The 882,319-nt window shown below is 44.1% G+C and overlaps 11 protein-coding genes, 6 long non-coding RNA genes and 1 other non-coding gene across 48 annotated transcripts in view; 10 read left to right on the top strand and 8 right to left on the bottom strand.

Moving 5' to 3' along the window:
- The first annotated feature begins 21,066 nt into the window (after positions 1-21,066).
- On the top strand, positions 21,067-49,141 carry PWP1 (PWP1 homolog, endonuclein). Its single transcript, XM_003126076.5, has 15 exons — positions 21,067-21,262; positions 25,274-25,332; positions 25,462-25,646; positions 27,489-27,574; positions 27,673-27,769; positions 31,577-31,687; positions 33,021-33,151; positions 33,777-33,838; positions 41,923-42,019; positions 42,867-42,928; positions 44,100-44,211; positions 45,994-46,084; positions 46,175-46,296; positions 47,656-47,761; positions 48,795-49,141. Exons 1-15 carry the CDS (start codon positions 21,191-21,193, stop codon positions 48,902-48,904), a joined length of 1,503 nt encoding a protein of 500 aa, XP_003126124.5. The 5' UTR covers positions 21,067-21,190; the 3' UTR covers positions 48,905-49,141.
- On the bottom strand, positions 45,993-52,564 carry LOC146403157 (uncharacterized). The gene is made up of 3 exons (XR_014803136.1): positions 49,070-52,564; positions 48,452-48,566; positions 45,993-48,175 (listed from the first exon to the last, which is right to left on the bottom strand). It is a non-coding gene; the product is annotated as an uncharacterized LOC146403157 (long non-coding RNA).
- Positions 52,565-83,524: 30,960 nt separating this feature from the next.
- LOC146403156 (uncharacterized) lies at positions 83,525-88,961 on the top strand. Its single transcript, XR_014803144.1, has 2 exons — positions 83,525-87,429; positions 87,700-88,961. It is a non-coding gene; the product is annotated as an uncharacterized LOC146403156 (long non-coding RNA).
- Positions 83,525-114,174, bottom strand: PRDM4 (PR/SET domain 4). 5 transcript variants are annotated; one of them, XR_014803096.1, is made up of 12 exons: positions 114,122-114,174; positions 113,501-113,767; positions 110,310-110,443; positions 107,553-107,738; positions 104,011-104,805; positions 98,045-98,194; positions 96,525-96,643; positions 94,677-95,471; positions 94,124-94,373; positions 92,728-93,042; positions 89,540-89,708; positions 83,525-85,181 (listed from the first exon to the last, which is right to left on the bottom strand). XR_014803096.1 is itself a non-coding variant. In XM_084955466.1 (12 exons), exons 3-12 carry the CDS (start codon positions 110,379-110,381, stop codon positions 84,869-84,871), a joined length of 2,340 nt encoding a protein of 779 aa, XP_084811592.1. In that variant the 5' UTR covers positions 110,382-110,443; positions 113,501-113,767; positions 114,122-114,174; the 3' UTR covers positions 83,525-84,868. The 5 variants fall into 5 exon arrangements, 4 of the variants coding, with proteins under 4 accessions (XP_084811592.1, XP_005655580.1, XP_084811591.1 ...); XM_084955466.1 differs by having other exon boundaries at positions 94,124-94,251; positions 95,386-95,471; positions 110,303-110,443; XM_005655523.4 differs by having other exon boundaries at positions 94,124-94,251; positions 95,386-95,471.
- Positions 114,175-126,123: 11,949 nt separating this feature from the next.
- Positions 126,124-132,080, top strand: ASCL4 (achaete-scute family bHLH transcription factor 4). The gene is made up of 2 exons (XM_084955500.1): positions 126,124-130,490; positions 130,771-132,080. Exon 1 carries the CDS (start codon positions 128,217-128,219, stop codon positions 128,736-128,738), a length of 522 nt encoding a protein of 173 aa, XP_084811626.1. The 5' UTR covers positions 126,124-128,216; the 3' UTR covers positions 128,739-130,490; positions 130,771-132,080.
- A 14,095-nt stretch (positions 132,081-146,175) lies between these two features.
- Positions 146,176-171,909, bottom strand: RTCB (RNA 2',3'-cyclic phosphate and 5'-OH ligase). Of its 2 annotated transcripts, NM_001122986.2 has the most exon segments (12): positions 146,451-146,684; positions 151,092-151,211; positions 153,159-153,269; positions 154,115-154,303; positions 155,080-155,255; positions 156,409-156,568; positions 157,611-157,767; positions 159,844-160,000; positions 163,927-164,026; positions 165,686-165,753; positions 166,877-166,955; positions 171,740-171,909. In NM_001122986.2, coding segments are annotated over 12 exon segments (1,518 nt in total). In that variant the 5' UTR covers positions 171,833-171,909; the 3' UTR covers positions 146,451-146,576.
- A 1,335-nt stretch (positions 171,910-173,244) lies between these two features.
- BPIFC (BPI fold containing family C) lies at positions 173,245-226,809 on the bottom strand. Of its 2 annotated transcripts, none has more exons than XM_005655521.4 (17): positions 225,500-226,809; positions 216,778-216,869; positions 210,160-210,283; positions 208,313-208,433; positions 202,495-202,623; positions 200,829-200,984; positions 200,641-200,704; positions 198,198-198,258; positions 194,833-194,924; positions 193,655-193,831; positions 192,453-192,506; positions 190,381-190,551; positions 189,696-189,763; positions 178,262-178,304; positions 176,228-176,291; positions 175,247-175,323; positions 173,245-173,847 (listed from the first exon to the last, which is right to left on the bottom strand). In XM_005655521.4, the coding sequence occupies exons 3-17, from the start codon at positions 210,281-210,283 to the stop codon at positions 173,725-173,727; spliced, it is 1,524 nt and encodes a 507-aa protein (XP_005655578.3). In that variant the 5' UTR covers positions 216,778-216,869; positions 225,500-226,809; the 3' UTR covers positions 173,245-173,724. The 2 variants fall into 2 exon arrangements, with proteins under 2 accessions (XP_005655578.3, XP_084811619.1); XM_084955493.1 differs by having other exon boundaries at positions 225,696-226,809.
- FBXO7 (F-box protein 7) lies at positions 226,344-246,921 on the top strand. Of its 8 annotated transcripts, none has more exons than XM_085024485.1 (9): positions 226,344-226,752; positions 230,407-230,549; positions 236,690-236,917; positions 238,467-238,608; positions 240,880-240,963; positions 242,828-242,923; positions 244,713-244,889; positions 245,214-245,251; positions 246,237-246,921. In XM_085024485.1, the coding sequence occupies exons 2-9, from the start codon at positions 230,547-230,549 to the stop codon at positions 246,624-246,626; spliced, it is 1,158 nt and encodes a 385-aa protein (XP_084880611.1). In that variant the 5' UTR covers positions 226,344-226,752; positions 230,407-230,546; the 3' UTR covers positions 246,627-246,921.
- SYN3 (synapsin III) lies at positions 242,911-725,936 on the bottom strand. 11 transcript variants are annotated; one of them, XM_084955487.1, is made up of 17 exons: positions 696,191-698,773; positions 695,092-695,515; positions 694,689-695,038; positions 692,748-692,824; positions 685,844-686,303; positions 667,922-667,979; positions 631,532-631,623; positions 563,687-563,843; positions 560,351-560,440; positions 325,159-325,221; positions 277,618-277,760; positions 272,604-272,678; positions 269,351-269,453; positions 264,055-264,189; positions 263,120-263,207; positions 257,056-257,347; positions 250,561-253,613 (listed from the first exon to the last, which is right to left on the bottom strand). In XM_084955487.1, exons 5-17 carry the CDS (start codon positions 686,152-686,154, stop codon positions 253,481-253,483), a joined length of 1,740 nt encoding a protein of 579 aa, XP_084811613.1. In that variant the 5' UTR covers positions 686,155-686,303; positions 692,748-692,824; positions 694,689-695,038; positions 695,092-695,515; positions 696,191-698,773; the 3' UTR covers positions 250,561-253,480. The 11 variants fall into 11 exon arrangements, 9 of the variants coding, with proteins under 9 accessions (XP_084811613.1, XP_084811611.1, XP_020947209.1 ...); XR_014803099.1 differs by lacking the exons at positions 692,748-692,824; positions 694,689-695,038; positions 695,092-695,515; positions 696,191-698,773 and adding exons at positions 242,911-242,956; positions 245,049-245,093; positions 725,844-725,936 and having other exon boundaries at positions 252,504-253,613; XR_014803100.1 differs by lacking the exons at positions 692,748-692,824; positions 694,689-695,038; positions 695,092-695,515; positions 696,191-698,773 and adding exons at positions 242,911-242,956; positions 245,049-245,093; positions 719,908-720,225 and having other exon boundaries at positions 252,504-253,613.
- LOC146403155 (uncharacterized) lies at positions 315,575-320,077 on the bottom strand. The gene is made up of 2 exons (XR_014803151.1): positions 319,886-320,077; positions 315,575-319,339 (listed from the first exon to the last, which is right to left on the bottom strand). It is a non-coding gene; the product is annotated as an uncharacterized LOC146403155 (long non-coding RNA).
- Positions 343,927-347,695, top strand: LOC102167235 (uncharacterized). The gene is made up of 3 exons (XR_298408.4): positions 343,927-344,112; positions 344,997-345,160; positions 347,522-347,695. It is a non-coding gene; the product is annotated as an uncharacterized LOC102167235 (long non-coding RNA).
- LOC146403154 (uncharacterized) lies at positions 488,029-493,285 on the top strand. The gene is made up of 2 exons (XR_014803139.1): positions 488,029-488,193; positions 492,565-493,285. It is a non-coding gene; the product is annotated as an uncharacterized LOC146403154 (long non-coding RNA).
- TIMP3 (TIMP metallopeptidase inhibitor 3) lies at positions 501,633-558,563 on the top strand. Of its 3 annotated transcripts, none has more exons than XM_003126073.7 (5): positions 501,633-502,055; positions 545,621-545,703; positions 552,661-552,772; positions 553,458-553,579; positions 554,696-558,563. In XM_003126073.7, exons 1-5 carry the CDS (start codon positions 501,935-501,937, stop codon positions 554,891-554,893), a joined length of 636 nt encoding a protein of 211 aa, XP_003126121.3. In that variant the 5' UTR covers positions 501,633-501,934; the 3' UTR covers positions 554,894-558,563. The 3 variants fall into 3 exon arrangements, with proteins under 3 accessions (XP_003126121.3, XP_084811625.1, XP_084811624.1); XM_084955499.1 differs by lacking the exon at positions 501,633-502,055 and adding an exon at positions 543,337-543,559 and having other exon boundaries at positions 543,646-545,703; XM_084955498.1 differs by lacking the exon at positions 501,633-502,055 and adding an exon at positions 543,431-543,563 and having other exon boundaries at positions 543,646-545,703.
- On the bottom strand, positions 715,074-715,167 carry MIR9790 (microRNA mir-9790). Its single transcript, NR_128471.1, has one exon. It is a non-coding gene; the product is annotated as a microRNA mir-9790 (primary transcript).
- An 82,577-nt stretch (positions 725,937-808,513) lies between the features above and the next one.
- LOC110258312 (protein HP-25 homolog 1-like) lies at positions 808,514-814,769 on the top strand. The gene is made up of 3 exons (XM_021081475.2): positions 808,514-808,666; positions 812,797-812,934; positions 814,110-814,769. The coding sequence occupies exons 1-3, from the start codon at positions 808,624-808,626 to the stop codon at positions 814,565-814,567; spliced, it is 639 nt and encodes a 212-aa protein (XP_020937134.1). The 5' UTR covers positions 808,514-808,623; the 3' UTR covers positions 814,568-814,769.
- A 19,896-nt stretch (positions 814,770-834,665) lies between these two features.
- LOC110258309 (protein HP-20 homolog) lies at positions 834,666-839,926 on the bottom strand. Its single transcript, XM_021081473.2, has 3 exons — positions 839,791-839,926; positions 837,154-837,276; positions 834,666-835,185 (listed from the first exon to the last, which is right to left on the bottom strand). The coding sequence occupies exons 1-3, from the start codon at positions 839,795-839,797 to the stop codon at positions 834,746-834,748; spliced, it is 570 nt and encodes a 189-aa protein (XP_020937132.1). The 5' UTR covers positions 839,798-839,926; the 3' UTR covers positions 834,666-834,745.
- A 6,004-nt stretch (positions 839,927-845,930) lies between these two features.
- LOC110258310 (hibernation-associated plasma protein HP-27) lies at positions 845,931-854,369 on the top strand. Its single transcript, XM_021081474.2, has 3 exons — positions 845,931-846,088; positions 849,367-849,504; positions 853,755-854,369. The coding sequence occupies exons 1-3, from the start codon at positions 846,010-846,012 to the stop codon at positions 854,270-854,272; spliced, it is 735 nt and encodes a 244-aa protein (XP_020937133.2). The 5' UTR covers positions 845,931-846,009; the 3' UTR covers positions 854,273-854,369.
- A 12,534-nt stretch (positions 854,370-866,903) lies between these two features.
- LOC106509271 (uncharacterized) overlaps positions 866,904-882,319 on the top strand; it is a 107,162-nt gene continuing 91,746 nt past the window's right edge. For all 6 annotated transcript variants that reach the window (XR_014803126.1, XR_014803127.1, XR_014803130.1 and 3 more), the window contains exon 1: positions 866,904-867,079. This is a non-coding gene — a long non-coding RNA (uncharacterized LOC106509271). The remainder of the gene's footprint in view (positions 867,080-882,319) is intronic.

Genomic DNA, 882,319 nt, shown 5'->3' with positions numbered 1-882,319 from the left:
TGAGGACCAAGACTCTTTGGGGAGGACGAGGGAGTCATCAATTCCCAAATGAAACAACCTGCTAGATGTCGACGCCAGAAAAACCCAGGATCGCTGTCCTCCTCGAGTCAGCAGCTAAGCCCATGTCCTTTGCTGCCACTTAAGTGTGTAGACACTGACTCCCCATCCCTCTACCAGGAAATCTCCCTGGTGAGGACTTCAGGTCGCCCCCGTTCCTCTCAGCTGGCCAATGCCTTGAATAAAGCAACACGTGCCTTTAGATGGAACTGTGACAGAAGCTGGTAGGATGCCTATTTTTGCATCCTCTTTAAAAATAACCCAGCACATTTTAAACTTCCTGCTTCATAGGAAAAAAAAAAAAAATAGAATTCGAACTCAGCAATCACATTGCACATTAGTTCCCATTCCTGATGAGGCAGTCAGATAACGAGCGCCCCGCAAAAGGACACATCTCCCAGTTTAGCTCTGAATATGAAAAGACAATCTGTCTGCGTGAATGGACAATTAAAAGAGATGCCCTGATGTCGCCGATGTGTTCTGGGGATGTTGCTCTTCCGAGTTAACCTTTGGATGAGTTCTGAATTTTAACACCATCTCAAAATGCTGAGACTAAGCTGAGAGGAGGGGAGGCAGGTGGTATAACAGAGGGACTCTGGGCACCAAATCTCGCCTCTGGGCCCATGGCCACCATCAGCTACTTGGGTGACCTTGGCTGGGCTATTGTGACCCTGTTTCCTCAACTCCAAAGGAGAGCAGTTCTGAGCTGATGTTCTATCACGTAGTCCGGGACATGTCACACACACTCCTCTTAACTGCATTTATACATCACAAATTTCTACGTATTAGAATGGTGGTGACACCATTTAGTGTAATAGCACATTCTGGATTGCCCCCAGGAGGGCTTGGGAAAAGGGACTTCTGTGTATGACGAGGTCGTGGGTAAAACAGGAAACCAAATTAAAGCCTTGCAGTGAGGCTCCAAGGGTATTTTATCATGAGGGTGCATCTCACCAGATCGTGGCTTCATGACTGCCATCTCCTTTCGTTTTGTTTTTTATACTTTTTGTTCTTAAATCATCATAGATTCACAGGAAGTAGTGAAGATAGTACAGAGAGGGAGTTCTCGTCGTGGCTCAGGAGAAATGAATCTGACTGGTATCCATGAAGATGCAGGTTCGATCCCTGGCCTCCCTTAGTGGGTCAAGGATCCAGCATTGCCGTGAGTTGTGATATAGGTCACCGATGTGGCTCCAATCCCATGTTGCTGTGGCTATGGTATAGGCTGAAGGCTACAGCTCTGATTCAACCCCTAGCCTGGGAACTTCCATATGCCATGGGTGTGGCCCTAAAAAAAAAAAAAAGTGGTACAGAGAGGTCCTATGTACTCTTCACCCAGTTTCTCCCAATGGTACCCAAATCTCAAGTACCTCTAGTATAAAACCAAACCAGGAAGTGGACATTGGCGAAACGTGAGTGTATAGCTCTCTGCCATTTTTTGACATGTATAGATTTGCGTAACCACCAGCATGATCTCTGTCCCATCACCACAAAGATGACCCTGATGCTACCCCTTTGTAGTCCCTCCTACTCCCTTCCTGCACACACATCATCCCTAACCCCTGGCAACCACTGATCTGTTCTCCATCTCAATAGCTTTGTCGTTTTGAGAATGGTGTATAAATAGAGCCATCAGTAGGTGGCTTTCTTCACTCAGCGCAATGCCCTTGAGGTCCATCCAAGGATGTGGCAGGTACCAAGAATCTGTTCTTTTCACTGCTGAAGAGTGTCCCCCAGTGTCCCATCTCCTCTTTCCCAAAGGCACAAGCAGAGTAGGAAGATGGCAGTAAGACAGCTTGGTTCTGGCAGCTGCCTCTCTGGTCAGAGCTCCCGAAAGCAATTACATCTCCAGAGAGCTGGACACGACCCCTCATCCCTCAGCATTCCTGCCCCATGACATTCGTCCAAAAAGTCAGTGCTGGCGATGGATCGCTGAGGTCCACTGCTCTCACTGGGGCTAACTGGTCTTTCCACTGTGAAGTGAGTTCCTTCTATGAGGGACTGACTTTTCCAAACATCTCACAGTGTTTGGAAGTGCTTCTCATACTCGCTCTGTACACACATTTCTGGGGATCTCACTGAAATGCAGGTGCTGACTCCGGGGGACTGGGTTGAGCTTATATGTGAACAAGCGCCCAGGGGATGCCAGTGCTTCTGGTCCAGGCACCACACCGCGAGGAGCAAAAATGTAAAGTCTGGAGGTCGGAGATTCATCTCTAACCCTTTCTGCTGCCCGGTCAACCTGTGCCATTTGTCCTGCCCCCTGGGCTTTCGGGAATTGCAACCTTATGGATTACGATGAACCTTTCTTTCTGACCCCGACCGTGAAGACATTTCAGCAGTACACCTGGGGAAATGATTTCAAATTTTCTGGGTGGTTCTGAATTATGCCTAAGGCATTATCCACACAGAACTCTATACTACCCTCACTTTTTCCTGCTCTGCTTTTGGTCTAAATGAAATATATCTATTTCGCAGTGTGTTTACCGATGGCTTAAGAGGCAGAAGGGACCCACCTATCTGCCGGGGCGTTAAGTACCCAGCCTTTCCCACTTGTCTTTTCTCCTTTTCCTTCAGGGTTGGCAGTCGAAGGAAAAGAGACGATTCTTGTTTATTTGAAGACTTTTATGAGGCTTCTTTCTGAACTCACAGAGAACTCCCGGGAGCCGTAGGCACCCACGAGGATCAAGAGGGAACAATCAAAGGCAGCCGTCCTTCTGCGTTCACTTGAAGACGCTTTGATAGTGGAGAGGAGTGAATGAAGCATCCAGTTCAAATGGCTGCTGGGTGACCTTGAGACTTGTCAGCGTATGTGCTGTGGGGGAGGGAGAGGGCCAGGATTTCATCCGTAATTACGCCTTCTTTCCCTGTCAAGGGAATGACTACACTTCCAACCCTTCAAAGGAATCACTCTCATCCATTAATATGGTGGTGGGGGCGGGGAAAGAGCGCAGACACCGTTTTCTGTTGAACAAGCAATAGGAAAATACATCAAGTCTGTTTTCCTAGAAATTCCTTGGACCAGGGAATGAATCCCGGCCCCAGAAGTGTGAGGGTTTCAGTTGACCATTAAGTATAACGGAGGTCAGGCGTGTGACGTGGTCACTTAGGAGAGTTAATTTAGCTACAGTCTATGCCAGTAGAAGCAGGATGGCTGGAATGAGGCTGTAACAGTTCTCTCTGCTCTGGAAAGGTCCCCGCTGGAGATATGCTTTCAACTCAGGGCCTGGACGAACCAGGGTTCCCAACAGCACCAACTCTGGCTAATTTGAGAAGAAAGGGGATTTAATAAAAGCTATTTGATGACTCAGAGAAGGCTAGAGAAATCATTTTAATGGTAGAGTTTTACGAATATCTTAACCTTGGGAGTTCCCGTCGTGGCTCAGTGGTAGCAAACCCGACTAGTATCCATGAGGACGCAGGTTCAATCCCTGGCCACGATTAATGGGTTAAGGATCCGGTGCTGCTGTGAACTGTGGTGTAGGTCGCAGATGCTGCTTAGATGCTGTGTTGCTGTGGCTGTGGCATAGGCTGGCTTGCCCCTAGCCTAGGAACTTCCATATGCCATGGGGATGGCCCTAAAAAGACAAAAATAATAATAATAACGATAATAACTTACCACGGAGTTCCTATCGTGGCTCAGTGGTAACAAACCGGACTAGCATCCATGAGGATGCGGGTTTGATCCCTGGCCTCGCTCAGTGGGTTAAGGATCCAGCGTTGCCGTGAGCTATGGTGTAGGTTGCAGATGTGGCTCAGATTTGGTGTTGCTGTGGCTGAGGTGTAGGCTGGCAGCTGTAGCTCCCATTCGACCCCTAGCCTGGGAACCTCCATATGCCAGAGGTGTGGCCCTAAAAAGACAAAAAAAAAAAAAAAAAAAAAAAAAAAAAAAAAAAAAGGAATAACTTACTATGACACAGAAAAGACCTGATGAGGTCATTGCTGTCACTGCCACCACCAGATGTTACTGTGATGGCAGGAATGAATGATGGCAGTTCTGCAGTTTCCAGGAGCTTGATTTCCGTGGCTGCTGCAGCAGCAAACACCAGTACGATTCCTGCACCAGGGGCTCGGCCTGCCTGGAAAAGCTCAACACTTCTGCCTCCAGCTGCAAGAACCGAGTTTCACTCCAGTGCATCCCGTTGGCAGAACCAAGGTCACATGACTATGTCTTAGCCAAGGGAGCCTAGGAATTCCCGCCCTTCCTGCTAATGAGGGATTCAGGACCTACACCTCGGGATTTCTACAAACATAGAAAGATGACAGGGTAGCCATTGAACGTGACCAATGCCCCCTCCTCTTAGTGACGGTGACAGAGAAACTACAGCCTCCTCAGAAGGCAAGAACCAGAAAGTGAAAGCACAGCTGAAGAAACAGATGTTTGGCTCAGAGAAGAGAAGACCTTGGGTGACCATGATGGTTGTCTTCCAACAGAGGGAGAGATGTCACAGATAAGAAGAATTAGCCTCGTTTGGTGTGGCCGCAGGGATTAGGGCTATTCCAATGAAGGTCTCTTCAAAGATTCAGATTTCACCTAAGTATAAATGAGAACTTTTTTTTTTTCCTTTTTTGGCCACCCCACGGCACATGGAGTTCCTGGGCCGGGGATCAGATCCAAGCTATAGTTGTGACCTACACCAGTCCTTTAGCCCATCGCGCCAAGCTGGGGATCAAACTTGCGTCCTGGCACGGCAGCGATACCACCTGGCACAGCAGCGATACCACCGATCCTGTTGTGCCACAGTGGGAACTCCTAAATAAGAACGTTTAAAATCCAGAACAAAATCTTCCGAAGATGGAATGAGTTCTCTTCAAGGGTAGTGAGTTCCCCATCACGGGAAGTATTCAAGAGAATGCTGGTCAACTGCTGGATAGAAGTGTTTATTCAAGCAATAAAGAGGAGTCAAATTTAAAGGTCTCTCTTACAACTCAAGGATTTTGTCTTGTCACTTCTCCCCTTCTGATACTAATCATCCATTTGGCCTCTGAAAAGAAATCAATCCTGATAGATCTTCCATAGTATTTATAAAGACCTCCTGGCCTTCACTTTTTGCCAGTGCTGCATTTTATTAAAGCCTGCCACCCTATTTATCCTCATTCAGTTCGTGAGGCAGCAGACCTAGTCATTATTCTCACTTATCTAATACAGAAGGAAGAGAAATGCTGTACAAAACCTCACCAGCCGGGAAGAGAAGAAGTAGCTAGAAGCAATTCAGGCACTGAAAAATGGGACTTCTTTTTATAAAGGGAAAAAAAATGGATCTCAGTAAAGCAATCAAGATAGGGAGGGCCATTTTTAAGAGGAGAAAGAAATCCAGGTATGTGAAATTACATGTGTCAGTGCCACATCTGTTATGCATTTTTTGTCTTTTTTTTTTTTAAGGCCACACTCATGGCTGATGGAGGTTCCCAGGCTAGGGCTCAAATTGGAGCTGTAGCTGCTGGCCTACACCACAGCCACAGCAACTCAGGATTTGAGCCACATCTGTGATCTACACTGCAGCTTGAAGCAACACTGGATCCCTAACCCAATGATGGTGTCTTCAAAGATTCAGATTTCACCCAAGTATAGGTGGAATTCAGATTTCACCTAAGCGAGGCCAGGGATTGAACCGAACCTGCATCCTCATGAATACTAGTCAGGTTCTTAACCCACTGAGCCACAACAGGGCTCCTGTTAAGCATTTTTTACTTTTCTTTTCTTTCTTTTCTTTGTTTTTGCTTTTTAGGGCCACACCCGAGGCATATGGAGCTTCCCAGGCTAGGGGTCTAATCAGAGCTACAGCTGCCTGCCACAGCCACAGCCACAGCAACACAAGATCCGAGTCGTGTCTGCAGTCTACACCACAGCTCACAGCAATGCCAGATCCTTAGCCCACTGAGCAAGGCCAGGGATCAAACCTGCAACCTCATGGTTCCTAGTCGGAATGGTTTCTGCTGAGCCCACGGGAGCTCCAAGCATTTTTTAAACCAAACAGAAAAACCATAAGCGGTGCATTCGTTTGGCCACAAGTGCCTGTTGAGTGGGTTTCCCAGCAGCTTCAGGCTTCCCACCTACAGAGTAGGAATGTCACTGCCCTGACAATGCCGGAGGTAGGGAGGCCCTCTTGCAGCAGTGAGGAGAGGGGGGTTCTGTCAAAGTTCAGAACACTGTGTGCACCCAGGGCTGGGCAAGCAGGGAGAAGCAAGAGCTGAACCAGGGTTTATCCGTTCCCTGGAGCCAGCCGCCGCCAGTCTTAGCATTGGTTGGTTAAATCCATCTCCTCCACAGCCTCAAGTCCCCAAAGGCCAGCAATGGCTCTGTCAGCCATCCAGCCGGAGGCAGCCTGACAGCCCCCCTCTTACTACACTGTTGAGTTTGAGGAGCCACCCTTTAGGTTCCAGTTCAATTCATGACACTCTTGACAGCCTCACTCCCTGGCGCCCCCGGGGATGCCTGCTCCGAGCTCTGAGATAGGAAATCTTACTCTGTGACTGTCAGCCGTTGTCACATTTCATCCCAGAGATGATGGAAGCAAGCAGTACCCCAGAACGGTACCTCTGCGTGCGGCATCAGAGATGCTTCTCTGTGACTGAAATATCATTTGCAATGCAGGCAAGAGTGGTGTGTATCCCATTCCTTAATATGTCACGTTCCTCTTTCGTGTCTTTGCAGAAATCGGCATGACAGAACAGCGTTGGTTTTAGAGAATGATTTCTTGGCAGATAAAGGACCACCACAGCACAATCGTATGCATTCCTACCACGGAAAGACACTGCAATGTATATAAAGATGAAAACAGGTAAAACCGAGCTTTGCTCTGACCCGGACAGTATAGCAAGTTCTGGCGTTTGCTGAGCTTTTATCAAGAAGCAGCTACTGCAGCAAATACGTGATACACTCTCTCCCAGTCCTCACTGTGCAGCCTGCTGATAAGGACCTGTATTTCCATTTTACTGATGAGAAAACTGAGGTGGAGGCAGCAAGGCTGAAAAGTAAGTGCAGAGCTGATCTGAGGACCTGGGTTGGTCTGATTTCTAAGCCAGCCCTTGCTCTCTGCCACGCTTCTGTGTTTACTGCCTCCTGTAAAGAGAGGTGGGAAAATCTAATGCTTCTCTCCTCTCTGCTGCTTTAAAAAATGACCATTCAGGGAGTTCCCATCATGGCACAGCAGAAACAAATCTGACTAGGAACCACGAGGTTGCGAGTTCGATCCCTGGCCTTGCTCAGTGGGTGAAGGATCCGGCGTTGCCGTGAGCTGTGGTGCAGTTCGCAGACTCGGCTCGGATCTGGCATTGCTGTGGCTCTGGCATAGGTTGGCAGCAACAGCTTCCAATTAGAGCCCTAGCCTGGGAACCTCCATATGCCACAGGTGCAGCTCTAAAAAGACAAAAGACAAAAAAAAAAAAAAGAAGAAGACTATTCAGATCACCATTCAGAAGAGTAGGAAGAAGCCTTATGGGCTAAAACAAAGGTTAACTGTGTGTATCTATGGTGAGGTATTGGCCAAGGTCAGCTTCCTCTGGAAGTAGTTGTCGTTGAGAGTTTTGTTGGGGGAGGAAGGAGTGTTGAGTGCTGTACGGGTCGCATTCAGATCAGCCAATATTTAATGGGTACTGATTTCACTGGGAACAGAGATGAGAACAACGGGGGTCCCTCAAGGTTCTCCCTGACACACAGACACAACCTGGGCACCCAGTTGCTGTTAAGCTGACTCTTGGTGCAAAACGAAGTGGTGGGAGGTGAGCAGAGGCCCCCGAGGACTCACCCCCTGGGGTCACCCCCACACCTCTTCGGCAGATGGGCCTGAGGTCACTCAGCAGGGCGACGGGCCCAACAGGAGACATGATTGGCCCATTATGCCTTTGAGCCCACCCCTTTCCCAACTCAGAGTTTTGGCTTTTCTTTCCTTTTTTTTTTTTTTTTTTTTAACAGCCGCACCTGCAGCATATGGAGGTTCCCAGGCTAGGGGTCGTAGAATGGGAGCTACAGCTGCCGGCCTACACCACAGCCACAGCAACACCAGATCTGAGCCACATCTGCTGTCTACACTGCAGCTTGCAGCAACACTGGATCCTTAACCCAATGAGTGAGACCAGGGATTGAACCCGCATCTTTGTGGATACTGGTTGGATTCTTAACCCACTGAGCCACAACAGGAACTCCAGATTTTTGGCTTTTATTGGACCAAGGTCCCATTGGCCCGGGTCCTCAGCCTTGTTGATAAGTAGAGAAAACATGGGGAGAAATTTTCCTAAAGGCTGGTTTCACCCCCAAACCGTGGCTCTGTGACATCCCTTCCCCAGGGCGCACCCCTGAGAGGCATCGCCTGGCCTCCAAGACTCCTCTGTTACCTCAGAGTGTGGGGAGCAGAGTGTGGCTGTTAACAGGTAGCTGGATTTATTCCTCTTTCCAGGGTAACTGTCTGAATCTGGGAGGCTTGGTTTTTAATCTCTTGTTAAAGCTGAGAAAGACTTCAAAGGCAACTACCCCTTCGAGCTTTTTAAACAAGAGAAGGCCCACAGAGGGCGAAGACAAAGGCCCCCCTCTATTCCCTCTGAGACTGCAGAAGGGGCGTTCAGGGCCCAGTTCCTACAGCGCAGTAACCAGGCTTCTTCTTTTGACTTCCATGTGTGGGGACAAGAGATTGGTGTGTTTGCTGCTGCCAAGACTGCCCTAAACACAAATGTTGCCCTTAGCTGCAACTTTTCAGAAACCTCCCAAGAATAAACTCCTCACCACCAGAAACTCCTCAAGCATATGTTTATTTTTTGCTTTTGCTGGGGAGCGAGAGTTGTTTGTTTTCTGTTGTTCTTTTTTTTCATGGGCCAACTTGAGCTGAAACTCAGCTCTGTTTCTCCCATTTCGTGCTGTACACACAGCATCTTCATCTTCAAAACATCTGTATTCAGGGGAACGAGAGCATACTAAGAAAGCCCAGCATATGCTATTTTTTTTTAAGAAAAATTAGGAAGTAAGTAAATAGCTGTGATGTCCAGGCCGTGGGAAGAGAGAACGCTGAACGACTTTGGCCATACCTGTGGACTCAGGGCTGAGCTGTGTGCCAGGAGCAGTGTGTGTGCCAGCCTTGCATCACACGGACTAACCTTTGTTTCTGACCTTGCGGGGGGCGGGGGGGGGGGCACCGCACTGCTTGTTTAAAGTTAAAGGAAGGGAAGTGGGGTGTCCCAGTCATGGCTCAGTGGTAACGAACCCAACTAGGATCCATGAGGACCCAGATCCCTGGCCTTGCTCAGTGGGTCGAGGACCTGGCATTGCAGTGAGCCATGGTGTAGGTCACAGATGCCAGCTTGGATCCTGTGTTGCTGTGGCTGTGGCTGTGGCCAGCAGCTGCGGCTCCCATTCGACCCCTAGCCTGGGAACTTCCATATGCCTCTGGTGCGGCCCTAAAAAAAAAAAAAAGGAAGAGGAGTGGATGGCAGACAGGGAGCAGCAGGAACTGAGGCTCTGTACCATTGGGTAAAATCCTTTACTTGTCCAATGAGGAAGGTACCGTCCTGCTGCTGCTCCTGCTGCTGCTGCTACTTGGAATGAGTAACACAGCCCAGAAGAACTGGCCCCACACTTCCTTCCCTCTGGCTGTTGCTGGCAGCTTTGGGCAAGTCAGAGGCCTCTGCTGTACCCCTACTTCTCCAGCAGTACAAGCGTGTGTCCTGTCTCTAAAAGAAGGGCTCTGTCCCCTCGCCTCTCCAAGGGGGCTCCACAGACAGCTGTGGCCTCACAGGGAATTTCTGGGGAACGCAGACTCTCACCTCCAACCCCAGACCTATGTCCCTGGGATCTGAATTTTATTTATTTATTTATTTATTTTAGGGCTGCACCTGAAGAATATGGAAGCTCCCTGGCTAGGGGTCGAATCAGAGCTACAGCAGCTGACCTACACCACAGCCACAGCAACAAAGGATCCGAGCCACATCTGCAACCTACACCACAGCTCACGGCAACGCCAGATCCCTGACCCACGGAGCCGAGGCCAGGGATCCAACCCAGGTCCCCATAGATACTAGATGGATTCGTTTCCACTGTGCCACAGTGGGAACTCTCTTATTTATTTTTCATTAAAGCATGGTTGATTTACAATGCTTCTTCAATTTCTGTTGTACAGCAAGGGATCCAGTCACACACAGTTCCCTGTGCTGTACAGTAGGAGCCCACTGCCCATCCGTTCCAAATGTTACCATTTGCATCCACCAACCCCCAACCCCCCGTCCATCCCACTCCCTCCCCTGGCCCCCCTGGCAACCACAGGTCTGCTCTCTTTGGTCGTGATCTGTTTCTGTTTTGGAGATAGGATCATCTGTGCCATGTTTTAGGTCCCGCAAATAAGTGATGTCACATGGTATCTGTCTTTTTCTTTCTGACTTACTTCACTTACTGTGAGAATCTCTAGTTCCATCCATGTTGCTGCAAAAGGCATCATGTTGTCCTTTTTTATGGCTGAATAGTGTTCCATTGTATATGTTTACCATATCTTCTTAATCCATTCATCTCTCTGTGGACATTTAGTTTATTTCCATGTCTTGGCCATTGTGAATAGTGCTGTGATGAACATAGGGGTGCATGTATCTTTTTGAATGGATATTTTGTCTGGATATATGCCCCAGAGTGGGATTGCTGGATCATATGGTAGTTCTATATTTAGTTTTCTGAGGAACCTCCATACTGTACTGGAGGCTCAGGTGACGGCCAAGCCTGCTGGGTTCTGAGATGCGCCTCTCCCAGGCCACTGTGACTGCATTGGGCATCTCACAGAGGATACCCCAAAACACACCTGAAGAGACCATCTATAGATGGTCAGGACTGTCCGTAGATAGGGAGTGGACCAGGATGGCATGTGGGAGAAGGAAGACCCTTAAAATGTTTTATTTGTTCAGCCGTAATAAGGCATATTAAGTCCTCCATGTTCTCAGAGACATTTTCTGATAAGTGTTTGTGTGTCTTTTTCCTGCCAGTCACTTCTCTCCTGATTAGAGGTGTGAGATGTTTTTCAAGCCGGCTGGGAATGTCGGGTAAATTACCTTCCCTCCGCTGGGCGGCTTCTTTCCCGCTGCCTCTCACCAGGGGTGCAGTGTGAAGAAAGCTTTGGAACCCTGGATAAGCAATCGCCCTTGCCAGCCACCTGTTTTTGCAGATGACTTTAGAAAATAGCTTCTTTATCAAGCATTAGGTATAAATCTCTCCATTCTTGGGAGAGATGACACAGAAAGCTAAGGGCTTCTTATAAAACCACATAAGCACGTGTGAGGTTTGCCAAAAGCAGCTTGTGCTCTAAGTGGGATGGACCAGTCACTCAAGGGGCAGAAGCAGAGAAACAGATTAAAGGGAAAGAACTATGAATGGCTTGAAAGATACTTGGGGCTGGGAGGGTGGAGGTGGGGGGGGCACGAAAGGGAGGGCGTTTCACCATCTAAAACATTTTCCATAGAAAGGTCCTTTGAGAGCATAAAAGTTGTAACAGGAAGCTGTGATGTTTATAGAATGCCCCACACTCCTAGGAGTTCAGCCTTTAGATTATGTCACTATATACCTATTAATGAAACACGGTCTTTTTGCTTTTTGCAAAATTGCTCTTTGCAAAAAAGAGCAGTTCTTTTCATCCAAAGGTGATCAGGGCCCTGCCTGCAATGCAGCATGGAGAAGGAACATTAATCAATTATCCAGATAATCCAAGGTCAGCCTCCCACCCCAGCCACCTCTATGCACAAACCATCATCATGGACTTTTCCAAAAATATCTGACCAGGGGCACTAAGCACGTGATTGGGACTTGGTTTAGCAAACCGCCCACCTTGTGGCTCCCTCCATTTACTCTGTGGTGGTCGTTCAGTGTGTGGGGAGGAGGCTGTGATGTTGCCCCCAGGGGCATTTGGCAAAGTCTGGAGACATTTTCAGTTGTCCCAGCTGGGGTGGGGATGCTGCTGCCCTCTAGTGGCAGAGCTGGGATGCTGCTAAACATCCTGCAATGCACAGGACAGACTCCAGGGTAGAAGGACCCAACCAGGAATGTCAGTAGGGCCGAGGTAGAGAAAGAAGCTCTGTTCTGGGGAGACGGGTCTGCGGCTCCATGTGCTCCTCAGTACTGAAGGAATCTGAGTCAGTACTTCCTCCCTATTGTTTCTTGGCTCACAGGGAAGGTCATCATGAACAGAATAGCGATGAGCTCAGATCCCTCCCACACCCCACGGCCAGGCTGACCCCCTCAGCTATGTCATTACAGGGCCTCCCTGGAGAATAGGGCCTCCTCATTGATATTTTAGTCTCCATAGGGATTTCTGGGGTCTAACTTCTCCCAGTCTTGGTACCTTGGCATAGATCGGGGCCTCTGGGTGATCAAGAGAAATCCAAGACATGTCCATTTCAAAAATTCCAGGTATAAAAATGAAGAAAGGCAACAACGATTACAATAATACCAATTTAGGAGTTCCCATTGGGGCTCAGCAGGTTAAGAACCCAACGTAGTGTCCATGAGGATGTGAGTTTGATCCCTGGCCTCACTCTGTGGGTTAAGTGCAGACAACAGAAGAACAAGTAGGAAGAAAATGTTCAAGCTCCAGGTACAGTCCTGGAGTGTCCACTAGGTGGGGCCACACTTCTACATGGATGAGGTTCTCAAACAGTTTCCAGGAGTTCAATGCCTGGCCTCATCCAATGAGCTAAGGATCCATTGTTGCCACAAGTTGCAGTGTAGGTCTTGGATCCAATATTGCTGTGGAGGCACCTTAGAAAATTAAATATAGAACTACCATATGACCCAGCAATCCCACTCTTGGGCATATATCCCGACAAAACTTTCCTTGAGAAAGACACATGCACCCACATGTTCATTGCAGCACTCTTCACCCACGCAAGACATGAAAACAACCTAAATGTCCATCAAGAGATGAATAGATTAAGAAGATGTAGTGTATATACACAATGGAATACTACTCAGCCATAAAAAAGAACAAAATAATGCCATTTGCAGCAACAGGGATGGAATTAGAGACTCTCATACTAAGTGAAGTAAGTCAGAAAGAGAAAGACAAACACCATATGATATCACATATCTGGAATCCAATATACGGCACAAATGAACCTTTCCACAGAAAAGAAAATCATGGACTTGGAGAACTGACTTGTGGTTGCCAAGCAGGAGGGGGAGGGAGTGGGATAGACTGGGATTTGGGGTTAATACATGGAAACTATTGCCTTTGGAATGGATAAGCAGTGAAATCCTGCTGTATAGCGCTGGGAACTGTATCTAGTCACTTATGATGGAGGATAATGTGAGAAAAAGAATGTAAATATGTATGTGTGACTGGGTCACCTTGCTGTACAGTAGGAAATTGACAGAACACTGTAAACCAGCTATGATGGAAAAAATAAAAATCATTTTTAAAAAATTAAAAAAATATATTTCTGTGGCTGTGGCATAGGCCAGCAGCTGCAGCTCCAATTCAACCCCTAGCCTGGGAACTTCCATATGCCGTAGGTGCAGCAGTAAAGAGAAAAAAAATGAAAACTATTTCCAGAGGAGAGCATGAGTTTGAGTCCTTAGGGAGGACTGAGGAAGCTCAGTCATTCACTCACTTACCCACCCACTCATTTACTCAGCAAATATTTAATGAGCACCTACTCTGTGCTAGGCATGAAGCTATAGCAGTGAACACTCGACTTGCGACCCTTGTAATTAGAATCTGACATCTCTGCTTCTGGAATGTCTCATAGCCAGACAATGACTACATCATTCTACCCATCCGTCCTTCACAAGGATGTCTGTGCATTTGGCATGTATTCTCCATCAAGCTCTGAGGAGCCTAAGATGGTTCAAGCACAGTCTGCTGAATGAGGCAAACACGTGTGTTCCACCTGACCTGGGTGACCACCGATGTTTATCAAAGGCTGGCCAGAGAAGCCCCGAACTTGTCTTCAGGATCCTTGAAAGTCACGTCATTTCTTCGTGGGCATCCTGAAGCAAGGAGAGCAAAACCTTTGCCCCGGTCATCCTTTCTCTTCTTGTGAACAACTGGATCTGTTTCCCAGTCCCCATTCTCATGAAAATGGAAATAAAGTTCTGTCCCCTTAGAAATATCTGTGAATGCCACCTCAGTGGAGCTTGAGATGGCAGGGATGTGATTGACTTCTTCCATCTGGGCCTTTGGTGACAGCTTCGTTCCTCCCTGCACACACATCTCTGCCTTCCCCTCCAGAAGGCACTGTGTGGGTGTGGAGGGAGCCACGCAAGACTGAAGTTGGGTGATGACTCTCTCTGACCCCCAACTTGACCCATATATGGTGTGTGGTCTTGGATCAGCCTTCTCCTTTGTGGAAATTAAATAAAGCCACCTGGGAGTTCTTGCTGTGGCTCAGCAGAGAACTGGCTTAACTCAGTTCTCAGTTAAGAACCCAACTATTATCCACGAGGATGCAGGTTCAATCCCTGGCCTTGCTCAGTGGGTTAAGGATCCAGTGTTGCTGCAAGCTGTGGCTTATGTCACAGATGCCACTCGGATCTGGCATTGCTGTGGCTGTGGTGTATACCTCAGCTGCAGCTCCATTTCAACCCCTAGCCCAGGAAACTTCCGTATGCCACATGTGTGGCCATAAAAAAAAAAAGAAAGAAAGAAAGAAAAGAAAAATACAGCCACCTGTTCTTTACAGGCCCTCCCATCAGGAGGTGACTCTCTCCCCACTTCCCTCCATCCCGCAGTCAGCAGCTCTCCAGTCCATGCGGCATCATCTCTGCATAGATTAGCCATACACCAGCCCCTAATGGTTCTCCCCACCTTCACTCTGGCCCCCATCACACATTCTACACACAGGAGATGGGGTGATGTGAAAACATACGTTGGAGATGTCATTCGTCTCTCAGATGCCCCCTAGTCACAGCCTCCAGCCTCCCTCGCCACGAGCTGCAAGACTGTCACCATCTGGCTGCCCCCCACCTCTCCACCTGTCTCGTCCCTGTTCACTCTTCTCCAGCCCCATATCTAGGATTGAGATCCCAGCTGGTCATCTGGAGAGAACTCAGCAGAAAACCAAGGTAGCACTGGAATTAGAAAGCCTATGGGGAGTTCCTGTTGTGGCGCAGTGGTTAACGAATCCGACTAGGAACCATGACGTTGCGGGTTCGGTCCCTGCCCTTGCTCAGTGGGTTAACGATCCAGCGTTGCCGTGAGCTGTGGTGTAGATTGCAGACGTGGCTCGGATCCCGAGTTGCTGTGGCTCTGGCGTAGGCCAGTGGCTGCACCTCCGATTCGACCCCTAGCCTGGGAACCTCCATATGCCGCGGGAGCGGCCCAAAGAAATGGCAAAAAGACAAAAAAAAAAAAAAAAAAAAAAAAAAAAAAGAAAGCCTATGGGATTGAAGTTTGTTTGTTCATTTGCTTGCTTGCTTTTTAGGGCCGCACCCGCGGCATATGAAGGTTCCCAGGCTAGGGGTCCGATCAGAGCTGCAGCTGCCGGCCCACGCCATAGCCACAGCAACGTGGGATCTGAGCCTCGTCTGCAACCTACACCACAAATCACTGCAACACTGTGAGCGAAGCCAGGGATCGAACCCGAAACCTCATGATTCCTAGTCAGATCCATTTCCACTGCGCCATGATGGGAACTCCATTTTTTTTCTTTTTTTTCTTTTTCGGTTTTTTGTTTGTTTGCTTGCTTGCTTGCTTTTTAGGGCTGGGATTGAAGTTAGAACAAACACTGAAGTGCAACCCAGAAATATGCCTGAAACTTAGGGAAAGGAGTTTTTCTAAGAGGGGGTGATCGTGGTGGCATCAAGGAGGAAGGGTTTGGGGAAACGCAGAGAGGTTCTGGGGGATGCTAAGGGGTCAGAAACCTCAGCTGTCATTCAGCAGCTGGACGGGGAGTGAGGTGCGTCAGCCATCAGGCTGCTGCGGCCACATTTGCTTGCACATCTTAGTTTTCTCTTGACTTTACCCCTCCAGGCCTCTGTTAGAGTATAAACTCCTCTTGGGGGAAGGACTATGTCATATTCCTCTTTGCAGCTCCTTTAGATGGAGCTCTGCACAAAGATGGTGGGGAAAACTTGATGAATGTCCTGAGCAGCAGTTCTTCTTGCCACCCCACTGCTGGGACCAGCACCCCAATTCTCGTCTACAGAACTCTCCTTTCCCCGCCTCTCTCACGTGCTCCACAAAAGAGCTGACTCCCTCCCTGGCTCCAGAGCCAGACGCATGGCTCAGGCCCCGCCAAGCAAGACAGCATCTTCTCCTGACTACAATGACTGGTTCAGGAATGGGCAAGGGACTCGTCCAGAACCGAGGAGACAAGAGACAGAAGGGGGGATAAAAGCATGTGCTTTTCTGCCAGGCCTGCAAGTAGTAAGGAAGCTGGAAGCTGCCGAAGGCTGAAATTAGCCCACGCACTGGCACATGAAGACAGAAGATGGAAAAGAGGTCAAATCCTGATGACATGGCTTAAGCCCCTGGATCCAGCAGAGTCTGAAGCCATTTATGTGATTGTGTTCTTCATCCTTGGAGCATGTAAATTCCATTTCTTGCCCAAGGCAATTAGAGTTGGGTAATGTGTCCCTCGCATCCAGAAGAGTCCTGACAGAGGAATGAATGGATGAAGAATGAATGAATCCACCAGAAAATTTGAGGCATAGAGGAAAGGATTTTGTGCCAAGTCAGGACAGTGTGTTGTCATTTACTAATTATGCGACACAAATCAAGTTGCCTGACATCTCTAGACTTCAGTTTAGGACTTTGATATCATTCATTCATTCAACAAATATTTACAGCATTTATTGTGCCAGGTGCCATGATAGACGTCTGTTCTACTGTCGTGACGAAACCCTCGTGGCTCTTGTTCTCATGAAAATGGAAAGAAAGTTCAGTTCTAGAAAAACAAAGTTGACTTTGTCACTGTGAAATCTGTTTGTAGGAGAAGTCTCTAGGTCTTAGTAACCGGTAGCTAGTATTATTCTTTCCACTCCATATCAGCTAATATTGTAGGGTTAGCAAGAAACTGAGCCTAGAGTAATGGGGGGGCCTACACACTTCATTTCCTTCGCAGCACTCAAGGCCATGCAGAAATGATGTTTATGAGGCTAATTATACCTGGCACTGAGCTAGAGGGTGTAATGAGAGCCTTGCATTGGGCCCAGGTCCAACCCTCTGGGGCCTTTACCTCTAAGAATAGCCAACGTGCTACCAAGTACATTTTTCTGGCCTCTGGCAAAGAGATTTTTCTGCACAAGATATGCTTTCAGTGTTCCCAAGAATCAGGCTTAGAAATGGAACTACTTAAACTCCATCTCTTTCCTTCCTTGTTATAAGGAACTAATAGGGCCAACTGCAGTTGGATTTCAATTCTAAAGGGAATTCACAGCTTGGGTGGAAGTGGCAGAATACCAGATTTAAGCCCAGTGAAAAAGTGTAAGTTTAGCAAGCCCACAGTTACCAGAGCCCTGCTCTACCTACTATTATTTAATTTATTCATTGATTTAATAAATATTTACCAAGTCCCCACTCTGCACCAGGCATCGTTATGGATGGCAGCTGGCTCCTAAGAGGGCAACTCCCAGCGAGAAGAGATCAGGAGGCAAGTACTCAAATACAAGCCTAGTCCCTTGGACCAGATGTGCCCACCTAAGCCCAGCTAGGTGTTAATAAATCAGCCTTTACGAATAATTTAACTCACGTGCTCTGTTTTAATATAGCCCAGGTTCTTGCCTGTTCCAGTTATTACTGCTGCATGTTTTTAATTTTATTTTTTTAAGTTTTTGGCCTCCCCGCAGCACATGGAGTTTCCAGGCCAGGGATCAGATCCGAACTGCAGTTGCCACCTACATCAAAGCTGCGGCGACACTGGCTCCTTTAACCCACCATGCCAGGCTGCAGATCCTTTTGCACCATACAGGAACTCCTTATTGCTGCATTTTAAAATGAACTCGGAGTTCCTGTCATGGCTCAGCAGTCAACAAACCGACTAGCATCCATGAGGACGTGGGTTCGATCTCTGATGTTGCTCACTGGGTTAAGGATCCAGCATTACCATGTGCTGTGGTGGAGGTCGCAGACGAGGCTTAGATCCAGCATTGGCGTGGCTGTGGCATAGGCCGGCGGCTGCAGCTCCAATTCAACCCCTAGCCTGGGACCTCCATATATGTTGGGTATGGCCCTAAAAAGACAAAAGATAAAAACAGGAGTTCCCATCGTGGCGCAGTGGTTAACGAATCCGACTAGGAACCATGAGGTTGCGGGTTCGATCCCTGCCCTTGCTCAGTAGGTTAACGATCTGGAGTTGCCTTGAGCTGTGGTGTAGGTTGCAGACGCGGCTCGGATCCCACATTGCTGTGGCTCTGGTGTAGGCCAACGGCTATGGCTCCGATTCGACCCCTAGCCTGGGAACCTCCATATGCCGCGGGAGTGGCCCAAGAAATAGCAAAAAGACAAAAATAAATAAATAAATAAAAATCATTAAAATCATGTTCTATTTTATGTATATTTTATCACAATAACAAATTACGGGGAGTTCCTGTCATAGTTCAGCTGTAATAAACACAACTAGGATCCATGAGGATGTGGGTTTGATTCCTGGCCTCGTTCAGTGGGTTAAGGATCCAGCATTGCTGTGAGCTGTGGTGCAGGTTGCAGACACAGCTCAGATCTTGTGTTGCTGTGGCTGTGACATGGGCTGGCAGTTGTAGCTCGGATTTGACTCCTAGCCTGGGAACTTCCATATGCCACAGATGCGGCCCTAAAGAAAAGAAAGAAAGAGAGAATTATGGAAGGATTAAAGAAACCTTAATGGCTTGAAACAACGATTTAACTAGGATCACAGATTGAGGGGTCAGACTGAATTTGCAGCAGGGCGCAGTGGGAAGGGTTCATCTCTGCTCCAGGGTGTCTGGGCCTCAGGTGGAAACACTCAAAGGCCGAGGAGGGGGTGGTTAGTGTTGAGGCGCTGGAATCATCTGAAGCTCTTTCATTTATACGTCTGGGTGGACTCAAAAACTGGGACTGTCTACTGGAGCATCCACTTGTGGCCTCTCCTTGTGGTTTGGCTTCCTCACCACATAGTGGCCTCAAGGTAGTCAAACTTTTTATATGGTAGCTCAGAGCATCAAGCATGAGTGTGGAGGGTGGCAGAAGGGAGGCAAAACCTGCATCTCACTTATGACCTAACCTTGGAACTTCTGTCATATGCCATGTTGGTCAAAGCAGTCATAAACCTATGCAAATTCAAGGTTGGGGGTGGGGAGAATTAGACTCCATGTTTTGACAGGGGAGCATCAAGATTACGTTGTGGAAAAACATGTCTGAAGGAAGATTATGGTACAGCCATTTCTGAAAAATACAACCTGTCATATCACCTTTCACCATGGACCAAAAGCAAAGAAACCGCAAAGGAATCAGTTTAGATTAACAGAGATCTAAGAAAGACATAGTCCAACTATTCTAAGGATTAGCAGTTTACTCCTTTTTTATTTTTATTTTTTTCTTCTAGCAGTTCACTCCTGAGAGGATCCTTCCTCAGGCTGGGCAAATGCCAAGGGCATCAGGCTGAGTGTAGAGAGTTGCTGGTGTCTAGTTGTAGTCCTGTCAGTCCCCAACTGTGTGTGATTTCAAAGAAGAAAGGCTTTTCATCACTAAACTTCCTTACCTCTAATAAAACAGAGGTGATTCTTGACCCTGTTTCATCAGTAAGGTTCTTGTATTGTTTTAAGAACCAAGCAAGTAGTTCCCTTCATGGTGCAGTGGTTAACGAATCCGACTAGGAACCATGAGGTTGCGGGTTCAGTCCCTGCCCTTGCTCAGTGGGTTAAGGATCTGGCGTTGCCCTGAGCTGTGGTGTAGGTTGCAGACGCAGCTCAGATCCCATGTTGCTGTGGCTGTGGCGTAGGCTGGCGGCTACAGCTCCAATTAGACCCCTAGCCTGGGAATCTCCTTAGGCTGTGGGAGCAGCCCTAGAAAAGGCAAAAAAAAAAAAGAAGAAGAAGAACCAAGCAAAATATCCTATGTGAGGAAAACGTGTTGCAAGTGTCCACAAATTGAGCCCACAGGTGGACGGCCCACTTTGACAATGCAGCTGGTGCAAACCACATGCTGCTCAAGTACCACTTCCTCCATAGCAGACTCCGTCTTGTTTTTGTTGCCTGCCTTAGAAGTAGGAGAGACGGATGGAAGCTCAGAGAGGGCAAATGGCCTGGACAGAGTCACACACTCAAGAGATCAAAACCCAGACCTTTACATGATGCTAAAACTTTCTAAAGTGTCGTCACTGACATTTTCATGGGTGACTCTGACCTTAGCTGAGAAGCCTAAATACAGATTATAGTTACCATCTGGAGTCACACTGACTGGGCTCATATCCTAACTACTTACCAGCTATGTGACCCCAGAAAGATAACTGATGTTTCCCCATATATAAAATGGGAATAAGACTTCCCACACAGGGTTAAGAAATAACCAAATTAACATAAGGTACTTAAAAAGTTCTCTTGTGGCTGCAGCGGGTTAAGGATCCAGTATTGTCACTGCAGGGGCCTGGGCCACTGCTGTAGCACAGGTTCGACCCCTGACCCTGGTGCGGCCAAAAGAACTCAAAGAACAAAAAACATAAGGTACTTAAACCAGTGCTTCACACATTAATAAGCACTTTGTGTTCGCTGCTGCCACAACCACTACTGTATACTTAGTATAAAATAGGTGTTAAATGTTTTAAGGTAAGACATCCAAAAATGTTAACGAAATGTAAGGGCAGAAGTATTTCCTTGAAGTGATAAATTCATTTTGGAGAAAGCTATTAAAAATAAACCCAACCCCTACTATTTGTCAGCCTTAAGTTTATAGAAGCAAAATAAAGCTCAGTGGAAATTTGCCTCTGATGCCTACAGTTCCCAATGCATTGATCTTATACGTTGTCTCTGCGCAGCCAGCACTGTTCAGCCCACGTGGATTCTTCTCGCCCTGCTTCCACTTCCAACTCTCTCCCCGCCCCGCCCCGTTTCACATTCGGCGCCTGAGAGTGACGTCAGACGCGGGCGCCGACGGCCCTGGAGCCAGTGCCCCGCGCCTGTGCTCTGCCCAGGTGTGGTGCGGCGCTTGTCTGAGGGGCGACTGCGGGACTGTACACCCGCTGGGTCCAAGTCTAGCAAAAAGGTGTCGCTGCGCAGAAGACCATGAACCGCAGCCGCCAGGTGACGTGCGTGGCCTGGGTCCGCTGCGGCGTGGCCAAAGAGACGCCAGACAAGGTGAGGCCTGGTAGCCCTGGGAGGTAAGGGGAGCGGCTCTTTGCAGCATCGTGGGTCCGCGCCGCCTGGGAAGCCTGGACCCGGAGCGCACGGCCCTGGCGCGGCTCGTAGAACTGACTTGGGGTGAGGCCGACTGTGGCCTGATTGTCATCACTAGGGCTGCGGCCCTGAGGATCTGGGACTCCTGGGCCTGGGATCAGCCCACTGCCCCCCGACCGTCCCTTCTCCCAAGCCCAGCCCCTCCCTCTAATTCGTACACACGTGGATCCCACGGGCTGGAAGGAAGGGGGCGGGGTGCTGCTCCCAATGGGAACTGCCCCAAAGCCTTCTTGACTGTACCATGTCATCGCCCACCATCCCAGTGCGTTTTTCAGGCATAACGAGAGGAGGGGGCACGTATGTTAAACTCCATTTCCACTCTTTTGCTAGGCATTTAGAGGAATACACTGGGTGAAAGCTATGGGGTAGAAAACCTGGTGTGGAGACTATGGTTTCATGAGGCTGGGAGTTGAATTGAGAATTTTTTGCAATGGCCCAAGTGAGATTGTTACAGAAAGAGGGGTCCAGCTTCTCCCTGTTCTAAAGCCGATAAAGAGACAAGTTTGGGGAAAGAAAAGTTTGCTTTATTTAGGAGGCTAACAAAGGAGGGTGGATTCAAGTCAATGGCCAAGTTCCCCGTCTGATAGTGGGCAAGAGCTTTAAGAGGGGAGTTTCAGGGGTGTAGAGGCCGAGGGAGGGGGCTGTATGCAGTACAGTTGACTCTGAGGGTCCTCTGGAAGTTGGTCATGCAGTGGTCTGATCAGCATCATTTAGACTGGTTTAAGTGCAGTTAGTCTTCAGTTCTCGGGTTCAGTTCTCAGTTCTTCAGTTCTCCGGTTGATTTGTTCCCATTTCTTTGAGGCTAGTTCTCAGAATTATGGCAGCTTCTGTCATGACTACAGTCTGGTCATCAGTGTAGTTAACTTCTTCCACCTGGTGGGGTTTCAGTATCTACAAAACTGCCCTCAGGATATGGTTCAGAAAATTATCCATTGCCTTGAGGAGGAACTTAAAGGTCCTTAACTTTGTTTAATGACTTACTATTTTGTCCTGTTTGACTGCTTTCCTTTGCTTCCGTTATCTTCTCACCTCTCTGATTAAGCTTACTCTTTGAAGTTTTTCAGCAGACAGAAAGCAGGCAGCGAATGGAGGGGTGGAGGGGTGGGGAATGGGCCTGCTCTGTTTCAGGATGTTGCTGTGGCAGTGGGGGTGAAAGGTAAATGTGGCCTTTTTTTTTTTCCCCTTCTGTTTTCGCCTTTTAGGACCGCGTGTGCAGCATATGGAAATTCCTAGGCTAGGGGTCAAATCCGAGCTGTAGCCGCTGGCCTACCTCAGCCACAGCAACGTGGGATCCCAGCCGCATCTGTGACCTACACCACAGCTCATGGCAACACGGACACTTAACCCACTGAGCGAGGCCAGAGATCAAACCTGCATCCTCAAGGATGCCAGTCTGATTCGTTACAGCTGAGCCACAACGGGAACTCCCTGAATGTGGCACTTTAAAGTGCTTTCCCTGTTCTAGGCATTGTTCAGGGTCCTGAAATAGGCATGAACCTTGCCTTTAGGGAGTTGACATGTGCATGTATCAATCCTATGTCAGTGGGAATAAATGCTATGAAAGAAGCAAGGGTGGGGACATGTTTGTTTTAATGTTATTGGGCCAGTTCCACCAGGGTACAAACTGTTTTATTCACCAGTTTTTTCAGTGTTTGGCTCACTGTAGGCATTCAGTGCATATGTATAAAATAGGGACAGGAGGAGATTTCATATTAAAAATTATCGAAGGAGGTAAGAGTTGTTAAAAGGAACACATAGCCTTTCAAATACTTGAAGACAGTGATTTCCAAATATGTCTACATATTGGAACTACTTGGGGAGCTTCAAAAAATACTTAGCTTTGAAAATATAGGCTCCCAAGTATTGTGATCTAATTAATGTGGGCTATAGCCTGAAATTATTAAAAGATTACCCCACGTGATTCTGATATGCAGACAAATTTGGGAACGATTGCTTGAAGAGTTTATAGGAAGAAGAGATTGAATTTATTCTGTAAAATCCCAGGAAGGAAAACTTAAACCAATAAAAGAAATTAGAAAAAAAGTATCTTCTGATTGAACTTAAGAACTTTTAGGGAGCTCTCATTGTGGTGCTATGGGTTAGGGATCTAGTGTTGCCTCTGTGATGATGAGCGTTTGATCCCTGGCCCGGTGCAGTGGGTTAAGGATCGGCATTAACACAGCTGTGGCTCAGATTCAGTCCCTGGCCCGGGAGCTTCCATATGCCACGGATGTGGCCAAAAAACAGTAAAAAGAAGGAGAGGAACTTTTAGTTCCTGGAGCTATCCAGCAATAGAAGATTTCTGTATTATTAGAGACATTTTTATGCAAATTGGGCGATCAATTGGTTCATCATCTATCACCAAGTATCCCCTACCTGGGCAGAACACACAGTGGCAAGGAGCTTATGATTTAGTAGTGATAGGGCTGTTTTCAAAGGTACTGAAGCATGGATTGGGTGAAAGAGTGCCTTTTTTTTTTTTTTTTTTGGTCTTTTTTTTTTGTCTTTTTACCTTTTCTAGGGCCGCTCCTGCGGCATATGGAGGTCTAATCAGAGCTGCAGCCACCAGCCTACGCCAGAGCCACAGCAATGCGGGATCCGAGCCGTGTCTGTGACCTACACCACAGCTCACGGCAACGCCGGATCCTTAACCGACTGAGCAAGGCCAGGGATGGAACCCACAACCTCATGGTTACTAGTCAGATTTGTTAACCACTTCGCCATGGCGGGAACTCCAAGAGTGCCAATTTTTAAGTGAAGAGAGTGACTTCAGTTTTGAGCGGGATGTCCAAGTGGATAGTCATATAGGCAATTGGGAAAATGGAACTGGGAAGATATAGGGCTGGAGAAGGGAAAGTTTGGAATAATAGATTCAAAGATGGTTTTAGTCTCGAGAATGAATGAACTTTGCAAGGAAGTGACATCATGATGAGTGAATACTTGGCAGTGATAATAGCAAAAACAGCAGAGGACGTAGGCAAGGGTGTTGTGTTTAGGAAATATCCAAGGGGGTTGGGGGCGGGATTGGGAGAAGGTGCCAGGGAGTCCAGGTAATTGGAAGAAAATTAGATGGGCTCTCATAGAAGTGAGTTTATACAAGTCTATCTTCTTTGAAAAAGACTGGAGTGGGGTAGACAGAACATGATTTTTTTTTTTTTTTCTTATTGCCATTTCTTGGTCTGCTCTGCAGCATATGGAGGTTCCCAGACTAGGAGTCGAATTGGAGCTGTAGCCGCCGGCCTACACCACAGCCACAGCAACGCGGGATCCTTAACCCACTGAGCAAGGCCAGGGATCGAACCCGCAACCTCATGGTTCCTGCTCAGATTTATCAACCATTGTGCCATGACGAGAACTCCCAGAACATGATTTTTGAACAGTTTTAGATGAGAACAGATCTTAATCGTAAGGACCTATGAAAACTCCATTTGCATTATATTTATTTATTTATTTTTTATTAACTTATAGGGGCTTTTGTTTGTTTTTTGTCTTTTTAGGGCTGCACTCGCAGCATATGGAAGTTCCCAGGATAGCGGTCTAATCAGAGTTGTAGCTGCCGGCCTACACCACAGCCACAGCAACGCCAGATCCTAGTGGTATCTTTGAACTACACCACAGCTCATGGCAACACCAGATCCTTAGCCCACTGAGCAAGGCCAGGGATCAAACTAGAGTCCTCTTGGATACTAGTCAGGTTCATTACCACTGAGCCACCGTGAGAACTCCTAAAGTATAGTTGATTTACAATGTTGTGCAAGTTTCCGTTGTACTATTTACATTGAACATAGAGACTCTGGATTGACATTTGACTTTTGATGTCTCTTGACTGTTTTACATTAGTTTGCAAACTTCTTTTTAATTCAAAGACATAATGATTTCCTTACATATATCATAATGTTTGCTCTCTTGTAGGTAGAGCTTAGTAAAGAAGAAGTGAAACGTCTCATTGCTGAAGCAAAGGAAAAATTACAGTGAGTTTCGGAATGTCGACACCTATAGTAAAGTCCAGATGAAATATAAATCTTAAGTATTGATGACAAGGTGGTCTTGTTACTGAACGGTGCCTTTTGGGCAAACTTTCACTTTTTCTTTTTTCATAGAGAGGAAGGCGGCAGTGATGAGGAGGAGACAGGCGATCCTTTAGAGGATGGCATGCAGAGCGCTCGTACCCAGGCCCGACCACGGGAGCCCCTGGAGGATGGTGACCCAGAGGATGACAGGACGCTGGATGATGATGAGCTGGCCGAGTACGACCTAGATAAATATGATGAGGAAGGCGACCCAGGTTCGAATTCACTCACTTCTGCTGGTTTTTCCTCACAAACTCAGTGCATCAGATCGTGCCTCTAGTGTTCAAGGCTTGATTCTGGAATTCTCTTGTCCTTTATGTCAGTCGAATAACCTGGCTCAAGCCTCAAGGCAGACAGCATGTTTACCTCAACTAGTTTAGACCCGTTAATCTAAAATCTAAAAAGCAGGAGTTCCCGTCGTGGCGCAGGGGTTAACGAATCCGACTAGGAACCATGAGGTTGCGGGTTCGGTCCCTGCCCTTGCTCAGTGGGTTAACGATCCGGCGTTGCCGTGAGCTGTGGTGTAGGTTGCAGACGCAGCTCGGATCCCGCGTTGCTGTGGCTCTGGCGTAGGCCGGTGGCTACAGCTCCGATTCAACCCCTAGCCTGGGAACCTCCATATGCCATGGGAGCGGCCCAAGAAATAGCAACAATAACAACAACAACAACAACAAAAAGACAAAAAAAAAATAAAATAAAAAAATAAAATAAAATCTAAAAAGCAAACGCGAAAATTAGTATTGTGTATTTTATTGTAAGTCTTGGTTATGATAATCTGTAATTCATTTTTCTTGCAATTATGAAAAAGGAGTTATTACCTCCCTTTTAAAAAAGAGAAAACAGGCTTACACAGATGACATAACTTCACCAGCGTCACACAGCTGGTGAATAACAGGGCTGAGGTTTGAACGTTCTCGGCTCTGAAGCATTCATGCTTTTCAGTGTACTTCATTAGGTGCCCAGGATAATTCGTCCATTGGACCCTGGGTTTCTTCCATCCTGCTAGGACAGAGTGCCAGGGAATACAGAGAAAGAAGAGCTTATCAGCCCGGAGAGAAGGCATTCAGAAACTTCCTTAATATTCTCCATACCCTGCATAATATTGGCACTGCCTTTTTTCATTCAGTAGAAATTCCCATCTCGGTATTAGTTCTGCCTCCTTAAAATAGCTTCCCCTGAAAAGTAAGAGTGACTTCCTTCTGCTGAGTTTTATGGTTCTTGAGGTCTACTCTGTGTCACCTTTGCAGGTAGTGCCATAAGAGAAGTACAGTTTGAGGTAAATTTGGTGGAAAAGACATATTCTAGCCCCTCTTTGCAGATTCAGTAGGCAAGTTAACATATCAGCAGTTCTGAGACATGAATAAAGAAACCCATGTACTTTATGAAACCTATCGTTTTCAAATTTTATTTGACCAGGCAACCCTTATTTATTATGTTGATACCAGTGTTTTAGAGACCTGTTTATTTCCAGGTTTGCATGACCACCTCTCTACAGCCCCCTTCTTCTTTTTTTTTTTTTTTTTTTTTTTGTTTGGCTTTTAAGGCTGCACCCACGGCATATGGAGGTTCCCAGGCTAGGGGTTGAGTTGGCTACAGCTGCCGTCTACACCACAGCTCACGGCAGCGCCAGATCTTTAACACACTGAGTGAAGCCAGGGATCGAACCCGTGTCCTCGTGGTTACTAGTCAGATTCGTTTCCTCTGCGCCACGGCAGGAACTCCTCTACAGCACTTTTGAATAACGATTACAAGGAGCAATCTAAAGGATGTGAGTAGAGTTCTCATCTTTTCCAAAAGGAGGTTTCTTGGTTTGATTTGATTCTTTTAGTGAAAGATCGCATATTCCAAGACTATCAGATGTGCGTTCCAGGGTCAAATATAAATGGCTTTTAAATTCTATTTATTATTATCCACTATTTCCTTTCCCAGTTATGGATGATCCAGAGTTAGTCATGAAATAGATGGTTGGATCTAAGTCTAAAAGATGGGATACCTCAGGAAAAAATGCTTTTATCAGAATGACTATTTTATTCGTTTTGTTTTATGAATTCTTACAGACACTGAAACTCTCGGTGAATCTCTCTTGGGTCTTACAGTCTACGGGAGTAATGACCAAGATCCTTACGTTACTCTGAAAGATACGGTAATGTTGACATGGCTCGTCTAATTATGCTGCTTACGTGCTTGGAAAACCTTATGAAATATCTGATTCTAGTCCGTGGCATTTTCTCCCTCCACTAGGAACAGTACGAACGTGAAGATTTCTTGATTAAGCCAAGTGACAATCTCATAGTTTGTGGCAGAGCTGAACAGGACCAGTGCAATTTAGAGGTGCATGGTAAGTGGAAGGATTCTCTACTGAAGTGATATTAACATAATGTAATGGTAACTGTTGTGGACTTCTAGGCACCAGATCCTGCTGTATCTCATTTAAGGTGGTTACCTAGTTAAATTCTACATGGTGTTCAGACTTCCTGGCTCTTGTGCCTGGGTGTGTGTAGTCTCATGTGTCATTTTGGTACCTGACGTTAGTTACAGAAATAGATCAGGTTCTAATAGGGGTTTTTCAATCTTTTATTTAAACATATTTGCCAGTTTTTCACTTTTTTCCCTCAGTGGAGAAAACCTAGAAGTAAAACTATTTTAAAATGCAGGAAAAAATTACAAATCATGTTAACCTGAGGTAACTTGTTACCCTTGCGTTTTTGGGGGGTTTTTTTGTTTGTTTGTTTGTTTGTTTTGTCTTTTTTGCCATTTCTTGGGCTGCTCCCACAGCATATGGAGGTTCCCAGGCTAGGGGTCTAATTGGAGCTGTAGCCACTGGCCTACACCACAGCTCACAGCAACGCTGGATCCTTAACCCACTGAGCAAGGCTAGGGATCGAACCTGCAACCTCATGGTTCCTAGTCGGATTCGTTAACCACTGAGCCACAACGGGAACTCCCCCTTGCATTTTTCCTGTTTGCTTTCTGGCTGCTTTTTCTTTATGTGGCAGAGATTATATTTAATAAAATGTGTCCTGCTTTTTTCACAGAGTCATTTCAAATAGTTCCCCATTTGCAAAACATTGTATTTTCTTCCTAAATATTCAAGGTAGAGGCCCACATTTCTCTTCTGGAACCAAAACATTTTGGTCCCTTTCCCCGTTCAGACAATGTTTGCTCATAAGCCAGAGGCGAACACAGCTGAACCTTCAACAACACAGGGTTGAACTGCACGGATCCACTTCCACGCAGATTTTTTTAATAGTAAATACTACAGAACAACACGACACGAGCTTGGTTGGGCTGTGAAGGGCAGACTAAGTTACATGGAAAGTTTCTACTGAGCAAAGAGTCAGCGCCCTAACCCCTGCGTTGTTCAAGGGTCAGTCAGCTGTGCTTTGAATCTAGAGTGGGCAGTGATTTGAATTTTTCTTTTTATATTGGAATTCTTAAGTCAGATATATCTCGATGTTGATATGAATTCATCAACCATTAGTAACTGTTGTCTTAAAATAGAACTTCAAGATGTCCGCGTGTTCTGCCTCCAGAATGGCCCTTTGTTTTTCTTGGCCCTTCCTCTGCGCATGTCCTCAGGGCCATTCTTGCCCGGATGCTTTCCTTCTCCAGGGTCTTCTGTTCGTCTGTCCTAAAATTCTGAAGCTTTAAAGAGGTTATTAGGCTGATGCCTTTTATTACAGGAAGCACAGTTACACAGTTTGAAAATTAAAACCTTTAGGTTTAATGTTTATTGGCGTCTTCTAGGTTACTCTGTCACTTATTCCATATATTAGCTAGGACTTCTATACCTCTGAGGTCTTTAAGGCTGCCTGCAGGAAATCCATCAGTTAGGTCATTTTTATCCCATGACCTGTTGTACTCTCTTTATAAAATCAGGCTTTTTTTTTTTTTCTTTTTTCTTTAAGGGCCGCACCCACAGCACATGGAACCTCCCAGACTAGGGGCCACATTGGAGCTGCGGCTGCTAACCTACACCGCAGCCAGAGCCACACCAGATCCAAGCCACATCTGTGAACTACAGACCCACATCACAGCTCACAGCAATGCCAGATCCTTACCCCACTGGATCCTCATCCCACCAAGTGGGGCCAGGTATCAAAGCCTCGTCCTCACAGATACTAGTCAGATTCCTTACTGCTGAGCCACAACGGGAACTCCCCAGAAAGGCTTTAAATAGTAAATACTTCAATGTGAAGTTATTGTCGTAATTATCTTTGAATTTTTTACATATTTCAAATGTAAACCCTGTTGGAGTTTTTAAAAGACCAATGCTAATTTCAGAAAATTAAAACTATTACAGTTTGTCGTTATTAATTTTTATACGTTCTCATGTGAGAATTTACTGTGGTCATTTCTTTGAATCTGGTGAGTATCAGATAGGAGCTGATAAGTCGAAGTGAAGCAATTGTATTCCTACTTTGTTCCAAGTTAGGTCATTAACGATGTATTTTATTTGGATTTGGTGTGAAACTCCAGGTTACCCAGTGTATCTCTGTTCAGTAGTCATTTCAGAATGGCACTTTAAATCAAATCTGACATGGCTAAAAGATTATTTTTTGTTTGTTTGTTTTTTTGTTTTTTTGTCTTTTTGCCATTTCTTGGGCCGCTCCCACGGCATATGGAAGTTTCCTGGCTAGGGGTCTAATCGGAGCTGTAGCCACCAGCCTACGCCAGAACCACAGCAATTCGGGATCCGAGCCGAGTCTGCAACCTACACCACAGCTCACGGCAACGCCAGATCGTTAACCCACTGAGCAAGGGCAGGGACTGAATCCGCAACCTCATGGTTCCTAGTCGGATTCGTTAACCACTGCGCCACGACGGGAACTCCCTAAAAGATTATTTTAAAGCACCATCATTTTTATTTAAAATGTGTAAGCTGGGAACATTGACCATAGTTGAGGTTCTTGCAGGACCATGAACTAATCGTTAAACGCACATTCTCACTGTAAATTGATGTAGAACGTTACATGGAAGCTGCCCACCCCAAGATCTCTCCCAGGTGCAGTGGTCTGAAGAATGTTTTAAACATCTTTAGCTTGGAGTTCCAGTTGTGGCTCAGCAGTAACAAACCCTATTGTTATCCATGAGGACGTGGTTCAATCCTTGGCCCCACTCAGTGGGTTTAGGCTCTTATGTTACCATGAGCTGGGGTGTAGGTCAGTCACAGACGCATCTTTGATCCAGCGTTGCTGTGGCATAAGCTGGCAGTTGCAGCTCCGATTCACCCCCTAGCCTGGGAATTTCCATATGCCTCACATGTGGCCCTAATAAATAAAATGTAGCTTATCTTAATAATGCTTCTTTCGGAGTTGCCGTCATGGCTCAGTGGTTAACGAATCTGACTAGGAACCATGAGGTTGTGGGTTCAATCCCTGGCCTTGCTCAGTGGGTTAAGGATCTGGCGTTGTCGTGAGCTGTGGTGTAGGTTGCAGACGCGGCTCGGATCCCACGTTGCTGTGGCTCTGGCGTAGGCCGGGGGCTACAGCTCCGATTCAACCCCTAGCCTGGGAACCTCCATATGCCGTGAGAGCGGCCCAAGAAAATGGCAAAAAGACAAAAATAAATAAGTAATAATGCTTCTTTCTAATAAAATGCATATTGGAATTTCTGATTACTTGGGCTCTATTTTTGTCAGTGTTCACTATATGATATTTGAAAGACTTCTTATTTTAATAATAAATAATAAAGAAGTTATTTTTGACAAGCATTTAGATTTCTCAATGAGTTATTTTTCTCCAGTGCTGATTTGTTCTTGACTTATAACCAGATGGACCTTAAAAAGATGAAAATAATAATGAAGTACTACTTACGGAGGCCTTGTGAGCATTTGTTTTCTGTAACAGCTAAACCAGAAGGTGGAGCCGTGGTAGCCAGGAAGCCTGCAGCTGGTGTATTCAGGCTCATGTTAGTTCCCTGTCAGTGTTCCTGTTCCCCTTCAGGGCACACTGGGCGATGGGAATATATTAGACATGAAAAACTTTTGCCTGGCAGCACATACTTTGGAATCTCTTTAATGTCATCACATATGTCTCACGTTAAGCATGTGCCTCCCTTAGGCTTAAAAGGGAGTATCTTTTTTTGAGTGTGATATGATTTTTTTATTCTGATGTAATAAAGTCTCTTCCCCCTATCTTTGCAGTTTATAATCAGGAGGAAGATTCTTTTTACGTACACCATGATATCCTGTTGTCGGCGTACCCTTTGAGTGTGGAATGGCTGAATTTCGATCCCAGCCCAGATGATTCAACTGGTAATAGGAAAACTTAAGATCGTTCAGTGGTCTGTTCCTTTGTGTTTTTCCTAAACACATGAGTTACCTATTTTTTCTGAGTATTTTCAGAACTGTTGATGTTTTATGAAATTAATGTTATTTTATGTAGTTGTATAGTTCTCAAAACACAGTCGCTTAATTGTTTTAGGTCTCCATGTCTCCAGACATTCCACAGGCTAAAAAGGTAGCTGCTCCACTGTAGGCAGAAGGACGGGGCCTGAAAGCATTTGGGGCAGCAGATCTCTGTGAAGGTCTCATAAAAGCCCAGTCAGGGAGTTCCCGTCATGGCGCAGTGGTTAACGAATCCGACTAGGAGCCATGAGGCTGCGGGTTCGGTCCCTGCCCTTGCTCAGTGGGTTGACGATCCGGCGTTGCCATGAGCTGTGGTGTAGGTCGCAAATGCGACCCGGATCCTGCGTTGCTGTGGCTCTGGCATAGGCTGGCAGCTACAGCTCCAGTTGGACCCCTAGCCTGGGAACCTCCATATGCCGCGGAAGCGGCCCAAGAAATGGCAAAAAAGACAAAAAAAAAAAAAAAAAAAAAAGCCCAGTCAGTGTAAACCGGCATGATGTGTCTGATGTTACCAGCTAGAATTTAGTGCATGACGCTCTTCTCTTTAGAAAGCAACAAGTAAAACCAAAACAGAGAGAGAATTGGGCTCTCATGTTCGTCCCTCTCGCTATAGCTGCACCCTACTAGTTGCCCGTGTCATCCTTCTTAAGAAGAGTGAAAACTGTTTATGCTCATACCTTATATCTTGTTTGCAAAGCTTGTTCATATTCACGACGTGATCAGATCCTCATCCTCACAACAGCCTGTGAGGGTGGGAGGGGCATTCTCATTATACAAGTGAGGACCTTGGATCAGGACACTGAGCCCTTGTTACACAAATTGTGGTCTGCGGACCAGCAGCACAGCACTGTCATCACCTGGGACCAGTTAGAAATGCAGGCCAGGACCCCACCAAGACCTCTTCACACAGAACCTACATTTTAACAACATCCAGGTGATGTGCCTGCATATGGAAGTTTGAAACTGCTCTGAGCCATGACTCAGTTACTCTGCAGTGTAATGTATTTCATTAGAAGTTATTTTTTGGAGTTCCCATTGTGGCACAGTGGGATCAGTGGCATCTCTGAAGCACCAGGAAACAGGTTCGATCCCCCACCCAGCACAGTCGGTTAAGGATCTGGCATTGCCTCAGCTGTGGCTCACATCTGATCCCTGGCCAGGGAACTCCATATGCTGCGGGGCGGCCAAAAAAGAAAAAAAATTATTTTTTAAATCATAAATCCATTCTGTCCTCTGGTAGGAAATTACATTGCTGTGGGAAACATGACCCCTGTCATTGAAGTGTGGGACCTTGATATAGTGGACTCTTTAGAGCCAGTCTTCACCCTCGGAAGTAAGCTGTCGAAAAAGAAGAAAAAGAAAGGAAAGAAGGTAAACAAGCTAACAGAGATTTAAACTCTAATTACAAATGGAGATAGGCTTGTGGGGTGGCGACAGAGGAGGAGAACATAACGCTTTTTTCAGTAGGACACTTTTAGTGGAGTAGGATAGGCAGTTATGAAATTGCTGTAGTTTATAGTTTCAAAAAGTCCATCCAAGGAAAAATTGATTTCTGATTACATAAAACCATCATTGGCACAGTCTTCATCCTACACAAAACCAGTTACTCTTAGATTATGATCCTCCTTTATATATGGTAGCTGTTCACATTAATATGCTATTTTTGAACTCAAAATATTTCTATTTAGCCTTGAGTATGTGGAATTCTAAATATCCATAAATTCCTGTAGCTTTTAAAACTGTTCTGTTGGGGGGGGAGGGGGTGGAAATTGATTTGTAAAATTATAGCACGTAGATTAAGAACTGGCATAGTTTCTTCCCTTTAAAGAATATCACGTGTCTCTAAAGTAACAGGCAAGGTATTTCTTGCCCTAGGTTTTCAAGCAAGTTTACTTAAAATTATCTTAAGGTTTAAAGAATCTTTCTGTTAACATACCAGTTTTATTTGGGGGTGTACTTTAATACCCAAAGTAACCAAACTAAACAATTATTACAGGATGCCTCAGCGGACGGTCACACCGATGCTATCCTTGACCTCTCTTGGAATAAGCTGGTCAGGTAAAAAGAAAGGCCACTGGAAGGGCTCTTCAAGGCTGTGGCCACTGTGACTCTACCTCGTGTCCACACTTGTCTCCCTATGTTGTTTTGCCTCATGTCCATGCCTTCTTTTCCTTTCCTGCGGTGTACTCTGCTTGAAGGCAGGAACTCTGCTGTCTGTATCCTTGCAAACCGCACCCCCCCCCCCCCCCGCCCCGCAGCCAGCTCTTTGCTCGGTAGATGCTCAGTACGTGCTTGGGGACCAAGTGCCCCCGCCCCCCGCCCCCCCGCTCCCCGCAACACCACTGGGAAAAAACAGTGTGTGTGTACTGCAGTGCCGGTCGTGCAGTAGAATTGTTTCTTCATGGAAGACATTTTTCTCACTTCATTTAGTTTTTACAACATCTCATCCACATATTCTTTTGGAAAAAAAAAAAAAAAAAAAAAAAACGGTGAAATATATGTAACATAAAATTAATCATTTTAACCACATTTAAGTCATTGGACATTTTTGCACATTGTTGTACAACGTTTACTACCATTCAACTCCAGAACGTTTTCATCTTCCAAAACTGAAACTGTGTACCCATTAAACAAAAACTCCCTTATTTCCTGCTCCCCCCAGACCCTTGCAACCACTGTTCTATTTTCTGTCCTTGAGCCAACTCCTCCAGGTACCTCATATAAGTGGAATCATAGGGTGTTTGTCCTTTAGTGACTGGCTTATTGGACTCAGCACAAGGCTCATCCATAATGTAGCATGTAGCAGGATTTTTCTCTCTTTTTTTTCCTCTTTTTTGGCTTTTTAGGACCACTCTTGCAGCATATGGGAGTTCCCAGGGCTGCGGGTTGAATCAGAGCTGCAGCAACCAGCCTACACCACAGCAGCTCAGGATCCGAGCCATGTCTGTAGTCTACACTGCAGCTCAAGGCAACACAGATCCTAGGCCGCTGATCCACTTAACCCAGGGATCAAACCGACATCCTCACGGATACTAGTCGGGTTCATAACCCTCTGAGCCACAACGGAAACTCCTGATTTCCTCCCTTTTTAAGGCTGAATGATACTCCACTGTATATATATTCCATTTACGTTTATCCAGCTGTCTGTGGAAGCTGGGTTGCTTCCACCTCTTGGCTCTTGTAAACAACGCTGCTGTTATTTACATAGGTACAGATGACATGGGTTTACATATATCTGAGTCGCTACTTTCAATTATTTTGAAATTGCTGGAAATTTTGGATCATATGCCTTTTTGAGGAGCCTGCATACTGTTTTCTGCAGCAGTTGCACCATCTACTTTCCCACCAGCACTGCACAAGGGCTCCGGTGTCTCCACCTCTTCTCCAGCACTTGCTACTTTCTGCTTTTTTACTGTTATTTTAATAATAGCTATCGTAACTGCTCTGAAGTGGTATCTCATTGTAGTTTTTTTAGTTTGTTTTGTTTTTATAATTTTCATTTTTTACTGAAGTACATTTGATTTGCAATGTTGTGTTAGTTTCAGGTGTACAGCAGCAAAGTGCTTCAGTTACATATACACACACACACACACACACACATACGTACATACATGTATCCATTCTTTTTCAGATTCTTTTTCCATATGGTTTATTAGAGAGTGTTGAGTAGATTTTCCTGTGCTATACAGTAGGTCCTTGTTGATTTTTTTGTTTGTTTTTTGTGTTTTTGCCTTTTCTAGGGCTGCTCCTGCGGCACATGGAGATTTCCAGGCTAGGGGCCCAATCGGAGCTGCAGCCACCGGCCTACGCCAGAGCCACAGCAACGTGGGATCCGAGCCGCGTCTGCAACCTCCACCACAGCTCACGGCAACGCCAGATCGTTAACCCACTGAGCAAGGCCAGGGATCGAACCCGCAACCTCATGGTTTCTAGTTGGATTCGCCAACCACTGCGCCACAACGGGAACTCCTGAATTTTTTTATATAGTAGTGTGTATATGTTAATCTCAAACTCCTAATTTACCCCTCCCCCTGCTTTCCCTTTGGGTAACCGTAAGTTTGCTTTCTAAGTCTGTGAGTCTGTTTCTGTTTTGTAAATAGGTTCATTTGTGTCATTTTTTTAGATTCCACCTATGAGTGGTATCATACTTGCCTTGTCTGGCTCACTTCACTTAGTATCATCATCTCTAGTTCTGTCCATGTAGCTGCAAATGGCATTATTTCATTCTTTTTTATGGCTGAGCAATACGCCATAAATTGTATATATGTACCACATCTTTTTTATCCATTCCTCTTTTGATGGACATTTAGGTTGCTTCCATGCCCTGGCTATTATTGTAAATAGTGCTGCCTTGAACACTAGGGTTCATGTATCTCTCCAAATTATGGTTTTCATATATGCCCAGGAGTGGGGTTGCTGGATCATATGGTATTTCTGCGTTTAGTCTTTTAAGGAACCTCCATACTGTTCTCCATAGTAGTTGTACCAATTTACATTCTCACCAGCAGTGCAGGAGGCTTCCCTTTTCTCCACACTCTCTAGCATTTATTGTTTGTAGACTTTTTGATGATGGCCATTCTGAACCATGTGAGTTGATACCTCATTGCAGTATTGATTTGCATTTCCCTAAAGATTAGTGATACTTATCATCTTTTCAAGTACTAAGTGGCTGTTTGTAGGTCTTCTTTGGAGAAATATCTATTCAAGTCCTTTTGTCCATTTTTTTAATCAGAACGTTGGTATTTTGTTGTTGAGTTGCAAGAGTTCTTTATGTAATATTCTGAATATTAATCTCATGAGATTTATGATTTGGAAATATTCCCCCCATTCAGTGGGTTACCTTTAGCTCTATTAAATGTCCTTTGATGCACAAAAATTTTCATTTTAATGTAGTACTGTTCATTTTTACTTTTGTTGCCTGTGCTTTTAGTGTTATATCCAAGAAGTTTTATAGTTTTAAGTCTTAAGTTTTTGATCCATAAAGTTTCGTATACTGTGTAAGGTAAGGGTTTAACTTAATTCTTTTGCATGTCATCCACGTATTTTTTATACTTAAAACACCAATTACCCCAGAAGGCCTTTTTCTTTGGAGTTGGTTTGAGGGGCTCTTAAGGCAAGGAAGGTACGTATTGGATTGAGGACAACTTATTTAGGGGGTAAGAACAGAGTGGATTAGCCATGACCCTTGTTTAAGCGTTTCTATTACACTGGACACTTTGTGAGCATTCTAAGGAAGATCCTGGGTGGTGAGCTTACCAGAGGGTATGCTGTCTTCTTGTTTGTGTTCAGAACTCTTCAGCATTAGAACCATTGGGGAAGTGGACCTGATAAAGTCATTTAGGTTTAGCTTCTGTTTAGCAAATGAGAAACTTCTGGTAACCCTTTAAAGTACAGGTTCCTGGGCCCTAGTCCCCCAAGATTGAGTCAGTAGTTCCAGAGCAGAGGCCCAGTAATCTTTTAGTGCCTTATTTTTTTGTTTTGTTTTTAAAGCTTTCCTAGATCAGTCTGCCCAGGCTACAGGCAGTTGTTTGGGTTTTGCCTGCATCGGGCGTGATATTGTCTGATGGGCAGATAAGTGAGAAACCCTACAATGGAGTGTACCATGCTTTTAGAAACCCACTCTCATTTATAAATTCTTATCACATAGCAGCTGTTATTTTGAGTAACCACAAGTTCTTCCTAACGGAACAGCCTCTCAGCAGTATTCCAGCTGATTCATCCGTTCCTTTCCCCAGCAGTTCCCTAGTTCCCTTTAGACCCTTGTGGGCACCTGTACGCCTGCCTTCCCCGTCTGCACTCACGTCGCTCTGACTCCGTGCTACCCTGTTTCTTTGCTCCTTATTAACTCCTTCTGCATCTTATTTTAGATCTTGGTTTTCCTTCTTTTCTTTGCTGAAAAAGTGCAGTGTTCTTTAAACTAGGTCCTGGACTCTGATGCACAGAGCTTGGGATTATGGTGTGGAGTGACCTGATGACCTCGGTTTCTAGTAAAATGTTCCCAGTTAAAAAAAAAAAAAAAAATGTATGTTCTCTGCTAATTTATGCTCTTGTTGGAGTGCTCTTCTTCCAAGTATAGTTTTGAGAAGCTTTTGATTTTGGAGTTTTTAAAGCCTCAGACACTGAGAACTTTAATGTGAGAGCAATCTCAGATGTTTTCGGAATGAGTAGGATGAAGAATGTACTGTGAAATTTAAACTTCTGTTGAGAGGCATTGTATGTAAATAAATTAGTTACTAGGGATTTAAATTATACTTAATTTAGGGAATTCCCTAAATTTGAGGCTCAGTGGAAACGAATCTAATTAGCATCCACGAGGACGCAAGTTTGATCCCTGACCTCGCTCAGTGGGTTAAGGATCCAGCCTTGCCATGAGCTGTGGCGTAGGTTGTTGCTGCAGCTCGGATCTGGCATTACTGTGGCTGTGGCATAGGCCGGCAGCTACAGCTCTGATTCAGCCCCTAGCTTGGGAACCTCCATATGCTATGGGTACAACCCTAAAAAGACAAAAAAATAAAAATAAAAATAAATGCTATTTAATTTATAAAATAGCAAGGACTTAAAACATTATGACCTGGAGTTCCTGCCATAACGCAGTGGAAATGAATCCAACTAGGAACTGTGAGGTTACGGGTTCGATCCCTGGCCCCTCTCAGTGGGTTAAGGATCCAGTGTTGCCGTGAGCTGTGGTGTAGGTCACAGACATGGCTCAGGTCCCGAGTTGCTGTGTCTGTGCCGTAGGCCGGGCAGCAATAGCTCTGATTTGACCCCTAGCCTGGGAACCTCATATGCCTCAAGTGCAGCCCTAAAAAGACGAAAAAAAAAAAAAAAATGACCTGTATGTGAGACTTAATGATAGAGAAAAGCTAGCATGACCTGAATATATATGATCCTCCTGAGAGACCTTGCATATGTCAATGAAGTGTAAGTTAAAAAACTCAAAAGTCATTTGTATAATGGAAGTAACTTACTGAAGAAACATCTAAAAACAAACCCATCAACATTGGATTTCAGCAGTATTCAGCAGTATACTGCTTTTCTGAACAAAAGCAGTACTGTCACTAATAACCTAATTTTGTGTTAAGCCGTTTTAAAGCTGGATGTTGAAGAATGAGCTTATTTTAGGAGCATCTATATTTTTAGAAGGCAGCTAACATTTATCAAGGGCCTACTACATGCCAGTCACTCAGCCAGGTGCTGGCAGAGCAACCCTTTGAGGTTGTTTGTTTCATTCTCATTGGCAGGCAGGTGGCAGCAGCAAGAACCTATTTTGGATTTTCTGGGATCTAAAGCCTTGTTCTGTTGTAGATCTAAAGCCTTGAGTTGTTGCTTTATCAGCGCTTGATCCCTAAGAGGTAGACATGCTGGGTTTTGCTGTTAATAGCATTCAGTGCTCTTTTTTAAGGAAGAAAAAATTGAGATGCATTCGTACTTTATGACCCAACAAGTACACATATCATAAAATACACTTTTTTTTTTCCTGTCTTTAAGGCTGTACCCACAATACATGGAAGTTCCCAGGCTTGGGGTCAAATCGGAGCTACAGCTGCCAGCCTACACCAGACTGACTTGCGACTTGGGATCTGAGCCACATCTGTGACTTACACCACAGCTCATGACAACGCCAGATCCATTAACCCACTGAGCAAGGCCACGGATCAAACCCGAGTCCTCATGGATACTAGTCGGGTTCCTTACCACTGAGCCACGATGGGAACTCCAAAATTTACTCTTTTTTTTTTTTTTTTGTCTTTTTTGTTGTTGTTGTTATTGTTGCTATTTCTTGGGCCGCTCCCGCGGCATATGGAGGTTCCCAGGCTAGGGGTTGAATCGGAGCTGTAGCCACCGGCCTACGCCAGAGCCACAGCAACGCGGGATCCGAGCCGCGTCTGCAACCTACACCACAGCTCACGGCAACGCCGGATCATTAACCCACTGAGCGAGGGCAGGGACCGAACCCGCAACCTCATGGTTCCTAGTTGGATTCGTTAACCACTGTGCCACGACGGGAACTCCCAAAATTTACTCTTTTAAAGTGTATAATTCGGTAGTTTTTAGTGCATTCACATATGGTTTCCAACCATTACTGCTATCTAATGCCATAACATTTTCATTGATCCAGAGAGCGTGTCTTATCCTTTAGCAGCTACTCTTAACTCTCCTGTCCTCCAGCCCTTGGCAGCTACTAATCTGTTTTCTGTCTCTATGGATTTGCCTATTCTGGACATTTTCTAGAAACAGAATCATGTGGTTTATGGCTTTCTGTATCTGGCTTCTGTCACTTAGCATAATGTTTTCAGCTCCATCCATTTGTTGCATATATAAGTATGTCATCCTTTTTTATGCTGAATAATATTCTCGTGTAGATGCACCACATTTGGCCTATCCATTCACCAGTTAATGGACATTTCATTTGTTCTTGCTTTTCACCTGTTAGGAATGATGCTGCTGTAAACATTTGTGAACAGGTTTTGCCTAGACATGTGTTTTCACTTTCTTGGGAACATACCTAAAAGTGTAATTGCTAGGTTACATGGTAATGTCTCTACCATTTACGTTCCTACCGGCGAGGTAGGAGGGTTCCAGTTTCCCTACATCTTGGTAACACTTGTCTGTCTTTTTCATTATAGCCATCCTATGAGTGTGAAATAGGATCCCATTTTTTTGATTTTCATTTCCCTAGTGACTAATGGTGTTGAACATCTTTTCACATCTTCATTGACCATTTGTATATCTTCTTTGGATAAATGTCCATTCAGATCCCTTGTCCATCTTCTAGTTGGGTCGTTTGTCTTTTTATTATTTAGTTGAGAATTCTTTATATATTTTTATTGCATGTATGATTTACAAATATTTTTTCCTGTCCTATGGGTTGTCTTTCACTTTCTTGGTAGTATCATTCACAGCACAGAAGTTTTTCATGTTGAAGATATCCAATTTATTTATTTATTGTTTATGCTTTTGATGTCATATCTAAGAAACCATTGCCTGACCCACAGTGAAGATTTATTTATACCCATTCTGAGAGTTTTATAATTTTAGCTATTGTATGTAGTAGATCTGTGGTCTATTTTGAATTGCCTTTTTTTTGCTATTTTAGTGCCGCACCCACAGCATGTGGAGGTTCCCAGGCTGGGGTCACATTGGAGCCAAAGCTTCTGGCCTATACCACAACCACAGCAATGTGGGATCCAAGCCACATCTGTGACCAACACCACAGCTCATGGCAATGCTGGTTCCTTAACCCACTGAACAAGGCTAGGGATCAGACCCACGTCCTCATGGATCCTAGTCGAGTTCGTTAACCACTGAATGATGGGAACTTGATGAATTGCTCTTTGTGTACGGTGTGAGGTAGGGGGTCTAATTTCATTCTTTCACTTGAGAATATCCAGTTGTTCCTGAATCATTTGTTGAAAACATTGTTCTTTTTCTCAGTGATGAGTAATTTTGGCACCCTTGTCAAAAACCTGTGGCCGTAAATTGAGGGTTTATTTCTGGATTCTTCTATTCTGTATGTCTGTCCTTATGTCAGTAGCACATCATTATGAATATACTATAGCTTTTCAGTCAGTTTTGAAATCAGGAACTGTGAGCTTTCCAACTTTGCTCTCCCTTTATCAAGATTATTTTGGTTAGTCTGGTCCCTTGCGTTTCCATATCTATTTGATTTTTGTTTTTTGGCCATACCCACCATCTGGAAGTTCCCGGGTCAGGGATCAAATCCGAGCCACAGCTGCAACCTACACCACAGCTGTGACAACACTGGATCCTTAACCTGATGCACCACAACAGGAAATCCCTTCCTATCTATTTTGAAACTAGCTTTCAGTTTTCTGCAAAAGAGTCAGCTTGGATTTTGAAAGGAATTGGTTGAATCTATAGATCCGTCTGTAGTTGGCAATATTTCTATCTTAACATTGTCTTCTAATCCATGAACATGAGATTCCTTTCCAGTTATTTATATACTCTTTAATTTTTTTCAGCAGTCTTTTATAGTTTGCAGTATATTGAAAGTCTTGCGTTTCTTTTGTTAAGGTTATTCCTCGGTGTTTTATTCTTTTGATGGTACTGTAGATGGAATTCGTATATGTAATGCTCCTGATTTTTAAAAGATGGCCTGATTTGTTTCCTCCCTTTCTCAGAAATGTGCTGGCAAGTGCATCAGCTGATAACACCGTAATCCTGTGGGATATGTCTCTGGGGAAGCCAGCGGCAAGCCTTGCCGTACACACGGACAAGGTAAGATGATTAAGTGGGTCAAAGGGATGCTAAAAAATCTGAGACGTGGATTGGCTACAAATAATCCTGAACGTTTAGATTGGGCTTGTGAATCACAGAGTGCTTTGACATGCTGTCTCCCGGGCCCTCACGGAGCCCTTTTTGATAGTTACAGTGACCCATCTCAGAGATGCGGAAAGGTGAAGCGACTGGGGACATCAGTGCTTTGCAGCATGTTTAAGAGGCTCCTAGAAAGGGGTGAAGGGGCGTATCTGTCACCAGATGGGGTTAAAGAATTTAACATGTTACTCCAGAACTCAAGGATCTTAGGTATGATGCACATTGTGAAACTTCTGAAACCCATAGGGTTGCTTAGGGAGTTTGTCCACTCTGCTTTTTTTTTTTTTTTGCTTTTTGGCCACATCTGCAGCATATGGAAGTTCCCAGGCTAGGAGTCAAATAGGAGCTGCAGCTGCTGGTCTACACCACAGCCACAGCAACACTGGTTCCTTTAACGCACTGACCAAGGCCAGGGATTGAACCCACATCCTCATGCATACTAGTCAGATTCTTAACCCCCCAAGCTACAATGGGAATTCCTTTTCTTCTAATTAACATTTGAAGGGCATATGTGTTCTGCTAAGCACACTTTGGAGAATGCTGCATTGTCTCTTTAAGAGTCAGCCTTTATTCCCAAGTATGTTTTGCCTTTTTGATTAGGCAGTGCATTCATATTTCTTTAAATAGTATTGAATTTCAAGGGGAAAAACTTGTAGAAATACTGTCAAATTGGTTATTACCAGCTATTGGGCACGTTTACCAAAACTGAACAAACGTTAACCTGTTCATTTATGTTCCTTTCTTTTAGGTCCAGACTCTCCAGTTTCACCCATTTGAAGCACAGACTCTGATTTCTGGATCATATGACAAGTAAGAAAGCATTTCAGGAATTATTACTGCTGTTTTTATCCTCTTGAACTAATCCAGAAAGGTATCACTTGATGCGTAGATGGAATTTATTACTTGAGGGTCCTGTTTAAATTTTTAGTAGTACTCATTGTCCTGTCAGCTTGATCCTTTCGGTCTGTAAGAGAGTATGGTTCCGTTATGATAAGGTAGTTTCTAACTGGCAGCTGCTTTGCTTTTCAGAGGGTGTGTGTGAGTTAGCCATGGTGGTGGCAGAAGCCATTCCACAATTCAGTGACTTAAAGCAGTGAACATCTCTTTCTCATCCTCTGTGAGGGTGAGCTCATCTAGGCCAGATTCAACTGGTAGCTCTGCTAATCTTGGCTTGTTTAGCTGGACCTGGAGACCTGGCTGCCTCCTCATGTTTCACATCCACGGGGGACCAACAGGCTGGACCATATGTGTTGTCACAGTGGGATCGGAAGTACAAGGAGAGACGCCAAGGCCTCTTAAGACCTGGGCTCACACCACACACACACACACACACACACACACACGTCTGTCCTACTCACTTGGCCACACACACACACACACACACACGTCTGTCCTACTCACTTGGCCAAAACCAACCTCACATGGAGTGGGATTTGAACCCTGCCTTTAGGGTAGGAACTTGCAGTCCGGCACAGGGGCCTGGCTGGTCGCGTGTGCTCCTTTTTAAACCTGGGGCTCCAGGGGGAGAGGTAGGTGGTAGGAACAGAAAACAACTTAGTCGTCATTTGATTCCTTATCCTTTTGAAAGTACTGGCAGTTTTGAGTTGGGATGCATGCAGAATTACAAAGGTCTATCCATCACTTCCCCCAAGGTAGTAACCTGCTGAGACAGGAGTTATCTGGCTCTGAGCCCTACTGGGAAAGGGAAACTGCGCTGTTCTTTCAGGACTAGAGAGGATTCAGTCTGGAGAAGGTCACAGCCACTGTGACAGCCAGAGCTACCACTGCCTTCAAGTGACAGGACCAGAGTCCCCCAATTAGTAGAAATCCACTCATCTCTTCTTTTAGAACCTTAAAATAGGCTTTAAGTCATTGAATCTTGATTTCACAGTGTTGTTTTATTACCATTTCATTATAATAAACTTAAAACATAGAGGGGAATTGATTTCTTAAAACTCCAACTTTGCTTGAATGTGTCCAGGTCAGTGGCTTTGTATGACTGCCGAAGTCCAGATGAAAGCCATCGAATGTGGCGATTCAGTGGGCAGATTGAGAGAGTGACTTGGAATCACTTTTCCCCTTGTCATTTTTTGGTAAGAATGTGCATGTTACTGTTGGTTTATCCAGGTTATTAACAGTTAGTTCCATTATAGAGAGAATCTCTGAAGAGCTTTTCCTATATTAACAGTGTTCAATATTTGGATTTGGGGATAAAATATATATTTTTTAAACAAGAGAACAGTGGATTTGCTGCAGAAAAAACAGTAAAGTGTATGTATGTGATTTTGATTATTTGCAACCATTCCAAAGTGTGCCACATTAGTCGTAATAATTAGTTGGTAATTGTAAAATTATTTGAAATATTAAGCATGGCTAACATTCTTACTGTGTTTTTTCAGTAGTTCAGTCAGTCCAAGAAAATATTTTTATTTAAATATTACTACTTAGGAGTTCCCTGGTGGCCTAGTGGTTAAAGATTTGGTATTGTCACTGCTATGGCTCAGGTTTGATCCCCATGCCATGGGTATGGCCCCCCAAAATTTAAAAACAAGTAGATATTAGTACTTAAATGGAGCTCCGATGATGAGAATGCTAGCCCATTTAATTAATATAGCTCTTAATGTACCACTAGCTCCTAGATAGGAAGAAAGTGTATGCTCACTCTAAATACCCTAAATATCGGGAGGATAATGGTTTTCCATGTGGCATCCAAAGATGTCACTGACATTTCAGTCCATGGAAAAATAAACCCCAGCTTTTATCCAGAAGGGAAGATTAAAGAAATTTTTATACATCCATATATTTCCTGATTTTCCTAGAGCAAATGCATAGTGCTTTGTAAAAGAGGGAAAGAATTCTTTAAAAAAAAAAAAAAAAAGCTTTCTTAAAATAATGTGACCAGTTTTAATAAGGTTCTTGCAATTGTGATTCTGGGAACATTTAATCTCAGCTCCGCCCAAAGGTGCCTGCAGTTCCCAGCTGAGCCGCCTCAGCCAGATTCCATTTTAAAATGATCAGGAGTGAAGTCCCAGTTACATTTGAATGTTGTGTTGAACTTTGGTTCTCAGCAGGTACACGTATTTCCTAGGTTGTTTGCTAACAAGTGGTCACCATCAGCGCCAAAGTCACAGGTACTTAGGGAAATGGAAAGTGATCCAAAAAATGGCTGACCTCCTTCGCTCCAGTCTCAGAGGATAGACCTTCCTCCTCCTGGTCCCCATCCATAGCCCCACCTTCAAGATTACGTCAGTTTCCTTTTTTTCCCTCCCTTTTTCCTGTCCTGACTGTTGCCCTTGGCCCGTCTCTAGGCTCACGTCTCTCTCGCCCATCCCTAACTAGGTCTGTCCCTTCATTTCTTCAGCGTGTTCTCTGCCTTTGTTCTCATCTGATTAAATCTCTTTGTCAGAATATCGACAGCATTGTCACTCCTTTCTTCAGAACCCCTGTTTCTTTGGCTTTCTTGACATTCTTTGTTGTTCCCTCCCCCCTTCGATTCTTTCTTCTGTGAGCTTCTCCTCAGCCTCTGCCGTAAGTGGCTGTGCTCTCTGGGCCTCTGTCCTCAACACGCTGCTCTTTTAACTCTGTGATCCTGGACCATGTCCCCTCTGTTCTCACGGACGTAGCATCCACATCTCTCACCCTAGTCCATGTCACTGCTCATACATATCCGGCTGCCTCATAGATCAGCTGAACTAGTCCATGGAAGAGCCAGCTCGGCTTATCCAGAAGTAAATTCTTTATGTCCATGTTAATTTTTAATAAGCTCCTCAGGTAAGTCAGGTCCATAGCTGATTTTCACAATGATTTGTGCTGTTTACCCATGGCTAAATTTTGTCGTGTAACATTGTCTTGCCCATCCTTTTGACTTTTTCCAGGCCAGTACAGATGACGGCTTTGTGTATAACTTGGATGCACGTTCAGACAAGCCAATTTTTACACTCAATGCACACAACGATGAGATCTCTGGTGAGCAGCAGTACTGTTCCTTTCTGTTACCTTAGGATGAAGTAAATCTGTTTCAGAGTGAGAGTCCGCACTGATCCTATGTTCCTTTAGGTCTTGATCTAAGCAGTCAAATCAAGGGCTGTCTTGTGACCGCATCCGCAGACAAGTACGTGAAGATCTGGGACATATTAGGAGACAGGCCAAGTCTGGTTCACTCTAGGGACATGAAAATGGTAAGAATATCCCTGGGTATTTCTGTTTCTGACCTATTGTTAGCCTTTCTCTAGGAAACATTACATGTAAGACTATGGATTAGTTGGGAAGTTAGTTTGCGGGTTAATCACATCCATGGGAGTTTTATAACTTTGGATGGTTTTGGGAGAATTCATTGGCTATCTGGTTCCTTTTCCAAATCATATGATTAACAGTTCGCTTGTTGAAAACAAAGATGATAAGGAAAGGAGGTGGTTTTCTAGGACACAGGTGGAAGAGCCGCAACTTTTAACCCTAAAATCAGGACCAGCCCAGGAAATCTTGAACCTTTAGGGCACCATAGCTGTTGAGGTCAGTTTATCACCTACCTCTTTGAATACAAACTAGTTCTTAATACATTGAAATTATTATATAGTAGCAAAAGTTCTAGAAATAACTGGAATGCATTTGTTTATCAAATATTTATTGAGTCCATATTCTATACCAGGGACGGAATTATAAAAATTGCAGACCTAGAATACAACACAGCTGTTTAAAGTTATAGGTATATATGTATGTATATAAATATTTGTGGAAAAGCAGGTTAAAGAGCAGTTTTCATAGTATTATCACATGCATATATTTTTACTTATGTGCTTGTATGCTTAGATAAATATCTAAAAGACCCTGTCCCAAAACATGAACAGCTGATTATCTAAGTGATTTTCATACTTTTTCTTGTTACTATTTTCTAGGATGCATGTGTGTTACCTAGTAATAAAGTTAAAAAAAATTTTTTAGGAGTTCCCCTTGTGGCTCAGTGGAAACGAATCCAACTAATATCCATGAGGATGCAGGTTCAATCCCTGGCCTCTCAGTGGGTTAACAATTGGCTTTTCTGTGAGCTGTGGTATAAATCATGGAGGCAGCTCAGATCTGGCGTTGCTGTGGTGTAAGCTGGCAGCTATAGTTCCCATGCAACCCCTAGTCCTGGAACTTCCATATGCCGCAGGCACAGCTCTTTAAAAAAGAAAAAAAAAAGATGATTTAATAATGCTATCTGGTATTAGCACCACTACTTGGAAGATGGAAGTTTCTGGGAGTATCTAAGAGCTTAACTAGGAAATCCCTATCACAGTGATAAATGGCGATGAGAGACCTGAGTGGTCAGAGTATACTCGGTCCTCCCAGACCGTCCATCATGCTGAACTTGTCCAGCTTTGCATTGTAGTGATAATCCTTCCCAATTGAATTACCTTTGCAGGAAGCTCGAAAGAGATACTGGCGAGTCGGCTTTGAGTAACCATTCAGATCATAGGTTCTTGCAGACAGGAGTAGGGATAGAGGTTGGGGCTCCCTGGCAAGACTGAAATCACTGGCTCTATGTTTCTTCTTCTCAGGGAGTTCTCTTCTGTTCTTCCTGTTGCCCTGATTTGCCATTTATTTATGCCTTTGGAGGTCAGAAGGAAGGGCTTCGGGTCTGGGATATAAGCACAGTCGCTTCAGGTAAGAATGTTAATTTTGTGCTTTTTCTGGATGAGTTCTGTAAGAGCTAACAGAATGTGCAGCTTGCGTACCTTTAGGAGATTGCAGAGGTAGAGCCAGTGTGCGTCCTGTAGTACAGACTGCTCAGGGAATAAACAGGGTCAAACTGGAATACAAATAAGTTTATCTTCACAGTTTTAGATGTAGTTCATTTAAAAAACATCTCTGACGTTTCAGTTGTGGCTCAGCAATCAACTAGTAGCCTTGAGGATGTGGGTTTCAATTCCAGGCCTCGCTCAGTGGGTTAAGGGTGCAGTGTTGCTGCAAAGTGCAGGGAAGGTCAGATGCAGCTTGGATCCAGCATGGCTGTGGTACAGGCTGGCAGCTCCAATTTGACTCCTAGCCTAGGAACTTCCGTATGTTGTGGATTCAGCCCTAAAAAGGAAAAAAAAAAAAATCTTTATGACAAAATTTGACTTTAAAAATTGAAAGATTTTATAGGAAAGTTGGAAGGATATATATATAGTATGGTCTCAAAGAATGGCCCTCCTCTTCCCAGTGTGAATAAATCTGCCTTTTCGGCTACTTCCTACAAAATCCAGCTTTCCCAAAGAGGCCAGTCTGTTCCCTTCAGAGGAGCCTTGCTGCTTGTATTTTACATTGATGTAATCAGGAAGGCCGTAGTCCCACTATCTGATTCCTGAATCTTACCTCCCACGAAGAAAAAAAAGGTTCTGTTCTGGTCATGGTACAGAGAGAGGGTGAAAGCAGGCAACGATCAGACGTAGAATAAGGGAAGGAGTCGCTGCTCTGAGGGACTAGACACCTGTTATCAAAGAAAATGCAAAAAAAGCCAATTTAAAACATAATTCAGAACATTATCTTGTCCTGCTGAGTGGGTTACTTTCCCAACTTAGAAGGTAGTATATTTTCAAAACAAAACCACCACAGGGTGGAGAACCTCATTGCTCATCTCTGCATTTTAGTCTTTTTATATTGCAATCCCTTAGTTTTCTGATACAGTTGTTTTCTTAACTATTTATTTCTGTTTTAGTAAATGAAGCATTTGGAAGACGAGAGAGGCTTGTTCTTGGCAATACAAGAAATTCATCTATTAGTGGCCCTTTTGGGAACAGGAGCTCAGAAACACCAATGGAGTCTTAATGAAGATCATACAATTTCCTGTTTTATTTATCATAACTCGGTTTTTAAAAGCTGGCCTAAAGGTGTTCCTGCGTTGCCGCAGCCAAGAAAATGACTGACAGAACTGCCTGACATTCCTCTCTGCAGCTACAGTGGCAGCAAAACAAGGCTGGTCTTTGTGCTTACCTTTCAAGCATGTGGTGTGGTGGGCTCCACTTGCGTTTCTGGAAAGGGATAATAAAGAATTTTTAAAAGTAATTCCTTAAGCATGCCGTCTGTCACAGGTAATCTAGGCTTATAAAATACGTAGTATTTCATAGAATTTTAAAATAAGGAAATCTTTTAATCTTAAAAGATGGGTAAACCCAGGCCTGGAAAGGTGGTGATTAGGCCAAGGTTGCACAGTAGACCATGAACATAGGCAGGTTCCCCAGGGACTGCCCTTTCCTGACTGACCTGCAAGTTAATGCTCATGATTTAGAAGTGGCATAAGTGCTGCTTTTTTACAAGGGGCATGACTTTTTTGTCCTTAGCATGACATTCAGTGTTAACAAAAGAGACGTTATGTAGTGATAAAGAGGTCAATCCAACAAGAGCCAGTTTTTTGGAAAGATAAAATCGAGAAGTCTTTGGCTTGACTTAACGGAAATCTTTCTTTTTAGGGCTGCACCTGCGGCATATGGAAGTTCCGAGGCCAGAGGTCAACTCAGAGCTGCAGCTGCCAGACTGTGCCACAGCCACAGCAATGCCAGACCTGAGCCGCACCTGAGAGCTTCGCCACAGCTCGAAGCAACACTGGGTCTTTAACCCATTGAGTGAGGCCAGGGATCCAACCCACCTCCTCATGGATACTAATCAGGTTCTTAACCCTCTGAGCCACAATGGTAACTCCACAAAAGTTCTTGAGACAACACACTGGATAACCTAGCAAGACTGAGTCAATAAGAAATAGAAGATCTGAACACACCTAGTAAGGATATTGAATCAGTAATCAAAAACCTCCCAGCACACCAGTGTCCGGGACCAGATGGCCTCACTGGTATAGTGTACCAAACAAAGAAAAATTAATACCAACAGCTCTCAAACATTTCCAAAAAATACAAGAGGAGGGAATACTTCCAAACTAGTTCTAGAAGGCCAGCATTACCTTGATATCAAAACCAGACAAGGACGTCATGAGAAAAGAAAATTACAGGCCCCTATCCCTGATAAATACAGATGCAAACCGAATTCAACAATACATCAAAAGGATCATATGCCATGATCAAGTGAGGTTTACCCAGGGATGCAAGGACAGTTCAACACCTGCAGATCAGTTGCTGTGACACACCACATTAACAGGAAGGATAAAAGTCACAGGATCATCTGAATAGATGCAAAAAATTTTTTAACAAATCCAATACCCATTTGTGATAAAAATTCATACAAAGTGGATACTCAGGGAATGTACTTGAACATTATTAATAAAGGCCACATACGACAAGTCCACAACTAACATCTCAGTGATAAAAAGCTGAAAGCTTATTTCTCTAGATCAGGAACGAGGAGGCCCACATTCACCACTGCATTCAACAGAATAGAGGAGACCCTACCTACCCAGAGCAATTAGGAAAAATAAAAAGCATCCAAATCAGGAAGCAGTGAAATTGTCACTGTTTGCAGGCAACATAATATGTATAGAAAATCCCAGAGACTCTACTAAAAAACTTTCAGCTAATAAATTCAGAAAGTTGCAGGATACAGAACCAGTATACAGAAATCTGTTTTGTCTATACGCCAATAACAGACTATCAGAAAAGAGATGAAGAAAGCAATCCCACTTACAGTTGCATCAAAAAGAATAAACTAGGAGGTCACCTGTGGCACAGCCGGTTAAGGATCCAGTGTTGTCATTGCAGTAGCTTGGGTCACTGCTGTGGTGTGGGTTCGATCCCTGGCCTGGAAACTTCCACATACCACGGGCACACCTGGAAAAAATAGCCACCTAGGAGTACATTTAACCAAGGAGGTTTTAAAAACCTCTGTTGAAAACTGTAAGACACTGATGAAAGAAACTGAAGACACAAATACATGGAAGGATATTCAGTGCCCATGAATTAGATGAATACTGTTAAAATGCCCAAACTAACAAAAGCAATCTGCATGTTCAATGCAGCCCCTATTAAAATTCCAATGGCATTTTTCCACTGAAATAGAACAATCCTAAAATTTGTAGGGAACCACAAAAGATCCCAAATAGCCAAAGGAATCTTGAGAGAACAAAGTGAAATGCATCCTGCTTCCTGATTTCAAAGCTATAGTAATCCAAAGAGTATGATATTGGCATAAAAGCAGGCACAGATCAGTAGAATGGAATAACCCAGAAATAAACCCATACATAAAAACAGTTTACAACAAAGGACCAAGAACACATAGTAGGGAAAGGGCAGTCTCCAATAAATGGTGTTGAGAAAATGGACCTCTGTCTAGACCATACACATAAATTAACTCAGGATGGACTCGACCACTAGACCTGAGATCATAAAACCTAGAAGAAAACTAATTTTCTTGACAATGGCCTTGGCATTTTTTGGCTCTGACACAAAAAGCAAAGGAAACCAAAGTAAAAATAGACAAGTGGGAGTACATCAAACTAAAAAGCACCTGCACAGAAAAGGAAACCACCAACAAAATGAAAACGCAACCTAGTGAATGGGAGAAAATATTTGCAAATCATATATTTTGACCAAGAACTAGAAATTATAATTTAAAATCTGGCATAGAAAGACAATAAAAGGCGTTCCCATCGTGGCACAGCGAATCCGACTAGGAACCATGAGGTTGTGGGTTCGAGACCTGGCCTCGCTCAGTGGGTTAAGGATCCGGCATTGCCATGAGCTGTGATGTTAGGTCACAGACGCAATTTGGATCTGACGTTGCTGTACTGTGGCTGTGGCGTAGGCTGGCAGCTGTATCTCTGATTCAACCCCTAGCCTGGGAACCTCCATATGCCGCGAGTGCAGCCCTAAAGAGACAAAAATAAATAAAAATGACAAACTCCATAAATGGCTTTAACAGATTAGATATGACTGAAAAGAGAATGAAGAAAAAGATATGTAATTCCCTAGAAGAGGAGAAAAAGTGAATAGGACAGAAGCAATACATGCAAAATAACTGGCTAAAAACTTTCCAAGACTAATGATAGAAAAGCCTTTTTTTTTTTTTTGGCCGCACCTGCAGCACATGGAAGTACTCAGGCCAGGGTTTGACTCTGAGCCACAGCTGTGACCTGCACCACAGCTTTGGCAACACTGGCTCCTTTAACCCACTGTACCAGGCTGAGGATTGAACCCACACTGCCACCAGAGACAGCATCGTGGTGCAGTGGATTAATGATCTGGCATTGCCTCTGCAGCAGCTCAGGTCACTCCTGAGGCACAGGTTTGATACCTGGCCTGGCTCAGTGGGTTAAAGAATGTAGTGTTGTCACAGCTGTGGCTTGAGTTTGATCCCTGGCCTGGGAACTTCCATGTGCTGCAGGTGCAGCCAAAAAAATAATACACAAAAAATAATTCTCTGGCAAAAACTTAATCTAAGGAGTTGAAGTGCCTAGAAAATATTGATCAACAAATATTTGCAAACTATATGTCTCATAAGGGATTAAGATCCAAAATATGTAAAGAACTCATGTAACTCAGTAGCAAAAAACCAAAACAGTTAGAAATGGACAGGGTTCTGAATAAGACATTTTTCCAAGGAAGACACAGCTGCAGGTACATGAAATGGTATTCACCACCACTAATCAGGTAAACAGAAATCCAAGCCTCAACGAGGTGTCACCTCGCACTGGCTGGAATGGCTGTTACCAAAAAGACAAAAATAACTGTTAACAGGGTTGGCAGGGATCTGGAAAAAGGGAACGTTTGTGTACTGTTGGTACAGCCAGTATAAAAAATGGCATGGAGGGTCCTCAGAAAATTAAAAACAGCGCTAACATGATCCAGCAATTCTGCTTCTAGGTATTCATTTGGAGGAGATGAAAACACTAACTTGAAAAGATGTGCATGTATTTACTGAAGTGCTTGAATGCTTGTATTTATATCTGAAAGACCCTCTCCCAAAACATGAACAGCTGATTTCCTCACAGTGATAGTAATAATGAAATACACAAAAGATAAATAATTCTCTGATGAAAAAAAAATTAAGGAATAAAAGTGCCTAGAAAATGTTGATCAACATTTTTTTTCTTTTACGGCCACCCTGTGGCACATGGAGTTCCTGGGCCAGGGATCAGATCTGAGCCACAGCTGCGACCTACACCACGACTGCAGCAATGCCAAGTCATCAACCTACTGCGCCAGGGATTGAACTGGCATCCTAGTGCTTCAAAGACACACGGCCAATCCTATTGAGCCACTGCAGGAACTCCAACACTTTTTTTATGGCCACACCTGAGGCATATGGAGGTTCCTAGACCAGGGATCAATTCCAAGCCACAGCTGGAGCATGTGGCAGCTGCTGCAATGCTGGATCCTTTAACCCACTGTGCCAGTCCCAGGTGCAGACCCTTGCTGATCCAAGCCACTGCAGCTGGGTTCTTAACCCACAGTGCCACAGTGGGAACTCCTGTTATAATTTTTATAATTTTTGATATGTAGTAATCAGGGCATACAAATAGTTAAAACATAATTGAAAACTGAAAAAAAAATAGACTATAGAAAGTGCTGAAAGAAAACAGTAACCAAATTTGAATTCTATACCTAGGAAAATGATCCTTCAAGAAGAAAAGTGAAAGCTATTTTCAAATAAAAAAAACACTGAGAGAACCTCCTGTCAGGAGACCTACCATAGAATAAAGGGAAGAGGTAAATATTAAAATGCACACAAGAGGAGTTCCCACTGCGGCTCAACAGGATCAGCAGCACCTCTGCAGCACCAGGATGCAGGTTTGATCCCCAACCTGGCACAGTGGGTTAAAGGATCCATCTAAGTCCATATGCTGTGGGGCAAACAAAACAAAACTACACAAAAGATCATCCCCACCGTGGTGTGGCTGGTTAAGTATCCAGGGTTGTCTCTGTGGTGGCTCTGGTTGCTGTTGAGGCGCAGGGTCAATCCCCAGCCCAGCACAGTGGGTTAAGGATCCAGCATTGTCACAGCTCTGCTGTAAGTCAGAGCTGTGCCTCTAATTCAGTCCCTAGCCTGGGAACTTCCATAAGCCATGCACGTGGCTAATAATAGTAATATTAAATACACAAAAGATAAATAATTGTGTAACAAACCTTATCTAAAAAGTTCCTGGAAAGTATTGATGAACATATTTTTATTATAATTTTTGATATGCAATAATTAGAGCATAAAAGTAGGTAAAGAAATAATAAAAACATAACTGAGGCGAGATCAAGACAGTGGAAGAGTGGGACATGGAGATCACCTCCCACCAACACGCTAAAAAAAAAGGTAATCTAGGGAGTTCCCATTGCGGCTCAGCAGTAATGAACCAGACTAGTATCCAAGAGGACGCAGGTTCGATACCTGGCCTTGCTCCGTGTGTTGAAGAATCTGGCATTGCCATGAGCTGTGGCATAGGTCTCAGATGTGGCTCGGATCTGACATTGCTGTGGTGTAGGCCAGCAGCTGCAGCTCTGATTCAACCCTAGCCTGGGAATATGCCACAAGTGCGGCCATTAAAAAAAAAAATCTGGGAGTTCCTGTTGTGGCGCAGTGGTTAACGAATCCGACTAGGAACCATGAGGTTGCAGGTTCGGTCCCTGGCCTTGCTCAGTGGGTTAACGATCCGGCGTTGCCGTGAGCTGTGGTGTAGGTTGCAGACACGGCTCAGATCCTGCGTTGCTGTGGCTCTGGCGTAGGCCGGTGGCTGCAGCTCCGATTCGACCCCTAGCCTGGGAACCTCCATATGCCGCGGGAGCGGCCCAGGAAATAGCAACAACAACAACAACAAAGACAAAAAGACCAAAAAAAAAAAATCTACCTGTAGAACAATTTACACAGAATATCTACTGAACACTGACAGAAGACCCCAGACTTAGAAAAAGAACAAGCCTAACTGGGTAGAAGAAAAAGGAAAAAAAGAGAATAGAACAAAAGTAATCAGGATGGGAGCAGCACTCTCGAGAGGGGGCTGTGGAAGAGGAAAGGAATCCACGCGCTGGGAGGTCAACTGATCAGCTGAGATGAAGGGGGGACCTCAAAGCCTCCGAGAAATTTCAGCAGCCGGATTGAGGAGGGCAAAGCAGAGAGCTGCACAGATGACAGATGCCACTGCCAAAGAGACCACAGCATCAAACACTCAGGTGGGGGCTGGGCACTGAAACAGGCCATGGAGATGAGTTCTGGGGAGCAGACTCGGACCGGCTTTGTGGAAGCAGCCTGAGGGGGCTAGGGGGTGGTGCGGCCAGGGCTAGGGAGTGCAAGAGAAGGGGGGATGGGACCGCCATGGGAACTTCTTTCCCTCCACAAGCACAGGCTCTCAGGCGGCAGAGGGCCTCTGCAAACTGACGAAGCCATCCCAGGCTCCAGAGGTGAACACAGCCCACCACCACTGAGGTCCCGGGACCAGACACAATACGTGGCCCCAGTTACCTCAGGGGTCGCCACCATTCAGGCACCTTCAACTGAGCACTGCCCGTTGCCACCACCTCCCTGGGAATGGACACGCCCCGCCACTGCTGCTGCCAAGGGCTCTGGGCTTGGCCCTCCTCGCTGATAGTCACTGACGCTGCCAAGGGCCCTCTGACCAGGAGTAGCCTGCTGCCACTGCCAAGAGCTATGGGTCAATGCCACTGCCAAGGGCTCAGGGACCAGACACCACCTGCATGCATTGCCAATTGCCCCCACCTCCCTGGAAGCACAGGGAGGTCTTCCACCTTCACACCCCCACCAAAGGAATAATGGCCTGCACTCATTGAGGAAAGAGGCACCAAGCATCCAAGTGAGTAACAGCACTCACACCAAGGGGAGAAAAGAGTTAGCCCTCACAAGTCACCCAGAGATGATCCCACCCACACATAACCCTCCAAGGAGCTCAACAGAGTAAGAAAAATATACGCAAATTGAAGATGCCTAGGAACCATTCCCAGTTAAAAGAACAAGACAGAATTCCCCTGAAGGAGAAAATAATGGAACAGACCTAGGCAGAGTAACAGACACAAAATTCAGAAAGGAGGTAATGAAAATATCGAAGGAATTAGGAGTGGATATGAATAGTAATGCAGATTAGAAAGGAACTAAAAATAGGAGGAGCCAAGAAAAAATAGAAAATTCATTTGCAGAGACAAAAGTTGAGCTAAAGGCATTAACAGCAGAATGAATAATGCAGGGGAACAAAAAAATGACTTGAAAGAAGAATGGAAATCACTCAATCAGGCAGCAGACAGAAAACTAAATTTAAAAAAATGAAAGCAATACAAGATCTATGGCATAACATAAAGCAGGCCAATCTACGCATAATAGAGATTCCAAAAGAAAAAAAAATGGGTGGGGTAAAAATGTATTTGAAGAAACTATGGCTGAAAAATTTCCAAATCTTGGAGTTCCCATCGTGGCTCAGTGGTTAACGAAGCTGACTAGCATCCATGACGATGTAGGTTTGATCTCTGGCCTAGCTCAGTGGGGTGTTAGTCAGACAAGGCTCAGATCCTGCGTTGCTGTGTCTGTGGTGTAGACTGGCAGCTACAACTCCAATTCAACCTCTAGCCTGAGAATCTCCATATGCCACAGGTGTGGCCCTAAAAAGCAAAAAAAAAAAAAAAAAAAAAAAAAATCCAAATCTAATGAAGGTAACAGATATCCAAATACAAAAAGCACAGAGGGCTCAACAAGTTGAACCCAAACAGATTTACACCAAGACATAATGGCAAAAGTTAAAGAAGAGGATTCTAAAGGCAGCAAGAGTAAAAAATAGTTAATTATAAGGTAAACCCCATAAGAGTATGAGCTGATTTCTCTACAGAAAAGTTACAGGCCAGGAGAGAGTGGCCGGATGTATTTGAAGTTTTAAAAAGGGGAAAATTTGGGAGTTCCCGTCGTGGCGCAGTGGTTAACGAATCCGACTAGGAACCATGAGGTTGCAGGTTCGGTCCCTGCCCTTGCTCAGTGGGTTAACGATCCAGCATTGCCGTGAGCTGTGGTGTAGGTTGCAGACGCGGCTCGGATCCCGCGTTGCTGTGGCTCTGGCGTAGGCCGGTGGCTACAGCTCCGATTCGACCCCTAGCCTGGGAACCTCCATATGCCGCGGGAGCGGCCCAAGAAATAGCAACAACAACAAAAAGACAAAAGACAAAAAAAAAAAAAAAAAAGGAAAATTTGCAACCTGGAACACTCTACCCAGCAAAATTATCATTTAAAATAGAAGGAGAAATGAGAAATTCTCAAAGAAAAAATAAAAGACTACAACAATTCTAAACTTACCCTAAAAGAAATATTGAAATGTCTCCTCTAAATAGGAAAGAAGTAAGAAAATATAGGAAGGAGGAAGTCACAGTTGGAAAGTAATCACTTAAATAAGCCAGTATGCAGATCAAAATGGGGGGAGGAAAGCTATTTGTGAAATCAGTTGTGATAAACAAAAGTAACAGCAAAAAGATAAACATGAAGATGTAAAAAAGAACACCAAAATCATAAAATACAGGGGAGAGTATGAAAATCTAGACTCTTATTTTTAGAATGTGTTTGAGCCTGTATGACTATAGTCTAAAGCAAGCAGATATAGGAAGGGGCTAACACACTTGAAAAACAAGGCTACCACAAATCAAAAACAATATATCCAAAACAGCCAAAAATAAGAGGACACAAACATAAAATAAAAGGAAATCATCCAACCAAAAAACAAAAAAGAACAAAGACGAAACACTGAGTCAACTAGAAAACGAGGTTTAAAATGGCAGTAAATACACACGTTCCCATCTTGGAGCAGTGGAAATGCACCCGACTTGTATCCATGAGGACTAGTTGATCCCCAGCCTCATCACTGGGTGAAGGTTCTGATGTGGCCGTGAGCTGTGCTGTAGTACAGACGAGGCTTGGATCTTGCATTGCTGTGGCTGTGGCATACGCTGGCAGCTGTAGCTGTGATTTGACCCCTAGCCTCGGAACATCCGTATGCCGCAGGTGAGGCCCTTGAAAAGAAAAAAAAAAAAAAAGGCGATAAATACGTATCTATCAATACTTACCTTAAATGTCCATTGACGGAATGCTCCAGACAAAAGACATAGAATGGGAATTCTCATTGTAGCTTGGCAGATTAAGAATCTGACATAGTGTCCGTGAGAATGTGGGTTCACATTCTCTCACTCAATGGTTTAAGGATCCAGTGTTGCCCCAAGCTGTGGAGCAGGTAGCAAATGCAGCTGGAATCCAGTGTTGCTGTGACTGTGGCACAGGCCTGCAGCTGCAGCTCTGATTCAACCCCTAGCCCTGGAATTTCCATATGCTGCAGGTGCTGCCCTAAAAAAGAAAAAAAAAAAAAGACATAGAGTAGCAGACTGGATAAAAGAACAAGAGCCTACAATATGCTGCCTACAAGAGACCCACCTTAGGGCAAAAGACACATAAATTGAAAGTTAGGGGATGAAAAAAGATAATGCATGCGAATGGAAATGACAAGAAAGTGGGAATCACACAGACAAAACAGACCTAACAACAAAGGCCATAAAGAAAGACAGAGGATAATATTTAATGATAAAAGAATTCAAGAAGAGGAAATTATACACATTAACATATATGCCCCCAACAGAGGAGCATCCAAATATATAAAACAAATACTAACAGACTTGAGAAATTGATAAGAATACAGTAATAGCAGGAGACTTTAACACCCCACTCACATCAACGGAGAGATCTTCTAGACAGAAAATCAACAAGGCAATGCAGCTCCCAAATGACACAATAGAACAGTTAGGCATAATTGACATTTTCAGGACATTACATCCAAAAAACCCAGAATACCACATTCTTTTCAAGAGCACATGGACCTTTCTCTAGGATTGACCACATATAGAGGCACAAAACTAACCTTAACAAATTTGAGTATAGAAATTATTTCAAGTATCTTCTCTAACCACAATGGCATGAAGCCACAGAAAAAGAAAGGCGCAAAAACTGACTACATGCTACTAAACAACATGCAGCTAAAAACCCAATGGGTTGGAGTTCCCATTGTGGCTCAGCAGGTTAAGAACCTAATATCCATTAGAATGCAGGTTCAACCACTGGGCTTGTTCAGTGGGTTAAGGGTCTGGCATTCCCACAAGATTCAGTGTAAGTCAAAGATGCAGCTCTGATTCGATTCCTAGCCCAGAAACTTCCATATGCCACGGGTGTGACTCTAAAAAAGGAAAGAAAAACAAAAAACAAAAGACAATGGGTCAGTTAGGAAGTCAAAAATAAAATTAAAAAATACCTTGAGACAGGAGTTCCCATTGCGGCACAGTGGAAATGGATCTGACTAGTATCCCTGAGGATGAGGGTTCAAGATCCCTGGCTCACTCAGTGGGTCAAGGATCCAGCATCACGAGTGAGCTGTGGTGTAGGTCACAGACGCGGCTCAGATCCTTCATTGCTGTAGCTGTGGCATAGGCCAGTAGCTGCAGCTTCAATCCCTAGCCTGGAAATTTCCATATGTCACAGGCGTGGCCCTAAAAAGCAAAAAACACCTTGAGACAAACAAAAATGAAAACAAAACCATGCAAAACTTATGGGATGCCACAAAACCTGTTCTTAGAGTGAAGTTCATACGGAACTTCAAAAAATCTCAAATAAGCAACTTAACCTATCACATAAAAGAAATAGAAGACCAAACAAAACCTAAAGTCAGTAGAATGAAGGAAATCAAAGTTCAGAGAGGAAATCAATAAAATTGAGATTTAACAAACAACAGAAAATGAGTTCCCACTGTGATGCGTCAGGATCAGAATCATCTCTAGACTCCTAGGATGCAGGTTTGAGCTCCAGCCCAGCACAGTGGGAAAAGGATCTGGTGTAGCTATGGGTTTCAACTGCAGCTCAGACCTGATCCCTGGCCTGGGAACTACGTATGTCACAGGGTGGCCAAGAGATAGACGGATGGATGGATGGATGGATGGATGGATGGATGGATGGATGGATAGATAGGTGAATGAATGAATAAACAATAAATAAATAAACAAAATCAATAAAACCAGGAGTTTTAGTCTGATTTATGAGACTCAATCCTACCTTGGTAGAATAAAAGAGCAATTGGTTCATGAACCGTTAATAGTTCCTGTGTAATTCTTGAATATGACTTCGGTTATTTTAGTGTGAATTCTAAAGACTGTCATTCCAAGGCAGACACTGGTATAAACATGTAGCAACTTGGGTTCACCAAAATCTCTCTAGAATGGTTAGCAGATTGAAGGATGGAGTAAATATTCTGGTTTTGTTTTGATTTGACATTTAATTAGATACCAAAAAAAAAAAATCCTCAAGATTAGTCACACAGCTAGAGGGAGACACCACAGGTGCAGCCAAAAACAAAACAAAAATTTTGTATTCTCCTGTAAAGAATATTTTTTTTAAAAATGCATTTTCCTTGATTTCTCAGGAAAAGTTAGGTATAAAAAGCAATTTCACTCTCTTATATAGATGTGGATCTGCCTAAACATATAATAAAAATGTCATATTTAATACATATAAAAATTTTAATGGTAAAATAAGGTTGAGATTTCTACTTCCCACTTGAAAGTACTAGGTCTGATAACAGAGAATAGACTCATGCTTGCCAAGGGGGAGAGGGAGGGAGTGGGAGGGACTGGGAGTTTAGGGTGAGTAGATGCAAACTATTCTATTTAGAATGGATAAGCAATGAGGTCCCACTGTACAGCACAGGGAACTCCATCCAATGTCTTGGGATAGAACATGATGGAAGATAATATAAGAAATGTGTATGTATGAATGACCAAGCCAATTTGCTGTACAGCACAAGTTTCCATGACATTGTAAATCAACTATAATTTTTCTTCTAATTTTTATTTTTATTTTTCCTTTTTAGGGCTGCACCTGCAGCATATGGAAGTTCTCAGGCTAGGGGTTGAATCTTTTAAAAAAAGATTTAAGACATTTAATTAGATACCAAATTAAAAAATACCTTGAGACAGGAGTTCCCATTGCGGCACAGTGGAAATGGATCTGACTAGTATCCCTGAGGATGAGGGTTCAAGATCCCTGGCTCACTCAGTGGGTCAAGGATCCAGCATCACGAGTGAGCTGTGGTGTGGCTCAACAGATTAAGAACCCAGCATAGTGTCCATGAGGATACAGGTTTGATCCCTGGCTTCACTCAGTGGGTTAAGGATTCAGTGTTGCCGTAAGCTGTGGTGTAGGTTGCAGATGTGGTTCAGATCTGGTGTTGCTCTGGCTGTGGCAATTCAGCCAATCCAATTCAACCCTAGCCCAGGAACTTCCATATGCCACACCCACAACCCTTAAAAAAAAAAAAATGGAGATTTTTTAAAAAAGAAAGTCCTAGGTCTGATGAATGCTAAGCAGGGAGGTGCATTCAGAGCCAAGAGAATGTGCCTCCGCAGCTATTTGTTAGACCTGGGCACATGGGGTCAAGGAACTGGCCTAGGCCTGCGGTTGCTGCCAAAAGCCAGCACAGACAGTGGGTGAGACATCTGAGCAGACAAGAAACAGAGGTAGTCAAACCCAGGGGCCTGGGCAGCATGGGGATTCAGATACTAGGCAAGGTTGTGGATTTAAAAGGAAGCTCAATCATGCCATCTGGACTGAGAAAAGTGATCCAGTTGCTTGCTACCATAGGAATATACCACACTGAAGTGTGGTTAACTCTGAGCCCAAATATTTGTGGCCTAGCAGGAGTGCCTCTGTGGCATGGAACGTGGGAGAACAAGATGCAGCATTATCTTCATCGTTGGTAGGTTGTTCGTGATTGGTGTTTTCATTAGGAGTACGTGGAAATGCCACGGGGTCGATCATGTCTGTGGAAGCGAAAAAAGGACACTAACTGAAAAATAACTTCAACCTAGATAGAGGTAGCCTCCAGCTAATTATATAGTGGAATTCAAATTCACTGAGACCAATTATTTTTTTTCTTTCTAGGGCCACACCTATGGCATATGAAGGTTCCCAGGCTAGGGGTCAAATCTACAGCTGCCAGTCTACATCACAGCCACAGCAATGCAGGATTAGAGGTGTGTCTGAAACCTACACCACAGATCACGGCAACACTGGATCCCTGACCCACTGAGCGAAGCTAGAGATTGAACCCGCATCCTCATGGATACTAGTCAGATTAGTTTCCGTTGTGCCACAACAGGAACTCTGAGACCAATTATTATAAAGCAGAATCAACCTATTTGGCCGGGGGAAAGCATTACACAGGAGTAACCATAAGGCCTTAATTATTCAAGACAACCCCAACTACATGTTATAAAGCTCAAATAACATGACATCTTAATGGTAGTACATACTTTTTTCTGGTCTTTTCATGGCAAGTAAAATAATAAAACAGAAAAAAATACATTGTCAGAGCAAACATCCAGAATTTGGGTTCAAAAATAACTTGTTCTTGGAGTTCCCTGGTGGCTCAGTGGGTTAAGGACCTGGTGTTGTCACTGCTGTGGTATTGGGTTTGATCCCTGGCCCAGGAACTTCTGCATGCTGCAGCACAGCCAAAAAAGAAAAAAATAAAAACAAACAAAACAAAAAAAAAAAAACCCCAGAGAGCTCCTGTTGCTATGCAGCAGAAATGAATCCGTCTGGTATCTATGAGGATGTGGGTTCAATCCCTGGCCTCTCTCAGTGGGTCAGAGATCCAGCATTGCTGTAAGCTGGGGTGTAGATCACAGACATGGCTTGGATCCCGAGTTGCTGTGGCTTCGGCATAAGCAGGCAGCTACAGCTTCGATTGACTCCTAGCCTGGAAACTTCCATATGCCCAATAAATATGGGTGCAGCCCTAAAAATCAAAAGAAAAAGAAAGCTCATTCTACATTTCCATTTCTAGCTGTAACAGATGAGCTTGTTATCCTGTTCTGCTGAAAACGAGAAAGGCTGAACAGAATGCATGCAAAATCTATCTGAAGTCACAGGAGAATTTCTCAGGCACCCAAGGCTCGAGGGGAACAGATCCTGGGAGAAGAGACCTGTAGAACAGTGACTTAAGCGGGTTTTCTTCTCAAGCATTTACTGACTTTTACGTTGTATGCGGTGAGAAACTAAAAGGGGGAAAATGCAGGTGAAAAGTACAGCAGAGCATCCAGCAGTCTCACAGTGCCAGAAAGACAAAAACCGAACTTAAGAACTAAAGGAGGAGTTCCCGTCGAGGCTCAGTGGTTAACGAATCCAACTAGGAACCATGAGGTTGCAGGTTTGATTCCTGGCCTTGCTCAGTGGGTTAAGGATCCAGCGTTGCCGTGAGCTGTGGTGTAGGTCACAGATGTGGCTCAGATCCCACGTTGCTGTGGCTCTGGCGTAGGCCGGTGGCTACAGCTCCAATTCAACCCCTAGCCTGGGAACCTCCATACACCATGCGAGTGTGGCCCTAGAAAAGACAAAAAGATTAAAAAAAAACTAAAGGAGGGACATTTTCCAAGAACACTTCTGGGTCTCACTATGACCCCAGACTATGCCTGAGAAGCTGAGGTGAGCCAGGTGCAGAGCCAGCTTCATGAAATCAGAAGCCCAGTCATGTATAACTGAATCACTTTGCTGTACAGAGGAAATCATCAAATTATCACAACACTGTAAATCCAATTATAATCCAATAAACTTTAAAAAATGAAAAAAAAAGCAGCCCAGTCTGGAATAAGACCAGTTCTTGACTAGATTGAGATGTTCCTGCTGTAGTTGTTTGCCAGGGAGTATGTGAATCATCTCTGGAAAAGGACAATTTCATCTACAGTTTTTCATAAACAATCTCCAGCATCCCATCAAAAATGGCAAAACACACTAGGACACAGCAGCATCAAAAGAGAAATAGACCGAAGAGGAATTCACACAATTGACTTCCACTGAACGCAGACTTTGAAATAGCCAAGAAGATTTTTTTTTAACAGCTGTACCCACAGAATATGGAAGTTCCTGGGCTAGGAGTTGGATCAGAGCAGGAGCTGCTGGCCTACACCATAGCCACAGCAACACGGGATCCAAGCCACATCTGTCTTTGACCTACACCGAATCTTGCTGCAATGACAGACCTCTAACCCACTGAGCAAGCCCAGGGATTGAACCCACATCTTCACAGATACTACATCAGATTCTTAACTCACTGAGCCATAAGGGGAACTCCTGAAATAGCCAAGATTATCATCTCTAAGAAAAGAGAAAACACAGTTGCCTATGTCATCAGAAAATTGAAATCTATACAGAATCAAATGAGAATTTTAGAACTGATATATTAGAGAATTTTATGTATGGGATTAATGAAAAATTAGAAGGTAAGAAGGATTATTGAACTTGAGGGTAGGTCAATAGGAAATTCACAGGCTAAAATACAAAGAGAAGTCTTTTAAAAGCCTAAGACACATACTGGACACAGTGCAAACGACGAAAACACATGTAATTGGAATCTGGGAAGGATGTCCAAGAATGATATTCAGGAGTTCCTGTTATGGCTCAGCAAAAATGAACCTGACTAGTATCCATCAGGATGCAGCTTTGATCCCTGACCTCACTCAGTGGATTAAAGATTCAACCCCTAGCCTGGGAATTTTCATATGCCAAACCTGTGACCCTAAAAAAAAAAAAAAAAAAAAAAATACTCAAAGAGATTATAGCTAAGAATTTTTCCCAAACCAGGAAGTTCCCGTCATGGCTCAGTGGTTAACGAATCCGACTAGGAACCATGAGGTTGTGGGTTTGATTCCTGGCCTTGTTCAGTGGGTTAAGGACCCGGTGTAGATTGCAGACGAGGCTTGGATTCCAAGCTGCTATGGCTCTGGTGCAGGCCGGTGGCTACAGCTCTGATTTGACCCCTAGCCTGGGAACCTCCATATGCCACAGGTGCGGCCCTAGAAAAGGCAAAACAAGACAAAAAAAACATTTTTTTCCCCAAACTGATGAAAGGCATCAAGCCAATAAGCATTGGGGAAAAAATGTTCAATATCACTGATCTTGAGGGAAATATAAAATAAAGATACCTCTTCACGTCCACTAGAAAGGTTATATAATCAAAAATACAAGTGTTGATGATGATTTGGAGAAATTAAAACTTTCACATATAACTAGTAGAAATGTAAAGTAATGCAGCCACTTTGTAGAACAGGTTGGCAGTTTCTTAAAAAGTTAAAAATTCCTAAAACTCCTACCATGTAGGAGCTTCCTTATGGCACAGCATTATCACTGCAGTGGGTCAGGTTGCTGCTGTGGTGCAGGTTTGATCCCTGGCCTGGGAACTTTCATATGCTATGGGCACAGCCAAAAAATAAGTAAATAAATAGGAGTTCCTGGAGCAGGTTAAGGATGATTACCTCAGAAGCGGCTCAGATCGCTCCTGAGGTGCAGGTTTGACCCCTGGCCCAGTGCCATAGGTTAAGGATCTGGCATTATCGCAGCTGTAGCATAGGTCAAAGCTGAGGCTCACATTCCCCTGGCCCAGGTACTTCCATATGCTGTGAGTGGGGCAAAAAAAATTTAAATATAAATTAATTTACCATGCAAACCAGCAGTTCCACTCCCAGGTATATACACAAGAGAAATACAAACATGCCTAGGAGTTCCCGTCGTGGCTCAGTGGTTGGAACCATGAGGTTGTGGGTTTGATCCCCGGCCTTGCTCGGTGGGTTAAGGATCCGGCGTTGCCGTGAGCTGTGGTGTAGGCCAGGGGCTACAGCTCCTATTGGACCCCTAGCCTGGGAATCTCCATATGCCAAGGGAGAGGCCCTAGAAAAGACAAAAAGACAAAAAATAAGTAAATAAAATAAAAGCATGCCTACACAAAGACTTGTACGCAAGCATTCAGCAACATTATTTGTAATAGCCAAAAAGTAGAAATAATCCAGATGTCTCTTAGCTGGTGAATGAATAGACAAGCACTGGTCCAGCATACATGGAATTCTCTTCCGTGATAAACAAAAATGAACCACTGACACACTGCAACAAGAGTGGGCCTTTGTGAAGGAGGCCAGACACAAGAGACCACATATTGTATGATTTCATTTATATTATCAGGAAAGGCAAGTTTTTTTTTTTCCTTTTTTTAGCTGTGACATACCGTAGCTTGATGTGGGATCTCAGTTCCCAGACCAGGGATTGAATCCAGGCTTCATCAGTGAAACCATCAAGTCTTAACCACTAGACTACCAGGGAATTCCCCAAAAAGACAACTCTGTAGAGATAGTGGATTGATTTCCTGGGACTTGGGATGAGAAGGGGAGTGACTGCAATGGGTGGGCACAATGGCAAAACAGATCTTTCTTGGGATGATGGAAATATTTTAGAACAGGATTAAAAGAAGCAGGAATGGTTGCACACCTCAACGTATTAGAAACCATTAAATTGTACATTTTAAAAGGATGGATTTTATAGTAAGTAAATTACCCTCAAAAAAAGCTGTTTTTTAAAAAAGATGAAGAGTTCCCATCGTGGCACAGTGGTTAATGAATCTGACTAGGAACCATGAGGTTGTGGGTTTGATCCCTGGCCTCGCTCAGTGGGTTAAGGATCCAGCGTTGCCGTGAGCTGTGGTGTAGGTTGCAGACGCGGCTCGGATCCCATGTTGCTGTGGCTCTGGTGTAGGCCGGCAGCTGCAGCTCTGATTAGACCCCTAGCCTGGGAACCTCCATATACCGCAAGTGTGGCCCTAGAAAAAGATGAAAAGACAAAATAAAATTTAAAAAATAAATAAAAAACATGAAATAAAGGTATTTTAAGACAGAATGTCTGAGTTCCCACTGTGGTGTATTGGGTTAAGGATCTGGCATTGCCACAGCTGTGGTGTAGGTCACAGCTGCAGTTTGGAGTCCTCCCCAGAAACTTCCACAGACTCAGCCAAAAAAGAAGAAAAAATTATGAAAAAACATACAGAAACCAAAAGATGGGAGGAGGAATGAATAATAAATATTTGATTAATTCAAAAGAAGAGAGAAAAAGGAATAAAGAATGGACTAGAAAACAAATTGTTAAATGGAAGATTTAAATCCAAATACATGCATAGTATAATATATATAAGTTGTTTAAGTAATTAAAAGGCAGTTTATCCCAATGTATAAAAAAACAAGGAGTTCCCTGGTAGCCTCACAATTAAGGATCCTGCATTGTCACTGCTGCAGTTTGGACTTGATCTCTGGCCCGGGAACTTCCACATGCCACAGGTGTAGCCAAAAACAAACAAACCGTAACTACTTAACTGCATAACAAACCATATGCTACTTACAAGAGCCACATTTAAACATAAGGATACAGAAGGGTTGAAAGTAGGAGGATGGAAGAGTTTTCTTGTGGCGCAGTGGGTCAAGGATCCCATGTTGTCACTGCAGCGGCTCGGGTCATTGCTGTGGTGTGGGTTTGATTTCTGGCCCAGGAATTTCCACATGCTATGGGAATGGCAAAAAAAAAAAAAAAAAAAAGAAAGTAAAAGAGTGAGAAAATAGGAGTTCCTTGCGTGGTGCAGAGGAAACGAATCCGACTAGGAACGATGAAGTTGCGGGTTTAATCCCTGGCCTCGCTCAGTGGGTTAAGGATCCTGCGTTGCCGTGAGCTGTGGTGTAGGTCACAGATGCAGCTCGGATCTGGCATTGCTGTGGCTGTGGTGTAGGGCAGCAGCAACAGCTCCGATTAGACCCCTAGCCTGGGAACCTCCATATGCCGTAGATGCGGCCCTAAAAAGACAGACAGAAAAAAAAGTGGGAAATATACATTATGCAAATATCAAATTAATGTGATACAGCTATTTTAATACCAAAATAGACTTTAAGACACATTATAAAGATAGTATTCTTTTTATAATGATAAAAGGATCCACCCAACACAAAAGATACATCTCTACATTTTTTAAGATCCAGAAACACAGCTTCAAAATAAATGAAAAAAAAATGACGACTAAAAGAAGAAACAGAGAAATCTACAATCAGTGGGAATGTTTAATATACCTTTTTTTTTTTTTTTGTCTTTTTAGGGCCACACCCATGGCATATGGAGGTTCACCAGCTAGGGGTGGAATAGGAGCTGCAGCTGCTGGCATACAGCACAGCTCACGGCAACGCTGGATCCTTAACTCACTGAGTGAGGCCAGGGATTGAACCTGCATCCTCATGGATCCTAGTCGGATTCGTGTCCACTGAGCCATGACAGGAACTCCTGATACACCTTTCTTAGTAGACAGAACAAGCAGACGAAAGAGTCAGCACACTAACATGATTACAGAGTTGACTGAATAGTTATTCGTAGAACACTGTACCCAGGAACAACAGAATATACATTCTTTCCATATGGAACATTTTCCAAAACTGACTATATAGAGAGTTGTAAAGCAAGTATCAAACAACTCTTAAAGAATTGAAATTATTCAGGGTTCTCTGATCATGGTAATAAGCTAGAAATCCGTTAGAAAAGATCAACTAGAAAAATTCCTAAAAATTTGAAAATTAAGCAATTCATTTATAAATAATCCATGGGTCAAAGAAGAAAGCACAACAGAAATTAGAAAATACTTTGATGGAATTCCCGTCGAGGTGCAGTGGTTAATGAATCCGACTAGAAACCATGAGGTTTCGGGTTTGATCCCTGCCCTTGCTCAGTGGGTTAAGGATCCGGCGTTGCCGTGAGCTGTGGTGTAGGTCGCAGACGTGGCTCGGATCCCGCGTTGCTGTGGCTGTGGTGTAGGCCAGTGGCTACAGCTCCGATTAGACCCCTAGCCTGGGAACCTCCATATGCCGCGGGAGCGGCCCAAGAAATGGCAAAAAGACAAAAAGACAGAAAAAAAAAAAGGAAAAGAAAATACTTTGAACTGGATGGCAATGAAAGTATAACCAAAATTTTATAGATTGCAACTAAAGCTATGTTGAGAAGATGGTTTATAGACTTAGTTGCATATTAGAAAAAAAATAAAATGAAATCAGTTATTCAAGCAGCCATCTTAAGAAGAAAAAAGATCAGCAATTTAAATCTGAAAATGTGGACAGAAGGAAATAAGGAGTAGAAAGTAGTGTCATAGAAACAGATATAAAAGAAAAAAAAATCAGAGTTCCCGGTGGGCTAAGGAGCTGGCTCAGCTGCAACTCATATTCCATCCCTGGCCCAGGAACTTCCATGTGCTATGGGGGGAGGGGGGGTGGCAAAAAAAAACCATCAAAGCAAAAAACTGAATCTTTGGACTACTAAGAAAGTTGATAAACCTATGAGCGATACTGATCATAAAACACACACAAGTTATCGACACCAGGAATAAAACAGAGGACATTGTTACAGATCCTGCAGACATTAAATAGTTAATAAGATATGTGCTATGTGACTATGTTTAAAAGCGTGTAAAATGGAAAAGTACCTAGAATAATGTAATTACCAGAAATAATATGAGCAAAATCTACTTTCATAGTGCTCTATGAGAACTAAACAAATGTTAAATTAAAAGATACTTGCCTGATGGGAGGGGGAGGGAGTGGGAGGGATCGGGAGCTTGGGCTTATCAGACACAACTTAGAATAGATTTACAAGGAGATCCTGCTGAATAGCATTGAGAACTATGTCTAGATACTCATGTTGCAACAGAAGAAAGGGTGGGGGAAAACTGTAATTGTAATGCATACATGTAAGGATAACCTGACCCCCTTGCTGTACAGTGGGAAAATAAAATTAAAAAAAAATAAAATAAAAAAAATAAAAGATACTACTGCTGTTACAAATGATATCCACAAATAAATGTGTCCAAAAAAGTCCTAGATCATGTTAGCTAAGAGGGGCTGGAGTTGTCTACCGATAGATTGGTCAAGAAGTAAACTTCCCAACGTTAGTACCTTTCTCCTTAAGTGACTTTCTCTCCTCATTCCATCAGTGCATCTTTGTCCCATCCCAGCAGCCCAACCCTAGCCTGTGCCTCAGCAAGTAGGTAGCAGCACAAAAAGAGGAGGTGGCTGTGTGTGGGGGGGTGTGTGTCTGCAGAACAGAAAACAAAAACCAAAACACGCTTAACATGAGCTCTCTAATTCATGTACATAAATATTCCTTGTCTAAATGGACTAATTTAAATGTTCTATGCGATCATCTTTAAAGACTTGCAGCTTACATATATGCCATGGTGAGATCCTAATTCTAGCCAGGCCATCATTCTTGGGTTTTTGGGTTTTTTTGTTTTTGTCTTTTTAGGGCCACACCCATGGCATATGGAGGTTCCCAGGCTAGGGGTCCAATTGGAGCTACAGCTGCTGGCCTGCGCCACAGCCACAGCAATGCCAGACCTGAGTTGTGTCTTTGCCCTACACCACAGCTCACAGCAACACCAGATCCTTAACCCACTGAGTGAGGCCAGGGATGGAACCTGCGTCCTCATGGTCAGCTTTGTTTCTGCTGAGACATGATGGGAACTCCTAGCCAGGCCATTAGTGAAGAATCAATAAAGCTTGGTGGGCCAAGGGGCAGACCGCCGCTTACGAGCTGGGTAACTGCCGGTGACTCAACCTTTCTTGCACCTCAGTCTCTAATTTGTACGAGTCTGCAGATTAAATGTGCTATTTATGAAACATTTAGAACAATGTCTGCCACAAGTAAACATAATCATCATAATTAAAATATCAAAAAGCAATTGTCGATGTGGTAAACTAGTCATTCTAAAATTTTTAGTCCTGTATCTCAAATGCACTGCCCCAACCTTACTCTAAAAATTTTTTTTTGGCTGCACCTGCAGCATATGGAAGTTCCCAGGCCAGAAACATGGATCCAAGCCCCAGCTGCAATCTACACCACAGCTGTGACAACACCAGATCCTTAAACCCACTGTGCCGTGGTGGGAACTCCTCCTCAGCCTTATTTTACCACACCCTGCATCCGGGCTTGTCTTTCCCAGTTTTCTTTACTATTCTTAGCTTTCACTCCTGCTCCTATATCTTTACACCACTTGTGCCTGCAATCTGTGCTGTGGCCTGTCTTGCCTTAGGCTTTGATGTCTGCACCTGTATCTTGCGTGGCTGACTGCTTCAGGATCAACCGGGGAGCCCACGTCATCAGCAGGCCTGGGACGGAGCTAGACAACGACTCTTCTCACTTCCTCAAGTGACCCAACTGTGCATCTAGATCTCTGCAAGATCTTGAGTTTCCAGAGGACAAGGGCATAAGCCCCAGCCATTTTTCTGTTCCCCTACGATGCCTTAAAAGCTGCAATATTGTGAGGAGGAAGATGGCAGAGTAGTACAATGTGAGGCTCACTTACTCCCACAAATAAAGTGAAAAGACATCTACAGGAGTTCCCGTCGTGGCGCAGCAGAAATGAATCCAACAAGGAACCATGAGGTTGCGGGTTCGATCCCTGGCCTCGCTCAGTGGGTTAAAGATCTGGCATTGCCGTGAGCTGTGGGGTAGGTCGCAGATGCGGTTTGGATCTGGCATTGCTGTGGCTCTGGTGTAGGCATAGATTGGACCCCTGGCCTGGGAACCTCCATATGCTGTGGGTGTGGCCCTAAAAAAAAAAAAAAAAGACAAGACATCTACATGTGGGAACTCTTCACACAAAAAATTTGCTAAAAACTGACAAAAGACTTCAGGATTATGATGGAACAAGAAAAACCTCAAGTAACCAGATAGGGAGTTCCCATCGTGGCTCAGTAGCTAACAAACCTGACTAGTATCCATGAGCACTCGGGTTCAATCCCTGGCTTCACTCAGTGGGTAAAGATCTGGCGTTGCTGTGAGCTGTGGTATAGGTCACAGATGCGGCTCAGATTGGATCCCAAGTTGCTGTGGCTGTGGTGTAGGCCGGCTGCTGTACCTCCGATTCCACCCCCAGCCTGGGAACCTCCATATGCCATGGGTGCGGCCCTAAAAAGACAAAAAAAAAAAAAAAAAAAAAGAGAGAGAGAGAGAGAGAGAGCAGATAGGACAGAAGAAAGAAGCAAAAGGAAGCAAGATGGGGCCTGCACCCCTAGGAGGGAGCTGGAAAGAGAGAAGCTCCGGCAGCCTGGACGTTCCCCACCAGCGAGGAGATTGGCCCAGATGGAGGAGGAGTCTAGACAAAACCTGTGTGAGGCAGTTACAACGGCAACAACCCTCCACAAATGGGCGGTGCTGTGGGCCACCATAGGCAGGTGCCAGCAGATATCGGGAACTAAACCTCTGGCCTGAGAGATCAGACTCAAAGAGAAAGCAGGGGCTGGCTCTGTGGAAGGAAAGAGAAACAGCCTGGAGGGACTGAAATCCAGGGTGACGACAAGTGAGTGTCTAAGTAGAGGCTCGCAGGCTGCTTAGAGGCCAGACGCCACCGTTTGGGGGTGCTGGAAGGAAGGCGGGGGATCCGCCACTACAGCCATGTTCCCCGCACACCCTCCCAGGCTGCAGTCACTGTCTGCTTCAGCTCTGGGAGCCGCTCGGCAGCAGCGGCTGCCTAGCAATGGCTGGGAAACAGTCCTGCCCTTAGGGCCACAGAGAAACAGCAGACAGAATAACCACTTGGGGGAATAACATAAGCTCCCAGCTCGTGCTGGTGGCCCCCCCACTAGCGGTGCCTGACCTGCGCCAGAAAAGCCACAAACTGCACACAGGGGCCGCCACTCCACCCAGCGGCTCTGCAGGGGCTCACGTTAGCAGCAGCCGTGACTGTTTCCCCAAGGGAGCCACCAACTATCCATCCAGGAAAAGCGCAAGCTCGGTGGCTCTGCCCAGTGGATCTGCTGGGGCTTGCACTAGTGCTACCAGTTCCAAAAGAGTCAAGAGAAGGCCGCCAGCAGCCCTTCCCCACGGGAGCTGCAAACTGTCCGTTTGGGAAAAGCACAAACTCCACAGCACTGCCCAGCTGCCCCGCAGGGGCTCACATTAGCAGCACCAAAAAGAGCCAAGAGTGCTGCCAGTGTATGTTCCCTGCTGGGGCTGCGGGCTCCCTGGATGGAGAAAAACACAAGCTACGGGGCCCCTCCCAGTGGCCCTGCGAGGGCCATGTCAGCTGCACGCGTTCAGCCCCGAGTGAGCCACGCGAGGACAACCGGTCCACATTCCGATCCACAGTGGCGACAGAGAGCACGCCTACCAACGGCCAGGAAGGCAAGGGACCGCCAGAAGTGCACGTCCTGAAGCTACAGAGACAGCCTTTTAGTAACAGTCAGGGAGAAGCCCCCCACCCATGTGGCTTTAGAGAAAGATCCATGGAGTCGCCAAGCAAGGGTGGTGATGGCAGAATGGCGGCGCCTGCCCCGACAGCTAGAGAGCCATCCCTAGAGCCATCCTGGCAAAGGGAGGGGCTGCAGGAGCAACTGCCAACATTTCAAGCTATAGGAAATAGTGCTGAAAGCTCCCCGGTAGCAGGAGGGGCTGCAGGAGCAACTGCTGCCCCCACATGCTAAGGAAGCAATTCTCCGAACTGGGAAACACCACCACCTGCCTCACCAACACCCATCGCTGGCAGTCGCCCAGCTCCAGGAGACGTAGTGCAGTACTGCTGCTCCCAACACATGCTCTGGGCACGCCTGAACTGCTACCACCCCTGACACCTCCATGACTGGGCACCTGCTGCTCCATCTACATACCTACTCTCAAGGGGACGATGAACAGAAAGGTAGACATGATGAGATGACAAAGAAGTAGCTTTCAGACAAAGGAACAAGACAAAAACCACTAAATAATGAGGAGATAGGCAATCTACTTAAAAAAGAATTCAGAGTGATGACAGTAAAGCTAATCCAAGATCTTGGAAAAAGAAAGGAGACACAGATGGAGAACTTAAAAGAGATGTTTAATAGAGAGCCGGAGGATTTAAAGAGCAAGATGAATAGCACAATATCTGAAATAAAAAAAAAAAAAAACTCTAGAAGCAACCAATAGCAGGTTAATGGAGGCAGAAAAACAAGTAAGTGAGGTGGAAGACAGCATGGTAGCAATCACTGCCACAGAAAAGACTAAAGGAAAAGGAATGAAAAGAACTGAGGAGAGTCTGAGAGGCCTCTGGGACAACATTAAATGTACCAACATTTGCATCATAGGAGTTCCAGGAGAAGTGACAAAGGGCCAGAGAAAATATTTGAAGAGATGATAGCTGAAAATTTCCTTAATATAGGAAACACTCACTCAAGTTGAGGAAGCACAGAGAATGCCATACAAAATAAACACAGTGAGACACGTTCTTATCAAACGGACAAAAATTATATACAAAGAAAAAATATTAAAAGCCACAAGGGAAAAGCAACAAATCACATTCAAGGGAAAGCCCGTAAGGATAGCAGCTGATTGTTCAGCAGAAACTCTACAACAAGCCTGAAGGGAGTAGTAAGATCTGTTGAACGTGATGAAGAGGAGGAACCTAGAACCAAGATTACTCTACCCAGCAAAGCTTTCATTCAGATTTGATGGAGAGATTGAAAGTTTTTCAGACAAGCAAAGCTAAGAGAATTTAGCACCTCCAAACCATCTTTACCTCAATTACTAAAGAAACTTCTCTAAGCAGAAAAGGAAAAGCCGCAATTAGAAACAAGAATATTACAAAAGAAAAAGCTCACTGGTAAAGGCAAGGATAATATAAAAGCAGGAAATCACCCATTGACGAATATATCAAAACTAGCAAGCATGAGAAGAGGACAAATGCCAAACATTGAAAGTGCACTTGAAATTAAGAGACCAGCTACCAGGAACAATTCTGCACACATATAGATGGTTACATCAAAACATAATGGGAACAACAAATCAAATAACTATAATGGTCACACACATGAAAAAGAAAAAGCAAGCCAAACATTACACTAAAGAGGGTAGGCAAATCACAAGAGAGGACAATAAAGAGAGGAAGGGGGAGTTCCCGTCGTGGCACAGTGGTTAATGAATCCGACTAGGAACCATGAGGTTGCGGGTTCGATCCCTGCCCTTGCTCAGTGGGTTAATGATCCAGTGTTGCCGTGAGCTGTGGTGTAGGCTGCAGATGCAGCTAAGATCCTGCGTCCTGCGTTGCTGTGGCTCTGGCGTAGGCCGGCGGCTACAGCTCCGATTAGACCCCTAGCCTGGGAACCTCCATATGCTGAGGGAGCGGCCCAAGAAATGGCAAAAAGACAAAAAAAAAAAAAAATTAAGAAAATGACAGTAAGTACATACTCATCTGCAGTTACATTGAATGTAAACAGATTAAATTCTCCCACTAGAAGACACAGACTGGCTGAATGGATAGAAAAACAAGACCCAGATTTCCTTTCATGGCACAGTGGAAACATACCTGACTAGGAACCATGAGGTTGAGGGTTCAATCCATCCTTGCTCATTGGGTAAGGATTTGGTGTTGCCGTGAGCTGTGGTGTAGGTCGAAGATGCAGCTTGGATCTGGCGTTGCTGTGACTACAGTGTAGGATGGCGGCTGTAGCTCCAATTGGACCCCTAGCCTGGGAATCTCCATATGCCTTAGGTGCAGCCCTAAAAAAGCAAAAATAAAAGGAGGAAGGAAGGAAGGAAGGAAGGAAGGAAGGAAAGGAGAAAGGGAGGAAGGGAGGAAGAGAGGGAGGGAGGAAGGAAGGAAGGAAGGAGGGAAGGAAGGAAAGAAAGAAAGAAGGAAAGAAAGAAAGAAAAAGGAAAAAAGAAAAGAAAAATAAGACCCATACATATGCTGCTTACAAGAGACCAACTTCAGATCTAAGGACACATACAGACTTAAAGTGAGGGATGGAAGAAAACATTACATGCAAATGGAAATTATAGAAAAGCAGGAGTAGCACTATTCATATCAGACAAAACAGATTTTAAAATAAAAAAGGTCACAAGGGACAAAGAAGGACATTACATAATGATTAAAGGATCAATCCAAGAAGAAGATATAACAATGTAAATATATATGCACCCAACATAGGAGCACCACAATGTATAAGGCAACTACTCACAGCCATAAAAGGAGAAATCAACAGTAACGCAGGAATAGTGGGGACTTTAACATTCCACTTACAGCAATGGACAGATCATCCAAACAGAAAATCAACAAGGAAACACAGCCCTTAAATGATACACTAGACCAAATAGACTTAGCTGATATCCATGGAACTTTTCACCCCAAAGCAGCAGAATATACCTTCTTCTCAAGTGCACATGGAACACTCCCCAAGATAGATCACATCTTGGGCCACAGATCAAGCCTTGGTAAATTTTAAAATATTGAAATTTTAAAAAAATTTTAAATATTGAAATTATTTCAGGCATTTTTACTGACCACAATGCTATGAGACCAGAAATCAACTACAAGGGGGAAAAAAAGCAGGAGTTCCCTCCATGGCTCAGTGGTTAATGAACCCAACTAGGGTCCATGAGGATATAGGTTTGATCCCTGGTCTCGCTCAGTGGTTAAGTATCCAGTGTTGCCGTGAGCTGTGGTTTAGGTCACAGACACAGCTCGGCTCTGGCATTGCTGTGGCTATGGTGTGGGCCAGCCACTGTAGCTCCAATTAGACCCCTGGCCTGGGAACTTCCATACACCTCCAGGTGCAGCCCTAAAGAAAGAAAAAAGAAAAAAAGAAAAACCCACAAACTCCTGGAAGCTAAACAATATGCTACTAAAGAACCAATGGATCATTGAAGAAGTCAAAGAGGAAATTAAAAGATACTCAGAGACAAAGGACAATGAAGGTACAACAATCTACGAGTTCCAGTTGTGGCTCAGTGGTAACAAACACGACTAGTAACCATGAGGATGCAGGTTTGATCCTTGGCCTCGCTCAGTGGGTTAAGGATCCTGCATTGCTGTGAGCTGTGGCGTAGGCTGGCAGCTATAGCTCCGATTGGACCCCTAGCCTGGGAACTTCCATATGCCACAGGCACAGGAGCAGCCCTAAAAAGAAAAAAAAAAAAAAAAAAAAGGATAAAACAATCCAAAACCTATGGGACACAGCAAAAGCAGTTCTGAGAGGGAAGTTTATAGCAATACAATCTCAGGGAAGAAGAAAAAACTCAAACAACCTAACCTGACACCTTAAACGTCTAGAGAAGGAAAAACAAAGCCCAAAATTGGTAGAATGAAAGAAATCATAAAGAGTAGAGCAGAAATTAATAACATAAGGACAAAGAAAACAAAAGAGACGATCAAGGAAACCAAAAGTTGGTTCTTTGAAAAGATCAACAAAATTGATAAGCCAGACTCATCCAGCCAGACTCATCAGGAGAAAAAGGGAGAGGGCTCAAATCATAAAATTATAAATGAAAAAGGAGAAGTTACAAATGACACCATAGAAATTCAAAGGATCATGGGAGACTACCATGAACAAATATATGCTAATAAAATGGACAACTTAGAAGAAGTGGACAGATACTCACAAACATACAACCTACCAAGACTGAACCCGGAAGAAATAGAAAACACGAATAGACCAATCGTGAGCACTGAAATTGAAAATGTGATTAAAAAGCAAAAGCGGGGGACCTGATGGCTTCTCTGCTGAATTCTACCAAACATTCGGAGAAGAGTAACACCTCTTCTGAAAATCTCCCAAAAAGTTGCAGAGGTACACTCCTAAGCTCATTCTATGAAGCCACCATCAGCCTGACACCCAAACCAGATAAGGATACCACCAAAAACGAAAATTACAGGCCAATATCACAGATGAACATAGATACAAAAATCCTCAACAAAATGTTAGCAAACTGAATACAAATATACATTTAAAAGATCATACACCACAATCAAGTAGGATTTATCCCAGGGATGCAAGGATTCTTCCATATCCGCAAATCTAACAATATGATACACATCAACAAACCGAATAGAAACCATATGATCATCGCAATAGATGCAGAAAGATTTTGACAAAACTCGACATCGATTCGTGATTTAAAAAAAAAAAAAAAACAAAACTCTCCAGAGAGTGGGCATAGAGAGGAACTACCTCCATATAATGAAAGACGTTTATGACAGACCCACACCTAACATCATTCTTTTGTTTTTAAATTTGTTTTTTATTGCTAACATCATTCTTAACAGTGAAAAACTGAAAGCATTTCCACTAAGATCAGGAACAAGACAAGGCTGTTCTCTTCATCAATGTTATTCAACATAGTTTCACAAGTCCTAGCCATGACAATCAGAAAAGGAAAAGAATACAAAGAATCCAAATTGGAAAAGAAGTAAAACTATCCCTGTTTGCAGATGACATGATATTATACCTAGAAAATCCTAAAGACACTACAGGAAACTGTTAAGAGCTCATCAATGAATTTGGTAAAGTTGCAAGATACAAAATCAATACACAGAAATCGATTGCATTTCTATGCACTAACAATGAAAGATCAGAAAGAGAAACCAGGGAAACCATGCCATTTACCAACGCATCAAAAAGAATAAAATACCTAGGAATAAACCTATCTAAAGAGACAAGAAACCTGTACTCTGAAAACTGAAAGATGCTGATGAAAGAAATCAAAGATGACACAAACAGAAAGATATACCATGCTCTTGGATTAGAATAATCAATACAGTAAAATGAAAATACTATCTAAGGTAATGTACAGATTCAATGCAATCCCTATCAATGATATATTTTTTTTTTTTTTGCTTTTTGCTTTTTAGGGCTGCACCTGTGGCATATGGAGGTTCCTAGGCTAGGGGTCTAATCCAAGCTACAACTGCCAGCCTTTGCCACAGCCACGCCAGATCCAAGCTGCGTCTGTGACCTACACCATGGCTCATGGTAATGCCAGATCCTTAACCCACAGAGCAAGGCCAGGGATTGAACCCGCAACCTCATGGTTCCTAGTCATATTCATTTCTGCTGCGCCATGATGGGAACCCCACCAATGACATTCTTTACAGAACTAGAACAAAATATTTTAAAATTTGCATGGGAACACAAAAGACCTCGAACAGCCAAAACAATATACTGAAACGAAAAAATGGAACTGTAGGAATCAGGCTCCCTGAATTCAAACTATACTAAAAAGCTACAACCAAAAAAACAATGTGGTACCGACACAAAAACAGAAATATAGATCAAGGGAACAGGAGAGAAAGTCCAGAAATAAACCCAAGCACCTATGGTCAACTAATCTATGACAAAGGAGGCAAGAACATACAGTGGAGGAAAGATAGTCTCTTCAATAAATGCTTCTGGGAAAACTGGACAGCCACATGTAAAAGAATGAAATTAGAACATTTTCTAACACCATACACGAAAATAAACTCAGTATGGCTTAAAGACCTAACTGTTAAGTCTAGATACCTAATGTAGACGAAAACATAGGCAGAAAGCTCTTTTGACATAAATCACAGCAACATCTTGTTTGACCCACCTCCTAGAATAATGACAATAAAGACAAAAATAAACCAGTAGGGCTAATCAAACTCAAAAGCTTCTGCAGAGAACATAAAACCATTAAAAAAAAACAAAAAGACAACTCACAGAATGGGAGAAAAATCTTTGCATTCAACCAACAAAGATTTAATCTCCAAAATATACAAACAACTCACACAACTCAACAGAAAAGCAAACAACCCAATTGAAAAATGGGTAGAAGACCTAGATAGACATTTCTCCAAAGAAGACATTCAGATGGCCAGCAGGCACATGAAAAAATGCTCAACATCTCTAATTATTAGAGAAATACAAATCAAAACTATGAGGTACCACCTCACACCAGTTAGAGCAGCCATCATTAACAAGTCAGCAGACAACAGATGCTGGAGAGGAGGTGGAGAAAAGGGAACCCTCCTACACTGTTGGTGAGAATGTAAATTGCTGCAGCCACTATGGAAAAGAGTATGGGAGTTCCGGAGAAAACTAAATATAGAACTACCATATGATCCATCAATCCCACTCCTGGGCACATATCCAGACAAAACATTCACTGAAAAAAATACATGCACCCCTGGAGTTCCCATCACGGCAAAGCAGAAATGAATCTGATTAGGAACCATGAGGTTGTGGGTTCGATCCCTGGCCTCACTCAGTGTGTGGGTCACAGATGAGGCTCGGATCTGGCGTTGCTGTGGCTGTGGCATAAGCCCACACTGTAGCTCCAATTAGACCCCTAGCCTGGTAACCTCCATATGCCACAGGAATGGCCCTGAAAAGCAAAAAAGCAAAGAAAAAGATACATGCACCCCCATGTTCACTGCAGCACTTTGACAATAGCCAAGACATGGAAACAACCTAAATGTCCATCAACAGATGAATGGATTAAGATCTCACACACACACACACACACACACACACACACACAGAGGAATACTACTCAGCCATAAAAAAAGGACAAAGCAATGCCATCTGCAGCAACATGGATGGAACTAGAGACTCACACTAAGTGAGGTCAGAAAGACAAATAACATATACCACTTATATGCGGAGTCTAAAATATGGCACAAATAATCTATTACAAAACAGAAAGAGATCATGGACATGGAGGGCAGACTTGTGTTTGAGGGAGACGGGGGAGAGGGGGGACTGACAGGGAGTTTGGGGTTGGTAGATGCAGACTGTCATGTTTAGAATGGATGGGTAATGGGGTCCTGCTCTACAGCACAGGGAACTGTATCCAGTCTCTTGCGTAAGAACCTGACAGAAAATGGAAAAAAAGGGGGGGGGGTGCGTGTGTGTGTATATGTGACTGGGTCACTTTGCTGTACAGTAGAAATTAAAGGAACATTGAAAATCAACTATAACAAAAATTTTTTTAAATTATATTGCAAAAATAAATAAATAAAAATAAAAAACCTACAGTGCCATCCCTTTTAGTAGTCCAGAAATCTGCCAGTGGCAAAACACACCACTACAGGAGTTGCCGTTGTGGCGCAGTGGTTAGCGAAACTGACTAGGAACCATGATTGTGGGTTCAACCCCTGGCCTTGCTCAGTGGGTTAAGGATCCGGCGTTGCCGTGAGCTGTGGTGCAGGTTGCAGACACCACTCGGATCCTGTGTTGCTGTGTCTCTGGTGTAGGCTGGTGGCTACGGCTCCGACTGGACCCCTAGCCTGGGAACCTCCATATGCCGTGGGAAGTGGCCCTGGAAAAGGCAAAAAGACAAAAAAAAACAAAAAACAAAAAAACCACACCACTACAGATTGTTACTGCCATTAAGTTGCCCACGATTTGCATAACTGAGGTTAAAGTGTCACCACTGCTCTCCAGGTTGCTCCTCAAGAAGCAACCACCATAAAGATGGTACATTCGGCTGGACAGGGTTTAGTTTGCCAAAGTTGCCACAAGAAAGTACCACAGACTGGGTGACTTAAACAAGATAAATTTTCTCACGATTCTGGAAGCCCCAAGTCCCAGGTCAAGGTGTGGGCAGAGCTGCTTCCTCCCAGCCCTCCTCTGGGCTTACAGACAGCGATCTCCTCCTGGGTCTTCTCCTGGTCCTCCCTCGGTGCGGTCTGTTCAAATCTCGTCCATATGGGGACCAGTCATACCCGATGACGTTACCCCAAGGACCTCATTTTAACTTAATCACTCCTGTGAAGAGTTTATCTCCAAAAACACTCACATTGCCAGGTGCTGGGGGTCTGAACTTCAATGCATGCATATCGAGAGAACACAATTCTGCCCGTAACTGATGGTATCATTTATATACCTGAAGGTATGTTTCTGAGTGTTTGACTCTTAAGACGCAGCGTGGTGATCAGTGATATAAGTTTACATAGCTGATAAGTGGTGACAGCTTCTGGCCATGTGTATGTTCCCTAAAACACACACAAAGGAAGGTCTACACAGGTCGAGCAGCTGAAAGCGCTGAAGGAGACTAGTTCTTGCCACCTCTATGTCCTCTGACGTACTGTGGACCTCAGCTCAACACATGTGCGAGATTACGAGCAACTCACCTTGTAAAAAGAAGGAAACACCAAACATACACATACTGATCGACAAAGAAGACTCCAAACTAGTTTCCAGGGCTTTGGCCTTCAAAACTGAAATCATGCCAGTTTTACTTGTATCACTAAAATCGAGGACTTTCTGAGTCATGAACAAGCCTTTCTGCTAAGGAAAGAAATCTCTGCTAGGCTGATCTAAAACTGAAGAGTATCAGCCAGTGTCTACCGATCGTGGAGCACCGTGCCAGCCATTTACATGAATTAATGCCAAACAATATTATGAAATGGCAACTTTTTTTCCTGGCCACCCTGCAGCATGTGGAAGTATGCCACAGCAGGGACCCAAGCCACAGCACTGAGGCCGGATCCTTAAGCAGGGAACTAGTAAAGCATAGTAAACAGAGGCCTAGAGGTTACATAACTCGACTAAGCTTACAAACCAGCACACAGCAGAGCCCAGGTTGGAGAACACTCAGCAGGGCTCCGGAGCCCATGCACATAGGATCTCATCTCTGAACATAACTTTCCTCCATAACAGACTGATCCCAACAGCAGCAACAGACGAGGCTACCTGCAATGGGCAGAGAAGGCTCAGAGTAAAATCTCATCAAGGGGGCAGTTATTAAATCTACACATCTCGGAGCTCCCTTCCTGGTAGGCTAGCAGTTAAGGACTTGGCACTGTCACTGTTGTGGTGCAGGTTCAGTCCCTGGCCCAGGAACTTTCACATGCTGCAGGCATGTCCCCCACCCCAAAATGTACTCATATCGTGAGAATGACAGTATATGCCATTGAAGTCTAAGAGGTAAAAAATGGAAGACACAGTTTTAAGTAAGCAGTAACAGCTACATTCTCACTTAAACCATTTCCCAGAATTACTACTTTTTTTTTAAACATAAAGTTTAATATTTGGGGCATTTCACCCAGCACTGGGAAATAAAGAAATTTAACCCAACACGAGCCACTGAACTCAAGGGAGAAAGAGAGCTTGTAGTTCTAGCACTGATGGTTTCCTAAGGGAGTGGCTGCCACCAGGTTGCCTTTACCAGGTCAGAAGTCTGAGCGGCCTCAGACCCACTCAGAGAGCTGCTCTGATGAAGGCTTCACGACCCAGCGTTGGCGACCACCAACACCCACTCCCTCAACAACAGACCTGCAATTCTCCAAGGAGGCATCAAAGTCAAGGCACCACCTCAGGAAGGAAGGGGGCAGGAGACGGGAGCTGGAGACGCAGGAAGGATAGTCTGTCTAAGCACTGCCATGCAGAAGCACATTAAAATATAACTTCAAAGCTACGGTACTCAGGAAATACTTTCTCCACTTCCAACCTTAGAAAACACTCAAGAATAGCAACAACAACAACAACAACAAAAAAGACAAAAGACAAAAAAAAAAAAAAAAAAGGAGTTCCCGTCGTGGCGCAGTGGTTAACGAATCCGACTAGGAACCATGAGGTTGCGGGTTCGGTCCCTGCCCTTGCTCAGTGGGTTAACGATCCAGCGTTGCCGTGAGCTGTGGTGTAGGTTGCAGACGCGGCTCGGATCCAGCGTTGCTGTGGCTCTGGCGTAGGCTGGTGGCTACAGCTCCAATTCAACCCTTGGCCTGGGAACCTCCATATGCCGCAGGAGCGGCCCAAGAAATAGCAACAACAACAACAATAACAAAAAAGACAAAAGACAAAAAAAAAGAAAACACTCAAGTTGTACCTGAGTTTTCCCTAAGAGACGCACTCCTCTCCTTCCACAAAATGGGATTACAAGAGAAATCTTGTATTTTTAAAAAAGTTTTTATTTTAATCCTTCCTAGAGGAATACAGATTTGAATGAAATACATTCATTCCATAAATACGTTAGCAGCAAAACCTTCCCACCAGAGTCCTCTCTACTCCAGCCCAGAGGTTGTGCCTTAGAGCAAGACAGTATGTTCCCTCAACCGTCAACTTAGGCGTGTTTGCTTCTTGCTGAAAGCAGGATAAGCGTGAGAGATCAGGCGAAAGATCAGAGGGGTCGATGAATTAGGCTGGGACCCTGAAAACATGCCGGCTTCCAAGTTCTTTGGCATCCGCCACGCGAAACCAATGAGGTCCTTCACACAGACAACTGGGAAGGCCCGGCCTTGCAAATGCACCAATACGTCATCTGTCATTGAGTTGGCAACATTTTAACGGTGTCTCAATCCTGGTCATAGGGCGAGGCAAGCCAGATAGAAAGGGTCACTCTCCCCTGCTTTCCATGGGCCAAGGTACCACTTTGCCAGCTGAGTCCACACGTGCCTGTTCTCAGGAGACAATGCAGCAGGGGTTACTTGGCTCACTACGCCTCCAGATCCCGTGTCTGGGTGCCGGAGGCTTCACTGGAGACAGAGACACATCTACACCATCCAAGATCTCTAAGGAGCAGGTCTCACCACGGCTTCCAGCAGAGCTGGTTTCTTGAACAGTGGCCCAGGGGTCTCTCCTTTTCTTCTCTCCATCAGGGCCCTCCTGCCTGACTGCTCCTTTTTTATCTGCCCTCTAGGCACCTGCTGAAAATCTCGGAAGCAAGATCTACCCTAAACTCCCAAGCAGCCAGGAGAGATTAAGGCAGGTGGTGCTTTACACTTGCTAGCTTCAAAGTAACAAGCTTAAACTGCTCTGTTTCAATCCATTCTGGGATGAGCTTAAGTCACAACAATCTGCATAACACAAACACCAGAACCACAATCGGTCATCAGGATGACTGTGCTATGAAATCAGCAGGTTGGGAGGAAGACAGAATAATGTGGAAGAGAGAATTTAAAATAAATCTGATTTGTCTGGGCAGAGGGCAGCTCCGACTCAAGTACAAATGCATCTCCCAGATCATCATCTAAATACAGAACAGATCCCAAAAGCCTACCCTTTCCTCCCCACATACCACCTAAAATGAGGACACATGCTCTTTTCCCAATCTTTTTAAAAGTGTCTTCATTAGGAAACTCCCCTCTAAGTGCTTTATCCATTCCCCGGTGGTCTGTTTTGACTGCGGGCGGGAAGGAAATCAGAAATCATTTCATACAAAAACCACTGTAGTCGACAACCGGTTATGTGTGTTTTTCCCTTTGTATTTTCCATCCAAAATAGGTGGCTTCTTTTTCTTTCATTTATGTGTGGAGAGCGATTCCTCTGCTGAATACACAGCACTGTTAATCCGACAGTCCTCTGTCCCCACAGAGTCTGCTAGTTCTTCCTCTTCGGAGTCGTCGTCTTCCTCCTCCTCCTGCGCCGATGAACTGGAGGTGGGCCCTTTGCAGGTTTTCAGGTGTCGAGTGAGATGGTATTTGGTTAGATAAGCCTTTGTACATTTTTCACAGACATAATCCCGCTTTCCTTCATGTGAATTGAGATGTTTCTTTAAGTGATTTGTTCTCAAGAACAGCTTATCACACTTGGGACACTTGATCTGGCGTTCTCTAAGAGGAACACAAGAAAAACATTTGATTTGGGATTACAAATGACAAACACACTTCCTCTGCACAACCCTGGGCCTTTGCCAGAGGCCTACACATCTAGGATCAAACTTTTTTAAAGGAGATATATCATACAGAAGAGTCATAAAACATTTGCATCGTTTAAAGAGCACAGCCTGATTTTGCCTGTTTGGGAAGTCTATGTAAATGGGATCATACTGTATGTATCTCTTGCTTCTTCCACCCAGTATGATATTTCTGAGATTCAATCAAGTTTTGCTGTGAGTCTCAGCTGTCTGCTCCCTTCCATGGCCATAAGCTACTTATAAATATACAACAACTTCTCCGTGCCACTGGCTCTATTGTTAATGGGTGTTTTGATGGCTTCCAGTTTCCTAGCGCCACAGGCGAGGCTGCTCCACACAGTCGATGCTGCTGTGTGGGTTGCATATGCATCAGCTCCTCGAGGGCTTGTACTCAGGACAGGCAAGTTGGATCAAGGGTATGCACACATCTTCGATTTTACGAGATAATGCTGAACTGTTTCCCAGCGTGGGTGTACACATGTGTTCATCAACAGCCACCTGGGAGGTCCTGCTGCCCACATTCTCACCAAGAATTGGAAGAGTCAGACTGGAAAACGTTTGCCAACGGGCCAAGTATCATGCTATGGGTGTTAATGGCAGGCCCTACAACAAAAAATTATCTGGTTCAAAATGTCAGTAGTGTCAAGTAACCCTGGCCTATACATTGTGGAGCTGAAAAGGAACCTAGGGACCATACAGAGCAGGAGTTTTTTAACTTTTTGAGCAGCTGAACCCTATGTCTTCATGAAAGCCCGATATGTGAAACAGATAAAAGGGGATTAAAATCCTTGATGGAGTGTGAGGTGCAGTGGCAAGTTCTGAAGCCTGGTCTTCTTAGCATTTCTGTCACCTTCTCTCAGCAGGAGATGGTGCTGAAGGATTCTGAGGAGCTACAGGACGGGGAATACTCAGACCCTGCCTCACGGGGCTTACACGTTAGTGGGAGAGTTAAACCATAAACAAATTAAAAATATATACCATGATACCAGATAGTAATAAGTACTATAAAAGTGAAGCCAGCAAGTTGCCGTTATGGCGCAGCAGTTAATACACTGACTAGTAGCCATGAGGACATGGTTCTATCCCTGGCCTTGCTCAGTGGGTTAAGGGTCCGGCATTGCCATGAGCTGCGGCATAGATGGCAGACGCGGCTCGGACTCCACATTGTTGTGGCCATGGTGTAGGCCAACAACTATAGCTCAGATCTGACCCCTCGCCTGGGAACTTGCATATGCTGCAGGTGCGGCCCTAAAAAAAAAAAAAAGGAAGCCAGGTTAAGCATGATAGAGTCCTATTTCGCATGAGTTACTCGAGAAGACCCTTCTGAAGAGATGATGAATTTAAGCAAAAACCTGAAAGAAGTGAAGAAGGAAGACAGGGAGATATCTAGAGGGAAAGATTCTAGGCAGTCCAGTGCAAAGGCCCTGAGACGGGAGTATCTTCAGTAGGCTGAAGCAGCAGCAAGGGGAGGCCCAATGCGGGCAGAGGAGCCTATGAGAAAAGGAATAAAAGATAAAGAGGAACATGCACCCAAGTACCAAGATTTTTTAACCAGTATGATGGGAACCCAACAGAGGAGACAGGCACCATATCTCCCTTATGTTTTAAATGGATCACAGTGAACAGAATTTTGTGTGTGCATCTGACTTATGTTTTAAATGGATCCTCTGGCCACTGTGTGTGTGTGTGTGTGTGTGTGTGTGTGTGTGTGTGTGTGTTGGGGAATGAATGAGGAGAGAGAAGACCAGAAGCAGGGAAGTCAGCTGTGTCACCACTGAAGTTGGAGCCAACATATGATCCAGACCAAACTCTGTTTTGAAAAGATTCAGGCACCTCAATGCCATTTGCAATAAGATGGGTTGACCTAGAGATTATCATACTAAGTGAAGTAAATCAGACAAAGACAAGTATCATATGACATTACTTGTATGTGGAATCTAAAAAAAAAAAAAAAAAAAAAGGATACAAATGACCTTATTAACAAAATAGAAAGTCACAGGATTTGAAAACGGATTTATGGTTACCAAAGGGGACAGGTATGGGGAGGCGAGAGAAATTGGGAGGTTAGGACTGACATATACACACCACTATACATAAAATAGTTAATCAACGAGGGCTGAATACATGGCACAGGAAACTCTACTCAATATTATATAACAAGCGGAGTTCCCGTCGTGGCGCAGTGGTTAACGAATCCGACTAGGAACCATGAGGCTGCGGGTTCGGTCCCTGCCCTTGCTCAGTGGGTTAACGATCTGGCGTTGCCGTGAGCTGTGGTGTAGGTTGCAGATGCGGCTCGGACCTCACGTTGCTGTGGCTCTGGCGTAGGCCAGTGGCTACAGCTCCGATTAGACCCCTAGCCTGGGAGCCTCTATATGCTGCGGGAGCGGCCCAAGAAATAGCACAAAGACAAAAAAAAAATATTATATAACAAGCTATATGGGAAAAGAATCTGAGAAGGAGTGGATACATGCTTATGTGTAAGTGAATCATCTTGCTGTACACATGAAATTAACACAACATTGTAAATCAACTATATGCTAATATAAAAACTAAATTAAATTTTTTTTAAAGAAAAGGGTTGAGCTTTGGACTTCTCAGGTTTGAGGTGCCCAGCAGACACCCAGAACTCAGAGATGCTGGGTGGATGGTTAGCTAAACAAGGCTGGAGCTATAAATCCCTACGTGATATCTAAAGCCATGGGACTGAGATTGCTAGGGAATCAGTGCCCCGCTCCTGCTCTCACATTCCTTTCTCAGAGAACAAAGCCCCACGCCTTACGCTCCTGGGGGACTCCTCCTTCATTTGGCTATAGTGGTTTTCTTTTCTAAGCAGGTGAAGAAAATGAATTCCAACACTAATATACGCATTTTGAAATGCCTAAAATTAAAGATAAAAATGTCAGAAAACTTTACCAATGATCTCTATAGGAAGCCTAAAGTTTCATTCAAAAATATTTTGTAGTGAACCATGCTCTTTTCTGAATTACTTAACACTGGTGTAAAGTCTTGACAGTCCAAAAACAACTTTTACAGCATGAACGTTTGTCAGAGGCTCATATTTTATCATCGTCAGAAAATGTCAAGATCCACATTTAAGAGAATTGTTTTCATTGGTCAATATCTGATAAAGCCAATTTCCAACCCAAAAGAAGAGAAACAGTTACACAACTAACCTCAAAATGATTTCTATTTCATCATGCTGTTAAATGGCTACAAAAAAGGCAAGTGCAAATTTAAACATCACTTGAAAGAACAGAAAGCCAAGGTCAAGGAAGAGAATAACTCTGCTTTATGTTTAGGAAGAAGCAATACAGCCACTTGCCAGAGATACTGTGAGAACAAGTCTTTCATTTGGATCAGCTCAGGAGCGCTGGACCCTAACAGCAGAATTAGAGTCACCTGGGGGAGCTTTTTAAAAATACCAAGACCAGGAGTTCCCGTCATGGTGCAGCGGAAATGAATCCAACTAGGAACCAGGAGGTTGCAGGTTCTATCCCTGGCCTCGCTCAGCAGTTAAGGATCCAGCTGTTGCCATGAGCTGTGGTGTAGGTCGCAGACGCGGCTCGGATCCCGCGCTGCTGTGGCTCTGGTGTAGGCCAGCGACTACAGCTCCAACTAGACCCCTAGCCTGGGAACCTCCATATGCCTCGGGTGTGGCCCTAGAAAAGGCAAAAAGACAAAATAAATAAATAAATAATGGAAACGCCTAATGAAGCCTTTGTTTTAAAAGGTCATTTTGAGGAGTTCCTGTCGTGGCTCAGTGGTTAACAAACCCAACTAGTATCCTTAAGGACTCGGGTTCAATCCCTGGCCCTCCTCAAGGGGTTAAGGATCTGGCGTGGCCGTGAGCTGTGCTGTAGCTTACAGACGAGGCTCAGATCCCATTTTGCTGTGGCTGTGGTGTAGGCTGGCAGCTGTAGCTCCGATTAGACCCCTAGCTTAGGAACCTCCATATGCCTCGGGTGAAGCCCTAAAAAGACAAAAGACAAAAATAAATAAATATTTTAAAATGTGTTAATGAAACTATGTTTTGAAAATTCTAAGAAAATAAAAAAGAGTACTCTCTACAGAGAGTAGAAATGAAAAACAAGAAAAAGCAAACAAGTGAGATCTCCCAGGGTAAACCAAAATCTTAGTTTTCTGAACTTTGCTTGGCTATGCAGAGCACAGGAGGCACTGCCCAGTGCCAAGGCAGGAGACAGACGATGAGGCCCCCCTTGTAAGCCCTCATCCGCCACGAGGAGCGGGAGCGTCTGGCTGCGGGGGACTTACTGTGTGTGGATGAGCACGTGCTGCTTGAGGTCCTGCCTCCGCATGAAGAGCTTGTCACAGTAATCACACTTGAGATTCTTCTCCCCCGTGTGGATAACCATGTGGGACTCCAGGTGAGCCTTCTGGGTGAAAGACTTGTCACACAAAGTGCACCTGTAGTTCTTCTGACCTGTGAATAAAACAGCCACTAGCATCTCAAGATGAAGAGGCACACTTCACAGCGATGTGACAGAGGCAGGAAGAAAAAAGAAGGGGGAGTTCCTGTAGTGGCGCAGTGGTTAACAAATCCGACTAGGAACCTTGAGGCTGCAGGTTCGGTCCCTGCCCTTGCTCAGTTGGGTTAAGGATCCTGCGTTGCTGTGAGCTGTGGTGTAGGTTGCAGACATGGCCTGCGTTGCCGTGGTTCTGGCGTGGGCTGGTGGCTACAGCTCCGATTTGACCCCTAGCCTGGGAACCTCCATATGCCGCGGGAGTGGCCCAAGAAATAGCAAAAAAAAGACAAGAAAAAAAAAAAGAAAAAGAAAAAAGAAGGGACTGGTAACTGGAACTGCACGTTCTAGGACTGTATCCCTCGAACTCCTCAGAGTCACCGACTTTATATTCTGCAACCAAAGGTGGTGAAACTAACACATCTGACCACCTATGACTGCTTCCCTACCCCCCCAGCACACACAGTTTTTTTTTTTTCCATCTTTTTACGGCTGAACCCATGGCATACAGAAGTTCCCAGGCTACGGGTTGAACCAGAGCTGTAGCCATCTGCCTACACCATAGCCAGAGCAACATGGGATCTGAGCCACATCTGCAACCTACACTACAGCTCCCATCAATGCTAGATCCTTTTTAACCCACTGGGTGAGGCCAGGGATCAAACCCAAGTCCTCATGGGTCCTAGTTGGGTTTGTTACCCCTGAGCCACAACAGAAACTCCAATAAATCCTTTTTTTTTTTTTTTTTTTTTGGGCTTTTGTCTTTTCAGGGCCACACCCGCAGCATACGGAGGTTCCCAGGCCAGGGGTCGAATTGGAGCTGAAGCCACCGGCCTACGCCACAGCAACAGCAATATGGGATCTGAGCCACGTCTGCAACCTATACCAACAGTTCCCAGCAACGCCAGATCTTTAACCCACTGAGCAAGGTCAGGGATTGAACCCATGTCCTCGTCCAACCAGCCATGATGGGAACTCACGATGGTAAATCACACTCTCTTAATGCTTATAACTGACACATAATATAGACCCTGGCGGGAAAAAAAATCACTTATAACCCTAGCACCAAACTTATTAAAAAAAAAAAAAAAAAAAAAAAAAAAAAACTGAGGTGGGGGAGGAGTTCCTGCTGTGGCACACTGGGTCAGTGATCCAGCTCATCTATGTGGTGGTGCTGGTTCTATCCCCAGCCAGTGCACTGGGTTAAGCATCTGGCATAGCCACAGCTGTGTGCACCTTGGATTCGATCCCTGACCTGGGAACTTCCATGTGCTGTGGGTACAGCTGAAAAAAGAAAAAAAATAAAAAACAAAAACCTCATTATTTCTAGCACTTGTCTAGAAGCAAACCTATATTTTAGTTTCCTTTTTAAAAACATATAATCTCATAAATCAAGGATGAAATAAAATCCTTTTAAGAATGCAGAAATGGGGAGTTCCCGTCGAGGCTCAGTGGTTAACAAATCCGACTAGGAACCATGAAGTTGTGGGTTCAATCCCTGGCCTTGCTCAGTGGGTTAACAATCCCCGCGGCATTGCCATGAGCTGTGTGTAGGCTGCAGACGTGGCTCAGATCCCGAGTTGCTGTGGCTCTGGTGTAGGCTGGCGGCTACAGGTCCAATTCGACCCCTAGCCTGGGAACCTCCATATGCCACGGGAGCAGCCCAAGAAATGGTTTAAAAAAAAAAAAAAGACAAAAAAATTAAAAATTAAAAACTAAAAAAAGAATGCAGAAATAAGTTACTCTAAGTTAAGGGTTAGCAAACCTTTTCTCAAAGGTCAGAATTTTAGGCTTTAGGAGCCACAGTCTCTGTTGTGAGTATTTGATCTGATTGCAAAAGGATGAGGAAGAAGTGGAAAACAAATACCCAGCTAAGAAAACTAAACTAAAGCAGTTATTTTATGGCGCATATAAAAAAAGTAAGTGCTAAGAGAAAGCAGTTGGTTTGCATGGAGTTTAGAAAATAGAAACCCGGAGTTCCCACAGTGGCTCAGTGGTTAATGAACCTGACTAGTATCCAGGAGGACACGGGTTTGACCTCTGGCCTCAGACAGTGGGTTAAGGATCCAGCACTGCTGTGAGCTGTGGTGTAGATCACAGACGAGGCTCGGATCCAGCACTGTTGCGGCGTAGACCGGCAGCTACGACTCTGATTTGATCCCCAGCCTGGGAACCTCTATAGGCTACCCCACCCCCTCCCCAAAAAAGAAAAAAAAAAAACAGAAAATAGAAACTCAAAAAACAAATTTTGGCAGTATTTACTGAGCAAAAGTCAAAAGAGAGAAATTGGCTTGGCTGGTGACCACAGTGAGCTATGAGGGGGGAGTTCAGGCCGTTTCCATAAAATTCCCCTTAAGTCCAAACACACGCATTTATTTCTTGATTACTGGAGTTCCTGTAATAGTTCAGCAGTAATGAACCCAGCTAGTATCCATGAGGACATGGGTTCGATCCCTGGCCTCGCCCACTGGGTTAAGGGTCCAGCGTTGCCATGAGCTGCAGTGTAGGTGGCAGATGTAGCTTGGATCTGGTATTGCTGTGGCGGTGGCGCAGGAGAGTGGCTGCAGCTCCAATGCGACCCCTAGCCTGGGAACTCCCATATGCTGCAGGTGCGGCCCTACAATCAAAATAAAGAGTCTTCAATAAAGCTGCAGAGAAAATGAACCCGCCATACACACTGAGAAGTCATTAAAAAACAAAACACAACAACACTTCCCGATTATTAACTTCATTTTCTCAGTCAGCTTCAAACAACAGTGGGGACACCTGGAAAGTGGAGCATCTTAATAACCGGAAGGCATACTCTGAGGAGGGACAGTCCCACCAAGATTCGCGGCGCAGTGAAGTCCCGCTGACAGCCGCTGGATTCATTCTCTAACATCCCAGCTCGACTCTACCTGCAAAAGACCATCCTGCTGCCAAGCCCTTACTAATTTCTAATTTCACAAAATTCCACTCTGAGGGTCCAACAAAACTTACCTGTGTGTATCTTGAGGTGGGTTCGCAGATTGCTGGGGTCACTAAAAGCCTTGCTACAGAAATCACACTTGTGGGGCTTCATACCCATGTGACCCATAAAGTGGACATGAAGTTTGGAAGGAGAGATAAAAGCTTGGGGGCACATCGAGCACTTCCACTTCCTTTCTTTGCTGTGGCTTGGCCCGTGGCTGCTGCTGTGGCCCTGGCTCGGAAGATGGTTATGGATGTGGCTGGTCAGGTGGGCTTTGAACTCTGTATACGAACTGCACTCCTTGCCACAGTTACAGAGGTGCACATCCGGGTGTTCCGGAACACCTTCAAAAAAAAATTCACTCAATGTCCCCTGATACTTAAAATTTCCTGCTTGCCCACTGCCTGTAAAAGTAAACACTGTGGTCAATGCTCTAGACCCAGCATCTCAAACAGCGTGTCAGGCACATAGGAAACACTGGATAAATAGTGGAATATAAGGCATCTCTCTGAGGCAAAAAAACTTAAGACTCCATAGTACATACAAACTCTTGGGAATTCCTGCTGTGATGCAGTGGGTTAAGAATCTGACTGCAGCTGCTCAGGTGGCTGCAGATGCAGAGGTTTGATCCCTGGCCTGGCACAGGGGGTTAAAGGATCTGGCATCGGGAGCTCCCGCTGTGGCACAGTGGAAACTAATCTGACTAATATCCATGAGGACGCAGGTTCAATCCCTAGCCTTGCTCAGTGGGTTAAGGATCCGGCATTGCCGTGAGCTATAGTGTAGGTCGAAGATGCAGCTTGGAGCCCATGTTATGTGGCTGTGGCACAGGTCAGCAGCTGTAGCTCCGATTCGATCCCTAGTCTGGGAATTTCCATATGCTACAGGGGTGGCCCTAAAAACCAGGGTGGGGAGGATCTGGCTCTGCTTCGGCTGCGGCAAAGGTCACAGCTGTGGCTCAGATTCAATCCCTAGCCTGTGAACTTCCACATGCTATGGGTATCGCCATTAAAAAAAAAAAAAAAAAAAAAAAAAAAAAAACGAAAAAAATTCCTAAACATCACTTGTCATCAGGACAATGCAAAGAAAAAGCCTATGAGGGTTAAATCAACTAGAGGCGTTTTGCTGTCCTTTATGAACTTAAACTGCAATGGTTCAAAACAACTCAGGAACCTCAGAATGCCCAAATCAAAGTCCTAACGCAAAGGTTCACTTTATATGACTACTTCTAGGTTATAACATTCAACCTGTGAAGAATCTCACAGATTTTAATACTTTCAACATAGTGGTAATACTTCTACAGATAAAAAGGCATGTGTTTTATTTACTTCAGCTTACGTATAAATCATTACCACAACTTTACTACTGGGCCTTGGGGTTTTCACTATAACAGATTCATGACAAACACATCTTACATAAACTTACCAATCTGCTGAGCATAATCCCGGCTGTAATAAAAAAGCAGTTCATTTTCAGGAGGGATATCTTGTGAGGTGCAGAAATAGATTTTTCCATCATGGGGATAAGCCACCAAATTCTGCTCTTCCCGGTTCCTAAGTTATCACATTTAATAGATCACGCATATGAATGCTGAAATACATACTAAACGTATTATATCCCTACAGTAAAACACTACACGAACATTTAGATATCATTTCTCTGGGCCATTTCTACACTTCTTTTTTTTTTTTTTTTTGTCTTTTTGTCTTTTTTGTTGTTGTTGTTGTTGCTATTTCTTGGGCCGCTCCCGAGGCATATGGAGGTTCCCAGGCTAGGGGTTGAATCGGAGCTGTAGCCACCGGCCTACGCCAGAGCCACAGCAACGCAGGATCCAAGCTGTGTCTGCGACCTACACCACAGCTCACGGCAACGCCGGATCCTTAACCCACTGAGCAAGGGCAGGGACCGAACCCGCAACCTCATGGTTCCTAGTCGGATTCGTTAACCACTGCGCCACAACGGGAACTCCCATTTCTACACTTCTTATGAGGAGTGACTTGTATAGATACAGAATTCTTACTTCGCTGTATCAGTCGGTTGCACTTTACAGTGAAAAACCCTAGAGTCTGTTACTGGAATCAAGAAGAGTAAATAAAATGAGGTCTTAAAACAGTATGACAAAGATGCAGAAATAGATAGCTGAACAAGAATTAATCAAAACAGCAGCCTAGGAGATTGACTAATATAAAGAAAAGTTCCCCCGGAGTTTCAGCTGTGGCACAGTGACCTGACTGTGGTGACCTGACTCACTGCTGAGGCTCAGGTTTGATCCCTGGGCGGGGCCCAGTGGGTTAAGGATCTGGCATTGTCACAGGTGTGGCATAGGTCACAGTTGAGGTTGAGCTTAAATCCCTGGCCCAGGAACTTCCATATGCTCCAGGTGTGGCCATTTAAAAAAAGAAGAAAGAAAGAAAAGGTACCCACTTGCAAATTCAGTGGTGACGGTATCATTCCTTACTGCATTGGTAAATTGAATCAACCTTTCATACAAAAGGATAGTTTCCTGTGTTTTGACTTATAATCATCATTAGTCAACAGCTACTGAAGAAGGGCAAAAACCTTAAGCCTTAAAGCATGTTCCGACACCACTCTATTTGGATTCTTTGGTTCTCCCCTATTTTATGCAAGGCTTCCTACTGAAAATCATCTGAATTATAGCTATTTCTTTCATCCAACTCAACTCTTACCTGGCTTTGCGCACAAACATCATCCAATTACATTCATTTTCGTCTGTTGTAATGATGCAGAATTCTAAGACGCCATTGTGGTATATCTGCCAACATAAGAAAAATACACACATCAAATGAACCGGCGACACTACTCAATTTAGACTAGCAGTATCTCATCTACTTTGCAGTAGGTACCAAGTTTCCTCATCAGTGTGAAAATACAGTTGTCTTCTCACATCTTTGTTATTTCACCAATCTTCCTGTTTCCAGCAACAAAACAAAGACCATGAGAGACCTACAATTAGTGCTCAGTATGTCAAATCATGTTGCTTTCGATTATTCACTTTGGCTTGATTGGAAAAAGACATAAAAAAACAGCCCAACTGTCTTCATTACCTACCACATGGACAGACATAAAGGTCAGAGAACAACCTCTGACCGTCTGTCCAGTGCACCTAGCATTCTTCTCCATTTTCTTCCGGAAAACACAATTCGAGTCCCCAGTGCCAGTGGCACTTTACCTTTCCAAAAATCACAAGATCCATTTCCCCTAGACTTCAATTTTGCAAGAATCATTCCTCATCTACTGACTAGGATTCTTTTTTTTTTTTTTTTTTTTGGCTGCTCTCGTTGCACGAAGAAGTTCCCAGGGCCAGGGATAGAACCTGTGCCATAGCAGTGACAACACCAGATCCTTAACCTGCTGAGCCACCAGGAAACTCCCTGACTAGGATTCTACATAAATATATCATAGGGAGAGCTGTTCATATCAAAACCTTATGTTTCTAGCCCGTTTCATTAGAAAACGAATTCTAGAACTGTTTCCCAAGATAAACTTTTGAGGAATGTTTTAGCTGATTATAAAATAAGACTTTTTTAACATACAAACAGAGTCCATGGCCTCGGCTGCCACAAGTAACAAACCTGAAGAATCACTGGGTTATTTAACAAAATGGAGACCAAACAGTTTACCTTCTACATTCACTACCTGGTTTGCTATGTATGATAATCTGACCAGCGGGAACAGAAAGTATTAAATAAATGACAGGTGAGCAGCATCATTAGGAATCTTGGCTGATTTTGACTTTTATACCACTTGCAACTACCTCATTACAATAAAGACGTCCACAAGTCACAGGGACGTCATCAACACAGACCTTCCAGATATGGTTGACTGCCTTGTCCGTCCATTCTGCTACTTCCATGGAGTGGCTCTGCTGGCCAATGAGGGGCCCGAAGCAAGTCCGCACGGGAATGGTCTCTCCAGTCCATACACCTGTCAGTGGAAGGATACCAACCATACAATCAACGACTTAAACATCTAACAGAATAGAAAAGAGAGCAGCTTAACTCATGCAAAGAATCTTATTTTCTCTTTTCTTTTTCTTCTTTTTTTTGGTCTTTTTAGGGCCGTACATGCGGCATATGGAAGTTTCTAGGCTAGGGGTCAAATCAGTTATAGCTGCTGGCTTATACCACAGCCATAGCAATGCCAGGTCCAAGCCAAGTCTTCGACCCTCTCCACAGCCCATGCCCACAGCAATGCCAGATCTTTATCACACTGAGGGAGGCCAGGGATCAAACCCACAACCTCATGGTTCCTAGTTGGATTCGCTTCTGCTGCACCACTACAGGAATGCCACAAAGAATCTTATTTTCAATGAACCTCAGAACTACTGATATTCCAGCACTTTTAGAGGCAGCTAGGTCTTACACGTTCTATCCATTTATCTATCCAATAAATAAGGAAAAAGCAATGAACAGATTAGTTGGGAGCTCAGAAGAAACAGGCAGAGTAAGCAGTATCAGAAATTCCTAGACGCGCTTTCATACACAAGGTACCAATGCCCATCTCATCTAATGCTTTCATCTGTCCTTGTGCCCAAGCTACACCTGGAAAAACAATCAACCTAGTTTCAATTTTCAAAGAAATGGCAGTAATTCAGAAACATGTTAAGCCAAATAGGAATAAACATACTGTGGCAGTCTACACGTCTCACTCCTTTTTCCTAAGAAGTATTAGACAAATTATAAATATCCACTCTTAATATCTTAGCAAGGTGATCGATGGTGAATTTTCCATGTTTTATAGAGAAACTGTTTCCTTTTTTTTCTTTTCTAAATTTTAGAAACTAAGTTTGAGTTCCCATTGTGGCTCAGTGGGTTATGAACCCGACTAGTATCCAAACCCGACTAGTATCCATGAGGAAGGGGTTTGTTCCCTGACCCTGCTCAGTGGGTTAGGGATCCAGTGCTGCTGTGAGCTGTGGTGTAAGTCACAAGACATGGCCCAGATCCTGCACTGCTGTGTGATGTAGGCTGGCAGCTTCAACCCCTAGCCTGAGAACTTCCAGATGCCACAGTGCAGTCCAAAAAAAAAAGTGTTTTGTCATGAAAATTACTAGCGAATGATACAGCTGAGACTAAAGGGCAGGTCTTTAGATTCAGGCCAGCATTCAATTCTGATTCTAAGAAAGGGAAACCTTCTCAACAAAATTTTCAACTTTACTTACTAACACCACTGGAGAAGACAAATATTCTCTAAAAGGATAAATCTTCAGCTAGAAATTGACTTTTGGGTCAACCGAGTGATCACCAAATTATACACACCCACTTTAACAACTCTACCCTACAAAAGAGGAGACTTGACGGGGTTTCGTGCATCCAAGGTTCTTACCAACTTCTGCTCCCACAATTGACTGGCGGAGAACAAGCTGCTTTGGGAGAGAAAGCCTTGCTCTGCTCTCTATTGGAGTGTCAGGAACGAAAGTCACCGGTCCGTGATCGGGACAGTCTGAGGGATAGGCCCGGTCACAGAGGGTGCACCCTGTGGATGGGAAATGTGAGACACAAATGGAGTCAATTCAAGCAGGCAAATGACCACCTACTTTTTCTATTTACGTGTGAATTACTAAAATGTAACCAGCAAGGTTCTAGTAGAGCTACTATGATCAAAATACCACTTTCCTACACTAAAATATATACCCACTCTTACATCTTTCTTCAGCAAGGTCTGATTTTTTTTCCTTTTGATCCAATGGAACAAGTTTCCTATTCAGTGCGTAAGAGAAAGACTGATCAAAAATTACATTACATGGAGTCCTGTTGTGGTGCAGCAGAAACGAATCTGACTAGTATCCATGAGGATGAGGGTTCAATCCCTGGCCTCACTCAGTAGATCAGGGATGTAGGTTGCAGACATGGCTCAGATCCTGCATTGCTGTGGCTCAGATCTGATTTGACCCCCTAGCCTGGGAACTTCCATATGGCGCAGGTACAGCCCTAAAAAGCAAAAAACAAAAAAACAAAAAACAAAAAAAAACCAGACACTACATTGAGTTTCAGTTGGGCCGCAGTGGTAACAAACCCAACTAGTATCCCTGAGGACTTGGGTTTGATCCCTGCCCTTGCTCAGTGAGTTAAGGATCCAGCATTGCCATGAGCTGTGGTGGAGGTTTCAGACACAGTTCACATCCCACGTTGCTGTGGCTGCGGTGCAGGCCAGCAGCTGTAGCTCCAATTCAACCCCTAGCCTGGGAACTTCCATATGCAGTAGATGTGGCCCTAAATACAAACAAACAAAAAAACCACACTACATTATTTTAGGCAATAACTCTATTCCTTAGCTTAAGTGGTAATACCTTCAGACGTGATGTCCTCAACTCCAAAAAGATTCCAATTCTACCAAACTATAATAGGAAACTGAGCTGAAATGCTCTAGTCATGCAAAGCCCAAACAGAGGTGACAATACAAGGGAGTCAGAGCCAGCTGCAGCGCTGATCTCTCTTACTTCACTATAAACAAACTACTTGACCAGGTTTTGATGACAGATTCCTAACATACACACACACCAAAAAAACTGTAACCTGCTCTTTGGGACAGCAGGTAGAATCATAGTCTTACATTCTTTTGCTCAACATTCTTAATTTCTTATTGTTCATATAGTCTTTTTGTATTGTTAGAAAACATGCAGACTTCTCATGCTGTGCCTTTTTTTTTTTTTTTTTCTTTAGGGCTGTACCCGCGGCATATGGAGGCTCCCAGGCTAGGGGGTCTAATCGGAGCTATAGCTGCTGGCCTACACCAGAGCTTCAGCAATGCCAGACCCGAGCCACGTCTGTAACCTACACCACAGCTCACGGCAACGCTGGATCCTTAACCCACTGAGCGAAGCCAGGGATCGAACCGGCAACCTCATGGTTCCTTGTCGGATTCGTTTCTGTTGCATCATGACAGGAACTCCCACATGCTGTGTTCTAAGCTTACAATAACTTTACTTCTACAAGCTCAGGAGTGCCCTCTTTGTCCATAAACAGTCTGCTCTACTCTTCCCTTTTTTAGGAGTATTCGGGACCCTATCCAATCAATGATTGTGTTCAAACTTTGCAAATTCATTCACAAAATAGTTGTGATACATAACACTTTGAGCAGCACAGCTTTCTAGGTGTTTTACCTAAGCAATCCATTAGAAATTACTACTTAAATGGCATAAAATATCAATAAGCTTTCATATTTGGGCAAAGCACTAATAATATACTTCCTCAGGGAGTTCCCATTGCGGCTCAGTGGTAACAAACCCGACTAGGATCCATGAGGACGTGGGTTCGATCCCTGGCCTCACTCAGTGGGTTAAGGATCTGGCATTGCTATGAGCTGTGCTGTAGGTCGAAGACGCAGCTCAGATCCCGAGTTGTTGTGGCTGTGCTGAAGGCTAGCAGCTGTAGCTCCAATTCAACCCCCAGCCTGGGAACTTCTATATGCCTCAGGTACGGCCCTTAAAAAAAAAATAATAATTTTTTTTTTGATTAAAAATTCTTTGACTGGAGTTCCCGCTGTGGCTCAGTGAAAACAAATCCAACTAGGAACCATGAGGTTGCAGGTTCGATCCCTGGCCTCACTCAGTGAGTTAAAGATCCATTGTTACTCTGAGCTGTGGTGCAAATTGAAGATGAGGCTCGGATCTGGTGTTGCTGTGGCTGTGGTGTAGACCTGCAACTACAGCTCCGATTAGATCCCTAGCCTGGGAATCTCCATATGCTGCAGGTTCGGCCCTAAAAATAAAGAAAAAAATTATTTGACTATCGGGAGTTCCCGTTGTGGTGCACTAGAAACGAATCCAACAAGAGCCACGAGGTTACAAGTTCGATCCCTGGCCTCGCTCAGTACATTAAGGATCCCGCGTTGCTGTGAAAAATATTTAAAGGTTTTCTCCAAGAATAGACAAATGGCCAATACATACACATAAAAATGTCAACATCGTTAGTCATTAAGGGAATGTAAATTTGAACCACAGTAAGATGCTGCTTCACACCCACTACAACAGCTATAATAAAAGTGGTGGCAAAGATGTAGGGAAATTGGAACTCTCATACACCGATGTTGGGAACGAAAAATGGTGCAACCACTTTGGATGCGTCTGTCTAGAAATTCCTCAAAAAGCTAAACGCACCAATTCCACTCCTAGACGTATATCCAAGAATACTTAAAAACACGCTCATACAAAAACTTACACATGAATGCTCACAGCAGCACTGAGTAGCCAAAAAGAGAAACAAATTATTCATAAATGACAAATGAATAAACAAAATGTGGTATGTCCATATAATGGAATATTATTCACCCCAAAAAGAGGAATGAAGTACTGACACATGCTCCAACATGGATAAGCCGTCACATTATTATGTCAAGGGAAAGTGGTCAAAGAAAGCCAGATGTTTTCGGGTTCCATCGATCTGAAACGTCGCGTAGGGGAGCCCACAGAGAAAGTAGGCTAGGGGTTGCCTGAGAATGGGAGCGTGGGGATGATGGGAGGGAGAGGCAGGCAAAGTGACTGCTGATAAGAGTTTCCTTCTTTTTTTTTTTAGGGCCACACGCGTGGCATAAGGAAATTCCCAGACTAGGGGTCCAATCAGAGCTACAGCCACCGACCTACACCACAGCTCATGACAATGCCAGATCCTTAGCCCACTGATCAAACCCGAAACCTCATGGATCCTGGTCAGATTTGTTTCTGCTGCACCACAACGGGAACTCCTAAGAGTTTTTTTACAGGGGTGACAAAAATGTTTTGGAATTGGGAGTCCCTGGTGGCTCAGCCGGTTCAGGATTTGGCACTGTCACTCATGTGGCAAGGGTTCAACCCCTGGCCTGGGAACTTATGAATGCTGCAAGCACAGCCAAAAAAAAAAGTTTTGGACTTAATGGTGATGGCTACACAACCTTGTCGATATACTAAAAACCAAGAAATTGTACACTTTAAAATGTGTATGTGAGTTATATCTCATTTAAAAAAAATACTTAGATGTTCTACCTGCCCACTTAAAAAAGGAACAACTGGTTTATTTTAAGCCACCTCTTACCTTCTGCTAAATTAATGATCCTACATTAATTACATTTCTAAATTAAAATGTTTTAAAATTATAAATTTAAGGCACTGAAGGGTTAACACAAAAACATGTTCCCACATCTTGGCTTCTGCAGCACCAGAAGCTTCTTCCTACTTGACTGACCATCCTGCTCAACCTGCTTTAGAAGCTCTTCCCCCGCCACTATACACCAACATCCCCCGCCTTCCTATCAACCCAGACTCTTACTAGATGATTTTCCCCCACTTCCACGGCTACGATTAACATCTTAATGCTGAGGGTCTCTAAATACTTCCGGACAGACAGAGCTCTGAGGTCCATTTCCAACCCCACTAGACATCTCTAGAGATCATGAGACACCAAAATCAGCACGTCTGAAACTAGACGCACCATCACTCATCAAAAATAACAATAGGAGTTCTCACTGCGGCTCAGCAGGTTAAGAATCCAACACGGTGTCTGTGAGGATGTGGGTTTGATCCCTGGCCTCACTCAGTGGGTTAAGGATTGGTTGCTGCTACAAACTGTGACTCTTAGGTCACAGATGTGGCCCAGATCCATTGTGGCTGTGGCGGAGGCCCCAGCTGCAGCTCTGATTTGACTCCCAGCCTGGGAACTTCCAGATGCCACAGGAGCAGCAAGAAAAAGAAAACAAATAATCATCTGCTCCTCCTCCACCACTCGTTATCTAAGGAGTGGGCACTAATCCACCTCGTTTCCCACGCCAGGAACCAGGGGTTTCTAACCCCTCCCTCCCCCACCTTCACCCAATCAACAAATCCTACTGAGTCCTTTGTAAATATCCTCCACTTTTCTTCATGCTTATTACCTCTCCTCTAGGTGGTTGGAAACCATCACCCTTCACTTAAATCATGGCATCATCCGTACCTCTTAGCCCCTAACAAGCAAGTTAAGCTCACATGGCAGCAGAACCCGCCACCCCAACCCCCTCGATCCTTAAAACCCCCGACTGGTATTAAAAGACTTCTATGCTCTGGTTCCTACCTTGCTCATCACACATCCCTCTCTCCACCCTCCCCTTATGCGCCAGCAATTCTGAACCATTCCCAAGTCTTTTAGTTCCAGGAAATTATGGGTGCCAGCTCCCGTCTTGGACACTGTTCTTCGTGATTCTCCACTGACATCTCTGTCCTCCAGGTCTGTGATACACGCGTGTGGCCTCCACCGGCAAGTCTTCCCTGCCCCTTCCATGGCTGTCAGGTGCTTCCCCGCAGGCCCCTTTAGCCCCTTGCACTTAATCCCATCTCTCCCGACTGCAGCAGCCTGTCCACTCGCCTGTGCTTCCCTTCAGACCATAAGCTCCGTAAAGGCGTCTGCTGTCTGCTACAGATTGTTTTTTATGCCACATCTAGCACAGAGGTTTGTCCTTACCAGCACTCAACACATTTCCTGCATGAATGAAGCATGCAGTGACGCCAACAAATTGATTTTTTTTTCTTTATACGGCCATACCTGCAGCATATGGAAATTCCTGGGCTAGGAGTCGAATGAGAGCTGAAGCTGGAGCCTATGCCAAAGCCACGGCAGTTCTGATCCAAGCCACATCTGCGACTTACACTGCAGCTTGCAGCAACGCCAAATCCTTAACCCACCTAGGCCAGAGATCAAACCCACATTCTTACAGAGACTACATCAGGTCCTTAACCTGCTGAGTCACAATAGGAACTCTCAAAATTGACTATTTTTACACTTTTTGTATTGTGGCCCCATAAAAAGAAGCTTCATGTGCCAAACTGTGGTAATTTATATGCATTCTGAGCAAAAAAAAAAAAAAAAAAAAAATTCATTGGTATTCACCAACATTTTTCCATGGGGATAAAAAAACAAATACACATGATCTAACGAATCTGTCTTATGTGGAAAAAGCACACGGCATGTCACACAGAATACCTTACTGAAATTTCTCTAACTTCAGTAAAGTTTCTATAATTAACTATATTTGGGAAACCTTGGGAAACATCCCTAAGTATTCTGAGGCTAAACTTATCTGTAAAATACAGAAATGACGATGCTTCCTTACTTCAGGAAGATGTTTTAAGAACCAACAAAACATCTTTCTACTGATGGATCACTTGGTTTCCTTGAGAAAAGGCACCATGTTAACACAAAGGACAACACACAGGCAAATCAAAGTTCCAAAGGTTCTCGTTACTTTCTATACCCCCTTAATCAACACCTAACTTTGCGACTACACCTGTTAGGGATGATGGCCCTTTCCACCAATATTTCCAAAAGAAAAAGGCTAAGCACACTCACAAATTGTAAACAAGGTTGCCATATTTTCCTTGTTTGAATTGGAGTCTTCTATTTGCAGTGAAGGTGGTACAAAAGACAGACTGTCTGAAGACACATCTACATGACCTGTCCCCATAGCAACCTCCTGGGTGATGGAGGAGACGGCCACAGGTTCTAGGCTGAGGCCAACTTCATGGAGGGAAACAGATTCTAGGGAGGCGAGGTTGTGTGAGGTAGAGAGTGCCACGCTTACAGAGTTGGTGCTCATGGCCACGGTGTGGATGGAGTCACTGAGGGCACTGTCAGACATCCCGTTGACCCGACTTGCAATGTGGTCTGTCTCCATGACCACAGGGAGCTCCAGGCCATTCCCATGGATGGGTATCACACCACCATGTCCTACAGTTTCTGCTGCGAGGTTGCTGCTCACAGAATCCACAGAGAGAGGTTCATGACTTCTGGAGCCATTTGGGATTTGGGTATGCTCGCCTGCAACACCATCCATGGTAAGCTCTTCCGCCATTCCATCCGTCGAGATTGGGCTGGTGACTCTGGAGACATTCTCCATGGTGATTGTGGTGTCCAAGGCCACCTCATGGCCATCGGTGGGGTGAAGACTTTGGGCACCATGTGTGTTCACAGAGCGGGCGTCAATTGAAACAATGCCTGGTTCTAAGCCAACATTTCCATTGGACTGATAGGGATCTAGTGCTGAAGGGTTATTGGCAATCGATAACGCTGCATTGCCATCGACATTTATCGAGTTGGGGTGGATATACTGAGGAGGTGGTCTATCAGCTAAATAAGATAAAATGCCTGAGAAAAGGAAAAGATGAGATATCAGGAATTTTTCAGAAAATTGTTAAATATAAAGAATTCCAAATGTTAAAATCTATTTTCCTTACAAATATAACTAAAATAATCTATTTCTCTGTTTTGATACAGATATAACAACGTACCACGTATCATAATTCAGTTTTTCCTGTGAAAACTCAAATCATAAAAACTATGTTCCTTTGAAGTCACTAGAAAGTAATCATTTAAATGCTACCTTTAGTATATACAAGTTGGGAATCCCAGAATGCTAAGATACTAAAATTTGCTCTGTAAGAATTAAAAAAAAAAAAGTAAAATCATTTATAAACAAATTTTCCATGTGAAAAATAAAATTTAATCAACTATAACTCAGTTTTAACTTATCAGACTATCATAAAACATTAGGCCCTACTCAAAACAAGTTATAACTGGAATTTCCTGGTGGCCTAGCAGGATTCAGCACTGCCACTGCTGTGGCTCTGATTCGATCCCTGGCCCAGGAACTTTCACATGCCTTGGGCATAGCCAAAAAAAAGCCATGAGTAGAGTTCCTGACATGGCGCAGCGTAAACAAATCGGACTAGGAACCTTGAGGTTGCAGGTTCAATCCCTGGCCTTGCTGAGGGGGTTAAGGATCTGGTGTTGCCATGAGCTGTGGTGTAGGTCACAGATGCGGCTCAGATCTGGTGTGGCTGTGGCCTAGGGCGGCAGTAACAGCTCCAATTAGATCCCTAGCCTGGGAACCTCCATATACCGAGGGTGCGGCCCTAAAAAGACAAAAAAACAAACCAAAAAAGCCACAATTATACTTGCTTTATTAAAATAAAAAATTTTTTTGAGTTTCCGTCGTGGCTTACTGGTTAATGAATCTGACTAGCATCCATGAGGATGCAGGTCCAATCCCTGCCTTTGCTCAGTGGGTTAAGGATCCACCGTTACCATGAGCTGTGGTGTAGGTCGCAGACGTGGCTCGGATTCTGCGTTGTTGTGGCTGTGATGCAGGCCGGCGACTACAGCTCTGATTAGACCCTTAGCCTGGGAACTCCCATATGCCGCAGATTCAGCCCTAAAAGGTGAAAAAAAAAAAAAATTTTTTTTTTTTTTTTTTTTTGACTACTCATGCTTGTGAGGATGTGGTGAAATGGTACCTGCTGCACTGCCGGTAGGAGTGTAAATTTCTAGAACTTCTTTTGAAAGTACCTATGATAATAGAGAGTTCCCTGGTAGTCTAGTTGTCAGGCTTTGGCACCTGCACCACTGTGGCCCGACTTCGATCCCTGGCCTGAGAACCGAGTTCCCACATTAAGCCACTGCATGTCATGGCCAAAAAAATAAAGTATATATAATAATAACAACCTCAAAAATGTTTACAACCTCTTGCACAAGCAATTCCACTTATGGTAATGGTCTCTAAGTGCATTTTGTAAATAGTATATATACATATATTTGCACAGTATAATGTTAATAAGAAAAAAAACTGGAAAAAACTGTCCAACGATAGATTGATATAATAAACCATATAATATCCATTCAGAAGAATATAATGTGTCATTAAAAAAGATAATTATGAAAACCATGTAGCAGGTGGTGAAAACAGCTATGTAAAAATAAGAGAAAAGTATTACATGAAGAAAGGGTACACAATTATAGAAATTGTAGATAGTACTACAGTCTTAAATATGAAAAACAGTAAAAACCTATACATGAAAATAAAAGAGGAATCAAGTCCACCAAAAAGATGGATGATGGGATTATGAGTGATTCCCCTCTCTCTCTCTTTTTTTTTTGACTGTGACTCCAGAAGGCAAAAGTTCCCAAGCCAGGGGTCAAACTTGCAAAAGAGCAGAGACCCAAGACATAGCAGGGACAACTAGGCCACCAGGGAATTCCAATAAATTTTAATTTTTTTTTTTTTTTTTTGTCTTTTTGTTGTTGTTGTTGTTGCTATTTCTTGGGCCGCTCCCGCGGCATATGGAGGTTCCCAGGCTAGGGGTTGAATTGGAGCTGTAGCCACCGGCCTACGCCAGAGCCACAGCAACGCGGGATCCGAGCTGCGTCTGCAACCTACACCACAGCTCACGGCCACGCCGGATCATTAACCCACTGAGCAAGGGCAGGGACCGAACCCGCAACCTCATGGTTCCTAGTCGGATTCGTTAACCACTGCGCCACGACGGGAACTCCATAAATTTTAATTTATAATAAACAATGATAGTGTAGGAAGCTATGTGGTTGGCAGGAATTACAATTGCAGAATTATGAAAACTGAACCAAGGAGGTGCTAAGAGGAGGAAACAGAAAAATTGTTTATGTGTCATTAAGAAATTCGGCTTAGTCAGGAGTCCCCACTGTGGCCAAATGGGATCACTGGTATCTCTGTAGCGTCAGGATGCAGGTTCAATCCCTGGCCAGGCACGGTGGGTTAAAGGATCTGGCCTCACTGCAGCTGCAGCACAGGCGGTAGCTACAGCTCAGATCTGATCCCTGGCCCAGGAACTCCATATGTCACCCAGGGCAGCCAAGAACGAAAAAAAGAAAAAAAAAATTAGGCTTAGTCAAACCACTATATTAATAATATTCTATCTGCATGTTCTAAGAGGAAAGGAACACACATACAACTTTTTTCCTGAGATTAATATATAAGAGTGATAAATAGGAAAAAGTGTCATTCAAGTCTTCAAGGACTGAGGTTAAGGGTTGGCTGAACTTTTTTTCTTCTCAATTCCCCAACAACCGTTAACACTTACCAGGTAGGATGGTTCTGAAGTAACTGCTCTCCAGGTGGGGGTAAGGTGGTGGAGGCAGAGTGTAGTTCCTTTCAGGTAACCCACACATCACCCCTCGATCCCCAATACCCATTGGAAGCATTAGAGACAAAGCAGAAGGCAGGGAGCTCAGGGAGGGACCAAGGTTTGGAATCGCCACTGGCAAGCCTATTAAAAAAAAAAAAAAAAAAGTTTCTTCTCAATTAGAAGTACTTTAAAATTCTCTCTATAATCACTGGCTAAACTCTTAGGAAGGTTTTTGCAATGGGCAAAAATCTCACCTAGTAGCCCTTTATATTCCCACATGGGCAGTGGTGAGCAGACGTCCACAAACAAGCCCTAAATTTAGTCCTCAAGTTAGTTTTAAAGTGACAATTTGATCATCCAGGTGTGTGTATTGCTCATTAAGTACTACAACATTACAATTAAAAACCTAGTTTAAATACGATTTAAGAAAACAAATTATTGGAGTTCCTGCTGTGGCACAGTAGGTTAAAAATCTGACTGCAGCAGCTCGGGTCACTGCAGAGGCACTGGTTCAATTCCCAGCCCGGTGCAGAGGGTTAGAGTCTTCGATGTTGCCAAAGCTTCAGCTCAGATTTAATCCCTGGCCCAAGAACTTCGATATGCCTTGGAGGCGGCCAGTAAAAAATTATTTAGAGATCAACAGAATGGGAAGAAATACATCAAAGTTCAAAGAAATGTCCAAGTTCAGAGTGGCCTTTGAGTAGTGATATTACAGGTGTTTGATTTTTTTTTTTTTTTTTTTTTTTTTTTTGCCTTTTAGGGCTTCACCTGAAACATATGTATGTTTCCAGGCTAGGGGTTGAATCGGAGCTGCAGCTGCCAGCCTATGCCACAGCCACACTGACACCAGATCCCAACTGCGTCTGTGACCTACACCACAGCTCACGGCAATGCCAGATCTTTAACCCACTGAGTGAGGCCAAGGATCTAATCCCCATCCTCATGGATACTAGTCAGGTTCATAATCCACTGAGCCACGATGGGAACTACCAAAAAAATTTCTTTATGTTATTATATTTTCCATTTTATATGGTAAGAATGTTTCACTAGAAAAAAATACCACAGATGTTTTTTACCCGGAAATCTTCTAAAGTTAGATGTAAAACTATACATATATGTTTTCATACAGTCTTCTCTATATGTGCTACACGTCACGATTTTAAACAATTTAAACTTTATATCTACCTCGGATTATACCTACCCAAAGTGCTCAAGCGACTCTGCGCCTAAGTATCATAACGAACACTCACCAGCTTGGGCGATGCTGATTTGCATTATTTTGCCATTGGCAGTATTTTTAAATAGGTTTTTCCTCCTTAATAAGAATGTCCACTAAATGGAATGCCTAAGAGATAACCAAGTAAATTAGGAACTTTAAAAAAAAATTTCGTTTGTGAACACTGAAAGGAATGTGAAGAGACCCTAATTTAACAGTTTATTTAACCACTACCTTTTACTAATGAAGCAGGTAATTTCTCTGTAGAGAACGATTTAAACCACTTGCAGATTTAAAATACTCTTAAGGGAGTTCCCACTGTGGGTTAAGAATCCGACGTCAGTGGCCTAGGTCGCAGAGGCCCAGACTGGATCTCCAGCCAGCACAGTGCGTTAAAGGATCCGATGCTGCCACAGCTGCAGCTCAGATGCAATTCCTGGCCCAGGAACTTCCATATACTATGGGTGTGGCCATAAATTTTTTTTTCTTCTTTTTTCTTTTTTTTTCTTTTTTTTTTTTTTGTCTGTTTGCCTTTTCTAGGGCCACTCCTGTGGCATATGGAGGTTCCCAGGCTAGGAGTCTAATCAGAGCTGTAGTCGCAGGCCTACACCAGAGTCACAGGAACGCGGGATCTGAGCCGCGTCTGCGACCTACACCACAGCTCACGGCAATGCCGGATCCTTAACCCACTGAGCAAGGCCAGGGATCAAACCCGCAACCTCATGGTTCCTAGTCAGATTCATTAACCACTGAGCCACGACGGGAGCTCCTTTTTCTTTTTTTAAATTTTTTTAAATAATAAAAAAATAAACAAAATACGCTTAAAACATGAACTCTTATATTGTTGAAGAAAGCCCAATACACAATCACTAGCTTACCAGTGTGAGACTCAACAGCTTACTTGTTTCCTTTTCCATTTCAACAGAAAGAAAAAACGGAACTAGGCTGATAAAAAGCTTCTACGAGTACAGTCATTGAGAAAAATGAGGTTTTCTCCTCCTACTGCTGCGCCCATTGAGGCTCATGGTGAGTTCCAGGCAGGAACGTCATCTCAGAAACCTCCTTTTCGACCACAGTTTAGGCCTGGCGAATCTGTGGTTGTTCCCAGTTTCAGATGTGACAGAAAACGAAGCAAAATTTCTCATGTTTTCCAGGAATAGTTATTACAGTAACTGTGATTCTCTCCTAATACACCAGGGACAGAATGCTAAGAGAGAGAACCAGAGGAGTGGGTAATCTAGAAAAAACACTAAGTCAACTACAGTTCTAGATAGAGGGCTACTAACCCAAGAAGAGAAGGACCAGAAAAACCTGCTACTCCTATCCAACTAGAACTCCAGGACACACAAAAACTGCTACTGCACGTGGAACCACCCCTCAGACCTGCTGGGCTTCTTCCTCCCGCTCTTAAAGGGGCTCTGACTCCCTCCAGGCTCCAGTTAGAAGTGATAAGGCACTTGAGTGTTGGAATTCGGTGGCTCTCCCTTACCACGCACCTGGAGCAGGGATGGCATTGTGTGTGGGTGAGGCAGCCAAGCCCAGGTGACTCCCTGAGACTGGCAAGGCATTGCTCACAGAGGATGAGGTCAGCTGCTCCATCCCCACTGGGCTCAGGTTCATTTCATTCATCCTAAGAAAGAGCAGATACAACCAGTTATGTAAATAATTACCTCAGCTGACTTTAAGTTACTGAAGAACCTGAAACAGCGGAGGAGGGGAAATGGAACATGACCAACTGCAGACTGCATTTTAATGCTCAAAGCTCTCTGAAAGCTAGTGTCATGTTCTTTCCACTGATAAGGAAACCAAGATTCAGAGTCACTAACTCAGCCATCATACAGCAGAAATCGGAATTCAGGTGTGCTTTGCTCCAAACCCCAAGCACACTAAAACAAACTCTGCAATCCTTAGAGTACTTGTTTTTTTAAATTCACTTGAGTTTTTCCTTTCGCAACATTTTCTCCAACTGGCTTATTACTTCAACCAGGACTTTTTTAGACAGCTTGTTTTAACTTAGTCAAAGAATTTTTACTACTTCTTTTTACTAGGAGTTAAAGTGACACTGGGTTTGAATTAGATTATCAATGTGTGAAGAAGTACATCACATTTTCTCCACAGATCAGCATTTTATTAAAATTCTGTATAGAGACCTTAATAATTAATCAATGATCTTAGTAACATCCTCCCCATATCAAGGTTCACTAGATAAGCTTTGCTAAATATTTTATTAAAAATTACTTCATATCCTCTCATCAATTCTTCAAAATAATGGAGGAAAGAGACTCAAAAGAGGGCTCTTCATATGCCCCAAATCACACAGCAGTGCAGTGGAAGAACATCGATCATGCCACAAGATACCAGCAAAAAAGTTTTTCATTACACCAAACTTGTTTTATTTACAGATCATTTTTGGCAGGCTGAAGAACCTAAGAATTGCCTTTTCTATGCAATCCATCTTGTAGTGCCATTAGCATTGTCATTAGAATAAGAGTAATACTGATTTGAACAAGACATTGTTGGAGGGTGTTATCAATGAGTATTAGTTTCTATGTCAGAATTTAGAGACTGCCATATTATAAACATAATTTCAAGAGGCTACCCAAGAGGTTATCCAAAGGTCACCAGTGACCTCCAATCCCTATCTTGGGTCTCACGGTCATGCAAGTTCTTCTGTGTGTGCCTAAACATGTAATTATTGAATCTAATCTTTATAACTACTGTGAGGTGGGCATTATTCTTAATCCCATTTTAGAGATGAGTAAACTGAGACCCAGGCTGAGAAAATTAAGCCAAAATTACTTAACTGGTTAAGCGGCAGAGTCTGGACTTAAATCCAGGTCTGCCTAATTTGCAAAACTAGTCAATCACAGAATTGGGATTTAAATCCACGTCTGCCTAATTTAAAAAACTTGAGCTCTTAACTATGACAGAAAAAGACAATTATGATAAAAGAACCTTTTTGCCTTTTATAGTTCCAACACTTTAGGATCCGTGTATTTACATTGTGGGGTATGTTTAAAGTCCCACACAGACCTGTTCCTGCACTATTCTATATCCACAGGCTTCAACCTTACCCCAGGCCAGGTATCTCATAAAACTAAGCTCCCAGACATTAATAAAGTGTACAAAGCCAACTGAAGGTAGTACCTGGCATAGAGCAGGCACTCTGAAATATGCATCTGGTTTAGATACAGAAATGCAAACTCACCCTTACTAAAAAGACAATAAGAATCACATGGCAAATGAGATACATCTTATGAAGGACAGCACATTAATAACATATTTAATTATGCTGTATAAGAATGCAAAAATCCTTACAGCCTAAAGAAACCATAGCTACCTTAATTGTCAAAGTTTCTGGGCTTGGGATGGTTTAAAACAGACTTTTCCTGTAACTCTTTATAGCTGCAAACATTAACTAAAACTTTATAATCACAAGAGCAGTAATGATCTACAAAAAAAGTTACAGTAAGTTTTTTAAGTACAGCAGAAAATATAACACTGTAAATCAATTATGTTTCAATAAATACTTAAAAGATAAATCCATCAGCATCTCATTTGAAAAAAGATTTTTTAAAGTACAATTAAACGTCTGTAGCTTCAGATCGCATGCTGAAAATCTGACTTTTAATCTGTATACTTAATCTCAAGATAAAAATCAAAATGGTGTTTCTAAATTGACTCCTAGGCCTTCTCAAACCAGTTCAAACCAGAGTTTAATGTGAGAGGCTCAGCAGATTTCTGCTTTGTCGTGAGTCACTAAAATGTGATGACCTCAGCAGTCATAAACCAAAGGTAACTAGTATCCCACAGAGAGAAAGCAGATGAAGGAATTTACAGTATGAGCCTCACAAGGCTCGCTCATTCCAAAGGGCAATTCTATTCTAGCTACTTCTCTCATGTGGGATTCTAGGAAGCAATCTTGGGAGAAGAGCCAGAAATCAAGATCCTAAGCTCACTCTTTTCCCCTATGCTTTCGCTGCAGAATCAATCCCTTCATCATTTCTAGTTTATGTGACCTATGCATGAACCATCTGTTGATCTTATAACTTCTTATAATGACATATAAAAAGCTAACTGAAATGCAGCCATTTTGCAAATGCAATGGACAGTTTCAGTAACTGGAAAGAATTTTTTTCTTAATCTTCCTTGTCCTCAACATACAACCTAGGAAAGGGGCCCTAAAAAGAACAGCCAAATGTAGCTATATGTCTTTGGTACACTTCTGCACTGTACTGGCCTGGTACCACAAACTACTTTCAACATTAACACGAAGCCTGCAGAATTAAAAACTTTATTTCTCTACATTACCAGCCAAGCCAGATGGGGACCAACAAAATTCAAGGTGAAGCATGGTGATGAGCTAAGAATACACTTCGAAATCTAGATCAAAATTTTATTAAATGCGCATATAACTCAAAGGCAAAGATAAAATGTTAAACAGCCAACAATCGACGTATAGCTATTTGGAACGACTACTCACACTTGGAGAAAATCAAGTTTAATGAGAGTAAACTCAACTCAGCACTACTTTCTGGATTTTTTTTGTTCCCTTTGGGACACAAATCCATTTGCAAATCGCACCTGTAACCTGCCCAATGGCACCAAAAACAAAGACACTCTCAAGTCTCATCTTCTAGATGTTTTCCAAAGATGTCACCAGCGCTGAGCCCACCAAGCTACTCACCTGTGATGCATCTGCTGGGGGCCAAATGTCAAAGAAAGGCGCACACAGGTGGCGGGGAACCGGCATCAGGGTTTGCGTTCCAGGGTCACGTGCTACCGCATCTTGCTTACAACCGCTGCACAAACGCGGCCCCTCGCCCCCGAGGCCGCCCGGGGCCGCCCAACTTCTCCCGAGGGCCCGCGGCCGCGCACCCCGCCGCGAGATGGGGCATGCCGGGGGACACCCGGGGCCTTTCCTCCAGAAGCTTCGGGAGGGGGACTGCGCAACCTAAGAGGGAGGACAAGGGCGGTCACCAAAGCACGGGAAGGATGCAGCCCACGTCCCCTTGCCGCCGGAGAGCCCGGGCCTGCGGACACCGCTTCCCAAGGGCGGCCAAGTCGCTCGCCCGGCCGCCGGCAAGGGGCCCGCAGGCCGCCCTCGCCCCGCCCCGCCCCGGCCAGGCCCGCGCGCAGCCCACCTGCCGGCCGCGCGGGGGGCGCACGCGCCTGCCCCACCGCTTTGTTCCTCATCCAGGCAGAGCTCGCCGCGGGGCCCTCCCCTCCCGCACGACCCCCGCGCCCCGAGGGCCGCTCGCCTAACGTTTCCCGCCCGGCCCAACCCGCGGTCTCCTCGGGGCCGCACCCTCCAAGGCGCGTTTCCGACTCCTCAGCCACTCTCCGCGCCCGCCGCTCCTCCCCTCGTGCGTGCGCCCCTCCCCGCCGGGAACCGCAAGCAGCGCCCGCCGCCGGCTCGCCCCTCCCCCAGCCCACCCCACCGTCTCCTGCCGCGCGTGCGCACCGCGGGGACCTGGGCCGGAGGGGGCCGGGCCGCCTGAGGATCGGCCGGGAGCGCCGCGTCTCAGTCGGCCCGGGTCGAGTCGAGCGCCGAGCTATCGACCCTGTTGCTAAGCAACCAGGGCTGACGTGTAAGGAGGGAGTGGGTTCTGAGTCCCATAAATCCCCCAGACTTCAGGTTTCAGTCCTCGTGTCATTCTCCTGTTAGGAAAGCGTAAGTCCACACATGCCCGCAAGGTTTGAAACAAGGGCCTTAACCCAGAGATGTTGGCTGTTGTTGCCCAGGAGGAATTGGGATTTTATCCCGAGTATTTGTCAACACAGGTTACACCTATAGGTTACTCAGCTTCCCTGCTTGAAGTCATAGAGTGCAGGGTTTGGGATTTTGTGTACATTTCCTTCTTCCTTTTTTTGCTCTTCGTCCCCTACTGCATGCCAGGCACTGTGTCAAGCCCTTGGGATACTGAGATGACTTTAAAGGAAAATGTTCCCAAGTTCACGGCAATTGAACATGGAAACACCACCACACTACGCTGCCATTCACCAGCAGAACTGTAGAGACCCAGGAATTCTCTCATTCCGAAGACATTTAGTGAATTACATCTCAAACAAAGGGATGCAAAATAACAGGTCTTGACTTTCGACAGCTTGCCGAGTAGTGGAGACTGGTGAGTTTTGAGAATTAGATCTTGTGAAAGACAGATGCACATACAGTGTTTTGGATGAGAGCCTGAAGTGGTGTCAACTCGTATAATCTTTCCCTTCCTTTACCTCTCATACGGAGAAAGAATATTCCAAATTGAGGGAGCTAATCACTGAACATTGGCACGTCACAATAGTTTTCCTCCCTTATTTGGCAACAATACCTAAATCAAGAAAGTCATCATACCACAAGGAAGTGAGAGACAATATCCCCTAAAATGCCACATCCATCCAGGGGCCTAGGGAATGATGATGTGTCTTATAAAGGCTAAATTAGTTCTCCCTGGTTTTCCATGCCTATTCTTTTTAAACAATTTTATTTAATTTTGGAAGTGTAAAATCAGGTCAGATAAATTTAAGAGCTAAAACTATAATGCTTACAGAAGAAAACATATGAGAAAATCTTTGTAACCTTGATAGGACACAAAAATCAGGGACCTCCAGGAGTTCCCCTTGTGGCTCAGCAGTAACAAACCCGACTAGTATCCATGAGGATTTGGGTTTGACCCCTGGCATCACTGGTAAGTATCTGGCATTGCCATGAGCTGTGGTATAGGTCCCAGACGTAGTCTGGAAGTGGCATGGCTGTGGCTGTGGTTTAGGCCAGAAGCTGCAGTTCCAATTCGACCCCTAGCCTGGGAACTTCCATATGACACATGTGCGGCCCTAAAACGCAAAAAGTAAATAAAAAGTATCCAAAAATCAGGAACCTCTAAAATTTTGATAAATTGAACTTCATCAAAATTTAAACTTTTGGGGAGTTCCTGTCGTGGCACAGTGGAAACAAATCTGACTAGGAACAATGAGGTTTCGGGTTTGATCCCTGGTCTCCCTCAGTCGGTTAGGGATCCAGCATTGCCATGAGCTGTGGTGTAGGTCACAGACATGGCTCAGACCCCGCGTTGCTGGTGGCTGTGGTGTAGGCCGGCGGTGCAGCTCCAATTTGACCCCTGTCCTGGGAACTCCCACAAGCCACAGGTGCGAGCCTAAAAAGCAAAATAAATAAATAAACAAAATTTAAACTTTTGGTCTTAAAAAGTTTAAAAGTCAAAATAAAATGTCAAGCCAGAGATAGGTAGAAAATATTTGCAAAACAAGTATCTGACAAGGGACTTGTATCTGGAGTGTATAAAATACCCTTAAAACTCAATAATAAGATAAACAGCCCTGTTTGGGTTTTTTTTTTGTTTTTGTTTGTCTTTTTGCTATTTCTTTGGGCCCCTCCCTCACATATGGAGGTTCCCAGGCTAGGGGTCGAATCCGAGCTGTAGCCGCCGGCCTACGCCACAGCCACAGCAACGCAGGATCCGAGCCTCGTCTGCAACCTACACCACAGCTCACGGCAACGGCAACGCCGGATCCTTCACCCACTGAGCAAGGGCAGGGATCGAACCTGCAATCTCGTGGTTCCTAGTTGGATTCGTTAACCACTGCACCATGACGGGAACTCCCCTGTTTGTTTTTTTAATGGGCAAAATACTTGAACAGCCATGTCACCAAGGAATATACATGGATGGGAGTTCCCATCGTGGTGCAGTGGTTAATGAATCCGACTAGGAACCATGAGATTGAGGGTTCGATCCCTGACCTTGCTCAGTGGGTTAAGGATCCGGTGTTGCCGTGAGCTGTGGTGTAGGTTGCAGACACAGCTCTGATCCCGCGTTGCTGTGGCTCTGGTGTAGGCCGGTGGCTACAGCTCTGATTCAACCCCTAGCCTGGGAACCTCCATATGCCGCGGGAGCGGCCCAAGAAATAGCAAAAACAACAACAATGAAAGAATATATATGGATGGCAGTTAGGCACACAGAAAGATGAGTAATTATTACTCATTAGAGAAAATGCCAATCAAAACACAGTGAGGTAATATTACACACCTCCTACACTGGCCAGAATTTAAAAGACTGACTATAACAAGTTTTGGTACAATTATGAAACAACTGGAACCCTGACAATTTCCTGTGGGAATGCAAAATGCTATATCCATTTTAGAAAACAACTTAGCAATTTTATATACCATATGATTCAGTAGTTAGACTTCTAGGTGTTTACCTCAGAGAAAATAAAAACATACGTACAAAGACTTGTACACAAATGTTCATAGAAGCTTTGTTTATAATAGCCTCAAGCTGGAAACAATGCAGATGTCCACCAACTGGTGAATGAATAAAGAAATTAGAGCATATATCTAGGGAGTGGAATGCTACTCAGCAATAAAAAGGAACAAGCTGGAGTTCTCTTGTGGTGTAGCAGGTGAAAGATCTGGGGTTGTCCCTGCAGTGGCTCAGGTCACTGCTGTGGCTTGGGTTCAGTCCCTGGACTGGGAATTTCTGCATGCTGTGGGTGGTACCAAAAAAAGAAAAAAAAAAAGAACAAGCTATGAATCCATGGATGAATCTCAACAGTATTAAGCTAAGTAAAAGAAACCAGATACAAAAGAACAAAATATGTGCATCCATTTATATGAAATTCTAGAAAAGGCAAAACTACAGTAATAAAAGACAGATAATCGATTCTCAGGGGTCGAGGATGTGTGGGAGGAATGAGACTGATGCAGAGGGGCATGAGGGGACTTTTGGGGTGATGTCATGGTGATTGTGGGAATGGTTGCAGGACTGCATACATTTGTCAAAATTCATCAAATAGTACACTTAAAATTACTGAGTTTTATTGTATGTAAAAATTCCTCAAAAAATTGATTTAAGGGTTCCTGTCATGGCTCAGTGGAAACGAATCTGACTAGAGTCCATGGGAACACAAGTTCAATCCCTAGCCTTGCTCAATGGGTTCAGAAACCAGCATTTCCATGAGCTGTGGTGTAGGCTGCAGATGCGGTTCAGATCTGGAGTGCTGTGGCCGTGGCTTAGGCTGGCAGCTACAGCTCTGATTCGACCCCTAGCCTGGGAACCTCCACATGCCATGAATGTGATCCTAGAAAAGACAAAAAAAAAAAAAAGGAAAGGAAAAAAAAGTTGATTTAAAAAGAAAATAAGTCAGAGTCATCGAAAACTGAAGCATCCTAATTCTATGCCCAGACTAGTTTAGGTCCAGTGTGCTCTCTCATCGCCCTAATCTTTATTGTCATTCATTGTTGAAGCTTCTCTCTTGCCAAATAGATTTTAAGTTTGGGGGATAAGATCCATGTCTGTCTTACTTAATGCTCTATGACATAGCACAACACCAAGCACATATTAGGTTCTCAATAAATATTTGTCGAATGAATGAAAATCAAACTGGCCTAATTCAAAGCTACGCCTGTTGATTCATATAACTATTCACTTGGAGACCTACAGCAAAATGACTGCCCACAGCTGGTCCAAGGAGCTGATTTAGGGTGACTTACCACTTTAGGGAGACACCAAGGTGCCATGGAGACGACAAAAACAATGGGAGAATTGCTGACAATTAGACAAGTAGAAATGAAGCGTGTAGCTGCTCTTTTAGAACCCTAGTGCTAGAGGAGTTCACATCATGGCACAGTGGACACGAATGCGAGTAGGAACCATGAGGTTGCAAGTTCAATCCCTGGCCTTGCTCAGTGGGTTAAGGATCTGGCATTGCCGTGAGCTGGGGTGGAGGTCACAGACGTGACTCGGATCTGGCGTTGCGGTGGCTGTGGTGTAGGCTGGCAGCTCTAGCTCCAATTAGACCCCTAGCCTGGGAAGCTCCATGTGCTGCTGGTGTGACTCTAAAAAAAGAGAGACCAAAAAAAAAAAAAAAAAAAAAAAGAAGAAGAAAGAAAGATCAAAGAACCCAAGTACTAGAAAGACTGTGGGACACAGACGTAGGGTGGTGATCAATATCACACTTAAAGATAATTGTATGTAAGACAAACCAGATAACAACTGTGAATATTTTTGCTGGATGGCAAAGAGAAGCAAAGAGCAAATTACCTTTACACATTTTTGTCTGGCTCTAAAGACAGGTGTTTTTAATGGGTGAATTATGGCCTGAATTGGGTTTCTCAGGATATCTTTCTTTCAGTTGACTCCAATTAAGGTTTCAAATCCTGCTTCTGATATCTCATGTTAAGGAGGGTCTGGAAGGATGAGGTTTTAGATTTTTATGTGAGTAAATCTCTTCTTCCCTGATTAAATCGGACTCATGATTGAGAATCTGATACAGTTAATTATAATTACAAAACATAATTCTGACATTTATGTAATATTTGCAGAAAGGATTGGAAAGTCTAGACTGTGTTCAATAAATATGTGCTCTGGGCAAGGGGGAGACAGCAGTGAACCAAAGAGGCAAAAAAAGTAGTCGTTAGGGAGCGTACATTATAGTGAAGAAAGAAAATAAACAAATAAATAATTAAAACAGGAGTTCCCACCATGGCTCAGTGCTAACAAATCCAACTGGGATCCATGAGGATGCAGGTTCGATCCCTGGCCTCGCTCAGTGGGTTAAGGATCTGGTGTTGCTGTGGCTGTGGTGTAGACCAGCAGCTGCAGCTCCCATTAGCTCCCTAGCCTGGGAACTTCCATATGCCATGGGCGCTGCCCTAAAAAAATAAATAAATACATAAAATACACCAAATGGCAATAAATTCCACAAAAATATGGCAAGGAATATGGACAGAAAGTGCTCAGGAATAGGAGCCGCAATTTTAAAGAGGGTAGACAGAGAGGTCATCATGGGAAAGGTGACATTTGAACCAAAGCAGGTGAGGCAGTGACCCGTGTGTTTACTTGGAAGAGTGTTTCAGTCAGAGGGATGGGCAAGTATGAAGGCCCTAAGTCAAGAGACTCCCTGATGGGCTTGAAGAATTGCAAGGCCAGTGACATTTGCACTGAAAGGTCCAACATGGGGAGGCACTAGCCCCGTGTGGTTCTTGAGCCCCTGAAAGGTCCCTGGTTCCAACTGTGCAATTATTTGAGTGCGTGATTGTGTTATCAGCCCCAGTCCTTCACTCCTCTCGTAACCATGCCCTTGGCAAGCAGACTTTATAGCTCATCCTAGGAAGAGGTGGAGCCTTTTTTCTGCCCCTTGATTCTGAGTTTGCCCTGCTAGAATATGCTATAACTCAGCCTAAATCATTGTCCCTCAGGCTCAAGAACTAAATAATGCTTCTTGTCTTAAGCTACTGAGTCCCTGGGTGATTTTTTTGATGGCCATTCTGAGAGGCTGTCTTCCTTTTCTTGGATACCACTGATTTTCTGCTTTGATCTTTGGAAACCGTTATATGGGCATAAAAGATTAAATGCTAGTATATTTGTAACATAATTTCTTTGGGTTAAGTTCCAAGTATTTGTTTTAACTTCTCTAAGGGCAGCAGAATGGCTTGTTTTCCTAATTGTTGCGGATATAGGGGGAGTTCCCATTGTGGCTCAGTGGAGACAAATCTGACCCGTATACATGAGAATGCAGGTTCAATCCCTGGCCTCGCTCAGTGGGTTAAAGATCTGGTGTTGCCTGGGAACCTCCATATGAGTGCAGCCCTAAAAATACAGAAAAAGAAAAGCTTAAAAAAATGTAGTGGATATGGGACTAGAAATGGGATGTAATCTCACATGTTCTGTGGACTTAAAAAATACAACACACATGATGTTGAACTAATCCATTTCTCAGATTTGAAGAAACTACACGACTTTTAGTAGAGAATCACCCAGGCTGTGACCCCTGACTCCGCACAGGCTTGGTGGTATGACCCCTCTTTTGAGATTGAGCAGAAAAAGAAATTGGTAGGGAATGATCTGTGGAGTTAAACCCACAGTGTCAGGCTGTTTAAACTTCGGGTTTAAATTTATCCTTAGCAATTTGATGACGGGAGCAATTTTTTTCTTTCATTTTGATGAGGGTGTTTTTTAGAATCTGAAGCATCTATGATTTGCTATTTGATTGCATAACCTCTGGCTAGCCATATTGAAATGGTTTTCATTGAAGAAAGGAAAAGAGTCAAGAATGAGTTTTTGGCCTCGGGACCACCAGGCTTCAAGGTTAATTTAACTAACATATTGTTCTGATCTGTTTTGGAGTTTTTGGTTTTTTTCTTTTTAAGGCCACACCTTCGGCATATGAATGTTCCTGGTATAGGGGAACGAATCGGAGCTGCAGCTGCCAGCTCACACCACAGCCACAGCAACACCAGATCCAAGCTGCATCTGTGACCTACACCACAGTTTGTGGCAAGGCGGAATCCTTAACCCACTGAGCGAGGCCAGGGATCAAACCGCATCCTCACAAACACTACGTTAGGTTCTTAACCCACTAAGCCACAACAGGAACTCCCTGTTTTGGAGATTTTAACGGGGCAAATAATAAATTGGTGCAACATTAGAAGATGTTCCATAAAAAAAAAAATACAACGATGCTAGCTCTGGACTAGAGAACTTAAGCAACGAAATTCAATAAGAATAAATAATTACATTAGAAAAAAAGAAACAAAACTATCTATTTGTAGACAATATGATTATAGTTTAAGAAATCCTAGAAAATCGTCTTTAAAAAGTAACCTTCAACACAATTTTGACTGGGGTGTTGTTTCACATGTGTACACATATATCAAAACTCATTGAATTACATATTTAATACACGAGCATTAACTGTATGTAGATTTTCTCAGTTAAAACCCATTAGAGGCGTTCCCGTTGTGGTTCAAAGGTTAAGAACCCTACATGGTGTCCGTGAGGATGCATTTGATCCCTGGCTTCGGTCAGTGGGTGCCACAAGCTGTGGCGTAGCTCACAGATGCATCTTGGATCCAGCGATGCTGTGGCTGTGGCTGTGGCTGTGGCATAGGCTGGCAACCGTGGCTCTGATTCAACCCCTAGCCTGGGAGCTTCCATATGCCACAGGTGAAGCCATAAAAAGGAAAAAAAAATAAAATAAAACTAATGAGAAATCCGTGAAATGACTGGATTAAAAATTAATATGAAATAGATCAATAGCTTTGAAAAAAATTCTATTCACAACAACAACCAAAACTGTGAAAGATCTTGAGAAAATGTAACAAGAAGTATGTAATAGCTACATGAAGAAACTTTATTAAAGGACAAAAAAGAAGGCCTGAATAAGAATAAGTGAGTTCTGCTATGGATTCATATAGGGGAGATTCAATGTGGAAAACAAAAAGTAAATTATCTCCAAATTAGTCTGTGTATTTAACCCAACCCCAAATTAGAATACCAAGGCTTTCCTCTCTCTCAGATATTAAAAGTACATGTTACTTTCCTCCTCTTTTCCAAATTTGGGCATCCTGGCTTAATAGTTCTTTCATATAAATTGCAGAGTCAGCTCTCCACTCTCCAAGCCTTGAATTTGATGCATTTTTCTAATTCACACCAAGAGGCCACATAGACAAGGAGAGGACGTCTACAATGGGTGGTAGGAGAAGGCAGCCTTAAACAAGAGAGAAAAGACAAAAGGCATAAGGAAAGGATTATGGATTTGATCACATCAAATTTTTACATTTCTATTTGACAAAAGACCAAATAGACAAGGCTAAAATGCAAATAGTATTTGAGAAGACCAGGGGGGGAAAAAAACAGCAATAAATTGTACCTCAATATTCGTGGTTCTTTAAATCTTGTTGCAAAATTACATTATCTTTAAAATAGAATGTTGGCGTTCCGGCTGTGGCTCAGCGGGTTAAGAACCCCGACTATCATCCATGAGGACTCAGGTTCAATTGCTGGTGTTGCTCCTCAGATTAAGGATCTGGCATTGCCGCAAGCTGCAGCGTGGGATCCAGCATTGCTGTGGCTGCAGCGTAGGCTGGCAGCTGTAGCTCTGATTCAACTCCTAGCCTGGGAACTTCCATATGCCAAAGACGTGGCCCTAAAAAGATTTAAAAAGAAAGAAAAGAATGTAAAGTTGTGGGTAAAAGATTAATAAACTTTTTCCTCTTCTACATGACAATTTGACCTTCAGTTAACTTTGTTATCTGTTGCTCTGAAATCCAGTAAAGATAGAATGTCAACTCTGTCGTTAGGCAGCCTTATATTAAAGCAATTACCTGATTGGTAGATTGCATCTCAGCTGACATAACTGTACCTGATTGGGGAGCATAGCTTTGGGCTCTCCGGAGTGTGAAGATTCTTTAATTTGGCGGCGGTGAGGTCCTTGGCAGCTATGCCTGTAGGGTAGTTTTGAGAAATGCTGGCTCCTGAAGGGTACCGGACTTCTAAGGCAGGGCAGCTGCCACACAGGTCTGATGGCCATAGTCTTTCCTTGCACCTGAGCTGTCACTTGGCTGCAGGTGTGTTTGGGGGGAGCGGCTGTGTAGATTTCCGCAGAGATTACTGCAAAGGCCCCTAGGGAGGTGAAACATCCGATTCTGCCCTGCTTGGAGCTGTCCTTCCTGACCTAAATCCTGATAGATGAATCTGCTGCTAAATGTGGCACATGGTACATGGGCTTCATGAGTCTTCAAATTTAGTCATATCCAAGAACATGCCTGGTGGATCTTGCACTTGATAACACAGATAGTTTATACCTGGGCTCCATAGAAAAGGACCAACTGAACAGAATCCTGTTTGATCATCAATTTGAGATTCGGTTAACTACATCTGTGAGGAATTTCATTTATATCACGAGATAATAATCTGTTTCCTGGGAGTGCCCACGTGGCACAGTGGGTTAAGAACCTGACTGCAGCAGCTCGGTTTGCTGCGGAGGTGCAGGTTCCACCCCAGCCTGGCAGAATGACTTCGAGGATCTGGCCTTGCTGCAGCTGCAGGATTCAGTCTCTGGCTCAGGAACTCCCATATGCCACAAGTGCAGCCTTAAAAAAAAAAAAAAAAAAAAAAAAAACACAAAAAACACAACAGTAATAATGTTTTCCAGCAGGTCCCGCTGTGGTGCAAAAGGATTGTTGGCTTCTCTGTAGTGCCAGGACACAGGTCTGAGATCCCCAGCTCTGCACAGTGGGTTAAAGGACCCAGTGTTGCCACAGTGTGGCATAGGTCACAACAGTGATCTGATCCCTGGCTGGGGAACTCCATATGCTGAGGGATGGGCAAAAAAGGAAAAAAAACGCTGCCCTGCTCCCCCTGTGACAGCTGACGCTAATTGCAGGTGTGGGGCCAGACGGTTATACACCCCTCTCTGCTGTGGGTTTAGGAAACCAAAATCTACAATACTTACCAAATATTTCATAAGAAGAGCTAAGTTTATCTCACATTTTTCAAGCCGATGATGAGGGACCTGTCTGAGTTTCAGGGATGGATGTTTTCTTCGGCCTTAGAGAGATTCCTAAATCTACTGCCCCTGACCTGTGGTGAATCCCATTCCCCTCCTTACAAGCAGATCTAAATAGGACCACACAAACCTAGTCCCAAGAGTTCTTGGCAGTTTTGCATATCTGTGACTTGATGGAGCCAGTCTGAAGAAAGACATCTTTTAAGTTGGAGAGAACATTTGTCTGGATCAAAACTGACTGGAGGTGATGGGAAATCAGAATCTTTTCTTTTGATCTGGTATGTAAGAAGACAGTCCCTCCCCATTTACTCGAGCGCGCGTGCACACACACACACACACAAAAACACACATCATGTGAGTGCTTCTCTCACTGGAAAAGCCACTTATTTCAAATGCACGCTCACCCTCAGAAAGTGTAGAAAGACTATCAGCATTCTTTTTTTTTTTTTTTTTTTGTCTTTTGTCTTTTGCTGTTGTTGTTGTTGTTGCTATTTCTTGGGCTGCTCCCTCGGCATATGGAGGTTCCCAGGCTAGGGGTTGAATCGGAGCTGTAGCCACCGGCCTACACCAGAGCCACAGCAACGCGGGATCCGAGCCGCGTCTGCAACCTACACCACAGCTCACGGCAACGCCAGATCCTTAACCCACTGAGCAAGGGCAGGGACCGAACCCGCAACCTCATGGTTCCTAGCCGGATTCGTTAACCATTGCGCCACGACGGGAACTCCTATCAGCATTCTTTATGGCCATGTGGGTACAGTATCGCATTACTTGAACCCTGTAAAAAGACCAGTAGAGGATCAGGATCGGATTTTTTTTTTTTTTTTGTCTTTTTTCTTGTTAGGGCCACACCCATCTCATATGGAGGCTCCCAAGTTAGGGGTGAAATCAGAGCTGCAGCTGCCAGCCTAGACCACAGCCACAGCAACCCAGGATCCGAGCCTTGTCTGTGACCTACACCACAGCTCATGGCAACGCCAGATCCTTAACCCACTGAGCGAGGTCAGGGATCAAATCTGCATCCTCATGGATACTAGTCAGGTTCGTTAACCATTGAGCCATGATGGGAACTCCAGCATCGGATCATTTTTGATTGTGGTATTACTAGGGGAAGAAAATCCCTTAGATATTTCTTCCTCAGAGACAGAATTTAAGAAGCCAGAACACCTAGTCCAAGAACTTCATAATGATTAAATCTGTTGATTTGGGTCAGACCAGGATATCATTTGCGTTTTCTGTACATTTTATCTTAGTATTTTAAACTTCACTAGATGAGATGGAGTTCCCGTCGTGGCTCAGTGGTTAACGAATCTGACTAGGAACCATAAGGCTGTGGATTCAATCCTTGGCCTCGCTCAGTGGGTTAAGGATCCGGCGTTGCCGTGAGCTGTGGTGTAGGTCGCAGACACAGCTCGGATCCCGTGTTGCTGTGGCTCTGGTGTAGGCCGGTGGCTACAGCTCCAATTCAACCCCTAGTCTGGGAACCTCCATATGCCGCGGGAGCGGCCCAAGAAATACCAACAACAACAACAACAACAACAACAAAGACAAAAGACAAAAAAAAAAAAAAGACAAAAAAAAAAAAAGAAAAATGAACAACTCCCACCTCCATCCCCAATGCCACTCTTTTTAGGCAACTAATGACAAAAGTTTAGTGTGTGTCTCTCTACCTCCTTCTCTGTGTTCACACAACCACAGGTAAAGACACATACCTCACACAGAGTAGTTTAAGTTCATGCTGCATATGTTACTCTGCCATTTGCTTTTTCTCACTTAACATAATATGGACATCTCTATAAGTTCTTACATATAAATCTTACTCTTTTTTTTTTTCTTTTGCTTTTTAGGGCCAAACCTGTACCACAACATGAACTCCCTTACTCATTATTTTTGATAGCATAATATCCTAAAAGTATTAGCCCACTCCCTATTGATGGACATTCAGGCTATTTTCATGTGTTCTCTTGTTTTAATCACTACAAACAATGGTGCAGTGAGTGTTAATGTACATATAAATCTATACTGGTGTATTTATTTTTGCAGGATAACATTGTAGGGAATCTCCGGGTCAAAGGATTTGCCACGTGCACCATCAATTTTAATAGTTACTTTCTCAAAAGCTTGTAACAATTTATGCCCCCACCCCATCCCCAAATCCCTGCCTGCCCTGAATGTTAGTGATCTTTTAAATTTTTGGCAATCTGAGGATGAAAGATGGTATCTTTAACTATTCTCGCTTTTGCTCCCCTCCAGTCTACTCTCCATTCTGCAGACAGTGATCTTTTAGAAAAACAAAATCTTAGCATGTCACCTCTACTCAAAACATCCCATTTATTTCCCATTACTCTTAGAATAATGGCCAACATCTTTGACATGTCCAAAAAGCTCCCTAAAGTCTAAGAGTCTCTCTGCCTCTCTGATGGGCTTTTCATGCAATGAGGCTTTCTCCTGATAGGTCTCAACTCTACTGAGAAATCAAGATGACATATTTGTTTGTTTGCTGGTACAAGCCTCAAACGGAGCTGCGCTTTTTAAAAGGTGACTAACTTATGCCTGAAAGCAATAATTATTTCTATTTTATTTGCCTTGATGGAAGTGGTTTTCCAATTGCTTCGGGCAGATCATTTAGAGTAAACAGGGAAGCATAGGACTTGTCAAAAAAACATGTCAGGGCGACACCTTGGCTCCTGAGGAACAGGCAGAAAGTCTGGTCATAAACGTAGGGGGTTTTTGCTTCTCTTGTTTTTAACTTGGACTTTTAAAGTAGAAGCTGCCTTTAATGTGCTGGTTTGCAGAACAGGAAATGTGATTTTTCAGTGTGATAACACATTCTTTGACATTAACCAGTACAGTTGGATTTTAATGACACTTTCATCTTCAAAGCCCTTCACCAACACGGTGGATTAATTATTCATTTTTTGCTTGTGTGTTAAAAAGACAAGTCTTCAAAGCCATCATCCTTTCTCCTTGGAACTGGGTCTCTCTACCTTTCAAATGTTGCTTTTTTACCCCCAAGGGAGAAAATAAATTATACACCTTTTTAAGACCAAAAAAAAAATACAATAGAAATATACTCTTTACACTATGGAAAGAGATGTCCTTATATCCTGGTTGGGATTAGAGAGGTCGGAAAGCAGTGTTTAAACTGTGTTTACAGTAAGCACCATGAGAAATAACAGGCTAAAAGTGTTTGTTTCTGCTTGGTCTTTTGATGTGCTCTTTAAAAGCAACAAATACATCACCCCCTCACCGTTCTGCACAATAACATGCAGATCCTTATACGCGTTGCTAAAGCATATGTCTTGCCTGTTCTCTTAAAAAAAAAAAATTCCAGTTGAGTTTTTAAAAGTTTTGGTTTTGGAGAAGAAAACCCTCAAGCTTTCCCTGGAGTCCTCCTTGACTTGACACATTCTATAACCACAAGGGAGCAGTCTTCCCTTTGATGAGGCCTTCTCTCCACCTCTCCAGAAATGAAAGAGCAAGTGTAAGTTTGCAAACAGTCTAAAAGCTCTTTCCATTAGCCCTGGACTCCGGAAACCACAAAGGGCAGTCAAGTTTTGATTTTCAAGGAGAAAGCCTCTGGTAAACTTTCGCTCAGCCGCCAGGAGATCTGTTGGTTCCTGGGAGGAGCGGTTGAAACCTTGAGGATTCCCATGCTCTTGAAGACCCAGAGCGGTGGACTTAACAGTAATTGAAAAGCTTTGGTGGCTTTGGGAGATTACTCAGTGTTTGGTGTGCGCTCACATTTCCAGGCTAGGGGACGGAGCAGAGGAACCCCTTTTGTTATCTTTTGAAAGAAGACGATCCGAAGGGAAGACGGGGGTTTGAAGTGTGGATTAGAGGAGGGGGTGGTTCTGAGTCTTTGCCTATCACCTCCGCCTGGATCTTTATAAAAATATCAAGGAGTGCAATGAACTTAGGGACTCATGCAACGTTTCCTTGAAGCCTGTTCTGGAACCTACCTTCCGGCCCCAGAAACTTCTCCAGAAGCAGCCCAGCTATGCCCGCTGCTTTGAATGGACCAACAACCCCGCTTTGAAGATTTTCAGTCTCATCTTCTGCTGAGAGATTCATCTCTGGGGTGATCTGTTTGTTTTCGGCGAATGATGGAGAAACGCAAACCGGCTGGCCTGTTGACCTTGCCCTACCACCTGCGCCCGGTGCCCGTGGGCGTGCCAGGGTCCCTGCTCCGCCTCCCTCTGCGGGACCCCTTCAGGGTCTCCTGGAGTCTGGACGCTGTGCGCTGGGAGCGGACGCACGGCGGCTGCGCCCCGAGACGGCCCTACCTGCCCCTGCCGCTGGACGGCGCCTTCGAACCCGCCTTTCTCCGCAAGCGCAACGAGCGCGAGCGGCAGCGGGTGCGCTGCGTGAACGAGGGGTACGCGCGCCTCCGAGATCACCTGCCCCGCGAGCTGGCGGACAAGCGCCTCAGCAAAGTGGAGACGCTCCGCGCCGCCATCTGCTACATCAAGCACCTCCAGGAGCTGCTGGAGCGCCACGCGCGGGGGCAGGAGGGCGCGGCCGACGCCGCCCCCCCGCGCAGGGCCGAATGCAACAGCGACGGCGAGTCCAAGGCCTCGTCGGCCCCCTCGCCCAGCAGCGAGCCCGAGGAGGGGGCCAGCTAGCGAGCGCCGGGCCGGCCCGGACCCACGCCCGCGGCTCCGCGTGCGTTTGGAGTCCGGTCTAAGGTTACTTCTGGCGGAGGTTTGCATTTGCAATCTGCTTTTTTTTTTTTTTTTTCCTCTCCAGAACTAAATCTTAGGAAAAAGAAACGAGTACTTCAAAGGGAGAAAAAGATGTTGACATTCTGGTTGTTCCATCCCCAGTCCCACCCCTCTTTATTGGTTATGTGCCTGTAACTTAAAGGTGCTTCACAAACACAAACTGTACCAGCCTCAACGCCTCAAAGGGGAGAAAACGATGGGAATTTGCCCAGTCAGCGAGGTGGGTAAATTCGGGATGTAAATACTGAAACAAATCCAACCAAAACCAAAGGAGGACCTTCCAAAACTCACTAAATCAATGACAGCCTTTAAGATGAAAGGGTCGTTTTCCTACATTCGTTTCTTCGGGAATTGATGAGAAATGTCATTGACACCGTGTTTTGGATGAAGGTGACTCTAAGCTGACACTTGAGAGCACATTCGCCAGAGCACGCCGCGTGCCCAGCCTGTGCAGTTGCCTGAGTGTGTGAATGGCGTTGCTGGAAAAGACATTACATGTTTCAAACATCCTGTTTTATCAAGAAGGGATCTTTTGGACACTTCATAGCATTTAACACATAACAACGTATGTTAGTGTCAGTAATCTTTTTGGCAGAGAACTCGGATTTCTATGAAAACTCATTTTTTCCTATCAGTTTTGCCTATTTTCCATTTTTTTTTTCTTTGCATCCCCCCTTGTAGTTCTCACTCTGTTTGACCTTTGGTTAAAGCAACAGTTTGATTTGAGGAAAAAAACAAAACAACGAAGTGCTCAGCTGGTTGAGTAGGAAGGACTGAGTTGGGACATTCTCAGACTTTCATCACCTTGAGGGCTTCCAGGTCTAGTGAAATTGTCTATTGACTTGGGTGAGCTTTTAAAAATACTTAATTTTTTTTTTTGAGGAACAATTATAAATTCAGTAGCTAAGTCAAATACTTTTGGACCTATGAAGATAAGCTTCCTCTCTAAAGTTGTCTTTTGGTACAGCTGAATTTCCCTTTCCACGGAGACAGCGTTGCGGTGGGGGTGGGGCAGGACAAGGACAAAGAACAGTTAACAACGGTGAGCCCTTTCCAGGTATTATTCCGCTTACGTCCTGCACTGAGGTAGCTTTTACTACCCCCTTTCTACAGATGTGTGAATGGAGGGAAGCTAATAAGCAGTGAACACCTTTTACGTGCCAGAAATTTTATCGATCGCTTTTCACATTTTGTCCTATATTCTCGTAAATCTGAGAGGTGGGTATTATACATATTTTACGGCTAAAAAAAATTATACATATTTTATGGCCTGGAAGCTGGGTTCCAGAACAGACTTCAAGGAAATGTTGCATGCTTTCCTAAGTCCGCTGCACTCCTTGGTATTTCTATAAAGATCCAGGCGAAGGTGATAGACAATGTAACCTCAGAGAGGTGACATGTTTTGCCCAGGTTGTGGGCTGAGGGCCCGTCCTAAGTTGGCCTGACCCCAAAGCCCAGGCTTGCTTTCCCCCTGACCATGCTCTCCTTGCCCTGTCATTGGCTAGCTAGGTGACTGAGCAAATGCTACTTACCCCCTCCAGCTCAGGTTCCTCGTCTTTGTCCGACCATTCCACAGGAGTGTAGTTGAAAGACCTTCACCATCTGCAAGCTACAATCCAATGATTAAGTTAGTAGCGTTAGTGCTTGGAGACAGTACTATATCTTTTTTTTTTTGTCTTTTTTTTTTTTTGCTATTTCTTGGGCTGCTCCCGCGGCATATGGAGGTTCCCAGGCTAGGGGTTGAATCGGAGCTGCAGCCACCGGCCTAAGCCAGAGCCACAGCAACGCTGGATCCGAGCCGCATCTGCAACCTACACCACAGCTCACGGCAACGCCGGATCGTTAACCCACTGAGCAAGGGCAGGGACCGAACCCGCAACTTCATGGTTCCTAGTCAGATTCGTTAACCACTGTGCCACGACGGGAACTCCAGTGCTATATCTTTTAGTTCTAGGGAGAGTAAACCTGGTTAGAAGTGATCTCTAGATGGAGTTAGTGTGATTTCTTCAGGGTTTCAGCAGGAGGATGGAGTAAACCACATTCTAATAGGATTCTGCCTTCTACTGTAAGGTTCTAGGGGACATGACTTCACCGGTAGAATAATACCGAATCCATGTTGAAATGTATAACTACTAATATTTATAATGATGAGTTTTTAATTTTTTGTCTTTTTTAGGGCTGCACCCATGGCATATGGAGGTTCCCAGACTAGGGGTCAAATCAGAGCTGTAGCCGCCAACCTACGCCACAACTCACAGCAACACCGGATCCTTGACCCACTGAGCAAGGCCAGGGATTGAACCCACAACCTAATGGCTCCTAGTTGGATTCACTTCTGTGGCGCCACGATGGGAACTCCCTGTAATGATGAATTATAATGGGATTCTATTGTTTCTGGCTGCTCAGATAAATGCTGTGCAATGATTCTCCACCAAACTTTTTCCTTTTTTCTCTTTTTTTTTCTTTTTCTTTTCTTTGCCCATGCCCGCGGCATGTGGAAGTTCCTGGGCCAGGGGTCAAACTTGCCCCACAGCAGCAAATGGAGCTGCTTAACCCACTTAACCTGCAGTGGCACAGAGGAACTCCAGCAGCTATTTTCTCTTACCCATTATTTGGTTACTTTCTTACCAACCCTTGTAATGTAGCCATTTTGTTCTCCAGGCAGGTTCTTATTTCAAATGGGGGTTTCAGTGAAGGGAGTATAAGTGAGATGTATTTCCTAATTAGAAAAAAAAGGGGGGGGGTGGAAATACCCTTGTTACTTTCCTGGAGGAGAGGCTAATTAACCAAGTTGTTAACTGGAGAACCTTGAGAGACTTTTTTTTAGGGGACTTTGATGGGTGGTAGTAACAACTCTTCATTCCTTTATTTTGCTCCAGCCAGTGGGTGGCCATCTTGACCTTCTCTTTTCTAAAGCAGGAATAATAATAAAGGAGCATATTTTGTTTAATCTGTACAAGTTATATGGTTGCTTTTAATGCAGGAAAAAAGAAATAAAGACTCTTTCTTCATTTACTTCTTCAAAATATGTGTATATAATGTGTGAATAAATATACCTTGCTGACATGAGTGGTTTATAAAGAAAAGGACAAAGGCAGTTTTAAAGGAGATTTTTTTTTTTCCTGGATAAAATGCCTTGAGTGATTTTTAATGTGGTTTGTTTAAAGTCCTACTGAGACTAAAGCAATGATTTTGAGAAACCTTTTGGAAAAACAATAATAAAATGTCATCTCAAATATGTAACTTTTAAATCAGGTAGTTTTTCTGGAACTCTCTTGATGGTTTACAGATGGAGCATTTCAATCCAGGAATGAGAACTTTTAAAATGTTCGATCTTCCCCTTTCCTGTAATTGAACACTTAATTAACCATGGAACAGTCTGACTCTCAAAAAAGACAAAATGAACTACCAACAGGTTATACAGAAGCAACAGAGTAGCAGGGGGGTTTATGGGAATGATGCCTGGAAAGGAGAAACATTTACAAGTCCTTCAAGCTCTTCCCTGTTTCTTTGGACACTCAACCTAGGCATATCCATTGATTATGCTGTATCACTTTTAGAATATTCCCTGTGGGTTCCCGCTGCGGCACAACGGGATCAGTGGCATCTTGGGAGCACCTGGCACAGTGCGGCTTATGTAGCAACTGCAGCTTGGATCTGATCCCTGGCCCAGGTACTCCACATGCCTCCGGTGGCCAAAAAAGAAAAAGCAAGAATATTCCCTGTGGTTCATAACACTGAGGGGGCAAAGAAGGAGGAGCTGCAGTGGGGGCGTAGGAGAGGGTGCCCTAGGGCTTGGTCTCTCACAGACCTGGTGACCTTGGACGAGTCCCTAACTTCAGGGACCTCAGTTCCCTATGCTCATGGAGATTAGACTGCATGATTTTTTTAGGACTTCCAGCTAGGAAATGCCATTCTTCTGTCATATGCAAAGTCTTAGGCTGGGCAAGACAAATGTTGGTAAAACATGACCACTTCCTGCCTCATAGTTACAGTGGCTCTGTGTTTCTGCATCATCTTTTCCCACTAGACAGATCCAGTCCCAGAGCTGCAGCTTACTGTTTTTTGAGTCCCAGTTGCTATTATGATGCTTCATTTGTTTAAAAGGGGAAGCTGCACAATCTTTTGCTGAGTGGACTTTGAAGAATTTTGCAATCTGGAGGAAAAATGGACCCATTTCACCTCAATATGTGGGGGGAAAAGGGTATCAGTGTTATAACTGGGGTGCAAAAATGAAAAACGCTGTGAGGATACAGAGAAAAGAGGAATTTGTTCTAGTTTCAGGTGAGTAGGGGACCAGGAGGAAAGGCTCTGGGGGATGGGGCACTGGACAGGTGGAAATGGAATGAGAATTTCAGACACAGAATCCAAGGGGAACAACTCCAGGCAGAGGATTGAGGGGAGGGGAGATCTACTGGATTCCTGCCCAGAAGGCAGAGACCGGAGTTTGGAGAAGAGAAGCTGAAATGATGGCTGAGACAAAGTTCTAGGAGGCCAGGCTCAAAAAACTTGAACTTTATTTTTAGGTAATAAGGAAGTCTTGATTTTTTTTTTTTTTTTTTTCTTAGAGGGTTAACTGTTCAGCGCTGTGGCTGGGGATCACTCTAGTGGCAGGAAGCAGCAGATCAATAGGGTATTGCAGTAATTAAGAAAGAGGACATGAAGGCTTAAACAAAGGCAGTGGCGGTGGGCAGGGGAAGGAGGGGACGGGTTGGGGGACAATGTGGGAGTAGCATTGGTAGGTCTTGGCCCCTCAGAGGATGGGGCTGGGGATGAAGAGGAGGAGGGAGAAGTTGGAGACGACTCTAGGGAGTTCCCATCAGCTGAAGTTGGGAACCCAGAGAGGACCAGGTGGTAAAGGTACAAGTCTCATCTGGGAGATGCTGGGTTTGAAATAGCAAAAGGCTACTCTGGTTCACAAGCAGCTGCAAACGCTGACAACGTGGCCGGAGAGAAGTCAAGGGCAGCTGTAGATGGTTAGACACACACATACAGGTAGTAGCAGGAGTGGATGGGATCTCCCAGGGAGAGAAGAAGGCCGGGGCAGGCCTACCCTGAAGGAGTGGCAGGAGAGGAAATGTCTCTGAAGAGGACGGAGGGGTTGGAAGAGAATCAGGCTGGTGTGAGATCACGGCACTTAAATGTAGATAGCATTTTATAAGGAGGGAGTGGGTGGCAGCATCATGCAAATCAGAAGTGTCAGGAGGGAGTTTGAGTGTGAGAGGATTTGGATGTGGCCATTAAAAGATCACTAGAGACCTTTACAAGAGCATAAAAGAGATGGGATGGGAAAGCAGAGGTAAACCAGCCCTTTCAAGCTGCTTCACGGTGAACAGAAGAGAGCTGGGGTGATATAAAGGGAAACCAGACAGGGGAAAAGATGGTATATCAAAGACAGTTCTGAGCCTCAGGTGTCAGAGGTGAGACAGTTCTAGTTGACGCAGAGGCTGACAGGTGACAAGGCTACAAGGAGCCTGAAGTCAGGTGGAGGTGAAAGTCCTAGGTATTGGAAACATTAAGGTACCAGGAAGGCAGTGGGTTGGAAGATAACCAGTTAAGATGAAAAGGAGTGTTTAAATCACTTTAACAGTGAAGATGGAGCAGAGTCTGCCATGTGCAGCCGTGAAAATGAGAAGACGGTTATGCCAAAAGTAGGACCTATGGGTTTAATATTGTTCCTTAGGTACTGTCTGGTTTAAAAAAACATTGGGCTAAGTTTTTAATGACTTAAAAAGTCCTTAAAAAAATTTTTTTTTGAGGACATAAAAATTTTAATGAGGAAGTTCCCGTGTAGCACAGTGGATGAAGAATCTGGTGTTGATGCAAATGTGTGGCGCAGGCTGCAACTGCAGCATGGGTTTGATCCCTGGCCGGGGGACTTCCATGTGCTGCAAGTGCAGCCAAACATCTTTTTAAAATGATATTCTTATTTCTTTCATATTTTATAGTTTTGTGACTAGAAGTAACTCTGGAAGTTTGCCAGGGTTTGTTATATTCAATAATGATAATCTATACAACACACCATGCCTGAGTCTGGCAGCAAATAAGAGATGCTCAATAATTTATTAACTTCCTTTTTCTCTGTAGCTTCTAGGGCTAAAAAATATTCTCATGCAGAATAGCTTTAACAAAGCAACTGGTATGTAAATGCACTAGATCAAGAGCTGGTGAGAAGGAAGAAAAGAGTATTTTCTCCCCTTTGTGAAACTATCTGGAGATGAGAAGAAGAATAAAATAACCTAGGAAAAAAGAAACAGGGTTTGGAGGTGAGTAGAATTAAGATGCCCTTCAGTTATCTAGATCTGGAGAGATGGGGTCTGCTCCTTTGGCCCAGCCGTTTTTGATCTGTGGGTAATGTGACCTCAGCTCAGGGCACTTGAACTTGGGGCGCATCCTCCTGACTCCAGGTGCTATAATAAGCCTTACCTGAATTTGAGAGCAAAATTCCACCAGGCTGGGGAAAGCATTTCATAGGATGAGTCAGCATTACTCAACTATAACCAAGTCAGCCATGGTTTCAGATGATGTTTTTCAAAAGCTTTCTGAGTGGTTTCTGTCCAGACAAAGGTTTTCTTCAAAGCCCCCGAAGTTATCATTGTCTTCTCCCCAAATGGATAACAAGCCCACTTGTCACCCTGGGAATGGGACTTTGGATGGAAATGTGGATTCCGTCTCTCGGAAGAATGATCACTAAAAAGGCAGATTCTACCCCTTCTTGACCCTTTGCTTTCAGCCATCGCCAGCCCTTTCATCTCCACATCAGGGGGACAGGCTGCTGGGGAGGCCAGCAGAGGGCCTGACGTTGCTTTATATTTTCTTTATTGGTCCATGAAACCCTAGAACCATTCCCAGTTCTGATTATCATCGCTGAGTTGTGTATGTGTTTCCTGTGCAGGCTCTCTGGGTGTTGAGATTGGTTTTTAATCCTTTTGTAGCTGTTTAGCTGTAGCCTTTGCTGAAAACCTGTCAGCAGCCTTTTCATGTTGGGTTACTCACTGTCATTAACCATGGCCAAAATGAAACCACAGATGCAGCAGAAGGAAGTGCCTCCTGAGGCTGAAACTCTCCAAACCAGTTTTTGCCTGCAGAGCAGGCTTTGAGGGGGCCACTCCTGAAGATATGTCTCATTTTCCTGACTGTAGAAACATCTCTCAAGAAGGAATCCTATCTCAGAGTCTTAGGACTAGAAAGGGCCTTGGGAAATGACCTGATTCAACCCTGGGGGTTTTGGGGAGATGAAGGATTAGACCATGCAGGGTAGAAGCATATCTGTTTTCTCTTAAAAGACCTCTAATGACAGAAATTCGTCACCAGCTGCCATTTCTCCAAGGCCTACTAGACGACAGGGTAGCCCTTCTGTGTATTAGTCTCATCTGTTCTTCACAACCATCCTCTGAGTTATGTGTTACATATCGTTCCCATTTTAAAGATGAGGACTTGAAGCTTAGAGACGTTAAGTGACATATCATCCAGAGAAGTGGGAGCAAACCATATCGGGTTGGCCTTCATGCATCCATCTGTCCACCCATCCATTCATCCATTAGCAAACATTTCCTGACCGCCTACATGGAGCTTAACTTTAGGAAGAGAAGAGGGTCAAACAAGTATAAATATGTTTCAGTTGGCACTAAGGCTAAGAAAAACAAAGCCAGGATTTTTGTAACTCAGTTACATTTCCCTCTTATTTTCAACCAGCATGTCTTCGGTTACTGTTCTAAAGCGGCCATGAAGATTCAAATGACTGAACAAACTTCAATCAGAACAGCCTATCTGAAAACTGACAGAAGTCTCCCTGTAAGCCCTTCTTGTTTGAGACCCATGGTTACTCAACTCACAGCCCACATTTAAGAAAACGAGGGACAAGTGGAAAAAACTGGGATCCTGGCTGGAGAGGGGGACCCCCATCCACCTCCATTCCCAGTCACAGGAACCAAGTTTGATTCAGAACGTAGAACACTTCCTGATGTAACTCTGGTTTGACATCTGAAGGGAAGGCAAAGTGTTCCCCACAGAGGCTGCACCTGGACAAAGTGGGAAGGATCTGGATTCCTGTCCTGACTTCAGTACTTACTGGTTGTGCTTCCTTGGGTGGCAAGTGACACGACCTCTCTGAACCTATCTTCTCATTTGGAAAATTAAGGATAGTAACTCCTAATCCATCTCGCGAAGTTGTGGTCAAGGTGGAATGAGGCTAAGTAAAAGATCTCTACAAACTAAAAAGTGCTAGTATCACTATTAACCCATGTGCAAATCAATTTTCTAATGGAAGTGAGGGATGGCTTTGCAGAGAAACACAGCTACCCTATCCAATTTGAGGAAAATTCTATTCAGCATAAAGTCACTTGATATTGATTAAATTCTTAAGTATGATGATGGAAACAGTTACAAACTAGGCTTCTAATGTGTAACCAGTCTTTCTGAAATTCACAACAGCAATGTATTCTTTCTTACAGTTGAGACTGTAAGACTGACTGGGTTTGGGCGGTTCATCTGTTGGTCTCCTTTGGGGAGAATAGAGATGAGTCTTTTCACAGAAGAGAAGGGGAAGTTTGGAGGGGCCGTCACAAAGAATCCAAAGGAGAAAACTGGGAGCTCCTAGTATAGCAGCTTTCCATTGGCTGAGCTGTGACAGTCCCTCTTGGATCAGCTGTCACTGGGCCAGGAGCAATTCTTCCTTCCTCCTCCTGGCTAGGAAGGTAGTAACCTTCTTACTGTTGGGTCTGCAAAGCATGGCAAGTGGTAGGGCATGAGAGCTCCCCCTTCTGGCCTCCCAACTCCAGTTTATTTATTTTAAAATTTATTTAAAACATCTATTTTATTTTTTTCTTTATGGCTGCACCCACAGCACATGGAAGTTCCCTGGCCAGAGACTGAATCTGAGCCATAGCTGTGGCAACACCAGATCCTTTAACCCACTGAGCTGGGCTGGGGATCAAACCTGAACCTCTGTACTGACCTGAGCTGCTGCAGTTGATTCTTAGCCCACTGTGCCATGGCAGGAACTCGTTTTTATTTTTTAAATTTTTGGCTGCACATGCAGCATGCAGGAGTTCCCAGGCTAGAGAACAAACCTGCATCGCAGCAGTGACAATGCCAGATCTTTAACCTGCTGAGCCACCGGGGAACTCCTCTTTCTTTCCCCCCCCCCTCCTGTTAATTTTCATTCACACTCTCAAATAAGGTCTATGCTTTCCAATACCATCAAGCATTCTCTGCTTCTCAGTGGACACTGACTGGGTATCCTACAAATGTAAATCAATTCTGACACTGTCTCCCTGGAGATAACATCAGAGCCCACAGGTGAAGGGCTCTGTCCAAAGGACTTCCCCAGCTTCAGATACCACTGAAGCTAGGTGGTCTCCTGTGCTTCTGACCAACTGGCTGTAAATCAGAGGTTCCCATCACTCCCTCCTTGGGTTCGATGAATTTACTAGTGGTTCACAGAACTCAGGAAGCCAGTTTACTTACTAGGTTACTGGTTTATTACAAAGGATATTAAAGTGTACAAATGACCAGCTTGATGAGGACACGGATAACTGGGAGAGGTCCCAAAGGGTCCTGAACACAGAAGCTTCTGTCCTTGTGGCATTTGGGGTGTGCCACCCTATTGGTACATGGATGAGTTCTGGCTCACCAACCAGAAGCTTTCTGAGTCCCTTTTGGGTCTTCATGAGGCTTCATTACATAGGTATGATTACTTCATTGGTCACTGGTGATTGAAGTCAGTCTCCAGCCCCTCTCCTTTTCCTGAAGGGCCAGGGTTGAGGCTGGAAGTTCTAACCCTCTAGCCTCATGTTTGGCTCCCGTGGCAACCAGCCCCCTCCCTAGGGGCTTTCCAAAAGTCACCTCATTAATATGAACTCTGATGTGGTTGAAAGGGGCTTGGTATGAATAACAGGCACTTTTATCACTCACATCATCTAGGAAATTCCAACAGTTTAGAAGCTCTGTGCCAGAACCTAGAGGTGAGGAGCAAATTTGTATTTGTCATTATAAATCACAGCATCACACAGGACACGACCTTGCATAACCACTGAATCAAGAAATCCATGTTGGTAGATCACTACTAGCCAATTTACACATTCTACTCAAATTTCACCAACTGTCCGAACAATGTCAGTTTTTCCAAGGAGCCTATCTAGGAATATCCACTGCCTTTAGTCCTCATGTCTTTTCAGGCTCCTTACTGTGAAACAGCTTGTTAGCCTCTCCATCCTTCACTTCCTTGATAGTTTTCTGAGTGTATAGGCCATCTTTCTGCAGGAGGACCTTCCAACTGGGTCCTTTGGATGTTTGCCCAGGACCAGACTCAGGGCACGCGTGCTCGACAGGGCATCTCAGAGATGGTGCTGTGTTCCTCTCTGCCTCACTCTGGGAGACGTGAGCCTTCCCACCACTGGCCACGTTAACTTTGATCAACCAGTCATGTTGGTGTCTGCTTCTCTACCTTCAATTCACCATTTTCCCCTCTGTAACTGAGCAGTAGTTGAGGGAGGAGGGACTTTTTTTTTGTCTTTTTGTCTTTTTAGGGCCGCACCTGAGGCACATGGAGGTTCCCAAGCCAGGGGTCGAACTGGACCCGCAGCCACTGGCGTACACCATAGCCGCAGCAATGCCAGACCCGAGCCGCGTCTGCGACCTACACCACAGCTCATGGCAACGCCAGATCCTTAACCCACTGAGCAAGGCCAGGGATCGAACCCTCAACCTCATGGTTCCTAGTCGGATTCCTTAGCCACTGAGCCACGACGGGAACGCCCAGGGGGTACGTATTCTGATAATATGCCAATATCCTGTTCATCAAACTTGCACCAACTTGCTTAGTTTTTACTGACCACTCCTACTTGCATCAGTCACCTCCATAGTGGTTGCCAAATGTTTACTCTCTTTCCATTCAGTCCTTCCATATTTACTGAGAAGAGCTTTCCTTACTTTTTCATTTATTCATTTATTTATTACTATGAACTCATTCGGTAGCTTATCATCTATTAATAACATTATTTTGGATATACACTGTTCCTAAGTGTTGATTGTTTTTAACTTGACCGGGGGTGGGGGGGAAGCCCCCTCAAGCTGATTCCACATCCTCATCATTGAGCATTTAATTCCTGCCACAATAAGATGTTCCGGTCTCTTTCTCTCTCTCCTGCACACACATCTTTGTGATTTAACAAGGACGACCTCCGTAAACCCTGTAAGTTATGTGCAAACTTTCATGGGACTGTACATTTTACAGGGAGAGTCTAGTCTAGCTTTTATCAAATTCTCAAAGAAGGTCCCTAATGTTCAAAAGTTTAGGGACCACGACTAACAATTCAAGAAATGTCTATTGATTCTTTCAGATCTGCAGTTTTTCAGGTTCCTTATTATTGGGAAAAATAATAACTGCTAGTAGTTGCTATCTCAATTACTTCCATCCTAAAACAACCTCTAGCTCATAGGAAATGCTCAATAAATGTTAGGCATTAAGATTAATAGGGAGGGTTCTCATGCTCTGCTGCTAGATCTTCAGAACCTGAGTCCCGAAAATCTCATTTCTCTGAAATCTAACAACCATTTAGAGTCTTCTCTTTTTGTCTCTTTAGGCCTGCACCCGTGGCAAATGGAGGTTCCCAGACTGGGAGTAATCAAATCGGAGCTGTAGCCGCTGGCCTACGCCACAGCAAGGTCAGATCCACGCAGTGTCTGTGACCTATACCACAGCCCCTGGCAACACCAGATCCTTAACCCATTGCGCAGGGGCAGGGATTGAAACTTTGACCTCATGGATGCTAGTCAGATTCGTTTCCGCTGAGCCACGAGGGGAACTCCTGTAATACAGTTTCAGTTGCCTCCTCAGTGGTGGAATTTTCAAGTCACGATTCTCTTGAAGCCAGTCTTCCTTAGCACTTCTCTGATCTTCCAGAGGGGAGCCATCCTTCTTTCAGCACCCCAGGTGCAAAGTCATGGATTCCGTTGACTCCTTCCTTTCTGTATACATCCATCATCTTATCACTGTAGCCAGAGAGTGTATGGTTGTGAGAAACTCAACTCAAACGGACCTAAGCACAAAGATCTATTTTTTTCCTTTCACATAACCTGGGAGTTCCAAGGGCATCCTGCTTTTGGGCACAGATAAGTTCAAATCTTATGTCACAGGGGCTTCTGCCTTTTCTACCCTTCAGCTCTGCTTTCCCTTTTGTGGGTTCTGTTCCTCAGGCAAGTTTGCTCATACGGCGAAATGGTTGTCAACAGGCCTGGGCCTACATCACATCCTCTTAGTAATGCCAGGGGAAAGAGGGCGTTGTGCTCTTGGGTAACAGAAAAACTCCCAGGAGTAGCTTTTATTCTAACTGGATCACATGCCAATTCCTCAACCAGTTACTGGGGCTGGAGGCTTGGGATGGAGGACATCAAGCTGAGTATGCAGGTCTGAGTCAGGGAAGAGAGTCAGTCCACTCGAACCATGTGAATTGAAAATGGAGGTGGGGTAGTTCTCTATGAAACACATGGGTTCTATTAAAAGGATTTAAGTGGACCAGGCTACCAACTAATGCAGTCTGAGAGATGACATAAGGATCTGAACAGCTAAGTGGTGCAGGCACGGAAAATGAAGAGAGGAAAGTATTTTTGAGATATCTAAGGATTAGAAGTGGCAAGACCTGGACGAAGGTAAGAGAGGCAGGAATCAAAAATGACACTAGGGGAGTTCCCGTTGTGTCGCAGTGGTTAATGAATCTGACTAGGAACCATGAGGTTGCGGGTTCGATCCCTGCCCTTGCTCAGTGGGTTAAGGACCTGGCATTGCTGTGAGCTATGGTGAAGGTTGCAGACACGGCTTGGATCCTGCGTTGCTGTGGCTCTGGTGTAGGCCAGAGGCTACAGCTCCGATCTGACCACTAAGCCCGGGAACCTCCATATGCCGTGGAAGCGGCCCTAGAAAAGGCAAAAAGACCAAAAAAAAAAAAAAAAAAAAGACACTAATTTCTGGCTTAGGTGATTGGCTGGGGGTAATGTCTTCCCTGAGACTGCCAGGAACAGATTTTTTTAAAGGAAAAATGATGAGTTGAATTTACTTCTTGATTTTGAGATGTCTATGGGATCTTTAGGTAAAGCTGCCCAGCAGATGTGCGCTGGAGAGGTAAACGTGAGGTCACCAGCCATGGGTGATAGCTGAAGCCATGAAGAATGTGCAGAGTGGGAAGAGGGCCAGAATGTAGCCCAGCCAACGTTTTGAGGGAGTGTTCTGAGAGTGATTCAAATAAATAGTATCAAATCCTCCAGAGGTCAAGTAAAAACTAAAATTGGTTCATCACACAGTAACCCACAAGGAGTAGTGTCCTTGGAGTGGTAAGTGCACAGCCAGGATCAGGAATCAAGGACGGGCTGGGCTGGGGAAGCAGAGGCTTAGTGTGCAAACGCTCCTCTACAGCAGTGTAGCCGTGTACAGAGACGGGCTGGGAATCAGTGTCTTTCTCCTTCAGCATGTATTCTTCATGCCTATCACTCTACACTTAAACTGCTTTGAGCTGCCTTTTTTTTTTTTTTTTTGGTCTTTTTGCTATTTCTTGGGCCGCTCCTGCGGCATATGGAGGTTCCCAGGCTAGGGGTCAGATTGGAGCTGTAGCCTCTGGCCTACACCAGAGCCACAGCAACATGGGATCTGAGCCGCATCTGCAATCTACACCACATCTCACGGCAACGCCGGATCCTTAACCCACTGAGCAAGGGCAGGGACCGAACCCGCAACCTCATGGTTCCTAGTCCAATTCGTTAACCACTGCGCCACGACGGGAACTCCTGAGCTGCCTTTTTTGAAAGGTATGCACATCTGTTCCACATTCTCAACTAGACTGTTAAGTTCTTGAAGGAAAAGTGTGACAATCTTTGTGAAGTTTCTTAGGACCTAGCACCGTGCTCTGCTCACCGTAAAAATAAAACTACCATTGCCGGTAACACACCGATTTGAAATTGCGAGGGAAGGGGTAACTTGGGCAGGTGTCTTGGTGCCTGAATACACATGGGAAAAAAACATGAAGCAGGAGAGATGAGGCAAACTCCAGAAGTCCTTCTCAAGCTAATGCTCTAAAGCGGGGTACATGGTTATAGGGTCCTGGGGTCCCTGGAGATGCTCAGCGTTTGAGGCTACTTGGCGTTTCCTTATTTGCGGACCGGGACACAAGGCAAAAGGAGAGACCTGTTTAATATACATTTGTGAAGCAGAATAAAACCTTTAGGCTTTGCCACAGACTCCTTAATGGTGGGCAAGATCTCTGACCTGCCTGACAAGGCTGAGTAAGCAGACTAATCCCATTTAAAAGAAATATCTGTGAGTGCTCCCTGTTAAAAGTTCCAGACTGGCCTGGCTGGTTCTTGCACTGATAACAAGCAGCAGCACAAGATGGTTAAATGAAGCAGTGTGACATCAAGAAAGCAGCATTAAACTTGGAAGCCAGAACACCTGGTTCTCTATGCCTGACTTGGTCCTCAGCTGGTGCCCTTGGGCAAGCTACCAGCCCTTTGCCGCGACATTTTAATTTGTGATGAGAGGATAGACAGGACCTTATCTTGCCAACCCCACTGACTTCCCAGTGAATGGCTCACACAATCCTCCCTCCCCGCCTCATTTATTAAGGACTAAAACCGTACGTAAAAATGCTGGGTAAACTGCATTTTAATGCTCCCACTATATGCCCGGCACACTGGCCATTTACCGCATCATCTATCTGCAAGGTACAACTTCAATCACTACTCAGGTCTTTGTGCCACGTCCCCCTCATAACATTACCTTCTCCTTGGGATAATGTTTTACATATTAGTTTTTTTTTCTTTTCTTTTTTTCCCCTTTTTATGGCCACATCCTAAGCATCGAAGTTCCTAAGCTAGGAGTGGAATTGGAGTTGCAGCTGCCAGCCTTACGCCATAGGCACAGCAACTGGGGATCTGAGCTGAATCTGTGACCTATACACCACAGCTTGTGGCAATGCCGGATCCTTAACTGAGCAAGGCCAGAGATCACACCTGCATCCTCAAGGACATAATGTTAGGTTCTTAATCTGCTGAGACACAATGGGAACTACTAGATATTAGTTTTAAAGCAAGAGCTTTTTAAAGATCAGAATCTATCATTACAACTTAGCATAGTCCAAGGTGCTTGGTTAATAATTAACAGTATCTTCATATTCAACCAATACAGATGGATATGAATCATGCTCTCTTGGACAACATGAAAATCTCAGAGTCAAGCAATGGAGCAGATGAAAAAAGGAGGACATAGGTAAGAAGTAGGACAGCATGGGCCATGTGAGCTGTGTACTGGAATATCAAGCACGGAGAGTTGTAAATGCTTCAGCTGTGCAATGATGCTTATGAGCAATTTTCAGAAATAGGTGAAAGAAACTTTATAATGAACAGGAGGGGGAAAAAAGCAGGCGTAAGCAGAAAAGAATAGGAAAAGCTAAAAAAAAAAAACCATGTTATCTTGTACTTAAGTTTTCAAAGGTTAGATGAAGATCAAAATGGGAGCATCTGTAGATCCGTAAGATCTATTCAGTATTTGAACCTTCAGTTCCTTGTTGCTCCAGGAAATATTCACAAAATTAAAAAATTATTGCGTTTTCATATTTTGCTCATCTAATGAATTGGTTTTCGAAACCATTCACTGAGGACAGGAAGGACATGGCCCGTGATCAATGTGTGAATGTCAGTGCTTTTGAAAATATCAATCCCTTTAGAGGCCTGAAAAAGGGACCAAGACATGCACAGCAGTAAGACTCACCTTCATGCCTGGGAAAAGCAGACAGTGCCTCATCGAGGGACGGTCCCGGCTGTGTCCATGCGCCCAGACATGTTCTTACTACTCAGGGCAATAAAAACTGCTGGTTACCTCAGCTTCGTTTGAACATTCATTTTTAAGTGGCTTTTTGCCTCAGATGGGAAAATAACATCTTTAGAACAAGGAAAACAATGTTCACATTTTTCTTTTTGAACTCAAAATATTAACCATTATTTCTATGGTCATTACAAGGGCCAAGTTTGGTAGATATGCCTCCTTTAAGAAAAGCTTCTAAAATAGAAACACCATCACACAAACTGTTCCTCTTTCTCTCACCTGCTCCCCTCTCCCCTCCTTGAAGAGTGACTTTCAAAGCATCCAATAAAACCTAACGAATGTATTTACAACGATCTGCAGCATTTCTTGCACTGATATTGGTTAGTTTGGGGAAGGGACTTAGCTATGAATTAGTTTCAAATGACACGGCCCTGGGGAAACCCAGTGAGAGCGAGCCCACACAGACACTGAGTGTGGCCTCACCTTGAGAGAATCGAGCACCTACTAGAAGCTTGTTTCTCATCTTTAAATGCCCTCCGGCATTCACAGGCAACCTGCATCCTTAAGTCCTCTGTGCACAAAGGTCCAATCTGAAGGCCTAAGTGATGTGTAATTACTGTGTTAAGATTACTAACTTACTGAAAACTTCCAAACTCCATCATCAAAACCATTAACGTTACCGAGCACTCAGAATAAAGATGAGCTAGTTCATATCGTATGTTTTTTGGAGGAAGTATGATTTTTAAACTTTTCTCCAGCCTTCCAAATAGCATTCAGAAATACTCCAATGGAGGTTTTATTATAAGTGAAGGGCAGGTGTTAGAAAAGAATATTTTCTTAGGCTATGTCTCTGAAAGCAACCAGGGAGAAAATCAGAAAACAGCAACACTGCCCAAAGTGAATCAAGTAAAAATACTAATTGTCCTAAGCTATAAAATATTAAGCACAAAATATAACAATGTACTACAACTTTATTAGATTCTTCTATTTTACTGGCTGCTTGGACTCAACCATGGCCTTAATAACCTATAACTATAACGTCTCTGGGTGTCACAGTACAGGACACCTAATCTGATTAGTCAACCTGTCAACACAGAGTGACCATTAACATTGCAGCTGTGGACACTTGATGCTTTTATAATAATTCAATCACAAATGTAAAGACATTCAGTATTATGAGGGTTCTCTGCTGTTGCTGTGCAAGTTATTATTCAAGCAAAGTCTGCCAGACCAGGCCTAATTAATGACAGACACCAGCTGATGCTATTCTTACAGGTAAGTCAAAACCCTGCCTTATGTTGAGAAGAACAAAGGCAGCAACCATCTATGAAGAGTTCTTTTCTCTTTTGGGTCCCCACCCTTCACCTCCGCATACCTCCCTCCACACTGTGTCCCATCATCCATTGGCCTAAGACCCATGCATGTGTTCCAAGTAAGAGTGGTATGTATTTAGGGTTTTGTTCAGGGCAGGGGAAGGGGGTAGACGAGTGGATGAATGGACAAAGTGACAAAAGGAGGGCAAAAGGAAACATTCCAAAGCCATTCTATTTAATAGAACATTCTTCATGACACCTCTCAGGCTGGAAACAGAGCTTGGTGTAAAGAGCCTCATTCTGATTAGACTTCTCTGAGTAAGGCAGCTTCCTAACCTATCCCCACCCCCAAGAGATGTTCCTAAAAACTGTGGGACAATCAAGGAGGAAGTATATACATTCTTTTCCAAATGAGGGCCACCTGACTCCTCCCAGAAGGTAAGTTTACAACACTGGCTCCTGAAGCAGGAGCCTCCCTGCCCAGCCGTTTTAGAACAGGCGGCTACAGCCGCATACCCTGGAACCTGGTAGGTCTCCAGTCTGATGTCTGAAGAGAGTTTCAGTCCACTTCCGCTTCAGCGAGGGGCAGCGGTGTCTGGTGCCGAGGTCAGGGCTCTATCCTTTGATAACAGCAATCGGTCTCAGTTTAATGGCCTTCTTGCTGATTCCGGCATCATGGCAGGTGTTTACCACATCGGTCACGTTCTTATAGGACTCAGGTGCCTGCAGAGGAAGAGATAAACATTGTGAAAATCTACCGAAAATGGAACCTTTAAAAGCATGAACCTTCACTTGTAATGAAAGAAATGCACATTCAAACAGTACTGAGGGTTTTTTAAAATTTTGTCTATCAAATAAGCAAAGATTTAAATGATGATTAAACTCAGTGTTGGTAAGAGGGTAGTATGGTAAACACTCTCATCTTATTTAAAAAATTTTTTTGTGTGTTTCTCTAGATTTCCCTGAAGAACATGTATCACTGGTAGGAGTAGGAAAAGCAGTAAATGTAACTGAACAAAGCATACACACTAATACCCAACTGGAGGGAAATGTACCCAATCATCCTGTTAGTGGTAACTGTCTTTGGATGGCGGAGTTGTCGGCAATTTTGATTTCCTCTTACAATATCTTTCTACACTTGTCGGAATTCTAGGAATGAACATTTATTACCTTCAGAATAAAGAAAGGTTGTTAAAATCATATATATAACTAACACTACATATGCACATGTATACACATATATGTAATACACAAACACACCCAACTTGTTTCTGTGAGTTTCTAGTAAGACCTCCCCCTTCCTTCAGTCTTGCCACTATTAGAACAACTCTCACCACACACAGCCTGTATCTCCACTCATGCCAACACAGCAAGCTTTGGCCTCGTCGACTGGTTCCCACGGGCTCTGTACACGCTCCTTTCTAGCCCAACTTCCATTCTCTTCCAATTTCCGAAACATGTCCACTGTGGTCTCTGGAACTCCTTCTACTGAGTCAAAGGCAAAAACCTTCTTCCTTTCTTCTTTAGACATTCCCTTCACCAACTCGTTCCTGCTGAAATGAGGATCTCCCCTGAGGGTATTACTTCTGCTTTCAACTTGCTGAAGTGGTAGCTGTTTTCTCTCCCAAACCGGGTCATGCCAGTAGGTTGGGAAGTGGGATGGGGTCCTTGCTCTTTATGGTTCTTTCCTGACCATTCTCCCTCCTTCCCCCCAGTTTTCAATCTTATATTCATCATTTATACCACCTACTACTCTTTTTGCTCCAATTCTGCTAGAGTCTGACCCCCATGGTGACCTGAAGATTTCTAGCACCGAGGTCACTGTCCCTCTTTCCTGCTATAATTCCGACTGAGTTCAACGTCCAGGAAGAGGAATCTTTTCTGTACTTTGGCTTCCTGGTTCCTTTTTTTTTTTGCTATTTCTTGGGCTGCTACCACGGCATATGGAGGTTCCCAGGCTAGGGGTCGAATCGGAGCTGTAGCTGCCAGCCTACACCAGAGCCACAGCAACGCGGGATCCGAGCCGCATCTGCAACCTACACCACAGCTCACGGCAACGCCGGATCGTTAACCCACTGAGCAAGGGCAGGGATCGAACCCACAACCTCATGGTTCCTAGTCGGATTCGTTAACCACTGCACCACGATGGGAACTCTGGCTTTCTAGTTCCTTAATTCCTGCTCCTTTAATGCTTACCGCAGCCGTTCACTCCCAAAGTCATACCCCAGAACTTCTCATTACCAATGATTACAACTCCTCCACAGTCTCAGCTTCCAGCACCCAGGCTGGTGATCACAGTCTAGGTTCTCAGCTCACTCACCCTTGTGCTCCACCTCCAACAATCCTTTCACCCCAGGAGACCTACAAGCCCTTTGCAACACCCTCAACAACCTTGTTTCTCTTTCACTACACCTTACTTGCAACTCTGGCTAAAGGAAACTCAACAGCTAATTCATGCCTACACCTATACAGCTGAATGTGACTGAAAAACATCTAACCATTGAATTTAGCTCAAGTGGGCTCTTGATGCTGTCCTGCAGTCACCCAAAATTTCATTAGGCCAATTACTCTCTCCTAGACAACAATTTTATACCTTCTCTTGCATCCTCACTCTGTTGCTGCCTCTACTTTCCATTATATTGAAAACAAACAAAACAAACCAGAAACAACCAAAGCAGAATCTCCAAAAACTCTCTCCTTGTATCTTCCTTGACTACCTGCATCTGTACCTTCTCTCCTTTTATTAAGGATGAATTACTTAGACTTCTAGCAAAGACCAGCCCCACCCAATCCCATCTCTTTTCATCTACTCAAGGACACTGCTCCAGTAATTCCCCCCTCTTTCCTGCATTATTAATTTCTAGATTTTTCTCAAAGGCATACAAACACATCAGTTAGGTCATGCTATTCTTCTGCTCAAAATTCTCCAAAGTCCTCCCCTCATCTCCTCAGAGTAAGAGCAAAACCCCTTCTGTAAAGGACCCTCACGATCTGACGCCTCTCCCCTCTATCTTCCTCTTTCTTGCCTGCTCCAGCCACGCTGGCCTCCGGGCTGCTTCCTGAACATCCAAGCATGACCTGGCCTCGAGGTTCTGCACTTGCTGTTCTCCCCACCATCACCCAAGGCCCTGTGGGCCTGTTCCCTCACTCCCCTCAGTACACCCTCTCTAATCTAAAACTGCACCCCCTCCCAGTCTCTCCCTATCCCCCTTCCCACCTTCACTTTGCAGCACTTACCATCTTCTAACACACTGTGCATCTTACTAAGTTTCACAGGACAGGATTTCATGTTTGTTTTTAATCATTGCTGTACCCCTAGACCTAGAATAGTTCCTAACTATAGCAGACGCTTAACAGTATTAGCTGGATGAGTGAAAAAATCATATGTAAAACATTTAAATATGTCATGAGACATGTTTTTACAATCTTTTCTCAGCTTCTTTGCTTCTATTTTCTATGCTGAAAACTCCACCTTGTCCTGCTTTACTTTCCCCATCTTCCTGCTTGAAAAACAGTCACAGTGCTGGTAAATGACTTAGGCTTAAGAACAAAGACCTAAAGGCATAAGTTATTCATAGGGTCAGCTGAATGAGGACAGAATGCATGGGTCTAGGAACGCTGGACCTGGGCAGATAGGCACACCGTTTGCACAAGCATGACAAGTCCTCTAAAGAATAAGGGGAAGATGAGCCTCATGGCCCCAAGGGGTTTATGAGGGGTCTTTAACAGGATATGCATTAGCAAGGAGAACCAAGGTGCAAACCTAGGCAGAACCTCTGCAGAAGCACAATGGTGATTCTCTAAAATGCTACATGCACAGATAGCTGACGCCAAGCTTCCTCAATGCTAACAACAGTTAAATGCCTAAAGGTCAGAATAAAAGCTTAATCAGCAAGCGGCTATGTGACTTTTAAAATAACCTAAAAAAACCCATATCCTGCATCTACACCCCCCCCCCCCTCACTGGACGTAATCCTCCAGAGCACAGTAAAAGCAGAGTGGATTCCTGAGGCAGCGCTGTTGGTCCCTGAGACCTTGAGTCCTCGGTTCCCACTTTTACTTAAGATAAATGTCTCTGTGTCTTGTTTTAGGTTAACTTTTTTCCCTCAAATTTCACAGCACCCGTTCTTCAGCCCCAACCTGCTGAGCTGGTCTCAAGTAAAAAACACACCGGATGTTAATAGTGATTATCACTAGTTGGTAGTGTTCTAGATGTTCTGTTTTCTTCTTTGTATTTTCTAAACCTCTTTAATTAAAATCAGGTGAAAAATTAAGTTATAAAATTAAAGTTATAAAAAAATAAGGCTTTATCATTAACCTTTAACCCAGTGATTCTGCTTTTGGGATTTCGCTCTAATTAATAAAATATCTGGAGAAAACTTTCATGCATGAAGACACAAATTTTAATTTAATTTAGAGTAGCAAAGATTTGGAAACTACTTGAATGTTCACTATGGGCAGAAACTTACGGTACTTAGCTTGCAATATCTGGCAATCATTAAAAGTGACATAAACAATATTATAATAATGTGCTAAATTTAAAAAGAACTATAAAATGTTCATAAACTATGATTACAGCCAGTTTTTTAAAAAAGCATTCAGGGGAAAAACGGCAATGTGCATTTTAAAAAAGGAAGTAATAGCTGTTTTAAGGCACTGACTTTCTGGATGACTGTTTTTCTTTTAAACTTTTAAAAGGAGTTATGTTGCTTCCAGTTTAAATATGCTCATACATGTACATATATGTACATGTCATTTAAACAAAATCTTTGCTTCTTCGTGAATCAAAAAAAAATCCCATTTTCTCAAAATATTTCCCCCTGCCTTTTCATATTTGCTTTCAAATTTAAACATTAAGTATACAGCTATGCAAAAGAAAGGTTAAAATGAATTGGCTCAAACTATTTTAAAGCTTAAAATGTAGACAAAGACTATATACAAAAAGTAAAAATCATCTTTATGGACCCAGCTCATAATTAATCTCTCAACAAAAGAGAAGACACTGATAGCTTGTAATTGAGGTTGTTTTTTTTTTAAATTTCTACTAGCAATACTAAAAACTGCTGTCTCCATGTGCTGGCATAAATTATAAACAGTTTTATGCTAAACACTTATCAAAATTTCAGTTACCTCTTCCATAACCAGCTTGGGTGAGGCAACACGGATTGCAATTCCCATATCTGCCAATTTGTCTAGGACGTCCTGGAAATCCAAATTACGTCTTGACTTTGCTCGGGACAGTGCACGACCCTAAATTGGGAAAGAAATGAACTTCATTTATAAATTCTATATTCCAATTTATGTTAAATCCCAGCAATTATTTAAACCCTTAGGATTATATACCTTTTCCCTGATTTCTTTTTAACTGAAAAAAGAATTAAAAAACAATCTTTTCCTACCCTATCAACCTTATAATGTACCTTCTGTCATAAGCCTTATCATATCCTTTCAGAAAATAAATTTGTACCTGCGAAGCATTTAGCATTTAAAGATTTAGTTTTGTATTTTTGATTACTGTTAATTATCAATTCAATATAAATATATTAATTTTAAACTATAAACAGTGTATCTCTTATCACAAAAACTTTGTGCTGTGATTATTTTTTCTTTCTTTTTTATTTTTAGGGCCGTACCTGCGGCATATGGAAAGTCCCAGGCTAGGGGTTAAATCAGAGCTGCAGCTGCCAGCCTACACCACAGCCGAAGCAACACTGGAATCTGAGCTGAATCTGTGACCGACACCGCAGCGTGCAGCAATGCCAGATCCTTAACTCACTGAGCAAGGCGGGGACTGAATCCCTATCCTCACAGACACCATGTTGGGTTCTTAACCTGCTGAGCCACAATGGGAACTCCCCTCTTTGTGGTTTCAGTTTCTCAATCATAGCACTTCCTGACATCTTGGATGAGATAATGGTTTGTTGTGGGGACTGTCCTATATTTTGTAAGGTAGCCAGCAGAACCCTTGGCCTCTATCCACGAGATTCCAGTAGCTAAACTCCCCTTCCCAACTGTGACAGTACAAAATGCCCCCAGACATTGCCAATGAGTGTGTGGGATGGTCTCGATTCCTGGGTTAAAGTTAGGAGTTGGGAGGCAGCTGGGAATGAGAAAAGATCAGAGGGAAAAAGTAGGGTTAATGAGTATGTGAGGGTCTGTCCTATCAAGAGGGTACCCTAGGCAGTTTCTCTTTTCCACTCTATCACTAGTTAAGAACTCTGATGGCTTAGAACAGTGTGTGGCAAACTGGTCTGTAGGCCAACCAGATCTGGCCTACTACCTGCTTTTGTAAGTAAAGCTGTGTTAGAACTCCGCAGTACCCATCTATTTAAGCATTGTCTATGGCTGCTTTTCCGCCACAACAGCACAAGGAAGTAATAGCTGCTATAGAGATCTTATTGCCCCAAAGCCTAAAGTATTTACTGTCTGGTGCTCTACAGAAAAAAATTTACCAATCCCAGGCTTAGAAGAGGCAATGTATTGAAACAGATGTGTAGTCTACACGTGTCCTGATTTGCAAAACAGGGCATAGCCTCCCAATCTTTTTTTTTTTTTTTTTTTTGTCTTTTTTGCTATTTCTTGGGCCGCTGCCGTGGCATATGGAGGTTCCCAGGCTAGGGGTCTAATCAGAGCTGTGGCTGCCAGCCTACGCCAGAGCCACAGCAACACAGGATCCGAGCCGCGTCTGCAACCTACATCACAGCTCAGGCCAACGCCGGATCGTTAACCCACTGAGCAAGGGCAGGGACCGAACAGGCAACCTCATGGTTCCTAGTCAGATTCGTTAACCATTGCGCCACGACGGGAACTGCAGCCTCCCAGTCTTGAGTGTACTCACCAGTAAGGAGCAAAGTACGCTAATGGCCAGGTCTGTGAACCACTGAGATACACTCTGAAGTAAATCTGTACCAGGTAAAGTTACATCAGTTATGCCAGTGGGACAATTTCTTGGTCTGGATTTTGTGGACTCTCAGAGTTGAACAGTCCCTGGCCCTACAATGACCGCCCTCAGGTCAAAACACTTGGTGACCTCAGTGAGTCCACTAGACAGTACATATCATGGAGATAAATTCAGGTAGAAGACAATACAGATCCTAACCTCAACTCAGTTAATGTTAAGTGCATTTACCTGTCAGAATGCAAAACAATGACGAAACTGAGGAAGGCATCCCTAGGTCGGTTGGTTTTCATACTCACCGCACCATGGCAGGTTGTTCCGAAGGTCTCAGTCATGCCCTGCTCAGTGCCAGTGAGAACATAGCTACAGGTTCCCATGGTGCCACCAATGAGCACTGGTTGTCCAGTGAGCTGAGGAATCACACAAATCAAACACGTTAAAATTTAGCAAAGTTTCCCATGCCTAAGAATCTTTGCTGACTGAGAGGGAAGGGAAGAGAGTGGGAGGAAGAGTGTGAGGACCGGGAAGGCAGCAGAAGACAGACTGAAGGTAAGAGCAACGTGTTTTTAGGAAGAACCCTTCCGGGCAAGGCGCCTGCCCTCTCAGGCTTGCTTCCTCATCTGTGAAATGGCTGTAGGTTAAGGGTCTAACTCTAACAGGGCCAGACACCAAAAGGTAAGAGGAATGAAACAAGACTGAGTTTAATCTTAATCCTGTTTTCTAATCATTCAAAGGCCTTAAAAATAATTTTTTATTTTTTTATTTTTTTTGTCTTTTTGCTATTTCTTGGGCCGCTCTTGCAGCATATGGAGGTTCCTGGGCTAGGGGTCTAACTGGAGCTGTAGCCACCAGCCTACGCCAGAGCCACAGCAACGCAGGATCCGAGCCGCATCTGCAACCTACACCACAGCTCACAGCAACGCCAGATCCTTAACCCACTGAGCAAGGGCAGGGACCGAACCCGCAACCTCATGGTTCCTAGTCGGATTCGTTAACCACTGCGCCATGATGGGAACTCCTTAAAAATAATCTTAATGCATCTTAAGGGAGTAGAATATTCTCCGTGCAGCACTTCTGAGGCGGCTATACAGCAAGCACAGATGACGGGGAGTCACCGCTTCAGAGACGACTGGACATCACTGTTCTCATGGATGACTGATTGTTTTGTCACAACTGCTGCTTTCCTGCTTAAACTCCTCCGTATTTAGAACTGTCTACATCATGCCCTTAAAACCACAGATGGCTTAGTACGTACTTGGTAATCAACGGCAATGAGGGGATGGTGAGGAGGGAAAGCCCGGGTGGAGCCCTTCCTGTGTACTAGCAGAGTCCGCTCCTTTCCGTCCACCACATGCTGTTCGACTTTGGCAATATTGTGAGAGACATCGTAGATCACGTGTAGGTCCAAGTCATCAGGGGTTGTGTTGAAGACCTTGGCAAATGCCTAAAAGAAAAAGCGTGTTAAAAGCGGCCAGAACCAGCTCCTCAGAACTTACTGATTTCAGAAGGTCTGTTCCTGAAGGCAGGGAGGGATTAGAGGTCAAGAACAGAATTATTCATCTTCACGGAAAGGACAAAAACCACTCAGCAAATTCTACTCCATCAATTCCAACTTGAAAAGCTGCTTGGCTACTTTTTTTTTTTTTCCCTTTTGTCTTTTTAGAGCTGCACCTACAGCATATGGAAGTTCCCAGGCTAGGGGTCGAATTGGAGCTACAGCTGCAGCCACAGCCACAGCAACGCCAGATCAGAGCCACGTCTTTACCCTGCATCATGGCTCACAGCAACGCAGGTTCCTTAACCCACTGACCAAGGCCAGGGATCAAACCCTCGTCCTCAAGGATGCCAGTCAGGTTCATTAACCACTGGGCCACAATGGGAACTCCTGCTGGGCTACTCTTGATCCTGCCCTTGAGGGTGCTTCTTCAGCCTTCTGATTCTCAGTGAACAGCACATCTACCCTCTCCAGTGCTGAAGGCAAATTCTAGGAATAATTTTGGCTTTTCTTCTCCCCTCATTCCCCCCTCCTCATACCCTGCTGAGTTAGCTTAAACTAACTAACTTGTGGACACAGCAAAGTGTGGACACTCTGCCGATATTCTGAATAATTATTACAAACATTTCCAAAGCCAAATTCTACAGGCTTTCGAGTAAACTGTGTTTTAAATCACTTAGCTTCATCACATACAACTGGGATCAATAGAGCAACTTCGACTGTACCTGACGGGTTAAGAAGGTCATGGAAGAGCGGTTGACCCAGGCATAGTTCCCAGCCGCTGCCATTCCCTTCAGGTAGTCCTGCCCCTCAGGGGAAGCGATTCGAGCACAAGCCAACTGACGGTCATTGACTATAATCTTGTCTCTCTTCATGGCTTTTTCCATAGCTACCAGGGCATCTGAAATGAGAGGGTGACAAGTCCAAACCAGCCCACCTTCCCTTTATAATCACGACTTCCTATAGAAAGGTAGGCTACATTCAAACTCATTCTAGAAAAACAAGTAAAACACAACTTTCCCTATAAAGTGTTTCTGAGTTCATCTATTTATTGGTTAAGATATATATTTATTGAGAATCTTCTGTCAGAGCTGTGTGACATAATTTATGCAGGCTCCAGACAGAAAAATCTGCCCTCCAGGAGGTTGTAAGGGGAATGGGAGGTGTAGAGAAATAGTAACATGGTCGCAGGCACTCCTTTCCTGGCACGTGAGTAAATGAGAATAGAAGTAGTAAAATATGTCTTAATACCATCACAGTTTTTAAAAGTAATCTTTAGTGACTTAACCTAAAAGAACTGAAGACATGTTGCTAGATCTGCACAAAAATCTCTACACCTCATGAGGCACTCATGTACATTCAAAGATGAACCATGATTGCAATTTAGACGTTTATAACAATTTCTATGTGTCCATATAACTTTTCCTATATTCATAACTCCTTTCATACATCCTACAAACTGTCCAAAGTGACCTTTCTCCTGCTTTTGTTCACACTGTCTTTGGACCATGAATGCCCTTCACGTGTGATTATTCAAAAAGCAAATGCTTGGTGCCCCTGAAGTCATCTCCAAAATCTTCTCCTTAAACACTTTTGTCTCTTCTGAGTATTTGATCAAGTACTACCTTCTGCCTTTTTCTTTTAATGAACCTGACATCTCTCTCATGAGACAATCTGAGGGCAGGGTCCTTGCTATTTCATCACTGAATCCACTATATCATCTACTCATGAAGCATAGCTATCTAAGACAATTTGCATATATCATAATTTAAGGTCTTGATTGCTCTTTGTTGGCCAGATGGTAACAGTAACCTGCACAAGTAAACATAGTAACTGGAGCCTTTGACAACATCGTATGAAATAATTATTCTTCCCACTTTTTTCTGACAATGAAGTTAAGGCCCAGTGAAGTTAACCTCTTCAAGGTCACACCGCTAGAACAAGGGTAAAAACCTACCCAATACAGTTCCAACACTTTCTCCCCTAAATCTCTATGGGGTTCCCCATAAAATGCACACTTTAGCACCAAGACAAATATTAGGTCCAGAATATACCTGTGGCTACTTGGTGGCCCAAGCCTCTGCTTCCACTGTGGATCATCACACACACCTGTCCCTTATGGTCGATGCCCATTTTCTTAGCAGCATACTCATTGAAAATCTCATCCACAACTTGGATTTCTGCATAGTGGTTGCCGGCTCCCAGAGTCCCCAGCTGCAAATGTGAGAATGTTAAATAGCTTTTATTCTGGTTTGGAGAAAAATCCCTGTATTTTTACACAGATTTTACCTATTTTACAAATAGGTAAAAACAACCAATTAAAAAAAAAAAAAAACCCCACAAAAACACTGTTTTATGTAACAAGAAAACTTCTAAGCTTAGAAATGCTTCATTCATTTAAAGTAATACTATATACAACTAAAATAATGCAGAGCAGTTCCTGAATTTTACTGTATCATTATTTGCTTGATAAAGTGCTCACAACACATTAAAAGCTTCATAAACTAAAATGCAGATCATCAAATGGCTCACAGGACAGTTTAAACATCATGGAGAGAAGGGTCAAATTTTGGGATGAACTCTGGTGAATGCTGACTCTTACACAAGGTCCAAGTTCAAATGATTTTTGAAATATCTATGAGTTCACTTAAACCTACCACTATCCATCCCTGAAAGGATATATCCCATAACCGGAGCTAAGAGATGATTTAAGGACTCGGAGGAGGGAAGTGCTGGAAGAGTTCTTCAGAGATTCCCTACTTTTAACTATCTCAATTTTCTGATTAAAAAAACGAGACCCCAACAAGCAAGAGAGACTTGCCTGCAGTCACAGTGAATCAGAGGCAAAGCCATCGCAATTAGCTGTAAATTTCAAACATCTGGAATATTTTTATCTCATGGACACCATGGATGACAAAGTACCTGTTTTCATCTCAGATGCCAGAAAACATTCAGCCAAATCTGTAGATTGTCAAGGTTTGTACATGTGGAATTTAGGTAGACATTTTAAGCCTTATAATCACATCCCATTTTCCTCCCATCCACTTCAAATTCACACCTTGATTTATTTTAAGAACAACTACAAACTCCTGATAGCTTTTTAAAAGAATAAGAAAGAAGCATACACAAATTTGTGTTCCTTCTGTTAGGCTGTGAGAAACCTCGGGATATTTTTGCTATAAGAGAAGACAGATTTTCTTCCCCCAGTAAAAACATGAAAAAAATGAACATGTTTCCCCTCCAAAGCGAGTGTTACCTGGGGAAGGCCTCTCTTTTTGGCCCTGGCAGAGACCTTATTGGGGTCAGCTTGCAGCATCCTTCCATACTCCTCACAGTGCTCCTTGTCTTCGGCCCAGGCGTAGCCTTCTCTTAGCGACCAGTCCACACCCATCTCCAAGGCCTCCTCCAAGTCTCTGCATGAGACACAAGGGGCAGGTCATGCCACAGCCAAGGCAGACTGGAACCTAAGGACGACCACGTCTCCACGGGCAGAGGGGAGCACTCCATTTAATGACCCCGCCTGTGATCAGGCACCCCCTTCGAGACCGAGTTCATGCTCTCCGCAACTCTGGTCTTGAGGAAAGAATATAAAATAATAAATGCCGTATTACAGATAATTATCGTTCCTGATATTTAATCAACTCCCTGTACTTTTCAAATCTTACTCACATTAGATTTGCCTCTCTGATCCTGAATTCTATGAGGGAGTGAATAAGCAGCCAAAGAAAATTCATGAACATCATTATCTACCACTAACTTTACTGCAGCAACACCACCTTTCCACAATAACTTATGAAAAACTACAAATAATAAATAAAGCTACCTCAGGTTAAATTTCAAGGTCTATTCCTACCTTCACGGAAGTACTATGTAGCCTGCGTTTTGAAGCTGAGGTGCATGTATGTTAAACTCCTAGAAGGAAAAAGCTCCGATCTTCACCAAAGGCCCAGCCCTCTTCCAAAATACTATCAGGAGAGATTACAATGATCAACCTGCCCTCCCCACAACAACCCATTTCAAACATTACTTATTAGGACAAAATTCCTATCTAAAATATTTGTACAGATGCTTGGAACTTATTTAGACGTTCTAGGTACACTTTTCAAAGTGGGACTGCAAGTCAGGGATCACATAAAATCACAGAATAAGGATTTTCCAAACATGTCGATTTTACTCCAAGTCATTGTTTTGGTGAAGGGGAGCTGTACAGCAGGCGATAACTAAAACACACTGTAGTATTAATATCTGTACAAATAATTGAACAGGATGCAAAATTCACATGAATTTTAAAGATAAAGCAGAAAATACTAAAGATACTTATTAAGCACATCCTTCAGCATAGTGGAAGGTTCACAGCTTTATACGAGCCATGACACAGGACATCACCAGCCATCTAAAGGGCAGTCACGCTGCAGCCTTACATTTAACTCTCCACTTTGGAAATACCTTATTTTTTTATCTTTTAGGGCCACACCTGCAGCATATGGAGGTTCCCAGGCTTGGGGTCCAATCAGAACTGTAGCCTCTGACCTATGCCACAGCCACAGCAATGTGGGATCCGAGCAGTGTCTGTAAGCTACACCACAACTCACTGCAACTCAGATCCTCAGTCCACTGAGTGAGGCCAAGGAACAAACCTGCATCCTCATGGATGCTAGTCGGGTTCACTAACCGCTGAGCCACAACGGGAACTCCTCCACTTTGGAAAGAGACATCTTAGGGCCATCATTCAAAAGAGAAGGTTGTCGATAAATACAAGTTCACTGACCAAGGGCAGTGGGGGTCACAACACTGCCTCTGAAGCCAAAGGATCATTGTTTGAATCCTGACTTCACTTGCTAGCTTTTTTACTTTTTTGGACTTGCCTGTAGTATGTGGAGTTTCCAAGCCACTACATTGACAATGCTGGATCCTTAACCTGCTGTACCACAAGGGAATTCCTAGCTTTTTTTCACTATTATCTCCTTAAACTTCACTTTCCTTTCTTATAAATTAGGGATAAGATCAGGGTTATTATCTACACAAAATGCTGTACACATACCCTAGAGCACAGTGCCTTGCATATAGGAAGTGCTCAGTAAACATCAGTGGATATGATTCTATTATAAATTCTTTTTTTTTTTTTGGTCTTTTTGCCTTTTCTAGGGCCGCTTCCCACAGCATATGGAAGTTCCCAGGATAGGGGTTTCATCAGAGCTGTAGCCAACAGCCTACGCCAGAGCCACAGCAATGCAGGATACAAGCCGTGTCTGCGACCTACACCACAGCTCACAGCAATGCCTGATCCTTAACCCGCTGAGCAAGGCCAGGGATCGAACCAGCAACCTCATGGTTCCTAGTCGGATTTGTTAACCACTGCGCCACGATGGGAACTCCCATTGCCACTTCTGAAAGGTGACTCAACACTCCCCATCTCCTAAGCACTGTACACTGGAAACGGATGTGAGGGTCACGTGGTTATTACGTCTCTCACTCTGTTTTGCTCTTACTTGGCATTCATTGGGATGACGCCTTTGGACCCCACCCCAACAGGAATGTGGTCAAACATAGCCTGGGCAAGCTGCTCCTTCACAGGCTGGACATCACTTTCGTCTAAATTGGTTCTCAGCAAGCGAACACCACAGTTGATGTCAAATCCGACGCCACCTACAAAACACAGAAAAGCTAGTCAAGTATTAGCAAAACCAGGTTGCTGGCATTGTAACCTGTGGTTTTCCACCACTGATACAGCATTTAAAAGATAGTCATTATTTTAAAAAAAAAAAATGTTTTAAAGTAGCCAACAGGAGAGGGTGTGGAGAAAAGGGAACCCTCTTACACTGTTGGTGGGAATGTAAATGGTACAACCACTATGGAAATACCTCAGAAAACGAAATATAGAACGACCATGTGATCCAGTAATCCCACTCCTGGGCATACATCTGGACAAAACTGTCATTAAAAAAAGATCCATGCACCCCTATGTTGACTGCAGCACTATTCACAATAGCCAAGACGTGGAAACAACCTAAATGTTCAACAACAGATGAACACATTAAGAAGATGTGGTACATATACAAAATGGAATACTACTCAACCATAAAAAAGAATTAAAAAATAATGCTGTTTGCAGCAACCTGGATGGAACTAGAGACTCTCATACTAAGTGAAAGTGAGTCAGAAAGAGAAGGACAAATACCCTATGATATCACATATCTGGAATCTAATATATGGCACAGATGAACCTATCTACAGAAAAGAAACAAACTCATGGACTTGGAGAACAGACTTGTGGTTGCCAAGGAGAAAGGGGAGGGAGTGGGATGGACTGGGAGTTAGGGGTTAGTAGATGCAAACTACTGCATATGGAGTAGATAAGCAATGAGATCCTGCTGTATAGCACAGGGAACTACATCTAATCACTTGTGATGGAACACGATGGAGGATAGTGTGAAAAAAAGAAATGTAGGAGTTCCCATTGTGGCACAGTGGTTAATGAATCTGACTAGGAACCATGAGGTTGCAGGTTTGACCCCTGGCCTTGCTCAGTGGGCTAAAGATCCGGCGTTGCCGTGAGCTGCGGTGTAGGTCGCAAATGAGGCTCAGATCCTGTGTTGCTGTGGCTCTGGCGTAGGCTGGCAGCTACAGCTCTGATTCGACCCCTAGCCTGGGAATGTCCATATGCTGCGGGAGCGGCCCAAGAGATAGCAAAAAGACAGTAAAAAAAAAAAAAAAAGAAAAAAGAAATGTATATATATGTATAACTGGGTCACTTTGGTGTACAGCAGAAACTGAGAGAACATTATAAACCAACTACAATAAAAAAAATTAGGAGGTCCCATCATAGCTCAGCGGAAATGAATCTGACTAGGATCCATAAGGACACAGGTTCAAAGCCTGGCCAGTAAGTGCAGCCCTAAAAAGACACACACACATACACAAAGCCAAGCTACTAACAACAACAACAACAAAGTGGCCAACAAAATGGTTCTCTGTGGCTATTCTGAATTTAAAGTAACACATATACTAGAGTTCCCGTTGTGGCACACTGGTTAATGACTAGGAACCATGAGGTTTCGGGTTCCATCCCTGGCCCTGCTCAGTGGGTTAAGGATCCAGCATTGCCATGAGCTGTGGTGTAGGTTGCAGACGCGGCTTAGATCCCGTGTTGCTGTGGCTCTGGCAGAGGCCAGCGGCTACAGCTCTGATTCGACCCCTAGCCTGGGAATCTCCATATGCCGTAGGAGCGGCCCTAGAAAAGGCAAAAAGACAAAAAAAAAAAAAAAAGTAACACACATGCTAAAGGAACTTCATAGGCCAGGGAGCCAGTAATGGACAATGAGTGACATCTGACTAGAGATTAAAACGTGAATGATGGACTTCTCTTTTCTTACTGATGACTCTTGTCATGGGTTTATAAATTCTATTAGTCTTTTCAAAGAACCAACTTTTGGCTCTGCTGATCCTTCCCATTGTATACTGCTTCATTAATTTTGCTTTTAATTATTTCTATCTTCCTACCTTTTCTGGGCTTAATTTTGTGTGTTGTTCTTTTTCTAACTTTCTGAGATTTACATCATTGATACTATAGCCTTTCTCCTTTTCTTTTTGTGCATTTGTGGCTATTTATTCCTATCCAAGTATGGTTTTAACAGTAATACACGATTTTGTGGCAGATATTTTTTTGTTAACATCAGTTAAAATTATTTTATAGTTTCCATTATGATTTTTTTGACCCTTGGGTTATTTAAATGCATATTTACTAATTTATAATTTTTTCTAGTTTTTTAAAAAACTGTTTATGGTTTCTAATTTAATTCCATTGTGGTAGGATAATATTCTCTACATCAGTGGTTCTTAGGTGTGGTCCAGAGATCTTTCCAGGATTGTAAGATTAATTGTATAATAACGCTAAGACATGATTAGCCTTTTATTCTCTCTAGCATACAGTGAAGTTTTCCAAAGGCTACCTGACATGTGATAACGCATTTGCCCTGATGGCCAATGAAACATGTATTTGTGTATTACTGCTTTAAAAATGTCTCAGTTTTAATTCCTAGTAAGGTAAGCATTGACAAAAGCCTTTGTGATCAACCCTTAATAATTTTTAAGAACAAAAAGGGGTCTTAAGTCCTAAAAGTTTGAGAACTGTGCTCTATGATTTCAATGCTTTGAAATTTGAGACGTGCTTTATGGCTCAGTACATGGTCAGTTTTGGTAAACATCCTATGTGCACTTCAAAAAAAAAAAAAAAAGAAAAAATCGTGTTCTATCATTCTTGGATGCACGGTAATGTGGGTACACACACAAGCACACACAAATACTAGAGGTCAAGCTGTCAGATTTGCTGACAGGCTGGACTGCCCAAATCATTTATCTGTAGCCTTAGTGACCGATGTCTGCCATTACTACAAGAGAAAAACTGCTAAATGCTGGGCTGCCTTTGCACCTTTCCTCTGGATCTTAGCCTCACAAATTCTTATTGCCTCAACACATGTGTTTTTGGTTTTGTCTTAAAAATTTTATGCAGCCTCTCTTGTTATTCTTAGCAGAAGATGGCTCTGAAATGACTGTGTCCACCACTGCTGGTGGTAAAACTCTCAGAAAATAATTTAGGAGTTCCCGTCGTGGCGCAGTGGTTAACAAATCCGACTAGGAACCATGAGGTTGCGGGTTCGGTCCCTGCCCTTGCTCAGTGGGTTAACGATCTGTCGTTGCTGTGAGCTGTGGTGTAGGTTGCAGAGGCAGCTCGGATCCCGCGTTGCTGTGGCTCTGGCGTAGGCTGGCGGCTACAGCTCCGATTCAACCCCTAGCCTGGGAACCTCCATATGCCGCGGGAGCAGCCCAAGAAATGGCAAAAAAAAAAAAAAAAAAAAAAAAGCGAAAATAATTTAAACTTTGTTTTTTCAGATTCTAAAAGCAAAGATTTTTACTTCTGGTATGAAATATTTCCAGTGAAAGTACCCCCTACAGTAGAAAAAAAAAAGGGATAGAACTAAAAGTGAATAACAATGATGATACTGGAGCCTGGTGGCTCAGTAAGTTACAGATCCAGCATTATAACTGCTGTGGCTCTGGTTACTGCCATGGCGCAGGTTTGATCCCTGGCCGAGAACTTCCACATGCTGTGGGTGGCGCAGTGGAGGGCAGCACAACAATGATGATATGGAGAGCAGACATCACCGAGTACTTCCTAAGTGCCGAGCACTGTTCTAAGTATTTTAACACAGCTTAACTCACTGAATCCTCACGATAAAGCTATGTGCTAACACTATTAGTTCCAATATGGCCAAGACGTAACTGGGACATAAAGAAGAAACCTAACTTGCCAAGAGTGTTTCAGTTTGTTTTGTAGCCAATGTCTGAATAGTGCCTGGCACTCAGTAGGAGCGCAAATAATTTTCAATAAATATACGCTTTACTTGATATTTTAATAGCCTCTGGGTGTCCACAATCAATTCTCTCAGTAGAGGAAAAGATGTGACAGAATATGAGGTTAACATGCACACAGAAAAAGCAGCCACGTGCTATGTAAGAAAGGCCAGATTCAGAGAGAAGCCACACACCTGCCAGCAGACGTGCAGTGACCTTACCTGGGGACACCACTGCTTCGGGGTCATTCATATCAAAGGCTGCCATATTACCAATAGCAAACCCGTAACCAGAATGGACATCAGGAAGCCCGATGGAACGCTGAAAGAATAAGAAAATGAAACACAGCTTCCTCAATCTGGCACTCAGGTTGGCTGGTGGGCCTGACACTAATTCTCAAATAGGCTGGGGGTTAAAGCCTTCCCCAAATTAAGATTCTGTCTTCATGGACTCTTCTCCATTGGTGGAACTCAGGTGTAAAAACTTCTAATCACAAAGCTAAATATAGTGGGGAAACCTCAATAAATAAAGGTTGACTATTAACTAAGAAAACTGAAAACAGAAAAGCCTCAGTAGAAAGTGATATAGGAGGACCACATACTAGCTTTAACATATTATTACATTTTATTTTTATTTATTTATTTATTTTTAGCTATTTCTTGGGCCGCTCCCACGGCATGTGGAGGTTCCCAGGCTAGGGGTCTAATCGGAGCTGTAGCCACCGGCCTACGCCAGAGCCACAGCAATGCAGGATCCAAGCTGCGTCTGCGACCTACACCACAGCTCACGGCAACATCGGATCGTTAACCCACTGAGCAAGGGCAGGGACCGAACCCGCAACCTCAGAGTTCCTAGTCGGATTCGTTAACCACTGTGCCACGACGGGAACTCCCGTATTATTACATTTTAAAGATGATCTTTAGGGGAGTTCCTGCCATGGCTCAGTGGTTAACGAATCTGACTAGGAACCCTGAGGTTGCGGGTTCAATCCCTGGCCTTGCTCAGTGGGTTAAGGATCCAGCGTTGCCGTGAGGCGTGGTGTAGGTCATAGACGCGGCTCGGATCCTGCGTTGCTGTGGCTCTGGCGTAGGCCAGCGGCCAGCGGCTACAGCTCCGATTCGATCCCTAGCCTGGGAACCTCCATATGCCGCAGGAACGGCCCAAGAAAATGGCAAAAAGACAAAACAAAAACAAAAAAAAAAATAAAGATGATCTTTAGACACCAACAAACGGTGGCTATGGCCAGTTGACAGGAGGGAAATACCGATCTATACAGGTCCTCAGTATTTAAACAATCACAGACAAGTGTAATCCACCTGACGGTAAGAAAACCGTATACTTTCTACATCTGGGGCCTAGAAAAGGATCCTGACCCAGGAAGAATGGAGGTCAATCAGGGTAAGCACACATGCAGACACGCAGACAACGAAACGTACAAACCAAATCTTTTCATTTCTTCCCCCAAGTGCCCTGCGTGGTAACTGGCATAAAGACCTCAAAACATGTCTGTGGAATGGATTCAAGGTCTATCTCTAGTGGTGGAATCTGAGTGTTAGGCTGTGGTGTCAGCCAGTTTTCTCCCTGTTGTCGCCTCCACCCTCCTTTCCCAAGCAGGTCCTCCGTCCCTCCCCTCGGTCCCAACCCTTAAACTTCTTTCCATTCTTTCTCCAATCATCCTCTTGAATAGGGCTCAGAGACACTTCAATGATGGTACACTGACCCAGGAATAATGTGTACTACAAGAAACATGAAAATAAAATCTATTCCAAAGGCTCTCAGACACTTAGAGATTCTAGCCAAAGGCAACCGGAAACTAAGATGTTACCTGGACTCAATTATTTCTTTAAACCCCATGGTTGTTTCTAGGTATTTGAAGGTCACTGTCTAAATGATACCACTATTAGTGAGGCATGGCCATTCATCCATTCCACAAACTTTCTGACTGTAAGAGAATGTGATTAAAGCTCTATTAAGACTCACATGAACGATCCCAGGCAGGGCTGCCACATTGCCAATTTGTTTCATGGCTGGCAGGAAGCCACCAACGCCTGAAGACAAAATTTCAGTATTAGAAAAGAGGACACATTCGCTGTTTAGTAGAAGTACACTCATACTTTCCTAGACTGCGTTAAATGAAGGGGTAGTGGGTAGGACTGCTACAACAACAAAGCATAAAAGGGTGTTTGCAATGAAGTGGGAAAGAAGGCAGCCCATGCACGGGAAGGTGAGGGCAAGCAGACTAATCACCAACATGCTGTCAGTGTTGTGTGCATACCACGAGGGGGCAGCTTGCAAATACTGCACTGGGAAATGCAAAAATTACTCCTTGTGTTGTCAACATAAAAAAAGCATTTTTTCACTTGTCCATATTATTTATTAAAAAAAATAAGTACTGGTTTATTCTAAATGACAAAGAAGAGCAATTGGACTGGGAAAGCTCTGGATTGAGAGTCAGGGGATTTGGGGTTCTAATCTCAGCTCTGTCACTGGCTGTAGTCATTTCAGACAAGTCAGCACACCCTGGTGGGGAGGGGGGTGAGATTTAGTTTGTTGACCTAAAAAATAAAAGGGTTAAAACTAGATTTCTATTCTACCATCACCATTAGAGTATTATATTAGAGTTCTATACATTTATCTCTAAACTTCCCCACAGTCCTGCAAGACAGGTGCAATAAATTCTTACAGATGAGATAAGCGAAGTTCAATGAGTCAGTATACTGACTTTGTAATCACCACTCCTGGATCTGAATTCTGGTTCTGTCATTGGGAAATTGTAATCTTGGATGAATTAAGATGACTTAACCTTACTGAGCCTTGACTTTCCTATCTGTAAAACGGAGCTATCTTCCTCTTAGAGTTCCTCTAAGAATTACATAAGATAATCTACGTAAAGAGCCTGGCACATGGTAGGTACACAATAAATGGTAGCTCTTGTTATTAATGTCCAAGGTCAGGCGTGAAACCACTTAGCTCCAAGGGTTTTCTACAAGGCCAGGTGGCTAACAATGTGATCATCAATAAGTAACAAATTTCTGGTCTCATTTCAAGTCTTAATCACTCCTTGATAATACTTTTGTATTTCTAAATTAAAATTGTTTGAGTTACCATTTTTCGGCCCAAAAGGTAGTCACTACTTATACTGCCACATGCAAAACTCTATAATTTACTTACCACCACCTCGGCAGGCATTCCTTAGTTCCTCAAACATTAATTTTTCCAGAGCATCATTCACATAGAAAACTCCTTCAACCTGGTACCAAAGAAAAGGAAAAATTATGTCTAAGCATATATACCTGATATATAAGTACTGGATAGAATACAAACACTGTAGGAAATATTTATTTTGCTTTACTCTTTATAAAACACTTTCACATTACCTTAAGCAGAAAATTTCCCAACAAAGACTGGGAGATGTTCTTATCTTTAAATATATCTTCACAGGAAACTATATATCTAGTCACTTGTGATGTAACATGATGGAGAATAATGTGAGCAAAAGAATGTGTATGTGTATATACATATATATATATAAAATATATATGCATGACTGAGTCACTGCTGTATAACAGAAATTGATAGAACACTGTAAATCAATCATAATAAAAAATTTAGAGAGAAATACAGCAACTTCATAAGTAATGCAAAATAAATAAATTTGAATAAATATTTGTGCAATGTTCACAAATCATTTTGTTTATCCCCCTACTCTCAAAGCCATATTTAGAAGTTCGACAGGTAAAATATTTTGTGTGTGTAATAAAGAAAAGTCTTCCAACAATGCTCTCGCTAAGGCTGGACTCAGTATTCTTGTGCTTTTCAACTATCAGTAGGTTTTGGAGTTCCCTCGTGGCTCGGTGGGCTAAGGACCTGGCATTGTCACTGCTGTGGCTCAGGTTCAACCCCTGGCCCGGGAACTTCCACATACCCCTGTTGTAGCCAAAAAAAAAAAAAAAAAAAAAAACAGTAGGTTTTGAAAAATTAAATGAATCAAAACCTCGGCTCTAAACATAAAAACGCAGTCATCTAATCTATGAGCACCGTCTAAGACAACAGCACACTACACTTTACTGTGTCCTATGCTGATTTATAAATCAGTACTTAGGGAGTTCCCGTCGTGGCGCAGTGGTTAACGAATCCGACTGGGAACCATGAGGTTGCGGGTTCGATCCCTGCCCTTGCTCAGTGGGTTGACGATCTGGCGTTGCCGTGAGCTGTGGTGTGGGTTGCAGACGCGGCTCGGATCCCATGTTGCTGTGGCTCTGGCGTAGGCCGGTGGCTACAGCTCCGATTCCACCCCTAGCCTGGGAACCTCCATATGCCGCGGGAGCGGCCCAAGAAATAGCAACAACAAAAAGACAAAAGACCAAAAAAAAAAAAAAAAAAAAAAAATCAGTACTTAGGTAAATAGTGAGTAAAAAAATTTTAGCAGGTAGCCATATAGCTGTGTGCTTGGTTTTACAATCTACATAATTTTAAGAGGCTAAGAAAGCTTGAGGCATAGAAAAGGCAATGGAAGATTTAATTATGTAACATCACATTCCAGAGGATTTTTATTTTTTATGTCTTTTCTAGGGTCGCTCCCGTTGCATATGGAGGTTCCCAGCCTAGGGGTCAAATCGGAGCTGTAGCCACCGGCCTAGGCCAGAGCCACAGCAACGCAGGATCCGAGCCGCGTCTGCAACCCACACCACAGCTCACGGCAACGCCGGATCGTTAACTCACTGAGCAAGGGCAGGGACCGAACCCGCAACCTCATGGTTCCTAGTCGGATTCGTTAACCACTGCGCCACGACGGGAACTCCGGATTTTTAATTTTTAACTGCCCCCCGCCCTGGCATATGAAAGTTCTTGGGCCAGGTATTGAATCCAAGCTGCATCTACCTGCAACCTATGTCACCGCTGTGGCAATGCTGGATACGCAACCCACTGTGTCACAGTGGGAACTCCAGGCCAGAGCATTTTAATCAGATATCAAATATTATGAAGGATTTGCCTAGTAATGAGGAACCAAAAAGTTAACAATCATCTGGATAAGAAAAGGAAATTTATCAGAAAGATGACTTCTGCATCTTAACCACTGTGTGAATAACAATACCAGGTGGTGGAAAATGTCTCCAGCAAAATTTTCTAAAGGGTATTTTTTTTTTTTTTTTTTTTTTTTGCTTTTTAGTGCTGTACCTGTGGCATAAGGAAGTTCCCAGGCTAGGGGTCAAATCAGAGCTGTAGCTGTTGGGCTACACCACAGCCACAGCAAAGCAGGATCCGACCTGGGTCTGTGACCTACACGACAGCTCACAGCAATGCCGGATCCTTAACCCACTGAGTGAGGCCAAGGATTGAACCGCAACCTCATGGTTCCTAGTCGGATTCATTTCCACCGTGCCACAACGGGAAGTGCCCACATTTATTAATTAAGCAAACATTTACTGGGGATTTATTATGTGCCAGGCACTGTACTGGGTGGTAAGGGAGATAGAATATGCAGGACAGTGCTTTCAAGGAGCTTCCAGTCTAGGATGCATCCCAGACTAGAAACGTCGAGTGCGATGAGGCAAGGGCTATATTAAAAGTACAGCGTACTACAGAAGAATCTGATGAAGAAGGGGCTCAAGAGTCTAGGGCAGTGGGGGTTTACAATTTGCTTACTTTCTGCAAACATCATTCGAGCTGGCTTTTTAAAGACGAGACAATATTGGGGAAGCAACACATTTAGGAGATGAACGGAAAGATGACATAAAGATGGGAAAGAAGTGTTCTTAAGGAACGAAGAGGAATTTTTAGTGCAGCACATGGGTCTTCCAGGAGGATGGAGATTAAGTAAGAGATGAGAATTTTAATTGTGAAATTCACTATTCTTAAGAGAATGGGAATACAACTCAGGCCTAGTATAAAGGTCAGTAACTTTTTTCTTTTTTGGTCTTCTTAGGGCCGCACCCATGGCGCATGGAGGTTCCCAGGCTAAGGGTTGAATCGGAGCTGTAGCTGCTGACCTACACCACAGTCACAGCAACTTGGGATCTAAGCTGTGTCTGTGGCCTACACCACAGCTCACGGCAACACCAGATCCTTAATGCACTGAGCGGGGCCAGGGATCGAACCTGTGTCCTCATGTATACCAGATTCATTTCCGCTGAGCCACGAGGGGAAATCCAAGGTCAGTAACTTTTTAAGAGCAAAATATCAAGATTTCAACTCTCCATTCCCAAAGGAGAAGTGGTAATAGGGTTCAGTTAAACCAGAGCTACCTAGCACAATCAAACCTGCTTCTATGGAGAGTTAGCAGTATATGTGCACCAGAAGTTAAGCCAGAATTGCTGCCAGACCATGACAGTGTGTGTTATAATCCTCTTGATGATCATAGGCCTTTTTTTTTTTTCCTTCTTTTTTTTATGGCCACACTTGCAGCTATGGAAATTCCTGGGCTAGGGGTTGAATTGGAGCTACACTTGAGGCCTATGCCACAGTCACAGCAACACTAGATTTGAGCCACATCTGTGACTACAGGTTGTGGCAATGCTGGATCCTTAACCTACTGAGCAAAGCCAGGGACTGAAACTGCATCCTCACGGAGAGAGCACTGGGTTCTTAACACGCTGAGCCACAATGGGAACCTCAATCATATGCTTTTGATTTCCTACTTTTTATTCAGAAAACCAAATTCCATAAACAGAAAGTGGCCAAATGAAAAACAGAGCGAAAGGGAGCTTTACGAGTATGGACCTTTTCCTTCCCTTAGCTAAGTGCTTTGCACATAGGGTGACATGCAGTAAGTTTTAATACTGAGTAAAAGGGTGGAGTGGCTATTAGGAACTTTTACCAAGATGCAGGATCACAAATCTTTAATAGCCTTGCAGGATACCTTAAGGGATTTCAAAGCTATCTAACAACATATGCACCAAAACCTCACAAATGTCTTCTTTCCTCACTTTAACGGAAAATAATCAGCACAAACTGGCAAGGAAGTCCAAGAGAAAGAGAGCCTAGGCTTTCAAATTCTCTGGTATTGGGCTCCCAAGTCTGCACTGGGGAATGTATCATCCTGTCAGAGGAAAAAGAAGTGAAGTGGACATCAAGTCTTAGCAGATCTTGGAGTTCCCGTTGTGGCTCAGCGGGTTATGAACCTGATTAGTGCCCATGAGGATTTGGGTTCGATCCCTGGCCTCGCTCAGTGAGTTAAGGATCCAGCGTTGACAATGAGCTTTGTGCTGTAGGTTGCAGATGTGGCTCGGTTCTTCGGATCCCCGTGTTGCTGTGGTTATGGCTAGGCCAGCTGCTGCAGCTGCGATTTGACCCCTAGCCTGGGAACCTCCATATGCCGCAGATGCGGCCCTCAAAAGACAAAAAATAAAAAATAAAAAGTCTTAGCAGAGCTTCGCTACATGAATAAAGCAGGCTGTGTAACCAACTGATCGAGGCCCTTCTGTGAAGTGCATATTACAAACAAACAACCCTGCCCAGTGAACTCTCTAGGCTGTTGTGAGAAGCAAAATCGTTATATTAAAAACCAATATGTCAATTACAAAAAACAAAAACACCAACACAGAGCAGTGAATGCTAAAAATATGGTTCAGCGAACAAAGGTCTGTAAACGCTAAATAAAAGATCTGCATGACTCAGGGGAGCTAGAGATCAGTTCCAGCAACTCCACCCTGGAGACTGGCCTCCTAGTAAAAGACCACTAAAGTCTCTAAGGCTCAGGAGTGGAATGCATCTTAGGGAGCGTTTATGAGGCTTCTATGCGAAAACGCTCTGCAAAGCCCAATTTCCTATTTACTCGGATTCCCTAGACGTACTCCGCTTAGCTGGTCCTCTCGACTGGGGACCTCTCCAGCCGGGCGGTGGTGACCGGAGGCTGCAGGGTGAGGTGGGGTGAAAGTCGGGGGATGGGAGGAACTCTGCTGGGGGCGGGGCGGGGGCGACCCCGGCGTGAGAGGTTCGAAGGGGGTCGCAGGAGGCCTGGTCAGGCCGGCAGGGAGGCGCCGCGGGTGCCGAGTCAGGGAGGCCCCGGCACTGAGTCCTGTTCCCCCGCCTCACCTGCATGTTGGGCACGAAGCCCTTCTTGATTCTCCAGCAGTTTTTATTGATCTTTTCCAAGAACTGCAGCTCATCGTTATAACTGCGACTCATGGTGGCGACAACCGCAACAAAAACTCCCGGCTTCGCTTTGAAGAGCGGCTGCCGCGTTGTCCGGCGGAACGAAACACCGCCTTCCGGTACTCAACGCGCAGGCGCGGCGGCTCCGCCGCAGGATGGGCGACGGCAGCTGCCGAGGCTCAAATCTCGTCGCCTAATCGCTTTTCTTTCTTTTTTTATTTTGGGTCGTTTCGTTAGACTGTCCTCTAGCGTTTACCTTTTTGGATGTTGACTTGTCATTCTCTTCTAATCGAAAGCTAAGCAAAATCCAGTCGTTTTTAGTATGATCTAGTTATCCTTCGTTTTGGAAGTGCTTTGCAGCCCTGGAAAACACGCTGAATCTGGATCAGGTCCAACTGTTTAATGAATCCATCTGCTTGGCATTTATATCCCTAGCCGTGAGGGGAAAAGAGATGCTGAGCTGAGATAGAGAAACATGTTTAAGTAAACGTCACGATGGAATATTTGTAACGTTTCAGAATGAATTTGCGAGCACATCGAATAACGTTTCTGTCAGAAAAGCGCACTCCGAAGAATGAAACGTGACAGTTATAATTTATTCCAACCACACGGACGGGGGCATCTATTAGGGCCAGATGTGCCAACAAAGAGGGGTAAATGGCAGTCCCTGTAGACTTCCCAGTTTAGCCTTCCTTGATGACTAATTGCTCTGGGATCGTGCTTTTATACGCAGTGTCTCGTCTTCCCAGTAATCACTGAGATTTAAGTGCTTTCAATTTCTAATCCTACCTCATATTAAAGAACAGCGACTTTGGAATCAGAAAGGCTTGGATTGAATTTTTTACCTCTGCTGTTTACTGGCTTTGTGTGATTCCTCTCTTTTAACTTTTGTTTTCTTATCTGTTAAATGAGATCATAGGTCTTCACAGAGTGGATGTGAGGATTAAATGAAATGACACCCTGGAAGTAATGGGCATAGGGCTTGGTAAACCCTCCAGGAAACAGCTCTCTTCCATTAACCCACGGGATTGTCAGCATCACAAAAGCAAAATTTGTGGTTTCTATTCATTTCTTAGGTTACCCATACTGGTTCCCCTTTCTACCTCTTCTGCCCCAATTTCGCCCCATTGATTGGGTGCTCTAATAACATTAATCAAACCTGACTTATCTAGATTTAGTCCTCTGCACTGCCATTTCACTTAGTTTGGGATGGAAAACAACCTAAAACTTAAAGAAGTGACAGAACTTCCAGAGTTTCCTGTGATCACTCTGATTCTCACGGGAAGCATTTAAGAGACACCGTACTATGCTTTTAAATTAAGCCCTGAAATCTATACAAACTCAGCTTATGTCAACGTTTGGGACACTAAATTATCTTCCTCCTTCCCTATCTTATTTTATAAAAAAAATCCCAGGCAGAAAGTTTTGCAAATAAAAAGACGAAGTTGACATTGTTAGAAAACGATTTTAATTAAATACAGGGGACAGTAACAGTAAATATAAAACATAAAATCCAACATGTAGGGAAGGGGGAGCCTTAGAGAGCTGAAGGGGTTGGAGGGACCTCCTCTGATAACAAAAGATGCAAATCTGTATTTGAGAGTTTCTCACGAGCCTCCTTACAAGTACATGCTTCACTCTTGGCTTCAGAATCTTATAGAAAGAGGAACACACAACATGCACGCAAACATGAACACACATTCACCCCCCACACACACACCACACTCACATGGGAACACACACACATCCTGATTTAACTCTTTTACCCAGTTTGCCTCCCTCTATGTCCCTGGCTTGAAAAAGAAAACTTCCAGCAATTCGCAAGAACTTTACAATTCCAGTGTGTACTGTCTTCCTGCTCTGGGGTTACAGGAGCTGTGGTATTAAGGGCCATTTACTTCCCAGAATGGACTCCAAACAGGCAGTCAAGGGGCTGGCTTTCCCCTCCACTGTCCACTTATTAGGTTCAGACTTTCCCAACCATGGAAACTTGGCTGCTGCTTTAAGGACGTTTCATACTTCAGGTCGGTGGAAATCAGAAGGAAACCCTGAAAGGGAGGCAACAATGAAGATAATGTCAAACTTGGGGCCCCTGCAGGACGTCTGGGTTTGCCTGAGGGGTGAGGGCAGCGTGGTTTCTTTACCAGGTTCTCCTGTGCCACAGCCTCCCCGACCCCATCCCCCTTGTGAGTGCTTTAGACATAGAACAGACCATTTTGCATTCTTGTCATGTTATATGACTTAAACAATTACGGAAGGGGACATGGGGAGGGAGAGGGAGTGCAGGGTAGTATATAGGTTTGGAGAACTCTGTCAGCATTTTATGTCCACCTCCCCAAGCCAAAAAGCACCCGAGGGAAGACTAAGAATATTCTGAAGTTGGGAGTTCCCATTGTGAGGCAGCGGAAATGAATCTGACTAGTATCCACGAGGATTTGGGTTTGATCCCTGGCTTCACTAAGTTAAGTATCCCGTGTTGCTGGGAGCTGTGGTGTAGGTCACAGAAGCGGCTCAGGTCCTGTCTTGCTGTGGCTGTGGTGTAGGCCAGTAGCTGCAGCTCCAATTCAACCCCTAGCCTGGGAACTTCCATATGCTGTGGGTGGGGTCTTATAAAGCAAAAAAAAAAAAAAAAAAAAGAGAGAGAGAGAGAAAGAAAAAAAAAAGGGAATATTCTGAATTTTGTTAATAATGACCAACCAGGAAACAGCTCACAACAGATCCCTGCATCCAGAGTAGGGTCTTTGGTTCAGGTAAAATTTTCCTGACTGAGAATCAACTGGGCCAGTCTGGTCCTAGCCTTGCCCTTTTCCAGCTACATAAGCCACTTCACCTCTGTGAGTCTTACTTTCCTCATCTATAAAATGGGACAATAATCCCAACCTCACAGGTTATCTTGAGGAATAAATGAAATAAAGTGCGCTGGTGAATCTTCTCGTGCAGGGTGTGAATACATTTGGCTGTGAAGGGAAATCGGACTTGGTCTAAATTTTTCTTTTATCGATTTTTTTTTCTTTTTTTCTTTTTTTTTGTCTTTTTGTCTCTTTAGGGCTGCACCCTCGGCATATGGAGGTTCCCAGGCTAGGGGTCTAATTGGAGCTGTTGCTGCCGTCCTACGCCAGAGCCATAGCAACATGGGATCTGAGCCGCGTCTGCAACCTACATCACAGCTCACGGCAACGCAGGATCCTTAACCCACTAAGTGAGGCCAGGGATCGAACCTGCAACCTCATGGTTCCTACTCGGATTCGTCTGTGCTGCACCATGATGGGAACTCCTGATCTGATTTTAAAACTCAAGTTCAAGTGCTTTTCAGTATTAACTGCAAGCTTTAAGAGCTAAGCATCCTGTTTATAAAATTCCTTGGGCTGGAAAAAGCAAATAGTAAGCAAGATAGGAAGAAGAATATTCTACTATGAAAAGGAAGGGAGCAATTAAGACCATTCTTACCTCAAGAACTTCAATATCTGAATTGACGAGTGAAATTTTGTGCGGGTTGGGCAGAGGAAGTCCTTGCTGCAATTTTGCTAAAATATACAACAATATGTAGAACAATTGGACCTGCCTGGGCATGGAAGGTTTTGTAAACTTTTTATTAAGAGATTAACAAGCAGCTTTTGATAATGTATCTTCCCATTCTTCCTGGTTCTGTGTTTTCATTCTCTCTGATATGTCCCTAGAATTTACCTGAAAGGTTAATGAATCTGTGCTTAATAAAAGTGCACCTGCACCTAAGTGCATTTGGATGCCAGAATCATACTGGCAATTTGTCCAATCTGTAACTTGAAAATAACGAGTGGGTCCTGAGAATATTTTGGTCTCTAATACAAAACATATTTCAACCAAGCCAAACTCAAGATGCTACAGTTTGTGAATGATTGCAGTGTAGGGAAAAGGCCTGGGATCGTCATTCATTAAAACTGTGTCTGGGAGTTCCCCGGTGTCTCACTGGGTTAAGGATCTAGCATTGTCACTGCTGTGGCTTGGTTACAGCTGTGGCTGGGGTTCTCTCCATGGCCCTGCAACTTCTGCATGCCATGAGCCCCAAACCCCCAAAACCAAACAAAAAGAACTGTGTCTGTCTAGACGGTGGGTGGTCTTTGCCTAAGAACTGTAGACACACCCTCATGGGAGCACAATCTCCTTTCTGGTTGACCTAAACAAGATGCTTGATGGCCTGAGGAGAGTGGTTTCAGTCTCCTTAACCAGAGTTAGCTGTTCTTCCTAAGTCTGCAGGTAGAGTTGCTAACAAGGCTTGGACCTGAAATATCTAATTTCAAAACTGCATTGTTGATGGCACAGACTTTGCAAATTCCGGCACCGGCTTGGATTCCTAGCAACACGTTAGAAGTACAAGCTTCAGGATGGAAAGTCCCAGACAGTCCCCAACCATTAGCGTCAAGGTCACATTGTTTCCCAAGAATCCCTTACCATTGGCCAGTGGGAGGATTCCAAAGTGGAGAATGGAGGACAGAATATTCTCAAACCTCAGGACCTAAAATGAAAGGGGAAATTGAATAGTTGCCCAAATCGGGGCATTTTGAAAGCACCATGCCTGGTTTGGACATGTGGTCTCCCAGACCTTATCAGCAAAGAGCAGTAATTAGCATCTCCCCATAGAGACATTCTTGCTTTCCAGCCATTTTACAGAGTTTCCTAATCTTTCTTCCTCTCTGAGGATGGACCTTGCTGCTCCTCTCTACACTGGATCAGGGTGACAACAAATGCAGAGGGACCACATGGTGGCAGCAAACATGGATATCTTAGCTTAGATATCTCTCAAGTAAGACAATCGAGAATAACTAATAGATATCCTAATTAGTAGTCTTCCATTAATTTATTGGGAACTGGCTACAGGAGTTGTCTTGTATTATGATATGCTCTATAGTTAATGGCATTACCAGGACGTCCAATTTATCTTTAATAAACTACGGGTAGTTGATGATCTTAGCAAGCTGCTGGTTCCTGGGAAGATTCAAGTATTAAAAGCAAATGGAAAACACACACACACACCCCCCGACAAAAAACCAAATGGGAGTTCTCCTTGTGGCTCAGCGAATTGAGAATCTGACTAGTATCCATGAGGATACAGGTTTGATCCCTGACCTTGCTCAGTGGATTAAGGATCCAGTGTTGCTGCAATTTGCAGCATAGGTGGCAGATACTGTTCAGATCTGGGGTTGCTGTGGCTGTGGTGTAGGCTGGCAGCTGCAGCTCCAATTTGACTCCTAGCCTGCGAACTTCCATAATCAGCCCTAAAAAGAAAAAACAAACAAACAAAAGCAAGTGGACTGTGATGAACATAAATTCATTCAATGAATATTTTTTGAGCATCCTATATACCTGGCAATAATAAGAACCTCTTCGCAACTTAGGAAGGGTGGCTCTGAAGCAGTCTTCCTAGGTTTATCTCTTGTTTTTAACACTTTACTGTGTGATGTTTGGGCAGTTCCTTAACCTATCTGTGCCTCAATTTCTTCAATTGTAAAATAAAGATAATAGTACTAATATTAAAAGGTTGTTATCAGGATTAAACAAGTTAATATTATGTAAAATGCCCAGTATATACCACTGCTATTTTTTGCCAAATATTACCAAATGCCTCCTGGGGGCAAAACTGATCCTAGCTGAGAACCAGTGCTCTAGAATGTAAATGACATGAGGGTAGGGATGCCGATTAGTGATTTGGCTGATCTTTCTGAAGCTTAGGCAAGGGGTGTTTCCAAGTCATATGCTGGGATGACCTCTTGCAATCAGGAGGTCACCATCCTAGGCCCTGCCCTATAGGCATCTATACAACTAGTCTTGATCTATTTTTAGGAGATGGGTAGAAAGCCTTAGAAGAGCAAACTTAATCATGGCCTAATAATGCATATCTAGCATCACCTTTTGGTAGTCTGAATCTTAATTTTAACTCTAGAGGATTGCTTTATATAAAAAATGAAATGTCCCTGAAAATGCCTGTTTTTTCCCCCAATAGTACACAATGGCTTATCAGTCTTTTGAGTTTTTTTTGAGTAGGTAAAAGTGAATTGGACAGTTCTTCTCTTGTTTAATAGTTAATGGACTTGGTGGGTGGGTAGCTACATAAGAATTTTTTTTTTTTTTGTCTTTTTGCCTTTTCTAGGGCCACTCCTGCTGCATATGGAAGTTCCCAGGTTAGGGGTTGAATCGGAGCTGCAGCTGCTGACCTACACCAGAGCCACAGCAACACAGGATCTGAGCCGCGTCTGCGACCTACACCATAGTTCATGGCAACGCTGGATCCTTAACCCACTGAGCAAGGCCAGGGACCGAACCTGCAACCTCATGGTTCCTAGTCAGATTCGTTAACCTTTGCGCCACGACGGGAACTCCAGAAATTTTAAGTTAAAGCCTGCACTCAAAGGCATAAAAAACAATCATCCAATATGTAGGAGAGTTCTTATTTTTCCCTGGGTGGAGACTGAGGGCTCTGTTTCCTACCTCAATATTGCTGCGGTTGGACTCTGGCAAAGAGAGGCGGAATCTGAAAACAAAACAACAAAAACCAATAGGAAAAGGTTAAAGGAGAGAAGACATGGTGGTCACGAGTCACTTTAACTCAACCTGGCTTATAGTTAAATATAAATTATATGTACTGTGGACTGCATTTGAATAAGTGCAAGATGTTTTGGGATGGGGCCTCCAAAAGTCAGAGTGCATAAGGCCATAAAGATCTTAAGACAACTTTGAGGTATTTCCTTGTATATTCCATGATACATCTGGCCTCCTTACTTTTTCTTTTTTCTTTTTTTTGTCTTTTTGTCTTTTCTAGGGCCGCACCCGTGGCATATGGAGGTTCCCAGGCTAGGGGTCGAAGCAGAGCTGTAGCCATCGGGCACAGCCACAGCCACAGCCACAGCAACTCGGGATCCAAGCTGCGTCTTCGACCTACACCTCAGCTCACAGCAACACCGGATCCTTAACCCACTGAGCAAGGCCAGGGATTGAACTTGCAACCTCATGGTTCCTAGTCAGATTTGTTAACCACTGCGTCATGACGGGAACTCCCTTCCTTACTTTTTACTCATGTGGTTCCCTCTTTCTGGAATTGCCCTTCTCCTTTCTCACTGACAGGTAAATCTTAATTGCATAAGATCTCTCCATGCCCATCCCAAAGCTCCCCTCTGTTACAGGGCATTGCCTCATCCTGTTTCCTCCTTAGCTTCCCAGGGTGCTCTTTGCCCCGGTCTAGGGCCGTACTTCTGCATCATCCCTCCAACGCATCTCCCTGTCTCCAGTCTTGATTCTCTTCACTCCAACTTCTACACCACCCCACAGTGAGCTACAATACACGCCTGTCTTATGAGGACATTCTCCTGTTCAAAATTCTTTAACGGCTTGAAAAAGTCCAAGCGACTTATATAACACATGAGGCCTTCTTTATCCTGGCTCGCAGGTGCCTCTGTGCTCTCATCTTTCATTCTCTAGCTTGAATTTTATACACAGTAACTCTGAACTGAGTAGTGCTATGCTGTTTTATTTATCAGGTACTAGCTACCTGAGGTTGAAGTGTATTGGCTTCAAATGCATACCCCCAAATCCTGAAAAATTAGAATGAATAAATGTCTACAACAAATAACATGGTGGTCACGAGTCACTTTAACTCAGCCTGGCTTAAAGTTATTAAATTATATTTACTGTGGACTGCATTTGAACACGTGGCATATGTTTTGGGATGGGGCCTCCAAAAGTTAGAGTGGATAAGGCCATAAAGACCATAAAGTTGTCTAAGACTTAAGACAACTTTGAGGTATTCTCTTGCGTATTCCATGATACTTCTGGCCTCCTTACTTTTTGCTCATGTGGTTTGCTCTTTCCGGAATTGTCCTTCTCCTTTCTCGTTGACAGTTAAATAGTTTAATTGCATAAGATTTAATTCAGGCTTTATCTCTTTCAGTCATCTTTCTGTTGTGACATTTAAGGACCGGATATTCATGAAAGAGGCAAAGCTGCTTATTATCAGCCACTATCATGCTAGTATGAATTAGGTTTTGAGATTTCTTCAAAGTGACAGCTAAGAGTAAAAACCAGAAAGACTGTTGATTCTGATAAGGATCAGAAATGGCATCAGAGGCTCTGTGGCTCAGATAGGTCTTAATGGGAAGTGAGGACCAGAATCCTTAGGGCATCCTTAAAGGAAGTAAGCTGAGCAGTTGAACAGACACTTGAAGATACTGCTGGTGAAACGTGAGGGGGATGTCTTCCCGTGGTTACCCTGTCTTTTCTGATGGGCAATCTAGAAGCAATTTAGAAAGCTGGCTTATGTAAAAGTGGAACAACTTGTGAGCTTCCTCTTTTCTTTCATCAAAAGCCTCAGCCATGACTGGTTACCTCAGGACCACTGGAGCTTCCTACGAACCAACTATCCTTTCCTACTAAGGCCGTATTACTTCTACCTACTTCCTAGTCTCTAGGTGTATTTACCAGGTTAGTTTACTAACGGCCAATATTCACTAATTGCAGAGAAAGGGGTGGAGCAAAGAGCCAATTCCTCCCGTCCTGGTTCTGAAAAACGCACTAGCTCAATTCAGACCACTAGGTGGCGACCAACTTCACTCCTTTGACCGTTTGTGCTCCACCTGGCCCCTAACCTGGCCCTGCTACTAGAAGCTAATTTTTATTACAGAACCACAGAATGGCTGGGAAGAAAGGGAGCTCAAATAGCCCAACCTTGCAGACATATAAAGTATAGCCTATTTTTAAAGTTTTGGAGAAGGTTTATTGCCCTGATTGAAAACTAGAGCTAAAGTGTGATCTTTTTTTTTTTTTTGGCCAAGTGCATGGTATTCGGAAGTTCCCAGGCAGGGGATCTAATTAGCAAACCAGTGCCATAGCAGCGAGCCAAGCAGCTGCAGTGACAAAGCCAGATCCTTAACCCCCTGCACCACAAGGGAACTCCCTAAAGTGCAAACTTTTTTTTTTTTTTTTTTTTTTTTGTGCTATTTCTTGGCCCGCTCCTATGGCATATGGAGATTCCCAGGCTAGGGGTCTAATCGGAGCTGTAGCCACCGGCCTACACTAGAGCCACAGCAATGCGGGATCTGAGCCGCGTCTGCAACCTACACCACAGCTCACAGCAACGCCGGATTCTTAACCCACTGAGCAAGGGCAGGGACCGAACCCGCAACCTCATGGTTCCTAGTCGGATTCATTAACCACTGCGCCACGAGGGGAACTCTGTGCAAACTTTTAAGCATGGCAAAAGGCCCTTTATAATCTGAGTCAATATGGGAGTTTCCATTGTGGCTCAGTGGGTTAAGAACCTGACATAGTGTCCATGAGGATGCGGGTTTGATCCCTGGCCTCACTCAGTGGGTTAAGGATCCAGTGTTGCCACAAGCTGTGTTGTAGATCGCAGGTGTGACTTGAATCTAGTGTTCCTGTGGCTGTCATGTAGGCCTATAGCTGAAGCTCTGATTCGACCCCTAGCCTGGGAACTTCCACATGCTGCAGCTGTGGCCCTAGAAAAAAATAAAAAGAAAAAAGAAAAGAAATAATCTAAGCCAATATAGCAAATATGACATAATGAAGGCCAAGGGGACCAAAGCACAGGAACTCACAACGCCATTCCTCCAACTCTGTGGCCGTGACAGACGTTGAAAAGCAATCCCTGCACTCAGTCTCCTGTAAAAATTGCTTATCTCTTTGCCCTCTGACTATAAAACTCCCTATGGGTCGAGATCCAGTCTTCTTTCACTTTGTCGTCCTAGGACTGAGTACAGAGCATGGCACTTTCAGCACTTAGTGGTCACTCATTCACTCACTGATTCTCCCAGGAGAAACCTATCAAACACCCAGTGTGTGCTGGCCCTGGGACAGGGACCAGAGACACGCTTGTGAGAAAAACCAAACACAGTCACTGCTCCATGAAATTTACAGCCTAGCAGGGAGGCAGACATTAACAAAATAATTGCACTGATGAAGGTTTAATTACAGGCTAGATAAATACTCTGAAGGAAAGAAGTGAGTTCATTGAGGCAAATGACAAAGGAACCTGATCTAACTTGGTGGATGCAGGAAAGTTTCCAAGGAAAGGGCTATGTCCTTGAGCTAACATATGAGGGATGGGCAGGATCAAAAAAGGCAAAATGGGGAAGGAAGAGGGAAGGGGGTTGGGCAGAGGTTGCAAAGGCCCCATGGCGGGAGTAGAGAGCTAGGGAGAGAGCACAGCAAAGTGATGCTAGACGGACAGACAGCAGGTGACCGGGCTGGGCTTCCCAGGCCATGTTAGAATTTTGATGTTTATCCAAAAAGAAAGGAATCTATGGAAGGTGTCTAAGAAGGTGGCGGATGGCAGGGTTTTGTACCGATCACTCTGGCGGCAGCACAGAGAAAGGACTGGCAGGTCGAGAGGTTTCCAGGTGCTTCCCCTATGCTTGGTTATGTGCTGAGCAACGTGAAGAATTTTGTTTCTGTCTATATTTATGAGGGGTAGGGAGAAGCTATACGTACAAGAAGGAATTAGAGAACAATACAAAGCAGCCTGCATGCAGGTGCTCCTTGGTGTGTCGACACAGCGCACTAGTTGTAGCAGGAATTCTGAGAAGGTGTGAAAAGGTGAGGAGACCAGCATGGGTTGGAGGCGAGTGTGCGTGTAATATGGGCGAGATAAACTGCTCTCTGAGAGAAGCGCTCTGTGTACCACCACGTGTAAGCATCCATCCCTCAGCATTCAGTGTTATAATTAGCTGTTAATCTGAGTTTTCCCTTCACCAGGCTGCGGACCTGGAAGGTAGACACCATTGTCCTTCTCGCAACGCTCTGTGTCAAGATCAGTGCAGAGCACATGAGGGATGTTCCGTAAATTCTCACTGAAGGGATGTAAGGATAAATGGCGGGTGGGAAAGTGTCCTTTGGAATTGAAGTCACCTTGAGGCTGAGTCAGCTAAAGCAGAATGTTCATTTTAGGGAGCTATAGGAGGTAAGATAGAGCCAGAAGGTGAAGAGCTTGAAAACCCTAGGCTGTGGATTTAATCCAAATACAAAAAATATATATATATTTTTGGGGGAGGGCTGCTCCTATGGCATACAGAAGTTCCCAGGCCAAGGATCGAACCCAAGTCACAGCAGTGACCTGAGCTGCTGCAGCAACAATGGTGGATCCATAACCTGCTGCTCCACAAGGGAACTCCTTAATGATGAAAAATTTTGAGGGGAGGAATGCGTTGAGCCCACTCCAGAGATGCTGCCAGTCCCAATGTGCACCAGCAGGAACTCCAAGCCCACTCCAGAATTAAAGGATCTTCTTGATTATGAAGAGGTTCCTGGTGTTTTTTGTTTGTTTTTTAGGGCCACACCTGCAGCATATGGAAGTTCCCAGGACAGGGGTCAAATCAGAGCTGCAGCTGCCAGCCTACACCACAGCCACAGCAATGCCAGATCCGAGCTTCGTCTGCAACCTACCCCACAGCTCACCACAACACCAGATCCTTAACCCACTGATCGAGGTCAGGAATCAAACACGTATCCTCATGGGCACTAGTCGGGTTCTTAACCCTCTGAGCCACAACGGGAACTCCCCCCACTGTTTTAACTCCATTGTCTACTCTTTTTTTTGTCTTTTTAGGGCCGCATATGAGGCATATGAAGTTTCCCAGGCTAGGGGTTAAATGGGAGCTACAGCTGCCAACCTATCCACAGCCACAGCAATGCAGGATCTGAGCTGCACCTTCGACCTACACCACAGCTCACAGCAACACTGGATCTTTAACCCACTGAGCGAGGCCAGGGATCGAACCTGAGACCTCATGAATACTATTTGTGTTTGTTACCACTGAGCTACAACGGGAATTCCTCCATTGCCTTCTGCAGTCTAGAAATTTCCTGAGTCTGGGAGAAGGGGAAGAAGTCATTCAGGCTCCTCCTCCAGCAGGGCCCCCCCACTGTGGTAGCACCCCTCTGCCTGGCCTCAGCAGTAGCTCAGAGGGAGGGTGGGGATGGAGTCCGCCCAGCTGCTCAGCCTGAGCTCTGATGACCTGTCTCAGCGCTGTTCCAACAGAAACCGAATCTATTCTTCCCAGACCTGTTTTCCTTCCTGGGTTTCTCTCCAGATGGCTCATGTTGGGAAATGTTTATCTCCCCGAGCTGTGAGAGGTGGAGTTAGGTGGTGATACTATCTGCTTGTAGTCAACTATATTTGCGTTTTCCGAGGATGCTGTGTGGGAGGGGTTGTGAGGCGTGTGTGTGTGTGTGTGTGTGTGTGTGTGTGTGTGTGTGTATGGAAGTTGGGTGGGGTGCAGTTTAGGAGCATCCAAATTCTCAATCATGGAAATGTCCAAAAAATGTTTCCAGCTCTAAATGGTTGAAAAATAACGTACATTTAATTGCCTTGAGCTTTGCATGTGATGAAGACAAAGGGTTAGAATTAAGTCATCTGTATGAAGACCATAAAAGGGAAAGTGTTGTTTAATTTGGTCTCTGAATTAGTCTCGAAAATGTTTACTACGTGGACCAAACTGGCTTGGAGTTCCCTCCAAATAGAACTGTGTTTGGGACAAAAGCCTCAAGTGTAGAAAGAGATAGAAGAATCAGGTTTACGACTCTGAGGGCCACCTCCACAGCTTTTAGGACCCTCCTGACTTGTCATGTCTCTTGGGACTATTTCCTCCCTCTTCTTTGGCCAAACTTTGATCCGAGAATGGGCAAAGAGAATGAAATAACAAATGTTTCCTGAGCACTGCTTCTGTGGTGGGTGCTGTGTTTTTCATTCATTCTCACCTCTACCCATGCGACACTCTACACAAGGGCTCTGAGGAGGAAACGGAAACTTAGAGAGGTTAATTAACTTGCTCAAGGTCACACAGCTAGCAAATGACTGGGTAGAACTCGAAATGAGACACACAACTCCAGAGCCTCTGCTCTGAACGGGTCACATGCACCTAAAGAAGACAAGTTTATTTTAGTACTCCTGGCTTTTCCTTTGTTTATTCTTCCCTTCACTCATTCCTTAACCCCATGAGAAAAGGGCTGTATGCTTTTTCTCTCTCAGGACACCTAGTGCCAGTGTCCTCTCTTTTTCTATCGATACTTAACACTGAGAAAGCACATGGTGCCTCTTTCAATTTAGCCTGACGCCGTGCTCGTGGTTTCCTCCTCTAGGCAAGGGTGCTTATTTCATAAGCGGTAGGTCTAAGTCTCACTTTCTGAGTCTTAGCACTCACATTAAAGGCAGAATAACGTGCTCGTGGCTTTGAAGACTCACTTAGGTTCGAGCTCTAGCTCTGCCATTCAACAGCTCTGTGAGTAGTGTAAAAAAATTGCTAATAAATAAGCTCAGTTAGACAGAGTCAGGAGACCAGAATGGGGTGCTCTCTCACCCTGGGACAAGAACAGAGCCCAACGAGAAGAAGGGAGAACTCCTTTCCTGGCAAGGACTCAGCTCAAGAAAAGCCACGGACTCTGTTTACTAGAACCCTCCCAACTTCCTTCTCCCTCCATGCAAGGGTTCTCCTTCCCCTGCCCCCTGCCACGTGGGCCCTTGCTCATGGCTCACCGTGGTTGCGGACCCAGAATTGCCATTCTCTCCTGATCCCAAATAAACTCATCTTTGCTGAGAAATATCTGGCAGTCTATTTATTTTGGCCAACATGAGTGATCTGACCTCTGTACACTGTAAAATGGGGATAGTCAGCTACCTCCAGGACTATTCATTCTGTCTGCAGACACTAACTGAGTAGTGTGCCAGACCCTGGAGATACAGAGCTGTGAGGTTTATTTTTTTTTTTTTTTTTTTTTTTTTTTTTTTTTTTTGGTCTTTTTTTGTTGTTGTTGTTGCTATTTCTTGGGCCGCTCCCGCGGCATATGGAGGTTCCCAGGCTAGGGGTCGAATCGGAGCTGTAGCCACCGGCCTACGCCAGAGCCACAGCAACGCGGGATCCGAGCCGCGTCTGCAACCTACACCACAGCTCACGGCAACGCCGGATCGTTAACCCACTGAGCAAGGCCAGGGTTCGAACCCGCAACCTCATGGTTCCTAGTCGGATTCGTTAACCACTGCGCCACGACGGGAACTCCATGAGCTGTGAGGTTTAAATGAATTCACATATGCAAGGTGCTTGGCACAGGACCGGCAGAGAGTAAAGGCTCAATGATAAAGATGATATAAAGAGTATAATACATAGTAAATAACAAATAATGAATAGAATAAAAGCCTATTTCTCTAATAGCCATCACTGGACAGGAGATAGGGAGGTGAGGTGATTCTGAATAGAACTGAAATTATCTTGTGTAATTGAGCGCTTCCTTCCCTGCCTGAGGCCAGCCCCTAAATAATAATAATAATAGGCAGAGCCAATATTTCTTGAACACTTACCATGCACTTTGCATGTACTAACGCATGTATTCCTCACAACATCCCGGAAGTAGGTTTTATTACATCATTTTGTAGAAAAGGAAAGTGCGCCCAGAGAGGTGAAGTAACTTTGCTGAGCTCCCACAGCTAATGAATCTGGGCTGGAACCTGAACCAGCTAGTCTGACTCCAAGCCTGTGATCTCACCACCTGTGTAAACGCACCACCTTGGACTTCCCTCTGATTTCTGCATCTCATGTCTGTGGAGCCAGCCCCGAGCAGCTCCAGAGAGAGACACACTCAGCAGGGGTGGGTGGGAAGGCTGGGGTGTTCTGGGGAGGGGGTATTCAGAGATCCTATGGTCCCTGGTTCTTCTCAGGAGTGTTTCACTGGTCCCCACCCACTTTACATCTCTTCCTGCTGTGTCTCCATGACGTCACCTAGGACCAAACCTGCTCCTCCCGAAAAGCAGCTTTCAGGGCCCAGGAGAGGAGGCATTGGCTGTGGTGGTCTGTGTGGGAGGTGAGGCCACTGCTTTTGCTGCCAAAGGCTGAGGCTATGCTTACAGTACAGCCTCTGCTCCTTTCTAGTTTTGTTTTGTTTTGGCTACACCTGCAGAAGTTCCCTGGCCAGGGATCTAACCTGTGCCACAGCAGTGACCTGAGCCACTGCAGGGACAACGCCAGATACTTAACTCTCTGAGCCACAGGGAGATTCCCTGCTCCTCTGCAGTCTGGTTTCTGGGTTTGGCTGCCCGAGGCCTGAGTGATACCCTGCCCATCTGCCTTCCCCAGTCCCTGCCTGAGGTTTGCTGTAGCACCCGCTGCAGGAGCCGCCCTCAGACACAATGCATGCAACCTTAAGCAGTGCTCAGAAGGGCCCCCGTGCATGGTGTTAACCCCCTGCTGTCTCCATCTTGAAATTCTTCATGGTTTTGGAACTAGGAGTAGGCACTTTCATTTTGCACTGGGCTTCACAAAATAGTCGGTGGTCCTATTCAGACCCCACGAAGGCCTAAGGGTGCAGGAGATCTTCCTGGGATATGAGTCTAAAGGAGGTCACAGGAGGAGACTTCGGGAAGGCAGGAGTCCTAATTTCAGGTTTGCATTCCCAAGGTCAAGGCAGGCTTGTGGACCACAGGAAGAGGAGAATGGATGCCAACATTTCTTTGGATGATGTGAATTTAGCAGGTTACCATCAGTTTCTCCAATTACTCCCAAAGATAAATGCTACGCCCACTGAACGTGCAGCTTTTTAGTGGGGGGAACACTGGAGATGACGGTCAGCCCGACTTAAGCAGAGAGGCAAACCTGGTCTCTGCAACTTTCCCACCGCCTGCCACAGCCGGAAGCCCTGTCCTTAAACCCTTCCTTCCCATCCTGCAGTAAACCAGCCCCCTGCTCAAGTGCAAAAGTTTCTGCCTTCTCTGAGCTTGCTGCCTCAGTGAACAGCCCTGCCCTCAAGCTCCCCTTGACTCCAGGTTCTGAGTTCCCCTTTCCCAGAAGCCCTTCGCCTCAGTGTTCAGACAGAGGCCTCGCCTGAATGCACAGCCCCACGGCTCAGGCAAACCGCCTTCCATATCTCTCCTTTCTCTCACAGACTCGCTCAGATACTGCCAACTCCTCACCTTCCATCCTTTCCCTCCTCACCTTCTGCTTTCTGGCCCCCATCCTCTCAACCTTTAAAACTGCCATCTCAAAGATCACCCATCAAGGTTCAGAATTTTATCAGCCTTGATCTTGCAGAAACAGGGCTATGTTATGACTTCTGGTAGCCTGAGGCTTTCAGGAACATGTCTTCCATAAAAAAAATTATTAAAAATTATCTTTGAAAGCTGTGTTGTTATAAAGACAAGTATAATACATTCTGGATTGTATTGATTTTTAAATTCTTATTTTAAAACATATTAAAACATTCATGGGTCCCTAAAGCATTGTAGGCTCTGGGCACTGTGCCTATTGAGTTTAATGGAGAAATCAGTACTGGTATTGAAGGTCTGGATAAAGTGGAGGAAAATTCCTTCGTGAAATCTTTTATCTACAGGAAATGATTTTTCTTTTCTGTCTTTTTTTTAGGGCCATACCCATGGCCCATGGAAGTTCCCAGGCTAGGGGTAAATTGGAGCTGTGGCTGCTGGCCTGCCATCCAAACCTCATCTATGATCCATACGATTGCTCATGGCAATCAATGCCAGATACTTAACCCACTGAGTGAGGCCAGGGATCAAACCTGTGTCCTCATGGATACTAGTCAGGCTCATTACTGCTGAGCCACGACAGGAACTCCTTACTTTCTGTTTTTATTGTACCTTTTATTGGGAAAACAGCACAGGTATAAAGAAAATTTTAAGAAAACAACTAATAACTCATAATCTCAGAGCCAACACTTCCCTTCATTTGTAATTGACTTCCCTGTCCAGACGGAAAGCTATTTCACATGGCCAACTGTTGTGTTTACACAGTTCCGGATCCTGCTTTTTCTACTGAATGTGATTTTATTGAAAACATTTTCCATGTTTTTACAATAGTTTTCCTAACCATCAAGATGACTTATGGTGATTAGCTTACTTTCCCCTCTGCTGGTTTCCCATTCTTTTCAGACTCCGCTTTGTCTGTTTTATTGCTTCCTCTTCCTCCTTTTTTAGATTTAGTCGAGGCCACCTGATCATTCGGCATATCCTCCCTCCTAAGTAGTTTGATTCATGGCTTCAACTATTGGCTTTATAGGGCTGAGGAAAATGGGCTTTGCAGATGGTTCTTCCCAGAGGCAATTAGTGTTCCATGGTCTGTGTATATGACCTGCTCAAGCCCTTTCACAAGGCATGGCTTGCACTTGAGAGCCAGCCAGGCCATGGTGCATGGTCTTGTTCAACTCTATGTTCTAGCAGTGGGATCAGAGTATCAGAGGCTGAAGGCAACTCAGAGGTGATTCTGTCCAACTTCATTATTTTACAGATAAGGACTTGATCAAGTTCTGGAACCAGGGAGCAGGGATTTGAGACTTCATTCTTTGACCTCAAAGTTTCATGCTCTTTCTTTACTAGCATCCATTCTAAGTTCGTTGAAGAGGAACCTAGTGTAATTTAATTAATTAATTTTCATTTTGGCCATTCCATGGCATATGGAGTTCCCTGGGCCAAGGAGCAGATCTGAGCCACAGTTTTGACTTACACTGCAGCTGTAGTGACACTGGATCCTTTAACCCACTCAGCCAGGCTGGAGATCGATCCTGCCTCCTAGGGCCACAGAGATGCTGCTGAACCTGTTGGGCTACAGCAGGAGCTCCGGAATTTTATTTTCTATTGCGTACCATTAGAAGGAGAATTTACATTATGGAATTATATTTACAATTATTTTGCTGCCAAATTTGTCTGAGTATTAGAATGCGAAGAAAAAAGAAAAACCTTATAACACAGTTTTCAGTTAGGTCCATACTTTGAAATTATCAGGGCTACTCCAGGAGAAACACTGAAGGGATTCATGTTCTATCCAATGGTAACTTCACCTGCTGTTAACGTTCACTTTGTCTCGGTGGCCTGTTGATTCACTTATTACTACCATCCAACAATCGTATCAACCTAGCTTACCTGTTCAGCGATAAAGAGCAGATCAGTCTTTGTCCCAAAATAACCAGAGCAACATCGGTACTAGCAACCTGCGGACGACAAAAGCATTCCTTACTAAGATGAGTGAATTTGGCCATTCTGGCCACTGATATCATTACCTAGAGTGGAAACTTGAACTTCACTTTTCCTCTTATTCTGAGAGATACTGGAAAGAAAGAGCCCTGAAAATATTGTCTTGCAGGTGGGGAAACTAACTATAAAGACTCTGGGCTTGAAGATCTCCTTTAAATGATTTTTTCTTTCCCCCTAATCTCTCTTTCCCATGTACTGTGTGTGTGTGTGATCTTGCTTAGGTTCATTGTTCTAGTCATTTTCTCTTGGATTGCACTTGACCTTCATCTATTCAAATAAACTTGAACTCCACAGAGATTGACTTATTTCAAGAACAGAGAAATTTGGTAATCAGCGTAACTGCAGCAGAGGGAGAGGCACCCAGGAAGTGGAGAAGGGTGGAGAGCTATTTTACGAGGTATGGAGGTGTGAACACTGGCCTCCGTACCTACCCCCATGCAGTCTCGACCCCGTCCTCACCCTGGTTGATGCATCACATCCCACTCCTGCAAACATCACTAGGCCCTGCCAGTTGGTGTCTATCGCTCAACAGGATCAGTATCCGTAGGCGGCCCTCCTGACCCCACAGACTTACGAAGTCCATGGAAACGATGGTTTCTGCAGTCGAGTTCTTGGACTGGGTGAGTATCATGATGGAGGCGGGGATGTCTAGGGTGAAGTTACCAGGCAGCAAATTGATCAGGGGAGGCTCTGTCGCCATGACCCGTACCATGAAGGGCTGGGACAAGATGTAGAGCTCTGCAATCTGCCACATTCGGGGGAAGAAACAGAGATCAGGGGTTGTAGGTTGAAGAGGGGAAATCACAAGTTTGGGGTGACCTGTGGTGGTTAAATCTTACGGCATGCAGTTAGAATTTTAAAAAGCTCTTTAATAGTAATACCAATAACAATGGGTGTTCCTGTCGTGGCTCAGGAGGTTAAGAACCTGACTAGTATCCACGAGGATGAGGGTTCAATCTCTGGCATGGCTCGGTGGGTTAAAGGATCCAGTGCTGCTTTGAGCTGTGGTATAAGTCTTAGATGTGGCTCACATCTGGTGTTGCTACGGCTGTGGCGCAGGCCAGCAGTTGTAGCTCCGAGTCCATTTCTAGCCTGGGAACCTCCATAGGCCGCAAGTGTGGCCCTAAGAAAAAAAATAATGCCAATAGCAGGAGTTCCCGTCATGGCTCAGTGGTAATGAAACTGACTAGTGTGCATGAGGACGTGGTTTGATCCCTGGTCTTGCTCAGTGGGTTAAGGATCTGGCGTTGTCATGAGCTGTGGTATAGGTCAGAGTTGAGGCTCAGATCTGCGGTTGCTGTGGCTGTAGTGTAGGCTGGCAGCTGAGCTGAGGCCCTGATTTGACCCCTAGCCTGGGAACTTCCATATGCTGCAGGTGCGGCCCTGAAACGACAAAAACAAAAAACAAAGCGAAACAAAAAACCCCTATAACAACAAAATAATAAGAACAGCTGGCATTTATTGGACACCTGCTGTGTGTCAGGCACCACGTCAGGCCTTCTGGTCTTATCTCGTTTAATCATCACAAAATCCCTGTGAGGCAGGTTCTATCAGAATTCCCATTTCACAACTGAAGAAAGTGAGTCTTAGAGAGGTTAAGTAATTTTCTCAAGGTTCCGGGTGATTAAGTCGTAGAACCGGAATTCACATCTAGGTCTGTCTGACTCAAGATCCTTGCCCCAAACCCAGGATGGCACACGAGCATCCCTCTGTGCTGCAGGGCAAACCCGAGCCTTTCAGTATGCTGTGCCCGACACCAGGTGCTATGACAGCATGATACTAATGGATGCTTTTCTGAAGTCACAATGCGGGCACTGTTTCTTCCTTCACCATTTCAGATAATTATTTCAAGTGTGGTGGAAACTTATAGAAGGAAGAGATTTATTTTGTGAACTGACAGTATCTTTATTAGGACCTTGTACTGTTTGGTGAATATTTGCGAATGTTTGATTAAAAGAAAAAACTCGGAGTTCCTGTCGTGGCGCAGTGGTTAACGAATCCGACTAGGAACCATGAGGTTGTGGGTTTGGTCCCTGCCCTTGCTCAGTGGGTTAAGGATCCGGCGTTGCCGTGAGCTGTGGGGTAGGTTGCAAACGCGGCTCGGATCCCACGTTGCTGCGGCTCTGGTGTAGGCCGGCGGCTACAGCTCCGATTCGACCCCTAGCCTGGGAACCTCCATATGCCGCAGGAGCGGCCCAAGAAATAGCAAAAAGACAAAAAAAAAAAAAAGAAAACACTCTTGGAAGTTCGCATCGTGGCTCTGTGGTTAACGAATTCGACTAGGAAACATGAGGTTGCGGGTTCAATCCCTGGCCTCGCTCAGTGGGTTAAGGATCTGGCGTTGCTGTGAGCTGTGGCGTAGGTCGCAGACACGGCTCGGATCTGGCATGGCTGTGGCTGTGGTGTAGGCCGGCGGCTACAGCTCTGATTTGACCCCTAGCCTGGGAACCTCCATATGCTAAGGGTGCGGCCCTAAAAAGACAAAAAGACAAAAACCAAAAACAAACAAACAAAAAAAACCTCTTAAGAATGGAAATACAGACTCAGGCTTGAACCAAAAAGGAATACAAGGAACCTACAAGTCTTCTAGAAGGATTTGCAACAAAACCAAATACACTATTAAGAAGTCAAACCCTGAGCACTCACCCGAGAGAGCATGTTGCCAAGGCCTTGAGAGGTTCGAATCAAATGGTCGGTAATCTGGAAAATCAAGAGCATCACGTAGCTGTAAGGTTTGTACTTGCATTATCTTTTCAGGGAGAATGTAGCGTTCCCTATAATTTTAATGAATCACAAAGCTGTTGTACCCAAAATGCTTAGTTTTTGAAGGTGACAGATCACTTTATAGCCCAATGACAGGTAATCTGAGGCCCAGAGAAGCGACGTAACTTGCCCTAGGTCACATAGGAAGTTACTCTGCTTTTGAAAAAGCATCTCTTAACCGTGGAAACACAGTGGATATCATATATGTACGATCTCTTTGTCAACATTTTATAGTGGTTAACAGTAAGTCTTGTGTTAGTATCCTAATTTTCAGAGATTACTGACACATATAACCCATAAGTAATTTTTCTTCACAGATGAATGGTTTTCAAGAATGTTGCTGCAAGTGTCTATTTCTTAGCACTGAATGAGAGCTGGTGTTGGCACCACCATTTGGAACATAAGATTTATAATTTCTTGTATGATTAAGACCTAGACAATGAACAGATTCATAACAGATACTCAATTAAAACTGCTGTTGGCTGGAGAGAGTGCTCTCATTAAAGAGAATCAGTGAGTATCTGTGCTACTTACGAGTCTTTGTAGTAAGTCAGGTGCAATTACCAACAGGAGAAATCTTTATGTTGTCAACACAAAGGATAGTAATAATAAGAAGCAACACTTACGGAGCATGTACTCTGTGCTAGGCATTGGTCTGAATGCTTTAACATTTAAACCTTTTTAATGTCCATGACAGCCCTGCGAGTATAGAATTATTATTGTTCCCATTTTCCAAATGATGAAACTCTGACACAGAGAAGTTAAGTACCTTGAAATTGCCAAAATTTCACAGGTATTTGTCACAGCTAATAAGCAGTAGAGGGAGTTCTTGGTATTATTTAAGATCAAACGAGAAGAGTGGGGTCTAGTATCATAAAAGACTGAAATTAGTACAACTGGAAACCAGGCAACTCCCCAGCTAGTCACAGCATTCACTCTGCAATCCCTTCATTCATTGTCCTACTAGGGCGGACAGTCTCCAAAGGCTCAGGAATAGGAATTAGGACATAGAAAACCCCTAATGGAATACTTATAATAAGATTAAATGCTGGTGCCAACGGTCATCATCCGTTAGCTCCGCTCACCTCTTTTGTGCTGAGAGTAATATTGAAAGCCCCAGCTGTAAAATAGGCATAGGATGCAGACTTAAAGAAATACTCGGAGATTCCAATGTAGAGCATGGAGTCGCTGCGGTCTGGGAGCACAAAAGGAACTGATGAGAAGGGGGGATCTGTGAGGTTTCCCAGGGGGTAGAATACACCCTACGGGGAAAACAGAGAGAAAGACCAATTAGGGGAAGGCTCAAACATGCAGGACCGAAGAAGGTGGACCCACTCAAGTCAAAATCAGGAAAACTCCAGAAACTCGGTAGGGATGGAAAACCATGAGTTCACTGACTCCTGGTCTAGGGACTATGTTGCAAAGCTCTGATGACTTCTTGGGCATAGCTGAGTGTGTCTGTCCCTCCTGGGGTGTAATCCAGGGAGAAGTTCCTTGTGGTTCAACTTCTCAGAGAAAGGAAGCCAGGTGCATGTTGCTGGAGGGGACAGCTCTGAATAGTTCCTGAAGTGCCATGTAGAGGTGTCAAAACTTTGAACTTCAAAATCCATGACCGCTGAGTGTCTGGGGCATCATAGAAAGACTCAGAAGAAACCAGGACACTAAAGGGCTCAAAGCATTTTTGTGGCATTCTCATTAGCTATAGATTGGTATTACAGAAAGGTGTCTTGTGTAACATTTAATTGATTTCAATGACTCTGGATGATTGAAATGTAAGCCAATACATGTTTTAAAAAACAGTGATAATTAACTTTGGGGGAAAAGCACAGTTCATCCCTTTGACAGAATCAGCAAACAACATTCTCATGTGTCAATGGTCCTGACAGAGCTCAGCAGGTTAAATCGACTAACCTTATTGAAAGGCTAATAGAAGTATGAATATTGACAATCTACTGATTTGTTGAGTTCTAATAAGACTATTTTACTTGCCACCTTCTAGCCTCAAACCTTACTCCCAGAGGCAAAGACATCACGCTACTTTTCCTGAAGAAGGCAGAGCTATATTGTACAATCAAACAATAATTTGCCAATCAAGAAAATATTCAAGAACCTTTTGAAAGAGCATAAACAGGAGAATGTTTCTTGAAAGAACATTAAATTATTGGAAGAGAATGTAGTTAGATTTCCTTCTGCACATAACATCTGTCCCATGAATACTGGCTGTGGACTCTGATGATTAGGACTCTGACGATGATAAAGTTACCTTCAAATAAAGCTCAATATAATTTTCTGTAATGTCTGGAGAACTGATTAGGGAATAATCCAGCAGAGTATAGTTGTCAATCTTGGTTATAACTAAATAACAAAGAAAAAAGAACATTTATATTCATTAAAGGCATAGTACAACACGTGATTAATGTTTACCCAGAACAATATAATTTTTAATCCTCTGCTATTTAAAACAGGAGTTAACCATTATCCATTGCAAATCAACTATAATAAAAAATCCCATTATCCTATTTCACAAGTAATGCATGCTTAGTTTTCAAAACCCAGGAAAAGTAGATAAGTCAAAAGAAGGAATCACACTGCCTTGAGAGAAACACCAGTAAAATTTTGATGTGCAGCCTTTTATGCACACACACGTGCACGTGCACAAGGCATATACGCTTCAAAAAAAAAAAAAAGAAAGAAAACTAAACCCACAAAAGTCACTTATCAATATCAAGCTAAATATATGAGGTTAGTATAATGACTTTCAAGTTTTATGTTACAGCCTTTTATGCAGTTAGAACTTTATTTTTATTCTTTTAAAATTTTTATTTTTATTTTATTATTATTATTATTATTATTTGTCTTTTTGCTATTTCTTTGGGCTGCTCTCACGGCATATGGAGGTTCCCAGGATAGGGGTCAAATCGGAGCTGTAGCTGCCAGCCTACACCAGAGCCACAGCAACGCAGGATTCGAGCCGTGTCTGCAACCTACACCACAGCTCACAGCAACGCCGGATCGTTAACCCACTGAGCAAGGGCAGGGACCGAACCTGCAACCTCATGGTTCTTAGTCGGATTCGTTAACCACTGCGCCATGATGGGAACTCCCAGAAATATTTTTTAAAGAGAGAGACAGACAGACAGATAGGAATAAAATTCCCTAAGCTGGAGAGGCCAAGAAAATTTTCATGCACAGGGCTACTAATTCAATTCTTTTTTTTTTGTATTATCATTTTCAGAGCAAAGCAGAAGGCCAGGGGACCAGAGGACAGTAAGTGGGGCTCCGGGGAGCATGGATGGATTTCAGAGTCTGTGGCAGGTTGTAGGGGCAGTGGTGCTGAGCTGGGGTTTCCCGCCTGGCCTGGGAGGGCTGGTTTCCTGACTGCCATGCTCTGTGACAGGAAGACGCCCTTCCTGTTCTAGGGGAAGTGCCTGCGGGCCTCGTCTTCTCCGTGCACATCACATTTGACTGAATCCATAGATGGGGATGAGACACAAGGAGAGAGGAAGCGATTTGCTGAGGTGAGAGAACAATACCAGCCTGTATCACCATGGTTAAAAAAATGCTTTCAAAGTCACTGCCTCAGTGGATCCCATCGCCATGCTGTGAGAGGAGCAGGACTGGGCCCACGTTATAGGGGAGGCTAGTGCGGTTCCCAGAGGTAAAGAAATTTGCCCACGGCAAGCTAAGACATGGAAATCCTCAACTGGTTCTTTCCTCATCTTTTCTACGTCTTCTCTTTCTTTCCTTCCTCCCTAATCCACTTGTAAAATTCATCCATCTGCATCCACTGCAGATCAACCCATCTGTCCAGCTACCATCTCCTTTTATCCCTTCATCAACCTGATACTTATTAAGCTCGTGTGGGTGAGGCACTATGCCTGGTGCTGGGGACACGGAAAAGAGGCAAAGTTCCTGCCCTCTGGAGGAGGAGACAGACATAAAAACAGCAAATTATAGTACAAAGTCATAAGAGCAGACCTGAAACTTAGCCTACTACAAACCTAATCTTCCAGTTTTCCCCATCTTAGAATTGGTAATTCCCTTCTTGCAATTTTCTAGTTGCTCAGAGTAAACCCTGGGGTCATCTTCTTCTCCCCTTAGGACCCACATTCCATGTGTCAGCAAATACCACTGTCTCTACCCTCCAGGTACATCTGGAACCTGAACACGTCTCATCACCTTCATCACCCCATCCAGGCTGCTGCCTTCCTTGCTCATATGGGTCACTGCAGGAGCTTCCTAAGTGGCCTCCCTGCTTCCACCCTTGACTCCTTTCCCACTAGGAATACGCAGAAGCCAGAGTGATCTCCTAAAGATACAAGTCAGGCCAGGGAAGCTGTGCTCAGGACTCTCCAGAGACTTCCCATCTCAGACCAAGAGCCAGCCCTCGTGGCATCTGCTCTGCCCTCTCTGACCTTATCTCCTGCTATCTTCCCCCTCGTTCCCTCTGACCCTGGTCTGGGCTCCTCACAGTTCCTCCAACACACGTGCTCCCACATGGGCCTCTGACTTGTGGTTTCCTCTACCTGGAATCCTCTTTATCTGGGTCTAGAAGCGGCTTGCTCCCTCCTCATTTAGGGCCTTACTCTAATGCCACCTGCTGGGTGCTGCCTTTCCCAGACATGCCATGTTAAACAAAACTCCCTTGCCAGCTCCTTCCCTGCTTTATTTTTTCTCCTTACCAGTTATTACAATGATACCAAAGATTTTACTTATCATCTTGCTGGCTGTCTCCTCTCACTGGTCCCAGGACGGCAGGGATTTCTGTCTCCCAGGCTCACTACTGCATCCCCAGTACCAAGAGCAGTCCCCAGCCTATGACAGGGGCTCAGTACACCACTGGGGGATGAGTGGATGGAGTGCAGAGACTCAGGTCTGTCCAAAGTATCATATGAGCATCGAGGAGCTAGAACTCTGGGGTGCGGGCTGCCAGGTAAGATTTCTTGGGAGAGATTATGCCTGAGCTGAGCCTTAAAGGATAAAATGGACTAGACAGACAAGGGAAGGCTGAGGGATAGGGAGCAGAAAGGACTTTCTCCTTTAGGGCTTAGCACAGTGCTGATACAGAAATATAAATGCAGTAAACATCTCTTAAGTGAATAAATGGATGGAGGGGAGAGAAGGCTCTTCTAAGCAGAGGACAACAAGATTGAAGGTAAGGGTGTGACGCAGTGGAAGCAGCTGATTGCTGGAGATGAAGAGGCAAGATGAAGCCAGAGCATGGTGGGCGGGTCTTGCAGTCCACGTTAAGGCATTTGAACTTGATCCTGAAGGCAGCTAGAGGAGCCACTGCAGGGGTCAGAACTGGGGATGACTGGTCAGCGTGAGCATTAGTCATTCTGAAGAGGATGGATTTGGTGCCAGAGCTGGGATTCAAGTTCTCAAGAGTTTAATTCTCTGTCCTGCGCTTAGTGCTTCTAGGCCCCTGAAGCCCCCTGCCCCTGCAGGGAAGCTGGTTAGCAGCAGAAAAGAGCAGACCCTGCACACCTTCCTTCCCTGTGCACCTCCCGTGCACCTTCCTGCGGCGCTAGCTTGCAGAGGGGAGAGCTGGAGCAGAGCAAACCTGGAGAGCCCCTGAGTGGGAAGGTAGGTGGAGCAGCACCCAGAAGAGACAGTTCTCAGACTCACCCTCCAGCATGCTGAGGTTGGCATTCAGCGCCTCCACCTCGCTTGTGACCATGGGACAGAGCTGGCCAGAGAAGGAATTGAAAAAATGCAGGTTATCACACAGCACCAGAACCGCCAGTTTCAGGGCTGAACCCTGCCAACAAAGGCCTTCCTTCCTTCTGGTTAGGAGACTGTCTCCCTTTGGATTTCCCTTAAATTAGGTGATGCCTTTGGGCCTCCAGTTACGCCTGCATGGGTGGCGTGCCATTGAATGCTGGCTCAGCTTCACAGCAACCAGGACTACACCCAGTTAGCCCCATAAAAAAACAAGCTCTTGGCTTTCCTTTCTGCGGCATGATAGGACAGGTGCCCAGTCCAGGCTGGTGCTGTGACACCTGAGGAACCTGCTGCTGGCCCTGCTGAGCCTCCCCGTCTGCAGGGCTCCACACCTTCCACCTCCACCATAGGTGTGTCCTGCCCCCTGCCCGCTGGGAGCCTTACAGCATGTCCTTTACTTCCCTGCTGGGCTGGTTTGAGAGCCCATTAGATGGGACATCTAATTTTAGATCAGAACCCCTTTTTGGAACTAGAAAATCAATCTTTTTTTTTCTTTCTCTGTCTTTTTAGGGCCTCACTTGCAGCATATGGAAGTTCTCAGGCTAGGAGTCAAATCGGAGCCATAGCCACCAGTCTACACCACAGCCATGGCAACACCAGATCTGAGCAGCATCCAAGGCCTACACCACAGCTTGTAGCAACGCCTGACCCTTAACCTGCTGGGCAAGGCCAGGGATCGACCCTGCATCCTCATGGATATCAGCTGGGTTCTTAACCCACTGAGTCATATGAGAACTCCAGCAAATGAATCTCGAATCAGCCACTAGCACATCTTTAGGAAGGAGGAAGAGTACCAGTGTTGGTGCCACGTGCCAGGCGTGTGCTAAGCGCTCAGAGTAGGGGTGCCCAGCAGAGGCTGGGGAGCCTGGCCGCCAGGGGTTGAATGCCTTGCCAAGTTAACTGTACTCTCTGCCCCAGTTTCCTCACCTGGGAAATGGGGATGGTAACTCTTTCTACCTCATCAGGTTCTTGTGAATAGAAACAGAGGCAATCCATGTAACATTGCCCAGCTCAGAGTAAGCACTCAGCAAATGTGAGCTGCTGCTGTTTTAACCTCACTACAGTCCTGGGAGGTAGGCACTACTGTCTCCCATTTACAGAAGGGAAAACAGAAGCTTAGGGAGGGTAAGTGAGTTGCCAGGAGCTGTTATCAGCAGGATTTGAAATCTAGACAGTGTGGTGGGAACACTTGTGTCCTTTTCCAGAGGGAAGCAAAGCCCTTTGTCTCTAAGTCACATACAAGCTCCAGGCCAACAACTATTGTTTTCTTGTCAGAGGCCAAAGAACCAGGCCTTGTTTTGAACAAAGGAATGAACAAGTGTGGGGTCCTTGAAGGGGATAGTGTTATTTTCCAGTCACTCTTTGATAGGCATGTTCACCGGCACTCAGCACCTTTCAGGTAAGGATGGAGAAAGACTGCAGAACTCAGAGCTCCCTGATTGGCCGGGCAACCTTACTGGACAAGCCACTTAAGGTTTTCGTGTGTTGACTTCCTCACTGATGTTCATTGAGCACCTGCTGCCTTCCAAGCCCTGAACTGAACACAGGGGGATGGAGACAGACAGATACCATCTTGCCCCTCTTCTCCAGGAAGGGATTGCCCTTCTTTTCCAGGCCTCCTCACCCTTCTCCTGTCATTCCAGAAATATGGAGCATTCAGAAAAGATACTATCAGGACTGGAGAGAGAGCACAAGGCCAGTTCCATCTTTCTCTTCCTCAAACACTGACTACTCTTTTGCTTGGCTGGATATATCCTATCTTCTTTCCCATTCCTTACTCATCCACATCCTACCTAGACTTCCAGACCCAATTCAAGTCCTGTACCCTCCAAAAATATCTCCCAGGATACTTCCAGGCTCGATTTATTTACTTTTTCCCATTTCTCGGAACCCCTTCAGTTCAATCTAAAGACCGTATAAAGTATATACAGAATTCAAGTACTTATTTGGTTACTGTTTCAGAAACTTGAGTTGAGTTTCCCCCCAAAGATGATGTTTATTCCTTTTTTATATCCTCAACAGGCTCTAGCTTAGTGCCGAACATGCAGTAGATTCACAATAAGTAAACTCCTTTTGACTGTTTGCCCACCCTGTGGTGAGGACTGGAGGAAGGGAATGCTGTTTTATTCATCTCTGCATCCCCAGCATCTACTGTAAGTTTGGCACATAGTAGGCACTTGAGAAACCATCATTAAGTTGCAAAGGATAACGTATGTGAGAGTGCTTTGGATGGTGCCTAGCACACAGTAGGTGCTCGGGAAAGGTTTATTGGCTGAGAGCTAATTGAAGCAGGGCAGAGCTGCTCCTGATGGCATGTTACTGTGGTGTATAACCTCTAAAGACTTACCATTTCATTTAAGTTCTTTAAGATGGGTTTCTCCATGGGCTCAGCAAAGGAGTTATATAGGACACTAGGACAAAAAGATAAAAAAGGGCTTACCCAGGGTTCTACCTGTTGGTTAAGAGCCACCACCAGGTACTGCCTGAGACACCAGCCCCAGGCTGGATACTGCCTACCATGACGCTCCTGCTTACCTGAGCTCTCCAGAAAATGAGACGTCAGCATGGCTCACTTGGGCGTGGCAGTCTTGGAGCTTCAGGATTGGGTGACCAAAGTTATTCCGGGTCAGGATAACATTACCAGTGAAGTAGACCTCAGAGAGAAACAGGTCAGCTCCTCCTGTGTCTCGGCTATTGAGAGAAAACGGGCAAGGTTGCCCAGGCCTGGGCAGGGGTGGAGGTGGATCTTGTTTCTCTGATTACCCACAGACTCTAAGCTCTGGGAAGGCAGGAACTTGTTACCCCTGGATTCCTGGCACCTGCACCAGGCAGGAGCAGAGGAGGTGTGGATGGATATTTACTGAACAAAGGAAGTAATGAATAGGTGAACGGGGACAGCTCTAGGGACCTTACAGTCATTTCATCCTGAGTGCTCAGCCCCCACAGTGGCTGAGCATGTATTGAGCACCATACATATACAATGCTTGTTTGGGGAAAGAAGGTGGGGGTACAATTGGTCACACCTTGTTTAGGAGGGGCAGAGATGGGGCTGATACTTGGACAGCGTCTGTGAACTCGAGGGAGTGGTGTTGTCTCCAGGCCCCAGGATTTAGCTTAAGGCTTGACACAGAATAAGCACTCAATCCACGGTTGATGAGTGAGCGAAGAAATGGATAATTCATGAGTCTATGCTTCTTATGGGGGAGCATGTCATTTCTCTACTGTCTACAAGACTGGAGTTCCTGAGATGGGGATGAATGGTATTCAATACCATTTATGCATGGATATGGTGGACACTCAATAAACGGTTGCTGAATGACCAACTGGATGAATGAATGTGATATTGCGGGGCATCAACCAGGGCAGACCTACACCTTATACCTGGGACAGTGACTTGCACATAGTGGGTGGTTTTCATACCTTGAATTTGATCCTTCCTTTCTGTGTGAGGGTGCAAAGGCATTTTGGTAGGGGGAGAATGGGGCTCAAGCCGACTACCTCTTCCAACCTCCTTGGGAGGTAAGAAAGCTCTACTTCTCATCAGTTGCCCCTACAGATGGGGCAGTGTGTTCAATGACTAGCTTAAGGTCAGACCTGACTCACTGCTCTGAAGTGTTCAGCACATGCCCCTGCCTCTAACGTTCAGGGACTTCTGGTTCTTAGGAATCTTAAACAACATGTGGACCAGTTGCTCTGCCTTTAAGGGAAGGATGCTTTTCAGCCCCCTCTTCCCTACCTCCAGAAGAGATATCCTGATTTATTTTTTATTTATTATTATTATTTATTTGGTCTTTTGTCTTTTTAGGGCCGCAGCTGCGGCATATGGAGGTTCCCAGGCTAGGGGTCCAATAGGAGCTGTAGCCGCTGGCCTATGCCTCAGCCACAGCAACGCCAGATCCGAGCTGCATCTGCGACCTACACCACAGCTCACGGCAACGCCAGATCCTAAACCCACTGAGCAAGGCCAGGGATCGAACCCCCAACTTCATGGTTCCTAGTTGGATTTGTTTCCACTGTGCCACGATGGGAACTCTGAGATATCTTGATTTAAATCTCTCCTGGAAAAATGCTCTTGAGAAAAATGGTTAAACGGCTGAAGGAAAGAAATCTAATGTCAAAGACATGGGCAAATTCATACACTTTTGATTTTTCGCTCAGTTTCTCCCCAGACCAGTAGCAGCCTTTTCAGTGGAATACTCACAAAAGCGGAGACTTGATTTCCCAGTCTGTGCTGATGTTGGCAGTGCCGTGGTTGGTCAGTGCCCTGATTCCCACCCCAGGCACAAAGGCTAGTGAAGTATTTGGAAATGAAAAGGCATTGATTTTTATGCTGTAAAACAAGAAACAGAGGCATTAGTGCAACTCTTCTAGCGCCTCTAGAACAAGCACAGCAAAATTGCAAATGCAGTCATAGAACTCTCAAAACGGATGACTGTGAATTCCTGTAGAGGAAGGACCTTCAGGTCTACCGTGCAGCCTCTGAGCGCTGCCTTCTAATTCCCTCATTCCAGGAGGAAGTGTGGCAGGAAGCTTCTCGAATCAAGTTGAGAGGGGAAATGAGCAAGTTTAGTAATAAATCTGCAAAAAATCAATCTACTTTAGCTTCTTTAAAGGCCACCATTATTTTTTCCTTGGGTTTTCCCAGTGTTTCTCAACTGGCGGTGGCTGTGGGGGGAACATTAGAATTTTGGATGGGACAACTATTTTTGTAGAGGATTGTTATACATATTGCAGGATATTTGGCATAGGTACCAACTAAACGCCAATAAGCGGCCCCCCCTCCATCATTGGGACAATCAAAAGCATGCCTTCCTTGGGGAGGGGCAATATGGGGGTAGGGGATTAAGAGGTACAAACCATTATGTATAAAATAAGCTACGAGGACATACTGTACAGCACGAGAAATATGGCCAACGCTTTGTAATAATTGTAAGCAGAGGATAACCTTTAAAAATTGTGACTCACTATATGTACACCTAAAACGTATAATATTATACACCAACTACACATCAATGAAAAAAAAGCATGCCTTCTTCTTGTTCCCAATGCCTCCTATGTGGACAGTATCTTCCCAAGTTGAGAAACTTTATTTACTCATTTATGTCTTTTTAGGGCTGCACCCACGGGATATGGAGGTTCCCAGGATAGGGGATGAATCGGAGCTGCAGCCGCTGGTCTATACCACAGCCACAGCCAGGCCTGATCCTAGTGCATCTACGACCTACGCCACAGCTCAAGGCAATGCGGGATCCTTAACCCACTGAGCAAGGGCGGGATGGAACACACATCCTCATGGATGCTACTGCTGAGCCATGATGAGACCGCTGAGAAACTTATTTTAGAGCCTTAGCTTTCCCTAGGAGTCTCTGAGCTGTTACACAGGTAACTAGGAGGCAGTGGGTGGTATGCACATGTACATAGGTCGATGGCCCCCGTGCATCACGACAATCGATTGAGCGATTACTACCTGCCAGGCCCTGCGGTAAGCGCTTTACACGCCTTAGCTCATTTTAACCCTTAATATAATCCTGAGGCTGCTGCTGCTTTTGCACTCTGCAGTGTGGAGATGAGGAGATTAGAAACTTGGTGAAGTCAGATGTAAGTGGTAGAACCAGACCTGGAGGCCTCCTCAATCTGTCTCTAGGCTTCTTCACCACCAGGCTATGGCACTTCACGCATCGTGCAAAGGGCGCTCGGCTTGGAGCCAAATTTTGTGCTAGCTGTACAACCTTGGGTAAAGCACTTCAGCTCTTTCAGCTGGTCACTCAAAAGAACCGTTACTCATGGGAGGCTGGGAGGACAAAAAATGAGATCGTCCGTGTATAACTGTTGCATGGGAGAAAGCTTTGTTATGAACTCAGATTAGGAAAAATTGCAAAATGTGATAGCTGATAAGTAATGATTATTTGCTATTTCCCCTTTCCTGCATTCTTCTCTATCTATTCTGTGTCAAATATCTTGAGTATCACGGTGGGAGGAGGATGGTAGAGATTAATGTGTCTTGGAGATAGTCTCATTTTGATACATACAGGTCTAACCCATTCTTTGTAACTGCTGCAGAGGAATCCAAGCTGTGACGCAGCATTTAAAAAAAAAATCGTTGAGGAGTTCCCTTCATGGCTCAGTTGTTAATGAACTTGACTAGGATCCATGAGGATGCAGGTTTGATCCCTGGCCTTGCTCAGTGGGTTAAGGATCTGGCGTTGCCATGAGCTATGGTATAGGTTGCAGACGTGGCTCAGATCCCGTGTTGCTGTGACTGTGGTGTAGGCTGGCAGCTTTAGCTCCAATTCAACCCCTAGCCTGGGAACTTCCATATGACACAGGTGCAGCCCTAAAAAGGAAAAAACAAACAAACAAACAATGCTACAGTGAACAACTTCATATATGTTGTTTGTGTATACATTTCTTCAGGGAGGATGCTTAGAAGTGGAATTGTTGGGTCAAAAAGCATGCCTAGGAGTTCCCCTGTGGTGCAGCAGGTTAAGGATCCCTCATTGCCACTGCAGTGCCTTGGGTCACTGCTGTGGTGGGTTGATCCCTAGCCCAGGAACTTCCACATACCATAGGTGCAAACAAACAAACAAAAAACTCCCCAAAAAGCATGCCTTAAAAAAAAATCCTTGTAAATGACCTTCTAAAATAGCACTGTCCAATAGAAACATAATGAGAGCCACATATGTAATTTAACATTATCTAGTAACATTAAAATACTATCTATTTATTTACTTTTATTGACACATGGTTGACTAACAATATTGTGTTAGTTTCAGGTATACAGCAAAGTGATTCAGTTATGTATACACACACACACACACATATATTCTTTTTCAGATTCTTTCCCATTTTAGGTTATTACAAGATATTGACTATAGTTCCCTGTGCCAAACAGTCAGTCCTTGTTGTTTTATCTATTTTCTATCCAGTAGTGTGTATGCTAATCTCAAACTTCTAATTTACCCCCCCCATCCCCTTTGGTGAGTGTAATTCTGTTTTCTATGTTTGTGAGTCTGTTTTTGTTTTGTAAATAAGTTCACCTGTATCTTTTTTAGATTCCACATATATGTGATGTCACATGATTGTTGTTGTCTGACTTTGCTTAGTATGATAATTTCTAGGACTATCCATGTTGTTGCAAATGGCAATATTTCATTTTTTTAAAAAAGAAAAATTTTATCACTTCAACATGTAATCAATGTAAAAAAATGTTTTTTCTTCTTAGGGCCACACCTGCAGCATATGGAAGTTCCAAGTTTAGGGGTCAAACTGCAGCTGCAGCTGCAGGCCTAGGCCACAGCCACAGCAATATCAGATTCAAGCCGCATCTGTGACTTACACTGCAGCTCACGGAAATGCTGGATCCTTGACCCACTGAGCAAGGGCAGGGATCGAACCCACATCCTCATGGATAGTAGTTGAGCTGTTAACCCACTGAGCCACAACGAGAACTTCCCAATGTAAAAATTATTAATGAGATATTTTATTTTCCTTTCTCCAAAATAAGGCCTCAACTCACGGTATGCATTTATACTTATGTTACACCTCAATCTGGATGTTGGATTTCCATCAGAAATACTTGACTGGTATTCAAATTTGATAAAATTTTCAGTTGAAAGAGTAAACTTACATACTCAAATTGTTCCAGACTTAAAAGTTCTTCAATAACTGAAACAAGTGTGAGTTTTTAAATTGAAATTGGAATTAAAAAAATTAAAAGTACGGCTCTCAGCTGCACTGGTCATACCTCAAGCGCTCCCTAGGCAAATGAGGTTAGCGGCTCTGGTTTGGACAGCACAGGTCCGAAGTTAGTGTACCAGTTTATCTGCTCCACTAGCAATGCCTGAGAATAGCTGTTTCTCCTCATCCTTACCTTCACTTGGTATTACAGGAATTGCCCTGGATTTTTTTTTTTTTTTTTGCTGTGGCATTATCACCAGTGTAATTAAATCATTAGTTTTGTAAATACATATTTCAAGTTTATTTCTCTCACTGGACATTAAGGGCATATTTGTGTTGTTCACTACAGTATATCCTATGCCTGGAGCAAAACCTTAGCATGCAGTAGGGGCTCAATACATCTTTGTTGACTGGCCAACTTTATCACAGATTAGAGCATCTGTCATACTAGACCATCCGGCAACCTTGAGGTCAGAGGCCAGAGTTACAGATGGTGAGGCAGAAAAATATAGGAAGGTTGCTTGCGTTCCCTCTGTGGCTCAGTGGGTTAAGAACCTGACTAGTATCCATGAGGAGGAGGGTTTGATCCCTGGCCTTGCTCAAAGGGTTAAGGAGCTGTTGCTGAGAGCTGCACTGGACCCCACAATGCTGTGGCTGTGGTGCAGGTTGGCAGCTGCAGCTCCGATTGGATCCCTAGCCGCACCTACGGCCCTTAAAAAAAAAAAGACAAAAAGGCTGTATTCTGATGAAATTGTGGGGCTTCCACAGGATTCTTCCACTGTTTCATTTGTTATCATTTATGAAAGAAAAATGAATTTCGGTCACTATAATTTTTTGTTATATTCAGCTGAACCATTTTTTGTAATTTGTATGATCACCCATACATATCCCAGAGGGCTGAAAGGCCTCTGCTTTTATCTATTTCTATTCTTGTTCCCAAATACCTGATGTTTGTCAGAGATGTTTATCACTTACACCTCGAAGCTGCCCTGAACTGGTTCCAGCCTAACTGCAAGAGCAGTACCTGTGCCGAGGATACTGAGAAAAGTCCAAAAGACGCCTTTTTTCATCACCACGCTAACACCTCTGCCCGGAGGGGCACTTGGATCTTGCTAAGCACAATTAGCTCCGCATTGGAGGGAGCCTGAGGGACTGCCCACGCATGGCTGTGCCTGGAAATCTCTGCCCTTTTCCCAAGTTTTTGAGGATGCACCTGTCTCTTACCCTTAAGGAAACCCCCCCCCTTTCCTCCTTCTGGGAGAAGGTGTCTTTGGAGCACAAGCTCTCCCTTCTCCATCCCTTGAGCAATGAATGAAGTTTCTGCTCTGCTTTTCTGAATCTGGTCTCCTTCAATTGGTATGAGAGGCATGGGGCCAGGGAAGGGCCCAGCTGGGGGTCCACTCTGTCTGAGAAGGTCAGTAACAAATGCAGTCTCAGAACTCTAGGCTGGGTAAAACAAGGATCGGCATCAGTGTGGCAATTTCATTGTTCTTCCGGTGATGACCTTATGGCATCATTATGGCTATCAACCAATCGGTGTGCAGCAGCTTCAGTTTTATCAAGTATCTTCACGTTTGTTACTTCATCTGGTTTTTACCGTTTACTGATTTTGACATTGGATTTTACTGCTGTAACATGGTAGAAAAGCTTATGGCCTCCACCGGAATTCTTAGGAAGAGAAGTTTGTGGGTGGGATGATTACTTGGAAAAGTGTTTAGAGTACACAGGGAGATTCTTTGGTACCCAGGAGTGGGTGGAACTGCTATACATGAGATGAGGGGAAGATATTTAGGTTGCTCCCGAGAAGGAGGGAAGGTCTAGACGGCAGAAGGGCAGAAGGCCATGTGCTTTGTGGCCCACTCCTATGACCTCTGAAGTCTTGATGAAACTTCAGTAAGATAAGACTTGATGAGAGAAATTGGTGAGACTGAGATTGAACTCTGCATGTAGTTTGTGGCGGTAGGGGTGGCAATGGAATGAACAAGAATTTCATTTAGAATTCTGGGGCAAGGGAGCCGTAGCTGACATCTGCGTGGAATTCTCATTTTAGGAATTCGGTGTGGACACTGAGACCCCAGGCAGATTCACCAGGTGTACACAACTAGCCTGAAGCTGAGATAGGACTGGGACCCATGTGTGCCGAACCAAACACCACAGGCTTTGTCAATGCCATGGACCCCTCTTTCCTGGGCGATGTATCTGATAAGCCTCTCCCCAAAGGCTAGTTAATTTCTACTCTGCACTTCCTGGAGTTACACCTCAACTGATGGTGGTACATCGACAACCTTGGGATTTTAAAGATTAACCTCCCTGCTAAAAATGCTTTTTTTTCTTTTACTTACTTTGTAAAATTGTAGTTCACATAATCCACTTTCAGAAATTCGAGAGACTCAGAACCGTTTAAATTTGGAATGTCTCTTTTCTTGACCATTTGCTCAATTATCTCCATCCCAACTTGAACGCCTATGAAGCAACCAAAGAAAATGTTTACTGATAATAAATATGATGATGATATCATTAAACAGACAACTGAAGTTTAATAAGCCATGCTCTTAGATACTTGGAAAACAAGATTCTTTTTTTTTTTTTTTTTTTTTTGGTCTTTTGAGGGCCGCACCCATGGCATATGTAAGTCCCCAGGCTAGAGGTTGAATCAGAGCTGTAGCTGCTGGCTTACACCACAGCCACAGCAATGAGGGATCCAAGCTGCATCTGTGACATACATCACAGCTCATGGCAACACTGGATCCTTAACCCAGTGAGCAAGGCCAGGGATCAAACCCATGTCCTCAATGGATACTAGTTGGGTTTGTTACTGCTGAGCTGCGATGGGAACTCCAGAAAACAGGATTCTTACAAGGTGGGTATTATTGTCTCTGCTTTGCAGAAGAAAACACTGGTCCTTAGAGGGACCAATGAAATTGTCCAAGACCATGGAGCTAATAGCACGAGAGAATGTTAACACAGGACAGACAGTGTTATAGGAAAAGTACAACATGTCATCATTATCTGATTTTACGAATGAAGAAACTGAGCCTCAAAGAGGTCAATTCTTGCCTAAGTCACAGAGCTAAGAACTGGGGGAATCAGTAGTCAAATCTGGGCCATTTGGCTCTGGAATCCATGCCCGATGGCCAGTTCCAAAAAGCTTTTCCACATTGTCCTTTTTGTCCTCCAGATTCCTTAAGTTCAGGAATTTGGGCCCTGAGGCCCATGGACTATTGGGAACTCCCAAACCCCCTGAAATTCTAATGAGAGGTTGTGAGTGAGGGGTGTGTGTGTGTATGTGTGTGTGTATAGATGCCTATCTCAGGGGAGAGGGTCCATGTTCTCATCAGATTCTCAAAGGATCCCACAGTCCAAAAAGGTTTAGTGAACACTGCTTCCGTTTAATCTTGGAGGAAACCCAGATTTATACGGTAAGCTCTGCAGAACACATTTCTCTGAGTTCATGGAGAAAGAGAGCCCTCTACCACACTAAAGAGCTTGAGAATGTAAGGAAGAATGATCTTTTCATTTTAACCCTCTCGGGGAGGAAGCTTTGCTTTTATTTTCTACTTTGCAGCGTAAGCTCACTTCCACTCGCTCCATCCTTGTTGCAGATGAAGAAGAGCAGATTTTTTTTCTCTCTAATACCAGGACTAATGTTGTAATATCGGGATGTAAAGACAGAATGTAAAGGATGGGAAGATGGAGCCAAAGGCACTATCAGACAGCTTAGGTTTGAATCCCCACATTGTCACTTACTAGCCTGTGTGACTCTGCAAGTTAAAAAACTTCTCTGCCCCTCACTTTCCTCATCTGTAACATGCGGACATTTGTAACTGTGGAGGGGTCCATGCACACATGTAAAAGTAACAGTAGGCAATATTGGTTGGGCCCTTGCTCTTTCCAGATCCTGTTCTACACGTGTCATATGCTCTGAGATGCTCATTGTGTGTGCATGTGCAGAAGGTGGAGGGAGGGAGACAAGAGGGAATATGAATCTTCGGCTGTGTTAGACTTGCCGATCATTCAAGGTGATTATTTTTTTTTGCAACACTTTTTTACCCAGCCATATCAGCAGCTCTGGATCACCCCACTACAGAGCTTGTCTCAGTCATGAGACAGCCCAACATGAGCTCCTGGGTTTGGGTCACAGATTCCACCTAGAGGGGCTGCAGCCTGGGTTCTGAAGCATCCAACTCACCATAGTCCAGAGCCCTCTGTGTAGCCCTCGCCTTGATTCCAGGGTACATAGAGTAAGCGGGTGAGATATGGAGATTCCACAGGAGGAAACATCCCCAGAGGACTTGGGCCATCTTTGAACACATCTGCAATTAGCCAACATTTATGGTTCCGTTATTATTGCTGACTTCTTCATTGATCAACTCCATCTAGCATTTCCAGGTTTTCTCATTTTCCCCGCTTACTTTCAGAACTCCATCCATCTATCCAGCCAGTCATCATTTATCGAACACACAACATGTTCGAGGCACCAAGGATGTAGAGACGACCTCCGTGGAGGCCCTGACCTTGCTTCCCACGGATTAGTGGGTGAATCGTATACACACACACCAGTGATTACAAAGCAACACAGAAGGTACTGCAATACAATATGAGAGCCTCACAGTAAACATAACAATTTGGATTTGCCTTGGGAAGGATAATGGGGTGGAATGGGGGCTTCTTGACCATTTTAGAACAAATGAGTCGGTAGTCTTAAAAGATGAGGCAACCACTTATCTGCTTAAAGACAGTTGATGACTCTCCTTTGCCTACAGGACAGGTTTAAACTCTGGCTCCAAACTTCTTCCAAGCTGCTCCTCCTCCTAGCCTGTCCTGGTAGTGTTCTGGGCTGGCCACACTGAGTTGTTTGCTATTCCTCAATTTGTCAGTTCTCTCATGATTGAGGACTTTTTCTTTACCCCCCCCCCCACACACATATGCACATACATCTCTCTGTCTGCCTCTGGGTCACGTATGCACACCTGTCTGGTGAATGCATCCTCCGGGGCCAGCGCCGATGTCCCCTCTGTGAAAGCCTCCCTCGCCATGCCATTTTCGGCTCATTATCCTCTCCTCTGTGCTTCTACTTTTGTACAACACACATGCATCCATCTGAGCATTTGACACATGATGAGCTTGCAGGCAGTTTCACTTCTTCTACCACTACATCCCCAACCACTATACCAAGTCAGTATCATTTCATATGGTCTCTCTGTTTCCTTTGACCCCTTTTGGCTATTCTCCACACCACAGCCAGAGAGGGCCTTCTCCAGTGAAAGTCAGGAATTCCTGTTGTAGCTCAGCAGGTTAAGAACCCGACCGGTGTCCATGAGGATGCTGGTGTGATCCCTGGCCTCGCTCATGGTTAAGGATCTGGCATTGTTGCCAGCTGCAGCATAGGTTGCAGATGCATCTCAGATCCCATGTTGCTGTGGCTGTGGCTTAGATCCCTAGCCCAGGAACTTCCAAATGCCGTGGTGCAGCCCTAAAAAAGAAAAAAAGTCAGATCTTGTCACCCGCACCTCCTGTCCTGTTAAAGCCCTCCAATGGTTCCCCATCTTACTCAGTGAAATAGCCAAAGCCCTTCCACCAGCTACAAGTCCCTGCCCTGCTCTACACCTCTACCTCCTCGTGGACCGCCCTTCCTCAACACACACGCCTGGCTCTTCCGTGGCACACACGCCTGGCTCTCCTGGCCCCATCCTCGCTGACTGACCTGATCTTTTTTGAGCACTCTAAACAGCCTGTATCCCAGGTCTTTGCACTTGTTGTTCCCTCTGTCTGGCACAGTCACCCTCCAGACAATGACAAGGCTGGGGCTTTCATTTTTTTCAGGTATCTCGAGGGTTATTTCAATGAGGCCTTTCCTAACCACTCTATACAAAACACCCTCCACCCATGACTCTGGTATTCCCCATGCTCCCCTTGATTTATTTTTCTCCAAAGCACTTGTCCATCATGTAGCACAGTCTACAGTTACTTATTTTCTGTCTCTCCTACTGGAATTTTTAGGCTTCATGGAGAAGGACTTCTTCACTTCAGCACCTTGAACAGTGACTGGCACACAGTAGGCAATGGTGGCTATTGATTGACTGAATGGATGAAGTGATGTCTCTTCCTAGAGACTATGAGGTGGGTCCAGTAAGCTTGTTGAGTTCCCACAGTACTTGGTACAGCCCTTGATCTTAATATGGACCATCCTGCATTGTGATCGTCTTTACCTGTCTGTCCTTTCATCACAAAGACTGTGTCTTGCTTCTACAACTCAGAGTCTAGTACAATGCCTGGTGTGTATAGTTAGATACACACAAAAACAAATAAACATCTTCTCCAAATAAGAATAAACGTCTTATTAACAGTCACATTCCTAGTTCTTGGCATTGAATCAATGTTCAATGTATACTTATTGAATTAATAGACACAGTGAACTAACGCCACCCCATTTTCTTGAAGACTGAAGCACAGGTGTGCTCTTGCACATGAATAGCAACATGGGTTTCTTTTAATGACAACTGCATGAGTAATACATTTATAGGCCTTGTTTTCTAGCTCTGGAAGTTTACAAGCTGGGTGAGCTGTCATTACTGCATCCACACAGATACCCACTGATTTAACACACGAACATGAAACAAATCAGGGAAGCATTTGTGGGGGTGGTCAAGGAAGAGGAAATTGTAGGAGCCCTATGGTTAGCAGAGGGAGGAGTCTGGCCAGCTGGGGCAGGGACGGATTCAAAGAGGGGCTGGGATTCAGGAATAGTCTAGATGAAGGCAAAGGTCACTGCAAGAGGGGTGTGTGTGTGTTGGGGGGTGAGAGAGACAGAGAGCAAAGGCTGTGCTTGGCCAAGATAAGTAAGAGGTTTGATAAAGGGGGTTGTGTGGGCTTACAGGGAAGGCCATAGAGGTGGGAATGGGAAGATGCAGACAAAGGGATGTTCCAGAGAGTCCATTTGAAAGGAGCAGAGCAGACTGACCAGGGCAGACTGATTAGGGCGTGGAGTTTCTGAGTAGGGTTACTGCTAGCCTACCTTGGGCTTTCGTGTGAAATGAGAAAAGGTGCCCTCTGGAGAGACACCCGCTTCTAGCACAAAGTGGGGCCAGTGGAAAGTGTTCTAGGAAAACCCCACACTAGTGTACCCAGCTCGGAGGGGAGAGAAAGGGCTGCCCACTCACCCCTTGAGCTGGTGTTTTTGTCTAGAGCACAGGCTGCCCAACTCACACAGGGGACCTCTGCTCAGACTGGTGAATGCTCACGAAGGTATTTTTCTAGAGGGCATGAGGTTGAGAAAAGGGTCTTGTCTGTTCTGAGTGCATAAAGCCACCTTCAGGAGTGAGAAGAGGATGGCTCGGTCAACCTGCTTACATTTCTTACCTGATACGCCAGGAACCCCCTCCATGTAACTTCTGTTCAGACAAGTCCCCAAACTCACCCCATGTTTCCTGACTACTGCTATGCTTATGCTCGTCTCCTCTACTTAGCCCTGCAGATACCCTGTGCGTGCTTAAGGTCCAAGGTAAACACAGCCTTCCTTCTGAAGCCATTTCTGACTTTCCTAAGCTAATCCCATTTCCTTCTGAACCCTCAGTCACAATAGGTGTTTATTCATGTGTCTGAAGTTTATTTTCTTACTTATCTTCTGTCTACCCTGTGAGAAGTAAGTGCTACGAGGGCAAAGGTGACGTTTGGAGATCCTAGAGCCTGGTTCCGTGTCTGAGACACAGTGAATGGTAAGTGGTGGTGGAATGAATCAATGAATCATAAATAAAGGAATAGCCCTTATTCCCGGCTACATTCTATCATGGCTCTTTGCAGAGGTGGTTAACAAATCACTCAGTCACTGCTAGAGCACATTATGCATCAGCAGAGATGTTGGCCACAGTCTCAGAGCAGAGCCGGGAGGTTAGGTACTGGATCATGCGCAGGACAGGGCACGTCTTGGAGGAGTGGCCTGTGTGGATGGGGTCCTGGGGGGTGGGGTGGGGGATGCAGAGGAGTGACTATTTACTATTAGATAATGAGGTATTTCCATGTTTTAGCACATTCAGTGTGATGTCTCAGCCCTACGGGGCTGGTTTGGGTAACACAGCACAACCTACGGGAAGAAGCTGCACAGCAGTGCGGGGGGCATGGCTTGAGGATGATCAGAGTGAAGACAACACTAGGGGAAGCACAAAGGAATGAGAGTGAGCGCTGAAGGGGAAGGCATTCCAGGAGGAGAGGAGGGTCTCTGATCAAGCAATGAGTAATCTGAAGGTCGGAGGGAATGTGAGGGGTGGGATAAGGAAGAGTGAAGTCCTCCACGTTCGGGGAGGCAAGTGATGTTAACATCTCATACTCAGTTAGAATGGATGTGGGGCTTCGGTCCAGTTACCACCTGTGCCAGGCCTTCCTTCATCTAGTCCTCCGGGAGGGTGGTCCAGGGGTCCTGGAGAGGGGGGCTAGGTAGAGCGAGACGGGACTATGGGAGTGAGAGGAACACTCCTGGGACTTGGATTAGTAGCTATTTACCAACTGGTATAAAGGTATTTCCACATTTTAACAAATGGGGAGGCCATTCTGATGGGTAGTCATGCTGATAGCACTGTAGGCAAAGAATAGTACGTGGATGCATCTGCCTAGGCTGGCATGAGAGATTTTTTTGAAAACTGAAATCCAGTTGATTCATAATATTGTGTTAATTTCAGGTGTACAGCAAAGTGACACATGTGTGTATAAATACATATACATTTAGGTCATTTTCCATTATAGGTTATTAAGGAGAGGGATTTTTTTAAAAGAGAAAAACATTTTCATAGTAGTGGAAAGCAATGGGAAAGAATGTTAGGCCAAAAAGTCTATATCCATTAGATTAGATGTAAAGCAAGGGAGAAATTTTTCATCTCCGCCCGGCACATAGTAGGACCTCAATAAATATTTGCTGACTGACAAACAGACTAGCTTATGAGATTCTGGTTAACTAAGGAAGGTTCTAGAAGAAGTTGAAAAAAATGAGGAACCAAACCATCCTCTAATAAATAGCTCTTTGTTTCTAGGGCGAAAAGGTACAATACACCAAAGCAGAGATATTACTTGCAAGTGGAATAAAAATTACAATAATAACTCTGTATTTCTTTATAATTCACAAAACTCACAATAGTTCTTTGAAGTAGATGTTAATATTACCCTCCCCCCAATTTCAGACGTGGGCACAGAAGCTTAGAAAGTCTGAATGACTTGTCCAAGATCACAGAGTAAGTCAGACTCCTGGAAATCAGTCCTGTTCTCCTGACTTCCAATTCTAGTGCTTATGATTTTTTTCCATTTAATAACTTGATAAGTGCTAGATTTTTCATTTTCATCTGGGAATTTTAAATAGGAGTTGCTTGACACCATCTTATGTGTGGAAAAACTCATTAAGCACCTGGAAATTTTCAAGCGTCAAAGCGTAAATCCCTTTGTATTTTCTTGGGCACAAATGGAATTTTAAATTCCCTTCCAGCAGCAAAAATCCATTTTCACTTCTTGGTTCAAAGAAGTTTCTAAAGTGGCCACTTTGATGGAGATCCAGGAACTGAAAACGGCACACTGAAAACACATATTTTTCCTCTGGAAATTTTACGAGTGGATGAAATTACTGGGCTATAAAGGGATGAATTGAATGCAACTCTCAGTTGAATTGTTTGGTTAGGATGATAATTTATGGGCAGAACCTTGTCAAGCAAGGAGATGACTCCTAGAAGGTTAAGTAATTTGGCTGACAAGTAAGGGCAAGGTGAGTTGCCTGTTAAAAGAGGAGATCCAGGATGATTTAAAAATCTGTCAGCAAGTTACCTATTTTTCTGTTTCTGAGGAATTGCTTCTCTCCAATATTCAAAACCTCAGAAGTCATTACATTTCTATACCAACAACATCTGGACAGAATAACCCTTCTAAATTAGATGGCTCTTGCCTAAGCCATTCTGATGACTAGAAATGTGAAAACTCAGACACAGCTTAGAAAACTCCTGAGACAGATTGACTTACTGTTACTGCTTATGAAGGAGGGCTTTGAGAGACTCTGGAAAAATTTATTAAAGGGAGTGATGAGTGAATAAAATGTAGCCTTTAAAATAGAGGGAGGCAAAGTTGAAAAATCAAGTTCAATCGGTTTAAAGAAGTCTAGTCTATAAGAATATTCCAACCTAATGGTTAAGACAAATAATAAAATTGGTAAGAAGTCTAAATCAACAGCTATGGCATATGTGCAGAATTGGAGAATATTTCAAGGGATTCAGCCTACTCGTCTGAATGACCAGGGCCTTGAAAGTTGACACCAAGTCTTTCCCCTCCAAACTCCATACGATGTACTTAACACAGACAAGTTAAACAAATCAGGCAGATGAGAAGGTCATTTGCTCTGGGAGGATCTAGGTCACTGATGTGGTTTAAGACCTGGTCCCAGAGCACAGAGATCACGGCAGCTCTCTAATCTTAATCACACCGGCTAAGAGACAAGTTGGAATTTTCTGTCCCTGTGCTGGGTTCCCCACTGGAATGGAGGCAAAAATAAGTCCAGACTATTGAGCAACCCTTTTAACATTGCCGAAGGATGCAAAACTAAACCTGTGGTCCAAATCAACTCTTGCTTCTTTCTTAGAGCTACTCATAGTCTTCTGGGTGGGCATGGGTGACATAAAAAACAAATAAAACACAGAAAAACCCAGAGAGATAATAGAAATTCAGGGTATGTGACAGATGGCTGTTCGAGGTGTCCTGCCAGATCTGGGACATCTCCAGTGAGAGGGTAATTCCCTTGGAAGACTGCACCGGCAGAGACCTGAAGTTTGTTCATGATTCTTACCTCAAACAGGGGAAGTGTCCAAAGCTGGGAAGCACCTTCGATTCCCTCTGCCTTTGAAGTTGATGTGTTCTCCACTTGAGCCTTGAACTCACCTGCCGCAAAGACAAGGTAATTACGTCTGAATCATCTAGTGGTGGATATTTTTAAAAGCCTCTTTCAAAATGTGATACATAATTGCCTCACTTCAATTACCCAATGGCATGAATGAACACTTCAGCCTCTACCCAGATGAGCAGACAATGCCACCTATGCAATAATTATTTTCCCACGACACACACACACACACACACACATACACGCAGACACACACAGAGTGATATTGTTATGGCTACTTTATCAGAATGCTTAAGTCAAGAATTCCAGTGTTTTGAAAAAGGTGTTCAGTTGTACTGATGAGGAAGAGGAAGAATTTTCCTTATGGGGACAGTAAGCGGTGCCCCCGGTCAGGGTGCCTGCAGTGGATGGCGCCCACTACTGCCCAGAATACTTTGGGACTTTTAGTGGATGAGATTCATTCTGAAAGTATGAGGCTTGATAACTTGGCCGACCTAGTTACCATAGTTACCATCTTTATCTTTCAGGGTAGGACCACAGATAGCATCTCTAAGTGTCTGCTCCTTTTCGAATTATTAATGACTTCCCTTCTCAGAACTCCTCTAAAGTCAGTTTAGCTGAAAATTGTGAAATGGCAGTATTTTTCCCGATGCAAGTATTAATTTTTCTTTTTGGCACAAAAGGCCTGAGCATCTAACCATGTCTTGGTGAAACTCTAGTCATTGATATGCATCCTGGGGTGTTTGGAGAGAGTTCTCTGGAAGAGTGGCTTGGATGAAGGATAAGGGAGCGAGAACGAAGTGGGGGGACACCATCCTGCAGCTGTTGAGGGCTCTGGCCTCACACAGACCTGCGCTGCCCACCCAGACTCCAGGGACCTTGGGTAATTTACTTAATTCCTTGGGATTCAGAGTATCGTCTGTAAAAGTGGGTCACATTTACTTTGAAGAGTCATTAGGAGAATTCAACTATGTGAGCTAGCACCTGTGAAGTTTTTCCTATCATGTCAATAAATTAGATGCCTTATTACTTGTATTACTTACTTATTACTCTATTATTTTCTTCCTTTCTTCCTTTCTTTCTCTTTCTTTTTGTCTTTTTAGGGCCGCACCTGAGGCATATGAAGGTTCCCAGACTAGGGGTCCGACTGGAGCTGTAGCTGCTGACCTATACCACAGTCACAGCAAGGTAGGATCTGAGCCACATCTGTGACCTACACCGCAGCTCACGACAACAGCAGATCCTTAACCCACTGAGCAAGGCCAGGAATCGAACCCGAGTCCTCATGGATACTTGTCAGATTTGTTAACTGCTGAGCCACGATGGGAACTCCTGCCTCTAGTATTTTCAACAAATAATTTAAAAGATATTTTAAAGAACTTTTCCCTTTAAGAAATGTGCAAAGTTTAGTTTTCATGGTATTTATTTTTATCTTTATCTTCGATTTGGAAATTAATAAACATCTTCCTTTTATACAGTTTCCCCTTTTATATAAATTTACATGTGCTTTAAGAAGTGGGTTGATTTTTAGGGAAAAAGGTAAATAACCATACAGCTCATGTGGGGGATGGGATAATTTTGGAAAAGGGGTTCAAATAATTGGAGTTTAGGAAACAACGATTGAAAAAGGGAGTACAGTTTGTTTCATTTCATTTGGAAGGAAACTTAGAAATCAGCCGAAGCCTTCCTTTCGGTTCAAGGAATCATTTTAGGGTAAATTTCCCAAATTCATTATTGAAAACAACAACCAAAGCCAGCAGCACTATATCCAGTTTCATTATTTATTTTAGTTTTTCAGATTTAACTGAGGATTTGCTGGGAACTCCTACTTATCCAGCCTACCTACTATGGCAATTTAGATGTAAGATAAATTACTTAACTTACTAACTGCTGACAGTTAAGTCTCTGCAGATCAAGGGATACCTTTAATTAACACTCCAAAAGAAAAATCATAATTAAATAGCTAGAATCTTCATTAAAGAAAGATGTCAAGATACAGGGAATGAGCATCTTATTTCTTGGTTTCTAGAACGTCTGGGCTATTCCCATATAGAAAGAAGATATCTGAAAAAAGTATTTTTTTGAGCTTGGAAACAAATTACGTTATTTTTTTTGAAAATCCTTAATGCTCCTGTGTGCCTCCTTCTAATTTGCTTTTCCAAGAATATTTTTCTTTCTTTCATTCAGTATGTTCTAGACATCTTCATTTCATCCATGGATAGCATCTTAATCATTTCAACAACCACTGAAGATTTTTTTTCTAATTTGTATGGTTCTAATTTCAATTCACAAAAATTTTATTTTACTTTATTTTGGGCTGCATTGGCAGCACATGGAGGTTCCCAGGCTAGGGGTCGAATCAGAGCTGTAGCCACCAGCCCACAGCAACACGAGATCTACATCACAGCTCATGGCAACACCGGATCCTTAACCCACTGAGCAAGGCCAAAGATTGAACCTGCAACCTTATGGTTCCTAGTTGGATTCATTTCTGCTGAGCCACGATGGGGAACTCCTCAACTCAGAAAATTTTTAAAAAGCCTATTTCAACTTCTCACGAAGCACAGCTACCTCAAAAGTCTTTTCTAAGTGTTAAAAAACCCAAACAACCACAGCAAGACCACATGGTATAAACCAATGGTTCCCAAAGTGTGGCTTCACAGTAGAATCACCTGGAAGTTACTAGAAAAGCAAAGTCTCAAGTTCCAGTCCAGATCTGCTGAATTAGAAACTTTGGAGGTGGGATTCAGCAGTCTGTGTTTTAAAAAGCCCTCCTGAGACACCCTAAAGGGTGAGAATTACTGGTATGTAGATTAAAGCTCAAGATTCAAGAGAATAGATTGGATTTGTAAGAAAACACTGAAACTGAGGCCAATCTGACTATCTCTGGTAGAGACAGAATAAGAATCTTACTTTTCTAAACAGGTAAACCAAGATCTCAGAGATAAGGATACCTTTATGTCATTCTGAATTTTGCTTACCCAGCAAGATTGGAGGTGGGGGCCGAGTGTTGCTGAAGATGGGTAAGACCTGCCTTTTCCCCTTGAGAAACTCATAACCTAGGACTGGAGAAAGGCTGATGTACAGATCACTGCACTGTGACGGGATGGATACCATTGAAAAGGTTGTTCCAAATACCCTTGGAGCAAAATGAAGGAGCAACACACTGCTGAAAAGAAGGGTAAGAAAGGTATTCCAGGTGGAAGGATTAGCATGGAGAAAAGCACAGAGGAAACCTGACTTGGTGGGAGAGGATGTAGAGGGGATGTGGGGCAGGCGAGGGAGGCTTTTCGGGTAACGGGGAACGCAGTAGGAGCAGTCTATAGGGGTCATGGGGCAGACTCAAGAACGTGCTTTCGAGCTAGATGATAAAGGTTTTTTTGTCATGCACAGAATTTTGATTTATATCCAGAAAACTAAATGAAACTCAACAGTAAGAAAACAAAGGGCCCAAATGAAAGTGGGCAGAAGATCTGAACAGATTCCTCGCTAGGGAAGATATGTAGATGCATATGAGTCAGTTGGCATTGTCATTAGAAATTGCAAATTAAAACAATGAGATACTACTCTACACCTCTTAGAATGGCTAATTATTATTTTTTAATTGATAGTACAAACTGTTGATGAGGAAACAAAGCAATAGGACTCTAATTCATTGCTGTCGGGAATGAAGAACTTTTTCCACTTTGGAAAAGTATGGCACTTTCTTACAAAACTAAACTTTGTCTTCTCATATGACACAGCACTAATGTTTCCAGGTGTTTAACCAACTGATATGAAAACATAGGTCCATGTAAAAACCTGCACAAACACAAATGTTTCTAGCGGCTTTATTCATAATTTCCCCAAACGGCAGCAAGTCAGATGTCCTTCAATAGCTGAATGGATAAACTGTGGTATATCCACACAGCACTAGATGGTATTCGGATCTAAAAAGAAATGAGCTACGAAGCTACAAATAGACATGGATTAATCTTACATGGTATGGCTAAGTAAAAAAGTCTATCAGGTACCTATCAAATGCTACATACTGTATGATTCCAATTATATGACATTCTGGAAAAAGCAAAACTCAAAGAGATGGTTAAGAGATCAGTGATTGCCTGGGGTTGGAGGGGGTGGTGGTAGAGAGGGGTTGAAGCACAGGAGTTTTTTCAGGTTGCTCAAAGTATGGTGTCTGATACCATAATGGTGAAACAAGTCATTAAGCATTTGTTGAAACCCATAGAACTTTACGATGCAAAGAGTAAACTTGAATACATGTAAAAATGTATGTATTAAAAAATGACTTAGGGATCCAGGATGGAAAGAAGAATGTGACAAAAGAATCTAAGTGTATTGTAAATGCACAAAACAACCTTGCTGAAGGGGATGGGGGAATAAGGTACTGACCTATGTAACTTTAGGAGTGAATGGAATTTGTAAGACTAAAGGCAACAGGAGTTGCCATTTAAGCACTGTAATTGATAATGTTGTTGACCACAGGTGTGTGGGTTCACAATTCTAAAAACACTATACGTATCTACTGGAATGGAACAATTAAGTAAGTGGATGGCAGATGGTGGGAGCCAGGTTCGTCACAGGTGGATTGGGAGGTTACAGATAAGCAAGGAGGAATCCGGATGCATCCATGTAGGAATGGATTAGAGTTGAAAACATCACAATGAATTCATGCTTAGCTTAATGTAGACACAGACAGTTACGGATAGAAATCATAAACACCCACGTGTATCTCATTGCTGTGTCAGCTGAGAAGGCCTAGAAGTAATACCACCCTAATAGCAATGGACACATCTAACACCCTTCTCCAGTAAGAGCAACTAGGGCTCCTTGGAAAAATGGCTGACTCTAGGATGGGTGCGGGATGATCCTAGAGCATCTTATAGTGCCAGAAAGCACAAAAGTGCTCAAAAACAGAACAAAACAAATGAAATAAAGACCTCAATGATGTCAAGTAGATACAAATAGTCAACTGAAAGACCACCCAATGGCCAAAGCTGGAAAATCGGAGCAACAAAGTAAATGCAGTAGTATTGGACTACAAGCCAAAGTATAAAATAAATATCTTTAAGGGCATCTATCCAGAGAAAACCATGACTCGAAAAGACACACATTCTCCAATGTTCATTGCAGCACTCTATACAACAGCCAAGACATGGAAACAACCTAAATGTCCATCGACAGAGGAGTGGATCAAGAAGATGTGGGACATATACACAATGGAATATTAGCCAGCCATTAAAAGGAAAGAAATAATGGCATTTGCAGCAACATGGAGTGGAATCTAAAAAAAGGACACAATGAGCTTCTTTGCAGAACAGATACTGACTCACAGACTTTGAAAAACTTATGGTTTCCAAAGGAGACAGGTTGGGGTTAGGGGGATAGGCTGGGAGTTTGGGAAGGAAATGATATAAAATTTGGTTGTGATGACTGTTGTACACCTATAAATGTAATAAAATTCATTAATAAAAAATAAAATTAAAAAAATAAAATAAATATCTTTAAGTCCAAATCGATATACATGATTGGCTAAATAGGCAAGAGACAAATCTCCGGTGCAGAAGAAATTAATTTATATTGATACGCAACTCTTAAAGAGATAGAGCATAACTCCCACTCTTTTTTTTTTTTTTCCTTTTAGGGCCACACACATGGCATATGGAAGTTTCCAGGCTAGGGGTTGAATTGGAGCTACATCTGCCAGCCTATACCACAGCCATAGCAACCCTGGATCGAAGCTGCGTCAGCGACCTATCCCACAGCTCAAGGCAATGCCAGATCCTTAGTCCACTTAGTGAGGCCAGGGATCGAACTCGCATCCTCACGGATACTAGTCAGGTTTGTTTCCACTGAGCCACCACAGGAACTCCGTAACGCCCACCCTTTAAGTATGGATTACACATAGTGACTTTCACCCAAAGGGTACAATATGAAAAGGAGAGGAGTAACTTTACAGTGGAGAAGCCAAGCAATCAGGGTTAACATCAAAAGTGAGAGGTCACAATGAGAGCATGCACTGCCGATAGGATGTGGTGACAAGGACAGTTTACCTAGGTGGTCTTCTTTCTGGAAGCACATTACAGTCTAATCATGAGAAAATATCAGACAAATCCCAACTGGGGGGCACTTCACAAACCACCTGACTGGGAATCCTCAAAACTGTCAAAGTCAAACACAACAAGGAAAGCCTGACACTGAGGCAACTGAGAGGAGCCTAGGAGATGAGACTACTAAATGTCATGTGACATCCTGGATGGGATCCTGGGACAGAAAAAGGACATTAGGAAAAAAGTGGGAGATCTGAATAAGTATGAATTTTAGCTAATAAAAATATCTACAGTGGTCCATTATATAGTTGTGACAAACACGTTACACTAATTTAAGACGTTAATACCAGGGAACATTGGGTATGTGGTATGTAAATCTTTACAATGATTCTATAAATTTGAACTGTCCAAAAATAAAACATTTATTTAAAAAAAGCCTGCAGGGAGCCAAGGAATGGACTCCCATGGAAGGGTGACATCATCCCTTTGTAATATTCTATGAAATGGTCCATTAAAAAAAGAAATTCAAATTTCCGAACGCTTTGAAAGTTGCAGTGCCTATTGCTTGCAGACAGTAAGGTGACATTCCAAAAAAGAGAAAAACCAATTCTCAAGGAGGGAGATAGTTGAGGGAAGAAGTATATAACATTCTCCGGGACCTTGGGGGCTTTGGGGGATTATCTTCCAGAGTACCTTAAATCTTGGCTGTGCCTTAGAGATGCTCTGGTTCTCTTCCAGGACCCTCCTACATCCTGTGGTCCTACTGTTACACCCTATTGGGCAACGGATTGAGACAAAGATCCGTGGTGGGTTAGTTTTCTATTGTTGTCCTAACAAATTACCACAGGCTTAGTGGTTTAAAACAAAAACCAGAACAACAGGTATTATCTCACTGAATCTTTACAGCATACTTGTCTGATGGAGTTTTGTTACTATTTTCATTTTTACGGATGGTAACTTATCCAGGTTTATGTGTACGAAGAGGTGGACTGTGGCAGACAGTCTCTAAAGATGGACACCACACTTGCCTTGCACTACTTTCTCCAAGAATGTTATTTCAGAGAGTAATAAACGTATCTTGCTTAGGTTGCTATTATTGCAGATCTCTGTTTGAGGAGCTGAAGCTATATCCTAATACAGCCTCCACACACAGCCATTTTCCAGGATCCAGTATTTCTACCTCTGAAACATCTTCCTTCCTCATCCCATTGTCTCCATTTCTACTGCCCTCCCACCAATTCTTTTCTTCTCTGTTACCCAAAGGGCCTCCTAACTGGGCTGGTCTCTAGTCCAGTGGTTGTCAAGAGAATTTTCCTCCTAGGGGACATTTGTTAAAAGTTTAGAGACCATCTCATTCTCACAAGTGTGGGAGGGGGTTCTACTGGCATTTTGTGCAGAGAAATCAGGGATGCTGCTAAATATTCTACAAGGTACAGGATACTTCTCCACAACAAGGACTTGAGGCCCAAATGTCAAAGTTCTGAGGCTGAGAAGCCCTGACCTAATACTTCTCCCATATTCTACCAGTGATAGATTTCACATTTCAGATCTGACCCCCGTCCATTGTGGTATACACTTGTCAGACCCACAGCCTCAGCCTCCTATCATCTTTTGAACAGCCTTCCTAGATCTGGGGAAGCTCATATAAGTCTCGCCTCCCCAAGAAAGGAGTTCAGATCCTAAATTCCGGGCTGCTTTGCAGCCAGGACTCAGTTTCACTCAACCAGATGCATCCCTATGAGCCTCTGACTAAGAGGTGAGCAAGGGAGCAAGGTGAGGAAAGGGGCTCTTCTGGAAGCTTGGCATTTTGATGGTGCAAAAACATGTGGCATTTGAAGATGACAGCCATTCCCCAGTGGTTCTTAGGAGCAATGACAGCAGTTCCCTCCAGTGTGAGGTGGGACAGCAGCAACAGTCCCAGGCAGGATAGTTTCCTCATCAGGCCAGTTCTTCAGCTTGGTTCTGAGCATCATTCCTGGAAGCTTAACCTGGAGTCACTTCTCCAGTCCTCCCCAGAATCCCCCAGCTATCCAGTATCCTTTCAATATGCTCTCTTTCTACTTAGTCAGAGTCAGCCTCTATTGCTCAGAACTAAGAACCCTGCTTAAATGTCTCCAATGGCTTCCCATAGATTCTAGAATGTGTCCCAAATCCTCTGCTTACCTCAAGGCTCTTCTTTATCTGGGATATACCCACTCTGTCCACGTTGAGCCACTGTGCCAACTCTGGTCACATGGAGCCACCCTGATCCTGTTACTCTTCCTCAAGCCCATATTGCCTACCACTAAAGAACCCAACTGGACTGCATCTCTTCTCTACGTATCCCAATCCCCAGGACTATTCTTATCTTTAGCATAAACAAGACACTTTTTAGGCTCTACTGCAAGAGTTGATTCAGGTACCCGTAAGCTCTGCCCGGGTAGGAACATGTCTTCTCAGCACCTAGGATAATATCTGGCACAAAGCAGGTGATCAATACATATTTATTCAATGAAGGTCAGAATGTGGACAAGCACTGCCACCTATTGGGAGAAACTTTATTCAACTCTTATAACGATTTGGAAAATGGCTATCATACAAGGATAAAACCTGATAACTCTCTTCCTTATCTAACTTACCTTCACCATCATTATTGCCAGATCCTCTGTGGTAGCCACATTCCCAGATGGCCCTTAATTATCCTTGTTTACTGGTACTCATGTCTTTGGGCTGATTCTTCCACAGCGAAGGCTTGGTTTGTGATCAACAGAATATGACTGAAGTAATGGTATGTGATTTCTGAGACTAGATCCTAAAAGACATCGTGGCATTTACCTTGGTCCCTCTGGGAAGCCAGAGGCTAAGCCATTGGGACACTCAGATGGTCCCACAGGGAGGTGCATGCAGTGAAAAACTGAGGCCTCCTGCCAACAATCATGTGATTGAGATGCTCCAGTCCGAGTCGAGACTTGAGATAACTGCAGCCTTGACATGTATCTTGACTGCAATCTCCTGAGAGATTCAGAACCATACGGCCACCCGTACCCAAATGCCTTGACCTATAGATCCCGTGTGACAATAAGCGTTTGTTGTCTTAAGGTGGTAAGCTTTGGTTGACTGTTATGCACCGCCAGATTACCAATATACTCTGACACCGATCTCTGACTACGAACTGTTTCAATTTTGCTGTATCGGGGGAAACTACTACAGTCTGGGCTCAGGCTAAGGTTTCTGAGTAGAAGGTGCCAGAGTCAGGCGCCATGGAGGAACTGGGGTAAGAACCAGGCACACCTGGGCCTTGCAGAGTGGCTAGTAGTCGCGCCTGTAACATCCCCCTCTGCGTTAACTTTCTCCAGGTCCGACTGAAAAGTGGCGCTCCAGCCACCAGCGCAAAAGCCGCGATACTCGAGCCCGGTGGCAGCCTCGGCGCCTGCGCAGTGCGCTCTTCGCCTCTCAGGGGGCGCCGTTGCGCGCCGAGTCATCGATCGCGAGTCCCAGAGTGGCTTGGCTGCGCGTAGGCCTCCAGCTGCCCGCTAGCAGGGTGGGCTCCAGGGGGCGCCCTTGGGGGGCGGAGCGCTCATGTTCCCAACACAGGCCGGCAGGACGTCCGTCGCGGCAGGGCCTTCTCTCCGTTAAACCTCAGCAGCCCCATAGCGCCGGTGGTCGCCACTCTAGGGCCGCCGCCACTTGAGGCGGGAGCTGCCCGGCCCCGCCGTAGTCATCGTCGTCGCCGCCTCGGGGTCTGGCCCCTGAGTCCTCCTGGCGCCGCCATGAAGCTGCGGGTCCGGCTTCAGAAGCGGACCTGGCCGCTGGAGATGCCAGAAGCGGAGCCGACCCTGGGGCAGCTGCGCGCGCACCTGAGTCAGGCCCTGCTGCCCACCTGTGGGTACAGGTACGCGCCGCGGAGAGGCGGGGGTGCGCGGCAGGTCGGGGAGGAGCGCGGGGCGGTGCGGGTACGCCCCGGGCCGTCACGTGAGGCCGGGCGGGGAACGGGATGTTGCCGGGCCCGCGACCCTGCGACTGTGACGCGCGCCGACCGGAGGACCATCCGGCGCTCGGGCTGCAGCTCGCGGGGTCCCAGCTCCGGAGGTCATGGCTCGGCGTCCCGGGGGCCCCGATCCCCTCCAGGGTGAGCCTTCGCTTCTGTTTTTGCAGCAAACGTACACAGGGATAGGCTAGGACGACACATTCTCACGCCCTTTGAAATAGTTGGAAATTATGGATTTGGCTTGGGTTAAACCTTTCCAGCGATTTAAGTTCACATTTCCAGCTGTCGGAATATTTCAGTTTAAAAGTTTGGAAAGTACTAGAACAAGCAAGAAACCTTCCCTCTGTCCGAGGCCACCTGTGACTTTTACCGCTGCGGTGAGGCTGCAGTAGCTTTAAGACTCGGTTAAGTGTGTGTGTACCCGGCCCCGCAGTGAGCACTTTGACTTCTCTTTGCGAAGTTTTACAAAGTGCAGTGTATCTGTTTAAATAACATTATTTTCCTAGACAAGATATGTTTATTTTTTCCTCGCTGAAAACGAAGTAATTTACATTGTTACCCTTATGATGATCCTGGAGACCTTGCAGTTAGCGGGCAGTGACATTGAGAAATAATGGATCAAATTCTGTTATTTATGAGGCTGCAAATAGGGTTGCTTTGTTTCCGAAAGCGTATTCTGGGGACCATACCCTGGGAGTAGAGGGCCAAAAGTAGGGGTGGTTCTTTTCAAATACTGAGTTAGCGAATTTGGAATTTGAGTGTGCTGAGAAAAAATACAAAAGATGTTCTCTGGGGCCTTTTAGATGAATTCTTCAAAAGAAAACCTTTCTGTTAAATAAGTGGCTCCTTTCATAAGATTTTTGTAAATTTACTTTTTTTTTTTTTAAGGAATTCAGTAAAATGAGGCCTTATTATAAACTTTTCACCCTTTCATTTTTCAAGTTAAGACAATATTATGTTCAAAGTCAGATTAAACAAATACAGAAAATGAGGGATTGACATCATTCCTTTTAAGCATTATATTAATTGACATGCCAGTTGTTTTTTGCTTGGTGTTAAACCTAAGAGTTTTGCATGTAGGCGTCATCACCCCATCATAAATTGTCAAAACCAACTTCTCTTTTTAAAGTATTCTCATGTATACGTATATATATTTTATTATTATTATTATTATTTTTAATTAGTTGGAACAATCTGGAAAGGATGTGAAACTCAGTATGATGCTTTGTTTACCCAAGAGCCCAAGTTAGTTTCTCTTTCAGGTCTGTTTTTACAGTTGAGGCTGCTTAACTGCAAGGAATGTAAGCTTCAGCTTGTGAAAGTAAATTCATTCTTCTGAAAGTATGTTCATTTTATAATAAATGGGCAGTTTAAAAGTGTGTCCTTATAACGTTATTACTTTCATTAAAGTGTCCTTGCTGAGCAAGTGGATCTGGGATTGCCATAAAAAAATTCTTAAAGGCCTGGAGTTTCTAGGATGGCATTTTCTGTGGAAGTTAACTTTTTTCTCCCACAGTTTCAGAAAAACAGGTCCATTTTTAAACTGTTCTGGAAAACCATATGTTACTTAGAAATAGCTCTTTTTTTCTAAAAACGAGGGAAGGTTGACATTTTATTAAGTAGACAATTCTTTACCTTTTTTACAAATAGATATTTGAACGAACATCGTACTGGATACCATTTTAAAAAAGAACCTTTTGCTGTGACAAGTGATCCATAAACACATAGTTCATTTGAGATATTTTTCTTTCTTTTTTTTGCTAAAAATGGGATGATGTTTTTCTGGGTAGTTGGCAGATTTTCAGTGTTTATCAAAACATTTGGAAACAGAGGCAAAGCTACTTATTTTCTCATAAGCAGTAGTAGTTTCTAAAACTGCAGTAATTTCTCTACCAAAGACACTTTAATTGGTAAGAAAAAATGTATTTACATGGAAAACAAAAACATAAATGAATTATTGGGAGCGCTTTTGAAAATGTAGTATTATAAGAATGAATAAACAGAACATGATTTTCCAAGGACTTCACCCTTTGTTAACCTGATGAATTCAGCATTGGTGTGTGTGAATATCTTATAAAATGATCTATAATGGTTTGTTAATTATTTCTCACCACCATGTGATGAAATGATGGTTAGTCTCTCAAATTCAGATAATCTGTACTGCAGAAAGGAGGGAGCTCATTGCTTCAGACTAGTTTGAGCTTTTAGCTTGTTCAGCCCTGGGTTTTTGGATTTGTTTTGTCTTCCATATAAAAGACATCATAATTGGTTCTCAGTGAGAAGGATGAGCTTATCAGTAGAAGGAGTGAATTGTATACTCAGTCATCTCTATGCTCTCATCTGACTTTTTGTGGTGATGAATATTCATTTAACATAGGACTGGTATTTTGGAATCAGCATAAGCTGATGGTCCTGGAAGGATACTGACTAGGGTAGCTCTGATTTCAGCCTCATCTTGATCTTTCCATCTAATGCTTAATGTTACAGCTATTCCACAAATACTTCTATCTGCCAAGTGCTGGAGATACAGCTTTGAACTAGACAGACAAGGTACCTGATCTCATGAAACTTAAATTCTAGTGGTAATGGTAGGGAAGAGAGATGATAAGCAAGTAAGTGTATTTTCAAATAGTGATGATAGAATAAAAATAAAGCACAAGAGTGGAATAGAGTGATGGAGGCTGGGTGGATGGCATTTCTGAAGAGGTGGCAGTTGGGTTGAGACCTGAATGATGAGCAGGAGTCAGTCATTTGAAGAACTGGAAGAGCAAATACAGAGGCCCAAAGGTTGCCCTGAGGTTGATCTGTTTTTGCAGAATGGATAGAAAGCTCATGTGAACAGAACGACGTGTAAGAGGATGGGTGAGGAGGGGAAGTGGGTCAGATGTTGCTTTGGAGACCACGTTAAGAATTCTATTCCAAGGTCACACAGAAGCCACTGGAGGATTCTCAGCAGAGGAATGATGTGATATAATTTATATTTTAAAAAGAATGTGTTTCACTGTATCTCAATTGCTGTCAATCTTAAGATGTACATTCTGACGTCACAATCAATGAAAAAATGCTATCCACAAAGCTGTGACATGTCATTGATTTTAAAGAAGCATCCCCATTTCAAAGATGACAGTATAAAAAAGTGTATCTTAAAACTGACGAAAACATGGATTTAATGGTAGAGAATTACTGATCCTATCCCCCAGGCTAGAATCTATAACCTAGGCATTTGGTGATAGGAACAAATGACTTTGATAGTTTTTCCAAGCTTTGGCATTCTTCTCATTTTTGTTTTGTTTTCATTAGTTCTGCTGGGGTCGTCGTACCGTGTACCTTATATATGTTCCAAATGTACTACTGAGGGTCATAGTAACAGGTAGCTCTTACCATCCTTATCCATCTTTCTTGGCAGTTCTGATGCCCGGTTTGCAATTACATTGAACAACAAGGATGCCCTCACTGGAGATGAAGAGACCTTGGCTTCATATGGGATTGTTTCTGGGGACTTGATATGTTTGATTCTTGAAGATGCCATTCCAGCACCTAACTTACCTTCATCCACAGATTCAGAGCATTCCTCACTCCAGAATAATGATCAACCCTCTTTGGCCGCCAGCTTCAGTCCATCCGGCATACAGGATGAACAACTGAGTGATTCATTCCAAGGACAGGCAGCCCAATCTGATGTCTGGAATGATGACAGCATGGTGGGTATTAATATTAAGACAAGAAATAGAGTAGTCGATGAATCATACTGATAGCTCAATTGAATTCTGTACCAGTCAGAATAATTATCATCAGTAGACTGCAGATTATATTTATAGAAAAGTAATTTATTTGTTTTATGCTCAATAATCATTTCTTAATGGCCAAAAAAAAAAAAAAATCCATTGTATGGAGTATGATCTATCAATTAAACATTCTACCCAATCCTAGATAATTTAGGAAATTTATTTTTATTTTAATTATTTTTATTGAAGTATAGTTGGTTTATAATATTAGTTTCAGGTGCACAATGTAACAATTCATTTTTTAAATAGATTATACTCCATTTAGAGTTATTACCAAATAATGGCTATATTTTCCTGTGCTGTACAATATATCCTTGTGGTTTATTTTGTATATAGTTGTTTGTATCTCAACCCCATACCCCTAAAGTGCCCCTCTTCCCACTAGTAACTGCTTGTCTGTTGCCTTTATCTGTGTGAGTCTGTTTCTGTCTTGTCATATAGATCATTTGGTTTTTTTTTTTTAGATTCCGCATGTAAGTGATAACAGAGTTTTTGTTCCTCTCTCAGACTTATTTCTTTTTTTTTTTTTGTCTTTTGTTGTTGTTGTTATTGTTGTTGTTGCTATTTCTTGGGCCGCTCCCGCGGCATATGGAGATTCCCAGGCTAGGGGTTGAATCGGAGCTGTAGCCACCGGCCTACGCCAGAGCCACAGCAACGCTGGATCCGAGCCGCGTCTGCAACCTACACCACAGCTCACGGCAACGCCGGATCGTTAACCCACTGAGCAAGGGCAGGGACCGAACCCGCAACCTCATGGTTCCTAGTCGGATTCCTTAACCACTGCGCCACGACGGGAACTCCAGACTTATTTCACTAAGCATAATATCCTCTAGGTCCATCTGTGTTGTTGCAAATGGCAGAAATTCATCTTTTTTATGGCTAAGTAATATATCAGAGTGTGTATGTATGGGTGTGTGTATTTAAAAATTATTAAGTTTTAAGAATTGTCACCTCAGAATCTAGATGCCTGTGTAAATTTGAAAATATGTGCACTGATGTTCTTATCTTCCCAAACCAGCTCCCTTCTCTGTCAGTGGTACTCCTGTTATCGTGGGCTTCAAACCTTGGGGTGATTTCTGATTCCTGAGATCCAGCCCCTAAACAAGCCCTTTCCATTCCAGGTTTCTAATGTGTGTTCTTCAGTCTGCTTTCTGGGTTCATCTTCTTAGTGCGCATTTTTGATTCTATTGTTTCCCTGCTCTTAGGTAACTCTGTGTCACAAATATGCCTGTGCTCCTGATTTTTGAACTGAAAAAGACCAGCGATCTCCCGTTCAACCCTCTCATGTTACAGAGGAGGAAAATGTTGTGTATCCCCCAGACCTAGTTTTTAGGCTTTCTGAATAGTTGCCTTGCAACCTTTCAGGGGCTGGTTCTGTTCTTGCCTCCAGTAAACTGTATCTCCAGTTAGACCAACCTCTCGCTCCTCATTTTCCTGCTAGCAGCCAGCACGTGGACTTGAACCTGCTCACACCCGCACATGCACACACAGCCTGGTGCTTCGCTCTCTGCTTTCGCTGTCCACCCAGCCTGGAGCCTACTCCCTTTCCCCCCACCTGCCTTCCTGTCCACATGTCTGCCCATCTTCCAAGGCTCTGCCAACTGCAGCCCAAGTGTTTTCAGTTTTTTTGTATTGATCATCTTTATTGCTTTGTAAACATCTCATTATTTGTTACCCTGCCGTTTGATTTCTTGTTTGGCACAAATGATCACTTTATTAATATTTTAATACCAATACATATGCCATCTTATAATTGTTTAACTTTGTTTTTCAGGCCTTAAATATAGGTATTCATTGTCCTGTCATGTCATTAAGTATAGACAGATATTAAAAATGCTTTTTAACTGATCGGTAAGTTATGAGAATCATCTATGTCTAGATTTTTAGTAATAGCATCCAGAGAAATTAAGTGTTAAAAAAGTTTTTATAAAGATCAGAAATTTCCCCAGAAATTATGATGTATCTCTGAGCTTCTGTCTCGTAGAAATAGTCTAGGGAATGAATGAGTATATTTAGCCAGACAGTTAAATTACATTTCTGAATCTTTTTTGCTGAGAGACTCATTCAGAGACTCTGGCAGAAGGACCCACTCCCCTTCACTTCTGTGCACTGTTAAAATCATCCATTAAGATGGAACTTTTCATGGTGTTTATGAGTTACTTTACTAGTTTCTTTTTGCAAAATTTCGAGACATTAGTGTTGCCTCAAGTTAGTAATTTCAGTTCTAAAAGCAGGTTGTTTTGTATTCTAAGACTCGTATAGGATGACCGTAAAAATCTTAGGGTGGAAACTGAGCTTGAAATCTCATAAATAATGCTTTAAGTACTTAAAATAGTATGCTCTCCTTGCTAATTAATGTAGAATGGAGCATTGGAAAAGAAAAATAGATGGGTAATGCCTGAGATAATAGGAAAATTTTGCTTTTGTCATTAAGTATAAATTGGTTTTCTTATTTCATCCGGGAATTCATCTAGTACCTGTTGAGTCTCTTTTTCCAGTTTTATTCCTTTTTCTTTTTTTAAGACTTGTATTTTTCCTAGTTTAGTTGGTTCGCAATGTTCTGTCCATTTCTGCTGTACGGCAAAGTGACTCTCCGAGTCTTTACTGAGGAACAGGGAGAGCATGGTGTCAGACGCTAATATTAGCTCGAAGTTGCATTCCAGTCCCTTGTCCCCTCTTTGGTGAATGACACACACCAAATGATCTGTTTAGAGGTGGGGCGAAACACTTTTTTCTCACTTCCACATGCATGAAGAATATGGTAAGTATTTATATCGTATCAGGATGGCTCAGACACGTCAGTGCTTCTCACAGAGTAGGAGTGAGGTTTGATAAGCGCACCAGAGGAGACTGATATCTTCCTCCCCTGTCATTATCAGTCTAGAGTAACCTTTTAAAATATTTTCCCCACATATATTCCCTCCCACATGACTGTCAGTAATGGAGTAAGTGACCAAATTTAGGCTTAAAAAGCAAAGAGCATATGTACAGGTATACGTTCTTCTTTTTTTTTTGCTTTTTTTAGGGCCGCATATGCATGTGCAGCATATGGAAGCTCTCAGGCTAGGGGTCTAACTGGAGTTGCTGCTGCGAGCCTACACCACAGCCACAGCAATGCCAGATCTGAGCTGGGTCTGTGACCACACCACAGCTCATGGCAATACCGGATCCTTAACCCTCTGAGCAAGTTCAGGGATCGAACCTGCATCCTCATGGATACTAGTCGGGTTTGTTAGCATTGAGCCACAACGGGAGGGAACTCCCCAGTATACCTCCCTTTACTGCACTAAGTTTTATTATGCTTTGTAGATATTGTTTTTTTTTTTTAACAAATGGAAGCTTTCTGGCAGCAAATCTGTTGGTGCCATTTTTCCAGCAGCATTTGCTCACTTCTGTCTCTGTGTCACATTTTGGTAATTCTCAAAATAGTTCATACTTTTTTTTGTTATTATTATGCTTGTTATGATGACCTGTAATCAGAGATCTTTGATGTTACTCTTGCGAAAAGGTTACAACTTGCTCAAGGCTCACATGATGCTTAGCATTTTTTAGCAATAAAGTATGTTTTAAATTAAGGTATGTCCACTGTTTAAATATGATGCTATTGCACACTTAATAACTACAGTATAGTGTAAATATAACTACTGTATGCACCTGGAAACCAAAAAATTTATGTGACCTGCTTTATTGCCGCAGTATTTGCTTTATTGCTGTGGTCTGGAACCCAGTTTACAGTATCTCCAAGGTATGCTTGTAATTAATAATTTAAAATAGGTGTTAACAGAAAAGAAACTCAGGGACTTGGACAACAGACTTGTGGTTGCTAAGGGGGCGGGGGAAGGAGTGGGTTGGACTGGGAATCTGGGGTTAATAGACACAAACTATTGCCTTCGGAATGGATAAGCAATGAGATCCTGTTGTATAGCCCTGGGAACTATATCTAGTCACTTAGGATGGAGCATGATGGAGGATAATGTGAGAAAAAGAATGTATGTGTGTGTGACTGGGTCTCTTTGCTCTACAGTAGAAAATTGACAGAACACTGTAAACCAGCTATAATGGAAAAAATTAAGATCATTTAAAATAGATGTTAAGTGGTTTTAATAAGTAGTTTCTCCTTTGCTCAGAAATATGATGGAGCCTCATTTTTAGGTAGTGTGGGTTGTCACTGGCTTCTAGGTTTTAACAAGTGAATCGGGATCTTTTCCATAAGTCACCTGAGCTTAGATCCTCAGGGATTTTGGGAGAATAGCCTTTTGCTCCTTTACATTCTTCCACTGTTTCACTCATATTATGTAATTTTAATTTCCTCTGCTCCTTTTCTAATGGAAATATGAATTTTAAAAGAAGAAACATGTGCTTTGCATTAGGAGTTGAGCACATACCTCGGAAACAGTCTTTCTGAGCAAAATTAGCATAGGTAACTCAGTCTTACTGAAGCAGTATATTATGTCTAAAAACCCTGAACCGTGAGTCTGGAGATCTTGGTTCATTTCAAATTTTTATTAACTGGTTACCTTGATTATGTTATTTAATCCAAATAAAAATTACGGCATATGTAAAAAGGCGACATCTGTCTTGTGCCTGTTTTACGGAATTTTTGTGTGGTGCAAATTAGAAAACACTGAAGAAAATTGTAAGATATTATCTTTTAGCATTTATTCAACAAGCATTTATTGAGTACCTACTGTGCCAGGTACTGTGCTGGTGTTAAAAAAATGGGTGACATGTCGTCTGTCTAATAAGCTTGTGGTCAAGGTGAGGTATTGGTGTGTAATCAGAAAGTTGGAACGCAGTGTGATAAAGTGCAATAATCAAGGCCTGTGCAAGGCAGAGAGGGGCTCTGTATTACCTGAAGAGGTGGGGATGGGGGGAAGGGAGTGCAGAACGTGAATTTGATACAGAGTTAGGGATCCGGTGAAGAAGGGCTTTGTATGCTAAGGAGTTTAGGAGTTTGGCCTTTATTTTGTAGCACTGCATTTCTCAGCGTGTCCTCTATGAAAAGCTTGTCTCCTAAGATTATAAGTAAGTGTTATGGGGATGCTAAGTGTACAGGAAGGAAGATAGTGTTTCTTGGTTAAATGTTATGCACACTTTCTATTTTTACTGGACTTCTCAGAGCTTCATAATACCAACATGTATTTTGTGAATATACAGGGTGAGGTTAGGTGGCTGTGACACGTAGCATTTTCCAAACTTGTTTGATCATAGACCTCTGTTTTCCTAAGATCACTCGGGGTCACATTGCCCCAAGGCAGTGCTGTCTGCACTGGGGAAATACTGGCAAGCTTAGGCTGAGCCATAGGATGTAATTGGATTCTCAATGGTTGAAAACCCCTGGCAGCTGTGGGGGAAATGTATTGGAAGACAAGAAAGTGGAGTTAAGGGATACTTAAGAAGCTACTGCTGGAGGCTAGGAGAGAAAGTCTGAAATGCACTGGAGTAGGAAGGGGCAAATTGCAGGGATATTTAGGAGGTAGATTCCGAGGAGTTTTGAAGACTGATCAGAGGCGGGTGGGGTTTAGCAAGGTCATCGAGGAGGGAGTCTAGGATGATTTCCAGGTTTTTAGCCTGGTTTTCTGGTTACCAGGCAGAATTAATGGAGATGAGTTCAGGACGGAGGAGCAGATTCCTGGCTCATTTGTTTAGGGGGCTCGCTTGAAATGTGTACCATTTCAGAACCCACTGCCATGCTTTGGCTCTGAACACTAATCTCACTTTACTTAGGATACAAAATATTGGAGTTCCCGTCATGACTCAGCAGTTAACGAATCCAACTAGGAACCAGGAGGACGAGGGTTCGATCCCTGGCCTTGCTCAGTGGGTTAAGGATCTGGCGTTGCCAGGAGCTGTGGTGTAGATCGCAGATGTGGCTCAGATCCCGTGCTTCTGTGGCTGTGGGGTAGGCCGGCAGGTCTAGCTCTGATTCGACCCCTAGCCTGGGAACCTCCATATACCGCCTGCGGGTGTGGCCCTAAAAAAGACTATATATATATATGTGGAAAAAAAAATGAAAGTCTATTTAATGAATTCATTGTTTTTGTTATCCTTTTCAGTCAGGGCCTAGTCAAAATTCTGAAGCCGAGCCGGATCAAGATGTTGTGGATATGGAAGAGGGCACAGGTTTCTATCCCTCAGAACCAATGCTCTGCAGCGAATCGGTGGAAGGGCAAGTGCCGCATTCATTAGAGACCCTGTACCAGTCAGCTGACTGTTCCAGCCCCAGCGATGCTCTGATAGTGTCGATACATCTGCTCATGTTGGAGTCGGGTTACATGCCTCAGGTAAGACTATAAGCAGAAAACAAGCATCCTGTTAGGGTTTAGGTTTCCTATTAGCAAAGGGGTGGTGTTCTAGATTTCTCTATTAAATGTGTCTGGGTATTAATGTAAAGTGCCACACAAAACGATGGGCATTCAGTAGGCAGTCAGTAAATGCGCCCTTCCCTCTTTTCCTTCTTTTTTCCTCTTTCATTTCCTCGTCAGCTTTTAATTAGTATTATAGAATTGATGACAATTATGATTTAAAAAACCCCAAAAGATGATATGTAATCATATGTAGATAAAATATGGTCAGTGCATGTGGATTGGGCAGGACTAGATAGGTGCTGACTGGGTTATTTTTCGTTAGTGGCTCTATGAATTGCCAGTAACGGAACAGGATTCAGTTAGGAAGAGGGATGTTTTTCTTTTCCTGGAGTTGCTTATAGTCATTCATTCATTCCTTATGCATTTGGTAAGTATCTACCAATGTCAGGTGCAGTGCTTTGTTTCTGCTGTCAGGTTGCTTACAGTCTAAGAGCAGGAAAGACAAGTATACAAACCATTTTACTGTATTGGCTAAATTGTAGCAGAAACATCTACGTATATAGGATGCCAGAGATTCACAGAGGAGGGTGGAGCCTGGGATACCGTGTGAGCACATTCCACCTAATAGCTGTGCTGCTGGCCTGTGGGCTTGGTGATCAGTAGCAGGGACATGGACTAACTCACTGACCATTGAACATGCACTCCATGCCGTGCCCTGAGCCAGGAAGCAGAACATAAAGATATCAGGACAGTGCTTGTCCTCAAGGAATCCCCAAGTGGGAGACAGAAACAAATAAAAAGCAAACAACATTGTATTATAACTAACAGTAGAAGTATCTAACAATAGAAGTATGATTGGAATGTTAGAGGGTGAAAAAGAGTGGGAATGATAGAAACCAGGCTTTGTTTTGAAAAAGGCTTCACAAAGGGAATGGTATTTGTGCTGGGGTCTTGAGTGATGATCTCTCTGGCTTTGCTAGGCAGACAAGCAAGACTTTGTCAGGAGGAATCAGTCTATCTCGATGTTATTTTATGTTATGTCATATTATGCTTTATGTTATTTTTTTCTAGGGCTGCACCTGAGGCTTATGGAGGTTCCCAGGCTAGGGGTCAAATTGGAGCTGCAGCTGCCGGCATACACCACAGCCACAGCAACGTTGGATACAAGCTGCGTCTGCGACCTACACCACAGCACATGGCAACACTGGATCCTTAACCCACGAGCAAAGCCAGGGATCAAACCCAAGTCCTCATAGATACCAGTCGGGTTTGTTAACCGCTGAGCCACGACGGGAACTCCTCTGATGTTACTTTATCTATTTGAACAAGAATTTTGATGGTGGATAATGTAATATTTTTTCTCTCAAGGTATTATTAGTAGAAGTATTAAGGTTTGATAGATTTTTGATTAAAGGGACTGTATGGAATGCTTGTTTGTCGACGAGTTAGGGGCCTCTTGGATTTTTAATCTTTTCAGCAGTACTATGTTCTTCATTATTTGTTTCCCTTTCATGTCATTCCCCAGGGGACTGAAGCCAGAGCCGTGTCCATGCCCGAGAACTGGAGGTCAGGGGGCGTGTATAAGCTGCAGTACACGCATCCTCTCTGTGAGGGCGGCTCTGCTGCTCTCACCTGTGTGCCTTTGGGAAACCTCATCGTCATAAACGGTAATCGGATGCCTCGTCCTGGTCGTTAGTTTATGAATCCTCACGTGTTTCTCTCCAAACATTTTATAGCCACTTTGGGAATTGGCTGTCGTGATAGGAGGCTTCCTCAGCTTTGCTTAATCCTGAGACCACTGATAACATGGGCCTGAAAGGCTAAAGAATATGGGCTGATGGTTATGCCAGCAGTCCTCACTCTTGGGGCAGCGATACGTTTTTGCTGTCTTAACTTTGCAATTTTTTGCTCCAGGAGGGAGTTGTGATAACAGGAGTGAGATGAGTCTAGTACCTATGAACTCTCTGAAGAATGCTTTTTCTTTATGCCTGTGGATGGCTTTTTTATTTTTGTTTTTCTAAGCAAGGTCTTGAACTGAGAGATAGTGAGAGGTGAGACTGAGCCGGGGTCACTTTTTATCCAGTTTGGATCTCTGAGTGCATAGAAGTACCGCTGAGGGTTTTGAGGCCTCAGTATGTGTGTGTTTTATCCCCTGACCTCCCCTCGCCACCCACCAAGGTCACTCTGAATAGAATTTCTTTTTCTGGTTCTCTCTCACACTAGGAAATTTTGCTGGATAGCAATACATTCCATTTTTGTGTTTCATTTTAGCTCAGATGCCTCCCAGAGACCTATACCAGCTCCCAAGGGTCTGCAGAATAATTTCATAATCACACATCCTGGAGATCCATTTTAGTGACTCAACTCTTTTGTTGTATTTTGACTTTTGAGGTTTACCCTTTAGAGAGTATGGTATGATAGGAATGACTGCATTTTTATTTTTCATTACCTCTCATCTTTTGTACAGCAGGGACAGTTGCTTCGCTGTGCCTCAGCTCAGTGGTTTTCAACATGTTCTGCAGGTACTAGCTTCTGCTGAGATGGAAGCAAGGAGGAGGCTTAGCCAAGCCCCTGTCATTTCTTAAACTTGGAGCAGTAACATGTCTGTCTGTCTTGTTTAGTGAGGTCCCTTGTAAAATCTTGTTTAAAAAATGTTTTTTTCTGCCAAAGTTTATTTGAAAGCCACTGACTTCCATTGATTTGATCTTTGAAATGTAGTTCTAAGGTCCCCTTTTATATAAATTCTTCTATTTCTTTTTAATCACTAGATTCTTTGAAAAAAAATTTTTTTTTGGCTGCCCCAGTGGCACGTGAAAGTTTCCCGGCCAGGGGTGGAGCCTGCACCATAGCTGTAACCAGAGCCACAGCAGTGACAACGCTGGATCCCTAAACCCACTGAGCCATGAAGGAGCTCTGACATGTTACTGAAAAATCTCAGATTTTCAGCTCTAACATCTTTGGTGGTATTCCACATTTGTTAGGACATGACATCTTGATGGCACAACGATCTTCGAAGTCTCTTCAGCAACTCGTCACCGTTAGCAGACGGGACGTTTAGTTGGGCAGTCTTTTCCCCAGAGGCTCAGCAGGATCTAATCATGCTGCTCATCACTTACCACTTGCAGGGTTGCAGTTATCAGTTAGTGAATGTGATTTCTGCCTGTGTTTCATAAAAACATTTTAACAACACATGTCTATTAACCTGTATTTACTAGTTTTAAGATGCTTAACATAGAGAAGACCTGCTAAATGTCTTGGTTTCTGATTTTTGTTCTTTCACTAATTCTTGGCAACTCAGCTCCTTGTGGACTTGCATGGCAGACAGCCATTCCAGAACCATTCCAGGCGTGGTTCTTTGAAAAGGAGCAGTGTGTCCTGAAATCTTTGCTTCACCTGAGACATCCTGCTCGGTGCACACGTGCACCAGCCCGTCACTGGCTCTTTCCTGGAATGATACGAAGTGCGCCTTTGTATATAGGATTAAAAAATGAACTCTCTGGTGATATCAAGAATATTGGTCCTCTGGGTCTAGAGAGGGATGCTACTGTGAAAACCAGCAGGATTCCTTTAATAAACAGGGGAAGACTCATTGCCAAGGAAGGGTTAAATAAAAAATAGATGGAGTTTTTAGTGACCGCGTTAGACATAATGACTGAATTGTGTTTAACTGTCTCCTGTTACCCTTGCTGCATATGTTCAGTTACTAATAAGGTGCTGTTGGTGATACTTGGTGATACCGTAGTGGTGTTTTTGAGTGATTTTACTTAATGTGACGTAGGTTTGCACTTTGCCGTGAGGGAAGGAAATAAGCATAGAGAAGTGCTTTTGGGTCATGTGTCCTTCGTATACCGGGGCAAGGACATGCGGGTCCATACTAAAAAGTGAAGGCAATTAATGAACTGACAAAACTTTCCCATCTTTCTTTTGCTTATTTACAGCTACCCTAAAACTCAACAGTGAGATTAGAAGTGTGAAAAGACTGCAGCTGCTGCCAGAATCTTTTATTTGCAAAGAGGAATCAGGTAGTATAACCATGACTTAACTTTTGGAATGAAGCTTTGAGAGGCTCACTTGAAAAAACAAAACAAAACAAAACAAAATAGGGCAGTAGTGTTCCAAAGACCCAAAATTTCTGAATGAGATTAAAGCAGATTCAAAACAGTGTTGCCAAGTTTTAGTTTCTTTCCCTTTTTTCTTAGGGTCTTGGATGCTGAAGTATATTTATACTTCCATATGGAATGATACTAATATTTAATACAGCACACACCCCTGATGTTTCATAATTTCAGAATTAATCTTTGAGGATATTCTAGCATTGTATTTAACCAGTACGAAGAAGATCTGTGTTTTGTGGAAACCGTATAATGCAACTTCATTATTGGAGATTATTAAAGGAAAAATTGCGCCCACAATGTTTGCTTACTTTATATAAATTTGGTTGCTATTTGATGCAGACAGAAACTTTGCCAAAATTTTGCATTCTAGGCATGGTTATGCCTACATTGGAGAAAGTGAATAGATGCAAAGAAGTCAGGCTTGCTTTTTTGAGTTAATACTGAGGTGTGAGAGTTGAAGGAGAAGAGATGGGGTGGAGAGGAATGAACATCTCTTAAGTACTTGTCTTCTGCTGGATATATGCCATTACTGATGTATTTTCCACTCTATCCTCACAGAAAACTTAGGCAGGTTTTACAGTCCAGATGGGGAGTTGCATGACGGCGTGGGGGGCTGGCTTTAAGGAAGGCTGCCTAGATCTAGATCGTTGCTTTGAAGGTCCAGAGACTTATTTTTGTTAGTTCCGGGGGAGATAAGGCCCTGAGAGACTTACATAAACTAAAACTGATAGGAAAAGGAGACATCGGAATACATATTTATAATGGTCTCTGAACATTTAATGTCCTACTACCAGTGTTTCTTAACTGTTTTTTCAATTACCAAGCCCATAAGGAGACTTCATGCATATTTTTCCTCCCAAATGATTCTCACCCATGAAATGTTCATTCCGTAGAGGAACTGTATATTTATTTGTTACTGTGGTCCTTTGGAGGGTTGGAAACCAGTGTAATAGCTGGGATTTTTGCCCTATTGGGAGTAGTACTATTTCTGTTGAGAAAACATGGACTGATAAATCCATGAAGATGGTCTTACCAGTAAGACCAGAAGAGCCTGAAATTCCTTGCTACAATGCCATATATTTATTTCTATAGTGGGGGGGGGGACCTGGCTGTGGGGAGTAGAAGTACTCTACATACTATAGCAATAGAGGTTATTCTCATTTTGTAGATCAGGAAAAAGGTCTAGAGGAGATTAAGTTACTTCAAGGTCAAAGAGCTAGTAAATGGTAGAATTTAGGATTGGAGTAGATTTGACTCCTGAGCCTGTGTTTTAAAATCAGCTTTTATAGGAATGTAGCTCAGATTATCTGGTTGCTATTAAATAAGGTAAAAGGAAGTGAAAAAGGAGGAAGAAAGTTAATACTGTTAGATTACAAGTTTATATTAAATATTTTCAATGTGTACTTTTTATGTTGGGTAAGAATGTGTTGCTTATTTGACAAGTCATTTTAATCAGCTTTTACTGTCTTACAGTGTAGTATCTGGTATGTATTGGGTACTGTTATTTATCCTTTTGTTTATGAGTTCCTCTTTACTTTTATAATAGGTCCATGAAGGAAAAATTTTTGTTTAAAGATGATTCAGTGTTCAGAGTCACCCACTGCCTACTTCTTCTTCTGCTAGAGACTTTAGTTCATTTATGTTGATATAGGAATTATTTATGCAGACTGACTTACCGCTTTGATTTGGTTTGGCAGAAGTAGAGGACATCGTTTCAGGTTTTTCCACTTGATTTTGTGTTTTGATTTTTCATTTTAAGAAAATGTTTTAGGGGAAAATGTAGCCAAGATATACAAAGATCTTCAGAAGCTCTCTCGCCTCTTCAAAGACCAGCTGGTGTATCCTCTTCTAGCCTTTACCCGACAAGGTGAGTGGTGATAAATCATCACAGGTTGAATGGCTGGAAAGAACAGTAAGTTCACGTGTATTTAAGGATGACATGTGACTCTTCCCTCTTTTTGCCTCCTAGTGAAATTCTGCTCTTTTAAGACTAAGCTTAAATGTTAATTCCTTAATTGCTATTCACTTCCTCTTTTTAGCTCCACTGCATTTTGTACCTATCTTTATTGTCGCCCTTTTCCCAGTGTATCATAATTGTTGATATTTCTTTCCACCTAAGGTTATGAATACCTTGATAGTAGGGAATATCTTATTCACCCTTGTATTCTCATGGCCTGGCACAGGGTCTCACCCAAAATAGGTGTTCAATAAATACATAAATAAATAATGATAGCCTGTAAATTGGGTCTACTTTTTATAAAAAACTATTTATTGGACTCTATGCTAGGTACTTTGGATATTTCACATGCATTCTTATTTAATGCTCATCGATTTGAAGTAGATTTTCTTCTCATTTTATAGATGATGAAACTGTAATTCAATAAGGTTTATAATTCATTCAAAGACCTTGCATTAGCTTTCTCTTATTCATGTTGTAGTAAAAATACATTAAAATCTCAGTGGCTTAAAGCACACATTTACTTCTCAGTCATGTACCTGTTGTGTGGGGGTAGCTTTAGCTGAAGGAGCAGTGAGTACTTATCTAGCCCTTGCTCTTCTTGGGACAGAGAAAAGGGGACCAGTGGCCTAACCACGTGTTGATTCTTAAAACTTTTGTTCAGAAAGATATGCCACTTCCACTTATATTTCATTGGAAAAAGCAAGTCAGGATGGCCCAACATGGCAGTAGTGGGAAGGGCAAGTGCAGTTATAGGGTAGGAAGTGATAGGGTGGAGTCATAATCTACCACAGTCTTTTAGCTGGTAAATAAGGTCTGGTTTATATGGATAGATGTGTGGCCTTTATCTGCTATCTGTATGTAGAAAAATAATGTCTTAGGTCTCAAGGTGCATGGTGCCAAACTATTATCACCATAGTTTTCTTCTTTTTTGGTGGTGAGGGAAAAGAATAGTGTGAATTAAAAAACCCCTATTGGAGAAGAATATTCCATATATTCAGAGGAGTCAATAATAAACAAATTTTATTTGACTATGGAATATATTATTCTTTTCCTTTCTTGGTTTGCTTCTGAATTTATCTACCTCCACCCTCCCACCTCCCCTGGCCTTTATTTTTCCAGCCTGCTAGACATCAGATAATAGTAATTTAACTATTATTATGCTTATTATGTGCCAAACATTATTCTAAGCACTCTCTATGCATTTATACATTTAATTTTCAACTCAGTGAAGTAGGTAATATTATGAACCCATTTTATAGATAAGAAAATTGAATTAGAGTTTAAATAACTTGTCCAAGGCACACAGCTGATGAGTGGTAGCATTAGGAACCAGATATAGAAGCCAGTGAATTATCCATTTTCTGTAGTTGAAAAGAGAATTTTTTGTTGCATTGATGACTGCTTGAAACAAGAGAGGCCATTGGCTAGTATTTAGAAATCGTCATAGTTATTTATTTGATCTATATTAAAAATAACTTGTCTCTCTACTAAAACATAAAGGAAACAAGGATCTTGGCGTTAGTACTAGTAATATAGTCAACCTGGGGATAAGAGTTTGTTATAGATGACATATGCTTGGATAATTGACTACCACTTAGTTTATCATCTCTCTAGAAAGTTGGCACAGTTGGTTGACTATGTGGGAAAAACTGGACGTTCTTCACTTGGTGATATCTATTCTTTATTTTCCTTTTAGCACTGAACCTGCCAGATGTGTTTGGGTTGGTGGTCCTCCCATTGGAGCTGAAACTACGGATCTTCCGCCTTTTGGATGTTCGTTCTGTGCTGTCTTTGTCTGCAGTTTGTCGCGACCTCTATATTGCTTCAAATGACCAACTTCTGTGGAGGTGTTTATATCTACGGGATTTTCGAGGTGATTGCCACGATGACATGTTAACAAGAAAAGGATTCTTTCTTACTGAGGTCTTAGTTACTCAGCTTGCAGAAGTTTTAAGTTGTAGGCTTTTTTTTTTTAAGAGTAGGAAATATCATAACATAGCATTATTATAAAGAGATTCTGAGCTTCACATACCTTTTTCTATGTCCTGAAAACTCTCCCCATTCATTTCTGTGTTCTCTGCAATATAAACAGCCCATTAGACCAAGTTAGACTGTTTCTGAATAGAGTAGAAAATAGGCTTGATGCTGGAAGAATGAAGCATTTTTAAATCTTTATTTTTTTGTTCTTACTTTGTAGATGGTACTGTCAGAGGTCGAGACACAGATTGGAAAGAAGTAGGTATTTTTAAATATCAAGACTAATGTTAATAGCACAGAAACAACTAGTGAATGAAAACATTAAGGGCATACTTTCCGCTTTTATAATGATGTAATATAATCTGTTTTAATTAAATGTATTGCTAATTTTCAGGAAATGAAAATGTTTTCAGCTTTTATCTTAGATTCAGTCCTTATTTCTTGTAATTACACAGCAAAAAAAAAATCTTAACACTGATTATTTTCACCTTAATATAAAATAGTCTCCCTTCTTCCTCTTTTGCAAAAATACTGAGTTGTTTTTATGCTGGAGGAGTCTTCAGCTGTTCAGCTAGTTTGAATGGTACATTATGGAAGAGAATAAGTTACATTGTTTTATTTGCAGATGCCTACCATAAAAGACATTGATAGGAAGAGAAACTTGGGGTGAAGGACTCCCGAGAGTAAAATTCAATGAAAGTCCTCAAATGTACAGAATACATAGTAGGAATACATTCCATCCTCTAAAATAGTCATCTTTTTTTTTGTTACTTAAATAGAGGTCTATTAGGGACATAATTTAGCTGAGACAGTAAACTTAAGTGCTGACCACCCCACTCACCTGCCAGTACCTTAACTTTTTCTATTTTGTGGCATGATATTTTCAACAGATGTTTAAATTTTCCGCTTTGAGAAAAGGCTAACTTAATTGCCTGTGGGTGTGAGAGTTCTGGATTGCAGTCTTGAGAGTGCATGTCACTCAGCCCTCCTTGGGGTATATTGTTACTCCAGACTGGCACTGCTGCTCAGTTGCAGTGCGGTTAAAGAATAGAGTTCATTTGGCATTGTGTGCACAACTGCTCCCTTGTTCATGCAGACAGAAACCAGTAAAAGGTCTCTCTGGACACTGGTTTCTTTGCCTTGAGCATGTGGGAAAAGGAAAGGATAGCTCTATATGAAAGTTCTATAAAGGAGCTCTTGAGAGACATCCTGCTCACCCTGTCTTGTGCTTGTTTTTCTACAGCTGTACAAGAAGAGGCACAAACAAAGAAAAGAAGCTCAGAGAGGGCGGCATGTGATGTTCCTGCCGTCGTCACCCCACCCCATTCCATTCTACCCCAACCCCTTGCACCCCAGGCCTTTTCCTCCCAGTTCTCTCCTTCCTCCAGGAATTATTGGTGGTGAATACGATGAGAGAATAACCCTTCCCTATGTTGGGGACCCAATCAATTCACTCATCCCGGGGCCTGGAGAGACACCCAGCCAGTTCCCTCCACTCCGACCACGTTTTGATCCAATCGGCCCTCTTCCAGGACCTAATCCCATCTTGCCAGGGCGAGGTGGCCCCAATGACAGATTCCCCTTAAGGCCCAGCAGGGGTCGGCCCACTGACAGCCGGCTACCTTTCATGTGACTGATTTTAAGTTCACTCTGGAGCTTAGTTGGTTTTGTTTTTTAAAAAACTATAGATGTCATCTTGTTGGGGTGCTACCTCTAGTGTTTTCTGGTTGTGGTGGTGAGAAATGCCCTCACAGAGCCTTTTGGTAGATACATTTAAAGCTCCAGGGCTGGTGCGGCCCCAAGGTTACTGCATGACGGGGTTGGCCTTGGGAGTAGTGGGTTACTGACCTCCCCTCTCAGTTACCCTCCAGAATGAAAGTTGGTCACTGATAATGTTCTACAAGAGAATAAAAAAAATTAAGTGTAAATTACCCGGCAGTCTTGACTGTTATTATAGAAAGATAAGCGATAAGTATTCAGAACAGCTTTACAACATGACCTGGACATTTCAAAGGATCCGAGAATCTGTTCACCGTCGTCAGATTGTTGCAGCTTATTTTTATTTCTACTGGCACCCTTTCTTCACATTTGCAGAAGGCTGATTCATAAAGGAACAAAAGCTGAGCTGGTTGGCTTGAACTGGACCTGGGGTGAGTGCTCTAGACACCCACCAGCTCAGTCCACCCCACCCTCCCTGCTCTGCAGCCGTTCCTCAGGCTCCATGCTGATGCCTATGGGCTCTGAAGCAGCGCTGCGTGACCACCACTGGGTCGTTGGGGACTCTTGTTTCTGGCTTCTTCTGGAGTTCTGGTTTCTTTTTCCTTGTGTTTTGAATACTTGATGCCTAATTTGTAATCTAAGTAGATGACATACTTTAACAACAAAGTCGCACTGCTTTGAGTGCCGCTCAGGTACTTGTTCTGTAAAGAAAGCCTTTTATTTGAAGAACATTTGCTTTTAAGACTTAAAATACACAGAATTCAAGTTTTATTTTTTCTACAACAAGAAAGAGCCCAAACACAAATGTCTTAGCCTACAAACAACTATAGAAACATGCTACAGTGACAAATTAAAGTCTGAATCACAACACAGGAATAAAATCCTAATGTTTACAGAAAATATTTAGGAATATTGCCAATGTCTTCCTGCTTTTTTAAAAAACCTATTTTGCATATAAGGAAATGGCTTGGGATGTTATGTGCTGCAAGGATATTTTAGAGTCCTACATACACATGGGTTTTGCTACACATGTATTTTTTTTTTTTTTTTTCTGTCACAGTGAAGAAAATTCAATCAATGAAACAATTTTCCAGAGGCCTTGTCATCTTTAGTAGCTTAAGGTATAGGTAAAGGTTTGGGGCTGTTGACATTTTTTTTTCCCATGGTATTTTAGCATATCTGAGCTATAGGACACCAGAGGCCGTATGGCTTTAATTGTGTCTGGGTTGAAGGAATCACCCTGAAACTTTGATGGGCTCCAAACATCCTGGTTCTCCAGTACACGTCTTTGTGGCCTTGCGATTTAGGTTGCACTGTGTGGGGGAGAGTGTGCAGTGGGAATGGAAGGGCATAGTGATGAGCAGAAGCACCATGTTTTGTAAAACAGTTCTCAATGCAGTCGTGTCGCAGGGTCCTTGAGAGGTTTGTGAGGCATGCTGATGTCCTGCAGGACTCACCTTGGACTTACTGGCCTACGTGACAGATCTCTCCATATATTAGCCGTGTGTCACACACCTAAAATTGGCCGTCCTCTCACAATAGTTTATTCTGAGTTCGTAAAACCACCGTCAAAACCTTTCTTCTTGACTAGCTTAATTTATAGTTAGGAGCTTGTCAAATCTACATTCTTCTCGTTCAACGGAGACGGCTGAGCTTTATGTGCTGCTGGTGTGCAATGAGAATGAAGTCAATTCAGTGTGAGTCAGTTCAATGCGAGGCTTTCTGACATCACCGTTGTGAAGGAAGACAGGTGAGAGGGAGTTGCGGCTCCACATCGCTGGCCTGTAGTCTTAAAGACCTTCTCTGTTGCCTTGTTTTCCCTCTTAGTTATTTTTATTAACAGAAGCTTGCCTCCCCCCGCCCCTCCCCCATAAATGAAAACTATGGTTTGGCATGGCTGGAAATCAAATCATGGGAGATCCTCTCCAATATAAGATTTTATGATTTTCTATGTATAAACGGTTGAATTTTGTCCTCTCTCACGCTCTCCAATTCCTGAGACCACTGCTTAGCTTAGTATCTCTGTAATTCCTACACTTCCCCTTTGCTCCCTATACTTAGGGCCCTGAGCCAAGGCTTGTCTTTCTGCTGCTGAATTACAGAGCCTCAGGGAGGAGCCAGGCAGGCCCCGTTCTCTGCTGTGCTGTGAGCACAGTTATTATTCCTTCAATATAGGCTCTTGATGACTCTAGAAGATATGGAGAGGATAAGATTATTGAGAAGTACTAGTTAGGTCACACAGCACAAGACGGTTGGTTTTTGTTTGTTTTTGTTTTTTTGTTTTTTTGCTTTTTAGGGCCACACCTGCAGCAAATGTAAGTTCCCAGGCTAGGGGCTGAATATGAGCTGTAGCGGCCAGCCTACACCACAGCCATAGCAACGTAGGATGAGAGTTGCATCGGCAGCCTACACCACTGCTTGCAGCAGCACCAGATCCTTAACCCACTGAGCGAGGTCAGGGATCGCGCTCTCATCTTCATGGGTACTAGTCAGGTTCTTAACCTGCCTGGCCACAGTGAGAACCTCCAAAAGGTTTAATCTTAACTAATTTAAATGTCTCTTAAGGCTCCCCAGTAGGTTTTGTACTTAAGTTTTCTACTATTCCATAGCAAAGCAGGTAAAATGTTAATTGAGAGACAAGGAAATGCTAACTTGCTTCTGCTCTAGACCCAGCAAAGGACCACAGAGTGCAGATACTTAAAATATGAGAGTTTGGAAACCGAAATTACAAGTGGGAAGACCAGTCCGAATAGAAATAATGAAAAGTATTTACGATTTTCAAGATTCTTTCTCTCTCTCTGACACACACAATTTTAGAAAGAATGTTTAGTTTCAGATTGGCTTTCTCTCAAAGAAATGACACATTAATTAAAAAAAATTTGTTTTTCTTTGGGGCTTGCCAGTCGAGAGGGTTCTGAACAATTTAAAAGTCTTATCTATCATGGCTGCACATTTTGTCTGTGGACACACAAGGGAGCCTCTGTGCCCTTTATACACTGTGTTTGGTAACGGACGGTTCTGGCTTGCCTGTCACCCAACCTTCCAGTTTGGTTCCAACCAAACCAAAAGGGCCACCTTCTATTAGAGTCTAAATACTAGACTGAAACTGGATTTAATGAGTGACTGCCTTGGAGTTGGGGGCAGCTGTCGACACTTGGTGTAGTTAACCAGCCAGCGTGCTCTCTAAGATAAAGAAAACCATGCGACACACGAGTAGATGCTCTTAGGCCCCGAGCTGTTCATCCGGCATAATTAAATTACTGCTTGTGTCTGCGAGGCTGACTAAACTCACTACACTGGGACTGGAACCTGTGTCCTTTCACCAACTCTAAACACATAAAACCAAAGGAGCCACCAACCTGTTTTATGAAGCTGGATGAAGCAGGAGAGCTGGCGGGGGGGCGGAGGGGGGGTGGTTCTGAAAGGACACGGGGTGCCTGCAGGGTGACTCCAGCTAGGCTCTGCTGTCTGGAGAGCTCTGCGGTGGTCTGCTGTGTAGTGTATGGGCTGGATGGGACCCCTGGGTCCCGAGTCTTAGCTGGACAAGCTTTGCTATTGTCCTGGTCTGCTGGCCATCCCTCCTGATTGATGCTGACAACGCACTGCGCCCCTTTTGCTCCCAGCCTGTCAACACGCCTCTGTGGGGGCCCCACTCATGGGGGCCCTCTGCTTGCTCATGGTCCTCTGCTTGCTGATGGGGGAGGTCTCATGGCCCTCTGCTTGCTCCCATAGGTAAAAAAAGGCCATAGATGTCCTTCAGCCTATCTCATTTTATTCATTTCTCGGTTGGTTTGATTCTGTTCCTGGGCAAGTGACTTCCTCACATTGATACTCTTAGAAAACCAGCCTTTTTCTTCACTCTTCATTTGCATTTTATTTATTTCATAGTTGCCAACCTAATACACATCCTAGGCACCTGCCGGGCGCTGAACAATGCTGTGCCCACAGAGCTTGTTCACGAGATGCCTGCACCAGCTATCTTTCCCCTGAGCTCCTTTCACAGCAGATTCAGATGAGAACTTCCAGAAAGTAGCTGATATTCAGGCTCATGGGACTTGCTACTGTATTTGTTACCAGGGGAGTGAAGGCCCATCACCCCCGTAGTTCTGGAAAGGTAGACCTGACTGCCCCCTCAGCAGGGACTGGGCCAGGGGGCGGTGTGGTGACGACGAAGAGGACACAGGGGATTCATGGAAGAGAAAGAATACGGACGTCCCAGTGCCCCTCGAAAGCTGACTCGGCATTTCATCAAACGACAGTGCCTTTTATCACGCTGACAGGAGGAAGGTCTGGAAGAAGATCTTTTCTGCGGCTGGTGGAGGAGTCCACTGAGGCCGCATTTTAAACTCCCTGTTCGTTGTGCTGCATGTCAGCACAAACCAAACGAATCTTTGTCATGTTTCAGCCTCATCGAGTCAGCTTGGAGGGAAAATGCTAGCTTTTCTTTGGGTCCAAGTTGTGAAACAAAGCAAAAAATAACAAACACAACCTTTCCGAATCTCTACAGTGTAACTCCCGCCTGCCTTCGTTTTGTCCTTTCTCATTTAAAAAATGCCCCAATGATTAAAGGTTGAGTGTTTGGGGGAACATGTGCCCGTGTGAGGAAACCATCCATCTGGGGCTCAGTGGTCTCTACATTCATGCACACACCAACCAGAAGATTTATTTCAATGTGTTGATTCTAAAACTCATTCTTATGTCATGGATCACCTGCACATGGTTATAAAAACCGAGGTGCCTGGCCTGATAAAGGATCCTGTGTGACTGTACTGGGATATCTGGGAAATAGGGTTTGAATGTTGGGATGCTTTTAGGGACAAGGGACAGAATACAGGAAAGTGGGAACATTTAAGCCATGTAATCACTGTTTTTGGAGCCACTAGTGTTGCTCAGCAAAGGAGAGGGTGCCGGCTGTAACGATCCACCAGCACCATTTCTCGCGTAGCCGCAATCCCATGCATTTCTCGTTAGCGGTTTTCTAACTTCAACACGCGTTCAGAACACTTAGGGAGACTGACAAAGACACAGCTTCTGGGCCTATGACCAGTAAGTCTAGCTCCTTTGGTGTGAAATGAAGCTGGCTACGCCCGTGGCGGTGACCCACGCTTTGAGAAATTTTGTCTAGCCTATCACCACTTTGTTGTTTGTCTTGGGCTGTATTTTATTACTAAGTGAGAATGGGGTGAGACAGCTTGAGTTCATCTTCTGATCTTAATTTCCGGTGTAGAAAAGTGACAATTGCCTCATGTATTTCCTGCGTTCTTAATCTCCTAAAACACGTGGTTTTGTGGTGCTACCCCCTGCCCCACAAGTTGCCCGCATGCTTTTACTCAGAATGCAGCTCCAAGCCAAGGACACTCCTTTTTACTTTCTTCTCTCTCTTCCCTGGCAACAGTGAGGGGAAGACATGCCTCATGTTGCAAAGTGGGCTGGAAGGGGCTAGCGTGGCTGTCTAATATCCTCAGCTCTTTTTGGAACCAGGAGGCTGGTTCTGGCACCTACAACGTTTCTAGCACCAGGTGCGTGGTGGTTTGGGACATCCCTGTGCTCCATCTGATCACGAGGCGTCTGATGTAGGGAGAAGAACACTGGAAAGGGAGACAGGCCTACGTTTTCCAGCTCTGTGGTTAACTTGTCAAATAAGTGTGGGTTAAAGTTAAAGCTAATTTCTTTACTGCAGGAATTCCCAGAGCCTGTAACATCTACTATCCTTCTAAAAAAATTTAAAATATAAACAGTGTTTCCTAAACATGTTTGACCAGGGGGACCGTTCTGTAATTGAGTAACCTACCAATGCCTTGTTGTACACAGTCTGTGTAACGCCGAGCTGGAAGTGACTTCATTGCACTTTCTGATCCTGTGTCATCGATCTGCTCCTTGCCTCTGGTTCCTTGCATATCCTTGAAGAGGAAACAACAGTCCTGGTGGGAATTCAGAGAGACCAAACAGCGGTGTAATGCAGACTGGGTGGAGGAGCCCTAATCTAACTCCTTCCTTGGGAAGTGAAGGCATCTTCCCCCACTGGGAACTGGCAATGACTCCTAAGAGAACCCGTGGTCTGCTCTTGGCTGTCCCATTTAGGACAGCACCCTGGGCGTGACAGCATTGCAAAGTCTGCCCTGCTTCTGTTGTGTTGTGAAAGACCTCACGTGTCACACAGGATCTGGATTTTTTTCATGGTGCTCGGGATCCACTGGTGGTGGGTATGATGGGACCTTGGCCTGCCTGGTCTGCGGGGCTGTCTCTTGAGCCTGGATGAACTAGCCAGGGTAGATGGTAGGTTTCCCTGGCTGGGCTGTTCTCCTTTTGTTTGCAAAACACTGTCAAAAGCTTATTGCCTCCTACATTGCTGAGGTCTGACTACAGTCCGCACTTGATAGAGGTGGGGCAAGGCTCAGAGGGGCCCTTCCCAAAGGCAAGCAAAACACTAACAAGAAATGTCAAAACTAGCCACACACAGACAGTGCACTTGGTTATCTGAGGCAGGGAAGCAAGCATCTGGGTGGGCAGGTTGAGGTGACGCCCGTCTTGAAGGCCTGTTTGGAGGAACCTGGAGGCTCTCAAAGGCCCAGCGCTCAGTTGGACAATGACAGAACGTCACTGTAAAGGGGAGTGGAACACATGTGGATACTCAGTTCCTGGATCAAAGGCATTGGAAGTATATTCTCAGGCCCTCCATTCTGTTCCGTCGGGAACCAAGGCTGAGATGGGTGATGGAGCAGGAGGGCGGGGAGTGTAACGAGCACCCCGCTCCCAGACTGGACGGGGCTAGTCAGAGAACAGGCTGGCAAAAGACTTCCTCAGGTTGCGGATGGTTTCGGCCTTGGCCTCGTCCTCACTTGGGGTCCCGCGCTGGGTGGTGTCCGATGTGCTGAGGCTGTTCGTCAGGGACTGGGATTTGCTGAAACAGAAAGGCAAGGGAGATTGGGGGCCACAAGGCCTGGGGACCCCTGGAAATGAGTCGGGGGGCTTGACTGCAAGCCAGCTGGGTGAGCCCCACCCCAACAGGATATTAAGACCAGAATCCAGACATCCCAAAGCTTCCATGATGCTTCCACACAATTAACCTGCAAGGTGCTTACTGGTAGCCTCCATTTTTAGGCACAGAAATTGGGGCACACAGCAAGTAACAGGGCAGCATCCAAGCCCCCCATTCCTTCCATAGAACCTGGCTGCTCAGACAGCAGGTGTGACCAGTGGGAGACTTGAGCAGCTTTCCTGCCTCTAAGTATAAATCCACTTGGTAAACTGTAAAGTGCTGTACTATCAAGTGCTGTTATGGTTGTTTCTCTTATGCTTTCTAGCACCAGTTCAGGACTCAGGAGTCTGTGTTCTAGACCTGTCTGCCATCTACCCCCTCTGGCTGTGAGCAAGCAACTCACTGCCCAGGGCCTCCTTGCCCTCGTAGTCTCACCCACCCCCAGGCCTCTTCTAGCCCCGACATTCTGGGCTTTAATTCCAACTCTTCCCTGGAGCCTTTATTGCTGGATCCAGCCCATTCTGGAATTCTCACGGTGCTACTATTTGAACACCAGTGTCTGACCCTTTGTGCAAGCCTAATGCTAGGTGATAAATGAGATCCAGGCCCTGCCTTCAAAGGGGCTCACAGTCCAGGGGAGGTGACAACCATGGGAAGAGATCTACACATGGCCTTGTCATCACGTTAGAGAACTGAAATCCTCTTCCAAGCAGGGCCTTTTAGGGGTGTTATCCAGAGTGGGCATCTGATAAATACCTGCTGACTCGAACTGAACCAAATAATACCTTAGAGCAACAATGCAAAATATTTTAGTGTTTTTAGCTAGATTACTGTAAGGTTGGTTTTGAAACCTGGCTTAAATCCCAAAGCCCTCATCTGTCCTGTGCTTATTTTCACACATGACAGGCTGTCACAGATGCACCTGTATGGTGCCAGCAGCCTTCTAAGCACTAACTGTGCCTAAACTCGTTTTAATCTTTATGAGAGCCCTGTGGGGTAAGTACTATTGTTCCTGTTTTGCATGTGAGGAAATTTAAGCACAGAGAGGGTGAGTAACTTTCTGAGATCGCCCAGCTTTTCAGCAGCAGAGCTGAAACTGAACCCAGGTGGTCTGACTCTAGAGTCTGTGCTGTCAGCCGCTATGCCTATTGCTGAAGGACCACATGCTGATAAACTAAAAATGCACGTGTCCTTTGATCCAGCGATACTATGCCAGGTATTTTCTATACAGCTGATCCCACGCATGTAAGAAACAGCGTGTTTTCAAGGCTATTCACTGCAGCCTTCTAACATAAGAGCAAACCAAATTTCCATTTCTGGTGGATTAGTTAGATACATTATAGTACAACTATACCTGGAATACTATACAGTTGTGAGAGTGAGAAAATGTCAATGAACTGAGTGGAAGAGCTCCGGGATTTATTGTTAAATGTGAAAGCAAGGAGCAGGATGGCATGGATAGTGAGTACTGCTGATTTCATAAAGAAGCGGGGGGGAATCAGAACATATATCTTTGTGTTTGCATAAGGCAGGAACACGCAAGGAGCTAACAAAAATGGTTGCCTCTGGGGAGCAGGGGGCAGGAAGTGACTGGATGGGAATGAGGTGGGCATGAGGGTTTCAATACAAACATCCCCATCCTTTAGACCTTGGAACCACGCGAATGTAGAAAAGCTATGGTTAGCATGACCCCTAGGTTGGAGGGCCTCTGTTCAACCCTAGCTCTTCTACTTCTTAACCGTGGAAACTTTGGCAAGTTATCAATCTCTTTTTCTGCTTACTCACCTGTAAAATGGGGATAAGAATAGCTAGTAACTCCTAAGCTTGTGAGAATTAAGAAGAACAAACCAAGTAGGTAAAGTGCTTGGTACACAGTAAGTAGATAATAGAGGTTAGTGATGAAATTATGATTCTTAGTATTAGTGTCTGGAGATGAAGGAAGGAAGGAACTTTCCAAAGAAAACACATGTGGGATCTCTCTTTTGACCTCACACCAAGAGATGGGCTTGAGGACTTCCCTGGTGGCCTAGCAGTTAAGGAATTGACATGGTCACTGCTGCAGTTTGGGTGCTGAGATGGGTTCCCTGGCGGGGGAACTTCTACATGCCACGGAGAGAGAGAGGGAGATGGGCTTGAGCGGAAACAGGAAAGAGGATGTGTATGTGCGGGATGGATTTTTTACAAAATTCAGCAACACTTCCTCCCGTCTCTGTAATTTAGCCTTTCGCAATGTGACTTTGCAGGTTCTCCCATCAAGGGCCTGTCTCCCCACCTCTTTAATCTGGGCTCAACCATGTGACTTGTTTGACCAAAACCATGTGATGGTATGAAATGACATCGTGCGGCTTCAAAGGCCTTGAAGTGTCTAGTTTCGCTTTTTAGAACCTAATTCTACCATGTGAGGAAGCTGGGCCCAGCCTACTGGAGGATGAGGCCCAAGGAGAGTGAGAGGCTCAGTGGACAGGCCGCACCAACAGGCAGATGTGTGCAGGAGGCCCTCTTGGACCATCCAGCCCCAGATAAGTGGCCAGATGACTATGGCTGCAAGAGTGATCCCAGGAGAGGAGAGCTGCTACATTGAGTAAGTGAAAACAGAAGAGACCAGTTAAATTTGAAATTCAGATTAAAACCCCCCTTTTTTTTGTATAAGTATATCCCATACAATATTTGAGGGTATACCTCTACTCAAAGTAATTCATTGTTTATCTGAAATTCAAATACAGCTGCGCATTACCGGGCAACAGGAGAGACCAGCAAAAGATCCTTCTAGCTGAGCCAAACTCAGAACAAACTGCTGAACTAAAAAATTATGAACAGGAGTTCACGTCATGGCTCAGTGAACCAGACTGATATTCATGAGGACATGGGTTCGATCCCTGGTCTCCCTCAGTGGGTTAAGGATCCGGCGTTGCTGTGAGCTGTGGTGTAGGTCACAGACTTGGCTTGGATCCCACATTCCTGTGGCTGTGGCTTAGGCTGGCAGCTATAGCTCTGATTTGACCTAGGCTGGAAACTTCAATATGCCATGGATGTGGCACTATAAAGACAAAAAAAAAAAAAAAAGAACAAAGAAAATGCTTATTTTCTAAAGCTGCTGTTTCTGGGTGGTTTGTTCCGTAGCAGGAGATAACTGTTACATGGATAAATGGAGGCTCACAAAGGGGCCTAATCTATACTCTCACCACCTGGGCCCTGCCTGCCATGCAAGTTCCATGCTCTAGGCTGCCTTCTACCCATTTAAAGTCTGAGTGAGGCCTCTCTGAGTCTTCCTTTGACTCCAAGTCCTTGACCCTGAGCCAGCCCACCTCTGCCCACACCCCTAGAGGTCCACCCCTATAGCTTTCTCAGTTCCCAAAGCACTTACTTGAGATGGGGGTGGGGTGGTGCTGGCTTCTTGGACTCTTCACCCTGCTGGGAGGTGCTGCGGCCCTGCACAGGGGGCCGGGACTGTGAGGTAAGGGTGGTGCCTGGCTTGGAGGCCTGGTTTGGAGAGCTGCCCCCAGATGCTCGGGATAGCTGTGGAGAGCCTGGTGATCTCTGCTGCTGTGGCGATCCAGATGAGGGGCTCAGGGGTTGCTGGCCTTGTGGGGAGAGCCTCTGCTGGGAGGGGCTTCCAGATCTTGGGGGCTGAGGAGACTGAGCTTGGCGAGGGCCCCCTACAGGGAGGAAAAGTCATTACATTCAAGTTTTTTAAGGATAAATATCTCTGTGCACAAGTATCGCTTCAAGGATGTTAATTATAGTGTTTTTTGTAACAGTGAAAAGCTGAAAACAACACAAAAGCCTAACCACAGGGGAATTGACTAGGAACTTTAAGATACATTCACCTAATAGAAAATGCTATGGTTATCATATGACATGGCAGAATAATATTAAATGACATGGGATATTGTGGATAATAGGTGGCTAAATATATACTGCTAGACCAAAAAAGCAGCTTATAAAACATTATTTAGTTTAATTCCATTTTTGCATATCTCTCTCTCTATATATATAGCTAAGTAAAAAAGAAAGACTGGGAGGTTATGCTTTAAAATCAGTGTGTCTCAGACTTTAATGGCATATGAATCACCAGGGCAGCTTGTCAAAATAAAGATTCTAATACAGTAGGTCTGGAGTGGTGTTTGAGCTGAACTGTGTCCCCTTAAAAAATTCGTATGTTGGAGTCCAAAACCTCCCTGTGACTATACTTGGAAATAGGTCCTTAAAGGAGGCAATTACTGTTAAATGATGTCATAAAGGTGCAGCCCTAACCCAATAGGACTGGCATCCTTATAAAGAAGAGAGAGAGGCCAGGGACCTGCACACACACAGGAAAAGCCACATGAAGACACAGGGAGGAGGTTCTCTCTGCAAGCCCTGGGGAGAAGCTTCACCCCTGCCAGCACCTTGATCTTGGACTTCCAGCCGCCATTACTGTGAGAAAATAAATGTCTGTTGCTGAAGCCACCGGTCTATGGTATTTTGTCACAGCAGCCAAGCAGACAGACACAGGTGAGGTCTGCATTACTAACAAGCTCCCAGGTGGTGCTCCTGCTTTTCCTCCTCCGAGTAATGAGGCAATGAGCAATGATGACAAGAGTGGTGCCATCACGAGGGACTCACATTCTCTTCCTTCTGCTCACTGATGTTTTCCACACTGAAGATGTATTACTTTTGAAACAATGGAAATAATTATCCCTTACTTTTGGATAGCTCTCTAAACTTTTCTAAGATCTTTCAAAAACAATATGTCATTTGATCTAGAGAGAGGTTGGTGGGAAGACACCATTCATCTCATCATACTAAGGTGGAAAGAGCCTCGGTAAGGTTTCATAACCAGAAGGGGTGACCACAGAAAGCCCACTGAGGAGCTTGGCTTCATCTCGCTGCACAGAGTATATAGGTTTTTACCTACAAATGAAGGGGTATCACAAGCTCAGAGGTTTCAGCTGCCAGAAATAACCTTGAGTGGAATTCTAAGGCCCCAAGCAAGCAAGGTGCACTCTCCTCACCCTCTTACCCAGGTGTCAGGACTGCTGACTGTGAAAGGCACTTGCTGAAGCAGACTAGCTGCCTGCTGGTCTCTTCCCTCGGACACACCAGCTCCCGGGGAGTGGGGTGCACCAGGGTTATTCTCACCATGCTTTGTTGAGAGGATAGGAGACTGGGAGTTAAAATGGGCTCCAGGTCATCTGTGAGACTCCCCCCCTTTTTTTCTTTTTTATCTTTTTAGGGCTGCACCTGTGGCATATGGAAGTTCTGGGCTAGGGGTTGAATCGGAGCTGCAGCTGCTGGCCTGTGCCACAGCCAGATCTGAGTTGCGTCTGTGACCCATACCATGGCTCACAGCAATGCCAGATCCTGAACCCACTGATCAAGGCCAGGGATCAAACCTGTGTCCTTATGGATACTAGCCGGGTTCTTAACCCACTGAGCCCAATGGGGAACTCCACGTGAACCCTTTCATAGTGTGGCTTCCACCAGTGTGAACTCCACAAGTGTCTACTGGGCCCCCTTTATTATGTCCTGGCTGTGGCTGGGCACCATCACAGCTCTGTGGGTTAGGCATTATTACTATCCTCATTGTACAAAGAAACTCAGTCCCTGTGAGTTGCTCAGTGTCACTTCCAGCAAGGGAAGGAGCCTAGTTTCAAACCTAGATCTCTCTGACTCAAAGCTGTTTTCTTTTTCTTTTCTTTACTATACCACACAGGGCGGCACTTTGTGCAAATTAAGAAAAGGTGCTTTCCTCCAGTGGCAGCAGCTCTGAGCCAGGTGCAAAGGGAACAGGGACTAGATTTCAGCCAACCTCCCCCCTCGGATTGTCCCAGTTGGGCTCTTTGCAGAGGGCACGACCTGCATATCTAGTGGCAGAGCCCTAGGTCCTGACTCCAAGCCTTGCCATTAACTTGCTATGTGACCATGGGTAAGTCACTCCTCTCTGGACCCTTGTTTATAAAAGGACTATAGTCATCAAACATCCCTCCCAATTTGAATCTCTGTGAGCCTGCGTGACATTTTCCAGGTTAGACTGAATTACTGCACCGATTTAGCAATGGACTGCCCATGACTTGATTCATTTTTAACCTCTTTCATGACTATATGTCCCAGTAGATTGGAGGATCCATTGATAACAAAACTCAAACACTTATAGGGCCAGGCAGATTCATAAGTAAATGAAGCAGGCAAGTGTCAGAAAAACCTTGTGGTTTTAAAAAACTTTCCCACTTGAGGTACAAACACAGTTCAGAGACTTATCTAAAGAGATACAAGTCTGAAGAAAATGGCAATTGACACTGTGTCACTGTGGAAGTGCCACTAGGGAGGAGTAGGGCCTGAGGCAAATGGAGGGATCCTTGCTCCATCCAAGGGATCAGCTGTTACCGAATGTCAGTGAGCGTTGCTCTGCAGGTCCATTGTTTCTAAAGCTCCCGCCCTACCAAGAGAATCTGAAAACCTAGAAGTTTATGTAAAAGCTCCTGTTTGTTTATTTGTTTGTTTATTTATTTCCTTCCTTTTTTGGTTACACTGATGCATATGGAAGTTTCCACGCCAGGGATCGAATCTGAGTGGCATCTCTGACCTTTGCTGCTACAGCTGTGGCAACACAGGATCCTTAATCCACTGAGCCAGAGATGGAACCAGCAATGCCCCAGAAACAAGCCAGACCTTTACCGACTGTGCCACAGTGGGAAAGCCAAAGCTCCTGACTTTTTTTGCTTTAAATTTTTTTTTTTTTTTTGCTTTTTAGGGCTGCTTTTTTTCCCCATGGCATATGGAAGTTCCTGGGCTAGGGGTTGAATTGGAGCTATAGCTGGTGGCCCATACCACAGCCCCAGCAATGTGGGATCTGAGCCGTGACTGTGACCTACACCACAGCTCACGGCAAGGCTAGGGATCGAACCTGAATCCTCATGGATACTAGTGTGAGAGCCACAAGGGGAACTCCCCAAAGCTACTGCTTTTTAAATATGACTTTTTAAAGAAAACCCACTGCAGGTCCAAAAAACATGTTTTCCACTTTTATATTAAATCTCCCGCCCTTCCTTTCACCTCTGCCCCACAAGGCTGATGATATCCTGGAAAACCTGGATACTCATTCATTACCTAATCATTCAGTCCCTATTATACAGCTGGGGTTCATCAAGAGACACTAGTTATTTCTTTCAGCTTTTCAGCAAACAATTTAGTATTTTTTGTTTGAGTGCAAACAGAAAACGCTAACTTATATGTAGAAAATATTTGCCTAAGTGCAGGATGGGTGCTAAAAAATGATGAGGTTCATTAAAAGAAAACTTCACTTGAGTTGAAAATGAGTAGAGAGTTAAAAAAACAAGTTAATAATGTGATCTTGTTATTTGGGGAACTCAATGAAAGCTTTGTGTTTTAATTAGCTGGTTATTTTTAATCTGAGTAGTAATTCAGTGAGCATTTTCTTTAATTACCTTAATTGGTTTTAAATTGATTGTTTTTCAACTCACTAAAAGTGTGTTTAGCCTCATGTACCTTAAAATAATATCTCTTTATCAAGTGCGTATCTACTCTGGGCTGGAGAGGAAACCAGAATACAGTAGCTCTCTGTTTAAAAAGTGCTCTGTTCAAATGTGATTTAAAAAAGTAAGTCCTGGGGCAGAGTGGGAAAGGAGAAGGTAGGGCAGAGGTACAGTGAGAGCCTGGAAGAGTGGTGAATAAGACATTTTTGAACATTTATAATTATAGAATTATTGCCCAGCAGGAGGGCAGTGGGGCTGCCTTAGTTATAAGGATTATTAATGGGATTAATCATTAAGAACAACATGTATATTATAATTTCTAGGAAGACGGCTTTTAATATACAGGTTATAGAAATAGTTATTAACAGTAAATCAGTGGTAGTAAGAACTAGCCCCTCTAAGCACCACCTCCACCCCCGACACCTTGCAGGTCACTTCACTTTTAATCTCCCAGGCAGCTCCCCGTAACAAGTGAGGCAGCCGTCGTTTCCTCCTTTATCACTGGGGGAACTAGGCTCCAAGACGGGATGCAAGTTGCCTGAGACTGACCTGGATGTGGACTCCAGCGCATGTTTACCTGTGTCTGAAGCAGAACACAGTGTTTGCTGGTACACAGTTGTGTACGTCATGCCATTTCCCGTCTCTTAAATGTGTTCTGCTTTCCCAAGAGAAGCATAGACAAGAAAGATGAATGGGGTGTTTTATCTAAGGCCCACTGAAAAGGAAGCCATTTGGTGCTCAAGGCTGATTTTCCCAAGAAGCAATGAATCTGTTACTTTGAGAAAAGCGACTGGGAAGGCCAGAATGGCAGTACCACTTTTGATCCAGCAGAGCCTTATAAGATCACCGTGCAAATGCCTGGCCTGTCTTTTTTCTTTTGGGGGCTTCATCTGTGGCATATGGAAGTTCCCAGCCTAGGGGTTGAATCAGAGCTGCAGCTGCAGGCCTACACCACAGCCACAGCAGCTCTGGATCTGAGTCGTGTCTGTGACCTACACCACAGTTCACGGCAACGCTGGATCCTTAATCCACTGAGTGAGATCAGGAATCGAACCCTCATCCTCATGGATACTAGTTGGATTCATTTCCGCTGAGCCACAAGGGGGAACTCCTTGGCCTGGCTTCTTGGTGCAAAGTTGCCCTGAGGCTCCAAGCTGGCACCAGAGCAGTGAGTGTGCCCACAGGGTTCTGACTGTAAGAGAGGATGGGCTGGTCTCCTCCCCAGGCCCAAGCGTGGGAACACCTGAGCAGGTGGCAGCCTGAGAGAAGTTAGTTATTGCCACGATTTCTTTTCATCTCGTCATCAATAGCTCATCCATTCTCTAATAATGGCAGCAGTTATGCAGTAATGCTGAGAGATCTTTTGGGGAACAATTTCAACTGACAAGGATATATACAATATTCCAGGCACTTTCCAGATCTGGAAGGCCAGACTTGTTAACCTGCCATTTTCTTGCACTTCCTTGGACAAAGCCTCAACATCCACCTCAGTAGAAAGGAAATACTGTCATTTTCGCTGTTGACAAGTTGGGAGGCTGAACATGAGAAAATAAATGGGATGGCCCCTAGCACAGTGCCTGCTACATATAAGGTGCTTAATACATTTGCCTTCTGTCTTCATTTCCTCCTTTCCTGATTTTTTTTTTTTTTCCCGCCTCACGAGTGGCAGGTGGAAGTTCCTGGGCCAGGGATCTAGCCTGTGTCATGACAGTGACCTGAGCTACAGCAGTGACAATGCCAGATCCTCACCTGCTAGACCACAAGGGACTTTACTCCTTTCCTGACTTTAAGGGGGTGACAAACCTCATAGTCTCCTTCATTCTGCATATCTGGGGATAAAGTATTAAGACGGAGTTTTCCAGAGTGCCTTCTGGAAGTCACCTGTGGTCCTCAGTGCATTTCAACATCCTCGCTGGATGGTTTCTCTCAGTGGGTGGCTCCTGTGGGTCTTACCTTGTGTGGGTGGCCGAGGCTGGGGCTGTCCAAGTGGAGGCCCCAGCTGGGCTTGCCCGGGGGATTTTGCTGGTTTAGTCTGAGGAGCCTAGAGCAAGAGAAGAGATCACCACAGTGATTTACTTCCCGGATGGGAGGGCGGGATATATAAATACCTGTTCATTACTAAGGTAAAAATTACATACAGGTTGTAAGTATATAGCACGAGATTTTACATGTGGATGTATCCGTGTGCCTGCCGTGCAGATCCAGATAGAACGCTTCCAGTGAAGGCCGCCCTGTGCCTCCTCCCGGCCAGCAGCCCCCTAGAGCATAACCATCATTCCTGTATCTGTTATCACGGGTGTGTTTTTGTCGGGGGAGGGGGTGCAGGTTTTGAGACTTGCTTTTCCAGAAAGCCAGGCAGCTAGCAAATTCTTTGGAGAATGATCTAGTAATTCATGGTGAGGACTGTGGAAGGGAGGAACTCCGTGGGAGCGTGTCGAGTTTGGAGGATGGGCAAATGGGAGATGCAATAGTCTCTATTGACTGGTGTCCTGGGAGGGCATGCGTGTACATGCTCATGCACACATGTGCGGACACACACACACACACACACACACACTCCTGCTCTTTGCTCAGGCCCCGGATTGAGGGCAGTGAGGGGACAACTGGTTTCTTATGTTAATAACCTCTGCCTACACACACCCAAAGCCCGGTTGAAACAAGGTTTTTCTACCCAAGATGGTGGAGGAGGAAGGGCCCCTTGGAACCTCCCAAACTCCCCTGTCAGGAGCAGGGGTACAAGCTCCCCCCAGAAGCCAGCCCACACCCCATTCCTTTATCCCCAGGCTAATTCCCCTATGGGGGTGTTTCCTCTGGCTCAGGACTCCCATTCTCAGACAGCCAGGCCTTTCTCATGGCTACACAGTCTCCCTTACTCCCAAAGACATTACCCAAGGCCTCAGGGGCGAGGGCACTGTGCCCCCTGGCATCAGGAGTTGGCTCATTTTGGAGACGACGAGGTCGGCCATCAGCTGTTTGTCTTCTTCCACGTGTTCTCCAATCAGGGGCATTGAGCTGTCCATCACCTGTGGAAGAGAAAGGAGGCCTAGGGAGCCCTCATGCCAGGCAGCTAAGCAGTGCAGCTCAGGAGGGCGGGCTCAGCGCTCAGGACAGAAGTGACCACTAGATGGCAATGTTCTCCATGCAAAACCCAGCCCAGCGCCTCCGCTGGGAATGACCCCCGTGGAGACGACCAGTTTGCCCACAGTTGGGTCTAAATCAATTCCCTGGATTCAGTTCAATTCAGGCTACATTTGCTGGACCTCAGACATGCAACCAAGGGTTCAGAGCCTCTGCTGACCTTTTCTGCTCTTTTTTTGGGGAGCTGGTTTCCGCCTCTGCCTCTTCCCCATCTTGGCCCTCACTCAGGCTTGGGGCTAGTCCTTTGAACTTTGGCCCAAGGTCAAGATTTTCCACCAAACTGGAAGCAGTGAAGGTGGGGGCTTGGTTATGACCAAAAAAAAAAAAAAAAAAAAAAAAAAAATGACATGGGTTGGCGCTGACCCAGGGTTGGGAGAGAAGAGGCAAGGCCTGTTCTCTGGGGCTCTGGCAGAATATACTCCTGGAGACAAACGCCTTCCACAGGGAGCAGGCTGCTTCTCAAAGCAGGCACAGCACTTGTATTGGGAAGAGGCCTGAGAGATCATATTTGAACATCTGCTCTTTTTGCAGATGGGGAAATCAAGGCCCAGAGATGGGAAGGGACTTGCCCAAAGTCATGCCTGCCAATGATCCAGGTAATTCTCCAGGCACGGGCAGCTGTAGAATTCTCAAGGGGGAATAGGGCCTGGGCAGCCCCTCTGTCTCCTCCCTCACTGCGGGAATGCAGCTTGTTTACCCACCCGCCCCCATCAAATGAACTGTCTTGTCACCCCTTTTCCTAAGCTCTGGAGTCCCCAGGTTCTCTCCCCTGTCCAGGTGCTTGTGCATGTCATTCCCTCTGCTCACTTGTTATCAGACTCATTCCTTCTCACCCATAGGGGAACACCTGGCCAGCCCTCCCTCTGGGAAGCCCTCGTCTGTTTTCCTGCTGTCCTCACTTTGCTTGTCCTGTGGGAGAGCTTACCCCATGGTGCTGTCATCTCCTGTTTATGTGTGTCCCCAACCAGACTGTGAACACTTGAGTTGGGGATAGGCCCTGTGTCCTGTTAGACAGGTGTGCCCTCAATAAGAGCCTGCTGAATGGAGGAATGAAAAACCCTCACAGTAAGTCCTGTCCATAATGATAAGGATACTGAGAAGGGCTATATTTCATTACACTGTGCCAGGTGCTGTTCTAAGCACTCGATATGGATAATTTCACACAAACTTCAAAACAGATCTTTGACACAGGTACTATCATTATCCTTGTCATGGTGGGAAGGCTGAATCAGAGAAGTAGCAAGTTCAAGGATAGTCTGCTGGCAAGCCATGCATGGTCCTTCCAAGTCTCACCCATCACTGAGCAGCTCTCTTTGCTGTGGAAATAGGAGACCTGGATTCCAGGCTTTGGTTCTACTGTAGACTTGCTGTGTGATCTTGGCAGGTCACTTTTCCTCTATGTGCCTGTTGTTTTCCTCAACTGTAAACTGAGGGGTTTGGGCAGCTGCAAAAACCCTTCCAGCTGGGATTTTCAGGAGCCTGTGAGTCTAAAGCACCTACTATGGTTGGGAAGCTGAAGAGCAAACTCAAGGATGTGAATGCAGATGCTCTTACGGACAGTCCTGCAAAGTGTCTTCAGACTGAGCTCCTTATGAGTTGGGCCTGGGTCCTTGGCATCCTGGATCCCAGTGCCCGGCACACGGACAGTCTCTCAGGCAGTGTGGGCTGAGCTGAGTTATAACCGTGGAGTCTAAGTGTGCGCAGGCCTATCCTTTCTCCCCTGAACCTGCCCACCCCTTTCTGTTCCGGTTTCTGTTTCCTATATTTCCTGCAGTGGAAAACAGCCGCCACAAGGAACCTGAGGTCAGAGCATTTTGGAGTCCCCACGGTGGACATAGCCAAAGGAAGTGGACATTCTGGTCTCCCCAGGGAAACATTTTTTTCCAGTGAGCAATGTCATTGCTTGGACAGGTCATGGAGGACAAGTTCAAGGGTCTTTCCCCCGAGTATTTCACTGTGAGGACCTTCACAAAACATGTCCCACAAATTTTATGTCCTCACCACAGAGGTGGCTGAAGAAATCAGTATTTTTGGATCTCTTCTGTCTTTTTTTTTCCCCAACTGGGGAAAAAATATCTTTTATCTTCTTGGTAAAAAGCTCCCCATCTCCCTTGACCCCACTCTAAACTGAAAAGCCAGGGAAACAACTCTGCAATGTTTCTGAAAGAAAAAAAGAAAATCTAAAAAGTCATTTTCCCCTCCCTCCTGTAACATTTTTGGAAGATGTTTTCTTGTTTTTTAAAGTCCAAACCCACTTTTTTTTCTTTTTTTTTTAATGTGAAAGGTGTTTCATCCCTGACCCTCTGAATGTCTGGAGGTAGGGAGCCTTGGCCCCTCGGGTACAAATTTTTGTTTCCTGAGAGGGAACTTTGAGGAAACTCAGAGAGGCAGGAGCTCTTGAGGGCAGAGATAATGCTGAAGCAAGACAGAAGGGGCTGCACTCCCAGGAGGGAGGGGAAGGGAGTGCAGGGGTCCTTCATCTGCTGATTGCCTCTCGCCTCCCAGGTGGAAGCTCTAAGGGACAGTGTCTCTACTATTGTGTTCACTGCTGTATCCCCGTCACCTGGCTTGGGGTCTGGTGTCCAGAGCAGGGGCTCAATAGCGGATGAATGAATGGATGAATGAATCCATGACTGCATGTGTGCCAAAGCTGTGTTCATGTCTGGTGGTCTCTGTGCAGAGATGCAGAGGCAGGCGGGCCAGGAAGGGTCTCAGGAGAGGCAATACCCCCAGTATTGGCCTGCAGCTCCCAGGCATCCTCAGGAAGGTGGGAGCCTTCTTCCTCCAGGGAGCAGCCTGGCGCTTGCTTAGAAGCAAGTACACAGGCCAGCAGTTCAGCTCCTTCAATGTCCTCTGAGGAGGGGTTGGTGAGGGGACTTGAGGGGAGAGCTATTTTCTAGAGCAGGACTGAACCTGCAAGTATAGATGCAACTCATCCTTGGAAGCTACCTGGTCTTTCTGGGGTGGGTGAGTGTGGGCAGAGGAATGGTGTCCACCCTAGACTCCCTCCCCTTCACTTCCAAGCTGGCTCCTCCCTAGGCTGGAGTATGAAGGCCCGCCTGGCATGGCTGGGGGCGAACAGCAGGGCTCCCACCCATGGAGTCACCTGGCCCTGCCGCGCTGTGGGTCCTGGGTGTGGAGCAGACACGCGGGGATGGAGGACTGGCTGGCTCCTGCGGTCACCCCGGCCATGTGCTTCCCATTAGCCGCCCACACCCCAGGGAGGGGGGCAGCCGCAGGGCTCTCCCTCACGTGTCTTGGCCTTGTGTCAGCACTGCCTCTCTGCTGTGGTTTGAGGAGAAGGCCATGGAAGGGAAGTGCCGTAAGGAGCTCTGGGGGGTGTGAGTGTGGAGTGGCGAGGCTAGGGAGGGAAGGGAGAACTCTGAGCCAGAGGGCATTTTCAGAGGAAGCAATGGAGAGCCTTGGGCTGGGGTGGTGGGGGCAGGGGACAGGGGGCAGGGAAAGGGAGTTAGGATGGGACATGGAGACTGTGAAGTGAGGAAGGACATGGGGAGCCATGGAGGAAAGAGGGGGACTGTGGCATTGGGGGAGGCAAGGGAGGATCCACGGAGGGGAGAGAGGGATTGTGGGATTGGGGGGAGGCATGGGGGGGAGTCATGGAGGGAGGGGGGATTGTGGGATTGGGGGGAGGCATTGGGGGGAGTCATGGAGGGAGGGGGGATTGTGGGATTGGGGGGAGGCATGGGGGGGAGTCATGGAGGGAGGGGGGATTGTGGGATTGGGGGGAGGCATGGGGGGGAGTCATGGAGGGAGGGGGGATTGTGGGATTGGGGGGAGGCATGGGGGGGAGTCATGGAGGGAGGGGGGATTGTGGGATTTGGGGGAGGCATGGGGGGAGTCATGGAGGGAGGGGGGATTGTGGGATTTGGGGGAGGCATGGGGGGAGTCATGGAGGGGAGGGGGGATTGTGGGATTTGGGGGAGGCATGGGGGGAGTCATGGAGGGGAGGGGGGATTGTGGGATTTGGGGGAGGCATGGGGGGAGTCATGGAGGGGAGGGGGGATTGTGGGATTTGGGGGAGGCATGGGGGGAGTCATGGAGGGGAGGGGGGATTGTGGGATTGGGGGGAGGCATGGGGGGGAGTCATGGAGGGAGGGGGATTGTGGGATTGGAAGAGACATAGGGGGAGCTATGCAGGGAGATGGGGACTGTGGAGCCAGGAGAGACATGGGCAGCATGGAGGGGAGATGGGGATTGTGGGACTGGAGGAGGCTGGGGCCTCTGGAGGGAGAGGGGCATTGTGGGATTGGGAGAAGGTGGAGAGGAAGTTGTGGGGGTGTGGGGAGGGTGATGAAAAGACTACAGAGACCTGTAGGCAACAGCTCTGGAGGACATCAGGAACTGTGGGCCTGTGGGATGCATGGGCTGCAGGAAGTTGAGGGGGAGAGTCTGGGACTCCGAGCCCCTTTGAGCCTCTCTCTTACAATTAATTTTCCTTCTATCACGCTCCGTTCCTAACCTTCAGCGCCCTTACTTGTTTACTATTCTTTCCTGCCGGCCTGTCCACCCCATGTCTGTCTTGCTTACTGGCTCTGTCTCCTGAGCTCTCCCACACCAAGCCTAAGGGAACTCCTGAGTACATGTTTGTTGAATGAACAGATGATGGAATCTCTGCATGGTGACCAGGGAAGTGTGCCCTCTTTACACACTTGGACACTGAGAAAATAGAAGAGGCCCAAGGAGACAGAATCTTGCCAATTCTTAGCTACTGCTCTTCTCCTACTGTTGGGGCCACAGGTTGCAGAAAACTGCCAAACCTCCTGCCTAGAGCTCTGGAGGCTCAGCTCAGAGTCCCTGGGCGCAAAGGCTTTAGATGTGGCCAAGGGTGGGGACTGGGGGGTGGTAATTGAAGGTGGTGGGTGAGAAGCCTCTGGGAGTCACTTGCTGAGGCCTTGGCACCATGTGCCCCAGCCACGGGCTAAGACACAGCTGACCACGCTGAAGGCCACACTTGGACTCCTTCCCACTGACGTGCCTCCCTGGGAGTCCAGCCAGGCCAGGAGGAGCTCCTCCTTCACCTCTCACCTCAATGATGTAATCTCTGCCATCCTTGCTGTGGACAGCCTTGACAGCACAGATGTCCAGGCCCCCAAACATCTCTGAGCAGCTGTCCACCCACAGCCTGTACCTGCAGGGAGGGACAGACAGTGAGCATGTGGAATGGGGAGCAGGAATGGGGAGCAGGGACAGGGAGGAGAGGAAGAGAGGCAGACAGAGGTTGGGAGAGACACAGAGAGATGCACACAGAAGAACAGGCCATGAGACAGGTAGCGACACACATACGCCCATTCAGAGATGGAGAGAGACAAGACATAAGAGACAGAGAAGCAGCAAGAGAAACAGAAAGGCAGAAAGACAGAGACACAGGCAGTAGGAAAGACAGAATGGGTAAAAAGGGAAGCAGAAACACAGATGGACAGTGAGAGAGAGAGAGACAGAGAGGGAGAGAGACTAGAAAGGGAGCTAGGAAGGCAGGGTAGAGGAAGGATGAGGGGGAGAAGGAACAAGAGTTGGGAGAGATCTCTGTGAACTGAGCCTACCCCTCTAGCACTTTGCTGGCTCCCCAGTAATAGGGAGCTTGCCCTACTCCCATCTGGAGCTGTCTTGGATACCCAGCTTCCCTGAAACCCTTTTCCCTTGGGAATCCTGCGTGAAGGGACCTAGGAATCTCTCCGGGGCCACCCTCCCAGCCCCAGCCTATGGGGACAAAGGGCTCATTCTCTCCCTGTGGGGATGGAGGCAGGGGAGCCTGGCAGGCTGCGCCTCCCTGGTCTGGGGGCCTGGCCCTCTGGACCCACTGCTTTTGTTCCCTTTCCAGCCACTCGATGGCTGCAAGGCCCGTTTGCTTTGCAGAGAAAGATCTCAGCGCTGGACTTTGACCCTACAACAAGGGGATGGTTGTATCTGGAGAAGTTTTCCCGGCCTGGCACTTGGCTTCCCTTGTGGTGGCTGGATTTGGACTCACAGGGGACTTTGTGTCAATGTTCTTGCTTCTCTCCCCACTCTGCAGGGTCACACAGGGCAGGCCTGCTCTGAGATCTATTTGTGTCTGAGCCATAATCCTGGAAGGAGGAAAGATCCTGGCTGAAGTGCTCCCAGAACCAGCTTTGGCATCCCATCTGCTAATGCCCTTTGAGGCACTGCAGGCACTGCCCATGAATTTGCAGAAATTCCAGGCTTGAGTAGACTATTCCCATGGGAGGCTCCTGCAGGGATGGCCCATGTGGCTTGGTACCGAGCAGAGCCAGGGAGATAGTGACCTGCTGGAGACATCTGTCCAGCTTATGAGGCACTGGGGAAGGCTGGGCTCACATTCTGGAAAGGCCATGGAGAAAAGGGCTGTGACTGTCCCATGAATGCCCACTGGGGGAGGTATGTGACTGCCCCAGACCAGGTGATTCAGTTGTGCCAGGTAATGAGCGCAGCTCCCCTGGTGAGACTAGTTAGCATAGGTGGGTACCCACCTTGAAGGTGGCAGCTGCCACCTGGGATTGACAGGAAGGGAAGGAAGCCAACATTTAGTGTCCCTCCCTGCCATGAGCCAGCGCTGGCTTAGGTACTGAACATTCCTCTCTCATTCCTCTGACTTGGGTATGTTACTTCCAATTTATAGTTGAAGAAGTTCAGAAAGGGTTGTTAACTTACCCTATGTAACACAGCTTGGAAGGGGCAGGACCATGCATTTTCATTCATGATACATTCTCAACTTAGAGCCCTGAACTGGAAGTTCCATGAGAACAGTGACCCTAAGTCTCTCAGTCGCTGTTGCTATAGTGGGGTGGTCCCACTTCAATCTCTAGGGCCAGAGACATGACATAGGCCTATCTTATCACAGCATTGCTGCTTTCTGGGCCATAGTGATTGGTTCAGGGATGGTCATGTGATCGAATCCAGGCCAATCAGTGAATAAGGCTCAATTCCAGCTTTTGATTGAAATGGTTGGGAAAGATGTTTTCTTTTTTCTTTCTTTCTTTTCTTTTTTTGTCTTTTTGCCTTTTCTAGGACTGCACCCGCGGCATATGGAGGTTCCCAGACTAGAGGTCTAATCGGAGCTGTAGCCGCTAGCCTATGCAACAGCCATAGCAACACCAGATCTGAGCCATGTCTGCAACCTACACCACAGCTCAGGGCAACGCCAGATCCTTAACCCACTGAAAAGGCCAGGGATCGAACCCGCAACCTCATGGTTCCTAGTCGGATTCGTTAACCACTGAGCCATGACGGGAACTCCTGGGAAAGATGTTTTTGCTAGACTTGACACTGTCAGGATGTAAGCCTGGAGCCACCATGGGTCAGCATGTGAGTGAGTTGGCTGAATGAAGCCAACACAGAAGAGAGCTGAACTAAAGTGGGTAGAATAAGTTCTGAAGTCCTACCTGGAGTTGTACCTCTGGAGTTTTCATTGCCATAAGTCAATATATCCCCCCCTTTGGCTCAAACCAATCTGATTTGTGTTCTGACACAGAACACTGCAACTAACGCAGAGTTCTTAAAGGGGACAAATGGCTCTTTTCTCTTGGCCTCTAGTGCTCGGCACCACAGAGCATGCCGTGGGCACTCAGTACATGTTCGCTGAACAGACCTTTCTGACTCCAAAGCCCATGCACTATCTATTGTCATTGAACGCTTGCAAGCAGAGGTCCCTGGGCACACAGGGAAGGATGTGTGTGTGCTGCCGGCTCCCAAAGCCAGCAACTGGCCCTTCTGTGGGTAAGGATCACTTATAGGAGTTGTTTAAAAGGAGAAAGACCTGAGGAACCTTCAGCCAGAGTGCGCCCCTGCCGCATTCATGATTCATGGAGAATCAACCTCTCCCTCCTCATGTTGGGATAGGAGTAAATCTGAGAGAGGAGTGAACACTCCAGTAGCTCTGGTTTCCTAACAGAGATGCTTCCATGCAGCCATCAGAGCAGAGAGGGACCCTTGAGGACTGCCTACCCTCTCTCTGAAGCAGCTGGGAAGGGACAGAAAGACCCCTGGACTTAGAGTCAAGAGATCAGTGTTCTATTCTCAGCTCTGTCATTGGTGGGCTCTGTCACCCCGGACAAGTCACTGTTCCTCTCTAGACTTTCTTCCTCATCTGTAAAATGGGGTTATTATAAAACTTGCCCTGCAGGCTATTATGGGCAGTAAAGGGGATCGTGCCTAGGAAAGTGCTCTTCGGGTGGTGAGACCCCAGTCAAAGCGTGAGACGGCATTCCTACAGGATCCTTGTTGTATCCCCATCCACCTCCCACGATGCTGGTGCCTCTTCCTAAACACCTCCTCTGCCTCTTACCTCTCGGTCATGGCCACCTGCTCCAGCATGGCAGAACCTGTGTTGGCTTTCCAGTTTCCAGAGATGGAGGTTCTCCTACAGCAGGACAAATAACACAGTGAAATCATTAGGGATGCTTTTCATTGATTTGCTTTCCCTTTTGCACTGGTTGTTAGGAGGCTCTGATTCAAAAACCTGGCTTACATGATGATGTGAATTCTTAGGTACACATCCTGTCTTAGATTTATATTTTTTTGTTTTTATTTACCTTTATGTTGATTATTTTACTTGTATCTTATGTATCTTTTTCTAAGCCACCTTTTGAAATCTAAAAGTTAAATTTAAAAAATGCCTACACCATCAGATTAAATCCTCCAAACTTGGGTCTTCTGTTTTTCAGAAGGATTAGGGCAGTATAGCCCCTGGTGACTCTGAAATTTTCTTTACGAGCCCTAAAATGTAGGACCCATGGACAGAAGGGATTACTCTTCCATGGTGAAGAGCAGGAGGGCCTGGCCTCTGCCTGTCTTATTATGTCTTGGTTCCCTTGCCTTTTCTGCACCAGCAACAACTGACCTCTCTCGGACCATGCCCATGGCTCTTTCCTGTGTTTAGGCCTCCACACATCTCCTTCCTTTTGCCCGACCCAGTCTTCATCTCCACCTCTGCCTCCCTCAGTCCTACTCATCCTTCACGTTCCATCTGAAATGTGACTTTTGACAGCACACCTTCTCCAATAAGAATAGAACCCCCTACAATACACCATATACTAATGTTTAATAATGCGCATCTCACTTGTTTTTTCTTTTTGTCTTTTTAGGGCTGCACCTGTGGATTATGGAAGTTCCCAGGCTAGGAGTTGAATTGGAACTGTAGCTGTTGGCCTATGCCACAGCCACAGCAACTCAGGATCTGAGCAGTGTCTGTGACCTACACCACAGCTCATGGCAATGCCAGATCCTTAACCCACTGAGTGAGGCCAGAGATCGAACCCTCATTTGTCGTCATGGATACTAGTCAGATTCGTTACTGCTGAGCCACAACGAGAACTCCTGCATCTCACTTGTAATGACTGCTTTAGTGTGCCATATTCCCTGAGGGCAGGGAGCATGTTTGACTCATCGCTTTTCACCTCTAGTGTCCAGTGGTCAGTTCCTGGTATGTGGTAGATGCTCAGTAACTACCCACTGGGTAATGGACTGTGTATGCTGAAGAGAAGTCCAGAAAAACTATCTCTAATGTGTATCTAGATTCAGCAAAGACTGAATGGATTTAAGCAAAGTGGCAGAGGTGAAGTAATTTGTTTTATGGCCTAGGGAAGGCATGCAGTTGAGGTTAAAAGGTAAACCAGGAGAGGAACTGCTACAAAAACATCTTTCTAGAAGGGAAAATAAAATGTATCTGAGGACAGCAGATGCTGAGAATAGATGGTGGCCATTAGGAGCCATAATGACTAGGGTTGCAGTGACGTTGATAAGCTTTACATCAGTTTACTTCAGTCCAATGTTATTCGATTTGGTGAAAAATCACCAGGCCCCTCTGTCCTGGGTACAGGACTGGTCTGAGTGTGCAGAGATGACCCCTTCCTTGGGTTCCTCACTACTTTAAAAGGTTGACTAACCTACCTAGGCATGGTAGGGTTTGCAGTGCACATGAGACATAAAGAATCCCAGGAAACAAAGGAGAAACTAGTCATTTAATGTGACCCCGGAAGGTAGTGACAGAGATGTACCTGGGAAGATGGGCAGGATTTGGTAGAGTGAGATCTGTATGGTGACAAAGGAAGGTAAGGATGCGATGGACCATTGAGTCAGATGGATGTGAGCTTGAATCTTGGTTCCAGCATTTTCTAGCTATATGACCATGGAAAACATCTCTGAATCTTTATTTTATCTTTAGTAAATAGAAATAATTATAGTATCATGCTTATAAGGCATTGTGTGGATAAAGGAAATATTCCCATAAATTTCTTAGTACAATGGGTGCTACTATTAATTTTTGGTATGTGTAGACAAGAAAGAAAGCATTCTCATGCCATAAGCAGCAGGAATACAAGGCAGATTGGTCTCCTTCCAAGAAGATAATGACAGTGAGAGCTGATATTTAGTAAGTGCTTTCTATGTCAGAGACATAGGTCTGAAAGCACTGGCTTATTTCAGCCTCACAAAGCCTAATAAGAGGGACTTTTTCTTTTTCTTTTTTTTTTCTTTTTTGGCCATGCCCACAGCAAGCATAAGTTTTTGGGGCAGGGATTGAACCCAAGCCACAGCAGTGACAATGAGCCTCAGCAGTGACAATGCCGAATCCTTAACTGTGAGGCCATCAGGGAACTCGTGGACATTATTATTATTACGATCATTCCCACTAAATAGTAGAAGCCACCTGACCATATCTGAGAAATGCTATGCTCATAACCATGACTCTCCATGGCAGAGCTCATCACAGGTTTAGGGAAAGGAGTAGGGTGGCCCAAATGCGATGCAGCTGCTGGAATATAGGGTGGAATGTAGACGGTGACAAAATAATCTACGTTTATGACACATGTATCATGCTAATGCCCTTGTTGAAAAGGGAAGGGATGAGTGTTGCTGATTTAAATAACTCTGAACATTCGTGGAGACAGTATAACTATGTACAAAAGGAACTGTATATAGGTCCTGTACTGCAGTTGGTTACATTCTTTCTCACGGGGTACAGCTTGATGGTTCTACAACTGTACACATACACTGAGACTGAATGAAGAGGTGAATGGATGGGAGATGGTGGGAGCCAGGCTTTTCCTGGTTGGGGTGGGAAGTTAGAGCCAAGCAACCTGGACAGGCTAAAATGAATCATGTGGCACTGGATGAAAGTCCGAGACATCCACAGGGATGCTGGTTAGCTTTAGCTATAGATGGATATATACAAACATAATTATAGACATGTGTGTGTGCACACATATGGGTTGAGAAACACATATTTCTTTCCTAGTTCTGTCTTCTGAGAGGACTTAGAAACAATGACACCCAGTAGCAACAAGCACAAAGGTCCGAGTGCAGGGCAGGAAGTGGGTCAGAAGGGACACTGAATGGTCAGGGGTGGAGAAGGCGTTCTACACTGAAGCCTGACATAAAACCCCTCGCTCGAACATGGGCCAACCCAGGGTTCAGGAAATGCCACAACTAATGACAAATTGGAACTCTTGGGGCAGAAAGGCTCGGCATAAAGAATGCGGCAATGAGGTAATCCTTAAGAAGAGAAACTGGGACAAGGTGTCGTCAATGTCAAGTGGAAACACTAACAATGAGGAGAGGAGGGAAATGATATCATGACGGATGGAAGAATGCATTGGACCATGCACTGGAATGTTCTCCAGCTCAGAGAGGTTGGGGGAACTGGGGTGGGGGGGGGCGTGCTGATCTTATCACCCTGAGCGCATCTGAGAGCAGAGACAGGTCTGGCCTTACTCATGGATGGAAGGGAGTGACTGGCAAGACAGGCCAGAAGTATTCCTTGACTCCATCCCTTTTCTGGGCATATTTCCTTATAGGTCAACTGGCTGCATCTTCTCCAGTTTCCCAGGCAATGGCAGAGTGGAGTGGTTACAATAGAGACTGTGTACCCCATAAAGCTTAAAATTACCATCTGGCCTTTTACAGAAAAAGTTTGCCAATCCCCAGTCTAGGCAATCCGGGCAGTGCAAAAGCAACCCTAGATAATACAGAAATGGATATGGCTGTGATCAATAAACCTTATTTAACAGAAACAGGTGGAAGCTGGACTTGGCCTGTGGGCTGTGGTTTGCTGTCCCTGACCTAGAGCACAGCTGCATCACCAGAAGCACCTAGACTTTCCACTTGACCAGAGCCAGCAGTTGCAGTCTTCAAAGGTGGAGCCAGACAATCAGTGCTCCACACATGCTGTCGTCTCTCTGGGGTCTTATCACTTCAAGTGGAACTGACAGCATTCCAAAGTGAGACAGAGAGGCCTTGGGGCAGATAAGATCTCTCTAAAGGCTAAGGTCTCTACCTAGTCATGAGCTCTACCCTCTCATCCTTGGAACCACAGCTCCAATATGCGTCATCTTTTGCCTGAACCACCCCTGGGAAGAATGTGTGTTCAATTTTCTGGCATTTGTTCCTTTTCTTTTAGTCACGGAACCTCTATTTCCACTGGATAATGACCCTGCCCACACTGCAGGCCACCTTGGTGGGGCTCTCCAGGCTGGCTGTCTACCATCCTCTAACCAATAAGCACGTGACCACAGTCAGACTAATCAGCACTATTTTCATGGAATCACGATCTTGAGTTAAGCCCTGAAAATGATTAGGGCAGATTCACTTCCTAAAGGGATGCCAATGGAGACTGTCTATTACTTCTGACTACCCAGATGCCTGGGGCTACCCTGGATCCTAATATTTCTAAAATTGATAATTTGAGCTTTTTTATAGTTAGTTAATTTTTTAAGTTTCTTATAAATTCCCTCCAAAAAACCAACCAACCAAACAAAAAAAACCCCCACCAAATTAGTCAGCTGTGGTTTCTACTGCGTGCAGCCAAAGAAATCTGATGTTATCTCCTACCTGATCTTATTAGTCCCAGAGAAACCCTTTTGCAACCCAGATATTAGCCCCAGAGCCATCTTTTTATAAATACATGTCAGATCATGCTCTGCTCAGAAGAGAAGAGAGGAAAATTCAAAACCCTCAGCAAGGCGTTCAGGGCCCTCCTTGATTTGTCCCTAAGTCTCTCTTCCACATATGTCTCGTAGGACATACATCCTGTATACACTTGCAAACATGCCAAGAGTCTGTCTGCCCTCATTTGGGTGGACAGATTTCTACTGTGGGATAGGCCATGATGGAACAGCAGCCTTCAGCTACACTGACCAGAGAAGAAGGGCAGTAAAGGAGACAAAGAGAATAATGATGTTTCTATGGGGTCTCTGCCCTGGGGCAGGGGTGACAGGGCTGGACAGGCATCTCTAATCTCTGCTCCGCCCACACTCTGCTCCTGCCCTTCCTCCCAGCTCCCCAGCCCTTGCCCAGGGACTCACATGTAAGCCTTGTAGTTGGATCCAATTTTCTGGATGCGGATGTCATACTTGGAGTCGATGAAGGCCTCGGTGGTGGCATAGGTTTTGGCCATAGCCACCATGCTGGTGATGTCCAGGTAGTCATGCTGGTTTTCTACTTTGATCTGTGTGGGAGGATGAGGGCGTGAGCACCACCCACCCAGTGTTTGAGGACCCATCCAGTGCCGAGACCCAGGGCTGCATGTATAGTGACCTTGAGAAGGTCATCTGCCTGGCTGGGGAGGCAGTCATAAGATACAAGTCACTCCACTACTTCCTGTGGAAGAGAAAGGCAACATTCCACTTGGGGAGTTAAGGGAATCTTTATAGAAGGGTGAGCTCTGAACAGGGTTTGGAAGAGTGAGCGTGATTCTCATGTGGGCTTCAGAGCAGGTGCATTCTCTGAAAAGGATGGAGAATGGACAAAGCAGAGGCAGGAGGAACTGGTGGAGGGGAGTGGTTCACACTGATTGGGGGAGCAGGAGGGTGAGGGGGGTCTTCAGGGAAAACGCCATGGAAGGCCTCTACACTGTGGTAGGGGATAGAACACTAGCCCGAAGGCTCTGGAAAGCCACTTGAAGGAGAGGCATTTAAACAAGAATGTAGCCTAATTTGTGTTTTAGAAAAAAATCATTTAAGCAGTTGTGTAGAGAGCTGGCTGGAGGGGTGTGATATGGGATAAGGAGAGGTCAGTTTGAAAGGAGAGAGTGTGCATGTGTATATGTGCAAGTGCAGGGTGTGTACGAGGGTTGTAAAAGACGTGTTTGTGTGTGTGTGTGTGGTGTGTGTGTGTGTGGTGTATATGTGTGGCATGTTGTTTGCATATGTGATGTGTGTGGTGGGTAGTGTTTCTGTGTGTGCAGGCAGCATGTGTGCTGTGCATGTGCATGTGTGTGTGTGTGAGTGTGCATCCTGGACATGACTAGCTCTGCTAGGCCAAAGCCCTTGGGGAGAAACTCACTCATACTGTTTACTGGGCTGAGGCCAGGAACATGGGGCGGTGCCCCAGGGTCAGAGAGCGGTCTCAGGAGAGCTTCCAAGGCCAGGAGCAGGGGACAAGGCCAAGGCTCCATGACAGTAATCTCAAGACATAACAGAGGCTGACTCCCAGTGCCTGTGGATAGCTGGGTGGGTGCCCCCTCCTCTGTCATCCTCACTAGGACAGCAGAGGGGTTCTGAAGCTAGGCCAGCAGGGGGAAGAGGCCAGACCCCCTGGGGGCTGGGTGGGTGCTGAGCAGCCTTGTTGGAGGTGGTCCTGTCCTTACAGCCTCTCTGAGCCCTTTCTTGCTTGCCCTTCAGCTCTGCAGTGCCCTGGCCACTCCCTGCCTCCATGATGATGCCCGGCCAGATCTGCCCCAACTTCATAACAAGCATGTTCCTTTGGGACTAGATTGTGAGATAGGCAGGGCGGGCATTATTATGACAATTTAATGGATGCAGAAACAGAGATTTCTCTCCTTGTCCAAGGCCATGTAGCAGCTAAGCACAGAGCTGGAAATGAAACTATAACACACAGCTGCTCTTTGCACCATCTCAGGGTATCTGCAAGTGTGTGCCTGCTGTTCCACCCAACAGATCATAAACAATGATGGGGAGAGAGGCTTAGCAAAACTCCTCCCTCTTGGCTCTCTGTGCTTTCCAGCCTCCATGGCAGGGTGCCTTACACTGGAGGCTGAACCCACCCTTTGTTCTAGGTCCTCTAAGGCTCTGACTGCCTTAGTTTTATCCGGGCATCTGGTTTCTCAACTAAAGATTACTTTGTCCCAGTCTCCTTTACAAGCAGATGTGGCCAAGTCTACAAGTCTGGCCAATGAAAACGTGAATAGACATGATACGAGCGACCTCTGGGTGGTGACTTTAAGACAAAGGGAATCTTCCCTTTCCTCCTTCCTTCTTCTACTTGGCTGGGATGTGTCCATGATGGTGGGAGCTGGAGCAGCCTTTTTGAACCACGTGATGGAAGCTGCATGTTGAGGATGGCTGACTAATAAAGTAGAAGGAACCTGAATTTCCAACACCATGAGTCAAGATCAATCCCTTGACTATGTATGCTCAGACTCTTACATGAGAGAAAAGTAAATCTTAATCTTGTTTAAGTCACTGTTATTTTAGTCTTTGTTAAAGAAGCTGAACTATATTTCTGCCCTGTATTTTTAGTCTCTTGCTCTTCATTGATTCTTTATACGTTGGATCAACATGATCATGGATCCACTAATCTCAAATTATTCCTGCTTTTTAATACCTCAGTTACCACTGCTCTCTTTGTCTCTATGACTCATTTCCCACTCACCCTTAAGCCCACACTCTCTGGATTTCATTCCCTACCACTCTACTGAAAGTGATCTGGCAAAGGTCACCTCTGACCTCCTCATTGGCAAGTCCAGTAGAGTTCCCTTCAGTCTTCATCCTGCTTTGGCACTCTATGGCATATGAAGTTGCTTAACTTTTTTTTTTAATTTTTTTTAAATTAAAAAAATTTTATTAATGATTTTATTTTTTTCCATTATAGTTGGTTTACACTGTTCTGTCACTTTCTACTGTACAGCAAAGTGACTCAGTCACATAAACACACACACATATATATTTTTTTCTCACATTATCCTCCATTCTGTTCCATCACAAGTGACTAGATATAGTTTTCCCTGTGCTATACAGCAGGATTCCATTGCTTATCCACTCTAAATGCAATAGTTTGGATCAATTAACCACAGATTCCCAGTTCATCCCACTCCCTCCTCCTCCCCCTCCCCTTTGGCAACCACAAGTCTGTTCTCCAAGTCCATGAGTTTCTTTTCCGTGGAAAGGTTCATTTGTGCCATATATTAGATTCCAGATATAAGTGATATCATATGGTGTTTGTATTTCTCTTTCTGAATTACTTCACTTAGTATGAGAGTCTCTAGTTCCATCCAGGTTGCTCCAAATGACATTATTTTCTTCTTTTTATGGCTGACTAGTATTCCATTGTGTATACGTACCACATCTTCTTAATCCATTCATCTGTCAATGGACATTTAGGTTGTTTCCATGTCTTGGCTATTGTGAGTAGTGCTGCAATGAACATATGGGTGGATGTATCTTTTTCAAGAAAAGTTTTGTCCAGATATATGCCCAAGAGTGGGATTGCTGGGTCCTATGGTAGTTCTATATTTAGTTTTCTGAGGTGTCTCCATACTGTTTTCCATAGTGGTTGTACCAATTTACATTCCCACCAGCAGTGTGGGAGGGTACCTTTTTCTTCATACCCTCTCCAGCATTTGCTATTTGTTGACTTGTTAGTGATGGCCATTCTGAGAGGTGTGAAGTGGTACCTCACTGTAGTTTTGATTTAGGGCATTTCTCTAATGATTAGTGATGTTGAGTATTTTTTTTTTATGTGCCTGTTGGCCGTCTGTATGTCTTCTTTGGAGAAATGTCTATTCATGTCTTTTGCCCATTTTTCAATTGGATTGTTGGTTTATTTATTTATTTATTTTATTTTTTGTCTGTTTGCCATTTCTTGGGCCGCTCCTGTGGCATATGGAGGTTCCCAGGCTAGGGGTCGAATCGGAGCTGTAGCCACTGGCCTACGCCAGAGCCACAGCAACGAGGGATCCGTCTGCAACCTACATCACAGCTCACGGCAACACCAGATCGTTAACCCACTGAGCAAGGCCAGGGATCGAACCTGCAACCTCATGGTTCCTCTTCGGATTCGTTAACCACTGCGCCACGACGGGAACTCTGGATTGTTGTTGTTTTTTTTTTTTTTTTTTTTTTTTTTTTTTTTTTTTTTTTTGCTGTTGAGTTGTATAAGTTAGAAAAAAATTTTTTTTCTACTGTAGTTGATTTACATTGTTCTGTCAATGCTTAACTTTTTGAAACTTGTCTTCACATCACTGTTCTCTCCCTTTTTCCCCTGGCAACTTCTTTGTAGTCTATGTTGCCTTTTTTCCAACAGCTGCCCCTTGGGTGGTCATAGTATTTCATTCCCAGCCAACATCTGGGAGCCGGTAGAGAGCATCAGAGTTATCAAAATGAAAGAATGGAGGTGAGAGCTTGCAGAGACAGCATGTCTAATTCAGTTTAGTCACTGGGTGGATCTGGAAAGGACCAGAACTACTTCTGCTCCTTGGTTTCCTAGACAGCACAGCATACCTGCAGACTGTCTCAGAGATTTCTGGTTGTCTACAGCATCTATTCTCTTCTTCAAGAGCTGTGAATTGCCTTGATCTGGGGGTGCATGACCATAGAGAAGAAATATTACACTTCCCCTTCTCCTGGGCACCCATGTGTGGTCATGTGATCGATCACATTTCGGCCAATGGGATGTGAGCAGAAGTGGGGTCTGAACTTCTAGGTCTGCCTTAACAGGGAACTGTTGGGGGGATGTTTTTCACTTCCTCCCTGTCCTTGTCCTGCTGGCCGGAGTGAGCAATACTGTAGACCTTGTATCTGAAGGGACTCCGGGAAGGGATGACAACAGGACGGAAGGAGACTGTTATGTGAGAGAAAGTCCTAGCTTGTTTAAGCACCTTACGCCTTATTACAGCAGCTGAACTTTATCCCTAAGTAAATATTTGTTGTATGCATCATGCATGCTTTCATTTATTCACAGGACAGACAAAATAAATCAAAGAGAGAAAGTGTACACAGAGGAATTTAATAAATTAACTAATTAGTGGTCATCCCAACTTCTATTTGTGAGCCCCCCTCTCCTATATTAGTGGGGTGGGGTGCTCCTCCTGCCCCCTCCAGGACTGAGCACAACCTAGGTTTCTCTTACAGTGGCTAGTAACTTTATTCTCCAATTGTGTGATGTCTGAGCCCCGTAAAACCAGCTCTGGCTCCAGCGCTGGCTCCACCCGTGTCTGTCTCCCCATTAGATTGTGAGCTTCCTCAGGACAGACACCATGTCCCATGGAAGCTGTAGCACTGGCTCCCGCCATGTTGCAGATACTCCAAACATGTTTGCTGGATTGATTTTAAGAAGGATAAAGATAAGCTTGTAACTTAGGAGGGGGCAGGGGGATGCAGGGACAAATAAGGAGGCTTGGAAAAAAGCAAAGAAAATGTGTTTCAGGGAAACATGTTTTATAAGGTGCATTTTTCTGTAAATGCTCAGGCTGGATTCCACACCCTCAGTGGTTTACAGCTTCCCAGTGTAGCTTTAGTTGCACAATTGGTTAGGGTGAGCATGGTACTTATAAGAGGCATACAGCTTCCATTGTGAACCTTGAGATCTGGTGAAGTCAGGGACCCTGGAGAAGGGAGCAGGTGGCTTGGTGAGTAGATGCTGGAGGGGACTCTGGGCTAGTGCTCAGGCCATAGAGGGAGGTGCAGCCTTGGGGATGGTGGAATGGCTGCCAGCCTAGGGAGGGAGGCTTGGCACTCTGCTTTATTTACTAGCTGGAAACCCCTCCAAGTGTTCACAGAGACAAACCGAAAGCAGGAAGCCCTAAATGAGCTGTGATTCAAGATTATCCATTTGCAGCTCTGGGGAACCTGTGCCAGCCTTGGACTCCCTGATTCGAAGACTCACATCCTTGCCTCTCCCCACCCCCTTCCCTGTCTCTTCTCTCCTTTCCTCCTTCCTCGCCTCCCTCAGTCTCCTCCTCCTCACCCCATCCCTCTACATCCACTGGGTGCTCCCATCCTTTCCCTCTTATTTTAACTTCTGTCTCCTCTTTGTCGCTTTGTTTTCCTTTGTCGCCTCTTACTTCTCCCATCTTTCCCCATCTCTCCCTTTCACCTGCTTCCCTCCCTCCACTTTCCCTGACCTCTTCTCAGTGCGTCTCCTTCCTCCTGCTTTCTTCCCGTGTCATCTTCATCCCTGCCTTCCTGTTCCTCCTTCTCCTTTCCCTCACCATATCCTAGGTAAGTTTCTCACATTTTCCTCCTCTCCTGCTTTTGAACTTTCACCTCCCTCTTAGGAGTGTGTCTGCATACACCTGTGCTTGTCTGCAGGGTGAGTGAGGAGGGAGAGTGAAAACAGGAGAGAAACTGCGCAGAAGAGTCAAGACACAATTCCATATCTCCTCATTGGGGTTCACCTCAGAGGCCTCCTACTCCAAATCCCAGCCTGGGATGGGAAAATCATCTTCTACAGCCTCGGTATTTGCTTGAACACCTCCAAAACCAGGGAGCTCACTCCTGGGCAAGCCAGCTCATTTCCATCTTAGGGAGCTTGTTCTACTGTATACTGGACTAAGAGGGAATGAATGGTCCCAGTTAGTGAGCATGCAGAGTAAGTTCTGGCCCTCTGCCTTGTGTCTACTTTTCATTCACCGGAAGAGAGTCACCCAGCTGTGCCTAAGTCACTCTCTCGAGCTGGTTTCAGACCCTTATCTACCTTAAAATACTCCCCTTGTCACTGTCATAACCTATGTGGTTTCACTGGCTAAGATGGGATAAGATGGTCACCAGGCTCTATCTGGAATATATCTGCCCTAGTCCTGCCTCAGCGCCTTTGCACTTTCTGTTTCTTGCTTGCCTGGCTCACAGCCTCATTTCACTCAGGTCTCCCTTCTAGCCTCACCTTCTCAGAGCTGCCTTCCCTGACTACCATGTGAGGTTACTCCTCCACCGAGCACTCCTACCTCACCCTGCTTACTTTTCCTCCAGAGCACCACATATCTACTTATGTGTTTGCTGTCTTTCTTCCCTGCTATTCCACTAGAGCCTAAGCTCTGCATGAGTACTGCTGTATTTCAAGCACCTATAACAACAGGGAACAATAGACTCTCAGTAAATTTGCTAAATATTTGAACAAATATATCTAAGTATTTACAGATATGTATTGAGTGCCCATTTTTTTTTTCTTTTCAGAGAATTGCTGATTATTTTTCCAGATACTATATTGGGAGCTGGGGATGCAATAGGGAACAAGATTTATGATTTTTATCTGAATGGAGTTTTGTGCCTATTAATTATTTTGCTCCCATTAATGCAGCTAGATAACATATTAGCTTTTCTAAGAGACATATGGAGCTTGTTCTAAGCTAATATCTCTAGATCACTTTTTAAACACAAGATACTGATAATCCATATCTCTCCACGCTTGGACATGAGTAGGCTTAAAATTTTTTTTCTTTCTTTTTATGGCAGCACCTGTGGCATATGGAAGTTCCCAGGTTAGGGGTCAAATCAGAGCTGCAGCTGTAGGCCTCTGCCACAGCCACAGCAATACCAGAGCTATGGTGCAGCTTTTGGTAATGCCAGATCCTTAGTCCATTGAGTGAGGCCAGGGATCGACCCCACATCTTCATGGATACTATGCTGGATTCTTAACCTGCTGAATTCTGACATTAGTGGTTTTAATCTCAAAAATCTTTTCCAGTCTTGATTGGAATTCAATATTGATTCTGTCATCTGACCTGTTAACTCTCCCTCTCAGCTGTCATTCAAGATTTTGCCAGCTCTTTGACCTTATCTAAGCTGGATTTTAGATCCAGCTCTTCGACGTTATCTAAGTCACTTCTCTGAGCTTTAGTTTCCTTACCTGTTAAATATAACAACTACATTGCAGGATTATTATGATTTTTAAATGGAATTATAGTGAATGTCAAAGGACCTCTCTAGCATAGTGCCTGGTACCTAGAAGGTGCTCAACCAAAGTTATCTTTTAATTGGATCGTTGCTGAGATTCTTTGCTGACCCTGAACACTTTCTTTTTTACAGTTATTTATGAAATAATTCATCCAGTGCCAAATCTATCTCCTGCATAATCACCCAAATTGATGAGGAAAAGTTCTTTTTAGAGGAATTTCAGCTAATAAATGCAGAAGGAGTAAGGGAATTAGAGTATTATTTTCTGAAACAATAATCTTAATGCAACAACAGATCTAGGCAACAGTGATCAATACCAAGACACTGGGAAAGACTGATGGAGAACTTCCTAATGTGTAGATCAAGCAAACAACACCTGAACCCACAGATCAGTCTTAAATCCTAAAATAGAGACAGTCAGACATGATTATGTCTACAGATATGCAAGAGAAACACGCACTATGACCTAAGAAGTATTCTTGCCAAACTCCAGAACCTGAATCAGATCAAGTCTCTATATCCAACCACCAGGTTAAAGAAAAGGCAGGCATTAGAGGGAACAACAGGGAGCCAAATTCAGAAGGCAGGAAATTCTGTAGGAAAACGACCTTTGTTTTTTCTTCCAAAAAATAAATGATGAGAAAAGTAAAACAGAAGGAAGGGACTCTTATAGATCAAAAGAGACTTCTGTCATATTAATCATGTGAAATATGAAGACTTTATTTGGATACAATGAAAACAAATCAATTAACAGAGGACTATTGAATACTGACTATGTATTAGATATTAGAGAATTTTTATTAAGCTTTTAGGTGGTATTTGGCTACGTTAAAAAAGAAGTCCTACGTATAAGAAATTAACACTGAAATATGTGGGATTTACTTTATAATAAGCTGGTGATCCACAGAGACAGAAAGCGGATGAATGGTTGCCAGGAGCCGAGGGAAAGAAGGAATAGAGAGTGACTGATAATGGCTATATGGTAAAAGTCCTGGAATTGTATAGTGGTGATGGTTCCTCTTTGTGAATTTACTAAAAGTCCACTGAATTGTACTTTAGAAGGGCAAATTAATCATGTGAGTCAATTCCTTAAAATAAATCTCTTTCTTTCTATATATACACTTCCTATTGCTTCTGTTTTTTTTGGACAACTCCGATGAAGGTACTGTTTCAGCTAGAGCTGAAGCAAGAACAAAGATGCCCCCTCCCAACATGAGCTGTGACAGAGACCACTATGGCCAAGAACCGACAGAGTGACCTCTGCTGATATAACAAAGTTGGGTTGCTGGAGATTAGAAATCTGAGATGGTGATTTCTTAGGAAAAAGTTATGCCAGCCTACCACTCCTCTGTAGAAGCTACGTCTGGTAGGAGTTTCAGCAGGACATCCAGCACAATTGATGTGTGGCTGGTGCTTACTCCTTCCCAGGCCATCTGCAGGTGAGCATCCTATCTAAGGATGTGAGTGCTTCCCACGGACCGCAGGTGGACTCTGTGGAGAGAGCAGTGGCTGAAGGAGAGACGCCACATCTCCAATGGCTCCACCCTGGTCCAAGGCACCATCATCACCACCCTGGTTGGACTGCTGCCATCATATCATTTTAACATTCCTCCTGCCTAAGCCAAACCTCAGACTGATTTCCTCAGAGTCTCTGGGTGTGGGCCAAGGCATCAGCATTTTAGGGAGCTCCTCAGGTACATGTGTGCTGTCCAGGTTGAAAAGCCTATATGATCTGGTTCCTGGTCTTCTCTCTTTTGCTTTCAGCCAAACTTGGCCCTGCCACACTGCCTTGTACTTGCTATTCTCTCTGCTTGGAATACTTTTCCTAAATACCTTCCTATGGCTGGTTTCTTCAGGTGTCAGCCCAGATGGCCCCTTAGAAGCTTTTCCAACTACCTGGTATTCCTTGCCCACTTTGGGAAGTCTCTACTGAATTATTATTTTTTTCTTACCATCTTTGGCTGCTAATGTTTATATCTTATCTACTAATGTGTTTATGTCTCTCTCTCCACATTCAAATGTAAGCCAAGTAAGACCAGGGCCCCTTGAGCTTTGCTAGGGAGCCAATATAACAGAGTGTTGAAGAATGTAAGCTCAAATCCCAGCTCTATCACTCATTAGCTGTGTGACCTCAAGGAAGTTACTTAGCCTCTCTGTGTCTCACTTTCCTTATCACCAAAATGGTGGGTAATTTGTCAATATAAAGCAACTACTCCACGTCAAATGTGGATGACTTGGATGGTTGTTGAACATTAAATGAGATAGACGTAAATGGTTTAGAAGAACCCGTGGTTCATTACGGGCATTCACTGAATGTTAACTGTTATCATATGCTTTCATACCCTTGACACTCTGCACAGTGCCCGGCTCACTATAGACTCAAAAAATATTTGCTGAAAGAATGAATGAAGGGGACAGTTGTGGGAAGAGCTGGGTGAAGAGAATCCAGGCAGAGGGAAAGGAAGGGCAATGGCCCTGAGGCTGATACTGCCTATTGAAAAGAGACTCACAAACATTAACAGAAAACTGCTATGACATCTTCTTATGGAAGCTGAGGGCTAATAGGATTCAGGCTTGAGGAAGGGGAATGGCACTTCTCCTTAGAGGGGTCATGGGGAATGGTGCCAAGACCCTTCCTAGAAAATGGTTTGACAGACTTGTGGTTGCCAAGGGGCAGGGGTGGAAGTGGTAAGGCTGGGGAGTTTGGGGTTAGTAGATGCAAACTATTATATTTAGAATGGATAAGAAATGAGGTCCTATAGTATAGCAAAGGGAACTATATCCAGGCTCTTTATAGACCATGATGGAAGATAACATAAGAAAGGGAATGTATGTATGTTTGTGACTTTGCAGTACAGCAGAAATTGGCCCAATGTTGTAAATCAAATATACTTTAATATTTAAAAATGAAAAAAAAAAGAATATTTATCCTGAAAAAAAAAAAAGAAAAAAGAAAAAGAAAATGGTTTGGAATCAACCCTGATACAGAAGCACCTGGGCAGCTAAAGTCCACTGCCCGATTCAATGGCCTAGAAAACATTTCAGGCAAGGGTGACCAGCGGCTCATCCCAACCAAACACAGCTCCGTCAGGTTTCTGTGGAAGGCCCGGTTTGGACCTTGCTCTATCTGGTATGATGGCTGAGGCAAACTTGTCTTTTTCAAAGATAACTACGTGAGGCAATTTACCGAACCAGATTATTTACGAATCAGCTAAAAGCTAGGAGGAGGTCTACCAAAAATAATAACTGTACTTTCAGAACACTTGCTCTGTGGTCTCTCTCTCTGGTAATAATTAGTTGGTTGAGCCGGCTGGATTTTCAGGCCACTCCTAGTTCGAGATAATAAAACCATAACCCTGGCACACAAATGGATATTTATTTTTCTGTTTTTATAAAAGGAAGGCAGACATCCAGCTCATTCCAAAGTGGTACACACTGGTTAAGAAACTAGTTAGAGGGAGTGAAGGAGACAATCTAATCTCTTTTTTCCCCTCCCAGTAAAATTTTCCCAGTCTTGGAGCTCCTGGATTCTGAAGGCGGGACTATATGTAGGTTCTGTGCTTATATCATTACCATCAGGCCATGTTCACAGAGTTTAGCTCAGAATTAATTCCTGAGCTTGGCATCAAAAGCTTAAAAGAGGTAAATGGGAGCTGCAGATAACCTAATGCAGGAGTTCCCAAGCTTTCTTAATTGACGGTGCCCGTCTCAGGAGCGATTTCACAGCATTCTAAGGCCAAAACAAGTACCAAGTGGTACTTGTTAAGGAGTTAGCACTAAATAGCTTAATAAATATTTATGTCCTAATAACTTAGTAACTGAAATACACAATTAACATATTTTTATTTCATTCTTAAATAACTACAATTACTTACAAGTGGGATGTGTACAAATTCCCAAACCTAAGAATCATAGTGGAAACTTCGGCCGCGTTTCCTGTTTCACGCTGATTTTCATATAGTAATTGCCTTTTAGCACAACCATCATCAAAATCCCACTTTTGCAAATATGTGACGTCACTGAAAGGAACATGCTGTGATCTAATGTTGAAACTGTGAACCACCTCGGCTAGTAATTTGCATGGTGTCTAACCGATGCCGAGAACTACCGAGTTTCCCTTAGAAAAATTAAAATATACTCTGCTGCCCTAGGGCATTGGGTGCAGGGTCTGGGAATCGTGGGCTTAATGTTATTACTTTTGACATCCTCCCCCAGCAGTGAATAATACAAGCCTCTGGTGCAACATCCCTGGCGAAGAGCCAGTCCGCTCCTCATGTGAAACGTGGGTCTGAGAAACCCATGGGGGTGGGATATTCAAGAAGCCTGTCTGTACTTTAAACCAGTCCCTACTTTAGGGAAATTATAGGCACATTGTGCTTTTTAAAATGATATAAATTCTATTTGAGATTGATTCATCAGGACCATGCTCTTAGCTCAAATGTGGGTTATCAGTGAGAGTAAGAAGATGATTTGGACTAGTCCTTAAACATATCTGAAATAAATTAAAATGTTGTCTAAATGCTGTATTGAACAGAGAGTCAAGGCATAATTCCAGCCACTGAGGAGTTCATAGTCCATGGGAGAGAGAGACACATGGACGGATGATTGCAATAGAGGCCAGTGCAGGAGGTCAGGCTTGCAGCATAGGGACCCTGATGCACCCTGGGGTTGGTTCCCGGGAAGGTTCCCCAGGTTAGGTGATGAATTCCAGTCTAATTTTCTTTGTTGTGATGATGAAGAGGAGGTGAATTTAAATCCCAAAGTCTTTTTTAAAATCAAAAAGTAACAGTTTGCCGTGGATGTTGGCATGGGGCTTTCTACATATATTTTCACATGTATTCTTTCAAGATATCTATTTCTTTCTTTTTCTTTTTGCTTTCAATGGCAGCACCCACATCATATGCAGGTTCCCAGGCTAGTGGTCAAATAGGAGCTGTAGCCACAGCCACAGAGACATGGGGCTGAGCCACATACGTGACCTACACCACAGCTCACGGCAATGCTAGATCCCTGACCAGGGGATTGAACCTGAGTCCTCATGGATACTAGTTGGGTTTGTTGTCACTAAGCCATGATAGGAACTCCCAAGATATCTATTTCTTATTGTGCACTAACTATGTGCCAGGAACTGTACTACACTGCTTACATATATTTAATCTTCACAAACAACCTTAAGAGCTTCCAGCCGTGATGTAACCACATGAGCCCTGTCTCTGTAAACAGCTATAAAACTGTAAAAAATTAACAAGGCAACTGTTCTGAGGGAGGGGGGAGAGGCAGTGCAAGCCTGATCCCTGAGACAAGGGACCTCAGGAGGTGGGTCCTACGTCTGCCCGGCCCCTTTTGCAGCCTCCTCTCGGGGGCTCTGCACAGCCTGAGACATGCACTGGCCTCCTGGCACTTCCTCCACTACCCCAGCTCCTCCTGCCTTTGGGCTTTTGCACACACTGTTCTCTCTGGAAGGTTCTTCCCTCTTGTTCCTGCACAGCTGGCTTATTCCCATTCCTCACACCTTTGCTTACATGTCACCACCTCAGAAGTTTCTCCGACAGCTCTACTCTATTTTTCTCTGTGTTAACAACCTGACTTTCTGCTTAGTGCTGAGGAAAGTTTATAATTGTGTATTTGCTTATTGATACCCCATGTGCCTCTCCCACTAGCCCATGATTTCTATAGCCAGTGCCAGCATGGTACCTGGCATGCAGTAGGTGCTCAATACAGAGCTATTGACTGAAGGAAGGAAGGATGTTTTAGATTGGCCCCTCCCCTTCCTCCAGGAGGTGGGGGAAATGGGGAGTTAAGTGGAAGTGGGAAGACTGGGAATTTTTCAAAATTACTGAAACCCAGAGACCACATAGGGCAGATCCGAGACAGCTTCATGCAGGATGTGGGACTTGAAGACAATGTATGTCCACTCAGTTGATCCTCCCAGTGACCTTGAGAGGGAGATGTTATCCTCCCCATCTCACAGATGAGGCTCAGAGAAGCAAAGGACTTGTCCAAGGTCCTCCAGCAAGTAAGTGGAGGGATGGAGAGGCAAATCTGGCCTGGTGAGTTCAGAACCCCACCATCTGTTCATGACACTGCTCCGCTTTGAAAGCAGAGGAATGAGGCAATTTTTTTCTTTTCCTCTCTTTTTTTTTGCTTTCCTTCCCCCTCCCTCGCCCCCCCACCCCATCCTCGTCTGGCTTTTTGCAAGCTCTACTGACAGATGGACTTGAATTGGCAAAGGGTAGTTCCTGAGAGTATGATGGGGCAGGTGTCCAGTCTCTTTCTGGAAGGACCTGGGGAGGGCGCACTCTGCCAGCCAAACTCCACAGCTGAAGTGTCCCCCAGCTGGAACTGTGGCCCCAGTGACTCAACCCAAGGGCCCCTTGGCCAAGGCAGCCTGTGGCAGGGGACCCCAGCTGAGGCTCAGGGCTGACTCACAAGGCTGGTTGCCACCACTTGAATCACCCACTCCACCTCTGACTGGAGAGACAAGACTGGGGGCTGGGGTGGGGCGCTGGGCTGGGACCATGTGACTCATCTAGTGAATAAATAATAACGATGATGGTAATAACAATAACGATGGACCATGGCATCGTCTCCCGACGAGTACTTTTTATGTGCCAGGGGATAGTCTAACAGCTATATATTAATTCGCAAAGCCTTCATAGCAAGCCTGTGTGGTAAGTACTACTATTTCCTCATTTCGCACAAGAAAGGACTGTGGCTCAGCAAGGTTACGTAGTTGGCCGCAGGACCCAGAGCTGGCACATGGAAGTGCTGAGATTCCAATCAAGGTCTGTCTGAGTCCAAAGCCCAGCCATTTATTCGATAAACACCAAGCACCTACTATAAGCCAGGCACAGTCATAGGCACCAGGGATATACCGCTGGAGCTGCGTGAGAAGTTGGTAAACAAATATATGACTTATTAGGTAGAGATGAGTGTTATGAGGGAAATAAACCAGGCCCGGGGGGTTGGCTTACTGGGGGTTAGGGTGGGGATGTGCTTTTACATAGAGTTTGTTGGAGTCCTTGCTAATAAGATGGCATTGAGCTGAGACCCAGAGAAAGTGAGGGGGAGAGTAACAGGCTTAACCCAGGCAGAGAAGGACAAATGCCAAGGCCTGAGGCTGACCCTGAACTGCTGGGTGTGTCTGATGAGTAGTAAGAAGGCTGGTGTGGATGCAGTGGGATGGACCAAGGTCAGAGCTGCAGGTCAGGGTGGTGAGGCAGGGGCACAAGTCGTGTGGGGTCTAAGAGCACAGGGAGGACTTGGCTTTTACTTTGAATGGTGTGGGGAGCCAGGGAGGGTTTGGGGCAGGGGAATAACATGATCTGGCTTATAGTTTAAAAGGACCCCTTTGCATGAAAAGACTAAAGTGAGGGCTACACAGCAGGGAAGGAAGCCAGATGGAAGGCTACTTTAACAACACAGGTGAGAGATATGAGTGGCTCGAACCAGGGCAGCAGATTCTAAAAATGCCTTGAAGGTAGAGCTGAAAGGATTTGCTGCCAGGTAGGATGTGGGATGTGAGAGAAATGCAGGAGTAAAACGTGACTTGAGGGCTTTGGAGTGGAGCAATGGGAAGGATGGACCCCTCCCCTGCTTTGCCCCTGTTCCAAACCTGGGGAAAGTGCAGGTCTGGGGGGAAACCAAGTGCTCAGTTGGGTCCCTTCTCAGAGGTCCTGGTGGACATCTGGCTGTACAAGAACCAGAGTTCAGAAGGGAGGGCTCACCCGGGGATTTAAATTCAGGAGCCAGGGATGTATAGAAGAAAGCCACTGAACAGAGTGAAACAGCCTAAGGAGGAAGAGGAGACAGAGGAGGGGTCAGAGGATTGAGTGAGAGGCTGGGGAGATTAGAGGGAAGCAGCAGAGAGGACGAAGGCACAGCCAGGGAGGCAGGTGGAGAACCAGAGCTTTCTCTGAGACACTGTCCTGTTTGGAAAGCCAAATGGGGCTTAGGCTCCCCAGAACTCTGAGCTTTTTCTGTCCAGGAGAATGTGTCAGGTGGTCATTCAGGGGCCACATGACAGCTCTTCCGCCCTATTCTTGTCCTTAAGGTGAGTCCAGCTCCTTCCCTCCTGCTCTCTCCCCTCCTCCCTTCCTGTCTTCTCTCCTGGCTTCACCAAACACAGACTCACTCCTTCTCTATGCTCCACTTGTGCCTCCCCCATGCCAGGTCCCACGTTAGGCACAGGGGTGAATGCAGGTGAGGAAATGAGCAGACCCAAATCAACTAACTGAAATTAGACAGGGAGAGAGTTAGAGCCAAAGTGTTCTGGAAGCTCAGAGGCCAGGGCAGAAGTTCTTATGCTGTACAGTTTAGAAAGTGCCTCATGTCTCTTTCTTGGGGCTGCTGAGGGGAAGCTGGGGGTGTTCAGAGCAGGGCATCATGGGAAGGGCTGCCGGGCCACCCCAGACTCTGCCGTGGGTTTACAGCAGAGACAGGGCTCTAAGGTGGTTGCTGCCTTCTGCACCAGGTGGCTGTGGTGTGTCCTTAAGCACAGAGGAACCCATTCCCCCAGCTGCCTGGGGTGGGGGTTGCTGAGGCCTCACAGCTGAGCTCCTCTCCAGGGAGCTGGCCTTAGCTAAGGGGGAAGGCCTGCCTCAGCTTACACCACATTCCCAGGGCAGCCCACATCCAATGACAGGAGCAGGAATTCAATGGCCCAGCCCCCTGCCATGATTTGGGACAGCACCGAAGGGCCATCGTGGCCCTGGAACTCCCTATGTAGTCAGCTGAAGTCCCTGTTGTAACTGCACTGCAGTCCAGCTTCTCCCTTCGCCTAACCCTGCTCCCCTCACTTCCCAAGGCAGTGATCCCAAGGGCAGATCTCAACACGCATGTTGTAGCAGGTCCCCATCTCAGAGTCTACTCAACCTCTGGTCCCTCTTCCTCCATTCTAATAGAACCCCAGTTTTGCTTAGGTATCTCCCCACCTCTACCCAACCACGGGTTTCAGGGGATGTGAGGCTACTTCCTACACAAGAGGGGATCCTCATTATCTCAAGCCAGTCAGAACACAGCACTGTTCTCTCAGTGGCCCAGGGTTGGACGTGTGAATAACTGGCCCAATCAGTCCCAGGGAACACCCAGCTCCATGACAAACGTGAACAGGGAGGCATGGGGCATTTAACCAGAATGCCACCAGCAGCCAGTGTAGGACAGAGGAAGCTGCCCAGGCATGAGGCTGAGCTTGAGGACAGCCAGCGGAGACTGGATGAGCCTAGGACCTCAGTGACTTCACTGAGACACCTGGGCTTCAGTGTTTAAAACCAGTCTGAGGTGGAATTTTCTGCTACTTGCAGCCAAAATAATTCCTATACAGGGATGATGTATTCACTGGCTGTGGGCCGTCTAAACCTATTTGCTGGCCCGTGGGTGGGTCTACAGGAAGGTGTTCCTGCCGAGGTTCTTGTCTGAGGCAGAAGTTTTCCCTCTGAAGGGACTTGGGGGCCCTCGGTCACCTTCTTCAGCAGCAGGATACCTTTAGGTTGGGGAGAGCTCCTAGGGGAAATCTCTTGTTTCCCCAAAACTGCAGCTTCTGTGGAGGAGCAACGCTGCTGGCCTGTGTGTCCCTGTCGTTCCTTCCTCCTCTGGGGAAGTGACAGATTCCATCTGACGGTCTGAAGGAGAAACAGGACAAATGTAGGAGTCCAGCCATTCTCCTCTCCTTTCTCTTAGGGAGCTGTCTTTCCCCCAAATAGCATGTAGTCCACTCTGTTTCCCAGGCTGTGAGTTTTTGGGGTCAGGCCCAACGCGGGGAAGCCTGAGGCAGCCCGGCAATGTCTGTGTTTGATGGGCAAGTCTGTCTACTTCTGGGCTTTGGCGCTGAGGAGCCCACGTCCCTGCACAGCTAAGCCACATTCTTTCACATCTTTATTTGTACTCACACATTTGCTTTTTCAAATTCTTTATGCTCACTGCCCCCCAACACCCTCCACAGAGCCTGCAACATGGCTGACTGGTTGGAAAAGGGTGTTTTGCAGGAGCAAAGTCAAGCATGAGGCCCGTCGATGACCTTTAATGCTTCTTTCAATCCCAGACTCAATGATTCCATTATCTGACAAAGAGAACTGCCCCGGTTGTGTTGAAGAGACAACCTTTTTGTCTCTTAATGTTTCTTTCCAAAAGGCATTTATTCAGTGGTTCCTCATAAGAGAACTTCCACAATGAACAGCAAGTAGAGTCATTATTACTGGTTTTATTATAAAAGTTGCTGGAATCTTCCCTTAACCCAAATGGACCTCTCTTCTGCACGTTCCTACCTTCTTTGCATGACTCCCTGCTTTGTGGGTGGAAGAGAGGGCAGCAGGCTCCTTGCAGAGCTCATTAAGTTCTGCTTTTTCCTTGCCCGAAGCTGTCCTTAGTAGATCTCCTTCCTGAGGTCTGAGAACGTGACCTTCAGGCAAGGCACCATCTTGGTTGGCTGGGAGGGGTGTGACTCACTGTGAAATGAGCCTCCCCCACCCAGTGATGGGCTCTGACAGCAAGCCTGTCTCCCCCAGGTCCCAGACTAGCACCCCGCTCTGTCTGGCCTTTCGTGGGGAGTGCCCTGACCCTGGGCTTGATGGTTCTGCCTCCCTGTCAGCACTTCTTAGCTAAGCTGCTCCACCCCACTCTCTCTTCTGCCCAACAGGAGAATAAAGGGAGCCTCAGAGCCTCCCAGGCGGGATCAGATTCCAGATTGTTTGTAATGAAAACACACCAAGCCAAGCAAACAAAGCAGATGCTCCCTCAGCCAGGCTTATTATTTCAGCCTCTCTGCAGACATTTCACTGCTTCGGGCCATGTCTGTGAGCTGCCCAAGGTCCCTCCTTCCGGTCAGGGCCATTGGCCTGGGCTTTCATGGCAAGGGCACATGACCAAGCCAAAACAAGAAAAAGAACACTGAGAGCCAGGAGGCCTGGACAGAGACTCCAGTTCCAGCTGGGATGGGACCTCACTGGGTGACCTTGGGCAAGTAACCTTCCCTCTCTGAACTCCTGGCTTCAAAATTAACCATGCAAGGAGTTTCTGCCGTGGCTCAGCAGGTAAATGAACTTGACTAGCATCCATGAGGACACAGGTTCGATCCCTGGCCTTGTTCAGTGGGTTAAGGACCCAGTGTTGCCACGAACTGTAGTGTAGGTTGCAGACGTGGCTCAGATCCCACGTTGCTGTGGCTGTGGTGTAGGCCGGCAGCTACAGCTCCAACTGGACCCCTACTCTGGGAACCTCCACATGCCGTGGGTGCAGTCCTCAGAAAAACAACACCCCCCCCCCCGATTAATCATGCAAGCTCAGATTATAAAAGTGAATCGAGGGCAGAATTATCCACAACAGCCAAGATATGGAAACATCCTAAGTGTCTGTCAGTGTATGAATGGATAAAGAAAATTGTGTGTGTGTGTGTGTGTGTGTGTGTGTGTGTGTGTGTGCTCATAAAATTGAGCCATGAGAAGGAAGGACATCCTGCCATTTGTGACAACATAGAGGGCATTATGCTAAGTGAGACAAGTCAGGCAGAGAAAGACTAATACAATATGATCATTTGTATGTAGAATCTGACAGAGCGAAGCTTATAGAAACATTGTAGAATGGTAGTTACAGGGCGGGGGTGGGCGGGAGAGTTGGGGAGATGTTGTGAGAGGGTATCAGTGTGCAACTAGATGATGACGAAGTTCTGGAGAGCCAGGGCACAGCAGAGTAATTATAGCCAACGGTACTGTATTACATATTTCAAATTGCTAAGGGAGTAGATGGTAAATGTTCTTACCACGAAAAAGAAATGATAATCATGTGATGGGATAATTATGTGATAGAGGTTTTAGCTATGCTATGGTGGTAATCACATTGCAAGACATGAAAGTATCAAATTGGCATGTTGTACACCTTAAACTTACATAATGTTAATGTGTCGCTATTACGTTAATTAAAAAAGTACACTGGGGTTAAGAGTGTGGACTTAACCCCTGGCTTTGAACTCTGGCCCACCAAGTGCCAAAGGGGGTTACTCTACCTCTGTCTCCCAGCTCCCTCAACTGTAAAGGAGAAATTAGTACCCAGCTCAGATGCAATCTAGGTAAGAGGAGTAAGCTAACCCGGGTCCAGCCCTCAGGCTGTGCTGGCACGTAGCACACCCTCAATAATTCATTCTCACCATTACAGTTCTAGGATGTTCACGGTCTGTAAGGGGAGTCAGGCGTGTGGCTGATATGGCACCTAGGGTTGCCAAAGGGGCGGCAGAGCTCGGCACAGACACAGTGTAGGCACAAAGCCAGGGGTCACATCTGCTGAACGCACAGGGAGAAGTTCTGGAAACTCTTGAACTTGTGCTGAGTCTAGTGTTGATGAGGCTGACATGGTATGGGGTAATCATGGAAGATAAAAGGGGGGGGAGCAAGGAGTGTGGAACTGTCTGGCATGTTTGGGGATTGGAGAGGGGGTGGGTGTGAGGAGCCCTGGGCATGAGGAGGCCGGTGCTGAGAGAGGACCCCAGAGGGGCTGGTAGATCCTGAGGGATGTGGAGGCTTTGTTCATGGATTAAGTGGAGCCACTGCCAGGTTTTAAGCAGAGGAGGGATGTAGCAGTTCTGGGTTTTCAGACTTGGGCTTCAGTAGACAATGGAAAATGGATGGGAGAGGCCAGACAAGAGGCCTGGTGGACTTTTAGGCAATGATCACTACAGTTTAGACCAGAAGTGATGCAGCGCTGACCTGAGGCAGATGGAAGAGAAAGGCAGGGAAATGCAGAGGATGCTTGTGGTTGAGGGAGCCAAGCAGGAGGACCGAGCGATGAGTGCTGACCACTTGCAGCCACATGGCAGCCACTGCTGGGAGCCCTCTATGCTGGGACCACGGTCATGTGGCAATGAGGCCCTGGGTCAGTGGTGGTGGTGGTGGCAGTTGTGGTGGCATTGCTTCAAGGTCATATAGCTGGTGAGCAAAGGAGAAGGATGTCTGTCCATAGTCTGCTTTTAGAGCTCCCAGCTGTCACTACCGTGCATGGCTGCTTCTCTACAAGAAAGGCTTTTATCCAGCACCTTCCATGCGGCCGGCATTGCTCTAAGTAACCTGCCTAAGGTCACCAAGCTCATCAGTGGCAGAGCTGAGATTCAAACCCAGACAGTGGAGCAAACTCCTTATCAGTATGCTGAATTACTTTAGGTGCTACTGTGATGCAGGTGAGACCTTAGAAGTAGATGTGATTGTCTAAGGCACTGCTGTCTGTAGAGCCACATGCGTAATTCTAAATTTTCTAGTACCTGCATTGAAAGAGGTTAAAAAGGATGAAATTACGTTAAGAACATATTTTATTTAGAGCAATGTCTAAAAATATTTATTATTTCCATATGTAATCCTTGTAAAAATTATGCATGAGATATGTTATATTCTCTCTCTTTGTATTCTAAGTCTCTGAAACTGGACGTGTGTTTTACATTCACAGCCCATCTCAACTGAGCCACGTGTTAAGGGCTCATCAGGCATGTGTTACTGGTGGCCACCAAATAGGACAGTGCAGGCCCAAGGAGTCACCTACAGTGAGAAGGAGGGAAAGGCAAGGATGGGACCGAGGGCACCTGGACAGATGGTTGGAAGAAGGGAGTGCAAGGGAGGTGAAGAAGGTCTGATTGGAGAGGAAGGAGGCCAGGCAGGTGAGATCGGTGTTCCAGAAGGCGAGGCAAACAACTATTTCAGGAGACATGTCAACCACGACAAATGGCCAAGGTGCATAACAGGGGCCTTAGGACTTTCTCAGGCTTGTCTGTCCAGAGGGCATGAATGATCTTTGTCAGAGATGTTTTGGGAGTGGTGGGAGCTGATTAAGGAGACTGGAGAGTGAGTGGAGACAGCACTGCAGGCTCTTCTTTCAAGGACCTTGGCTAGAAAGACAGAACAGGGGAGGCACACAGGCTCCACAAAGACATGCCTATTCTTTGCAAACTCCAGTGAGACTTGAACATGCGGCAGTGCTGGAAAGATGCCAGCGGAGGAGCAGCGTTGAGAACCAGGGGTGAGAAGAACAGACAGGTGGCCAAGTCTTCAGAGGATATGGGTGGAAATGAGAGCCACAGCTCACAGGGAAAATGAACTCAGAACAAGAGACAAGACACCACTGAGACAGGGGAGGTAGGTGTGGGAGAGGGCAGAGTCACTGGAAGGTGTACACACGTGAGGGCAGAGGCAAAGAGATCACAGGTGGGGTCAGTGAGACCTGTGACACAGGTGTGTGTCCTCTTTTGGGGGGAGGGATGTGGGGCTTGCAGAGTACAGTGGAGTGGGGATAGGAAAGGCAGCTGACAAGGGAGATGTAAAAGCTTTGCCAAGACAACTGGGGGTCCCTGGGGCTGGAGACCATACATTTGCTGTTGTAGCACCAGTGGTCTTGGCTTAGAAGAGATGAAGGTCCATGGCTGGACAGATCCAAGGTTGGGCATTCTAGGGCAGGTGTGACAGGAGGACTAGGGAGATTGCTCATTCATTCAACAAACATGGATTAAGTGGCTACTTGGTGCGGGGTACTGTTCTAGGGGTTAGGGATCACATACGGTGCCAAATGAGACAAGATTCCTGCCTGCATGGAGCTTATGGGAATGGTTTTCTCTAAACTCTCAGTAGGTTCTTAACATTAAAAGGGAGAGAAAAGTGTTTTTTGTTGGGCATGTTTGACCAAAAATTGAGATGGACTGAAGTTCAACATTCCGCATGTGGAGCTGACATGCTCCACTTATGCCCAGGGGAGAAGGCAGCAGCTCTGGACAGTGAGTACTGATTCTGGAGTCATGGAGGTAGGGATTACCATCTCCATAGCCCTGCAGGAGACAGATGAGGCTTAGAGGGGTCATGTAACCAGCCTGCGACCACACAGACAGTAAATGAGAGGACCGTCTGGGCCCAGAGCCTGCTGCTTTTACTTCTCCATATGCCCACGTGATGAAACCCCCCAAAGAACAGGTTTGCTGAGCCCCTTGAGGATGTGGTTTCCCCACCCCCCTCCTTCTCTTGCCAACCCTGGTTTGGGCCAGAGGCACGGTCGTTTTATACACAGATGGAGGTGTCAGGGAAGCCTGCTAATGAGGATGGTCCCCAGTTCCAGAGGGAACTAGACAGTCAAAGGCGAATAAAGTCCTCTGGGTGATTCCAGCTCCAGAGGGGAAAGACAAGGCTATTAGGGACTTCCTGGGGTGACCAGAGCAGACGCACAGACTTTGTTTCTAGCTGTTCTGAGGCAGCTGTGCCTTGGGGTCCTGGATGATGCCAGCCTGCGCTCTCTGTGCCTTTGCTCTGGTGGCCTTTCTTCCTGGAATGCTCTCCTTGCTCCTCTACCTAACACCTATTCACCCATCAAAGCCCTAAAACCCATTACCTCCTCCAAGAGGCCTTTCTGGTCCACTCCAGCTCACAGAAGTTCCTCTTTCTCCTCTTTGAACCCCTGCAGGGTTCTATACCACTTGGGGTGTTTACTGTTCACTTAATCATGAGCATGTGTTCATTCACTTAATCCACAAATATTTATTGAGGGCATTGTGCTAGGCACTGAGAATAAGGTAATAAAGCAGAAGCAAGGGAATATAGTAGTTGGGGGGAGGTGGAGAATAAATAAGCAGATAGCTGAAGAGGTAGTTAGGTAGAGTCAAAGATAAATATAAATAGGCAGGGAACAGCTGGCTTGCAAGTGCATCAAAAGACACAAGCAGGAGAGTGTGATACAGAATGTACTACTGTGTATTGACTGTATTTTCAGGGACTTCCAGAAGCTGATCAGTCTGGTCAGGTTTGTAGAAGCTCATTTAATAGGATATGGACTCGACTACCTCACACTTTATTCCCCCCACACAAGTAACAAAGTTGTTAGATAAATCAGATGAAATTCTGCAGGTAGCACAGTGAAGGCACAGACTACAGGATCAGGTCGATATGGGTTCAAATCCTGGCTTAGGCACTTGTAAATGCATGACCTAGAATGAGTTCTAAATCTTTCTGAGGCTCAGTTTCCTCAGGTGTAAAATGGAGATAATAATATTTATGCCCATCCTCACAGAATCGGGAGATTGGGAATGATGTCTCTATCTATACCTATTATCTATCTATCTATCTATCTATCTATCTATCTATCTATCTATCTATCTATCTATCTATCTCTGTAATCTATTAATCTATCCACCTATTTCTCTAAGTGATAGTTATTACTAGATGCATAAGAGTTCTAAAAAATACAAAATAGCCCATAACATGGAAGGCATTGCCTCGAGCATGAGTTTGGCAATCAGACTTTACTACTTAGCTATGTGACCTTGAGAAATTTCTTAACTTCTCTAAATCTTGATTTTTCTCAACTATAAAACATGGTTTATACATGCCTTGTATAGTTACCACAAATATTTAGTGAGATAAAACATGTAAACAATTGAACAGTGCCTGGCCACAGCGATGAATGTAAGCTGCTTGTGATTAACTATAAATACTTTTATGGATAAGGTATCCAGAGATTTTGTAAAGTCAATATCCTCAAGTAGGAGTCAAGCTATTTCCTTTACTTTTCTGGCCCTGGTGGCTTATACCTTTCGAGTGTGGAGGCCCCTCTCCCAGTTGTCTGTAGTGTGGTTTTTAATGCAGGCAGTGCTGAAGGTGTGTTAGCCAGCAATGCCACACCCAATCTTGCTCATGTGCAGATTCCACGGTCGATTAAACATGGCATTTAACCCCCTTCCCTCCACACACTGCCCTTTTAGGGAGGGTCTGAAAACATGCTGACTTTCTGAAGGATTTGGGTGTTATCTGTCTCCAGCCAGACAGCGGAGGAGGATGCTGAGTGTGGGGGTCCTGCCAGGGGATGGTTAGACTCCTTGTCTGTCTGGCTCCCTTGTGAAACACTGAGATGTTAAAGGCCACTGCAAACATGTTTCAAAAACAATAGAGAGAGTTCTTTTGTGGGGGTTAGGATGTGACTCTCTGGCAAAGGTTATTACTCACCTCCCCAGAGTTAAAGGAGTAAGAGAGCCTTGCTGAGGTTTGGGAAAATTGAGATATTTTTCTTCTAATTAAAAAAACTTAATTTTCATTTTGGGCTTGGATCTGCATAGGCTTCTCTTGCCGTAGGGAAATAGGGTATAACAGGGTAGTGGGGGGAAGTTTTGGGGGGAGGGGGGAGGGCAGGGTGCTGAGACCTCTATCCTGAATGACTGTTCATTTATTCAGTGAATGGCTTGGAATCTCATTGTGTTGAAGGGACCCCAGAGAGCATCTGGTCAACCCTCTCATTTTGCAGATGTGGCGACTGATACCCAGGAAAGGGCAGATGACTTGCTCAAGGCTGCTCACAAATCAAGGAGTGAGACCGTCTCTGAGTCTGCTGACTCCTCTCTACCAGTGCACAGCAGTGCAGTGTGCATGGCACTGGCAGTCCACAGGATGACTTAGAGGGTATACCAACGAACAGTTAACGTCTAACAATTAGGTATGTATTTCCATGTGTATTAGGAAAAACTTTCTGGCCCATAAAACTCATACTCTATGATAGTAATAGAAAATGCTATTTAAAAAGCATTTATTTAAGCAAAGAGAGAGGGAGTGTGCATGTGTTTTAAAACATGTTGTTTTAAAAATGTTGGGTGAAAAACAGAACAGGTGACTTGCAGGTTTGTTATAAATCATGACTATAGATCACCCCAATTTTAGAGCTATGGTGCCGCAGAGGGAAGATTGGGGAGGACTTTTTAGGTTCTCCTAGAACTAGGTATTTTAGTCTAAGAAGCAGCAAAAACTATGCCTCCTCAGTCAAATTGGAGCTGTAGCTGCAGGCCTATGCCACAGCCATGGCAACACCAGATCTGAGATACATCTGCAACTTACACCGTGGCTTGTGGCAACTCAGGATCCTTAACCCACTGAGCGGGGCCAGGGATCAAACCTGCATCCTCATGGCCACTGTATTGGGTTCTTAACCTGCTGAGCCACAAAAGAATTCCTCATTTGACTGTCTTTGCAATTTCTCCCTTTCCTTCCCTTTGTCTTCCTTCTGGTCCCCAGTGCCCAGAATAACTAGTAGGCAGTGGTACTGGCTACCCTGGGCTAATCTGTGATCTTTCTCCATCCTAGGAGCTGGGATTCACACAAGGCCATAGCTACTGGGGATGAGTCTGGAGCCTTTTTCTCATCCTGTCTCCAGGAAATTTTAAGCTTACCTCATCTGTTTACCTTCCTCCCAGAGTTGCCTAACCTGTAAAAACACACAGCCTAAAATATTAATGGTTGACAGTAGATAAATATGTTCCCAGCAGCCTCCTTCTATAATTCCTGATCTATGACAAGGTACGTTAATAGGCCCTGGGATATCCCCAAATCATAACTGAAAAACAAAATCAAAAGAACTATATATAACACAGAAACAAACTCACAGATTTCAAAACCAATCTTAGGGTTACCATAGGTGAACCTGTTGCAGGGAGGGAAGAAATGGGAAGGTGGGAATAACATACACACTCCTGTATAAAATAGATGATGGACGAGAACCTTCTGAACAGCAAAGGAAAAATCTATTCAATAGTGTGTAATAAGCTTTCTGGGAAAAAAGAATGGATGTATTTATATATATATGACTGATTCACTTTGCTGTACACTTGAAACTAATACAGCATTGTCAGTCAACTATACTCCCATAAAATAAAATACCATAGACGATGAAGCTACAGGGACATATCATTATCACCCACCTTAGATTACATTAGAGTTCACTCTTGGTTAACTCTACGGCTCTTGACCAATGCATAACGACATGTATCCACTGTTACAGTATCATACCAAATATTTTCACTGCCCTAAAACTCCTCTGCGCTCTGCCTACCTGTTCCACTCTCCCTTTGGCCCCTGGCAACTGCTGAACTTTTTACTGTCTCCATAGTTTTGTTTTTTACACATAGTTGGAATTATATAATATGTACCCTTTTCAGACTGGCTGCTGCTGCTTCTTTTTTTTTTTTTTTTTGCTTTTTTTTTTTAGGGCCATACCCACAGCATATGGACGTACCCAGGCTAGGGGTCGAATCAGAGCTATAGCTGCCAGCTTACACCACAGCCACAGTAACATGGGATCCGGGCCACATCTGCAACCTACACCACAGCTCATGGCAATGTCGGATCCTTAACCCATTGATCGAGGCCAGGGATCGAACCCGTATCCTCATGGATTCTAGTCGGATTCGTTTCCACTGCTCCATGAACTCCCCAGACTGGCTTCTTTTACTTAATAACACACATTTACTTTTCCTCCATGTCTTTTCATGGCTTGATACCTCTTTTTTTTTTTTTTTTTAGTGTTGAATAAAATTCACCAATTATAACAAATGTGCCACTCTGATGGGGGATGTTGATCTCAGGGTAGACCCTGCATGTGTGGGGAAGTGGGTATATGGGAAATCTCTATACTTTCTGCTCAATTTGACTGTGCATGAAAAACTGAGTTCCCACTGTGGTGCAGTAGGTTAAGAACCCAACTGCAGAGGCTTGGGTTAGGCACCTGTTTGATCCCTGGTCTGGTGCAGTGGGTTAAAGAATCTGGCATTGCCACAGCTGCAGCTCAGATTTAGTCCCTGGCCTGGGAACATCCATATGCTATGGGTGTAGTCATAAAAAACAAACAACAACAACAACAAAAACAAACAAGAACATGAACAAAAAAACCCCAACGAACTGCCCTAAAAAAGAAATTCTATTTAGAAAAAAAATGACTATGAAGGGTGGTCTTATTTATGTTTTGTTTCTATGCTAGAGTTAAAATAAAATGAATAAAAGCTCTCCTCTCAGTCTTCTTAAGAGAAATGATCATAGGGGACTATCTATGAGACAATAATATGTATTGAGTATCTTCTTGAATCAAAATCCTCACAGAGCCAGGGATTTTGATTTTATCTTCACTGTATTTTCAGTGGCCAGAATACTGCCTGACATTTAGTAGGGGCTTGATTAATATTTGTTGAGAAATTAACAAATATATCAGGCCCTATGATAGGCACCAGGGCTCCAACCATAGTTTCTGCTCTCAAGAAGCTCTGGCCCAGAACGTGGGCAAGCAGATGCAGAACGACGGGGCAGTAAGATGGTGCAACGAGAGGGAGCTAGGCCAGGTCCAGCACCGGCTCAGAGAATCGGAGGATAGAAGGCTTTAAAGGGGAGAAGTTGCTTCAGCAGGATCTGGAAGGATGAATCCTAAGGGGATGACAAGCTGAGGGGTGATCTGAGGTGTGTAAAGTGCAGGTGGGTTTGGGAGGACTTAGCATAAGTGTCACCATGCCTGTCCCTCGGGTCACACTCTGGCCATTTATGACAAGCCAGCCCCTGGACTTAAGGATGTCAGCTCCTGGGCTTCTGCTCCTCTACTCTCCATGCCATTCTAACTGCCCCTCCCAGGTTCCAGCCCCAGGCCTCAGCACCTTGTGTGCCACCGAAGGTGTCAGTTTTTGGGTGATGGCATTCAAAGGGCTCTACCCAGAAATGCCAGCTATGTATGAGGGCTGGAAGCAGTGGTGTCCTCTAGCTGGCTCATACTAACTTAAAAGAGGCAATGGTTAAATGTTTAGAAATTTGTGAACCAGTTATTAAACACTGTTAAATTCAAACTGTCCCCAGTGGAAGGATTTATATCCTAGACACTGGCAAACACTGCAAACTAGGGCATTTTTACCCCCAGAGAGCCAGGTTACCAGAACAGCACTGGCTGGAAGACAGCTTGTGCTGACTGTTTTTCAGTGTTTCATGGAAGGATCTGAAGTGTTGACACAAAAATTTGATTACTGTTTTGTTAATATATTTAAAAACTTGATTTTCAAGTATCCAAAAAACACACTCATGTTTCATGTACATTAACTTGGGCTTCCTACATAATGCTTTTTTTTTTTTTTTCTTGTGCAAGCCCCAGAGTAAGGCTTCTCCTTCCATCTTGGTTTATTTAGAGAAGAACCTGAGACTGCAGAGCAAGCTGGTAAAACACTAGTGATTTTCTCAAAACCATGTTCTCCAAGGACACAAAATATTTGGGTGCTGAGGCTGATACAAGACTAAGTCTATCAAAGGAGACTTGGTATCTTCTGGTGGACCTGATAGTGGATGTTGTAAATTAACAGTTACAGAATGAAAATAACAGCTAATAAAATACTATTTTTATGTCCGTTATAATTTCAAGTTCCATGTGGTATTTCATTGGAAAAGAGAGTTTTGATGTCACCTAGTCAATTCATGTTGCGGAAGAGGATTCTAAAGTCCCACCCCACACCCTCCCCGAGAGACAAGGTTACTTTGCTTCTGGTGGTGGAGCTTCTGGGAAGAGGAGAAATCCTGGAATGAATGAAAAGGACTTTCCAAAAGTTAGAACTCCTGGCTCCCCCATCCAGTGCCCTTTTCTCTATGAGGAACGAATATGTCTAAATTTCATTACAGACCTTCCTTGACTCACAATGGGGTTATGATAAACCCATCACAAGATGAAAATATTAAGTAAAAAATGCATTTAAATCTCCTCACCTACCTAGCCCACCTTAAACATGCTCAGAACATTTACACTAGCCTATCACTGGGCAAAACCATCTAACACAAAGTGTATTTTACAATCAAGTGTTGAAAGTCTCATGTACTTTACTGAATATGGTACTGAAAATGAGCAACAGTATGGGTGTCTGGGCACAGAATGGTTGTAAATGTGTCTGTGGTTCACCCTCACGGTCACGGGCTGACTGAGATGCCTCTCCCCAGCATCACCAGAGGGTATTGGATCACATTTTGTTAGCCTGGGAAAAGATCAAAATTCAAACTTAGAAGTACTGCTTCTACCAAATGTGCATCACTTTCACACCATCATAAAGTCAAAAGGTTCTAAGTCAAACTTCCCTGGGTTGGAGGCCCTCTGCATTTCAGCAGGGAACAAAGTCATTGTGATGGTGGGCGCCCAAAATGTCTGAACTCAACCCATGTCCACTAGTGATTTGTAAATGTGCATGAATGAGGGCCAGCGTATCCTGGCCCTGCTGATGTCTCTGGCCTCATTTCCTTCCATCTACCCCCTTACTCTCCGTTTGAGTTCCTAGAACTTGCCAAGCTCAGTGCTGCCTCAGGGCCTTTGCACTTGCCTTTCCTTCTGCAGATAGCCTCATCACTGGCTCCTTCTTCTAGCCTTTCTTTTTTTTTAAAATGATTTTTTTCTTCCATTACAGTTGATTTACAGTGTTTTGTCAATTTTATACTGTACAGCAAAGTGACCCAGTCTCACACACACATATGCATTCTTTTTTCACATTATCCTCCATAATTTTCCATCACAAATGACTTCTTCTGGTCTTTCTTTATTCCACTGCTCTCTGTCCTCCTCAGAGAGGCCTCTCCTGACCCAATCCAAAGCAGCTCTTTCACTCCTCCGTCACGTTCGACATCACTTAGTGTTATGTTCTTTCTCTCATTTATCATGGTCTCAAATTATCCTTAGTTGTCTATACCCCCATGAGAATTTAAGTTCCATGAGAGCAGGGACTCATCTGTTACATTCACTACTGTATCCCTTGCTCCTTGTGTATCCTAGGTGATTGGGAACTATTTTCTGAATGAACAGATGAACAGATAGATGGTGACCATGACCTCTGGGCACTCTTTTGACCTAAGGGAATTGTTTTCAACCTGGACTCCACGGATCCTGAAGGTACATTGGAGAAGCTTGGGGGCTCCTTCTCTGTGGGCATGGACCCATGCAAGGAGACCTGCTGGGTGGAACTCTAAATCTTCCTTCATCTGGAGTTGCTCTGCATGGATCTCGTTGTATTTTGAGTGTTTATTAGACAGAAGGCTCAGAGACCGAAGAGCAAGGCCAGGCCATTGCTGAGGAAGCACTGGCTGGGAGCTTGGACTCCATGCCTTCAACTCAATACTCAGGAGTCCATGAATGGGACAAAGGCAGAGTAAGCATTGATATTGGGGTGTGGTAGCAAGAGGAGCAGGGCCATGTGGACACATCAGGGAGGGTGGTTTCTCCAAATATGAGGAAAGGGTCTTTGGGGGAGTGGCAGCTTGATTCTAAGTTTCCTTCCAGTTGTCTCAGTTCTTGCCCCTGAGTCACAAACTAGGGATGAGCTGGCTGGTGCTTTTGCTGAGGCCGTGTGTGAGAAGGTGGCATTTTCTGACTACGACTTTAAACATAATGTTTGCTTCTACACTCACCAAGAGAGCAACAGCCTTGGTCTCGGTGGCCTCATTAAATGGGGTTCTATTTTCACAGCACTCACTTTTAGAACATTCATATTTGCTGTTCCAAGCTCTGAGAGAGACAGCCCAAGAGGCCCTGCTGATAAAATGACTCTGGGCACGATAGCGATGGGGAGATGCTGAAATGAATAGCAGCTTTGTTTATTTGGCATTGGAACAGGGGAGAGGAGTTATATTAAAAAAAAAAAAATAAAGTTTCCCTTCTTTCCGCAAGAAAAAAACCCTACTCTGGCTGCATGGCCAGCAACACAATTTCCCTTGCTGAATAGAATAAATGCGAGGAGACTGAGATTAGCTTTAGGAGAAAAATTTAAGAAATAAAGTAATTATGGGGTGGGTGTGGGATAGGACCAGAGAATGGGTAAGATTAAGAGGCATTTGAGATACCTAATTAAACAGCCAAAAAGAAAAAGCAGCAACAGATGGAGTATGGGTCTAGCGACATACACACGAAAGCATGTAAATATACATCTCTCTATCCCATATCTGTAATCTATGCATCTATGTAGACAAGCCTTCTAAATATGACTAGTTTCCTTTCCTGAAGCCTTGGCCTCTGCTTCCTTCCCATGGTGGAGAGAAGATGGTAATCATTACTATTACTCCCCTTCTCTGAGCACTCACCACGTGCCCGGCTCTGCAAAGTGGCATGTGTGTACAACAACATATCATCATTTTTCTCATTTACTGAGCTTCAGTTTTCCCCTTCATAAAACGCAGACCATCAAAGTATCGGTCTCATAGAGCTGTTGTGAAACTTAAATGAGACAATGCAGGAATTCCTGTTACGGCTCAGCAGGTTATGAACCCGACTAGCATCTATGAGGATGCGGGTTTGATCCCTGGCCTTGCTCAGTGGGTTTAAGGATCTGTCATTCTGTGAGCTGTGGTGTAGGTTGCTGACACGGCTTGGATCTGGTGCTGCTATGGCTGTGGTGTAGGCTGGCAGCTGCAGTTCTGATTAGACCCGAGCCTGGGAACTTCCATATGCCCCAGGTGCAGCCCTAAAAAGCAAAAACAAAAACAAAAACAATGCAAATAGAGCGTGGAGCACAGGGCCCAGCACCTAGTAAGTGCTCAGTAAATGGCTTGTGATTACTATTATTGTTATTTTCCACAGGTACCTCCAGCTCAAAGCGTCAAAAACTGAACTCATTATCTTCCCTCCTCAAGCCTATCCTTCTTGATCTCTTCTTTCAGTGAATGGAATCATTACCTTCTCAGTTTTCTTCTGCCCGGCATCTGGGAGGCCCTTAATTCTTTCAGTTCTGCATTTCCCATATCTCCGCATCCTTATCTCCCACCTCCCTGCCTCAGCTCCTGTCTGGCTGCAAACTCTTATTTCTTCTCTGTACTGTTTCAGTGTCTTCCTAACAGCTCCTAGAGGCTCTAACCTCCCCCCACCCCTTGTCCCCTCTCCTCTCACACTGCTGCCAGAGTGCCTTTTCTACCTTATAAATCCAATCAAGCCCATTCTTTGCTTAAAACCCACCAGTGGGTCTCTCTTACCTAGAAGACAAAGTCCCCACTGTAGAGTGTGCAGCATAAAGTGCATCTTTGATCTGGCTCTGACTCCTGCTCAGCCTTGCCTACCCTTCTGGGTCTCTCTCCAGCCCAGAGCTCTGAAATACTGGTGTCACTTTAGCATCGCCTGGTGATAAAAAATTCCAGTGACCGGGCCCTCCTTTAGCCAATCACGGCAGAGTCTTGGGGTGGGCCTTGGGTAGAAGTATAATTTCAAAGCTTCTGGACTGCTTCTAACGCCCTGCCAGGCTTGAGGACCACTGTTCCTACCACACCTGGCAGCTTGTAATCCTCTCTTGGGCCTTTATGCTTTTGTGTGAGCAGTTCCCACTGCTTTTAATGCTTTTCTCGGCTTTATGAACCTGCAGTATGTCTCTTCATCCTTTGAGAGGCAGCTGAAGCTTCCTGTCATGTGGAAGTCTTCCCTGGGGATCCCCAAAGGTGCTCCTGCTTCTCCTGACTTTTCCCTCTATTTTGATTTACTTGCTTGCATGGCCTCTATCTCCATGAGAAAGGGAGCTCCTTGAAGGAGGATCCATGTCTATTTGTCGCCTCAGCACAGTCCCTACACACACTTACAAGAGGTGACTTTTGGATTCCCTCAGCTGTGGTTCATTGTATCTGGATTCCTTTCCTAGCACTTAGCTCGTATTCCTGCTACAGAGTTTAACTCATTCTGCTTTGATGGTAGTCAGCTGTCTACACGATCTTCTTCCACCACCTCTCCCCAACTCACAAGCCTTGCTTCCTATCACTTTTCACTTCAAGCCCTCACTCCTGCCCCAGGGCCTTCGTGCATGCTCTTCCCTCTGCTGTGCTTTTCATCCACGTGTGCACATGGCTCACCCTCTCCTTCCTTCACATGTCACGTCACAGAAAGGCTTCCTGGGTCACTGCCCACCCCCCGACCCCCCGCTGCCAGTCATGCTCTGTCCCTCTTATCCTGTTTCTGTCTTCAGAGCCCTTCTTATCGCCTGACATACTGCGGTTTAATTTGTTTATTCTTTTATTATCTGCCTCCTTCCACAGGATGTAGCTCCGTAAGGACAAGGACTTTGTGGTGTTCAAAGGCATCTCCGGTGCCTTGAATAGTGCTTGGCATGTGGGAAGCAGTCAATAAATTAAATATTTCTTGAGTAAATGAATGAACAAATCAGTACTTTTCAAACTGCAGGCTCAAGTCAATTTAATGGGTCACATTTTTTTTTTTTTTTTTTGCTTTTTAGGGCACCTAAGGTGTATGGAAGTTCCCGGGCTAGGGGTCGAATTGGAGCTACAGCTGCCAGCCTATGGCACAGCCATAGCAACGCGGGATCTGAGCCGCATCTGTGACCTATACCACAGCTCATGGCAATGCCAGATCCTTAACCCACTGAACAAGGCCAGGGATCGAACCTGTGTCCTCGTGGATACTAGTCAGATATGTTCCCACTGCACCATAACGGGAACTCCCCACAACCAACATTTTAAGTAATGAAATAATCTGGAACAGAACATATCAGAATGTCTTGCACATAGAAAGGGCAAATATTCTTTTAAACTTGCCTCTTCACTACATAATTAATATCTGGGAATCAAATGGCAAGACAAAATATATTATTTTTTGTTGTTTGCTGTACAAATTTTTGGAAAAGCACTGCATTAGACCAAGGATTGACAAAATTTTCCTGTGAAGAGTACAGTGGTAAACATTTTAGGCTCTGCAGGCCATAAGAATGTTTCAACTCTAACACTATAGTGTGGAAGCAGCCACAGACAGCACACACACAAATAGGCAGGGCTGTGTTACAATAAAACTTTATTAACAAAACCAGTTCTGAGACTGGATTTGGCCTGTGGGTGGTAGTCAGCCAAGCCTTGGACTAGACTACAGTCTAGTGTGAGCCTGTGTCTTTCATGTATAAATCTTCTGCATTCAGGGGCCGTTGTCTTTTGGATGTCTGGATCTTAACTCTGAGTCCTCTACTCCAGGGTCTAGCCAAATCCTTGCACATAACAAGTATTCATAAATATTTACCAAAATATTCAATAAACATTTACTAAGTGCCTGACTCAGAACAGCTGGGCACCAGATCCATTAATCTGGTTGAATGAACACAAGAGACCTGACTTCAAATTCTCAAAAGCCTTTGCCCCTCCTCCAATCCTTCTGAAGGCTGAGACCCAGAGTCCAAAGGATGTCCTCGCCCCGGCTGCCTGGGTCACATGCTGCCAGGGGTCGGAAGGGGTGGCGGGAAGTGATGGGAACAGTGGAGGTTTGATGGACTGTTTAGGGAGCTGCCTAATTATCCTGCTTATCAGTTTGCTTGTTCCTTTCCTTTGCTTTTCCCCTTAATAAATCAAAACTCCTTCTGTCCTTACTGAGCTCTGGGTCACTGATTCCTTTGCCCGCATGTTTAGAGAGTTACAGTGTGGCCGTGAGATTGAATGGAAGGGAAGGGAGGCACCTGAAAGTGCCAGCTCTGAAAGGCAACACCTCAGCTTCCCAGGGCCCCGCGTGTCACACAGGGTGAAGGAAGGGGCTTCCCGCTGTCCAGGGCCCTGGCCAGACCCTGAGGGGAGGTGGTGGAGTATGTGGGTGCAGCCTGTGCACCCTGTGAGCTTACAATCTAGCGCAGGGGTGGGGGTGTGGCAGGAATGACTGCTGGTTTCTGTGAGGCCTATGAATTAAGCGTATTTTTTAAATGGCTGAGGAAAAAAAAAAAAACAAATGAAGAACGATAGCCCATGACATGTGAAAGTTACATGAAACTCAAATTTCAGTGTCCATACGGTTACACTGGACCATGGTCACACTCGTCCATTTACTCTTGTTGAGGAGTCTACACCGGTAGTGGAGTCCAGCAGTTGCAACAGACCATTTGGCCCAAGAGGTTAAGATGTTTACCATTCGGCTCTGTACAGAAAAGGTTTGCTGATCCCTGACTAGCATGACTAGTTGACAGGGACTAGCAGAATTGACATCACCTGGTTAGAAATGCAGACTCCCAGGCAGGCCCCACCCAGGCCTAGTGAGTCAGAATCTGCTTTTTATGGAGATCCCATGATCTGTAAGCACCAGAAAGTATAGGAAGCATTTAGGCCCTGGAGGAAGTGAACCGATGTCTCTTAAGTATCCATAACTTTTTTTTTCCTTTCTTTTTTCTTTTTTTTGGCTGGGCCTGCAGCATGTGGAAGTTCCAGGGTCGGGACTGAACCCGTGGCACAACTGTTTAACTAGAGCCATAGCAGTGACAATGCCGGGTCCTTAGCTCACTGAGCCATGAGGAAACTCAAGGTATCTACAAAATTTTAGGTGCTTTATCTCAGTCAGTCTGCAGGGTAACTCCTCACCCATCAGGGAGATTTATTAGAGCCATTTTACAGATGAGAAAACAAAGACTCTAAGTCAAGTGCTCACCCAAGGTTATAGAACTGGGAGGTGGCTGAACTGGGATTTGAAATCCTGGGGCTACTGCCCAATCTGTAGCATTAACTGTTAGACACCATGGCCCCTTGTAAAGAGAGGGCGAGACCACACTGAGTTTGAAGTTGGAGGCACCAAACTGGGTGTTCAGTGGGCTACAGATTTGTTTTATTTGGCCCCTACAGTGTTTGAAAAGATTTTTTTTTTTGTCTTTTTGCTATTTCTTTGGGCCGCTCCTGCGGCATATGGAGGTTCCCAGGCTAGGGGTCCAATCGGAGCTGTAGCTGCCAGCCTACGCCGGAGCCACAGCAACGCGGGATCCGAGCCGCGTCTGCAACCTACACCACAGCTCACGGCAACGCCGGATCGTTAACCCACTGAGCAAGGGCAGGGACCGAACCCGCAACCTCATGGTTCCTAGTCGGATTCGTTAACCACTGCGCCACGACGGGAACTCCATGAAAAGATTTTAAAATTAGTTTTCAATATGTAAAATCAGGAATTCATATCAGAGACCCAGAGAACTGGCCTCTTAATGAGAGACCAGATGATCAGGCCTACATGGGCTTGCATGGCTTTGTCCAGCTGGGGCTGAGTTGTGTGTGGCATCCATGTAGGCTGGCCTGGCCTGGGTCATCTCAGCCCCTATTTGCACTCTTGGGTAACTGTCTTGACCTGGGGGCATCTGAGTTTATGACCTTTGGGTGTGCAGAACAGCATGCAGGTCACTGAGCATCTTGTTGAAATGTAGCATCTGATTCAGCATGATACATCTGTGCTCTGTATTTTGAAGAGGCTCCCAGGTGATGCCGTCCTTCTACCAAGTTCCCTCTTTGAGGAGCAAGGCTGTCGAGGGGCTCAGGCCTGTCCAACTCAGGGGCTACACTCACTTGGCTCATCGCCCAGAGCATCCCAACAGGTGCCCTTGCAGCTGCTCCCTTATCCCTCAGGGTGGCTGGGAACCCTAGGCTCTTCTCTTCAGCTGTTGGCAGCCCCCTCCATTGACCTACTCAATCCTCAATACAAGCATTTTCCATAAGTGTCATGATGTGGAAAGCCTGATCAGCATTCACTGTCCCAAATGGCCTCTCTCCTATCTTCTGGCCTCATGACTGGAGAATGGGGTGTTGGTGTGGAGATTCCTTTGTGCTGGGGGACAGGTGTCAAGATGAGAGAACAGGGTCTGCCAATAGTGTTTATTTGTCTGGAGGTTTAATAGAAGATACTTAATTGTGTTTAAGACATCTGTTCACATTGCCCCAAACACATGTGTGTGCATGCATTCATGTGCATGCACGTGCACGCGCACACACACACACTCCAGAATGTAATAAGCCACTGTTTACATCTTCCTCTGGCTTTCTCCCACAAACAACCCTGCCACCTGTCAGCAATGATGCCAGCTGTCTGCGAGTGGATTTATTTCTAAGAAGCCAGAGACGGGGCTGGTCTTGTTTGCAGGAAGCATAGTGGGAAGCTGCCTTGGGCTGCAGCCATAATGAGGCAGGTGGGCAGGTGGCGTCTGCTTGTTTCAGAACGCCACTTCTCCTGCCTGCTGATAGTAACAATCACATGAGCCCGCACATTCTGGCCAAGGAAGGCCTCAGTGGGCACACAGGCTGTATTCCAGACAGGCTGGGGAAATCTCTGGAGGCTTCCCTCCCCTGGTATGGATGCCAGGACCAGTAGAGAGAACATGCAGCCTTCACAGCATGCAATGTGCGACCTCATGCCAACTCATTTCACCTCCTTGATCTCTTCTGGTCTCATCTCTTAAATGGGTATCATGATAACCATACCCTCATCAGTAGACTCCTGGAGCCTGAGCAGACTCCCAGTGTGCATGTGCTTTGTAAATTGCATATGATTGTTGAATGCTGGGGGAAAAGGATGGAACTGGTCATCAAATTTGGGAAATTACACTGAGTGCCCCACCCAAGAGGCGAGGTGTACCCCCTTCTCTTTCTGGGGGCCTCCTAAGTGATGACTTCTCTGAGCTTTCTTGCATACAGTACTAGGATGGGTCAACAGAGGTTGCCAGGAAAGCAGAGAAAAGAAAAAGGAAATCCCACTACTTTTCAGTTTGTCAGCTCAAAAATATTCCATGGAGGAGCGGTGTGATCAGGGCATGCCAGAGCAGGTAATTTATTCCTTCCAGATGAGTCTGTTCCTGCGTCTCTGTCCCTCTTGACAAAATGAGGCCTGTAGGTGATTGGAGTATACACTGTTTTTAAAACATAGTGCTGGGGGAGGGGTGATATTCTTCTTTTTCTTCTTATTCTGTTGCATGAGTGTTCTTATTCTTGGATTCAGGCCTGGGGTGAGATCAGTCCAGCAGAAAACAAGAGCAGTTCGTATGCAAAGGTCAGTGCTAGTCTCCAAGATACTGACATGTTTCTTGGGTGGAACCCTGTGAGATTCTTTATAAATCAACTCTCCAATTAAGTTGGCTGGTTGCCTTATAACAGGAAGAGATGATTCCACCAGGGCGTTCCGAGGGTCCCAGGCAGCAGAAAGAAAAGGGCTGAAGGATCTGACAACTTCAGTTCAAATCCTGCTTCCATCACTTACCTGTGACCTTGGACCAAACAACTCTTGGAACTTCTGCAAAGCTGGGGTCAGAAATAGGTCTCAGGATGCCTCTGAAGTTTAGAGAAGATGTTGAAGGCATTTGTCCTGGTGCACCTGCTGCTGCACCTTTGTTCATCACATCCAATCTGCTTTGTGTTATCCCAGGGAAGGTAAGGAATTTGCTCCAGGTCACCATGCTGGCAGATGGCAGAGTCCAGATCAGACCCCAGCGAGGTTCAAGTCCAAAGCTCACACTCTCCTTTGCTTACCTCCCCATCACACATTCACATGGAGCATCATACTTTTTAGGCATTTCTACTAGCTAGTTCTTCTAAGTGATTGGTGAGGAAAATCATGGAGAGTTGACATACTTGACATCCTGCATTTATGTGTTTTAAATGACATGCACAGGTGGATACTGAGTGCTCCAAGGAGTGTGAGGCTGGCAGGAGGACACAGATTTCCTGAACTCAGGCCAACCAAGGATGGTGCAGAGATGTGGGCATCGGAAGAGGGGGTGCCACCAGGAGAAATCTCAGTCTTAAACCGCTTGTAAGGACAATGAGTCAATGATCCAGGTGATGTCACCTTCAACATGACAAACATCAGGCTGGACAAAGTCATGAAATGACTGTTTTAGTTTGCTTGTTTGTGCTCAGAATTGTGGCGTTTTGGCATCCAAAGGAAGAAGGATACCCTTAGGACTTTTACAGAATATGTGTGTGTGTGTGTGTGTGTGTGTGTGTGTGTGTGATATAGACATATGTACACACACAAAGAGTTGATTCTCATTATTCACAGAAGTTATGTTCTGTAACATTTCAGCCAAGAATGAATAGTGAATCTTGAGCCACTGCTCCTAGGGGAATACAGGTTCCTGCAAACCTTTGGTCACATTTTCATCAGCTGATCAACACATAGTCTTGTTATGTCTGTTTCCTTTTAAAGACAACTTATTTAATATATAAGATTGATTCGTTAACTTCATGAACTCTTAGCTAACAGCACCATAATTCATACATGAGAAAAGCTTATCTAACACATGTATTTTTCCCCCCATAAGATACATCACAGCCTGCTTGGGATTAGGAACACCCAGACAGCATGTCAGCACTACACCAGGGGATCATTTTAAACCATGAAATCAACAAAAAGTACAAAAATGCAAAAGCGTGGCACTAAATAAACCGAGAAGAGGACACCTGTTTACAGTATGAGCTGAAACAAGAGGGCAGAATGTCTCCTAGTTGACCTCATGTGGGAAGGAGCACGTGAATGTCACGGGAACTCTGCACACATCTGTGAATGACCCTGAAAATGCTGTGAGAATTGATTTTGGGGTTACAAATAAGTTTCAGTGAGTAGATGAACTCATAAATACAGAATCCATGAATAACGAGGATCGACGGTATTTATCGGGCTTATAGGGAGGGCAACCTCGTGCCAGAGGCTCTGAGGAGCAGAGCACAATTTTCACTAAGATGTAAAGGATGGACAGAACCCTCTTAAGTGTGTGCCTTTTGCTCAAGAGAAGCAGAGAGTAAAGGAGGCAGTGGTTGTCTGGGGGGAGGAGGGACACGGTGGGAGGTGGAGGGTGGTGGGGGGCGTGGGGGGGTCCCTCTCCCTCTTCCTCCTTCCCTGGAACACCTTGCAGATGGGAGCCTCTCCCCTGCTCTCACCTGACTTGGCTTCTGCTGAGCATGAAACCCAGAATGACGTCCCTCTCTGGTGGTCTCCCAGGTGCCGGGAGCATTTGATTTCCTAACTGTTCCCCTGGGTTCCATTCCCCCATTTGCTTATCTTCCTGTCCTTTCTTTCCATTACTGTTTCACCTGGCCACCTGCCCCCATGTAAAAAATGGACAGGACCAGGAAGGCTCACCGAGTGAGCCAGCTGGAGAAAAGGGAGTAGAGCCCAGGTCGCTGGGAGCTGATGATGGCAGTGGATCTGGCCAAGCAGAGGTGTGTAAGACACCGGGGCTGCTGGAAACAGCACATTTAGGAGCGGCCACCTAGATCCCCCAGAAGAGACAGGCAGAGACCTTGAACCTCCTTCCCCAGAACCCCCCACAGGCTAGAGACACTCTCCTGCTCTCATCTGTCTTAGCTCCCTCTAAGGAACCTCAGCCCTGCCCCTCATCACTCTAGGCTGCTCTTAGAACAACAAACCCTGTGCAAGTGTGGGGATACCTTCATTGGGGCTTATTGACCTGTGACCATGGCCAGGTTAGAGCCAGGTTGCCCAAGATTGAAACCCAACTCCATCACTTCCTCCCTGTACCTCAGTTTCTTCATCTTTAAAATGGGCATTCATGTAGTATCTTTATCTTCCCCATGGGGTGGTCATGAGGATAGCAGTCAATGAGTCGTTTATAAAGTAAACTATAAAGGCACTGTGTCTGCACAGAGTAAGCTCCATAGAGCATTAGCTTTCATTATTATTCTGACTATTATTATTATTCTTCTCACTACTGTTCTTATCTCAAAAGTATAAAATGGAGCCGAATAACCTCAAAGGACTTTTTTTCCCTTCCTGTTCTGTTACTGGGGATGCTTCCTTGCTGTGTGGCCTTGGACCAGACCCTTCTCCTCTCTGGGGCCTCAGGATTTTATCTTTTAAGAGAGGTGCTGGGACTCAAGCCCTGAAAGTCTGTGAATTTATGAAGTAAGGATAAGGCGACTCCCAGGGTGGGGTTCGCTTGTTATCTTGGCCTCTCCTGGGGGTGCTGGAAGCCTGTTTTCCTTAATTTAAGAATTTACCCAGAATTTAATTCTCCTCTCCTTTTTGTTTATTATGAGTAACTGCTTATCTCGCCTTAGTTGAGTCATCAGTGGAGTAGGCAGTTAGGTAATCAGAATAACAGTTTATATTTGTAATGGGTTTTTAAAGCTCCCATTCACTGAGTGTTGAGCAGGCAGCTTCCTCAGCCAGGATTGATTAATTCTATCATCATTACATCTCCAGGAGGGAGATTAATATCCCCATATCGGAGACGAGGAAATTGAGGCACAGAGAGACTAAGCAACTTGCCCAAGGACACACAACTAGTAAATAGTCAATCCAGATTCAAACCCAAATGCCGCTCTTAGATTCTATAAACATTACCCCACACTACACTGGCAGTTGGCTTTGAACTTGACTTCTGTGATGATAATAGATATTATGTCATTCCTTTCAACAGACTGCTCATAGTATTGATCCAAACCACAGATTCTCCGCTTTGGAAGATACTGCAGGAGTCATCTTCAGGGTGTGTTAAACTTTGGGAGGGTCATGGGCTTCTGTGAAAAGATAAAAGAAGCTATGGACCCTTCCTCCCAAAAACACTCATCCACATGTAAACATGCATAGATGGGCTTCAGTTTCATAGGGTTCAAACATCTCAGGCTAAGAATCTCACATAATGCTTAAATCCTCTTGAAATTCTCCAGAAAGTATTTGTCTTTGCTCCAATTCTGCACTGATGAGAGCTTGCTCCCCTCAGGGGCTGTTCATCCCATTAATGTTCACCTCTGATTGTCTGAAAGTTGCTCTTTAAACGCTACTGACATGCGTTCTTCTCTAGCTTCGCACCCCCCCCCCCCGTTTTTTTTGCTATACCCAAGGCATGTGGAAGTTCCCAAGTACGGGATTGAACCTGCACCACTGCAGTGACAATGCCGGATCCTTAACCTGCTGTGCCACAAAGGAACTCCTGGTCTCACTCTACCTGCTACCTATTATATAGAATCTGTCCAGCCTGTCCTCCCGTGGCAGTTCTCGTATTTCTGAGGATGCCGGCCACACTGTCTCCAGCCCCTCCATTGTTCAGTTCATTTCCCCCTGGACACACTCATTTGCAATGGCTCCCTCAAACATCCAGAACGGGTTTCCAGCCCAGAACCTAATATAAAGTTCTAGTCGTGGAAGGGCCAGTGTAGTGTAGGACTCTCACTATGTTTTGGATATCAGATCTCCATTTAGGTCCTACATTTTAAAAACCTTATTGAGAACTTTGTCTAGATACTCATGTTGCAACAGAAGAAAGGGTGGGGGAAAATGTAATTGTAATGTATACATGTAAGGATAACCTGACCCCCTTGCTGTACAGTGGGAAAATAAAAAATTATTTAAAAAAAGTAAATATATAAAAACCTTATTTTAGTTTGAAATATAACACATACCAAAAATTGCCAAAAAAAAAAAAAAAAAAAGAAGTTCCTGTCATGGCTCGGTGGTAAACAAACCTGACAAGTATCCGTGAAGACACAGGTTCGATCCCTGGCCTTGTTCGTTGGGTTAAGGATCCAGCATTGCTGTGAGCTATGGTGTAGGTCGAAGACATGGCTTGGATCCTGAGTTGCTGTGGCTGTGGTGTAGGCTGGCAGCTACAGATCCGATTCGACCCCTAGCCTGGGAACATCCATATGCCACAGGTGCCACCCTAAAAAGACAAAAAAAAAAAAAGAATCGCCCAGTATAAAAATGACAGTTCAATGAACTATCCCAAAGCAACCATCCATTAACTACCACCAAGTCAAGTACTACAAGTTGGACCTCTCCCGCGGCATCGCAATGACTCCTCCCTCCTTCACGAAGGTAACTTTTGTTCTTTGATGGTAGTAACTTTCCTGCTTTTCTTAAACATGTCATCACCTAGATATGCATCCCATTTAACACTATCATTGAGTCTCCCTGGTTTTGAATTTTGTATAAGTGAAATCATACAAATTGGCATTGTTTTGTATCTGACTTAATTCACTCAGTGTGTGTTTGTGAGATTCATGCACGTTGTTGTATATGGTTGTAGTTCATCCATTTTCTTTGCTGGAAGTTTTCCATTTGTCTTAACATACCGAGATTTATTTATCTGTTCTATTCCTAATGGACACATGGACTGTGTTCAGATTTTGGTAATTGCGAACAAGCTGCCGTGAACACTGGGGCACACGTGCATGCATTTAGGTTGGGTATACCTAAAAAAGGATCTTCTGTATTCCAAAGCAGTTGACACTTTGATTAGCTCTGTGTGTGTGCTCCAAATGTTCCATGTCCTTGCCAACACTTAGTATTATTAGTCTTTTTAATTTGAGCTATTCTAGTGGCTATATACTGTCATCTCATTGTGGTTTTCATTTGCATTTCCCTAGTGATGAACGAGGTTAGCCCATTTTCATCTATTTATTAGTTGTTTATGGACAAAGATTTTGGCAACTCCTTATTCACCTAACTTATCCTGAACTTGTAGCCAAATGAAACAAAGTCAATGACAGAGGATGCTGATTAGTCATATCTCCTCTATTGACTTCAATTAAATTTCAGGTTCCCAGTGCAGCTCCAGACATTCTCAATAATATTGACAGCTAATATTTACTGAGTACCTACTGTATTACAGGCACTGAATTATGTGTTTGACATGCATAGTGTCTCTTAATTTTCACAACCAGGTTAGTAGGTTGATACCATTATTAACTTCCTTGTTCTAAGGTGGGGGAGGGTAAGTAACTTCTCTAAGCCCTCCCAGCTAATAAGTAGATTCAAATCAACACCCTTAGCCACTATAACATATTGCCTCCCAAAGATGGAAACATTTGACTACAACAATTTTAAAAAAACTTAAAAATGGTTAAAAACAGAATAATAAGGTGGACACATGACTATCAAATGGAAGAAGATCATTGCAAAGTATGACAGAGGATGAATGTTCTTAGTGTGTGAAGAGTTTTTACAAATTAATGAAAGGACAAGCACCTCAATTAAAAAATGGTCAAAAGTTTCTTGAGTCAGGTAAATCTGGAAAATTCTGCACAAGTTTTTATGTTCTTGTACCCCTAGGACGTACATGAACAGACTTATGACTCTGAGAAGTTCTGCACCAAAAACCTTCTTTAACATGGAATTTTCATATTTGACGAAAATAGCCTTTAGCATCCTGACTAATTATAATCCCTTGGAACAGACTTTGAAACATGTTGAACTCTATAATAACCACTGCTTCCTCTGGTTTCTAATCTGGTAAAAATTTCAAAAAAGGAAGTGAAATTAGTTTTGTCCAGAGTTTCTCAACCTTGGCGCTATTGATGTTTTGGCCTGGATAATTCTTTCTGTTGTCGGAGCTGTCTTAGGTATTTGAGGGTGTGCAGCAGCATCCTTGGCCCCACCTGGTAGATGCCAGATGTCAGTAGCACCTCCCCCACACCCATTTGTGACAACCAAAATTGCCTCCAGACACAGCCAAATGCTGCCTGGGGGAAGAATGCCCACTCCCTTAAGAACCACTGGTCTGGACTTACTGGTTTCTTAAGAACTCATGGTGTACCCTATGATTATCTGCTGACTAGCTAAGAGTTCCCCAAACTGCAGAGCATTTCACCACGTTTTGATTTCTGAGCCTTGTGACATCCACTATTCTTTGTTTTAACACAAGAGAGTATTGGTCCATCTCTTGTCTTTGAGTCTTTCTTGTTAGAATTACTTAAATCTCCAGGCGGTGCCCCTAAAGCGAAACTTCTTTCCATCTTTCCATCCCACAGGGGGACTTAGGCTCCTTCCTTCAATCTCCACACTCCCTGCACAACCTTCTATCCGACCCCTAGCACTCATCATACTTGTTTTTTTCTGACTATCTCTCCAGTTCCTTGAGAGTGAAGGTCCTTTTGGGTCTTATTCCTCTGATTCTCAGCACAGAGTAGGTACCAATTAATACATATGAACAAAGGGGCAAAAAATAATTGAAGAGGGCCAGGAATTTCATTCACAGGGTCCTGGGTATATTTCCAGTAAGAATGAATTGATTGATAACTTCTTCACCAGTTTCCTCCTAGCAATGTTCTCTTTGCTTCTCTCCAGGCAGATAATCTTTCTTCTGGAGAGAAGGTGGAAATACTGTAGAAGTTACTGTTTTGTCTTTCTCCCCCTCAGCCATGAACATGACATCATCTGCTCAGTCGGCATGTCCAGGCTGTTCCTGATACTTTTCTCTTCCCAAGGAGAAAAGCCCTTTTCCCTTGATCTCAGCATTTTTGCAAACCTCAGTTTATTCCAGCCGGTGACATTTTTTTTTTTTTTTTTTTTATCCTTAGAGATGTGTTCTTTCCACGTTCTGGGAGTCCCTGTTGGACCTGACTTTCTCAAAGGCACCTCCTCCCCCAAGCATTGCGTCAGTCTCTTTAAGTATTTCCTTCTTTTTATTTCCTGTCTGGGATTATTTTAAGTTTTAGAAATGGAATTTAATTCTTAGGAACCTTCTAACTTTACCAAGGCTGTCCAAGATGGTGGCTGTGGGTGGAAAGAAAGGGACAGGTTTGAGAAACATTAGCAAAGGGCAAGTGACAAGACCTGATGACCATTTGGACATGGGAGAGGGGAGATGACTCCCAGATTTCTGTTTTAAGACAATGGAGGGACTGGTGGTTCCTACTGAGGAGGTAGATGGTCATCAGAAGAGGAGGAGGATGAAGACGAGGAAGAGCAGTGGGCTGTCTGAAAAGAAAATGGGCATGGTCTGGGATGTTTAGAGTCTGAGGTTTCCATGGGGGTGCAGTGGAGATATAGAGATATAGATATAGCGGATATAAGAGCCTAATGCTCTGAATCCTGGGCATATATCTGGAAAAAACCATAATTCAAAAAGATACATGCACCCCAACGTTCAGAGCAGAACTATTTACAATAGCCAAGACACGGAAAGGACAGAGATGTCCATCAGCTGAGGACTGGATACAGAAGATGTGGTGGAACGTGTGGTACAGTGGAATATGACTCAGCCATAAAAATGAATGAAATAATGCCATTTGCAGCAACATGGATTGACCTAGAGATGATCATACTAAGTGAAGTAAAGACAGAGAAAGACAAATATCATATATCACTTATATGTGAAATCTAATAAGATGTTACCTAAGAACTTACTTTATAAAAGAGAAACAAACTCACGGATTTCAAAATCAAACTTATGGTTACCAAAGGGGAAACTGTCTGGGAGAGGGATTCATTGGGAGGATGGGATTAACACATGCACACATCATATATAAAAATGTATGTATTATATATATACTATACATAGACATTCATTTTAAAGGTGGTTATAAGAAGTATCATCATTTGCCAAGTGAAGAGGCCAAGAAAAGTTAGGTGGTAACTTGCTTTGGTTCACACAAACATCAGAGCTGGGCTCACACTCTGACTTGTCTGGCCCTCTTTATCCTTTGCTGCTTGAAGGGAATGGAGTTTAGGTGGGAAGAGGGGATCCTGAAGGCATAATGGGGTGGGAAGAACAAAGGTGCAGGGTGTAGGGCTATTCAGGCTGGGATAGGCCTACCCAAAGCAAAGTTTCTACTGGCCCCTGTTGTCCTTTATCTAGGACACCCATGCTGGGTCTCTGCTTGGGATCAGGTCCCCCCAGTGGGAATAGCAGGCACTGAAATCCGCAAGTTCTCACATGCTTCTATTGGAGCCAGAAGCGTGAGAGGTGACGTATGGTAGCTCCCACCCTCATTCCCCTTATGTAGGAGTAAATCTCCAGAAGACATAGCACTGATCAATATCCCTCCACGAGATGTATATAGAGATTCTGGAAAAAGACAAGTCACTTCCTCTGAGATGGTGAGCTTAGGGACCAGAGTGGGCCACCAGCAGCCATGTATCTTGACTCTCTGAAGAAAACACCTAGTAGAGATGAACAGAACCAAGAGCTCTGATGATAAAATTTGAGCTTCTGGATCCAGCTCTGGCTGAATCTATCAAAAACTATCCCAGACTACACGATGCTTGAACCAATGAATTATCTTTTGCCTCCTAACTGGAGTTGCATTTCTACACTTGCAACTGCAGGAATCTGATCAGTATAGTTTGTCATAATATGTCAGCTGCGACTGTGTAAAATATGGTGTTTACTTTTACGGAAACTGTTTCCACAGAGCCATACGCATCCACCACCTTTTCGGTGCTAACCCTGCATGTGATAAAGAGATGAGTAAGATGTGTAGCTGTGGAGAGGATGATAGGAACAAAAGACTCATCATGCACAAAATGCTTTACATCCGTTTCTCTGAATCCACAGTTGTGGGAACCAATTAGCTATCAATTGCAGGTCAGGTCTGGCAAGTATGGATTGAGCTGGAGAGGGAGCTCAGCGGGAGGTGGTTTGGGGAGGGGAGGGAGTGAATTTGGGGCTCCTCTAACACTCTTCTCTGGGTGACTGGGCTAAGATGGGGGTGGTGGGGGTACAGGGAGAGGGGAACAGGTAGTCTGGGGAAGCTGTGTGAGTACTGAGAGAAGTGTAAGCGCTGCTTCTCATACCTTTCCCATTCCGGCATGGGCGTGTCCCAGCTTGACCACCACGGGGAAGTGTGGGGCTGTGAGCTGAAAGAGAAAAGAGGAGACCACTCATCAGCATACCAGAGCATCATCACTGAGGCTTTGGGCACTGCCAGGAGCCCCCAAAGAATGCTTTGACAGACGGTCATCCCACTGTGGCTCAAACACCCTAAATGCCAATGCTTTCAGCTTCCAAAGGAAGCTCCGGGCTCTTACAACTAGCTTGTCTGGGGTGAGCACCAGAGTAGAGCAGAGCAAACAGACTGGTTTCAAATCTGGCTTTACCACTGGGGCAACCACAGACGAGTGACGGCATGGATCTGTACCATGCCTCCTCTGTAAAATGAGGGTGATGGGTACCCATCCCACAGGGCTGCTGTGAGGATTAAACGAGTCATTACATGGGAAGCCTTTACACTGTAAGCACTCAATGAATATGGAAGATTAAACATTCCTGTCTTGGTTCTGCCTTAGGATATTCTCCCCAACAACATTTTATTTTTATTATTTAATTTTATTTATTTATTTATTTATTTATTGTCTTTTTGCCTTTTCTACGGCTGCTCCCGTGGCATATGGAGGTTCCCAGGCTAGGGGTCTAATTGGAGCTATAGCTGCTGGCCTACGCCAGAGCCACAGCAACACCAGATCCTTAACCCACTGAGTGAGGCCAGGGATGGAACCCGCAGCCTCATGGTTCCTAGTCAAATTCATTAACCATTGAGCCACAATGGGAACTCCTTTATTTTTTTAATTTCAAATTATTTTTATTTTTTCCCATTATATCTGGTGTACAGTGTTCTGTCAATTTTCTACTATACAGCAAGGTGACCCAGTCACACAGATATATACTTTCTTTTTTCTCACATTATGATGCTCTATCATAAGTGACTAAATAGGGTTCCCAGTGCTATACAGCAGGATCTCATTGCTTATTCATTCCAAAGGCAATAGTTTGCATCTATTAACCCCAAATTCCCAGTCTATTCCACTCCCTTCCCCTCCCCCCAGGAGTTTTCTTAATAACAGTGGTCCTGCCCACCATAGGCACCGACACTTATGGGCTGCAGTGTGTGGGTGCAGTGCTGAACGACTGCCCTGGATGATCTTTGGAGGGCAGCAGGTCAGCTCCTGGCCTGGTTGATTCCCTGTTGCAACCCCAGCTCTTAGAACACTGCCTGACCCAAGGAAGGTGCTCCATATAGAATCTGTGCCTCCAGCAAAGGAAACCAAAAAGAAAACAAAAAGACAACTTTTAGAATGGGAGAAAATAGTTTCAAATGATGCAACCGACAAGGGCTTAATCTCTAGAATATATAAACAACTTACACAACCCAACAGCAAAAAAGCCAATTAATCAATGGAAAAATGGGCAAAAGACCTGAATAGACATTTCTCCAAAGAAGATATACAGATGGCCAGCAAACACATGAAAAAATGCTCAACATCGCTGATTATAAGATAAATGCAAATCAAAACTACCATGAGATACCACCTCACACCAGTCAGAATGGCCATCATTAATAAATCCACAAATAACAAGTGCTGGAGGGGCTGTGGAGAAAAGGGAACCCTCCTGCACTGTTGGTGGGAACTGGTACAGCCACTATGGAGAACAGTTTGGAGATACCTTAGAAATCTATACATAGAACTACCATGTGACCCTGCAATCCCACTCTTGGGCATCTATCCGGACAAAACTCTACTTAAAAGAGACACATGCACCCGTGTGTTCATTGCAGCACTATTCACAATAGCCAGGACATGGAAACAACCCAAATGTCCATCGACAGATGATTGGATTCGGAAGATGTGGTATATATACACAATGGAATACTACTAAGCCATAAAAAAGGATGACATAATGCCATTTGCAGCAACATGGATGGAACTAGAGACTCTCGTACTGAGTGAAATGAGCCAGAAAGACAAAGACAAAAACCATATGATATCACTTATAACTGGAATCTAATATCCAGCACAAATGAACATCTCCTCAGAAAAGAAAATCATGGACTTGGAGAAAAGACTTGTGGCTGCCTGATGGGAGGGGGAGGGAGTGGGAGGGATCGGGAGCTTGGGCTTATCAGACACAACTTAGAATAGATTTACAAGGGGATCCTGCTGAGTAGCATTGAGAACTTTGTCTAGATACTCATGTTGCAACAGAACAAAGGGTGGGGAAAAAATATAATTGTAATGTATGCATGTAAGGATAACTTGATCCCCTTGCTGTACAGTGGGAAAACAAAAACAAACAAACAAAAAGAATCTGTGCCTCAATCACAAGTCCTCTGCAGAAGACCTACGAGGCATGCACGCCTCTCCCTAGGAGACAGAGGAGAGGGACCCAAACGATCAGCCCGTGCCCACACTCACTCAGCTAGGAAGTGAGGGGACCAGGTTCCAACTGAGGCTATGCATTTCCTCCTCATGCTGTTCAGATGTTGTTTGGGATGGGTTTGCTTGGTCTCTAGAAGTATATTTGGAGTTGCTTGAAGGCAAAGTTATTCCTTCTTTAATAATAATACCATTCCCTCCACTTGGATCAACCTCAGCCAGAAGTAATCATGTCCCACTCTCTATGCCACACAGTTGTCTGTTCTGGTGGCTGTCACCCTCTCCCAAATTGTCCCCTGATGCTCTGGACCCTTTGAGAGGAGGAACCCAGCTCTTCCTTCTTGGTGCCCAGCACCTAGTCTGACATGTTGGAGCTGCTGTAACTGCTGTGAAGGGTCTGCTGTGGGTTACAGTGCCACTGGATGGACCTCATTTCATCTTATCCCCAAGATGGCCCCAGGAGGCAAGCAGACTCAAGGCAGCTCCTGGGAAGGGGTGGGGCTGAGGCTTGACCTTGGGTCTGTCAGACTCCAAGCTCGAAGTGAATGGTTTCCTCTAAGATCTAGCACAAGGGTTTCCTGCAGTAGATGCTGAACAAGAAATGTCCTTCCTGATTTCAGGCTAAAATTTGTTATACCCTGGTGTCTAGTGTGAACAAGTAAATTGCCTTTTAATAAAAAAGGCAGTATTTGTTTTTGATTCCAAAAGCAATATGTACTTACTCTAAAAAGTTTGGGAAATATATATCAAGTGCTATGTTGTTGTTATATATAAAGAAGACAATAAAAAAATCACCCTCAAACTCTTAACAGTTTTGGCATATTATCTGCTGGTCTTATTTGTTTTTTTAAATCTAATTTTTTTCTTCTATTTGTTCTGTTCTTACAAAATTGGGAATATAATGCACACTAATTTTGCTTCTTGCTCTTCCACTTAATGTTATAAGTGGGAAGCTTGTTCCTAGTGGTAATTATTTGTCAGTTTAAGAGTTATGGAATATGAACTATTTCACATATGAAAAAAGACTTGAAGAGCAATTGTGTGGACATCACCTAGCTTAAGAAATAAATCTTTGTCCAAACAGCTGAAATCCCTGATGTACTTCTTCCTTATCACATTTCTTTCCCTTCCATCCCAGAGGTAACCATCATATAAATTCAGTGTCTATTATTCCCTTGTGTTTATTCATACTGTAGCTATTACATATGATTCCCAATCAGTATACATGACACATTTTTAAACTTTATGTAAGTGGGTGGCATCAAAAGAATCTATTCTTGTACAATTTTGGGGCACATTATGTTGGAGAGATGCATGTATGCTGATATATATAGCTCAGATTCATTTTTAACTATTGCATAGTATTCCATTTTATGAACACATTACCATTTGTCTATCTTCTGCTGATGAACGTTTAGGTAATTTCTATTTTTCCAATTATAAACAATACAAATATGAGGGGAATTTCTGGGGCAGGGCTTTGCTAGATGTTGCCAAATTGCTCTCCAAAGTGGTTGCACCCACTTAGGCAGGAAGAGAGATCCCAATACCTGAAGTTGAAAGACTTAAATTTTACCAACCCGAGGGATGTGAAGTGGAATGAATGGGTGCATTTTTCTTTTCTTTTCTCTCTCTCTCTCTTTTTTTTTTTTTGGTCACTCCCTCAGCTTGTGGAAGTTCCTGGGCTGGGGATCAAACCCAAGCTACAGTAGCCCATTGCCTAGCTGTGGCAATGCAGGATCCTTGACCTGCAGCACCATACAGGAACTTCCAAGTGGGTGTACTTTTCATCAAGTGGCTGTTGTTCCCCAGCAGAGCTGTCCACCCAGGCATTCAGTCACAGACCTTAGACACTCCCTCCTCCAGCAGTCCAAGAACTGCCCAGGTCACTGCTGGGCTTCCATCTCCATCTGATTTTAAGGTTGAGCTTGAGGTGAGGGGAAATGGGTGTGCTCTGTCTTCCTCTCCATCAGCCCAATAATGTCCCTACATGCTGACAGGCACTGGAAGGAACTGGATGTCAGCGTTAAACTCTTTCATATCAGAATCGATATTTAACTTTTTGGAACCTTAGTTCTTTAATCTGCAAAATGAGGACAGTAATGCCCTACACACAGGATTGTTGGAGGAAGAAGAAATGATATAAAGACTGTGCACTGCTTAGCACCAAGTGGAGGTTCCAAATTAAAAGTGTGGAGTAGAACTGAGGGGAGGAAGGAGATGACCCTGGATTGATGGGGTGAGGAGACAGAGAAAGGAAGGCTGGATGATGGTGGAAGGGGAGCAGAGGCTCCAGCTGGCAGTATCTGATTAATGCTATGGGAGAGAGTGAAAGGAAGTCCATGAAGGAAAATCAGGGGGTTACACCAGAGGGAAGAAGCAGAGATAATTACAGGTTGGCAACTTTGATCTGTAAGACCCTCGGCAATCATCTTGCCTACCTCCATGTTACCACGTTGGGGTAGGTGGAATGCACCCCAAGATGTCCTGCTCTCTTCTCTGCAGCCTGTGAGTGTGATGAGATTGTCATACCATGTCATACAATGATGGTTCTGTTACATGCATAGGTGACATTAAAATAGGGAGATTATCTTAATCAAATCACATGAGCCCTTCAAAGTGGAGAACTTTCTCAGGTTGGTGACACAAGAGGAAGGCAGAGAGATCCAAATCATGAGAAGACTCAACACACCATCCCTACTCTGAGAGGGAGGTGACTAGTTGAGGAGGCATGTGGGCAGCTTTTGGGAGCTGAAGGCAGCCCCTGGCTGACGGCCATCAAGGAAATGGGAAAGTCAGACCTTCAGGTGCAAAGAACTGAATGATACCAATAACAAGAATGGACTTGGGAGAGAATCTTGAGCTCCAGAGGAGAATGCTGCATGCTGGCGTCTTGATTTTTGCTGGATGAGACCCCAAGCAGAGAGCTCTGTCATGCCATCCCAGACTTCTGATCTACATAACTGTGGGATAATAAAGAGTTGTTCTTTTAAGCAGCTAAATTTATTAGACCAGTGATAGGAAACTTATACCTGTGTCCTCATAGATACTGAATCTTAATGAGTGAAGTGATTGTTTTCATGCCACACAGTAGCAGAACCAGTGAAAGATGTATATTTTGACTCTTAATCAAGTACTCTACCAAGGCATGTTTCCCTAGGGACCATACGCATCTCTAGGGTGCAATAAATACTTTTCCCTAATCATAAGGATCAATAAAATAATATCAAGTCAAATCAATTCAGTAGGCACTAACTGAATAAGAAATATGTGGCTGGCTCTGTGGTTTATGTTGTGCAGGACACATAGAAGGTTGAGATAAGATTTCTTCTTTTTTTTTTCCTTTTTATGGCTGCACCTGTGACACATGGAAGTGTCCAGGCCAGGGGTCGAACTGGAGCTGCAGCTGGGGCAATGCTGGACTGGAGCCACATCTGCAACATATGCTGCAGTTTGCGGTGGCAATGCTGGATCCTGAACCCATTGAGCTGGGCCAGGGATTGAAACTGCATCCTCGCAGAGACAATGTTACTAACCCTCTGAGCCACAGTGGGAACTCCTTGATAAGATTTCTTCTCTTAGAAGATGAACTGTACAACGGAAGAGCAGAACAAGAAGCATGGTGGGTAAGTCTGGGTGGATGGAGCAAGTCTCCATAGGAAAGGAAGACTCAGAAGAATGGAAGGATGAGTAGTTTGTGGGTGGGCAGCAGGAAGACTCAGCATTCCTCAAGGGCTGAATGTTGCATAGTCTTGTGGTCCTTCCATGATGGGGGTTGAGCTCTAAGGAACAAAGACTCATGGGAGGAAAGGATTTATTTTATGATACTTAATATAAGTTTATAATCAATAAGGCTATTTTGGACATAGTTGCTAAATGGAATTATACTTTTGAATGCTGCCCTTCTCCATCATTCTTAAATGAAACTGGAGGAACCTATGAATGGTCAGAAACAGTCAGAGTAGAAACTGTATCTAGATTTAGGGCACAGAAAGTCCATCTAGAAAAATCTGAGAATTTACAGTAAGATATTTCAAAGAAAGTATTTTGAATACATGTTTAAAGAAATGAATTTTCCTGATACTAGGGGAAAGTTTCCTTTTTTTTTTTTTTTTTTTTTGGCAGTACCCACGGCATGCGGAAGTGCCCAGGTCAGGGATCCAACATGAGACACAGCAGCAAGCTGGGCGGCTACCGTGACAACATCAGATATTTAACAAGGGTACCCCCTGCCATTTTTTATTTTGGTTGAGAAGAGCCTTCTTTGTAGAACCAGGCAAGGCTCTGGGCTGGTGCTGGGAGAAAGAAGAGGCAATTTGGGGTCAGATTATTGAGATAAAACTGAAGGGAAGAGTTTAGGTTGCATGGATGGGCTGGGGAAATAGCTCAGTTCTGGGACAGGAGTGTGACCTGCCAGCTGAGGGCAGGTTAAATTGTTTGGGGAGAGACTGAAGGGCTGGAGACCAGTTTGGAACTGATTACAACCAATACTGGTTGGGCTTGGACTGGCATGGGGATGATGGAGAGAGTGGGGTACTCTCAAGAGTTTTCATTGTGTTTAAATGACACATTTAAAAAACTGAAATATTGCCTTTAAATGATTTTAATGAAATTCAGGGATTGTCTACAACTTCATCATCTAATCAAATCAATGTTTGTTTTAGTCCACATTACTTTATAATCCTCGTCTATATGTCCGGTTATAAACTGGATATTCTGCCAAGGGGGAGAGGTGAGGAAGTGGGGTGGACTGGGAGTGAGAGTTAGTAGATGCCAACTATTACATTTAGAATGGATAAGCAATGCAGCCCTACTGTTCAGCACAGGGAACTATATCCAGTTTTTTTTAGATAGACTATGATGGAAGATAATATAAGAAAGGAATATATATATACATATATATATACACACACACACACATATAGTCATATATATGTGACAGGTCACTTTGCTGCACAGCAGAAATTGGCATAACATTGTAAATCAACTATAATACAAAGTTAAAAAAATAAAAAGGGACATTTCACAATAATATTAGAGATAGAATTTTATATTTATTCACTTAACATTACATCATAATTTTTTTTCCTATTTTTGCCACAATCTTTTTTTTTTTCTCTTATATTTCTCCCCCACTTCCCAGACCAGGTAACTGATCTCACCTGCATGGTGATTCCTGCTCAATGCTTGTTATGCTCAATCTCTGCAAACATGTATACACATATATGGTTGAGGTTGATTTTTTTTCAAAAATGGCTCTTTTCACTTCACATCACGCCATGTGCACCTCCTCCCCCACATCAGTAGGCATGTTCCTGATCCAAGAGCTTTAATAACTTCACAATACTCCACAGAATACATGGGCTGCAGTTCTTTGGCCATTTTCATATAATAGGCATTTGTGTGATTCTCTCTTTTTTTCGGCCGTGTCTGGGGCATGTGGAAGTTCCCGGGCCAGGGACTGAACCTGTGCCACAACAGCAGTGACGACACCAAATCCTTAATTGCAGCTAGGCCACCAGGAAACTCCTCTCTCTCTCTTTCTGCTAATACAAGCAAGACCACTAAATATCTTTGGACACATGAGCTTATAAACTAGTGTCATAATTCCTACTGGCCAGGCCAAGAGCTTTTCAAGGGGAGAATCAGCGGAATTGGAGACATTCTGATAGGTTTCTTAAGTCACTTGTTAGAGCTCAGGAAACGAACGAGGGTGCCATGGTACTGCACACTGGCTGCGTCCACCCACCACATGCTCTCCCAAGCTAATAACAACTACATTTATTGAGTCTCATAAAGGCCAGGGATGGTTCCAAGCTCTTTACATATATTAGCCTTCTTCCCTTTTCTGATACGATAGATAAGTCAGAGGCAAGTCATTCGTCCAAAGTCAGGCAGTCAAGCTGATGGAGCTTCTCCCCTGCCATCCAGATCTTCTCCCCACCCTTCCCCTTCCCAAGCCATTTGAATGGGTTTCAAAGGCTGTTCTCATTTCCACTCATTTCCAACATGCCAGCCCTTCCCCGAACACAGACAGGTCACAGAGGACAAAAAACATCTTGTCGGCTATTTTCTCTCTTCCCTTCCCAACAATAGCTTTATTTAGTTCCCCTGGGGATGGCAAGCCTGCACCAGTCTCTCACGGGCTCCCTGTCCCTGCTCACATGCCCCCGGGTGCTCCAGAGTTCAGCACTGCCCAATAGCGTGAGAGGCCTGACATCCTGTTAGAAGGGGCAGATCAATTTTTGAAACCAGAGATCCCTGCCCTGATAAGGGCCCTATTCAAAAGTCTCCCAAGAAACCAAAATAAGTGGGGGTGGCCCAGTGCTCATGTTGGGCATTCTCTTGAAGGGTTGGAGTCGGAGCAGTATGAGCCCAGATCAGTGCTCTGTCAACCTCATCGTCAAGACAAGGAATTGCAGAGCTGGGACCTGAGTGGTCTGGTGCAGCTTTCCACTGAAGGAAGCAACTCCCTCTATACTCATGACTCTCTGGAGTTTTAAATATAAGGTGTCTGGCTGTGGCTAAGTGATGGAAAAAACAAGGCCTGGAAGACTCTGGAGGAGGAAACCAAGGATGAAAACTATCTGGGAAGATTTCAAGGAGGACTTGGGCCTCCCTTCTATGCCTTTGAGGCTCTGTCTGATCTATTCTTGCCTACCTCTTCCATTTTATCTTGTGTTTCTCCCTCCTCCCCACCCCAACCTTTGCCTACCAGTTATGTTCCAACCCAAAAGGGGCTTCCAGTTCTTCACTGAATGGGCCACATTCCCTCTAGCCACAGGGCCTTTGCACATGCTGCTCCTTTTCTCTAAAAGACTCCACCTAGCACTCTTTTCAACTCTCTTTCATATTTGAAGTCTCAGCTCAAATGCTCTATCTCCAGAGAGTGCTTCTATGACCAATGGTCTAAAGTAGGTACTTCTAATTAATCTTCATTATACCTTGAACTTCCTCTTCATAGACATAGCCACCATTTGTAATTGTATGTTTACTTCCTTTGCGTCCATCTCTCAACTCCCCTGTAGGTTCTCTGACTAAACCAGGTGCTTGGCATATTTTGTTTACCACCATATCTCCATGCTCCATGCAGGGCTTGGCAGGTGGTAGACTGTGTCTGTAGTGTATTTGTCACATGGGTGTTAGACAAAGCCTCTCCTGACAGGGAGAGATGTTACTTGCATATACGCAAGGTCAGACAGTTAATAAAGTTGGTTTGAGTAGAGGCTCATTAGGGAAGCAGTGGGAATTAGGGTGACTCTATGGGCAGTGGCAAACTTGGGGGACCCTTACACCAGAGGAAAGAATTTGGGATGTGTTTTGTGGGCACTGGGCAGCCATTGAAGGGTTGGGTGCAGAGGGTAGACACAGACAAATCAGGTTCAGAAAGACTCTTCTGGATGCTGTTGACAACACCTCCTGTTTTTGGAGCACTTACAGTGTACCAGGAATGCAGCTAAGCCCTTTGTATACATCGCCTCATTTAAATCTCTTGACTTCTATGAGGTAAATCCTATTTCAGTCTCATTTTACATACAAGGAAGTGAAGGCTGTGAAAGTTGAAGTTTCTTGCCTAGGATCACTCAGCAGGAAAACAGAGGAGCTAGGATTCAGCCAGAGTCCACTGCCCTGCTGCCACACAGTGCTGCTTCTGAATAATCACACTGTCCATCATCTAGGGCTTAAATGTGCCCAGAACTGTGTCCACTGGTTGATTTGGTTGGAGAAGGTGAGTGGAGGCCAGCAGACTCCTTAGGACAAGACTGGCTACTATAATAACCAAGCAGCTCAGGGCATGAGCCATGGAGCCAGAAGCCCCCAGAGTTCACATCTAGTTTTGGCACCTAGAGTTGGCGGCTTTGGGCAACTCACTGGCCACTCTGGGACTTGGTTTTCCCATTGACATTATAATAGATGTCCGTCACTAAATGGTCCCTGCCAGTAAAGTGGCTTAAATCAAGTTAGGGGATGTCCAAGGCCTGGCGCCTCTTAGGACAGCCATCCATACCAGGTCCCATTCCCTCCGCATCTGTGATCTCAGGGGCAAAGGGGAGTGTCAAGGGCTGGTGGACAGGACTCAGTCATTCCTGGGACATAGAACTGGGAGAGAAGAAGGCAAAGAAGATGATGTCATCTTGCAGCAGGGAACATGGGGAAGTTTGGCAGAAATGGGGCAGCCCAGAAATGAGGATTGTATCAGGCACTAAAAAAGATTCATTCAAAAGAGAGAACAGAAACATCCTGACAGCTGCTTGATAAACCTTAACCTTGGTATGTAATAACTGACAGAATCTCCTTGGAGTTGAAGCACCATATACCAAGAAAGTCCTGTTTGGAGGAAGCAGAATGGACAAGAGGACTTCTGACAATCCTTTCCAATCCTTTAATGTTGTGACAAATCTATAAAATACCACCTAGGTGACCGAAACCTGTCAAGACCTCTGACCACAGCTTACAGGGCTCTGTGATCTGGCCCCAGCCTTTCCTTCCAAAATCCACCTTACCCAGGCTTCCCCATCAGCTTCTTGCTAACAGACTCACTGATTTTCTTTGTGACCTGATACTAGCTTTGTTCCTTCCCGCCACAGTGCCTTTGGACATACTGTTCTCATTGCCTAGAATGCTCTCCCTGCTCCTCCTATGCATGCACCCAATCACAGCTCCAGTGTCACTTCCCCAAGCAGCTGACACTCAACCCCCACCTCCACCCTTGGTCAGGTGATGGCCAGCCCACCCCTTTCTCAGTATTTCTGTCACTTTTTATTTTATTTTATTAAATTTTTTTATTAATGTATAGTTGATCTACAATGTTTTTTCAAAGTGACCCGATCTCACCCAGTTCCCTGTGCTGTACAGTAGGAGCCCACTGCCCATCCACTCCAAATGTTACAGTTTGCATCTACCAACTTCAGCTTTGCCTGCTGCTTGCTGGACACTGTCTGACTCCCTCACTGGTCTGTAAGCTCTGAGAGAAGTTGCAGGTCTTTGTATGCTGGTGCTCATCACCAAACCGTCAGTCCTCTCCTGAATTACAGACCTGCCTCCTGAACCCAGCCTCCAGATGGTCCCACAGGTACCTCCAAGCAACCTCATGAACCTCCCATCAAAAATGTCTCTCCCCTTCCTGTATCCGACCTTAGTCAACGGTCCCACCACCCGCCCAGGTGCCCGAGAAAGAGGTTCCGTGTGCCTCCTCCCTTTGCGTTTCTGCCCGGGATCCAGGTCTGTCATGTGAGGGACTCAGGAAATGTTTGCCGAATGAGGCCTGTGGCCTCACTGTGCAGCTTAATGCCCTCTGCCCTTAGAACCCCACCTCTGGACTCTCAGCATCACTTCCTCCTACTTTTAGTGTGTCTTGGAAAAGTACTGGTAGCATATTTAGAAAAATTAAACTAAACCTGCCCTACCAAAATACAAACATTCCTTTCCCTTACATTTCCTGTTTCCCTGAGAAACAGAATAGTCAAAAATAAACAAACCGATAGGATGGCAAAATTTGTCTGCAAATACACTTTTCTTGTACTCACCCCTGTGATGTTGATGGCATCGAACAGGCTTGGGCTGCCAGCTTCTCCTCCCGTGAGGAGTCTCTTGGGTGCTGCTCACAATCAGACACCACCCAGCAAAACTGTGACTCTGGGAAGGTTCTGAATGATCCAGGGTTCTAAAGATCACCCTAAATCTCACGGATATACGCAGCCATGTGATTCTAATCCCCTAGATTTTCCATCATAATTTACTTTTATTCACAATCTTGTTCCAGCTCCATCTCTAGGTGGGGAATAGCCCCCTTTACAATCAGATGATCCTTAATATGGGAAATCACTGTTCTTAGTTACTCCAGAAAATAGCTAAATAATAATTGTGCTCCTTCAGTACCTGCATTTCTTCACTTCAGTTTATGTGCACAGTGTCATGTCTTCGTATCCAAGATAAATGGAATGCTTGGGTTAAAGGGACTCTTGTTGGTGTTGCATAGAACCTGCTTACTTGGGGCCGTAAGCAAAGGGACTTAGCATTTCCTCTGGTTCAGAGAAGTGGTATTCATGGACTGCCTTGGAATGAGGAGGAAGAGTGAACTTAAGCTCTGAAGCCAGACAGATGAGTTTAAATACGATTGTGTCACTTCCTATCGGCGCACCCTTGAGCAACTCAGTTCTCAATTCTTTTTCTGTAAATGAGAATAGGCACAGTCGCTGTTAAGGTTATTGTAGAAGATATTGTAGAAGAAGTTTGTATGTAAAATACATGCTACATAGAGCTGGATCCTGGTCAGAAAATCTCTGGGGATGATTTGAACTAAAATTCACTTGGAATCAACTCCAAAAGCTGCAAATTACCACCTGATGCAGTTACAGACATTTTTTTTTCTTTTGAAAAGTTTTCCTTTTCGTACCATGGGTTACAAAAATCTGCTTTGAAATTATTAAAAAAATTATCATCAAATTGATATAATGGATTGATCTGATAGTCCTTATCTACAGAATGACTCTATGTACTTATTTTTCTGTGCAGAAATATACCCAGCATACCCTGAAGACTGCATGCTGCCTGTTTTTTTCCACCCTGTAAACCGCGCATAACCTTTTATTTAATATTGTGAGATCTGAGCTACTACAGCTGCAGTGATACAGCCTGGCTCTCTCTCTTTTTTTTTTTTTGGCTGTGCCCATGGCATGGAGAAGTTCCCAGGCCAGGGATCGAACCCACACCACAGCAGTAACCAGAGCCACAGCAGTGACAATGACAGATCCTTAACCTGTTGAGCTGCCAGGGAACTCCAACAGTGCCTGACTTTTTAAAAAAAATAACAGCTCATTTGAGATAAAATTCATACACCATAAAAGCCATCCTTTTTAAAGTGTACAATTCAGTGATTGTAGTATATTCACAGAGTTGTGCAACCACTATCACTAATTTCTGAACATTTTAATCACACAGAAAGCAACTCCATACCCATTACCAGTCACTCTCATTTGTCCCTCCTTCTGGCGCTTGGCAACCAATGGTTTACATTCTGTCTCTATTGATTGGTATATTCTGGAAATTTCTTCTGAATGGAATTATACAGGCCTTTTGTAACTGGCTTCTTTCATTCAGCCTATGTTTTCAAGGTGTGTATGTTAGTGAGTTAACATGTTAACACACTCCATGTTAGTGTGTATCAGTACCTCATCCGTTTTTATCGCCTAGTAATATTCCATTGTAAGAATGGTGCCTGGCTTTTAAATTCACCTTGGAATGAGCTAGATGACTGCCAAGATGAAGGCAAATAAATGTCTTAGCAAGTTTCAAAGAACAAGGGTAAGACTTTGGCAATGCCATGGTCTGAAATAATTATAATGCCCAACTGGGGCATCTTACCAATTTATAATGCTTGGGAAGGAGGAGGATTTTTTTTTACTGGCAAATCAACACTGGCTTGCAGGTACTTGCATCCTGTGTGTCAAACCTTGTCTGCCTCATTCCTGCTGTTTCTTCACCCTTACAAGCAGAGGGCCTAAGCCAGATTGTTAGCCCAATTATTGGAGCCAGCAGGAGCTCTGCTTCTGGCACATTTTTTCCTGAATTCATTGTCCTAGGAACAAGTTGATAAAGACAAGGGCTAAGAGGGAAAAAAATGTTTAGGGGCCAAATAAGGAAGTACCGAGAAATACTGGGATTGGGGACCCATGAACAGAGTTAAGAGAGAAAATTATCTCTGGTGCTTCCTCCCCCTTATAAGGGCAACCCTTCCTTTCTGAAAATTCCTTTAATTTCCCAAACCTCAGGGCTAACTTTGAGGCCATTCAGAGAGGAAGCTTTGAGGTGTGGATTATTATAATCCCAAAGCTAAAATGGCCCATATACACTGATTTTCATGCTTGTTCGTTTGAGCACCAGGAGGGCAAGGCCAGTCTTTACTTTGGTCAATGCTTGCCCAGTACATGGCAGGTGTTCAGTATCTGCTGACTGAATTTATCAAATAATGGAGAAACGGAGAGTATCGAGGGCTGTATAAAACTTGGAGGCTGTTATTGTTCCCACCACCCTCATTGTTATGGTGCTCTTAGAGGTGCCCTCTCCCCTGTATTGCTATTCCAGGTGACTGGTGTTCTCTTGGCATCTGCGTTCTCATTTGGGCCCCCCCACCTCGTGAAGCACTGCCCTTTCCTCAGTCCCTCCTTCTCCTTTCCTTCCATCTATGGAAGAGGCTGCAGGGAAGAGAGAGCACTTAAAAGTACAGTTAGCCTGGGCTGAGCACCAGGCTCTACCACTGCTAAGCTGTGTGTCCTTGAGCAAGTTACTTCACTTCTCTGTGCCTCCATTTCTGCATTTATAAACAAGGCTAAAAGTACATACACATTGTATAAATAAGACTGAAAGTACAAGCAACATTGGTTGTCTCAGGGTTTAAATGAAAACATACATGAAGCACTTAGCTGGGCACACAGGGAGTGCTAGGATCATGCTGGTTAATGGTATTGGTCTGTTAACCCAACACTGTTCTTGCAGCTGCTGCTCTGTCTCTCTCCCTCACTGCTCTTGGCTTTCTAAGAGGATACCTGCCAAGAGGAAACTGGGCTTCCATGTTAGAGGCTGGCAGGGGTTTAATGGGTTACCTATGTGGCCATAAATCTACAGTGAATGGATATGTGTTGGCAACAGGGAAGGACACCTTGAAGTGAGGACTCTGGGTCCCCAAAGAAAGCTGGTTGAGGGTAATTCCAGCTCTTTCCTGGGTTGATGTCAGGCAGCGCTGCTTGGACACAGGGGAAGGATATGATGACGCCTCAAGTTTATCCCAGCCACCAACACCCCCATTCTTCTTCATCACCCTATGTCAGGTCTCTTGCCTGACCTGTCAGAGGGGTGAGCCCTGACCCACCCAAGGGGGTCAGATGTGGGAAAGGACCCCCCAGATCAAACAGCACAGCAGACCCCCCTCACTGCCTACAGAGGAAAGCTGAGGCTGGAGAGGCCTGTCTCCAGTCTCCAGCTACCATCCTTTATAAATAAAGAGACCGAGGTATGGAGACAAGGTACTTGCCCAAGGCTACGGAATGAAGGCTCAGCTGTGAAATCAAGTCTTCGACTCCAGAGTGAGGGTGCTTTTCTGAATCAGAATTATTTCTGTCCCAGCCCCGGTCTTTTCCAATAAAAAAAATTCTTTTATGGAATACAATGCCGTGCCTGCCCTAGAGAAGCAGCTCTTGACTCCAGGGAGCCTTTTATTCTGCAAGTTCTAGATAAATGTTGAAAAAAAATTGTTCAATGAGGAAGAAAGGCTGGAAGCTTAAAAAATACACCCACCCTTTATCAGGCGTTGACTCTTGACGCTTTGCCAAGTGCTGATGAGCGTTTCCCCTGGAGCCTCTCAACAGCCCTATGAGATGGATGGATGGGGAAGTGGGGTCCACACACACACAGAGTCACAGTGAGAATAATCGGCGGGGCCTCGGTTCCATCCCAGCTCTGCTTCCTTCTAGAGGAAGTGAGAACCAGCCATGGTGCTCCATTTGGACACGTGCTATGGGGGAGAGGGTGCTCTAATAAAAGAAGAATGCTGGTCTCAAAGGCTGGCCATTGCAGTTTTAATCCAGCTAACGTCACCCCAGTGTTCAGAGAAAGTGTCAGACAGTCTTTTTCCCACCAGCCAGCAGGGAGTGGAGATGTGGGGAGAGAAGAGCCAATCTGGGCTCATTCTTGCCCTTTCTTCCATGCTGAACAGCTCAGCCAGAAAGGCACCCTTGGCACCTGGTGGGGGAGAAGGGATAGTGCCCAGACCAGCTTGGGACAGCATCTCAACGACAAAGTGGGGGGAGCCAATGGGGCCTGGCATCCCCTTAAGTCGTGAGAGAAGGTAAAGGAGTAGAGGCAGCAGGAAGCAAAGCAATGAGATGCACCTTTCACCTGAGCCATGACTGGCCTGCAAGACAAGACTTTCCTGGAGTTCTGGGCGGCAAGAGTTCTGAGCAGCCCAGGAAGAGGGAAGCACTCTGTACCCAGCTGGGAGGTGGAGGGGGAGCAACATGGCCGGGCGTCTGTGGAAGGGACTCTGGGAAGGGTGCAGGCTCCCCAGGCTGCTCTCCTGCTTGGGGAAGGCAGAGGGTGAGGGGCGAGTGGGGCCCTGGGGCAGCACTTCAGCAAGCTGGCTCCTAGCTGTCCACTGCAGGGACTGCAGACCAGGATAAGCAGGGAAATTTCCACCATCTCCCACGAAGGGGAATATTACCAGGACCCGAATAGACACTGGGGTCTTGTACCTGAGGGCGAGACATGTCTCTGGATATAAGGAAGCAGTTATGCTGAGAGATGACAGAGGCCAACACTTATGTATTATCTACCAGTGGTGGGCTTCACAGCAGCTGCATAGACACATCTCATTTAATTCTCATGAGAGTCCTGTTACAGTGCTACCATTATGCCTAATTCACAAACAAGAAAACCAAGGTTGAATAAATATCCTGCCCAAGTTGGCTGAGACCAGGATACATGCTTTGGAAGCAAATTACCTTTCCCACCAGCCCCAGGGACACAGAGAGGACCCAGGCCACCCTCAAGGGACATACAGGCGATTGAGGACATCAGATCTATAAACTAATGATTTCAACTCAACAATGTAAACATTCAAGGGAATTAAGAAGAAAATGCTTATGGAAACAAAAAAGAGTCAAGGTCATCTGTGGGGGAGGGGGTTGCTGGAAGAGGTGTCATGAACAAAGTGACATTTGCATTGGGCTTTGCAGGACAAGCAGCTATTTGCCAAACAGAAGAAAGGGCCTTCCATGTAGACGTGTCCACCAGGGAAAAGGCATAAAGGAGTGAAAGTTCATGGAGGGCCAAGCACGGGGGAGAAGTTCAGTCCAGGGTGACCCTGGGGAGGAGGGCTGTCAGGGACCTCGGATTTGGACTCTTCAATGCTCCCTCCAGAATAAGGGTATACACCCAGTCATTGTACTCTGTGTGTGTGCATTAGAAACTTTGGTTTGTTAAATGAACAAATTAAAACTGTACCACAAATTTGATCATCCTCTTTTGGAATTTTAAAAAACAAACCTAGAGTCTCAAAAAAACCTGAAGCACTATCCTCCTCTTTCAAAAATACATACGGAGGTATTTTCAGATTAAAAAAAAACATACTGTCTTCGATTTGCCTTAAAATAATCCAATGTGGGGTGTGGAGGGGACAAGACTGGGTGTGTCTTGAAACTGGGTGATAGATACACGGAGATTCGTCATCTTTCTCTACTTTCAAATGGGTTTGAACGTTGTTATAATAAAAGATTTTTTTTAGAGAGCCCCCACCACCACCCTGAGTGGTCCTGGGGAGCTCCAGGATGTTTTTTTCTGGGGAGAGGGAAGGATGAATGATGGGCAGGAGTGGACATGGGGCTGAAAAGTGGATTGGAGCCAAACTGTAAAAACCCTTGTAAATTCTTCTGCGAGGTTTGGACTTAATCCTGCAAATGATGGGAAGCCCAGGAAAGAATTTTTAGTAGGGGAATGACACCATTAGATGTGCAGTTGGGAAACAACCCTTGTGGCTGGTGTCTGGAAGACAGGGGGGTATGTGTGTGTGTTTAGGGAGGAGGGGCTGGGGTCAAGCAGAGGGCCCAGATGAGGCCTATGAGTGGTGGGCCTGCCTTCCCCACTACACCGTCCCTAGGCTGTGCCACCAGGGAGGACCCGACCTGAGGCAGGGACCAGGGAACAGAAAGGAAGGATGAATCTGAGCGAGACCTCTTTTATTTCTGTCTTTGCAGCACCACACTCTCTTGTGGTCCCTCTTCGCAACAAGTAATTACTTAGTGCAATATGTCAATAAAGATGACCTACCGACTGTGTCTCTGGCTAGACTAGGTATAGCCAGACCAAGGCTGTCTCCCTCCCTCCTTAACCCCCGCACTGGCCTGATGCCTGGCAACAGTCAGCTGTTGAGTGAATGGAAGTATAGCAGGGGCCTGTCCCTGATCACTAAGTCTTTGCTGCATGAATGAATAAATCCAGCACAGCATCTGACACGTCGTAGCCCCTCAGTAAATGTCTGCAGTGGGACCCAACTAACGTGAACCTGCAGGACACCGATTCTCAAGGCGGGTGAGGAAGGTTCAGATTCCCCTTTAGGAAAAAAGCATTTTCCTCTCAGCACAAGAGCGTCCAAACAGGCAGTGGTTCCTAAGCCGAAAGGGGATGGGAAAAAAACAAACCGGGCGCAAGGTTTGTCCATTAATATGTCGGCCCTTGAAACTGATGTCTTCATTTCCAGCTTGGCTCCTTGATGAGGTGCTTCCTCCATTTCAGATGGATGGTGTTTTTTCCTCTTCTGAAAAAAGCTTCTAGAGGCTTTTAAATTAGGCAAATGAGCAAGGGCAATGTTCATTTCTTTCCCTTTCATTTTGAAAACGTGTGGCGTGCCAAAAGGCAGTTGGACGGAATGTTCAGAGGCCACATAATAGAACAACAGAGGCTGCCAAGCTCCGAAATCACAAACCAGACAAGACAATCTCAGCTCTCGGGACGTAGAGACCCCTGGTCAGCACCATGAGTCCCCAGCAAGTGACAAGATGGACCACCGCCCACAGTTCCAGCAGGAAAGGATGCCTCTACCTTGAGGTACTAGGAATTCGCATTGGCCCATAGCTCCTTGAGCTCATCTCACTGCAAGCTGCCTAGTGATGGAGAAAAGTGTGCCCTTTCTGAAAAATTTCAGGGGGTGGTCCAGTGCCAATACCTCCTTTCTGAAGTTCAGCTACTCCTTGGTAAAATGGGTCTTGGGGAAGGACTGCAAAGAAGAGAGAAGGTCTTAAATTTAGATGTTTACCTACCAGCTCCCCTCTGCTGATCCTCTTTCTAGAATCTGTGAGGTCTAGCGCCATGACGGTCAGAGTATGGTTCTAGGATCAGCAGCATCACTGTTAGCTGGGCTCTCATTAGAAGTGCTAAATCTCAAGGCCCATCCCAGACCTGCTCAGATTCTGCATTTTAACAAGATGCTTAGGGATTTGCATGTCTGTTACAATGGTCTCCTTAACCATATCATCTTGGCTGAGTCACTTCACCTCTCAAATTTAATTTATTCATTTATAAAGTAAAAGGTATTACTTTAAATGGCTTCTAGGTCTGAAGTCCTATAAAATTCATAAGCCTGCTAATAAATACCAGCCTTTGACCCCCAAATGCACAAATGAGTTCCATCCCTGTCCTAAAATACCAGGTCTTGAATTGGTCGGATAATCATCGAGGAGGGGAGGTCACTGGGTTAGGCTGTGTTAGGATGATGTAGAGGTATAAATATAACCATGCCTTCTGGAGTTCCTAACAGAGCTCCATTGGAAAATATCGTGTCACATTATTAACCCTTTAATCCCAAATTCTGTTTTGGAAAAAATATGCTCCAGCAGCATTTGACACAATCCCAGTTCAACGTAGATCAATGGCATTTATGGTCCTAATTAATGGTTCCCTAAATCCACATCCTTTACAATGTGATTTTACAGGTCCTTACAAGAAGAGATGAAGTCCATTTTCCCCCTCCTCAAATCTGGGATGGCCTTGTAACTTTCTTTGGCCAAGACAGTGCAGCAGAAGTGATGATAGGGGTTCTAAGCCTAGTGCCTGTGGGCACAGCAGGACAGCAGCATAGAACCCTCCTGAGGGCCAGGTAAGGCTGGGTTCTCATTACCTTTGTAGTTTTCTGCCTCTTAGGTCAGGTCAGGAATGAACAGAAACTCATTCACACTAAGGTGAAAATGACTTTCTCCAATTTTAACCTTGTTAGGCATTTTAAAAGGGGATTGATGACAGAGCTCTAACAGGAAAAAAAAAAAAAAAATCTCAGCCCCAGGGTAGGCAAAGCAGCCTGAGTTTTGTGGTTGCTGTTTGTACATAGCTGTGTGGGTACTGATCTGTACAAGGGTGCCTGGCTGAGGGGGTGAAAATGGGGCCTCGGTCCAGTTGATGCTTCATTTGCTGAACCATGCATTTGGGGTGGGGACAGCTTTCAGCTTGTAGGGAGTGCTGCCTTTTCCAAATCACCTCTTTTATTTCAGATCCCTCTTTCCTAATTCATTCAAGTCTCTGAATATGTTAATCTTGACTCCAGAGAGAAGGACAAAAGGACTATGGGAATGGCCGAGAGGGGCTTGCTTGCAGCATCTCTTGGGGACCAACTGTGTTGAGCACTGCCTGCAGCCCTTTTACTTTCATTTCCTCATTTATTCTGCTCAGTGAGTCTTGAAGTTGGGCATTATTGTTGCCATTTTGTAGATGGGGAAAACTGAGGCTCAGAGAGATGAAGAACCACAACCCCAAATTTACTCAGCTCAGAAGCAGGGGAACACGCATCCTGACTCAGTTCTGTGTGGCCATCTGATGGCCAAGTGAGACTTGCCAGGGTTGAGAGTGATGACAGATAAGAGTGAGTCCTGCACTCAGATTCATCTTCACCTGCCTGACCTTGACATTTCACTGCCTCCCCTACAGAAAGGATGGAGTGAGCTCTGTAAGGACAGGCTTGGGGGTGAGTTCTAATCCTTCAGTGAAGTCCTTGTTTACTTAGAGTCTCACAGCTGGGCTGGATTAGTCCAGCTTTGTAAATAGCTTGCAAAAACTAGCGGGTTGGAAAAGTCCTATTTGTCCTGGACTATGCACAGAGGTCCCGCCCATACTCATCAGGGTCCTCTGCCCTGTATCCTGTGCCTGACCTCTCTATTTTGTCGCCCATCTCTACCTCCTCTGAGCTTCAATTGAAAAAAAAAATCTCTTAGCATTTTTTCCCACCCCCAGCCCCACCTTCGTCAAACCTTGAAAGACCAAATTGGAAGGAGAAGCAGAGAAGAGGAAATTCCTTTTAGGCTGAGTTGCCTGGATTTCCTTTTGCTTTCCACCTCATTTCCGTGAGGGCTACCTTTATTGACTTGAGGTCTGGGTCTGGAGGAAACTAGGGGCTGTATTTGGGGCCATTATTAGTTAAGTTCAAACTCCTTCATTCCCTCGGGGCAGGTGAGAGGGAGCCTGGCTGCGGCAGGGGGGAAGGACGGCCCTCAGAGGAAAGCAGCTGGAATGCGTTTTCTCACAGTCACACTTTAGTTAATATCCCAGAAAGTCAGAGCTGGGAGGAACTTACAGATCAGTATGTCCAAAAGGCTCTGACCCTGGGCTCCCTTGCCAGGCTACACGGGAGGTGGACCTCAAGATACTGGATGCAAAAATGTTCCCCTGTGTCTGCGAAGAATTGCATTTTTTTAGGGGAGATTCTATGGACTTCTGTTTCTACAAGGGAGCTTAGACAATTCCTTCTGAAAGTTCAGAACACTGGATACTTCTTGTTTATCTTGTTTTTTTGTTTGTTTGTTTTGTTTTTGTTTTTTGTAGAAGGGGAAATGGAGGCCCAGAGAGGGGAGGTGTCATGCTTAAGGTCACTGATGTGATGGAGCTTGGGTTAGAGCCCAGCAGAAGTAGGGGTCAGGGAGACTTGTTCCCCCTGAACCTATTTTCCCAAAACGGGGCCTTTTCAACAGTGTTTACCACCAAAGGTTGACCAGATAACTGTTACAAGTAAGATTAAAGGCTAGCAGAAGCATGAAGGCAAGATTGTGAATCACGGGAGAAGTATGGTTGACGGTTTTAAATATGCAACCAATCAATGGCTGCACCTCATCACCCCAGCCTGCCCAGCCAAGCCCGACTGGCAGACCTGGATATGCCCCTGGATCCCTCGAATCCAGGAGGCTACTCCCCAATCCATGCTCTCTCCTCCTAGTCATCCATTCAGCAAATATTTATTGATCTTTCAACTGTGTACAGATGCCAGGATATAGCAGGGAGCAAAGTTCCTGCCTTTGTGGCACTTACTCCAATTTAACTGGTGACATCTTTATATTAATGGGAGAGGACTTGGGTCCAGGGTGGAGTGGCATAGCTTTGCTGGAAAAAGGCTCCTCCTTGAGCTTTGAGGTGCCCCCTCCCTCCCCAAGAGAGGGTTCTGACGGGAAGAGATGACACTAATACTCATTTGTTTCAGATTCGACATCCTCCATCTCAACAGGGTCCCCGAGGTTTTCCTGACTCCAAGGACACTGCAGATTCCCAGCTCATAACAAATGATGTTCATGCACATGCCAGCCCTTTCTTTCTATGAGGCAATCCTCAGAGGCCTTTGCCAAGATAAACTGTTTGGCCTTCTGCCTTGAAAGTCGATCCTCTTCTGCGTCTGATTATTGCTTTTCTGAAACACAGGGACAATGACATCATTGCTCCCTCCCTGGTTTGGGGATTTGATGGTCAGCATGAAGTCAGGGTTTGGAATGGTGCCTGCTCTTTGCCAATGTCCACGGGCGGGGGTGGCCTGGAGTAAAGCAAGCTCGTGAGGGGGAGGTGGGTGCCGTGAGGTCCCCAGGGGCTGGGGGTTGGGGGCAGATTCGCTTTTCATTCTGTTGCCAGCATCCGGGTCTGCCTTGTTGTATATGGGATAGGCAGTATTCTGATGAGGGCTGAGCTGACATTCAATGGATACACACCTGCCTGGCTGTACCCATTATTACAATGGTTAAATACCTTCGTTCCCATTGGTAGTCATTTGTGGGGTGCCTTCCCACCACCTCAGCTTCTCTGGCCTCTCCCTGGGCCAACATCCTAGAATTCCCACCATCTAGCACCTCCAGGGACCTATCCAGTAGCCCTCTGATGGTCGATGCCTGTGCCACACTGTAGGTAAAATATGCTTACTACTCCTCACAGAGGGATGGGAGAACTTTGGCTGGTCTGTTGGCTAGATGCCTGCAGGAGGCCATTGCCATGTGAGTTAGGGTCAAAGTCTGTTTCTTGGGCTCCCAGGCCTGGAACCTGTCAACAGAAATTCCCTCTTGCCACTGTGGGGCATGGTCCTTGCATAATCAAGGGTTAATAGTTCCTCTGCTAGAGGTTAGAAGGCACTGCAGAGGTTATTCCCGTCCACCCGACTCTTTGCACAGAGAACCTTCAGCTCAGAAGGGAAGTCATTTGTTCAAGTCATAGCAAGTTGGTGACCCATCCAAGCCTTCTGACTGTCATGATAGCCAAGGGAACATTTCCCATACCCCAAAGGGACTGTGCCTGGGGTAAAAATCAGGAATTACTGAAGCGGTTTATTTAGTCCATCTAGAGCACAATTTCTCCCAAAATGAAAAGCAAGGCAGTGTCAAGCTGCAATGAGAGAGCTCGGGGGCCAGGGGTGGTAAACTTGAATGCCCGGGGGCCAAGGAGTGACAGATGCCAGGGAGGAGGAGGCAAGCAAAGACCATGAAGACGTTTGAAACATTCTACCCTCGTAGGCTCCCTTTCTGCACCAGGTCCATTTAGCAGAATGGTCATTGTCTTCTCTAGTTTGTGTGGATTTCAAACTTAGCCCTGGCCAGGCACAATCATATTACCCAGTAACCTGGCAGGTACCTATGCAGAGGTCTCGATTTGGCAGTGCATGGGCTGAACGTGGCTTGTGAATCTATTTCACTGGGACCACCCAGTGTTGCTGATCTTTCAAAAACTGAATAAGCTGCTAACATTTATAAAGTGGGAGATTTCATATAAAAACTTGGACATGGGGCTTTTCTTGAATAATTGTTAGGGATCTGGGCACCTGTGCACCTGCATTTCTGTAGGCAGAGCCAGGTCCTTTTAGATGGGGCATGTATTCCTGTTCGCTACCCCACCCCCATTTCCCTGTTGGCTTTGGTCATTCGTTAGCCCAGGGGCACTCAAATTTGCCACCCCTGGCTCAGAGTCTTCTTGCTGCATGAGCTTGCCTTGCTTTTTGTTTCTTGGAAAAGTTGTGCTCTGGATGGAATAAGTAGCCCACTTCAGCATTCATGATCTTTCTCTCCAAGTTCAGGCCCTTTTGGCTATGAGGGATTTCAGGGTCCCAGGCCTGTTGAGGTTGACCAATGCTGTGATTTTGAGGTTCCTCCCCTCCTCTCTGCCCACCTCCCTCCCCAGCAGTGTTATTCTTTCCACTTAGGCTACCCAACTCCTGCCATCCCATTCCCGAGAGCCGCATGCAGACCACGACACTTACAGACACTGCAGAGCACTCACGACGAGAGGGTGTGCATGGGGATTTGCGCATAAGAGACACATTTCTGACTTTAAGTTTGAAGAATCTCAGTCACGTTGTGGGGACTATACAAGATGGGGATGATTGAAAGCAAAGTCCAAATACACTGCCTCGTATGAAGGATTTCATAAAAGACAGCTCACCTCCATGGGGAAAGGGACGGGAGCCATCAGGGAAGGCCTGATGAAGGACGACGTGTTTGAGACGGCCCTTGAAGGATGACTAGGAGCTTGAGAGTTGGGAATTGGTTGGAGTGAGGGGAAGAAATAGTGTTGCAGGCAGGCAGTGGGAAGGGTTGGAGAAGAGGCTGGTGTGGGGAAGGTGTGTGTGCAGCAGGTGCCGCCAGTGTGAAGAGGCAGGTGGGGGATGAGGTAGGACCTCAGGTTGGAGAGACGGGTGGAGCCATGCTTTGAGGACTTTAATTGCCCTGGTAGGAGCTGGGGACCCTATTAAAGTGCAGAAAAGGGAGAGGAGTTGTCAGTAATTTACACCAAGTGAAGGAGGACTGACGGCTTATTTTGCAGAGGGAAGAAAGAAAGGGAAGAAAGCAGATGAGCTTTTGGGCAGAGGTGGGAGGGAAGGGAACAGGCTGACATGCTCCAGCCAGGGGTGTTGAAGAAAGGAGAAGTGTAGAAGCCTGGAGTCATGAAGGTGCTACACTGAGGATCTTGGAACTTCCAGTCTGGAAGAGGCTTTGGAAATATCCAGCCCCATCTCCTCATGCTGCTGTGAAGGACACTGAGGGACTAAGTGGGGAGTGAGGGACATGGATCCTGGGGGGTGAAGCTGAGTTGTTTTATCTTTTACAGTGTCTAACACATAGTATGTATCCAGAAAATTGTGTTGAAATGGTTAAAATGCTGCTTTCTCCCTAGAACTGACTTGATAAAATGGAAAGGAAAGTACGGTTAGCTGGTTGGTTGGTTGGTAGCAAGTCCATGAAGGTGCCATCACTTGCCGCTCCCCTTTGGAGGAAGCCCCCAGATGATTCACTTATGCCCTCACGTGGGATCTCAGTTCCCATGGAGGTCCGGTGCTTGCTCAGGAGTTGGGGTGCAGTGCACTGGGTGGCTCCCCTTTCCTGCCCACCCTCCTCCCAGGCACGTTATGTAAGTGGGCGGGGGTAGCCCGGCGGGCTGGTGGCTTCCTGCAGCAGCGGCAGGGCTGGGCATCCGAGCTGGCACTGTTTAAGTTCACCGCAGCATTCTGAACATTTGGGAACACAGGAAAGGCTGCTTTTTAAGCTCCCTTTGTTTTCAAGGAGGGTCCGGAGCCCACAGGGAGGAGAAAAACAAAACCAGGAAAACAGATGACTTGCTTTGCAAAGACAGTGTGTACATTTGCTTGTGCTGCTCTGAGTCCTAATATACCCCTGTTCCCGTGCACATATGCACACCTACACATCAGACACACCCACAACCTTTACTTACACCTTCCTCGGGCACGCAGACACACCCACAAGCCGAGACTTCTGTGCATATAGATACCACCCTGCTAACGACAGGGGGACATCCACACACGCAGCTGGCAAACGAAAACATGCAACCAGAAACATGGAGATCCCTGTGCAGAGACACACACCAGTACCCACGTGCACACATACCCACGTGTACACCAAAGACATCCAGACACATGGACACATGCAGACATACACACAGAAACTCTGAGACAGCCACTCTCACAGATTCATAGACAGAACACACACATTCTCTCTCGCATCCCTTTTTCTTGCCCTGGCTTCAACTGTACAAACATGGGGAGTATGTTTCCAAGGAGCCAGCTGGCCCCTGGGGACTCTCTGCAGCTTTAGGAGACCCAGAGCTCTCCTCCCCACACACCCTCAGCCTGCTGCCCACTAGGCTCAGGCCTCAGCCCTTTGGAGAAAGTGGGAGGGCAAGATAAAGGTTCAAAAGGCTCCAGGGTGCAGAGGGCAAGTCCTTTTGCCTTTCCCCCTTTCCCTGGGGTGTTTGTATTTCTAGAATGTTCCACTTAGTGTCCTTGTTTAATTAACAAGTTTGAATCCTTCATTCACAAAGTGAGCTCTTCAATATTAAGGAGAACTGAGGGGAGAGAGGCAGGGAGAGACCCAGGAGGGGCTGGTTGGAGCATCCTTGTCATCTGCTTGTCCTGGGGATTTCTGCACGTTCCCAAGTTGGTACCCAAAAGGGGCTGGAGAAAAGAAGTTGGAAGAGAAGATCTGGGGGGAGCGGGGACCTCCACAATTCCTCTGGCAATAAAGGAGATAGGAAGATAAAAAGTCCCGGGAATCTTTAGCTACCATCTGGGAGGGGCCAGATTTCCCCTTCCTGTAACCTGTGCTGTTACTAAGAATATTTCCTTTGCTGTGTGTTCAGTTTCTCTAATTGAAATGGAAAAGCTGGGGCCTTTCCCTGGAGGAAGAAACTCCTTTCTCCCTGAGGAGAGGCCCAGGTGAGCTGGGGGCCCTCTAGGGAGGGACTCAGACCCAGAAGGTTAAGGAGCTCAGAGTCTGGGAGCTGCAAGAGGAAGTCCCCAGGTGCCATCCTTCCAGGGTGCTCCCTGAGTCTGGTGGAATCCAGTACACTCAGGAATCGCTTAGGCTCGAGGGTGGGACCTGTGTCAGGGAGAGCAGAATGGCAGCCCTGAAGGTAGAAGTGGAGGTTTCCCGGTCTTGCATAGATCTTAGGGAAGATTGTGAAATGGATAAAGGTCCAAGAAAATTACATCTAGATCTCAGAGGGCAAGGAAAGAGGCCCAGCTGACATCTGGGCAACATATGTAAAAGCCTTTGCAAACTCTAAGGCACTGTGCAATGCAAAGAATCGTTTGCTGTCTTTGTTATAATGTATACAAACCATCATCAAAATGTTTGTGTTGAGTGGTTGATAATTACAAACGTAGCTGGGAAAGAAACCGACTGGGGCAGATCCCTGGGACAACCAGCTCCGGCTTTGTCCGGCAGGCAGCACGAGGTGGGGGGAGGCTGACCGGCGAGAATGTCTTCTTCTAAGACAGCTAACCTTTTTCCCTAATGGCCAGGCCCCAACAGCTCCTCCTTCTCTATCTTTTGCATCATCCACAGACTTATTTAAACACTTTCTAACGTTTTTTATACTTTTCCAGAGCCGCTCTTGGGAGTCTCTGCTGCAATCTTTTTTTTTTTTTTTTTGTCTTTTTGCGTTTTTCTAGGGCCGCTTCCCAGGGCATATGGAGGTTCCCAGGCTAGGGGTCTAATTGGAGCTGTAGCCACCGGCCTACGCCAGAGCCACAGCAACGCGGGATCCGAGCCGCGTCTGCAACCTATACCACAGCTCACGGCAACGCCGGATCCTTAACCCACTGAGCAAGGGCAGGGACCGAACCCGCAACCTCATGATTCCTAGTCGGATTCGTTAACCACTGCACCACGACAGGAACTCCTCTGTAGCAATCTTGATCGGCTTCTTGGTCTGAGTATCTCTTTGAAACCATGATGGTGCCGCTGACCAATGGGGAGGCCATGTGTGGGGTGGTTAAGAGCATGTGCCATGGGTAGGGCAAGGGCTCAATGATCAGGATGGGGACTAGGCTAAGGAGAGTGGGGCACTTGTCTCAGATACAAAGTTGAAGGGGGTGCCCCCAACTCAGTAATCAAAATACATACTGTAGTGTTTTATATATGTATATATATATACACACACGTGCACACATACACCTTTTTTTTTTTTTTTTTTTTTTTTTTGGTCTTTTTAGGGCTGCATCTGTGGCGTACGGAAGTTCCCAGGCTAGGGGTTGAATTGGAGCTACAGCTACCGGCCTACACCACAGCCACAGCAACGCGGGATCTGAGCCTCATCTGCGATCCACACCATAGCTCAGAGCAATGCCGGATCCTAAAAACTCACTGAGTGAGGCCAGGGATTGAACCTGCATCCTCATAGATACTAGTTGGTTCTTAACCTACTGAGCCACAACAGGAAATGTGTAGCACTATATTTTAAAAAATAAAAATCAACACAAAACAGTTCATGATGAACAACATACAAACATTTAAAATAAAGTCAGGATCTGGCCCTGCCTGTGTAAGATCATACCTCACTTGCTCCATCCTAGCCCTGGCCCTTGTGGATTTGAGTATTGGCTCTGCCTCTTATTCGCCAGGGCACAATTTTCTCTTTTAAAAACTGCTGTATTGGAGTTCCCATCGTGGCGCAGTGGTTAACAAATCCGACTAGGAACCATGAGGTTGCGGGTTCGGTCCCTGCCCTTGCTCAGTGGGTTAACGATCCGGCGTTGCCGTGAGCTGTGGTGTAGGTCGCAGACGCGGCTCGGATCCTGCGTTGCTGTGGCTCTGGCGTAGGCCGGTGGCTACAGCTCCAATTAGACCCCTAGCCTGGGAACCTCCATATGCCGCGGGAGCGGCCCAAGAAATAGCAACAACAGCAACAACAACAACAAAAGACAAAAAAAAAAAAAAACAAAAAAAAACAACAAAAAAAAAACTGCTGTATAGTTTAAATACAGTAGAAGGAATACATCTAAAGAGTAGGGATTTAAAACTGTTTATAGTCGTGTGCAGCTGCAAGACTACCACGTGATCAAGATAGAGGACTCCCACCACTTCAGAGAGTTACCTCTTAGGCACATTGTCATGCTTAAAACCTTTTGGTGGATTTTTCCTGCTGCCAGGAGAAAGATCAGACCCCTTTGTCCTGGCTCCTTTCTGGCTTGCCTTTCTATGGGAAGTCAAATACAGGGGTGCTTCACCTGAAAACTCAGGTCTGTCTAGCACACCACTCTGCCAAGCCTCTTGAGGCTGAACTTCACCCCGAATTCAACAGCAACACTGATACCCAACACTAACGCTAACCCTAGACCAAGAGGCATTTTATGATCATTTAAAGGCCAGACGATGCTTCAGGTGTCTTTTTTTTTTTTTTTTTTTGGCAGCTATTTTGCAATCCTTAGCTCTTCAGGCTTTTACATCATCTGAGCATATCTGCACAGCTCTGCTTAAAGCTTATGACTGGGGAGCCTGAAGTTCCTTTATGGGTAAGGGGAAGAGAATCAAAATTCATCTGGAGTCAATTCGCAGATTCTTCGAGCAGGAAGGATCTTTGGCAACTACCTGATACAAGACAGGCAATACAGGTGGTCAGTCTTTACTAAGGTCTTGGCAATAATTAAAGATTTATCAAACAGCTCTTATGTTCTAGGCATCAAAGTCCTCTTCATTCATTATTTCATTTAGTCTTGCTACCACCCTATGAGGTGGGCACTCTTAAGATTTTTGCTTAATGGATGAAGGCTCTGATGCCCAGAAAGGGTGAGCAACTTGTCCAAGGTCACATAGTAATAAGCGGCAATGTAGTATCTGAATCTGGAGTAATCAGACTATAGCATCTCTACCCCAAAGTCTGTGTTGCCCAAGCCAGAGCCCTTTTTATACCACCAAAGGCAGCATTTAATAGTCTATGAAGTGAGGAATTTGCTTTTGGCTCTTACTTTTACTTCCTACAAAAACAAGTCAGATAGTGAAGGGCCAGGATCTTGTCGCCCCTTCTGTTAGTTCACCAGGCGCCAGAGAGTCGCTGCAGATTGGCAGATGGGGCTGCCCTGGGCAGATAATGGTGTTACAGCAACTCTTGGGCCAGTGGCTTCATTGCACAACACAGGGGTGTTGGGGTATGTGCATGGGTGTTATCCCATGTCACCTGGCACATCATAGAGCCCTGGGTGTTCCAGCACTGGCATTAGGGATGTGGCAGAAGGAGTGGGTGGTGAATCTCCCACGACACTGGAGACGGCAGCTTACATTAAGAAAAGACACTTGAACTGGCCACATGGACATGGGTTATTCTCCCCACTGGGCAGCGTGCTCTAGCCATTGGAGCCCTTGCCTAGACATTTAGAATCTGATAGCTCTGTGACTTCAGGAACATTACTAACTCGTTTGGGGTCTCAGAGACTCATCCATAAATGAGAACTGTGTTTATGAGTGGGCAGTACTTGGTCAATCCTAAATTAAAGGGAAATAGCAGTGTGACCTTGGCCAAGTTATATTCCCTTTGGGGTCTTGCTTTTTTGTGTGTCAACTGTCAGGGATGGGCCAGATGATTTCCAAAGTTCCTTCCTGCCCTCCAATTTGGCAGCTGTGGGTCTGTAGCTCTGTACTCCAGGGTTTGGGGCAGGACATCCAGTGCTGGGGCACAAGCCCTCTAGGCATCTGTTTGGAAGATGCCCTCCTTAACCTTCTCTTTCCTATCTATTGTTCAGCTTGGCTCAAGGATTGATATATTACCAGTAGAGAAATAAACCAAAAAGCCAGGGCAATCACTGCTTCATTGTGTTTTCTTAATCTCATCTTCTATTTATGTAATGCATGCAGAGTTCGTAGGACCCAGGACTGCTGTGGACGTCTTTGGCACTCCTTTCCATTTGTTCACTGGGTAGTTATAGATAGTGATATAGTGCATGTCATTTGGCCAGTACTTGATAATTTATCTAGTGGTCAAGAGTATTGGCTATGAAGCTATAGCCCTTGGGTTCTATTCCAGTTCATCCACAAAGAGGTGTATGACTTTAGGCAATGACTTCTTCTACTCTGTACCTTGGTTTCCTCATCCATCAAATGGGAAATATAGCATTTTGCCCCATAGGGCTATTCCAGGGATTAACAGATTTGACATCAGGTGAAACACTTAGCATTAGGGCCAGAGTAAGAATTAATGCATCAGCTTTTTCTTTCTTTCTTTTTTTTTTCTTTTTAGGGCCACACTTGTGGCATATGGAAGTTCCCAAGCTAGGGGTCCAATCGGAGCTGCGGCTGCCAGTCTATACCATAGCCACAGCAAGGAGGGATCCAAGCCACGTCTGTGACCTACACCACAGCTCACAGCAATGTTGGATCCTTAACCCACTTAGCTAGGTCAGGGATCGAACCCGCTTTCTCAAGGATGCTAGTTGGGTTCATTTCTGCTGAGCCATAACAGGAGCTCCATACTTTTAAGAAGCATGTTGTATTTATTTTCTGACTTGACACACCCATTGACTCTATGATGCTGGTATGATTTTGCTACCCCTATTTTTAGCTGAGGGAACAGGTGCAGAGGGGCAGAGCACCTGGTTTCTATCCCAGGGTTTCTGAAACCAAGGAGAAGCTATCTTCTACTATCATCCAAGGACTCTTGTGGAATCAAAAGGCTCTGAACTATGGTCAGCGTCCTATCAAAGTACTTGAGGATGTATCTCAACACGTCACTAGTTATTTGTGTTTTTTAAATATATTTAAAAATTATACTTGTATGACTATGTGGATTCATTTGAACATGATATAAAATATGCACACGATTTACATTTTAAAAGATGGACTTAAAAAAAAAAAAAAGAAAAAAGGAATAGGAAAGCCCTCTACCCGGGGTGAGATTTGAGCAGAGATTGGCATGAAGTTTATTCTCACACTTTCTTCCTGCCACCTAATCTTGTCCCTCAGGGGTCTCTTTACATCCTCTGTTGAGACCCAGAGAGCCCTTGAAACCACTAAGCAAGGTCTCTGAGAACGTGTAGGAGGGGAATTAAAATGAGTGTGTGGGCAGGCAGAGCAGGCTCCTAAAGGGAGGACAAATGAAGAACAGAAGAGAGGCTGAGAGGAGAGAGGTGTAGTGAAAAGAGAGCAGAAGGACCCATGTTCAAATCCCAATATTTCAAAGCTCCAATATTTTAGTTGCTGGACGAAGCTGACCTTGAGCTTAAGCTCCTCATTTGTAAAATGGGGATAACAATGCTTATGTGCTCAGAGCATTAACAAAGAGAACATGCTTAAAGTAAGAGATAAGACAGATGGTGGGAGGGAGAGTTCAGCTCCATAAACATGATGAGTACCTACTATGCACCCAAACTCTGCTAGGCAGGGAAATAGAGAGGAATCTTTTGGAGCTGCTCTCCTTCAGGGATCTCGCCTTTTACTGAGGGGACAAGAGTCATAACAGAGGGCCCTACAAGCCAGACATCCAAAAGGCCAGACACTGACTGTGGAGAGGGTTTGGCAAAGGGTTTGGTACTCTCCATCACTCCCGGAAGCTGTAACTGGAATAAAGGTCCTTCTTCTGGGTGCCAGGTGGCAGCTGTCCTGCCAGGTGAGTGTCAGGAGCCCCCAGGGTGCCTTTTCTGCAGCTCTGTCTCTATTTAACTCTTCCAGAGGAATCCTTTCCAGTCCAAACAAGCAGAGAGCTCTCCAGGCCTACAGACAGACACACACACAGACACATGCACAGGAAACAGCGAGCTGCTGGGCAGATTATTTTTGTTTTCCCCTCACCACCACCACCAGAGCAATCAATGACATTCCTTCCCCTCCTAAACAAACACGTTTGTGTACTGGAGCCTGCCAGGAAGTGAAGAAATCCCCTTTGGAAGAGCACAAGCAGCCTTTCTCCACCTCCAGCCTGCTCCCTCCTTCCACTCCTGGGGAAGCTGCGTGGGAGCCTCCCAGGGTCAAAGCCCTGATGACTTTCTCCCCTCTTTCTGCTCCCAGAAAGTGGAGGGAGTCGGGGAGCAACACAGGGCAGGTCTCTTTTGGAATCACGGAGCCTCTATACCTCCCAGGCCCCTCCCACCTCCAACTCCAGCTAAATTCTTGAGAAGGATTTCAAACATCCTGGTGTGAAGTGGTTAGGGGGCAAGAGGATATGGGGGGAGAAGAGCAGTTTCCAGATCTGAGAGAAAATACAAAAGGAGCACCATCAGGAGGGAGCTCGGACACAGTAAAAATGGGTGTTTTGACAGTGACATTCTCTCCTCTGGAACATTTTTCTTAAAAATTAAGAAGGTACCCCATATTCTTCCTGAAGCCAAAGAACAGTTAAAAGAGAGCTAAGGGCTAGAAATGGCAGAAAAATATCCCCTTGTATCTTAAACTTGGCTGTGTTAACTTATTGCTCTAAAAGGAACATGTGCTTTCATGTTTGTTTAATGTTTGTGAGGTTGGATGATACTTCTGGAAAGTCAGCTGGTAGTTTTTTTTCACTCTAGTTTGTCCTTTCTCTCTTGAGACCCTTCTGGATTTGAACCACTTGGCCATGCTGTGGTCACTGCCCCAGGAAAGGGAAGTGACGAGAGAAAGCAGAGAGGAGAGGAAGCACCTCCTGGCTTTCGAGTTTCAAAAACCCAAGTCCTTAGGAGAACCAGATTGACTCCTGGTCTAGTAGGCTACAGATTTGGGAGAAATACGGTGAGTGAGAGCAAGGCTTCTCACCTCAGATGAGAAAAAGGATTCCTCAGATTGGGGGGAGGGGACAGATGAGGAGGTTAAAGCATTAGTGGGGGGCAGGAGATGGGGAGCTGAACCTGCTTCCCAAGCATGAGCCCTGGGGTAGGTGGCAGCCCCCAAGGAGGTTCTGTGGGATTCAGATACAGAGGGGACCAGTGTACTATTTCCTGGCAGTACACTCTATCACTAGAGAGGGAGCAAGATTCTAGAGAAGAAATGGCTACATGAAATGCCTGGTGGACAGAGCCTCCAACAGGATTTCCTGTGCCTTATAAGGTCTGAGAAGAGCAGAAAGAATCCTGTGCATCCAGGAGGGGCACACATGTAGCAGAGCGGAGGCTGGGATGAATTGGACCCAATCTATATGGACCATCAACTGAACACCACAGGGCAATGTACGTCTCTTGGACCAATGAGACTGACATTGACTCTTGCCTCTCAAACCATGAGAACTAACGTCAAGCTCCAAAACTTTGGCACACCTCTGGGAGAAGGAGCGGGATCCCCAAATTTCTGAGTTTTGTCCAGGCCGGTGCTTAAAATGGGAAATAAATTGGATTGTAGGAAAATCCAGCTCCGTTTTGTGCACGAGTCCTCCTGAGATGGTGGTGGACTGAGATGCCTACCCACTCGCTTGCTTAGTGCTAGCAATGGTAATAGCCGTTTATGCCTCAGTTTTAAATATTTCTTGAGCACTTCTCTGCACCAGCAATTTTTGGGATAATAGGTGCATAAATACAGAACAGAATGTACTATTAGAGGTGCTCCAGGAGGGCTGTGAATGCACCATTACAGAAGCAGGAAGACTGTGAGAAGGTTTCCTAGGCCCTGCAGACTCTGGGTAAGGTTTTTTCATGTATGAGTGGAGGACTGAGGCACTTCCGATGGGACTGCCTTCCCGAGCAGAGTCTGAGAAACGAATAAACAATGGGAAGAATGGAGGCAGATATTGTAGGAATACAGTGATAGCACATAACAATGTCCCCTCTCCCACCATGGTCCCGCTTTGGAGGAGACATGATAATGGCGGGTAGTTTAGGCAGAGCAGTTGGTATGAGTGAAGACCTATTGGGCTTGTGGGAGGGATTTTTGGTGAGCAGCTCTGCCCAGACAGTAAGAAGTTCTCAGGATGAAAGACAAGGTCTGACTCCTGAAGTCCGCCTCGTGCTTGGCTGGGGAATCTTCTCAGGTTGGAGTTAGCCCCGATCTGTACATCCATCACTGGCAAAGCCTTGGGGCTGGGCTGGCCAACTGTTAGGAGTGTCTGAATTTTTTCTCTTCCACTTAGTCTCCATGTCACTAGAAAACTGACCTTTGCCCTTGGGAGCTGCCGTCAAAAATATGCCTCTTCCCATCTATGAAGACCAAATCCAAGGGGTCCCTTGGTGGTCTTTCCTCAGAACCTACTGAAGGTTCTTCCTTTAAGGCCACAGACATATGAGGCTGGGCTGGAGTTCCCGGTCACTTTGCAATGACTTTTTGGTGATGCTTGGATTAGCATCAGATAGACTGAACCATATGGTGAGAAGGTTATTTTCTTTTCAAGTACTTTTGGAGCCTTCAGATTCCAGCAAGGAGAGCCTCAGTTTGGTGCTCCTTAAGTGTCTGCCACAGCTGCAGACTTCTTGGACTGCACAGCAGACAAGAGTATCTGGCACAAATTTCATAATGTTGCTTTGTTTTTAAACCTTTTTTTGTGGTTATCTTCTTTTGTTTATGGCAGGAGATACTGGTTTTTCCATTTATGGTAGTCATATTGAGTTTCTTTTACAATACATTTAAGTTAAAATGGATCAAGTTTAAAGAATGATCAATAACTGTATGAATTATATAAATTATAATATAGATACTACATAAATATGGTATAAATTATAAAGTTGGTGACTAATGATTGGCATTTGAGGAAAGTAGGACTTAATTAAACTTTTGGTCCCAGTGAGCATTCTGCTCTCAGGGGGCATTTGTGGAATATGTCTGCATTTGAGACTTGACTTTGTAAGGCCCTCTTTGGGACTTAATGACCTTGGGCAGGTTAATTTCAAAGCCTTGGTTTCTTTAGTTGTAAAATGGGAATGGACTGCTACCTGCCACCTGCCTTGGGGGGCTGCTGCAAGGATTTAGTGATATAATACACACAGAGGAGAGGCTGAACATAGACCCTACACACAGCAAACACTATGGTGAGCAATTATGGTTTTTGTCTTGGTTAGGAAAGCACTCTTGACTGCTGAGGTGCTGACAGTCATTGGTCATACAATGTGCCTGAATTCTTCATTCTTTCCTATGGTGAGTTTTAAGTGAAACCAAGAGGCCCTGGGCATGGAGGAAAGTTGGAAATAAGGAAGCAAATACTTCCTGATCATCTACAGTACTATTTTTCATCACGGTTCCTAATTCTCCACCCTTCTCTGTCCCAATACCTTTCGGCAAGGAACTGTAAGTTCTTCCACCAGAGGAGCAATATGTGTCCTTTCCTTAATTTGGGGCTTAGCCCTTTGACTTGCTTTGGCCAATAGGATACCAGTAGACATGACAAAAACAGTGGCTGAATGTGAGCTTGAGTGCTTGGGTGTGGCCTCTTGTACTGCTGCATTGGCTTTGGAGAACGTGCCCAGCTGGCTTGCTGGTCTGTGTGCAGCCAAGCCCAGCTAGCCCCAGTCTAGATCAGCCAATTCCCACCCAGCCAGTGAGAGTGAGATTAATGGTTATTTTTTAAAAGCCACTGAATTTTGGGGTGTTTTGTTAGGCATCATAGTCAGGGCACTAAGATGCTGATGACCCCTGCTACATATCAGCTCAGGTGCTTTCACTTAGGTTATTTAATTTCATCCTCCAACATCCCTGTTTACTGATGAGGAAACTGAGACTTCATAAGCCCTCCTGGTCCAAGGTCATGCAGAAAGGAAAGAGAAGAGCTTGGAGGTGACCCTGTTCTGTCTGACTCCCAGGACATGTCTTTCCACTACATCATGGAAGAATGGGGTGGTGGGGGGATGGAATGCAACGTGACTGGTTTCACAGCTGGGCTTCAGGCTGGGCCCATCTACAGTCATCCTTGGGACCACGCTGGCCAACATCATAAATCTAGGCTTGTGACATCACAGGATGACTCAGGCAGGAGGTGGCAGGGCAGGGAAACCCTGGTGAAGGGCTGCTCAGTTATAAAACCTCAGTCTAAATAGGGACAGGGCGGTAACATTAGTAGACAGGGCAGGGCCATAGAATTGGGTGGTTTGGGTCGAATAATGACTTGAAATTTATTTTGGAAAATATTTTCCCAAGTGTCTCACTGAGCCTTGTGGGAATGAGAAATCAATGGGGAAAGCCAAGAGGGAAGGCTGACAAGGTTGGGAAGGCAAGGTCAGCAGGCTGGATTTCATAAAATTCATGGCATCGGATGTTCCCGGGGGGCTGCCATTTTCCCCTCTTACCTTAGACTGACATTAGGGCAGTGATTCTCCCCTGGGGACAATTTTCCCCTTCAGTGAACATTTCCCAATACCCAGACGTATCTGTCACAACTAGAGAGATTGCTACTGGCATCTAGTGGGTAGAGGTCAGGGATGTTCCCAAACACCCTCCAATGCACACGACGGTGCCCCTTCTCGGTCTGCTTAAGCGGCTGTATAACCAAATACCGTAGGCTGGGCTGCTTAAGCAGCACCCATTTATTTCTCATAGTTCTGAAGGCTGGGAAGTCCCAGATCAAGGTGCTGGCAAATTTGGTTCCTGGCGAGGGTCTCCTTCCTGGCTTTTAGACAGCTGCCTTCTCGCCGTGTGTTCATATGGCCTTTCCTAGGTATGTGAGTGCGAAAGAGGGAGAAACCCCTCTCTCTTAATAAGGATGCTCTTATAAGGGTCCCTTTTCTTATAAGGACATTAATCCCTTCATGAGGGTCCCACCCTCTTGACCTCATCTAAGCCTAATTATCTTACAAAGCTCTCAATTTCCTTCTCCCTTTCTTTCTTCCCTTTTTTCTTTCTTTTCATCTTTCTTTCTTCCCTTCTTTCTTTCTTTCTGTGTGTCTGTCTGTCTGTCTTTCCTCTCTTTATGGCTGCACCCATGGCATATGGAAGTTCCCAGGCTAGGGGTCGAATTGGAGCTACAGCTGCAGGCCTGTGCCATAATCATAGCAACCCACAGCCACAGTAATGCAAAATCTGAGCTGCGTCTGTGACCTAGGCCTCTGGGATCAAATCTGAATCCTTGCAGAGACTATGCTTAGTACTTAACCCACTGAGCCACAGTGGGAACTCCTAACCCCCCTTTCAAATATTGGCGGTTAGGGCTTCAACATATGAATTTTGGGGAGACACAAACATTCACTTCATAATACTCCCCAAACAAAGATTTAGCCTGTCTAAAATATTAATAGTGCCAAGTGTGAGAGTCTTCATTAGAGTACTATGGTTAAGAGCATATTTAACCGGAATGTAAAAGAACTAGTGTGGCTCCTGACTCTGTCACTTATTTTAAGACTGAGATGAAAATTCTATCTACCTTTAGGGTCATCAAGAGGATCACATTGGGGAGTTCCCGTCGTGGCGCAGTGGTTAACGAATCCGACTAGGAACCATGAGGTTGTGGGTTCAGTCCCTGCCCTTGCTCAGTGGGTTAAGGATCCGGCGTTGCCGTGAGCTGTGGTGTAGGTCTCAGATGCGGCTCGGATCCTGCGTTGCTGCGGCTCTGGCGTAGGCCGGCAGCTACTGCTCCCATTGGACCCCTAGCCTGGGAACCTCCATATGCCTCAGGAGCGGCCCAAGAAATGGCAAAAAAAAAAGAGGATCACATTGGGTCTGAGCAACAATAGGCTCCTGCCCCCTCCTCCCCCAGTCCTCACCTCAACATAGATACTCAACATAGAACAGCCAGGTTTCTCATGGCCCAGGGATAGTATGCATTCAAGTGCCTCAAGGTCCAAGTATGCCTAGTTCAGAAGCCAAGCCTAGAAAGCTAGTTCTTTGTCCATGAGCCATTTCTGTGCATCCACATCTGGGATGTGAGCACCTTTGCTGGAAGTGACTTTAACATTAAAAAACTTTTTGTTTTTTTCTGATTGTCTTACATCCTTACAGTCATCTTTAAAAGTTTTGGGGGCATAACACAATAGTGAATGCAAATGATTATATACAACCAGGCAAACTGAGGTTTCCATAAAAATCTAGTTTTACTAAAGGAAACATATTTTGGGTGGGGGTGGGATGAACAGGCAGCTCTCTTCTAAGAAGCCAAAGCTCAGTCTCACAGAATCATGCTACAGAAATTTATTACACAATGATAGAATGTCAGAGCAGGAAGTGACGTCAGAGACCATGTTGTCAGACCCCCTCATTTTGCATTTGAAAAACTGAGGCCCAAAAGGGGGGAGAAGCTTCCTCAGGGCCACACCCTAGTTACCAACGGAGAAGAGATTAGAACTGAGGGTTCCTGACACCCTGTCCAGGGTGGTTCCACCTCACTGCTGCTTTTTGTTAAAAGGAGTCCCCATCAGGTTAGATGCCAAAGAATAGATGCTTTCCCCCTAAGTTCCAAGTTCAGCTTCACACTAACCAAGATTTTGATTTTAGAATCTTCTCCTGCACTAGGGCTTTAGTTGTATTTCTCTTTTTCTCCTCTTAGCCTGGAGGTAATACTGAAGCAATTCCCTCTGTGGGTGCCTCGCTCTGTATGTAAACACATGTCTACCATATTCACACAGGCACACACATTTGTCATTCCTTCCCAGAATGACTTAATGATTTCCATGTAACCAATATGTTGCAGCTGTTGGCTTCCTTCAGGCTGAAGCACTCAGAAAATCATCAGTTATCAAGTTGCCTTCCCGCCACTGACTTTCCCAGCCTGGATACATTTTCCCCTCATTCTTTAAACAAACAAACAAATAAACAAAACAAGGTAAGAACAAAGTAAGAAAAAGGTAAGAAAACAAGTAGGAAAAATATACTGAGATCCTACTTCCAACCAAACCCAGAGTTAGCAGCTCTGGAGGGTCTGCAGGGTTCAGGCTATTACTGAATATTGGGTGGAGGCTTCCAACAGGAATACTTTAAGTTTGCCCATAGGTGGAAGACAGCTTCCAATCAGGAGGGTGAAAGGCTGGGGGTCGGGAGTTGGGAAGTGAGCTTGGAGGACAGTGAGTTGAGTGAATGTGGAAAGAAAGTCTTGGATGCAAATTCTGACTCAGCCTTGCACTAGCTTTGTGATCTTGAGACAATTGTTCAACATCTCTGAGCCTCACTTTTCAAGCCTGCAAATTCTGTGCTCACTGGGCTATGGAGGAGTAGAGTGAGCGCTCCCAGCTTCCTTTCCCATCCCTTGATCTCTGGCCCACGGAATCCAACTAGTGATACTTGTTCCATGAACAATTGACATTGAACCAAGGGTGCGTTTTTTGAAATGTAATAATGTGGAATGTCCTCTTGTTTGCATTTCCTTGCGTGAAATCTCCCTGTGACTTGCTGAGCATGTGCTCATCCTGGGAAGGATAAGGAATGCGACAGCAATGAAGCATTCCAGCAGCTAACATTTATTAAGCACTTCCCATGGGCTGAGCATTAAATCTCCATCCTCTCATTTAATCCTCTTAAGGGCTTACGAGGTGGGTTCTATTATTTTCCCATTTTACAGATGAGCAAACTGAGACTTCCTTAGTCCAGAGTCAAAAAGCAAGCAAATAAGTGTAATGGGGGGGGTCTCTATCCAGATTTTAATATTCAGAGTAGGAATTTTTGAGCCTTTTATAGAATCATAGTATCAAGTGAAAACAGACTTTTCTTTTTTTTTTTTTTTTTTTTTTTTGTCTTTTTGCCATTTCTTGGGCCGCTCCTGCGGCATATGGAGGTTCCCGGGCTAGAGGTCGAATCGGAGCTGTAGCTACCAGCCTACGCCAGAGCCACAGCAACGCAGGATCCGAGCCGCGTCTGTGACCTACACCACAACTCACGGCAAACGCCGGAACCTTGACCCACTGAGCAAGGGCAGGGATCGAACCCGCAACCTCATGGTTCCTAGTCGGATTCGTTAACCACTGCGCCACGACGGGAACTCCAACTTTTCTAAATTACTTTTGATGGTATTGAAATATGGGGAGTGGGATGAAGAGTTTCTTTCAAGGGATAGAGTGGGTATCTCTTCCGCTTTTTAAAAAATGCTGAACCATGAAGCGAATGCCCGTGGGTGGAAGCTATGGTGTAGGGATGTCCCTGCCAGAGAGAATGAAGAACAAAGTCACCGTCTCCACCTCAGGGGACTGTGGGAAGAAGACAGAGAAATGCAAAGGGTGAGAAGTGGGGTTTACCGACATTGTCTCTGAGCTGAAGTGTCAAGGCAGGGGAACTTCTTGGGTTGTGCAGAAAACTCATGAGGAGGGTGGGGGGCTTCTGCCCCACTGCTGTTTGGGATTCTGGGAAAAGATCTCCTTGCAGAACCCTCCCCCATACTCTGTCAGTCTCAGCCTGAGAGAGCCTGCGTTTGCTCTCAGAGCTATCCTCAATTCTTGAGTGACATGCAAAGAAACCAGAGGCTTCTCTAAGTACTAAGGGGGATTCAGAAGTTAGCAGAGACTTGGGGCAGCGCTCTCGCTGAGAAAGGTTGCCACCATCAGGCCAAGTGACCCTTCAGCCAGAGGCCACTCCTATCCAGGCTGCCCAGGCTGGAAACCATACAAGAGCCCAGGCACACCTCAGAGGGCTGGAAGTATCAGCAAGAGCAAGGTGGGGCTTGGTCAGCAAGGGTAGCAGGAGGCCATGCTCCTGGGGTCCTTGTCTGTGCTCAGTGGACAGATGCCCAGGAGTCATGCTCCAGTGTCACTCATCAGCCAAATGTCTAGGACAAGATCATGCTGACTGCTCCTCAACAGCTGCCAGCCAACCATGGCCAAGTTCAAAACTGTATCCCCCCTGGTGGAGACCAGCCAAGGACAATTATGAGGCTGGAAGACCTCTACCCTCTCTCGCCTTGCCCTCAATGCCCCCTACCCAGTGTCCCAGAGACACAGGTGGTCTATAAACCCAGATACCATCCTGGGGAGGAGAGAGAGGGCAAGAGTGAAAACTGGAGAGCATTTCCCTAAAGGAATCAGGTCATCTCAAAGAGACAACTTCACCCAGCTCTGCTGGGGACTGAGAACTGGGGGTAGACTGAATTTTCTAAGCCGAAAAGAGATTGTTCAAACTACAAGAGGCTGAGATATCAAGTTTCTCCACCATCTGTGGGGTGAGGATGCTTATGAAATTATAGAAGATAAATTTTCTTTGCACATCTGAGGGTAGATATAATATAAAACTGACTCCCTCTACATAATTGTTATAACAGGTGCATAATAAATCCTTGTGAACAAATGGATACAAGCATGAATACATGAGAGAATGTAGAGTTAACTGTAAGACTTTCTTAGTTCCTGCTTAATACCTTTATTATACTTTCTTCAGGGTCTCAGAAGCAAGCAAACAAAACACACTCAACCAGAATACAAATGATTTGTATCAGAAAATAAGAGGCACTAGAGCATTAGCCAATATATAACACAGAATAGTAGACTAATGCGATATTAAATATGGTTTAAGTGCATATTCGTAATAGACTGGGGGAAGTTTCTGGCAATTCTCTCACATGACATCTAATTTTTAAGTTCATTACTAATTTCAGAGTCCACTCACAGTCCTCTATGATCCCAAGCAACACAACTCAGTGGGGAAGTAGGACAAAAGTGTCAGGGTCTCCTTAGAACTTAGCCTTATGTCTGTGTCAGGGACAAGGGTGGGTGCTGAAAAGTAAGGATATGTACAAAGATGAGAGCATAATTTCCCCTGCAGGAGCCATAACAGGCTACATAGAGGACATTGAGCTGGACCTTGAAGAATGAGTGGTTGTCTCTCTGATGGAAAAAGTAGGGAAGGGCATTTCGTGTACAGGGAACAGCATATGCAAAGGGAAGTATGAGGAAGCACAGTATATTCAGTAATTGTAACACTTGGTGACATCTAGGAGGACAGACCCAATTAATAGTGCCAGTTATTATACAATGAATATTCACAAATCATGTGCTTTCCATGCATTAACCCATTCCATTTTGATGATGACTCTGTGAGGTAGATACTATTATTCTCACTCTATGGATAAGGAAGCTAGGCTACCTGTTCAAGGCCACACAGCTAGGATGTGATATAACCAGGAATCAAACCTAAGGAGTATGTCACACTATGGTAACCACTTCTTTGTATTAACTCACTTAATCCTTAGAATGATGCTCTCAAGGGTAGGTACTGGTATTGTAGAGGCACAGAGAGGTTAACATGTCCAAGATCACACAGCTTGAAAGTAGAGGGACAGAGGTTCTAACTCCGCCCAATTCCAGAGCCCACTCCTAAGCCTGTGCCCTGCAGCCTCCAGGGCACTGACAGTACTGCATGGAAATTGCCAGTTTATAGCTGATTCCCCCTTTAGGCCTTGGGCTGCTTCAGGGCAGGGACCGTGCATGATTGTTTGCCACCAAATCTCCAGTGTCATCAAACACAGTGTCCAGCATAGGGTATTTGCATTTTAAGCCATTAAGAGACAGTACATTAATGTTACCAGGAGCCCAAACTCCAGAGCCAGCCTCTCCAGGTCTAAACCCCAGCTCAGAACTTCTAGCTCTGTAATCTTGGGCAGGTTCCTTCACCTTGGTGTGCTTCAGGGTTTCTTTATCACTAAAATGGTGATAACAGTACCAGCTTCATTGGCTTGTTGTGGTACCTGACTTAGCACACATAAAGCATTCAGTTGAAACTCTCATATAATTTATTTTTATAAGTTGTCGTTAGCATTCTTGCTACCACCTGTCTCCTGTTGTCTGCTTTAGGGAACAGGAGGACATCATATAACTAAAATCATCTGTAGTTTTTATCCCAACAAGTTTCAGGCTGAAGAATACAGGAGTAATTCATCAGTCTTGGACATGTATCATGACTGCTGACAGACAATATCTGGCTCGAAATAGCCTTTAGAATGCTCATCGCTGGCTTCTGGATCCCACTTATCTCTATATTACATGTGTTTACTGTTTTGCTGTGCCATATGCTACCTGAGTGTATGGTTTAGGGAAATGATGCAGGTTTAAATTTTTCTCTGCCATGTAGTAGTGGAGTAACTTAGGCAAGTTTCCTTATCTCAGCTGGGTCCACAGTGAAGTGGGGATTATATAATAGAACCTGCCTCAGAGGTGCAACTTCAGGGGAATAACCTAAGTATTTGGCATTGTGCAGGCACACAGCAGACTCTCAACAAATGTCTGCCCTTCCCTCACCATCTCAGTGTTTGTGTCTTATTCATTGCTGAGTCTCCCACAATGCCTTGCGGAGAGTAAGTGCTTTACACAATGCTTGATGAATGCTTGAAGGAAGGCTTGTTAAATGCCCTGAGATGGATTGAGGATGTTAAAGAGAGTTGCGAGGGAGGGAGGAATAAGGGAGAGTGGGTGGGGAGTCAGGAGGGGATCTTTCCATTTTTACTGTAAACATAGCCCAAGCCAGGCAGAGTGGGTGGGGAGGAAGGCAGTCTGGGAGGCCCCCAGAGTTTGGGAGGAATTGGAGGAAGGCGGTGGGTGAGGAGTGGGTGGGGGCTCCTGGGCTGGCTCTGCTGGCAGCCTGGCCTGGGCTCTGTGTGCTCACAGTCAGCTCATGACCTCCCTGGACACTGCTGGGTGCACAAGGCACTCAGTTGCCAGCGCCTGGGAAGCAACTGTGGGCGAGCAGGGCTGGAGAGTAAGCCTGTGTGTATGAGAGGAAGGGGACCCAGTCCTGCTGAGGCTGGGGCTCTGGGAACAGGCTCGCCCTGCCCTGGCAGGTCAAAAGCCAGGCAGCTGACATCCCCTCCGTAATTATAAAAATATATGTTTCATGCTTGTCAAGGGCTTTGTAATTCACACAGCCTGTGGGATGACTACGAAGTTGCCCAACTGATCCATGAGGCATTATGATCAAAAGATGCCATTACCCCATGCGAGGAGCTTCAGGACGCCAATGGGACTTCGATGAACATGCAGTAGGGGTGTGTACAGAGATGAAGGCACAATTAACGTTCCCTGCAGCTACAGGTGACATTGAGCTGCATTCTGAAGAAAGATGTCCATCTGCCAGAGAGGGCAGAGAAGGACATTTCAGACACAGGGAATAGAATGTGCAAAGGGATGGGAGCATGAGGAAGCACGGGGGAGGGGTTCAGTGACAGTAGTGGTAACTATCGCTAAATATTGAGAACATACGCATGCCAGGCACTGTTCAGAGGGCATCACATGCTGAGCTCGATTGATCCACCCCAGGAAATGCAACTGGCATCTCCATTTTACAAGGAAGGAAAAAGAGGCGCAGAGAGTTTAAGTGGTTTACTTAAGGTCACAATGAGTATTCATGGGGGAGCCAGGACTGGAGGCCACTCAAGACTGGCAAACAGTGTGATAAAAGTATTAAGGACCAGGCAGTTAGGGATGAACCATATGGCTAGAGAGGTGGAGTGGGGCTAGATGGTAAAGGGAGGTGAAGGTATTTGGATTCTATCCTGTGGGCAATGGAGAGCCACTGAAGGTCTAAGCTGGGGAGTGTGGCACAGGGCAGAGAGTAAGCTGGAGAGAATGAGGTCTTTGGGGGTGTACTGGGGAGATGGCCAGACACTGTTCTAACATGTTGGCCAGAGTGCTCTCTATCTGCATAATCATCACCCATCCTAGAGCTCAAGTTCTCCCACCTTCAGGACATGGGCTGTACTATTTCACAGGCTTTTCCGGGGAGACGAAAGCTCCGCATGACCCTATAACATGACTATGGCAGCTCCTGCATCACATTCTGTGTGGCTGGTGCCTGGTTTCAGCTATTTCCATATTCCTTGGACAGCTAGCCATTCCTTACCTTTTCATACAATGCACTAGCTGGGATTCCTTATTTTCCCAGGAGCACAGGCCAGCCTTAGAGTCCTTGCAAAGGTAATTAAGAAATCCTCAGTGGAAAGCTCTTTCATCAGCTGTAACTCTAGACAAAGGCCCTGCACTGCTTTGTTCCTCATTTAAGTGTGGGCAGACTCTGCCAGGCAAGCGCAGTCTACATGCCCACAGGTTCCCGCTGAACGACCTTAGGTAGTCATTTTACATTTCTGGGGATGTTCTCAAGAAAAAGGAGGCTCTACTAGACAATACAAGACAAACTCTATATTCTCCTCCAGCAAACAATGTTCCTGTTTCTAGAACTTTAGATTTAAGTGTTTTATTTCATTTCATTCACTTGTTCAACCTGTATTTGCTTGGCCAGGCACTATGCTAGGTGCTAGATACACATGGACACAAGACAGAGAGGGCCCTTGCTATCATTCTGGCTGATTATCTACAGTAATTGATTCTGTTTAATATCTACATGCTGAGCACCTATTACCTGCCTGACCTTCCAGTAGAAGCTAGGAGAGATATAGAGAAAGTTAAGATATGATGCTTGCTCTAAAGAAGATTTTCATCCAAATCCACCTTCTGAAGGTGAGACTTCAGTCAGCTGATGTGGACAGGGGAAGTGCCTAAAATGTGCTCCTTTTACCCTTCACCTGTAACTGCAATCAGGTAAGTAGCCATGCCTGACCCTGTTCTTTGAAGAATTGCTTCCAGGCCAATCGTCTCTAAGTTCCCCAGAGGCACTCGTTGTGAAACGGGCAAGGCTCGCTGTGCCCACAAGGTGGCGGCATTCTAAAACAGTCCCAACTGCTGGGGTGTCTGGGAAACAGCGCCTTCTGTTGGCATGGAGGGGAGAGACCACTTCATCTACTTTAGGGGCTGCGAGTGGGTCTCATCTCCAGGGTTCAGTCGAGGTACTGACTTAGAAAGTCCTGGGACCAGGGGCTGAAGGGAGAGGGTGTTGGTGGATGGACTAAGGAAGATGGCGCTAAATGTTGCCTTATTCAATCCAACAAACCTTTCTTGTGCCCTCCCTGAGTTCCTCTGTCCCAAGTCTGTCTGAAGATCTCCTCTGGGTCACTCCCGTCTGAGCACCTGCCACACTGAATTTGCATCACTGACTTCCCTAGTCTTTCTCTTTTGTATGGCTGGGGCCACATCCATTTCCTCTTGGAATCCCTAGTGCCTACACAAAATGTGGCCCAGAGTTGGGATTAAACTCTTTGTCCAATGAGTGAAGCCTATTCTAAGCAAGAAATTAAAACAGACTCTGACTTGAGTACCACTGTGTTGAGGGCACCCCAGGCCATTCACATCCTCATCTTCAAAGGCAGAAATTGCAAGATGGGCGACCAGGAGATGCAGTCTGAGATACCTTCATGTGAGTCACTGGAGGACTGGCCAGGATCCACTTTACATCTACGTCTGTCCAAAAGCTGTCAGCCCTGCCCACATCAGCCAGGGAATCAAGGTGGAGAAGACGGAAAACCTAGATCGGCTGAGTCCGGTGTGCACTGGAGAAAACTGCGGCCTTTAAACTGGATTTTCACCTCACTTTCAACTCTGACCAGGGAGGGGCCATGGTTTTAGTTCTGTAAGGAGGGGTCCACTAGTTGCAACAAGCAGGTTCAACCTGCCTCTTTGTCTCCTTGCATCCAGGCCTCTCCATTCTGTGGCTGGAGCTCCAGCAAAGAGGAAAGCAGGCAGAGGCACTCTGAAGGGCCCAACCTCCTTGCATTCCAGCCCTGACCAAAGCCAGCCCAGGAACAAGTGGAGAGCCTCTCTTGGAGGAAGTGATTCAGAAACCACGATGGTCTGGCGGCCCGCCGTGACTCACAGCACATCAATGGGGGAATTGTCTGTGGAAGCTGAGAATACCAAAGCTCTTTTCTTTCCTTCCTTTCTTTTTTTTCTTTCTTTTTTGCCCTCCCCTTGGCAGCATTGCGCAACACCAGAGCTGCCCAGAAACATGTGTTTCTCATCACTGGCTCCAATAGCCGTCTTGGAGGACTGGGGAGAAAACAAGACTGAGAGGGAAGAGACCACAAGGGGAACTGCAGTGGTTAAAGAGGGGTGGGGGGCTTCTTTTTCAGCACACCCGAGTCCTATTTCAACTTCCCCATCAACACCAGGATCTCTAAAGAGCATCTGGAATGGCAGAGAATAGAATTTTGAATCAGGGAGAAAACTTAGAGTCTGTCTCTTCCAATATCTTCATCTATAGGTGAGGAAACTGAGGCCCCAAGAAGGGAAGGAAGTGGCTTGCCGAATACTCTACAGCCACATTACCTCTTGCATTTTCCAAAAGCAACTGCATTTTCCCGTACCTCAAGTTAGGAAATGTAGTTTGACGAAGGATGATTTTCTTTATTTCATGAATAGTGAAAAACGAGAAGTCATACTAAATTTTGTTATAAATCTGTCAATTGTTCCTTCCCCCCTTATCTACCAGTCTCAGGAAACTGCTCTGCACAAGGTCACTTGTGAGATCATTTGCAAATTCTATAGTCCTTTTGGCAATTCTCATTTGATTGGCTATCTCTGTAGCATATGACATTGGTGCCTACTGGCTTCTAGGTAGCACCCCCCTGCTTTCCCTTCCTACCTCTGTAGCTGCTTCTTTTCATCATTCTTGCTCCCTCCACTGGCTCTTAAACGTCCAAATTGCATAGGGTTCTGTCATAGGCCTTCTTTTCTTTTTAATTCATATTCATGTTCATGGTTTTAGCAACTACCAATTAGCTGATGACTCCCAGACCTTATCTACAGCCCGTTAATATTTCCTTAGCTACAGATGTCTGTATATAGCTGCATTCTCAGCACCTTCTTTGGATGCCCCAAAATGAACTCACCATTTCCCTCCAAAGCTCTTTGACTGCTTTGATTTTATTGCCAAGCAACTATGGGACCAATACACTTAGTGGTTTGGAGCACAAGCTTTGGAATCTCATAGGCTTGGGCTTGACTCTCAGATATGCCACTTAATTAGCTATGGGACCTTGGCCAAGTTGCTTAATCTTCCAAATTCCTCATCTGTAAAATGGGCATAATAAAAATACCTACTTCTTAAGGCTGTCATTAAGAGGAAATGAATTAATACAATGGTGTTAGCACAATGCCTGGCACATAGTAAATTCTGTAAGTGTTGAGCTGTTATTTTCATAATGCATCTCAGCATCCTCCCCACTGAGCCGCACTGAATTCTTACCATTTCTTAAAGACAACAGGGGCTTTTACAATGCCAGGCCATTCTCCTGGTTTAGGAGGCTCTTCATACGCTTCTCCAAGGCAAACTCAGACTCATCCTTCAGACCGAATGCAACTGTCTTTGTCCTTATGAAGTTAACAGCTCCTCCCACTGTTCTTATAGAGCATTTTGTTTGAATCGCAGCCATAGCTTTTGTTACATTGAGCCCTAATTACCTACCTCTCTCCCCATCTCTCACTTCTCCTCCCATAATACTTTGCTCCAATGGCAAACGACTGTGTCAGATAGTCCTCTTCTTGCACTTCTTGATGCCTTTCCATATGCTGCTCACTCTGCTTGGAAAGCCTTTCTTTTCAGAGCATACCATCCTCTAAGAAGACGCTTCCTCTGAAAAACTTTCCTGGAAGCCTGAGGCTGGGTTAGCTATGCTGTCTTTGTGCCTCCACAGTACCTTCGGTGAATTTCCATGATATAACTCACTCCACTTTCAATGCCAAATTATCTGTCTTCTCCACTAGACTTTACTGTGTCTTACCTATAATACATATTCATTGATTATGTGCTATGTACCAGGTACTGTGCTTAGAACTGAATTGCATGAATGAATTTTCTGTTTCAGTATCTATTCTTCCCTAGACCGTGGCTTCTTGGGGGTACACTGAAAAATGCTGAATGAGTGAATAAAATGAGAAAAGATGGGATATGTCAAGGGAAAGATCCACCAATGATCATGGGTTAGGCATTAGAGAATGACTTGTTCTTACAGGAATATTCATCTCACTAACATTTATGGAGAGTCTGCCACACACCATGCACTGTGCTAGGTACTGGTGCTATAACTGAACGAGATTCCTCAGTCTAATGGGGAAAACAGACAAAGAACACCAAGCCTTACAGGGGAGTGTCATCAGTGCCATGACTGTTTGAGGAGGGAGCCTGACAGTGGGCTGGCTTCCTGGACATGTGACCTGAGTGCAGGGCTCTCACTCAGAAGGCCTCTCACATTTGGTTTAATTCCCTGGTTATTGTCATCTTGAAAGTCTTAATAATTTGAGCACTTTAACTTGTGTTTTGTAAGTGATGACTGATGGGACAGTATGTGTGTGAGCAATGGAAACGTGTGCAACCTGCATGTCTGCTGCTGTTCCTCGCTGTTCTAATCCTTACAGCCTCCTTGGTGCCCGAGAAGCATAGAGTCCTAGTGGACCTGTGATGTGTGGGGATTCAGGGAAACTCCAAGTGAGCACAGGTAAGTGCGTTACATCTACAGCTAGTTAAGCAGTTAAGTTCCAGCAGCCCCCAGAGTCCATGTGTTCTGTTTGAACCAGAACTTGACTTGCTTCAAAAGCAGAAAGAAGGTGATGATATTGTAAGAAAAACAAACCACCAAGAAACCCTTTCATATTCTTACTTACTAGTCAACAATGTAGGCTGAAAAAGACACGGAGAAAAAGGGAAAGATAAAGTAACCATCGTTCCTTCTTCCGTCCATTCTTACTCATCAGTAAGCCAAAAGTAGAGAGTGCACACATATCAGGAAGTGAAATAAAGCAGCTGAGTTAGTTTTGAGCTTCATTTACACTATCCTTGTGAGAAGAAAATACATATGCATGTATGAACTATGAAATATGAATTTTGTACTTTCATTGATCCTGCATATGAATTAAAAGTTTATATATACATTTGCATTTAAAGTTGGCATTATACAATGTAAAAGTAAGTGGTAAGGTTCATTCAAATAACAAAAATTTTTATTTAATTTTTGTACTTAGAATGACATTAAGTAGCAAATAAAAAACCACCATGACAAGTTGAGAGAGAGAGAGAGACACTGAGAGAAAGGAAAATGTTTTCTATTTTAGTACTTAGAACAGCGCTCTTTCCCCCTGTATTTTGAACAGGGGACCCTGCAAATTATGCAGCTGGCCCTCACTGTGGGAGAGGTAAGTGTCTGAATTTTAGACTTGAGTAGCAGAGATGAAGAGTATCTCAGTGCCCAAGGCTTCCCTGTTCACCACCCACCACATGGCACGTGAGGAGGCTGAGAACTAGAGAGGCTCTCAAGGTTACCCGAGACACAGGTGGATAAGCCAGCACTGGAACCCAGCTGCCTGACCTCATTCCTTCTTAGTCCAGTGGTCTACATATAACATGGGCTCTCCTTTCTGTTAAGAATCCCACTTGAGGACTCGGAAATAAGCTACCCCTTTACAAGTTAAACCATCCAGTCAGGACCTGAAGGATGACTTACAATGTGTGATGGTTTCCATCCAAGGCCAGGGAAGCATGACCGGCACTTGGTTAAAAGTAATTCATTGTATTCAGGGGGAACTCAAGTAGGCAGCATTTCAGTCCTCCTCTTTCTTGACCGGGCAGCCGTGTTTAATCTCTCATTCTTCTTTCAAACACCTGCTTCTCCCGGTTTCCTACGTTCTACCTCCCTTTGTTTCCACTGCAGGTTCCTCCCCACCTTCCTGACTTTGTAACATTGAAGGGCTCCAGGGGTCAGCTCTCCGACTTTTTCTCTTTTTCCTTTCATACCCATTCCTGCGGTGATCTCTTCTAGTCTAATGACTCTGACGACCATCTACATGACGATGACTCACCTGTTTATATTTCTAGCCCGACCTCTCCCTGAATTCTTTCTAACACATCCAACTGCCTACTCGACATCTCTACTCTGAAGTCTGATAGGAGTCACATGTTTAATATCCAAATCTGAGCCCTTGAATATCCTCCCAATGCCAAACTGCTCCCTGTCCTGCTTAATGGCAGCTCAATCCCTCCAGTTTCTCAGGTCAAAATGTTAGAATTGCCCTAATTCTTCCTTTCACACCACAAGTCAGACTGTGTCAACCTTCTGCTCAGGACCTCCCAATTGTTTCTCATCTGCCTCTGAAAACCAGCCCAAGCCTTATGAGGACCACAGAGCCATAGCTTTTGGACCTCAGCTCCTACTTGCACCCCTTGCTTGATTGCTCTACTCCAGCCACCTGGCCTCCTTGCTTTTCCTCCAACTCCCCAGACACTCTCCCTCCCACCTGAGGGCCTGGGATGCTCTTTCCACAGAAACCTGCAAGGCTCCCTCCCTACAGGTTGTTATGAAATGTCACCTGATCACCTTATTGAAAACTTCCACCTGCTCTCTTCCCATGCACATTCTCTGTCCCCTTTCTCTGATTTTTATTCCTTATAACACTTATCATCATATAAGATGTCATATGGTTGATTTTACATTCTGTTGATTGTCTATTTTCCCCTATTAGAATGTAATTGCTTGCTTGTCTGTTTTTGTGTGTTTGATTTAAGTGTCTGAACTTGCCATGCTGAGGGCTGGGGCCTAGACCATCTTATTTCCCACAATTTGACAAAGTATAACATACCACCTTCCCTGTTCAGCCATGCCCCAGGAACCTCTTTGACTTCATATACCAGCCTCTACCTGGCATGTCCTTTGCCTGTTACTCTGGGTTGAAAATCATGCCATCCATGCCTCAAGGTCTAGTTTAACAGTGACTTCCTCTTGGAAGACTTCCCTGAATCCCACCTTCCATGACCTTGACTGACCTTCACTTTACCAGAAAACTAACCAAATATAAGACAGGGGAGACCCTTTCTGTGACTGCTCATGGAGAGGAAAATGAATATACACCAAAGTATATACTGGTATACATTTGGAAGGCAATTTAGCAAATTAAAATGTGCCTACCCTTTGACCCAGCAATTCACTTCAAGGAATTTATCCTACCAAAAAACTCCAGTAAAGGTACAAAGGTATGTGTGCCAAGACTTTGCAGCACTTTTGCACAGTCAGTGAGCTGGTTTAATAAAATTTTAATTCTACAGGCTACTCAATGCTGATGAAAAAATGTGTTAAGATATTTGTTAAGCGAAAACTAATTGTCAAATAGTTTTCAAAGTGTTATCCTACTGAGATTAAAGGAAAAAGTGATGGAAGGTAAGAAGGAAGGAAGGACAGAAAGGAGAGAGGGAGGGAAGAGGCAAGAAAGGAAGGAAGGGGTTGTATGTTATCCAGGGATTTTGGTTCTAAAGTATGAGAATAAAATTACAAAAGAGGTATATGGCAAAAATTACCCTTGAAAGTCCCTAATGCCACCCATGAAATACAGCATATATTCCCACCATCTCTCAGTGTTTTCCTCCCATATTGAAACAGATTTCTGTTTTTCCCATTTAGTACTAGATAAAGTAATTAGTACACTGATGCATGAAAAATACCCTCTGTGTCCTGAAACACTAGAATGTCCCCCAGTTGGTTATCAGTTCCTGTGAAAGCGGCAGGAACACAACTGGAGCCTCTTCTAGAGAACACACTCACTGAGAAGAAAGGAGGGAGGAACTTCCTTGCACTGCTCAACTTACTTACCTCTGTCTCTCCATTCTGTCTGTCTTTCATTCAAGCATATTAAATATGTTCTTGATGTGACTACTGTATACACACGGGCCACTTGCATTTTATTTTATACTCATTTTGGTGTTTGGATTTTATATGAGTATGTATTACTTTTATAATGAGTGATGAGATAAATGTTGGAAAAATATCACCACATCATTGTAGAAATGTAACGTATACGTCAAGATCCTTGTGTTATTTTATCATTTTTAAAATTATAGTTGATTTACAGTGTTGTGTCCCTTTCTTTTTCTCATTCTATTATCCATCATGTTCTATCCCAAGAGACTGCATAGAGTTCCCTGTTCTGTACAGTAGGACCTCAGTCCTACTTATCCATTCTAAATGGAACAGTCTGCATCTACTACCCCCAAACTCCCAGTCCATCCCACTCCCTCCCCTGCTTCTCCCTTGGCAACCACAAGTCTGTCTCTATGTCTGTGAGTCTGTTTCTGTTTTGTAGATAGGTTCATTGTGCCATATTTTATTTATTGTTATTATTATTATTTTGCTTTTTTGGGGCCACACCCACAGCATATGGAAGTTTCCATGCCAGGGGTCAAATCAGAGCTACAGCTGCAGGCCTACACCACAGCCACAGCAACACAGGATCCCAGCAGCATCTGCAACCTAAACCACAGCTCATGGCAATGCTGGATCCTTAATCCACTGAGTGGGGCCAGGGATCAAACCTATGTCCTCATGGATACTAGTTAGGCTCATTATTGCTGAGCCACAATGGGAAGTCCTTTTGTGCCATATTTTAGATTCCACATATGTGACATCATATGGTATTTGTTTTTCTCTTTCTGACTGATTTCACTTAGTATGAGAATTGTCAGTTGCATCCATGTTGCTGAAAGTGGCATTATTTTGTTCTTTTTTATGGCTGAGTAGTATTCCATTGTATGTATGTACCACATCTCCTTAATCCATTCTTCTGTCGATGAACATTTATATTTTTTCTATGTCTTGGCTATTGTGAATAGTGCTGAAATGAACATAGGGGTGTATCTTTTTGAATTATAATTTTGTCTGGATATATGCCCAGGCGTGGGATTGCTGGATCATATGGTAGTTCTATATTTAGTTTTCTGAGGAATTTTTAAAAGTAAACAATTGTTTAGACATGTTAGAAAGAGTCTACGGAAGGGATGAAGGTGTATAAGCTACTATGTATGTAATAAATAAGATACAAGGATGTACTGTACAGCACAGGGAATATAGAAAATATTTTATAACTATAAATGGAGTATAATCTATAAAAATTTTGAATCGCTACATTGCACACCTGAAAATAATATAATATTGTAAATCAACTATACCTCAATTAAAAAAAGACTGCAGAAGTTGTTATTGTCTGTTCAACAATAGTGACAGTCGCTGTTTTCTCCTTCTTTCCTTCCTCCCTTCTTCCTTCCACTTCTGTGTGTGTTGTTTTGTTTTTGTTGTTGTTGGAAGCTGCTAGTTTCAAGGAGGCAATAACTGATTTAAAGGCACTGACTGAGAGAGAGCATGGATTTGGGACCACCCAAACATAAGGCACAGTACACAAAATGTTTTAGGTGGGTCTTTGAGGGGAGGAGGGCAGGGAAGAGGAAGAGGAAGCATGGGTTTTAGCTTCCCATGGCCCTCTGCCCTCTGGGTCTTGCTGTCTGCTCCATGAAAAGCCTCAGTGTTCAGATGCTGCTACTGATCACTCCCATCAGATCCACAGTGGGTCCCAGCTCACGGGGTCCTATACTTCTAGACACCACATAATTGCAAGGACTCAACCTTGTACTTCCTACACTTTTGGAAGATAACAGGCCTTAAATAAAAATAGTGAGCATTTATTGAGCCCTTACTATTATATGTCTGACATGAATTACCTGATGTAATCTTTCAATAATCCTATGAAGCAAGTAGGCAAATCTATATTTTACAGATAAGGAAACAGAGACATAGACAGGTGAGTGATTTCCCCAGGCCTGAAGGTCTGGAATTTGCATTGAGGTTCTTAGAATCTAGGGCTAGTCTTTTTAACCATTACCCTGCCTCTAAAAGCTATGTGTCAAATAAACAAATGAATGATGAGTCCATCAGACTTGCCCTTATGAAGGTCCCACCACAAGATATTTCTGTAGTAAAATGGAGGTGGGAGTAGTGCATGTAAGAACTGAGTCATTCACACTTTCTAGCTTGTCATCCCTTATGAACTGGTAGGCTGGCTAAAGTTAGGGCCAAAAATCTTTGTGGAACACACAAATTGAATCACAGTTCTGTTTCAGAATACTCTAATAGATCCATTTGGCCCCAATCTCTGAGTTTCATTCTACTCTCTCTGCTCTGCAAACCATCAGTGTGGAGTCATAAATACAAGGCATGTACAAAGAAGGAGATGGGAAAAGGAGAAGGGTCCATGAGAGAACCACTCTTTCCATCCGCAATAGTTGAAGTAACCATTAAGAAAGATGGTAGAGCTATTAAAAGTAAGAATGATAACAATGGCAGGCACTTTGTTTTCTCATATCCATTCCCCTCTTCTTCAATGGTTAAAGGACTACTGCTTTGTAGTTGTACATATGGTTGCCTAGGCTCTATTTCTCAGACTCCATTCAAGTTAGATGTGGCCATATGGCCATGTTCTGACAAGTGAGATTTAAGTGGAAGTGTCATATGACAGCTCTGAGAAACTTCCTTAAGGGGGAGCTGGCACATATCTTTTCCCTCTCTTCTTCATTCTTTCCTCAGTCCTAGTGGCTGAAATGCAGATGTGATGGCAGGGACTGAAGTAGCCATCTTGGGCCATGAGGGAAAATACCTTTGCTTTATATCAGAGACTCAAAATAATATTCCTTAAATATGATGGGAGTTTAATTTTCTTGTACACTGAGGCCCAAGAAGGCAGTTCAGAATTAGTATGATGGTGCTGCTGTGAAATGAGCCAGAAAGACAAAGGCAAATACCATATGATATCACTCATAACTGGAATCTAATATCCAGCACAAATGAACATCTCCTCAGAAAATAAAATCATGGACTTGGAGAAGAGACTTGCGGCTGCCTGATGGGAGGGGGACGGGAAGGGGGAGGGAGTGGGAGGGATTGGGAGCTTGGGCTTATCAGACACAACTTAGAATAGATTTACAAGGAGATCCTGCTGAGTAGCATTGAGAACTATGTCTAGATACTCATGTTGCAACAGAAGAAAGGGTGGGGGAAAAATGTAATTGTAATGTATACATGTAAGGATAACCTGACCCCCTTGCTGTACAGTGGGAAAATTAAAAAAAAAGTAAAAAAAAAAAAAAGAAAGAAACCATGATTATGGTTTCTTTCTACCTTTGACTCTAACTTATATGATTCTAAGTTCTCTAGTTCCTAATCTAGAAGTTAGAACTCCTTCATGTATACCAGTTTTTATAGTAAATTTATTTAACAAAAAGGAGAATAGAGATTTGGGAAGTAAATGCCAAAAAAGTTGAGGAGATGTGGTTACACTCTTGTTCTTTGGCTTTGGGTTACTGGGGGATGAGACTCCACCTTAATCAATGAATTTAAGTATAAAAGGGAGTGTACAAAATCCAAGGGGGAATTAAACATTCATGCTACAGAAAGTCCAGAGATGAAGCTAGGCTCCAGAAAAGCTGGAAAAAGGGACACTCTATGTCTCTTAACTCTATTGCTCTGTATTTCACATTGTTTTTGTTGCTGCAGATGTCTAACATGAGGCAAGTTGCCCATCTTAACAGCTTTAGCCATTGGAAAGGGATGACTCCCTTTCTCCATTCTGTTGTTGACAATCTCAGGGAAGAACTCTGATTGGCCCATCTTGGTTCATCTGCTCCCTCTGGAGACCAGTCATTCATTGCCAGGAAGCAGGCTGCGCAAGAGAATTGCTCCCGCAGAACGTGTGTGTGTGTTTCATACCATAGGAGATTGTATTTTATACAATGAGTATGTGCTACTTTCATAATGAATGAAGAGACAAATGTTTGGGACAATGAGATAAGTGTAAGGAGTGGGGAGTGTGAGGGAATGAGCGGGTAGGCACACTTTCTATAAAAGGTGAGGTTGGACAGCATACCACTTAGGTGACCACTGTAGATGTTCGAGAATGGCGAGAACAATTCTATTGGAAAGTGTGGTGGACAGGGTGAAGTCAGGGGACCTGGTTTCTAGCTCTGGCACATAAAGCTATCTGGTACATCTCTTTCTCCAGCAAGTCAGTTTCCATGGCTGTGAAGTGATGAGGTTAAATTAGCTTGAAACTGCTTAGTTGTTTTCAAAGTTTTTTTTTTTTTTCCAGTTTACACAATTTTTTTAATTTTGGGGGTATTGGTTAGGGTGCTGGGCATCCCTACTCAATCTTTCCATTGACTACAAAAACACACACAGTAACATCCATATATACACTGACACACCCACATTCACCCATGCACAGTCACACACACACACACACACACACACACACACACACACACACACACACCAGACCCTGAATCATGTTTGTCCTCCAGCGTTATCCGGATTGGATGATCTCAAGTATTTCTTACATTTCTAAATGTCCATGAGTCTATACAAATTGGGAACTGTCCGGGGTTTCGAGCCTTAAATTCTGGAGAATAGCAGTTGATACAGAGAAAGGTATAATTATGAAGGTCCAAACAAATGTCTAGGAATGTCTACTCTCCTTCGCTTTTACTCACCCATCTGCCATAGCCAGTGGTAGGATTTGTCCTTTCACTAGTGGTAGAAGACAAAGTACAATGTGTAGCCCCCTGAGGAGCTGTACTTATAAAAAAGATGTATATAAGCCCTATTTATAGACAACATATTGCCAACCTGTGGGCATATATATCTCTATCTTTACATACACATAGATTAGCAACAAAATTAAGATGTATGGTATCTTTTGGTTTAGGGCTATTTTCTTTTTTTATAATGATTTTTATTTTTTCCATTACAGCTGATTTATAGTATTCTGTCAATTTTCTACTATACAGCAAGGTGACCCAATCACACATACATGTATACATTCTTTTTTCTCACATTATCATGCTCCGTCATAAGTGACTAGATATAGTTCCCAGTGCTATACAGCAGGATCTATTGCTTATCCATTCCAAAGGCAATAGTTTACATCTATTAACCCCAAATTCCCAGTTAGGGCTATTTTCTAAACTAACAGTTACTAGAGTAGAGAAACTGATGTGTGGAGTTGAGAGAAATTTTGATTATCTTGGAGAAGGTTGGGAACAGCTGCTCCCTGGGTTAAGTTTTTGGTTGGGAGTCTTCTCCCTGAGGGCAGAAGTGTGTCTCCAGTTTGTCTGTTACTTGGAGTAGGGACAGCCCTGCCATGCTTTGCTGCTCCCTCAGACCCCTCTACAAGACAGAGTCCCCTTTGCCTGGAGAGAAGACAGATTCTCCCAAGTACAAAGCTATGCTGTCTGGAGCTGGCACCTTCCTTGTGGGAACTTGAAGCTACTCTCAACAGCCCTTTCTTTCTGCAGACCAAGAACCAGGGAGGCAGCCGGTTGGGTGATTCTCACATTGAGAAACTGGGTGGGGCCTAGGGAACCCTTCAGCCTTGGGCAAGGAGTCAGACTTAGGCCCCTCCTTGGGAATTCTATATAGTGTAGAGATGGGCAGAGAAAGAGAGCTTTGTGGAGACTGTCCCCTCCCATCAGGCCAAAGATGAGTTGGCCACTGATACTGATATGGACAGAAAAAAGGGGCTGACTGTTCTATCATGGCTTGCACTTGGCTAAGATGGGGCCCAATCCACTTTCAAGGACCCCAAATGGTGTGTAAATAAAACAAAAAAGGATCTCCCTGAGGAGTCTGATCTAGGTCCCCTTCTGGATAATGTAAAAACAAAAACAAAACCCTCAGTATTCGTTTATAGAGTAGGTTTAGCAAACAAAATAAATGCAATTTCTTGGGATTGAGGGTGGGTGGGATGTTCTTTGGCAAAGGCAGGGTGGGGTGCCATGCTTTGGAAAAGGGTTCTCGGTGGATAGTTGGTAGGAGAGAGAGAAGGGAGGAGATAGCTGTGTTGGGAAATGGAGAAGAAGAAGCCATGTGGTTTCTCCTCCCAAACTGTCCCCCTCTCTTGAAAGAGGCATAGCAGTAGAGTGAAGACTTGCCCACCCAGCATGGCTGAACAGGACCCTCACCACTGTGGGCCTTGATGCAAAGCCCTGGCTTCACATGAATGAAAATGACCAAGTCTATTTTCCATGTTCCAGGCATAATGCACATGAGAGTTCCCCTGCCCTCAAAGATCTCTGTGTATTAGGGAAGGCAGATGAGCCAACAAGTGAATAGGACCCAGTGCCATGACAGAGGAGTGCTGGGTGCCCAGCAGGGGTACCTCACCAGGACCTACGGAGTCAGGGAGGCTTCCTGGAGGAAGCTATGTTCAAGCTGAAAGATGTGTGGGGATTAAACAGGGTGAATGTGTGTGGGGTGTTCTAGACAGAAGGAATTGCACACATAAAGTCCTAGAGATGAGAGAAAGGTGGTAAGCTCCTGGAATTTAATATGGCTGAAGATTTTACTGCATATAGGCTGAGGAGAGATGAAATGATGCCAGAGAAGTGAGACTGGGCCTGATCATGCAGAACAGTGCTGAGGGGTCTGAACTTTGTCCTGGGTGCAAAGGGGCCACCTGGTGAGTGCTGAGCTCAAGAGAAGTATGACTGGAAGTGAGCTTTGGAAGCCTTGCTCTGGCTCCCCTTTGGACATTGGATTCACTGGGGATAAGACTAAAGGCTGGAAGGCCACTTCTGAGACCCAGGAGCTTAGGCAGTGGCAGCAGGAGATGGACCCAGATGAAGTTGGGCTGGATGTGGAGGGCAAAGAAGAGAGAGAAGGGAGAGTCAACGGTGATGCCAGGTTTCTAGCTTAGTAGAGATTGAGGTTTTCCAAGCTGTGAATTCTTAGAGTGCCAATGAACCCAATTCTGCATCTCATCTGTCCCTGAAGAACATTCTGGAGTTGGGGTCAGAGGTGGGAGGACAGGGAAAGGGATGTTCCAATAAAGAGAGGAGCCTGGAGACAAGATGGGGAAGGACTTGAGCTCACCTCCTCTCATGGAAACACCAAAATGACAACTAACTGCTGAACAACCATCAACAAAATAGATTGGAAGCTACTAAAATATATATATTTACACCCAAAGACAAAGAGGAAGGCACAACGAGATGAGGGCAGATACCAGAAGCAAGCCTGCAGAAAGGCTAAAAGCTAGACAAAATGAAGTGGCAGAGAAACACACACTGCAGACAAAGGAACAAGATACAACCTCTGAAGAACAAATAAGTGAAATGGAGATGAGCAACCTACATGAAAAAGATTTTAGAGTAATGATAACAAGGATGATCCAAGATCTCGGGGGAAAAAAACCTGGAGGCAAAGATAGAAATAATAAAAAATGTTTAACAAAGAAATAGAAGGTTAAAGAACAAACACAGAGATGAACAATAGAATAACTGAAATGAAAAATACAGTAGAAGGGATCAATGGCAGACTCCATGAGGCAGAAGAACAAATGAGTGAGACGGAAGACAGATTGGTAGAAATCACGGACATGGACCAGAAAAAAGAGAGTAGTCCTGACAGAAAGACTGGACCATGGTTTGCATATTGGTCATCTGTCTTTCCTACTGGAATGTTCATACTATGAGGGTAGAGACTTTTTGTGTTATTTTCTGTTGTGCCCCAGTTGCTAAAATAATGCCTGGCACAAAGGAGACTCACAAAAAATATTTGCTAGGTAGAAAAATGATGAAGGCTTCAGACACAGAATCATGGGATTTGCCACTCCAATCAGTGGGATGGAATGAGTGGATCCTTTGAGATGTCACAGAAATATCTCTGGTTTCATCATTCCCTTTTATAGGATAATGGGGATGGTGGAAATGACCAGGATGGGGGGAAGATGGATGATGGTGTAGGCAGGCACATGTGAATATATGAAGTACATATCTAGATAAGACATAAGCAAATACACACACAGTGATAACTGCATAACAATTGCTTCATTGTCATCATCAGCGTCATCATCATGAGTTTGTGACCTTAACGTCCACTGGAACCAAACTCACAGGTGCTTTATATATATTATCTCATTTAATTGTCACTGTGACCTGACGGGTTATGTGAACACAGGTCTCTTTGACTCTAAGGCCACCTTCCCCCTCTACCAGGATCTTATCTTACATAAAGAACAAAAATGTGGTTAAAACAGAAATTATGGGCAGAGAGAAAACTCTGTGATGTCCCAGGAGGCCTCTGGGTTTGTCAGAGTCTGAACGGACTAGAGAACTCTTCTGGCACTGATCTGGCTGGGCATTCAGACAGAATCATAGTCTTATTGGTTTGTTTCTTTGTCATCCACCCTCTGGCCTGTCATATAGTTTCTAGACCTAACACAACATCTAATGAAACACTATCTCCTCCAGAGTCTCCTTCCAAAACCACCCCCAACTCGGCGCTCTGCTAGGCAGAGCCAGGAGCAAGTTCCCTTGATGTTCCCTGCAGGGATCACTGGGCAAATAAGTGGGGCTATTGTCAGCTGCCTCAGATATGACAGCTTAGGTTGGACTGATTTGGGGGCCAGGAGATGGCTAGCATTTGGTGTGCTGGGTTGCCACCAGAGATGCTATGAAAAGTGTGCATCGTGCAACTCTGTACCCCTCCCCCAACCCCAGAACACTAAATTTCTTCTCTTGCACAAAGGGCAACATCTACAGAGATGAATCTCTGCTTTGGGGAAAGGAGGTTACTATGGAACCCGAAATCAAAGGCACCACATTTATGAGCGTCAACCTAAAAGTCAACTCAGCTAAGTGAAGGCTAACAGACCCACTTTCTTGTTTGTGTTCTGTTTATTCTCACTGAAGACTTGATGAAAACCTTCCTAAGCTAGTGGTGAGGGAGAGGCAAGATGACAGACAGGGACCAAGTGAGGGAGCCAGGTTGCCACCTCTGCCTTGGGAGCCCCATCAGTGGCTAGGAGCTGAATCAGTGCTCAGGTGTTGCTGTTCCACGAGGACCACAGGTGATTTGTCTAGCAAGAACTAGTATTTGTCCCCAAGACATTGTTCAGCTCTTATTCAGATTGCTATTGTGTCATCAACCCTTATCCAGTGGTCCAGGACACTCTTTAAGCTCCCAGAATTGACTTTGGAGGAAGGGATGGTGGAGTAAAAAGGCAAAGAAAAAGAGAAAGTCTCACCAGGATCCATACCTAGAAAGCATCTCAGATGATACCAGCCCAAGATCTCCCCTGAGGAGCCTCCTCAACCACTACCCTAGTTACATCCATATCAAGAGCAATATTGAATGCCCTCCATCAAGTCTTTCACCTTCACAGAATAGTGTATAGACTTGGGAAGGTTTCGGGTGATGTTCACAAGGCTTGCCCATCAAGGTGTGTCTCAGGCGATGGAAGCCAGTCATCTCCACTTGGGAAGGGCTTTGATATTTAGAAGGAGCTGGGTGAAGATACTATGTCCCAGACAGCTTGGCACCAGCAAGATTTATTTGGGCATTTGTCAGGGAAATGCTGCTGGTTCCAGGGAGTTTCCCTATCAGCAAAACCTGGAGGTGCGTGGAAGGGGCCCAGTGCCAACCTAAAGTCTCGGTCTAGCCTTCTCTTCAAACACATGCCAATCACAATAGTGTTCATCCTTGAACATCACCCTTGTGCCAGGCTGAGTGCCACGTGATCTCATTACATCCTTTCAACAACTCACATGGTTGGGTATTTTTCTCCCCCTTTACACAGATGAGAAAAATAAGCTTGGAGGCTAAGTGGCACAGTAAAAGACAGAACCACAATGATTCGAACTCTAGACTTGGTTTCAAATCCTAAGGTCTTTGCAATTTAATTAAACAAATATCTTTTGGACTCATATCTTGTGGCAGATTTTATGCTAGACTCAGGGGATTCAGAGATGAATAGCATGGTTCCAGCCCCAAGGAGCTTAATGCCTAAAAGACTTTTACTGGGAATTTCAAAACACCCCTGAAAATGCTTAGCAGAGATGCAAGCACGCAGGACTAAGGGACATGGGGAGGGACTCACTCTTTCTGGGTCATCAGGGATACTTTTCTCAGAAATGGAGATCCTTGAACTGACTTTTAAACAATGAGTAGAAATATACATGGGTATAAAACTTCATGCTAGGATGCTTCCCACACAATTGTTCACAGAAGACTTGGGGGCTCATTAGTAGGAGAACAGCTGAAGAAACTGTGGTCCATCCACACCAAGAAAGATCTTGAAATGATTAAAAAGAAAGGATTAGAGTCATATCAAAATGACATAAGATATGAGTGAAAAGCAAGTTGCAGAAAAGTTTTTTGCATGTGTGTATTAGGTACACACATACATCCATACATGATGATGTGAACTCAGAGAAAGGGACTGCTTGTGAAAGACACAGCTTGGTCAAAGTCAAGGAGATGTAAACTGTTTAGAGAGCTACCAAGAGCTCATTTCTGTTAGAGTGTCACAGGAAGATGAGCCCTTGGAGGGAAGCAGGAGGTTCCCAGGAACTGAAAAGCGGGTGTGGTTTGAGTGAGGGTTTGATTTGGCAATTGGATAGGCATCTCCTGGCACAGGCCTGAGCTGGGAAGACTCAAGCTTGGGTTCCAACAGGGATGTGGTGTTGCAACGGTCACAATCACACAGAAGATGTTGGAACTGAATTTGGATGTGGAACAGGAGACAGGGCAGTGAAGGAGGAGAAATACTCAGAGAGTCCAGACTGTGGCCCATGCCAGTCAAGCACGACCTCACTGGGGGTTCTTAGAGTCCCTTCCTCTCTCTAGACCTTTCTTATCTATTCCCAACTCTCTTAAAGTGTGGGCTGTCAGATCCCACATCACGGCCTAGTCACACGCAGGCCAGATCCTTTAACAATCAGCACCAGCAAGACCATGACTCCAACGCTTTTTCCTCCCCCACGGATCCACCGAAAATGCTCTTGCTGAGGTCGTCAATGTCATCAAGAGACCTTCTCATTCTTCTTCTTACTTCTTCCCTCAGAAGTGACTCAGGGCCGTGCCTTCCTTCACAAAAATGCTCTTCACTCCTGACTTGTGTGACAGGACACTCTCCTGCTTCTCACTTGCAGGCTTCTCTTCTTTGCTTATTTCCTGTTCTTTAGCTAACATCTTAATGCTGCCTGCTCTAGATGTGACGCTGAGCCCACTGCCTAGGGGATTCCCACCAAATCTTTTGGGAGGAGGACCTAATACTATTTTTTCCTTATTTCTCTGTTGCTACGAGGAGAAAAATTTCCAGAATATCCTGAGCCCCTTGTCATACTCCTTACTCTCTATCCTACTGAGGTGGAGTGTACAGCTTACTTGGTGATCCTGAGAGGGGAACTAAGCCTCTGCCATGGTGTTCTTGGTGCTTACTGCTCTCCAAAATAATCTTGTTTATTTGTTTACATCTTCCTTTTCTGTTTTCTTCACTAGATTATAAGCTCCATGAGGGCAGGGACCTAGTCTGTCTTGTTTATCATAGTATCTCCGGTACCTCAATACCTACACATAATAGTTCAGTGTTCAGTAAATATTTAGGGTTCAGTAAATATTTTGTAATTGAATGAATGAATGAATGAATGATCTTTGAGCCCTGTGTGGGAAGGGTCCTTCTTGCCCCAAGGAGATGGTCGGATTACTTACTTCTAAACTATAGTTCCCTGTGGCTCCTTGGACAAATCTCTCATTTAAGTCAAATCCTCATGTATTTTTTCTTGATTTCCTGTGGCTCAAGCTCAAAAGCAACCTTCTCTGTGCATTTTTCTTTAATTATTTATGGCAAAATCATTTACTCTCTTCTAACCACTTGCCTCTGCCTGAATTCTTACAATTGTTTAATTTTCCATGACAGTAGAGTTTGTTGCTTCTTTGTTTGTGTCCCCCGCCTAACACTAAACTCCATGGAAACAGAGGTCAAGATCTACTTGTCTCTGAATCTGTCAGCACCTAGCTCTGCGTGTTACATTTCAATGTACCTTGCTGAAAGGGATGGAATCTGGCTGACGGCACTCTCATACCATTGCTTGCACAAACTGACCAACTGGTTTACCTGCTTTGCCCAACAAAGCCTTCATAAGTCTAGGTTGACTCCCTGTTCCAGAAGGCGATCCTCTCAACACAATTTACCACATCAGTTTCATGCTTTTGGATTCAGATTTTCCTATTTGTTCGGAGTCATAAACTTCAATGGCCAAGCTACAAGTCCAACTCCATTCTTTATCCCCTCTCTTATGCTCATGGCATATTTTAAGATTAACGTCTAATGTCAAGAATCAAAGAATTGGTGTAGAGAAAAGGGAACCATACTACATTGTTGGTGGGAACATAAATTGGTACCACCACTATGGAGAACTGTATAGAGATTCTTTAAAAAAAATAAAAATAGAACTATCATATGATCCACAAATCCTATTCCTGGGCATGTGTCTGGAGAGAACCATAATTTGAAAAGATACATGCACCCCAACAGTCTTTGCAGTGCTGTTTGCAATAGCCAAGACATGGAAGCAACCTAAATGTCCATTGATGGAGGAATGGATAAAGGAGATGTGATATATATATAACTAAGCCATAAAAAAGAACAATATAATGCCATTTGCACCAACATGGATGGACCTAGAGATTATCATACTAAGTGAAGTCAGACAAAGACAAATATCATATGATGTCACTTACATGTGGAATCTAAAAAAGTGATACAAATGAACTTATTTTACATAACAGAAACAGACTTACAGACTTCTAAAAGAAACTTATGGGAGTTCTCATCATGGCTCAGTGGTTAACAAACCCTACTAGCATCCATGAGGATGTGGGTTCGATCCTTGGCCTCTCTCAGTGGGTTAAGGATCTGGCATTGCCACGAGCTGTAGAGTAGGTCACAGACATGGCTCAGATCCGGAGTTGCTGTGGCTCTGGCATAGGCTGGTGGTTACAGCTCTGATTAGACCCCTAGCCTGGGAACCTCCAGTGTGGCCCTAAAAGACACAATGACAAAAAAGAAAAAAAAAAAAGGAAAAAAGAGAGAGAAACTTATGGTTACCAAAGGAGAAAGGTCACAGCAAGAGGGATGAATCAGGTGTTTGAGATCAACATATACTACTATATATAAAATAGATAGTCAACAAGGACCTGCTGCATAGCACAGGGAAATCCACTCAACACTGTGTAATAACCTATATGGGAAACAAATCTTCAAAAGAATGGATATATGCATAACTAATTCACTTTGCTGTACATCTGAAACTGACACATTGTCAACCAATTATATTTCAAAAATTATAGTGATAAAAACGAATCAAAGAATCATCAAACTTATTTTTTCCTCTCTTTTAAGGTTCTTTCCATATGTTTAGGCTATTACTTACATCAAACATTCCAGTTCTAGAAAAGTAGGCTGGGTGAAGTTACTCCTCCCATTTCCAGAAGAAAGTTGTGAATGTAGTAAAACATGGTTCCTTCTCTTCTCCACACATCTTCACTTGCCAAGTTCTACTAATCCTTTAGGGCTCAGAGCTGTATAATCCTCTCCACGTTTCACTTAGCACTTTTGTCATAATAACCTTAGCATTTACTGAGTATCTACTATGTGCCTGGTTGTGCCCTAAATGATTTTACCTACACAACTGCTCATCTTCCCAACAATCATGGACATACATGCTATCCCATTTACCATCTTAGAAAACCAAGACTTAGAAGGGCAGAGGACCACGGATACCTGGCAGTATGTGACCAGGGCAAGACTGGAATTCAGCTTTGCCTACCTGGAAAGACTGTGCTTTCTCCACTGTGTTAAGTGTCATAACTGTGGACTCAATCCACCATTCTCAGTAGCACATCACTGTATTCAACAAATATTTATCAAATACCTCCTATGTGCCAGGAACTGTTCTAAGCACTCAGGATACACTGGTGAGTACAGCAAACAAAGCTCCTGTCTTCATGGACGTTATATTCTAGTGGAGGGAGATGTACAAAAATGACAAAAAGAATTTAAGAAGCTGTAAGTACCAGAAAGTAACAAGTGGTATGGAAAAAAACAGCAGGGTGAGGGAGATAGGGAGTCTTGGAGGCATGGACGGTAAATGCAGTTTCAAATACAGTTGTTGAGAGCCACATTTGGACAGGGATGTTTGAGCAATGAGTTGAAAGAGGTAAGGACTCTAGTTCCATCCATGTTGCTGCAAATGGCATTATTTTGTTCTTTTTTATAGCTGAGTAGTATTCCACTGTGTATATATACCACATCTCCCTAATCCAATCATCTGTTGATGGACATTTGTTTGTTTCCATCTCTTGGCTATCGTGAGAAAAAAGAACGTATGTATGTATGTGTAACTGAGTCACCATGCTGTACAGTAGAAAAAAAATAATGTATGGGGTAAATCAAAAAAAAAAAAAAAAGAGGTAGGAGAGTCACGTAGCATTGGGGAAAGAGTCTCGGGAAACTCAGAATAGGGATAAAGGATTCTAAGCAGAAAGCTGATGGAAAAGCTCTGAGGTGGGAGCTCGCTAGCAAGATTAAGGAATGGCCAAAAGGCCAATGTAGCTTGGTGGAGTGAGGGGTGAGAGAGTATAGGAGATGAGATCACAGAGGTAACAGGTTGAGATGGTGGATGGCAGTGGTTTTCAACTAGGGGTGATTTGTACCCCAGGAGATATTTGTCAATGTCTGGAGACATTTTTGTCACAGCTTTGGGAGAGGGTGCTATTGGCATCTAGTTAATAAAGGACAAGGATGCTGCTAAACATCCTACAATGCATAAGACAGCCCCCTGAAAGAAAAAGAATCATCCAACTCCAAATATCAATAATGTTGAGAGTGAGAAATTCTGGGTGTGGATCCGTATAGGACTTCGGATTTTGCTGTGAGAATACCAGGCACCTTTGGGGATCCTGAACAGAGGCATGACCTACTCTGATTTATATTTTGAAAGGAGCCTCTGGCTGCTGTTTTGAGAATAAATAAACTGTAGGGAAGGGGCAAGGGCGGAAGTAGGGAGACCAGTCTGGAGGTTATTGCTGGAAGCCAGGTGTGAGATACAGGGTGACTCATCCATCCCTAGGATGGAAGATCCTGGAATTCAGGCAGGAAAGAAAGTAGCAGTAATGAGCACCTAGAGGTGGCCAGGCTTCTTCCACATTCATTTTCTTTTTAGACCATATGTGATCTTTATTAGCCCTAACACTTAGATTGGAGTTTAGTTATTTAAGTAGTTTGACACCCCTGAATGCAAACAAGGCTTTGAGGAGAAAGAAGAGTGTTTTCATTTCATACTTTCTGATCACGGTAAATGCAGTTTCAAATACAGTTGTTGAGAGCCACATTTGGACAGGGATGTTTGAGCAATGAATTGAAAGAGGTAAGGACTCTAGTTCCATCCATGTTGCTGCAAATGGCATTATTTTGTTCTTTTTTATAGCCGAGTAGTATTCCATTGTGTATATATACCATTGTGTATATTTCTATACCAACAGAGCAGATACCTGGACTGCAAGCAGGCACATGTCCTTCTAGAGACACATGAAGCAACCTCTTAGAGGTGCTCCCGTGGAGCTCTCCTGGAGTCCTCTTAGGTTATCATTCAGTAAATATGCCCTTGGGAAGTGCCTTGATGAGGCTGTCTGTTACACATTCTGTTAAGAATACATGATTGTGCTGGGCACCTGAAGCCAGGGAGTTGTCATTTTTATTGGCGGACCCAAGCCCTTGAAAATGTCTATATTAGGGTCTTTCCTCCGAAGACTAGAAGGTCATCCATTCAAGAGCCAACAAGTAGATGTGTGAGGGGATTGCAGGAGAGGGAGAAGCTGAGCCAGTAAAATCCCAGAATGGTGACTCATAGCAAGTGGTGATGAAAGTGAACTTGTCTCGGTCGTGCCAATGGAGTAATTCATGGCCACATCAATACTGTGGTCCTGCTCTGCTTCTGTCAGGGAGAAGTTGAGTGTAGTGGAGGCTGTTGCTGTACCATCTTCACTGCCATCCACATTCTGGGGTAGGTGATCAGGCTCTCCTTTTGAGGTTCCCATGGCCACATTTTTTTATCCCTTTAGCCCTTACTTGCACTATTTCTTCTGCCTAAAATGTGTATATTGATTTCCTAGGGCCGCTGTGACAGATTGGGTGACTGAAAAGAGTAGAAATGTATTTTCTCGCAGTCCTGGAGGGTAGAATTCTAAAATCAAAGGTTGTCAGGGTCACACTTGCTCTGAAACCTGGAGGGAAATCCTTCTCTGCCTCTTCCTAGCTTCTGGTGGTTTGCCAGCACTCTTAGGTGTTCCTTGGCTTGCAGCTGCATCATTCGATCTCTGCCTTAGTCATCATATGGCAATCTTCCTAGGTCTCTGTTCTCACATGGCCATCTTCTTATAATGATACCCATTATACTGGATGTGGGGTCCACCCTACTCCAGGAGGACCTCATCCTAACATAAGTAATTAATCTGCAATGACATTATTTCTAAATAGGTTCACATTCTGAAGTACTAGGAGTTAAAACCACAACATATCTTTTTGAGAAGGAACAATTCAACCTCTAATAACACCCTTCACTTTTCCCTCATGGCTAGTAGTACAGGAGCAGGATGAGATAGGTTTGCAGACTAGGGAAGTACTTAGGCTCTTTGAATAGATGAGCCTTCACTGAATAGGTGGATGTAGAGTTCTTAAAATTGTTATTTGCTTGCATTAGTGGTCTTTTGGTAGCTATTATTCATTCCTAAAGGGAACAACCTGTCCCACATCCCATGTAATCCTAATGCAGCATCAAACATGATAGTACATTCCCTGATGACAGTGGTCAGAGTACTACATGTCCCTGGGCACAAGGATTGATCCAATGGCAGGCACATTACCCAAGAAGGGACAATCAGAGTCCTTCTGTGAAACTCTGAAATATGGTGTCAAGGGAATGATTCTTCCTTTCTTTTGAATACAATTAGACTTGGCAGAGGCCTTCCTGTCTGGACATAAAGACTGATGCAAGGACCAGCAGAGAAGAGAGAGGAGAGAAGGACAGCACCCTGATGACATCATTTTAGGCCCTGGATCCAGCTGTGCCTGAAGTCATTGCCCCTGGGTCTCTAAAATAGAGAACTTGATGAATTTCCTTTTGCTTTTAACCACTTCTGATACTTTCAATAGAAAGAGTTTATTCATTCAGCTGCTTTTCACCATCATCAAGCTCTTTTCAGAAATAGCAACCATATTATCATCAAATATCACCATTAAGACTAACTAATGCCCTTGATTTTTTTTTTGCATTTATGGTTATTTACTTAACTCACATTACTATGCACTCACAAAAAAGGGTTCACTATTCAGTAGACAAACTCTAAATTACGAGTCAGAATATCTGGGTTCAAGTTTCCAGCTTTTCTAACCACTAGCTACTTGGCTATGAACAAATTACTTGGTTTCTCAGAGCTTCAATTTCTCTGTGTAAAAGGCACACTCATTCCTTCCCTACCTACTTCTGAAGATGATAAGGAGGAAGGAATGAGACAAAGCAGGGGTGGGCAGACCATGGCCTGAGGGCTAACTCCACCCCACTGCCTGTTTCTGTAAATACAGTTTCACTGGAAAACCCCTTCGTTTATATACTATCCACAGCTGCTTTCTCAGGACTACAGAGTTGAGTATTGCTACAGAGACTTCATGGCTCAAAAGCAGAAAACTAACATTATCAGGGGCATTTTCCTATTCTATCTGGCCCTTTCCAGAATAAATCTGCCAATCCCTGTTCAATAAGGCAAGGTTTCTACTGACAGCAGAGTTTTCTCACATGCCTCCTGTTTCCCACCTGGAAAGCTTCTTGAGGGGATGTTTCTAAAAGTGCTAACATCCACTATTAGGAAAATGTGACAGATGATGGATGATAAAAATGGGACAAAGTTTCTGGAGGGCGACTTAACAACAGGTTTAAAGCATTAAAAATACAGTAGTCCCCTCTTATCCATGGGTTCTCATGGTTTATGTTTCAGTAACCCTTACTTTACTTAATAATAGACCCCAGATACAAGAATAGTGAGGCTGGCAATTTGAAAATGCCAAAGAGAAGTGTAAAGTGCTTCCTCTGAGCGAAAAGGTGAAAGTTCTTGACTTAGTAAGAAAAAGAAATTGTATGCTGGGGTGGCTGGGATCCACAGTAAGAATCTATTTATAAAATTGTTAAGAAGGAAACCAAAAATCCAGGCTAGTTTGGTAACCACAAAAGTTACAGCCACAGTGTGTGATAAGTGCTTAGTTAAGATGGAAAAGGCATTAAATTTTTATAATAAGATATTTTGAAGGAGAGAGAAAGACCACATTGATATAACTTTTATTATAGTATATTGTTATAATTCTTTTATTGTTATCAGTTATTGCTGTTAATCTCTCACTGTGCCTACTTTAAAAATTAAACTTTATCCTAGGTATGTATGTATAGGAAAAAACATAGTATTTATGTAATAGCAATCATATTATCATCAAATATAAAATATCATAAAATATATATATTGTTTGGTACTATCTGCAGTTTCAGGCATCTACTAGGAGCCTTGGAACGTGTCCCCAAAGGATACCAGGGAACTATTGAACATGGTTCCCTTAGACCCTTCAAAGAAGTTGTCTTAAAAAACATCAGAATTGAGATACATCTACCAAGTTAAGAAATGATGGTTAAGTAATAACCTAAATTATCCATCATATTATACATTCACCATCTTGTTTTCAAAGAATCTTTAATACTATGGCAAAATGGTCCTGTTACGATAGAGTGAAAAACAACATCATAGGGAAATGTTCTATGTGAAATGATCACAATTTCACAAAACAAGCATAGTAGGAAGCACACTCAAATTTAATGGTGTTTTTTTCTGAGTAGTGGAGTTACAAGTGGGTTTTATATTATTTGTTTCATTTTTATTTTTTGTTTTAAAAATTATTTCTTTTTTAATCAGAACAAATAATTTAGCAGATGAATACTGGTTATTTAATTAAGGTTGGATAAGCTGGAGAGATAGCTGATGACTTGATCTATTCTCTCATTATCACCTAGAAAAAGGGTGATCCCCTGAACAGGGCTGGGCAGGACATGCACCTGTGTAGGAGGAGACCGTGGGCAATGGGGTGAGAGGCAGAGCTCTTCAAAACAACAGCTGCTACTCAACCCCTGCTAATCTTTGCCACTTGGGGATGTGTATTAAGACTCAGTATTGTGGATCTCTCTTTTTTCAAGAAAAGATGGAAATCTGAACTGTGATGGGAATTTACCAATGATTAAACTCTGTGTGGGTCAAACAGAACAGCCATGGGTCCTGAATCCAGCTCCCAAGTCACCTGTTTTGAAATACCTCCTCTAGAACGATGTGAGGCTAGAGCTAGAAGGGCACTTACAGATAATTCAGTCTAATTGTTACATTTAACTTTGATGTAGTGAAATGACTCATCCTGGGTCATGCAACTAAATAGCATCAGGGCCAGAACTAGAGAAAAGGGGTCCTGACTCTCAAACCAGAACTGTTTTCTGCCATGCCATTGCTGATGGGCTCTTCCTCATTGACCCTGCACTCCTCCAGCTTCCCCTCTGTCAGGGAATTGGCACTGACATCCCTTCAGGTGTTCAGGCAGAAAGGGTTGTTATCCTTGGCACCGATCTAGCACGAAGACCCATTATAGTCTACTTCCTAAATATATCTTGCATCCATCCTGTTTCTCTCACTTTCCATTGTTATCGCCTAAGTCCCGCTGCAATGGCTTCCTCACTGCTCTCTGATCTCATCATTCCTCTGCTTAAAACATTGCCTGGTTTCCAAAATGTATAAGATCCTGCATGACTCCACCTGCCTCTCTGACCTCATTTTGAATCTCTCTCCTCACTCTAGTCTTTCATCTCCTCCAACCTGTCATTTTCCTCTCGTCTAAAGGACTTTGTCCATGCCATTCCACTTGTCTAGAATTCTCTCGCCACATCTTTTTTTAGTGTAAATCCCAACTAATTTTTGAGGTATGAGGACAGATTGGTTCATCCTGAGTGCTATACAAGTGTTAGCTATTGTGATATTTATTCTTTTTTTTATTTTGGCTTTTTAGGGCGGCACCCGCAGCATATGGAGGTTCTCAGGCTAGGGGTCCAATCAGAGCTACAGCTGTCGGCCTACGTATGCCACAGTCACAGCAACATCAGATCCAAGCCACGTCTGAGACCTACACCATAGCTCATGGCAACGCCAGATCCTTAACCCACTGAGTGAGGCCAGGGTTCGAACCCACAACCTCACGGTTCCTAATCGGATTAATTACCACTGTGCCACAATGGGAACTCCGTGATTTTTCATCTTATCATCTCAGTCCAAATGCCACCTTTTTGAGGAATCCTTCTCAGGTCAGGTCATCCTTTGAGTCACCTTCATAGCACCTGGCACAATCACAGTCCAATGACAAACTGCTTTTATTTTCTATTTACTGTCTCCGTGAGGCTTCAGGACACTTCCCGAATAAAGACCGTGTCTGTCTTGTTCAACTCTATAGTCCCAGTGACTGTCAGTGTGCACATTACAGCACTCAATAAATATTTGACTGATGCTGAGTAAACACTTACTTATGTTTGTATACCTCTATCAGAACATCCAGCAAAGCCTTCAACACCACTTCCATGCTGGCCATTCTATAGATGATGAAACTGAGGGTTAATGGGTGGCATCAAAAACATAAACCCCATTCCTGAGTCCTTAGCCTGGGGTCCTATCCCAGGCTTCTGGCTCTGATGGCTGGGTGAATATTTGGCTTTCATTATTTCCTGATTCAGAACTGGCATACATATATATTTTTCAGTGGTAGGAAGTCTTGCTCAGGGGAATGCTACTTGGTTAGCATCTGGGGAAAGAGAAATATTTTTCCCTTTGTTAGCTGGCATGGGCAGCCTGAAACCTCTTTATCCCCACTGTCTGCTGCTCAGGACATAATGAACTGCTTTCAGTCCTTTTAAATTATGGGATTTCTGATAGGAATTTAGAAAACAACTCCTAAATCCTGAGGCTTGGATGGTAGCCCATGTCTTATCTTCAAGTCTCTGTACCCAGTTTTTTAGGAAGACTTTTTATACCTGGCCCTCAGGCAAAGTCCCACCCTCCATTGCTCCCATTCCTCCCAAATTCCCCACCTGGGGGCTGTCTAGCCATGTTTCTTTCCAAATTTACTCACTGGATGAAAGTATCCCTTTGCATCCAGTGCCTGGCTGTTTTCAGTCCTGGGGCTGACGTGAGGTGGCCCTTGGTGGGTAAAATACCTGCGCTGATGTCCTGGGAGAGGCAGCCTTGGACAATGGCCTGGGAGTGAGCAAAGCCAGCTTTGAATTCTTGCTCTTTCATGTGTTAGTTCTGGGGCCTTGGGCCACTGACATAAGCCCCCAAGCCTCAATTTCCTTAACTGTAAAATGGTAACAATAACATATCTTTTAGGGTTAGTGGTACAAATACCTGGCAAATAATGAGCATGAAGAAAATTCTTTTCCTCTTCTTCTAGCTTTTGGTAGGGCCAGGCGTAGCCGCGGGGGGTGGGGTGGGGGTGGCAGGAATAGGAGATCATAGGGATGGCTTAGGGAAGGCAGGGTCTCTGCTAAGATTGGCGGCTGAAAAGTCTCATCTAGGGAAGTGGCCAAAGCAGCCTGGGTGGTGTTAGCATGAGTGCCAGTGCGGATAGAAAGTGAACAGCCTTGGGCCTTAGAGCCTGACAGACCTGGTTCAAATCCCAGCTCTACCATATAAGAGTTGGGGTGACTGGGTGACCAAACTACTTGGGATCTCAGCTGCTGCACCTGTAAAACAGGAATAATGATTCCCATTTCACAGGCCCTCGTGAGGACCACAGCTAATATACAGGAATCCATTCATCCTAATCAGGTCCTCTGAGATCCACTCTAACCAGAAGGCCTGGAGGAGGTCACCAGGTTCTGAGTTTGCCTCAGGGCATCCCATGGCACAAACAGGAATTGGGGTGCATACTTGCTTTCTCTGTTGTGAAGTAACAAGAATTACAGCAGCTACATTTTATTATCAACTGTTCTTAGCCCTTTTTTATAGGTGAAAAAACCAAAGCTCAGAGAATTTCACTTGCTCAAGGTCATGAAGCCGGTCAACGAGAAAGATAGACTGTCTGGTCCAGCCTCTTTCTTAACCTTCTTCTCACTGCTTTGGCATTCCTGGATTTCTGAGGCTCAGGTGGACCCAAGATATAACCTTATTTGGATCTGGGCCACTCACACAGACAGCAATAATGTCATGCATTTTCTTGCACTCATGAGCTCCCATTCATCTCCCAATGTCCTTGATTTACTTTTTGCATTGTCCCCAGCATGTCTAGCAGGAGGTAGGGGGGTGCTGGTTAGGGGGTGGTTCACCTGCCCCACATCCTTGTACCAGGTGAGAGTTCTAGCAGACAGAAGGCAGATTAGGCACTTCTAGGAAGGCAGGGAGTGAGAAGTTAAAGACTCAAGGAAGGCGAGGCAGCGTTCTGGCCTCAGAGCAGAGGCCACCCTGCCTTTGTGTCCTCCGCCCAGGTGGGACGGAAGAACATGTACCTGTTCTTCCCAAAGAGGAGCAAGAGGCCTGCAGGTACAACACTCCAGAGAAAGAGGCTGGACTAGCAGGAAATAGGAACTGGCATTGAATTTGAGCCTCCTAGGATGGGGAGGATGTGGGCTCGGGATGCAGGGGAAGCCAAAATGGTGATACAGAGGGAGCTTGGGGGTAATGTCTTGGTAGAATATGCCCCTCTTCAAAGCTTCATTTCTCATCTATGGCTGTTGGCCTCTTGTTTTTCTTTCATAACTTCTCCTCCCTCTCCTGCAGCCTCACAGAGACTGATCAGTAGGACCTCATTGGGTGGGGTGGGGGGGGAACAGCCCCCTCATCTATACTCTGGACCCTATGAAATATCAACATGGCTTGATTCAAAATCGAGAAGAAAGCTCTAGGCAGCTGCTGTGCCTATCAGACCGGCCAGGAGGATGCCACCCACCAAGCTGAGCTTGAGCTACTGGTTTGTTTGGAAGATCTTCCTTTTGGGTGTGAATCGAGGAATGGCTGGCCACAGCTGCTTGTAGTCTCTTCTGGGATATTTTAAAAAGAAGCCATGTGCTCATGTGTCTGACAAGGATTAGGAAAGGTCATATTTAACAGAAAAAGAGATTTTTGCATTCTGGGAAAGGGTGAGCATTTCTATATCTACCCTGACATCTCGGTGAAACAGGGATAGGAAGATTTTGCAGGAGCATTTGAGACCTGAGGGAAAAGAGGGAGGAAGGTAATTATGGGGAAGAGCACTTGGCTGAAGATGCCCCCAGAATGCTGTGAGCCAGGCTCAGGTATGAGAGGGGAAAAGTGGTGCTCAGTACAAGTGGGGCCTGGATCAGAGGGAGAGGGACACACAGAAGGAACACAGCCATTTGTTATGATGCCCACCAGTGGGGACAGGGTCTAGAAGACATCCTTAGGCCCTCCTCACATTTTACAAAAACTGCCCCTCACCTACATGCATAAAGTAGTCTCCTGCGGCCCTATATCAATTCCCCTGGACTTCAGACCCTTGATAAGAGCCAGTTGGACCAGACTGGACCCTTGACTCATGCTGGCCAATCCGATGGTCTCTTTAGAGAATTTGAAACAAAAACAGCAAAACTAATGGGATGTTTGGTAGCCTTGCAGCAGGGATATGATGTTACCCTAGAGCTTCAGTGGTCATTTTTTTTTTTTGCCATTCTAGTCTATATTTGCAAACGGAAAAGCAAATAAGATAAATAAAAATAAGGAAAAGCTGGTCTGCAGAGAGAGAAAAGAATGAAACAGACATGCAACCAAAAGAGTCTCAGCCAAACACACAAGCTGTTAGGTCCTTCCATTCAGAAACTGCTGACAGCAGCCCCTGCCTTCTCCTGGGGGTGAGAGGGTGGGGTGTGGGAGACAGGTGTCTGCAGGGGCTGGGAAACTGAGCTGAACTGAGTTGGAGTGCAGGAGGCTCTGAGAATTCACTTCTTCCTGCCTGCCCTCTTGCTGGGGCTCAGAGGAGGGCCAGCCTTCATCTTTCCCCTAGAAATGTCTTCTTCTTTCTGTTGCATTCTTTTCAGACTTCTGCACGACTTGTCAATTAGCCTGCATTCAGTCCCAGGGAGGAGCGAATTCAGGCTTCTAGCCCGTAAGTCGCCGTGCTCCCAGCACCCCAGGAACACTCATCATTTGTGAAAAATACGTGTACTTTTCTGCCTCTGTTGCCTCTGCCTTGTCTGCTTGATCTGTACCTCAAAAAATGGGAGTCATTCATTATGGCCCAGCTCACATGTCATCTACCTTCTGAAGCCTTTTCTAACTCCCTGAGGCATAATTAGCTCTTCCCTCCTGTCACCTCCCAAAGCCCTTTGTACATTCTGCCACTATGGCATTTTTCAGACTGTATTATACTTCCTTGATATTTAAGTTAGATTTAAAAATACAGATGTAACATGTGCATCCTGTACAAAGTGAAGAATAAAAATCCCTCTTTCCCTCCAGTCCTTCTAGCTCCATCTCCCCAAGCTAATCATTATTAGCAATTTCTCTGGAAGGCATCCAGAAATTCTATATGTAAGTAAGCATATATGAGGATGTGTGTATGTCTAGTTAGTTGTTTCACCCAAAATGGGTCATATAAACCTACTGTTCTGCAACTTGCACCTTTTACTGGTTCGACATTTTTATTTTTTGTAGAAAAGCATATTCTGTTTCTATTAATACTCTATCAATAAGTTTGGCCAAAAATCTGTTAAAAAAGTAAAATGTTTGGAGTTCCTGCTGTGGTGCAATGGGCTCAGTGGCATCTTGGGAGTTCTGGGACACAGGTTCGATCCCCAGCCTGGTACAGCGGGCTAAGGATCTGGTGTTTGCAGTGGCTGCAGCTTAGGTCATGACTGTAGCTCGGATCTGATTCTTGGCCTGGGAACTCCATATGCCACAGGTGGCCAAAAAAGAAAAGAAAATAAATGAAATGTTTACTTTGTTTTCTGTATTTTATTATGTGGTTCCCTTCCTTCCTTCTTCCCTCCCTCATTCTCCCACTTCCTCCCCTGCCCTTTCTCTCGCTCTCCCACTTTATGAGGTTTCTCTCCCCGTCCCCACCCCTTCTAATGATTTGGAAGGTTTATAGTCTGTTTTTAGTCCTTGAAGTGGTCACTCTTATAACTTTAAACAGTGCACTTAAATATTTATTTCTTGATTTATCAATTTTACTTTATATCTAATTCAAGGATTCTCCACCATGTAGGATGTAAAAATCAAAGCATGTGTCTGTCTCCCCACATCCCTTCCTCTGCCATTGTTGTTGGTTAAGTGATTTCTTTTTATAAGGCAGCTGTGGTTTAGAACATTTACATTTTGTTCTGTAACCATAACCCCCACAGCTGCTTAGCTTTAGTTCTACATTTAAATAAATGTAACATTCATCATTAACACATGCATTTCATAGCTTTTCCATTCCTAAATTGGTAATTTTGCTATACCTTTGGGGACTAGATTTCATTATCAAGTCTCCTATTCCTCTTACTCCCACCATGAACTTATGAGAGCTGTGTGCCATTTTCTCTGGATCTGTGTACTGGTGAATGTTTTTCTGCTACTTTTATTCATGGAAGACAACCAGATCCACTATCCAATTTGAGAAACACACTCACTACCTTCAGTTGTACCCATTGCTACCACGTCTTTTGGCATTAAAGGGTACAGTCACAGATTGGCCTGAATTTTTTTCTTTAGAATTTTTTTTTATTTTACTATCTAAATATTCCATCAAAATTCCATGATATATTGAGGCTATTTTTTTTTTTAAATTCTGTTGTTTCAGGCATTTTGTTAGTTCATAAAGTTTTCTTCTGTAATATCTCTGAATACATTTGTGTTCCACTGTTCTGTTCTTTTTGTTAGGAGTGCTCAGTATGCATATTTGAATACCCTTTGTATTTCCTAAGTATTGCCTTCTATCTTATTTTATTGTTTTTATTATTTTCTCTTTTCTTTCATTAAAAAATCTCTATTGTCTATATAATTGGCTCTGCTATCAACTGAATAAATTCCACATCTTGCTGATGTTAAATTTTCCCCTCTATAAGAGTTTTATTTTTGTTTTCAATTTTCGTTACTCCATGTTAGGTCCTATCTGCTTATTTGTAGTTTTACTTTGGAAATGTTTTACTCCAAATAAGTAATGTCCGTTATTTTCTCAGGGATATAATGGGGTGAGATGAGGTAGTGAGCTGGGGCTGCCAGGAGATTCCCCTTGAGTCTTTCAGATTCTTTTAGAATCTGTTACCAAATATGATCTTTCTGGGTTTCCAAGCATCTCCCCAGGGATGAAGTCAGCGTGGGTCACAAGGAAGACCCATAGCTCTTGGGTCCTCGGGTTGGCCACTTAACATCAATGTGTACCTTTTCTGGTGACTAGCTGCAAGTCTGATTGTTGCTTCCCTCTCTATTCTACCTTACCTCTAAGACATTTAAGGAATGGGAGTGGGAGTCAGGGTTGAAAAAATAATGTTAGCTACCTATATGGTGCCTCCTTCAGCTCTGTCTCCCTTGCCCTCCCACCTTGTGGCACTAAGTCACTACAAAGAAGCTCACTCTTCCATGGCCCACCCAGACCTCTGCTCCTTCACTCTCCAACAAGTGATCATGTATCCAGCCTTTAGGGATCCTCTTTCGTACTTTCAAGGAAACCTGGCAGTACATATGACTCCTTCTGTTGCCTTCCTTTGATGAAATTCAAGCTGTGGCAGATACTGGTTTTAGCCTGTTTTATTATTTATTTATTTATTTTGTCTTTTTTTTTTTTTTTTTTTTTTTTTTTTTTTGCCATTTCTTGGGCCGCTCCCGCGGCATATGGAGGTTCCCAGGCTAGGGGTTGAATTGGAGCTGTAGCCACTGGCCTATGCCAGAGCCACAGCAACGCAGGATCCGAGCCGCGTCTGCGACCTACACCACAACTCACGGCAACGCCAGACCCTTAACCCACTGAGCAAGGGCAGGGATCGAACCTGCAACCTCATGGTTCCTAGTCGGATTCGTTAACCACTGCATCACGACGGGAACTCCTAGCCTGTTTTATTCAGAGTAGCATTAGCTCCGTAATAAGCAACTTCATCCCCAATTTTCAATGGTTTAGCCTGATATAAGTTCATTTATCACTTGCATGAGTTTAATGTAGATGTTCCTGGTTAGTGGGTAGCTGGCCTGTGCTCTTTCTAATTTGTGGGGTCTTGGAGGCCCTTGTACTCCAAGGGAAGTACAAGAGAAAGGGGAGAGAGAGAAAAAAAGAAGGAGAAGAAGAAAAAAGAGGAGGAGAGGAGAAGAAAGATATCACCTATCTCTTAACCACCTTGGTTGTTAAGTGGCCCAGATCACTTCTGTTCACATTCCAGCAATGAGAACTAATCACAGAACTCAATAAAATGCAATGGGGAGGCTGGGAAATGTGGTCCCTGCCTGGGAAGCTGTTCCCTACCCACTCTTCTCTATTATAGAAAGACAGGAATGAACTCTAGTAAGGAGTTATCATCTCAGCCTGCAGTGATTTCCTAGTTTTATTGAAGATGGAATTTTCTTTATTATTCTTATTCTTTTTGTTATTTTCAGTGGGTTTCAGAGAAGGGAGTACAGTAAACATCTTTTAACTTGTTTATAAGTCTGACTCTCTTACCAATCTGTGATCCCCTCTAAATGGGGGCCATGACTGTTTGGTATATTCCAGTCCCTAGCATGATGGCTAACACAGAGTAAATGCTCAAGAAATGCTTCTTGGATGAAAGGATAAATGAATTCTCATCCTGAGTGGCTGAAAAACTGGTATTCCAACCTACCTCATTTTCACCTTAATCCTTCTATCTCCTCTCTCCTTTCTCTTTAGGGTAAGGGGAAGGAGAAGGAGAGGGGTTATCAGGCCTGTTCCATTCTCTCTTCTCCTCTTCTGTTTCCCATCATGGTCTGGCTTATGGCTTGAGTCTCCTGTCTCTCTGCACTGATTCATCCCTCCCCTGGAGGATATTTGGTTAGAGCCTGGCCCATGGCTCAGCAGGCTTCTTGCTGCCAAGCCAACATTTAACAACGTGTCTCCTTGTAGCTTGGCTGTAAGATTTAACATTGGGGAAAGACAATCTCTGTCTGGGGAAACATAAATCACTGATGGAGATGCCAGGTAGTGTTAAAAGTCATAGGCATTAAGTGGGACTAGGGTGTGGATCAAAAATGCGTGAGGGAGCCTGACCAAGGAGAAGACTCTTTCTTACTTTAAATGCACCTGACTAAGTACTCCAATATATTTAAATCCACTTCCAATGGCAAGTTATTTTTTCCTGTGACAGTCCCCATGAAGGGGCATCAATAGAAAAATAATAGAATAGAGTAGCTAAGAGCTTGATCACTGGAATTCAACAGACCTGTGTTTAGATACTGCTCTGACACTTACTGTCTATATTACTTTGGGTGAATTACCATTTGAGCTTCAGTTCCTTTACCTACAACTCTGATATAATGTTGACTGGGTTTTCGTGAGGATGAATTAGACATAAAAGAGACACTCAATATTTGTTAAATGAGAACAGTTTGGAGATACCTTAGAAATCTATACATAGAACTTCCATACGACCCTGCAATCCCACTCTTGGGCATATATCCGGACAAGAGTTTCCTTGAAAAAGACACATGCACCCACATGTTCACTGCAGCACTATTCACAGTAGCCAAGACATGGAAACAACCTAAATGTCCATTGACAGATGATTGGATTAGGAAGATGTGGTATATATACACAATGGAATACTACTCAGCCATAAAAAGAACGACATAATGCCATTTACAGCAACAGGGATGGAACTAGAGACTTTCATACTGAGTGAAATGTCAGAAAGACAAAGACAAATACCATATGATATCACTTATAACTGGAATCTAATATACAACACAAATGAACATTTCCACAGAAAAGAAAATCATGGACTTGGAGAACAGACTTGTGGCCCCCCAGGGGGAGAGGGAGGGAGTGGGAGGGATAGGGAGCTTGGGGTTGTCGGATACAACTTGGAATAGATTTACAATGAGATCCTGCTGAGTAGCATTGAGAACTATGTCTAGATACTTATATTGGAACAGAACAAAGGGTAGAAAAAAATGTATACAGTATACATGTAAGTGTAACTTGGCCCCCATGCTGTACAGTGGAAAAATAAATAAATAAATAAATAAATTGTTGAAAGAATAAATACCAAATATACACAAAGTTCTTAACATAGTTCTTGGCATGTTATAGGCAATCAATATAAGATGGTTATATCAGTAGTGATAGGCTAGATTTGCTAGGTTTACTGAAGTAATGATACCCCAAATCTCATATCTTAAAACAGAGAAGGCTTATTTCTTGCTCATGCTACGTGTCCATGGAGGGCCAGCTGGGGACTCTGCTCCAAGTAATCCTCAGGCTGAAAGGACAGCCATGACTTGGAATGCTGTCAGTCACTGTCTATTAACAGGCAAATATATTTTCCACTCCTTGATTATGAGTTTGGTCATCTCATCAGACTTACTCTGGCCAATGGGATGTTAAAAGAGTTGAAGCAAGTATAGACTTGAACAAGCACTTGCACTTGCGCTCCTGTAACTCTGCCATCAACATAAGAACATGCCTGAGATAGCTTGTTGGAACAAGAGAAACACATGGAGCAGAGCCAAGATGCCCTAGTCATTCAGTCAAGGATACCATAAATTGGCCCACACCTAGCTGACCCCAGACATGTGAGCAAGACTAGTCAAGATCAGAAGATCCTCTTAATGAATCCAAGATGACCTCAGATTCATAAGTAATAAATAATTACTATTATATATTGAAGTTTGGGGGTTATTTGTTACACACCATTACTGTGGCGATGGATACGGCCTCAGGCTCTCCGGGACATAGGATTCTGCACCACTTATATTACTCAGGGAAAAAAAATTACATGGAAGATTTTACTGAAGACTTCTAGGGGATGTCTAGAAGGAAGTTTGACATCATGTAACTTCATAAAGTTCCACTTAATATGGTCTTCTCCTCTGTTTCTTTCTCTGAGACACTAACTAGGGCTTCTCTTTTACTTCACACAAGACACTATTTTGCCAGCATATATCTACTCTGCCCTCCATCTTTTTATTCCCTTCCCTAATTTCTCTCATTCTTTCTTCCATAGAGCAAATCAGCTTGTCCCAGATATCCCAGACCCAAGAAAGAACTCATCAACATCCTATTTGTGGGACCTACTCTCCTTAGAAGCCAATAGTTTGTAAATAATAATAATCCTTGTTTGTTTTTCTTCATCATTAGAAAGTCCCTTAAGAGCAATGATGGCACATTGTTAGTTCTGTTATCCTTAGTACTGAGCAAATCTTCCAGATCAGTTAGTAAATGAGCTTGGAAATACTCATTGCTGTTGTAAGAATTTTAGAGCATCCATACCCTTAATGCACTCTTTAGTGGGTGACTGAGAGCCAACTAGAGAGTATTATTTATCCTCTCCATATGTAATGAAGACATGGGGCATCAGACTTCCACAAATACCCAGAGCACAAGATGGGAGAAAGTGGATAGTCTGCTCTATGACAGTGAGGTCACACAGTCTCTATTTTATCCACCCAAGGTCAGGGGGCTCCAACAGGTCATCTAGGTCCAAGGTCAGAAACCTAATAAGAGGTTGACTGGAGGCAAGCATCTGGACCTCTTACTTTCTCCACTGAACCAGACATTGAGGCCTGTTTCTGGACACTCTGAAACTTAGCCTGACTTTACTCAAAGCTTGGCCCAGGGACTCCAATGGCTCTACTAAGCTTGGAGGGCACATTGACAGAGTTGGCCCAGAAAGGCTCCAGGTACAACACCCAAACTCAGCAGTGTACCCACCTCAGAGCACTTGCTTTGGGGCTTTACCTGACAGAAAACAGTGTATGTGTGAATAGCCCACGGCATGTGGATTGAAGTTGGTTCTGACAACTCAGAGCTGCTGGCTTCCCCTGACCCAAGGCCTGTTGGGCTCAGTTCAGGAGATAGGCTATTGCCAATGGGCAGGGAGATTTAGCATTCCACCCCTGCTCTTTTAATCCCCTCTGTACAGGAATGTTCCACTGTGGAGACAGCAGAGCTTGCAGAGACAGGAAGTAGTGCCAAAGTGGGGGGTGGTGGTGGAGAAACAGCTTTGTGGGATTTAGGGTGGTGTGTTGCAGGGATGTTGGGGTTAAGTTCAACCATGGACTCACTGTGTCACTTTGGACAAGTCACATCCCCTCTTGGGACTCAAAAGATGAGGAAAGACTGAAAATATATATAAGATTCATTTCAGGAGAAAGTACTAATATTTTAAGAGTTGTTTCAGTTATAAAGTCTAGGGTGGAATCTTTGTTTTTAATCTACAAGCTCTTCAGATTTCTATATAAGCACATTTATAAGAAATAGAATATCTTAGTGGGATATCAGAAGGACAGTCCACTCTCCACTTTAATCATGGGCGTTTAAGCACCTTGAGGCATGGCCCATGAGTCATACTGCCCAGCATATAGAATTATTTGGAATGTCAGAAATGGAAGGTCACTCACAGGTCAGCTAACCCAATTCCAGTTTTAGATGGATAAACTGGAGACTACAGATGGGAAGTTATTTTCTAAACACATTGTAGTGAATCTCAGGCCCAGAACACAGGTCCTCTAATCCTTAGAATAAGGCTCTTTTTAATAATTAAAATGTTCTGCCTGAAATTTCATATAAGGCCACTAAATTCCAAGGCTTAAATGTCCCTTGGAAACCCTGCAGATTTCCCTTAAGCAGCCCAAGCTTTGACAGCAGCCACCCTGGAAGGGATGTGGCCTCCTGCTTAGCCGATCCCAACTCCAGCTCCAGGGTAGAACATGAGACCCAGGTTGACATGACACAAATGCTTTTGTGAACAAGAGAGAGTCATGACCCTCTACTTATGACTAACAAGCTAATTGAAAAGTCTGCCTGCAACCAGAAAAACAAACAAGAACAATGAAACTTAAGGTGACATTTTAGACAATCAGGAGGCAATGGGAAGCTCAGAAGTGTGAAAGCAGTCCTCAGTAGTCATTGTCCCTTTCAAAAATACACACTAAGGAGTTCTTGTTGTGGCTCAGTGGGTTAAGAACCTGACAAACACTCACTAAGCACCAACCATGTACCACCAATGTGTCCCCTAAGCTTCACAATTTAAGAGGATTAGGCAAACACTCATATGGCTAATGATTGCAGGTAGTAAGTGAAAAACATCATCTATTCCCTGTAGCTTTAGATACTATATAATATTAATCAGCTCCAGCCTAGATCTCTCTTCTGAGTTCTAGACAAGAATCCTACACAGCACTTCTGCTTGACTGTCTCACAGGCAACATAGCTTCAACAAACAGAATTCATGGTCTTTCACTCCAAATTTATATTGTTCTGTTAGAGTAAATGACATTATAATGTACTCATTTGCTCAATCAAGAAATGGGAGTCATCCTTGATAACTACTTCTCCTTCATCAGTCTCTCACATGCAATCTATCACTGAGACCTGTAAATTCAAATGTTTTTAATATGGCTCAATTTGTCTCATCTTAACTGTTGCTTCCCTGAAGGTAAGTCAACATAATCTCTTGCCTCAACAGACTCAGAATTGGCCATCAAGAATCCACTATTGCTTCTAATCCATTCTTCACAGGGAAGCAATATTTTTTTTTCAATCATACATTTGATTAGGTCACATTCCTGCTTGAAAAGTCTCAGTGGAAACTTCTAACTCCACCCATGAATGATTTAACTGTTATGGGAACTTCCCTATCACAAAACATGTAGAAAACTGGGCAAAACATATATACCAATGGTTTTCAGTTACTGACAACACACAGCACAGGACCGAGATCCCTGAAAGAAATGAAGCAAACAGGGTGAGCCCTATGATTGCCCAGATTACTGCCTGTAGACAGTTTCCAGGCTGCAGTATGGGGAAGGGAAAATGAAACAGAACCTGACAGGTTCACCAAGTTAAGAAGACAGAGCATGCAGTTAGGGGATGTTGAGACAGCTAGGATGTGTGGGCAGAGCATTGGAAAGCAGGGAAGTACAGAGAGACAAAAAAAGAGAGAGGGAGATGGAGGGAGGGAGAGAGAGAGAGAGTCCCAAATCTTCAGGGAGTTCCTTTGAGTCTTTGACTGAATACAAATCTGAGCATACATAATAGGAAACTCTCAGACCCTGGGGAGAAAAACACTGGAAATCAGTAGGCCAAATAATTTCCAAAACCCACACAGGGACGGAAATAGCTTATGTTCCCCACAGCCAGAGCAAAGAGACTCTGTAGTTCCAAGACAAGGGTCACATCTTAACAATGAAGCTAAATTAGTTCCAAAATAAAGGCTGATCTGGATATGTTATAACAAAGTTTAAAACAAACTCTCTAAAAGACAAAACTAACCTAAGTTACTTAACTTCTCATTGGCACAAAATCTAATGGTCTTGAAATATATACAACAAAATCCAGCATCCAACAACATAAAATTCACAATATTTAGCATCTAATAAAAAATTAAAGACATGCAAAGCAGGAAAATATAACCCATAACCAGGAGAAAAGCAGTTAATAAAATTAGGTCTAGAAATGATAGAGATGGTTGAATTAATAGATAAGAATTAATAAAAAGCTATTGTGAGTCTTACATATATGTTCAAAGATATAAAGAAAAACACAAATGTGATGAGGAAATAAATGGAAGGTGAATAAAAAATGAACTTCTGGAGATGAAAAATACAAAATATGAGATGAAAAAATAAATTACAGCGGATTAACTAACAACAGACTACAACTGTAGAAGAAAAGATCAGTGAACTTGAAGATGTTCTACCCTTGGGTATAATGGAATCTACCATTATTGGGTATAATGGAATCTACCATTATTGGGTATAATGGAATCTATCCAATACAAAGCATAGAGAGAAAAAGAAAATAATGACTCAGTGAGCCATGGGAAAATAGCATGTAATCTAACAAATGTCTCAGAAGAAGAAATGAGTACAGAAAAAATTTTTTAATAGACAATATTTTGCAAATTTGAAGGAAAATTTAAACCTAAGATGCCGAAGGAAATTTAAATAGGAAAAAAAAAAGACCTACAAAGAAAATCATACTGGGGAACTTATAATCAAATTGCAGAAAACCAGTGAAAGAGTGTATTTTAAAAGCAGCCAAATCAATAGGTGAATGGATAAAGAAGATGTGGTATACACACAACACACCACACCACACCACAACACACACAAACACACATGCAGGAATATCACTCAGCCATAAGAATAAAATAATGCCATTCACAGCAACATGGATGGACATAAAGATTATCATACTAAGTGAAGTAAGTCAGAAAGAGAAAGACAAATATATCTTATATGTGAAATCTAAAATATGATACAAATGAACTTATTTGTATAATGTATTTGAAAGCAGAAATAGACTCACAGACATAGAAAACAAACTTATGAGTAGGTACCAAAGGGGAACAGAAGGGAGGGATGTATTGGGAATTTGGAGTTAGCAGATATATATAAAAAACAAACAGCAAGTTCTTACTATAGAGCAGAGAGAACTATAATAAACCATAATGGAACATAATATGAAAAGTATCACTTTGCTGTACATCAGAAACTAACACAACATTATTGTTATTATTATAATTGTCTTTTTGCCTTTTCTAGGGCTGTTCCTATGGCATATGGAGGTTCCCAGGCTTGGGGTCAAATCAGAGCTGTTGCAACTGGCCTACACCAGAGCCACAGTAATGTGGGATCCAAGCCGCGTCTGCAAGCTACACCACAGCTCATGGCAATGCCAGATCCTTAACTTACTGAGTAAGGTCAGGGATCAAACCCACAACCTCATGGTACCTAGTCAGATTCGTTAACCACTGTGCCAGGACAGGAACTCCTAACGCAGCATTATAAGTCAACTATACTTCAATAAAAAATAAAACCTAAAAAAATTTATAAAAATTAAAAAAAAAAAGCAGCCAGAAAGAAAAGACCAGAGGAACAAAGACAAGAATGACAGCAGACTTCTCTGTAGAAACCACATAGGCCAGAAGAAAATGGAATAATGTATTTAAAGCACTGAAATAGGAAATGGTCAAAGTAGGATTCTGTCCCAAAAAATCTTTAAAAAATTAAGGCAAAAACAACTTGTAAACATCGACAAAAGCTGAAATAATTAATTGCCAGCAGAACTGCATGAAAAGAAATGTTAAAGAGGCAGAAAGGGGAGACCAAGGGGGAGAAAAGAAAGACTAAGGGGAAGAGAGGGGACAACTGAGGAGCAAGTGAAGAGAATTCACTTGCAGCAAACTGATGTTCACCTCATTAACTAAGAGCCTTTAGTTCTGAGGCTCCCTTTGGCCTTTGACCAGTCAGTCGCATCTGCACCCTGCTGTCTGCTCTTGCTCTTTCTCCAGGAGAGTCCTGCAACTTGTCCCAGACCTGATCCTTCTTCTTCTCTCTGCTCCAAAATCACTCCCTCCAACTCTAATGGCCCTTCACCCTATCATCCCCTGGAGGGCTGGACACTCCTGGCCTCTCACCTCACTCTTCCAAGAGACCATCTTCCTCCCGCTGCCTCCTATGTCATCCTATCTGTATCTGAATGTCATCTCCCTTTAAGATGATCTTCCTGTGACTTGATTTTTTTCTGTCCTCCTTTCAGCATCTTCTGAATTTTTAACATGAGCACACATTACTATAATAATAAAAATAATCATATTGATGAAAACTCATGATGGGTAATGAATGAATTAACGACGATTCCCAGTCCCAGACTCTCTCCAATGATGCAAGCTGAGAAACCATGAGCGGATGCGGATATGTTCCTTCACCTCCCATAGGAACAAATTGTGGGCACTTGCCACACAACTGATCAGGGGCTTGGGTTAATGTAAGTCAGGAAAAACCCCGGCCATGTGGAGAATACGTGAGTCATCTCTCTCACCCCTAGACCTCAACTTGGAACCACTAGAGATTCTGAGAAGCATGGGACCCAGCATTCCTTTTCCCAAACACCCCTTGCCCAGAAGCTCAGAATCTTTACTCTCTTCCCAGTCAGCAATTCTGGCAAGCCTTCCCTGGGCTCAGGGCCACTGTGACAAAAGGGAGGTGAGGGGCGTTTGTCTCAAAGTGATCAGTGCTTCAATTTTAGGCTCTGCCTTTTATATGTCTCTATGCCTCCACGTATGTAAACTTTATCTTCTGGATACTTGGTGTCCTCTCCCATGAACTGGGGATTGTACCTGCCTCTAGAGGCTTCTAGGAGGCGCAAGTAAGCTAAGATGTGGGAGCGCCTGGTATGAAATAGAAGTGTTTCGTCTGTCTCTCCTCTCTGTACCAATGAGCTCTAAGCACTAACAGTTTGGTCTGTCTTCTCCTTTCTGATAATCTCTGGAGGCAATGCTTTAAGACCTGAGCTAATAGGGAAGAGTATGGAGGCACTAATTTTCATAAATGCACCTGGGAACTTTACTTATCCAAGCCTCTGTCTCATCATCTGTGAAATGGGCAAAATTGTACCTATCTTATAGGGTCAGTCTGAGAATTAGGAGGAAACAGGCCTATGGAAACATTCTGTAAATTGCCAGTACTCTGCACACAGATGAGAAACCACAGTGTTTCTCATCTGCGTGCCGAGCATCAGACTGTGTGTTATCATCACATAACATCGAATGAAACAAAGATCAAAGATCACCTATTATTGATAAGTGTGCAGTCAGTGGCAGGCAATGGTGCATCCAGGTCAGGGGTGGCAGGAGGGGGCAACATCAATGATAAAGGGTATTTAGCACTGAAATCATTTAGAAATGTTGATGCATGGGGGTCATAAACAATGGCAGGCTTTATCTTCTCCTTATTCACAAACGAAGCTGAGGTGCACTTGAAGATATTTTCCCAAGGTTACCCACCTGGTGGTTCCAGAACATAGCTCTAAAACCATCCCAGCTGAGGCACACATGGTTTCTAGGAAAGCATCAGGGAGTAGGGTCCTCCAGGGCTCTTTAGGGACCATGTCTGGTGGCTGGGGTGCATGTACTGCCCCAACTCACTTCACAGAAGCAGCTTGTCTGAGGCAGGAACTGACCTTCATCATGCTTGCCTCCCTCTCATCTTTACATTTCCTTCTAAGAAAAAGGTACCAAGTGTTCTACACAGTCAGGCACACCCTTTTAAAAAAGTTAAAAAGGAGCAAGATGCATGTTGAGCTCCGATCACCACTCACTGCGTCCTTAAGCAAGCCATTTTCTGACCTGGCAGCTTTGGCTGAATGATTACATCACGCTGCAGGAATTCTACCAAGGGTTGCGCAGCTGCTTTGGGTGACCATGCACAGGCCTGGACTGGAAAAGGGAAGCCCCTAAAGCCTGCTGGGCAGTGGGGCTGGCTCCAGTCTCATGAGAGCAAGCAGAGGTTGAGAGCGCAGTGGAGCCAAGGTCCCAGGGCAGTGCGGTTCTGGCCACACAATGGTTAGGGTGAGCAGGCCTTCTGGAAATGTCCCAGTTGTGGCTTTGTTCTGTGCCCTGGGGAAATGGGCACTTGCAGGTCCTTTCAGGCTGAGAGACACAGAAATTTTCTGGATAATTCATGCTCTAAACCTTTCTGCCTTCATTCCAATTATTCAGGGTTATTGTGGGAATTCTGAGGAACGACTTGAACGGCATCAAACCATGAACCAAGAATAGGAACCAACCACTTAACTGGCTGAATCCTAAACCAAACCCCAATATTAATTTTCTATAAATGCAATTCAGATGGAGTCAACATTGTTTTTGTTTTTAAACAAAACCAAACCCAAGTGGATCAGTTGGAACGTGAATCAAGCCCCTATGTGTCCTAAAATTAATGGACCAGAACAAAATTGGAAAATAAAAACATCTTTTAAATGAAAACACTATTTCATTGGCTTTCTTGGTTCAGGATTTTTTTTTTATGTCTAAAAAATGGGAAAAAATCCAAATACAGAAAGAATAATTATGCATTGCAAAACATTCAGAAAAATCAAAATAGTTTAAAGATAAATGTCATCTCTAATCTCACCCTGGGTATTTCCACAACTTTTTTTTTTTTGGCCACTCCCACAGCCTGTGGAAGTGTCCAAGCTAGGGATCAAACATGTGCCATAGCAGTGACTCAAGCCACAGCAGTGGCAACTCCAGGTCCTTAACTGATAGGCCACCAGAGAATTCTTCCACAGCTTTTTCTGATGCATTCCATTTCACATAAATGTGATTATTTTTTATAATAATAAATACTTAATTACTTCCTTTTCTTGTTAAGAATATGTCATGGCAAAGTTCTGTATCAATATTTACGAAGCTACACCGTTATTTTTAATGGCTGCGAAGTACTTCTGGTTTATCTCACTTATTTAGGTTACTTCCATTACTTCACTTTTATGAATAATGCTTCAATGAACGGATTTGCACGTGAATCCTTACACCCTGGGTTGATTATTTTGGGTTAATTATTCAAGTGCTTCTGGTTAATTATTCAAGTGCTTCTAAGTCAAAGAACCCACATATTTTGGAGTTCCTGTTGTGGCTCAGTGGTAACAAACCCAACTCGTATACAATGAGGACGCAGGTTTGATCCCTGGCCCCGCTCAGTGGGTTAAGGATCGATATAGCATTGCCATGAGCTGTGGTGTAGGCCACAGGCATGGCTTGGATCTCAAGTTGCTGTGGCTGCGGCATAGGCTGGCAGATGCAGCTCCATTTTGACCCTAGCCTGAGAACTTCCATGTGCTGTGGGTGTGGCCTAAAAATACAAAAAAAAAAAAAAAAAAAAACCCACACTTTTTTTTACTTTTCATATATATTTACAGATGCCCCCCACCCCACCCCCAGCCCCAGAAAGGTCATAACTATTTTCACTCCCACCATCAGTGGATAAAAACACTGACGTTCCCACATCCTGGATGCCAAAGGTGTCCAGCTCACCATCTGTCCTTGCAGAACTCTGTAGGGAACTGTCCCACCCACCACTGTACTGTGACTAACTGACCCAGTTTGTCCCAAACTGAGGAGGGTCCTGGGACATGATTTTCAGTTTTAAAATCTGGAAAGTCCCAGGCACATGGGATGAGTAGGTCACCCTACACAACCCGTGACAATAATGCACCCAGGATTTTTATCAGAACCACACATAGGCCAGTGCTGAGTTCTGCTACAGCCGACTGGCGCAGGAGTGATCACCTGGGCCAAGGACGGTTAGTCATGCAGCGCAAAGAGATAGTCTGAGCCAATCAGAGTTCTTCTTTTGGGAGTTTACTCTGGGAATACAGAAAGAATTTATCCATGAGCAATGGGAAACAGGTCTAAAGTTCAACAGCTTAACAGTGGACAAAAGGGGTCAGTTAGCTAAGCACCAGCAAAAGTATTATGGGAGAAAAAACTTAGGAGTAAGAAAGAGGAGCTGGTTTTAAGAGGTGGAAAGAGGAGGAGAGTAACTGTGTTAATAGAGAGGCGAGATTCTTCAGCATTCCTGCACTTCCCAAGGGCTTTCTTGTTCTTCTCTGGGTTATTGTGCAAGTGTCCTCAAAATAATTGCTTATGCCCTCTCCTTCTCATTAACTTGCTATCATTTGAATGAATCAGTTCCTTGTAAGCTGAGAGGCTTTTTCAATACTTCTGGGTATTACCCATAATTTCCCTCTTTGCCAATTCATTTGAATGACCACAATGGACTTCTCATGTAATTTTGTTGAAACATGCATATCTTGAGTAAATTTGAATATCTTTTTGGAAATTCATGCTTCCAGGATTTAGTCGATGGTCAGAGGCAGATGAAGAGTGACGTACAGGACAAGACCTGCTGGATCCTCTGTTGGGGTATCTGATACCTGCTCTTCAGCGTGGCGACCTGTCCCCTCTTTCCAGCCTTGACTCTGGCTTGGCAACCTGATGGTGGTTATGTGGGCTCCTGCCCACTTCATGGTCCTTCTGGCTTTTTAACCCCAGTCTGCTAACCTCATCCATATTAAATGCATCTCTGCAGCTGAGCAGAAACACCCTGACCCTCCAATCAAGGCTGCCTCTGCACCTGCTCTTTCCCTGGCCAGGAGTACACTCTAGTTATCCCATGGCCGGAGGCTTTTTTTTGGATACAGGCTTCAGCTCAAGTAGCTCCTCAGAGAAGCCTATTCCGACTATCTCACTTGACCTGGCTTCCTTCTCTGCCCATCTCCCTATGCACTCTTCATAACTGTTTTATATTCTGTATAGAACTTAGCACCATTTCATATTATAGGACTAATTTTATTGTTTGTCCCTCCCACTAGATGTAAGCTCCTTGGGACTTGTCTGGTATGTTTTGCTCACTATGCCCAGAGTCTAGGAATAAAATGCCTTGCATGTAAGCAGGTGCTGATGGACTGAGTTCATTAACGGACAGGGGAAGAAAATTCATTGCAGCAAAAGTACATCGGTCCCCTTATAACAGTCAGCCAGAGGGGGAGAGCTGATGAGCGTCCTGGCTTACAAGACATGTGATTTGGGGTCCACATGTATTTTCCAGGACATCTGATGTGTTTGTCATCTTGACACCCTCCAGTGGCTTCCCTTTGCACTTGGAATAAAAAAACAAACAAACAAACAAACAAAAAAAACCTTCAGGGCCTGACCTCTGCTGATCCACTCAACACCATCTCCTTCTCTTTGTCCCTTTATCACTGTGCTTCAGCCCCACTGATGGTCTTTGAGTTCTTTAAGTCAAGCTCTGTCCTGCTACTGGGCCTTAACGTACACTGTTTTTCTGTCTGGAATGTTCTTCTTGTTTTTGTTTGCAGCTAGAGAAGCTTTCTGTGACCTTCTCATCAAAGTACCATCCCTGTCCCCAGGCTTTGCCTCCATCACTTCCACTTGCTCACTTCCTTCATAGCATGTGTCCACTACTTTATTTTCTTATTAATTTGCTCATCTGCCTCCTCCCCATGAGTTTTAAGCTTAATGAGTTTAGAGACCATCTTTTTGTCTATCACTGCATCCCCAAAACTAGAACAGATGCTCCATAAATATTTATTGAATGGGTGAATAAATGGTTGAATGAACTATTTTAAAGTTGAAGCCAGTCACTGTAATAGACCATCTCCAACATTTAACTGATTTATGGGCAATAATTCTATATACATCAAATTAACTCAGTCAGTCACCAGATAATTTCTACTCTCAAATCATCTTCAGAAGTACAACTGGGAAGTTATTAGCTCAATATTAAACACTGCATGGTTTACAGAAAATGTTTTGTGAGCTTTAAGTTTTACCTAAGATTTTTTAAAAAATACGCTCCCAGTTTTCATGTTCTGCAGGGAGCACTTTCAGAGCCTTATTTTGCTTCTTCTCATGCCTTCAGTGCGCCCCAGCTTATCTGGGGGGATCACCTAAGACCTCTGTTTGAAACATTTGACTCTTCTTTCCCAGGTAGGCTGCCTCCATTCAGACGTGACAGCATGTCTCAGTGAACAGGAAGCAACCAAGCTATGCTTCAGAATTAAGGGAAATCATAGCACAGAAAGTAAAATGCTGCTGGACAAATCCCCTCGGTAGCTTGCTTGGTAACCCAGTCATTTGAGAATGGAAGGAGGCTTCCTCTAAGATGAGCTCAGGGTGCTTGTAGAGACTGTGTGGCCTGAATCTGTTTGCACCTCCAGGGTGGCCTCCTTGCATGGAAGAGCATGCTTCCCTGAGTGCCCTGAGCTGATGACGTCAGCTTTTACTTGGTGGAAAAGTTTCCAACCCTTCCTTATCCAAAGTGAGTTTGTTTTTCAGCTAAAATAAGGAGTTTTAAGCAGTGAATTCTGGACCCTTCAGGCTACAAGGAAAGTGAATCACCCAAGGGCCAAGAGGCCCAAGCTCTAGTTTAATGTTCTGCAACTGACCTGGTACATGACTCTGGAAAGGCCATTTTCCCTGTGTGGGCCTCAGTTTCCCGTCTTTAAGATAAGAGTTAGTCTGCCTGGTCTGTCAGAGTCTTTTTTTTTTTTTTTTTTTTTTTGTCTTTTTGTTGTTGTTGTTGCTATTTCTTGGGCCACTCCCGCGGCATATGGAGGTTCCCAGGCTAGGGGTTGAATCGGAGCTGTAGCCACCAGCCTACGCCAGAGCCACAGCAACGTGGGATCCGAGCCGCGTCTGCAACCTACACCACAGCTCACGGCAACGCCAGACCGTTAACCCACTGAGCAAGGGCAGGGACCGAACCCGCAACCTCATGGTTCCTAGTCGGATTCGTTAACCACTGCGCCACGACGGGAACTCCTGTCAGAGTCTTTATCATTTTCAGTGGTTCTTGATCCTGGATACGGAATAGAAATGCCCTGGGGAGGGGGGAAGCTCAGGCACCAGCAATTTTAAAAAGTGCCCAGGAGATTCTGAAATCCAGGACATTTTACCCATGGCAGATGATAAATAGGAAGAAGACGAGATAGGATTTTTAGTAACTTTTCTAACTTTTTAAGAAAATTTTCTTTTCTTAAAACTTTTTTGTTATTTTCTACAAGTATCTCTGTCAACTGTAAATGACCAGATTCTAAAGACAGCTCATGACCTGACTACTCATCATGTGAAGTTGAGAAAATTCTTTGATCTTTTTCTTCATTTGTAAAATGTGGGTACTATTGTATCTCTTTCCAGTGTCATTGTGAACATTAAATAAAATAACGTACATAAAGAGCCAGCATCTTGCCAGGCACATAGCAGATGCTCAGTTAATCTAAGTTCCTCTCACTCTTCCCCCTTGGCATTTAGTTAAAGTATCTTTGCATAGGGCAATGTTCCCCAAAGGATGTTCTGTGGAGTACTACTTCCTTCAAAATACTTCCCACAAGATGAGAAAGTTAAATGTACTAGGAAAACCTACATGCTATAGTCTTGTCTTGAAGTGATATTCAGTATGTGCAAATAAACCAGCTCTTTGAAAAAAGAAAAAAACAGTCACATTTGCAGTGTTTGCTGATTTCTGTGGTGTAAATACTCCCATTATGGCCAATTTCAAGTTACCTATGTTGCATGAATGAATGTGACTTGGGAAGAGATGCGCAGAACTGGCTCTCTTGAACAGGTGAGAGCTGCCTCAGCACATTGCTAAAGTAATTGTTACCACGTCCTAGTCTCTGATGTGTCCTGCAATAAATAAACCTATTTATTTTTATTTATCTCAGTGTTTCTCAAATATATTAGATTATGGAACCCTCTTTTCTCATAATATCTCTTGATATTCTATGCAACTGGTATTCTTGAAAGCATACTTTAGGAACTACTGATGGGAAAGAACTCATACATTTTTTTTTCTAAAAATTCATCAATTTGCCATCGTTTAAGAAAGTGGAAGTGTGGTCTGCACAATTAGGGGCAGTGTGTGAGGTGAGGAGTGCAGCCAGAGCTCCCATCTTTAAAGAGGAGATACAACTGACACACACAAAAGAATTGGTGAACAACAACTGAGCTAGAACTGAGTAATAGACTGAGGCTGTGATGCTCAGTGCAGAGCCTGGGGAGGGCTGGAGTTGCATGGGGAGCCCTCTGCAGGAGGTGGCTCTTATCCAAGCCTGAGAGCCTGGGAAGGCTTGTGAGGTTTTGGAGAGGATTAGAGGAGAGACAGGCTGCAAGACGGGTGAAGCCTGAGCCAAGACCTGGACCATATAATGAGAGTGTGGTTGGCAACTCCTCCCCGAATCTATCCAGTTTTACTCAAGGTCTCACCTGGAGCAGTTGAAGCACCCATCTCCGGAGACCAAGGTTCTCTCCTAGATCATCCCTTCGGTGGCCTTTCCTGTCTGTCTCCTGGGGCATGTTTCCATGTGTCCAACTCTTTGATATGTCTGTGTGTCTGTCTATCATTCGGAGAACTCCCCAGGTAACGAGGTTCCTTGGCAGAAGTCATGCAGGACTTAAGAGTTTAATTCTCTTCAGTGGGAGAAAGTGCTGGAGAGCACAGTATAGAACCTAAACTCCATGCTGGGGCAAAAGGCCTTTCCTACTTCCAGGTGGCCAAGTTGCCCTAAAGCTCCATGAGTAGCTGAGGGTGACCCCATGAGGTAATAATAATAGCTGTTACTTTTTAAAAAAAAGTATGGTAACATATACACGAGATTTACCACTAAAAAAATTTTTGGGTGTGCAGTTCAGTGGCATTAAGATATGTAAACATCACCACCATCTAGTTTCAGAGCTTTTCATCTCCATAAACTGAAGCTCCGTATTCGTTAACTACTAACTTCTCATTTGCCTCTCCTGCTATTACTCACTGACCACTCTTCAATCCTAGGACTGTTCTAAGAAATTTACATGTATCAATTAATTTAATCCTGACAGAACCCTAGGATGTAACTGTCTCCATATTACATAATGAAAGAAGAGATAAAGAATGGAGCAATGTGCCCAAGGACATAGAGCTAAGAGCAGCAGCAGTAGGTGAACTCAGCCAGATCAGATCCTTGAGCCCATGATTAGATACCTGCTGTCTACCTCAGCACCAAAGCGGGACTCATTCCAGACTCAGCAAAGGCAAAGACTCTTTGTGAGGATCCTTGACGCTCCTAGCTGCACGAGGGCTGGGACCCCTCAGGCTTTGGGGGACCAGGACCCGACATCATCCATTCCTCCCTAACCAGATGATCATCCCCCCAGCAGAGGAGATCTGGGGTCTCTAGGCCATCCTTAGCAACGAGGGCTGTACGCATGGCTGTGCAGGATTCCGCCACTCTGAAAGCTGTCGGCTAGAAACACCTGAGACAGAGTGTGACCAGGTCTGGCAAGTCATAGTCTCAGTGGCGGCTCTTTATTCTGGAGGTGTCGATGGGGGGGAAGAGTGATGTCAGACTTGGGCAAGCTGAGGGCTGAGGCCAAGGAAGCGATTGGCAAGACAAGCTCTTGGCAGAGATGGCTCACTCTGCGTTAGAAAACAGCCACCTCTGAGCCTCCTCAAACACATAAGAACAGTCAAGATGGAGAGTGGGGACAGCTATGAAGGATTCTTGGCTGTGGAGACAGATTTTCAGAATGTGAGTGACAAGGCCTGTCAAACAATCCTCCAGAACCAGGGATCTGACTTGAAATCGAAGCTTTGGTTTCAGTTCCTGTGTGGGGGCCTGTATGGCCTCACCCTTTTGGTGGCCTTGTCTTAAACCTTCCTGTTTGTGCATGCAAAAGTGTGTGTATTTTTGTGGGTTTAAAACGTTTAATAATGAGGTTCTCTGTAGCTATTTCAGACCCAATCACGTCAAGCCCAGACAAAGATCTAAGGAGACTAGCTTGTGTTGTTTCCTGTCAAATTCCTTGGCCTTCTTGGAATTAGACTCATAAGGTTAGTTTACACAGCCAGGATGTCTTTCCCAGCTGGAGCAGGGCGGAGTGGAAAGTGATTGATGCCGTACTGCTCCCAGTCTGGCTAGGAGGCAGTTACTATGGAGGGGGCCCAGGCTGGAGAGTCACACCCCTGTCACCCACATTCTTCCATATCCTCTTTCTGAAATCCTCCTTGCCATCCTGCCCTCACTATCAGAATCTCTCCGGAGATTCTCCAGATGATGTCTGCTATGCCTCCTCTGCCCTTTGGGAGAATTCTGTCCTCCCCTCAATGCTCTGCCAGGGGAAAAAACTCTAGGCTATTCTTTGAACAAGAGATGGCCACTGGTGCACAGCTGACCCAAAGTAAGCACACTGGGAGACAAGACCAAAGGACTGAAAAAAACAAAAGCAAAGGTAGAAAATATAAACAGATTCACAGGTGAAACATATGGTGGTGTCATCAACCACAGATTGTGAAAATACTTACTATGTTCAAGAAAATAGAAAATAGAAGAGGAGTTTCCTGGTGGCCTAGTTGTTAAGGATCTAGTGTTGTCACTGCTGTGGTGCTGGTTCAGTTCCTGGCCCAGAAACTTTTGTGTGCCACAGATATGGCAAAAAAAAAAAAAAAAAAAAAAAAAGAAGAAGGAAAGAAAAAGAAAAAAAAAAGAAAATAGAGGAAAAGATGGAAAATTTTTATAGAGAAACAAAACTGACAAAAAAAAATCAACTGGAAATTCCAGAGCAATAAGATGAAATTACTCATATTAAGCACCAAAAATATAGGTCTAACAGTATAGACACAGCTGAAGAAAGGATTAGTGAAGAGGAAGATGCATAAGTAAAATACATGTATGGTTGGGTCTTGCTCTTACTTAGAAATATCCTATTAATCTTCATCACTTACTTGATAACACCCAGAGTTACTGTGATACTCTCCAGTTTCATCCCTCTCCTTCATTCACCCAGTTCTTCACTTACATGGGAATGTGAAATCTGTTTTTCCAAATATGCTGTGCATATTTTTGCCTATTATTTCCAGGAAGTCCCTACATTTCTGTCTGGTTGCAAGCTTGGATGTTGCCTTCTCTATGAAGCCTTTTTCAGGCTCCTAGCTCTTCCCTCATCTCCTTTTTGAGGTACTGGAAGAAATTTCTCCAAAACAGTTCTTAGCACCATATGTTAAAATCATTTAATATGCCTATTCCTCTTTCCAGAATAGGACTTCACCAAAGGCAAGGCATACGTGTTATTCATCATTTTAATCTCAGTTCCTAGCATAATGTCTGGTACATAGTTAGTGTTTAATATTATAATGAATATTGTAAGAACCAAAGTACTTTAAGTATCTTACTAATCCTTGATAAACTAATCCCAGTGAAACTGTGACTTGATGTTTAATATTTTCCCTTGTCAGGGAGAGGGAGGGAGTGGAATGGACCGGGAGTGTAGGGTTCACAGATGCAAACTGTTGCATTTGGAGTGGATAAGCAATGAGATCCTGCTGTATAGCACAGGGTATATCTAGTCACTTATGATGGAATCTGATGGAGGATAATGTGAGAAAAATAATGTATATATATGTGTGACTGGGTCACTTTGCTGTACAGTAGAAATTGACAGAACACTGTAAACCAACTATAATGGAAAAAATAAAAATCATTTAAAAAATGAAAAAAATTTCCCTTGTCTATCTGTTTATTTTATCCCCTACTGCCCCTTCAGAATATAAGCTCCATGAGGACAGGGATTTTTCTTTTTCTATTCTGTTCACTATGGTATCACAAATGCCCAGCACACAGTAGGTTTCAAGAAACATTTGATAAATGAGGGAAATATTTCTTCTAACACTATGGAGAGAAAGCAGGGCAAAGGAAATCAGAGAGCCATCCAGGTTGGACACTTAGAGCCCATGGAAGGTTGGATACAGTCTGAGCTCCAGCAGGTAGGCAGGCACTCAGAGGAGAGGGGTGAAGCCTACAAGAAGCTTTGAAGGACAGAGGAATGACTTAGCACATCTTCTGGAGTCTATCCTTTTCTGTTTATGTCCTGGTTCCAATTATTTAAGGAAAACAGCAGTCCTTGCCCCATGTACTTTTTGTGAGGATAGAGTAAGATTCTGATAACAGAACATGGGACACCACAATCACTCTACTATGTTACCTTTATCGTATTGTTCGGCCATGGATCCAGCCTGGATTTGTCCTCTGGTTTGGTGACAAACCTTGGGGAAAACCAGGCTCCAGCCTCATCTTCAAGCATCCACTAAGTGCTATTTTTTGTAGTTTAGGTATCTCTTCTCATAATCCTCCCCCTAGGCCAATGAGGTTCGCTGTATTGGTGCTGGTTACAGATGAGGAAGTAGAGGTTCAGAGATGCTAAGTGACTCACCCAAGCACTACTCACAAAGTGAGAAGAGCCAGGATTTGAGGTTAGGCCTTTTTTGTCATCCAAGACTCATTGCCCCAGCCTGCATTGCCCAGGGTGTATGTGGAGGAGAACCAAGGCTAGAACCCAGGTCCCCTGGGCCTCAACATGGTGTTTGTTTTATTGCATGATGGATAGCAGCATGGGTATTCTCAGTGATCACTACCAGTGTGCTCACTGGAAAGCTGAGAAGACTGAGGCCCGGAGACCACAAACCGGGTCTTGCCGCCTCAAAACCAATGGCCTTCCCACTGTGCCATGCTACAGCTGGTATTCTGCAACTCCCAGAACAAGGAAGTTACTGTTCTTATAATAAGGTGTTGTCTAACTTAGTTTCCAGGCCTAAAAGAAAAGACTCAGCCTGAGTGATTAGAAGGACCACAGCTCAGAAGTCCCCTTCCCCAAGGCTCTTCTCAATCATTTATGTGGACTCTGCTTTGCACTCACCCCCACCTCTCAGCAACCCCTCTTTTCTGCTGTTGAGACAGCTCTGTGGCTCCAAAGAGGTGGGGTGAGAAGGCCCTGCAGTGCAGACAGTCACATCCAGGTTTTGGGGGGCTTTCCTTTGCCTCCTGGGCTCTCAGAGCTGTGGCCAGAGCCAGAGAATCTGTTTCTTATTAGCTGTACTTTTTCTGTGAAATGAAGTGCTCTTTGAACCTGTGGGAGCAGGAAAGCCGTTTACACCCCTGAGAGGACAGGGATGCCAGCCTTGCCAACACATTCCTTTGGTTCTTTTTATCTCCTGGGCAGAGCTCTTGGCAAGAGGCTGCTGCTGCCATCTCCCTGGTGCAACCATGAGGAAAGGCAGTTTGTAGGGTGAGCAAAAGATGAAGGAGGGAGTCATATTCATCTCAATTGGGGTAGGAGCAGAAAATTCCCACTGGAGTTATCTGCCCTCTTTCTCCATCCTCATCTTCCTGATACTCCTTTATCCTGGATGGCTTCAATGAAACCTCCAGAAATCATTCATTTGTCTGTCCATCTGTTTGTCCATCCATCCATCCCAATAAGAACTTATGAGTCCAGAGTCAGAACAAGGAGAACCCTGTAGCATTTTTCCTTCTCCTTCATTTAACTGATGGGGAAACTAAAGTGAGAGAGTTAACTTGCTCCAGGTCACACAGCAAGTTCCTGGATTCATTTGACCAATATTTATTGAGGGCTTTTCATGTGCCAGATCTCCGCCCCCATTCCCACTGGTGGTTTACTGTAGCTAGAGCTGCAAAAATATGCAAGTATCTTAGCCTTCATGATGGTTCTAGCAATGGAGACAGGCGGTAAACAAGTAAAAAAACAAACAAAACAATGTCAGATGATGGTTAAAGCTCTAACAAACCCAACTCTTTAAGAGGAGTGGTTGGGGAGCAGGGAATATATTTAAACAAGGTGGTTGAGGAAGCCTCTCTGAGAAGGTAATATCTGAACTAAAACCTGAGTGATGACAAAGGGTCAAGCACAGGAACTTGTAAAGGTAGAGCACTACAGGCAAGGGGACTGCTGGTGCAAAGGTCCTGAGGTGAGAATGAGGTAGACTTGTCTGAGGAACAGAAAGAAAGCCCGTGTGGCAGGAGCAAATGAGAAAGAAGGGGTACACTGGCACAAATCAAGGCCAGATGGTTAAGTACTTCCCAAAGGGCCTAGATATCCTGTGAGTTTAATCTTTGTCCACATGGAAGCCATGGGGGGTTCTAAGTAGCCAGCTGACACAAAGTATTTTGTCTTCTTAAAGAGATTCTTCCAGCTGCATCAAGAATAGGCTTAAGGCAGAGGGGTTCCCTTTGGGGCTCAGTGGTTAAAGAACCCGACTAAGATCCATGAGGATGAAGGTTTGATCCCTGGCCTCACTCAGTGGGTTAAGGATCCAGTGATGCCGTGAGCTGTGGTGTAGGTTGCAGATGCGTCTGGGATCCTGTGTTGCTGTCGCTGTGGTGTAGGCCGGTGGCTACAGCTCCGATTTGACCCCCTAGCCTGGAAAATTCCATATGCTGCAAGTGTGGCCCTAGAAGAAAAAAAGCAAAAAAAAAAAAAAAAAAAAAAAGGAAGCTGGGTAGAGGCTACCAGGGTATACTAAGTACAAGACGGTGGTTCCTCCTACCTACCTCCCACTGACCCATGGTGGTGGTAGCAAGGTGGACAGAGGAGGGCAGAATCAGGGAACATTTAGGGAGTAGAGTCAGTAAGTCAACATAATATACTCATGGACTGGATATGGGCTGTGAAGAAAAATGAGGCATGGAAGGTTTTAGCCTAAGCAACCTAAGTAGAGGGTCAGGGCACTTACTGAGATGGGGAAGCCTAGGAGGAGCAGGTTTCAAGACAGAAATCACAAGTTGTTTGGAGGCAGTGGCCAAGGTTGGCCACATAGGTGCCCATGTGTGGATGCCTGCAGACAAACTCAGGGGGGTGGGGGGGACACTCAGCCCTTCTAGGGTCATCTACTCCAACTCAAGGCTGCCAAGAAGGCACTGTCCCCCTCCCCACTCCAGGCCAGGGAGAGGGCTCTGAGACCATAGGATTCTAACTAGGCCTTGTGATGGCAGACCTAGGTGATGATGGGAGTGGAAGTGCAGGTGAGTAGAGGGTATGGAGATCAGACTTCAATGGGGATGATGATGATAATGATGATAATAATAATAATAGCCTCTATTAGGAGACTGTTGATTTTGCTTCTGAGCTTCTTCATGAATAGTCATTACTTCAAATCCCCCACAGGCACTGAGAGATTAGCAGTTTGGGTCCAATAGCCCCATTTTATAGATGAGAAAACTGAGGCTTCAAGGAATTTCATTAGTGACATCTCCAAAGTTACCAAGATGATGGGGCCAGGACTCAAACCTGGGTTCTCTGAGACAAGTCTGACAGCACTCTGCTCAATATTAAGCTATCCTCCCCCAAGGAGGGCTTAGTATTTTTAGGCAGCTAACAGGGTGGGTTCTGGAGCCAAACTGCCAGGGTTCCGATCATGACTTGGCCACTTATGGGTCATGTGACCACGGGCAAAGCAAATGAGTTACTCTCACTTCTGTTTCCCATTTGTAATATGGGTATATTTCCAGTGTTAAGAGAATCAATATTTATAAAGTGCTTAGAACAGCACAGAAAGTGCTATAGTGTGTTAGCTACTGCTGTTGAAATTGTCTTAATATACACTGAGCAGTCTCACTCGGAGACCTAGAGGGACGACCCAATACCCTCGTGTAATAGCTGGGGAAACCGAGGCCAGAGAAGGGAAGTGAGGCAGCCTCCTAGGCAAGCTGGGCCTGTGAAGCTGGCTGCCGGAGGAAATCTACTCTCTGAAAGTCACCACCAGCCAGACTATTATTTCTCCAGGAGACAGACTTCCAAGTTCTCTATACCCTTAATTCATGTGGAATTTCTGCTCTGGGCTTGGCTCCCAGGAGGAGCCCCTCCACCCCTTTATGAAAATAGAGTGGAGTCATTCGGCAAAACCTCAACCTCAGCTTTTAAGGAACTGGCAGGTTGAAATAGGAAACTGTTCTAAGTAGAAACCACAGAAACAGCACATGCTTGCGGCTGCCGGCCGCTGCCTGTATTCCTGCTGGAGGCCCCGGGGGATCGGGGAGCTGTTGGTCGTGCCACGTGATGGGGTCTTGGGAACCTGGCCCTGGTGCTGCTGACGGTCCACGGCCATGTGAAAGCAAATGCCACGTCTCATGGGCGTGATATCTTCAGGTCAAAGCAAGGTGAGGTGGCCAGACAGGCTACCAGTGTTAGAAACACAGATGGCTAGTGTCAGAGCAAACCTGCTCTTTTCTGCGAGCCCCTTGTATTGTGATCTGTTGAAACAGAAGCCCAGAGAGGGGAAGCAGATTTCCTAAGTTACCCAGCAAGGAGTGATAAAGCAGGGAAAAAAACCTACATCTTCTAGGACCCTAAGCCAATGCTCTTTAATAATACTCATTCATCCCTTCCAGGATAGAAACTGTTCCAGAGCATAAACTCTGGGTCAGAAGATCAGAGTTCAACCCAGGCTCTGCCTTTTCCTAGCTGGGTGATCTTAGGCAAATTACTTTACCTCTCTGTGCCTCAGTGTATTTTTTCTTTTAATAAGATGGGAGATGCTAGGAATACTTACCTAATAGGACTCAAAGTGAGTCCTAAAGGTTCAAAGTGATAAGCCATGTGAAGCTCTTAGTATGGTGCCTTACGGACAGTGATACCTCAATAACGTTTTTATTTTTAGTGTATTAAATACCCAGTAAGTTCCAGTCACTTTGCCCCAAATGAGCTCAGTCAAGTGGGGGAGACAAAAAAGTGAAATTTGACATATTGCTAAAAATGCTATGACCGTGGGAAGCAAGGTTGCCCTAATCCGGGTGAAGGGCCTGACCCTAGTGAGGAGACAAACATGGAGAGGACTAGGTGGGCCAAATATTTCCAATATGTGTGGAGATTAGGACCTAGGTCCAAGGGGTTCCTTTCAATGCATGAGATCTTTTGGTTGCTTTTGAGCACTGATGCCAGTAGAATGTGCTTTGGTTTCTTATGAGTAGGGATGCATTGCACAGAGCCATTCCCACCAGGACTGTCTGGCTAGTGACGGGATGCTGTTTGAGGCCCTGGAAGAGATTCTAACTATTTCTTATAAAGCTCAACATGCAATTTAGCTTCCAATCTCTACGCCTGAAAACCCACTTACTTAGTGTGGTAGATAGAACAATGGCTCCCACCAACGATGTACATATCCTAATCCCTACATTCTGACATGTCAGCAAGGATTTTGCAGATGTGATTAAATAAGACCTTGAGGTGGGGAGTTACCTCAGATTATGTGGGTGGGCCCCCTAGGGTTATAAGGGTCGTCATAACGGATTCATTCACAGAGGGAGATGTGATAATGGAAGCAGGGGTTGAAGTAACTAGAAGAAGTCAAGGAATGCAGGTGGCATTTAGAAGCTGGAAAAGACAAGGAGAGAGATTTTCCCCTGGAGTCTTCAGAAGGATCCACCCTGCAGACCCATTTTAGACTAGTTACCCCTAAAACTGCAAGTGTGGCTTAAACTGTGTTAAGCCACTAAGTGTGTGGTTACATTTGTTACAGCAGCTATGGAAACTCGTACAGGTAGTCAATATTTAGACTGACTCTGCTTTAATCTGACTGTGGCCACCTCAGCCCTGTCCTTGGTTATGGGTAGTTTTTATTTTATTATTATTATTACTATTATTATTTTGCTTTTTAGGGCCTGCATATGGGAAGTTCCCAGGCTAAGAGTCAAACTGGAGCTGCAGCTGCCAGCCAACACCACAGCAAAGGTGGGTCTGAGCCATGTGTGTAGCCTACACCACAGCTCATGGCAATGCCAGATCCTTTAACCCACTGAGCGAGGCCAGGGATCAAACCGGCATCCACACGATACTAGTCGAGTTTGTTACTACTGAGCCGAAATAGGAACTCCTGGGTCTTATTATTTTTAGCACAACCCCAAACAGGAACAAGTGCTCCTGAGCATGAAAATAAAAGTCTTGCTTGATCTGGCTCCTTCCTGGAACTAGCCTCCTTTTCACCTCTCTCTTATCTTAGTCCAGGATCTTGGTGAAAATGTGAGATCTAAAATAAAGTCTAGATTTCCTACATAAAACTCAGTGTGGATTCTTCTAGGGGTACTCAGAGGGGTTCTGAATTCTGTATCCACATTGACCTTAGAGAGTTGTGCCCATGAGATGTGGCCTTTGCTGTCAGTGGTCACATATGGGTGGTGTGTGACACAGGACTTGGAGACACCCAGGCTGACATGATGAACAGCATTGTGCTTTAACTGCTGTTGATACAGATCACATTTCCCTCCTCCACCATCTATGCCTGCATCAGTCTGCATCTCCATATATGGGAGCTTATATTTTACAAGGTGGAAGGTGCTAGGGAGAAGATGTGGTTAGGAGAGCAGAAGATAGAAAGGCTGTAGAATGGTACCTGGGCTTGTCTGGTCTCTGGCTGGATTAGAATCTCAAATGAGAGGAGGCATTAGAGGCAAAACTTGACTGAACTGTTTAAGGGCAACTTTGGGACTCAGGTCACAGCAGGACTAGTGTCTTAAGTGATTCCCCACCTTCTACTCGTAACATCTACAGCCTCTTTTCAGCAAAGCACTCAGAAGAATCTTTTAACAATATAGGTCAATTGAGGTCCCTCCCCTGTTTAGCACCCTCCAATGCTTCCATTAAATGTGGAATAAAACCCAAGCTCCCTCTCCTGCCCTGCCCTTGCCCCCCTCTCTGACTTCATCTCTCACCAGCTCTCTCTGTTCCCTGAGTGAGACAGCTTTTTCAGGCTTGAGGGCTTTGGATCTCACTCCTCCCTTTACCTGGAAAGTCCTCCCCTCCAGACCTTTGCATCTCGGTTGCTTCACATAATTTGGGTATTACCTCAAGCATCACTTTGTCAGGGAGGTCATCCTTAACTATATATCTCAGTTGGGATTCTCTCCAACCAGACACTGAAAGATACTTGGTGTAGGTGGCGTATTTGCAAGGTGATCCTAGGAAGTATGAGTGAGGGAGTCAGGAGAGTGTTAAGAGAGATGGGTGTATTAACAGGGTGTATTACTGAGTTGGTTACACACACGGGAAACTGCTCAGTCCTGCTGGGGATTTCCGAGGTATCATGTAGAACATGTCTCAGAACTGTCCACAGAGATGGAGAAGTTGGGAGTATTTATCCACTGGCTCTTGCCCTCCTTGGTGGAAGGTTGCCCTGGGGATAGTCAATCTCTGAGTGTGGCCAGACCATATGCCTGTGACACTAAAGAGAGCCCTCAGAAGGAAAGAGGAAGTGTGGTGAGATGATGTCGATGTGCCTAGGAACTGATCCCTGCAGGTAGCAGTGAACTCAAGGGTGGGCCAAGGAGACATGAGGCAGAGCACCAACAGCATCTACCATACCATCCTATCTAGTGCTTCTTCAACCTGGCAGGAGGTCTTATTTCTTTTCTTTATGTTTCTTATCTCCCTCTGAAATTTTCTTGTTTATTTATTCAGATGCCTGTGGTTAACTGTCTGCTCTTCACATCCCACCAGAATATCAGCTCTAAGAACAAGGACCTATCAGTCTTGTTTACTATTCTCTCCCCAGGCATGAGAACAGTAGCCGGTACAAAGTAGACCATCAGGAAATGTTAGTTGAATGAATGTTTTACTTCAGGACCTGGGTACAAACACATGGCCTTAATTTTGTGGGACACTGATGCCAGGTAGCCATGTGGATGATGGACATAAACAGCGGAAGACAGTGACAGTGAAAGAGAAAAAGGTGACTGATACGCACATATGATTACAGCTGCCAGGTTGTCTTATGGGAAGATGTCATGTACCTTTGTGGGACCCTACAAAAGAGTAGGGGACTGCACTGATGGGGAGGGAGGTCCTACTACCATGGAAAGTTTCAAGCCAGCAGCCATTCAATTAGAACAAAAAGTAGTAAGTGTACAAACACTTCCTCCTTCAATAAATTAGAGTGGGCTCAAGGTTACCCCTATAATGACATCATTCTCACTGACTCACAATCCAATCCACTCTCTTGAGTGGGAGAGAAGGGGCTGAATTTATGGCACGCACTTGCTCAGCAGGTACGCCAAGCATGGTCCCTTCTACCTGTGCTGCAGAGGGCCAGAGTGTTGTGCTGCATGTAACTGGAATCCCTTCTCTTTCATTTGGCTGGTGAGTGACCTTGGGCAAGTTACACTATCGTTACAAGCCTCAGTTTCTCCTTTATTCATCTGCAAATTGGGAATGAGAACAACTATCCAAAAGGGTTGTTGTGAGGACTGAATGAGCTAATGTTGATAGCGTTTAATAGCATGTCCTAAATGTAGGCAGCAGCCCATAGATAATGACTGCTTTCCATAATACTGCTACTAGTGATGCTGCTGCTGATGATGATGGGAAAGGGTTAGCTTGTTCATGTGGGCAGACTACACTCCAGGATAAGCAATAGATGCCCTTGGAATCACAGTTCATTGGCACCATAAGAGAACTTGGAAGTTAACTGGTCTAGTGCCCTTAAAAAGTGACATTGTCTAAAACAAAGAAGTCATTGTAATATGGCTACCATTTCCTGAGAGTATATGTCAACTCTTTTTCATTCCAAGGACCCACCTGAATGTATTACAAGGTGGCTGCATTAGGATGTCTTAGTCTGGTCCTACACTTAAACACTCGGTTTGATGGATTTCCTTCGCTCTAACACTTGTAAGACAGCTGTTAAAGAGCCATCTGAGTATTCTGTGCTTCCCGTGTGTTTCTGCTTTCAGGGAGAGAATGGGCTGGACATGCAGATTCCAGGATTTTCTCATTTCAGCTTATTTTCTCATTATGAATTAATAGTTGCACATTCTGACCTCAATTTGATTTCCTATGGTCTTTATGGGAGAAGATGAACTCTTGCAATGTCTTCAAGAGTGTTCTGGTCTAAGTGTTAATTAACTTTAGTTTTCACTTCACTTTTATACAACAATCTTATGAGTCTGGTTAACATGCATCCACCAATGAATGATGGATTTGCTGATAAATTTGGTTTTTGGCCCCTCCTGACCCACAAAAACTGTGATATAATAAGTGGCTGTTGTCTTAAGCTGATAAAATCATGGTAATTTGTTACACAGCATAGAAAATGAATACAGACCTCAAAGCCTTCCTCATCTTGCCTTTGCTGACTCACCAGCCACATCTCTTGCCACCCTCCTTTTCACTCTCCCTTTCATGCCTGAACAAGCCCCTCTCTGGCTGTACATGCAGCGCCTCTGCCTAGAGCATCTTTTTCTCCCCTTCACTCTCCCTCATCCTTATGTCACTATAAACATTACTTTCAAGGATGGCCTTTTCTGATCTCCTGGACAAGGTATGTCATGGTCTCCGAACCTGTGTACTTTTCCCTTTATAACATTCATCACAGTTGTAACGACTTGTTAACCAGCTGTCCCCCCGGCTGACCTCGGAGCTCTGTAATGGCAGGGACTACCCCTGTCTCATCCACTTTGGTATCTCAGCTGCCTACTAAGGCACATAGTAGGTGATCGATCAACATCTGTTCAGTGGAAGAATGAATGCAGTGCTGTGCAAAAGAAGGGTCTTAAATTGAGGGTCAGGAACTCAGACGTACTCTCTGACCTTTGCAGCCTCTAACTGTGTGACTTGAGGTCTCTGGCCTTTAATACTTCAGAGGACATCTTGTAACTTGAATTCAGGAAACCTGCTGTTGGAGGCATTTCTGCATCAAATTGTCCCAGGTATCCTTGAAGAGGTCATTTCCTCTTTCTGGAGCCTTTAGCTCCACAATCTATAAATCTGGGATGAGGCTGCCAGCCACAGTTTTAGGGGAAGTTAATAGAGGACAAGTGAGGTGATACCCAGGAAGTTCTCAGAAAGATACAGCTTCATAAAAGCCTATGGTCAGGCTTTTATATTCAGGACACAACCCAGGCTCTTGGCCTGGCCAGCAGTGATGTAAAGGCCAAGGGTGAGGTAACTGCCAAGGCTGGGAGGCCTCGCCAATGAATACCATGGTGCTCTGCTCCCCAGGCCTGCAGTGAGCACCTGTCTTTGGTCTAAAGTACATGCAGAATCAAGATCAGGCTTGACTAGACAACAGAGCCTTGTGGGCTAAATTCCCCACACTTAACTGATAAAGTCCTTGATGAGACTTCCAGATGTTTCTAAATATGTTCCTGAGATACAAGCAACCAGAGGCAACAGGAAGAGGCAGTAGAAGCCATATGGTGTGGTATTTAGGACTAGGGGCTCTGAAGGCAGATTGCTTAGGTTTGAAAACCAGCTCCACTGCTCAACTGGCTGTTAATTAGCAAAGTCTCCGGGCTTCAGTTTTCTCATGTGTAAAATGGGTAAAACAGGCTTCAGTTTTCTCATGTGTAAAATGGGTAAAACAGAGATGATTTATGATATCTACCTGCAAGGTTTTGAGAGAATTACTAAGAAAAAGTATGCAAAGAGCTTAACATAGCACCTGGAACAGAAAAAATGCTTAACACATGTTAACTATTATTGTTTTTGTTTGTTTGTCTTATTAGAGCCAAACTCACAGCATATGAAAATTCCTAGGCTAGGGGCTGAATCGCAATTGCAGCTGCTGGCCTATACAACAGCCACTGCAACACGCGATCCAAGTCGAGCCTCATCTGCAACCTACATCACAGCTCATGGCAACACCAGATCCTTAACCCACTGAGCCAGGCCAAGGATCAAACCCGGGTCGTCATGGATACTAGTCAGATTTGTTACCGCTGAGACATGACGGGAACTCCTGTTGCTTTGCTTTTATCAAATCTCTGCAGAACTGCACTTAAGTAATGCATTAAGCACTTTTACTTGCTTAATATGAATGACAAATCCCTGCTTGGGAAGTAATTCTAAGTACATGACCTTATTCTCTCACTAGATAGTAAGGCAGGGAGGGAACCACTCCAAGACCAGCTAGTGTCTCTTGCTCAAGTCTCCATCCCCAGTACCTAGGACAGTGCCCAGCACACTGTAGGATTCCAATGACCATATGCTGAACCAATGGATCTATAAAGAACTCTTGAAGCAGAAGTTGTTATTGGTGTCATTTTGCAAATGAGGAAACAGAGTGATCTGCCCATCATCGTGCAGTCAGAGTCCAACCTACCTGACCCCAAATCCGACCCTCTTTCTACCACCTTCTGATTCCTGATGACTCCTCACACTCATTTATGTCAGTGAGATGGTACAGGCAGCAAAGTGAGGTGGCAAAAGCATAGGCTATGGAGCCAGAAAGCTTATTGCTACATTTACAGATGGGGCTGTTTCACACACATGGGTCCAATCACTCGCCTTTATAATAAAGAACCACCTATCTTTATGATAGAGTTCATAAATTTCTTGAAGGTGGGGACCATGTCCATTTACTTCACTGAACTTGCTTAGAACCTACAGATAGGAACCATATTTACTGAGCATCTATCTACCAGGGGTCAAGCAAGGTGCTAGGGGCTTTATGTAAGCTCTTTTATTTAATCCTGACATCAACTCTACAAAGGTATTTCCATAAGTCTTTGTTTATGCACAGGACAAAAACAAAACAGGACAACTCCTGAGGTTCAGAGAGTTTAATTGTCCAAGACTTCCCAGCTGGTAAGTGATTCAAACTCAGGGCAGGTAAACTCCAGAGGCTCTGCTTTCTCCTCTTATCACAATGTCTTTTGATAGTCTGTGCCAGTTCACTTGGTGAATTGATGGATCCCCTTACACCATGGCAAAAAATAGGGGGTAAGATTGATGGAAGGAAGTGGCCCCCAGATTTCTGGCTCATTGGAAGGCCAAATCAAGGCCACTGAAGGAAGCATCATTAATGGCGGCCAGAGCAGCTAAAGCATCAACAGAACTTTATCTTGCTTAACCAGGAGATGTCAGGGGTGGGACAGAATGAGGGCAGCCATATTACACAATTATGATGACGCACAGACCTTTATTGGGCCTAAAATGCTTCCTAAGTCCCGAGGGGAATAGCATGAATACCTTATTGTGTCCATGGAGGAGAAACTAACAAAGACTTCCTATCTTACAGCTTCCTCTGCCAGGATCAGAATTGTCTCTGACTTTTCTGCACTGTCATGAGTTCTTCTTTGGTTGCCTGGGCCCAGGAGAGCCGTTCCTTATAGCTGGCTCTTGCTTGCTACTCAACATTTAATATGGCCAGCGCCAGCCTGAGCTCCACCTTGGCCTTATCTGTGGTCTTCTTAAAGGCAACAGCCTTATTTTCTTCATCTCTTTATCCCATTGTGTGGCTCAGTGCAGAGTCCAAACTTAGAGAATGCTGAACCGAAGCCCAAGAGTTTGGCCAAGGACGCGTGACTAAAGCCCATGTGATGTTCTTGGTCTTCGACATGGGCTTCTCAGACTAGCCCAGCCAGCTTCCTGGCCAAAAAGAGCTAGAGGTTGAGTTTTCAGGCAGTGGGTAATGGCCCTCCAGATGATGTTTGGACATGGAGGGACACTCTAGGATTACAGAGCCACGCTTAGTCAAAGCCTGATCGAGAGAACAGAGATTTGCAGTGTGGAAACTGAGAATTTGGCAATTAATCTAAAGGGCCAGCTTCCAGGATTGCACTGAGCAAAAAGCCAAGACTCTAGAAGAGATGGCATCTGAGTGAGAAAAGGTCCAGAAAAATGTGAACGCTGTGGAGGGTTGATGCTGCCATGGTCTCTGGGTGTATAGACAGTGGCTGAATCTGCTGCCTTAGAGGGGTGGGCTGGGTGAACAGATGCAATCCCTCATCCAGTGTCTAAGTGTCAACAACTTGGGGGCATCTCTGCACACTGGTGGAATCTGAAGAATCTCTGAGCCCTGATTAGGCCAGTGGTGGTATGTAGTAGATAGACATATGTAGGATATATCTTGGGAAGTGTTAGACTATGGACCAACAACTCCCCCCTCCCCATCACCTTAACTGCCCACCTTTATCTCCAGTGGTGCAGATGGGTGGGGAAAGAGGATGGGTAGCTACGGTTTCATATGCCACATCCCAGGCTGTCTGCTCCTTCACTCAGAACAGGCACCTGACCAAGCTCAACCAAGCTCTACCTGGGCACTTGGACGTGGTGGAAGAAAAGAGAAAGAAATTCTCAGGCAGACAGACAGACAGCCATATTTCCTGTTGTGTGGATCTGAGAAGAGGAACCTCATCTTCCAGGAAGGAGTAGGATAAAGCAGATGCACAGAGGCTGAGACCAGTGATGAAGGGGAAGTCCTGAAGTATTTCCTGGTTCTGGACCATTCCTAATTTATTGTTGCTTTTGGAGTCCATGTGACATTTCCCATATGTCTCAGGATAAATTCCTGATAAGCTTGCTTACTTTCATTTGTTGTTGCTACTTCTTATCCAAGACTCCTGCCTAATACCCTCTGTACCCTTTATATGGCCTTTGACTCCTCCAGCTCAAAGCTGCCTCCCAGGTAGACATGGTCCTCAGTGAGTGTACTTTCCACTCTCCTTCTCATGTGCCTACCTGGGCTCCTGATCAGATACACCTGTGCAAGATGTGGGAGGCAGAACAGGGGAGGGGCACACTCCTGTTGCCTCTGGGTTCTCCCCTGGGGGTGTTTACAGAGGCCGCTGCTTCTGGCCATTTGACTGATGTGGTGAGGGGCAGGACGTGGGGCATCTGCTGTCTGCAGGCTCTGGCATCAGTCACACTGGATTCTAGTCCCAGGTCTGCTACTTCTAGCTGTGAGACCTTGGGCAAGTTATTTAACTTCTCTGTGCCTTAATTTCCTAATCAGCAAAAGGAGGATAATGATGGTATCTATGTCACAGAATTCTTATGAGGGTTACCTGTGGTAATGAATGTAAAGTACTTAAAGAAGTGCCCACCCACAGTAAATTTCTCAATTAATGCTTAGCTGTTATTATCATCATTACTACTACTAGCAGTTCATACCCACTGGGGTGGGAAGCAGTGGGAAGCAAATGAATTTGTGTAAATCACCTGGCACCGCCTAGAGCATCATTCCATCCCATTTCCAGCTTCCCTCTTTATCTAATCTAGGAATTGGGTGGCTCTGAGAGTTCTGATTACCTAAAAGGGGAGGGTCTGAGTTCTTCCCAACACAATTGCTAATAACCAGAAAAAGAAGCCCAGACCCTGAAGTGTCACCGTCAGCTGACCCCTGCTGCCTCCCACGCTGGCTCATGAATCATGGTCAGCAGACCCTAGTGGCCTAGGGGTGACTGGCTCCCCCAGCCCAGCGGGGGTGGACGTGGGGCTGCCGACATTTTTATCCCATCATGAGCTAATAACTGGGGCTCCCACTCATGTCTAGGACCTTATGCTACTCCAGCCTGCATCTTATCTTGATTTACTGACAAAGAAGAGAGTTGTAGTTGGCTGGACTGAGGGCAGAGAATGGGACCAAGGTGAGCACAGATAAGGCAGAGGCCAAGTGGGAGGACTGGAGAATAAGGGCTCCTGGTCAGCAAGCCCTATTTTGTGGGCAGAGTAGGTGGTCATACCTGGAAGGATCTTTCAGAATTAAAGTTAGAACTCACAGAGTCTACCATTCTAAATTTTTTGTTTTGTTAATTTCTTTTTCTTTTAATGGCCATACCTGTGGCATGTGGAAGTTCCTGGGTCAGGGGCCGAATCAGAGCTGCAGCTGGGGACTATGCCACAGCCATGGCAATGCTGGATCCAAGCTGCATCTACGACCTCCACTGCACTTTACAGCAACACTGGATCCTCAACCCACTGAGCGAGGCCAGGGATTAAACCTGCATCCTCACAGAGACAACATCGGGTCCTTAACCCGCTGATTTTCATTAATTTTTAAATCTACTTTACTGTAGTATAAAAGACATGTAATTAAGGCATTGAATTTAAATGTTCAGGCCCATGAGTGCTGGCAAATGGATACAGCCAAGTGGCCATTCTCACAATCAAGGTACAGAACATTTCCATCACCCCTAATATTCCACTGTGTCCCTGTTATAGTGAGACCCTGTATTAGTCGGGCTTCTCTAGCGAGACAGCATAGGGTGTAGATATCCTACTTTATATATATATAAAATATATATATGCACTTAGGGAGGCAAGAACTCCCACATTTTGCTGCCTGTGAGCTGGAGACCCAGGAAAGGCAGTGGTGTAATTCCATCTGTGTCCAAAGGCTTGAGAACCTGGGGAGTGGATGGGGTGAGTTCCAATCTGAGTCTAAAAGTGCGAGAACCAGGAGCACTGATGCCCAAGGGCGGGAGAAGATGGATGTCCTAGCTCAAGTGCAGAGTGAGTTTGCCCTTCCTCTGCCTTTTGCTGCTATTCAGGCCCTCAGTGGACTGGATGATGATGCCACTGCATCAGTGAAGATGATTTTCTGTGCTCAGTCTACAGATTCAAATGCTAATCTCTTATGGAAACACCCTCACAGTCACATCCAGAGGGACTATTTTACCAGCTAACTAGACATCTCTTATTCAAATCAAGTTGACACATAAAATTAACCATCACAGACTCTCTCATCAGGCCCCAGGCAACAGGCAACCATGTATCTGGACTTTTTTTTCCCTCTGTGGATTCATTTAGTCTTTTCTAGAGTTTCACAAAAAATAGATTATATAGAATGTATAATTGCATCTGGGAATTATATAGAACAAATGTGTCTATCTTCTTTTGCTCGCCATAGTTTTTTGAGATTCATTTCTACTGTTGCTTGTATCAGTAGTTCTGTTTGGTTGCTGAATAGTATTCCATAGTATAGTATACCCACCTTTCATTTTAATAATATTACCCAACATTATTGGATTCATGTCAGACAAACAGTGCTAATGCTGTGTACAGATTTGCTCCTTGAGTTCGCACAACAATCTCATTAGGTAGGTACCATTAGAATGTCCTTTTCATGGATGGGGAAAGGCTTTAGAAAAATAATGTAATTGTCCCCAAATACACAATGGGTAAAAGTTAGAACCAGTATTTTAACCAAGGCAGTCTGACTCCAGAACTGATATCCTTAAAAATTGTGCTCTATTGCCTCCCACTTTACAGATGGAGAAACAGAGGCAGGAATGGAAGAAATCTGATCAGCATTACACTGTAAGTCAGAAGCAGGATATTAAGCATTTTGAGAATGCAAGGATCCAGATTCCCAAAGTAACATGCAGCCTCCTTTGAAGGGGCCTCAAAGACAGAACTGGCACCTTCTTTATTTGTTTGAAGCCTGTGTGTTCCTCCATATCAAACCTAAATGCTACTCCCTTGTTTATTCACCAAACGTGTGCTGAGACAGCAGGGCCAGGAAATGTGCTAGGCTCTGGTCACACCAGTAAACCAAGCAGACACGGTTCTCTGAAAATAAAATAATAGGTCCAAAAAAACATCTACAGAAGCATAAAAAGAGGAGAACTACAAACGACAATTCAGGGTCTTGCGTTATGTTAAATTCAATATGTTCAATGATGTTATAGACCCACCGAGCCCATTTGACCTGAGCTCCTGACCCAAATAATATTTTTATAGAAGAGTCAAAATAGGTCCACCTGGACTTATGTGCTATCATATTCATCACCAAACCTCAAAACAACTCTATGAGGTAGGTACTCTTATTATCACCATTTTGCCCAAGAGGAAACTATAAAGATTAGTGTGGCTAAGTAACGTGAATCTCTTCTATACATGGTCTCATCGTTCCCAAATCTTTTTGGAAACAAGGTGAGGGGGCAAATCTATTCCAACCCACTTAATAATTATGGCAGAGATGGTATTAACCACCAAATAACCCCAGTGCCCCCCATATTTCCCATCCTCCCCTGGAATCTGGCTTGGGCCCTTGAACCAGTTCTGGCCAGAGGACTATGAGTGAAGGGATTGGGGCATCGCTTCCAAGAGGGGGCAGTTAAGAGCTGCTCTTCCTCCTCCATCTCTCCCTTCTTTTCTGTTGTGACTGTTGAGGCTACGTGATCTAGATGCTGTAGCTACCAGATGAGAGAAGACTGCCTGACCCACTTCAGATGTCATATGAGCAAGAAATTAGTCTTTCTTGTGGTAAGCCACTGAGATTTCAAGGGTTTGTGTGTTGTAGCAGCTGAGCATTAATTATTCTGACTAATACAGTTATAAAAGCCACAATTACTACCCCTTATCTAATGTTTACCCTGTACCAGACATTATGTGCTAAGCACTCTACATCTGTCAATTCCTTGAGTTTCTCCTTACCTTCCCAGCTTACCTGCAGACTAGAGATAGGTGCTCTCCAGTGGGCTCTGGATTTGTCAATGACCTATGAGGAACAGACTGTCCCTGGGAGGCAGAATTCTCTGGCCAAAGCAACTCCATTACCAATGACTGTGCAAATAGCTACACAAGCCTGAAAAATGTCTGCTCCCATGAGTGTGGACACTATGTCACTCAATAGAATCCACGCTTATCTCATCAAGGAGAAGGAAAAGGGCTCAAACGAGAGAGAGAGAGAGATAGAACAGTTTTTAGTCATACTGGATGGGGGAAAAAAGCACATCATAGGTGGACTCCTTCTCCCCCTGCTCTCTGGTAGAGGCAGAATGCCAAAAGGAAACTCTCTCTGCCTGACCCTGAATAAAACCAAGTCCTTCCTGATGTCTCATTTCCCATAAAAGTGAATCCCACCAGGTTATTCTGAATAGCTGGTGACCCCCCCCCCTTATTTTGTCTTTTTAGGGCCGCACCCATGGCGTATGGAGGTTCCCAGGCTAGGGGTCCAACTGGAGCTGTAGCCACTGGCCTACACCACAGCCACAGCAACATCAGATCTGAGCCACATCTGTGACCTACACCATAGCTCACAGCAATGCCGGATCCTTAACCCACTGAGTGAGGTCAGGGATCGAACCTGCAACCTCATGAATGCTAGTCAGATTCACATCAGCTGAGCCACGGCGGGAACTCCCTGGCTCCCTTTTGGGCTTAGCATTTAGTGTGACATCCAGAGCCCCCAATTCAAGTTTACAGGCTTTGGGGGGGGGTACATCTGAGCCAATACCAGTAAATGAGTAGAAGTTTGTCAGCCAGAGAAGGGAAGACAGGACATTCCAGGAAAAAAGGACATCAGGAGTGCCCGTTGTGGCTCAGTGGTTGATGAATCTGACTAGGAGCCATGAGGTTTCGGGTTCGATCCCTAGCCTTGCTCAGTGGGTTAAGGATCCGGCGTTGCTGTGAGCTGTGGTGTAGGTGGCAGATGCAGCTCAGATCCTGCATTGCTGTGGCTCTAGCATAGGCCAGTGGCTGCAGCTCTGATTAGACCTCTAGCCTGGGAATCTCCATATGTCGCTGGTGTGGCTCTAGAAAAAGAAAAAAAAGAAAGAAAAGGAACATCAGGAGTTCCCGTCGTGGTGCAGTGGTTAATGAATCTGACTAGGAACCATGAAGTTACGGGTTCGATCCCTGCCCTTGCCAGTGGGTTAATGATCCGGCGTTGCCGTGAGCTGTGGTGTAGGTTGCAGACGTGGCTTGGATCCCATGTTGCTGTGACTCTGGCATAGCCTGGCAGCTACAGCTCCAATTAGACCCCTAGCCTGGGAACCTCTATATGCCGCGGGAGCGGCCCAAGAAATGGCAAAAAGACAAAAAAAAAAAAAAAAAAAAAAAAAAAAAGGAAAAGGAACATCAGTTGAGGCATGGATTATCCATGGAGGGAAGGGTGGCAGGCAAAGGGATGGAGGGAGAAGGTTTGGGACCCATTAAAGGGGGCCCTGTAGATAAATGTTCCCATTTGGGCTTCAGCTAATTTTATTTCCAGGTGTCTGACGGCAAGGGAGACCCTGGCTCTCTATCCTGGGCATCAAGATTAGGTTCTAAAAGTCTTCCACCAGAGCACCAGGGAGGAGAGGTGGGATGCAAAGTTTATGCTAACAGGTTGGTACTAAGACAAGAACTGTGTCGAGCATTTGACATTGGTTCCCCATTCTGTCCCCCGACAACCACAGGCAGTCATATCACTGTCCCTGTTTTACAGAGGAAGAAACTGAGGCACAGAGAGGTTATGCAACTTGCTGAAAGTGCCAGGGCTGGGATTCAAACCTGAGGATTTTGACCATTATACTGTATTAGTGTGTGCCCTTCCCTTGTAGGACAGGCTTTAAAAAAAATTATTCAACTCTAAGCATTAGTACAAACTTTTATTTGCCAACAGATAAATTCATGGAGACAGAATTCATTTTATGGGTGCCTTTCTCACAGGGTCTCCTGAAGGTCTGTTATTGAGCAGATTATAGCAAGTGTCCCAAGCCAAAGTGCTCCAGACTCCAACTGATAAATGAGATAAAGCACAGAGGAAACTAGTTGTTTTTTTAACTCAGATATTTACCCTTCTGGTTCAAAACTTTCCATTTTGCCAGATGGGAAGTTAAACCACCAGGCACTTGGCCACAAAGCTCAGAATGGCTCCTGGTCCTGGCTTGGGCTCTCACAGGGTCTTGAAGAAACTTTCAGAAAAGCAGAGGACAGAAGGGCAGAAGACCAGGCTCAAATCAGATGTTTGATACTTGCTGGCTGGGCAGCCGAGAGAAGTGGGGAAAGGTCTGGAGGGACAGAAAGTGATGTGACAATTGCCATCGCCACAATGGAAGCTCAGTCTGAATGCCTACTCTGGCCATGAGAGACATGTTCTAAGTCACTTTATAAATCAGGAAACAGGCTCAGAGGAGAAAAGCAATTCACCCAAGGCCACCCAGCAAGGAAGCAGGTGAGCTGGGGTTTGAACGCAGCTCTGCCTGAGTGCAAAGCACATTTCCCCGCCTTGGGCTGATTTTCTCACCTGCAAAATGCACTTACTGACAGCTTTCCCACAATGCACAGGGTGCTTTGAGACATTACATCTACTCATGAGGTTAACAGAAACACTAACAGCAGAAACAACAGAAACAGCTAAGAATGACAAGTTACCAGGAACCTGGAATGGTTCTAAAAATTTTATGTGTATCAGCTTGTTTCATCCTCACCAGGACCCTATAAAGTATGAGAACTTCCATTTATACAGCAGGAAACAGAGACATTAAGAAACTCACATCCCATGATGTGCAAGTCTCAGCCAACAGAGAGTTGAGGGCAAAGAGAACATGGACCAAGAGATGGATACGGAAGAATTTCTTTCATCCATATACATATCTCCCCAGGGTATGTGATACTTGTACATATAATAAATTAATAAATTAAGCAGCATTGTCAAAAAAAAAAAAAGAAACTCACACAAAGCTGTACAGAAGAAATGGACAGAACACTGTAAATCAACTACAATAAAAAAAGTTTTAAATGGAGAAACTTACACAAAGTAGCACAGCCAATTGTATATTAAATAATAATGATAGAGTTCCCGTTGTGGCCCCATCGTGGCTCAGTAGTTAATGAATCCGACTAGGAACCATGAGTTGCAGGTTCAATACCTGGCCTTGCTCAGTGGGTTAAGGATCCAGTGTTGCCGTGAGCTGTGGTGTAGGTCGCAGATGCGGCTCAGATCCCACATTGCTGTGGCTCTGGCATAGGCCAGTGGCTGCAGCTCCAGTTAGACCCCTAGCCTGGGAACCTCCATATGCTGCAGGAGTGGCCCAAGAATTGGCAAAAAGACAAAATAATAATAATAATGAATAATTATCCATCAATAAAACCCTTTGGATTAATCAGAGACTTCTAATGTTATTGATTAGTTGATCAATGAGATAATCTGAATTTCTAATGCTAGCTATTTCAGTAACCCCCTACATGAGTACCAAGGTATGATTCACAAATGACTTTGGGAAATATAGGAAATTACTAATAGATTCCTAAGGGCTGGTGGAGGAGGTGGGCCCATGCTGGAAGTCACAGTGGTCTAAGACCAAATACTCCAGCTCTGATTCTGAACATACAAGGCCTCACCAGCAGAACAGGATTTAAGGAATAATTCTCAATGGCCTCTGTGGACAACTCTGAGCCATCCTTGTACCCTTGGCCAATCAGCAACCTGGATCTTCTCCTAAGCAGGGGAGGCAGACAAGATGAAGTAAGATTGAAGGCAGAGGAGAGGGAGGGAGCGGAGGAAGAAAGGGACAAAGGAAGCTGATTGCTGAGCCTGCTTTTGTTGCTGGCTGTGGCAACCCGCTTGGGAAGATATAAGTCTCATGGTTTCCAGGAGTTTCAGCAAATTGGTTGCATGTTTGAAAATGAGAGCAGCAGAGATAAGCCACTTTCCCACCCAGAGCAGATGGAATCTGCTGTTGGTATCCCTGGGGCTAAGGTGACAAGCATCTTCAGCTCTCCCTCACCGTGGGCTCCAATTAGCACAGGTGAGTTTGGAGGCCCACCTGGGCTATCAGCCGCCCCTGCCCCTTCCCCATCTTCCACCCACCAACACCATTCCTTCCCTCTTGGAGACGGGGCAACCTGAGGCACCCTGGGAGGCAGTGAGCTGGTCTTCCTGGGTCCAAGCCTCCTCTTTGGGGCAACTTTTCTACTTGATGTCATTCAGAGGCAGCCCAGTTCTGGGGTCAGAAAGACCTAAGTTGGAATCCCAAATCTGAGCACCTCTAGTCGTGTAATCTCAAGCACCTGAACTTCTCGAAGAGAAACAGGATGCACTTTGCCAGCCTGGTGAAAGGATTATTAATGAGGAGACCCATTTCATGCCCTCCCAGGCCACTCTTGGCTCTCACCTCCTCTCCTCTGTGCAAACCTGCTGTCGGAGAGCATTTGTATATCCCTACCCTACCCTCAGGAGTCCGGGATCAATAAAACCAAGATGCCATCTCCTCTCTGTCTTACTAGAGAACAAACCACTCTGTGTGTAAGCAAATCTCTTTCCCCCTTTGGGGACTCATCTTTCCCTTCTAAATGTGGAAATGGGTGGCAGACGTCTAATTCTTGAAATCTTTCTGAGTCTGAGAGGCTTGGCATCCCCAGAAGCTCCTGCCCAAGTTTAACTGTAACAGAAAGTCACTAGTGGGAACACTTGATCTGTGACAGATGCTCCATTCTATTCCATTTCTGCTTACAGAATAGCCTGGCCCTGTGCTAGATGCCAAGGGAGCTAAGATGCCCTGTCACAACAGCTAGAATTCAGAACCCTGATTCGCAGAGGGCTTCACAGTTCTCAAAGCTCTTCATCATATTTAATCCTCAGACTCCAATCCTGCCCTTATGATCCCCATTTTATACATTAAAGTGTCACCCAGGAACACAACAAATAAGCAGAAAAGGTCAAATTCCAACCTGGGTCTACACTTTCACCCAATATTCAGTGGTGAACATTCCCTCTTAGTCTGAGACACTATCAGCAAGAACCAGTGGCTTGCAGTGTCAGCAAGGAGACCAGGTGTCAGTAGAAAATGATCTGAGAACTAGTAACAACAACAAAAACAACAACAATGGCAATAGCAGTAACAATAATGGTGCAGCTATGACCCATGCAATAAGGTAGCCTGGAGGCAGCATCAGTGGGTGGGTAGAGACCAATAAAGAGCTATAGGGAGCAGAGGGTAGGAGAGCAGTGGGAGCTGGACTGTCCAGGAGGACTTTCCGGAACATGGAGGAAGGGAGCACTGGGCATTGCCAACCTCTGTGCCAGGCATTTTAGAGAAGTGATCATTACAGGTACTCTTGGAGGGAAGAATCATGGTTCCCATCTGACAGGTAAGCAGTTAGGTGCCAGGGAAGGAAATCCAGTGGTCCAGAGGCACACGGCTACCACTGGGAAGAATGAGGACTGGAAGCCAGCCAGTGGGGATGAAGGGGCATACTGGATTTCTATTCTTCTCCCTCTAAATCCCAAGCTCACAGCACCCAGCTCCCCATACAGAGCAGACTAAGAGTGCAGACTCCGCCTTACACCAATATTGACTCTTGCTTCCCCATCCATGCCCTCTGCTCCCCCTGCTTAGGCTGCTGTAAAGTCACTGCTCTCTTTCCCAAAAGTGCTCCAGCCTCAGGCCACACATCTGGAGGGCGGGACTCCACACTTCTTCAGACCAGACGTTCGGGGTGGAGGGCTGGGAGGCGGACTGTCACTGACCAATGCCTCCTGTTTGTCTCTTCAACACCTCTTTCCCTTCCTGCCAACGGAATGTGCGGCTTTTGGCAGGGGCCTGGCCAGATTTCTTGATGGCTCCCCCCTCCCACTGGCCTAGGAACTGGAGGCTGAGAACCCAGAGAGTCTTCAGGAGGCAGAGACTGCACAACCTTGGGCTGGTCAGAGAAGAGCCAGGTGGCATCTCTGAGTACCTGCATAGCCTTCCTGGGAGGGGAAGGTACAGAGAGCAGAGAAAAGACAGACAGAGACAGACAGACACACATACACAGAGCAGAGAAAGACAGGGAGAGGGAGAGACAGGCAGGCAGGGAGGGAGGAAGAAGGAAAGAGAGAGGGAAGAGACAGAGAGACAGAGACAGAGCAACAGAGAGGGGATGGAGGAGAGAAAAAGGCAGGGAGATAGAAAGAGAGGCAGACAGAGAAGTACTGGAGAGAGAGACACACACAGAGAGAAAACGAGGGATAGTGAGCTATGAAGAGAGGGAAGAGAGGGAGGACAGAGGCAGAACCAAAAGGCAGAAAAGACAAAGCCAGTCCAGAGACCATACTCCAGCCATGCGCCAACGAGCAATTCCTACTTCTTAGAAGACAACCTTATAAAAGAATAAGAAAAAGGAGAAATGGATATAGGTATATGTATAACTGGATCATTTTGCTGTACACCTGAAACTAACACAATATTATAAATCAACTATGCTCCAATGTAAAAGAAAAATTAAATTTAAAAAATAAAAGAAAGAGGGAGAAAAGAGGAGAGGGCTAGGAAATCATTACATACTCTTGGGTAATAAAACTGACTTTCCAATTTGAAGTTGAATCATGATGTTCACTCAGGACTCCCTAACTTCTGAAATGAACTCCTCATTTTCATAATCACATCTTAAAGATTTTGTCCAGGCTCAGTTTCCTTATCTGTAAAATATGCTAAATGATAGTGACTTCACAGGTTGCTTGGAGGAATGGGAGGGTATGACAGACTTTGTAAACCTAAAGGGCTGTGCAAGAACAATGAGCAAAAGAAAAGTGAACTCTAGGAATCCCCTCTGGATTTAGTTTTAAGACCAGTTGCTTTAAGTAACCACGGAGTTGCTTTGATTGGAAATGGATGCCCAGGAAGAAACACCGATCTTCACATGAAAGTTGCTGATGTTTCCAGCAGACCTAGCTGGGTGACCTGAGAAAGTCACTTCAGCTCTCTGTGCCTCTCTGAAATGACAGCTGGATGAAATGATATTTTAAAGCCTCCTCTAGCTTGTAGTGTGGACAGATCTATGACCACTGGGATGAGGACGTGCCAGTGTGACGAAACCTTCACCATAGGATAAAGGTTTTCATATTGGGACATGGCTGGGTGAGGGTTGGCTCCTCTCAGATGTCCCCTCCTCCAGGAAGCCTTCTCTGATTCTTCCATGCTGCATACAGTGCCTTCCTCTGGGTTATTCTATTGTTATTGTATCATATCATATCATCTTTGTCCGTGATGTAACCATTTCCTCACTAGACTGTGAGCTTCTGAGGCCAGAGATCATTTAGCTCAACCTCAGATTCTCAGTGCCCAGGGCCTGGCACAGAGAAGGCACTCAAGGGATGCTGGTGAACTCGAATGGGACTGAATTGCCAGCCTGCATTCTTTCCCATTAGGCCAGACATTTTCAAGGAGGAAGGGCTGGGGCCAGGCTGAGCCGCCAGAGGCTTTGGAAGCAACATTTGGACAATTTGTGCTGTGCTCTGAATCCTTTCTGGGAGCTGATTCCAGGGCAGCTAAGAGCCAAAAAGGGTGGGAGGTAGGCTTGCTGGCTAGGGAGAGCCTGGGTGGGTGGGGGACAAGAAAGGGAAACCATCTTAACATATTAGCTAACAGTTCCCCAGTATGTCATGCTTTGTATAATATTTCCACATTTACTGTTTGTCCAAGCCTCATGGGAATCCTGGGGGCTAAGTGGGGCAGATTTCAGTATCATCACTTTTCTTTTTTAGGCAAGTAGGACACAGCCTACTGAATTTGGACCTTTAGGCTCCAGGTCCAGTGCTCTTTTTCCAAGAACAAAAAAAGGTGGCAGGTGGTATCCATGAGGTCTGGATTATTTTCCCCATTCACTAGTTGCTTAATGAACTGTTCAATCTTTCTTAATCCATGTGTGTTAAAAATGATTATAATTAGGGCTGCCATTGATTAAAAACTGGTAAGTGTACTGTTCCAAGCATATTCCTAACATTCTCTCATTTAATCTGATCTATGACTTTATGAGATCCTATTATTCTATTATTAACCCCATTTTACAGATGAGGAAAGTGATGGTCAGAGGAAATGAGGAAACAACTAAAAATCATACAAATAATGAAAAGCTTCTATTTGAATCCAAAAACTCGGATTCTAAAGTCTGAGCTCTCAATCACCCACCACACTGATAAGATTTATTTTTCTGCACTCTCACTGTGGCAAGTAGCCTTCAGAGCCCATGAACCACTGTCAGAGGAGAGGCATGTTGTCGTCTGTGTTTATCCAGATGTGGAGATTGACCTGTACTGGGCCTGCCCTGGCCATTGATTCCTGTGATTCTTCCCTTGGCCTGGCCTGGGGGAGGACGCACTGGCCACAGTTTACAGAGCCGGGTCAGCAAAAAGCTAATAGGTGCAAGGGAGATGTGAATTAAGGCCTTGCTCTTAATAGCCCACGCCCATCACCAGGAGCAAACCAGCCCGGACATCGCCTTGGGTCTTGGGTGTTGTGGTGCAGTGGAAAGAGCTTCATGTTGGGGTCAAATGAAGCCTGGTTCCAATCCAGTTCTGAAACTTAGCAGCTGGATGACCCTGAACAAGGTACGGAACTTTGTGGGCCCTTGGTTCCCCATTTGGGAAAAGGGATAATATGGGTCTCATAATATGGGGATTGAATAGAACAACCCACCTGAGGTGTCTTAGCGCAGTAGCCTACACATAATAGATGCTCAGTCATTCTTCACTCAAGAGTGCATGGCCCAGGAGTGGCCCAGGTGCAAGGGAGATGCGAACTGAGGCCTTGCTCAGGAAGAAGAGCATGGATGTGGGGTTAGGCAGAGCTGGTTTCAAATGCCAGTTCTAAACACAATCATATAAAATCTATGGTAGGCCTCAAAAGCAGTTTTTAGAGAGAAGTTCATAGTGATACATGCCTTCCTTAAAAAACAAGAAAAATCTCAAATAAATGCCAGTTCTGCTAGCTATAAACTTATAACCTAGGGCTGATGACAACCTTTCTGAGCTTTGGCTTTCTCATCAATAGAGCAAAGCTGACAGCAATTACCTTAGGGAGAATTATAAAAACAAGAACAAATGGGGGTATGGTCAACGTTCAATGAAGAGTATCTGCATCAATAAAGTCGGCTTTCTCTCTTTCCCTGGAGTGGGGAATGGGAATATATATTTCTCCCCCCACCCTTCCCTCCTTCCTCCATCCAACATGTAGGGATGCTGTCTATATTACTGGCCCTGGGCTTATTCTAGAGGGTACCAGGATGAGTGCCTGGGGCTCCCTATCTTTGGGGAGGAGACTGATTGCCATGTAGATAATCATGATATAACTTGGAAGGTGTCTAGTCTGAGCTGTTGTGCAAAGTGCACTTGTCTGGCTGGGGCGCAGCAGTCATGGGCAACCACATCCACGCCTTCTCCTCCGTCGGTGAGAAGGCAGCCCCTAGATTGCATGGGTCAGCTCAGATGGAATATTAGAATTTGGGAGAGAGTGTGAGAACATCCCCAAGTGCAATGAGAATCAGTGCTCACATGTGGAGTTCAAGGCAATGACCAGGATTGAAGGGGGTGGGGGTGGTGTTGATATCCTAAGTGGTATCTCTCACAAATTCATTCTTTAAACACTTACTAAATGCGCTGGTCCTATTATAAGCGCTGGAGACACAGTGGCGAATAAGGTAGATGAGGTAGGAGACGGACAATAGACATACCAATGTGTCATTTATAGTGTCTTAGCTGGGATATGAGGAAAAAAAGCAGAAGGGGATAGAGAATGCCACAGATGGGGATGGGTTCAAGTTTAAATAGTGGAGCCAGGGAAAACCTAGGGAAAGTGACATTTGAATAAAAGTCTGAATATGGGGAGGGACAGAGCCAGGTGGATACCTGGGAGGAGGTCATTCCAGGCAGGGAGGAGTGAGAGCGATGGCCCTGAAATTGGAGCACATCTGTTGTGTTAAACTACAGCCAGTGTTTGGACCGCTTTGCTCTAAGTCCCTTTCATGTTGTGAGATGATGGTGGAGAAATAAGGGAGCAGTGTAGAAACCACAGGGCGTGTAGATCCTGCAGTGCCTGTTAGGACCTGGCTGACTCTGTGAGATGGGAGCCACTGGACACTTTGGAGCAGTGGGAGGGCGGACCCACATTTTTCAGTCTCATTCTTCACTGTGAGAATATATGAGAGCGGGCAGGGGCAGAAGCTGGAACACCAATTAGAGGGTGACTGCAATAGCCAGGCGAGAGCTAGTTGGATCCTGGATAGATTTTGACAGTAAGGATTATAGGTTTACTGGTGGATTAGATTGGGACTGAGGAGGGAGAGAGAGAGAGAGAACACTATAGGGAGATTCAGAGGTTTGGGGTGGGAGACAGAGTGGCCTAAGTAAGATGGGAAGACTGAGAGAGAAGCCAGTTTAGGGGGAAAGACCGGGAGTTCCATTTTGGACAAGTGAACTCAAATGGCTATTAGACATCCTCGGAGACACCATGCAGCTGTCTTGGATTTGTGAGTTTGGAGTTCTGGCTTTTAAAACCATGACACTAGGTGAGAGCAACGCACGAGCAAAGGGGTGGATGTCGGTGGGGAAGAGAGAAGTACAGCGCTGAGCCTAACCCAGACCCCGGCAGTGTGAAGAGGTGGAAAGATGATCAGGGACAAGCAGGGGAGATGGAGAAGGAACTGCCAGGGAGGCAAAGATGTGGTGAGTGTGGTACCCAGGAGCCCAGTGAAGGAAGTGTTTCAAGGAGGAGAAGGACCAAGTGTAGGTCAAATGAGATAAGACTGAGCAGCAACCACTGGAGGTCACTGTGACTTGAGGAGCAGCTGCAGCAGAGCAGTGAATACCCAGAGACTGGTGATGGCCACTCAGAATGCCCTCTGTCCTGGCCCTGAGAATTTAATTCCGAGTTCCAGGGAGAGGGTGATGCACATTTTAATAAAGGAGGGGAAAAAAGAGAAAGCCTCAGGATGTGCTTCTCCAGTGTTTCCCTGGGGTTGGGGGGGGGCGTGTCCCAGGCGTTGGCAGTTGTAGGAGGGGGACAGCATTCTGTCAGGGTCTGCCCCCGCCCCCCGGCCTAAGCCGTTGTCAGGCAGCACACGGGCTTCAGAGGGTGCCTGGCAGAACTGGCCTGTGGGCAGTTTCTGGTGGTGACCTCAACAGAAGGTACTGACATTAATGGGATCCAAGTTGAAGAATCAGAACAGGAGACATAGAGACAACTGTTTGCCAAGAGGACAAATTTTGGGGCCCATGTGATAAGTCCTCCTAGACAGGGACTAAAATGCTTAAATGGTGAAAACAGAGTAGGGAAATCCTGCCATATGATGTCCACAGTGATTATTTACTCCCAGACTGGTATGATGAGAGCTCGGTAAATAATAGTAAGCATTTATTGAGCACTTACCATGTTCCAGACAGGCACTGTCTAAGTGCTTTGGTGCTCTGTATATGTTCTGATTTTTTTTTAAGTATAAATAATCCTTCCCCAAGGAAAAAAACAATATGTTCTGCATATTCTTTAGTTTTTTTCTTTTTTTTAATCAGCTTTCTTCTCCAACAAATGATAAGCTCCTTGAGGGTAAGATGTGTTGACAGTTAAATTTCCCAGTGTTTGAAATTTAGTAGGTCCTATAAAGAAGCACTGAATAAATGGAGAGCTATCCCATTCAAGGGCAGGAAGACTCAAGATGCCACTTTTGGAGTTCCCACCATGGTGCAGGGGTTTAAAAATCCAACTGCAGTGGTTTGGGTGGCTGCAGAGGTGTGGGCTCTATGCTCAGCCCAGGTCGCAGCTGCGGCTTGGATTCAGTCCCTGGCTTGGAAACTTCCATATGCCTTGGGTGCATCCATTAAAAAAAAAAAATGCCAGTTTTTTCCCCCAACTTGACTCATAGATTCAAAGCACTTCCAATCAGAATCCCAGCAAGTTATCTTTTGGGTATTGACAAAGTGATCGTAACATTTAAATGGAGAAGAAAAAGGCCCATGATAGCCAACAGAATATTGAAGGAGAACAATGTTGGAGGACAGATGCTATTTGAGTTCAAGATTTAACTACAAATGTACAGTAATCAAGGCAGTGTGATATTAGTGAAAGAACAGACAATGGATCAATAGAACAGAATAGAGAGCCCAATATATAGAGTCAATTGATCTTTGGTAAAGGAGAAAAGCAATACTGTGGAGCAAAGTTAGTCTCTTCAACCAGTGGTGCTAGAACAAGTGACATCCACATGGAAAAAAAAACTAATTTAGACACAGACCTTACACCCTTCATAAAAATGAACACAACATGGATTGTAGACCTAGATGTAAAATGCAAAACCATAAAACTCCTGGAAGATAACATATAGAAAACTTGGATGACCTAGAGTATAGTGTTGTCATACTCTAGGTGTTATAAAAGGTTATAACATCAAAGGCACAATTCACAAAATAAATAATTGATAAGCTGGTCGTAGTTAAAATGAAAAAACTTCCGGAGTTCCCGTCATGGCGCAGTGGTTAACGAATCCGACTAGGAACCATGAGGTTGCGGGTTCGATCCCTGGCTTTGCTCAATGGGTTAAGGATCAGGTGTTGCCATGAGCTGGGCTGTAGGTTGCAGACATGGCTCAGATCCCTCGTTGCTGTGGCTTTGGCATAGGCTGGTGGCTACAGCTCTGATTAGACCCCTAGCCTGGGAATCTCCATATGCATGGGAGCAGCCCTAGAAAAGGCAAAAAGACAAAAAAAAAAAAAAAAAAAAAGGAAAAAAGAAAAAAAGAAAAAACTTCTGCTCTGTGAAAGATTATGTTAAAAGAATAAGATAAGCCACAGACTGAGACAAAATATTTGCAAAAGACACATCTAATAAAGGACTTATCCAAAATATACAAAGAACTCTTAAAATTCAACAAGAAAATAAACAACCTGATTAAAGTATGGGCCAAAGACCTTAACAGACACCTCACCAAAAAAGACAGACAGATGGCAAAGAAGCATATGAAAAGATGCTCCACATCCTATGACGTCAGGAAAATGCAAATTAAAAAGACAATAAGATACCACTACACATGTATTAGAATGGTCAAAATCCAGAACACTGGCTACATCAAAGCTAACAAGGATATCCACATAACAGGAGCCACAGGAACTCTCATTAATTGCTGTTGGGAATGCAAAATGATACAACTTTGGAAGACAGTTTGGCAGGGGTTTTTTTGTTTTTTGATTTTTTTTAAATTAAACATGCTCTTACCATAGAATCCAGCAATTATGCTCCTTGGTTTCTACCCAAAAAAGCTGAAAACTTATGTATACTCAAAAACCTGCACGCAGATGTTTATAGCTACTTAATTTATAATTGCCAATACTTGGAAGCAACTAAGATGCCCCTTAGTAGGTGAACGGATAAGAAAATTGTGGTAATTTGGATGATGGAATATTATTTAGTGCTAGAAAGAAATGAGCTATCAAGCCATTAAAAAGATGTGGAGGAACTGTAAATGTATATTAGTAAGTAAAATGAGCTAATCTAAAAGGCTACATATTGTATGATTTTAACTGTCTGACAATCTAGAAAGAGCAAAACTACAAAGACAATGTAAAGATCAGTAGTTCTGAGGTTAGGGGTGGAATATGGAGAAGAGGGAGACGAATAGGCAAAGCACAGAGGATATTTAAAGCAATGAAAATACATTGTATGATATTATAATAAAGGATACATGCCACTGTACATAGAGTGCACAGCACCAAGAGTGAACCCTAATGTAAAGTTTGGATTTTGGGTGGTTATGATGTGTCAAGGTAGGTTCATCCTTGGCAATAAATGTACCACTCTGATTAGGGATGTTCATGATGGAGGAGGCTATGCGTGTGTGGGGGCAGGAGTTATATGGACAATCTCTACATTTTCCTCCCAACTCTGTTGTGAACCTACATTAGCTTAAAAAAACAGTCTTTAAAAAAATTAGTAGGTGCTCAATAAATACTTGTTGAATGAGTATATTCAGGTCCCCAGATATCGAACTTGATGAATCTTACCAAAGGGAACTCCAGGAGCACCAGTAAGCCTTTATTGTGCACTGACTACATAGGAAATGTCAAGCCGATGCTTTCTAAATATGGGTGCATGTTCCCTAGCCACCCTGGGGCTCCTCTTTCTGGTCCACTGACTCAATCTGGAACATCCCTTTCCCTTCTTCTCACAAGAAGTTGCCCTTCTCATTTACGAGCTCACCTCCTCCTAGGAGCTGCCTCTGAGCTCACCTGTCTCTGGCTGCAGCCTCCTCTTGACAAGGGTGCAGGTCTGGACTACCTGCAGTTCCTTAGGTTTTTGTGTTCCTACATTTTCCTTTCTCTAGTGTCTCTACCTCAGTAAATTACAAAAACTACTACTAATACTGCTGTTATTACTGCCACTACTGCTACTAACCACCACACTACAACAACTACTAGTACTACTGTTACTAGTCACCTTTTCACTGAGCCCTGGCCGTGTGCCGGGCCTCTGCTATCCCTTTCCAAGCCTCATATCACTGAATCCTTGGCATCCTTCAGAAGTCCCTATCATTGAGTTTGTGCTCTTGCCCAATAATTTATACCCCTCTGGAATCCTGATTCCTTTGTCAAGAATCTCTCCTGCATCCAGAGAGACTCTGACACAGATTGCCATGGTGGTGGGAGGAGTGCAGGGGTGGTGAGTGCCCCAGGTATTTGTTGGAGGGGTCATAAGCAGACTTTTCTGATAGAAGGGGTGTGGGAGGGAGGTGAGACTGAGCCCCAGGACCATCAGGGAGCTGAGGACTCGGGAAAGCCTTGGCCTCCCTCAGAACTAGGGCCATTTAAGGCGTGAGAAGGGTCAGGATTTGGCCTAAACAACATGGATTTCCTCCTGGCAGGGCGCCCAGCCAAGAGCCTCCTGGAGAGGCCAAGAGGAACCTCAGGGCCTGAGTAAGACACATGTGACGGAGCACTGCCCTGGCCCATCTCTGCTGAGCCTCCTCTCCTCATTGTGAACCAAATATTAGAGCCTGGCTGGGTCAAGAGGCCAGAATACATGGAAGGGTGAAAGGTCACAGGTCCTGAGAGCCAGTAGATACTGATCCCATGACTTCAAGTCAGGCAGGTGATTCTTCCCAGTCCCTGGACAGACCCAAGGGGCTGACATATGGTCACCTTCAGAAATTCCCAATTTTAATTCAGGTCATCTCCAGGGGGACCTCTGGAAGACCTTGACTGCCCTGTGACAACACTACCCAGGGAGCCTCCTGGGGAAGGGTCTCAGGGAGGGCTGGCTCCACCACAGTGGGGACCTGCGTGGGTAGGCACAATTAGACTTTCCAGCAAGGGTTTATACCTAGTCATCCAGGGGCTCATTAGAGACCTTCATCGTCCCCCACTGCTTACAGGAAAAGTCTGAATTTCTGGCATGCAAGGTCCCCACCACCTTACCACTGTCATCCTTAGAACCCCCAGCTCTATGAATGGTTCTAAAGTACTTTGTTCATGAGCATCTGCTTTGTGCCAGACACTTCACATGCAGTGTCCTTCACCCAATCATCCATTCAGCACAGACTGAGGGAGCACCTGGGCCTGGCGTTGTTCCAGCTCCCTCAGTCTGTGCTGAAGGAGCTCACAGGAGAAAATAAGAGACATGGGATGCCTGCCCTCATAAAGCTTATATTCTAGTGAGGAATTATCCTCATTGTACAGATGAGAAACTGAGGTTCAGAGAGGGTGATGGGCTGCAGGCGGCAGAGCAGTAATTTGAACACAGGCATGTCTGACTCCAAAGCAGTTCTTTTCATCCTCTACTCTCCTGTACCCACCAGAAGCCACGGTGGTGTTCCACACACTAGGGCTTTGCATGAGCTGTTCCCGAAGCCTAGAATGCCTTCTCACTTCTCCAAACCATGGATCTGTTCTTTCTTCACAACTCTTCTCAAGCATCACCTCCACTAGGAAGCCCTTCTTGCTTCCCCTCCTTCCCAGGCTCTCACTCCAAGACACCTCAGGTTCATGCCATGGCTGGTGTGGTTCTTGCCCCTCCTGGACTGTTGGTCTCCACTGAGAGATGGGTCCCTGTGAGCAGGACTGTGTCTCCTCAGGTCCGAGTTGCCAGTGTCTAGCACAGTGCTACTCAGGTGTCCCATAGTCAGTCTGCTCAACCTCTCCTTGTCCTAAGATGTTCAGCGGGCATAGTTGGCAATCTACTCCCCTCCAAGAGTTTTGATGCCTGTTGAAACAAAAGGCTCTGGAAGAGCTGGCCTGTATTACTGGCACCTTGGTGGGAGCAAGGCTTCCAGGGTGGAGCTTGGGTGCCAAGGTCTTGCTGCCAAGGGCTCCCTCTAGGGGGTGCTGCAGGAGGGCTGTCCTGTGGCAGGTGCCTGTGCTTCCTCCCCCTTCCCCATACCTTGGTGGTCCACAGGATCCTGGACTACTGAACATTTCCAAGGCCATTCAGGCCGCCCTCTGCTGCTGTGGACCTCCGGCTGCAGGAAGATTCAGGACTAGCAGGGCAAACAGGCTCCTCCACTGACTCCCCCTGTCCTGCTCTAAGATCCTCATTAAGAGTTCCAGCAGTTTCTCAAATACTCCTGAACATACCACAGAGTTTTACACCTGATGCTGAAAGGGAAGGTGAGAGTCTCCACAGGCTGCAGGGCTGTGGAGAACGTCCAGGCTGAGAAACCACTTTCTTCTGCTTTTCCCAGTGGGTGAAGCCTGGGGCCAGGGCCAGAGAGTACTCCAGAAATTCTCACTATCTTAGTCACTTTGCTCCCCACGGACCCCACAGCTGGCCAGAGGAGGAGGTGGAAACTCCCCAGCGTAGGGGGACTTATAACCTCTGCTCTCTGTTCCAGGATAAGTTGGGGGCATGACTCTACTTCCTCCCTCCCAAGCTTGGCTCTAGGATCAAAGGACAGAGGTCGGGAATAATCTGGAGAGTTTGGGGAAGATGGGGGAGGTTGGAGGAAGAGAATATCTAACATTTTTTCAGAATTACTGAGTTGCAGCACTTTTTGCAGATGCTTGTTAAAGCCCAAATGTTATCATAACCCTAACAAGGTAGGATGGTTCTAATTCCCATTTTCCTGAGGCTAAAACTAGGACTCAGAAAGAAAGTGGCCTGTCTAAAGTGGCATAGCCAGGTCCACACTGGGTGGATGATCGTCTTACTTCGCCTCCGGCCTCCAGACCCACCACATTGGCTGTACCAGAAGCACAAAGAATCTTGAGAACCCTTGAAGATGGCTCCTAGAACCACGGGATGTTCCCCCTCAAGATCACCTTGTTCTGAGCCAACCATGTGGGGACAAAGGCCAGCGAGGTTTGGCCTGGTTTCAGTGTCAGGAAGTGGCAGAACCAAGATTCAGATTCATATCTTTTGATGCCAACCTCAGTGCTCTGTCCAATCTGTTACCTAACTCTCACCACAAACGGCTCTCTTGGCCAGGAAATCATGCCCCGAGTCCCACAAGCACAGCTTCCACTCTGTTCTCAGCAGAGTGATGAGGAAGAGCTCATGACCCCTCTGCTGCTCATGACCTTTTACCTATGGCAGTGACCCCACTCCCACCACCTCACACCCAATGCCCCTTTCCATGAACAAATACCCCATAGTGCCTCTTGTACTACATTGAAATAAATTTCATAATTAACCTATAAGCACAATTCAAAAAAATTAACTGAGTGTCCGCAGTGTAATATAAAGAAGAAATCAAAGATAAACAATTTATAACCAATAAAAATAATTCATAATAAAAATGTGTTTCCATTTATAAGAACTCACTTGTGACTACACCGGAAGATGTAATGAAATAGTCTGACGCTTGCACTTATGCATAGAATTGCCAATAATTTAACAGTTGCAAATGTGAACTGATTCAGATGTTTCATTAGCAACTCAAAGGTCAGAAGTAGGGTGGCCATGGGTGACATGATTTCTTGAAACTACCCTTGGTAAGATTCAAACAAAATAAAGTGCAGCCTTCCCTTAATTTATACGGTGATTACCTTAAGTGGGGGTGGTGTATATTAAAACGGCTTCCCATTCCAACGCTTTGTGTTTAAATTGAATGTGGAGTTAGGTTCTTGGTTTGGATAATTATAGGTGAGTTTTCACCTCTCTGGTTGTGTGGGACAGCTCTCAACTGTGCACAATTCTCCCGTGCACAAACCTGGTCCCTCCCACCAAGTGCTCAGAGTGCCCAGGGCTTGTGATGACAACCAAAAGCCTTCCCGCCAGTTTCCAAAATACACCCCGAGGGACAGTACAGCTCCCGTGACAAACCACTAATCAGAATGTTAAACTCGAAAAGATTATATCCCCCAACTTCTCAATATCTTTCTAAGTTAGCCAGGCCCTCTATTTACTTGTGGCATCTAGAAGCAGCAATAAGAGGCAGCAATAAGCAGAGGCAGAAGAGCTCCAGAATCAGTTGGGAATTCACACGACCTTGCTGACTGCTGTACTTCCAGGCCTACTCTAGGTGCTCAACAAATACCTGTGAAATGAAATTATTAGTGTGGCCTTGGGAAAATTATCTAATCTTCTCAATCCTCATTTCCCTCACAGCGAAATGAAGGTCCTACCATGGGTCTCTCGAGAAAATTATATGAGACCAAATATGAGAAAGCCTGGGACCTGAGGAATGAGCTCACTGACAATGAGCTGACAATGAACTCGCGATCCTGGGTGATCTGCCTGGGATGAAACTCTGGATCATGGAAAAGCTAACAGAAGAGTGTTTTCAAATCAGCCTCTGACTAGACTACTTAACCTTTTGGAAAGATGGTTCCTTCCAAGCTTGAGACTCAGCAATTCCGAGGCCCTTGTCTAGACAGAGCTGGTGGTGAGGGGTGATGTTCCCACCTGCCTGTCCACCCACCACCTGCCAGCACTGCCTGCAGCCCTGAGTGTTTCACTGGAGTCTAAACATCCCAGCAGAGACTCTCCCCGCATCCTGCTCCTCCGCCCTGCAGCTCAGGTGAAGGGGAGAGAAGAGAACATTTCCTGAGTACCGCCTATGTGCTGGGAGCTATGCTCTTCCCTATCGATGCCAGGGGAGGTGAGGAAATAGGGGTCGGGGACAGCGAGCCACTTGCCCAGGATCCCAGAGGACGTGTGGGGCAGTGCCTCCCAGACCTGGCCTTCCTTCCACCACAGCAGGGGAGGTTGACAGAAGCCAGGCACCCATGGGAATATCTACTCCAGCCTGCACCCCCCTGACCCAGGCTCCTGGGATTCTCCAGGCACAGAGTGAGGTACCTCTGCCTGTCCGCCCCCCCCTCCATGGGCTCAGAGGGGCAGCGTTAGGATGGACTGGGAGAGAAGATGGGGAAAGTGTCGGAGGCTTTGAATACCAGGGGTATTGGGAGTGGCCTGGGCCTGGGTGACAAAAGGATTTGAAGCAGGACAGAAGAGATGCTTTGTGAGATGCTTTAAGAAGACTCTGCCCAGGGATGGACCGGGAGGCTCCAAACTGGTCAGGAAGCTGCAAGGGGTCTCCTTGTATGTTTCTCCCAAAGTTCCCATTTCCCTGCCCTCTCTGGCAGGGGGAGCTGCCGGGGCATATGGAGGTTTAGCCAGCTCTCCCATCCAGGGGACAGTGGCTGCTGCCAGGTTCTGGAGGTCAGAGTCCACAGAACCTCGTCTTCTGCGCTAGCCTCAACTCTGCACAAAGGTGTCATGTGACCCAGGATCAGGTGCTGATGCTCTCCTGCCACGGGCTCCATGTCTTTATGGAGGGAGGAGCCCCAGAAAATAATGGGACATGAACAAGAGGCAAGGGGCAGAAGCCATGTGCACAAGTCACCAAAGTAGGTGGTGATCCACAAAGAAGTCCATACATTCACATGATGTCAGGCCCCAGGGGTGGTCACTTCTGGTTCTTCTCCTACCTGGGGAGAGGGGATGACCACAGGAATGTTGGGCCATCTGGAGCCTGAGGCACGCAGCTAGCTTGCCCATGAGGGTTGACAGCCCAGTTTTGAGTGCTTGGTATAAAGCTGGATGGGTCCTTCTCTGGTAGGGGTGCCTCAGGATGAAACAGGTCCCAGGGAGGTCAGGTCCTGCAGATTACTTTGGTGATGACAGCTGCTTTGTTTTGGGGGGAGTCACAGAATTCCTTTTAAGCAAGATTTCCTTCCTCCATTTATTTATTTACTTTTTGCCAAGTGATTCAGCGAAATAACCTCAAAACCAGTCTCCAATGGGAGGCAGGAAGAGCCAAACCCTCAGACATCAGTGTCCCTGTGAGGTTTTGCCTGTGGAACTTTCCTTAAAATAACTGCATCAGGATACTGTCAGGGTTGGGGTTGCAGGGAGAGGAAGACCTGACAGCAGAGTCCTGTGGGGCTTCTGAAGGACACATAACTGGAATGAGGACTCAGCAGCAGCCCCAGCACCTTTCTCCACAGTGAGGGTCTTAGCATCAGTTTCCCCTGTCTCACTAGTTCCAGAGGCTGCCTCCTTCCTGAGGAAGGGGTGATCCAGGGGTTTGAACTCGACGGTGCAAGGAGAAGTGACCTGAGTGATAGGCTCTGTGGTTGTAGTCGTGAAATATGGATTGAACCTGCATCCCTGTGTCCACATGTTCTTCACTCAGGCTGTAATTCCTGACGCAGTGGCTTTGATTCCTTTAATTCAGTGGAAAAAACAAACAACAAAGTCTTTCTCTTTGTAATAATGCATCTAAACTGGAAACAGGCCAACCAGATAAAAGGTTGAGGAGGAAATAGTGCCAGACTGGAAATTCAGGAGACGAGGGCTCTATTTTGGCTTTGGCGTGCCAAGCCGTGGGACCTTGCAGAGGTCACTTTCCTGAGGACATAAACAGCACCAGGGTCAGGATCGCAGTATCTAACCAGGAAGTCGGATAGGATCTGAGAATAGAGTTGGTCATGAGCAGAGCAAGGTAAGGTAGAAGCCCTTGCCTAAGAGTCACATGGGGCATGTCCCAGTTCGGCATTTGCTGGCTGACCTGGGGCAAGGCAACTGTGTCTCTGGAGCCTCAGCTTCCCCATCTGTAAAGTGGGGGGAGTGGTAAAGTGTTCTTGTGATACCTCAAATGGGGAGAATGCATGGGAAAGTGCTTGGTAAACTGGGAAGCATGAGTTAAACTGGAGAGATCATTACAGGCATATACCCGCGTTTATCACACTTTGCAGATACTGTGTTTTCTACAAATTGAAGGTCTATGGCAACTCTGGGTTGAGCAAGTCTACTGGCCCCATTTTCCCACTTGCTCACTTTGTGTTTCTGTGTCACATTTTGATAATTTTAACAATATTCATACTTTTTCACTATTATGATATTTGTTACAGTGATCCGTAATCATTTGATTTTTGATATTATTATTATTATTGTTTTGGGATACCACAAACCTCCACCATGTAAGACGGCGAACTTAATAAATGTGTGTATTCTGACTGCTCTACCGACTGGTCATTCCCTCATCTCTATCCTTCCCTCCCGGGCCTCCCCATGCCCTGAGACACAATAATGAAATCAGGCCAATTGATAACAATACAATGGCCTCTTAAGTGTCCAACTGAAAGGAAGAGTCAATGGATGCAGCAAACTTTGCCGCAGTCTTATTTTAAGAAGTGGCCACAGCCACTCCAAACTTCAGCAACCCCCACCCCGATCAGTCAGCAGCCATCAATATCGAGGCAAGACCCTCCACCAGCAAAAAGATTATGACTTGCTGAAGGCTCAAATAACATCGTTTTTTTCAGCAATAAAGTAATTTTTAATTAAGGTAAGCATAATGGTTTTTAGGTGCAATGCTGTTATTTCACACTTAATAGTATATTAAGTTATGTATACTATAAACATAACTTTTACATGCACTGGCAAACCAAAAAATTCGTGTGACTTTATTTACTGTGACAGTTACTTTATTGCTGTTGCCTGGAACAGAACCTGAGTAGGGTTAGCTCTCAGAGGGACCAAAGTTCAATAATTATAGTTATAATAACAACTATCATTATTCAGCAATTATTAGATGCTACTATATGCTAAATGTATAAACTAACTTAAAATGAACTCATTTCATCTTTTTTTATGTATAACACACAGTAAATTAATAAAAGTACTCTAATCTTATAAATACTATATGGTAAATTTTTACACTGTATCTATCATGTGAACTGATTTAGTTTTCAAGAGCCCTTTACTCGTTACTCCCATTTTACAGATGTGGAAGCCAAGGAAAAGCTGGGATTCAAATCCAGACGGTCTGTGCATGTGCCCTGCGGATCCCACATGTCAGGAGAGTGATGGGAGTCACCAGTGGCTGCTGAACTGGGAGGTCCCCATGAAGCCACTGGAAAGTTCTGTCCTCATGGGAAACTTTTAGAAGACCCAGGTCTTTTTTTTTTTTTTGTCTTTTTTGGTATTTCTTGGGCTGCTCCCGCGGCATATGGAGGTTCCCAGGCTAGGGGTCGAATCGGAGCTGTAGCCACCAACCTACACCAGAGCCACAGCAACGCAGGATCCGGGCCGTGTCTGCAACCTACACCACAGCTCATGGCAATGCCGGATCGTTAACCCACTGAGCAAGGCCAGGGATCGAACCCGCAACCTCATGGTTCCTAGTCGGATTCGTTAACCACTGCGCCTCGACGGGAACTCCAAGACCCAGGTCTTAATATTTCTGATGTTAAGAGACAAGGATCAAGCACAGAAAAAAGAATTTTCCCTTCTCTGTGAGTGTTCATCACGCCCCAGATGGGCCCATGGTGGGGTGCCGCTCATGTCCCCACAGACCTCACTTCCTCTCAGAGTTTCCACTTCACCTCTGTGAAGAGCAGGCAAAGGCTGCACTGAGAAAGCAAGTTTAGGAGGGAGGTGCCCCACTGCTGATGGTGATGGAGGACTCAGCAACCTGCTCTCACACGACAAAGAAGCAGCTCAGTATTTGAAGGAGGCTCAGCCTCTAGTGGTTCCAGCTTGGTTCCAGCTCTGGCTTCAGGTAACCTCACATTCAGACCTGACCTTGGAGAAGTCACCTCTGCCTCCGGCCTTGGTTCTCCCCACCGTGGCATGAGAGGCACAAAGAAAAGGAAGATGTCTGTCTCTTCTGCTTTAAAACTCTACCTTGTGATTGGAGAACCCCATGAGACTCTCTGCATGACCACTCGAGTAGGTGGGCTCAGGTCCACCTGCTGTAGGAACAGCGGTGGCGTGGGGGTGAGGGCTGGTGGCAGGCATCCATCAACCTGTCTTCTTTCCCATTCCTACACCTTCATCCTCCCTCATAGTCTCTCAAAGACTCTGAGGTTGTGAGCTCATGATTGATGCCATAAACACCATCTCCTTATTTGGGAGGTGGGAAGTCGCTCCCCTCCCCCACTCTCTTTTGTCCTTCCAGGATTCCCATCTCACGCCCCCTCTATTCAGTTTCCCGCTTCCTGAGGGTCTTTGAGCCAGTGGGGGGACCTGGATTACAATTACTCCTCTCTGATTTGAAAGAGAGCCAGAGAGTGTGGATTGTGAGAGGCCAGAATGAATACACTAGGCAGAGGGGAAAGGCGGGGGCCAGGGTCACTTAGAACAAGCCAGTCCCAAGAACCTAAAATTAGCTCTGGAATGTTAGGGCTCCAAGGAACTGCAGCTGTGAAAGGAAAGCACAAGACAAGGAAGGAAAATGCACCCGCCTCACACCCGCCACAAACATCATCCGCCCACGTCATCTGCCCCAGGGTCTCCACAGCTTTCAACCCACCCCCAGAATATTTCTGGCCAAGTCCACAAGGTTGGTCAGTGGGAATCCCTCCTCCACCCAAATGCTGTCATTTTCCTCTCTGGATTCCTGATAGCACGTGGTTTAATTGGAAACAGGAAAGCAGAGGACAAATTTGGGTCTGGGGTGGTGATAATGAGAAAATGACTATCCAGGCGAAAGGGTGACACTGGATGAACATCACATGGTGAGGAGGGAGTGCCACACGTGGGACTGGAGGCCCCCGGGAGTGCAGAGGCATGTGGGAGGGAGCACAAGCTTACTGATGAGGGGAAGTGCCTGGGAAAGGACTTGCAGAAGGGGAAGGAGGACCTAGGGATTGTGTACCCCTTTGCACGGATACAAAGACTGGGTGTTAAAAAAAAAAAAATCAAAACTGCTAAGTGTGTGATCTTGTGTTTCCAAGTGACTGGAGCTAAAGGATCAAACACAGGCCAGGGAAGAATGTCGGGGGGGCGGGGAGGGGGGCAAGGAGCCAAACCTGCGGAAGGGAGCAGGGTGCGACGATGCGATGACGATCTGTTACAAGCAGGGCCTGATTCCGGTCCCGGAACACTGGAGGCCCTAAGCACTAGGCTTCTTCCTCTAGTTCTGTCTCCAGATAGGACAGACTGGTTTTCACTGATTTTTGCTGAAAACGGAGGGAGGTAGCACCTTTGTGGTATGGAGACTGGAGGGGAGGTACTCGGAGCCACACAGTTCTGCCAATGATGGGGAAGGACGCTGGGGAAATGAGGTGAGGCAAGGATCCTTTGTGGAAGCCACTTTGGGAAGGGATAAAGTGGAAGTGATATCTACTGAGCAGTTTTTGTGCTGTTCATGCCCCAAGCTCTGTGCTTGAAGCTTTTCTTGCTCTTCTCATGATGATCATCAAGAGTGGAAGCTCCCAGAGGGAGAAACATGAATATTTTCTTTACCAACTAACCCCCAGCCCTGGGAACAAAGCCTGGCACACAGTGGGCTCTCCACAACAACCTGCTGAATGCATGTGATAGTCACAGACACTCGGCAAGAGCTGTGTTATCATTCTCATTTATAGATGAGGAAGTGATGCTTCGAGCAGTGGAATCATTTCTGATAGTAACACCCAAGATTTGAGCCCAGAGCAGTGCACCTGAGAAGGCCATACCCAGTGTATCATGCACACGGTCCCACCCTTCTGCAGTGCTTCATAAAGTTACCTGATTTTGTCCTGGGTTTCATCCCTGCCTCCATGGGGCTTCCCCACTTTTTCCCTCCACACCACTGAGAACCCAATGTCTTGATGCTTTCCTCCAGGTGCTCAGTCTAGGATGTACAGATATGCTCTAATTCATCCTTCCTCAAAAAAATTATCAGTCTTATTGGACCCCTTAGACAGCTCCCAGCCAAATGATGCACTGACTGCTGTGCTCCCATATTACAGAATTAAATATACTTATACTAAAACACATGCTTTAGGTATGTAATTCTGATAGATTATTGAGAATCCATAGCAAACTATTTTCTTCACCTCTTTCCCCTTCCTTCCCCTTTCTTCCTTCTCTTCTAACCAATCACATGTCTCTCTCCTTCCCAAAGCCAAGCAAATCAAAGGTCTGTGTCTTCTGGAATAGAAGAGATCCTATTTGCAAATCATCAGCACTGACTTAATAATCTGCTGTGTGTCATAGTTGTCGCACATATTTGTACACTTTCCACCTTTACAACTCCTTTTCCTTGGCTTACAAACATGCTTGTTTTTTATTAATGATTTTTTTTTCATAATAGGGGTTTACAGTGTTCTGTCAGTTTTCTACTGTACAGGATGGTGATCCAGTCCCACACATACATATACATTCCGTTTTCTCTCACATTATCTTGCTCCATCATAAGTGACTACATACAGTTCCTTGTGCTATACAGCAGGATCTCATGGCTTATCCATTCCAAAGGCAATAGTTTGCATCTGTTAACCCCAAATTCCCAGTCTATCCCACTCCCTCCCCCTCCCCCTTGGCAACCACAAGTCTATTCTCCAAGTCCATGATTTTATTTTCTGAGAAAAGGTTCATTTGTGCCACACATTAGAATACAGATATAAGTGATATCACATGGCATTTGTCTTTCTTTATCTGACTTACTTCACTTAGTATGAGAGTCTCTAGTTCCATCCGTGTTACTGTGAATGACATTTTGTTCTTCTTTATGGCTGAGTGGAATCCCATTATGTATAGATATACCACATCTTCTTAATCCATTCATCTATCAATGGACATTTAGGTTGTTTCCATGTCTTAGGTACTGTGAATAGTGCTGAAATGAACATATGGGTGCATGTGTCTTTTTCAGGGAAAGTTTTTGTTCGGAAATATGCCTAAGGGTGGGGTTTCTGGGTCACATGGTAGTTCTATGAATAGTTTTCTAAGGCATCTCCATACTGTTTTCCATAGTAGTTGTACCAGTTTACATTCCCACCAACAGTGCAGGAGGGTTCCTTTTTCTCCACATTCTCTCTGGCATTTGTTATTTGTGGACTTATTAATGATGGCCATTTTGACTGGTGTGAGGTGGTACCTCATAGTAGCTTTGATTTGCACCTCTCTAATAATCAGTGATGTTGAGCATTTTTTCATGTAATTGTTGGCCATCTATATATCTTCCTTGGAGAATTGTCTATTCAGGTCTTCTGCCCATTTTTCAATTGTGTTATTGACTTTTTTGCTGTTGAGTTGCATAAATTGTATATTTTAGAGATTAAGCCCTTGTCAGTTGCGTCATTTGAAACTACTTTCTCCCATTCTTTAAATTGTCTTTTTGTTTTCTTTTTGGTTTCCTTTGCTGTGCAAAAGCTTGTTGGTTTTATTAGGTCCCATTGGTTTATTTTTGCTTTTATTTCTGTTGCCTTGGGAGACTGACCTGAGAAAACATTTGTAAGGTTGATGTCAGTGAATGTTTTGCCTATGTTCTCTTCTAAGAGTTTGATGGTGTCTTGTCTTATATTTATGTCTTTCAGCCATTTTGAGTTTATTTTTGTGCATGGTGTGAGGGTGTGTTCCAGTTTCACTGATTTACATGCAGCTGTCCAGGTTTCCCAGCAACACTTACTGAAAAGACCGTCTTTTTCCCATTTTATATTCTTGCATCCTTTGTTGAAGATTAATTGACTGTAGGTGTCTGGGTTTATTTCTGGGTTCTCTATTCTGTTCTATTGGTCTCTATGTCTATTTTGGTACCAGTACTACACTGTCTTGATTATTGTGGCTTTGTAATATTATCTGAAGTCTGGGGGAGTTATGCCTCTTGCTTGGTTTTTGTTCTTCAGAATTGCTTTGGCAATTCTGGGTGTTTTGCGGTTCCATATAAATTTTTGGATTTTTCTAGTTCTGTGAAAAATGTCATGGGTAATTTGATAGGGGTTGTATTGAATCTGTAGATCTCTTTGGGTAGCGTGGCCATTTTTACAATATTAATTTTTCCAATCCAGGAGCATGGAATATCTTTCCATTTCTTTACATCTTCTTTAATTTCCTTGATTAATGTTTTACAGTTCTCAGCATATAAGTCTTTCACCTCCTTGGTCAGGTGTATTCCCAGGTATTTGATTTTTTTGGGTGCAATTTTAAAAGGTATTGTATTTTTGTACTCCTTTTCTAATATTTCATTGTTAGTGTACAGAAATGCGATTGATTTCTGAATGTTAATCTTATATCCTGCAACTTTGCTGAATTTGTTGATCATTGCAAGTAGTTTTTGGGTTGAGTCCTTAGGGTTTTCTATGTATAGTATAATGTCATCTGCATGCATGACAATTTCACCTCTTTTCTTCCAGTTTGGCTACCTTTTATTTCTTTTGTTTGTCCGATTGCTGTGGCTAGTACTTCCAATATTATGTTGAATAACAGTGGTGAGAGTGGGCATCCTTGTGTTGTTTCAGTTTTGGGTTTTGATTTATGAACAAAGTCAGGTGCTCTTTTGATCCCTTAAGTGATCATCCCTTCCTGTTTTATCTCCCTATTTTCTGAAGAAGCATTCTCTGGGTACTGCTTTCACATCCCCTGCAATCCAACTTCTGCCCCCCCTACTTTCCTGGGATTGTTCCCTCAAAGAATTGCTCGTGACTTTAAACACACACAAGCACATGCATGTCACACACACACACACACACACACACACACACACACACACACACACACACACACAATTTACCTGTATGTTTTGTCTTTAATCATCTTGGATCTTCGTTCTGATCAATTTTTCATTTAACTGGAGAAGATCCTTAAGTAATTCACTCACAAAGAGTATATGGCTGGTATACTTTAAGTTCTTTTATATTAGAGCCCCTCTAATATGCATGACATTGTGGCTCTGTAAGGGAATCTTGAATTATATACATTTCTCTCATCAGTCTGAGAAAATTGTTCCACTGTCTTGAAACTTCCAGTTTTGCAGATGAGCTCCCTGTTGCCAGTCCTCTTCTCTTTTTCTTCCTTCATAAGTAGCCTGTAATCTCTCTGAAACCTTTTCAAATTTTTCTTTTTACTCTGGAGCAAAGAATTTTCACCAGATTGTCTTTGTATTTATTTTTATCATTTATCTTTCTAGGACTCAGAGAGCCCCTCCCCCCCTTATCAGATGATTCAGGTCTTTTTTAGTTCAGGGACATTTTCTTCTGTTATATTTTTAGTCTCTCTTCTCTTACAGTAATTCCTTTTTCTCTTTCTATAGTTCCTATTATTTTTACATAGTTCTTTGGGGTCTTTTATTTCATGTCCCTTATGTTTTTGCTCATGAGTTCCTTTTCTTTGCACTTTTGCTAAGTGCTCTGAGATAACCCAGTACCAGCTTACTTCTGGGCAAATCCAGGGGACTTTCTGTTTCTTCCTGGCATCCCTGAATGATTTTCATTCCCTTTCTTTGAACTGTCTCACTTCAAAACTTCAGGAAAAATATTTTCATCTAATTTTTTAGCTCCTTTCTCTATTTTGATGGATACTTCCCTCTTTTCTATTTCCTAAAATGAAAGTGTTTGTCAAATTTGTGCCTAATCCTCTTCTCTTTATATTTCCTTACTTAGATATCTCACCTATTTTCTCAGTTTCAAATACCATCTCTTTTCTGATGACCCTAACTTTATCCCAGACCTTCTCCTGAGTGCCAGGTCATATAATAATCAACTGTCTCCTGGCCATCTAATCCCACAGGCACTCAAACATATGTTCAAAACTGATCTTGCCTTCCTACCCACAAACATCACTGTTTCATCTTATTTTGCCCTCAGCTGTAAAGGTGATCAGAACATACCACATCTGAACATGGCTGAAGAAACATACGATGGTCAACTTGAGGACTCATCTGAGGCTATATCATTCTATTATATCTCCCTAGTCCATTCCCTCTCCCATTCTTTAAGGCAAATATTTAACATTGAATCTTTTCTTGTAACACTTTTTTTTTTTTAATCTCTTGGTTCATTTTAATGACCTTTAACATTTTTTTTTTTATTTTCCCACTGTACAGCAAGGGGGTCAGGTTATCCTTAGATGTATACATTGCAGTTATCTTGTAACACTTTTAATACGTCTTTCTCCTCTAGATTTTTGGTGATAATGACCTTGCTTCATATTTTATTGAAAACTTCGGAAGCAATCAGAAGAGATCAGTGCCCAAGCTCCCACCACCGTATTTACCCACCTTCCAGTACCTATAGCCATACACTGTGCCTTCCCTCTTGTTCCTTTGGGTGAACTCAGCTCCTACTCATGCAAACTCTTCCACTGTGCTCTAGGCATCACTTCTTTCACCAACTCAAGGATATTGTTCCACCTATTTCTCCTCTCTTGCTGTATCAATTTATCTTTACTATTGAATCATTCCCCTCATGATTCAAACATCCTATTGTAATACCTCCCTTAAAAAAAAACAAACTTCGGGAGTTCCCATCATGGCTCAGTGGTAATGAACCCAGTGACGATCCATGAGGATGTGGGTTCAATCCCTGGGTTAAGGATATGGTGTTGCCGTGAGCTATGGTGTAGGTCGCAGACATGACTTGGATCCTGTGTTGCTGTGGCTGTGGCATAAGCTGGCAGCTGTAGCTCTGATTCGACCCCTGGCCTGGGAACTTCCACCCACCCATAGAGCTGTGGCTGTGACCCTAAAAAAGCAAAAAAAAAAAAAAAAAAGGCAAAATAAAACCTTTCTCAACTATATTCTCCAATTTACCACCCAATTTTTCTAATCTTCTTTATAACAAAAGGTCTATATTTCTGAGCTCTGCTTCTCTTCTGTTCTCTCTTGAACTCACTCCCACCCCTCCACTTGTCAAGGTCTTCCATGACTTCCATGCTGCTAAATATAATGATCAAATTTTATCTCTCATTTTACTTTACCAAGCAGCTGTACTTGACATAGCTGCTCATTCCACCTTCTTGAAAAACTTTCCTTATTTGGCATCTGGAACACTGTTCTTTTTGATGGCTGCACCTGCAGCATATGGAAATTCTTGGGCAACACCAGACCCTTTAACCCACTGTACCAGGCAGAGATTGAACCTGAACCTTTGCATCGGCCCAAGCTGCTGCAGTAGGATTTTTTTTTTTTTTCGTCTTTTGTCTTTTGAGGGCTGCACCTGGGGCATATGGAGGTTCCCAGTCTAGGGGTCTAATTGGAGCTATAGCTGCCGGCCTACACCAGAGCCACAGCAACAGGGGATCTGAGCCGCGTCTGCAACCTACACCACAGCTCACAGCAATGCCGGATCCTCAAACCACTGAGTGAGGCCAGGGATCGAACCTGCAACCTCATGGTTCCTAGTCAGATTCATTTCCACCGCGCCATGACAGGAACTCCTGCAGTTGGATTCTTAACCCACTGCACCACAGTGGGGACAACTGGAACACTAATTTTGATTGTCACTAACTGCTTGGCAGTCACCTTTACTGATTCTTTTTCATCTTCCTGACCTTTAAACTCTGAGCATTCTGGTCTCTGCTCTTCGCTATCCACATCCATCCGTGGTAACCTCAGTCTCATGACTTTAAACATCATCTACATATTGGTGACTCCCAAACTTATATGACCAGACAATTCTCTCCCTCTAAATATCTCCACTTGGCTGCCTAATAGGCATTGCTAGTTAAATACACTGACAGCCAAACTCTGATTTCCAACCCCTCCCACTGCTAGACCTGCAGCCCTCCCCATCTCAGTTAATGGCAGCTCCTTTTATTTGATCATCCCCAAAGTCTTTCTCTTATACCCCACATCCAATCCACTGGCAAATTCTGTCAGCCACACCTTATAATAAAATCAGAACAGACCACATTTTACCAGGTCTATTGCTACCCACCCTGGTCCAAGTCACCATCATCTCTCCTGGACCACAGTAATCTCCTCCATCTGTTCTTTGTTTCTTATCAGCCTCTTTTCCTCATGGCAGATAGAGTAATTCTCTCAAATGTAAATCAAGTGGCATTCTCCTGCTCTGAGCAGTGTAAGGACTTTCCATTTCTCTCTGAACAAAAGCCAGATTCTTTACTATGAACTATAAGGTCCTACACAGTCTGTCCCTCCCACCCATCCCATCCCTGACCTCATCTCCTACCTGCTCCTGCTGCTCACCTGCTGTTCCTTGAACACACAATGGATCCTCCCATCTTACAGCCTGCCTCTCTACTTGATATTCTCTTGGTCTAAAAACTCTGCTCCCAAATATCCACATGCTCTCTCTCTGACTTTATTTATGTGTCCGCCTCAACAGAGAAACCTTCCTTCACTCATCTATATAATATAAAAACATCCTTATTCCTGGCATTTGTATTCCACAATTAGTAGGCGTTGGGCCCCGAATCAAGGTTCTTAACTGTTCTGTGTCTCAGTTTTCTCCTCTATAAAGCGGCTCTAATAAGAGCACTCATAAGGATGTTGTGAGGATTAAATTAGTTAATCCATGTAAAGCACATAGCACAGCGCCTGGCTCATAGGAAGTGCTCAATGAAATGTTAGCCATATTATTATTAATTTTTATTATTTTCTGTAAGCAGCCTGGCCCCCCGAAGTTATCCACCACACAGATGGAAGAATTCTGAAAACTTAATACCAGAGAAAAAAAGTTCGTTGACCGATTTAGTGACAGAGAAGACACCAGAACAGTCTTCCAACTCCCAGGACAGGCTTTCAATACTTTGTTATTCGGTGGACCTGACCCTGTCCAGTAGAAACTCTAGGTGGGGAATGACCTCCAGGACCAAGTCTGCCACCTACTATCTTTCTAACACGAGGCCATTTACTTACCTGACTTTTCTGAATTTCAGTTTCCCTTCTTTAAAATGGAGATAGCAACACCTGTCTTCCTTCCTTGCAGGGAGGACCACATGCCATAATGATTCCCAGAATTTTGATGCCCATAGGCAGCGTACACTATTTCAAATACTCCACCAAGAGATGAAAAATGTTCCTTATTCATTTATAAGTGTGTGGACTGTGCAAAAAGATGCACACTCTACATGAAGCAGATACCAGTGAGCTTGTGTGGTATGCATTAACTGCCACAGCAAATGTTCATTTATCACCATGTTTGTGCTAGTTTTACCAGCCAGTGTGGAGCCTGGTAACTAATGTAGTTTTATTTCCATGATCCAACTTGGAAAGGGGAGGGAGAATACATTTCTTGGTGAGCTGCTGCTTGGAGCCAGGTTTGTACAAGGCTTGGGGAATGAACAGGTTACCCAGGAAGGAGGTTGCTTACATGAGACTGGACTAGAATATTGAGAGAGCAGTTTCAGCCCAAAGAGGGTAGGGCAAAACCCTCCTAGGACATCAGGAAAAGGCATCAAGCTTGCAAAATAAGGTGAAGAAAGAGTCCTACTCTGGAAAACAGAACTTGTTTGCTGAAAAAAAGGCTCTCATTCTTTTTGTCCCTGAGGACAGTGCTGGGCCAGGGGGAGATAAAAGTAGGACCAGAAGGTCAAGAAATGTTGCAGATGTTGGTGTAATTTTATTATTATTTTTTGCAAGCGGAAGGGAGTCAGAGGTAAGGAAAGCATATACAGTCCTAGAAAGTGTTTAATAAAATGGAGAACCCTGGTGTGGCCAGATGTAGACGTAGAGTGAGCTAAGGGGCCTCCAGAATTCAGAGTCAGAGGGTGGGAGCTGACCAGCCTGGGAGTGGCTTCCCTATCCTTCCTTCTAGAAGAGGGGTCAGCAAACCTTTTCTGTAAAGGGCCATTCATGTGATAGGCTGAAAATGGCTCCCCAAAGATATCCATATCCTAATTCCTGAAACCTATAAATATTAACTCAATTGGAAAAAGGGTCTTTGCAAATGTGATTAATTAAGGACTCTGAGATGGGAAAATTAATCTGGATTATTTGGATGGGCCCTAAATGCTATCACATGTATCCTTACAGGCAGGGAGAGGTTTCTCTCTCTCTTTCAATCTCTCTCTCTCTCTCTCTCACACACACACACACACACACACACACACATGCACACACACACACAGCAGAAGGAGGCCCTGTGAAGATTGAAGAAGAGGTCAGAGAGATGAAGCCACAGATGAGGAATACTGGCTGCCACCAGAAACTGGAGGAGGGAAGGAAAGTTCCCCCACTAGAACTTCCAGGGGATGCACAGCCCTGCTGACAACTCTATTTCAGCCCATTGATACTGATTTTGGACACCTGGCTTTCAGAAATGCGAAAGAATAAATTTCCGTTGTTTAAAGCCCCCCAGATCATGGTACTTTATTAAGGGAGCCCTGGGAAATGAAGACATCCACTATCTCACTAAATCCTCAAAATAACCTATGAGGTAATAAAATACAATCACTTATTCTGTGCCAGGTAGTGTTCATTCAATATTCATAACAGCCCCATGAGGTAGATACTCCTATTGCCCCATCTTACAGATGAGAAAACTGCAGCCCAGAGAAGAGATTTGGCTTTTCTGAGGTTGAACAGCCAGAACCTGGTAGAGCTGGACTTTGAACACAGGGGTCTGGTTCCAAATCCCTTGAGCGAGCTCTCTGCCTCATAGCAGGTGTTCCATCTACTGAGCCACATGACCTGGAGCTACCATTTCTCTCTGCAGTACCCTAAGGGACCTCTTCTGGGATCCCATGGAGAACAGATGGGACAGAGGACATAAACAGCATTCAGTAACTATAAAGTGCAGTCCTAGGGGGAGACATAAGAATTCCAAGTGGTAATATCACTTAGATGTGGAATCTAAAATATGGCACAGACGAACCCATCTACAGAACAGAAACAGAACCACAGACATGGAGAACAGACTTGTGGTTGCCAAGAGGGAGAGGGAGGGAGAGGATGGACTAGGAGTTTGAAGTTAGTACTTGCAAACTATTGCATTTAGAATGGATAAGCAATGAGGTCTTGCTGTACATCATAGGGAACTATATCCAATCACTTGCGATAGAACATGACAGAAGAAAACGTGAGAAAAAGAATGTATATATATGTATGACTCGGTCAATTTGCTGTACAGCAGAAATTGACAGAATGTTATAAATCAACTATAATTTAAAAATTTTTTAAAAAAGAATTCCAAGTGGAACAACATGCCTGACAGGCATGACAAGGCTGCCCTGGCAATCGCTCTGAGATAGTGGGGGCCCCAGTAGCAGAAGCCACCCTCCTGTCCCACAGGCACACAGGAAAGTTCCTAAAGTTGGGAGTGGCCACAGGTGACCTCAAAGATGTTACCACCCAGAGTGACCCACAATGCTGACTGCATAGATGATCGCTGAACGCCAAGGTGTCAGTTCTTTAGGCCTGAATCTGACCTTGCATCAGCTCTTAAGTACCTCTTCTTGGCTACCTTCCCTGTAGGTTTCAAATTCAGAATCAAACCCCACCCCCCAGAATCATAATTTCTTTCCCTGCAACAACTCCTTCACTCTGCAGAGAAGGAGACATTAAGTGACATATCTAAGGCCCCACAGCTAGGGTGTCTTGCCTGAAGTGCCCTAGCTGTGCATTTTGATATTCTCAGCTCTTCCTTTATTCCAGGGAGCTGGAAATTCTGTCCAGTGGGAAGAATCCAAAGCAGGTGAAGTTAGCATATAGGCATATTAGATTTCATGTCCTGGGGCCAGCCTAACGTCCTTTTACCAATTATTATCACACAGAAACGTGTTTAGGAAGGAAAATACACTGTTGTTCCCAAGGCACTTCTGGGAAGACCCTGATATCAGTGGATTTGTCAAAACCCAAGATGCCAAGAGTGTCCTTCCATTCACTCATTCACTCATCATTTTTGCACCTCACATCACACATTCACTGAATTTATTGAGTTCCTATGTATCAGCCACTGTGTTAAGTGCTTGGGATATAAAGAATAAAAGGCAGTCTCTATCCTAAAGAAACTCATAAATTAGTGGGAAGAGAGATAAGAAATAATTTCAGCATTCCTAAAGCTCATACATTAGCTTTCTACATTCATTTTTGCCATTTTATCCTAACAGTTTATTATTAATATTTACTTAGTATTTTCTTTGGATTGACTTTTTCTCTCACTAAAGTGTTAGCCTTGAGAATATCTAAGGAATAATATACATGAATTTGTAGATTTGATTTGCTAGTTAAGTTTCTTATACTACTTATTGTACTAAAGTGTTATTAGATAAAAAGTTGATGGGAATACCACCTAAAACCTTTGAAAAACACTAAATTACTGCAAAGGCGGGGGATATAAGCTGTAATAGAGATGTGAAGGCTTTTCTCTTATCAGGACCCTCTGGTCAAAACACATTAGGGTTAAATGACTGATAAACAGCATCTAGAGGCAGGAAGTTTTATGGCAGGAAGCAGATAATTCTGTGCTCTTACCCTAGGATCTTAGGGCATTAACTTTTCAGTGCTCACGTCATCTGAGGGAAAGACAAGGACATTCTCATTTTCAATTTTCTAGACCAGAGGCCAGGCAAAAGGGATCTGTGATGTAAGTCCACATTTTTCAACCTTCTGTTTCCATCAAGACCTAATCACCGGATGACATTCCCGTGGGAGACATTCTCATGGGATTACGATGGGTAGAGTGTAACCTCCTGGGCTTGCACTGAACTGCTGCCCCACCCAAGAAAACATACTGAAAAGCAATCAACAAAGGATGACACTGTTTTCATTTCATTTTTATTTTTGTCAGGGTTTTAAAAAAAATAACGTTAAAGTTTCCTAAGTTTTAAGAATGATTATGCCATACAATGTTTAACCTTAGATCTGTTTTTGCTGGGTCAGGACTTACGCTCTCAGCAGGGGAGTCAACCTTTGTTAGAGTGCAGTTGGGTCCCTCTGTGCCTTCCCTCATCAAAATAAAACTCAAAGGGACAGAAATTCCTTTATTTGTTTAGCTGTGCCCCCTCCCTCCCCCAACTGCCTCTCCCTCCACTATTTCAGGAAAGAGACAGCGGCCAAGAGGCAGAGAAAACAAGAAAGGCTAAGTGTTGACCTTGGCACTTATTAGGGCCCAGGAGATTTGTGAAAGTTCTAGGGGGTAGGCTAAGTGTTGACCTTGGCACTTATTAGGGCCCAGGAGATTTGTGAAAGTTCTAGGGGGTGTTTCTGACAGTGAGCGGTGATTAGTTTTGGCTGGGAGATCTCCAGCCTCCAGGCAGGTGTACCTCACTGTGGACCGTTTTGTCCTGCCTGACCCACTTGGGTGGGGCCCTTCTGCTCACCCAGGAACACGAGGCTCCAACCTCATGCTGTCTCAGTGGCAGCTCTTGGGAGTGGGCTTTGTGGCAAAAGTACTGGAAGTGGGGAGGTGCTGGCTGCAGGAGGGGACCAGAGCAAAGAGCTGGCCTTCTGAGTGCATGTGTTGGCTGGGAAGAGACATTGGGAAGGGCACTTGAGCCACTTGACAATGCCAGGGCAGCTCCATATGCCTGGAGGTTCCATCCTGGGTGGCCTTGACCTCGCTGACCCAATACCTTCCTGTCCTTATCCTTTCCAAGGTGTGGTGTCAGCTATGGGGCTTATAGCAGGTGTCTAGCTGCCTGGTTCTGTTTGTCAAGTGAATTTGACTAGTACAACAAGGCCCCGATCATCCATATCACTATTCCCACCAAACCTCCTGTTAATGAGGATGACGCTATTTTAAAGATAACCTTGGACATGTTTTAATTATTTCTTAAAAAGAAAATAAACTCCAGGACTTTCAATACCAAAAACAAAAACCTATTTGTAACACTACCTTCCAAATAAATGGAATACACCAGCATATTGGGATAGTGCTCATTTCCTTCACAAATTTACTCCACACATATTTACTGAGCACCTATTGTGTGCCAGGTTTGTCTTAGGTACTAAGGTTACAGCAATGGCCTGAGACAGACACAGTCCCTGCCTCTATGTATGGCTAGTGAGAGAGGCTGATGGTAATCAGATGATCATCCAAATAAATGTAAAATGTGATATAGGCTGCAAAGAACTCTATGTATGCTGGCTTGTAACTGTAGATCCTTATCTGGTCAGATAAGGCTGCCCTAAGGGAAGGACAATGGTGGAGAACGGTGGATGTAAGACACCGTATTACTCGCCACTCCTCATTAAGTTTCCTCTATGAGTCAGGCACTATCTCATTTCATCTTCACCAGGACTCTCTAAACTGGGTGTTATTATTCCTACTTCACAGGAAAGGAAATCCTGGCTCAGAGAAGCATAATGACTTCCCCAAGGGCACACAGCTGGCTAGGGGCAGAGCCAGGAATCAAACTCTCACATTAAGCTTTTCTCTCCAAGACATACTGCCTCCCTAGGAAACCCATTAAGAGGAAAAGCATGATTACTAGCTGAACACACTTTACAGATTACAATTGTGATGCCATCAATATCAACTCCTTTAATCCTCAGTACTGGCTACGACAGAGATTGGGCAGTACTGGCTACGATAGAGGTTATCCCCTGTCTGCAGTGGGATAACCAGGGCAGAAAAGTGGAACATGGCAGAGGGAGCCAGAACAAAGAGCTCCCTCTTTTGGTAAGGCTGAGCACACCTCTGTGTTCTGCCTCCAGCATTGCCAAGTCCACGCAGGAATGGTGGGCCCAGATGGAGCCCCCTGACACCTGCTGCCTTGACTTCTGTTCTCTTTCACCAGCTCATGGGTGTGCACTGCTCATGGGTGGACACTGCATCTGGTTTGTGCTTTGCTGAACTGGGTTGGGTTTCACAGCTGCAGCTGGCCCTGGGGGGACAAGGAGGTAAACGAGCTAGGTATTTCAGAAGTGTGCCCTGGGGAGTAAAATTACAGATGGCCAGGGTATAGCTGCACAAGTGTGAGCTACACCTGAGTGGACCAGGCCCCCAAAGGGCACTGTTGGCTGCCCTGGTTTCTGTTTTACATTTCTACTTGCCTTGGCATTTTCCACCTAAGTGTTAGCCGAGAATCACTGGCTGAGAACCCCGGAAATTTCTGTCCCCATCTCCACCCTTGGACACTGCACCACAGAGTTTTGTAATCGGCCAAGTACCCAGCGTATGGGAGGGATTACACCTTGACCTCAAATATTTACTGTTTTTGTTACCAGCCAAGAGTCTGGGTACTAAAATGACACGGCCTGGTTGGAATCTTGGCTCCCCACTTACTAGCCGTGTGACCTTGGACAAGCTAATGAACTTCCCATGCCTCAGTTTCTTCATCCTTCAAATGGAGGTAGTAATATTAACCAGGTCATAGGGTCATTATTATGAGGATTAAATAGTCTAATATAAAGCACTTAGTAGTAGCTGGCATAATAAACACTTGTTAAGAGCTAGTTGCTATTATAATTAGTTATTATTACTTGTATTTCTTTTCTTCCTCCTTCCTCACTCTCTCCCTCTATCTCTCCTTTTCTCTGCCCTTCTATAATTGTTTTTTTACTTATATAAGGCATTGGAACTACCAAAACCTGAAAGACCTGGCTGCTCACAGTCCTGCTGGAGGTTCCACAGTCAGAAAGTGGACTTTGCCTGGGAGACTCAACTTTTAGAGTCTAGCTCTTTCTTTATGCCTCCCTCCTCCTTCCTCTCATCCCCTTGGGACCTCGCATGGTACCTTATCCATGTACCTGCTCAATCAATCCTTGAGGGTCTGAGTAGCTAGTGGTTAAGGGTATGCGTCTTAGAGAAAGACTACAAGAGTTCAAATACTGGTTCTGTCTTTGATGGGCTTTGTGGCCTTGGTTGAGTTAACTAACCTCTCTGAGTTTCAGTTCCCATCTATCAAATGAGATTCTGATGATGTCTTTGCCCCACAGGGCTGAGCTAAGGCTTAAAGGAATTAATAATATAGTACTTATATCAGTGCCTGGTGCATAGCAAATGCTACCTAAGTTTACCTATCATTATTGTTGTTGATGATGGGCTGAGGCAGGGCCAAGGCACAAGTGCTTTTAGGATCATTTTCTGATGCATTTTCCTTTCTCCAGGGACTACTTTGGGATTCTTGGGCAGAGTAGATCCACAGCAGACTATGTTTCTCTCCATCCTCTTCCTGTTCATTCTCTTGAAAAACAACTTTCTTTTAAAAATAGAACAAAAAATTTAAAAAGGAGCTCCCTTGTGGTATAATGGGTTAAAGATCTGATCACTGCAGTGGCTAGGAGCTACTGCATGCTGTGGATGCAGCCAAAGAAAAAAAAAAAGAACAAAAAAGCATCTGCAAAGAACTTCTTACCTTACAATGAAGCTTTCCCTCTAAGAGCCCTCCCCTTATTTTCTCAAAGGGTTGGGATTTTTTCCTCCTTCAAAACTATTTCTGAACAAAAATTCCATAGTAAGAAGGAAAACAAATGGGTTTTCAGGTCTTGGAGTCCTAATACAAGGAATGTGGCTTTGCTTAGACTATGCATATGGGCCTTGAAGGATGTTTAGGAGTTAGTTCATTCTCCAGGATCTCACTGGATCCTCCCAAGACCAGTTGGACCAGAAACCGCCATTGCCATTATGCAGGTAAAGATCCAGGGAGGCAAGGGACTTTCTCTCAGTCCACAGTGGAAGCTGACCTGCTTGATACTTGCATCCTTGTCCTATGGCTCCCTTCCTATAACAGCTGAGCCTCTCACACTAAGGCACAGCTCCTCTTTGGCTTCCTCCTATGACCACAGGTTTATACTGCCTGAATGTCTGGCCTAGGAGTCCACAGTGCATCTGAGGCCTTGAAACAGCAGTATGAGAAATAACCAACCTATGGCCTCAGTTGAAGAGACAATAGGGAGTGGTAGGGACTGTGCTATGCAGGAGCATACTTCTTAGTCTAACCTGGACACCTGTTCCTCAGCACCTGCTAATTATGCCCTTCCAATCTGGACTCAGAGCTCCAGGTAAACCTCAAAAAATCTACCATGTGGTAGCTTTCACACTTTGGTCCCTGTATCTTTTAAAGGAAACTCAAGCTTATCTTCTAGTGACTGATAGCTCTTGCTAGGCATAAGCCCTGGTGGCAGACTGCCTGGGTTCAACTCCCAGCAGTACTCCTCAATAGCTGTGTCAACTTGCTGTATTACTTGTACTATCTACAATTGTTTCCTTATCTGTAAAACAAGGATGATAACAGTATCTACCTTATAGGGCTGAATGATGGTTAAGTTAGCTAATATATAAAAAGTCCCCAGTTAAAGCAATATGTGTTTATTATTATTATTATTATTTTCCTTTTTCCCAAGTTAAATTTTTCAGGGCTTTCAAATGTTCTCTGTACGCCATGCTTTATAGGGCTTTCAACATTTTGATCACTCTGTTCACTCTGTTTGGAGGGTAAGCTGATGTGGTCTCTGTGATCCTCTCCTCTTGGTATTTACATCTTTGCATAGTTCCCTTCCTGAGTGTGGGCGGGACCTATGACATGGTTTTCAGCAGAAGAATATAGCAAAGGGAATGGGACGTGTATGATTGCGTGTATGTGCTCACAGTACACAGGACTGTAATGCCCATCTGGGGAGGAGACCTTGCCCTGCTGGCTTTGGAAAAGCAAGCTGCCGTACAGTGAGCTGCCTGTGGAGAGAGCCACGTGGCAAGGCACTGAGGGAGAACTCCGGCCCATGGCCAGTGAGAAACTGAGTCCACAGGAAATGGAATGGTGCCACAATCAGGTGAGCAAGGAAGACGAAGCTGCAGCCCCCATCAACATCTTGACTGTGGCCTTGCAGAGGACCCAGCTCGGCCAGGCCTGGGCTCCTGACCCATAGAAACCATGAGACAATAAACGCGGGTTGTTTCAAGCCCCTAAGTGTGTAGTAATATTGTCATGTAGAAGTAGATAACTAATATCATCAACTAAGCACAATGGTAACTCCTGACCCATAAAAACTGTGAGACAATAAAAGCATGTTGTTTTAAGCCACTAAGTGTATGGGAGTATTGTCATGCAGGAATAGATTACTAATACCGATGACTAATCGCAGTGGTAACTCTTGACCCATAGAAACCATGAGACAATCAATGTGTGTTGTTTTAAGCCACTAAGGGCATGGTAGCTTTGTCATGCAGGAATAGATAACTAATATCGTCAACCAAGCACAATGGTAGCTCTCCCCATCCATTGTACTTTGGAAACTCTAATGTGTCAGTGGACCTGCTTAAAACAGGAGTCCTGAAATAGAACAGCGCATCTCAGCTGGCACTACTTGCATGCTGCGTGAGGTGTGGCGGTAAACAACGTCACGGCTTCTCTAATTGCTATAAGAGAACAGCTGCATTTACTCAGAAAGAGCAGGGCTGAGCTCCTATTGTGCAAAGAGCACTGGGCTGGACATTGGGAGGCAGGGGAGTCATCTCTCTGCTTCGTGCCCCCACCAAGGAGACCTGCTCTCCTGCTTGTGGTGATACCCACAGCTCATCAGTTTTCCTCCTAATTCTCTTCCCTCTTTGCATTACTTCTCTCCATCAAAGAGGAGGCAGAAGATTTAAAAAACCAGGTGAACTAACCTGTTACAGCTGGAGGGGCTGCAAGGGGCCATCCGATGTCATGGAGGGTTATACCAACGCTCACAGCTCATAAGTGGCAGAGCAGGGGTTAGAAAGGCACCTCCGACATCTAGCACAGCACTCTTTCCTCAAAGAGAACCTGCTATTTTATCCTTGTGAGCAGCAAGAAGCTGACATTGTGGTTCTAGGTGGAATTTTGGTGCGAGGTTCAGTCAGAGGACCCTCCTGACTTTCCCTTTGTTGTTGGGCCAAGGAACGTGTTTCTCTGAACCTCATCTATGAAATGAGGCAAATAATACCTACTTCACAAGAAGTCCAAGAAGGCTGACAGAATAGTATGTATAAAGTGCATGACTCCAAGCAAGTGGTAGAGAAGTATTTGCTCCCACGATCACGTCCTTTGGGGAGGATTTAAAACTCTCATGCATCCCACCGTACATGCAACTATTCTCAGATGAAAAGGATTGAGTAGAACTTTGATCTCAACTGAGAAGTCTTCTCTGGTTTCCCCAATCAAAAGAGCCCCCTCATGCTCCCTGGCTCCAGAGTCACTTGGTTTTCTCGCCTTCATTGCACCTATGACCCGCTGAAATGGTCCATCAATTTGCTTCCATGTCTACTGTCTGTCACCACCATAAAAACGCAACTCTAAGGACAGGGAAGGTGTCTGCCTTGTTTGGTGCTCTATCTTAATACCCAGAAGGGTCAAACCCAGCCTTGGTGCTCAATAAATAAGATGTGAATGAATGACAGAACTTGTCTGTTTTTTTTTTTTTTTTCTTATGAGAATTGGCCTGAAGGAGAGGGAGAAATCCAAGGAAATCAAACAATTTCAAAGAAGAAAAAAACCACAACATTCTAGAAAGACACACTCCCATTTACTTATTATACTTTTTACATCCCAAGCACAGTGCCAAGCCCTCAACATGGGGTATCTCATTTAAGTCTTACACTGGCCCTATGAGGTAGGTGTTCTTAGTGACCCCAATTTATAAATGAGGCAGTGGAGGTCCAGGGGAGTGGAATCTTCCGCATAAAAGCTCAGGGTTAGTAAGAAGTAGAGTTGGGGTTTGGATTGCAAACCCCAGGGGCTAAGCTGTTCCACACTGCAGAAGTTAATGGTGGCCTGTGTTTGGGAAATACGCACTGAAATATTTAGGGGTAAAGAGGCATCATGTCTGCAGCTGACTCCTAAACCGTGTGTGTGTGTGTGTGTGTGTGTGTGTGTGTGTGTGTGTGAGAGAGAGAGAGAGAGAGAGAGAGAGAAAGAGGGAAAAGAGGAAATACAGTAATATGTTAACCTTTAGGGGAATCCAGGCAAAAGTATTTAGTAATTCTCTGAACTATTCTTTCAATTTTTCTATCAATAGGAATTACATCAAAATAAAAGATTAAAAAAAAAGCCAACCGTGGGGAGAAGATACAATTCATGTTATGGTGAGTAAGTGCACAGATCCTACTTGGCTAGAGTGAAACCTGGAAATGGGGCTGAGGCTGGGGCAGACTCTGAGGCCAGAAGGCCAGCTTGAGCAGCCAGGCTTTATCAGGGATGCAATGCACAGACAATGGGAGGAGCGGTGATGAAATTCCTCTCTTAGCCAAGTGTGCCTTTCCTTGAGTACCCCAAAAAGCTTTAAAAGCCAACTTCTATATCTAGCTGCTTATTTCCAAAGTTACCCACAGGCAGCATATACACACAAGGTTAGGCAGCAGCTTTCCCTGTGGTATGGTTCCCACGCTAGTGATCCATGCAACATACCAGCCTCTCCATCCCAGGGCAGGAGAGGCACATTTGAATGCTGGGGCTTCACACACTGCCATGTAATCGTCCGGGGACAGTGGAATCAGATACCCTCTGTCCATTCCAAAAATGCCCAGAGGCAGTAATTAACTCATTCAAAGTAGCACAGGTGGCAAAACTTGGATTAGAATACCACTGTGGTGAGTTCCCTTCAAGGATCTATATTCTTATTTCTTAGTACCATCACCACTGTATCACTAACGCACTCAGAGTTAGCCTTGAGTCCTGATTCCTTCCCTTATGATGCAGACACCATCTTTCCATATTTTCTAAAGCAGCTGTCCATGGAGGCAGGATATGCATACTCATCCCAAAGCATGGGCTTGGGAATCAGACCTTGGGGACATCACTTCCTATGGGATGACCTTCGGCAAGCGATTTAACCTCCCTGAGCTTCAGCTTTCTTACCTGGAACATCATAACAATGATGTCTCGCTTGTTGGGTTGTTGTGAAGATTCATTACATCCTCATATATTTATTGAGTACTGACCCAAGAGCTGCAGATACACTAGAGAAAAGACAGATGAGGGGAGGGCCCTGACCTCAAGGAGCTTCTATTCTAGATGGAAAAGACAATGAGTAAAAAATAAACAAACTAATATAATTTTTTTTTCAGATAGCAAAAAGGACTGAAAAGGAAATAAATCTGCAGGCAATGGGAGGCATGAGTGACTAGGGATGGTTTTGCTACTTCAACGGGGCAGATGTTTCTAAGAAGGTGACATCTGAGCTGGAAGCCAAATAATGAGAAGGAACTGGCCATGGCAGGACTTGGGAAGGCCAAGCGAGGAGGTCCTGGAGCAGGGGCCGAGCTGGGCTTGGTAAAGGATGGAAGGGAGGCCAGCATGGTGGGAAGGAACATGGTGAGCTGGAGGGAGAGTGGGGGCTGTAAGGGCTGTGATGGTGGGGACAGCATCATGCTGGGGATGGAAGGGTGAGGCATTCAGAATTCATTTTATTTTATTTGCTTTTTAGGGCCGCACTGGCAGCATATGGAAGTTCCCAGGCCAGGGGTCAAATCAGAGCTACAGCTGCCGGCCTACACTAGAGCCATAGCAACACAGGATCTGAGCGGCGTCTGCAACCTACACTACAGCTCACAGCAACGCTGGATCCTCAAACCACTGAGCAAGGCCAGGGATCAAACCCGCAACCTTATGGTTCCTGGTTGGATTCATTTCTGCTGCACCAGGACGGAAACACCTAGAATTCATTTTAAATGCATGAGGGATCCAGAGAGAGTTCTGAGCAGGAGAGTGATATGATCTGAGGTTTTTTTTTTTTTTTCCCTCGTAATCAGATAATATATGTAACAGGGCCTGTACTGGCACAGCGTAGATATTTTAAAAAGGATCGCCATTATCATTGTTTACCATTCCTAGGCAGCACCACTAAGCATTACAGACTTCCAGAAGGTGGGTGGCCCATGCCTGTCTTCCTTCTAAAGATAGTACACCTGGATGCACCTGACTAGGGAAGAGCAGTGGGGCTCTTCCTGACCTCCTTGACCTCCTCCCTCCTCCCTGCCACTCTCACCCCCACCCCAAAGCAGATGCCAGCCACCTCTGCCAGGCCAAGGGGCAGCCAGGGAAGGCTCGCTGGGCCTCCAGCTGGCTCCAGCTCCAGGCTTCTGAGCCGCCTTCACGTTGCTGTAAAAATGCAAAGCATTCCAGCCATTTTAATTACTGGGTGTTGCATAAGCCAGCAACCAGTTCATACAAAGGAACAACAGACAAAAAATGATTTTTCAACATGCCTTTGGCCTCTCCCCTCCTTTTTCCCTGAAATCAGCCTCAGATCACTGGCTCCCAGGCCTTGAAAAGCACTCCAGGTATGTGCAATCTCTTTTAGAGTTTGTTGATATGACATTAAGATCTTTTTTCTCTAAATACTCGAGGCAGAGGCAGTTCCAGCTACCTTCAAGCAGTTTGGAAAGTTACTGGTCATATTCTTACTTGACACGCTAAGACTATCATAGGGGGTCTATAATATACAGACTGAGAACTTGTTATAAAAGAATTCAGTGTGCGGTGGGTCTGACTGGGCATCAAGTCAGGGGCTTTTAGTTCCTGGAATTCCAAAATGACCACATTATAAGGTACTCCCAAGGCATGAACCCCAAACACAGTATTCCAGCAGTACTCGGTTATGGAGAAGAATTTCTTAAAAGTTTGTAATGTAATTAGAGAAATTTCCAAGTTCCCTAATTTTGATCTTTTAGTAGCTTCTGAATGCTTTCCTCACTAATAATCCAATCTAACAGTTTGTTGAGGACCTACCCTGTGTTTGGCATTGTGCTAAGTGCCCAGAAGAGAAAACTCAATTAGACTTCATCAACTAGCTTATTTCTTAAAAAGGGAAATTAACACAGAAACTGTCAATCTCAGTGTAGTGTGATGAATGCCAGGTCGCAGATAATCTCTAATAGTGGAATCCAGTTTGGGTGGAAGGAAAGGCTACTTGTAGGGGATGATGCTGAATAATTATATTGCCTTAATAATAATATTGACAGTGGCCCCTCTTTGGTGGCTGACTCTGTGCCAGGTATTCTGCTAAGTCCTTCCCCTACATCATGTTTGCTCCTCACAACTCTGTGAGGCAGGCATGAATGTTATTCCTATTTTACAGATGCTAAAACTGAGGCAAGGGTTATGTGTCCAAGATGACACAGTTAAGAAATGGTAGTGCTGTACTGGTAAATATTTAAAAACTAACTCTCCAGGACAAAAGGTGGTTTTTAGCATCTGCCATTTACATTGGTGTGAATACTCCCATCATGGCCAATTTTATTTTATTTTATTTTTAAAAATTTTTTTTTATTTTCCCACTGTACAGCAAGGGGATCAAGTTATCCTTACATGCATACATTACAATTATATTTTTTTCCCCACCCTTTGTTCTGTTGCAGCATGAGTATCTAGACAAAGTTCTCAATGCTATTCAGCAGGATCTCCTTGTAAATCTATTCTAAGTTGTGTCTGATAAGCCCAAGTTCCCGATCCCTCCCATTCCCTCCCCCTCCCATCAGGCAGCCACAAGTCTATTTTCTGAGTCCATGATTTTCTTTTCTGAGGAGATGTTCATTTGTGCTGGATATTAGATTCCAGTTATAAGTAATATCATATGGTTTTTGTCTTTGTCTTTCTGGCTCATTTCACTCACTATGAGATTCTCTAGTTCCATCCATGTTGCTGCAAATGGCATGATGTCATTCTTTTTGATGGCTGAGTAGTATTCCATTGTGTATATATACCACATCCTCCGAATCCAATCATCTGTCGATGGACATTTGGATTGTTTCCATGTCCTGGCTATTGTGAATAGTGCTGTAATGAACATGCGGTGCATGTGTCTCTTTTAAGAAGAGTTTTGTCTGGATAGATGCCCAAGAGTGGGATTGCGGGGTCATATGGAAGTTCTATGTATACGTTTCTAAGGTATCTCCAAACTGTTCTCCATAGTGGCTGTACCAGTTTACATTCCCACCAGCAGTGCAGGAGGGTTCCCTTTTCTCCACAGCCCCTCCAGAACTTGTTATTTGTGGATTTATTAATGATGGCCATTCTGACTGGTGTGAGGTGGTACCTCATGGTAGTTTTGATTTGCATTTCTCTTATAATCAGCGATGTTGAGCATTTTTTCATGTGTTTGCTGGCCATCTATATATCTTCTTTGGAGAAATGTCTATTCAGGTCTTTTGCCCATTTAACATCATGAATATTTTCTCAGGTCAGTCTCCCAAAGCAATAGAAATTAGAGCAAAAATAAACCCATGGGACCTAATCAAACTGAAAAGCTTTTGCACAGCAAAGGAAACCAAAAAGAAAACAAAAAGACAACTTTCAGAATGGGAGAAAATAGTTTCAAATGATGCAACCGACAAGGGCTTAATCTCTAGAATATATAAACAATTTATACAACCCAACAGCAAAAAAGCCAATTTTAAATTATCAGTGTGATGTCACTGAATGCAGAGTTGGGAAGAACGTTTCTTTTCCCATGCCACAGCAGTAACTTGAGCCGAAGCAATGACAGTGCCGGACTCCTAACCCACTGCACCACGAGGGAAATCCCAGCATTAGGAAGAATGTTTCTGCCATATAGATACAATAGCTGGAAATAACCTCAAGAGCATAGATGAGACTATAACATAATAAGACAATGGTGAAGTGGTAAGTTTTAAGTATTCATTACTCATATTTTTAATATAATTTGTTTGATTTTAAGTTTACATAATCATATTTTAAATAATGGATGTGTTTAAAAACTGACTGCCAAAATTCCAGAAAATTTAATAATCAGCTCTCACAAGCCAGTATGAGGCAGCTCCAGCACACCCCTGGGGGCCCCTGAACCTTACTTTTCACCTCTCCAGACACATAAGAGGTAGCCGGGTGAGAGGAGGAAAGGCACTCCAGCGCCAAGGGAACAGCATGAATAAAAACTTAAGACATGGAAATGAGAGAACAGACAACAATGAAATTTAGGATTTGCAAAATGTTTTCCACCAGTCACCAGAGCGCAGAGAGGTGGTAAGGAGCACGGAACTGGACACAGAACTTCCAATTCTGCTTCCACCACTTTTAACTGTGTGATCTCGACTAAGTGACTAAACCCTTTCTGTACCTAGACTTCATTTTCTATACAATGGGCATGATAATAACAGCCCCTATATCTCAGAATTAAACACATGTATACCTGTAAAGTACATAAAGAGGACCTGGCACATAATAGATCCTCCGTCAATGTTAGTTATTTATTATTTGATCCTAAAAACTACCTCTGTGAATTAAATGTTTGTCCTCACTTTATAGAGAATAAATATAAGTTTAGAGGGGAAACTCAGTAGATGGGAGAGACAGGATTTGGATAAATGTTCTGATTCTACCTTCTGTGCTCATCCCAAGGTGGAAACCACATTGACCCCATGAGTGTTATTCTTCAGCAGGGTCCACTGATGTACTCACTGCCCTAAGCGTCCTTCGGATAGGGACCACAGCTGATTCATGTTCTGACACGCCTTGTTTGATGGGTGCAAGGCATTCTGGGAGGAAGACCCACCCAGTGACAGACACTGGGCATCAGCCCCCTGTACATTTGCTACTTTCTGCATGTTCACCCTCACCATGAAGAGGCAGGTTGGCAGGGTGGCTAAGAGCATGGGCTCTTGGGCCAGACTGCTCTGATTCAAATCCCAGCACGGCTGCATCCTAGCCATATAAAATTGAGCACGTTACCTAGTCTCTCTGTACCTTTGTTTCTATAACTGAAGGAAAAGGGGGATGTTGGTGTACCTCACAGCTTTCACTAAAAGGATTAGCGGGAATTTATATACAAACGGCCTAGAAGGATGCCCTGCACCCAGGAGGCATTCTCTAAGAATTAGCTATTATTACCAAGTTTTTGTTTTCTTTTCTTCCTCCTTTCCCCCATCCCTCCTTTGAGTACTATGTTCATAGTCAAAGGGGATAGGATATGGGAATATGTTCTTCCTTGATAAACACAGGTTATTAGACGATAGGAGACTTGCCAGCAGGGGCCTCATTCATCTCTGTGCATGAAGCACCGCACCCTGGTCCATACAGGTTCTCAGTGAGAATTCACCATATGTCAGGCACTGTGCCCAGGCCTTAATCACTGAACCTTGTTTGATCCTCATGAAGATTCTGTGAGATATGAACTGTTCCCCCATTTTACCACTTGACACCTAAGGAAAGGAGAGGGTAAGGAGCTTGTTCCAGGCCACAGTGAAAAAGTGAAGAAGGATCAAAACCCAGGTGTACTGACATCACAAACCTGGGACCCTAACCCCCTTGCCAGTCTGCCTTTGAGAATACTCCATTGGGGAGTTTTGAGAGATTATAAAATCTAAACCCCTGGTTCTACACTTGAAGAGAGGGGGTTTATTAGTTTATTCATGGTAGGTCACTCAGCTATTGTATGTGATAGAACTGAGACAAAAACCTGGTATGTTGACTCCATCTTACGCTTAAAACTTCAGGAGGAAATTAAGCCATATTCAATAGCTGTTTAAACATTCTGGTCACTATTCTATCAGCTTGCCTTTGAATTCTGGGCCCTTTTTTGGCATTACAGGTATTATTTTCTGGTAGCATCCATTCAAATTCAGAGTAAGGAAGGACATATCCATTCCCCAGATACTGCCGGCCTTATAATTTCTCTTGCCTTTTCTCTCCTGCAGACCAGGTCAAACAAGAAATGATGCACCTCACTTGCCTGCTGATAAAGCTCCCTTGCTGGCCCTCAGTACCATGGGAGGTATATGTCTCCTTCTGCCCCTCCTTCACACAGTGATCAAGAGGTCTGAGTGCTCAGTGAGCATCCAAAAGATGAAGAGGAATCCCCAGCACTTCATGAACCTATGGGCATAGAGACTTTGGAGTCTCCAAAAAGAGTGCTGGTTTGAAAAGTCATCTCTAGGACGGAATCATAGCTCTACAACTCTCTTCCTTGTAAGAAAATGGACATGCTATGTCATTTTTTGACCTCGGTTTTCTGGACTATAAAATGGGCATAAAATAATATCTACTTTTTAGGGTTGTGAGGATTGGAAGAGACACCATATTGAAAATGCCTTGTACAGAGCAGGTATTCCACTACTGTAAGTTCCTTTTCCTTGCTCTTGTCTTAGAAATCTTTTCAATCATGGACTAGGAGAAGAGACTTGTGGCTGCCTGATGGGAGGGGGAGGGAGTGGGAGGGATCGGGAGCTTGGGCTTATCAGACACAACTTAGAATAGATTTACAAGGAGATCCTGCTGAGTAGCATTGAGAACTTTGTCTAGATACTCATGTTGCAACAGAAGAAAGGGTGGAGGAAAAATATAATTGTAATGTATACATGTAAGGATAACCTGACCCCCTTGCTGTACAGTGGGAAAATAAAAAAAAAAAAAGAAATCTTTTCAGCTTACCACCCCAAGGTTGATGAACATTACAAGGCAGGGAAATAATTATTTATTGTATCTCTCTATTGGGTCCAGCACTGAATTAGAGGAGCCTGGAGTGATGTGAAGATGATGAGGTACTAGGGGGTCTGAGTTCTTGTCTTGCCTTTGCCAATAATTCTGCACGACCATATAAAAGGCCACACTCTGGGCCTTTTTCTGTATCTGTAAGATGAGGGGGTTGGATTTGATGACCCACAGTTCTCTCTCACCTCTGGCCCTCTGTCTTACCAAAATATGGGTTTCCAATCACCTCCCCACTCCCTGGTTGTGTGGCCCAGCATCTCATGGCACACTGGACCCTCCTGTTGTAGTTCATACCACCCACTATTGCTTTCACCTCTTTCTCTCCCACTAGACTGGGAACTCCTTGAGGGCAGGTCTGTGCTTTGTTCACTGTTAGATCTCCAGTGCCTACTGTGTCATAGTGGACACCCCGTCAATGTCTAAGGAAATTGGAAGGAAGGAACCCTGTACCTTTCCTCTGAAGGGTTGATGATCACACTGTGACATACAAGCTGTGAGGCAAAGAGAGACTGTCAGTGGAGCAACGATAACAAAGAGTTCCCCACAACTTGGAAAGAACTCTGTCTGTCTTCTGAGCGCTGAAGCTATAAATTCACACACCATGCATGTGCTTATCTGTCTGTGACAGTAAATCAAGACAGAGTAAAGGGAGAGTTCAAAATCCAGAAGCCAGACTTGTTTACCTGAAGGTCATATTGCATGGTGACTGTAATCTAAAATATAGAAACAAAATGTGTCATGATATTCTCAGTGCAGAAAAAGTCAGGGTGAAAGAAGGGAGGAGTGGAGAAATGGAAAGTCCAAAGGGGACAAAATTGGCAATATGTCTCTGGCCTTGTCATTGTCTGGTGAGAGGGGATCTTGCCAGCAGGTGTGAGCATTGTCACCGTCTTGAACGAGGCTTCTCCTCAGTGAAAAGGAGAATTTTAGAGCTGACAGACCCTTCTGACCTCATTCCCTGTATTCTGACTCTGTACACACCAAAGATAACTTCTGATGAGAAACTAGCTTTATACAAAACTCTTAGGGAATAACTATAAGGGTCACATTGCACATGAGTGCCCTACCTACATGACAATTACATCTCTCATTGAAAACAAGACAGCGGAATTTGGTGGGCTTGTTGGTCTCTTATGAATTAGAATGTCCCTGGGACTGATCAACTCTGGGAGCTGAATCTAGTTGAGTTTCTGGACCGAAGACACTGGACTCCAGAACCTCCGTCATGGTGAATTTGTGAAAGTGACACACTGACCACCCTTCCCTCCATTTTCTCTGCCATTCAATGGCTAGCTTATTCTCTCAATATATGGTAGATGCCTATGTTGTGCAGATGCCATGCTAGAGATGGAAAAAAGCTCCCGATTTATCTTCTTCTAAGGGAGAGAAAAACGTATCAACTGCTAGGGACAACAGAGTGTGGGAGGCACCGGTGGCTATCTGGGGGATTGTGGTATGAGCGGGAAATGAGGACAAAAAGCCCTCGGAAGAGTGGTCAGTTCTGCTGAGGCAGAGAGAGTCAGGAAAACATCCATGAGCTGGTGATTCAAGGTGAATCAGGAAAGATAAAGATCTTGACACATGAGATGGAGGAATCAGGAATATATTGGTGGAAGATGGATTCTAAGCAGAGTGCAGTGTGAACAAGCCTTAGAGGCAGGAAACTAATAGCTGGAATGTAAAAGGTTGGAAGATGGGAATGAGGGCATAGGTTGGGAGGGATAAGCAAGGACAAGACCTGCTGTTGTGTAACTGCAGGGGTAGCAATCACACTGTATTGCCCGTGAATAGTCCCCTCTGTGGGGCCCTGGGAAGAGCCAGATCACAGAGGGCCTTGTATGCCTTTCTTTGGATTTTAAGACTTTGTTCAGAAAGCCATGGAGAACAAATGAATCATTTTAAGCAAAGGACAGCATGATTTCAGATTTCTATTTGAAAAACTTTATACGAGCAGTGGTGAAAAGTAATAGAGAAAGACTCTGGAAAGAGTGAGCAATTACGTGACCATTGAAGTTGCCAGGAAAGACTCTATGGGGACCTGATCCAAGGCAGACATGGTGGGAATGGGGAGAAAGGGATGGTTAGAGGAGATGTGGAGTGAGAATCCACAGGACTTGGTGAATGATGGCACCACTGGCAAGGACGGGTGACGCCAGAGGAGACAGAGGAAAACACTATGAGTTTGGACCCTTAGGGTTTAGGGAGGCCATGGGACCTGCAGGCGAGACTGTCCAGGGGGAAGCTGGATCTAGTCAAGAGCTCAGAACAATGCTGCTGCTTCCAGTGCCTGCCCCAGTGCACAGAGCAGAGCAGTAGGTGGATCCAGGGGAGACGGCATGACTAGCTAGGGAGAGTGTGGAGGCTAAAAGGGAAGAGAAGGGAGGGGAGTCAAGGACAGAAAACTGGGAAACACCTACATTTTAGTGGCAGGAGGAGCCTGAAAAATCTGCCAGGAAGACTGAGAAGGTACAATTGGAAAGGTAGAAAGCAAAACCCCAGAGTGAAGCCTTTGCATCAGAGTTTAAAGAAGGACGTGATCAAGGGCATCAGATGGTCTTTGGGCATCCCCATCACACAGGACAAGTCAGCTTCAATCCCAGCAGGTTCCACCAAGGAGAGCTCAGGTGCCTTGGCAGAAATAGGATCTCCAGCCCAGTCTGACGGCAGACTGACCCTATCTATGTTCATCTGTCCATCCAATTCCCTCCCAAGCCATAAGAGCACCAGGCAGAGACATTCATGGGAGTCTTCTGTGCAAAGCTGAGCATGCAACCTTCAAAGAAACCGCAAAGGAGCTACTCATTTTTAAAGGAAAAACACATGAACTCCACAGGCATACGGAAGACATTAAGACAGGGTTGAGGAGGAGAAGTTCTGTCTCCACTTCATATTACCCTTCACAGAAATAATCGACCAACTGAGTACACAGTCACTTAAAAAAAAAGAAAAAAAAAAAGAGCAAGTTCTGGAATATTAGCTCTGTTTCCCATCTCCCACCACCCCAGAAAACAGGGTAAAAATGTCTCCACCATGCACATGTGTTTTCTGGCTTAAAATCCCTGGGAGTCGCTCTCTGAAGAAAGAAATGTGAAAACTCTTGCATTCAGGTGAATTTAGCCAGATGCATACTGAGGGGTCGTCCCTGCCTGGCAGGTCTCGGGGAGAGCTGGGGCAAGAGACGTCCTGCAATTTTACTACCATGAAATTGGCTCCAGATGGAAATGAGGAAAGGTGTTTACTCCCTGCTGGTGCCAGACACAGAGAAAACCTGAAGTACCTACCATCTTAGGTCCATAATTCCCAAGTGCTGGGCAGCAACCCCGCTGAGGGCTCATGGTGATGGGTGGACCATGGCTGTCTGTTGCTTGGAGAAGGCTATTTTGAATGTAATGACTTTCAGATGGACTGTGGGTTTGGGGGAAGGCACTGTGGCTGGGGTCTGGAGGAGAAGGAGCAGGGAGGAGAGGAGGTGTTTTGCTGCAGGGCAACAGGAACGACACACATCTTGTCAGCACCTTCTCTGGGTTTAATTTCCAGAGGCCAGCCCTGCTCTGGAAGAACAGGACTGTGGCATCTTCTCCTGTGTTCCCAAATCTCTCCAATCCCCCCAAACCCATGATTCACAAGTCTGTAGCTTCCTGAGAGCACAGATCCCCTTGGGTTGACATGTGGCCAGCCTGGGGGTGGAGAAGCTGGGCAGCTGTGGCCCCAGACGGGATGCTGACTGAGAGCTTTGTGACCACTGCAGACAGGAGGGGTTAGCTTCACCCACTCAAACGCACCCACACCCCACTGACTAGCGTGGAATTGTGCTTCTCCCGCCTTCTCAGTGAGACTGGCTGAGGCTGCTGGCTAAAGGAATGGGTGTTCTCTGGCTTACAGCGCCCCCTAGCACTGGCCAGAGGGATAGGACTGTGATCTCTCCAAGGAGCTACCACCTGCCTATCTGAACACTGACTGAACCAGTCGGTGGGGCCAAACAATTTCATCCATTAACCTAATATATATATATATATATATATATATTTTTTTTTTTTTGGCCACATTCATAGCATATGAAAGTCCCCAGGCCAGGGATTAAATCCAAGCAGAAGCTACAACCTACGCCACAGCTATGGCAATGCCGGCTCCTTAACCCACTGTGCCATGGTGGGACCACCCAAAACTTATTGACTGCTTTATTACCAACATTGTCCTCAAGGGGCTTACAATCCAGGAAGGTAAACAATCACATTACAGTCAGACAAGTGGTGTGAAAGAAAGAACAGCGTAACATGGGAGGGGACTGACAAAGGGCTGGGAATCAGAGAAGGCTTTCTAGAGGAGGTGACGTTTAAGCCGTGACCTGAGGCAGTGTAGGAGTTCAGTGAATTTTGGAATAAGGTAAGGAGACAATAAAAGACATATTTCCTGACCTTCTAGTGCTTATGATCCAAGTGGCAAACAGACAGATAAAGAAGTAATTACAATGGGGCTCTATCAAGAACAAGGCCCTCAATCTCACCTCTTCGCATCATCATCACAATCTTTGTTTTCAGCCTGTGTCTTAGGGGAGAGAGCAGAGAGCAGAACAGGAATTCAGCAAGTGTTGACCGAGAGATCGATGGATGTGCCTTAGTCCTGGTCACATTATACTTGTCTTAAACTTGTTTAAAGGTAAGGTATATTTTCCCTTCAGTCAACATTCACCTTGCCCTGAGAATTTTCCACGGATTCTTAGACTTTCTAGTCAGGGGGCAAACTGGAGATAGCTGGGATAAACCCTTCATCCCATTAACACAAAAACTGAGTTTAGACAGGTAAGGCGACTTGTCCACACACACAACTGTTCTGCAGTAACCTTTGGAGCAAATCTCAGGTCTTTTCCTTTTTTTTCACTCCAGCCTCTTTTTGTCCTTGAGAAAGAAAATTCTCATGCATCTCTTTGTAGCAATATGTTTGAAATGTTTTCAAAGGGCATTAGATAGTTTAGAAAGGGAAAAATAAACACACAAGAGATAAACCTAATTCATTCTGATTGGCTCAGAGGTGATTATTATCATAACAGAACTATTTAGTCAGTGCAGGCAAAATTCTTTACTTGTTGGGCACTGTGCAAAGGGACTCTGAGACAAACTCATCTATAGATCTGACATGCAGGCTCAGGACTGCGAGTGGCTGCAGAAGAGTATAAACATTAGGTCATGCACTGCAGCTGGGGGGACCGAGGCTCCTGGATCTGTGGGTGAGCGCCTACATGAGGAATCAGGCAGCTGCAGCACACTCTTGGCTTTGCTGACTGACTAGCTGACTGTGAGACTTTGGGCAATTCTGTGACCTGTCTCAATCTTATTTTCCTCACCTATAAAATGAAGATGGGTAGTCTCTGAGGTCATTTTTCAGGACTTCTAAATGTCTATGCGAGACTTCCCATAAATTCCAGCATTCTGGGACTGGACGAGGGGGTGGACATGAACTCTCTCTTTCTTTTTTTTTTTGAGGAAAGTTCCAGGAAAAGGAATACCAGGCCATCCTAGTAGGTTTGAGGACAGGCCAGACAGATTTAGAAACTTCTTCAGTCCTTCTGGGGTTTATAAATCTACCATTGTTCTTAGCTGTCAAGAGGAAAGTGGGGAGCTGGTATCTCAGTCTTACCATTAGCCCCACATCCACTCCATTCAGCTTATAAAGTGGCCTTGAAAAAGCAATTCTTACATATTATTAGGTCTATAGACACCATGACATCTGGATTGATGGCTGTGAGGTCTGCTTGCCAGAGGGGTTGACCTCAGCAGTAGGGCTCCCCTCTGCAAGGATTCATGAAGCTTTTTTTTTTTTTTTTTTTTTTTGTCTTCCTCAGGGTGAGGACTGAACTGACCTCACATGGATATGCAGGGGCTAGTCCCTGGGATTAGATATTAGGGAGAACTGCACGACTTTGGAAGCTGAACTCCAAAGACAGCTTAGGATAGAGAGCAAGAGGAAATAAACCAAAAGGCAATTTCATTACCTTTCAGCTGGAAACACAATCAGATTCCCCTTACGCTTACATAATTAAGTAGCGGACATAATCAGAAGCTTTCTATAAAGCCCTGCTGCTTGAAGTTCAGCAAAAGTTATTTCTCTGATACTAATATTCTAGGCGAGCCTTCCCTTGGAGAAACTATTGGTAATTTGGAGAAAAATTAAAAGAAAGAGAAAAGAAGGCGTCTATCGAATAAGATGCTTATCCAAAGTGGATTTGGTGTGGAAAGGCTTATAAAACCTTCCACATGACTGGCACTGTGCAGGGATAAAGGAAACCCTCAAATCCCGCCAAGTATGCTCTCCTTCAACCTGGATTCTTGGAGTGGCCCGAGTGCCCACTGGTTAAGACTCAATGGGCTGCTGTCCACACCAATACCCATGCCTCCTGGGACCCTATTTTGCACTCTTAGGGCAAAAAAGCAGTGTGACCAAAATTTTCAAGCCTCAAAGTGTTTCTAGTGTGGTTGGGGAAATAGTACAACTATATCTCAAGAAACAAGGAGCAAAGTTCTAAAGTAAACACTGAGAAAAGGGGATCTCTCTGAGTTGGGCTATAGTTAGAATTAAGGTGGGGAGGGTCTTAAAAGTTGGGAAGGAGAGAAGACAGAAAAATGTGGAAACTAGATTCCCTTCCTTATAGTTAAAAAATTTTAAGGGAAAAAAAGGAATTTAAAAATGTTCTTGGAAATACCATTTCCAGTGAAATTTTCTGCTTCTGCCATTCCAACGTCTCTTCTCTGAGGTGTAAAGGTTGAACTTGCATTTCTGAGCAATAGTCCCAGTCCTCATTTTGTTCCAAACTTTGAGCATTTCTATAACCAAATCATTTAAGCCTCTTTCCAAAAGGGATGAGTTGGGAGAGAAAGGGAGAGAGACAGAGTAGAAAGAAAACTCCAGATGCAAAGGGGCATTTGGGTAGTTAGAGCTAACTGCTGCTAAGGTCCAAGAAAATAAATGCCCCTCTTAAGGTGGCAGCGGTGAATCGAGTTCCTGGATGGTTGCCAAGTCACGTCACTTTACTGTGCCAGTTTCCTCATCTGGAAAGTGTGAATAATACTTTGTGCTTTTCCTATCTAAAAGGATTATTGTGAGATGTAATGAGGTGAGGTGTGAAAAATATAAGGCGGGATCAATGTGTTACCGAATAATAAAAACGGTCATAGTATTAGTTATTAGCAGTTATCCATTACAGCTAATAGTTCTCCATGATCTACTTTTATCCCAGTTTGGGGTCAGTTCACCCCAAATTCTTTGCTAAAGGATGGAAACCTGTCTGCCCTAGATGGGGTTACTCCTTTCTCCTGCCCTTTCTATTTAACTGTTTTTTTTTTTTTTTTTTTTTTTTTTTTTAAATAAGCTCAGGGCTTTTGCACTTGATGTTCTCTCCACCAAGACTGCCACATGGCTGAGGCTTTCATTCTCATCTCAGCCAGGATGTCACCTCCTCAGCCAGACTTCTTCTTATTATCCCATAGACAGCAGCGCCCTTCCTAGTCCTTTCTAGCTCATTATTCTGTTTTATTTTCTTCATGGCACCTTAGAAAATCACCCTATGTATTTACTGATGTATATAGCCTGCAGTTCCATAGGAGTAGTTTCTTTTGCTCATGCCAGCATCCAGAACAATGTTTGTTGAATGACTTCACAATTTACTCTGTCTGAACCCAGGAAACAATCTTTTATTACTGTTAGCTCCAAAAAGCAGATGGCTCCCTTCCATGCAGGAAAGTCAGGGATGGAGGTAAGGGGTGTAGCGGGGGTGTGTGGTGATAGGTCATCAACCTAGTTCTTTCCCCAGAGTCTGCACTCTCCAGAGAAGGTAGAGAGCCATCAGCTATCCTTTCCACCAGCCACAAAATCTCCAGGGCCAGGGCCACCTCTAACCTGCCAGAGGGGTTGGTGCTGGAGTGGATGGCAGTTGATTCTGGTTTGGGTCAGAGGCTCCCAGAGGGCAGGGTGGGCAAGAGGCGAGGGTGCAGGCAAGAAGCGGACGGGGGCGCCGCTCTGACGGCCTCTCTGCAAGCGCGTATCAGAGGCACGTCCAGCCCACCCACTCGCGTGCCCATAGCAGCATTATTCCCTATAAGGATCTGAACTGTCCGGGGGCGGCCCCGCCCCGTCGCCCCGAGCCCCCAGCCCCGCCCCCTTTTTGGAGGGCCGATGAGGTAATGCGCCTCTGCCATTGGTCGGAGGGGGCGGGCCCCGCGCTCCGGAGAGGGGCGTGCCGGGGGGACGCGCTCTATATCACCCGGCCGCCGGGCTGCGGCGCAGAGCGGGCAGCAGGCGGGCGCTGGGACAGCTTCTTCTCCTCCTGCTCCTCGGGCTTCTCCAGCTCTTGCTACAGCTCCCGCTTCTTCGCCCAGAGTGACTGCCCACTCGCCGAATCGTGTGCCAGCGCCGAGGCAACCTCGCCTCACCCCAGCCCGTCCCGCTGGGCACTCGGAGGGCGGCGTACCCGAAGCCAAAGTTGCTCCACACGGCCGGGCGGGCGAGCTCAGGCTGCAGCGACCCCGCCAGCGGCGTGTACCGCAACTTTGGAGAGGCGAAAGCAGCCCGGCAGCGGCAGCGGCAATGACTCCCTGGCTCGGGCTTGTCGTGCTCCTGGGCAGCTGGAGTCTGGGGGACTGGGGCGCCGAGGCGTGCACATGCTCGCCCAGTCACCCCCAGGACGCCTTCTGCAACTCTGACATCGGTAAGCGCTCCGGGTGTCCCCGCAGGAGCCCCCGCGGTTCTCGCTCGCGCGCTGCAGCCAGACTTGGGTGTTGCTCTGGGTGGCATGGCGAACCCCTCTCCTTTTCTCTGCCTAGGCTCGGGCGGGTTGGAGATACTCAGGTTCCTGCGGCGGGGGCTCTGGCTTGACCGAGGGGGGAGATGCCCTGCAGAGAAATCCACTGGACCAGAGTGAACCCCTTGTAACTATGCTCTTTTAGGGCGTGAGGTCCCTAATAGTCCTTTTGACATCTGGAAAATTTCCTTTTTCTCTTGGGAGGATGGGCTGGGGGAGCAAGGTGGGGAGAGTGTTTCTAAAACTTGGAATGCCAACTAAAACGCTGCGACGGTGAATCTTTAAAAAAAGAAAAAAAAAAAAAAAAGAAAAAAAAAGAAAAGAAAAAGAAAAAAGAAAAAAGAAAAGTCGCCAGACTTGTACAGGGAAAGTTGCAGGAGAAACTTGAAGTTTTCTGAGTTTGCCTCATCTCCTGCACCCATGAATTTAATTCTTTTCAATGAGACCCAACCGAGCCTCACACTCCCTAGGCAAGTGCTAACTGAGCTTCTTGGCCTGACCAGTTTGGGTAGATTTAAGGAGAAAAATGAGAAGAAAGCCTTGGGGTTGACCCTCCCCAGAGAAACTGTGTTTGAGAGTGTTGATAGCAAGCAGAAGGTGGCGTGTGTGAGGGATCACTTATCATATAGCTGTGAGAATTCACAGGAAGGTTATTTTTTTTTTCCTTGAATGTGTGTGGGGAGGGGGACACAGCAATGGAAAACGGATTTGTCACCAAGAGAACAAAGATGCCAGGGGTCACATCATGGTGACTCTTTCAAATCAGACTTAGCATCTTGATTAGAGACTCGGTAAGAAGTAGAACCAGTTTTTATCAAGGGCCTTGAGAGTGTCCTGGGAGAACTTGTTTGGGAGTTTTCAGGACACTTGTGTTTGGATGGTCAGAGATGGAGTAGCAGCTGGAAAACATCTCTCCTCTCCTTTCCAGTTCATAAAGCATACAAGTCCAGTGGCCCCTGCTGTGTGTGTGTGTGTGTGTGTGTGTGTGTGTGTGTGCTGGGGGTGGGGTGGGACAGTCTCGCCACCCTCTGCCCGTGTCGATTCAGAGGTGAAGAATGGAGCATGTGTGTTTTAAGCAGTCATAAAGGGGGAAGGAAATTTTCCACTGGGTCCTGGGTGAGGGCCTCCACAAGTGTGCTGCAGGGGAGGAGGGGGAGGAGGCAGGAACCCGGCAGGGGAGCGGCTGAGGTTGGGAGGGGTGCTTCTGGTGGGCCTGGTGAGCCCAGGGGAAGTAGGGGAGGTAGCTCTGGGGACTATGTCAGTCCAGCTGGCAGGCAGAGGTATTTGTGTAACCTGGGGTCACCTGTGTTAGTGGTTTCCTGGGGCCCGTGAGGTACACCTTTCTCTCTCCTGGGGGAATGTGGCTGGCCCCTGGGTTTGTGGATCGCTTGGAAGGATACTTTTAGGCTCCCTGAGGCCTGGAGCCCCCACCCAAATATTACATGACCTTTCTCTCCTCACCCCATGGGTGTCATTCCCACCAGAGCAGTGCTGGGAGTGGCTGCTGCTGGTGGCAGTGCGTTCCAATCCTGCTCAGTCAAGAGCATATACTAGGGGCCAGGAGTCAGGTGGCGTCAGAGTGTCCTCCTCTGCCTGACAATGTTTTGGGTGTGTTCACTTGGATGTTTTTTGTGTGTGGGAAGAGGGAGACCTCAAGTCTTCCCTCTGCCCTTGGCTTTGCGTTTTCACCCTGGAAGTTCACCAGTGAGCAGTGGAAACAGGAGCAAGGAGACCACTTCCAAGGGGGGTACTCTTGATCCTGTTCACTGCTTGGGTTTCCTGCTGTGTGTCTGGGCTGACACAGAAAGTTCCTCATAATTTCTCTGGATTTTTTCAAGACGTGCACCCACATCCCCCTCCTCAATAGACTGTCCAGAGGAAAGCAAAGTTACTAGGAAGTACCCAAACACCAGAACATTGTGGTAGCAAAAATAAAAAAGAAACAAACAAAATCTTCGATACCGCTGGCACCGATCCAAGACGGCTCTGCCTGGGTTTGGTGGTGCACTGCACTTGTGGCAGGGATGAGATAATGCTTTTAAAAATGGGAGGTGTGGGTGTGGGCCGCCTGCTTGTTGACCTCCGCTGCCTTACAGTACCCTGCTGGCGTCCAGTAGGTGGCTCCCAGTCTGGGCTGACACTCTGCCTGTCCGCTCCCTGGAGAAATGTGTTGATGTTCTCGTTCCCCTTGACCCTTAAACCCTGCCAGTCAATGCTGTAGCTCATGGAAGATGCAAGCACCAGCACACCAGCTTCTTCTTCCAGAACCTTCCTGGCTGTTTTCTCTTCGTGGCTGGGTGCCATGTTGCCAGGCGAGGGTCCTCTCTAAGGAACCCGCCCATGGTCTTCCCTTTCGTTTCTCCTCATCCACAGGTGTCTCTTTTTACCTTTCTCCCTCAAAGCCCTGGGGATTGGCATTGCCTTCTGGGTGAGGAGGAGTTAAAAGGTGTTTCTATGGCAACTCCAGGCCCTGCACCCTAACGAAGTGTTTAGGAAAAGAATAAACTACATGCCAGCTTATAAAACATACTGTGGGGGAAAGAAAAGAACTTGGCAGCAGCCACGATGTCTGTGGCCCCCTCCCCACCAGTCATTGCCCCTGAAACTCTTGACAAAACCTTGACTCTGGAGGAGGGAAGGGAGGAGACTAGGAATGAAGAAGGCAGCCTTGGCCTGCTTTCTGCTTCACAGCTCTATCCAGCTCAGGAAGGGGTGGACAGTGCCAAGAGTCTTCTGAAAATTGGGGTATGTGTGCACACGTGCGTGTGTGCATGCATGCTTGTGTGTATGTGTGTGGGGGGATTCTGCAGGGGGGCAGGGGCAGTAGAGAGAGAGAATTTTGCTTCAGAATGCTAAACCCTCCTTTGCAGAGAAGAAGAATAGGGCTGTGAGGCCCGCCCGCCCAGCCTGTTGAGAATTTGAGAGTGAGGCTCAGCTTGGGGGCCGGCTGCCAGCCCTGGAGGATGGGCTCTGGATGTCTCCAAATTGTTTTGACAGGGACCAGTGCCAGCAGATTCTTTCAGTATCAGATCTGAGGTTGTGGTTTTAGCAAAGAAGCCATTTTCAAAAAAGCCCGGTCTGTTCCCTCTCACTCACAAACACAATTATACTGTACACTGGACTTAAGGAAAATGAAAAGGATCAGACTTCAGAGAGGAGCCAGTCACTTGGGAAGTGAACCCAGGCTGTCGACAGACATCTCAGTAACTGGAAAGAGGAGAGCTGCTCTGCGCAGGAAGAAAGAAGGGACATCTCTCAGACTCCCACTGGGTGCAGGCACTTTGCAGACCCCATGTCCTTTGTCCACCCAGCATCCTTAAGAGTAGGTATTACCCTGATTTTTTTTCAGATGGAAAACACTGAGTCAGAGAGATCATGCTTGCTCAGGGTCACCCAGCTACTCTATGGTAAGACTACACCCATTCTTAGTTATGCCAGACTTTCAAAACTTTTCAGTTTTCACTTGGCCTTGATCTTCTAGGGCCGGCAACTCTTCCTAAGACCAGGATGCAAAGGACAGTTAATATCTGAAGAACGCCCTACTTATCGACTTGGGGAGTTTTCATTACAAAATATGAAGACAGCCAAACTGGCCAGAGGTTTTAATTAAACATCATATTATGGGAGTGAGAACTAATTACTATTATTATCATCGTCTTAGGGTATAAATAGAGAAAAATAAAGGGATGTTTTTAATGTTCTTTGGCTATTAGAACTGGAAGAGACTCTCAAAGCCACCAAGTCCAAGTTAAAAAAAAAAAAAAAGACTCTGTTTATCTCACTGAGACCCAGGGAAGAGTAAAGCTGACAGGGACAAGAGATCTTAGCCCTCAATCCTCTTCCCCTTCTGAGTGAGGATGAGTAGGGGTCTCCCAGGACAAGGTGCCCAGTCTATATAGACAGCCAGTATGGTGGGAGGAAAACCAGAGAGAATCCGGAGATGGGGTCCTGGGCTGGCTAGGGAAGGTGCCCCTCCCACAGTTCTGTGTCCCTTTCACAATCCCTGGATAGATAAGGCTAGAAAAGTGGCCACAGAAGTGGCCTGGGTGGAGGGACTTTTGTTTGTTTTGCAGGAACAGCAGGAACCATTCAGCTCCACTGCTGAATGGCACATTCCAACAGGTTCATTAATTAAAAACAAAAACAACAACACAATTCTCCATTGCATTTAGTTTTTACCATTCCAGGCGGTATGGACAAGGAGGCCCCTTCTTCTAGCTTTTGTCATGGTCAACTCCTGGGTGGCCTGGAGAGGCAGTGTCGGGTGATGGAAAGGCCATGGGGCGGGCAGAACTGGGTTTAAATCCTTCCTCTGGGGCTTGTTGACTGTGTGCACTGAAGCCTGTTATTGGCCATTTTTAAGCATTAGTTTCCTCATTTATAGAAGGGGAATAATAATCTGTATCTCCTTGGCCCTTTAATTTTTATCTGCATTTAAAATATTACAAGGATAGTATATATTCATTCTATGTTCATGTGTGTATGTGTCTGTGTGTACCTCTGTGTCCATCCATCCATCCATCCATCATCCATCCCTGTCTGTCTGTCTGTCTGTCTGTCTGTCTATCTATCTATCCATCTAAGTCAGATAAGGGTAAAATCCTTGTTGAGTCCTTCCTCTAATTCTAGTCCCTTCCCCAGATCCTTTCTTCCCTTTTCTCTCCAGATGTTTTCTTCTGCTCCTTATGTATGTAAAGGACACGATACATAGGTATTCTTTACATACACAGGTACCCACAGACAACTCACAGTGGTTTTCCCTTGGAAACATGAGTGGTAGAGCACCATTGAGAGTAGAATACCGCATACAGCATTCTATTTTTTTCAATGAACAATGTGTTAGAGATTGTTCTCAGTTAATGTACATATAGATCGGCTTCATTTTTTTTTAATGTGTAGCATTCCATAGGGTTATACATTTTAAAAACTAATTATGTGATTACTATGTGCCAGGCACCATTCTAAATAATTAACACGCATTAACTCATTTAATTATCTCAAAAGTCCCATGAGGCAGGTAAGCTACTGTTGTCTCCGTTTTACAGAGGCAACTGAGGTGCAGAAAAATCAGGTAACTTATTCAAGGTTGTAGCAGAACCTGTATTTAAACCCTTGCAGCCTGGCTCTAAAATATAATCAACTACTATATTACATATCACATTACATTATGTTATATATCATATTATATACCATGTATTGCTATTTACTCTGTAGTACTATAACAATATAATAGCCCTATAGGTATAGGTATATATTTATTTAGTCATCCTGCTACCGATTACATATCTAGGTTTCTAACAGCTTTTCATCTTTACAAAGAGCACTGCAAATAGTCATTGTACAATCCTCTTGTTCATATGCACAAACACTTCTCTATGGCAAATACGCAATTTGGAATTGACATAAAGTACATGCATTTTACATTTTAACAGTTCCTGACAATGTGCCTTCCAGAGTGGCTGTGTTCACACAGTTCTTTTCAGATAAGCAACATGCAGAGATGGAGGAACTATTACAGCTATTAACAGCCCTGTGCTGGAGATCCTTTCATGCTTCTTTCAAATGGGAAAACAATTTATGACTTTTATTGACTTTGTGAGGTTTTTTTTTTTTACCCTTTTTGCTTATCCCTTTGTTTCTTTGAAAGGGAGCAATATGAAGGCCACTTAGACCAAGCTGATGGGAGCATTTTGTAGGGAGAATGGGGCTTACATTCCAGGAAAGCCATGGCCCTTGTCTTGTTGCTGTTTGGGATTAATTTGGTTGCAGATGGTTTTACTTTTTTGCTTTAATAATAAGCCATGGGCCTTTCATGGCACTAAGTTGCTTGATTTCGGGGTTTGACATGAACCCAGGTTTGTGTTTTAAAGATGTGTACATGCCCAGGGGCTTGTTTGCTGACTCAAAGATATCCCCTAGTTGACTGGGCCTGGTCAGGCTCAAGGTGGCAGCAAGGGGATGCATCCCTTTGTCCCCCTTCTCCCCTTGTCTTTGAATTTGGATGGTGCTTAGATGAGAGTGGTGGGATGGCCATGGGATGGAGAAGGACAGCCTAGAGGGGGCGAGGTTGGTTCTGGCCAAGAAAGACGCTAGAGTCTCATCTTGATGGGTGCTAGAAGGGCTGGTTTAAGAGAGAATTTCACTGTCCTGATGAGACCCTTTCAGTGGACTCTTGGGATAAAGTGTCATGAAGTGGCTCTCTCAATGGCCAGTCTGGGCCCTACCCCCCTTGTCATCTACCTCTCTTCACTGGCCCTTCCAGTGAAGTTCCTATTCTTTCTCTGGGTCTTGGCCAAGGCCCCTTGGTTTTGAATACCCCTCATTAACTTCTTATTTGCCAGGTATCACTTGATCCCAGTTTCCTGCTCGCTCTCTGGCACTGAAGCAGAATAGTCACATCGTGCCCCAATTGTACACATGTTGAAAAAATCATCTTTAGGAAAAATCAAGTCTCCAAAGTTGCTTGGAAAATTCCCAGAGGGAGTCATTCTTGGGCTGACCTAAGGGCTTTGGACCACCCAGAGGGACACATCTCGCCCCTCTAAGAAGGGAGGCACCTGCTATGCCCTATGCATTACTCGATAAGCCCAGCCCCACCTTCAGAGCATAATACTCTACCACCCTCCCAAAGAAAGAAATTTAAAGATTTCTAAATGCTCCACAGAAGGGGATCATCAAAAATGATAACTGCCTTTCAATGAAGTGCACTTGCTATGCTCCAGGCACTACACCAAACTCCTTTTTTTTTGCATGTCAATTACCCTATTATGGTAGAGGTAGAGACTGCCCATCCCAGCTGCCTAGTGAGGGATCTGAGGCCAGAGAGGTGAAATCACCCACCCAAGACCACACCACTAAGAAGCAGATGAACTGGAACCTATGCTTGCTTAGTCTACCTCCAAAACCCGTGTCTTGTATCAGTATGGACCAAGGGCTAGGACTCTTTAAATTTGAGAAGGTGCTACCCTTTCACAACCCCATATTGGTTTTTTGACTCTCTACTGTGTCCTCAGTATGCTTCTCTTTGATTATCTTCCATAGCCAGCCTCTCCAGCCCCTGCTTCCCCTGCTGTCCCCAGTTTAATTACAATAGTCTTAACAAAACCAAGCCTCACACCCTATTTCTAATTCTTAACCACCACTCTTTCCATTCAGTGGTTCCAAGCCTTCAATACCACAGATTATTTTTAATAATTTTCCTCCAGTGGATTTCATCTTTGGAAAAAATTATCCATCACAACTTCATGTCTCAGGTGTTATTTTTCCATTACAAAACCCAGTTAAGGAGATCCCATTGTGGCTCAGTGGAAACGAATCTGACTAGTATCCATGAGGACGCAGGTTTGATCCCTGGCCTCGATCAGTGGGTTAAGGATGTGGCATTGCCATGAGCTGTGGTGTAGGTCGCAGACATGGCATTGCTGTGGCTGGTGTTGCTGTGGCTGTGGCGTAGAGCAGTGGCTACAGCTCAGATTCGACCCCTATCTTGGGAACCTTCATAAGCCAAAAAATCCCCAAAAAACAACCCAGTTAAACTATATCTATCACTTCTGACACTAGCCAGTCATTATTCTGGTATAATCAGCTAATACAATTAACTTCAGCCCAAAGCAAAGAACCTTGATGCTTTCTTAAGCCTGAGAAGCATTCTCATGGATTATTGGATAATGGCAGTGTATGATTTTGGCTGGCTCACTAAAGTGCTGAAAAGAACTCACGGACCTCTTGTAGATTGCTGTTCTGCCTCCTCTGGGAATGGTTCTTCACTTTCACACCAGTTTGCCATCTCTCCACCTGTGGACATGTCCACCCATCTCCCACCCTTGCCATTTCCATGTTGCCCCCAGTGCTGAGAATAGGGCTGGAGGAGGCGATGGGTAACTGACATGTCCTAGTTGAGTTGCCTGCCCTTTCAGAGGAGGTGACATGGGCTCAGGTGTTTGTTTTCCTATATGAATCTCTGATGGCTGGAGCAGATGAGTACCAACTCTAGCTAAAGGGACTCACTAAATAGCATTTGACAGGAGGTGACAAGGTGTCTATCCCAGCCATAGTGGGACTAAGAGGGCTTTGGGCTAGGTTGCTAACAAACTAGTGTCTAGAGGAGAGGAGGGGGCCAGGAGAACTTTTCGTGATTCATCAGAAGCCATCTACAAGACTGGGATGGTTTGGCCACCACAGAAGTGACAGTCCATGCTGCCCAACACCCAGTTCTGATTTATGTTCACATAAAGCCTATCACCTAATGGTGTCATTCATGGTCCCAGGCCTGTGGCCACCTGCTCTTTGTGGAGGATGGAGAAAGGAAGGAAAGCTGAAAGATTTGGCTTCAGAGAATCCAAGGTAAAGTTCATCAGGTGGAAAAATAGAGTCCTTGGGTGACAAGGTGTGGGGAGGGCAGGGAGAGGGGAAATCTGAGCAGATGAGAGCCATTCCAGAACCAGAAACATTAAACATTGCCAGGCGATCATCCCCTCTGCCATCTTTGACCCTTCTCAGAATGAGGGCACTGGGCACTGGAGAGCCCTGTTGCTTGCAGAGGAGGACTGTTCATCCCTAAATCTCAGGGCTCCTGCAACCCCAGGTTAGGGTATGGGGAAGGAGAGCCTTACAACCTGGGTCAAACATCCTGAGGATGTGGTTTTCTGACATGAGGGCTCACCTTGGCTAAGGTGCTTGCGGTTCATGGATTAGGATGGATCTCGTTTTGATCTAGACTTAATCATCATGAATAGACAGAGACTTTGAGATTTGGAAACATAATAGCTCTGTGAGCTCTGCATCACAGAGCATGGGTTAGTACTCTGGCTTCAGTTTCCTCATCTGCAAAATAGGGGGAATAACAGCACATACCACATTGGGTTGGTGACTAAGTGAAAACATTTGGGGAAAATGTTTTGTACAGAATCTGCCACACACCAAAAGCTCAACAGATGTTAGCTTTTAGCAGTAGTGTTATATTATATGGCAGAGCAAGTATTCTCACTCTATGTTTGGTGAGGAAAGTGGGACTCTAAGGGGAGATGGGATGTTTTCCAGGGTCACATACAGAGAGCTGTGTTTCAAAGTCATGGTTTGACACCCCCCTCTCCCACCGAAGTCTAATGTTCTTTCACTTTGTCACACCGCCTCCCACAGGACAGAACAACAAAGTTCCCCTCTATATTTTCATGATTCTCCGCAGTTTAGAGTCTTAAGTCTACCTGATCATATTTGATGATGACAACCTCCCACTGAGGAAAGCAGGACAGTGAGGGGTCATTGCTCCCCTTGAACAGGTGTGGGCAGTGAGGACTGGTGTGGTTCAGGAGCTCGGGATTGGAACCAATGTCTTTCAAGTCTTTCAAGTCTTTTCAAGGGCTAGATGCCTCCTGTCCCTCATCAGACTGCTCTAGCACATTTGCCTCTGGTAGTCACAGGTGATAGATGCTGGGTTAGCCAAGGGCAGGACCTGGGAAATGGCGATACTGAACTTGGGTGTCAAGTCCGTAGCCCTGTCCTTATCTACCCCAGGGTTGGGGGATGTTCACTTGTCTAGGAGTAAGCACTAGCCTGGAGTTATGATACCTGGCATCTAGTAGTAGGTCATCTCCTAATTCTAGAATCACCTTAGTGATGTCAAACTCCCTGGATTTTAGAGTTTTATCTGTGAAATAGCAGGACTGGCTCTTTGTGGCATATATACACCTTTCCCTCCACACACATTGATGGTAACTGATAGTTTGCTGAATGCCTACTACGTGTCCAGTATTTCTGGCTCGAAGCTCCTTTGGAAGGGGCTCTTTAATCTAGCAGCATAATTGAGCACATAAATACATCAACAACACCTTTTAGGAGGTAACTTCTTTAGAAATATGGTCTATTAAGGCAAGAGCCAGAATCTCTGTGGTTGTAAAAGTGGATGAGGGCTTTGACTAAACAAAACCACTAATGAACTGACATACTTTGTCAGATGACATATTTGACCACCAGGCTTCCTGTTGGAGCAGAGCTGGTGTGCCAAACAGATAGCAAGCTTGCCAACCCGGTAGGTGGCTAGAATTAAAAATCAAGGTCACTTCAGTCTCTGTCATTGATTGTGGGAAGGCTTGGTAAAAATTCTTTTGAACACTGTTAACACCACTACTGAAGCTGAGAGAGAAGAGGTGGAATTGAGAGTCATTGCTGATGGGAACAAGGCCTTTCTGAACCATGGTGTCTCTGAGCAGCCCCGTCCTCCAGAAAATTTGGTTAATGGCTTGGCTCAAACATCCACACCTGAACAAAACTCCCTTCATGCATGATTGGCTTGGATAAAAACCTGTGATTAAGACATGTGTCATCTGATGGAACCTTTGCTTAAATGGATGAGGAGAGGGTTTAGAAGACTCAGATCAAACATGTGCCCTACTGGGCAATCCCAGTCCACTCCTCTCTCCAACAATAGAACAGAGACATCCGAAGATCTCACGAAGGACTGAGAGATGTGAGAGAGCCCGGACATCCAGGCTGTTCTCTGGGACACAGTTCCAAGCAAAATGGGTGCAGTGGGAAAAGACTGCACAGGAGGTAGGCAGGTGTAGGTGTAGGTTCCAGTTCTTTCTTGACTGGACTGGGTTTCCTCACCTCTCACCTAGGTCGGATGACAAATCCAAATGCCCACCGAAGCTAGTCGCTGGAAGCTGGATGGTTGCATATTAAATATGTTGATTTATTACTCAGCTGTACAAAAAAGCATATATGTGTTTCTCTAGTCTCCTGTTTTCCCACTTTGAATGGGTACTAACAATCATTTCTTTATTATAAGACAAACAACAAAACAGTGGGCAAATATGATGAACTAATGACTTATCTTTGGCTTTGGAGTAGGGAAGCAGTACGGAATGGTGGTGACTATGGCAAATGGAATAGTTCATGTCCCTTCTGAAGGGGATGGCTGTTCTCCAGCTCCAATCTATCAGAATGTAAGTCCAGTACTGCCAAATCTCCAGCCTCTTAGGATAAGCTCGAAACCCAAGATTTTAACATGAAATCTGATTTTTTAAAAAAATTATGGTTCAGTTAAAAAGAAACACACACCTATACATGTGTGAGCCAAATGAAACATGTCCTTGGGCCAGCTTCAGCCCTATGGCTCATCAGCTTTGTGACCTTGAGTTGAGATAATCTCTTGAATTTCCTTTGGGTTGCAGCATCTCTGAGTAAATAGGACCAACTGCTTTCTCAGGCAAAATAGTGCACCTGTCCTCTGTGTCCCAGGTGCACCCATGTTCTGTATCTTACTTTCCACACTTTCTGAGGTGGTTAAGAGCACAGGTCCTAAAGTTATACTGCCTGGTTCAAACCTTGGCTCCAGTAATTGCTAGGCTAGCTCTACGATCCTAGACAAGTCAATCCTCTCAGCCTCCTTTTCCTCACCTGTAAAATAGAGGATGCCATAGTAGTACTTTTAACTTTGCAGGGTCATGGGAGAATTCACAGAGATGATGGGAGTTGCCAGCTTGGCCTACAGCCGATATGTAGCAAGGGCTTGATAAGCGTCAGCCATGGTGCTCCCCTAGACGGTGAGCCAGCTGGAGTACAGGGAGTCACATCCTACTCTGCCCAATGCCTAGTAGGCGTGCATAAATTATCTCGAATGAACGAGGGCATTCGAGAAAGAGAGCCTTCCAGCCTTTCCTGGCAGTGGTGTACTTAGCTTACATGTGTGTCGAGAGAGAGAAAAAAGGAAAACCAGTTTTCCTGGTTGGGCACAGCCAGAGCAATGAGAAAAAGCTGGTCTGAGCTACTAAGATAGCAGATAGCAGGTTAAACCATGGCAGTCGTCTTGGAAAATATGACCAAAGCCATTGCCCATCCTTTTCCAAGCTGAGAAGCCAAGAGGTGGCATGGAAACCAGAGTGCACATGTCAGACTTTGGGTGCATACGTCGTGGGTGCTTTGGCAGCTTGACAGATTTTATTTATTCAGGGCCCCTTTAGCCAGAGGAGATTCCTGGAGGCTCTTAAAATTTAATGCCCCACCTGGATAGTTAACATCTGTGTTTTATTTTGTTTTAAAAAGTTAACCCCAAATAGTTCAAATTCCTTCAGGATCCCTGGAAGAAGGGTTTCTTACTGGGCTACCCACAAGCAGAGAGGAGAAAGAGTGAGGCAAGACCAAGACCTTCCAGGAGAAATAACACTGCAGGCCACAAACGTGGGCTATGCACGTAATTTAAAATTTTCTTGTAGCAGTAATAAAAGGGGGGAGGGAACCTGTGAAATCCATCTCAATATCGTTCTTAATCTGTCATTTCAAAATATTATCTTTTCAACATGTCATCAATTTAAAAATTATTAATGAGGTTTACATTCCTTAAGTTTTTGAAATCCAATATATATTTTACACTTGTAGCATACCTAAGCTTGGACTAGTCACATTTCAAGTGCTTAACAGCCACATGTGGTTAATGGCCACACATTAATAGGACAGCACAAGGCAAGACAGTATTTGTAATGCAAGCCATCTTTTTTTTTTTCCTCCTTCTAGTGGTTTTATGAGCTATGCACTGAGATGGGGGGAAACTGGGAGTGCACTAGGGCTGGTAAAGGCTCTGAGGCTATTGACTCTGCTACAAGTGACTTTCAGGCTGCAGGTCCCTGTGCTGTGAGACTGTAGAGCCATCTGAGTCCTGCTCTCACTTGACAAATGAGGAAACTGAGATCCAGAAAGGCGGGGTAGTTTGGCCTAAGAGATAGAGCTGGAAATGGAATAATAGTATTATTTGGTAATATCTGACACTTATGAATCATTTTTACATTCCCACAAATTACCTCCTTAAACTCTCATAACCACCCAATGAGAAGGTGGTCATTTCTATTTTGTAGATGAAGAGATCTGGGCTTAGAGGAATTAAATATTGGGTCTAACACTGGTTGACAACTGTCTTGAGAATGTTACGTACATATTGTATCAATTCTACTATTTACTATAAGTTTCATATTAGGAATTATTATCATCACCACCATTCCACTTCTCAGATCTGAAAACTGAGGCTGAGAGAGGCTAAGTAACTTGCTTAAAATGTGGCTAGTATGTGGTGGAGCCTGTCTGACTCTAGAGTCTGAGCTCTTAATCACAATTCATGTTCGAGGTCACCACGCCATATAATGGCACAGTGGTGTTTGAGCTGGTATGTCTGCTCCCTGGTCCATGGTCTTTCTCTACCATCCCATTGTGCTGCCTGGATCACGACCCTTTTGATTTCTAGCACTTTTTGCCTCACTGTGCTGCCAGTAAGGACCAGACCAGGGAAACTCTGGACCCCAGTGCTGATTAAAGGGTGCAGGCAAAACAGACACATCTCCTCTGGCTTGGCTGATTCCCAGGCTGCTCTAACCCATGAAGGCCAAATTCCTGGCCCAGTGGAGGAGGGTGGGAAGAACACTTGTCCTTTCTGCCTTCCCAGTTGGGCGAGGTCAATGTACCAGGTTAGAAAGTGGTATGTGCCTAATTGCAGAGGGTGCGGTTGAGAGGATTAACACTCTTTAAATAGACCTCAGGAAACTAAGAATAGCCTCACTGCCTGGAAATTGATGGGTATTCTGGACCACAGGCCATCCCAGTTAGTAAGTGCTCAATAAATGAGATGAACTATAGGAATAAACAAATACTGAAAATGGGTCATTGGGAGAGCCCTTAGCCAGTAAGACTCTGAGCTCTGTATCAAGAGGACTTCAGACTGAAGTTATTTGCGTCTTCCTGCAGGCTGGAGACCTCTGTTACCTCTGCTTGTCCACTTTTGCAGTCTTGAGGGTCTTGAGGCCGGTGTCTTTATTTTTGGCAAGGAAAACAGCAAGCACTTAGAATACCAGGGAAAGGCAGGTTCAGTTTGTTTCCCCCTATTTCTGGCTTGGGGCCTGCTATACCACCAGGCCAGAAAGATGGGCATTACTTCTTTTTGTCCTATTATCAGGGCTTCACTGTTCCCTAGGGCACTTTGAAGATTCCAGTCCATCAAAGCCTTAAGATGGGAACCTCTGAATTTGCCATCAGACCTGGATCCATCCCCTAACACAGAGTTCCTAGGACCTTACTGAAGGCTACATCATTTTTTTGGCTCAAAAAATTGGGGTTGTCTTCCTGGCAAAAATTCAGCATTGCTACCTCTTATAATTTATCAGGTGAACTGTAAGGATACGGGCAGGAAAGATTTCCTTGTACTGTGGGTGAGCCTAAAGCAGTGTTTTCCAGGGTGTGATCCTCTGAATACCGGCTGTAAGAAATGTTCTTTAAGCCAACACACTTGGTAAAGTTGTTTACTGTAGTCTCCCTTGGAGATGCGCAACCGCCATCAGCAGAATAAAGGCTCTGAGGAGACCTGCTGCATGGTAACCGATTTAACTTAAACACATCTGATCCAGGAACTAATTTTTCCTAAGAAACACATATAAACCTTGTTGGCGAGACACTGCCCAGCTGAGGATTCTGAAAACCACTTTTGCCCACTTGCCTGCCCTGTGACTGCCGAGTTGGGGAGGAGACAGCCATCAGTACCATCTGTGTTGCATATGGCTTATCTGGGGTTTTGCCAAGCAGAAATGGCTGCATCAGTGTGAGTGGGCACCGGATAGGGGCGGGAAGAGGAAGAGGAAGAGACTGAGTGATCCTCACGGCCAGGCGTTGGCCAGACTAAGGTTCCATCCTCTGCCCCTGACTTGTTTTATAATCTTAAATTCTGGCAGTTCCAGTTCTTGGCACACATCAGATTTGTAAACCCTTGTATCTTGCTTACACTGTTAGGGGCTTGATGGAAGGAGATGTGGCCGTATGAAGTATTTATGACCTGAAAGTCCAGGGCACAAGTACTATGGAAAAAAGGTCATGAGCAGCAGAGGGGGCTTACCTGTGTGTCCCCATCCCTGGTCCCCAAGTAGTCTTAGTCTGAGCTCTCACGTCTCTGATCTACACTTCTCTTAGATGAGCATCTTACCATTTTACAGTTAGCCTCTTGGAAATCCTGATTAAAGCTACCTGATTAAATATTAAAGCTACATATTTCTAGAGGTTCAGAGACTTCCCTGAAGGCCAGCTATAATCATCCACCCAACTCAGAACACTTATCTAGAGAATCACTGAGTTGGTGATGGTGTGTTAAAACGATAGCAAAAAGAATAACCTAACTTGGTGTGAAATTGTCTGAAAGTGAGTGCCTCTGCAAATTCAGTGCCTGCTTGGAATAGTTTGGTGAAGGAATGGATTGGCTATTTTGCCTCAGTCTACACAGGATTTGAGGTGGTCAACTAGGGATTTTATCTCCTGGTTTTGTGGCTCTGGGCAAAGCAAGGACAGATACTCCTAGCCTATGTAGTGGATCCACTATGTTCACACTAGTACCAAAGGGTCTTGGCTACCAAGGTTCTGAGGGCAGTGTGGGGTGTAGAAAAAGGGGCCAAGGCCTCCAAAGGATAGGGCCCCAGGCCTGGCCCTGCTCCCTCTGGCTGTGCGATTCTAGGTGTATCACCTCCCCTTGAAGGGGCCTTGATGCCCTTGTTGAAAAGGTCTTGGGTCCTAGGCATTGACCATAATGATCCCAGCTTTCAAGGTGTTTCCTTGGGAGAGGGAAGGAAAGAGCAAAGTGGGGCCAGCAGAGGGAGAAGACTGGGTGTTTGCTCAGCCATCCCCAGGGCTGGGGCCCCAGCTTCTGCCCCATTAACTCCTGTCAAAAAGCCCCCATGCCTGTGGCCAGACTGAGGAAAAGCCTGTGGACAACACGGCTTCCACCTGGGCCTGGGGGTTGAGGTCGGGGGACAGAGCTAGCAAGAGAGCAGCAGGTAGGGCTCTGAGGCTGGGAGGAATGTGGGCTGGGGAGGAATTCCCTGTCCTGGGGCTCTGACGCCATGGGCCAGGCAGGCAGTGGATTCCCAGCCAGCAGGGTCACTTCGCCTCTGCCACTCCTCTTACCCCCTCCTTCATAATTTCCTATTTCCTGCCTCCTTCTCCTCTGACACAGTTATAAATAACCTCCAAGGCTGGCCTCTGGGCTTGAGCATAGGTGAGCCCAAGGAAAGTAGAGGGGACGAAGGTGAAGCTGCATCCCCCACTTGGCTGAGGTGGGGGGGGTGGTCACAGGGTTTCAGGTTGCCCGAGGGAATTTTGTTTCCTTATTTTTTCCAGTAGGGAATGAGGTAGTGAAAGAGGAAATTATCTGTGTTGACTTGGAGAGGCTTGGCCTCCCTTGAGTTGGTGCTGGGTTATGCCTGCAAGGAGCTACTGCTCTGGTGGCTGAAGATCCTGGAGCCACAGGTCTGAGAGGCTTAGAGAGAAGGCATCTCAGGATACTCAGAGGGCTGGGCGCCATGTCAGCAGGACCTGTGGCCTTTTTCCATGCCTGGTGGGAAGCTGAAGGCTGTGTGTCAATTTCTATCTTCTTCCTCAACCGCCAGCCATGTCATAGGTTGACACCACCAGGCATGAGCCTCAGTCACCATCATCTCCATCTGGCTGCCTCCATGACTGTGCAGAGGATCCATGAATACATTCGCTGTGGACACATCTATTCCTTGAACAAAGATTTACTGAGCACCTACTAGATTCCAAGCAATGGGCGAGGTGCTGAGGCCACAAAGAGCAATTGGCTGTGCACGTACTCTCAAGGCTTTGGTTCAGCCTGTCCTCCTCTCAGCTGTGGCTCTGCCCTCCCACCTCCACCGGTCAAGCTTGGACAGATGAAGACCTACAGGAAGCACAGTTGAGGTCCCCCTTTCCCACCTCATCATTTGTTTTCAAAGGTTCAGAATACAGAAGAGGGGGATTCTGAAGTGGCCAGTGTATTAACTTCACTGTCGCCCATTCACTGCCCGACTTCCTCTTCTGCCATGGGCCCATGGAAGTTTCTACAGTCATGATGTGCTGGCTCTCTGTGGTACCCATCCTACCACATGGCTTCCTTGGAAACTCATCAGCTTTTTTTTTTTTTTTTTTTTTTTTTTCCCTGTGTGTGCTATAGGCTGCCAACTCCTAGAGAGGGTAGAGAGGGTGCCTTTTTTTGATTCACACAAAGGTGCAGTGTAGGTGTTGCTCCTGGCTCAGCCAGGGTAGTGAGTCAGACCTCCTGCCTGGCCAGGCCCTAGCTCAGGCTGGCTTGTGTCCCAGGCCATCCTCATTCTCTGTCAACATGACCGTGGGTCATTTCCAGCATTCCCTTCTTTATCCACTGGTGTGTGTGTGTGTGTGTGCATGTGTGTGCGTGTTGTCCTTGCTCTGCCGTCTACCCATTCTACTGCAGCTCCTGGCACCACTTGGGGACCTGGAAAAGCTAAGCCTGGCAACAAGGCTTGGTATCAGGAACCAATAGGCACCCAGCTCATTGGCATTTTTTTTAACCTCATTTAATTTTAGGATGAGGGACAGTTTTGAGAGTCAGCCTGAGATTTTTCCTGACTCATGTTTCACTGGAACATCTTGATTCTGCAACACATTTGCAGGGATGGGCACAGACCCCAGAGAATTCAAGTCCTGGCATCATCAGGACCTGTACTTCCAGGTCCAGGAAGTACCAGGGGTTGGGGAGCTGGGGGTTTGGGATATGTTCTGGGATAGAGGATTGCAGAGGCTCACTCACTCCTATTTGTAATCCAAGTCTATAGGTGTTGGTTCTTGGAAGGAGGAAAGGAGACTTACTGGATGAGAAGTACTGTGTGAATGATAAAGAGGCTGAGCAGGTTTTGCCAGACATTGCTAATTAATTCTCTCACTGCTTATTTTATAGATGATAGAAGTTAGGGAGAGACGTGTTAATTGGCTTCAGGGCCCCTGAGCCAAGCATGACCAATCTGAGAAATCCAGGTGACTTCATGCTTTTCCATCTCAGCCTTGCATGAGACTATTTCTGGGCACCTAGAATCCTTCTGTAGGTCTAATTGGAGAGACAGTGGAGGGTGTTAGAAAGAGATGGAGCTTGGAGTCAGAGAGACTTGAGGTTAGAATATCAGTTCTGTCTTTTCTTCATGGGGTAAGTTTGACTAAATTGTTGTAAGCTCTGAGCCTCAGTTTCCCCAACTGCAGATGGGAAAGATCCCAGTTGTAATGCAGGGCTGATGGGACGAAGGGTGAGCTATGTCAGCAAGGCCAGGGGCTCTCAGAAAATGTTGAACTGAGGCTGGATTGAAAAGCATGTCCTTTACTTTCCAATGAAGAGCTCCTCTCTCTCGGTAACCACTAAGATGTCATTAATGCTATGCTAATACAAGCAGAAGCCAAGAAAAGGTTGGTGTGGCTCCTCAAGGAGGTAGAGTTTATAAAAATAGATATATTGGAGAGACCAAAGAAAGGTAAATAACTTTATGAATGGAAGGAGGATGGGTGGAGATCTGTTTGCTCTGGTCTTAAGCCTGGTTCTGGGATGAAAGAATTAAGAATGTCAGGTTGGATGAGAAAACAGAGGCCCAGAGAGATGAAGCCCTTCCTTAGGGTCATGCAGCTGACTGGGGAGCAGGGGAGACAGCTTCCAGTATTCATAACTGCCCCATGTAGCCCCTCTTGTCACCCTATGCCCCCTCAGTGGAGGGATGCTTTGAAAAGACAAAGGAACCTTCGTGAGCAGCACCCCCCTCCGCCCCGCCCCAGGTTGGGGGGGGGGGGCTCACTGCCCTGAGCTGTCTGCTTCAATGACTGAGAAGCTGGAACCCTCCCATCTGTCCTTCCCCCTGCCTGCCACCAGCAACTAGTTTGTTTCCCTGTGCTGATGCCTCTGGGGATTTCCAGAGAATGTCCCTGGTCTGGGCAGAGCCGTGTGGAGAATCCTGGTGCTTGCATTTCCATCCTCACAGAGTTTGGTCTGTCACTTCCACAGGCTGCCATTGAAAACCAAGAGCCTCAAAACTGAACATGCCCTTTAATCAGCAGTCTCATTTCTGGAAATCTAGTCAAAGAAATACTTAAGCAGTGAGGTCCACAGCTGCATTGTTGCTAACTTTATACACAAAAAGGATTAATCATGAATAGATTGCTAAAATTATGATACATTCATACAGTAGAATTCTCAGTAGCCATATACAATGGCTTGAGGTAGCCTCTACTTAACGATGTGGAGAGATTCCCATGATGCACTTTTGAGCAACAGAAACCAGTTGGTTAAAAAAATGATATGGCTATTTATAAAAATATATAAAGAAGAAATTTTGGATATCTATATAAATACCAAAACATCAGCACTGGTTATCTCTGGTTTGTGGGAGTCTAGGTGATTTTAATTCTGATCAGTATATTCTATAAAATGAAATTTCATGATGTGACATTATTTTTATAATCAGATAATAGAACAATGGTGGGAAAGTAAGGACTCAGCGGATACCCTGGACTTAGGTGTACAGCACCATTGTGGGACAGCAGCAGGAAATTGCCCCTTTCCCAGGCACACATCTTTGGCTCCTGGTTTGAGGGAGGAACTCCTGTGTCTTGTGGTGGGCTCATCCCATCCTGCTCCTGTGGACATGAGCTGGATTTTCTCTGACTGAGGGACCTGAAGTGGGTGGGACCTGTTGGCACTTGCCACAGGGGATGTAGGAGGGGGGTTCTTATTGGGGACTCTGGGTGGGGTGGGTTTCCTCTGCTTCTCTTCTAAATAGATTTGCACCTGGGGGGTTGCCAAAGAGAGTCACCTCTGAGAAACCAGGATGCAGTGGACCTTCTATATCCCAGCCCAGAAATGGCTGGGGTGCTGTGGATTGGCACAGAGCTGGTCAGGCCTGGAGGGGGGCGGTCTGGGACTGAGTAAACCAGCGCTAGTGGGAATAGCAAGTGGAGGGAAGGAAAAGTGTTGCCAAGAGAAACTTGGGCCCTGAATGCTGAGCTCTGGACATAGCCCAGTGAATGGCTGAGGCCGGAAGAGGCTTGGTGGGCTCTTGTGGGGGTGGGGAGGGAACACCTCACTCAGAGTGAAAAGACCTGGGTGGTATCCTTAGTCATCCACACTGTTTCAGGCAAGTCAGTCCAGCTCAGAGCCCCCATCTTCAGGCCTATGAAACAGGTATTCTTACAATCCCCCATATGGCGATTGCAGGGGAGGATCCTATGACACCTATGGATGTAAGGTAATGGAGTGGCATCTTAGGAAGGCAGCACATAGAAAGGCAAAAAGTCCCATTTAGAAAGTCAGAGAGCCCTTAAATCCCTCGAGAATACAATGCCATCTCTCAGTAACTCCATCTGAGCAGGCCTTCCTTTAGCATTGGGACAGGTCCCCGTTTCTTCACTGGACAGCCCCAGAGGAAACAGCTGGGTTGTTTTAGGAAAGCAGAGGACAACACAACCAAGACATGCTGTATCTTTGGGCACCACAGTCATACAGGATGAGATAGTATCTCCTAGGCTCACTCAGGAATCATGGGTAGGAGAAACTGACTGGACCCTTTAAAACTGAGGAAAACAATATATTTATAATAAAATATACATAAGTTTGTACCAAAACAGAATCACTGAGTTCAGCTTGGTTAGAGATGTATGTGTATGGTGTCAGTTCCCTGTACACATAGAGAAGAAAGTTACTTTTATTAGTTGAATAGGTTATTCTTATGGCTCTCTTCACGAGAAACCTTCTGGTCTGTTTCCTCTCCTTTAGATGTCATTCTTTTGCTTCCAGACCAGTGTTAGAGGCAAATGCCTTTGATACGGAGCAAAGAGAGGGAAAGCAGTTTGCATTCACTCTTTGACCAAAAGGGATGCTCCCCACCGTGCAGCCTACTACAACTGTCCATTCCAAGTAGAGAGCTTTTTATAAGAAGAAGGGGCAGGCAGGGGCAGGAAGGAACCTCATGTGGGGTGATGGCCTTAACCACTGACTTTGTGACATAAACCATTGTGCTCCTCTTGGCCCTGCCTATTCTGGGACGTTTACTGAAACCTTGTAAAACTTTTGAAATAACAGACTGGGCCCAATGAGGCAGAAGAGGGATAGGACTCAGGCAGTAGGATGTCCTTCAGACTTGATCACTGGCTGGCCTAGGTGGGGCGGGGGCAGGGGCTGTGGGGTGGGAGGATGGGGGGAGACAGGACTGAGTTGTACAACCTGAGAAACCGTGCCCGATGCTTCCTCACCTATGCTCAGTGTGAGGCTTAGATGTCTGCAGAGTAGTCAGCTCATAAGTGACTGGTGACTTGGGTTAATATTAAAATTATGGGCTTAAAAAGTGGTGATAACTTCTAGATTCAGAGAAGTCATCAGGTAAGTATGTTAAGATGTGTGTATGCATATGTGTGTGTGTTTGCATATATTTGTATATAAACATTCACATGTACATATGTGTATATATACACAAACATAAACACACAAGGATGTTTATCACAAAGTTGTTTATAAAAGTGCTGTATCCACATAATTGGAAACAATACAGCTCTTCAAAGGGATGAGGCCGAGCCAGATGGACTGATATATTAGGACTGAAAAAAACCCCAGATCACCAAGAAGTATGTTCTATGTGATGCTGTTATTGGGGCAAGGAGGAAACCTATATCCATAGGCTTATATGAACAAAGGGAAAAAACTGAAGGTTAACCTATAAATACGGAGCATAGTTATAACTGGGTGGTAAGAGTTTATTTTAGGTTATTTAAAAAATTGTCATATAGTTTTTTTTTTGTCTGCCTCTTTTTTCCCCAACTTTTCTTCAGTAAAGTTGTACTATTTACATAAGAAATAAATAATGTAACAAAATAAAAAGCATATGGAGTTCCCATTGTGGCTCAGCAGTAATGAAACCAATTAGTATCCAGGAGGACATGGGTTCGATCCCTGGCCCCACTCAGTGTGTTAAGGTCTGTGTCGCTGTGAGCTTTGGTGTAGGTTGCAGACACAGCTTGGATCCTGAGTTGCTGTGGCTGTGTTGTAGGCTGGCAGCTATAGCTCCGATTCGACCCCTAGCCTGGGAACTTCCGTATGCCTCAGATGCAGCCCTAAAAAAACAAAAAGAAAGAAGGAAGGAAGGAAAGGAAGGAAGGAGGGAAGGAAGGAAGAAAAAAGAAAGAAAGAAAAAAAGAAAGACAGAAAGAGCATAGATAAAGCCCCAGGAAACTGGCAGGTAAGTGCATGGACCAGGAACTGTAGCAGAAAAACAGATACCTTACTCTCTTTTGTCAAATTCTAGCCGTGAGGCCTTGGGAAATTTCAGTGTCCTTACTGTACAGATCACAGGCAATTGAGGTCTTAAGATGTTAACAGTAATTTTTTAAAAACTCTATACTCTGACTATGTCATCTTAATTATTCTTTTCTCTGAACTCCCTGGCATTTTAGATAGTGCATTTTAGCTGGAATACAATTTACTGTGCATCTTCAGTTTCTCCAAACATTTGCTAAGCACCAGGGTGTCCACTATCCAGGCCCAAGCTTGTCACCCAGAGGCCTGTGAGTGAGTGAGTGAAGGCACTGAGCTAGGCTTCTTCAAATCTGCTCTCCTACTCGACCTTGTGACAGCCCTGAGAGGTTGCTTCCACTCTCCTCTCACTCCACTTGAGGACATCCAGAGGTGGAGATGGGATTTGAATCCAGAACGCTGGCTTCCAAGCCCAGCAGAAGGAAAAGGGCTGGAACTCCACAGACAGCATGTTTTCCAGCTCTCCTGCTCTGAGCCCTGGGATCTCATCTTGGGGTACAGGGCTTTGCTGACCATGATTCTTACAAGGATCCTTACAAGGGCCCACTCTGAAATTAAAAATCCCTAAGTGAACAAACCTCCAGCTTTCCTTCTCTTTCCTTCTCAGTCCTGAAAGCGAGGCCAGGAGAGATGAGCTTCTGCCAGGAATTCGGCAAGGGAGTTTGCATGGAGTGTCGGTTTCTCTACATTGCTGGGTGTTAGCTTACCCCCGTCCGGCACCAGCAGCAAAAGCAGAGTCAGGCGTGGCTGAGAGCAAAGCTCCCAGTTTAAATATGTGAATTCATCTGTGCCTGGACAGCTGCATAGCTCAAGCAGGGTAGAATCTGCTGCCCTACCCTATTTCCTTGAAATCCATACAGGGACACAGTTCCAAGGAGCTGGTGCCAGGACCTGCAAGCTCCTACTTGTAAAAGTAGATTTTAAAACATGTGAGGACACAGGCCTCCTCTCGTGCCTCTGGACTTCTCTAGGTGTCAGCATGAATCTCATGGGCGCCTAAAGTGACCCTGGGAGGTGGGCAGGGAAGGGGGGGCGATGACAATTATTAATTCCTTTGCTTTCACTCCATCCCTCCCTCCACTCCATTCTCCGAAAAGCAGCCAGAGTGACCTTTTTAAAATGTCATTCAGATCTTGGTACTACCCTACTTAAAGCCTTCCAGTGGCTTCCCAATTCCATAATGAGTTCTAGAAAGCTCTGTGGGATTTGGCCTCTGTCTCCTCTTGCCTTGCTGTGGCCATACTGGCCTTCTGGCTGTCCCTTGAATGTTCTAAGCTCCAAGTCTGTCCCTGTCTCATGGACTTTGAACTTGCTGTCCCTTCTCCCTGGAACACTCTGTCCCCCAGATTTTCACTGGCTGGCTCCTTCTCATCATGAAGGTGTCAACTTGGATGTTACCTCCCTGGAGAGGCCTTCCCCTGCCCACCCCATCTTACAGTTCCACCCACCACCCCCATTCTCTATCTCCTTTTCTCTAGCACCTGACATCTTACTGGGTATTTGTTTATTGTTCTGTCTCTGCCATCATCATTTAAGCACTGAAAGAGCAGAGTCCTTACTTGTGTGTCTCACTGCTTAGATCATATTTGCAACTCTGATATTTGTTAAATGCAGGAATGCATGCTATTTTGAAAGATGAGGAAATGGAGGCTCAGACAAGTAAAGAATCTTGCCCCAGTTTATCCAACTAGCAGAGACAATGGTGGACTGCAGCTTAGCTCCTGTGCTCCAGCCTAGAGTGGGCGAAACTCAAGAAGGAGAGTTCTTATAGGGCCACTTAGGAGCAGACAGCCTCTCAAGACAGAATACTTTTAAGCTGATGTGAAGCAGCAGATCTTTCAGAGATATAAGCCTCTGGGAGATTCTGCCATCTGTCTGCTACTGCACTAGAGCCTCAGAAGGAGGTCAGCAATCCAGCCACTTGCCAACTGCTGCACCCAGGAAGGAAGGACCAGAATTTAAAGAAGCCTCTCCTGCCCACCTAGATGAGCCTTCCAGACCACAGGCAGGGCCACATGGACTTATAGATTTTTAAGGGCCATTATGCAATCTCTTTGCTTCCCAGTTGGGGCAACACGTCCTGGGATGAGACTGACTTGCCCATGACTACTCTGTGGTTAGTGATCCAGGTGGCTGGCACTACGGTTTCATGACTCGGCCAGGACTTGTCTACCCACCACAGACTGGCCCTGGAAACTAAGTGTATCGCTCTCCCACATGCATTGCTTCCATGTGTTTGGCTCCCTAGCATGTTGAATTGAGCCTTTCCAGATTCAATGCTGAGGCCAGCAGAGTGGAGTGGTGTTGGGGCCAAAGAGTCCACTGGCCGAGCTGTGGGAGATAATCACGTAAGGAAATGCACACTCTTCCTATTTTATTAGGGGTCCCCAGGAAGAGGGAGGGCAGGACAAAAACAAGGATCTGGATAGCTAGTCACTCCTTATCTCTCCACTACCCAGGGGAAGAGATCACCGGCTTGCTCTCTATGGTGGGCTTGAATTTGGTGCAAGAGACCAGCTGAAACTAGCACCATTTTGATGCACCAGAGTGTACTGCTGAAGGATACGGGGCAGGGATAAAAAAGGAACCATGAAATTCAGCCCAGCACTTCTTAGCAGGCCCCCACCCCCCACCATTGCTAACTCCAGTCCCAAATCAGAGAGGCATGAGTTGTATTGAACATTAAAACTAATGCCTTCTTTGTTTGAACCTTCCTTTCTTGATCACACCTGGTGGTTCAAAGAATTGCCGCCAGCTTCCTGTTCCTGGGGTGCTGAAAGAATACCCATAATTGTTACTGAATAACAGATAGAGCATAGGGACATGCCCCCTTTGTCTAGCTGGTATGTCAACTGGCATTTCATTACAGTGGGGGGTGGGGTAGGGGCAGAGGCACCCTCAACATTTCATGTGCAACCACTTGTCCTGGGGATTGATGGGTGTTAGATGCTCCATCTAGCCAGTATCCCCACCTCCTGCTTCATGAAAAGCAGCCCTGGTTTCCATCAGACCTAGGTGGACTGCATCTGGCCTTCACTCTACCATGGCCTCCCCACAGAATGCTGGCCACAGGCCGTTCTCTCCTCCGGCCAGAACAATGCTGGGCTCTGGCTGCTGACCCTGGCCCGAGCAGGCCTGCCAGCTCCATGGCTCGCAGTCCTCACTTCGCACATTAGGGCTGGCTTCCCACACACACAGCTTCTCTGCAAGAAGGTTTGGGGACTACCCACACACTCTGACAGACCACTTTTGGCCTGAACCCCTCCCACTCAGGTAGAAAGGGACCCACATGTGATCCAGAAGGACCTAATTACTCATTAGCATTTCTAGCAATGCTTCCTCTCCCTGCCTCTTGCTGGGCCTCTCTGCACTGCTCTGGGGTGTTCATTCACTTGGACTGATACCTGTTAATGTCCCTTGTTTCAACCTGACCTGAAATCACAATGCCCCTAGCAAAAGTAAGTGGGACAGCCAATGTTTTGTGAGGGGAGGGTTGGCAGCTAGGCTGTGAGCTTTCAGTGCCCCATATGGGTCCCAGCTAGTATTCTGCATTTTCTTTTCTCTCTTCTTGGAACTGTTTCACTGTTTCTCCTACTTCCCTCCAGCCTCTTCACTGCCTTGTAAAAATGGGCCTCTCGTGAAATAATAAACACCACCACTGTTTCTCAAGGTTGCTGCTTATCAGGCACTGTACGTTCAGTGTCTCACTCCATCCTGACAACATCCAGATAAGGCAACTTCATTTTCAAGGCTGAGAGATTTAAATGGTTTGTCCGGGAGTCTGCAGCTTGTAGAAGTTGGAGCTGAGATTCCACCTTAGGTTCTTTGGTGCCCAAGTCCTCGTGTTCCTGACATTGTACTGTGCAGCCCCCTTTCACAAAAAATGTTGTTTCTGCTAAACCCTGGAATAGGCCCTTGGGAAGCTGCTTTTGATCTTTCTTATTGGGTCCCCTCTGCACAGATCATGCATAGGAAGTTGGAAACAGATATGCAAGTTAAAGAAATTCCCAGTGGAAAATACCAGAGGTAACTGCAACCCTCCCCCGACCCCCTGAGTTGTATGTTTGCACTTTCGAGGGTCTGGAATCCCACAGCCATTTCCTGCATCCCAGCCTCGAGAGCCAGTCACACAGCGACTGGAGTGTATCTGCCTTGCACTTCTTGGTGGCCTCTGCTTCTCCCAGTGGATTTTGCAAGGTGTTTCCTGTAGATCTTGCTGACGTCTTTGCTGGCACATAGTAAAATCCACTCAGAACATCATGATCTGTTGGCCTCAGACTGGACTGGGCTTTGTTTCTATTTGGACTTTAAACGCCACCCACCCCCAATGAGGGGCACGGGAGCAGGAGGAAGGAGGAGGGAGATGAAGGTAAAGAAAATATTGACAGATGAAAAATACTGAATATTCCTTCTGTTTCAAAAATAGAAACCTCTGGAGCTGGGATGCAGCGTGGCTGGGTTCAGGTGGGACTGAGGTTGAAGTTAAGAGCAAGGTGGCAGTTTGGCCTTTATGCCTCAAAGTATATCCTCAGCGAGGCGTGAGGGCTGGAGGTTGAGTAGAAGAGAGGCTCCCTCTTGTTTTAAGACAGCTTTTCTGAGCAGCTAAAGGAGCATCTAAAATAAGCCATCCAGGAAGGATGGGGATGGATGGTGCCCTGTCTCCTTCTCCAGGAGGACTGGAAGGACCCAGAGGAGAGGTGAGTAGTTTAAATTACTCAGCACATCGGAGTGGGCTGGAAAATCGGCATGCCGATGGGATCACTGTCTTAGCTACTGTTGAACTCAGTCGGCAGCGCAAGGGTGGTGGAATTTTATCTTCACAGATGTGGCATATCCCCACTTAGTATGTGAGAGGTCATTTGAGCACAGTCCCCATGGAGAAGCCATCCTGGAAATATTTTTATTACCTTAGATTACCATACAATTGGGAGGTTAATGCAGACGGCTTCTTTTCAGCTTTTTTTTTTTTTTTTTAGACTTTTTCTATAGGTAGTTACGAAAACATTCAGAGCAGGAGACCCTACCTGGCATTAACGTCCAATGCTCCCATAATGACTTCAGGCACTGAAATTACCCCAGGTTTGTTTACATTCTTGGATATAAACCCTCTGCTGGACTGTCAGCCTGGAAAGTAGTATGTTACCACACACACCCACCCACCCAAAATATAACGGCTCATAAAGAAAACAGATTGGTGAGGGTTACTCAAATTATGTAGTTGATGGACTGGGTGGGTGACTTAGGAGCCAATTCTGTCCTTGCTGCTGTGCCCAGTTTTGGCAACTGCCAATCATCCAGACACATAACAGGCCAAGGAAGGCTTTTGAGAGGACACCAGAAGAGGCACCTGGAATATCCTAAGTACTTATTCAAGTTAGATCAACTCTTCAGACATGTGAATCTAGACCCAGTGAATGGTAAGAACATGACATCCTGGACCTTTACCAACGGAGAGAGTAGAACTCAGGGGAAATGTATGAATTAGAGATATAAGGTGATGGTAAAATAACCTTTAGCTCCTCAGGTTGTGAGGGACCCTAAAATGCATCCAGCTCAACTCCTTCATTTTGGGAAAACAAACAAACAAACAAACAAACAAAAAACTGGCAGGGCTCTGAGAATAAGGGGATTTGTCAAACTTGCATAGCAAAAGAGTGGAAGAACCAGAAAGAGAACCTCTCAACCAATTCCTGGCCCAGGGTTCTTTCTCCTACTCAAAACTTTCTATGTAGTAAGACTTCCCTCACCCCAAATTTATTTACTTCTACACCCAAGTAAGTACAGTTATTTAGCAGAGCAGGTTGAGTTATTTATTAAGTCATGTCAAAGTTGGGAGACAGACCCTGTTTTGAAAACACCAGGGGTTTTTAATGGATGGTGGTGAAGTTTTAGACTTCACTGCTGGCAGTAAAAGCATCTAGAGTGGGGAGAGTGAAGGCCCTCTCAACTTTGTACACTGATCAGCAGCCCCTGAGAATTTGCATTCACCCTGCACCAGCACCACTAGGAGTTAAAGACCCTAAGTGAGACAGAGAAGGAGACTTGGAATCAAGTCATAGGTAGGGAAAGGCCATCCAAACCTATGAAAACATTTATCCTGAAAACAGTGGAGAGCACATGACCTTGCTCTTCAAATGTCTGGTTTTGTATAAGCCTAAAATGTCGACTCGCTGGAGGAAGGCACATGGAGGCAGTATAAAGGAGAATTTTGGAACAGCTAAAAATGGCTCAACATGGAACAGGCTGCCCTACGTCAGAGATGTTATACATTAACCCTGAGATGATAGGACTGTAGAAGAAATTCAGAGGAGGTTCCACTGAGTGACTGTGAACGTCCCACTCAGACCTAGAGTTCGTGACCTGTGAAATAGCCTCTCCTCTCTACACTGTGACCACACATGTGCTTCTGGAAGGGAAGTAAGACCCCGTGGTGGAAAGCATCAGCTCCAGAGTCAGGCTGCCTGGACTGGCCTATTTCCTACTTAGATGACCTTGGGAAAGTCACTTATTCTCTACAAGCCTCAGTTTCTACAAGGTGGGGCTAATGTCAGCACTTACTTTACAGGGTCTTAATGAGGCTCAGATGGGATAATCCACAAAAGGCATTGAACACCAAATGTGCACAGCAAATGCTTGACGGATCACAGGACCCAATATAATGAATGATGATGAGTATTCTTATCAATAGGGAAAGTTGGGCACTACCTCCAGTGACCATTCTCCTGCTTTTTATGGCAATGTCTGGCCAAAAGTATTCATCTCTGATACTCCCATTACTTATTCTCCAAAACTGCAGGCATATCAAGGAAAATGTGTCCTTATTTGCTGTGTCACTCCAGTCGGCAGCATCTTTGAGCATTGGTTGGGGATGTGCTTTAGAAACTATCTTAGCCAACAACCTTTTCACATGAGCTGCCCATGGACAGGCAGGGGAAGAAGCTCTGGGTTACATGCCATAAGGGCAAAGCCCTGCCAGCCCTCAGATGTGCAGCAGAGGTGGTGGTGGGTCACTTGTACTGAGGGTGCTCTGTGGCCAGCCAGCATCCTGCGACAGAGTTAGCTGTGATCTAGCACATGCACTGTTTATCAGGCCAGGCCTCCCTCAGAGAAGGCAGCCAGATGGATGCTCTGTCAGGAGAGGTACACTCTGGGTGGAACCAGAAAACACAGCTGAGCTGGGTCTGTGCAGGGGTCCATTCCGGCGGCTGGAGAGGGACCTGCACAAGATCTGGAAACTGCCTGTGGGGTTATCCATGTTCCTAACACTCACTGGCCCCATTTGGTCTGCAGGCAACTCTGCTGGGAGGGACTCAGCTTTCATACTGGGAAGTGATGGAAGGTAAGGGAAGGATGAGATGAGGGGGACTTGGTATATTTTGAAAAACTTCTACCAGATGGCTTCCACCTTTATTATTTTCCACCCTCACAAATATGCTATTCACTTTTCTTCAGAATGAGGAAACTGAGGCTTGAAGAGTTATGTATTTGCCCTGCTGGGAAGAGTCAATGGGCTGGGTTCACAAGTCCATTCTCCAGGATACCCATAAGCCTAAGTATGGCCAGTGTAAGGTTATCAAAACAGGACATGGAGGGAGTAGTTCTCAGAGAGCCAAGGACCTGGGCACAGAGAAGCAGCACCACTATCTACGGACCCAGTCTGTGGACAGTGCTGAGAAGTCCCCTGTTCAAACTCCATCCAGAGAACCTGACATTTGCTTGGGTTGGAAGGAGCTCCTCTGCTTCTCTCCAGCCAAGGTCTTCGTGGTCCCCTAGCCATGTGACCTCTGTGCCCTTGCTCATGCTGTTGCCCCTGCCTGGAATAACCCCATTCTCTTTCCGTGACTAAAACCAACATATTCTTCTTGGTTAGCTCCTGGCAGAGGAATTGGCTATGGAAAATTACAGCTAGTATACAGGGGGGATGGCTGCACAGTAGAAGGTTAGGGTAGACTGCTGGGGAAGCAGGAAGAGATGTCAGGCACCTATTCATGCAGTAACTGTTCACTGAACATCTGTGTTCCAGGAACTGTGTGAGATGTTGAGGATAACAAGGTGAGCAAAACAAGGCATGATCCCAGCACAATTTGAGTGTGTGCGAGTGTGTGTGTGTGTGTGTGCGCATGTGTGTGTGAATAAGACATTATTTAAATGAACATGCAAACATATACTTACAAACTGGAGACTATGAGAATATTTCATAGGAGTCCTGTTCTAGTCTGATGCTGGGAGAGAGGTCAGGGAAAACTTCCTCTAAGGAAGTGTCTTTTGAGTTGAAATATAAAAGACAGATAGGAATTCTAGGTAAAGGGAAGCAGAACATCTTATACAGAGGGAATGACATGTACAAAAGTCCCCCAGGCCTTGCAGCTGAGCAAAGTTAGATCAGGGTGAAAATTAAGGCTCCAGAAAAGTTTTCTTGTTTCTCCTGCCCATTTCCTTGGCCCTCAGATGGGTGCTCCCCACCTCTAAACCATGGAGCTTTAGGCTGATTACTGGGCTTCTCTGTTTGGGGAAGTTAATCCCACCTCAAAGTTCTCAGCATCTTGGCTTACGTGAGTCCTTCTCTAATAATTCAGCCTTAAGAATTTTCCTTTTCTCTGCATTTCTGATGCATTTGACTTGCTAGCTGCATGTTCAGATTTGCGCAATGTCAAGTTGTAGGAAGATGAATGAGTTTTGCTGTCGGGTATATGTGGATTTAATTCCTAGCCATGTGACCTCTGACAAGTGTCTTATCTCTCCTAAGTCAAGTTTCTTTATTGACCCAAGAGAAATTCATGCTAGGTATCTTGCAAGTTAGTTTTAAGAATTAGATATAAAACGTGTAAGGTTTTGCTTCCTATGTGTTTCCACTACCTGACACAGTGCCTGGCATGTAGTAGTCACTCAAGAAATACTGAATGAACAAGAGGCTCAGGTACTGTGCACTAGATTCAGAAGATGTTCAAGGGGTAGGAGGTCTTTTTCGTCTTTACCACTGACGCCACCTCCTGATCACCCTGTTAGGCCAGGGCAAGCCTTCATAACTCTGCCATTACCTACTTTGACCAAAGAGGGCAGCAGTTAACATTCTTTCCTTATTTATTTTCTTAACATTCTTTACCTATTTATTTTCTTTAGGACAGAGATTGGCCTCCTTAAAAGGCACTTAGATCTTATCTGCAGCCATTCCTCCAAACTCTCAGTGTTAGCTATCCTTGATAACTGTCTTGGAACTTGAAGACCTATAGTTTGGCCTTGTTTTTTTTCATACCTGTTTCGGCCTGAGTGTCCTGGGTACTGTGGTTGTGACCCGGTGGGGAGGTTCTGAGTGAGTTGGGGTAGGGGAGCACCTGCTTACAATGGGACCCTCCGAGCCATGTCCATTTGGTGTCCACAGTCTTTCTGGCTGAAGTTAGGGAAGTTGACGTGAAAGGAGACACGCCTTGACTGTTTTAAAAGCTACCCAACAGCTAAGTTATAAATTACCAGGGTCTTCTTGGCATCTGTGCTGTATAATCCCCAGAGACAGAGCAGAGAACAGACACTGCTACTCACTCAAACCACGACAAAGTCTCCTACACATCCCTGGTGCATTTTGGGAACAGAGTCACTGTTTGCAAAAGATGCATCTGCAGGTCTGGTGTGCAAACAAGGGAGGTCCCCTCAGCCTAATGGTCCCTTGGCTTTCCCGATCCTGGACCTATCCTGGAGTCCCTTGGCTCTCCTAGCAAACAAATCTCAATTAGCAGAAAAGTAAAATAAATACTATAGACAACTCCTGAGATGTTGCCAGCTGTTCTGGTCTCACAAAATGACCTGACCTGAAAGCTCCGAGTTCTGAGAACCATTCGTCGGCGCGGTATTTTTCTGGGCACTGCTTCAAAGGGGCTGTGGTTGAAGACCAGGCTGCTATTCTGGTGGCCTCTTGTGTGGGATAAAGTTTCCCATGGGCCCCAGGGGAGGGCTGGAGCACTTGGAATGGGGTGTTCCGAGCACCCCTTGCCTGATGACAGTGAGCAGGTCGGCCCCTCTGAACGGAGGCAGGTAGAGGCTTCCAGAGGCCTGCATGCACTATAGACTCTGGGACACCTTGGAGTTGAGCCAGCCAAAACACTCAAGGAAAGACTGCTGGAAGAGGTTAATGGGCTTGAGAGGAGGGTGTGGGGGAGACAGATTCATTAAATCTTAACTTTGAAGATCTTAAGTGGGATGTGAACTGGACTGGGATTTCTGGTGAGTCTGACGCTGAGTGGGGCCAGCAAGGCCTCATCTTGTTTCTAAGGGTTTCTCGAGGCTCTGGGGACCCACCCATTTGGGCACATGTTATCCCAAGGGCTTCTGGCAGAGACAAAAAGTGATGTCTTCATCACTGCCCTCAAAGCTGGAACCCACCTGAGAAAAGACATTGTCACTCGTTAGACCCACCCTACAGGCTACATGTCCCTGCCTACCTCTTGGCTTCCACCCTCCCTGACCCTTGTCACATGGGTCATTCTGTCATGGGCTAGGTTCTCCGGCCTCCAGGCCTTCCCTTGGCTCCCTCTTCTAACTGATGCTGTTTCCTTCGCTTTCTCTGGCTGGTAATTTCTCAGTCCCCAGCTCAGGCAGATGTCTCCCCAGACATGTACATGGAACCACCAGGGTTGGTTTCGGGACTGACTCACCTGGGGCTTGATGAACAGCTCTGAAGGGAGACGGTGTTTGTGATCTGGGCTTCCAGGAGGCCAGGAAGGGGACTGCACCGAAGTGCTCACCAAGCATTAGAGTCACAGAGGCTTTTGCTCTTCAAAGTGTGCCCAGGAAGGCGGTGTCAGCACTCCAAGCACAGAGTATGTCTAGCGTGGCAGGTGTGTCTCTACACTAGGACCGCCTGTCTTCTTATCTCACAAGATAGGAATAAGCTTCCTGAAGGTAGGGACTTCCTCTGCTTGTTGACTGCTGAACCCCAAGGCATAGCACAGGACCTGGGGCATGTGGTCCTTCAAACACTTCTGAATGAAAAACAGCGTGAGGGAAAGAATTAGTTCCAAGTTGTAACAGTGACCTCCTTTACGGTGCTGAGCCTTGATTTTCTCATCTGTGGATGGAATCTTGGTGCTGTACCTCCACAGAGACATGTTAACTGGGGCCTCCTGTAGTAGGACCCCTTGACTCACCCATTTGGGAAGAAAAGAAGCCAAGCCGAAGACAGGAGGGACTAGCATGGCCTGGAATGGACAGAAGGCTTCCAGGAGGAGGTAATATTTTCAGCTGAATGGGTTTTGCAGGAAGACAGATGTGTGGACAGATCCATGGAGAGAAGTCATTCTCATGGGGACAAGGGCATGACAGGACAGGTCTGTGCAGTGGAGGGGATATGATGGGAGGTGACAGAGGCTGTAGAGAGTAGGACTTAAGGTAGAGTTCCCGCTCTGGACAGCAGTGTACACATTTCTGAGCTCTTCAGAATAGTTCTGACAATGCTGGGAAACCAGGGAGGCTTGGTGGGGGGAGGGGTGCAGTGTGAGTGAGTGGGACTGTTGCTCCCATTTGTTCCTGGAAGAATTGGGGGAAACTGTGGGAGAAGGATCACCTTTCCCATTTTATGTGCTTTGGGGTATTGACACTCCCCTCTGACCACACTTTGCAGAGCAAAAGCCTCTGTGACTCTAATCATGCTTGGTAAACACTTGGTAAGCACTTGCTTACTGGCCATCTAGAAACCTACATCATACAAACACCGTCTTCCTGAAGAGTTGATTATTAAGCCTCAGGTGAGTCAGCCTGAATCCAGGAATCAGCCAGCTCTGTGACTTTGCCCTGTCCTAGGCCAAATGCTCCTTATCATGCTCCCAAATCAGCTGTGGCCACTGAAGAAATTGAGAGTAGCTGACTTTACATGTGGTTGGATTAAAAATGAAATGTATTTATGATATCATTTATATGTGGAGTCTAAAATATGGCACAAATGAACCTGTCTACAAAACAGAAGCAGACTCACAGACACAGAGAACTGACTCTGGTTGCCAAGGGGGAGCAGGGATGGAGGGGGATGGACTGAGAGTTTGGGGTTGGTAGATACAAATGATTACATTTAGAAAGTTTACATTAAAGTTAGGGTGAATAAATGCAAACTATTCCATTTCGAATGGATAAGCAATGAGGTCCTACTGTACAGCACGAGGAACTATATCCAATCTCCTGGGATAGAACGTGATGGAAGATAATACAAGAAAAAGAATGTATACGTATGTATGGCCAGGTCACTTTGCTGTACTGCAGAAATTGGCACAATATAAATTAACTATAATTTAAAAAATGAAAGAAATGAAATGTATTAATCCTAAGACTAGGGATGTGCCTAGGTAGTGACTTGCTAATTTTGTCTTTTGAAAACTTTAAAAAAGGTCACCACCTAAAACATGAAAGCAGGAGTGAAATGTAGATTTTGTTTGTGTTCCTTTTTGGATAATCTCAAAGTTCCAGGCAACCTGGCCTTTCTGGGCCTATGTTCCCTTTCCTCCTTTCTCTGGCCCCTTCATTTCATATACAACAGACGTCAGCAGGGGCCCCTGTGTGTTTCCTGGCGACTCAAGCAGAAATGTAGTGCTTACAAGGTGAGGAGAGCAAGGACCCTGCCAGGCGCCTCCTCCCCTTTGCCAGGAGTCCCAGGACAGGGCATCCCCAGGACAGCCTTGCCTGGGGGGACCCCAGAACACAGGCAGGCACCAAGAAACAAGAGTCTCTGTGCAGAAAGGGGTTTTAATATCCTCCTGGTTTTAATAGCTTTCCCTGAGATGGAAACTTGGGTTGAAATGATTTGCAGCTCTCCAGATTTTTCTGAGTGTGTGTGTGTATTTGGGTTTATTTTTAGCCACAGGGGTTCATTTCTTGCCAAAAAACCTGCTTAAATAAAACCAAGATTAATATTTTTACTTAACGGAAAGAGTTAGTCAGGACAGGCTTTGAACTGGAGACTCCCTATCTTGATTGGGAGTTCATCTTAACATTCTGGTCATGGCTTTGACATCAACAAAAAGGGCCTTTGAAATGACAGAGAGACGTTCCCTCAGGGGATTGGGGTTGGAGGCAGGAAGAGCCTATTTGTGAGACTTCTCTGAGGAGCTTTCTTCCTCACACAGGCTGCCTTGCCTGCCCTGCACCCTTCAAGGTCTCCAGGGCCATCTTCCCGGAAAAGCGGGATTTTGCTCACTCCCAGATGTTTTCCTGAGGCCCTCCCCACGTCTGGTCCAGGTTTCTGCTTCCTCTGGATTCAGATAAAGAAACCGAGTCTCTTCTCCAGGATGGGCTAAGGCCCAGATCCACCGCCACCTCCAGGGAGCTTCTGACACCATCCCTGGGACAGGCTTCGCCCCTCTCTGTAGCATCCTGCCTCTTGGTACTTACTCATACTGCTGTGCTTGCCAGACTCAAATGCCCTTCACCTGCTTCCTTCTCTTTCTTAACTCTGGCCTAAGATCCTCCAGGGCCTCATGTATCTCTGGGTTCCCGTGAGCCTCATACACTACTCAATGCATGATCACTGGACAGATGTTTATCTGACCCCATGAACTGGGACCTGTCATTTTTCCCATCCGATGGAATAAGGCTCAAAAAGACTTGGTCATTGTCCAGAACTTGCCCAGAGGAGTTATTTGTCAATGTTTTAAAATCGCCTTCCATGTGTGCAGCACTTTTAGCTTCATGTACTCAGCAAATACATACTAGGGGCCTGCTATCTGCCAGGCTCTCTTCTGATTGCTTGGCCTACAGCCATAGTAGAACGTTTGTGAGGCTTACATTCTAGCAGGGAGAGATAATGAACAACAAGGTCTATATAACGTGGCAGATGGTAGCTGGTGCTTTGAGCACAGCAAGGCTGGCCAGAGGATACAGGGAGCATTTGGGGGATCATGCAAGTGACCAGGTGATATCTGAAACCAGGTGAGGGATGAAGCCATGAGGCTACTGGAGGAAGAGTGTTGTCAGCAGGGGCGTAGCAAAGGCACAGGCCCAGAGAGGGTGGGTGGTCTGGGGTGAAAGCAAAGTAGGAAGGAGCCAGGGTGCTGGTGAGGAGCAAGTTAGCCATTTCCTGAGATGGGGAAGCTGATGGGAAGCCTAGGCGTGGGTGAGAGCCTTTACTAGGAGCTCTAGGATGGGGCAGATTTGAGATATCTTATTAGATTTCCAGGTGTACAGATGGTATGAATGCTGGATGTGAATAAGAGGAGGATGAAGAATCCACTGCTGACTGGACTGAGCGACGTGGAGGTCATGGGTGACCTTGAGAGAGCTGCTTCCATAGAGTGGGGAGGGGCACTTGGTCCTCAAAAGAACTTTTTGAGCTTGGTAACCATCATACCGATTTATACGCTAGGATGGGAAGTGACTTGCCCAAGGTGACAGGGCAGTGACTTCATCCAGGTCCTGTGTGCTCCATGCTTATTCATTCCAGTGTATCACAGCCACTTCCACAGGGGTTTTCTTGATCTGACCTTTCAGTTTTAGAGCGGCTTTTGGGGCTTGGGGTGGGGATGACAAACAGGCTGGGGACCAGAAGGATTCAGATCAGGCAGGCCCCTCAGGGATCTTCCCCCCGCCTTTCCTAAGGCCCTTTCCTAAAACAGGGACATCATCAATATATCCCCCAAAAGGCAGCAGATAATTGAGAGGGAGCTTGAAAAGGCCACTGGAGGTGAGTGCTAAAGATCCTTGGGGGATGAGGAAATGCTGGCTTCCTCTGGTTAGTACATTTGAGAATCTAGAGGTGCTCACCATCAGCAACACTGCAGGACATCATCTGTTTGACTTCAGGGTTACAAAGTCTTTTCTACATGTGCATGGTCCCACCTGATTAATCACTCTGATTAACCGTAGACTCGTAGTGCTGTGAGAAACCTCATGATCATCAGGTTTTGTGTTTTCTGTTTTTCTCCTTCCTTTCCTGGCTGGGGAGCACAGGATGCTAAACAGATGATACTGTGTTATATTGCTGAGGTACTCATTTATTGATTCTTATTACTAATCAGAGGATGTGTATATGAGCAACTGGAAAGGGAAGTGGGCGGTCAAGGGGAGGTGGGGGGTCAGTGGATTATAAGGGGGTCCTTCCTTCTAGGGACCAGTCCTCTTTTCCGATTCTTATCAGTGCTAACAGTGGAGGGTGGGGAGGTGCAGAAAAATTATGAACTCTTTTGCAATCAGTACAAATCTCACGGAAAGGTTCTGAGGCAGTCTGCTTTCTCAGGGACCCACCAGCGTTTTCCCCCAGTGAGATACAAACCTGCCCTCAGGATATCTGTCCTTCTTTTCCAGGAAAATGGGGACAATAACAGCACCTCATACAGTTGCCATGAGGACAGAGTGAGATGACATGTACACACTGCTTGGCACGTTGGAGGGTCTGATGCATGGTAGTTGTTACCAACATGCTCTAGCTCCTGCCCTCCTTCCTAATGCAACAGAAGGCAAGGAGCTAAGGGTTAATTAGTGGGTAGGCAGCTGGAGGAGCAAGGGAGCCGAGCTCTGCCCTCCTTGCAGAGGTGAACATGCTGCCTGTCCTCGGTGCACAGGAAGTGAGAACTGCTGAGCAGCTGAGCCAGGTGAGCTATGGGGTCTCTTGCTTATTGCCTTTACCCTGAGTACTCTGGCCTCAGAAATGACCTTTCCTTTGCCATCCTTTGAGGATGACAACTGGGAAAACATCAGGTGCCCATCAGACAAGCTGGATTGCAGGCATCCCTCCCTCCTTATTTCTGGGGTGCTTCCATGGAAATAGGCACAATTTTAATACTTGTAGATCCCTCTTTTCCTTTAAATTCAAGTCCAAGAGACAGGTGAGCCCAGAGTCCAAGCTTTTGCACCCACTTAGATCCTGCCTGCTGCTGTCAGAGTAGCCCCTTCTCCAGGGTTGACACTAATAATGACTTTTGCTTTTGGAGAAATCCATTCTATCTACTAGTCAGGTGTGCCTTTTATCCTCCCTCTCCTCCTAAAGACCATATCTTAAGCTAGTAAAAGCATCCTACAGGGCCTTTGGGAGACAGAAATGGGGCAGTGTGTGTGTGTGTGTGTGTGTGTGTGTGTGTTAGAGGTAGTATCTCACCCACTAGGTGGCTGAATCAACTCCTGTATCATGGAGAGGGTCTACTGCTCTTAACAGGATGCTCAGATGGCCAGAATCCAGAGTCTTCATTAGTTGGTATACATTAATTCAGTTTAAGGCTCCTTGATCCCACACCCAGCCCAACTCAGCCTTCCAGCTCACCAGTAGGAAAGTCCAACAATAAGTTTGGAGTAAAAAGGTCTGGGTTTGATTGAAGATGATTGGGTAGGAGGTAGAAGGAGAGGATGAGAGGCAGGGGCCAGCTTATGGGTGTTTTATCCCTCTCTGAATATGTTGATGAACAGCAGATGTGCAATTTCTGGGCACACCAGCAAGCTGCACTGGGCACAGAATCCTGTTGGCATCAAAACTGGTATTTGTTCAAAACTTATGTTGCTTGTGGTCTACATTACCATGAATGGGTGGGGGCGGGCAGCACGCAATTATTTCTGGAAGGGATGTGCCTTGTTTTGCTTGTTTCTGCAAGTTCTTATTATACTTCTAATAAATAAAAAATATTTAAAGGAAGGAAAGATAATTCCATAGATATACCTTTGCACCTGGATCCTAAAGTGTATGATGTATTTAAGAGGGTCCCACATACTTATATTCTGTGTGCCAATCATATAAGTACACAGAGTCTGGTCAGTTTCTTCTTACACGCTTTACAGTTAAAATACTCTTCACTCTGCTTTCTTTTCACTTTCACACCCCCAGAAGCTCAGCAGCATAAAAGACTCCAAGGCTAAGATTCATGCTGCACCTCATCCCTACTTCTCTAACTAGTGCTTCTGTACCTTGGAGATCAGCCCTCTAGCCATGAACTTGTAAACTTTGTCTTCCCACTAGATTGTGCTCTGTGGAGGTGGGAAATGGAACTTCTATTTCTTGTTGTCACCTCCAATAGAACCCAACTCATTTTCCTGCACACCAACCCAGTCACACCCATGTTGATTTAGCTGCTGGAGGACACTGGGGAGACAATCTAGGGGCCACTCTCCAGCATGGAGGAGAATAAAGACAACATGTGTTCAGCCAAGTCCATCTGTAAAGGTGGCTTCCAGCCACCACATCAAGGTAGTGGGAACGGCCACACATGCTGCCAGCTCTAAGTCTGGAAACTGTCTTCTGTCGTTGCTGAACCGTGACCTCCCTCCACCTTCCCTGTCGACTCTGGTCCCTGGGCCAGCGGATGCCTTGGGAGCATCCTCGCTGCCAAAGAGGAAAGTACAAAATAGCACATATTTGAATTGCAGAGGAAAAACTGAAGCAAATAAAGACATATTAATTCACAGACCAAATAGGCGGATTTGGGGTTGGCCAACGATTTTATTTTGGAAGGACTTTGCAAATATATTTGGAAGAGCAGAATGTTATTTAATTTTAGTTAAGTTTAATGCAGTTTTATTTTTGTAAGGAAAACACTGGTGTGGCCTCTGCACTGGGTCATCTCGGCCTTGGTCTTTCTGGACCATGAGTGTGGGATCTTGTTGGTCCTGGCAGGTTGTTCTTGGGTTACAGGTGAGTGATGAGTTGGGACAGATGGAGTGGGTGCTCCAGGCCTAAGTTTGCTCTAACAAGTTAGTATGTGCTGCCTTACCTCTCCCTGATATTTTACAAGTCCAGGGTATTTTGACGAACTTGTCTTTCTCATTATCCTAAGGCCTTAGCCTACAGTACATGTTAGAAGCCTCAAGATACTCAGGATTCGACATAGTACAGAAGTCACAGTAGTGGTGATAACACCAATAACAGTGACAGCAAACACATAGGATTTGGGATGGGCCACATGCTATTCTCAGTGCTTGTAGTCCTTAACCCTCACAGCAGCTTTATGAGGTATTGTCTTGTCATAGATTAGGAAACAGAGGCACAGAGAGGCTTACTAACTTGCCTAAGGTCACACAGCACCAGTGCTGGGATTCAAACCCAGGCCCTCAGGCTCTAGAGACCAGGCTCTTTAATTCTATGTCATGTTGCTGCTCCACTAGTAATAAGTACATCACTTATAAGCCACGTGAGGGGCACTGGGCCAAGACAATCAGAGAGATTTAGGAGGAAAGAGCTCTGGGGACACAGGACTTTGCCTGAGACCGCGCTGTAATGGTGGAACTCAAACTCATATGTGGCTTCCTGATTACAAAACCTTATTCTCTTTTCCCTGAACTATTCTCAGATGAAAATGTTCCAAGCTCAGGCCATTTCAGGGTAAGGAAGGAACTGGCTCACTCTGCATGCAGAAGCTTCCAGAAGTACCCAGCTTTATAGGACAAGTCTGCTTATGACATGTTAAGTCCAAATGAAGTCAAGCCATTTTTGAGCCAGGAAAGGGTAGACCTTGCTATTTAAAGGAATCTTTTTTGCTTTTTTTTTTTCCCTCAAGGCAAAGACTCCCTCCTTCATTTACCTCCTGTATTAATGAAGCAGCAGAAGATGGAGCCAAATCGATTCAGGAAGAATCAATAGAAAAGTCCTGGCAGAGATGCCTTCTGCCCAATAGTTAAGCTGTTACAACCTGCCTGTGGGAGTTAATGTAGAGGAAAGAGTCCCTGGGGCCTCTGGGAGGATGGCTCCCTGCCAAGGATGCTGTCTTAAAGTTAGACACAGGGGTAGAGGCAGAATCTTTAGGGGACTTGGCCTGGGATCTTGACAAACTCTTGTTTCTACAGCAGACTTGGAAACAGCCACTCGCCTCTTCCCAACTTGAGCTGCCTCCACTAAACTGCTAACTTTGCCAATGGTCTCTGTGTCTTGCCATCCCTGGCAAGTAAGGTCCGGAGGGGCCATTGATTCATCTGGGTCCTGACTTCATGTCTGACTGGGAGAGTAGTCTCCAAGCTTAGCTGGAGAGCAAGAGGTTAGGATTCAGTTGGGCTAGGGGAAGTAGTTCTTACTAAAGAAATTTTTAAGAGTTAGAGTCTATGAACTGAGAAACCTGGTGAAGCATCCAAAATGGGGAAGGATAATAAAGCTACCAGAATAGGCAGGGTGTGTGTGTGTGTGTGTGTTTTAAGGTAATCTGTTTAACAAACTTTTACTAAGCACCTAATCTTTTCAGGGCTACCAGAATAGGCAGGGTGTGTGTGTGTGTGTGTGTGTGTGTGTGTGTGTGTGTGTGTGTGTGTGTTTTAAGGTAATGTGTTTAACAAACTTTTACTAAGCACCTAATCTTTTCAGGGCTACCAGAATAGGCAGGGTGTGTGTGTGTGTGTGTGTGTGTGTGTGTGTGTGTGTGTGTGTGTGTGTGTGTGTTTTAAGGTAATGTGTTTAACAAACTTTTACTAAGCACCTAATCTTTTCAGGGCTACCAGAATAGGCAGGGTGTGTGTGTGTGTGTGTGTGTGTGTGTGTGTGTTTTAAGGTAATGTGTTTAACAAACTTTTACTAAGCACCTAATCTTTTCAGGGCTAAGTGCAATGTGAGGTAGGAAAGAGTGATAAGATCCTAGAGCTAGAAGAGTTCAAGCTGCAATTCAAAACACAGCTGCTCTACATGCAAAATCCATTCCATTCTGGTCAAGGTCCTGGCATGGGAGCATCCCAGCCCCCTTTGATGGAGAAGCTCTCTGCCCCGCTGGCAGCACCACTTCAACCCGCCCTGACTTTGTTGCTAGTTCTTGTTATGAGATGATTTTTTTTTCTTTGGCTGGGCTAATAAATGTAACTTCTTTGCAGTTTTCGAGTTCTGTCTTCAAGACCTGTCCATTTGCTGGTTTAACAAATAATGAAGATGGCTATTGAGTACCTCTTCTTCATGTATAATAGAAAAAGAAGTCTCTTATAATCTCCTAGGCAGTCCTTCTCTTCTCTGTGTTTTTACTGCACATAGTAAACGCCTCTTTCCCAATCTTTGTCACACTGGGTCTGTCTATTTTCATATTCATAGTCAACTAAAATTTACTGAACCACTTCTAACCACATGTTGTAAGAAATTTCATAAAATTTTTCATTTAATTCTCATTCCAATTACCTGACACAAGTAGTATACACCCTTTTTACAGCTGAGAAAATTGAGGCTCAGAAAAAGGAAGTGGTTTTACTTCTCTGTGGGTTTCCTCAGCTGTGTGATGTAGATGTTAACATTATGTGCACATAGTAGGTGTGTGATAAGTGGAAGCTATTTTTCTTTTCTTTTTTTATCTTTTTAGGGCCACAACCCGAGGCATATGGAAGTTCTCTGGCTAGGGGTCAAATCAGAGCTGTAGCTGCCCACCACAGCCATTGCAACGCCAGATTTGAGCCACACTTGCGACCTATACCGAAGCTCATGGCGATGCTGGATCCTTAACCCACTGAATGAGGACAGGGATCAAACCTGCATCCTCATGGATTCTATAGTCGTATTCTTAACCTGCTGCCACATCGGAAATTCTGGGAGCTATTTTTCTGGAAACAAAACTTCCATGGTCAGCCCATTCCATTTTTGTCAATGATGTGATGATAATGGTGATATTAATAAAACTGATCTAATATACACTCTGTCCAAGACACGGTGCCAGGAGTTCACATGCATTATCTTGCTTAATCCTTTCAACCAGGTAACTGCTATCATTACTATCTTATTTTATAAAAGAGGAAATTGGAGGCCAGAAACAAAGTTACCCACCCACAGTCATAAAAGCCATAAAGAACAGGGCTGAGATTAGAACAGTTTGGTTGGTTCCTGAGCCTCTGCTTCCAACTGCTTCCCCCTCCACCACATCCTCATTGAGCTGCTCTCTACTGCAACCCTTGCATCTAAGTACCAAGCACCCCATCAGAGTGCCAACTGGGGCATGGAGAGAAGCTGGCATGAATCACAACCCTGTGGGTGTATTAAGATGGGACAAAATTAATGCATGCAAAGGAAGAGCCCAATGAGGGAGAGCTCAGAAAGAGGTCCTGGTAGAAAATGGATAGGTCTAGGAGACCATGGGGTTTTCAGATGTGCAATGGAGGAAGGGCAGGAGGCTCTAACAGGGGAAGTAGATTTTGGATTATTGTGAAATCACAGAGTCAAGAAACTCCTCCGGGGGTGAGTGCAGCCTAGGAATTTCCAACCAGCAACTATGAACATTTAGGGAAATTAATTCCAAAAATGTTTGCCTTCTCTTTCTCTTCCACTCCTCCCTGACCACCCTAACCCAGTGCCTCTTATCTGAATTCTTGCTCATATAAACACTATCATCTAGTTGCCTCAAAGTTACAAAGAAAGCAATTCCAGGTACTCCGGGGGCTGGATGCCCATCTGAGACATGATCCCTGATGTGGTTCACACCTCCCTCACCTCCCTGTCTCCACCTTGTCTTTTCTACAGTGATCCGGGCCAAGGTGGTGGGGAAGAAGCTGGTGAAGGAGGGGCCCTTTGGCACACTGGTCTACACCATCAAGCAGATGAAGGTGAGTGGCCGCAGCCCAATCCTAGGCCCCATGAAGGTTTGGGGGGATTTTTCTTTCTTTTCTTTTCTTTTTTTTTTTTTTTGCCAGTGAGTCTTGGCCAATGGAGGCAAGTAGGATTTGACTTCTGGTGTGTGTTTGCTCAGTGTCTGAGCCCCAGCCCCAGTCCTACACCTGGTGTGAGAGGATGTAGGCAAGGCAGCAGAAAGGGATGGGTGGTGGATGCTTCATCCAGAGCTAAGGCAGGCAGAGTCCCTCAGAGGCAGCTGTAAAGAAGCTGGGCTCTGGAACTAGACAGCAGATAGCCCTGTTACCTCGTAACTCTGAGACACTGGCCAAGGCCCTGCCTCTTCCTGGTCTTCTCATCTGTAACATCGGGGGTGGGGTGTGTGGACTAGATGCTCTCTCTGGGCTCTTCCAAGGTCTGACTTTTTGAGATTCAACAATGCCTATTGGTCTTATGTAGTCACTGAGGTCACAACTTAGGTTTAACCCCTCAAGACTTCACATTGCCTTGTGCTGATCACAGGAACTTCAAACCCAGGTAGGAACTGCGCCCTCTTTCCCTATTTTCCTTCCACTTAGCTCACTTGCCTTAGAATTATCCCTTTTCCTGAGCTCAGTTTTACCATCTGTTAACAGTGCGGGGTTGGACTGGGTATACCTAAGAGCCCTCCTGGTTCAGGCATTTCAGGATTCTAAGTGCCCTGGGACACCAGCTGCATTACTTCTAAGCAGGAGCTCATTTGGGTGCTTCAGCAGCCAGCTGGGCCTCTGCTCTGAACAGTTTGGCAGCTGGCCACATCCCACCTTTGTCAGTGCCTCCCTACGTGCAGCACTCTGTGCCGGGAGCCCTGGAGGCCACGAGGAAGACGTGCTTCCTATGCTTAGGAACTACACTCAGGCGGGGAGAGAAGACACATGTGCATGACTAATCAGAGGTTCAAGATGGGGTGTGCCCAGGTCTCAGTGGACTGCCAGCCTTGTACTCAGTGCTCGTATTTGCATTCCTAGCAATTAGGGTGGGACCCGGCAGGCTAGAGGGACTTGGTGAATGCTTGTTCATCTAATAAGGGAATGAGGAAACTTATTTCCACTAGCTTAGAGGAAACTCCCCAGAGGAGACAAGCCTTGATGCCCCCTGGATGGAATTGAGAGGAGGAATAACACAGCCTATAGGTGGTACTCAGCCATCTCAGAGGCAGACCTCCTATGCATTATTCCTGTGTCCTGAGGCCTGAGGTTAGATGTACTGAGTTTGTGGAACCTGTTGCTTTGGATTCAATTTTGGAAACATCCACAGCCTTCTGGTTATGTAATGTCCAGAGTCAGCCCTGGCCAGCTGCCCTTGGCTGCCCAAGCCTGGTCATGGGACCAGCTTATGTCTTCAGACAGCCACGGGGAAAGAAGAGTGGGCGGAGGGGGACCAACAAGAGCAGTATCAACCCAAAACACCCACTGTGTAACCCCTGGCGGCTGAGGAGCAAATGCCAAAGCAGATTAAACAAAAGCAGAGGTTCAGGAGGTGCATTCCCTGCCTGCTCTAGAACAATCCTTCCCATTGTGAGATGCTTGGTAGCCAGCATAGAGCTGGGAGGGGAAGAGCTGGGCAGAGTTCCTCAGCTTGCTTAGCTTCCCTTCTTCCGGACCTGGAAGCCAGGTTGACCAGAGGCCCTTGCTGTGGGCAGAATGTCCCATTCCACTCACACTGGGTGTAAGAACAGCTACTGAGGAGATGTTTAGAGGCCAAATAATACTTCCTTTCCTATCCACTTCAGAGCACACACACCCACTCCAAATGCTGGTCTTATGCTGGCCATTCACCGTTTCTCAGGTCCATGGATCAGGGTGCTGGGCATTAGATAAAATAAAATCCCTTGTTTTACTTGTGATCTAGGCTCAAAGGGAAATAAGTTGCTCAAAGTCACACATTTTATTAAAGGCAGTTCTATTTCCCAAGCTGAAGTGTCAGGATTCCTTTCTAATCCTGCGTGTTCTTTCTATGACCCCCCCGCCAAAACTCCCTGCCATCTTACTTTGATCATCAACTACTGTCTAATATCTTTTATCAACTCTGCCCCTGCTAACAGCCCAATATGAGATTACCCACAGAACTGGTCATTACCCTTCTACCCAGAGAGGCCACTGGATTCTGCCGGTCTCCAGGTTACCGGTCTGCTAATCCAAGAAGGTATGGGATCCAGGAGTAGGTTATCTGATCATCCTCCCTCCCTGCTTTCTCTTTCCCTCCTCCCCATCCTCTCTGTGCTTAGCACTGAGCTTTGGGCTCCAGATACAAAGATAATTGTTATAATGAATATAAGACTCCATATAAGTCACGGTGAATGAGCATTGTACCATGCATCCTGATAAGCCACACATGGATTAGTTGTCACTGCAACCCTATGGAATTAGCCTCTACTTTGCAGGTGAGACTTGGAAAGGTTATATAGTCAAGATCATGTAGCTAGAACGCAGCAAACCAGAGGTTTTGCCTACAAGGAGATTACACAGCAGTGAAGCAGCAGGCTGATTCATCATTCCTACACACTGTGGGGGCTCCCCCCATCCTATTTGTATCTAGTGCCCCAAGGGAACAAAAGGAGGTTAGCTTGGGTTTGTGGGTTTGTCATCCAACACTGTAGCTCTTGACTTGCAAAGGGTGTATCGAAAAAATCTTTGTAGGAGGGAAGGAGGAGTGTCCAGAGCGCAGAGCCTGCAGGAGTTTTGGCACTGGTCCCTGGGCGCTTTGTTCTGGTGGATTAGAGTCTACCCTAGAGAGTCAGACAGGCAAGGCAAGGGCTCCCTTAGAGCAGGACTAAAGGAACTCAGAAAACGTGAGAATTTGAGCCGCCCTGTCTGACCTCTCTCTTCTCTCTCAGAGTTCCCACCTGCTCCCCCCAAACTTCTCACCAGATGAAAGGCAAGCAGACCCTCTCCCACATGCTAATTCCAGAGCCTCTGGTCCTCCTCTCAGGCATATCTTGAGTGTACAGAAACCCACAGGTGTGTGTTGGGGGCAGGGAGGGTGTTAGAATGCTGAGGGAGCACACTGCAAACCCAAACCTGGAGACTGGCTGGGGCTGAGGTGCTGGGCTATGGTGCAAAGGTGGAAGTCTCCAGAATAGGATGTTCTAATCTTTGGGGACCTTATCTCTTATCAGGCCCATGAGAAAGTGGTCTGCTTGTCCTGGAGCTGTAGCTTGTGTCATGAAGACATGTTCTTAGGCTGGGTCTAGGGGGCAGTATGTAGGGGACATTACATCCCAGCTAGTCTTGGGAAGGTCCCGTGGGGAGGCCTGCTGGTCATGTGCATGTCTTGACTCGGGTCTAGACAGATCTGCTGGACAATGAGAAGGCTTGGCCCCCAGGGACTTCCGTTAGGGCTTTGTCTAATCAAATGAGCAATAGCAGGCTCTCGCCTTTGAAGCTCCAGCTGGTAGCCTCTCTGACCCCTTAGCCCACAGGGAACTGTTCTCCTCTTCCCAATGCCTGTGACTTTATAGTTCAGGACCTGCATTAGCCCTCAGCAGAGCCTCCTTCCGTTCCCATGTGCTCTGCCTCCCCAGCTAGAGAGCCCATTCTGTGAGAGAAGATCCATGCACTTGGTACCTCATGAGGTATCTAATGACTCAGACACTCAGTCGTTTATGAGAGTAAGTCATGAGTTTAAATGAGTTCAAGATATAAAGCAGCATCCAGTGCAGTGCTGATCCTCCATGGGCATGCCAGAAATATCTGACATAGTGGTGATATGTTATGCTGTGACTATAGAATGAAGACCAGACATTCCATAAGAAATAGGTAAAACTCCCCAAACTCAGGCATTTCTCACATTATTTGTCCTTTCACCCCAAGGGAAGTTAACATCTTGGAACTCTGTGTGGATAGTATCACGAAGCAAGGCCTAGAGGCTTGTAGAGTCCAATATGATATAGACATATGTTGTGTATATATATATACACACACACACACACATATGTTGCGGTAGAATATTATAATGGAACATTATTCGGCCTTTAAAAATAAGGAAATTCTTTCATTTTTGACAACTTAGATGAACCCAGAGGACGTTATGCTAAGTGTAAAAAGCCGGACACAGAAAGACAAATATTGCATGATCTCATTTGTGGAATCTAAAAAAGTCAAATTCTTATTTTGTTTTTATATTTTTTGTCTTTGTGACATTTCTTGGGCCGCTCCTGCGGCATATGGAGTTTCCCAGGCTAGGGGTCTATGCCAGAGCCACAGCAACGTGGGATCCGAGCCGAGTCTGCAACCTACACCACAGCTCACGGCAATGCTAGATCCTTAACCCACTGAGCAAGGCCAGGGACCGAACCCGCAACCCCATGGTTCCTAGTCGGATTCGTTAACCACTGCGCCACGACGGGAACTAAAAAAGTCAAATTCTTAGAAGCAGAGAGTAGAATGGTGTTTTACCAGGGTCTAGAAGGTGGAGGAATTAGGGAGATGTTGGTGAAAGGGTAAAAACTTGTGGCACCCCAGCAAGAGTAAGTTTTGGAGTTCTGATGGATAGCATGGTGGCAGTAGTTAACAATACTGTACTAGATACTAGAAATCTGCTAAGAGAGTAGATGGTAAGTGTTCTCACACATAGCTAACTATGTAGATGAGGTGACAGATGCACTAACTAGCTTCACTGTGGGAATTAGTGTATATATGCATCAAAACATCGTTGTACATCTTACACTGATTAACTTTTTATCTGTTAATTTACCTCAATAAAGCTGGGGGCGAGGGTAGGGGAAGGGCAATGTGCCTATGTCTGAAACCCACTTCAACCACTCGCACTAAAAGATGGGGTTGGGCAAGATGTGTAGGAAGAAGAGGACCAAAGTCTTCCCTCCACTCATTACTAACTTCCGTACAACTAGTTTTAAGCTAACTCTTACTGAATGTGTAGCAAGTGCTATTCTAAGGCATTTCATTCTCAAAAAAAAAAAAAAAAACACCCACCTTATAAGTACCTTGTCCCATCTTACATATGAAAAAGCTGAGGCCCAAAGAGGGTAGGCAACTTTCTGAGAGGCCAATAAATGGCAGAGACAAGATGCAGACTCTGGCTGTCTGTCTGCAGAACCTGAATTTACCATTAATCCTCCATTGCATCAACTGGATTAGATTAATATCCTTTTCAATGCTGAGGGTCTCAGATTTTCTGATGTCAGAACATAATAAGCCCATTATAAACCTCCTACAGAGATGGTTAGTTCAAACCAATTCTAGTTCTCTATGACTATAGACCTAATAATACTTTAGGATTAATATTCAGGTCAAGATGGATTATTACAAAGAAAAGACAATAAGTAAAACCTGGCTTTACCATACATTTACCATTTTGTTATTTTCAGAATTTACCCTAAAAAGCAGCTCTGTATTTGTCAGACTCAGTCATTTGCAGTGTATTAAGATTTTGATTTGGTGTGCAAATGCTAGAAACCACGTTAAAATATAGGGTTCTTAAAATTCAAAAGCTGCAGTGATGCCAAGCTTATTTCAAGATAAGTTCTTACCAGGCAGGAGTTTGATTCTTACCCACAGAGCAGAGAGGAGATAAAGGAGACAGAATAACATAGAATAAACTGAGGCTCCAATAAGCTGGCCTGAAAGACCTAGAGTGAGTGCTGAGTTGAAACATTTGCCAAAAAGTCAAAGGTTGGCCACACCAAAATGAGAAGTTGTTGGGCCCAGGAGTGAGTATAGGGGATGTTGTCCAAAGGCCACACTTGATGATGTGTACTCAGCAGCATCTTAAGCATGGTTCCTATTAAAGCCAGAGAGGCACCATCCATCACTGAAGAAGTAGGGGTATGATGTGACATGCCCCTGCTCCCCCTGGGCACAAGTGAAAACTGAGTGAGGACAGTGCTTCTTGTTGCTCTTAACCATTTCCTTGTTCAGCTAGAGAACCTCTTGGGAGAAGAGGATTAAGAAGGGGGGCCAGGTAAATTAAAAGCATCTGCACCAATGGTTGCACACAATTAGAGCAACATTCCGCTTGAAAAGGCAGAGGCTCCCAAACTCTGTTGGTCCAACAGACCCTTTGTGATGACAGAGGGCCTCACGGACCACTACCCCCACCAGCCAGTCGTCACTTAAAAGAAGACAGGGAGGAAAAAAAAAAAAAAACAGCCCATTAGACTGAATGGGAGGCACTTAGATGAGACACAAATGAGGTGATGTCTGGCTTTTGATAAATTACCATAAGTAAATTAATAACACATGCCAGGAATTAAAGTAGAGACATTGTCTTATTGGAAACTCTTGGGATAAGCCCAGGGACCACCAGTCATTCAGGGCCTGTATACTCTGAGAACTGAGGGATAATGGGATTGGGCAACACCTCGGTGCCCACTCCCACCCCCACCAACTCACATGGCTAACAGTTGTCTCGACAGATCCAGGCCCATGTAACACTCATGGACTTGACCTGGAATCACCAAGTGGGTTCAGCCTCTGTTATGTTCACACCAGTGGCTCTGAGTGCAAGCTGATAAAGGAGGCACAAGAGCTATAAATGGCATTTGCCTGCATCAGAGGCCCTTGGGCATGAACTCGTGAGGCTGCAGTGGGAGACAGCGTAGGGTAATAGTTAAGAGCAGATGCCTCTGCTTGGATTCCTGCCTCTGCCATTTACCAACCGTGTGACTCTAGACAAGCCGCTTAACCTGCCCGGGCCTCAGGCTCCTCATCTATAAAGTGGAATAGGAGGTGTGATGTGATTGCCTGGATGGGAAGCTTTCTTCAGGAAGGCACCAACCATGGCTCAGATAAGAGAAGAGCAGGTGGCCTTGTCTCGGGACTGGGGGCCCTGGGGTAGGTAGGTCAGTGATTGGCCACACAATGGCCTCTTAGGGGAATCAGACCCCACTGCTCAAATGACAGCATGTGTCCTGAGCCCTGGTCTTTCTCTCATAATATTCTTTCTGCCCACAGATGTACCGAGGCTTCACCAAGATGCCCCATGTGCAGTATATCCACACAGAAGCTTCTGAAAGTCTCTGTGGCCTTAAGCTAGAAGTCAACAAGTACCAGTACCTGCTGACAGGTAATTGCTCATTCTAGCATCTGGGTTAGGGTTTGGCTGAGATCCACTGTTCCTTCACTTGAGAAGGATGGGGGAGGAGTAGCCCAGAAGTGTCCTCAGAACCTTGGCCATGAGACCACTGAACTGTGAGGAGCATCTAGTGTTGAGTCCATCTTGCTTGGCCAGTGGTGGGATCTTGAGGTTCCTCCAGTGAGGCTGGTTTTTAGTCTCTGCTCCACTACTGCCTCTGGGGAGGAAATTTCCTAGTTTTGCAATTTCTCAGTTTCACTATAAATAAAAAGAAATTGCTAATACCTATTCCTCTCCACATCATAGTCAATCTATTAGGTCTATCTTTGAATGCTGTCAACCATTAGACAGTCAGTGTAGGAAAGGCAAGAACAAAAGCAAGACTAAAAGCCATTGGCATGGGAGGTGAACAGCTGATCTCCATTCCCAGCTCCAGTGCTTATATGATTTGAGACCTGCAAATAATTTAACCTCTCTGAGCTTCATTTTTCCCATTTGAAAATGAGGATACAATTCACCCTAAAAAGTGTTGGGCAGGATGAAATAAAATCATGGGACTGAAAAGTACTTAGCACAGGTCCTGGTCTAAGGGGTTCCTCAGTAGATATGAATTCTTTTCTTTTTGGCTGGGTTCTGGACTGGCAACTTTCTCCTTGTCATCCCTTTCCTCCTCTAGGCCGTGTCTATGATGGCAAGATGTACACAGGATTGTGTAACTTTGTGGAGAGATGGGACCAGCTCACCCTCTCCCAGCGCAAGGGGCTGAACTATCGATATCATCTGGGTTGTAACTGCAAGGTAAGCCACAGCAATAACAGCCAAGGGAAGTGCTGGCTCCCAATCCCAGAACCATCAGCTCCTGCAGTGCTGGGCACTGGGTTGTTGGGCTGGGAAGCGCATGCATGTCAGGCCTGGGCAGAGGGGCAGGTCTGAGCAGGGGTGGTGAGGAATGTTGCACCCAGGCTGAGCAGTGAAGAAGGCAAGGAAAGAATGCCTTTCTGCTGTGATCTGTGCTGCCCACTTGATAACTGCTAGGGCACAAGGGCTCTTCAAAATCCTTCGCCCTCCCGCAGCTCAAGGTTGTGGCAAGTACAAGATCCTTATGCTGGCAGGTCCTTACAAGCAGTCCCAAGTGGACCCACTTGGCAGCTGACCCACTGGCAAACCCCCAGGTGGGCAAGCTGACGCAGGACTGCTGATACCACTTGCTGCAGGGGGTTACTCTTCAACCTGGCCTGACTCCTTGACCCAAGCACAGGGTCAGGGCACACAGTCTTGCTGCTGTGGGAGGGAGCTGGGCCATTCTCTCAGTTAATACAATTCTGCAAAATGGTGATAATAGTGACCACAACTACTATAGTTTTAATTAAATAGTTTAAATTACTGTTACCCCCATTTTACAAACGAGGAAACAGAGGCCCAGAGAGCTTAAGTAAATAGGCCTAAGTCACATAGCTCAGTAAATCTGATTTCCAGCCTGGGGCAGCTAGACTTTACAGTTCATGCTTTAATCATTCTAATTCCTTAATTCCCTACAACAGCTGAGAGCTCTCATTTTTACCTGTCACCATTTGACAGGGAAAAGCTGTCTCAAAAGTAATTCTATCACTTTCTGGCTGTGTGACCTAGAGCAAGTTACTTAACCTCTCTGAAGTTCTATTTTTTAATTTGTAAAAGGGGGATAAATCTGTTATGAGAATTAGAATAATATAGAAGCACTTAGCAGAATGTCTGGTACAGAGTAGGTGCTCAGTAAGTATTGGCAAGTGTTATTTATATTATTTTCACTAAGAGAGTGATGTGGCTGGGCTCCACTTACATTGGTCCCAGGTTCTGACTCCAGACTGGGGCAATCCTCAGGCCTAGGTCCACCACGGCAGAGTCCACCGACCTTTGGTTGTTATCTAATTGCAGATTAAATCCTGCTACTACCTGCCTTGCTTTGTGACCTCCAAGAATGAGTGTCTCTGGACAGACATGCTCTCCAATTTCGGCTACCCGGGCTACCAGTCCAAACACTATGCCTGCATCCGGCAGAAGGGTGGCTATTGCAGCTGGTACCGAGGATGGGCCCCCCCGGACAAAAGCATCATCAATGCCACAGACCCCTGAGCGCCAGACCCTGCCCCACCTCACTTCCCTCCCTTCCCACTGAGCTTCCCTTGGACACTAACTCTTCCCAGATGATGACAATGAAATTAGTGCCTGTTTTCTCGCAAATTTAGCACTTCGAACACTTAAAGGAAAATCTGTGCTGTCATATGGAGTTTATTTGGAACCATCCTCCTGCCCCCCCCTTCCCCTTCTTTTTGGTTTTGACATCACCTGTTTCTACCTGGGAATTTTTGGTGCCATGCCAGAAAGAATGAGGAATGTATACTCCTCTTCTTCGTGATAATATAATCTATATTTTTTTAGGAAAACGAAAATTGAAAAACTGTCCCATTTGGGCATTGTAATACTACTCCTCTTTCTTCTTCCCCAACTCACCATCTCCCAGGCCCTCCTCCCTTTGCCCTTCTCTTCCCTCTTCCCCAGTACATAAAGGACACAGACAAGGAAGCTGCTGAAAAGCCAACTATTTCGAATCAGTCAAGGGCAGCAAGCAGATAGACTCAAGGTACGCAGAAGATCTTATACACCAAGGAGATGCTACCGCAGGTCCCAGCCAGACTTTGGCTATCTGTGTCTGCATGGGAGAGTGAGGGAGGGAAGGAAGGACCTGCAAGAGGGTCTGGATGACGCAGCACACACACAGTTCCCCCAGCCCAGGGATGCTTGGGTTGACCAGATGTTTCTGAGGCTGGAGCAAGCAGCCAGGCCAGAGTAACCGAACTTTCTCAGTTGGTGAAGATCTAAACATCTGCCTGAGGTCAGGAGGCAATTTGCCTGCCTTGTACAAAAGCTCAGGTGAAAGACTGAGATGAATGTCTTTCCTCTCCCTGCCTCCCACAAGATTTCCTCCTGGAAAACTCTGGGAGACTTGGCCAGGAGCTTGCCTTTATGTAAATTGGAGAAATATACACACCGTACACTATCCACAGATATAGCCAAGTAGATTTGGGTAGAGAATACTATTTCCAAAGTAGCGTTTAGCTCACCTAGGGGGGACGTGTTTGCATACACATTTGCATATACCCATGTGGGGACATAAGCTAATTTTTTTACAGGACACAGAATTCTGTTCAATGCTGTTAAATATGCCAATAGTTTAGTCTCTTCTATTTTGTTGTCATTGCTTGTTTGAAGAAAATCATGACATTCCAAGTTGACTTTTTTCATTTTAATTAAAATTTGAAATACTGAGCACCCTCAGCATCCCTCTAATTGGGGTCATCTGACCTCTATCCCTCTTCTGCTTCATGTTGGGGCCTTCATTTAACTGCCTTACTGGCTTGGCTCAGATGGGAGATGAGAGTTAGTATGGGTCAGGGGTCTGGGCGCAAGAAGAAAAGCTGCAATGTCCTGTCTTAGATGGCCACCTTTCCTAGGTTTGGGGACAACTTGCTTCCTTCCTCCAGCTTATTGGTGAGTGAATGCCACCATCTGAGGTCCTCGCCTCCTAGAATTAAAATTGGTGGTCACTGAGAAAGCCTGACTCTGCAATCCGCTATAGGGTTTTTGCTGTGTTTTTGAAATAAAACTATAATATAAATTCTCTGATTAAATAAAATTACTTTAAGTTTTAGTGTTGAAAGTGAGATGCCAAGAGTAAGTGATAATGTATATTTTACAGAATTGGAGATGGTAGGATGGTTAACATTTAACATGATTGCTTTGTCTCTCTTTTCAAATTATGGGTATTTATCCTCTATTAGTATTTGCATCTTCAGTTCATTCCACTTCAGGAAACAGAGCTGTCAATTGAAACAAGAGGAAAAAAAAGCAAACAACACATTGTACTGTCTTGCACACACACACAAATGCCCAGGCAAAGTGTTGGCAGAACTCCAGAGTGGGAAGGCAGTAGAGGCATCTGGTTTCCTTAGGATCAATTTCATTACCTAGTACCTTTCATCATGTGGTTGTGACATGTGGCATACAGGAAATGAGATGCTTTGTCCTCTCAGTGGGGCAGTGTAAGCAGAAGGAGCTGAGGTGATCAGGCCAGTGCTTTTTAAGGGGTGAGCCCCAGATCTGGTGTTTTAAGATTTTCTTTATTTGAACCTCAGAGTCCTACAAGGTAGAATCCCTGACCCAACCTGCACAAATGCCCCCTCCCCCCGACAACTGGACATCAGTGTGACCTCCATGAGGCATCTGGTTATTCTTGGTTGCTGGTGGGGTCAACTCCACTCACACAAGGAGGGGCTTGGGGTGAGGCCTGAGTATGAATCATCTGAAGTTTCCTTGCTGAAAAGTTGGTGGAACCATAGCCCCATCTGCCAGGCCCTGGCAAGGAGAACAGCAGGTCCTGGGCCTAAAGAAGGGTCCTTTGCAAAGTGATGTTGTCAGAGGGCGGTTTTTGAGCTTTCTATAAGCTATAGCTTTGTTTATTTCACCTGTTCACTTACTGTATAATTTAAAGTCATTTATGTAGCTGAGACACTTCTGTATTTCATTCATATCGTGAACGTTTTATTTTGCTAAATCTTATGTCATGTGTAGGCTGTAATATGTGTACATTGTGTTTAAGAGAAAAAAAAATGAAACCCACATGCCGCCATTTTCCTGAATCAAATTCTACAATGGAATGGAGGGTAAATACTTCTACTGTGCAGGCAGCCAGACTGGCAAATTGGAGAAACTAGAAGGAACTAGCCCCTGAGACTCCTCCAGCCTCCTTCCTATTGGCATCCTTGTGTTTTCTGGAGTAGGAAGGAGGAGGGAAACAAGAGCAAGTACATTCACATCCTTGCTCTGCATCAACTGGCCCTGGGCAGTCTGCTGGGCATTCCCATCCTTTTTCCCCCATCTGTTTGCCCACCCCACTGGGAAGCCATGATTTCTCCTAACAGTCCAGGGCCATGGGAGCTGTGATTCCAAGAGCCCTTGGCCTCCTCTGGCCATCTCGTCTGCCTCCCGATCCAGGAAGCACCACACCCATGCTCTCACTACTCAGGCCAGTGCTCCATTTGGCCAGGGTGGATAAGAATTCTGTGCTTTATTCTGACCCAGCCCCAGCCCCAACATCACAATGGTCAAGGTACAGCCCATGAGCACCATCTTTCATACCATGGTTCTTGAGCAGTTAAAAAACAAATGACTTGCTGGAACAGCTGTCTCAGAGACACTGTGGTCCCTAGGAGACAAGACTCTCCCTGATCCTGCCTTTTGTCATGTGTTTGCCAATCAACAATACGGATTACCCCAAAATGACGCCCAAGTATTTGGCTCCTGGCTGCTAAAGTAAAAATATCACTGAAATAATTTTACACAGGAAAAACACTTAAAAATCTGATGGCAAAAGCAAAAAAAATAGGGGCAGTGCTGGGGGGATGGATACTAATAACTTCCAAATTGGCTCTTGCTTGGGAAGCATGAGGAGGACTCATCCTCCAAGGGGCGAGGCTTCGTAAATCCCCTTATGTCCCCACCTTCCTCCTCAGCCAGTCTGCTGTCCTGAGACCCAGAAGTGAAGGAGAGAAACCAACCAGAGAAAACCCTGTCTGGAAGGAATGTATTTGTTGCTAAATTTTGTAGCACTGTTTACAGTTTTCCTCCATGTTATTTATGAATTTTATATTCCGTGAATGTATATTGTCTTGTAATGTTGCATAATGTTCACTTTTTATAGTGTGTCCTTTATTCTAAACAGTAAAGTGGTTTTATTTCTATCACATACCTTCAGTCTCTTGCCTCCTATGTCTTGACCGCCGTTGGGGGTTAGAGAGACCACAGGGGGCCTCGGAAGCCGGGTCCTGCCTGCTGTGGCTCCCAGCCTGTGCACGCTCCCCACCCGCCCCCCCGCTCACTTCTACAGTGTGGGCCCACCCTGCCCCAGCCCTTTTCCAAGGCAGGTGCCTTTTCCAGAGTGGACCCTAGAGTTCCTCCCAGCTACTAATCCAGCCCTGACCTTGCTCCCTGATTCAATGGCCAGGGAAACTGGACCTCTAGTTGCCTATTAGTGGCACAGGTATTCCCAGACTGGGGCCCTGACTTGACCTTCCCTGTTTTCTTCCTAAGAATCTCAACATGGTGGAAGTCAGGGGGGATGGGGGAGGCTCAAATAGCAGTCTTCAATGCCAAATGCCTGCCTGAAATTCCGAGTATGGCTTGGCCTAGTCGGGAATGCCAGGAACTCACTACAGCCAGCCAACCGCTCCCTGAACTTACAACTGGGCCTGTCACCCTCGATGGGCTGGGTTAGCTGCAGACCCCTCACCAATGTTCATTCCACTGTTGACAGTGTTCCAGGGTATAGCTTTCCCCCTATTTTAAAGCTACCCTACTTGGAGAACCTATCGTATGTCAGGCACAGCACCCTATACACATGATCACATTAAACCTCAACCATCCCATAAGGTGGTTTCACTATCATCCATGGTTTTCAGCTGAGGCTCACAGAGACCCAAGACCTAGTCAACAGGAAGAACTGGGATTCGAACTCAGACTGGTTTGATGTTAAACCCTGAATTTTCTCCACTGTGTTGTCACTATACTGGAATATGCCAGGTTCCACTTACTGTTCTTATTCTAATCAGTACATGCTGGATTCTGTGACTCCTCTCAGTGGACCAGATATAAGGGAAAGATAATCAGTGAGAAACATTTCTGCCTGGTTAGACTGTTCACCACCTGGAGACACCCATCAGTGTCTCCAAACAGGATTGTTGGGTTCAGCAGTCTAAGCTCGGGGTCTACCAGCAGGCCATCATCCCCATCAGGGATTACTGGATACCCTATCAACTATTCTGCTCCCCAAGACTCACATTCCTTGCAAGGCATGTATGGGGCCATGGCCCTGCATTCCTTTGACCAGTTCAACAAGACCACTGACCATACAAGCAGGTATGTCACAGGTTATCTGAGCTGCCCAGAATTCTTCCATTCAACTTCTGGCTGCAGGATGGAGAGCTCTTCACCCCATCCAAAAAGACATTCATCTTTTCCACCATCCAAATGGGAAGCCATCCCACATATTCCAAAAAAGTTCCAACCACTTCCAAGATGCAACCTCAGGTATATTCAAAAGCTATAATGCAAAAAGAATGCACAAGGAAACTTCCCTTCAATGATCAATGCAAATAAAATATTACTGCTTTTATTGAAATAAGAGTTGAAACCAGGTTCTCCACAGGGCTCAAGTGAACAACTTTCACTTTATTATCAACCCTTGGTTCCAACGTGCCAGCTCAAGTTCCCCCTGATTTGCTGAAAATTCTGGATGTCCCAAAGAATATTGTCCATCTTTGATATCTGCTATAGTGCCTGAATTTTCACCTGGAGACCTGACTCTTTCTCTAGGAAAGTCCAGTATTCCTATAGGATGTCACAGCTATTCTTTAGAGTCTATGTGGTCATGGAGCAGCCCCTGAGCCCACTTCCTCCATTCAAATGGTTTGAAAACATGGATATCTGTGTTTATTCCATATCACAAAAATAAGCAAAGTTAAAAAAGGCACTCACCATTGGCTTATGGTTGGGAAAAAATGTTTGCTCCACAAGCGGGAACTTCTCAGGACCCAGGGAATGGAAGATCTTAATAAGTTGAGAGAACTAGGACAAAAGATGAGAGAACATTGGTCAACCACTGCTAAACAGTATGGCAAAACCTCCTTGATCCCAGGCCTCAAAGCATCTGTCTGTTCTGAGCTGATGGGATAAAGGCCAGAGTCCTTGGCCAGACACTCATCCTCTCTATCATCTGGTTGCACCAACCCCTTCATTCTCATCAGGCCCACTAAGTTCTGTTCAATCACATTTAATCAGCATTTACTACACTCTTAGCATTTCACACAAGCACAACTTGCTGACCTTCATGCCATGTTTCCTGCCTGCAGTGACCTTCTTTTTTGAGAGGCATACTGCATAGTATAGTGTAGACTCTGGGTTCAAATCCTCTACCACTTACTAGCTGTGTAAGAGCTTCAGTTTTCTGAGCTTCAGTTCCCTCATTTGTAAATGGAGAAAACAAGAGATCCCACTTGATGGGATTGTTGTAAAAATTAAATATACAGTGTATTAAAAGCAAAGCCTGGTTCATAGGTACACTTCAATGTTGGCTATATTAGCACTATTTTCTCTCCCTACTCACTTCCAATAGGGTGAACTGCATCCCTTCCATGCCGTGCTTCCCCCCACCCCCGCAACTTCCTTATTTTGCCATGGAAGTAGCTACTGTCTCTGGAGATACAAGGTAACCTCCGAAAAGGCAGACCTGAGACTTAAGATTCTCCTCCATCGCCCACCTCTCTCAGCATCCCTGGGATCTCACTCTGTACCAGGCACTGCACTTTAATACTGGGGCTACATGCTGAACATGCAGTCCAGACATGGAGGAAAGTCAGCCTATGGGCAGATGGTTGAGATAATAAGGTCTTGCTGGAGGAAAGCAAGGAGGTTGTGGACCTGGAGGAGGGACAGAGTGGGGGTGAGGACAGTTCCTTGGAGCAGATGACAGAGAAGAAAGAAGGCCACTCCAGGTGAGCAATGAAAGAACATTTTGTAGACAAGAACTGTCCCCTGGAGACAGTAGCTGCCATAGCTATGGCCTTGGGTGCCAGGGACAGTGAGAGAGGAGGCTAGAAAGTGATCTATCACAGGCCATCAGAAGTCTGAAAGGTGGACATAAGCAGGGAAGAGCAAGGTAGATTCTGATCAGGAAGAAGGAATAAGATACTAAGAACTCACACAGAACAGGTAACTTAGGAACTTTCTGCATTAGGCCAGGATTGATCTGCAAACTCTTGGGTTATAGCCTGCAGCTGTGGTACCACATGGTGTCAATTTAGTGAGTTTGAGGGACCTCAGAAATATGGGAAATAATGGGAGGGTCCCTTGTTTTATAGATAAAGAAGCTGAAGTCCAGAGAAGAAGAGTAATTCCATAATCAAGCGCACAAGTTTTGAGATGTCTAGCTTCACCCTACTGACTACGTGAGGCTCAGTAGCCTCATCTGTACAATAATAGAAGATATTAGAAATACCTACTCATCAGGATGGTTTGAAAATTAAATATAATATGCATGTTAAGAGCTCAGCACAGCACAGCTAATATTAATGAGTGATAGTTGCTACTAGCACCATGACTATGTGGGAAAAAAAAGAAGGGTGAACTAATATCATCTAGGATCCTTCTTGCTTGCTTTCTTTTTTTGCTTTTTAGGGCCGCACCTGCAGTATATGGAAGTTTCCAGGCTAGGGGTCAAATTGGAGCTGTAGCTTCCAGCCTACGCTACAGCCACAGCAAAGCAAGATCCAAGCCGTGTCTGCAACCTTTGCCACAGCTCATGGCAATGCTGGATCCTTAACCCACTGAGCGAGGCCAGGGATTGAGCCCACATCCTCATGGATAGTAGTTGGATTCATTTCCACTGAGCCACATCAGGAACTCCTAGGATCCTTTCTGAGATGTTGTAAGCTGAAAAGCTTAGTTAGGAAAGAATGAGACAGAGACCAAAGCCATGGCAATAGTGGTTAAAGATTATCCATATCAATTAAATTAATGCATGTATGCACTCAATATACATTGAGTGCCAACTCTGCAGAGACCTCATTCTTAGTACTATTGACAAGAATAGCTGTCACCATTTATTGAGTGTGTATTTAATGCCCCCAACATTCTAAGCACTTTACATGTATTAACTCATAACCCTCTCAGGAAGGCCTTATTTTTATCATCCTTTTACAAATATGGAAAATAAAGTCAGAGCGGTCAAGCAAATTGCTCAAGGCTACACAGCTCATAAATGGAGGCGCCAGGACTTAGGCAGTCTGGCTCCAGAGCCCCTGTTTTTAACCACTGCCCTATCACCAGGAGACCAACCAGAGACAACAAGAGAAGACATGGCTAAGATGTGGATGAGATGGAGCACATTCCACATACCTCCCAACCCCTACATTTTCTCTTCCCCATTTCTGCTTTGTTTCCCCCTTGACACTTATCAGATGCCATATAAAATAAGTGGCATGTTTATTAACATACTGCATGTGTCCCTGCTCACTAGAATGTAGGATCCAGAGGTTTTGGCCTGGTTTGCTCACTGCCAACTTCCTAGGACTTTCAATAGTCCCTGAAACACAGCAGGTGTTCAATAAATATTTGTGGCACAATGGATTACTTCAAGTATGGGAGCCAGGTAATACAGATGAATGAATAAATAGATCATTCTAGATGGAGATAAGTATTGGAGAAAAAAATAGAGTATTTGGGGGAGTGAAGGGGTCGTATTTTAGGAAAACCTTCTCTTATAGGTAATATTTGGATGGACAGTCCAATCAAATGAATGAACATAAAACTAATGAATAAAAGTGGGGGAGGGATTGAAACTTGGGTGTTAGAGAAAGAAGATTTCACCCCTCACCGGCTACATGACCCTGGGGAGTTCCAAAACGGCCCTAAAGCTGATCTTACTTTTCTGTAAGATAGAACAATGATGCTCTCTTCATAGGATAGCAACAGTGTGAGCACCAGGCAGCACAGTTTTCTAGGACACAGTAAGTGCTCAATAAACAGTACTGAGCTTTAACAAAAATGATACTCTCAAATATCAGTATGAGCAGTATGGTACCCCCCTCTTAACACTAGCATTATTGTAAAATAACACTGTGTCATAATACACTATATAATTTCTGTTAGGCAATAATTACAAGAAGGGGTTTGGGATCCAAGCTTTTTATTGAGTTGCTTTAAAAAGACTCCTTTTATTACTAGGCCTCCATGCTGGGGAATGGGTCCACTTCAGGGCTTGGAGGCCAGACACTGCCTCCCCTTCCTTCCAGGTCAGCCTCGCCCGGCACCTACCACCCAGGGCTTGCTGCAGAAGTTGTAGACAGAGTAGAGGGAGTTGACGGCAGGCAGCCCTCCGTACTGGAGGCCGATGACCAGGCTGCGGTAGTCTTCGCCCAGGGCCATGCTGTAGGCATGCTGGCGGACAAGGATGAAGTCTGGCTTGAAGGATCTGCCAAGAGAGGGGCCAACAGCAGTGTTAACATACCTCGCAGTACCTCACGTTGATGGAACAATCAGGACATCGAGCCACAGCCCCCTGGGGATGGCACCTCAGTTCAGAACGGGGACAGGGTGGGCCTGTGTGGATGAGGATCAGATGCTAACGCATAGCAACTGCAAAGTACAAGCACTGAAAACAACTCAGGCTTTCTTCTAGTTCTTTTTAAGGCTGTTTTCTAAATTTTCCACATTGAACAAATATTTCATTTGTCATCAATTCAGAGATTATACTGCGATTTTACTGGGCACTCTAGGGGATGCATGTGTCACTGAGTCCTCACAAATAGCAACCTCTGTAAAGCAGGAAGAGTACATCTGCAATGGTAAGAACACAACAGGCTATTTGCCAGGTCCCTCTGGAGATACGATCCTGATTAATGCTCACAAGCAGACCTGGGTAAGGTTGGGACTATTTCTCTATTTTACAGGTGGGAACACTGCACGTCAGAGAAGTCATGAACTTCCCCAACTCACAAAACTGGAAGCAGGAGAGCCCGTCTGAACCAGGTCACCTGGCTCCAACTCCACATGCTCTTCCCTCTATTACATGGCTCCAGGTGGATTCACACACTGTTTCATTCATGCTGCCATGGATCCACTTGTTTCTGGATTCCTTAATTCTAAGTCACATGAGAAAAATCACACTCAACATTCGTAGGTGATTTACATTCAAAATGGTGTGATCCATTTGGCTCATCCAGAGTCAGACACTTAGCTTCAAATAAACTGTATCTCTTTAAAATAATCCAAATGTAAATTAAAATAGCTCTCAAAGGGAAAGGACTTGCCCCCAGTGAAGACACTTTTTGAATCTCTGAGCTTGGGGCTCATGGTGCCCCCAGGGGCTGGTGCCTGGGAGCAGGGGCATAATAAGGACATGTTGAAGGAATGAAGGATGTGCACAAACATCACCTCCTTGTTCCCAGAGGGAAGGGCAAGGGTCTCCCTGGCTAAGTTGTAACTGGTCCTGAGGATGGCCATGTGGATGGTGACATCTGGGTGTAGGTGGCATTGTGCTCATGTGAACAGGCAGTGATATCACTGTGATTAAGCTTAGGGTAGGGTTAGAAGCTTAGAACTACAATGTGTACATCCCTACTGCAATCTTAGAGACAAACCAGTACCACCAGAGCATTTTACAGATGCAGATATCGAGCCATGTAGCCAGGCAAGGACATGTTCCAGGTCACCCAGCAAAACTGTGGCACAGCTGAAGGCTGCACCTGCTTCCCTGATCACCTCCTGCCTCCTGCTCTTTGCCCTCCACTTTGCTAGGTCTTAGAGCAAGAGAAATGGAAGAAGGGATGAAGGGGGGCATGTGTCTCGTAGGAACCTGACTTATAACCATTTTATATTGTTATCTGATTTTTAAATTAATATATGTTCATTGTGCAAAAACAAAAACAAACAAACAAAAAACCAACAGCCCGCCCTTGGAAAACAAAGAAGTAAACAAAATTACCTGTAATTCTCAACTCAGGGAAAATTCTAATAACCTTTCTATGTGTTTCCTTACATGTACACTGTGATCCAGTAATCTGTTTTTATGCATATAATATGCATTCATACTAAAAATTGATTTCATGCTTTCTACTAATTATGATTTTGCTGTTTTCTGCACATTACAATGTATTTTCCCTATCAAAATATCTTCAAAAATATCATTTCTAGTGGCTGCCTAATAGTGCACCAAATGGATATACCAAATTAAGCCAATAAATCATCTGTTATTATAAAGTATCCTATTTCCAATATTTCACACATGCACGTCTTGGCACACAAATCAACCTCTTCATTTAGAACTATTTCCGTAATTTGGAGAAATGTCTTTTTAGGTCTTCTGTCCATTTTCCAATTGGGTTGTTTGTTTTTGTTGTTGTTGTTGTTGAGTTGTATGAGTTTAGCGTTGGTAGACGCAAACTATTACATTTAGGATGGACAAGCAATAAGGTGCTACTGTACAGCACAGGGAACTATATCCAATCTCTTGGAATAGAACATGATGGAAGATAGTATGAGAAAAAGAGTGTGTGTGTGTGTGTGTGTGTGTGTGTGTGTGTGTGTGTGACTGGATCACTATGCTGTACAGCAAAAATTGGCACAGCACTGTAAATTAAATATACTTTAATTTAAAAACGCATTAAAAAATATCTCCTTAAGATAGGGTCATCTAAGAAGAGAGACTATTGGGGTAAACGGTATAAACTTTTTTAAAGGCACTTAAAAATTGGCCAACAGGGACCTGCTGTACAGCACAGGGAATTCTACCCAATATTCTATAATAATCTATGTGGGAAAAGAATCTGAAAAAGAGTAGATGTGTGTACATGTATAACTGAATCACTTTGTTGTATGGCATAAATTATCACAACATTGTAAATCAAGTAGAAGTCAACAAAACTTTAAAGATGAAAACAAACAAAAAAGAAGCATCCCTTATTTATTTTTTTTCTTTTTTAAAAGTCATTTACTTATATATTTTTTTCTACTGTACAGCATGGTGACCCAGTTACACATACACATATACATTCTTTTTTCTCACATTACGTGTTCCATCATAACTGACTAGACAGAGTTCCCAGTGCTACACAGCAGGATCTCATTGCTCATCCATCCTGAAGGCAACATTCTGCATCTATTTACCCCAAGTTTCCAGTCCCTTCCAGTCCCTCTCCCTCCCCCTTGGCAACCACAAGTCTATTTTCCAAGTCCATGATTTTCTTTTCTGTGGAAAGTTTCCTTTATGTGTATTAGATTACAGATAAAAGTGATGTCACATGGTATTTATCTTTCTCTTTCTCACTTCACTCAGGATGAGAGTCTCTAGTTCCATCCATGCTGCTGCAAATGGCATTATTTTGTTCATTTTTATGGCCAAGTAGTATTCCATTGTGTATATATACACCATATCTTCCTAATCCAATCATCTATCAGTGGACATTTGGGTTGATTCCATGTCTTGGCTATTGTGAATAGTGCTGCAATGAACATGCGGATGCATGTGTCTTTTTCAAGTAGTTTTGTCCAGATATATGCCCAAGAGTGGGATTGCTGGGTCATATGGTAGTTTTATGTATAGTTTTTTAAGATACCTCCATACTGTTCTCCATAGTGGTTGTACCAGTTTACATTCCCACCAACAGCACAGGACGGGTCCCTTTTCTCCACACCCCCTTCAGCATTTGTTATTTGTGAACTTATTAATCATGGCCATTCTGATTGGTGTGAGGTGGTATCTCATGGTAGTTTTGATTTGCATTTCTCTTATAATCAGCGATGTTGAGCATTGTTTCAAGTGTTTGTTGGACATCTGTATATCTTCCTCGGAGAAATGTCTACTCAGGTCTTTTGCCCATTTTTCAATTGGGTTGTTGGCTTTTTTGCTGTTGAGTTGTATAAGTCGTTTGTATATTTTAAGAGATAAGGCCCTTGTCCATTGCATCATTTGAAACTATTTTCTCCCATTCTGTAAGTTGTCTTTTTGTTTTCTTTTGGGTTTCCTTTGCTGTGCAAAAGCTTGTCAGTTTAATTAGGTCCCATTGGTTTATTTTTGCTCTTATTTCTATTGCTTTGGGAGACTGACCTGAGAAAATATTCATGATGTTGATGTCAGATAGTGTTTTGCCTATGTTCTCTTCTAGGAGTTTGATGGTGTCCTGTCTTATATTTAAGTCTTTCAGCCATTTTTGAGTTTATTTTTGTGCATGGTGTGAGGGTGTGTTCTAGTTTCACTGATTTGCATGCAGCTGTCCAGGTTTCCCAGCAATACTTGCTGAAAAGACTGTCTTTTTCCCATTTTATATTCTTGCCTCCTTTGTCAAAGATTTATTGACCAAAGATGTCTGGGTTTATTTCTGGGTTCTCTATTCCATTCCATTGGTCTGTCTGTCTGTTTTGGTACCAGTACCACACTGTCTTGATTACTGCAGCTTTGTAATATTGCCTGAAGTCTGGGAGAAAGATGCCTCCTGTTTGGTTTTTGTTCTTCGGAATTGCTTTGGCAATTCTGGGTGTTTTGCGGTTCCATATAAATTTTTGGATTGTTTGTTCCAGTTCTGTGAAAAATGTCATGGGTAATTTGATAGGGATTGTACTGAATCTGTAGATTTCTTTGGGTAGTATGGCCATTTTTACAATATTAATTTTTCCAACCCAGGAGCATGGAATATCTTTCCATTTCTTTACATCTTCTTTAATTTCCTTGATTAATGTTTTATAGTTCCCAGCATATAACTCCTTTACCTCCTTGGTCAGGTGTATTCCGAGGTGTTTGGTTTTTTGGGGTGCAATTTTAAAAGGTATTATGTTTTTTGTATTCCTTTTCTAAAGTTTCATTGTTAGTATACAGAAATGTGACTGATTTCTGAAAGTTAATCTTATATCCTGCTACTTTGCTGAATTTGTTGATCAGTTCAAGTAGTTTTTGGGTTGAGTCCTTAGGGTTTTCTATATATAGTATCATGTTGTCTGCATACCGTGACAGTTTTACCTCTTCTCTTCCTATTTGGATGCCTTTTATTTCTTTTGTTTGTCTGATTGCTGTGGCTAGGACTTCCAAAACTATGTCGAACAGCAGTGGTGGGAGTGCGCATCCCTGTCATGTTCCAGATTTTAGTGGAAAGGCTTTCAGCTTTTCTCCATTGAGTATTATATTTGCTGTGGGTTTTTCATAAATGGCTTTGATTATGTTAAGGAATGTTCCCTCTATACCTACCTTGGTAAGAGTTTTTATCATGAATGTATGTTGGACTTTGTCAAATGCTTTTTCTGCATCTGTTGAGATGATCATGTGGTTTTCGACTTTTCTTCTGTTAATGTGGTGTATGATGTTGATTGATTTGTGTATGTTGAACCATCCTTGTGAACCTGGGATGAATCCCACCTGATCATGGTGTATGATCTTTTCTATATGTTGTTGGATTCGGTTGGCTAAAATTTTGTTGAGAATTTTTGTGTCTAAATTCATCAAAGATATTGGTCGATAGCTTTCTTTTTTGGTTGTATCTTTGTCTGGTTTTGGAATTAGGGTAATGGTGGCATCACAGAATGTCTTTGGGAGTGTTCCTTCTTCAACTTTCTGAAAAAGTTTAAGGAGGATGAGTATAAGTTCCTCTTTGTATGTTTGGTAGAATTCGCCTGTGAAGCCATCTGATCCTGGACTTTCATTTGTAGGGAGTGTTTTTATGACACATTCAATTTCATTTCTAGTGATCGGTCTGTTCTTTCTTCTTGATTCAGTTTTGGCAGGCTGTAGGTCTCTAGAAAGATGTCCATTTTTTCTAGGTTGTCGAATTTGTTGGCATATAATTGTTGATAACATTCTCTTACGGTTTTTTTTGTATTTCTGTAGTATCTGTTGTGACTTCTCCTTTTTTATTTCTTATTTTATTTGGGTTCTTTCTCTCCTCTTCTTGGTGAGTCTAGCCAGAGGTTTGTCTATTTTGTTTACCTTTTCAAAGAACCAGCTCTTGGTTTGATTGCTTTGTCTATTGTTTTTTTAATCTCTATTTTATTTCCTCTTTGATCTTTATGATTTCCTTACTTCTGTTGACTTTAGGTTTTGCTTGTTCTTCTTTTTCTAATTCATTTAGGTAGTGGGTTAAGTTGTCAACTTGAGATTTTTCTTCTTTTTTGAGGAAGGCCTGTATTGCTATGAACTTCCCTCTGAGCACTGCTTTTGCAGCATCCCATAGATTTTGAGTGGTTGTGTCTTCATTATCATTTGTCTTGAGGTATTTTTTAATTTCCTTCTTGATTTCCTCATTGATCCATTGGTTTTTTACTAGCATGTTGTTTGTCTCCATGTAGTAGGTTTTTTCTCACTTCTTTTCCTGTGGTTGATTTCTAATTTCATGCCATTATGGTCAGAGAATATACTTGAAATAATTTCCATACTCTTAAATTTGATGAGGTTAGCTTTGTGTCCCAATATGTCATCAACTTTTGATAATGTTCCATGTGCACTTGAGAAGAAAGTATATTGTGATTTTTTTTGGATGTAATGTCCTGAAAATGTTAAGTCTAACTTTTCTATTGTTTCCTTTAGAATCTCTGTTGCTTTATTGATTTTCTGCCTAGAGGATCTGTCCATTTATGTCAGTGGGGTGTTAAAGTGTCCTACTATGATTGTATTCCGACCAATTTCTCCTTTTATGTCAGTTAATATTTGTTGTTGGTATCTGGGTGCTCCTATATGAGGGGCATGTATATTGACAATTGTAATATCCTCTTCTTGTATGGATCCTTTAACCATCAAATAATGTCCTTCTTTGTCTTTCTTTATGGCCTTCATATTTTGTCCAATATGAGTATTGCAACTCCTGATTTCCTGTCTGGTCAATTGGCATGAAATATCTTTTCCCATCCCCTCACTTTCGATCTATAAGTGTCCTTTGCCCTGAGGTGAGTCTCTTGGAGGCAGCAGATTGAAGGTTTTTGCTTTTTTATCCAATCTGCCACTCTGTGTGTTTTGATGGGAGCATTCAGTCCATTGACATTTAAGGTGATTATTGATAGATACGTATCTTATTGCCATTTTAAACCTTGTTTTCCAGTTGATTCTATGTTTCTCTTTTCTTCCCTTCTTTTTGTGGTTGGACAATTTCCATTTACTTTATGTTTGAATACTTTTCAATTTTTGTGAATGTAATGTCTGTTTTTTTGTTGTTGTTGTTGTTTTGTTTTGTTTTGTTTTTGTCTTTTTGCCTTTTCTAGGGCCGAACCTGCAGCATATGGTGGTTCCCAGGCTAGGGGTCTAATCAGAGCTGTAGACGCTGACCTATGCCAGAGCCACAGCAATGCGGGATCCGAGCCGCATCTGCGACCTACACCACAGCTCATGGCAATGCCGGGTCCTTAACTCACTGAGCAAGGCCAGGGATTGAACTCACAACCTCATGGTTCCTAGTTGGATTCGTTCACCACTGAGCCACGACGGGAACTCCTATGTTTGGTTTTGATTTGTGGTTGCCTTGTTTTTAAGTATGTTAACCTCTTCCTGTATCTGCTTGCTTTAGCCTGATAATCATATAGGCTCAGACACATCCTTTAAAAAAAAAAATGAAAAAGAATCTACATTTTCTTACTTCCCTTGCCTACACTGTATGAATTTGATTTCTTTTCTTTTAACATCTTCATGTTTAGAGCAGTATGGTGGCTTATTTAAGTGACTGCTTTCCAATTGTGATTTCCTCCATCTTAGGTTTTCCTCTTTTATTTATTTTTTTTAATTTAGAGAAGCCCTTTCAGTATTTCTTTTAGAATGGGTTTTGTATTGCCGTATTCTTTTACCTTTTGTTTGTTGGAGAAATTCTTTATTTCCCCTTCTATTTTAAATGATATTCTTGTTGGACAGAGTATTCTAGGTTGCAAATTTTTTCCTTTCAGTGCTTTAAATATATCTTGCCACTCCCTCCTGGCCTGTAGTGTTTCTATAGAGAAATCAGCTGATAGCCTTATTGGGGTTCCCTTATAATTAACACTTTTCTTTTCTCTTGCTGCCTTTGCAATCCTCTCTTTATCTTTAACTTTTGCCATTTTTATTATAATATGTCTTGGTGTGGGCCTCTTTGGGTTCAATTTGTTTGGGGCTCTCTGTGAAAAGCATCCCTTTTTAAAGGTGCACATCACCACAGCACGATAACATCCATCTCACTGCAGCTTCACCAGCAGAGAGTTTTAAAAAAATACATTTTTATATTTGATTAACAATTTGCCCCCAAAGATAACTGGCATCCCACTTCTGGTTTAGTTTGCATTTCTCTGATTTTAGTTAGGTTGAGTACTTTTATTAACCACATGGATTTTTCTTTTCTATAAAAGTCTGCTCACATATTTCCCCATTTAAAAAAAGTGGGGGATCCCTGTTTCCTCACTGATGTGAATTCTGTGTCTTAGGATACTCTCCTTCATTGGTCACGTGTGGGAAAGTTTTTCCAAGTTCCTTGCCTTTTGATGGCTGTGAAATCTTTATAAAACATGTAAATACATTTTCCACTGCTCCCAAGCTTTTTGCTTGTGATGTTTCTCTCTGCTTTGCTGCTCTGAGGGTCCTCCTGGGCCCCAGTTCCAACAGCAGGATGCCTGCTCTACCAACAGTGTAGTTTCCCTCACAGACAACAGTGCCAGCATACTTGGTGCCTCACTGGGGCAACTCCACTCTGCTCCAGGAGGAAGTCATTAAAAGTCCCGTGCTGGCCAGCCTCCTAGTGTTTCATCTTTGTGGAAAACTCATAAGAAGAACACGGCCTGGGCGTGGAGGAGATCTGGCTCTCTAGGAAAAGGAGCTGTCCTTCCCAAACCACCTTCCACGAGGAGTGTCTCAAGGCCCGTCTTGGGCCATCCAACCTCAGTCCCAGATATTATGGTGCTGTCTCTCCAGGGCATCTAGAACTCACCTCTAAATCAGATCTTTCTTACTCTTTGAAATAAAGTAATGGCCACTTCCTATTTGTCCTCAAGGATTTGAGAATCTACCTCAAACTTCTACCTTCAAAGTGCTCTTTCAAAATTATACATGCCCCTACTCAAAACTTCTGAAGGCTTCCCTATTTCCTTTTTTTCTTTTTAAGGCTGTACCTAAGGCATATGGGAGTTTACATCGGAGCTGCAGCTGCAGTCTACATCACGGCTATGGCAATGCCAGATCCCAGCTGCATCTGCATCTGCAAGCTGAGCTGAAGCTGCAGTCTACATCATGGCTATGGCAATGCCGGATCCCAGCTGCATCTGCATCTGCAAGCTATGCTGCAGCTGCAGTCTACATCATGGCTATGGCAATGCCAGATCCCAGCTGCATCTGCATCTGCAAGCTGAGCTGAAGCTGCAGTCTACATCATGGCTATGGCAATGCCAGATCCCAGCTGCATCTGCATCTGCAAGCTATGCTGCAGCTTGCAGCAACACCAGACCCTTAATCTTCAAGGATTGAGGCCAAGGATCAAATCCACATTCTCACGGACACTATGTCAGGTTCTCAACACACCAAACCACAAAAGAAAGTTCAGAGGCTTCCCTCTTTCTAATGACAGATCCTCACCTTGGCCCCTGCCCACCTCTCCATCTGCATTTCTACTTTCCCCCTCCCTCTCCTCCACCACAATGACAACTGCTCCTTCCTCTAATTCTCCCCCCAGAGGCTCTTTTCCCAAATTATGTGTAGGTTCCTCCTTCTTATCACTCATTGGCTCAAATTCATTTCCTGAAAGTCATCTGTCCTGTTTGCTCTACTGAAAATTTCCTCAACCCTCATATTGCACTATTTTCTCCACGGCTCTTTTGACAACTGTGTTTCTCCTGTTTTATCTGTTTGGTTATTTATTGTCTGTCTCTCCCTGTAACGATATCAGCTCAATGAGAACAGGGGACCTGCCTCTCTTGGGCAAAACAGACCTTATCAATGTTTTTAAATGAGTGACGGCATTAATGATCACATGTACACATGAAAGAATGAGTGAACACGAAATAGAATGGCCACTGGGAGGAGTAGTGGTCCCAGGACCCTGTGGTCCTAGAGAAGAGAATTAGGACTGATGGCCAAAGTAGTCAGGGGTAAACATGTGGCCCCTAATAACTAGGGGGCTGCCTTACAAGGTAACAAGTCCTGTGTTCTTGGAGGTATGTTAGCATCACCAAGAAGGTCTTAAGCCCAGGGAATTCAAGTTGGACCCCATGACCACTTAAGATTCTCAGATACAATATGTGAGAGATAAACACTCTCTGTGTGTAACGTATTAGGGCAAGCCAGGCATGTGTCACAGTTCAAGTTCTGCCAATGGTTGCTGTACAGAATGCACAATGTCTTCCCAGACAGCCTGGGATGTGAGGGATTTGCATAGAAGGCAGAGAAATTAATGACTCCAGCATGCAGTTCCTCCCTCCATACCCAGTACCAAGAGAACTTTGGTATAGAGAACCTATACAGTGGGGAAACAGCCAATTCCTGTATGTCACCCTAACATTTGAGGATGTGGCCACCAGCAGTGTCAGGCCCTGACAGACAGGAGCGGCTGGATGTCCTGAAATGACTGGGACATATCCCTACTCTCACAAAGCCATAGTCCTAGAGGAGGTGGGTGCAATGCTAAAGGATAAGGATTTGCTAAAAGAACAAATGAGTATGTGAGTGAAACAGCAGAAGCACATACAAAACACTATGGTGGCCCCGCTCTGTCTGGGGAGGGAGTAGATGGGTATGTGCCAGAGGGCTTGGGTCATGAGGGAAAAGCAGGGGTTTGTCACACAGGCAGGGTTTTAAGGGTTTCAGGGAGTTCCCATTGTGGCTCAGCAGTAACAAACCCGACTAGCATCCATGAGGATGTGGGTTTGATCCCTGGCCTTGCTCAGTGGGTTAAGGATCTGGTGTTGTCATGAGCTGTGGTGGAGGTTGAAGATGCAGCCTGGATCCGGTGTGGCTGTGGCTGTGGCTGTGGCCGGCGGCTAGAGCTCAGAATTTGACTCCTAACCTGGAAACTTCCATATGACGCAGGAGCAGCCCTAAGAAAAGGGGGGGGGGGGTTCCAGGTGAAGGGACTGCACCTGCAACTGAATGAACAGATCCCTGAGGTGAGGGGTGTAGTGGACTGTGCTGGTTTTGTTTCATCTGCTCAGTGTCTTTCTATTTTTTGGTGGGGGGAGAAACAGACCCCATGATAAAATACTCTCCAATTAGAGTATTTCCCTGGGCAGTAACTGGTCTAAGGACTGCGTCGCTGGTGTTCAACGGGCCCATCACAATCCTCTGAGTGGCCAGTGAAGCCGGAGTGACGTCACCTGGGCTGATGAATACCATTTCCCTGCTCCATGGAGGAATCCCATCTGTAACAGATGTGCCACTGGGAACAAGGCAGGGAGGGAGACAAAAGCCAGTCTATATCATTGAGTCCCTGAATCCTGCTGAGCCTGACACCAGAGCTGCCCTTATTTTCCGAGTTCCGGGAGCTATTAAGTTTTGGTTTTGGCCGATGCATGTGAATTGGGTCTGGTGGCCATCACCACTGCTCTCACTGATACTTGGAGGAAGTGGCAGAGTTGCAATTGGCTCTAAGGCTGGAGTATGATGAGGTGGCGGCAAAAGATGAGGTTGGGTAAAAATTCCCTGCAACCCTCATGAACCCCTTCCTGCCTTTCTGTCTCCACTGATGCACTGGGGCCAAGCCCTGTGTCTTTCATGCCTGGGCAAGAAGGCCTCCTTTGGTCCTATATGAACTGACACATTCTGGCTGGAGGCTGTCCCTGGGGTTTCTTGTTTAGACTCACTATCAGCTATATTCTTTGGGTTTCTGATATCAGGTCTTTCTCTTAGTGGCAGCTGGCACTGGAGAGGAAATCAAGGACAGCATATGATTAAATGGTAGAGATGGGCAGGTGAACCTTGCTGGGAGATTACTAGATGCTTCAGTGTTAATGGGGATGGGAGCAAAGACTGAGTGACTTTTAACCATTGCGGAAGTGTAATAATTCTCTTAACATGCAGAGGCCTGAAGTGGCAGGAGTTCCCATTTTGGTGCAGCGGAAATGAATGTGAATAGTATCCATGAGGATGCAGGTTCAATCCATGGCCTCACTTAGTGGGTTGAGGATTTGGTGTTGCTGTGAGCTGTGGTGAAGGTCACAGATGCGGCTCTGATCTGGTGTTACTGTGGCTGTGGTGTTAGCTGGCAGCTGTAGCTCCAATTTGATCCCTAGCCTGGGAACTTCTATATGCTGCAGGTGAGGATTTAGAAAGTACAAAGCAAAACCAAAACAAAACAAAAATGCAGAAGCCTGACATGGCAACAGATTTTAGCTGATCTTTGCCTGAGACCTAAGTTAACAAGCAGAAACCTTGTTATTCTCAGCCACTTGACTGCTGTTTTGTAGTAGCCCCTGTTCTCCAAGAGCCAGGTGGACTAAGGAGGACGATGTTGATGATTTTGGTCACATGCTGATCCATCACACCCAGACCTGACCCCGGCCATGCCTGGGAAGGCTCCAGATTTCCTGACATCTGCACCCACGGCAGAGACTTCAGGTGTCCTCATAACCTCTCCACACTTGTTACAATCCTTCTCCACCTTCCTCCACCTCTGAAAATTCAAGCTTAGGTTCCAAATCTGAGGAAAGGAGACTAAGAGAACTGAGCAACAACCACTATGGAAAACAGAATGGAGGTACCTCAGAAAACTAAATATAGAACTACCATATGACCCAGCAATCCCACTCTTGGGCACATATCCAGAGAAAACTTTCCTTGAAATAGACACACGCACCTGTATGTTCATTGCAGCACTACTCACAATAGCCAAGACATGGAAACAACCTAAATATCCATTGACAGATGAATGGATTAAGAAGATGTGGTATATATACACAACGGAATAGTACTCAGCCATAAAAAGAACAAAATAATGCCATTTGCAGCAACATGGATGGAACTAGCGACTCTCATACTAAGTGAAGTAAGTCAGAAAGAGAAAGACAAATACCATATGATATCATTTATATTTGGAATCTAATATACGGCACAAATGAACTTTTCCACAGAAAAGAAAATCATGGACTTGGAGAACAGACTTGGTGGTTGCCAAGGGGAAGGGGGAGGGAGTGGGATGGACTTGGAATTTGGGGTTAATAGATGCAAACTATTGCCTTTGGAATGGATAAGCAATGAGAGCCTGCTGTATAGCACTGGGAACTATATCTAGTCATTTATGATGGAGCATGATGGAGGGTAATGTGAGAAAAAGAATGTATATGTGTATGTGTGACTGGATCACCTTGCTGTACAGTAGAAAATTGAGAGACCACTGTAAATCAGCTATAATGGAAAAAATAAAAATCATTTGAAATTTAAAAAAAAAAAGAAAAAAAGAGAGAACTGAGCAAACCAGCAAAAACAGGTGTCTCAAGGAAAGGGGGCAAGGGGATAACTACGCTCCTGAAGACTTAAGGACCACTACCTGCAGCAAGGACAGAATGGGGGTGATGTGTATGTTTGGCAGACAGAGGGCTCTGAATGGGCCATATGGAAGGACTTTGGGAATTAGTGATGCTTCCCGCCAGCCCGAGGGCTGCAAGAAATTAGTCCTGGCCTAAAAGAAACTAGGTGGCAGCCAACCAAGAATCTGGAAAGGAGTGGACAACAGGATGCTGCAGTGAGGTCTGTGGGGCCCGCACAGCAGCTGCCAGCTGCAGGGTGTGATGACGGTGGGGAAGGGGCCCAGCGGGGTTTACGAACAGGCAGGCTCTCTGATGAATGCCGGGGCTCTCTTTGTAAACTACTAGGAGGTTAATAAAACACAGAAACGAGTTGCCGGAGGAAGTAGGCTTCCTTGTCTTCCTTCTCAGCCTCAGCATCCTGGTCTCTTGAACCCAGTCTCTTTGCTTTCATTTCAGAAAAGGCGTCCTTGCTGCTCCCCCCCTGCTCTATCCTCCTCCTCCATCACCCTGGGGATCCTACATGTTATGGGCTGAACTGAGAACCCCCCACCCAAAAGATAGGGTGAGGTCCTGAGTCCTGTTACCTGTCTGTGTGACCTTCTTTGAAAACAGGTCTTTGTGGATTTAATCAAGTTAAGGTGAGGTCATATTGGAGCAGAGCGGGCCCTGATCCAATGACTGGGACCTTTACAAGAAGAGGGAAATATGGACACAGAGAGAGGAAGAGGAGACTATGTGATGAAGGAGCCAAAGACGGGAGTAATGTGTCCACACATCAAGTAATGTCCAGGACTGCTGGCCACTATGAGAGGCTGGGAGGAGAAAAGGACAGCTCCTCACCTAGAAGGTGCATGGCCCAGAGGACCCCTTGAGCTCAGACTTCTAGCCTCCAGAACCATGGAAGAATAGACTTCTGTTGTTGTTTAAGTTGCCCAACCTCTGGTCCTGAGTTACAGCAGCCTCAGGAAACGAATCCACTGCACGCCCCAGTGTTTCCTCTTTCCAGCAGCTTCCTGGCTTCCTTTGTTATTGTGTGCCTCCATCCACAGCCCGCTCCGCACTTCCCCAAACAACCCCCAACCCCAACAATAAGAAAACCTTAGCGTCAAGGTTGAAAAGGAATTGACAGTTAAGAAATGTTCACATTTACGTAAAAGAGTTAACAGTTCAACACACAGATAAATACGTGGGGGTTTGTTTGGAAGGATGTTCATCAAAATGTGAGGCTGGCTGTCTCTGAAGGGTGGGATGGGAAATGGGGGTTTTTACATTCTTCTTCAGACTTTTTGGTATTCTCCACATTAAAAAAAAAAGCACAAAGCCATTTTACAACTAGGAAAAAACAATGAGGTTTATCTTCATTTTGGAAAAAATGATAAATGTAACAATGATGTAACATCATGGAAAATGCTTATGGGATAATTTCACGTGTCATAAAACAACAGAAAAGAGAATGTGTGTTATGACTAACACACTGTAAAAATGATAGGCCTGGAAGGGGAGTTGGAACATCACTAATTTGTGAAGGTGCTGAGGCTGTGGGTGATTTGTTTTGAAATTTTCCATTTTTCGGTACAATGTGGCATAAATAAATAAATAAAAGAAGTCCCTTCCACTAGCCCTGGCAGCCATAACTAGCCTTTCCTTCCCTTCTTCTTCTTGCTACAGTCTGTGTCTGCCAGCCCTGATTCCCATGTACCCATCTCCACACCCTCTGCATCTGGCTGACAGTCCACTTTCCACATTAATTGCTCTGTGGTCATTCTTAAGATCAAATGGATGCTGCTAGGCCCTCAATTTCTAAAAAAAACAATGAGTCTCTATTCTAAGCCTTCTGCATATCTTCACTCATTTAAGCCTGTCAAGAATCTTCTGAAGCAGCTGTGATTTTTATCCCTATTTTCTAGATCAGGAAACTGAGGCACAGAGTCATGAGGACTTGCCAAGGTTTATACAGGTGTTGTTGGTGGAACCACGTGTCAAACCTGGAGTCTGCTGGCTCTGGAGAAGGGCTTCCCACTCTCTGCACCATTGACATTTGGACCTGGATAATTCTTCGTTGCTGGAGGGCTGCCTGGTGCATTGCAGGGTGTCAGGAACATCCCCGGCCCCTGCCCACTTGATGCAACTGCACCCCCAGGCCCAGTTACGACAACTAAAAATGTCTCTAGACGGTGCCGAGTGTCTTCTGGGGGAAATTCACCCTGGTCCTTGTGGACTCCTTGGCATGATCTCCATCCTCCTGCCTTGAAGACACTCTCTTGCCTTCCCAGCTGCCTCCTCCTGGCCCCTCACTGTGCTGTCTGTCTTCACCCCTCCTAGGGCTCTGCTCCAAGGCTCAGTGTTGGTTCCCTGCTCTGTGAAATCAGCTCCATTTGGTGTGTTTACCCACCTTGTCCTCACAGGCCATGGTGTGAATGACTCAGATTTACAGAGCACTTCCTCTGTACCAAGAGTCATTTCTAGGCTTTTAACTGTGTTATCTTTAATCCTCACAATGACCCCATAAGAAGACTATCAACACTCTTACTTTTCAAGAAACGAAGGTACCAATCATCCCTAAAAATATCAAATCACTATGTTGTATAACTGAAACTAGTATAATATTGTCAGTCAACTCTATGTTAATTAAAAATAAAAATAAAGGTAAAGTAAATAAATAATAAATAAAATAATAATTTAAAAAAAGAAACTAAGACACCGAGTGATTGCACAAGAACAAGGTTTACGTGAGACCTGCATGCTTCAAAGCTGATGTGCACGATCAACATGCCACCATGTTGATCACCTCAGATGCGCCATTGTCCTCATCACCTCAGATGCGCCGTGCTTGGACCCCAGGTCATCAGCTTCCCCCAGCTCGGGGGATCTTCTGACTTGTTTAAAGCACCCCCCATGCTCTCAGAAACCCAGGATCTGTCATCCTGAAGTCACCTATGATTCCCGTCTGTGACCCCCCTATGTAGGGAGCCAACTCCCCTCCAGAAGTGTCTAGGATTTCTCCCTACACTTCCTGCTCTCTTCTCCCACCCTGGTTTTCCCTCCTATTGCCTCATGCCCAGGACATCTCAGCACACTCTCAGCTCCTAACCCTGGGTCCCAAGTCCCTCCTCCTCCTCCTCCTCTCTGAAGCTCAGAATCCAGACTGGGTGTGAAGTCACTCCCCAGCCTCCACCCCAAGGATTCCCAGGCTAAATGCCAACAGGGCCCAAGCAGGTAATGTCACATTGGTGGGGGAGAGGGGAGAGGACAGGCCCATATGTTCTAGCAGTGCCCTCAGTGGTCTTCTTCTAACACATAATCTCACGGTTCCCAAATTAAACATGGGAATACTCTTCATTCCCACAACACTCTCTCCAACCCTTTCTGGAAGCATGCATGTCCTTTACTCTTTCATCTTCCCACTTTTGATAACGATTTGAGCATTAAAAGTATTTTGTCTTCCTATAGGAAAGCCCAACCTTATGATAAGTGGCAGCTAACACAGGCCTCCATGGAGAGCTAGAAGTGGGGGGTCTTGCATGGAAAATGGCCCAGGCTCTAGCTGTAAAGGCCTCATAGGAAGGAGGTCCGAGGTGGCCCTAATGACTTTCTAAAGAAGCTCTAGATATTTATAGGAAATTCTGTTACTTAAATGCTGATGGCTCATTCAAAAATTTTAAAAAATCACCACACCTATTGCCACCAAAAATAAATAAAGCAGAACTGCTATGGGAAAAACTCCAATGAAACTCAAGGCTGCACCTAAAGGGAGCAGTTGTGACCCAGCTCCAGCATATGGCAGCCACGTGGAAATACTTGGTGCAGTCTTAACAAATCCTCCGATTTTCAAATGAAGCCAGAAACCTGGCTTTTATGTGAAATCTTTTGTGTGAAATTTCCTGTTAAAAAATATGGGACCACATTGTGTGTGCAAACCAAACATGTCTGGATGGGGGAATATGGCCTGAAAGCAGGCAGTGTATGGTCTCCAACTTGGGGGGTCACTTTCCCATCCCCCCTCTTGCATTCCGCTCCTTCTCTAAGCTTGAAATCCTGCTTCCCTCCTGCCACTCTGTTGTTCAAAACCCACAGTAGCCTCACTGCCCACAGGAAGGAGTTCACACTTCTTCCCCTGGGGCTCCCAGAAAGTGGCCTGAGCCTCCCCTTAGCTCCATCTCCTCTGTGCTCCCAGGACACCCTTCCACCCAGGTCCACAGCCCCGCGGTCTCCCGCACTCATTTTCCACCCAACAATATTGCACTCCGTCCACACCACTCCCTGTGCTTAGAAAACTGCCCCTCGGAATTTCCAACTCAAATCCCACCACTGCCTCGTGATTTCTCCCTGTCCTCCGTTCTTGTCACCTTCAGTACGTCTTGCTCATGTGGATATTACCACGCAGCGTCGCCTGACAGCTTACAAGTTCTGGTCCTACTTAACTCTTTACCTGTTCAAAGCTGCTACCATCTGGGAGCAGGGATCTTGCCCTGCCTCTCAAGTCTCCTCTCCACACTGCCCAGAGATATTTTTGCAGGTCACACATCTGAGTGCTGCTCTCCTGGACAAAGGGTTTGGCAGCTGCCCATTGTATGCAGACTGAAGCATGACACACAGAGCCCTGGGTCTGATCTGGTTTGAAAAGCTCCACTTCTCCAGTTCCACTGTGGCCATCTGTGGTCACCTAGATAATATGCACTCTGTATTCCAACCACATGGGATCTCACTATCCCCTGGAAGCCACAGTGTCTCATATTTGTACTCTGTACATCCTTGGGAAAAAAGCAAAGGACAGCAGACTATTCTGAGAGAGCACTGTTGAAATTAAGAATATTCCTATGGGAGTTCCCACTGTGGCACAGCAGAAACGAATCCGACTAGGAACCATGAGGTTGCGGGTTCAATCCCTGCCCTTGCTCAGTGGGTTAAGGATCTGGTGTTGCCATGAGCTGTGGTGGAGGTCGCAGATGCAGCTCGGATCCTGTGTTGCTGTGGCTGTGGTGTAGGCCGGCAGCCGAAGCTCCAATTCGACCCATAGCCTGGGAACCTCCATATGCTATGGGTGTGGACCCCCAAAGCAAAACAAAAACAAAAAACAAAAAAAGAAAAAAGAATATTCCCATGTGTTTAATACAGAAAAAAATGAGTCCAGGAATACTCTTGCCCATCTGCCTGCCCTCACTGGTCTTTCAAAGCTCACACTTAATAAAACATCTACTGGAGAACACACTATTATTATTTACTTCCTGAGATAAAAATCTGAACAACCAGGGGCTGGCTGTATGTACGTCTGTATATACCACTTCCCTGAGTGCCTGGCAGGTGTGCAGTACTAGAAATAAAATGTGCTCTGACTTCCCTTCTCAGAGTCCTGGCCCACCTAAAGTCAGAAACACCTCCACCACTAGCAGGGACAAAGGATCCCCAAGTCACCAAAAGAGCAGGAGGAGTGGGTGGGGTGGGGTGGGGAACACAGTCTAGTCCCAGCTCTGCCCCTGCCTTGCGTGGGTCTCTGACTTTACAGCTTCTCCTCTCTGGATGTAGGTTTCCTCACTGGTAAGAGGACAGATGGGAAGTGACCTCCAAGGGCCCTTCCTGGGATAACTGCTTCCAATTCCAAACTTGGAACCCAGGCTTTCAACACCCACCTCTCTGCCATATCTGTCCATGTTCCCCTATGACATTTTGTCACGTAGCAGTGGTATATACGAATCATAATCACTGATTATTGGGTGCTTGCTGAGCTCCAGGCACCTACAAGGGGCTTTTAAATCCACATATAAAGCCCCTGTGAGGTGGGTACTTGTCTTGGGTACTAAAAGCAGCATCCAAAACAGGCTTCCAAAAGCCCATGATTCATGGAGGGAGGGTGTGCTCTTGAGGAAAAGCTGTAAGGAGATGAAGGCAGGACAGGAAGGTGGTTGAGGATGGATATAGTTGTGGGGAAGGTCTAGCCTTGGCTTGATCCATAGAGATTTCTGGAGCATAAGTAGTTCCATGGAGTTGTCCCATCTTGAGGAAAGAGGCCCAGGCTTTGGAGTCCCCAGTATCAGTCAGTTACCAGCTCCCCTGATGGGAGAGGGAGCGGTAGCAGAGGGAGATAGCCCTTTGGTTGCTCAGGGATGCTGTTACCATAAGCCAAAGGATCTGGAGATGGCCAGAGGTACAAATATGAGACCTCGTGGCTTCTGGGGGATAGTGCATTACCATGGCACTCACAGTGCTGGGGATGGGAGCACTGGCTGGCAAAAGAGGTCTGGGCAGAGAACCACAGTATCTATACAAAGCTATCATTAGCCCCTTTTGCAGAAGGGAAAAACCAAGACCTGGCATGGTTAAACATAACTCTCTGGGTCACAGAAGTATGAAATATAGAAGACTATATTATTAATACAACACACATTTCCCATAAACAGTACCCACCCCTGTGAAGCAGGACCCATAGACCTGTTTCCCCAGCACCTAGAATGATGACTGCATTCAAGCGGTGCTGGGGTGCACCTGGAGTGGCTGAGTTTGTGAGGCGTGGATCTCCATGGCTGTGGGGCCTCAGGGTGGCATGTTTCCGTGAGGCAGGGGGGTTACCCCTCACCCCATGTGGGGGCCAGGAGGGCGGCCCGCTCTCCAACAGCTGCCTGGGCTTCAAGCGCTGTCGGCAGCCTGCTCCACACTGGGGCGGGCCTCTTGCCAGGCTGCCACTGCAGGGGAAGGGGAACATTATCCATCAGGGAGATAAGGCAGCTGATGAGAGATGGGCCTCAGAGCAGCTGTTCCTCAGCAGCGGCTGGAACGGATGCTGGCAAAGCGGAGGGGAGGGCAAGATGGGGGAAAGCCCACTTTGAGATAAAAAATGATGGTACTGCTGCGGGGTGACAGCAGAGCACATTTCCAACCGAGGCTGGGGGCTAGTGTATACTTATACCCAAGGCCTTCCCCACAAACATCTATGTCTGACGAACCACTCTGTGCTGCTGTTGGGTCAACACTTGGACAAGTTGGGGGTTCTCTTGTCAGCTTACTCAGTAAGAAGTATCCACCTGGTGGGTACAGAGTTCCCAGAAAGACTTCTTTCCCTGACTAACTGTTCAATGAAACAGACTTGGGGCCAAGGGAGGCTGAATGCTCCTGGCTGAGCTGCAGCCCTAAATCACGCACTTCCTGCCTCTGGGGCACTCAGGCAATGACTTCAGGGGGCCCAAACCCCCTCCTGCAGCTCCCCTGGGACTCCCCTCTTCTCTCAAAGCTAGCCCATACAGAGTGGAATTTTCCAGACTGAGAAAGCAAGTGTGGGTGAGGTTTCTTCATTGCATCGCCTTTTTCGGTGTATGTTTTAAAAGGAGCCATTAAAAGGGATGCTGAGGGATTCCTGGGAGAGAGGAGAGAGTTGGCTGGATCTTCTGTGGTGGGAAATGGGCTCCCAGGTGGGGTTCAAGGGCACTGTCTAGGCTCCCGATGGTCTCCCCTGATGTGCCCAGCCTCTCCAGCCTCCTCCCCTGCATTCCGGTCACCTTCCTCTCTGACCACACTAGAGGGTTTGCTCAGATGTCAGGCTTTCTACTGCCCCGTGCCCTGCAGGGGGCATCCCCACCCTCACATCCTGGCTAACTGGTACTCCTCCTCAGCGATCAGAACAGGGGGCGTGTAGAGAGGGTCTTTAAAAACATCTATGACATCCTACTTCTCCTCATAAACTCATCTAAAACAAATGCGGCAGGATGTTAAGATTTGACCAGTGGGGTCGTGAGCACCTGGATAACAACAGCTAGTACTTGTTAAACATATACTGTGTGCAAGGAATTCTTGCCTTTTAAAGAGCTTTACTTTAATTAATCTTGATGATTACCTTTTTTAACATTAATTTTTTTTATTAAAGTATAGTTGATTTACAGGCCATGGCGAGTCACCCTTCACAAACTCTGCTGTTTGGCACAGTGACTCAGTCATACATACATACATATATATATATACATACATATATATATACACACACACACACACACACTTTTTAAAAATATTATTTTCCATCATGGTCCATTCCAGGATACGAGATATACTTCCCTGTGCTACACAGCAGGACCTTATTGTCTATCCATACTAAGTGTAACAGTTTGGATCTATTGCCCCAAACTCCCAGTCCATCCCACCCCTTCCCCCCCTCCCCTTGGCAACCACAAGTCTTTTCTCCATATCTGTGAGTCCGTTTCTATGTTCTGACAATTACCTTTTGAGGTACTTGTTTTGTTTTAATAAGATAGAGGCACAGAGAGGTTAAGTCACCTCTCCAATATCCTACTGCAGAGCCAGTGGCCACGCCTCACCACCTCAGTATACGGGTGTTTTTTGTTTGCTATATTAGTCTCTATACTTTTCCTGTGTTTAAAACAGTTTAGACTTGGTTTTCTTAAAGGAGCTGAAGTAAATGTGACAAAATGTTAACATGTGTTAAATTGGTGTGTTCAACTCTATGTTTAAAGTTATTTTAATTAAAAAAAATATGCATGTGAGTATTTCAAAAGAAGAAAAAAACCTCAGTGTTGTTATAACTTCTCAGAAGCCTTCAGGAGCCCCCGAAGCCCCCTCCTCACTCCTTCCTCTAAGCCCTCACTTTTCTGTACTACTTTCCATCCTGCCCTTATCACAGCATATCCTACCTGTGGATTTACTTCTCATTTCTCCTGCTAGACTGTGAACTCCACCAGGGAAGGGGTAATGCTGGCATTTATATCTGCATTTCCAGGGCCTGGCCTGTTGCAAGGAAAAATAGATGCTCAATAAAATTATTAACCTAATGAAGTTACTCTGGGGTTTCCCATGGGTTATGACAGAGCCAATGAAAGACAGGCTACAGAGGGTGGAGGAACAACTGTGGGCCCTGCCCTCCCTGCTGGAGACATATGGCAATAATTTTTAGGACTATCACCCAGTCAGTGTTTCTAGAGTAAATGCTTCCAGCTGCACCTTCCACTGTGCACAGGAACTTCTTAAGACAAGATTCTGGCTGCTTTCAGCTCAGCTCACAGGCTCAGTCCAAGAAGTGGAGGGTGACTTTCGAGGAAGCCATCTCGGTTTCACCCATTGTGGCTCCAAATGTGACTTCTGCTGGACTGGCAGTTATCAGGTGAACCCTCTGCAGTGTGGCTTTTCCACACTAGTTTTAGGGGTTCTCGATCATGGCTGCACCTTAGAATCGCTTGGAAAGTTCTTAAAACTATTCACATCCTGTCTGTCTTCCCCCTTCTTCCCCTGCCCTGAGATATTCTGATGTGAATGGCCCAGGCTGAGGGTTTTTAGAAGTTCTCCTGGTGACTTTAAGGAATAGCTAAGGCTGTGAACACCTATTAGGTGCTCTTTGCAAAAAAGACAGCTGCTACCAGGTAAACCGTGGTGAGTTCTGCATCAACAGACTTTACTGAGCATCTACGATGTGAAGGGTATTGAAGAAGGAAGGAGTTTGAGATCTCTGTCCCAGGGAGCAGCTGTGTTGAGAGGAGGAAGTTCTTTGCCGGTTTTGGTATGTACAGATGGCACAGCCAGCCTGGGAATGGTAGGGTCTTGGTACCCCCTAAGCCCATGGAGGACATCACTGACAGATCACAGGATAATTTCCTGCTAAGTCCATAGTGGTGGTCAATAAATACCTGCTGGACAAGAAAGCAAGGTGGGAGCTACATATTCAATACTAAGCTGTCTTTCCTCAAGGTTCAGCTGGCATGGATTTATTCTTTTCCCTTTCTGGGTGGGACCTCACATACACTTATACCCAGCTAAGGAACATGTCAGCATGGAACGATCATGTAAAACCAGGTCTAGCTGAACCTAGGCAACATTCCTAAGAATTTAGATATACTTCTAACAAATGTCTAACACTGCTGATGCATGGATTACTCTTTGGGAATTAGCGGTTAAGGCCAACACTAGCTAAGCACACATGAACTCACTTAATCCTTTCAATAATCCCAGAAGTCAATTTAGAAATAGATCCTTTAGGACATGGACTTTGGCTTAAGCCCTGGATCTACCAGTTAACAGCTGTGTGATCCTGGAATATTAGTCAAAATTTCTACGCCTCAGTTTACCCATCTGTAAAAAAAAAGAGGATAATAACAATGACATACACCTCATAGTGCCACTATGAGGTCTGAATCTGCCAATTTGGATAAAAAGCCGAGACCAGTAACTGTCACAAAGCAAGCCCAGATAAATGTTAGTTGTGTTAGCTAAACATTGATGCTGACGGGTAGGTAGCATTTATTTGTGAGACATGGCAGAATTTCCATGCACGTCTTTTAAAAAAATTTCTTTAATATCTTGAAAATAGGTATCTTATGTATATGAGACCACAAACAGCAGCCCTCCTGCAACCCCACCCAATCCTTGATGGTTTGGCCCCAAGACAATGATCTTGTGAGCCATTTCCATGTTGTTGGTCTGCCACCACAATGTATAGCTTTCTTGCCGTTGCCAGTAGCACAGCTTCTTATAGTCCCACCATCACTTGCTGTCCTCAGTGGGCCCATCTATGGGGGAGGTCTTGCATCCATCTACCAAGTTCCTTTCCTGTACCACAACATTCCCGGCAATGAACTTCAGATGTTTCTCCATGACCATACACTTTAAAGTATTCTGTATACTGTTCCGACTCTAGTTTTTCTACTTGGTATTTCTCGGAAATAACTTCATATCAGTACAAATGGAGATCCTTCTTTATTCGTAATTGTATCTCATTATATGGCTCTATCCTAATTTATTTAACCAATTCCCTACAAACAGAGAATTAGGTTTTTTCCCTAATCTTCAGCTATTACCAAACATTTCTAAAAATGAAACTAATATTATTATTCACACTATGTATAGCATGAATTGCCTGCCACCAATTGTGAATGTACTGCACATACAAGTGCTTAAAAGAATTTTATGCACTATGGAATTGGATGCCAAAAATGTGTTTGACAATATCTGTTTATATCTTCTGTATGCAAGATGATTATGGCTGCAAATAAAAGTGATGACTAAAGCAACAAAGAAAATGTATTACGTTACTGAGGTGGGCAGTCACATTTGTAAGTGAATCAAAGGCTCAGCATCATCCTTAAGGACTTAAATGTCCTTCTCATTCCTATTTGCAGACATGGACTTTTGTCCTCACACTACCCCTTCGTATCATCAGTGAGGCATCCCACTCTCATACCTTTGAGAAAAATCCCCTTCCTTTTGTTGCTTTTAAGAAGCATAGCAGACTTTCCGGAATCTGCTAGCAGGTGCCTCTCAGGGCTTATTGGTCAGAACTGCATTTCAGGCTCTTTCCTAAACACATCTCTCTCTGTGGGAACAGACTGACCACAACTGGCTGAAACAAACCAAGGTTCGCCCCTTGGCATTAGGGGGGACCTATCTTTCCTAGAAGTATATGGCCAACATCTAGATAAACTCAGGATTTAGGAGGCAAGAAAGAAGGCAAGCAACCAACAGTTACAGCATGAAGCCTTTATCTTCATGGATGACCATATGTTGTTCTTTTAAAGAACTGGCTCAGAGGATTATGTACTTTAAGAGAACAACACTGTTAAGTGTATTCACAATGACACATATGGACAAATTTTAAAATGCAATAATAACTCTTAAAATCTGCTACAAGGCTTTAAAGAGGTCCGCCAGACCCAGTGGTACAAAGAACTCTTGAATTGGGATAAGAAAATACAAGACTGAAATGTTCTGCAACTTCTGTGAAGTCTGAGGAATGTTTCCTTAGCTCTCAATGTCTCCATTTTCTCCTTTGTGACACTGGCGACTTGGAGGAAAATCAGAAGCCATGCATAGAGGAAAATGGACTTGTAGTTAGACCTGGCCCAGAATCCCAGCTCCGCCAGCTGTGTAACTATGGGCAAATTCTGGACCTCAGTTTTCCTCATAGGTAAAATGGAAATACAAATGTGCAATTCAGAGGGCTGTTTAAAAAATATATTCTATAGAGGAAAGATTTTACTTATTTAAAATGTACAATTTGATGAGCTCTGACAAATGTATACACCTATATAACCATCACACCAAATAAAACATACTTTTATCACCCAAAAAGTTGCCTTGTAACTCCTCTACAATGAACCCCCGACCCATTCCCTTGGTTCTAGGCAACCACTGATATTTCAGTGACTATAGATTAGTTTGGCCTATTGTAAAATCTCATATAAATAAAATTACAAGTATGTAGTCTTGTGTATCTAGCTTCTTCTGCTTAACACAATGTCTTTGAAATTTATCTGTGTTGTGGAGGATGAACTACGAAGTAGCCTACCTGAGTCCTGACTGCTGGTGTTCATGCCCTTATATAATCCACTCCCCTGAATGTGTGTTGGACTTGGGACTTGCTTCTAGATACAGCAAAGGTGATGTGACATTCATGATCATATTTCAAGACTCTGTCTTTTCAGGGGATTCACTGTCTTTCTTCCTTGCTTGCTTTATAGAAGAAAGCTGTCGTGTTGTGAGAGGACCTACAGAAAGAGCCAGGTGACAAGATACTTTGAGTAGCCTCTAGGAGCTGAGGGTGGCCTCTGGCTGATAACTAGTAAGAAACCAAGGCCCTGTCTTACAGCCACAAGGAAATGAATTCTGTCAACACACTGCATGAATTTGGAAATGGTTCCATTGCCAATCAAGCCTCTAGATAAGAACCAAGCCAGCCCTAGATGACATCTTGACTGCAGTCTTGCAGATTACCTGGCTAAACTGTGCCCAGACTTCTGGCCCACAGAAAATGTGAGACATCAAATGTGTTATGTCAATAAGCTTGTAGTGGTTGTTACTCACCATACCTCTCAGTAGTTTGTTACCTTTTATCACTGAGAAGCATTCCATTATGTGCATATACCACATTTTGTTTCTCCACTCAACAGCTGATGGACATTTGGGTCATCTCCAGCTTGGGCCTACTATGAATACAATTGCTATGAAAATTCTTTTTTTTAATTTTTTTTTTGTCTTTTTAGAGCTGCACCTGCTGCAGCATATGGAAGTTCCCAGTGGTCGAATCAGAGCTGCAGCTGCAGGCCTATGCCAGAGGCACAGCAATTCAGGATCCAAGCCATCTGTGACCTACACCACAGCTCATGGCAATGTCCAATCCTTAACACACTGAGTGAGGCCAGGGATTAAACCCACATCCTCATGGATGCTAGTTAGATTCTTAACCTGCTGAGCCACAACAGGAACTCCCTGAAAATTTTTACACAAGTCATTTAGTATATGTATTTTATTTCTCTTGAGAAGAAATGTAATAGGAGAATAGATGGATTATATGAGATATACATATGTAACTTTATAAGAAACAGACAAACCATAAAAGAGCCAGAATTGCCAAAGAAATCCTGAGGAAAAAGAAACAGGAGACATAACTCTCCCAGGCTTCAGACAATACCACAAAGCTATAGTAATCAAAACAGTGTGGTATTAGTACAAAAATAGACATACAGATCAATGGAACAGAATAGAGAGACCAGAAGTAAATCCAAACACCTACAGCCAGTCTTCAACAAAGGAGACAAGAATATAAAATGGGAAAAACTCCCTTCAGCAAGTGGTGCTGGGAAAGTTGGATAGCTGCATGTAAATCAATGAAATTGGAACATAACCTCATATCATACAGAAAATAAACTCAAAATGGCTTAAAGACTTAAACATAAGAACCATAAGACTCCTAGAAAAGAACATAGGCAAAACATTCTCTGATATAAATCATACAAATGTTATATTAGGTCAGTCTCCCAACACCATAGAGATAAAACAAAAATAAACAAATCGGACCTAATCAAACTTACATACAAGATTTTGCATAGCAAAGGAAATCACAAAAACCCCAAAAGACAACCTACAGAATGGGAGAAAATATTCACCAATGATGCAACCTACACAGGCTTAATTTCGAGCAAAAATATAAACAACTTACATAACTCAACAACAACAACAAAATCCAATCGAAATATGGGCAGAAGATCTAAACAGACGTTTCCTCCAAAGACATAGAGATGGCCAGAAGGCACATGAAAAGATGCTCAGCATCACTACTTATTAGAGAAATGCAAATCAAAACTGCAATGAGGTACCACCTCACCCCCATCAGAATGGCCAAGATTCAAAAGTCTGTAAATAACTTGGAATTCCCGTCGCGGCTCAGCGGTTAACGAATCCGACTAGGAACCATGAGGTTGCGGGTTTGATCCCTCGCCTTGCTCAGTGGGTTAAGGATCTGGTGTTGCCATGAGCTGTGGTGGAGGTCGCAGATGCAGCTCGGATCCTGTGTTGCTGTGGCTGTGGTGTAGGCCGGCAGCTACAGCTCCAATTCGACCCCTAGCCTGGGAATCTCCATATGCCACGGGAGCAGCCCAAGAAATGGCAAAAAGACAAAAAAAAAAGTCTATAAATGACAAATGCAGGAGAGGGTATGGAGAAAAGGAAACCCTGCTACACTATTGGGGGGAATGTAGGTTTGTGCAACCTCTATGTAAAACAGTATATTGGTTCCTCAGAACACTAAAAATAGAATTACCACATGATTCAGCAATCCCACTCCTGGGAACACATCCAGAAAAAACTATAATTCAAAAAGATACATCACCCCTATGTTCATAGAAGCACTATTTGTAATAGCTTATATGTGGAAACAACCTAAACGTCTATCAAAAGATAATGGATTAAGAAGATACAGTACATACATACAATGGAATACTACTCGGCCACAAAAAAGAACGAAATAATGCCATTCATAACAACATGGATACAACTAGAGCTTATCATACTAAGCAAAGTAAATCAAAAAAGAAAGATAAATATACCATATGATGTCACCTACAGGTGTAATCTAAAATATTGCATAAATGAACCTATCTATGATACAGAAACAGACTCATAAACATAGAAAACAGACTTGTGTTTGCCAATGGGGTTGGGGGAGGGAAAGGGACAGAGTGGGAGTTTGATGCAAACTATTACATTTAGGAAGGATAAACAACATGGTCCCACTGTATAACACAGAGAATATAGATATGATAGATGATGGAAAAGAATATAAAAAAGAATGTATATACACGCATATATATATATTTACGTATAACTGAGTCATTTTGCTGTACAGCAGAAATGGGCACCAATACTTCAATTTAAAAAAATTTAAAAAAAGAAATAGCGAAAACTGTTTTCCAAAGAGGTAGTAATTTCACATTACCAGTGTATGAGCTCCATCACCTTGTCAACAGTTTGCACTGTCAGACTTTTTAATCTGATATCTCATTATAGCTTTTATCTGCATTTTCCTGATGATTAATGATGTCTGGAATCATTTCATGTGTTTATTGGCCATTTTTTTTAATATCTTCTTTTGTCAAGTCCCTGTTTAAACCTTCAAATATTGCCATCCCATAGGGTTGTTTTAAGAAAACAATACACATGTAATGTGATTGGTATTTAATAGACACCAAATAAAATAGAGCTATTATTATTTATATTATTTTTAAGTGACAGAGTTCTACAATTCTATAAAGGGCTCATGGAATACACTTTTAACAATGTATCTCAAATCCTTATCCTGAAGAAGGTAAGGAGGTGAAAGAGACAGGGTAAATAACGGAAAGGATAGAGCAGGAATCCTAGAGCCCTCAGGATTTGAGCTGGAAGACTTCAGGTACAGGAGGTATCGCCTGGCTTAGAAACAATCAGGAGTTCTGCCTTAGAGACACTGAGGTTGAAGGGAAAGCTGGCATCCAAGTGGCTTTGTCACAGAGCCTTAAACTAGGGTGAATGCTGAGGGTCTAGCTCTGCCAGCCCTGCCATTCCAAACGGTGCCAAACACCTCTATTTAAAGCAGCAGAGATTTCAAGCATTTTGCTGCAATCTGAAGTCTGTTAGTGCCTGTGTTAGCCTTGCAGTCACTGGGGCAGGGGCTGGAAGATAGAGCTAAGCATGTGCGAGGGGACATTATGGAGATCTTGGAGCGACTCTCTATCAGAGATGCTAAAATTAGCACATCTCCTTCCTCACTGCTCCTCTGGCCTCACCTCTACTTGCTCACCTTTGCCCCAAGCTCCAGTCCTTGGTTCTAAAGACCCTTGCTTCAGAAGGAGGCCTTGTTTCATTTGCAAATATTTTCTCCCATTCTGTGGGTCGTCTTTTTGCAGTGTTTATGGTTTCCTTTACTGGGCAAACTTTTAAGTTTAATTAGGTCCCATTTGCTTATTTTTGTTTTTATTGTCATGACTCTAGGAGGTGGATTTGAGAAGATGTTGCTGCAGTTTATTTCAGAATGTTCAGCCTGTTTTCCTCTACAGGTTTTATAGTATCTGGTCTTACATTTAGACCTTTGATCCATTTTGAGTTTTTTTTTTTTTTTTTTTTTGTATATGGTGTTAGAGAATGTTCTAATTTCATTCTTTTGCATGTAGCTGTCCAGTTTTCCCAGCACCACTTACTGAAGATACTGCCCTTTCTCCGTTGTATATTTTTGCCTCCTTTGTCATAAATTAATTGAGCAAAGGTGCTTTGGTTTATTTCTGGACTTTCTATCCTATTCCATTGATCTGTATTTCTGTTTTTTGTGCCAGTACCATACTATTTTGATGACTGCAGGTTTGTTGTATAGTCTGAAGTCAGGGAGCCTGATTCCTCCAGCTACATTTTTCTTTCTTAGAATTGCTTTGGCTATCCAGGGTCTTTCGTGTTTCCATACAAACTTAAAAATTTTTTTGACCTAGTTATGTGAAAAATGCAACTGGTAATTTGATAGGAATTATGTTGAATCTGTAAATTGCCTTGGGTAGTATAGTCATTTTCACAATATTGATTCTTCTAATCTATAAACATGGTGTATCTTTCCATCTCTTTGTGTCATCTTTGATTTCTTTCATCAGAGTCTTATAGTTTTCAGAGTACAGGTCTTTTGCATCTTTAGGTAGGTTTATTCCTAGGTGTTTTATTCTTTTTGATGTGATGGTAAATAGGATTGTTTCCCTAATTTCCGTTTCTGATTTTTCATTGTTAGTATATAGAAATGCAATCAATTTCTATTATTAATTTTGTATCCTGCAACTTTACCAAATTCATCGATGAGCTCTGATAGTTTTCTGGTAGTGTCTTAAGGATCTTCCAGGTATAGTATCATGTCATCTGCAAACAGTGATAGTTTTACTTCTTCCTTTCCAATTTGGATTCCTTTTCTTTCTTTTTCTTCTCCTATTGCCAAGGCTAGGACTTCCAAAACTATGTTGAATAGAAGTGGTGAGAGTGGACATCCTTGTCTTGTTCCTGATCTTAACAGGAATTCTTTCAGATTTTCACTGCTGAGAATGACGTTAGCTATGGGTTTGTCATATATGGTCTTTAATATGTTAATATAGGTATGCCTACATTTATGCCCACTTTCTGTTTTTTTTTTTTTAATCAGAAATGGATGTTGGGTTTCATCAAAAGCTTCTGCATCTATTGAGAGGATCATATGGTTTTTATTCTTCAGCTTGTTAATGTGGTATATCACACTGATTGATTCAGATATTGAAAAATCCTTGCATCCCTTAGATAAATCACACTTGATCATGATTTATGATCCTTTTAATGTATTGCTGGATTCAGTTTGATAGCATTTTGTTGAGGAATTTTGCATCTATATTCATCAGTGATATTGGCCTGAATTTTTCTTTTTTTGTGGTATCTTTGTTTTGTTTCAGTATCAGGGTGATGGTGGCCTCATAGAATAAGTTTGGGTGTGTTCCTTCCTCTGCAACTTTTTGGCATATTTTCAGAAGGATAGGTATTAACTCTGCTCTAAATTTTTGATAGAATTCACCTGTGAAGCCATCTGGTCCTGGATTTTTATTTGTTGCAAGTTTTTGAATCACAGTTTCAATTTCAGTACTTGCAACTGGTCCATTCATCTTTTCTATTTCTTCCTGGTTTAGTCTTGGAAGATTGTACCTTTCTAAGAATTTGTCCATTTCTTCGAGGTTGTCCATTTTATTAGCATATAGTTGCTTGCAGTAGTGTCTTATGACCCTTTGTATTTCTGTGATGTTGGTTGTAACATCTCCTTTTTCATTTCTAATTTCACTGGTTTGTGTCCTCTTTTTTTTCCTTGATGAGTCTGGCTAAGGGTTTATAAATTTTGTTGATCTTTTCAAAGAACCAGCTTTTAGTTTCACTGATCTTCTCAATTGTTTCTTCATTTCTGCTGCATATATTTCTGCTCTGATCTTTATTATATCTGTCCTTCTGCTAACTTTGAGCTTTTTTTGTTCTTCTTTCTCTAGTTGCTTTAGGTGTAAAGTTAGGTTGTTTATTTGAGATTTTTCTTGTTTTCTGGGGTAAGTTTGTATTGCAATAAACTTTCTTCTTAGAACTGCTTTTGCTTATATAACTCAATGGCAAAAAAGCCAACAATTATATTGAAATATGGGCAAAAGACCTGAATAGACAATTCTCCAAAGAAGATATACAGATGGCCAACAAGCACATGAAACAATGCTCAACATCACTGATTATTAGAGAAATGCAAATCAAAACTACTATGAGGTATTACCTCACACCAGTCAGAATGCCATCATTAATAAGTCCACAAGGGTGGGGGAAAAATGTATACATGTAAGAATAACTTGATCCCTATGCTGTACAGTGGGAAAAAAAATTAAATTAAAATAAGACAAAAAAAAAATTCCACAAATAACAAATGCTGGAGATGGTATGGAGAAAAGGGAACCCTCCTACACTATAGGTGGGGATGTAAACTGGTACAACCACTATGGAAAAGAGTATGGAGGTACCTCAGAAAACTAAATATAGAATACCATATGACCCAGGAATCCCACTCTGGGGCATATATCTGGACAAAAATTCCCTTAAAAAAGACACATGCACCTATATGTTCATTTCAGCACAATTCATAATACCCAAGATATGGAAACAACCTAAATGTCCATCAACATATGAATGGATTAAGAAGATGTGGTATATATACACAATGAATACTACTCAGCCATAAAAAACAATAAAATAATGCCACTCGAAGCAACATGGATGGAACTAGAGACTCTCATATTGAATGAAGTATGTCAGAAAGAGAAAGACAAATACCATATGATATCACTTATATCTGGAATCTAATATACAGCACAAATAAACCTTTCCACAGAAAAGAAAATCATGGACTTGGAGAACAGACTTGTGGCTGCCAAGGGGGAGGGGGAGGGAGTGGGATGGACTGGGAATTTGGGGTTAATAGATGCAAGCTATTGCCTTTGGAATGGATAATTAATGACATCCTGCTGCATAGCACCAGGAACTATATCTAGTCACTTATGATGGAGCATGATAATGTGAGAAAAAGGAATGTATATGTGTATGTATGACTGGGTCATCTTGCTGTATAGCAGAAAATTGAGAGACCACTGTAAACCAGCTATAATGGAAAAAAATAAAAATTATTAAAAAAAAGAACTGCTTTTGCTGCATCCCATAGATTTTGGATTGTTGTGTTTTTGCTGTCATTTGATTCTAGGTATTTTTAAATTTCCTCTTTGATTTCTTCAGTGATCCATTGGTTGTTTAGTAGCATGTTCTTTAGTCTCCACATGTTCGTGTTTTTTGAAATTTTTTTCTTGTACTTGATTTCTAGTCTTATAGCCTGGGCCAGAAAAGATGCTTGATGTGATTTAAATTTTTAAAAATTTACTAAGGCTTGATTTGTGGCCCAGAATGTGATCTAGCTGCTCATAGAGAATGTTCCATGTGCACATAAGAGTGTGTATGCTGCTTTTGGATGGAAAATTCTATAAATATCATTAAGTCCACCTGGTCTAATATATCATTTAAGGGCTGTGTATCCTTACTGATTTTCTGTCTGGATGATCTGTCTATTGCTGTAAGTGGGTGTTAAAGTCCCCCATTCTTATTGTGTTATTGTCAATTTCTCCTTTTAAGGCTGTTAGAAATTGCCTTAAATATTGAGGTTCTCCTATGTTTGGTGTTTATATACATACAATTGTTACATCTTCTTGGATTGATCCTTTGATCATTGTGTAATGACTGTCTCTTGTAACATTCTTCTGTGTTTTTTTTTTTCCTTTTGCCTTTTGTCTTTTTAGGGCCATACTAGCAGCATATGGAGGTTCCCAGGCTAGGGGTGAATTGGAGCTGTAGATGCTGGCCTATGCCACAGCCACAGCATTGTCAGATCCAAGCTGCATCTGTGACCTACACCACAGCTCACAGCAATGCCAGATCCTTAACCCACTGAGAAAAGCCAGGGATCAAACCTGTGTCCTCATGGATACTATTCAGGTTTGTTAATTTCTGAGCCATGATGGGAACTCCCATCTTGTAACATTCCTTAAGGTCTATTTTGTCTGAAATGAGTATTGCTACTCTGGCTTTCTTTTGATTTCCATTTGCATGGAATATTTTCTTCCATCCTCTCATTTTCAGTTTGTATGTGTCCTTAGAGCTGGGTCTCTTGTAGACAGCATATGTTTGGATGACCATTTAGATTTTTAAAAATTATTACAGGTCCTGGAAAGAATGCTTCTATTACTATACATTTTTGGACTTTTAAACTTTTTCCTTACTGAAAGCTTTTAGTAGGGAACTTATGGGACAAGGGCTATAAAAACTTAAAATTATACTGTCCTCTAGAAAACTTGTATTAATTTTCACTTTTTTCAATAGCTCATTGGAAGGCCAGTTTCCTCTATCCTTCACAACATGAAGTCAATCTTTTTGATTCTCAAAAAAAAAGTCTCCTGATTTCCTTCATGTTTTCCTTAATAAGGACTGAAGTTTAGCATCATTTTTCCCAATGTTTACAGGCCATTTATTCTTTTTTAGTGAATTATATTTATATTTATGCTTATTTTATTGAGATATTCATCTTTATTGATTTATAAGAACTATTTACACATAGGGGCAGTAATCCTTTGCCATAGTTTCAGTATTTTCTCCAAATCAATCAATTCTCTGAGTAGGCTCTTTCCTTCCAAGGGAGCTGTAGTAGTGGTAGCCAGGAGGTGTTCTAACTTTCCTGGCTCTTGACTGTCCCACTGGTGTGAGATTTATCAAAGCTTCTTGTGCTTCCTGGGGTGGAAGGAAGCTAACACAACTGGAAATCCACCCTCCTACTAGGGTGCATATCTTCCTGTCCTGTGGAGGATGGAATGCTGGGAACTTCTTTCCCAGACTCCCTTGCAGCTAAGATTTTGAAAATAAAGCAGGTTTGGCTGACTGAAAGTACTTGCTCCACTCTGAACAGAAAAAGTGAGCTGGTGATTCTTTTTCTCTGCCTGACTGTCTTTGAGCTGGAGCATCCATCTTCTCCAGCCTTTGGACCTAAATTCAGACTAGAATTTACACCATCAGCATTCCTGCTTCTTAAGCGTTTGGACTTAGGTTTGAACTATACTATTAGCTTTCCTGGGTCTCCTGCTTAATGACTGCAGATCTTGGACTTCTCAGACTCCATAATCAAGTGAACCAATTCCTGCAATATATATATCTGTTTACATGCAATATATATAGCCTAAATATTTATAATATATTGTATACACTGTAAAATAAAATCCATATATTGTATTTAAATATGCAATATACTTATAGATTGCTCCAATTGGTTCTGTTTGTCTGGAGAACCCAGACTAATACAGACACTGAGGTATTGAGCCTGAGAACAAAATGCCAATACGCTAAGGATGGGGGACAGAAAGACAAAAAGAAACTAGATCCTTGACAGCAACTTCTCTTACTGTGCCCAATCTGGAAACACCTACATCTAGACCCTTATTATTTGAGAAAAAAAAGTCTTTATTGCCTAGACTGCTACATGTCCAGTTTTCAGTTACATGTGGTGAAAGCATTCCTGACCCACCCAATTATCTCACATCTCTAAGCCTCATTTCCCCAGGTTACACAATGAAGGTAAGACTAGAGAAGGGGATGACCTTAAATGAAACTCACAAGCACTTCTCAGTGACTCCTAGATGCAGGGTTCTGAGTATGAGGCTCCCAGGGGGTGGGGGGTGGACAGCAGAGCTAGTGCCTGAGAGCCAGGGACTCTGGGGCCTGATTGCCTTGACACATAGACACGTTTCTTAGCCACTCTGTGTGTCAGCTTCCTTGTTTGTAAAGTACAGCTCCTAGCAGTATGTTTAATAAGAGTTGCTGGGAGGATTAAATGAATTAATCTGTGTAAAGCACTTAAAATATTACCTGGCATGTAGAAAAACACTCAATGAATGCTAGTCATAGCTAGACATGGGTCAGCTTGAGAGTTAGAACCAAACTTAGAAGTCAAGAAAGACACGTGTACAAATATGACTATGAAACTTATGTATGTTTGTGGTTAAAAAAAAGAAGAAGAAGAATCCTTTTACTTCTTTCATTTAAAGTAAACTTAGCAGCGTCTTGTCATAAGAGATAAGAGGCTAAAAACTGCCTTCAAGTAAGATTTAGATAAATAGGTGGATGACAAAACCATAATAATATGTTAAAGAAAGAAGTAAGGCATATGGGGGATCACTTCAGGACTTGAATTAATTGTACTAATATGAGACAGAAAAAGAATACTCTTTCATTGTTATTACATAGAAATGCAGTTTTCTGGGTATTAATTTTGTATTCTGAGACTTTACCAAATTCATGATGAGCTCTGACAGTGTTCTGGTAGAACCTTTATGATTCTCTAGGTATAGTATCATGTCATCTGCAAATAGTGATAGTTTTACTTCTTCTTTCCAACTTGGACTCCTTTTATTTCTTTTACTTCTCTGATTGCTGTGGCTAGGACTTCCAAAACTATGTTGAATAGTAGTGGCCAGAGTGGACATCCTTGTTTTGTTCCTGATCTCAGTGGGAATTCTTTCAGCTTTTCACCACTGAGAATGATGTTAGCTCTGGGTTTGTCATATATGGCCTTTATTATGTTGAGGTATGTTCCCTTTATGCCCACTTTCTGAAGGGTTTTTATCAGAAATGGGTATCGGATTTTGTTAAAAGCTTTTTCTACATCTATTGAGAGGATCATATGGTTTGTATTCTTCAGTTTGTTAATGTGGTGTATCACACTGATGGATTTACAGATATTTAAGAATCCTTGCATCCCTGGGATAAATCCCACTTGATCATGATGTACAACCCTTTTAATGTATTGTTGGTTGTGGCTTGCTAGTATTTTGTTGAGAATTTTTGCATCTAAGTTTATCAGTGAAATTGCCCTGTAGTTTTCTTTTTTTGTGGTATCTTTGTCTGGTTTTGGTATCAGGGTGATGGTGGCCTCACAGAATGAGTTTGGGAGTGTCTCTTCCTCTGCAAGTTTTTGGAATAGTTTCAGAAGGATAGGTGTTAGCGCTTCTCTAAATGTTTGATAGAATTTGCCTGTGAAGCCATCTGATCCTGGAATTTGTTTGTTGGAAGTTTTTGAATCACAGTTTCAATTTCAGTACTTGTGATTGATCCATTCATCTTTTCTATTTCATCCTGGTTTAGTCTTGGAAGATTGTACTTTTCTAAGAATTTGTCCATTTCTTCTAGGTTTTTCATTTTATTGGCATATAGTTGCATATAGGAGGCTCTTGCAATCCTTTGTATTTCTATGATGTCTGTTGTTACTTCTCCTTTTTCATTTCTTTCTTTCTTTCTTTTTTTTTTTTTTTTTTTTTTTTTTTTTTTTTTTTTTTTTTTTTTGTCTTTTCTAGGGCCGCACCTGTGGTATATAGAGGTTCCCAAGCAAGAGGTCAAATCAGAGCTACAGCTGCCAGCCTACACCACAGCCATAGCAATACGGGATCTGAGCCAGGTCTGCGACCTATACCACAGCTCACGGCAATGCCGGATCCTTAACCCACTGAGCAAGGCCAGGGATCGAACCTGCAACCTCATGGTTCCTAGTCGCATTTGTTAACCACTGAGCCACAGCATGAATTCCCTCCTTTGTCATTTATAATTTTAGTGATTTGAGTCCTCTCTCTTTTTTTCTTGATGAGTCTGGCTAAGGGTTTATCAATTTTGTTGATCTTTTCAAAGAACCAGGTTTTCGTTTCGTTGATCTTTTCTATGGTTTTCTTTGTTTCTATTTCATTGATTTATGCTCTGATCTTTATGATTTCTTTCCTTCTACTAACTTTAGGTCTTGTATGTTCTTCTCTATTCTAGCTGCTTTAGATGTAAAGTTAGGTTGTTTACTTGAGCTTTTTTTGTTTCCTGAGGTAGGCTTGTATTACTATAAACTTTCCTCTCAGAACTGCTTTTGCTGCATCCCATAGGCTTTGGAGTGTAGTATCTTTGTTGTCATTTGCTTATAAGTATTTTTTAATTTCCTCTTTGATTTCTTCAGTGATCCATTGATTGCTTAGTAGCATGTTGTCTAGTCTCCACGTGTTTGTGTTTTTTGCAGTTTTTTTTCTTGTTATTGATTTCCAGTAGCACAGTGTTGTGGTTGGAAAAGATGCTTGATACAATCTCAATTTTCTTAAAGTTACTGAGACTTGATTTGGAGCCCAGGATGTGATAAATCTTAGAGAATGGTCAGTGTGCACTTGAGAGGAATGTGTATTCTGTTGCTTTTGGATGGAATGTCTTATAAATATCTATTAAGTCCATCTGGTCTAATGTTTCATTCAGGGCCTGTGTTTCCTTATTGATTTTCTGGCTGGATGATCTGTCCATTGCTGTAAGTGGGGTGATAAGTCCCCCACTATTATCATGTTATTGTTGATTTCTCCTTTTAAGGTTATTAGCAGTTGCCTTATATATTGTGGTGATCCTATGTTGGGTGCATAGATATTCAGATCAGAAAGAGAAATTAGGGAAATAGTCCCATTTACCATTGCATCAAAAAGAATAAAATACTTAGGAATAAACCTACCTAAAGAGACAAAAGACCTGTACTCTGAAAAACTATAAGACACTGATGAAAGAAATCAAAGATGACACAAACAGATGGAAAGACACACCATGCTCTTGGATTGGAAGAGTCAACATTATCAAAATGACTATACTACCCAAGGCAATCTACAGATTCAATGCAATTCCTATCAAATTACCAAGGACATTTTTCATGGAACTCGAACAAAATATTTTAAAGTTTGTTTGGAAGCACAAAAGACCCAGAATAGCCAAAGACATCCTGAAAAAGAAAAATGGAGCGGGAGGAATCAGGCTCCTGGACTTCAGACTGTACTGCAAAGCAACAATCATCAAAACCGTATGGTACTGGCACAAAGACAGAACTATAGATCAGTGGAACAGGATAGAAAGCCCAGAATTAAACGCATGCACCTACAGTCAACTAATCTATGACAAAGGAGGCAAGAATATACAATGGAGAAAAGACATCCTCTTCAATAAGTTGTGCTGGGAAAACTGGACAGCCACATGGAAAAGAATGAAATTAGAACACTCCCTAACACCATACACAAAAAGAAACTCAAAATGGATTAAAGACCTAGATATAAGACCAGACACTATAAAACTCTTAGAGGAAAACATAGGCCAAACACTCTCTGACATAAACAATAGCAACATCTTCTCAGATCCACCTCTTAGAGTAATGACAATAAAAGCAAAAACAAACAAATGGGACTTGGAGTTCCCATTGTGGCACAGTGGAAACGAGTCTGACTAGGAACCACGAAGTTGCAGGTTCAATCCCTGGCCTCGTTCAGTGGGTTAAGGATCTGGCATTGCCGTGAGCTATGGTGTAGGTTGCAGATGCGGTTTGGATCTGGAATTGCTGTGGCTGTGGCATAGGCCAGCAGCTACAGCTCTGACTGGACCCCTAGCCTGGGAACCTCCATATGCTGTGGGTGTGGCCCTCAAAAGACAAAAGACAAAAAAAAATGAAAGCAAATGGGACTTAATTAAACTTAAAAGTTTCTGCACAGCAAAGGAAACCCTAAACAAAACAAAAAGACAACCCACAGAATGGGAGAAAATATTCTAAATGAATCAACTGACAAGGGATTAATCTCCTACAGCTCAATACCAAAAAAACAAACAACCCCATCAAAAAAGGGGCAGAAGATCTAAACAAACAATTTTCCAAATAAAACATACAGATGGTCAAAAAATACATGAAAAGATGTTCAACATCACTCATTATTAGAGAAATGCAAATCAAAACCACTATGAGGTACTGCCTTACACCAGCCAGAATGGCCATCATCAAAAAGTCTACAAACAATAAGTGCTGGAGAGGGTGTGGAGAAAAAGGAACCCTAGTACACTGTTGGTGGGAATAATTTACATTATTGGTGCAACCACTGTGGAAAACAGTACGGAGATTCCTCAGAAAACTAAAAATAGAACTACCATTTGATCCAGCAATCCTACTCCTGGGCATCTACCCAGAGAAAACCATGACTCGAAAAAATGCGTGTACTCCAATGCTCATTGCAGCACTATATACAATAGCCAAGACACGGAAACAATCTAAATGTCCATTGACAGAGAAGTGGATAAAGATGTGGTACATAATCACAATGGAATATTAGTCGGCCATAAAAAGGAAAGAAATAATGGCATTTGCAGCAACATGGATGGACCTAGACATTATCACGCTAAGTGAAGTCAGTCAGACAATGAGACACCAACATCAAATGCTATCACTGACATGTGGAATCTAAAAAAAGGACACAATGAGCTTCTTTGCAGAACAGATACTGACTTACAGACTTTGAAAAACTTATGGTTTCCCAACGAGACAGGTTGGGGGGTGGGGGGATGCACTGAAGGTTTTGGATGGAAATGCTGTAAAAATTTGGTTGCGATGATTGTTGCACACCTATAAATGTAATAAAATTCATTAAGTAATAAAAAAAGAAAAGAAAAAAAGAAAAAGATAATGCTTCATAGCTTTTTTATTTTTAGTTTTTAAAGCATTTTGATGATTTTAAACAACTTTGTGAGAAGGGACAAAAACTGTGAAATTTGCTCTAAACCTGACCTCATTTTGCTCCCCACCTTCTTTAATGAGCATAATTCTCATTTTATGGATGAAAGACCAGAGGCTTACTCTGAGGCTCACATGAGATGATACAAGGGAACACACTAACTTTCCTAAAACAGTTTTTAAAAATGTGTGAGATATCACTTTGTGAGGGTTCAGACTAGAATTTGAGGGTTCAGAAATCATATATTCTCCAGTGGTGTCCCACCTACACCCCAGCCCCCTATAGGAATATGAGAAGGAGCCCCTTATTCCTCCTGAGGGCCCTGCTTAGCCCACTTCTCTCTCAGGGGCTTGGGCTGTGGGAACTGCCCCTCAGAGAACTCTTCCTGGCTCTTCGGATTTCCAAAGCCTCAGTCCCTGAGGTTGGGGAGGTTGTGAAGAACCGCTCCTGACCCTTACCCTGGCCAAGCCACTTGCTCACCAGAAGAGCACCCATGCCCTTGAGGAATGTGAGCATCCCAACCTGGTTCCCGCCTCTGCGAGACAGGACCCAGAACGTTGCTCTCCTCTCCTCTAAGGTCCCAGATTCCCAAAGCATGAATCTCTCTCTAATCATCTGAGATCTGAGGCCCACCCTTGGGAAGCACCACTTATTCAGGGAGGTGCTTCTTCCCAGGCCAGGCTTTGCTGCAGGATGCTGTTGGAGGGCCGTTTCTGCCCAGGACAGGAATCCTGGCTTTTCTGAAGTAGAGCTCTCAGCCACAACGATTACAGTGTTACACATGGAGGGGGTTTCCAGGGGGCACTGAAGGAGGGGAACTGTGAGCCTGTTTCCACCTCTCTCTTGCAGAAACAACAGCAGGGGAGACAGTCACACCAGGATTCAAAAGGGTTGAGAACTCAGGCTCTGGAGCCAGTCTCCCTGGGTTCAAATCCCAATTTAGCCACTTCCTGGCCCTGCAACCTCAGGCAAGTTAATTTATGCTATGTGACTCAGGTTCCTTTTGGGAAATGAAGAGAATAACAGTACTTACTTCACAGAGTTGTTAAGAGAATTTAAGTGAGTTCATGAAAAATGCCTGGCATGTAGTGAGCACAATGAATTTCAGCTACTTTATTTACCTTGTGATTTTGAGTAAGGCTTGAACCTACATGGGCTTCAGTTTCCTCATGTACATATTATCAGGTTAATAATACTCTACCCAATATTCTGTGACAATCTACATGAGAAAAGAATCTGAAAAGAATGGATGTGTGTACACGTACAATTGAATCACTCTGTTGTATAGCAGAAATTATCACAACCTTGTAAATCAACTAGACTTTAATAAAACTTTAAAAAATGAAAAAAATACATGCCAAAAGTCACTCCTTTTCTCCCTTGTAATACTCATCACACTTGTAATTAGTTATCTGATGTCTGTCCTCCTGCCTATGCAGCATATGCTTGCAACAGGGCTTAACAGAGTGCCTGGTACATAGTAGGTGCTCAAAAATATGCACCGAGTGAAGGAATGGTACTGTTGTCAGGACCAGATGAAACAATAATAGGCAGTTTAGTCTGAATGAAATAATACTTAATTTGTTCTGTCTGTCTGTCTGTCTGGGAAGGAAGGATTTGGGCTGTCAAGCAACCTGGGCTGGTGTCCCAGCTTAGTCCCTATTACCTGTGTGACCACAGGCAAGTAGCTGACCTCTCTGAGTCTCAGTGTCCTCAGCTATAAAATGGAGATGGTGGTATTGACCTTGTTAGGAAAAATCAAGGAAGTATGGTTAAGGGTCCAGTCCGGTGCACGGCTCACAGTAGGTGGCCCGCAAGCAGCAGCTCCCCACTCTTCTGCTTTCTATGGACTGAGCCAAAAGCACAATAAAAATGATATGCATGAACATTAATAGATCATTTGCTGTGTGCCAGGCACTTGCTAAGAGCTTTACTTGTATTATCTACAGTGCAGTGGTTTTGAAACGGGACTTAGAAGAAATCTTTTTGTAGGCAGGAATGGGGTTAAGGAATTGAGGCAGCATTTATATGCATTTCTACAAGATTGAGAAATTGTTAGTGGCCTTTTTTTTGTTTTGTTTTTGTCTTTTGTCTTTTTACCTGCAGCACATGGAGGTTCCCAGGCTAGGGGTCTAATCAGAGCTACAGCTGCCAGCCTACACCACAGCTACAGCAACGCCAGATCCGAGCCATTTCTGCGACCTATACTACAGCTCACGGCAAGGCCGGATCCTTAACCCACTGAGTGAGGCCAGGGATCAAACTCGCAACCTCATGGTTCCTAGTCGGATTCCTTTCTGCTGTGCCACAATGGGAACTCCGGTTAACGGTCTTTATCAGCGAAAGAGTTTACATGTAAGGAAGGGGAAGCTGGTCCATGATGGAGATTCTGGACCCACCATTGGCCCTTCATGTGGTTTCTTCCAGGGCAGCTCTGACTTTATCCATATAAGCTTTTAGTTGGGGGGAAAAAGTTCTGCTGCTTAAAATAAAAATAAATAAATAAATTGAAATGGCTTGGAAACCCCTCATATAATGGAAAGAACATAGACCTGAATTTAAAAACCTGGCTTCCTGTGCTGGCCCTGACACTAACCAGCCTGAGACCTTGGACAAGTTAATTCCCCTATTAAGTCTTGGTCCCTTTATGGGTAAAATGAGGAGGTTAGATGGGACAACTTCTGAGGCCTTTTCCAGCTAAAATATTCTGAGAGTGTGCTGTTTTGGCTCTTTCTCCAATGGAACTTTCCAGTGAAAACCCAGAGACCAGCACATAAAGATGGACTTGAATCAAGAGAGAGTGGAAATGGAATAAATAGATCTTAAGTTGCCATTTAGCCCAGGGCCATCTTCATAGATCCTTGTTCTGAGCAAATCCTCCTCTATTCTTCATCTTCCAGCCCTTTCATCCTGATCACTGCCAAGCCTTAGGCAAATTTCCCCACAAAATTCTATTCATCCTTCAAAATCCAGTAGATATCATGGTCATTTGTTCACTCCATGACTATTTATTGACTACTTACTATGTGCCAGGCACTATTCTAAGGCATGTATATATAGTCAACAAAACAAAATCCACACCCTACATATTTGAATGGAGACAGCATTTGCTAACCAGACTTTTGCATAGACCTTTATAATTAGATGATTGTTTTAAATTACATGTCAGCCTCCCTATTAGACTAAGCTCCACAAAGACAATGGCCACACCCATAGAGTAGTATAGTCCCCCCTAAGGAGGGGCCAAAAGATTTCTACAAGAACTGGGAGGCTGCACAGCTTATTTGGGGCAGATGACAAGGGAGGCACAAGCCCTCCAACTCTGCTCCAAATTCCCCACCAAGGATAAGGGAATGATGGCACATTCCATGCCACCCTATGGGTTGCTGCTGTTCCAAACACATTCATTTTGCAAGGGCATAGGGCTTGGTGCTTGAGATATTTTCTTGAGCACTACATATGCACCCTTTGAGTCCAGGGTAGTTTTGGGAGACAAGCAAACATACAGGGCATTTAAAAACAAGGTGATGAGTTAGCCCCTGCAATCCCCAAATCCCAGGCTTGGCTGAGATGAGGGAGGACATAGCCAGTGAGAGCTTTTAAATCCAGGTGAGTACTAAGAAGGAGTCAGCAAGACGGTCAGGAGTTGGCCATGCCACTGATACTTTCTGGGGGTGGTTGTGAGATGGCAAAACAGGTTTTTCAGGCAAGATTGGCTGATACCTCCAAATCACAACCTTATGGAAAATAGTCATTAGCCTTTTTTAAAAAAAATGAGAAAATGAAGGCTCAGGAAGTACTTTTCTTAAGTCACCCTGCTAAATAAGTGGTAGAGCTATTCATTCCAAAGCATCCACACCAGGTTCTAGGAACAAAGGCTTTCACACAACATGCAAATAAAAGGGTGTTGGAGCTAGTGGGTAGATTTATAGACCTAGCTTCTAAAGGAAGATCTGGTACCCTCATGTACTACAGAAAAGCTACTTGAACTTTCTAAGCTCCAATTTCCGCATCTGTTGGCATCTACTGCAGGGTCATTTTCACTTCTACTGGCAAATAGAGCATATTTGAATATGCCTCAAGTCAGAGGCTGCAAACTAGCAGCCTGGACTAAATACAGCCCTTGGAGGTAAAAAGAGCCAGTGATTTTAGACAAACTTTACAGATGAGGTTTAGGGTAGTTAATAAGTTACCCAAGCTTGCACAGCTAAAATGTGGCAGAGCCAGTATTTAAACTACAGTGGTCTGGATCCAGTGTCCCATCTTAAGCAATGCACTCGCTAATGCTCTTCAAGTACAAAGAAGTGGCAATTGACAGCCTCTAAGTCTGGGAGGCATTAAGGAGTGGCAGGGACTATAGTGAACCACAGAGAATGGGCCTTAACTCCTGTGATTGCTCCTGTGATTGATCTTGGGTAAGGCCAGTGAAAATTTTGTGCCTCACTTTTCTTCTCTACGAAACTGGGATGATAATTATGCCTATCTCCTATGGTTATGGTGAAGACTAAATGAGTTAACATGCCTAGCACCTAGTAAACATTACCTAAGTATAAGCTGTTACTATTGTTACTATCTCAGCAGTGACTTCTGTCTTAAACATTCATAATGCCCATTTAAATATGGAATGGCGAGCTGGGCACACCACTAAGTATCATCCTCTGATAGTATCTAAGGCCTATTCCTTCTCCTATGAGCAACAGTGAGGCTCCTGGAGGGGTTAGGGAGAAGAAACAAGATCTATAGGCCACCTGCCATAAGCTTCAGGCACCAGCAGCAGCCTCCATAGCTGGCTGTGGTAGTCCATCAGTGAGCTCATGGTTACCACTGGCCTCTAGGCTGAAAAGAATGTGAGGTGCAATGGGCAGTCTTCCAGGGACACAAGAAGGGAGGCCTCATCCTTTCAAGATGTCTCTGGCTTCAGATAAAACCCTTCCTGTGTTCCAGCTCACAGCTGGCAGAGGCCATGGGCAATGACTGATTGAAATGGATAGGTTGTCGAGAAGATGTGTGTGTGAACCAAACGCCTGCTAGATGAGGCAAAGCATGCATTCAGGAGGCTGGTAGTAAGACCATCAGCTGCACAAAGGTTTGTTTTGCACCTACTATGTACTTGGCCTTGGGCCAGGCATTTAGGAGGCAGTATAGTTAATAACAGTAGCAGTTCACCTGTACTTCTCCTTCTGAGCATTCCAACAGCCATGATCTCTCTTGATCTTTGGCACAATCGTATGACACAAGCAGACCTCATTTCCTGCATTTAAAGATGGGTAATAGAAGTGTAGCAGAGACCAGATACTGTTCAAACTTACAAAGTGTAGCAGAGACTAAATACTGGGCCAAGCTTGTTTCCAAACTAGTTCACCTGGGTATCCAGCTGGACTACATTTCCTGGCAGCCCTTGTGTTTGTGTGCAGCCATTCTGGCCAATGGAATAAACGAAGTGCTCATAATAATGATGTATAGCTCTGCCAAGCTTGGCCCCTAAAAACCTTCCCCAGTAGTCTTCCACCTTGTCTTTTTCATCACTTAGCAGATGTAGATGCTTACAGAGAATTCTGAGGGCCTAGAGATGATGGAACCACAACATGGAAGGGGCCTGGCTGTACTTATGAGTAACCAACTCTGCTGAAGTTCTATCCCACTGAACTCTTAAATGACTGAGAAATGAGCTTCTTTTATATTAGGTTATCTAGTTTGTTTGTTTTCCCATAACAGTCAGTCTACCTTAAATGCACAGCAATAACCAAGAACTTTTAAAGGCATTTTCAAATTCTTAAGGTTTTAAAGGCATTTTCTTCCACAACTGGTAGTTTTCTCTACCGCCTTCCAAATAAGTGGACAAAGCTCCTTATGGCTGTAGGGTCTTTGGATTTTACCAAGCATTTGGACAAGTAATAGGATAGTTTCTTCCTTCCACACCACTAACCACGAAACTGTGACTCTCATCCAGTGTGGGAAGCTTTCAGATGGAATAAGTTGCCTGGGCTAGCCACAGCTCTGGTACCCATTAGCTCAGGTCTTCTCAACTAGTTCTGGGAGGAAATTATGCTCCAAGGTCCAAAAACATCACTTGTATGAAATGAATAAACTTCTGTCCCACCCATCTGTAATGGTATAAGGTATATACTATGCCTGGGAGAAAGGTAAAAACAAACACTCATACCATTTTCTAAGTGCTCTGGTTCAGATAGGACCCCCAATTGCAAGCCACTTCCTTTCTCTAAGCCTCAGTTTTCTCATCTGTAAAACCACTGGGTGGAATCAAGCAAACTTGGAACTTCTTGCCAGCTATAATTTGTAATAATTTCATTTTAAAAAGCAATATTTTGGGCCCAGGATGGGTCAGACACTTTCCCAGGTTATTTCATTTAGTTATGAAATAAAGAGGGACATAAATTTTTTTTTTCAAATGAAAGAGAAACTAGAGTTCCCCACCATTAGCTGCTTTCCACAAAGGTGGTACTCAATAAACTTTGCATGGGTAGCACATACACAGAGTATTACTCTAGCTTGAGATCTTGGTGAGCCTACAATCTAATTGGGAGGTGAAAACCACACTTGCAAAAACAAGAAACGTCCTGGAGACTGGGGCACAGAGTCAAGGCAGTCAGATAGAGGAAGGATGACAAGCAGGAAGAGGTCTATTTACCTTTCCTGACCCACCTCAAATCCCTGCTTCTCTGCAGACAGATGCACTCTGAGCACTTGCTGGGTACCAGACACTGGCTGGGTGCTTTGCCTTCATTACCCCTTTTAATTCTCATAGGAGTTCCACCAGGACCGAAGAGGTACATGCACATTGAGCCACTATCTTAGGCTCTGTGGTTTATGTGGCTACAGAGGCTACAATCCTTCCCCTTCACCCCTGCCCTCCCTTAGGCACAGCTCTGTCCCCAGCTTCCAGCTTTCCTGAAGGAGAGATGCTGGTATCCTGCCCTTTGACAGTCAAGAACCACAGGGTCAGGTCTCCTGGGACATCTTAGTTTGCAGGGTGCCCCCAGCAGAAGTGTCCCCCATTCAGCTGAGAGGTGTAGCGGAGCCCTCAATACATGAGTTGGAAGTTCTTGAGAGAGGACAGGCAGAGGTTTGCACAGCTGGAGGCCCTGGGGAAAGGCCTGGCAGCCACTAAAACAAACTGACCCCATCTGGAAGCAAAGCTCCCCCCTCCCCCCAGCCCAGGGACATGGAGGGAGAAAAGGAGGCAGGAAGTGGCTGATCTGCTTGTTCTCAGGAAGTTGTAAGGCCTGAGAGATCCTGTTCCCTGGAAACCAAAGATCTGGCGTTTCCTTAACTTGTGCTGCTGAGACTCCTGCAGCACACTCACCTGGCAAGATGTAAAAGGGGGTTTGGGGGCCATGAACATAATGGATCCAAATCCTAGCAGTGGGAAATAGGAATCTGCAGGTTAGACAAGCTTATCAGCTAGTTTTGATGCTCACTAAGGTTTCAAGAACAGAAAATTCCACTTTTCTGAAACAGTTCTAGCTAGTTCTCCTTTAGATGTCCTATTCATGTCTGCCATTTTGCTTATCAGGAATAAAATAATACTTGTAATTCCAGGAAAAAAATAATAAAGAGCTTAGTATCCATTGAGTGCTCATCATGTGTCCCGTGCTTTTCTAAACACATTAGGTGGATCAACTCATACAAATTTCCACAGCATCGTTATAAGGTAGGTACTGTCATTAGCTTTATATTACATATAAAAGAACTGAGGCACAGAGAGGCTAAGAAACTTTAAAAAGTCCCACAGTAAGGGGCTGGACCCAAATATGGACCCTGGCGGTCTGACTCCCAAACTTGAGTTCTGAACCCTTGTGACACGCAAACACTATATAAGCTTCTGTTTACCTGAAGATCCACTTGGTGCCAGACCCTGTGCCTGGGCACCTCATGCATTCAGCAAATATTAGCTGAATGTCTACTATTGCCAGAACTGCTCTAAGCTCTGGCCAGCCCAGGATGAGGGTGACATGAGTGAAGCTCTCACTTTGGTCACAAAATTTGAAGGGGTGGTGCCCCCAAATTTAATCAAGATAAATAACATTTAAAAAAATCAAATTGATAAGGTATGGCCCATGTCTGGGCAACTGTTTTGTAAATAAGTTTTATTAGAGGAGGATAAAGAAAGAACAAAACACTAAAAAACCCATGCCTTAATGGAGCTCACATAAACGACATCATCTGGTCCTTCCCACCCAAGGTCCCAAAGGGCTGGTATTATCACCTCACATCTACTACTCTCCCTATGGGTAGCTAATGCTGATGTAGGCTGACAACAGGCCAGACATGGTTTTTTAAAGTACTACAAGTATTATTTTGTTCCTCACAACCTTCCTATAAGGGAAGAATCATTATCACCCCCAACTTTGCAAATGATAAAACTAAAGCACAGAGACGTTTTGTAATTTGTCCGATGTCAATATAGCCAGCAAAGGGTGCAGCCAGGATTAGAACCCAGAGGCCACACCCTTAACAAGACATTTGTAAACTGACCCACATGCCAAATCTGGCTAAATCCAGACTACCACCTATTTTTGTAAATAAGGTTTTACTGGCACACAGTCATACGTATTCGTTTATGTATCGCAAATGTCCTCTTTCATGCCACAACCACAGAACTTAGTGGGGATTGAGACCATATGGGTTGCAAAGATGAAAATATTTGCTATCTAGCCCTTTACAGAAAAAGCATGCTGGCCCCTGCCCTTAAACCACTGTGGAATACGTGATTGGCATGACAGTTCAGAGTGACGTTATGCCCACAGTCACAAAAGAACAGAGATGGGATATGAACCCAAGTGTGTCTCTGAATACCAAAACTTGTCAGCTCTGCATGGCTATGTATACCCTGTGCCCCGATGGGTACCAATGCCTCCTGCTTGGCCCACAGAAGGCTTTCCATTAATGTTCACTGATGGATGAGTAGATGAGACTTAGCATATAATACTGTGCTGAGGCCAATCAAGCCTAGAGAAATAATTAGATAGACCCTACCTGGGAATGTCCAGTCTTACTTCTGTACCCATTAACAGAGTCTTGGCGTCTCCTTGCCATGATAATCTGCCCTAACAGCCTAAATTCATTGGTTGTTTTGGAGTGTTTTGAGGCTGTCTTAATTTTTGTATCTAGTATGCTGCTCATCCCATATTAGAGTACCTCAATGGTCTTCAACTAAATCCAGTGGTTAGTCGTGACACCCAGGCTAAACCACTTTGCTCTTAACCCTAGAGGACAGGGTCCTAGCTTTCAGACCAAGTCTTAATCAAAAGAATGAGGATTTGGGAGTTGGAGAAATCTGATTAAATTCTGGCTTCTTTTCCATCTGCTGTGTGATCCTGAGCAAATTCCTTCCCCTCTCTGAACCTCAGCTTCCAAACCTGTGCCATACAGTTTACTGCTGGGAGAGGATCCATGCAAAGCTGCTGGGCACACAACAGGCCTCAGTGGACAGCCCTGATTCTTTATTATGATGATCAAGACAGTTTAGGAGAGTTGTCTGCGGAAAGACCCCAAATCCATTATGCATGTTTTATCTTTGTGCTCCCAGGGTCTTGAATAAACAATGTCTTCATCCAGTTTTTAAAAGACACTAATTCCGCCTCAGAGTAACCACCCCCTCCCAACCCAGCTGAAATTTGGCCGGCTCTGCACCTGGCTGCTGGCCCGAATTTCCAAACACTGTTGGTTTAGCATTTCTCAAATGTACGCCATTAACACTACGAACTGGTCAGCTCTCCCTCCTCTCTGAGCTCAGGTCTGACTGGCACAGTGAGAGATGGAGCCAGGAGTGCAAGGCCAGCCTCCCCAGCTTGCCTTTGTGAAGCAGGGCGGTGTTGGGGTCAGTCTGCCTGGGACTGGGGGCACCTGTCAGCATTTGCATTAGAGGGTGCACCCAGGTCAGACACAGACACAGGCGGTGTGCTCGGAGACTGGGAGAAAGCGCATTGGAATGAGGGGGTCTGGGAAATGTGAACAAAATATATTCTCCTGGTTGCCACTTGAGGGGAAAAAACAAGACCTTGAACGAGGCTTAGCAAAAAGCCACTGCTCTGGGAATCAGGAAATAGCTCTGCTCTGGCATGGTCTCCAACTGACTCGCTGTGTGTCTTTGAGTAAGATGCCTGCCCTTTCTGTGGCACATTTATTTAAAGATAAATGGATTAGGCTGGGGCCCATTTTAAAACTCTTGCTTGGCAGCAGAATACTTTTTCAAACAAAGTTTTACTTGGAATTTTAACACATCGATAAAAGTGGAACTAATTCTTTGGGTGAAAGTGGCAGGGATGGGAAAAGGGGGAGTTGGAATCCTGCCCACTAAACCCCTGCAACAATCTGAAAAGAGACCAGGAGGTACCTCTGGGGAATAGGGTTTGAGCACCACATGACACAGTAGATGATTTATAAAATTTCATGTGCTGGTAGCTTCTGATCCTGGAAGCTACAGCTACAGCTGCAACTGCTGATAACAGCAATGGCTTTTATTTATTGAGCACCTTCTTCGTGCCAGGTCTGGACTTGATCTCTATGTGCTTTGCTTGAGAGTCAGTAGAGAGGCCTGATCAGAGCCCTGATTCAAATCCCAGCCTCACCAATCTAGCAGCTGTGTGACCTTGGGCAAGTTAGTTGATCTTTTTGTGCCTCAGATTCTTCATACAGAAAACAGATTGTTCAGAGAATTAAAGCAATCAATCTCCATAAAAGTGTATAGAACAGGAGTTCCTATAGTGGTTCAGCAGGTTAAGAACCCGACTAGTATCCATGAGGATTTGGGTTCAATCCCTGGCCTTGCTCAGTAGGTTAAGGATCCGGCATAGCCACAAGGTGCCACATAGGTTGCAGATGCGGCTCAGATCTGGCGTTGCTGTGGCTGTGGCATAGGTCGGTGACTGCAGCTCTGATTCGACCCCCTAGCCTGGTAACCTCCATATACTGCTGCTGTGGTCCCCAAAAACAAAACAAAACAAAAAATGCATAGAACAGACGCAAGTCTATAGTAACCAGCTGATATTAGACATTTTTTTCAGTTTTAGTTATTATATCTAATTTTTATAAGCACCACTCTGTTTCACAGATGATGGAATTGAGGCTCAGAGAGGTGAAGTGAGTGTCCATAGGTCACACAGTCAGTAGGTAGTGGAAGGAGGACCTGAATCCAGGTTTATTTAACTTTGCAGCCTGTGATCTTAACACTTAGTCAAAAATGCTTTGTTCTTGACCCCAAAGGTCAGAGTCTTAGTCCCAGTAGTTTGCTTAGGAGTTCCAAACCTAGATGGAAGGGTAGTCAACATTAACTATGACGAGTGATTTATGGCTGCAGGAGTTCTGGTGTCAGCAGGGTCTAGAGACTGACATCCTAGTGAATGTAGATTCCATGCAGAGAGAGATGGTGTTTGGTTGTCAGAGCCCAGGGCTGACTGATGGTCTTTATTAGGAAAAGGGCAGAGGCAGATCCAAGCTAAGGCATAGATGAGCAGAGAACTGGATAATTTTCAGCCCCCACTTGAAGGGCATCGTATATGTCTTTGAGCAGTGCACAAGATGCACAACCTTACACAATGACCCTTACTATTCTCCTGCCTCAGCATTAGGTGGGAGAAGCTCAGGGAGAGTATGAATTTGGCTGGAAGAAAGCGACAAAGAATGGTCTCAGCCTTGCCCTGATGTAGGTAGGAGCCCTCAATGAGGGGAAGGAGGATGTAGGCTGTGCAGTCAGAGAGCTGTGCATGATCGCCCAAAGCAAATGCAAGCCACAGGGTCACTTTATCTCTTTGTGCTTCTTTCTCTCAGCACAGAGGGTGGTAATAAAAGATGGCTGTATGGCTCTCCCTGGGGAGCTGAATGGGAGCCAAACCATCATATGGTGAACAAATGCTGTGATTGCCCAACTGCAGAGCTGCTGCTGTACATTACTAAATGGCACCAACCTCTTCTCTGACCCCCAGCCCCTGGAAATGAGTAGCCAGCCACCCACTCAGAAAGTCCCAGTACCCTGCCACCAATACAGGCTCAAACATGGACTCCAGCATTAAGAAAAAGTCAGGCGGCATGGTATAGTTGTAAGAACATGATTTTAAATTCAGACAGAGCTGGATAAAAATGCCAACTCCACCCCTCATGACTGTGGGACTTTGGGTAAGATACCGAACCTCTCTGAGCCTCAATTTCTCATCTATAAAATATAGTTTATGTACTGACCATGCAAGAAGGATGTAAGAATTAGGCACAGTGCCTGAGACACAGTAAATACTTTAAATAGCTATACATATAGTTCCTTCATTTAAGGAATATAGTCAATGAAGACAGACTCCAAGCCGCTGAGTACAAGGCACAGTGAATATCATATAGGAAGGTTAAGTGGTTTTCCTGAGTGACACCTGAGCTGAAATCTGAAGGATGAGCAGGAGTTTTCTAGGTGAAATGGGGAGGAAAGAACTTTCCAGGCAGAAGGAACAGAATATGTGAAAACCTGTGGCGGGAAAGAAAGGGTGAGTGTGGAAGAACTGAGCAAGATTTGATATGGCGGATACAGAGAGAGCAAGAGGCTGGCAGGTGTGTGAGGCCAGACCACAGGAGCCACAGTAAAGACTTTGGTCTGAGAATACAAGGAATGTATGGAAGAGTTTAAACTGATGAATGACACAATCAAATTAGTGTTTTGAAAAGCTCACTCTCTGAGTTCCCGCTATAGTGCAGTGGGTTAAGAATCTGACTGCAGCAGCTTGGGTCACTTCGAAGGTGTAGGTTTGATCCCTAGCCTGGCACAGTGGGTTAAAGGAACTGGAATTGCCATAACTGAGGCTCAGATTCAATCCCTGGCCCAGGAACTTCCATGTGCCATGGGTGTGGCCATTAAAACAAAAATAAAAACAAAAACAAACCCTCACTCTAAAAAGAGTATACACTACTGTATGATTTGAACTTTATGACATTCTAGAAAAGGCAAAACAATAGAAACAGTAAAAATATTAGTGGTTGCCAGGGGTTAGGGAAGACGGAGGGACAAATAAACAGAGCACAGGAGATTATTAGGGCAGTGAAACTGTTCCATAAGATACTATAATGGTGGATTTGTGCTGTTATATATTTGCCAAAACCCACAGAATGTATGACACCAATTTTTAATATAAACTAAGGACTTTGGGTGATAATGATGTTTCAGTGTAGCTTTGTCAATTGCAATAAATGTACTACCCATAGGGATGTAGATAATGGGGGAGGTTGTGTGGGGGGGAGGACAGGGGGGTATATGGGAACTCTGTGTACTTTCCTCTCAATTTTGCTATGGACCTAAAACCTCTCTAAAAACATAAAGTCTAACGGACTGGGAGTTTAGGGTTAGTAGATGGAAACTATTACATCTAGAATGGATAAGCAATGAGGTCCTACTGCACAGCAGAGGGAACTATATCCAGTCTCTTGGGATAGACCATGATGGAAAATAATATTTTAAGAAAGAATATTAAAAAATAAAAATACCAACTTTTCCTCAAAAAATATAAAGTCTATTAATTAAAAAAAAATCAGTCTGGCTGTGGTATAGAGAATAGATTAGAGGTGGGGTGGGGAGAATGTGGAGGACTAGTTAAGATTTTCCATTGCCTTGCTGGGTTCCTTAGGGACAAGTTACATAAGCTCTGAGAGCTTCAGTTTCTCCATCTGCGTTATGGGGACAAGAATACAAAGTAATGCAGTACATAGGAAGTACCTCACAGAGAGCCTGACACAAAGCAGGTATTCAGTTCACTCTGGCAGAAGGCAAAAGAATGTGTATGACACTGACAAGAATGGCAAACAGTATCAGTATCCAAGTTCAAAGTCCCACTGTGTATTGGCAGAGACAAAAGTATTTATCGGAGTGTACAGCCCAAGGCTAAGGCTAAGTTTCATGCTTTGAGGGAAATAACTCATAACAACTAAGATATAGTGAATGCTAAGTACCTGGTAGGTCCTGTGGTAAGTGCCTTTAGTGAATTAGCTTCTTTCATTCTTTCAACCACACCTCGGGTTAGGAACTATCATTATCTCTGTTTTGTATCTGGGGAAACTGAGGCACAGAAAGGATCATCAACTTGCCTAAGGTAAGTGACAAAGATGGTTTTAAAAGAAAATCCAAAGATACAAAGCTGAGTTAACTGAGGAAATAGGTTGTGCAGGCATAGAGCACTTATGAAATGGCACAAAATGGACTAGTCATGACCAAGGACTCAATCACACGGGGAGCACTATAGTAGAGCTCTTAAGAGCATGGGTGTAGAATTAGCCTTCCTAGGTTTAAATCCTGCCTCCAACTCTTGTCACGTAACCTCCTCTTTCTTAGGGGAGTTGTTAGCTACTCAGTGACTCAGTTTCTGCATCTGCAGTATGGGGATGCTACATACCATTTTGAGTCACTATATATTTCAGAGCAAAGGAGGACCACAAGCATTTCTAAGAAAGCAAGCTTGGGGCTTCACACAGGGTGGGGCTCAAACCTGGCACCCAGTCCACACTTATCAAGTACCACAATACCAGCTGGTTGCAATGATGAAAGCAGCACAACTTCTGCCCTCCAGGACCTCCCAGTCTGGGTTGGGGAGATAGGTCCAAATGCAGAAAATAAAATAAAAAGCAGTCAGGAAAGGAAGAGCATGCAGGGTGGGAGGGCAAGGAAGGGGAAGGCTGGCCATGTAGAGAACATTCACTCTGTTTCCGGCATTCGCAGACTCCCTCTTTCAGCCCTCAAAGTAGGCAACACCAGCATTTTACAATTGAATAATGTGGGAATCAGGGAGTGAGGTTCCTTGTGCAGGCATACAAACAGCGAGTAGGGACTTGAGATGTGAACCCTGGACTGCCTGATACCAATGCCAGTGTTGTTCCCAGTACCAAGGTGTGCTGACCAGCTGGAAGGGTGGTGTGATATGAAATCATGGGAGTCTGAACCCCACTCCCCTCCTCATTCGCTGTGTGACCTTGGACCTAGGCATTACCTTTCCCAGAAAGTGTCCTTTCACTTCTTTCAAAAAGGGATCAAATTACCTGCCACTGAGAAGTCCCTAGGCACAAGTAGCCTTTTAGTAAAAGGTGATTATGTCTGAATGAGAAACAGGATGCCAAAGGCAAAAGGGGGAAGTGACCATGGGGCAATTCCTCCTGCAGTGGATTGTGTCAGGTTGGGAGCAGGAGCCCTGAGACGGCAGAGTGTGGCCCAGCGCTGGAGCCATTCCTGGGAGGGAACGCAGGGGTTCTCCAGTGGCCTCCCAGGTCTCTCCGATAGGATCCCCAATTTCTATGATCCTGGGAATCAGGAGTCACACTGGTTTTCTCTGTTAGCATGCCGTTCCCTCTCCTGGGGGAGTTGGCAGATCTGCCACTGGCCTGTTGGCCAGAGACACATGGGCAGCAGAGCCTGGCATTTCTTTACAGGCTCTCACTGTCTCTTTCTTGGGCTGCTTTCTTCCCGTTCCCACGCCCCACCTCTGTAAGTCCCCAGGGATTCTGCTTTCTCCTGCAGTGCCGAGGGCAAAGGCCCTGGGCGAAGAGATAGATCGGGCCTTCCTCCGCCAAGGCTGCTCTGCTGGGACCCTCAATGCCTCATTGTCCCTGGCCTCCCAGACCCCGTCCCCTCCCCGGGAGAGAAGGCGGTGGGCGGCGTGCCGGTCAGCAAGTCCGCGCCTGGTGCAAGCTGGCTGGAGTCTTCTCAGTCGTGAGCTTTTTACTTTGCAAAGTTGTGAGATTCTTATTCATTCGAAGAGTCAGCCGGTCCTGAATGCCTTCAGCAAAGATTTCGGCGCTGTGCCAGACGCTGAGGGTAAAACTTGGAAAAACTGTCCTTAACCTGATCCTCAAGGAAGGTCCAGTCCAGTAGGAGACATGAGAAGTAAGTAATGACTACTGCTCTCCTGAATCTGTCACAATCCAGGAAGAGCAGTAAGAGCAAGAACACAGAGCCACTGGTTCAGGGCTGGCTCATCCCTTTACTCATTGAACATACAGTTATTGAGAAACTGATGGCCCTGTTCTAGGAGCTGAGATTACAGTAAAGCAGAACAAAGTCACTGCCTACCTGTTCTTCTGTTCTAGAAAATAATACAATAAAATAAATTACATAATAGTATATTTTATCTGTATCTTCAGTATAATAATTATATTACCAATACATAATTACTATATAATATACATTATAATTATAATATTAATATTATTATATTAATGTATGTATCTAATTATACAAAGCATATAATCTATAATAATATTATTATATATTATACATTATTACAATAATATTGCATTAATGCAGTATATTAATATATCTAATTTATCAGCCATCAATCAATCTTCTATCATCCATCTATCTATTTACCTATCTATAATTTCAGGCAGTGATAAATGCTTGAAGGAAAAAAAAAGCACAGTTGAGCCTCAAGTGCAGGGACAGTATAGTCTGGCAAGGTCTCTCTGAGGAGGTAGCATTTGATCAGAAATTTGGAAGGAAGTGAGAGGTGTAATGTGTAACGTGGTAACATCTGTAAGGTGTTTCAGGAAGGAGGAAGAGCAGGTGCAAGGACTGCCTACCAGGCGCCATTTACCTGCCTCATAGGGATCACTCTCGGAAGTAAGGACTACTTCCTCCCACTTTACAGATGGGGAAAACCAAGAGTGAGAAAGGTGGAGAGACTAATGCAGGCCTCCCAGCTTGAGAAGGGAGAGCTGGACCCATCCCAAGCAGTCTGCTCTGCCACACAGTGGGCTTTTGGCCATGAAGACCTGCAGCCTACCTGGGCAAGTCCTAGATGCTTTATGAGCACAGAGGAGGGGCACCAAATTCGATTTCGGGGAAGAAGGCAGAGAAGGGGACAGGAGTGCACCAGGCCAAGGGAGGTCTCTGCCTTCCTTCTTTGCCTCTTCTGGCCCCAAAGCTGCCCCTTACCTGTGTGCACATCCATTCAGTCAAGAGAGGGAGAGAGAGAGACAGAGAGACAGAGACAGAGAAGGGAAGCTCCTCCTCCAAATCCACAGGGCTCACTCTGCTCACTTTATTTAGGTTTCTACTCAAGTTGCCTCCTCAGAGAAGGCTTCCCTGATTACCCACCTCAAGTACCAGTCACTCTCCATCTCCTTTTCCTTCAACCTTTTCTCATGATCTGCCATTAGAACGCATATTTGTTTTCTTTTTTGTTGTCAGTTTTCTGTAGCTTAAATCTCAGTTCCACAAAAGCTATTGTCTATTTTTTTCACGGTTGTATCCCCTGGTACATCTTTAATAAATGAAAAAAAAAAAACAAAAAACAAAAAACAAAAAAAAAAAAACGGAAAGTAGGAAACGCTCAGTAGGTATGTAACCACTTAGGAGAACTGAAGGGAACACTTTTCCAAACAGACACAGGCACCAAGAAAGGAGAGCAGAAACTGAGCTCTTTGTGACTTGCTGGAGTGTGCCTGGCACTCTGAACTTGCTCAATAAATATTTGTCGAATGAATGAGTATCTGGAATTTGAAATTCCAAGTTCAGGAAGCTTGGAAGACTTTGAACAATTATGTGTGAAGTAAACATTATTTTATAATGTTCTTCGACGGGATGTTTTGAGAGTTCTCAGGATTGAGAGCTGATCCTGACACAAAAACTAATGTGTTAGGAGGGTTCAGACAAGTCAGCCTCCTCCCTGCCTCCTGGGCCACAGTTTGCCCATCTGTAAAAAGAGGACACACAGAAAACTCTAAGGAACTCTACTAACTCTGGACCTCTAAGATTTTGTAAAATAAATTCTCTTATGGGACAGGCCCACACAACTCCATCTTGCCCCAAACATCCTCCCTGGAAACTAAAAGCCTGGGGTGGCTATGGGGGTAGAGTTTTTAAGAGTCTTCAATGCCTTTCTGCAAGGTCCTATGTTACTTTTGCTTTCTGGCTCCCTCTCTTCAACCTTCTCTGAGGTCTGACCTTCTAATGAGCAGAGACACATTATCAGCCGCTGTGGTTTGAACGGGTGCCTGTAATTTAGTGTTGCCTAATGTTGGACACTGAAAGCAGGGCTTGCGTAATTAGGCTGGGGCCTCATTAACGTCTGCTTCCTTGGGTGTTTTTCATTCTTGCTTTCTCCTGTCCTGTATTTCGAATCCCATCTGTCTGTATGGACACGGCTGCCCTTTTTTTTTTTTTTTTTTTATTGCTCCATTGTGAAGCCAGGCTTGAATTTGGGCCCAGAATGGCCACAGCCATCCACAAGGCATGAATCTTAACATGCCCTGGAATGGCCCCTGCTCTGCTCTCTAAATAGAATTATGCAACTTTACTGAGAACCTGGATTGTCTGAGTTGCTCTTGAGCACCTCGAGCTGGCTGGCAGTCCACCCTCGGTTTGGGTGTTTGACAGAAACCAGAGCAAGGGGTGCTATCAACTTAATTACTATAATTATTCATGATTTAATCAACTCGTGTGCAATACTTTGCGATTTACAAAGCACTAGTAGAACGTGGCCGAGCAGAAAAGCGGACTGTTTTGTTTACTGGTGATTCCTGAGAGTTATTCTCTTTGGGGACCCTCCCGCCCCGACGCCATTCTTCTCTGCGCTGCTCTGAGCCCCTCTGTAGACAGCATCAATCGGCTCTCTTGCTCACTGGGCCAAGTGAGGCCCCAGCAGGAGATGGAGGGCAGAGGTGGTGGTGCTTCTTCCGGCTTCAGCGCCATGACTTTGGAGGTAGCCAAGTTCCTCTAAAACTATTGCTTCAACTGCATGTCCCTCCTGCCCAAGTCTAGCCTAAACCTACCAGATTTAGTCTAATAATTCTCCTTCCTCTCCTAATGATGATAACAGCTTCTTGCTGTTACTATTCGATGCCTCATGTTCTCTGAGCTCCACATATGCCTCTGTAAGTGATTCCTTCATTAGAATCTCTCTAAACTATTTGGGGGTGATTTTTGTTTTCCGCCTAACCCTTGTCTGATATAATTCTTAATATCTAGAATGGAGCCTGGAACATAGTAGGCCCTTAATAAACATATGTGGAATGAAGGAACAAACTTTCCACATACAACATCTCATTTAATCCTTATAAAAACTATGTAGAATATAATACTATTATCTTTTACATATGAAAAATCTGACATTCAGAGAGGTAGAATCTGAGGTCTGAGTGACAGATTTCTAAGAGAGAATAACACACACATCCTGCACCCCAAGTGGACCTGAGCCACACTCAGCACCAGGAGAAATTTCTATTTCCTCCTGCTTTCTGCACAGACTCAGAGTCCACTCATGCCAACTTGGGGTGGGCTCAACAGGACCAGATGCTGTGGTGTGGACAGAGGTAATGTAAGGAAGAGAATAACATTCCAGGGTTTGAAGACACTGGAAATACACTTGGCATAGACTCAGAGGCCCGGGCTCAAATCCAAGTGTTGTCTTTTTCTTCTCCTCCCTACCCCAGCTTTAGTGAGGTATGATTAACAAATAAAAGTTGTATAGATTTAAGGCATACAACATATTTTGTCATATATTTAAGGGGTACATGGTTTGATCTAGGTATACATTATGAAATGACAACCATGATCAAGTTAATTAACATGCTTATCACCTCACAGAGTGAAACATTTTTTTTTAAATGTGCTAAAAACACTTGAGCAATACTCCTGGTAAATTTCTTTCTTTCTTTTTTTTTTTGGTCTTTTTGCCTTTTCTTGGGCTGCTCACATGGCATATGGAGATTCCCAGGCTAGGGGTCAAATCGGAGCTGTAGCCGCCGGCCTACACCACAGCCACAGCAACGCTGGATCCTCAACCCACTGAGTGAGGCCAGGGATCAAACCCGCAACTTCATGGTTCCTGGTTGGATTCGTTAACCACTGAGCCATGACGGGAACTCCCTCTTGGTAAATTTCAAGTATATGATATATGATATATCATATATATTATATATATATTATATATATATGATATATTATTATCAAGATCTCCACATAACTCAAAGTGTGTACCCTTTGACCAACATCCCCCATTTCTCCCACTTGCCAGCAACTAATTACCACCATTCTACTCTTTGTTACCATAAGTACAACTTTTTTAGATTCTACATAAAAATGAGATCAGGCAGTATTTGTCTTTCTGTGTCTGGCTTAATTCACCTAGCATATGTTTTCCAGGTTAATCCATGTCATCACAAAAGGCAGGATTTCATACTTTCTAAAGGCTGAATAATATTCCTATATATGTGTCTGTATGTACATATATACACATGTCCATTAATCCACCAATGGACATATAGGTTGTTTCTACACCTTGGATACTATAAGTAGTACTGCAATAAACATGAGCACATAGATATCTCTTCAATATAGTGATTTTATGCCCTTTGGACATATCACTAGAAGTGGGATTTCTGAGCCATATAACTCCAGTTTTAATTTTTTTGAGGAACTTCCATGTTGTTTTCCAGAATGACTGTACCAATTTACACTCCCATCAATGCACAAGGATTCTCTTTTCTCCACCTCCTCATCCTCACTTGCTATCCTTTGACTTTTTGATAACAGCCATCCTACTAGGTATGAGATGATATTTCATTGTTGTTTTGATATGCATTTCCCTGATGATTAGTGATGCCGAGTATCTTTTCATATACCAGTTGGCCATTTGTATGTCTAATTTTGGGGGAAAAATGTCTATTCGGGTCCTTTGCCCATTTTAAAAATCAGGTTACTTGTTTTTTTGCTATTAAGTTGTTTGAGTTCTTTATATATCTTGGATATTAACCCCTTTTCAGAGAGAAGGCTTGCAAATATTTCTTCCCATTCTGTATGTTGCCTTTTCATTTTGTTGACTATTTTCTTTGCTGTGCAGAATTTTTTTAGTTTTAGATGAGTTTCCCTCCTATGATTTATTCTACTTTCATACAACTGTGGTCTGAAAATATACCTGACATGATTTCAATCTTCCTAAATTTTTAAAGACTTGTTTTGTGCCTAACATATGATTTATGTTTCATATGCATTTGAGAATGTATATTCTGTTGCTCTCAAATGGAATGTCTTGTGTATGTCTGTTGGGTCCATTTGGTCTAAAGTGTGGTTCAAATCCAATGTTTTCTGTCTGAATGATTTTCTGTCTGAGTAATCTATCTGGTGTTGCAAGTGGGGTCCCGAAATTCTCTACTAATACTGTACTGGTGTCTACTTTTCCCTTTATATTTGTTAATATTTGCTTTATATGTTTAGGTGCTCTGGTGTTGGGTGCATATATATTTACAATTGTTGTATCCTCTTGAACAGACCCCCTTTATCATTGTATAATGTCTTTTTTGTCTTTTATAACAGTTTTTTACTTAGAGTCTATTTTGTCTGAAATAAGCATAGCTACCTTGCTCTGTTTTGTTTTCTCTTTGCATGGAATATCTTTTTTTCCATTCCTTCACTTTTGGCCTATGTGTATCTTTAGAGCTAAAGTGAGCTAAAGTAGGTTATGCTCTTTTAAGCAGCATATTGTTGGATCTCTTCTTCTTTTAATTCATTCAGCCACTCTTTTTCCTTTTCATTGAAAAATTTAATCCATTTATATTTAAGGTAGTTATTTAAAGTACTGTTGCCACTCTGTTAATTGATTTCTGGCTGATTTGCCATTCCTTTGTTCCTTTCTTCCTCTCTTGCTGGGTTCCTTTGTCATTTGATGCTTTTCTGTAGTGGTGTGCTCTGCTTTGTGTAAGTACCAAAGTTTCTGCTTTATGGTCACCATGAGGCTTACATAAAACGCCTTATAGTTATAAGTATATTTTAAGCTCATAACAACTTAACCTCAATCATACAAAAACTACTCTTTTACTTGCTTCTTCCTAAATTTTATGTTTTTGATGCTACAATTTATACTTTTTATATTGTATATTCATTAACAAATCATTGTAGCAGTTGCTGTTTTCAATACTTTTGTATTTTAACCTTTTTACTAGAGTTAGAAGTGTTTTACACACCACTGTTGTAGTATTCTAATCTAACCAAATACTTACCTTTATCAGTTAGTTTTATACTTCACATTTTCATTTTACTAATTAGTGCCCTTTCCTTTAACTAAATTCCCACTGCCTAAAATTCAGATTCTTGGATCCCTTCAATATTTGGCTATTGAGTAATTATACTTTTGCATTCTACTCATAATAAGGAAATCACTGCCTCTTTAAGTAGCTCTAAATATGAAACAGTCTCCCCCTTGTTAAAGAGGCAGTCCAGTAAGTGGAGACACAAAGGCTCTGGGACCAACTGCCTAGGCTTGAATCCTAGTTTTGTTCCTTACTGGCTGAAGACCTTGATTCCTTTGCCCAACTTATTGGTGCTTCAGTCTCCTCATCTAGAAAGAGTGGATTATAATAGTACAAACTTTATAGGGTTGTTGAAAGGATGAAATGAGTCAATACATGTTAAGTGCTTGGAACAGTGCCTAGCATGTAGGAAATGCTATAAAGTGTTTGTTAAATAAATAAAAATTCATGAATTCTGTATATGCAATTCAAGCTGGCTTCATCCAAAAGGCCTTTTTTTTGGCTCCAGTTTGGAGATGAGTCTGGATCCAAGGCCTTGAATAATATCATCAGGTCATTGATTCTCTTTCTCTATCTTGGCCTTGTTTTCCTCTGCCTTGGCTTCATTCTCAGCATATCCCCCTGTCAAGGAGAAAGAGCCATGGCCACAGCAGCTCCAGGAGTCCATCCTACCAGCTAAGCAGCCCCAGCAGAACACATGTGTCTCACACCCAAGAGTTCCAGTGAAAGTCTCACATGAATTCTCATTGGCCTGGCTTGGGTCCCAGTCTTTTTTTTTTTTTTTTCCTTCCAGTGTGATATTCTGATTCTAGGGCTGGTTATTGCTGTCAGCTCTAGATACCATACAGATTGCAAGTTGGGTAGGTGCTGCCCCAATGGGAAAGCTAGGTGCTATTCCCCAAAGCAGGAGGAATAGGTGCTAGAGAAAAACAGCAGTGGTCTGCTCTATCATCCCTCCTGGTCATCTTCCCTGAAGGTGTTCCCCAAGAGCGAGACTTTGTAAGATCTAGGCCTTGCCCCTACTGCATACTTGGAAGTGCTTAAGGGTATTTGCAATGCAACACCTAAGTCTTTTCAGAAGAATATACTGCAAATCAAGAGCACTGCTCGATATTCCTGCTAGGACTTGGTATGGCGCCATATGCAGAGGAAGATTCTACTGACTCTTCACCACCAGGACAAAGTTTGAGTCAGGATGGGGCTACCTGGTTTGTGTGAACATTCTTGCAGGTCTGGCACTTGGTAACCTGTGGCTTGCCAAAACAAGCAACCTGACTGATACTGTACGCACCATCCTGGGAATGGACAAAATAAATCTTAACGTCCCCATGGACCCTTGAACCCAGGGCTTTGGCTATATCAGCACTGTCCTCACGGCCCTGGCTACTCAAGGTAGGGTCTTCTATCAGTAGCATCAGCAGCATCTGGGAACCTCTGTGCTCAAATCAAGTTCTGCAGGACTGGCAGCATTGGCTTCATCTGGGAACTGTAGGAAACTCAGAATTTCAGGTCCTACCTGAAGACCTAATGGATGGGGATGAATTTCAACAAGATCTCCAGGGTATTTGTATGCACATTAAAATCTGAAAAGCACTACTGCACTCATTTTCTTGGGCTTTTTTGGCAAGTACCACAAACTGGATGACTTAAAACAACAGACATTTATTCTCTCACAGTGCTAGAGGCTCAAAGTCTGAAATCAAGGTGTCAGCAGCATTGGTGTTTCTTCTGAGGGCTGATGGATAATCTGTTCTATGCCCATCTCCTAGCTTCTGGTGATGGATGGCAACCCTTGGCAGTCCTTGGCTTGTAATTTCTGCTTCCATCATCCCATGGCTTTTTCCCTGTGTCTGTGTCCACGTTTCCCACTTCTTATAAGGATACCAATCATTCAGGATTAAAGGCCCATCCTACTGAAGTATGACCTTATCTTATTACATTAGTAATGACCTTACTTCCAAATAAGATCACACTCTGGGGTAACTAGGCATACGTCTTTTTTGGAGGCACACAACTCAACCCATTATAAATATCTTCAAAGCCTGCCATTCCTAAATGCTGGGAGACTAGCTAATTAAGAATAACTTGAAACAGCTTTATAAATCTATTTTTATAAGCACTTTAATAAATTCTGGAAGATGGCAGGTCAAGAATGAGGCTTGGGATGTCCAGGAATCCTTTATCCTAATGGGTTACTTCTTATCCCCTAGTAATGCTTTTTACCTAGAAGTCTGTTTTCCCTCTGATATCGGTACAACTGCGCTGGCTAGCTTTCCTTTGCCCCGTAGTTACATGGTGTGTGCATGTATGTGTATGTATATGTGTGTGTGTGTGTGTATATATATAACTTATTCATACTTTATTTAATATTTAATTTATACTCTTATTTAATATGTGTATTTTTATTTCCATCTTTTAACTTTTAAACTTTCTATATTCTTATGTTTTAGATGACTCTCTTGACGGGAATACAGTTTTATTTTAAAGAAATATACTCTGAAAATATTGCTGCAGATGCTCTGTAAATTAGAGCCTTCAGTTCATTTACATTTAATATAATCACTGATATGTATTGGTGACACAAATATTTAGCACCTTGTAGGATACTTTGAGGAAGTTGTAGTTCTCACAAGTGACCATGAGAGGGCGACTCTACAGGACTCCCAGGCAAACAGCCGTGAAAGGACAAAGGGAACCAGGCATTTGCTTTATGGGTTCCACTACGGCTTCCAAAGGTGTATCTTCCCTATAATGTTCGGCATCCTCTGACCACGGGCAAAACAGGGATATGGGATTGGGGACAGGAGTGTGGTGAACTGGTGGACAAAAGAGTAGTCCAATGGCCATACCCATCCATGGGGTAAGTAAGGGTGGCTAAAGGCATTCAGTGGGTTCAGGGCAGAGACTATTTAGCAATTTGCACAGAACAGTTTCAATATTTTAATAACCAGTACTGCTGTACACATCATTCAGAATATCAGTCTACTGATATATATGGATTTAAATCTATCATCTTCGTCATTATTTATAAATCCTGTTCTTTGTTGGTTTTTCTCTCTTATCTTCTTTTATTATTTCTATTTCTCTCTCCCATCATTTTAAAGTACTACATTCTGTGTCTATCTTTTTGGAAATTACCATAGAGATTACATTTAATTTTTCTTTAATTTTCATGTTCAATTTTTCAAAATCTGTTATTAATCAATACATTGACCTTCCTCTCTTCCTCAGAATACTTTAATTCCATTTAGCCCCAGCCCTACTAACTGACTATTGTGTATTTTAATCTTTCCTGAATTTTTAAATATGTAAGATATTATTATTGTTGCTGTTGTTTGAAAACAATGCTTATTACCATTTCTACCTTCTTTGCTTTTCATGTCTTCTCACTAATCTATGTTACTCTGGGATCATTTTCTTTCTGCCTAAAGTCCATACTTTACAATTTCCCCTTAGTGAGGGGCTTCTCTCACTAAGAGAGAAGTTTAAAAAACTGTGTTTTTATTTTGCCATCTTTCAGAAAATACATTTCCCTGAGGATGGCGATTATTTTCTTTCAGCACAATGAAGATATCTTTGCATCCCTGCTGCCTGGGAGCCAGTCCGTTATACCAATCAAGTAATCATCTTGATTTTTCCTTTGGCTAACTTTTTATTTTTCATCATCTTTCTGCACTTACACTATCCTGTTTTGGTGGTAGAATTCTTTTTGTTGATCTTGTTTGAAATTTGTTCAGCTTATGATTTTGGTGGTTTGGTATCTTCCTGAAAGATTCTTAGCCATCATTTCTTATTATACTGCCTCTGCTCCATTCACTTTTCCCTCTTTTTCTGCAATTCTGGTTAAATGAATGTTAGACCTTCTCAGGAGATCTAACCATCCCTTTTGAATTTCCAATCTTTTTCTCTCTGTGCTTTATTTGGGATAATTTCTTTAGATCTACTTTTCACTTCATTAACATCTTTTCAATGGTGTTTAATATACCATTAATTACAACACTTCCAGTAATTTTGGCTACTATAGTTTTCATTTCTATAAGTTCTATTCAGTTTTAATAAAATTAGTTTGTCATTAAATTTTTTTGGCTGTGCCTGCAACATACAGAAGTTCCTGGGCCAGGGATCAAACCCATGTCACAGTTGTAACCCAAGCCACAGAAGTGACAATGCCTGATCCATAACCTGCTGAGCCACCAGGGTCCTGGTTGTGCCATCTTTATAGTTTCCTATTCCCTGCAGATATTTTCCAACCTGATTTTCTTTTCAACTTAGTAGTAGGATTTTTTTTTCTTTTAAAAATGCATGTGTCTTATAATTTTAATATCTGGTGTCTTTGAGGGTCTCTTTCTGAATATAGCTCCTGTCTCTTCTTACTCGTGGTGTCTGTGCATGGTTATTTTTGACTCTGTGCTAGCTATTTTACAAAAAATTATTTGAATTATTATTTTAAGCCTAGGATGAAAATGCTTTCCACTACATAGGATTTACTTTTACTTCTGGCATGTCTGAGATTATCATAAACTAAGTTTAATAATTGAGCTTTCCTAGAAGACCAAGCAAAGTGCAATTCAAGCTGAAGTGACTTGCATTCACCTTGAGATGTAGTCCTTTGGGACCTCAGCTTATTTGGGGTACAGCCTACCATTACACCTTGAGTAATCCTGGGAATTGATTTCTTTCTCCCTTGCACCTGCTAGGCTGTCAAAACCAATGTTCAAATTTTCTATACTCTGCAAATACTCTAGAAAAATTTAGCTTTTGTACTCATTGATCTCTCTGTATTTCCATCTCCCCATTCTTCTTTTCCTCATAATTCCATACTGCATGTCAATTCTTTAAAGCCTTTAAAGATTATCATTATATGAAACCACCTTTATATTGTTTTCAGATAATCTAGAGTTGGTCTACCATTACTAGAAATAGGAAGTCACATAACGTCTTCCTTGACACACAGCAGGGACTCAGTAAATGATGGCTGAATTAGTTGCATTATCGTAATTTCCCATTCTCCTTGTTTTTGCTTGTCTGTTTGTACAAAGATTGTTTCCTATTCTTAGAACAAACAGAATACCCATATTTTACCATTTGACAGATCAAATGCCACCTTTTCTTGAAATTTCTTCCTGTTTTCTTCACTTTCCCAAATCTGAATCCTATTTCTTCCCCTAATCTAAACTCTCAAAAAACTTCTTCTGTATCTTTCTCTGGGTGCTTAACTAGATAGAAATATTTTAATATACATTTATCTCTCCTGTAGATTTATACTTTCTTGACATTTCTGGGCTTCTGAAGAATTCCCTCACTTCTCCTCCAGCTCAGCATATACTATAAACAGATTCTTTGAAAAATATTATATCCAGTACTTTTCAATATGGTGTCCTGGGAGGGGATTCTCTGAACATTTATTCTGCCATATTGCTGGAAGCAGGATGCAGCCTATTCTAAAAAACTCTTACATTTGTATAGCATTTTAGAATAGAAGGGTGTTCTCACATACATGCTTTCTACTTCCATGGGCTATCATCATGCTGCAGACGAGAACCAGTGGGCAAGAGCTAAATAATATTCCCTAATAGAGCCACAAAGCCAGGAATGAAGCCCAAGTCTTTTCTTTCAAGCCCAGGGCATGGTTTCTTCCCTATATTATTTGCGCCATTAGTCATTCCTATGCAATAACACCTAAAACTCTCTGGAAGCAGACACTCTGTATGGGAAAGCACATGCAGTACAGGAGTTAGGTTGCAAGCAATAGACAGAGGCTGGCCATGTGAGGTATCCCATACACATCTCTCAAATGAAGGTTTTTCTGCATCATAGTCCTCCTTACCTCACAACCTTGGTCCCATTTCTCACGACCTGCATGTCCACCATACAGCCCCCGGTAACATAGGCGGCTAGGTTCAATTCTGAGAATTCAGCCTGAAAGAGAAAGTAAAACAATAAACATTCATCAAATATTAGTGACACCAACAACTTCTAACATTTATCAGGTACCTGAATATGCCAACTACACATTTAAACCTCACCTTAAATTTAGGAAATGAGGAATATTATTTATCTCCTTTTTGGAAAGATGAGGAAGCTGAGGTGTAGAGAGGCATGGTGACCTGTAGGGTTACATCACTACTAATTTCTACCTCCTTGAAGGTGGAAGAAGCAACTCTAGCTCCAAGAGTATCAAGGGCCAAATGCTACTCAATATATCATCTTCTCTGGATTTCTGCAGTTCATGCTCTGCACTGATACAGCATCACAGTTATGGGGTCACTTATCACAGTTAACAGAACCCTTCTCAAATTATCTGCCCACTCTTTCCTTTTTTGGTCATGGCCCCTCCCCTTACTCCATCCACGTGGTAACAATGGAAGTCCCACATTTGAGCACTGAAATATACTGTTCCTGGTCATGGTTGATGGGGTTGGCATTGACTCAGCGTGGAGTAATAAAATGCCCTTCCATGAGAATTTGGAACTTCAGACTGATCCATGAGTTTCTTTCTAGGGGGCTGTATCCTTAACACACAAATCTGGGCACAGGTGGGGACCATGTTTTCTTCTGTCTGGATTGGGAAAGCACAGAAAACCGGGGTCAGGTGGGGTAGTGGGGATGGAGAGAAACTTCTTGGTCACCAAGAAAGAGGCAGAGGCAAGAGATGGAGGGAGTACTCTTGATGTTTATGTGCCAACTATAATCCTGCACTTGGATTTTACAATTATATATCCTTCTAAGCTCATCTTTTATTGGCTTATTTGTTTGTGCAAGCTTCAGTAAATTTCTGTGGCTCGTGACCAAAATCCTATGAACATCCCTTCCACCTGATTATATGCTCCGTGGTAACAGCGATTTGCTAATAACCATCTACTTCCTAGGGCTGCCATGACACAGTACCACCACTAGGTGGCTTAAACACAGAAAATGTTTTCTCACAGTTCTGAAGGCTAGAGGTCCAAAATCAAGGTGTGGGTAGAGCTAGTTCTTTTCGAGGGCTGTGCGGGAAGGACCTGTTTCAGGCTCCTTTGCTTAGGGTGTAGATGGCCATCCTCTCCCTACGTCTCAACACAACGTTTTCCCTCTGTAGCCAAGTTCCTCTTTAACCAGTCATACCGGATTAGGACTCACTCTGATGACCTCACTTTAACTTGATTACCATTTTAAAGATCCTATCCCCAAATGCCTAGGTCCACATAAGGTCCCATTCTGAGGTACTGGGGGTTAGGTCTTCAACATACAAATTTCAGGGAGATACAAGTCAATCTGTAACCCCATCCTAAAAAATACACAGTACTAAACTGCCTTTTACAAAGAAGCCAAAAGCTACTTCTTTGGATTTAATGAATAAAAATAACTTCTCACATACATGAAACACTATGTGCCAGGTACTGCCCTAAGCATTTTATACGTATGAATTCACTTAATCCTCACACATGTCCAGATGAAAAATTGAGGCAGAGGGAGATCAAATAACCTGTACAATGTCACACAGTAGGTAGCAGAGCCAGGATTTAATGCCAGGCAGTCTGGCTCCAGCCTGTGCTTTCAACTGCTACACCTCACTGTCCCTACCATTTAGCTGAATAAGGCAAGGCCTTAAGTGGATTACAACTGGGAATTTTAGGTACCTAAAATAACATACTTAAAGAGAGAAACAAGTTTACATTGAAGGGAAATATCATTTGATGACAATTTAAATGTATCCCCTTGGAATTACTTACCAGGAATTATGACCAAAGACCTATGCATCTCCCCAGATGGCATTAAAGCACACCCAGAGTGCTTGCATCTCTTGCTCTAATTAATAACTTCATTTTGATGTGGCAAGGTAAAAAGCAAAGAGCCCTGTTAATGAGGCCAAGTTGGTAAATAGTGGTAATGACCTAGTTATTAAATCTAATGTCTTAAAAATTCAGTCCCATCATGTTGATACTTTACTGGCAACATTACAAAGAATTAGAAAGAAAAGTTGTTAATTGTGTAAATGGAGAAAAAGAAATTAGAAGAAAGTTGCAACACAGGATAGCTCAGTACTAAATATATGATAAAAGGGAGTGAATCAGAATCTTGGATGGGAGGACCTCCAGCTTATAAATGGCAAAGACCCAGGGGACTGTCTTGCTGCCCAAATGGAAAGAGAAATATCCGGGTAGAAGACAACCTCAAGCTAGGTATACAAGTCAGAAGTTCATCTTGTTTGGATCTGTGCGTCTACAGTTGTTTCCTAGTCCTGGTTTATGAGTTATTACAGGAGGTAGATGCCTGGGTAGGTGCCTATATATAGAACCAAGCCTCTGTTGGGTCAAGTACAGAAGGAAAGGGCACCCTTCTGTATTTAGCTTTCTGAAACCTTCAACAGCCATGGAAATGAACATACAAGTATCCAGCCATCTCTCCTTCAAGACGGCATGATGACCCTCCTGGTAGAGTCCTAAAGACCAGCCAATTTTGGAGACCTCTCATAGAAACTATAGTGAGTTGAACTGTACCCTCCTAAAGATATGTCCGAGTCCCAAACCTTGATACCTGTGAATGTGACCTTGTGTGCAAACAGGGTCTTTGCAAATATAATTAAGGCTCTCAGACAAAATATACTAAGTGATAGTTTTCAGACACTGAACAGCAGACATTGCAGGACTGTGACCACTGAACAAAGGAAACAAATGGAATTATCCCTGAGACTGCCCTAGCTGGCTGCCTTAAGGCCGTTGCCAGGCATGGGAGAATGCCATCAGTGCCCAGCAGTCTCAGTGGGCTGAAGAGTCCAGAGGTCAGAATTTAGGGAGGCTGAAGTGGCTAGAATTTGTAGAGTAAAGATACAGTTGCACAGAAAAAGACCTCCATGGGCAGATCTGTAGGTCTTTGGCTGAGCACTAATCTGAGCACGTATGAAAGGAAAGTTTGCAGGGCCAGTGAAAGAACTATCAACAAACAGTAGACTCAACATTCTCCAGAACTCACACAGGGCTGGGGATAGTTCATGTTCTCACCAGCTAGAATGTAAAGACCTTGTAATATGAGTAGAGTTCTCAAAAATTTAGTAGTGGGGCTAATTAGACCTGGACTGCAGGATACCCTAGATCTAGGATGACCAGTGTGTCCTAGTTTACCTGGAGCTTTCTCAATTTTAAAACTGAAAGTACCACTTCTCAGAAGCCCCCTCAGTTTCAGTTTTTAACTGAAAGTTCCATGTTCTGGGAAACCCCTTGTTCCCAGGCAGACTGGGATGATTAATCACTCAATCTAGATTTGTCCTAAGAAAAGCTTAAAAAGCATGCCCTGAAGGGATCTAATTTATTCCAAGTAATTTACAAGTAAAAACAAAGTACAACACTATTTAAAGGAATACAACAAAATCCAGCATGCAACATGTTAAATTCACAATGTAAAATTTATGGCATTTGATTGTAAATTACTAGGCATGAAAGAAAGCAGGAAAATATAAACCATATTGAGGAGAAATCAAGAAAAGATCCAGAAATGAGAGAGATGATGGGAAGAGCAGAAATAGAAGTTAAAACAACTATTATAAATATATCCCACATTCTCAACAATGTAGAGGACAGAGAGAAATGTAAAATTAAAAAATGGAAAAAGAAAATTTTTACACATTAAAAATTTAATATTTTAATATAAAATGTATTATATGGGATTAATATCAATTAAACAATATAAAAGAAAATACTAGTGAACATGAAGAGAAAGCAATACAAATTTATAGAAAATGAAGGCCAGATTTAAAATACTGGGAAAAAAAGAACCTCAGTGAGCTATGGGACAATATCAGTTTAATATATGTGTAACTGAAGAAGAAGAGGAAAGAGCATAAGGAAAATGATCTTTCCTTATGATCAAGATCATTATAAGAAAAATGGCCAAAAATCTTTGAAATTTGATGAAAACTATAAATCCACAGACCCAAGAAATTTAATGAGTCCCAAGGAAGAAACATAAAGAAAATCATACCAAGGCACATAATAATAAGCTTAATACAAACCAGTGATGAAGAGAAAAATTTCAAAGCTATCAGAAGGGGAAAATATACTTTATATAAAGAGGAACAAAGATAAGAATGTCAGCCAATGCCTTGTCAGAAAGCAGCAAATTAAGAGACAGTGGAACAGCTTCTTTTAAGTACTGGGAGAAAAAAAATGTCAACCTAGACTTTTATATTCAGTAAAATACCTTCTAAAATAATCGGGGTACACTAAAGACTTTTTCAAGCAAATAAAAGTTGAGAGAATTTGTTTCGAGTCTAAGGAATGTTAAAGGAAGTTCTTCAGGCAGGAGGAAAATAATACCAGAGGGAAATTTATATTGACACAAAATGAAGAATTTTGTATATGGTAAAAATATGGGTAAATACAATTTTTTTCTGTTTAAAATGTCTATAAAATAATCAACTTTTTTATATTTCTGAAAGCAAATTGATTCTATAGGGAATTATAATCATTTGGACAATGTATACTATCTTATTTTACTTCTAATCTCTCTGATGACTGTTTTCTTCAAATTCTTCTTAATTGAATTAGGATCAAGTTGTCGTAGGCGTCCATACATGTAGGCACCTCATTTTCACTTTACATTCTTCCATAAAAAATGCACTTGATGCAACTGACAAGGGCTTAATCTCCAAAACATACAAACAACTCAACAGCAAAAAAGTAAACAACCCAAATAAAAAATGGGCAGAAGACCTAATAAACATTCTCCAAAGAATACATATGCATGGCCAACAGGCATCAAAAAAATGCCCAACATCACTAGTTATGAGAGAAGTGCAAATCAAAAGCTACATTGAGGTACTACCTCACACCTATTAGAATGGGCATCATTAATAAGTCTACAGATAACAAATGCTGGAGAGGGTGTGGAGAAAAGGGAACCATCCTACACTGTTGGTTGGAATGTAAATTGGTACAACCACCATGGAAAACTGTGTGGAGATTCCTCAGTAAACTAAACATACAACTACCATATGATCCAGCAATCCCATTCCTGGGCATATATCCAGACAAAACTTTCATTCAGAAAGATACAAACACCCCGATGTTCACTGCAGCACTATTCACAATAGCCAAGACATGGAAACAACCTAAATGTTCATTGATAGATGAATGGATAAAGAAGATATGGTACATATACACAATGGAATACTACTCAGTCATAAAAAAGAACAAGATATCACTTATATGTGGAATATAAAATATGGCACAAATGAACCTATCTACAGAAAAGAAATAGACTCACAGACCTGGAGAAAAGACTTGTGGTTGCCAAGGGGGAGAGGGAGGGAGTGGGATGGACTGGGAGTTTGGGGTTAGTAGATGCAAACTACTATATTTAGAATGGATAAGCAATAAGGTCCTGCTGTACAGCACAGGGAACTATATCCAATCACTTGTGATAGAACATGATAGAAGATAATTTGAGAAAAAGAAATGTATATATGTATGTATATATATGACTGGGTCACTTTATTGTATAGCAGAAATTGACAGAACATTATAAATCAACCATACTTTAACAAAAAAATTTAAGTGCATTTGAAAGTACTCTAGGAAGTATGTTCTTTTGCTTCAGTGTACTTCTCTGTATCTGAAGGTGAATAAGCAACTGTTTAAACAAAAGAATAGTATTGTTGGAGCTGTATTATGGGAGCTTATAACACATACAGAAGTAGGACATATAACAAGAACACGAAAACGGTAATGGTAATATACTGTTAAAAGGTTCTTACACTATTTGTGAAATGGTGTGAAATTATTTAAAGATAGATCTTGATAAATTAAAGACACATAGTGTAAACTTAGAAGAATGTCTCAAAAAAAGAGGCATAGTTAAATTAAGTTCACAAATTTTAAGTTTAAAGCTTGATGAATTTTCATTGATTTCTACTTGTATAATGCATTTCAAGATGACAACACAGAACATTTCCAGCTTCCCTGAATGTTCCCTCATCCTCATTATAGCTGATATCAACTTTCATACTGTGATGCTCCCACTTTAATGTCTTCTATTTCCATAGCTCAGTTGTGCATGTTCTTGAACTTCATATAAATGGCATCTCACAGTATGTACTCTTTGGTATGTGCCTTTTTTCACTCATCATTATATCTGTGAGAGCCATCCATGCAGTTGTGGTTAGAAGCAATCATTTTGTTTCTGTGTAGTGTTTCATTGGACTATTTCTAGTCATTAGCTATTAAGAAAAATGTTGTTATGCACATTCTTATGCATCTCTTTCGGTGGAGATAGACACTCATTTCTGGGTATATACCTAGGAGTGAAATTGCTGGGTCAAGGACAGGTATATATTTAGCTTGAGAAAATACCACTGAAAAACTTCCCAAGGTGGTTTAGTAAGTTTAAACACCTACAAACAATATGAGAATTATAGTTGCTCCATGTCCTTTTTTCTTTTCTTTTTTCTCCTTTTCTTTCTTTCTTTTTTTTTTCTTTTTTTTTTTTGTCCTTTGTCCCCCTAGGGCTGCACCTGCAGCACATGAAGGTTCCCAGGCTAGGGGTCTAATCAAAGCTGTTGCTGCCGGCCTATGCCAGAACCACATCAATGCCAGATCTGAGCCGCATCCGCGACCCACATCACAGCCCACAGCAATGCTAGATCCTCAACTCACTGAGTGAAGGCAGGGATTGAACCCACAACCTCATGTTCCCAGAGGGATTTGTTTCTGCCTTGCCAAGACGGTAACTCCTCCATGTCCTTTTCAATACTTCGTATTGCCAGTGTTATTCTGATAGGGGTTTAAGTGGTGGCACATTGTAGTTTTAATTTGCATTTCTCTAATAACTAGTGATGTTAAGGACCTTGTCAAGTGCTAATTAGAAATTTAGATAATCTCTTCGAGGAAATGCTTGTTCAAGTCTATTCATATTTGTAATTTCTTGTTTGCACTTTTTAACTAATATGTATTCTTATTAATAAGTATGTAATAGGTATGTTAAGATATAGTCTAGATACACATTCTTTGTTGGATACATTCATTTGCAAATATCTTTTTCTAGTCTGTGGCTCGTCCTCTTACTTTTATAATTTTTAATTTTTTAAAATATGTTTTGGTTTCTGATATTCAATTGTTGGCTTTATTTTTATCTGTTTTTATTTTTGTTTATAGCCACACCCACAGCATATGGAAGTTCCTGGGCCAGGGACTGAATATGAGCTGCAGATGCAACCTATGCCACTGTGGCAACGCCAGGTCCTCTAACCCACAGTGCTGGGTAATCGAACCCACTCCTCTGCAGTGACCCAAGCCACTGCAGTTAGATTCTTAACCCAGTGTGCCACAGTGGGAACTTGCTGCTTTATTAATTTTTAAAATGAAAATTTCATATATGAATCATATGTATGAATATAAAAAAATTAATGATTTTAAGTTAGTGTCTTACTGTATTTATCTTAAAATTTTTTTGCCTATCCTAAGGTCACGTGAAGCCTTATTGCTTCATGTTTCACATTTAGGTCTATAACCGTGTAGATTTAATTTTTTGCATAAGATGTAAGATAAGTTGTTTTTGCGTATGGTCATTCAAATAACTTGTTGCTATTTTTTTAAAAGACCATTCCTTCCTAATAGAATTGCATTGATGCCTTTGCCAAACACCAAGTCACTTCATATCTGGCAGTCTATTTACAAATTCTCTATTCTGTTCTATTAGTCTATTTGTTTATCCTTAAGTCTGTTTCAAGTTGTCTCAGTTACTGCAGCCTGACAGTGTCCTCACATCAAGTAGTATAATATTCTAAGAGCAAAGCAGTCCAAATACTCCCCAGGGATAACAGGTCCGAAGACAAGGTAGGATGACCCCACCTCTTGTCCCCTCACCTGCTAATCAGATAAAAAGTCTTCCTACTCACCTCCTCCAAAATACACACAGACACTGGGCAACCAGAGCACCTCAAATGCTCTGCCCTGAACAAACTGATTGGATGTTTCCTTATGATGTAACATCAGGCAGAATATGCTCTACTACTCACTAAATGAGACCACAATCCACCCTTGCAGCCAGACCTCCCAGAGATCCTCAGGAAATCCCCATCTCTCTTAAATGTTAAAAAAAAAAAAAAAAAAAAGAACTGAAGAGCTCCGCCCCCTCAGCCTCCCTGACAGTGAAAACAGTTCTCAACAGCTTGTTAGTGTGATGACAGCTGGGAGGTTGATAAATGAAGAAGCCAGCACTTCTGTGACTTGGGTCTTTGCCTGTACTGAGGGATGGCGCCTGCGCCATTCCACCTTTGCCACACTTACCTACAAATTTCTCTTTGCTTTCTAAGGGAACTTTTAAGTTTCAGCACAGTTTTAAACATCCCCTATTATTTTAACTTCTTCCTACCTTGTTGAAAGCTCAAGCCCGCTATCTCATCTGCATTACTTTTTACCTATTTGTTGCTAGCAGGGGTATTTAAAGGAATTTCTTTGCTGTATGTTCAGTGCAGCACTATTCACAATAGCCAAGACATGGAAACAATGTAAATATCCATTGACAGATGAATGGATTAAGAAGATGTGGTATATATACACAACGGAATAGTACTCAGCCATAAAAAGAACAAAATAATGCCATTTGCAGCAACATGGATGGAACTAGAGACTCTCATACTAACTGAAGTAAGCCAGAAAGAGAAAGACAAATACCATATGATATCACTTATATCTGGAACCTAATATATGGCACAAATGAACCTTTCCACAGAAAAGAAACTCATGGACTTGGAGAAGAGACTTGTGGTCCAAGGGGGAGAGGGAAGGGGATGGAGTGGGATGGACTGGGAGTTTTGGGTTAATAGATGAAAACTATTGCCTTTGGAATGGATAAGAATGAGATCCTGCTGTATAGTACAGGGAACTATATCTAGTCACCTGTGATGGAGCATGATGGAGGATAATGTGAGAAAAAGGATGTATATATGTATGTGTGACTGGGTCACCTTGCTGTACAGTAGAAAATTGGCGGACCACTGTAAACTAGCTATAATGGAAAAAATAAAAACCATTAAAAATTACAAAAATAAAAAAATTAAAAATTTCCCTCATTTTTAACAGAAAAATGTCATCATCAATGGCTTTGGAAAATGAAGGCTATGATGGTCAAGATCCTGTTTTTAGGAGGGAAACTAGCCATGTAATATGTTTGAAGGATATTATCTTTGGACAGTATTAAAGATGGGCACAATATCAGTGCTATATAGGGCCTCTGTATTTTGCTACCCTTGTTAAAACCAGATATGGGAAGTTTTCAGATATCTGAAAGTTCTGAACTATCTTTAGTTTTCCTATTTGTTTATGTTTTATTAAATATGCACATGGAAGAATCAAAGAATTATGGCAAAGAAGTTGGTCTTGAAGTCTAGGGTCCAGGGATCTAAATCTTGGACTTAACACTGACCCAGTGTATGACCTTAGGCAACCCCCACATTCTCTTCCCATTTTAGTTTTCTTCATCTTCAAAATGAAAGTTATAATCAATTGGGTCAATTATATCCATGGTTCCTTTTATTTTCATTTCTCTTTCTTTTGCAACCATTGTCTCCCAATGATCACAGAAGGAAAAAACTATTATCACAGCGCACTTAGAAAAAGGAATGCCACACAATTATATTTTTATTAGAAAGCTGTCCACCACTTTATACCCAGCTCCTGCTACACGGGAGGTATTGAAAATATATAGATTGAAGTGTTATTTTTATATTTTATAGATGAATGGAAACACACATATGCTAAATAACTTGCCTTCTGAAACTCTGTCCATTGCCAGATCCACTAGACCATACAATGGGGAGGGTGCTTCCAGGCAGAGAGGAGGAGAAAGGCACAATCCAAGTTTCCATGGACAAAAGCACAGGTGAGGACACAGGATTCTCCGGTCAATGGAGTGGTAAGATGTCTTTTGCAGCTGGGGCATGGAGTATATGGAAGAACACAATAGGACAAAGCTAGAAAGGTAGGTGGGAGACCAATTCAGAAGGATTATGAATTCCCTGTGAATGAACGTGAATGCCATTCTATAGTGCATTAGTGTTTTATTGCTGCCATATCAAGTTACCATAAATGTAACAACTTCAGAAAACACAAATATATAATCTCTCTGTTCTAAAGGTTAGAAGTCGATATTAGTGGAGCTGGTTTCTCAATTCTGGGTTTCACAAAGCTAAAAATCAAGGTATCAGACATCTGGGCTCTTACTGGGTTGGGAAGCTCTGGGAAGAATCTGCTTCCAAGATTATCAGAGATCTTTGCAGTTGTAGGACTGAGGTCCCACTTCCTTGCCAATGTCAGCTGGGACCCTCTCCCAGCTCCTTACAGCTGTCTATGCTTCTTGCCACGTTGCACTCTACATCTTCAAACTAGTAATGGCAAGTCACATCCTTCTCATTCCTCCAGTTTTCTGACTTTCCTTCTGCAACATTTCTCTCTAGCCCAAGAAAGTGCTCAGTTTTGAAGGGCTTCTGTGGTTAGACTGGCCCACTGGGATAACCATTATTACAATATATAACAAGTCCATTATTATAATAACATCTTCAACTCCCTTTTGAGTGTCATTTTCACAGGTTCCAGGGATGAGGGTGTAGTCATCTTTGGGGGACCACTGGAAAACACTAAGGGCCACAGAATAGGGAAGTGATAGATATTTAAGCACAAATATTTATGTAACACTTTCTAAGTTCCAGGCTCTGTTATCAGTGCTAGATATAGATGGAATCATATCCATTAACAAAATCTCTTCTATAGCACCCTAAATCAGAAGGAAACATGAGTACCTGTCTATAATTAAACACATGTCCAGTTCTAAAAAATCACATGCACACACACCCACAAGTGCACGTGAGCACATGCGCGGGCGCGCGCGCGCATGCACGCACACACACACACACACACACACACACACACACACTGGAATGCTTTCAGTTTCCTGTAGGGACTTTTGCTGATTCTGACTGGAATTGGCACCTGGCAAGTGTGTGATGCCAAGCAGATAACATTACTGAAAGCACAAGGTATTCATATTTAGTTACCAATAATTGCATCTGTGATGATAACGATATTGATGACAGGGTAGACAAAGAGGATTGTAATCATCTTTATTGTCATAAGTTGAAGGATGCTATTAGGCCACCAGATCAATGGGAAAGAAACTGAAATTGGGACTTGGAATTGGATGAGTGACTGGAATGCTCACAAGAAACCAAAAATGTGTGTGAGAACATGGAGGTAGCAGCTATCATCCTTGACCATGAAGCTTGACTGAAGGAGGATTTTGACACAAAGACATGTTGTCCAGAGTTCCTGAGAAAGACAACATGCTGGCAGACAGATTGTTCTGGAATCCAAGGGTGGCTGATGAGATAGTGGAAATTCCTGTTGGCTAGTGAAGAGCCATCTGGTGCAGACTGTACCCTACACTCTTAGAGCATGACCCTTTCCATGGCATTAGACGCCCTTAGAGCAGAGAGACAAGAGAACACAGATACTGAGCTGATAGCAGAGGTGGGCAGCCTCCGGTGCCTTTCCTAAGGCTAGGACAATGTCTCACCCTCTTCCCTATTCTCTAACCTTCCCCACTGCTCCTCACGAAGAGGAACTGTTAATCTAGTGGTCAGGACATCACAATGCCACATTACACAGTGGGCAGGGTTACTGCTGGGTGGAAAAGCCAGGCAATCATGTGTGATTCTGGCTTCTCTGAAGCTGAGTGCCTCCTGCTGTGTGGTCATCACATTAACTTACTCTCTCCTGCCTTATAGCTCCTCAGAGGAGCCAACCTCAGCACCCATCACTAGCTCTCAGCCACTCTCTCCCTCCGATTCCAAAGAGGCTCAGATGTCCTGCTCTCTCTTCTCATAATTGTGTCTGTTGTACCTTGGAACTATTTAGTAATACATACATAGTAGGTAACATCTAAAAATGAGATTTTAGCCTTAAAGGCAGGTAAGAGGCTGCTTTGGTATGGAGCTGATTCAGGGCAGCTTTATCAGACAGCCCTGCAAAGTCAAGGTGGAGGTGGGGGGTGTTGGTCAGCTAACACTTAGTGGTATTCCAACTCTTAATTGCTCTTCCTCCTTGTGTTTTTGGCTACTGTAGGAACTGGTGGTGGTGACTGTCAAGGTAGGATTAGGGCATTCCTGAGTCCTCCAGCAAGTTTTCATCAAAATTCCACCTTAATCCCTAACAGATTGTTATGTTTACTCTTGGGAAGGAAACTGTGTCATTAACAAATTCCTTTTAAAAATCAGCATTCTGCCTGTACTGTGATCTTCTCCACTTCTTAAGTTCTTTCATAGCATCTCACAGAGTCTAAGAGTCTCCTTAAAGGGATAAACAACAGCAGCAATAATAATAAAAATAGTATTAAATACAGAAGACTAAGCTTTACTCGGGCTGTGAGGTCCTACATGATTTAGATTCTCTGATGTTGCCCCCAATCACCTTGTGCTCCCCTGTTCCCACTCACTCTGTCATCTCCACACTGGCCTCCTTTCCACCGTCAAACACACTGAGCCGCCAATCCTTCCCCTCCCCCCACCACGACTAAGCCTTGCTTCCCACAGCTGGCAGCACACCTCTGCTCCATGGCACCTCCCCACAAAGCACCTGCTGTGCTCCAAGCTTTGTTTTTTTTCCTTCCTTCCTTTCTTTCTTCCTTCCTTCCTTTCTTTCTGCCTGCCTGCCTTCCTTCCTTCCTTCCTTCCTGCCTTCTTCCTAATGGCCACACTAGTGGCATATGGAAGTTCCTGGGCCAAGGACTGAATCTGAGCTCTATTTTCATTCTTTTTTTTTTTTTTCGGTCTATTTTGTTTTTTTAGGGCCACACCTGTGACATCTGGAAGTTTCCAGGCTAGGGGTCCAATTGGAGCTGTAGCTGTTAGCCACAGTCACAGCAATACCAAATCTAAGCCACATCTATGACCTACACCACAGCTCACGGCAATGCCAGATCCTTAACTCACTTGGCAAGGCCAGGGACTGAACCCGAGTCCTCAAGGATACTAGCCAGGTTTACTACCACTGAGCCATGACGGGAACTCCAGAGCTCTGTTTTCTGCTTACACTTCCCCCACAGCACTTACCCTTCTCTGCCATAAGTAATTACAATCATCCCAATTAAATATTTAATTGTCCATCTCTCTCACTAGAATAGAAGCCTCAGAGGGGCAGGGATTTTGTCTGTTTTGCTCAGGGCTCTATCCCAGCACCTAAACCAGCGTCTGGCAAAACAGCACAAGTCCTCTGTGAATATCATCAAAAGAACAGATGCCCATTTTGCAGACATCAAAAGTGAGGCCAGAAGCAGAGTGACTTTGTTCAAAGTTATAGCCTGGGATCCAAACCCAGGCCGATACCCTACACACTGCACCAAGTGACTTACTTGGGGTGACTCATGTGCTAATTCTCAGAGCTGTCATTTTTACACCTTCCCGTGTCTTCTGCACGTCAGCATACAGTGTCTGCTGGGGAAGCCCACAGGTCCCTCCTTTACCATTCTGCTTCTTCTAACTGCCCCACTTGGGCAAGAACTTGGCAGGCAGCCCAAGGCCTGCTGTCGGCAAGAACTGCTTCCTGTCAGTTTCCCAGCACAGGCCGTGTTTTTAGCTCTGAGAGCCTGGTGGGCTCAGTGACTTCCTTGGCTGGCATCTCAGGGCTGAGCTCTTTTCCGCTGGTACAGACTCACCTTGCAGACAAAAGAGGCTTTGAAAGTTTGCAGACTCATTCAGTGGCCCCTTCCAGAGGAAGAAATCTTGCACAGAGCATCTTAGTGAAGGCCTGGGCCACTAGGTCAGTGAGTGCTGCCTGGAAGTACAGCCCACCCACCATGCAAAGCACCCATTTACGCGGGCAGATGCAAAGGTACTTTCTGCGTATCAAAAAATCATAATACTCCTGTGTGTGTGTGTATGTTTGTGGGGAAGGCAGGGAAGGAAGAGACAAATACACAAAAACATATCAAAACATACAGAAAAATAAATGATAAGACCTAGATTCCTAAATGTTCAAGTAATGAAATGCCCAAAATTAGAGTTCACCATATTATTTTTTATAAAAATCAACAGAAGTGATTTGCAATTTAGAATTGTTTGGTGTATAATGGTTTTTAGAACTGGACCCCACAAGTTTTAATCTGAGCTCTACCCCTTTCTTGTTATGTGACTTTAGGTTATGCCACAGTCCCTCATCTGTAAATGAGGCTAAGAATGGTCCCCTCCTAAGGCAGTTGTGAGCATTAGATGAATTAATCCATTTAAGAGCTCTTGGTGAGGTCCCTAAGGGAAAATGAGTGGGTAATCAATGTTAGTTCTCATGATTATGTTAATTTGATCATTATAATGACCTCTTGATAGGAGAGTAGGTATTAGCATCCTTGTTAGTGGATGAGGAAACTGAAAAGCAGAGAGAGCAAAGGATTTGGCCAAGATCACAAAGCCTCTGAACAAGAGAGTGAGAACTTGAAAATCCATCAGTCCATTCATTTAACAACTTATTTTTGAACAACTACTATGCCAAGAATAGGGACTGATGACACAGAACAAAAGTAAAGGCAAAAATCCCTATTCTCACAGAATGTATCTAATGGGGCAGATGAACCAATAACAATAAATAACATGTCAGGAGAGGAAAATAGCAAGGGGTCAGGAAAAGGTGGCACTTGATCAGTGATATGAGCAAAATGAGGGAGACCATATCAGTAAGCAGGGAGCTTTGCAGGCAGAGAGAATAGCAAGCACAAAGGCGCTAAGGCTGGAGCAAGTGAGCAGAGTCCAAAGAACAACAAGGAAGCTTTGTGCCTAGAACAGGGCTAGTGAGGGCATGAATGGAAAGAGACAAGGTCAAAGAGGGGACAGTGAGCCAGACCGTGGTAAGGAATTTATTCTGCATGAGACAGTAAGATGTTAGCACCATCACCATCTTCATCACCAACATCATCATCTTCACCTATATCAGTGATTCATCCTCATCATCACTGTCATCGTCATCACATTTAGCAAGGCAAGAAATCAAGGATTTGAGTTTGAGAAAATTCACCAATAGTTGCATCACTCTGATCTTTAAGAAATTTCTTTTCTTTTCTTTTTCTTTTTTAGGGCTGCACCCATGTTGTATGGAAGTTCCCAGGCTAGGGGTCGGATCAGAGCTGCAGCTGCTGGCAGAAACCACAGCCACAGCAATGCCAGATCAGAGCCGGGTCTGCGACCTACATCACAGCTCATGGCAACGTTTGATCCTTAACCCACTGAGCGAGGCCAAGGATTGAACCCGCATCCTCATGGATACTAGTCGAGTTTGTTACTGCTGAGCCATGCCAGGAACTCCTTAAGGAATTTCTTATTGGCCAGGTTTTTTTCTCCAAAGCCTAGATAGACATTTGTTTGGGGTTAAGGTAGGGTTCTGGTGGCTGGCAGCCAGAAGACTCAGGCATGCCCTAATTCCTTCCTGACAGTCACTCCCTTCCTGTTCAGATCCCCAAGAAACAACTGCACCTGAGAACCAGAGTAAAACATCCATTGTCCTTTTCCCTCTGCCAGGAAAAACTTCAAGGGAGGGAGAGATTTTGATGCTGTCCCAAGTATAGGAGGTGTTCACTGAAGGAGCCGGGGGTGGGGGGGAGAAGGGGGGGAGAAGAAGGGGAGACAGAGTGGGAAGACAACCTGAGACTCATCTTTCCCCATCTCCAGAGCTTCCCTAAGGTTGAGAGACCTAGGAACAAATGTTGCCACTTGCAACAATTTTTGCTGCCTGTGAAAGATGGGGCAAAGGTTCAGAGATTTTAAGAGCAGAGCTTAGCTGGCTTCACAGAAAAGAATGACGGGTCATATCCCCTTGACATCTACTTCTCCTCATCGCTGAGCTGGGTTCCAGAGGTTTAAACACCATTCTGCTGAACGCTCAGAAAAGTGTGTTTAAAGGACTAAGCAAAGCAGATGTGAGTGTCCCCACATTTCCCCAGGTGGATGATGGATGGGCTCAGGGACTTGGAGATTATTGGGGGGCAGAAGCAGAGTCCATGTTCAGTGGTTGTATCACAGGCAGGTGCCAAACTGAAGGTGAGAAGGTAACTGTGGGGCTGGAGCTTTGGGATGAACTGCTTGGGACGGTACCAGGCCAGAGATGCAGTGGGCATGACCCTGCCAAGTATGGTGAGGGGAGACACTGAAAGAGCTTGAATAAGACTGATGTAATTCAATTTCTGTAGTTTTCTTTCCAAATTGAAACTTGTAATGTGATGACAGGAACATCTCATCCATCAAAACTCTGAGAAAATAAAATGATCTATTGGACCTTAACAGGCTTTTATTTATTTATTTATTTTCATTTTACAGGTCCAGCACCATCTTCAGTGTTACAGGAGTGAAAACAGCATTGAGCCTTCTTTTTCTACCTCCTGCTACCCAGCACATGGGCCTCATCTCCTCTTCCCGGAGCTGCCTCCCAGCCGTCTCCCCTCTTACTTTCCCTTCATTCAATCTAGTCTGCACATCCAGAGGACCAGGATAAAGCTCTGCACCAAGATGAGGACTGGCCACTCCCTCCGCCTGGGCCTTGAGGAACGTAGCTGCGCTTGAATGCCAGATGTGGAGGCTCTACTGCCCTCTGGCAGCCCAGGCTTGGTAGTGGACACTCTGGAAACAGCAGCTAAACGCTTTGAAGAGAAGTGAAGCAGGTGACATGACACAGAGCAACTGAGAAGTGTGCGTGGTGTGGGGTGCAATTTCAGAGAGGGTGGCCATGTGCCTCTGAGGAGGTGACATTTGTGCAAAGAACCTGAGCCATTGGGGAAAGAGGGTTCCAGGCAAAGAGAATAGCAAGAGCAAAGGCCCTAAGGCAGTGCGTGCTTGTCTGAGGTTTTTGTTTGTTGCGCCCACAACGTGTGGAAGTTCCTGGGCCAGGGATTAAACCCAAGCCACAGTGGTGACCTAAATCCCTACTGCTAGGCCACCAGGAACCTCTTTGCTTGAGTTTTTTAAAATTTGTTCTCATTGTAGTAAAATAATCACAACATAAAATTTATCATTTAAACTATTTTTAAGTGTATAAATTGCTGTCATTAAATACATTCACATTGTTGTGCAACCATTACCACCATCCAACATTCCCGGGACTTTTTCATCTTTCCCCAGCAAAACCTTTGTGTCTACAAAACAGTAGCTCATTCTCCATAACCCCTGGTAACCACTATTGTACTCTCTGTCTCTATGAATTTAAGTACTCTAGGCACCTCATACAAGTGGGATCATACAGTATTTGTCCTTTTATGTCTGGCTTATTTCACTCAGAATAATGGTTTCAAAGTTTGTCCATGTTGTAGCATGCGTCAGAATCTCCTTCCTTTTAAAGGCTGAATGACATTCCAATACATGGATATACCACATTTTGTTTACCATTCGCCTGTCGATGAACACCTGGGTTACTTCTGCCTTTTGGCTCTTGCGATTAATGCTGCTATGAACATGGATTTACAAACATGTTTTGAGTCCCTGCTTTCAATTCTTTTGGGTATATACCCAGAGTGGAATTGCTGGACCCTATGGTAATTCTGCTTAACTTCCTGAGGAACCACCCTACTGTTTTCTCCAGCAGCCGTACCCTTTACATTCCTATTAGCAATGTATGAGCGTTCCAGTTTCTCTACACCCTCAACATTTGTTGTTTTCTGCTGTTTGATTTTAAGGAAAATTGAGAAGGCCAGTATGGCTGGATCAGAGTCAGCAAGAAAGATAGGAGCAGGAAGAAGGCCAGAGAGGTCTAACCATGAAGGGCCTGTAGACACGGAAAGGACAGGCTATCAACGAGAGTGAGACTGGGAGCCTTTTGAGAGCATTGAGCTATGGAGGGTCATAATCCCATTTATAATAAGGAAGTTAAAACTTAATGCTTCCAGTTCCAGAAGCATGGGGCCTCCAAGGCCAGCACAATCCTCTTTTCTCCCAAGCTGCCAAAGGGTTAAGTAAATGTAAACACGGGTAAATGCAGTGAAAGGAGATATTTCCTTCCCCTGGTTGACACACCTGATGCAGGAAGCAGACTCCTGCTCCCTGGGAATGAGAGGCCTGGCCAGACTTGTGCTTCAAGAAGAAAATGAACGTCGCCTGGACACAAGATGGCTTAGCACTTCCCATGTCAGTTTCTAAGAGCTACTGAACAGCCTAAGGCCCCATCTGTTTTCAATCTTGTTAAAAGGGCCTCGTGTGCTGGCGCCTATTTAAAATAATGCACACATGGAGTTTCTAAAATGAAGAAGAAAAAAGGCTCATGCTTTCCCTGCCGGCACAGCTTATGTGTTTATTTTGGAGCAGGCTTTGGGAGTTCTGAGACAAGACATAGCTAATTTCTCTTCCCGGGGTTGATTTGCAAGTCCCCATAGGCTTTTGCTCCAAGCATTTAAGGCAGCTTGGTATGAACTGGTCACCCCTTCAAAAGTCCACTGTAAAATATCTCCAGATTAAGGCTGGGCTCAGGAAAGGGGAGCCCAAGGCCGCTTTCTTCCTTGCAGAAGGGATGTTTCCTCAATTCCTTTTCCTCAGTAGAGACTTACATTTTGAAAGGCTGAGTTGCCCTTCTCAGATGCTCATTTTCTTCCCAAGAGGCCACAGTAGCTCCAAGACAGCATGACCAAGATAGAGTCAAGAGCCAGTGTGAACCTAATCCCCAAATGAGGATGGCAAGGGGCAGTCAGGGAAGAGCCCCCTGCAGTCAATAAACTCCCATGTCAAGAAGCAGAGGCAGCAAGGTTTCTCTTTCCACATTCCAGAGAGCGGGGAGCTCTCTTAGCTACTGGACCAATGATATTCTTGACTCATGATGGCACTTGCATGTCCAGTGCCACAAAGAGCTATACTGGGTCATTTCTGACCCTGCAAGCTCAGAGAAAACACCTCATAAATGTAGAATCACTGTACAACTTCATCAACATCAGCTCTACATGTCTGGGGACTTTATGCTATTTATAAACATCCCCTAAACCCAGAGCAAGGGAAGTGCAAAGAGGCTGCAAGAGACACAGGGAAAGAGTGTCATGTGGCCCAGTCGTGATGGCTCCTATCATTTTCGGCATCTTCTCATTGGCTCTGACTCTAAGGACCCAGATGACATTGTTTTCACTTGGTGGAAGCGATGTCCCAAGGCAATGGGGCCAATGGGTTATCCCAGTAGGAACAATGGTAGAAGCAGCTGCAATAGAAGCAAAGGTAGGAGAGGCAGTGGTTGTGGTCTTTGGAGAGGTAGAGATGAAAGTAGTCATAGTACTAAGAGCATGACTAGTGGCAGCAGGACTGGCAATGGTCTGTTTCACCTTTGTAGTTCTAGCAGCAATATAAGAATTGTGATATGGTCTATTTATTATCCAATATCATGATTCATATTTATATTAGGATTACAATCTGTAAGTTTTTTAAGCACTGACTCTATGCCAGGCACTGTTCTAAGGCCTTTGCATCTGTTAACTCAACTGCTTCTGAGAGTAACCCCATAAAGTAGGTCCTATTATCATTATGCTCACTTTATAGGTGGGAACACTAAGGCACAAGGAGATTAAATATAATTACCCAAGGTGACAGACTAAGAATGCAAACACAAGTGATCTGGCTCCAAGACCCTTGCTCTTAATTCCTCTGCTAGGCTTCTTCCAAAAAAGAACCCAAGGTAAGGTAGAGCAGCAGGATGAAGACTGTGGGAGAACTAAGTTCTGAAGAGGCTGTCTAAGGATGGGCCTCGGACACTTCCTGGAGGTTCAAAGGATTCAGGGAGTTCTGCATCAAACGGAGCACTAATTTTATTTTTTAACTTAAATACTGGGTTTTCTATAAGATTTAGTTTGAAACAAAAAAGTTCTGTTTAAAAGACTCTTAAAAAGCAGCAGTGTGGTGAGGCTTTGGAGCTAAGGCAGGGTATTATTTTAAGTACCAGGTCTTATTTTCTGTATTCCCATGCTTTGACACCTTGGAGCCTCACTGACCCTGGACAGACTGCCTCTCGCAAAGTTAACCAGTACAAGAGGGGGTTAAAGACTTGCTAGAGAAAGCACTGGCCTCAGGAGTTCCCATTGAGGCTCAGTGGTTCTGTCCCCGAGGATGCAGGTTTGATCCTTGGCCTTGCTCAGTGGGTTAAGGATCCGGTGATGCTGTGAGTTATGGGGTAGGTTGCAGACTCGGATCCCGAGTTGTGGCGGCTGTGGCGTAGGCCAGCAGTTACTGCTCCAATTCAACCCCTAGCCTGGGAACTTCCATGTGACACAGGTGCCACCCTGAAGAGCAAAAAAAAAAAAAAAAAAAAAAATTAAAATAAATAAATAAATAGAAAGCACCTGCCAAATGCAAGACAACCAATCCAGAGCCCACTGCAACTACCTCCCCTACCAGACTCTCACACTCCAGGCCGCTATCCTCTCTCCACTCCCTGTTCCCTAACAACCCAGGACCAGGGACTAGACAATCAATCCCTATACCCCAGAGCCTGCTGAAATTATTCCAATTAGCCAATCCTGAACCTGCTTACCATGCCTTACCCTTTCCTTGCTGGGAAACCACAATAAAGGCTCTTGCCCTCGGCTCCCTCTGCCTCCTGACCAGCCATGGTGCCACCCCATGTGGCCCTGACATCATGGTGTGCCGTGCCTTCTGCTTTTAGGAGACTATGAATATAATACACTTATTCCTTCATAAGAGTCATTTCCTTCTGTGTCCGCATGTCTTATCCCCTAAAACAAATACTGGGTACCTTTACAACAGACACTCTGAGTCACATGCCCCAAGGCCCATAGGTAATAAGAGGCCATGCCAGGATTCAATTCCTTGCTCTTCTGACCCAAGGCACAGCTCTGTCCATCACATCAAGTTGTCCTGAAATATTTCATCTCTCTTTAGAAGCAATAAAAACTTTGGTTCACCTAAGTAAAATACTACAGAGTAGTAATAAGAATTAATGAAATGAGCCTGTTTACTTTCAGACACTTAATGTCATTGCCCAATAAATATATGCAAAGAGCAGTAAGGATTACTAAAAGCCAGAAGCCACACAGAGAGTGGTAGGGATATCGAATGCATATCCTAAATGAGGGGTGAGTTAGCAGCAGGAGTCAGGAGAATACAGTGTTTTACAGGGTCTGGGCTGCTTGGGAGCCAGGAGTTCAAATCTTGGCTCTGCCAATTGTAAGTTGCATTGCTGGACCTCTCTGAACCTTAGTTTCTTCTGTAATAGTAATAGATAACTCCAAAGGTCACTGTAAGGATAAAGTGAGGTTATATATACCAAAATCTTGGGAGAACATCAGGCGTGTGTGTGTGTGTACCAAACACTTATATTTGGGAGTTGTTTATTTTTATTATCACTGTTACTAATATTATGAAATACAAATTTGGTGAAGGTATTTATAGAAAGCAACCCATTTCTAAACTAATTAGAGATCTCCCCCAAAAAAAGGAGTGGGGAGAGAGTTTTTAGAGAAATGGGTAAATGGATAAACAGGTATATGGGTGGATGGAAGAAAAGACAGATGGATATTCACAGAAACAACATATTTGGAAACCAAGATGCAGAACTTCAGGGAAAGCCACTATAAATGAGAGACAATATGAATTAAGTACTAGCTCCTCCAACAGACCCTTGGAGGCACCACTGAGCAGAGAGAGGAAAAGAGAGGTGGTAAGAAAGCCAGGATGGTGCCTTTGGGGAGGGCCTTGTGCTGCCTAGAGAATTTGGCCTTCATCCCATAGACATCAAGGAGCCTGGACCATGGAGAATAGAGAGAGACCGAAGCAGCTGCATAAGAATAAGCAAAGTGTGACTGGTGATCAAAACCAGGTTCTGTCCAATGAATGCAAAATTGGGGTTCTTGGCACTTGGCTGGCCCAGCCATGGGAGGTTCCACCCCTCTGTTTCCCCTGCTTTTCCTGGCAGCTAGAGGGGAGGGCTGCCTGTCTCCTCCCTGTCTGGACAGAATGTAGTTCCCAAGGTGGGGTGGGTGGGGAGGTCACTTGATTCAGTTCCATTTTAAACAGGCTGAGAATGCACCCAGAAGCTCATGAAGGAAACCCCAGGGCTGTTGCTCGGGGAGCAAAGATAGTTGCAGCAACACAGGTTAAGACAGATTAGAAAACCCAGATGGGCTGCCTGTAGACTCTGAGAAAATCAATCTGAAAAAGTGCTGTGGGATGGAGGAAGCAAGTCTTTTTTCCATATCTGGCTGGGCAACAGGTGAGACAAGGGAATTGGGCTTTAGAACCAGGTAGACACAGGTTCCAATGACAATTCTGCCTCCGACCCTGCAAATACCTACTTTACCACTTCCAGGCTCAAGTTCCTCATCTGAACAATAATAGGACTAAGCATAGCAATATGTGAGAAGCACTAGAGTGATGAAGGGCACATAACTGACCTTCAATAATAAAATTTTCTTCTTTCCTTTAACATAAACATTGAACCCCCAAAATGCAACTCTTGAAGCCCCTATATGGGGCTCAATTCCACTTTCTGTCTGGCACTGCCCTCTTATTGCCATCAAATTCTTCCCCTAAGAATTCCCAAAGCCTAACTTGGCAAGGAGGAGACAAGGGTGGGGAGTGGTTTGGCTCTACTCTAACCTGCACCATAACTTTGAACAAGGAACACCCAGTGTTTAGTCACAGTTTGAAAGAAGGACAAAGAGAGGTGATAAATGCAGGGTCAGTGGTGTGGGCTCCAGGGCTTCTGGATCACCTACATCTCAGCTCTCCCACCAACTGCTGGGTGGCTCTGGGCAGGACCTTCAATGTCTTGAGTCTCAGTTCCATCAATATTTCCGTGGTGGGGTCGTGGAAAGGATTAAATGTATACAGATAAACTCAGACAGTGGCTGGCACCCTGTGCTCACCTAATGACAAGCATTGCTTTACCTGTATCACTATTGTCAGATTAGTGCTTTACCTGTGTCATTTACTGTGCAGAAGAATACTTGGGTGAGTTTGTTTCCTGGGAAGTTCTATACCAGATCCAATATTTTCTCTGTAGCTTTTTCACTTTCCCCTATTTCAGATAAGTTAGACAAGTATTTATTGCACACATATTATGTATCTGGGTACTTGAAGCACCTAGTAAGCACCTGAATATGTGCCCAGTGGTATCCTACCCACTGCATGCTACCATAACGTTGTATATTTTTTTCCCACGGTTCCTAGTCAGTTTGTAATTACAGTGTGTGTGTGCACGTGCATGTGTGTATATATGCATGTGTGTGTGTGCACATGCGTGCAAGAGAGAGGGTGGGGGGAGAGATCAATTATGTGATTAGTATGTCTCTCCTCCATTAGACTGTAAGCTCTATCAGGTAGAGACTACATCTGTTTTAACTGCCGCTGCAGCCCTAGCACCTACCACTTAGCAGGCACTCAGTAAACATCTGCAGGTTGAATAAAGATACTGCCCTTGTTCTCTATAGGCCCAGAGTCTGGAGGGAGTAACAGGTGAGTGAACGAATAGTTTCAAAGTAAATGTGATGGTAGTAACATGCCCGAGGTATGTGAGCAGGGATAAGAGGCACCTCGCCTGCTTGGGTAGACGGGGTGCTCAGGAGAAGCAGAGTCGAAATAGCTGAGCTAAACCTTGAAGAAAGGTAGGCAGCGGCTAGCTCACAGAGGACGTTGTAAGCCACATTTGGGTCCAGCAGCAGTCTAATGCACAAGCCAGCCCTTACAAAGAAGAAGAAATTCACCAAGTCTTCAGATTCTACTTCTCCAGGATACACCTTCTTAAGTAAAACTGCACCTGCAGTTAGACTGTGAATTCCAGCTCTGCCACTTGCAAGTGGCCTTGGGTCAGCCACATAACCTCTTTTATCTTAGTTTCTTCATCTGAAGAACGGGGAAACTTAGAGCACCTACTCTTCATAGGGAAGTGTTCAGGATAAATAAACTAATCTGCATGAAGTGCTCAGCATGTGCCCGACATTTAGTAAGCACGTGATTAAACACTGGCTATTTTCACTAATACCTTCCGAGTCCAGGCTCCACAGCTATCATGCACATGACAACACCATCTGTGGAAATTATCTCATGTCACCCTCTAAACTCCCTGGAAGAAGTGGTCCAAGACAGGTTCAGCGTAGGCTGAATTGATTCTAAAGGAAGCAGTATCTGAGGAAAGCTCCTATGTGATATTAAGTATACCTACTGTAGGACATAGAAACTCCATTCTCAGATATCAGCTTTTCTTCTCGTTCCCAGGGCCTGGAAAATGCAGCTAGACTGGGTATGATCCAAAAGAAGCCATTTCAAAGCATATGTCCTGTTTATGTGTCGGCCCCACTCCCCTCCTCAGGAGATTCTGGCCAGGGTGGGCTGGGAGATTCCTTAGACAATCTAATAGATTAGTTTCCAGTTTAGCATAACAGCCAGACAGATTTTTGTGGTGAAGTCATCCAAGTCAATTAAAAGGCATTTTTCCTGCTGTGAGTTCAGAAGTCCCTTTGGTTTGTTCCAGCTTTCTGGGATGTTTCATAATAGGTTCCACCCTGGGTTAATTAATAACCCTTGATTCCTACTGAAGTGCAAAGACTGAAAGCCTGTGTGCAAGCACATCCGGGCAGGGCTGCTGGCAGGGCTGGGGTGAGCCCAGCAGGTCTCCTCTCATCAGGGAGTGAGCCAGACCTCAAATAGCAGAAATGACAGCAGAGCTGACTGCAAATGTACAGAGTGGCCCAGCAAAAGCTGAAGGTCAAAGCTGAAGGTCAAAGCTGGAGAAGTGGTGTGGGGAGGGGCAGAAGGGAATGAGGAAGGAGAACATAAGAAGTTGAAGGAATCACGAGGCCAGAGATTAGGTAGGTTGAGAGTAAGCTGGAATGCGGGTGTGAAATGGGTCAGAGCAAGTGGACGGGACTAAGTTGGTGAATAAAACGCAGCTGACGTGTTTGTTTTTATGTGATGCCAGCTCAAACACATCTTATGCATCTGGTTCCATCCTCTCTGTTTTAAGGAAAATAATAAGTCACCTCTCCTATTCTCAAATACAAGTTACAGGTATGAGAATGAAGTTTAAAGAACTAAAGAAGGCAGAGGCAGGAATACGCGTGCATTTTATCAAGTCCTTTGCATGAACCTCCTCCCCAAGCATAATATTCAAGAATAGAATGTCTTTTTCACCCAATCCAGAGCTGAGTTTCCCTACCTCCAGTCTCATGTCACCAATCCTGACCAGTCTATCTTCTAAAACCACTATCGGCCCATGCATCAAAAAATGGAAACATGAACACATCACTCCATGGCTTAAAAAGTTCAATAAATATGTCCCACTGCCTCTGGGACACAATTTCTAGTCTCATGCCTTGTCCTACAAAGCCCACCCTGAAAAGAGACTGTTCCCTCTCTTCTCTCCCAGCTTCATGTCCCACCAGCCTTTTGCATGCAGCCTATACTCTGGCTATTTTCCCCCACATGTGACAAGCTGAGATTTAAAACATGCTCTTTAGTGGGAAGCCCTGATGTTCACATCTGCTCCTTCCTGGCCTGTCACCCAGCTAGTTCCCACCCCCAAGCCTCTGAGAAGCCTTTCCTAAGAGTGTCGCAAGGCAAGGTTGGCAATCCCTCCCTTTCCGGTGCTCCTCTATACTCTTCACAGATCTTTGTGACAGCCCTCACGCCAGCGTATGAAGTCACCACCCCCAGTGTCTAACTTCCCACCAGAAGAACAATTTGAGAGTGGAGGGCTCTGTCACTAAGGCCAAGTACAAAGCAGGTGCTCGGTGAGCGTTTCTTGAATGAAAGAGCAGGTTAAGATAAGACAGATTTTGTTTACTTTTTTATTATACAACCCTCAAGAAATTAAAGGGCTTATTGACTTCTCCTTCAGAATTCCTACTTAATTTCCATTGGAGTCTCAGCTACCAATGATATTAACGGGGCCAGGGCCAGTGCTGATGGAGTGGTAGTTAGTTAGGAAGGGTAAATTGCAAACATGGCAGGTAGAGGCTAAGGAACATGCCAGCACTTCCCAGTGCAAGAAGATGGACTCGCTTTCATGCCCATTGCTCCTTTCTACAGCCACACCAGGGAGGTGAGCCATGAAGGGTCATCCAACTGGCAAAGCAGTCCCTGTTACATTTAGAATTAGCAGGTTTCATCCAACCATAGCCTCAATATTGCCCCTGCTGCACTGTTTGGAGCCCTTCATTGGTTATCAGCTGCTGCTCAGCACTCATTCCTAGACAAACCCCCTTGCCCTCTCTCAAAGAAGAAAGCCTCTTGCAAGTAAATGTGGAATATATGAACTGCATGACTGGAGAGTAATATTAATTTGTCTGCTATAAAAATCATCAGAAGGGACTAGTAGTTTCTTTAAAAGGGAACGCAAAGGACAACATTGGAAAACGGAGAAACATAGTGGGAAAAACAATGATGTGGGAGATGGGAGCCTGGGTTCTTCACACTTTGAACTCCAACAGTAAATTGATGTGTGTGCTGGGAATAGTCACTTCCTCTCTGAACCTCTGAATTACATGATCTCTAAAGTCCCTTTCTAGCTCCACCTTTCCCTGACTGTACCACCATCATCACACACTCACTCAACAGACACTGAATATCTTGACCAGGATGTGCTATCTACTATCAAGGAAAAGTTGGAAGTTCACACTAGGTGTCAGCTGAGTGCCATGTCTCGATGGGGAATGGTATTGGATAAACATATCAATAATAAAAACGCACATATAAACATGAACCATTCATATTTCGTATCCCCCAACTATACAGCAAAATTCTTTAGAGTATATTCTTTCCATTTCTGAGCAATCTCACCTAGAAACCACTCAAGCAACATGTATTCTATTCAATGATATGAAGGTGATTGTAAAAATAGTTACTGACACTTATGGAACACTTTCTATGTGCCATGATCTGCTTTGCATTTTTCACATGTGATCATTTATTTCATTCTCACAGCTCTATAGGTATTTATTGTTGTTGTTAGTATTATAATTTATATGCTACACACAAGGAAAGTGAAGTGCAGAGAAGACAAAGTGCTTGCTCAAGGTCACTCAGGAAGAGGCAGAGCTGAGATTCAAACCCAGGTGGTCTGGTGCCAGAGTCTAAGCTATAAACACTACTTGTGTAGTCTAAAGACATATAGCTACACCTAAAGACAAACAGTAAACATTAACTCTTGGGGGAAAACAAAGAACAAACAGAACTGGTAACAGGGGAACTATGCAGCAATAAGCCAAAAACATCAGATGATTAGTCAGAGCCATTAGGTTAGTCAGGAAAGGAGGAGTCTTTTCCTGGAAGAATGTTTCGTAAGAACTTGTGATGGTGGAATGATGCTCAAAGAACCTGAGCAAAGAGAGGAAAGGCAAAGAGCTTGATGAAGTAGGAGCTCCCGGAGTTCCCGTCGTGGCGCAGTGGTTAACAAATCCGACTAGGAACCATGAGGTTGCGGGTTCGGTCCCTGCCCTTGCTCAGTGGGTTAAGGATCCGGCGTTGCCGTGAGCTGTGGTGTAGGTTGCAGACGCGGCTCGGATCCCGCGTTGCTGTGGCTCTGGCGTAGGCTAGTGGCTACAGCTCCGATTCGACCCCTAGCCTGGGAACCTCCATATGCCACGGGAGCGGCCTAAAGAAATAGCAAAAAGACAAAAAAAAAAAAAAAAAAAAAAAAAAAAAAAGAAGTAGGAGCTCTGGTTGTGGCTCAGCGGGTTAAGAACCCAACTACTATCCACGAGGATGTGGTTCAATCCCTGGCCTTGCTCAGTGGCTTAAGGATCTGGCATTGCTGCAAGCTGTGGCATAGGTCGCAGATGCAGCTGGAATCTGGTAATGCTGTGCCCGTGGCATAGGCTGCAGCTGCAGCTCCAATTTGACCCCTGGCCCAGAAACTTCAATATGCTGCAGTGCAGCTCTAAAAAGGGGAGGAAAAGGGGGGGGGGAAGAAATTAAGAGAAAGAGAAAAAATATTATGAAAAAAAAAAAGAACTTGACAAAGGCAAATTCAAGACCTAACACATATGTTGATATATCTACTTCGGTTAAGAACTGGGACTCTGGAGTTGCCTGAACCTAGGTTCAAATTCCCAGTTACCCACATTCTTACTAGCAGTGTGATCCTGCCCAGGCAATTTACTTAAGCTCTCTGAGCCTCAGTTTCACCAGCAACAGGCATATTGTGAGGGTTAAATGAATTAACACATGGGAAGAACATAGCACAGCCCCTAAAATAAAGTCCATGCTCGATAAAAGTTTGCAACTATCACCATGATTATTGTTTTTCCATTTCCCTATTACCTTAAGTCAGTGAGCTTAAAGGCAGGCCCAAGATGGTGATAAACCCACATCAATCAATGTCATGGTTAAGGAGAGAAACACTTGCTCTCTAATGAGTTATGTTTCAGCTAATAGCCCTAGGGTCCCACCTGCTTTTTTTTATTCCTCCAGCTGGTTCTTAGATTTGAAAAGGGGGAAAAAACCTCCATGGAGACCTGCACGCTTTTAAAAATAATACAAAACAGAATGTCTGAGGTCAGGCTAAGCCAAGCCAAACAAATAAATCTTGCAGGATTGTGTTAACAAAACAAGGCTTAGTGGATCAGAGCGGGTGAAGTTCTGCCGGACTCAGCCCCGCAAAGAAAAGCCAAGCTCTGGGGAATTTCAAACACAAGGAGGTCAAATAGGAAGATCAAATCATGGAGCACTTCAGAATTCAGCATCAATACTGGGGCCATAATCAGGAAAGCATTCTGGGAAGGATGGGTCATACAAAGTCCTAGTACATTCTACTCAGAACCCATGGGTCATATAAAGTCCTGGAAATCCAAATCTGAAGGATATTATAGATCATCTGTATAACTGCTATGGAGGCTAAGTTGTCAATATCTATCAGAATTATAAATTTCCTGGGAGGCGGAGATGAGCATTAGCCTGTGAGAGGTTCATTAGGGAATATTCTAGGAATCATTGCCCCTGGAAGGGAAGGAAAGGGAAGGAAGCAGGACTGGGCAAAGGGAAAAGCTGGGCTGCACTGTTGTCTCAGCAGAGGTCTCCACCAACTCCACAGGGAGCTCTGAAGCTGGGACAACCCTTCAGAGTTGTCTCAAATTGGAGTAGAGGAACTAGGTCTTTACATCCTGTGCCAGCCAAGGTCACAAGAGATGCGCCCTTGGGCAAAGCAGTTCTTTTCACCTAAGTGAGGCACTTCTGAAAGAGGGCTGAGAGCTGTCTTCCAGTATTGGTTCCCGCAGCTGGGGGAAAAATCCTTCATTCCTCAAGGCGCATTACAACACCCATATATGCAATACTTCTATAACTAGTTTTCTATTCTGGAAAGAAATCTTATGGATATACTAACAAAATGTTTCAAATGACATTATTTCTAATAGTAAAATTATGGAAAAGAAATTATGGTGTATCCAGATGACCATCCTCAGCAGTCATTAACAAGAATGAGGCAGCTCTGCACATACTTTCATGGAATAAACTCTCAGACTTATTAAGCAGAAAGTCAGGGTGCAGAAGAGTATGGGGAAGTAGAAGGGTGAGTATGGATGACAAACCACTAAAGGGATGGACTATGCCACTCAGCCCCACACCTACCCTTCCATATTCTCTCCTGTACTTCAAGGGCTGGAAGCCTAACTCTACACTTCCCAGATTTTTGGACAACTGATTCCTGCTAGTTTCTACCAGTGGGAGACCTTCATGTAAGAGCTGAAGTTAGGAAGTTGGTGGCAACCATTCTGCTTCTTGGGGTAGCAACAGAAGCTTCACCAACAGCAACAGAAGTTAGAGGAGGCTGGTAGCAACTCCTGCAGCCCCAGCGGGAGTGCTGGCTCACATTATCCACCAGCAACAGTGGAAGATCCAACAGTGGCAGTGACCATGGTGAACCCGGGTAGTATGATTTCCCCTTCGACCCACTTGGAATCAACCTTCCTTAGTCAATACTCCTCTGAAACACAATGCTTTATGTGGTGTTTTTTTTTTTCTTTCTGACCAACTATCATGCATGAAAAGCAAAGGAAAATAAACATATATGTGAATTTGATTATTGCATTTAAAATTTCTCTGGAAAGTTGCCCAAGGAATGAGTGACAATGGTTAAATGAACTGGCTAATAAATGGTCAAATGAATGGTTAAAGAGAACTAGATTGCTTGGGGCAGGGTTGGAGGCAGACTTTTCACCAGGTACCATTTTTTACCTTTTCAATTTTTGACTGTTTGAATACATTACCTTTATACAAAAAAGAAAAGAAAAGAAAAAATAATAAAAGTTATTTCCAATTAGGTACATACATTTCCTGTGAGATATTTCCCAAATTAACCATCTAATTTCTGCTGGAGCATTTCCAGCACAGGGACTCCCTAACTACCAAAAAGATGTGGTCCATTCATCATTACTTAGCACTGCTGAACCGTTTCTGTTTAGACTGAGTTAAAAATCCATCTTCTTGTATGATTGTACCACTAGCCTGAACTCTAATCTCAGTGAAACACATAGGCTGGTGATTCAGCACATGTGCCAATTAAACTTAGGTTCAAAGTCCTCCTCCATCACTCATTTCAAGCAGGGTATTTAACCTCCTTTCTGGGCCGTAGTTTCTTCACCTGCCAAATGGGGAAAGTCATAGTACCCATCTCAAAGGGCTGTGGTAAGGTTGGAATAAGATTATAGCTGTAAAGCAATTTAACCAATACATTTGATTGTTGTTCCTGACCTCAGCAACACCACCAGACAAATGTTGTGGATAAAGGGAGGACTGTGAATTCAGACTGCCTGGATTCAAAAACAGGTTCCTGCCAATTATGAATCAGGCAACCTTGGGAAAACCACTTTTTCCCTCTGAGCCTCAGTTTCTGTAAGAGGGAGGCAACGACAGTACCCCTCCCAACAATAAAAACCATTTATCCATATCTTGTAAGAACACAACATCTGGTAGCTCTTACTCTTTCTAACCACTCATTCAGGTGGTGGATATTCCCAAAAAGTAGAGTGGGTCTTACCAAAGCCCTCTCTTTTCTGGACCAAGCATCTCCAGTTCCTGGCACTGATCTTTTGCTTCTTACTCTAGCCACTGTCTTCAGAAGGCATTCCAGTTGCTACTGACCCCTCCCAGCGTGACACTACAACTGGACCTCTCCTTAGAGTCCAACTCAAAGCGTGTGAGAGAGTATGTATATATGCCACCATCCCATTCCTGGATTCTAAATGCTATACTGTGATAATGCAGCCTGAAGTGGCATCAGGTTTTGGGAGAGTAATAGCCATAACTACAGCTACTGAGTGCTTAATATACATGCCAGAAACTCTGCCAAGCCTATTATTCACACTGACTTATTCACTCCAACATTAACTCTAGAGGGCAGAAATTATTATCCTCATTTTTCAGATGAAGAAGTTGATGCTTAGGGATGTTCTAAGTGGAAGGTCAATCCAGCTGAAATATGGTGGAGCTGAGATTCCATCCCCAGTTTATCTTACTCTGGAGCCACAATCTTAACCTCCATACCATACTTCCTCTCACAAATATCAAGAATTTGTTAAGTTAAAATTTTAAGGAGTTCTTGTCGTGGCTCAGTGGTTAACAAACCTGACTAGTACCCATGAGGACACGGATTCAATCCCTGGCCTTGCTCAGTGGGTTAAGGATCCTGCGTTGCCTTGAGCTGTGGTGTAGGTTGCAGATGCAGCTCAGATCCTGAGTTGCTGTGGTTGTGGTGTAGGCTGGCAGCTACAGCTCCGATTGGACCCCTAGCCTGTGAACCTCCATAAGCCACAGGTGCAGCCGCCAAAAGACAAAATATAAAAAGACAAAAAAAAAATTAGGTTTTTTTTTTTTCCTCATGTCATTTTAATAAGCTAAGTCTTCCCAATCCTGCTCTTCTTCAGCTGAGTTTTTGGTTAGGACCTTATACTGCACCCGTCTTTGGTTTGATAGTATCAAATTTAATCCAGTGTACTCTCTCTCCCATTAACTTTAAGTCATCGGCAAATGTAATTTGATAAATGACAGTTAAGAAGGAGAAGCAGAGCAGAGCCAAGGGCAGAGCTCTTTGGCAAAGCATTAGATGTATTTCTCTCAAGGTGAATTACTATCAAGTCGTCATTTCCTAATGGGGGTAATGTCCAACCTGTTACCAATCCACAAAACGGAATTAACATCCAAATTCCATTCTCTATCTCCTCGACAATTATTTCTTGAAATATAACATGGCTTTTATGACACTAACTACAGTTAGGGTCGACTCTAAGAAAGAATTGTGGATGGTGGGCTGAAGTGGGTATGAGAAAAAATAAATGGTCTTGATTGTTTAAATTATTGTAAGGGAGAAATTCTGCCTTTGCTTCCAGAAGACATTTAAGTTGAGGAAATGTACAAAGGGCAGAAAATGAACAGGATTCCAACCAACAGCCTTCCCTGAGATCCTATACATCTACCTAACCCCATCTCAACTCCAGCATCACACAAAGTTGGGACTCCAAAGGCGCCAGCGGCGTTTGAATGTAAATCTGTGGCTTGTCCAGCTTCAGAAGAAAAGGATCCTCACCTTCTCCTGCCTTCCTCTCCATCTTCTGGAGCAAGGCACTGTCATTCCTTATGCTTTAGTACCTCCGTTAACCAAGGAAAGACTGTCTATCGCAATTTCAGCCTTTTTATTGGAGAAGAATGAGGCCCAAGGCCTGCCCATCAGGTCCTCGTGCACTACTCTCAGAACTGTGATGTGAGTCTACTTGATATTAATCCATTCATCAACCTCACTGCCGAGTCCCACAGAGGGGTGACTTGTACCTGTGGAGAAAGAGACCCTTTGCCGCAAATATAAACAGAGGAGAGCTTGACATGCCAACCACCCTGGCCGGAACCTCTCCGACCCTATGAGGACACTGCTGTGAGTCCCTGCAGAGCCAACAGGGCATTCTGGGTAATGGAATGCAACATGAGGCAGTTCCCCCACTGACCTCCCCAGGGTTTCTTGATTTCTGGCTCTGCAAAAGCTGAGGCAAACAGTTTTTGAACTAGGGGGAAGAGGGTGGAGAGAAGGCGCAGAGGCTTCCTCTAGGCCAACCACAACTAACTCATTTGCTCTGTCCAGCAAAACCCAGACAGTGCAATTATCTGGTTAATTTGGCCCTTAGTTGGGAGACAGAATTCCAAAATGTGAGGCCAGCTCAGACTAAACAGTGGCTTCCATCCTAAGACTTTTCCTAAGCACTAGAGGATGCATGTGAGATTCCTAGGGGTTGCTTATGTGACCCACCCATCGATTCAGATGGGAAAAGACAAACAATTCAGACTCAAAGATGAGTTTAGGAAGGCTATCTTCCAGGGAAAAATGCCCAAATGACTTGATAATTGGTCTCCTGGATGATTTGCCTCCTGGCTGCCATGGGAGAGAGATGACAAGAAGTAAGATGACTAAATTAGCCAATGTTTTCCAGCGTGATTGTAGCCTTCATAGACTGGCTGAGTGTCCCCAGTGTCATAGGTGAGTTATTCTTAGGGCAATTTCTTCTGGTGTTCCTGCATCTACATGAGTTGGGCCAGAGGCAAAACTGAGATAAAGAACAACATTAAAACATGCTCCTGGGGGTTTCACAAATGGGACGAGACAGGGCTAGCTAAGCCAGCAACTGAACATTTACCAGATGGTTTATGGAAAACTCATATTTTTGAGAGAAGATTAAAGAACAGTGATTTATCTCCATTGGAAATGGACAAGCAGCCTGGAATCTGTGGAATCAATCAGTGATTAATTCTGCAAATATTTGCTTCCGTTCTGGTATGTCCCAGGCCCTGTGTTACTTAACAGAGTAAGATGCAAACAGCCATGGTCCCTATCCTCACGCAAATAATCCCACATCAAAATATGTCACAGAGTTCCCATCGTGGCTCAGTGGTTAATTAAACTGACTAGTAACCATGAGGATGCAGGTTCAATCCCTGGCCTTGCTCACTGGGTTAAGGATCTAGCATTGCCATGAGCTATGGTGTATGTCGCAGACATGCTTGGATCCCGCATTGCTATGGCTGTGGCGAAGGCTGGCAGCTGCAGCTCAGATTCGACCCCTAGCCTGGGAACCTCCATGTGCCATGGTGTGGCCCTAAAAAGACAAAAGACAAAAAAATAAAAATAAAATAAAAAAATATGTCATTAAAAACTCTGAAAGGGCTAGGAAGGAAAAGTTGGGGTGTCCTGAAAGGAAATAATCAGGTTACCTGATCTATACTGAGATGGGAGGGCTCAAATAAAGGGTCTTTGAGAAAAGAATTTTAAAGCTAATAACCCTTTTAAGACTCTAATTTGCTTCTTTACAAAGATCGCTCTGGCTTTAGTACAAAACATAAATTGGAAGTGGACGAAAAGATGAAGTTAGGAGGCCACCAATTAAGAAGACTGGATGAGAGCTGATGATGGTTCAGCCAAAGACCTAGGCCATCATGGGAGTGGAGAAAAGTGGACAGAAGCTAAGATGTGGGATGTGGAGGCAGCAGCATCTATTAACTGGGTGGATGTAGTGGTGGTGGGGGAGGAGGCAACCAGGAGACTGTGCCGGCTTCTGGGTAAGGTGCAAGGTACTCGGGGTCACTGTCATTGAGAGAGAGAATTTGGGAGGGTGAGTGGGCTGAGGCCAGAGGAAGATGGTGTGTCCCCACCTCATTCCACACCCTATATGTCCAGTCGCCCTGTCTTTGCTCACGCTACTTCAGTCTCACGCACTCCTCCTGATGCCATCTCCACTTGCTGCAATCCTATCCATCCTCTACAGTCCATTTCAAATTCCACCCCCTCCTCGAAGTCACTTCTGACTCCCTCAATTAATTGTGGCCTCTGGTGCCCACAGCACTAAGTCTGGACCTCTCTTTCCTGGATTCCACCTGGATTGAGATTCTGTGAAGACTCATCTTGCCTCTTTCTGAGACCACAAGCTTTTTGGGACAGAGCCTCTGCTTCTATATCCTCGTTCCCCACATGGTAGCTAGCTAGCATAGTAGACATTTGACAAATATTTGTTAAATGAACAAAAATAACCTGCTCTTTGCCATGGAAGGAAAACCAGTAGACACTGGACTGACTTGAAAGCCACAGGATTAAATTGAAATTCAAGCTGTAGGTGTTTTAATACTAAGCCAACTCAAATTTGATGCTCAAAAAGGCTTTCTGTTCCTCCAACACACCAAACTCAAAGAGTGCTGGAAAAGTCACACCCCACTATTTTTTATGGTGTTTTTCTGAGTTCATCTTATAGCAAGAACTTCTATGTTATTAACTGTTTGCCTTTGATGGTGATGATGATATTATGATAAATGGACAGCATTTACTAAATGTTGATACGTACCCGGTGCTGTTCTAAGTACTTTTCCTAGACTAACTCATTTGATCCTCACGGCTACCTTTGAAGATGACGACGCTATGATGACCCCAACTGTACAAGTAAAGAAGCTGAGCTTTAGAGAGCTTAAGTATTATTCAACCAACATCACACAGTTAATTGGTATTTGAACCTAGAATCTAGTTCCAGAGCTCATGCTCTGCTGTGCTCTCCTAAGGATAAGCATAGTGTTTGGTACTGAGTTGGTCCTCAACAATGTTCATGGAATGAAGGGGAGAAGCCCTCAATCTGGAGAGCACAAGGTCTAGTCCTTACTCTGCCTCTGACTTCCTATGTAGCCGTGGGCAAGTCTGTGCTTCTTTCCCCATAAAATGAGGGGTGTGGTTGTTGATACTGGTGGTAATAACAAGAGCCAGTATTTGAGGTTCTAATCTCTTTTGAGGCTTTACATAATTTAGTCCCAGCAACAATGATACAAAGAAAATGAGACACAGAAAGACTCACTTGCCTAATGCCTAGAAAATGGGAGAGCTGGATTCAAAACCCACTGTGCTCCTACATTGTGTGGCCCAGCCTAAGTGATTTCAGGGAGATGCCTTGAGGACCATGGTGGGGAACGGAAGGAGGTGGGACAGGATGGAGCTTTGAGGCTCCCTATGCCTCTTTCCATTAGAAGTTCTATGTGTCTCTGTTTTGTAAAATGGGTGTCTTCTGGAGATTCCCTCTGAATAAAAGGTTCTGTTGCTAAAACAAAAAGGTAGAAAACCACTGAACTAAATAATTCTGGAATTTAACAAGACTCCCAGATATAAACCAGGATTTTTCTGGTAATCTTGGCTCATTATAGTCACATAAGATGGGGACAGGTTGCTCCTAGGAATGGCTCCAGGTATAGAAAATGTCAGGGCAATAGCACAACTCAGTTCCAACCTACCTGTTCCACTCGGATCTCAATCTCTCCATTCACCTTCTTTCCATGGAAGTACTTGGCCCTGTGAAGAAGAAGAAATCTACTGAGTAAGGACGCAGACTGCTTCACTCTTTTCTCCTTCTCCCCAAGGTACTACTCCACAGGTGTATGTCCAGACACATTCCCTACCTTCCTTCTCTCTCCTCCCTCCTGGGTGGATGATTTTTTCACTATTTAAATGTGTCACGTGGGAGAGGAGAAAGAGTACTGGAGGGGAGGACTGCAGACTCAGGTTCTGGTTCTGCCAAGTTGCTTTACCTCCCTGAATCCCAGTTTTAACCTCTGTAAAAGGAAGAGATTAATAACTACATGGTATGTTTCTAAACTTTTTTTTCTTTTTAGGGCCGCACCCATGGCATACGGAGGTTCCCAGGCTAGGGGTCGAATTGGAGCTGTAGCCACTGGCCTAAACTACAGCCACAGCAACGCCAGATCTGAACTACATCTGCGACCTACACCACAGTTCACAGCAACACTGGATCCTTAACCCACTGAGTGAGGCCAGGGATCAAACCCACATCCTCATGGATCCTAGTCGGGTTCATTAACCACTGAGCCATGAAGAGAACTCCCTATTTCTAAACATTATTTTAAGGATCAAAAGAGATAAAGAATCCCACATAAACAAATAGTGCAGAAGTAATTATGGATTTGAGTTAGACCCTATAGAATCTATAAAGGACTTATTAAATTGACCTATCCATCCCCTCATTTCTTTATTTGTTCATCTGTCCAATGAAGCAGACCTCATTTGTCTTTTGTCCATCCATCTATCTAACCACCCTTCCATCACCTTTCCTCCCACCCCCTACTTCTGTCTCCCCATAATCAGTAAATGACATCCCACCTAACCAGCCTCATACAAAGGGAATCTTTCACATAGTTTGTGAATTTTATCATGAATCCTTAAAGGTAGTGCTGATAAACCCCAAACACTGGGATAAGCTCATCTCTAATGTTTGTAGGGCCTGAGGCAAAATAATAAGTAGAAGCCTAGGTATCACAAGCCTAATATCTGAAATTTCTAAAGCCAGGAAACATTTAAATAAAATGTCTACCTTCCTTCCTTGACCAATACAACTTCATAATGACCTGGAAGGGTCAGAGTTTAAACTTCTCAGAATTCTTGGAGATATACCCAGAGTATGGTGGCATGAGAGTTGCCAGCTCTTGGTTGCCATCATCCTCCCTAATTCTCCTCCCATCCTCCTCTCTGCATCACTGGGGCTTCTTGTGCACACTTATGGGTAGCCCAGCCCAGGTGGCCAAGCTTCATCTCCTCACTCACACTCTCATCAATAGTTTTTTGGCCATGTCTGGGGAGGATAGATCAGGGAACCGGCCTGGAATTGGGCCTGGGTCCCTATGGGAAGTGAATTCTACAGTTCTGGGTACCCACTGCATGATCTCAGGGTGCAATCTGCAGGGTCCTCCTTTGCTGTCAGAAGGGGCATGGCTAGTAAGGCCAGAGCAGGACTCAGGGCAGGGGTCCCTGCGGCTTGGGTTTAGAACTACTGGATGATCCTGGGACCTCAGGATGGTATCTAATGAGTACATTCAATGGTGTACCGGAAAAAGCATGGATCTAGGACCACAGAGGCTTGGGCAAAATCTTAGCTCTCTAGCTTACCCATGGCGTACTCTAAAACGTACTTAACCCCTCCAGGTCACAGCGTCCTCATTTGTCAAGTGGTGATAGCATCTACCAGCCAAAGTGTGGTGAGAAATTCACTAGATCCTCCCCACCCGTGGTACTAAGTAGAGTGTGTGGACCACCCGACATGATCCCAGCATCACCACTCGCTCGCTGTGCAACCTTGGGTAACTCACTCAGCATCCATGTGCCTCAGCTTCCACATCTGGAAAGCCGGGATAATCACAGTAATTATTCCACATGGATGTTAAATGAGGATTAAATGAGACACGACGTACAAGGCACTTAGAATGGTTCCTGGCACATAGTAAGCTCCAAAGTATACAGCCCAGGGCCTGAAACAAAATCGACAATGACAACAAAGAACCACTGAGTGTTTACTCTGTGGCTCCGGGCGCCATGTGCAGGGACCCCAAATGTAATCTTTACCCTTATGGAGGTTACAGAATGGAACACCTCATGTTGATCTGTCCCATCAGTGCAATAAGTGATTGATGATGATGCTGACGATAAACAGGTGGCACTGGCATAGAAGGCCTGCGCACCCATCATATCCCTCCTCCTATTGACCCCAGTGTCAACCCCTAGGAACAGTAGGGCTGGGACCAGTCCCCACAAGCTCAAAGTCACACAGAGCCCCTAAGCAGCAATGGTGAGGCAGATCTTGTGCTTTAAGATTTTTAGGATTCGGTCCAGACCCTCTAGGTCCTTCATAATCTGGACCCTGCTGACCTATGGCCCATGTCTTCTCCTGTTTTCTGTTCACCTCATGAGCACACTCAACTTCCTGTGACTCCTGTGCTTGTAGGATTCTGAGTCTTTGCATGTGCTGCTGTCTCCTCTGCTTGGTTACCTCTTTCTGTTTCCTTGAAAGCACCCCCCTAACAAGGCTGGGTTCGTATTCCTCCTCTGAGCTCCCATGGGGGCTTTGCTTAACAACCCTATAACACATACCACTCCGTGTTGGAATCACATGTTGTTTGCTGTCCCCTGCCCCCACAAACCTAGTCTGTGAGCTCCTGGAAACCCGAAACCGTGTCTCAGTGCTCACTGAATCCCCAGTATCCGGCACAACGTGCCAGGGCACAGGCACATGTCTAAGGAATGTTTGCTGACTGGGTAAATGAATAATGTTTCCAGGGAGAGGCCATGGGGCATCCCCTGCTCCAGGTGCTCTACTGCCATCTACTGGTACACTGTTGTAACACACAAATCCACACCCATCACAAAGTGGGGTCACCATTCAGGGTCCAACATGCACAACCAGCAGCCCTTAACGTGATCCTAGCTGGGAACCCAGAACATGCTGCCCTACACCAATACCACCCAAGCAGCTCTGGCCTCCATGGGCCTCACCTTCCCAGGAAAAACACTTGTTTGGGCAAGAAACACTTGCCCATCTCTGGAATGTTTACTGCAGGGCCTGCCAGACAGACTCAGGCTGAAGCTGAGGGTCAGGCGGTCCATCCCCCTGCCTGGCCGGGAGTCAGAAGTCTGTCTCCTGACAGGCCACACAGACTGCTGCCTCCTTGCCTGGGGCTCATTCAGGCTTGAGCAGCCTCTGAACAGTTCTGTCTGGCAGAGGGAAGGGTAGGGATGGTCTGGAATTCTAGATGCCTTGGGGGCTGGGGTTGCTGCCTCTATAATTGCCTGGCTATTTGACCTCAGGCAAAATGGATGACCCCACTGTGCCTGAGGGCTCTGTTTCCCTCATGCAGGCCTCTTCCTAATGCCCTAATATGTTATCCTCATAATGAGCTCCCTGAATACGCAGGCCAATCAGTCAAGTCCTTGGCCTTGGGAAGGGGTGGGGGGGAGCTCTTGATTCTATAAAGCTTCCATCTCTGTGGGTGGTCTCATATTTTACTGCCACATCAGAGGCACCAGGAAGGAGAATATTATAAAACCAGTGCTGCCTGGGGTGGGAAATCCCTGGTTTGGGGAGGCGGGATGTGGTGTGTGAGCAAGATTTATGGGGAGAGATACCGAGCTCTTTCATGGCTGTAGCAGGGGCAGAAGGAAGAGGAAAATTAGCACAAACAGGATCCACCTGTGTCCAAGCAGCGTCTTTCTAATAAATCCGTCTGGGATGGAGAGTCAGTGTGGCTAGGCCTTGGCGATGCCCTTACCAGGGAAGAGGGGTCAGGAAAGTTCTGTCTCAGGCAGAGCCCTGCCTGTTGGGGGGGTAGCGGGGGGCAGGGAGGCAGGGATCCAGCTCTAGAAACAGATTTTCATGTTTCTGATGCAACTGCAACATGTCCGTTGCACATTTGCAGCCTGGACAGAGCTGGGGGAGATGGATGACAGACCCCATAGGAGAACTCTGAAGGTGGACACCCTCAGGGTTTTCCCAGTTAGCAAGATGAGGAGGGGCACATGCCAGGTTGGATGGGTGGAGGTGTGGCAAAAGCAGGGCCAACTCAGAGATACAATTCTAGCTCCATTTATTTACTCCCAAGAATAACTAAAACTCCTGGTCCCCTCCCACTCCCAGATGGGGCCCACCAATGACAGGACAGCCTTGTCATACCTCTTTGCAACTGGGGGGCTCCAGTGAGTTAGAATGGGGGGCACCCTCTGAGGGTAACAAGGCTCCTCATTCCTGCACAGGGATCTGTGAAGGTAAGGTTGGTCAGACTAGGGTCCCAGGCCACAGGATGTGCTGAGGTCTCCCCACTGGTTTCTGATAGCAATAAGGAAGACTTGTATGGGCAGGTGTCTGGTCACAATCACATCATTTATTCACTCCCTCATTTAACCACTATTTACTGAGCCCCGTAAGGACTAGGCACCCTACTAGGCTTGGGGAGGGGAGATTGATACAGTCTCTGTTCTTGTGGAGCTAACAGGCTCTTGGAAAAGTCAGGAAACTAACCAGATGAAAAGAAAATGATGAATGCAATGAATGAGGTTAAAGGTAGGATGTGGGAGCAGGGAGATCTGACCTGGGGTGGTTGTACTAACGCTTGTACTAACCATCTACTGTGTGCCAAAACCTGCAGGCTCTAAGCAAACAGGGAAGATCACTCAGTTCTCGGCCTCAGGGGGCTTACTACCTAATAGCAGGGAGAGACCCATAAAGAGCAATGAACCACTCAGCCCACAGAAATGGACTCAGCCCAGTCTGAGGGCCTGGGCTGCTTCCTTGGCAAAGTGGTCCAATTTATCCATCCATCCATCCATCCATCCATCCATCCAATATTTGGTACGTATCCTTTGCCAGGACCAAAGGCTGCCAAGATGAATCTGAGAAGGTCTGGATGTGTGTGTATTTGTGTGAAAGGTACAGACAAGGACAAATGAGTTGGGCAACAGTGGAGGTGCTCAGGGGGCTGATGAATTTTCCTAGGGCATGTCCCTAAATGTGCAGGAAAAATGAGTGACAGTCATGTATCAGAAGACCTAGATTTGAGTTGGCAGCTCTGGCACCTGCTACATGATTTGGGGCAGCCTCTGCTTCCTTATCTACAGGGTGGGGATGGGAAGAGCTACCCATAGAGTCATGAGAATTAAGTGAGGACAAAGATATGAAGGCCTCTGGAGACCTGCCAAATCCATGCCAGCAGGTGGGTTGCTCACTGGTGGATGCTGGGGCATACTTCACCCTTCAGGTAGAGAGGTGGGTGGCACTGCTAGTGTCAGAACAGACCCAGGTCCTCTCCAGCTCTGCTATTTATTTCCTAGGGCTGCCTCAGACAAACATCAACCTTCCTGAGCCCCAGTCTCATTTGCAAAAATAAGTACATTGCCATGTCTGCCATAAGGCCCCCTGACACCATATCCCTGACACATGGCAGGTGTTTAATGTTCATCTCTTTCTCTCCTGTCCTTCAATAGCTGGGGAAGTAAAATAGCATTTCCTCATGCCAAGAGGAGGGCGGTGGCAGCATCTTCCTTGTTCTAAATGAAACTCCTGCTTCATGTCTAGCAGAATGGAAACCTGTCTTGGCTGCCCTCTGGGAGCTCCTCTTCCTCCCCAGCACCAGCCTTTAGGGTAAAATTGTCAGTCACTCACCCTGATTGCAGAGATCATGCTAAAATGTTACCTCCCAGTCCATGGCCCTCTCCTCTCCAAAGACACAACATTGTGTCACCTTCATTTCCACAAAATTCTAAAAGTCCACTGCCTTCACTCCACCAAGCCAGTTCACATTTATAAGGCTAAGCTGTTCCCTCAGTAAACATTAAATGAGCATCTATTAAGAACCCAACCTAGGGAAATCCCCATGGGAAAGATGAGACACTGAAAGATAATTCATACCAAGGTGCAAGTGGTTAATACCTGATCATTCAGGAAAAAAAAAAAAAAGAGGTTTAGATGGTATAAAGAGAATGAGAAGGAGGGGACCATGGGAATATTGCATTTAATTTAAAAAGAGGGTGTGGGGCAGAGTTCATGTTGTGGCTCAGCAGTAACGAACCTGACCAGTATCCAGGAGGATGGCGGGTTTGATCTCTGGCCTTGCTCAGTGGGTTAAGGATCTGGGGTTTCCAAGAATTTGTGGTGAAGGCCAGCAGCTTCAGCTCTGATTAGACCCCTAGCCTGGGAACTTCCATACGCTGAGGGTGTGGCCCTAAAAAGAAAAAAGAAAGAGAGAAAGAAAGGGCACGTGGGGCCTGTCACTTACTCACCCATCCATCCATCCAGGGTCTACTATGTGCTTAGAACTGTGCTAGTTCCCAGGAATTGTGCTGAACAAAACAGCCCCCTGTCACTCTGGTGCTTACAATTTAGCTGAGAGACAGAACCAAATGAGGAATATCTACTCCTGCCTTCTTCATCAAAAGCTGCCAAGAGGCAAAACTCATAGTCCACAGTCTTTTTTTTGTTAGACTTAAATGATATACTTTTTTTTTTTTTTTTTTTTTTTGCTTTTTAGGGCAGCACCTATGGCATCTGGAAGTTCACAGGCTAGGGATCAAATCGGAGCTACAGCTGCCAGCCACAGCCACAGCAACACCAGACCTGAATCGCATCTGCAACCTACACCACAGCTCATGGCAATGCCAGACCCTTAACCCACCGAGCAAGGCCAGGCATCAAACCTGCATCTTCATGGATACTAGTTGGGTTCATTACCACTGAGCCACAGTGAGAACTCCCACTTTTAATTTTAAAATAGAAAATTCATATAAAATAGTCATAGAAAAATCCTGGCTTCCCTTGAAAATCAATAACTCGTCAACACCAGTGTATTCCCACAATTGCAAAAACTGGCTGAGTGGATGGCCGCTGCTACCTTCAGAGGGGCATCAGTTCTCGCCTGACAGTCCCCGCTGCTCCCTGTTGTCTCTCTGTAGCCAGAACCAAGTGGCAGATATATTTGTCATAGAGCTGGTGCTGTTGTTTTCCTTACAGCAGGGAAATATTCTCTGTGCCTGTGCCTTTTCCTAACACCTGCCCCTTCACTCACTGACCACCTTGCCTCCCGTGAGCAGCTGCCCAGGCAACCCCTAACGTAACTAATTTCATTCTGAAGATGGCAATTAGCTCAGTGCAAATCTCCAGGAAGACCACACCCTTGCCTTTCTGCAAATCCAAGGTGGGAAGTCAGGAAAATGGACACAAAGCACCATCCCCTCTCTTGCCATCAGACAGCCTCCGTCCTGCAGAGGAAACACGTCCCAGGCAGGCTTCCACAGGCCCCAAGAGGAGAGATGTTCTGTAATGAGGCTGGCCTCTGCCAGGCAGAGGAAGTCTGGAAGACTAGGAACAGCTATTGCTAGGAGAGACCATGGCGTCCAAGGGGCTCCTTTGAAAGAGGAGAACCTGAGCTAAAAAACCACATTTTGGAGGATGAGGGAAGACTCACAGCAGCTGAACTCTTCAGAGAAAAGCAGGGCAATGGCAGGACAAGTGACTGAGACACAAAGCCAGAGAGGCAAAGATGAAAAACTTCAAGTCCGAGACTCCTTTAAGGACTTGTAGGCTGACCCCTTTAGAGTCTGAGCCTTTTCTGCACTGTTTCTCCCAAATGGCCACTCCAGTTGTGCTGGACTACCTGCAAGTGACAAGGGTCTCACTCCCTCCCCGGGCAGCCCAGCTGGTCTTTGGATGACTTTCCCACTCGCTACACTGAGTTGGCACGTCTCTCTCTCTGTTTGTCCCAATGGCCCCACTGGCTACCAGTTGGGAACCAATGTGAACCTGGTCCTCTAGTTCAATGGTTTCTAAACTTGGCTCTTTATTACTTAAAAAATTAGGTCCCAGAGTTCCTGTTGTGGCTCAGCAGTAACAAACCCAACTAGTATCCATGAGGATGTGGGTTCAATCCCTGGCCTCGCTCAGTGGGTTAAGGATCTGGTGTTGCCATGAGCTATGGTGTAGGTCACAGATGTGGCTTTGATCCCACATTGCTGTGGCTGTGGCATAGGGTGGCAGCTGTAGCTCTGATTGGACCCCTAGCCTGGGAACTTACACATGCCCCATGTGTGCCTGAAAAAGCAGAAAAAAAAATAGTTTCCTGGGCTCCCCTCTAGTTATTCTGATTCAGCAGTTCTAGCGGGCCATCCTAGTGTTACGGGTCCTGCATGCATTCTGACTCCTAGTAGCAGCATCTCCATCTCCATTTGTGTTCATAAAACCAAGCCTCCCTCTTGCACACGGACTTGGTGGGGCTGTTCCCAAGTGTCCCCAGGACTCACTGCAGAACCAGCCAGGTTTGTTCTTGCCTAGGAATTTGATTTTTGAGCAGAGAGACAAAGGCTGGGAGGAAACAAGAGCTGACTTCTCTACACTGTCCGCAAGTCCTTGCCTCTTAGGTCCAGGTGGAACCTTGGGTCCTGATCCTTCTGAAACTTGGGTTTTCATGTTTTCTTTTCATTTGGTGAGCCCCTCACATATGTTCAGGAAGCCCCCATTTTGCCCAAGTCAGCCAAAGTCATTTCTTTTTCTTACAAACAAAGAAATCCCTAATACAGAAGGTGTAGGGTGGTGCCTGGTAGTCTCAATGTCATTCTGATGGAAACAGTCTTTTGGGGACCAGGACCTTAGTCTGTTGTCATTGTTTGATTTATATGGAAACGGAGGAAAGATCTCAGTCGGCATCAGCAGAGAAGGGGGAACTTAGGAAGAAACAGCATCCATCAGATTCCTCCCCACATTCCCTTCTGCTCAAAGACATTTCCCCCAGATTTCCCAGCCACAGTGTCAGAGGATGAAGACTCTACCAGGGCAGGAGACAACTCTTCACTGTTTTCCCCTCCCGCCCTCTCTCCCTGCAAGAGTGGGTAGGAAGCCGCAGGGGTAGAGGCCTCAGGATTGGATGGCGGGGAGACCTCACGGAGAGAGGTCAGCACTTGAAAAATTCCTCAAGTCAAAGGGCTCGGGGCCTGGGTGCCACACAAGGCCCTCACTGTGTGCGTACATTGTCCCCCTGATAAAAGGGGCCGGGCCTGGGAAAACGGCACCGGTGTCTAGGCGACAGGGCAGGCTGCTGGGGAATGCCTGAGGCCCCTCCTGCCCCAGGCACCACGGGAGGGAGGGGGGAGTGGGAGGGAGGCCAGAGTGGAAGGACGCATCCAGAAGTCCAGTGCCACTCCAGGTGGCATGGGGTGGTGCGTGCAAATCAGCAAATGAAGGGAGTAGGAAGGTGGCCAGACGCCCCCATCAGGCCTTTCCTAGCTCCCTCTCCCTCCACCCCTGGATTTCCCCATAAGAAACAAGCTGGGCCTGCCCTCATTCAAGGAGAGTCTTAAGGGATAGGGAAGTGGTGGAGCGAGCTGTGAGGATTTTGTATCCTAGAGCAAATGTCTTCAACAAAGAGGTGTGTATCCTGCGTTGAGCCTCTGGCAAACTCACGGAGGAGGGGACTGACTCCAGCCCCCATCTTGCCATCTTTAGAGTAGAGAGTGTGCCAGCCTACCAGCAACCAGACACCCCTCCTCCAGGGCTTCTGGAAGACAGCCCTCCAGCCTATCCAGCTGAACTGAGAAACATGCCAAGTGGCTTCCTTTCCCTTGGCTCCCAGTACTATTATATTCACTAGCAATTAGTGATTGCAATTAATTGTTAATAACAGTGACCATTTCAATGCCTGCTATGGCAGCTAGGCCCTGTACCAGCCCCACCCATGCCATCATCTCTAACTTTACAGTTAGATGTGCCACGATCCTGCCTTACAGCTGAGGAATGTGAGGCTCAGAGATCAGACTTGCCTAAGGTCACATAAGTGAAAGAGAACAGGGGCTGAGGCCCATCTGCCTCCAGACTGTCCACTTGGTTTTGCTCCTGCCATGCTGGTGACTGAGACTGTTCAGTCCTCATCACAGGCAGGGAAAGCTGCTTCCTTAGAATGAGATTGATTGGGAGGGCCTGGCCTGGCTCCCCAACCAGAAGGCAAGGACGTGCAAAGGCCAGCCTCTCCCTGGGCTGGCATCAGCAGAGCTGGGCACTGTCTCTCAGTGCCATCCTCAATTAGTAGGATGGCCAGATAAACTAAGGGACACCCAGTTAAATTTGAATTCCAAATAAACAACAAATAATTCTGCAGCATAAATCTATATCAAATATTGCATGGGATATACTTATACTGAGTCATTATTTATCTAACTATTAATTGGGGATCCCATATTTTTATTGGCCAAATCTAGCAACTCTACCCAAGAGTCTCTACTGGGGATGCCAGCTCTGAGTTTAAACCTTTCTAAAGGTGGCACAGTGAGAAGCAGAAGGTCCTGATCACCCTGGGACCAATTAGGCCATGGAAAGGCTTCAAGGGGTTGCCAAGGCACCCTGAAGTCCTCACACCTTCACTCAAGCAGCCAGAAGCAGCTCAACCTCTCAGGTGAAGGCTGGAGGCTTTGAGTTATCAGCTTGGCAGGTAGGAGGAGGGAGCCTGGGGATTAGCACAGAAGTATCTGCTACTCTCTGTACATTGGGGGCAGCTGAGTGCTTTCTGAGAAAGACTTTCTTCCAGGGCAGAATCCTGAACTTCCCCTTAATAATAATAACAGCCTTGGAAGAGCACCCACTTTCTTGTTAATTAAATCCTCCATCTAGTCTACTGTACCAAGTTCCAGGCACTGGGCTAGGCTCTGAGGATATAGCCGTTAAACAAGAGAGGCCTAAACCCTGCCCTCCTGGAGGTTATGTTCCAGAGCAAAACTGTATTATAGGTAAATAAACTGTCACACTGAAAAGTGCCTGTGAAGGAGAGGCACAGAGTGCTCTCACTGGAGTCTCATACCTCCCTGTGAGCCCAGCGGTATGGTGAAGGATATGAGCCCACTTTACAGATGAGGAAACCGAGGCTCAGAAAGGTAAGGCAGCTTAGCCGACGCCACAGAGAGGATGAGCAGCAGAGCTGGCACTTCAGTCCCAACTTCCCACCTGCCTGCCCTGAGTTCTCTACGTTTTATCTTCTTTTCCATTTTTAATGCTCTTGGGGAAACATGTCAGCCATATGTTAGGAAATCGTATCTTTAATATCAAAATACAGGGAAAAGAAGAGAAAAAACCCTGTCGGAGCTCCCTTGGTGTTTTAAAAGGAGGAAAATAGTTCAAGGGAAATTTCGGCAAATGGGTCCAATTTCCAAGCCTGAGCTCACAAGTGTCTGGATGGAAATAGGAACCCCCTCTTCTCCTGGCACCTTAACATTCTGGCTGTCCGTGGCACCAGCGGGGTGGGCCACCTGGCTGGAGGTGGACGTTTTCCTCTGAGGGTGAGGTCACCAGGATCCTATGCTTGGTCACTGGGCTCTAACAAAGAGTCCTGCCACCTGTTCCCTCCTGTCGCCCTCAGATTCCAAGTGTGTGCGGGTTTGTGCACACATACAAGGCTCCAGAGCCCTGCCCTGTGGGCTGACACAGCACGCAAGGGACTGTGCTCCAGTGGGAGAAGGAAGAATGACAAGAGAACAGGGATGCTCAGGCTTGTCGGCTGGATGCCCTGAGCCAATCTCAGATGCTGCTGGTGCCTGCTCTCATTTTGGGCTTGGAGCCTCAGTTTTCCTTATTCATAAAATGAGAACAGTAGTCATACTCCATACTGTTGTTGGGAGGATTGAATTAGAGAATCTATGAAAACCATTTAGCACAATGTCTGGTCATGGAAGTACACAAATGTTTGCCATACGAGGATGAGGTCATGATCTCATTCCCAAGGAGCTCATGGTTTATTCATTTGTGTGTTCATTTTTCAAGCAAGGCTTTTCAACATGTACATCATGCCAAACACTGAAGCCCTGGTCAGCAGGAGGCAGGTCACCATCAGAAAGGCCTTTTAAGGAGCTCCAGTTGTGGCTCAGTGGGTGAGGAACCTGGCTAGTGTCCATGAGGATAAGGATTCGATCCCTGGCCTCCCTCAGTGGATCCCTCAGTGCCATAAGCTGTGGGGTAGGTTGCAGATGCGACTCAGATCACACATTGCTATGGCTGTGGCTGTAGTGTAGGCCGGCAGCTATAGCTCTGATGGACCCCTAGCCTGGGAACCTCCATATGCACAGGTGCAGCCCTAAAAAGCAAAAAAAAAAAAGTTAGTCTCACTCAAGTCCCAGCCTACCACTCTCCTGCTATGGCTCCATGAGCAAGTGCATGGTTTCTCTGTGCTCTGCTTCCTCACCTGTAACACGCTCCCCAGGAAAATCAGGAAGTGCAATGAGCAGTAATGTGTTGGCTAATGCTTAACAATCAGCTCGCAGGGGAGACCTAAAAGCCCTGGTTTGTAGCGGTTGCCAATTTCCATGGTGTAAATGCTCTCACTGTGGTCAGTGTGACTTTCTGTTGGACTGAGTAGTAGGTGATAGAGGGGAAAGAGGGTGGAAGAATGCCACAAAGATCACTCTTCTGTTTCACTGTCATACCATCACCCTTGTCATTACCAATAACATTACCTCCAACATCACTCATTCGATCAACAGGCGTTTCCTACCACCTATTACCTGCTGCCCTATTCTAGGCACTGGGATACAAAGACAGCAAGTAGGCATGGGTAGGGGTGGGAGTGATGAGGACACAAATTATCACACAGCGTAATAACTCTCTCAGTGAATCTATAAATGCACAAGGTGCTTTAATGAGTATCATTAACCATCATTTAGTAGGATGGTGTTAGCCTCACAAACTCCAGGCTGGAAGGAAAGCAGCTAAGGGGTGTTTCAAACCTTTTCATTTCCTCCTCAACAAATAAAAGAAAAAAGAAACTCTAGGGAAGGGTGGAGAATAAAAGGGAAGTTAACAATAGGTCATTGTAGAAAGAAAATAGAAGACGTTCTGGGAAAAGGGCCACTGGTGAAGTGAGAGGAGAAGAGGGTTCCAGAGGCCACTCGAGGAAGGGGTGGGGGCCAAGGCTTAGCTACTCTATGTTCCCTTCATCCTAACATCCCCCATCCCTAAGCCCCTCAGGCTCCAGAGACCCGGCAGGTGAATCTGAGAGAAGGCAAGTAAACTCAACCTGAGCCTGGTTATGAACAATCTTTTCTTTTCTTTTCTTTTTTTTTTTTTTTTGGTCATATTCAATGTTCTGATTTCGAAAATCAACTTTGGGGTTCCAATACATCCTGTGGTAATAGTAAAACAAACAAACAAACAAAACCTGCCTATTCAGTCTTTTTTGACAATCTCAAATAGCTGCCTTACAGTTATTCTACCTACATACTGGAACATACGTGGGTGAGTAAAACTGGAAACCCCTCAACTGTGTTACTATATTGCTGACGCCTAAAGTAAAGTGATGCCCAATAAAGGTTACCCTGATTGGACTGGGTTGAACACAGTGGCATTTGCTAAATGAAAATTTACTATGTGTTGAGCACCAGGGACACAGGTATTGTTTTTGCAGAAGAGACAGTCGTCTAAAGCCAATTATAATACAGTGACAGTGGCACAATGACGTATATTTTAAGTTATCAAAGGTGGTAGTTATTAGCACTGTTGGCAGGGTATGTGTGTCAGGGAAGCCCTCAGAGAAATGACACCTGGGGAGGTTCTTAAGGATGATGGAGATTGGTCCAGTGAACGAGATAAGGAAGGGTATTCCAGGTATTGAGACACAAAATGTGCTAAGGCAAGGAAGTGTGTTTGAAAACTACAAGTCGGGAGTTCCCGTTGTGGCGCAGTGGTTAACAAATCCGACTAGGAACCATGAGGTTGCAGGTTCAGTCCCTGCCCTTGCTCAGTGGGTTAACAATCCGGCGTTGCCATGAGCTGTGGTGTAGGTTGCAGACGCGGCTTGGATCCCGCATTGCTGTGGCTCTGGCGTAGGCCGGTGGCTACAGCTCCGATTCAACCCCTAGCCTGGGAGCCTCCATATGCCGCAGGAGCGGCCCAAGAAATAGCAACAACAACAACAACAACAAAAAAGACAAAAAGACAAAAAAATAAAATAAAATAAAATAAAATAAAAAATAAAAAAAAATGAAAACTTGTGTACAAGTCATTTGCTATTCCTACAGAATAATCAGCAGAGCAGGAAGCAGAGCTGGAGGCAGAACTAGAAGGAGGGCAGACATGCTTACCATTTTGACTTTGAACTCAAGGGCAATGATGTACCACCAAAGGGTTTGAGAGGAAACTGATCAGATGAGTATTTCAGGAAGCTGTTACTGAGGGTAACATGAAAGGTAACCAGGAGAGGAAGTCAAAACTAGAGGCCCAGAATGAGTGAAACTCCTAGAAAATTCTAGGCAAGAGAATGAGTGGAGAGGTAGTAGGGGTGAAGAAAACTGACCATGAAATCCATTTATTTCTCCGTTCCCTTGGAGTTCCCAAGGCTGACTGATCTCCCCTCTTCCCAGAGCAGAGCACTGGCTTTAGTTCATATCTACTACTAAGCCAGACCTTAATGGGGGGTAGGCCTGGTCCAAAGGCCTCCAACATCCTTGCTGTAGCCAGGCTCACCTTTGTGGCAACCCCAGTAGGTGGTGGGATCTTAAAATGCTCAGCTGTGAGTCCTTCTTCCCAACAAAGGTTGCTTTGGGCCTCTGTGTCTCCTAGAAGATAAAAAGCCCTCTCCCTCACTCCTCAACCCTGTTCACAGGCGGGGTATCAGATCATCCTTGGGGGCCCCAGGCTGGTTCAGAGAGTCTGGAAGCTGGCCTCTGCCAGGAAGCAAGAGTGGGAAGTTCCTGCAACTCTCTCACCCCAAAGAAACCTGATTCTTTGCAAGAGGGTCCTGGACAGGGAAAGAGATGACAGAGAGAAGGAACAGTGGTTGACAAGGGAGAAAAGGAAGCCGCATTGTTCCCGGTGGGTTCACTCTTAGTCCAGACAGTGGTTCATCTCCCCCCTCATTATCATCTCAAAGGAGGAAGAAAGGGGCTGTGTGAGCTGGCTTCTCCGCCTTCCACAACTTCTTCCTCTTGGGGAGACAGTTCGCACAATGAAGGAGGGGCTGGGCAGGAGGCTGACCCCGAGGGAGTCAGGCTCTGCCAAAGCTATGCAGAGACAGTGGGGCTGGCCCGCCACCTGCTGGCTACTATGGGGTGACAGGCATCCTTAAGGAATTCTTCAGGAAGTTCTAAGGCAGCCATTGTCAATTTGGAAAGCTGGGAACAGATTTGAAAAGGCTCGCAGGGTTCTTAAAGAATCTGATGGAGTTCTATGCGAGAAGCTGGTAAGTCTGCAGGCAGGAAGTCTCGTCACAAACATCCAGTGAGTGCAGAGCCAACCTCCAGGCGACTTAATGAGTCTCAGTTTCTCACATTTCTACTTTTTACCCACTGAGAGGCAAGAAAAAGACTGCTGTTCTCAATACGTAATTAACTGATGGGCATATAAGGCATGATTGAAACAGACTGGGAGAAATTCCTCTGGCTAAAACTGTGTCCCCCACCACAATGCACACCCTGAACTTCACACAAGTCATGCCTGTAGATTGGAGAGATGGAAGACCAAAGTCAAAATTTAAATGTTACTTGGCTGGGGCTATTCATGGCATTTCAATCTCATTCACTATGCCCCTACACCATATTCCATATTCCATGGGCACCGAGGGAACAGAGTTTAACTAATAAGACCCAACTTTGTTACCTGAGAGCTAGCAGGGAAGAGTAACCAGCAGAAAACCTTAGCACAATGGGGGTAAATCCTAATCCACTTTGCCCAATATTGGGCATAAAGAAATTAAATACACATGCCTACAAGGGCCTGCTGTCAAGACAATTAATATTGTGCAGAAGGTCACAATAGTCTGTGATAATAATGTACACTTAAATAGCACTTACTATTAGACACATCCTAAACATTTACATAAACTCAAATTTTAACCCTACATACATATATTAACTCTCGGCACTATTTTATTCCTATTTAGGTGCCGTCACTTTAAAAGGTCTTACAGCTCTTAGGAGATTTGAATCCAGACAGCGTAGTTCTGAAGTCTGAGTTCCTAACCATTGCACCTTGCTGCCATTTATGAGCTCAGCCTCCACACAGGAAGTAACTGTCTTTGACAAATAGCCCTCATCACCATATTCTGGCAAACCCTGACTGAGCCAGGGATAACACAATCAGGAGAGAACACTCAAAATCAAGGTCAAGAACTGTGTTAAAGAGAAACAGAGGACTACCAAGGCCATGCAGGAATTTTGATTACCAGGCAGATCAGCAGCACAACTGTACATGCCAGGGTGCCTGGAAGCAACACCTCCACAGAAATCAACCCCTTAAAGATGGTACTTTACATAAGAGCATAAGCAGAGATAAACAGGCTTCATATAAGACCCTTCAAGCAAACAGCATCACTGAAGACAACTCAGACTGGCTCCGAGCAGAAGCCAGGCAGAGGACACCCCTGGTGAAGATGAAGTGATTTCTTAGTGGAAAAATAAAGGCTGATGTCTGAACCCACTGAATATGCTTTAATGTTGACTATATTGAATATGTTATAAACTGTAAATGTTTCCCACTCCAAAGTACAGATTCAACCATCCCAACTTGAGTTAACTGGTCAAGGAATCAGTGGGAGTATACCCACCCATGTTAGAATAACCAAGTATCTGGCATGGTAAGAGAACAGAGTGATTAACTTATTCATATAATACACATTTACCGGACGCCCACTGTGGCAGCTTTGTAAGCACATGCATGAAACCTTGCCCTCCAGCCCCCATGGCCATCCATAATCCACTGTCAGAATTGTCCTGGATAGTGCTTTCATGTCTCCACATTGGGGTTTACTTCCTAGACTGCAAATTCTGTCTCCAACTGGACTGATAATGTTTATCATCTCTCCCTACCAAAAATTTGGAGAGATGCCTATCCTCCACCTGCAGCTCTGTGTGTGCAGGGCCTGTTCATTACTTACCTGAGTACCAAAGGCTGTTACTTGCACTCCATCAGTGCTCAGTAACTACCTATGGAATTACTGCTACAATGACCTTGATACATGTGTCCAGTCTCTGCTCCCCAAAGAGCTTACCATCTATCAGGGTTGGGAGTGCCTGAGAAGGGGCTGGAAGGGATGTCATTTATGCCCACTTTTCCTGTTAAGGGGACAGGTTCTGGAACCAGACTGCCAGTACATGGAAGAGCAGGGGTGCAAACTCAGGCACACTGGTCTGGAGGGTTTCCAGTAAGGACTGTGGGCCTCTGTTGGCTTCTTTCACTCTCATAGCAACCTCATTTAATGAGGGATCATGGCTAAAGCTGAAACAGGTTAAGAAAACTGACAGAGTTATTGCTGATTTTAAGCTTCCCATTTCAAAAAAATTGGGGAGGGGGGGGCTGTACCTACAGCATACAAAAATTCCTAGGCCAGGGACTGAACCCAAGCTAAGTAGTGACCCAAGCCACAGCAGTGACATGCTAGATATTTAACCTGCTACGCAACAAGAGAACTCCTATTTTCCCATTTTTAGAAAGTTAATATAGTGCATCTACCATATACTATATGATACTTTCAGTGGGCTCTGGGTAGCACCCCATATCAAACATATAGATGTTTGCAACGAATCGTATGAACAAGCACGGTGAGTGGCAAAATGACTATCACAGTCTAACTTTCCTTCAGGTTAGGCTTTACTGTCAAATGGATTATAAAATATTTTCTAGCTTTCAGAGCTTTTTGGATTTTGGATGTGTAAGTGAGATATTGCAGACCTATAAATATAAAGCCCTTTGGACAAAGTGTGGCATGAGGTAGCTGCCATGATGCCTGGCATTGATGTCCCTCCTTCCTGCTAGTCTGATACCATAGAGCCTCTCACAGCAATTCCCCTCTCTTTCCCAAGAGTGAGATAGCCCCATCTCATCTCCTGCCCTGCGGTGGGGGCACCTGCAGGTTCCTGCTTACCAGTCTGTGTGGGCATCATCGATCACCAACAGGATCCTGGGCCTTTGAACAACAGGCGTGGAGGGACCCGGAGGTTCCATGAGCCCAGAGGGGGCCTGTGGGGTCTGCTTCATGGCACTGGAAAAGGAGCTAAAAAGGCTGGATCCTGGAGAGGAGAAGGAGGCTGCCAGGGGCTGGGGGTGCCTCCTCTCCATGGCCGGGGAAGCAGGGGAGCTGGTGGAGCTGTCTGGGCGCTGCAGGTCTGTCATGTAGCCGTTAGGTAGGTTGGCCACAAAGCTGCTGTCGGAGAGGCGTCGCCGGAGGAAATTCATGGCTGTGATGGATGAGATGGCTTGTTCCTACTCAGACTGTCTAGGTGAGGCCCAGAACACAGGCTGCCAGGTAGAGGGAGCGGCAGGGTCTTAGGCCAGAAGAGCCAGGGGAGCCGCACACAAGGGAGCTGCAGCTGTCTTTTTTTCACCTGTGGAAACAGGCCAGCAAACACATTAGTGGAAACAACCTTAGCCCCTTAAGAGCAACCAGGTAATGCCCTGTCCTTCATGCTGCTGTGGGCAATGTAAAGAGGGACTTCTTTTTGGCAAGGAACTTGGCGACACCTAATTAGAGCATACCCTTTTAACCTACAATTCCCATTTTCTGGAATTCAATCCCCCAAAAGAAATCGAAGTTACAGAAAAAGCCTCTTCTACAACTACAATTATCACAGCATGATTTACACTAGCAAAATGCTGGAAAGCATCTCAAGGTTGGACCACAGATAATGACTGTGTAAACTACAGCATGGTCCTTCAGTGAAATCTCATGTGGCTATTAAAAAGAGGAACTTCAAACAGGGGTTTTAATGACATAGAAAAAAATTCATGTTGTAATTTAAAAGATCAGGATACAAGATCATAGGTACAGAATGACTACAAACCATAAAAGTTGAAATAGCAAAACTTAGGAAAGAAAAGATATCAGAATGTTAACGGCGATTATATTTGGATAACGTGACTACATGGCTCTTTTTTTTTTCTTTCCACTTGCCTATATATTCCAAATTTTCAAGAATATATAGCCATAGACTGAATTGTGTTCGAATTCGTATGTGGATGTGTTGGTATTTGCAGATGGGGCCTCTGGGAGGTAATTAGGGTTAGATGAGGCCATGAGGGTGGTGCTCTCATGATAGTATTAATGTCCTCATAAAAAGAGACACCAGAGCATTTACCACGTGGGTCCCTGAGCCACATGAGGACACAGGGAAAGGCAGCCATCTGCGAGCCAGCAAGAGAACCCTCACCGGAAACAAACCATGCTGGCACGCTGATCTCAGATTTGCAGCCTCTAGAACTATGAGAAAATAAATTTCTGTTATTTAAGCCAGTCTGTGATATTTTGTTATGGCATCTCCAGCAGATTAATAAGCACATGTATTACTTTCCTGAACAGTATAAGTTTTAAAAAGCCATTTTGGATTTTTAAAGTTCATTTGCAATCCAAATATCTCCTTGAGAAAAATGACTGTTTATATCATGCCATTAGACTCTAGCGACATTTTTTGTTAAGATTATTTTGAACATTTGCTGAAGTAGAATTTACTTAGAGATGCACAGTCTGTTAAGTGTACAATTCATGGAGTTTTGATAAATGTACACAACGGCATAATAAGATTTATTATGCTCCAATCACCTGTGCCCCTTTCTAACCAATCCACATGTCCTCACAGGCAGACGCTCTGCTGATGTCTGTCATCATATATTAATTTTCACTATTCTTGAACTTCATATAAATAAATGTAATTGTGTATTTTCCTTTTATGAATGGCATCTTTCCCTCCACATAATGGATTCAAGACTCAGCTATGCTGTGTGTATCATTCTGCTTTTTATCGCTGAACAGTATTCTGCTAGATGAATAAACCACGAACTATTACTACATGCTCCTGTTGATGGATGTCGGAAATATATCCACTTTTTTCGGGGGGGGGGAGTATTCTGAAGAGAACTGCTCTAAGAATTTGTTATTTAAGAATTTTTGTGAAGCAAGAGAAAGAAAGAGATGGGAGAGGGAATGAGAGAAGGAAAAGGAGAGCGTGGGGAGCGAGGTGGAAGGCGCTGTCTTTTTCTTTGAGAAATTAATTTGTTAGGTCATAGAGGAGGCATATGTAACTTTTTAAGAAACTGTCCAAAAGTTTCCCACAGTCGTTGTGCTAATTCACACCTTTCATTCGAGTGCCAGTTGCTCCACATCCTCACCAACATTTGGCTGTTGTCTGTCTTTCTAATCTTAGCCATTTTAGTGGTTGTAAAAAAGGATATCATTGTGTTTTTTATTTATTTTCTCTGATATCTAATGAGAATAAGCAACTATCATGGGATCACTGTCTATTGATATATCTCCTTTGGTGAAGTGTCTGTTCAAGTCTTTGTTCCATTTTTTTTTTAAAAGAATTGTTTATATTTTCAATTTATTTGTAAATTGAAATATCTGATGTAAGTATCAGATATTTATACTGCGAATATTTTCTCTCAGTCTTTGGCTTGCCACTTCATTTCCTTCATGATCATAAGTTTGGCAGAATAAAATAACTCTTACGAAAAACAAATTGGTCTTGAGATAAAAAAACCCAATGAGAAAAAATTACACCATAGGATGAGACCACACTTCCATATTTTAGTTATTAGGAATATTATCTTATGCATACAAAAATATATATGTGCATATATATATATATACACATTTATATGTACATATATAATATCTATGACATCTATCTGCACATCTTTTCTTTTTTCTTTTTTTTCTGCTTTTTAGGGCCACACCCTTAGCATATGAAAGTTACCAGTAGGGGTTGAACTGGAGCTACAGCTGCTGGCCTACACCACAGCTGCAGCAACACCAGACCCGAGCTGCGTCTATGACCTACACCATAGCTCACCGCAATGCTGGATCCTTAACTCACTGAGCAAGGCCAGGAATCAAACCCGCATCCTCCCGGATACTAGTCAGATTTGTTTCTGCTCCCCCACAATGGGAACTCCCTGCACATGTTTTCATAAGCAGAAATTTAAAATTTTTATGAAATCCAATTTAACAAATTTCTCTTTTGCATTTAGTCCTTTCTGTGACAACTTTAAAAACTCCTTGCCAAACCAAAGATCATGATGATATGGTCTTATAATTTCGTATAGAAGCTTTATAGTCTTAGCTTTACCGCTTAGGTCTGCAGTCCACAAAAACTTGATTTTTAAGCGGCATGAGTTGAGGTTTATTTATCCAGTTTTTCAGTACCATTTATTAAACTATTTTTCCCCAGTGAATTATTTTGGTGGCTTTATTGGCACCCATGGACTGAAATATTATCTATTTCTGGACTCTCTGCCATGTTCCATTGATACTTACACTGTCTTGATTACTGTGTCTCTATAGGAAGTCTTAAAATTGGGTAAAGTGAGTCCTCCAACCAAACTTGCTTTCTCAAGATTGTTTTGAGGAGTTCCTGTTGAGGCTCAGCAATGACGAACCTGACTAGTTTCCATGAGGATGTGGGTTCAATCCCTGGCCTCGCTCAGTAGGTTAAGGATCTAGAGCTACCATAGGCTGTGGTATCCTGATCTGTGGTGTAGGTCGCAAACACAGCATAACTCAGATCCCGTGTTGCTGTGGCTGTGGTGCATGCTGGCAGCTGCAGCTCCGATTCAACCCCTAGCCTGGGAACTTTGATATGCCACAGGTGTTGCCCTAAAAAGCAAAAAACAAACAAAGACTGTTTTGGGTATTTTAGGTCCTACCTTTATATGCATTATAAAGTCAGGTTGTATAAAAAAGCCTGTTAGGATATTATTTGGGATAACATTGAATCTAGCTCACTTTGGATAGAACTGACATAACAATAATATGGAATTTTCTGCCTCATAAACATGGTAGAGCTCTCTACTCATTAAATCTTTAGTTTCTCTCAGAAATGTTTTGTGATTTTTCAATACATTGGTATTACACCCATTTTGTTAAACTGATTCCTAACAATTTGGGGAGGGGGCTTTTTTGGATGGTATTTTAAAATATATTGTTTTCTGGAGTTCCCGTCATGGCTCAGTGGTTAACGAATCCAACTAGGAACCCTGAGGTTGTGGGTTTGATCCCTGGCCTCGCTCAGTGGGTTAAGGGATCCAGCGTTGCTGTGAGCTGTGGTGTAAGTCGCAGATGTGGCTTGGATCCCATGTTGCTGTGGCTGTGGCGCAGGCCAGTGGCTACAGCTCAGATTAGACACCTAGCCTGAGAACCTCCATATGCCGCGGATGCGGCCCTAGAAAAGACAAAAAATAATAATAATAATAAAATAATAAAATATATTGTTTTCTAAGTTTTATTATCCATTTGTTGCAGCATCATATATTTGCCAAATAGCAATATATTGGCTTGATAAATTCAATTATTGTTTTTCGTGATTGTTTATAAATTTCTTAAGATTTATGTTCAAACAATCATGTCACCTACAAATAGAGACGTTTACTTCTTCTTTTCCAATCTTTTACTTCTTTACCTTCTCTGATTCCAGTCGTTAGCTCCTCCATTATTTCTATTTCTGAATAGAAATAATGAAAACAGAAACCTTGCCTTGTTCCTAATTTTAGAGGGAAAATATTCAATATCTCTTGTCAATACAATGTTAGTTGTAGGTTTTCTGTAAATGCACTTTATCAGATTGGGACAGTCCCTGTAGTCTTATTTTTTATCACAAATGGATGTTGAACTTGCCAAGTGATTTTCTAAATCAATGGAGAGGATTATGTTTTTTAAAACTCATTTATTTGCTTAATGTGGTTAATTACACTGATTGATTTTCAAAAAGTTAAAACGTTTACATTCCTAGGATAAATCCCACTTGGTTATAGTGAATTACATTTTATAAAATGCTGGATTCAATCTAAGAATATTTTATTGAGGACTTTTTTAATGTCAATATTTATGAGAAAAATTGGGCAGTAATTTTCTTTTGTGTCAATGTCTTTGCCAGGTTTTTGTATCGGAATAATGCTGACCTCACAAAATATGTTGAGAAGTGCTCCCACCTTTTCCATTTTCTGAAAGAGTCTGTGTAATGTTGATTTTTTTCCTTAAATTATTGGCAGAATCCAACAGTGAAACCATCTGAAGCTAATTTTCTCTTTGTTGGAAAATGTTTAATAATTAACTCAATCTCTTTATAAACTATTCGTATTTTCTGTTTCTTGTTACTTCAATATTGGCAACATGTGATTTCAAACAATTTTGTCCATTTCATCTTAGTTACGAAATTTATTGGCATAAAGTTGTTCATAATATTTATTAATCTTTCATTTTTTGCAGACTTTATAGTAATTTCCCCTGATATTCCTGATAGTGGTAATTTTCTTTTTCTGTCTTTTTGGTTAATCTGTGTGTAGGAATTTATAAATTTTATTAGTTTTTTAAAGAACCAATTTGTAGCTTTTTCTATTTTTTCTTTTGTTTTCTATTTCACCTCTATCTGCTTTTTATTACTGCCTCTTACTTTGGGTTTAAGGTTTTAATTCATTCTTTTTTCCAGATTCTTAAATGTAATCATTAATTTTAAAACTTTCCTCTTTTCTAATACAAGCATTTAAAGCAATGCATTTCTCTCTATGCACTGCTTTAGCTAAACCCAGAAATCTGACATGTATTTATTTACATTATCATTCAAATTATTTTTATCTTTTCTAATTATTTTTGACCTATGTGTCATTTAAACAGGTTTAATTTTCAAGCTCCAATGCTCTTTCAGATATCATATTGTTGTTGCTTTTAATATGATTCATTTGTGATTAATAAACACAGTCTATAAGGTTTTAACCCTTCAACATCTTTGACAGTCATTGAAATTAATTTTATGGCTCAATATGGTCTATCTTTATGAATATTTAATGTGCACTTGAAAAGAACATGGATTTTTGCATTGCAGTATAATGTTCTATAAACATCAACTAGATTGTTGCGAAGTCAGGTTTCCCAGGAAGCTGACTCTGCCAGGATGATTTGGAAACAGAAAGTTTTTTGGTGAATGCCTTCATGATTAAATGGGGGGCAGCACGAAAAGTGCAAATGGGCTGAAAGAGGGATTAAACTGGAAAAAAGGTTTCACAGAGGCCTCAGTTAATCTCACTGGGAGCATGGATTAGGGGCATCTCTTTAGATTTCCTCATTTTCAGCCACTCTGTTAGCCTGCACTCTATCTGCTCCTTGTCAAATCAATAAAACTACAGCTTTCTGCTTTGGTTCTAGCTGTGTCGTGCCATGTGGACTGGGGAGTGCTTTTAAGGGAAAGGCCACATAAATATGAACCTTACTTAAGTGGGTGCAGTTCCCTTCTTTAAAAGGTCAAATCCCCTTCAGATTCCATCTACGTTTGTTTCTCTCCAGGAACCTCAAATAGATTCTTTTTTTTCCCTTTTAGGGCTGCATCCTAAAAGGCATATGGAGGTTCCCAGGCTAGGGGTTGAATCGGAGCTGTACCTGATGGCCTACACCACAGCCACAGCAATGAGGGATCAAAGCCACATCTGTGACCTACACCACAGCTCACAGCAACACCGGATCCTTAACCCACTGAGCAAGTCCAGGGATCGAATCTGTGTCCTCAAGGATGCTAGTCAGATTCCTTTCTGCTGAGCCACGACAGAAATTCCCTCAAATAGATTCTTTTAAATACTTTATTCAAAGTTTATAATAACCATCTATGAAAGTTAGGCGAACACAAGCTGCTGAGTTATTATTGGATCTGAATCTCTTCCATCTTTTAAACACTGGATAGAAAAGGTAACAAAGTATTAGATTTGAAGGACAATCCCTTCTTTAGGAATTTTGGTGGACCTTAACAATAGTGGGAATTTCCCACCTTCATTATTAAGAGTCATCTCATTACCTTTTGACCAACTCCAATGTCAGTCGAAGTCTCCTTCTATAATTTCTTCCACTGCAGGCCCCAGGGGAGCTTACAGTCTGGTAAAAGGAAGCAGAAAATGGACACATATTTATGGACTGGGGCAAGAGCTAGTAAGGAATACACAGAGTGCTGTCATAGAGATTAACATGGGGATGGTCAGGGAAGGCCTCTCTGAAGAGGTGACCTTTAATCTGAGCCTTAAGGATGAGAGGAAAGGGAAGTACACATGCAAAGGCCCTGAGGTAGGAAAGAGCTAAGCACCTCTGAAGAACAAAAGGAAGACCAGCTCAAACAGGAAACAAGAAGATTTTTATACGAAAATGTTTAGAGAAGTAGAGGGGTCAGATCGTGAAGAGCCACCCTGAAAATAGTTTTGATTTTATTTGAAGTGTGAAAGTAAGCCATTGGATGGTTATAAGCAAAAGAGATATAATCTAGTCTGACCAGTCCCTATGTGGAAAACAGATTGTAAAGTATGTGCATAGAAGCATCCAGGCAAGTTAGGAGGCTGTTACAATCATTTGGATCCTTGGACATAGAAGGGATTTGGATTATGTGATTTGCGAGGTGTCTCCCTGTTCTGTGAGTCACTGGCTTCTTGTGACACTACACACTGCATATATCTTCAAGGAACAACTTAATTTGCTGGTGGGACAAGGTGGAGTGAGGGGAATTCTGGAAGGAAAGCAGTGGGAACAGAAGAGCAGGAAGGCTCTGGGACAGAATCCTCAGAATCCAGTAAGCAAGCTGAGTGCTCAGCCCCATGCAGCTCCACTAATGGCCACTAGAGGGAAGGAGTGACCACACCAGACAGGAGAAATAAAGCAGGTTTTTTTTTTTTTACCCCACAAAGAAAGCAACTTTGCAGGCTTACTTCCAGGCTGTGGCAGGAAGGAATATTTTACTGTGAAGAATTTTTAAAAGGTTGGAGACTTCTCACTTGTTGATGGAGCCACAAGACAGAAGTGTAAATCACAGAGATGCAGGTTTGGCATCAAAGCAGGAATAACTCCATAGAGTGAGAGCTGCCCCACAGTGGCATCAGCCACTTTGGGAAAAGATGAGCAACTGGTCATGAACTGGATAGGAGATTGGACTTCTCTGCTCAGAGGTATCTTAGACACCCAGACTCACTTCCTTGCTCATCCGCAGAAGAATTTTTGCACCTGCACTCCCCTCCCCCAACCCGCTTCCTCCAGGAGGTACCACTATCCACATATTCACTTTGGCCAGAAACTTGAGTCTCCACTTTGCTCCTCCTTAACCCTCAGCAATTTCAGCCACTCAGCCACCAGGCCCTGTCAATTTTGTCTCCCAAAGCATCTTTACTATCATCCTCTCCCCTCCACCATTCCTGTCATAGTCTGGGTTCACATGATGCTAAATTTAAAAAAATGGACCAAAGACCTTAACAGAGACTTTACTAAAAATAGGCAGATGGAAAATAAGCACAGGAAGAATGTTCCACATCATCTGCCAGTAGGGAAATGCACATTAAAACAACGAGATACCACTATGCACCTATCAGAAAGGCCAGAATCTGGAACACTGACAACACCAAAGGCTGGTGAAGATGGGGAACAGGAACTCTTGTTCACTGCCGGCAAGAATGCAAGATGACCCACCCACTTTGGAGGAAAGTCTGGGGGTTTCTATACAACTTAACACGCTTTTAACATACTACCAGCAACTGTGCTCCTTATGTCCTCACAAAAACCTGCACAAGGACATTTACAGAGGATGTTTATTCCCACTGACCAAAACTTAGAAGAAATCAAGATGTCTTTCAGAAGTGAGTAAACTGTGGTATCTGGCAACTGAAACTTATTCAGTGCTAAAAAGAAACTGTCACCAGCACAAAGTTCATTAACAATTCCCAGGAGATAAAAACAGAGTCTGGGTAATAAAATAAAATCTAACCTTTTTTTCCTTGTGCTTAGTCTTTCACTTGCGCAGAGGGGACCACCTGCAGAGACCTCACACCCAGCCCTTCCGGCCAGAGGTACCCGTGCAAAATGGCTGCAGCCCACACCTCAGTGTGGCAGGCGGCAGGGGGCACCTCGGTCCAGGATGGCGGCGGCTGACTAGGGGATGAAGCCCTCGACACAGCACCTCAATCCAAGACGGCAGCAGACCGGGTTTGCTGAGGCCCTGGGCAGGGCACCTCAGTCCAGGAGGGCGGCCGCTGACAGGGTGCAGAAGCCCTGGGCAGGGCACCTCAGTCCTGGAGGGCGGCCGCTGACAGGACGCAGAAGCCCTGGGCAGGGCACCTCAGTCCTGGAGGGCGGCCGCTGACAGGGCGCAGAAGCCCTGGGCAGGGCACCTCAGTCCTGGAGGGCGGCCGCTGACAGGACGCATAAGCCCTCGGCAGGGCACCTCAGTCCCGGAGGGCGGCCGCTGACAGGGCGCAGAAGCCCTGGGCAGGGCACCTCAGTCCAGGATGACGGCCGCTGACAGGGCGCAGAAGCCCTGGGCAGGGCACCTCAGTCCTGGAGGGCGGCCGCTGACAGGACGCATAAGCCCTCGGCAGGGCACCTCAGTCCTGGAGGGCGGCCGCTGACAGGACGCATAAGCCCTCGGCAGGGCGCCTCAGTCCCGGAAGGCGGCCGCTGACAGGGCGCAGAAGCCCTGGGCAGGGCGCCTCAGTCCAGGATGACGGCCGCTGACAGGGCGCAGAAGCCCTGGGCAGGGCGCCTCAGTCCCGGAGGGCGGCCGCTGACAGGGCGCAGAAGCCCTGGGCAGGGCGCCTCAGTCCCGGAGGGCGGCCGCTGACAGGGCGCAGAAGCCCTGGGCAGGGCGCCTCAGTCCCGGAGGGCGGCCGCTGACAGGGCGCAGAAGCCCTGGGCAGGGCGCCTCAGTCCCGGAGGGCGGCCGCTGACAGGGCGCAGAAGCCCTGGGCAGGGCGCCTCAGTCCCGGAGGGCGGCCGCTGACAGGGCGCAGAAGCCCTGGGCAGGGCGCCTCAGTCCCGGAGGGCGGCCGCTGACAGGGCGCAGAAGCCCTGGGCAGGGCACCTCAGTCCCGGAGGGCGGCCGCTGACAGGGCGCAGAAGCCCTGGGCAGGGCACCTCAGTCCTGGAGGGCGGTGGATGGGGTACAGCAGTCCTGGGCAGGGCACTTCAGTCCTGGAGGGCGGCCGCTGACAGGGCGCAGAAGCCCTGGGCAGGGCACCTCAGTCCCGGAGGGCGGCCGCTGACAGGGCGCAGAAGCCCTGGGCAGGGCACCTCAGTCCTGGAGGGCGGTGGATGGGGTACAGCAGTCCTGGGCAGGGCACTTCAGTCCTGGAGGGCGGCCGCTGACAGGGGGCAGAAGCCCTCAGCAGGGCACCTCAGTCCAGGATGGCGGTGGATGGGGTACAGCAGCCCTGGGCAGGGCACCTCAATCCAGGATGGCGGCCGCTGACAGGGCGCAGAAGCCACGCCCACGGCCCCTCAGTCCAAAATGGTGGCCGACTGGCTGCTAAAGCCCCGGGCACAGCACCTCAGTCCAAGATGGCGGCAGGCCAGGCGCAGAAGCCCTGGGCACGCAGGGCACCTTAAATCAGGATGGCTGCGGACGGGGTGCAGAAGCCCTGTGCTTGACGCTCATCTGGAGCACAGCAAGCGGCACAGCTGTGCTGGACCCGCGGGACCTCTGCCCTACTTCCCGCAGACAGGACCCCTATAAATCAGCCCTGCCCACAGCCTCTCCCTGAGGGTGTATATTCTACAGCAGGAGCTAGTACCTCTCCATTCTCTGATCAAAGAATAAAACATTCTTTTGTTTCTGAACCAAAGGGTCTCCTTCTATCCCTTCAAACAACACCAGACAGAGGACCCTTGCTGGGAACCCCCTCAGGAGGGTCAGTAGCAAAATGAGCTATCGAAGCCATGACAAGTCATGGAGGAACCTTAAACACATATTATTAAGTGAAAGAACCTAGTCTGAAAGGCTATGGTACAGTGTGATTCCAACCATAGGACATCTAGAAAAGGCCAAATTATGGAAAGAGCAAAATGATCTGTGGTTGCTGGGGATTGTGGCGGGGGTGGAGGAGAGGATGAAGAGGCTGAGCAGAGAGGACCTCTGAGCACTGCAAATACTCTGCATGTACCATAATAAACCATAATGATGGATATATGTTCCTATACATTTGTCCAAGCCCATAGAAGGTACAACACAAGCGCGAACCCTAATGCAAACTATGGATCTTGGGTGACCATATCAACATAAATTCATCAATTGCAACAAACTACCACTCTGGTGGGGATAATAATGGGGGAAGCAATATATGTGTTGGGGCAAGGAGTATATGGGAAATCTCTGTGGCTTCCTTCAATTTGTTGTGAACCCTACACTCAAAAAAAAAAAAGCCTTACTGAAAAAAAAAGAAAAAAAATATTCTTCAAGTGCAAGACTCCCTAACAAACCCACACGAAGGACCACCATGGCCTTAGCACTCTGGTGCTGGACACAGCTGGACAGAGGGAGAGGGAGTAAGCCTGAAGCTTAAGCTCATGGACTCTGGAACTTGACTGTCTGTGACTAATTACAGCTCTGCTACCTACCACCTACACAGCCTCTGGTAAGTTTCCTAACCTCCCTGTGCCTCAGTTTCCTAGCTGTAACACCCTATGCCATAGGGTTCTTGTGAGAATAGGTGACAATATATGTAAAGTGTGTAGAACTGAGCTGTCACAGCTGTTGTTATCACACTGCCTGCTTTTTGGACAGTCTGTGTTTCCACTGCCAGAAGGCCAGGCAGCAGGGTCAACTTTCATTTGGGACACAGTGTGGCAAGTATTCCTATGGATTGCCGTATTCATATGAGAATGGGCTGTGGACGGATCTGACTGTGAGAGCCGGTCTGCCTCTTGCAGCTGAGTAACATTTCTCAGCCACAGGTTCTGGATCTGTAAAGTGGCCTCCCGACTCTACAGGTCTTTAAGTAGACCAAAATTAAATGCAGTAAATTGCTTTTCAACATGTTTAATTTTTTTTAAGGTACTGTAGAGTAAATGTGACCTTTCTGGTGTATGGTTCTATGAATTTTAACACATTCATGGAACCACCACCACAACCAGGGTACAGAAAAATGCCATCACTCCAAGGGAAATAGCTTTTTAATCTTTCAAGTGCTCCACAAATGTTGACGGCATGGTGTTTCATAGGCTCACGCCTGGCTCTCCTACAAGGGGACATCAGATAATGAATATTCAAGGACTGGCACACTTCTTAGAACATTAAGGGAGAAGATGAATTCCAATGACTGAACCGCCTGCTCATCAGTTGTCTTTGCACTGGCTGTTCCTTCACCTGGAACATTCTTTCTACAGACATGTGCATGGCTCACCCCTCATCTCCTTCAGATCTTTGGTCAAATGTCACCTTCTCAGCGAGGCCTCCTCTGACCACCATTAAAACATCTGTTTCTTTGGATCTCTCTCCACATTTGTTTTTTTTTTCCCCAGCATGCATCACCTTCTATAAACTATCCAATTTACTTGTTTTTCTTATTGTTAGTTCTCTGCTCCCTCTGATAGCATGTAAGTCCCCAGGAACAGAGACCCTTGTCTGATTTGCTCACTGCTATATCCCTAGCTCTTAGAAATGTGCCTTGCACCTAGTAGGGGCTCAATAAATATTTGTTGAGTCAACTTGTTTAAAATAACAGGAACAAAATGAAACCATCCTTAGCTTTGGTTCGCAAAGACTCAATATGTGACTGTGTGACGTAGAGAAGCCTAAATTTGGTCTAAATTGGACCAAAGTTGGAATAATGGAAGGGGGTATCTGATTTCATTTCTTAGGGAACTTTCCCCATGAAAAAAACACTGAGACTCATAAATTCTATCTCTAGCTCAATGAGTGATGAAAGATACCTTTTTTCCTCACTCCCCCACTCCAGGAACCAGCATTTGGGTAATTAACAGCTGCTAAAACCCTTTCTGCCTGAGCCCAAAGTTTAAAAATTCATGGAAACAACATGGGCTGAGCTTCATCCATATATTGATGAGTGTGGGTGAGCCTTCAGACCCAGAGCGTGTGCTGCTCAAGTTGCAGAGCTAAGAGATGCTTGACTTCCTGCAAAAAGGTCACACACGCATCTGCCTAGGAAGCAGCTCTGCCTCCACATAACAGTTCTGCTGGGTCTTTCATCCTCCGAGCTCTGTCCCAGCCCAGCCACATGAAAGCGTGTGCTGTCTTTGATGAGTTCAAGTCCACTCACACCGGCCTTATCTCCCGTGAGTGGTAAGGGGACACTGTGGGTTCCCAGCCAAGGATTCAGGCTTCAGAGATAAGATTTGTAGGTGAGTGGGCTTTTGCGCCAACGACCCCCTTCCTCTCACTGGAGAACAGCCAGGGTGTCAGGAAATTTCATGGGAGAGGGTCTCCTTGAGGTCAAGAGAAGTGAGATCTTGCCCTTTATCAGAAACCACCTCCCCCAACCGGAAATCTATCCAAATGCAGACATGCCAGGGGGGCCACTAAAAATGTTCGTGCTTATGACTATTGCTTTTTCTTTTTATGGCCACACCCGTGACACATGGAAGTTCTGGGGCCAGGGGTCAAATCGGAACTGCAGCTGGGGCCACCACCACAGCCATGACAACACTGGATCCGGCAATGCCAGATCCTTAACCCACCGAGCAAGGCCAGGGATCAAACCTGCATCCTCACAGAGACAATATCAGGTCCTTAACCTGCTGAGCCATGGCAGGAACTCCATGAATATTTACCTTTACCAAATTAAAGCTTTTAACCTAAAATTGTAAAGCAACTGTAATGGTGTTACCCAGAAAATAATCGCAGGATATTTATTTACAAACAGAATTTATAGAGCTCTCCGGGCAGCACAGGTGGGACCGGGATGGAAGCTTGGCATCGTCTGACAATCACACCAGCTTGTCTGATTAGCAAGACCTTCCTCTGAAGGTCACTGTCAAAAACCTAATCTGCAGGCCCTGAAAACCTGAGGTCTGAAGCTCAGTGGTCCCCTGGGGCCCTCCGGATTGCTGTCCATGGTGCGCTCTTCAAAACCAATGTAAAATAAAATAAAAACCGTATGTGGTTTGGGGGGGTATAGTTCACAGTATTATTTCTAGGCTTTTTCATTCTAAACGGGAGCTGGAGAGGTGCCCGCTTTGGTGACCATCTCCAACGCTGACCCCTCGGGGCGAGATTCTGTCCAGAGGGTGAACAGTGTTGCCCCCTTACCCTCTCCTATTCACGCTCATCTGGCTCAAGCCCCCAAATGCCATTTCACTCACAGGCCCCCTTAGCGCTTCTTCCCCCTCTGCTGCTTCTCTGGTGCCCTGTGGATTCTGTCTCTGAACTGGCTCTAGAATCCAACCCCATCTCTCTCCTCCCCTCACGGCCTCTCACATGTCACTGCAGCAGCAGCTCAGGGAACAGAACATTTGGATTCTCTCCAAATGAAGTCAGGAAGTTCTGAGGTCTAGGAATGCCGCTGGGGTGCAGAGTGTGGCTGAGAGCAGGGGATGCCGTGGTGGGGGGTGGGGGCGGTCCCTGGATGGTGGGCAATAGAGATCTGGAGTCTTCCCCAGCAGAGCTCCCCATGCCTCCTTCTGCATGTAGGGCTGCTCAGAAAATGCACGTGGAGCAGCATCTACTCCATCTTTTTGTTTTTATCCCATTTACTTCTGTGCTTTCTTTCCTTCCCTCTTCCCTCCCTTCCTTCTTTTCCTCCTTCTGATTCTTTATCTTCCATTCCTCCACTTTTTCGGGAACCAATCTGGAATTTGAAAAAGACTTGGGAGTTGATGCTGTTTCTTATTCTATGTGGAACTTCCTTCTACAGTGTTAATTGCTGTCATTCATTGGGCACCTATGAAGTGCCAAACACTTTGCTGGGACACACACACACACACACACACACACACACACATCTTTCTGTATCTATAGTCTACTTCAGATACTAATCAAAATCCACCATGTAAGTGTTTTCATTTCCTTTAAAAAAAATAGCAAAATGAAAATCTCAGGGGGTTAAGTTACTTTTTCAAGATCGGACAGCAAGTCAGTGGACGAAAAATTCATTTCCCCATACTGCAGTGCCGAAAATTCTGAAGTGGAATTTTAAGAGGATCCAGTTTAACTCCCTCAGTGTATGAACAAAGGGACAAGAGCCCATCAAAGAGAAGTGTGTTTCATTTCACTCTGATTCATTTAATCATCATAACAACCTTAGAAGATATAAGCCATTATTAACCTCACCCCTGTTATAAAGATGTCGAAACTGAGGCACAGGCAGATGAAGTGACCTGCCCAAGGCCTTCTGTGGTGGAGGTGGAGACGGAGTTCAAACCCAGGCAGTCTGGGTCTCCCTGGGTCCAGTTTTAACTACCCTATGCTGCTTCCTAAGATGAAGACTGGGTGAGAAGCAGAGCAGAGCACATGGGGAACCCAGCTGTGACAGCCATCAGCCTGCCCTGTCCTCGCCAGGTTCACGGTGAACAGGACTGAAATCAAGCTCCATGTGAGCGGAGGAAACAGAGAGTGGAATAGCCTCGGGATTTCCCTGTGCTGATCACAGCTCCATCCCTGCAGGCGCTGGGCCCCAACGTCAGCTGTGTAATGCTCATTAATTTGCGCCAGCTCAGGGAGGGCCCTGCTGCTGGCCTTTCACATGGCTGGGGAAGGCAGACAACACACCTGCCAGCATGGCCAGAAAAGCATTTGAATCACTGCCAAACACAGTGCTTTGGCAAAACGCAGACAGTGCTTCTGGGCAACCGTGGCCCAGATTTAATAGCACCTAACATCCAGTCTCCAGGCTGAACAACCCATGATGCTTGCTGGACAGAGGGAAGAAGTAATAAGCAGGGACTCGGTACCAGAACTGCCAACACAGAAGTATAATAACAGCCGTAGTAATGGGAGTGTAGCTGGTGGTGGTGGCTCCATTTACTGACCTTCTGCCAGGAGCCAAGCACTGCACACCAGAGGTCCCCCAGCCTCACAACAACCCTGTTCAGGAAGTACAACCACCCCCATTTTACAGAAGAAGAAACTGAGGTCCAGAGATGATAAATAATGAACTCCACTTGTAACTATAATTACAGTCTGGCAGACACTGTTCTAAGCACGTGACCCTGTTTACTCACGCCATCCTTCCTCCAGCCTTATGAGGCAGGTGTGCAGCTCTTACCTGTACTATACAGACGTGGCCACTGAGGCCCAAAGTTACACTGCTGACAAGGGGCAGAGCTGTGATTCAAACCCTGGCAACCTGGCTCCTACGGACACAGTCGTAACCCCTGAGCGGCGCTGCCCCTCCACGGTATAAGGATGCAAACACAGGTCTGTCTGAGGCCTATTGATTTTCCATCACATCACGGGGCCTCAGGCCTCTGTGAGCCTGGAATCTGTCTTCTCGGGCGCCTTAAACTTAGCTCAGTTACCAGATCTGCTGCAGGTTCCCCAGCCCCTAAGCCCTGCCCCACACGCAATGGTCTCACCTCCGCGCTCCCTCTGCCTGGCACGCCTCCCCTTTGCCTTCCTACATTCTTCAGCCGGTCCATTCGGACTCAGCTCAGCCCCTTCTTCTCTGGGGAGGCTTCCAAATAGCACCTGCCTTATCAGTAAAGGACCTCAGAGTCATCAATGAATGCAGCCACCTGCCAGAGGGAGCTGGTGAGGCCTGAGGAAACGCAGGATGTGAAAACCCCGGTAAGGCCCCAGAGAGCGGAGGTGCACATCAAAGGAATGACTTCAGTGAGTCCAGACCCTGGTATCTTCCCATACAGAGAAAAGCGCTAAATTCTTTAACTTGAGATGTCTAGGTTTCTTTTATTAAGTCATCTTTTGTTTTGCCTACCTGCCCTTTGTTGCAAAACTCCTGCATATCCTAGCTCTTCCCTCTTGCCTCCTCAGAGCAGTTTTCTAAGGGTTACTTGAGATGCTGCCTCCAGGCCTAAGTTCTCATTGTTGTCCACCATATAAATCATAACTCTCAGCTTTCAAGGTGTGCATATTTTTTTGGTTGACACCATCTTCACTCACCAACTGATTAGAACTAAGGGAAGTGCTCTGTGTCCCCATGGAGCCCTGTGCATGCCCGTCACTGTGGGTTTATGGGAAGAACCAGGTCTGGCGGCAGACTCACTGAGCTGGAGAGGGTGGCAGGCAGGGCACCCAGAGTCAAGGAGAGTCCAGCCATGGCAGTCCTGTCTGCTGGGTCAGAAAACACATGGAGCCAAATAAGTACTCTTCCTAGAGACAAAGGAGACATTTGGGAGGCTTGCTCAGGCCTTTAAGGTATCTGAAGATGCAAAGGAAGGGCTGAAGTGAAGGTAAACACCAGCCACTTGGAATACCTGAATGAAGGTATTCAAGGGTGAGAAGAGAGACAGAGGCACAGAGAGAGAGACAGAGACACAGAGAAAGCCAGAGAGACAGGGAGAGACAGAGCTAGAAAGATGGAGGCAGAGACAGGGAGATAGAAAGAGACTGTAAGCACTGCAGCTTTTAATCTTATCACCTTCAGTTCTGACAGCCTCTGTCTGAGCATCCACAGGGCAGATGGCCAGCCTGGCGGTGCTTCTGGTGGCCAGGTGCCACCCTAATGAGGAATTTAGCAAGTTCACTCTAAAGGTGTGCTATTAGGCACCTCAAATCTATGAGGTCCAAAACAGAACTCCTGGTTTCCTGCCATCTCTCCTACCCAAACTGCCCCCTTCCCATCCTCCCCATCTCAATAAATACCCCATTGAGTGGTTTAACTAGAAATGTGGAGAGATGTAGATTCCTCCCTCTGGAGCCTCCCACACCCAGGCCACCTACTTCTTTCAACTTCAAGGTCACCACTAGCATCCAAACCATCATCAGCCCTCACCTGGACCAAACTAGAAGCTCTCTTCAGGCCTCCCCACCTGCCCCCCTTCAGTGTGGATGGTATTCAAGCTTCTTTCAAGGCCTGCAAGCCAACACTGTCTGGCGCCCTTCTCCTCACTCCAAACTGGCCTCCCTTCTGCCTCTCCAACAAACCAGCCTCCTTCCCCAGCACCACCCCTGCCCTCAGGCCTTTGCTCTTGCTGTTCCCTCTGCCCAGAACCTTCTCCCCTGTCTCATCTCCTTGCCACCTCCTTGTCATCCAGGTCTCAAGTCCAGTGCCACTTCCTCAGAGCTCTTCTCCGACCACTCCATTCAATGTTCATCCCAGACCCCTAGCCCCACCAACTCCATCTTCTTCCATCACCCTGCAGCAACTTCTTTAGAGCAGGAATGGCTTCACCTCTTGACAGGCCCCTCACGACATGGACCTCAGTCCTCTATTTCCAGCACATCATGCAGGACCTGGATGCAGGACTGGCACCCTGGGCGCTCAGTAATCACCTGTCAAAGGACTCTGGGACCCCATGGGTTGGGGGCTATACCTTGGCAGAAACACAGCTACCTGGAGGGGCTGGACCTGGGGAGGTGGGGGATGCCTGTGAAATCACACAGAACCATTCACTGGGGCACCCCTGCTCCCACCACTTTGTTGCCTGATGGAGGGATGAGGTACAGACAAGGAAGTAACTTGCCTGGGGTCACTTAGCGAAGTGGGGATGAGGCCAAGCACAGAACATAGGTCACCTAAGTCTTTGGCCAGTGGCTTTTTTCTGGCTCCACAATTATTATAATTAAATTAAAACTCTCAGGATATCAGTGCCTACTTGCTAATCCCTCACTTCACCCTCTCCAGGGAGTATTTTTCTCCTAAAAGAAAAAAAAAAATACTTGTAACCACTATGTGGCCGACTGTTTACTCAATTACTGCATTAATTTAATGACAAGCATCATCTCATTAATCCTCACATAACCCTGTGATGCAGATACAACTATAAGCCCCATTTTACAGATGAGGAAACTGAGGCTGGGGGGGGCATTCAGCAACTTGCAAAACATCAGGTAGATAAGTGGCAAAATTAAATCTTGCCTCTGGATCAGTCTAGTCCTTCTCCAGATGTAGCTCTTCAATCACTGTGATACCCTGGTTTGCTGCCCAACCCCTCCTCTCAACAATCAGGACAGCAATATCAATGTGACACTCCTTGATGGCCTGGCACCTACTGGACAGCACTCAGAGGCAGGTTCTGCACTGTCCTTCATCTTGGGGAGCCTAAGACTGAGCACTGGCTCAGAACGTTCTGGGAACAGGGGGCTCAGCTGCCATTCGGGGAGCACAGTCCCTTCTTGAAGACTAGGGAGGCTGGCAACCTCATGGTCACATGAAGGAGCAAGGGTGGGCAAGGCTGGCATGCAGATTTTCACTAAAAGAGGTGGCAGTTACCTCCAGTGGCTCGCTGTGTGACCCTAAAAATAATGATGATAGTAATAATAAAAATAATAGCAACAATATGAACAGAAATATAGCAATACAATAACAGTGATAATAACAGCAATGATATTATAAATATATAATATTTACAGAATGATTCCTACATATTGTACTGTGTTTACAGAGTGAATCAAATAGTCTTAATAGGAATCCTTTGTTATTATCCACTTCCCATACGGAGGAAAGTAAGGACCGGAAAGGTGGAGTAACTTGCCCAGGTGTCACCCTGATTCTGTGCGGGGTCAGGATTTGGCCCAGATTGGATTTAGCTCCTCACCCCACTGTCAGTATCCCCCCAGGCAAGCCCTTCCATCACCCCCCCCACCCATGGGCTTCTCCCCTTTGTAAAAGGAGGAGCTCAGATCTGAAAAACTTGGATGCTTATTTTTGATTCTCACTTCCAAGAGAAAGACACAGAAAAGTGGTTTCTTTCTCTGCCTTCCTCTATCCCGATATCTAACAATACTTGTCAGACCATATCAATAATAACACGGACAGAATTCTTGCTCCACGCCAGGCACTCAATTAAGCACTGTACCTGCATCCTCACTCTCTCCTGTACCCCTAGTAATCCTACAAGGAAAGGTCCAGTCTCCTTATTTCACAGCTGAAGCACCTGACGCTCAGAAAGGTTCAGTAACTTGCCCAAGGTCACACAGTAGGGAAGCTTCGGAACTCTAACCAGGCTGGTCTAATGTCAGAGCCTAGGCCTTTAACCACAAGTTTTTTCTGTTTGTTTCTCCCCCTCCCTCCTCCGGAGCAACTAAGCTTGGGAAGCAGCTGGCCCTACCCAAGCAGCAGTAATCCCCACCCCAGGCCAGGCGCTATGATACCTCACAGTGGATGACATGTGACATTCAGAGGAGCGCGCCCCCCCGAAGCAGAGCTTTCATATCCCCGCATCAGATTTCCACCCAAACATCCCCAGGCAGCCCTGTCGACCCTTCCAGAGTACGGCCCTGTGACCCTCTCCAGCTGTCACTTTCAGGCAGGGAGAGGTGTTCACACAGTTGCGATGGAGATGGCTGCTCTGCCAGCACCTGCAGAAAACAGGCGTTTCTGCTGCGCTCGCCGCTCCAACTGCTGAAAAGAAGTCGGACTCGCCTTCACGCCCACCAGTGCTTTCACCTCCACTTTTTTTTTTTTTTTTTTTTTTTTTTAATTACAAAAAGCTTTTCTCACATCCTTTCCCAGGAGGTTGGGACCTGCCTAGGGAGAGAAGCCTTCCGAGGAAAGGAGGAGCCCTTCAAGGGCCTCAGAACGAGGCCTGACATCGGGCCCCACAGCGCCCCCTGCCACAGAGCGCTGCGGCACCTTCTTTACTGGAGAAGAAGCGGGGGTGGAGGGAGGAACCAAGAAATCCCTTGGCCCCTGAGACCTGAACCCCGACAGCCAGTCATCCCATTTCACAGAAGGGTTAAGTTAGGGATCTGGACTAGGAGCCAGGCTACAGCTCAACCTCTCTCCCCTCCCTGGATCATACCTTGATTAGCTGTGGTGGTGCCCGACCCCTGGGTTGCTGGAGGAAGCCTGGGGCTCTGCTGGGACTTGTTCTGCTTCTGGGCTTCAGGGCTGTTCCGCCGAGCCTGCAGCAGAGCAGAGCGCCCTGCTCAAGAAATCCTGCTCCAAAGACTCCCTGGTTCACCTTCCAGGGCTCCCTTCCCATAAAGCCGTGGCAATGCCCCCCCCCCCCGCCCCCGAATCGTCCCCACCATCATGAATATGAACCATGTAACGAGCATTTTCAGGGTGCCAGCCTCAGCGCGGCACACTAAAGGTCTCTGTCTAGCCTCCTGGCAATCCCTCGAGATGGGCATCATCAACCCCATCAAATGTCTAAAGAAATCTCCATTCAAGGGAGTGAGCGGACACGTCTGAGGCCACCCAGCCAACAGGGATGGAACTGGGATTCAAATTGAGGTCTGCTCCGCCCAAAGGCCCCTGTTCAATGCCTCCAGGTGGGTGTTCTAGACTCTACATTTGTATACTTAAGATAATGCTCCCTCACCTCCTGGAGCTCTTGATTCAAATGTCCTTTTGAAAATCTGCCCCCCCAAATCCTTATCTTCTTCTCTTCTTTAGTTTTCCCTGCAAAACCCCCCTACCACCAATATATTACATGTTTTTGCTTTTGTAGTGTATTGTTTCTGTGCCCCCACCCCAACATGAATGTGGGCCCCATGATGTCAGAGATTTGGGTTTTGTTTCTATTTTTTCCCACTGTTGCATCTCCAGCACCAACTAGAAGGGGCTGGTACATGGTAGGCATTCAAAAGATGTGTGAGAGTCCGAGAAACGGAGTGAATCCATCTCTTGTATGGTGAGTGGTTTCACGTTCCTGTGTGATAAACTTTGTGAGGACAGGGATTGCATCAAATCCACCTACACAGCCTCAAAAGGGATTATTCTGGGTGTGGGAATGAATGAAAGAAATGCTTTCGACCCTCCCTTCATCTCCGCCTCTAGCTCAGACACGCACAATCTCCTTCACGGACCTCTGCAAAAACCCTCCTTCCTGGTCTCCCTGTGTCCAATTAGGTCTCCTCCAAACCCCATTTCCATAGCATATCGTGTCAACACAAATCTAACGTCACTGCCCTGCTTAAACACCGCAGCTGCTCCTGGATGAACATCCAAGCTTTTGCACGCAGCTCTGAGACCCTGCTGCGGAGCCAGGTGAAGCCTCAGCCTCCTCTTCCTCCAAGGTGCCCCTCACTCATGTCATCTTCACCAACTCTTATCTGCTTTCCTGCCACGCGGCCGTATGGCTTTGCCCATGCGGTTTCCACTCCCTGAAATGCCATCCTCTTTCATTCTCCTCTGAGCCCCACCTCCCATCTCACGGGGTTAGTGAACTCCATTCGTTTTTCAAAACTCAGCTCAGCTATTCCTCCCTCAGGAAGCCTCCCCAGATCTCCCTCTGTCCCTCTGCCAAAGGAAACTTCAAAAACACTCCCAGGTAATGTAGTTTTCCTTCTGCACTGTCTGGATGTCTTTTGCACAGCAAACTCAACCAACCAACTGCTATGGACTGAATGTTTGTATCCCCCTCCTCCAAATCCACATAATGAAGCCAGAATCCCCAGGGTGATGGTATTAGGACATGGGGCCTTTAGAGGTCATTAGGTCATGAGAGTGAAGCCCTCATGATGGAACTGTGCCCTTATTAGAAGAGACACAGCGAGCTTGCGTCCTCTCTCCCTGTCCTCTACCAGATGGAGATGGCCATCTGCAAATCAGGAAGCAGACTCACAGAACCCAACCACACCCGCGCCCTGATGGCAGACTTGCCAGCTTCCCGAACTGTGAGAAATAATGTCTGTTGTCTAAGCCTTCAGTCTATGGTAATTTATTATAGGAGCTAGAACTTGTTGAGAACCTTGAAATAAGGGGAGAAAAAGTCCCAAAGCCCACAAGTTTACAGCATCTTTTTCTATATTTTACAAAAGGAGAAAAGCCCATTAGATTCTTTTGATTCTTCCTTAGGAAACAATGCACATGTACCTACTTGGTCATTTGCCTGCCCTGACTTCAGCCAAATACACATGGAAAATCAGAAAGAGTTAAGCAGCAGGAAAGTACACTGGCTACTCAAAGCAGGGGAAGTTGAGCAGAAAGACAGATTGATTGATTGATTGATTGATTGATTGATTGATTTATATCTTTTGTCTTTTTACAGGCGCACCTACGGCGCGTGGAGGTTCCCAGGCTAGGGGTCTAATCCGAGCTGTTGCTGCCAGCCTACGCCACAGCCACAGCAATGCCAGATCCGAGCCATGTCTGTGACCTACCCCACAGCTCACAGCAATGCCGGATCCTTAACCCACTGAGCGAGGCCAGAGATCGAACCCGAAACCACATGGTTCCTAGTCGGATTCATTTCTGCTGTGCCACGATGGGAACTCCAGAGAGACAGATTTAGAAGAACTCTAAAAACATAATAATCTAGGGCCATCTCATTTCAGTGAGACAGGCTGGGACCTGGGACCTAGGACCCTTGGCTGCAATAGCTGCAGTGCCTACACCTGGACAAATATCTCCTCAAGCAACAAAATACAAAGAAATTACAAGGGACTAAAAACAACCGCATGTATACTCAGTTCGGGCAAATTACAGACAGAAAGATATCAAAAAACCAAAAGACCAGCTCCCACTCCTGAAGAGCAGAGAGCAAAAGCAGAGTACTACGCATGCCCTTTGTACATGAAAGGGGTGAGCAAACCACTTAAGCCATCCCTGGCCTGACCCCTGGACCTCACCCCATATAAGAAACCAGCTTGCCCCCCTTCCCTATGGTGAGTGAGTGAGCAAGGGAGCCTGTTGCTTGTTTTTGCTCCCCCTGCTGCAGCAGGGGCCCCAAATAAAGCCTTGCCTGACTTTCTCACCTGGCCTCTTATCAGCTTCTATTGATTAAGGGAGCCAAGAACTCTGGATGGTAACACAGGGCAAACAGTTGCACATATAATAACTTCTGGGACCATCATGTATTATAACATTTTATGTTGCTCTTTCAAACCTCAAAAAAGATAAACTATATACTGTTATTATTTAGACAAGAAAGAATAAAAATCATTAAGTTTTAACCCAAAGGCTAAAATCAGAAAAGAAGAATCTATGTAACATAAAACTATCATTGAAGAGTTCTTGTCATAACACAACAGTATGAACCCAACAGCATCCATGAGGATGCAGGTTTCATCCCTGGCCTTGCTCAGTGGGTTAAGGATCCAGCATTGCTGTGGGTTGTGGTGTAGGTCACAGATGTGGTCAGATCCCACACTGCTGTGGCTGTGGCCTAGGCCAGTTGTTGCAGCTCCAATTTAATCCCTAGCCTGGGAATTTCCATATGGCACACGTTCGGCCCTAAAAAGAAAAAAAAATAAGTAAAAAATAAAAGTAGCCCCTATGTGGAATAACCCTAAGAATAACACACAACAGTGACACAATAACTACTGTATGTGTGTTATTGCTGCTACTACTACCTCTCCTCCTCAGACGCTGCAGATGCTCCAGAGGGTTTATGCAGCATAATCGTTAAAAGCACAGGCTCTGAAGTCAAAACTACTCGAGTTAATTTCCTGAACTTCAATTTCCCAGCACTGTGACCTTGGGCCTGTCATTCCTCTTTCTGCATCTCACTTTGCTCACCCTAAAACAGAGGAAATAATTTTATCTCATCCACAGGCTTACTGTGAGAATGAAATGGGTTAATCCATGTAAAACGCATTGAAGGAGGCTTGGCCCACCTCAACTGTGCGATATATTTGTAGTTAAGCCCCCGGAAGATGTGGCTCTGGCATCCAGGATGATATGCATGAAGGAGCTGCAGAGTCTGTGAGCTTTGAGGAAGGCCCGTGGTAGGACTGGGTACAGGGCATCCTGCAGCAAAGCTCTGCCTACTCTACCCCAGCCAGCTTGTTCACTGTAGCCACGGCTTTCCTCAGTGGTGCTGCATCACAAGAGACTTTGAAAACACAGCAGTCCCTCTGCACACCCAGCTCTTGGACTGCTGGGTACTGCTTAGTAAAGGGGGAGCTGATGAGTTGCTGCAATCCCTTTAGACCCACTGAGCACAGGAAGTCATGTGACTCCCACCCATCACTAAGCAGACAGGTACCCTTTGGTCATTCATCATCATCACCCAACCTCCATTTCCTCTTTGCTCCAGCCAGCCCCTATCACTCCCAAGTTTCTGCTTGTGCTTTTCCCTCTTCCTGGCCACTCTTTCCCCAGCTTTCTCCAAGCCAGAATTCCTACTAAACACTGACACCCGCCTCAAACATCACTTCTTCTGTAACATCACTCCAGCTAGGTCCTCTGGGGGCTTCTCACAGGGTGGTCGGTCAATCACCTACACTGGGTGATTTGTGGTGATTACTGACCGCAGACCTCTGACTTTTGTGGTGGAACCCAGCCAGCTGCATGGTCGCCAACCTCCCTAGCCATCTCTGATACACACTGACGTTCAGAGAGGCTGCCCAGAGAGCTGGCCTTGCACAACTTACATTTGACAATTTCTCTGTCACCTGGGCTTCCCCAGTAATTTTCACATGAGCTCTATGAGTGCACCTGGTCATGTTCCAGGTGAACAGCTTATGGTTCATCTCCCCTCACCCCACTGTGAGCTACTTGAGGACAGAGAGGGTGCCTGAGTTCTACTGAAATTCTCAGCCCCTCCAGCAATGTTGCCATCCTTGACTCCTCTTTTTCCTCATATTCCATCCATCACCGCGTCCAGATGGTTCTACTTTCAAAAGATTTGTTTTGACCACTTCTCACCTCTTTCATCCCAATGGCCTTACTCCAAAATACCATCATTTCTGCCCATGGACTACTGCTATAACTGGGAAGGACTCTAAGGGGCCTTCCCAGGACAGAACCCTCCCTCATATCCTCTGTTTTAGCTCTTCTTGGAAGGACTTAGGTAACAGTATCCAATGTACAATTCCTGAGTTGTTTTGCAGATGCTAAAGCCACCACTATTATTTGATGACCAGGACCACGTAGCCCTCAGGCCTACTGAAGCCTAAGGACTGACAATATTAACCCCTGTGACGTGGCCCTATTACCTCCCCATCAGCCAACCAATCAGAGAACTGTGCATGAGCCGATCACATACCCGGCGGTGCTCCTCCTTTAACTTGCCTTCAAAAATGCTTTGCTGAAACCAGGGGGAGTTTGGGCGTGTTGACTACTAGATTCCCTGGACTCCTTGCCTGATGCCCTGTGATAACTGCTTAATTTTCCTCCATCACAACCTGGAGGTAGTAGATTGGCTTTACTCTGCGTGGGGGAGTGAACCCAAGTTTGGTTTGGTAATAGTGCAATGGTTCACTCACTGATCCCTCCACTTGAACTCCTGTGCCTTACAACTTCCTGTCCACACGGCATTCAGAATAATTCCTTAAAAACAAATCAAACATTTACAAATCACATATTCAAGAAACCACCAGTAAGCAGAAGATATAAAGCATATTCAAAACTTGAGAGTAAAGCAATGAGATCCTACTGTGTAGCACTGGGAACTACATCTAGTGACATTATGGAGCGTGATAATGTGAGAAAAAAGAATCTATACATGTATATGTAACTGGGTCACCATGCTGTACAGTAGAAAATTGACAGAACACTGTAAACCAGCTATAATAAAAAAAAATAGAAAACATTATTTAGAAAAAAACTCAGAGTTCCCATCTTGGCACAGTTGTTAACAAATCCGACTAAGAACCATGAGGTTGTGGGTTTGATCCCTGGCCTTGCTCAGTGGGTTAAGAATCTGGCATTGCTGTGAGCTGTGGTGTAGGTTGAAGACTCAGCTTGGATCCCGCACTGCTGTGGCTCTGGCGTAGGCCAGCGTCTACAGCTCCAATTAGACCCCTAGCCTGGGAACCTCCATATGCCGCAGAAGCAGCCCTAGAAAAGACAAAAAAAAAAAAAAAAAACTCGACAGTAAGAAACACAAACACAACTTAAAAATGAATAATGGACCTGAACAGACACTTCACAAAGGGGATATAAGGATGGCTAAAACACACGTGAAAAGATATTCAATATAATTTTCCATTAGAGAAACATAAATTAAAACAATGGTGAGCTATCGCTAGACTATCAGAATAGCTAAAATAAAAAATATCGGCGTTCCCGTCGTGGCGCAGTGGTTAGCGAGTCCGACTAGGAACCATGAGGTTGCAGGTTCGGTCCCTGCCCTTGCTCAGTGGGTTGAGGATCTGGCATTGCCGTGAGCTGTGGTGTGGGTTGCAGACGCGGCTCGGATCCCGCGTTGCTGTGGCTCTGGCGTAGGCTGGCGGCTGCAGCTCCGATTCAACCCCTAGCCTGGGAACCTCCATATGCCGCGGGAGCGGCCCAAGAAATGGCAAAAAGACAAAAAAAAAAAAAAATCGAAAACACCAAGTGTTGACAAGAATATAGAGCAACCAGAACTTTTAAATATTGCTGAAGATAATATAAAATGCTTATAACCATGGCAGAAAACTGTTTGGCAGTTTCTTATAAAAATTGAATGTAAACTTATCATATGTCCCAGCAATCCAATTCCTAGGTACTATATACACCAGAGAAGCAAAAATATATGTTCACACAGAAGCCCGAATACACATGTTTAGAGCAGCTCTATTAATAATTGCCAAAAGCTGGGAAGAAGCCAAGTGTCCTTCAAGGGGTGAATGGATAGACAAACTGTGATATGTCTTTTCAATGGAATAGCAGCCAGCAATAAGAACAAACAAACTCTTGATACACCAACAACGTGAATGAATCTTGAAGACATTATGCTGAGGGAAAGAAGCCAGCCTCAGAAGGTTACAAACTGTATGATTCCACTTAAATGACATTCACAAAAGGAAAAAACAGTAGTGATGAAAAGTAGAGCTACAGTTGCCAAGTGTTAGAAGTGGGGAGTTTGTGGTAATAAAAGAATAGCAGGAAGGAAGTTATTGGATGAAGGAACTCTTCTGTGTCCTCATTGAGGTGTTGGTAGTGCCATGAAACTATGCACCTGTTAAAAGTCACGGAATTGTAGGCCAAGGCAAAGTCAATTTTACCACATGGCAATTAAAAAATAAAATCAATTAAAAGAATAAGTCAAACCACGTAACTTCCTTGTTCAAAACCTCCAACTTAGAATGGAATCCAAACTTCTCTCCAGAACCCATGATTCCCACCAATCTGGTTTCAGGTACCTCTCAGGTCACATCTCACACTCTCCCTTCTTGTGCCTCTACCTACCCTGAGACTCACTTGCTGTTCCCCCTGCTTGGAATTCTTTTACCCAGATATTTCCAAAACGCACTTCCTAACTTCCTTCCCGCCTCTACTCAAATATCAACTTCTCAAAGAGACTTCAACTGACTTTTCTATAATAGCATTTCCCATGCCCTCACACTGTTTTTTCTTCTTCTTCTCCTTCTCCTTCTCCTTCTTCTTCTTCTTCTTCTTTTTACAGTTGCACCTGTGGCATATGGAAGTTCCTGGGCTAGTGGTCTAACAGGAGCTGCAGCTGCAGACCTGTGCCACAGCCATGGCAACATGGGATCCAAGCCTCATCTGCAACCTAAGCCTCAGCCTGCAGCAACGCCAGATACTTAACCCACTAAGCAAGGCCAGGGATGGAACCTGAATCCTCACAGACACTATGTCCAGTTCTTAACCTGCAGAGCCACAAGGGAACAGCCACTCCTGTTTCATTTTTTTCATGGCACTGATCACTAACTGATGTCACGTGCTTTGTAGTTAGTTTCTGCTTCCCTACCAGAATATAAAATATATGAAGGTAGGGAGCTTGTCTGTACCATTCATCACTATGTCCTCAGCAACTGGGACATTGCCTATCACAAGATAAGAGCTCCGTAAATATTTGTTAAATGCTCAATGATTAAACTCAAGAGATGAACAGTCAATGACGGAATTCTCAAAGACATACTTTGACTTCTTTGTAGCATGCCTCAAATCACCTGCCACTTGGCCCCTGAGTAAGGCAGCCCCAGCCTAGAATATTTAGTTCAGCTCTTGGTGCTTTCAAAATGAATTAAGCTCAACATCTCCCTTCCAAGGGCAGCTTTCCGGTGCTTGGATGGGTAACGAGCATGAGGAAGTGCTAGGATGGGCAAGGCTGCAAGCATACACGGTCTCAGAGTAATGCCACACGGGGTTTCCTAAGGGCTTGTAAAAAGCTATCTAGAAGTGCTACTAATGTGGGCAAAGAAGTTGGAGGTGAGATTGAAGAGAGAAAAAATATACCACCTCTCCTCAACACCTTTCCAAGGAGAAGGAATAAATTAGCACTTACAGGACGCCTACTCTACATGTTCCCGGCACTCCCTAAAGGTTCTCATTTAAACTTCCATCCACCCTTGAGGTGGGGTCTACTGATCACATTTTCCTGAGTGAAAAAGCCCAAAGACAGAGAGGTGAGGTAACCCGCCCAATGTCACACAACTAATGGTAATGTCTGGTGCTTTGAACTCAGGTCTGTGCAGTGTCCGACCTCATTCTTTGTCCACTTTGGATTTTAGAAGCAGTAGTCAGGGGCGTGAGAGTGAGAACTATCCAGAGAAGCCAAACAGACATGGTTTCCTCCAATAGGAAACGCCAGTCTGGACACGGCTGACCAGGTTCTTCACCAAAACTTTTCAAAGACCAGGGAGTTCCTGTTGTGGCTCAGCGGAAATGGACCCGACTAGACTCCGTGAGGATGCAGGTTCAATCCCTGGCCTCGCTCAGTGGGTTAAGGACTGGCATTGCTGTGAGCTGTGGTGTAGGCCGGCGGCTACAGCTCTGATTCGACCCCTAGCCTGGGAACCTCCATATGCTGTGGGTGTGGCCCTAAAAAGACGAAAAAAAATTTTTTTTTCAAAGACCAGCATTGGCAAGTCTGCTAAACTAAGATGCAGCGTACCTTCCATTGTAAGTGTATTGAAGATCTGCTCTGTAACTGGGCTTGGGGTATCTACATGTATTATCTCATTTAATTTTCGTTATCATATAAAAAGTTACATATATGAAGTATTAGAGGCTGTTTATCCAAACGCAATGGCACAAACCCTGCAAGCAAACAAGAGCACCTGGCAGTCCTGTAGCCTCCCTTCTTGCCAGTTAAAAATGTTGCAGTTACCTCAAAGACAGAGCAGTAGGAACCCGAGACAGCTGCATATAAATTTCATTTTGCTACTTCTTTCAGTCTTGGTTAGCATTTATTTTCATTTTTCATTTTTAAATTTTTTTCAGGTTTTTATAACGATTTTTATTTTTTCCATTGTAGCTGGTTTACAGTATTCTGTCAGTTTTCTACTGTACAGCAAGGTGACCCAGGTACACATACTTGTATACATTCTTATTTCTCACATTATCATGCTCCATCATAAGTGACTAGATATAGTTCCCAGCGCTATATAGCAGGATCGCATTGCTTATCCATTTCAAAGGCAATAGTTTGCACCTATCAGTCCCAAATTCCAACTCCCTCCCCCTCCCCCTTGGCAACCACAAGTCTATTCTCTATGTCCATGATTTTCTTTTCTGTGGAAAGGTTCCTTTGTGCCGTATATTAGATTCCAGATATAAGTGATATCACATGGTATTTTTCTCTTTCTGACTTACTTCACTTAGTGTGTGAGTTTCTAGTTCCATTCTTGGTTGTGTTCTACACACTAGTTAGCATAGAAATTATTGTTCAGGTCTGCACAGAGGAAAACTGCATATAATGCGATTTGGTGGGCAATGAGAATATTTTCAAGGGTATTTTGGCTGTGAATGATTTCCACCCCATACTATGGCTTTGGGATTTAAAAACAAGTAAGACACAGCTCTGCTTTACCCCTGGCCTCCTCTCCTTTACTCCTGCTTGAGAGAGGATCAGGAAATCTAGGAGGGAAATTAGAGATGAGCAATGCCTGAAGGTTACCACCCACTTCTCATGACAGGGGCAAGGAGGCTGGATCCCTGCCCACTGGACAGGTGCCACCAGCAGCACATTTTTCCTCCATTTACCTGCCATCTGCTCCCCTCCAACTTCCACACCCATGGCTGCTAGCTTTGCTCACCACCCTTGCAGAATAACTATAAGTATTAGGATAATTCTTTCTTAACATAATAGTGATTAAGAAAAGAGTCATAGGCATTCCCGTTGTGGCTCAGTGGGTTATGAACCTGACTAGTATCCATGAGGATGCAGGTTTGATCCCTGGCCTCCCTCAGTGGGTTCAGGATCCAGTATTGCCACAAGTTGTACTGTATGTCACAGATCTGATCCTAATTTGCTGTGGCTGTGACGTAGCTGCAGCTCCAATTCGACCCCTAGCCTAGGAACTTCCATATGCCACAAGCACAGCCCTAAAAAGAAAAAAGAAAAAAAAAAAAAAAAAAAGGAGAGAGAGTCACATATACGCCCTGCCCTTTTTCTTTTACTTTTCTTTTTTTTATGGCTGCACTTATGTCACATGGATGTTCCACGGCCAGGGATTGAATCCACACCTCAGCAGCCACCTGAACTGCTGCAGAGACAATGCTAGATCCTTACCCCACTGAGCCACAGCAGGAACTCCTGCACTGTGCTTTTTAATAATTTCTTGGTGGTTTTTAATTGTAGGTGTACCTCTCTGCACATCTAAGATACTGACACCCACCTCCTCAGGAGGCAGCTCCACTGAGTAGGTTCCACATTTGGGGAGCTGTGCCCTGGAAACATGCAGTCTAGTTGGGAAGACAAAGAGCAAAGATCACATGTCATGTGGCAAATGTTCTTTCAGGGGTAGAAATGAGTCCCAGCCCCATACAGAAAGAAAGGGTCAGGACTGCAGCCCCTCCACCTAGAAAGATGGCTGACCTGTGAGCTAGACCCATGAAACAAAGCTTGCATCCTGAGTCCCTTCTAGGACACTGACCAGGTCTCACACTTTGCTTACCACCACATCTGTGTCTCAGACACCTGCCTCAATGCCAAAATAGAGTAGGTGCATAAGGAGTCTTATTCTAACCTTCCAGCACTTCAAAACTAAGTTCAAAAGATCCTGAAGATCTCATCTCTTTCATAAGTTCCTGCTGTGATGCAGTAAGTTAAGAATCTGACTGCAGTGGCTCAGGTGGCTTGGAAGACTTGGGTTCCATCCCCAGCCCAGCACAGCGGGTTAAAGGATCCTGTGTTGCTGAAAGCTGCAGTGTAAATAGCAGCTGCAGCTCAAATTCAGTCCCAGGCCCCGGGAACATCCATATGCTGTAAGTGTGGCGATTAAGAAAAAAACTCTAATAATAATATCCCTTCAAATGCTTAAGGCAAGTTATCTTGGTCTCTATCCCTGCCATCTACCAACTCACTGAGTGATGGACGAAGGTAACCTAACTCTCTAGACCTCCATTTTCCCAGAGAGAAATTGAGGGGCCTGGTCCAAAGGATTGTAGTGACTGTCTGCTGTCACAGAAAACTGGATACTCTGGAGTTCCCATCATGGCTCAGAGGTTAACAAATCTGACTAGCATCCGTGAGGACACAGGTTCGATCCCTGGCCTTGCTCAGCGGATTAAGGATCCGGCACTGAGGTGAACTGCGGTGTAGGTCGCAGACGCCGCTTGGATCCTGCATTGCTGTGGCTGTGTTGTAGGCCGGCTGCTACAGCTCTGCTTCGACCCCTAGCCTGGGAATCTCCATGTGCCGCAGATGCGACCCTAAAAAGAGAAAGACAGACAGACAGAAAGAAGGAAAGGAAGAAAGAGAGAAAGGAAGGAAGAAAGAAAGAAAACTGAATAATCCACAATAATCTGGCAGAACTAGTCGATCTGAAAATGAGTGCGTGATTTCCAACAGAATGAAGAGCATGCAAGGAACCAGAGGATAAGGATTCCAGCCTCAGCTTTTCCATTATTCTGCCATGTACCACCGCCCCAGCATAGTGACCAGCACAGGTTCAAGTGCCAGTGTCCACCGTAGCTGAGTGATGATCTTGGTAAGTCTCTGAACCCCTTCAACCTTGATTCTCTCATCTGTAAATCAGATCATTCATCACACTTCCCCCCAGGTCTATGGGGAGGGTGACAGGAGTTAAATCGTGCGCAAAGCCCCCAACACCCAGAGGACACATGCTATATGTCCCTTTATGCAAATACCCTTTACCCAGCCAATCCACTTAACCAACAGACTCAGATTCTGAGGCTTTTCATGATCCAGAGTGCAGACAGCCAGAGTAGTAGGGCCCTAAAAGTCAGCTCAGCTAGTCCAACTCCCTCCTACCTCTGTGACTGACAAGTGAGGAAACTGAGGCCCAGAGAGGCACAGCGACTTGCCAAGAACGCAGTTCACTCCACAGATACACACCCAGGGTCATACAAGACACAGAGAGAAAACTGCAGGTTCTGCTCTCCCTAAAGAAACTAAGGATACTCCACAGATAACCAAATTCGGAAAAGTAAAAACAATAGAACTTTTATTTACATATTTTTTGGAGGGCTGCAAGAGAGACATAGCATCATAGTTTGTCTATGAAATGCAAGGTTTCCCTGAATTCCTGTGAAATGAAGCCCAGTTTCTTGCCAGCAAGCCCTTCCCAGTTACTCCGCTCCCCTCCCCCACCCCATCTTGACTCCTCTCAGTTGGCACCTTGAGGCAGACACCTGCATTAGGATCCTCTCCAGACACCATGAGAAGTCTCAGGTGGGGGCAATAATGCACGCCCCCTTAAACACAATCAGGAAAATCCTCACAACGGTACTGCCATAATAGGAAAAGAAACTCATCCCCCGCCCCCACCGCCATCCCCAAGAGCCCCAGCATGAGACGACCTGGAACATGCCCAATTTCAGGAAGAGACGCCCATAACTCAAGGGTCAGGGATGCAAAGGTTCCCCTAAAAGACACGATCAAAAAGCCCTGAGACCATTTAGGTATTTCCGGACACACCTCAGCCCAGAGTCCAGTGAGGGCACTTGGCCGAGCGGGAGCCCAGACAAAATAAAGACGGGTCTGGGTTAGAGCTGGCTCCAGGGAGACAGTGCTCACCTGACACCCACTCCTGCCCCTGATTCCCAGAGAAAAGCATTCCCCTTCCAGAAAGAAGCATTTGGCAGAAAGCTACACTGAGAGCACGCCTGTGGATAGCACACGCCCCACCAGTGTCTCCCTCATCCGGCCTCACATTGTGTTCTCGAGCAAAGAGACGGAGAGGGAGTTCCTCTGGGCCCGGCTCACCCCGCAGGTGGGGCCGGCTTCGCAAGGAGCCAGTGTCTGACCTTCCTTCTAGAGCTGTTCCCACCCACCCACCCCCAGGCTCCTCCCCGCCAGGCCCATTCTTCCTTCCAAAACCCTGGGCTCACCTCCTGGCTCTGAGGATCCCGCCAGTTTGAACAATGCTCAGAAGCAGGTGGCCATTTAGCAATTCATCCAGTGGTACCTCTGAGGGCCAGAGCAGCAGGATCTGTGCCCCGTGTCTGTCCCCTGTGGCAAGGAGAGACTGCTGGGTGGAACTTTGAAAGGGTTCCCCTTCCCTACGCAATCCTGACCACTTTCCTCCCCCCCCTCCTCCCCCCCACCCTCCGTAGTACTATGGAGACACGTGCTGTGCTTGGGAGGAGGTAAGAAGGAAGGTGCAGCTGAGCCATGCTACAAGCTCACATCTAGCAGAAGAGGAAAAGGGGGAAAAAATAGCTCTATCTGCTGCCACAGACTTATTAACCCTTGGGCTCCAGCTTTGCTCCTCACACAGCTGAAAAGAGAGAAACAATACACTTAACCAATGGAGTGCTGGCCAAAGACATTACATCATCAGTCAGCACCATCATTGGCTAATAATTCCTCGAAGGCAACGTTCTGCTTCTAGGTGCTTAACTCTTTCGTGTGCATCACAGCAAAGACTCCAGCACTGGGTCGAAAGCAATGGTTCTGGGATGTTGCTTCATCAGAATCATCAGAGGCGCTTTCTAAAGCACCTCACTGCAGACTTCAGTGTTCCGCCCCCAAACCATCTAAACCAGATTCTTCACAGGGAGCATGGATTTCTGTGTTTTAACTGTGTACAGAGTCTGGAGACCGCTGGTCTATTCGGAAAGTCTTCCCCTCCATAAAATAAATGAGACAACATGTTTCTGAACATTTATTATGGTCCCAATACTTTACTACATCATCCCATTCACTTCCTGTACTGGGTAGTGGATGTGACCGGCTCCATTTTTATGGGTATAAAAGGTAAGATTCCGAGAGACAGAGTCTCTTGCTCAGAGTCATTTGCACAGAGACAGAGCCTGGCTCTGAAAGCCAGGCTCTTTGTACCCTACCATGCTACTCCTTTGAAGCTTCCACTTGAAATCAAACCAAGCTATCTGTCTACTTATTGCTTCTAGGGTAATAGAAAAGACAGACCCTCTGGATGAGTGGAAAATGCCAGTAATTGAAGAACTGGGGAATGGCAAATTCCCACAGCAGGTGTTCAGGATCTGACCTCTCCAGAGACTCATTCTCTTTCTCAGGCTCGATTCTTCTGCTTCTGCCACAAATCTTTGCTGAGCTGTCACTTTCTCTAGGAAGCCTCCTCCCACCCCCAAATCTGGAATAGATGCCCCTGCTCCAGGCTCCTGCGGTCCCCTGTATCTCTGAGCTGCAGCTGCTTGTTCACCAGGTAAATTCCACAAGATGAGAGCCGTTTCTACCTTTCACCAACATGCACCCAGCACAGTTAACTGCCCACTATGAGCACTCAGTCAGGACTGTGGAAAGAAGGGAGGGAGGGAGGGATGAAGGAAGAAGCAAGGAGGAAGGGAGGGAAGGTCTTTGCTGAAGGTCTAAATAGCATCACACTGAGGTGGGAAAGGCAAAGGACTGGAAGCCAGGGGAACCACATGAACAAACTGTCTGACTTTGGGCAAGTTCATTCCTGCAGGAGCCTTGGTTTCCTCATCTGAAAATGAGAACAGCAGCACCTTCCTCACAGGTAGTTAGGAGGACCAAATTAAAGACTGGTCCAGGCTCTGATGTGCTCTTCTACACTCTCTGTCCCTAGATCTCATCCATTTTCTTTGACATCTAAGTGCTGACAACTCCCTTATTTCCATCTCCAGCCCAGACGTACCCCGCTAGTCTCCGTGAGGATGTCTTCCGGGCATCTCCAAGAAAGCATGTGAATTTTCTCCCCTAACCATGACCTATCCCTCACCTAGTCTCCTGCCTTCTGGGATTCGGGCTCCCCGCCACACAATCTCTTTTTTCAGGGTAGGGGTAATTGAGGTGAAATTCACATAACAGAAAATGAACCATTTTAAAGTATACAATGTAGCAGCATTTAGTACATTCATAATAGTGTGCCACCACCACCTCTATCCACTTTCAAAACATTTTCATCACCCTCAAAGGAAACCACTTACCCTTGAAAAGTCATCTCCCATTTATCCTTCCTCCCCACCCCCCTGAAAAACACCAATCTGCTTTTTGTCTTTATGGATTGGCCTATTCTGAATGTTTCACATAAATGGAATCATATAATATGTGATCTTTTGTGCCTGGCTTCTTTTGCTTCACATGTCTTCAAGGTTCATGCACTTGGTAGCCTGTATCAGCACATCCTTCCTTTTATGGCTGAGCAATATTTCACTGTTAAGTATTACCACATTTTGTTTATCCAATCCCCTATTGATGGGCATTTGGCAACCACCCAATCTTAAATCGTAAATCTGGGGGCCCTTCCTGATATTTCCTTTTGTCATACTCCTGACGTCTAATGTATCAGCACGTCCTGCCCATTTCACAGCCAAATTATAGCTCCGATCTCTACGTTTCAAACACCATTGCTACTGTGCAGCCAGGACACCAACATCTCTCTCACCAAACTCCTAATCTGTGACCAGATCCCACCCTTCTCCCCTCTCCATCGTTCACCTGGTAGGAGCATAAACCATATCATCCATTCACCTCAGCAATATTTACTGAGCACATTTCTTCATGGAGCTTACCTCCTAAAGGCATGACAGACAGCAAACAAATGTATATTATGGTCATTAATAGGCTTATCATCCTACACAGACCCTTCACTGCCCTTTGAATAAAATCCAAGCTCAGCATGGCCTTCCAAGGCCCCATCCATTTCTCCAAACTCATCTCAAGCTGCTCCCCAGTCACACTGTGCTCCACTCCTCCACCTCCTGGATCTTGGGCAAGCTGTTCTCTCTGCCTCTTGATCTTGGCATTGCCGGACCTTTCTCATCCCTCAGACCTCAGGGTAAATATCACTTCTTGCTGATACTACTCTGTTAAACGGATCTACCCTTCATTCATTTCACTTGCTCAAAAAAAAAAAAAAAAATCTGTGCTAAACACTGTGCTGGGATAAAGTGCTATATGATCTCTTGGAGCCTTCAGTCCTGTGGGGAGGAACAATGACTAGTAAATAAAACGCATGAGCAAGTGCCCTGAAGGGGCTGGGGACCTGCTTTACACAAGATGGTCAAAAGGCCTTTCTGAGGAGGTTATATTGAAACTGAAGGACAGGAAAGAATCAATTGGGAAAATGGTCTATTACCCTCCATCACACCCTGCCTATGCAGTGCAATGTCCCACCCTTCAAAGTTTGCTTTGAAAGACTCAAAGTATTTACTGTTGGTCTCTGTCTCTCCTAATAGACTGAACTGTATTCCCAGCACCTAGGACAGTGTGTACCATTTAGGAGGCACTCAGTGCACATTGATGAATTAATTATTGATAAATTAATTAATCAGTCCACCAATGAAATCACTTGATAGAGCATAATAAGTCCTATCATTTTTGCTGTTGTTGTTATGGTTATTACTTTATGGCAAAATGATGCCGATCTCTGTTGGATCTTAGAAAACACTGGGTAAACTGTAAAATGAGAATAAAAGTACCTAAGCTAGATTGTCACCAGATAACTAGGAGAGAATACATGTGCATAACAGACACTCAAAAGTAGTCACTGTGGCCACTGTCAGCAAAGGTTCTTCCCTCACATAAGCTCAACTCGAACTCCAAAATCCATTTTCAGACAAAGCCGAGAAGTTCAAAGGTGAGAAAAAGGACCACTGTTTAAACACCTGCTCTGCTCTGGGCACAGGGCAAAGCACCTTCTGTCAGTTATCTCATCCACTTCCCAGGCCCATCCTGTAAGGTGGCTGCCGGTCACCCCCTTCCGGACCAAGGCTCACAGCTGAGTTCCTTTTGAGGAACTGTCCTGCTGAAGGGACACCCAAAGTTATGCCTCCTTCCCTGGGGGCAGCCTGCACCCACTGGCCGGTCAGCATGGGGTTTCAAAGGCCTGGGCTCATGCCTCAGGAGACCAGTTGAGGCCTCTCTTGCTCTGCATCGCAGATCAACTTCTCCCTCTGCCTTGTCCTGCTCCCCTCACCCACCCCCTACCTTGGAGAGTGAGGCCATTCCTCAAGAATCATCCGGCACGCAATTCTCAGAGACTCTGAGCCTTTTTCCAGGGAACCCAACCTATGACATGTGGAGATGATGATCTTCTTTTTTTTTTTTTTTTTTTGGTCTTTTTGCCATTTCTTGGGCCGCTCCTGCGGCATATGGAGGTTCCCGGGCTAGGGGTCGAATCAGAGCTGTAGCCACCAGCCTACGCCAGAGCCACAGCAACGCAGGATCCGAGCCCCGTCTCCGACCTACACCACAGCTCACGGCAACACCGGAACCTTGACCCACTGAGCAAGGGCAGGGACCGAACCCGCAACCTCATGGTTCCTAGTCGGATTCGTTAACCACTGCGCCACAACGAGAACTCCGATGATCTCCTTTTAAATCAGAAAACTGAGGTTCAGAAAGGTCAATAATGTCCCCAAGGCACAGGGCTAAAGTGTCTTTCTGATCTGACTCTCAGGCTAGGCTTTGCTCTTCACAACAGCCTGAGGCTGTGTCTCTGTGAGGGAGAAAGAAGAGTCCAGGGAGAGGGGAAAAGCAGAAGATCAGAAAAGGTAGGCAGAGGTACCCTTCACAATCCGCCAGGAGCCATCCCTGATGACAAGGTCCAGGTCAGAGCCACCAGAAACAATATGAAAATGACCTGCAGGTTGCAGAGGCAAGCATCACATGAGCACCATCTCCCTGCCTGAATGATCCATGCCTGCAAGCCAGGAAGCAGGGTTCCTGGGTGAATGGAGCTGACTTTAGGGGCCAAAATTATTAGCTACAACTAACCAGCTTTCTACTGCTCTGTCCGGTTTTCTACAAAGCTGCCAGAATTCTTTCACTGCCCTCCTTGAGCCCAAGACAAAATTCTAAACAGTCTTAAGGCTACATTTTAACATCTGGGCATGTTTTAGCTCCTGTCATACTGACAGCTCATCTCCTACCCACGAAAGCCCTGGTCCTATTTGATTAGCCCGTACAGCATTATCTGATGCTCTAAGTCAGGACACTGGACTTTTTCAGTTTCTTTACCTTTGCCCAAGAACATTTATCTGGAATTCCTGCACTTGCGCTCTCTCTCTCACACACACATACACCAGCTCACTCAGCTTTCAGCATGACAAACCCTCCTACTCCTCTAGCCCCCACTAGTCACCTCCTCTCTGAAGCCTTCCTGGCTTGTCCTCCTCTCCACCTCCTGTGCCCTGTACTACAGTGCACTGCAAGTGTTCCTCCTATTGTCCTTTTCAGTCCCAGGGGTTCCTCCAAGGCCATTCTTCCTGATGCTAGGGCTTAGCATAATGTCTGGCACTTAATAGGAGCCCAATAAATGCTGAATAAATACATGGGGCGTTGTATCGAGCGCTAGTCTCTCTGCTTCTAGCTTGGCCACGGGACCATTCTGAGATTTTTTCCTGAGCCCCAGGAGGTCTGGAAATAGGAAATGCATGATAAATGTGACCGCTAGCCCCCGGGGTAACAGGTCAGGAGGCGTCTGAAGACCTAGGGAGAGCAGAAGTCCGGCCGCTGTAGTCGCCAGCTTCCCGCAAGCTCTTCCCCGGGCCCTGGCGCTAGGTGGAGATTTTCTTGGAAGCCACTATCCTGAGCCTTTCTGGCTCTCAGGACTCTCAGGCATCCCTGTTCGCGGACCTGTCTGTCCCAGGGTTGGCTCCGGGACCTGGCAGCAGCAGCCCGGAGAGGGAGCGCGACGCCGCGGCTCCTAGCCTCCCTGTCGGGCCCCTCTGCTTCCCCGCATCCCGCGGGCACAGAGCCGGAGCGCCTGGGGAGACGCAGCCAGGCGCGCGGACGCCACCAGCAGCCCCGGCGGGAGGTGGCGGGGACTCCCTGCTGCCAGAAACCCCACAAAGTCTACTTCGGTGCGGGCCTTGCTTACCGTGCGAGCCTCCAGGAACCCAGAGCCGGATGGGTGCCTCCGCCAAGGGGCCGCCAGTCGATGCACTCCGGTCCAGTGCTCAGCCTCCGCACCCCGAGGCGAGCGAGCGTCTCCCCTCGGCCGCCCGCCCTCCCCGCGCCGCGGAGCCCCATTGGCTCGAGCAGCTAGGCCCCGCCCACGGACGGCCCCGCCCCTCCTGCCTCTCCCGCCTCTCCGGCCTCCCCCTACGGGGTTCTTCTCCTCAAGCTGGAAAAGTGCTTCTAGACTCAGCTCTCACCGGCTCAAGCAACCGAGAAAGGTACTAGTTCTCCATCCCAAGAGCGTCTAGACGCCCCTTGGGGAGTGTGAACAGTGCGTGTCCCTGAAAGCCTGCTTTGGAAAAGTCACCTGACCTCCCTGGCCCTCAAGAGGCGCCTTCAGAAATCCCACAGCAAAGTCTCTGGCCTGTGCTTGGCACTTAGCGCTGGGGCGGGGGGCGGGCATCAGGGAGCTGGACAAAGTCCACCGCCCTCAGGGTGTTTGCTGAGGTGGGGGTCGGGGCAGGCTATATGCAGATAAGACAATGTCAGATCCAGATCTTGTGAGCATTATGAGGGGAGGGTATTATCAATAAAATGGGCCTACGATAGTATAAACGAGATGGTCGCAGAGGCCACTTTGAACTAGGAGATTCCAGCAATTCCAGGGCTGATTGGGGTCAGCAAACGCACCGTGGTTGTGAGTCTGGGAGTGTGGTCCAGTATGGCCCGGTGTAGTGAGCAAGGGGAAAGTGGGCCATCGCCAGAGGTGGGAGGGAGTTAAGTTACCCAGAACTGCGTGGGCCACGGTGAGGAGCTTCAGTTTTGTTGTAAGGACAAAAATAGGCCATTGAAGAGTTTTAAGCAGAACTCTGACAGTTTTAAAAGACTACTCTGGCTTTTTGTGTGGAGAACGGATTTCAGAAGAGAAAGAATGGAAGCAGGGAGACCAGTTAGGAGGTGTCTTAGTCTCGCAATGCTGGCACTGCCATCACAGAGTACTATGGACTAGGTGGCTTAACAAAGGAATTAATTTCTCACAGTTCTGGAGGCTAGAGGTCCAAGATCAAGGTACCAACATGGTCAGTTTCTGGTGAGAGCTCTCTGCTTGGCTTGTAGGCTGTTGCCTTCTCCCTGTGTCCTCGTGGTGGGGAGAGATAGAGCAAGCTCTCTTGGTGTCTCTCCTTCCAAGAGCCCTCATCGTATCATGATCTCCCCGTCCCCATGATCTCATCTAAACCTAATTACCTCCCAAAGGCCCCATTTCCAAATACCATCATGCTGAGGGTTAGGGCTTCTGCATGTAAATTTGGGGGGTACCTAGTTTAGGGCATAGCAAGAGGCTATTGCAGAAGTCCAGGCAAGAGATGATGGGAGCTTAGACCAAGGTGGTGACAGCAAAGATGGGGAGAGTGGACCGAATTAAATACATTTTGAGAGGATCGTGGAAAGGCTTGCTGATGGATTGGACTTAGGGGAGGAGGAAAATGGATGAATGAAGAATGACTCCTAGGTGTTTTGTCTTGAGCTACCCATAGGATCATGGTGCTGTCACCACCATGGAGAAGACAGGTTGGAGGCAGAGGAAAATTAAGGCTCCATTGCTGGCATTTGTGCGCCTTATTAGATATCCCAAAACAATAGTGCCAGATTCTCTTCAAATGGTTTCACATATGTTAACTAATTGTCTATATAATTCTTATAATAACAGTATGATGGAAAAGTACACTCACTATCCCCATAGTACAGGTGGGTAAAATGAAGGCCCTGAAAGGTGAAGTGACCTGCCCAAGGTCGGTGGCTGGATACCCAAGTCTAGAACACAGGTGAGAGTCTGAAGTCTGTATTGGAGGGTGCCCTGACCTGGTCTATATGGAACCACCCAGAGAGAACATGCAGTGTGAGAAGAGAGCCAAGGGCTGAGACCCTCCAACTTTCTCTTCCAACATCTTCCATTTATTGCATGACCTTTACTAAGCAACCTCAGTCAATAAGAAGGAGTGACTCGGTTCCCGTCATGGCTCAGTGGTTAACGAATCTGACTAGCATCCATGATGATGCAGGTTCAATCCCTGGCCTTGCTCAGTGCATTAAGGATCGCACATTGCCATTAGCTGTGGTGTAGGTCACAGACGTGGCTCGTATCCTGCGTTGCTATGGCTGTAGTGCAGGCCAGCAGCTATAGCTTGACTCAACCCCTAGCCTGGGAATCTCCATATGCCATAAGTGCAGCCCTAAAAAGCAAAACAAAAACAAAAATAAGGGGGAAAAAACTGTAACTGCAATGTATACATCTAAGGATGACCTGACCCCCTTGCTGTACAGTGGGAAAATAATAAAAAAAAAAAAAAAAAAAAAAAAAAACAAAAATAAGAAGGAGTGACCCAACTTGATCAGGGATCACACCCTCTAATACTGTCAAGGACAGGCAGTAATGTAGCAAGTGAAGTTGGCAGGATGTGGTAGAACAAGGAGGGGTGGGGGCTGAGGTCTGCCCACCTGCCTAAGGGAGCAATCATTACTCAGCAACAGCTGATTTTTGCTATATGGGAACATGGACCCTAAGTTGTCAGATGATTTTTATTAAAGGGCCAGAAGTTCAGATTATCTTAAAACTGCAGATTTTTTAAATTTGGCAATTAATTTAAAACTATTTATTTGTTCTCTTGTGGCTCAGCAAGTTAAGGATAGACATTGTCACTGCAGTGGCTTGGGTCCACTGCTGTGACACAGGTTGCAACCCTGGCCTGGAAACTTCCTCATGCCATGGGCATGGCCAAAAAAAAAAAAAAAAAAAAAAAAAAAAAACCTACATATCATATGAGTAGCATTTACTCCTTTGGCTACTACTTTCCACTCTGGATTAGTTAATACCTCAGATCCTTTCCAGAAACTTCCTGAATGGTTTCTGTCCAGATTGGACATTTGATGGCAATAGTTGTACATAAGAGGACCCAGGAAAGCTTGACCTAGAAGCCCAGCATAGTCATTATGGTATTTGGCCAGTCTCTGCCTCAACGCACCTGGCATATGATTTCTAAGCCTCAGTTTCCCCACTTGTAAAATGAGGAGCTCAGAACAGTGTTCCTCCAAGGGTCCTCCCAATTCTAACATTTGCAGACATGTCATAACAATAGTTTTTTTTTTAATGGTTTTTAAATATGCACAAGAAACTTCCTTGTGGAGAAATAGAAGGAGTGTTCTTGACTGGGTCCGTAAATTCAAAAAGCATCATTAGTATCAGTTTTAAACATAGAAGAAAAGAGGAAAGAGGGAGTGAGATAAACGTTTAGATGAGAAACCAGGCAAATTGTGACACAGAAAATGAAAATATTTTTGTTGCACTATGAATAAGAAAATAAGGCAATTAGATACAGGAGCACTTAATGGTTTCTATTGAAAATTCAATGTATTGTAGCCAGTTCTCTCCATATATCACCAAAGGCGTTGCAATAATGAGATTCTCCCATCATGTGTTGGAGGTCAGCTACCCTCTAGCATTATTTATTCTTATTGCTGGGCTTAGGTAATTAAAAGAGCCTGAAAACAGATAATTGCTCTCCCTAGCATCAGTCCCTTCTGTCCCCACCTGAGATACATTTTAAAGCTGAAGAAGCAGCTTATGATTTTATAAATCACTGGGTTTTGTGTAGAAGAGAGAACGTGAGGATGAGAGCCAGGAGACGAGACACACCATCACTGAATAACCTCTCTGAACCTTCTCCATCAGTAAAATGACTGCTGGTCAAAGATGGCTTTCCTTGAAAATATTTGTATTCATACCTCCACATTTGGAGGTGGGAGGGTTCCATTGTGTGGGGATCTGGCAATTCCCAGGGCTAGATCCTTCCACAATTTTCTACCTCTCACTCCCCCAAAATCCTTCAGGCAAAGATGTCATCTAAGTTGAGCCAATTAGATACTCACTACTGAGGCTTTGTCTCTCCAGAAAGCAACAAGGATGGAGAGATAGGAATTGGCATGAGATGGATCAGCGGGATGGTAGTGGTAGCAGCAGCAGCATCCTGAAGGGGCTGGACCAGTGATCTTTACTCAGTCATGAATCTTGTTGGCCAGCCTCCAGAATTCCCTTGGTTTCTGCCGGTTTCTTGTCTCTTCATGCTTTGCCTGTCTCCCATCCGCATTTATTTTGTGAATCTCCTACCTCTGCTAAGGTCCCTTCTTGTATTAGTAGTTCAAATTGTTTGTCTTGTTTTTAACCAACAATCCTGATGAATCCAGGAAGGAAAGATATGTATTGCATCATAGAACACTTTCCCCAAGGGGAACAGTTCAGCACAGGAATTTGCATACTTACAGGTGCACACATGATGACAGATATATACACATTCTCTTACCATTCGCTAAGAAATACAACTCCAGGGGCGGTGGTAAGGGTGGTTAAAAAGGATATTTTTGATAAGAACCCAGATCTGCTATTATTAATAGATCTTTTAAAAACATGGTCAAGCCCTTATAATAACCAAAACTACTGCAGAAATAAGCTTTCCTGTATATAAATTTTGTAGTTTGCAAAATCCTTTCAAATAAATTCCCTCACTTTATATACATACATTTCTATATGGTAATTCCTGGCTTATAGATTATGTTAATAATAACTATCCTTTTTTTTTTTTTTTTTTTTTTTGTCTCTGGTCTTTTTAGGGCCGCACTTATGGCATATGGAGGTTCCCAGGCTAGGAGCTGAATCAGAGCTACAGCTGCTGGCCTACACCACAGCTACAGCAAGCCCAGGTCCAAGCCGCATCTGCCACCTACACCACAGCTCACGGCAACACCGGATCCTTAATCCATTGAGTGAGGCCAGGGATCGAACCCGCAACCTCATGGCTACTAGTTGGGTTCGTTAACCACTGAGCCATAGCAGGAACTCCAATAGCTATCATTTATTGAACTGTTTTTGTGTACTGCATTGTGCTGAGTGCTTTATATATCCAGATGCCAACCCTGTTAAGGAGATATTATTCTCATTTCGTAGGTGAAAAAAGGCTTGTGCAAGATGTATGATGTATGGTCTAGGTGAGAAGTCAAACTCAGTACTGTGTCGGCAACAAAGGTCGTGTATGCTTTTAACACACGTAGCTTGGTGTCACATAATACAGCTAGTGCGAAACATTGCTGTAACTGGAACCCAGGTCCTGAGGCAGGAAAGTTTGCATCCCGTTTGACCATAGCTTGTTTACGTTTGTCAACGAGAGCGGAGTTAATTTGGTTGTCCATCTATGGTGAGATTTTTAAGGTCATAGAAAATTCGCTTCATGTTTCCTGCTCTCTACCTATCAGGGTGCTTAAAATCCTCATAGTCAGAGAGGAATTGCTATGTTTGAAGACTGATTAAGGGACAAAATGCTCATATACCTGTGGGGGGTAAAATGCTCCTTTTTCAGCTGGAGGAGTAGAACAGCTCTGGAGTCTCTCTAGAGAGTGTTAAGGTAGTCATCATTTCACTGCGTATATGCATATCAAATAATCATACTGTAACTGCCTCGGGGTTCTTATCTACAAACTTTTAAATTGGGATAAATAATAATAACATCAACAATAATAACACCTTCTGGAGTTGTAGTAAAGACAAAATTTATTAAAACATGGGAAGTTCGGAGTTCCCTAGTGGTTCAGCAGGTTAAGGATATGGCCTTGTCACTGCTGCAGCTTAGGTCATTGCTGCGGCATGGGTTCCACCCCTCGCCTGGGAACTTCCATATGCTACAAGTACAGCCTGTGGCTGTTGGCGCAGGCTGGCAGCTGTAGCTACGATTGGAGCCCTCGCCTGGGAACTTCCATATGCCACAGGTGCTGCCCTAAAAAGCAAAAAAAAAAAAAAAAAAAAAAAAAGAGAGAGAGAGAGAGAGAGTGAAAGAAAGAAAAATAAATAAACATAGAAAGTTATTAGAGCATGCCTGGCATATATTAAGTACTCTTCAGGTGTTAAAAAATTAATTTAAAAAATGGCCTACAAAAAATATAAAAGGTGAAAGTGGAAAAACCTTTCAATTACACCTGTTTCCTCTTTGGATTTAAAAATTATTTGGGGAACATGGGAAGGTGGAGTATAGAATAAAAGAAGAGTTTAAAATTTTGATTTACTACTTCACACGAAGCAATTCATTTCATCTCTGAGCTCTGGTAAAATGAGGGGAGGGCTCTACTGTCCTAACACCTATGGTTGTTTTTCCGAATGCCTAAGTAAAGGCTCAAAGTGGATGTGACCTGGTCTGGAGCAGAGGCCGATTCTAAGCTAAAGGTTTTGAGCAGATTCTGAGATAAAGGTGTCATGCTTGCCTGTTTGTAGTGCAGAGCATTTCTGCTGACGTTGCAAAAGATTGTCATGGCAACCAGGAAAATAACTTTCCAAGTCCTTGGAGTTCACCTTAAGGGGAGGCAGATGTCAGTGGGTGTTCTTTTATAATTAAGGGCACTTGAAGGTTTTAGCTGATCAAGTCACTTTCAAGGTAATATTCTAATGCATCTGCCTCTGCGACTCACGAGAAAGCAGCTGCAGCAAGACACTAAGACCAGCCTCCGTCCAACGGATGGGCAATAAAAATGCCTAGTCGCTGGTCCTCACCACTGGTTCAACGTTAGAATCACCTCTGGATATTAAAATGCTCCAATGCCTGGGTCCCTGATGCCCCAACCAAATCAGTCGACAGGGCATGGGGCCTGGGTAGCAGAGGCATTTTTGGTCAGCCTTCAGGTGACATCATTGTATAATCAGGGTTGAGAACCACTGAACTGAGGTTTGAGTCCCAGATCCACAGCTTCCTATCTGGCTGTGTGGTCTTGGCCCAGCCTCTTCGCTTGTCCAATTTGTGGGTTCTTCACCTGTAAAATAAGGTAATCTAACTGGCTTTACAGGACTGTTGTGAAGCTTAAACACGAAAGTGCCTAGCAAGTACTGTGATCTCAACATTAGCTGCATTTGAGTTAAAACCAACATGGGATTAGGAACCCCAGAGCCAAATGTTCTCCAATCCTAACCAGTTATCCAGCCTGATGTATCTATTCTGTTCCTTGTTTCTCTGAGCCAATATTCAAAACTATGTATAGCAAGTGTGTACTGTCAGGTCCTTTCAAGGCATTTTACATATTTTATTTTATTTGACTTTACAAAATGCTCTGAAGTTTTGTAACAATAATAAGTTATCATTGTTCAGAGAAGTGAACTTGTGTGCTCCAGTTGTTACACCTCTTTGTTGGGTAAACTGATCAATTAATCCATGCTAATGGCTTCAGGCGTCACCCTTCTAAGATAGGATATTTATATGGTCACAAGAACTTTCTGGAGACTTAATGCCTTTTCCCAAAGTTTCCCATTTATGGGGGAACTCTGGGACACAATTTCAGGCTGGACTTCTTCAGGCTGGGGCTCTGGGCACCTTTCAAATAAGGCACCTTTGTCGTACACATCAGCGTATTCCTTCTGTGTATCCTCTGTGTTCCAGACCCATCTGTTCCTGTGCATATGGTATTATTTACTCAAGAAGATATTTTATTTCATTTCCTATTTGGTGTGGAAGGAGTTTGTCAGGAGTCCCCCTCAAGAGACCATGTGTATCAACAGGAAGAAGTTGAAGCCACATCAAAATGTTAAAAACTTAATATCCCATGATCCAGCTACTTCATCTCTAGAATCTTTCCCTAGTGACAGGCTCGCTCACATGCAAAAGGAGTCGTATACAGTACAAAGATGTCCTTCAAGGCATGATGAACCACCTAACTGTTCTTCAGTAGGGGAATGGCTAAGCATAGTAGGTCCAAATATGTGTAATATTGTAAAGTACTAAAAATAATGAGGTAGATCCATGCTAATATGTTCTAATAATAGTCCAGGAAAACTACTTAGTGCATAAGGCAAACTGGAGAAAAATGTTATAGTATGTGTCTATCTATCTATCTAGATGTAGAGACATAGAGATGTCCAGATCCAGACAGACAGACAGACGTAGTATATATAGATATAGATAGTATATATATAGGCAGTGTACATAATTTGTTTCATTTATAAATATATGTATATTACCTACCTACACACATATATATGTATACATACACACACATACTCTAAGAGCACAAAAAAGTTGCTAGCAATGGTTATTTTTTAAGATAGCAAGGAGACAACTTCATTATATGTGTGTTTGTGTGGGTAGATTTCAAAGAAGTCTTTAGCCTTATCTGTAATATTCAGATTTGTATAAGATTGTATTTGCTTTTTTTTTTTTTTTTTGGCTTTTTTTTGGCTTTTTAGGGCCGAACCCACGGCATATGGAAGTTCTCAGGCTAGGTGTCAAATTGGAGCTGTAGCCACCCGCCTAAGCCACAGCCACAGCCATGCTAGATCCAAGCCATGTGTGTGACCTACACCTCAGCTCATGGCAACACTGGATCCTTAACCTACTGCGCAAGGCTAGGTATCAAAGCTGTGTCCTCATGGATGCTAGTCAGATTTGTTTCCTCTGAGCCACGACGGGAATTCCCATATTTGCATTATTATTGATACAATCAAAATGTAATTTAAAAACTCCAATCCTTGCATTTTTTTTTAATTCAAACAATACCTTAAGTTTTTTTTGTTTGTTTGTTTGTTTTGGGGTTTTGTTTTTGTTTTTGTTTTTGTTTGTCTTTTTGCCTTTTCTAGGGCTGCTCCCACGGCATATGGAGGTTCCCAGGCTAGGGGTCGAATCGGAGCTGTAGCCACCGGCCTACACCAGAGCCACAGCAACGAGGGATCTGAGCCATGCCTGTGACCTACACCACAGCTCACGGCAACGCCAGATCCTCAACCCACTGAGCAAGGCCAGGGATCGAACCTGCAACCCCATTGTTCCTGGTTGGATTCATTAACCACTGCACCACGACAGGAAATCCCACCTTAAGATATTTTTAAATGGGAGGTTTTAGAATGGAAACTTGGAAGTTTCCATATTTAGTGCTATGCAGAAGGAAGAGCGTTAGACCTGGAGTCAGGTTGTCTGGCTGTGTGACCTTGGACAAGTCACTTCTCCTCTGTGGGTCTCTGTTCTTTCTTGGTGGAGTGAGGAGGAGTTTGGGCCTGGTGCATGGTTTTCTGACTGTACTTCCCAGGGCACTAGTGTTTTCCAGAGGTAGCTCGGGGCCATTGCAATCTGTGTGCATGTGGTGGGGAGGGGTGTGGATCAGGACTTGTAGAGAGAGACCTAGAGAGAGAAGGGCTGGGAGTAAACAGAGAGAAGAAGGGAGAGAAGGTTGAGAGGAGAGAGAAAGAGAGAGAAGGAGGGGGAGAGACCGAGAGAGATGAAGAGAGAGAGAGAAATAGGATTTCTAAGATTCCATTCAGCTCAGCTCTTCTAAGCAGAAGCGAGTAATAAAAGAAACTTGATAATTGGATTTAAATTTTAGTGCATGTGTTAATGGAGGCGGTAAAGAGACTCCTGGCTGGATATTTCTACCTCAATATCAGCAAGAATAGATTCAGCCCAGACTCTAGACATCTGGGCTCACAGTGGTCCTTCCATGATGGACTTCGAGTTCTTTATGTTGGTCAGAGCAAACAGAAGAGAGAAACACTAAATGAGTGACCTTTCTATGTGTCCTGGAGCCTGGATGCTGAGTTCCACCCCCAGGGGGGTGCTCAGTGCACTGGGGGATGGGGCTCCCTTTCCTGACTTTCAAGCCCTTGGGAGAAGAACAGTTTAACTTGCAGAGGCAGACAATTGCTTTTCCGAAAACTATCTCCATCCAGACATCAGAGAAATCACCATGATATTTAGAGAGTGGATGTCTGCAGTCCCTGGTCTATAAACTACTATCTAAAAGTTAGGTATAATTTTCATCACTCTCCCATAGTAGTTCATAAATAGTTGTTCAAAGAATACATTTTTAGAGTTTTTCCTTTCAAAGGAGGTATGAAGTGGGATATAGCTCAGTGGTAGAACATTTGACTGCAAAGGAGATATGGCATAATGACAAAATTCTACCCTGGTATGACTAGAGATCTGGGTTCAAATCTCAGCTGTATACCTAAGTGGTGTGTGTTATCCTAGACGACAATAACATTAATGATGGTGATGATGGACTTATGCACCAGCCTCTGTGAGTTTAGCCAACCTCTCTTGTCTTCTTTCAATGACACTTTGAGATAGGTATTAATATCCCCATTTTACTGAGAATCTGAGACTCAAAGAAGCTTGGAGACTTACTCAACATGGCATACTTTCTAAGTGGCAGCGTCAAGAATTGAACCCACCTCTGCATTATTTCAGAATCGTTGTTTTTAACCTTTCTGAAGCTTTTCCTATCTGTTGATTTCAGTTCTGCCTGTTTGGCAGGGTGATCATGAGGATCAGTCGGGCCAGTTTTTAGATGACCTGTCCTGGATTTCAGAACCTGGGATGTACATTTATAAGCAGGTAGCACAGAGGAGACAGTAATTTTGTACATGGAAGAGAGCAGGAGATCTTTTATTAGTGAAAATGAAATACACACCTGTGCTTGTGATATTTGTGATACGATCACCTCCTTGTAGGTGGGTGGGAATGTGCAGAAGGGATGATGCACAGTTCCCCAAGACTGTGCATAAGGATTTTTGCCACCTCCAGAATGAAAATACTTTCTCTTCCTCCTGCCCCAGTCAAATATTCCCCATTAGGCTGCTCTAGCAGCATGATAGGAAAAGCACATTTAGGACAAGTGGAGTTACAAATTCTGCAATGCTCCGCCCTGGCTATGGCCACGGCTCCCAGCGTGCATATCTCTGCTCATTCATTTATTGCTCCTCTGGGAACTGGCAGTCTCTGTCCAAGTGTTGCTAGGCAACCAAAACAGCACCTGCATCAGGAGATGAATAAACCAATCAGCACTGTCAGAGGAGGAGCTTTACCTGGTCCACCTCCAAGATAGAAAGAGGGCTCTCTGGGTTGACTCAGGACTGTGGCTTCTGAAATCAGCATCAGAGCTGGAGGGAACTTAGGAAATCCGACCTCTCTCGTTTTGTGAGGCTCGAGTTGGGTGGGAGTGAAGTCTTTAAGGTCACGCAACAACTCTGAGGTGGAGCCAGGAGGGCAAGTCAGATGTGACTAGACCCAGGCTAGTGTCCCATCCCTCATGCTTCGTTGCCATCATTTCAGGACGTATGAGTGGGACACCATGCATGTATCAGGCTCTCTGCTTTGTGGGAGATGAAAGCATTTTGACACTGTTCCTCGCTCATCTAAGAGTTACTTATTACTCCCTTATATTCAAGGCAGTTAAAGCATTGTAGTTAAGGGCGTAAGTCCCCATGATCAGACAGAGCATAAATGTCAACTCAGGCCCTCGACACTTATAAGAGAATGCGGGTTACTTCATCTTTCTGTACTTCAAGTTTTCTCAGATGAGAAATTTATAAATTTCCCATTTATAAAATGATAAGGATGAGAATAAAATACATAGCTGATTGTGTTGTAATGCCTAGCAAAAAGCAAAGTTCAGTCAATGTTCGTCATCCTTGGAAACAACACATGGGGCCCTTGAGCTTCGACTGGGCTGCTTGGGTTCGATTCTTGGCTCTGCCTTGCACGTGCTACACAATCGTGGTTGAGTTACCTGCAATTCTATGATTTACTTTGCTTACCCTTAAAATAAGTATAATAATAGAGCCTCATAGAAGCTAAAGTTATTTAATATACATAAAGTGTGTAGAACAGTTTCAGCACATAATAAATATAAATATTAGTTAAGCTGATACATCAAGAAATATTTATTGAGCACTTAGTATCTACCATGCACTGTCTTACAAGGGGGGCTATAAAAATAAGCAAAATAGGCAAGGCTGTCTTAGTCTTCATGGAACTATGACTATTATCACAATCTTAATAATGTCTGTTTACTGTTCAGTTCCTGCCACTCAATACTGTGAAAACAAGGGCATGTGATTGCTTAGAGTTGTGTTACCTGTGCCTGGCACAGAGCCTGAAGTAGTACATATTTAGTAAGTATGGGTTTGATGAATGCCTGGCACTATGCTGAATACAGGACACTGGTTCTCAACGAGGGATGATGTTGTTCCCAGGGAATATCAAACAATGTCGGGAGAAATCTTTGGTTCTCACAGCTTCAGGGATGGTGTGGTGCTACAGGCATCTAGTGAGTAGAGGTGAAGGATGCTGCTAAGCATCCTAGGGTGCCCAGGACATCCTCCCACAACAAAGAATTAGCCAGTCAAGGTTTGGAAGCTCGGGTGTCAGAGATCAGAGAGAAGCAAAGCCTGGTAAAGATTCCTTCCCTCCAAAAGCTCTTGGTCTAGCAGGACCATGACAACAAGGCACACGGGGTGCTATATGAGATTGAGAGAGCGCTTCGAGGACAAGCAGAGAGGCACCCACACAGCAGAGGCTTCTGAGGGAGCCGTGGCTGAGCTGGTTCTTCATAGATACCCATAGCCTTCAGGCAAATTCTGTATGTCCTGGAAGAAGTTGTGGGGCTTGGGGAATGTGACGGGAGCATGAGCAAAGCTTGGAAATCATTGTGGTCTCTGCATGCGGGTGGAAAAAGAATTCTCCGGATTTAAACCAAGATGTAGAAAAGACAAGTTTATTGAGGCAAGAGACATTGTTAACCCGGTGGGTTAACATCCTGATAATCAGGGAGAGCCGACTCCGGGCACATGAGTGTGTCTGTTTTTATAGCCCAGAGGCAAAGGCGTGCGGGGAGTGGTCTTGCCATATACCTGCTGACCTGCTGATTGGTTGGAGAAGAATGGGGTCTTTGGATATACTTGCTGGTTGGTTGGGGTCATATGTTGCCCCCATAGGGGCGAGGTAAGGAGTAGGGGTGGGGAGTTGCTGGGGTGGGGCAGTCCTTAGTAACATTGTAACAATTACAGTGAGACAGATGGGCTGATAAGGGTCTGGCAATTCTTATCTCGGCCAGAGGTTTTTTGAGTTTTATTTCCTTGGAGAAGCCTTGAAGTCCCACAGAAATGAGAAAGGCTGTAGTTTTGTTAAAGTGCAAGCATGAGAGTGGGAGCAGAGGCTGGGGCAGGAGATGGTGGGAGTAGAAGAGGTTGTGCCACAGAGCTGGTCCATGATGCAGTCAGTAGAATTTCCCAAAATCTGTTCTCTGAGAACTAATCCTTCAAGATGTGCCCCCAAAAGAGGGAGTTCCCATTGTGGTCCAGCGGTAACGAACCATGTATGTGGATGCAGGTTCGATCCCTGGTCTCGCTCAGTGGGTTAAGGATTTGGCATTGCAGTGAGCTGTGGTGTAGTCCAGCAGCTGTAGCTCCAATTGGACCCCTAGCCTGGGAACTTCCATATGCCCCATGTATGGCCCTAAAAAGAAAAAGAAAAAAAGATGTACCTAAAAAGGGCCACTGTGAGGGAAGACTGAGAAAGTGCGAAATACCACTCCCTTCCCTTTTGGAGATTTACAAGGCTCATTTGTGTCACAGTGTCCAAGAAGTCCTACCTTCAAGAAACTTGAATTATTTTATTTAATATTTCCCAGAGTCTTCCAGAGTTATTTGGTGGTGAAACCTTCTTTCCCAGACATCTGTCTGCATGGGACTCCATGCAGAAGAGGAGCTGTATTGACTGCCTGGAAGCAATGCCATGGCTAGATTCAGGTTTTAATATAAACTCCGTGGCTCCTGTGTGGAGCGGATTCAGAAGGTAAGAAATATTTGTGCATGTTGTCCAAGCACTGGTCATGTTGCTGTGAACCAGACCTCTGGGATGTCTGCCTCACTAGACTTGGTATAGGGAGTGTGTTATTAATCATTTTATCCCAGTGCCCAGCTCAGTCTGGCAGATAGTAAGCACTCACCACCCTTTTTGAAATGAATGCATGTTGTTTTCAGTCATTGTGTTAGACACTGAGGTTGAAGAAGACAGATGCAGTCTCTATTCTCATGCAGTGAGCAACCTGGCAAGCACATAGTAGGCACTTTATATGTGTTTACGGATTTACTGAATGATTAGCATAAATAAGACAAAAGGTAGCAAGGTGAAGAGGTGGGAATCTATTTTTTATTTTATTTTTAAAATTATTTTATTTTTTTGGCTGTGACCATGGCATGTGGATGTTCCTGGGCCAGGAGTTGAACCTGAGCCGCAGCAGTGACCTGAGCCATAGCAGTGACAATGCCAGATTCTCGACTTCTAGGCCACCAGGAAACTTGGGAATCTGTATTTTAAACTCATTCCTTGGCTATTGCTGATGTCCAGGGGCCAGCATTTGAGAACTGCTGTGTGCCAATCAGAGATGATGTTTCTTTGCTTGTCCCAATGAGATCAAGGCCCTGACCTTCTTACACTCACTATTCCTGGTTCTTGTCACCTGGGACCTTTAAGTTCCTGGACTCACTGCCCTTGAGCAGTGTGTGTGCGTGTGTGAGCAGTGACGTGCCCTGATTTCCTGATCTTGATTGGATCCTCTGATTTGAGCTTAGAGCAATGCTGGTCTTTTATAGCCCAAATCCTGAGGGGAACCATCTCTACTTGACATTGAGATGTTTGTTTCTGGTTTCCACTTCTCTGCACTCCCCCTAACACCCCGACTCCCTCATGGCTGTAATACTGCATTCTTGGGTCTGTATGAACGTCTCTTAAGATCTGCTTGAGGACACCTACAAGGCAAAACACATTTGTTTTAATATAAGTTGACAATAAAGTTCTGTTTGATGTTTGATGGGAAATGTTTTTAAAGAGAAGACTGCATGGCCTTTTAAGAGAGGCTGTGAGACTTTCCTTACAGAAAGAGTTACCTGCAGAAATCAAAGACAAAAGTCACTGCTTGACTAATTTGTGGCAAGTGGAATCATTTTTCTTAATTGGTTGGTCTGAAAGAGAATAGTTGTGATTGTCTTAACTGGTAGTTCTCAGATTCCAACCTGTGGATAAGCTTCACCAGAATCACCTGAGAAGCTTATGAAAGGGTCATGCCCAAGCCTCACGTGAAATCTTCTGAATCAGGGTCTCTAACAGGTAAGGCACAGGAACATTTATTTCCAAAAAACATTCCCTGGAGGTTCTTGTATACAGTTCAGACTGGTAAGTATAGTGGATGATGGACCACTTCTCACCCTGGCACAGTCGCATCCTCTCATTAGGCCAGCTCTGACTCTGTCCCAACTTGAAGTCACAGCCCAGCGTCACCCATCCCAAGACACAGGATGTAGCCCCAAGACACTTTCTCATCAATTCTTGGAGCCTGCTTATGCCAGCCAAGGCTGTTCGATCCTGGCTATCAAACACCAGTCTGTGAAACCCAGGGTGGTCTCCCATTCGAGCTGAACCCCGCCGTCTGTGAGTCTTCAGCATGGACATTTGTGGGCAAGGGAGAAAACCAATTTTTCCTGCAGCTGTATCAAGGGATATACGTGTCCCATCATTAGAGTTAGTAATTTCCCTGATGGTGCAAACATCATGTCAGCTCTCATCCAATTTAATCAGGTTGGCTATCGACTGGCTTTTCTTCCCCATAGAGAATAGGGGTAGAAGGGAGATGTTGCCTATTTCGGATCGGGAAAAGACGAGGGCTTTGATTTATTCATTTTTAAACTTTATTTCCAAAGCTTAAATAAACTTTGCTGAAATTTTCTCATTTGCCTTCACGAGGAGTTCTTGATAGTAAAACAAAGGAACTTGCCTTAAATAGAGCCAAGAGGCTTGCATATCCCAGTCCATGTCTTTAGAGAGTGAGGCTCAAGCTCAAAGTTCAGGGTGCGCATACATCACCCTGATTACTGAACACTGGATCGGTCTCTAAATAAAGTCATAGGTGGAGTTCTGTTGTGGCACAGCAAGTTAAGGATCCGGTGTTGTCACTGCATCGGCTCAGGTCACTACTGTGATGCAGGTTCAGTCCCTGGTCTGGGAACTTCCCCATGCTGCTGGTGCGGCAAAGAAAGAAAGGAAAAGGAATGAAAAGAAAAGAAAAGAAAAAGAAAGAGGGAAGGAAGGAAAGAAAGAGAGAGAGAGAGAGAGAGAAAGAAAGTCATATTTTTAAAAGGCCAGTCTAACAGTCAAAAGGAATTATAAACTATGCCTGGCTCTCTTGAAGACCAATAAAAATCCATTTTATAACCCATTTATTTTTATTTATTTATTTTTTTTTTTTTGTCTTTTTGCCATTTCTAGGGCCGCTCCCGCGGCATATGGAGGTTCCCAGGCTAGGGGTCGAATCGGAGCTGTAGCCACCGGCCTACACCAGAGCCACAGCAACGCGGATGGGATCCGAGCCATGTCTGCAACCTACGCCACAGCTCACGGCACCGCCAGATCGTTAACCCACTGAGCAAGGGCAGGGACCGAACCCGCAACCTCATGGTTCCTAGTCTGATTCGTTAACCACTGCGCCACGACGGGAACTCCCAGAATAACTTTTTAAAATCCCTTTTCATCTTTCTCTTCACTCTTTCTCACCCGTCTTATGCTCCTGACCTTCACTCTCATGAAATCCCTTGGACTCTAACACCCACTCTTTGCAGCTTTTATTTTTACTTCTTTCTCTTTCTTTTGGATCTCCAGGATTGTCTCTCCGTTCACATTCTTCATGTTCTGAATTTTACCACAAAACCCTAATAAGTGGCATAGCAGACCAAAACTCCACTAATTAATGGGCAATATAAAAAAAAGATGTTAGGAGTTTCCTGGTGGCTCAGCCGGTTAAGGATCCAGCAATGTCACTGCTGTGGAGTGGGTTCTATCCCTGGCCTTTAGCATACTGTGGGAGTGGCCAAAAAAAGTTTTCATGGAGGCGGAGTGGAGAATATAGAGCCCGGGAACATAGACCTACTAGTGAAGCTTGTCTCCTTGAAATGTGTGTGGGGTTAGCACCTGTCCTTCAGACCACAGTCCTGTAGATGCCGCTGTAATAATATTCCTGTAACCCTCCCACAGTACCAGGAGGGCCTCCAGACCTCACGTCTCTGCTAAAAAGGAGCTTCCTTCCTGGGTCTCTCTCCCTTTCTCAGGAGTGAGTCAGGACCTCTTCCAGGTCCATTATCTGCTCATTCTGGTGATGCATCGTGTGTGTCTATGCTCTGAACTGATGTCAACAGGAAAGAGGGTGAACTGGCTGAATCAGCAGAGGTCTAGCATTTGTAAATGTTAGGAGGAAAGCGCGGAGCTTTGTTTCATGTCTTCTTTCTCACTCTTCTTTATAGCCTGGTCTTCTGCTCCTTCCCAAAGACCCCCTTTCATCTCTCTATAGAATTCCACTCCTTCATGCATCATCATTGTAACGTAAATTATCTTTGACATGATTTTCCCCCTGTAATCATGATCACCATATGAGTCATCATCTGAGCAAGGAATGGCCTGAAGAAAAATAAATGAATGAAAAATAAGACATAGTTTCATAATAAACAGAGGAGAAAGGATTCTCTGTCTTTAGTCCTCTGCCTGGGAACTATATAAAGGGAGATATCTCCCCCGAAAGGCCTGGACTACTTTATATCTGGTCTGGCATACTTTGTTTTTCTATATATCTGACTTTATTGAGTCCTTATGATGCACCAGATACTGTTCGAAGTGCTTTACACATATTAATATTTTAAATCATCATCACACCCTCATACAATAGTTATTGATATTATTCCCATTTTACTGATGAGTAAATCCAGGCTCAGAGGGATTAAGAAATTTGTCCAAAGTCACTTGGTTTATGAGTGGCGAAATTAGAATTTAAACCCAAACCACTGCTAGAGCCTGAACTATTAACCGTAGAATTAAACCCAAAGTGGTTAACCATAGAATTTAACCCAAACTGCTGCTAGAGCCTGAACTATTAATCATAATGGTTAATAGTTCAGGCTCTTGTTTCTCTACTTCTTAATCCAAGTAGCTGGTTGGATTCTTTATCAAAATATAATAATAACCATATTCCGATAAAATAATTATATTTTTATAGCCCAGAGAAGTAAATGTTTGGAAAGGTGGGAGGCATGGTAGCTAATATGTGATAGGGATGGAATTTGAGGTCAGTTCTTAAGCCAAAGCTCATAGCTTTTTAGCACTGGAGCAGTTGAAGAATTTCATTGGCAGAACAAGGAAAATCCTTATGCCAGTCTTTAGGGAGAGTTCCTTCATTCTTTTTCTCAGCAAATGTATTTAAATTCCCTTAGGCGAGTTAGTCAACTGTATCTCATTTCCTCATATTGCTTTTATTTGCCACTATTCTACACCAGTGGTGGCAAATTATCTCATTATTCCTCTTAATGCCCCAATGAGGAACTGTAGGTCAAACAGTCCTCATTATTCAGAAGAGGTGACTTAAGGTCAAAGAACTTTGGTAACTTTCCATGACTACATAGCTAGTATGTAGTAGAACTTGAATGACTGTTGAAAATAGCTTGGAGGAAAAAGATTTATGATATCCTTATTTATATCTATAGAGACTTCCTTAAAGAGCTTTGCACTGTTATAATATAGTCTTGAGTGATTAAATCTATAATTCTTTATTCATTCACAGAATCACATTCCTTTCCCTTCCAGCGTCTGAGAGCTATTTAATTGAATGGGATTAGAGGAGCACAGTAAGTGGAAAGTTTTCCTTTCATGAGCTCTGGGGACCATCCACCTAAAATGTATCTTCCAGACAAAATGATGTCATCTAGATTAGACATGTCTTTAGAGACTGATAACACACTTACTGTGAGTGAGTCACCTTCCTGTGGGATGATTAGACAGCATCATCTCTAATAAAGACTGATAAGCCGGAAAGAATTCTCATATATTCAATGAGGTTCAAGAAATTCAGTGTCTAAGACAGGGTCAGTAGTAATTTGGATCTGTTTCTCCTCTAATGAACCTTGAAATTTCTTTTCACCCATGCTTTCAAATATATTAGGAAACAGACAGGAAGTAGGAAATTGTAAATAATAATATTAGGAAATAAATCTTTCTAAATGACTAAATAATGAGTCCTCTGGAGCTTAAATCAGAGTACCTTGATTCCTATTTAAGGAATTGTCATCGTATACCACACCCATGTCACTGAATGTATACGTAATTCTTCTGCTTGATGGTGACAGTGCATTCGAAGTGGGATGAATTATCAATAGATTAGTTCTAGGAACTGAGCTCCTGACTTCAGTTGTGTGACTTTGTGGATGCAAATTTCCCTCTCTGTTCCAAGGACTGAATACCTAAGAGTGTGTGTGTGTGTGTGTGTTCTGAAGTACCAGATCTTCATGAATTCTGAAAGAAAAACAAGATGTATTTTGAATGCCAGGAGAGTTAGTCTGCTGTCCCTGGTGCTGAATTTACAAGATTTTAGGATTTCAAGTACAGATACTTTCAGCTGGAGAGGGAAAGGTGAAAGAAATAAATGTTTAGGCTTCATAAAGACCTGTAGACCTGGCAGATATTATTCATCAACCTTCCTATGAATGAAATGAACATGGACAAGCTTAAAAAAAACAGTACATCTATATACATATTTATTACATATATTAAAATTTTTGTAAGGGAAAGCCCTTGTGTTGCTCTTTTAGTCATGTATTGCAAAAGCTGGAATGTTCCTTGATCTAGAGTAGACTCACAATGAATATTTTTTGAGTGACTGGTGAATAAATTCAATCATAGTGCTCAAAAGAAGTGAATATAGATTTAATGCTCTGGAATCAGACTGTCAGCGTTCACATCCCTTGTCACCAGCTGTGTGACCTGGAAAAGTCATTTCATATCTACCCAATAGGACTACCTCAATGGGTTATTATAAGGATCAAAGGACTTAACCTATAAGAGTTCCCTGGTGGCCTAGTGGTTAAGGATTTTGCATTGTCACTGCTGTGGCTTGGGTTCGATCTCTAGCCCAGGAACTTCTGCAAGCCGTGGGCACATCCCCCCAAAAGAGGAATTGACATACCAAAAAAATGATAAACACTGAATCTATAACATTGAAAGTATAGTGTATTACTGTTGTTATTACTTCTTTCTGTTTTGTTAAGGATATTTATGAATAATATATTCAAGACACATAATAATGATTACAATGTATTGAGAGCTCAGTTTGTCTGAGACATATTGATTTACTATTTTCTTACAACAGCACCATGATCTAGGTGCTATTATTATTTCCATCATAAAGTGAGACATCTCATGAGCAGAGAGCTTAAGTAACTTTCCCAGGGCCACATAGCATTTTAGAACTAAGCCTTGAGACTAGCTTTGGATCTACATTACTAGATTAAAAATCTGGACCCTTAAACACAGCTTGCAGCTTCTCAGAACTTTTGATTTTCCAATACTAGCGGTGTAGGAGGCGGGCTGGATATGGAAGGAGTGTTTCTATAGAGAGAAGGTGGTGCTCAAAGGGAGTTTCTAGGCCCAAAGAGAATTTTATGTTAAAAATCTTCTTTCAGTATTGGGCTGTAGCAGCCTCACGTAGAACAAGATAAATTTCCAAATTTTTCATCTATTTCTTTGAGGAACTAGGAAGCAAAGGGATTTTTTTCCATTCCCTTTCCAGTTAGCACAGTTAGCATGTTGATCCCAAACACGTGCTCTGTGTATTTTATCCGTTAATCTTAACACAAAGATTAGGATATGTGATGCCTTTTGGTTTCCTGTCTTAATCTGTGATCCAGTTATTAAAATAATTTGGATAATCCATTTTGTTTATTGGGTCAATAATCTAAACTTGAATACTGAACATTGTTCACTTGAAATACCACTTGCAGTCTGAGCATAATACATTATAATTCATGTCCAATCAGAATGGATGTGCTTAAACACCACTGTTTTGTTTCCATTTCTTTTCAGAATTAGGCTTCTTTTTGGGTCTGAAAGGCATGTACCATTTTCAATTGCAGTAGGAGATGGGCATATAAAAGAAAAAATGAAAGCTGCATTATTATGTTTCCAGGAAATAACTGGTAATAGTATAATCAGTTTTCTCAGGGTTATTTCTTTTTCACCATTTTTGACTGCTCAACCTCCATCCATCTGAATGGAAAAAAATGTTATGCACATGCTGATTGCTGTTGGGCATGAACTAAATTACTGAGGTGTAGCAACTTTACAGATCAATCGGTTTATACCTCTCAGTCTGCCATGTTGTTATCATTTGGCCAACGTCTTATGAGCTATTTTCTTATTTGTCAGTGTTAGGCATAGATATAGTGCATCTTCAGGGTGAAATGTACCAGGATGCTCAGGCAGGAGGAGCTAACATTTATTAAGTATTTACTATGTGTTGGGACCCTGGCTAAGCTCTTTGCTACATCATCTCATTTAATCCTTGCAAGGGTTCATTGAGATATGCATATTTTCATTCCCATTATATAGATGAACAAACTGAGGCACAGAAGAATATAAATAAACATGTCATGGTCCTCCCTGTTGGTTACGAAAATCAGTGGCTGGGATTTGAAGCCAGGCAGACTGACTCCAGAGCACATGCTCTCTGTTGCCATGTTCTGCTGCTTTCCCATGGTTTTCAGATCCTTAGGTATCAATTTGGTATCACTGCTTTAGCCTTTATTTGTGCCAGGGTCTGCAAGAGACGCAAAGGATGCTAAGATCATTAAGACGTACTAAGGTATACATGGCTTAGAGTGAAATTCATCATAATAAAGGCAGAGAGGGTGACAGAGAGAAAGAGAAAGACAAAGGGGAGTGTGAGAGTAGAGGTCATAGCAGGCTCCACAATAAGAGAGCCCCGGATCTAAGTTTTTAAAATTCAGAGGGAACAGCATGTGCCAAGCCTTGGAAATGCGGAACTGTGTAGCAAAACAGATGGGAGATGGCACAGCATGGTGATAGGAAGCACTGACCCTGGAACCAGACTGATGGGATTTGCTACTGGTGGCCAGTAGCAAGTTCCTTGGCTCTTTTGTGCTTGAGTTTCTTGTACATGCAATAAGGATGATAATACTATTAACTCCCAGATAGTTCCATGAAGATGAAATGTGTGGGTTAAGGTGCACAGTCACTCAGAGCAGGGCCTGGCATATTTCTCAGCAGCACTCCATAGTAGCTAGTTATCACTCTTATTACCCACAACCTTGATTATTTTGATGCTTATTAATCCCTCATTGTTATATTAGAAAGAACACAGACCAGACTGGATCATGCACTGTAATTTTCTTTCAAGCCTCGCCAAGCTTTCCAGAGGCATCGACACAATTCTCGAACCCAGTTTCCTCACAGAGTGAATTGCCAAGAAATGTTCTTATCCTCCTTTCATACTGTGAGCTGTCCATTCTCTTGACAAGAGAGAGCCCAGTCATTCAGTGCTGCTTGGAAATTTCCCTTCAAGGCACAATTTTAATCTGGGCCCCAAGGAGAGAGGGAAAGATGGGCAAGGATGATCTGCTGAGGAAGAAACCCGTGAAAATGGATCACTTCCCTTCTCCCCAGACCATGAAATCATTGCCCAGAGTGGCCCTGCTCTTGCACGGTCTCAGAAACTTGTCCAGGAGCAGTTCTTCCTTCCCAGAGCTGGGCTTCTTAGAACCAGAGGCAGCAGGCATGTGAGGGTGAGGCTTCTGCTGGTCTTTCTTCTTCCTCTCAGGTATTCTTCCATAGATTTTGGAATAACCAAAATGCAGTGAAAATCATGACACAACAACAGCCAGGAAACCTGAGTTCCAATCCCAGCTTTGACATTAACAAGGTAATGATAATTGCAGCCACTTACGTAGTACCTGCTATGTCCCAGACACTGTTCTAAACATGATACTCTCATTAGCTGATTTAATCATCACAGGAGCTCAAGGATTTGGTATATGTATTAGTCAGGCTAAGCTACATTTTGCTGAGATAACAAATCACTACCAAATCTCAGTTTGTTTCTCATTCATGCTCTATGTTATTGTATATCCATAGGCATTCTGTTCCACCTTCTCTTTACCCCAGGACCCAAGCCAACAGAGAAACCTCCATCTAGAATGTTTCAGATTTCATGTCGGATAAAAGGAAAAGACAAATCAGACATTGACTCTTAAAAATGTCCACATGGAAATAACTCAGTCATTTAGCTCTCATTTTGTGGCTCTACTTAACTTTGAGTGGGCATAGAAGAGATGTCTTATTATCTACCTGAAAGAGGAAAACCAGAGTATTGGCAAGCAGCTCTAAGTCTGCCATAATATACTGTTCTTACCAACATTTTACAGATGAGGAAACTGAGGAAAAGAGTGGTTAAGTATTGCCCAAATTACATAGTTTGGAAAGTGGCAAAGCTGGGATTTGAACCAAGTGGTCAGCTGCAGAGACTGTGCTTAGTCACTGTGCCCAAACCTTTCTCAAGGCATTGAACCTGTCCAAGGTTCAGATTCCCCATATATAAATATGTGCGGCGGGAACCTCTTTCTTCCTTCCCTCACAAGGATACACTTAGAAGTCATCCATCCATCCATCCATCCATCCATCCATCCATCCATCTATCCATCTATCCACTCTTGCAGTAATTAGCATACCTACTCTGTGCCAGTTATTATTCTAATTGTTATGCATCAGTAGTGAAAAGACTAAGTTTCTATGCTCATGGATGGAGCATTCTTCCATGCCTCATGTGACACTGGAGAAATAATAAAATAAGTAAGAGAATGCACTAGTGGACAAGGTAAGGATAAATGCTCTGGGGTCAATAAAACGTAGTGGTACTGCCATGGTCTGGACTGTATCCCCCTAAAATTCATATATTGAAGGCTTAACCCATTATGCGATGGTATTTGGAGATGGCACTTTCGAGAGATGGAAGGTTAGGTGAGGTCATGAGGGTGGGGGCTTCATGATGGGATTAGTGGCTTTATAAGAAGAGGAAGAACAAGAGATGACTATTCCTCCACAACTTGAGGACGCAATAAGATAGCCATCAGCAAACCAAGGGTTCTCGCCAGAAACTGAATTGGTCGGCACCATGGTCTCAGACTTCCCAACCTCCAGAACTGTGAGAAATAAATGTCTGTTGCTTAAGCCACTCAATCTATACAGCAATCTATAACTGCCTGAGTAGACAAATTACACATTTTATAGAAAGTGACTAGGGGAGGCTCTTTAGATTGGGAGATGAGGGAAAAACCAGACCAAGAAGTGACATTAGTCTGAGTTTATCATGTGAAGAGCTAAAGAGCAGAGAGAATACAAACAACAAGTATCTGAGGCAGGAATAAACTTGACATGTTTGGGAACAGAGAGGGTTAGATTAGCCACAGTACCACGAATGAGGAAGATAACAGTAGTTAAGAAAGGTACAGAGAGAGGCAGGAACCAGACCCTAGAAGAAAGATAAAGACCAGTGATTTTTACAGGATTTTTACAAGTGATAGCCTTGTTTTGAGGTTAAAAAAAAAAGAAAGAAAAGAAAAATAAAAACCTTAGGGAATCTGCTCAAAACCATAGGCATGCTTATCAGTAAAGACCCTCATGTCCATTCAAACCTCAAGCTGGTAACTTCTGAAAAATGTAAAGACATTGTGAATAGTAGGGAAAGAGAAAGAGACATTGTTTGCAAGCTTTCTCTGTGCCAGAAACTTTGCCAGTTATGAGAAATTATTTATTTAACGTACTTTTCATAATCCCATTTGATAAATGTTGAAACCAAATATGAGAAAGGCCAAACAAAATCCTTTAGGCTAAACGGATAGTAAATGACAAAAGGTTTGAGTCGAGGTTGGCTTCACTCCAGAAATATTATTATTATTAGATGTAGGGTCTGGTTTCATCCTGCTGAGGGTGTTTTTATTATTAGGTGAAGGGTCTGTATTTTCAAACAGCTGAGGCAGTATCCATTTCCTTTTCACCGGCTCTGGATGAATAGCAGAGCAGCTCAGATTCTAAGTTTCCATTTCTTGGCTGCCACACTGATTAGAACGTTAGACTTTATTACTCCCAGCAGAGCGGTGAAATATAATCCCTACACCATGACCAATTAAGGCAGCATCGACTCTATTCACATATGGTCCCTCTGTGTGGATACCAGAAGACCTGCCCCAAAACTTTTCCAGTGGCTTAGTATTCTGCTCAGAGGAGTCATTTGCTGAGCATCATCCTTCTTAATTAGGGACCTAATGTATTGCAGCCAATCCTTTGAACAAGGGGAGAATGGAGACCTAAAGAGGAGGCATGACCATTCATTTCAAGGTAATCAGCTTTGAAGCTGCCTGACAGTGGATATTGATTTCCTAGTGCCTGGAAAATATCCTGAGAGAGGTTTCTGGTATCAGCAGCCTGGGCAATCCATGCTTGGCCTTATTCACTTGTCATACAAGGCCAGGAAATGGCCAATTGTGCACTGAGCAAAGAAACTACCTCCTCTGAAAAGCCACATGCATGAGAATGATTGGAAGGCTCCTCCTAGACCAGAATGAAGGAGGAAAAGTTGGAAACAGTCAAGCAAACCCCTCACTTTCCATTGTCTTACACAGAAGCTAACACTAGCTGTCCTTTGGCACACACACTTTAAATGTGTTATTTCCAGTGTCAAAACACTGCTGGTTTTTCTGCCCCCTCTCGCCCCTGCCTCTTTTTCAGCCACACTCGTGGAGGTTCCCAGGCCAGGGATTGAATCCCAGTCACAGCTGTGACCTACACATCAGCTGTGGCAACCCCTGATCCTTAACCTACTATACCACGGTGGGAACTCTTACTGCCCCTTTTTAAGGTTGAAGAAATCGAGGCTTAGAGATGTGAGTTACTTTACACAGTGTCACACAGCAAGTAGAAACCTGAGTTGAGGACTGAAACCTGTGTTGGTCTGAGTGTGAAGTCCTCATTCTTCCACTACATTAGGCTCCCTTATTTCTCTGGATGTGCATTTTTTTTCCTCCCTTGGCTTTCCGCTTGCCTTCATTTTTTTAACCTGTTAAGTCAGCATGATTCAAAGATAATGTGTTGATGGAATTTGCCTTCTTTAAGTGTCTTATCCAGGTATCTACAGACTGCAGTAGGGCTACTACATGTTACCAGTAGGTGTTACCATCTTATCTAATGTGTTACTTATTCAAAAACATTTACTGAGCACGTACTATCTGTGAGGCTCTATCATAGGTGCTAGGGATACAGTGGTGAACACAGCAGAGACACTGCTTTGTGAAATTTATACTCCAGTGGGTCAATATAAATCACAAACAAATATATAACAGACAGCAATCAGTGGAATAAATAATTGCGGAAATTTAAGACTTCAGGCTCTGAAATCAATCAGCTGTGTTTGAAATATGAATGGAGAAGACCTGAATCCAATGACATGAAACCAGCTGCCATACAATATAAAATTTCATCTCACAAGAATGGTACCATTCTTGTTCATCCAATCAGTGAAAATGATCAGTGCTCCCACTTCCCCAGTGAAACAGATTAGGAAAGAAAAACTTCCTGGAATTAGAGTTTACAGAGTTTACTGCCTGAGTATCCAACTTAACCCATGAGCCATCACCTCCAGAATTAGTCCCAAGGCTAGCATGGTCTACAAGGCCTATCAGGATCCAGCTACCTCTCCACCCTAGTCTCTGGCCACACTCTCACATTTACAACCTAGTAAACCAGATCCACTTTTATACCCTACATGAGTATACAATTTTACCTCTTTAGGTCTTTGCGGATAATAACTACTCCATTGGAAAGCCATTTTTATTTTTTCTTATTTATTATTACTTACTCCTCTTTTAAGGCCGTATCCTGCTATCACTTCCTCCAAGAAGTCTTCCATGTTTTCCCCAATCTGAGTTAGGCACTCTCATTGAGACTTCTTCCACGTCTTTTGGAGTCTGTCATTTAACTTCCACATGATTTTACAATAGGATGTCTGTGCTTAGCTTTCTTCTTGATAGAAAGGTCTTATTCACCTCTCTATCCTCTTTGACCAACTCAAAGGGTTAGTATTGTCCAATAGAAATATAATGAAAGACACATATAATTTAAAAATTTTTAGTAGCCACTTTAAAAAATAAAAAGAAACAAAGGAAATTCATTTTCATAATGTTTTACTTAACCCAGTACATCCAAACATTACTACTTAATTGGTGTGGAAAATAACCAATGATATCATTTACATTCTTTTTATCACATCAGGTTTTCAAAACTTGATAGGTATTTTACACTTCCAGTACATCTCAACTCAGAAACCAAAGTTTCATCAGAAACACTGGATCCACATTTAGAGTTCATAAAATTTCTTCTCAAAAAAATATAGTCATATATTGCACTGTTCCAAGCTTACTTAAAAGTTTTCTAAAAATGGAATTAAATACCAAAAATATTATTTTACTTTAATATTTAAACTCACATGGACAAAACTGGCCCATCATTTTTAGAGCAATTAATTAAGCTTTGAAGCTAACTTGCATATCCATTTCAAAACTACGACTGTCCATAATAGATTCATTAACTCTTGTGTAAACACAGTATTAACCCTGGGTGCAAAAGGATATTGTATAAATTGAAAAGCAGTTCTAAGTTTACTCCAAAAATAGTCCTTCAAATTGTTCTTGTCATTTTTGCAGCCAAAGTACATAATTCATTCAATTTTAGTTACTAACTGTGGCGTATGTATTTCCATTAGAAAAATGTGTAAAATAATTATTATTGATATGTGTAATGGAATATTTATTTATTTATTTGGTATGTGCGTGCAATGGAATTTTTATCTTAGCAAATTCTCATACCAATAAACCTGGGTCACAAAGCTTTTCCTTTCCATGAAACTTCAAGTTTGGCTCATTCATATGTAGTGTGATATTGGCTAGGAAGGGTTAATCACACTGACGTGCTTTGTCTTTGACTTACTGAATTTTGTTTCAAGAAAATTTTGGAGTTTACTGTAAATTTTTACAACATGACTCAACTGGACAAAAACCCCACAAGATCATTGACCTCATTGTCTTTGGTGTTTTTCAACAGATTTGTAAACTGACAGTGATTCATAACATTTACATATATGTACTAAAGACTTCTAACAACTGCAAACATGACACTTTTCATAAAGACTGCTTCAGAAACTTAGTCCAGATGTTTTCAATATATATCATACAATGAAATGAAACAATAGACTATCAGTCCGTTGTTTAAAACTTCCAAAAAAATCAGGATTAAAAAAAAAAAAATCTGGCATAGCTAAAGCATCGTGTGTTGTGACTGAAACATTTCTTCCTTCCTACAGCTAAGTAAAATTCTTCTTTGATATGTACAAAAGATGATAAACTATCTGGGCCACAAGTTCCATACTTTAGGCCACAGGTTGACAAAATTTATTATAAATTTGAAATGACATGTGCGCACGTATTAATTGAGCAGGGTCTCTTAGATTTCCCAGTTCATTAAAAGCTGAAAAAAATCCTTCAAATTTGTAATAATCGATCTTTGATGTTGTTAGAGCTCTATAGCCCATGGACAATAGTTTGCTAACTTAATTAAAGATCTTCCACTTTTTATATAATGTCGCTTTTAGTATTTTCCTTATAATTTTCATAAGTAAAAAAAAAAAGTTTCTCAGTAACCTAGCAGTTTGAGGATCCAGTGTTGTCACTGCTGTGTCTCCAGTTGCTGCTGTGTTGCAGGTTCAAGCCCTGGCCTGGGAAGTTTTGCGTGCTATGGGCACAGCCAAAAATTTTTTTCGGAATTGGAATAATAATTCATTCTATTATCTGTCAAAAATAGTTTTGTGTATGCATATATAAGAATCTAAGTCATTTCATAGCTAGCCAAAATTAGAAGCTCAGAGTCTGTTAAAAATCTTTAAAATTTTTATGGATTGATATTTAATTCTGATATCAGGTGACTAGTTTAGTCAATTATTTTTTGACTGCTGAGAAGGAACTTATCTAATTTACCGTATTTGCTATAAATATCTCTAATGTTTGTCTATTATCTTTTTTTTTAAAACAAAACAGAAATCATCTTTGTTTTTTTCTGCTGTGGCAAATTGCAATCGCCATTCTCTGTAAAATTTACAGTATTTTTCTTCCAGTGTCTTATTTTCTTTTCTATTCTGATCATAGTATTGGCTTTTCTATCTCCACTCAATTCTGCATCAGTAGTCTGCTTTTGTTTTAAATTTTAGAATCTTGTCCATGCTTATTTTTATGCTAAAGAATAATTTAATTGTAGTATAATTAAAATATTAGCACGTGTTTCAGTTCAATTATAAATTACAGTTTACATAGTTATCCCTGCAATTGGAGCTGTCGGAATAAAGCATTCCAAGAAACATACTACAATGTTGCATGTAGAGAAGAAAATTATTCAAGCCATCAGCTCCTGCTAGATCAGTGATGTGTTTATGTGTATTAGTAGAAACAAGGCATCCACATAAGGGCATTACTATACATGTGCAGTGGGAAACCTAAAGTGAAAGATACTGCTACCAAAACAATAAAACTCTATTAATAGAAATGTATTTTACATTGTTTCCATCTTTAATTTTAAATATAAATTAACAAAAATGAAGTAATAGTAAAAACTCAGTTCCCTAGTGACACTAGTCAACTACTAAATCAACTGCTCAAAAACCACATGTGGCCAGTGGCTCCTGCACTGGACAACACAGGCTTAACACATTGTATACAGTCATCAAATTTGTCCTTTGAATAAATAGGCCCAGATACACATCTTTCACCAATTTTACCTTGGAGCCTCTGAAGACCTAAGCATAGCTGCATCGTACTCAGCTCCTTTCTAATCTAAGATCAGTGGTACAGAGTCAGTATCCCATTTCCAATAGACTAGAGGGGATTCTAGAGGTTGGGGTGGTATAGACAAGCATGTGTGGTGAAGCAGCATAGTGTGACGGAGAAAAGCTTTGGAGCTTGGGCCAAACCACCGGACCTTGGGCTGACCCCGACTGGGGTCAGAGTCTGCACTCCCTAGCTCATCAGCTGTATGTGTTAGATTTCTCCTTTTTGAAAAGGGTTGCTTATAATATTTCACATATTTGCTGTGAGGATCAAATTAAAATATTTCTATTTATAAGTTTTAAAATATTATCCAAATGTTCGTGTTTTTGTCTTGTCTGTGCCAGTGGGAAATCTGTTTCAGGCTGAATGCCATGCCATTCAGAAAGTCAGAGAAAGCAGGACGGCTTTGTTAAGTAGCTGGGGAAGCCCATGTTGCTGGCAGAGTAAGTATAGGTACAGTTGACAGCTGGGGTACCTTACTCTCAGCCAATGACAGGAGCACACAAAATTCAGAGACTAATGCTTAATTATTCATTTTTTCAGGTAGTATATCTTAGCAGTTAAGAGTGCAGGCTCCTAAACCAGACTGCCAAGCTTGGGACCCCCTGCCACTAAGAGGATTTAAGATTTGGGATTTAGAGGAGTTCCCATTGCAGCTCAGTGGTTAACAAATCCGACTAGGAAACATGAGGTTCTATCCCTGGTCTTGCTCAGTGGGTTAAGGATCCGGCGTTGCCGTGAGCCGTGGTGTAGGTTGCAGACATGGCTCGGATCTGGTGTTGCTGTGGCTGTGGTGTCGGCCGGCGGCTACAGCTCTGATTCGACCCCTAGCCTGGGAACCTCCATATGCTGCAGGAGTGGCTCTAGAAAAGGCAAAAAGACAGAAAAAGAAAAAAAAAAGATTTGGAATTTAGAATTCAGCAGCTGAATGACTTTGGGGACAATCATTCATTTGCCATGCCTCTTTTCTCATCTGTAACACGGGGATAATAATAGGGCATGTTTCATAGGGTCGATTAAAGGGAGAGATAACCATGATAAAGGGGTTCATAGAGTGCCTGCCATGTATTAGGTCTCTAAATGGTTAATGCCTGTTACCATCTATGCTGAGTGCCCCATGGAGGAGCATCCAGGAATTCCCTCCTTTTTATGATTTCTCTCCATCTACTTTCTCAGTAATCCCTCTGTCCTCCATACAGTACCCTGGTTCGCACCAGTCCTTAAGATCAGCTCATCACTGGAGGAGACAATACCTTCCATTTTCTACAGAACGGAATATCTTTTTTTTTGTCTTTTTAGAGCCACACCTTCTGCATATGGAAGTTCCTAGGCTAGGGGTCACATCAGAGCTACAGCGGCTGGCCTACATCACAGCCAGAGCTACTTGAGATCCAAGCTGTGTCTGCAACCTACACCTCAGATCTCAGCAATGCTGGGTCCCTAACCCGCCAAGGGAGGCCAGGGATCAAACCTGCATGCTCATGGATAGTAGTTGGATTTGTTACCACTAAAACACAATGGGAATTCCTGGAATATCTATTAAAACAACTCTTCCTGCTGACTTGGACCATGTTTCACAGCTGAATGTAGATGTGCTACCATGCTGGGCAGTTTCTTCCTCTTCGCTTAGGCTGACCAAAGAACTTCCTCCCAAGGAGGAGAATGTGCATTAAAGGAATTCTCATTCATTCATTCATTCATTCATTCACTATTTCCAAAAATAGTTGTTGAGTACTTGTGTCAGACACTGTTTATGTGCTTGGGAGTCAATGGTAAACAAAATGATTAAAAAAAAAAATCCTACCCTGGTGCAGCTTTCATCATAGTGGGGTGGGGGAGGGGCAGAGATTAGCAATAAATAATAACGCAATATTAAGCAAATTATTCAGTATGTTAGAAAATTGTAAAACGTTATGAAGAAAATTGAGCAGATGTAAGAGGGGAATGGAGATGTGGAATGTAGGGGTGGGAAATAATTTTGAACAGAATTTTCAGGGAGGCTATCTCTGAAAAGAGAGCATTTGGGAAACTATGTGAAGGAGCCAGGGAAGTAAGCACAGGGTTATTTGGGTGAAGCGTTAGAGAGGAAACAGCCAGTAGAAAGGTCCTAAGGTGGGAGTGCGTCTGGCCTGTTCAAAGCACAGCCAGGAGACCCCTGTGTCTGAAGTGGAATGACAGAGATGGAGCCATCGTATGTAGGACCTTGTGGGACACTGTGAAGACTATGTTTTTACTTCCAGGGATGTTCTTTAGGGGCGCCATTTAACTATGGGGCTGGAGTTACTAACTGCATTGTTATTTCAAGTCATACTAGGGCATTGAAAGTATAATAGACCACAGAATGGGATCAGAGCCATCAAAGGCCTTTAAGAGAATTGGGTCCTCTGGCCCACCAGTCCTTGAGCTCCTTCCACAGCTTTGCCACCAGAGAGTCAACTTGCCCATTCTTGGACACCCTGGTGACAGGGAGCTCTCATCTTCCCCATGCAGCCCATCTTTCGAGTTGTGCCTGGTGGGAGAGTCTCTCATTTATTGAGCTGACATCTGACTGCCTGTCATTGTCATCCATCACCTTTATTTCTGCCCCTGGAGGCCTTTCAGAATAATAATCGTTCTTCCTCATGACAACCCTTCAAATATTTGAAGACAGCTGCCACATCCCTAGAGCGTTCTCTTCCCAGAGCTGAAAGACTCTAGTTCCTGCTATCATTTCTCATATGACAAATATATCCAGCATCTGCTCTCTTTGTCTCCTCTGACTCTGCTCCAGGTTTACTTATTTGATACCCAGAAGGGAGCCCAGATGTGCCTGGATGGAGAAGGCCAGGCCAGAGCCATTCCATCCTTGGCCTGGGCCAAGTTCCCAAGCTATAGTGAGGTGATGGGAGAGACTTTGAAACGGATAGACATAGATTCAAATCCTAGCTCCACCCCTTCAGTGTTGTGTAGCTCTGGAGAGTGGTTTAATCTCTCTGAACCTTTGTTTCTGTGTCCATGAAATGAAGATGGTAATACCCACCTTGGAGATATGTTACAAGAGTATAGTGGTTTGATGACTTCATAGTTGCCTCAAACCTCATAAAGATTCCAAGTTGATTTTTCCATCTTTTCTGTTTCTTTAATGCTTTCCTCCCCATCCTCTGTAGCATTTTATTCCCAGAGCCAAGCCTCAGAAAATCTAGTCTTCTGAGTCCCAAGCAGAGATATTCTTTAAGCTCTCCTTCTATTTCCTTATTCAGAGAGTTATAGAGTATATAGAGTTTTATCTTTTTTCTTCAACAAATTAATAAATGTGACAGAGAAGTTTCACTGCCCCGAGGTCCAGCTCCTCAGGGACTGTGGATGTGGTTTTGGGAATCATTCTAGTGGGTCATGGGCAGTTACTATGGGGAGGAGTGGATGGAGCCATCTACCTACATTCTGGTTGCCTCACTTTATAACAAATAAAGTGCATGTTTATTCTAAATCCAGGGGCGTGGGTGCTTCCTTTGTAATACGGTATAAAGATGTAACTAGAGGAGTTCCTTGGTACAGTAGGTTAAGGATCTGGTGTTGTCACTGCTATGGCTTGGGCCACTGCTGAGGTGTGGGTTCATTCCCTGGCTTAGGAGCTTCTCCTTGCTGCAGATACCATGCCTGCCCCCCGCCCCCCAAAAGATGTAACTAGAACTTTCTAACAATCTCAGAAGATCATGGACACAGCTTTGCAATAAATGTGACTCTCACAGCTCCTCTGAAGCTGAGGGATCAGGGAAGACACTGTGCCTGAGCAGTTGTAGCTATTCTGATATGGGAGATGGAGAGTTAGGGTGAAGGCGGCGGCATATCTGAGTCAGTACAGGACAGGCTATTTGGTCACACTGAGCGCCCTTCTCCACCATCCTGGTGGAGAGGCTCCTCATGTCTCACTAAGCCATCTCCTAACGAGGGCCCTGCCTCCATGCTCAGTTCCAGTGCTCTCTAGCTGTGATCTGAGGATGACATTGCTCTCAAAGGCTCCTCTGGCAATCAGGCTCCTACAGACGTCACACTCCAGTCTCAGTAGAACTTCCCAACTTCACATCCAGCCCATTCTTTTTTAAATGTTATTGGAGTATAGTTGACTTACAATGTTGTACTAGTTTCAGGTGTACAGCAGTTATACATATAAATATATTAATTTTTTTTTCATCTTTTTAGGGCTGCACCCATGGCATATGGAAGTTCCCAGGCTAGGGGTCAAATAGGAGCTGTAGTCTCTGGCCTACGCCACAGCCATGCAGGATTCGAGCCTCGTCTGCGCTGTACACCACAGTTCATGGCAACTTCGACCCACTAAGCGAGGCCCGGGATTGAACCCACATCCTCATGGATACTAGTCAGTTTTGTTATCCCTGAGCCACAACTGGAACTCCCGATATATCTATTCTTTTCCCATATAGTTTTTTATAAGCTATTGAGTATATTTCCCTATGCTATACGTAGGCTCATGTTAATCATCTATTTTATACAATGGTGTGTGTATATTATTCCCACCCTACCAATTCTTTCCTCCTCCCTCCCTAGTTGTTTCACATATGGTAACAATAAGATTGGTTTTGAAATCTGTGAGTTTATTTGTTTTATAAATAAGTTCTTTTGCATCATTTTTTATTAGAGTCTACATATAAGTGATAGATTTGCCATTCTCCTAAAATGCCATTCAGGGTCAAGCCTCCAGTCCTTTGCATGTGCTGTCAATTCTGCCAGAAATGCCTTACTCCACATTTTTTGCTTAATGAACTCTCACGCATTCTTCAAGATCCATTCAAGTACCATTTCAGTTATGAGGACTTTCCTGATTTCTTCAGAGAGAGTGTATTCCTCCCTCCTCAGTGCTCTTACAGCACTTTGCACATACCTTCATTGTACTGTAATTGGTGTATTGTATTACAATGATCTGTTAATGCATCAGTCACCTCCACTGCTGGAGAAAGACTCAGCAGATTACCAGGGCTGCTGTAACAAAGTACCACAAACTGGATGGGGAAGAGGGGACTTCTTTCAGAAGAGCTTACAGATTAATTCTGTGTCTAGATGGCTTAAAACAAGGGACTTTTATTCTCTCACAATCCTGGAGGACAGATCTGAAATCAGGGTGTCTGCAGGGCCATGTCCCCTCTGAAGACTCTAGAAAGAATCCTTCCTGGCTCTTCCTGGCTCCTGGGGATTGAAGGCATCCTTGTCTTGCAGGTGCAGCTCTCCAATCTTTGCCTCTGTTGTCACATGGCCACCTCCACTGTGTCTCTGTGTCCAAATCTCTCTCTCCTTTCTCTGAAAGACACCAGTCACAAGTTTAAGGCCCGTCTTACTACAACATGACCTCATTTAAACTTGATAACATCTGCAGAGACCCTGTTTCCAAAAAAGGTCACATTTGCAGGTTGGAGGAGGGTTAGGACCTCAAAATATCATATTTTGAGGACATAATTCAACCTATACTCTAGGTTTTATATGTGTGTGTGATCTTGGAGAGAGAGCACAGTGTGCAGTGGTTTGAAGTGGGATTTTAATTCTCTGCTCAGCAATTGAACCTGGGCAGCCTGGTTGAAAACCAGGAATCCTAGTGACTAGACTAGTAGAGGCCGGAAGCAGAATTGTCCCAACTCTTGCCCCCTGTTGAAAGCAAGAATGTTTCAAGGAGGCAAAGACTATAAACACAGGTATAAAGTTTATTGTTAGAAACACAATACAACAGGTGGGAGAGCACACAGAGAAGTCATCTATCTAAGGCAGAAAGAAGCAAAGCAGTAATATACACCCAAAGGGGTAAGGGTGTGGGCGTCCCCCTGAATGAGGAGCACACCAGGGAGCTGATTTAAATCACTTATATAGGGCAGTTCTTCCAGGTCTTTGTCTTCCTTTGTCCAATTAGCCTGTTTTATCTTTCACACCTGACCGGACTCAGGGACCTCCCCAATCTGCATGCTCATGTTTTGGCCAAGATGGATTCCGTAGCAAAGCATGGTGGGAAGGTTAACTCAACTTATTTTGTCCTGACACTCTCTGCCTTTCCGACCCAGAGGGGTCTCTCTGTGCATGTGTAGTTGGGGTCTCTATGACCCCAAGGATGGGAAGTATGTGCCCTCTTGGGCTTTTGTCCAAGCAGGGCTTAGCCCCTCTTTTGAGTCTGTCATCACCATTGTTGTACATGTTCACAGACGACAAGTACCAATTTTTGCCTTGTGCTTGTTGTTATTTCTACCTTGGAGTATAGATAGGTGGCTGGTTGTAAATGTTTATCCCAGAGCCCACCTGTCTCCTGCCTCGGGAAGTGTAAACAAGAGGCTAGTTGTAAACATCTATCCTGGAGCCCATCCTGCCTCATGTGTATTGTCAATGCCTGGCATCTAAGCAGGGCATTAAAATGCTCATTCAGTAATGAAGGCATAAATAGTGAAAGGAAGACTACTTTTTCCCAATTTACATTCACCATGTTCTTCCATCTCCGCTGGGCCCTGTGCAAGGTGCTGAGATCACAGAGGAGAACAAGCTATGGCTTCGACCATCATTTGCTCCCCATGAAGCGCCTGAACTTTTGCAGCATGTTCTTTTGCAGTCCTCAGCTCATCCTGCATTCTTTAGCTTTAAATAGATCTACCAGTGTGTCTCATGCCTGGGTGCTCATGACTAATCAGGACCTTCCTGGCAGTGAGTTCAGGGGCGTGGGAGTCCAGCTGAGACCCCCCCCCCAATTCCCCAAAGATCACCAGGTCCTGCTCCCACTCAGCAGCTGTGGGGTTTTTACTGTCTGCATCTAGACACAGAATTAATCTGTAAGCTCTTCTGAAAGAAGTCCCCTCTTCTCCACCCCTGTTCTGCTCTGAGTTTTATTTCCTTGCTTATAAAATGGGGATAGTACTCAGCTTCTCAAGGCTACTGAGATAGCGGGTGTGGAAATAATTTGTGACACTTTATTAGTTATATGCTATTCAAAATGTATTTGGACACGCATTCCTTCTATCCCTGTATTCTCACCCCTTTGCAGTTACCTTTTAGCTCCTCCCATCAAAAGGTGGAGGCAATTCTCTTACTTCTTGACTCAAACCTTGACCACATGACTTGCATTGACCAACAAGAGAGTCATAAATATGATGCAAATGCAGGTCGAAAAGCACTTGAATATTGGCACTTGCTCTGTGGCTCTTGGAAGACTTTTTAGAAAATACCATGGGACTCAAAAATGTTGGACCCTACTTTCTTTCTGGATAGTCTCCATAGTTCAGACATGCCCTTGGAGTCCAGTAACCTCAGATATTCTAAACCTCATCATTAGTGTCATATTCACTTAATAATGGGCCTTTGTCTCAATTCTTCAGACTGTGTGCCTTCCCGAGTAAATTAAAAAACTAGCCATAGCACTTCCGGGAACAGTTGGTCTAAGACCAGGGACACTATGCATAGTTTGCAAGACATTCTGAAACAATGCTGAATATGTGCATTAATTATACATATCAAAATAAGTGTCATGTTTATAAATTGGTGCCAACTTAGAAAAGTATTTTAAAACATTTCCGGAGTTCCCCTCGTGGCGCAGTGTTTAACGAATCCGACTAGGAACCATGAGGTTGCGGGTTCGGTCCTGGCCCTTGCTCAGTGGGTTAACGATCCAGCATTGCCGTGAGCTGTGGTGTAGGTTGCAGACGCGGCTCGGATCCCGTGTTGCCGTGGCTCTGGCGTAGGCCAGTGGCTACAGCTCCGATTCGACCTCTAGCCTGGGAACCTCCATATGCCGCGGGAGCGGCCCAAGAAATAGCAAAAAAAAAGACAAAAAAAAAAAAAAAATTCCATCTGGCCTTCGTGACAGTCCTTTAATGTAGGATAGAGACACTATCCCCTTCCATTTATAGGGAATCTGATGCCTAGAGAGGTAACATGATTTCCTCAAGGTCACACAGCAAATCAGTGCTTGCTGCATAACAACCATCCCAAGACTTAGTGGTTGAAAACAAGAATCATTTATTAGCACATGTTCCTGTGGGTTAGCAATGTGATTTGAAATCCCTTGGGCAGTTCTTCTGCTGGTCTTGCTTGGGCTCATTCATGCAACTGCAGTCAGCTGAATGGTCAGCTGAGGATCAGTTTTCTTATAATGGTCTTACTCATATGTCCAATAGTTGATGCTGGCTGTTAGCTGGGGTGATGGATATTTTGGGGCCATATGTCTCCAGTAGACTAAACTTGGCTTATTCATAGAGAACTTATCACAGAATTTCTAAGAGCCACAAAGGCAAATACTAATGTTCAAGTGTTTTCAACCTGTGTTTTCATCATATTTACTGCTCTCATTAGTCAATGCAAATCACATGGTCAAGGAGTAAGGGGATTGCCTACTCCTTTCAATGGGAGGAGCTGCAAGGTCACCCTAAAAGGAGCAAGAATATAGATAGAGGAAGATTTTTGTTTATTTTTACAGTCTACTATAGCTAATTGCGGGGAGCCGAGGAGATGCAAGGACTCAAAAAAAGGACCTTGCCTGATGGAAAAAAAAAAAAAAAAAAACCTGAAGGCAAGTTCCTAACCAAGGAAGGGAGCTCACTTGAAAGGTACAAGCCGAAGGTGGGCCTCTGGTCAGGATAAAAAGCCTGCCTGCATGGTGCAAGCCGAGGGCAGGCCTCAGGTTACACAGCTCTCATTTTGATGTTGATGGGGAAGAATTGGGGCTTTCCTAGAAAACAATTTCCATGTTTGCGCTGGAGAACATGGATTGCTTCTCAAATGACCTAGTCTTTCCTGTTTTATTTATTATTCAGTTTTCCTCAGTCTTTCCTGATTATTTACTTATTATTCTTATTTTCCATTCTTATTTTCCTGTGGTGATTTGTGATTTTAACAAAATTACAACAATAATATAATAAAAATTTCATCCTGAAGGACTTTTCCCTATTCATATCCAACTTAATTAATATATAGTGTTTATCTACCAACTAGTTACAGTAAACTTTAGAGTTAGGATTTTAATGAGGTTTATAGAAGTTAAATATATATTGTTCTTGATCAAAAGAAACTCAGCTGTGAGTTTTGTCCTTGATTTTAGAAGCTTCTAAGCGGTAGCTAATTAAGTTGATTTATATTTTCTTATACTGTCTTCCTGCCATAATGCTTAAAGATATACATTGGTCTAAAAACAAGATTTGTAAATGCAAAATTCTTATGTCTGTGACCTCTTCAATTTGTGGAGACTTGCTGGCCATGGGATGATTTGTACTGAGTTTCCTCCTTTCCACATGATGTATTGTACCTAATTGCCCTTAAATTGTACTCACTAAATTTAGTTAAGACAAAGATGTTAGAACGTGGTGTATAGCTGCTGTACCATGTAAAAGATAACCAATGTACTTTTAACACTGTGATGTAACCTGTAGTGAAAAACTGTCTATATAATCAACCACTTATGCCAATAAAATTTGAGCAGTCCAGCGCCCTGAAAGAAGGGACAAAGAGGCTGTCTCCATTGCAAAAGCTGACGTCCGTCCCTCTCCTTTGGGAAAAAGTGTACACTCCCTGGCTGTCGGAGCTGGCCTCTGGCAACAGCTAATAAGTAGTAAATATGGAAAAGGAACTGAAGATTATTCAGTATGCCTCATGTTTTGTTGGGACCTAAGAATGGGGTCAAATAATGCTCAATTGATCAGTTTTTCTCTATATATCATGAGTTATAATTATGATTCTGCCATATCTCTATATCTATATCCATATATATAGAGATCACATTACAGTTTTACAGACAGGTCTATGTCCTAATCCAGAGACAGGTAAATAAAGGAGGGGTCACTATGGGGAACGTGAGAGATGCAAGCTGAAAGAAGATGTCAGTGGCTTTTATACCTCAACTTAGATCAGTGAGCTTTTATTGAACATCTGCTAAGTGCCAGGCACTGTGTTAAGTTCATGGATATAAAGATGAATAAGTCCTGGTCCAATTGCTCAAGAAGCTCTCAGAAGTCTACTGAAAGAGATAACCATAGGACAGAAACTCATCATTATGCGGTGAGAAAGGTTCTGTGAAAGATGTTTCGCGTTAAGTGTTTTAGGGATCACAGAAGGAATAATTAATTCTGTATCAGAGCGTGATCAGAGATAAGGTGATGATGACAGGTGCAGTTTTACCTGCAAAGGCAAGAGGGATCGACCTGCATGGAATATCCTGGGAACTGAAAGACCACAAGAGCACAGAGGGTCAGGGTGGGGAGCTGTGATCAGTGATAGAGATCAGAAGAATTATAAGCTTTGAAAACCATACTAAAGGATTTGAAATTCATCTTGAGAATTATGGGGTAATCCAGAGATTTTTAAAGTGGTAGGGTGGGGACAGAGATACATAACTTTATAATGTAAAATGATGGCAGGCTACATTTATTTAAAAAAAAAATCAGAATGGGAGACTAATTAGGAAGCTATCGTCAAGTAAGAGGTGATGATAGATTGAGCCAAGGAAATACAAGTAGGATTGGAGAGGAGAGAATGAATTCTGAAACTATTTTGGGGAGGGTTTAATGAATGATTGGGTATGAGAGATGAAAAAAAAAGGGGATGGAGACCCCAAGTTTCCTGGTTTGGACAACTAGGTCGGCCAGGAGCTGGGACTGTGAAGATTGACAAATAAGCTGGTCATGGGGAGAAGGGACAGAACAGGGGAAAGGGCGGATGCAGGAGATAGGGGAGCGGGTGCTGGATGGCAGATCAACTAGTGCCAGGTTCAGTTGAGGGAACCTGTGAGGATCTCTAGAGAAGTAGGTCTTTGAATGTCTGGGTCTGAAACTCAGGAAAAGACATTTGGGTAGGAGATGTCAAGCTGAAGGTCATCTGCATTTAGATGGAGAATATGTTAGAATTCACCGCATGGTAATTGATGGGAAGTCTAATTCAAGCTACCTTAAAATAGTAAAAGATGGGGTTTTGAATTCTATTGACAATATGACTGAATAGTCCTGCTTCGAGCATGGCTGGATCCAAGGATCCCAATGATGTGATTGAGTGTTTGGCTCATTCTGTCCCTTTGCTCTGCATCCCTCTGTGTATTGGCTTTATTTGAAGCAAGGTTTTTTCCCTAGATGAAAGCAGCATACTCTTAATCATCACTTACTCATGTTATTTTATCGGTCCACTCAGACTCAGAGGGCATAGTTTAAGGACCTGTGCTGAGCTTGGCCAGAGCATGCCTAAGGGAACTCTCCTGAGCCTTCTGGAATATCTGCAGGGTTTTGAAAATATCCGGGTCCATTCGGTGGGATGATTGGCCATATTCAAGTAACAATTCTTTTGCTGGAGCTAACTGGCTCTAGTTCTACTCTGGGCAAGTCTGCCCCCTAGGTCAAAATTCTCCCAAAGTTAATGGTATTAGAATTCTAGGTTTCCAACAAAAACAGAAAGAAATAGAGAGTATGTATTTAGGTACCCGTCCTGGGTGTCCTGAGTTCTTTCTGCCCCTCACCTGAGCCCCCTTACCTTGCCTCCTGAGACACTGGATGGATGAGATGGTCCATGAAGGGAATATAGCACCAGTGGAAGGGACAGCCAGAGATACACCTTGGGAACATCCACGTTCAAGGGGTCAGCACAGAACAAAATAACAGTAATAGAAAATGAGAGAGGTCAGCAAGTTTGGAAGAGAACCAGGAGAAAGCTACTTCATTTATCCTTCTTCCAGAAGAACACCAGAGTTTATCAGACATCCTCTCTCTCTCTCTCTTGCTCTTCTGTTCTCTGGAGTTCTCTACACCAGACAATTAATTTCTTTAGAATGTTAAGTACTTTACCAGTTGCTGTGAACAGCCCCAAGGTACACATCCAACACCTATCATGTAGATTACACTATTAATATGGAGGAATGGAGCAGCAGAAGAGATAATCAAGCTTAATTTGATTTTTTTTTCCCAAGGAAAGCATAAGCCAGTAAGGAGTGCTGTATCTAAAGAGCCTCTTAAGACACCTCTATCCAAGAGAATTACCTCCTTTTCTCTAGATCTTAGCATTAGGAGCTCCAATGCCTCCTACAAGGACATCTTTTGTTATTTCTAATATGGCTGTAGCTAACTCAAGAATTAAGAGTTTAGGTCAAGAGGAAGGTGAGTGCACTTATTCTGATGGTCCATTTCTTCCCATCTTTAGTGGGTATAATACCATTTTCTCTCAGAGTTACTGGAAAAGTGAAGTCACATCATGTTTGTCAAGTGCTTCAAATGATCCTGGCATAGCAACAAACAATTATATGGTAACTATTATTATCACAAAATATAAAAACCCCCAGAATGCATTTTCCATTTTTCTATTCCTGGCACTTAGCGTTCACCATCATAAAGCTTTTGTTGAAGTGAGACCATACACAAATAAGCAAGTAAAATATATGGCATGCGTAGAGATCAAAATATCCCACCCCAAAATATGTCAGTTTGACATACAGATTGTTTTTGCTAAAGGCAAATGAGAATCAACTCTTTCCAGGAGCTTCCCTTATCCAACTAAAAGCATAGACTTCTGAGAAAGAGGACTGCCACAAATCCCCTCCCCGAGGGAAGGTGCAGAGTCATGAAGGAGACAGAAAGTCAGCAACGCAATGCAGCTGCATGAACAAAGCCTCCTCCATTATTTCCCCAAAATATTTCCCTTCCTACACTGTGCAGCCCTTGGAAGCTAAACCTTTTTCTTTGTCTTACCACTTCTCTGCACATTTTCTCTTTTTTGTTAAGCTGCTGTATAAGCCCAAGTTCTAACCACTCCTTAGAGTTACTTATCACTGGTTTTCTCCCACGTGTATGTATATGGTGTGTGTTATTAACATCTGTTTATTTTTCTCTTGTTCATCTGTCTTTTGTCAGTTTAATCTGCAAGGCTTCAGCATGGCCTCATGGAGAACCTAGGAGGGTAGAGGAGGAAATATTTTTTCCTCCCCTACATGTGTCAAAGGAGAGTAAACGGTATGGAGAAAAATAAGGACTATGGATCAGGAGGGTGGTAATTTAAAAGAAGAAAGTTGGCAAGCGGTGTTTCCAGTGGATTTTTTTTTTCCTGTTTCTTATAGCTGAGGACATCCTGGTGGCTATAGAAAGTGCCTAATAATTAGGCTTGGTGGTTGTCTTTGGAGAGCTTGCACTTGGTGGTGAATGCAGCTGAGTAACCAGGAGATAATACTACATATGTGAGCACCGGAGAATGCACAGACTATTGAAAAAGTACATAGGCATGTCAGACAGGCAGCAAGGTCAGCCAGACCACAGAAGGCCTTCTGGACTACGGTTCCTGCCTTCTTAATGCTCAGACCAAGAGCCAAGGGGAAACACAAATCCCTCCACTGCATTTTCTGACATGGCTGTTTCAAGAAAAGACTCCCTTAACGTGACTTTACAAAAGGTTATTGGATCATAGAGACAAAAACACAGGGGTACAACAAGTCTAGAATCTGTGCTGTCCAGTAAGGTACCCACTGGCCACATGCAGCTTTTTAAATCCAAATTTATCAAAATTGCATAAAGTAAAACGTTCACTTTTTCAATCATACTAGTTACATGTGTTGAATAGCCACATGTGGCTAGTGGTTACTATATTGAACAGACATAAAACATTTTAGCATTGCAGAAAGCTTTATTGGACTGTGCTGGCCTAGATAATGACTCAACTGTCCACACTCGGATGTGCATATGAATCACTTGGGGGAATCTTGTTACAAGCAGATTTTGATTCATTAGGTCTGGAGGTGATGCCTAAGATTCTACATTCCTAATAAGCTCCCTGGTGGCATCAGTGCTGTTGGTTCACCAGCCACTCTTGTAACAAGGAATGAGAGATCAGAGCATGTTCTCCCATGTTTGTAGGAAAGAGATGGTATCCAGGCAGCTTCACGCTTATCCTGGGTCTTCTTTTTTTCTTCTAGGAAGAAGACATATAGCATTGTACCTTATTAATCTCATTGTACCTTTAATTTATTGACAAGGTCATGGCCTAAAGACTCAGAATGCCTATGTTAAATTCCTAACTTTATTTATTTATTTATTTACTTATTTTTGTCTTTTTAAGGCCACACCCATGACATGTGGAGGTTCCCAGGCCAGGGGTCAAATTGGAGCTGTATCTGCCGGTCTATACCACAGCCACAGCCGCACAGGATCGAGCCACGTATGCAACCTACACTGCAGCTCACGGCAATACCAGATCCTTAACCCACTGAGTGAGGCCAAGGATTGAACCTACATCCTCATGGATGCTGGTCAGATTCATTTCTGCTGAGTCACCCTGGGAACTCCAAATTCCTGACTTTAGAAGTTACCAGCTGTGGAAATCTGAGCAAGTCACTTAATCTCACTGTGCCTCAGTTTCTATCATCGAAACGGGGAAAACCATTATCCTATACTGTTTGAAACTTCATAAGCGCTTTATAAATGTTAGCTGCTCTATTTATTATTCAAATGGGTTTGGTTATGCTAGGGACTCGGAAATATAAAAATGATCAAGTTAGCCCCTGACCTTAAGAGGCTCCCTAGAAGAACTGCAGCTGTCTGGCATTGGTATAGATCTTTGGGAATGAGGTGTTATGGACTTTGTTTAATAAAAAAGATGTCTTATTAGGAGTCCCATGGTGGCTCAGGTAGTTAAGGATCTGGCATTGTCACTGCTGTGGCTCAGGTCATTGCTGTGGTGTGGGTTTGATCCCTGGCCCAGGAACTTCTGCATATCACGGGCAAGGCCAAAAATAAAAATCTCTCTCATGATACTAGTTGACACATTTCTGTGAAAATCTATGCTTCTCCTTTACCTTGATGCTCAGTATATCTGCTGACATTATAGGAAACCCTGCTTATAGCTTAACTAGTAAGAAAAGGTAACTTCATACCCAACTGGAAGATATGTCACTGGGCCCAGTCTCTGCACAGAATCATTTCCAAGGAAAGACTAACTAAAACATTTCCAAGGTCCAGTAACTAACATCACTCTAAGTAAATTTATGTTTTTACCTGCTTCACTTAAAAAGTGTCCCAGAGGATGCAATTTGCAGCTCAGGGCAGTGCTTCTTAAAATTTTTTTTTTTCTTTTTTTGCTATTCCTCTCAATTCTCTTTCTCATTCTCATCTTCCTACCACATTCTTACCTGAAATCAAGCTCATGATTCTTTCCTGCTTCTTCTCTCAGTTTTCCACTCATGCAGTAGATCCAAACCTCGCCTCTCTCATCTGCACATCCCTTCATAAACCGTTTCTTGTGGCTTCCTCTTTCTCCAGTCTTGATGTTCACGGGCCCCTCTTCCTTCCAGAAAGTTTCTGCTCCTGGCCTGCTCCACAACTTGCCGCCTGCTGAGGGAGGGAGTGCGTTGCTGTAGCTCTCACTGCTTTGGAGTGGGAATCCGTTCAGTTCCCATATTACAAAGGAGAGTTCAGAAGCTGACTCTGAAAGCAAAAATTCTTCTTTTATAGAGAGAAGCTTGAAGGGGGTATTAGACAGAATTCTAAGATGTCCCCTAGGATTCCTACTTCCTGGGGCAGGTGCCCTGCCCAACCTCTGGCACTGTGAGCATGTTGGATTTTACTCCTGTGATTAGGTTTTATGTTCTAAGCATGTTGATTATAAGAAAGGGAGATCATTCAAGGGGAACTTGACCTAATCAAGTGAGCACTTTAAAAGCAGAGAGCTGTAGTTCCCACTGCGGCATGGCAGGTTAAGGATTTGGTATTGCTGCAGCTGTGGCTCAGACTTGATCCTTGACCCAGGAAATTACATGTGCTACAGGTGCAGCCAAAAAAAAAAATTTTTTTTTAAATAAACACATTAAAGCAGACTATTTTCACAAATATAACATTGGCATAGTTTTGGACTGACTCATTTATTAGTCAGTGGAATATAGTTTACAATCCAAAAGTAGATCATAGTATATATGATAATTAAAAAAAAATTTTTTTGTCTTTTTAGGGCTGCACCTGTGGCATATGGAGGTTCCCAGGCTAGGAGTCAAATCGGAGCTGTAGCTGCTGGCCTACACCACAGCCACAGCAACGCTGGATCCAAGCCATGTCTGCAACCTACACCATAGCTCATGGCAATACCAGATCCTTAACCCACTGAGCGAGGCCAGGGATTGAACCTGTGTCCTCATGTATGCTAGTCAGATTTGTTTCTACTGAGCCATGACAGGAACTCCTATTTTTTTTTTTTTTTTTGTCTTGACAAGTTAATATTTGACTAAAGTTGTGATTTTACCAAATGAAAATGGGTGAGTAATTTTATACATAGTGCTGATACTACTCACTATCCAAATAGAAGAAACTAAAATTGGAACCTGCTCTTTTTTTTTTTTTTTTTTTTTGTCTTTTTGTCTTTTTTTTTGTTGTTGTTGTTGTTGTTATTGTTGCTATTTCTTGGGCCACTCCCGCGGCATATGGAGGTTCCCAGGCTAGGGGTCCAATCGGAGCTGCAGCCACTGGCCTACGCCAGAGCCACAGCAACGTGGGATCCGAGCCGCGTCTGCAACCTACACCACAGCTCACGGCAACGCCGGATCGTTAACCCACTGAGCAAGGGCAGGGATCGAACCCGCAACCTCAAGGTTCCTAGTCGGATTCGTTAACCACTGCGCCACGACGGGAACTCCGGAACCTGCTCTTAAACCATTAAAAGAGACCTTCTAGACATATTATACACATAGGTGTAGTAATAATAATTGTTTCACAGTACAGTCTAAGAGACTCTGAGTACCATCTCAGACGGGGGAAATCTTAACCAAGACTGGAAACCTAGGAGTTATTAAAAACATGTAAATACACTTGAGCCTTTAAAATTAAAAAGCTTTAGTTGGCAAGAAAACCAAAGATAGGCTGAAAAAAATGGTACTTCAGTGATTAATATCTACAATAAAAAATGAACTCTAAAAAGTGGACAAGAAAGATAAATAACCTAAAAGAATAAATATATGAATAGACAAATTTTAATTATTGATTTATAATGTTGCACCAATTTCTGCTGCACAGCAAAGTGACTCAGTTATACATATATATATATATAATATATTCTTTTAAAAATATTATTTTCTATCATGTTTTATCCCAGGAGATTGGATAAAGTTCCCTATGCTATACAGTAGGACCTTATTGTCTATCCATTCTAAATGTAATAGTTTGCATCTTGAATAAGCAATCTTAAAAGGTGCAAGTAACCAAGAAATGTGAAAATGATATATTTCACAGAAATATGGAAATGCATATTAAAATAATAATACAATCATTTTCTCCAGACTGGAAAAAAAATTAAAACTCTCATCTTTAATTGTTAGTTTGGATGTGGGGAGATACATCCTGTCAAACATTGCTGATGGTAATAGGAATTGCTGTAACCTTTTTAGAAACAAATCATTGAATAATTATTAAAATTAATCTAATTGTTAATTATAATTTTCAAATTGTAATCTATATAAATGTATACTGCACATTTTTCATATTTATAATGTGCATTAGTTTAAAAAATTAACTGCATGGGAGTTCCTACTGTGGCGCAGTGGATTAAGACTCTGATTGTAGTGGCTCAGAGACACAGGTTCAATCCCTGGCCTGGCGTCATGGGTAAAATGATCCAGCAATGCTGCAGCTGTGGCTTGGATTCAATCCCTGGCCCAGGAACTTCCACTTGCCATGGGTATGGCCATAAATAAATAAAAAATAAATAAAATAAAGTCTTAATTAAAAAAAAATTTAACCACATGGCAAAGCAAACAAAACAAACAGACCCAAACAGAGAGTTTTCTCTGATGGGTCACTGAGGGAGAAGCAAGAGAGATGTGGTCCTGGGGGCCTGGAAGAAGAAGCAACAAGATGTTGTCAACCATCTATGGGACACATGGCAAGGAATGTGGAGCTAAGAGAAGCCCTTGACGAGGAAATGGGGACCTCAGATCCCACAGCCGCAGGGACTGATTTTGACCAGCAATTTCAATGGACTTGGAAGTGGAAGTGGATTCTTTCCTCAGAGCATCCTCAACAAGGAACACAGCCTGGCTGACACCTTGATCTCAGCCTTGTGAGCCCTTGAGAAGAGACCCCAGCTATGCTATGGCTGGACATCTGACCCCTAGAAAATTTTGTGCTTGTCAGTGGGTGCTACTTTAACCTTCCAAGTTTGTGGTAATTTGTTATCTGGCAACAAACCTAGAAAACTAACGCAGAGGGAGAGTGAGTACAGATAAGATATGCAGCGTTGTAGATGAACACGTGTTGTTACTGTTCTAGTTCAAAATATCACTTTCACACCGGGCAAAGGCTAAGGGCTGAATGGAGAGCTGATGGAAAGAGGCCGGTGGAGGGGACCTGTGGCCTGGGGCAGTGAGAAGCACACACAGGGGAAGTGATGGATGGAGTTTGGTAGCACACACAGGCCACAGACCCGTGATGGATGGAGTTTGGTAGCTGGAGAGAACAGGGAAAGCCTTCAGTGAGAGGACTGATCTAAGGAAAAGTGTGTGGGCAGGAATATGCAAGATTGAAGATGTGAAGATGTGTTGCCAGAAGACTGAGGAGGCCACTGGGGACCCTGACTGTCTTCCCCCTTCCTTTTCTATCTCCCTGCACTTTTCACACCTCCAGGAATTTGCCATGCCCCTTCCTCTCTCTGTTAACTCCTTTTTCCTTTTCCTCCCTTGTCTTTCAAGACCCAGCCCCAGACTCCCCTGTGCACCCCCTAACTTCCCTGTTTCGGTAAGGTTCATCCCAAAGCCAAGGTTTTATAGTTCAATAACAGAAGCTGGGACTCCAACAGCCTTGCTTGTTCTACTATTCCACATTCATTGATAAAAAGAAACACACTCTTTGTTAAGTCAATAATCAACCTGAAAATGTAATCCTTTTGCCTAATTCTCGTTTCCAGATGGCAGGTTTTCTTAAAGCGGGGCACCCCATTTCTGGGACAGGCTGGCAGCCCTAATTCAGTAGGAGCCCTTGGCTGTGAGTTTCTAAAGCAGCTGGAGCTTTGAGGTGCTGCCTGAGGCCCCCAATGAGAATTCCAGGGCCCCAGGCTCTTCCCACAGGAGCCTTGATCATGTTCTCATTTCCTCCTCCAGAAACGTGGGGCTAAAATAAGCCCAGAGGCTGAGGCAGGGGTGAGTCAGCTCTCAGAGTGGAGCAATCGCTGCATGGCTGCTCCTTGTAAGAAACATCCCCCTTGAGCCCGAGTTGTTTATGCCAAGAGCTGTAAGCCTGAAAAATGAGCTCTCCTAAGACAGGCTGGCAGCAGGCTCTCCTTCCCGGAGGTGGCGTGGTGCTTCATAGCCTGGAAACTTTATGCGCCAATATAAAGGGAGGGGTGTATGTCCCTCTAAGCAGGAGAAGCCTGGTGACAAAGGAGGAGATGCTGGGGCTAGAAGCCAGGTGACATGAGGTTTCGTCCCAGCTTCACTGTACCAGGCATGTCAGACCAGGTAATACCCTCTACCACTGTGGGTCTCCTTTTTCTTAGCTGCAAAATGAAAACGGGAGCCCAGATGATGTTCAAGTTCCCTTCTGGCCTTGGCATTCTTTCAGTTTAGCTGGGCAGCTCCCCAAGTGCCAGGTCTTCAGGCTCACTCTCAGGCACCAGCTGGCAGGTGTGGGATGTTAAAGGTGGAGAAAGAAATTCTGATGTGGCCCTTCGCAGCCATTGCTCAGTTGAGCCAGGCCCCCTGGCACCCACTGGCTGGGCTTCTGCTCTGTTCCAGGCATTGTGAAACCACCGGGAATACAAAGGTGAAAGAGTCAGGGTCCCTCCAAGGACTCCTTGTCTGGCAGGTGAAGGTGTGCACAGAAGATGTGGAGAACAAGAAGATGACAAAGCCCTGACTGAATGGCACCCACAAGTAGTTCAGAATGAGAAATAGACCACAACATCCTAAGTCGGCTTCAGTGGGAATTCAGTTCTGTTACCAGATTTTCTCTCACCTCAATCAAGTTTAACTGAAAAGGAGGTCATTGTGAAATGACCAGAGAGAAAATGACCAGAAATTCACTTTCTTCCAGTGATTCAACATTTAATCATCCATGCAGTTTTCTCCAGGCAGCAAGAATAATTCAGGATTGGTTATCATCCTGGAGTATCCTCATAATTGAGGGAAAAATGATTCACACACAGTGATGGGGACCACTCAACTGGGAAACTGCTTCTAATACCAAGAAAAGAAACTGAATAATTCCCAAGAGTTAAGATTCTATTCCTATTATGCTCATCATCTCATATATTTACCATTACATTCAAGCATTTCCAAAATGTCTTTCAGTCATTTAAAAGATATTTATTTATGACATTGCATTTTAAACCACATTTGAAGCAAGTATTGAAACTTAATTACCTATTTTAATATTCTCAAGTACTATGAGGCTTCATTTAAATTTATGATTTTCTCCTAAATAAGATTTTTCTGCCTTCAGCCTTTTGTTTTGAAGCTTTAAAAATAAAATATCATACAGACAGAAGATGAATAAAACATACACAGACAGAAGACTGAAAAAAATATTTTATATACGTATACGTATATATGTTTATACTCATAAAGCAAACTATATAACCACTAATCAGGTTGAGCGGTCCTGTAAGGTCTCCTCTTTCTTCATCTAAGCTTATCTAAATTGCGCCTTTGTCACTGTAACCTCAGCTATAATACACAGCACATGCAGCACCTAGGGGGTACCTCATCCACAGTCAGTGCTCATCCTAATTGTGACTCCGTGGTTCCTTCAACAAACATCCACTGAATTGGTGTCCTGTGCCAGCTCTGTCTCAAGCACTGGAGACAGGAAGATGGCTGGAACTTGACGCCCCATCCTAGAACCAAGGGGGAGACGGGCGTTAAACAGAGGAAGCTGAAATGATTACAATTCTTGCTAAAGGAAGGCTGTGCCCAGTGGTTTGGGGACACAGAGGAAGGAGTGATTCGTCTGAAGAAGAGAAGTTGGTCATTCAGCAAGTGTGAAGGAAGCAGGTTTTTCCACCACAGGGAACAGCCTGAGCAAGGCGTAGTGGCTTATGTGTGTTGGCACGGCTCATGCACTGTGGGGAGGGCAGGATGAGAAGGAACTGGCCCCTTGGGAGACGGGAGAACCAACAGAGTCATATAAGGGCATCAAATTTAGGGGGAAGATACCCCTCACAGCGGGGTGGGAGTTTGGGCCTAAAGTAAAAATATCTTTCATCACCACCTGTGACAAATACTACCGCTACTAACAATTCATCCTATTCACAGCACCATACGTGCTTATGACTGAATCATCATGAATGTTCCATAAGGTATATGCTACCATCATAATAGAAGTTACTTTTTTTTCTTTTTTGGCTGCCCCAAGTCATATGGAGTTCCCGGACTGGGGATCAGATCTAAGCCACAGTTGCAATCGGCAATACTAGATCCTCAACCCACTGTGCTGGTTGGGGATTGAACCTGCATTCCAGTGCTCCAGCGATACCGCTGATCCTGGGGCACCACACCTGAAACTCCTAGAAGTGTATTATTAGGCTAAACTATTTGTGTTAAAATCCTGGCTCCACACATACTAAATATAAACTTTTAGGCAGGTCATTTAGGCTTTCCATGCCTGTTTTCTTATGTTTATAGTGATGTAATGAAAGTGCCAAGATGGTACGGTTGTGGAAAGGATTAAAAGAAATTCTGCCTGAACATTGTTTAGAGCAATGCCTTTCTGATGCTAAATTTGAAGGGGTGTTGCTTCTTATCAACCCATCTCACAAGGGAAGAAGCAGCTCAGGGAGAAAAGGTCATGTTTCCAAAGTCATACAAACACTAAGTTGCATATTCTGGATTCGAAACCCAAAGAGTTTAACCACAGAGCCCAAGTTCTTCCATCATGAACCCAGCCAGGTTTGGTTGGATAGATTTTTTGAACTACTTAACTCTGTTTCAAGGACTTTTTTTTTTTTTTTTTTTTTTTTTGGCTGCACATGCAGCATGCAAAAGTTCCCAGGCCAGGGATGGAATCCATACCACAGCCATGTCCTTACAACTGAGGAGTGGCAATGCTGGATCCTTAACCTGCTGAGCCACCAGGGAACTCCTCAAGGACTGTCTTAGTTAATAGATGATCATTTATTCACCCACTGATCCCTTCCTAAGCATCAAGCACAGTGTTTTAACATTTCACATGAATTATCTTAGGTACTCTCCACCCCAAAAATGTGTGTGACTATTACCATTACATCAGTGAGAGAGATGATGCTGAGACGAGTGAATAACTGGCCAAGACCGCACAGTTACTTTCAACTTCCCAGCTTCCACTCCACAACATCTGCAGGGGCATGGCTTGAAAAGTGGAGCTAATCAAGGAAATTGGATCCCCATTTCCAGGGGGAGAAACCAAACCTAAACCGATCAGTGCAAAGCATTCTGCTGCCTACAGGATTAGTTCAAAAATGAGCATCAATTTGAATCAAAAATGTGCAAGAGAAAAATTTCTGTTGCTTCTGCAAATATCGTCTTCACTCCTTTTTTTTTTTTTTTTTTGGCCACACCTGCAGCATGTGGAAGATCCCAGTCCAGGGATCAAACCAGCACCAGAGTAGTGACCTACACCAGAGCTATGGCAATGTCGGACCCTTAACCTACTGCACCACACAGGAGCTTCCTTGTCTTCACTCTTTAGAGAAAGCCTCGGCAGGAGACAGCCTCATCCTCTGATATTGTCACATGTGGATTTGCAGTCTGAAGGAGCTGCAGTCACCTCACTATCAGCCTGAATGTGACACTTGTGCAGGGGGTAGGCATAGCCAGGAGACTCTGGACCACTGGATTCAGTCAATCCTGAAGCTTCCAGCTCTATAGGCCAGTGGATGTCCTTATAGTTTCCGTCTGTCTGAGCAAGGATTTCTGCACAGCCAGCAAGGCAGGGAGCAGGGCTCCAAGTCCAAGTCCAAACTGGGGCAACTCCCCAATCCACACTTTCCTACAGTGCTGGCTGCAGACATGGCTGTTCTACTCAAGTTGTTTACCATCTGGCAGGAGGCTTTTGGCATTCTGCTGCAGTGGCAGATTTGATCATCAGTCACGATGCCAAAGGGATGGTGGTTTGAGTCATTGTTTATCTGTTGGTCTAATTCTTTCATAATAAATATGCATTGCTTAGATAATAAAAACAACAAAGGGAAAATTCCATGTGAGGCAGAGATAAACAAAAAAGCTCTACTAAATAAAGAAGGCTTATATAAAGGTAAAGCAGTATGATGTGTATTTGGCATGCTTCTTAAAAAAAGCTAGACAGGATCAGACCAAAGACAGAGCAAGGCATCTAGTCTTTTGTCACACACTAGACACCAGTTCCCTTTGAGACCTGATTATTAATTGGGAGGAGCTGGTTGTAGCTATTAGTCAAACTTCCCTGGTTTCCCCACCAATAGAGCATCTCACATAGAAATGCCCTAATCATGATGGCTCCTGAGGGCCTGGGTCCAGCTAGGAGAGGTCCTAGAACTTCAATAAGAGGTCCTACAAATTTGTGTCATTCTCAAGACAAAGAAAGCCAGAGGAAATCTGTGTCCATTGGAAAGCTGGCTTAACACTGTGTTTTCAAAGTGATTTTTTCCACTGCTCTGCTTCCCAATAAGATCTCCAGCGACATGGAAGCTCTCTCTCCTTGACAGAGAGAACCCTTAACATGCAGGGGTAGAGAGGTTGTACCATAGAGACAGAGAGTGATAGAGAGGGGTTGAAACCACAGAGAGGACAGCCTTCTGATGAGGTAGAGGGCCGGCCCCGTTGCCATTCAGCACCAGCTGCACAGACGGGGGACTATGAGTGGTGGTTTATCAGGAAGCTTGTGGAGTTCATCTGCTGCGTGGTTCTAGTGTCGCAGGACTTACGTACAGGGAGACAGGACACCAAGGCCTTTTTGCCAGGAAGCAGCGTGTATGACTATTACCATCATATCAGTGGGAGAGATGATGCTGAGAGGAGTGAATAACTTGGCCAAGGCGGCACTGGCTCAGCAGATTCATATCCAAGGGCTGAGCGCCCATATCCAAAGGCTGAGTGTGGAATGCAGCAGGGTGCTGTCTTATATACCCTCCCTTATTTTTTTCTTTTACACTTTGGTCCCTTTGTCCCCCTTACAAGGTAACATACATTCTGCAATTTCTGAGTGGACAGTTATAGATATGCTTGTGTCCATGGATTCAGGTTATGTTACATTGTTACAGAACTGTGCACACACATACAGGTGCTGATGCTACATGTTGCCTTCCCTTTGTTCTGGCAAGGCCCTTCCCCCTCCTCACTACACTAGTACTGGCTGTTTTAAAGCCTTCTTAGCTTCGGGTTTTCTGACTTTGGTTCCTCACTCAAACATATTAAAATGCCCCCATATCCCTCAAATGGAATTTACACATGATAAATTGGAAAACTATGGAATTCCCTGGTGGCTCAGTGGGTTAAGGATCCGGCATTGGCACTTTGATGGCCCTGAGTTTGCTCCCTCGCCCTAGAACTTCCACATTCCATGAGCTCGGCCATAAAAAAAAAAAAAATTGTAAAATTGTATGTTGTGAAAAAGTTATAGAACTTGATATGATGCATTTTGTAGACATACTAAATCAAGCACATGTTAATTTATTTTTATTTTTTTAATTTAAATATAGTTGATTTACAATATTGTGCCAATTTCTGCTTTACAGGAAAGTGACTAAGTCATATCTATATACATTCCTTTTCTTATATTATCTTCCATTGTGGTCTGTCCCCAGAGATTGGATATAGTTCCCTGTGCTGTATAGTAGGATCTCAATGCTTACCCATTTTAAATGTAATAGTTTGCATCTACTAATCCCAGACTCCTAGTCCATCCCACTCCCTTCCCTCTCCCCCTTGGCAACCACAAGTCTGTTCTCTATGTCTGTGAGTCTGTTTCTGTTTTGTAGATAGGTTCATTTGAATCACATGTTAATTTAGATTTTACCGCTTTCCTGTTTCTGGGCCAAATATTTTGTATTTGAGATCTTAAAAATGTCCCCGGGCATCTTGGAAAGATTGCAGCCCCAAATACTGTTACCATGGAGCCTAATAGCCGGAAAAGCCCAAGCAGATGAGAAGGATAGTTGTCCATCTTCTGGGCTGGCATGCAAGGCACTGATACTTTCATGTGTTTTTCTCAGTGCACGGCAAATAGCAGGCACTCTGTGACAGTGAGTGGACTGATGCTCGGGTTGGAGAAGAGGCTGAACTCAGATAAGGGTTGGTGTTTCAGGCAAATCGGGTGAGGGGTTTAGGCCAAAAGCTGGAAGCAAGTGGGGGGGGGGGCAGGGAGTGGCTTCCCACACAACAAAACTCATGCATTTTCTTAATTCCATTTTTCTAGTTATAGGGTGGTGTCTACATAGATAACCTTAAAAAAAAAATCCTTCTCTGTGTGTGTCAGGCACCGTGTAAGTCCCTGTTACATATAATGGTTTCAATGAAATCACAAACAACCCTGTGCCCTAGGGGATACTTTTATTATATGTTACAGATGAGGAAACTGAAACTGAGTAGGTGAAAGGACGAGGAGAAAGTCAGGCAGCAGAGATGAACTCGAAGACTTTTGTCCCACGTGAGGGACCCCACCTCCCCACCCCCACATTCCCTAAAGAGTTTTCGAGGAAGTAGGTGACTGCTGGGTGGAGGAGGGGTGAGGGAGAGATGGTAAGAACACTTTGGGGCTGGTTTCCGAAAACCTGGTCTCTTGGGATCCCTGTCTCCTTGGCTGACTTCCTTTCTGTTCCCCTGCAAGTGCTCTCCTGAGCCTCTGGCTCTGTAGACCTGACCTCAGCTACCTCTTTGTTGCTAAGGACAGATCATCCTGCTGGACTTTGCCAAGGGCGTTAATGAAACAGATCCTGTGACAGTGGCCACACAAAGAGAGGCAAGGAAATGACTCTTGACTCAAAAAAACAGAAAACCACTCTCCAGCTGGAACCTAATTCCTGACCTTCCTACCCCCACAGGCACAGGCTCATATTCCTTTTCTCCCCATTCATTGGATGAATTTCAGCCTCATAGATAATCCCAACCTCCAGCCACATTTACCTTCTGTTGTTTTTAACCTTGAACAAAGTTATGGCAGCAAAGCTCAGAGGCAAGATCATAGTAGCTGGAGTCAGACAGACATGCATTCACTTCTCAGCCCAGTTTCTTGAACTCAGATTTTGAGCAGGTTTCTCGAGGTCAGCTTCCTCACTCATCTCTGGAGGGTTGAGGATGAATTAAATGATGCAATAGAACCTTATATATGCATTAAATTACCTAGGAATTTGTATACTTCTGAAGGAAGTTTAAGGCAGAGGAGCCAGAGAGATGCCTTTATTTTCTCCCAGGGAAGAGGGTGATGGACAAGGAACAGTTTTCAAGCTGAGGGAACAGACAGTGTAACCCAGGGACAAATGAAATCAACTAGAGCTGGACTTCCCATGAATTATGCGGAAGGGGTTGAAGGAAGTCATTCAAGGCTGAAAATTCAGGTAGTTCAAAGCCATGTCAAGACTTAGCACATTATCATAAAAGAAATGAGGAGCCACTGAAGGGGTTTAAGCAAAGAAATACCATGACTTCTGTGTTTTATAAATTCATTTTGCTCAGGTAGAGAAAAGATTGTAGAGGTTGAGGCTAGAGACAGGCAGCCCAGTTGGGAGGCTAATGAACCAGTCCAGGTGATGAAGTGGCAGCCTTGACTGGGGAGAGGGTGTTGGATATAGAGAAAAGTGGATGGTGGGGCCATGTGCTCATTTTGTGGCTTTGAGTGAGCTATAGGACCTCTCTAAGCCTTAGCTTCTCTTCAATTGTTTATGGAATATAATTACAGTGTTCTTGTCCCAAAGACGTTAGGGAATTAAATGAGAACATGCATCTGCCACATGCCGAGCACCGGCTGGATGGAAGCGATTGTTATCATCACTGGTGTTGGCAGCAGTGGTCCTGAACCATTACAGGATGCTCTCATGGAATGCTGCTGCAAGAAATGAAACAAACATGGGGCAGTGAGTACAAGAAAAAGCTCTTTTTAAAAAATTTGAGATCCTGGTTAAAGATGCAAGAGGTCCTGGTGAGGAAGGAAGTAGAGAGGGAAGGAGGGCTGTTGTCCAAAGAGGTCAGCGTGCCTGCTTTGTGAGCTCTCCTGAGAGTTAGGACACAATGAGAATATGTCCAAAAGGTGGCAGGTGGGGCGGATGGGATGAAATCCCTTTGAAGAGGGTTGGGAGAGAAAGCCTAAAAGATGTCCAGGTTGGCACATGTCTAGTGTGGTACCCAAAGAAGATGTATCATCTGTAACCTGAGTGTTCCTTGCCTCCATCCTCCCTGCCAGGAAAATTAATCATTGACTCAGGAGGGTGGAAGCTGACTTTGGTTGGAGGACATAAAATTTTAAAAATCCAAGAGAGAAGGCAAATGGCGAGAGAGTGTCTTACTCTGTTAAAGACATTCAAGTTGTTTGGCTCACACAAATGGTTTGTGAAGATTCATTTCAAGATGGGAATCTTTTTATTGTTTTTGCAGATTTTAGAGGAAAGTATGCTCATTATAAAACTCTCAGATTGTTGAGAGGGACTATTCTGAGCACTTTCTTTGTGGCAGGAACTTGGCATAGAGCTTTATATGCATTTATACCATTTAATTACCACTCTGCACTTATTGTGTAGGTAGTATTATTTAACCATTTTACAGCAGACAAAACTGAAGACAGAGAGGATAAGTGACTTGTTCAGAGTCACACCACTTTTTCTATGACTTGTTAGTTCAAGAAAATTACTAAATCTCCCTAAGGCTTTATTTTTTTTTTCCTGTTGTTTTTATTTAAGGAGGATAATAACAGACTATGCATTCAGACATTGGAACTGTCCTCGAATTCAGAACCTGATTCTCCACATTACTAAATATGTCTTTGAGGAAAAAAATCACATAACCATGTGCCTCAGTGCCTCTTCTGTAAAATGTGGGTATTAAGAGTTCTGGAGATTGTATATCTCAGTCCATAGAGCATGGGATTCTTGATTCCAGGGTCATGAGTTTGAGCCACACACCCTCTTTCTGTTTCTAAAGGAGCAGTGACTATCATCTCTCTATCTATCTACCCACCCATCTCTCTCCATCTTCCAAAACTTGTGAACTTGTTGTCAGGGACTCTAGGATATATAGTCTACATTCAGTTTTCTGGCCCCTGTGACACAAAGAAGAGCATCAAAGGAAGGAATGGCATTGAGTTGCCAACAGATGGTTTGGTGCAGATCCTCAGAGTAAAGGATATTGGACCAATGACACATACAGTACCCTTGGTCATAGATATTGTAAGTACTTTTCTCAGGTTATCCTTCTTTTTTTAACATGTAAGAGTTCAAAGGGAGCTTTATTTGTTTGAATAGATTTAGGGATCTTAGAGATATGGAGACTGAATTCTTAGGGATACAGAAAAATGCTTCCATTTTCAAATAGAGGAAAGTCATGAACCATAGTTGGTGAGCCTGGTGGGAATTCTGGGGAAGTTTCTAGATAAGAATACCAAGAATACGGTACATGAAGACTTGGAAAATAAAGTGATGGTTACGAAGATAGGTCAGAGGTTTCCTAAGAGCAAACTCACCTTCTTTGTCGGTCTGTGTATAAATGACTTATTGGGAGGATGAATAGAGACATGGCATGTGGAGGTTAGTGCGGCATTTTACAGAATCTCACTATGTCTTTGTGAAAAATGACCAGATATCAATGGCATTACTGCTGAGTGGAATCACGACTTAATGGCTGTGTCCTGAGATTGCTGAGTAATGGATCAATGACAACCTGGAACAAGGTCTCTGTCGAGAAGTTCTGGCTTTGGTCTTGTCCAGTTCAACATTTTTGTCAATGTTTCATGTGAGAGCATTGATGGTTCTCTAATCAAATGTGAGAATACACCAAGGCTGAGAGGAAGAACAAATGGATTTTATAATAGAATCAGGATTCAGAAAGCTATCAATAGCCTGGCATGAGGGGGAGAAAAGAACAAGTTGAATTGTGCTAGAAATAAATCTAAAACCTTCAAACATGATAGTGAGGCAAGTGAGAGGGATGGCTTAATAGCAGGTCCCAAAAAGAAGACTAAGGTTTTGCCTTTATTGTAACCAATATGTTGGAACATGTCAAGTTGTCAAAATCCTAAAATTACACTTTGGGTTGTATTTATGAGTCTTTTTAGATAGAACAATGCCAGGCACATAGTGTCAGCTCAGAAGACACTATTTAAAATAATGCGTGATTTAATGTTTCTTTCTGGAACACGATGTTGAGTTAGACATGCATCCATTCAGCAAATATTTTTTGAGAAGTAGAGCCAGGCTCTGGTTAGGTGCTGGGTACTCAGCAGTGAACAAAATAAATAAAATTTCTGAAGAGAACTGAAACATTTTTGGGGGTATCCAGTCTGTCCTAGGTACTCTGTTGAGGTTGTAAAGATGAATATAGTCCCTGCCTCCAAATGTATAATCATAACCCAGAAATGTTACATGCATTATAACTTTAGAAAGAAGAGTGGTTGTGAGAAGTGCACAATTAACTCTTTATAGGAGGTGCCTGGGAAAGAGTTGCAGTGGATGGGACAAAAGTGGGGTTTCAGGGTGTGTGATGAATAGATTTTTGCTCATTCTTGGTACCCATCTTTAGGAATGTGCCAGGATAAGATAACTGGAATTGTGAGTCAACCTCAACCTGGCAACATGTAAGCTAATACAGAAAGAATTGGGGTGTTTAAAAAAAAAAAAAAACCTGTATCTGAGAAATCTTAGGAATAGGGCCATCTTAATGTACATGCAATATGTGAGATGTTGTTATATAAAATAAGGAATGGTCTCCGGAGTTCCTGTTGTGGCACAGTGGGTGAAGGATCTGGCATTGTTTCTGCAACAGCACGTATTTGATCCCCAGCCCAGCAGAATAGGTTTAGGATCTGACACTGCCACAACTGTGACATAGGTTGCAGCTGTGGCTCAGATTCCGTCCCTGGCCTAGGAACTTCTATATGCCACAGGTATGGCTGAAAAAGGAAAAGGAAAAAAAAAAAAGATAAAGAATGGTCTCGTACTGTGTGACTACAAAGGATGCTTTTAGGATAGAGCTTAAAGTTTCAGGGCAACAGACTTGAGGTCACACAAGGACAGTCTTTCTGACAGAGCAGTTTATCAGAAGGATTTACTTGCAAAGTAGGGGATTCTTTCTTATTTGAGGCATTCAAGCAGAAGTTGGAGGGGACTCTAACATATGGTGAAGATTGACTAATTGATTTGTGTTTTGAACTGAGTGACCTCTGAGGTCAATTTTAGCCCTGAAATTCTATTTTATAATCTTCCATATGGCTGCATTTAAATTTTTATATCAAGATTTTTTTGCAGGATGTGTGTAAATAATTTATTATGTAACTCAGTTATGGATTTCCTGAGAGCCTGAGGAAAAGGCTGGATGGGGAATTGGAGAAAACATGGATTTGAGATTTCTTCCCATACCAATAAGCCGTGCTCATTTTGGACAGGCTAGTCATCTTCTCTGCAACTTAATCTCCATATCTACACAATGAATGGAAATAAAAATATATCCTCTTATGTTTCTGTGATAAGTTATAATGTGAGAGTAAAGCACCTTGAACAAAGTAACACAAAAAATGGGTGTTTATATAATGGTAGTTATATTTATTCTATGTTATATATACTGCTATCCCTTTGGTACCTGGCATTGAGGAATGCACAGATCAGTTCTGTCTCCAACGATAGCTGTTAGGTGAAGGCCAAATGCTAACTGAAATACTATAGTCAGACAAGTCAGAGAATCTGTGGTCACTAATTCTTTCTCCAAGGAGAGGGGAGCTTTGCTCTGTTCTTTTGTAGCTCTCTCTGCTCCTTCTTTGCATTATTCTTTCTCTGGCTCTTCATGTTCTTCGCTTTGGATCCAGAAACTGCTTATGTGTATATCAGTGGATTCTGAGCACCCTCTAGAGACAACAGAGGGATCTGTTCCATTGAAAGAAGATAGATTTTTCTCATCATTCAGCTACTGGTGCTGATGAAATGTGCCAAGAGCAAGTGAGATGTGGATGGAGGGAAAAAGCAAGAAAAACCCCAGGTTTTCTTAATCCACTCTTCCTTATCAGTGCACTTTTCTGGTTGCTTTTATCTCCAACCCCGAGATAGACCTGAAGATGATAAGCCACCCAGGATTCAGAAAAAAAAAAAATTAATTTCTGTTTCTGAGCACAGGTAGGCAGCTGAGGGTGCATCCATCAGGACTGACTCTCTAGTGAATTCTGAATAGGCCAATGTACTCCCTAAATATGTTGCCTGAATTAGCTTCTTGGATCATCTAGGTAGCGTGTCTTGTTCAATTGTCAGAAGAAGGGAAGAGAAGATCTTATTCAATACAATGAACCGCAGAGTGCAATTTTAATTATAAAATTTACCTTCAAATATCTAATCTCCAGTTCTTTCTCATACTCAACACTCACCTCTTTTAGAATTCCACATCACTCCTATCACTAAATAAACCTGAAGAACAACAAATGTCCTGAACGTAGAAGGGAAGATTGTGAAGGGGTAAAAGGGGAGAGTGGGAGATTGTAGTGGATAATAATGAGGAGGGTATAAGACCCTTTCAGGATGGTTACACCTTGGATAGTCAGTGAGAGTTATTAACTCACCAAAAACTCAGAACACTTACATCCGTTTCTGGAAGCAAATGATTAAGTAAACTTCCTAAAGTTAGAGTGAGAATGTTAAAACAGCAAAGATTATCAGAGAAATAGGGGAGGAATTATATTTCTAGTTTGAGTTAAGCAACTCTTTCTAAGTAGGACACAAACCGACTAACTGTAAAAGAAGATAAAAAGACTTTCATTTAAATGCAGATCAGGGAGAAGGATCTTGACAGCAGAGGAATAAAACCTGGTGCTCACCTTCTCCCACAAACACATCAAAAAAAAAAAAAAATCTACATGTAGAAGGATTCACACAGAACATCCACTGAATGCTGGCAGAAGACTTTAAACCTCCAAAAAGGGCAAGAAACCCTCCATATAACTGGGTAGAACAAAAAAAAAAAAAAAAAAAAAAAAGAAGAAGAAGAAAAAGAGAGGGAGAGAGAGAGGGCATCAGGATGGGACTAGCACTCCTGAGGGGTAGCTGTTAAGCAGGAAAAGAACCCACACCTTGGGAAGCCACCTAACCAATGGGGAGATCAGCTGAGATAGAGGGACCTCAAAGTCACTGAGAAAAGCACAGCAGCTGGACTGAGGAGAGCAAAACAGAGTGAGAGCTGCACAGATCATCTGCACCACCACCCAGACACCACAGACTGAGATGCTTGGGCAGGGGCTGGGTGCTGAGACTCAGGCTCCGGAGGTCAGTTCCAGGGAGAGGCCTAGGGCTGGCTGTGTGGAGACAGCCGGAGGGGCTAGGGAGCAGTGTTCCCTGGGCTGGGGAGCCAAATGCCACAGCTGAGGGAACCTGGGAGGAGGTCTGGGCCCATAGGAGAAGCAAGGCGCCATTGTTGGGGTGGGCAAGAGGAGCAGGGGTGGACTGCCGTAGGAATCTCTTTCCCTGCACATGCGTGGACGCTCAGAGGGCGGGGTGCCTCTGGAACAAGCACCTCTTGTTTGGGCTATGGGAGACCGTAGCACCTCTTATGTGGGCTATGGGTGGCCAGGCACCTCTTGTGTAGGCTAAGGGCAGCGGGACCTAAGCATGATGGGACACCTCTTGAGTGATGTACAGGCAGCGAAGACAAACCACAGCAATCATCTCAGAAACCAAAAGGGAGTGTGGCCGGCCACCACTGGAGATCTGTGAACAGTCTCCACCAGTGGACCCAGTCTTCTCAGAGGTCAGCAAAGAAGAGGGCACTGCAACTGGGCACCATCCATTGTTGCTTTCACTCCCCTGGGAACATACCCTCCCTGCTGCTGCCACTGCCAAACTCTCCGGGCACCACCTACACATGCCTGAGCACTGTCACTTCCCAGGACCCTGCAACTAGGAGCAGCCTGTGCAGCACCTCCTGTGTGGGCTAAGCAGGACTGGGTGCTTCTTGCGTGGTCTACAGGTGGCAGGGGCAAACCACCACAGTTATGTCTGACTCCAGAGGTGGGCATGGCCCACCACCACCAGGGGTCCAAGAACAGGCACCACTTGCAGCCCCAATCACCTCAGAGAGCACCCCAGAGGAGGGAATTTCGACCAAACAGCACGCGTTGTTGCTCTCACACCTCTGTAAACATACACCCTGCCACTGCCACTGCCAAATGCTCCAGGCACCCCCTAAATCTGCCTGTGGCTCATTACCACTTCCCAGGGCTCTGCAACTGGAGAAGTCTGCACCACCTTCCTGCAGGTCCTTGCTACTGTCAAGAGCCCAGCAACCAGGCACTGACGTCTAGCCTTACCCACTGCCTCCTTCTCCCTGGAAACACATGTAGCACCCTGTCAAGGGGATGACAACCTGCTCACACTGAGGAAAGAGAGCAAATATCCAAACTCCCACACCAAAAATAAATAATAACCCCCTGCAAAATACAAAGGGGGTATTAGCATAGAAATAGCCCTCCAAAACTACAGTCGTTGGTTTCCCTGAACTCACAGGATGAGAAAAATATAAACAAAATGAAGAAGCTCAGAAACTGTTCCCAGTTAAAAGAACAGGAGAAGTCACTTGAAGCAGAAAACAATGAAACAGACCTCTGCAGTCTTATAGACACTGTTCAAAAATAGATAGTGAAAATACTGAAGGAATTAAGGGTGAATATGAAGGAATTAAGAGTGGCTATAAGTAGTACTGCAGATTACTTTAGACAGGAGCGAGAAAATATAAGGAGGAGCCAAGAAAAATTAGGAAATGCATTTGCAGAGACACATACTGAGTTAAAGACACAAACTAAAGAACAGAATGAATAATGCAGAGGAACGAATTAGTGACTTGGAAGATAGAATAATGGAAACCACCCAATCAGGAGAGCAAACAGAAAAAAAAAAATGAAAAATCATGAAAGCAATATAAGAGATCTATGGGATAATATAAAGCGGGCCATCTATGCATAATAGGGTTTCCAGAAGGAAAAGGAAAAGAAAGGGGGATTGAAAATATATTTCAAGAAATTACATCTGAAAATTTTCCAAATCTAAAGGAAACAGATATAAAGATACAGGAAGCACAGAACCCAAAGTTGAACCCAAAGAGGCCCACACAAAGACATATTATAATAAAAATGCCAAAAGTTAAAGAGAGGATGCTAAAGGCAGCAAGAGAAAAAGCATTAATTATAAGGGAACCCCCATAAGGCTATCAGCTGATTTCTGTACAGAAGCACTACAGGACAGAAGAGAGTGGCAAGATATCTTGAAAGTTCTAAAATGGAAAAATTTGCAGCCTAGAATACTCTACCAAGCAAGAATATCATTTAAAACAGGAGAAATATAGAATTTCTCCAACAAACAAAAACTAAAAGAGTACAGCAATACTAAACCCATTCTAAAAGAAATACTGAAAGAGGGGCTCTAAATAAAAAAGAAGTAAGAAGGAATAGGATGGAGGAAATCACATTTGGAAAGTAATCACTTAAATAAGCCAGAATACAGATCTAAAAGGAAAAAAAAAAACCTATTTGTAAAACTGACAATAAACACAAGGAACAGCAAAAGGACAAACATGAACATGTTAATAAAGGACTTTAAAATCATAAAATGTGGAGAAGGAAAGTAAGAAAATCTAGACTCTTTTTCTTAGAATGTGTTTGAGTCTATATGACTATCAGGCTAAAGCAAGCCAATATAGGAAGGGGTTAACATGCGTGGAAAACAGGGCAACCACAAATCAAAACCAAACACTGCATTCACAAAAGTTAAAAAGAAAAGGACACGAGCATAAAATAAAAAGAAATCATCCAATCACAAAAAGAAAGGAACAAAGGAGAACCATAGAATCAACTGGAAAACAAGGTTCAGAATGGCAATAAATACATATTTATCAATAATTACCTTAAATGTCAATGGACTGAATGCTCTAATCAAAAGACATAGAGTGGCAGATTGGATAAACAAGAAAGAGCCTAAAGTCTGCTGTCTACCAGACTCACCTTAGGGCAAAGGACACATATACATTGAAAGTGAGGGGATGGGAAAAGATATTTCATGCCAATGGATAGGACAGGAAAGCAGAAGTTGCAATACTCATATCAGACAAAATAGACTTTAAAATGAAGACCATGAAGAAAGACAGAGAAGGACACTATTTAATGATAAAGGATCCATTCAAGAGAATATTACAATCATCAATATATATGCTCCTAATATAGGAGCACCCAGATACATACAACAAATAGTAACATACATAAAATGATAAGTTGATGGAAATACAATAGTAGTAGGAGACTCTAACACCCCACTCACATCAATAGACAGACCTCTAGACAGAAAATAAATAAGGCAACAGACATCCTAAATGACACAATAGAAAATTTAGACCTAATTGACATTTTCAGGACATTAATCCAAAAAACTCAGAGTATACATTCTTTTCAAGTGCATATGGAACATTCTCAAGGATTGACCACATACTGAGGCACAAAACTAACCTCAACAAATTTAAGAGTATAAAAATCATTTCAAGTATCTTCTCTGACCACAATGGCATGAACCTAGAAATCAACCACAGGAAAAGAAATAAGAAAAAACTGACTACATGGAGACTAAACAACATGCTACTAAAAAACCAATGGGTCAAGGAGGAAATCAAAAGGGAAATGAAAAAATACCTCAAGACAAGTATTAATGAAAACAGAACCATTCAAAACCTATGGGATGCCCCAAAAGCAGTGCTTAGAGGAGAGTTCATAGCTATACAGGCCTTCCTTAGAAAAGAATAAAAATCTCAAATCAACAACTTAACCTACCACCTAAAAGAATTAGAAAAAAACAACAGGAGTTCCCGTCGTGGCGCAGTGGTTAACAAATCCGACTAGGAACCATGAGGTTGCGGGTTCGGTCCCTGCCCTTGCTCAGTGGGTTAACGATCCGGCGTTGCCATGAGCTGTGGTGTAGGTTGCAGACGTGGCTCGGATCCTGCGTTGCTGTGGCTCTGGCGTAGGCCAGTGGCTACAGCTCCGATTCAACCCCTAGCCTGGGAACCTCCATATGCTGCAGGAGCGGCCCAAAGAAATAATAAAAAGACAAAAACAACAACAACAACAACAACAAACAAAAACCAAAGTCAGAAGAAGGAAGGAAATCATAAAGATCAGAGAGGAAATCAATAAATTAGAGATTCGAAAAAACAATAGAAAAAATCAATAAAACCAAGAGCTAGTTCTTTAAAAGAGTAAACAAAATTGACAAACCTCTGGCCAGACTTACCAAGAAGTGGAGAGAAAGAACTCAGATAAACAAAATAAGAAATGAAAAAGGAGAAATCTCAACAGATACCACAGAAATACAAAAAACCGTAAGAGAATAATACTAACAATTTTATGCCAACAAATTTGACAACCTAGAAGAAATGGAATACAGAGACATAGAGCCCATAGAGCCCACCAAAACTGAATCAAAAAGAAACAGATCAATTGAACAGACCAATCACTAGAAATGAAATTGATTATGTAATAAAAACACTCCCTACAAACAAAAATCCTGGACCAGATAGTTTCACAGGCAAATTCTACAAAACACACAGAAAAGAACTTATACCTATCCTTCTTAAACTTTTCCAAAAGGTTGAAGAAGAAGGAACACTCCCAAAGACATTCTATGAAGCCACTATCACCCTAATACCAAAACCAGACAAAGATACTACCAAAAAAGAAAATTGCAAGCCAGCATCTTTGATGAATATAGATGCAAAAATTCTCAACAAAATATTAGCCAACCAAATCCAACAACATATAAAAAAGATCATACATTAAAACCAAGTGGGATTCATCCCAGATTCGCAAGGATGGTTCAATATATGCAAATCAAACAATGTCATACACCACATTAACAAAAGAAAAAGTAAAAAAAAAAAAAACACATGATCATCTCAATAGATGTAGAAAAAGCATTTGACAAAGTCCAACATCCATTCATGATAAAAAACTCTTACCAAAGTGGATATAGAGGGAACATACCTTAACATAATAAAAACCATTTATGAAAAACCCACAGCAAATATTAATACTCAATGGAGAAAAGCTGAAAGCCTTCCCGCTAAAATCTGGAACAAGACAAGGATGCCCACTTTCACCACTTTTATTCAACATAGTATTGGAAGTCCTAGCCACAGCAATCAGACAAATGAAGGAAATAAAAGGTATCCAAATTGGAAGAGAAGAGGTAAAATTGTCACTGTATGCAGATGACATGACACTGTATATAGAAAATCCTAAGGAATCCACACAAAAACTACTCAAACTGATCAACAAATTCAGCAAAGTAGCAGGATACAAGATTAACATTCAGAAATCGGTTGCATTTCTGTATATTAAAAATGAAACATTAGAAAAGGAACATAAAAATATAATACATTTTAAAATTAAATTAAAAATTTAATTAAAAAAAAATTAAATACCTAGGAATAACCCTGACTAAGGAGGTAAAAGACTTATATGCTGAGAACTATAAAACATTAATCAAGGAAATTAAAGAGGATTTAAAGAAATGGAAAGACATTCCATGCTCCTGGATTGGAAAAAATAATATTGTAAAAATGGCCATAGTACCAAAGCAATCTACGGATTCAATGTAATCCCTATCAAATTACCCATGATATTTTTTGCAGAACTAGAACAAACAATCCAAAATTTTATATGGAACCATAAAAGGCCCAGAATTGCCAAAGCAACCCTGAGGGGGAAAAAACCAAGCAGGGGGCATAACTCTCCCAGACTTCAGGCAATATCACAAAGCCACAGTAATCAAGACAGAGTGATGCTGGTACCAAAACAGACATACAGACCAAGAGAACAGAATAGAGAACACAGAAATAAACCCAGACACCTACGGTCAATTAATCTTCAACAAAGGAGGTAAGAATATAAAATGGGAAAAAGACAATCTTTTCAGCAAGTGATTCTGGGAAAAGTGGACAGCCGCATGTAAAGCAATGAAACTGGAACACACCTTCACACCACCAAGCACAAAAATAAACTCAAAATGGCTTAAAGACTGAAATGTGAGATAAGACACCATAAAACTCCTAGAAGAGAACATACGCAAAACATTCTCTGACATCAACCTTACAAATGTTTTCTCAGGTCAGTCTCCCAAGGCAACAGAAATAAAAGCAAAAATAAACCAACGGGACCTCATCAAACTGACCAGCTTTTGCACAACCAAGGAAACTGTAAAAAAACAAAAAGACAACCTACGAATGGGAGAAAATAGTTTCAAATGATGAAACCAACAAGGGTTTAATCTCTAAAATATACAAACAACTTATACAACTCAACAGCAAAAGAATCAACAATCCAATTGAAAAATGGGCAAAACACCTGAATAGACATTTCTCCAAAGAAGATACAGATGGCCAACAAGCATATGAAAAAATGCTCAACATCACTGATTATTAGAGAGGTGCAAATCAAAACTACCATGAGATACCACCTCACACCTGTCAGAATGGCCATCATTAATAAGTCCACAAATAACAAACGCCAGAGAGAGTGTGGAGAAAAGGGAACCCTCTTGCACTGTTGGTGGGAATGTAAATTGGTACAACCACTGTGGAAAATTGTATGGAGGTTCTTCAGAAAAGTAATACGGAACTACCATATGACCCAGCAATCCCACTCCTGAGCATATATCCGGATAAAACTTTCCTTGAAAAAGATTAATGCACCTGTATGTTCATTGCAGCACTATTTACAATAGCTAAGACATGGAAAAAACCTAAATGTCCATCGACAGATGAATGGATTAAGGAGATGTGCTATATATACACAATGGAATACTACTCAGCCATAACAAAGAACAAAATAATGCCATTTGCAGCAACATGGATGGATCTAGAGATTCTCATACTAAGTGAAGTAAGCCAGAAAGAGAAATACAAATACCATATGATATCACTTATATCTGAAATCTAATATACTACACCAATGAACCTTTCCACAGAAAAGAAACTCATGGACTTGGAGAATAGACTTGTGATTGCCAAGGGGGAGGGAGTGGGATGGACTGGGAATTTGGGGATAATAGATGCCAACTATTGCAATTGGAGTGGATAAGCAATCAGATCCTGCTGTATAGCACAGAGAACTATATCTAGTCACTTGTGATGGAACATGATGGAGGATAATGTGAGAAAAAGAATATATATGTGTGTGACTGGGTCACTTTGCTGTACAGTAGAAATTGACAGAACACTGTCAATCAACTATAATGGAAAAAATAAAAATTTAACAAAAAAAGAAAAGAGAAAATAAATAAATGAATAAATGCAGATCAGTTAAGATATTCCATTAACAGAGTATACAGGTAATCCAGAGAATTAGAGAAGAATTCAGATTTTATACATATCTAATAAAACATGTGATAGTAAAGCATAGAGGTTTCTTGCAATAAATGAGGAAAAGGTAATCCAATTTAAAAATGGACAAACCGCTCTTTCTCCTACATGTCCAGGACGCATAGTCTAATGTGCTCAAATAATTGCTCTCCAGAAAAATGCAAATTAAAATGACATGCTATGGGGTTCCCATTGTGGCTCAGAGGTAAAAAACCTGACTAGTATTCAGTGGGGTAAGGATCCGGTGTTGCGGTAAGCTGTGGTGTAGGTTACGGATTCAGCTCAGGTCTGATGTTGCCACGGCTGCAGCATAGGCCTGTAGCTATAGCTCCAAGTTGACTCCTAGCCTGGAAACTTTCATATGCTGCAGGTACAGCCATTAAAAAAAAAAAAATGGGATGGAGTGCAATACTCCAGGTGTCTTCCTGTTCCTACACACTATTGTCCTGGAACCATTGACAAGCTAGGCAAAATGAAGATGGGAAATAGCCCCATTCAGGATACTGTAAAAGATAACCTGATCGTCAGTATAAGTGGTCATAAACTAGCAGAATTGGATATCCAGGTGTACCCTAGTTCAGAAGCAAAGCCTTCTAACTTATGCATATCATCTTGGGAGAGACTAGACTAGCAAATAATGAAGGAAATTGGTTAATAATACATCTTCTTCAAAGCCTTGGAAAACAAACAAAAAAGACAAAACCGCATTTGAGGAATCACTGAACAGAAGAGCTTCCATTCTCAAGCTGCTTTCCTTGAGGGAGGTGGGCGAACTCGCTGCTTGTGAATTGCCTCTAAGTGTTCTTGCTAATGGCGGTGTTTAGTCCAGATCCCCAGAAAACACTGGCTGAGGAAAAGCCTTTGTGTGCTAATAACTTACTGGCAGGTGCAACTTAGGGCACCAATAGTGTATGAAATTGGAAGTGAAACCAAAAAAAAAAAAAAAAAAGAGCAAATACAAGTGGTTGGTTCCCATGCCCATCAAAACTTTGCAATAGCCACAGCTGAATGTTAGATTCCACAGGACCACAAGGAGGTCCTGAGACAACTGCACTTCAGAACCATCACTGGAGAGAGATGTGAGAGGAAACATATCTCCTGGCTTCCCCTGCTTTCCTTTTTTCTGCTGATTTAGGTCTCGATGAGAGATGGTTAGGCTGAGAAATGGCCTCAAAAGATAGGCCATTTTAATCAGACACATAGCAATTTATTTTCCTAATGTAACCTAAAAAAATGGTTCTCCAATAATTTTCTCTGAAGATTGTCCAGGAAAATATTCTTCTTTTTTTTTTTTTTTTTTTTTGTCTTTTTAGAGCTACACCCTCAGCATATGGAGGCTCCCAGGATAGGGGCTGGATCAGAGCATTGGCGGGATCCGAGCCTCATCTGCAACCTACACCACAGCTCACAACACTGGATCCTTAACCCACTGATAGTGAGGTCAGAGATAGAACCCGAGACCTCATAGGTACTAGTTGGGTTTGTTAACTGCTGAGCGACAACAGGAACTCCCAGGAAAATATTCTTGAAAGGTTCTGCAACTTTAAAATTCCCTGTGTGAAATTAGAACACACCCTCACACCATGCACAAAAATAAACTCAAAATGGCTGAAAGACTTAAATATACGACAGGACACCATCAAACTCCTAGAAGAAAACATAGGCAAAACACTCTCTGACATCAACATCATGAATATTTTCTCAGATCAGTCTCCCAAAGCAATAGAAATAAGAGCAAAAATAAACCAATGGGACCTAATCAAACTGAAAAACTTTTGCACAGCAAAGGAAACCCAAAAGAAAACAAAAAGACAACTTACAGAATGGGAGAAAATAGTTTCAAATGATGCAACTGACAAGGGCTTAATCTCTAGAATATATAAACAGCTTATACAACTCAACAGCAAAAAAAGCCAATCAACCAACGGAAAAATGGGCAAAAGACCTGAATAGACATTTCTCCAAAGAAGATATACAGATGGCCAGCAAACACATGAAAAAATGCTCAATATCGCTGATTATAAGAGAAATGCAAATCAAAGCTACCATGAGATATCACCTCACACCAGTCAGAATGGCCATCATTAATAAGTCCACAAATAACAAGTGCTGGAGGGGTTGTGGAGAAAAGGGAACCCTCCTGCACTGTTGGTGGGAATGTAAACTGGTACAGCCACTATGGAGAACAGTTTGGAGATACCTTAGAAATCTATACATAGAACTTCCACATGACCCCGCAATCCCACTCGTGGGCATATATCCAGACAAAACTCTTCTTAAAAGAGACACATGCACCGCATGTTCATTGCAGCACTATTCACAATAGCCAGGACATGGAAACAACCCAAATGTCCATCGACAGATGATTGGATTCGGAAGAGGTGGTATATATACACAATGGAATACTACTCAGCCATAAAAAAGAATGACATAATGCCATTTGCAGCAACATGGATGGAACTAGAAAATCTCATACTGAGTGAAATGAGCCAGAAAGAGAAAGACAAATACCATATGATATCACTTATAACTGGAATCTAACATCTAGCACAAATGAACATCTCCACAGAAAAGAAAATTATGGACTTGGAAAATAGACTTGTGGCTGCCTGATGGGAGAGGGAAGGAGTGGGAGGGATTGGGAGCTTGGGGTTATCAGACACAACTTAGAATAGATTTACAAGGAGATCCTGCTGAGTAGCATTGAGAACTATGTCTAGATACTCATATTGCAACAGAACAAAGGGTGGGGAAAAAAAATGTATACATGTAAGGATAACTTGATCCCCTTGCTGTACAGTAGGAAAAAATAAATTAAAAAAGTAGAATATTATACTAAAAAAAATAAATAAATAAAATTCCCTGTGGAAGTTACCTATCAGCAAGAGCAGTGTTGGTGCCTAGAAAAATATCTGGAAAATATGAAGACAGCATATGATCTCTTCTACCTTGTATTCATAAAGGGCTCAAAATTTATGCAAAATGATTTTTTTCTATTTATTGTCTTTTTATGGCTTAAAAATATATATTTATTTATACATAAATATAAATTATGTATATTATAGTCTTTTCTCATAACAAGGATATTAGTCATCATTGCACTGATACAATATGGAAATTGCATTGACACAATATGCAACATCTGGGACTGCTCGAAGCCAGCTAAGACAAGGGTCCACCTTATGTATAATGTAAGAATTGTGGAGGGACCAGGAGGCATATTTGGCATATAAAATATTTGATAAATGCCACTTTATTTCTATTAATGTTTTCTATCTCATTCAGTAAATTTTTGTTTACTGAAAAAAATGAGTGAATAAAGGATCTGAACATATCAAGTAAGTGAAATCTGAGTTTATATGGATATGGGTGTGATAACTACATGCAGCCATAAAATTGACCATAATAATAATGGCCAGTATACATTTTGTGCCAGTGGATATGATAAATTCTAATTGCTTCATTCTTTCAAAAGTTTATGGATCCCCTTAATATCTAATACTAAGCTATGGGATTAAAATGCAGGGTGAAATAAAAATCACAGTCTTTCTGTCATGGGAGTCATAATTTAGTGGTGGATCCTAAATTAATTCAATACTTTTTAAAAAGGTATAAATTAAATTGTAATACATACCACACAGGAGAGGAACATGGTGCATTAATAATGTAGGAAAGACGGTTGGCCAATCAAGCCCAATCGTCTTTGGCACAGAAAGGCATCCCTTGAGCCTGCTGAGAAATCACAGACGGTGGTGGAGGTGGTGGAGATGGGAGTAGTGGGGTATGGGGCTCCTAGGCAATGGAAGAGCATATTCAGAGCTGTGAAGTGGGAGAGAGTATGGCAGTGTGTGGCAATAAAACGTCTGTAGCCAAAGCCCAGCAACCAACGGGAGAAGAGGATGAAGTGGCCACAGAGTTGAAAAATGGAAAACCACTGAAGGTGTAAAGGCAAGTGTTAAGGTGACTATACTGTATTCTTAAAGCTTCCTCTGACTGCCAGATTGAGAAGCAATTGTCAGAAGGTCTGGCTATGTACTGTCCATGAGAATGGAGGCTGTATTAGCAGAAGATGGTATTAGTTGTAAACATGGGGGAAATACAAATTGATTTTATAGAAACCTTAGAAGGTAAAATTGATAGACTCAGACTGGTCAAGGGAGGTGAGAGAGAAAGAGATGGTTGGCATGCCTGGGTTGGAATTTTGATAGTCATTGGACGTGAAGGAATGGGAAAAGATGCCACAGGTAAGGAGAGTGAGGTCAAGCATTCAGGTCCCACCCATGGAAACTCATTGGTGTGCTTCAACTGACCATTGTTGGATAATTTTTTTCAGGGCTAGAACTCTCCTTTCTCATTAGAGAACAGGATTGGTAGCTTATATTTATATCACTTAGTTTAAATCCTTCATGGGTAGAAACTGAGTTCTGCCAATTCCTATATGCCCAGTGACTGTGCATTATTAACTTTGCAAAGGAACAGAGCATGAAAAAGGAGGGATGGCAAAAGTAATAGGCTCAGTTAAAGATTATATTTGACTTTTTATGGCAGACATTTCACTGCAATGGCATAACTAAATGATAATTTATGTGAGAAGTTTGTTTATCTCATATAACAATGTGTCTAGGGAGTTCCCATTGTGGCTCAGTGGGTTATGAACCTGACTAGTATCCATGAGGAATGTGGATTTGATCCCTGGACTTTCTCAGTGGGTTAAGGATCCGGTGTTGCCTTGAGCAACGCTGCGGTGTAAGCTGGCAGCTGTAGCTCTGATTCAACCCCTACCCTCGGAACTTCCATATGCCCCAGATGCAGCCCTAAAAAGCAAAAAAAAAAAAAAAAAAAATTTAATTTAAAAAAAGATGTCTAGAAGAACAAAGTCCAGACCAGAGCTGGGTCACCCGCTTAAGGAAATTGTTAAGGAACCAAATTTTCTTCTGGCGTATAACAAAATTTCTATTAATTGACCTGACTATTAGATATATAGATATTCATTTGATTACTCTTTGCACTGTACTGATGTTTTATGTGCAGTTTTAATTTAGGATATGCTTTGCTTTTTAAAAATCATTGAGATTTAGTTTTTGTGATCACAACATGGCTGCTGCAGCTCCTGCTAATATACCTGTAGACCAAGGAAGAAGAAAGAGAAAGGACAAAGGGTGAAAGTCTGGAGTCAAAAAGTAAATCCTGTTGAGTCCCCACCTAAATAGACTTCTCAGAAGCCTTTCTCACTTATCATTGGCCAGGATTGTTTTTATGTTTCTTTTATGTTTTTATGTCAAATTCACTATTCTCAATTGGGCACTTAACTTTATGGACTTTTATTTGGCGATGTTGTAGGAAATGTGTGAAAGGGAAAATTATGCTCATTAATTCAGACTTAAATGCAGTACAGAAAGAGTTCTATTAACACCAAAATATCCTAATTTCCATGAAGTAAATACCTAAAGAATATAATTTGAGTCACTCCTTTTTTAGATTCTACTTCCTTCAGCTTGGATTCCAGCCAAACCTTGTTTTCCTTCTCCAGATGCAGTAACAATTGCCAAAGCATGTTTGTAGCCATCTTCAGCTCAGGTTTTCTTCTGTCTGACCTGAATGCCAGTCTTGTGAGTCCTATCTTCAGAGATCTCTGAAAACAGCCCAGTGTCAAAGCCAAAATTGTACACACCAAAGGCGGTGCAGCTGAACACTCCAACGGTGAGATTACAGTGGTCCTGCTGGTTGTACAGGGCTTCCTTGAAAACAGTGGGTTGGAAGGGCTTTGGAAAGGGTTCACTCAGCTTCACAAAAAAAGGCAGATTTTGGTGCTGATGGACACTTCTCAATAGCTTCAGGTAACCCTCTTAGTCCCATTTTTCCTGGATAACCTTGAGGACCTATGGTCAGGATATACAGACAAAGGAAGGAAGGAATTCTGAACTCATATTTTATGATCAGAATATTTCTGTCTCCCTCCCTCCCTTCTACACTTTTTAGTTATATCTTAAAGTTTTCCTTAAAACTTTGCTCTCTGTTCTATGGGAATAACATCCAGTGCTTACTTTTATCATAGCTTTTCCACACTAAATTGTAATCCCTTCCTCAAGCACTTGTGTCAACTATAATTGTGTCTCAAAGTGTCCAGCTTAAAGTTAGCACTCAAAGTGTACTTTCTGGATGCATAAGTGCATGAATTATTTTTTCTTAACTTATCCCACAGGCAGAACCATATATTTTCTTTATTATAAACCTTATAACTAAGGACCACTTTCCATAGGAATTAAAGCAGAAAAAAAAATCCAGAAATGATATTGTACTACTAAAAGAGCACAGATCAGTGGTACTGAAACCCACATAAGCATTACAGCCACCCATGGAGCTCTAAAAGTCCACTAATTTCCTGGCTGCACTGTATTTCTTCTCAATATGAATCCCTGGACATGGAGCACAGGTTAATGATGTACGCAGGTCATTCTGATGGAAATTACTGTCCTAGGTATCCAAGTGGCAGAGCAGTTGTTCAGAGCTGAATGGAGATTTCTCTTTCCATGATACTACCTTTCCCCTGATTTTGTGGGAATCACCACTGCTTCATTGTGAAATATGTGCAGCCACACTGTACAGAAATAGCAATGAGATTGGCAAGAGTCCATCTGCTTAAGGGCTATTCAAGCTGTTTTTTCAAGCTAATTATCCTGACTGATAACAAAGCATACAAGCAACATCATTGTCTTTTTTAGAATATAAAGTTAGCTTATTCCACCCAAATGTATGGCTAAACTTAAAAATTAAAGAACAGGAGTTCCCTGTTGGCTCAGTGGGTTAAGGATCCAGCATTGTCACTGCTGTGGTTCAGGTCATGCTGTGGCACAGGTTTGATACCTGGCCCAGGAACTTCCACATGGCCAAAAAAAAAAAAAAAAATGAAGAACACACAGAGTATTCATGCATGGTTAGTATGGTATGCTCTCTAAATTCACCAGGGCCAGCCATTTTCTCTAATCTAGCACAAAAGATTTCATCTGTAAATGTTTTACAAGTGAGTTATTTTCCAGATTGTGTTTGCATGTGTATGTAGGTAACCGAGTGATCTTTCTGACCACATGAAGTGTAGTTATCTCAGTTTAGAACTTACTATGTTTTTCCAGTTCTAGATGAATAACTAACTAGTGGGGAAACACTAGGTTTCTAGCTGAGAGCTGCAGTATCAGGTATGTGCACTCCCACTGGACACCAACCAGACATCAATTCTCCCATCAGGGAGCACTTCTTGTTACGTAGTTGACTGCATGTCACCTGTTCCATTCCTCGATTACTCTATGTACAGTAGATCAAAATGTTTAACATGTCAGAACTTCCTTGAGTTTGCCCCACGAAACAGCAATTTTGAATGGTTTAACCTACTATAAATAGCAGTATGCAGATGGAATCCCTTTCTTGGTGATCTTTTCAAAGTATGAACAGCTGCCTCAAACCAAGTTTGCTCCTCAGCAAGATGGGAGAGGATGGGAATGGATTTCTACCATTAAAACTTTTTCTCATAAGAGTTCAGGGTTTGATCCCTGGCCCCAGAACTTCCACATGCTATGGCATGGAAAAGCAAGCAGGCAAGCAAGCAAGAAAGAAAGAGAAATAAAGAAGGCAGGAAGGCAGGCAGGCAGGCAGGCAGGCAGGCAGGCAGGCAGGAAGGAAGGAAGGAAGAAGAAGGAAAGAAAGAGGGAAGAAGCAAGCAAGCAAGCAAGCCAGAAAGCAAGCTGGAGCTTGAAAGATGTTATCGGAATCAGGAAAGTAACTTGTTCAAACCCCATCCTCAAGACCAAGGCCATTCTTATTTATAACACTCAGACTAGAGTCCACGAACTCCAGTTTATCCATCTCAGGAAAATGGGATCAGTGCACCCTCTCCACTTTCTCTACTGGCATCCCTTCTTTGTAAAAAGTTTTTATGTACCTGAAAGACCTTATTCTCTATACATTCTTCCAGGTAATTAACTTTCTGTTATTCATCCCGTGGGCTCCATCAAGCCTCTTTGCACTGCTGAGGCAAAGCTGGCATTTCCCCTTTCTGATAACAGAGGGCTAACTAATTCTGATCATTCCTCTTCTTGAAATATGAGAAGGTTTAGAAAAAGTGATAATAGCTGTTATAACAGGTACACCGGTAAATCTCAGTAGTTGAACGTAGTGCTCTCAAAACTCCTGCAAGGTATTTCTGAAGCGTGAATCTCTTCCAAGTGATAAGAGAACCAAGATTCTTCCTTCCTGTGGATGGGCAGCTTCTTCAATATGTGCTTCCAGACTCTCCACGTTTAAAGCAGCAGAGGAGAAACGAAGGTGGATGGCAATTTAAGGGAGAATTCTACCGACAAGTCTCTGAAGCAGTTCACAGTATGAGTGCCTATGCTGTATGTAGAAGCCAGCTGCGTGATCCCTACTAACTGCAAAGTGAAGAAAGTTTAAATACAAAACCAAAATAAAAGAGAAGCGGTTTGGGTGAACAGCTAGCCCATCTCAGATATAGATATATAGATATATAAATGTATGGATATACATCTATCTAAATGCCTGTATTCACCTTAGTCACACTTCAAAACTAACACTATATTAAGAAAAATACAAGCCTGAGATTAGAGGGAAAACCTGATCCCAGAGAAATAAAAGGGAAATTATGACACAGAAGCTGTTTTTCCCCCCACAGAGGGCATTTTCCAATATATTCATACATGAACAGCTGTTTAGGTGCTTTATGGGACAATGAGACCAGAAGTTACATCTCCAGATCTACTCAAGATGAGGAGTCTTATTAAAAACAAACAAACAAAAACAAAAAAAACCAAAAACCCTGCAATGACTAAGCTCTACAATCATTAGACCAGAATAAGAAAGAAATGAAACTAAATCTAACTTTTCCCAGCTACAGAAGAGTGTAAATAAAGATCATATTCCCTTGGTTTTAAGTGGAGCAAATGTGAATGGAAACATGATAATCAAGGGAAAAAAAAAAAGATTCTTCACAGCTGTGGCTACAGACTGGCTTCGCTTAAATTTGTTCCATAGATATTAAACTTGAACTGAGAAATTAATTTAAAAACTGAAATTTCCTCCGGGCATTTGGCTGAAGGAAAAAATAATCCTCTTTGGAGGAAATCACCTCCATCCCAGACTTTAATAAATCACTTGTATCTCTTGTATACTTTAAATCATCTCTGGATGACTTATATGTAAGTCACTTACATAACTGCTATGTAAATGCAGTTGACCCTTGAATAACATGAGCTTGAACTGTGGGGCCCACTTATATGCAGATTTTTCTCAACAGCAAATACTACAGTATTACAAGATTCAGCAAAACAAGCTGAATTTTTAATTTGTTTTGTTTTGTTGCTGTTGGCTTTGTTACCATATTTGGGGCGTGCTTTTTCAAATTTGCTCTCACATATAATGTTGTTTTCAAGATGTTTTATTAATTTCCCTTAGTAAGTAATGTTACTTTATATGTGTCTAATAATTCTAATTTCTGAAGCTTATGCAGGTGTTTGTGGCTACTGGTGGTTTGAGTTGGTTCACATCTCTAGTGATATGTTTTCGTGAATGCTCAACAATAGGGCAGAGAAGAAAAATATGTGTAGGCACTTTTGGAGACCTGAGATGAAGGTACATTTTCCAGAGACCATTTCATTGTCTTCTATAGGCTCAGAGGTATCAGTGTGGGATAATCTTAAATCAAATGCTCATACAGGCTTTTCTAGCTGCATACCTGGGCTGTAACATTTCAGTGTGGGTTTTCCTGTGGCCATGTCTTCTCAGAGATTTTTTTTTTTGTCTTTTGCTATTTCTTGGGCCGCTCCTGCGGCATATGGAGGTTCCCAGGCTAGGGGTTGAATCGGAGCTGCAGCCACCAGCCTACGCCAGAGCCACAGCAACGCGGGATCCGAGCCACATCTGCAACCTACACCACAGCTCATGGCAAGGCTGGATCCTTAACCCACTGAGCAAGGGCAGGGACCGAACCCGCAACCTCATGGTTCCTCTTCGGATTCGTTAACCACTGTGCCACGACGGGAACTCCTCTCAGAGATATTTTTTTTAATTTCTGCTCCTATTTTAGTCACGTAAAAATTGGCGTTCTGGAATTGAATGAGATGATTTATTTTTTTGTTTTTCCTTACACTGAGGATGGAATTTGAGGGTCCCAGTACATTTAAAGAAGGTAAAAATGTCCCAATGATGTAGACCCTGGGGTTGACTTTTGCCCTCCTTGCCCCATACAAAAGCCATGTAGGTACCCAAACTTGACAGAATTGGAAAAAGGCAAATGGTAAAAGTAATTTCCAGGAAAAATACTTACCACATGTCTGGAGAATGGCAACCCTAAATGAATACAAACTATTATTTTATTTCTCTTTGCTTCTCACTTTTAGATTAGGTTCTGTGTTCCTGGAGGAAGTTTAAGAAAAAAAATCTAGTAACAAAGCCATAGAATATTATTTTTCCCCTGATTTTGATGAATCTAAAATTTATTTTTATTTTTATTACTTTGTCTTTCTCTCTTTTTAGGGCCACACCCGTGGCATATGGAGGTTCCCAGGCTATGGGTCCAATCAGAGCTGTAGCCACCAGCCTACACCACAGCCACAGCAACGTGGGATCCGAGCTGCATCTGCAACCTACACCACAGCTCACAGCAACACCAGATCCTTGACCCACTGAGTGAGGACAGGGATCGAACCTGCATCCTCATGGATGCCAGTCAGTTTCGTTAACCTCTGAGCCACGACGGGAACTCCTAAAATGTATTTAATGATATTGGTCTTCCTGAAGATTCTAAGTCTAACCAAAGATCTCAGTCTTTTGTCTTTGGAATAAGTGATACTATAATTCATCAAACCTATAGCCTCTTAAACCAAAAACAGGACGACATTTGGATATGTAATGACTATGGTATGAGAACCCAGGGAACCTTTATTTTTTTGTTTTTTGGTTTTGGGTTTTTGTGTGTGTGTGTGTGTCTTTTTATGGCCACACCCGTGACATATGGAAGTTCCCAGGCTAGGGGTCAAATCTGAGCTGTAGATGTGGGCCTACACCACAGTCACAGCAGCACATGATCTGAGCCACATCTGCGAATTACCCCACAGCTCACAGCAATGCCAGATCTTTAACCCGCTGAGTGAGGCCAGGGATCAAACCCTCATCCTCATGGATGCTAGTCAGGCTCATTACCATTAAGCCACAACAGGAACTCCCCCAAGACAGCCTTTAAAAAATGTATGGACTTCCCTGAAAAGTTTGTTTGATCCAGCCTTAGTCAACTACTGGCAGAAAGGAATCAAGCCTCATTCAGTTCTGAGCCAAACTTACAAAGAAAGCAGGGCACCCGGAGGCCTTTTCAGCCAGTGAGGGGGTGCATTTTGCTGCCATATCTACATGTTCACTAAGTTTTACTGTGCTTCACTTTATTGCACTCGGCAGATAGTGTGTTTTTTACAAATTGAAGAATTGTGGTAACCCTGAATTGAGCAAGTCTGTTGGCACCATTTTTCCAACAGATTTATTCATGTTTTGTGTCACATATCAATAATTCTCACAATATTTCAATTTTTTATTATATTGCTTATGGTGATCTGTGATCAGTCATCTTTGGTGTTACTGTTGTGATTGTTTGGGCGCACTGTGAACCACGTGCATGTGATGGCAAACTGGATCGATTATTGAAATAATGACAAAGGATTTGGAATATTAAGCAAACTTAAGTTCATTGAGCAGCGGCAGGGTTTGAGAGGGTTGATTTCCATTTTGAAAGAAGTTTTACTGTGAGTAAAATGCTACGTGAAACAGAGACATTCTCGGTGAAAGGAAGAGTCAATTGATGCAGCAAACTTCATTCTTGTCTTACTTTAAGAAATTGCCACAGCTGCCCCAACCTTCAGCAACCACCACCCTGATTAGTCAGTTGGCAGCCATCAGCATGGAAGACCCTCCATCAGCAAAGCTGTTGTAACTCACTGAAGGCTCAGATGATGGTCAGCCTTTTTTTTTTTAAGCATTAAAGTATTTTTAAAATTAAAGTAAGTACATTTTTTTAGACATAATTCCATTGTGTACTTAATACAGTGTAGTATAAACATAACTTTCTGGTACACTGAGGAACCAAAAAATTCACATGTTCAGCCAGAGACAATTGGCTTAGCAATGCCAAGCCTGTCTTTCTAGTCTTTCTGAGCTTGAAGGAAGCCCACAGATACGCAGAGTTTTCCAGACTCCCGTGGATAAATAGGATCTTATTAAAGTCTTTGCTGGCTGTCCTGTTCCCCAAACCACCTTTACAATTTCTTGCTGGTGCATTGCTTGACCCAACTATTATCAAGATCTCAGACTGGTTGTGATGTGTTCCTTCCCTGATCATTGGCTACTTAGAATACTATTATTTGGCTGTGCCCTGGACATGGGCTCTTCCACTTACTGCTGGAAATAAAGTCAGTCCCCTCTGCTACCTGTCCTTCTAGCCTGCTCCACTGCAGCAGAACTTCTGGTCACAGTGTCAGGGGTTAGATGGGAGCAGCCCTCGATAAGAAACCACAGATTTCCACTGTTCTTGCTGAGACCCTGTGGACTTTTTAGAATAAATATTTCTTAGTTTGTCTTATACTTTCCCAAAGTTTTAAACCCTTGGGGTTTTTTGGCAATTTTGTTCAGTTTTATTTTTTTCTTTTTAAAGAGAAGACTGCCAAGCTCTTCACTCAGCTGTTTCTAAGGTCTCACCCTCAATTAATTAAATTTTTATTAACTTGGGCTTACTTTGGCAAGCACGGAGTCTGGTTGGCATGTGCAAAGATGTCAGTAGGTTATTACAGAAAAGCAAGAAGTGCTCAGAAAATATTGATAGTAAGGAAGAGAAGCAGAAGAAAAAATTCCTGGGCTCTTAATTAGAAGAAAAGCCTTTATTGTCCAATCTTTAGCTTCAATTCGTTTTTGTTTTGTTTTGTTTTTGGCTTTTTGGGCCAGATCTGCTGCATATGGAATGGAGGTTTCCAGGCTAGGGGTTGAATTGGAGCTAGCCGCCAGCCAGCCTACACCATAGCCACAGCAACTCAGGATCCAAGTCATGTCAGCAACCTACACCACAGCTCACAGCAACACCAAATCCTCAACCCACTGAGCTGGGCCAGGGATTGAACCCGCATCCTCATGGGTACTAGACTGGTTCCTTACCACTGAGCCATAACAGGAACTCCTTTAGCTTTGATTTTATTAACTAAACCGTTTCCTCCCCCCGGGTCAATATCACAGTCTGTAGAGTTAAGAATTTAGACTAGGGGGAATGAGATACTTGTTCATCTCTCATATTTCTGTCATCCTGGAAGAGCCAGAGATGGGTTCACAGGGTGGTGTTGAAGAAATGACTAGAAGAGAGAAAATAACCAAAACAAAGCTGCTCAGCTTAGGTGTAGGCTTGGCTGTCATAAGAAGAGATGGGTTCTAGAGGTATGTGGACTATTTCACTTTGAATGTCAGCTTGTCAGCTTTCCTAAACAGATCTGAATGTTTAACTGCTCCCGTTAAAAATTAACCTTGACTTCAGCCTCAGGAGAACAGAAAATCAAATATTGAGAAAAACCCATCTATGAAACCATCTACTGAAAAGTTTCATAATCAAGCAGATAAGCTAGTTATCAGACAGATGAGGAGGTGGTCAATGAAAGAGCTTCCATGTCTGGGGAAAGAGGAAGAGCTGGCTCCATGAGCATTGCAGGTAAGTCTTCCTATGAATATCTATCATAATAACATCAACCTTGTATCAGAAGAGGTTGGAGTTCCCGTCGTGGCGCAGTGGTTAACGAATCCGACTAGGAACCATGAGGTTGCGGGTTCGGTCCCTGCCCTTGCTCAGTGGGTTAACGATCCGGTGTTGCCGTGAGCTGTGGTGTAGGTTGCAGACGCGGCTCGGATCCCGCGTTGCTGTGGCTCTGGCGTAGGCTGGTGGCTACAGCTCCGATTAGACCCCTAGCCTGGGAAACTCCATATGCCGTGGGAGCGGCCCAAGAAATAGCAACAACAACAACAACAAAAGACAAAAAAAAAAAAAAAAAAAAAAAAAAAAAAAAAAAAAAAAAAAAAGAAGAGGTCACTCTCCAATACACTTGATTTCTATTATTGTTTTAAAAATTAGAACAACTCTGAGAGGCAATTGCCTATAATGCTGGATAAAAATAAAAACATGTTTTCAAACTTACCATTGAAAACTGTAAATAAAAGGGAGTGGAAGGAGTGAAATCCAACAGAGGGCCAAAACCTTTGCTTTCCATATGAAATTAATGTCAAATAATTCGAATAATATCAAAGTCATTATGACATAAATAAGCAAAAGAATGGATGATAACAAAATCCATTTTATTTTTCAGTTATGTATTAAAAGTTAAAACAATGCTCATAATCAAAGCAGTGGTATAATACATTGCCCTACATGTTAAATTTTTCTTAGTCTCTTTACCCTTCTTGAACTCTGTCTCTGTTTCTGCCTTTCTTTGTCTTGGTTTTATCCCCAAATGTGTTTACTCTTTCTGTGTTTACTGTTTATTCCCTTTCATTCTGCTTTCTGTCCCTTTCAAGCTCTCTCTTGACTTATATCCTTCTTGATATCTTTGTCCATTATCTTCCAACTGATTTTACTCCCCTGCCATTCAACAATATCAATGTATATGATATTAAAGTATATTTTATAGTACCTCTTGTTTTTAATTATTAATGTTTGAAATGAAATTCCCAATCAATTTTTTTTTTTTTTGGCTTTTTAGGGCCACACCTGTGGCATATGGAAATTCCTAGGCTAGGGGTCTAATCAGAGCTACAGCTGCCAGCCTACACCACAGCCACAGCAATGCAGGATCCGAGCCATGTCTGCGACCTACACCACAGTTCACGGCAATGCTGGATCCTTAACCCACTAAGCAAGGCCAGGGATAGAACCTGCAACCTTATGGTTCCTAGTCATATTCGTTTCCACTGAGCCACAACGGGAACTCCCCAATCAGTGTTTAGTTGTAGTTGTTTGTGTGCTCCCCCCCAGCCTCTGCCACAATTATCTTTTATCTCTGCCTCTTAAACTTCCCTTGATTTCCACAAAGTATTTGAGGGTGTTTACATGAATTCATATATTATCACAGGACAATATAAACAGAGAAGAATAGATTTAAAAAAAAAACTTCTATTATCACAAAGCCCAAAATAAGAAGGCTAAAATGAAGAGTAGAAGAAATAAGATGTAGGTATCAAGACAGTTTTAGAAATTTAGATGAAAATTTGTATCCAAGCTTGGTGATGGAGAAATACAGAAGAAAACATAGTCACTTACGCAAATTATATTTTTTTGTGACAGTCATGCCCACTTCTTTCTTGAGGGTCTTGAACTTAGGTCAAAAGGAAATAATTTTCCTGGATTTTCACTTATGGACATTGAGTAAGTTAAACCATAAATTCCTAATGAACATTCCTACAATAAGTTCCATGAAAGATTTCCTGTTAGAGTCAGTTTATTGTCCTAGCATTATATTTTGAGAATAATGCTGGTTTAGCTCAGCAAAACCAATTGAATATACGATGTTAATTTAATTTTCTATGTGGCCTTTATATGTTTGTGTGTGTGTGTGAGTGTGTTTATGTACATATTGTGGGATCAGTTGGAATGGAACGGGGAGTCAGTGGACTGTAAACAAAAGCTGTTGCCTACTTATATCCACCAAGACATACGAGCCAGCACCATATTTGTGTGAAAGAACAAGAGATTTGGGTTTCAATCCTGGTTCCACTCTCAAAAACTAAAAGCCTGGAGGAAGTACAGCCGTCACCTTTTCTAGGATTCAGTTTCTCCTTCTCTACATCATTGAATGTGACACCAAGCCCCTCACTATTTCAGGGAGGAATTTGGGAAATGTGAAGCAAAGGAATGTGCCAAAAGGTCCAACATATTTTTATAGCTGTTTTTAAATTGTTTTAAGATATGTCCGTAGTTTTTGTGTGATAGATTGTCAAAACTGAATTAACATTCTCTCTAATTTTAAAATCAAAATAGCACTCTCCTTGGAAGATAGCAAGAGGAATAGAAGTAATAGGAAATAATTTTTAGGAGTTCCTGTTCTGATGCAGTGGGTTAATGATCTAGCTTTTCTCTGTGGAGGAGCTGATTCAATCACCGGCCTGACACAGCAGGTTAAGCATCCGATGTTGCTGCAGCTGCAGCATAGGTCACAGCTCCAGCACAAATGTGGTCCCTGGTCCTGGAATTTCCATATTCTATGGGGGCAGCTGACAAAGAAAAAGAAATAACTTTTAAAGAATATAAAAATCTGTTAGACTCCAGACAAAAAATATACATATATCTTCTTTAAACTTTGAAACTATTAAACAAGGCAGGCAGATGCTCCCAGCATCATTCTGTAGATGTAACTGGGCAAGAAGGAAGGTCACTCAGCATTAATGCTAGGATTTGAATCCACTTCCTCTGACTTTAAAATTATGCCCATAAATTAGTGTATTTCTTTTCTTGATTTATCTTCATCTTTGGAAAAGCATTGTTTGAATCAGAATTAAAGCCAAAAAAAGTGGCTAATATCTTATTTGAATTATAAAGGATATTCTAAAAGTTACCGTTACTGACTGATAATTTAACAATTAGAAACACTCTGCTATATGGCAGAAATTGACACAACACTGTAAATTGACTATACTTTAATTTAAAAACAAAACAAAACAAAACAAAACACCTCTCTAGGAGTTTCTGTTGTGGCTCAGTGGGTTAAGAACCCAATTAGTATCCATGAGGATGTGGGTTTGATCTCTGGTCTTGCTCAGTGGGTTAAGCATTTGGCATTGCTGCAAGCTGCAGCATAGTTTGTAGATGTGACTTGGATCCGGTGTTGTGGCTGTGGTGTAGGCCAGCAGCTTCAGCTCCTATTTGACCCCTAACCTGGGAACTTCCGTATGCTACAGGTGTGGCCCTAAAAAGAACAACAACAACAAAAAACAAAACAAAACAAAACAAAACAAAAATCCCACTCTACTTTCAAGAGTGTATTAATCAGGTTAAAGTTGGTTATGTTTCTCAACACAAATTTCTATAGTTGTTGCACATATTTGTAATCCATAGAAGTTCCTTATTGAGGGCAAATAGAAGATTCAGGAACTCCCTCCAGGATCTGGTAGCTTCATAAATGGGACAACTTAACAAGTCCATTCGTAGAAGCAAGTACAATGCAAGCATGCTGATCTTATGGGCTTGATACTTCAAAGTGGAAGAAAGGCCACTGCACTAAGAAAAAAGTTTTAGGGTGGTGGGAAAGATAAATTTGCTAATTCAGTATTTGGTATTCATTGATTCATTCACCATCAAAGAACCATTCATCATATATCTTCTATGTTCCAAGCCCTTCCAAAAGATAAAGCAAGATGACAATATAGAATAACACATAGGCAAATCAGATGCTTATCCATCATAAGAGCAAGATTACTCAAATCAGTAATCGTATTTAAAGATCACTGCTAAAGAGATGGCAAGAGGCTCTGAGTCCATGAGAGAGAATCTCTGGGCTTCACATAAGGTTGAGAAAGCACTATTAGTTTCAAATAGGATGGATTTGCTGATTTTTTTGGATTTTGTTGTGCTCAACATGAAAGCATCTCAACTCAGAGGGCCTCCTGATCTTATCTGGTGTGTTATAGTGTTGATACATGTAGCATTTGATGGAACCAAAGACCAAAAAACATCAATTTTCCTGGAATTGTGAAAATTTGTAGCCACTTGACAAAATGTGTAATACCATCTCTTTAACAGAGGATGATGCATCTACCAACCTACTTGAAACTTCATTTATTTTTCTTCTACTTCAGGTTTCTGGATTTTAGCTCTCTTTGTCCCATTACTTGTGGCCAATGTCCAATCTTCAGCAGATTCTGAGCCATGCGGACCTCATGGACCCCAAGGACCTCCAGGACCCCAAGGACCTCCAGGACCGCGTGGTTTAACAGGTGAAAAAAAAAATCCAATTACTGTTTTAACCTCTCATAGTTTCTCTTTGATTGCAAAGTTCATAGATTCAGTGAAGTCTTCTGAGTGATCTGATGAAAATATTGACCATTGAGGTAAGTCGTTTCTTAGTAACAAATGGTCCTGATCTCTTTTTCTCAACCCTGAAGAGTCATAAGATTCATCTACTAAGAGAGCTTCCAACAACCACAAAGTTGCTAAAACAGCTCCTTAGATACATTGGATGTGCAGTGCAAGTTGAGACTGATGACTGTATCTCTAGAGTAACCTAGAGCACTCAGATTGGTGTCACTCAGTGTAGGTGTAAGCCAAGATTCAAGCAGCGATGCCTCAGGAACACGGGTCAGTGGATACACTGGCTTCCTCCTCTCTTGTCACCTTCTGAGAAGTATACTGGGCTAAGTTCACATGAAGATCGCATCAGCATTTAACCCTTGTACTTAACCTCCAAAGCAATGGTTTTGAAATCTGGCTGAGAACCAGAATCATCCACAGACTTGTTAAATATGTAGGTTCCTAGTTTCCATCATCCAAGATTCCTCTCAAGGTCCTTGAGTGTAGACTGGCCCTGTGCAATCACAGGATTGGGGTAGGCTGGTGTGCCACAACTGGTTCTAATAACCAGGCAACTTTGGATTCCACTGTTTCAAATTCCCATTTAGTTCTGGCATAATATGATCCCTAGATTTGTCTGGGCAATCCAATCCAATAGTGATCCTTAATACTCAGCCTTACAGGAAAGAAAAGACATGGCAGAACATGTTTGAAGATCAATACTTGTGTGTATTCACTCAATTATTCATTTATTGAACATATTTTGAGTGTTAATTTTATAACTGATACAGAGAATGACATGTGGAAAGAAAATTGAGGAGAACCCTTCATCCCAGTATGGATAAGGAAGCAGTAACTTAGGGAGGGATTATAATTCTTCATGGTAATTCTTGATAACAATGGTAACAATCAATATCAGATATGGTACAAGGAGACAGAACCTTTCCAAATCTGGAGTAGATAGGAGATACTTCTGGAAGCAGTGATTCTTGAACTAGGCCCTTGGAAGAAGAAAGGTTGGAAGGAAGAAGCCATTCATGTACCATGCAAAATATGGAACTTCAATTATGTCATTCTGTTTTCTGTTTCTTTTGGAATCTAGGAGCCCAAGGTGCACCAGGACCAGGAGGAATACCTGGGCCACCTGGAGCCATTGAAAAATGCCCATCCCCACCTCAATCTGCCTTTTCTGTCAAGCTGAGTGGGCCTTTCTCAGGACCCTCCCAGCCCATCGTTTTCCAGGAAGTTCTGTACAACGATCAGGGCCACTTTGACCCAGCCACTGGAGTGTTCACCTGCACAGTCCCTGGTGTGTACCACTTTGGCTTTGATATCATATTGTTTCAAAACGCTGTCAATGTGAGTCTCATGTGGAATGGCTTCCAGATCAGGGACAAACAAGTGGAGGCCAAGAACAGCCATGAGCAAGCTTCAGGAAGCTCCATCTTGCAGCTGAAGAAAGGGGACAGGGTCTGGCTGGAGTTTAAGCTGCACAGAGAAGAACATGAAAAAGAAACCATTCAAACTGTGTTTTATGGGTTCTTGCTCAATGAAAATTAAGACAGGGGTAACCGCATGGTTCTCTCCTCAAGCAACTCTGAATTTAAGAAAAGAAGCTTCCTCCTCCTCTCATCTCAAATATTTCCTTCAGAATCGCTCAGTGAACCACTGAATGAACTGCTCACACAATCAGTAATGGCCAACTTGAACAAAATGAATGTCTTACCAATCACTAATGCCAATAAAGACTCATGCTGCACCAGTTTTTCAATAATTTCTTATTTTTGCTTCCAAAAATTCGAGGTCCTACAAAGCAAAAATGTGGAGGAAAAAACATACTGAGGTAGGAAGCTGCCCAGCCCCATTGCCGATAAATATACCAGGAAATCCCCCATTTGGCTCCTTTATTAAACTTGTTCCCCAGGTGACCCTAGGGACAAAAGCCTCACTCAAACTCTCCAATCTATTTTGGGGATTAAGGCTACAGGAATAGAAGTAAATATCTCTAACAGAGATAGCAAGTTTGCTTAAAACACCAAATGAAGATGTTTCCCATCAGATGATTCCTCTAAATCCTAACTGGATGGGTGATGGTGTTTAAGACTAAGGACCAAAGATAGAGGTGAGGGAATTTATGTGGCTTCATAATTTTCATATTAATAATTCATTTACTTCAGGATGCTACTTACTTATCCAACATCCCTTCTATCTAATTTCTATTCTAGCTAAATGTGTTTGCATTGCCCCAATGAAGCCAGTTAAGAAATGTAATTTGGGAGTTCCAGGGGGTTATAAACCTGACTAATCTCCATGAGGATGTAGGTTCGATCCCTGCTTTGTTAAGTGGGTTAAGGATCCAGTGCTGCCATGAGCTGTGGTGTAGGTCACAGACGTATCTTGGATCGTGTGTTGCTGTGGCTGTGGTGTAGGCTGGCAGCTGCAGCCCTGATTCGACCCCAAGCCTAGGAAATTCCATATGCTGCAGGTGCAGCCCTATAAAGCAGGGGGAAAAAAGGTAATTTGACCTGTATTACATTCAAGGTGGCCATAAAAAACACCATCCTTTCTGGTGAGATATAAGTGAGTGGTTATTGCAGGAGTTGTATTTAAAGGGGCGGGGGGGGGGGGACTGACTCAATTGGCTTGTGTCTTTGGCCTTTGGCCACTGCCCTTTGCTTTCTCCATATCTTCTATGAAGAATGAAGATGTCATTCTTCAGCTGCAGCAACCATCTTGCAGGTATCAAACCAATGCCACATATTCCACCGTGGAGCAGGAGGGTTTTCGGCGAGACAGCAGTGAGTGATGGCTTGAAGAGAGATCTTAATTCTCTGCTCAGGAATTGAACCTGGGAAGCCTGGATGAAAACCAGGGATCCTAGTCACTAGACTAGCTAGAGGCTAAAAGCAGAATTGCCCTGATTCTTGCCCCCTGTTGAAAACAAGAAAGTTTCAAGGAGGCAGAGACTGTAAAAGCAGGTACAAATTTGTTATTAGAAACACAGTACAACATGTGAAAGAGCATATGGAGAAGTAGTCTATTTATCTACAGCGGAAGCGAAGCAGTAATACACACCCAAAGGAGGAGTCTTGGTGTGGGCATCCCCCTGAGTGAGAAGAGTGCTAGGGAGGTGATTTATAAGTGATTAAATCTGTTCTTCTGGGTCATTTTTTCCTTTGGCCAATTTTTTTTAATTTAATTTAATTTTTTGTCTTTAGGGCCACACCTGCAGCATATGGAGGTTCCCAGGCTAGGGGTCAAATTGGAGCTATAGCTGCCAGCCTACCCCACAGCCACAGCAATGCAGGATCTGAGCCATGTCTGCAACCTACACCACAACTCAGGGCAACGTTAGATCCTTAACCCGATGAGCAAGGCCAGGGATCAAACCCAAAACCTCATCGTTCCTAGTTGGATTCATTTCCACTGCACCACTAAGGGAATTCCTTGGCCAATTATCTTGTTTTATTTCTCACACCTGACCAGACCCAGGGCCCTTCCCAATATGTGTGCACACCTTTTGGCCAAGATGGATTCCAGAGCAAAAGATTATGGCATGGTTATCAGGACTTATGGCCTGGTGCCCCCTCCCTTTTTGACCCCAGGAGTCTTTCTGCATATGTGGAGTTGGGGTCTCTCTGGCCCCAAAGATAGGAAGTATGTGACCTCTGGATCTTTTGCCCAAGCAGGGGTCAGGCCTTCTCTGTCTCCTGCCATTACCATTGTTTAAAGTGTCCACAGAAGATAAATTCCAGATATTTACTTTGTGCCTATTGTATTTCTATCTTGAAGTATAAACAGGTAGCTAGTTGTAAATGTATATCCTGGAGCCCATATAAAAGTAACCACTGCCCCAGGAGGATAAAGGTAACCACATTTTTTTTTTTTTTGTTTTGTACACCAACATGAGCATATAAGCCAATCTTAAACTATTTATGACTAGACTTAATATACTGGTGGGTTTTTTCTTTATTATTAAAGTACATTTTAAATATAGTAAAACACACAAATCTAAAGTACAGAGCTTAAATGATTTTCTATTAACATAAGCAAGGCCCTACCATCCTGATCAATGTAAAGAACATTTCTACCATCTTAGAAGCCTCTTTTGTGCCTTTCCAGTCCACAGCCACATCTGCAGCATTGAATCTATTATTCTGACTTTCATCATCATCATATCTTTGCCTATTCTTGGACTTTTAGTAGAATAATCCAATATAACATCCTTCGTGTCTAGTGTTTCTTCAGTCACCATAATGTCTGTGAAGTCCATCCACACTGTGGTAACAGTAGGGAAGTATTTCATTTATGGAAATTTTCATGGTTGAGGGTGTGGGTTGGAAAAAGAATTTTCCAGAGTCATAGCAGGGTGAAAAGAAAGATAAGTTTATTGAGATAAGAGACACTTCTAGCACAGCAGGGCAGCTTCCTGATGGTCAGGGAGAGCTGACCCTGAGTGCATGATCATTTCTGTTATTATAGCCCAGGGAGAGAGGAGAGGTCTTATAGTACACCTGCTAACCTGATGATTGGTTGGGGAAAAGAGGTCTTCTGATACACTTGCTGGTTCGTTAGGGACATATAATGCCCCTATGGGGCAGAGTGAGGAGTGGGCCACATACCTGACCTAGTAGGAGGGTAGGAAGGAGTAGGCCAGGTTGCTCAAGGTGGGGGGGGGCATTACAATGAGATGGGTGGGGCAATGATGAGGGATTAATAATTCTTTGGGCCAGAAGCTTTGACTTCTATCTCCTTGGATAGGCCTTGAAGTCCCATAGGAATGGGTAGTATCCCGTTGTGTAAACATTTATTTGCCCTTCTGCAGATGGATATTTGAGTGGCTTTGTGATTGACATTTTCACTCAATATAATGAGCTTGATATCCATCTAACAAAGAGAAAAATCACAGACTCAAAATGGTATCACTTGTACTAAAGCCCCTGATGCCAAGCCTAGACTTAATACCTAACCTAATAGTTTGCATCTATTAACCCCAAACTCCCAGTCCACCCCACTCCCTCCCCCTTTCTCTTGGCAACCAAAGTCTGTTCTCCAAGTCCGTGAGTTTCTTTTCTGTGGAAAGGTTCATTTGCCCAGACCTGTAATCTTACTCAATCAGTTTGGAATTTTCCTCAGTACAGTGAGGTAATTCATGTGGTCCCTTTCCATCCCCAAAAGGAAGAAGAGGCAAATGCATGATAAAACCTCACCATTTCCTTTCACCAAAAAAAAAAAAAAAGAAAGAAAGAAAGAAAATGTCCTGACCCCAAATAACCCTTTCTATTCTTTTGCTAATGACTTCCTTGCCCTACCCTCCTTTTTATAAAAGCTTTTAACTTGGTACCTCTCCTGGAGCACCCTTCTAGTTGCTAATGGGGTGCCATCCAATTCAGGAGTAGCTTAATAAGGCTAATATGATCTTCTCATTTACTCAATTGAATTTTGTTTTTTAACACATTGACGCTGCTATGTGTACAATTTTATTTCTTTTTTGTTGTTCACTAATCTTCTGTTGTATGATAAACCACATTTTATCCATTTATTCATTGAAGTTTGTTTCCAGTTTGAGGCCGTAACAAGTAAAACTATTAGAAACATTTATGCATAGGTTTTGACAGAAACATACATTTTCACTTTTCTAGGATAAATACCCTGGAGTGGGATTGCTTGGTTGTAATTTTTAACGTACCTATCCTATACATGTATTATTAGACTTTTATGTAAGTATTTCATTTTTTTCAGAGACATATAGGGGTACTGTGTTTTTCATATCTATTTCCCATGGTTCACTGCTAGTATACAGAAACATGATTGATTTTTATGTGGGTGCTGACCTTGTATCATCTAACCTTGCCTAACTAGGAGTTTCATTTGTAGATTCCTTGAAATGTTAATATAGACAGTTGGGACAGTTTTATTTCTTTTTTCCCCCTCAATCTGTGTGCCTTTTATTTCCTTTAATTTTTTATTGCACTGGCTAAGACTTCTAATACTATGTTGAATGAGGTTGAAAGCAAATATCCTTACCTTTTTTTCTGATCTTAGGGAAATTAAATTTAGTCTTTGACAGATAAGTATAATGTTAGCTAGAGTTTTTGTTGGTACTATTTATTGGATTTAGGAAGTTCAATTTTATTCTTAGTTTGGTGAGAATTTTTATCAAGAATAGGAGTTGAATGTTTTTGTGCATCTCCTGAGATGACCATGAGATTTTTCTTCCAGATGTTAGTATGATTGAGTTTTACATACTGAAATAGTCTTGCATTCCTTTCTGATTTACTTCATTTAGTCTGGCTATCTCTAAGTTCATCCATATTACCTCAAATGACATTTCATTCTTTTTGTGGCTGAGTAATATTTCATTGTATACATGTACCACATCTTCTCAATCAATTCATCCATTATGCGCATTTGAGTTGTTTCCATGTCTTGGCTATTGTGAATAGTGCTACAGTGAACACAGGGGTGCATGTATCTTTTTGAACTATAGTTTTGTCCAAATATATGCCCAGGAGTGGAATTGCTAGATCACATGGTAGTTCTATATTTAGTTTTCTGAAGAACCTACATACTGTTTTCCATAGTGGTTTTACCAATTTACATTCCCACTGACAATTAGAAGCGTTTGCTTTTCTCCACACCCTCTCCAACATTTGTGATCTGTAGACCTATTAAAGATGGCTGTTCCGACAGGTGAGGTGGTACTTTGTAGTTTTGATTTGCATTTATCTCATATTTAGTTATTTGAGCATTTTTTTGGTGTGACTGCTGGCCATCTATATGTTTTATTTGGAGAAATCTCTGTTTAGGTCTTCTGCCCATTTTTCAGTTGGGTTGTTTGTTTTGTTGTTGTTGTTGAATTGTATGAGTTGTTTGTATATTTTGGAGATTAAGCCCTTGTCAGTAGCATCATTTGCAAATATTTTCTCCCATTCTGTATGTTGTGTTTTCTTTCTTTCTTTCTTTCTTTTTTTTTTTTTTTTTGTCTTTTTGTCTTTTTAGGGCTGCACCCACGGCACATGGAATTTCCCAGGCTACAGGTCTAGTTGGAGCTGTAGCTGGTGGCCTACTCCAGAGCCACAGCAATGCCAGATCCAAGCCATGTCTGCAACTTGCACCACAGTTCACAGCAATGCCAGATGCTTAAGCCACTGAGCGAGGCCAGGGATCGAACCTGCAACCTCATGGTTCCTAGTCGGATTCGTTAACCACTGCGCCACAATGGGAACTCTGTTGTGTTTTCATTTTGCTTATGGTTTCCTTTGCCGTATAAAAGCTTTTAAGTTTGATTATGTCTCATTTGTTTATTTTTGCTTTTATTTCTATTGAATAGGATTATGTTTATTTCTTCTTCAAATATTTGGTAAAATTTGCCATTGAAACCATCTTGGTTGGAATTTCTCTTTTCAGAATATTTTTAACTATAAACTTAATTCATTTAATGATCTTACAATAAAACCAAAGGCATTGATAATGAAGCCATAGTGGTGACAAACAAATAATTTTAAGAAGATGTAATGCATATGTACAATGGGACATTACTTAGCCATAAAAAGAATGACATTTTGCCATTTGCAGCAACACGGATGGACTTGGAGGGCATTAGGCTAAGTGAAACAAATCAGAGAAAAACAAATACAGTGCGATATAACTTCTATGTGGAATTTTAAAAAAAAGAAGCAGAATCACATATAGAGAAGAAACTAGTGGTTACCAGTGGGAAGAGGGAAGGGGGTAGGGGCAATTTAGAGGTGGGGGAATAACAAAAGGATTATTATGAGATTATATGAGATCATGTGTATGAAACTTTTGAAAATTATAGAGCACTACAGAATTCAAAGAACCTTTTGTTCAGCAAAAGTAAATAAATTTAAAAAAACCCACTCGTAACCAGTGCACATGCTCTTCAATAGGAAAAAATATGCTAACTAGGGCACATCCATGTGGACATGCAAAACTATACATAAACATTAAAAATATGAAAAAAGCCGGAGTTCCCGTCGTGGCGCAGTGGTTAACGAATCCGAAGAGGAACCATGAGGTTGCAGGTTCAGTCCCTGCCCTCGCTCAGTGGGTTAAGGATCCGGCGTTGCCGTGAGCTGTGGTGTAGGTTGCAGACGCGGCTCGGATCCCACGTTGCTGTGGCTCTGGCGTAGGCCAGTGACTACAGCTCCGATTCAACCCCTAGCCTGGGAACCTCCATATGCCCTGGGAGCGTCCCAAAGAAATAGCAAAAAGACCAAAAAAAAAAAAAAAAAAAGAAAAAAGCCTAAGATATAAAAAGTGAAAAAGTCAATAAAACCATTTTGTTTAAAAAGAAAAAAGAAATAGAAAAACTATGCACATGTGTGTAGAAAAATATAAAAGAACACCAAAATAAATAAATAAATAATTTTTAAAAAATTCTCCATTCTTCCGAAAGAAGGTAGTAAATGAAAAAAGAATAAATAACAAATAGAGCTTCTGTTTGAACATCAACTGGCACAATCTCACTCTGGTTAAAAACCAACTTAGGAGGTCACTGGTCTCAGACAGGCAAAAAAATTAAATATTAAAGAACATTGATTTATTATTAATTTATTATTTATTCTTCCCCATACCTCTGAAAGTCAAGCAAGTGAAAGAGGAATGGGACAGCTGAAGACAGACTCATTACAACTTCCATTTGTATATCAGGTTGCTTCAGAAGGAGGACCGTATTTCTCCATGGGAATTTTGGCTGAAGTCATCAATACTGATGGTAAAGGATTGGATCCCATATGTTAATCCAAAGAACTACCCAAAATACTGTCTCCCTCTATCACTTGCATTTCCTTTTATTATCATAAAAATTCTCAGAGGCAACATACAATGCTGGACAAAATGATAGATTTCATACAACACTGGACAAAATGATAGATTTCATTTCAGCCTTTCCAATCAGATATGGCAAATAGCAGGGAATATAAATGGAAGTTATACATGTGCCAAAGCTTGTGTCAATAGTATGCAATGCTTAACTCTAATATATGCAAATTAGTACAGGAAAATTATAAATAAAGCAGAAGGGGCGATAATGTAAAAATTTCATAATTTGCTTATGGAGCATGTATTCTATGTTAGTACTCCGATATCTAATCTAATATGAATCCTCGATTCCCTATAATCAGACTTTTTTTTGGTCTTTTTGTCTTTTTTAGGGCTGAACCCACGGCATATGGAAGTTCCCAGGCTGGCTAGGGATCCAATCAGAGCTGTAGCTACCAGCCTACACCAGAGCCACAGCAACTCAGGATCTGAGCCACGTCTTCCCCCTACACCATAGCTCACGGCAATGCCAGATCCTTAAACCACTGAGCCAGCCCAAGGATTGAACCCACGTCCTCATGCATGCTAGTCAAGTTCGCTAACTGCTGAGCCATGACAAGAACTCCCTCATAATCAAACATTTCAATACCTGCAGAGTCTCTGGGCTTCTCTTTGTACCCATCTGTGATTCTGGCACTCATTTTCTCTCTCTGCCCATCTGGGTGTTGCTGTCATTCTTCATGTCACTTTTTCCTCTTTGATCCCATTTTCATTCTCTTTTAGCCCTGGCTTTCTCCCATATTCTTCTTACTCTCTCCTGAAAATGATCCAACTTCTTTCACTATTTAACCAATTATAATACGGAATTAAAATCCAATTTCTATAGTATTTATTGTACTACTGATTTCAGTTTGGGCTCCCAATCTTTATATAAAAAAGCAAAAGATGTGTACAGTTTTTCATTCATTTACCTATTTGCCACTGCTAGCACTGTACCTTCCTCCCTCTCACCTTTTTCTTAAAAAAAAATAATAATAACTTTTCTAAGGTCCGATTGACATACAAAAACCTACATACTTATATGTAAAAACTTAATGAGTTTGGAGATAAGTATACACCTGTGAAGAAGTGGGAGAGGAAACTGAAGTATTTTACATGCAATCATAAAATAAATCAGAAAAATACTACTAGATAAAAATGAAGAATGAAGGAACTAAAAAGACAAAAGCCCGTGAGAGAGTGACAGGTTAACATGTAGTTGAATGGCCTCTTGGTACCTATATTAATTTTAAATTTTATCTGAATATTTCAATGTCAAGATTCTTAGTCAAAGACGGAGAGGGATACAGAACAACACACATAGTTAGCATTTTGCATAAAAGAAAGCATGTCAAGATACTTGAACTTAGATCAGAAGGACATCTTTCCCTCGGTTTTCACAAAAGGAACATTAAGGGGCATGACCAACTTCCTCAGTAAAATCCTGCAATAAATTCGGTGATGGGTTTCATATTAGCGTTATAGTGTCCCTAAAGTATAGGCGGACTTCAATGCTTTAAATGTAGAGCAGGATTAATTGATATCTTTCTTGGTTTTAGCAAGACCCTATTTTAAATGACATTTTATGTGAGGGCTTCGATTTTTTGCATGTGTCTGCATGCATATGCACCCACAAAAACGTGCATCTTAGGGAAATTTAGGTGTCCTAGAGAGAACCTCTAGGTCATCAGAAATCCAAGTTTCAATAAATGATAGTAACATCAAATACAGGGAACTGGAGACCATCTTTAGCCCTGACTGCACTGCCCCAAGAAGGAAGGTGGAGGGAAGACACTGATATGACCAAGCTCATACTTCTTTCTTGAGATCGTGAGAATATGCTGCCCTAGACAGTGTTAGGGACATAATCTTTCAAGAGAAGCAGCACCATCTTTCAACTTAGGTAAATTGGTCCCCTGCTCTAAATGTCTGGATTGTAGCTTTGTTTGTTTTATCAGCCATAGCCGATGTCAACTCTCCAGAAAGTTCCAGGCCCTGTGATTCTTAAGGGTTTCCAGGACTTACAGTGCCCCAAGGCCCTGTGGGTTTACCTGGCCCTCCAGGTGAGAAAATATTTTTCTTCATATTTTATTGGTCACTTCTTCTTTCTCTCTGGTTGAAATATCCATAAACCCAATAGATATATCCAGGTGTTTCTGATTGTAGCAGCAGAGACAATGATTTTTCAGAGGAAAATTACCAGGGATTCCCACTTCCGAGCATGGCTAAGGGCCTAGGATTTTAAAACAGATGATGAGGTTTTTACCCCAGAAAAATTTCAGGGATAAAAGTCTGACTGACATACAAAAATCTACATACTTAATGTAAAAACTTAATAAGTTTGGAGATAACTATACACCTGTGAATAAGTGGGGGAGGAAACTGATTTTGGGGGAAGAAACTGAAGTACTTTATATGCAACCATAAAATAAATCCAGTTTTTGTGGGTGTACATGCATGTAAACACATGCTAAAATCCAGACATTTAGAGCAGGGTCCTGAAGAAACTACCACGTGAACCTAAATGGAGTTCAGATAACATTTAAATTGATGTACTTTTTAATTTTTTTAATTTTATTTTTTTCATCTTTTTAGGAGCACACCCTTGGCATATGAAATTTCCCAGGCTAAGGGTCAAATCAGGAGCTGTAGCTGTCAGCCTATACCACAACCACAGCAACACGGGATCCAAGGCATGTCTGCAACCTACACCACAGCTCATGGCAACACAAGATCATTAACCCACTGAACGAGGCCAGGGATCATACCTGCGTCCTTATGGATACTGGTCAGATTTGTTTCTGCTGAGCCATGATGGAAACTCCCTAAATTGTGTACTTTTTTAAATGGCATGGTTTCTCTGTGCTCACCCATAATTAACACTGGAGTATTGGAGAGTTTCCTAAAAATTCAAGGGCAAAATGATATTGTATAAAACAATTAAGAATAAGGTATTAGGTGATTTTCTCTCAATTCTAATGCCATCTTCACCTCACTAGAAACTATTCACCAGTTTGATCCTCAACCTGGTTGTGCATCAAAATCATCTGTGAATATTATTTATTATACAGATTCCTGGATTCATCTCCCTGAAATTCTGATTCAGAAGATCACTGCATTATTGGAGTTCCCATCGTGACTCAGTGGTAATGAACCTGAATAGTATCCATGAGGATGAAGTTTCAGTCCCTGGCCCCACTCAGTGGGTTAAGTATCCAGTGTTGCCATGAGCTGTGGTGTAGTTTACAATGCAGCTTGGATCCTGCATTGCTATGGCTATGGTGTAGGCTGGCAGAGCTGCAGCTCTGATTAGACCCCTGGCCTGGGAACTTCCATATGCCACACATTCAGCCCTAAAAAGCAAAAAAAAAAAAAAAAAAAGAAGAAAGAAAGAAAGAAAGAAGGAGATCACCGCATTATTAGTTAAGATACTGTTTTTTATTCACTGTATTTCTCTGTGCCAGTGTGTCCCGAGAACAATCCTTATTTGGTGTTTGATAATAAAAAACATGATCATACCTATAAAGTGAATTGAAAGGGCAACTCAGACAATCATTTATTCAATCATTGCTTCAAAAACATACTATAAGTACTAACTCTACACTAGACACTGTGTGAGGGCACTTTAGAAAAAAAATAATTAACTAGGAAACTGGTTTATAGTCTAGTTAAGGTCACAACACAGGTACTTAGAGGAGCGATTACTATTCAGGGTGGCAAATGTTACGATCAAAGGAAACACTGGATTCTGCTACTGTCACAGCAGCAAGGAGAGAAAGACTTCCTGGGAAAAGTGATGTTTAAGATGATCCTTGAAGGGTGAGTGCAAGTTAGTGGGAGGGGTGGTGTGCAAAGAAATTTTCAGGTTGCAAAACACATGAACTTCAAATCTCCTTTATCTTCTTTTTTTTTTTTCCCTTGGTGTTCAGGATACCAGGCTTTCCAGGACCACAAGGGCTACCGGGGATTCCTGGTGACACTGAGACGTGTCTACCTCCCTGCCAAATCTGCCTTTGCCGTGAAGCTGAGTGGTCCCCTCCCAGCCCCCTCCCAGCCCCCTCCCAGCTCATAGTCTTCAAGGAAGCCCTGCATAACCACCAGGACCACTTCAGCCTTACCACAGGAGTGGCCACCTGCACCTGCACCGTCCCTGGTGTGCGTCGCTTTGGCTTTGACTTTGCGCTGTTCCAGCATGCTGTGAGGTTAGGGCTCATGAAGAATGGCACCCAAGTCCTTGAGAAGGAAGCCAGGGCCAAGGACAATTGCAGGCATGTTTCTGGAAATGTCGCCTTGCAGCTAATAATGGGAGACCAAGTCTGGCTGGATTCCAAGCTAGACACAGCAGAGACAGAGAAAGGATTGATTCAAAGGGCATTCTTTGGGTATCTTCTCTATGGAAATGACACTGGCTAAGGGATAGCAGCACCCTTACATTCCTCACGAGGTCCTAAATCTCACAGCAAACTTCCCTCCCCCACCCTGGATATTTTTCAGTAAGATTGTCGGATGAATAACATTAAGAACCCCCAGTTTACCAAGGTGAATGCAAACCTAAACATGGTAGAGATTAATTATCCATTAACTGGTCAACAGTTTCTTATTGAAAGCTCATCAGATTTCATGTATCCTGCTACATCCTGGGGACGTCAGGCAGGGGGTACATCAGGAAATAAGACCTGGCAGAAAGAGCTGGACTACTACTTGAGTCCAGGGGCACCAGGCAAGTCACTATCCCTTTCCTTGATTATGTGTAAATATTGTTGTTGTTTCTGTTTTTTGTATTTTTAGGGCAGCACCCTCGGCATATGGAAGTTCCTGGACTGGGGTCAGATTAGAGCTATAGCTGCCAGCCAACACCACAGCCACAGTAACTCGGGATCCAAGCCGTATCTGCAACCTACACCGTAGCTCAAGGTAACACCGGTACCCCAACCCACTGAACGTGGCCAGGGACCAAACCCAGATCCTCATGGATACTAGTTGGGTTCATTGCCACAGTGGGAACTCCTATGTGTGAATATTTTTTACCCAAAGACAAAAAGTCTTGATCATAGCCTCCAACACCACTTCGATTTCACAATTTACAGTATAGAGAGGAAAGCAAATACCCCTGAAAAATTAAGAAAAGTTCCAAAAGGTCTGTGCTTGGGAAGGGAATTGCAGTAGAAAAATAAAAAGTATATTCAGAAAAGAAGTTCAAGAGATGAAAAAGACAATACTGGATTAAAAATTTTACTAGATTGGCTCCTAAGCAGATTGGAGATGGCAGGGGAAAGGAACAGTAAATTAAGATCAACAGAATTACACAATCCAAAGGACAGAATGAGAAGGAAAAAATTGAAGGAAAAATAGCAGCGCTGCAGTGTTCCTTGGGACAATATTAAGTGATTCAACATAGGTACAGTCCATCGAGTTGCCTGGAGGTTACTTTGGGGTGGAAATGGTATAATATGAATTCTTTTTTTGTCTTTTTTTTTTTTTTTTTTTTTTTTTTGTCTTTTTGCTATTTCTTGGGCCGCTCCCGTGGCATATGGAGATTCCCAGGCTAGGGGTTGAATCGGAGCTATAGCCACTGGACTATGCTAGAGCCACAGCAATGCAGGATCCGAGCCACGTCTGCAACCTACACCACAGCTCATGGCAACGCCGGATCGTTAACCCACTGAGCAAGGGCAGGGACCGAACCTGCAACCTCATGGTTCCTAGTCAGATTCGTTAACCACTGCACCACGACAGGAACTCCCTGAATTCTTATAAAATGTCTTCTCTATAATATACATTTTGACAAGTTTTGAGTTTCCATCAAATTTCTAGAGTGTAGGTCTATTTTCTGAAAGCCCGTTTAGCAAAATGGCCAGTCATCTAATAGCTCATTCATAGAACTGGCTTTTGGAAAATTGACTTTTGGTGAATTAGGCTGCCTAATATTTTTTCACCAGCTCACCTGTTATAAGGTCACCTCTCTCTGCTCTTTTGATAAGAGAGTGAGCTTGGCTTGTAAATGCCTGTAATGCCTGAGTAAAACAGAACCAGGATGGGAAATCATATTCCTTGGATATATCCCCACTCTGTATTTGAAAGACAGAGTGTATCTTTGTCTATTACACGTGGAAAATTAGCTGGAGAGTAGAAACTATCTCCTCTCATTTTGAAGTATTAGTGTACTGACGCAAAATTGGAGAGAATATTTGGAAAAACCATAAGGAAGTTGCTCAAAAGCACACAGAAGGGAGCTGATGTAACATCAAGGGCTGAATTGCTCCAAGTTTCTCTTCAATAGTCTTTTTAACTCTTAGGGATCCTCAGCCCCAAGGCAAAGAGAAGAAATATCCACTCACCAACCCAGAGCCTGCTTTGTTTCCTACCCCAGCATGAATTTCTCCCCAGTATGAATATCAGCGGGAATATCCCTTACATTTTAAGGAAAATTTTACCATCAATCTAACGTGGTATGATCTGTCCCCCAAATCTCAAGAGGCTGTTCACAATATCTGCATGAATCTATTTCCAAATCCGAATTCTTTGTTTCTAATACTTTTAGTGGGATACTACCACTGGCTTTCCTTTTTCTCCTCTTAGTCCAGTTCCCTACAGTGTACTTTTCACGGGCATGACATAAAGATATAATTAGGCCTGCATGTTTTGATCCTGGAAAAGAACTCACATATCTCATAGTTCAGAAAAACAAACAATAAGGAGTTCCCACTGTTGCTCAGTGGGAACGAACCCACCTAGTATCCATGAGGACATGGGTTCAATCCCTGGCCCCGCTCAGCAGGTTAAGGATCTGGCATTGCTGTGAGTGGTGGTGCAGGTCACAGATGCGGCTCATATCTGGCGTCGCTGTTGCTGAGGCTGTGGCATAGGCCGGCAACTGAAGCTCCAATTCGACCCCTAGCCTGGGAACTTCCATAAGCCAGAGGTGTGCCCCCCAAAAGACAAATAAGTGAACTAAGTAGTAAGAAGAGGGCTGTCTTGCTCTGAAAGCACCAGTTTTGCTGATACACTAGTTTGCGCTATAAAACATTGTCCACTGTCAAATTGTGATACATCTTTGGTCATCTATTACGTCTTTACTATCAATGCCATAAAGAAAATCTCCTGGTTCCTGTTGAAGGACACCGCATCCTCTAGGGTGCTGTATCCCATGCTTTCTAATGGACTCAACTCCTTCGAGTCTTCTGGATTATAAGGAAGCATGACATTTGTTAACTATAAAGACTGCTCAGGGAAGTGGGAACGGACCAATGGGAACTGCCTTGAGGCAGGAGCGCATTTCTCATGGTCAAGGAACAGCAAGGGAGTCACTGTTTCTGAAGAGGAATCAATAAGGAAAAAAGCAATAGAGGCTGCAGTCAAAGGGTGCATGGAGTTGGGGTGATGGATGAACATAGACAGATCATCAATGGCCTCATAGACAATTGGAAGGTCTTTGATGTTCACTGAATAAGCTGAGAAGCTGGTCAAGTTTAGGCAGAAGAGTGCCTGGACACCAGACTCCAGCAGAGATGTTAAGCAGGTCAAGCACAGTCACAGGAGTTTGACCTGAAAAGAGACACTCTGGAACAGTCAGCATCTAGAAATTATTAAAAGACATGATATGGAATGAAATCACAGGTAGGTGAACAGATACGGAGAAGTAAAAATGGACAGATATAAAAATAGCATGCCAGGAGTTCTCTTGTGGCACAGCAGGTTAAGGATCCCGTGTTGTCATTGCAGCAGCCCAGGTCACAGCAGTGGCACAAGTTCGATCCCTGGCCCACAAACTTCCACATGCCACGGGCGTGACCAACACAAAGAAAAATAGAACATGCCAGCACACAGGTGATTAAGAGAAAAATCACTGAAGCTGAAGGAATATCAGGCAAGTGTGATGACATAGGAGCCAAACAAGGAATGTGGCAATAAGTCAGGGATCAAATATGTCAAGAAATAGGTAGACTGATCATCTGGAACCAGTTTCAAGGTTATTTGTGCCATTGGTAACAACGTTTTTGGTGGGACAGTACAGCAAGCTTGAGTGAAGTAGGTTGAAGAGAAGGGGAGGTTAGGAATTGAAGTACAGACAACTGTTTTCGTTTGCTAGGGCTGCCGCGACAAGTACCACAGAACTGGGTGGCTTAAACAATACGCATTTCTTTTCTCATGGTTCTGGAGGCTGGAAGCTTGAGATCAAGGTGATGGCAGAGTTGGTCTCCTCTGCGGCCTCTCTCCTTGGCTCGTGGACAGTCACCGTCTCACTGTGCCTTCGTGTGCTGTCTCTCTGAACCTTTCTGTGGGGGTTCATGACCTTAATCATATCTTTAAAAATCCTGTAATATTCTGAGGTATTAGGGGTTGGGAACTTTGTAGGGACATAATTCAGCCCATATCAAATTTCTTTTTTCTTTTTTTTTTAAGGCTGCACCCTCAGCGTATAGAATTTCCCAGGCCAGAGATTCAATCTGAGCTGCAGCTGTGACCAATGTCACAGCAGGTCCTTTAACCTACTGCACCGGTCAGGGGATCAAACCCATGTCTCCGCCATGACCCAAGCTGCTGCAGGCAGATTTTTCATCCACGGCGCCACAGCAGAAACTCCTCATAACAATTTTCTTGGGAAGATTTTGTGTAAAGAAGATAAATCAGGCAGTAGTTGGCGAAAGATGTGGTGTCAAGAGAGAATTTTCCCTTTGAGACATGAAAGCCCAGTGTGGTTACATACAGAAGGAATGATATAGGAGAAAACAAACAAGAGGTGAGAGAAGAGAGACTTAGGAAAACTATGTCCACAAGTGGTCCAAGAACATAGCCTCAAGGGCACCAGTGGAATTTCTACATGGGAAGGGGCATCAGCCTGGGGAACAAGGTGGAAAGCAGAGAATTCAGCAGATACAGGCAGTGGAGCAGTGCGATGGAGGGACTTTGGAAAGTTTGCCTCTAAATACTTTTTTTCTCAGCAAAATAGAACACCAGGAAATAAGCTGAGTGCTGGTGCTAAAGATCTGTGGAGACAGGCGAGTCACATAGGAAATGGAAAAGAAGGAGACAGCATGGAGTTGCTAAGCAACATAAAGGGCCTCCTTGTGACCGATGGTCCTGAGTTGAGAATGAAGCCAGTGTGGCTGCATACTAACACTTTTCTAATTGTGCAAAAAGCCCCAGGACAGAAAAGTCCAGAGCATAAATAAACAATAAGATAAATGACTAGAAAATATCCCCCTAGGCAGGATTCCCTTTTATGGCTCTTTTCGGGTACTTGTTTCCTGTGTCTCTTCATTTCAATACATAGACATCAATCATTAAAAAATGCAGTGTAGGTCTGCATGTTTTGTAAATTTATAAGAATGGGATCTTATTGTAAGTATCCCTGTAAATCAATAGCACTTTCTCTCCACAGTATGTGTAAGGCAGGTGGGCAACACTTGCTTAATTTCATTGGATAGCACTGCACTGCATGAGGGCACCACCAATCCTGCTTCTATTTTGCTGTCAAGGTACACCTGAGTTGTTACTATGCTATTGCAAACACACTTACCTTCTGCCCATATGCATGCCTGCTCTTCAAGGATATACTCTAGGCATATGACACACAATAAACCTCCTACCCCACCTTTTAAAATTTTACCAGGAATCTAGGAGTTCCCCTCGTGGCCCAGCAGAAACTAATCCAACTAGTTTCCATGAGGGTGCAAATTCGATCCCTGGCCTTGCTCAGTGGGTCAGGGATCCTGCTGTGGTGTAGGTCACAAATATGGCTCGGATCCCGCGTTGCTGTGGCTGTGGTGTAAGCCAACAGCTCTAGCTCTGATTTGACTCCTAGCCTGGGAACTTCCATATGCCAAGGGTGTGGCCCTAAAAAGCAAAAATACACACATATATACATACGTACATTTTACTGGGAATCCAACAATACTGTCAATCCATGTGGAGAAAACACCGTGTTAAGTCTTACAAACCATGTACAGGGTCTCTCTTCATTTATTTTCTTTAAAACTTGTCAGTAAAAATGTATACTACTCTCCAGGAGTTCCTGTTGTGGCTCAGTGGGTTAAGGACCTATCATAGTATCCTTGAGGATATGATTCAATCCCAGGCCTCGCTCAGTGGGTTAAGGATCCAGCTTTGCTGCAAGCTGTGGCATATGTTGCAGATGCAGCTCAGATCTGGTGTTGCTGTGCCTGTGGTGTAGGCTGGCAGCTGAAGCTCTGATTCAAGCCCTAGCCGGGGAACTTCAATATGCTGCAGGTGTGGCCATTAAAAAAAAAAAAAGTATACTATTCTTCATGATACTCTTCACAATTTTTTTAGATTTGATCCTAGATGCATTTGCCCTTTTTTTTTTCCTCACTGTGCCTTCGCAATACTCTGGGCCTCCCTCCCAGCAGAGGCAGGGGGAAGTGGCCATGGGAGCCAATGAGCAGCAGGAAGCTGCTTATCAGCAGCTCAGTCTCCTTTCACAGGCTCGGCTTAGCAAGGGGGTATGACCCAGGCCCCTCTTCTCCAGCCCAAGTCTTCTGTATTTGCTATTTTCATTGCTAATTAAATGGTATGGTTTTATTTCATATTCTAAGTGATTGATTCTGCTATAGAAAAACACAATTGATTTCTTAAGTTAAATTTATATCCATATGTCTGCTAAATATTTCCATTAATTTAATAATGTATAAATGCTTTGAGGGGGTCCTGAATTCATAAACTGGCATGAATAAACTTTGATTCTTCCCTTCCAATTTTATATGTCTTACATTTTTTTCCTGCTTACTCCATGGGTGAGCATCTCCTGTACAACAGTGAGTAAAGGTGATTGTGGGCATATTATTCTAGTTCTTGATCTGCAAGCTTACATTTCCAGGGTGAGATATTCTACATGTAATTTTTCAGTAGCCACTATCAGATTAAGAAAATTCTCTTCTATTCTTTATTTCCCAACAGATTTTTAAATTACTGATTTATTATTAATAAATGTTAATCATTTAAATTATTAAGTTCTGATTTTTTTAATCCAGTGCTTTTATTGTCCTTTTAAATGACTCTGTAATTTTCTTATTTAATTTGTAAATATGATAAAAGGTTCCTCCAGCGATTGAAGTGGGTCTAGGGACAAGAAGAAAGTATGGCATTGGTAGCTGTGAGAAAAATGATTTTTAAATGTATAGACTCTATTTGCCAAAATACCAGAAATTCTGAAGGAAGCAAAAGGGATGGTCAGTGAGTGAACTTTTGTCAAGAGCATGCAAGCAGAAATTCTTTGATCCATCTCTTGGCTTTGCCCATTAAAAATATCTCACATGCAGAGAGCCTCCTGGTGGCTCAGTGGGTTAAGGATCCAGCATTGTCACTGCTATGGACGTGGGTTCGATTCCTGGCCTGGGAACTTCCACATGCTCGGGTGAGGCCAGAAAACATCTCACAGGCCATGGCATGTGGAAGTTCCCGGGCCAGGGATCAAACCCACGCCCACAGCAGTGAAAACGCTGGATCCTTAACTGCTAGGCCACCAGGGAACTCCTCAATATTGGAATTAATGTGTGAGAAATAAACTTCTATTGAGGTATACCCTTTCCTCCTATGTCATTAATTATGTTACTGTAAATCATACAATATTTCCCCAAATTTTTGTTGTTTTGGAAGGAGTGTAAATCCTACTGTTATCTTAAGCAGAATAATGGCAATGTGTTTTACTTTAACCATCTTTAACTATAAAAATGACTTGACAGGGAGTTCCCATCATTGCTCTGTGGAAACGAATCTGACTCGTATCCATGAGATGCAGGTTCAATCCCTGGCTTTGCTCAGTGGGTTAAGGATCCAGCATTGCTGTGAGCTGTGGTGTAGGTCGAAGATGCAGCTCGGATCTGGCGTTGCTGTGGCTGTGGCTGTGGCATAGGCGGGCAGCTGTAGCTCTGTTTCAACTCCTAGCCTGGGAACCTCCATATGCCATGGATGTGGCCCTAAAAAAAGCAAAAAAAAAAAAAAAAAAAAGACTTGACAGAATTTGCAGTGAGAAAGATAGAAAAGGAAAGTTTTAGAGGGATGCAGAACTTGCCAATTAGATGGTTGAGTAGATTGAGTCAAGGGGGGACCATGTTTCCTTTGGATAAAAGGGTCTCCACCTCATAATGGGCATCTGGGGACTAAGTGACAGAATGAATGGCCTTGGTAACTATTAGAAGAGTGACTTTTTTAACATTTAATAAAATCTTTTATTTGTAAATCAATAAATAATATGTCTTCTGTACCTAAACATTTAGCCAATGAGGAGCATGTTAGTAAATGAAGGTAATATTTACTGCCGAATATACACTGAATGTGCAGTTGTCCCTCAGTATCCACAGGGGATTGGTTCCAAGATGCACCTCTACCCCCAGAATACTAAAATCTGTGGATGCTCAAGTCCCTTATATAGTATTTGCATATAACCTATGCACATCCTCCCATATATTTTATTTTTTGCCTTTTATTTTTAGGGCTGTACCCATGGCATGTGGAAGTTCCCAAGCTAGGGGTCGAATCAGAGCCCTAGCCACAACCACAGCAATGCAGGATCTGAACTGCGTCTGCAACCCACACCACAGCTCACAGAAACACTGGATCCTTAACCCACTGAGCAAAGCCAGGGATCAAACCTGCAACCTCATGGTTCCTAGTCGGATTCGTTTCTGCTATGCCAAGATGGGAACTCCACTCCCATATATTTTAAATCTTAAAAGAGTGATTTTTAAGTGAAATAATGTCTTGCTTTCTGGAAAAGAATTCTAAGGCCCAGTTCCACTGTGACCAAATCTACCTGTTCCCTCATATTTCTTTACCCCAAATTCCAAAATGCTAAGAAAAGGAAAGCCCAAGAGGCCATGATATGCATATTTATTTATTTGTTTGCTTTAGCAGAATCATAAGGGGTTTGTCTTTGTTATATAGAGGCCAGGACTATATCAGAAAACCAGAGAAATAGATTATGGCTAGGGCTTGCTCCGGATCTTTAGTTTCCACTTCTGCTTCCAGCCACACCTTATCACCTTTGCTCAGTGGGAGGGTCAACATGCCAGAGAGATTCCTGATCTCTTGGGTGGAGACCTGATGCTTTTCTAAGACAGGACTTTTGTCCTTCATCAGCCAAATTATCACCTTGCAGTGACGGAGCTCTACATCAAAGACGAAATGGTAATTTCCTGGCAATTCACAGGTGAAGACCCCTGTGTCCTCCCCAAAGTCCTTCTGGGCATTGTACAGGACCTCCGTGAAGTTGACAGGCTTCGAAGGTGAAGGCAGCTTGCCACTGAGCTTCACAGTGAAGGCTGACTCCCTCTTACATGGGCATTTTGTATTTGGTCCTGGATATCCTGGTAATCCTGGTAATCCTGGTGGACCTGGGAAGACGGAGAAGATCCAGGAGGAAGGTCAGAGCATCTGCTAAAAGGTGATACCTCGGGGGATCTGGGAAAACCACCACTTTTTGGTTATAACATCATGGTCAAGAGATGGATCTTTGATGTGTGAGTCAATGGTTGAGTCACCTCTCTGAAACTGAGCAACCATGTGGTCTTGCGAAAGTCAATTAATCTTTCTGGGCTGTATTTCTTCATCTGAAAATAACATTATTGACCTCTTGTATGACTGAAATTGGAATGAGACAATGCATTTAAAGTACCAAATACAGGGCTTACCAAACTTTAAGCCTTATGGAAAGACCTACATGGCATGACCTCACATACCTGTGGAACCTAAAAAAGTTGAACTCATAGAAGCAGACACAGAATGCTGATTGCCAGAGATTGGGGGGCGGGGGAACAAGGGAGATGTGAATCAAAGGATACACCATTTTGGTCATGCAGGAGGATTAGGTTCTCGAGATTTAAGGAACAGCATTGTGGCTGTAACTGATCGTCCACTGAAAATTCACAATGCTTGGCCGCCGTATCAGAGAGTGAGAATGCAAATGAATCCCAACATGGCTCTATTTCTTTTCTTTTCCCTTTTAATCAAATACACACCAAAGAGGGACGTGGGCGATGTGGGTCAAAGGATACAAAGTGTCAGTTACGCAGCCTGAATGACTTCTGGTATCTAGTGGGGCTATGTGGGTCAAAGGATACAAAGTGTCAGTTACACAGCCTGAATGACTTGGGGTATCTAATGGTCAGCATGGTGACTGCAAGTAACTATACTGTATTGTATATTTGAAACTTACTAAGAGGGTAGATCTTAAATGTTCTCAGCACACACAAAAAATGGGTAACTATCTGAGGTGATAGATACATTAATCGGCTTGATGATGGTCATCATTTCACAATGGACACATGTATAAAATCTCACCTTAAATATCTACAATTTTTATTTGTCCATTAAAGAAACCAAATGTTAAGACAACATACATTAATTCTGTTGTCCTCCCGGTTTTTTTTTTTTTTTTTTTTTTTTTTGATAAGATTCTGTACTGCCTGGGCTATTTTAGGGGAAAAGTAACAGTAAAGAGAGAACAGTGTGATTTCTGGAAACTATATGGATGATAATGAGCCTACATATTAGCTCATTCTGATTTGGGTGTGGCTAATTGTCACTAATGACTCCAATCTTTTTTTTTTTTTTTTTTTTTTCGGCCGTGCCCATCCTGGGCCAGAGATTGAACCTGCGCCACAGCAGTGACATTGCTGGATTCGTAACCTGCTGAGCCACCAGAGAATCCTAATGACTCTAACCTTATTGAGGATGATAAATAAAAGACCTGGGTGTCCAAACCTGGGGACCAGAAAACCTTTAGATTACCCAATCTAATCCCTGAGGATAATGACCAATGATAATGGTCCCACAAGAGTCTCACACAGAATTGTGAGCTTCCCTGAGAGTCCCCTCTAGGTCCAGTCTCACTGAGCTACCAAGAAGTTCTGGGTAACCAGGTAACCAGGACAGAATCTAGGGGAAATTTGCTGCCTGTTCAGGTGTTCATGGGGCCTCATTGTTTTCTTAATAACTAGCTTTGGGTCTCTGAGTGCCCAGGGAAATCCAGTTGCTCTGATGGTACATGATGCCCTGATAAACTCATAACGCCCCCCGGTTTTTCTTGCTGTTTACCAGACAGTCTGATTCACGATACCGACTCTACTTAGCACCTGCTCCCCCCATGACTAACCCACGAGAGCTAGGCCGGTCTCTCTTGCCCTCTGTGATTTGGGCTCTGGTCACCCCGCCTTGGGACCCAGGCCTACAGCGAATCATTTTCTCCGCATTCTTTCCATCCTCAACGCCTCAGGATCCCGAGCCTATGGAGACGATGACTTTTCTACTAGGAATATGAAACAAAGGGGGCAAGTAAAGGGCAGAAGAAGTATATTTCTCACCTCTGAAACCAGGAAACCCCATGAGACCTGGAGGTCCTGGAGGCCCTCGTGGCCCTGGAGGCCCAACACATCCTCCTTTCTCCAACACAGCTGCTAGGATGATGCTGGCCAGTATCCAGATACCTTGATTAAAAAACAAAGAGAGGGTTGTTTTTTCGTGTTTTGTTTGTTTGTTTGTTTTGTTTTGTTTTACTTTTATTTGAAGACTAGACAGGTAGGGTCACAACCTGGTCCAGCAAAGGTATTATCTCTAGAATTAGACGCATGGACTCAACCATCACCCCTATCTTTACCAGTAAACTGAGCAAGTAACACTCTGAACTTAACCTAAAGGGTATTGACACCCCTTCTTTACCACCTAATACACAGCAATAATTACTCAGAAGTATTTCTGTACCCTCGATGGTCAACCTTTGTTTTCATCCATCTTCGAAATGATAGCATATAGTAAGCACTTTATAATGCTTCTTTTCTTTTCTTCTTTTCTCTTTTTTTGTCTTTTTAGGGCCATGCCTGTGGCATATGGAAGTTCCCAGGCTATGGGTCAAATTGCAGCTGCAATTGTCAGCCTACATCCGAGCCACATCTGCGACCTAAACCACAGCTCACAGCAATGCATCCTCATGGGGGGATCGAACCCGCATCCTCATGGATGCTAGTCGGGTTCATTACCGCTGAGCCACAATGAGAAATCCTGATGATGTTCCTTGAATTGCTAAATGATTCATTCTTATCAAAGCCTATCACATATTGAGTGCTTATTATGGAAAAGATACTGTGCTAGAAACACTGTATTATTAAGTTTTCATTACATGACCAGGGTTTCTGCCTAAACATCATTGTGGCAGACATCTCTGCCACAAGCATTTTCACGACAAACATTTTTGCCACGTAACCAATGGGCCATAAGGCAATTTCACTGTTGAAGATAAAATAACTGCTTGACAGTTGTGTGGTTTCATTTCTCCACTGATTCAGTATTCTTACATTACATAAATCTTAGCCCTCATAACGGTCTCTTCAGAGACAAGGAGATGTGGCCGTCTTAAAACGGTGGATGATCACAACTGCATGTATCAACTTGATAGAAAATACGGTGATAAAAATTATTAGAGGTGTCAAATGAGTGAAAAGCCATAGTGAATCCTATGCTAGAAAATGACAACATATTAGTTTGCAAATCCTCAGGTGATTTGAAGGCATAGAATTGAACCCACATGTGGCATAGAACTTTGGAACATCTTTCAATGGACGTCTCTCTCTCTCTGGCTGCACCCATGGCATGCAGAAGCTCCTGGACCAGGGACTGAACTCAAGCCACAGCAGTGACAATGCCAAGTCCTTAACTGCTAGTCTCCCAGGCAACTCCCTGATTCCTCTCTTAATGAAGGAGGAATTTTTAGCAAAAAAGGAAAAGTGTGATGCCAAATGAAGAGAAATCAACAAACCAAAAGAGAAAGAGAGAAAAGAGTATAAAACTGCAAAAGACTTGGAAGACAAGTGCTTGGGTACAATCTACAAAGTAAAATCAGTTATTTGCAGAGTATCGCTATGAATCTGCACATATTTTAATGTATTCAAATATTTTGTATGTCACAATAAAGTCTTGAATTTTGTTATTCATTTCTTCTGTTTCATTTTTTCTTTTTTTAAAATGTCCTCCTTTTATTTTTCATGATTTTATCTTTTACAGCAAAATTGCCTAACAGCCAATTAGTTACAGGCAAAAACATTTGTAGCAAAAAATGCTTGTGACAGAGATGTCAATGACAAAGAAGCTTATAGTGAAAGTATTTAGAACAATTTGTTCTATCCCTACAGGGTAAGGTTCCTATTCCAGTTTACAGATTAGTGGTTTGAGATTCAAAGAAGCGATCCTACTTATTCCTAACCAGACTGCTAGTTAATTATAGCCTGAGACAGGATTCTAATTCAAGGCATTCTGAATGAAGAATCGGCATGCTTAATTACAAGTAGTTTTAAAAATTTTTTGTTAAAGTATAGTTGGTTTGCAGTGTGGTGCCAATTTCTGCTGTACAGCAAAGTGACCCAGTCATACATGTATATATACATTTGAGATGTGTTTTTAATTAGTTGTTAGCCAGTGGCCCCTGCCCTCTCATTTCTTCAAATCCTCTGCTCTTGGCTTTCACTTTTCTTTTCCAGCCAAGTCTTGTAGTACTGCAACCCACAAGAAGAACCCTGAGTTGGATGGCATTCTTTTTTTTTTTTTTTCTTCTTATCTAGGGCCACACTTGTGGCATATGGAAGTTCCTGGGCTAGGGGTCGAACTGAAGCTGTAGCTGCTGGCCTACGCCACAGCCACCATGACTTGGGATCCAAGCCACATCTGTGATCTACACCACAGCTTGCAGCAACGCCAGATCCTTAACCCACTGAGTCCGGGGATTGAACCTGCATCCTCACAGACAATGTGTCAGGTGCCCTCTGAGCCACAACAGGAACTCCCACATTCACCAGGTTTATTCTCTCTCCCCCAGAGACATAATCTCAGAACCCATTTTTGGCACAAGGATATTCATACCTCTGTTAACAAAATGATACCCTCTATCCGCCCTCTTGTAAAAACTTGAACCAGGAGATCACCCCCTCCCACAACCTGTGTCCGTCTCCTACCAGCCATTCTCAGGACAAAGTCTTTCCTCTGTGGGGGTGGGCTTCTCTCAAATTTCTTTCTGAAATGCCTAGCCGTGTGTCCGAGGCTTGGGCCCCTGCCACTGTCCACTCTGTCAAGGCCTTGACTAAATGGTACGAAACTGCCTCTTCAAATATTTACCGCTGGTCCACACTGGAACCACAAAAAATTAATATTTAATCACAAGGTAGATTCAAGCCACCCACTTTTTCTGAATCTGGATCTCAGGTTTGGTAGGGTTGTCAGCGACAAGTCCTAGTCCATTTTCAGAGTTCCTTTCCAGCAGGTCTATTATGGGAGCAGCTATGATAAGCCCAAGTCAAGTGGCCATTTCTCCTTCCATTGTACTTCTTTCAGAAGACTTATTCCTTATGTTTCACCACAGATATGGAGTCATCACAAACTATTTTCTGACAGGAAGCCAAATGCAGAGCAGCAAGTCTAGAATTGAGGGCAATTTCCAAGGAGAATAATGTGCAAGGGGAAAGCAACATTAATTGATATATAACTGAATGTCCAGACAAGTATAAAGCACACAGTGCTAATTAATATTAGTTACTGTTTTAACATGCATGGCACTCACCTCTTTGGATCCCTGTTACAATCTTTTAAGGAAAATATCTGTGATATATTTTATACAAAGCAAAATATTTGCAAAACATTCCATATTCTTTCATATTATCCTTATTTTATGCTTTCTTCCTGGAATTCTTATGCCTCTGATGTTTGATGAACTTATTCATTTTCCAAAGTTTGGGTCAGATGTCTCCTTCAGTATCTATATAAAACATACATATATATGGAGCAAAGACATTTTTATAAGAAGTTAGCATAGGGGAGAGCTCAGCATTGAACATAGCAAAGCAGGTGAACTAATTCAAAAGTGAGTCATTTCTAGATACTTTCCTGTAAACCACCTCTTGCCTGAATACAAGGCCGAATGGCATAGGGATGGCTGTCAAAGAAAAGAATAAAATTGCCTGGCCTACCAGTGGACTTTAAGTGTCTAGTAAACAACCCAGAATGTGTAGGTAAATGAGTTTTCTGACTTCACTTCCAGGATACTTTTTTTTTTTTTTTTTTTTTTTTTTTGTCTTTTTGCTGTTTCTTGGGCTGCTCCCACGGCATATGGAGGTTCCCAGGCTAGGGGTCGAATCGGAGCTGTAGCCACCGGCCTACGCCAGAGCCACAGCAACGTGGGATCCGAGCCGCGTCTGCGACCTACACCACAGCTCACGGCAATGCCGGATCCTTAACCTACTGAGCAAGGGCAGGGACCGAACCGCAACCTCATGGTTCCTAGTCGGATTCGTTAACCACTGCGCCATGACGGGAACTCCCCAGAATACTTTTGCAAGCAGTGTCAAACTGTTGTCATTGTTTTGCTTTTGTGTAAGATATGATTGAGATTTTTAAAAATCTACCAAGGAGATATATAATTGATGATGGTTAGAGATTTCCTTGCATCAAATAAAGTTAAAACTTGACCTCATAAACAACAAGGTGGGGAAAGATTTCCTCATCTTCCATGTGGACCCTAAAATTCCGTTTGGAGGGTGTACTTCTTATTGGGGAGGGTCCTTGCTAAGAGTATGTGTTTTGATGTGGTTACGGCTAGAATCAAGACCAAAGAGAAGTAAATGAGCAGGCATGTACCAGACGTGATTTTCAGACCATAAATATGATATTAACAAAGGCTGTTTGGATAGATGTCCTTTATCAAGTTGAGGACATCCTCCTTTATTCCTAGTTTGTTGAGACTTTTTCGTATGAATAGGTATTGACATTTTTTTTTTTTGCCCGCTTCCCCCCAACTTGGCATATGGAATTCCCATGCCAGGGATCAGATCCGAACCACAGTTGCGACCTGTGCAGCAATGCGGATCCTCAACCCACCAAACCTGGTTGGGGATCAGACTGGTGTCCCAGGGCTCCAGAGACACTGCCAATCCTGTTGTACCACAGCAGGAACTCTGGATGCTGAAGTTTTGTCAAAGTATTTTTCTGCAACAACTGATATCATCATATAATTTCCTGCTCTGTTTTTAAGATTTAATATACAATGTTAGTGATCAAGACAATGTGGTATTGGCAGAGGGATATGAACATACATCAACGGAACATAAAAGAAAGTCTAAGAGTTCTCTGGTGGCCTAGCAATGAAAGATTCGATGTTGTCACTGCTGTGGCTCGGGTTTAATCCCTAGACTGGGAACTTCCACATGCCATGGATGCAGTCAAAAAAAAAAAAGAAGTTAAGGAAAGTATAATGACAATGTCTCTTCAAATAGAGAATACAAATAAAGAGACAGAAATAATTTTCAAACAAAACAAACAAAAAAGAAAGTCTGTGTGTAAATCACATTTGACAAATCTATTTTCTTTTGCTTAGTAATGGATTTTTTAATTAAAATACAGTGGATTTACAATATTGTGCCAATTTCTGTCAGCAAAGTGACTGACTGCATATTATTTTCCATCATGGTCTATATATTTTTTTAATTTATTTTCCATCCTGGTCTATCCCAGGATACTGGGTATAGTTCCTTGTGCTGTACGGTAGAACTTTATTGTTTATCCATTTTCAATGTTTTTTTGGTTTTTTTCGTTTTTTTTTTTTTTTTTTTTTTTTTATGGCTACAGCTGTGGCATATGGAATTTCCCAGGCTAGGGGTTGAACCAGAGCTGCAGCTGCAGGCCTATGCCACAGCCACAGCAACACAGGATCCAAGCTTCCTCTGGAACCTGAGCTGCAGCTTGTGACAATGCTGGATGGATCTTTAACCCACTGAGCGAGGCCAGGGATCGAATCCACATCCTCAGAAACTATGTCAGGTTCTTAACCTTCTGAGCCACAATAGGAACTCCCATTCTACGTGTGATAGTTTCACCTACTAACCCCAAACTCCCAGTCCCTCCCACTTCCTCCTCTCTCTTCCTTGGCCACCACAAGTCCATGTAAAATCAGTATTCTAATATCTGTTTCTTCAATGACTGAGTTAACCTTTCTGTCTCCATTTCTCTTTTCCTTTCTGTCTTTTTTTTTTTTTTTGATGTAAAACATATTTTCTTTTTTAACCGTGTATGAAAAATTGTGGAAATTTAAGAATTTTACTAAACATTGTTTTCTAAAGGTTGTCCAAGCTTATTTGTTAGAAGGTCTTTTTTTTTAATTTTATTGATATAGTTGGTTTACAACGTTGTGATAATTTCTGCTGTACAACAAAGTGATTCTGTTCTACATATACACACATCCATTATTTTTCAGACTCTTTTCCCACATAGACCATCACAGAATGTGACCAACCTATTTTTTACAAAGATGCAAAACCAATTCTGTGGAGAAAAAAATAGAATATTTAACAAATTGGTACTCAAAAAAACTAATTTTAACCTAACTCTCATGCCTTAGATAAATATTAACTCTAAATGGATGATAGGTCTCAATGTAAAATGTAAAACTGTAGTATTTTTAGAAGAAAATAGGAAAAAATCTTCCTGATCTTGAGTGAGGTGTCTTAGACATGACATCAAAAACACAAATCATAGAAGAAAGGATTTGATAAACAGACTTTATGGAACAGAAGAAACTTCTGGGGAATTCCTGTCATGGCTCAGCGGTAATGAACCCAACTATTATCCATGAGGACTTGGGTTTGATCCCTGGCCTCCCTCAGTGGGTTAAGGAATCAGGCATTGCTGTGAGCTGGCATGCAGGTTGCAGAGGTGGCTTGGATCCCCGCATTGCTGTGGCTGTGGCATAGGCTGGTGGCTGCAGCTCTGATTCAACCCCCAGCCTAGGAACCTCCATATGCCATGGATCCAGCCCTAAAAAAAAAAGGAAGAAAGAAAGAAAGAAAGAAAGAAAGAAAGAAAGAAAGAAAGAAAGAAAGAAAGAAAGAAAGAAAGAAAGAAAGAAAGAAAGAAAGAAAAAGGAAAAGGAAAAAGAAAGAAAAACTCTTGCTCTTAAGATACTGCTAAGAGATTGAAAAGACAAGCCACAGACTAGGAGAAACTATCTGCAAATCTCACATCTGACAAAGAACTTATATAGAGACTGCATAACAAATGCTCTAAACCTGAAAGTAAGAAATCAAACAAGGAGTTCCCGTCGTGGCGCAGTGGTTAACGAATCCGACTAGGAACCATGAGGTTGCGGGTTCAGTCCCTGCCCTTGCTCCGCGGGTTAATGATCTGGCATTGCCGTGAGCTGTGGTGTAGGTTGCAGACGTGGCTCGGATCCTGCATTGCTGTGGCTCTGGCGTAGGCCAGCGGCTACAGCTCTGATTGGACCCCTAGCCTGGGAACCTCCATATGCCACGGAAGCGGCCCAAAGAAATAGCAAAAAGACAAAAAAAGAAAAAAAAAAGAAGAAATCAAACAATCCTTTTAGAAAATGGACTTTCACCAAAGAGAATATATAGATGGATAAGCAATGAGACCCTGCTGTATAGGACAGGGAACTACACCTAGCCACTTATGATGGAACATGATGGAGGAAAATGTGAGAAAAAGAACATATATATATGTATACACCCACACACACACACACACATACATATATATGGCTGGGTCCCTTTGCTGTACAGCAGAAATTGACAGAACATTGTACATCAACTATAAAAAATTTTAAAATTTAAAAATAAACTCTATACCATAATTTAAGAAAATAGATGGAAAATAGAAAATAAGCACATTGAAAAATGTCCCCAAATCATTAATCATTAGGGAAATACAAATTAAAGCCAACCCAGGATAGCACTAACCACCCACAAGGACAGAGAAAAATTTTTAAAATACTAATAATACAAAGATACAGAGCAACTGGAGGTCTCACGTGTTGTTAGAAGGGATTGAAACGGTACAGTTACTCTGGAAAAGACTTCAAAACCTACCACCATATGAGTCAGGAAATTCCAATCCTGAGTATTCGTCACACAGAAATTAGAACATATTGGGAGTTCCTGTTGTGGTGCAGTGGAAATGAATCCAACGAGGAACCATGAGGTTGCGGGTTCCATCCCTGGCCTTGCTCAGTGGGTTAAGGATCAGGCGTTGCCGTGAGCTGTACTATAGGTTGCAGATGTGGCTCGGATCTTGAGTTCCTCTGGCTGTGGTGTAGGCTGGCAGCTGTAACTCCAATTAGACCCCTAGCCTGGGAACCTCCATGTGCCTTGGGTGCAGCCCTAAAAGGCCAAAAAAAAATAATAATAATAGAAGATATTGTGGTTGGTAGAATCACGCCCCCTCCACACCATATGTCAAGCCCAATCTCCTGTGAATGTGATTTCACTTCTCTGATTTTCTTTTATTATATGGCACACCTGAGACTCCCTGGGATAGTCTGGGCAGGCGTAATGTAATCACGTGAGCCCTTCCTTGTAAGCAGAAAAGGAAGGAAAAGAGAAAGGCAGGTAACTGTGAATAGCTGATGAAGGTAGGTTTCAGGAGCTAAGAATGGTCCTTGACCAAGAGCCAGAAAGGAAACAGGAACCTCAGACTTACAACCTCATTGAATGGGATTCTCCCAACAGCCTGAATCAGCCTGGAAGCAGACTTGCCCCCAATGCCTCCGGAAAGGAAGGCAGGCCTATGGTCCCACTGATTTCGACTGACAAAGACTCTTAGCAGAGAGCCCAGCTCAGCTATATTATGCCCAGACTTATGACCCATGGACACTATGAGATAGTAAATGGATGCTGTTTTAGCTGCTAAATTGGTAGTAATATTTCATGTCAGCTGTCAAGAATCACACAGAACTTGTAGCTTTCATACCCTTCCCACTGGCATTCTTTAATTCCCGCTTCTGTCTTTGAGTGCCAAGGAAAAAAATCCAAGTTAATAGACTCAATGAACACCTCTGGTCCTATTCTGTAGGCAGGAGGAAGAATAAGGGGAGATGGATCCATGTTCTGGGGCTAGGATTTGGCAAAAATAGGCGTAGATTCAGGGCAGAGTCCACTTGCTTCAGTAATCCATGTTCCGGTCTTCAGCCAACAACTCACTGCCAGAGGTCTGTGGAGACAAGGACCCCAGTTTGAATGTCGGTTGCCCTGAATTCTCTCTGGTTAAAAATTAACGAGCCCATTAACCCCAGGAGAGATAAGAAATCAAACATTTATTGAAATCAATTGATTTAATCAGCCCCCCTGAACCTTTCTAAATGAAGCTCATGAAACTGGACCAGGGACATTAAGAAAATGTATGGTTGTTCAAGCTTCTTTCCACAAGTCAGGATGCCTGGGGAAGTAAGAGGAAATTTCTTCATGGGAATCACAGGTAAGGCTCCCTTATGAAGACAACAGTATTAAAACATTTTACTTTGCTTCAGGTCTGATTCTAAGTTTTTAATACTCTTTTTATTACTGAATTCCCATAAAATGCAGAATAACTGACCATAGCACAAAAAAAATAAACATGCTTTACTCTAGAGAGGTTTATGCCGACGGAAGCTTAAGAAAAAGTAAGCAAACATTTCATTCTATTATATATAGCCTCATCTTTTGTGAAATCTCAATTTATTGATTTGTAAGCAATAGTGATAATGAGAACAAAAGCAATAGCTAACATTTATTGTGAATTTATTATGTACCAGGATTTGCATGATTACTTTACTTAATACACAAGGAGCCCATGATATGGGTTACTGTTATTCTTCAAATTATACATAATGAAATAGAGGCAGAGAGGAGTTTCCGTTGTGGCTCAGAGGGTTAATAACCCAACTAGTACCCATAAGGATGCAGATTCGATGCCTGGCCTTGCTCAGTGGATTAAGGATCTGGCATTGCCGCATATGTGGCTCAGATCTGGCATGGCTGTGGCTGTGGCATAGGCCCACAGCTGCAGCTCTGATTCAGCCCCTAGCCCAGGAACTTCCATATGCTGCAGGTGTGCCCCTAAAAAGAAAAAGGAAAAAAAAAAAGCAATGGAGGTAAACAGATATCTAGTAACTTGTACAGAACCCACCTTTGGAATGGGGATTTTGGCTCTAGGGTCCACAGTTTTTGACCCTGCTCTATTGACCTGTTTATGTTCATCCAATAACTGCTATGTTTTGTTTAATCCATTTCTTGTGAAAAGAGAGGGTCATTTAGTGAAATCTCTGTCTAAATCTATAATTTATAAATCTATAAATTCTCATGCATTTAAGTTAAAAATTTAGCACAGATAACTCCAATTAAGTTGCCAATATAATATCTGACTCAAAGCTATTTGTGTTCTGGGTTTTCCTTCATTTTCAAACTAACTCCCGGCCAGGTGTTCACACCACATTCCTTCCCTGGGCCCATGAATTGTCCTTATGCTGTAGCAGGCTACACCCATCCTGACATTTCCCAATCCTAATCCGTGATAGACCCCCCACATCTCCAGGACTGTAGGTATTGATAGGCTCCATTAGTCCAGCTTTTGGGAAAGTTATGAAACTCAAGAGTACACTGGTTGCCTTGTCTCTGTCTGACGAACCATCACCCCACCCCTTATCCGTAGCATTGTCTAAACCTAGGAGCCCCAGACAGTCTTTTGGCAATTCTCTTCATGGACCACACAGATAAGCAATAACACATGGACTCTATTCTTGTAGAAACCAACAAACCTCACAATATAATCCTTGTCTTCTCCCTCCACTTGAGTTTTAAGGAACCAGCCCAGGTCGTCCCACTCCATTCAGGAACATTATGCTTCACAGAGGTAAATTTCTCATGAAACACTGACTTGTAATTCTTTGGTAGATATTAGCATACAGAATTCAGCAATCTATTACAAAGTATATATTGCCACAGGAAGTAGTTACATATTTGTGTGAACTACATGTCCCCAGGCTTAGCTAGACTTTAATTACAATTAACATAATGTTGCATTTAATATTCAAACTGTTAGAATTTGTTTCTCACGGAAATTCTTTCCTTCTCTATGCATTGGAACCAAATTCTGTTTTATGTACTTAGAGGCTCCTAGGGGCCCTAGCTCCATCAAATAAATCATAATTATATAATTGTACTTACAGCCTCACTAAAGCAGGAATCAGATCTGGGTTAAAAAATTGACCTGCCTTCACTGTTTAGATGCGTAAACATTTTGCCAAAACAAGGTCACGTCCTTAGAGCCCAACAATTAATTTATCCAATGTCCTAACTTCCACCTTTAGGGACTCCTCTTGGTGAAAAGAATGAAGTTCTTTCTCTCACAGTATGTATGTCTCAAATATGTATGCTATAAGACAGCATTACTTAATGGTTAAGTGTTTGTGAGCTTGCATCCACAAGCTGTGTGACCTTAGAAAAATAATTTCATCTTCCAGTCTTCAAATTCTTCATCCATGAAATGGAGATGCTTATAGTAATACTTCCTATGATTATTAGAATTAACTGAAAGGTGACGATTTTCCAAGCATTACACAATCATTGAAGTAGGTCCCAAACCACATTGTCTTATTCCAGGGCCACTAAACTGTATTGCTGCATTGTATACTGCTTCTCTTTACCATATGGATACAAGTAGAGTGTTGGGCTACATATATCTTTTTCCTTCCAACAGTTCCTCCCACTGGACCAGTTCCAATAGTTCATACCACACTCCTTAAAAAGCCAAAATATATCCTGTTAAACTTTCCCTTTGAAGGGAACCCTCCTGCACTGTTGGTGGGAATGTAAACTGGTACAGCCACTATGGAGAACAGTTTGGAGATACCTTAGAAATCTATACATAGAACTTCCATATGACCCTGCAATCCCACTCTTGGGCATCTATCCGGACAAAACTCTACTTAAAAGAGACACGTGCACCCGCATGTTCATTGCAGCACTATTCACAATAGCCAGGACATGGAAACAACCCAAATATCCATCGACAGATGATTGGATTAGGAAGATGTGGTATATATACACAATGGAATACTACTCAGCCATAAAAAAGAATGACATAATGCCATTTGCAGCAACATGGATGGAACTAGAGAATCTCATACTGAGTGAAATGAGCCAGAAAGACAAAGACAAAAACCATATGATATCACTTATAACTGGAATCTAATATCTAACACAAATGAACATCTCCACAGAAAAGAAAATCATGGACTCGGAAAATAGACTTGTGGCTGCCTGATGGGAGGGGGAGCGAGTGGGAGGGATCAGGAGCTTGGGGTTATCAGACACAACTTAGAATAGATTTACAAGGAGATCCTGCTGAGTAGCATTGAGAACTATGTCTAGATACTCATATTGCAACAGAACAAAGGGTGGGGGAAAAATGTATACATGTAAGGATAACTTGATCCCCTTGCTGTACAGTGGGAAAATAAAAAAATAATTTAAAAAAATAAACTTTCCCTTTGAGAGATGGATGGATATATGTCATTGGTACCTAACTTAAAGGGATTGTTCCAAAGATGAGAAACTTCCCATACACATAAATATAACTTTTTAGAACAGGATTTCTTCCTCCAAAGAAAATAACATCCTATCTCCACCAGGAAATCCATCGCATATGATTCATATTAACATGAAGGAAATGCCAGCACTGACCAAGTGTCCACCTTTCTTGCTTCTCTGATGCAGGGGTCTGGATTTTGGCCATGTCCATGCTCATGGCTGTGGTGTCCTCTGGAGACCAAGAAAATCCTGGGCATTGTGATCTTTCAGGACCTCCAGGGCCTCCTGGTCCCCCAGGTTATCCTGGGTATCCTGGCATGACAGGTGAGAATCATCTTTCTTCTGCTTCTTCCCAGCTTTCTTATTATTCTATAGAAATGACCTTAATCATCAAAAGGTCTAAGGTGACCATGATGGACTGTGATTATCAAAACAAACTTCTTGGTTAAAAGGGCACAGAACTGGCAAGTTCCATCTCCTTCCTCCTTGTTTCTCCATTACATTTGCACATATAACTACTTGGAATGCTTTAAAAAATATTTCTGGAGTTCCTGCCATGGCACAGTGGAAACAAATCTGACTAGGAACCATGAGGTTGCAGGTTCAATCCCTGGCCTCGCTCAGTGGGTTAAGGATCTGGCATTGCCATGAGCTGTGGTGTAGTTCGCAGACATGGCTCAGATCTGGTGGTGTTGTAGCTGTGGCGTAGGCCAGCAGCTGTAGCTCTGATTGGACCCCTAGCCTGGGAACCTCCATATGCCGGGGTGCAGACCTTAAAAAAAAAAAAATTCTGAAGCCAAATCCCAACTGTACTATCTGTTGTCACAAAAAAATGCTTCACAACAAATAAATCAAAATGGAGTAGCATTCAGATATAAAGAAGAGACTTGTGGTTGCCAAGGAGTAAGGGGGTGGGAGGGAGAGAAGGATTGGGAGTTTGGAACTAGCAGATGCAAACCATTATATATAGGATGGAGAAACAAGAAGGTCCTCCTACATAGCACTGGGAACTATATTCAATATCCTGTAATAAACCACAATGGAAAAGAATAGGAAAAACAATACACATGTATGAATAACTGAATCACTTTGCTGTATGGCAGAAATGAAAACAGCCTTTTAAATCATCTATACTTCAAGAAAAAAAAACAAATGGGTGCTATTAATAAAAATCCACCCAATGAAGTATTTTGACTCACAAGTCTGCAGGTCCCATGGGACAACTCAGCTTCAGGCTACAGACCTATTGAGCCTGGTTTTAGGATTTAAGTTGAGAGCAAACATCTGCCCTGTGTTTCATTCCGAGGTCCAGTGAGAAAGAACAGTGGCTACCTGGAGCATGCTTTCCTTTGGCCATGCTAGGAGGAAAATGAGCACGTGATGGCCTGAAGCCCAAACTGAGAGTTTACACACCATCACTCCTGTCTGCATGCCCACTGCCCAAAACAGCATGGGACCAAACCTCAGTGAAGGTGGGAATATACTCTACCAGCTAATGCGTAATTCAAGGTCAGCTGGCAGAGAGAGAGACTGAAAGGCTGGAAACGGGCATGTGGTCTACCACACAGATCTAATAAATCAGTGTCACTGAGAGGGCAGTAAAGGCATCTGGATTTTTAGAGGACCCCAGATGATTCTGATGGGCGGCCTTGGGTGCAATGCCTAGGTGCAGATGTTGTGGCTTGAAGTGTTTAAGATAATTTGTCAACGGCTGTGGGCCTGCTTACAGGTATTACCATGTGTTCTGAATTCTATGCCTAGGATTTTGAAAAATTAAGATAATAAAAGTCAAATAATGATTAAGCACTTCCTTTATGCTAGGAACTGTGCCGAGAAGTCTATATGGATTACTGCATTGAAAATTACACATCACTGCAATATTATAAAGGAAAAAAATATGCCATCTTCATCTGCAGATCATATAGAAATGACAACCATTGATATGGTTGCAAGAATCTGGAGGTATAATTTTATCAGATGCAAAATTCCCTGTGATGAAAGTTTTGAGAAAGAGAGTCTGATGTATGACACTAAATCTGTACCTCCCTCTGGCTTTCCATAAGATAGGAAAACATATTATCTATAATATATTTTATGTTCCAGTTCATCATGATCACATAATCTCATTGGATTCATGTCAATCATGTATTGAATAGGAAATAAAGATCATACCTTAAATTGGGGGGGCTCTGACTATGAAGATTTACTCTTAATACAGAAGAAAGTGGTATTTTTTTGTGTAAGCAAACATATTTAAACAATCTTTTGAAATTCATGTACATACTGTTATTTTAGTTCTGGTACATTGAGTTATCATCCCCAATCCCTCCCTAAGTTTCAGTTTTACAATATACATGTATGCCCTTTTCCATGTGGATTTACAGTGTCTCTTACCAAAGGAGACAGGAACTGTCCCCAACTTATTGCTGTTGAGCTTGGCCATGTGACTTGCTTTGACCAATCGAATTGGGTGGAAGTGTCAGTGTGCCTCTCCAAGTTGAGGGTTTAACAGGCATTGCATGTTCCCTCTGCTTGAACTTCTACCATCATGAGAATACAATGGACTGGACAGCCACTAATCCAAGGAGCATCATATCTTAAATTAATACGGTTAGTAAGTAGTACAACCAGGATGAGACAGCAATTCCTCTAGTATGTAGTCCCAGATTGATGAACAGAGAAGGAGCAAATCTGGGATACACATGAAGTATTTTACTGCACCAGATGCCACATGCTTGGTACTTATCATTATACTTGAATGTATGAATTATATTTGAACATTTACAGCCCCTTCCAAGAGACAGAGTGACGTCATGGAAGGCAACACACCCAAAAATTAGGAGAATGCCAGATTCTGTCATAAACAAGCTGTGTGACTTTAGAAAATTCCCAGATCATAACTTATGTTCTACATTTGAAAAAAAAAAAAAAGAAAGAAAGAAAAAGGAAGTTTGGACTCACCATGGGGAAATCATCCTAGGTCACAAAAATAGATACTTGAATTTTAAAGTCTAGAAATGGCAATTTTCTCAAATTGCAGGTGAAGTTATATTTGCAGATAAAATTCCCTCAAATATTGCTCTTTATGCAAGTTCACATTTATCCTCTGCAACTTGTTTGTGCTTGCCTACTAGTGAATGTAAGAAACTGTGGAAGTGCATGGCAACCAATAATGTTAAATTTAAAATTGAAGAACAGATGATCATACTAATTTCAGTTCTTCTATCTTGTGAGGTATGTGCTCATTGGTGAGGTTTTATACAGCTTACTTGCAGATGTGTGAGCCAAAATAATAGTTAATAATAATTCTTTTTTTTTGAAGTCCACATAGTTTGATTAGTACAAGCATTTTTTCCAATATAAAACTTATTTTTAGTATAAGATGTAATGACCAAGGTCAGTATTGCAAAGAACTATGCACTGTTCACCATACATGCCACTTATTCCGTTACTTTGACTCAAGATTGCTAGATAAATAGGTGTTTTAAGGCAATGCTTCCCTTAAAATGCCTATGAAGCATGTTTAAAAGGGAAATTCTCTGACATCAGCCCCAGAGATTCTGATCTCCTTACTACACATTACTGCCTTGCAATCTTTGACTCCCAGGTTGTAGTAAAAAAAATAAAATTTCATAGCAATACAGTAACTTTGGAAAATCATTTCCTTCCTCTATTCCTCTTCTTTCTCACCTCTCCTCTCTTCTACCTTCTTTCATTCCTTTTTTCCTATTTTCCTTTTTTTTTTTTTTTTTTGGTCTTTTTGCCATTTCTTGGGCCGCTCCCGCGGCATATGGAGGTTCCCAGGCTAGGAGTCTAATCGGAGCTGTAGCTGCCAGCCTACACCAGAGCCACAGCAACGCGAGATCCAAGCCGCGTCTGCGACCTACACCACAGCTCACAGCAACGCCAGATCATTAACCCACTGAGCAAGGGCAGGGATTGAACCCACAACCTCATGGTTCCTAGTCGGATTCGTTAACCACTGCGCCACGATGAGAACTCCTTTCCTTTATTCTTCCTTCTTCCATTTAACCGAATAATGAGAGTCAATTCCGTAGCAAAAATAATCTCATAACTTTTAGAGGGGAACTTTGTATTCCAGCCTTCAAGAACGTCACTGTCAAATAGGGGATCCAAACCCTTTAAGCCAAGTTTGTTTGTTTGTTTATTTGTTTGTTTTCTTTTTACCACCACACCTGCAGCATATATAAGTTCCTAGGCTAGGGATGGAATCAGAGCAGCAGCTGCAGGTCTGCACCACAGCTTGCAGCATCCCGGAATCCTTGACCCTCTGAGCAAGGCTAGGGATCCAATTTGCATCCTCATGGACACTACTTTGTGAGCAACAACGGGAACTCCCAAGCCAGGTTTATATTGCAGTGTCATGAGTACTGTGCCTGGCAGACAGAGGAGGGAGAATGTTTTCCAGACTGAAGTAAAAGAGGATCAGTAGAGATGCTGGGCGGGGGTAGGAGGCAGAGCAAGGAAAGAGTCACTGATGGTGAAAATGATTCACAAGCACCTCATTCCAACCTGGCTTTTTGTTTGTTTTGTTTGTTTGTTTGGGAGTCTAGGAGCCCCTGGCATACCAGGACTACCCGGGCTGAACGGGATACCTGGAGATATTAAGAACTGTCCACCCAGACAAATGTCAGCCTTCGCTGCCAAACTAACCGAGCCGTTCCCAGCCCCCTCCCAGCCCATCGTCTTCAACGAAACCCTGCACAACCATCAGGGCCACTTCAATCTCACCACGGGGGTGTTTACCTGCGTCATCCGGGGACTCTATCACTTTGGATATCACGTGGAGACGTTCCAGCGAGCTGCCAGCGTGGGGCTCATGAGGAATGGAACTCAAGTCAGCCAGGGAGAAGCCGAGGCTGAGGGTGGTTACGGCCACCTCTCAGGAACTGCTCTCTTAGAGCTGGGGCAGGGCGACAAGGTCTGGCTGGAGTCCAAGCGGAGCCAAGCAGAACTTGAAGAAGGAACGATTCAAACTGTGTTTTGGGGGGTTTTGCTTCACGCCAAACTGCCCCCTTCCTCGAGAGGGTCTAACTTCGAGGACACAATATTCCTCTCTGGTACACTTTAAAAAAAAAAAAAGATCGTTCCACATAAATGAAATGTGAGGCTGAACAATTGATTTTAAAGATGATCTCTGAAATTAGTAAATGAATGTCCATCAGGTGGTCCACTAGTTCTTATTCTTTGTATTTTTGAATTGTAACCAACATAAGAAAAAAATAGGCAAATAGCAAGTGGAGAGTTCAAATGAATTTCACACACTATACATACTGGATAATTAACATCTATGTCAAAGCAAGCTGGGGTGGGGGTGGGGGTGGGGAAAAGAGGAGAAGCGTCAGATCCTGTTGGGTCTTGCCAGGCACTATCAGGACTTAGGTTTTTACCCATGAATAAATGGGGATCCACCGGAGGGTTTTGAGCAGAGGAGTGACCTGACCTAATGTAAAGGATTAACCCAGCGGCAGTGCTGAGAAGCATAAATTTTTCTTTTTATGTTTTTATTTGTCCCAATTCAATCTAGTCTCCTTTTAGAGAGGGCTGCTCAATTGCCTTATATGTTCCTCAAGCGGGATAATTAGAGTCTCATCTCCCAGGAAAATGATTGCCAAAAATGCTTTCAAAAATGAGTCTTTTCCCCTTGGTGAGTGGACAGCGCCACTCAGTGTTCTAAAGGGCAACTGTCGAGCACGACTCCGACTCCTCTCCATTGCTCAATCAATTCCCAGGTATGCCACTAATATCTGTATTTTTTGGCTATAGTTAGGAAGGCTTCCATGGCTGTCCATGCTTTTTTTCTTCATAGCCGCATATGAAGGTTCCCAGACTAGGGGTGGAATTGGATCTGCAGCTTCCATCCTTCACCACAGCCACAGCCACAGCCACAGATCTGAGACTCTGCGACCTACAGCACAGCTCACAGCAACGCTGGATCCTTAGCCCACTGAGCAAGGGCAGAGGATCAAACCCGCATCCTCATGGATACTAATCGGGTTTCTTAATGCTGAGCCAGGACAGGAACTCCTGTCCATGCTTTTAACTGGTGTATGGAGAGGTTGATTATGACGAGGGAGAGTAGTACAGATGAAGCTGGAGAAGCAAGCAGAGGTGATGAAATGCATGCTAAGGCGAGATCCACATATTTCCCCCAGCATCCCAAGCATTTGGGGTTTCTGTGACTTGGTCTATGCTCCTCCCTCTCCCCAGGATGCTTTATCCACCCACCCTGCCTGATCACCAACCCCTGCCCTTCCCTGGTAAAATCAACTACATATTTCTCCCCCCCCCCCCCGCTCATGTCCTCTTCCCTAAACTACTTAACTGTGTGTTTCAATGTTTATATATGTGTTTTGCATGTAGACTCCATGTCCTGGAGTGTGAAGGATCATCTTATTCTGTGTGTCCTCCAGGTTTGGCAGGAGATTTTTCATATTATAAGGTGCATGATTGAATGAAAAAAAAAATAAATGAACTAATGGGAAAATAGACACATTATTTTTGAGAAATCAGATTAAAAGCCCTTAGGGCAGAAAAAAAACCAATGTTATTTGGAGAGAGGGAAAAAATACTGAAATTGGGAGGTTGGAGAGAGCTGAAAGCTAATAGGAAATGATAGTGAATTCTAGGAAAGTAACTCATTTCACTGCCAGAGAAAGAGCTGTTTTTTTTATAATACTAAAATTAATATAATAATAGTCATTATCCTTAGTATTTCAGAAGCATAAGAGAGCCATATAATAGCTTATGTAGGGATTAGAGAGCTGTAGTTCAGAAGACCACTGAACCCATTAGAGAAGATTCTAACTTTGCATTTCACTAATATGTTAAGATTTCTTGCTTGGAAATATCTGGATTAATGGACTCATCAGCCTCCCAAGCTAGGAATTATTAAGATATCTTCAATCCTCCACTTTCTCCAATTCCTGGGGCCCAATTAATCCTCAAGGTCAAGTGCTGTTACCCCAGAAGTGTCTTGTAGCTAGTGGGTCCTGTCCATATATACTGCCAGCACCCTAGTTAGGTCCTTATCGTTTCTGAGATCATCTTGACAGTCCCCCACCAGCTCAGCCCCAACTTCCCCCTTTCCAATCCATCAGCCAGCCCAAGATCTCTCTGCCTGGACAGTCTTTCTAAAACCCAGATGTCCCCGTGACTCTTAGCAGGTGAGTATTCTCAGTTGTCTGAAAGATAAAGCCCAAGTTCCTTGGTGTGGCACAGCTCTCATGAGTTGCCTTTGCACATGTCTTAGCCTCAGCCCAAACCACGCTGTGCAATGCTGGACGTCATCCTCAGTTCAAGGGCCCCGTGAACCAGTATCGCCCCTTCCAACCTTCAAACACTTTCCCTTCTCCACGCCTTTGAACATGCAATGTTCTTTTCAGGGAACATCCTTGAATCCCTTTTCAAAGAAGGTTCATTTTGCATCTTCCTATGAGACCCAGCTCTAGGAGGACGCTTCTGGAACACCATGAAGCAGAGGTGACCTCTTCTCAGCTGTGTCCCCGCTGCACGTTGTCCTGTATTTTTATAGCCCTGATTATAGAAATTATCAGGTTCTGTTGGAAGTCTCTTGGTCCACTCTCCACTGGCTGAAAGTAACAGAGGGGGTTGTAAGCAGGCTTTGCTATCTTTGCAGTCTTCATTTCTAGCACAGTGATGGAATATAGCAAGTGCTCCAGACATGTCTGTGAAATGAATGAGTAACTAACTGAGAATGCATGGACAAGCATGAGGAAAATACTGGGGGCGGGGAAGAGCTCTACCGGTCTTGGTAGATTATTGTCACAACAGTATCTACAGGTCACTCCCCGCCCCCCCACCGTCAACTTTCCCCATTATGTCCAATCAAGACAACACTCATTTCTTAAGATCTAGTTCAAATACCACCCCTTCCAAGCTTCTGTCTATGACTGGTTAATCTTCAGGCCCTTTTATTCTTGGTAATGCTCAAACATGCCACTTATAAATTCCTAGGTTGTTTTTTGTTTTGTTTTGTTTTTGTTTTTTGTTTTGTTTTTTTTTTTTGCTTTTTAGGACTGCTGGTGTAGCATATGGAGGTTCCCAGGTTGAATCGGAGCTACAGTTGCCAGCCTATGACGCCACAGCCACAGCAACTCGGGATCTGAGCCATGTCTGCCAACTAGACCATAGCTCACGGCAATGCCAGATCCCCGACTCACTGAATCAAGCCAGGGATGGAACCCGAATCCTCGTGGGTACTAGTCAGATTTGTTTCTGCTGAGCCACAACGGAAACTCCACTTCCTAGTTTTATGAGAAAGTTTTCATTTAAAAAAAAAATTGAGGAACTGTTATGTGCCAGGCACAGGTCTAGATGCTAAGCACACAGAATTGAGCAAAATAGGAAAGATCTATTCTTTTAAAAAATTTTTAAATATCCTTCTTGTTTTCATTGATTTTAAAAGTATTGTACACCTCTTGTAAGTTCAAACAAAACAAATTGAGTGTGAAAATCACCCCATAATTCTTGAGATATAATCACTATTATTTAATATATACCATTAAATTTATATTTTCAAAATTTTATAAGTGAATTATATCTTACTAATTTGTAAAAGGCCTGTTCTTTTGAAGCCTATACTTCAATGGAAGAAGATAGATGGTAAATATATAAATGAATAAAAAGAGATTTTCTGTGCTTTAATGGCAATGAAACTGGGTGATGGCTACTGGCCATCTATATGCCTTCTTTGGAGAAGTGTTTTTTAGGTCTTCTGCCCATCCTTTGATTGGGTTGTTTGTTTTTTTGTTGTTGAGTTGAGCTGTTTGTATATTCTGGAGATTAGGCCTTTGTCAGTTGAATCATTTGCAAAGATTTTCTCCTATTTTTTAAAATGGCTTCCTTTTCTGGGCAAGATCTTTTGAGTTTAATTAGGGCCTATTGGTTTATTTTTCTTTTTATTGTCTTTATGAATGAAAGTTTTGTCCAGATATATGCCCAGGAGTGGGATTGCTGGATCATAATGGTGGTTCCATATTAAGTTTTCTAAGGAACTGCCGTACTGTTCTCCACAGTGGTTGTACCAACTTACGTTCCCACCAACAGTGCAGGAGGGTTCCATTTTCTCCACACCCTCTCTAGCATTTGTTATTTGCAGACTTGTTAGTGATGGCCATTCTGACAGGTGTGAGGTGGTACCTCATTGTAGTTTTGATTTGCATCTCTCTCATAATTAGTGATGTTGAGCAGCTTTTTTCATGCATCTATTGGCCATCTGTATGCCTTCTTTGGAGAAGTGTTTATTTAGGTCTCTGCCCATCATTCGATTGGGTTTGTTTTCTTTTCTACTGTTGTATGTATCTTTTGGAGATTAAGCCCTTGTCGATGATAGGCTCTTAAGGGGATGGCATATGTGATTGTTCAGGTTAAGCAACACAGGACAAGGTCCTATGGAAAGTTGCTGACCAAGGGTTGATGCCATGCCTGCCTGCTTATGCCAATCCCTGCCCTTGGCAGGGGGCTTGCAACACTTATGCAGACATGAGACATGGAAAGATGTGCGCCTTTGTCACCCCTCCCCTGCATGGTTCCTGCCACCTTTCTCCCACCACCAGTCCTTTATAAGCAGAAGACCTCCTCAGAATCAATGCTGATGCCATCTCAGGCTCAGCCCATCTGTTTCAGATCCCTTAATAAGTCTCTCTTGCTTTACTGACTTGACTGTGTGTGCGTTCCTGCCTCAGCAAATATAACAGCCGGTTGCATTGTTTGCAGCTCTTTGCTCCCATTCCATGGGTTGTCTTTTCCTTTTTTTTCTTTTAATGGTTTCCGTTGCTGTGCAAAACCTTGTAAGTTTGATTACGTCCCATTTGTTCATTTTTGTTTTTATGTCTGTGGCCTTGAGAGACTGACCTAAGAAAATATTTGTACGGTTTATGTCAGACTGTGTTCGGCCTAAGTTCTCTTCTAGGGTGTTGATGGTGTCACGTCTTGTGTTTAAGTTTTTAAGAAAGTTGGCTAACTCTCGATTTCCACAGGACCCTCTGAAAAGTCATAGTTCTTTCTAGGCCGGATTGTAACAGTACAGGCTATTCGACTACTCTCTTCACTCTGCCTTGGCTTGATTTCTTTCTCAAATGCACACAGAGTGGTCACAGGGTGTGAAGTTTCAGTTCTTCAGGATGCGTAACTTCTGGGAATCTAATGTGCAGCCTGGAGACTAGGGTCAGAACTGTAGTGCATGCTTGAAATTTGCTAAGAGGATAGGTCTTAAGGGTTTCACCACACACAAAGGACACAGAGAGACAGGGAATTCCGTTATGGCTCAGCAGAAACTAAGCCAACTAGTATCCATGAGGATTCGAGTTCGATCCTGGCCTCACTCAGTGGGTTAAGGATCCGGCATTGCCGTGAGCTGTGGGGTAGGTCACAGACACAGCTCAGATCTGGCATTGCTGTGGCTGTGGTGTAGGCCTGCAGCTGCAGCTGTGATTCGACCCTTGACCAGGGAACTTCCATATGCCATGGTACAGCTATAAAAAGAAAAATAACATTTTAAAATGGAAGTATTGGAGTTCCTGTCATGGCTTACCAGAAACGAATCTGACTAGTATCCATGAGGATTTGGGTTCGATCCCTGGCCTCGCTCAATGGGTAAATGATCTGGAGTTGCTGTGAGCTGTGGTGTAGGTCACAGATGCGGCTTGGATCCTGCGTTGCTGTAGCTGTGCCTTAGGCCAGTAGCTGCAGCTCTCATTCGACCCTTAACCTGTGAATCTCCATATGCCACAGGTGCAGCCCTGAAATAAATAAATAAATAAAAATTAAAAATGGAAGTATAGCCGATTGACAATATTGTGTTAGTTTCAGGTGCACAGCAAAAGGCGATTCAATTATACATGTATATATTTTTCAGATTCTTTTTCATTATAGGTTTTTTACAAGATAATTTAATATATCTTGTGCGATACCATAAGTCCTTGCTGTTTATTTTATATATAGTGGTGTGTCACTGTCCCTTTAAATCATTCTCAGCCTTGGTCCTTGATGAAGGGGTCCCTGACTGTCAACCCCTCCAGGCCTTTGATCTGATCCTCTTTGTCCCCCTGCTGAATCTGCACAGTGAAGATGGGAGCCCAGGTGGCACAAGGATGACACCCAGTGGTGAAAATGAATTTATTCTACAATTGTCCCAGTCCCTGAAAAATTACAAGCCCCCAGTGGAACCCAGTCACTCAGCCTCCTTGCACCAGTTCAGGGGTGGCTTTCTGTTGCATGTAACTGCTGACCTTCCAGGAAGGTCACCAGCTGGAACCGCACACTTGGAAACTCCGACGGGAGGTTTTGGTCTTTGTTGAACTTGGTCTTCCCCTTCCGGAGCTTGGCCTGCCTGCTGAGGGACACCCCTCGGCTCTGTTCCCAGCACTCGTGACACTCACAGACCTTGCCTCGAGCCTCACCCCACCCAAGCTTCACCCCCTGTTGCCACTGAAAAGGGGTCAGGGCTGGCACACACGCATGCTGGCTCACCTGGCCTGGCCCCGCAGGCTGCCAGCAGATGGAAGGAGCATTTCTGATTCTCAAGGGCCCCTGGGCTCTCCCTGTGCTCTGAGCCTCCTTCCACCGATACCCACATATGTGGGAGGTGACACCCATGGGTGTTGTTTTAGGTTTCTAGGGCTGCCTTAAAATACAAAGTACCATGGACTTTGTGACTTAAACAATGAAGGTTTGTTTTCTCACACTTTTGGAAACTGAAAGTACAAGATCCAGGTGTCGTCAGGGTGGTTTCCTCTGAGACCTCTGTTCTTGGCTTGCAGGGTGGCCACCTTCTCCCTAGATCTTTTTTTCTTTTCTTTTCTTTTTAGGGCCACAGCCACAGCAAATGAAAGTTCCTAGGCTAGGGGTTGAAACGGAGCCACAGCCACAGCAACACAAGATCCAAACCGCATCTGAGACCTACACCACAGCTGGTGGCAACGCTTTACCCACTGAGTGAGGCCAGGGATTGAACTCGAATCCTCATGGATATGAGTCAGGTTCACAACCCACTGAGCCACATGGGAACCCATCCCATATCTTCACAAGGTGATCCCTAGTATGTGTCTATGTCCTAATGTCTTATAACGACACTGGCCATTTTGCAGAAGCGGGGGGAGGTGTTGTGATTACGGATTCAGTCTCCTTACCAGATATTAGTCTGTTCAGATTTTCTCTTTCTTCATTATTTAGTCTTGGTATGTTGTGTGTTTTCAGGAATGTATCCATTCTTATCTAGGCTATTCAATTTATTGGCATACAGATATTCATAGTATTCTTATAATCCTTTTTATTCTGTGGCCTAGGTTGTAATGCTCTCTTTTATTTCTGGTTTTATTATTTGAGGTTTTTTTTTTTTCTGAATTAATCTAGCTAAGGATTTGTCAATTTTGTTAATCTCTTCAAAAAACCGATTCTTAGTTTGATTTTTTTAAATTGTTTTCTATTCTTGATTTCACTGATCTCATCACTAATCTTTTTTATTTCCTTCCTTCTGCTACATTTGGGTTTAGTTTGTTCTTTTGCTACCTTGTTAAGATACAAAGTTAGGCTGTTGGTTTGAGATAGTTCTTTTATAGGTTGGCCCCTACACTGGTTGGTTGCCAGGCCCTGCCTTGTATAGACCCTGTGGCTGATGTATACGAGGGCCTGGTCACAAAGAAGCTGGTAGTGGAATGTGGGTGACAGGACCTAGTTCCTGATACAGTTGGGTATGGAGGCTGCAGTGCCTGGAAGGTGGTCTTGGCCTCCTAGTGGGCAGGGCCAGGGCCCAGCTGGTTCCAGGGTAAGGTCTGTCCTCATTGCAGGATCCGTCATAGTTTTCTTGCCTCTGGTTCTTGCATCCGCTGCCTAGTGGATAAGGCTGGTCTGCAGGCTAGGATAGGCTTCATGGTGGGAGAGGCCCATGCAAGGCCACTTGTGGGTGGAGCTGGGTCTTGGCCCTCAGGTGGGTTGTTCGAGTCTAGGGGGTGTGTTCAGAGGTAGCAGTGGGCTCTTTAGTCTTTAGGCAGCCTGTCTGCTGATAGGTTGGGCTATGTCCCCAGCCAGTTTGTTGTTTGACCTGGGGCTTCAAACGCTGGTTCCTGCAGGCTATTGGCTGGTGCTAGGTTTTTGGACTAAAGGAAGCAAGAAATTGGCTGCTACAGCAGCTCGCAGGGTCAAATATTCTCCAATATGTGTCTCTGTCCCCAGGATGAGCAGCAGTGACCCCCCTACTTCTCCAGGAGACTCTCCAAGACCAGCAGGTAGGCCCGGCCTATTACTGCTTTTGCCCTTGGACTTGGGCGTGAGTTTTTCTGTGCCCTTTAGGACTAAAGTCTCTGTTTCCTCAGGTCCTGTGGGGCTCCTGCCCCTGAGCCTCCCTGCTCTCCAAAGCCAAGTGCTCTGGGGGCTTGTCTTCCCAGTGCAGGACCCCCCACGCCCCTCTCCGGGCTGGGGAACCTGATGTGGGGCTCAGAGCTCTCATTCCTATTGAGAACTTGGCAATATAATTAATCTCCAGTGTGTGGGTCTCCCACCTGGAGGCTATGGGATTTGATTATATCACGAGTTTGCCCCCCTTAACGCGTCTCCCTGTGGTTCCTTCTTTATGTATTTAGTTGTAGAAGATATTTCTGGTTGGGGGGGCGGTTTCCAGTCTTTTTCATGGATGGCTGTTAGGCAGATTGCTGTGGTTTTGGTGTGCTCCTGAGAGGAGGGGGGCTCGGGGTTGTTCTTACATCTTGGCTGCTCTCCCCATTCTTTATTATTTCTTAATATAAACATTTACAGCTATAAACTTCCCTCGGAGCCCTGCTTTTGCTGCTTCTCTGTGTCAGTTTAAACTATTTTATAATTAAATAACTGCAAGCACATTCATATTTATTTAATTTATTTCTCACAATGATAGGGCTGGAATAGGCACAGGTGGTTGTGGAAATCCCAGTAGGGGATCACAGATAAAGAGGGAAACCTGGGGGATGCTGGGAGATCACTGTAAGTTCCAGAAAGCCATCGGCAGGAGGCAGTCTTGCTTACCTAGTGGAAGTTCGAGAATTGCCTCAGGTCCTTGGGTGGGGGATAGAATGAAGCCTGCATTCAGATTCAGACCAAGGGCTGGAGTTTGAGGACCTCCCTTCCGTGATTTGAATACACACCTTACCAGATGCGAAGGAGGAGCTACTACTCCCAGAAAGGAAGAGGTGGTCTTTTCCAACCCCCCCATTCCCCTTGGATGATAAGACGGTAAAGCACCGGATCCTCCCCGGGGGCAGAGCTTCCTTGCCTGCCTGCCTGCATCCCTCAGAAGTGTCCTATCTTAATAAATTTATTTCGTGCCTATCACTTTGTCTCTCGCTGAATTCCTTCTGTGCAAAGGCATAAAGAACCTGAACCTCCGTGAGTCCAGACACAGGGTGAGTAATTCTAATTTAAAAACGTGGGTTCAAGTTCCAATCTGTGTTCCGGCTAGGTTCAGGCCGTTAGTGCTGTCAGTTTCAACAGCACATCAACGAGGTAGAAAAGCTAAGAATATAGAGGAAAAAATGTAGGCCAGGCAAATGAGTCCCTTCGTCTCCACAATTCTCTCGTGTAACATGGGTTTTGTCCCTAGTGCAAAACTCTCATCGTTTATGGAACTCCCTGTATGTGGCTGCTTACAAGATAAAATAATCCTATTTTTTTGCCCATCAGTCTTCCAAAAAGTGCTGTTGCTCTTTCCTTTCTTGCTCCTTCAGGGCAGATCTCACAGCTTCCCAGACACTTCCTGATTTTAAAGTGTCCAGTCCAGGTAGCCCAGTTTGAAACGTTATTCTTTTTTAAATTTTTTTTTAATTAAAGCCTAGTTGGTTTACAGTGTTGCTTCTATTCTGTTGTACAGCAAAGTGTCCCAATCACACACTGTTCCCTGTGCTATACAGTAGGACCCCATTGTCCAGCCATTCAAAATGTTGCAGTTTGCGTCCATCAACCCACCCCACCCCCCATCCATCCCACTCCCTCCCCGCTCCTCCCCTGGCAATATTCTTCTACCCAATTCAAAGCATTTGGTGTCTCCACCAGCCCAGACCTGCCTGCACACTGGGGAGTGTGTTGTGGTCTCTGCATGTGGGCGGAAAAAGAATTTTCTGTATTTAAACCAAGATGTAGAAAAGACAAGTTTATTGAGGCAAGAGGCCCTGTTAACACAGTGGGTCAACTTCCTGATAATCAGGGAGAGCTGTCTCTGGCCACATGGTCATGTCTGTTTCTATAGCCCAGAGACAAAGGAGCGCGGGGAGTGGTCATGCCATATACTTGTTGACCTGCTGACGGGTTGGGGAAGGATGGATTCTTCTGATACTCTTGCTGGTTGGTTGGGGGCATATGTTGCCCCCATAGGGGTGGACTAAGGAGTGGGCTACATACATTTCCTAGTAGGGGGCAGGGAAGAGCAGGCCAAGTTGCTGGGGTGGGGGTCCTTGGGAACATTGTAACAATTACAGCGAGACTGGTGGGCTGATAAGGGTCTAGCAAGTCTCATCTCAGCCACAGGCTTTTGAGTTTTATTTCTTGGAGAATCCTTGAAGTCCCATAGAGTGGAGGCTTTGTTTCTCCTTCATGCCTCATTCCCCCTTCCTCCTAATGCTTTGGACTCTCCAAGATCAGGATCTGAAAGGCGGGAGGGGGGGCGCGGGAGGGGGGGAGGATTCAAGGAAAGTTGCAGAGGCATGTTTCCTTAGTGAGTTACTGGTTCTTCCCTGGCTATGGCTGACTTCCAAAAGGGGTGCCCGTTTCAGTGCTTCCAGAGGTCTCTGCCCCCCCACCACTACCGTCCACACAGGTCCCTGATGTGGGGGAACCCTTTTGAGTTGACCTCCTCCAAACGGTCCCCTCCCTCCTGTCCCAGGTGATACACTCCAGAGAGTGCTAGTACTCCTCACCTGCTGCCCAGCTTCCTGGGGTGGGGCATGGGGTGGGCACTGGCAAGACAAGCTCAACATTGGCTCTTCTCAAAACATTTTTAAATTGAAATATAGTTGATTTACAATGGTGTGTTAGTTTCAGGTGTATAGCAAAGTGATTTGGTTGTGTGTATATATATTCTTTTGTAAATTTTTTCCCATTATAATCTATTACAAGACAGTGAATAAAATTCCCGGTACTATACAGGAGGACCTTGTTGGTTATTTAGTTTATATGTAGTAGTGTATATCTATTCATCCCAAATTCCTAATTTGCCCCTTCCTGGCCCCTTTACCCCTTTGGCCCCCGTAAGTTTGTTTCCTATGTCTGTGAGTCTATTTCTGGTCTGTATATAAATTCATTTGTATCATTTTTTTAGATTCCACATGTAAGTGGCATCATGCTCTTTGTCTTTCTCTGACTGACTTCTCCGAGTCTGATAACCTCTAGATCCACCCATGTTGCTGCAAATGACATCATTTTTTTATATGACTGAGCAATAGTCCATTGTGTATGTATAGCACAACTTCTTCATCCATTCATCTGTTGATGAACACGTCCTTCCTTCTGTGTCTTGGTGATTGTAAACAGTGCTGTTATGAACATAGGTGTGCATGCATCTTTTTGAATTAAAATTTCCTTAGATAGGTGTTCCCATTGTGGTTCAGCAGTAACCAACCGGACTAGTATTCATGAAGATACAGGTTCAATCCCTGCCCTCCCTCAGTGGGTTAAGGATCCAGTGTTGCTGTGAGCTATGATATATAGGTCACAGTTGCAGCTTGGACCCCATGTTGCTGTGGCTGTGGTGTAGGCCAGCAGCTGCAACTCTAATTTGACCCCTAGCCTGGGAACGTCCATATGTCGCAGGTGTGGCCCTAAAAAGACATAAAATAATAAAATAAAATTTCCTCAGATACATACTGGCTAACTATTGATTTCCACAGGACTTGCTGAAACAGCTCTTTTCACCCTGTCATGCCTCTCTTCCTTCATTCAGATGTGCACAGAGGAGGGAAGGTGTTGTCCCAGGATACACAGTTTCAGTTCCTCGGGATGAATAGCTTGTTAAGACCTAATGTACAGCATGGACTGCAGTTCACACTATACTGTGTGCTTGAGGTGTGCTGAGAGGGTTGACCTTGAGGGTTCTCTCTGCACCAACAATATAAGGACATAGACAAAGAGAGCGAGAGAAAGAGAAGAAAACCGTCACCATGTGAGGCGATGGGCCTGTTAACGATCCTGAGGGTGGAATCCCAGGAGGCCCCACTGGCTCACGGGTGGGTGGAGTCGGGCTCCTTGCCTGCGGCCCACCCACTAGCAGGTGAAGCCAGATCTTGCAGTTAGAGCGGGAGGACTGGCCAGCAGAGCTGGTTCCTGGAATCTGATTGCAGGACCCCGGGATCCCTGAGCTCATTTCTGACCCCTGGTGGTGGTAGTGAGGGTGTTCCTGATGCAGTTGGGTGTGGGGTGCAGGGTGTCTGGAAGCTCGCCTTGGCCTGCTCGTGGGCAGGGCCAGACCTGCATTAGGGGGTGGTCATTGTTTTCCTGCTTCTGTTTCTTCTCCCTGGTGGGCGAGGCTGGTCTAGAGGCGAGTGCAGGCTTCCTGGCAAGAGGGCCCGTGTCTGCCCACTGGTGGGTGGAGCTGGCCTTGGTCCTCAGGTGGGCTGGGCCATGTTCAGAGACAGCTGTGGGCTCTTTAGTCTTTAGGCAGCCTGTCTGCTGATAGGCGGGGCTGTGTCCCCGCCCAGTTAGTTGTTGGCCTAAGGCTTCCCATTACTGGTGCCTGCAGGCTGATGGCGGGTGCTAGGTTTTGGGGCTGAAGAAGCAAGCTACCAGCCCACATAGCAGCAGTGTTCCTGGGGCTGAATGTTCCCCAGCTTGTGTTGACGTTCCCAGGCTGAGCCGCAGCCACACCCTGCTTCTCCAGGAGACTCTCCAAGGCCAGCAGGTAGGCCTGGCCTATTACTGCTTTCACCCTTGGACCTGGTTGGGCGTGAGTGTTTGTGTGCCCTTACAGAGTGACGTCTCTGTTTCTCCCCATCCTGTGGGGCTTCTGCAGCTCAGCCCCCCTGCTCTCCAAATCCAAGTGCTCTGGGGGTTCGTCCTCCCAGTGCAGGACCCCCACGCCCCTCTCCGGGCTGGGGAACCTGATGTGGGGCTCAGAGCTCTCATTCCTGTTGGGAACTTTGCAGTGTAATTAGTTTCCAGGGTGTGGGTCTCCCACCTGGAGGCTGTGAGATTTGATTATATCACGAGTCTGAGTCTGCCCCTCTTAAGCGTCTCCCTTTGGTTCCTTCTTTATGTATTTTGTTGTAGAAGATCATTTCTGGTGGCGAGGCGGGGAGTGTTCCAGTCTTTTCCACGGATGGCTGTTGTACACATTGCTGTGGTTTTGGTGTGCTCCTGAGAGGAGGAGGGCTCGGGGTTGCTCTGACGCCATCCTGACCTCTCTCCCAATTCTTTTCTTCTTTTTAAGTAAACATTTATAGCTATAAACTTCCCTCTTATCCTTGCTTTTGTATAGTTTTAAATTTTCATGATTCTGGTTAAAGGAGTGATGTAAAGATATTAAGCTGTGTCCATAAGATGCAAAGATTGCGCTTTCATCACTAAAGCCGGTGTCTCTCATAACGTTGGCAAAGAGCTACCTTTACAAGGGTCACCTGAGGTGCCTGTAATTGATAGGACCTCACCCCAGATTTTCTGCATTAAAATATCTCTGGCACATGTGGCAATCAGCATTATTAACACCCTCCCCAGGAGCACTGGGTGCGTGCTAACACTGAGAAACTCTTCTCCATACTGTGCCATCTCCTTCTCGGAGTTAGCAGAGTGCTCTGCGGAGTGGGGAGCCAGAAGCATTGAGTAATGGGTCAACCAAAGTATGACGTCTTTGGAAAGGAACCCTAGATCTTCCATATCTTCCTGATTCCAAATCCAGTGTCTTTCTCTAAACCCAATTGGATAGCACTCCTTAGGATTCCTTCTTCAGTTAGGAAGGCTTTAAACCCTTGTCAGAAATGGCCTTCTGCTCTTCTTGATGCTGAAGTCTGTCTTTCAAGCTAGCAGAACTCAGACCCCATGCCTGCCAGACTGACCAGCCTGTGAAGCAGGTAATTGGAAGCTTAGAGCAGCAGTTAGGGTCAAACTCCCCCCCCCCCCCCAGTCACCAGGGATAGTTTATTCACAGTAATATCTTTCATCAAGGATGCTCCCCCTCAAACAGACTTTGTCCTGAAAAGAAGGGGAAGAAAACAAAACTTTGAGATTACTGTCTGATAAAAGTCCACGTGATTTTTGTTGTACTATTCTGCAAGGACTGCTAACGCTAGGTTCGTCCAACTAAAGTTGAACTTGATTCAATCTTGAATTCCACTACCTTGGGCTCTGGGGAGAACTGCTAACCTCTCGTAATGGGAAGGGACAAAGAAAGGCCATCTTTGGATTTGTGAGGTCGCGCACAGCTCAGGCAGCATGGAATTTATTGAGTCTGCTGCCAGCTCGAGCCATTTTCTCAAAATGACTGTCTCTCTGGGGAGAGATACCATGCTAATGCTGTTAGAAGCTCAGAGGTTAGGCTTTAAAACCATATTTGGCTGTTTCACCAACTTTTGTTTTAACAGTTGTTTAAAATGTGAAAAACTCAAGGAGGGGAAAAAAAAAATGAACCCAAAACCAAATAAAAGACCAAAGGAAGACAGGGAGGTGATGTAGGGAGTTAGCATAGAAAAAGAGAGTAAGCAGAGACACGGATAGAAGAACTTGGCTTAGTGAAACGGGAAGAAATTTTAGGTCCTTTCTTCTTTCTCATTTGAAGAAAGCATGGGCATAAGCTTTTCACTTTCCTGACCCTCCCCTAGAATTGTCTGTGAGCCCGTTTTGTTTTGTTTTCCCTCTGAGCCTAAAACAGGTATTGAAGGATCATCTTGGAAAGTTTTAAATTGCCTGCATGGCACTGAAGCTGCCCATAGACTCCTCTGAGTCACATGTGGCTTAGCAGAGGATGCAGCCACAGAAGAGGAATCAATCTCTGCATCTTGTACATTCTGACAGCCCGTGCTGGCTGCCCTCCTCCCTCTCCCACCAACTCCTAGAAATCCTCCAGCTGAATCTTCCACGCTCATTCTCTTAGAAAGACAGCTGCGTGTAATCCCTTGTTATTTAGGGGATGGAGCTTCAGATTTGCCTGGGTAGAGCAAGGCTCCTGGGCTCCGATCTGCCCTACTATTCTCTCTCCCACCCCCATAGAAGGGAGACCCTGGAAAATTGGATGGGCAGGGAGGACATCCCAGGGGGCCCTAGGTTTCCACTCCCCACCACACACACTCGAAGCGGAAGTATAGGACATCCTTCCACCATTCAGAAACTTATTAACATTATAAGGCACATCTCTCTTCTGCTCAATACTTTGCCCTTGTGAAAAAAGGGAGGGGGGGGAACAGAAAGGAATTAATTGGAAGTTCCCCTGCAGTGGGTTAAGGATCTGGCATTGCCACGACTGTGGTGCAGGTCGCAGCTGAGGATTGGGTTCGATCCCTGGGATCTGGGAACTTCCACATGCTATGGGTGTGGCCAATAAATAAAAGGAATTAATCAAAGAAGGTATTTTGACATATGACTCTGGTTACAAATATTGTGCTTGTCTACATCTCTAGCAAAGTCACTTATAAACATCCAGGGGAAAGGGCTGTGCTCTCCCTGTTTCTCCACTCTTTTTCTCTCATGCTAGTCTTGATGTCCTGTAAGTGGCTGCCTGCCAAATGAAGGTCAAGATAGAGTTCTGAAGTCTAAATGTTGCTGCTGCTTTGTATTAAAAGTGCTAATTATAAAAAAAAAAAAGTATAACCTGATGTCCCACTTGTTTATTTTCACTTTTGTTGCCTTTGCTTTTGGGGTCAAACCCAAAAATCTCATTGCCAAGACCAGTGTTAAGAAGCTTATCCCTTACGCTTTCTTCCAGATGTTTATGGTTTTTGGTTTTATTTCTTAAATTTTTTATATTACTGCTTTTTATAATTAAAGTATAGCTGATTTACAGTGTTATGCAGATTTCTTTTGGACAGCATAATGACCCAGCCGTACATGTATATGCATTCTTTTTCTCATATTATCTTCCATCATGTTCTATCCCAGGAGATTGGATATGGTTTCCTGTGCTGTACCAGAAGACTTCATTGCTTATCCATTCTAAATGGAATACTTTGCATCTACTAAGCCCAAACCTCCCATCAATCCCACCCCCTGCCCTTGGCAACCACAAGTTTGTTCTCTATGTCAGTTCCTGGTTTTACATTCAAGTCTTTCATCCATTTTGAATTGATCTTTGTGTTTAGAGTAAGACGGGGATCTAGTTTCATTTTTTTTGCGTGTGGCTGTCCAGTTTCCCCAATAAGGTTTTTTTTGAAGAAACTATCCTTTCCCCACTTCATATTCTTGATGACTTGTCATAAATTAATTGACAACATATGTATGCATGGGTTTATTTCTGGGCTGTATATTCTAATCCATGGATCAAAGTGCATTTTAATGAACACCATACTGTTTTGATTACTACAGCTTTGTCATATAATTTTAAATTAGAATATGTAAAGACTCCAGCTTTGTTCTTTCCTCTCAAGATTCCTTTGGCTCTTCAGGGTCTTCTGTGATTTCATGCACATTTTAGGATTATATTTTTATTTATGAGAAAAATGCCATTGAAATTTTGAATCTGTAGATCATTTGACAGGGATATTTGAGTAACATTACAGGCTTTTTTCCCAGAGGAGGCATAATGATCTGTTACGGAATTTCAGACCTTTCCAATCTCCTCTATATTATGTTGGCCTACCTACATCTGTGTACCTTTTCTCACCTTCTCTCTGCCATGTTGCAAAGGGACTACCCCTACAGGGGGAGACATGTAAGAATTTGGGCCAGTATTAGGATAAACGAGCATGTCTTACTCAGGGTTAATTAGCAAGATGACTTTACAAAAGACCCAATTCATTTCATTCATCTCATGTATCATAAGGGTGATATTTTGATCTGTCTGCCTGACATTTTTGCCTATTTCTCTGGTGGAGAAATTAGATTGTTATTTACCCACTTCCTAATAACCAGTGCTAAAGAGGCATTGATATGAGCAGAAAATGAGCCAAGAATATTTTTTTCTTTTCCATTATACTTTATTACAAGACAGTAATTAGTAGTAATAAGTAGTTTCCTATGCTATACAGTAGGACCTTATTGGTTATCTATTTTAGACACAGTAGTTTGAATCCACTAATCCCAAATTCTTAATTTATCCCTCCCCTCCTTTCTTCTCTGGTAACCATAAATTTGTTTTCTATGTCTGTGGGTCTGTTTCCATTTTGTAAGTAAGTTCATTTGTATCATTTTTTTGATTCCACATATAAGTGACCATATATTTGTCTTTCGTTTTCCACCTTGCTTCACTTTGTGCGATAATCTCTACATCCATCTATGTTGCTGCAAATGGTATTATTTCATTCTTTTTAATGGCTGAGTAATATTCTTCATCTGTGTGTGTATTCTTCATCTTCTTTATCTGTTCTTTATCTGTTCATCTGTCAATAATGGACATTTAGTTTGGTTCCATGACTTGGCAATTATAAATAGTGCTGCTGTGAACATTGAGGTGCATATAACTTCCCCAAGTAGAGTTTTGTCCACATATGTGCCCAGGTATGGGATTGTTGAATCACACGGTAGTTTTTTTGTTTGTTTTTGAAGGAACCTCCATAGTATTTGTCATGGTAGCTGCACCAATTTACATTCCCACCAACAGTGTAAGAGGGTTTCCTTTTCTCCACATCCTCTCCAGCATTCGTTATTTGTGGACTTTTTAATGATGGCCATTCTGACTGGTGTGAGGTGATACCTTACTGCAGTTTTGATTTGCATTGCTCTCATAATTAGCAATGTTGACCATCTTTTCACATACCTGTTGGCCATCTGAATGTCTCTTTGGAGAAAGGTCTGTTGAGGTCTTCTGCCCGTTTTTTTGATTTGGTTGTTTGTTTTTATTGTTGTTGAGTTACATGAGCTATTTGTATGTGTTGGAAATTAGGCTCTTGTTGGTTGCATCATTTGCAAATATTTTCTCCCAGTCTGTAAATTATCTTTTTGTTTTGTTTATCATTTCCTTTGATGTGCAAAAGCGTATAGATTTGGTTAGGCTCCATTTGTTTATTTTTGCTTTTATTTCTATTGCCTTGGAAGACTGACCAAAGAAAAGATTGGTATGATTTATGCCAGAGAATGTTTTGACTATGTTCTCTTCTAGGAGTTTTGTGATATCATGTCTTAGTTTTAAATCTTTAAGCCCTGATGAGTATTCTTTGTGTACAATGCAAAGGTGTATTTTAAGTTCACAGATTTACATGTGGCTGTCCAGCTTTCCCAATACCATTTGCTGAAGAGACTGTCTTTTTTCTGTGGTATATTCATGCCTCCTTTGTCAAAGATTAATTGACCATAAGTGTCTAGGTTTATTTCTGTGATTCAAAAATACTGAGGGTAGGAAAAGTCCAAATCAAAAGGAATGAGATGCCCAGTGTGAATCCTCTTGAGAATTTGCCTATGGTGCCCCTCTCCCAAGACATTTCACGTCCATCTCATCAAAAATGGTTAAATAGGAGTTCCCCGTCATGGCGCAGTGGTTAATGAATCCAACAAGGAACCATGAGGTTGAGGGTTCAATCCCTGGCCTTGCTCAGTGGGTTAAGGATCCAGAATTGCTGTGAGCTGTGGTGTAGGTCGCAGATGTGGCTTGGATCCCACGTTGCTCTGGCTCTGGTGTAGGCCAGTGGCTACAGCTCCAATTAAACCCCTAACTTGGGAACCTCCATATGCCACAGGAGTGGCCCTAGAAAAGGCAAAAAGACAAAAAAGAAAAAAAAGTTAAACACACAGATCATCATCTGTCCAGAAATTGCCACAATTCAGGTGCCAATGGTCAAGGGCTAAGATGAGAGCGATACCCTTCAGTGTTGTGTGGTACCCAATCTGTCCTACAGTCGGAGCCAGTCAATGCTGGTGTTAGGGGAAGGGGACACCCATATACCAAGTTCCTTCTCCCCTCATTTAGTAGAAGCAGCCCTTGTGTAAATCAGTCCCTCAAAGGCCAACTACCAGATTGGTCTCGTGACTCAGTTTGGACGTCAGGAACCATATTTTTTATATCTAACTGAAGATGCCCAAGATCTGCATGGACCAGCCTCTAACATTACCCTATTTTAGGTCTGATACCAGATATTTCTCACATCTACCCAGCACCTGGCCCTGCAACTTGCTATTGCTAAACACCAGTCACCCAATCCCAAAACCATTCACTGACACTCAGCGTGATCCAGCCATGGGTCAGTGTCCTCGTTCAATCACCAATCACTTCAGCTCTCCCCATCTCTGCAACAGCCTAGCATCACGGGTGCTCAGAAAGCTACCAAATGGATGGATAAATGAATATACTTCCCTTGTGTGCACACAGTACCGCTTTCTCTGTGTCAAATTTTCCTCCCATTTATTCATTCTTATATTACCTTTGTGTAATATAGTCATTCTTATATCACTTTATATTACCTCCAAACCCATGTTCCGCCAGTACTAGTTGTTGATAATTTTTAAATCAAATCACCTTTTCACCTTAAATGTTTTGAGTAAAAATCCTAATTTAAAGGGATGCTTTATAGTCTCAGTATTGTTGTATGGCAGTAAAATGTTTAAACCTCCCAAGACTGAAAACCACGTCATGTGTTAATATCGTGAAAGTATCACACTTGAGGAAACATGGCCCCAGTTCCGGGTCCACCACGACCTGAACCGGGATCCAGCAAACTCTCTGGTGCCGGCTGAACATTGCATCTGATCCCCACCTGCAGGCTTTATCAAAGGCAGTGCAAATTGTGACACTTGTTAGCAACAGGACAGGGAGAGCTGGTGTTTGGAAGAAGCAGGAGAGCGAGGCCACAGGCTCACAGGCTGTCAACCCCTGTCAGAAGAAGACAGGGCCAAGCCTGCCAGCCAAAGGAAATGAATCAGAATAATTATTCAGAGTCATTTGTTGAGAGCAGAAGAGGGAAGAGATTGTTTTCTTCTTTTGCAGGAAAGGCTTAGGTAAGTCTGGACCCTGCTGGGCAGGCAAGTTCCTGCCAGATAGCTGGCTGGAAACCCAGATAATTTCACACTCCACACTTCCTGATGAAGTCCGCTCTGCATTGGCTGTCAGGGTTGTCAAATGGCTTGTGGAGGAAGCGTCTGGCTCAGCAACCCAGCAGAAGATGCTGCTTTCCTGCATCTGCTTGGTTGTCCTGGAACAGGTGTCCCCAGGTGGTGAAGCCCTGGGTGTGACAGGGACCAGCCAGGTCAGGCAGCTGAGAGTGACTCACGGAGGATGCTCTGGGCCCAGGAGCAGGGCTGGAGGAAGCTGCCACCCTCTTGCCCCTAATTCTGGTTTGCCTTAGTCCACAAAGGAGAGAAAAACTAAGTGAAAGGAAATGATCAATGATTTAGTATCCATGATGTGCTAGGCATCGCGCTGGCTGCTTTAAGGATAGATGCTCTATGCATCTTTTATAAAATTTTAGAGTAAGTCTTTATGTTTACATAGCCAAATAATGTAAACCCTCATCCTGGAGCTCGATGGAAAGACAAGGCATCTCCTAGGCGTTTCTGAGAGTTCCCAAAGATGGCTTTGTGTTCCCCAAACCTATTTGCTGCTTGTCACCTTTCCCTCCGAGCTATTTTCTGAACTTAAGTCTGTTCACATTGGCTGACATGTCTCCATGGTGCCACCAGCCTCCCGGGGCCACTATGCACAGTGCCACATAAGCTCATCCACCAGAGTGGATGCAGGACCCTCCTTGAAGTCCCAGCGCACAGTTAACACAGGGCTGCAAGGTTGCCATGCTGGATACTTTTGACTGGAGTTTAAGAATAAACCCAGGACACTGCACTGCAACTAGACATCCATTGTCATGGCTTCTAGGACCCACCATCCTTTCCTTTCCCGTGAAACTCCTCCACTAACATGACCCACAGTATTTACTTATTTATGGCAAAGGAAAATGCAGCATTTATTATAATGCACCAATACAAGGAGAACAGCTGGCTCATGCCCTAAAACACCAAACTCCCCAAAGGGCTTCAGCAAAACAATTTTATTTTTTTCATTTTTTAAAATTTTATTGAAGTATCGATTTATAACGCAGTGATAACTTCTGCTGTACAACTAAGTGATTCAGTTATACATACACACGTATCCATTCTTTTTCAGATTCTTTTCCCATGTAGATGATCACAGAATACAGGGTTGATTTCCCTGTGCTGTACAGCAGGTCCTTGTCTGGCCATTCATTCCATATACCTCAGTGTGCTTATGAAAATCCCCATCCCTGGTCTATCCCTCCCCCTCCTCCTGTTCCCTTTGAACCACAAGTTTTTCAAAATCAGTGAGTCTTTTTGTTCTTCAAATACATTCATTTGTATTCTCTTTTAAGATTCCATCTATAAGTGATATCATATGATGTTTGTCTTTCACTTTCTGACGTTCTTAGTATGATGAGCTCTAGTTACATCCATGTTGCTGCAAATGGCATTATTTCGTTCTTTTTATGGCTGAGTAATATTCTATTGTATATATGTATCACATCTTGTTTATCCATTCCTCTGTTGATAGAAGATGCCTCTTTCAAAACTCCTATCATTGCAATTCCAGCCCCTTTCTCTTCTCTTTATTAGAGCCTTATAAGAAGTAGTACAAATTAAAAACAAAATAAGATAGCCCTGTAATTATTACACAGAACATTTGACTATCCAGTCTAAAGTATGTGCATTTAAACTCAGCATTTGCCTTTGGTTCTGAATGACCAAATTATAACATGTGTGTGTGTGTTTAGCAGACTTGCATAACCCCTCCTGATGCCAGGCACTGCTGTCCAAACATGAGCTCATGTGATCCTTACAACATCCATATGAGGTAGCATCTACTCAGATCCCCATTTGACCCTGAGGCACAGAAAGCCTGGGTAACTTGTCTAACGTCACACAGCAGCAAAGAGCAGAGCAGGACTTCACCCAGGTCATTTGGCTCTGCTGCCAGTGCTCTTAACTGCTGGACCACACTTTCCTTGCAGTGTCCCCTTCTGCTCAGAAGGAGACCCAGTCCCAAAGACAAGCCCAAGTTTACACGGAGGGGCCTTAGAGAAGAAATGCTGTCAGGTTTGTCCCCTCTTTCTACCATCAAATGACCAGAAATATTGTTGTCTAGATACAGGACCCCTCCCCCAGTTACATTATCTAAGCTGGACTTCATAACAACACTGCTATTGTCATTTCCATTTTGCAACTGGGAGCACTGAGGCACCGTAAGTAGTGGAGCTTGGATTTGACCCTCCTTTTTAAAAATATGCTCTTTCCGCTGTACCAAGCACTGTATCTACATGGTGCTACCAAAGATAATTTTTTAATTTGCTTCATTTTAAACCTTTTATCTGTAGTTATAAGGCTTGAAAAGTTGAGAAGGAGAAAAGCTAGATTTCAAAGAATAGCTTCCTGCAATGATCAGTTACATAAGTAATGTGCTTGGGGCCAGGCATGGAGGAGCAATCTGCAGCAGGTCTAATTAGAATGTAAACTTTTGGGCTGGGCATACTCCTGCACAGCCTCCTTAAGATACTTCCTGCCTCCTGGTTCCCTTGCCCATCAGTCTTCCATTCACTCACAGAGAGGATCTCACTCAAACACATTCTTGTTCTCCAAGTTTAATGATGATGATAGTAATAATAATAATAACTTCAGCATATTTCTATTCATTTAATTGCTCATCAGAGGTACTCATCTACCAGGATGGCTGGATTTGGATACTGGCCCTGCCGCGTATTAGCTTGTGACTATCAGCAAGTTAATTTGTCTCTGTGCCTCAGTTCCTTTGCTATAAAGAAAAAATAGAATTGTATATGTGGAGTAAGTAGAGCAGTGCCTGGTACAAAAGTAGGAGCTCAATAAATGTGAGTTGTTATGGTTGTTTTTCTCATGTACCAACCATAATGATAGGTACCGGTGATACAGATAAAGGATCAATGTAGTGTGGATGCAGCTCAAATTGAATCATTATAGCTGAGATGGAAGGGCATCCTTACCATGACTGCTACATTGTTTAGCAAACATTACATGGGAGTAAATATTTACCCAGCACAATTGGTCTGTTTCTAGGCTATTGCCTCAAAATCAGAGGAATGCTATGGAAGCAACTCTGAAGATAAACCTGTGCATTTTTTCAACATTGGCTCCATCTGAAAACTAAGCATCTGTGATGTCAGGAGAGGGCAACTTCTGACAACATGTCAGAACTAATGTTGCAGGGATTTTTAGTGCTAAAATACCGGCTAAATTAAAACTAGACAGAGGCTATTAAATATATATACTGTTTCTGTTATACCAGCCATGTTCCTGGTCTTATGTTGAGCCCAAAAGGAAGAAAAAGAAACAGTAGCTAGAAATGAAATAAGTCGAGGCAAATGTTAACAGATGGTGCTGCACAGCGTTGCTGGTCTTATATATGGATCATATAAACTAGAGTCTGGGATGGTTACAGCCATACAAGGGCAAGAGACTTGGCTTGAGGCAGGGGTGGAGAAAGAGAGAGAGAGAGAGATTGAGCTTTAATGAAGCCCCTTACATAAAGATGGGAGCCTTGAAATGCCATTCCATCTGTGAAAAGGAGATAAAACTTCATTCCAGCTCAGATAAGTTTCTATATAACTGTGGGTTAGAAAATAAAGTCACCATAAGTAGAAATACTGAGCCTTAAGCACGCCTGGTAGGTAGTCTGAATTCAAATTATTACTATCCTTCAGAAAATCCTAAATAAGAAATAAAGACACTATCATATGATCCAGCAATCCCACTCTTGGGCATATATCCAGACAAAACCTTCCTTAAAAAAGACACATGTACCAGCATGGTCATCGCAGTTCTAGTCACAATAACCAAGAAATGGAAATAACCCAAATGTCTATCAACAGATGAATGGATTAGGAAGATGTGGTATATATACACAATGGAATACTACTCAGCCATAAAAAAGAACGAAATAATGCCATTTTCAGCAACATGGATGGAACTAGAGACTCTCATACTAAGTGAAATAAGTCAGAAAAAGAAAGACAAATACCATATAATATCACTCATATCTGGTATCTAATATATAGCACAAATGAACCTTTCCACAGAAAAGAAAATCATGGACTTGAAGAATAGACTTGTGGTTGCCTGGGGGGGGAGTGGGAGGGATTGGGGTCTTGGGGTTAATGGATGCAAACTATTGCTTTTGGAGTGGATTAACAATGAGATCCTGCTGTGTAGCACTGAGAACTATGTCTAGATACTTACAATGCAGCATGACAATGGGAGAAAAAATTATGTATACATGTATGTGTAACTGGGTCCCCACGCTGTACAGTGGGGAAAAAAAAAGTGTGTTGGCGGAAATAACAATAAAAAATTTGTTGTGGAATGAGTGTTGTCACAAGGATCTTAGCAGCTACGAACTCAAAAGGACCATAAAGATACCTATAAGATATATGGACTGCCACAGGAAAAAGCCAATATCATATAAACATGAGTTTCCATCTAAAATTATATATTAATAATAAAATTATGAGAAAAATTTAGCAAGTGATAAAATTAGTACTCACACTACATGGAACAATATCTGGAAAAAATATATAATAACATGAAAAATAGAGACAAGATAAAAGTCATAAAAAACAAGGAGTATGAACAAATATACATATTTGAAAAAAATAAAACCTTGAATAAAAAACATAGTCATTAAAATTGAAAACGCGGAGTTCCCGTCGTGGCGCAGTGGTTAACGAATCCGACTAGGAACCATGCGGTTGCGGGTTCGGTCCCTGCCCTTGCTCAGTGGGTTAACGATCCGGCGTTGCCGAGAGCTGTGGTGTAGGTTGCAGACGCGGCTCGGATCCCGCGTTGCTGTGGCTCTGGCGTAGGCCGGTGGCTACAGCTCCGATTCAACCCCTAGCCTGGGAACCTCCATATGCCGCGGGAGCGGCCCAAGAAATAGCAACAACAACAACAACAAAAGAGAAAAAAAAAAAAATTGAAAACGCTATGGTGGATTTAAATAGAAAATGAGATATAGCCAAAAAAAAAAAAAAAAGAATCAATAAACTGGAAGATAAACCCAAAGAAATGAAGTAGATTATGTTACAGAGAAACAAAATTATAAGATATTTTTAAAATGAAGACATAAGTGCAAAGATAACATCTGAAAGAAATTTTAGAAAGAGGAGTTCCCGTCGTGGCACAGTGGTTAACGAATCCGACTAGGAACCATGAGGTTGCGGGTTCGATCCCTGCCCTTGCTCAGTGGGTTAACGATCCGGCGTTGCCGTGAGCTGTGGTGTAGGTTGCAGACGCAGCTCAGATCCCGCGTTGCTGTGGCTCTGGTGTAGGCCGGTGGCTACAGCTCCGATTGGACCCCTAGCCTGGGAATCTCCATATGCCGCGGGAGCAGCCCAAGACCAAGAAATAGCAAAAAGACCCCCCCCCCCAAAAAAAGAAAGAAATTTTAGAAAGAATGTAAAGATCCTAGAAGGAAAAGTGGAAAGGATAGAGGAGAGGCAATATTTGAGGAGATTACACCTGTGAAGTTTTCTGAAAGGAGCAAAGATGGCTTGAAAAGGCACATTGAGTCCTGAGATATACAATCCAACCCATATCTTGACACATCATGGCAAAACTTCTGAACATCAAAGACAAAAAGAAACAACGGGAAAGGAAAAAAAGATTACCCTACATAGGAATTATGACGAGACTGACAGCAGTGTTCTTATGAATGGCAATAGAGACCAGAGGACTATAGAATAGTATCTTTTAGGTTCTTTAGTAAAATAACTGCCCTCCTGGAATTTAATGCCAGGTCTCTCACATGCAAGAGGAGTGATGAAACACTGCATTGGTGGGCATCCTAAAGCAACTACGTCTAAGTCTTGCCCTTGCCGAGTAGCAGATTAAAAGGACCCTGGAAATCAGAGTGTAAGTATTTATGGACCTAGAATTTCCAAAAAATAAAAATAAAAGCATCTCTTGCTTTTTCTAGAGAAAGAAATGAAGCTCATGACAGATAAGTTTGTGCTGATTTTGGTTTCTTATCTTACTCCAACCTCTGAGGTTAAATTCCTTCTCAGAGACAGGTTAGTCTATTATGGGCAGGTGATCGAACTGGCCTGGGAAGCCCTGATGGAAGACACATATAGCTGCCTGGTCAGGAGAACACTGAAATTGTCACAGATCTCAAAGGGCTTACAAGATAATGAAATAGATAATTCCAGCATCATCAAGAGTGGAAGCCCTCCAAAGAGAGAAGGGGGGATGATAGGTCCACCCAGAAAGGAGGTGTCTGTCTCCTCATTGTAGCTCCAATTTAGCTTGACATAATCTTTCACTATTCCCCAGACTAACCCTCCCCTCAACATGACTGGATGGCTCACTAACCCTTGAAAACAAGCTGTATTTTATCATCGGTTGTTTGTTGGTGCATTACCTGACTGGTTAAATAAACAAAAGCAATTCATCTGTCCTTAGGTCTTGGCATCTCAGCTGCACTAAACCACTCTTGATAGATTGTAGCATCCACTTGTACATAAAAATCTTCTCCAGGATACAAGCCACGGCATGCCCTACCCTCCAAGTTGTGACAACTTTCATTAAGGCAGGATCGTATTCTAAACAGTTTGGACACAAGCTTTGGAGCCAAGTTTCCTAGACTCTAATTCTGATTCTACCACAAGCTCTGTGACCTTGGGTGAGATACTTACCTTCTTTATGCCTCAACACTGAACTATAGAAATAAAATTGAGACATAGCTCATAGAGTACTTATAAATAAGAATTTAATGAAGCAAAAATGTGTAAAATTGGGACATTCCCAATACATGGCAATACTCAATATAAGTTAGCATAAATTGCTATTATTTTTCATTAACACTTAAATCACACAGAACCAGGAAGAAATAATTGCTCTTTAACTGGTATGTTATCACAGGTAAGAGAAGGGCATCTACATAAAGAGTTGGAGAGGACCATAAAATCTTACAATTTCCCACAACACGACACTGATTCACAAAATATTGAGAAGCTACCAAAACTAGACATCAGGTCTCTCGATTCTCAAGCTACCACTCATTCTATTGACTCAATCACTGGCACAATCCCAGTCTCCTGGCTCATAACTAGCAATGTTCATCACTTTACTGTTCCTATTATAATAACTGCAATTCTTAATACTTACACTATAACAACTCCTATTACAGCTGCTATTGCTACAACCATAACTCATCCTGCTACTACGCTATCTTCACTGTCTTACTGCCAGAAACCATCCATGCACCAGTCTTATTCTAGACACTTAAAAGAAAAGGATTCTCTCTAATCATGACTGCAGTTCTGCAAGAACTGTAATTATCTCCCCATTTTTACAGATGAGGGAAATGCCTAAAAAAAATGGCTCGCTACTCCTAGCCAGTGAGCAGAAACATCAGGATTCAAACCTAGATCCCTCTGGCTCCCAAAACTATGCCTTTTCTACTTCACCAATCTGCTTCTTGACCTAAACTGTATTGGAACACAGTCGACCAGATTTTTGCCCGAGTTTTACAGCTGTTTCTCTTAGTCTGCAAAACAGGTTGCTCCCAGTTGCTGAGCCTGACGATCGGTGCCAATTTGTCATGATGCCAGTGGCATATTAATGATTTAGAAAAAGCACAGGCTGACGGCTTTTTCTACACCCAGCAGATGCCTGTGTTCCTAGAAGGGTAACAGCATCAAAGTGGAGCGCACCCACTGACTTGCAATGTTTTCTGCAAATGCCAAGTCTATGGACATCCTCTGGGGACCAAAACCAGGGATGAACTGTCATGCTCACCTGCAGGGGAAAGAAGAAAAAAAATAACCAAGATAAAACCACCAGGGGCCTTGAGTCTGGCAGTGGATGCCTTTCAAGAAGAGTTTAAGATATGTCTCATCTGCCCTCTGGTATTTGGAAAGCCTTGACCCTTCAGCTTTCTCACTTTGGCTCTTCCCTTCCAGCCCTTGGCATGATTATTTTGATGAAATGCATCCCATATGATGGCTCCACTTGAGTCTAATTGACAGGAGGAAGG

Source organism: Sus scrofa, chromosome 5 (assembly GCF_054392235.1).
Source record: "Sus scrofa isolate SSC_HxYL_T2T_F1_AM1 chromosome 5, Sscrofa_HxYL_maternal_Yorkshire_Landrace_v2.0, whole genome shotgun sequence".
NCBI classification, from domain to species: Eukaryota; Metazoa; Chordata; class Mammalia; order Artiodactyla; family Suidae; genus Sus; species Sus scrofa.
The sequence above is the reverse complement of the archived record's forward strand: the minus strand, read 5'-3'. Positions and strand labels throughout refer to the sequence as shown.

What these genes read in the sequence shown, in the direction of transcription:
- PWP1 (XM_003126076.5), top strand. Translation starts at nt 21,191, where the DNA reads ATGAACCGCAGCCGCCAGGTGACGTGCGTGGCCTGGGTCCGCTGCGGC. An exon ending in GAAGCAAAGGAAAAATTACA is followed by an intron (nt 25,333 to 25,461) that starts GTGAGTTTCGGA and finishes CTTTTTTCATAG; the next exon opens with AGAGGAAGGCGGCAGTGATG. An exon ending in TGATGAGGAAGGCGACCCAG is followed by an intron (nt 25,647 to 27,488) that starts GTTCGAATTCAC and finishes GAATTCTTACAG; the next exon opens with ACACTGAAACTCTCGGTGAA.
- PRDM4 (XM_005655523.4), bottom strand. An exon ending in GGATTATGCTCAGCAGATTG is followed by an intron (nt 93,043 to 94,123) that starts GTAAGTTTATGT and finishes TTTTTTTTGAAG; the next exon opens with GTGTTCCGGAACACCCGGAT. An exon ending in CCACCTCAAGATACACACAG is followed by an intron (nt 89,709 to 92,727) that starts GTAAGTTTTGTT and finishes TTTTATTCACAG; the next exon opens with GTCAGAAGAACTACAGGTGC.
- ASCL4 (XM_084955500.1), top strand. Translation starts at nt 128,217, where the DNA reads ATGATGGAGAAACGCAAACCGGCTGGCCTGTTGACCTTGCCCTACCAC.
- RTCB (XM_085024862.1), bottom strand. Translation starts at nt 159,902, where the DNA reads ATGTTTGACCACATTCCTGTTGGGGTGGGGTCCAAAGGCGTCATCCCA. An exon ending in AAAAGAGAGGCCTTCCCCAG is followed by an intron (nt 156,569 to 157,610) that starts GTAACACTCGCT and finishes TCACATTTGCAG; the next exon opens with CTGGGGACTCTGGGAGCCGG. An exon ending in CCAAGCTGGTTATGGAAGAG is followed by an intron (nt 146,685 to 151,091) that starts GTAACTGAAATT and finishes CTTCCTCTGCAG; the next exon opens with GCACCTGAGTCCTATAAGAA.
- BPIFC (XM_005655521.4), bottom strand. Translation starts at nt 210,283, where the DNA reads ATGTGTTCAAAGATGGCCCAAGTCCTCTGGGGATGTTTCCTCCTGTGG. An exon ending in ACAGAGGGCTCTGGACTATG is followed by an intron (nt 208,434 to 210,159) that starts GTGAGTTGGATG and finishes GTTGCTTCATAG; the next exon opens with GCGTTCAAGTTGGGATGGAG. An exon ending in GAAATCAAGTCTCCGCTTTT is followed by an intron (nt 200,985 to 202,494) that starts GTGAGTATTCCA and finishes TTCTCTCAATAG; the next exon opens with CCGAGACACAGGAGGAGCTG.
- FBXO7 (XM_085024484.1), top strand. Translation starts at nt 226,631, where the DNA reads ATGAAGCTGCGGGTCCGGCTTCAGAAGCGGACCTGGCCGCTGGAGATG. An exon ending in TCTGGAATGATGACAGCATG is followed by an intron (nt 230,550 to 236,689) that starts GTGGGTATTAAT and finishes TATCCTTTTCAG; the next exon opens with TCAGGGCCTAGTCAAAATTC. An exon ending in TATTTGCAAAGAGGAATCAG is followed by an intron (nt 240,964 to 242,827) that starts GTAGTATAACCA and finishes AAAATGTTTTAG; the next exon opens with GGGAAAATGTAGCCAAGATA.
- TIMP3 (XM_003126073.7), top strand. Translation starts at nt 501,935, where the DNA reads ATGACTCCCTGGCTCGGGCTTGTCGTGCTCCTGGGCAGCTGGAGTCTG. An exon ending in CTTCTGCAACTCTGACATCG is followed by an intron (nt 502,056 to 545,620) that starts GTAAGCGCTCCG and finishes TCTTTTCTACAG; the next exon opens with TGATCCGGGCCAAGGTGGTG. An exon ending in GTACCAGTACCTGCTGACAG is followed by an intron (nt 552,773 to 553,457) that starts GTAATTGCTCAT and finishes TTCCTCCTCTAG; the next exon opens with GCCGTGTCTATGATGGCAAG.
- SYN3 (XM_021091550.2), bottom strand. Translation starts at nt 686,154, where the DNA reads ATGAATTTCCTCCGGCGACGCCTCTCCGACAGCAGCTTTGTGGCCAAC. An exon ending in TTGAGATCCGAGTGGAACAG is followed by an intron (nt 631,624 to 667,921) that starts GTAGGTTGGAAC and finishes TTTCTCTTTCAG; the next exon opens with GCTGAATTCTCAGAATTGAA. An exon ending in TTCCCAACCATAAGCCAATG is followed by an intron (nt 325,222 to 560,350) that starts GTGAGTGCCTTT and finishes TTTCTCTTTCAG; the next exon opens with CTCACAGCCCCACACTTCCC.
- LOC110258312 (XM_021081475.2), top strand. Translation starts at nt 808,624, where the DNA reads ATGTCTGGGGAAAGAGGAAGAGCTGGCTCCATGAGCATTGCAG. An exon ending in TGGCTCCATGAGCATTGCAG is followed by an intron (nt 808,667 to 812,796) that starts GTAAGTCTTCCT and finishes CTTCTACTTCAG; the next exon opens with GTTTCTGGATTTTAGCTCTC. An exon ending in AGGACCGCGTGGTTTAACAG is followed by an intron (nt 812,935 to 814,109) that starts GTGAAAAAAAAA and finishes TTTGGAATCTAG; the next exon opens with GAGCCCAAGGTGCACCAGGA.
- LOC110258309 (XM_021081473.2), bottom strand. An exon ending in GGGGTTTCCTGGTTTCAGAG is followed by an intron (nt 835,186 to 837,153) that starts GTGAGAAATATA and finishes CCGTCTTCCCAG; the next exon opens with GTCCACCAGGATTACCAGGA.
- LOC110258310 (XM_021081474.2), top strand. Translation starts at nt 846,010, where the DNA reads ATGTATGGTTGTTCAAGCTTCTTTCCACAAGTCAGGATGCCTGGGGAA. An exon ending in TTTCTTCATGGGAATCACAG is followed by an intron (nt 846,089 to 849,366) that starts GTAAGGCTCCCT and finishes TCTCTGATGCAG; the next exon opens with GGGTCTGGATTTTGGCCATG. An exon ending in TGGGTATCCTGGCATGACAG is followed by an intron (nt 849,505 to 853,754) that starts GTGAGAATCATC and finishes TTGGGAGTCTAG; the next exon opens with GAGCCCCTGGCATACCAGGA.